This window comes from Scyliorhinus canicula, chromosome 20 (genome assembly GCF_902713615.1).
Source record: "Scyliorhinus canicula chromosome 20, sScyCan1.1, whole genome shotgun sequence".
NCBI lineage: Eukaryota > Metazoa > Chordata > Chondrichthyes > Carcharhiniformes > Scyliorhinidae > Scyliorhinus > Scyliorhinus canicula.
Genome location: NC_052165.1, coordinates 66,321,322 through 67,474,754, shown reverse-complemented (window position 1 = coordinate 67,474,754; position 1,153,433 = coordinate 66,321,322). Strand labels below are relative to the sequence as shown.

Here is a 1,153,433-nt window from a genome sequence, read left to right as displayed (position 1 = left end):
AGGTTAAAGTCCAACAGTTTCAAATCACTAGTTTTCAGAGCGCAGCTCCTTCAGTGATGAAGACTTCTTACTGTGCCCGCCCCAGTCCAACGCCGGCATCTCCACGTCATAATATGGAAGGTACGGAAGGCGAGGAGAATGATACTGATCAATAAATAGACGTTGTATTGATCACCAGAAGCTCCAGTCCAGTAATGAGTAGCCGAGACGCAGATTTATTCAATTGCGTAGTTTTAGATAGTGGGTGTATGACCCTACGGTAAATGGAGTGGACTGGCTAAAACGTTACATGGATTCTTTAAGTAAGGAAGACTGAAGTAAAGTCAGAATATGATGGTTCTTGTTTCAGGTTCGGTGATGGGAACATAGAACAGTACTAAAAATAATAGTAATTCCTTGTAAAATAGCAGGGGTAAATCATTTTATCAGAACTGATGTGAAGTATCTTTACTATTAAATAAGACTGCAATGAAAAAGGTCCAAATGAAGTGGGACATGGAGTATGATAAAGTGATTGTTAGTGGAGTTCAGTAGATTTGCAATTTACACAGCTGGGACATTATTGTATTCCTTTCAGTGCTGGCCCACCTGTCGACGGAGAAATTGATGGAGTTTATCTCCGCGGAGCTCCGGAATCACAGAGATAATAAAATAGGACCTCATGTTGGCTATGAAGTCAGCAATATAGGCCACGCTGACCCCCACCCCCCCTCAATAAAAGAAGCAGTGAACACAGCGTAGACTGCGCGGGACCCGGAGAAATCGGCCAGCGACCAGCACAAGCAGATTGCTCGAAGCTGAGGTAGCAAGGTTCATGACGATCCAGAAGGCACTAAAGGAGAAGGTGGACGACCAGGAAAACTATGTCCCATTGACAGAACCTGCGAATCGTCAGGCTGTCGGAGGGCGCAGAGGGCATGAACCCGATGGAATATGTTTCGAGGTGCTCGGAAAGCCTCTTGGGGAGGAGGGCTTCGCCAAGCCCCCAAAGGTGGACCGAGCCCACAGGTCGCTTCGACAGAAACCCAAGGTGGGGGAACCACCAGGGCCCTTAACGGACTAGTGAAAGCATTCAAAGACTTTGCCCATCTCAAAAGCTTGAGGGTCGATGTAGTCTTCCTTCAGGAGCCATATTTAAGAGAGAAGGACCGACTGAGGGTAAGGAAAGGTGGTACTCGTAAATATATACGCTCCAAACTGGGATGACGCCGAGTTCATTAAAAAGACCATGATGGAGATCCCCGACTTTGACTCCCATCAACTAATCTTTGGGTAGACTTCAACTGTGTGCAGGACCCAAATACAGACAAGACCGACCCCAGGTTGGAGACAAAATCGGGAATGGCAATAAAAGTAAACACCTTCATGGAGCAGATGGCGGGGCTGGACCCATGGAGGTTGAACCATCTGAGGGAGAAGAAGTTCTCCTTCCCACCTATCCACAAAGCCTACTCCCACATAGACTTCTTTAATAAGTAAGTCGGTGCTTCGAGGGGTGGTTGGGACGGAATATTCCGCAATAGTAATCTCGGACCATGCGCCACACTACAAGGACATGAGGTTGTAGACAGGCCGGCCCCACGGGACAAGGCCAGCTGCCTACTGGCAAACGAGCTGAGGAAGCAATCGGCCACGAGCCAGAAAGCATAGGTAAGGGACGGGAATGATAGGCTGGTCACAGCGCCAGATGAGATCAACGGTGCCTTCGCAACTTTCTATCGGGGACTGTACACCTCAGAGCCCCCGGAAGGGGTCTCAAAGAAAGAAAATAATTGGGTACTCTAAATTTATTTTTAAAAAGGGAATCAGGATAGATTGAAAATTGAAGTAAGCAAGGGCAAAAGAGCTGGAACCAGCTCGGACAACATTTTAAACTTGGTTACATGTCTGCTGCGGCCCCCATCTGCAGCAACCATAGATTCGTCCCGGCGAAAATAGACACCACCTACAAAATGTGGAGAAAGGACGTCCGATGCTGATAGTAAGGGATCTGTACATCGATGGTAGAATAGAGACCCTGGGGGAACTAACAGAGAAGTTCCAGCTCCTGAAAGGGAACAAGCTCCACTGCTTACAACTTCAGGACTTCTTCTGCAAGGAGACTGGAACATTCCCCCAGTTAGCCAGCCACACACTCATGGACAAACTGTTAGTGGCGGACAAGTTAGGTGATGGTAAATTCACTGGCATGTACGAACGGATGATAAGAGGTTAGGGCCCTGTTGAATGAGACTCGAGAAGGAAGGGAGGGGGAACTGGGCATGGAGATAGGGGGAGGACTCTGGATCGAGGCACAACATAGGGTGAACTCCACCCCCTCATGTGCAGGGCTGAGCAGAACGCCGCTAAAGGTGCACAGAGCACACCTGACCAGGACACGCATGAGCGGGTTCTTCCCAGAGGTGGAGGATAAATGCAAATAGTGCCAGGGAGGTCTGGCCAATCACACCTACATGTTCTGGTCCTGCCCCACGCTTGTTGGGTTCTGAACCACCTTTTCCGAGGTCGTGCCCAGGATTGTGGGTATGAGGGTGGAGCCATGACCTTTAGTGGCGGTGTCAGAGCAGATTCATGGGGAGAGGGGCCAATGCCCTGGCCTTTGTCTCTCTGCCAGGGAGGTCTGGCCAATCACACCTACATGTTCTGGTCCTGCCCCACGACAGAGACTCCTGCTCAGATGGAGATCGGCAGCACGACCCAAGGCTGCAGACTGGCCGTCCGACCTAGTGGAATTGCTGAAACTGGAAAAAATATAATACGCCATCAGGGGGTCAGAAAACAAGGTGGAGGGGGGAGGCAGCATCCAAAACACAAGAGAAACATACTGTAACGGGGGTGCAGAGGCCCATAAGCAGCGCGAAAGAAACAGGCTGCCAAAATAAGGGCAAGTTCTCCTGATGAGTGCACTACCTTTGGTGGGCCTTGCCCCAGTGTACAGTGTGCTGGGCCTACACCCTCCCCGGTGCCACTTGCCTGTGTTTGTGTGTGTGTGTGTGTGTGTGTGTGTGTGTGTTGCGGTTGGAGGGGGGGAGGTTTCACTACCTTAAACCATGCCAGGCATGATCCGGCAAAATGTCTAGCACAAGTTTATAGTTTAACCATAGTGTTACCGTGGCTATTTCCATGTTATATTTTTGCTATTATCATTACTCCTGTGTTTTTTTTTTCTTTTTGTTCTCTCTGGGCAGATACAATCGTATAGTCGGACGTATGTGATAAAATGAAAATCTTTCAATAAAAATATAAATTGCATTCCTTTAAGGCCGATCATCTTGGGACAGAATGTTAAAGAGGTATTAATGACAGCTGGGTTAAAGATTTAAAAGAGAAGAAACAAATAATTGCTAAATTGTGGTTTACACAATTTACCCATCCCTCTGGCCATAGGCTGAAGCATTTGTTAAAAGGGTGAGGAATACACTAAACGTGTCAATGATATTAGTAACATTTGTAGCACATACAGGAGAACGCAATCGCGTCCAGTAGTAAGTTTTCCATTGATGAGCGATCTTGATGAAACCGTAGCAATGGACCACAAAGTAAGCAAAACGACTAGATTCAGCCTGCCAATGGTTACTTTTTTCTTTACTAAAAATTATAATCGATAAAATACTAGAAAGATGGATATGAACGGGGCTGGTAGCATCTACTAAATTCTTAATGGACAGTGGAAGAGAATTTGTCAATGATGAATTCAGGAAAATGTGTGAAAATTTTAATATTGTAGCAATGCGCACAGCAGCTGAAAGTCCTTTTAGCAATGGGATATTTTAGAAAAATCATGCCGTGGTTGATGAAATGCTATGAAAAAAACTTAACTGACCAATGGATTGTAAGTAGACAACTCTAGTGTAGGCTGTAATACATATGGCTGGGGGCTACAGCTCCTATTGATTAGTTTAGGGCAGGAGTTCAAAGATACCTTCAATAATGTGGGAACAGCCCCCGGCTTTGGAGGGGACTACGATTAGTTTAATTTTTGCACAACATTTGAATGCCATGCTTTCAGGGAGAGAGAATTTATTAAGGCGAGGTTTCAGAAAAAAAATCAGGAGAGCTTTGAATTAGGTCGTCGGAAATGAATTTTAAGCATTTGGATGTGGCATATTATAAAAGAGAAGGGCAGAAAGGATGGAGAGGCCCAGGAAATGTTATAGGCACTGATGACAAAATGATAATTTGACAAGGTGGTGATATGGTTCAGATATTTACTGTGGCTTACTGGCACTGATTACACATTGATGGAACCTGAACACAAGATGGAAACTGAAGATGCCCCTTCCTCTTTGCACAATTATACGTCGGGCATGTACGCACAACAGATTGTGGCAGTGAACAGGCTAATTAAGAGTAGTAACTAAATGATAGTGAAAATCAGGATTGGGCCATTTATCAGAAGGATCAACCATCATAATAGGATGGGTAGGAAACATGTGGAGGTCTGCAGAAAAAAATTGAAGCTTTTGCTGCAGGAGGAGACTCTGTCACTCTTTTAGAATTTGGACCAACTGATGGCATCAATATGGGTAGGTCCGGTAACACAAGCACTTCTAGGTATGGACATCTTATCACAACTAAATTCTTCACTCAATTTCAATGGAAAAATCACCTGGTTTGAACTTCTCTCCAAATTTCATCATCATACGGTTGAATACCTGATTCTAACCATGTCCATTTTTCTTCCTTTGTACAATCATTCTGCATTTCACGTAAATCATGTAATAAGGTAGTTACTCCCAATTTGTAAATGTGACTGGATTCCTGATGCCACTGAGAGGCACAAAAGGAGTCAGCTTCCCTTGCTGTTTGGTCCGCAAGAGCATTTCCTCTTGCTTCCATAGTGTCCTCATGAGTGTCAAATAAGAAATCGATATGAATACCTCCCACTCTTAGTGAAATATACAATCCATCATTTTTCTGTTCCAAAAGTGCATGTAGAGAAAAATGGAGAGAATCATTAAGAGTGGGGTCTAGTCGTTTTTTGAATTGTCATACAGAGAACGTCTTTGAGCTGGAGGACATCTCTCCTCTCCCTTTTGCTCCTCGGGAAGCGGGAGCAAAGATGATGGGTTTACAGGACTGGCTTTGTGAAAATATATAGGTTGGGAGCTTCCAAAACTGCTGTCCATCTAGTCCATCTAGCTGATGTAACTTGTGACACTGTTCATGGATAGTAGAAAATGGACTGAGTGTGGACATTTAATGGTTAACTTTTGGTGTTCTAGACAATCTCTAGGGAAAGCTGTTGTCATTACAGCTCGACATGTGGCTTCCATGGCTCGTAAACAACTGCCAAATGCTAGTGATACATTGTCAAGTTTAAGGGAATAGTACCCAATCGGTCTTAACTGATCACCGTGTTCTTGGGCTAGTACTGCAGTCATGTAACCACCTCTTTCATGAACAAACATGGTAAAAGGTTTTCCGTTGTTTGGAATACCTGAGGCTGGTGCTGAACACAACACCTTTTTCAAATTCAGAAATGATTGTTTTTGTTCAGAATTGAGTTTAACTTGATCTCTTGATTTTCTGTTTCCTTTTAAAAGATAATTTAATGGCGGGCATAACTGAGTGTAAGAATCAATCCAATTTCTGTTAAAATTACAGAGTCCCAAGAAAGATCTGACTTCCTGCACAGTTGAGGGTTCTTTAGCTGCTTTGATTGCAGCTGTTCTGTTCTCATTAAGTTCCCTTTTGCCTTTGGAAATTTTCTGACCCTAGTAAACAACTTCTTCCTGGGCAATTTGTGCTTTGGCAAAGCTAGCTTTGTGACCATTAGTACTGAGGTGGTTCAAGACCACCCGTGAGTCCTTTTCATGATCATCTTTATTGATGGAGGCTATCAGAACATCATCTACATACTGGATAATGGTGGAAGGCAGATCAGGCAGTTTCCTGAGATGGTTCTGCAGAGCCATGTGGTAAACAGTTGGGCTATTGTGAAAACCGTGCGGTAGTCTAGTCCATGTGTGCTGTTGCTGACTGACTGTAAAAGCAAACCATGGTTGTGCTTGTTTAGCTAGTGGTACTGACCAGAAGCCATTTGCCATATAAATGACTGAAAACCATTGAAGGTCAGGAGTTAAAGAGTTAAAGATTGTAGATGGATCTGCCATGGAAGCCACATGTCGAGCTGTAATGATGACATCAGGCCTTGTTCTAGACCAAAAGTTAACCATTAAATGTCCACACTCTGAAATGCAGAATGATTGTACAAAGGAAGAAAAATGGACATGGTTAGAATCAGGTATTCAGCCTGATTATGATGAAATTTGGAGAGAAGTTCAAACTTATAAACCAGTCACATCACAATCGCAAATGACTTTTTTAGTTCAACAAATTCATTCATGGGGACGCAAATCACCTCAACAAATGATGGATCGATTCCATAGAAGTTGGTGTGGTAAAGGATTCAAAAAACATGATGGTTAAATCTTATCAAAACGTCATAGTGAAACACAAAACCTACATGAATGTACAAGGTGAGGGGTGGAATATCGGATCGATAGATTGGTAGAAGGAAGTTAAAATGTGTAAAGCAAGGAAAAGTAGTACAAGTTCAGACAGTGGGTCTAATGGTGGTTACAGCCTCAGGGAAAGAGATCAGAAAAACTCATGAAAGGAAGTCTGGTCACAGGGCAGACAGGTCTACTAGTAGTAGTTTAGATAAAGGGACAGATGATCCAGTAGAAATCGTATTTTAACAAGAGCATGGACCACGGTAGCATTGTGGATAGCACAATCGCTTCACAGCTTCAGGGTCCCAGGTTCGATTCCGGCTTGGGTCACTGTCTGTGTGGAGTCTGCACATCCTCCCCGTGTGTGCGTGGGTTTCCTCCGGGTGCTCCGGTTTCCTCCCACAGTCCAAAGATGTGCAGGTTAGGTGGATTGGCCATGATAAATTGCCCTTAGTGTCCAAAATTGCCCTTAGTGTTGGGTGGGGTTACTGGGTTATGGGGATAGGGTGGAAGTGTTAACCTTGGGTAGGGTGCTCTTTCCAGGAGCTGGTGCAGACTCGATGGGCTGAATGGCCTCCTTCTGGACTGTAAATTCTATGAAATAGGTGAAGAATGGCATAAGGAGTAAGAGCCCCGACGAAAGAGGAGTTCTGGTGGCTACTAAAGTTCAATAATAGATTGGTAAAGAGGCAAAACAAAAAAAAACTTGACAGTCGGAGAGAGTTTGACGTTTGATGGCAGAGCCAGACAAAGGACAGCCAGCATTGGATGTGTTGCGACAAAGTACTCTCAGGTGGCAGGTAGAAAGCGAAGGGGATTTAAGGAACAACTGGGTGACCACGAAGAGTAGACTCTCCAACAATGGAAAAATAAGTTTGAAGATTTTCCTAAGCGCTTTTAGCAACATATTCATGGGAATGCAAGTCCATAGACGTCAAAGCTGCATTTTTGCAAGGGGAACAATTTAAAAAGGAAATATTCTTAAAGCCTCCAAAATAAGCAAAGTTATAGACGGGAAATTATTAGGTTAAACAAGTGTATTTACATGCCTTACAATGCATGCTGGAGTGCAGATCCAACAATGTTTATTTTGGTATTATGAAGGAAAAGTAGCAGGCATTTTTGTATTGGACTTGGATGATTTCCTGTTTGGGGGTTGGGTGGCAATCTGCTGCAGAAGTGACAGATCTATACAAAGTTGGAAGTTGGGCTTCTGGAGCTTTTAAGTAATAGAGTTGGGCATTAGGCAGACTAAGTTAGGACTGACTCTGGCTCAACAGTCATACCTCAAGAATGTTAATAGGATCCCGATCATATCAAGCCAAATCCTCACAAAAGGAAGACTCTACAACCAAGCAAGGAGCAGATCAATTAAGAAGCTTAGTTGGGCAATTAAACTGGCTATGCACAACTACTAGACAGGATGCGTGTTAAGATGTATTAGATTTGAACACCATGTTGAAATATGCTACAGTTGCAGAAGTGCTAAAAGCAAATACCACATTCAAGAAATTAAGTTTAAAAGAATGTATGCTCAGATTTCCAGACCTGGGCTATCCATTTTTAGTGATATCTCACATACCAATCTTCTCGATGGTCATTCCAATACAGCAGGATTCATTATATTTTTAGTGGGAAGGGTGAAGGATGGTGGGATTAGAAAGGGCACCTTAGTGCCCTCGGGCAAAGTCAAGATGGGCTGAATGGCCTCCTTCTGCGCTGTATCTTTTCTATGATTCTATGATAAATGTTGTCCATTAGTCTGGGTGTTGAAAAAAAAGATTAGTTAAAAGAATCGTAATTGCGGAGACACTTGTGCTGGTAGAAGGGACAGATATGGCTATGTATTTGTTGAGTAGTTCTTTTTAATTTAAAGTGTCCAATTTTTTTTTTCCAATTAAGGGATAATTTAGTGTGGCCAATCTACCTAACCTGCACATCTTTGGGTTGTGGGCGTGAAACCCACGCAGACACGGGGAGAATGCGCAAACTCCACACAGACAGCGACCCAGAGCCGGGATCGAACCCGGATCCTCGGTGCTGTGAGGCAGCGGTGCTAACCACTGCACCATCGTGCTGCCCCTGTCGAGGAACTCCTGTACAAGGGAAACTGGGGGAAATGTGCCTCTAGAACACTACCTAGATAACCGTTCGCAATGTTCATGCGACACGGAGTGTCATGGAAAAGAGCTTGATTTGATTTTTTTTGAGGATTATCTCACGAGTCTCAAAGAGATGTTGGAAAGGGAGGAGATTTCTGAAATAAAACGGGTTAACCAGTTGCTAGATTGTTTCATCAAAAGAACTGTTTGTCCAAATATATTGATGGATATCCTCGAAGAGGGACACCTTGTCTTATAATGGATTATGAGAGCACAGAAATTTTCCCTGTCGTAACCTGATTAATGTTTATCGTTTTCAAGACCGGGGTGGAAATACAGAGCATGCTAAAGGTTGATTGTATAATGAGACAACATGTATTATCATTTTGTACATTTAGAAATAGATTTTGTTTGCATATCAATTTTAATTGAAAGACAAGCAGGAAATCAGTTAGTATCTAACAGGATGTTAAACACCTAATAGTTTAAGCTAATAAGGTTGACAGATGTTGACTATTGATTAGCTAATTATAATGAAATGTGCATATAAACGAAGAATCATTCAGCACTGGGTGTGAGGGTGTTCGAGTCGACAAGTAATCTTTGCAGTAAACAACCACGGCAAAAGGCATCCACTGTCAGTGTCTTCTTCACAACCAGGCGAGGGAATTTCTCTGAATAAAGCTGATTCGATAAATAAATTTAAAAGTGAGTTGGACAAGCACGTGAGGATGAGGAGCATGCAGAATTATGGATAGAAAGCGGGATTGTGCATCAAAATATGACTGTTCTTTCAAAGGGCCAACACACGGATGATGGGAGATTTTATGATTCTCAGAATGTTCAAAGTGCTAAGTGAGCATGACATATTTGACTCTTTCATGTTATGAATTTTTAAAACTTCTGTTGAAATTGCTGGACAGCGTTTATGTTGTTCACCTCCTGTATAGCCGCCTACGGACTTTACATGGATTTATTGGTGGATTTCCACTGATGCGGCACTTGGGTCAATGTGACATGCTCCACACGGGATTTGTGGTGTCTCTGAATAGTTTAAGCAACAGCCAGGCTCTTCAACCTGATGGAAGCATTGTCACTGTGACACAGAGGGCGAGATTCGCCTCCCCTGGGACCGGATATTCCTGTCTGAAGTCAACAGACCTTTCGCTGGGCTGTCAAAGTTTCCATCCCGCCTGTGATGATTGGCTCAGTGGGCAGGACTGGAAAATCCTAGACACCGAGTCCAAACCAGGAAATATAAATTAGAGCTACATAAGGTGTAGAAAACAAAATAAAAGTTACAAATATAGATGAAATTAAGGAAAAGGAAAGAAAAGTCAGAAAAAATAAAATCAAGAAGATTTAAAAAATACTACCCCATTAATTTTCTTGAGGGACAGAGACTGCACACTTGTCAAATTATTTCTTCAGTGCCAGAGAGGTTATTCAGTAATGATCATTATTACGCTGATAAAGCACACTTCTTCCTCAGTCTATCAAAGTTGCATTTTCCAGCCACCAGCATGGAATGGGTGGCTAAGAATCCCAAATTCACATCCTAACAGTGGGCTGGATTCTCCATTGCCCGACACCGATACCGATCGGGCAGGGGATGGAGCGACGGCGGAAAAACGGATCGGTACCAGACCCCAAACCCATTGCGATATTCCAATTCGTCACCAGCAGCGGCGGCAGCAAGCTACACGCCTGTGCTGGCAGTACCATACAATTTTTATGCATTGAATCTGATTAACAGGCTGGAAGACTGATTCTCCACACCCCTGTGATGCCCCTGTGAATCACGCAGGTGTGATTTGGTGTGAGTATTTACAAGCGGGGCCCATGCGCCATGGCTGTTGAGGGGGGAGCGAGGAGGAAAGCTAACCTTTGAAATTTTTCGGGCTTGCTGGGGAGTGTAAACTTGGACCTCAGAGAGTAGCAGGCAATGACTTGCTGACAGATGTGTGGACTCGGGGTGTCCCCCTCGGGATCGAGGTGCACTGACCCATTGCTGCCATCGCACAACACCCAGCTCATTCTTCACACCCGTCAGACAGAGGTTAGAGACAGATTGGACTGGTGGTACAAAATGTTTAATTGTGACTATTTACAATAGATGTGCCTTTCCCCTTACTATCTACTCTCTCCTACACCTAGGGCTCATGCTGTTGTTTCCCCTGCAACACTTCAGCCCTTCCGAATCCCCCCCAACTGACACTAGCACATCTTCTGGTCTCTCCTATACCTAGGCCAACTTACGTGTCATCTGTCTTTCTTGTCTTTCGTGGCCTACTGCTTCTGCTAAATGTTTCCCCGGACAGCACATCAGGTGTGTAGATGGCCTGCAGCTCATCTCATCCTCTGCCCTGTGATGTCCTTGGTGTTTGGCCCATCCAGACCTGAGCCTTGATAGGCCCGGTCAAATTTCAGTTGTCTCAGGTGATGATATGTCAATCTGTCCTACTTGTTACCCAGAAGATGTGCTAGTGTCAGGTGGAGGGATTCGGAAGGACTGGGGTGTTGCAGGGGAAACAACAGCATGAGCCCTATCATTTCCTTCTCCCTCAGGGTGCTTGTTGACTCCCGGGCTACTCCGTAAGACGAGGCTGTGAGGGACATGACTCATTCGCTGAGGGACATGGTTCAGACGTGGGCATACCCCTGGAGCTCCATGAGACAAAGGGGAGGTTGGAGTGAGTTCCAGGGGTATGCCCTCATCTGAACCATGTCCCTCAGCGAATGAGCCATGTCCCTTACAGCCTTGGTAATGTTCTGCTGTGACTGTGACATGTCCTTCTATGACTGGCTAAGGTAAGTCAGCACCTGGTCAATGCTCTCTATGCCCTCAGCCATGATGCTGGAGAAAATGCATCCATCTTTACCTGTCACCTGTGATTGGGCTCTCCTTTCCTGCGCCTCAGCCATGGACAGCACACTGTACCCGAAGCCTTGGACATCCTCACACATGGCCCGAACATCTTGTCCCGGGCCTTCTACCATGGCTGTCACCCTTTCAGTTTTGGCCTGGGTGCCACGCATTATTGGCACCATCTCCTGCGCCTGAAGGCGAGTGGACTCCTCCAGCTGTCCTTGAAGGCACTACATTCATGCTGACACACACCCTCCTGTAAATTCTGGCTGTGCTTCTGCATCTGTACAAGGGATCAGCTATTCCAGAAGTGCAACATCTGTCTGGACAACAGCAGTTCCCTGGGATCGGGCAGCCCTCCGACCGTCCGCTCTTTCGGGAGTTTCTGGCTCCACCCGATGTGCTGCAGCATATGTATGCTGCTCACTAGAGGGTGACACAAGAGCCTGATCACTAACATTACCCAATCTGCGATGGTAGATGGTGCAGGTAAAGCAGTGACGAGACATGGGTGTCTTCCCTGGAGTCGTGCTCCGGGTTTTTCTGAGGCCCTGGATGAGGGTGTCCCTCCTCTCCTCAATGGCATCCAGCACGAGTTCAATTTCAGAGTCCAGGAACCTTGGTGCTGGTCTTTTTACTGCCACCTACGTAGCTGTCATGACAGTCTGTGCTGAGTGGAACGCTTAAAAGCTGCTCCAGCTTGTCGGGCTCTGAACGTAAATCCTGACTCCAGTGAATCAGCCGGGAACATGGGCTGTGTGCTGGATAGTTTGAATGATATGAATCGCTCCTGGCCGGTACCCCAAGCGGCAGTGCGCAGTTCCTGCGATTCTCCACCGGAGGCTGCACTTAGTCTCCAGAACGGAAAATCCAGCCCAGTGGTTTCAGTGCCAAATCTTATCAATGAGGGATACAACCCTGTGAAGGAGAGGGGGACCTCCAGCAACAAATTCTGTATTTCTTGTTTTTAACTGTGCATGTGCGGCACTAATGGTTGCTGTTATATTTAACCTGTAATAGCGGTGAGCACTGATCGCCTCACTGCCAATAACATAGCAAAATCTGTGCCGTAGACTTTTACCAACAGCATACCTGCAATGTGACAGAAATATTATTTTGTATATTCCATTCTCTTGTTTTCGCGAGGTTTGGAGAAGAGCCCTTCATGTCTTTGAAGTACAAAACTCATCAATGTCTAGTGCACAATTAATGTCAGAGTGAGCACAATTGATCTCCATCACATCTTTCTCTATCGCACAAGTTCCCAGTGCTCCCCTCTATGTTTCTCATTTATGTCAGTGCCATTCCACCACTTTAGTAAAGGATTGTGATTTGCTCTCAATTTGACAGCGACACTGTTTTTTGGGTACCCTCCATTAACTAAGAAATTACATTAGGCAGTCTCATGAGATGGCTGAATTGTCTAGAGTAACAGGAACGGCAATGAAAAAAAAGATTTTGAATTTGCTCAACACCTTTTAAGATATCACGACAACCCCGCACACACACAAAGTGCTTTGCAGCTGACGAAGTACTTCCGTGGTGACATTGTGGTAATGACATTTTTAGCTGAACTCCGCCCCTCCCTCCATCAAAATAATCAGTGTGTGCTATTTGTCAAAAGAAACAAGCTTGAAGGAATAGGATGCAGGGATTGAACTGCTGGGGAAACCCAATCAAAAACATCAAAGGGAGGTTGATACAAAAACAGAAAATGCTCCAAACACTTAGCAGTCATCAGCGGAGAAACAGAGATAACATTGCAGGTTGGTGACCTTACATCAGCACAGATGATGATTGGTGTAATTTTCCACGGAGATATGAATTGGACATGGCAGATTGTTAGCATCAGTGCTGGGTATACTGCTAACCCTGTGTGGAATAAGTATCAAATGATTCCCCAGCACTTTTCTCAGAATTCTGCAATATGAGCATCCAGCCCAATACACTCAAATTAATCATATATTAAGCTGTTAAAAATAATGTGCAACTGAGGTTTTTTTTGTGGAAGTATACCTATTCATAAAATATCAAAAAAACATTTTAAAATGGCTAACACAAGTGCAATGATATTCGGATTTTCCACACAGACCCATGTTACGCTCTGAGGTGCTTCAATGCAATAAAAAGAACATCCCAAACATTTTAAATTGGACTAAACCAGAACTGAGCAGTAAGTACAACAGATTAGCTCCTGTGCTTCATCTGCACAGCGTGTATGGACTCCACATAGTGAAAGTCAGACTTCAGAGACTCCATCAGAATGGAAATTGCTGCAACGGAGAGGTTACATTTTGTCTAACATTTAATTTATTTAGTTTAGCTTTTATCTTACATCTTTACGAAAAAAAAAATTAAAACATGAATATCACCTCGAGGGACGAGTCATCTTAGCACAGTTAGCTATCACTGTTGTAATGTATTTGAATAGCTGGGAAAATGAGATGCAAATCTAGTTCTATGATTATTGTTATAGTTAATGTCATTGAGTTGATTCCATTGAACTTCTGTTTTGCGAGATAATGACCATATCTAACATACCTGAACCACATTAAGGTTTAATTTTAGTATTTAATGTTAGTATCTTAGAATAATAGAAGGAGGCTTATTGAGTATCCTTCCAGTATTCTGCTTTGCATTATTTAGGAATCTATAATGTGATACAGTCTGGTCCTACAGTGGGTTCCAGGCCTTGCCAATTCACCGAGTGCCTGCAGCTCTGCCCCTCTGCTTTGCACCTCTGTCCCTTTGCTCTTTTAAGCTTCCCCTCAATCTGATGAGATTGCTGACCTTCTCTCCCCTTCCGGTAAAAGTTTCCACTCCATTGGAAAGCAGCTCCACGATGACTGACCTTCCCTGCAGAGTCTGAGCTCCTCCCCTGGAGACCGACACAGTTGTATGATCCGGGGTCTGAGTGTCTTGTGTGGTAAGACATAGGAGCAGAATTAGGCCCTCGGCCCATCGAGTCTGCTCCGCCATTCAATCATGGCTTTTATTTTTTTCTCATCCCCATTCTCCTGCCTTCTCCCCATAAACCCTAATCCCCTTATTGATCAAAAACCTATCTATCTCTGTCTTAAAGACACAGTGATTTGACCACAGCCTTCTGCGGCAAAGAGTTCCCCAGATTCACCACTGTGAATCACAGTGTCTGTTTCACATGTCTATCTTTGCCTCTCTCTCACCTTTTATACGTTGGAAAAAAAGCACTTCCTATCTTCCTTTATATTACTAGCGAGCTTGTACCCATACTTAATCTTCTCCCCGCCCTTATTGCTTTTTTAGTTGTCCTCTGCTTGCTTTTAAAGGCTTCACAATCCTCTGGCTTCCCACTAATCCTCACCACTTTGTATGCTTTTTCTTTAGCTTTTATGCTGTCCTTGACTTCCCTCATCAGCCATGGATGCCTTGTCCTCCCCTTAGCACGTTTCCTCCTCCTTTGGATGAATTTATGTTGTGTCCCCAAATAACCCCCCAAAATACCTTCCATTGCTGTTCCACTGTCTTCCCTGCTAGGCTCCTTCTCTAATCCTCCTTCTCTGGCCAGGTTCTCCCTTATATCTTTGTAGTTACTCTTAGTTAATTGTAATACCGTTACATCTGATTGCATCTTCTCCCTCAAACTGCAGGATAAATTCTATCATATTGTGGTCACTGCTCCCTAAGGCTTCCTTCACCTTCAGTTACCTAATCAAGTCTGCCTCATTTCACATTACCAAATCCAGAATTGCCTGTTCCCTCGGAGGCTCTGTCACAAGCTGCTTCAAAAAAACCATCTTAGACATTCCACAAATTCCTTTTCTTGGGATCCACTACCAACCTGATTTTCCCAGTCCACCTGCATATTGAAGTCCCCCATGATTATTGTAATGTTGTCTTTTTTACATGCCTTTTCCATCTCCAGATTTATTTTCTGCCCCACATCCTGACTACTGCTAGGGGGCCTGTACATAACTCCCATCAGGCTCTTTGTGATTCCTCAACTCTACCCTCAGAGATTCTATCCCTTCTGATCCTATATCGCTCCTTGCTGTCGATTTAACGTCATTCCTTACAAACAGTGCAACCCCACCTCCTTTGCCCATCTGCCTGTCCTTTCGATAGGACACATATCCTTGGATATTTAGATCCCAGCCCTGATCCCCTTGCAGCCACGTCCCTGTGATGCCTACAACATCGTACTGACCAATTTCAATATGCGCAACAAGCTCATTTACCTTGTTCTGCATACTGCGCACATTTAGGTACAACACCCTCAATCCTGCTTTGACCATCTCCCTTTTCGCACTTGTCACCTGTTTTGCTCTGCCTGAGGATGATGATGTTCTTTTATTTTGGTTCTCTATTTCCCTTTCAGTTATTACACCTTCTAAGCTCTCATTCTGGTTGCCACCCCCCTGCCATACTAGTTTAATTCCTCCCGAATGAGTCTAGCAAACGTCCCTGCCAGGATATCAGTGCCCCTCCAGTTCAGATGCAACCCGTCCTTGTACAGGTCGCACCTGCCCCGAAAGAGATCCCAATGTGGGAAAAAAGCAGGTGGGACTGATGGGATAGCTTTTTCAAAGCTCTGGCATGGACACTATGGACTGAAGGTCCCCTGTTCTATAACTACAATTCTATGAATGGAATGCAGTTAGTTGGCTGGTTATGAGAGGGTAAATAGACTGAACAATATTGAATTACTGAAACTTGTGGAAAAACTGTCAATACAGTTTTCAGAAGTCCTTATGGAGCTGTGATTTACCTTTATCTGAACTGGAGGGGCACTGATATCCTAGTTTTACCAAGTTGCCAACTGATTTGCTTATAGAGCAACTTAAGCTCACTTAAGCAATTTATAGAACATATTGATCAGAAAAACTGAAAACAAATTTAAAGGTAGAGTAATGACAGAAACATATTGTAAAACTCAAAAGCTAACACAGTGACAACAGTGAACTTGAAAGTTTGTATTTATCGAGAGTGTTTAAACAACACAAACATTTACTAACTTAATATAACTAAAATACATCTTTCAATTCTTTATTAATTTATCGTAAATTGTCCTGTGTGCTACTCCGCTTTCTTTAAAAAATTGCCTAAAGTGCATATTGCTGTGGATATTGAAAATCATTGGCAGGAAGCTCAGGGATGATGTAACAAAGCTTTACTGAACTGCTTAATATGCAAAACAAGAATTTAACTGGTAAAAAGATGAGCAAGGTCCAAAATCGTGGTAATACCAGACAGCAAAACACTAGAAACCCTCAAATTCATAGGCAACTTCATCAGGTTTATCAAAATGCTTGCAAGTTGAGCATTCAAACTCCGAGGCAATGTCTGTCCACATTGCAATTTTGCGATCAACCATGCCAAGGAATTTCTCCTTCTCATCGGATGTCTATGGTGAGGACTAGCTCAAGGCACCTATGAATTCTTTGTTTTTGCAGGAGTCTCTCTAACCTGGCGTCCCTAACAAGGAGTCCCTTGGTCCAGAACTGGACATGATTAACTCCAAATTCCCCTCTGTCAGCACCAGCTTCATTGGCACCCACATAACCTTTCCTACATTGTAATTGGATCAATATTCTATAATTCCCTATTCAGCATCCCTGTGGATGCTGTGTGACCACTACAAAGACTGTAGTGATTTAAGGAAAAATGAATTGAACAGACGATCATGGATCTTGGTGACGTAAGAACTATCACTTGGCTGTTGTCCAAACATTTGCACTAATGAAATCTGACTGAAAACTAAAGTGGTTTCCCTGATGAGATAACTCCTGGTGTAAGTGCCTTTTGTTCATTTTCAAAGGGGTTTATTATAGAGATCACCAAAGTAAACCGAGTACTGACGACCACAGAACAGCACAAATTATAACCGCCACAGTACAAGTTTACTTTGTGTGAACCATACAGAAACCCAGTTCAAATCGAACGTTGGGAGCCCAATTTAATTGCGTCAATGCAGAAGCAAAATAGTGTCGATGATGAAAGTCTGAAATAAAAACAGAAACTGCTGGAAATATTCTGCATGTCTTCCAGCGTCTGTGGAGAGATAAACAGAGTTTATTTTTCAGGTCAGTGACCTGAAGTGTTAACTCTGTTTCTATCTCCAAAGATGATGCCAGACCTGTATTTCCAGCTTGATCTGTTTTCATTTTGAATCTGCTAATGATTGTCCCATTTCTCCATGGGGCAATATTTGCATACCAAGAAACATGATGTTCTAATCCAGCAATGAGAGGTTACGTGATGGCTTGGGAACGAGTTATGTCATCAGAGAAAAATGTTAATTTCCAGTCAGACTTCATTAGTTCAAACTTCTGGGTAACAGCCAAGTGACAGATCTTATATTACCAAGATCCACGATCTTCATTTGATTGTAATCTTTCTGATCTATAGAGGTTTATAAGGTATTTAATAGAGTAGAACATACTAATCCTGACCATGATTTTAAGACTAGCAGTGAATGCAAGCTGAGGCCGCACAGGTGCAGTCGACTAAAAGGCAAGCTGAGGTTTTGAGTTGGGGAAACACTTTTTCCTGCAAAGTGATTTAAAAAGTCACTGACCTGAAGCGTAAACTCTGTTCATTACTCCTCAGATGAATATTTCTGGCATTTTCTGTTTTTTTTAAATTGAGAAGCGAGTAATACTTGGAATAATCTTCTCAGTAGAGCAGTAAAGTATTGAAAATGTTGTGACTCATTAAAGAGGCAGTAACTGGGGGGTTGGGAGAGCAGGGTTTAGTTGGAGAGTGTGTGAGGCAGGTTAACTGGCCTATAATCCGTACTTGCCTTCCGTTATTCATCTCTTTTTGAATTTCAAAAGGAATCAAGAAATAAGTTACCTCAAATACTAAATATCGAAACTCTGTAAAGAAACGAGTCTCTATATCCGTAAGGAGAGAGCTTTGCTATTGACTCGAGATGGCCCTTCATTGATATGCAAAGCTAGATTTTCTTTTTTGCTGACTGATCTACTATGTATTTCCAAACCGGGGGCCGGCCAGTTTAGCTCACTTGGTTAAACAGCTGGTTCATGCTGCAGAGTGAGGCCAGCAACGGGGGTTCATTTCCCGTACCGTACTCATCTAGGCTCTCCCTTCTCAACCTTGCCCATTGCCTGAGATGTGGGATCCTATCCTCCTGTCACACTGGTAAATACTTCCCAATAGAACTAGTGAAAGCCCCCGCAAGGACATTGTTCCCAGCTCTGCCTGGGTGCAACCCATCCAGTTTGTACAGGTTCCACCTTTCCCAGAACCGGTTCCAGTGCCTCAAGAATCTGAATTCCTCCCATTGCACCATCTCTCCAGCTACACATTCATCTATCCTCTTATTCCTGCTCTCTCTGGTGAGTGGAACTAGGAGTGATCCTGAGATTACATTTGAGGTCCTGCCTTTTAGTTTATCTCCTAACTTCCTGCACTCTGCTTGCAGGTCCTCATCCCTAAGTTTACCTATGTTGTTGGTATCAATATGTACCACAACCAATAGCTGTTCACCTACCCTCGCCTGAATTCCCTGCAGCCGCTCCGAGACAACCCCGACCCTGGGACCAGAGAGGCAACATACCATCCTTGATTCAGGTTTGCAGCCACAGGGGTGATTGTCTGTGCCTCTAACTATTGAATCCCCTATCCTTATAGCCCTGCCACTCGTTTTTCTCCCACCCGTCTGAGCAGCAGAGCCACCCATGGTGCAGTGAACTTGGCTGCTGCTGCTGCTTTCCTCTAAGAGGCTACCCCCCCCCCCCCCAACAATATCCAACACTGTTTGAAAGGAGAATGACCACAAGGGACTCCTGCACTAGCCTGTTGAGTCTTTGCTGTTCCTGATGGTCACCCATTCTCTTTCTACCTGCGCAATCCTCACCGTTGTGTGACCACCTCACTAAACGTGCTATCCACGACTTCCTCAGTGAACTGGACGGGTTGCTCCACAGTTAGTCCACCCAGAGCTCCAGCTCCAAATTCCGGTTAGCTAGAAGCTGCATTTGGATACACCTTCTGCATACATGATTGCCAGGGATGCCAGAAGCATCCCTCATTTCACACATTGTGCAGGAGGAGCATATCACGGTCTGAGGTCTGCCATGATGTCCCTCTCGATTAAGCTAGCTACCCTCTGAAAACAAATTATGTTAGCTAGGGGCTATATTTACTTTAAAAACTTTCTTCTTTCTTACCAAACATTTCTATTATAATTTTCTTTTCTTTTAAGTCCCTCCCTTAGTATTAAGCAATAAGTTAGTTTAAAAGATTGAAAAGACTCACCAGGACTTACACCCCAATCAGCTGCTTCGGTTGGTCCTACGTCACTTTCTGACGTTTGTATTTATCCTCGTGTCCTTTAAAACTCCCGGCTCCTCTCGCACAAATCACCATTTCTTTGTTTGTGAATCCTATGGCATTTTTTAAACAAAGTTGTTGCAGATCTGTATGTGTTTATTTGCACAGAATGTCTTACCAATTATGAATTATTTAAACACCAAGAAGGAAAAGTTACTTTCACATTTCATAGTAATTGGGGGAAAAAAGGATAAAAGCTTCATTATTGAACCAAAAAGGTTAGGAGGGGTTATTGGGTTATGGGGATAGGGTGGAAGTGAGGGCTTAAATGGGCCGGTACAGACCCGATGGGCCGAATGGCCTCCTTCTGCCCTGATTGTTCTAAGTTCTAAGTATTGTCTGATACAGACTTTCTGTGCCTTAGGCATAGGATAAATGTCACAGTGTTTGTTCTATGTTCAATGAACTCTCTCTTGGCTGAATATTGTCTTGTGCATTAAGAATGCATTTGGTACCACAAATTGCCACAGTTGTCCAAATATCCTTATATCTGTCCAAATTATCTAGCAGAGCGGTAAAGAGCCGTTTTAATTCCATGTTTTTACTGAATTCAAACTTCAACGTTTGCCATGATGTGAACCCAGGCTTCCAGAGCATTACTCTTGTTCTCTGGATTGGCAATCCAGTGACAATGCCACTGTGCCACCGCCTCCCCTCATTGGCATTATACAAGTTCAAGATTTTCATTGAAGTATGCCACTCAAACTTAATGTGAAATTCAGTCATATTATTCATCACTCTGTCCTGTAGGATCCTTTACTATGAAATTATGAATGAACCCTGTCACAATGCAAGATCTATGGAGGCGCAAGTAATCAAGATGCATAAATGGAATTCTTTGTTACTGGGGTAACATGATAAGAATGTGCACCATTATTTTTTAGGCCGTTGGTGGTTGCAAGGATAAATGATTTAAACCAAGTACAGGAAATTTAACAATTGCATCCAGGTTACAAATTGTTGGGAATGCGAAAGTAGATTGTATTATGGGGATAGGGTGGAGGTGTTGACCTTGGGTAGGGTGCTCTTTCCAAGAGCCGGTGCAGGCTTGATGGGCCGAATGGCCTCCTTCTGCACTGTAAATTCCATGTCTATGTCTATGTATTGGCTGCCGGTGCTCTAGAATCCATTCCATTTACACTGTGGCACAGAATTCAGAGCAGCAGTGTGGACAAGAAACAAATATATGAGCTCTCTATAAATGAATATGGTATGAATAAAATGTTGTGGTCTCTTGTCTTCAGAGGACCATTACCAAACCAATTGACTTGATTTTTTTTCTTCCTCTTCGGTGACAATGGCATCAACTCATTTATCGATATAAATGCAATAGACAGTCAGTGTGCTGTTCGGAATCTACATATAATTGTTGACTCTGTTAAATAATACATATGTATGGACCATTAGTGTGTGGGCACAAAAGGGTCATCCTGTTTTATATTTCCCTCTGTCAAGAGAACAAGAAAAGGTAAAGAACAGCTTCTGTTTGTTCCTTATTTGTCCATGAATAATACAAAAAAGCTTGGGATTGGTATCTTTCATTTAATTCAGTGCCTTCTGTTTGCATTTGAAAACAAATATTCCATTGCCATTAAAAGGGGAAAATGCCCAAGACATATTGATTGGAGTCAGGCAGACGTAACTGTTGCATGAACTACTTTTGTATTCACTTCGTCTACATTGGCAAGGTGTTCACGTCTGTCAATAAACCTCAGAATGCACAACAAACTGGTTTCATCGAATGCCTTGAATTTTGATTTTTCCACAAATGTGTGACTTTGCTTTTGTCAAAGTCAGTGAAGTGAGGAAAAACAAATTTTTTTCTGTATTTGGAAGTTGAATTAAATGAATGGATAAATTGACAGGGATGTTGTCTCAAGTATTTACCAAGGCAAGCAAGGAGAGCAAGCTTTGTTATTGGTAAGAGTCCCACATTACCTGGGCCTGGAGTAGGTTTTTGAAGATGGAGTGAGAGTTGACCGTACCCCTCTATCTTTGTCATAACCTTCTGCACGCTGTCCCTCTGACTTCGACTCTCGTGTATTAAACCCCACATTGTGGGATTCCCTCGTCGAAAACAAATTTACCTCATCAACCCCATCTCTTCTGTTAAGACCTTCCTTTACAGTTACCTCTCTTAAGTTGTTGTCCACCTTCTCTACTCTCTCTCGCTCTCTTTTGCTTGCCATCCATTTTCATAATTTTGCCTTCTGTGAAACATTTTTTCTAAAATGAAAGGTCCTATATAAATGCAAGCTGTTGTTGAATATGCTCAGTGAAGGTGTTCCAAGCAATGATGCAGCTGAACAGCCTGCCATCATTGGTGGGACAAAGGGAGGGAGAGGAGTGCACAGAAGGTAAAGGAAAAGAGTGTTTGCTGGTGGATTTAGGGCAGAAGAGATTGTATAGTCAGGGTGGGTTACATGATGGAGGAATTAGCAATGAGGACAAGAGCTTTAAAATTAATGCTTGGATGATAGTGAACCTATGTGATGATTAGTGTGGGACAGGATGGTATAGTGATATTTGGGACAGTTGGAGTTAATGGTGGGTGAGTTATAGGAAGTCAGTATGGCGAGTGTTAGAGTAGTTAATTTTAGAGATGACAGAAGTGTGTATGAAGGTTGCAGTGTAGTGGCCGAGGTGGGGACGGAAATGGGTACTGTTCAGAGCTACAGAAAGCATTCAAAGTGATGACAGAAGTGGGGTTTAAAACTAAGCTCAAGTTGAACTTGGGTTTCATGTAGAATACAGTTTCTTTCAATCTGACCCAAAGTTGTGCTGAACTGTATTTCTTACCTAAAGCAGAAGGCATGTTCACAACTTTAGAGGGAAATAGGCTCAACATTTGGATAATTTTACCTAGTTATAGGTAGTTTGTGCTTTGGCCAGCATCCAAGACTAGTTTAGACTGCTCAAAATAATTTCATTTAAGCCATCAAAGAAAATTGTCTTTCATCAGTCATGTCCTCGGGTTGAGAGAGGTTACCTTTAGTGTGGAGGACAGTGATCAGAGGCCTCGGAGTGGAGCAAGATAGACAGACTGTCAGGCTTTGGGGTGGAGGTCCTGGGGGAGATAGGGAGAGGCGTCACTGGAGGCTTCAGTAGGATGCTGAAGTCTCGGCTTTTTTGTGGGGGATGCAGGGGGGTGCAGTTCGGAGGACTTGGTCCTCCAATGTGGGATGGTCAGTCGGATAATTGAGGCTTCCACGGCAAACTGAAAGATATGGGGAGGTTAGGAGAGCGATTGGAGACCTCGGTGGCAGGAGATCAGTCGGTGGGTCAGGGGCATGTTTGGGAGCCTTGGTGGAAGGATATATAGATAGATCAGGCTGTGGGGTGAGGTGGATAACAGGCCTGGGCAGCAGGGATCAGTTTCAGAAGGGGAGTCCTGGTCAAAAGATGTGATGGAGATCTGTGTTCTAGGTGGGAATGTTGGAGGCCTCGTTGATAGGGGTAGGAACACAAGCCTGGGGAAGGGTGATTGAATATCTCAAGATGCTGATGATAGGAGAAAATTCAACGGGTTAGAGGGTCCAATCGGGAGGTGGGGGAGGAGGGGGATCCTTTGGTTAGGCAGTCAATAGGCCCAGTAAATTTGAAATGGGAAAAAAAATACAAGCTTAAAATACAAGCCCGCCTTCTTGGAGCGCCTTTGGTGTCTGCACCCTATTCACCGCCATTACTAGGGTCCCAGGTTCGATTCCCGGCTTGCGTCACTGTCTGTGCGGAGTCTGCACGTTCTCCTTGTGTCTGTGTGAGTTTCCTCCGGGTGCTCCGGTTCCTCCCAGACGTCCTGAAAGACGTACTTATTGGGCATTCTGGATTCTCCCTCAGTTTACTTGAACAGGCGCCGGAGTGTGGCGACTAGGGGATTTTCACAGTAACTTAATTACAGTGTTAATGTAAGCCTACTTGTCACACTAATAAAGATTATTATTATTAATACTGAGATGCAGGCTTTTAACTCTTTATATAGGCTTCAAACCCCAACCCAAGCCAAAGATTTTTGGGGTTAGAAGACTCTCCTATTATTGCAGTAGTGTCAATGAAGATATAATTGGCAGCAGTGATAGAAAGTAAAAATTCCTAATGGGAAGATTGACCACCACGGTAAGAACCTTAAGACTTTATAAAATACAAGAACCTCAAGGATGGTGTACTGTGGGGTCAACACACCATTAAATATTTTTACCACCTATATACGCAGCTCTGTTTCACCGTTGGCCACTGTAAATTCATCATTGATTGGTCCCTTGCGCTCCCCTCCCCAATGACCACACTGCACTACCTGCTATTCTCTGTCAAAATGGTTTGACTATAACTATTATTACTGATGTACCTATTAAAACACCAAGAGTCTGCAAAACACTTTGGATCCGAAGTCCATTTTATTGTGTCTTCCACTGTGCATGCTCAGTAATATTGGAATGTACAACTCTGCAGCACAATGACACAAATTCTTTCTGTTACAGATATGCACTTGTTTGGCCACTGTCCAGCCCATGATGAATTTTACCTAGTTGTATGCAGTCACTGCAACCAGGTAGTCAAGCCACAAGCTTTCAATGGGCATTGCGGTAAGCTACAGAATAGTTCTATGCAAATGACCTTTGCAGAGGTACATCTTGTTGGTTGTTGACAAACATATACAAGACCCCCTATTTATGATGAGCTGAGTTGAGATTTGGGTCTGCTTGATCTTCTAAAGAACCTTTCTTGCTCCTACTGCATCTGTGAAGAGGGGGCGGTTAATGACAAGTTCTGATCTTTGATTCTAGTCAGCCCAGATAATAAAGAAACAAAGGAGATTGAATGCATAAGTTTTTGAAAAATAATTGATAGTTATTTAGGGTTACGAGGAGGTGTGAGCGCACATTTTGTTGATAGGTGTAGTATGCATCATATATTTTTAATAATGCTGAATATTTATGTGACTAAACTTCTGCAGCACATTTAAATAAGAATACTTATCAATTGTTACCTGGGACTTGATCTAAAAGAAGTGTCTACAAGTATAGGCAGTGCTATTGAATAATTTAATACATAGAGTCTAACATTTTTATAATTTAATAGAGTTGAATAAATGGTCATCATGAAAATTTTACTCTGAATTTTGTACAGCTGACTTGTTACCTTTGATGAAATTAATGCTGCATTTTGTTCTCATGGATTTCCTTTTTGGTGCATTTCATTATTGAACAATTGATCCAATCCAGTTTTGGGGTTTGGCAATATTATCAACTGTTTCCTTCCCAGAAATCTTATGGAACTTCCATTATTGTTGGGTTAATTAACTCAATCATTCATGGAGCTGCTTCCCAGCCAGTCAATTATGGGTTCCAGCCCCATTCAGGAGAACTGAGGTTGCTTGATAACAATGCTCAGTACAATGTGAATGTGAGATAAACAGTCTTTGGAATCGTATAGTAAAACCAGAACCTCTTTTTGTGTACTGGTTGATGATTAAAAAGACTAATCTTAAAAGAGTCAAGTTGTCCACTGCTCCAAGTCAGGACCACATTTCCTTTACTTCCCTCTTCTGTGGGTACCCCAAAGAAAATATATTAGAGTTCAATATCAAGAGATCTTTATTTTCTATTCGAAATTTGTAGCCGATTGTTTGGACCCTTTGAATGTGAAAAGCGTTGATGTGTGGTGATAAAAATGTAGCCGTGTGCTGCTCAAGTATGTATTGACCGCTTTTGCACATTCTGTGCAATTAATAAATTCAAATTTGATTTTCATCCAATAAATGTCAGTTGACTAACTATTAAACTGAAAAACAAAATGTTGAAACAATGTTGATGGCCTTGTAAGGAACATGGTATGAACAGTCATCATCTGTGTACTGTTCTATATTTGGCTATACCAGCTAGTTTGGTAAGCTGATGACTTGCTTTAATATTTAATTTGATGTCCATTCCAAGAATTGACATTTGAAACTGATCAAATGACACAGCCCTACGTATATAATTAATAAATGCACTTTTGATGTTTCATAAATCATAAAACATTTCACACAAATTATTCCATCTTTGTTGTAGTGAAATTTTGCACCTATTCTTTATAATAATCATGTTTATTTAATGACTTAGCAATGTCTTTTTTGGGTATTTCTATTGTGCAATAGCACAAAGTTTTATTTTCTTGGCTGGAATTAATCAAAGTGAACATTCTATGGGAAAAGATAGACTTTCTTGAATTGCTGTGGTGGAGAATGCCTATTTTGCTTGTGCGGTGCTCCTTTGTCCATTAATTTAACAGGTGCATTTTGAGTCAGTTACTGCCTTGGCTAAAATACTGGGTACAAAAACGTCACATAACATTTTATCTGTTAATGTCAACAACAAGAATTCCTGGGGCCTTAAGCAACAGATTGCACACTGATAGTTGCATCCGAATAGATACAGTAAGAAGTCTTACAACACCAGGTTAAAGTCCAACAGGTTTGTTTCAAACACGAGCTTTCGGAGCACGGCTCCTTCTTCAGGTGAAGAATAGATAGTTACTGGATTTTGAAGAAGCATTCTTAATGCTGACAAAAGTAATTGCAGAGATGACAGTAAAGCTGAGGTTGCACAAGCTATTTTATGATTCGTTTGTTAAGTTTCAATCTGTGTTTTCTTGTGCTTCACTGAGAGGAAAATAGAAGTTAGCTTCTCAAGACTGGAAGACAGGGGAAGGGATCTTTGCTTCCAAAGGGAAGGGATCTTGCTTCCAAGTGCCAGAGCCAAAGAATTGACAATCATTGACTGTCGTTTCAGACTTTCAGCATCAGAAAAAATACTTGAATGTAAAAGTCCCTTGAATCTATAATTTAACCATTTTTTGAAAGAAAACTGAAAACATATCACAAAACATTTTTAAACCTGTCATTATATGTGGAGTTGTGCATTGATTGCATGCATGGAGTTTTGAAAAGCCAAAGCTCCACAAGTTAGTGAAAAATTGTTAGCTATGGAGTGAATATGTTAAAATACTAATAATATTATATACTGATATTACTGTATGGATTTTAGGAAAGCATTTCACAAGATGCCGCATAAAACAGCTGGTTAACAAAATTGAAGTTCTTGGTCAGTGTCCAATTGGACAAAGAATTGGTTTAAGGACAGAGAGTAGTGAGTGATGGCAGATGTTTGTTTCGAGGACTTTGGGGGGGGGGGGTTGGTAGGAACTGTTGTTCCTTAAGAATCAGCACTGGGACCACTGCTTTATTTGTTTTACACAAATTACTTGCGTCTTGCAGTGTAAAGTAAAATATCAAAATTTGCCTATGATAGTGAACTAGGAGGAGTGACAAACAGCGAGGATTGTACAAATTCCTGCAATGGAACATAGATGGCAGATAAAAATTAATACAGAGGAGAGTGAGGTAATGCCTTTTGGCATAAAGGATAGAGAGATATTATTGACTTCATGGCACAATTCTAAAGAGTGCGGGCACAGGGGGACCTGGGACTGCATTGCATCGATCTTTGAAGGTGGCAGGACATGTTAAGCGAGTGGTTAGTAGCAAGGATCTTGGGCTTCAAAACTCGAGGTATTGAGTACAAGAGCAGGGAACATAGAACATAAAACAGTACAGCACAGAACAGGCCCAAGTTATGCTGAACTTTTATAAATCTCTGGTTAGGCGCTAGCTAGAGTATTAAGCCCAGTTATGATCACCACACTTCAGGAAAGATGAGACGATCTTTGAAAGGGCGCAGAGGAGATTTACTATAATCCAGGGATGAGGATTTTAGTTACAAGGTTAACTGGGAAAGGCTGAGGTTGTTTTCCTGGAGCAAAGGAGGCTGAGGGGAAATCTGAGGTATACAAGATTATGACAGGCTTAGATGAGGTAGACAAGAAATAACTTCCCGTCAGCTGACCATACAAGGCACAGTGGATACAGATTTAAGATTTTGGGCAGGAGATGCAATGGAAATGTGAGAAGCATATTTTTTTACACAGCGAGTGGTAATGACCTGGAACCTACTGCCCACTAAGGTGCTGGAAGCAGAAACGATCAATGATTTCAAAAGGCTATTGAATGGGGACTTGAAGGAAATAAACTTGCAGGGCTCCAGGGATTGAGCGGGAGTGTGACTGACTGGATTGCTGTGCATGCAGAGCCAGCATAGACTTGATGGGCTGAATGGGCTCATAATTCACTATGACTCTAAAAGTTTAATGGAAGAATAAGAAGCTGAAATAAGGAAATTGAGAAACACAAACTCAGTTGAAAGTTCATGCTGTTTGCAACAGACCTAAATGAAAGTTTGCATTAGTAAACTTGCACTGTTTGTTAAAGTAATTTCAGTTTATATAATTCAGATAGATTATACACAATTTAAACATTTATTTTTAAAGTTATAAATACTGTATTTTTGGCGGTGCCAGTACCATTGCAGTAATATTTTAATCTCCATGATATGATGTAAGGTAATACCAGATTCAGTCCTTGAGCGTGAAGACTTTATGGTATGAATTGAGTTCGTTTTTTCTGCTTGGTTTTATGGAAGAACGAGGCTCAGGGGTTTAATTGCACTTCACTCAGCTTGCACCTATTTGGTTGAAGTTTAAGCTGCACTCTTTTATTTTTAATATCTCAATCTATTCGTGTCAGAACTTCATCTGTGAAAATGAAATGAAATGAAAATCGTTTATTGTCACGAGTAGGCTTCAAATGAAATTACTGTGAAAAGCCCCTAGTCGCCACATTCCGGCACCTGTTCGGGGAGACTGGCACGATGATCACTTATTTAAATTCCTAAGGAAGCTGTTGCGCACATGAGCGTTTACCTGGTCTTTTGGGGTGTTTGAAAAGGAAAAAGGTGAGTCTTTATTAAGTCTGCACAAATTGATGATGGATGTTCCACGTGAGTCTGGAGAAGTCAGTGTCTTGATCTCTTACAGTAAAAATAAAAGTTGATCATCTAAATTTATGGCAGCTGCTATTAATTCCTATATGATCCACTACCTTGAAAGGCCAACTATAAACTTAATTGTCCCACAATCTTGGTTATACTACGGATCTTTCCGACCCTGTGCAAAACACGTGTGCAGAGACAGGGTTGATGAAAATGAAAATCGCTTATTGTCACAAGTAGGCTTCAAATGAAGTTACTGTGAAAAGCCCCTAGTCGCCACATTCGGGCGCCTGTTCGGGGAGGCTGGTACGGTTGATGTGCTAACCACTGTCTGTAGCCGGAAGTGCCAAGTAGCTGATCTATCTCAGCCTTCTCTGGAGATGCCCAACATCACAGATGCAAGGGGTACTGCAACAGCTATGGCACTTGACATTCTGGCTGTAGTCATGAAGGTGTATACTCCAGGTTGAGTCATGCCTCTAGTTGAACTGTTCCAGTACGGGTACCACACTGGAATGTACCTTACAATTTTGAAAATTGCCCAAGTATGTCCTGTCCACCGCAAACAGGACAAATCAATTCTGGCTAATTGCTCACTTATCAGTCTGCTCTCATTATCGTCATTGTAATGGAGGTATCTTTTGTACTATCAAACACTGCTAACCCATCAATGACCAGCTCACTGATATCCAGTTCACTTCCAGACATCATTATCTCTCCAAATTTGCTCCAAACCTAGTTGAAAGAACTGAATTCAACAGGTGAGGATGAGTGACTACTCTTGGCAATAAGGCAGCATTTGACCCAGTACAGAATCAGGAGCTCTGGCAAAATTTAAGTCACAGGAATTCGGGGCTAAACCTTCCATTGGTTGAAGTCACACCTTGCACAAAGGAAGGTGTTTGTAATTATTTGAGATCAATATCTCAGCCCAAGGACATTGCTGCAGGAGTTCATCAGGGCAGCGTCCTTGGACCAACCATTTTCAGCCGCTTCATCAATGATCTTCCCTCTATCATAAGGTGGAGATGTTCAGCCCTATTTGCAGCTCCCCAGATACTGAACAGTCCTTGCCTACATGCAGCAAGACTTGGACAATGAGACAATCGCAACAGCTTTGGACTGAGAATTAACATTCATGCCACACAAGTACCACGCAGTGACAATCTCTGATAAAAGAGAGTCAAACCATCTTCGTTTGCCATACCATCGCTGAATTCGTCACCATCAAGAACTTCCTCGGGCGGAATCGGTAATGGGGGCAAGTGGAAGTTGATTGTTGACCAGAAACTTAATTAGACCAATCACTGGCGACAAGAGCAGTTCACAGGCTGGAATTCTGCAGTGAGTATCTTAATTCCTGATTACCAAGGCCTGGCCATCATCTACAAGCCATAGGCCAGCAGTGTGATGCCTGGATGAGTGCAGCTGCAACAACACTAATGAGGTTTGACACCATCCAGAACAAAGCAGCCTGCTCCATTTGTACCCCATCCATCACCGGCGCATTTTATGTGCCATCTACAAGGTGCACTGCAGTAACACACCAAGGCCCCTTCGACAGAATCTTCCAAACCCACAACCTCTCCTACTCACAAGTACAAAGGCAGCAGGTGTAAGGAAATGCCATCTCCTTCAAGGCACACAGCATCCTGACCACTCCGGTATGCTTCATCCGATGTTGGTGTCTATGTATTTACATTGTGTACCTTGTGTTGCTCTATTATGTATTTTCTTTTCTTTTCATGTACTAAATGATCTGTTTGAGCTGCTCGCGGAAATATACTTTTCACTGACCTCTGTATATTTGACAATAAACAAGTCCAATCCAACTGTTCCTTCATAATCGCGGAGTCAGAATCCTGGAACTCCCTACTTAACAGCACTGTGGATGTACTTAGACGACACGTAGTGGAACGGTTCAGAGAGGTAGCTCACCGCCACCTTCGTCAAGTGGAATTAGGATTGGAAATAAATGTTGACCGTGTCAATGATACCCTTATCCCATGAACTAATTAAAATTAAACTTTGGTGATTCACTTTTTGTTAGGTATGTCCAGACGGGGCAGCACGGTGGCCTAGTGGTTAGCACAACCGCCTCACGGCGCTGAGGTCCCAGGTTCGATCCCGGCTCTGGGTCACTGTCCGTGTGGAGTTTGCACATTCTCCCCGTGTCTGCGTGGGTTTCACCCCCACAACCCAAAAATGTGCAGAGTAGGTGGATTGGCCATGCTAAATTGCCCCTTAATTGGAAAAAATAATTGGGTAATCTAAATTTATAAAAAAAAAAAAAAAAAAAGGTATGTCCAGACCATACATGGTGAAAGAAGTTATGGTTCTACACCAATACTGTCTGCATGGGTTTCCAGTTTTCTAGCAAATCCTGTGCTTATGGTTACAGATAATCTTTGATTTTTTTAACAGTAGCCCATTGATTTGAACACGCAACCTTCTGATTTGGTCAGGCACGCTACCGTTGCGCCACTAGCTCAACTACAGTAGTCCATTGATGACCTCAAATTCAGTTTCTTTCCATGTCAATTTCTCCTCCACTGCAGTGATCCCTCCACTCGTTATTCAACCCTGTGAACTCTTGCGAATGCGTCTGTTCCATAATAATAATAGCTTATTGTCACAAGTAGGCTTCAATGAAGTTACTGTGAAAAGCCCCTAATCGCCACATTCCGGCACCTGTTCGGGGAGGCTGGTACGGGAATTGAACCCGCGCTGCTGGCCTTGTTCTGCATTAGAACAAAGAACAAAGAAAAGTACAGCACAGGAATTGGCCCTTCGGCCCTCCAAGCCTGCGCAGACCATGCTGCCCATCTAAACTAAAATCTTCTACACTTCCGGGGTCCGTATCCCTCTACTCTCATCCTATTCATGTATTTGTCAAGATGCCCCTTAAACGTCACTATTATCCCTGCTTCCACCACCTCCTCCGGCAGCGGGTTCCAGACACCCACTACCCTCTGTGAAAAAAACTTGCCTTGTACATCTCCTCTAAACCTTGCCCCTCGCACCTTAAACCTATTCCCCCTAGTAATTGACCCGTCTACCCCGGGATAAAGTCTCTAACTAGCCACTCTGTCTATGCCTCTCATAATCTTGTAGACTTCTATCAGGTCGCCCCTCAACCTTCTTCGTTCCAGTGAGAACAAACCGAGTTTATTCAACCTCTCTTCGTAGTTAATGCCCTCGATACCAGGCAACATCCTGGTAAATCTCTTCTGCACCCTCTCTAAAGCCTCCACATCCTTCTGGTAGTGTGGCGACCAGAATTGAACACGATACTCCAAGTGTGGTCTAACTAAGGTTCTATACAGCTGCAACATACATGACTTACCAAGTTTTATACTCAATGCCCCGGCGTCTCCACCTGTGTTGCCCCTTTCAGTGACCTGTGGACCTGTGCACCAAGATCTCTCTGACTGTCAATACACTTGAGGGTTCTACCATTCACTGTATATTCCCTACTTGTATTAGACCTTCCAAGCCATCTGCCCCAGTCCCATGTCACCTGTATCCCCAAGTATCTAAAGCTTTCTCCTACCAGCCTGAACGGCAACCCCCTCAGCCTACTCTTCTGCCCTCTCGCCTGAATTACGAACAACTCGCTCTTAGCCATGTTCAATTTAGAACATAGAACACTACAGCGCAGTACGGGCCCTTCGGCCCTCGATGTTGCGCCGACCTGTGAAACCATCTGAAGCCTATCTGACCTACACTATTCCATTTTCATCCATATGTCTATCCAGTGACCACTTAAATGCCCTTAAAGTTGGCGAGTCTACTACTGTTGCAGGCAGAGCGTTCCACACCCCTACTACTCTCTGAGTAAAGAAACTGCCTCTGACATCTGTCCTATATCTACTACCCCTCAATTTAAAGCTATGTCCCCTCGTGTTGGTCATCACCATCCGAGGAAAGAGACTCTCACTGTCCACCCTATCTAACCCTCTGACTATCTTATATGTCTCTATTAAGTCACCTCTCAGCCTTCTCCTCTCTAACGAAAACAACCTCAAGTCCCTGAGCCTTTCCTCGTAAGACCTTCCCTCCATACCAGGCAACATCCTAGTAAATCTCCTCTGACCCCTTTCCAAAGCTTCCACATCCTTCCTATAATGTGGTGACCAGAACTGCACGCAGTACTCCAGGAGCAGCCGCACTGATAAAGGCTAGCACACCATATGCCGCCTTAACAGCCCTATTAACCTGGGTGGCAACTATCATCCTGAAAACCGGCCAAATTCCCTCAGGATTTCCATGATGCCGTCCATCCCTGCCATTGGATCCGCTACATATAACAGCAGGTCATTCGCGTATAACGACTTTATGTTCCACCACCCCCCCCCCCCCCACACCGGACCAGCCCTTTCTAGTCCTTTGAAGCTCTCAGAGCAATTGCCAGCGGCTCTATGGCCAGCGCAAACAGCAGTGGGGAGAGAGGGCAGCCCTGTCTTGTCCCGCAGTGTAGTCTTAAGTAAACTGATGTCGTTCTGTTCGTCCTTACACTAGCGTCTGGGGCCTGGTATAACAGCCTAACCCAGTCAATGAACCCCTCCCCGAACCCAAACCTTCCCAGCGCCTCCCACAGATGGTCCCGCTCGATCCGGTCGAAAGACTTTTCCGCATCCATGGCTACCTCTCTGCTCTCCCGGGGCATCATGATCACATTAACCAGCCATCTTAGATTGACCTACCTTGCCTACCCTTTACAAACCCGGTTTTGTCCTCTGCAATTATGTCTGGTACACAGTCCTCAATTCTAGTCACCAAGATCTTGGCCAGTAACTTAGCGTCTGCGTTGATCAAAGAGATCGGCTTATAAGACCCACAGGCCTCCGGGTCTTTATCCCGTTTCTGAATAAGCGAAATAGTGGCCTGCGACATTGTCGGGGGTAGGACCCCTCTGTCTCTTGCCTCATTAAAAACCCTGACCAGCACCGGCCCCACTATCTCGGCAAACTTTTTGTAAAACCCCACCGGTACCCAGCGGACATGGGGCTTTACCCGACTGCATGACCTTCAGGCCCCTCAGTACCTTTTCGATCCCAAACAGGGCCCCCAGTCCGTCTATCTACCCCCTACCCACTCTTGGGAAGGTCAGTCCGGTCCAGGAATCGCCTCATCCCCTCCGGTCCCCTGGGGGGTTCCGAAGTGTACAGCTCACTATAAAAGTCCCTAAACACCTTGTTCAGTCCTGCCGGGTCCCCCACCAGATTTCCCTCCCCATCCCCTATCCTTCCTATCTCCCTAGCCGTTTCTCTCTTCCTTAGTTGTTGCGCGAGCATTCTGCTGGCCTTCTCCCCATGCTCATATATCCCGCCTTTCGCCTTTCTAAGCTGCTCGACAGCCTTGCCTGTCGTCAGCACTCCGAACTCGGCCTGCAGCCTCTGTCGTTTCCTGAGTAACTCTGGACTCGGGGACTCCGCGTAGCTCCTGTCCGTCCGTAAAATTTCCTGAACCAGTCGGTCTGTTTCTGCCCTGTCTGTCCTGCGCCTATGGGCCCGGATTGAGATCAGCTCCCCTCTCACCACTGCCTTCAGTGCCTCCGAGAGCACCGCTGCTGAGACTTCTCCGGTATCATTTACCTACAGCTAATTCTGCATGCATTTCCTGAGTCTCTCACACACCGCCTTGTCCGCAAGCAATCCAACTTCCAATCTCCATTGTGGGCGCTGGAAGCTATCCTTACAAATCCGTAGGTCTACCCAGTGCGGCACATGGTCCGGTATGGTAATTGCCGAATATTCTGCCGCCACCATCCCGGCCAGCAAGTCCTTGCTCATGACAAAGAAATCAATTTGGGAATATACGTTATGGACGTGGGAGTAGTACGAAAACTCCCTCGCCGACGGCCTGCTAAATCTCCACAGATCAGCTCCCCCCACTCCCCCCAATTTGCTCCATGAACCCTCTCGGTTCCTTTGCCATCGCTGGCAACCTGCCTGTTTTTGAAGACGACCGATCCAGGCTTGGGTCCAGGACTGTGTTAAGGTCCCACCAATGATCAGTTTGCGTGAGTGCAAGTCGGGGATCTTCCCTAGCAACCTCCTGATAAAATCCACATCGTCCCAATTAGAGGCATACACACTGACCAAGACTACTCTCACCCCTTCGACCTTACCCCTAACCATAACAAATCTGCTGCCCCCCGTCCGCAACTGTACCCTCCGCCTCAAATTGAACCCTTTTATTAATCAGGATCACAACCCCCCCCTAGTCTTAGTGTTGAGCAACGAACGAAAGACCTGACTAACCCAGCCCCCCCTCAATGTAACCTGGTCTGCCACTTTCAGGTGCGTCTCCTGCAGCATGACTACGTCCGCCTTCAGAACCCGCAAATGCGCGAACACACGCGCCCTCTTCACTGGCCCATTTAGCCCTCTAACATTCTAGGTGATCAGCCTGGTTGGGGGGCACTTTGCCCCCGCCCCCCCCTCCCCATGCCGATCAGCCACCCCCTCTCCTTGGCCAGCCCCCCAGCCGTGTGTCGCGCTTCCTCTGGCCAGCCTCCTGGCTGGCTCCACCCATGACCTGCCATGTCCAGTTTTCATCCTCGCCAGCAGATCAACTTCCCATCCCTCCCCCCTCCCCCCCACCCCCCCCCCCTCCGCCACCCCCTAGTAACACCATTCTACTACCTAACCGCTGCTCTAGTCTAACTGTATGAATCCCCCCCCACCTGGCTTCCGTTGACTAGCCCATCCAGCTAGCCTGCTGGCTCCCCGCTTCGGCGCCAGCGCATCTCTCTAAAATAGACTTAAAAGTTCTACCATGAGTCCAAGCGTCCTCAGCTCAGAGCCAGCCCTTGCTTCTTAACAAAGTCCATTGCCTCCTCGGGCTCTCATATGTAGCCCACAGTCGCCCCGGAAAAAGTAGCCTGAATTTCACCTTGTTCTTGTACAAAATCTCCTTCATCTGCCTGTAGCCTTCCCTCCTTCTGGTCACCTCAGTGCTCAGGATTTGGTAAACACGCAGGGTGCTATTGTCCCAGGTACCTGTGAAACCGGACCACCATCACTTGTGCGGGACCCCCTTGACGAGGCTGCCTCACCTGCACTCTGTATGCCCTGTCCACCACCGTCGTGCGAGGGAACACCTCGTTCCCCAGCAGCTTCTGAAACATGCCCTCCACATACGCGGAGGCATCAAGCCCCTCAGCCCCCTCCAGGAGGCCAACAATTCTTACATTCTGCCGGCGAGATCTGTTGTCCAGCTCCTCCAGCCTTTCCAGGAGCATTTTTTGCTGATCCCTCAGCCTCCGAATCTCCAAGAATAGGCATTAATAGACCAGGGCATGCAAAATTAATTCACTCTATTTTAATGCCATTCATTTTGCTCGTGTTTTTATATTGGCATTATAAATTAAGCCCAAATATTACATAGTTTTTGTTACAAAAGGTAATTCCAACAAGTGCTTTTCTGGTTGATATTCTTTAATCACTTGAATTTTTCTTTTCTGTTTATCTTTTTTCCCCCACTCGGCCTTTCCTCCCCGATTCTGTTTTTATTATTTTTTGCTTTGTATTTTTCTCTCAACAGCCTACCTTATTGTGGGGACTAATGCACCTGTTGAGTTTTCTTTGGCTTCACTGCTGTGTTAATTTAAAAAACTATTACTGCTCAAGTGAATACCAAGAACGCAATGTCTCCCTGACACTTTTTGTTTCTCTTGCACTCCAACCAGAGAAAGCAGAATAATAGTCTTTAGAGCTACAGTGTAGGCATGAGATCCTGGTCCCTCCATACAGGTAGGTTGCCTCATGCTTAGAGCGAGTAAGAGGCCAGAGGCAATTCCATGAATACCTTGGATGACATAGTTAAGTTTTTTTTGTCACTTTTTCGTAAAGTGACCTTGTTTTTTGCAGTCAATTTTCATTTCATTCATAGATTGAGGCCTCATCAGATTACTTTGTCACTTTCCCGTGTATAGCTGTTAAAATGTTTGCAATTTTCTGTTCTGCATTATGTTCTTTTACTTTTTGGTTCACAGTGTCATTGAGTGGTTAAGTCGAATCAACATTCTGAATAAACGTTGTGACTTCCGTAACGTTATTATACCGCGCGGGTACTAATATTTATAAATTGTATTGCCAATAGAATCATTAGTGAACTGCATCCCATTATTTGCATTGCTTTCTGATGTGTTGTAATTACTAACCGGATTTAAACACTTGCTTTATTTTAGACCTTATCATAATTTGAAAACCCGTAACAACAATTTGCATTTGCTCAGCCCTTTTAACAGAGCAAAATAATGCAGTGTTTTGTTTAGTCATTGAAGTAAATTAACTTTAACCAGCTGGTAGTCATGAAACCTGGTTGAATTGTAGTCTTTAGATCTGGCGACTTATGATGTTTAAAATACTGGATCTGACTGCTGACTGTGACTCATGCAATTTCCCCAATATAATTTAACTCAATTTTAATATTATTTCACATGTCATAATCATGTGATACTGTTGATCTTATTTCTGAATGTACACAATAATGGTAACGCTGCTAAACATCGGTTCACTGTCTAGGATATGATCTTAAAAGGAAGATTGCCTTTTACATTTCCTCACTGGAGTCCTTCATGTCACATGATGTCATTAAAAGACCCCTCCATGGCCCCGTATATCTCTCGCTTTGATGTAAGAGTTAATTCTTACTTGTCATCAGCGCAGTTGACTTCTGATGATGGCTTCGCCCTGGACTAGCCCTGAATGAGACTTGATTCTGTTTCTGAAAATATCATTGTACACATCTAAGCTGTATGTACGCAATGGACTGTTAGGTGGGTGTCAGAGCTGCCGCCTGGACCATACTTCTCATTTGGACAAATTAACTATGCAGACTTATCCAGGTTTCCTCTCAATAGAAAGGCCGAGACCTTAATTGATGCTACCCCAGGAGGGGTTGAGCAGCTTCACCTTGGGATAAGAGGAAATTCTTTGTTACCTCTAATACTGCAGTCTTTCAATGGCAACAGTGGCAAACTACCATTGTATCATTCCAGAGATTCCCTTTCAAGAATTGTGCCATCTGTGTATCTAGCACTACAGGATATCACAGCTCTTGGAGTTTAGCAGTGATAGCAGCATATCTGCATGTGGAAGGACCACGCATTTATCCATACCTGTAACAGCTTTGTATCAAGATGGAATTCGGAGCGTTTGCTGCTGACAGTCTTTGCTTTCAAACAGTTGGTACAAGTTCCAGATGGAAACTTCCTTCCCTTTGCATAACAATTAAATTCTAGACTGTGTGGGATTGTTCTTTGTTTTAAAAAGAAGCAGGTGATCTCCCTTTGACAAGCTTTTAGATGCAGAAATTGAGCAGAATATCCTATCAAAGTAACATACGAGTAACAGGGGCCTCAAGATGTTGTATCACAGGTTAGTGCTTCATCTACAACAGCTGATAATGAATGGAGTGGTAGGACCAATGTTTGAACACGTATGGAGTCGCTCACTACCACATAATAATTATAACGATAACTATAATTGTCATGTTCTGAAATGAGTGGTGCTATAATTCAGAATACTTCAAAAATGTAACTACTTTTGAAATACATTGAATCTTGTTATGTAGGCAAATATGGCAGCCATTCCCACATTAGCAATATTCCATAAAATTTACAGTGCAGAAGGAGGCCATTCAACCCATCGAGTCTGCACCGATCCTTGGAAAGAGCCCCTGACTTAAGCCCACACCTCCACCCTATCCCTGTAACCCCACCTAACCTTTTTGGACACGAAGGGCAATTTAGCATGGCCAATTCACCTAACCCGCACATCTTTGGACTGTTGAGAGGAAACCGGAGCACCCGGAGAAAACCCACGCAGACATGGGGAGGATGTGCACACTTCGCACAGACAGTAACCCATGCCAGGAATCGAACCTGGGACCCTGGAGCTGTGAGTCAACTGTGCTAATTACTGTGCTACCTTGCCGCCCATAATGTGGTAAACTGGGTAAAGTATGATGATCCTCTTACACAGGAGCATACTAGTGTCTCATAGAAACATAGCAAGTAGGTGCAGGAGTAGGCCATTTGGCCCATTGAGCCTGCACCACCATACAATGTGATCATGTCTGATCATCCAAATTCAGTATCTCACTCCCGCTTTCTCTGACCAGATGCTCATCAGGAAAAAGAGAAGCCGCTACTGCACAGCAGAGACTACAGAACTTACTTACTTCATGACCCATTTCTATTTAACTATAGGAATATCAGCATTGGAATGAAACCTATTTTACTTGAATAATGTTACACGATTAGAGTTCATAGTCGGATAGTTAGCGAGATGCTCTTTCGTAAATCCATGCTTATTTTCTGTGGAGGGTTTATTTTAAGAATTTTCACAGAAAATGTTAGCAAACAAGTACAGCAAACAATTGGGAATGCAAATGGCATGTTGGCCGTTAAAGAATTGCGACAATTGTACGGAGCTTTGGTGAGACTACATTTGGTGTACTCTGCACTGTTTTGACCTCCATGTTTAAGAAAAGATTTACTGCATGGGAGGCATTACAGTGAAGATTCACTAGGTCCCTCGTACAAAAGGGTTGATCTGTGATGATAGGCTGAATAAATTGGGTCTATATTCTCTGGAATTCAGAAGAATGAGAGGTAATCTCATTGAAATATTCAGGGTAGACGTTGCTTTCCCTGGTTGGGGTATTAAGAACACAGGGCCAAAGTCTCGGGATAAAAGGTCAGCACGGTGGCGCAGTGGTTAGTGCTGCTGTCTCACGGAGCTGAGGTCTCAGGTTTGATCCCGGCTCTGGGTCACTGTCTGTGTGGAGTTTGCACATTCTCCCCGTGTTTGCGTTAGTTACACCTACACAACCCAAAAGATGTGCAGGGTAGATGAAATTGCCCGCTAAATTGCCGCTTAATTGGAAAAATGAATTGGGTACTCTAAATTTTTAAAAAGTCTCGGGATAAGGGGCTGATCATTTAGCACTTGAGGTGAGGAGAAATTTTGTTACTCAAAGGGTTGTAAATCTTTGGAATTCTCTACCCCAGAACCCCAGAGGGTTGTGGACGTGACATTATTGAATATATTTAAGTGTGAGATAGACCGATGTTTGGATTCTCAGGGAATCAAGGGATATGGGGCGTCAGGCGGGGAAGTGGAATTGAAGCTCAAGATCAACCATGATCGTACAGAAAGGTTGATCAGGCTGTATGGTCTGCACTTGCTACTATTATCTTCTTACAAAATAAGGCAACAATGGTACAATAATGGCGATATAAACCATGTATTATGGGTAGCTGAAATTGATGGGTGTTAAAAAAAAAACATGGTTGAAGGAATTGGTCATTAAATATAAGTAAAACATGCAGGTAAGCAGAACCAGCACAAGGACGATTCGCACCTGGGTTTAGACCATATGACCATAAGACATAGGAGCAGAATTAGGCCATTCGGCCCATTGGGTCAGCTCCACCAATTAAATCATGGTTGATATGTTCCTGCCTTCTCTCCATAACCTCTGTTCCCCTTATTAATCAAGAACCTATCTATCTCTGTCTTAAAGATACTCAGTGACTTGGCCTCTACAGCCTTCTGCGGCAAAGAGTTCCACAGATTCACCACCCTCAGGCTGAAGAAATTGCTCATCATCTCAATTTTAAAGGATCATCCCTTCAGTCTGAGGCTGTGCGCTCTGGTTTTAGTTTCTCTTACTAGTGGGAACATCCTCTCCACATTCCCTCTATCTAGGCATTTATTGGATGGCACGGTAGCACAGTGTTTAGCACTGTTGCTTCACAGCTCCAGGGTCCCAGGTTCGAATCCCGGCATGTCCAAAATGGTCAGGTGGGGTTACTGGGTTAAGGGGATAGGATGGAGCTGTGGGCTTAGATGGGGTGTTCTTTCCAAGGGCCGGTGCAGACTCGATGGGCCAAACGGCCTCCTTCTATGATCCTATGATTCTAGCCCTCTCAGTATTTTGTAAGTTTCAATTAGATCACCCCCCTCGTCCTTCTAAACTAAATCGAGTACAGACCCAGAGTCCTCAACCTGTCCTTATATAACAAACTCTTCATTCCAGGGATCATTTTTGTGAACCTCCTCTGGACCCTCCCCAAGGTCAGCACACCCTTTCTTAGATATGGGGCCCAAAATCATCCATAATGTTCCAAATGGGGTCTGACCAGAGCCTTATGCAGCCTCAGAAGTATATCCCTCTTAACATGAATGCTAACATTGTATTTGTCTTCCTAACTGCCGAATGAACCTGCACGTTAACCGTAGGAGAATCCTGATTAATATATATACTGTCAGCACTTTATGAATGCAGGATGTAAATTATTTGTCAGCAGAAAACCTGTTTCTTCCTGGCCAGTGGGGCTCAATGGTCAGAATTTTGGCGCCTTAACATTATTTCTACACTTAATCGGGAAAAATTAATAAAAAGACAAATCAGTGACTGTTCAGGGAGCTGTTGGGATCCCACAGTGAGGGAGGTTACAGCTACAATGAGAGGAAGAGCTGTTAAAACCAATGGAATTGTTTAGGAGATGTCTTTGGAGGGTTCAGAGGATGCAGTAAACCTATTTGGTTTTGATCAGCTGGAAGAAAGGAATGTATACTAACGCTCATTGATTAAAAAGGGAAAAGAAACTTCACGCAGTGAAAGAAAAAGCATTCAATGAGCAAGAAACTTGGTCAGTACTGGATTAATGGTACCGTGACAAGAGAAACTGAAAAATTGGAGGAATATAGTTAACTACCACACTTTGCAAAATCCTAAATGCTCGAATTTTATCATCTTCTCATCAAAAGTTTAAGAAATATTTAAGTAAATGTTTTTTTTCCTGACTAAGAGAAGCCTTACTCCTTATTGATGGTGTTAATAGTATTTTGCTGTTTGTTGTATGTGTCTGAACACATGATTCTTCCTTTTTATTTTAAGGAGGCTCCTTACTTTTGTCATGAAGAAAAGGTCTGCTAGAAACAATGGGTGCTAAAAAATGGTTATGGCCCATTTTCAGATGCTTTGATTTCCTACCTGTCTGCCCCATGTTATTGAGGCAGGCAACATGCAAACTTGGTATTGCCTCCTCATGTGCCTGACTCGGTTCAAATGTGGCCTGCTCTGTTGGCTGCCTGAGTATTCAGTAGGAGATTGAGCAGCTTCTGCTGATAGCGTGATAGTATACTGGCAGTTTTCTGTTCCTAAAGGTAGTCTGTCCCTCCTAAAGGGAAGCTGCACTGAACGACGGAAGGTTGTTTTCTAAACAAAAAGAGGAACCTCAGGTCAGAAAGAGAACTACTGGGTTCACGACTACGGTGTTGGAGACCTCAGTGATTAAAGTGGAGAGAAGGAGGGTGGCCATGTTTTCGTGGAGTGGGGCCGCTCTCCAACCAGAATGGTAGTTAGCTAGCGAGGTTAGTGCAAGAGGTCTGGCTCCAAAGACCTAATAGCAATACAGTGTAATGACCTCACAGGGGTTGTAAAGGTCTGTGAAGGCATCTTCACATGGCATCTCATATCCACTGCACCACTGTTTCATGCTGCTAAATGCACCACTCCCCATCATTCACCCGGCAGCACTTCTAGCACTCAGGATAAGTCTGACATCTAGATAATCCACCTCCCCTTCACCGACATTCCAGTGGTGCCAACCTCACATCCACCTCTCGCCGCCTCCACATTGATCCAGCTGTTCAGCTGTGGCAAGCACATCACCAAAACACAGTGCCCACAATCACTCACCCTCTGCTTTCTCTCTCTTTCTTTCAGGACAAGGTGGTATACAATAGAAGGGTGCAGAACAGAACCAGCGGGGAACAAGGATGCCTGCAGCCCCTGAGCCCTATGGAAGAGATGGTTCTCTGTACCATGGGGCCGACTGCAACAAAGCCTATGGCATCTGACATCATTGAGAACATTGAGGATGATGGTATGTTCCTGCCTGCTGGGCCTGTCAACTCCCAGCACATCCTCATCCTGCTATCTGGCATGATGCGCAAACTGCTGATGGTGTGATCATGGACCTCTTGCTTTTCAGCTCACAACCCACTCTCCTCATCTCAACCTTCTGCTTTCTGATTTTCTGCTTTCTGACACCCGAGAGCTGCTGCATGGCCAGCCACAGCACACCCAGAAGTGAGAGAGAGCAGGAGAGAGAGAGAGAAAACAGCATCGCTGTATTAATGAGGAGGCCCTGCCCTGTTGCTTTATCTGACACTCGCAGCCACTAGTTCCGATACTGACACTGCACATATCTTAGAAGTTTTGAGTGGGTTCTATACATGGTGCACTGCAGCCAGATTAGGAGAAAGGCTGGTTTGTTGTGTGCCAGCTCCCTGAGGGCTGAGGTCGTAGATGAGTTCTGCTGCAGGGATCTGAGGTGGTGTGGACTTTGGGGTAGCATACAGGAGAAAGCTGATGAGGATTTATTTTGAGAGGCCTTCTGCATTGCCTGTCCTGCCAAGTATTTCATTATCTCTTGCCAAGGGGCATGCTGGAGTCCAGCCTCTACTTGGCAGATGGCACCTTACAGAGCTTTTCCCTCTCCTCTTCCCTCTACTCCATCTCCCTGTCATGTTGCATACCCAGAAAGACTGCAAATGCAGCCCCCATTACAGTTGCAGCCTTTATGCAAACAGATCACCCAATCCTCTATGAACCCGGTGAGGCTGCAGCAATGCTGTGTCAAATCCAGCAAGTCATCAAAATATTCTACAGCATCTTTAGAGTCTTTCCAATTTCAGTTATTTAAAACTGGGTACTCACAAAAAATTATCCTGATTAAAAATGTTAATTTTATGATAAACATAGTTGCAGATTTCAGCAGTTTGCCACTCTTAAATTTGTCAAAGAATAACATTTTGTGTAATTAAAAAAAAAAAAATTGTATTCTATAACGCTGTCTGATTGTGTTTTTTTGTCCAAGATTTCACACATGAACCTGATTTTGAGCAGAAACTTGAGAAAACAAACCACTTTTGAAATGTAGCAGCATGTGCACTCGGGTCACCGATTGCACACAAAGGAAAATCTCTTCTTTCAATTTCTGCTCTTTTTCTGGATAAAAGAAATGGTTTTATTTCCATTTTTGGGCACTCGATCAATGCACTGATCAGCTGACCATGCTGGTGGTGAACAGTTCCTGCCTCATTTACATCTGACAGGGAACCTGCCAAATCAAGCGCAGGCTCATCCTGGCCTTGCCTAATATCCATAAGCATGGTAATCCAGCTAGGGGTTACTGCTAACGATTAGGAGTGGGGAACTCTGAACAATTTTCGCCAAGCCTTGTTCAAACGGAAATCCTAGCATCCCAATTCTTGCCCTGGCTGAGTTTAGCTAACTCCGTGTAGAACCAGAGACTTTTCCACCTGGCCATACCGGAGGCGATTTATCCACTGAGTTGCTGAGAGATCGTCCCGGCATTTACGTGTGGTTTTTACCCACTTCTATGAAAAACATTGATGCAGTGACTTCTTTATTTTTACGTAGTTTAACATTTGGGTGATGTGGTTATTCTCTTAAAGTAATCATCTCAAACAGGCATCCTCCTGCGCTCTGCCTTATCGGCTTTTAAGGCAGCCGCTATGTTAAAAGCAGGCTGGCAGCGAATTTCTGTTATCTTCCAGCAAGGGAGCTCCACTTGTTAAAAAACATCTCACCAAATCTACTCACTAATTGAAGGAAGGGGAATTTCCAGTCATTACTTTGCAGTCGAGAGACTTTCGAATTTATTCACCATAAGAGTGAATTTAATCATCGATGTTGAGCAGTTATCTAATTTTGCTAGAAACCTGTGTTATCCTGTTAACAAAAGCAAATTGAAATTATCAGTGTAGTGAATAGTTATTTGGTTGATGATGTGTTTGGTTGATTGTCTATTAATTGTGTTTTAATTGTATACAGGTAGGGACATTAGCATTACCGTGCAACCCGAGAAATAGAAACTGAAACTGTTGAGTTAGGATGAATATGCACGTAATGCTTGGAAAAGTGTGTAATGATTTGCTCCAGGAGTTCTATCCTTCACCAGCTGACTTTCTGGAAAATAACACGTTTGACCTCACAAATAGAGTACTTCTGCATAGGTCATCATTAGCTCCATAAGGGTGCATGGTGGTGCAGTGGTTAGCACTGCTGCTGCACAGCGCCAAGGACCCGGGTTTGATCCCGGCCCTGGGCCACTGTCCGTGTGGAGTTTGCACATTCTCCCCGTGTCTGCATGGGTCTCAACTCCACACCCAAAGATGTGCAGGGTAGGTGGATTGGCCACGCTAAATTGCTCCGTAATTGAAAAAATAAATACATTGGGTACTTTAAATTTATTTTAAAAAATGATTTGCTCAGTTAATGAAATTAGTACCCAAACAATGTGAATACTGTTTTCTCATTCTTGACTATAGCATCCAAAAATCTCCCACTTCAAATGCTGACCACCCATCCTGAAACAAGCATATGTAACTTTAACAGCCAATATTCATTGTACATTGTATTTATTTCACACATACTTTCAATATAAACAGGATTGCCGGATGTGCACTTAGTGACAGATTTGGCCTCTCTGCCCACAATCAAATGTCTAACACCAACCACAAAATGGATGTGGCGTGTCCCCTTGTCATTGCCAGCTATGAAAGTGAAGAGTTTATAACTTTGCAGGAATCAATAAATTCTACAGGAATTTTACTTATTAAATCTAAATCACAATAGTGGCCGATCTTGCCAAACTAGAATGTACAGCTTTGACAAATGGTTGTCAGATTTTGGGTGTTTATAAAGCCTATCTGAAGTCAAGAAGTTGAAGTATGGAGTCTCAATTTGCAAGGAAGTATCAGGATCTAATTTCTTAACACACTGGTTGAATTTCCAGCGCGTTGCGATTCATGTCCAAACTGGATACTGGCAAGGCATTTTTTTTCAGACAGTTGTTGAAAAGTCAACAATCTTGTGCATCACGGATACTAATTCCTCCCTCTGAACAGAATTTCATGACTTTATTACTGCGATGTTGGTAAATGTTCGATACTGTGTGTACTCATTTCTTCATAACAAAGTGATGACATGTGCTGCAGGAGGTTGTGGATATTTGCCATTGATATAGGTTGGTTTCTTTGCCAACAATATTACATTGTGCGCTTGAATTTGGACAACCCTCAGAGTTTGGATATTGCATTCATGGAATAGGAATATCAGATTAACTAGCAATTTTGTGATAAAAAAACTAACAGTGGGAAAGAGTTTTGAAACCAGTTTAGACAAAGTTTGTTGACAACTGTTGAGAGTCCATTCGCTGAGTGGGGTGGGGGGGGGGGGGGGGGGTGGGGGGGGGGGGGGGGGTTGAATCTATCTTGGTGGGCTTGAGTTCCTGTGTAATATTTCTAATACTAGACTGTTACTTGAAAAGGAGCAATGTGCTGGTTTATGGGGAGAAGGAAAGAAAATAGAACTAGACGCCATACGGACAGCTGGTGCAGGCATGATGGAACAAATGGCCACCTCTGCACTGAAATAATTCTGTGATTTTGAATACAGATGAATAGAGTAGAGGAAATACCAGATGCATGGGAACACCACCACCTGCAAGTTCCCCTCCAAGCCCCACACCATCCAACCTGCAGCAATGTTGTTGCTCCTTTAGTGTTGCTGGGTCAGAATCCTCAAAATCCCTTTGACTGTGAATATTCTTACACCACATGGACTCCAGTGGTTTAAGAAGACGGCTCAACATCACCTTCTCGAGGGCAATTGGGAATGGGCAATTAAATGCCGGCCTAGCCAAATTCTTCAGCTGAGGAAGGAGCAGTGCTCCGAAAGCTAGTGTTTGAAATAAACCTGTTAGACTTTAATGTGGTGTTGTAAGACTTCTTACTGTGCTCACCCCAGTCCAACGCCGGCATCTCCACGTCATGGCTTTTATAGTGAGCGATTGAATAAAATAAATCCACCCAAACAACAGTACATTATACAGCCACTTGAGTCTCAAAACACTGTTAACTCCTTTCTGGGAAGGACAGTGACTATTGAAATTTGGAATGCCCATTGGATTCAAGTAACTGCTCCTTCTAATCTATTCACTTTATGCTGATACTGATAAGCAAGCAGACACATAATTTCATTCCAAGTGATGAGTTATCAGTGATCAGCATTCCACATCTTGAAAATAATCTCTTTTAGGATTCTGGCAAATCAACATTTATTGTCCAACCATACTTGCACTTAGAAAATTATGGTGTTGGGCTGCCTTGAGCAGTTACTGTTTTTACATCTTTTGCCTGATTTGCTAGGGATGACAGATTTCCTTCACTGGAGGGCTTAAACTTGTGGTAATTTTTCATAGAATTTGTATAATCCTTACAAGCAGAAGGAGGCTATTTGGCCCATCGAGTCAGCACCTATCCTCTCTACCTAAGCCCACTCCCCCACCCTGTCCTTGTAACCACATGCATTGTTCATGGCCAATCCACCTAACCTGCACATCTTTGGACTGTGGGAGGAAACTGGAGCATCCGAGGAAACCCACACACACATGGGGAGAATCTGCAAATTACACAGTCACCCAAGGCCGGAATCGAACCCTGATCCCTGGCGCTGTGAGGCGGCAGTGTGAATCCGCAAGTAACAATATTTACCAAATTCAGTCCCACAACTTGATTGGATTTGAACTTGTGATCTCTGTGTTGCCTGTGCAATACTTTAACCACAAGATTGCTGTACCCACCATTGATAAGTAAAGACCCTTGATTAGTCAGCTTGTTATTTATTTGACCAGTTCAGATAGATTTTCCTATTTAGATGACTTGCCAGAAAATAATTTTAAGAACAAAGAGGACCGAGGATGAGTTAATAATGAGACTACACCCAGGAATGGTATAAAAATACACATTCTCCTCCCAGCAATGCTGAAATATGATCCAGTTCCTCCTGGGAATCCAGTACCCGTATCTTCAAATATTAGCTACAGCCTGTTGCATTTAACATCTTCCGAATGTTCTAATCCCTTTGGGTTAGCTTCAGTGAGATAATCTCATGTCGGAAAACCTGGATCTTACTCTTGGCTTAAACCCAATGTACCTCGGCCCAACAAACTCTTCAGCTCAGGTACTGGGAATTATTCTGAAATCATTCTACATGTTCTCTGTGTGGAAAGTCAGTTATCCAACCAGCTGAGTGTGAGGAACAACATATGAGAATTATAGGGTACAGAAGGAATGCACATTGAGCTCTCGACCAAATGCACTGGCTGGAGTTTGTTCATCTCACTGCTGCTTGGTTGCAGTTAGTGGTGAGGTTTAACCACAGTCTTTTCAAGGGAACTTTTCCCTTTTTGATAACGAGCTGCAGTCGAGAGTTCTACAATAAAACACTTTACTTAGCAACTTACTTCTTTGACATAACTTTCTACACTACCTTAGCAATTGATTTGATTTGCTTCGATTTGATAGAAATATTTTTGATAGTGAAATGGAAAAATTGCTGCAAGTTGCTCAAATTTAAAGCTGATCTTTGCAAGGTGAGGGATGTGATAGGTATGGTGTAAGAGAGCTATACTACATTGAAGAAGGCTTTGAGGTCAGTTGTTTGGCTCTGGTTCACACACACATGTTCACTACCAAGGAGCACAGTGGCCAGATTTTGCTTTGACAACTGAAATTATTTTGACTGTTGCTATGGCTATTGGAAAGTGGCAGTTTTAAAATTAAGATCTTCCCTTACTGACTGAGATCCTATTCAGTTTGAGCAGATCTTTATGTAGGTTTTATATGTCAAGTAGAGGGAATTTGCTGAATAGTCTGTGATAAAATGTACTTACTTGCTCACAAAGTTCTTTAATGCCGGAATAACTTCCATAATTGGGCTAGTTCTAAAACCCAATTCTATTCTGTTGTATTTGACCCTGATCATAGTCCTACATGAACCATTAGCACCAAATCCAATAGGTTTTCATCCCTTTGTGACTCACTTAATGCAGGTTGTATGGTAGATGTAACCAAATAGATGTCCCTCAATTCCAAATGGGATTTCAATGTAGCCCTTAATGAGTGTCGGCCTATTGTTTGAAATGCTTTGAACATGTGATTTGAAATGTATTATCTTAAGTATATTTAAGTAGTGTTAGTTTCTGACTGTGAAATTAGTTGTAGATCAGCTTTGTTGTGAGGGTTGTATTGTTTTTCAATTCATCCAACGTTTTTGCCAGATAGTCTTAAATTTCAATTAAACTAGAGCTTGTTGTATCCTGTTTTTATCATTTGGATTAGGATTTAATTGTGTTGATACACACACACAAGATTTTGTACTTTGTGTTCTCTACTTAAGACCTTTATTGAACCTTGTTAATTATTTGTTAAATATACCAGACTTCCAAAGCAATGGCACTATTCGAAACTTGTCCATGGCAGAAAGCTCCCAGGACAATGCTTTAGGAAGGAGAGTGAAACATACCAGGTGACTCAGGGAAAATTCTGGCTTGTCGCCGATCAAGATGAAGAATGCTCATTGAAGAAGATACCAAATACGTGGAGAAGTGAAGTCAAGATGTTGGAGGGAGCATGAAATCTTATAAACAACCCATCTATCCAACCCTTCAAGCACTACCTGCGTCACATGACATTGGCTGGAATTTTCCACAACCCTGTGTGGTGTGTTTTGCAGCGGCAGTCCGCTATTGGCTGGCGACAGGATCTTCCAGTCTTGTCTGCTGCCAGGGAAACCCACAGGGGGGTGGGGGGGGGTTGCCATTGATGGCAGCCAAAGATCCCACCGGAGGGAATGGCCGGAAAATCCAACCGAGAGTGCAGAACGCACATTGGACTTGACAGCCATCGACAAGCATATTGAACTGGAGTGAAAGCAAGTCATCCCTGAACCCAAGGGATTGCATAAGGAGATGAAGATTTTCCGAAGAACTTGGGCAGTGTTCACAAAGAATATTATAATGGCATGGCAAAAATATATTTTCTCACTATTTAATTGATAAATATCCCAAAGACGGTTGAGGGTTCTTGATTTGTTCCATGGCTACCATGTGGACTTCCTTCAACAGGTTTCCATTGATGATATTCATAGGCCAGCCTAGTGGATTACCGTCATGCGTTTCCGAAGCCCTACTATTTAATTTGGCAAAATTGGTTTATTCGACGTAGGATTGCCTTCTCTGAAAATGGGACCACTTTAATATGGCTCCTAAATTTTTTAAAGATGCCTGAATGATGATGAAACACAGATGAGTAATTGTGTAGGATTTATGGGAAACCTAAAGCTTAAGGTCATGGGAATCATATCATAGAATTTACAGTACGGAAGGAGGCCAGTTGGCCTATCGTCTGCACCATCCCTTGGAATCCCTTAAGCCCACGCCTCTACCCTATCCCAGTAACTCACCTAACCTTTTGGACACTAAGGGGCAATTTAGCATGGCCAATCTACCTAACCTGCACATCTTTGGACGGTGGAAGGGAACTGGAGCACCCGGTGGAAACCCACGCAGACAGGGGGAGAAAGTGCAAACTCCACACAGTCGCCTGAGGCTGGAATTTAACCCGGATCCTGGAGCTGTAAGGCCTCCTTCTGCACTGTAAATTCAATGATTCTATGATACAAGGTTTCTGTTAAATCCCGGGATATGGCAGAAGTCTTAAATAATTGCTTTGCATTAGACTTTACTCGTCTGGGTGATGTTTCAGTTGACAGCAATGAATTTTGCACTGTCCATAACCAAAAAAAGAATCAAACCAGAAAGATAAATTCAGTGGTGTCAATTTCTCATGACCTTTTACGGTCTGCCGCCCAGCTTCTCACTGTGCAGTGCCTTGCATGGAAATGTATCCCTAATGTGTTAACGAGAACTTTTGGACAAATTGTTGTCTATTATTTTGTGAGCAATAGCAGTACCTCATAGGTTTCATTGAATACACAGTTGAGAACTGCGAACAAGGCAGTACCAGTTGAGATGTGAACTAGACAAGAAAGTCAGTGCAACCTTGAACTGTATGGTAACAATGTACCTTCATAAAGAACCAGAAGGCTGTTGAACACAATGTTCAGGCACTCGTATGTCTCAACTTGAAAAGTGGCCTGAAAAATACGACTGGTATGGAAATCAAGCTGTTGTGAATTGAACCAGTTTTTGTAAAACGGAAGGTTTCAATGCAACAGGTTTCTGGCTCTTTGCCCGTACTCGTGACTGAGCGACATTGCCCCTTTAAAAAACGTTGAAGTGGGAGTTGAAATATTTGATGTTTCTTTCTGCTTTCTTGCTTTACTCCTGTAGATGGTGCTGTCCTTTCAGAGCGTCACACGACAAGATAGTACAGTGTGTGCAAAAAAAACACAACCTACTGTACAGCACCATCTGCAGGCTTGGCAGTCATAAATTGTTTTTCTGTTCAACTCGGCCCACGCAGTGTTGCCTATAATCTGCGTTTCCATTTGATTGCCGTCATCAAAGGTTGGAAGCGTTCATCAGGTATGACTTTCACTTAGGTTGCTATTTTTCCTGCAGCTGCTTGTTAATGCTATTTTTGTTACTATAAAAGCTTGTCTCGGATGCATTTCTGGGGAATGTTGGGCAACATTGTTAGGAGCCCTCCCTCAATTTGTTTTGGTTTGTGTTTTTTTCGGTTAGGGGGTGGTGCTGAAAGGTATGAATTAATCAGTTACTTGCATCAGTTGCGAGAGGTTTGCCAGTGTGAAACAAATGGCTATTTTCATGTTAGCTTGCTTCAAATTGTCCAGCAGTTGTCCGTAAGGCCCATTTGGAACAAATCAATTCGATAAGAGGCTTTTAGTTACATAAAATGAACAACTTAATAAAGTGTAATAATTGGATTTGTTGAAATAGAAGCCTAGTGCACTTTTAACAGGAGCTATTTTGTTATTGGAGTTTCCATACCTCAGGAATTCCAGGCTCCCCTTAGCATCAGTCATTCTCATGAGAAAAGTGCCGTTGCTCTCTATCTTTCAGCAAATTGAGAATCTCATTATTACCCTAAGGAAAACTTTGTTAGATCTTCTGTGTAAAGGGACTAGCTCCGAGCCACAACTTCTAAATAACACTGATTTTTAATTCCATCTCAGATCGCCACCTTTAAGTTTTCAACCAACAAAAATGAACAAGACTTGCGGCAGTGGCCATGTTTCCTTGAAGAATCCTTTTTGGATTTATTTAATATTTTTTTAAGGTGATTGACAAATGAAGCGTGGGTGACACAATGGAAACTATTTTTATGAAGTATAGATCTGAATTGCACTGCCCGAGTGTGCAGTGGAGGCAGATTTAATTGTTGGTTTTTAAAACCATTGGATCATTCTCTGAAGAGGAAAGATTTTCAAGGTTATGGGGAAAAAGCGGGAGAATGGTGCAATGCTGTGGCAGTAGGCTGGCACAGACACTATGAGTAGAATAGCCTTGCTCTGTGCTGTAACCAGTCTTCTGGGCTGCACATGTTCAGGTTCCTTCTCCCCCAAGTAGCAACCTTAATTTTGAGGGTGGTCGAACTATAGCTTATGCTTTGATTTTATTATAGGACAGGTTGTGGAGGCAGGCCATAAATCAGCATCATCTGGAACGGGGATTGAACCATGCGTGTTGGTGCTATTCTGAACTACACAGAAGTCTAACTAACTGCCCCCCATTCCCCCCCCAACCCGTCCAATTCAGGTTTAATAATGTAAGATAATTCTTGCTTCAGTGCACAGCTCCTTGTTTAGCTTTTAATTTTTTTTTCTCCCCCCAGCACCGACGCAGAAATCTGTAACTCCCCCCAATTGCTGTGGATGGTGGGACAATTGGCACTTTCAAGATTGAGATCAGTAGGTTTTGTTAGACAAGGGTATCAAAGAATAAGGAACCAGGGCGGATAAAGGGAGTTGAGGTAGAGATCTGTCAGTATCTATTTGAATGGCAGAGCAGACTCGAGTGGCTGAATGGCATGCCAGTGTTCTAATATTCCTATGGGATTTTCATTTTGATACTTGGTAATCTTTCTCGTGAGGACGTTCTTCACGGTTATTTTCTAATTTTAGATGTCAATTTCTGAATGACTGAATTGGAGAATACTCTATCCCATTAGTCTGCTCCATCCTGAAATGATTCTAAGATTGTCATGTTATCTCTCTGTGACATGCTGTCTCAGAAATGCAGGTCATCCCATGTTGGAGCTGGAGTAGGCAGGCAGAATTTCCTTGAGCACAGTCCCTTAGAGTCTGAATGGGACCAGACATTTAAAAATAAAAAGTTAAACGCTTTCCTTTGCAAAAATCATTGGTAAAATTAACAGTTTTGTGATAATAATGCACTTGTTCTCACATTTACTTGATCTGGATTGAGACAGAAAAATAACAATATCTTTGTACCATTATTTTAAACAGGGATTGATGGTATGATTGCAGACCAGTAGAGGTGGGAAGATAATTTTTTTTAAATTCAATGGGACAGTATAAATCATCATTTAGAAAGGCACAAATTAATCAAGGACAGCCGGCCTGGATTTGTTAAGAGGTCATGCCTTGCTGATTATTTTGAGGAGCTATGAATCTAATGCACTTGATTAGTCTGCATGCACTTGATTAGTCTGCATGGATTTTAGCAAGGCTTTTGACAAAGTTCCACATAGCAAAACTGCTCAAAAGAGTAGGATCTCATGGAATCCTTGGGCAAGTTGGATCCAAAATGGCTTCCGTGGCAGGAAGCAAAGGTGAATGGTTGACAAGTGTTTGTGTGACTGGAAGGTTATTTCCTGTAGAGTTTCACTGGGTTCATAATTTGGTCCCTTGCTATTCGTGGAATGTATATCAATGACTTATTCTTAAATGTAGGGGGCATGATTAAGAAGTTTGAGGATGATATGAAAATAGGCCTTGTGGTTGATATTAAGGAAGAAAGCTGTGGAGTGCAGGATGATTGATATTAAAGAACTGGACAGTTGTACAGGAAAGAGGAAAATGGAATTGAGTTCAAAGGTCATGCATATGGGCATGGATGGGGGGGCAAACAAGATGAGGAAATACTCAATGATAGGTTTCTGCGATGTGCAGAGGAACGGAGTACAGTACAATGTGTATTGATTCCTACGACGTGCAGTGGAACAGAAGAACTTTGGAGTACAATGTGTATTGATTCCTGAAGGTAGCAGAACAGGTAGATAAGGTGGCGAAAAAGACACATGGAATACATTCCTTTATTAGCTGAGGAATAGATTATAAAAGTGAGGTTATATTTCAACTGTATAAAGCACTAGTTAAACCACTGCTAGAGACTATGCACAATTTTGGTTATCACATTGCAGGAGAGACGTAAAATATCAGGTTGGAGGAGATTTACAGAATGTTTCCAGCACAAAATTTCAATTTTAAGGAAAGGCTGCAAAGGGTGGGACTGTTTGCTTAAGAACAGAAGAGGTTGAACGGAGGTTTTGAGATGTACAAAATTGAGGTATCTAAATAGAGGGAGGGAGGTTAATACTAGGAGATATAGATCTAAAGGATTTGGTGGAAGGATTAGAGGGATGCTGAAAATTATTTTTTTCACCCAGAGGGTGATTGGGGTCTGGAGCTCAATGTCTGAAAGTATTCTAGAGGTCGAAACGCTCATTGCATTTATAAACTAGTTGAATATGCACTCAGAATACTGTAACCTACAGCTCTATGGACCAAGAGCTGGAAATTGGAATGAGGGCGGATAACTCTTTCTCCATTGGCAGAGACACGATGGACCAAAAGGCCTTCTCCTGTACTGTCAAAGTTGCTATGCTTTGATGGAAATAGTTTTTCTCAAAATACATTGTGCGCGTTCATTTGATCACGGCACTATAACCTGCCGACCACAACTGTACTTGTTTCTCTCTTGGGCACAGTTATACATTTACATTTTGCATTGACAGCATAAATTTTTTATATGCATCACCACAATAGAGGCAGTGTAACTAAAGTCATGAGTTGTGGGGCCTCCTCGAGAAGGCTATCTCATACCATTTTGAATTGTCATCAAATGCAGTATAACTGAGTGAGAATGGCAGAAGCTCCAGTTACATGAGTATGTAATCCAGTGCTGCGCAGTCAGAGGTGCCAATTTTAGAAGGGTTGTTAACTGATAGCATTTGGCGAGTGCATTTTCCCCATTACAACAATGACTACATCTCAAAAGTACTCATTGCCTGTGAAGAGCCCTGAGCTGTCTTGAGGTTATGGGGAGGTGTTATATAATTGCGATTTTTTTTTTATTTTCCTATTTTTTCTCATGTCTATCTGATTTGTGGCTGCAATTTAAATACTGTTTTTTTAAATGGGTAAGTGAAAGTCAGACATGCTGCTGTGTCTGGAATCTTAGGCTGTGCAAAATTCTATGGCAGTGGCCCCCAGACAAATTATACATTTGTGCCTTTTTTTTGGGTGCTGTGAGTACCCTTGGAGCTCCAAAATGGCGTCCGTGGTGCAGGTATCTTTAGATGAATCGCATCCGATACCATTTTGGTGAAGGTGTTAGCCCGCGCTTGCACTTACAGGAAGGTTTTTCTGGCTGTTTCTTCAGTTTTATCAGTGTTAGGTGCTTTGTTGTTTAAAGTTGCTTTGGTGAGTGAAAAAGAAAGGGCCAAGTGTGAGAATGTTGATGGCTGGGCAATTAGAATCTACAGAGTCTTGTGGTAGATGCAGATGGACCTTTTTGCTGACTTCATGCTTTTGCACAAGCCACTTGCTCTCAGATGTTTTCACTAGTAGCCATTTCTCTTCGAAGACAGAACGCTGTGACAAATTAACCGAGGGCTTCCCGAGCAGGATAAGCTGCTGGAAGAGCAAGAAGGGTTCTAAGCAGGAGGCCATGTGTGCCTGAAGCTCAGCAAAGAACAATGTATCAAATGCCTGCACTTCACTAAGTATGTTCTCACTGAAATCTGTCACTTGCAGCTACAACTGCTACCTAAGAACAGGGCCAAGCCTCCATTATCAGCAGATGAGCTGAGATAGGGACGGAAGTGGGAATAGAGGTGGCTTGCGTATCTTCTCACACACACACACTTTATTCTCTTTGGGGAATGACAGGAAAGTAGTGGAAGGATTATCAAGCTGTTCATCAGCCGTTGAACCGTGTTACAAACGCTTTTCCCATGGTGAACAAGTCCTGGCATTGGACCTGAACCTAGAGCTTCTAATCTAGAGGTAGGGACCACCTGGAGCTCAGTTTGTGCCATCTTAACCGTGCACTGCTAAACACATACTCAGCAACAGGAAGGCTGCCTTCCCCCTCCCCCAACCTCTATCTTTCGAGAGCTTGGTAGTTTTAATGATGGTGTGCATATGTGGTTGGAAGTTCATCTTGGTAAAGTATGACAGTAAATTTGGTTCAGCCTTAGAACATTTGCCAGGAAATTGGATGGAGTCATTGATTAGGGAAGAATTTCTGGGACTGAAGAGGATGATTTTGATCTTGCCAAAGTTGGACAAGCTGTCCAGCAATTTAAAGACAATGATAGAGGTGCCATTAAAGTACAATCAAAAAATGGTGTTGCATTTTTGCATGATGTCTCTGAAGGTCAGAAGTGAGAGAGGGTCAGGATAGGTCTGTAAGGACATCCGAAGTATTGGTGCAGCAGGAGATGACGTTGATTCTCTGGTTATGACTGGAACAATAAGTGCAGACCCACTCAGCCAGGTGACAGTGGGAAGGCATTAGGTAGGGAGGATAATGTGGTCAATACAAGGACGATGAGGGATGGTTTACTTTTGTCACTGTCATATAGGATTTCCTTTATGCCTTTGATGAAGGCCGTTTCGGTAAATCCAGAAAATTGATTGGAGGGATTCAAACACTGAGTTCGATAAACAATGTGCATAAATTTGAGAGGTAACAGTTTGAACAAGGACTTTGGAGAAAGAAGCAAGGGATATTGAAGATGGAGTAATAGTTTGCAATGACAGAAGTGTCCAGAGGTTGGTTTCCTGGGGAGAGGTATGATGACGTCAGATTGGAAGGAGGGAGACAATACCTAATGAGAGAGATCCATTAACAATAGCTAACATGGGAGTGAGGAAGAGAAGTTGGGTGGTCAGCAGTTTAGTGGAAGTAAGGTCAAGGTTGCAGGAGGCGGGAATCTGACTTATTTTGTGAACTTGGAGATGGCAGTTCAGGACTAGGACAACAGGCTGAACTTAGAGAGAAAATTGGATTGGTTGGGTTGTCCTTTTTTTGTGGACAGGACATAACTAGGCATTTTCTACATTGCCGATAGATGCCAGTGTTATAACCATACTGGAACAGCTTGGCTAGGGATGTGGCTTGTTCTGATTGATAGAGATTGTTGGCAGGCGAGTGATGCAGGATGTGGTGAATTGAGCAGTGCTTGGTAGTATATGAAAGCAGTTGAAGATGCATTCACTGACTTGATCACTTGTCTGAGGTCTCTGAACATCTCAGGCACTTCATCCAAATCCTCGGGCTTGACTCCTGGAATTAATGATAATTTAAATGGTTATCTGCTCCTACTGCCTTTTGAACATGTGTGAGGGGAGCCTCCTGGTCCTCTGCAGATACAGGCCATCTGTCTTCTTTCCACTTGCTCCATGCTGGCCTCCAGTACAGTGTCTGAAAAAGTTGGAGCTCACACTCTCTCAAGTTGTGCCATTCTTAACATTCTCTTAGTCGTTCAGGAAGTGACTTTTACTATTATCATCTGCTCCAGCCACATTACGCATCCCAGTTAAGAGATGCACGCTAGCTTTAGATGGTGGTAGATCTCCAAATTTTCCTTCCTCCCCATGTTCCCACTGATAGACCCAGCCAATCCACAGTGATGAAATTGTTTAAATGAGCAGAGAGCACATATTTGGCTTGCTGCTTACATCTGAATCATCTGTAAGCTAGTCATGCATTGCAAACCTAATATGCATTTTCAGGGGCTATTGTATACTGAAATTCATCATCTTTATTTTACACATGGCAGAATGAGCTCAAATAAATGGAAACTGGTATGCTCTTGAATGACAGGAATGAGATTTGCTAGAGTATTTATGGCTTTCCTAACCGCAACCAATAGTTTTATTCAAATCACCTTGAAAGTGTTAAATCATGAGGTGTTAAAAGTGTTGTTATTTTTGCGATTTTAGCAGCCAGGGAACATTGCACTGACGACCAGTGACTCAACCAGTAAAACTCCCAAGACCTCTTTCCTGCCTCAATCAGTTAAATATATCCCCATTTGGTACATAATCTTCATCAACCGTTGCTCTGTGAAATCTCATACTCTTATATTCTCTGTATTAAACAGCATCTATAATTATTCTGCTCACGGATCAAGATGCTTTTGAATATGTATGCATTGACAAATTATCATTTTCCATTATTCTCAATTTGGTATTGTCTGAAAAGCGAACACATTGGGCACAATTCCACTGAAATCAGCTGTACAAGTTGGAAACAACAGAAGACCCAATACCAACCAGGTAGCTGTCCATGTACAACCGCTAATTCTCCACCAGTCAACCATTTTGAAATCTAGAATCATGAGCTAGAATACAGAAAGAGGCCATTTGGCCAAAGTCTGTGCTGGCACTCTCCCCTGTGGCTCTACATATTCTTCTTATTGAGATTATCCAATTTCCGATTGAACCTGCCTTCGCTACACTCTCAGGCAGTACATTCTAGATTCCAACCATGTGCTGTGAGAGTAGTTTTTCTTCAACTCACCAATGCTTCCTTTGCCAATTATCTGAAATCTGTGCCTTGTTTCTCAATCCTTCCACCAATGGAAACAGTTTCTCCCTACCTACACTGTCTAGACCCTCGTGATTTTGAACACCTCTATCAAATCTTCTCTCAATCGTCTCTTCTCCATTCTATGTAACCTAAATTCCTCATTCCTGGAACTCATTTTGTGAATCTTTACTGCACCGTCTCAAAAGTCTTCACATTCTTTCGGGAAAAGATCAGCCATGATCTGATTAAATGGTGGAGCAGGCTTGAAGAGCTGAATTGCCTACTTTTGCTACTAATTCCAATGTTACAATCCTTCCTAAAGTGGGCTGCCCAGATCGGCACACAATACTCCAATATAGGCAGAACTAGTGTTTTATTATATAATTTTTTTAATGTAACTTTCCTGCTCTTGCACTCTCTGCCCTATTGATAAAGCCTTCTAGGGCTGTATGCTTTATTAACCGCACCTTTATTTTATATTGTCTCTCTTGCTACTAAAATGAATCACTTCATAAGTCTCTGCACTAAATTTCAACCGCGACTAATATACCCATTCCACCAACTCTGGAGTATTCTCTTTACTGTTCCCAATACTTCCAAGTTTTGTATCCTGCTGTGTCCTATACACTAAGGCCTAGGTAATTAATGTCGTTAATATATATCGGGAAGAGAAGGGGTTCAAGTACCGGCTTCTGGGAAGCTCCACGATAAATGTTCCTCAAATCCCTAAATTTCCATGAACCAGTTTCCTATCCAAGTTGCTACTGTCCCTTTTATTCCAAGAGCTCTAATGTTGCTGCAAGTCTGTTTTGCAGCACTTTATCAAATATATTTTAGAAGTTCATGTGCACGACTTCAGCTGCATTACCGCTTCCAACCCTCTCTGTTATTTATTTAAAAAAAACTCAAGTAACTTAGTTAAACACGATTTGCCGTTAGCAAACTGTCCAAAAAACTTCCCCAACACTGTGCTTAAACTAACTAGCCTGTAGTTGCTGGTCTTGTTTTTAAACCCTGTTTTGAACAAGGGTGTAAAATTTGCTTTTCTCTAGTCCTCTCACACTGTCCCCATCTAAGGAAGATCATGAAATTATGGCCAATGCTCCGCAATTTCCACTCTCACTTCCTTCAGTATCCTTTGTTCTCATCCGGTCCCAGTGCTTTATCAACTTTTAAGTACAGAGAGTCTATCTAATACCACCACCGTATCAATTTCAACCCTTCAAATGTCTGAATTGCCACCTCATCCACCTAGACCGTGGCAGCATCATCTTTGGCAAAGACAGAACTATTCATTCTGCCATGGCCCTGCCATGTGCAAGTGTTCTTTTTGCTCCTTAATGGGAACACCATCTTTTTCAACCGTTCACTATTTCTGTGCCTATAAAAAGGATTTGGGGTTCTATTTTTCTTTAGGTGCCAGTCTCTTCTCATACTTTCTCTTTGATTATCTTATTTGCTTTTTCAGTTCTGTGTCTGGGTGGGTTTTGTGCTCTGGTTTCTTCCCACAGTCCAAAAATGTGCAGGTTAGGTGGTTGGCCATGCTAAATTGCGCCTTAAGTGTTCAAAAAGGGTAGGTATGAGGATAGGGTGGTGACGTGGGACTTTTAGAGTATTGGTGCAGGCTCGATGGGCCGAATGACCTCCTCCTGCACTATCGTGATTCTAGTGATCCTTCTACATTCAGCGTTCTTGGTTATATAATCCATCTGACATAAGCAAGCTTTTTCCTTCTTCATCTTAATCTCTATCTCTTTTGTCACCCAGGGAGCTCTGGATTTGTTTGTCTTGCCGTTCCTTTTTGTGGGAATATATCTTGACTGGGCCGGAACTATCTTTTCTTTGAAGGCAGCCCATTATTAAGTTTCAGCCTTTTCTGCCAGCCTTTAATTCCACTCTCTGGGTCAGATCTGTTCTTACCTCCATTGAAGTTGACTTTCTACCAGTTAATTATTCTTACGGTGGATTATTCCTTGTTCTTTCCATAGTCATCCTAAACAGTATGATACAATGATCACTGTCCCTAAATGTTCCCCCACTGACATTTGATGCATTTGGCCCACCTCATTTCCAAGTTTTAGGTAAAGCAATTCCTCCCATCTTGTTGGACTGGAAACATATTGTTGGAGAAAATTCTCCTGAACACACTCTAGGAACTCTTGCTGCTCTGTTCTCTTTCCAGTATTATCCCAGTCCATATTCAGATAAGTAAAGTCCCTCATTATAACTATAGTTCTTGCGCCCATGTAAATTCCTTGCTAATTTGGTCCTCTACATCTTTCCTACTAAAGGTACAATGAGATTGCACCTTTTTTTGTTCCTTAACTTCAGCGAAATACATGATGTCTTTGACCGCTCTGAAACAGACTGTACTCTCTCTCCAGCACTACAATGTGCTCCTTAATGAATACTGCCACCTTCCTCCTTTCCTATCCTTGGTGAACACCTTGTATCCAGAAATACTTAATACACAATCCTGCCCTTTGAACCAGGTCGCCATTATCGCCACATAAATTTCCATGGGTACACCACAACCTGAAGGTTCTCTTCCACATCACACACAATTCTGACTTGGAAATATATCGGTATTCCTTCACTGTTGCTGGATCAAAATCCTGGAATTCTCTTCCCAACAGCACCACATGGACTGCAGCGGTTCAAGAAGAGCACCATCACCTTGTCGAGCAAATTAGGGTCGGTCAATAAATGTTTGCCTAGCCAGCAACTCCAACCCCCCCCACCCCCCCAACTTCCCATGAACAAATAAAGAAAAAGATTGGTGCTAACAGAACACTAGCACAGTGGTTGGGCAGCACGAAAACACAGTGGTTAGCACAGTTGCTTCACAGCTCCAGGGTTCCAGGTTCGATTCCCGGCTTGGGTCACTGTCTGTGTGGAGTCTGCACGTTCTTCCCGTGTCTGCGTGGGTTTCCTCCGGGGCTCCGGTTTCCTCCCACAGTCCAAAGATGTGCAGGTTAGGTGGACTGGCCATACTAAATTACCCTTCGAGTCCAAAAAGGTTGGGTGGGGTTGCTGGGTTACGGGGATAGTGGGGGAGGTGTGGGCTTGGGAAGGGTGCTCTTTCCAAGAGCCGGTACAGACTCGATGGGCCGAATGGCCTCCTTCTGCACTGTAAATTCTATGATCTATGATTGGAAACAGTCCTTCAGTATTCTGTGCACCTTTGTATTCCTTTCTTGTATTGCCTTCTGGTTCCCACATCATGGTATCATATCAGGTTAGCTGAACCTTCAGTAGCACAAACAAATTGCCCTGCAAGAAAATTGGGCCTGACTCTGTTTATGATTTAGGTTCAACATGTTTGGCTTGTGGAGGTCCATCTCCCCCAGAACTGATCCTAATGTGGCAAGAATCTTTGGTCTTTGGCGGCCTATAAACAACTCCCACCAATGCTTTCTGCCCCTTGTCATTTCTTAATTCGACCCAAACTGATTCTACACCTTGACATTTAGAACCAAGTTCATCTCCCACCACAGTACTAATGCCCTCTTTAATTAACGGAGTTACCCCACCATGTTTTCCCAGCTTCCTGTCCTTCTGAATGTCACATACCCTTGATTATTCAGGTGCCAGCTTTGGTTTCCTTGTAACCACGTTTTGGCAATGGCTGTCATTTGAATTTCTAGTTTAGCTGAAAATGTATCTGTTTTATTGCCAATGCTGCGGACATTCCGATACGGAACCCTTAATTCAGTTTTTCTTTACTGTTTTTGTAAACTCTTGCCCTGTCCGCTATGTGTCACTCTCCCTTCCCGCAATACTCTGATTTTCATTACCTCCTTGACCTATTGCACTATCATTTCCATTTAATTTACTCAATCTTCCACTACGTGATTCCAGACCCACAATATTTAGTTTGAAGTCCTCTGTGCTTTCCTGGTATATAACTCATTAGAACCCTGGTCCCAGCATGGTTCAAGTGAAATCCATCCCACTTTGCCCAGTCATGTGCCAGTGCTCCACTGGAAAACCCCTTTCTCTCACACTGGTCTTTGAGCCATACATTTATCTCTCTAATCTTATTTACTCTATTTCAATGCATGGCTCAGATAATAATCCAAAGATTACTACCTTTTAGGGTTCTGCCTTTTAATTTAGTGCCTAACTTCACCTCCTTGAAGCTCTTTCCTAGTCTTACCTTTGTTATCGATACCCAAATGGACCACGACAACTGTATCCCCCTCCCAAATCCCACTGCAAGTTCCTCTTCAGCCTTGATGAGCTATCCCAAACCTGGCACTGCGCAGGCAACAAAGCCCCTTCTGGATTCTAACTCTTTAGATACCGAGAACGGTGTCAATTCTCCTGTCTATAATGTTGTCTCCTATTACTGTATTTATTTTAACTACCCCCCACTTGAATGACTTCCTATAACATTGGCCATGGTCATTCTGCTCATCCACAGTACAGCCCTCACTCTTATCCATACAAGCTGCAAGAATCCCAAGCTTGTTGCCCAATTGAAGGGACTCAAGCTCGTCGACTCCCGCTTTCTCGATTTCCTTACTTGCCTGACTTGCAGGCACAACCTTCTGTCCCTGATTACTGACCAAATCAGATGCCACTAACCTCAGGAATGTGACAGTCATCTGGAATGAAGTGTCCAGGTACGTTTCCCCCAACCTAACATGTCCTAGTGTCTGAAGCTCGGCCTCCAGCTCATTAACTCTTAAGCTGAAGCTCCTCAAGCCAGCCACTTAAGATGTGGTTGTCATGTGTTGCAGTCCTGTCATCGTTATTATATTAATTAAATTTATTTTTCTTATAGTTCCCCTCTTCACCAAACTTCCGGTATTGTGCACCACAAAGTGCAGACAGGCAGCACTTAAGATACTCCTGAATTTGAGACACTGATAAACAATAATGAGTCAGCTCTGCTAATGCTCAGAAGCCATGATGTGGAGATGTCGGTGTAGGACTGGGGTGAGCACAGTAAGAAGTCTTACAACACCAGGTTAAAGTCCAACAGGTTTTTTTTGAATCACTAGCTTATTCACCTGAGGAAGGAGCTGCGCTCCAAAAGCTAGTGATTCAAAACAAACCTGTTGGACTTTAACCTGTTGTTGTGAGACTTCTTACTGTGCTCAAAAGCCAGTTTAAATTAGCTACCAAATTAACTCATCAAAGCTGCTTTCCAGGAGCTTGTATATCCCTGTTTCAGACTGCAAGAAACTTAACTTACCTCTGAACTAAACATTAACTTTTAGTTAATCGCTAAAAGTAAACAAAACTAGACTTGAGAAAGAAATTAACCCTTAAGATCCCCTCACCAAGCTCCTAGCTTCATACTCTGTGCCCTCAGGCAGCATTCAGTGCAAACCACTTTGCTCCTGTGGAGACCCAGCACAGATACAACCTGCTGAATGGCCTCCTTCTGTGCTATAAACATTCTGTGAGTCTGGGAAATTTGCTGGACCAAAAAGGCTATTTCCCTTTTAGTGGAAAATTCTCACTGGGAACTTCCAGTAGACCTTACTCCAGAATTCCAAGCAGATTCCTGGCCCTCCAAGCTTTCAGCAGAATCTCAGAATCTTCTCATAAACCAGAAGCCTAAAGTTTCTCTCAAACCACCAACAAAACCCTTCTCTGTTTCAGAGGTGCTAAATTTTCAGGAACAGGGAAAAATAACTACCGGTAACTGCAGATGGAAGGGCAGGTTGCTGGATTGTACTGAAGTGGACCGAGAGCTGGAAAATGGTAATTTCCAGCAGGTAGCTCCTCTCTCTGCTTGGTACTGCTGAAACAAATAAAGAAGTTCAATTGGCTGATATGGAGATATTGGTATACAGAGGGCTATTAAGAGCTCTGGGTTCGTTGTGGTTCCCAGAGTGCAGCTGGTAAAGAGATCCAGAAAGCCAATATAAGTAGCAGTTAGGAGAGAAAGGACGACCGGTGAAAAGCTTTTGAAGTCATGGGGCAATATTGTGGATTATTTGAGGTTTCAGTGAGCAAAGCGGGTATGGTAGATAAATCATAAGCAAATGTTACTGGTGTTTGATTGTAAAACTTCAGACATTTTGACCAGTTTACTACTCAAACGTTTTACCCAGGTGCCCTTATTTGCGAGATGAACAAAGGTCAAATACAAGTTTATGATTCAACCAAATTTATTATTAAACACAGTAAAACTGTTACCCCCTCCTCAAATTATCCCAACTAATAAGAATCCCAAGATTCTTAATACTACCTGGGCCGATGAACTAAGTTGAGCTGCGGGGCCAATTCTCTGATTTTCAGTTGTCTCAGGGCCTTTGTCTACGAAGGTGGGTTTCGCACACTGCTTCTTTCTGTTCTCTGTTTTCAAATTTTCTCTGTTACTTATGCGGCAAGTCTTCGCTGGGGAGAGCCCTCATAATTGATCTTTATACCCCATTTGAATGGGACAGATTATCTCCTGATGCCTTGTTGACAGGGCAGGCCCAGACTTGTCTCGACTTTTAGTAGACTCGGTTTAGTAGATTCAAGCTTGGCTGTTCGAATTCCTATCAGGGTAGCCTGGAGCTGATTCTGGTTTAAATTAAAATGTCCAATTCAAAAAAATGTAAAGTATTCAATTTTATATTGGTCCTAAAATTCAGACTCCTGTCCATTTTACCGTACTCATTCCAAAATCGTTAATCTTCCGTTTGAAAGTAAGAGTGCGGCCCTGGGTCACTGTCCATGTGGAGTTTGCACATTCTCGCTGTGTCTGCGTGGGTTTCACCCCCACAACACAAAGATGTGCAGGTTAGGTGGATTGGCCACGCTAAATTGTCCCTTAATTGGAAGAAAAAAAAATTGGGTATTCTAAATTTATATTTTAAAAATGTCATTAGAAAGTGAGAGGGACTAGGGAAAAAAGTATCTAAGATTAGGGAGAAAAGCTGCAACCTAGGCAATACAAAATAGAGGGTGCAGTGGGGGATCTAATTAGGTACTGTGTAAATTTAATTAGGTACTGTGCGCTACCTGATAAAGGTAACTGAAGTAGGGATGATGAATGTCTGCCATCCGAGGTCCCCAGGTTCGATCCCGGCTCTAGGTCACTGTCCGTGTGGAGTTTGCACGTTCTCTGTGTTTGTGTGGATTTTGCCCCCACAACACAAAGATGTACAGGGTAGGTGATTGAACACTCTAAATTGCCCCTTAATTGGAAAAAATTAATTGGGTATTATAAATTTATTTTTAAAAATGAATGTTTGCCATAGCTCAACGGGTTCAAATCCCAGTGATGACAATGGGTTTAAAATCATCAGTCTCTGAAAAGTGTCAAAGAAACACTTCAGCATGTGTATGCAAATTTAATTAAGCAGAACTTACCAGCAACATTTTTTTCGAATTTGTCTCTGCTTCCTATCCTGAAAACGATGAATCATAGAACATTCCAGAACAAAAATAGGTCATCAATGTGCAATGTTTTTCTCCACACGAGCCACATAGTCCAATCCCACTTTCCTGTTTGCTCTTCATTTCCTGTAATAAATCCTCTTAAATTAATTAATCAACTTTATTTCAATTATGGTTTGCAGCACTAAATTTCACGTTTAATCTTACATAGATATAGAACATACAGTGCAGAAGGAGGCCATTCTGCCCATTGGGTCTGCTCCAACCCACTTAACCCCTCACTTCCACCTTATCCCCATAACCCAATAACCCGTCCAAACCTTCTTGGTCACTAAGGGAAATTTATCATGGCCAATCCACCTAACCTGCACGTCTTTGGACTGTGGGAGGAAACCGGAGCACCCGGAGGAAACCAGAGCATCCAGAGGAAACCCACGCAGACACGGGGAGAACGTGCAGACTCCGCACAGACAGTGACCCAGCCGGAATCGAACCTGGGATCCTGGCGCTGTGAAGCCACAGTGCTATCCACTTGTGCTACCATGCTGCACTGAATCTATTTACTGTACCATCTTGATATCTCTATCTGGCTACCTTCACAACCTTATTCTTTAAAAAAGTTACTCCCAACTGAAATCCGTGGGGCAGCACGGTGGTTAGCACTGTGGCTACACAGCGCCAGGGCCCCAGGTTCGATTCCCCGCGGGTCATTGTCTGTGCAGAGTCTGCACATTCTCCACGTTTCTGCGTGGGTTTCCTCCTGGTGCTCCGGTTTCCACCCACAGTCTAAAGATGTGCAGGTTAGGTGGATTGGACATGCTAAATTACCCTTAGTATCCAAAAAGGTTAGGAGGGGTTATTGGGTTACGGGGAAGTGAGGGCTTAAGTGGGTCGGTGCAGACTCGATGGGTCGAATGGTCTCCTTCTGCAGTGTAAGTTCTATGTTCTATCTAATTTTGCATGTCTCTTGTAACACTAACCGTTAACAGTCGGACCTGATTTTTGTTAGGCCAAAGAAGGATACGGGGGTGATTTAATAGAGGTAAAAATTATAAGGCAACTGAAAACGTAGGAACAGACTATTTCTAGTGTTTGAGGGGTGAGGAGATATAAATATAAGGTAATACTTAGGACAAATTGCAGCAGAAACCTCTACACAGAATGCTACGATACTGTGAAATGCTCCACCAGTGTGGCTGTACTGTAGCACAGTGGTTAGCACTGTTGCTTCACAGCAGCAGGGTCCCAGATTCAATTCCCAGCTTGGGTACTGTCTGTGCTAGTCTGCACGTTCTCCCCGTGTCTGCGAGGATTTCCTCCCATAAGTCCCTAATGACGTGCTTGTTAGGTGAATTGGAGATTCTGAATTCTCCCTCAGTGTACCCGAACAGGTGCCGGAATGTGACGACTAGGGGATTTTCACAGTAACTTCATTGCAGTGTTAATGTAAGCCTACTTATGACAATAATAAAGATTATTATTATTATAAAGAAGAACATTAAATAATAGGTTAGGATGATGTTTGAAAGAATGGGAAATATGGGAACTGGGTGGGTACATGATATTTGACGACAGCTCATGTGGAGGATAAACATAGACTAATTTGGCCAAGCTGCATACTTCTGTGTTGTAACATTGATGTAAACTATGAATCGATGCCAAACCTGTCCTATTGCTTTTATATCAGACCTTGAATGGGATTTCAGAAAATGAACACAATACCCCAACTGTAGCCTAAGATCCTGTGCAACTTTATTGAGCTTGTATTTATATAGCCCATTTAACGTAATAAAAAGTCCAAAGGGACTTTACAGGAGCATTACAAAAGCAAATTTGACACCAAACCACATAAGGCGATATTTCAGCAGATGCTCAAAAACTTGGCCAAAGTGGTAGCTTTTGAGGACTGTCTTAAAGGAAAGAAAAATAGATGGAAAGGTTTAGGGATCGAATTCCAAAACCTAGTACCTGGGCAGCTGAAGGCCCAACCGCCAATAGTGGAGCAGTTAAAAACATGGATGCTCAAGAATTAGATGAGTACAGCTATCTTCGAGGTCTGTGAAGCTGGAGGTGATTGGAAAGATAGGGAGGGGCAAGGCCAAGGAGGGATTAGAAAACCAGGATGAGAATCACCCCTGGAAGAGAAGTGGCAGTGTTAAACACTTGATTAAAGCAAATTACTGCGTATGCTGGAATCTGAAACCAAACGAGAAAATGCTGGAAAATCTCAGGTCTGGCAGCATCTCTAAGGAGAGAAAAGAGCTAACGTTTTGAGTCCAGATGACACTTTGTCAAAGTTATCCTTACTTTTGTGTTCTGCTACAGTTTAGTTTTTCAAGTGTCCTAAGTCTCCAGTATTTTGCTCAAGTGGTTGTGCTTATGAGCAGTGTCTGCAGACTACTTAAAAGCTTTGACCTCGCCTGACATTTATAGCCAAGTACACATCGATCTGTAGGAGTTTCCGAAATTGCTATCAGCAGCAAGAACTCTGACTGAACTATCCCAGCTTCCCCACCCCATCCGCCATTACAATTAAAACATAGTTTTTTATCATCCCCTTTCAGGCATCAGAATGTTCCCAAGTGCTTTATGATGTGACCATCAATTCACTCGAGACACGATAGGAAGTAAACTGTGGCTTTAATAGACTTACAACTGAGCCTGCCTGCGACCAGAAGAACTGAGGGCAGGCTCACAAGGCTGCTGCACGTTATACTTCCGGTAGTGGGAGGGGCTATGGGCGGAGCCGAGGGTGGAGCCCTGTACAAGCTCCTCATCTCCCCCTGTGGGCAGAGCCGCGCAACGCTCACAGACAGAGCCCACAAGGACACAATGCTATACAGTGCGAACGCAATACTATACAGTGTGAATTAAATGATGTACATTCACTACATTCACCCCCTGTAAAAAAATCAAGTCCGGCGGGTGTGACGGGTCTACAGGTTGCGCCGGTCCAGTGGCCGAGTCGTCCTTTGGGATCGGCGGAGCACTGGGGTTGCAGCCTCTTCGGGTAGCTGAGTGGTGATGGGCGGTGTGGATCTGAGGGTGGACTCCGGGGGTGGTTCGGTCCGAGCTGCATTCCTGACCGGTGCGACGGGCGAAGGGGGGCGCAGGAAACCTGTAGGCGTGGGTGCGCAGGGCGTGGGGGGTTGGGTGGGGTGTAGTGTGAGGGGTACCTCGGCGGTGGTGGTAGTGGTGGATCCTGCAGGCGCCAGGTCCCGGAGGGAAACGGTGTCCTGACGGCCGTCGGGGTGTTCTTTAAAGGTCTAGTGTGGGTTTGAGTGTAGCAGTAGTACCCTTTCTACTAGTGGGTCCGTTTTATGTATCCGGACGTGCTTCCGGAGAAGAACCGGGCCCGGTGTCCTCAACCAAGATGGGAGCAAAGCCCTCGTGGTAGTACCCCTAGGGAACACAAATAATCGCTCGTGAGAGGTCTGATTAGTCGCAGTGCACAGGAGGGACCTAATTGCATGGAGCGCATCGGGGAGGACCTCCTGCCAGTGGGAGGTCGGGAGATTCCTGGACCGTAGGGTCAGCAGGACGGTCTTCCAGACGGTCGCGTTCTCCCTCTCCACCTGCCCGTTCCCCCGGGGTTATAGTTGGTAGTCCTGCTCGAGGCGATGCCCTTGTCGAGCAGGTACTGATGCAGCTCGTCGCTGATGAAGGACGAACACCTATCACTGTGTACGTAGCTGGGGAAGCCGAACAGGGCAGACACTGTGCAGGTCTCTGATGACTGTGTGGGAGGTCATATCGGGGCACGGGATAGCAAAGGGGAAGCGGGAGAATTCGTCTATGATGTTGAGGAAGTACACATTTCGATTGGTCGAGGGGAGTGGCTCTTTGAAATCTATGCTCAGACGTTCAAATGGCCGGGAAGCTTTTACCAGGTGGGCCTTGTCTGGTCTATAGAAGTGCGGTTTGCACTCCGTGCAGATCGGGCAATCCCTAGTGATGGCTATCCTCCTCGGTTTGAGAAAGGCAGATTTCGGGCTTTGACGTAGTGGGCGAGCCGGGTGATCCCTGGGTGGCAGAGGTCGTTGTGGATACCCTTTAATCGGTCGTCTTGCATGTTGGCACATGGCCGCTGGACATCTGGGGGCTCGTTGAGCTTCCCCGGCCGATATATGATGTCATAATTATAGATGGAGAGTTCAATCCTCCACCTCAAGATTGCATCGTTTTTATTTTGCCCCTTTGCGAGTTGTCGAACATGAAGGCAACCGATCTCTGGTCGGTGATGAGGGTGAATCTCCTACCTGCGAGGTAGTGCCTCCAGTGCCGTACGGCTTCCACAATGGCTTGAGCCTCTTTTTCGACTGAGGAGTGTCGAAGTTCCGAAGCGGAGAGGGTCCGGGAGAAGAAAGCTACTGGTCTCCCTGCCTGATTCAGAGTGGCAGCGAGAGAAACCTCTGAGGCGTCGCTCTCCACCTGAAAGGGGACGGATTCATCCACCGCCCGCATGGCGGCTTTGGCGATGTTCTCCTTGTTGCAGTTGAACGCCTGGCGGGCCTCTGCTGACAGTGGGAAGAGTGTGGTCTTAAATAGTGGGCAGGCTTTGTCCGCATACTGGGGGACCCACTGGGCGTAATAGGAGAAGAATCCCAGGCACCTCTTTGAGGGCCCTGGGGCAATGAGGGAGAGGGAGTTGTACCGGTTAATGGTTTGGCTGTAAGTCCGGGTCGGGGCCCAGGACTCCGTTTTCCACGACATAGCCGAGGATGGCTAGTCTGGTAGTGCAGAAAACGCATTTCTCCTTATTGTAGGTGAGATTGAGTTTCTGGGTGGTTTGGAGAAATCGGTGGAGGTTGGCATCGTGGTCCTGCTGGTCATGGCTGCAGATGTACGGGAACGTGGCCTGCAGCCCTTACTAGTCCACCATTCGGTCCATTGCTCGTTGGAACACCGACGAGACCCCATTCGTGACTCTAAAGGGAACCCGGAGGAAATGGAAGAGGCGGCCATCTGCCTCGAACGCCGTGTATTGGCGGTCCTCCGGGCGGATTGGGAGCTGGTGGTATGCAGACTTCAGATCCACCGTGGAGAATATGCGGTACTGGCCGATCAGGTTGACCATGTCTGCAATTCTGGGGAGGGGGTACGCATCGAGGTGCGTGAACCGGTTAATGGTTTGGCTGTAATCAACCACCATCCGGAACTTTTCCCCGGTCTTGACGACCACCATCTGAGCTCTCCAGGGTCTGTTACTGGCCTCTATGACTCCCTCACGTAGGAGCCGCTGGACTTCGGCTCTGATGAATACTCTGTCCTGCAGGCTGTACCGCCTGCTGCGGGTGGCTACTGGTTTACAGTTAGCCATTAAGTTAGCGAAGAGTGGAGGGGGGTCGATTTTTAGAGTCGCTAAGTCGCATATAGTGAGAGGAGGTAGGGGTCCGCCGAAGTTGAGTGTGAGGCTCTTGAGGTTGCATTGAAAGTCGAGCCTGAGTAAGAGTGTGGCGGAGGTCGGGGAGTACGTACAGCTGGAAATTAGAGTAGCTGGCGCCCTGAATTGTTAGGGTCGCAACGGTGCGCCCTTGTATTTGGACCGAGTGCGAGCCCGAGGCGAAGGAGATAGTTTGCCGTGCAGGGAAGATAGGGAGTGAACAGCGTCTTACCAGGTCAGGATGTACGAAGCTCTCGGTGCTCCCGGAGTCAAAGAGGCACGGTGTCTTGTATCTGTTGACTTGAACGGACGTCATTGAGCTCCTGAGGTGCTTCGGACGTGACTGGTCAAACGTGACAGCGTTGAGTTGAGGGTAGTCGGTGGCGCGATCAGCAGTGCTGGAGTGGCCCCGTGATGACTGTCCGCGGAGGTCGTAGTCGCCGAGGTGAACTTCGGGTGATGGGCAAGATGGTTGATCGCACGTGGCGGGTGATGAAGAAGATGACATCCAAGATGGCAGCCCCGTGGATTGCACGTGGCGGGCGGCGAGGATGATTGCGCCCAAGATGGCAGCCCCCATGACTCACACATGGCCGGCCGCGTGGGGGAGGATTGCCAAGATGGCGGCCGCCATGAGTCGCACATGTCAGGTGGAGGCGGAGTCGGCAGACACTCTGCAACATTGCGGGGTCTGTGGGCCTGCGAGTTGGGGGAGCGATTGCTCTAGACTTTGGCATAATGTCCTTTTCGACCGCAGCTGCTGCAGGTCGCGTTGCGGGATGGGCAGTGCTGCCGTGGGTGTTGACCACAAAAATGGCACGCTGGCGCTCCATAGTGGGTGGGTGGCCACGCAGCGCAGGCCTGGGGCAGTCGCTGGTCGGGGGTCCACGATGGGGTCGCGTGGTCTGCGGGGAACGAGTTGAGACTTTGAAACGCGACCTCCATTGAGGTTACTAGCGTTACTGCGTCCTCCAAGTTCTGAGCCCCTTTTTCGAGGAGTCGCTGGCACACATAATTAGACCGGACCCCCGCAACGTACACATCACGGACAGCGAGTTCTATATGCTGGGAGGCAGTTACAGCCTGAAAGTTACATTCCCGTGCAAGGGCTTTTAAATCGCGCAGGTAGTCCTCCACCGACTCTGCGGGGCGCTGGCGGCGGGTAGCGAAAATATGCTGCGCGTAGACCTCGTTTACAGGCCGCACGTAGACCTCGTTTACAGGCCGCACGTATAATCGGTCGTGCATAGCGAGGGCCTCGGTGTACGAGTCAGTACTGTTGAGTTGTGTAGAGATGCGATGGCTCACCCGTGCGTGCAGTAGGCTGAGCTTCTGCTCATCTGTAGTAGCGGAGGTAGTCGACGCAGCCAGGTAAGCCTTGAAACACCGAAGCCAGTGTAGAAAGATTTCTTCGCCTCTGCAGCCTGTGGGTCGAGGTCTAGTTGATCAGGTTTGAGGGCTGATTCCATAGTAGTTTTCTTAAGTCTATTAAATTGATGTGACCATCAATTCACTCGAGACACGATAGGAAGTAAACTGTGGCTTTAATAGACTTACAACTGAGCCTGCCTGCGACCAGAAGAACTGAGGGAAGGCTCACAAGGCTGCTGCACTTTATACTTCCGGTAGTGGGAGGGGCCATGGGCGGAGCCATGCGCAGAGCCGAGGGTGGAGCCCTATACAAGCTCCTCATCTCCCCCTGTGGGCAGAGCTGCGCAATGGCTCACAGACAGAGCCCACAAGGACACAATGCTATACAGTGCGAACGCAATACTATACAGTGTGAATTAAATGATGTACATTCACCACACTTTACATAAATTAAGTCTTTTTATTAAGTAGCCAGTGTTGCAGTTTAGGGAACAAAGCAGCCAGTGTGTGCACAGCAAGTTACCACAATCAGCAATGAGATAATCAGATAATGTTGGTCAAGGGCTAAGTATTGGCCAGGGCATTAGGAATAACTCCCCTGCTGCTCTTTGAAATGTGTCACAGGATCTCAATGCAAAAGGGCAAAACAGGCCTTAATATCTTTTCCGAAGGACAGCACCTCTGACAGTCCAGCTCTCATGCAGTAGTGCCTAGTTTAGCATCAAGTCCTGGGTAGGACTTGACAACGTTCTGAATCAGAAGCGTGGGTGCTCCCACTGAGCCACAGCTGACTGGTCAATTGTCGCACTTCTTCAGCTACTCCATAAGGGAAGCATTCGCAAGATGCTGGCACATAACTCAAAGGCTATTTTGAGTGAGCCAAATGTAATAGTTCTTCCCACTGTGCATGTGATCTGCACACTACACTTTGCCAAGCATTTTGCTAGAAGCTAAGAGAAAAACTAAACACATGGAGGGGGAGGGGAGAACCCTGGTAAATGTTTAGTTTATTTTGAGCAAGAATCCTGGAGTTTCTTTGTAGAAGCTTGCAGGAAATGAGTTTGAGTAGGCCCGTGTGAAGGAGTTAATAACTTTCGTGGAGCAGTTTTTAATTGTTGACCGTTTTCACCTGCAGCATTGAGCATGTAACAGGCAGGAATGTTGTACGACAGGAAGTGTAGTGTGCCACAAGCTAGAGTATTCTGAAACTGATATGCAAATAAGTAAAACAAATAGGTTCAGTGCAGGATTGAGGAGAGCACGGCTCTCGCGAGCAGGTGAACAAGGAATGTTACATCACAGCTTTATTTAACTTTATAATGTCATTTTAAAAAACATGAAAGATAGAATTGCATATTTTTAATGTCAACTTTTCTCTGATAGTTTCAGTGAGAGTTTTTGAAAAAAAAAAATGTCACTTGGCTATGAACATATGAATTAGGAGCAGGAATAGGCCATTCGGCCCCTTGAGCCTGCTCCCCCATTCAGTAAGATCATGGCTGATCCAACCGTAACACCAACCTCACATTCCTGCCTGCCCCCCCCTCCCCCCATAACCCTTCACCCCTTGTTAGTGAAGAATTTATTTGGCTCCGCCGTAAAAATATTTACATAGATTTACATATTTACATAGAATTTACAGTGCAGAAGGAGGCCATTCGGCCCATCGAGTCTGCACCAGCTCCTGGAAAGAGCACCCTACCCGCTAAAATGAACCATGTGTACAGTGTTGATCTCCTTAATTAAAGGAAAGATGTAAATTCATTCGAAGCAGTTCAGAGGTTTACTGGACTAATACCAGGAACGAGAGGGGGGGGAAAATCTCCTAATCTCTGTCTTAAATGAGCGACCCCTTATTTTTAAACAATGGCCCCCAGTTCTCGATTGCCTGACAAGAGGAAATGTCCTCACTTGTTGCCACCCTGTCAATACCCCTCAGACTCTTATACATTTCAATCAAATTGTTTTATTACTCTTCTAAACTCTAGTGGATACAAACCTTTTCTCATCAGGCAACTCTCTCATTCCTGGTGTTAGTCCAGGGAACCTTCTCTGAACTGCTTCGAATGAATTTACATCTTTCCTTTAATTAAGGAGACCAGCACTGTACACATGGTTCATTCATATTGTATTTTTATCAAACATCTACAATTCAAGTGATGAAAAAGCCTCTATTTAATATTGAGCCAAAATTATAAATAAAGTTAATATTTGACATCTAGGCCATGGCGTTATTGAAGCAGGCTAATTCATGTTGATTATTTATATTGAGTGTTCTTAAATTGAAAGGATCAGGGCTTAATTTGTCCCATCTTCCAGTGACAAAGCGTTTAACTCTTGTTGGCAGAGCGAAAGCGAGCTTCAAGCGGCACGACCGGACGGTGGCTTTATTTATATTTGGATTTGTTTATTGTCACGTGTACTGAGGTACAGTGAAAAGCATTTTTTCTGCAGCAGCTCGATTTAGTGCATGAAAATTAAATAAAAAGAAAATACTGCTTCTGGTCAGCGCTTGCTGGAAGCTGCCGATGGGTTATGGTTAGCTTCTGATTTAAAAATAAACCAAAGCCACCATTTGGGGGCGGGGGGGGAAGACTTCATCTAGTGTCGTGTGTTGTGTACAAAAAAAAACATTTCTCTTGCCACCCAGTGGTTGGCTAAATGGCCGGTAAACATTGGGAGGGGAGGGGACGGGGGAAGGCCGCCGCCGCCGCCGCCTGGGATTCTTGCGCTTCGCAGATATTTTTGGCAGAGGTTCAAGTTTTTTTTTTTCGCTTCTGAACTCACGGTGTCCGATTGGCAGGAGGACCTAAACTTTTTTTTTGGCTCTCTTTCGCTGGAGTTTTTTTTTAACACCAGCGCCTGTCAAACCGACCATTTTGCACAGGCTCAGTTCTGACATTTCCTGTCTTGGATTAATCATCACTCCGAGTTAAAGACGACGTGATTCTCTCTCTCCCCCCCCCCCCCGTTCCTGGGGCAAATCCCTCACCACCGCCCCCGCCGCACCGACCAGCTTCGCCGCCGGATTTTTATTTTTTTTAACTCGCTGTCTCCATGGCGATGTGAAGTGCTGGCCAAGTTCAGAGAAGTCCAGCATGTTGACAAAGATTGTGTCATCAGATTAGGCTGACCCCCCCCAATCATCCCCATTCCTCCTCCACCACCACCGCCTCTCAGTAAGTGGGATTTCTGCTCTCTGTAACATTAGATCCTCTGGCGGCTGCCTCTCTGCCGTTATGCCGCGCGTGTCGGTTTGTGCAAGGGAGGGGGGGTGGGGGGGGAGAGATTAACGTCGGCCGAGTCCTCGAGGGATGTGGTGGGTCTTGGCGCGCGCGCAGTAATCCCCAATCTCCCCCCCCCCCCAAATTTGTGTACTTGGTTCCTGTTTCATCCTCCCCCTCCCCCCCCCCTCCCAATCCTCCCCACCCCCACCTCCCAATCCTCCCCCCCACCTCCCAATCCTCCCCCCCCCCACCTCCCAATCCCTCCCCCCACCTCCCAATCCCTCCCCCCCCCCCCACCTCCCAATCCTCCCCCCCACCTCCCAATCCCTCCCCCCACCTCCCAATCCTCCCCCCCACCACCTCCCAATCCTCTCCCCCCCCCCCCCCCCCAATATTTCTCTGCCCCAGTCCTTTGAGGTGATAGAGGCCTTGGTTTTGGAAGGTTTGATCACGGATTCTTGGCCAGTGGCTGTAGTGTAAATTGATGAAATGAAAAAAAATGAAATGAAAACCGCTTATTGTCACGAGTAGGCTTCAAATGAAGTTACTGTGAAACGACACTAGTCGCCACATTCCGGCGCCTGCCCGGGGAGGCTGGTACGGGAATTGAACCGTGCTGCTGGCTTGCCTTGGTCTGCTTTCAAAGCCAGCGATTTAGCCCTGTGCTAAACCAGCCCCTGATACGGTGCATAGTGTTGCCGTTGTCCATTGGTGAGGGAGGGAATGATCCTGTAAGGTGGTGGGTAGGGTGTTTATCAAGCTGCTTTGTCCTGGATGGTGTTGAGTTTGTTGTTGTAGCTGGTCTTGTAGTCACGGTATTTATATGGCTGTTCCAGTTCATATTCTGGTCAATGGTAATCCCCCCAGGATGGTGGTGGGGGATTCAGCGATGGTAATGCTGATGAATGGTGGAGGTATTTAACCTTTCTCGTTGGGAACCTGGGCATTGCCTGGCACTTGTGTGACATGAATGTCACTTGCCATTTATCAGTTCATGCCAGAATGTTGTTCAGACTTTCTGCGTATGGGCATAGTCTGCTTCAGCATCAGAGGAGTCGTGAATAGTACTGAATTCAACAGTCATCACCTAATATTCCCATTTCTGACCTTATGATAGAGGGAAGGCCACTGATCAAGCAGCTGAAGATTGTCGGGCTGAGGGCACTACCTTGAGGAGCTCCTACAGCGATGATGATTGGTTTCCAACAGCCACAAACATTTTCCTCTGTACTAGGTATGACTTTTAACCAATGGAGAGTCAACTCCTGATTTACATTGATTTCAGTTATCCACATTCAGCTGAAAGAACAAAACAAGATAGAAACAGGAAACAGCCCATCGAGCCTGCTCGGATGTTCAATATGATTGTGGCTGATCTTGAGCTTCAACCCCACTTTCCTGCCTGCTCCCCATATCTATTGATTCTCCTGAGAGCCAAAAAAAGCTGTTAATACCAGTCTTAAAAAAATAGTCAAACATGGAGCATCCAGAACCCTCTGGATGAAGAATTCCAAAGATTCGCAGCCCTTGGAGTGAGTATATTTTTCAAATATTGTCTTGATGGTAAAGGTAGTTGCTCTCACCACATCTTTAGAGTTCAGCTTTTTTGTCCATGTTTGGGCCAACTCAGGAGCCTTGTAACCCAAATTGAGCGTCAGTGAGCTGGTTGATGTTGAGTATTGCCACTTGATAACACTGTCAATGACACCTTCCATCACTTTGCTGATGATTGAGAGTAGACTGATGGGGTGGTATTTAGCTGTGTTGGATTTCTCCTGTTTATTGGATTTCTCCTGTTTGTAGACTGACCATAGCTGGGCAATTTTCCATATTGTTGAGATGATGCAAGCTGTCTTGCAATAGCTTAGATAGTGGTGCAGTTGGTTCCTGAGAACCAGTCTTCAATATGACAGCCGGGTTGTTGTCAGGGCCTTTAGCCATTACTATATTTAGTGTGTTTAGCTGTTTCTTGATATTATACAGAGGAAATTGAATTAGCTAAAGCCTGGCATCTGTGATGCTGAGGACCTAAGGAGAATGCTGAAATAGATCATACACACATGCACTTCTGGCTGAAGATGGTTGCAAATACTTCAGTCTTGTCATTTGCACTGATGTGCTGCCCTCACCACTCCCCCCCCCCCCCCCCCCCCCCCCCAAGAGAATTAAGGATGTTGTAGTTATAGATCCACATTTTTGAACACAACACAAAATAGAAAGATTAGGACAGAGAGGTAAGGAACACAAAGAGAAGTTTTTAAAAGTTCAAATTATTTTTTTAATAAAATCTCCAATGATAATTAAAATCTGAAGGACTGGGACTCCATGCTTGTAAAAGTAAATTTTTCAGTATCAGGGCTTGTTGGATAATCAGATTTAATCAAGTCATTAAAAAGGCACTCGTGCTCGGTTGGCTGAACCCAAACATTTTCTATCTTGTGTAGTGTGTGAGTAACCTCACGTCATGTATTTAAAGAAAAACTTGTGAAAATGCAGAGCAAATCAGATAGAAACTTTCTGATATCCCTGTTTACCTGCAGACATTGGAAGTTGTTGTTCAATTTACTCCTTATTCACACACAGCGATGATAGCTTCATCATTATTCTTAACGTAAAACTGGGCCATCATCATCAGTTATAATTCATTTTTTCATTTGTATTTCAATTCTAACCTATTCTTAGCATAGACCCCAGAACTGTGACGGAAATGTCTTACTCCCTTTACCTTCTCTTCCATATAAACGCTTCAGACTTTGGCCAGCAGCACGGTTCGATTCTCGTACCAGTCTCCCCGGACAGGCGCCAGAATGTGGCGACTAGGGGCTTTTCACAGTAACTTCATTGAAGCCTACTCGTGACAAGCAATTTTCATTTAATTTAATTTCATTTAAAAATTCATGTTTGACATCATCTAATGGGGCGGCACAATGGTTAGCACTTCTGTCTCACATTGCCAGGTCGATTCCAGCCTTGGTGACTGTTTGTGTGGACTTTGCACATTCTCCCCGTGTCTGCGTGGGTTTCTTCTGGATGCTGTTGTTTCCTCCCACAGTCCAAAGATGTGCAGGTTAGGCGTATTGACCATGCTAAATTGCCCCTTAGTCTCCAATGGTGTGATCAAAGAACATAGAACAGTACACCACAAAACAGGCCCTTCGGCTCTCGATGTTGTGCCGAGCATTGTCCGAAACCAAGATCAAGCTACCCCACTCCCATGTGCTCCATGTGCCTATCCAATAACCGCTTGAAAGTTCCTAAACTGTCCAACTCCACTATCATAGCAGGCAGTCCATTCCACATCCTAACCACTCTCTGAGTAAAGAACCTACCTCGGACATCCCTCCTATATCTTCCACCCGAACCTTATAGTTATGCCCCCTTGTAACAGCTACATCCACCCGAGGAAATAGTCTATGAACGTCCACTCTATCTATCCCCCTCATCAGGTGGAGTTACGGGAATGGGGCAGCGGAGTAGGCCTTGAATGGGTGCTCTTTCAGATGGTCGGCGCAAACTCGATGGAACAAATGGCTTCCTCCTGTACTATAGGGGTTCTATGGATAATTACTGTGATTTGACTTGTCTCATGATCTTTTCTATTGTTTACATTAACATTAACACAGTAATGAAGTTACTGTGAAAAGCCCCGAGTCACCACATTCCAGCGCCTTTTCGGGAACACTGAGGGATAATTCAGAATGTCCAAATTACCTAACAGCACGTCTTTCGGGACTTGTAGGAGAAAACAGGAGCACCCGGAGGAAACACACGCAGACACTCAATGTACAGAATCTGCACAGACAGTAACCCAAGCAGGGAGTCGAACCTGGGACCCTGGCGCTGTGAAGCAACTGTGCTAACCACTGTGTTAGCGTGCCACCCATCACATTACTCTTCATTTCACATTCGATTGGTGCTCTGTGGCAGAAGTAGATTGGCAAAATCTTCATTTTTAAGAACAAGCCACTTCATCGGCAGTTCACAGCAATGCACATTTCACAGTCGGTCGCTAAAGCAATTATATCAGTTACTAGTTTTGCCACAAGACTATGGGATCTCTCTTCAAATTTCCTTTCCCCAATCCATCTAATAAGAAACCTCCTTATATTTTTGAACCTTAGGCAGAGTACACCACTCAGCATTGTATACAAGCCATCTGTTGTTAAAACTGTCTGAACTTAATTCGATTCTTTGCTCCTATTAATCTGACAATCAACTAAATTTTACTAACATAGAGAAACGATTTTGTTCCCATTATTCTGGAATTATTAAAACATGGATTTAAAAGGAAAATTAAATCTGAATAATTCATTGACAGGCAACAGGTAAGAAGTTATTTTGACAGAACTATTTGCAAAGTTAATCATTTGCCCTCTCATGGTTTAAACGGTCTCCAAATGTTATCTTATATCAGAGATGTTGCATCACAATTGCCAGTTGTTACAAGAATAAAGCCAATCTGTTAAAGGATATGTCACAGACAGTTGTAAATTATCCTTTATATTTTGCAAGAAAGGTTGTCTAGCAAATCCACAAACTGCAAAGATGGAAATTATGTTCAGTTTTCCTCGTGAAGTCTTGAAATTCAAATTCACTTCTGCACTGACTAGAAAATTAACTGCACCACTTGTACTATACTGTGGCTACAAAAGCAGGTCAGGGGCTAAAACCAGAGAAAATACTGGAAAATCTCAGATCAGGTAGCATCTGTAGGGAGAGAAAAGAGCTAACGTTTTGAGTCCAGGTGACCCTTTGTCAAAGCTAAGAGACCGAGAAAGTGGGAGATATTTATACTGTGGAGTGAAAATGAAAGATGAGTCATAGCCACAGAAACCCAGGGAAACAAGGTGCTAATAGCCACAGAAACCAAGGCGAAAGAGTGCTAATGGCAGTCATAACAACATAAGAACTAGGAGCAGGGGTAGGCCATATGGCCCCTCGAGCCTGCTCCGCCATTCAATGAGATCATGGCTGATCTTTTGTGGACTCAGCTCCGGCTTGAACACCATAACCCTTAATCCCTTTATTCTTCAAAAAACTATCTATCTTTATTTTAAAAATATTTAATGAAGGTTCACTGCTTCACTGGGCAAGGAATTCCATAGATTCACAACCCTTTGGGTGAAGAAGTTCCTCCTAAACTCAGTCCTAAATCTACTTTCCCTTATTTTGAGACTATGCCCCCTAGTTCTGCTTTCACCTGCCAGTGGAAACAACCTGCCCGCATCTATCCTATCTATTCCCTTCATAATTTTATATGTTTCTATAAGATCCCCCCATATCCTTCTAAATTCCAACGAGTACAGTCCCAGTCTACTCAACCTCTCCTCGTAATCCAACCCCTTCAACTCTGGGATTAACCTAGTGAATCTCCTCTGCACACCCTCCAGCGCCAGTACGTCCTTTCTCAGGTAAGTAGACCAAAACTGAACACAATACTCCAGGTGTGGCCTTACTAACACCTTATACAATTGCAACATAACCTCCCTAGTCTTAAACTCCATCGCTCTAGCAATGAAGGACAAAATTCCATTTGCTTTCTTAATCACCTGTTGCACCTGTTAACCAACTTTTTGCGACTCATGCACGGACACACCCAGGTCTCTCTGCAGCATGTTTTAATATTTTATCATTTAAATAATAATCCCTTTTGCTGTCATTCCTACCAAAATGGATAACCTCACATTTGTCAACATTGTATTCCATCTGCCAGATCCTAGCCCATTCACTTAACCTATCCAAATCCCTCTGCAGACTTCCGGTATCCTCTGCACTTTTTGCTTTACCACTCATCTTAGTGTCGTCTGCAAACTTGGACACATTGCCCTTAGTCCCCAACTCCAAATCATCTATGTAAATTGTGAATAATTGTGGGCCCAACACTGATTCCTGAGGGACACCACTAGCTACTGATTGCCAACCAGAGAAACACCCATTAATCCCCACTCTTTGCTTTCTATTAATTAACCAATCCTCTATCCATGCTACTACTTTACCCTTAATGCCATGCATCTTTATCTTATGCAGCAACCTTTTGTGTGGCACCTTGTCAAAGGCTTTCTGGAAATCCAGATATACCACATCCATTGGCTGCCCGTTATGTACCGCACTGGTAATGTCCTCGAAAAATTCCACTAAATTAGTTAGGCATGACCTGCCCTTTATGACCCCATGCTGTATCTGCCCAATTGGACAATTTCCATCCAGATGCCTTGCTATTTCATCTTTGATGATAGATTCCAGCATCTTCCCTACTACCGAAGTTAAGCTCACTGGCCTATAATTACCGGCTTTCTGCCTGCCTCCTTTTTTAAACAGTGGTGCCATGTTTGCTCATTTCCAATCCGACGGGACCACCCCAGAGTCTAGTGAATTTTGGTAAATTATCACTAGTGCATTTGCAATTTCCCTAGCCATCTCTTTCAGCACTCTGGGATGCATTCCATCAGGGCCAGGAGACTTGTCTACCTTTAGCCCCATTAGCTTGCTCGTCACTACCTCCTTAGTGATAACAATCATTTCAAGGTCCTCACCTGTCATAGCCTCATTTCTATCAGTCAGGCCCCAGAGAGAACAAAAGGTGTGAAAGGCCAAACAGCAGAGACATTAACATCAGAGGGTAAACTGTGCCAGATGTAGATGTGGGGGAAGGGGGAAGAAGATGAGATGTTGTTCCTCCAGTTTGCGTTGAGCTTCACTGGAAGGGGCTGGCTGTGTAACACCTCCTGACTTCTCAATGTCTTTCCACCTACAACTACAAGGCAGAAGCCAACAGTGTGATAGAATGCTGTCCACTTGCCTGGATGAGTGCCGCAACAACACTTGACCTCAATATCAACCGTGACAAAGCAGCCCACTTGATTGGTTTCCCATCCACTTGTGTTAAAAGAATTACACCATGGTGGCAGTGTGTACGATCTGCAAGGTGTACTGCTGCAGCTTGCCAAAGCATTTTTGAGAGTACCTTCCAAACCTGTGATCACTACCACTTAGAAGCACAAGGGCAGTAGGCATATGAGAACACATGAAAGTTCCCCTCAAAATCACACACTATCCTGACTTGGAAATTATTGACGTTCCTTCACTGTTGTGGGGTCATGAATCTGGACCTCCCTATCTAACAGTATTGTGGTCATGGTGTGTGGCAGTGCAGAAAGCAGCTCAACAGCACATTCTTGAGGGCAATTAAGGATAAGCACTACTGACCTTGCCAATGATGCCTGCATCTCATGGAAGAATACAATTGCATAGACTAGGTTTGTAGTCCTTTGGATGTAGAAGATTAAGAGGTAAACTAAATGAGGTGCTTAAGAGGATAGAGAGCCTCTGATGGGAGAGTTTCGAACAAGGGGGCATAACCTTAACATTAGAGCTAGGCCCTTTAGAGGTGATGTCCGGAAGCAGTTCTTCTCGCAAAAAGAAAGACCAGGGACTGTAAATTAACTTGAAGTTCAGATTAGCCATATATGGCACACAGGCTTAAGGGACTGAATGACCCATTGCTGTTTCTATGTTCCTGTTCTAACCTTATTTCCTTCGGTGGGTTTCCTTGGATAAAATTCCCCCCCCCCCCCCAAGGAAATATAAACTGCCCTTTAAAAATTTCCTACCGCCTAGCCTTCATTCACCATGATAATTCTATTTCTATTTACTGAGGCCCTATGGTGCAGACTTGAATGTATCTTGCACTCAATTGTTCTAACAACTATGATTAGATTTGGCTGATCACAGAAAGTGCCTTTGGACCTCTGTTTCCTCTACCACGACTGCAATGTCAGTCTGGAGAGCAAACATAACCTTGAGCTTCTTTTCTTCACATCCAATCATCTCCTTAAAACAGTCACCCTGACCTCTGATGGTTCTCTGTGACTCACCACTTTTAATTTTCTACTTCCACTCTGCTCTACTGTTCCAAATAAACTTCAGAAATAGTGGGCGCGATTCAATGACCATGTTATGTCGGGCGCAACGGGTGAATCGCGTGAGAGCCCTTTATTGGGCTCTGTGGCAGGCAGATCGCGAGTCAGCTCTGTTGCTGCAATCTGAATCCTGCCCTCACTGGATGAGAACCAGATCTGCTCATTTAAATACCAGATGCTAGATTCACCCGGCGCCGGGGACTCAAACAGCTGCTCCCGGGAGACCTCGCCAGAGCACCATTTAGTACAGGTCCACACAAACTTGAACCAGCATCTGGGAGGGGGGTGGTCTCGCAGGCTATTGGAGACCCCTGGGTGGTCAGGGACATGCAAGGGTGGTACCCGGACACTCCCCTTGGCACCCTGGCAGTGCCCTGCCATGGTGATAGGAGCCCTGCCAGTGTACCAGGCAGTAACAGGGTGCACAGGTTGGCACTGCCATGGGTCAGACTCTGGGAGGGGGCCTTGCCAGTTTGACATAGGGTGAGGGGAGGTTCCCACTGGCCTTACCAAGGTTATGGGGGGAGGGGAGGAGAGCGGTGGGGGGGTCAGTAAAGCGGGGATGCCTGAAAAGGAGGGGGAGAGAGAGTGACACACAGATCGGGGCTGATGATCAAATTGGGAAATTCAGCTCCCCACACAGGAAATCACAGTGCGGCTTCGGCGGAGAGAAACTCTCCGAGGCCAAAACACCAAAGTGCCATTGAATAACGAGTTGTTTGAGGGCAGCCGCAGCGCGAAGAGCTCCCGCCGGTGGGCGCGAGTAGCGGAGATTTTGGGGAAATCCCCGAGTTTGGACGCACCCCCCCCCCCCGACTACCGTCAGCCTTTGGGGCCGTCGCGAGCCGCCAGCTGGGCCGGTTTAAAAACCGGTGAAGAACCCCGCGCGGGTGTTAGGGCGGCGGGGGCAGAGGTCCTGGGCCCAGCGCGGCATCGGGGCCAGAGCAGAGGGAGCTGAGCTACGAGGAGGCCGAGGAGGCAGGCCCGAGTCCAGGACACCATGTAAGAGCGGTGTCCCACAATGGATGGCTCCCACCTAGGAGGAAGAAAGAAGGCTGGAACCTGGTTCCAGGGGAGTTCTGGATGAGTACAGAGTGGAAAGGAAGAGAGCTGGAAGATTTAAAGAAGTTTGGTGAAGTTTTTCTTTGCTCCCCTTTGTCTTTAAAAAAAAAAGAAGAATTCAGATTGATGCAAGGACAGAAGGGTGGAGGGAGAGAGAAGAGAAAGAAAGTGAAAAACAATAAGCTGCTAAAGGATGCGAAAAGCAGCATCGAAGAAAGGAGGAAACGCGGGGTCGCCGCTGAAGGAGAAGACGAATAAAAGTGGTGAAAGGATGGCGGAAGCCGAACTGCAAAGCGGGGCCGCACTATTTACAGTGGAGAAGATGACCAAGGTGATGGAGGGGGAGCTGGAAAAACAGTTTGCGAGGCACATGGAGGCCTGGAAAAAGGAGACAGCGGCCGCATTGAAGTTGCTGGTGGAGGAGGCAATCGCCCCGATAATTACCCCATTGAAGGTGGTGGTGGCAAAGGCATTGGCCGAGGTGAGAGAGCAGGGGGAGAAGATGAAAGAAGTGGAGGAAGCCATGTCACGACATAGCGACCAGGTCACCTCGATGGGAGATGAGTTGCAGAGGGCTGTGGAGATTAATAGAGGTCTCCGAGCAAAGCTGGAAGACTTGGAAAACCGCTCAAGGCGGCATAATTTGAGAATTGTGGGCTTGCCCGAAGGGACAGAGGGCCCAAGGCCAACACAATACTTCGCTAAGAAGTTGGCGGAGCTGATGGGGGAGGGTGAGAGCCCCTCCCAATATGAGCTAGACAAAGCCCATTGGTCATTAAGGCCGAAGCCCAAAGTGAACGAGCCGCCAAGGACAGTAATTATCTGCTTCCATAAGTTTTGCATGAAGGAGAAGATGTTAAACTGGGCGAAGCAGAAGCGGGAGATACTATGTGATGGTACTACGGTCCGGATCTACCGTACTTGACGGTGAAGTTGGCAAAAAGACGAGCGGCGTTTGGGCGAGTGAAGGCGACGTCGTACAAGAAGAGGGTACGGTTTGGTATGGTGTACCCAGCGAGGTTGAGGGTAACGTATAACGGCAAAGGCTTTTATTTTGAGACAGCGGATGCGGCTGAGGTGTTCGTGAAGGCAGAAGGCTTGGGACAGACATGAAGAGCGGAGCTGGAAGAGAGACTGTGGACTGTGTTTGAACAGCCGGAAAATGTATAAATGTTATAACTTTCTTTTTACGGAACTTGTATTGTAAACTACTTCTCTTTATATTGTTATCGAGTATAAGTTAATGGTGGGTTGATGGGTGCTCTGTGTTGTGACGGTTAAATGTTATGTTAGTGAATTGTATGGGTTGGATTGTTGGGTTTGGTTTTTTTTCTCTGGGACTGGGTGGAAGGGGATGATGTGTCTTGCGGGGGGGGGGGGGGGGGGGGGGGGGGAGAGCCACCAGCACTAGCTAGCTAAAGTCAGTCAGCTAGTGAACGGAGGTGAGAGGAGAGGAGGGCTGCGGACATTGGAGTCTGGATAGCAGGCGTCAATGGGCCTACGAGGCGAGCGAGAGGGGGGAGGAAATGTTGGATGCTGGGGATGTTGTTTCTGGGGGAAAGGTAGGGGGGGGGGAAGGGGTTCGATGTTAACAATGGACAGGGGCAGGTCAGGCTTATGGGGCAGGGCCCGACGGTATGTTGATGATGGATAAGAAAGGTTGGGGGGGAGGGGGGGGGGGGGTGTGAGGGAACCCCAGTAAAGGTAATTACGTGGAACGTGAGAGGGCTAGGAGGTCCGGTCAAGGGTGCTTGCGTATCTTAAAAGTCTGAAAACCGATGTGGCAATGCTGCAGGAGACTCACTTGAGGGTGAAGGATCAGGTGAGACTTAAAAAGGGTTGGGTTAGCCAAGTGTTTCACTGAATTTGATGGAAGGGCTCGAGGGGTCGCAGTGTTGGTCAGCAAAAGGGTACACTTCCAGATGGAGAAGGAAGTGGCAGATCAGGGGGGTAGATATGTGATTGTGGCCGGGGAGCTGGACGGGAGGTTAGTGGCGCTGGTAAGTGTAGACGGTCCCAATTAGGACGATGCAGGATTTGCGAGGAAGGTGTTTGGAGCCATTCCTGACTTGGATACACACGAGCTGATTGTGGGGGGGGGAGAACTGGAACTTGGTGCAGGAGCCAAGGTTGGACAGATCACGGCCGTGCTCGCTGGTCCCATCAGGGGGGGGGGGGGGGGGGGTGGCAAAGGCACTAGCTGGGCTAATGGTGGAAATGGGAGGGGTGGACCCTTGGAGGTTCCTGCACCCAGGGGAACGGGAGTACTCGTTTTTCTCAGCAGTCCATAGGGTATACTCACGGATTGACTTTTTTGTGGTGGGAAAGGCTTTGCTGGCTGGAGTCAAAGAACAAAGAAAATTACAGCATAGGAACAGGCCCTTTGGCCCTCCCAGCCTGTGCCGATCCAGATCCTTTATCTAAACCTGTCTCCTATTTTCCAAGGTCTACTTCCCTCTGTTCACGCCCGTTCATATACCTGTCCAGATGCATCTTAAATGATGCTATCGTGCCCGCCTCTACCACCTCCGCTGGTAAAGCGTTCCAGGCACCCACCACCCTCTGCATAAAAAAGTTTCCACGCACATCTCCCTTAAACTTTCCCCCTCTCACCTTGAAATCGTGACCGCTTGTAACTGACACCCCCACTCTTGGGAAAAGCTTGTTGCTATCCACCCTGTCCATACCTCTCATAATTTTGTAGACCTCAATCAGATCCCCCCTTAACCTCCGTCTTTCCAACGAAAACAATCCTAATCTACTCAACCTTTCTTCATAGCTAGCACCCTCCATACCAGGCAACATCCTGGTGAACCTCCTCTGCACCCTCTCCAAAGCATCCACAACTTTCTGGTAATGTGGCGACCAGAACTGCACGCAGTATTCCAAATGTGGCCGAACCAAAGTCCTATACAACTGTAACATGACCTGCCAACTCTTGTACTCAATACCCCTTCCGATGAAGGCAAGCATGCTGTATGCCTTCTTGACAAGGGGTCGGAATACTCTGCAATTGCTGTGTCAGATCACGCGCCACATTGGGTGGATATGGTGCTGGAGAAGGGGGTAGTGCAGAGGCCGGTGCGGAAACTGGATGTGGGGCTTTTGGGGAACCAAATATTCTGTTTAAAAATTTGAAAAGGTAATTAAGGAATATGTAAGATTCAACTGTACGGGTGAGGTGTCAATGGCAGTCGTCTGGGAGGCTCTAAAGGTGGTAGTGAGGGGTGAGGTAATTTCGTTTAAGGCCAGGGTGGACAAAGAGGAGAGGTTGGAGCGGCAGAGGCTAATAGATGAGATTTTGGAGGCAGATAGGAGTTATGCAGAGGATGGGGACCCAGCGATGCTGGGAAAGAGGAAGGAACTACAGGCGAGCTTCGACCGACTATCCGCCAGGAAGGCGGTGCGCCAACTGAGGCGAGCGAGGGGTGCAGTTTATGAGCATGGAGACAAGGCGTATGTTAGCAGGTCAGCTCCGGAGGGAGGCAGAAGCAAGGGAAATTCTTCAGGTAAGGGATAGGGCTGGGAAGTTGGTGGTGGGCCCGGAGCTGATTAACAAGGTTTTTGAAGAATTCTACGAGCGGTTGTACAGGTCAGAGCCACCCGAGGGAAACCGTCAGATGCGGGAATTTCTGGATGGGTTAGAGTACCCGAGGCTAGGGGAGGGAGACACGGCTACATTAGAAGGAGCAATACTGGAGCAGGAGATAAAAGACGCGATTGGGAGGATGCAGTCGGGGAAGGTGGCAGGGCCGGATGGGTTTCCGGTGGAATATTATAAAAAATATAAGGATAAGTTGGCACCCCTGATGGTAGGGATGTTTGAAGAGGCGATAGGGAAGGGAGTGCTGCTGCAAACCTTGGGGCAGGCATCGATTTCACTGTTGCTTAAAAAGGATAAGGATCCGACGGTGTTTGGGTTGTATAGGCCCATTTCACCTCTTAATGTGGACGCAAAGGTACTGGCGTTTAGGCTGGAGGGGTGCCTCCCAAAGATGATAGGTGAGGATCAGACAGGGTTCGTGAAAGGGAGGCAGCTGTTTTTGAATATTGGGAGGGTCTTGAACGTCGTTATGGCACCGGTGGAAGGGAAGGAAACAGAGGTGGTGGTGGCACTGGACGCCGAGAAGGCGTTTGATCGGGTGGAATGGGGGTACCTGATGGCAGTGCTGGAACGGTTTGGGATTGGACCAAGATTTGTGAACTGGGTAAAATTATTATATAAGGAGCCAAAGGCGAGTGTCCGCACGAACAATGTCAGTTCGAGATACTTCTCTCTCCACCGTGGGACGAGACAGGGATGTCCTATGTCCCCCGCTGCTGTTTGCGCTTGCGATTGAGCCGTTGGCCATCGAATTAAGAAGTTCGGGAGCATGGAAAGGAATAGTGAGTGGGTGGGGGGGGGGGGGGGGGAAGAGGGGGGGTGGGTAGAGCATAGGGTGTCCTTATATGCCGACGACTTGCTGCTGTATGTTTCGGAGCCGAGTGCGTCGATAGGAGGAATATTGGACTTGCTGCAAGTATTTGGGTCTTTCTCTGGGTACAAGCTGAATTTGGACAAGAGTGAGTATTTTGTGGTGTCTCAACCGGGGGTGGGGGCAGGGGTAGTGGGGCTGCCATTCCGTAGGCAGGGACTCACTTTAGGTATTTGGGGGTGCGGATTGCCCGGGAGTGGGGAAGGCTTCGCAGATACAACATCACTAGTTTGGTGGGGAGAGTGAAAGCCGACCTGGCGAGGTGGGATGGTCTCCCTCTGTCACTGGCGGGTCGGGTGCAGGCGGTTAAAATGAATGTGTTGCTGCGATTTCTGTTTATTTTTCAATGCCTACCGATTTTCCTGCCAAAGTCTTTTTTCAGGGAGATTGAGGGGAGGATTAACTCGTTTATGTGGGGAGGGAAGGTGGCCAGAGTGAGGAAGGTGCTGCTACAGAGGGGAAGACAGGCAGGGGGTTTGGGCGAATGTGGAGAAGGTGCGGAGCTGGGTCAGAGGGGTTGATTCCCAGTGGGTCAGAATGGAGGAGAGTTCGTGCAGGGGGTCGGGGCTGAAGGCACTAGCAACTCCCGATAGCTCCGAGGAAATACGCAGGGAGTCCGGTAGGAATAGCTTCATTGGAGGCAGTTTCGCCAACACTTCAAGTTGGGAGCAGGGTCGAGGGAAATGCCGATCCGGGAGAACCACAGATTTGAGCCAGGGAGGTGGGACGGAAGTTTTGGGAAATGGGAAGAGAAGGGGATTAAGACTCTGAAAGATTTGTTTCCTCGGGGTCGATTTGCAGGATTGAGGGAGCTGGAAGCGAAGTATGGGCTGGAGCAGGGAGACGTGTTTAGGCATATGCAGGTTCGGGACTTTGCCAGGAAGGAGATACAGAGCTTCCTGGAGGAACCGGCCTCCACGTTGTTGGAGGAGGTGCTGGCGGCAAGTGGACTGGAGAAGGGGACAGTGTCAGCAGTAGGCGGAGCTATGTTGGAAAAGGATAAGGCACCACTGGAGGGGATCAAAGCAAAGTGGGAGGAAGAATTGGGAGAGGTTATAGAGGAGGCGGTCTGGTGTGAGGTGCTCCGGAGAGTGAATGCCTCCACCACGTGTGTGAGGTTGGGGCTGATACAGCTGAAGGTGGTGTACAGGGCACACCTCATGAGGGCAAGGATGAGCCGATTCTTTGAAGGGGTAGAAGATGTGTGAGAACGTTGCGGGGGAGGCCCCGCTAATCACATTCTTATGTTTTGGTCCTGTCCAAAGCTTGGGGAGTACTGGAAGGAGGTGTTTAGGGTAATTTCCAAGGTGGTGCATGTGAAGCTGGACCCGGGTCCCCGGGAGGCCATATTCGGGGTGTCGGATCAGCCAGGGTTGGAAACGGGTGCGGAGGCAGATATCGTAGCCTTTGCCTCGTTGATCGCCCGAAGGCGGATCCTGCTGGGATGGAGAGCGGCCTCGCCACCCTGTGCCCTGGCGTGGCAGGGGGACCTGTTGGAATACTTGACCCTTGAGAAGGTTAAGTTCGAACTGAGGGGAAGCTCGGAGGGGTTCTACAAGTCATGGGCACTATTTATTATGCACTTTCAAGAACTGTATAACATCAAACATTAGTTGGGGGGTTGCAGGGGGAGGAGGGCTGGGTATGTTGAAGATGGCTATGGGTAATCCCTGATTCCTTTTTTTGTTCTTTGTCATTTGTTTATGTTAACGTGCGGGCTGATGTCTGGGCATGGTGGGAGGATGGGATTGTTGTTACTGTTATGGGGTTTGAGATATTTGTTGTTGGTTATTGATTGTTGGGTGTAAATTTGGGAGAAAAATTGTGAAAAAGGAGGAGAATAAAAATATTTATTTAAAAAAAAAGAATAATGAGTTGTTTCCTGGTGCTGCAGCAGCGAGAAACATCCTGCTAAACACGTTCGACAGTGGACTTAGTTTTAAGACCGCTGATTTTCGCTCCGTATCCCATTTCATTCCCATGATTAAACATTTAACTTTCGTGTCTTTGGACCTTAATAAGCATTATCTCAGAATCAGGATGGCTGTTTGGAATGCACAATAGGCCCATTGGTCCATGGAATAGGAGAGTCAGAATCATATTTTGGATGTAGACTGTTCTGACAGGGAACCTGTAATTGGACTGTTGGTACATCTTGGGGTACTGAAGGAACCGGTATGTATTTTTAGAAGTTTTGTTTTTATTTCCTACATTTTCATGACTGCTCTATTGACTTCCATTTTGAAAGTTTTCTTTTAAATTTAGAGCACCCAATTATTTTTTTGCAATTGAGGGACAATTTAGTGTGGCCAGTCCACCTAACCTGCACATCTTTGAGTTGTGGGGGTGAAACCATTGAAAGTTTGTTTGTATGTATCCTGTACTACCATTTCATTCATCCACTTTTCTATTTTGCTCTTGTTCTTTTGATGCCTTTTCATTGCCCCAGTGAGACAATCTTTGTACATCATCCATCAGCTTGCACATCTTTCCAGCTTTTATAATACTGGCCATTACACATTGATTGTCTCCATGTAACAGGAGTCAGCAGTCATTATAGATGACTAGTGGGAGATGATGGTGTGGTTGTAAAAGCCCATCTAGTTCACTGATGTACTTCAGGGAAGGAAATCTGCTGCCCTTACCTGGTCTACCATCCATACAAATGCCCTGTGAAATGGCCCAGCAAGATACTTTATTCAAAGGCAATTAGGGGTGAATGACAAATACTTGCCTGGCCAGTGACACCCATGAAAGAATACAAATAAACTACTCCCTTGACCCTCCTCTTTGTTTAGCTCAGACCTGCTAACGGATTCTCTGTCCTCCAGTTTCCAGTTCTCATTAAAGGTGGTAATCTTTTTTCCCCTCATTTTCAGAGGTTGACAGAGCTACTGCATACCAAGTTTACTGATTAGTCCTGCAACATTTCTTTTATTTTCAATTGCATTCACTCACACACACACTTTCACAAAAAACTTTAGCAATTACCTTAAAGCTACTTTTTTGCAAAATTGTTTGCCAGTTGTTTACAAACACATCGAAATGCATCCTGACCTGACTTTCACATGATAGCATTGTAACAGAATGACACATGACCCTGCTCGCTCGTCTCTTGAGCCCTTGAACAAACGCCCCTTCAGTGCTGCTGAACCCAGTGCCAGTTAACCCCCCCCCCATTTTCATGTCTGTATCATTGGGTTTAACTCTCAACCTTTTAAGCATCCAAGACTCAGATAGGGAGATTGAGGTTTTCCTAGGTATCTGCCTGTGATTATTTTGACATACAATTGAGCACCACAGGGCTGAGTCTACCTAAGGCTCACACTGTTGCTGCTGCCTGAGGCCGCTGTGCTGTATTTTCTCTGCTCCTTTACACCTTTAACAAATGACTATTGCATGCATGATCAAGAATGGGGAAATGCACTGACACGTGTATGAGGGTGATTTGTTGGGCTTTCTCGTGTTACTGCCGCGTGAGGGCATGCCCAATGGGGCCTAACTGTCTTCTGTAGAGTGAAAGCACCTTAAGCAGCCAGTCAGATTATTGAATTTTGGAATACAGCGACTGATAAAATAGTTTTGTTTCAATATATTTCTTGAATTTTCAGACTGCAGCAACTCCAAAAATAATCAACTCTCTGGATGTGTAGTTAATTAAAAAAAAGATTTTACTGCATGCAAGCCTAAACCCCCCCAAATGATTCAGTACCGATATAACTGAGCAATTAGAAGTTACTTTAAAGAAGGAAAATGAATTTTGGGCATTTATATAGCATCCTTTACGGCCTTAATGTCTTGAAATGTTTTATAACTAATTCAGTACTTGTGAAGTCTGCTAACAAGGGAGATGTGTTGCCAAAGGTTTTCGTCTTGCGCTCAGCAAAGCAAATGCACAAATGCTATCAAACTATCAACTTCTACTACCGGAGAAAAGGGTGTGACAAATGGGCTCTGGCCAATGAATTGCCATGGAGAAAGCTAAGGAGAATTATGTGCTATCCAAGTTCCATAGCAATTCAAAAAAGACTTGAACATATTTCTTATGTTTTAAGAGAAGTTCTACGTATTCCTATGTATGACCCAAAATAAAACCACTACTTCTACATGTGATTCAGCAATTGGGCAGCACTTGCTGACCAATCCTGAGTACCCAAGTAGCTATACTAACAATTAATTTTCAAAAATCAGTCAAGTTCATAATGTGGCTTGCTGGAAGCGACATATATTCAGACGCAAAGAACCATGTTTTAAAAGCTCAACTGGAAGTACTTAGCAATGTAATTGAAGAACTGGAATTTGCTTTGTCTGTCTCTCTGCCTCGCTGCTTCCCATTACCTTTCCCGTAAGTATTGTCTTCTGTCTTAATAATAATCATTCATCTGCTGTGGCATTGTTTGGGGACAGCATTTTAAAAAAAAAGTCTCTCTTTTTATAACCATTTTGCTTTCTGATACTTGGGGATCAATTTTATGGGGAGGGGGTGGAAATTGCTCAGGCAAGAAGATTCATGGATACCAAAATTTTGGTTGAGTCCAGGGTTCTTGGTTAGCAATGAATCATGGACCCTGGGGTGGGGTGTTCTGGAGGCCAGGATGGAAAGCACATAAGGGGGTGTACCGTACCGTCTTGGGGATATGGTGACCCCAATGAACATGGGACACCCATAAAGGCTATACTGCCCCTCCTTCCCACCTTTTAGCCTGAGGTGATGAAAGAGCAGATTGGCCTGCTTCATTCCGCTTTTCTCAGCCACAAGTATAATAGTCTCAGAGATGGAACTGGCCCTTAACCATCCAAGAAACTTAATAGGCTTGAGAGCTGGTGGGCTAGCTGACGTTACCCACTCACCATATAAGGGAGGACATCTCAGAGATGGATGGGAAGGCAGTGGGCTAGTCACACATTCTATTCCATTTTACGTGAGCCTCCAACCTGCAGATACCCAGAGAGTCTCCCCCCCCCCCATCCTAAGTAAATTTTGACTTGCTGCGTGTGGTTTTAAAAGCTAATTTTTTACTCTGCAGTAGACTGAACATGTCACGGTATTTGTCTATTTAGTATAAGAGTGCAGACAACCAGACATGTCCAGGATTCCCTCAGTTGCTTGCAGTTCATAGTTTAAATGACCAGACGATTGAGAAAAATCATGACATTTTTCACTTACACATAGACTGTTCAGCTAAGTTTTACCGTTTACCTTCTGTTAAAACAATTGGGTCTCTGCCCAGTGTAACGAGCATCAGATTAAAAAGTAAAATGAAAGAGTGCGTGTAAGTTGTTCTCTTTAGACCAGAATATTGGGAAATAGGCGGTAAAACATGGCTTATAAAAAAGAAAAAAAACCTTAATTTCTGCAAGATATCCCAAAGTTACTCATAGCCCAGGAATACTGCAGCTTTGTCACTATTGTAATCTAGGCAAAAGTGGCAGCTAATTTGGGCATAGCAGTTTGAAAGGTTTGATAAATCACCATATTTTTAGAATGTTTAATGTGATATAAATGTGGTCCCTAACTCTACTGCTCATTTTTGAATGTTGCCTTGATAAGACCTGTGCGAAGCCGGTGTAATATGGTACCTAATGTTGAACTGTTGGTCCAGATTATATGCTCAAATCTATTAACTTGTCTGTGAACCCTTTGACCTTCTTGCTTGGTCGGCGTGCAACCCCGTAGACAAGGTTGATATGGGTTGGTTTTCCGTGTGTTTAGGGATCCGAACATGTCGGATACTGTGTGTGGCAGGAGCTGACCAGATGCATAAAATTAATTATTTTGTTGGCAAAGCTTTTTTTAAAGAGACAACGGATGCCTCCTTGTTACCAATCTTCTCCCATCAATTTCTGAAGATTTGACTTAAGTATGTTCTAAAGGTTCCAGCAGTTTCCTGGTGCCTTGGCCAAGTGGACATATTTCAATACAGATATCAAGGGACAGATTTTCTGCTGGAGTTCTATTAGAGAACAGGTAGTCAATTGAGCCAGTTAAGGGCCACTACCTGCCTTCACAGCCGATATGCATACAGCAGGAGGGCTAACAGACGTGACGGGCGACCACCTGTTGAAACACGGCACACTCCCAGTGGACCTCCGGGAACAGGTTCCTTTTGGAACACCATGGCCACCAAAAGTCCCCTACCATCGCCCACATAAGTGACACATGTCACTTAATTACTAAGCTGCAGCCTTGCGTCCCGCTGTCACCTCCCACTTTCAGCTCCAGAAATGGGATTCTGCTGCATCAGCAAAATTCCCACAACTGTTGCAGAAGTTGTCAAGAAATTGCTTCAGAGGTGTTACCTTGGGAAGTTGTATGCACATTTCTGCCACTATGTGTGGCTGAGTGTAATGGAATAATATTCCGAAATTAGAAATGTTTATCATCTGTTCTGATGCAGCATTGTGCATTGGCCAGAAAAGTGAAATTCCATGGATACAGGGGAAGGTAGCGAGTTGGATCCAAAATTGGCCCAGTGACAGGATGAGCATTTGCAAATGGAAAGTGGTTTCCAGTAGCGTTCAACAGGACTCCGTTTTGGGACCCTTGCTGTTTGTTAATGATTTGGACTTTTGAATATGGGAGGCATGATTGGGAAATTTACAGATAACAAAAATTGACCTTGTAGTTGAGAGTGAAGAGGGTTGTCTCCCAATTGATATCAATGGTTGAGTGGGCAGAAAAGTGGCAAATGGAATTCAATGTGGAAAAGTGTGAGGAAATGCATTTGAGGAGGGTAAACAAAGCAAGGAATACTCAAGAAAGGGACGGATATTGAGAGGGGTAGAAGAGCTGAGGAACCTTGGAGAGCATGTCCACAGGTCACTGAAGATGGCAGGACAGATGGAAAGCATATGGAATGGTTTTCTTTAATAGATGAAGTATTGAATGCAAAACCAGAACTGTATAAACTCCTTGGCTGGAGCTTTTGGTATAGCTCTGTTCACCACATTACAGGAAGGATACAATTGTTCTGGGAAGAGTACAGAGGAGATTTACAAGAATTTTACCTGAGCAGGAAAATTGCAACTGTTAGGAAAGATTGAATAGGCTAAGGTTGTTTTCCGTAGGACAGAGGAGGCTAAGAGATTACCTAATTGAAATGTATAAAATGATGAGGGATCTGGATGGGGTAGACAGGAAATTCCTATGTTCTCCTATATGAGGCCAATTGCCAAGGGGCATAGATTCAAGCTGATTGGTAGGAGAATTAGAGGGGACATGAGGAAAAAGCTTTTCACCCAGAGGTTCTATTGTTTTTTTCCTGGTGACCTATTTTTCTCGAGTTTACGTGGGCCATTTAAATTACAGAAGAACCGATTGCATGGGATCAGGTATCACATCTTACAGTCTGGAGGCCAGGGAGACCCATTCCAAGTGGACTTGTTGGCAGAGGCCAGGTAGTCTGTCAAAATATATTTAAATTACTCAATCTAGGAAATGATTCTAGGGTCCATTTTTATGGCAGACTGAAGTGTGTGTGTTTGGTGTCACTTCATAGAACTAAGACCAGGTAAGAAAGAAAGACATGGGTTCGTATAGCGCTTTTCGCAACCACTGGATGTTCCTGAGCCAGTGGAATACTTTTACTATTTTTCTGACAATAATGTTGTAAATTAGGAAATGCAGCAGTCAGTTTACACCCAGCAAACCATCATCGGGATAATGACTGGACAATCTGTTTTAGTGATGTTGAATGAAGAGTTTTTCATTCTTTCTTGGACATTGATGGCTAGGCCAGCATTTGTTGCCATCCCTAATTGCCCTTGAGAAGGTGGTGGTGAGCTGTCCATTTGAACTGCTACAGTCCACCGTGCTGTTAGGAAGGGAGTTCCAGCGTTTTTAGCCCATGACATTGAAGGAATGGCGAAACAGCTCCAAGTCAGTATGGTGTGTGGCTTAGAGGGGAACATCCAGGTGGTGGCGTTCCCATGCATCGCATGACGATGTCTTTTTAGGTGGTGGAGGTTGCTGGTTTGGAAGGTGCTGTCGAAGGAGGCTTGGCGAATTGCTGCAGTGAATCTTGTACATAATGCACACTGCTGCCACTGTGCAACAGTGTTGGGGGAAGTTAATATTTGGGAAGGTGAATGGGGTGTAAATCAAGTGGGTTGATTTGTCCTAGATGCTGTTGAGCTTCTTGAGTATTGTTGGAGCTGCACTGTTACAAGTAAGTGGACAGTATTTCAGTTGATTACATTCCTGATTTGTCCTTGATGTTGGACAAGTTTTGGGGAATCAGGAAAGTAGTTACTCATTGCAGAATTCCCAGCCTCTGACCTGCTCTTGTAGTCACATCTATATGGCTGTTGCAGTTCAGTTTCTGGTCAATAACGGAAATCAGACATCAAGGGGAGATGGTCAAATTTTCTCCTGTTTTAGATGACCGTTGATGGGCACCTGTGCAAATATCACTTGCCATTAAGAACCTAAACCTGAATGTTGTCCAGGTTTTTCTGCACTTGGCTATAGTCTGCTTCAGTATTTGTGGAGTTACAAACGGTACTTCATACTGTACAATCATCAACAAAGACCCTCACTTCTGACCTTATGATGGAGGGATGGTCATTGATGGAGCAGTTGAATATGGTTGGGCCTAATGCACTACCCTGAGGAACCCCTGCAGTGATGTCCCAGGTTGAAATGGTTAGCCATGGTTGGTCTCCAACAACCATAACCATTTCCCTTGTACTAGGTATAACTCTAACCAGTGGAGAGGCTTCAGTCCTGCCACACACAGTCAAATGCTGACTTCATGTCAAGGGCAATCACACTCACTTTATCTGTAGAATTCCGCTCTTCTGTTCATTTAGTTCAGTCAGGACACTAAGTGGCACTGGCAGAACTCAAACTAAGCAACAGTGAGCAGGTTATTGCTGTGGAAAGGCCACTTGGTCAACAGGAGGTTGATGGCAAAGTAACTAGCCAGATTGGCTCTTTTTAAAATAAATTTAGAGTACCCAATTCTTTTTTTCCAATTAAGGGGCAATTTAGCATGGCTAATTACATTGAATATAGAACATTCAGTACAGAAGGAGGCTATTCGGCCCATCGAGTCTGCACCAACCCACTTAAGCCCCCACTTCCACCCTATCCCCCAAACCCAATAACCCCATCTAACCTTTTGTGGACACTACGGGCAATTTAGCATGCCCAGTCCTTCTCGGGGCAATTAGGGCAGCATGGTGGCACAGTGATTAGCTCTGCTGCCGCACGGCGCCGAGGTCCCAGGTACGATCCCGGCTCTGGGTCACTGTCCGTGTGAAGTTTGCACATTCTCCCGTGTTTGCGTGAGTTTCGCCCCTACAATCCAAAGATGTGCAAGCTAGGTGGATTGGCCACGCTAAATTTCCCCTTAAATGGGAAAAATAAATTGGGTACTCTCAATTCTTTAAAAACAAAAAAATCTTTTACCTGTGTTACGCTCCTCATGCTCAATGTGGGAGTTCAGGGATGCGGCCGATGCCCCTGACTCCTTCATGTGCGGGAAGTGTGTCCAGCTGCAGCTCCTGTTAGACCGCATGCCGGCTCTGGAGCTGCGGATGGACTCACTTTGGAGCATCCGCGATGCTGAGGAGGTCGTGGATAGCACGTTCAGTGAGTTGGTCACACCGCAGATAAGGATTGGTGAAGGAGACAGGGAATGGGTGTGATGCACGATCAATTGCACGAAAGACTCAGATTGGTACAACTGTGGCTTTATTACAGCCAGATGCGTGGCCTACTGCAGCTGGCGAAATGGCTGATCAGGAGGAGGTCACGCATATTTATACGGCTCCTTGTGGGCAGAGCTAGACAGCAGGGGCTACCGGCGAACCTGCAGTGCAGGTCCTACCATACATCCCCTAATACAGGTGCACAGTGGTTCACCACATTCACCCCCTGTTAAAAATGAGTCTGTCGGGGGTGGTGTGGAACTTTATACAGATTTACAAATAATTTACAGTGGGGAGGTGAAAGAAAAATGTCCATTTTGGTTATCCGGTGCCCGTCAGAGGTTAAGTTGGTCCGGCGGTTTGACGGTTTGCTGGGAACGACGTAACGGTGGCGGCGATGTCGGTTCGCTGGGAGCGACGTAACGGTGGCGGCGATGTCGGTGCTGGCCAGTAGTCGGATAACTCCGGGAGCGTGCCAAAATCTTCCTCGTCCTCTAGCGTGGGCAGGGGAAGGAGGGATGGACCTGGTGGGGCTAATGTTGGGAGCGTCGGGGGAGGGGAGGGTGGCACGTGGGTGGGGAAGTGAATGGGAGTGGAACCTGAGGGAGCCAGGTCCCTGAGTGAGACCGTATTCTGGCGGCCGTCGGGGAACTCCACATAGGCATACTGGGGGTTGGCGTGGAGCAAGTGTACCCTGTCCACCAAGGTATCCACCTTGTGGAGTCGGACATGCCTACAGAGAAGGACCGGTCCTGGAGCTGCGAGCCAAGTAGGGAGCGACACCCCGGATGTGGACTTCCTGGGGAAGGTAAAACCACGTTCATGGGGTGTGTTATTTGTGGCGGTGCACAGTAGAGACCGTATGGAGTGTAGTGCATCAGGGAGGACCTGCTGCCAGCGAGAGGCTGGGAGGTTTCTGGACTGTAGGGCCAGCTGGACGGCCTTCCAAACCGTCCCGTTCTCCCCCTGTACCTGCCCGTTTCCCCGGGAGTTGTAGCTGGTCGTCCTGCTGGAGGCGATTCCCCTGCTGAGCAGGAACTGACGCAGCTCATCGCTCATCAATGAGGATCCCCTGTCACTGTGGATGTAGTCGTGGAAACCGAACAGAGCGAAGATGATGTTGAGGGCCTTGATGACTGTGGCAGACGTCATATCGGGGCATGGGATGGCGAAGGGATACCTGGAGAATTCATCGACCACACTGAGCATATATGAGTTGCGGTCGGTGGAGGGGCGGGGCCCTTTGAAATCCATGCTGAGGCGTTCAAAGGGGTAGGATGCTTTCACCAGGCGTGCGCGGTCCGGCTGGTAGAAGTGCGGCTTGCACTCCGCACAGACCTGGCAGTCTCTGGTGACTGTCCGTACGTCCTCGACGTAGGGCAGATTGCGGGCTTTGGCGAGGTGGTACAATCGAGTGACCCCCGGGTGACAAAGGCTGTCGTGCAGGGTCCGGAGTTGGTCTACTTGTGCGCTGGCACATGTACCTCGGGAGAGGGCGTCTGGGGGCTCGTTGAGCTTGCTGGGGCGATACAAAATCTCGTAATTATAGGTGGAGAGCTCGATTCTCCACTGCAAGATTTAATCATTTTTGATCTTGCCCCGCTGCGTGTTATTGAACATGAAAGCTACCAACCGTTGGTCAGTGAGGATAGTGAATCTCCTGCCGGCCAGGTAATGCCTCCAATGCCGCACAGCTTTAACGATAGCCTGGGCCTCTTTTTCAACGGATGAGTGCCGAATTTCAGAGGACCGTTCTGTGTTTCTCCCCAGTTGTAACCACTACCACTACCAGGGGCTATTGCTGGCCTCGATAATACCCTGAAGCAGTCGCTGGACCTCGGGCCTAATGAAGGCCTTGTCCTGGGCGCTGTACCCTCTGCTCCTGGTGGCGACGGGCTTGCAATCCGAGTTAGATTGGCAAAGAGGGAGGGGGGTCAACCTTGAGAGTCGTGAGGCCGCAAATGGTGAGTGGAGGTAGGGGCCCGCCGAATTTGAGGGTGAGGCTTTGGAGATTACACTGAAAACCCAGCAATAGTGCAGCGCAGAGGTTGGGGAGGACGTAGAGATGGAAACCGCTGAATTCTACACCCTGGACAGTGAGGTTGACTACACAGAACCCTCGGATCGAGGCAGAGTGGGGTCCGGAGGCCAGGGAGATCCGTTGGTTGGCAGGGTGGACCACGAGGGAGCAGCGCCTTACTGTGTCTGGGGGAATGAAGCTTTCGGTGCTCCCGGAGTCCAGCAGGCAAGAGGTCGCGTGGCCGTTGATTTTCACTGTCGCCGAAGCGATGGCCAGGTTGTGAGGATGGGACTGGTCCAGTGTCATCGAGGCGAGCTGCGGGTGGTCGTCCGAGGATTCAGATGGGGAGCGTCGGCGACCCGGACCCAGCGTTGCTGTCCCGTGGGTGAGACAAAATGGCGGCGTCCGGAAGACCTGTTGGGAACAAGATGGCGGTGCCCACGTGCCGCACGTGGACCTGGGGGGAGAAGGTGGCGGCGCCCATTGTGCGTTCAGCTGGGGGGAGGGGGCGATTGCGGGCGCGATAGCAGCGGCTGCGCGGGCCTGGCACACAGATGCGAAGTCGCCCTTTTTACCGCAGGATTTGAAAGTGGCGGTGCGGGCTGGGCAGCGTTGGCGGGGGTGCTTCTGCTGGACGCAGAAGTAGCAGCGGGGACCCCCAGGGAGCGTGGCGGGCGGCGCAGGCGTATTGATTAGGAGGGGCCCCAGCCGGTGGGGTCGGTTGCGGGGTCCAGGAGGGGTGGGCCGTGTGGCGAGTGTGGTAGGCTTGGACGTTTCGAGATGCAACCGCCATGGAGAGCGCTAAAGTTTTTGCCTCCGTTAGGTCGAGTGTGGCCCCTTCCAGCAGTCGTTGTCGAATGGGGTTTGACGCAATCCCCGTTACGAATGCATCACGCATGAGGAGATTGGAATGTTCAGTGGCCGTGACGGCCTGACGGTCACAGTCCCGCACGAGTGGGATAAGAGCCCGCCAGAAGTCTTCGATCGACTCACCAGTAGTTGTACGCGAGTGGCGAGTACATGCCTTGCGAATATTGTCTTTGTCTTCTGAGCGTAGTAGTGTTGGAGGCGTAGTTGGAGCAGAATTTGTAAAGAGCATCCAGGAGAGTTTTTTTTAGAGCAGTATGTAAATAGTCCAACTCGGGAAAGGGCCATACTGGACCTGGTATTGGGGAATGATCCCGGCCAGGTGGTTGAAGTTTCAGTTGGTGATTACTTTGGGAATAGCGATCACAATTCCGTAAGTGTTAGAATACTCATGGACAAAGACGAGAGTGGTCCTAAAGGAAGAGTGCTAAATTGGGGAAAGGCCAAGTATAACAAAATTCGGCAGGAGCTAGAGAATGTGGATTGGGAGCTGCTGTTTAAGGGTAAATCCAAATTTGAAATGTGGGAGTCTTTTAAGGAAAGGTTGATTAGAATGCAGGACAGATATGTCCCTGTGAAAATGAGGGATAGAAATGGCAAGATTAGGGAACCATGGATGACGGCTGGAATTGTGAGACGAGCTAAGATGCAAAAGGAAGCATACGTCAGATCTAGGCGACTTAAAACTGATGAAGCTTTGGAGGAATATCGGGAAAGTAGGACAAATCTCAAACATGCAATAAAGAGGACTAAAAAAGGGTCATGAAATATCTTTGGCTAACAGGATTAAGGAAAATCCCGAAGTCTTTTATTCGTATATAAGGAGCAAGAGGGTAACTAGAGAAAGGATTGGTCCACTCAAAGAAAAAAGAGGGAATTAATGCGTGGAGTCGAGGAAATTGGTGAGATTCTTAATGAGTACTTTGCATCAGTATTCACCAAGGAGAGGGACATGACGGATATTGAGGTTAGAGATGGATGTTTAAATACTTAGGTCAAGTCAGCATAAAGAAGGGGAAAGGTTTGGGTATTCTAAAAGGCATTAAGGTGGACAGTACCCAGGTCCGGATGGGATCTATCCCAGGTTACTGAGGGAAGCGAGGGACGAAATAGCTGGGGCCTTAGCAGATATCTTTGCAGCATCCTTGAGCACGGGTGAGATCCCGTGAGCTTGATGTCAGTGGTAGGCAAACTGTTGGAGATGTTGCTAATTGTGTTCTCTCTTTAATTGGCTCTGTTTATGGCGGTTAATATGATCTCCTTCCTTAATTCTAATTATGTTTGTTCAAGAGTCGCCAGGTATCTTTCAATTCCATCACAAGGTTCAAGACCGAATACTGATCAAAGACTCGATACACCAGTTAGTAAGTTCGATATCAATGCTCATTTATTTACACACACAGTCAAATATACTCATGCACAAAACTCTACCAACTAAACTATCACTACTACTAAAGCCAATACTTAGCTCCGTGTGCCCACTCAGTCAGAGGAACAAGGGCCGTTGTCCGGTTCTGAGGCTGCTGGGGTTGAGCTGGTACGGAATAGAAGCTAGGAGCGTCTGTCTTGTAGCGTGTGTTGCCTTTGAACTTATTTGTTCTGGTGCAGCTGCTAGGTAGGTTTCTCCTCGCTGAGAGCCAAGGCTAAGAGAGCGATTCTCTCCTGGGGGCTTCTTCTTATACCCAAAAGGGGCTTCGCACGCTTTTGGGTGGGCCTTGAATTTGGCCCCAATTAATTGGATTGCATCTTGATCATTCCTATCGATTTCCTCCAATAAAGGGGTGGGTGCCCTGATTGCTGGGCGTGTCCTAGGTGGCCATTGGCCTGCTTTATTCTAGTCTCCTCTGGCGTCGGGGAGTCTGCCTTACTATCGTTTACTTAAATGTTACTCTTTTGTCCCCGGAAATGGCTCATTAGTATGGTAATGGTCTTGTCTGGGAGCTAAAGCTCCGATCAACATACAAACCTTGCACCTGCTTGCTTTCTCAGTATTGTCCATTTTGTAATCTGGACGTGGCCATCCCAGATGGCTACAGAGAAGACACTGAGGGATAGGATCTATTCACATTTGGAAGAAAATAGACTTATCAGTGATAGGCAGCATGGTTTTGTGCAGGGAAGGTCATGTCTTACAAACCTAATATAATTCTTTGAGGAAGTGACAAAGTTAATTGATGAAGGAAGGGGTGTAGATAAAGTTTGATAAAGTTTCCCATGGCAGGTTGATGGAAAAAGTGAAGTAGCATGGGGTTCAGGGTGTACTAGCTAGATGGATAAAGAACTGGCTGGGCAACAGGGGACAGAGAGAAGTGGTGGAAGGAAGTGCCTCAAAATGGAGAAAGGTGATCAGCGGTGTTCCATAGGGATCCGTGCTCGGACCACTGTTGTTTGTGATGTACATAAATGTTCTGGACAAAGGTATAGGTGGTCTGATTAGCAAGTTTGCAGATGATACTAAGATTGGTGGAGTTGCAGATAAGATAGCGAGGGGGACTGTCAGAGAATACAGCAAAATATAGATAGATTGGAGAGTTGGGCAGAGAAATGGCAGTTGGAGTTCAATCCAAGGAAATGCGAGGTGATGCATTTTGGAAGATCCAATTCAAGAGTGGACTATACGGTCAATGGAAGAGTCCTGGGGAAAATTGATGGACAGAGATCTGGGAGTTCAGGTCCATTGTACCCTGAAGGTGGCAAAGCAGGTCGATAGAGTGGTCAAGAAGGCATACAGGATACTTGCCTTCATCGGACGGGGTATTGAGTACAAGTGTTGGCAGGTCATGTTACAGTTGTATAGGACTTTGGTTCGGCCACATTTGGAATACAGCGTGCAGTTCTGGTCGCCACATTACCAGAAGGATGTGGATGCTTTAGAGAGGGTGCAGAGGAGGTTCACCAGGATGTTGCCTGGTATGGAGGGTGCTAGCTATGAAGAAAGGTTGAGTAGATTAGGATTGTTTTCATTGGAAAGACGGAGGTTGAGGGGGGACCTGATTGAGGTCTACAAAATTATGAGAGGTATGGACAGGGTGGATAGTAACAAGCTTTTTTCTAAGAGTGGGGGTGTCAATTATAAGAGGTCACGATTTCAAGGTGAGAGGGGGAAAGTTTAAGGGAGATGTGCGTGGAATGTTTTTTATGCAGAGGGTGGGTGCCTGGAACACTTTGCCAGTGGAGGTGGTAGAGGAAGGCACAATAGCATCATTTAAGATGCCTATATGAACAGGCGGGAACAGAGGGAAGTAGATCCTTGGAAAATAGGCGACAGGTTTAGATAAAGGATCTGGATCGGCGCAGGCTGGGAGGGTCGAAGGGCCTGTTCCTGTGCTGTAATTTTCTTTGTTCTTTCTTTGTTCAATCTACCTAACCTGCACATCTTTGGACTGTGGGAGGAAACCGGAGCACCCGGAGGAAACCCACACAGACACGGGGAGAACATACAGACTCCGCTCAGTGACCCAGCAGGGAATCGAACCTGGGGCGTTGTGAAGCCACAGTGCTAACAACTATGCTACCCTGCTGCCCAATTCACCTACCCCGCACATCTTTTTTGGGTTGTGGGGGTGAGATCCATGCAGACACGGGGCGAATGTGCAAACTCCAAACAGACAGTGACCCAGGGCCAGGATCGAACCTGGGACCTCTGCGCCGTAATGCAGCAGTGAGCTTTGACAAAGGGTCACCTAGACTCGAAACGTTAGCTCTTTTCTCTCCCTACAGATGCTGCCAGACCTGCTGAGATTTTCCAGCATTTTCTTTTTGGTTTCAGATTCCAGCATCCGCAGTAATTTGCTTTTATCTCATGCTAACCACTGCGCCACTGTGCTGCCCCAGATGTATTCTGCTTTTTGTGGCTGGACAAATCTGGGTAGTTTTCCAAGTTGCTGGGTAGATGCCAGTATTGTTGCTGTGCTGAACCAGCTTGGCTAGGTCGCAGCTAATTCTGGAGCACAAGGCCGTGATGTTGTCAGGGCTCACAGCGTTGCAATATTCAGTGTCTTTAGCAGTTTCTTGATATCATGTACAGCAAATCAAATTGACTGAAAACTGGTAACTATTACTCTAGGGATATCAGGAGGAGACTGAGATTTAACAAGCACTTGGACTTCTTGCTGAAGATTGCTGCAAATGCTTCAACCTAGTTTTTTGCACTGATGTGCTGGGTTCTCCCATGATTGAGGATATTGGTGGATCTTCCTCCCCTTGTTAGTTGTTTAATTGTCCACCACTGGATGTTGGTTGTAACATTTCTTAGCTCTGCTGTAGCTGTGTTGTAGCTTCACAAGGTTGACACCTTATTTTTAGATATGCTCGGTGCTGCTCCTGGCAAGCCCTCCTGTACTTTTCATTGAGCCAGGGTTGATCCTCTGGATTGATGGTAATGGTGAGGGCTGTGCTGTACCATGAGAAAACTGATTGTGATTGAATACAATTCTGCTGCTGCTGATGACCCACAGCACCTTATGGGTGCCTGGTTTTGAGCTGCTCGTATCTATCCAATTTGCATCTTGTTCGTGCCACACAGCATGATAGAGGGTATTGTAGATGTAAGATGGATATCTTCATCAGGACTGTGTGGTGGTCACTCCTACCTATACTGTCATGGACAGATATACCTGTAAAAGGTGACTACCAGGCTTAGTAGGTTTTTCACCATTGTTGCACCACCTGCCGTAGGCCTAATCTAGAAGACTTATCCTTCAGGACTTGGCCAACTCAAGTCATTGGTGGTGCTGCTGAGACACTCGTGGTGATGGATATTGAAACTCCCAACCTAGAGTACATTCTGTGCCCTTGTAACCCTCAAAGCTTCTTCCTAAAGGAGTTCAACATGGAGGAGTACCGATTCATCAGCTGATGTGGGATAGTCAGCAGTAATCAGCAGAAGGTTTCTTTGACCATGTTGCCATGAAACTTCGTGGGGGTCCAGAGTCAAAGCCTCCCAGGAAATCTCCCTCTTGTGTGCTTGCCACAGTGCATTGCTCCTACTGGGTCTGTCCTGCCGATGGGGCAGAACATACCCAGGGATGGTGATGTTGGTACCTGGGGCATGAACTGTTAGGATAAATACTGGTCAGGATACTGGGGGTAACTTTTCAGCTCTCCTTTGGAATAGTGTCATGGAATCTTTTGCAGCCAACTGAACAGGTATCTCAAGCCTCTTTAACTTCTCATCCAAAAGACATCACCTCCATGTTGACATGTCTCACTGGATTGTTAACCTTGATTTTGTGGTCATTCTCTGGAATGGGACTTGAACTTGAAACCTTGCGACTCAGAGGAGAGTGCTACCAACTGATTGACACTGAACCCCAGCTTAATGGGTTTTCCCTACCAAGGTAAGTGTGGCACTTAACTGGTGCTCCAGCTGAGATCAGCTCTCTGAGCACAGGCTGGGAATTGAAATTTAACTCTCTAGTGGATACAGCTTCCTACCATGCCAGGCAACGCTTTAACCAGCAGGTCATCAACAGAGTCATTGCATTCATTTTAGAGAAGGAGAACAACTAAACTGACTGAGTCATAATTTCCCGAAGGTAATGCTAGACAAATGATTTTAATATGAACTGTCTCAACCAGTACCATTATTTACCAAATGCAGCAAAGCAGATTGGCACAAGGTTCCTGTTGCAGAAAGTTCACCAAAAATTGTTGGAGTCATTCTAACGAAGTTGCTTGATGGACTAACTGGAGAATGTTTTCAAAGAGCTAGCACAGGCATGATGGGCCAAATGGCCACCTCCTATTCTGTATGATCCCTTAAGTAGGTATGTATTTGAAGAGCTAATGTTATTCATTACTTGGAGGATTTGGCACCAATTTCTTCACAAGTTACCATTTACTCTTTAGCTTGAAGTATTAATCACCTTTTCACCCATACTTGCTGCTTTCTGCCAAGGAATTGTACATTAACTAAGAATCTCAAAGTGGAACAATCTATTGGCATATGACACAATTGGCATTTCTCTTGGTCCTTGTTCTGATTGCTTCTTTCTGTTGATATATGGGACCATGAGCATCTCTTATCTCTCAGTTAGAGACAAGTAGTTACATAGCTTCCCGTACCAGCCTCCCCGAACAGGCGCCAGAATGTGGTGACTAGGGGCTTTTCGCAGTAACTTCATTTGAAGCCTACTCATGACAATAAGCAATTTTCATTTCATTTCATTTCATTGAAGAGCACATATCACATCAAGCATGCACAAAAAGGCAGCTTTTCACAAACTACCACCAATGTAGTGATTGAATTTGGGCATTCTGTACCGTAATCTAGCCATCACACCAACTGAGCTAACTAAGACCCCATGCCACTTGTATAAAGGAACAGCATACTGTTTTGTCTTTTTGGTTTACAATTAACTATTATTCCTGCACAGCCATTAGCCATTAGCTTTGCTGGAAAGGAGGTTTGTGCTGCCATCTTCCTTCTGCTCCTGACATATAATAAGAAATCTAATTAATTTTGAGGATCTGGGGCATGAAGAATGTGCTTTAGGTTATATCCCCGTCATCGTTTCGGCCGTTTGATAGATAGTACGTTTATTGTAATTTCGTATTAGAAACGGGGAGTTGTATGTATCTTACTAGCTTTGTTTTTATCAGACTACGAGTTTGATAAATTATACTGGAGGAGTAGCTGGTGCACATGATAAACTCCTCTTGATTTTCTGGGAAGTTTTTGTGGTGGTCAATTTATTTTCAAACAAGACCGGCACTCAATTGAGAGATCGGTGGGTGGAAGGTGAAGGCAGTCAAGAATCACAAAATAGTTACAACAAGGAAATGGGATGCTTGGCCCAGCCAACCTGTCGATATTGGTGTTTATTGTTTACATGAGTAGTGGTTCCAATACGTGCTGACCCAGTTTCCATTTCCCTTTATTTCCTTTATCTTCAATCAATTCTGTCATGTATTCTTAAATTTTTCTTGATAATTGTAGCTTGGCCAATCCACCTAATCTGCACATCTTTGGACTGTGGGAGGAAACCAGAGCACCCAGATGCTGGGAGAACGTGCAAACTCCACACAGTCACCCAAGGTTGGCTAACCACTGCCACCGTGCCATTACTGACCAGCACAAGTTGCCCTGGTCCCTCCTACAAATACTCTGCAAGCTCACAGCCCTCTTTGCCTTACAAAGTTTCCCGGTTTTCTGTCCGAAATCTCACAGAGCAAGGTCTATCAGCATAGAGTTAGTAATCAGTTGATGGTCGGTCATGTCTGACTAATTTTCAGGCAGCACGGTGGCCCAGTGGTTAGCACTACTCCGTCATGGCGCCGCGGTCCCAGGCCTCTGGGTCACTGTCCGTGTGGAGTTTGCACATTCTCCCTGTGTTTGCGTGGGCTTCGTCCCACAACCCAAATGATGTGCAGGGTAGGTGGATTGGCCACGCTAAATTGCCCCTTAATTAGAAAAAATGAATTGGGCACTCTAAATTTTAAAGAAAAAAATGTCTGACTAATCGAGTAGAATATTTTTGAGGAAGTTACTAACATGGTGGATATGGGAATAATAATCTTAATTAGCGTCAGAAGTAGGCTGAGTGTGAAAATCCCTAGTTGCCACATTCCGGTTCCTGTTTGGGTACACGGAGGGGGAGTTCAGAAAGTCCAATTCACCTAACAAGCTGCCTACGGTTGTTATATAATCGGCTTTTGGAAGGCTTCAATAGGTTTTCCCATGAGATTATTAGGAAACTAAGAGCAAATTAAATTTGGGGCAAAATTGTGACGTGGATTGGTTATTGGTTCGGAGAAACGAGACAAAGAAGGAAATTAGTGGGATATGATCAGTGGTTTTCCCCAGGGATTTCTACTGAAATGACGGTCACGTTAGCTCCCTGGAAAAGCTGTGCATGCTGGGTCAATTGTAATATTCAAGATATAAGATCAGTTGATTTTTATTAAGTAAAGAGTTTTAAGGATAGGGAAAAAAATGGGGGTAAATGGAGTTGAGTTCTAGATTAGCCGTGAAGTAATTGAGTGGTGGAACAGGCTTGGGGGGCTGTTCTTGTATCGACTCTTAAATCAATGGATACTGCTTTTAAAAAAAATCTACTGTGACCCATCCCTTTTCTAATTGCAAACGCCCTGTTAAAATCATTCCATCATTTCTCTCTTCTAATGAAAACAGTTCTGGTGGCACAGTGGTTAGCAGAGTCAGGGACACGAGTTCGATTCCAGTCTTGGGGACTGACTATGTGGCGTTTGCACATTCTCCCCGTGTCTGCGAGGGTTTCCTCCAGGTGCGCCGGTTTCTCCCCCCAGTCTAAAGACGTGCAGGCTAGGTGGATTGGCCATGCTAAATTTCCCCTTGCTGTCGTAAGGTTTGGTGGGGTTATGGGGATAGGGTGGGGCGGCCTAGGTAGGATGCTCTGTCGGAGAGTCGTTGCAGACAATGCACTCAATGCAGACTCAATCCTGCACGATAGGGATTCTATGATCTATTTCTATATCCTCGTACAGTCAGCATCCTACTGAATCTGACTTATGCCCTCTGTGTTGCTTCAACAGTACTCCCAACTTTTATTAAAGTTTTACAAAGGGCCATAACCATCTACTAGCAGTGTAAAGTGATGACCTGCTGGAATTACAAGAGTTTAATGTGCACTTACCCACTCTGAAAATGTTTGTTTGTACCTCTGGTGGCTGGAGCTACTTGAGACCTGCAGTGAAAGTGTCCCTGCAGACCCCACTGAAGCTGCAACACCAGCAAACGCGGGAGGCCAGCGGGCAGCTCGGACGGCGAGGCGAGGGGTGGGGGCGGTGTCAGACATTGGGTGGGAGTTTGAAGTCGGGGGGGGGGGGGTTAGGGTCAAGGGGGAACTCCGATTTGGGCTTGCAGTTGGGAGGAGAAGTTAGGATACCTGACCAGACCTCAGTCCCATGAGGGATTCCCCAGCGCATCTTTGGTGTATCTCTTCCCACCCCCTCCCCAGTACAACACTGGGGAACCAGGAAGTTATGGGCCATAGATTTATTGCAATGCATATAGTCTATACCTTTTTCCATGAAACAATATTTTAGAAAAACTGAGAAGAAACCCCAGACAATTTGCAATTTATACAACTGTGAGGAAAGGATACTTCACCCCAGGAGTGATGAATCTGATCAGTAGCTATTTTATGTCAAAACCAACTTGAATTTAAACACAATTAATCACATTAACATCTGAGAAATAGCTATATAATTAATAGTAAAACAGTTCTTAAATAAACGGAAAAAACTTTTAACCCACTATCTGCACTTGCCACTATCTATATTCAACTGACAACCCAATACATTCAAAATCCACTCACAAATAAAGTTAGCAACCAGAGTTACTTGGTGTTCTCTGTGCAGACCTTTGGAAAGAGACTCCTTTCAGGAACACCCTGAAAATTCTTCTGTCTTGTCAGATTTCAATCCTATGAAAGACTGCTGTTCAACTTTGAATCTTCTGGTAGACTGCAAACAATACTGCTTCTTCCCATTATTTATATCACCTGCATCCCACTAAAATGTTTCATGACCTGCTTCTCTAGGCTAAACACCACCCCCTCCTAAGTTATCTACACCCCAAGGAACCTCCTTTCTATAAACAATGTTCCATTAGCCACCTATATGTAAGCACGGTATATGCAGCACGGTAGCATAGTAGTTAGCACAATTGCATCACAGCTCCAGGGTCCCAGGTTCGATTCCCGGCTTGGGTCACTGTCTGTGCAGAGTCTGCATGTTCTCCCCGTGTGTGCGTAGGTTTCCTCCGAGTGTTCCGGTTTCCTCCCACAGTCCAAAGATGTGCAGGTTAGGTGGACTGGCCATTCTAAATTGCCCTGAGTGTCAAAAATTGCCCTTAGTGTTGGGTGAGGTTACTGGGTTCTGGGGATAGGGTGGAGGTGTAGGCTTGGGTAGGGTGCTCTTTCCAAGAGCCGGTGCAGACTCAATGGGCGAAATGGCCTCCTTCTGCACTGTAAATTCTATGATTCTAAACAAGTAAATGGTTAAAAGCTTTGATTACCTCACTTTCACAACTCTTTAATCACAGTTTTAGTAGACACTGCCTGTATGTATTTTACAGCAGCTTTTTTAAAATAATGTTACTGTCACAAATATAATATAGAACAATTTCTTACATTCATCGCGGGATGGGGGCCTGGGAGTTCAGGGTGTTTAAAATAGATTGCTGAAGTTAGAAGTGCTTTTATTTCTTCTGACTCTTTCAGAGGAATATCCGAAGTTGGTGATTTAAATAACTTTGTTGGATGATTCCCAGCCAAATTGTCCAGGGGGAGTTGGGACTTTCTGGATAATTGCCGCATAAATGCTTACCTGAGAAATTCCCAAGCAGGATTCCCCAGCGAATCTTTGGTGTACCCCGCAAATATAACACTGGGGAGCCAGGAAGTTATGGGCCATAGATTTATTGCAATGCATATAGTCTGTACCTTTTTCCATAAAACAATATGTACAGTAACATATGCATCTACATACCACCTTCTAATGCAGTAAAATGCCCTAATTGGTTCATAAAGGCATAAACAACGAAGCTGAACAATTAGTCAAAGAGGATGACAGTAGGAGGGATAACCAGAAGTTTGCTTGGGTGGATTTTATGGAGTGTCTCAAGAGAGTAGTGATAAATTATTTTAAAATGCTTAAGCTTTGAAATACTTAACGCTGATTTTATCTTGAGGTGCGTTTGTGGCGTAAGAAAGCTGGGGCAAGCTGCAAGCTGGCATCCTGAAGTCTTGTTTTGTCCGAGTGATTTTAATTCATGAGAACGCATAAATATCGGAGCTGCGGTTTGTAGCTAAATTGGCTGGGGTGAAATTTAAGGCAGAAGGAGCCACCACTGCGGGCCTGTGTTAATCTTCCTGACACTTGGTGCTGGCAGTGGAGTCAGGAGGTCATCTTTGTTGGAGGGAAAGGAAGGCCTGGGGCAGGATAAGTGTATGGTTTTGTTGTGAGATCCAGAGGTACACTGCTGGATGAACAGGAAACCAGAAGAAAAATGTAATTTCTCTGGACGCTTCTGGTCCTGGGTCCTATTAATCAGCAGGATCCTCTGATAGTGGTTGAGACTTGTGTGACCACCAGTTAAAATCACATTGGTGTCTTATTTGACTCGTAGAACGCTTGAATTTTTCATTTTTAAGAGGCCCTTGCTGGCCATAGTGAGCATCACCACAGTCTCCTGAAATTCAGGAGTTTTATTGAGACAGAAGTCCTACCATTCTAATTCCTCACTCCCATCAGGTACATTGGTGGGGGTGGTTAATTCTGTAGCTATCAATTTGAGATCAAACATGACATTTTTTTCCTCTTTTCTCTCTCTGCTTGTTTTTTTTCATCTCCCCTGCTGAAATGTTGACAGCATGCAGGGGTGCGTTGCCACAAATCCGCAGATTAATTTTTGATTCTTGCACAGTTTCTGTCTCTGCCAGTTATAGGGACAATTTTTGTATTGAAAATTTACAGGGAAGAAAATGTTGACAATCTGAAAGAAAAGTGGAAAATGTTGGACATTTAGCAGACCGCTAAACTGCCTAAAGACAAGACGGGTTAAATATTTAAAATGTAAACCTTCAACAGAAGACATCATTCAGTGTTCACTTCTGAAGCAGAGTTGCACCCGAAACATTAACAGTATGTTTCCCTGCTGGAGATGCTGTCTGCCCTTTAGTCTACTGTATTTCCAGCATTTTGATCCCTCTGGGTCTATTTTCCTCCGGTGGTGGTACAGGTGTGAGGGTAAAGCAGAAGGGGAAGGGAGTGGCAGCAGTGACCTCTGGGACGGGGGCAGTATTCCAGGCTTTCACAGATTGCTTCATAATAATAATCTTTATTAGTGTTACAGGTTTGCTTACATTTACACTGCAATTAAGTTACTGTGAAAATTCCCTAGTCGCCACATCCCTGCGCTTGTTCGGGTATACTGCGGGAGAATTCCGAATTCACCTAATTCATTGTAACCTGCATAGCAATTTCTAGCGGTGGAGGGAGAGTGGCTTCCTCCTTCGTGATGTGTTTGAACCTCCTCTATTGAGGGAGGAATTGGAGCTGAAGCTTGGTCTGGTCAAGTAACCCATCAACATAAATATAGCATGCGTTGGTGTGGGGTGATGGTGGGAGTGTGTAGGGGTGGTGGAAGCAAATATATTCTGCTGTTTCTCGTTGAAAGAAGAGTTCCACACCAAAGACAAGATATGAATGTTCTCTTCACAAAAGTCAGATATTTCATGAGATACGGCATAGTTTAAGAGCAACTGTGCTTGTTTGGTTTCAGTGCAGATTTTACAAAGTAGATCAATTTCCACTCTGGCCCCTAGCAACTGCTAGTGTCAATACATTTGGATATTTGTAGTTATTGCAGTTGCTTGGCTACCTTTTCTGTTATGCTACTTGATATATCAAAACAGAAGTGTGCATATTGGCATTGTAAAACCAATTTGTTTGAGGATTGAGATCTAGTTATTTGCTTGGATACCTTCAGCACATAACATGAGTTGTCACGACAGTGCAGCGTTGAGGGAGTGCTGCATTGTCTGAGGTGTTTCCCTTCAGCTGAAATGTTCCACTCATCTCAGCATGCCTATTCCAGTAGTTCATGGGGAGTTAAACATCCCGTGTCACCATTCAAAGAGGAGCATGGCAGTATCCCAGTGCCCTGGCTAACATTCCTCTTGCAACCAAAAACACACTAAACTCCACTGGTCATTTGTCACAAAGCTATTTGCAGATGTTTCTGCGTGCAAAATATTTGTTGTTTTTGTCTACAGTTGCTGCACTTGTACTTCACATATAATAAATAAATTTGAGATGTTGCTGAAACATGCAAATATATCAATTCCCAACCTTTTATACAAGTACCCTTTTGCTAATGTCCTTGCTTCTCATGAATGTATGCACACCTCCTGAGAGGTGCATAGTTGTCTCATCTAAATGACCATTCTTTATGTGTGAAGGTAAGAACCTGTATGTTGGCAGGCTGTTGTACTTAGGGCTACCCTCTTGACCCTATCCAGAAATTTGTCCGATATATTATGCCTCAGAAGGTATTAAAGCTCTTATTTTTTTTTATAATGACAAAAATGGGGTTAAACTGCCCTTTTGCTGACCGTTCCTCTCTAATTTCAATAGGCTATCAGCAGATTAATACTTTACTGGGAGAGTTTAGCCAAAAACACAGTGACTAATGAGTGAAAAATTCAATGATGCATCCACAGATAGTGTGCCTGCACTTTTGGTTTCAAATTGACTATTGAAACATGAACATGCGATGTCAGATGCTTTTTCCTGAAGACACTGATAATTGAATTCAGTGGCGGCATGCTATTTGACTGTCACATAGTCCAGTTCTGTCCTCGCCCATTCTCTGGCCACCATGCTTCCCAGACAGGGTCATTGGCGAGCAGGTAAAATGCGAGATCAGTGGGAGATGTTCAAAATATAATTTAATTTGTTACTCAACTAGCTTATATCCTCTGCGGTATGACCTATAGTTGCCAAAAAGGACTGGTATGGACCACTAAAGAGTTAAGAGACAGCAACTGGAAAATGAAAAGAAACAGCATTGATCTTGGCGAATGACAAAAGTACAAAGAATAGGAAAGGGCAACAAGGGAATATGAAAAGAAAGTTGCATGGGCAATCAAAATCCATACATTTTGTTCCACAATTATATTTGGATATTGCTGAAAAGAGACAAGCTGTCAAAGCTTTCCATCTTGCACTCGTCAGGTCAAATGCCAAATTTCAAACTTATCACAGCCTGGAGAAAAGGGTGCTGATTGATTGGCAAGTTGACTGATAGGCTGAAGTGTTGAAAGTAACAGGCTCCCAGATAATTCAAAAAATGTGCAGGGCTTGAGCATGTTCCTTTTGTTTACAGAGAACAGGTCCTTGTGTATGAATGCATATTACTTCTAGCAAGCATAAATGAGCCAAATTATGAGCTTGATTGATTAACTTGAATTGTTTTTATAGGATAGCTATTGGCACACATCGGTTTGTTCAGCAAGTGTTGCCCAATCATGGAATCACATCTTACAGTAGACATTTTCATAGAATTTTTCATAAAATTTACAGTGCAGAAGGAGGCCATTCGGCCTATTGGGCTCTTCCCGGCCCTTGGAAAGAGCACCCTACTGAAGCCCACACCTCCACCTTATCCCAGTAACCCCACCTAATCGTTTTGGGCACTAAGGGCAATTTAGCATGGCCACCTAACCTGCACATATTTGGACTGTGGAAGAAAGCCAGAGCACCCAGAGGAAATCCACGCAGACACTGGGCGAACTTGCAGACTCCACACAGACAGTGGCCCAAGCCGGGAATATAAACTTGAACCTTGGATCCTGGAGCTGTGAAGCAGCAGTGCTAACCACTGCTACTGTGCCTCCCCTGTTTTGTTTTGGGTTTTGCAAATGTGGGCTTGTTGAGTACGGTTCATACTCTGCCTGTTATGAACAATGAAAGGAACGTGCTGGGCCATAACTTCCAACCCGTGGCATAAAATCAAGGCCTGCAGGAATTATAGCAGTGTAAAGCGCACATAGCTGCTCTGGAAAACTTCATTTAAACCTCTGCTGACTGGAGTTGATTGGAGCCTGCAAGGAAAGAATCTCCAACGGTCATAGTGCGATGCAACTCCAGTGAACTTGGGCAGTCCATGTTCCCCTTTTCAGGAGATGTTTCCTGGATGGGGGTGTTCCAATTGGAGGGGGGGGGGGGGGGGGGGGCGGGCGGGCGGGCGGAGAAAGAGTCTTCCAGTCGGGCCCATAGGTTGTGGTGTCTCATCTGGCTGGGTTTGGGGGGGAAGGGAGAGGGGATGGTGGGAGTCCCATGGTGTGGTGGGGCAGGGTAATGTTGTGAATATCCTGCAGGATGATTAGCCGGGGTGGGGGGGGGGGGGGGGGTTCCCAAGCAGGGCTCAGTCTGGTTGTTTAAGATAGTTATGCTGAAGTTAGAAGTGGATTTATTCCTTCTAACTCTTTCAGAGTACCTATTGGTGAAAACTGGCAGAAACATTCGATGTTATCGATTTAAGCCGCTTTATCAGATGGTTTCCAACACAACACAATTGCCCATGGGATGTTAGCACTTCTGAACAATTAACATGTTTACCTGGGAACGTCCAAGAGGGATTCCCCATCGCATCTTTGGGGTACTCCCTAAATCTGATGCTGAGGGTGTTATGTGCCGTTGTTTGACTGGAGTGGTCAATCGTTGGAACATGTGGCCTCCATGCCTGAAATTCACACCTGGCGTTGCTCAAATGTGTCGTGGGCAGAATGTCTTAATGGACTGGTGGCAGCATCCAGCTAATGGTTACTGCATAGTAACAGCATGAAATGCTTGCTTAACTTATTGTTCAATTATTTTTGGAAAAAGAGGGTGGCTAAGAGTAATTTTGGCTGCTTGAATGTTGATAACTATGATATTGTTAATTTAAAAAAGGGAAAATAGCTGAATAGCTATTTGGGGCAGTATTTACAGCAGAGGAAGTGGTCTGAATGCTAAACGTGCTAAGAAAACAAATATTAGATCAGGGACATAGAATCTTAGAATTTACAGTGCAGAAGGAGGCCATTTGGCCCATTGAGTCTGCACCAGCCCTTAGGAAAGAGCACCTCACTAAGCCCATGCCTCCACCCTGTCCCCATAACCCAGCAACCCAACTTAACCTTTTTTGGACACTAAGGGTATTTTATCATCTCCAATCCACCTAACTTGCATATCTTTGGACTGTGGGAGGAAACCGGTGCACCTGGAGGAATTCCATGCACACACGGGGAGAATGTGCAGACTCTGCACAGGCAGTGACCCAGCCAGGAATCAAACCTGGGACCCTGGAGCTGTGAAGCAATTGTGCTAACCACTGTGCTACCGTGCTACCCTTTATAACTCGTTAAAATTAGCACAAGCAAATTAACAATAGCAATAGAAGGAAACAATGGCACTGAAGAGTATCAAAACCCCAGGACCAGATGATTTTAAACTGGATGAGAACATTACAGATGCCCTAACTAGAATCTTCCAAATTGGTGAACTGCCCTTTAGACTAGAAAATTGCGTATGTCACTTTGTTATTTGGAAAACATAATGGACAGCAACCAGGGAATTATTGACCAGTTAACTTAATATCTGATGTCGGGAAATTGAGTCTCAAATCTATAATTAAGGAAAGATGGATGTAGCATGAAACCCTGACGATTTTCAGCTGATCGGAGAGAGCCAGCATGGATTTGCAACGGTCTTTTTTCCAATTAAGAGGCAATTTAGCATGGCCATTTCACCTACCCTGCACATCTTTGGGTTGTGGGGGTGAGACCCACGCAGACACGGGAGAATATGCAAACTTCACACACAGAGTGACCCGAGGCTGGGATTTAACCTACGTCCTCAGTGCCATGAGGCAGCAGTGCTAACCAACGTGCCACCATGCTGCCCCAACAAAGGTTAAGGATGAATCTGATTGACCTTTTGAAGGATTAATAAAGTAATCAACAGGTAAATGTCTACGGATGTTATTTGTATGGACTTGCAGAATGCATTTGATAAAATTTCTTGTGTAAGACTTAGATAAAAAATTTAAGTTCATGGAATTGAAGGCAAAATTGTTAATCTGGTTAGAAAATTGGCTGAGTGGCAGACAACAGAATAACAATAATGGGCATATACTCTGGTTGACAGGATTTGACTTGTGTCCAAAGAGGAGCTGTATTAGGGCCTCAACTATTTGCTGTATTTATGACTGACTTAGATGATGGACTAGAAAGCCAAATATCTAAGTTTGCTGATGACCCCACAATAGCCAGCATTGCAGGCAGTGTAGATGGAAGCATAATATTACAATGAAACATTGATAGTTAAAGTGGGTGGCCAAAACTGTGATAAATGGATATCAATGTAGGCGCATGTAAGGACATTCATTTCCGAATAAATAGTAAAAAATGAATTGGGTACTCAAAATTTAAAAAAAAAAGGATAATAGTGCAAAACTAGACAAAGTGGAGGTCCAAGGAATCTAGGGGGTCCAGGAGCATGAATGATTAAAATTACGTGAACAGGTACAGAAAATAATCAAGAAGGCTGGTGAAATGCTGGGCTTTATACTTGGAGGAAGTAGAATACAAGGGGGTAGAAGTTGCGCTTTAGCAATACAAAGCCCTAGTTAGACCACATCTAGAACACCGTAAACAGTTCTGAGCATCATACCTTAGAAAGAGTATATTGCACAGTGCGCATTTATCATGGGTTTATCAGGATGATAGCTAAACTCCAAGGGTTAAATGCAATTGATAAATTACACAAACTAGAGTTATGTTCCCTGACTGCCTAACTAAGGTTGGTAGCACTCTCCACACCGAGTCAGAGATTACTGGGTTCAAGTCCTAATCCAGGAGATGAGCACAAGACTGAAAATCTGATGCAGTACTGAGGGAGTGCTGTGTTGTTGGGAATGCATCCTTCTGATGGGGGCATTAAACTAGGGACATGCTGACTTTCTCGGGTGAACAACGGATCCAGTGACACAATTTCAAAGACCAGTACATGTGTTTTCCCTGGCCTCCTGACCAATATTTATCCCTCAATCAACTGATTGCCTGTTCTCACTTTGCTGGTTACGGGAGTTTACTGTGAGCTATTTGGTTACTGCATTTCCTACATTTCAAAAGTGACCACACTTCAAAAGTACTTCTTAAAAGTGCTTTACAGTCAGTGATGTCCAGTGGTTATGTAAGGTGCTATATAAATGAATATCTTTTTTCATTTTGAAATTTAGACAGCTTATTGTTCTTATTGCAAGATATGAACAGGAGTAGATAAGGTGGATAGAGGGAAATTCTTTCTGCTGGTTGGGGATTCCTAGAGCTAGACGTTTCATAAAATATAGGTTCAGACTTAGGTTATAAATGATGCTTGAAGTTGGGAACTCTTCAGCAAATAACAATTGATGCTCTGTCATTGGCCATTTTTTTCAATTGTCTGTGAGATATGTGTCCCTGGCAAGGCCAGCATTAGCTGCCCGTCCCTAATTGCTCTTGAGATAATTTTATGTCTGAGATTGATTGATATTTGTTAACCAAAGACATTCGGAAATATGGGGCAAAGGTGGTGGGTCTGTGAAGTTAAGTCACATAATTATCCATAATCTCATTAAATGGTAGAACAAGCTTGAGGGGCTAAATGGCTGCCTTCGGTTCCTATGTTTCCATGGCACTGTTCCACAGTCACTCTGAATGAGTTACAATCTGTTCTTATTTTGGATTGCAGTCTTTTTCTCAGTGTTTCAACAGATTTGTGTTGTTCAATTTGGCCCATTTTATATTTAGGGTCGGTAGTTTGTGTTAATTGCTGTATGTAAGTTTTTGAATAAATAAATTCCATTATTATTATGTAGGTTTTTCACTGATATTTTGGGGATTGCATTCCATAATTCTACCCACCTTCCCGTAAAGTGCACAAATTTGTGACATTTTCAGATTAGCAGTATGAATATTCATTGTTGTTTATTTACTATTTCTAGCCAAGAGAGATGAAGGCCAATTGCACCTCCTCAACTTGACTGATGTTAACTCAAATTGACCAGTTGGATCTGGTATTTCTGATCTCTAAGTTGCAGTCCAACATAAACATTGGATTTGATAATTGAGACTCTGGGGGAATGGGGCAAATGGAAAACTGTTGGTTTTATAATGGAGCCATAAAGTAAAATGCTTTCTGGGTTAAATTGTTCCTCATTGTGATGACTATCAGTTCCAAATTTAAGGCAAGTGAACAGGCATTTTGATTTTGTTTTAAACATCAACTTCATAAAAACAGGGTTGCTTTAAAAAAAAAACAGGTCTGTAAATAAAAAGTGAAGAATCTTGGCATGCAATGATGACTGAATATCTCTTATGTCACACAAAGTACTAAGGTCAATTGTATTGTCTCTCCTGCTTTGGGAAAAATCAACCAACTAAACTCAGACCTGTATTGAGCAGAGCGGCTTCCTGGTCTGTATGACTCAGTTACTCAGTGTTCTAATCAATCAAAAGCATAATAGAAAAACACAGAGAAACAAATGAAGGCCATGCTCGGCCAGCCTTATTGAGTTCCTTTTTTTAAATTTATAGTACCCAATTGATTTTTTTCCAATTAAGGGGCAATTTAGCCTGGTCAAGCCACCAACCCTGCACATCTTTGGGTTGTGGGGGCAAACCCCACGCAGACACGGGGAGAATGTGCAAACTCCACACGGACAGTGACCCAGAGCCGGGATCGAACCTGGGACATCGGTGCCGTGAGGCAGCAGTGCTAACCACTGCACCATCGTGCTGCCCCTTTATTGAGTTCTTTGAAGAAATATTAGGATTGGTAAACACGGGTAATGTAGTAGACAAATATATTTGGATTTTCGTAAGGTCTTTGATAAAAGTCCCACCTGGTAGATTCATAACTAAGGGCAAAACATGTGGAGTCAAGGGATAAGTGACAGAATGCATAGCAAAGGGCAAAATGCTGCAATTGCTGACAATCTATAATACAGCATAAACAGAAAATAGTCAGCAGCTCAGGTTGCATGTGTGGAGAGAGAATGGAAAGCAAGCTGAGTAATAAAGAGGTTGACGATAGTTAGGTGAATTGGACATTCTGAAATATCCCTCCGTGTACACGAACAGGCACTGAAGTGTAGCGACGAGGGGATTTTCACAGTAATTTCATTGCAGTGTTAATGTAAGCCTACTTGTGACAATAATAAAGATCATTATTTATTTAGTCACTCAGACTGACAAAAGTTAGGAAATGATATGCCACAATGATTCATTAACGTTCCATCATTTAAATTACCAATTTTGTATCTGGGAATCAGAAGCATAATTTCAATATTTGTCGACAACACCTAATTAAGGCATGTAGTAAATTGTAGACAGCAATAAAATACATGAAAACATTAATAATTGTGCAGGATGGGCATGTTATTGGTAAATGTGCTTCGGTGTGAGGTGGAACATTTGGTATGAAGAATAAGGAGGCCCATATACTTGGGGAAAAAAGTGTCTAAATGGAGTAGAGGAAACATAGAATCATTACGGCACAGAAGCAGGCCATTCAGCACATCGTTATGTTGCCTCTTTGTCTGATAATTCAGTTAGTCTCAGTTCCTCACTCTAACCTTTTTCCCCAATAGGATGCCTCTTACTACCTACTTACTACCCACTTCCTATTCACAAGCTGGTAAAAGATTTGGGGGTTCTCTTTTATGTTGCTATTCTATTCTCATACTCTCTCAGCCAAACTTCTCTTCACTCTCCTTTTCAAATGATTTGTGTTTGACGTGGTTCTCACTTGAAGAATTACCTGGCATGCATCATACACTTTGGCTCATGGTTTTTTTTCTTATTCTCTCTTCATCCAAGGAGTCCTGGCTTTTGTTCTCCTGCCTTTTGGTTCTTGTTGGAAGGTATCTAACCTGCACCTGAAGCATCTCTTCCTTTCAATCACACATTGTTATGTTATTCCTTCGTATTTGGTACAGTTTTACCCTGGTTAGATCTCTTCTCACCTCGCCTTCTTCTATCTTAGTTTGTTCCTTTCTCTTCTCCATTACTAGTATACATCTTCTTGTACAAAGATAAGTCTTACCCAAGTGTTCCCCCACATACAATTAGTTTGCTTGACCCACAAAAACACCAGATCCAACAATGCTTCCTTCCTGGTTGGACCAAGAACATACTGGCCAAGAAAGTTCTTCTGAACACTTTTCACAAATTCCTCTCCATCCATGCCCTTAATTCAAACTTTATCTCAATCAATATTTGGGTAATTGAATTCCCCCACTGTATGCTTCTTCCACATCTCTGATTTCCCTGCAGATTTGTACTCACTCACTCAGGCAAACTCACACTCACTGACTCACTCTCTGTCTCCCTCTCTTTCTCCCTCTGTGTCTCTCTCTCTCACTAAATAAATAAATATTGTGAGGCCTATAGAATACTCTGAGAAGTATGATCAAACTGACTATAATCTTTTGCTTCTCCATTCTAACCAAATGGATACAGACCGTAACTCCTCAAAGACATCTTTTTCTACACTAAAAAATAAAATTCTATAAATAATACCTCTTTTTTTCCCCCTGAGTTTTCTGAACATTTTATATCCTTAAATATTAATCGTCCAGTTCTCACCATTTTTAAGCCATATTTCCATTTTGCACTGCTAGGCAGTCCTCAGACTTACAATTGGCCCCTGAAAACCACATTGTAAGTTGAACTGTTGTAAGTCAGAACTTATTTTCCCATCTGGACACTGGTATAAATGGGGGGGAGGGGGTTGGTTCCTGAATCAAGGCAGGAAATCGCTCCTGGACTGCCTGGCAGTGTAAAATGCTCTCAACTGTTGTCCTGTCAAATGCTGAGGCAACTATTATTGTCTGCACGATTTAACACAAGTTTCTTGGTTAGTATGGGAGATATGAGGCCGTTTGATTACTGTCAGTTGTTTAACCTTGAACATCTGCGAGTCTAAGTGCATATTACAGCATAAGCGTATAAATGTGTTAAAATTCGGATGGTTGCGCCAAAAAAGATAACAAGAAAATACTTGTTTCTAACCTAATAAGACGGTTCGACCTGTCCAGCTATATAGATTGGCGGCACACGTCAAAGTGCATGTATGAACTTGCTGGCACAGCATTATAAAGTTGAACCTGACATTGTAAAATTGAAATGGGGTGTCAATTTGTAAACATTGTAAGTCGTAACTCGAACATCGCAAAGTTGAGGGCTGCCTGTATTACCACATTCTTTTCCTACATGGCTCTTTGTGCATGTAGCTCGCCAGCCATATTCACCACACTTTATGTATATGCATACATGCATTCTTGACCTGTCTTTGTATTCCTCATAGTGCTTCTTTGTCAGCTCCTATCTAATAAGGTGTTCTTCAATACAGTAGTTTTATCCATGTGGCACTGGGCCTAATCAAGACCGTTTGAGGTTCTGCTTTTTAACTCCCTCCCCAACTCCTGTGAATCTGACCAGAGGACCTCAATATGTGCTCTCACTCTGTCATTGTTAATGTCATATTGTCATGGTTCACTCTCTTCCCCCAGCAGAAATTACAGCACCCTTTCCATGATGTCCTACTTTTTGAAACATTTTAGATCCTTGAATATTAAGTTCCCAACCTCTCCATCTGTAATACATATTTCCATTATTTCCTGGATATCACATTCCCACACACCCGATTTCTGCTTGTATCTCACTGATCACCTTCACACTTTAAGGAGCAAAGGAATCTGGGGATACAGATACACCAATCACAAAGAATATTGACAAAGGTTAATAAGTCTATTGAAAAAAAACGAAGCACTCGGAATCCTTGCTGGAGGGAGAGAATTGAAAAGCTGGCATGTTTTGTTAAACTAGTAGAGAATCTTGTCTAGACTTTGCTCCGAGTTATCTTGAATAGTTGTGGTCTCCATATTACAAAATGGATATTGAGGTGCTTGAGAAGATGCAAAAAAACGATTGACTAGAATAATGCCAGAATGGAGAGGTTATATCCATCAGTTAAAATTGAATACATTGTGGCCCATCTACCCTCCCATCTTTCCCTCCCTCTTTCTCGGTGAAGAGCTGAGCTGGTCAGTTCAAAATTCAAGCAGGCTCTCTATTTCTGTCAGTGATTGCTTATTACTTTTTTTATTCTTTCACAGGATTAAGGTATCGCTAGCTAAGCCAGCTTTATTGTCTGTCCCTAATTGCCCTTGAGAAAGGTATTTATAAATGAGAATAAATGGGGTGGTGGAGCAAAGGGATCTGAGAGTACAAGTATACACCTCACTACAAATGGTGACACAGTTAACAAGGCCATAAGAAATCAAGCAAGCATTAAGGTTTATTTTTAGAGCGATAAAATTGAGAAGTTTTGTTAGACTTATTCCAAATGTTGGTCAGACTAAATTTGGAGTGCATACACTTCTGTCTACTATATTACCAAAGAAAGAAGATATAGAGACACTGAAGAAGTTGAAAAAGATTTACAAAGATCATTGCAGAAATGGTTGCACAATAACTATCAAGAGGTCATGAATATGTTGGGTCTCTTTTCTTTTGGAAAGAGAGAAGGCTTGAAGGGATGAGACCTAATGGGTTTTAAAAATTCTGTGAATTTATGCTCGAGTTTCCACAATTTTTCCAATTGGAATAGCAAAACCATTAAGGTATCACCAAAAAATAAAACTGACTGAAAAGTTTCTTCTCTATCCCCTAAGCGTAGAGCAGTGAGAATGTGGAACTGGCTGTAGTAAGTGCTTGAAGTGTATCGTATAATGGGAATAATGCATTTAATGGGAAGCTAGATAAGCAAATGAGAAGGGACTAAATCAGTGTTAGGCAACCTGTGGCCCAGAAGCTACCTGCGGCCTATCTGGGTTCTGTGTGTGACCCAAGAGACATTTTGTAGTCCATTGTCCAAGCACAGGGTTGCTGCATTCCACTGATGTCCATTTGTCTAGTTTTTGTCCAAATGGTATAACCAAACTGAAATGCACATAAAAGCAAGGGCAGGAATGTTGATTGTACACAACATTGACTGTGAGCCGTGCACTCCCTCTGTGTCCAAGGTGTAAATATTTATTTTGTTTTTAAAATTTGAATGATGACAATTCTATTAATATAAATAATTAACCATTTACTTTACATCATTATGAAAAAGTCTGCTTGTATTAAATTTATTTAATCTTATTTATGGGGGTCATGGTTAGTAATCAAGCCCAATTTCAATCTTGTGGCCCACTGAGGTAAAGGAGGGTCACTCATGCAGCCCACTCAACAGCCTAGGTTGCCCATCACTGAAAGGTTGTAATGATGATCGAGTTAGATGGGAAAAGATGAGAGAAGGCTCGAATGGATGATGGCCACTGGCATTGACAGTGGGCAACTGACTGCGTTATGGGCAATGAAGGCTACTTATTTATCTGAACTTTATCATCAAGGTCTCTTTCAAAGTCTGTGTGTATTCTGGAACAGCAGTGTAAGCTTCCAAACAATGTGGTGTCAACATTTAAGCGTTCCTTGTTGTCTGGAGACAGGTGAGGCAGGCCAGAATAAGAACTGGAATATTACCCTCTTCAGTTGGGCAGTTATGTTCCAGGTTTGGCAATCTCAAGAAAGTTCCACCATTCCTGTCTCTCTCTGAAGACATTCATTGTTTGTTTCTTGTTTCCTTCTGCTTTACACTTGCTCAACAAATGTGGGTGTTACTGATGAGGCTACATCTATTACCCGTCTCTGGTTGCTCTGAGAAGATGCTGGCAAACCCTTTTTGAAAGAACTGTAGTGTTTATGTTTAGTGATGGCACTCCCATATTGTTTTAAATGGAAACTCCAGTATTTTGATTCCCGGAGTATGAAGGGCCACAAGATTGTATGTAACGTATGGGTGACAGGGGATCAGGAGTTATGGGGATGAGAAACCTATCTGCTCCTATGTCTTATGACCATGTTGGTTCTTCTCAGTTGAGGTATTGGGGCTGAGAAGCGATACCAAAGCAAATTGAATAGATCTGTTGCAGCTCTTTCATTTTCTGCTGGTGAGCTCATTGTCTGCAGCAAAATCTACTGTACCTTTTTACAATGGTAACTTTACAGTTAAAATATTCTTGCACAGGATAAATTGTGAAAACGTATACTAAGCAATTGGGGACTAACTTAAAATAAAATCCGTTCCAATCCTGCCATTCAGATAGTCACGAGCGCTGATAGTGCCACAACTCACAAGATCAAGCCCATGATAGACAGAATGAAGTTTAATAACTGCTATGTTTGATCATTTGATTAGCAGTGCAGATTTCATACTTGAATGGAATTGTTGTGCTTCAGAATTGAACGTTGTAATTTAAATATAGTTTATATTCAATGCACTGTCTATTTGCACCGTTAGACTGGAGCTTTCTAGCCGTTTACGCTGGCGGATCCTCCGGGCCTGCCGACAGCACACCCCCCCCAACCCGGCAGCAACGGGTGCATTCAACAGGAAACCCCGTTCTCAACAGTGGACTCGGAGATCCGACCAATGGCAGGCTTCCTCTGCCACCACGGAACATACCACGGAAAATCCCGCCCTACTATATTTAGAAAATATTCCACATCTTGTGTAGCTCTTTCAACAATGTGAATTTTCACATCTAACCTCCACATAATAATACCTCACCCACAGTAGCAAGTCTCCAATTGGCAGCCTAATGATCAGATACAGGCCCCCCTACCTCAGCATATTGTTGTTCCAGTTTGCTGCACCATTGCCGAATCAATATATATATATATATATATATATATATAAAAGTTCCTATGTTTCACATCCAGTGTATTCAACATTGGGTAGAGTTTAGGTTGGATTCTTCAGTCTACCTCAACCACAGGTTACACATTCCTTCCTGTATTTGCAGATTGAAATCTCATGCTGTTATTTTGCTGTGGCGACACATTCTTAAGCTAGCACTTCAGTGAGGTATTGATTGGGTGCTGCACTATACAAGGTGCCGTCCTTGGATGAGAGGTTAAACCTAGGCCCCGTTTGCTCCCCCATGTGGAAGCTAAAGATCCCGTGGCAATAGTTGTAGAAAAACAGTACAGTAGTAGCCAACATTTATCCCTCAACCAACATCACAAAAATAGATAATCTCGTCATGTATTTCATTGCTGTTTGCGGGAGCTCCTTGCTTCCAAATTGGCTTACATTTCTTAAACTATAATAGTGACTTGGCTTCAAGTACACTGGCTGTAAAGTGCTTTGGAACATCTTGAGATAAAAAGATGCACTCTAAAATTGCAAGTACATAAAAAAAATAACCTGTTTGTCCACCCTGTTGTAATCAACCAGACTCGCGTCTTCCTGTGAAAGGGTAGACTCATGGGTCTGGTGAGTTCCTGCCCGATGTCTGTGGGTTTAAAAAAAAATAGGCCGGACGTCAGATGACAGGGATGTGCTGAGTAGTCGCACAACAGGTGGCTCTCCTCTGTAAGACAGAAAAATAGGTACTTTTGACCGAATTTAGCCTGCAAAATCGGACTAAAACATCTCCTCGCCCTCAATGATGATATAACAAAAATGGCAGGAAGCAGAAGTTCAAGTGGCCGCAGGAACACCCAAAAATGGAAGCAAGGCACAAGAGTAACGATCAAGCGGGTCAGCAGACCAATGAGGTGAGGGGTCCCCAGCTGCGCCCAAGAGAGGGAGACTGGTGACCCCAAAATCGAGAGGGGGGGTCCCCAGCTAAGTGATGGATGGAAGATGGGCCTCCGCTCTGGAGGCCATTGCCAAGCTGCATGGATACCAGGACTGGGAAAGGATCCTTCAATGGCTAAAAGATGAAGGCTTGTAACTGGTGGGACACAAGATCAGAGTCTATAAGACATTGGGACAGGCCTGGCAAAGCATAGGGCAGAATTTAATCAGGCAAAATCGGCCCTATACAAAAACAAAATTAAGTTCAGGTTCTGGGTAACATATCAGGGAAAGGAACACTAATTCACTGAACTTGCAGAAGCGGACGAGTTCATCCAAAAGAATGGTCTAGACAGACAACAAGGGAGACAGTGATAACGAAGGCACAGAAGAGGACGAGAAAACCTATGGACAATTTTGCACAGGACTGCATCGTCTTGTTATGAGCAGGGGAACCAGTTCGTAACAAGGAGGGGTCGAGTGCAGCAGAGCTCAGGCGAATGTAAGGAAGAGTGGGTGTAGGAGGGGAGTCAGTCTGACCACACTAGTGCAAAATTCCATGAGTGAGAGGGGGGGGGGGAGAGTCACGGAATATCTAACACCCGGGCGAAAGTGCTGGGATGGGGGGGGGGGGGAAAGCAGAGAGGTAAACATAAGGTGGGGGGCATGTGTGTGCGCGCGTGGGGGGGGAGACAAAACCACAAGGGGAAGCAGAATGGCCGGGGGGGTGGGGGGGGGGGGGGAGAGGAGCTCTAGACTGGCCTCAACAGGTTACTCTCAGAACCGTGGAACAAGATGGCACCGCAAGTAGCCACTTTGGAGAGTCCCTGGACAAAAGGAAACACTGAGTGCAGGGGCTCATGCACAAGGTAAGTATAGTTGATCCCATGGAGAGGGTGGGGGGGGGGAGGAGGAGGAGAGTCAAACCTCTTCCCCAATTAGGATAGTCACCTCGAACGGCCCAGTGAAAAGATCCAGGGGGGGGGGGGGGGGGGTGTGGTAACCATACTGATAAGCAAGAGGACGATGTTCACTGCGACAAAGACGGTTACAGACCAAGGGGGAACGGTACGTCATGGTCAGCGGTATCCAAGATGGGGCACTGTCCTTGTCGACGTGTACGCTCCCAACTGGGATGATACAGAATTTGTAAAGAAGACCAGGGCGGAAATCCCCGACATAGATGCACACCGACTCATCATGGGAGGTGGGAGACACTTCAACTGTGCACAGGACCCACTTATGGACAGATTGATCCCGAGAACGGGGAAAACAACAGCCTAGAGAACTGGGAATATTTATGGAACAGATGCAGCAGTGGACCCATAGCGATTCATGTACCTAGGTTAGAAGGAATTTTTTTTTCTCGCCAGTACACAAGGTCTATACCCGTGTCAACCTCTTTGTAGTGGGGAAAACAATGCTTCAGGAGATAGTGAGGGCGGAATACTCTGCAATTGTAATCTTCTACCACGCTCCACATTGATGTGAGGTTGGAGACGGATCGTGCCCAACGCCCCACATGGAGATTTGGGCACGACCCTCCTGGCCAACAATGTCTTCTGCCAGAAAACATCACAGGCGATAGGCAAGTATGGGTTAAGGGTAGACAGCTAACAGCGAACAGGCAACTGCTGAACGTGATAATGATCCCATCCAGGGAGGGAACAGCAGAGGTGATCGTCTCCCTGGAAGCAGTGAAGGCCTTCGACAGAGTCGAGTGGAAGTAGAGGTACTAGATCGGTTTGGGCATGAGGTTCACCTCATGGGTGAAACTCATGCACAAGCCCCCAAGACGAGATACGGACCAACACCACCAACTCTGAATACTTCCAGTTGCACAGAAACACAAGGCAGGACTGCCCACGGTCCCCACTCTTATTTGCCCTGGCACGTGAGTTGTTGGCGATCGCCCTCAAGAGTGGCGAGAAGCTGGAAGGGAATTCGAAGAAGAGACCGAGAGTGCAAGAGGCTCGGTCTATGCGGATGACTTGCTCCTCTACATCTTGGACCCGCAAAGCAACATTGAAGTGATCATGAAGCTCCTGAGAGTTTGGAGCCTTCTCGGGCTACAAACTCAACCTGAGCAAGAGTGAAGTATTCCCTGTGAACCCGAGAGGGGGAGGGAGAGCAGAAGGGACTACCATTCAAACTAGCCCAAAACAAATTGCTCTACCTAAGGACACTGATTATTAGGGACTTTACACAGAAGACAGTCTAGCAACATTAGAAGGACTGTCAGAGAGACTGCAGCTACCTAATAGAAGTGAACTTCAACACCTACGGTTCAAGAATTTTCTCCTCAAGGAGACAACAGCATAACTACAGACCCCGAGACACACAATGCTACAGGGGCTATTGGATGCGGTAATCTGGGTGGTGGGTGGGTTGAACTGTGGGGACTTGTACGGAGTATAATCAGAAAGGGCATGCTCCCTACTGGACGAAACACTGGAAGAATGGGAGGAAGAACTAGGGACGGAAATAGGGTGGGGATTCTGCAGCGAAGCACTGAACTCCACCTCATGCGCAAGGCTAAACTCATGTATCTGAAAGTGGTGCACAGCACACACCTGACGAAAACTCGAATGAGTAGGTTATTCCCGGTGGTGGAGGATAAATGTGAATGGTGCCAGGGAGGCCTGGACAACCACACCCACATTTTCTGGGCCTGCCCCAGACTTGTCAGGTTTTGGACAACCTTCTTTGAAGCAGATTAAGGTTGTGGGGGGTGAGGTTGGAAGTGTGACCAAGAGTGGCAGTCTTCGGGGTATTGGACTAGCCAGAAGTATTCATGAGGAAGAGGGCCGAAGCCCTTGCCTTTGCTTCCCTAATCGCCCTCTGGAGAATCCTGCTCGGCTGGCGATCAGCAGCACCGCACACAGCTGCAGACCTGTCGGAATTTCCCCACCTAGAGAAGTTCAAGGGAATAGACAGTAAATGGGAGGGAGACATGGGAACCTATGAGATTGCAGAGAATAGACAGGAAAAGGAAGGGGGTTGTGGAGGCTAGAGAGAGAGAGGAGAGGGAGATTGGAAAACAGACAAAACCAATATCGGGGGCCTAGAGCAAGGCCACAAGAAACGGAACTCCCAAAGAAACACTGAAAGTGAGATGGGTGGGGTGGGGCCAAATGACAAAGCGGGGGAATGGGGTGGGTGGGGCCAAACCACAAAGGGGGGAGACCAGGTGATAGAACATTACAGCGCAGTACAGGCCCTTCGGCCCTCGATGTTGCGCCGAGCTGTGAAACCACTCTAAAGCCCATCTGCACTATTCCCTTATCGTCCATATGTCTATCCAATGACCATTTGAATGCGTTTAGTGTTGGCGAGTCCACTACTGTTGCAGGCAGGGCATTTCACGCCCTTACTACTCTCTGAGTAAAGAACCTACCTCTGACATCTGTCCTATATCCATCTCCCCTCAATTTAAAGCTATGTCCCCTCGTGCTAGACATCACCATCTGAGGAAAAAGGCTCTCACTGTCCACCCTATCTAATCCTCTGATCATGATGGGGTCAAATGACAAAGGGGGAGGGGGGAAGGGAATCGCATGTAAGTAGATACCTCCCCACTGTATAATAAGCGACCTAAGAACAGATCCTAAAACAACAAAAGGAGGTTTGCAGGGGGGTATTGGTGTGAAGGTGGATGAATACCAAGGGTATCCTGTGTATTGTGTGTCGTCTTGTGTATTGTACCCTTGTTGAATGTACAGTTTATAAAATGTAAAACTTCAATAAAAACATTTTTTGAAAAATAGGCAGCAGCAGGATTTTGATGACGGGCTGATATTTCAATGCATGCAGCAGAGTAAAAGTCTTGTTTGTTCCACATCAATAACGAAGACTGCTCAAGATTAAAATTTTATCTTCTCACTCTGCCTGAATGTAACTGCTCTCAGCCATGCTCCAATGGTAACACTCTGAAATGAGAGTCAGAAGATCGTGTATTCAAGGCCCAATGTAGATTCTTGAGCACCCAGTCCAGGATATTACTGCAGTACTACTACTAATAATCACAATCTTTATTGTCACACACAAGTAGGCGTACATTAACACTGCAATGAAGTTACTGTGAAAAGCCCCTAGTCACCACGTTTGGGCGCCTGTTTGGGTACACAGGGAGAATTCAGAATGTCCAATTCACCTAACAAGCATGTCTTTCGGGACTTGTGGGAGGAAACCGAAGCACCCGGAGGAACGTGCAGACTCAGCAGACAAGTGACCCAAGCCGGGATTCGAACCTGGGACCCTGGAGCTGTGAAGCTACAGTGCTAACTGCTATGCTACCATGCTGCCCGATATTCACCTGCCCTCAGAACTACTGAGGGAGCTCTGCGCTTTGTCTTACAGATAAAATGTGAAATTTAGTCCCCATCCGCCTCTGAAGTCGTAAAAAATCCTGCAGTGCTGTTTGAAGAAGAGCTCTAATATTCTCCCCACTGTCCTGACTAACATTTATCCCTCAACTAACACCGAAAACAAATGGCCTATAACATAATTGCTGTTTGTCGGAACTTGGTACAATCTGGCTTGCATTACCTCCATTACAACAGTGGCTACACCTCAAAAGGTATTTCATTAGTTGTAAAACATTATCTGAATGCCTGAGATTATGAAAATTTATAATTATAAATCATAGAATGATACAGTACAGAAGAAGCCCTTCAGCCCATCAAATCTATACTAATCCCACTTCCCAGCACTTGGCCCAAAGCCTTGAATGTTATGACATTTCAAGTGCTCATTCAAGTTTATTTTAAAGATTGAGAGGTTTCCTGCCTCTACTACTCTCCCAGACTACATTCTGGATTCCCACCCCCCTCTGGGTGAAAAAAAAACCTTTCCTCAGATCCCATTTAAATTAATCCTTCTGCCTTTCACCTTAAAATTATGCCCTCTTGTTATTGACCCTTCAACTAAGGGGAACAGCTACTATCTATCTATCCATCCTGTCCGTGCCCCTCATAATCCTATACACCTCAAATCATGTCCCCTCTCGGCCTTCTCCGAAAAAGAAAACAATCTGAGTTTATCATAGCTAAAATGCTCCGTCCCAGGCAACATCCTGGCGAAAATCCTCTGCACACCCTCTATTGCTCAGTGGGCTAGACAGCTGGTTTGTGATGCAGAACAAGGCCAGCAGCGGGGGTTCAATTTCCGTACCTGCTTACCCGAACAGGTGCCGGAATGTGGTGACTAGGGGCTTTTCACAGTATCCTCATACTTAAGGTCATTATTAATATTATTACTGCGATCACATCTTTCTTATAGTGCAGTGACCAGAACTGCATATAGTAATCCAGCTGTGGCCTAACCAGAGGCCTGTACAACTCCAAAATAACCTCCCTGCTCTTATAATCAATGCCACGACTGATGAAGGCAAGTGTCCCATGTGCCTTCATAACTACCTTATCAACCTGTCCTGCCGCCTTCAGGGATCTGTGTATCCCTCTGTTCCCCTTTCTTTTGAATTTGGGCCAGCTCTCACAAGTAGGAGGCAGAATGTTAATTTTGTGGACCTCCCAATGGATAAGTTATTGAATACATAGATAAAACTAGATTAATTTAGTAACTTTTTAATGATAGGTTCTAAATTAATTTTAGTAAATTATTAGCTTTTTTTAATAAAAGTGTTTTTCTATCTTCGTCCGTTATCCTTAAATTCACCTGGAATGTCATCTGGCTAAATTGTAAATCAGTTTTCTGCTCTGCCCTGTAACTGTTATCAAAGTCAGACTGGAGTTACAACTGTTGTTTAGGTATTCTAACTTCAATTGATGAGACCTAATAATGCGCTCTTCCTGCCTGCCTGGAGTCAGCTCTGATTGACAGGCCTGTAGAGCAACAGGACAAAGGGATTTGTGTTGCTTTACATCGGAGATTACCTGTGACGTGTAAATGGAATTTGTTTGTCATTTTTTGTAATTTATTTTTACTGTTATGATAAAACTCCAGTAATTTACCGTGTCATTCTTTGATTTTTTTTTTGTCACTTTTTCGGTCTACATAAATATGTGGATCAAAAAAGTATGTTTTAACCTTTGGTTTCTCTCACCCTCACATTTTTAATGATTTTTTTTTCTTCTCGCCCTCTTTTTAGGTCTCCCCATGCCACACACCATTCCCCGGCCAAAAGGGCAAGGTAGGTGATGTGCTCCCAGGCCTTTGCCACTGCTGCTCTTAAATCAGCTACTGGGTGGTGTGTGAGAGCAGCCATGGGCTGACTCATTCAGTGACTTTCAATCTCTCTCACTCCCTCCGTCCGGGCAATTCACCTGATTCCTGGCTGCCTAGTAGCGGGAGGGGAGATGTGCACGGTTGCTTGTGGTCTAGTAGGGGCTGAGGAGATATGCATACTAATCCACTACTGCTACCAATATCACTAAGCTGCTAATCTAACGCAACTCACTTGGGAGTGGGTGAATGAGCTGCACCAGTTATTTCCAGAGCCTTTCATCCTCTGCCCTTCTGATAAGCACCTCATCTGAATTGAAATCCCATTTTCCTCAAAATGTTTGACGTGAGAGCTTCACGAAGGAATTGGAAAGCTCTTTCAAAGAGCCAGCCCAGATAGGCTTGGTTGAATGCCACCCCTCTCCTCCCCCTCCTGTATCATTCGGTGATTCTATAAATGATGAAGTTGCTCGTCGAATCTCCACTCCAATATTCTCACCTTCCCCTGCACTTCTTTGGAAGCCTTGAGTCATGGTTGGAGCTGCTATTCCATCAGCTTTAACAAACGTCTGGTGCCCATTCTGTTAGGTTAGAATCTGAAAACGAAGTGTTGCCGTGTTTTTGGGGGTGATCCCGCAGCCAAGCCCACTTTATGTCCACACAGGACCATTGGATCCAAATCAGAAATGAAATTCCTGATGGATTCTTTCTAATTTTTCCCTTCTGACTCCCTCTCCCCCTCCACCTTAAGGGATATATAGTCCAATTGGGGGAAAAAAAAGACTTTAATCATTTGTGATATCTTTCACAACCTCAGGATGACCCGTGTGCCTTCTATCCAAATAAGTGTCTTTGGAGTGTAGACACTGTTGTAATGTAGGAAGAGCAGCAATTATTTGTTAATGGCAATTTCCCGCAAACCGTAATGGCCAGAAATCTGTTTTAGATGCTGGCTGAGGAATAAATATAAACCAGGGCACCGAAGAGTAAAACTCCCTTTTTAATGAACAGTACCATAGGATCTTTTACATCCATCTGAGAGGGGTAGACAAGGTCTTGGTTGAACATCTCTTAGGAAAGATGGCACCAATGAACCTACACCCCTTTGATTTGGGTGAGAATGACATTCTCGTTCACTCAAGAATGCCCCTACTGGAGTTAGCAAGCCAAACACTTTTTGTTGGGATTGAACATGACATCTCTTGGACTGCGTTGCGAAGTACATTTACCTGGGAAGCCTCTAGAGACCTCCTCGTGGTCAGATTTTGTTTAGAAACAAACTCTGTGCTGCTCTGGGCGTCACGGTAGCACAGTGGTTAGCACTGTTGCTTCACAGTGCAAGGGTCCCAGGTTCGATTCCCGCTTGGGTCACTGTCTGCACGTTCTCCCTGCGTCTGCGTAGGTTTCCTTCGGGTGCTCCGGTTTCCTCCGGGTGCTCTGGTTTCCTCCGGGTGCTCTGGTTTCCCCCCACAAGCCCCAAAAGACGTGATGTTAAGTGAATTAGACATTCTCAATTTTCCCTCTGTGTACCTGAACAGACGCCGGAGTGTGGCGACTAGAGGATTTTCACAGTAACTTCATTGCGGTGTTAATGTAAGCCTACTTGTGATAATAATAAAGATTATTATTATTGTATCACGAGGCAGCTGAGCTGCAGAGGGCTTCATGTAGTTCTAACACTTTTCACAGTGAAAATGCTTAATCTGTACATTTGATTCAAAATAGAAATTCTAAGAACTTCCTTTCCACATTATGTAAATACTCTAAAGGCATTTTGTCACAAATAGTAATAGAAAATCAAAATACCCTGAAATTACGAGTTTCCTGGAAATGAGAAACTGATTGAAATCTGTTTCAGAAGTGTAAAATAACTGGAGAAATATGTGTCCTAGCATTGTAATTTCAATGAAATTGACGTAACCACATGTGATGAACAGCCATAACAACTTGAGCCAACGGAAAATAGGCTCTGTATTACAATTATTAGAGAATGAACTTGCATTTAAGCACCACCTCCGTCAACCCAGGATGTCCCAAAGTGCTTTACAACTAATTAAGTAGTTCTGAAGTGTAGTCCCAGTTTTAATGTAGAAATAAAACTTTTCACTGGTTGGAATTCCCTGAACCCCCCCCCCCCCCCCCCCCCCCCCCCCCACCACCCCTCCTCCCTCCTCCCCAAGACAACCTGTGTTGATTTTTGTAATATTTATTGTTTAGTGGAAGACAGGATGTTTAAGTTATTGGCTACAGTTAATGATTATCCTATGCGGTTTACATACGGCAGATTACATTTTCCAGAGGTTGATTTGGAACAGGTAGCCATACAGACTTGAATTTGATGGCAGTGGGAGTATTTATTAGTGCATGTTATATTGACGACACCTTGTGATTGCAGAGAAGACAAAGCATACTGTAACAATATTATGGTTTGTGAATGAATTGTAATGAAGTACATAAGAACCCAGGCCAGATGGTCCTGTCAGCTGCTTATATTTCTCGTTCCGGTATCCTTCATATTTGCGTAGTGCCTGACTTGATAACCTAGCTCCTTAGCTCGATTCTCACTTCCCATTTATTAGATCACTGGTATGGGTTTCTATATTATACATGGACAAAGCAGTAGATGTGAGGAGAGCTTCAATCTTTGGCTGTTGTTGCCGTGCAAGTTTTGGTTTGAGAGAAACAGAAATTCACTCCTACGGATCCAAGAGAATGCCCCATAGATTCTCCGACAGTATTTAAAATGAAGTGCAAAATACGTTATCAAGACTTTTTAAAAATTTGCAACCGACTGTTGGGATCCCAGATGAGAACCAAACTATTTTCAATTTGTAAAAGTGTGAGGAAATGTTACATCACAGGATTGATAACACTGATCCATAGGTATCTTTTATGTTACAACAAACTTGAATTTAAACACAGAATTAAGCACATTAGCAACAAGGAAATCGCTGTACAGTTAACGGTTACAACAGTTGTTAACTAAGAGAGAAAAAAAGTAACTTACTAAACCTGCCACTCTATTCCAATTAAGCAAACCATATATTTCAAATACCATTCATGAAAAAGTTAACAACATGGTTTCTACTTGCTTTCCTTTGTACAGCATCTTTGGAGAGAGAATCTTTCAGGACTGAACTGAAACACCTCTGTTCAGATGAGTGTTCTTGGACCAACTACCTTTTTAAACAAAGCTGGCTCCTCCCATTAACTACATCATCTGTACCCAAAGCTGTCCCACAAGATGTAGATGTCCCTTGACTTGTTTAGCCAGGACCAGACACAATACCCCTCATGAATTATCTACACTCTAGGGGTCCTTCAAAAATGTTCCAAACTCCATTAGCTAGCTATCTGTAACAAGTAAATGGTTCTCAAGATCTATTAACAGAACACTTCACCTGTAAATGAATGACCACCAAACCTATATGACCCCTTAATCACAGCTCTTAACAGTCATGCTATCTGTATGCATCTCAACCCAGGTTTTAGTAACATTACTGCATAAAATATGACAATTTCTTACATTCATCGCAAGATAAATAGCAAAAAAAGTGACAGGTATCCCACTTGGCAAACAAATTACATTAAACTGCTTTGCGTCCCCGGGGAAACATTTCTCCTGTGTGCCAACAGCAAAGTAATCAATGCATGGGGGTTTGTCCGATCACTGTGTTATTCATAGTCTTCAAAGCATGAGGGTCATGTAAGGACCCATCCTGTTGATTCCCTTAGTTCCTATTTCTTTAATTTTGTGTGTATCGTATTTGGTCCATGGATCATTAATGGAGACATACCTTTAGGTCGAACAGAGGAAATGAGGAACACAAAAGTGTTAAAGTAGCACACTGTGTTATAAAGTTTTGTATTTTGGGCAGAAGAACCCAGACTTTATGGCGCCCAAGTGATTGGAGGAGTCTGTTTTGATTGGTTGGCTGGTTCTGCCCGCCAACCGCCAGTGAATGGACCCTGGCAAGTGTTTTTCTCCTCTGAGAGAAGCCACTGGATGCAGCTTTCTCTCCCTCTCTCTCTTTGCTCCCTCCAATCTGCATGCAGAAGCTTTCACTTGCTGTGAGTCTACAGTGAAAACCATTACAAGTTAAAAGAAAAGATAACGTCCATCTGAAGCCTAGATTGAAGAAGAAACTAACTGGACGTCCATCTGAAATGACAACTCTTATCCTTTTACTGTCATCATTATTTTACACCCCTCTTTCCCCTTGGGTTGTGTGTTGTATTTGTTCCCTATTTAATTATAGCTACTGTTAATAATAAATTAATGGTATTTTAATTTACAAACCCAGTGACTGTAGTTATTGGGCTGTAGAAGACCTTGGGTATTTTAAAGTACAAGTTAATTTCAACTGCATTGAGACACCCGGGCGAAGCGGGGCTGGAATTGACCACGTACTGACCCAGGGGTAGTAACAGTTGGCTCTGACCGTTATGTGTTTGTATTGCAATCAGAATAGGAGAGGGCTCCAGTCACTACATGCAAAAATATTGCAATTGTAGTGGGATGTTTTCCAGTGATGTTTTGGGTTAGTGACATTATAATCACAACACACTGTGGGAAACTATCCCAGTGTGTTAGTAATTTTGTAATATCTGGAAATTTTCCTCGGATCCTCTTTCCAGCTGGATTGTAAATAACATTTGATTAGCCCACTTAATCCACTAGAAATAATAAGCATGGGGAATCTCGTCATGTTTCAGGACTATATATTTTGATGATGTTTCCTTCCGAACAACCAGCTATTAGAACATAGAACATAGAAAAATACAGCACAGAACAGGCCCTTCGGCCCACGATGTTATGCCGAACTTTTGTCCTTGATTAAGAATAAATTAATCTACATCCCGTCATTCTACTATAATCCATGTACCTATCCAATAGCCGCTTGAAGGTCCCTACTGTTTCCGACTCAACTACTTCCACAGGCAGTGCATTCCATGCCCCCACTACTCTCTGGGTAAAGAACCTCTGACATCCCTCCTATATCTTCCACCATTCACCTTAAATTAATGTAATGGTTTGTTCCACACGAGGAAAAAGTCTCTGATTGTCTACTCTATCTATTCCCCTGATCATCCCCTGATCATCTTATAAACCTCTATCAAGTCGCCCCTCATCCTTGTGCGTTCTAATGAGAAAAGGCCGAGCACCCTCAACCTTTCCTCGTAAGACCTACTCTCCATTCCAGGCAACATCCTGGTAAATCTCCTTTGCACCTTTTCCAAAGCTACCACATCCTTTCTAAAATGAGGCGACCAGAACTGCACACACTACCCCAAATGTGGCCTTACCAAGGTTTTGTACAACTGCATCATCACCTCATGGCTCCTAAATTCAATCCCTCTGCTAATGAACCCTAGCACACCATAGACGTTCTTCACAGCTTTATCCACTTGAGTGGCAACTTTCAAAGCTCTATGAACATAGACCCCAAGATCTCTCTGTCTTCCACATTGCCAAGAACCCTACCGTCAACCCTGTATTCCGCATTCATATTTGTCCTTCCAAAATGGACAACCTCACACTTTTCAGGGTTAAACTCCATCTGCCACTTCTCCGCCAGCTCTGCATCCTATCTATGTCTCTATGCAGCCGACAACAGCCTTCCTCACTATCCACAACTCCACCAATCTTCGTATCGTCTGCAAATTTACTGACCAACCCTTCAACTCCCTCATCCAAGTCATGAATTGCTGAACTACTTAATTATATGTAGTTCTTAGTGTGCAGGCCTCTACGAGTGTAGAGGTTGCAGGAGATCCCCAACACTACGCACAGCTTAGCTCAGTGATAGAACTCTTTCCTCAGTCAAAGGTTTGTTGCCTCAACTTCCAACCCGGATGCAAAATCAAGGCTGACTTATTTTTCTTTTCATTGCTCCATGCTTTTTATATTCTGCTTTATGGTGTTCATTTCTCTACCATGTTCACCCACGGAATTCTAACTTGGAGCCCCCTCCCCCCAAAACTGTGCCAGTGTCTACCTGAACTGTCTCTTTTGAAGGCCTCCAATTGCTCATTTACTGTTTTACCCTCTAATCTTTGTTGCCAATTCAACTATGGTTTAGCACACTGGGCTAAATTGCTGGCTTTTAAAGCAGACCAAGGCAGGCCAGCAGCACGGTTCAATTCCCGTACCAGCCTCCCCGAACAGGCGCCGGAATGTGGCGACTAAGGTCTTTTCACAGTAACTTCATTGAAGCCTACTCGTGACAATAAGCGATTTTCATTTCATTCCAAATCTCTTTTCAATTCACTGATATTGCCTCTCACCCAGTTACTTGTGCTTTTCCATAACTACCCTAAACCTAATGTTATGGTGACAAGTTTTCAAATTACTCTTCCATTGTACCTCAGCAGTCCCTGGTTGTCTTGCTTATACTTTTGTACATATTATATAATTAAGTAGTTCATTCCCCATATGTCCAATCTTAAGAAAGTGGTGAGTGAGGCACCTTCACTCCCTCAGAAATCAAAAGCCATAAAATAATTTCATCTGAGCATATGTCATGAATTTACAGGCACCCTGCAGGTCATATCCACAAAGCCTCACAGACCAGCAGTTAGCCTCTAATTGGTTCATTATGTTCCATTTACAGCAATTGGGCTTTGTGTGTGAAAAGGACTGTCCAGTTCAAGCATGTGCTTCAGCTTGACAGCCGAATAGTAGGTTCCAATTGGATGGTATAAAGTTTCTGTTGTCATAAAACATTATTGGTTCAATTTGCTGTGAGCAGTGCTCCTGAGACCAGCTAAAACAGCTTCAAACTCGGTAACTTGAGTCTATGGTGGGCTTATTCTGAATTTTTAAAACATCTCAAGTTGGAGTGCCCAGTGACTTCCATGGAGCAGGAACAGGTGCTATGAGGGTGTGCTCTGAAATATTTTGATGGTTTTATGGCGTTGTACAGTGATTTAGGAAATTCCATTTCTGGGTCTGTTACTAACAGCAGCAACAACTTGTACATTGAAGTAATAAAGCATTCCAAAGAATTTTCATCGAAATGAAATCAGATAAAACTGATCAGCTGATTTGAGTAATATATTAAAGTTTGAGATAGTTGGAAAGGTTGGGGAGGGAATTTTCAGAGGTTAGGACCTTGCAGGGCTGGTGGGGGGGGGGGGGGGGGGGGGGGGGGGGATAGATTCACAGCTGCCAGTGCTATGTTTCGGAGTGAATGAAGCAGAGACCAGAATTGGAGGAGCACAGGGGTCTGTCTCGATGTATTGTAGAGCTGAAAGATGTTGGAGACTGGGATGGGCAATTTAAATACAAGGATGAATATTTTGAGATTAATCTTTGGTCGACTGGGAGCCAACACAGACCAGTACAGGGGTGATAGATGCATAGGCAGGATAAATAACTCGAGTATTAATTTGCTCATGATGTTTCCTCTGCAGCAAGCTATATTTCTGCAGCAGTCATTTTCTACAAAAACATATCTCAGGGCAGCGGCAGATGAGGGAGTTTAAAAAGACAGAAGTGCCATACTACATAATGCATAATATAATGTTCTGCTGATGAGATGAAGTTGAGTCCCTTTAAAGCCAGAAGACTATTAGTTACTTTAACAGAACATCACATAATTTCGGATTTATTGTTTCTGAGGAATTGTCCAGATTTGAAATGCTATTAAATTATAGTCTGCAATTCAGAAGCATCCAGTATTAAATGACGTTTCTTTCTTTTTTATAAGTTTAGAATACCCAATTCTTTTTTTCCAATTAAGGAGCAATTTAATGTGACCAATTAACCTACCCTGCATATCTTTGGGTTGTGGGGGTGAAACCCACACAAACACGGGGAGAATGTGCAAACTCCACATGGACCCACACAAACACAGGGAGCAAACTCCACATGGACAGTGAGCCAGAGCCGGGATCAAACCTGGGACCTCGGCGCTGTGAGGCAGCAATGCTAACCACTGTGCCACCGTGTTGCCTAAATGACTTTTCTTTAAGATTGCAGTAAGGGGTAATATCGGGAATGTGACTCGTATGAAGTGACAGACAAAGCAGTAAATAACATTGCTGTCGGTGAGTTGGAGGAAATGCTGCTTTCTGCTACATAACGATGTTATGGGCTCGATTTTTTTGCCAAAATAATGGTGAGGCTTATGGCAGAACAGCAACTTCAGGTGAGGAACAGCTACATGGTTAAATGCCAATCTCCAAAAATGATTGCTCGAGTTATACTGCTCCACCATAAACTTTGAAAAAACAGCTTCTCACTACCTGGCTCCAATTGACATAATGTGAAATACAGTAGATGTGAAGAAAGTCTAGTCTTAGAATTGCAGATGTTAGTGCTCTTTTAATTGTGATGCCTATTAATTACCAAGCCACGTGCAAATTGTCATAGGGATGGGAAAATTAGGGAAGTAAACACGTGGCTAAAGGAGTGGTGCAGGAAAGAGGGGTTACATTTCATGGGGCACTGGCATCAGTATTGGGTCAGGAGGGATCTGTACCATTGGGACAGTCTCCACCTGAACCGATCTGAGATCAGTGTTCTCACGGAAAGGATAAATAGGGTGGTCACAGGGTCTTTAAACTAGCAAATGGGGAGGGGAGGGGAAAAGGGAAGGTCTCGTGATAACTCAATACAGTTCCAAACAAGTAACAGGGCAGAGTAAACGAATAGTCAGGAACCTAACAATAGGAACTGCAGCTAATGGTAAAACTACAAGAAGTATAATGGTTAATGGGAACCAATTGAGCAGCTCAGCTTGTGAGGAAAAGGTAGAGTTTAATAGGATGAACAGGCAGGACCAGTCTAACGACTACGGAGGGGAAAGGAGACGTAAAACAAAATCAAAATGCAAGGTGACTGTGGGAGTGAAAGTTGGGGATGAGTCCGAGTGTTAGCAGAGGTTAACAAAGGAGGCCAGATTGTATGAAAAGCATAGTGCACAAGAAAGTCCTGCAAGGGAAAGACAAATCTGTAGGACCTATTTAAAAGCCTTGTACCTAAATACACGCCGTATTCGAAATAAGGTCAATGAGCTGACGGCACAAATAGAGACTATTGGGTATGATTTGATGGGGATTACTGAAACATGGTACAGGAGGACCTGGGATGGGAGTTGAATGTCCAAGGGTACTCCGTATTCCGAAAGGATAGTCAGGATGAAAGAGGAGGTGGAGTTGCTTTATTGGTTGAAGATGACATCAAGGCTGCATTAAGAAATTACATTGGAAGTAAGGGCAAAATGTAGAATCGATCTGGTGGAAATAAAAAAAATAAGGGAAAAAACTCCATAGTAGAACTAATTTACAGGCCCCCCCGAGCAATACTACCAAAGTAGGGCTGTTGCCTTTTCTTTCTACTTGGTCTTTTCTGTGGCTCTTTTCCAATTATGGCAATCAGTGAATTTGCCCTTCTTTCTATGTTATCTATGTCCGAATGCTTAGAGTCGCCAGGTATCGAATGATACCACCACAAGTTTCAACCGGCTATCGATCAAAGAGCCAAACACTAGTTAGTTAGTTCAAGGTCAAGGGTACTTTATTTACACACAATTAGTCATGCAACATAAACACTACTAGTTAACTACACCTATCAACTAAGACAACCTGTACTTAACTTCGGGCACCCGGCTTAGGTCAGAAAACAGTGGCCGCTGTTCAATTCTGGATCTTTCGGGTTCGAAGGAGTAACTGCTGCTCAGCTGGGCTCATCCGTCTGGTAGCGGGCGTGGAAATTGGACTCGCTTCTGGTATTGCTACGCTTCACAATGGCCGGGGTACCAGGGTCAAGAGAGAGCGAAGATATGGTGAACTCTTCTTATACTCGGGGAGGTTTTCGCGTTCTTTTGGGCGGTCCTTCAATTTGGGCCTTACTAATTGGGTGATCCCTGATCACTCCGTTCGATTCCTTAACCAATAAATGGGCGGGAATCTGGATGACTGGGCATGTCCCAAGTGGTCACTGACCCCATTGTTTACATTTCCCTTGAACAGGGAGTGGCGCCGAAATGTCTGGGACTGTCCCGGTTGCTTGAGTACCAGTCCTTTGTTTTGGTGATGATGGGCCATCAAATGCTAATCGGCCCCATTACAATGCTAATTGGATACCGTCTGGACTTCTTGCCTAGGAATATGCATTTCAGGCTCTGAGCCTGCCTGAGTCTTGGCTTATCCATTTTACCCGCCAGGCTATGCGAGTTTTTCTGTACCTAGTTGGAAGTGGCCATCCCAGATGGCTACACTCCTTCCTCTTGATCCTCAACGCGAAGCGTGAAGGATCACAATACTGGGTCGTCTTTGTTCTCTGAAATGCTGGGTGCCTTAACCAAGGACAGGTTCTACTCTACTCTGTCCTGTGGGTCCAATAACATTTACCTAATTTTTCCTAAACAACACATGTCTACGGGGGCCATTTAACATTCAGTAAAAAGGGGAACCTCGCACTGTCTCTAACTAGATTACCGTCATGCTGCTATTTAACAATCAAAGAACTTATCTTACAATACAAAAAAAATCCGATAGCAGCATCACATTTCTTCCTATCACTAATATTCACATACATACAAAAACAACAACCGCGGAATTTATTAAAGAGAGGTTCAGAAAGAGTGTGGGGTTTGCTGGAGTCCGAGGAAAGGGGCTCTAAATGTGTATACTGGAGGTTGGAGACGCTCCTTCTCAATTTTTGCAATTTAATTGTCTGAATGACACTGTACAATATGACTGTCACCACTTGATGAGGTTCTCACACCACGTGGGGGTATCGTCGGCTGGGTCTATGTGTGGTGTAGTGTCCGGGGAGAGGGGACCAATATAATCCAATTGAAGGTTTGTCCACGGGCCACTTACAGGGCGGGTGTATCGTAGCTGGGCTTTTTTCGTGTACCTATCGGGATTGTTTTGAGCACAAATTAAAGAGTTTTTGACGTAATGGGACACGTCGGTTTTCAAATCAGGCCACCAGCAGAGGGGTCTGAGGTGCGCAAGGGTGGATTCAATCCCTTGGTGTCCATGTCTGTCATGGAACTTACAAATTATATCATTCCTGTCCTGGGTGGGGACTACATGAATTCCATATTTTAAAACGATTCCCTCATGGACCGTCAAAGAATTCCTAAAGAGGGCAGCATGGTGACCTAGTGGTTAGCACAGCTGCATCACGGCGCTGTGGTCACTGTCCATGTGGAGTTTGCACATTCTCCCTGTGTCTGCGTGGGTTTCGCCCCCACAACCCAAAAATATGCAGAGTAGGTGGATTGGCCATGCTAAATTGCCCCTTAATTGGAAAAAATTATTGGGTAATCTAAATTTATAGAAAGAAAAAAATTCCTAAAGTGGCCATGTCGTGAGCCTGCCTTCGCTAGGACGTCAGCTTTCACATTACCGGGTGGGGAGGATCGATGGTGACTTCTCACCTTGACGATGCCATATTTCCTGCCTTTAGCTGTCTGAAGGATATGCTTGAGTAGTGTGGTTGAGGATAAGAGGTTTTCCGTCAGCAGAAATGAATCCTCTCGATTCCCACCGAGGTAGGAATTCCGTGAGGCTATTGCAGACGTACAAACTGTCCGAATATATGTCTGCAGGGATCGGGAACGAATCGGGGTGCTGGACAATGTAAGCAATGGCTGCTAACTTGGCTGCCTGCGAACCTAAGTGTCCAGGCAACTTTAAAGCTATCTCTTCTAAAACGCGTCCCTGTGCGTCCTCTCCATAAATGCCACAGCCTGTATCCTTCTTCCCTCAAGGACTGTGGAGGAGCCATATACATAAATTCTCAGTGCTTTGTCTGTGGGCTGGGGTCTGATACCTGACTTTCTTGATACTGACTTGGGAACAAAGGGGCCTGTGCTGTGCTTGGGGGCTATGATCTCGCACTTGTGGGGTTCCTGCATAATGCAAGTGATCGGCCAGAAACATGTGGGTTTTTGTCTGTTTTGCAGTGATGTCGCGTCCCTGTAGGAGTAGGGTCCACAGCGCTGCTCAAATTTGGCTTACTGTGCTGTCTTTTAGTCTGCCGTCCAATAAAAGCTGTGTCGGGGTGTGCTCAGTCAAAATGGTTACTGGGTTGAGTCCGGTTATGCACGAGAAGTACTGTACTGCCCAGTAAACTGCGAACAGGTGCCTTTGGCAGGCTGAAAATCCTTGTTCCACCGGATCAAAGACTTGTGAGGCATAGACTATGGGTCCTAGACAATCGTGCTTTTCCTGCAGGAGTACGGCCGAAAGGGTCGGTCTGTGGTCGCTACCTCTATCATGTATGGGGAATGTGGATCTGGGGTTTGCAAAACGGGGGCTGTGCTCAGGGCATGTTTCAATTCATCCACGGCATCCGTGTGCTGTGGAAGCCATTTCCATGGGGCCTGTTTCTTTAGTAGCTCGGAAAGTAGGGCTGCTTTTGTGGCGAATCCGTCTATATGGTTCCGACAATATCCAACCAGTCCTAAAAATGACTGGAGTGCTGTAACGTTTTGGGGCAAGGGAAAATTTACAATGGAATCTATGCGTTTTGAGTTCTATTTCACGCTTCCCATGCGTGATGACCGTACCTAAATATGTGACTTTTTCCTGAAGGATTTGGGCTTTCTTGGGGTTAATTTTACATCCATTCCTTGTAAGGAGTTGTAATAATTCAGAAGGAAGCGAGATGTACTCTTCCTTGGTGTCCGTCTGTAGGAGCAAGTCGTCCACATATTGAACAAGGCATTCAGGGCGGGAAAATTTAGATAATCCGTTTTCCAATGGTCTGTGAAAAATGGAGGGGGAGCTGTGGAAGCCCTGTGGAAGGCACGTCCACGTGTACTGCTGTCCCTGGAAGGTAAACGCAAATTTATACTGACTTGCTTTGTCTAGTGGTATGGACCAAAAGCCATTACTGATATCTAATACCGAATTTTTTTTGACTGGAGTGCCTGTATCAACATGATCTCAGGACTCGTGGCAATGTGGGGGCTGCTAGGGGAGTCACTTTGTTCAATTCTCTGTAGTCGATGGTCAGTCGCCATGATCCATCAGGTTTTCTTACTGGCCAAATCGAGGCATTATTTGTCGATGCAATGGTTCGAATCACACCTTGATTTAATAAACTTTGAATTACCTTGGCAATCTCTCCCTTGGCTTGCTGGGGGAAGCCGTATTGTTCCTGGGGCTTAGGATTGGGACCTGTAATGTTAACCACTCCTGGGATTTTACCGCAGTCGTGCTTGTGCTGGGCAAATGCTGCTTTATGTCTTTTGAAGACCCCTCTAACCGCTTTGTCTGTGGTAATGGTTTGTGGATCAAGCCAGTACTGTCCTACTGAGCTGATTCTACGGGCATAATCTTCTACTGTGAGCGTGGCGGGGGCTCGTGCTGCTCTAGCCATTTTCCATATGCATCGGTTGACTGGGTCGAATGAAAGGTTGTGTGTACTGATGAGATCGTTGCCTAGGATGTGTTGTGCCGCCTAAAACAACCGAGTGTTTTGTCCAAATATTACCGAGTTGGACGTCCACAAGGGCTGTGATGTGTCCCTGCTGGAGGTGACCTGTAAAGCCACTAAGGGTAATGATATACGTGGTGGGCCATATCTCTTTCTGTTAACATGGTTCGGGACCCTCCTGTGTCCCAAAGGAACTCTACGGATTGTCCCCGGACTGTGCCTGCAACTACCGGTCTTCCGGACTTATCCCAAAGGGTATCGCGGACTCAAGTTGGGGAGCCTGAACACCGTCAATCGGTGCCAGTCATGGCCGAATTATCTGGTCGGGCTAACGCTGTGAATGGGTCGGGTATTGTTTCTGGGGGGGGCGGTTGGGTGCTGATTCCTTTGCTGCTTCGGGGGCGCATTGCATTCTCGGGCATAATGTCCTTCGTGTCCGCAATTGTAACATTCTTGTGTCTTGGGGTGCTGCGCTGTACCTCTGCCTTCATTTACCCATGCGGGTCTTGATGTGCGTCTACTCTCTCATGCTCTGTCTTTTTCTGCACAGATTGTTCCCAAGCTCTGGACAATCGTTTCAGAACCCACACTTCATTGTGTGCTGGGTCTGAGGGGTTGTAACTGGCACATGCCTTCTATCATGCCTCTGTGGCATGGGATACTAAGGTATGGGTCCATTTGGCCGTATTGTCTGCTGATAAATGGGCGCGGGCTAACTCACCAAATACAACAGTAAAATGGATCCAAAGGCGTCCAGCAAACGCTGTTGAATGCTCTCCCTTTTTCTGCCTGCAGCGGTTGAGTCCGTCTACCGGATCTCCTCTGTTATATCCTATGGCATCTAAAATGGCCGTTTTCATTTCTTGGAGGCTATCTCCTCCTACATTTTGTGGGTCAGGAAGGGCTGAACTAACTGAGGGGTCTAAGCACATGACTATGGAGCTTAACCTGTTCCGGCTCGTCTAAACCATACATGCGGGTTTGTTGTCTTACTAACTCGGAAAAGTGATGTGGGTCCGATGTGGGGTGGAAAGTATCTATCTTCTCGCTGGCATCTCGTAACTGGGTGATAGATAATGGGGTGGTGGACACAAAATCGGGTTGGCCTTCCGTGGTAAACCTGCACTGAGTGAAAATGAGGTTCATTAGGTTAAGTGCTGCCTGTACAGTCGGTGGTGCGGATGCTTTTCTTTTCGGGACCTGGGGGGCTCTATTTTGATTCTCCGTCTCGCTTACGTACCGTTGGGCCGTTTCACTGAGTTCCTGCCAATCGGTGCCGTCTTCCTGGTCTAGCTGTGGGCCAAACGTGTCTCTAAACCCATTTTGAACTGATAGCAGGGATTGCAACCTTGCAATTTGCTGCCTGCATTTGGCATGATCCACCGAACTTTGCCTCCGTTCCGTGGTGGAACTATGGAGTGCTCGGAGGGCTGCCTTTAGATCATCGCACTGTTTCTTTAACTGCTGTACCTGATTCTCTGTCTCTTCTCGTACCATTACAGCATGTTGTGTGTCCTGATAGGCCTTATCGTATTGTATTTGGAAGCTGCTAAGGTGGGGAGACAGAATTGATGTGCCCTCTTGACATCATCCATCTCCTTGTCCTTCGCCGCTAACTGCTCCCGGAGCTGTACATTTAATCTCCCGCTTTCACTTAAATCTCCCTCTCTACTTTTCTCCTTCTGCTCAAGCTGCTTGCGGAGCGTCCTCACGACCTCCTCTGTGCCTCGCAATTGTGCCAGGCAGGACACAATTGTCATCGGCTTATGAACCTTAGTCAAACACTTTTTAGTGATCTCGGTCAGGCTGTCCCACCAAGTCTGTCCTATGCTGCCAGGACCTGTCTCTTCATTCGAGCAAAACTCAGACCGTAGGGGCCATCCTTTCCCCTTTAGGTATCTCCTAATCTCTCCTTCCCATACGGGACACTGTTCTGATCTATTGGTCGCTGCGACCTCGGGCTCTTGTGGATGCATAAGGCGTTCCATTGCCTTCATGGCCGCCCCTACAAATACTTCTCACTCCCGGGAATTTGGAACAAGGAATAAAGCGGTGGTGCAAACACGGGTACGACTTATGCTATTTTCCAGTTTACGCAACTCCCAAAAATTTCACGCAACAAAATCTATCGAGTTTACCTTATATCCCTTTGTTAGTACGCATGCAAATTACACACTTCCGAATTCTGGAGGTTTGCTCGATACTGGTTTCGCTTGTGGTTTATTTTACTTTGCTAATTTGGATTCTAATTCAAATGCTTTTGTGGGTTATCTCGGAGTAACACGGTCACTTCTGGGTCCAGTCCCGTCAGATGTCGCCAATATCTGTTGTCTTTTCTTTCTAATCGGTCTCTTCTGTGGCTCTGTTCCAATTATGGCAATCAGTGAATTTGCCCTTCTTTCTATGTTATCTATGTCTGAATGCTTAGAGTCAGCAGGTATCGAATGATACCACCACAAGTTTCAACCGGCTATCGATCAAAGAGCCAAACACCAGTTAGTTAGTTCAAGGTCGAGGATACTTTATTTACACACAATTAGTCATTCAACATAAACACTACTAGTTAACTACACCTATCAACTAAGACAACCTGTACTTAACTTCGGGCACCCAGCTTAGGTCAGAAAACAGTGGCCGCTGTTCGCTTCTGGATCGCTCGGGTTCGAAGGAGTAACTGCGGCTCAGCTGGCCTCATCCGTCTGGCAGTGGGCGTTGAACTTGGACTCGCTTCTGGTGTTGCTGCACTTGGCGATGGCCATGACCGGGTACCAAGGCCAAGTGAGAGCGAAGATATTGGGGGGGGGGGGCGGGGGGGCTTTCACGCTCTTTTGGGCGGTCCTTCGATTTGGGCCTTACTAATTGGGTGATCCCTGATCACTCCGTTCGATTCCTTAACCAATAAGTGGGCGGGAATCTGGATGGCTGGGAGTGTCCCAAGTGGTCACTGACCCCGTTGTTTGCGTTTCCCTTGAAGAGCGAGTGGCGCCAAAATGTCTGGGACTGTCCCAGTTGCTCAAGTGCCAGTCCTTTATTTTGGTGAAGATGGGCCATCAAATGCTAATCGGCCCCATTAAAATGCAAATTGGACGGAGTTTCAATACCGTCTGGACTTTTTGCTTAGGAATATGCATTTCAGGCTCTGAGCCTGCCTGAGTCTTGGCTTATCCATTTTACCCGCTAGGCTGTGCACGTTTCTCTGTACCTAGTTGGAAGTGGCCATCCCAGATGGCTACAGAGCATAGTATAAACCAAGAAATAATGGGGGCTTGTGAGAAGGGTACAACAGTAATCTTGGGTGATTTTAACATGCATATTGACTGGATTAATCAAATTAGCAAGGGTAGTCTCGAGGAAGATTTCATAGAGTGTATGAGAGATTGTTTCTTAGAGTAATATGTTATGGAGCCAACCAGGGAGCAACCTATTTTAGATTTAGTACTATGTATTGAATAAGGGTTCATAAATAGTCTTGTCGTTAAGGATCCTCTCGGAAGGAGTGATCACAGCATACTAGAATTTCAAAATCTGATTGAATGAGAGAAGACAGTATGCTATATTAGAGTTTTCGCATTGGGAAGAGGTAATTACACAGGCCTGAGGAAAGAGTTGGCCCAAGTAGACTCTAACAATTATTGAGGGTAGAGCAGTTGATGACCAATGGCGGATGTTCAGGGAGACATTAAATATCTCTCAAAGTATATTTCTGAGAGGAAGAGGAATTTTAAAAGGGAGAAAAATGTTCCATGGCTAAACAAGGAAAACATAAAGGCAAAACCTAGGGCATACCATACTGCAAATGCTGGAGGATTGGGAGTACTTTAAAGTTCAGCAAAAGGCTACTAAAAATAAAATCAAAAGAGCTAAGGTGAACTACAAATGGAAATTAGCAGAAATAATAAACACTGATGCTAAAAGCTTCTATAAGTATATAAAGAGAATAGCTAAAGTAAATGTTGTTCCTTTAGAGCAGTGCTTCTCCAAGTGTGGTACGTGTACCGGTGCCGGTACGCGAGCCATCGTCTGCCGGTACTTGGAGTGTTTCCAGAAAAGAAAGAGACAGTAATCCTGGATTGGCTTGTTTCGCTCACCGGTCCCTGGCACATTGAAAAGAAAAACTGCCGGTACGCCACATCAGATAGTTTGAGATGCACTGCTTTAGAGGATGATTCTGGTGAGGTAATAATGGGGAACACTGATATGGTGGAGGCACTAAACCAATATTTTGTCTCTGTCTTCACAGTAGAGGATAATCATTTTCCAAAAACTGGTTAGTGCAGAGGAACGTGGTGCAATAACCATCACTAGAGAGAAGGTATTGAATAAACTAATGGGATTAAAGGCAGATAAGTGGCCTGTACCCTAGGGTATTAAAGGAGGTGGCAGCAGAGATAGTGAATGCATTGGTCATGATATTTCAAAATTCCCCGGATTCTGGAAAGATCCTGGTGGATTGGAAACACAAATGTGACGACCCTATTCCAAAATTGACAGAAACAAAAAGTAGCAAACTATAGATCAGTTAGTTTGACCTGTGTGGTGGGGAAGTTGTTTGATGATTGAATCAATCATCACGGAGAAGATGACTGCACATTTGGAAAGACAAAGCTCAATCTACAATTGTCAGCTTATTTTATGAAGGGTATATCATACTTGACAAACTTGCTCAAGTTCTTTGAGGACTTGGCCAGCAAGGTGGATAATGAAAACCTGAGGATGTGGTATATCCAAACTTCCAGAAGGCAAAGTGCTGCATAAAAGACTGATCCAGAAGGTGAGATCTCAGGAGTTTCAGGGTAGAGTATTAGATTGGATTGAGAATTGGCTGACTGACACAGCTGGCTGGCGAACTGTAACTAGCGGGGTACCACAGTGGTCAGTCCTCGGATCTCAACTATTTACAATCTTTATAAATGATCTGTAAGCAGCGACAGAGTGTAACATAGCAAAATTTGCGGATGATACTAAAATAAGTGGGAAAGCAGGCAGTGAAGAGAAGATTTTAAAGACGGCTGTAGATGGGCTTAGGAGAATGGGCCAAAATTTGGCAGATGGAGTTGTGGAGTTTAATATGGATGTGTGAGGTTATCCATTTTGGCCCAAAAAAAATATGAAGGCAAATTATTATCCAAATGGAAAGCAGATTCAAACTGGACCTGTTCATCCTTGTTCATGAATCTCAGAAAGTCGCTATGTATGCACAACAAGTAATAAAAAACGCAAATTAAATTTTAGTGTTTATCACAAACAGACTGGAATATAAAAGTAGAGAAGTATTGTTGCAATTGTATAGGGTGTTGGTGAGACCACATCTGGAGTATTGTGTCCAGTATTGGTCTCCTTTTCTGAGGAAAAATATGGTGACATTGGAGGCAGTTCAGAGGAGGTTCACCAGATTGATTCTGGGGATGAAAGGGCTAACGTATGAGGAGAAATTAAACAGTTTGGGCTATACTCCCTGGAATTTAGATGAATGAGAGGGGATCAGATCGAGGTATATAAAATACTAAAAGGGATTGATGAAGTAAATGTAGGCCAAATGTTCCACCTTGTGGGCCAATCTAGAACGAGAGGTCACAGATACAGGTTGAGAGGCGATAGATTTAAAACTGAGATGAGGAGGAACTACATCTCACAGAGGGTGTTGAATTTGTGGAACTCGTTGCCCCATAGTGCGGTGGAGTCAGAGTCATTAAATGGTTTCAAGAAGAAGATAGATTTATTTCTGAGTTATAGGGTTGTAAAATTTTGGGAAGGTGGTTGGAAGTTACAGGAGGAAGGAACTTGTGTGTGAGAGTGGGAGTTTGCTAACAGTGGCAGGAAGGTTACAGGATTTAAAAACAGCAGGAGGAAGTGTGTTCATAGAATCTCTACAGTGCAGAAGGAGGCCATTCGGCCCATCAAGTCTAAATCAACCCTCTGAAAGAGAACCCTACCTAGACTGTATCTCTGTAACCCCATAACCCCACCCAACCTTTGGATTCTAAGCGACAATTTAGAATGGTCAATCGACCAAACCTGCACATCTTTGAACTGTGGGAAACCCATGCAGACACGGGGAGAAAGTGCAAACTCGACATAGTCACCCAGCATTTGAATTGAACCCTGGCGCTGCGAGGTAGCAGTGCTAACCACTGTATCACCGTGCCATGCTATTAGGTTCAAGAACACGGGAAGGAGGTTAAGTGGTTTGAGAATTTAGGATTGGCGGGAGTAAGGTTACGGAGTTTGCGAATAGTGTTTTTTTTTGGGGGGTGTGAGCATCGCCGGCAAGGCCAGAATTTGTTACCCACCTCTAATTTCTCTTGTGAAGCTGGTGGTGAGCAGTGCTGCAGTTTGTGTGGTATAGATACACCCACAGAGCTGTAAGGGAGTGAGTTCCAGAATTTTGCCAGAGAGCCTACAAGCCCCGTAGTGACGGATAACTTTTCAAAAGATATCAGAATTTCCAGTGATTGACTGGAAGGATCATATAACATGTTTAAGACTTTAGTCCATCACATTCTTGAATTGTACTTTGTAGATGGTGGAGCTGTTTGGCTGCTGTTTAGACAATGTTGCTTTCAGCTCGTTTGTTACAGTTAGTCTCCACTTGGCTGGATGAGTGCATGTCCAATAACACTCAGAAACTCAGCACCATGCAGGGTAAAGCAGTCTGCTTGCCTGGCATCCCATCCACGAACATAAATGTTCACTCGCTCTTCCAGTGATGCATAGTGGCAGCTGTGTGTACTATATTAAAGATGCAGCGCAACACTTGCCGAGGCTTCTTCGACAACACCTTCCAAAAGCAGATGTATGGGAACGTTCCATGTTACACACCATCTTGACATGGAACTGTATCACCTTTCCTTCACTGACAATCGATAAAAATCTTGTAACTCCCTTCCTAACAGCTGTGGAAGTACTTATACCGCAGGGACTGCAGTGGTTCCAGAATGCAGCTCGCAATCACCTTCTCAAGCATAATTAGGGATGGCCTAGCCAGCGATGCTCACATCCCATGAAAGAGTAAGAGAAAAATCTGCTTCCTCATTTAAAAAATATTAATACCTAGTTCTTTGGCCATCAACAGCTCTTTCCACAACACCACCTGCATTACCGTCACCTTATGTGTCTCAGTGTCAAATTCTGCTTTGTGATGCCCCTATGAAATGCTTTGGGACATTTTATGATGTTAAAGGTGCTGTGCAGAAGCATGTTTCTGGTGAAATCTCAGTTGGTGATTCCAATCAATTTGATCCTGGACCTATTGTGTTTTGCAATATTGTCGATGCTCAGTGTGCCTCTAGATTTGACTATTGCAAGGCATTTCAACTGACCTTTCATCCTGCGTAAACGTCCATCCAAAACTCACAGAAATTCCTGTCACCCGTCTGCTTGCTGATCTACAGTGTCTCCCATTCTAGCAATGCCTCAGGTTTAAAATCCCAATAACTTGTTTTAGAAACCTTCCCATCTCCGTAACCTCCCCACGCATTCTCCTAATTCCAGCATATTGCACATCCCTAATTTCAATTGCTCCACCATTGGTGGCTGCCTTGGCTCTTAAGCTCAGGAATTCTTTCTCTAAACCTGTCCACATTTTAGATGCTCCTGGATAACTACCTTTTTTGTCAACCTTTTGGTCATCTGGCCTGATATAGTCTTATGTGGCTATATTTCAAAATTTGTATTGACATTGCTCTTGCAGAGCACGTTGGGATGATTGTGATGTTACATAAATGCAATGTTGGTGAGGTATATATGTTTCATCTACTAATTTGCTAGTAGGTGTTGCCGTATGAATGGTGACCAATGAATGTCACCATATAATCTATTCTACTATAATGTTCAGTATGGTCTATTTTCCACTGTGTGTTGCAGAAAGAAATATCTCCTGGTATTATCCATATCTTAAAAAATGTATATGGTGAAATTGTGCCTGCAGTGCTTGCGTCTTAATAGATCCGTTTTTGATTTGTTATTTATAGCAACCTTTTACAAAAAAAATGAACATCTCTGCAGTTGTGTCATCTTGTTTATCAACTAATTGCTGCTCTCTCCTTTGTTTTCAGAAAGGAGACATGGTTCGTCATGTAAGGCAACCCCCTCACCAGCTTTGTCAACCTCCAATTCCACAACATCACCAGTTTCGATGAAATCCAAAGCCTGCAGTAGCCATACCCCAGTTGGTAGCAACTCCAAGCCATTCAAGTCACCAAAAGACAATCTACATACCTCCAATAATAAGCAGCACCAGGCAGTCTTTCCTTCCAAAGTAACGAGAGATAAATCATGGTGGGTATCTTTAGTCAGTTTGATAACATTTAACAGGATTCTTTTTTTTTTGGTCATTATTCTCGGAAAGAAAACCATTTAAATAGTATGTCTCAATTTTATTCACTAAGGTATTTGATTATGTATTTTTTGGGGGAAACTGACAGAGATTTTGGTATGTATTGGATTGTCAGAATCAGCATCGGTAATTAGAATTTATTGTATGAACAGTTGAATCATCAGCTGTGAGTCACAAATGTGGCCTGGTGTTTGTTTAAAAACTGTTTTGTAAATAGCTGTTCTTAAACTGAACAAGCAGTGCTTGAAGTTACTACGTTTATGGGTGACCTCAGAGATGCTTTCTAATGCATGAAGAAAATTTGTTTAATTCTCCATAAGTGCTTTTCTGCCTGATATTACTACTGCAGTGTGATCTTCCTTGTCCATTCTGTTTTTCATTGTTTATTTGGAAGGAAGTAAATGCATAGGACCGAACATCTGTCGAGGATGTCTTCACTTGAGAGAACCCTGGGCGCGATTCTCCGCACCCCACGCCGGGTGGGAGAATCGCGGGAGGGCCAGGCGAATCACGCCACACCGCCCTGGCACCCCCCGCGATTCTCCCACCCTCCCAAAAATGGCGTGCCGTGTTTTTCGACAGGCCGCTCGGAGAATCGCTGCTCGCCATTTCTCACGGCGACCGGCGATTCTCCGGCCGATCGGCCTGCCGAACCCGACCGGTTCACGCCGGCACCAACCACACCTGGTCGCTGCCGGCGTGAACAGCGCGCGACAGGTGAGTGTGGGGTCTGTGGGGGGCGGAGGGAAGATCGAGCACCACGGGCGTGCTCAGCAGATATCTGGCCCGCGATCGGTGCCCACCGATTGTCGGGCCAGCGTCTGTAAACGACGCACTCTTTTCCCTCCGCCGCCCCGCAAGATCAAGCCGGCATGTCTTGCGGGGCAGCGGAGGGGAAGACGGCAACCGCGCATGCGCGGGTTGGAGCCGGCCAACCTGCCCATGCGCGGCTGACGTCACTTCAGCGCCGCCGGCCGCGTCAAGGCCGGGCGCTCCTAGCCCCCCAGGGGGGAGAATAGGGGGCGAGGAGCGGCCTCCGATGCCGGAGTTAAACACTCCGGGTTTCACTCCGGCGTCGGCACCCAGTCTCCCGTTGGGAGAATCGCACCCCATGTTTTCAGTTTTGATCGGTTTGTCTTTTTTTTTAAAAGAATGTGAAATGTGCCTGTGTCTGGAATATTCATTGAGGTCACGAAACCAGTTTGCTGGTGTACTCGGCACAGGATTCCTCTTTTTATTTTTTTGTTTCACTCTCCTCCTCCTCTTCACTTTTCTGCTCTGACTTAGGAGCTCGCTCATCATGGTTCCATAGCACCCGGTGCCCACCACTTTCCCCACCTAGGCAAACATGTTTCATATCTGATGCTAGGTAGTGGGTATCGGCAGACTGTTTAGGATGAAAATGACCTAACCACCACACAAAATGCACTTTTCAACAGGAGTCCCTGTATTGAGATCAGAAGTGGGAGTCATTTTCTTTTACATTTCTTGTCTCTGCGGCAAAGTTTGGTCTCTCCACCACCAGCCCATGTTATATTAATAAACTCAGCTCGGACTAAGTCTTCCTGGATGTAAGGTGTCATTGTAACTCTCCTGGTTTCCACTTCCCCTAAATCAAATATGCCACCTGCAAATGAAAGATTGTGGGCGAGATTCTCCGCACTCCCGACGGTGCGGAGAATAGCGTGGCTCGTAAAATTTTACGGCCACGCTGTTCCGACGCCCTCACGCTATTCTCCCCCCCCGCCCAACTCCCGACACGAATCGCTGCCGCCGTTTTTTTACGGCCGGCAGCGATTCACAGCTGATAGATGGGCCGAGTTCCCAGCCCTTTACGGCTATTTTTACGAATGGCAAACACACCTGGTCTGGCCGTTCGTAAAAACGGCCGTAAACACTCGCATTTTATAACCATGGCACCGATTGGCACGGCAGTACCACGGCCGTGCCAAGGGTGCCATGGGCCCGCGATCGGTGGGCACCGAACGCGGGCAGCGGGCCCGATGCCCGCGCACTATTTGTCCTTCTGCCGCCCCGCAGTATCCATTCGCGGGGCGGCTGAGGGGCATCCCGGCCCGCGCATGCGCGGGTTTCGCGCAAATACGCGGGTTGGAGTCTTCCGATCCGCACATGCGCGGCTGACATCGGGCAAGCGGGCTTAACGAAATTCGTTAAGCCCGTGATGCCGGAGCTTACGGCGTCGGGCTGCTAGCCCCGACCGGGGACCAGAATCGGTTCCCGGTCGGGAAGGGGGGGGGCTGGCGTCAAACCCGCCCGGATTTGACGCCAGCCTTACGATTTCTCCCCATATGGGAGAATCTCGCCCTGTATATTTTAGAAAGGCAAAAAAAAAGTATATTCTTTTCTTCTCTGTATCGCCGCACTACTCTTGTTGTGAGCTCCTCATTAACGCCAATGCAGCAACTTCTAAGATGGTGCAGGACAAAACTGGAGTCTACCTGTAATTGTCTGTAGGCAACAGCGGATACAGTGGAATGCACAACTAGAAATCTGAGCAAATTATCCAGTCTTGTTATTTGTTTGAAAGTGTTGTGTTTACAGACCTTGCTGTTGAGATCTATTTGCAAGTAATGTGGCACCAAATGTAGCTGTGGGGGTGAGCTGTCTGCCCCACATTTGCTCTGCAATTATGTGTTGCAATGTTTTACAAATTGTCATGGTTTGGAAATACTGAGAGAGCATTGTTGTGTACGAAGATTATTCTACCATTTTTCCATTTAAGATAATGTTAACATTTATATAGGAGTGAATGTGCATTGGCACCACAGAGGTTAATAAATAAGGAACATTGGAATGGAAGTAGGCCATTCAGTTCACCGGCAACCTGTTCTGCTATTCATTTAGATCATGGGTGATCTTACTTTACCAGCCATTGAGCCAATTTGATTCTTTAGTCCCTTGGTATCCTTGCCTATGAACTTCAGTTTGGAAATGTTAAATAAATGTGTCTCAACAGTTTTTTGGGCGCAAAGAGTTCCATATTTCTGCTACCCCTTAAGTGCTTCCTCACAACTTCTTTAACTTTGAAGATTATATCCATGTCCCCCCCCCCCCCCTTTTTATTTTGGGCTCCTCCATCATATCTACCTTAACAAATCCTTTAATCATCATAGATACCTAAATTGTACCATTCTTCCATCATCAGTATTTAAGGGAATGCATTGATAATCAGAATCATTAGCTATTGAAACATGATTGTAGCATTTGGTATCAGATGAGGGTGAGCTGGGCTGTTACAAGGTTAGCAAAAGAGGATATTTCTCCTGTTATATTTCTGGTTCAGAAAAGTTTGATTAGTTGTAAAAAAAAAATTCAGTAAAATTAATTTTCAGCCATTTATTGGATTTTTGAGGGTCATATTTTATGAAAGTGAAATGGATATCCAAGGGTTCATCATTTATTAAATATTGTTTAATTTAATGGATTTAGGAGCATATTGTAGTTTGCAAACTCACGGAAAAAGAAACATGCTGTTTTTTTGAGTGGGCAGCACGGTAGCATTGTGGATAGCACAATTGCTTCACAGCTCCAGGGTCCCAGGTTCGATTCCTACTTGGGTCACTGTCTATGCGGAGTCTGCACATCCTCCCCGTGTGTGCGTGGGTTTCCTCCGGGTGCTCTGGTTTCCTCTCACAGTCCAAAGATGTGCAGGTTAGGTGGATTGGCCATGATAAATTGCCCTTAGTGTACAAAATTGCCCTTAGTGTTGGGTCGGGTTACTGGGATATGGGATAGGGTGGAGGTGTTGACCTTGGGTAGGGTGCTCTTTCCAAGAGCCGGTGCAGACTCGATGGGCCGAATGGCCTCCTTCTGCACTGTAAATTCTATGAGAAAATCAAGATTCTCCTCAAATAAGTGAGATTGCATGATTACATAAAGGAACTGGAGTAGGCAATAAGGCCCCTGAAGATTGTTTGCCACTTGGCAAGATCATGGCTAAACATCGACATCCATTCCACTTTCCTGTCTTATCCCCATATCCCTTAATGCATGTAATGTCCAAAAATCTTATCAAATTAACTTAGTCTTGTATATACTCACCCACAGCTCTCTGGAGTAGAGAATTCCAATGATTCACAATCCTATAAGTGAAGAAATTATACTTCATTCCTGTTCAAAATGTGGGCCACTTAACCCAAGACTATAAGCCTTAGTTCTAGATTCTTCTGACAGGGGGAGCAGCCTCTCAGCATCTAATCTGTCGAGTCCTCTTCAGAAAATTTTTCACATTGCCATGAGACCCCCTCTCATTATTCTAAACTCTAGGGAATATAGGCCCAGGTTTCTTAACCTTTCCTTGTAGGATAACCTTCTCATCCCATGAATCAACCTCGTGACCTTTATTGCCACCCCTCTAAATCAAGTATAACCTTACTCATCCAATAGCCTTCCTTTTCCACAAAGTGCTGTACCTTCCGGTGAAGTGATGCGAGGTGATGCATTTTGGAAGATCAAATTCAAGAGCGGACTATATGGTCAATGGTCAATGGAAGGGTCTTGGGGAAAATTAATGTGCAGAGAGATCTGGGAGTTCAGGTCCATTGTACCCTGAAGGTGGCAACGCAGGTCGATAGAGTGGTCAAGAAGGCATACAGCATGCTTGCCTTCATCGGACGGGGTATTGAGTACAAGAGTTGGCAGGTCATGTTACAGTTGTATAGGACTTTGGTTCGGCCACATTTGGAATACTGCGTGCAGTTCTGGTCGCCACATTACCAGAAGGATGTGGATGCCTTGGAGAGGGTGCAGAGGAGGTTCACCAGGATGTTGCCTGGTATGGAGGGTGCTAGGTATGAAGAAAGGTTGAGTAGATTAGGATTGTTTTCGTTGGAAAGACGGAGGTTGAGGGGGGACCTGATTGAGGTCTTCAAAATTATGAGAGGTATGGACAGGGTGGATAGCAACAAGCTTTTCCCAAGAGTGGGGGGTGTCAGTTACAAGGGGTCACGATTTCAAAGTGAGAGGGGGAAAGTTTAAGGGAGATGTGCGTGGAAACTTTTTTACGCAGAGGGTGGTGGGTGCCTGGAACGCTTTACCAGCGGAGGTGGTAGAGGCGGGCACGATAGCATCATTTAAGAAGCATCTGGACAGGTATATGAATGGGCGGGAACAGAGGGAAGTAGACCTTGGAAAATAGGAGACCGGTTTAGATAAAGGATCTGGATCGGCGCACGCTGGGAGGGCCGAAGGGCCTGTTCCTGTGCTGTAATTTTCTTTGTTCTTCCTAGGCTCCCAATATTTATCAATATTCACCTGAAAAGTTGCTCTGGCCTCTTTCTCAGCCAGTCCTTGTGGAAAAGCATTCTATGCTTTACCAATCCTTGTATGTCATGAAAATTCTCCTAATCTCTTTTCTATTTTAGCGACAATTTTAAATTGATGACCCTTGCGGTGACTTGACTGATTGAGGGGCTGCCTTATGACAAAGTATTTATTCCAACGGTCAGAAGGGAAGTGAAAAAGCAAATAACAGAAGCAAAGAGAAAACATGCAAAGAGAATGGCAAGCTGACATAAAAGGGAATCTGAAAGTTGTGTCTAGGTATATTTTTAAAATGGCAAAACGAGGAGTAGGGCCAGTGAGGGAGCAAAATGGAATTTACACATGGAGGCAGAGGGACTTTCCCAGGTTTTAAGTGAATACTTTGCATCTGTCTTTACCAAGAAAGAAGATGCTACCCAGGCCATGGTGAAAGAGAAGGTCCTTAATACAGTAGAATGATTTAAAATTGAAGAGGGTATTAAATAGGCTGTCTATAGGGCAGCATGGTGGCCTAGTGGTTAGCACAGCCGCCTCACGGCGCTGAGGCCCCAGGTTCGATCCCGGCTCTGGGTCACTGTCCATGTGGAGTTTGCACATTCTCCCCGTGTCTGCGTGAGTTTCCCCCCCCCCACAACCCAAAAATGTGCAGGCTAGGTGGATTAGCCACACTAAATTGCCCCCTTAATTGGAAAAAATAATTGGGTGATCTAAATTTAAAAAAAATAGGCTGTCTATACTTTTTTTTTAAATGTTTTTATTCAAAGTTTTCAATAAGTTTACAAAACCCTCCAAAGAGGAAACTAGTACAAAGAAAGAAGGGCAACATGCCAACAGAACAGAACAACTTAACCCTCTAAACGATAAACAGTTTAGCAAGTTAACACCCAATTCAAAACAGGATAGAGCATGCGCCCCTTACAAAAAGGAAAAGAAATCGACCCCCCCCCAGGTCGCTGCTGCTGTTTTTTAAAATTAAGGTTTTGCAAAATTTTCCATATTAAATAGTAATAATCTTAACACAGCAAATTAGTGAACATTAACATAGTGCATAAAGAGAATACATCAGCAATCCACTAGACATTACCCCACGCACCTCAGTCCCCCCACCCCCTCCCATCGGGGTACTCCTTCCCCCCCCCCCGCCATGGGTCGCTGCTGCTGCTGCTGCTGAAGTGCTAATTTTCCCCGCGAAGTCAGCGGACGGTATTGTGCCCCCGCTCAACAGCGCCAGCTCTGTACCCTTGGCAAAGTTATTTACACATATGTAGGCATCCGTTCATGGTGTTGTCCCTTGCTTCTCCGGACGGAGTTCGCTGACCTTGTCGTCTCGTGCGCACCTACGCTTCTGCGGCCCTCCCGTCTTCCCCATTTTCTCTGTTCCTGTGGATGCCAAGTTTGTTAACATTTCCCTGCCTCCCCCCTCCCCTTCCCTGGCTCTCCTCTATTGTTCCCTGTCTCTCCCCTCTGCCTCCCCCCATCCCTGCTTCTTCCCCCCCCCTCCCCAGCCCTGTGGTTCGCCTTTCCTTCCTCTTAGATTTAGCTGTCCATCCCCCCCTCTCCCGGTCTATCTCTCCCTCTCATGCTTTGGCTACTTTCCTGTTTCTTGGCTACCTGGCTGCTCTTCTGCTTGTTTGTTGGCCGCGAACAGGTCCCGGAACAATTGGATGAACGGCTCCCACGTTCTGTGGAAGCGGTCGTCTGACCCTCGGCTGGCGAATTTGATTTTCTCCATTTGGAGAGATTCCGAGATGTCGGACAGCCAGTCTGCAGCTTTGGGTGGTGCTGCTGACCGCCAGCCGAACAGGATTCTACGGCCGGCAATCAGGGAGGCAAAGGCAAGGGCGTCCGCTCTCCTCCCCAGGAATAGATCTGGCTGGTCTGAAACCCCGAAGACCGCCATTTACGGGCATGGCTCCACCCTCACCCCCACCACTTTGGACATGGCCTCGAAGAAGGCTGTCCAATACTCCACAAGTCTGGGGCAAGACCAGAACATGTGGGAGTGGTTGGTCGGGCCTCTTTGGCACAGTTCACATCTGTCCTCCGCCTCTGGGAAGAACCTACTCATACGGGTTCTTGTTAAGTGGGCTCGATGTACCACTTTTAGTTGCGTCAGCCTGAGCCTTGCGCACGTGGAGGTGGAGTTGACCCTATGCAGTGCTTCGCTCCAGAGTCCCCACCCTATTTTGATCCCCAGGTCCTCCTCCCACTTCCTTCTTGTTGCGTCCAGTGCGGTGTCGGCCCCTTCTACCAGTCGGTCGTTAGGCTGTCTATACTTAAACGTTGATAAAGCACCAGAAACAGATGAAATGCAAGCAAGGATACTGAGGGAAGTGAGAATTGAAATTTCAGGGGCACTGGCATTAATTTTCCAACCTTCCTTAGACTCAACTAGGGGTCATTCCGTAAGACTGGAGAATTGCAAATGTTAGACCCTTCTTCCTAAATGGGTGTAAAGATAAACTCGACAGTCAAGCCAGTTAGTTTAAATTTGGGCAAAATAGCCACATTGACAAATCCAAGTTAATTAGAGAAACTGAGGCTTGACAGGAGCAATGCTTTTGATGTGTTGTACATGTATTCCGAAAGTCATCATTTGATAGCGTGTTGCACAGCAGACCTTTGAACAAATTTATACCTCATACAATAGAAGGAAAATTGCAACATTGATGCAAAATTGGTTGTCATATTTGTTTATGGCACATTAGGAGCTCATTTAGCCCATCAGGTCCCATTGAGACGTCCCATCAGTCACAATTTCCACTCGATCCCTGTAGTCCTGCAACTTTATTTCCTTCAAATGCCCATCTGATATCATTTTGAAATTATTGATCGATTCTGCTTCCATCAGCCTCGTGGGCAGCAGGATCCAGGTCATTACCACTCGCTGTGTAAAATAAAAATGCTTCTCGCATTCTCCCTGCATTTCCTGTGAAGAATCTTAAATCCGTGTCCCCTGATCCTGTGCAGTCAGCTGATGGGAAGAGTTATTTCTCCTCTACCTTATATAACCCTGTCATAATCCTGTGCACCTCAGATTTCCCCCCAGCCTCCTTTGCCCCAAGAGAACAACCCCAGCATTTCCCAGTTAATTTTGTAACTAAAATCCCCATCCCTGCATTACAGTAAATCCCCTCTACGTCATCTCAAAGATCATCACTTCTTTCTTGAAGTGTGCCGATCATAACTGGGCTTGATCCTCTAGCTGGGGTCTAACCAGAGCTTTATAAAAGTTTAGCATAACTTCCCTGCTCTTGTAGTCAATACCTCGATTTATGAAGCCCAAGATCATTTATGTCCTGCTAACCATTCGCTTAATATGCCTTGCCACGTTCAAAGATGGATGCACATGCAGTCTCAGGTCTTCCTGTGCTTGCACTCTTTAGAATTGTGCCATGCAGGGTCTTCCAATGGCGACCGTGGTGTGGATGTTCTGCGGAACTCTCTCCCTAACAGCACAGTGGGTATACCTACATCTCAAAATCTCAGCTGATCAAGAAGGCACCTCACCACCACTTTCTGAAGGGCAACTAGGAATGGGCAATAAATGTTGGCCAAACCAGCGAAGCACACATCCCGTAAATGAATTTTTGAAAAGATGGTTGCTTACTTGGTGGCTCCCACACAAGGAACGTTATTTAGTCTTGAAGACTCGTAAATTCCGGTGACAAAAGAGAAGCAACGGATCAGTGAAGGTTGCGAGATCCTCTCCATCGGGGTTGGTCGTCTTCTTACCTGACTAGAAGAACTTTGGGGGGAAAAAGCGGCAACAAACGGACTGGGAGATTTTTTTCGAGCATGGTTAGAGACACGATGGTGGTGTGCTCCAGCGCAGTGGTCGATCGATCAGCTGGTCGACTTTCTAACACTAAAATTCTCGCAACAGAGGCTTGAAACCCCTGAATACTTTGCCAAGGTAATTGACCCAATTCAGATTGCTGTTGAGAGGGTGGAACACAGGCTAGAATCCCAGGGTGCGTCGCTTCAAAAGTTGGAGGAGTCGTTGGACGACCACGTGGACTGGCTGGCCTCATTGAAGGCGGAGATCACTGATAGCGGAGAGCTAGAAGAAGCTGCGGGAGAAGTTGGATGAGCTTGAAAATGGTGAGAGAAGTCAAAATCTCCATAAAGTAGGTCTGCCGGAAGAGATCGAGGATTCGCAGGCCACAGATTACGTAGTGCAAAGTTGGAAAAGCTGATGGGAGAGCGGGCGTTTGATCAACCCAACCCCTCGAGGTGGACCGAGTGCACAGAGCGCTGAGAAGGAAGCCAAAGGCGGGTGAGCAGCCAAGAGCGATGATGGTGCGTCTACACAAGTTTCTGGAGAAAGAGAAAATACTGCAATGGGCGAAGCAAACAAAGGAATGCACATGGGAAGGGAACATGGTCCAAGTTTACACGGATTTGGGTATGGAGCTGGCTAAGCAACGGGCCGGATTAAACAGGGTTCAGGCGATACTACACAAGGAAAGTTTGAAATTTAGAGTATTGTACCCGGCTTGGCTGTGGATCACATACCAGAACCAGGAGTTCTATATGGACACTCGGGAGGAAGCAAGCAACGTTTTGCATGTTCATGGGGTTGGGAACTTGTAAATACTTTGAACTGTGTTGTTGCCAGTATAGTTGATGCTTTTCTTTTTTTTCCTCTTCCTTTTATTATTCTCTTCCCAATTGTTCTAACGTTGGGGACTGTTTGTCCTGTGTTCATGTTCATTCGGGGGGAGGCTTAGGTTATGGCACCTTGGGTGTGAGGGTTTTGGGGTACGACCGGGTAGTGAGGGCTCACCATACTAGCAGAGAAGCTAATAAACAGAAATGATGTGGGGAACAAAATGGCAATGAAAAGTGGGGGGGATAGTGTTATAGTTTTTTTGGCTTAAATTAGGGGAGAGGTTAGAGGGAGCAGGGAGGGCTAGCATGGACGGTGTTGTTGTGGTGCAGATGCGCGAGAATCAAGGAGAGTGGATACCTTGTGGGGGATCCGGAACGCGAAACGATGACCTGGGGAAGTTGGCTAAGACAGTAGTAGAGCAGCACGGTAGCATATTGGTTAGCACTATGACAGCACCAGGGTCACGGGTTCAATTCCCAGCTTGGGTCACTGTCTGTGCGGAGTTTGCATGTTCTCCCCTTGTCTGCATGGGTTTCTCCGGGTGCTCCGGTTTCCTTCCACAAGTCCCAAAAGATGTGCTATTAGGTAATTTCGACATTCTGAATTCTCCCTCTGTGTACACAAACAGAATGTGGTCACTTGTGTCTTCACAGTCATTTTATTGCAGTGTTAATGTAAGCCTACTTGTGACAATAAAGATTATTACTGTAGTATGGCTGATTTGAAGGGAGGGGTGGGGACTGTGGATGGCCTGGTGGTAGATTTGTGATTGAGTGGCAGGTTGGAAGGTATGCCGGTGGTGTTGGGCAACATGTATGCCCCAAACTGGGGCGATGTGGAGTTCATGAGGTAGGTTCTAGCGAAGATCCCGGAATTGTACACGCACAGGCTGATCTTTGGGGAGGCGGTGGGATTTCAGTATGGTGCTGGACTGTAAACTAGATTGGTCGTGCCCCAGCCCAAGGAAGCTATCGGGGATGGCTAAGGAGCTGTCAACGTTTATGGTGCGAATGCTGGGGTAGACCCATGGCGGTTCAAAACGCCAACGGCGAAGAAATTCTCTTTCTTCTCGCTTGTACATAATGGGTATTCCTGGATCGATTATTTTGTCATGGTCAAGGTGTTGTTGACGAGAGCGGTTGGGCGGGAATACACGCCGCACTGGGTAGATCTGCATGTGGAGAGGGCATCTCCCTAGAGGCCCCAGTGGAGGATGGACATGGAGCTGCTGGCTGATAAATGGGTTTGCGAGAGGTTAGTGGGAGCTATTTGAAATTATATGCACCAGAATAACAAGTCGCTGGCTGTTCCAGAAAATATACCGGTTGGAACTCCCACCACGGGGTGAGGAAAGAAGGCATTTTTTGGACAGGTTGGAGTTTCCCAAGGAGGACCAGATGAGAGTGCAAGGGCTGGGGGTCCCAGTGGGGCTGAGAGGTATTAGAGTGTGTGGGGTCGATGCAGTCCGGGAAGGTCCCAGGCCCGGACTGATTCCTCAGCTGGTGCGCAAGCATCATACTGTCCCAATTGTGAAAGGATAGAGAAGGAGAGGGCACAGATTTGAAATAATTGACAAAAGAAGCAATAGCGACATTAGGGAAAACTTTGTCAGTCAGCAAATAGTTGTCATTTGGAATGCATTGCCTGAGAGTGTAGTGGAGGTAGGTTAATTTGAAGCATTCAAACGGGAATTGGACTGTTAGCTGGAAATCAAGAATGTTCAAGGTTACAAGGAGAAGACAGGAATGGAACTAGCTCATTTGGAGAGCGTGTGCATATGTGGCAGGTCGAATGTCCTCCTGCGTTGCAACAATTCTTGTAGAATCTGTTCTGTAATGTAAGCGCAGTGATAATTAACACACCAAGAGAACTGTGCTGACTGTAAACAAGTTAGTATCATAATGAATTGCTACATATTATCTTCCAGCAGAAGGATGACATATCGAGTTTGTCCACAGCTCTACCATTTGTCTGGTTTCTTGTTTCTCCTGTAGTGTCTTTTCTGTCTTTATACAGTAGACCTATTTTTGCCAAACTTTCTCGCCCTCTTTTCTCGAGCTTGGAGTTGGCAGAACTCACAGTTTACAAGTACAATTAAATTTAAAATCAAATTCAGGTCCTACCAAGGGAGGGCCCAGTCAAAGATGAAGAAAACACTCGAGTGAATGGCTTGTCCGCCACACGTATCGTTAATTATGATTGTTCAACTGCTTTTTGCCATTGTGGGATAATCATTGGTTACAGGGCCTGTGTAAACCTTAGTGGGCCTCAGAGAGAACATTAACCCATCATCACTGATATTGTTAACATTAGTAAATGCAAAGTCTCTTTCAATGCAGCTGTTGCTGGACATTACAATTTTTGCAGTGGCTGCTACAAATTCAGCAGAGACTGCATTGTATGGAGGCAACAGTCTCTTTTCAGCCGGGACAGGCTGTCCTCTTCAGTGGAGCTATTTTTGTGTTTTTGGGTAATGGTGGGTAACGGATTCCAAGTCTGGTTGTCGCCTTTTGTTCAACTTGTATAAAACGTGAACTTTCTGGGTTGATGGAGCCTTTCAGTTCATGATTATTCCATGAGGACAGGAGGCAGTTTTAAGAAAAATGATATAGGGAAACTGAAAAATAATTTCTTTCTCTATCTTTCACTTTGCATGAAAAAAAAATCTTAATTTCTCTTTATTTTTTAAAGGTATATCATCCTCTTTGTTCCCTTGTGGTCTCACTAGAACATGCTCCTCCTGCGGTCTAAAGGAAGGATAGGTGAGCTGGTCCAACATCCCCAACCATACCATTCTTCAACTGACTGTTCACAAGTATTAACAGCGGCCTGTTAGCGACTCTCTCCATCACTTCTTCCTTTCTTTACACAACCCCCACCCCTACACACTACCAGCACCCAAACCCTCTGCCCTTCCACCTCCTTTGCCCCAACAACGTAACTGAGAAGTGAAAAACGTTCCTACCCTGCATCCTCACCATATAGATTTAGCTAGAAATTACAACACGTTCATCCCGAATAGTCGGTGTTTATGTTTATCCTCCGTGTTTCCTGCCAATGCAAAGTTACGGTGCAGGATAGCCGTCAGTGCCCATCTGTACATATGCACTGGTCTGCACATTCGCAGAAATCCGATAACGTCACAGCTGGAGCCTGCAGCCGGGAACTCCTGAGTGGCAAAAGTGGGGGGAAAGATTTGCAGAGGCAAAACTTTTGGTCAGAGTTTTTAAAACTCGGTCTCCCTATCCCAGTAATGCAAGTGGATTGCAGGTTGCCTTGACTATATTGCCATGTCTAACACTCACAGCAACCTACAATCCACTTGCATTACTGGGATAGCGAGACTGAGTTTAAAAACACTGACCAACGTGACTGCAGTAAAATATCACAAAAGTCAAAAATTTTAGTTTCCCGTCTGCAAATCCTTTCCCCTGTAAAAAGTGTTTCCAGATTATCACGGTCAGTAGAGGATACCAATTCACAACAATTCTCTCCTCCTACTGCCAGTGATTACCACGCATGTGCCCTGCTGCACATTACCCCAAATAAATATGGCGGCCATTAACCTGGACCTGTCATACAAATGCGCATGCAATGCGTTGGCAGCAAGTGCAGTCGTTAATCCTCCAGGTGATCAGTATTTCTAAATCAATTTGGTTGTCCTGTTCCTAGGATTCTTGTTTTCTAATTTCCTTCAATTTTCTATACGACTTATTCTTAAATGTTGAAATGACCTCTACCTGAAGCACTAAGTGCATTCCATTGCCTCACAACCCTCTATGTATAAGAAAATGTTTCTTCTGCTCTCAACTAAAATAACGTACAATCTTATGTCTATGCTCCTTTGCTTTATACCACATATTCATGGGAAATAGTTTCGACTTTCTGAACCTTCTGATTGATCTTTTCTCATTTTAAACACCTTTATAATAATCTCTGTTCTAATGAGAACAGCCCCACTTTTTCCCAGTGTTCTTTGTATTTTCTTGTACTAGGCAGCATCCTTGTGAATCAGCATCGTACCATCTATTGTCCCAACCTCATTGCTAACACCTGAGACCCAAAGATGCATACACTACTTCCTTCAGGGTTTTCCAAAGATTTGATGTAGATTGACCATTACTTCTTGACTTTTATGTTCTGTACCTCTTGCCATAAAAACCAGTTTTCCAGTGATCCTTTTGTGCCCATATCCACATGAGGTTCTGCTTTTGATTTGTCTTGTGAAATTGAGCCCCCAAACCCCTCCTCTTCCACGTGACCCAGTTTTTCATCACAAAGAGCATCAAAATATACCAACTGACAATTAAATTCCAGGAGAAGGTTAGTCCTTCCTTGCAGCTTCTCTTGGTCTTCAGAATTACTAACAGCACCTCCTATTTAGTAATGTCTGCACATTTGGATTTGGTTTCTCACTTTACAACCAAAATCAGTTAATGTACGCGGTGAACAAAACGGGACTAAACCCTGAGAGATTGACCCATTTCCAACCAGTGACAATCTGTTTGTGACTCCAACCCTCTGCATTGTTTCTTCTTACCCAATTTTTAATTCAATTTGTTATTGTTCTTCTAATTTATTATCCATGGGTGTTCATTTGGGGTTATTTTAATGTGGCAGTTCACAAAGGCTTTCCAAAGGTCTATTTACACCAAATCCATTACATTCCTCCTACCTTGACTGCCTCAAATAACTCCCATCAGGTTCATCAAACCTAATCTTCCTTTCTGAAATCTAGCAGCAGCTTCAAATTAGTTTCTGTTCAGGTCATATTTAATAATTACATCTTCAAATCATGATTGCAGAATATTTCCTGACACACAAAAAATAAAGATTACGTTGATTGCTGCCTAACCCTCCAGTTTACGGAATAGAATGATACGATCAGGAAATCTAATTCTTAGGATTTCTGTATTCCTTTCCCTATTTCTTTCAGGATCTTTGGAAGTTTTCAGTCAGTGCCCCACATTTTGCCCACCTTTATTGTAACTAACTTTTCTAATTAATTCAGTATCCCATCTGAAGGTCCTTAATCACGTGTAACAATTTTATTTTTACTGATATAATTGCACAATATGTTAACTTTTTAAGAATCTCAGGAGGTGAGTTAAGCTCCGCAGAATTCCCTACCTCTGACCTGTTCTTGTAGCCACGCTATCCATATGGCTAATCCAGTTCAGTTTCTGATCAATGATGACCCACAAGATGTTGATGAAGGGCGATGAAGCAATGGTAGTGCCATTGAATATCACAGAGAGATGGCTAGAGTTTCTCCTATTGTAAATAGTAATTGTCTGGCACTTTGTCTCACTTATCGGCCCAAGCCTGAGTTCTGCCTCTGTCTCAGTCCGTTTGGACACGGACTGCACCAGTACCTGAGGAGTCACTAATGGTGCTAAACATTGTGCAATTATCAGTGAACCTCCCTACTTCTAACCTTGTAATGATTCGAACCACTGGAGAGTTTTTTCTCCCTTATTCCCATTGCCTCAGTTTTACTAGGGCTCAGTGAGTAGGTTATTATTGAGTAAGCGACACTTGATAGTACTGTCGACATCACCTTTCATCACTTTGCTGATGATTGAGAGTAGACTGATAATGGACTTTCCCATTGCTGAGGATGGGGCTATTTGTGGACCCTCCTCCTCCTCTTAGTACAGTAAGAAGTCTTACAACTCAGGGTAAAGTCCAACAGGTTCGTTTTGAATCACTAGCTTTCAGAGCACTGCTCCTTCCTCAGATTAAGGAATTCACCTGTCCAACAAGCTGTTGGACTTTAGGATTGGATTGGATTGGATTTGTTTATTGTCACGTGTACCAAGGTACAGTGAAAAGTATTTTTCTGCAAGCAGCTCAACTGATCATTCAGTACCTGGTATTGTAAGACTTCTTACTGTGCTCACCCCAGTCCAACGCCGGCATCTCCACATCATGGCTCCTCTTAGTAGTTTAATTGTCTGTCGCCATTCACCGCTGAATGTTGCAGGACAATAGCTCTGTCTATTGCATGCTGCTTATGTTGTTTGGCATGCAGGTAGTCCTGTGTTGTAGCTTCACCGGGTTGACACCCTAATTTTGGGGGTGCCTGATGCTGCTCCTGACATGCCCTCCTGCACTCTTCATCGAACTGGGGTTGATCCCCCAATTTGATGGTAATAGTAGTACGGGGGATATGCTGAGGCATGAGGTTACAGATTGTGGTTGAGCATAGTTCTCCTACAGTTGACTGACCTACTGCACCTCACGGATGTCCAGTTTTCATCATTGAATCTGTTTGAAATCTATCCCATTTAGCGTGGCAATAGTGGACTTTGTCTCCAGAAGGACTATGTGGTGGCCACTTCTCCCAATACTGTCATGGACAGGTGCATCTTCAACTGGTAGATTGGTGAGGACGGGTCAAGTAGGCTTCTCCCTCTTGTTGGCTCCCTCGCCATCTGTCACAGACTCAGTCTAGTAGCTATGTCCTTTAGGACTTGGCCGGCATGGTCAGTCTTGGTGCTCCGAGCCAGTCTTGGTGATGGACATTGAAGTCTCCCCACCAAGAGTACATTCTGTGCTCTTTCCACCCTCAGTGCGTCTTCCAATTGGTGTTCATGGAGGTGTACTATCAACTAAGGGGAGGTGGCGTTTGGTAATCAGCAGGAGGTTTCCTTACCCATGTTTGACTTGGAGCCATGAGACTTCATGAGGTCCAGAGTCAGTGCTCAAACCTTCCAGTGCAACTTGTGGTACCATCTTTGCTGTGTCTGTCTTGCCAGTTGGAGAAGTAATACCCAAGGGATGGTGGTGCCTGTGCCAGTATCTGTAAGATGTGATTCTGTGAGTATTATTATGTCAGGTTGTTGCATGACTAGCCTGTGGGTCAGCACTTCCAATTATGGCTCAAGGTCCCAGATGCCATTGAGGAGAACGTTGCAGGGTCAACGGGGCTGAATGTACTGTTGTGATTTTATGCTAGTTTCGATGCCCATTGATCCATCAGTTTCATTCTTTAATCTTTTGTGTTGTGGTTTGATCCAGGCATTTCAGGTGGCAGTTAAGAATCAGCCACATTGATGTGATTCTGGCCAGACAAGACCAGGTGGATTTCCTTCCCTAAAGGATGTTAGTGAACCGGATGGGTTTTTACAACAATGAACAATAGTTTCATGGTTACCATTACGGAGACTAGCTTTTCAAATTCCAGATTTACTAATTGTATTTAAATTCTATCAGTCGCCTTAATAGGATGAGTTCATTTCCTTTACTCATCCAGTGATGTTGCCACTGCGCCACTGCCTCCCTGTTGCATTTATTCGGAGGAAGAAAGAGGCAGGAAAAAAGAAAAAGACAAAACTGATGAAAATAATCTTTATTAATGTCACAAGTAGGCTTACATTAACACTGCAATGAGATTACTGTGAAAATCCCCAAGCCACACTCCGGCGCTTGTTCGGGTACATTGAGGGAGAATTCAGAATGTCCAATTCGCCTAACAAGCATGTATTTTGGGATTTGTGGGAGGAAATGGGAATACCCGAAGGAAACCCACACAGATACGGGGAGAAGGTTCAGATTCCGCACAGACAGTTTGAACCCAGATCCCTGGTGCTGTGAAGCAACAGTGCTAACCACCGTGCTGCTCTGCCGCTCAACTGCCTCCCCATAGCTGATGAACCAGTACTGCCCATGTTGAGCACCAGTTAGACAAAGCACCCAGTGGAAAGAGCACAGAATGTACTCTGGGTGGGGCACTTTAGTGTTGCAACATTGCAGTTGTTTTTTTTTCAAACACATTTCCCATTGTTGATTTCAAGTCCAGTGTAACAATTTCTCCTTCCAGTTCTAGCTTACTCTTTCTAATATCTACCCTATTCCATTCCAGTGACCTTGTGTTCGTGCTCACTTTCTCCTTTTCTTGATTCAACTCATCTCTTTGGTTACTTGTAACAAGGTCTAGTGATACTTTTCTCCATAAGTGCCAGTGAACATACTCCTTGAAGAAAATTACACGCATTTTAAGAATTCTTTTGCATTTACTCCCTGACTGTCCCAATCAATGAATCGATAATTGTAATCTTCCAGATTACAATTGTTAATCCCATGCACTTTATTAACTATCAAAAATGGCTGAATAGATTGGGACATTTTTCTCTTGTAAACCAAAGGCTGAGGGGGTGACGCATTCAAGGTCTTGAAAATTGAAGGGGGCTGATGGGGTGGACGTGGTGAAGATAATTCCACTTATGGAGAATGGTTACTTTGTTAGAATGTGGAGCTCACTGACACACTGCATAGTTGAGGCGAATAACAGATCATTTACAAGGAAACTAAGTAACTACTTGAAGGAGAAAGGTGTAGAAGGGTATCGATAGAGTTGGCTTAAGTGGAGCAAATATACCAGAATGGAGTATTTGGGCTGAATGAACTGCTCCCGTGCTGTATCGTTGTCATGTAATCTCCCAGATTTCCTTGCCTGTTTCCCTCCCATAATTAGGGACTCTATAGTACGATCTCATCAACGAAGCAATCCTTTTTGTACTTCTGACCGATCTTGGCTGTTTTCCCGTCCTTTACACAACAGTATTTTTTCATCAGTTTTACCATTTTCTTATCTTCCTCCCTCTTCACTCCTAAAAATATTTTTATTTTCCACTGCTGCTCAGTTTACAGCGAGACATCTGTTGCTGCTATTGTATCTCTATTTCCCTGTTATAACATTGCTTCTAATTCCCCAGTTTATTTCCTACACCTTAAAGCAATACAATACCTCGGAGAATCGCGCGCCGGCGTCGTGGCGCAGTTGCGATGATTCTCCGGCCCAGCGCGGGGCTCGGAGAATCGCCCCCATCGTTTCCAATCCATGACAATTGCTACTGTAATTCTAAGTTTATTGTTAACTCCCCTCTCCTCTACCTCCACCCCGCTGTGTGGAGTGTGAACGCTGGTACAGATCATTTGACCCGGATTACCTGTTTCTGTGCAGTAATTCCTATGTATGATTTCCAGAAGCTACCATTTTGAGTTCTCAAACAAACAAACAAATAAATAAAAATCTTATGGAAATATTTTGAGGAATATATTTTTTTACAATTCTGAAGTTCAAAGTTTTATTTATCCAATATGTGTCATGACAAATTAACTAATTGAAAGAGGGCTTGAATTTAGTAACTTGTATTAAATCCCCATGAAAGTTTATCTTAGAAAAGCATTCAAAGTCTGCGTGTCAATTATTTGAAACAAAATAATGTAAATTCACTTTGAATTAGTAACTTTTAACAATGGTAGACTGATTTTCACATCTGTCATCCTTTGGTGGCAGCTGTTGCTGCCTGGTTATTTTGGATTAATACATTTTTGAACTGAAACAATTAATAGGTTCGCAGTTGACATACTAGCTCCGATTGCACTATAAACACGAAATTTGAGTTCATCAGCTTCATTGAGACATCATAACATATTTCCTATGTATGACTGATGAAATTATGGTGGATGTATGGTAAAAGAATATGTTGTTTTATAAGTACGGAACATTGCATCAGATGAAATACAATGATTTATTCTGCTGTCCGATTGTAAGTGTTAAGCAAACACTGGGTTGAATTAATTCCAAGTTTAATCACTATTCAGAAGAGATTCAGAAGTCTGAATTTTAATATTAATTAAGAACCTGCTGGCCTGTGGCTCCAGTCTTGCGTATTCTAGGAAAGTTTATTCATAAACTGTAAATTATTGTCTTTCTTTATGGTGTTCTTCTTTAAATTAAATATGACACTGAATTTTGCACTAGTCACTGTGTGTATGTGACGAACACAAAGTGCACAATAGATGTATTTTTTTAAATTATAGGGAGTGCATTTTCCATGGCGCATTTCATAGTAAATCTGATGATACAATGGTTTGGTCAATATAAAATGAGAGTATCATGTAGTACACAAATATAACTCTGCTGTTAGGGCAGAGGCGTCTTTAAAGCTAGAGAACCAATGGCGGATCATAGTAAACTCCACCCTATCACAAAATGTATTTGCTTGTTTGCTCATGAATCTATGGAAGTTGAGATGTACTTGTCATTTTTAGACATTAGCTAGAAAGAGCCGGTGTTATGCCTCTATAACAAGATTTGACTTCTGAAAAGTGTTCTCTGCAAGAAAAAATGTAGTATTTTAATCTGTTAACTCATCAATCACTGTGGTGTTGAACGAAGGACAGATTTTGATTTTCATCATCTAGGCAGCAATCTTGCAGGGTGAATATCCTGATAAAAGCAGTGAAATGAGTCGAGCGGGTTCAATAAAGGATGGGTAATCTGCTGTGCTAGTTCACCATCCAGGTGATAAAGATCAAATGATTGTCTGAAGTGTTTGTGTTTTGATTTTCTTTGTTTCTCCTCTCCTGCTCCAACGTCTCCCTTTTTCTCTCTGCTGCTTCTCTTTCCTAAGTGTGTCCTTTTGATAATCTTTCTGTCTTGTCTTTTCTTTCAGGTGTTAGATGGTGGGTGGTGTAGCAAGGAAAGAAACCATGAATGGCATTTGGGGTGAGGATGGTGGGGTTGGGGGGAGGGGGGACTATCTTTCCCCATCCACAACTCCAGTCATCTGTTTTACTCCATTCTCCTTCTCCATCCCTCTCCTTGCTCCTCTCCTAATGTCCGGCACTTTCCCTGATAGCTTCCATCTTCAGTTACTGGAAAAAAAAGCAGCAAATTACAAAATAGCAACTTTTGTCTGTCACACATTGCGCCATATTTAACGTTGAAAATTCCTATCCGAGCATCAACTACAGGAATAACAGGCGCTGCAGGTACTTAATTTGAGTTTTGTGAAGCATGTCCTACATGTAAAATTTAATATCTAATAGATAAATAGGTGCAGAGCTAGTGACCTGTTTATGTTCAAGTTGTCATTTTCCTGCCTTGTTTGCATTTGTTTTATTCTCCAGAGGCTGTGACCAAGTTTTGGTGTTTCCTGTTTCTAATCCTAACCCCATTCTGTAAAAGGATATGGGCAAAGAGCAGGGATATAGCTCTGGTTGAAGAGCTAGCATCAGCACAGGTATGACGGGGCCAATGGCCCTCCTTGTGCTGTAATTTGTATCATTTTATAAACTTCAGTGTGCCATATTTCCTTGCCTGTACCATCTAAACTAGAACATCAAACTAGATGAAAAACATTTCAACTGATACTTTTGTCAGCAAATGTGCTACGGTTTTGAAGTAAAGCATAATCTTACAGTATGAATAAAGTAATGGTCGTGATTTGTTACTCATTCGGGATGAAAGTCTGCATCTAATATTATTACTTTTTATATACAGCTAGTAAAAATAGTTAAATACCTAAAACAACATCAAAGAGGGCAGCACGGTGGCGCAGTGGTTAGCATTGCTGCCTACGGCGCTGAGGACCCGGGTTTGAATCCCGGCCCTGGGGCACTGTCCGTGTGGAATTTGCACATTCTCCCCGTGTCTGCGTGGGTTTCACCCCCACAACCCAAAAGATGTGCAGGATAGGTAGATTGGCCACTCTAAATTGCCCCTTAATTGGAAAAAATAATTGGGTACTCTAAATTTATTTTTAAAAAACATCAAAGGGATGAATAATATTTGCCTGAAAACGTTTATTCCTATACAACCTTTACCTTCCTTAATCGCCTGAGGGAAACATCTACATAATTTGTATCGTGACTCCAGAAAATCAATCTGTTGATTCCCACATCTTCACTCTTCAACACCTGACCAATTACATGTCTGTTTTCTAGCAGCACAAGAGCTGTTGTGTTTCATGGTGTATTTGGTTATCCCTCTCAATCTCTTTTTACTCCGATACTTTATTCATTTTCAAGCGGTTATTGGATAAGCAGATGGAGCACACCAGAATGACAGGGAGTGGGATTGCTTGATCTTGGTTTCGGACAATGCTCAGCACAACATCGGGGGCCAAGAGCCTGTTCTGTGCTGTACTGTTCTATGTTCTATCTCTTTTTGAAGGAGTTCATTAAGACAGCATTCATAATTTTTTGATGAAAATCTTATATGCATATTATTATTAGTGGAGGTTTATCCAGATCTTTAGTCCCATTTGATATTTGTTAATTTTCTTCTTAGTTGTATATCACTGGCAACTATTTACTAAGATTTACTGTAGCAAAGAAGACAAACAATAAGCATACCAATGTAAATGGCTTGGTTTCCCTGAACCCATTGTGGAAAGAATATACTGGTGTAATCAATCAATACCTTCAGACTGTTTCGACAGAACTGAGACACCTTAGTCTGACATTTATTGGATAAATATTAAACTGAAAGAAGGCATAGGACTTGAACAACTGCAACCACTTTGTGCGCTCCTTTAAGTTTTGGGGCAGGCAGAGGCTTTCAAAAAAACAAATTTTAATCCAGAGAATGAAAGGTAGTTGAATTCATCAATCTAATTTGTGTTATTTTGTGAACTATATAATTTCTTCAATTCTGTTTCATTTTGTTCACATCCATATTTTGGATGATAAAAGTGTGAGTTATGGAAGTAGAAATTGTGAAGTAAAAGATTTGGGGAATTTTAGTGAAAATGATGATGCAACACTAACTAATGTCAAAAGATTACAATTAATTAGTGATGAGGGCTAGTTGACATATGATTTTTCATTTTAAAGGCCATTCAGGAAAAGCCCGATTGAACCAAGGGGGGAAAGAGAGGGATGAAGAGCAGAAGGGAGGGTCAGAAAAAGCAGGAGGAATGAAATGGAGGGAGGAGGAGAATGATGGAACAGGAACAATAAGAGGATCAGCTACACAGTATAAGAATGTATTAACAGCACATAAACAGGCCATTTGACCCTCACAGGTCCATGCTGTTATGATTCACCTTTTTTTAAATTTAGAGTACCCAATTCTTTTTTTTTCCCAATTAAGTGGCAATTTAGCATGGCCAATCCACCTACCGTGCACATCTTTGGGCTTTGGGGGTGAGACCAACGCAGACACGGGGAGAATGTGCAAACTACACACAGTGACCTGGGGCCAGGATCGAATCCGGGTCCTCAGTGTCATGAGGCATCAGTGCTAACCACTGTGCACAGTGCTGCCTGTTGTTATGATTCACACAAGCCTACTCCAATCCTTCTACATCTAGCCTCGTCAACCTATCCCTCAATTCTTTTTCTTCCTCATCCATTTATCAAGCCCCTTAAACGCATTTCTGCTTGTCACCTCAGTTGCTCCTTCTAACATTCTCTGCATTCTAACCACTCTCTAGATAAAGAGGTATCACCTGAATTCTCTACTGGATTTGTTAGTGACTATATTTATGATTCCTCCTCCAAAAATGGAAATGGATCTATCCACCCTATCAAATCATTTCATTATTTAAAAAACTTTTATCAGGACATCCCTCTGTTTTCTCTTTCCTCGTGAAAAGGAATTGATTCAATGTTTCCTGATCTTCAGTTCTCGTATCATTTGAGTAAATCTATTTTTCACTCTGTATCCTCTATAATCTCTTTTTATGATATGTAAACCAGAACTGTTCACCGCACTCCCAAATATGGCCTAATCAAGGTTCTGCACAAGTACGATATATTCTCTCTCTGCTCTTCAATTATCTCACTCGAGAATTGAGGCCCAGTATATTTTTTTTTATGCCTTACTATTACTGATGGTCACAGAGGGGAGTAGTGCAGAAGAGAAACTACCATGGTGATGGTTTCAGGGGCTCAGCCAGGGTGGTTAGGAAATCTAGTCAGAGTGGGGCGAGAGCAAAAGCATCAAATGGTCGTAGTGAAGTTGAAGATAAGGAACCGGTGAGTTTGACTAGGGGAAAAAATCAAAGGAAGCCACACCAATATAGATGAGTGCATTGAACATCCAGTGGTTACCAAGTGTTTTTTTTAATTAATTCTGGGAATATGGACATCACTGGCAAGGCTGGCATTTATTGCCTATCTCTTGAGAAGGTGGTGATGATCCTTCTTGACTGGAACATTTATGGTGAAGGTCTCGCTATGTTCATAGAGAGTTCTTCAGTGCATTTTAACTTGGTAGAGTTACAGGTCGCCATGGCTCGGTTTGTCACACTCTTGCCTCTTGAATCACATGGATCTGCGTTTGCCACAGGGTTTCTTCTGGGTTCAAGTAAAGGGCCTGAGCATAAATGCCAAGGCTAGGGGCAGCATTGCTGCATCACAACGCCGAGGTCCAAGTTCGATCCGATCTCTGGGTCATTGCACATTCTCACTGTGTTTGCGTGAGTTTCGCCCCCACAACCCAAAGATATGCAGGGTAGGTGGATTGGCCAGACTAAATTGTCCACTAATTGGAAAAAATGAATTGAGTACTCTAAATTAAAAATAAATAAATAAATGTCAAGGCTGAAACTTCTCTTTGGCTGGGACTTTAAACCAAGGTGCCATCTGCCCGTTCAGGTGGACGTAAAAGATCCCATGGCACTATTTGTAAGAAAAACAGGGGAGTTATCCCCAGTGTCCCGGCCAATATTTATCCCTCAATCAACATCACAAAAAACAGATTACTTTATTAGTAACACATTGCTTCTTGTAGAAGTTTGCTGTGCACAGTTTGGCTGCCATATTTCTACATTATAACAGTGACTACACCTCAAAAGTACTTCATTGATTAAACACTTGAGACATGCAGTGGTTGAGAAATGTGCTATATAAATGCAAGTCTTTCTTTCGTATTCCAATCTACAAAATGATAGATAGTTGAGCGTTTCGTCAATTGTTTTTTTCTTTTTAAGTTTTCTTTTCTTTTATTTGTCTGTTTATTTTGATCTAACAATTTTTCTTGAATCCTTGACTATGCCTGGTTTTGATGGAATGTAGATATAATGTAGCTGCACCTAGGGACATATTTCAATCTGGTCATCTCCTATAAGTGCCACCATCATAACCATTATTCCCTAGTTTAGTGATGAGCTGCTTTTTTCCCCAGAGCCCTGCTAGTCTAAAACTTGCTGTTTTGTAACAACTGAATGATAGCACTGCCTCTTGCCGAAGCTTTGCCAATAATAACATAAGTTAATTGATGAGCTGAGGTGAAGGTAAATAATGCTGGTTGCCACTGGGGCACCCTTTTCTCAGGCAGCAGGGAACAGGTCCGTTACCCTGCTTTTATGTTGCTGGTCTCAATGGACTTTTTCTAATGCCGGAGAACGTCTGTATCCAGGAAAGTAACGGCAATGGGGTTTTCTATATCTGTGCACAAATATTTGTTTCAATGTAAGCTGGAGTCGAGGGCAGACTTTTGTAAGCCGACATCAGTAAATTCAGTTACACCAGTCTCATCATTATGTAGGATAAAGTCAGTTTAACTTGCAGTCAGATTTTATTCTGGGTCCCTCTCCACCTCTGTACAGAATGAATGTTTGACTTTAGCTGCAGATACCAATGTTTTCCACAAAAACATTCAGGCAAGTTTTTTCAGTTCTCTGACTACCAGATAATGTAATATCTCTACTGTATGTTTATGTTTGCTTTACTTCAATTTGAGAGAAAGTGTCTGCTTCTTTACTGCAATTGTTAAGGAGTTCAGTGGTGTCTGCCATCCTTTAGTATGCTGCATTTTCAGTGACCAGTGGTAGGAGTTTAATGTCATTAATTCAGTTTGCAACACCATCTTGACTCCAATTCTGTGTCAACTCATTTTACTGCCTTGTGAAGATGCGGATTAGTAATCCTGAACTTTGAAGGACATAATTTTTTTTTTTAGAAAACTGACGCTTGCCACAAGATCTACTTTTTTCATGTCCATATCTTTGCTCTGTATTGATGGTGGAGACAATACTGTTCTAACTCACTACATCGATCATTCCTCAGGAATAAGATTGGACAGTGAGTGTCGAGAGGAGGTTGAGCCATGGAAACCAATCCAGCTGAGCTGGATTCAGTAATGTATAGCTGTAACAGGAATGACTGACATCAGCAATGGAAACCCTGACCAGTAATTTCTCCCCCACTTCTTCCATCTCCTTAAACCAGTCCAGGGAATGTTGAGGGCGCTGATAATACCACCATTACACTCTGAATTTGCTGTTTCAACAAAGATTGCCTCATCAGTACTGTTCAGCTCCTTGGCTGGACAGCAGGTTGTGATGCAGAGCGAGGCTAACAGCGCTGGTTCAATTTCCGTACTGGCTGAGGTTATTTATGAAGGCCCGCCTTCTCAACCTTGACGCTTGCCTGAGGTGTTGTGATCCTCAGGTTAAATAACCACCAGTCAGCTCTCCCTAGCAAAGGGGAAAGCAGCCTATGGTCATCTGGGACTAGGTAATTTACCTACTGTTCAGTATCACAATACACAATTTATTTGTAACAGTGCAATTTCAATATTCTATCAATCCTGATCACTTTTATATGCAGCTATTTTAAAAATGTCTTGAAATATTTAAGCCAATTGTATATGCATAAAGATAATTAAGAGTAAGGTGGTTAGCACTGCTGCCTCACGGCACTGAGGACCCGGGTTCGATCCTGGCCCTGCGATGTGCAGGGTAGGTGGATTGCCATGCTAAATTGCCCCTTAATTGTGAAAAAAATAATTGGGGTACTCTAAATTTATAAAAATAATCTAACAAAAAGATAAGTATGTTAATTGTTGTTCCAGTCAATTTTTTGAGATCACGCTCAACAGCACCAGAAAGCATGTACTGTCCTTTTAGCCCTTTCACTTGCTATTTCAGCCTTGTCTGGGAGGACTCCGAACTACAAACTTTCAAGTGCTTCTGAGATTCTGTCTCAATTATTTTGTTGATTATTATTAAATTGAAGATGTTATTCCCTGCCCTTCGTTTTGCTTAAACTCTTGATGCATCCATTTCATCCACAAAATATGAAGATGTAAAATATGAAGATGTAAAATTGTATCATTCAGTTAAAAATTGAATGCAGCCATTGTATTAGAAATATTGGACAAATAGAGTCTGGAGCAAATTGTTCACCTATAATTGTAATTTTCTGTTTGTGCTGCTGAAAGGGTTGACACAAGGCTGTAGCATGTTAACTCGTGGGACTTTTTCTTGCAGTGTTCCTGTCCCAGTAGTCAGCCTTGAGAAGATCCCTAACCTGGTGAAAGCAGATGGTGCCAATGTTAAAATGAGTTCCAACACCACTACCACCTCCACCGCCTCCTCTGCCTCTTCATCCTCCACATCGTCTGCAGCGTTGGTTAAATCTGCTTTGGCATCAACAACATCAAAGCCTGTGCCACCTTCACCTGAGAAAATTCTGAATGGGAAAGCAATAGTGTCTCCTGCGGTAGACAAGAAACACCAAAATGGCACTAAAAGCAGTAATAAGTCACACAAAAGACTTTCTGGTGAGCGTTTCCACCTACTTTCTCCTATAACCCAGTTAACCATTTGTCATTGATGAAATTAGCAATGAGAAGGAAATCTACAGAAACTCAGCAGAATAATACCTGTGAGGTGTTAGATGGCTGGTTTGTTATTCACTGATGTATTCATATTGAAGTTGAGATTTAAAGCAAATGATCACTTGAGTGCTTGAAAGACGTTCTATATTACACCTGTCTTCATTGAGCTTAACCTAAATTTACATATTCAATCATCTGGCCTTCCTTGAGAGGGGAAGGGTTAGAACTTTGAAAAATATGTTTATATTTTGGAAGTTAGAAATCAAAATTGGTGTACAGCGTGTGCATGTGCTGGGATGAAATACTTTGGGTTTCTCAGGATATAAGATTTGCACAATTCACCTTGCTGCCACAGGCTACGGAGGGAATAAAATTATCCAAAAATCCTGCTATGATCTGTATCCAGGATACTCTGTTGGAAAGTGCCTTTGTCTGGATGTTCAGTGAGGGCATGATTGGTTCAGCTGCATTGTTCTCCATAGTCAAACGACATGGACCATCCATGATCCTCATATGACAACTAGCTGCCTGGGTAAGGTATTGGCATGTTCCTGTTACCCATGAATCTATATGTCAGCAAGAATCAATATTCTCTAGAAAATAAATGCCAGCGATTAGCAGTAACCACATGGATACAAAATTGATCCAGAGAATGACGGTAGAGAGTAAAGATGAACAGTTGTTTTTCCGACTGGAGGGAAGTAGAGAGTGGTTCTTACTCTAGAGGAAGTGCAGCGAAGGTTTACCAGACTGATTCCTGGGATTGGACTGACATGTGAGGAGAGATTGAATCGGTTAGGATTGTATTCACTGGAGTTCAGAAGAATCAAGAGGGATATCATAGAAACCTATTAAATCCTAACAGGACTAGACAGGATAGATCCAGAAAGGATGTTCCGATGGTGGGTGTGTCCAGAACCAGGGGTCACTGCCTGAAGATACAGGGTGAAGCATTTAGAACAGAGATATTTCTTCATCCAGAGAGTGGTGAGCCTGTGGAATTCGTTACTATAGAAAGTAATTGAGGCCAAAACATTGTAAGTTTTCAAGGGGCAGTTAGATATAGCACTTGGTGGCACAGTCAGTTAGCCCTGCTGCCTCACGGCGCCGAGGTCCCAGGTTCAATCCCGGCTCTGGGTCACTGTCCGTGTGGAGTTTGCGCTTCTCCCTGTGTTTACGTGGGTTTCGCCTCCACAACCCAAAGATGTGTAGGCTATTGGATTGGCCACGCTAAATTGCCTTTTAATTGAAAAAAAATAATTGGGTACTCTAAATTCAAAAAAAGATATAGCACTTGGGGTGAAGGGGATCAAAGGATATGGGGGGGAAGTGGGACTAGACTATTGAGTTGGATGATCAGCCATGATATAATGAATGGTGGAGCAGGCTTGAAGAGCCAACTGGCCTCCTCCTACTCCTGTTTCCTATGCTTCTATGGTATTTCTCAATGGTCAGTATTAAGGACACATTTGTTTTTGATGCACATAATAACCTGGACCTATAACGTTGAAATGTAATAAACAGGAGGACAATGGCTGTCTTCAGGATGACATGGGTAGATCACATGGTAAGATGAAATTTAATGCTTAATAATATGAAGCGATACATTTTGGAAGAAAGAGTGAGGAAAGGCAATGTAAATTAATTGGTACAATTTTATAAATGGTGTAAGAACAGAGGCGTGGGGGATTTGCATACACAAACATTTGAAGTCGGCAGAAGACGTTCATCGGGCTGCTTTGGAAACAAAAAGCATGGGAGGACCCTTGGCTTCATAAGTAGAGGCATAGAATACAAAAGCAAAGAAGTTGAGATAAAACTCAACAATCACTGTTTGAGCCATCTTAGTTCCAGGACACAATTGCAGGAATTCGACAGTGTCCTCAGCCATACCAGCTTCAGGAGTTTCATCGATGACCTTCCTTCCATCAGGATTTAGAAGTGGGGATGCTTGCTGATGATTATATGATGGTCTGTACCGCTCGTGACTTCACAGATCCTGAAGCAGTCCATGTCCAAATGCAGCAAGACCCTAGTCAATATCCTGGCTTGGGTTTACAAGTTGCATCACACAAGTGCCAGGCAATGAACATCTCCCTTGATATTCAACGGCATTGTATAGCTGAATTCCCCCACTATCATCCGAGGGCTTCCCATTAACCAGGAAGTGAACTGGACTAACCATATAAATACCATGGCTACAAGAGGAGGTTGAGACTATGAATCCTGTGGCGAATAACATACCTGATTCCCCAAAGCCTTTCCACTATCTACAAGGCACAAGTCAGGATTGCAAGTCTCACTTGCCTGGATGAGTGCAGTTCCAACAACACTCAAGAAGCTTAACACCATCCAGGACCAAGCAGCCCAATTGATTGGCACCTCATCTACAAACATTCACTCCCTCTGCCACCAATGCACAGTGGCAGTAATGTATACCGTCCACAAGATGCACTGCAAGAATCCAGCAAAGCTCCTTTGGGCAACATCTTCAACACCCACTACCATCTAGAAAGACGAGGACAGGAAATACATGGGAACACCACAACCTGCAAGTCCCATCTAAGCCATTCACCATCCTAACTTTGAAATGTAATCTGTTCCTTCACTGTTACTGGGTCAAAGTCCTGCAACTCCGTCCTTAACGGCACTGTGGGTGTACCTATGCCACATGGTCTCCAGCGGTTCAAGAAGGCAGCTCAGGACAACCTTCTCAAGGGCAATTAGCTTCGCAAGGGCAATTAGAGATGGGCAATGATTGCTGGCCTAAACAACAATGCCCCCATGCCGACATCCCATGTATGAATTAATAAAAGAAGTCTCAAATGTATAGTACATCAATTCTGGGCACCAGATTGTAGGAAGGCTGTCAAAGCTTTTTTTATAGGGTGAGGAGGAGATTTAACAGAAAGGTATCAGCAATGAGGAGCTACAGTTTGGCAAGGAGACGAGAGAAGCTGGAATTGTTCGCTTGACAGCACATAATCCCCAAGAGGGAATTTAATGGAAACATTCAAAATTGTGAGGGTAGCTGATCAGCGGGGTCAGGAGCCAGAGGACCAAGATTTCAGATAACTGGTAAAAGAACCAGGGGCAGGAATAAGAAATATAAAATACACAAGTTGCTGTAATCTCGAATGCACGACCTGAAAGGGTGGTAGATTCACCAATGACTTGAAAGTGGAATTAAGTGTATGATGAGATCTGTACAAATGGGCATTAAAAAAGACACCTGTAAAAACAGGCAATTACTGATCACCTCAAACTTTCCCTCGAAATCGCAGGCACTTGCAGCTTATGAATTACGAATAGCCGTCGGCTATGCATTTATAAAATGAAACACCGGACACAAACAGGTTAGTGGAGGGCTGTAGTGAGGTCTTTTGTGTAATGGAGATCTATTTACCCAGTATACAATGGCAGAGAAAACTTGCCATCTCGTTCTGCATTGAACACGTGCAAAGAATTAGGGGTCCTGAAACTATGGGATGTAGGGAATGTTGCAATTGCAAAGGTCTCATGTTTGGGGGGAGGGGTGCCAAGATAGAAATATGAAGTCTTGGGAGGAAAGATGGAGAAAATTGTTCCCCTTATTCCTGAATTCTTAGTTTACCCTCCTTACCTGCTGCCAGGTGTTTTCTTGGCTCTTGGAACATCTCATAACAGCTGCTGGCATTAAAACCACAAATAAAAAAATCCTTAACTACAGAAAACTATCTTTATCAGGTGTGTAGTTACATTTATAGAGGTCATGGGAGTCGGTGTCATGTGATCTGATGTCACCTGATCAATTGTCACGTGGTCAACATATCAGAAAATTAAACTTCAGGAAACGTCTTCAACCAAAGTTGAATACCATACTCCACAGATATAGAACATAGAAAAATACAGCACAGAACAGGCCCTTCGGCCCACATGTTGTGCCGAACTTTTGTCCTAGATTAAGAACAAATTAATCTACACCCCATCATTCTACCGTAATCCATGCACCTATCGAATAGCCGTTTGAAGGTCCCTAATGTTTCTGACTCAACTACTTCCACAGGCAGGGCATTCCATGCCCCCACTACTCTCTGGGTAAAGAAACTACCTCTGACATCCCCCTATATCTTCCACCATTCACAAAGAACAAAGAAAAGTACAGCACAGGAACAGGCCCTTCGACCCTCCAAGCCCGTGCTGACCGTGCTGCCCGACTAAACTACAATCTTCTACACTTCCTGGGTCCGTATCCCTCTATTCCCATCCTATTCATGTATTTGTCAAAATGCCCCTTTAAATGTTACTATCGTCCCTGCTTCCACCACCTCCGGCAGCGACTTCCAGGCACCCACTACCCTCTGTGTAGAAAAACTTGCCTCGTACATCTACTCTAAACCTTGCCCCTCGCACCTTAAACCTATGCCCCCTAGTAATTAACTCCTCTACCCTGGGGAAAAGCCTCTGACTATCCACTCTGTCTATGCCCCTCATAATTTTGTAGACCTCTATCAGGTCGCCCCTCAACCTCCGTCGTTCCAGTGAGAACAAACCGAGTTTATTCAACCGCTCCTCATAGCTAATGCCCTCCATACCAGGCAACATCCTGGTAAATCTCTTCTGCACCCTCTCTAAAGTCTCCATATCCTTCTGGTAGTGTGGCGACCGGAATTGAACACTATACTCCAAGTGTGCCCTAACTAGGTTTTATGCAGCTGAAACATGACTTGCCAGTTCTTATACCCAATGCCCCGGCCATTGAAGGCAAGCATGCAGTATGCCTTCTTGACTACCTTCTCCACCTGTGTTGCCCCTTTCAGTGACCTGTGGACTTGTACACCTAGATCTCTCTGACTTTCGATACTCTTGAGGGTTCCACCATTCACTGTATATTTCATACCTGCATTAGACCTTCCAAAATGCATTACCTCATATTGGTCTGGATTAAACTCCATCTGCCATCTCTCCACCCAAGTCTCCAAACGATCTAAATCCTGCTGTATCCTCTGACAGTCCTCATCGCTATCCGCAATTCCACCAACCTTTGTGTCGTCTGCAAACTTACTAATCAGACCAGTTACATTTTCCTCCAAATCATTTATATACTACAAACAGCAAAGGTCCCAGCACTGATCCCTGCGGAACACCACTAGTCACAGCCCTCCAATTAGAAAAGCACCCTTCCATTGCTACTCTCTGCCTTCTATGACCTAGCCAGTTCTGTATCCACCTTGTCAGCTCACCCCTGATCCCGTGTGACTTCACCTTTTGTACCAGTCTGCCATGAGGGACCTTGTCAAAGGCCTTACTGGTCTATATAGACAACATCCACTGCCCTACCTGAATTAATCAACTTTCTGACCTCTTCGAAAAACTCTATCAAGTTAGTGGGACATGACCTCCCCTTCACAAAACCATGCTGCCTCTCAATAATACGTCCATTTGCTTCCAAATGGGAGTAGATCCTGCCTCGAAGAATTCTCTCCAGTAATTTCCCTACCACTGACTTTTGGCTCACCGGCCTGTAGTTCCCTGGATTATCCTTGCTACCCTTCTTAAACAAAGGAACAACATTGGCTATTCTCCAGTCCTCCGAGACATCACCTGATGACAGTGAGGATCTAAAGATTTCTGTCAAGGCCTCAGCAATTTCCTCTCTAGCCTCCTTCAGTATTCTGAGGTAGATCCCATCAGGCCCTGGGGACTTATCTACCTTAATATTTTTCAAGACGCCCAACACCTCGTCTTTTTGGATCTCAATGTGACCCAGGCTATCTACACATCCTTCTCCAGACTCAACATCCACCAATTTCTTCTCTTTGGTGAATACTGATGCAAAGTATTCATTTAGTATCTCGCCCATTTCCTCTGGCTCCACACACAGATTCCCTTGCCTATCCTTCAGTGGGCCAACCCTTTCCCTGGCTACCCTCTTGCTTTTTATGTACGTGTAAAAAGCCTTGGGATTTTCCTTAACCCTATTTGCCAATGACTTTTTGTGACCCCTTCTAGCCCTCCTGACTCCTTGCTTAAGTTCCTTCCTACTTTCCTTGTATTCCACACAGGCTTTGTCTGTTCCCAGCCTTCTAGCCCTGACAAATGCCTCCTTTTTCTTTTTGACGAGGCCTACACTATCTCTCGTTATCCAAGGTTCCTGAAATTTGCTGTATTTATCCTTCTTCCTCACAGGAACATGCCGGTCCTGAATTCCTTTCAACTGACACTTGAAAGCCTCCCACATGTCAGATGTTGATTTACCCTCAAACATCCGTCCCCCAATATAGGTTCTTCAGTTCCCGCCTAATATTGTTATAATTAGCCTTCCCCCAATTTAGCACATTCACCCGAGGACCACTCTTATCCTTGTCCACCAGCACTTTAAAACTTTGAATTGTGGTCACTGTTCCTGAAATGCTCCCCTACTGAAACTTTTACCACCTGGCCGGCTCATTCCCCAATACCAGGCCCAGTACAGCCCCTTCCCTAGTTGGACTATCTACATATTGTTTTAAGAAGCCCTCCTGGATGCTACTTACAAACTCTGCCCCGTCCAAGCCCCTAGCACTAAGTGAGTCCCAGTCAATATTGGGGAAGTTGAAGTCTCCCATCACAACAACCCTGTTGTTTTTACTCTTTTCCTAAATCTGTCCACCTATCTGCTCCTCTGTCTCCCTCTGGCTGTTGGGAGGCCTGTAGTAAACCCCCAACATTGTGACTGCACCCTTATTCCTGATCTCTGTCCATATAGCCTCACTGCCCTCTGTGGTGTCCTCCCGTAGTACAGCTGTGATATTCTCCCTCAACAGTAGCGCAACTCCGCCACCCCTTTTATATCCCCCTCTATCCCGCCTGAAACATCTAAACCCTGGAACGTTTAGCTGCCAATCCTGTCCTTCCCTCAACCTGATCTCTGCCATTGCAACAACATCATAGTTCCAAGTACTAATCCAAGCTCTTAAGTTCATCTGCATTACCCATAATACTTCTTGCATTAAAACATATGCACTTCAGGCCACCAGACCCGCTGTGTTCAGCAACATCTCCTTGTCTGCTCTGCCTCGGAGCCATACTGACCCGATTCCCTAGTTCTCCCTCAATGTCCCTCACAGTCCAAAGATGTGCGGGTTAGGTGGATTGGCCATGCTAAATTGCCCGTAGTGTCCTAATAAAAGTAAGGTTAAGGGGGGTTTGTTGGGTTACGGGTATAGGGTGGATACGTGGTTTGAGTGGGGTGATCATGGCTCGGCACAACATTGAGGGCCGGAGGGCCTGTTCTGTGCTGTACTGTTCTATGTTCTATGTTTTCACCTTCTGACCTATTGCCCCGGTGCCCACCTCCCCCGCCATTTTAGTTTAAACCCTCCCGTGTGACACAAGCAAACCTCGCGGCCAGGCTATTTATGCCTCTCCAGTTTAGATGCAACCCGTCCTTCTTACACAGGTCACACCTGCCCCGGAAGAGCTCTCAGTGGTCCAGATAACGGAAACCCTCCCTCCTACACCAGCTGTTTAGCCACGTGTTTAGCTGCCCTATCTTCCTATTTCTAGCCTCACTGGCACGTGGCACAGGGAGTAATCCCAAGATTACAACCCTGTTTTTTAACTTTCTGCCTAGCTCCCTGAACCCCTGCTGCAGGACCTCGTGCCCCTTCCTGCCTATGTCGTTATTACCAATATGTACAACAACCTCTGCCTGTTTGCCCTCCCCCTTCAGGATGCCCGCTACCTGTTTGGAGACATCCTGGACCCTGGCACCAGGGAGGCAACATACCATCCTGGAGTCTCTTTCACGTCCACAGAAGCACCTATCTGTGCCCCTGACTAGAGTCCCCTATGACTATTGCTCTTCTGCGCTTTGACCCTCCCTTCTGAACATCAGAGCCAGCCGTGGTGCCACTGCTCTGGCTGCTGCTGTTTTCCCCTCATAGGCTATCCCCCCCCCCCGACAGTATCCAAAGGGGTATACCTGTTCGAGAGGGGGACAACCACAGGGGATTCCTGCACTGACTGCCTGCCCTTTCTGGTGGTGCCTGCACTGGGTGTGACCCCATTTATATAACTGCTATCTATGATGTTTTCTGCCACCTGCATGCTCCTAAGTTCATCCAACTGCTGCTCCAACCGAACCATGCGGTCTGTGAGGAGCTCCAGTTGGGTGCACTTTCTGCAGATGAAGCCATCCGGGAAGCTGGAAGCCTCCCGGACCTGCCACATCTCACAGTCAGAGCACTGCACCCCTCTAATTGACATTGCGTCAATTAATTAGTAAATTAAATTTAAAAGTTTTTTAAAAAAGTTATTGTTAACTATATGTTTCCTAGCACTAGATTTCTACTATAAATGTGAAAGCTAAATACAGTACTCTCCGATTTCTGGCTTGGATACCCCTCTAAATTATAATTAAGTAATAAGTAATTATGTTTAATTAGTTTAACAATGCTTAATTTTTCAAATTTAGTGTAGCTTCCCAACCAGCCTTAAATTTATATCCCCTTGTAATGGTTTGTTCCATCCGGAGAAAAAAGTCTCTGACTGTCTACTCTATCTATTCCCCTGATCATCTTATAAACCTCTATCAAGTCGCCCCTCATCCTTGTGCGTTCTAATGAGAAAAGGCTGAGCACCCACAACCTTTCCTCGTAAGACCTACTCTCCATTCCAGGCAACATCCTAGTAAATCTCCTTTGCACCTTTTCGAAAGCTACCACATCCTTTCTAAAATGAGGCGACCAGAACTGCACACAGTACTCCAAATGTGGCCTTACCAAGGTTTTGTACAACTGCATCATCACCTCACAGCTCCTAAATTCAATCCCTCTGCTAATGAACGCTCGCACACCATAGACGTTCTTCACAGCTCTATCCACTTGAATGGCAACTTTCAAAGATCTATGAACATAGACCCCAAGATCTCTCTGCTCCTCCACATTGACAAGAACCCTACCGTTAACCCCGTATTCCGCATTCATATTTGTCCTTCCACAATGGACACCCTCTCACTTTTCAGGGTTAACCTCCATCTGCCACTTCTCAGCCCAGCTCTGCATCCTATCTATGTTTCTTTGCAGCCGACAACAGCCCTCCTCGTTATCCACAACTCCACCAATCTTCGTATCGTCGGCAAATTTACTGACCCACCCTTCAACTCCCCCATCCAAGTCATTAACGAAAATCACAAACAGCAGATGACCCAGAACTGATCCCTGCGGTACGCCACTGGTAACTGGGTTCCAGGCTGAATATTTGCCATCCACCACCACTCTCAGACTTCTATCGGTTAGCCAGTTCATTATCCAACTGGCCAAATTTTCCACTATCCCATGCCACCTTAGCTGGGATATGCCAGCCACTTTGCCCTGTGAAGGCTACCAACAAAAGCAGAATGTAGGATTGGGGCATCCCTCAGCCCTCAATCGAAATGGACAATTAGACTGCAATGTAGTAGGTGCCCAACAAACAGAAAACAAACTAAAATTATAACCTACTGGAAGGCCACCAGAATTATGTATGATCTCACGCGAGGATGAATAAAATAAAGGAATATTGAATCAGACGCAGTAAATCCTGGAATATTTGGCTTTCGGAATGTACATACAATGACCATTTTGAAAACAAAGACACTTGATGCAAGTCATTTGTCATAGTCATAGAATTGTAGAAATGCTACAATGCAGAGGAAGGCCATTCAGCCCATCAAGTCTTCACTGACCCTAAAAAAGAGTGCTCTACCTAGGCCCACTCTCCTGCCCTATCCCTGTAACATAACCTGCACGTCTTTGGACACTAAGGGGCAATTTAGCATGGGCATTCCACCTAACCTATACATCTTTGGGCTTGTGTATTCCTAATTTACAGTATTTGGTGTAACTTTAAAATGAAAAATTGCAGGGCTACAGAGGAAGATTAGGGGAGTGGGACTAATTTGATAACTCAAAAGAACTGGTACTAACATAAAAGGCTGACTGGCCTCTTGTACCATGATGAGGCAAATAATTAACAGCAATTTTCACATCAATCCAGTAGATCAGAATTTTTAAGAATAATTTTCAAACCATGTCTTTAGGTCAGCATCTTGACTTTTTAAGAGGGTGCTGCAAAGTTTTATTTTATGGATGGCTATATGTAAGAGGAACCATTGCCCTTTCAACATTTTTTTTAGCTTTGAAGAATAACATTTGTAGAATCAAATGAGCAGGTCGGGATATAATGGGGCTTGTTACAACCTGAATCTTAGAATCTCAGATTTTATTAACTGTTGTATTCAGTTTCATTCAGAATGCCATTGGTGGCAGACTGAGGAAATTAATACTTGTGAAGATTAATGACCAGAGAAGTTTTTCAGATATATTGAGTTCATCTTCCTAATGCTACAAGACGCATTTATTTGACTACCTCTTGTATTTTGTTCTTGTTTGCTTGTTCCATCACGTGTTGAATAATTGAGATTAGTGGGTAGTATTTTTAATTAGCTGGGGAATGTGAGAAGTATGATATAGTTTCTGTTCAGCTATCAAGTCCAGAATTTATATCACATCATTAGTTCCAATTACCTTACAGCTCATTCATGTTCATACCTTGTCTTTTAAACTGCAATCAGATTAGATAATTGCAATATAAAGCTTGAACTGCTTCATGAATCTCGTACTGATTGCAGGATTAATTTGTAGTAAATCTTAAAGGCTGTATATTTTGAAGAAATTTTCAGCAACTGAATATATTCAAAGAGGAGTCATGGAGCACAGTGAGTGCACAGGCTCATAAAGCAATATGATCGGTGTTTGATCCTCCACTTCAGTCATTTCCTGATGTCTGCGATTGTACTTTGGGGAAAATGCCTTCTCAGGGCAGGTGCATCCTGGCTCCTTAATATTCTTAGAATTCCTCCAGTGGAGGAGGAGGCCATTTAATAATGTCACAAGTAGGCTTGCATTAACACTGCAATGAAATTACTGTGAAAAGCCCGTAGTTGCCACATTCCGGCGCCTGTTCGGGTACACGGAGGGCGAATTCAGAATGTCCAAATTTCCCAACAGCATATCTTTCGGGACTTGTTTGAAGAAACCGGAGCACCGGGAGGAAACTCAAGCAGACATGGGGAGAATGAGCAGACTCCGCCGGGAATCGAACCTGGGACCCTGGCGCTGTGAAGTAACCGTGCTAATCACTGTGCTACTGTGCTGCCCATCGAGTCTGCACCCACCCTTCGAATGAGCACTGGGCCCATTTGAGTGTCGCCCCACATTGAGCATTGCCAGTGCAAGCCTGGAAATAGTTTAAATACTGACACAGGTGTTAGGAAAACCAGATAGAAGGAAATAAGAATTATGGGACAGATGTGCCTAGAAATTCACTTCAGGTACTCTTGAGGCTTAATATTAATGCAAGCATGTATGAATTTTCCAAAGAATTGAGTACAGTGGACTTTTTTTTTAAAGTGACTGAGTCTTCATTCGCTGACCTAGTGAAAGGCCTTCCATTAAATTCATCAGTAATATATTTTTTTATTCATTTACGGGATGTGAGTATTGCTGGTTAGGCCAGCATTTATTGCCCATCCCTTGTTGCCCTTCAGAAGGTGGTGGTGAGTTGCCTTCTTGAACCACTGCTGTTGGGAAGCTCCTATGCATTCAGTCCATTTGACAAATCCACAAATAGCCAAAATCGCACTTGCCTTCTTCACCCCTTCAAATGCTGCAGCTGACACTGAATCCAAAATGCTATCAACATCTCTGTGACATGCAGCCACATCAGAGGAGTCCCAACATAACACAAAGCTGATTTCATTGCCTGCTTTTTTTTTGAGTATCAGAGTTCCAGAGAGTAGCTGTTACAGACTACGTAACAGGCGGGGGTGCCTTTTCTCTTGGCCATCAGTAGTGTTCACTCCTTTTCAGCCTTGCATCCTTTGCAGAACGACCTGAAAACAACCAACTTATGCAAAATGTTTGAGGTCAATATTTTAACCATTTCAATTTCTTCTTAAAATGTTTGCACAAACTGCTTACTTTGACATTGTCCTGCAGATTCAAGGTAGGCTGGTTGTTCTATAGAACAATAATTAATATGAATAATATGTGTGCTTTAATGTTCATTCATTAGATTAATAGAGAGCTGTATTAACAGGTTCTTCTGTTGCCCTAACCATTAACTTCCCTAATCCCTTTGAGTTCAAAGAAATATTCTTTCTCTCTGCTGACTGTTATCTGCCTTTATTGTCACTCCAAATAAATCGGAAGGCTGGGGTTACTTTGGCATTAAGCTGCAATTCAGTTATCAATCCAGAATCAACCTCTAAAGCATATCTGACTTTTGTAATTGTGAAAGATCGTATATTTGAGAAAATACAGATTTCAAGTATTTCCAAAGGTGACGGCAAAAGTGACTATTCTGAGAATGTGTCAGAATGATTTTGGAAAGTCCCAAAATTACAGTTGATTAATTTATGACAAATTTCACATTGGTGTGACAAGAAGCATTCTTCTAGAGTATTGGTTTGATGTGCCTCCCTTTAAATCTATTCACAATGCGCAATGGAGTTTAAAATTCAGCTGCAGTTGAGCTCCATGTCCTAGATAAGTGTTACATGAACAATTCCAACAGGTTTTCCAACTTCAGGAAAAGAACCATACAACAGTCTAACAACACACACTATGATATTTTTGAATCCAGCCAATTATTCAGACTCTCAACAATATATAAATGCCAACATTAATATTGATGTGATATAAATACACACTGAGAAAGAACTCAGTTAATACATTTGCAGGGCGAATAACTAAATTTCTCCAATGCAAAGACTGAAAGTTATTCTCCAAAGAATACATTATTTTTGTTTTCCTACCTTTATTTCCCTTTATGTGAAAACTTCAGTAATCTAGAATGCAGATTGCTCAGAATTAAACTGTGGACAGCATACAGTAAATATCAAGGTGAACATAATGGTTTTTCTACCTTCTCTTTGCAAAATTGATAAAAAAATTAAAGCTTGCTGGACAGTAAATTCTTCTTCCAAGTGCTAAATGTAAGGAGAAGGAGTAGACCCAGGCCTCATAACCTTAATAATTTTTTCAAATTACATTCAAAAGCTAATCAGTTTTTTAAAAAAAATGTCTTGTCAACCTTAGTAGTATTACAAGTATGGCGTCCAAAATCTGGCACCATTGGAATTTAGATTGTGCTGCATTTTGGATTTTCCAGGATTTTGGTTACCAACCAACTCCTCTTAGCACAGGCTTTATAGCTGCAGAGAGAAATGATTGATTTCTCTCCTCTGAAAGCAGACAGAAATGTTACAATCAGAAGTGCAAAGAAAATCTCTGACCCTATCCCACTGGTGGAACAGACAGCTTTGTGCTGAAAGAACAGGGAGGGCCTAGGGTACAGATCTTAAAGCACTGCAATGGACTCGGGTCCTGTGTGTGTACAACTGTTGTTGAATCCATCTTGGATCAAGCCAACAATTACCTCTTCATTCCCTGGTTTACTCTGTTCCGGGAGAGGCTGCCAGATCCCCATCAGGAAAGCAAGCAACACCGACGGCAGTGTGTCTCACTGATACTCTTGTGGATGCCGCAAGCTTTTGCTTCCTGTAATAAACTAGCATTTTTTGTAGTTAAATAGCCTTAAAAAAAAGACCACCGTTGGTTCCTTTATTGATGTATACATCCACATCTGTGGGCGGTTTGCATGATTAGCAAGCGTACATACGCCATTATCGCGATGGTGCGTGGCAACATTTTGCTTGACAAAACCATTCAACTGTAACTTGTTATGACTTTGGAAAAAATGTCATATTTTTATGATTAAATATTGCCCGAGTTCTGGCTGCTATCTGTTAAAATATCCATTGCCAAGGCAAAATTTTAGATATTTGATATTCTTTTTAAATTAGAAACATATTTAACTAACTGTTTTCTAAAAGCTGATGATGAATCAAATGGGTTTGATTGATCAAGGGCAGGCGTCTCACACAAGTCTAATGAGCTACAAGTTGCCAACCCTGGACTAGCCTTTTGGGTACATGTGATCCTGTAATTTACTTACACCAGAGTAAGAATTAGGTCCACCTGAAGCATCATAATAATATGTGTATCAGTGCACAATAATACATTTCTGATGCTGGGGTGGAATTAAAGAGCTATCAAAGTTAGGCAATTTTTTGAGAGAGACAAATTAAGGTTGGAAGTAAACTCAAAAGATTAATTTGGCTAAATATTTTGGTAGCAGGTGGTTTGGTGTGCCCCATGTGATGTCATACTGGACTACATAGACCAGGGTGCTCTTATTAATTACTACGGATTAACATAAATTCCAGCTCCTGAAGTAACTGTGAGAAATTTCATTTTTGGTTCTACTTGTTGCTTATTTTGAAAAGAATGGATTCTCTAGCATCTTAAATTTCTGGAGTTTGAGGTGGATACACTTCTTCCTTATTGCCAATCTATCTGATTCAACATCTTTATCTAGCCTCACCTTTTCCCAATAGCCTTTGCAATGGTCCAGTGGGCTGGTGCGCAGTCAATTCCAGCCCCACTTGACCCGGAGTTGCAACACAATTGAAGTTAACAAATAATTCTTCATAATATCCAACATCTTTGGTTATGGCTGCCCAATAACTAGAGTCATCAGCTTTCTAAATTATTTTTAAAAATTTAAGTGCCCAATTTTCTTTTCCAATTAAGGGACAATTTAGCATGGCCAATCCACCTACTCTGCACATCTTTGGATTGTGGGGATGAGACCCATGCAGACACGGGGAGAATGTGCAAATTCCACATGAACTGTCCCAGGGCTGGAATCGAACCTGGATCCTTAGTACCATGGGGCAGCAGTGCTAACCGCTGTGCCACCGTGCTGCCCCGATGTTTGTAAATTTAAACACAATAAATTTTTATTAATATCAATTACTGTAATTAAAAATGCAGCAAATACAACTGGTTAACTATTATCTAATTCCTAAACCCACCCTGCCTGTTTAACTTGCCCTACTCTCCACGTGCACACAAGACAAACAAACAGAGGTGAACGAGGGGTGTAAATAACGATAGTAAAAGAATCAAAATTTTTGCCGGGATTTACCGGCGGAGGCCTGCAGAAATGGGGATGGGAGTCTGCCGGTAGATTGCGCGAGAGGCCTTCCCAGGATTCCCAATGGTCGTTATGCCTCGTGAGAACTCGTTAGACGTTGTGATCTGGATCCCGCCCACAACAGAGTTTTAATACTCACTTAACTCTGCCTTCACCAGATTGAACCGAGGAGACCCCAGCCGAGTGCTGATTAGTGCTGGTCTCCATTAACGGGGACCAGGCGTACCAGCACTTTTGGGGTAGGGTCTCCCAGGTGTCTGGGTGGCACTGAGGGTGCCAGGCTGGAGGTGCCCGAGTGGCATTTTGCCTGTGCTGGGGATCGGGCCTGGAGGTGCCCCGCCTGTGTGAGGTAGGGTGCGGGGTGGGGGGTCTCATGAACCCCCAGCAGGTGAGTTGAGGAGTCCGGGGGGGGGTGTCAAGAAATCAGGCACCATTATGGCGGGAAGTGCCGGGAACAACCCCTCTAATTCCACCGCAAATTGATTTTTTTAAATTTTGGTTAGATCACTCTCTTTCTTTCAGATGGACATCTTCAGTACACCTTGCTTCAATCTCAGCCTTCAGTTGGAGGATTTTTTTTTCAGTCTGTAATGCTTTCACTATACATTCATCCAAGTCTTAAGATTTCTCTGCAAGTTCAGAAAAACACCAGATACGCAGTATTGCTAGAGAGAGACAGATAGACAGACAAACATTCACAGCTGCTCCTCCAGACATCCAGGATCCAACTGTCACTTCCTGCATCCTCTGAAAACCATCCGTCTCGGGTAGGACCCAATCATTGCCTGTTGCCAGGCAGAATACAGCCTTTCGTCAATTCATTGGCTATCAGCCAGCCAATCGAACTGAATACCTCCAATCTTTTGGGTGCCAATAAGTCTAATTTTTTCTGTTCAGAAGCTAAACCTCCATAGCACAGTTTATCATTTGAAAAATGAAATGAAAATCGCTTATTGTCACGCGTAGACTTCAATGAAGTTACTGTGAAAAGCCCCTAGTCGCCACATTCCGGCGCCTGTTCGGGGAGGCTGTTACGGGAATCGAACCGAGCTGCTGGCCTGCTTGGTGTGCTTTCAAAGCCAGCGATTTAGCCCAGTGCTAAACAGCCCCTCATTTTGCAATTGTTGAGTTCCTTACTTCCTCTGCTCGACTTAAGGTATACGTCTATTTAATATCCATGGATGAAAATGATAACCACAAAATAAAATGGGAAATAAAAGATTCAACAGGAATGACCCTTACACCTTGCAATTAATGATCCCTATTTTATTTTGAAAACCTTATATTGAACTTGCAATACAATCTCAAACAGTGCATTCAAGATCCTAACCATTTGCAGTATAAAACATTCTTCTTATGTCACTGCTTCTTCTTTTGCCAATCACCTTAAATCAACATTTTCTAGTTCACAACCCATCCGCCAAGGGAAAGCTTTTTCTTATCTCGTGTGTCCAGACCCCTCATGATTTTGAACAGCTGTGTCAGATCTTAATCTGTTCTTGAAGGAAAAATGCCCCAGCTTCTCTAATCTATCCAGCAACTGAAGTCTTTCAACTTTGGGGCCATTCTTGTTAATTGGCCATTCTGCACCCTCTCTAATGCCTTCACATCATTCGTAAATGTGTTGCCCAGAACTGGAAATGATGATACTGCAGTTGATGCCAAACCATTATTTTATAAAGGATCATCATGACCTCCTTGCTTTTCTACTCTCTATGCACCTGTTTATAAACCCAGGATCCCATATGCCCGAATAACTACCCTACAAACCTGTGCACTCATACCTCTGGATACTCTGCCCCTGTACCCTGTTTAGAACAGTATCTTTTATTTTATATTGCCTCCTTGTTCTTCCTGCCAAGTTGGATCACTTTACACTTCTGTGTATTAAATTTCACCTTTCATGCGTCTGCCTATTTCAACACCCTTGTGTACTGTTCACTATCCTCCTCAAAACTAACAATACTTGTAAGTTTAAGAAAATCAGTGATCCCAGCACCAACCCCTGTGGAAACCCACGAGACACCTTATATACCACTCTGAAAAACAACCATTTATCACTATTCTCTCTTTCCTGTCATTTAGCCAACTTGGTATCCATGCTGCTACTATCCCCTTGATTCCATTGGCTTTAACTTTACTTTTAAGCTTGTTATGTGGCATTTTATTAAATGTCTTTTTAAAGTCCATATCAACCACATTATCCTACCTTCATCAACCCTCTGTTACCTCCTCAAATAACTCACTCAAGCTAGTTAAACATGATTTGCCCTTAACAAATCCATGCTGTCTTTCCTTAATTAATCTACATTTGTGCAAGTGACTGTTAACTGTCCCAGATGATCATTCCGAAAAGCTTACAAACACCAACGTTCCACGGTTAAATTGACATGCCTGCAGTTGCTAGACTTATCCTTGCACCCTTTTTTTGAGTAAGATAATCTTTGAATATTTTAAAGGCAGAGATAGATTCTTGATTGAGAGAGGGTGAAAGGTTATTGGGGACAGGCAGGAATGTGGAGTTCAGGTTACAATCAGAGCAACCATGATCTTTTTGAAAGACAGAAGGCTCGAGGGGTCGCGTGACCTACTTGTTACGGATGGGCAATAAATACTGGCCTAACCCGCAACGCCCACATCCCGTGAATGAATAAAAAATTTAAATTAAAAATGTATTTAAAATTCGTATGTTCATATAAGCAGAATTGGAAGATTATGGCCTCATTTCATCTGGTCCAAGTGACTTGTCAACATTATTTTAGCCAACCTATCCAATAAATCCTCCTGATCAATTTTTAACCCACACATGTCTCAACTACCTTTTTTACTATGACTTTGGTAGCACCTTACTTGTAAAGACAGATGCAAAGTACTAACTTAATACCTTGCCCATGCCCTATGCTCTGCCTCCATGTGTAAATCCCCTTTTTATCACTTATTGTCACAAGTAGGCTTCAAATTAAGTTACTGTGAAAAGCCCCTAGTAGCTAGATTCCGGCGCCTGTTCGGGGAGGCTGATACTGGAATTGAACCATGCTGCTGGCCTGCCTTGGTCTGCTTTCAAAGCCAGCGATATAGCCCTGTGCTAAACAGCCCCAGTGTATTCCTCCTCTACCCACCCTTTCACTATTTATACACCTATAGAAGACTCTATGATTCCCTTTAATGTTGACTGCTAGTCTTTTCCCATACTCTCTCTTTGTTTCTCTTATTTTCTTTTCACTTCCCTCTGAGCTTCCACATTCAACCTGGTTCTCAATTTTATTATCCACCTAACATCTGTCATATACATGATTTTTTTTTTTTGCCTTCATCCTACTCTCTATCTCTGTTGTCATCCAGAGAGCTCTGGCTTTGGTTGTTCCTATCTTTCCCCTCATGTGGATGTACCGCGACTATACCTGTCTCCTCTTCGAAGGCAGATGTTTGTTACATTGCAGTTTTGCCTGCCAGTCTGAGATACCAATTTACTTGAGCCAGATCTGTTCTGACCCTATTGGAGCCGGCCCTTCCCCGGTTAATTATTTTTAGTCTGATTGCTCCTTGTCCTTTCCCATAACCAGCCTAAATGTTTATGGTACTATGATCACTGTTCCCTTAATGACACTTAATCCACTTGACCTCATTCCCCAGACCAGATTCAGGAATGCTTTCTTGTTAGCCGAGAATCATAACGATGAAGAAAGGTTTTCTGAATGCATTCGAGAAACTGTTCCCCTTCTCTGCTCTTTACACCACTACAATCCCAGTCTATATTAGGATAATCAAAGTTGTCCATTATAATTCTTGCCTCTCTGCCATTTTCTTGAAAATTTGTTCCTCTGTACCTTTCTCACTGGTTGGTGGCCTATTGAATACACACGTAGTGTGATGGTATTGTTTCTTAGGTTTAACCAAATAGATTCTAATCTTGACTGCTCCAGGGCACTGCATTATGCAGTAATGTAACTTGCTGATTTCAGAAGGTGAACAGTGAGCAGATAAATGTAAATCACTCAAGCAGCATCAGTGATTTGATATGTTTACGTTTTGTTTCACAAAGTGTCGGCAGTTTTTTCATTCTAGAAAGTTGCACTGATTTGAAAAGAGTGGTCCTTTGTTTCACAATGAAACAAGTTAGTTGGACTAGTATTTGAATTGATTTAACAAAATGATTTCATTTAGTGCAGCTGCACATACCACATTTTAATTTTTAGCCTCCATTTTCTTATTTGCTGGCCATGTATTTCCTTTTGACTGTCTGCAAACTTGTGTTGCTGGCCCAATGGTTGCTTGTTTAAGCTTATCCCAAGTCCACAATTGACAGAAAGGCACTTACTGCCACTGCAGCTCTGTACCTGTTCGCTCTTTCTGAACCTCTCTCCGCCTCCAAATCTCTGAGCACAAATGGACCCTCTTTCCTTTTCTTTGGATGCTCAAAAGGCACAGCTCCATGCTGAGGTCAGTTCCATGGGTGCTTGATGTCCTTTTCTCATCCTCGGATATGGATTGGAAGGGTAGAAGATTGGCTGGTACATAAGTTTTTTTTTAAAATAATTTTTATTGAAAAATTTTGTATTTATATAACAACAATGAACCGCAATAAAATACCAACAATAACAATAGCAATCATAAACATTCGCCCAACCTCAATGAACAACAAAACACATTAACAACAACTTAAATTAACACAATATTAAGTTAAATAATCATAGAAAAAAAAAGAAAAAATATAAACAGTAGAAACAATAAAGAACATCCTCCTCTCCCCCCCCCCCCCCCCCCCCCCCCCACCTGCTGCTATTGACCAAGATACCTATCTTTGAGCCAGAAAGTCCAGAAAAGGCTGCCACCGTTTATAGAACCCTTGTATTGATCCTGTCAGGGCAAATTTGACCCTCTCCAATTTCATAAATCCCGCCATGTCACTGATCCAGGTCTCCACACTTGGGGGCCTCGCATCTTTCCACTGCAACAAGATCCTCCGCCGGGCTACTAGGGATGCAAAGGCCAGAACACCGGCCTCTTTCGCCTCCTGCACACCCGCCGCAACTCTAAAAATCGCGAGTCCCCCAACCTGGTTTCACCCTGGATCCAACCACCCTCGACACCGTCCCCGCCACCCCCTTCCAGAATTCTTCCAGTGCCGAGAATGCCCAGAACACATGGGCATGATTCGCTGGACTCCCCGAGCACCTGGTGCACCTGTCCTCACCCCCAAAGAACCTACTCATCCGAGTCACCGACATATGGGCCCGGTGCAGCACCTTAAATTGGATGAGACTAAGCCTCGCACAGGAAGAGGAAGAGTTGACTCTCTCCAAGGCATCCGCCCAAGTCCCATCCTCTATCTGCTCCCCTAGTTCCCCCTCTCATTTAGCCTTCAGCTCCTCCACTGATGACTCCTCCACCTCCTGCATTACCTTATAAATGTCAGACACCTTCCCTTCTCTGACCCACACCCCCGAAAGCACTCTGTCCATCGCCCCCCGTGAGGGCAGCAAAGGAAATCCCTCCACCTGTCGCCTAGCAAACGCCTTTACCTGCAAGTATCTGAACATGTTCCCTTGGGGGAGTCCAAATTTATCTTCCAGTTCCCCCAGGCCCTCAAATCTCCCACCAATAAACAGGTCCCTCAATTTACTGATGCCCACCCCCTAAATCCCCCCTCGGCGTTCCCTGGGATGAACCGATGGTTTCCACCTAATGGAGCCTCCATCGAGCCCCCTGTTTCCCCCCTGTGCCGTCTCCACTGTCCCAAGATTCTTAGGGTCGCCGCCACCACCGGGCTCGTGGTATACCTCTTAGGAGAGAGCGGCAGCGGCGCCGTTACCAAGGCACCCAGGCTCGTACCTCTACAAGACGCCATCTCCATTCTTTTCCACGCCCCCCCCCCCAGTCACCCATTTACGCACCATTGACACATTGGCCGCCCAGTAGTACCCCAAAAGGTTGGGCAGGGCCAGCCTGCCTCTATCCCTCCCTCGCTCCGGGAAAACCCTCTTCACTCTCGGAGTCCCATGTGTCCACACACAGCTCAAAATACTGCTAGTCACTCTCCTAAAGAAGGCCATGGGGATGAAGATGGGCAGACACTGAAAGAGGAACAAGAACCTCGGAAGCACCGTCATTTTGACGGACTGCACCCTCCCCGCCAACGACAATGGCAGCATGTCCCACCTCTTGAACTCCTCCTCCATCTGATCCACAAGCCTGGTGAAATTATGCTTGTGAAGAGTCCCCCAGTCCCTGGCCACCTGCTCCCCCAGGTACCTAAAACTCTCCCCTGCCCTCCTAAGTGGGAGCCTACCAATTCCCTCCTCCTGGTCCCCAGGGTGCACCACAAACACCTCACTCTTGCCTAGATTTAGTTTATAGCCTGAAAAGGTCCCAAACAGCTAGCAGCTCCATCACCCCCGGCATCCCTCCCACCGGGTCCGCCACATACACCAGCAGGTCATCGGCATACAACGACACCCTATGTTCCTCCCCACCCCGCACCAAACCCCTCCACCTTCCCGAATCCCTCAACACCATCGCCAACGGTTCGATTGCCAATGCAAATAACAAGGAGGACAAGGGAAAACCCTGCCTGGTACCTCGGTAAAGCCGGAAGTACTCCGACTTCCTCCCATTTGTGGCCACACACGCCATCGGGGCCTCATATAGCAGCCTCACCCATCTAATAAACCCTTCACCAAATCCAAACCTCCCCAACACCTCCCATAAGTACCCCCACTCCACTCTATCGAAGGCCTTCTCTGCATCCAGCGCCACCACTATCTCAGCCTCCACCTCAATCGCCACTCCCCGGTTCTTCACATCCAACCTGGAGTGGAAAACCTGCCCCACCCACCCCTTCCTCAGATGGACCTGGTCCGCCACCTTCAGGTGGGTCTCCTGAAGCATTGCCACATCTGCCTTTAGCCCCCTCAGATGAGCAAGTACCCTAGACCGCTGCACCGGCCCATTCAGTCCTCTCGCATTCCAGGTGACCACCCGGATCAGAGGGCGTGCCTCCCCTCCTTCCCCGTCGACTAGCCAAAGGCCGTCGACTGCCCGCCCCAGGCCAGCACCCACCGCCCGACCCAGTCCCCATGGTGACAACACCTCACCTCTGTCCCCCCGGCCCATACCAGCTCCTTCCTGACCCTGCCAGCAGCAAACAGGTATTCCCCTTCCCCCCCCCCCCCCCCTCCCTCCCCCCCCCAAGCTAGGAACCCTCCCAGCCGCGAAACGTCCGCCATTGTACTTCCGTGGGTCAGCTAACTTCTGCTGACCCAGGAAACCCCCGCCAAAAACCCGACCCCTGCCAATGTGGGACCATCCCCCATCCTGTCACTCCTCAAGGCACCACTCCAGCGTGGGGCGGAACCAGCTACGGCCCTGCCCCCCCCCCCCACCCCCCACCCCCGTCATCATCTCCACCCCCCAGCCCCGCAACGTGGGAAACCAGAGGAAAGCCCGCGCTTTCGCACTGCCCCACCACACCCTTCTGACGCAGCTCCCAAATACCAGCACCACTCCATACCCCCAACCCTATACAGAATACAACAAACCCCCCCCCCCGCGCAAAATACAAAACTCAAACTATGCCCCCCAACAAAAAAGACAGAACAACACCCCAATAAATAACCATATCAAAATTACAAATGTACAGAAAAAACACAGCAACAGCAGAAACCAGCAATAAAGCATTAGAACCGACCCTGTAACACCCAGCCCTTAGTTCGAGTCCAGCTTCTCCGTCCGCACAAAGGCCTACGCCTCCTCCGGGGAATCAAAATAATAATGCCGCTCCATATATGTTACCCACAGGCGAGCAGGCTGCAACATTCCAAACTTTATTTTCTTCTTATAGAGCACCTTCTTCGTCCGATTGAATCCGGACCGCCGCTTAGCCACCTCCGCACTCCAATCCTGGTAGATCCGTACTACCCCATTCTCCCAATTGCTGCTTTTCATCTTCTTGGCCCAGCGCAGCACACACTCCCGGTCACTGAACCGGTGGAACCTCACCAGCACCGCACGCGGGGGTTCATCTTCCTTGGGCCTCCTGGCCAGTACTCTGTGGGCTCCCTCCAGCTCCAGGGGCAGATGGAAAGATCCTGCCCCCACTAGCGAGTTCAGCATCGTCGCCACTTAGGTTGTCAGATCCGACCCCTCCAGCCTCTCCGCAAGGCCCAAGATCCTCAGATTCTTCCGCCTCATGCGGAGATCAAGCTCCTCGAAGCGGTCTTGCCACTTCTTATGGAGTGCCTCATGCCCCTCCACCTTGCTCACGAGGACCACGGCCTCCTCCTCTCGTTCAGCGGCCTGCGCCTGCAACGCCTGGATGGCAGCACCCTGGGTCGTCTGAATCTCCGAAAGCTTTTTATTCGTTTCCTGCAGAGAGCTCAGCACCTCAGCCTTAAAATCTGTAAAACAGCGCAGGAGAGCAGCTTGCTGCTCCTGGGCCCACAGCCTCCACTCCTCTGGTGCTCCGCCGGCCGCCATTTTGGAATCCTTCCCCCGTTTTTTCTGGGGAGCTGCTGCCGTTTTTTCCCCCTTTCCACTCCGAGTTCGAGGCATGAAATGTGGAGAAAGTTGATCACCACACCTTCTCCCACCGTCGAAAACTGGATGCCGATCACTAGATCTCCCTAACCTATCTGGCTTAGGTCCAGAGTATGCAGTATGTGTATTAAGGTAAACTGAGGGGCTTTTATAAATTCCCCTCCTCAATCTGTCCAGTGTAATTCTACCAGACGTCCTTCACGGTGGCACAGTGCTGCCTCACGCCGCCAGGACAAGGGTTTGATCCTGTCCCCAGGTCACTGTCCGTGTGGAATTTGTACATTCTCCCTATTTCGGCATGGGTCTTACACATAAGAACTAGGAGCAGGAGTAGGCCATCTGGCCCCTCGAGCCTGCTCCGCCATTCAATGAGATCATGGCTGATCTTTTGTGGACTCAGCTCCGCTTTCTGGCCAAAACAGCATGGGCGCGATTCTGCGCTCCCCACGCCGGGTGGGAGAATCGCGGGAGGGCTGGGCGACTAACGACACCCTCCCCCCCCCGCGATTCTCCCACCCCCCGCTCAGAAGAATTGGCGCTCGCCGTTTTTCACGGCGACCGGCGATTCTCTGGCCCGGATGGGGCGAGCGGCCTGCCGTTCCCGACCGGTTCACGATGGCGGCAACCACACCTGGTCGCTGCCGTCGTGAACATGGGCGCCAAAGTGCCGTTTGAAGCTTGTGGGGGGCAGAGAGGGGAGTGAGCACCACGGCCGTGCTCGGGAGGGGACTGGCCCGCGATCGGTGCCCACCGATCATCGGGCCGGCGTCTCAATGCGACGAACTCTTTCCCCTCCGCCACCCCGCAAGATCAAGCCGCCACGTCTTGCGGGGCAACGGAGGGGAAGACGGCAACCCCGCATGCGCGGGTTTGAGCCGTCAGCTATCGTGACGTCAGCCGCGCAAGCGTGGGCTGGAGCCGGCCAACCGGCGCATGCGCGGCTGACGTCACGTGGGCGCCGCCATCGAGTCATTCTCAGCACGCCTGCGTCAAGGCCCGACGGCTGAGAGTTACGGAGCGCTGCTCCTAGCCCCCCGGGTGGGGGTGAATAAGGTGAGAGGAGCGGCCTCCGATTTATCGCGGGAGCGGAGAATTCCGCCCCATAACCCTTAATACCTTTACTCTTCAAAAAAACTATCTAACTTTATCTTAAAAACATTTAATAAAGGAGCCTCAACTGCTTCACTGGGCAGGGAATTCCATAGATTCACAACCCCTTGGGTGAAGAAGATCCTCCTAAGCTTAGTCTTAAATCTACTTCCCCTTATTTTGAGACTATGCCCCCTAGTTCTGCTTTCACCCGCCAGTGGAAACAACCTGCCCGCATCTATCCTATCTATTCCCTTCATAATTTTATATGTTTCTATAAGATCCCCCCCTCATCCTTCTGAACTCCAACGAGTATACTCCCAGTCTGCTCAACCTCTCCTCGTAATCCAACCCCTTGAGCTCTGGGTGTAACCTAGTGAATCTCCTCTGCACACCCTCCAGCGCCAGTACGTCCTTTCTCAGGTAAGTAGACCAAAACTGAACACAATACTCCAGGTGTGGCCTCACTAACACCTTATACAATTGCAACATAACCTCCCTAGTCTTAAACTCCATCGCTCTAGCAATGAAGGACAAAATTCCATTTGCCTTCTTAATCACCTGTTGCGCCTGTAAACCAACTTTTTGCGACTCATGCACGAGCACACCCAGGTCTCTCTGCACAGCAGCATGTTTTAATATTTTATCATTTAAATAATAATCCATTTTGCTATTATTCCTACCAAAATGGATAACCTCACATTTGTCAACATTGTATTCCATCTGCCAGATCCTAGCCCATTCACTTAACCTATCCAAATCCCTCTGCACTTTTTGCTTTACCACTCATCTTAGTATCGTCTGCAAACTTGGGCACATTGCCCTTGGTCCTCAACTCCAGATCATCTATGTAAATTGTGAACAATTGTGGGCCCAACACTGATCCCTGAGGTACACCACTAGCTACTGATTGCCAACCAGAGAAACACCCATTAATCCCCACTCTTTACTTTCTATTAATTAACCAATCCTCTATCCATGCCATGCATCTTTATCTTAAGCAGCAACCTTTTGTGTGGCACCTTGTCAAAGGCTTTCTGGAAATCCAGATGTACCACATCCATTGGCTCCCCGTTATCTACCGCACTGGTAATGTCCTCAAAAAATTCCACTTAAAGGGGCTGCACGGTGGTGCAGTGGTTAGTGCTGCTACCTCACGGCGCCGAGGTCCCAGGTTCGATCCCAGCTCTGGATCACTGTCCATGTAGAGTTTGCACATTCTGCCCGTGTTTGCGTGGGTTTCGACCCCACAACCCAAAGACGTGCAGGATAGGTGGATTGGCCACGCTAAATTGCCCTTGATTGTTAAAAATGAATTGGGTACTCAATCAAGGTCCAATTGGGCACTCAATCATCTCAAGGTCCTTACCTGTCCACCCAAAAAACCTGTTCAGTTCCTCAGTCATTTCCTCATCTCCCATTATTCAATCTCTCTTCTCATCCTCTAAAGGACCGATATTTACTTTAGCCACTCTTTTTTGGTTTATATATTTGTAGAAACTTTTACTATCTGTTTTTATATTCTGAGCAAGTTTACTCTCATAATCTATCTTTCTCTTCTTTATAGTTTTTTTAGTAGCTTTCTGTTCCCCCCTAAAGATTTCCCAGTCCTCTCGTCGCCTACTAATCTTTGCCACTTTGTATGTCTTTTCCTTCAATTTGATACTCTCCCTTATTTCCTTAGATATCCACGGTCGATTTTCCCTCTTTCTACCGTCCTTCCTTTTTGTTGGTATAAACCTTTGTTGAGCACTGTGAAAAATTGCTTGGAAGGTTCTCCAATGTTCCTCAACTGTTGTACCATAAAGTCTTTACTCCCAGTCTACTTTAGCTAGCTCTTCTCTCATCCCATTGTAATCCCCTTTGTTTAAGCACAAAACACTAGTGTTTGATTTTACCTTCTCACCCTCCATCTGTATTTTAAATTCCACCATATTGTGATCGCTCCTTTTGAGATCCCTAATGATGAGATCATTAATCAATCCTGTCTCATTACACAGGACCAGATCTAGGACCGCTTGTTCCCTTGTAGGTTCCATTACATACTGTTATAGGAAACTATCGGGGTTTCTATAAACTCCTCCTCAAGGCTGCCTTGACCGACCTGATTAAACTAATCGACATGTAGATTAAAATCCCCCATGATAACTGCTGTACCATTTCTACATGCATCAGTTAATTCTTTGTTTATTGCCTGCCCCACCATAATGTTACTATTTGGTGGCCTATAGACTTCTCCTATCAGTGACTTTTTCGCCTTACTATTCCTGATTTCCACCCAAATGGATTCAACCTGATCCTCCATAGCACCAATGTCATCCCTTACTATTGCCAGGATGTCATCCTTAAAAAATAGAGCTACACCTCTACGCGACTGGGAGTTAAATATCCACGGGTATCAAACTATTCTGAAGGTCTCATTTGTTTCCTGCATTTCAATATAACATATAATATTGGACTCCAATCATGTTCCACTATAGTTCTGGTAAATTAGGAGTAAAGATTTTGTGTTAGAACCATTTAGGCTTAATGGAAGTCGGTTAATATGCTATCATGTGTTGTTCTTGGTATAATTATCCATGGAAATTAGCTTGGTAGCTTTCATACTATCTGATCTTTGAGAGAAATTGCTAGCAGCCTGTCGGATATCCTGAATAATATTAATCGCTTATTGTTGCAAGGAGGCTTCAATGAAGTTACTGTGAAAAGTCCCTCTTCGCCACATTCCGGTGCTCGTTCGGGGAGGCTAGAACAGGAATTTAACCCGCGCTACTGGTCTTGTTGTGCATTACAAGCCAGCTGCCTTAGGCCACTGTGCTAAACCAGCCCCTGATATGCAGAACTGCTGAAAATCACGCTTGTTGGGCGAAAGAAATTGCACTCTGAACCTACTTGGAAAGCAACAATACTGGATGTTTAAAACCCTGTTAAGATTCCGGACCAGACCTCAACATTTGTTCGGATACCGGGTGAGAACCCCAAACACTATTTCTTTATAAAATTGTGAGGAAAGGAGTGACTCCACTGACCAATAATTATCTTTTATATTCAAACAAATTTTATTCTTTACACAGGATTAAAAACATTAACATCACATAAAATATCTTACATTTAACAGTTAAACAATTCTTAACAATAAAACAAAACAATTTAACTTCTAATTGATACCTTCTTTATCTCCAATTAAGAAAAGTTCATCACAGTTCAAAAGCTACTTATAAATAAAGTTAGCAAACACAGGGATACTTGCCATCCTCTGGATCAAGATTTCTAGGAAAGGCTGCTTGGGGGGAGAGAGGGGAAAAACTTTCAGACACCAGCTCAAAATCTTGCTGTCTTTTGGACACCGAAACTAAATACCTGCTATGAACCTCCCTCCACTCATTAATTACATCATCTTTATCCCACTCTGATCCCCTGATCTACCTAAGTCTAAACACAATGTCTCAAATTATCTACTCTCCAGGGACCCTCCAGAAATCATAACAAAATTCCATTAGGCCTTATATAGGTAAATAAATACAACTTTTACAATAGCTTGATTGCACCTTTTGCAGACAGCGAGTCTGCCTGTATGTTGAACCAGGATTTTTTTTTAAAATTACTGCAATAGATATAGATACCTTAACCCAGGCCTTTAATAACATTACGGCAACAGATATAGGTTGGTACAATCTATATAAAAATTCCTACATTGATCTCACTGTGCAGGAACCTTACAGCAAGACAATTGGGAAAATTATAGGATGAGCCAATCCATTACAATGAATAAAGCTCCAAAATATTCTACTTATGGACAAGGCCAATGTTCTGTGATGTTTAATCTCTTCTTCATGATGTGTAAGCATAATGCAAGGCTTTGGAACATTCTGCATAAAGTATGCCCTGCTGTTTCACGAATACTGATTCAGATCTCAAATACAAACCGTATTTAGCATGAGGCAGTTGTAAAATGGCAGTTGACAGCACTTGTGTGATCAGGCCACAAGGGAATAAACTGCTTTATTTTGTGGTAGCAAATGTTGATTTCATTGCCCAGTGAAGTGATAATTAATGTACCAAGAGTCAGAAGCAATAATGGAGATGTGCATATTGTCACTTGATAACTCAAATTCGCTTTGTTTCATTGGTTGTTCCAAGAAAAGTTCTCACCTAGAAGCAGACTATCCCAATTTTTATTTGTTTTGCTCTGAAAGATTGGCTTCTGTGTCATGACACGAGACAGGAGGGTCACAATTACCTCTGAAAAATACAGGGCAGAATTTGCCCGAGCAGTTAGAGGAGGGTTCAAGAGTAAGATGGGTGGGAAAGTTCCAGATTCAGGATTCCAATGTGATCTCACCCTCTTCCAACTTTCCACAGGGCAGTGTGCTGGTAATTGGTTTTCCCTTCGCAAAGAACAACTGACAGATATGCATCATGTGGGGTGTTTTGTGCCAAATCCGAATATGGCTCCACTGTTCTGGAAGGATTAAAGCAGTGAAACTTTGCCCCCAGTATTTAACTATCCTTTCCAGCTTTCAAAATATACTCTTATATAGTTACAAAAATAGTTATAAACATTTTCAGTATATATGTAATATTCGGTTTAATAGTACAGAATTGAAAAAAAATGCCATGAACAGTGACAGTAGCTTTCTCAGCATTTCATCAATAAACAAGGTCTGAATATTTAGTGAGGCGGGGGGGGGGGGGGGGGGGGGGGCGGCAACTAATGATGTTTAAATACATTAAAATTTATTCACATTCTTGCGAAGGGCAGGGAAAATCGGGAAAAGCAATCACTCCGGAGAGAGTCGGGTTTCCAGATTCTCTCCGGATTTTTGGTCCATGTCGCCAATCCCGAGCCCGGCTAATGTAGGTTCTAGATCGCCCCAAAGTGTGCAATTCTGATTAATAATTGACTAAATTATAGGCAGTGAAGGATAGTTCTCGACGACAGTAATAGATTGCACCTAAAGCAGCTTTACCAAGTGTATTGGGAAATTCTTGCACTTCCAGAACTGTCTGATGTTTTTTCAGGTAGATGGTTGCAATTTCAAAATTGACAAAACATTTCCTGGAAGCAGATATTTATGGCACTCCAGGTTAAAAAATATTTGTTACTGAGAAATGTGATGTAATTCATATTTGAGGGCTAAAATGGCAAAGTCCTTTTTTAATTGACATACCATCCTGATTTGGAAATGTATTGCCATTCCTTCATCGCTAGGTCAGAGTCCTGGCACTGCCTTCCTCACAGCACCTTGGGTGCATCTGCTTTACGCAGACAGTAGCGATTCAAAGCAGCAGCTTATTGTCAGCTTCTGAAGAGCAGTTAGGAATAGGCAATAAATGCTGGCCTTGCCAGGAACTCCGACATCCCAGGAAGTTTTTTAAACCACTAGTTACAAAACAAAGGTCAAATAATTCGGGTGAATTTGCGTATGATGAAATTATATTGAGTCTCGTCCAAACTTTAAAAATGTTATCACAATTAAACTAACTCCATGTACTTTTCCACAATATCGGATTTTGCATGTATACCTCCATACCCTGTGAACTGAACATAATACGTGCAAGAAAATGTGGCAAGGAAGTCAGTAATCAATGAACCCATTTGCCAATGAGATACACACTCGAATTAATATTGATTGCCTCTTTAAACTTGTTTTCTCTGAGCCATTATCAAATGACATTGACGGACAATATATCACAGGTCATATGCTCTAAATCAGGTTTATTCAGAAGTAAGTTTAAACAATGACCATAGCAGATTTTAAGTTTAAAAAGTTGAACTTTCAATTCCTGTTTCAAGATAATGAAATGTCTTAATATTTTGATCAGTCACATAACATGTTGATCCATATTAGTGGATTAAAAGTTTTAAGAGAGACTGAACTCCTAAGAAGTCTTTGATAGCCTCTGGTCATATATATACCAGGACACCATGAATGGGATTGCAAAACTTGGAAGAGGCATTATTTTTTTCTGTCTGACAGATTCAGAACATGAAGTCAGTCAGCTGCAGTAACAGACACCCTGATTCACATTTCTGATACAACAGGCTCAGTTTCTGCACTAAATATAGAGGGGTTCATTTACATTGCTTAACAAGCTGTTCGTGCCGATTCCAGTCACTAGGGAGAGTAAGAAGAAGCATCACCTCCAACATAATGTAACTGGGCATCCAAAGGTATATTGTGCTGATCACAACAAGGCTCATTTGCTGAATTTAACAAGTTGTCACCAGCCAAATTTTCAGACCTGGTCAGTGTGAAGAGTAATCTGGCATGGTGTGGCAGGTGCAGAACCTTGCCATCTGCCCTATAGACACTACTAACATTCAACACAGGGCTGGTACCGCCAGTGATTGAACCCATCAACTGTGTTTTGCACCTACCCAGGAGCTTCCTTTCTGTCACATCTCAATCCCTTTCACCCTTGACTGTGCTGCTAATGAATTGAAATGCCATTTTGTGCCTTTCACGATAGTTGTCCCTTTAAGTTTTGTCATGTGTAATTTTCTGCTTCCACCCTGTATGTCCCTTAGACTTGACCTGGCCTGCATAAGTATCTGTGGATAATAATAGAGGTGAACTGAAGGAAGAATAGTTTAGTGCAGTTGACACATAGTTGTGAAGTAGAATCCATACCACTTCTCGAAGTTTAGGTCTGACTTGCACCAGTAGAGCAAAATGAGTCCCATAAATTTATAATTCAAAACACTAAGTCTGATTGGTCATTGTACCATTGTCTTAAATGGCAAACAATGTTATATGATGTGATATTTAAAATTGAAGTCCGAAGAGATAATACAGTATACGATATTGGTCACACAATACAACAAGGCCCCAAAACAGGAGTGGAGATAGCCATGCACGATTAACCCATAAACCATGCCCATTACAGGTAGCAAGCAGACTTTGTACTGCCTGCTCATTGATATGACTGCAGTCTGTACCCACTGCTAAGTGTGCTGTTGAGTGGCTGCATGCCAGAGTAGGACTGCAGAATTGTGAGGCTAGCATGAATCCAAGCTAGGCTGTGCTGCCAAAAGCCAGCCTGCACCCCTCCAGGTGACTGGAGCAAGGTGCTGGAAGTGGCTGGGGAAAAGGTTCTAACCTGGAAGAAGAATGCTGAACCTGGAAGAAGAACCTGATGGCATAACAGGGGAGAGAGCAGGCTTCAAGGTTTTCTGTTATAGGGTTGGAAAACCCATTAACTTAATTATCTTATTTAATGTGTAGATGGATTGAGCTGCAGAGTGCAATTGCCAAACCGTGATTGAACGTTACAGAATAAATGGAACATAGAACATTACAGCGCAGTACGGGCCCTTCGGCCCTCGATGTTGCGCCGACCTGTGAAACTATCTGAAGCCTATCTGACCTACACTATTCCATTTTCATCCATATGTCTATCCAGTGACCACTTAAATGCCCTTAAAGTTGGCGAGTCTACTACTGTTGCAGGCAGGGCGTTCCACACCCCTACTACTCTCTGAGTAAAGAAACTGCCTCTGACATCTGTCCTATATCTATCACCCCTCAATTTAAAGCTATGTCCCCTCGTGTTGGTCATCACCATCCGAGGAAAAAGACTCTCACTGTCCACCCTATCTAACCCTCTGACTATCTTATATGTCTCTATTAAGTCACCTCTCAGCCTTCTCTCTAACGAAAACAACCTCAATTCCCTGAGCCTTTCCTCGTAAGACCTTCCCTCCATACCAGGCAACATCCTAGTAAATCTCCTCTGAACCCTTTCCAAAGCTTCCACATCCTTCCTATAATGTGGTGACCAGAACTGCACGCAGTACTCCAGGTGCGGCCGCACCAGAGTTATGTACAGCTGCAGCATGACCTTGTGGTTCCGAAACTCAATCCCCCTGCTTATAAAGGCTAGCACACCATATGCCTTCTTAACAACCCTATTAACCTGGGTGGCAACTTTCAGGGATTTATGTACCTGGATGCCAAGATCTCGCTGTTCATCTACACTGCCAAGAATCTTGCCATTAGCCCAGTACTCTGCATTCCTGTTACTCCTTCCAAAGTGAACCACCTCACACTTTTCCGCATTAAACTCCATCTGCCACCTCTCAGCCCAGCTCTGCAGCTTATCTATGTCCCTCTGTATCCTATAACATCCTTCAGCACTATCCACAACTCCACCGACCTTCGTGTCATCTGCAAATTTACTAACCCATCCTTCTACACCCTCTTCCAGATCATTTATAAAAATGACAAACAGCAGTGGCCCCAAAACAGATCCTTGCGGTACACCACTAGTAACTGAACTCCAGGATGAACATTTGCCATCAACCACCACCCTCTGTCTTCTTTCAGCTAGCCAATTACTGATCCAAACCGCTAAATCACCTTCAATTCCATACTTCCTTATTTTCTGCAATAGCCTACCGTGGGGAACCTTATCAAACGCCTTACTGAAATCCATATACACCACATCAACAGCTTTACCCTCATCCACCTGTTTGGTCACCTTCTCAAAAAACTCAATAAGGTTTGTGAGGCATGACCTACCCTTCACAAAACCGTGTTGAGTATCGCTAATCAACTTGTTCTTTTCAAGATGATTATAAACCCTATTTCTTATAACCTTTTCCAACATTTTACCCACAACCGAAGTAAGGCTCACAGGTCTATAATTACCAGGTTTGTCTCTAATCCCCTTCTTGAACAAGGGGACAACATTTGCTATCCTCCAGTCTTCCGGCACTATTCCTGTCGACAAAGACGACATAAAGATCAAGGACAAAGGCTCTGCAATCTCCTCCCTGGCTTCCCAGAGAATCCTAGGATCAATCCCATCTGGCCCAGGGGACTTATCTATTTTGACATTTTCTAAAATTGCTAACACCTCCTCCTTTTGAACCTCAATTCCATCTAGCCTGGTCGACTGAACCTGAGTGTTCTCCTCGACAACATTGTCTTTCTCCAGTGTAAACACTGATGAAAAATATCCATTTAATGCTTCCCCTATCTCCTCTGATTCCACACACAACTTTCCACTACTATCCTTGATTGGCCCTAATCTTACTCTAGTCATTCTTTTGTTCCTGATATACCTATAGAAAGCCTTAGGGAAGGAGATTATAATATCTCTGATTATTGGTACAGATAATGCATTTACTTTAAAAATACTGTAATTTGCATCTCTTTCTGGCTAGTTATTTTAATAGGTAAAAAAATGGTACATGCCAACATGCAAATATCACACAAAGGCAAAATATTATGGTTACTAGAAAATTGAAATCAAAACAGAAAATTCTGGAAATACCCAGGTCAGGTGACATTTATGGAAAGAGATACGGAATGAATTTTTTGGGTTGATTATGTATAATTGTATATTAATATGTCAGGTTAATATATGTTCTGACAATATTCCGACAGGACACTTAACTGGCTTAATAACCCTGTAACTAGGGGCATTGCTGGAGAGCTTGTTAATGTTGCAATATGTTCCATGGGATAACTGTAGTGATGAGAATCTGTCTTGAATAATGATAATTTTGTGGCTAATGGCCTCCACCTTTGTCCTCCTTTTAAACTTGTATCTTAATGTCAAAAATCATGGGCTCATCAGCTCAGAAAAGATACAAGCTGGGCCCACTGATCTGTTGGTTCTAAAATGTCAGGTTTTGCTCAATGGTCCTTGAAACCAAAGTTGAAGTCCCGCTGCAGAGACTCTTTCAGGTAATTGAAGACAATTTAGTGCAGTACTGAGGGAGTATTACACTTTTGGGGTCGCTGTCTTTCCATTGAGATGTTTAGTGAAGGCTCTTCCGCTCTCTCTGATCCCAAGCCACTATTTGAAGAAGAACTTTGGGCTTTCCCCCAAATATTCTGGTCAATATTTATTTTGAACTTGCACCACTGAAATAAATATCTGATCATTTATCTCCTTGCTGGTTGTGGGAGTATGCGGATTGGTTGCCTTCTATCTCTGAATCATAACAGTAAACTTCAAATGTACTTAATTGGTTGTAATATTTTGAGGACATGAACAATGTTATATACATGGATGATCTTTGCTTTGCCATTGCCACCTTTAGCTCCTCATGATAATGATTCATCTAGTGTACCTTAGACTCACTGTCTGAACCCCTTAGGATGGATATATCTCTAGGGCTGATGCTTGTATCGGAAGGAGTGACGGTTACAGAGTGCTTCCATTCTTAGAAGTAACAGAGGGAGGGATAATGTAGGAAATTACAGACCAGTTAGTTTAACAGCTGTTGAGAAATTATTAGAATCAATTATAAAGGAAGTAATATCAAGACATTTGGAAAGTCAAAACGCTATCCATCAGGTTTTATGATGGACAAATTATGTTTGACTAATTTGCTAGAGTTCTTCAAAATTGTAATAAGCAAATTAGATAATGGGGATCCTGTAGATGTAGCATATCTGGACTTCTGGAAGCCGTTTGATAAAGTGCCACACAGAAGGTTAATTCACAAGGTTAGATCACATGGGATATGGGGTAATTAATTAGTTTAGATAGAAAACTGGCTGACAGACAGAAGCAGAGAGTCAGAATAAATGGGTCTTTTTCAAGATGGCAAGATGTAATTAGTGAAGTGCCACAGGGTTCAGTCCTTGGGCCCCAGCTATTTACAATCTATATAAATGACTTAGATACAGGGATAGAAGGTTTTGCAGCCAAAATATGTGGGACAGTAAGTTACAATGAAGAAATATGAGCCTTACAAATTGAAGCATACAAGATTATAAACGGTATGGATAATGTAGATGTGGAGCGGATGCTTCCTCCTGGGGCAATCTACAATTAAAAATCATAGCCTCAGGATATAGCAAATTTAAAACAAAGATGAGGAGAAACTACTTCTCCCAGAGGGTTGTGAATCTGTGGAATTTGCTCCCCCAGAGTGTAGTGGATGATGGGACAGTGAGTAAATTTAGGAGAAATTAGACAGATTTTTAATTGGTAATGGGTTGAAAGGTTATGGAGAACAGGCAGGACGATGGAGTTAAGGCCAGGTCGAATGGCGGAGCAGACTCGATGGGCTAAATGGCCTAATTCTGCTCCTATATATCTTATTAATTGGACCTGTCACTTTTACCTGTGAAACATCTATGCATGTAAAGGACAACATAACTTACTGACTGCATAACGCCTCTTAAAATATTCATTACTTGAGACTACACTTTCAACCTGACCTTGGGTATATGCCCATGGAGTGTTTGAGTAGACTGAGATGGAAGAACACAAGAAAGATAGTGATCATCCAGAGTTCAGGGGAGCCGTTCAACTTTCTGTATTTGCTCCATGCATTCTGGCCTAATGATCTTCAAGATGGCATCTTCAAATGTAAGTCAGTAGGTTATGAACTTTTAATTGGCCTCATCCAGTTTAAGCTTGACCTCTTCTATTATATGATATCATGGTGCACAAGCAAAAAGGCAAACTTGAGTTAGAAGTGTGAGGCAAATGGCCATTCTGCAGCCCATTGTGAGTATAATTTCATGTGTAAGCATCATAGTGTGAAACTCCTTCAAGAAGTGAATGTGGGAATAGTTATAGCTGAGAATTGCTGCTGCAGAATCAATGTGCACTGCAAGCAGTAAATATGGATTCAAAGGTGGTCTGAAGGGGAAGAAATACTTTGTGACATATGGACTGCTGAACTAATTAGGATAAGATAATAGCATTTTAATATATCTCAAAACTTGAGGCTTTTGGTTTAAAATAATTAGGAAGTACATTAACTTTTGTGAATTATATATTTTTTATTTTCTTTTGAAATTTTATTTGTGCTACATGTGAGTGAAAATGTACACAGACCTGTGAAGGTGGAAGGACAATTTGTAAGGTAATTGAAAAAGCATTCGGGGTTCTGGGATTTCTAAATTAAGGCATATAGCACAAAATCAAGGTAATTGTGCTAAACCATTATAAATCACTGGTTAGGCCTCAGTTGGAGTGCTATGTCCAATTCTGGGCACCACATTTTAGGAAAGATGTCAAGACTCTGGAGAGGGTCCAGAATAGGTTCACTTGAATAGTAGCAGGATGAGAGCCTTCAGTTATATGGAGACTCTGGAGTTGTTAGAATCATAGAAACATTACAGTGAAGAAGGAGGCCAATTTGGCCGATTTTGAGTCTGCACCGACCCACCTACCAGTGAAAACAGTTCATCCCTATTTACCCCACTCATGTCCACTCACCCATCCACCCTGCCGTAAGCCCATAACATAACTCGCACATCCCTGGACATTAAGGGGCAATTTAGTATGGCCAATCCACAACACCTGTACATCTTTGGACTGAGGAAGGAAACCAGAGCATCCGGAGGAAACCCATGCAGACACGTGAAGAATGAACAAACTCTACACAGACAGTGACTCAAGGATGGAATTGAACCCGGGTCCCTGCTGCAGTGAGGCAGTAGTGCTGCTCACTGTGCCATCAGGCAAAGAAACTTAAGGGGATAATTAATTGAAGGTGTTTGTAACTATGAAATGTTTTGATTGAGTAAATAAGGATGAATTGTTTCCACTGGTAGATATTTTAAGATAGCCAGAGGCTTGATGAGAATTTTCTTTACATGGAGTTGTGGGGCACAAACTAATGGCCAAGTTGTGCTGGGTGAAAATCCGAGCAAGCCATTTAGATCACAGCAGAGTCCGAAATCGGGAATTGTGCTTCAATCGGCCAATCAGCTTCTGACCTAACTGGCCTGCTCCAGATGGCAAATCCGGATCCCGCCGCAATGTGGCAAGAAATCAATAATCAACAATTAAGGCCGATATCCATCCCAGTAACAGGAAGGACCCCTCCATCGAATGGCCTCCCATGATCTCTGGCTCCCCAGAGAGCGATCACATGGCTGCCTTTAGCACAACATCAAGCTAGCGTACTGGCTGCTGTGGAGATCGGAAGCAGGTGAGTAGCCATCTTGGAAACCGGGGCATCGGGGCTACTGCCTCAGTGCTGGGGGAGGGCGGGGGGGGGGGGGGGGGGGGGGGGTAGCTCCTGGACGGGGGCGAGGGGGGGGGCTTAGTATCCGAAATGCCACCCCCTGGATTCAGGATGTCCATACCTGAGCCAGTTTCCAGTACTGTTCCCGGCTGGGGTGTGGTGCCCAGGGTCCCCTGATGTGGCTGGGGATGTGTACTGATGGGGTCCCCAAGCACAACTGGCTCATTGGATGGCACCCTGAGAGATGGCAGGGACTGTAATGATGGGGGAGGCACGGGGGATTTGAGGGTACCGGGGTGGAAGCCATAACGAGTTGTTGCTCTCCCACCCTCACCAATTCCTTACAGATATTGCAGCACATTGGTTAGCACTGCTGCATCACAGTGGTTAGCACTGCTGCCTCACAGTGGTTAACACTGCTGTCTCACAGTGGCAGTACCCAGGTCCAACTCTGGCCTCTGGTGACTGTCTGTGGAGTTTGCATGTTCTCCCCGTGTCTGTGTGGGTTTCCTCCGAGTACTCTGGTTTCCTCACACAGTCCAAAGATGTGCAGGTTAGGTGAATTGGCCTTGCTAAATTGGCCCGAGTTGGGGTTTTGAGTTTAGGGTGGGGAATTAGGCCTAGTTGGGTGCTCAGTGAGTCGGTGCAGACCCGATGGGCCAAATAGCCTCCTTCTGCACTGTAGGCATTCTATGGATGATATTGTGGACCCTGCAGCAGCTGCTCTCGCAGTGGAGAATGGCAGTCCAGCTGGCCAGACACCGGAAAAGGTGGCGGCAAGCACTCCAGGCGCCCATCTGGCCAAGGAAGGACCCAAAGGGGGAGGCCGGCGAAGGTGGGAGGCCGGTGGACAGGCCATGCTGTTCGTTCGAAGAGATGTCAGACCGCATGTGCTGCAGGAGACTCTGCATCAACAAAGGGACAGAGGAAGAGGAGAAGGATACCTTAGCACCACGTTGTGTGTGGGGGGATGAAACTATGGGGCTTGTAGTGCCACACTGATGTGCCGTTGTCAGGGGTGGGGGGAGAGCTAGTGACTGCCGTTTCTCCCTGTAAGCTTCGGGCTGGCCTCAATGCTCCCTCTTTCTAGTCAGTACCCAGAGGGCCGTGGGGGCCACCTTGGGTCAGACGGCCAGCCGGATTGAGCTCCGGAGGCCCCTGCGTCATCTGGCTCTGGTGGCTCCCTATTTTCTGCACCGATACCCTCAGCGATGCCCCTCTGAACGGGCCGTGTTCTGCAGTGCATCGTCGATGTGCACCTGAATCTGGGATACGTTCCTCAGCGACTGGGACATGCTCTAGAGTGTCTTGGCATATCCAACTGAGACTGGGACCCTATCTTCAGCACGGTACATGAGTGCCTCAGCAATGCCCACCTGAGACTGGGACATGTTCCAAAGTGCCTCAACAAGATTCACCTGCGTGAGGGACATGTCCCCCAGCGACTGGGATATGCTGTCGAGTCCCTCACCCATGGCCATCACTGACTCAGAAAGAGGCCATTCGGCCCATCGAGGCTGCACCAGCCCTTGGAAAGAGCACCCCACTTAAGCCCACTTCCAAACTATCCCAGTCACCTAATATTTTTGCACACTTAAGGGCAATTTAACATTGCCAATCCAGCTGACCTGCATGTCTTTTAGACTGTGGGAGGAAATCGGAGCACCCGGAGGAAACCCACGCAGACGCGGGGAGAGCGTGCAGACTCCGCACAGACAGTGACCCAAGCCGGGAATCGAACCTGGGACCCTGGAGCTGTCAAGCAACTGTGCTAACCACTGCTACCGTGCTGCCTCATGCTGCTGATGTTATGCGCCAAGCTCCCCACTACATTTGCCACCCCAGCAGTGTTGGCCTCGGTGCCATCCATTGCTGGCACCTCCTGTAGCCGTTGGCACTCCTCCGGCTATGGCTATGGACCTGCTGGAGTGTCGCTGACATTCCCATCTGAATCTCATGGCCGCACCCTAGCGTTTGCATCAGTTCTGGGATAACCTGGTCCAGAGACTCAGCATCCGACTGGGACCCAACTGGGTCCTCGGATCGAGAAGACTGCTGTCTACCCTGGTGTAGCTGCCTCCACCTGATGTGCATTAGCAACTGTGTGGAGCTCACCAGACCAGATTGTGCCCCAGAAGCCTGTGCACTACTTTCGCCCAACAAGGTTTGTGTCTCTGCACTGGTGGAGGCATTACAGGTGGGGGGATGGGGTGGAGTGCTGTGGCGGGAGCTAGGCATGAACACTGCTGCTGGGCATGGGTGGGGTGCAGAGTGGATACCAGGAACTGTGCTGGGGGCGATGGTGCAGTGCCAACCACAGGGTCGCCCGGGGGCTACATGGCAGGTTGGACTGGTGCCAGGGGGCTGATGCCAACTCTCCTGTGCGGCCCGGCGAAGGTCGTTGAGCTTCTTGGGCACAGAGTCATGTTCCACCTGTTGACACTCACCATGCTGACTGCCTCTGCCTCCCAGATGGCACTGACGGCCCTCGGCTAACCTCTGACCTCATCGGGGAAACTTGGTATCTGGTCTGGACTCCACCATGTCCAAGAGACACGGGCCAGGTCGACATACACCGAAACACGGGGCTGGTCTTTGCGATGGCATGGCTGCGTGCTGTCTGCGGGTTGCTCTGTGGGATCGGATTAAGTGCTCCCACTCGTTAGCGGGAAGCTGCCGAGCACAGTGCAGGTGAATTAGCTGGTGGGATAGCAAGTTCCGGAGTGAAGCCTGTGGGACATTATTAAGTGTCTTAATTAATGTTAGATACCGGTGACAGCCTCACTGGATCAGCCATCGGGAAAAACCCAGCAATTCCTGCTCGCTGCCACACTAGGAAAAATTTCCATTAGATCATGCCCATGATTTGGAATAGAACATTTACAGTGAAGAAGGAGGCCATTCGGTCCACCGGCCCTTTGAAACAGCGCCCCACACCTCCACCCTATCCCAGTAACCCCACCTAACCTTTTTGGCACTAAGGACAATTGATCATGGCCATTCCACCTAACCTGCACATCTTTGGACTGTGGGAGGAAACCCACACAGACACAGGGAGAATGTGCAGACAGTCACCCAAGCCAGGAATCGAACCTGGGTCCCTGGTGCTGTGAAGCAACCGTACTAACCACTGTGCTACTGCGCTACCTAGTTGGGCGGTGGAAGTAACATTCAAAATAAAATTGTATACTAACTTGAAAAGGAAAAATTTGCATTGGCGTGGGTCTGTTGGACTGCTCTTTCAAAGAACAAGCACAGGTTGTATGGCCTCGTTCTGTACTGTATAATTCTATGATATTGTAAGCTTTAAATGCATAATATTATTCTAACAAATGCAGGTGTTAGGAGATCATCTTGTATCTCGAGCCTGTTTTCCGTTCTGCATGCTCTGGTGTGCCTGCTTCATGCGTGATGGATTTGATTGTTGCTTTTCAACTGAGCTGTGTCTGGAGATCTACTCCCCTGGGCATCGATGTGATCCTGCCAACGCAGCATGTAGCTATCTGATATGTCCACGTTAACATGGTGTTGCTGGAAAGTGAAGGAGCTATGATTTACTGAACCAGTTCTCCCAGCTACATGAATATAGAAAAAACAAACCTTTTTAAAAAGTAATATAAGCTGCTTGCAAGTTTAAAGTAAAATGCTTGACAATTGCTTAACTTGCCAAATGTATCTCAATTCAGATTTGCAGGCTCAATAAAACTTTATATTGAGCAGAATATTAATAAACTTGAACACTGAGCGTTTTGCTGGAGTATTATAGATTTTGGTTTATAATCCGTTTGGGCAGAAGTATTATGGGGCAACCCTAATTTGTCTGGCCATGATCAGTAATCACTGTAACAGAATTTGATTTATTTTCATTTCAACAGAGAGGGAATTTGACCCCAACAGACATTGCGGTGTCATTGATCCTGAGACAAAGAAACCATGTACAAGGTCACTCACATGCAAGGTATTCCTTATGTTCAGAATGATTGGCTGACTTATTCTTTGATATTTACATTGGAATTTTCAAAAGGAAATATATTTTACAGTTATTGAACGTGCATCTAAAAATGTGTGTGTACATCAATGTTATCTCATATACTTCGCATTTGAGTTTAAAACCATTATTTTTTTTTTTCAATTAAGAGACAATTTAGCATGGCCAATACTCCTTCCCTGCACATCTTTGGGTTGTGCGGGGTGAGGCCCACGCAGACACAGGGAGAATGTGCAAACTCCACACACAATGACCCCGGGGCCTAGATCGAACCCGGATCCTTGGTGTCATGAGGCAACAGAGCTAACCACTGCGCCACCATGCCGCCCTTAAAACCAGTATTTTGTTTAAAATGTTTTTACTGTCATTTTTAATTCTATATACAGTTACTTTTCATGTCCATCATTGTGCAGTACATGTAATATTTTCCTGTCTATTTTCATTTTGTCACCATCTGTCTGTGCTCTGTCTTCAACTCCGTCCCTTCCCGATTGCCCCCCCCCCCTCCCCCCCCCCCCCACTGTTCGCGTAGTGGGTTGCCCCCCCTGCATTCCACTCTTTCCTCCCCTTCTTTCCTTTGTGTTTTCCGCTGTGTCTGCCTATCAGGTGTGGGAGGGGTCTTCCTGCCCCCTTCCCTCCCTTTGCGGTGTCCCCTTCATTCCCTTAGGTTCCCCCTTCTCGTCCTCCCTCCCCCTCCCCCCTTGGTTATGCGATCCTGTTAGTTTCTTTCTAGTTTCTAGTTTTCTTTCTTTCTAATCATTGTTGGCTTCAAACAGGTCTTGGAACAGGCCGACAAATTGCCCCCATTCTTTAAGGAAACCTTCCTCCGAGTCTCGGTTGGTGTATTTGTTCATCTCCAAGTGGAGAAATTCCAATAGATCTACCAGCCTGTCTGCAGCTGTGGATGGTGCTGCTGATCGTCAGCCGAGCAGGATTCTCCGGCATACGATTTGGGAAGCGGAAGCTAGTGCGTTGGCCCCTCTTCCCCATGTGTAGCTCTGGCTGCTCTGATATCCCGAAGATTGCCACTGTCGGGCACGGCTCCACCCTCACCCCCAACCTTGGACTTTGCCTCTGAGAAGGCTGTCCAGAACCCAACAAGCTTGGTGCAAGCCCAAAACATGTGGGTGTTGTTGGCAAGGCCTCTCTGAGACCGTTCACATATATCCTCCACCTCCAGGAAGAACCTGTTCATTCGGGTTCTGGTCAGGTGCACTCTGTGGACCACTTTGAACTGCATGAGACTGAGCCTTGCGCAGGAGGATGTGGAGTTGGCCCTGCTCAGTGCTTCGCTTCAGAGTCCCCAACACACCTCTGTCCATAATTCGTCCCCCCATTTCCATCTGTTCTTGTGTAGCGGCGTTCGAGCTCTGTCCTGTAATTGTCCATACATTTTCCCACAGTTCTCTCCCCCTCCCCCCCCCCTTGTTATCTGTATTCATCAGGTCCTCTAATAGTGTGGTCTCCGGGGCCCTGGGGTATCGTACTGTCTCTTTGTGGAGAAAGTGTTTTATTTGCAGGTGTCTAATTTCTTGTCCTGTCGATAGCTCCAACTCCTCTTGTCAGTTTGTTCAGCGTCCCTAGTCTGTTTCCTATGTAGAAGTGCCTGACTGTCAGCTTTCCCCTGTCCTGTCTCCATCTCTTAAAAGTGGTGTCTAGCATGGCTGGTGGGAACCTGTGGTTTCCGCAGATGGGGGACATCTCGATCAGACAGAAATGTGGCCTCATTTGGTTCCACGTTTTCAGTGTGGCAACTACCACTGGGCTGGATGTGTATTTTGTTAGGCGAGATGGGAGTGCTGCCATGGCAAGGACCTGGAGGGTCGTCGCCCTGCAGGAGGCCTCCTCCATCCGCACCCAGTCCAAGTTGGGCTGGTGTACCCATCCCCTCACTCTCTCCGCTGTGGCTGCCCAGTGGTAGTATTGCAGGTTTGGTGATGTCAGGCCACCTCAATTTTTCTCCTTTGCAGTATTGGTTTGGGAACTCTCGGATTCTTACCTCGCCACACAAACGCCATGATTAAGCTGTCCATATTTTGGAAGAAGGCTTTGAGAATGAAGATCAGGATGGATCTAAACAGGAAGAGGATCTCAGTAGCACATTCATTTTGATAGTCTGCACTCTCCCTGCCAGGGAGAGTGGGAGTGCTTACCACCTCTGCAGGTTCTTTTTTGACTTCCTCCACCGGGCTTGTCAGATTCCACTTGTGGATCTGTGTCCAGTCTCTGTCTATTTGGATCCCCAGGGGACAAAACCATTATTTACAAAGCAACAGCCATTTCACATTAAAAATGTTTGACGCGCTTTGAAACATTTCAACTATATAGTACGGCACAATATTTACAACTGAGCAATACCTGTTAAACTACTTCCATGATTGTAAGCATTATTTCATCCAAGACTTAGTATCTGGCATGCCTTTTAATATTTTTTATTCTGGCTCCTGCACAGACTCATTCACTTAATCATCGGAGAGCAGTGCCAGGACGAAGGAAACAATTTGACATTCTTCTTGCTGAACACAAAGCTCGCTCAAGGGAAAAGGACTCTGTAAAAGACAAGGAACACCTACAAGTGTCAAAGGAAACACATCAAAGCCAGTCTATGCCTACACAAGAGCAGGTCACAGGGTCCCTAACTAACCCTGGTTTGGAGCCTAAAGTTACGTCGCCAGCAAAATCTAGACTGCTGAATACTGCCATTTCTAGGTGAGGTGCAATATGATTTAGCTGTATACAATTGTCAACGCTGTTCTGAGAGTTAACTGAACCTCTCAACAAGTCCATCCCATTATTGCAATTGCTGTCTGTATCATTTCTTTGTGCTTCTGCTTACAATGGCAAATCAAAGGAAACTGGAGTGCACATTCGCCCTACGACATGAGACTCTCCTGGAATGTGTGCACTGAACCTGTTACATATTCAGTGTCCCAGTAAGAATCCCAGTAAAACGAGCATGATTATACATGTTAGTCTAATCCGGGAAGGGGATGGGAAATGTGTGATTTTATTGCCAGCCGGACAGAGAAAAGAATAAGTGGTAATTCATTATCTTGTGCTGTATCCACCACATCAATAGAAATACTTTTTTTTGTTGAAAATTAGCAAAGGATACAGATAACTCAGCTGAAACTCTGTCCTGTATAAAAAGAGTGATATGAGACATTTGCAGAAGAAAATATAATTTACAGATGTATGGCTGGACAGTGAAATTGCCAGCATTGTACTGACTCCAGCTAAACAATCGTGGTCAGTTTGCCATTTAAACTATTGAAATAATTCACAAAATGAATATCTTAATTGAAAGCCATTTTCGACAGATTATTACTATATATCAATCTTTTACAGCAGTAGTTTCAAAGAATCCCAGAGAGATCTGTAATGGTTTGGTGCAGTGTATTGTTTGCACCTGAATAAAAAATATATAAATTAATTGATCCAGCACATCATAGGAAATAATGCTTACATTTTTTTAAAAGTTTAGAACACCAATGTGGATTCCTGTCCAGCTAAGTGAGCAACACATCATTCACATGATTTTCTTGTCATTGTGAGCTGTATATCGCCTTCATGTCTCTTCCTTCAGTTCATTACTCCTGCTCATGGGGAGAGAAATGATACACAGTATTCTGTCTGTTTTAAGCGTGTCTGCTGGAGATTCTAAAGTACATGCTGAGTGTTACTTTCTTTTTACTGGCTTTAGATTTTATGTAAATTGCAGGAAGACCCTACCTGTTGTTTCCTTTCATGTAAATTATATTATGGAACTGTTATCCCATCCATCTGCATGTAAAATGCATACCAGTATTCTCTTAAGTGTTTTATATTAAGGGCTTTCAATTAACTCAGGGTAGGTGAGTTATTCTCTGGGCACAGTTTGGATAAAGATGTATTCTATGGAAAGAATAGTATTCTACTATTGTGGAGATAGTGGGGCTGCTGCCACTGCTATTTTAGAAAAATAGTTAGTTTGAGGCCTATTATGACCTCCTGACCGAGAGCTATGAGACTTGTCCTAATGCTGTGGATTGTGAAAACTATTCTGTTTCTTGTGGAAGAGGGAAAAATCTGTAACAGGAGTAGAGCTGTCTTTGGGTTGCAATAGTTAATAATAAAAAAAGTACCTGTTCCACTTCTGATGCATTTTTGCTCATATTGGGGTCACATCTTTTGTTGCATTCTGTTGAGAAATTATCCATAATATACAAGGGAACAAAGCAGTTATATTGATTCATGGAATGTGTAATAATTCTCCTTCAAATAGAGTTTCCCAGCTTTATTTTCAACAATGATCTGAATTGAAGAATCATTCCTGGTGTGTAAGCTTTACTGCATATTGCAGTTCATAAAACTAAAACAGTGCAACCTCTTGTTTTAATTAGTTACTTGGAAAAGGCCAAATCATGCCAAGACAATTCTACCCTCATGAAACTAGTTGATAATTGAGAATTTTCATCTAATCAGAGTAATCTAAAATAGATTTTATTAACAAATATTCTTATTTGAGGGTTTAGCGAGTTGGTGCAGGTGAGGGGAGAAATTAATGTGAGACAACAGAGCACAAGGTGGTGATGCTGTTCTAAATGGACAGGTATCTAGAAAAATTCTCTAAATGTATTAATGGGATGAGGACGAGAGCTTAATTTGAGAAATGATAACTCCTCGGAAAGCAATCTGTCCATCATTTAATTTTAACTATGAAGTTTTAACAAAGATGTGACTTGTGAATCATTTTGTTCACCTCCATTCCATTTCTGCTTTTTAATGTGTCTTGTTTCAAAATCTTGCAGCAATGTTAATAAAAATTGCAAATAAAGTAAGGTGACTTTTGCCAAAGATCCGAAATAAGTGTTTGGGACATGTTTGTTTCTACTGGAGCTTATGTTGAAAGGAGCTATTTATAAAAATGGCATACTTGGGCTTCACCCACCTCCATTGCTTTGCTGGTTAAAGGATGGGGTACTGAAACCACAGCAATAAGTCAGTTCTCTGCTTCAATACCCAACTTATACCGAGTTGTCTGATTGTTGTTGCGATGGTGGTAGATGCTAAATAAATGTAAATTGTTTGAAGATCACTTAATAATGTCAGATGTGCATGTCATTTTATAGCAGAATATATAGAACATAAAAGTAGAGATTAAACTTTCAACTTTAGCAACATAAATTGGAGTACTATGTGCATTCTTAGGCTGCAGACTATAGAAAGAAAGTTGAAGCAATGGTGCGGCTACTGCACAGATTCACTAGGATACTGGTTGGTATGAGGAGGTACAAATACAAAGGGCACCTTAAAAGCTTGGGGCTACTCTTGTTAGAATAAAGGAAATTCTAACATGGTTTGATAGAAATGTTGAAAATTATGATGGGATGGGGCAGGATAATTAGAAATTGATGGGAAATCTAGAATGAGGGGACTTGCGAACTTCTGGTCACGAGTTAGTGACCATGTGAACATTCAAGAATAGCCTGGAGAGGTTGATAGGAAAAGTGGGAAAAAAAGGGATGTGGATATAAAGTCGGCATGTAGAATTAAGATTACTGTCCATGTGGAGAATAAATATCACTGACTGGGCCAAATAATCTGTTTCTGTGTAATTCTGTGTTCCTTTTATTTTCTGGTGTCTGACCCTACATCAAAAAATCAGTACTTAAGATCTGAAATACAGTCTCAAATTCATTGAATACTTGTCCTTTTGCTTTCAGCAGGGTTTCATCTACCAGCAGCATAAATAATATGGGTACTGCATCTAACAGTTCAACAGTATTGGAACTACCATTGCCCATAATTGGAGATTTAACAAGCCGAATATCCAGTGACGAAGGAGAAATGGATTGTGCAGAGGAATCTGAAAAACTGGACTGTCATTATTCTGGGCACCACCCGAGGCCACTAGGCGTATGTTGTGCATTTTACCTCAGCAGCTCATTATTTATTTTCAACACTTGAGATTCATGTTTTTTTCATCTCAAAATATGTGGTTTAAAATAATTGCTTTGCATTGTTTTGTAGTATTGCACTTTTGGGAGTCGCTTGATGGGCAGAGGTTTCTATGTCTTTGACAGACGATGGGACCGTTTTCGACTGGCACTTAATTCAATGGTAGAAAAGCACCTAAATTCACAGATGTGGAAGTGAGTTTGATATTCACCCTAGTGTTCATGAGGTTAACGTGAGAACAGTTTTGAAAATGAAGGCTATATTTCAGCCCCTGATAAGCACCTAATGAGCTTTGTTGACAAATACTGTACTAGAACCTGATCTTTATGTTGCAAACATGAATGCTGGAGGTATCGGGTGTTCCTTCACCTCAACCTGGTTGAAAGTGTTCATTTTATCTAATGTTCTAAATGGATGGCTGAATAACCTAGTGGTGACAAAGCTGGTTCCTGTTCTCAAGGAAATTTGGATTATCTGTGGAACTGAAATGGGTCTTATTAATTCTCAGTCAAACCATTGGTTGGGGAACTTCAGTCTCAGTGAAAGCAGAATATCCTTTTGTCCTTTATGCGCTGTGTATTGTTTCCTGCTACTGGATTGTGGCATTGCAGCCAGACAGTTTCATATACTGGACCACAACATGCATCTGGTTGATGGCAATTCAAAGCGGCTGAGAAAAGAGCCACATGGCTAATCCTAATGCTGTAGGACTGTTATAAGGATAAATTGCAGAAGCTAGCATTATTCTATTTTGAAAGGGAGTGACTGAGGTAACCTAGGATAAAAAGACATTGGTTCAAACTAGACTTAAAAAACTAATGTCAGGAAATTCTTCACACAGCAATGACTAATATGTGAAATGGAAATCTTGGAAGGTTAGTGGAGGAAAAAGCCTTGAAATCAATTAAGAAATTGGATGCTGTGGTGGGGAGGCCATAGGGTATTGGCATGATTCCGAGTGAATGAACTAAGTTGGTCCAAAGACTTCTCACATCCGTATCTTTGTGAGATAAAGAGGTGAGATGCTTTTTATGGGAGGAAGAAGGGGGGAATAGATTAGAAGGAGGAGTGAGATGAAGGAATAGTAACTACATAAGAAGGGGAGTGAGATGAAGGAATAGTAACTACATGAGAATTCAGAGTTAAGGTATATCTTGACTGAATATATATAATACTCTTACTGATCCTTACACACAATTACATTAATGTCTGCTGTTTTCAGTAGTGACTAGAACTGTACAAATTATTCCAGTTCAAATGTTTACTTTTCTCTCTGATCTTTAATTCCTTTGCTCTCAACGCTACACCTGCACTACTTCCATCAGAAGAGCAGCCAAAGTGGATCTGTGGATTCATCTTCAACTCCGTTAGCAAACACATTTCCATTGAGCTCCTGGTAGAATGTGACTATCAGGGCTGGGTTCATAAGTTCTGACATGAGACTTTCAGTTTTTCCCTGGTTCTTTTAATCCAACAGAGAAAAGGAAAAGTAATAGGGTGCTGACAGGCAAATAGGGTTGTCAACCTTAATCGGATGTAAATCTGTCCCTTTTAGTACAGGACACGCACTTAAAGACCAATTGAGCAGTCTGTAGCAAGTAATCTGGGTGTTGATCCTCAACTCCTTGTATCTTGCACAGTGTTTGATTGACCCATCTTTGAGGAGTGCTCTTCCACTGAGGCGCATCAAGGTGTCTTCAATTGGGCTCAGACAGGTAGCCCCCGAAAAATTGTATCGACCAGAAGATTTTGTTGCCCTGTGGGGGAATGGTGGGGGACGGGGGTGGTGGAGAGATATCCTAGGTTTGTTATTTATTGCAGAATTATGAACATGACTTTGATTTTTAAAACACATTCCTGATTTTGCAATATATTACAAACCCAGAAAATCTTCTCTTCCCCATAAGTGCTTAAATAAATGACCATAGAAACAACTTAAATTAAAATTTGATTTCTCTGCTTTCGATGTCAGAATTGTTGGTTTATGGTTAGAAATGCAGATATCACAAGCGGAATATTAAAAGTAAAACTTCTGTTTTCTCTTCTTTACAAACAATTTTAGGAAAATTCCTCCTGCTGCGGACAGCCCTATGCCATCTCCTGCAGCACCTATCACCACAGCTACAGCTTTCTCACCATCAATGATACAGCCTTTGAGCAGCCCTTCTGCAGTGTATCTTCCTTCAAGCTCACCAATCACTCCGTCTTGCGTAATGACAGCCCCGGTGTTGTCGTCGGCAGGATTTGTGACCACAGTGGACAGCAATTCCATCATGTCATACACTGCTGCCTTTCCTCAGGCAGCAACTGCGTTTAATTTAATGGACTCTGGGTTCAAAGCCCCGTCGTTAATATCACCGGTACCTATTGTCGTACCTTCCCCATCACTCAGTAAACCACCGAAAACGAAAACCAGATCCTCCAAAGTTAAGGACTTATCTACCCGCAGCGACAAGGGCTCGTGTAATAAGAGGAAGAAACCAGCGGCACCACCTCCTGCCTCCTCTCCATTTTCACCATCGTTACAGACCTCATCTTCGATTTCATCATTTTCAGGGTTGCACAAAAGGAACTGTGTGCTGAACCCCGCCACCACATTGAACTCATTTCCTGCAGCATCTTCCTTCAGCGCAATGTCTGTGCACAATACGAACAATGGAACCAATGCACTCAGTGCCAAAATAGATCCCTCAGGACGGACTCCTTTGCCTGGCAGCTCGGCAGACTCAATTAAACACATGAGCATGGTGGTGAGCAGTATTGACCCCACTCTCTCTGTTTCTTCCCTGGTGCACCACCCAGGGGACCATGCACTAGCAGCACACAATGCTATGTCTTCGCTGCCCCTTCCTTTTGACAAGTCAGAAGGGAAAAAGCGTAAAAACGCTAGTTCCAGCAGTAAATCCAGTAAAATAACCAAAATGCCTGGTATGAACAGTGTTCACAAACGAAGTGCTGCCAACGTTATGTCTTCAGTCTCAGAATCTTCTAACAATTCTGTCTCTCGCCAGGTAAGGATTCTGATTTCAGTATCGTTCTTTCAGAAACTTGCTCTAATCTGGAACTTTTAAAGATTTTGCCTTTTTGCACTACTTTGCTTCAATAAAAACTACATTTGATCTCAATGCTCTTTGTGCAAATTGTGTGGAAATTGACTGCCATGTTTCTTGTATTGCAACAGTGTTGGTGCTACAAAAGTACATAATTAGTTGAAGAACAGCTATGGCTATCCTGAGGCCATGAAAGGCACTTTTATCAATGCAAATATATTTATACAATGGGGATTAAAATGTGAATTTTAAATCAGAATTGCTGCTAAATTTCATTCATTGGGTGTGGGCGTCACTGACAAGACCAGCATTTATTGTCAATCCCTAATTGCCCTGAAGAAGGCCATGATATGCTGCCACCTGAGAGCAACCAAGTGGCTTGCTGGGCCATTTCAAAGAGTGGTTGAGAGAAAATCCGCATCGCTGTGAGTTTGGTGTCAGATGTAAGCCAGACTGAGTCTGGTAAGGGCAGTAGATTTCCTTCACGAATGAAAGTTAGTGAACTAAAATTGGCTTTTTATGATAATTTGTTAGTTTCCTGATCACCATGACTGAGACTGTCTGCCTTTTTATTCTAGATTTATGTAATTAACTTAATTTAAATCCCAAATTGCCATAGTGGGATTTAAGCACACACACATAACAACACGCACCCCCCCCGATCCCAGGTGTTTTGAATTACTAGTTCAGTAATATTGCCACTAAGCTAATGCACCAATAATTTGCATATCTGTCAAGCTATAAATGCTGACAAATGTTTGTATTCTGATTTAGTATTTGGTCATCAAAGAGACAGTGTAGCAAGGGAAAAGAAAGTCCAAACCTTCAAGTTTATAAAATTCAAATTTCCTGGTGTGCAAGTGAGAAATGTACCTGCAAACTTAGCTAAGTTGGCTGGGCTTTGTGGTCCAGATTGAGAGCCAGAGTTTGGACACCCTTGATATAATGCAGCCCACTGTCTTCATTTTCACAGTTGTTACTGTTGAGATGGTTTGGTCATCTTCGTAAAAATAGAGAAGGAAATTGTGGCCCTTTTGAATTTCTCGTGGCGTTTTAGTTTAAAATCGATCCTGTCTTTGACAGTAGCTTCTTTTCGGGAACTTTTAAGACACTTCCAATTATGTAATTGACAGTGAGCCCTGTAAAATAGATTAACCTCAAAAAAGAAAACTTTAAAAACGACTTGGGATAGTGCCTTGCATGACGTTTCGAAGCGCTCTACAGCCGATGAAGTGACTGTCACTGTTGTAATGTCGGAAAAATGTTGTAATGTGGGGCAGCACGGTAGCATGGTGGTTAGCATAAATGCTTCACAGCTCCAGGGTCCCAGGTTCGATTCCCAGCTGGGTAACTGTCTGTGCGGAGTCTGCACGTCCTCCCCGTGTGTGCGTGGGTTTCCTCCGGGTGCTCCGGTTTCCTCCCACAGTCCAAAGATGTGCGGGTTAGGTGGATTGGCCATGATAAATTGCCCGTAGTGTCCTAAAAAGTAAGGTTAAGGGGTGGGGGGGGGGGTTATTGGGTTACGGGTATAGGGTGGATATGTGGGTTTGAGTAGGGTGATCATGGCTCGGCACAACATCGAGGGCCGAAGGGCCTGTTCTGTGCTGTACTGTTCTATGTTCTATGTTCTAAATGTGACAGCCAATTTGCACACTTTAAAATCCCACAACAGCAATGCGATAGTGACCAGATAATCTGTTATTTATTGTTAATTGAAGGATATATATCGACCATGTCATCAGAGAGAACCTATCTTCCTTCCAAATAGCCCCTACAGACCCTTCCTTCAATCCTTCCCTTCCACAAACTCCTGTTTCTCACATAATAAAATTTAGGCGGTCAGTGTGTTTATGGAATGGCAGACTTTGAACCTGATTTGCATCCTTTGGTTGGCGCACTTTTACAGCAGTTACTGTATACTAGAAGAGTTATGATGTGTTCACTGCAAAATGTGGCACAGGCAGTTGTAAAAATATAAAGTTCAACGTGTAATCAAACTAATTGGTGAAACTGCATGACTAACAGACTAGCTCTCTACCCTTGCTCTATGGTGTCAGTGGAGTGTTACCACTGGCAACAGAAAATAGTTATCCCGGTTCTATACAGGAGTCGAGTAGAACAAGTGTTTGGATTATGATTGTGGAAATATAAGTGATTTTTGAAATATAAATTATTACATTTATCACCTTTTTTAAAAAAATGTATTTTACTTGTGATTTAATTTAATGATATGAATATTTTAAAATATCTTATTTCGATTGTATTCATTTCTGTAATACTATGAACTGTTTCTCTCTTTTCACCGAATTTCAGTAAAGCTACTGGGTTCATACTCCCATTTCGTAGGGTTCTCGTGTTGCAATTAGCTTTTGTTTATGATAAAACACTAATTGCTGATACAGCAATTTTATATGCGGAGAGAATGTCTAGTCCTGGTTTGTATGATTAGCACTCGTATGAATGTTTGCTGCCTGTCAGTACTGTTTCTGAATCTAGTAGAATAATAGAGTAGAGAGAAGTCCAGTATTAACCGAGTACTCTGCACCTGCCTTTGCCAAAGGAAAATATGCTGCCAAGTCAGGAGGATGGATGGGCTGAAAACGGATAAAGAGGAATATTGGATAAGCTGGCTGTGCTTACAGTTGATGAGTCATCAGGACCAGATGGGCGGCATCAAAGAACCTGAGGGCAGTAAGGGAGGAAATTGCAGGGGCACTGGCCATAAACTTCCAGTCCTCCTTCGATACAGCGATGGTACTGGAGAATTACAAAAATATTCCAAAAGGGATAAGTGCTGAGCTTACAGGCCAATTTAACCTTGGTGATGGGGAAGCTTTTGGAAATAACACTCACTTGGGCAAATGTGGATTAAGAAAGCAACGCAGAAATTGGTAGGCAAATGGGACTGGATTCTCCGTTCGGCGACCGGCCGGAGAATCCAAGTTTGTGACTATATAGGAAGCGGCACCACTTTACGATGCTTTGCCCTCTCCAACACCTCGCCACGTATCGTAGGCCTCAGGACATTGCCTGAGGCCCACCCCCAACCGGCGAAGTTCCCGACAGCGTTGGACACATGTGGTCTCACCCGTCGGGAACTTGGCATGCGGCTGCAGACTCAGTCCAGCACTGCCACAGTCTGGGGAAGGCCGATCCGCGGGGAGGGAGAGACATTATTCAGGACTGGGGGCACTGGGAGGGGAGTGGGGGAGGGAGTGCGAGCCGGCCGAAGCAGGGGACTATATCGCGGGTCGGGTCCCATGGGCGGCCCATGCTGCAGGCTGCCGGAATGCACATGCACGGTCACGAACCCGGCAATTCTCCAGGCCGTATCGGCTGCTAGAGCCAGGTACTCCACGCTGCTAGTCCCCAGCAAAATGCGGAATCGGTGGCCGTTTTGTGCCAATTTTCCTGGCGCAAAAAGCCGGCGTGGGGACATAGCCCCATAATCAGAGAATCTAGCCCATGGTGTTTCATTCGTTTCCAGTTTTTGATGAAGAACAAAGGGGGTTAATGACGGTAATGCGATTGATGTGGTCTATGTGAACATCCAAAAGACATTTGAGGAAAAGTCTTTTCACCCAAAGGATGGTTGGAGTCTGGAATGAGCTTCCTGAGAGAGTGCTGAAGGCAGGTTCGATGGAGCTATTTGAAGCGAATTGGAATTGCTAACTAAAAAAAGAGAATGTCCAAGATTACGGGAATAAGACAGGGGAGTGGGTCTAATGGGATTCTCTTTCAGAGAGCCAGCGCAGACTCAACAGGTTGAATGGCCAGCAGCACTTTAAAGACCCGTGATGAAATGTCTCATAACAGGCTTGTCAGCAAAATTAGAGCCCATGGAATAAAAGGGACAGTATCAGCAGAGATACAAAATTGGTTAAGTAACAGCCAGCAGTCGTACTGAATGATTGTTTTAAGATTGTTTTATGATTGGTGGAAGGTTTGGATTGGAGTTTTCCAGGGGTCAGTGTTAGGATATATATCACTGACCAAACTTAGAAGTACAGGGCACAATGTCAAAAATGGCAAAATATACAAAATTCAAAGTATTTGGAACTGAGGGGACGATAGTGATAGACTTCAAGAAGACATAGGTTGGTGCAATGGGCAGCCATGTGGAGATGAAGTTTAATGCAAGGAAGTATGAAGTCATTAAATTTGGTAGCAAGATGGAAGAGAGGCAATATAAAATAAAAGATACAATCCCAAAACGGGTGCAGGAGCAGAGGGACCCAGGGTTATATGTGTCTAAATCATTGAAGGTAGCAGGGCAGGTTGACAGAGTGGTATAAAACAGCAATCACCATCAGATTGTCACTCTGCTCCATAATTATCCCAACTCCACACTGCTCCATATTTCTTCCAGGACCTTCCAAGCCTTGCTTTTCCCAAAATGTGGAGCACAATGTACCTCAATGGGCTATCGAAGCAGAATGAAGTCGGGGCAAGACAGGAGACAGCCTATTTTTGTAGCGCCAGCTGCTGTATGGGAGTTTGAATATTGGTGAATGGATAAGCGGATGAATGATGAAATGATTGGATGGGTGAGGTAGTAGGTAACAGTGCAGAGGGGCTGCCAGATGGGGGGTCGGGAGGTGGTCAGGTCTGTTCGGGGTTAGTGCTAGTCGGGCAGTTTGTTGGGTCGGGTTGGGGGTTCTGGTTGGGGATAGGATAGTCTGGTTGCAGGGCAGCACGGTGGCACAATCACAGATCACAGAATTTACAGTGCAGAAGGAGGCCATTCGGCCCATCGAGTCTGCACCGGCTCTTGGAAAGAGCACCCTACCCAAGGTCAACACCTCCACCCTATCCCCATAACCCAACAACCCCACCCAACACTAAGGGCAATTTTGGACACTAAGGGCAATTTATAATGGCGAATCCACCTAACCTGCACATCTTTGGACTGTGGGAGGAAACCGGAGCACCCGGAGGAAACCCACGCACACACGGGGAGGATGTGCAGACTCCGCACAGACAGTGACCCAAGCCGGCATCGAACCTGGGACCCTGGAGCTGTGAAGCCATTGTGCTATCCACAATGGGTAGCATTGTGCCGAGGTCCCAGGTTTGAACCAGGCCCTGGGTCACTGTCCGTGTGGAGTTTGCACATTTTCCCCGTGTTTGCATGGGTTTCGCCCCCATAACCCAAAAGAGGTGGAGTGGCCATTCTAAATGGCCCCATAATTGGAAATAAATAAATAAATAATTGGGCACTCTAAATTTATTTTATAAAAATCTAATCTGGTTGGGTCAGGAGGAGGTGATGGCTGGGCCGGGGGGTAGTCGGATGATTGGGTCTCTATGGTAGTGAGTGGTTGGGTTGGGATAGGGGTTGTTGACAGGATGGAGGGTGTAGTCATGGTGGCAGTGCACTCTAGGATGGGGTTGTACAGTAGACCCCCTTTATAACGCGGGTGTTGGGGTCCAAGACAGCCACCCGCATTGCATCCGAGCCGTGGATATCCACGATGGGGGTTTTAAATTTATTTAAAAATCTATGCATGCGCTTCCCATTGTGGAGAAAGGCCTGAACTGCAGGGGTTTGGGACCGAGGAGAGATGCGACACCCCCCTGCCACTTGTTCCCAAACCACCAAGTTGACAGCCCTGACACCTAAAATGAATCCCAGCCTTGCCTTTGAAACTGACATGCAGCGCAGGGTGCAAGCGCGTGTGGCAGATGGGGTGCAGACAGCAAGACCTTGTAAGTTCCTGGTAAGTTTCTGTGGGTTGTTTTAATTAGATCCACGATGGGGGTTTTAAATTTAATAAAAGATCTATGCATGCGCTTCCCATTGTGAGTCTACGGGGGGTGGGGGGAGAGGTCAGACCCCCGTAGACTCACAATACTGCGGGGGTATAACGGGGTTATACCGCAGTATAACGGGGGACTACTGTAGTCGGGTGGGTGGGACAGTGGCCGAGAACCTGCGGAGGCGGTCAGAATTCCGGGGTAGCAGTAGTCGGATGGGTGGGGCAGTTATCGGGGATGGGGGGGAGGGGGGTGCAGTGGTGGGGTAGTAGTGGGGTAGTAGTTGTGAGGGTGGGGGGGGGGCAGGTGTTAGGGTGGTGGGGCAGTTATCGGGGATTGGGGGGGTAGTAGTTGTGGAGGGAGGGTGGATGGAGCAGTAGTCCGGGGTGGATGGAGCAGTAGTCGGGTGGGTGGGGCAGCAGTCAGGAACGGTGCAGCGGTCAGGCGGATGGTCTGGTCTGGTTGTGGACGGAAAAGTAGTCAGGTGCGTGGGAGGGTCTGATCGAAAGGGATGGTCTGTTCAGGAGGCCTGGTGGTATGGAAGGTGTGGTCGGGTTGGATTCGGGAGTGGGGTAGCTTGTCGGTAGTCAGGTGATCAGCTCCAGCCGGGGCTGCTGGTCAGGGGAGGGAGGGGTCTGTTTGGGAAGGGCTTGTCAGGTCTGTTCGGGGTCACGATGGTAGTTGGATGGTCAGGCCTCCCTAGTTGGGAGGGTGGAGGGGTAATTGGGTATTTGGATGCTTGGTATGAGTGAGGTGAGCCAGTTGTGTACTTACCCAGATATTCAACCATGTTTTAATCTGCTTGACGTTTTCTGGGTAATTATCCAGGTAAGTTAAAATGTCCAAAGTTTCAGAAATACATCTTTTCTAGAGAGAGAGATAGCAGTTTCTGTTTTTTGTTTGCTGGCTGTAGTGGTTTTCCCTGTAGACTCCTTCATTCAGGTTGTCTGTATCTTCAAAAATACAACAGTCACAGCCTTTTGGAGAGCGAAAACAGGTCCTGGTCTTGGCTTGCAGCTGGTAATTATTTTTAACGACCCCAACTCAAAGAACTGACAGTTATGAAGTTTAGTTAATAAATTGATACTGACTGCAATGTGTCACTGGAAGGGTAGCAGTTTCACCTGCCAGATTATTTGGCATTTATCGATATTTTGGTGCTGGCCAGAATTCTCTGGCCATTTGCTGGCGGCGGGATTCTCTGGCCCTACCACCGGCAGTGCACCCCTGTTGACTGGTTTCCCAGCGGCGTGGAGTGGCTTCAAATGGAATTCCTCTTCACAGCGGCTGTTAATGACAGGTCCAACCTAATAAGGGTATTAAAGTATGTCATGAAGCATACGAGTAAAATTTGAATGGATGATAATTGTCTAAACTTTAGGATTAGATTACAATCTTAAACTGTTCTTCGGTATCTAGTTTTAAGATGCCTGGTGGAAATTTTTGGAGTCCTTTAACCACTTTTGTTGTTCTGGCTCTTGTCATTGGGGCACCGACAGTATTTTCACATCGGTGTGATTCACGCTGAAGGATCGACAGTAGTGACTGTGAATCACACCGATGTGGAAATACCGATGCTATTCCTTCACTGTTGTAATGTAGGAACAGCAGCAGCCAATTTGCACATAGCAAATTCTCACAAACAGCATTACAATAATGACCAGGTCATCTGTTTTTAGTTCGAGTGAGAGATAAATATTGGCTAGCACACGGGGGATAACCTTGTAGCTCATCTTCAAAATAGTCCCCCTGAGGAAATAGGTGGGACCTAGGTTTAACATCTCATCTGAAAGACGGTGCTTCCCATCTGAGGGTCTGTCTCGATTTTTGCAATCAAGCTCTGAATTGCGACTTGAACCCAAAACCTTGTAATTCACAGGTAATTGTGTTAGCAACTGAGCCACGGCTGACACTGACATGATGTTGTATGGCACATTGCTCAATTTTTTATATAAATATAGAGTACCCAATTCATTTGTCCAATTAAGTGCTAATTTAGCGTGCCCAATCCACCTACCCTGCACATCTTAAATTGTGGGGTTGAAACCCACGCAAACACGGGGAGAATGTGCAAACTCCACACGGGACAGTGACCCAGAGCCGGGATCGAACCTGGGACCTCGGCGCCGTGAGGCAGCAATGCTAACCACTGCACCACCGTGCTGCCCCACATTGCTCAATTACTTAGCCATAAGTGGGACGTTTTGGAGAGAAGGCACCTTTGACAACATTAAGACAACTTCTAAAACTTGTGTGCTGAATACTTTAATAAATAGAGTACATTGCTATCCTTCAAGAACAGAGATAGAATAGAATCCTTGCAGTGCAGAAGGAGCCCATTTGGCCCATTGAGACTGCACAGACCCTCTGAAAAAGTATCCTACCTAGGCCCACTCCCCCACCCTATCCCTGTAACTACACCTAACTTGCACATATTTGGACACTTAAGGGGCAATTTTAGCATGGCCAAGGGCATCACGGTAGCATTGTGGATAGCACAATGGCTTCACAGCTCCAGGGTCCCAGGTTCGATTCCGGCTTGGGTCACTGTCTGTGCGGAGTCTGCACATCCTCCCCGTGTGTGCGTGGGTTTCCTCCGGGTGCTCCGGTTTCCTCCCACAGTCCAAAGATGTGCAGGTTAGATGGATTGGCCATGATAAATTGCCCTTAGTGTTGGGTCGGGTTACTGGGTTATTGTGATAGGGTGGAGGTGTTGAACTTGGGTAGTGTGCTCTTTCCAAGAGCCGGTGCAGACTCGATGGGCCGAATGGCCTCCTTCTGCACTGTAAAAAAAAAATCTATGATAAGATAGTGATTTGGCCTCCACAGCCTTCTGTGGCAATGTCTGCTAATCCAGCATTGGCAGTCTGGAAATTTTGAGACAATGGCAAGGGTGTTACAGGTATTGGTGAAATAGATCTGGAAATTGACACTACTTTCGGATGATGCATTGCGGAGCAGCAGAGCCTAATTTATTGCACTATTTATTATTTTCTTAATTGATGCATGTAAGTTTTTCAGTATCGCACATTTCTCTCTGTCCTTTTTCCTATGTCTAAGAATTTTAAAGAGCGTAATAGAATGTGAATACTCGGAAAAGATCATTCAGCTCAGAAGCTTGTTTCTTCCACCAATCATGTAGAATTTCCCCTTTCATGAGTGTAACACAGTTTATTTACTCTCCCGCGGAAGTGCGAAATGTAGATTAAAATCTCCAAGAAGATAAGGCTCAATGCAATATTTTTCTGGCCCCTGAAGCTAATCTGACAAACTGTCAGGATGTATATCTAATATTGTAGCCTATATTACTCAATCCTGACCAGAGACGGGACATAAATATTTTAAAGGCATTATAAAAATAATGACACAAGGATCCATTGTGTTCCATAGAACATGAGACTGCCTATTTACATTCAATCTTAAATTCTGCAATTCTGTTTTTTGCTATATATTTATGGAGCTCTATTTCTAAAATGAATAAACCTACATGGTTTCTTTATTTGGAATGTTACTCCATTTGTCCACTATTCTACTAGCCTTCTTCCTTGGATGTTGTTAATACTATTCTTATGGCCTTCCACCTTATTCGAGGTCGCACTCTGCTCGAGTCCGCTCAGAAATCAATTTACTGCTATCAAGATTACTGTAGTAAAAGTGCTCTGAGAAAAGAACCAAGTTTGAAGGATTTGTAATGCAGTTTTACTCTATGCAGTCCCCATTTATTTTGAGACATTGAAAAGATGTTGTTGCAATATTTTTCTCCCCCACCCTCAGCCCTCCACTTCCAATTAAAAGGGGTTCAGTTTTGTGAGTGTCTGTTTCATATCTTAAGCCCAGAGTTGTTGCTTCTCTTTGAACTCTGAATACATTACAGTCATTGCGTTTGACAGCACAGAAAGAGACCCTGTGTCTGTGCCGGCCATCAAACACATCTATTCTAATCCCATTTTCCAGCCCTTGGTCCTTAGCCTTGTGTGCAATGACCTGTAACGTCCGAGCTCACCAACATCAGATTTGAAGGGCACCCCACAGATGCACTGCTCTTGGAGGTTCCCAGGTAAACACTTGCACAACAATTGCCCAGAAATGCTAACTTTACCTGGACAGTTGACCTGCGCTGGGAACCATCTGCAAATGCAATTTAGATCAGAAACGTTGGATGGTCCGACCAGGGTTACAGCAATAGTTACTCTGGGTAACTATTGAAAGATCCAGACCAACACATACAGTACTTCCCCCACCACCCACTCTGACCCCCTCCCTCTGAATTCCTGACCTCCCACACCAACCTCTACCCTCTCAACCCTGACCTCTGACTTCCACATAACCTCTAACCCACACACTGCCCAACCTTAAATCCCCAAAGCCCACGATGTTGCTATACCCCCCCTCCCTCCCAACCTTTGACTCTTTCCGACCCACCGCTAATCTTAGGACCACCCAAATCCTATCCACATACTTTGGACACAACTTCATCCTGGCCTGTCACTTTCACCAGAAGCTTTTAATCTTAGCTGCCTTACAGCAGCTAGTTCAGTAAAAAAAAAAGGGGCTGTGGCCTCCTTGAGCCCAGCAGAGCTGGACTGTGCTTGGACCTGTGAGGAAGCTTTGCTGCAGGCCCCATGCAGCTCCAGTGATTGGGAGTGTCAGTGCAATTGTTGCAGACAGTTAAGGATGTATTTATTTCTTGCAATTGCTGCAGGTCATCTCTTTTCGACACTAGCCAAAGTTATGGGCCAAGGATTGCTACAAAGTTGTAATTTTTGAAAAGAAAGAATGACGGGTTTATATAGCACCTTCCACCACCTTTGGCTTTCCCAGTGCAGTTAGTGTAATGTGGGAAATATATTTGTGCGTTGCAAGGTCCCACAAACAACAACAAAATAAAGTGTGATCGGGAAAAAAACTAGACAACATTGACCTCAACATTGGATTCTGACACTGCAAAGTCTTCCTCGTTAACAACTGGAAACATGTGCCAAAATTGCAAAGCTGCCCCACCGATTAGTCTTTGCCATGCTGCCATATCCCATTGCAGATGGTGGCAGACAATTAAACAACTAACGAGAGATGGCGACCACATTGGAGTCCTACATGGGCTGCAAGTGTTCAAAAAAGAAGCTCACAATCTCGTTGCAATGATAGTTCATATTGGGCAATAAATGCTGGTTTTGCCAGCAAGCTTGCATCCCATGAATGGGACAAGGAGCTCAATTCACCGCTGCCCGACGCTGACAGAGATCAGCGATCGGGCGGAGAATCCAGCGTCAAACAAATGGCATTCCGATGCTACCGGCATCGAGATTTGTGCCCTGCGCCAGCAGGGGGGTGCATATAGGTCAAATTTCTTAAAATAAATTTAGAGTACCATGTTTTCTTTTCCAATTACGGGGCAATTTAGTGTGGCCAATCAACCTAGCTTGCACATATTGTTGGGTTGTGGGGGTGCGACCCATGCAAATACTTTGCGAATGTCACATGTGGGTCAAATTGACGCATTTGCATTCTATTAACTGGCTGGAAACTGGATTCTCCACACTTCCTGTCCTCTGGGTGGGATTCATGTTGGCGTGGATTGGTGAAGGTATTTGTCAACTTGGCCGCGGTGTAGTGGACCTCGTGTTGGCCAAGGGGGGGTAAGTCTTTAAGATAGGCTCCCCCAAAGTCTATTGGAGCCCCCCCCCCCCATCAGAGATTGCTAACCAAGATCTCTCCTCTCCATAACAGAGCCACAATACAGAGACCCCTGCCTGGAAGCTAAAGAGCAGTCTAGACATAACAGTGAAAAATATGTGCTTTAATACTCACTTGTCCCTCACAGCTGCTTTCTGCTGAGAGAAAGAGGAAGTGAAAGCACTTAACTGCTTTTGGTGTGATCAAGAGCTGTCAATCATAGCTATATGTTTATTAAAAAGCTCCATTCAAGCGTGAAGGGAAATTAAATTAAACATTCCAGACATCTGGCTGCCTGGAAGCTGTCAATTACAGCCTAGTAAATGCTATTTCTCATTGATGTGAATAAAAGCCTTGCAGATCAAAGGATCTGAAGGGCGCATTAAACCCTGGTGATGTGGTTTTCACTATCTAGGAATTTCCAGCTGCTGCTTTCTCTGCCTGAAGCAACGGCTGTAAGGGTCAAATGAGTTTTAAAGCAGTGATATTTTCACTGTTTCTGTCTGGACTTCTCTTTAGCTTTCAGACAGGGGTCTCTGTTATGGGGTGCCTTGTGGGGGTCTCTGATGCAAGGTGGTGCATGCTGTTAGTGGGGATGGGGTGACCCAGCAAATCCTGTGGTTGGAGGCGGTGGAGGCAGGATTTGTGTGGTGTGGGGGGGGGAACAAGGCGGGGAGGCCAGCCGCCAGACCTTTGTATTGGGCAGCCCACTCAAATGGCGGCTTGATAGCGGGATTCGCGAAGGAATCCCTTGCAATCTCCACCATGCATAAATTTGCATGGCATGGGCTACTGAAGCACTTCTAGGCATCGCTCCCAGCATGAACGCAAATCAGAGGCAATTCATCTCTGGTGGGAGAACAATGTCTCCCAAAACAGAGAATCTTGCCCCAAATAATCTCTGTATTAGTAATATTGGTTACGGGATAAATACTAATGAGAACACGACGGAAATTTCCCTGCTCTGCTCTGAATAGTGCCGTTTATGTTAGCCTGAAAGGGAAGACAGGGCCTCAGTTTAGCATCTGATCTGAAATGGCACTTATTACGATGCAATTCCCTCAATATTGTACTGAATTGACAGCCTGAATTACTTGCTCACATTTCTAAAGGACTTAAATCCACAATTTTGTGATTCAGTAATACCAACTGAACCATGGCTAAAATAGGAAATTTTAGTAAAGGATTAAAATACTATTTACCAAATTATAACTAAGTATCTGTAATACATCTTAGTACTTGATACTGGGGGCCTCAAAAGGTTAAATTGTGCGTGGAGGTTGTCCAGACTAGGTTCGTCATTCCCTTTGGGGGAATTCACCTATGAAATCTCACCTTGTATCAAACATTTGAACAGGTGAGGCTAGTTGTTTCATGGTGCTATTATGCAATAGCCGTGAGGCTGGTCCACTCCACGAACTGGAAACCACAATCAAGCCTAATAGATGCTCTGTCCACACAAATATGGTAGATGAATTTTAGTGCCGTTGTAATGCCAGGTAGATAGGCTGTACATCCCTTTGGCTGGCGGATCATAACAAACAGCACATCCCTTCAACTGTCTGCGACAGGCAAAGTACTGACTTACCCAACAAATCAAATTTCATACCGTCACCTAAGTGGTAAGTTTTCTTTGACTTGATTTTTTAAAAATTTTCTCCTTTCTTTTCATGCAGATTGGGAAAAGTAGCAACGTCTCTTTATTACAGTCCAGTCCTTCAACGACAAACCCTGTACATGGCAACAGACAAGTAAGTATCACAGTATTTACACCAGTACTAAGGGCTCACTGAACGTACAATATCATTTTGTGACCTTAAGATGGCAGGATTATTTATTCTCATTGGCTTCTGAATGTAGCTCTTTAATAAAACTCGGGTGGCTCGTAGATTTAGGTTCACTCAAATTCCTATCCAATAATGAATCAACAGTGCATATTTTAAATGGTATCAAGTTGCTCGTACATCTTTGTGGTAAGCAGCATTGGTGCATCGAGTATGTCGATATTCTAACAAATTGACAGAGGACATATGGATAATTTTCTGCTCACTTCAAACCTCACTGGGAGCGAAAGATACCCAGGACGTAAAACTGAAAGCAAATGCTTCAAATTCCAATGTGAAAGAACCTCTTTCCTCAAAGGCTAAGAAGCTGGTAGACGGTAGAGATTTCCTTAAGGGAACCTTAATCCCTTTAATCCCATTAAAACTTTCTTTGGCTCCCAGGAAGGGAGTCGGATTAGAACACACTGCAATAGATCTATTCAGTCCAGTCCAATCCGTCCTGTTAAGTGTATAACTGATTTTCCACGTTTTCATACACACTGCATGTCAGGAATTGACAGTTCCTGTGAAGAGTTCTGTCGTACTTTTGAAACCCATTTATCTGAAAAAATGCTGTTTTATGCTAAAATAATAAAACAATATACGAGCGCTTAAGGAGTGCAGCATTATCCCTGGCTGGTCTATAGTCGACAGATGAACAATTAACAGATTAGCATTTGTAATGATGAGAATATTTGTATTGACTGCAAGACTATACAATTAGGGAAACCTCTCTGCTAGAATACATTTCCAGAAAAAATATTTGCATTGACAGCTTTTAAGTATGTACTTTTAAAAGGGACAACTCCATAATTCTGAATATGTTAGTGGATTAAATTCTAAATGAAGCTTGCAGCTATTGCTCATCTGGATCAACAGTTGGGGGAAAGCCCAAGTTGTGAGTAAGAGTATCTTTAATTAATTGGATTCTTAGTATTGTGCTTGATATTGTGAGATTATTGAATAAACAATGGCTGCAGACATTGGACATGCTGGGCTGGATTTTCATTTGGTTGAGGAAGTGGGACTGGAGGTGAGCAGGCCGACAATTCCCCACTACTGGTTTGCTGGCCTGTTCTCGATTCCAGGCCATTTTGGAACAGCCTGGATTGGGGGAGGTTGGTGGTGACAGCCACCTGCCTGCAAGCAGTGGTTAACCAATTAAGGCCGCCTGCTGACTCAGACTGGAATTTTACACCCACCACTCCCAGCCCTAAGGCACAGAATCAATCAATGGATGACGGTGGCCTGCTGACATGAGAGTGGGAGATAGTGCCCCATCATCCAAAGAAATCCCCACCCTATACCACATTTGCAATAACCGTAGGGCCACATCTGGTGTCCAGTGGAGGTTGCCCCTCCACAATGACAGCCTGGCAATTATAGCCTCTTTGTATCTATAAGTCTTAAAAAGGACTTCAGTGGAACTTCCATGTTGAATTGCCCTCTCTTTCTTCAATCTACATCGACCGCTCCCACCTCTGACAGTGTGGCTGGCAATTGGTACTGGTGGCCCTCTACCAAAAGAATTTCCAGGGTCCCACTGCTGGGTTCCTGCCCCGGAATTCGTCCTGCCATTAGGATTGGAACTCTGGAATAAATTTCCAGCCAACTATCTCTGGTTTGAATTTGAGAACAGTGAACAGGGAACTTTTCTATTCTAGAGCAATTAATGTGCCTTATTTTAGATACTTGAATTTCAGTCTTGACTTATTGGTACTCCATCTTGCCCCAGAACATAGGGTTTCTATAGTTTCAGGGAAGGGTGGGATTGAGATTATCATGTAGGTGCCCACTCCTTTTTCTCTCTACATGGCGGGGGGGCAGGAGAAAATTATGTATTAAAGGTGAAAAATCTACATCTGCAATTATAGTTGATGTCGGTCAAGCTTCCTGACAGGTCATTGAAGCACTGGCAATAATGAGCAACATAGGCACATTCACAGGCTGAGAAATCTTAGGAGAGGTAGCATCATTAGAGCAGTAACTGAAATGTGGGAGGAAGAGGGAGAGACCAGGAAGATATCTATGACACGAATAAATTAAAAGTTATAACTTACATAATAAGCACATGAGTTGGTGCTAGTTTGAAAAATCCCGAATGCTTCTTGTCTCAACAAAAATGCTTCTGTAGTCTTATGATTTGACTTGCAAAATCATATGTGTATTACTGAATGTAGTTTTCTGTATGGCTACTGTGGTTAGTGGTTTGCTGTCATGGATTGGGTGTACGAATACTCAGATAGTTGTGTATCCATTATTAGTGCTGCTCATTGTTATGAGACCAAATTAATTCTCTGCCTAATCAATTGTCATTTAATCTTAATCTTGGTTCCTTCTCTTCTCAGACCAAATATTCCAGTTTATAAGGGATGCGCAAGAGAAAAAATGATTGTGTATTGATTGAACTTGTTTCTTTTCTTATTTAAGATGCTGTTGTGTGATGAAGTGGACCAAATTCTCATTTTTAATATAAGCTTCTGAATTTCTGAAGAAAACATCCCTAAATTCCACCTTACAACCCGAGCTACCATCTCCAGAATATACTGTTAAATAGTCATCATAAAATGAAATTATGACTAGATTACTTTTTTTGGCACTATCTCCATTTAAACCGACTATTATTGTGTTTAACAAACTGGCTATTCTTTAGTGTTTGTGCGGCAGGTTAATTCTATTTCTCTCTTTGCAGCCAAAAGTTCATCAGTGAAAACTGATTTTATGGGGTATTAGTCCAAGACAGTGGTTACAAGTGGCACTGGTACTCACCTTTAATGGCACAATGGACTGCAACGATAAGACGAAAAACTCTGCTCTGAAGACGTGAAGAACCCTCCCTCTCAGCCAATACCTCCTAGCGGCCTTTTTCCCCCATTCCTTTAGCGATGATGAATGAATGTGTGGTGACTTACCAATCATTCCTTTGTTGTATGAAAGAAAGCCCCATTTCACTTTTTCCCTTTGGTGGTGGTTTACATATGCCCAGTGACACAATATAACAAATTCCAGAGAAGCCGGGATAATCATGATTTTCTTCCCCACCGCCCCACCACCTGTGGAGATAATTATAATCGGAAAGGTTAATCATGATCTAAAGCAACTTGACAAAATGCGCAAAGATAAAAGTTAGCAAAATCTATTTTTTACTTGGACATTTTTTTTAAAATTCTTGACAATTGGCAGAATTTATGGAATCCAACCTGATTACAATTTGTATCCCTTTAGATTTTATATAAATGATATATCCTATCATAAAATGTGTTGTGACATGGCAGGTCTTGCACAGTGTGAGGCATTGAAGGAAAATGTCTAACCTTTTGTTGTACCAGCACTCACACTTTAGTGTTGCATTTGTAATTCCATCCCTGAAGAGACCCAGCTACCAGAAAACAAACCATACACGTTTTTTGAAGTACAATCCTTCTTTGCTGATGGCAAAATGCGTTCCGTTTGTTGACAACAGGCGGAATCTTGAGAAAATACCCTTTAAATTAAGCGGAGGGTAATGGACACTTGATTGTCACCAGCTTTGTATCAGAGGATGTTACAAAAGGTGCAGCTTTCTAGCTCGATAATGTCATGAGTGTAGTTGCAGAGGGACTGACGAGAGATAGGTAGAGAGCAAAGGTAAAGGACGTGTTAATGATGTCTTATTATTCAGTGTTAAAAGTGCACTTATTTGTGATGGATTCTTCCCAATGAGAAAAGAACAGGCAGTGATTAAAGAAAGGTGAGGATGTTCCTGAAATAGGGATGGATTTTTATGGTTTTAATAATGGATATTAGTTAAAAGAGAAGGACATTCTGTGAAATAAACTAAAGCTGGTGTGAGGAGACTGTTGGAATGAAGTTGCAGCACAGATAAATATTTTCTTAAGCTAATCACCATCCACCCAGTTGAGAGATTATTCCTTTGTTAGTGTTAATTTTCATTAATTTATGACTTGTCATTTTATTAATGCTCTAACTGACCAGGATAGGTTCAGAAATAGAATTTAGGAAAGTCAGAAATTGTGTGTTTATATATTTTTTAAATAAATTTGGATTGAACTTTTGCTATGTACATTTTGTTAGACTGAAGATTGTGTACATATCTGTTGTTATTTTTGCACAAATGTTTGTCATGGTTAGCTTAGAAGCTTATAAGTATTTTAATTTTTCTAATTTATTGTGGGTTGTTATAAAACTACAGGGGGTGGGAAATAAATTCCCAATAATTAGAATAATTTTTTATATATATATTAAAACAAAAGCTGAAGTCTGTCATGAATACAAGCTTTCCTTTTAAAACTGGCTGTGCTCGTCAGAAACTGTGACTGGGCAGTGAGATGCAAAAGAAGTCCGTGACTGAAGGGGACAGCTTGGTAACTATAAAAATTGTCAGTGGTTGCCCACATTGTGGGTATTGTATGTTGTACCAGTACAAATCATGGACGCAATGCATAAGCCTGTCAGCCATAAAAAGACAGCAGATTACTGTATGCCTTCTTTTGTATTGATGTAACAATTGTATATAAAGCTGATCAAAAACTTTGTAGAAAATAGTTTATACAGCATTATTATATTATTGCTGAATCTCAGTGAATTCTTGGGAAAAGAAAGTTTTTCTATTTACACCTTATTTTTTTGTTACACTGTTGACCCATGGCATTTTGACAAAACTCTGTGGGTTTTGCATTGCTGGTCAGTCATGGGTGTGTTAATACTGCTGTTGCACAGACAAGAATTTGCACCTGCCTCATTGTGCTTTCCTACTGCAGATTTCAATTTAGTCTCATCCAATGATAATAAAAGCATGTACAAATCGTCCTGCGTGCCATACTGTAACTTTTCTCTTTCTGTAAATGGATTTAATAACATTTGATAACACTATGAATTTTCACTTTGCTTTGTACACTTTTTTCTTTTCCACCTCTTCCTCTCCCTCCCCACCCCTTTCAGCAGTGTCATTGCATTCATTCCATGCCTCCATGCCTAACTTCATCTTTGTGATATTGTTAACAGAATGGTATCTAGATTAGCTGTAAATAGTTAATTTGATGGCATACAGAGAAAATAAATTGAACAAACCTTGTTTCTGATTGATACTGCCATGGTTCAACACCCAGCTTGGAGATATTCTCTAATGAGGGATGTATTTTTTTTTGTTTTGTTTTGTAACAGGCTTTGTAAATAAAAAATAATTTATATGTTTGTAAGAAGTACACTTTCCTGTTGTGTCTTTTCTTCAATTTGTGGACTTCATTTGTTCTGGAGTATGAGACAAAATATTTGTCAGCAAGTATATGATAATTAAGTCACAGTTTGAGTTATGAAAAGTGGTTTCTCTTTTCAATCTGTACAAATGGTGTCATGGAATTTAGGTGTAACAATCCGATTTAGTCAGTTATTTTGATACCATTTCCAGGAACTGGTCTCGTACAGCTTCAGCCTCATACCATCTCCAAGACCGCGCCAAACTTGTGTTCCCGGGTATGTCCAATAATAATTTAAAACATAGTTTTAGATCTTTTTACATGTTAATAAAGACAGCTGTGCTCAATGTTTATTAAAAAAGCATAAACTTGGGTCATTGGCATCGGTATTCCCATTAAGATTTAACATTAAAACTTTAACTACAGTCGTGCTTATTAATGTTAAATCTTTTAATGTTACATCTTAATTGGAGGACCGATGCCAAGGAGCCAAGTTTAATGCATATAAACACATGTGAGCCTCGCTACTTTTGACCTGGTCAAAGATTGAAATAGTGTTGGCAGTATAACCTGGGCCTGTCAGCTCCACATCACTATAAGCAGGTGCTAAACTAAAACCCACTGTACAGTGATACCTGGGACATACTTCAGTCTTACTTTAGCAAGAAAAAGCTCCATTACTACAACAAGTCTTTGGTCGCCTTTTTTCTGATAATTCCATCAGTTACATCTATGGTCGGCACGGTAGCACAGTGGTTAACGCTGTTGCTTCACAGCACCAGGGACCCAGGTTTGAATCCCGGCTTGGGTCACTGTCTGTGCGGAGTCTGCACGTTCTCCCCTGTCTGCGTTGGTTCCTCCGGGTGCTCCAGTTTCCTCCCATAAATCCCGAAAGACTTGCTTGTTAGGTGAATTAGGCATTCTGAATTCTCCCTCTGTGTACCCGAACAGGTGCTGTAGTGTGGCGACTGGGGGATTTTCAAAGTAACTTCATTGCAGTGTTAATGTAACCCTATTTGTGACACTAAAAAAGATCATTATTATTATATCCTGCTTCAGCTGAACCTGGTAGTTGGTTTTCTGATATTGTCTGTGTCACATTTCTGCTTCCAGTCTTTTGGCAACAGAGACAAATTGAAAACATGATCAGAATGTAACTGTGTTACAATCTGCTAACTTAGATGACTGAATTTGTATGGTCAGGGTGGAGAGACAAATCCAACTAAGATCCTGGGAATTACATAGTACTGTGACATTCATTAGATATCAAAGTACAAAGTTAAATTATTTCTACTTAGAAAACTTTGGAGGGAAAGGCCACCCTTATTTCAGTTGGTGAACTAATTGGCAAATAAATCGTCCCCAAGTGCCTTGAATTACATTCCGCTGTGATTAAGTAGTCCACTTTACAATATTATACCAGCAGGAAATTATTTCCTCTGTCCCATGCTACGTGTTCTGGCAAATGGTTCTACAGCATGACTGTTTCTAGTTAGTAGATATTCTTAATGACATTCTGCAAAAAGTGTACAAATGATAAAGCTAATTCTGTAACCATAATGGGTTTATATTTTATAATGGATTTATATTTTATCAATTACATTCTGCAATGCGTTCATACTGATTTATTATCTTCTGTATGGTTTACTTTGATATACTATATTGTGGTCAGAGGAATCCTTTAATCATAATCGACCCAATGAGCGACAAAAGATTACATGTAAAATACAGGTAGATCAGCTTCATTAAACAAGTCCTGACAGTTTGCACCATCGCGTATGTAGGTGAGGGCTTGGTACAAGTGTATCACGATCTGGGTAGCATCTTTCTCGATGAGATCTACATTTTATCTAACTTATGTGCTTTTCTTTGAAATGTGCAAATTTTAAGTGCTTATTAATAGCCAAAACAGAAAAGATCTCTTCATTCATGGATTGTGTTAACTTCGTATTATATTTGGATAAGGCAGTGCCTGGACCAATTCCTAATATCACTGCTAAAGGTTGTATCTTTATTTCTCTTTGCATGAAAAATTACATCATTTTTGAGCAACATCTTATGCTACAGTGTGCTCTGTTCTGAATGAGCTGGAACTTGTATAAAGAAATCTGTGGGAACGAGGTACTAGCTAAACTAGAAGTTGAAAACACAGCTAGCTGAGTACTGTCTTGTTTCCAGTGGTATTTCTACTGAGCAGACATATCTGGCAAATTTATAAACAGTGTGATTTTAGAACTGAGTATTCATACATCTGGCAGCTTGTGTGATCAAATGTCAAGAGATATCTAATTAATTTAGCAGATTGAAACCATTACACTCCTTGTAGCTTAATTAGCTACTTTGAATTGTTAAACTCACCTATGAGTCTGTAAATTGAACAAGTTCAATCGAATCCTGAATACTTTCTCCAGAAGAATGAAGTTTATAAACTAATTTTATTTCTGGATACTTTTTCATAACCATACGACGAAATTTCATACACAAAGTTGTTAACAGTTCAGGCTTTCCAAAAATGCTTATAACTTGAGTTCACAGCAAAAAGGCTACTTTCATTCATGGACTAAATCTCCTCTGCATTCTGAAGAATGCCTGAATGATTTGGGAATAATTACCCTCGAGCTTTGATGGATGAATTGGAGAGCATATAGGATACCTGCCACATTCTATCATGTGCTCCATGAAGTGCTTATTAATCATTCTGTCCAACAAATCATTCTGTCCAACAAATGCATTCAAGCTGCAACATGTAAATTTATTGACATGTTTAATATTGCATTAAAGCAGCAAGCTATATTTGTATAATTTATAGTGGGGGGGACCTACCATGGGAAGGTCCTAACCTGGCACTGAGTCTGGTTCTGTGGCTCAGAAGGGAAGGGGGGAGAATAGCAAAGCGATAGTGATAAGAGATTCAATGGTTAGGGGAACAGATAAGAGATTCTGTGGTCGCGAACGAGACTCCCGGAAAGTATGTTGCCTCCCGGGTGCCAGGGTCAGGGAAGTCCCGGATCGAGTTTACAGGATTCTTAAGGGGGAGGGGGAGCAAGCAGAAGTCGTGGTGCACAAAGGCACCAACGACCTAGTTAAGAAAAGGGATGAGGATCGAAAAAGTGATTTTAGGGAGTTAGGTTGGAAAAGAGAGAGATATTGACAGACAGTCAGGGATGATAGATAGATTGATAGACAGAAGATGAATTGATGGATTGATAAATTATTAGAGAGATAGATAGGTAGTTAGATAGAGCAGGACGAGCAGAGTAGTAGAGTGTGATATTTCGCATCAGCGCGCCACATTTCTCCCCCGACCAGCCAGCCGGATTCTCCATTACGCCAGCCGGTCAATGGGGTTTCCCATTGTGGGGCAGCCCCACGCCATCGAGAAACCGGGATCCGGCAAAACGGATAATCACGCCGGCGGAGAATCCTTCCCGTAATCTCAAGATTGTTACCGGTGTCACATTCAAGTGAGGCAAGGAACAGAGAGCGAGTGAAGCTGAACACATGGCTACAGGGCTGGTGCAGGAGGGAAGGCTTCAGATATGTGGATCATTGGGATATCTTCTGGGGAAGGTGGGACCTGTACATGAAGGATGGATTGCACCTAAACTGGAGGGGCACCAATATCCTGGGCGGGAGGTTTGCTAGAGCTCTTCGGGAGGGCTTAAACTATTTTGGCAGGGGGGTGGGAACCAGAGCTATGGATCAGAGGATAGAGTAGCTGTTGAACAGGCAGAAATAGTATGCAGCGAGTCTGTGTGGAAGGATAGACAGTTGATAGGACAAGGTTGCACTCAGTGGAATGGGTCAAAGTTTGTCTGTTTCAATGCAAGGAGTGTCAGAAATAAGGGAGATGAACTTAGAGCATGTATCAGTACTTGGAACTACGATGTTGTGGCCATTACGGAGACATGGATTTCACAGGGGCAGGAATGGATTGGATTGGATTGTTGGATGTTTTAAGAAGAATAGGGAGGGAGGTAAAAGAGGAGGGGGAGTGGCATTGTTAATTAGGGAGTGCATCACAGCTACAGAAAAGGAGACAGTCGAGGAGGGTTTGTCTACTGAGTCAGAAGTAAGAAAGAAGCAGTCACTTTATTGGGAGTTTTCTATCGACCCGCCAATAACAGCAGAAAGATGGAAGAACAGATTGGGAGGCAGACCTTGGAAAGGGGCAGAGGTTAACAGAATTGTTGTCATGGGTGACTTCAACTTCCCTTATATTGACTGGAACTTCCTCAGTGCAAATGGTTTGGATTGAGCAGATTTTGTCAGGTGTGTCCAGGAAGGATTCCTGACTCAATATGTAGATAGGCCGACTAGGGGGAAGACCACATTGGATTTGGTGCTTGGCAATGAACCAGGCCAGGTGTAAGATGTCTCGGTGGGAGAGCATTTTGGTGACAGTGACCACAACTCCTTGACCTTTAGCATAGCATGGAGAGGGATAGGGACAGTATGAGAAGGTATTTAAGGTATTGGGGGAAGGGAAATTATACTGCTATTAGACTGGAGCTGAGGAGCATAAATTAGGAACAGTTGTTCTCAGGAAAATGCACAACAGTAATGTGGGGGTTGTTTAAGGAGCACTTGCTGCGAGTGCTGGATATTTTTGACCCACTGAGACAAGGAAGGAATGCTATGGTGAAGGAGCCTTGGATGACAAGAGAAGTGGAGCTTCTAGTCAAGAGGAAGAAGGAAGCTTACTCAAGGTTGTGGAAGCAAGGATCTGGCACAGCTCTGGAGGGTTACAAGGTAGCCAGGAAGGAACTCAAAAATGGACTTAGGAGAGCTAGAAGGGGGCATGAAAAAGCCCTGGCGGAAGGATTAGGGAAAACCTCAAGGCACTATGTGAGAAATAAGAGGATGGTCAGAGTGAGAGTAGGGCCGATCAGGGGTAGTGGAGGGAATTTGTGTCTAGAGTCTGAGGAGGTTGGGGAGGCCCTAAATGAATATTTTGCTTCAGTATTCACTCGAGAGAGGGACCTTGTTGCTCATGAGAACAGCGTGAAGCAGGTTAATAGACTCAAACAGGTTGATATTAAGAAGGAGGATGTGCTAGGAATTTTGAAAAGCATCAGGATAGATAAGTCCTCCAGACGGGATATACCTAAGGTTACTACGGGAAATGAGGGAGGAGATTGCTGCGCCGTTGGCAATGATCTTTGCATCCTCACTCTCCACTAGAGTAATATTGGATGGTTGGAGGGAGGCAAATGTTGTTCCCCTGTTCAAGAAATGGAATAGGGAAATCCCTGGGATTACAGACCAGTCAGTCTTGCGTCTGTGGTGAGCAAAATACTGGAAAGGATTCTGAGAGATGGGATTTATGATTATTTAGAAAAACATGGTTTGATTAAAGATAGCATGGCTTTGTGAGGGGCAAATCATGCCTCACAAGCCTCATTGAATGAGGATGTGACGAGACATATATTGATGAAGATCAGGTAGTGGATGTGGTATATATGGATTTCAGTAAAGCATTTGATAAGGTTCCCCCATCGTAGGCTCATTCAGAAAGTCAGGGGCCATGGAATACAGGGATATCTGGCTGTCTGGATACAGAATTGGCTGGCTAAAAGAAGACAGCGAGTGGTTGTGCATGGAAAATATTCCGCCCGGATGATGGTGACTAGTAGTGTCCCGCAGAGATCTGTTCTGGGACCTTTGCTTTATGTGGTTTTTATAAATGACTTGGATGAGGAAGTAACAGGGTGGGTTAGTAAGTTTGCTGATGACACGAACATAGAACGATACAGCGCAGTACAGGCCCTTCGGCCCACGATGTTGCACCGACATGGGAAGTCAAAAACCAAAGGCCATCTAACCTACACTATGCCATTATCATCCATATGCTTATCCAATAAACTTTTAAATGCCCTCAATGTTGGCGAGTTCACTACTGTTGCAGGTAGGGCATTCCACGGCCTCACCACTCTTTGCGTAAAAAAACCTACCTCTGACGTCTGTCCTATATCTATTACCGTTCAATTTAAGGCTATGTCCCCTCGTGCTAGCCACCTCCATCCACGGGAGAAGGCTCTCACTGTCCACCCTATCTAACCCGCTGATCATTTTGTATGCCTCTATTAAGTCACCTCTTAACCTTCTTCTCTCTAACGAAAACAACCTCAAGTCCATCAGCCTTTCCTCATAAGATTTTCCCTCCATACCAGGTAACATCCTGGTAAATCTCCTCTGCACCCGTTCCAAAGCTTCCACGTCCTTCCTATAATGAGGCGACCAGAACTGTACGCAATACTCCAAATGCGGCCGTACCAGAGTTTTGTACAGCTGCAACATGACCTCTTGGCTCCGGAACTCAATCCCTCTACCAATAAAGGCCAACACACCATAGGCCTTCTTCACAACCCTATCAACCTGGGTGGCAACTTTCAGGGATCTATGTACATGGACACCGAGATCCCTCTGCTCATCCACACTGCTAAGAATTTTACCATTAGCCAAATATTCCGCATTCCTGTTATTCTTTCCAAAGTGAATCACCTCACACTTCTTCACATTAAACTCCATTTGCCACCTCTCAGCCCAGCTCTGCAGCTTATCTATGTCCCTCTGTAACCTGCAACATCCTTCCGCACTGTCTACAACTCCACCGACTTTAGTGTCGTCTGCAAATTTACTCACCCAACCTTCTGCGCCTTCCTCTAGGTCATTTATAAAAATGACAAACAGCAACGGCCCCAGAACAGATCCTTGTGGTACGCCACTCGTAACTGAACTCCATTCTGAACATTTGCCATCAACCACCACCCTCTGTCTTCTTTCAACTAGCCAATTTCTGATCCACAGCTCTAAATCACCCACAATCCCCACCCTCCGTATTTTCTGCAATAGCCAACCGTGGGGAACCTTATCAAATGCTTTACTGAAATCCATATACACCACATCAACTGCTCTACCCTCGTCTACCTGTTCAGTCACCTTCTCAAAGAACTCGATAAGGTTTGTGAGGCATGACCTACACTTCACAAAACCATGCTGACTATCCCTAATCATATTATTCCTATCTAGATGATTATAAATCGTATCTCTTATAATCCTCTCCAAGACTTTACCCACAACAGACGTGAGGCTCACCGGCCTATAGTTACCGGGGTTATCTCTACTCCCCTTCTTGAACAAAGGGACCACATTTGCTATCTTCCAGTCCTCTGGCACTATTCCTGTAGCCAATGATAACATAAAAATCAAAGCCAAAGGCTCAGCAATCTCTTCCCTGGCTTCCCAGAGAATCCTAGGATAAATCCCATCAGGCCCCGGGGACTTATCTATTTTCACCTTGTCCAGAATTGCCAACACTTCTTCCCTACGCACCTCAATGCCATCTATTCTAATAGCCTGGGTCTCAGCATTCTCCTCCACAACATTATCTTTTTCCTGAGTGAATACTGACGAAAAGTATTCATTTAGTATCTCGCTTATCTCCTCAGCCTCCACACACAACTTCCCACAACTGTCCTTGACTGGCCCTACTCTTACCCTAGTCATTCTTTTATTCCTGACATACCTATAGAAAGCTTTTGGGTTTTCCTTGATCCTACCTGCCAAAGACTTCTCATGTCCCCTCCTTGCTCGTCTTAGCTCTCTCTTTAGATCCTTCCTCGCTTCCTTGTAACTATCAAGCGCCCCAACTGAAACTTCATGCCTCATCCTCACATAGGCCTCCTTCTTCCTCTTAACAAGAGATGCCACTTCTTTGGTAAACCACGGTTCCCTCACTCGACCCCTTCCTCCCTGCCTGACTGGTACGTACTTATCAAGAACACGCAATATCTGTTCCTTGAACAAGCTCCACATATCCAGTGTGCCCAACCCTTCTCCAACCTACACATCCTAAGTCATGTCTAATGGCATCATAATTGCCCTTCCCCCAGCTATAACTCTTGCCCTGCGGGGTATACTTATCCCTTTCCATCACTAACGTAAAGGTCACTGAATTGTGGTCACTGTCTCCAAAGTGCTCACCTACCTCCAGATCTAACACCTGGCCTGGTTCATTACCCAAAACCAAATCCAATGTGGCCTCACCTCTTGTTGGCCTGTCAACATATTGTGTCAGGAAACCCTCCTGCACACATTGTACAAAGAACGACCCATCTAATGTACTCGAACTATATCTTTTCCAGTCAATATTTGGAAAGTTAAAGTCTCCCATAACAACTACCCTGTTACTTTCGCTCTTTTCCAGAATCATCTTCGCCATCCTTTCCTCTACTAGAACTATTAGGTGGCCTATAGAAAACTCCCAACAGGGTGACCTCTCCTTTCCTGTTTCTAACCTCAGCCCATACTACCTCGGAAGAAGAGTCCCCATCTAGCATCCTTTCCGCCACCGTAATACTGTCCTTGACTCGCAGCGCCACACCTCCCCCTCTTTTGCCCCCTTCTCTGAGCTTACTAAAACACCTAAACCCCGGAACCTGCAACAACCATTCCTGTCCCTGCTCTATCCATGTCTCTGAAATGGCCACAACATCGAAGTCCCAGGTACCAACCCATGCTGCCAGTTCCCCTACCTTATTTCATATACACCTGGCATTGAAGTAGACACACTTCAAACCACCTACCTGAACACTGGCACCCTCCTGCGAAGTCAAATCTGTGCTCCTGACCTCTATACTCTCAATCAAAAGGTTGGTGAAGTTGTAGATAGTGTTGAGGGCTGTTGTAGGTTACAACAGGACATTGACAGGATGCAGAGCTGGGCTGAGAAGTGGCAGATGGAGTTCAACCTAGACAAATGTGAAGTGATTCATTTTGGAAGGTAGAATTTGAGTGCTGAATACAGATTTAATGGCAAGATTCTTGGAAGTGTGGAGGAACAGAGGGATCTTGGGGTCCACGTACATAGATCCCTCAAAGTTGCCACCCAGGTTGATAGAGTTGTTAAGAAAGAGTATGGTGTATAGGCTTTCATGAACGAGGATTGAGTTTGAGAGCCACGAGGTTTGCTGCAGCTTTATAAACCCCTAGGTAGACCACACATGGAATATTGTGTCCCGTTCTGGTCGCCTGACTATAGGAAGGATGTGGATGCTTTGGAGAGGGTGCAGAGGAGATTTACCAGGATGCTGCCTGGACTGGAGGGCACGTCTTATGAAGAAAGGTTGAGGGAGCTAGGGTTTTTCTCACTGGAGCGAAGAAGGAAGTGAGGTGACTTGATAAAGGTGTACAAGGTAATGAGAGGCATGGATAGAGTAGATAGCCAGAGACTTTTCCCTAGGGCGGAAATGTCTGTCACAAGGGGGCATAATTTTAAGGTGACTGGAGGAAGGTATAGGGGAGATGGCAACGGTCGGTTCTTTACACAGAGTGTGGTGGGTGCATGGAATGCACTGCCAGCGGAGGTGATGGAGTCAGAGTCATTAGGGACATTTAAGTGACTCTTGGCCAGGTACATGGACAGCAGTAAATTGAAGGGGTGTAGGTTAGGTTGATTTTAGATTAGGATAAATATCGTGGGCCGAAGGGCCTGTGCTGTGCTGTACAGTTCTATGTTCTAATAGCACAGTATTTAAAAATGACAAAGATTGATACAATCAACAAGTTCAAATGTATTTCTGGAATCTGCTCCCTACATGTTATGCAATAAAACAACTCAAAGCGAAACTCTGTAGTTGGCATGATTTCTGTGTTGGCCCACGGAGGCCAAGTGTCAATTGCACAAAATGAACTGAAAGAAAGATTAAAGAATAAAAGCACATGTTTTAGATAATCCCTGTGTTTCCAATGAAGTGTTCCATCATTGAAGATCAAAAACATTATTGAAGAGTTATTGTTTGCCATACCAACACCTAATTTGACCCATACCATTTCCTCACAATTGCAGAAACATAAACAAAAGACATGGAGTTGTTGAACAATAAATTATACTTACTAGTATATTAAAGTGATAAAATGTCACAAAGTGTTGAGCAAAAGTTAAAAGAAGAGCAAGAAATGCAGGGAGGCTAGATTGGGGTGGTGAACGAAAACAAGACAGAAGAGGTAGGCTTTGAGGAAAGGCTAACAAGGTGATGGTTCGATAAAATGTCCGAGTGATTTCATTTGAGTTCAAAATTGTAAGGATTAGAACTAGGAAGGGCACTGGAGTAATCCGAATTTGGAGGTGAATAAAATATAGATAAGCATCTCGGAAGGAGTGAATCTGGAGGCAGACGTGAGCTAAGCGTGGGCTAAGTAGTCTCTGCTGTGACTGGAATATGGGGCTGGATTCTCCTGTTGCCAGTGGAGCATGTATGGTCTTTTACGCGCAAACAATCTGCTTGAAACCCTCACCGATTCCAGGACCGGTGAGGGGCTAGCAGCGCCGCTGGGTGAAGCTCCCGCACCGAGCATGCACACGGCTGACAACCTGCAGCGGTCGCACCATACAACATGGCGCCGGCCATGAGTGGACAGGACCCGCTATCCGCGACCCAGCAGGCCACCCCCACCAGTCACCCCATCCCTCATGGAAGCCTCCCCCGGACAGCGACACGGATCCCGGCTGAGTGTGGCGGAGCTGGACACAGTGCGCAGCCACCACGCTGGGTTCCCACACGGCTGAGACCACACGTGTTCTGCGCCGTCAGAAATTCGGCCCATCGGGGGCAGAGCATTGCAGGAGGGCTGGCCGATAACGCGCCAATGCCGTAGCAATTTCCCAGGGGGCAGAGCATGGCTGACCGGCATCAAACTGGCACCAGCCCCGATTTAGGTATCGGGAGTCAATTCTCTGCCCAATAACTGATTACGATATCGGCATTGAGCAATGGACAATCCCGCCCATGGAGTTTAAAACTCAGCGTAACAGGAGACATGGTTGTGGATCGTTGGATATGACCAAATTAAGGAATAAAAAGGTAAAAAAGGGATCCTTTTAGATGGAAATCGAATATAAATATACAAAATAGAGGAGCAGCAGGCTTTTCGGCCTCTCTGATCTGCTCCTCCATTTAATAAGATCATGGCTGATCAGTTTGTGTTCCAAATTTCACATTCTCAACTACCCCTGATATTGTTTAATTCCCATTCCCTAACGTGAATCGATCTGCTTCCACCTAAGAAATACTCAATGACCCCCACGTCCGCAACTTTCTGAGGCAGAGTATTCCAAAATAGCACAGCCTCTGAGAGAAAAAAATTCTCCTTCTCTTTGTCCTAAAAGGGCGACCCCTAATTTTAAAACCCTTCCCCCTAGTTCTACACTCACCCACAAGAGAAAACACCCTTTCCATGTCCACCTTGTCAGGACTATTCAAGGTCTTGCATACTTCAATCAATTATTCCCTTACTCTTCTAAACTCCACTGGAAACAAACCCAGTAGGGCTAATTTTTCCAGATAAGACAACTCGCTCATTCCAGTTATCAATTTAGTAAACCTCTTAATGGCCTCCAACGCATTTACACCCTTCCTTAAATGAGACCAAAACTGCACACAGTATTCAAGATAGGGTCTCACCAATGCCTTGCATAATATCCTTACTTTTATACTTATCCCTCGTCATAAAATATAGTTTTATATAAAACAAAGGATAACATACCATATTCACAGTTACAAAGGATGCAGTTGATTATAAGGGCAGGTTGGATTAAAGGACTCTATCGTCCTCTTTTGGGCAAGTCAAGTGTCAGTGGTATGTTAAGGTGCGAGGAAAATTGACAACTTGTGCTGGAAAGGGAGCAAATTCATTTCCTCCAGGAGTGGAGGGTGATTACAAAAGAATTTGAAGCTGACAAGGAAATGCGGATAAGTATTCATTAATAGCTTCACCAAAGATGACGTTTGCAAAGGTAGCAAATCTATTCAAGGTTACAAAATCAACGGATTGGCTGAGAGTTAGGATAGAGTTACGTATATGGGTCAGGATTTACCGCTGTTCCCGCCGGACGGAAATTCCAGACACTCGCTGGTGCACAGGTTTCCCAGAGATGAGGGGTGCAATCAATGGGAAATCCCTTCGACAACAGTGGGATCAGTAGATCCCGCTGTTGGACCACCTCCGCTACCGAAAAACACGGCAGCGTGGTTGGTAAATCCTGCCCATGGAATGTGAAATTGAATTTCAAGGAAAAATAGAAATTGAGGATAGTATGCAGAGAAGATTTAGAAGAAGATTGAAATCACTGGAGATAAGTGCAGCACAGAGCTAAAGTTGTCTTCGAGTATGTTGAAGATGTCTTTGCTAGTTCTAGTCCCTTTAGGATGTTCCAATGGTGTAATCAGGTAAAGAAGGGCGAAAGTGCTCGCAATTTAAATTTGGATGAGGAGAAAATTGAGGAAGAGGATTATGGAGAATGGGACAGACATCATAGAATTGCACAGAATATCTAGCACAGAAACAGGTGAGTGTCCCTTTAAGAAAGGTTTTTGTCTTACCACATGGCTTCAGTGATGTCATTGTGTGTGGAGTTGGGCTGTGGTTCTGTGGGCTGTTTTTGGTTTTGCTTTCACATTTGGTTGCTGTGGACTCAAGATAGAGAAGTGTTTTGGCCTGTCTCTATTTTCATTTCAAAGAGAAGAAAGAAAATCACTTATTGTCACAAGTAGGCTTCAAATTAAGTTACTGTAAAAAGCCCCTAGTTGCCACAATCCGGCGCCTGTTTGGGGAGGCTGGTACGGGAATTGAACCCATGCTGCTGGCCTTGGTCTGCTTTACAAGCCACTTATTTAGCCCACTGTGCTAAACCAGCCCCAGAGTTGTTCCAAGAAAGAAAAAAAATTGATTATAGCTACCTGATGTTTAAATCTGCTGGTGAGACGGGGGTCAGAATCTCAGGAAAAGCCAGTCTTCTTCAAGTGAGAATGCAGAGTGTAGGATCACGCCATTAAAAAGGGGTTTTGGTTTATGGGATTTTGTTTTGAATTGGAACAGTTAAGGGGGAATTGATTAAGGGTTATATATATATTACTATGGCTGTGTGGGGTCTTTATGTTTGTAATTGATTAAAAAAAATTCTTGCTGCATTTGGTTACATATAAATGTTAACTCAGTTAAAAATAAATAAAACTTATTTTGATTAAAGTATCTAGGAAGACTGTTGAGCAACATCTGAAGGGTAAGTTCTTGTGCTCATCCTAGCCAAATTCAACAAAACATTATGGGTCAGGTCAACTCCATAAAACATTTTGGCGCTTTTAAACCCTGGCCCAAAACACAAGTCATTCAACCCGTGACAGCATTTATGCTTCACTTGAGCCTTGTCCCAACCTTCCTCGTCATCCCGTATAATCCTCAATTCCCTTCTCCTTCATATACTCCATTATAATACATCTATATTATTCACTACTTCTTGTAGTAATGTGTTTCATATTCACACCAATCTTTAGATAAAGAAGCTTCTCCTGGATTCTCTCTTGGGTTTCTTGGTCACTATTTTATATTGATGGCCACTAGTTTTGTTCTTCCTCAACAGTGAAAACACTGCCTACCCAATCAAAACATTACATAATTTAAGGTCATCCCTCAGCCTTCTCTTTCCAGGAGAAATGTGTCTAATGGGTATAACCTCTCATTTCTGCTGCCATTCTTGTGATTTTATTTTACACCCTCTCCAATGCTTCAGTATTCATTTTATTCAATGGAGACCAGAACTGTGGTCTAACCTTTCTTACGAAAGGTCATGGACCTAAAACATTAACTGCTCCTCTCTCCACCGATGCTGCCGGACCTGAGTATTACCCATATTTTGTTTTTATTTTGGATTTCCAGCATTGGCGGTATTTTGCTTTTGGGATAATGGTCGAATCAAAGTTTTATACAAGTTCATCACAACTTCTCTACTTCTCAATTCTATCCTGCTGGAAATACTCTTTGCACAAAGGGAAGCCTGGAAATTATAAGGCAAATTAATTTCAGTAATTGCTGGGATATGCATTCACCATCACAATACTTACTTTCCATGCATGTGTTGTCCAATGCAGCATCAACTTCAGCTAACACCAAGCAAGAGGCAGGTCAGTAGCAGAAACAAACCTATATTAGAATATTTTAAATGTAGTACTTTCTAGCTTCTTTGGTTTAAAAAAAAATCATTTTTCCTTGTAGCATTAGAAATTCGCAAAGTGATTTGAGAGTTTTGTTCTGGGAATGGAATGCGAAATTGTGATGACCTGTTTCTAAACTGACTTCAGGATGGAATGATGAGAGTACAGTGGTTCGAACTTCATTACAAATGGCCCTCCTTTTCATGAGAATAATAAAGGAGAAAGTGTGTAAACAACACTTATGTCAGAAAGCAATCTCCTCTTTAAGCACTTTTTTTTATTATGTAGCTGGTTTGTTAATATTTTCTACAGCAAACCGAAGGCAGCATCAAGTTTGACAACCACCGAAGCAAAGTGTTTGGGTATAGAGTCGCGAACAGAAAAATTGAACATTGCACGGTTGTATATATTTTTGCATATGAACAACGAACTTTGGTAATGAGGCAGCAAGCCCTCTGTTCTTTTCATTTTTATTTTGCAAATACAAATGCAGTGGCTTTGTTGCAATTTTTTTGCCATGTCTCATTTGGCAGCAAACATTTAAATCGAAATGTACATTCAGATTTTACACTTAAGCTGTGTACATATAGTTCAATACATCCTGTTCACCTGGAAAGATGTGAGTGAGTTTAAGGTGGCTTTCACTGTGCCAATGTGATGATAATTGATCAGGGATCTAATTGTAATATTGAGGGTGATCTGCCAGCATGATTCATGCTCCCTATGATTAACTTTTCATTGGTAGGCCAGGAAATCTAGCTGAACTGCTGTTACCTAAAAGCAGCTTACACCTGGTAAAAGGGATGGCACCGGTTTATATGATGGACACTGGAGTTGGCAGTTCTACTTATGGAAAAAGAAACGACTGCAGCCAAGACTACCAGATTTTGGATGGTGTCTTGGAACACGATAACAACAAGAATATCCTCTTCCAAATGGTGGGTGCTGGGTGCCCAGGCAAGTCATGCAGCGGCAGTGGAGAGTGATGACAAACCATGTTAATGCCAAAAGTATTGTTCTTCAGACCTGGCATCTGCTGCGCTTATCCTTGCTACTGTGCTGCTAATCATTCTCATCCTCCCCTCTTGCCAAGTACATCAGATACCACGCCAAATTTCAGAAGATACTGAGGAAAAGAACCCTTCTAAAAATCAGTTTCAGGTGCAGTCAAGGTAAGCTTTTTTAAAAACATCTTCTCAATTTACACCAAATTACACTGCTTTCTCTACACCACCCCCACGGCCTCCCTTTCACCTTCCGATTCATCACTATCACTTACTGGGAGGGGGTGGTTAATGTTACGTTATAGTAATATCTCATTATTCTTTTGCTTACTTCCAGAATGGTCAGATGGTTGATGTTCAGTAAAACTCAGTCTTCAAATTAATCAAATATTGTTTATTGAATAACGATTATAAATATCTATGAGCTTGTTCACTCTTCTACAACTATAACTGAAAATTACATAAATAAGAATATTTATGTATTGTTTTACTACACTTGCCAACTAAGCTAGATCTCTAACACTCTGCTCACTAGTCGTTCCTGATACGAAGAGGCGGGCATCTCCTCTGCTTATATATATATAGATCTGGTGCTGCCATCTAGTGGTTGTCTAGCACTATAATACAGATGTTAACCCCTTACATACCAGCAGATATATAGATCACTACGAGGGGGTACTTGAAACATTCTGTGTATCTCCATAAATACTGCCAAACCTGCTGAATATTTCCAGTACTATTACTTGTTATTTCAGACTTCAACACCTGCTGTATTATGCTTTTGTTGAATTTTTGTTTCTTTACTCTTTCATGGGATGTGGGCATCTCTGGCAAGGCCAGCATTTGTTGCCCATTCTTAATTGCCCTTCTTCCGAGTGGCTTGCTATGCCCATTTCAGAGTCAACCACATTACTGTTGGGCCGGGGACACATGTATATACGAACATAAGAATTAGGAGTAGGCCACTTGGCCCCTTGAGCCTGCTCTGCCATTCAATAAGATCACAGCTGGTCTGATAACCTCAAACTCCATGTTCCTGCCTACCCCTGATAACCTTTCACCTCTTTGCTTATCAAGAATCTCTCTACCTCTGTCTGAAAAGTATTCAAGTACTCTGCTTCAACCACCTTTTGAGGAAGAGATATTGAAAGACATTCAATGCTCTGAGAGAAAAAAAAATTCTCACCACTGTCTTAAATGGGCAAACCCTTATTTTGAAACAGTGACCCCTAGTTCCCACAAGAGAAAACATCCTTTCCACATCCAATCTGTCAAGACCTCTCAGGACCTTGTATGTTTCAATTAAGTCGTTTCTTACACTTCTAAACTCCAGTGGATGCAAGCCTAGCCTGTCTAAACGTTTCTCATAGAACAACCCACCCATTCCAGGCATTACTCTAGTCAACCTTCTCTGAACTGTTTCCAACACATTTACATTCTACCTTAAATGAGGAGACCAACACTGTCCACAGTACTCCATATGTGCTCTCACCAATGCCCCTGAATCATAACGACCCTACTTTTGCATTCAATTCCCTTCTCGAGAAACAGTAACATCCTATTAGCATTCCTAATTATTTGCTGTACCTGCATACTCGCATTTTGCAATTCATGCACGTGGACACCCAGATGCCTCTGCATTTCAGAGCTCTGGAATCTCACTATTTAGATAATATGCTTTTTTATTCTTCCTGCCAAAATGGACAATTTCACATTTTTCTGCATTAGCTAGAGATGTAGAGTTGAAAAACAAGCAACTATGTTAATGGGCAGCACGGTAGCATAATGGTTTTCACAATTGCTTCACAGCTCCAGGGTCCCAGGTTCGATTCCCGGCTTGGGTCACTGTCTGTGTGGAATCTACGCGTTCTCCCCGTGTGTACGTGGGTTTCCTCCGGGTGCTCCGGTTTCCTCCGACAGTCCAAAGACGTGCAGGTTAGGTGGATTGGCCATGATAAATTGCCCTTGGTAACCAAAAGGTTAGGAAGGGTGGAAGTGGGGGCTTAAGTAGGCCGGTGCAGACTCGATGGGCCAAATGGCCTCCTTCTGCACTGTATGTTCTATGTTCTAATCAGTGTAAGCCTGACCAGGTAAGGGCAGCAGATTTCCTTCCCTAAAGGACATCAGTGAACCAAATGGGTCTTTACAACAATCAATTTGGTTTCACCATTATTGAGAGGAGCTTTATATTCCAGATTTATCTATTAAATTTAAATTTCACCAGCTGCAGCGGTGGGATTTGAACCATTGTCTCCAGGACGTTAGCCTGGATCTCCTGATTACTAGTCCAGCGACTACACCACCAACTCCCCCCTGAAGATGTTCTGCTCTTCTTTCTAATGAGACTTCAGATTGTCCCTTTTACCTTCATTGCTTGCTATTTCTTTTGATCAGTATTTACCGGCACTCGCTTTTACAGTCACATCTCCTTCCCAGTAACTGGCTCCAGCTCTGAATTATTTCACATGGGTTCCACTGAAATTCTACCCTTCGATCTCGAAAAGTCTGACTGAGGTAGTAACTTTTGGCAGGAAGAATGAAGAGACCACCTCCACCTGAGAAATTAAGCACCTAAATGGGAAAAAGGAACAGAAAGATTGTAGATTTTGTAGGTCCAGATACTCAAATTACAAAAAGAGGAGCAGTTTTCAAAAAAAAAGCAAACACACACACACAGACCTCTGGGGTTCTTGTCTAGAGATATAGAGTTGAACAGCAAGCAGCTTAAACTTATTTAGAACCTTGGTTCCATCACGCTAGGAGTGCTCGGGTCCAAATTACAAAATGAATATAGAGGCACGGGAGAAGGTGCAGAAAAGATTTATTAGAATTGAGAACATAACCATCAGGCAAGATTGAACCGGATGGAGCAATTTTCTCTTTTAAAAAAAAAGACTGAGCCACGACCAGTACAGGCTTTTAATGTGAAACGATTTGACAGGGTAGATGTGGAGAAGATATTACCACTTGCAGGCTAGACCAGTTCTTGGTGCCACAGATATGCGACGGTCATTGGTAAGTCCAACGTAGAATTCAGGAGAAATCTTTACCTTGGCTAGAATGTAGAACTCTCCACCTCAGGGAGTAGTTGAGATGATCAATGTACAAAGGAGAAAGGAATAGAAGGATATGTTGATAAGGTTAGATGAAGAGGAGTGGGAGGAAGTTCAAAAGGAGCGAACATCGACATGGTCCTGTTGGGCCAAGTCGCTGACCTTGTGCTACAAATACTTTGTAAAATTATTGAGCTAAACTGCAAATGGATACTAGACCAAATTGTTTAAAATTACAAATAAACTTGGTAATTATCACTTGTTGGGTGGGGGGGGGGGGGGGAGAGACAGTGGTGTAGTGGTAAGGTCACTGGATTAATAAACTAGTAGGCCCAGGCTGTTGCCCTGGGGAGGTTACTGGTTCAAATCCCACCATGGAATTAATATACCTGGAACTCGTCTTCGTAATGGTGACCATGATCAATTAATCCATTTAAGGGGCTGCCCCTTTAATTTGTCCCTCAGCTTATTTGATGTAGTTCAATTGGTGGTTTGTCTTATCAAAAATAGGAATGACAAAAAGCCATGCCAATGCAGCCACTGACTTTTCTCCATCTTGGAGGATTCAAAAAGAATGATAATTTCCCTGGATCATTTCCACATGTGTAACCAATACTATCCATTGAGCACTTCCAAGTCATCTGGACTGTGGAATTCCTGAGAACTGGTGTTTATTGGAAAATAAGCAATCTACATTGTAGAGTCTCCAAAAAGGCGCCTGTTTAAAGCAGCACAGATATTAGCCCGCTAATTGACTTCATCAACTCACTTGAGAGCCTAGCTTGAAGGGTCCATGAAGGTGGCCACTCTCTCCATGGCAGGCATTCTGTTTTATGAGCCTCGGGAAGACATAATCAAAGAATACAATTTAGTCATGGCAAAGTTATGATCTTGACAATCGCCATAGTCAGCCTTCTCATAGTTCAGTCATTGATGAAGTAAGTCAGAATATGTGTACCAGAGATAATTCTAATTCAGTCACCAGCTCTCTGTGATTTCCCTTTACTCCATTTCTGATCGAGAGTGATTTGGATGTGCCACTTGTCCCCAGGGTATCCTTGTCTGCATCTGTGCACTGGACAATTTGTGATGGTCCTTCTCCAGTCAGTTCACTCTCCCTTGCATTTTATACTCTCTTCTAGAAGTGAAAAAGCTGACTGGGAGTGATGGCCACATAATTCACTCAACGGATACAGTGCATTAAGTGAAGGTGATTATTGAATTGGAGCATCACACTGCATAAGCATTGGGTTGAGTGACAATAGTGGACTGATAAATGGAAAAGTGACAAAGGGCATAAGTGTGAAGCTGGTTACTGCTGGAAGTAGATTAGTTGTGAACAGTGATGTAATTGGTGATGCTCAGCAGGCCAAAATGAGAGGGAATCAATAAATGTGCTCACTTTTCCTGACCTAGTTAGTTAAATTGCATCCAAGACCATGGTACTTTCTGCTCACCATCTCAGTTACCTCTAACCACACCGTGGTGAGAGCAGCAAGTTTCTTGCTTCCAGTGCTGGGAAAAGTAATGTGCATGGGCCAATGTGAAAAGATTACATGGGTTAGTAACCCAAATTTAAGGTTTAAGGTGATTTAAGGTGATTAGAAAAAGGTACGAGAGGCAAAATGAGGGGGAAAGTTATTAATTGAGCTGTTGTGAACTGGAACATGTTGCCTGGAACCGTACTGAAAGCAGATTCAATAGTAACTTTCAAAAAGGAAGTGTACAATTCCTTAAAATGAAAGAAATAGGGCAGCACGGTGGCCTAGTGGTTAGCACAACCGCCTCACGGCGCTGAGGTCCCTGGTTCGATCCCGGCTCTGGGTCACTGTCCGTGTGGAGTTTGCACATTCTCCCCGTGTCTGCGTGGGTTTCGCCCCCACAACCCAAAAATGTGCAGAGTAGGTGGATTGGCCACGCTAAATTGCCCCTTAATTGGAAAAAATAATTGGGTAATCTAAATTTTTTTTTAAAATGAAATAAATTACAGAGCTATGGGGAGGGAAGGGGGGGGGGATATTGTGGAGCTAATTGTATAGCTCACAGGCATGATGGGCTGAATGATTTCCTCCTTTGCTGCGTTGTTCTATGACCCTGTCAAAACATTATCCTCCTATGCTGTGTAAACTACACATAGCTAAGAAGGCAGAATAATTTCCTCTTGTCTATTCATGCTGCCCTGAGACAGCCACTGGGAAATGTGCAGCCAGGGCAGGAGCTGAAAACTCAGCCCACCACTCCAGCCACTTCTAGGGAGGTCTTCCACCAGTGGAGCTGACATCCCATTATCCCCCTCACCCCTACCGTCTCCCATCAGAAACATGGCATTCAAACCTCTGTCACCTTGGTTATGGCAATGCTGTGGTAGATTTACTCCATGCTCCAACACGAAGTTACTTTACATCCTTCACAACCTTGCAATTGTTCTTTACCAGCTTTCCAGAGGATTAACCTGCTGCTAAACTCTCTCTGCATCAGGAGCTGACAAGAGGGAAAACCCTAATTGACCTTTCCCTCTGCAACCTACCTGTCATGGATGCATCTATCCATGCCAGTATTATAGGAGTGAACACCACATTGTCCTTGTGGAGACAAAGTCCCGTCTTCACATTGAGGATACTGTCCATTGTATTGTGTGGCACAACCACCGTGCTAAATGGAATAGATTTCAAATTGATGCAGAAACTCAAGGCTGGGCAATATCAGTCTACTCTTGGCACAATGGGTAGTACTGCTGCCTCATGGTGCCAAATACCCAGGTTCAATTCCGGCGATGGGTGACTGTCTGTAGAGTTTGCACAATTCTCCTCGTGTCTGAGTGGGTTTCCTCTGGGTGCTCTGCTTTCCTCACAAAGTCCAGAGATACGCAGATTAGTTGGATTGGCCACGATAAAATTGCCCCTTAGTGTCCAAAAAGGTTTGGTGTTGTTGCTAGGCTACGGGATTGGGGGGGGGGGGGGGGGGGGGGGGGGGGGGAGAGCCTAGGTGGGGGGGGGGTCTTTTGGAAAATCGGTGCAGACTCGATGGGCGAAATGGCGACATCCTGCACTGTAGGATTCTATGATACAAATGATGGAAGGGGACAAGATCAGTGCAATCAAGTGGCACTTATTCAGCAGTAACCTGTTCACGGGCGAACAGTTTGGATTCTGCCTAGGCAACGCAGCTCCTGACCCCACTACAGCCTTGGTCTGAACATGGCCAAAATAACTGAACGCCAAAGATGAGGTAAGAACGGCTGCCCTTGATATCAAGGCAGCATTTGCCCACGTGTGCTTTCAAAGAGCCCTAACAAAACTGGAATCAATGGGGATTGGTTGGGTGGGGGTCTTCAACACTGGTTGAAGTCATACCTACCACAAAGGAAGATGGTTATTGGAGATCGTCATCAGTTCTGGGATGTCGCTGCAGCAGTTCCTCAGGCTCAACCATGAGTTCCTCAGGCTGATTCATCAATAACCTTCCTTCCATCACAAGGTCAGAAGTATTCGCTGATAATTGCATGATGTTCAGCACCATTCACGATTCCTCAGCTACCGAAGCAGTCTGCAGGAAGATCCAGACAATATTCGGGTTTGTACAAAGTTGCAAGTAACATGTGTCCCGCACAAGTGCCAGGCAATAGCCGTTCCCAACAAGAGAGAATTTAACCAGCTTGCTTTGACATTCAATGGCATTACCATTGCTGAACCGCCCACTATCAATATTCTGGGGGGTTACCACTCGCCAGAAATTGAACTGGAAGACCAATATAAATACTGTGGTTGAAAGAGCAGGTCAGAGGTTGGGATTTCTGTGTTGAGTAACTCGCCTTCTGACTCCCCAAAGCCTGTCCTCTATTTACAAGGCACATGTTAGCATTCTAATGGAATACTGTCCACTTGCCTGGGTGAGTGCAGCTCCAACAAAACTTGCGAAGCTTGACACCAGCCTGGACAAAGTAGCCTACTTGATTGGCACCCTATCCGCATCTTACCAAGGACAGCAGATGCATGGGGACACCGCCACCTGCACATTCCCCTCAAAACCAGACACCATTCTGATTTGGAGCTATATCACCGTTCCTTCGCTGTTGCTGTGTTAAAATCCTGAAACTCCCTTCCCAACAGCACTGTGAGTGTACCTACGCCACCAGTATCGACTGCAGTGGTTCAAGCAGGTGGCTCACCACCACATGAAGAGCAATTAGGGACGGACAAGAAAATGATGGCCTAGCCAGTGGTGCCCACATCCAATGAATTTTTTTCTAAATCTCACCAATGCAGTATCAACATTGATTCATTCTGCCAACCTTTTTAAGGTAGTTTTTATTGTGTTACAAAATGAAGTTGTAGGGCCTGACTTACAGATATGCTGGAGTCCTCCCTTTATCTCTAGACTGTTTAGGTTTATCTCTTGTTCAATTGTCTTAACTCTACCTATTTTGTCTTTTTTTCCTTGCAATCATATCTACTTTGGCATTTTCCAGCATTCATGTTCCTCCTTGATAAGTTGTGGATAGGGTGCCAATCAACCCCTTTGATTATAACTGTCATAATATCCACTCATGTATATACAGTAGTCCCCCTTTATAACGCGGTTGTTGGGGTCCAAGACAGCCACCTTGTATCCGAGCCGCGGATATCCATGATGGGGGTTTTAAATTTATTTTAAAATCTATGCATGCGCTTCCCATTGTGAGTCTACTGGGGGGGGGGGGGGGGGGGGGGGGGGGGGGGGAGAGGTCAGACCCCCCGTAGACTCACAATGGGAAGCGCTAGCATAGATTTTTAAATAAATTTAAAACCCCCATCGTGGATCCAATTAAAATTTCAGCGGCCGGCTCACTTTGATCCGGAGAGGGAAGCTGCTCTCACTGAAACAATCAGCCGGCCGCTGAAATTGACACTGCCGGCTGCTCGCCCTCCAATCCAACTTTTAAGTTTTAATGTTTCTGATTGGAGGGAGAGAGCAGCCGGCAGTGTCAATTTCTTTTTTTTTCCTCCGGCTTGCCCCCTCTCCCCCCACATCCTCCAACTAGACCCCTCTCCCCCCACACCCTCCGGCTCGCCCCCTCTCCCCCCACATCCTCCAACTAGACCCCTCTCCCCCCACACCCTCCGACTCGCCCCCTCTCCCCCCCCCACACCCTCCGGCTCGCCCCCTCTCCCCCCACACCCTCCGGCTTGCCCCCTCTCCCCCCACACCCTCCGGCTCGCCCCCTCTCCCCCCACACCCTCCGGCTCGCCCCCTCTCCCCCCCCACACCCTCCGGTTCGCCCCCTCTCCCCCCACACCCTCCGGCTCGCTCCCTCTCCCCCCTCTCCCCCACACCCTCCTGCTCTCCCCCACAGCGTCCAGCTCACCCCCTGTCCCCCCCACACCCTCCGGCTCGCCCCCTCCCCCCCCCTCTCCTCCCCTGTCTCCCAACACCCGCAGGGCCCCCCTCTCTCCCCCAACACCCGCAGGGCCCCCCTCTCTCCCCCAACACCCGCAGGGCCCCCCTCTCTCCCCCAACACCCGCAGGGCCCCCCTCTCTCCCCCAACACCCGCAGGGCCCTCCTCTCTCCCCCAACACCCGCAGGTCCACCCTCTCTCCCCCACACCCCCAGGGGGGTCTCCCCCACACCCACAGGGGGGTCCCCCACACCCGCTCCCCCCCAACACCCGCCCCCCCACCTCTCCCCCCAACACCCGCCCCCCCACCTCTTCCCCCCCCCAACACCCACAGGGCCCCCCTCTCTCCCGCAACACCCGCAGGGCCCCCCTCTCTCCCGCAACACCCCCAGGGGGGTCTCCCACACACCCGCCCCCCTCCTCTCCCCCCCCCCAACACCCGCAGGGCCCCCCTCTCTCCCCCAACACCCGCAGGGCCCTCCTCTCTCCCCCAACACCCGCAGGTCCACCCTCTCTCTCCCCCACACCCCCGGGGGGTCTCCCCCACACCCCCAGGGGGTCTCCCCCACACCCACAGGGGGTCTCCCCCACACCCGCTCCCCTCCTCTCCCCCCCCAACACCCCGCCCCCCTCCTCTCCCCCCCAACACCCGCCCCCCCTCTTCTCCCCCCCCAACACCCGCCCCCCCCCTCTATCTCCCCCCCAACACCCGCCCCCCCTCTTCTTCCCCCCCAACCACCCGCCCCCCCTCTTCTCCCCCCCCCCAACACTCGCCCCCCCCTCTTCTCCCCCCAACACCCGCCCCCCCCCCCTCGGCAGTGTCAATTTCAGCGGCCGGCTGATTATTTCAGTGAGAGCAGCTTCCCTCTCCGGATCAAAGTGAGCCGGCCGCTGAAATTGACACTGCCGGCTGCTCTCTCCCTCCAATCCAACTTTAAGTTTTAATGTTTCTGATTGGAGGGAGAGAGCAGCTGGCAGTGTCAATTTCAGCGGCCGGCTCACTTTGATCCAGAGAGGGAAGCTGCTCTCACTGAAATAATCAGCCAGCCGCTGAAATTGACACAACTGACAGTTGGGGTCCATAAGCCCCCCCGCGGTATATCGCGAACCGCGGTATTGCGGAGCGCGGTATAATGGGGGACTACTGTAATGAGATGCAGACAGGCAGTGATTGACACAGAGGATGACCAATGAACACAGAACAACCAATCACCAGGCAGGACACCACCACTATAAAGCCTACAGGGCATTAAGACTCTCAGGACCCAGCTACTGAGACAGTCAGAGTGCACAAGCTAGTGAGCACTATCACCATGCGGTAGCTAGTAAGTCTGGTCAAGCCAGTAAGAGGTCATCAGTTAGATTTGTAGAGTGTCAACCCACAGCTGAACGTGTACAGCAGTCCACTAGTTAAATAGAAGTGTTGGATCATCTGTGTCAGACGTCTGTTCTAGTTGCACTGCATTCAGTTGCAGTCAACATCGAACCAACCTGCCTAACACATCAATAACCTCAGGCGGTTCACGTGGCATGAGCTCTCGATGTTGGACTGGAAACTCTAACCCTTTCTTAGATCTATTTCATGACCAGGCCTACCTCTTCATTTGTTTCTATCTCTTCCCTCACTGCTGTGAAAATCTAGTTCATGCCTTCACCACCTCATGGCTTGTCTTCTCTAATGGTCTTCTAAACAGTATCCTTGCCTTAGCAGTTCACACATTACAATTCATTCTAATGCAACTCCTAGCGTTCCCATGTGTATGAATGCTGGACTCTCATAGCCACCATCCTTTATGAGTTCCATAGGCACTTGGGCGTTAACTTGGCATTTCTCATCCACATTTTCTAATTTTTCTACAGCCTTATTTAGATGACCCATGTATGCACACTCCACTCCGTTGACATTGAACTATCCCTTGTCTCCTCCTCCACCTTTAGCTCATTAATCCGCCACACTTTGTCCTCTGGAACTCCTGCCCTGGTTTCTTCCACTTTGATGTTTCTCCACTTTCAAAAATCTCCTCAAAACCCTTTGTTCACGTGTTCCACTCCTCTCTCACACACACACACAACCTCTCCTTTTCCCTCCCAGTACCTATGTAAAAGGCTTTCAGACATTCTTCTGTAAGTGGATAGCAATGTAATTTCTTGTCTACTTTTCAGATTTCCTACCTTGTTGATTTTTATTCGATCGACTAACTCCCTCCCTCACTGTTGTTCTTTTACCTCATGGTTAGGCCATTCAAATACTCATCAGTGTCTTTTAGTTGTAAAAAAAATTATTTATTAACAAGGATGGGAACCAGGTGTTAATGGTGCAATCTAAATTCTGGTAAACCCACTAAATACACATTGAGCAGGTGATGAAAAGCGTTTGTGTGAAATTGAGAATAAAATCCAGAAGAAATTCAACTTCCAGCTACTCATTTTGCATCCATGGAAAAGATATTGGGCCTCTGAGTTTTGTATTGTGACTGGTCTGGGCCAGAAATGTGCCAGACACCATATCAGCTCAGCTGACTTTTAACCATCTGGAATGCCTAACGAAACACTTGTGAGGCTCAGAAGTAGTCAAATGGGGGGAGCGGCGGGGGTTGGGGTGGGGGGGGGGGGGGGGGGGGGAGTTCTCACCCAGTGTAGGATGCCAAATATGAGGTTTATGTGCAAATGGTGCCTGCACCTTGCAAGCTTTACATTTTTGTACCAGCTATTAAGTGGCTTCATCAGTAGTACATGTACAAACTGCTGGAGGCTGTTTAACACAAGACCCAAGAAATGGTCAGCTTTTTTACTTTTCTCGGGCCAAGGCTGGAGCTTTCTTCCTGGCCCACAATAAAACTCCGCCCTGCTGCCAGAGTGTTTGAGGCACGCTCTATCCTCCACCTGATCCGGCCTGTTGATCTATTTCCCACCCTTCCCAAATGGACAGCTGTAGCAGGGCACGTTTCTGGTGCCCTCCACCTGGTGTTCTCTCTTTTACATGGGACTAGGTGAAACTTTGTAAGACGTAAAGTGACTCAAAAACTGAGCACAAAATAATGAGTATTCTAAATGATTACCTCCTCCAAGTATTCGCAAGGGAAGCCCTGAGCAACAGGGCTAATCTCAAAAGGGATAATTTAAGTAAAATCAATGACTTCTATATAAATTAAGTAGAATTTTTAGGCAGGCCAAAGGAACCCCAAGCAAATAAATCACCAGGGATACATAAATTATCCAGAGTGCTCAAAGAGATTAAGGTACAAGTGATTTGTGAGAAACTGTAACCATTATGAGGGAGTTAATGTACACTGGAGAGGTCCCAGTAGCTCGGGTGCCCTTATTCAACAAGGTGACGAATCTGACAACGGCAACGCCAAGCTAATTAGCCTTAATTCGCTCTGTGGATTGCCACCATGACGGGGTAGAAAGGCTTGGATACTCTAATGATCCCTTGAGCAATGCCATTGGGAGCTCTGGCTCCTGGTAGGATTATCATGGAGGCATGGTCAGACGGACTTACCAGACAGTGCAATCTAAAAAGTCCTCAACAGCAGAATAGGTGAAGAAAAACTGTCTCCGCAATTGCAAAGGCCGAAGATGGATACAATTGTGCTGTGGCAAACTATCAAGGTATTTCCATCTTGTCCAGAGCAGGGAAAATCCTGATGCACTGTGCCCGAATCGCCTACTCCATGTGGCTAATTCCTCCCAGAGATAGCATGTGTCTAGACCTTCCAGACGAACCTCTAATGTCGTCTTCACTGCCAGACAAATCGAACAAAAATGTCGAGAACAACACCAGGAACCCCTCATTGAATTCATTGACCTGATTAAAGCATGTTAGTAAGGAGGGTTTTGTAGGGTCAACAGGGCTAAGTGTGCCTTTGTCATTTACGATGCCTAGGCCAATGCCAGTAGTATGTCTGTTTTCAGTCCTTTTTATCGGCTATGTAGCTGTTTTGATACAACTGAGTGTCTTACTGAAGAGGGTATTTAAGAATCAATCACACTGCTGTGTGCCTGGAGTCACATATAGGCCAGACTGGGTAAAGACAGACATTTAGTCTTTATGTCAATAGTTTTTTGGTCATTATTAGACTAATTTTTAATTCCAGATTTACAAATTGAATTTCTGTTCCACCAGCTGCCATGGTGGGATTTGAACCTTTGTCCCCAGAGCAACCACTTTAGCCTCTGAATTACTCACCCAATGATATTACCACTACACCACGGCCTCTTCACATGCATACAGACTGAAGAGAGGTACTCCACAAAGAAGTCGCCAAGTCCGTATTTAGTCTCTCCAGTGTACAGGAGGCCATATTGTGGAAACTACATTGAAATAAATGCAAGTAACCCTGTTGTTTCACCTGGAAGGAATGCTCGGGGCTGCTGCTGGTGGTAAGTAGGCAGGGTGTAAAAGGGCGGGTGTTGCATATCCTCGATTATAAATTCAAATACAAATTCCTTACTCTTCACCTTATTGAAGAATACCCGATATCTGTTTTCTCAAATGGTGTCAAAAGAGAAAAAATGCTTCCTGTTTAGACCTGAATGAAGAAATCTTTGTTGTGTGGATATTGTTAACATGTCCCTGTTTTTTAATTTTGGTTGAAATTGGATTAAAACTCTCAGTATAATGATAGGGTTGCTTGGAATGGTATTGGCAGAATGGTGTTGGGGAGTAAGATGACCTCGGCCACAACTCACTCATTCAGCCATTATTCAGGTGTGAATGTTTACATTGTCATGGGTCTGTTTGAGCTGGGGAGCCAGGCATCACAGTTGAGACCAATTCTTTTTTTTAAATTTAGAGTGCCCAATTAATTTTTTCCAGTTAAGGGGCAATTTAGTGTGGCCAATCCACCTACCCTGCACATCTTTGGGTTGTGGGGGCGAAACCCACGCAGACACGGGGAGAATGTGCAAACTCCACACGGACAGTGACCCAGAGTCGGGATCGAACCTGGGACTTCAGCGCCGTGAGGCAACAGGGCTAACCCACTGCACCACCGTGCTGCCCAGTTGAGACCAATTCTTGCCCAGTGCACACCTTCAGCAAGAACAATGAACGGGAATGGCACCATGACTTTCCCCACTCTAATCAGTGTCCTAGTAATGCTTAGACCATTTAAAGTCACGCTTCTCAATGCCCCCAGCCCCTGATCCCCCCCCCACCCCCCACCACTGCCCAGCCTTTCATTGTTCCTGTCTGCTGTTGTAGTGTGTTTCGTTGCAGTAGCAATGCAAATCAGACTCGCTTAGCTTCTAGTTTCAAATTATGTCAATGCACCTTGTATAATAATTTTATATATTGACACTGCCACTCAAAGTAACATTGCTTGTGAGAATTCCATTTCTTGCATTGCTGACCAGCATAGGCCTTTTCAATCCTTTATTTGTTCATCCTAAAATCCACCTATCCTGAAAGTAAAGTATCTATTCCACCTAAAGCAAGTGTGGCTTGTTGCAGACCACTCCAGGCAGAAGCCGCTCAGCAATAAAGCGAGGGCACTAAATCAATTTCCCTAATGCCAGCCAGAACCACCTTGTAAATTGTGATGGCCTTGTCAGCACTTTTCATATCCTCTCCACGTTTCCACAGAATGAGGGCATTCAGTGGCAAGAACAACATATTCATGAAATGTTTAATGACAGAGATATTAAAACAAAAAAAAAATCTGATTATAAAGATTTTTCACGCAATTGGAAAATGCTGTACAGACTCAAAAGGGTTATGGCCACAGCAGAATAGCTGCCAACAGGTGGTCTGAAGACAAAATGTGGGCAGGAGTGAAGGTTGCTTTCTGTCACTAAAATGGGAAGGAAATTATAAAGAACGCTCTGATTTAACGATAGTTATAAATTAGCAGGACGCCCTTTAAAATTTTACCAAATGTTCTCACCACCGAGTACGGGGTTGCGAATGTCTGGGTATGAGCTCGGATTTCCAGTACAGTTTTTAATTAGAAACACCTTTCAGCCTATGGCATGTTTAATGAATATTAATGAAAGCCTCAGAAAGGACTATACAATTTTTTAACAAAAGCCAGAGATTGAAGAGAGTGCAGGCAGTAAAATTGTCATGGAACTCGAGATTGAGAAACCGCTGGAGATATTTCCTGAGACAATGGTAGGGTCTTAAAGGGACTCCACTTGGCAACCATTTGCTCCTGTGGAGAGGATTGTTTAAACAAGGCAGTTTTACCAATGAAATTATTGCCACAAAATATGCCACAGTGCTGGTCAGGGAAATCATTCTCAGTCTGCACACGTTACTTGTTACCTCTGAGTGCCCAAGTGTTAAACAGCACACTTATTGCTCTTCACCAACTGGTTGCTGCACAGAGGTTGACTTTATTCACCGTAAATAACATTAAAATATGCTGAAAATGTACAGCAAGTTCTTTGGAAAGGTAAGACGGGTTATGATGTGACTATTGACCATCAGAAAAAGATAAGGGAGGCCTTTTATTGGTTTCAACAAAATAGAGATGGTTGAATATCTAATTGCATGGGTTTTTAAAAATCTATTTTTTTCTTTTCACTTGCCCTTTTACCTTGTTGAATTCTACTGAAGGGTGTACTTGTTTTCAAGTTTCAGTTCTTATGAAGGCCCCACCCCAACAAGTTAACACATTTTTTTTGCTTCACAGATACGGGCAGAGATCCTGTGCATTTCCAACACTTGAATCTTAATTTCAGATTTCCAACATTTACAGGTCTTTTTTTCTATTTGTTCATTTTCATTAACATGCTGCTGCTTGAGAATTAATAAACAGCCTGAAAGGGAGGCAAAATTTAGCAAGTTGCACTAATACAGTGAAGCTCTACAGATTTATAATATACCAAAGATCTCTTTTAGATTATTAGCCAAATCAGGTTGGCATAGCTTCTGATGTACTTCAGTGCAGAAGTCATACTCTTTGCCAGAGCTTCCTGCGCTGCACCATTTCATTTTCCAAATAAGAACTTTTAAACTTGTAATTTAGTTCAAGTTTAAAAACACATCATCAAATTGTTCTGTAAGTACTTCCCAAGATGCAACTGTTTATCCCTAAAAAACATGAAGCGGCAATAACTTGACAGTAACTTAATTGCAGTATAGAACATAGAACAGTACAGCACAGAACAGGCCCTTCGGCCCTCAATGTTGTGCCGAGCCATGATCAACCTACTCAAACCCACGTATCCACCCTATACCCATAACCCAACAACCCCCCCCCCCCCCCTTAACTTTACTTTTATTAGGACACTACGGGCAATTTAGCATGGCCAATCCACCTAACCCGCACATCTTTGGACAGTATTAATGTAAGCCTCCTTGTGATACTAATAATGAATATTACAATATCTATCAATTGATAATATTACACAGCAAAGAAAGAGCTCTGATGAAATGTCATCAAGCTGACACACCAACACGATTTCTTTCTCCACAAATGCTGCTAGTTCTGCTGAGCATTCCCAGCATTTTCCAGTTCTGGTTATTAAAGAGCTTTTGGATTTGGATTGGTTTATTGTCACGTGTACCGAGGTACAGTGAAAAGTATTTTTCTACAAGCAGCTCAACAGATCATTAAGTACATGAAAAGAAAAGGAAATAAAAGAAAATACATCATAGGGCAACATAAGGTACACAACGTAACTACATAACACCGGCATCAGGTGAAGCATACAGGGGTGTAGTGTTAATGAGGGCAGTCCATAAGAAGGTTGTTTAAAGAGTCTGGTAACAGGGGGGAAGAAGCTGTTTTTGAGCCTGTTTGTGCATGTTCTCAGACTTTTGTGTCTCCTGCCTGATGGAAGAAGTTGGAAGAGTGAGTAAGCCGGGTGGGAGGGGTGTTTAATTATGCTGCAAGACAGCGGGAGGTGTAGATGGAGTTAATGGATGGGAGGCAGGTTTGTGTGATGAACTGGGCTGTGTTCACGACTCTCTGAAGTTTCTTGCAGTCTTGGGCCGAGCCATACCAGGCTGTGATGCAGCCAGAAAGGATGCTTTCTATGGTGCATCTGTAACAGTTGGTTAGAGTCAGTGTGGACATACTGAATTTCCTTAGGTTCCTGAAGATGTATAGGCGCTGTTGTGCTTTCTTGGTGGTAGCGTCGACGTGGGTGTCCTGAGGGGTTAATTACATTTCAATTGTTGTTTTCATAGAATCACTACAGTTCAGAACGAGGCCATTCGGCCCATCGAGTCTTGTACCGACTGTCTGAAAGAGTACACCAAGGAGACCCAATCCTCCACCCTATCCCCGTAACCCCACCTAGTCCATTAAATTGCTCCATTAAGGAGCAATTTAACATGGCCAATCCACCTAACCTGCACATTTTTGGACTGTGGGATGGAACTGGAGCACCCGGAGGAAACCCACTCAAACACTGGGCGAATGTGCAAACGCGCACACAGAGTCACCCGAGGTCAGAATCGAACCCGGTTCCACCGCGCTGAGGCAACAGTGCTAACCATTGTGTCACTGTGTCGTGACTGGTGCACCATGTTGCTCGTTTCTGCTGAAGACTTGCTGTTTCTTCACATTCTCTTCCATTTTAGTTAAATCAAGTGCCAAAGTCCTTCCCTATTACTGTTTATGCTAGTCAGCCACCGATGGACTATTCAAATGTCTCCACTTCTGAGTTCGACCACTGGATGGAGCACTTTACTCACTGGCTCACAAAAGAGACTAATAAGTAATTACTTCCTCTGAAACTAGATAATCAATGCTCTACTCAAATGAAGGGAGTTTTTTTAGAAAAGAGAACCATTTATTTCCACTAATTCAGAAAAGCGATGCTTAAGACTGCACTTTTATTGCAAATACTGCTCGCAAATTATTGCATTATGTGTTCACAGTTGGCTGTATCTTGTTTATACTGTCTGTTTGTAATTTCCACTTTCAAATCCAGGCGTGTTCTCTATGCAAAGATACCCATTCCCAGCCTTTAAAATGTAACAATCACAGACAGAAAGGTCATAGTCACTATGCACTTATATCAGCCATGGCCTGTAAAAGGCATGTCATTTGTATAATTTTAATGATGGACTGTGCTTGTATGGAAGCTTCTGGAACTGCCGTTATTTATTTAAAAATGGACACTGATAAACTGCTAAGATGGCTTCCACGGCGAGACAGGTGACCTTTGCAGATTCTACACCGACCATCAGGCTTCTGGAAAATTCCAAATTGAATCCTAATTGGTAGGACTCTCTTCTTTTTAGTGCCTAGATAGCATTGTTTTTGTGGGATTCGTGTCTTCCATTGTTTGAAGTCTATTTCAAAACATAGTCAATGGATTCCTGGTCTCTATATCTATGTTTGCAATGTAACAACAGAAAGCTGACAAGTCCAATTGAGCATGAAAGATCACCATCTACCTTCTATTGCATATCAATGAGGTTGTTGACTGTGTGACTAAAACTGGTCCTTAACACTGAAATCCTTTCACCCAAAACACAGAAGAGGACTGCAGAATATTACAGACAAGAAGAATGTGTCTGTGCCACCTTTTCCTTTCAGCCTGTTTCCGGAGCTTTGAGTTCACTTGCAGTGAAACAGGTTTTGCAACTGTAACGTGCTCAGTTGGCTAGACTGCTGATTCGTGATGCTGACGGACACCAACAGCGTGGGTTCAATTCCCATACCGACAGGTTATTCATTAAGGCTCTGACTTCTTAAATTTTCCCCTCGCCTGAGGTATGGTGACCCTCAGGTTAAATCACCACCTGCCACATCTCCCCCTCAAAGGGGAAAGCAGCCTGGGACTATGGCGACTTTACTCTCCTCCTCTGTTGATAACATAAGGAATTCCTGTGCACTTTATAAACAAAGTGTAATCCTGTCTGGAGTTTGTACTCGTGGAGTTAAGAAGGATGAGGGGGTATTGTGGTGAATCACTGTGCACCTGTATTGGGGGATGTAAGGTAGGACCTGTACTACAGGTTCGCCGGTAGCCCCTGCCGGCTGGCTCCGCCCACTAGGAGCTGTATAAATATGCGTGTCCTCCATTGAGCTGCCATTTCGCCAGCTGCAGTAGGAGGCCTCACATCTGACTGCAATAAAGCCACAGTTGTACCCAATCTGAGTCTTTGTGCAATTGATCGTGCATCAATTTATTGCAGTCAGATTTTCAATAACATGGATATCAGAATCAAACCAGATCGCCTGCAGCTGAATCTGCACTCGCCCGACGCCAGAAAGGACTTGAATCACTGGCTAGCTTGTTTTGAAGCTTACATCAATGCTGCGCTCCCCACGCCGACGGAGGCTTAGAACATACAGGTTTTGTATTCCAGGTTGAGCTCCAGCATGTTCCTGTTGATCCAGGATGCCCCGAAGCGATGGCACTCGTAAAAGAAAACTACACTCCGAAAGCGAACATTATCTTGGCCAGTCACATACTCGCCACTCGCTCTCAACTCCCTGGTGAGTCCATCGAAGACTTCTAGCGGGCCCTAATCCCACTCGTCCGGGACTGTGACTGTCAGGCCGTTACGGCCACCGAACATTCTAATCTCCTCATGTGCGATGCGTTCCTAACGGCGATTACGTCGGACCCCATCCGACGACGACTGCTGGAAGGGGCCGCGCTCAACCTAGCGGAGACAAAAGCTTTAGCGCTCTCCATTACGGTCGCATCCCGTAATGTTCGGGCCTAACCCCCACGCCGCGCGGCCCACCCGTCCTACCCCTCCTGGAGCCCGCAAATGACCCCCCCAGCTGGGGCCCTGCCTTGTCAATACGCCTGTGCCGCACGCCAATTAGGTCCGAGGTCCACCCTGGGGGTCCCCGCTGCTACTTCTGCGGTCAAAAGCACCCCTGCCAATGCTGCCCGGCCCGCGCCACCACTTGCAAGTCCTGCAACAAAAAGGGCCACTTCGCAGCAGTGTGCCAGGCCCGCGCAGTCGCCGCTATCACCCCCTCCCCCTGCCAAACGCACAATAGGCGCCGCCATCCTCTCCTCCCGGGGCCACGTGCGGCCAGTGGGTCCTGCCATCTCCTCCCCCTCAGTCCACCTGCGGCCCGCCATCTTGCCCAGTGTCACCAACGTGTGTCTCATGGGCGCCGCCATCTTGTCCTGCCCCTGCCATTTTGTTCCCCACAGGATCCCCGGAAGCCGCCATCTTGTCTTCCCCACGGGGCTGGAACGCCAACTACATCCCACGATCTGGGTCGCCGACGCTCTCCATCCGAAACCTCTGGCGACCAGTGCAGCTCGCCTCGATGACGTTGGATCAGTCTCGTCCACACAGTCTCGTCCACACAACCTGGCCACCGCATCGACAACGGTGAAAATCAACGGCCACATGACCTCGTGCCTGCTGGACTCCGGGAGCACCGAAGGCTTCATACACCCGGATACGGTAAGGCTCGCGGTTCACCCCGCCAATCAAGGGATCTCCCTGGCCTCCGGATCCCACTCTGTCCCGATCCGAGGATTCTGTACAGTCACTCTCACTGTCCAGGGCGTAGAATTCAGCGGTTTCCATCTCTACGTCCTCCCCAACCTCTGCACTGCACTATTGCTGGGCCTGGATTTCCAGTGCAATCTCCAGAGCCTCACCCTCAAATTCGGCGGGCCCCTACCTCCACTCACCGTTTGCGGCCTCGCGACCATCAAGGTTGACCCCCCCTCCCTCTTTGCCAACAAACTGCGGATTGCAAATCCATTGCCACCAGGAGCAGACGGTACAGAGCCCAGGACAAGGCCTTCATCAGGTCCGAGGTCCAGCGGCTGCTTCGGGAGGGTATCATTAAGACCAGCAATAGCCTCTGGAGAGCCCAAGTGGTAGTAGTAAAAACGGGGGAGAAACGCAGAATGGTTTTGGACTACAGCCAGACCATCAATCGGTACACACAGCGCGACGCATATCCCCTCCCACGCATATCTGATAAGGTCAATTAGATTGCACAGTACCGGGTCTTCTCAACAATTGACCTGAAATCCGCCTACCACCAGCTCCCCATCCGCAAATCGGACCGTCCATACACTGCCTTCGAGGCGGACGGTCGGCTCTACCAATTTCTTAGGGTTCCCTTCGGCGTCACTAACGGGGTCTCGGTCTTCCAAAGGGAGATGGACCGAATGGGCGACCGGTACAGTTTGTGGGCCACGTTTCCGTACTTAGACAATGTCACCATCTGTGGCCATAATCAGCAGGACCACAATGCCAACCTCGCTAAATTCCTCCACACCGCCACTCTTCTCAACCTTACACATAATAAAGAGACGTGTGTGTTGAGCACGACCCGCGTAGCCATCCTCGGCTATGTAGTCCAAAACGGACTTCTGGGGCCCGATCCCGACCGCATGTGCCCCCTCATTGAGCTCCCCCTCCCCCACAGCCCCAAGGCCCTCAAATGCTGCCTGGGGTTCTTCTCGTACTGCGCCCAGTGGGTCCCAAACTATGCGGACAAGGCCTGCCCACTCATAGTCCACTCAATTTCCCCTCACGGCCGAGGCACAACGTGCCTTCGCCCATATCAGAGCAGACATAGCCAAAGCTGGGATGCACGCAGTAGATGAGACACTGCACTTCAGATGTCGCCCGTGCCGCCACTCTAAACAGGCAGGCAGACCCATGGCATTCTTTTCCCGCACCCTTCATGCCTCTGAAATTCGACACTCATCCGTCGAAAAAGAGGCCCAAGCCATCATTGAAGCTGTGCGGCATTGGAGGCATTACCTGGCCAGCTGGAGATTCACTCTCCTCACTGACCAACAGTCGGTAGCCTTCATGTTTAACAACACACAGCGGGACAAGATCAAAAATGATAAAATCTTGCGGTGGAGAATCGAGCTCTTCACCTATAATTATGAGATTCTGTATCGCCCCGGCAAACTCAACAAGCCCCCAGATACCCTCTCCCGAGGTACATGTGCCAGCGCACGAGTAGACCGACTCCAGGCCCTACACGACAGCTTTTGTCACCTGCGGGTCACACGACTGTACCACCTTGTCAAGGCTCGCAACCTGCCCTACTCCATCGAGGAAGTAAGGGCAGTCAACAGAGACTACCAGGTCGGTGCGGAGTGCAAGCCGCACTTCTACCAGCCGGACCTGGTGAAGGCTTCCCGCCCCTTTGAACGCCTCAGCGTGGATTTCAAAGGGCCCCTCCCCTCCACCGATCGCAACACGTATATTCTCAGTGTGGTCAATGAGTACTCCAGATTCCCCTTCACCATCCCATGTCCTGATATGACATCTGCCACCGTCAACAAGGCCTTCAACACAATCTTCGCTCTGTTCGGTTTCCCCGCCTACATCCAAAGTGACAGGGGATCCTCGTTCATGAGCGATGAGCTGCATCAGTTCCTGCTCAGCAGGGGTATCGCCTCCAGCAGGACGACCAGATACAGTCCCGGGGAAACGGGCAGGTACAGAGGGAGAACGGGGCGGTTTGGAGGGCCGTCCAGCTGGCCCTACGGTCCAGGAACCTCCTAGCCTCTCGCTGGCAGGAGGTTCTCCCTGATGCACTACATTCCATCCGGTCACTACTGTGCACCGTCACAAATAACACACCCCATGAACATGTTTTTACCTTCCCCAGGAAGTCCACATCCGGGGTGTCGCTCCTGACTTGGCTCGCAGCTCCAGGACCGGTCCTGCTCCATAGGCACGTCCGACTCCACAAGGCGGACCCCTTGGTGGACAGGGTACACTTACTCCATGCCAGCCCCCAGTATGCCAACGTGGAGTTCCCCGACGGCCGCCAAGATACTGTCTCCCTCAGGGACCTGGCACCGTCAGGTTCCAGCCAAACACACTTCCCCACCCACGTGCCACCCTCCCCTCCAGCGGCGCTACCAACATTAACCCCACCAGATCCATCCCTCCTTCTCCTGCCCACGCAAGAGGACGGAGAAGATTTTGGCACGCTCACGGGGTCATCTGACTACAGGCCAGCACCAGCACAGCCAGCACCAATGTCGGTGACACCAGCACTGACATCGCCGCCGCCGTTATGTTGCTCCCACCGAATCATCAAAGCACCGGATCGACTGAACCTCTGACGGGCACCGGACCGTCAAAATGGACATTTTTTTTCCTTCCCCACTCATTTTATAAGACACTGTACATAATTCGCAACATTGTATATAGTTCCACACCACCCCCGCAGGACTCATTTTTAACAAGGGTGAATGTGGTGAACCACTGTGTACACCTGTATTGGGGGATGTAAGGTAGGACCTGAACTACAGGTTTGCCGGTAGCCCCTGCTGGCTGGCTCCGCCCACTAGGAGCTGTATAAATATGCGTGTCCTCCATTGATCAGCCATTTCGCCAGCTGCAGTAGGAGGCCACACATCTGACTGCAATAAAGCCACAGTTATACCCAATCTGAGTCGTTGTGCAATTGATCGTGGATCAGGGATCTTACTGAAACTTACAAGATACCGAGAAGCCGAGATAGTGTGGATGTGGAGAGGATGTTTCCACTTGTAGGAAAAACTGGAACCCAAGGCCACAGCCTCAGACTGAAGGGACAATCTTTTGAGGTGGACAATCCTTTCAGCCAGAGGGTGGTGAATCTGCGGAACTCTTTGCCGCAGAAGGCTGAAGAGGCCAAATCACAGAGTGTCTTGAAGACCGAGATAGATAGGTTCTTGGGGGAATCAGAGGTTATGGGGAGGAGGCAGCAGCATGGAGATGAGAAACATATCAGCCATGATTGAATGGTGGAGCAGACTTGATGGGTCGAATGGCCCAATTCTGCTCCTATGTCTTAAATGCAGTGTCACACTCTTGCATTAAATCTGTCACATAAATGAATGCACGTTGACGGGCGGGTTTTTAGGTAATAGTACAATCGCGCTATCTCCTGGCTGAATTAGCAGTCAAATTAGCAGAGCAGGCTGCAACTCAAAGCACCAGTGAAAGATAAGCAAAGGCGATTGATCCACAAAGCAGTTGAATTAGGAAAAGGCAGGAGAGAGAACTCTCTTTTTTTTAATGTAGCTTTGGGTCGTTCTATACGTTTGTTCATTGGCTTCTCGATTTTTAAAAATAAGTATTCCTAAATGATACTTGCTTTTAAACAAACAGAAGAAATTCCGTGAATGTGTTTAATGGTTTAAAGTGCTTGACCTCTACATGAACAGAATGGTAGGTGAAGGGTTACCTCTGAGGCCACTGTGTAATATCGACTCTGAGCAGCTGAAAGGGCAAGATGCAGAATCTTTACAGGAAAGAGAGAGAAAGGCTCCTCAGGAACCAAATCATTGAGGGCGGAGCTTGCTGCGGCACATCTTTGGAGTGCAACACGGAGAGCCGGGAAACAGGAGATGTGGAGGGCAGAAATATGAGAAAGAGATTTTTTAAAAATATGAGGGCCCAGAAACGGGAAAAAGCATGGAAAAAGTCAACGTGAGTAAAGATGCCAAGGAGGAGAGATTGTACCGTGACTCAGATAGGGGGAATCTGCTTTCAGAAGTATTTAACCGAAAGAGAGAGCCCCACGCAGTGGGCAGGGCTACAAGGCAGTGGGAGACACTGCAGAGCTAAGCATCAAGGCACGATGGGGAAGAGGGCGAATTGGAGTGCTGTACAACAGCTCCAGGAGGGAGGGGAAACCTCGCAGCAGTCTGGAGGAGGGGGGTGGGAGGTGACAGCAGGCTGGAGGAGGGGGGTGGGAGGTGAAAGCAGTCAGGAGGAGGAGGAGGAGAGGAGGGGGGGGGGGGGGGGGGGGTGGGAGGTGAGAGCAGTCTGGAGGAGGGGGATGGGAGCTGAGCAGTCTGGAAGGTGCCGGGTGCTCCTGCAGTCTGGAAGGTGGGTACAGAGCCGGGAGCAGTCTGGAAGGTGGGGACAGAGCTGAGGGCAGTCTGGAAGGTGGGGACAGAGCCGGGAGCAGTCTGGAAGGTGGGGACAGAGCCGGGAGCAGTCTGGAAGGTGGGGACAGAGCCGGGAGCAGTCTGGAAGGTGGGGACAGAGCCGGGAGCAGTCTGGAAGGTGGGGACAGAGCTTAGGGCAGTCTGGAAGGTGGGGAGAGAGCTGAGAGCAGTCTGGAAGGTGGGGAGAGAGCCGGGAGCAGTCTGAAAGGTGGGGAGAGAGCTGAGAGCAGTCTGGAAGGTGGGGACAGAGCCGGGAGCAGTCTGAAAGGTGGGGAGAGAGCTGAGAGCAGTCTGGAAGGTGGGGACAGAGCCGGGAGCAGTCTGGAAGGTGGGGAGAGAGCTGAGAGCAGTCTGGAAGGTGGGGACAGAGCCGGGAGCAGTCTGGAAGGTGGGGAGAGAGCTGAGGGCAGTCTGGAAGGTGGGGAGAGAGCCGAGGGCAGTATGCAAGGTGGGGACAGAGCCGGGAGCAGTCTGGAAGGTGGGTACAGAGCCGGGAGCAGTCTGGAAGGTGGGGAGAGAGCCGAGAGCAGTCTGGAAGGTGGGGAGAGAGCCGAGAGCAGTCTGGAAGGTGGGGAGAGAGCCGAGAGCAGTCTGGAAGGTGGGGAGAGAGCCGAGAGCAGTCTGGAAGGTGGGGAGCAGTCTGGAAGGTGGGGAGCAGTCTGGAAGGTGGGGAGAGAGCCGAGGGCAGTCTGGAAGGTGGGGAGCAGTCTGGAAGGTGGGGAGAGAGCCGGGAGCAGTCTGGAAGGTGGGGAGAGAACTGAGGGCAGTCTGGAAGGTGGGGACAGAGCCGGGAGCAGTCTGGAAGGTGGGGACAGAGCTGAGGGCAGTCTGGAAGGTGGGGAGAGAGCCGAGTGCAATCTGGAAGGTGGGGAGCAATCTGGAAGGTGGGGAGAGCTGAGAGCAGTCTGGAAGGTGGGGGGAGAGCCGGGAACAGTCTGGAAGGTGGGGAGAAATCTGAGGGCAGTCTGGAAGGTGGGGAGAGAGCTGAGGGCAGTCTGGAAGGTGGGGAGAGAGCTGAGGGGAGTCTGGAAGGTGGGGAGAGAGCTGACGGCAGTCTGGAAGGTGGGGAGAGAGCTGAGGGCAGTCTGGAAGGTGGGGAGAGAGCTGAGGGCATTCTGGAAGGTGGGGAGAGAGCTGAGGGCATTCTGGAAGGTGGGGAGAGAGCTGAGGGCAGTCTGGGAGGTGGGGAGCAATCTGGAAGGTAGGGAGAGAGCTGAGGGCAGTCTGGAAGGTGGGGAGAGAGCTGAGAGTAGTCTGGAAGGTGGGGAGAGAGCTGAGGGCAGTCTGGAAAGGGTGAGTGCAGCGGAGTTTGCTGGCAGCAGAGTGAATGATGTCCTGAACAACGGTGAGAGTTGCCAGCGGTCAAGGAAGTAGCTTCTAACCAAACTGGGTCTGCACGTCAGTTCTGAAGGCAGGGCTCTGGGACGAAAGGACTAAAGGATAACTGAACCATCTGTACATCCATCAAGTGGAAGGATGGATATGGCAATGGTTTGGCATGTCCAGGGCTGGCTGGAGTGTTGTCCAGAGTCCAAACACCCTGTTTGGATTTGCCATGTCACTGCCTGTGGACAGCTTTACAAACCTGCAACTTGGCCAACCCCTCGGATTGGCAGATTTAACATCAACTTCTTTACACCTGGGTATCATCGGGACGCAGTGCATCCACATCTGGAAACACCATTCAATTAAATGCAAGGGACGGTCAGAGGCAACCCTTCAGATCATTCGTCTCGAAAGTGACTGACGGACAGACCGAAGGAAGATCTCACCTTGAACGGCTGTTGGCGAGCTGCTGCCGGCAGGAGATGAGTGAGTGCCCTGTCAGGGTAGTGAATTCCCCTGTCCTGGGGTTTAGTTCAGAGTCAGCTGCAGAGGGCTGAATGCAGCCACTGGCGACATTACGGAGTCAATGCCTGAGACTAACCAGCAAGGGTTAAACTATCCCGGTAAGAACTCAGGCCTAACCCTCCCCATGCAGCTCCACCCCCGGATCACTGACCAGCAGCAATCAGAAAGGAAGGACATGGCAACATTGGATAAAGTAGTCTCTGTCACACCCACACAGATGTTGTGTGGGAATAGGTTTAGCCGCCCGTTCAACACCCTTGAGGGAATTGGGGAATGAAAAGACATTCTGTTTTGGATTTACATCAATCTCAAAACCAAATCATTGCCATCATATTTTAGAATGATTAAAGTAAGTGTGATCACTGTAAAGTCATTACTGTTTGTGATTCATTTGAAACAGATTCCTGCAGCATGATTGTATTTGGTTCCTCGTCCTATTGGTAAACTTCTAGGTTTCCCAGCATTGGATTTGGGGCCACCCCATAGCTGCGCTGGGGAATCCCCCTGGGAATTTCACAGGTCAGGATCTGCAATTGGCCACAAGAGGCGACTTGCCATGGGCTGTGAACTGGCAGGAAGTGTGATATGAACGACAACCTTCCTCCTGATGCTCCCGCCAGTGTTACAGCGTTACTCAGACAAAGTTAGAATCTTCTAACTTCTGGGTTAACTATTGTAAAGACACAGACTTGACCCCCAGTGGGACTTCCCCAAGATATTCCCTCAAACCTATCCACACGAGACTCCTCAAACCCATCCCAACCTTATCTTAATTTTATTTTTAATGGCACATTAGTCCTCATAAGCCAGTGTGGCTCTGGTAGTCTTCATACATTATGGGTTAAAATGTGGTTTGGACCTATTTTCTGGGGTGATGTTGACCCTCCCCTACCCCCCCCCCCCCCCTCCATCTCTACTACTCTGGTGTCAGTGTCCTTGCTGTTGCCTTTCAGCCAGCCAAACCAAGCCAGACTGCTGCCGCCCTTTCCAAGGTGAATCCAAAGCCAGGCCAGCCACACTACAGCCATTGGGACAGCGTTACATTGGGGCAGAAGGACACCAGGACAGGCACAAAGGACATACACAGTTTATTTGTGTGTGTATAATTGGATGTGCTGTTGGATAAAGATGTTATGGCAAGTTTTTTTGGTGATTTTTTATTCCAGGATTTTGGTGATTTTGGTGAAGCCAAAGTTTAAGATGGGACTTGCAGGTGAATGAGAAGGTAGGGTACGGTGAAGCAATGCTGCTGAAGGGATGTCACCGTAGGGGAACCAGAGTCTGATCAGGCACTCACAATAGTATGTCTTGAGGGAAGGCATACCTGTGCGGAAATTCCCCTCTCTGCACTCTCTCTTCCATCTCCACATCTATAGGTGCTACCACTGTGGCCTCTGTACTTGTTGCAGCCTATGTGTGGTTAGGTGACAACTCACCACAACATGTACACTCCACAGTACTTCCAGAGACTTTGCAATAGCGGAGGCTAATCTAACATACCTTAGCTGCAATTTGAATGAAGGATCCTTTTTGAAGCTGAATATGTACTTTTGTGAGTGGATAGTGAATGTGTTCAGTGAATTAGTTGGTGGGCTGGGATTTTTCTGGTTCATGCACAACACATCTGTTCAAATGTCTTTGTATTGTCGGGTGCAGCAGATCTCTCTGCAATTACTGCCCTTGCCGTTCTAAGGGCCGCCAACCTCGTTGGTGCCACTTAGCCCAGTGTTTTTCAAACTTTTTTTCCAGGGACTCATTTTTACCAAACCGGCTGACCTTTGCGACCCACGCCACCCGCGCTTCGCGACCCAACATTTTCACTTCCCTTTAATGTGACAGAGAAACCTGCTTGCTCCTTCCAATCTCACTTGCTTTGTCATTCAATGTTACATTTCAGTATGGGTTGTTCATCAGAGGTCAAGGAGCTCACACCAGCACTGTTTAGTCCTGCCGTGGACCCTCGTGAGAAGCTCTCTCCAGCAGATTGAGTTGTGAGATCTTGGCCTTTTTGTGTCTCTGATCCTCGCTTCCCTCTCCAAAAAGATCCATCATCAGTTCTTCACACAGTCTTGTGTGAAGGTGAGATCCCAAAGGACTCAAGACTAGCTAATGGGGTACCACTGTTTAAGAAAGGTAGCAGGGATAATCCTGGAAACTATAGGCCGGTTAGCCTCATATCGGTAGTAGGTAAATTATTGGAGAGAATTCTCAGGGACAGGATTTATACCCATTTGGAAACAAGTGGACTCATTAGCATTAGGCAGCATGGTTTTGTGAAGGGGAGGAAGGGCCTCACTAACTTGATGGAGTTTTTTAAGGAGGTGACAAAGGTGATTGATGAGGGGAGGGCAGTGGATGTTGTTACATGGATTTCAGTAAAGCCTTTGACAAGGTGCCTCTTGACAGACGTACAAAAGGTGAAGTCACAGGATCAGAGGTGAGGTGGTAAGATGGATGCAGAACTGGCTCGGTCACAGAAGGCAGAGGGTAGCAGTAGAAGGGTATTTTTCTGAATAGGTTGTGACTAGTGGTGTTCCACAGAGATCTGTGCTGGGGTCTCTGTTATTTATAGCGTACATAAACAATTTGAAATTAAATGAAAATTGCTTATTGTCACAAGTAGGCTTCAATGAAGTTACTGTGAAAATCCCCTAGTCGCCACATTCCGGCACCTGTTCGGGGAGGCTGGTATGGGAATTGAACCTACGCTGCTGGTCTTGTTCTGCATTACAAGCCAGCTGTCTGATTAGTAAGTTCACGGATGACACCAAGGTTAGTGGAGTGGCAAATAGTGTTGAGGATTGTCAGAGGATACAGCAGGACATAGATAGGTTGGAGACTTGGGCAGAGAAATGGCAAATGCAGTTTAATCCAGATAAATATGAGGTAATACATTTTGGTAGGTCTAACATAGAGGGGAAATATACTGTAAATGGCAAAACTCTTAGGAATATAGAAAGTGAGAGAGACTTGGGCGTGCTAGTCCACAGATCTTTGAAGGTGGCAACACGAGTGGTCAAGAAAGCATATGGAATGCTTCCATTCATTGGATGGGGCATCGAGTATAAAAACTGGCAAGTCATGCTACAGTTGTGTAGAACCTTGGTTAGGGCCCACTTGGAGTATTGCACACAATTCTGGTCGCCACACTAATAGAAGGATGTGGATGCTTGGAGAGGATGCAGAATAGGTTTACCAGGATGTTGCCTGGTCTGGAGGGTGCTAGCTATGAGTAGACTCAAACTGTTTTGATTAGAAATACGGAGGTTAAGGTGTGACCTGATAGAGGTCTTCAAGATTATGAGGGGCATGGATAGAGTGGATGAGCAGTCACTCTTTCCCAGGTGGAGGGGTCAGTTAACAGGGAGCATATAGTCCGGGGAACAGAGTTTAGAGGAGATGTGTAAGGCATGTGTTTTACACAGAGGATGGTGAGTGCCTGGAACGCGTTGCCAGGGGAGGTTGTGGAAGCAGATACAAACATGGATATGATAGAGGGATACAGCACAAGGAAGTGCTGAGGGTTTTGGCAAAGGTTGGTATCATGACTGGTACAGGCTTGGAGGGCCGAAGGGTCTATTCCTGTGCTGTATTGTTCTTTGTCCTTTGCTTGCTTGCTGGCAGCTACAAAACGGGGGAAGCTCTCCTCAGTAATTTCGCACCCAGAGTATGTGACGCCACTGTAGCCGGTGCATGCCCAGCTTTTTAAAAAATCAACTCCTGGAACAGCCATTGTTGCCCGCTGGGCTCCGGACTTGTGTACTGCTTCATCCAGCTGAGCGGGCACATATGACCGGATGGCCGACATCCGAAAAGCACTTCTTCCCGTGAACCAGAACACAGCAACCAATTGCTCTGTGACACTCCCGACTCCCGCCCACGGGCCACAACCCTGTGTTTGAAAATAGCTGACTTAGCCCAATGAGCTGAACATAGGGCCGAGTGTAACTATTGTAAGGATAATGACAGAACCCCCATGGGACTTCACATGTGTCCCCCCACCCCACCCACCTCCAAGACTGCCCCACCACCCCAGGCATCCCTATACACCCCACCCCGGGACTTACCCCATCCCCCACAACCTCCCCACTGGACTCCCCCTCCCCACATCCTCCCCCCTGAGATGTCCCCTCCCTACATCCTCTCCCTGAAACTACCCCCCACCCTCAGAAAACTCCCCACATCCTCCCTGAGACTCCCCTATACCCTCCCCGAAACTTCCCCCACATCCTCCCCCTGAGACACCCACCACCACCCACCAAGCTTCCCACCCACACCCCCGAGACTCCTTCCCTACACCCTCCCTGAGAATCTGCCCCCACACCCCCCGAGATTCTCACCCACATCTTGCACCCCCCCCCCCCCGCCCCCAACATTCTCCTCTACCCCTTGACTCAAACGATAGAGAGCCGTGAACACAGCCCAATCCATCACATGAACCCACCTCCCATCCATTGACCCTGTCTCTACCTCCCGCTGCCTTGGGAAAGCAGGCAGCATACCCAAAGACTGCTCCCACCCGGGTTATTCTCTCTTCCAACTTCTTCCATTGGGCAGGTGATGTAAAAGTCTGAGAACATGCACTAACCCATTCAAAAGCAACTTCTTCCCTGCTGTTACAATGACTCCTGGGGCTGCACGGTAGCTCAATGGTTAGCATTGTTGCTTCACAGCTTCAGAGTCCCAGGCTCGATTCCCGCTTGGGTTTTCCCGGAGTCTGCATGTTCTCCCTGTGTCTGCATGGGTTTCCTCCGGGGGCTCCGGTTTCCTCCCACAAGTCCTGAAAGACATGTTATTTTGTAATTTGGGCATTCTGAATTCTCCCTCAATGTATCCGATCAGGCACCGGGATGTGGCGTCTAGGGCCTTTTAGCGTAACTAGAACATAGAACAGTACAGGCCCTTCGGCCCTCGATGTTGTGCCGAGCAATGATCACCCTACTCAAACCCACGTATCCACCCTATACCCGTAACCCAACAACCCCCCCTTAACCTTACTTTTTAGGACACTACGGGCAATTTAGCATGGCCAATCCACCTAACCCGCACATCTTTGGACTGTGGGAGGAAACCGGAGCACCCGGAGGAAACCCACGCACACACGGGGAGGACGTGCAGACTCCGCACAGACGGTGACCCAGCCGGGAATCGAACCTGGGACCCTGGAGCTGTGAAGCATTTATGCTAACCACCATGCAACCGTGCTGCCCACTGCGTTGCAGTGTCAATATAAGCCTATTTGTGACAATAAAGATTATTATTTACTTTCTTATGGACTGAACAGATCACTACACACCGAGCAGTACTACACTCCTTATGCTCACCTGTTGCTTGCACCTATGTATTTACATTGTGTATTTATGTGTGTCCTATGCTTTTTTCATGTATTGAACGATCTGACTGGATACTATAGAACATAGAACAGAACAGCACAGAACAGGCCCTTCGGCCCTCGATGTTGTGCCGAACAATGATCACCCCACTTAAACCCACGTAACCCGTATCCCAACAATCCCCCCATTAACCTTACACTACGGGCAATTTAGCATGGCCAATCCACCTAACCCGCACATCTTTGGACTGTGGGAGGAAACCGGAGCACCCGGAGGAAACCCACGCACACACGGGGAGGACGTGCAGACTCCACACAGACTGTGACCCAGCCGGGAATCGAACCTGGGACCCTGGAGCTGTGAAGCATTGATGCTAACCACCATGCTACCGTGAGGCCCCCATGCAGAGCAAAACTTTTCACTGTAACTCAATGCACATGACAATAAGACAAATCCAGTCGAACCCAAACGTACTACTCCCCACCTGAGATCTCCAACCCCACCACAATACATCCTCCCAACCCCACATACTCTACCCTCCCACCCTCACATACTCCCCCCCGCCCCTCCCAACCCCACATCACCCACCAACCCTACCACCCTCACATACTCCCCCACCCGACCCTCCCACCCTCTCATACTCCACCCCCCAAACCTCCCACCCTCACATAACCCCCCCTGACCCACCCATCCCCACATACTCCCCCGACCCTCCTATTCCCCCCAATCCCCCTCCCTGACCCACCCAACCCCATTTACTCCCCCGCCCCCCCCCCCCCCGCTGACCCTCCCAGCCACACAAACTCCCCCCCCCCGATGCTCCCATCCCCACATACTCCCTCCCCCCCCCCCCCCGACCCTCCTATCCCACTCCCCCGCCGACCCTGCCACCCCAGGTACTCCCCCACCCGACCCTCCAACCCACATATACTCCCTCCTCCCCAATGATCCTCCCACCCACACATACCCCCCTGACCCTCCCACCCACACATACTTCCCCCCCCGCTGTCCCTCCCACCCACACATACTCCCCCCATCCCTACCACCCACACATACTCCCCCCGACCCTCCCACCTACACATACTCCCCCCCAACCCTCCCATCCCCATTCTCCCACCCAGACCCATCCCCATACTCCCACCCAGACCCTCCCATGCCACACGTACTCAACCCCGAACCTCCCACCCCCACATACTCCCTCCCATCCCCACATACTCTCTCCCATCCCCACATACTCACCCCCGACCCGCCCACCCACACATACCCCACCCTGACCCTCCCACCCCCATATATTCCACCCGACCCTCCCACCCACACATACCACCTCCACCCTCCCATCCCTATACTCCCCCCCCCCATACTGCCCCTGACTTTCCCCCCTCACTGCCCCTGACCCCCCCCTCCCCCCCGACTCTCCCCACCCCCAAACTCTCCTCCCCCCCCATATTCCCACATACTACCCACTTGACCTTCCCACCTCCACATACTTCCCCACCCGATCCACCTACCCACCCCCTCATATTATCCGGCGATCCTCCCCCCACCTTACATACTGGAGGGAGGAACCCTCCAGTAGTCCCCAAAACCCGCCCTCAATTGGGAACCCCCGGTTCTGCGCTTCCCCCCGGATTAAAGTTGAGCATCCAATGTTAGGGTTCCGTGGTGTTTGGGTGTGGTTGGGGGGGGGGGGGGGGGGGTTTGGGTGAGTTGGGGGGTGTTTGGGTGAGTTGCAGTGAGGGTGTGTTGGGGGGTGTCTGGGTGAGTTGCAGTGAGGGTGTTTTGGGGGGAAGGTGTTGGTGTTTGGGTGTGGTTGGCGGTGTCTGGGGAGGGGGTGTTTGCGGGGGAGGGGTTTGGGGTGGAGGGGGTGTGTGGGGGGGGCTGTTTGGGGACGGGTGTGTTTGGGGTTGTGTTGTGGGAGTGTTCGGGTGTGTTGGGGAGAGGGGTGTGGTTGGGGGTGTTTGGGGGTGTCTGGGGGTGGGGGTATATTTGGGAGGGCTGTTTGGTGGGTGTTGGGCTGAGGGTTGGGGATGTGTGGGGTGGCGGCTGTTTGGGGGGGGTTGGGGTGGGGGGTGTTGGGGGGAGGGCTGAGGTTGGGATGTCTGGGGTGGGGGGTGTTTGGGGGGGAGGGGGTTGTTTGGGGGAGGGGGTGTTTGGTGGGTTTTGGGGGGTGTTGGGGAGAGGGGTGTGAGGGGTGTCTGGGGTGGGGGGGGGTTTGGTGGAGGGGATATGGGGGTGTTTGGCGGGGAGGTGGGTGTGGGAGTGTTTGGAGGGGGGTTTGGGGGGGAGGCGGTGTGGAGGAGGGGGTGTGGGGATGTTTGGGGGAGAGGGGTTGGGGGGGGGGGTCGCTATTGGTCAATGGGGAGATGAGGAGTGGCCCCGCCCGCGCGGACAGTTTCCGCCGGCTCTGTTGCCATGGGAACGGCGTCCTTCAGTCGCCATGCAGTCGCCCCTGGAGCGAGAGGCGTCCGAGTACCTGACCCAGCACCAGATCCTGGAGCTGATCGACAACCTGACCAGCATGTTGCTGTACCAGCGGCCGGGTGAGAACCGAGAATCCCGGACAGCAGGCCCCGGCGGCGGAGCATCGGCCCGGGCTCGGGGCCTCGACTAGACCCTGACACCTCACTCCCAATCCTCACCCCCAAAACCCACCCTGACCCCCAATCCTCACCCCCAAAACCCATCCTCACCCCCCAAAGCCCACCATCATCCCCCAAAACCCACCGTGACTCCTCACCCCCAACCCCACCCTGATCCCTCACCCCCAAAACCCACCCTGACCCCCAATCCTCACCCCCAAAATCCACCCTCACCCCCCAAAACCCACCGTGACTCCTCACCCCCAACCCCACCCTGATACCTCTCCCTCACCCCCAAAGCCCACCGACCCCTCACCCCCAAAATCCACACTGACCCCTCACCCCCCAAAACCCACACTGACCCTTCACCCCCAAAACCCACACTGACCTCACCCACACTGACCCCTCACCCCCAAAACCCACACTGACCTCTCACCCCCCCAAAACCCACACTGACCTCTCACCCACAAACCCACACTGACCCCACACCCCCAAAACCCACACTGACCACTCACCCCCAAAACCCACACTAACCCCTCACCCCCAAAACCCACACTGACCTCTCACCCCCAAACCGCCACCCTGACACTTCACCCACAAACCCCAAATTGACACCTCACCCCCACTCTGACACCCCACCCCCACAACTAATAAAGGATTAAAACAGGGAAGCTTATAAATTTAATTAATAATGTTACTAGTTAATAATGTCATTAGTTAGTACTGCATATGCTGTGGTGCCCACCGATTAATGCCAGACAGCATGGACACTTTCTCCATCGCAGGCTCAGCACAAACAAGAGAGTGAAAGAATGGCGGGGAGCTAGACTTATCAGCTCCCCACACCCCTTTTCCAGTAGGTGATCCCCTTTGCCAGGCCCAGGTGTACACCCACCAGGGCCCTCTTGCTCCCCCACCCCACTCCACACTGGGTGACTAAAGATCAGGAATGTGGGACTAAAGTGAGGACTGAGGTTGAGACAGAATCCACAAGCCCTCCCATTGAACAAAATTGGCAAATAACGGTCTTGAAAGATTAGTGTGTCAGGTGATGTGGAGACCTGCTTGTTTTCCAAGTATGTGAACAAAAAATAGAAAACAGTGATCTGCTGAACGGAAAATCGGGGATGACTGTTTTGCCACTTGTAACCATGCTGCTCTTTCGTTGGATTTCAATTTAAAGTCTAGGAAGCTACCTCTGGTTAGTTTGAAGAAAATGACTGAATTACAGCAACGACTACTAAATTAAACTTCTTTTCACATTTGCAGCCAGGCCAGTGCAATTTTTAATAGATCAACTGGAACTACTGAAGGTTGCCAGACAGACTCAAAAGAACTACCCTTGCTTGTTCGATGATTCAAATTTAGATACTGTGTTTGGGATTTTGGACACTACAAAACAAGGACACATAACTTTAAGGCAGTACAGAGAAGGTAGGATTCTCATGCCCAGTTGTACAAGACCTTTGTCTGTTGCGCATGAATTACTGTGACTTTGAAGCTCAGTGTTGATTGCTTGCCTTGGAATCATTTCAGCATTGAAAACCTTGGGAGTAAAAGATTTTGTTATGGCCCCATTGGGTTCCCTTGACGATAAAATCACTCAAGCAACATTCAAACAAGAGGCGTAAGTACCGATTCTTGATCTTAAAATGACACAGGTGACTTACAAACTGCCCAACAGAGGTTAAAGTTTCTGCCAGCATCTGTGAGACCCAAGAATGAAATTGTGACCTTTATATTTTGCTGTGTGGCCTTTGAGTAAAACTCCTGGAACTCCCTACCTAATAATATTGTGGGAAGGACCTTCACCACACTGACAGCAGCAGTTAAAGAGGAAGGCTCGCCACCATCTTCTTGAGAGCAACTCAGCAAATAATTAAAATAATTATTTTTTAAAATTTTATCTTCAATCTTAATCCTGTGTATGTCCCAATACTTGCTCACTGTAAAATAATTAAAAAGTGAATAATACTTTCTAGTGCTAATAATCTTTCTAATAAGTGCTTTGTTTGTGAGAATTCATCAATCTGATTGATTGCTCAAACCTTTTTTTTTCACTTCTGGTATGTGGGCATCGCAGGCTCGGCCAGCAGTTGTTGCCCACCCCTACTTTCCCTTGAGAAGGTGGTGGTGATTTGCCTTCTTGAGCCGCTGCAGTCCCCGAGGTACCCCTGTTAGGGAAGGTGCTTTGACCCAGCAACAGTGAAAGAATGACAATATATTTCCAAGTCACAATAGTGATTGATTGGAGAAAAATCTCCAGGTTGTGGTGGTTCCCTACTTGATTACTTCACTGTTCCCAGATCCCCAGAAAATTATTTGAATTTTAAATTTACATCATAATAGAGGAAATGGCACAGAGCCCTATTTATCTTTGTGGTGCTTTCTTTGACCTCAGCGTCAAGCCCCATTCCTTCACCACTAGCCACAAAATCTGGCCATTAGTTTAAGGAATCAATATTCGTCACATTAATGTATGAGCAATGTTCCTCTGGAATGACTGGAAATTCATGATGGACCCAGTACCGCAAAAGTTCTCACAATCAGTGAGCTAGAACTAGACACTTCTAGTTAATAGTCAGTTCTGTAATTTGCATTGTCATACTAAAAGTCTGGGCGGTGACATTCAAGGCATCAAACTGCATTACTTTTCTTCTGAGATTAGTGGTGACACTGTACACATACTAAGGAAAAGGTTATGGTGTTTTCATACACGTATTTTTTTTAAATGGCCACTGAAAGAGATTACATGACTATATTTGAATTCAGTAAGAAGTCTTACAACACCAGGTTAAAGTCCAACAGGTTTGTTTCAAACACGAGCTTTCGGAGCACTGCTCCTTCCTCGGGTGAATGAGCAGTGCTCCGAAAGCTCGTGTTTGAAAGAAACCTGTTGGACTTTAACCTGGTGTTGTAAGACTTCTCACTGTGCTCACCCCAGTCCAACGCCAGCATCTCCACATTATATTTAAATTGTTATTTTTGGCCCGTAAGTATGTCAGTGCACGTAAAGGTGTATTGAGGTGATTTCTTCCAGCTCCACATTGACTTAATTTAGAAATGAGAATGGCTGACATTAACTATCTGACATTTAGTCAGGGACATCAGTCCATTAGCAGCAAAGAGGAAAAAAACTTGCTAATCAGATTAAATCCACTAAAGATATTGCAGTGCCTTTAAGAAACTCTTAAACTCTTATAATTGGCATCAGCTAATCACTATTTCCTATTCTTAACCATTCGATTAGGTTCCTTAAAATGATGATTGAAACAATTTGCCTGTAGGCAAAAGAGATATGTCCAGACATTTTATCTTTTTAAAATAATTTTAAAAATATATAAATCTAGAGTACCCAATTATTTTTTTCCCAATTAATGGGCAATTCAGCGTGGCCAATCCACCTACTCTGCACGTCTTTAGGTTGCGGGGGTGAGACCCACGCAGACACAGGGAGAATGTGCAAACTCCACACGGTCAGTGGCCCAGGGCCCGGATCGAACCAGGGACCTCAGCACCATGAGGCAGCAGTGCTAACCACTGTGTCACTGTGCTGCCCTACCTTTTTGAATAATCAAGACAATTACTACATTTCGAACTCAAAGCCCTTAAAATATAAATTATAATATTTTGATAAATTGTTTTTCCAATAGATCTTGGGATCCACAAGGCTTTGGAAAGGGATGCAGTGATAAAATATTTGTTCAGTTACGTTCTATTTTTGACCAATATATATAATATATATATATATATATATAAATGAGATACTGTTTCAAATATAATTCACTTTTTTAATGTTTTTGTTCACATTCTCAGGAAAGCTGGATTGGCGAATGCTTGTGCCACATTCAGAACTTGATTAAGTTACGCAGCTTCTTTCTCTGCTTTAACTTCTTGTGGACATACCAGTAACTATTTGGAGAATAGCAGCAGACATTCATCTCAAAATATTTAGTGTACAATTAATGTAGGCAGATACATTTTGCTACATGTGTATACTTGAATAAATGATAGTCACCTTGACTTTAATATTTATTTCTAATTGAGTGTAATTTCCCTGTGACCATCTAAAATAAAAGTGGTATTAATCTTGTATTGTTTAACTCTGTAAGATTTCAGAGAGGGGCTTTGGTTAGTCCAGTGCAGTTAGTCCATATTTATGGGGCTGGATTTTACACTGTGGTGGGGAGGGTGTCCCTCTGCTTGCTTGCCTTGCCGTTTAAGGGCTGTTAATCAGTTAATTGGCTGGACATGAGCCTTCCACCACCACCGTTCCCATTCAAATGGCTGGCAGCCAGACGCAGTGACCAATGCTGGGACTGCAGGCCATCCCAGAAGCGTACATGCAGCTGGACGTCATCAGTCTACTCCTCATCATCAGCAGTGGTGGAAAGAGTTGTCGATGGTGCTCAGCAATAACCTGCTCAGTTTGGGCTCTGCTGGGGACACAGCTCGTGACTTCATTACAGCTTTAGTCCAAACATGGACAAAATAACTGAATTCCAGAGATGAGATGAAAGTGACTGCCCTTGCCATCAAGGGAGCATTTGATTGAGTGTGGTATCAACGAGCTCTAGCAAAACTGAAGTCATGGAAATCAGGGAAAACTCTCCACTGGTTGGACTCAAACCTAGCACAAATGATGATGGTTGTGGGTTTTGGAGGTGAATGATCTCAATCCCAAGGATATCAGTGCAGAGTTCCACAGGGTTGTGTCCTCGGCCCAACCAGCTTCGGCTGCTTCATCAATGACCTTTCTTCCATCATAAGATTAGAAGTGAGGTTGTTCACTGATGATTGCACACCATTCCTAGCTCCTCAGATACTGAAGCAGTCTATGTCTATCTGCAGCAAGACCTGGACAACATTCGGGCTTTGGCTGATAAGTGGCAAGAAATATTCACGCCTCACAAGAGAATTCCGCTATCTCCCTTTGACATTCATTATCATCGCTGAAAACCACCACTATCAACTTCCTGGGGTGACCATTGACCAAAAACTGAAGTGCACCAGCCAAATGCAGTGGCTACACGAGTCGATCAGATATGAATTCTTTGGAGTAGTCTTTCTCAAACTTTTTTTCCGGGGATCCGTTTTTACCAACCAGCCAACATTCGGGACGCACACCGGCAGATCTTCGTGACCCACGCCGGACGTCCTTCGCGCCCCATGCCGGCCGACCATTTTCTCTTACCTTGTTTGCTGCTGACAAAATGGAGGAATCGCGATCGCGCCCAAAGCACGTGACATCGACTTTCAGAGGTCATGACCTGCTCTCTGCCTCCATTCAGGCAGGAAGATTACATTACATTTAAAAAAAACCTTCACCTGCGTCTCGATTGCGCAAATTTGTGCTGGCTGTGAGCGGCGTTCAAAATGACGACCACGACCATATTAAAAAAATGTGGGGGCACTGCATATGCGTGCCCCTCATCGGTGCGCATGTGAAGAACTGCATATCTGCTATGGAGAATAACCCGCCTTCTTACTCCCCAGAGCTGCCCACAATCTACAAGGCGCACGTCAGAAGTGAAAAATGAAAAAAAATGAAAGTGTGATGGAATACTTTCCATTTGCCTATATGAGTGCTGTTCCAACAACTCAAAAACTTGACACCATCAGGACAAAGCAGCCTGCTTGATTGGCACCCTATCTGCAGTGGATACCTTTGGCATCCACTCCCTCCATCACTGACACACAGTGCCAGCAGTGTGTGTATCATTTACAAGGTGCACTGCACCAACTCACAAAGGCCCCTTTGATAGCACCTTCCAAACCCTTGACCTCTACCACCTAGAAATACAAAGACAACAGATGCATGGGGACACCAGCAGCTGCAAATACCCCTCCAAGCCACGCACCATCCTGACCTGGAACTGTATCAGTGTTGCTTCAGTATTGCTGGATCAAAGTCCTGGAACTCCTTTCCTAACAACACTGGATGTACTACACCATTTGGACTGCAGCTGTTCAAGAAGGAAGCTCATTACCCCCTTCTCAGGGGCAATTGGGGATGGGCAATAAGTGCTGGCCTAGTCAGTGACGCATGCGGCCTGTTAAAGAATTAAAAGAAAATGTATATCTGAAAGCTGCAACTGTGAGTTTTGGTAAACACTTGTGTAAATTTGAGTGCTTTCAATCCTGGTTCTCATTTGACATTGCAAAACATGAACACACAAAAGTCAGGGCAGGAAAAACCATCGGGACTCTTCTGCATAAATGACAGCTTCATAGCTAGACACGTCCTCCCCCGTATGTAATCTCAGAGGAACACAAAATAACCTATGCCCAATAAGGGACAGAAAACATCTGGAAATGTTCTCTTTGACTCCCTCAGGTAATCTAAATTAGTCCAGGTGTTCACATTGACCATGCATATGTTAACTGTTAATCCACTTACTTTCTATATATGATGCAAAGACCAGGAAAATGGAGAAAATGTGACATAGAGCTAAAAGATGCTCTTCTGAATTTGAGTTCATGGACAGATAGCCTAAGACATGCTCTTCTGAATTTGAGTTCATGGACAGATAGCCTTATTTTAATATTGAGGAACTTAACTGAAGTTCGAAGGGAGAGGAGAGAAGACAACATAAGGCAGAAGTAACTGACGTTGGAATCGCCTTTTAACACGCACTTTTATCACGTGCAGCATAGGTGGCCACTTGGTGCATCGTGTCAGTGACAGTTCTCTAAAAGATGTAATCCATTCCTCCATCTCCTACCCGTACCCTGATTTTAAAAAAAAAATCTGCTTTACATGTGATTCTGTCCCACAACTTGGGTATTCCAAGTCTTAACTCGCTCTGCATAAAAATGTTTTTGTTTACCTGATCCTCATTCTTTTTTCAATTTCAAAGTGCCCGATTCTTTTTTTTTTCCAATTAAGGGGCCAATTCACCTACTCTGCACATCCTTGGGTTGTGGGGGTGAGACTCACACAAACACGGGGAGAATGTGCAAACTCCAAACGCTGGGATCGAACTTGGGTCCTTGGTGCTGTGAGGCAGCAGTGCTAACCACTGCTCCACCATGCCGCCCGACCAGACCCTCATACGTTAGGTGATCTAACTTTTTGTCCTCTAGTTACAGATGCAATATTGAGTATAAATTGTTATCGCTTGCTTTATCAAACTCTCAATCAGATCTCCTCTTAACCGGGGTGGCACAGTGGTGCAGTGGTTAGCATTTCTGCCTCATGGCATCAGGGACCAGGGTTCAATTCTGGCCTTGGGTGAGACTGATTTTGGAGTTTGCACTTTCTCCCTGTGTTAGAGTGGGTTTCCTCCCACAGTCCAAAGATGTGCAGATTAGGTGGATTGGCCACGCTAAATTTTCCCTTAATGCCCAAAAAGATTAGGTGGGATTACTGGGTTAGGAGATAGCGTGGGGGAGTGGGTCTGGGAAGAGTGCTTTTTCAGAGTGTAGATACAGACCTAATGGGCTGAATGGCCTCCTTCTGCACTAAGACTTCTATGATTAACCTCCTCTTCTATAGCTTCCTCACAACTAAAGTCACCCATACCTTGTGTCCTATAAGCATTTGTGCCGTCTCCATGGTGATCCCATTGTTTCTGCGTAAAATGGAGAACTGTTTAATTTTTCCTCCACTTTCTTCCCTTCCCTTGAGTGTATGTGCATTAAAACCTAAGCTAAATGGAATAATATTACAAAATGGACTGGTGAAAATTACATTAATTAAATACTAATGGTTAAAGAGAGAAACCTGAAGATATGTGCTGATTCGAGAGAAATAAAAAATATTACTGCACTGACAGAGATTAATCTTATTAACAGAAACAATTACGAATTAGAATGAATGTATTTCCTGATCTATCTCAATTGCTTAATCGATTAAAAAATAGCATTTCCTTGACTGTGTTTGATGTTAGCATATAAAGAATTGTTTTTATACATTTGCTTGCCCAATTACATCTGGAAATACATTTTAGAAATAGAGCACCTGTTTAACTGAAAATTGGACTGCAGTTAATTACTTTTTCCAACAAGGAGGTATTTATTGAGATTTACATACTGGATTTTATTTTTAAATTGTAATAACACTGTTGATGTTTAACTATTGTCATTAAATGTTATACGCCCTGCGAAAGACTTTTTAACATGTGTATGTAAAAAGTGATAGGACGTGGTATTTTTACAAATTGCCTTGAGATAACCTTGTTTTATAATATGTATTTCATTACCTGTGAGCTCTTTCACACATCTGGAGGTCTCCAACGGCACTAAATATAGCGTAAAAGGGAAAAGGATTCATTGAAAAATTTACATATGTTCTGAAAAATGTTCTGAACTTGATGAGCTTGAGTTCTATATATTGGCTTTGGGTAGATTACTGTTCCTGATGCCATGCTGTTTAGACATGACTTTGTTATATCAAAGCTGCTGGTAAACTTATACAACCATCTCAGTCAGGTTCGAAGTGTAATTTTATGTGTAGCCAAATACTCAACTGTTTGCCAAGAACACAATTGTAAACAAGCACCCTTCGTGGATGTGGCAAATTATCTTGTATATGTATTATATACTTGGAAAGAAAAACATGCAGGGCTATTGGGAAAGAACAGTGAACTAAATGGATAGCTCTTTCTAAGACCTGGCACAGGCATAGTTGGTTGAATAACCTACTGTGCTATTTGATTCTGTAATTCCATGTTTGAAAACAAATCTTTTTACTGGTTTTCCAAAAGAGATAAGTAGACAAAGTGCAATACAATATACAATGATGCAACTTCCGCCCCAGTAAACAAATAAACAAACAAAAACTATGCAAAAAAACAATTAAATTAACAATCAACAGTAATTAACTCAGTAAAGAAAGAGGCACAAGTCATCTACAAAAGCACTTAAGTGGATTGTCTGATAGCATACTTAATCTCCAAATATAGAAAAGACATTTAAGTCTTCCAACCAGGATGAAGTGGTGGGTAACCTGGTGGATCTCCAGTTTAATAGAATCTGCCTGCAGGCCATTTAAGATGTGAATACAGTGACCTCTGCTTCAATCTTAGTGAAAGTAGCCAGTTCAGATGGACTCCAAATGTGACTATCATTGGACAAAGTTGCAATTCAATGTCTAGAGCTTTGGAGAGAGCGTCAAAGAAGGATGACTTGAAACCGGCCAGGTCCAGGTACAACCAGAACATATGGGTCTGGTCTGCAGGGGTATGTGACCACCTGACGAATTTGTTGCTTGTGTTGGAAAGAAGTGTACTAATTCTGGCCTTGGTGAAGTGAATTGTGCAAAACTTTGAATTGAATTACGCTCACGCAAGCACAGGAGGATGAGGAGTTAACCCTAAGAAAAGCCTCCTCCACCAGTCATCTGCGAAGTCTAGCCCAATTTTTGCACCCCAATAATTTCTTATCTTATGGAAAGGGGAGGATCCAGAGGATATCATACAATCTTGAAATAAAACCAGCCCTGGTTTGAGGCAATGACAAAATCCCTTCCAATAATGTGCTTGGAGGAAGCTGAGGAAAGGCTGAAGAGTGCGAGTGAACAAAACTACGGGCTTGAAAATAGCAGTAAAGACTAGATTGAGGCAAATTAAATTTGGCTGCTTGCTCGCTGAAGCTGGCAAAGTTTCCACCTACAAACAAGCCAGTAGAGTATTCAAGTCCCCTGTCCCCCCACAAGGCAAACACCCAGTCAGGTTTGGAGGGCAAGAATAAGAGGTTATTACAAATAGGGCCTAATAGTGAAGGAGGGAAAGTTTAAAATGTTGACATGATTGTTTCCATATTTCTGAAGTAGAAATCACAATGGGGTTTGACATGTATTTACAAGGAAAAAGGGTAGTGGGGCACAAACTAAGGTAGGAAGAGACAATGAGCAGCAGGAAAGGGCTTCCATAAGACACTAGTTTATTCTTAGATTGTGTCACAGTATTAAAATCTTTTGAATATTGGCTGCCTGTTATTAATACAGTGGGTTAGATGGCACTAGCCCACCAACCCATCTCCCTCTTTGAAGTATCGCTCTACAAGATCTAGGAGTCTTGCCTGTCCAGTCAAAAATGATGATTTTGGCAAAAAGATAGGGAGACATTGAAAACGAAACAAGAACCTGGACACAATGTTCAAATTTACATATTGAATTCTGCCAGCTAAGGAGAGAGGCAAACTATCCCCGCGCTGTAAATTCTGGTGGCCAGGCTTGTAAAGTTTGTTTTATGAAGAGTCGCAAGCGAGTGTGTTATGTTCATACCCAAGTAGCGAAAGCCAATGCCAGATATGCAAAACGGCACAGCTCCTGATTTGGCACTGGGGTTTGTTGGGAAACACTCGCTTTTGTTAATATTCAGTTTCTCGGCAGAGAATGAGCCAAAGGTGCTGAGAATATTCATTATGCCATCAGCACAGGTAGCAGGGTTATTGATGTGTTATAGGAGGTCATCAGCATATAAGGACTCACGGTGCTTCACACCAGCTCAGTGGATACCGTTTAATAGTATAGACAACTTTAAGGCAGGGGTTATATCAGCAGGGAAAAGGGCAGTGGAGACAAAGGGCACTCTGAAAGATTCCTCTCGATAAAGGGAAGTACTTGGAGAGGAGAGTAATAGTGTGCACACTTGTGGTAGGGGAGATATAGAGAAGGCAGGTCCTTGAAATAAATTTTGGACCAAATCAAAATTTTAATTTTTAAAAATAAATTTAGACTACCCGATTATTTTTTTTCCAATTAAGGGGCATGACCAATCCACCTACCCTGCACATATTTGGGTTTGTGGGGATGAGACCCATGCAGACACGGGGAGAATGTGCAAACTCCACACGGACAATGACTCGGGGCCGGGATCGAACTTGGGTCCTTGGCGCCATGAGGCAGGAGTGCTAACCACTGCTCCACCGTGCCACCCGTAGCAACAGTATTTACATGGCTAGTCCAGTTCAAAAGTTGCCCCCAGGATATTGTTAGTGGGAATTCAGTGATGGTAATACCATTGAATGTCGAAGGACAGGGTTAGAGTCTCTTTTGCTGAAGAGAATCATTGCCTGTGACCTCAAAAAGGTTGTGGAACGTGTTGTCAAAGATTAATCTTTATTGATAAAGATATTGAAATAACTGTATCCAAAATTGTAAACAATCCAGAGAGACAACTTCAGTGTCAATCAAGGCAGTTGGGGGAAGTATAGTGTCGTAGACAGCGTACATTTGGGATAATTGATGTCCCCTCACAAAGCCAGCTTAATCATCAGATGTTATATCAGGAAGACAAGATTCCAAACAGTGCACCAATCAATACCTTAGCTAACAGCTTTGCCTCTGTGCGTAAAAGAGACACATTCCTCACAGTCCCTCAGCAAAAGCAAAATGGAAGCGAGTCAGTGTTGGGGCACAGAACCATGAGGCAATGAGTCATTAAACATGTCTCGTAATAAGGATACAAGTTGAGTGAAGGGCTTATTATAAAAGTTTACTTCTGACCTCAGAAGTGTCCTGATGCCTGTCTGTAGATGGTACGTCTTGAGTAGTTACTTCAGTATCTGTCATTATAGGCATTGAAATGTCGTCACTGTCTCTGCTGTCTGGTCCATGTGTAGCTCTAGAACTTCCAATGATAGAACCTCTTTCTGTGTGGAGTTTGCACATTCTCCCTGTGTTTGCGTGGGTTTTGCCCCCACAACCCAAAGATGTGCAGGTTAGGTGGATTGGCCACACTAAATTGCCCCTTAATTGGAAAAAAATGAATTGGGAACTCTAAATTTATAACAAAAAAACAAAAGAAAATGGTAGAACCTCTTCAGAAGTTTCTGTAAACTCACTTTGTGCAGCAAGTACTGATCAACATGAAGGGACACCAGTGGTCCTTGTAAACGTGTACGCTCCCAGCTGGGATCGAAGCAGAATTCATGAAGAAAACCATGGCAGAAATCACTGACATTGACACATACCGACTCATCGGGGGGGGGGGGGGGGGGGGGGGGGGGGGGCACTTCAACTGCATACAGGACCCATGGACGGACGGATCAAACCCCAATTCGGGTAAAGATCAAACACGGCAAATGAATTGAATGCCTTCATGGAACAGATGTGGGCAGTGGACCCATAGAGGTTCACACACCCAGGGGAGAAGGAGTTCTTCTCCCAGGTACAAAGGACATATACCAGGATCAACTTCTTCATGGTTGGGAAAACGGTGCGTCCAGGAATAGTGGGAGCAGAGTACTCCACTATCGTAATCTCTGACCATGCTCTACACTACATGGATGTGAAGTTGGCCGGTGATACACATAGCAATGTATATAGTTGGATGTACAACCTCTGACCAGCAGGTGGGGACGGTGATCCACTATATGACTCTAGAGATCTGGCAGTTAGTAGTAATCGTACTAGAGGACAGTCGCATTAGAAGTAGCTCCAGGAGAATTTACTTATTCGTTGCTATTTGTATCATAGTTTGTTAATTATCTTTCCACGTGTTCATTTTGTTAATAAGCTATATTATGCGTCAAATAATTAGATGTTCTATGTGCATCTTTGCCATAGCCACAACACAGAACTTATCAAATGCACCCCCCGCATGTTAGACATAGCCCTCCTGGCCGATAAGGCATTCTGCCAACGATTATCACAGGCCATTGATGGGTACGCTACCCACAACCAGAATGGGGAGGTCTCACCCTCCACGTTGTGGGAGGCACTGAAGGATGTGATAAGGGGAGAAATCATTGCGTATAAGGTGCGCAAAGATAGAGAGGAGAAGGTGGCGAGGCAACAGCTGGCCGACTCCATACTGGAGGTGGATCGGCGGTACTCTTCCAACCCGACCGTGGAAGTGCTGGTGGAGAGGAAAAAGCTACAGATGGACTTTGACCTGCTCTCTATTGGGAAAGCAATACACCAACTCCACCAGACACAGGGGACCTTTTATGACATGGAGACAAAGCTGACTCACCAGCTGAGAAAGTAGGCAGCCAGAGGAAAATGGCTCAGGTTAAAGACAGAAGCAGTATGCTAGTCACTGTGCCAGAAAAGATCAACAAAGCCTTCGCAACTTTTTACCGAGGGCTGTACACCTCCAAATGGTTTTGGTTTGGGCAAGGGTTCACCTTCTGGGTGAAAGTACTGTAGAGTGTCCCAAGGTGAGAGTACGGACAAACACCACCAGCTCTAGATACTTGCAGCTGCACAGAGGCAGGAGGCATGGATGCTCACTAGCCCTGCTGCAGTTCGCCCTGACAATTGGTCTACTGGCGATCGCCCTCAGAGCAGTGAAGGGGGGCAGCATGATGGCCTAGTGGTTAGCACAACCGCCTCACGGCGCTGAGGTCCCAGGTTCAATCCCGGCTCTGGGTCACTGTCTGTGTGGAGTTTGCACATTCTCCCCGTGTCTGCGTGGGTTTCGCCCCCACAACCCAAAAATGTGCAGAGTAGGTGGATTGGCCATGCTAAATTGCCCCTTAATTGGAAAAAATTATTGGGTAATCTAAATTTAAAAAAAAAAAGAGCAGTGAAGGCGTGGAGAGATATCCAAAGGGGGAACAGAGAGCATAGAACTTCATTCTACGTGGATGACCTACGTCTTGGACACCCACATCAGCATGGAAGGGATAATGAAATTCCTAAAGGAGTTCAGAGTCTTCCCGGGTTACAAACTTAACCTGGGCAAGAGTGAGATGTTCCCTGTGAACCTGTGGGGGGAAGCGGGGTGGGAACAGAGTTGGGGGGACTACTGTTTAAGCAAGCCCAGCCAAAATTCCGTTACCTGGGGATCCAAAAGCCCCACGACTGGTCATCGACCCACAATGGAATCTGACGAGTCTGGCGGGGGGGGGAGGTGGGCCCTCTCCCGTTCTCCCTGGCAGGGAGCACAGATGATCAAAATAAACGTGTTGCCCAGGTTCCTCTTCCTGTTGATATTTCCCGATCTACATCCCCAAAGCCTTTTTCAACACAGTCGATAAACTAATCATGGTGCTTGTATGGGGGGTGGGGGTGGAGAAGAGCCTGTGGATCCAAAAGAAGGTCCTACAAACGAGAAGAAACGTGGGAGGCCTGGCCCTCCTGAAACTACAGTCCTACCACTGGGCAGCCACTGCAGAAAGAGTATGGGTTAAGGAACCGGAGCAGAGTGGATGAAGATAAAAGAGAGTTGCTATATAGGGCCAACCCTCCAAACCGTAGCCACATCCTCTCCTCCCCCCCCCCCCCCCCCCTCACCGGCCAAATAGTAGCAACGCTCCAGACATGGTGCAAAATGAGGCAGCATTTCTACCTACCCGAAATGCACATCATGGCCACCCCCATCTGCAACAACCACAGGTTTACTCCCGTAAAAAAATGGACGCCAACTTCAAAAGGTGGAGACAGGTCAAGGGGTCTCTGATGGTTAGAGACATGTACAAGGACAATAGAGTAGTGACCCTGGGGGAATTCACGGAGAGGTTCCAGTTACCAAGAGGAATTCAGGTCAAAAACCTGCTCCGAAAGGAAACAACAACATACCCCCAGATACCAGGACACTAGTTAGTGGAAGATCTGCTAGCATAGATGATCTAGGGAAGGGAAACTGTGCGGACATGTACAATCGACTGTTGGAGGAGGTACACTTCCCCTGGACGAGACAAGGGAAAAGTGGGAGGAGGAACTAGGTATTGAGATAGCGGAAGGACTCTGGATCAAAGCACTGCTCAGGGCTGAGCCTAACGCAGCTAAAGGTGCACAGGGCACACCTAACCCGAATGAATGGGTTCTTCCCGGAGGTGGAGGACAAATGTGAACAGTGCCAGGGAGGCCCGGCCAATCACACCCACATGTTCTAGGCTTGCCCCAGAATTGTCGGGTCCTGGACGACCTCCTTTGAGGCCATGTCTAGGGTTGTAGGAGTGAGGGTAGAGCCATGCCCAAAAATGGCAGTCTTCAGGGTTTCAGTAAGAAGTCTTACAACACCAGGTTAAAGTCCAACAGGTTTGTTTCAAACACGAGCTTTCGGAGCACGGCTCCTTCTTCAGGTGAATGGAGAGGTATGTTCCAGAAACATTTATATAGACAAAGTCAGAGATATTTGCAAAGGAGAGGGGAGTTAAGAAGAGGCAAGGGGAGGGAGGGGAGGTGGAAGGGAGGGGAGGGGAGGGGAGGAGAGGGAGGTTTCTGACGTATTAATTAATTTTACAAGCTCAATGTCCGAAAGCAGCCCCTGGAAGACGATCTCGAATGGCCTTTGCTTCACCTGGGCTTGCACACCTAGGAGGTGTGCCACAGGAGGTATGCCTGCATCAGGCTATAGATTACCTTACTCCAGCTCGTCCTTTTCTGGTGGCAAGACACCTTCTGGGTGAATGCTCAGTCCATGCTGGATGGCAAAGTTGTGCAATGCACAACACATTATAACACTCTTTGTGACTATCTCTGGTGCATGCTGTAATATGCCCCCTGACCTGTCCAGACATCGAAAACGTGATTTCAAAACACTAATTGTCCTCTCCACTACCTGATGTGTTGCTGCATGTATCGTTCCTGTGCTTCATTGTTGGGCCTCCAGAATGATGTCATAAACCATGTCCTCAATCGGTCTCCCTGATCGGCCAGCAACCAGCCTTTAATTTCTGGTGGTGTTGTCATGGACCGGTATAACAGTGAGCTTTCGAGGACAAATGAGTCATGGGCACTTTCCTGTTTGTTTGCATTGACAGCGAGGATGCTCATTTGAGCATCACACACTATGTCACACACTTTAAACATGCACATTGGCCCACCACCAATCTTCCCGGCATTGTAAATATTTATTTTCCGTTTCATACCATCCATAATTTTCCTAGATAATTACAGATGGTACATCCTTCTCCGAGAGCCTTTCTTTCTCAATGGAATATGGCTTTGTTAGTTATGAAATACCTCCTGAAATATCTGCCACTGCTTCTCTACCGTCTTGCCATTCAACCTATTTTCTCAGCCTACCTCAGCCAGCTGTAGGTGTGATTTAGTTGTCTTGGCAGGGGATTTGCTCAGCTGTCGGTTTTGAGGGGGAGCTCCTGTCAGTTCTATTAACGGGAGGGGTGTGCATGATAGTATTAAATGCTCGTCAGCACTTAAGTAGCTTATGTTGGGCCTTCCCTGCGATTTCAGACCCTGATGGCATAGGGTCAATAAGATTAAGGAGGTAAATGCGTGGCTCAAAGATTGGTGTGGGAGGAATGGGTTTGAATTCATGGGAGATTGACACCAGTACTGGGGAAGAGGGGACCTGTTCCGATGGGATCTGAATCATGCTGGGACCAGAGTCGCATAACTTGGGCTGTAGATGGGGCTTTAGACTAGATAGTGGGTGGAAGGTTCAGTTGTATGAAAAATTTGAAAATCAAAGTTAAAGGAGAGGGTAGAAGTGCAGGTTAATGATGAGGACTTTCAACTGGTTAAAGAAGCCGAGGGCTCAGGAGAGATTAATAAAGTTTCCAGAACAAGTAATAGAACAGAGAGTATAGAAGGTGGCAAGGAATCTAAGTTCAGGCAGAGCAGAAAAAGGGACAAATATGAGAAGGGAGGTGGTCGATTCAGCACTGAAGGTGTTGTGCCTCAATGCACGCAGTATACGGAACAACGTAAATGAGCTCGTTGCGCACATTGAAATTAGCCGGTACAATGTGGGCACCGCAGAGATGTGACTGCAAGTTGATCAAAACTGGGATCTAAATATCCAAGGATATGTGTCCTATTGAAAGTGTGCCATTTTGTGAAATGTTCAGAATACAAAGGGTTAATGTCAATCATAATCAACCAATCATGGAGCTAGATGCAGAACTATATAAAGCCCTGACTCATGGGCTTCTGGGAGAAGGCTGGAGAGGAGCAGTGAGAGTGTAGAGTACAGTCATAGAAAGAGTCTAGAGGCTAGTGTTAGTAGAGTATAGATTGCAGATTACAAGATTATTGTTTACTATAGGAGTAAGTGGTTGAGCTTTAATAAGTAGTATAAATTAAAGTTAGCTTTGTTAATGAACTTAGCTTCTGTGGTCTTTGTGAACACTACAATATCCAAACTGATAACAGAATCACAAAGAACACCACAGAAAGGAGAGGCAGTTGGGCAGAGGGGGCGGGATTGCATTGTTAGTAAGGATTGGAATTAAATCGATAGCAAGAAATGATGTGGGAACTGAAGGCATAGAATCTGTGTGGGTAGAGTCAAGGAATCGCAAAGGACAAAAGATCTTTTTTTAAATTTAAATTTCGAGTATCCAATTATTTTTTTTCCAATTAAGGAGCAATTTAGTATGGCCAATACACCTACCCTGCACATCTTTGTGTTGTGGGGGTGAGACCCACGCAAACACGGGGAGAATGTGCAAACGCCAGACGGACAGTGACTTGAGGCCAGAATCAAACCCGGGTCCTCAGCGTAGGAGGCAGCAGTTCTAACCACTGCGCCACCGTGCTGCCTCTGGAAAAAAAGACCTTGATGGGAGTTATGTCCCGTAACAGCCGGAATGTGGTGACTAGGGGCTTTTCACAGTAACTTCATTTGAAGCCTACTCGTGACAATAAGCAATTTTCATTTTCATGTACAGGCCACCTGGCAGTAGTCAGGATGCGGTGCAGAAAATAAATCAGGAGTTAGAAAAGGCAGAAGACGGGAAATTGTAGGCCGGTTAGCTTGACTTCGGCCATTGGTAAGATTTTAGAGTCCATTCTTAAAGATGAGATTGTGGAGTACTTGGAAGTGCATGATAAAATAGGACTGAGTCATCACAGCTTCATCAAGAGGAGGTCATGTCTGACAAACCTGTTAGAGTTCTGTGAGGAGGTAACAAGGAAGTTAGATAAAGGAGAGCCAGTTGACGTGATCTATTTAGATTTCCAGAAGGCCATTGACAAGGTACAAGGAGGCTATTAAATAAATTAAGAGCCCATGGCGTTAATGGTAAGATACTGGCATGGATATAGGATTGGCTGACTGGCAGAAGGCAGAGAGTGAGGATAAAGGGGCCTTTTTCAGAATGGCAGCCGGTGACTAGGGGTGTGCCACAGGGGTCGGTGTTGGGACCACAACTTTTCACAATATACATTAATGATCTGGAAGAAGGAACTGAGGATATTTTTGCTAAGTTTGCAGATGATATGAAGATGTGCAGTGGGACAGGTAGTATTGAGGAAGCCGGGGAGGGAGCTGCAGAAGGACTTGGACAAGCTGGGAGAGTGGGCAAAGAAGTGGCAGGTGGAATACAATGTGGAAAAATGTGAGGTTATGCACTTTGGTAGGACGAATGGAGGCATAGACTATTTTCTAAATGGGCAAATGTTTAGGAAATCAGAAGCACAAAGGGACTTAGGAGTCCTTGTTCAAGATTCTCTTAAGGTTAACGTGCAGGTTCAGTCGGCAGTTAGAAATGCAAATACGGACTTCCGGTGGCGCACTCGAGGAGGCAGGTCGCAGGTCGGATCGCTCCCGCCCGAGATGGGCAAACGGACCTTTGTCAACGGACTTTTTAGGGACCTGGCAGCCTGAATTGGTGGAGGAGACGACAGGGAAGAGGCTTTCTTCCCGGGGTATGGGCAGCTGGACCAGAAGCGGTCGAGTGGAGCGGCAAGGATCGAAGCGGGAGCAGCGGGGAACCCAGGCCGGGCGGCCAAGCATGGCGGACGGCGGGGACCGGGGAGCGGAGGCTCACTGGCCAAGGGAGGAGCAGATGGAGTTTTTCAAGAACTGCTTCGCCGAGCTGAGGAGGGACACGCTGGACCCGATGAGAGCGGTGATGGACCGAATGGTCGAGACACAGGCGGCCCAAGGGAAGGCGCTCAGGGAGGTCGAGGCGAAGCTCTCCAGTCAGGAGGGCACGGTAACGGAGCTGGAGCACGAGGTGGAGGAGCTGAACGCCCGTCAGAGGAGGATGCAGGAGCAGCTTGAAGAGCTGGGGAACAGAGCCAGGAGGCAGGATTTACGAATCGTTGGCCTCCCCGAGGGCTGCGAGGGGTCGGATGCGGGCGCATACGTGACGGGTATGCTTGAGGCGCTGATGGGACCGGAGGCCTTCCCTCAACCCCTGGAGTTGGATGGGACACATAGAGCCCCCGCAAGGAAGCCCAGGACGGGCGACCGACCGAGGGCCTTGGTGGTCCGCTTTCACCGGCTTGCTGACAGGGAACGTGTGCTGCGATGGGCCAAGGCGGAGAGGAGCAGCAGATGGGAGAACTGCGAGGTGTGCATTTACCAGGACTTGGGAACGGAGCTGGCCAAGAGGCGTGCAGGATTCATCAAGGTAAAGGCAGCCCTCTACAAAAAGGAGGTGAGGTTTGGAATGCTATATCCTGCAAAGCTTTGGGTTACGTTTGAGGAACTCCACTACTACTTTGAGACACCAGAACAGGTTTGGACCTTTATTAAAGACAAGAAGCTGGACTTGAACTAATGGGCACTTAGTTCTTTCAGTGCTGTACAGTGGCGGCGGCCTGTTAACTTAAAATTGCTCTGATTAGGACTTTTACTAAAAAAAGAAGCTGGACTGGAACTAAAGGACTCGGGGCTTTCAGACATTTTGTGTGGCGGCGGTTTGTTAAACTATCCTATACTGTAATGTTTTATCCAAGATTGTTTTCAGCCTGGACAGAGAGCGGGGGCTGGAGGGCGCACTGTTTAGGGTCCTTTGGGGGGATTGCAATGGGGGGGGGGGGGGGATTGCAATGGGGGGGGGGGGGGGGCCTGTGCTTGGTACCTTTTGGTGCGAGATCGGGGCCTCTGATAGGGGGATGGGCTAGGGGCTAGTCACAGGACTTGAAAGGGCTCGGTGGGATACAATTAGGTTAATGGGTCCCTGGCGTGTGGGGGGAGGGCCTGAGCGCTGGGACGGGAGACAGGTAGGCGCCAAGGGCAGGGGTCAGTGTGACTAGCGTAGGTCAGGGGGCACCAGGGAGATCGGAGGGGGGGCGGGGCGGGCTAGGGCCAAGCGCAGGGCGGACCTGGCAGGTCAGGCCTGGGGGAGTAGGGGAGACCGGGCGGAGGGGGGCGGGGAGGGGGAAGAGGGTTAGGGCCACGTTAGTTTAGTTGAACACGTGTGGCATGGGCAAACAGAGCTGGCAGGGAAAGTGCCTTATGGAAGGATCTTTGGCTTCAACACTTATTAACATGTTTATTCTTTCCCACTGTTCGTTTTCACTATGTTAAGGCTCTTTGCACAGGGCCATTTTTCGCTCTGTAACTGTTACAAATTTGTGTTAAATAAAAAACTTTAAAAAAAAAAAGAAATGCAAATGCAATGTTAGCATTCATGTTGAGAGAGCTAGAATACAAGAGCAGGGATGTACATCTGAGGCTGTATAACGCTCTAGTTAAACCCCATTTGGAGAATTGTGAGCAGTTTTGGGCTCCGTATCTGAGGAAGGATGTGCTGGCCTTGGAAAGGATCCAGAGGAGGTTCACAAGTATGATCCCTGGAATGAAGAGCTTGTCAAATGAGATGCGGTTGAGGACTCTGGTTCTGTACTCGTTGGAGTTTAGAAGGATGAGGGGGGATCTTATTGAAACTTACAGGATACATAGAGACCTGGATAGAGTGAACATGGAGAGGATGTTTTCATGAGTAGGAAGAACTAGAACCAGAGGACACAGCTTCAGACTGAATTTCTTCAACCAGAGGGTGGTGAATTTGTAGAACTCTTTGCCACAGAAGGTTGTGGAGGCCAAATCACTGAGTGTCCTTAAGACAGAGAAAGATTGATTAATAAGGGGATCAGGGGCTAAGGGGAGAAAGCAGGAGAATGGGGATGTCAAACATAGTTGAATGGCGGAGAAGACTCAATGAGCCGAGTGGCCTATTTCTGCTTCAAGTTCTCATGGTCTTATGGTAGAAGTCCTGAGTGCTGGGGGGAGGTGTGGCGCTGCTAGTCAAGGACAGTATTACGGTGGCGGAAAGGATGCTAGATGGGGACTCTTCTTCTGAGGTAGTATGGGCTGAGGTTAGAAACAGGAATGGAGAGGTCACCCTGTTGGGAGTTTTCTATAGGCCACCTAATAGTTCTAGGGATGTAGAGGAAAGGATGGCGAAGATGATTCTGGAAAAGAGCGAAAGTAACAGGGTAGTTGTTATGGGAGACTTTAACTTTCCAAATATTGACTGGAAAAGATATAGTTCGAGTACATTAGATGGGTCATTCTTTGTACAATGTGTGCAGGAGGGTTTCCTGACACAATATGTTGACAGGCCAACAAGAGGCGAGGCCACATTGGATTTGGTTTTGGGTAATGAACCAGGCCAGGTGTTAGATCTGGAGGTAGGTGAGCACTTTGGAAACAGTGACCACAATTCGGTGACCTTTACGTTAGTGATGGAACGGGATAAGTATACCCCGCAGGGCAAGAGTTATAGCTGGGGGAAGGGCAATTATGATGCCATTAGACATGACTTAGGATGTGTTGGTTGGAGAAGTAGGCTGCAAGGGTTGGGCACACTGGATATGTGGAGCTTGTTCAAGGAACAGCTATTGCATGTTCTTGATAAGTATGTACCAGTCAGGCAGGGAGGAAGGGGTCGAGCGAGGGAACCGTGGTTTACCAAAGAAGTGGAATCTCTTGTTAAGAGGAAGAAGGAGGCCTATGTGAAGATGAGGCGTGAAGTTTCAGTTGGGGCGCTTGATAGTTACAAGGAAGCGAGGAAGGATCTAAAGAGAGAGCTGAGACGAGCAAGGAGGGGACATGAGAAGTCTTTGGCAGGTAGGATCAAGGAAAACCCAAAAGCTTTCTATAGGTATGTCAGGAATAAAAGAATGACTAGGGTAAGAGTAGGGCCAGTCAAGGACAGTGGTGGAAAGTTGTGTGTGGAGGCTGAGGAGATAAGCGAGATACTAAATGAATACTTTTCGTCAGTATTCACTCAAGAAAAAGATAATATTGTGGAGGAGACTGTTGAGACCCAGGTTATTAGAATAGATGGCATTGAGGTGCGTAGGGAAGAAGTGTTGGCAATTCTGGACAAGGTGAAAATAGATAAGTCCCCGGGGCCGGATGGGATTTATCCTAGGATTCTCTGGGAAGCCAGGGAAGAGATTGCTGAGCCTTTGGCTTTGATTTTTAGGTCATCATTGGCTACAGGAATAGTGCCAGAGGACTGGAGGATAGCAAATGTGGTCCCTTTGTTCAAGAAGGGGAGTAGAGATAACCCCGGTAACTATAGGCCGGTGAGCCTAACGTCTGTGGTATGTAAAGTCTTGGAGAGGATTATAAAAGATATGATTTATAATCATCTAGATAGGAATAATATGATTAGGGACAGTCAGCATGGTTTTGTGAAGGGTAGGTCATGCCTCACAAACCTTATCGAATTCTTTGAGAAGGTGACTGAACAGGTAGACGAGGGTAGAGCAGTTGATGTGGTGTATATGGATTTCAGTAAAGCGTTTGATAAGGTTCCCCACGGTCGGCTATTGCAGAAAATACGGAGGCTGGGGATTGAGGGTGATTTAGAGATGTGGATCAGAAATTGGCTAGTTGAAAGAAGACAGAGAGTGGTAGTTGATGGGAAATGTTCAGAATGGAGTTCAGTTACGAGTGGCGTACCACAAGGATCTGTTCTGGGGCCGTTGCTGTTTGTCATTTTTATAAATGACCTAGAGGAGGGCGCAGAAGGATGGGTGAGTAAATTTGCAGACGACACTAAAGTCGGTGGAGTTGTAGACAGTGCGGAAGGATGTTGCAGGTTACAGAGGGACATAGATAAGCTGCAGAGCTGGGCTGAGAGGTGGCAAATGGAGTTTAATGTGGAGAAGTGTGAGGTGATTCACTTTGGAAAGAATAACAGAAATGCGGAATATTTGGCTAATGGTAAAATTTTTGGTAGTGTGGATGAGCAGAGGGATCTCGGTGTCCATGTACATAGATCCCTGAAAGTTGCCACCCAGGTTGATAGGGTTGTGAAGAAGGCCTATGGTGTGTTGGCCTTTATTGGTAGAGGGATTGAGTTCCGGAGCCATGAGGTCATGTTGCAGTTGTACAAAACTCTAGTACGACTGCATTTGGAGTATTGCGTACAGTTCTGGTCGCCTCATTATAGGAAGGACGTGGAAGCTTTGGAACGGGTGCAGAGGAGATTTACCAGGATGTTGCCTGGTATGGAGGGAAAATCTTATGAGGAAAGGCTGATGGATTTGAGGTTGTTTTCGTTAGAGAGAAGAAGGTTAAGAGGTGACTTAATAGAGGCATACAAAATGATCAGAGGGTTAGATAGGGTGGACAGTGAGAGCCTTCTCCCGTGGATGGAGGTGGCTAGCACGAGGGGACATAGCCTTAAATTGAGGGGTAATAGATATAGGACAGAGGTCAGAGGTGGGTCTTTTACGCAAAGAGTGGTGAGGCCGTGGAATGCCCTACCTGCAACAGTAGTGAACACGCCAACATTGAGGGCATTTAAAAATTTATTGGATAAGCATATGGATGATAAGGGCATAGTGTAGGTTAGATGGCCTTTAGATTTTTTCCATGTCGGTGCAACATCGAGGGCCGAAGGGCCTGTACTGCGCTGTATCGTTCTATGTTCTATGTTCATAGAGTGCACTCATCGGGAGCCAATGATCACTGAGATACCCAATGCCAAAGGTGAGTGAGGGCGGGAATGGGATCACAGGGTGGGGGCTGTGGAAGGGGGTAGATGGGTGAAAGCCAAGGCCAGAGGTTGGATTTCACAGGCACCCCCATTCCCAATGCTGGACCCCTTTGATCAGGCACAGAATACCTGATAATGAGGACTCTTCTGGGAGGCCACAGGCTAACCCGACAGGCTGTGTGGCCATCACAAGGTGTGGGAAAGTTGTATCACTCACACCTAATGCCTCAGCCTTAAATTAATTGTGGTGAGCTCAGGAATAATGGGTGTCAATTGACTCATAAATGAGCTTACTTGACATTCTGCCGCTGGTGGCTGGTTTTCCCACGTAAGCCACTTCTACCTTCTGACTTCATCGTGGTAGCTTTGCTGTGCTAGTTGCCTCTCTATTGATTAAATGGGCCCGGTTGCCATCTCTCCTGCCACAGTGGACTGCAGTAAATCTGACCCTCTGTCTTCATACTCTTTTAATTGCCTTTATTTAATTTAAATACACTAGTTTCAGGACCAGATTTCTCATCCTCAATGTGAAGGTGAAATTCTGTCATGTCATAATAACTTTTGTCCAGTTAATCAGTTACTACGAGACAATGAATGACTCCTGTCTCAATAACTCTACACCTCCACCAAGCCAATCTTACAATGCTTTACTTTAGACCACACTGTGTACTGAGTGCTGTGAGTTCTAAAGATCTTATTTGCATGCAATATTACACTATCAGTAGATAACTTGGGTGTCCAGGACCAGAAGGTTTCCAAGCTGGCAAAGTACTACAGAACCATAGAAAGGTTCTGGTTGCCAGAAGAGATGTTGAGCCGATCATCTCCGTGTTGGACAAAGATATAGAAAAAAGAACATGGCTTCGCAGCCCCATTTTCCAGTGCCTGGGTCCTTGGCCTTGTAGGTTACAACACTTCAGATCTGCCAAGAGGAGCTCATGGCATTGAGGATCTCTGCGTTTTCCACGGTTGCGAGATGAATTCATAGAATTATAGAATTTACAGTGCAGAAGGAGGCCAGTCAGCCCATCGAGTCTGCACCAGCCCTCAAAAAGAGCAGCCTACTTAAGCCCATGCCTCTTCCTTATCCCCATAACCCAGTGACCCCACCTAACCTTTGGACACTATGGGGCAATTTAGCATGGCCAATCCACCTAACCTGCACATCTTTGGCCTGTGGGAGGAAACCGGAGCACCCGGAGGAAACCCACGCACACACGGGGAGGACGTGCAGACTCCACACAGACACCCAAGGCTGGAATTGAACCCGGGTCCCTGGAGCTGTGAGGCAGCAATGCTAAGCACTATGCCACCGTATTGTAGTAACATTGCTCACTTCAAAGTTCCCTTTTCCCTCCTTCTGAACTTTATATTCAATTATCACTCAGCTGAAAAGCCCATTGTAAAATGGAGTATTTATGTGATCAGAAGGAACACAGAGCCGTCACTTCAATCTGTCGTTCAGGAAGAAATTGTTCCATTTTTTAAATATCAGGTACAGAACCTATTGGAGCTGGAATGAGAGGATTTCTTCTGCATTACTATTTAAAATGTTCTGGCTCATGTATGTTTTCTTTTATCTTGGGTCCTGCAGTTAGAACAATCAATGACTCACAGAAGACATGTCTCTTATTTGCAAAGTAATAAACTTTACTGATCATGACCAGTGCGTCTTTAGGAAATCTTGCCATGCTAACGGCTTGATTTTATTTTTGGAAGAAGCGACACAATGGGTAGAAAAAACAATCAGGGTAGCAAATGGATGCTTAACCATAGGATTGAAACGATACAGTTCACTTCAGCAGATGTCAAGTTGACATGTAGGGTCAGAGGTCAGACTGTGCTATGGCTAGCTGTGGCCACTGAGGCACGAATAGGGCACTGACACTCTAATGGTGGTGCAGGGAAAGCCTCAGAGCAGAAGAAAAAGTAAATTATAAGGAAAGATTTTTAACAACTTGGACTGCTCAGCCTTGAACATTGGGTAACCTTACTGGCATACATAGTAGAGGAGGTCATGTGGAAAAGCAGAATTCAGATCACCGTTGGAAGCTAAATCACAAGTGTGGAACTAAGGAGCATAACTTTAACAAGCGAAACAAAACTTTGAGACTGACGACAATTTCTTTTCAGAGGGTGGATTGGAATAACATGGAATAAACAGCTGGATCCTCCTGATCCTCTGATGTGACGTGTCTGGACCAATCAGGTGGACCATAAGCCCTGATCTCTACCAGTCTGATGGTCTTGTTTGCATGAGCTCCATCTGGTGGTGGCATCAGGTATTCTCCCAATCACTGGGATCTGAGGGAAATATTCAACATTTTTTTACTCATACTGCCCCAAATAATAGATGATTCAAAACTGTATTACAGATCATATCATGGGAGCCGCCCACATTACAGCATTTATGGGGTTAACTGGTAAGCCCTTTATTATTATTAATGCTATCTTTTGGAAAATAAGGAACGCCCTCGAAAGATTTTGACTTCTGAGTAAATGGGTCACTTATGTCCACCGCATTTTATATTTTTCATCCTCACTTATTTAACTGTTTACAGAACTGTCTCCTGTAAACTGACAGATAATTGATAGGCGAATGTGACTTGCTGTGCATTGGGACACAGGCAGCAAGAGTTTTTTAAAAATAAATTTAGAGTACCCAATTCATTTTTTCCAATTAATGGGCAATTTAGCGTGGCCAATCCACCTAACCCGCACATCTTTGGGTTGTGGGGCAAAACCCACCCAAACACGGGGAAAATGTGTAAACTCCACACGGACAGTGACCCAGAGCTAGGATTGAACCTGGGACCTCGGCGCCGTGAGGCTGCAGTGCTAACCCACTGCGCCACCACGCTGACAGCAGGAGTTTTGATGACCTCGATTTTATGGAGGGCAGGATGTGGGACACTGACCAAGGAAAAAACAGTAACATTTGAGAAATAAATGGCACTGGTCCGAACTGGTCTAGTATGCCTTAAAATAGAATTCCAGTTCAGACCAGTTACCAGTCATTTTCAAGTTTTATTTTTTAATCCATTCACATGAGTTGGAGCAGTCAAGCCAAGAGGTAACAAGTGCATGGATAAGGACAACAGCTGCAGATGACCTGAGGAAGGTGTAGAATCGGACAGTGCTACGGAAGTGGAAATTGTTTGTGTTCGTGGCGACGTGGATATGTGTTTGGAAGCCCTCTCTAAGGGACAGAGTTTATAACAAGGAACAAAGACAATGAGCCGGATTCCCCGGAGCTGGATGCCAAAATCGTGTTCAGCGATTGGCTTTGACGTTGAAATCAGGGCCGACGCCGTTCTGCCATGCTCCACCCCCTCCGAAATGACATCACTGTGATGTACACCGTGCGCAGTGGCAATGCCGTTGTCGCCTGATCGGCCGACCCACCCGTAATGCTCCGCCCCTAATGGGCCGAGTTCCCGATGGCGTAGGACACGCGCGGTCCCAGTGTTGGTGGACCCGGCGTGCTGGCTGTGGACTTTGTCCAGCGCCGCCACATTTGGCTGGCATCCATGCTGTTGGCCGGTGGGGGGGGGGGGCTTCTGCGAGAGCTGGGGGGATTGGTGCAGGGGGTGTCCAGCGGGTGGGCTGCGAGGTCGCTGATGGCGGGTTGGCTCCACGCACAACTGGCGCCGTGTTGTACGGTGCGAGAACTGCAGGCCGTCAGTCAAGAGCATGCGTAGCCAGGGTCCTGGCCATTCTCCAGCATTTTTCAGGCATGGGAGGCGGGTGTTTCAGCCGGTGCAACCCCCTCACCAGTGCTGGAATCAGTGACGGTTGGACTCCGATTTTTCAGTTGTAAAAGACCACAGACGCTCCGTTGGTGTCCGCACTTAGCCGCTGAAACGGAGAATCCAGCCCAATGGCTTTGGTCTCCCCGATATTTAATTGGAGGAGTTTTCTGCTCGATCAGTAATGGCTGTCGCACAAGCAGAGTGAAAATGTCAAGATAGTGGAGGAGTTGAGAATGGTCCTGGTGAGGTCGGGCTGGGTGTCCCCAGTCCACATGTGGTTCCGGTGACAGGGATAGGCTGAGCGAACACGTGAAAGCTGGCTCGCCTCCTGGAAACTTGAAATTAGGCACTTTTAACCCATTCGCCCAAAAATAGGCCACTAAACCCGAAACCACCTCCTCGCCCCATCCTCCTCCAACATCACCATCCTCCTCCAACACCACCATCCTCCTCCAACACCACCATCCTCCTCCAACATCACCATCCTCCTCCAACACCACCATCCTCCTCCAACATCACCATCCTCCTCCAACACCACCATCCTCCTCCAACACCACCATCCTCCTCCAACACCACCATCCTCCTCCAACACCACCATCCTCCTCCAACATCACCATCCTCCTCCAACGCCACCATCCTCCTCCAACACCACCATCCTCCTCCAACATCACCATCCTCCTCCAACACCACCATCCTCCTCCAACATCACCATCCTCCTCCAACACCACCATCCTCCTCCGACACCACCATCCTCCTCCAACACCACCATCCTCCTCCAACACCACCATCCTCCTCCAACACCACCATCCTCCTCCAACACCACCATCCTCCTCCAACATCACCATCCCCCTCCAACATCACCATCCTCCTCCAACACCACCATCCTCCTCCAACGCCACCATCCTCCTCCAACACCACCATCCTCCTCCGACACCACCATCCTCCTCCAACGACACCATCTTCCTCCAACATCACCATCCTCCTCCAACATCACCATCCTCCTCCATCACCACCATCCCCCTCCAACACCACCATCCTCCTCCAACACCACCATCCTCCTCCAACACCACCATCCTCCTCCAACATCACCATCCTCCTCCAACGCCACCATCCTCCTCCAACGCCACCATCCTCCTCCAACGCCACCATCCTCCTCCAACACCACCATCCTCCTCCAACGCCAGCATCCTCCTCCAACACCACCATCCTCCTCCAACATCACCATCCTCCTCCAACGCCACCATCCCCCTCCAACGCCACCATCCTCCTCCAACACCACCATCCTCCTCCAACACCACCATCCCCCTCCAACACCACCATCCTCCTCCAACATCACCATCCCCCTCCAACGCCACCATCCTCCTCCAACGCCACCATCCTCCTCCAACACCACCATCCTCCTCCAACACCACCATCCCCCTCCAACACCACCATCCTCCTCCATCACCACCATCCACCTCCAACACCACCATCCTCCTCCGACACCACCATCCACCTCCAACACCACCATCCACCTCCAACACCACCATCCTCCTCCAACACCACCATCCTCCTCCGACACCACCATCCTCCTCCAACATCACCATCCTCCTCCAACACCACCATCCTCCTCCGACACCACCATCCTCCTCCAACGCCACCATCCTCCTCCAACACCACCATCCTCCTCCTACACCACCATCCTCCTCCAACACCACCATCCTCCTCCAACACCACCATCCTCCTCCAACACCACCATCCTCCTCCATCACCACCATCCCCCTCCAACACCACCATCCTCCTCCAACATCGCCATCCTCCTCCAACACCACCATCCCCCTCCAACACCATCATCTCCAACACCACCATCCCCCTCCAACACCACCATCCCCCTCCAACACCACCATCCTCCTCCAACATCACCATCCTTCTCCAACACCACCATCCTCCTCCAATGCCACCATCCTCCTCCAACACCACCATCCTCCTCCAACACCACCATCCTCCTCCAACATCACCATCCTCCTCCAACACCACCATCCTCCTCCAACACCATCCTCCTCCAACACCACCATCCTCCTCCAACACCACCATCCCCCTCCAACACCACCATCCTCCTCGAACACCACCATCCTCCTCCAACACCACCATCCTCCTCCAACATCACCATCCTCCTCCAACATCACCATTCTCCTCCAACACCACCATCCTCCTCCAACACCACCATCCTCCTCCAACATCACCATTCTCCTCCAACACCACCATCCTCCTCCAACACCACCATCCCCCTCCAACGCCACCATCCTCCTCCATCACCACCATCCTCCTCCAACACCACCATCCCCCTCCAACGCCACCATCCTCCTCCAACACCACCATCTCCTCCAACACCACCATCCTCCTCCAACACCACCATCCTCCTCCAAAATCACCATCCTCCTCCAACACCACCATCCTCCTCCAACACCACCATCCTCCTCCAACATCACCATCCTCCTCCAACATCACCATCCTCCTCCAACACCACCATCCTCCTCCAACACCACCATCCTCCTGCAACATCACCATCCTCCTCCAACATCACCATCCTCCTCCAACACCACCATCCTCCTCCAACATCACCATCCTCCTCCAACACCACCATCCTCCTCCAACGCCACCATCCTCCTCCAACACCACCATCCTCCTCCAACACCACCATCCTCCTCCAACATCACCATCCTCCTCCAACACCACCATCCTCCTCCAACATCACCATCCTCCTCCAACACCACCATCCTCCTCCAACACCACCATCCTCCTCCAACACCACCATCCTCCTCCAACACCAACATCCTCCTCCAACACCACCTTCCTCCTCCAATACCACCATCCTCCTCCAACGCCACCATCCTCCTCCAACATCACCATCCTCCTCCAACATCACCATCCTCCTCCAACATCACCATCCTCCAACACCACCATCCTCCTCCATCATCACCATCCTCCTCCAACATCACCATCCTCCATCACCACCATCCTCCTCCAACATCACCATCCTCCTCCAACACCACCATCCTCCTCCAACACCACCATCCTCCTCCAACACCACCTTCCTCCTCCAATACCACCATCCTCCTCCAACGCCACCATCCTCCTCCAACATCACCATCCTCCTCCAACATCACCATCCTCCTCCAACACCACCATCCTCCTCCAACACCACCTTCCTCCTCCAACATCACCATCCTCCTCCAACGCCACCATCCTCCTCCAACATCACCATCCTCCTCCAACATCACCATCCTCCTCCAACAGCACCATCCTCCTCCAACATCACCATCCTCCTCCAACAGCACTATCCTCCTCCAACATCACCATCCTCCTCCAACACCACCATCCTCCTCCAACACCACCATCCCCCTCCAACACCACCATCATCCTCCAACACCACCATCCTCCTCCAACATCACCATCCTCCTCCAACACCACCATCCTCCAACACCACCATCCTCCTCCAACACCACCATCCCCCTCCAACACCACCATCCTCCTCCAACACCACCATCCTCCTCCAACACCACCATCCTCCTCCAACACTATCATAGTGAACAGGACATGCAAGGCAACAATTTGATGAACCAAAAGGACGGCAGAATCAGCAAAATCCTGGAGAGGAAGCTCGAGGCGACGACAAACACGCTGGGCAACGAAGAATCGGCTGCACCTGACTGGATGGCTACCCACAAAGCCAACCATGCCCACAAAGTTAAGGCAAAAACCAAACTGTAAATAGACACTTGTAAATACGTGCTCTGGCCAGATTGGGGACTATAAAATATGTCTGCCAACTAAAGGCGGGTCACGCCCACAGCTACAGGAAAGACACTTGCTTATAAATAGACGTGTTGGGTTTTTTCACTTCTTTGTTTGGCGTGGTTTTGTAATTTGTAATTTATGAATTGCTGAATATAAAATAGGAAAATCCAATGAAATATTTTCCAAAAAAAACCCAGTGTACATGTGGAAACGGACACTTTTGTCTTTGGATCATCCTGCTGCAGTGAATGGTTCTGGCCATCTGTGGTCCAGGCAAACCTGACGGGGAATGGCTCAACCAATTGGCTTGCCAAATTAATTCTATTCTGCATCCTTGAACTTAAAGGGGAAAGACCAGGGTGAGAGACAGAGTCATGGTTTTAATGGGGACTAGGGTGCCAGAGGTGAGGTGTTTTTCAGCAGATAGGAAAGGTAGCTGCAGAAATGTCATAGTCAATGGAGGAATTAAGACAGGAAGTGGAATTTTGGAAATGGAATTAGAAGTGAACTGGGAAACTATTTGTTTCAGGGCAGACTCGGAAGAAAGTTGGATTGGGAGGGAGAAAGCAGATGTGGATGGTACAAGGAGTGATCAGAGATGGCCTTGTCTGTAATTGATGTGATGGAAGTAGCTAGGCCATGTGAGATGGTATGGTTGGGAGTTTGAGAAGCTTATCTGGTGGGCGAGATTATGGGAGGACTAGGGAGTAGTGAGCACAGAGGAGGGAGAATATAATGAAATGAGATGGCGGTTCACATCATTGAGGGTAAAAAGCCATTCGATGCGGAGAAGGAAGGAGGAAATCAGAGTTGAAAACTCAATGAGAAACTTTCTGTGAATGGTGGGGAGAAAAAATGTTGAATGAGAGGTAAGATGTTCACAGGAAGACAGACCAAGATGTTATTTGGTGATTACAGCCACACCGGCACTGAGGTGGCCTGGGTAAGATAAGAGATGATGAGTCCAACCAGACATAGAGGCTTCATTTAGGGGGAAGGTGCTCAGCCAGATCTGCCTTAAGGCCGTCATGTTGATGCAATTATTAACAACTGGGTCATATATGCAAGATCCTTGCTCACAAGGAAAGAGGCATTTAGGAGGGACATCCAGAGAGTTTTGATGACAGCTGATCTACTGGCATGGTCCACAGGGTCAGCACTGGGAAGTGTGAGTTGGATGGGCAAGAGACTGGCAAGACTAATCCTCAACAGACATGCTAGGCAGGAAGTTTAGTGAGAGAATAGGATGAAGCAGGTAGTGTTGTCCCAAGGAGCTGAATATCTTGATGCACTCTTTGGTGGATGCTAAGAGAGGCGGTATGGGAAATTGTAGTCTTACCTAAGAGAGAATCTAGCATCGGACGGCAGGTGAATAGGAAGGTCAAGGAGTGCTAAAGAATAGGAGTAGGGATTTGGGGGAGTAGGGATTTGGGAGAGTAGAATATTTGAAAGGAGGCATAATGAGTCAATAGTCACTTGGGAAAGAAGGAAAATGGGGTAAAAAATATGGAAATAAGAATTTAAGAAATAACAGCAGAATACCTCCTTACAATCCCTTGAGCCTGGCCTACCTTTCAATAAGATTATGGATTATCTAAACTCTGGCCTTAATTCCACTTTCCTGACTATTCTCCACAACATTTGACTCACCTATAGTTCAAGAGTCTGTCTATCTTAGCCTTGAATATATTCAATAAACTTGCCTCTACAGCTCCTTTGGGTAAAGAATTCCAAAGATCCACTAACATCTGAGAGAAGAAATTCCTCCTCACTTTTGAGGCATGGTGGCACAGTGGTTAGCACTGCGGCCTCACAAGGCCAGGGACTTGGGTTCATTTCCAGCCTTGGGTGACTGTGTGGAGTTTGTACATACTCCCCATGTCTGCTTGAGCCCCCTCTGGGTGCTCCAGTTTCCTCCCACAGTCCAAAGATGTGGAGGTTAGGTGGATTGGCCATACTGCAATTGCCCCTTAATGTTCCAAGGTGTTCAAGTTAGGTTACGGGGATAGGGCGGGAGAGTGGGCCTAGGTAGGGTGCTCGTTCAGAGGGTTGGTATCGACTTGTTAGGCCGAATAGCCTTCTTCTGCACTGTAATGATTCTAATTACTTTGCCATTCATGGATAATCGCCTATGCTGAAACAAGCTGCCAGTTCTGGATTCTCCCTCAAGGCAAAACATCCTCTCAATATCTACCCTGTCAGACACCCTCACGATTTTCTATGTTTCAAAAAATGTACCGCTCATTCTCTAAACTCCAATGAGCTAGACCCAACCTGCTTCATCTTTTCTCATAAGAGAACTCCTTTATCCCATGATCAAAAGTATTTTTTTAAGTGCATGTAACTGCTCTATTCAAGGAAGGTGGGAGACAGAAAGCAGGAAACTACAAGCCTAACATCTATTGTAGAGAAAATGCCAGCATCTGTTATTAAGGAAGTTATAGCAGGATAGTTAAAAAAATCTTCATGCATTCAGAGTCAACATGGTCTTTTTTGAAAGGGTAATCATGTTTCACTAATTTATTGTATTTCTTTGAGGCAGTAATATAGATTTATTTACATGGATTTACACAGAATTTACAGTGCGGAAGGGAGCCATTGGGTCCATCACGTCTGCACCGGCCCTTGAAAAGAGCATCCCACTTAAGCCCACACTTCCACACTACCCCTGTAACTCCACCTAACCATTTTGGACATTAAGGGCAATTTAGCACGGCCAATCCACCTAACCTGCACATCTTTGGACTGTGGGAGGAAACCAGAGCACCCGGAGGAAACCCACGCAGACACAGGGAGAATGTGCAGACTCCGCACAGACAGTGGCCCAAGCCGGGAATCGAACCTTGGACCCTGGCGCTGTGAAGCAACAGTGCTAACCACTGTGCCACCCCTCCATCATTGCAATAAAGGTTAACATTCCATTTTCCTTTCTAATTACCTTACGTATTTGCAAGCTAAGTTTTTATGTTCCATGTATGAGGGCACCCAGATCCCTCTGCATTGCAGCTTTCTGCAATCTCTCTCCATTTAAATAATATTTTGCTTTTTATTTTTCCGACCAAAGTGATTAACCTCCCATTTCCTACCTTATACAGCTTCTGCCAATTTTTTGTCCACTCACTTAATCTACTTGTATCCCTTTGCCACCTCTTTGGGCAGGACTTTCTCTCTCCAAGGTCATTCTGTTCTTGCAGGAGAAAGGGATGCTCAATGCCCGGGCAAGGGCTCTGATTGGAGGAGGATTGCCGCAACTCACCATGGTCACTACCGTGGAGGAGAGAACCATGAAAATTACCCTGAAAAGTGGCCATGCATTAACCAATTCTGGGAAGGGACATTCCTAGTGGAGAGGGTGAAAATATATTGCAATCTGTAAATGAAGGGGCTGGAGTGCACTCCCCCTTTTCTGACAACATGCCAAAAACTCAGCTGCATTAGGAAGACTTGGCTCTCAAAGGAAAGTTTTCATCATCTTTTCTTGTTTCTCCCATAAGTTTCAATGTGAAGGGGCAATGCCCGAGTCCTCTCAGGGCACCGGGGACCATCACAAAAAACTGAGGCAGCCAGTACCATTGCACCTTTCAAGTGCACCTTCCACCAGATCAGACCTTGGAGGGAACCGAACATGCTTATCTCAGGTGGCATTAGATGATGAACAGGCCATCAGTGAGCAGGAAGAGGTGAGAGAGGCTGAGGCAATGTGAGTAGTTCCCCTCGGAGGATGGAGGAAAGACATGGTCATGCTCAGCTTGGTACATGTCTGAGTTCCCTGAGGCGGTACGTGGTCATGGGCTGAGAATGGAGGAGTCCATCCAACTCATGTGTACCTCCCAGGTCTAGGGCTTTGAATGCATGAGCTCCTCCACTAAGGGCATGGCCAACCTCATGGAAAGCCATATACAGCAACTATAAGGTTCACGGTGGAAGATATAGGAGTGATGTCAGAGGTAGGTTCTTTACTCAGAGAGTGGTTGGGGTGTGGAACGCACCCCCAGCTATGGCAGTGGAGTCAGACACTTTAGGAACTTTCAAGCGGTTATTGGATAGGCATATAGAGTGCACTAGAATGATTGGGAGTAGGTTGATTTGATCTTAGTTTCAGAGTAGTTTGGCACAACATTGTGGGCCGAAGGGCCTGTACAGTTCTATGTAACAGTGTACTAACAAGCATAGAATACGTGTTATGGTCTGTCTCATGAACCGGTCAGTGGCATTGTGGACAAAGAGATATTTTGAGTGAGCACCAGTTATGTCCCAGTTGGTAATCCCCTCCAGCCTTACAGAGCACTGTCCAAAGATACCGAGGAGGATGAGGGTGCCACCCGTTGTGAAGGAGCATCAATACCGTTAGTGTCCTTGGCCACTCTGATGGAGGGATCACCTGTCCAATGAGGATGACTCATTAAAAATCTGCAGGTTAGGTGGATTAGCCATGTTAAATTGCCCCTTAGTGTCCGAATATGTGGAGGTTAGGTTACGGGGTTGAGCGGATGATGCAGGGGAGTGAGTCCAGGTAGAATGTTCTTTCAGAGTGTAGGTGCATTGTCAATGGGCTAAATGGCTGCAGGGAATCTATGATTCTAAGACTGACTTGTGCATCTCAGCTGCAAGCAGTCACAAGTGAGCAGGTTGCCTCCACTTCCTCCGAGGCCGGAAGGGGAACGCTGCATAGAAATGGCCAAGAGCAGAGACTGCCAGCTTGGGAAGAGCACTGGTGGGGGCACTGGGGTCTGTTACTTTCCTAACACATTGTAAATATTGACTAATGATGCCAAGTGCGTGAGCTCCCATTATTTCTTGGAAAGACTGGGAAAGAGGGAAGAGGTCATGAATGGAAGCAATGATCTTTGAAGGGGAATAATGAGACAAATGTGCATCAGTCACTGCTGGTAAGAGTGAATCTATTCCAAATCGCATCTTCAATGCAGTAGTTCTCCTAGGGAGCTCAGTGAGTTCCAGAGCATCCAATCCTCTTGGTTAGAAGTTGACACATGGCCAAATCAGATGATCTCTGATGCTGACGGTATCCTGACAAAAAACACATGAGTCCTACCTGGGGCCCAGCCACCTCCCTTGTGCAGTTTGGACCCCTCTCTGTTCTGCTCCTTCTCCTCCTGTTTTACCCCTCCTCTTCCTCTGATATGCAGTCAAAATAGCACTTCATCCTCTTCAATTTCTCCAGCTACCAACTCCACCCCTCACTCTGACACCTGTCTGTTCAAAACATTGGTGTCACATTTGACCCCATTACTAACACTACCTACTTGTGTGGTGTAATGTGTGGAATCAGATATTGGCTCATGGATGGATTAATTCTAGTTGCTTAATATGCTAATGATATACTGTGTACATCACCGCAGGTATGATGCAGCATCACATGATTTGATCTCTTGTACAGTCATGTGGAAGATGTAAGTCAGATCAGGAAGTCGCTACTATTACCTGAAAGGTTTGAGAAGGTTGAAGGTCTCAGCCAAGCAGACACTGACTGAAATGGTGTTTCAGATTTCTCAGGTATCGCACCACACCAGGCCTCTCTGTGAAAGCGAGCATTAAGCAGTTCAGTACGCTTTTATATGTGATGGCTGACTGCAAGGATGATACCCTCATCATACAGGGTATCGTTGGGAAAAAAGCTACGTATGATAAAATAATCAAAGCACTTCATACATACTCCAAACTGTGAAAGAATGCCATTGTTGAACAGGCTAAATTTGGCAAACATACCCCATTATTTCATAGAATTTACAGTACAGAAGGAGGCCATTCGGCCCATCAAGTCTGTACCGGCTCCTGGAAAGAGCACCCTATCCAAGGTTAACACCTCCACCCTATCCCCATAACCCAGTAACCCCACTCAATACTAAGGGCAATTTTGGACACTAAGGGCAATTTATCATCGCCAATCCACCTAACCCGCACATCTTTGGACTGTGGGAGGAAACCGGAGCACCCGGAGGAAACCCAGGCACACACGGGGAGGATGTGCAGACTCCACACAGACAGTGACCCAAGCCGGAATCGAACCTGGGACCCTGGAGCTGTGAAGCGATTGTGCTATCCACAATGCTACCGTGCTGCCCACATTATGTCAAAGGGAAAGTATTGATAGATCCATAACTTACTTGTGTAGACTTGCAGAGGATTGTGAGTGCGGCAGCATGAAAGATGAACTGATCAGTGGTAGGTTCATTGTGGAGTGCTGGATGATGCTTTGTCTGACGCCTTCCAGTCAAGAGATGATGTAACTTCAGCAAAGGCACCCCAACTGTGCAGACAAGCTGAGGTCAGGAAACAGAAGCCATGTGTGGTTCGCTGTGTCGGGGGGTTGGGAGGGGGAGCCTTATCCCATAAGTAGCTGATTCAGTAAGAGTATGTCAAAAATTGAAAAAATGAAGGAGGTTGTAAAAAAGGAGAGGCAGGCAGGAAGAGCGTCCAGCCAACTGCCAACTATAGCAGGCGTGATTGGGAAAAACACAGGCTAAATGCTGTTAAAGCAGAAAGGTGGGTAATTTCCAGACTCTGTGCTGTAGCAAGAAGCCTGGAGAGAATATACATAGATACATAGAAGTTAGCACCAGGAGGAGGCCTTTTGGCCCTTCGAGCATGCTCCACCATTCATCACGATCATGGCTGATCATCCAACTCAATAGTCTAATCCTGCTTTCTCCACATAACCTTTGATCCCATTCTACCACAAGTGGGCGAGAAGACAAGACCAGGGATGTACTTCTGAGGCTGTATAAGGCTCTGGTCAAACCCCATTTGGAGTATTGTGAGCAGATTTGGGCCCCATATCTAAGGAAGGATGTATTGGCCTTGGAAAGGTTCCAGAAGAGATTCACAGGAATGATCACTGGAATAAAGAACTTGTCGTATGAGGGGCGTTTGAGGACTCTGGGTCTGTACTCATTGGAGTTTAGAAGGATTAGAGGGGATCTTATTGAAACTTACAAGATACTGCGAGGCCTGGATAGAGAGGATGTGGCGAGGATGTTTCCACTTGGAGGAAAAACTAGAACCAGAGTACACCATCCTTTAAAACGGAGAGGAGGAGGAATTTCTTCAGCCAGAGGGTAGTGAATCTGTGGAACTCTTTGCCACAGAAGGCTGTGGACGCCAATTCACTGAGTGTCTTTAAGACAAAGATAGATAGGTTCTTGATTAATAAGGGGATCAGGGGTTCTGGGGAGAAGGCAGGAGAATGGGGATGAGAAAATATCAGCCATGATTGAATGGCGGGCTAGACTCAATGGGCCAAGTGGCCTAATTCTGCTCCTATGTCTTATGGTCCCCAAGTGCTATATCCAGCCACCTCTTGAATATATTCAAAGTTTTAGCATCAACTACATCCTGTGGTAATGAATTCCACAGGCTCACCACTCTTTGTGTGAAGAAATTTGTCCCTATCTCTGTCCAAAATGCTTTACCCTGAATCCTCAGGCTGTGACCCCTGGTTCTGGACACACGTATCATTGGTAACATCTTCCCTGCATCTACCCTGTCTAGTCCTGTTAGAATTTTATAAGTCTCTATGAGACCCCCTCTCATTCTTCTGAACTCCAGCGAGAACAATCCCAACCTAGTCAATCTCTCCTCATATGACAGTCCCGCCATCCCTGGAATCAATCTGGTAAACCTTTGCTGCACTCCCTCGAGAGCAAGAACATCCTTCCTCAGAGAAGGAGAACAAAACTGCACACAATACTCCAAGTGTGGCCTCACCAAGGCCCTGTACAATTGCAGCAACACATCCCTGCTTCTATATTCAAAACCTCTTGCAATGAAGGTCAACATACCATTAGCCTTCTTTACCGCCTGCTGCACCTGCATCCTTACCTTCAGCGAATAGTGCACAAGGACATCCAGGTCCCGCTGCACACTCCCCTCTCCCAATTTACAACCATTCAGGTAGTAATTTGCTTTCCTGTTTTTGCTTCCAAAATGAATAACCTCACTTATATCCAAATTATACTGGATCTGCCATTGGTTTGCCCATTCGCCCAACCTGTCCAGATATTGCTGTAGGATCCCTGCATCCTCGTCACAATTCACCCTCCCACCTAATTTGGTATCATCGGCAAACTTTGCGATGTTACATTTTGTTCCCTCATCCAAATCATTAACATGTATTGTAATAGCTGGGGTTCCAGCACCGATCCCTGTGGTACCCAACTAGTCACTGTCTGCCAATCTGAAAAGGACCCATGAATTCCTACTCTTTGTCTCCTCTCTGCCAACCACTTTTCTATCTACCTCAGTACATTCCCCCCCATTCCATATGCTTTAATTTTGCACAATAATCTCTTATGCGGGACTTTGTCAAACGCCTTCTGAAAGTCCAAATATACCACATCGACTGGCTCCCCCTTGTCGACAGTACTGGTTACCTCTTCAAAGGTAAATCCATGCTGACTCTGACTGATCCTGCCACTGCTTTCTAGATGTTTGGCTCTAAAGTCCTAGTTAATGGATTCTAGCATTTTCCCCATGACCAATGTTAGGCTTACTGATCTATAATTCCCTGCTTTCTACCTCCCTTTTTGAATATCTGAGTGACGTGAGCTAACCTCCAATCTGCAGGGACATTTCCAAAGTCAATAGAATCCCGGAAGATGACCACCAATGCATCCACTATTTCCACAGCCACCTCATTAAGCACTCTGGGATGCAGATTCTCAGGCCCTGGGAACATATCCGCCTTCAATCCCATCAGTTTTCCCAGCACCATTTCTCTACTAATGTTGATCGCCCTCAGTTCTTCCCTCTTACTAAACCTTTCATTCTCTAACATTTCTGGGATCCGATTTGTGTCCCATTTGTGAAGACAGCATCAAAGTATTTATTCAATTGCTCAGCCATTTCCTTGTCCCTTATTATGCATTCCCCTGTTTCTGTCTGTAGAGGGCCTACATTTCTCTTTACCAATCTCTTTCTCTTCACATACCTATATAAACTCATTTCTGTAGAAACTCTTAGTGTCAGTCTTTATGTTCCCTGCAAGCTTCCTTTCGTACTGTACTTTCCCCTTCTTAATCAATCCCTTCGTCCTTTTTTGCTGAATTCTAAACTGCTCCCAATCCTCAGACCTATTATTTTTCTTGGCCAATCTGTATGCTTCTTCCTTGTATCGGATACTATTTCTAATTTTCTTTGTAAGCCATGAATTGGCCCTCTTACCCCCTTTACTTTTGTGCCAGACAGGAATTAACAGTTGCTGTAGTTCCTCCATGCATTCCTTGAATGTTTGCCATTGTCTATGCACTGTCATCCCTTTAAGTAACTCTCCCCAATCTATCAAGGCCAACTCACAACTCATATCCTCATAGTTCGCTTTATTAAGATTCAGCACCCTAGTCTCCGAATCAACTACTTCACTCTCCATCTTGATAAAACAATTCTATCATGTTATGGCCACTCATCCCCAAGGAATCTCGTACAGCCAGATCGGCAATGATTCCCTTCTCATTACACAGTACCCAGTCTAAGATGGCCTGCTCTCTAGTTAGTTCCTCCGCATTTTGGTCAAGAAAACCATCCCGTATACACTCCAGGAATTCCTCCTCTACGGCATTGTGGCTAATTTTTTTTGCCCAAACTATGTGAAGATTAAAATCCCCCATGATCACCGATATTCCCTTATTACATGCATCTCTAATTTCTTGTTGAATGCCATTCCAAACCTCACCAGTGCAGAGTGGGGGTCTATATGTAACACCAACTAATGTTTTTTGTCCCTTGGTATTTAACTCTACCCATATAGATTCCACATTGTCAGAGCTAATATCCTTTCTCACTATTGTGTTAATTTCCTCTTTGACCAACAGTGCCACCCCATCACCTTTTCTTTTATGCCTGTCCTTCCTAAATACTGAGAACCCTGGGACATTCAGTTCCCATCCCTGTTCACCCTGCAGTCATGTCTCCGTAATCCCAATTATATCATACCCATTTATAGCTATCTGTGCGATTAGTGCATCCTCTTTATTGCAAATGCCCCGTGCATCATATACACAAAGGAAAGCCTTTGAATGGTGCAATATTCATGAAATGGGTGATATCCATGATAGTGAGGTGCCTTTTATTGGAGTGATCCACATACCAAGTGTAAACTACAGGAGTGCTGACATCCTAGTTGAAGGAAGCAAGATGCACTATATGTTGGTTGACAGAGGTACAGCAGTGTCAGTTGGAGAAAAGCTACTTTCAGCGACCACGCAAAAATCCATATGGGCCAGGAGGGATGGACGCATGTTTTTTAAAATCCTGGTTTCCAAAACAACTAGGCTTTTTGGAGCCAAAGGTGCAATTAAGGCATCATAGAAGTTTGGGGGAAATGGACTTTTATTTATATTAAGAGGGTTTCTTGCACAGTAATTAATTATAGATGTCGTGTTCAGCTTAGTAAGTTAATGGGAGGAGCCAGGGGCTGAAGCAGTCAGCTGTTGAGGTTTCAGTTTAGTCTTAGATTGGTATGTGAACAAAAGACAAGCAGTTTATTTCCAAACTGTTCAATGTTTCTGGCAGGAAGTTGAGCTGTGAAGGTTTTAGAAGAGATACAACCAGAAATTCTGCATTGTTCTGACAGGGTGTCAGTTCTTTTTATTTCAAGCAGTCTCAAAAGATCTCTCTTTCTCAAAATTCAGTATGCAAGACAGATCTTTACAGCGAGTATTCCTGAGTGCCAACTGTATTTAAAAGTGGATTGAAATCTGAGATGGTTTTGTTGTTTGCGTGGAAGTAAAGATAGCAGTTAAGGGTTATTGTGTCACTGTATTGATTAGCATTGTTTAAGGGGTAATTGTAAGCTATTTTCTTGAGTGATATTGAAGATATTTTAAAACTGTTCTAGGGATAATGTTTGTTTTCATATGCCGGATCCTTATTTTGCTCGGAATCACTCCTGGAGCAAGGTATCCTTTCCTGCAGCACAGCTACAGGTCTGAAATTGTACTTGTAAGCTAGTGTTGCATCACTCGGGAATCCAGGGTGGAGGTTTGGAAGGCAAGATCGAAACCCTGCGAAATTGGCCATTGTTAAAGCCATCCGGAGGAGTACGTCTTTTGGAGAAAATTTTAAAACAGGACCTTCAAAGGAAACAGCCAGAAATCCATAAAAAGGGCGACAGAGTTTGAAAGAGACTGTATATAGAACATAGAACATAGAACAGTACAGCACAGAACAGGCCCTTCGGCCCTCGATGTTGTGCCGAGCAATGATCACCCTACTCAAACCCACGTATCCACCCTATACCCGTAACCCAACAACCCCCCCCTTAACCTTACTTTTTAGGACACTACGGGCAATTTAGCATGGCCAATCCACCTAACCCGCACATCTTTGGACTGTGGGAGGAAACCGGAGCACCCGGAGGAAACCCACGCACACACGGGGAGGATGTGCAGACTCCACACAGACAGTGACCCAGCCGGGAACTGAACCTGGGACCCTGGAGCTGTGAAGCATTGATGCTAACCACCATGCTACCGTGTTGCCCCTGTATCTCACAGTGAATACAAAAATCTGGGTGGGTTCTTGAGAAATCCATGGACTCTGTCTTGGTTGCATCTGTCATTTACTCTGCAGTGTGGTGTGTTTGACCACAATTCATCTGTTAATTCGCATGCACCTCATACATACCCTGAATGTTAAAGTATAAGATATATATTGTAAATTGTTTTATCTTTCTGAACTTGTCGAGTAAAGTTTGCTTTTATTTGTTCAAAACCTATGAAAACTTGTGGCGTTATTTCAAAAGCAAATATCTTCCACCTCAACCTTTTTTTTTAGAACAGTACAGCACAGAACAGGCCCTTCGGCCCTCAATGTTGTGCCGAGCAATGATCACCCTACTCAAGCCCACGTATCCACCCAATACCAGTGACCCAACAACCCCCATTAACATTATTTTTTAGGACACTAAGGGCAATTTAGCCTGGCCAATCCACCTAACCCGCACATCTTTGGACTGTGGGAGGAAACCGGAGCACCCGGAGGAAACCCACGCACACACGGGGAGGACGTGCAGACTCCGCACAGACAGTGCCCCAGCCGGGAATCGAACCTGGGACCCTGGAGCTGTGAAGCATTGATGCTAACCACCATGCTACCGTGCTGCCCTAAATCTACTTTAAACAAAACGTTATTGGTCCATGACTGGACCTCTCCCAATGTCCTGGTGTTTGGCAAGACAGATTGGAAAAATATTCAAAAACATGAGGGTCCTAGATAAGGTACGTAGGGAGAAACCCTTCTGAAGAAACAACTGGTAAATGAAGCAAAAGCGGTATGAGAAAAAACCTTTTCACTGGTGCAGGTCTGGAATGCACTGCCAAGATTGTGTTGGAGGCGGTTTGCAGCATTGAAGATGGAATCAGATAATTATGGACAGGTTTATGGGGACAAGGAAGGAGGATGACACTAGGTGAAATGCTGAGTCAGTGGGCTAGTACAGACATGATGGGCTGAATGGCCTCCTCCTGCACCAGAACAATTCTGTGATTCTGTTTACACCCAGAAAACTCTCCCCAAAAGTCAAGAAAGAAATTGACACTATGTTGTAGTAAGGGATTATTTCACCTGTGACAGGATCAACAAGCTGGTGCTCCAGCTGCCAAAACCCTGCAGATCTGCCAGATTTCACATAGATTTTGCACAGCTGAACAATGAAGTTGAACATGAAGTCCCTTCTATGTTACCTGTGGACGAGAGCTGTGCTAACTGGGAAAGACTTTAATCTTCATGAAGCGGGATACAAATAGGGATCGTTGGTAACTGGCCCTCGATGAGCAGTCTGAGTTGCTCACAGCCTTCGTTACGGCATTTGGGAGGTTTTTCTTCAACAGACTATTCTTTGGCATCACATCGGCATCAGAAATCGTCCAGAGGAAAATGTCAGGCATTGAGAAATGACTGGATAGAGTCGTTCGTCACATGGATGATATCCTGATCCATGGATCCACTCAGACAGTATTTGACAGTAGAGTGTGACCTGCAACCCCAAAACAGGGCTTAGTCTCAACAAGTACTTGCAGCCAACTGTCAATTTTGTTCATCATATTGTGGATGTATCTGGTGTCAGAGTTAATCCACAGGAGACAAAAGTAATCAAGAAGTTTACAGCTCCTCAGAACATGACTAAGCTCCAGTTGGGAAAATTCCTGCCAAACCTGCTTGCCATCAATGAATCACTACATCAGCTGTTATTAAGGAGTTAAATTCACTCCATCAGTACAATAATTCAGAGCCAAACGCAGCAGCTTCTTTGACCTACATCCCTTTGGCAAGGCCCAAACAAGTTGATGAAGCTATTTGCATCAAAAACAACCACAGCTCCACCAGCAACTGAATAAAATAAGATATGCATAGAAATCTGATGAAAAATGTGCTCAGGTCAGAGCACATGAAGCACATGGAACACATGGAACATGGGCCGCTCAATCCCAGGGATCCTTAGCAGGATATGCTCACTTGTTGAGGCGGGGTGGGGGGGGGGGGGGGGGGGATGCTTCCATTGTCCTCCTCTTGTTCTGGAGCGTTCCTTGAGCTGGGCGAAGAAAATATGCTTTGGCAGTCTAACACCCTAAGCATGTGGCCGGCTCAGTAGAGTTGGTTTTGGATGCTCCTGCCTCCTTCAAAGATGCCGTTCTCCCAACTGATACAGAGCTAAAGTACATTTGGATTCTGCAATGTATTTTAAACTTTGTTGTTTAAGAGTCTCCCTGATGTAACGTTCATCCTTACAGGTCTCAGTGATTACTAAAGTGCCTTAGTTGAATTATGCAAGCCTCCTGTAAGGTAATGTTTACTATCTCTCTGACAGTTATTGCAGAATTGAGTGCAGATTCAAAATCTGGGGTCAGGCTACATGCCCGCCTGGTGAGGAAGCAAATCAATTACCCATCCCCTAAGACTGTACAGACAAAGGATACCATATGAAATGTTGTCAGAGGAAATGTGTGCGAGGAGACTGCGCTTCAGCAAGGAAGCAATGGGACACCTTTGTGAAATGTTGAAGGAAAACCTGAAGCCGAACTCTAACTGCCGCACTGCCTTAACAGTGGAAATGGAACTCACAGCAATTGTAGTGTGTTGTGCATTTCACAAATTTTCTCTTCAGCGTGGACTGGCCATTCACCCAGAAGATGACTTGCCATCAGAAATAGGGGAGCCTAAGGAGCCTAATGCAGACATACCTCCAGATGCAGGTGAAGATGCCCAAGCTGTGGGAGATCACCTGGCAGCTACTGCTTTTGGACATTGGACCCACCCTCCATCCCTCCATCTCTCCATTCCCTGCTACCCACCCCTTCCCTTCCTCTCTCTTCTCTCCCTTCCCCCTCCCCCCTTCCTTTCCTCCTCTCCCCTCCCTGCCCTCCCCCCTTCCTCTCCTCCTCTCCCCTCCCTCTCCTCCTCTCCCCTCCCTCTCCTCCCTGCCCTATTTACAAAAAGCCAACAGACCATTGTGTTAAAGTGAATAAGTATATTTTACTTCAAGAAATTTGGAAAAGTTGAGATAGTTATTCAACAAAATGTCACACTGCAGCTGAAATGTTAACATGGCATCAAAGTTTTGTATTTATAACATTATATTTATCAATAAATGTTGCCATTGAACTTTACAAACTTCTGCAAATAGCTTATTCAAACGCCAATTTAAATACTATTGTCATTTCCTCCTTTGTAAAATCGCTTGACTCCAATCTTGTCTCAACTAATCTGCTGTTGAAAGCTTCCGTCAAGCCTTGGTTACCTCGAGACTCAATTATTCCAACACACTCTGACTGTCCTCCTGCATTCTACCCTCCATAAACCTGAGATCAGCCAAAACTCTGCAGTCGCTGTTTTAACTCACACCAAGTCCCATTCCGCTATCAGCCCTGTGCTTGCTGACCAACATTGGCTCCCACTCAGAAAATGTCTTGATTGTAAAAATTCTCATCCCTGTTTTCAAATCCCTCCAGGGTCTTACCCCTCCCTAACTCTGTGATCTCCTCAAGCTCCGTAACCCTCCAATCTGTGCTCCTCCAATCCTGGCCTCTTATGCAATCCCAATTTTAATTTCTACACCATTTATGGCCATAGCTTTAGTTGCCTGGGCCCCAAGCTGTGGAATACTCTCTGCTATGATGCCCACAAAGACCGATCTCCCTGTGGGATTCGTGGTGTACACGTTCCCATACTGAGCGGGCGGACGATCGCCCACCAACGGCTCTACTTTCTCAGAAGACTACCAAAATTTGGCATGTCAGCTACGGCGTTCACCAACTTTTACAGATGCACCATTGAAAGCATTCTTTCTGGTTGTATCTCAGCTTGGTATGGTTCCTGCTCTGCCCAAGAACGCAGAAAACTACAAAAGGTCATGAATCGCAAACCAGCCTCCCATCCATTGACTCTGTCTATAATTTCCGCTGCCTCAGAAAGGCAGCCAACAGAATTAAGGACCCCACGCATCCCGGACATATTCTCCTCCACCTTGAGGTCACGTACCAACCGACTCAAGAACAGCTTCTTCCTTGCTGCCATCAGACTTTTAAATGAACCTACCTTGTATTAAGTCGATCTTTTATCTACACCCGAGCTATGACTGCAACATTACATTCTGTTGTCTTTCCTTCCTTCCGTATGTACGGTATGCGTTGTCTGCAGGTATGCAGTGTCTGTATAGCATGCAAGAAACAATACTTTTCATTGCATGTGACAATAATAAATCAAATCAAATAATTGGGACTCACTGGTGGGACTTTAAAATGTGTAACCAGGATCCAGACAGGGATTCCCGAAAGGTCCCGGCCTGGAACGCTCGCATTGTACATCACGGCTGCGGCCTCTTTTCCTGCTCAAGGAATAAACCTGAGCTTTGGGTTGGCCTGGCATTGGCTGGAGTTATAATACTGGTGGCGAGGAGTAAAACGGGATTCCGGGCAGCCTTCAAAGTAAAGCAAACAGCTCTCTGGTAAATCATGAAATAAATGGAAATGCATTTTTTGGTACACTCGAGCCATATGATGTTAACCAAGAAGTCTGGGCCCCCTTCGCAGAGCGCCTGCGTTATTTCTTTTGGACACACAACATTGAAGGAGACGAAAAGCAAAAAATCATCCTCCTGACAGCGTGAGGGGCCTCTTCGTTTAGCATCAAAAAAGCCTAATGTACCCATCAGCCCCCGACTCCAAAACCTTTGACAAGCTCGTAGACCTAGTGCTATGTCCCGAAGCCATCACTATGCCCCAAAACCATCAATCATCCTTTTAGTATGGCAGGGCGGGCCCCGGGGAAACCCATCACTGAATTCCTCATTAGGTTATGGAAATTGGAAAAATACTATGAATTCAGACCATCCCTGACCGAGATGCTACACGATTGATTTCACGATTGGTTGGTGTGTGGAATTAATAATGTCATGACTCTGAAGAAACCACTGGCAGAGCCCAATCTGGACCTGTAAATGATAGCCCTGACCCTGGAGAATGCTGGGAAAGGGGCTCAGGATCTATAAGTCACACCGGACATTAGCATCCTCAGTTTGGGGGGAGGTTACTCACATTGGGAAGCCCACACTTCAGATGAAAGCACCGCCCATTACCGACCCAAAACGGTAATGTAGGGGCTCTCTGGCAGTGAAGGAAACCACATGACAACCCTAGGTATACTAGAGAGACCACTCCAGAGGAATGCAAGAGCCAGCTAATGGTAAGTGCTGGAGAAGGGTGCAATCTAAGTAAGGCTGTCAGAAATAGCAATAGGCATACTACCCATGGCAAGAAGGCAGTGCCAGCACAGGCTCATGCCGCGCAGGTAGACCAGCCCCTAGGTGAAGAGATGATGCAGTTGAATTACATCATCACGACCAAGATCGCCTCAATAGTGGTCGTTAGAAATGGAGGTGGGCTGTTGTCTCTGTCATTGGAGAACAGGAATTTAATCACTTCTGGACTGACATTCTATCTTTAAGCCTAAAGGATACCAGAACTAGTTTTATTTTTGATACTTCACCCAGTCCGACACCAGACTGTAACTGATGCGGATAAAACAGTCGAACCATTAGGTCAGTCATTGACTCAGTGGATTGGGCAGCAGCAGCAGTGTTAGGGCAGGGCCTCGAAGTTGATCAAAGTTTAAAATTTAAGCAGAGCAGAAGATCAGAGACACAACTACTCAGAGAGACCTGATGCCCAGATCAGGGCTGATTAAGATCGGGGGTGGGAGGGGGGGGGGGGGGGGGGGGGTGTAATTTAAGCATCTGTTGTGGTGGGAGCGGGACTGGAAAATGCGGCAATCCATTCAAAAGACTTGGGTGGGACCAGAAAATCCCAGCAGCGGGTGGGGGGGGGGGGGGGGGGGGGGGGGGGGGTAAAAGTATACCCTGGGAATAGGCATGGAGAATGGGCAATGGTACTTTATCAGTTAACGGGTATTTAAGAGTAAAGTTCACACACTGTAGCAGGGGAAGGTAAAAGAAGAGAAGAGATGAGGGAGAAAAGGCAAAGAGCCACTGTGAATGCCCCAGGAGGGAGTTGCACCTTCAGGAGCTCCCTAGGGAGTTGAATGCCCTTGGGCCATCTTGAATCGAAGGATTCCAAAGCCCAACTAAAATTCTGTTGCAGTAATGTTCTTAAAAGAACTGAAATTAAGGTATCCAGATTATATAGAACATAGAACAGTACAGCACAGAACAGGCCCTTTGGCCCTCGATGTTGTGCCGAGCAATGATCACCCCACTCAAACCCATGTATCCACCCTATACCCGCAACCCAACCTTACTTTTTAGGACACCACGGGCAATTTAGCATGGCCAATCCACCTAACCCGCACATCTTTGGACTGTGGGAGGAAACCGGAGCACCGGGAGGAAACCAACGCACACACGGGGAGGACGTGCAGACTCCGCACAGACAGTGACCCAGCCGGGAATCAAACCTGGGACCCTGGAGCTGTGAAGCATTTATGCTAACCACCATGCTACCGTACCGTGTCTGCTTACGCTGTGATTAAGGGGTTAACAGTAGGTTGTGATGTTGCTCATGGGAGGGGCTGGGTCAGTTTTTCGTTTTATTTTCAGTCCTGCCGTGTGTCTGTAGTTTTTAGTTTCATTTTTAGAGTCGTGCTCTGGGATCTGAGGTAAGGAGGTGCATTTCTCAGACTGACTTCTGAAAGCTTCTCTCCCAAGGAAGTTTGTACATACCTCTGTAAGCCACTGAGTGTTAGTTGTTAAGAAGTGGCATTTGAACTGTGTGTGTGGATTTTGCCAAAATGAAAGTTTAGAAGTAAATGGAAAAGTAAGCTCAAAGACCTTGGACGAGCTCTATCGGCTGTGTTGCACCCAAAAGGTAATGTGGCTTGTCCGGTAGATGCTGGAAGTCCCCACTTCTGGGATCTACCCGACTCACCATGTCTTGTGAGATCTAATGCAATCTCGTGAGGCGTCGCGATGTCAATCACATCTATCATTTTTTAGCAAATCTGCATATTAGAGTGAGGCGCTAGTCTCATTATAATATGCACTCCCACATTTATATCCAAACGATGGGCTCTATCCCCTCACCTTGGTGTTTCGGCGGTCCGAGCGCTGGCAATCACGCAGATAATCACTCGCTCTACAGGACTCTGTTCCCATTTGGGTAGATCGCACCCACTTATTTCTTTTTAGAATGGGATGTTAATGGGGTAAATTCTGTGTTAATAATAAAGTTTGATTTAATATAAAAGATTCCTAGGTGTCAGGAATCACTCCGGGAGCAAAGTATCCTTTCCTCAGTTTACAAAATGAAAAATTGTTCGGGTCTCACCTGGTTTCCCAAATATAAATTGTGGGTACTGTAACATCACATCTAACCACCCTTGTTCTACCACATCCCCTTTCCTTCATGCACCTAACCAATCTGATGATGAATGTTGACACTGTTTCTACCTCAATCACTAACCATGGAATAAGCCTCTGGGATAAGAATTTATCTAAGTCCTTAGATTAAACCTTCTCATTTGAAAATCGTCAACCATTGGAATCAATCTGATGTTGTCTACTTTTTCCCATCTTAACAAACTTGAAACCCTTCTATCGTATTAATTGTAATCTTGTTCGAACCACAGAAGATCCAACAAGTATTTGTCTCTCCAATTCTTCTCAGTGTTCCACAGCTGTGGACAGGTTAATCTATTGTCAGGACTCTGATAGCATTCAGAGAGAAAGGTGGGCTTGATTCCATAGTGATATAGGGCGAGATTCTCCAGTCCCCCAGCCACGTGTTTCTTGGCAGCGTAATTCTCTAGCTTGAGGGACACCACTCTATCTGAAGCAAGGCAAGGAGACAGCTCTCCATGAGTTACAACAGCTGGTACTGGAACTGAAACCATGACACGGTCATTATTCTACACCGCGGTCTAGACAACTAGTCACCTGAGCTAACCCACCCCTATCCAGGATAGCAGAGTCAAGGGCTGGGATTCTCTGACCTGCCTGCCCTGTTTTCTGGCGCGGCATCCCCCCCCCCCCCCCCCCCCCCCCCCCCCGCCGGCAGCCAGATTCTCTGTTCCCACAGCCGGCCAATGGCATTTCCCATTGATGGCCACCCCACACCGTCAGGAAGAACACAGGCATGGGTGCCGGCGGGGCAGTGGATTCCCGTTGACGGAGATTCCTGCAGAAGGGCCAGGATTCTCTTTTGCGAGCTAGCGCTGCTAGCGAAGATGGAGAATTTGGCCCCATTCTCTGCCACTGGGATTTTCTATCCCTGTGGCTTGTCAGTGGGATTTCCCATTGAAACCACCCCACACCACTGGGAAACCCACAGGTGGGAGTGCACTGCCAGTGGGAACAGAGAACGGCTGGAAAATCCCGCTCAAGATACGGAAGATTTGTGACCAGATCACAGACACAAATCCATTCCTTGGTCCCCACAGGGTGCAGTGCTTTATTTACACTGCAAGAGATTAATTCCTTCACTGACTTCATAACCTAAATATTTAAAAACTCATGCAGTTAGGAAGAAATGGCCTGAACTAAACTGTTGTAAAAGACAGTACTAACGTGAAGTATCTTCCCATCGGAGTCCTGGAAAGTTGTTAAACATACAGGGTGGAATTTTCCACTTGTGAGACTAAGCGGGGTGGCAGGCGAGTTTTCCACTGGGCAGTGTGGCAGGAATTCACGTCCGATTACACGCTCAGAAGCTCATTAATTGGGCATTGGTGTCGAGTAGCTCTCCGAATCACATGGTGAGTTGGGATCTGATTTATTTGCCATTACAAATGGGGTCGAAGCACCACCCGCCTGAGAATTACAATCCAGTGAGGAAGATGATGAATGATTTCATCCACTCTGCCATGGTAAGTCAACTTCAACTCACTCCAATTTCACCCTCTCATCATGCATTTAAAAGGTTACATTGCTGAGGGATCGCACACAATATTAATTGGGGGTACATCAGCACTGATTATCTTGTGGACATTTCTGCATCACCACAGCATCTCTTATCTAATATCCTACACAAACAGCATCTTACTGGGGAGGGCGCAGCACACACAGCAGGCATGCATGCTTCCCTACCTCGCCTACATTTCTTCTCATCACATCCCATCTCCTTTCTTTCATGGAGGCCAAGCTTATTCGCAACAAGAGGGAGAGACCCCCGACTTCGAGGAGGGATGGCGGACATTCTGGTTCTGTCCAAGTTTGGGGACAATGCCGGCGAGTTTGAGCACGATGCTGCTGAGCTATCGGGCAAAGGCAAGATCGGCCTCTCCCAGCAGGCCTGTGCTACTAGCTTTTCACTGATACCATCCTGTAGCTGAGGCGCAAACTCACACGTCTAGGTGACCAAGGTACCATCCCTCCATGAGTTGATCACATCCTGACATTCTCAGTTATGGACATGCAATGTTGCATTTAGCATGTCTATTAATTAAATCGATCTGCTCTCTATGACAGTCACCAGCAGGTCCAGACAGACCACCAAAACCAACATAAGCCCCAGCCCAGAGGAGGATGCTGAGGAGCCATCTAAAGAAGACCCGTCACCTGCATCCTCCATCAGCGAAGAGACACATAGATTAGGCTTGGGGTCACATTCTGAGGATCACCTCACTGGCTTGTCTCTATAGCAGTCTGATGATGAGCCAAAATGAAATGGCCAAGTCACACATGCTGGAGATGCATCGGAAGGTGGCGGAACATCAGGCAGAGTTGTGAGAGGCAGTCAACAGGCTAGAGCAAAAGATGGAAGAGTCCATTCATGTTCTCTCTGTTGTGGCTCTAACTTGCAAGCAACTTGAGGTTTCCAAGGGAAGGTTGACAACCATCTCATCCTCTGGGTGTTGCTGTGGCTCCCCTAGAGCATGAACCTCAGGCCGAGCCTCCTCTCAAACCTGCGCTAGGCGGCTCCTCCCCCTCAATTGGATCAATGCTATCAAGAAGGCAGCATTGAGCAAAGGTTCTATTATTCAATCCTTCTTCTCTCTGGGACCTGATAGATTGAAGAGAAACATGAACACTGGGAAAATATAGTAGACCTCCCACTTTCAAACAGAAAGCTAAAGTCACATCCTAAAGCTACATCTGTGCTACGAGCTTTTCACTGATACCATCCTGTAGCTGAGGCGCAAACTCACACGTCTAGGTAACCAAGGTACCACCCTGGTACTTGACGTCTCAATCCTACAGAAGCTGGAAGAGGTTTGGACACATTCATGGAGTGTGCCACCTTACCAAAAGTAGTCCTGTAATCTATGATCTGGCGTGCGGATTAAACTTGCATTTCAGTAACGTCCTTCGGCCCATTATCCACGCAATGGGAGAAAGCACATTAGAGGCATTCATTCAGAATCTGGCAGATATTCAGGAACCGTGCTTCCTTCATGGTTGACTGAATTTTCCATTCTCACTTACCTCTCTGTTAAAGCTCAAATGGAGCAATTGTATTGTGAAGCCACTGACTCTTGCAGTCTCTCATTGAAGTGTAACAAAAGGCAATGTCTCCAATTTGACCTTCTCAAGGAAGTCTCTCTTTTCTCTCAGCTCCGACTATTTCAATCGTGAGACTCCAAGGAGTCTCCAAGGAGTAGCCATGGTCTCCTCCCACACTGCCTCAGACCCCTCCCATGCAGATACTTTTCCAGTTTCAATTTCAAATTGCGCCACCACTTCAGGCTATCAAGGTGTTGGCGATGCAGTTTTATTTTCAGACCAGCTTCGACCCTCCCCCCTGTCAATGCTCGGTTCCTCCCATCTCCTGGAATCTTGTGATGTGCAGTCAGTGATCCGTCCGGTTATTCTCCTGCCTCCTCCAGTAATCCTGGATTCCATTATCATTGTAGCTGAAATTCTAACCCTCCCACCTGAATGCACCATGATTGGTGGCCCCCTGCCCAATGTGGACCTCACCCCTTCCCGTCTTGAGGTTGTGTGGACGCCCTGTATAGAGGAGACCCTTCCCCTACCCCACGCCACCTCACCCTGGAGAGTTTCAAATATCCCCTCTGTATTACCTTTTCCCCATTTACAACTGCAGATGCTTCCCCTAACCATGTCCAGCACATCTGCAGCCCAGTACGAAGTCAGACAACCCCATGACCACTGAACGTGCCCTGTGTACCAAGCTGTGCCTTGTCCCAGTTGAGCACACAGACCTGCTGCTCCCTGGAGTAGGAATACAAAGTGCGTGCCATTGATAGTCCTGTAGCATGGCCCGCAAAGTCTCAGGACTATCTTTAATCTCTCACCCGGTTTATGTGGCCTGCAGAGTTCCAGACTGTCTTTAATTTCTCACTCTTGGCCCCAGACCAGGGACTGCGACTTCCTTCAATGAGCTCTCCCATCCCTTCTTTATCGATGGCAACCCAGCCTGCCTTCTCCCCCCCACCCCTCCACCCCATGAGTCTCTGTGCAATCCACCCCTCTGGTGCCACACTAACACAGCCCCACCCCTGTTCTCCAGAGTCTGTGTGCATCCCCTGCCATACAGTTCGATTCCCATCCAGCCCCTTCTATACCTGTGTCCTAGTTTTCCATGTCGGACTCCAGCTTCTCACCCTTGGTCTCCCCTCTGCCTTCCATCATCACACTTCGCAACCCCCCCCCCCACCCACCCCCGCTCCCCACCGCCTCCAACCTCAACCACACCAAAGCCCATTGTCCCACATGATCATTGTGGTGGTATGATTAGCATAGCTGCCTGCCATTGGTGCAGAACACCGGCTTACCATTGGCCCTGGTCGGTCATGTGCCTCTCGACCGGTTGGTTGAGACCAGTCATGTGACGGCTCCCCGATTGATCGAGAGGCTGAGTTAGCCCCGCCCATACCCAGTACGCCCGGCGGTGGTCCTTCTACTGTAATCGACCGCAGGGCTAACATCTAGTAGATTAAAGCCATACTTTTGTCCAGCAACTCGTCTCCCGTTCAATTGATGGTACATCAATCATGAAATCACACAGTACAGAAGAGGCCCTTTGGCCCACCGTGTCTGCACCAACAAAGAAAAAAACCTATTCTAATCTATACTAATCCCACTTCCCAGCACTTGGCCCATAGCCTTGACTGTTATAACATTTCCTGCCTGAGCTACCCTCCCAGGCAATGCATTTCAGACTCCCCCGCCCCCCCCCCCCCCCAACTGGATGAAAAAACATTTCCCCAAATCCCCTGTAAATCTTCTGCCTTTCACCTTAAAATTAAGCCCCCTTGCCCTTTTTTCAAATACATTTAGAGTACCCAATTATTTTTTTCCAATTAAGGGGCAATTTCGGGGCAGCAGGGTAGCATGGTGGTTAGCATAAATGCTTCACAGCTCCAGGGTCCCAGGTTCGATTCCTGGCTGGGTCACTGTCTGTGTGGAGTCTGCACGTCCTCCCCCTGTGTGCGTGGGTTTCCTCCGGGTGCTCCGGTTTCCTCCCACAGTCCAAAGATGTGCGGGTTAGGTGGATTGGCTGTGATAAATTGCCCGTAGTGTCCTAATAAAAGTAAGGTTAAGGGGGGGGTTGTTGGGTTACGGGTATAGGGTGGATACGTGGGTTTGAGTAGGGTGATCATGGCTCGGCACAACATTGAGGGCCGAAGGGCCTGTTCTGTGCTGTACTGTTCTATGATTCTATGACTCTTAGTGTGGCCAATCCACCTAACCTGCACATCTTTGGGTTGTGGGGCGAAACCCACGCAAACACGGGGAGAATGTACAAATTCCACACGGACAGTGACTTCAACTAAGGGCACAGTAAGAAGTCTTACAACACCAGGTTAAAGTCCAACAGGTTTGTTTCAAACACGAGCTTTCGGAGCACGGCTCCTTCTTCAGGTGAATGAAGAAGGAGCCGTGCTCCGAAGCTCGTGTTTGAAACAAACCTGTTGGACTTTAACCTGGTGTTGTAAGACTTCTTACTGTGCTCACCCCAGTCCAACGCCGGCATCTCCACATTTCAACTAAGGGAACAGCCCTGTCCAAACCCCTCAGAATCCTGGACACCTCAATTGGGTCGGTTATGAGGGACACAAGTTCAAGGTGAGGGGTGAGAGGGTCAGGGGGATTTGAGGAAAAACCTCTTTACCCAGCGGGTGGTGACGGTCTGGGAAGCGCTGCTTGGGAGGGTGGTAGAGGCGGGTTGCCTCACATCCTTTAAAAAGCACCTGGATGAGCACTTGGCACGTTTTAACATCCAAGGCTATGGGCCAAGTGCTGGCAAATGGGATTAGGGTTGGCAGATCAGGTGCCTTTCATGCGGCGGTGCAGATTCGATGGGCTGAAGGGCCTTTTCGGCACTGTATTTTTCTGTGATTCTGTGCTTCAAGCTGAATGAGACAAAGTCCAGCACACAATGAGGATGCATTTATCCTATGCCGTGCTTCTTCCCAATTCTAACCTCGCACTGTGCCTCCCAATTCCTCCTCCCATTTTTGCTGCATTTCCACCATCGAAACATCCTCCCTCCTGGCCAACTCAAATTGGAGATCTTCCCCTCTCCTATATCGTCATCCGAGAGGAGCCTGTTCTGTAGACCCGAGGGCGACAACATTGGGAACTGACCCATCCTTTACTCAGAAAGGCCCTTATTTGGAGGATCTGAACTCATTACCACTGGACAATTGGTAAGCATCTGTCAGCTCAGTTGGGTCTGCGAACGTACCATCAGAAATAGGTCCTCGAAGCGTTTGTTCCCCAAATGCCCAAACCTGGCATCCAATCTCGCTGGGAAAAATCTATGGATACCGCAGATCGAGATCTTTCTGTACATGACCTCTGGCCAAAAGTTAGCCGGCACTGATTCCACACCCTCAAAGTGGAAACTACCACTGGATTTGATGAGTGCAGACTCCATGAGACTGGTCAAGGAGTCGAAGCTAATGCACTTAAGGAGGTCTCTCCTCCACCCGACACCACACCAACCCTGAATCTAACACCCATTTCCAGACCATGACAATATTGGCAGCCCAGTAGTAACTCAGAAAATTAGGGAGAGCCAGGCCAACACCCCGTCTACTCCTCTCCAGATAAACTCTTTTAATTATGGGGATTCCACCCCGCCCGCACAAAGCACAGAATAAGCCTATTGACATTTTTGAAAAGATTGGGAGATTCTGGAATTCAAAAAGGAACCTCGGCAGGATCACCATCTTTATTGTCTGGGCTCTCCTGGACAGAGATAGCAACAATCTGCCCCACCTTTTAAACTCCTCTTTCATTCCCACCACTAAACTTGCCAGATTTAGCTTGTGAAGCTGAGCCCAGTCCCGTGCCATCTGAATCCGCAGATAACAAAAGCGGAATGGGAGTCCACTCAAACGCCTCTCCTGCCCTCCAGAGCCAATCAGAAACATTTTGCTCTTTGCCGTATTGAGTTTGTGTCTCGAGAAAGAGCCAAACTCACTCAGAATCCCCAGAATCGTCAAATGGCTCCAGGGGATTAGAAATGTACAAAAGGTCATCCGCCTACAAAGAGAGCCGGTGCTCCACTCACCTTTGCTCAATACCACTCCACTCTCCAGATGCCTGAAGAACCATTGCCAATGGCTCAACTGCAAGGGCGAAGAGCAGAGAGTGGACACCGCTGCCTCGTCCCACGTTGCAAAGTTAACTCCGCTAGTGGAGATGCTTGCTTTCGGGGCTTTGTACAACAGCCTAATCCATGCCACAGGTCCATGTCCGAACCCAAACTGCTCCAAAATGTCAAATGTGTACACCCATTCCACTTGGTCAAATGCCTCCTCGGCATCCATTGACACCACACAACCTCCATCTCCTTTCCTCTTGTGGGCATCAAGATTACGTCTAATAGCCTCCATATATTGGTCGCTAACAATCTCCCTTTTACTAACCTGGTTTGGTCTTCTCTAACCACATCCACCACACACCCCCCAATATGGTTGACCAAGGTCTTAGCCAGAAGTTTCCCATCTACATTTGGGACTGAAATGGGACAATAAGATCCACATTTTTCAGGATCTTTGACCTTTTCTTGGATGAGGGAAATGGAGGTCTGCGACAGTGTGTGTGTGTGTGTTTGGGGAGGGGGGGGGGCACCCTTCTCCAGCACTGCATTGTACATCCTCATCACTAATGGACCCAGCAACCCACCAAAGCATTTGTAAAACTTGGTTGGGAATCCATCCGGACCCGGGGCCTTCCCTGACTGCATCAAACTCACACACCCCAACACCTCCCACAGATCCACTGCGCCCTTGCTTAATCCACCCTCGGAAACTCTAGTCCATCCAAAAATCTTCGTCTCAGTTCATCCCTTTGGCGGCGGTTCCGATTGGTATCGTCCCCGATAGAAGGACTCAAAGATTTTATTAATCCTAGCCAGGTCCGTTGCCTTCTCCCCCCCCCCCCCCCCCCCCCCCCCCTCCTCCCTCATCCCTGAGTTTACCCATTTCCCTAGCAGCCGTCTGTTTCCTCAGTTGGTGGGCGAGCATCCTGCCAACTTTCTCTCCGTATTCATACACAAACTCTGTGAGTTCTACGCGGTTGTCTCACCGCCTTATCTGAAGTGTCCAGATTAAACTCCATCTGGAGCCTCTGGCGCTCCTTCAACAGCGCCTCATCATGTGATCCCAGGTATCTGTGATTTATTGCCAACATCACCTCCAACAATCTCGATTACTCCTCTCGCTCCACCCTTAGCCCATGCGCCCGGATCAAAATGGGTTCGCCCCTAACTACAGCCTTCAGTGCCTTCCCCAGCACCCCGGCAGAGACCGTCCCCTTCCAACCTCTCACATATTCCCTTCCCCACTAGCAGACCAACGTCCAGTCTCCACTGGGGTCTGCAAGGGGATGGCTTTTCCACCCACAGGTCCACCCTGTGCGGAGCGTGGTCAGACACCATGATCGGTTGTTAAGTAATGGGTGATGAAGAAACATTCCAATTAGTTGTCTCATTTATGATAAGTATCCAATAGAGAGATAGAGATAGAGAAATACAGCACAGAACAGGCCCTTCGGCCCACGATGTTGCGCCGAACTTTTGTCCTAGGTTAATCATACAATTTTGGACAATTTGTCATGGCCAATCCACCCAACCTGCACATCTTTGGACTGTGGGAGGAAACCGGAGTACCCGGAGGAAACCCACGCAGTCACGGGGAGGATGTGCAGACTCCACACAGACAGTGACCCAAGTCGAAATCGAACTTGGGACCCTGGAGCTGTGAAGCAATTGTGCTATCCACAATGCTACCGTGCTGCCCTTAAGAAGTTAACCTACACTCCCTTATTCTACCCTAATCCAAGTACCTATCCAATAGCCGCTTGAAGGTCCATAAATTTTCCGACTCAACTACTACCACAGGCAGTGCATTCCATGCCCCCACTACTCTCTGGGTAAAGAACCTACCTCTGACATCCCCTCTATATCTTCCACCATTTATCTTAAATTTATGTCCCCTTGTAATGGTGTGTTCCACCCGGGGAAAAAGTCTCTGACTGTCTACTCTATCTATTCCCCTGATCATCTTATAAACCTCTATCAAGTCGCCCCTCATCCTTCTCCGTTCTAATGAGAAAAGGCCTAGCACCCTCAATCTTTCCTCGTATGACCTACTCTCCATTCCAGGCAACATCCTGGTAAATCTCCTTTGCACCTTTTCCAAAGCTTCCACATCCTTCCTAAAATGAGGTGACCAGAACTGCACACAGTACTCCAAATGTGGCCTGACCAAGGTTTTGTACAGCTGCATCATCACCTCACGGCTCTTAAATTCAATCCCTCTGCTAATGAACGCTAGCACACCATAGGCCTTCTTCACAGCTCTATCCACTTGAGTGGCAACTTTCAAAGAACAATGAACATAGACCCCAAGATCTCTCTGCTCCTCCACATTGCCAAGAACCCTACCATTAACCCTGTATTCCGCATTCAGATTTGTCCTTCCAAAATGGACAACCTCACACTTGTCAGGGTTAAACTCCATCTGCCACTTCTCAGCCCAGCTCTGCATTCTATCTATGTCTCTTTGAAGCCGACAACAGCCCTCCTCACTATCCACAACTCCACCAATCTTCGTATCATCTGCAAATTTACTGACCCACCCTTCAACTCCCTCATCCAAGTCGTTAATGAAAATCACAAACAGCAGAGGACCCAGAACTGATCCCTGCGGTACGCCACTGATAACTGGGCTCCAGGCTGAATATTTGCCATCCACCACAACTCTCTGTCTTCTATCGGTTAGCCAGTTTGTTATCCAACTGGCCAAATTTCCCACTATCCCATGCCTCCTTACTTTCTGCATAAGCCTACCATGGGGAACCTTATCAAATGCCTTACTAAAATCCATGTACACTACATCCACTGCTTTACCTTCATCCACATGCTTGGTCACCTCCTCAAAGAATTCAATAAGACTTGTAAGGCAAGACCTACCCCTCACAAATCCGTGCTGACTATCCCTAATCAAGCAATGCCTTCCAGATGCTCAGAAATCCTATCCCTCAGTACCCTTTCCATTACTTTGCCTACCACCGAAGTAAGACTAACTGGCCTGTAATTCCCAGGGTTATCCCTATTCCCTTTTTTGAACAGGGGCACGACATTCGCCACTCTCCAATCCTCTGGTACCACCCCTGTTGACAGCGAGGACGAAAAGATCATTGCCAACGGCTCTGCAATTTCATTTCTTGCTTCCCATAGAATCCTTGGATATATCCCGTCAGGCCCGGGGGACTTGTCTATCCTCAAGTTTTTCAAAACGCGCAACACATCTTCCTTCCTGACAAGTATCTCCTCAAGCTTATCAGACTGCTTCACGCTGTCCTCTCCAACAATATGGCCCCTCTCATTTGTAAATACTGAAGAAAAATACTTGTTCAAGACCTCTCCTATCTCTTCAGACTCAATACACAATCTCCCGCTACTGTCCTTAATCGGACCTACTCTCACTCTAGTCATTCTCATATTTCTCACGTATGTGTAAAAGGCCTTGGGGTTTTCCTTGATCCTACCCGCCAAAGATTTTTCATGCCCTCTCTTAGCTCTCCTAATCCCTTTCTTCAGTTCCCTCCTGGCTATCTTGTATCCCTCCAGCGCACTGTCTGAACCTTGTTTCTTCAGCCTTACATAAGTCTCCTTCTTCCTCTTAACAAGACATTCAACCTCTCTTGTCAACCATGGTTCCCTCACTCGACCATCTCTTCCCTGCCTGACAGGGACATACATATCAAAGACACGCAGTACCTGATCCTTGAACAAGTTCCACATTTCACTTGTGTCCTTCCCTGACAGCCTATGTTCCCAACTTCTGCACTTCAATTCTTGTCTGACAGCATTGTATTTACCCTTCTCCCAGTTATAAACCTTGCCCTGTTGCTCGCACCTATCCCTCTCCATTACTAAAGTGAAAGTCACAGAATTGTGGTCACTACCTCCAAAATGCTCCCCCACTAACAAATCTATCACCTGCCCTGGTTCATTACCAAGTACTAAATCCAATATGGCCTCCCCTCTGGTCGGACAATCTACATACTGTGTTAGAAAAGCTTCCTGGACACACTGCACAAACACTACCCCATCCAAACTATTTGATCTAAAGAGTTTCCACTCAATGTTTGGGAAGTTGAAGTCGCCCATGACTACTACCCTGTGACTTCTGCACCTTTCCAGAATCTGTTTCCCAATCTGTTCCTCCACATCTCTGCTGCTATTGGGGGGCCTATAGAACACTCCCAACAAGGTGACTGCTCCTTTCCTATTTCTAACTTCAACCCATATTACCTCAGTAGGCAGATCCCCCTCGAACTGCCTTTCTGCAGCTGTTATACTATCTCTAATTAACAATGCCACCCCCCCACCTCTTTTACCACCCTCCCTAATCTTGTTGACACATCTATAACCAGGGACCTCCAACAACCATTTCTGGCCCTCTTCTATCCAAGTTTCCGTGATGGCCACCACATCGTAGTCCCAAGTACCGATCCATGCCTTAAGTTCACCCACCTTATTCCTGATGCTTCTTGCATTAAAGTATACACACTTCAACCCATCTCCTTGCCTGCAAGTACTCTCCTTTGTCATTGTTACCTTCCCCACTGCATCACTACGTGCTTTGGCGTCCTGACTATCGTCTACCTTAGTTGCTGGACTACAGATCCGGTTCCCATTCCCCTGCCAAATTAGTTTAAACCCTCCCGAAGAGTACTAGAAAACCTCCCCCCCAGGATATTGGTGCCCCTCTGGTTCAGATGCAACCCGTCCTGCTTGTACAGGTCCCACCTTCCCCAGAATGCGCTCCAATTATCCAAATACCTGAAGCCCTCCCTCCTACACCATTCCTGCAGCCACGTGTTCAACTGCACTCTCTCCCTATTCCTAGCCTCGCTATCACGTGGCACCGGCAACAAACCAGAGATGACAACTCTGTCTGTCCTGGCCCTTAACTTCCAGCCTAACTCCCTAAACTTGTTTATTACCTCCACACCCTTTTTCCTACCTACATCGTTGGTACCAATGTGCACCACGACTTCTGGCTGCTCACCCTCCCCCTTCAGGATCCTGAAGACACGATCTAATTGACACTGATTCTGTAAAGGGGCTTCAGGTGGCCTTTGTGTCAGGTGATGGGAAGATAGAGTTTTGTGCAGAGTCTGTCAAAGTGAATTAAAGGTGTTTGTAAAAAGGAGCAGCACCTTTCACTCTTCATACAACTGCAGCTAAACATCTAACATCGGTGCAATACTCTGTCCCCACCACTCTTGAAATCAATGTCTTATCTAAAGCAAAAAGTCTATCCAAGAATAACACTTGGGATCGTGTGAAAGGAAAGAAAGCTCTCTCATCCTCGGCCTCCCAAAATGCCATGGATCCATGCTACCCATATGCTGCATTAATCTCAACAGCTCCCAAGCCATCGCCGATATCCTCCCGGGTCTAGGGTTTGAGCAATCCAGTTAGATCTTGGTATGCAGGGGACAATTTCAAAGTTTGCATTTGATTCAAATCTTGGAAGTATTGTAAATTTTGAAGAGGAAAGTGGAGAACTTCAAAAGGACATGTAAGGTTGGTGGAGTGGGCCGATTAATGGCAGATGAAGTTCAATGCAGAGAAGTGTGAGTTGATGCAGGACCTGGGTATATATGTGCACAGATCATTGAAGGTAGAAGGCCAGGTGGAGAAGGCAGATAATAGAGCTTATAGTATTGGGCTTAATTAATAGGGGCATAGAAGAGTAAGGAGGTTATGCTGAAATTATACAAGACATTAATACAACCTTGGTTGGAATATTGTGTACAGTCCTGGGCACCACACTATAGGAAGGACCTGAAGATATTAGAGAGAGTGCAGAAGAGGTTTACAGGAACGGTTCCAGGAATGAGCAACTTCAGTTATGAGGATAGATTGGAGAGGTTGAGACTATTCTCGCTGGAGAGAAGAAGGCTCAGAAGAGATTTGATAGAGATGTTCAAAATCATGAGGGGGCTGGGCAGAGTAGATGGAGAGAAGCTGCTGCTGCTCGCGAAAGGACCAAGAACCAGAGGTCACAAATCTAAAGTGATTTGCAGAAGAAGCAAATGTGATGTGAGAAAAAAACCTTTTCACCCAACAAGTGTTTCCGGTCTGGAATGCACTGCCTGGAAGTATGGTGGAGGTAGGTTCAATCATGGCATTGAAGAGATCATCAGATCATAACTTGAATAAAGGCGATGTGGGAGTACAAAGAAAAGGCAGGAGAACAAAACTAAGTCATGATGTTCGTGTGGAGAGCTAGTGCAGACACGATGGACCAAAGGGCCTCCTTCTGTGCAGGAACAATTTTCTGATTTAGTGGTGAAACCACGCCTGGAGTACTGTGCGTACTGTTAGCCTCATTACCTAAGGAAGGATATATTTCCCATAAAGGGACCAATGCTCCACAGGCTAATTCCAGGCTTGGTGCGATTGTCCTACGAGGAGAGACAGAAGAGACTAGACCGTTATTTATCTGGAGTTTAGAATGTTGAAAACAACTTCGATGAAGCATACAGAATTCATACAAGTCCCTGCAGGGTAGATGTAGGAATGACGGTTCCCTGGCTAGGCGTTCTAGAGCCACTGGACACAGTGCCCAAATAAGAGGTACGACATTTAGGACTAAGATGAGGAGGAATTTCCGAACACAGAGGATGGTAAATCTTTTGAAGTCCCTACCCCAGAGGGCAGTGGAGGCAAAGCCATCGAGTATATCCCACACAGACATAGATTGGTTTCTACTTACTGAAGATAAAGGGACATGCAGATGGTGAGGAGAAATGTCATTGAGGTCAAACATCATCCATGATCTAGGTGAATGATGGAGCAGACTCGAAGGGTCGAATGGTCACCTCATCCTCCTGTTTTTTTATGTTCCGATGTTGCTATGTGCACCTGTGCAAGTCGTTGACCCCATCTGCAGAATGAATTATGGACCTTTTTTGTATTTTTAAAATTTTTTATTTTTTTAAATCTAAATTTAGCATACCCAATTAATTGTTTCCAATTAAGGGGTAATTTAGCGTGGCCAATCCACCTCGCGTGCACATCTTTGGGTTGTGGGAGCGTAACCCAAGTTAACACGGGGAGAATGTGCAAACTCCACACGGACCGTGACCCAGAGCCGGAATAGAACCTGGGACCTCGGCGCCGTGAGTGAATTATGGACCTTTGAGTGTATCTCTGTTGAATTAGGAGAGGACATGGCTTCCAGTGTAGCATGTTAACGGACTGACGAGGGCCAAAGGCCTGCATCTTTCTTCTTTCCCAATGTCAGAGGTCGCAGGTAGGTATATGCAGCGTTTTGCAGGTCTTGTGCGCATTTGAAGCAAGTCGGGTGTGTTTCATCTCAGATTGGCACATGCAAAGGATCACAATACCAGCAGAGTTAACTTGAAATATTACTATTCAACCACCAGAAAACAAGGTCAATAAAAGTAAACGCTAACATCATCCAAATAGGGAACCCCAATATCCTAACCATAAGAGAATTGAAAACAATGGTGTAAAAAAAACTTCTTGGTGACTCACTTGACCTGGAGTCTGACCGGCGCTAAGATTGGCATGGGCCTATCTGATGCGTTGCATCATGGCCATGCTTTCTACCTGTGCATCCGTAAAATCCTGGGCTTCATCATCACTGTCTCCTTCCCTCTCCTCATTAGGGGAGTCACCTTGCTCCTCCGTCTCTCCCTTTGTGAAGGAAACCTCCATTTGTTGAGCAAGCTCATGTAGAGTGTAGCATATCGCAGTGATCCGGGAAACACTCTGTGGGGAATACTAAAGTTTTGTGCCTGGGCGATCCACATATTGGAACCTCATTTTTAGAAGTCCCATTCTCTGCTCAATGGTGGTGCTTGTTGAGGCTCAGACGGAACTGTACCTCTCCTCAGCGGTACTTTGTAGATTCTGAACTGATGTCATCAGCCAGGTCTTCTGACAGGGGTAACCCTTGTCCCCATCGAGCCAGCCCCATTATTGACAAGGTGGACCAAAGATTTATAATGAGGTTGTGAGTGGTTGAGAATGTGGGCACCATAAGAACTAGGTAGCACATACAAACATGGTGGGTTTGGTGGAGTGATCACACACTATCTGAATATTTAACGAGTGAAAATGTTTTCTTTGGATGAAGCAGCTAGCTAAAGGAACTCTCAGCACCACATTTGTTTAGTCAATCGCCCGTTACACTTGCAGGGATCCTGAAATTTCTGCAAAACCCAATCCTCTGACTGCCTAGCCCTCGGGATCTAAGCAGAGTTTGACAAACGGAAGGGGCCACTGGTAAAGAAGCTTTGAGCTGTGATCATTGTTAATGCCACCGGCGTGGGATTTCCGCCCAGTGTTTGCGCTGGATGTCATGGAGCAGGGTAATCACATCCCAGGACATCCTTAGGCACTTTTGGCATTGGCTCTCACTTATCGGCAGCTATCTGCATTGCTCTGTGATGTGTCCGATTTTGGGCCATGCTCACCATTGCACTGGCCTCTTGTTGCCAGCATCCCGGTCTTTTGAGACCCTGCATCACTACCTCTAGCTGCTCTAGCCTTTGTTGCTCCTGGTCCTGGGCCAACATGTACCTGCTCTTCCTCAGCTGGAACTTGGCCAGTAGAAGTTAGGATTGTTTTGTGATTTTTGGCCTTCCGCTCAATTAAATTCCCCATGACCGCCTTACTACCCTCTCGCGGGAGCAGCACAAGATTCCATCCAACGATCCAATTCTCTTTGAAAGGGGCAATGAAGAGTCCACGGTGAGTTGTAGAGAAAAATAAAACTTACTTTATTCAACACGTGAAGTATTATGTACAGCAGCAGTAGATCTGGGTCTTTTCTACTCAGCGCCTGACTGGCCGACTCTATTTAGACAAAGACGCATGAAGTTCGTTCAGGATACCCCGCCCCCTTATCGGGGGAGCTCGTATTCTGCAAGCTCTACTACCTCGTAAGACCCATGCAGGTTACAGCAAAAACCAAGATTGAATCTCCCCACACTGCACTCCCAGACCCTAGCCATCTGCTGTGTGAAATAATATTTCCTCGTGTCATTATTGATTCTTTTCCCCAATCAGCTTAAATCAGTGACTCCCAAAGAACAAAGAAAAGTACAGCACAGGAACAGGCCCTTCGGCCCTCCAAGCCTGCGCCGACCATGCTGCCTGCCTAAACTAAAATCTTCTACAGTTCCGGGGTCCGTATCCCTCTATTCCCATCCTATTCATGTATTGTCAAGATGCCCCTCAGACGTCACTATCGTCTCTGCTTCCACCACCTCCTCCGGCAGCGAGTTCCAGGCACCCACTACCCTCCGTGTAAAAAACGTGCCTCGTACATCTCCTCTAAACCTTGCCCCTCGCACCTTAAACCTATGCCCCTATGTCCCGTTAATATTTTATGTCATTCATAAATATCTAAGTAATTCGCAAACACAAAAATTATTTTGAATTGCAAAGACTGTTAATAGTAACTCTTAACTGTAAGTGCAGAAGCCATCCAATTGCAGCACCGTCCCATGAACGGCAGTGAGCCATTTTGGACTCCTTGCGATAAGAAGGAAATTGAAGCAATAGAGACCATACAGTGAAGATTCACACAATAGAAATCCTTCTTTCTAGCTTTGAAAGGGTTTCAATTGAAATTACTCTTTTTTCATTAACTTTTTTTCACAGAATATTTCTTTTGGTCTGAATCACACCTCTTGAAACTTCCAAACTAATCCTCAGGGCTAGATTTTTCATCTTCGAGCAGTGTTGGTATGGAAAATGGAAGGGAGTTGGCTAATTTTCCCCAACTTTCCACCAGCCTGACTTCTAGGCCAGAATTTTATGCTCCACTGGCAGCATATTCGCAGGCACTGGGGGCCATAATAAAATTGGGCCGCCATGCCACTGGCCATCATCTCCCTGCCCCAGCCTTCTCCCACTTTAGGACCTCCTCCTGTAGCCATCTCAGATGGTCACCTGCAAAGGACCATGGGAATTATGGCCAACCCAGGACTCAGACAGACTCAGAGCTTGTGTGTGTATTTGCGACCCAGATAGCTAAACGCGATCGAAATCCCTGCACGTTTGCATTCTAATGGCCCATTTCCCCAGAACAAAAGAACTGTACTCAGGTAACCGTTACAGATACAGACTAATCGGCGCCACTCCCTTTACTCAGGGAGCCCAAACAGCCAAGGTCAATGACCGCTAAGGCACCCGCATCTTTATTGGCCAAAATCGAAGGCAGTGATCGAAGCCTGTCGAATTATTGGGTCCAAGTTAAGGATCGACCCAAAAGGTATGAAATAGAAGAGACACAGCCATGTGCTCGATCTCTCTTGGATCCGGCCTATGCCAACCCAAGTTCAGCATAACGACCAGACAGACAAGTTCAAGACCAACGATCGCTACCAGACAGATGAGCTCAGCAGAAACAGAGCCACTTCTTCCAGCCAGCCACGCAAGATCCGGACAAAGGCCTTGTCCATCTGCATGGAGCTGGTTGCCCTGAAATCAAGTATAGGTTACTGTAGTTGTTAGGTGTAGTTTAATTTGCAATGTTTTGTGTTGCATGTCGTAGTAATCCTTGTGTGTAAATAAACCATCTTTGAACTTGAACTAACTAACTGGTTGTGTGGTCCTTTGATCAATATCCGGTAAAGCCTTGTGATAGTATCATTTGATACCTGGCGACTCTAAAGAGCACCATTATTAATTGGCAACATTGCTCCGGTGCCGATAGGCAACACTCCCACTCTACAGGTGAGATTTCCTCCAATGTGAGAGTGGCCAGTTCCAGGTCATATGTCTTTTGGAAATCCAAATGCACTACATCTACTGGTTCCCCTTTATTCACCGTGCCTGTAACATTTTAAAAAATTATTTTTCAGGATATGGGCATCGCTGACTACAGGCCAGAGATTCGTATGCCATCCCTGAGATCCTCAAAGAACTCAAATAAATTTGTCAAACACAAAGGGCGCGATTCTCCGCCCCCCACGACGGGTCAGAGAATAGCGGGAGGGCCTTCCCAACATTTTTCCCGCCCTCCCGCTATTCTCCCCCCCCCCCCCCTGCCCAACTCCCGACACAAATCGCTGCCGCCGTATTTTTACGGCCGGCAGCGATTCTCAGCTGATAGATGGGCCGAAGTCCCAGCCCTTTACGCTGTTTTTACGAACGGCAAACACACCTGGTCTGGCCGTTTGTAAAAACGGCCGTAAAAACTCGCATTTTATAACCATGGCACCCTTGGCACGGCCGTGGTACACGGTGGGCACAGATCGCGGGCAGCGGGCCCGATGCCCGCGCACTATTTTGCCTTCCGCCGCCCCGGAGTATCCATTCGCGGGGCGGCTGAGGGGCATCCCGGCCCGCGCATGCGCGGGTTTCGCGCAAATACGCGATGACGTCATCTGCGCATGCGCGGGTTGGAGTCTTCCAATCCGTGCATGCGCGGCTGACGTCATATGACGCGTCAGCCGGCGCTAACTCCGGCAAGCCCGTGATGCCGGAGCTTACGGCGTCGGGCTGCTAGCCCCGACCGGGGACCAGAATCGGTTCCCGGTCGGGAAGGGGGGCGCTGGCGTCAAACCCGCCCGGGTTTGACGCCAGCCTTACGATTTCTCCCGTTTTGGGAGAATCGCGCCCAAAGTCCTTTTCACAAAGCCTTGTTGACTCTGCGTGCTTATACTGTCTGCAAAATGGGGCTGCAGAATTAGAGAAGTGCAGTTCGGAGGGTTGTAGGATTGGAGTGATATACAGAAATAGCAAGGTGCGTGGCCACTGTGATAACCTTCACAAGGACCACACGGGGGACTGCTGATTAATCTCCCCCTGGGCTTGGTGGAATATGAGTTCCCATGGTGAGCGGGTGGAAATGCACCCAACTGTGGCTTGTTAGCGAGGCCTTGAATATAGCTCCCCACCCCCGGACCTACAGTGTCCGATAGTCCTGGGCTGGGGCGTTTGTTTTGTGTCCCGGGGTAGCGGCTTTAGTTTCGGTTTAAAATAAACAACTTTGACCTTTCACTCTGTACTCCAGGAATTATTACAGCCATGTAGTAATTTTTAAAGAAGGATGAGGATATTAAACTAAAGGCAGTATCAAACCAGAACCAATGTAGGCCATGACCACAGAGAGGATGTGTGAAGGTGAATTGTTCTGAGTGAGGGCGTGAGTTGCAGAGGATAATGTGTTGCCACTAAACATTAAAATAAAATGAATAGATCAGCCAAGACGTGAGGATTGGGGTGGTGTTGGTGGGACCAGAGCGAAAGTCCCATCAAAGTGGAGTACTATAGGGGGTGAGATCCAATGGCCATGCTGCATCGGAAAAGCAGCTTGCCGCGGATCAACATTGCCCATAAAAGCCGGGAGACCATGCTCTCGGGATCTACCCGGATCACAACACGGGATCACTTTTTGGCAAATCTGCATACTGGAGTGAGACAGCTAGCCTCACTCTAATGTGCAGATTCCTGAGGTACCTGAGGCTTTGGGATTCATCCCCTTTGCCTCAGAGATTTTGGGTGAGTGCCATTCAGCACTGGTCCCAGAAATGGGGACCAGACAAAATGGCACTCGTGGGAGTGTCCCAGGGGATTGCTGGCCCCACAGCTGGGTGGTGCCACCTGGGAACCCTAGCAGTGCCAGTCTGGCACATGGGCAATGCCACCTGGATGGCAGCCTGTCTCTGACAAGATGCCCAGGTGGCACTGCCAGATGGCATGGCACTGCCAAGGTAACAAGCTGGTATTTTATGCAAGTGTGCAATTGGGCTGGGGGTGCTCTGTGTGGGTGTTGAGAGCTGGACCCTCCCGTGGTGGTTTGGGCTGGGGGGGGGAAGTTGGGGATCAGTTTGGGGGGGTCCTGGAGATCGGGACACCATTTTTAAATGACGCCCGATCTCTCGCTACACTGGAGAGTTCCAGCGGGCAGAGCTCTCCACTGTACAAAATGGAGCTAGGTGTGCCCTCGGCCACGTGATCCCCATTCAGGCCCCAGGTGCAACGCTGCTTGAATAGCCATGTGTTCCTCGGCACTGCGAGCGCTGGGAAACGTGTGGCTAAATGCGCTCCCATTTAGGAGAATCGTGCCCTATGACTACAAACATGTGTCCTAATGTTCTAGATACAACCATCTTTAGCTGCTTCATCAGTGACCTTCCTTCTCTCATAAGCTCAGGCGTCAGAATGTTCGCTGAGGCACGTCAGGAGTACGGTGGAATACTCTCTCCTTGCCCAGATGAGTGCAGCTCCAACAACACTCAAGAAGCTTGACACCATCAAGGACAAAGCAGCCTACTTAATTGGCACCCCATCCACAAACATTCACTCCCTCCACCAATTGCACCTTCACCTGAGGAAGGAGCAGTGCTCCGAAAGCTTCGAAACAAACCTGTTGGACTTTAACCTGGTGTTGTAAGACTTCTTACGATGCAGAGTGGCAGCAGTATGTACCATCTACAAGGTGTACTACAGGACTCACCAAGTCTTGTTAGACAGCCTCTTCCAAACCCACCTACTATCTACAAGGGCAGCAGACACATGGGAACACCACCACTTGGACGTTCCCCTCCGTGCCACTCACCATCCTGACTTGGAACGTTATCATCGTTCCTTCACTCTTCATAGAATCCATAGAATCTCTACAGTGCAGAATGATTCCATACAGCCCATCGGGTCTGCACCAATCCTTTGAAAGAGCACCCTACTTAGACCCATTCCCCCGCCCTATCCCCATAACCCAGCTAACCTGCACATCTTTCGACACGAAAGGAGCAATTTTGGCATGGCCAATTCACTAACCTGCACATTGCTGGGTCAAAACCCTGGAACTCCCTCCCTAATAGAACTGTGGGCGTACCGACATCACATGGACTATGCAGCAGTTCTAGAAGGCAGCTCACCACCACCTCCACAAAGGCAATTAGGGATGGGCAAGGAATGCTGGTCTAGCCAGCGATGCCCACATCCCATTAATTAATTTTTTTTTAAATGTTAGCGGCCATATCAGTTCTCTTGTGCAAAAGGGCAAATGGACACATTTTTTCCAAGATCAAAGACTGAAATAGATTACATCTGTTGAAGAGGAAGAGCTGCAAAAGAGGGGGCAGGAAATATAAATTTTCACAGAAGCTCACTGAGTGACAGAACATCTAAGGCACAGAGCTTGAAAGACAGGCAATGTAAAATTAATTGTTCAAGATGGTTTGAAAGTATCTCACTGTTTTGTGGTTAAACTGCTACAAGATGAAGGAAGGCACCTGATCTGAAGTGCCAACATCAAACGCTGCCACCAAACTAGTGTTGCCAACTGTGATTAAATGTGTTCCTGGAGGGGGTTTTATCACATGACTTGCCCCACCACCCAGCCCATCATGAACAGACACATCCATGCTCCTGACCCATTGCCTTCCTACTCCAATGGGAAATCAAAAAGACTCATTATGCATGAATGATGCTCAACTATCAGCCAAACAGCCTTTTCTTCCCCCCCCCCCCATTTTCAATATTTTTATATTTGATAAAGAGAAATGTTCAAATCTAACTTTAAAAGAAACTGGGCAGGATTCTCCCTTGGCCGACGCTGAAATCGGCAAAGGCGATTGGGCGGAGAATAGGTTCCAATGCCAAAATCACGGCAGGCACCAATTTGACGCCACATCGCAATTCTCCGTCAACTTGCGTCAATGTGTTCAGGAACACACGTACAGTAGACACCATTTGCATATCATTAGCGAGCCTGACCCGGTATTCTCCGGGGCCTCCGCGATTCTCCGCTTCTGATGAGCCGAGTTCCCAACGCCGCGGTTCGCTTTTAAAATTCGTGACACCAGCGTTGTGGCTGCTGAGAGAGAGAGAGAGAGGGGGTACGGAAAGTGTCCAACATCACCATAGTTTGCAGACAGTTGTGCTACTGGCTAGGGGGCTTCTGCCAGGGCCAGGGGGAGCAGTGGGTGGTGGCCAGGGTGTGGGCTGTGGGGTCGGTGTGTGTTGTGTTTGGTCTTCTATACCGTGCAAAGGAATCCACCAAACACCAGACGTATCCAAACCAGAATCTTTATTGAGTCTCATGTGTTAAGATATCAATCTGTTCCAGAGCACGTTATTCTGGAGTCTGCTAATTACTCCTCTTGAACTGCACCTAGCACTGACCATTCACTTGTACGTCTTATGACTCTCTGCAATCTTCCAATGATCGCCGGCTGTGTCTCCCCTTATATGGGAGTCATTGGTCACATGATCTTGATCTTGAGACCGCAAGGTGTGTCTGCATCGCCACCTGGTTGTTGGAGGTCACATACCATCAATCTATGATATAGCCCATGGACATATTACCACAGTGGTGGACAGGCCAGGAACACCATTGCCACAGCCGGCAAGGCAGCCTTACAGATGCACACACTGCTAGCAGCCCACAGTGAACTTAGTGCCAGGGTCATATACGTGTTCCCCAGGCCACCCCCCTGCATGCTCTCTGGCCCTAGCCGACCCATCAGCTGTATGGGCACGCCCCAGCACAGTCAGTGCCATCTTGCTGGCTGGGATGAGTGTGTGTGGGGAGTGTAATGTGTATATGCGGCTGCAGTTTGTCAGCCTCCCGAGTGTGAATCACGGACCCGGCGAATCCCGCACCATTTTTCATGTAATTGATTTTATTCCACGCGGCACTGGTGCTAGTGCCTTAACGGTCGCTGAATCGGTCCAGGTGTGGCGGTAGTTTTGCTGTTGTTAAAGTCCATAAATTCTGCGTTGGCGTCAACACTTAGTCTCAGAAGCGGAGAATCCTGCCCATTATCTTTTTTTTTCTTATTAATTTAGAGTACCCAATTATCTTTTTCCAATTAAGGAGCAATTTAACATGGCCAATCCACCTGCACATCTTTGTGTTGTGGGGGTGACACCCATACAGACTTGGGGAGAATGTGCAAACACCACAGGGACAGTGACCCAGTGTCTTGGGTCCTTGGCGCCGTGAGGCAGCAGTGCTAACCACTGCGCCACTGTGCAGCCCTGAAACTCTCTTTTGAAATGAAAATCGCTTATTGTCACAAGTAGGCTTCAAATGAAGTTACTGTGAAAAGCCCCTAGTTGCCACATTCATGCGCCTGTTCGGGGAGGCTGGTACGGAATTGAACTGTGCTGCTGGCCTTGGTCTGCTTTAAAAGCCGGGGGGGGGGGAGGGGGGGGGGGGGAGGGGTGGGGGGGGGGGGGGTGGTTGGCACCCCTAACCCAAACAGATCTAAAGGCATTGGTATTCTCGCCCATAGTCACCCCTCGCTCCCTCAAAGTGAATGTAAAATTCAATCATATTATGATCACTGAAACCTAGAAGTGCTTTCACTATGCGATCATTAATTACTCCCATCTCATTGCACAATACCAGGTCTAGTATAGCCTGCTCTCTGGTTGGCTCCAGAACATGCTGCCCTGAGGAACCATCCTGAAAACATTCAATGATCTCCTCATCTAGGCTACCTTTGTCATCTGACTTTTCCAGTCTTTATGTAAATTAAAATCTCTCATGATTATTGCCGTGCCTTTCTGACAAACTCCAATTATTTCTTCCTTTATGCTCCACCCTGCCATGTGGTTACTATTCCACAAGTGACTTCTTGACTTTACCATTTCCATTGACTTTACCCAAACCATTTCCATATTCTGGCTTCCTGAACTTCGGTCCTCCCTCTCTATTGTGCGAATAACTTCATTAATTAACAGAGCCACTCTTCCACCTTTTCGCGTCTCCTGTCTTTCCTAAATATCCTGTACTCTTCAATATTCATGTCCCAATCCATGTCCATCTGCAGCCATGTCTCCGTAATGACTATCAAATTGTCATTATTTATTTTTATGTACGTTCTCAGTTCATCTGTTTTGTTTTGAATGCTACGTACATTCAGCTACAGAGTTTTTACTTTTAACCTTTTATTCTTTTTATAACCTCTAGTCTCATCTGTTGATTTACTGTTAGATTTCCACTCTCTATTCATAGAACCATCGAGCCATAGAATCCCTCCAGTGCAGAAGGAGGCCATTTAGCCCATTGAGTCTGCATCGATTCTCCCAAAGAGCACCCTACCTAGGCCCACTAACCCGCTCCATCCCCGTAACTCTGAGCATTGATCATGGCCAATCCACCGAAGATGCACATCTTTGGACTCCCTCCCTGTCATAGTCTGTTTTTCATGACCCGCAATAATACCTTTTTTGCCTCGTCTCTGCTCTTTGATTTACCACAGCATCTCAAAATTGATCCCTCGTTCCTACTGTTTAGTTTAAAACCCTCTCTACTTCCCTAATTATGCAACTCGCAAAAACACCAGCCCCAGCACATTTCAGGTAGACTGTCCCAACAATACAGATTCCACTTTCCCCGGTACTGGTACCAGCGCCTCATAAACTGGAACCTACTTCTTCCAGACCAGTCTTTGAGCCACATTCTGAAGCTGGAAGATGGACTCACGTCAGGACACCATTAGTCCGGCACAGTGGCACAGTGATTAGCACTGCTGTCTCACACCTCCAGGGTCCCAAGTTAAATTCCAGCCTCAGGTGACTATCTGTGTGGAGTTTGCCCTTCCTCCCTGTGTTTGCGTGGGTTTCCTCTGGGTGCTCTGGTTTCCTCCCACAGTCCAAAGATGTGCAGGTTAGGTGGATTGGACATTATAAATTGCCGCTTAGTGTCCAAAACATTAGGTGGGGTTATGGGAATAAGCTTAAGTAGGGTGCTCTTTCCAAGGGCCATTGCAGACTCGATGAGCTGAATGTCATAGAACCATCAAGCCATAGAATCCCTCCAGTGCAGAAGGAGGCCATTTAGCCCATTGAGTCTGCACCGATTAAATTCTATGATTCTCTAATCTCTGGAAGGTCCACCAGCAGGTGCACCCCCAACCCAATGCAATGGTATTCCAGGTTGGGAGACCTCTTTCCTGATCTCCGGAGTTTGACATCTGCATGCCATGTTGTTTTGAATGTGTTTCACGCCGCCGTGTTTTCCCGTCAGCACCTTGGAAAATCTGGAGTGCGAGGACGGACCTTCACCAACATCCCATCAAAGGGATGCCAATGAGGTTCATGCCGGCCTCTGGGGTTTTCCAAACCATCATGGCGGGCACCAGCGGATGATCCCAGTGTAAATTCACACCAGTGTGAAACATATTTCTGGGCCTTCCGTCATATTCTTCCCCCTCTCTGCCATTAAACCTGTCGGCTGGGGGAAATGGAAGAATTCCAGACTTAGTTATTACAACTAAAACAGAATTAATATTTTACTATAATTTACTTATTAATTAGTTATGATTATTGATATAGTGCAATTTAAAATCTCAAAATATAATACAGTGATAAAAATGCAGGCAAGTAAAACGTTTTATGAATCAAACGGCGCCAAAGGTGAACTCGTGGTCTGGAGCCAAATTCAACTGAAATCTGATGGCTAGCGTAACCTTTAAGCCATTCTGTTTCAACAATATTTATTCAGCAAAATAGTAGCCAAATAAAATCAGACCATGCGAACGTTTGGGTAAGTAGAGGTGATAAACATCACAGGCACTATTCTCACAAACAGGTTTCAGTTTTGTAATGGAATTTAATTTGGTGCATTCGATGCAATCATTCAGGTTTGTGGTTTTGCAAAACTTTCAATTCGGTCGGCCCTCCACTGGTTGTGGAAGAATTGACCTCGGAGTGCGGGGGTGCGGGGTGCCATTCTTTGTTAGCAACAGATAATTTTGTTAAAATTGTGATGTCTGTGCTGTTTTCAAACAAAGAAAAAATACTGCCTTAATTTGATTCATTGTTTTTAAAAAGTCAGACAGACCCGTTTCATTTGAACATACATCCTGCCACTGGGTATATGAAATGCACACACACATGCACACACACACTTTCCAGGCCTCTGAGCCTGTCACCACTGCAAGCAAGAAATGGAAGGACATATTTGTACGCTGAGGGGCAGAATTATTCACTTAGAGAGCCATTTCTTGACCCTTAAAAGACACAAGTCTTGTATCATTATTAACTTAATAAACGGACAGTAGTCAATTTGTACAAGCTGTTTGGGGTGAAAAGAGGATGGGAACGGTTAAACGTGAATAGAAAACACAGTGATGATCCATTCTCTGCCAATAATAATTGAGGCTTTGGCAGGTTTTCAGACACTGGCCAACTTCTTCGATAAAAGTTGAGTTGCTTCGGTGAATTCACTGATCGATTTTTCTCCAAGAATAAATGGAACCATTGCATATGGTCTCCAAGGCACCAGCAAAATTCACACAGTTTGACTGACTTGGTCTGCCATATTATAGGAAGTACATCCATAGATATTGTGATGTGGAGATGCAGGCGTTAGACTGGAGTGAGCACAGTAAGAAGTCTTACAACACCAGGTTAAAGCCCAAAAGGTTTGTTTCAAACACTAGCTTCCGGAGCACTGCTCCTTCTCCTTGCTCCTTGATTGCGGCCTCAACCGGGACCTGGGATTCATGTCGCATTACATTCACACCCCCACCAAAAAGAAAAAAAAAGCAGTACTCCGAAAGCTAGTGTTTGAAACAAACCTATTGGACTTTAATCTGGTGTTGTAAGACGTCTTACCATAGATATTGTATCACAATTCCTCTGAGATTGGTTTTAACTTTGAATTTTCAGCTGCCCTAATGTATAGTCAAACATTTTGTGCAATGTGAAATGTTGAATGTGCAAGTAGCAAGCAGAGAACAGTTGCCACACTGAGCCACTCATATCATATTGCTCTTTCACAATGTTTAGTTCATAAGATTGGCCTCCTTCTGCACTGTATGTTCTATGTTCTATGTACCAAGATAAATTTGGATGATGCTGATCTTCACCTAGTTTATCCACAAAAAAGAAAAAAATTATCTCATTCTACTGAATCTTCAAGAGGTTTAAGGTTTCTTCCTTTATTATCCTGTCTTGAATATTTCTTATTCGTTCATGGGACAAAAGCCTCGCAGGCTGGACCAGCATTCATTGCCCATCCCTAATTGCCCTTGCGGGAACAGTTAACAGTCAGCCATGTTGCTGTGGATGTAGAGTCACATGTAGGCCAGACCGGGTAATAATGGCATATTTCCTTCCCTAAAGGGCACTAGTGAACCAGGTCGGTTTTTTTTTTCAATGACAATGGTTTCATGGTCATCATTAGACTTTAAATTCCAGATTTTTATTTAATTCAAATTTCACCATCTGCAGTGGCAGGATTTGATCCTGGGTCCCCACAGTATTACTGTGGGTCCCTGGTTTGCTAGTCCAGTGACAATACCACTACGCCACTGCCTCCCCGTTATGAGTCTTTGTACGAAATGAAATGAAAATGAAATGAAAATCGCTTATTGTTACAAATAGGTTTCAAATGAAGTTACTGTGAAAAGCCCCTAGTCACCACATTCCGGCGCCTGTTCTGGGAGGCGGGTATGGAAATTGAACCGTGTTGCTGGCCTGCCTTGGTCTGCTTTAAAAGCCAGTTCTTTAGCCCTGTGCTAAACCACCCCAGTACTTCCTGATATTGGTTGTAAATTGAATTTTTTACCATTTTTTAGGATTTCATATTGTTCCCGACTGATGTGGTTTAGTTGAAAACCTAGGACTCGTAATTTAAACAAAGCCAAATATTGAGGTGTGAGGGGACAGTTTGACTGAGGTAGATTAGAAGATCAGATTGAAAGAGGTGACTGAGGGAAAGCAATGGCAAACATTTAAAGAAATGATTCATAAATTTCAATGAATGTACTTTCCTTAAGGAATAAAAACTCCACAGGAGACATGCTACAAACATAGCTAGCTAGAGGTGTGAAGGATAGTGTTGGGAGTAAAATAGAGGCATACAACATTAACAACACAGTAGTAAGACTGATTGGAGGGTCTTAAAATCAGAAAGGATGGCTTTTAAATTGATAAAGGGGTAAAAAATAGAACGAGAGTAGATATGAAAAAATATAAATAAATAGTCGACAGATCAGGAGAGAAAGAAACATGAGGCTGGTTTTATTGCCTCCAGATGTGGGTTGACAGATGGGAAGTGACTGTGAGTTTGGGTGCCATACCATTCCAGCAGTTGCCCGTGTACCCCTGTAATAACCTCCACAAGACCCACAGAGGTGACCCGTTTGATTTCCCAATGGGGCTTGTGGAATGCAAGCTCTTTCCGCTGATGGGGGGAGTAGCATCAGCTGGGGCTCATAGAATCAACCCTTAAAAGCCGGCCTGGATTGGGACGAGCATGATCGGTCGTCCCGGTTGGGACCTAGGTTCTGTATGCCGTATTGCGGCCTTTTCTTTTGGTTGGAAATAAACCTCCGTTTTGAATCACCTTCTTAGGTCTCCAAAGAATTGTATAACCCCCTTCCCGCATCTCAATTTTACCAGTTGGTAGGATGGGGAGGGAGGGCGGGGAGATGCGGGGCAGGATTGGAGGCCTGTCTGCTTGACCATGGGCCAATCAAAGCCCTTAAAAAAGCCAATTAAAGAACCTCCTCCTGTTGCAAGTGGGATTTATCCCATGGTGCGAATGGTAAATTCCAGCCCAGCAACTTTCAGTACGAGCTGGTGGCGGGAGAGGGAGTGGATTTATGGCCTTTGAGGGCTGATGGTGCACTTCGGACAGCTCCCCCCCTCCTTGCACTTTCCCTTTCCCTCCATGCCCTGTCCACTCTGGTCTCCCACAGCCCTTACATCCAATGCCGGGACTTTTCTTTATTCTCTCATGGGATGTGACGGACATTGGCATTTGTTGCCTATCCCTAATTGCCCTTGTGAGGGTTGTGGTCAGCTGCCTTCTTTAACCATTGCAGTCCATGTGTAGTTACACCTACAGTGTTGTTTGGGAGGAAGTTCCAGGATCTGGAACCTGTCCAAGTGACAAGATCTGTGATATGGTGGCAGGTCAGGATGGTGTGTGGCTCGGAGGCGAGGTTTCAGGTGGTGGTGTTCCCATCCATCTGTACACTTGTCCTTTTAGGGGGCAAAGGTCGTGGGCTTGAAAGGTTCTGTCAAAGGAGCCTTGATGAGTTAATGCAGAACATTTTGTAGATGATACACACTGCTACCACTGAGCATCAATGGTAGAAGGAGTGGATGTCGAAGGTAGTGGATTGAATGGCAAGAAAACAGGATGCTTTGTCCTGGATCATGTCGAGCTTTTTCAGTGTTTTTGGAGCTTCACTCAAGTGCCGGGGCGCCACGGTGATGCAGTGGTTAGCACTGCTGCCTAAGGCACTGAAGACCCGGATTTGAATCCGGCCCCAGGGCCGGTGCAGACTTTGTGTACTCCAGCACCAAGCCTGCAGCCAGAAGAAATTGGAAAATGATGATCAGAGCCTCCACTATTTCATCATTTGCTTCTGTTTGTATTCCGCGATGAATTTCACCTTAACATTTCTTTCCTCACGTTATTTATCCCATTCAATATTTCACACCCCTCCTTCATTAACTACAGTATCTACTTCATCCCTCCCTTATATCAAACACGTGGAAAGTACTCATTGTGAGCCATGCCCACATCTTCAACGCTACACACACACGTTACCTCTTTTGCTCTCATTGGCCATGCTCTTTGTTTCGTTATCTTCTTGCCCTTGACTTCCTTGCCAAGATTTTTCATGCCCTCTCTTTTCATTCCTAATTACCCTTTTCATTCCCCCCCCCCCCCCCCCCCCCCCCCCACCCCCTGCGGTTTCTATTCTCTCTGTGGCTTTCTACTGTATTGAACTTTCGCCATGTAGCATAAGTTTTATTTTCCTTGCCTTAACCTACTCTGTACGCTCTTAAATGCAGCAGGGTCTCGCGTTGTGAGTCCCACTCTCTTATCTTTGTCGGAACATAATTACTCTGAACCCACTTTTGATCCTCCTTGAGTGGCTTCCCAGTGCCCTGACACAGATTTATGTTCAAGTAGTTGTTTCCTGTGCACATTTTGCCAAACCGCATCTCAGCTGAGTGAAACAGGCCTTTGCCCAATGCAAATATTTTACTCCTGGTCTATCTTTGTCCTTTTCCATAACTACTCTAAATCTAAATTAAATATGATCACTACCGTGAAAATGTTCTAAACCGCTTCCACCTACTTAGAATCTTTTCCTAGAACCAAGTGCGGAACAGCCCCTTCTTTTGTCGCATTTGTTACATACTGGCTGCAAAGAAAAAAGGTTTCTCTAAATGCATTTTAAGAATTCTGCTCCTGCTGTACCCTTTGAACTGAATTTCTCACCGTTAAAATTGGGTTGGTAGTGGGCTTGAAGAGGTCATATTTCCGGTTTTGCCTTTAAAAAGGGAAATATTCAAAGCAGGCACATTACCTGGAATTTTCACCTGTAATTAGAATTGTTATACTGTGAAATTAACCAATATGTTGTCATTAGTATATCACCTGAAAATGAAAATAACTCTGACCATGAAACGCACGTGTAAAATGAACAACTTTTTTTAATGAAATGCCAATTTAGGGGCAATTTAGTGTGGCAAATCTACCCACCCTGCATATCTTTGGGTTGTGGGGGTGAGACCCACGCAGACATGCAGAGAATGTACAAGCTTGACACAGACAGTGACCCGGGGCTAGGATCGAACCCGGGTCTTTGGTGCTGTGAGGCAGCAGTGCTAACCACTGCGCCGCTGTGCCGCCCATAATGAACAGCAGTAACTTATTCGTAGATAAATGGGCCGGAGTTCTCCGGATGTTGGAATTCTCTTTTCCTGCTGGAAGGGCGCCCCCGCCAGTTGGCTTCCCAGCGACGTGAGGTGGCTTCAATGGGACATCCCATTGACAAGCGGGAGTATAGAATCCCCCTGCCAGCGAATGGCACACCGCCAAGAAACACACGGTTGGGTCTGGAGAATCCAGACCATGATCATTGGCATGTCAATATCAATGAGGATCCATTGCTGGGATTTCAGATTTCAGACATCAATGCCAACCCAACTTTATATAGGTTTGAATTCAAATTCCCTTATCTCCCTAGTTCTTGGGTAAGTAGTAAGGATTTAAATTGTTTGCGCAGGCCCATAACAGCTGATTGCTGTTCTCGTGTGGGGCGCAGTGGTTGCTGGTTAAGTGTTTTATTTTTTACCTGTATTTAAGTTGGGCAGTTCCTAAACCCTAGGCATTAGTGTCCCCCACCCTTCCACCTCCTTTAACCTAGAGTGAAGGGGTAGAGTGAATAACAGGTAAGCTCTTTCTCTCTTTTTCTTTTTTATCTAGAGGGGATGGCAGGGAAGGCAGTGCAATGCTCCTCCTGCAGAATGTTTGAGGTGAGGGATGCCGTCAGTGTCCAAGCTGATTTCACCTGTGGGAAGTGCACCCATCTCCAGCTCCTCAGAATCCGCGTTAGGGAACTTGAGCTTGAGCTGGATGAACTTCGGATCATTCGGGAGGCAGAGGTGGTCATAGATAGCAGCTTCAGGGATGTAGTTACTCAGAAGATTCAAGATAGATGGGTGACAGTGAGAGGGGCTGGGAGTAAGCAGTCAGTGCAGGGATCCTACGTGGTCATTCCCCTCAGTAACAAGTAAACCGTTTTGGATAGTGTTGAGGGGGACGACCTACCAGGGTTAAGTCACGGTGAACGGTTCTCCAGCACTGAGTCCATCCCTGTGGCTCAGAAGGGAAGGAGGGAGAGCAGGAGAACAATAGTTATTGGGGACTCGATAGTTAGAGGGACAGATAGACGGTTCTGTGGCAGCAAAAGAGACTCACGGATGGTATGTTGCCTCCCAGGTGCCAGGGTCCGTGACATCTCGGATCGTGTTTTCAGAATCTTTAAGGGGGAGGGGGAACAGTCACAAGTCGTGATACACATCGGTACCAACGACATAGGTAAGAGAAGGGACGGGGATTTAAAACAGAAATTTAGGGAACTAGGGTGGAAGCTGAGAGCCAGGACAAACCATGTTGTCATCTCTTGTTTGTTGCCGGTGTGACGTGCGAGTGAGGTGAGGAACAGGGAGAGTGCAGATAAACACATAGCTGCAGGGATTGTGTAGGAGGGAGGGTTTCAGGTATGTGCATAATTGGAGCACATTCTGGGAAAGGTGGGACCTGTAAGGACAGGACGGTTTGCACCTGAACCAGAGAATTGGCTACGGCTCTTTGGGGCGGGGGGTTTAAACTAATTTGTCAGGGGGCTGGGAAAACGAGCTGTAGTCCAGAAGCCATTGTTGAGAGTAATGAGGTACTGAGGAGGGTATCAAGGTCGCAGGAGTGTACCGGCAGACAGGAAGTGTGTCTACTTCAATGCAAGGAGCATCTGGAATAAGATAGGTGAACTTGGAGCGTGAATTGTTACCTGGGACTACGATGTTGTGGCCATTACGGAGACATGGTTAGAACAGGGACAGGAAGGGCAGCATGGTGGCACAGTGGTTAGCATTGCTGCCTACGGCGCTGAGGACCCGGGTTCGAATCCCGGCCCTGGGTCACTGTCCGTGAGGAGTTTGCACATTCTCCCTGTGCCTGCGTGGGTTTCACCCCCACAACCCAAAAGATGTGTCCGGTAGGTGGATTGGCCACACTAAATTGCCTCTTAATTGGAAAAAATAATTGGGTACTCTAAAAATTTTTAAAAAAAGAACAGGGACAGGAATGGTTGTTGGAAGTGTCGGCGTATAGATGTTTCAGTAAGAATAGGGAAGGTAGTAAAAGAGGTGGAGGAGTAGCATTTTTAATCAAGGATAGTTTAACGCCTGCAGAAAGGCAGTTCGAAGGGGATCTGCCTACTGAGGTAATATGGGCCGAAGTTAGAAATAGGAAAGGAGCGGTCACATTGTTAGGAGTTTTCTATAGGACCCCAAATAGTAATAGAGATGTTAGGAAGAAATTGCAAAACAGATTATGGATAGTTGTGGAGGTCTCAGGGTAGCTGTCATGGGTAACTTTAACTTTCCAAACATTGATTGGAACCTCTATAGGTCGAACAGTTCGGATGGGGCAGTTTTTGTACAGTGTGTGCAGGAGGGTTCCTGACACAATATGTGGATAGGCCAACAAGAGGAGAGAGGAGGGGGGGAGGGGGGGGGGGGGGGGGGGGGGGGCACATTGGAGTTGGTACTGTGTAATGAACCGGGCCAAGTGTTAGATTTGGTTCTGGGAGAACACTTTGGAGATAGTGACCACAATTCAGTGTCTTTCACTATTGCAACGGAGAGGGATAGGACCATATGGCAGGGCAAGGTTTATAATTGGGGGAGGGGTAATTCTGATGCGATTAGGCAAGAATTAGGGAGCATAAGATGGGAACAGAAACTGTCGGGGAAAGGCATAAATGAAAAGTTGAGCTTGTTCAAGGAACAAATACTGCGTGTCCTTGATAGGTGTGTCCCTGTCAGGCAGGGAGGAAATGGCCATGTGGGGGAACCATGGTTCACAAAAGAGGTTGAATGTCTTGTCAAGAGGAAAAAGGAAGCGTATGTAAGGATGAGAAACAAGGTTCAGTTGGGTCGCTTGAGGGTTACAAGGTAGCAAGGAATGAGCTAAAAAAAAGGGTTCAGGAGAGCTAGGAGGGGGCATGAGACGTCCTTGGCGGGTCGGATCAAGGAAAACCCCAAGGCTTTTTACTCTTATGTGACAAATAAAAGAATGACCAGGATGAGGGAAGGGCCAGTCAAGGAGAGCAGTGGGTACTTGTGCATGGAGTCAGAAGAAATAGGAGAGACGTTGAATGAATACTTTTCTTCAGTGTTCACCAAGGAGAGGGGCCATGTTTTTGAGGATGAGAGTGTGATACGGGAGGGTAGGCTGGAGGAGGTAGATGTTCGGAGGAAGGATGTATTAGCAATTTTGAAAAACCTGAGGGTCGACAAATCCCCTGGGCCAGATGGGATATATCCAAGGATTCTTTGGGAGGCAAGGGATGAGATTGCAGAGCCTTTGGCTTTGATCTTTGGGTCCACACTGTCCACAGGGATAGTGCCAGAGGACTGGAGAGCGGCAAATGTTGTTCCTCTGTTCAAGAAAGGGAATAGGAATGACCCTGGTAATTATAGGCCAGTTAGTCTTACTTCGGTGGTCGGTAAGTTAATTGAAAAGGTACTGAAGGATAGGATTTATGACCATTTGAAAAGATGCAGCTTAATCCAGGATAGTCAACACGGAATCATGAAGGGTAAGTCACAAATTTGATTGAATTCTTTGAGGAGGTAACTAAGTGTGCAAATGAAGGTAGAGCAGTTGATGGCGTATACAAGGATTTTAGTAAGGCTCATGAAGAAAGTAAGGAGGTGTGGGATAGAGGGAAATTTGGCCAATTAGATAAGTAACTGGCTATCACATAGAAGACAGAGGGTGGGGGTGGATGGAAAATGTTCAGACTGGAGACCAGTTACCAGCGGTGTACCACAGGGATCAGTACTGGTTCCTCTGCTATTTGTGACTTTTATCAATGACTTGGAGGAAGGGGTTGAAGGGTAAGTCAGTAAATTTACTGATGACACCAAGATTGGTGGAGTAGTGGATGAGGTGGAGGGCTGTTGTAGGCTGCAAAGAGACATTGATCGGATGCAGAGCTGGGCCGAAAAATGGCAGATGGAGTTTAACCCTGATAAGTGCGAGGTGATTCATTTTGGTAGAAATAATTTGAATGCGGATTACAGGGTCAAAGGCAGGGTTCTGAGGAATGTGGAGGAACAGAGAGATCTTGGGGTTCATGTCCACAGAACTCTGAAGGTTGCCACTCAAGTGAATAGAGCCGTGAAGAAGGCTTATAGTGTGTTAGCGTTTATTAACAGGGGGCTTGAGTTTAAGAGCCGCGGGTTATGCTGCAACTGTACATGACCCTGGTGAGACCACATTTGGAGTATTGTGTGCAGTTCTGGTCACCTCATTATAGAAAAGATGTGGAAGCATTGGAAAGGGTGCAAAGGAGATTTACCAGGATGCTGCCTGGTTTGCAGGATAGGTCTTATGAGGAAAGGTTGAGGGAGCTTGGGCTTTCTCTTTGGAGCGTAGGAGGGTGAGAGGCGACTTAATAGAGGTTTATAAGATGATGAGGGGGATAGATAGAGTGAACGTTCAGACACTATTTCCTTGTGTGGATGTAGTTGTTCCAAGGGGGCATCACTATAAGATTCAGGGTAGGAAATATAGGAGGGATGTCCGAGGTAGGTTCTTTACTCAGAAAGTGGTTAGGGTGTGGAATGGACTGCCTGCTGTGATAATGGAGTCGGACACTTTTGGAACTTTCAAGCGGTTATTGGATAGGCACATAGAGCACACCAGAATTACAGGGAGTGGGATAGCTTGATCTTGGTTTCGGACAATGCTCGGCACAACATCGAGGGCCGAAGGGCTTGTTCTGTGCTGTACTGTTCTATGTTCTATGTGTGTGATTGAAGAATCGGCAAGCGACTGCAAGTCTTGTAACCAAACATATTTTGTTGGTAACATCCTGGCCTTTGGCTTGTGACCTTGTCACTTTGTTACTCAAGGCCAATTTAAACCGTTCAGATGTATCTCATCAGTCAGGGCTTAACTTGCCTGTTGGATACGTAGGCCCAAATTCACAAGAGACCTGGTTTCAAGCAATGCAAAAGCCTTCTAGTTAGCAACCATGCATTCTTTTGCTTAGCAACGCTAAGAAATATCGTCAAGCCTGAAATAGCAACATTTCTAAGAGAAAGCATCAGGATGACTAAATTGGCATCTACGTTGAGAGCAAGTACTTTGAGTGTTATGCCCCCCTGCCTTTTTTTGAAGAGCAGCAACATCTCAAACCCTTTTTATGTAATGGCCAAATCTGTATGCCGTTCGCAATTATATTGTGTCTGGGAAGTTGTGCAAATGTTTGACCTTTCTGATTTTAAAAGTATTTTTCTTCCACACATTTTCGACATTTTTTCAATTTACAACAATCCCACAAAACCCCCCAACCCATCCAGACCCGCCCCCCACCTCCCCTCCCACAACAGTCAACGGTAACCAACTCCCCAAAATGTATGATGAACCGAGCCCAACAATTGTAGAACCCATCGCTCGGCCCCCTTAGAGCAAATTTTTCTTTTTCCAAAAACATCCCCCATACTGAGGCACAGGGTGGAGAAGCTGTCCTCCACACCTACATGACCCGCCTGCGAGCAATCAGCGCGGCGAAGGCTAAAACATCTGCCTTGCGCATGAAGTCGAGGCATTTACCCTCTGCAGCTCCTCATGCCACAATCCCTCCTCCAGTACCGTCCCAACCCTTCCTCCCACTTCGCCTTAACCCCCTCCATGGACGCTGCATCCTCCTCCAAAATCCTCCTGTAATTCCCCGAGACGACCCCCCTCCCTCTCCAACCCTCCTGCTGACAGCATCGCCTCCAGCAACGAGGAGCCAGGTACTATCGGGAAGGTCGGGAATACCTTCCTCCCAAAGTTCCGCACCTGCATATATCTGATGCCATCGCCCGGCGCCAGCCCAAACAACTCACCCAGCTCCTCCAAACTCGCCAAATTGCCCTCCCAGAAACCGATCCATTGCCTTAATCCCCCTCTCTTCCTGTCCCCAGAGTGCAAATGTTTAACAGTGGAGGGAGTTTCTCTAAATGATATCCACTGACAAATACAACTGATCTCTCCCATGTGATATTGGTATATGGGGATTCACGTCTACTCTCTGAACATGTCATACAAATGCAGATTATATTATTGATAATGTCAGCAGATTAACAATTTGGCAGTTTAGCAAAGATATTAAACCATTAATAATAATGGTTAGCACCTAAGTTTGCTTCAAGGTGTGAGGGTGTAAGTTTCTGCATGCTGATTTAGTCAGTAATTTACAGAATCATAGAGTCCCTACAGTGTGGCAGGAGGCCATTTGGCCCATTGAATCTGCACCGAACGCTGAACGAGCACCCTACCTATGCCCAATCCCCCACCCTATCCCCGTAACTTCACCTCACCTTCTTCACAGTTTGGATTGTGGGAGGAAACCGGAGCACCCGGAGGAAACCCACACAGACATGAGGAGACTGTCCAAACTCCACATAGTCAGCCAAGGTCAGAATTGAACTTGGGTCCCTGGCGCTGTGAGGCAGCAGTGCTAACCACTGTGTCACCCATTGTCATTTCTGGTGAATTATAGCCCTGTATATTTCAACTGACAAGCAAATATAAAATAATTCAATACTGTTTTACTGTGATTTTATTTAATCATATCATAGGTAGAATAAACATGTTAGCTACATTTCTTCAATAGCATTAGGGTGGAAAGAGAAACTTTTAGACAGTTAGGATGCTCTCGGCTCCTGTCACAATCACAACATTTTCTTGTATCCTGCTGCCTTGAACAGCAGCAAAGCAGTGTCTGCACTATTCTTTTATTCTGCTGCTGAAGAAAGCATGAATTGAGCTTAAATTCATTAAAGACGTTTTGGTGTGAAACACAGGCAAGAGCAGTATTATGTTGCTTGCAAAATTAATAGAACCTAAAAATGCAAAAGTGCAAGGCTATCCTCGCAAAATGGCATCTTTTTGGGTATGTGCTGTGCCAGCTTACAGGAGTGGCCTTCGGGTGTCAGAACCAGGGGAATGTACAATGTGGTACGTCAAGCAGTTCGGCAGGCATGAACAGCACGATTGAAAGTAAAAGTTGTGTGGTCCCTGATTTATGCATTGTATTTATTCTGACAGACTCCTGAGTTTGAAATATGGTGAGAACCTGGTTGAACCCATTTTTATTGTAACATGATAAAGTGTGATTCAATGTGGTCTGAGGTGTTACCAGTCTTGGCATTGTATTAGGTCAATATGAGGAGAGATGCAAGCACAATTTTCCATCTACAATGTTGGCAATATAATGTTTCTGCCACAATGTTGTGCCGAACTTTTGTCCTAGGTTAATCATAGAATTTTGGACACTAAGGGCAATTTATCATGACCAATCCACCCAACCTGCACATCTTTGGACTGTGGGAGGAAACCGGAGTACCTGGAGGAAACCCACGCACACACGGGGAGGATGTGCAGACTCCACACAGATGTAGGGAAAGCAGAGCAGGCCTGGAAGATTGTGAAAGTGGGCGATCAGGATCTCGAGGGATGAGGGGAGTGGTGCGGAGAGAAGGTCCGGAAGTCATCAGTCAAGAAGGGGAGAGTGGCCCCAGTCAGAAGGGGGATTCTGATGGAGGCACCCCCTCCCCCCACCCCACAACACCCCTTCCCATCCAGGTCGAATTTTGTTCTAGTTCGTGTTTCACCCCCGATCTATCATCCGCCCGCCAGCCTAAAATTTGAGGCTGGCTGGGAAAAGGCCCTGAAGTAGCCACCTAAGGGCTTTAATTTTGGAGATAACGGGATTCACGTCTGAGGCCCTCCTGCCGAAGCATAAAATTTCACCTGGGGGGGTGTGCGGAAGCCCAAAGGAATTCCTGTCCATGCAATGTTGCGTCCCCTGCCTCAGAATCCCCTCCCAAAAGGGGGAGTGTAAAATTCTGGCCTATGTTTTACTTTATTTAAAGAAGGACATTGCAAATTTATAAGTGTGCTAGAATTTAAGGCGCTGGATCATTACTGTGGAAGCAAAACTGGAAACCCGCTGAAAACAGCCACAGGGATCATGATGGGGGAATTAGCCTGATGCAGATGGCATTGGAAACAGGCTTTGTGCTGCCTGTTAGTTCAAATGATTGTAGCACGTAACCCAACAGCAAATGAGCTGCTTTGTAGTTGGATACAGCATATGCCAAAATGCAGCAAGATCTGGACATTTTCCAGGCTTGGGCTGACATGTGGCAAGTAACATTCACACCACACAAGTGTCAGAGTGTTATTGAGTGTTTTAGCAAGTCTCTTCCTATTTGATTATATTTTGGATGTCTTTAGCAAGTCTGGGCTTGCATAAGTGACATCATCGGTAACGCGGGCTTGCACAAATTTTCAGCGGTCTCCACGAGGAGCTTGTGTATCATTGTGTATGACTGCTGCTAGTTCCTGAGTCCATGCTGTACTGTTATTTTGAAATTTTTGTAAGTAAAGAAGATCGACCTTTGGCAACCCATTCGACTACCTTTTTGTGGTCAAGTTACCACATCTTTTCTGGCGATGAGGATTAAACAGGACAAGAAAGGTTTGAGGTGCAGCATGACGACACAAAGTCTTGTGCAGTGAGTAGTTAGCTTGCAATGTGAACGGCAGTTGGAAGCTCTAACCAGCTAGTAAGTTTACTGACGAAAAATGAGTCCGTGGCTCCGAATTATCAGTGAGTTTGTGGAGCGGCACAAGGATTAGACTGAGTATGTGGAAAGGTTAGGACACATTTTCCTGGCAAATGGAATTGCAGATGAGGCTAACGGTGCTCAATTCTGTTGCGTGTGCGCATGTGTCAAAAAACTTTTAAGCTAATGAGGAATTCAGAAACACCACAGAAACCAGGGTGGGCGGGGGGGCGGGGGGGGGGGGGGGGGGGGGGGTTACATTTCATTTTCAGATTTAGTTCCACTCGTTCAGAAGCACCACCATCCTAAGCCTTCAGTGATTGTCCAACTTTGTAAGTTCCGCGGTAATTTTCACAAAGCAGAAGTCAGTAGCTACCTTTGTGGCTTAATTGCGTCAACTCTTTGAGCATTGTAAGCTTGGTGCAGTATTAGAGGGCATGCTCCAGGACAGATTAGTCTGTGGCATTAATGAAGACAGCATGCAGCTTGTTGGGAGAAGACACAATAACCTTCAAGATGGCTCGAGAGGTTTCCTATGGCATGAAAATATCTTCCAACAATGCAAAAGATATTGAAAAGGCAAATTGTGGGGCACAGCCAGGTGGAGTGCATCAAGCAACAAAAGAGCCAACACATAAAAGCAGAGGAATGCTTCAGGTGTAGACACACACACTATGGGGAAGCCAGTTGAATAGTGGTATTGTCGCTGGATGAGTAATCCAGAAATCCAAGGTAATGCTCTGGGGAGCCGGGTTCGAATCCCACCATGGCAAATGTTCAAATTTGAATTCAATAAAAATTTGGAATTAAAAGTCTGATGATAACCATAAAACCATTGTCAATTGTTGTTAAAACCCATCTTGTTCGCTAATGTCCTTTAGAGAAGGAAATCCGTCATCTTTACATGGTCTGGCCTATATGTGACTCTAGAGTCACACAACATGGTTGACTCTTAACTAGCCTTGGGGATGGGCAATAAATGTTGGCTCAGCCAGCAATGCCCACATCCCATGAAAAAAAAATTGTTACAAATTCATAGACGCTGTCTGTCACGGTTGCATTAAAAATGGATATTTTACTAAAATGTGCAGGAGTGCAAAGACCAAATCAAAGGCTGGGCAGGGAAATTCAAATAAGCCTGCTACCTATCATCTGGAAAGTACAACATGTTTAATGCGAGTAAGGTGTGCGCGACGCCTAATAATCCTACAGTGGAGGCAAATGGAAAGAAAATTAAGGTGGACACAGGGGCCTCTGCATCAGTGAGGAGACCACAGGAAGATTTTGGGCTTAAAACAGGTGCCAGAGAGGGATCAACCTTCGACCGTACACTGGTGAGACTACACCATTATTTGGAATATATGAAGAGGATATTGTGCAAAAGTACGGCTTCTGGTAGTAAAGGATTATGTGCCTAGTCTACTCGGGCGTGACTGATTCAGGAAAATTCAGCTGAATTGGGGTGAGATAAAGCACGTCATGTATCAGAGGATGTCATTCAGAAATATCCTAAGATTTTAAGAGGTGAACTGGGTACTTTTAAAAAATAAATATTTTTATTGAATTTTACATTCGGACGCTACACAGGAGATGATTGAAGCGATTATTATTTACAATTTACATGTTTTTCCTTTTTTTGACACACCCTCGCCCCCTTGACTCTCCCCCTCCCATTCCCCATCCCCTTTTCTGCTTTTCGGGCTCCGTTTTAGGTCATTTCTTCCGCCATAGATGTTCTTACCTATTGTTCATCTTGTTTTTGTTCTTATTGCTTTGTGGAGGAGGGGGGGCGGGAGGGGGGGGGGGGGGGGGGGTACCTGCCCCCCCCTTCACTCTCTCCCTGAATATCCTACTGGTGTTTCCTTGGGTTCCTCCCTTGCTGCCTTCCCACACCATTCCTGGCTGCTTTGTGTGGCCCTCGTGGTTCCTAGTGGGCCCCTGCCCCCCTCCCTTCCTATCCATTATTGGCTTCAAACTGATATTGGAACAGGCTGATGATGAATTGCCCCACACTTTGTGGAAGCCATCATCCAACCCTCAGATGGTGTCTTTGATCTTCTCCAAGTGAAGAAATTCTGACAGGTCTGCCAGCCAGTCTGCAACTGTGGGTGGCTGCTAATCGACAGCCCAGCAGGATTCTCCGGCGAGCGATTAAGGAAGCAAAAGCAAGGGAGTCGGCCCTCTTATTCTAATGTCGATTTGGCTGGTCTGATGCCCCGAAGCCTGCCACTTTCAGGCATGGCTCCACCCTCACCCCAACAACTTTGGACGTTGCCTCGAAGAAGGCTATCCAGAACCCTACAAGTCTGAGGCAAGCCCAGAGCATGTGGGTGTGGCCGGGCCACCCTGGCACCGTTCACACTTGTCCTTCACATCCACGAAGAACCTGCTCATTCGGGTTCTGGTTAGGTGCCCTCTGTGCACCACTTTAAAATGCACCAGGCTTCCCTTTCACAAGGGGATGTGGAGTTGGTCCTATTTAGTGCTTGGCTCCAGAGTTCCCACCCTACTTCTGTCCCTAGTTCTTCCTCCCATTTCTGTCTTGCTCAATCCAGTGGTGCTGTCACCCTTTCTAAATGTCGAACCATATATGTCCCCACAGTTCCCTTTCTTCATACTGTCCACGTCCAATAGCTTCCCCAACATTGTGTCTCTCGGGGCCCGAGAGGCCCTTGTCGTCTCCTTGCGGAGAAAGTTTTTGACTTGTAAATGTCGGTGCTCCAGGTAGTTCCAGGCTCTCCGTCAGCTCTTCTAATGTCGCAAGTAGTCCCCCATGTAGACGTTCCTAATCGCTAGCGTCCCCTCCCGTCCCACCTCCACCTCTTAAAGGTGGCATCTAGCATGGCTGGTGGAAACCTGTGGTTACTGCAGATGGGAGCATCGGTTAAGCCAAAGTGTTGTCTCATCTGGTTTCACGGTTTTAACGTTGATACCAACACTGTGCTGGATATTTGTTTTTCCGGCAGGAATGGGAGTGCCGTCTTGGCAAGGGCTTGGAGCGTCGTTCCCATGCAGGAGGACTCCTCCAACCTCACCCATGCCAATCTCGGTTCCTTCAACCATACCCTCACCCTCTCGGCTGTGCCTGCCCAGTGGTTGTATTGCAAGTTCGGAAGGGCCAGGCCGCCCATGATTCTTCTCCTCTGCAATGTTGTCTTAGGGATTCTTCTTTTTCTTCGCCCCCCACCCCCCTCCCCCCCACCCCCCTCCCATGCAAATGCCATAATTATTTTATCTATTCTTTGGAAAAAGTCCTTGGGGATGAAGATCGGTATGGATCTAAACAGGAAGAGGAACCAGGAGTGCATCCCATCTGTGTAGGTCCTTTTTAACTTCCTCTGCCAAACTGGTCAGATTCCACTTGTGGATCCATGTCCAGCCATAAGCTATCACGTTGGGCTATTTTGAATGGGAGACCTTCCAGCTCTGTCCCTCCACCGTTCGGGTTCACTGGGAATGCCTCACTTTTGCCCAGGTTGAGTTCGTACCTGGGAGGCCCCAACCTCTTCCGGGAGCTTCATGATTTCCTTCAAGCTGTTCTGCAGGCCCGAGATGTAGAGGAGCAGATCGTCCGCACAGAGTGAGACTCTGTACTCTCTGCCTCCTCTTTGGATACCTTTCCAGCCTCTCACAGGGTGGGGACAGCGGGCGTTCCTGTCTTTGTGCAACTAGAAGTACTCAGGGCTGGTGGTGTTGGTCTGAACGCTCACCTTGGGGGCATTGTGCAGTAGTTTCACCCATGGTCAACCCCGTCCCTGGCCCAAACCGCTCCAGCAGCTCTATGAGGTACTTTGAAGGCCTTTTCTGTATCCAGGGAGACGATCACCTCTGGTGTTCTCTCCCCAGATTGGTCAGTATCGCATTCAGCAGCCGTCTGATGGTCGCAGTTAGCTGTTTACACTTGACAAAGCCCGACTGGTCCTGTGCGACCACTTCTGTTACACTGTCTTCCAGACTCTTGGCCAGGCCTTTCGCGTCTACGTTAAGCTGCAAAATGGGTCTATATGATCTGCATTCTGTCGGGCCTTTGTCTTTTTTGGGTATCAGCGATATGGTGGTCTGTGTTAGGGTAGCAGGCAGGATGCCCCTTGCTAGCGAGTCTGCGAACATCTCCCGTACGTGAGCTGGTGCCCATTTAGCTTTCACGTTGGTCAGCTCCAATTGTATTGGTTCTTAAAAGTGATGGTACTGTGTGCGCATGTGGGGATTAAAAACTTACCATCAATCAGGTTTCCAAGCAGGATGCTTACCTGTTGCCGAGGGCAGAAGATCTGTTTTGAACCTTCGCAGGAGCCAAGACATTATCAAAACTTGGCAGGTGTCAAGCTTATCAGCAGTTCTTGTTATTGGAGGATTCAAAACAATCTGTCACAATCAACACCCACAAGATTTGTTCAAATACATCTATCTGGATTTTGGGGTGTCTTCCAGACGAGCGAGTTTCTAAAGGAAAATGGCCAATCTGTTCCCCGTGTGGCAGTTCACTTCGACAATATCCTGATCACAGGGAAAACCGAAGAGGAGCTCATCGACAACCTGGATCAAGTGTTGAAGAGATTTTCAGAGGCAGGTCTGTGTCTGAAGCTTAGTAAATGCATTTTCCAGGCACAGTGCGGAATATTTGGTTCATAGGGCAGAGTTTGTCCCGTGTGGAGGGAAAAGTTTGAACTATTAAGAAAGCTCCAAATCCTAAGAATATGGCCAAACTCAGATCATTTCTTGCCCTAGTGAACTACGAAGGGAAGTTTCTGCCAGACCTCAACAGTGTTGGCGTCACTCTAGCCGCTGCTCCACAAAGAAATCAAATGGAAGTCATACCAAAAACACAAGAGGAAGATTTCAAAGGGCGGCACGTGGCACAATGGTTAGCATTGCTGCCTACGGCGCTGAGGACCCGGGATGTGAAAGCTCTGCTACAATCAGCTAATCTGCTGGTTCACATTGATCAGGACAGAGAGCTCATTCTGTCATGTGATACCTCACCCATGGAGTCAGGCAGCACTCTCTCGTTTGATGTGGAATGGGTCAGGAAAGCCATTGGGATTGCATCACGCACATTGCCCTCAGCAGAGAAGCAATATTAGCAACCAGACAAGGAAGGTCTAGCTATTGTTTTCACAGTGAAACGGCTTCATCAGTACCTCTATGGCCGCTCATTCACCATATGTGTAGACCATAAGCCATTCATGAGTCTTTTTTGCCAGTCTCGATGTATTCCTCCTATGTCCCCAGTGAAAATACAGCGTTAGGCTAGCGCATTGTCTGCCATCCAGAACAACATTGTGTGCAGGACAGGGAAGGATAATGCAAATGTAGATGTGTTGAGTCATCTTCCTTCACTGGACATGCCAACTAAGTCAGTGGATGGGATTCTCCGGCCTCACAGCCACGCGTTTCTCAGCAGTGGGAGGTGGCGCGCTGTTCTCTGGCGGCAGGTTTCTCTGCTTCCCCGCTGTCAATAGGAATTCCCGTTGAAGCTACCCCACTCTTATGGGAAACCTGCCAGAAGGGGTGCACTGCCAGCGGGACCAGGGATTCCCGCCGCCAGCAAATGGCCGGAAACTTCCAGACAGTATCTCCTCCGGAGACAATTTTCTTGCTCGATGGACTTTCAAATTCTCTGGTGAGTGCCAAACAGATTAAACAATCGATAAACAGGGATCCTGTCTTGTTCCGGGTGAGACGGACCCTTATGCCAGGATGGCCTCCTGTTATATAAGACCCAACCTGCACATCTTTGGACTGTGGGAGGAAACCGGAGTACCCGGAGGAAACCCACGCAGTCACGGGGAGGATGTGCAGACTCCACACAGACAGTGACCCAAGTCGAAATCGAACTTGGGACCCTGGAGCTGTGAAGCAATTGTGCTATCCACAATGCTACCGTGCTGCCCTTAAGAAGTTAACCTACACTCCCTTATTCTACCCTAATCCAAGTACCTATCCAATAGCCGCTTGAAGGTCCATAAATTTTCCGACTCAACTACTACCACAGGCAGTGCATTCCATGCCCCCACTACTCTCGGGTAAAGAACCTACCTCTGACATCCCCTCTATATCTTCCACCATTTATCTTAAATTTATGTCCCCTTGTAATGGTGTGTTCCACCCGGGGAAAAAAGTCTCTGACTGTCTACTCTATCTATTCCCCTGATCATCTTATAAACCTCTATCAAGTCGCCCCTCATCCTTCTCCGTTCTAATGAGAAAAGGCCTAACACCCTCAATCTTTCCTCGTATGACCTACTCTCCATTCCAGGCAACATCCTGGTAAATCTCCTTTGCACCTTTTCCAAAGCTTCCACATCCTTCCTAAATGAGGTGACCAGAACTGCACACAGTACTCAAATGTGGCCTGACCAAGGTTTTGTACAGCTGCATCATCACCTCACGGCTCTTAAATCAATCCCTCTGCTAATGAACGCTAGCACACCATAGGCCTTCTTCACAGCTCTATCCACTTGAGTGGCAACTTTCAAAGAACAATGAACATAGACCCCAAGATCTCTCTGCTCCTCCACATTGCCAAGAACCCTACCATTAACCCTGTATTCCGCATTCAGATTTGTCCTTCCAAAATGGACAACCTCACACTTGTCAGGGTTAAACTCCATCTGCCACTTCTCAGGCCCAGCTCTGCATTCTATCTATGTCCTCTTTGAAGCCGACAACAGCCCTCCTCACTATCCACAACTCCACCAATCTTCGTATCATCTGCAAATTTACTGACCCACCCTTCAACTCCCTCATCCAAGTCGTTAATGAAAATCACAAACAGCAGAGGACCCAGAACTGATCCTGCGGTACGCCACTGATAACTGGGCTCCAGGCTGAATATTTGCCACCACCACAACTCTCTGTCTTCTATCGGTTAGCCAGTTTGTTATCCAACTGGCCAAATTTCCCACTATCCCATGCCTCCTTACTTTCTGCATAAGCCTACCATGGGGAACCTTATCAAATGCCTTACTAAAATCCATGTACACTACATCCACTGCTTTACCTTCATCCACATGCTTGGTCACCCTTCAAAGAATTCAATAAGACTTGTAAGGCAAGACCTACCCCTCACAAATCCGTGCTGACTATCCCTAATCAAGCAATGCCTTTCCAGATGCTCAGAAATCCTATCCCTCAGTACCCTTTCCATTACTTTGCCTACCACCGAAGTAAGACTAACTGGCCTGTAATTCCCAGGTTTCCCTATTCCCTTTTTGAACAGGGGCACGACATTCGCCACCTCTCCAATCCTCTGGTACCACCCTGTTGACAGCGAGGACGAAAAGATCATTGCCAACGGCTCTGCAATTTCATTTCTTGCTTCCCAGAGAATCCTTGGATATATCCCGTCAGGCCCGGGGGACTTGTCTATCCTCAAGTTTTTCAAAACGCGCAACACATCTTCCTTCCTGACAAGTATCTCCTCAAGCTTATCAGTCTGCTTCACGCTGTCCTCTTCCACAATATGGCCCCTCTCATTTGTAAATACTGAAGAAAATACTTGTTCAAGACCTCTCCTATCTCTTCAGACTCAATACACAATCTCCCGCTACTGTCCTTAATCGACCTACTCTCACTCTAGTCATTCTCATATTTCTCACGTATGTGTAAAAGGCCTTGGGGTTTTCCTTGATCCTACCCGCCAAAGATTTTTCATGCCCTCTCTTAGCTCTCCTAATCCCTTTCTTCAGTTCCCTCCTGGCTATCTTGTATCCCTCCAGCGCACTGTCTGAACCTTGTTTCTTCAGCCTTACATAAGTCTCCTTCTTCCTCTTAACAAGACATTCAACCTCTCTTGTCAACCATGGTTCCCTCACTCGACCATCTCTTCCCTGCCTGACTAGGGACATACATATCAAAGACACGCAGTACCTGATCCTTGAACAAGTTCCACATTTCACTTGTGTCCTTCCCTGACAGCCTATGTTCCCAACTTCTGCACTTCAATTCTTGTCTGACAGCATTGTATTTACCCTTCCCCAATTATAAACCTTGCCCTGTTGCTCGCACCTATCCCTCTCCATTACTAAAGTGAAAGTCAGAGAATTGTGGTCACTACCTCCAAAATGCTCCCCCACTAACAAATCTATCACCTGCCCTAGTTCATTACCAAGTACTAAATCCAATATGGCCTCCCCTCTGGTCGGACAATTCTACATACTGTGTTAGAAAAGCTTCTGGACACACTGCACAAACACTACCCCATCCAAACTATTTGATCTAAAGAGTTCCACTCAATGTTTGGGAAGTTGAAGTCGCCCATGACTACTACCCTGTGACTTCTGCACCTTTCCAGAATCTGTTTCCCAATCTGTTCCTCCACATCTCTGCTGCTATTGGGGGGCCTATAGAAACACTCCCAACAACGGTGACTGCTCCTTTCCTATTCTAACTTCAACCCATATTACCTCAGTAGGCAGATCCCCCTCGAACTGCCTTTCTGCAGCTGTTATACTATCTCTAATTAACAATGCCACCCCCCCACCTCTTTTACCATCCTCCCTAATCTTGTTGAAACATCTATAACCAGGGACCTCCAACAACCATTTCTGCCCCTCTTCTATCCAAGTTTCCGTGATGGCCACCACATCGTAGTCCCAAGTGCCGATCCATGCATTAAGTTCACCCACCTTATTCCTGATGCTTCTTGCATTAAAGTATACACACTTCAACCCATCTCCTTGCCTGCAAGTACTCTCCTTTGTCATTGTTACCTTCCCCACTGCATCACTACGTGCTTTGGCGTCCTGACTATCGTCTACCTTAGTTGCTGGACTACAGATCCGGTTCCCATCCCCCTGCCAAATTAGTTTAAACCCTCCCGAAGAGTACTAGAAAACCTCCCCCCCAGGATATTGGTGCCCCTCTGGTTCAGATGCAACCCGTCCTGCTTGTACAGGTCCCACCTTCCCCAGAATGCGCTCCAATTATCCAAATACCTGAAGCCCTCCCTCCTACACCATTCCTGCAGCCACGTGTTCAACTGCACTCTCTCCCTATTCCTAGCCTCGCTATCACGTGGCACCGGCAACAAACCAGAGATGACAACTCTCTGTCCTGGCCCTTAACTTCCAGCCTAACTCCCTAAACTTGTTTATTACCTCCACACCCTTTTTCCTACCTACATCGTTGGTACCAATGTGCACCACGACTTCTGGCTGCTCACCCTCCCCCTTCAGGATCCTGAAGACACGATCAGAGACATCCCTGGCCCTGGCACCCGGGAGGCAACATACCTTTCGGGAGTCTCGCTCGCGACCACAGAATCTCCTATCTATTCTCCTAACCATTGAATCTCCTATTACTATTGCTTTTCTATGCTCCCCCCTTCCCTTCTGAGCCCCAGAGCCAGACTCAGTGCCAGAGACCTGGCCGCTGGGGCCTTCCCCCGGTAGGTCATCCCCCCCAACAGCATCCAAAACGGTATACTTGTTTTGAAGGGGAATGGCCACGAGGGATCCCTGCACTGTCTGCCTGTTAGTTTTCTTTCCCCTGACTGTAACCCAGCTACTCTTGTCCAGTACCTTTGGTGTGGCTACCTCCCTGTAACTCTTCTCTATGACCCCCCTCTGCCTCCCGGATGATCCGAAGTTCATCCAGCTCCAGCTCCAGTACCTTAACACGGTCTCTGAGGAGCTGGAGTTGGGTGCACTTCCCGCAGGTATAGTCAGCGGGGACACCAGTGGTATCCCTCACCACCCACATCCTACAGGAGGAGCATGCAACTGCCCTAGCCTCCATCCCCTCTTACTTTACAGAATTAGCTGCCCTGTGGACCAACTGGACCTCCGCCCTCCGACTCTGCTCCCAGTCAGCTGTACTCTAAACTCCTGGTTCCCTTCACGCTCTTTGATAAATATAGGAAATTAAATGTAAGGAGCACCTTACTCCCTCCTCACCTAACTCCCTCAGTCACCAAACTCTCACTGTAGCACTCAAATGCCACAAGCTCAGCACTCAGTGCAAACAAAATCTGCACTGTATCTAGCCCCTATTTATACTGTGACTCTAGCTTCTAAAAACTGGCCTAATGCAATTAACTAATTAACAAGCTCCAGCTGCAAGTAAGTCCAAGTAGAACCTTGTTTAAAACTGATTCAAAATTCACCTTCTTATAGACCAAACAGCAACTTTTAAGTTAATTAACTAAATAAAAGAAATACTAGACTTTAAATACCCTTATACTCCCTCAGTCACCAAACTCTCACTGTAGCACTCACTGAGACCATTTGCAAAATGCAAAGATGAGCTGAATGTGCAGGATGGTTGCATCCTTTGGGGGTCTAGAGTGTTCGTCCCACCTCATGGTTATTCACAAGTCACGGATGTAGTTCATGAGGTCCCCCCCAGGTCCACCTGAATGGAAAGTTTAGCAAGGTTGCAGCTTTGGTGGTTTAATATGGATTAGGACCGGGAGAGCAAGTTAAAATCAGATATACCAAAAGATGTTGCCACCAGCACCAGTCCATCCTTGGGAGTACCCTGATCATCCCTGGTCTAGACGTCATGTGCACTTTCCAGGGCCTTTTATGGGTCATATGTTTTAGTCATCATGGGCGTTCATTCTAAGTGGTTAGAAGTACACACTATGGGCAACATTACAGCTCCCATTACGATGCATGGTAGCAGAGTGGGTAGCACTGTTGCTTCACAGCGCCAGGGTCCCGGGTTCAATTCCCACTTGGGTCACTGTCTGTGCGGAGTCTACACATTCTCCCCGTGTCTGCGTGGGTTTCCCCCGGGTGCTCTGGTTTCCTCCCACAAAGTTCCGAAAGACGTGCTTGTTAGGTTAATTGGACATTCTGAATTCTCTCTGTGTACCCAAACAGGTGCCGGAATGTGGCGACTAGGGGATTTTCACGGTAACTTCATTGCAGTGTTAATGTAAGCCTACTTGTGACAATAAAGATTATTATAGAGAGAAGCTACGCCAAGTTTTGCAACTCATGGTTTACTGGATTCTCTTGTTTCTGATAATGAGACATTCATGAATGATTTGTTCCAAAAGTTTATGCAAAGAAATGGAATATACCATGTACGTACTGCTCCATTCCATCCAGCGGAGAATGGATTAGCAGAGCGAGCTGTACAAACACAAGAGAGATGGGTTGAAGAGAATGACTCGAGGTATTTTAGGAACTAGACTCTCAGTTCTTGTTCCAGTATCATATCACCACAAATGACAAGATGCTCACCGGTTGAAATGCTGATAGAAGCCAAAGTCTAACCAGGATCACATCTGGATATCAAAGGGAGAGTGGGAAGGAGAGAGGGAAAGCAAAAGGAGAGGCATGACCACCATGCTAAAAGAGAAACATTTCAATCCAGATGACTGTGTCTATGTCAGGAATTTCAGCAGTACTCAATGATGGCTGCCTGATCTATTCTGAACCAAAGTGGTCCAGTATCTTTAATCTTGAAACCAAATAATATCAGAGTCATTCACAGACACAAATATCACATTCATCTACACCACAACTCTGAGACATCTAAGTTTCTGAGTCACACGACAGAAGGAGATGCTGCTGTGGAAATTGAACAGGTAGTTGTTCCTGTTTTTCAGGGATATCCAGTGGTCTCAACTCCGGGAGAGGATAAGAGACATTCATTCACAAACACTCAATCTACTCCTGCGTCCACAAGTCCAGTTCAACTGAGTCAAACTTCACCAGAGTCTACTGAGTGACCAGTACTGAGTGACCAGATCAATGAGGAGTTGCAAAGTTCCTGATAGACTGTCGTGCAGTTGAGACATAAGTGTCATTATGTTTCTTTTCTGAAGGGGGATTGAAATTTAAGGGGGAAAAGTATTATAGAATGCTATGCTGAGGACTCCCTATTTGCTTATGTGTATCGATAGTGGGTTTTCAGTACTTGCCACAACAAATTTGTGTATAGTTGTGTAAAAGTGCTGCTAGTATCTGAATCATGCTGCACTGTTACTTTAATATCTTTATCAGTAAGGAAGATTAAACTTTGACAACACATTAAACAACCTTTTTGAGTTCAAGTTACCACACATGCAATGACTCTCTTCAGCAAGAGAGAATCTAACCCTGCTCTTCAAAAATCAATGGCATTACCATCATTGAACTCCCATTAACAACATCCGAGCCATGTAAATACTGTGGCTGTGTAAATACTGGGGCGGCAGTGGTGCAGTGGTTCGCACTACTGCCTCACAGCGCCGAGGACCTGGGTTCGATCCCGGCCCCGGGTCACTGTCCATGTAGAGTTTGCACATTCTCCTCGTGTCTGCGTGAGTCTCACCCCAACAACCCAAAGATTTGCAGGGTAGGTGGATTGGCTACACTAAAATTGCCCCTATATTGGGAATTTTAAAAAAATACAGTGATTATAAGAGCAGGTCAAAAGCTAGGAATCCAGCGGTGAGTAACTCACCTCCTGATTCCCCAAAGTCTGTTCACCATCTACAAGGCACTAATCAGGAGTGTTAGGAACACTTGCCTGGATGAGTGCAGCTCTCAACAGCTCTCAAGAAGCTCAACACCATCCAGGACAAAACAGCCCACTTGATTGGCATAAACGAGCGCGAGAGGGAGAGCCAGCGGGGACTTTCAAACGAGCGCGAGAGGGAGAGCCAGCCGGGACTTTCAAATGAGCGCGAGAGGGAGAGCCAGCCGAGACTTTCAAAAGAGCGCGAGAGGGAGAGCCAGCCGGGACTTTCAAAAGAGCGGGAGAGGTGAGCCAGCGGGGACTTTAAAAAGGGCGCAGGAGGTGAGCCAGCCGGGACTTTAAAAAGGGAGGGAGAGCCAGCCGGAACTTTCAAACGAGCGCGAGAGGGAGAGCCAGCGGGGACTTTCAAACGAGCGCGAGAGGGAGAGCCAGCCGGGACTTTCAAATGAGCGCGAGAGGGAGAGCCAGCCGGGACTTTCAAACGAGCGCGAGAGGGAGAGCCAGCCGGGACTTTAAAAAGGGAGGGAGAGCCAGCCGGGACTTTAAAAAGGGAGGGAGAGCCAGCCGGGACTTTCAAACGAGCGCGAGAGGGAGAGCCAGCCGGGACTTTAAAAAGGGCGCGAGAGGGAGAGCCAGCCGGGACTTTCAAACGAGCGTGAGAGGGAGAGCCAGCCGGGACTTTAAAAAGGGAGGGAGAGGGAGAGCCAGCCGGGACTTTCAAAAGAGTGCAGGAGGTGAGCCAGCGGGGACTTTAAAAAGGGAGGGAGAGCCAGCCGGGACTTTAAAACGAGCGCGAGAGGGAGAGCCAGCCGGGACTTTCAAAAGGGAGGGAGAGCCAGCCGGGACTTTCAAACAAGCGCGAGAGGGAGAGCCAGCCGGGACTTTCAAACGAGCGCGAGAGGGAGAGCCAGCCGGGACTTTCAAATGAGCGCGAGAGGGAGAGCCAGCCGGGACTTTCAAAAGAGCGCGAGAGGTGAGCCAGCCGGGACTTTCAAAAGGGAGGGAGAGCCAGCCGGGACTTTCAAACAAGCGCGAGAGGGAGAGCCAGCCGGGACTTTCAAATTAGCGCGAGAGGGAGAGCCAGCCGAGACTTTCAAAAGGGAGGGAGAGCCAGCCGGGACTTTCAAACAAGCGCGAGAGGGAGAGCCAGCCGGGACTTTCAAATGAGCGCGAGAGGGAGAGCCAGCCGAGACTTTCAAAAGAGCGCGAGAGGTGAGCCAGCCGGGACTTTCAAATGAGCGCGAGAGGGAGAGCCAGCCGAGACTTTCAAAAGGGAGGGAGAGCCAGCCGGGACTTTCAAACGAGCGCGAGAGGGAGAGCCAGCCGGGACTTCCAAACGAGCGCGACAGGGAGAGCCAGCTGGTACCGATCCTGTTTTGCTTTTAATATAATGCGGGAACCGGAAGTACGACCCGCTCTGAGTTGTTATCTCTGGGTTGTTGCCCGTGCCATGTGATAATGAGATGAGGAATAGGGAGAGAGAGCAATTAAACACGTGGCAACGGGATGGTGCAGGCGGGAGGGATTCAGATTTCTGGATAACTGGGGCTCTTTCTGGGGAAGGTGGGACCTCTATAGACTGGATGGTCTACATCTGAACCTGAGGGGCACCAATATCCTGGGGGGGAGATTTGTTAGTGCTCTTTGGGGGGGGGTTTAAACTAATTCAGCAGGGGCATGGGAACCTGGATTGTAGTTTTGGGGTATGGGAGATTGAGAGTATAGAGGTCAGGAGCACAGATTTTACTTCGCAGGAGGGTGCCAGTGTTCAGGTAGGTGGTTTGAAGTGTGTCTACTTCAATGCCAGAAGTATACGAAATAAGGTAGGGGAACTGGCAGCATGGGTTGGTACCTGGGACTTCGATGTTGTGGCCATTTCAGAGACATGGATAGAGCAGGGACAGGAATGGTTGTTGCAGGTTCCGGGGTTTAGGTGTTTTAGTAAGCTCAGAGAAGGGGGCAAAAGAGGGGGAGGTGTGGCGCTGCGAGTCAAGGACAGTATTATGGTGGCGGAAAGGATGCTAGATGGGGACTCTTCTTCCGAGGTAGTATGGGCTGAGGTTAGAAACAGGAAAGGAGAGGTCACCCTGTTGGGATTTTTCTATAGGCCACCTAATAGTTCTAGGGATGTAGAGAAAAGGATGGCGAAGATGATTCCGGAAAAGAGCGAAAGTAACAGGGTAGTTGTTATGGGAAACTTTAACTTTCCAAATATTGACTGGAAAAGATATAGTTCGAGCATATTAGATGGGTCGTTCTTTGTACAATGTGTGCAGGAGGGTTTCCTGACACAATATATTGACAGGCCAACAAGAGGTGAGGCCACATTGGATTTGGTTTTGGGTAATGAACCAGGCCAGGTGTTAGATCTGGAGGTAGGTGAGCACTTTGGAGACAGTGACCACAATTCGGTGACCTTTACGTTAGTGATGGAAAGGGATAAGTATACCCCGCAGGGCAAGAGTTATAGCTGGGGGAAGGGCAATTATGATGCCATTAGACATGACTTAGGATGTGTAGGTTGGAGAAGTAGGCTGCAAGGGTTGGGCACACTGGATATGTGGAGCTTGTTCAAGGAACAGCTATTGCGTGTTCTTGATAAGTACGTACCAGTCAGGCAGGGAGGAAGGGGTCGAGCGAGGGAACCGTGGTTTACCAAATAAGTGGAATCTCTTGTTAAGAGGAAGAAGGAGGCCTATGTGAAGATGAGGCGTGAAGTTTCAGTTGGGGCGCTTGATAGTTACAAGGAAGTGAGGAAGGATCTAAAGAGAGAGAGCTAAGACGAGCAAGGAGGGGACATGAGAAGTCTTTGGCAGGTAGGATCAAGGAAAACCCAAAAGCTTTCTATAGGTATGTCAGAAATAAAAGAATGACTAGGGTAAGAGTAGGGCCAGTCAAGGACAGTGGTGGGAAGTTGTGTGTGGAGGCTGAGGAGATAAGCGAGATACTAAATGAATACTTTTCGTCAGTATTCACTCAGGAAAAAGATAATGTTGTGGAGGAGAATGCTGAGACCCAGGCTATTAGAATAGATGGCATTGAGGTGCGTAGGGAAGAAGTGTTGGCAATTCTGGACAAGGTGAAAATAGATTAGTCCCCGGGGCCTGATGGGATTTATCCTAGGATTCTCTGGGAAGCCAGGGAAGAGATTGCTGAGCCTTTGGCTTTGATTTTTATGTCATCATTAGCTACAGGAATAGTGCCAGAGGACTGGAAGATAGCAAATGTGGTCCCTTTGTTCAAGAAGGGGAGTAGAGATAACCCCGGTAACTAGGCCGGTGAGCCTCACGTCTGTTGTGGGTAAAGTTTTGGAGAGGATTATAAGAGATACGATTTATAATCATCTAGATAGGAATAATATGATTAGGGATAGTCAGCATGGTTTTGTGAAGTGTAGGTCATGCCTCACAAACCTTATCGAGTTCTTTGAGAAGGTGACTGAACAGGTAGACGAGGGTAGAGCAGTTGGTTTGGTGTATATGGATTTCAGTAAAGCGTTTGATAAGGTTCCCCATGGTTGGCTATTGCAGAAAATACGGAGGCTGGGGATTGAGGGTGATTTAGAGATGTGGATCAGAAATTGGCTAGTTGAAAGAAGACAGAGGGTGGTGGTTGATGGGAAATGTTCAGAATGGAGTTCAGTTACGAGTGGCATACCACAAGGATCTGTTCTGGGGCCGTTGCTGTTTGTCATTTTTATAAATGACCTAGAGGAAGGCGCAGAAGGTTGGGTGAGTAAATTTGCAGACGACACTAAAGCCGGTGGAGTTGTAGACAGTGCGGAAGGATGTTGCAGGTTACAGAGGGACATAGATAAGCTGCAGAGCTGGGCTGAGAGGTGGCAAATGGAGTTTAATGTGGAGAAGTGTGAGGTGATTCACTTTGGAAAGAATAACAGGAATGCGGAATATTTGGCTAATGGTAAAATTCTTAGTAGTGTGGATGAGCAGAGGGATCTCGGTGTCCATGTACATAGATCCCTGAAAGTTGCCACCCAGGTTGATAGGGTTGTGAAGAAGGCCTATGGTGTGTTGGCCTTTATTGGTAGAGGGATTGAGTTCCGGAGCCATGAGGTCATGTTGCAGTTGTACAAAACTCTAGTACGGCCGCATTTGGAGTATTGCGTACAGTTCTGGTCGCCTCATTATAGGAAGGACGTGGAAGCTTTGGAACGGGTGCAGAGGAGATTTACCAGGATGTTGCCTGGTATGGAGGGAAAATCTTATGAGGAAAGGCTGATGGACTTGAGGTTGTTTTCGTTAGAGAGAAGGTTAAGAGGTGACTTAATAGAGGCATACAAAATGATCAGAGGGTTAGATAGGGTGGACAGTGAGAGCCTTCTCCCGCGGATGGAGGTGGCTAGCACGAGGGGACATAGCCTTAAATTGAGGGGTAATCGATATAGACAGAGGTCAGAGGTAGGTTTTTTACGCAAAGAGTGGTGAGGCCGTGGAATGCCCTACCTGCAACAGTAGTGAACTCGCCAACATTGAGGGCATTTAAAAGTTTATTGGATAAGCATATGGATGATAATGGCATAGTGTAGGTTAGATGGCCTTTAGTTTTTGACTTCCCATGTCGGTGCAACATCGTGGGCCGAAGGGCCTGTACTGCGCTGTATCGTTCTATGTTCTATGTTCTAAACATCCATAAACATTCACTCCCTCCACCACCAACGCACAGTAGCAGCCGTGTGTACCATCTACAAGATGCACTGCAGGAACTCACCAAGATTCATTCAACACTGCCTTCCAAACTTGCAACCTTTATAATCTAGAAGGACAAGGGCAGCAGATACATGAAAACATCACCTACTGCAAATTCCCTCCAAATCACTCAACATCTTGACTCAGAACTATTTTGCTGTTCCTTCATTGTTGCTGGGTCAAATTCCTGGAACTCCCTCCCTAATAGCACTGTGGGTGTACCCACACCAGATGGACTACAGCAGTTTGAGAATGCAGTTCACCGTCAACTTATCAAGGGAAGGACAATAATGCTGGCCTAGACAGCGATGCACACATCCCCTAAGTAAATTACAAAAGAATACTGTTAAGATCCTAGACCAAATCCCAATGTTTGTTAGTGTTATGGGCCAGGGTTTAGAGAACACCAAAGTGTATCATGGAGTTCACCTGACCCACAACTTTTAATAGATTGTGGTTATGGGGAGCACGAGGGCCCATTCTACAGATGTGATGCAACAGAGATCTAAAGTACTTTTAAAACAAAACAATGTTAATTCTATGAATCCAGTTAACATTTTATAAACACAAAGTAAACATCTTAGCAACTATCAACTCAAATACTCCCCCCAAAGAATACAGTACTTTATAAGTAACCCTTAATCTTTCCTAGCAACATCCATAAGACAAATACCCTCTTTAACAAAGACAGCAGGTTTTAAATTAGCAAGTGATCTGAAGACGTTCTTTACACGCAGAGAGAGATCAAAATTACACCTTGTTTGGCTGGTTGCAGCTCCAACTCTGAAAATGAAACAAAAACACAGACACACCAGCTTTTTGCTCAAAGTGAAAGTAAAAAGCCACAGACCAAAACTCAGCTCCACTGCACTCTGACATCACTGCAGCTATTTGATAAACACCCATTTCTTAAAGGTGTACCCACTACAGATATTTGATAAACACCCATTTCTTAAAGGTTCTCTCCCATGACATTAGGATACCGGATTCGAACCCCAAACTCTTTTTTTTAATTTGTAAAACTGCGAGGAAAGGATACTTTGCCCCAGGAGTGATTTCACTGACCAATCGGTATCCTTTATTTTAAAACAAACTTTATTATTAACACAGGATTAAACACATCAACCTCGCAGAAGATAACTTTTCAATTAACAGTTAAACAATTTGTCAAATAAAAGGAAACCCTTTTTACTACTTACTACCTTCTGTCTCCAATTAAATAAAGCCCATCACAGGTCAAAAGGCACTTATAAATACAGTTAGCAAACATAGGGTTACTTGGAAATACTGCTTAAAGAAAGAGAGAGAGAGAGAGAGAGAGATCCTTTTAAGAAACAGCCTGCAGATCACTTTGTCAGTGTCAGAATACTGCTCAACCCTACAGCCTTTGGCAAAAGCTGATGTTCAGCTTAAAGCTCCCAGCAAAATTAAAAGCTAAACTGCTTGCTACAGACCTGGCTCCTCCCATTAATTACACCCCCTTTATCCCACTCTGATTCCCTGGCCTGCTTACCTAAGTCTGAACACAGTCTCTCAAATTATCTACTCTTCAGGGGATCTCCAGCAATCGTAACAAAATTCCATTAAGCCTGATATCAATAAGGGGCTGTTTAGCTCACAGGGCTAATCGCTGGCTTTGAAAGCAGACCAAGGCAGGCCAGCAGCACGGTTCGATTCCCATAACAGCCTCCCCGAACAGGCGCCGGAATGTGGCGACTAGGGGCTTTTCACAGTAACTTCATTGAAGCCTACTCGTGACAATAAGCGATTTTCATTTCATTTCATTTCATTTCAATAAACAATTACATGGTTGAAACGAATGATTATCTCACTTATACAACATCATAATTGCATCTTTGGCAGACAAAGAGTCTGCCTGTAGGTTAAACCGGGATTTTTACTGCAAAAGAAAATTATACACCTTAACCCAGGCTTTTAATAACATTACAGCAACAGATATATATGTAATACAATCTACATTAAAATTTCCTGCATTAATCACAATAACTTAACAAAGGACCCAATTTCATGCGACAATAGCACCACTTAAAGATAGCCTACATTACTAAAAGCCAGGCTATACCTCTTGAAGGGGAGCTGCTTCTTGGCTGGAGCAGGTACTGGAAGTGACTGGGTTCAAAGCCTGAGCTGCGAGACGGAATATGGTGCAGCAGGAGAGAGCATGCTCCAAGATTTTCAGACCCTTCACTGGTTGTTTTGATGCTGCTGGTGGAGAGAAATAGAGATGTCCTCTATAGAGAGGGGTGCCAGGAAGACTTCGAGACAGACATTGAGAAGCTGTCAATGTTAATGTCAGCAGTGTAAACTGATGCAGTATCACAAGAAGTTCAATCAAAGTCAATGAATGCATCTTCAAAGGTTATATACCACCAACTGAACCATGACTCTCACAAACTGGTTAATGTACCACAATCTCGATTAATCACATCTCAGAACAAGTATTCATAGATTCACTGCACCTTCACACATTTAGCATAGCAGCAAGCCTCATAATCACATCACATAGAACATAGAACACACAGTGCAGAAGGAGGCCATTCGGCCCATCGAGTCTGCACCAACCCACTTAGGCCCTCACTTCCACCCTATCCCTGTAACCCAACAACCCCTCCTAACTTTTTGGGCACAAAGGGAAATTTAGCGTGGCCAATCCACCTAACCTGCACGTCTTTGGACTGTGGGAGGAAACCGGAGCACCCGGACGAAACCCATGCAGACACGGGGAGAACGTGCAGACTCTGCACAGATAGTGATCCAGCTGGGATCGAACCTGGGATCCTGGCGCTGTGAAGCCACAGTGCTATCCCCCCACTTGTGCTACCGTGCTGCCCTGAAACTTATAAATGCTGCCAGCTATTCGATACTAACTGGCACATCATCTAAGCGCACTGCACAGTATTCACTGCACTTACTCCTCAATCCAGAATTGCTTTACAAGCTTCAGATTGTGGAAGCATGCATTTCTCATACTCCATCCCTCCCCTCTCCACAACCCTACCCTTGTCTTTCCCCCAAGAACTGCAACCTGGTCAGTGGTGGAAGAACAGGACATGAAAGCACTGTAAGACAATGATGAAGAAGTAATGCTGTCTCTCAATCTCACACTCTCAGTCACCAGCTCAGGTGCTGATAGTGCACGCACATTAGAGGAGTTTCGAGGCAGGACCTGCACGTGAGGCACGAGCAGCCTGCAGCCAAGAAATAGGCTAAAGATTGCATGAGTGCCAGCTCACTGGAGTCTGAGATCGCAGCAGAGGACTCAGATGAGGACCAGCCCTACAGAAGAAAGCTGAGAGATATGCGCACTGAAATGCATGGTGCATGGACAGGCCAGCCAGAAAGTATGCAGTCAATGCCAAGGAGCATGGAGGATATTCAGCAGCAATTTGGCATAGGGATTTGAGAGAGTTTGGGGTCTGTGCGGTTCAATGTGGAAGTGGTGGCCAGCTTCATGAGAACAAATGTGGACCCTTCCTTGAAGCATTATCCAATAGCTGCTGTTTCAGCTTCCATTGCAGTACTGTAAAAACTACCCAAAGTCTGGGTGCTGAAGTGGCTCAGACTGAAATCATGAAAAATCTGCTTGCTGCCGTGCAGGCTCAGACTGCCAGCATCATAGCAGAGCATACTCATGTTCAAAGGGACTGGCAACGTGTCAGAGCAGTCCAGCAATCTGTCCTCCAAGAGACTGCCAGGGTGCCATGTGCTGGGGTGGCAGTGGAACTGTGGAGGATGAATCTGCTGTCCCTTCTCGGGCTGGCAGGATTCATGTCCTCAACACTGTGTCAGTGTCCTGACCGGTGCATGTCAGCCAATCCAGACTGTCGCCACACATGCAAAGGGTTTGCAGTTTTGAAACCAGGATTTCTAGAGTTAGAATTGGCCAAGGTTACCTTACAAACACATCGGCAGTCTCCAGTACAAATCATCAGCCTTTCTCTAGCCATCCTGGAGTTACTGGGATTACACTGTGTAGGAGCACTAGAACAGGCGGGCATGAAGAGAATGCACAAGGATGAATAGTTGACTTTTGTACGAAATATTTGATAGTTTGATTTATAAATTTGATTTGAGATGTTAGCTTTATGGTAGCCTTTATTTTAACAGTGTGATCACGAGGACAGTATGTGGTAGTCACCACGAGTAGTATTACATGTATTACGGTAAGGCCCGTATAGTAGAGGTACATGGGTAAATCCATGCCTGCTGGCTCCGCCCAGTAGGTGGCGTATAAATGTGTGTGCTCGCCGGTGCTGCAGCCATTCTGGTTCCAGCTGCAGTAGGCAATAAAGCCTCGATTACTCCACTACTCTCGCCTTTGTGGTAATTCATAGTGCATCAATTTATTAAGCAAAGATTTTTAACACGATGAATCCCCACATCAAGCCTGATCGCCTGCAGATGAGCCTTCAAGTAGCCAACGCTACGCCCGCCTTTGGCCACTGGCTAGTCTGCTTCAAAAGCTACCTCCGAACATCCGCTGAGGAACCCTCGGACTCACAGAAGCTCCAAGTCCTTTATTCACAGGTGAGCCCTGACATTTTTCCTCTCATCCGGGATGTGACCACTTACTCTGAAGCGATGAGCTCCTGAAGGGACATTACGTTCGACCAGTCAATCAAGTATACGCCAGCTACCTCCTGGCCACGAGACAGCGACTCCCCAAGGAGTCTCTGGACGATTTCTGGCGTGCCCTGCACATTCTAGGTAGGAACTGTGACTGCCAGGCAGATTAGGCTGTCCAGCACATATAACTTTTAATTCAAGACGCTTACATTACGGGCATGAAGTCTGCGTATGCCCGCCAGCAGCTACTGGAAGGGAGTACGCTTGATCTTGCAGGAACTAGGCAGCTCGCTAACTCATTAGAAATGGCCTCACGTAACGTCCAGTCATATGCCCCTGACTGCGTGGCACCCTCGTGGGCATTGTGGGCCCCACCAGCTGCCGACTCCAGCTCCCCGCAAGCCTGCGCCGCGCGGCAGCCAGCCAACCCTGGGGGGCCCAAGTGCTATTTTTGCGGGCAGAACAAACACCCCAGGCAGTGCTGCCCGGCGCGGAGCATGACCTGCAATGGATGTGGGAAAACGGACACTTTGTTTCTGTTTGCCAAGCACGGTCAGTTGCCGCTGTTTCCAGGCCCGGCGTTCCTACACCCCATACGTGTGATCCAGGGGCACCACCAGCTTCCTCTCCGCAAGCCATGTACGGCCCGTGGGCGCCGGCATCTCCTTCACCGACCACTTGCGGCCCATGGGCGTCGCCATCTTCTTCGCCGCAAGCCACGTGCGGCCCATGGGCGCCGCAATCTTTAATGCTGCCCGCCATGTGCGCCCCATGGGCGCCGCCGTTTTCGGCACCATTTTGGACGGTGCCTCAGGACCCCTGCTCATCTGGCCGTTCATCGCCGGCCGCCACCTCCACCACCGCTGACCAGCCCGGAACCTCGCAGCATCTGCTGCAGCTCGCCTCGAGCAACCTCACGACCGCGACGACGACGGTGAAGATCGATGGGCACGAGACGACATGCCTTTTTGACTCCGGGAGCACAGAGAGTTTCATCCACCCCACTATGGGAAGGCGCTGCTCCCTCCCGGTACACCCCGTCACCCAGAAAATCCCCTGGCCTCCGGATCCCATTCCGTGGAAATCCGGGGGTACAGCATCGCGACCCTCACCGTCCAAGGCGTAGAGTTTAGCAACTTCCGGCTCGACGTCCTCCGCCCTATCCCATGGTACATGTGCCAACGAACAAGTGGACCGACTCCGGGATCTCCACTAAGACCTCTGGCACCCGGGGGTCACCCGGTTCTTCAATTTCATCAAGGCCCGCAACCTGCCCTACTCCATTGAGGAGGTCAGGACCGTCACAAGAGATTCCCAGGTTTGCGCAGAGTGCAAGCCGCACTGCTACCGGCCAGATCGAGCGCACCTGGTGAAGGCCTCCCGTCCCTTTGTGTGCCTCAGCATGGATTTCAAAGGGCCCTTCCCTCCACCAACTTTCTGAACGTGATTGATGAGCACTCCCGGTTCCCTTTTGCCATTCCATGCCTGGGAACAAAGGAAAGACGCTCAAGCAACCGATCTAGCTCCAGACACCCCGGCGCCAGTTCGCCAAACCAAAAGCATAAACAAAGCAAGCCCAATGGCCACCTAGGACACACCCAGCCATCAGGGCACCCACCCCTTTATTGGTCAAGATCAATACCAGTGATCAAGGTGCGGCCCAATTAAGCGGGGCCAAGCTCAAGGCCCGCCCAAAAGCGATCGAAGCCCCTTCGGGTAAAAGAAGAAACCCCCGAGAGAGAATCGCTCTCTTGGACTCGGCTCTCAAAGCGGAGAGACCCGTCCACCAGCTGCACCAGAAGCAAGTAAGTCTAAGGTCAACGCTCGCTATCAGACGGACGACCTTAGCTGTTCTCCTGTCACCTGTTCAAATCCAACAGCTTCAGATCCGAACAACGGCCATTGTTCCTCTAACTGAGTGGGCACCCGAAGTTAAGTATAGGCGTTAGCGTTAGAGATAGTTTAGTTTGTGTTATTTTGTGCATGAGTAGACATTACTGCGTGTGTAAATAAATAGTATTGACTTTGAACTAACTAACTGGTGCATTGGTTCTTTGATCAATATTCGGGTTTGAACCTTGTGGCGGTATCGAAAGATACCTGGCGACGCTGGAGCCAACATAATTAGGATCAAGGAAGGTGACCATATTGACTGCTATATTTAGAACCAAATAAATATAGCAACATTTACTGGCGACTCCACCGGGACCCGACTTAGAATTGGCTTAGTCACTCCGAGAGAACCCAAATTTGAATTAGAATCCAATTGGAAAAGAAAAACCACAAGTGTAAGACCAATACTGATCAAACCATCAAAATTCGGAAGTGTTATTTGCATGCGTACTAACAGGGATATAAAGTAAACCTGAGAGATTTTGTTGCGTAAAACTGTCGGTAGTTTTGTAGGCCAGAAAATAGCGTAAGCCATACCTGTGTCTACATCACCACTTTATCATCCCCTGTTCCAAATTCAGTAGAGACCCCAGAGATAGTGAGAAAAATGGCAATGAAGGCAATGCAACGCCTTATGAATCCCCAGGAATTCGAGGTTGTAGCGACCAGTAGAGTAGGACAGTGTGCCGTATGGGAAGAGGAAATCAGAAAGTACCTCAAAGGGAAAGGATTGGAGCGAATTCTGGGCGAATGATGAAACAGATCCCTGAAGTATAGGGCATACTTGGTGGGAGAACCTGACAGAGATTCATAAGAAGAGCTTAGGGAAAGCTCGCAAGCTGATGACAATCGTGTCCTGTGAGGCACAGAGGAGGTCGTTAGGACGCTCCGTAGAGAGATTGAGGAGAGAGACAGGAATAGTGAAGGAGAGATGAGCAAATATGAGAGAGAGAACAGGGAACTGAGAGAGCAGTTAGCGGCGAGGGACAAAGAGGTGGCTGATGCCAAGCGGGCACACCAATCTTGTCTCGCCCATTTGAGCAGCTTTCAATATGATAAAGCCTACCACGACACGCAACGCGCGGTCTTGGTAAGACAGGAAACAGAACAACAAGTTGAGCAGTTACAAAAACAGTGTAACGATTTAAAAGCAGATCACGCAAAGTGCCGGAAGCAAATTGCAGAACTGCAATCTCTGCTTTCTGTTCAGAATGGGTTCCAGAGCATGTTTGGACCCCAATTAGACCAAGAAAATGGCCCCGTTTGGCAGGAGTTAAGTGAGACTGCCACCAGATATGTATATGGCACATGTACACAGACACAGGAAAAACCTCAAAAACGAAAAGCAGCCCAACTCGCGACTGCACAGGCAGAACACACCCCTATGAACCCTGTAACCACACAGCGCAGGGCCACAACAGTCGGAGACCCAGATTTCCTATACACCACCCCATTAACCGTCACTCAATTAAGGGGCGCGTGTGAGACCATTACACCGTTCCTACCCACATCGGACCCATACCAGTTCTTTGCAAGAGTAAAGCAGCAAGCGACCAATTACGGCCCGGATGAAAAGGAGGTGAAGCTCACAGTTTTGAGCCTCGACCCATGGCAGCCCTTCCCGACCCAAAAAATGAAGGAGGAGGCACACTCCAAGAAATGCACAGAGCGATCCTGGACACAATCGGCTATAACAAAGGAGACCCCGTAGAAGTCCTAAACGTGTAGGCAAAAGAAGACAGAGCACCCCACAGCGTTTGCTGGACGCTTGTGGATACATTTTAATGCAGTGTTTGGAGAGTTAGCCCACGCCCACTTGTCCCCAGATAATATGGCCAAATGGACCCTCATCCTGGTCTCTCATGCGACAGAGGCAGGACAGAGAGCTTGCGCAAATTATGGCCCCTCAGACGAGACCCACAATGAGAAATAGGTACTAAAGAGACTGTCCCGCGCTTGAGAACAGTCCATGCAGGGAAAATCAGCTTCTGGTAGAGCAGAGGAAGAGCAGGCAGATGCGAACATGCATCCAGTTAGGACACATCAGAACCCCGCATGGGTAAATGAGGGACGAAATGGCCCACAGCAGCCTTAATCCCAAGAATGTTACAATTGCGGACAATTAGGACACTACGTACGAGAATGTCAAGCCCCCCAGAAACAGCAACAGAATCAGCCCACCAATGCCCCCCGAACCAGCAACGACACCAACAGCCCCGACCCCCCACCCAGGGAACCATGCCCAAGGAAGCAATGCACCAGAGACCCTGCTCCACCTTATGTGCCCCAGGGGTCATGTTACAATTGTGGGCAGCCAGGACACTTCGCCCGAGATTGCAGGAGACCCCCACCACCAGCTAGACTCACCCCCAGATATGAAAGAGAACATCACCCACAGCAGCTGCAAGGTCCCAGCTGCCCCATGCAAACCGTGAGCGCTTACCCACCACTTTTCATGGCAGGGACACCTTGGCAATGCCACTTCATTTTTGTTTCTCTCCTCCTTCCTCTCTTCTTCGGCCACACTACACTGACTCCATATGCTGGCTACACCCCAAGCCAAATGTGATTTACGGTGTCCTTTCTGATGGAACCGGCACGATTTGGTTATGTTAGTTGGTTGTTTTAAATGTTTGTTACTGTCAATGTTGAATGTTGTTAGTTCAGTTAATGTTTTCATGGCCCCACGCCACCACTCCTTTAATGCCCACTGGCAGTTAAAGGATCAATTTTGTCCGTCGACAACCATTCATAACTGCTCGTCTGCTTTGAAGGTAGAAGTTAGCAACCAATGCAACCAACACGACGACCACAAATTCTTGTCCGGTCACTCAGGCAGTGGAGTAACGGCACTGGTCCTCGCCCTGCCTGAGGACCCCCTGGTCAGCTACGCACATATTGCACTGGTCACTGTCTTACCCGGGGATTCCACCCATTCTTACCCGCCGCGGCCCATACGCACCCCATTTTGGCATTTTTAGTTCAAAACTCTTACGTTTGTTTATGGTGACTATAAGACCATAAGACCATAAGACATAGGAGTGGAAGTAAGGCCATTCGGCCCATCGAGTCCACTCCGCCATTCAATCATGGCTGATGGGCATTTCAACTCCACCTACCAGCATTCTCCCCGTAGCCCTTAATTCCTCGCGACATCAAGAATTTATCTATCTCTGCCTTGAAGCCATTTAGCGTCCCGGCCTCCACTGCACTCCGCGGCAATGAATTCCACAGGCCCACCACTCTCTGGCTGAAGAAATGTCTCCGCATTTCTGTTCTGAATTTACCCCCTCTAATTCTAAGGCTGTGCCCACGGGTCCTCGTCTCCTCGCCTAACGGAAACAGTTTCTTTGCGTCCACCCTTTCTAAGCCATGTATTATCTTGTAAGTTTCTATGAGATCTCCCCTTAACCTTCTAAACTCCAATGAATACAATCCCAGGATCCTCAGCCGTTCATCGTATGTTAGACCCGCCATTCCAGGGATCATCCGTGTGAATCTCCGCTGGACACGCTCCAGTGCCAGTGTGTCCTTCCTGAGATGTGGGGCCCAAAACTGGACACAGTACTCCAAATGGGGCCTAACCAGAGCCTTATAAAGGCTCAGTAGCACATCGCTGCTTTTATATTCCAACCCTCTTGAGATAAATGACAACATTGCATTCGCTTTCTTAATCACAGATTCAACCTGCATGTTTACCTTTAGGGAATCCTCGACTAGCACTCCCAGATCCCTTTGTACTTTGGCATTATGAATTTTCTCACCGTTTAGAAAGTAGTCTATGCTTGGATTCTTTTTTCCAAAGTGAAAGACCTCACATTTTCTCACGTTGAATTGCATCAGCCATTTCCTGCACCACTCTCCCAAACTGTCTAGATCCTTCTGCAGCCTCCCCACTTCCTCAGCACTACCTGCCTGACCACCTAACTTCGTATCATCGGCAAACTTTGCTAGAATGCCCCCAGTCCCTTCATCCAGATCATTAATATATATGGTGAACAGCTGCGGCCCCAACACTGAACCCTGTGGGACACCGCTGGTCACCGGCTGCCATTCCAAAAAAGAACCTTTTATCCCAACTCTCTGCCTTCTGTCAGACAGCCAATCCTCAACCCATGCCAGTAGCTCACCTCGAACACCATGGGCCCTCACCTTACTCAGCAGCCTCCTGTGTGGCACCTTATCAAAGGCCTTTTGGAAATCCAGATAGACCACATCCACTGGGTTTCCCTGGTCTAACCTACTTGTCACCTCCTCAAAGAATTCTAACAGGTTCGTCAGGCACGACCTCCCCTTACTAAATCCATGTTGACTTGTTCTAATCCGACCCTGCTCTTCCAAGAATTTAGAAATCTCATCCTTAACGATCGATTCTAGAATTTTACCAACAACCGAGGTTAGGCTAATTGGCCTATAATTTTCCATCTTTTGTCTTGATCCTTTCTTGAACAAGGGGGTTACAACAGCGATCTTCCAATCGTCCGGGACTTTCCCTGACTCCAGTGATTTTTGAAAGATCTCAACCAACGCTTCCGCTATTTCTTCAGCCACCTCCCTCAGAACTCTAGGGTGTAGCCCATCGGGGCCAGGAGATTTGTCAATTTTAAGACCTTTTAGCTTTTTTAGCACCATCTCTTTTGTAATGGCAACCATACTCAACTCAGCCCCCTGACCCTCTATAATTTTTGGGATATTACTCATAAGAACATAAGAACATAAGAACTAGGAGCAGGAGTAGGCCATCTGGCCCCTCGAGCCTGCTCCGCCATTCAATGAGATCATGGCTGATCTTTTGTGGACTCAGCTCCACTTTCCGGCCCGAACACCATAACCCTTAATCCCTTTATTCTTCAAAAAACTATCTATCTTTACCTTAAAAACATGTAATGAAGGAGCCTCAACTGCTTCACTGGGCAAGGAATTCCATAGATTCACAACCCTTTGGGTGAAGAAGTTCCTCCTAAACTCAGTTCTAAATCTACTTCCCCTTATTTTGAGGCTATGCCCCCTAGTTCTGCTGTCACCCGCCAGTGGAAACAACCTGCCCGCATCTATCCTATCTATTCCCTTCATAATTTTAAATGTTTCTATAAGATCCCCCCTCATCCTTCTAAATTCCAACGAGTACAGTCCCAGTCTACTCAACCTCTCCTCATAATCCAACCCCTTCAGCTCTGGGATTAACCTAGTGAATCTCCTCTGCACACCCTCCAGCGCCAGTACGTCCTTTCTCAAGTAAGGAGACCAAAACTGAACACAATACTCCAGGTGTGGCCGCACTAACACCTTATACAATTGCAACATAACCTCCCTAGTCTTAAACTCCATCCCTCTAGCAATGAAGGACAAAATTCCATTTGCCTTCTTAATCACCTGTTGCACTTGTAAACCAACCTTCTGTGACTCATGCACTAGCACACCCAAGTCTCTCTGAACAGCGGCATGCTTTAATATTTTATCGTTTAAATAATAATCCCGTTTGCTGTTATTCCTACCAAAATGGATAACCTCACATTTGTCAACATTGTATTCCATCTGCCAGACCTGAGCCCATTCACTTAACCTATCCAAATCCCTCTGCAGACTTCCAGTATCCTCTGCACTTTTCGCTTTACCACTCATCTTAGTGTCATCTGCAAACTTGGACACATTGCCCTTGGTCCCCAACTCCAAATCATCAATGTAAATTGTGAACAATTGTGGGCCCAACACGGATCCCTGAGGGACACCACTAGCTACTGATTGCCAACCAGAGAAACACCCATTTATCCCAACTCTTTGCTTTCTATTAATTAACCAATCCTCTATCCATGCTACTACTTTACCCTTAATGCCATGCATCTTTATCTTATGCAGCAAACTTTTGTGTGGCACCTTGTCAAAGGCTTTCTGGAAATCCAGATATACCACATCCATCGGCTCCCCGTTATCCACTGCACTGGTAATGTCCTCAAAAAATTCCACTAAATTAGTTAGGCACGACCTGCCTTTTACGAACCCATGCTGCGTCTGCCCAATGGGACAATTTCTATCCAGATGCCTCGCAATTTCTTCCTTGATGATAGATTCCAGCATCTTCCCTATTACCGAAGTTAAACTCACTGGCCTATAATTTCCTGCTTTCTGCCTACCTCCTTTTTTAAACAGTGGCGTCATGTCTTCCACTGTGAAGACAGACGCAAAGTACCCATTAAGTTCTCCAGCCATTTCCTCGTCTCCCATCACTAGCCTTCCGGAATCAGTTTGAATTGGCCCAATGTCTACTTTGGCCTGTCGTTTGTTTCTTATGTATTGAAAGAAACTTTTACTATCATTTCTTATATTACTGGCTAGCCTGCCTTCATATTTGATCCTCTCCTTCCTTATTTGTCTCTTTGTTAACCTCTGTTTGTTTTTGTAGCCTTCCCAATCTTCTGATTTCCCAGTGCTTTTGGCCACTTTATAGGATCTCTCTTTTTCTTTGATACATTTCCTGACCGCCTTTGTCAGCCATGGCTGTCTAATCCCTCCCCGGATAATCTTTCTTTTCTTGGGGATGAACCTCTGTACAGTGTCCTCAATTATGCATACAAACTCCTGCCATTTTTGCTCTGCTGTCTTCCCCACTAGGGTCTGCTTCCAGTCGATTTTCGCCAGTTCCTCTCTCATGCCCTCGTAATTACCTTTATTTAACTGTAACACCATTACATCCGATTTTGCCTTCTCTCTTTCAAACTGCAGACTGAACTCAACCATATTATGATCGCTGCTTCCTAAGTGTTCCCTTACTTTAAGATCTTTTATAAAGTCTGGTTCATTACATAGCACTAGGTCCAGAATAGCCTGCTCCCTTGTGGGCTCCATGACAAGCTGTTCCAAAAAGCCATCTTGTAAGCATTCCATGAATTCCTTTTCTTTGGATCCACTGGCTACGTTATTTACCCAATCCACCTGCATATTGAAGTCCCCCATGATCACCGTGACCTTGCCTTTCTGACATGCCTTTTCTATTTCCCGGTACATGTTGCGCCCCTGGTCCTGACCACTGTTAGGAGGTCTGTACATAACTCCCATTATGGTTTTTTTTGCCTTTGTGGTTCCTCAATTCTACCCACACAGACTCCACATCATCCGACCCTATGTCGTTTAATGCCATAGATTTAATTTTGTTCTTAACTAACAAGGCAACCCCACCCCCTCGGCCCACCTCCCTGTCTTTTCGATAGGTTGTACATCCTTGGATGTTTAACTGCCAGTCCTGAACCCCCTGCAGCCATGTCTCTGTGATGCCTACCACATCATAATCATTCACGATGATCTGTGCCATTAGTTCGTCTACTTTGTTACAAATGCTACGAGCATTCAGGTAAAGTGCCTTAATGCTAACTTTCTTATCATTACAGATATTGGAAGTCCTAAGATGTCCAAAGTTATCCTTCCTTTTTGTTGCATTCCTAGTCTGCCTCAAGCTTAAATCCACCTGCCTACATGTTATCCTCCTGCGTATCTTGCCATTTAACTCCATGCTCCCTGTCGCTTTCACTTTCCCTTCCCCCCAACTCAGAAGTTTAAAGTCCTACTGACCACCCTATTTATCCTCTTCGCTAGAACACTGGTTCCAGATCGGTTCAGGTGGAGACCGTCCCAACGGAAATGTAAGGGGTCTAGTTTGAGGCCTATGGTGATGGCAGCATTGCCAATGGCTCCGAGTAGGTATTCAGGAAGCCCAGTGGTGCAGTCCATGGTGAAGATATGGAATCAGTTGAGGAGATATTTTAGGGTGGAAGGGATGTCGGTGCTAACGCCACTGTGCGAGAATCATGTGTTTGGCTAGTGTATACAGGAGGTGGAGGGAAGTGCGGCTAGTCAAGGTGAGGGATCTGTATTTGGACGAAGGGTTCACCAGTCTGGAGGAGCAAAGGGAGAGGGTAGAGCTGCCGAGGGGGAGTGAGTTCAGATATCTGCAGGTTAGGGACTTTGAGCGAAAGGTCTGGAGGGGATACCCCATGTTGCTGGGATACACCCTGCTGGAGCGACTGCTGCTTCCAGATGTGGAAGGGGAGGGAAGAATTGGGGATATACACAAGTGGCTGGGGGGCAGGGAGGTGAGGGGATGGTGAAGATCAAGGGGAAATGGAGTTGGAAGGTGTGATCAATTGGGGAGTAATTAGTGAGGCACTGCGTTGGGTAAATGGGACCTCCTCTTGTGCAAGGATGAGCCTGATACAGTTTAAGGTGGTGCACAGGGTGCATTTGACTCGGGCGAGAAGAAGTGGGTTCTTTCAGGGGTAGCAGATGAGTGAGAGAGTTGTGAGCGGGGACCATCAAATCACACGTACATATTTTGGGTTTGTGAAAAATTGGGAAGATTCTGGGCTGGAGTGTTCGCAGTCTTAATAATAATAATAATAATCACTTATCGTCACAAGTAGGCTTCAATGAAGTTACCATGAAAAGCCCCTAGTCTTAGCCAGGACAGTGGAGGAAGAGGTGGACCCGGACCCTTTGGTGGTGATATTTGGGGTTTCAGAGAAGCCGGAGCTCATGGAGAGGAGGAAGGCCGAGTGGTGGTCAGCATCGCTATCGGGAGTAGTGGCTTGCTTGGGTGACCTGTACGACATCCTGTGGTTGGAGAAGATTAAATATGAGTTAAGGGGCTCTGCAGACGGGAGCACCTTTGTCTCGTGGTTGTTGGAGCCGGAAATGGAAGAGAAACTAGAGATCTAGGGCAGGGGTGGGAAAACTACGGCCCGCGGGCCGCATGCGGCCTGCCAAAGGTCTTTATGCGGCCCACCAAGATCAAGTCATTTATTTAAAAAAAATTTTTTTTTTAAATAAATTTTTTTTTTATAAGGTTAATGGGGGGGGGGGGGCTGTTGGGTTACTGGTATAGGGTGGATCCGTTGACTTGAGTAGGGTGATCATTGCTCGGCACAACATGTGTTTAATGTGAAGTTTCTACTTTAAAATATTAATTAATAAAAGTTAATTGTTTTTTTTTCTTTAAACTGAGTTACTTTGTTTTTCAAATAAATGTGTTTCATGTAAAGTTTCTACTTTAAAATATTAATTAATAAAAATTAATTGCTTTTATTTTCTTTAAAAACCTTTTATTTTGGCTATTTTAAATATTAATTATTTTACTTAATATACTATGCGGCCCTTTAAAATTGTGAATTTCTGAATGTGGCCCTTGCACGGAAAAGTTTGCCCACCCCTGATCTACGGTGTATGGGACCTGGGGTCAGTTTGGCCTCATGGCCAAGGAAAGGATGGAAAGGAGCAAATACACCTGAACAGACAGTCTTTTCTTCAGGTCAAATAAATCAATGGGGTCCACTAGTATTTTCGCTGACGGTAAAAGATGTTGGGAAGACAGGTTGAAGGAGGCAATCATTAGCATTGAAAAAGATCCTGAGATTGTAATTGCCCATCAGACTCAATGTTTTGGCAGTCGGCAACAGGGCCCATGACAGCCAGATTTGGCAAAAATGGCAATTAGGGTCATTTTAATATAATTTCCGTACTAAAGGTGGCCTATTGCCTACACTAGGCAGGCACTTTTGACACCCAGTGGTCAGCCCCTTCCAAAATGGAGTCAGTTACATGACAGCGTGAACCCATTTTGAGGTAATTCGCTGCTAAAGCCAGGCAAGGCAATCAAAAATCAACCCATTATGTCTAACCATTGCCCTGTATACGTATCATTTGTAACCGTTGATGTGTTATCTGTGTTGATCTAACATCGACTGGATGCAGTAAAATGAGAAACAGGCTTCCGACACAGGAGATTGTGCAACACTGTTTTATTGAACCTGTTGATTGCTGTACATAATCTGCTGTGGGTTGACACTCTAACTGATAACCTACTGGCTTGACCAGACTAGCTCTCTACCACATTGTGATGATGTTGGCCTGTGCACTGCGACTATTCCCTGGCCGTGTCCTGTGAGAGAGGGAGAGCCTTAATGCCCTGTGGGCTTTATAGTAGTGGTGTCCTGCCTGGTGATTGGTTGTTCAGTTTCGTGTGTGTTCATTGGTTATCCTGTGTGTCAATCACTGCCTGTCTGCATTTCATGATATACATGAGTGGACAACCGTAATCACAATTCTTTCTGTAATGTCTGTTTGAAAGACAAAATAAATGACAGGGATATAATTTAAAGTTAAAGGACCAACTGACTCTGATTCAGATAACCTTGATTCAAAAGTTCACCCCCACTTCAATGTAAGTACATGGCAATGCAAGATTGAGTAAAGTAATAATATAACAAATTTCAAAGTTTGAGGCAGAATATATTATTAAGAGAGATTATCTAGCTTGTCTTTGTTAATGCAGAATTCTAACGCTAAATTTTCAATGTAACCATTTCCCCGACAATGTTGTGGTACCATTTCAATGCTGGACTCAATTGGAAGTACTAGCTGCAAATTCTAATTGCGTTGTGTCTGTATTTTCAGCAATGTCAATACCATTTTTGTTCCAAAATAGTTTCATGACAGAAAACTCTGGTGTGTGCGATACTGGTCACCATATTAAGAAAGACATTAGTGAAGGATCTTGGAGAATTATGGTCCCGTACCAGACCCCAACAGTGGCTAGGATACCGGACTCAATATTTTATTTTAATTTCGTAAGACCGTGAGTTTCAGTCTTGTCTGGGAGTTGCCTTCTCAATACGAATACCGGCTCTGTGCCTGCTTGCTTTCTTAACATTGTCCATATTTCCCTACAGTCAGTGATTTCACTGAAAGAAAATAGGGATATGGTATATTAACACAAACTTTATTACTGACACAGTATTAAAATATCTTTAACACCACACCAGAAATTGCTTACGATTACCCCATAAACAATGGTAATCAATGCAGAAAATACAGTAACCCTTAACTGCTATCATTATCCCCACTCAAACAACAAAACAAAGCTCAGCTCTCAATCCACTGTTAGGGCAGCATGGTAGCACAGTGGTTAGCACCATGCCTCACAGCACCATTGTCCCATGGTCTATCCCCGCTTGGGTCACTGTCTGTGCGGAGCCTGCACGTTCTCCCTGTCTCTATGTGGGTTTCCTCTGGGTGCTCTGGTTTCCTCCCACAAGTCCCGTTCTGTTCGGTAATTTGGACATTCGGAATTCTCCCTCTGTGTACCTGAACAGGTGCCGGAATGTGGCTACTAGGGACTTTCACTTCATTGCAGTGTTAATGTAAGCCTACTTGTGGCAATAAAGATTATTATAGATCATTATTATTATAAATACAGTTAGCATTCAGGAATATCTACTTTACAGAGATGTTCTTTGTGAAAGAGTGATCTTTTGACACTGCTTTAAAGAAAAGAGCTGAATCCTGTCAGAACCGTGCAGAAACTCTGGCTGTATTTCTTCAGAACCTCTCCAGTTGGTTCAGCTCACCTTCTGATCAGACAAGTCTGAACTGCTTGGAAAGACTGATCATCTGCCGACAGACATATCTTTAACTGAACTGCAGTGAGAAAAAAATGCTTGACTTCTGTTCACAACGTCATCCAGAACACAGCTGACCTACGTTTCTGCAAAATACTTGATACCTTAGCTCCACCAGTAACTACATCACCTTACCAAGCTGAAACCTAACTAACTCCACAGGGAACCCCTTCACATTCGCCCAAACATTTTACGATGCCTTAATTCCACCACTGGCTCCCAAAATCTTTTAAGCCAGGATTCTTTTTAAATATGACTGCAGCAGTTACATACTAACTCAGGCTTTCCGTACTTTCTACAATACAATATATCTGAAATTCCTATATTTATTACAGGAGCATGCACCAGAAGTAGGCAGTATGTGACATCTATCAGTGTGCAATGTTGACTTGGTGCTAGTGTTGCCATTTTGGAGCCCAAAGATCCAGCTAGCATGCTCTTCAAACCTTGCACAGCTGAACATTCATTTAGCAGGAGGAAGGACTCTCACTCCCACCAGCACAATTGAAAAGGATCATCAATTACTTTCAGGCTTTTTATTGATTAATTTCTTCTGGCTGCGACTGAGTTTGCAAAAGTATTCAGTAGTTTGTAATGTTATTTAAAGTGGCTGAGGTCTACAGGGAATCACAGAGACATAGTTTTATAGCACGGAAAGAGGGCATTCAGCCCATTGTGTCTGCGCCTGCCATCAAGCACCTATCTATTCTAATCCCATTTTCCAGCACTTGGTCCGTAGCCGTGTGCTATGGCGTTTCAAGTGCTAATCTAAATGTTTCTTAAATGGTGTGAGTGTTCCCGCCTCTACCATGCCTTCAGGCAGTGAGTCCCAGATTCCCACTACTTTCTGGGTGAAAAAGGTGTTCCTCAAATCCTCTCAAAATCTCCTACCTTAACTCTGTGCCTGTCATGTGAGAGTACCTTTAAGAAATGGGTGTTTATAAGTGGGTGTGTATAGAAATATCTGTAGTGAGAGTACCTTCAAGAAATGGGTGTTTATCACTGCAGTGATGTGAGAGAGTGGGTGGAGCTGGACCGTCTGTCAGCTTTTTACTTTCGTTTTAGGCTGTTTGCGGCAGGGTGTGTTTTAGTTTCGTTTTCAGAGCTGGATAGCTGCAGTCACAACCAGAGGGTGTATGAATCTCTCTCTGTAATCTAAAGACTGTAAATCGATCCCGGTGATTTAAAACTAATAACAGTAATGACTTTAACCTGATGTGCTTCTGGTAAAAGGTGTTTTAAGTCTTATGGTTGTTAAAAGGAAAGCTTAAAGGATTACTTAGTGTTGCATTCTTTGGGGGTTGTATTTGAATTAATGGTTGCTAAGATGTTCACTGTATGTTTTAAAAAGGTTAACTTGAATTCATAGAATAAACATTGCTTTGCTTTAAAAAATACTTTTCCATTTCTGCTCAACCACACCTGTAGAGTGGGCCGTGTGCACCCCATACCACAATCTAGTAAAAGTTGTACAGGTGAACCTGTGTCAGGTGAACTCCATGATACACTTTGGGGTTCTCTAAACCCGGGCCCATAACAGTGCCCCCTAGTTATTGTCCACTCTACTGAGGGGAAAATTTTCTTCTGCCTATCCTATGTCCTTCTATATTTTATACACTTCAATCAGGTCCCCCCTCAGCCTTCTCTGCTCTAAGAAAAACAACCCCAGCCTAACCAGTCTCTTCAGAGCTGAAAAGCTCCAGCCCAGGAAACTTTCCAGTGCAATCACATCCTTCATATAGTACAGCGACCAGAACTGCACACAGTAGTCTAGCTGTGGCCTAATGATCACCATCATAATCTCCTTGCTCTTATATTCTATGCATTGGCTAATAATGGCAAGTATCCCATATGCCTTTTTAATCACCTCATCTACCTGTTCTGCTGTCTTCAGGGAGTGGTGAGGCTCTTGCAGAAGAACTTTGTCCTGACTTCAAGGGTTCAGAACAAACCACCTGCTCCAGATATCAGTTCAGCAGTTTATAAAACCCTTGGTCTTTGGCATGACAGAGAAAAACAGTAAAGGCTACACCGAAGGAGGACAAACTGCTCAAAGATGGAAGGGGGCGAGGGAGTAGGTTTCTCTGCTGGAGCTTGTATCCGCCCAAGATCTTCAGGGAGCAACTCTCCTCAACCTCAATGAGGAAGAGTATGTGCAACATCTCTGCTTCACTGGAGGTATTCACTGAAATCTGCCACTTGTTGCAGCCAGAACTGCAGTTTGAGGGCGGGGCGAGTTAATCATTACAAGTGACTGTGAAGGTGACTATGTCCATTATACCTATTTGCATCGGGTTCCTTCCGGGCTGCAGTAGCCAATATTGCAATATCTCCCAGTTTGTCATCCGCTGTTGTATGAGGGGGCGTGGGTGGAATGGCTGGTACTGAGGCTCAGAATTCCAACCGAGCCAAATGTCTTTCATTTTAACTTACCGGAGAGAAGCAGGAAAAAGGATTGCGTGTGTTTGCTCAAATTGCAGGCTTACCCTTGGTGCAGGGTGCTAACAGTTGCACAAGCTTTGAATTTGCATGCAGTAGATGCACAAACGGAGATGTACCACAGCAAGAAGAGATTTCATTCCTTTAGCTGATGTGTGACCATATTCAGAAGATCATGCAGGTCAGAGCCAGGTATCCTGGCAGCAGTCGTGATGCTTTCATTCTGCGGCAGTACACTGTGCCATCTGCATTGAACCACTGTGACAAAACAGAAGGTGGCTGCAGGGCAACAAGGACTATCCACTGACCACCTGGGTTATGAGTCCTTCAGCCACTAATAAACATGTGGGCAGCATGCACATAATAAAAACTGTGCTGAAACAAAAACTGTAATATCGCAGACTATGAGAGTGCTTAAACAAAGTTCCCACTGCCTGGACCGCTCTGTAGGAGCCACTCTGTACTGAGTAAAATACACACCAATAATCATTGTGGTCTGCTGTATGCCGCACAATCTCGGGCACAGCCTTTGCCACCAGCATTGCAGAGGAAGGCAAGAGGGGACTCAACTTTCTGGTGGGGCTGACAGTGGTCAACTTATCTAACTGGCGACAAAACCCCAATTCCCCATTGGAAAACACTCTCACATCTGTTGCTATATTTATTTGGTTCTAAATATAGCGGTCAATATGGTCGCCTTCCTTAATCCTAATTATGTTTGCTCTAGAGTCGCCAGGTATCTTTCGATACTGCCACAAGGTTCAAACCCGAATACTGATCAAAGAACCAATGCACCAGTTAGTTAGTTCAAAGTCAATACTATTTATTTACACACACAGTAAGATCTACTCATGCACAAAATACAACAAACTAAACTATCTCTAACGCTAACGCCTATACTTAACTTTGGGTGCCCACTCAGTCAGAGGAACAATGGCCGTTGTTCGGATCTGATGCTGTTGGGTTCGAAGAGGTAACAGGAGAACAGCTAAGGTCGTCCGTCTGATAGTGAGCGTTGACGTTAGACTTACTTGCTTCTGGTGCAGCTGGTGGACGGGTCTTTCTTTAAGATCTTGTATGTCTGTCTGTCTGTCCTTTGATTGCCAATTACCCATTATAATTGGTCACAATCTGTGACCCCCTCATTTAAAAAAAAACAAATCTTTGGGACAAGACATCCGAGAAAAAACTGACACAGTGCGAGCCGTCTCTCAGCCTGTGCGATATACCATCCCAGTGTTCGAGGATGTAAATAGCTTTTGGAAGCAACCTAAGAGCAGGGGGCAGCAGAGCAGAGCTTCTGATTGGCTGTTCCGGGGAGATTTGCATACGTGCAGTGCGGTCAGCGTAAGTTGAAGGTGCACCTGCATCAGTGACCCAAGGAGTTCGACGGAAGTCAAGCACCCGAGACACTACACGTGTAGTGTCTCCCACCCGCCCTCCTCCTCTAACCTAATAATAAGATCCATTGGGGTGAGCAGGTGAGTGCCTTATTACATTATTATTTTTCTTTTTCTTATTTGTTAACCAGAACTAGGTTGAAAAAGACTATAGCAGAGGTATCCAAGTTTGTTTTTTTTAAACTGAAATTTATACAAAGTAATAAATTAATTAACTAATCAGAGATGGCTGGGCAGGTGATGTGCTGTAGCTGTATGATGTGGGAGCTGGCTGTTCCCCTTGTGAATGGCAATGACCACATCTGCAGCAAGTGTTGGTTGCTGGAAGAACTCCGGCTCAGAGTTGATGATCTGGAATCTGAGCTTCAAACACTGCGGCACATCCGGGAGGGGGAGAGTTACCTGGACACTTTGTTTCAGGAGGCAGTCACACCTGGGAGATTAAGTAATTCACATTCAGTAAGTGATCAGGGACTTCAGAGTGTGACTGTTAGTGAGGCAGGCAGGGGGAACCTGAGTTCAGGAGTGCAGGAGCCTCAGCCCTTGACCTTGTCCAACAGGTATGAGACTCTTGCTCCCTGTATGGATGAGGAAGAGGGCTCTGGACAGGATGAGCCAGCTGACCACGGTACCATGGTGCAGAAGGCCATTCAAGAGGGGGGAGTAAAAAGACAAGTAGTTGTTATAGGGGATTCTATAATTAGGGGGACAGATAGTATCCTATGCAAGCTGGATCGGGAGTCTCGCATGGTGTGTTGCCTGCCCGGTGCCAGGGTGCAGGACATTTCTGACCGGCTTGAAAGGATATTGGAGCGGGAGGGGGAGGATCCAGTTGTTGTGGTCCACGTTGGGACTAACAACATAGGTAAAGCTAGGGTGGAGGACCTGTTCGGGGACTATCAAGCACTAGGAAGAAAATTGAAATACAGGTCCTCAAGGGTCATAATCTCCGGATTACTGCCCGAGCCACGTGCCAATTGGCATAGGGACAAGAAAATTAGGGAAGTAAACACGTGGCTAAGGGATTGGTGTGGGAAAGAGGGATTCCACTTCAAGGGACATTGGCATCAGTTTTGGAACCGGGGGGGGATCTGTACCGTTGGGACGGTCTCCACCTGAACCGATCTGGAACCAGTGTTCTAGCGAAGAGGATAAATAGGGTGGTCAGTAGGACTTTAAACTTCTGAGTTGGGGGGAAGGGAAAGTGAAAGCGACAGGGAGCATGGAGTTAAATGGCAAGATACGCAGGAGGATAACATGTAGGCAGGTGGATTTAAGCTTGAGGCAGACTAGGAATGCAACAAAAAGGAAGGATAACTTTGGACATCTTAGGACTTCCAATATCTGTAATGATAAGAAAGTTAGCATTAAGGCACTTTACCTGAATGCTCGTAGCATTTGTAACAAAGTAGACGAACTAATGGCACAGATCATCATGAATGATTATGATGTGGTAGGCATCACAGAGACATGGCTGCAGGGGGTTCAGGACTGGCAGTTAAACATCCAAGGATATACAACCTATCGAAAAGACAGGGAGGTGGGCCGAGGGGGTGGGGTTGCCTTGTTAGTTAAGAACAAAATTAAATCTATGGCACTAAACGACATAGGGTCGGATGATGTGGAGTCTGTGTGGGTAGAATTGAGGAACCACAAAGGCAAAAAACCATAATGGGAGTTATGTACAGACCTCCTAACAGTGGTCAGGACCAGGGGCGCAACATGTACCGGGAAATAGAAAAGGCATGTCAGAAAGGCAAGGTCACGGTGATCATGGGGGACTTCAATATGCAGGTGGATTGGGTAAATAACGTAGCCAGTGGATCCAAAGAAAAGGAATTCATGGAATGCTTACAAGATGGCTTTTTGGAACAGCTTGTCATGGAGCCCACAAGGGAGCAGGCTATTCTGGACCTAGTGCTATGTAATGAACCAGACTTTATAAAAGATCTTAAAGTAAGGGAACACTTAGGAAGCAGCGATCATAATATGGTTGAGTTCAGTCTGCAGTTTGAAAGAGAGAAGGCAAAATCGGATGTAATGGTGTTACAGTTAAATAAAGGTAATTACGAGGGCATGAGAGAGGAACTGGCGAAAATCGACTGGAAGCAGACCCTAGTAGGGAAGACAGCAGAGCAAAAATAGCAGGAGTTTGTATGCATAATTGAGGACACTGTACAGAGGTTCATCCCCAAGAAAAGAAAGATTATCCGGGGAGGGATTAGACAGCCATGGCTGACAAAGGCGGTCAGGAAATGTATCAAAGAAAAAGAGAGATCCTATAAAGTGGCCAAAAGCACTGGGAAATCAGAAGATTGGGAAGGCTACAAAAACAAACAGGTTAACAAAGAGACAAATAAGGAAGGAGAGGATCAAATATGAAGGCAGGTTAGCCAGTAATATAAGAAATGATAGTAAAAGTTTCTTTCAATACATAAGAAACAAACGACAGGCCAAAGTAGACATTGGGCCAATTCAAACTGATTCCGGAAGGCTAGTGATGGGAGACGAGGAAATGGCTGGAGAACTTAATGGGTACTTTGCGTCTGTCTTCACAGTGGAAGACATGAGTAATATCCCAAAAATTATAGAGGGTCAGGGGGCTGAGTTGAGTATGGTTGCCATTACAAAAGAGATGGTGCTAAAAAAGCTAAAAGGTCTTAAAATTGACAAATCTCCTGGCCCCGATGGGCTACACCCTAGAGTTCTGAGGGAGGTGGCTGAAGAAATAGCGGAAGCGTTGGTTGAGATCTTTCAAAAATCACTGGAGTCAGGGAAAGTCCCGGATGATTGGAAGATCGCTGTTGTAACCCCCTTGTTCAAGAAAGGATCAAGACAAAAGATGGAAAATTATAGGCCAATTAGCCTAACCTCGGTTGTTGGTAAAATTCTAGAATCGATCGTTAAGGATGAGATTTCTAAATTCTTGGAAGAGCAGGGTCGGATTAGAACAAGTCAACATGGATTTAGTAAGGGGAGGTCGTGCCTGACGAACCTGTTAGAATTCTTTGAGGAGGTGACAAGTAGGTTAGACCAGGGAAACCCAGTGGATGTGGTCTATCTGGATTTCCAAAAGGCCTTTGATAAGGTGCCACACAGGAGGCTGCTGAGTAAGGTGAGGGCCCATGGTGTTCGAGGTGAGCTACTGGCATGGGTTGAGGATTGGCTGTCTGACAGAAGGCAGAGAGTTGGGATAAAAGGTTCTTTTTCGGAATGGCAGCCGGTGACCAGCGGTGTCCCACAGGGTTCAGTGTTGGGGCCGCAGCTGTTCACCATATATATTAATGATCTGGATGAAGGGACTGGGGGCATTCTAGCGAAGTTTGCCGATGATACGAAGTTAGGTGGTCAGGCAGGTAGTGCTGAGGAAGTGGGGAGGCTGCAGAAGGATCTAGACAGTTTGGGAGAGTGGTGCAGGAAATGGCTGATGCAATTCAACGTGAGAAAATGTGAGGTCTTGCACTTTGGAAAAAAGAATCCAAGCATAGACTACTTTCTAAACGGTGAGAAAATTCATAATGCCAAAGTACAAAGGGATCTGGGAGTGCTAGTCGAGGATTCCCTAAAGGTAAACATGCAGGTTGAATCTGTGATTAAGAAAGCAAATGCAATGTTGTCATTTATCTCAAGAGGGTTGGAATATAAAAGCAGCGATGTGCTACTGAGCTTTTATAAGGCTCTGGTTAGGCCCCATTTGGAGTACTGTGTCCAGTTTTGGGCCCCACATCTCAGGAAGGACATACTGGCACTAGAGGGTGTCCAGCGGAGATTCACACGGATGATCCCTGGAATGGCGGGTCTAACATATGATGAACGGCTGAGGATCCTGGGATTGTATTCATTGGAGTTTAGAAGGTTAAGGGGAGATCTAATAGAAACTTACAAGATAATACATGGCTTAGAAAGGGTGGACGCAAATAAACTGTTTCCGTTAGGCGAGGAGACGAGGACCTGTGGGCACAGCCTTAGAATTAGAGGGGGTAAATTCAGAACAGAAATGCGGAGACATTTCTTCAGCCAGAGAGTGGTGGGCCTGTGGAATTCATTGCCGCGGAGTGCAGTGGAGGCCGGGACGCTAAATGGCTTCAAGGCAGAGATAGATAAATTCTTGATGTCGCGAGGAATTAAGGGCTACGGGGAGAATGCTGGTAGGTGGAGTTGAAATGCCCATCAGCCATGATTGAATGGCGGAGTGGACTTGATGGGCCGAATGGCCTTACTTCCACTCCTATGTCTTATGGTCTTATGGTCTTAAGATTCCTCCTCCATCCTAACCCACTCTACCCCTTCTCCTTCCCACCATCGCTGCACCTTATCCACATTCGCCGCCCAATAATAATGAAGCAGGTTCGGCAAAGCCAACCTCCCTCCCCGCTGCCTCTGTTGCAGGGTCCTCCCCACCCTCGGCACCTACCCCGTCCATACAAAGTCCGTAATGATCGTGTCCAATTTCCAAAATAAAGAACTTTGGTATAAAGATCGGGAGAGCCTGAAAAAATAAAAAGAACCTCGGCAGAATATTAATTTCCACCACTTGCACCCTCCCCGTCAATGTCAACTGCAGCATATCTTACCAATTAGGTTCCTCCTTGGCCTCCTCTACCATCTTTGTTCCACTTATGGAGCCTCATCCATTCCCTCGCTACTTGAATCCCCAAATACTCAAAGCTATCCCTTGCTACTGTAAATAGCATCCCCCTAAATTTGCACACAGTCCAAGCTCATTCACTGGGAAAACCTTGCTTTTCGTTATATTCAGTGTAAACCTCAAGAACCTCCAAACCTCCCCAGCAGGCCCATAATCCTTCACATACTCTCCAGCGGATCCGAAACATAAAGCAATAGGTCATTAGCATAAAGCGACACCCAATGCTCCCTTTATATCCTCATAATCCCCTGCCACTCTGCCGACCCCCTGAGAGCCATCGCCAATGGCTCTGTGGCCAGCACAAACAATAACAGCGACAGCGGGCACCCCTGCCTCGTACCCCTGTGTAAGTCAAAGCTCCGCGAACTCAAATTATTAATCCTCACTCTCGCCTTTGGTGCCACTTACAGCAACCGCACCCATGCCACAAATCTCGGCCCAAACCCTCCCAAACCCTTGAACAAGTACCGCCACTCCACCCGATCAAATGCCTTCTCCGCATCCATGGGCACCACCACCTCTGGTATGCTCCCTTGGCCTTGACCCCATACACATTAAACTGACGGCCACTCCATTTCTCTTCCTATTCTCCGTGCAGAATTATGTTTGTAAATGGTTCCCTCGTCATAGATATTGTCCAATCCAAATAAAATTTTTCAACCTCACGAACGAATAGATTCTTTTGAATCTTTGATTGCCAAGATTTCTGAATACATGGTAATGAGTATGAAAAAGGCTGTGTCCAGATGAGGTGTGAATGGCTGTCTAAATGCAGCTATCTGGAAGGCAGCCATCTGAATGCAACATAAAGGAATAAAGAAAGAAGCCAGATGAAACAACACACAGAATAACATAGAGGCAGAGATTATGATCTGCTGTTGTTGAACTTCATATTGAATCCAGAAGGCTGTAGCATTCCGAGCATGCATTGAGCTTGCATTGCATCATAATCTCTGGCTTCATCTTGTTCTTTGTTCTTTTTTTTTTGCTGGCTTCTTCCTATCTTTAGCCCTTCCAACTGGGAGACGCTGGCGTAATGGTATTGCCACTGTGAACCAGAGACTTCCGAGTAATTTTCTGGAGACCTGGGTTCAAATCCTGCCATGGTAGAGGGTAAAATTTAAATGCAATAATAATCTGGAATTAAAAGTCCAATGATGACCATGAAACCGTTGTCGATTGTCATAGAAACTCATCTGGTTCACTAATGTCCTTTAGGGAAGGAAATCTGCCACCCTTGCCTGATCTGGCCTATGTGTGACTCCGGATCCACAGCAATGTTGTTCACTATTAACTGCCCCCTCAAGGGCAATTAGGGATGGGCAATAAATGCCACCCAGCCAGCAATGCCCACATCCCATGAACGAATAATTTTTTTTAAATTTGCATTTAGATAGAAAATAGAGCAGGATGCAGCTTTTTGGTCTCTCAAGCCTGCTCCGCCATTCATTTTGCTTTTTCAAGTGCCAATTCAATACCCTTATCCCCCCCCCCCCCCCCCCACCACCACACCCCAATATCCTTTTATCCCCTTCACCCCAAATGCTGTACCTAACTCTTCTTGAAAAGTGCTTTCTGTGCTGGCAAATTCCACAGGCCTACCACTCTCTGGGCGAAGAGGTTTCTCCTCAATTCTGTCCTAAATGGTCTAACCCGAATCCTCAGACAGTGACTCCTGGTTCTGGAGTCCCCCGTCACCTGGAATATCCTTCCTGCATCTAGCCTGTTTAGTCCTGTCAGAATGTTATAGGTTTCTCTGATATCCCGCCTCATTCTTCTGAACCTCAGTGAATACAATCCTAACCGACTCAATCTCTCCTTATACTTCTGTCCTGCCATCCCAGGAATCAGTCTGGTAAACTCTCTCTGCAATCCCCCTATAGCAAGAATATCCTTTCTCAGATAAGGAGACCAGAGTTGCACACACTATTCCAGGTGTGGCCTCATCAATGCCCTGTGTAATTGCAGCAAGACATCCCCGCTCCTGGACTCGAATGGTTGCTATTATAGCCATTCATGCCTTTGGACACAATCTTTATTTCTTTACTATGCCCATTAGCACTCTCTTTGGCTTTTGCATCATGAAATCCATTGCGCCAGCAGCCCGGGGATTTCCCGACGGCATGGGGCTGCCCACAATGGGAAACCCCATTTTCCGGCTGGCAAAACGGAGAATCCCGGTGGGGGGCACCGCAGCAGAAATCTGGTGCGTGGAACGGATAATCCCGCCCATGATATTTTAGAGTCATAGAAGAATCATGGAATCCCTACCAGAAGGAAGCCATTCGACTCATCAGGTCTGCATCGATCCTAGGAAAGAGCACTCCAGCAATCCCATCACTGTGGAGATCTACTCAGTAGCCTGCATGATGACAATTAAACTCCAAGGTAAGCAGAACCCTGTAACTTACCTACACATATTTAGACTATGGGAGGAAACCGGAGCACCCGGAGGAAACCCACACAGACATGGGGAGAATGTGGAAACTCTGCACAGTCATCGAAGGTCTGAATCGAACCCGGGTCCCTGGTGCTGTGAGGCCACAGTGCTAACCACTGTGCATCCATTATGAATTTTGTACACTCGCCACCCGTTAATTGGATATCAGTTGGCAGTCTAATTACATTCCAGTGGTGTACATTAACTGAGAGTCTGCCTCTTCCCTCATGTGTATTGTATAGGAGCTGGCTGAAACTGATTGTTGGAGGTACACAAAATGTAATGTGTTTCTTTAAATAAAAGCTTTGAAGTATGTAAAGACTGGGCCCCAGTTCTATTCTTCACTGTCTGGTTATCTGAGTATAACACCACCCAGTCCCCACCCACTATCTTCGATTAAACCACAATATATGCATCCTCAGCATCTAATTTGGCCCTGAACTGAATTTCTGACCTCCTATCTGGCTCATCACAAAGGCACTGGTTCTCCACGTCCAGCCCCATATTGGGCCATTTGGACTCTGAAATCCTTGTTCATTCCTTTTGTAAGCTCCAAACTCGATTGGCCGAATGGCCTCCTTCTGCATTCTAAGATTCTATTATAAAAATTTCTTGGCCAGCTTCCCATTCTCCATCTTCTGCAGAATTCAGCTAATCCAAAAATTGGGTGTAAACATTTTATCCGACACGGTTGACTAATGTTCACCTCCAATGCACTAGCACCTCAAATTTAAAATGTTTAACCTTTGCTTATGCATTTTTGTATCCTCATCGCTCCCATCTTTGTAAACTCGTGGAGCACTGCACCATTGAATCATCCTTTCGTCTGATTCCGATCATCATGATATGCACTCAGGCACATAATGAGATACAGACAGGCAGTGACAGACACCCAGTACAGCCAATCAACACACAGGAAAGAACACAACCAATCACCAGACAGAATACTAGAGTGAGGTCTCCCACTATAAAACACACGAGGCATCAGCACTCTGCCTCTTTCCACTGGTGACAACTGTAGTGACAGTCAGGGTGTATATATCAGTTAGCATCTTCTACACGTGGCTCAGAGCTAGTCTGGTCTAGTTAGTTATAGTTAGCATGCTTAGATTAGTAGAGTGTCAATCCACAGCGAACTGTGTGCACTGCTCAATAAGTTCAACAAACTAACATCAACGTTTGGTGTCTACTTTCAAGTACAACTGCATCCAGTTGCAGTCCGTGTTACCCCAGGGTGAAAAACACGACACGGACCACTTGTATTTTCCTCATTCCTTGAATCTCCATGCTTTCAGCAGCATTAGCTCCACGCTCCGGAATTCCCTTTTGAATCAGCCCTGCTTTTCGATTTACTCCTCCTTTAAGACCTCCGTATAATCCATCTCTGAATAACCATTTTGCCACCTCCAATTTTCCTTCTTTACCTCAATGTCCATTTTGAGATACCTCAAGATATTTTATGAAAAGTCACCAAAGTCCCTGAGGACCATAGGCTGGTCACCCCTTTTGAGAGAGAGCTGACTGGTGGTAATATAAGCTGAGGATCGGGCGAGGTGTGAGGTTGAGAAGGCAGAGCTTCATGGATAACCTCAGCCGCAGTACAGAAATCGAATCTGTGCTGTTGGCGTTGCTCCGCATCACGAACCAGCCCACCAGCCAACTGAGCTAACCAACCCCTATAATGTTACATGTACACCATGTTATGGGCCAGGGTTTAGAAAACTCCAAAGTATATCATGGAGTTCACCTGACCTACAACTGTTTATTGATTTTGGTTATGATGAGCACAAGGGCCTGCCTTTCAGGTGTTACTCAACAGAGGCCTGAAGCACTTTTAATCAAGAACAAAGTTTATTCTACGTATTTAGTTAACATTTTATAAACACATACAGTAAGCATTTTTATCAAATACCAACATAAATACCCCACCCAGCTACAGTACTCCAAGTAAAACCCTTAATAAATTCCCCCTTTAGCTGTTCCAATTTAATAACAAGATCCCATAAACCCAAAAACCCTTTTCAAAGGGGTGGCCCAGCACATAGCCCTCAAGACCTGTTATGGATGCTCCTGTTTCCTTTCCAAAACAGCAGGTTTGAATTTCTTCCAGAAACCAGTTGTTTCTTTTCAAGTTATCAAGCAGTGTGGAAACAGCTTTTAAAATGCAGTTAGAGAAAAAAACTTCTTTCAAAGTTTTTGAAACTTCTGTGCAGAACAAAACCAGTTCAAACTCAAAGCGAAAGTAAAACAAACTCCCAGGTCCACAGTCCAGCTGCACCCACACAATGATATCACTGAAGCCATGTGATACGACAAAAACATTTCTTAAAGGTACACTCCCATGCCAACCGACTAGTTTATCGGTGCTATATTAAATAAAGGGTGTTATTTTGACAACATTTTAATACCTTTGAAATGAAGGAACTAAGGAAACAGATGAAGTCAGTTAGTTTGATGATTCAGGAACGTTCTGAAGTGGGTGCAGGTTATTGAAGCAAATCTTGACTCCCCCATGTGGTCAGTAATCTGATGGAATGCAATGATCGCCTATTACAGAACTCGCCTGATTTTCATCCTCCTGATGTAAAGCCTTTATGAAATTCCAAAGGCTTTGAATTCATGGGCTGCATTCTCCACACCCCAATGCCAAAGTCGCGGCAGGCGCAGGGACGGAATGTCTATTTTCCCGCGCAGAATCGGGACCGGTGCCGGTTCCCCAATTCTGGGGGCCCCGCAAATCGCCGTACTCTCTGCCAACTATGATCTACCTGGGGCTATTGCCAGAGGTCTGCTGTGCCAATCTCCGCCCGTGACCGGGCAAAGTCCTGACGGCGTGGATCTAACGTGGTCCAGCCAGTCGGGATACTCGCGTGGCGACTGTGGACTCAGTCCGCGGCCGCCCTGGTCGTGGGTGGACCGATTGGAGGATGGGGGGGGGGGGGGCCTTGTAAGCGGTCGGGAAATGTTTGTGCAGGTGAACAGGGTGAGGCGCGCAAGTTTATTTTTAGAGTCCAGCTCCACGGTCTGAGTCCGCCATGGAACATGGCATGCACGCTGGAGGCCGCCGTCGTGCGCATGCGCGGCCTCCGACTCGGCATTGCAGGGGCCCGTATCTGCAGAAAAAGCTGCTAGATCTACGCTGGGTCCCTGCTAGCCCCCGGCAGGTCGGAATTTGTGGCCCTTTCACACCAGTTTTTCTGTTTTGGTGCCGGATTGGGGACATAATCCTAATCACGGAGAATCCAGCCCCCATGTGTTTACCCATTGTAGACTCTACAAAAAAGGGAACGGGATTCTCCAATAATGGGGCTATGTCCCCACTCCAGCGTGAAAATGTGGGTGAATTACTCTGGACTTTCCTGAAGAAACTCCAGCGTGATTATCCGAAATAGAAGTGGCTAGCAGGGCCCCAGAGTAGTCCTCGCAGCTCTGGCTGCCGACTCGGGGTCCTGCACTTCCAGTCGGTGGTCCACGCATGACCATGGCGGCGGCCTGCATCGGTCACCTCACGTGACATGGCGGACCCCCACCAAAAACATAGGCCCCCTCGAGATCGCGCACGCTCACGGATCGGTGGCCCCGATTGTTAGCCTGCCTCCTGTGAGAACTCTCCCCCTCCCCGGTGAAGGATCCCCCCGGCCCCCCCATCAGGGCTGCCGCGGACTGAGTCCACAGCCGCCACGCCGAGTTCCTGATGGGTGGGACCATGAGAGAACCACGCCGTCGGGACGTCGGCCAGTTACATTTGGTGAATCGCCGAGGGGGCCTCTTTCAATGGCCCCCTACACGTGCACGCGCTTCATGGCGATTCTCTGGGGGCCAGAGCATCGTGGGAGCAGCATCGTGCTGAATTTCAGCGTCGACACCCATTCTCCACCCCCGCGCCGATCGCGATTTTGCACGGAGGCTCGGACAATCCTGGCCAGGGTGTCCGAATGCCTATATAGTGCTGGTGTAACATCTCTGAGCATGACTGCTTTGTGCTAGAAAGAATTGGTGCTTCTGGCAAACACATGGAAACCTCTTTCCAATCACCTCTGATTTCTCAACTACGCTAGATGCAAAGTGAAAGCATGCAAGTTAATAAAATGTGAAACATTTGATAGCAAAAGCTTCCCCTTCACTGTCGAGATGTTCTTTGTTGTTGGCTAACAGAAGCAGAAAAACAATATAACCTTTCAAACATTTTTCCCGCTTCCTGCATTGTTTATAATAGAAATGTCTTGAAATAGTTCAGACATTGATCATCCTGAGGTTTTGAAGTATCTCAAAGATCTAATGCCAATAATATTTTTAGAAGCCTCTCAAGGGCACCAGTAAAATTCTGCTAATATTAATGACTCCAAAATGAAATGCCAAAGACTGAACATTTCCAAATCAGTCAACCCTGAAGCAAAATACTGCAAATGCTGGCAATCTTAAATAAAACAGAAATGCTGCAATTGCTCAGAAGGTCAGACAGCATCTGCGGAGCCCTTTCTTTTAGACTCAGGTAATCTCATACCTCAACACTGGCCTATGGTATTGCAGGCACTGTTGATGATTGACCAATCAGTCTGGCTTATTAATGGGAGCAGGGACAGTAGACCTGTCCCTAAGGGCTGGGGGTGAGGGGGTTGGGGGTTGGGGGTGCGAAGGATTCTTCCCACTTATTTCCTTACAACCACAAAAACCAATGTGGGAGAGTTGGTTGGAGAAGCAGTAAGTAGCTTAGTGGTCACGATGCTGATAGGCTGCTTCATTTTAGGTGGTAAAACTTCAGCCACATCCCCACATTTAGAATCCCTAAACCTTGGCTCTTGTCAATCTGCACCTAAACAGTCTGGAATTAGAGAAGTGCAGTGTAGTGTGTCTTCTCTCCTGTGTCAACGGAGACTCTACCTCTGCACATTTCTCAGTAGCTCTTGTTGGAGACTTTTACAGTGGTATTGGATAAAAAGAAACTGATCTTATTCTGTGGTAACTCTTCCTTGAAAGACCTTGTTGAGAAATCATGCAGCTGCTACCTTTTCCCCAGTTAGACACATGCAATTTTGATAAATAGATTGTCCCATGGACAAACGAGAGCGTTCGAGGTTGTGATAAATTGTCTAACCAGCCGAGGCTGTGAAAAAATGTTTTTGCTGCGAATTGCTGGTCTTGACCTATCCTAAGCTTTCTTTCACCTCTTTTTCTTAAAATGAAAGATTCCTGGTATTGGCAAAGAGCAATAATTTAGCACCGATTAATAATTAATACACGCTCTAAATATTAATCACTTATCTAAAGAATATGACTTTTGACTAAATATAATGTTTAATTAATGATCTTAATTTGTGGCAACCGGTGCTTAATTTTAGGATGAGTTGTTAAAATGATGAATATACAACTGTTGCATGAAGGAAAACGCAGAACATGAAGAGACAAGTATGAGCTCATATTAGCAATAACACGACAAACAACAAATGCTGGCAATCTATTGTGAAAATCGAAAATCATAAAATGCTGTAAATTGGATTGGATTGGAAGGGATTTGTTTATTGTCACGTGTAACGAGGTACAGTGAAAAGTATTTTTCTGCAAGCAGCTCAACAGATCATTCAGTACATGGAAGAAAAGGGTATTAAACAAAATTCAAGAAAACACAAGAAAATACATGAGAATACATAATAGAGCAACACAAGATATACAATGTAACTACATAAGCATTGGCATCGGTTGAAGCATACAGGGTGTAGTGTTAATGAGGTCAGTCAATAAGAGGGTCATTTAGGAGTCTGGTGACAGTGGGGAAGAAGCTGTTTTTGAGTCTGTTCGTGCGTGTTCTCAGACTTCTGAATCTCCTGTCCGATGAAAGAAGATGGAAAAGTGAGTAAGCCGGGTGGGAGGGATCCTTGATTATGCTGCCTGCTTTCCCCAGGCAGCGGGAGGTGTAGATGGAGTCCATGGATGGGAGGCAGGTTTGTGTGATGGACTGGGCGGTATTCACAACTCTCTGAAGTTCCTTGCGGTCATGGGCCGAGCAGTTGCCATACCAGGCTGTGATGCAGCCTGATAGGATGCTTTCTATAGTGCATCTGTAAAAGTTGGTAAGGGTTAATGTGGACATGCCGAATCTCCTTAGTTGCCTGAGGAAGTATAGGCGCTGTTGTGCTTTCTTGGTGATAGCGTCGACGTGAGTGGACCAGGACAGATTTTGGTGATGTGCACCCCTAGGAATTTGAAACTGCTAACCATCTCCACCTCGGCCCCGTTGATGCTGACAGGGGTGTGTACAGTACTTTGCTTCCGGAAGTCGATGACCAGCTCTTTAGTTTTGCTGGCATTGAGGGAGAGATTGTTGTCGTTGCACCACTCCACTAGGTTCTCTATCTCCCTCCTGTATTCGGACTCGTCGTTATTCAAGATCCGGCCCACTATGGTTGTATCTGTCCATACTTGGATGAGAAAGACATTTAGACTCTGGTGAAGCATCGCATCTAGGTCCTTCGCTTTTCAGCATTCCCATCAAATGTGTGGGTTATTGGCATATTTCAAGTTTTTTGTTGGAGGGATAGTTTTTTAAATAAATTTAGAGTACCCAATTATTTCCTTTTTCAAATTAATGGGCAATTTAGTGTGGCTAATCCACCTACCCTGTACATCTTTGGGTTGTGGGGGCGAAACCCACGCAGACACGGGGAGAATGTGCAAACTCCACACGGACAGTGACCAGTGCCGGGATCAAACCCGGGTCCTCAGCGCTGTGAGGCAGCAGTGCTAGCCACTGTGCTGCTGTGTCGCTGGCAGTTTGCCCATTGATAATGATGCTGTTAACCGTCGCTAATATAAAATTCTTTGGAGAACAGTAGCTGCCCAGCAACTACATTGGAGGTGGAACAGAATTTATTAGCTCAGAATATATCATCTAGCTCTGTTAGTTTAGTCTCAGCAGAGCATTGAAACCAATTTATAGGAGCAAAAGAAAGCGTGACTGAGAAATCAGGTAAGCAACTTAGCTACTTCACTGATAATACCTTGGGATAAAATATATCTATCAAATATCTATAGAACGCTTTGCAACATTGGGTGGAATCTACCATCCTGGGACTGTGTCCCATGTGGGGGCGGAAACGGAGACTATTTTCCACTGCAGAGGCAGATGGGACCTACGCCATATCTTCCATTCCCCGCGTAATTAATTATGCATCGGGGGTGTTGCACCATCTTCCGTCGCAGGATGGGCATGATGGTGCATGTCCCAGTGTCATATCTGGGTGCCATATTGAAAAACGCTGGACATCATTGACCCACCATTGAAGAGAGGACATGGACCTCCCCAAGGACACCGAAGTTGGAAGATCCAGCAGCTAAATGCTCCCCCCCCCCCCCCCCCCGCCATCCCCCCCCACCACTTACTGTTGTGGTGTCCCAGGATTCAGAGATGCTGGCGGTCTCTATGCTGATCCCCAAAGTTAGCCCTAGGCCTTTTCAGGTAAGTTTCGACTTTTGTATCCACGTTGGTCCAGACAGGTTCTGGACAGGTATGATTTCCCGCTTGGGTGACGTAGAATCGAGAGTGGTGGTGGTTGGGGGGGGGGGGGGGGGGGGGGGGGGGTGGAGGTTAATACCAATCGGGCATTTTGTTTCATGCCAGCCTCCAGTGGGACTCCCGATCTGCCATGATGGAGACCATGTGAAGATCGTGCTGTAAATCCTGGCAGGCTTGAAACTGATTTTTGGGCCTCCTACCGGCCATTGATTCCGCCGGTGGGAGCTTGAGAGAATTCCGCCTATTGTCTTTTAACACAAAGTCACAGAATATCTGTCAGATATTACGATCCCAGACCAGACCCCAACAGAGGCTAGGCTACTCGACACAAACCCAATATTTCATTTCAATTTTGTTAAGACTGTGAAGAAATTACACTTCGCTCCAGGAGTGATTACACGAAGAAATAGGGATATGGTATATTAGAACAATTTTATTACCATCACAGTATTAAAATCTTTAATATCACACCAGAAAATAACTTACAATTACCCCTTAACCAATACTACTCAATAACCTTAATTACTATCTTTCTTCCCACTTAAGCAACAAGGAGAAAAACCATCTCAGCTCTCAATCCACTATTAAACACACTGGCACTCAGGAAAACTTGCTTTACAGAGATGTTCTTTGAGATAGAGAGGTATCTTGACACTGCTTTAAAGAAAAAATCTGACTCCTGTCAGACCCATGCAGAAACTGGCTGTATTTCTTCAGAAGCTGTTTCAGTTGGTTTGTTCACTTTTCCAACTAAACTGAACTTCTGTCTGCATACATATCTTTTAACTGAGCTGCAGAGGGGAAACTGCTTGACTTGTGGTAACAGTGTCAGCTAGAACTCAACTGACCTGCTTTCCCTGCAAAATGCCTGGTAACTTAGCTCCCCTGGGTAATTACGGCATCTTACCAAGCTGAAATCTAATTAACTCCACAGGGAATCCCCACAATCAAAATAACTTTCCATTAGCCCAAACTTTTTATGATGCTTTAATTGCACGCCTAGCTCTGCTGTCTTTCAAACTAGGATTTATTTTAAAACATGACTGCAGCAGTCTCACACACACGCACTAAATAGGCATTTAACCCTTACTGCACCAGATATCTATAATACAACACAGTCAGATCAGCCACAATCTTATTGCATAGCGGAGCACGCTTGAAGGGCTGAATGGCCTACACCTGCACCTATGCCCTACGTGATTGATAAGGCAACCAGGGATTATGGTGAGAAGGCAGGAGAATGGGGGTGAGAAACGCATCAGCCATGATCGAATGGCGGAGCAGACTCGAAAGGCCGAATGGCCTAACTGTGCACCTAAAACTTATGATCTCATGAATCCATCAGAAATTCCTACCTTCCCACAGAGAAGGGGCTGCACATCCTAACCATGGAGACTAATTTTCTATAGTAGAACATAACATATAAAAAAGGAACAGGAGTAAGCCATTTGGCCCCTTGAGCCTACTCCACCATTCAATAAGGTCATGGGGCAGAACACTGGTGCAGTAGTTAGCACTGCTGCCTTACTACAGTGAGGACCCGGATTCGATCCTGGCCCTGGGTCACTGTCTGTGTGGAATTTGCACATTCTCCCCGTGTCTGCGTGGATTTCACCTCCAAAACCCAAAGTTGTGCAGGGTAGGTGGATTGGCCAAGCTAAATTGCCCCTTAATTGGAAAAAAATAACTGGCACTCTAAATTAAATCTTTTTAAAAACCAATAAGATCATGGCTGATCTTATTGCAGCCTTAACTCCACTTTCCTCACTGCCTCCCACAAACTACCTCCCTGTGGATAAACAATCTGTACATCTGTAGCCTGATAATGGTCAGCATGGGCGTTTTGGACCCAGGCCACATAGGGACAGGATAATTCATACATATTGATACCAATATAAAGAAAGCAGTCAGATACTTCTACTGTGTAAATAGCCCAAAACCCTCCTTCTCTTCCTTTAAACCATTTCTGAAAACATACCTGTGTGAATATTCCTTCATGTGGTTCAGCATTACATTTTGTCCAATAACATTCCTTTGAAGTGCCTTGCATTGCTTTACTATGTTAAAGGCAGCATTATAAATGCAGGTTACTGTTATTCTTATTCAAGAACTAGGATGAGAAATACAATAATGGTGAAGGAAGTAGGAACAATAATGAAAGTACCAATGTAACCCAAATAATAAATTTTTCTCATAATTGCATGACTTCTGATCACCTGAAACCAAACGCTAATATTACGATGTGTTAATTTATATCTTACTGAATGAAATTAGTGTCGTATCTATGGTGTGAAAATTCATATATTTTCCCTTTGTAGGTCAAACGATTTGTGTCTTTTGTTCTTGATTGGTTCAGTGGTTCAGACCTTGATGTGGTGACACAGGGGTGAAAAGAATCAGTACCAGAATTTACTGTTGGTATAAAAACAAAATGCTGGATAAAACCAGTGGACTGGCAGCATCTGTCGGGAGAGAAACTGAGTTAACAGCCACCATCTAGCTGCCTTGTTTGTCTTGGGCGCAAATCCTGTAGTGGCCGCTAAATCTTGGAGGCGTCCAGAAAGGGGATTTGCACCAGTGAGATCTCAGTTTGAGATCACCACCCCTCCCCTCCCCTTCCCCCAGGTGATGTAGTTAGATAGACGCCCATGAAGGACATGAACCTGATTTCCATAAATGTAAATATGTTATAATCTGACGAATGGGCTTGACGCCACAACGTCCGACCACGACGCATCCTCCCCCTGGTGCCGTGATGTCATTCCAGTGCAAATCACTACTGGTTTTCAGAAACAAAAAACAGTTGTGATGATCAGGGCAGGCAGCCGAGCTGCCCGCAGGTCCCGGGGATTGCCTGGGCATTGTGCAGGCATTACCAGGTGTACTGCCAAGGGGGCATATCCAAGGGGGCACATTCAGCGTGCCCTGGTAGGGGGTTCATGCAGGGTGGGGGGGGGTTTACCCACCTGTATTGGGATGTTCCCCTTCTTCTCGGGTGTTCTCCTTCTTCTCGGGTGTTCCCCTCTGCTTGTGTGCTTTGAGGGGTGTCCCCTATGTTCATCAGGGAGGGTCCAAAGGTCCGTGGTACGGTTTTGCGGTCCATGGGGGGTGGGGATTTAAACTTAACTTTGTGATTAGGGCGCCCTTTAGAAATGGCGCCCAATCTCAGATTTCTGGCGTTGCCAACGTGTTTAGGCCCCACTCCTCCAGCTGACTGTGTGATCCTCGTCAGAATTCTGACATTGCACAGAGTGCTGTTTAACCAGGTAGAAAAGATGTCTGAGAAGCCTGCGAGTTTCACACAGAGTTTCTCAGCTGATATGACACTTTTGCAATTTTGGGAAGATTGCACTCAACATTTCGAGTCCTTGGCCGGGATTCTCCCCTACCCGGCGGGGCGGGGGGTCCCGGCGTATTGGAGTGGCAAGAAGCACTCCGGCATCGGGCCGCCCCAAAGGTGCGGAAGTCACATTGAGGGGCTAGGCCCGCGCCGGAGTAGTTGGCGCTCCACCGGCTGGCGTGAATGGCCTTTGTTTCCATGCCAGCCGGGGCCGAAAGGACTTCGCCGGCCAGCGTAAGTCCGTGCATGCACCAGAGCGTCGGCGGCTGCTGATGTCATCCCGGCGCATGTGCAGGGGAGGGGGTCTCTTCCGCCTCTGCCATGGTGAAGATCATGGGAAAGGCGGAAGAAAAAGAGTGCCCCCATGGCACAGGCCCCCCCGCCGATCGGTGGGTCCCGATCGCGGGCCAGGCCACTGTGGGGGCACCACCCGAGGTCAGATCGCCCCGCACCCCCCAGGACCCCGGCGCCCGCCCTTGCCGCTAATCCCGTCGGTCAGGTAGATGTTTTGATTCCCGCCGGCGGGAGAGGCTTGACAGCGGCGGGACTTCGGCCCATTGCGGGCCAGAGAATCGCCGCGGGGGGATTGGCGCGGCGTGATTCCTGCCGAATCTCTGGTGGCGGAGAATTCGGGACACGGCGAGGGCGGGATTGACGCTGGCCCCGGGCGATTCTCCAACCCGGCGGGGGGGGAGGGTCGGAGAATCCCGCCCCTTATGTCTCTTCTGCCAAAGTGTTTGTAGAAGAGTCATATCGTCTTGAGGCGTTAACTCTGTTTCTTGCGGGCTTCTGGTGACAATGTGCTGAGCAGTCGCAGGTTAGGTGACTGTCCTCCCGTTGACCCGAAAAACAGCCACTTTTCAACATAATTCACCAAAATGACGCAGCAATCCATTCCCCAACTTTTATAGGACAGAGGAATGAAGAAAGTGAGGGATTAGAAGCGAAAATGCCCGAAGGAAACCAAGCTAGATACAACAGGCACCAGGAGTAGAAGGGGCCAGGGGCGACCACTCTCAGATGAGCCAACCGGTGCACGAGGCAGTGGAGCGCAAGTTTCGGTGAAACAAAAAGAGCAGGACGGACAGGAACAAATCTCTCCTGCATCAGGGGGGAACTGGAAGGCATCCTTCAGGGAGCACCAGCGAGAGATAAAAGCGGAGGTAAAAGTGGACATTGAGGCTGTGGTGAAGGCAGTGATGGCCGAGACCCTAGCTCAGACACAGCTCACCCTCAGCAGAACAGAGAAGAGACGGGAAGCCCAAGAGGTGACCATCAAACATTTGGAAAAAGTCGCAACCGACCAGAGTGATCGGATCACGGCACTGGAGGAGGGGGCGAGGTGGGTCACGATGCAGGACAGTCTGAAGGCAAAGTAGATCAAGTGAACTGCTTGAGAAAGCAAAACTTGCGGATTGTGGGCCTACCAGAGGGGATCGAAGGCAGGGACCTCATGGTATACGTGGCTGAGATGCTGGGCGTTAGTGGGGAGGAAAACTTTCCCCAACCCACCAGAAATGGACAGGGCACAATGGTCGCTGCGCCTGAAACCCAAGGCAGGGGAGCAATCGAGGGCAGTAATAGCCAAACTGCATAGGCACCGAGAAAGAATCCTGTGCTGGGCCAAACAGGCCAAGAACTGCCGCTGGGAAGGACACAATATTAGGATATATCAGGACATTGGGGCAGATCTGTCAACGGGCTGAATTCAATAGGGAAAAGTACAATAAGAAGTCTTACAACACCAGGTTAAAGTCCAACAGGTTTGTTTCAAACTCTAGCTTTCGGAGCCCTGCTCCTTCCTCAGGTGAATGAAGAGGTATGTTCCACATTAATAGGGGAAAAGCAGCCTTGTACAAGAACGGCGTAGGCTTTGGTATGCTGTACTCTGCGAAGCTGTGGGTCACACACCAAGGCAAAGAGCATTTCTTCACAGCCCCCACTGAGGCAAACAAGTTTGTTGAGGAATGCGGGCTGGAGCAGTGACAGCAGGGGAAGCAATAAGGGGCCCCTGGCAAGGCGCAACAGCGAGCTAACGAGGTGAGGCCCCCCCCCCCCCCCCCCCACGAAACTCACCCTGAACGACCAAAGGCAAACCACTACCCGAGGGACCGCTTCACATGGGAAATCGTGATCCTGTACAAAAGAACGAACGCAGCGGAGAAGTGACAGTGAAGTGGCAAGCGAGAGGAGTGCAGGCTAAGACGGGGAAAGAACGGGCAGTAACTACAGAGAGTGGGCGAGGGAGAAACGAGACAGTAACTCCCGGGAGGGGGGAGGGGGGTTCACCACACTAGCAGGGGAGCCAGCGCCGGGGTAATGCAGCAGAGCAGGGCCGCGGCGCACCCCCAACAGGGGGGGGCTGCGCCATGCGGTGGGGGGAACACACAAGAAAGGGAGCAAACAGGTTTAGGAGTGGGGGGAAAGGGGGACAAAAAAGGGAATGTGGGAGGAGGGAGATTGCGGGGGGAATCAGGGGGTTGGGGGGCATAGGGAGGGGGCGAAAATAGGTCCAGAGTGAGAGCAGCAATAAGGCTACAAAGAACATGATGCACTATCAATTACGATGAGACGAGAGTAGAGAGTAATATAGGCTTTATTAAGCAGAGCTGTGGAGCCTCCTGCAGCTGCTGCCGAAATGGCTGCAGCTCGGAGGGCCCACACATTTATACTCTGCCTACTGGGCGGAGCCAGCAGGCAGGGATCTATCCCCGTACCTGTAGTACAGGGGCCTTACCGTAATACCTTGTATGTAGTATACACAATACAACAGTGGTGACTACCACATTCACCCCCTGTTAAAAAATTGTCCAACGGGGGTGGTGGAAACTATTTAGATACAGGTTGGTAAGAAAATTTACGAGTTGTTTAAAAATTACAAAAGAGTATTCAGATTTAGACAGTCGGGCGCCTTGATCCGTCGTGTTGATTCAGGCGTCGGTTCGGTCGTCGGTGACTCCGGGAGCGTGTCGGCCTCATCTTCATCCACGGGTGGGACCAAGGGGAGGGCGAATCGTCCTGGAGCTGGGGCTGTGGTGGGGTGCACTGGAGGGAGGGAGGGTGGTGCCGGGGCAGGGGGGAGACTGTGCCTTGGTGGCCGTCGGGATACGCTACGTAGGCGTACTGTGGGTTCGCGTGGAGTAGCTGTACCCTCTCAACCAATGGGTCCGCCTTAAGTAGCCGCATGTGCTTACGGAGGAGAATGGGTCCTGGAGCTGCCAGCCATGTTGGGAGCGAAACCCCAGAGGTGGACTTTCGAGGGAAGGCAAAGAGATGTTCATGGTGAGTTTCGTTAGTCGCAGTACACAGGAGCGACCGAATAGAGTGACCTCTGCCAACGGGAGGCCGGGAGATTTCTGGACCGTAGGGCCAGCTGGACTGCCTTCCAGACTGTCCCATTCTCCAGCTCCATCTGCCCGTTTCCCAGGGGCTTGTAGCTGGTCGTCCTGCTTGAGGCAATGCCCCTGCTGAGCAGGTACTGGCGCAGCTCATCGTTCATAAATGAGGATCCCCGGTCGCTGTGGACGTAGGCGGGGAAACCGAACAAAGCGAAAATGGTGTTGAGGGCTTTGATGACGGTGGCAGACATCATGTTGGGGCATGGGATGGTGAAGGAGAATCTCGCGTACTCGTCGACCACATTGAGAAAGTATGTGTTGCGGTCGGTGGAGGGGAGGGGCCCTTTGAAGTCCACGCTGAGGCGTTCAAAGGGGCGGGAGGCCTTCAGGCACGCACGGTCTGGCCGGTAGAAGTGCGGTTTACACTCCGCGCAGACCTGGCAGTCTCTGGTGATATCCCTGACCTCGATGGAGTAGGGCAGATTGCGGGCCTTTATGAAGTGATAAAAGCGGGTGACCCCGGGTGACAGAGATCGTCGTGAAGGGTGCGGAGTTGGTCCACTTGTACGCTGGCACATAAACCTCGGGATAGGGCATCAGGGGGCTCGTTGAGCTTACCGGGGCAATACAAAATTTCGTAATTGTAGGTGGAGAGCTCAATCCTCCACCTCAAGATTTTATCATTTTTGATCTTGCCCCGCTGTGTGTTGTTACAAATGAAGGCAACTGACCGTTGGTCAGTCAGGAGAGTGAATCTCCTGCCGGCCATGTAAAGCCTCCAATGCCGCACAGCTTCTACGATGGCTTGGGCCTTCTTTTCGACAGAGGAGTGCCCAATTTTGGAGGGTGTGGGAAGAGAATGCCACGGGCCTGCCTGCCTGGTTGAGGGTGGCGGCCAGAGCGACGTCTGATGCATCGTTCTTGACTTGGAAGGGTAGCGTCTCGTCGACCACGTGCATCGCGGCCTTGGCGCTGTCGGCCTTATACGGTTGAAGGCCTGGTGAGCCTCGGCCATTAGTAGGGAAAATGATGGAGTGAATGAGTGGGCGGGCCTTGTCCGCATAGTTAGGGACCCACTGAGCGTAGTACGAGAAGAACCCCAGGCATCGTTTGAGGCCTTGGGGCAGTGGGGTAGGAGGAGTTCCATGAGGAGGTATATGCGATCAGGGTCGGGTCCTCGAACTCCGTTCTGGACCACATAGCCGAGGATGGCTAATCAGTCCATGCTGAACACACACTTCTCCCTGTTGTAGGTTAGGTTAAGGAGTTTGGCGGTGTGGAGGAATTGGAAAGGTTGGTGCTGTGATCCTGCTGGCCGCTGTTGTCCAGGTACGGGAAAGTGGCCCGCAGTCCGTACCGGTCAACCATTCGGTCCATCTCCCATTGGAAGACCAAGACCCCGTTAGTGACGCCGAAGGGAACCCAAAGGAAATGGTAAAGGCGGCCGTGCCGCTTCAAATGCGGTGTACTGGCGTCCACCTTGCGAATGGGGAGCTGATGGTAGGCAGATTTCAGGTCCACTATCGAGAAGATCCGGTCCTGTGCAATCTGATTGACCATATCAGATATGCGAGGGAGGGGGTACGCGTCGAGCTGCGTTGATGGTCTGACTGTAGTCAACGACCATCCTGTTTTTCTTCCCCAGTTTTCACCACTACCACTTGGGCTCTCCAGGGGCTGTTGCTGGCCTCGATAATACTTCCCGCAGCAGCCGCTGGACCTCAGACATGATGAAGGTCCTGTCCTGGGCACTGTACCGTCTGCTCCTGGTGGCCACGGGTTTGCAATCTGGGGTGAGGTTCACAAACAGGGAAGGTGGGTCGACCTTAAGGGTCGCAAGGCCGCGGGAGGCTCCACATCTCTGTGTAATAAATTGATGCACTATCAATTATGACGAGACGGGAGTAGAGTGTAATCGAGGCTTTATTATGCAGAGATGTGGAGCCTCCCGCAGCTGCTGCCGAAATGGCTGCAGCTCGGAGAGCACACCCATTTATACTCCGCCTACTGGGCGGAGCCAGCGGACAGGGATCTACCCCCGTACCTGTAGTACAGGGGCCTTACCGTAATAACCTGGTATGCAGTATACACAATACAACAGTGGTGACTACCACAGGGCCACAACTAGGGGCCCGGAGCAAAGAAGCACGGCAAGCAACCGCCCAGTACAGTCTCTGTGTGAAGGGAGACCCCGGAGTGCAGGGGCTTACCCAAGAGGCAGACGCACAGTGGGCAGCAATGTTAGATGCCGCCTGGACAAAGGGAGACCCCAGAGTGCAGGGGCAGATCCACATTGCGGACGCACCGTTGGCAGCCATGTTGCGTGCTCCATGGACAAAGGGAAACGCCGGAGTGCAGGGACACGACCGCGTGGGGAGAGCAGTGACAGCGGGTTTCTTGGATGGCCCCTAACAAAGGGAAACCCCGGAGTTCAGGGGCGCGTCCACCAGTTAAGTATGGCTAATCCCGCAGGAATGGGATTAAGCCCCCCACCAGGATAGTCACCTGGAACGTAAGAGGACTCAAACGGCCCAGTGAAAAGATCCAGAGTCTTCACCACCTAAGAAAAATGAAAGCCAAGATAGCTTCCCTCCAAGAGACACACCTGAGAGAGCAGGACTGACTGTGGGTAAGAAAGGGCTGGGTGGGACAGACCTACCATTCATGTTACGGAACGAGGGCCAGGGGGGTGGCAATATTGATCAACAAGAGGACAATGTTTAAGGCGACGAAGACGGTTATGGACCCAGGGGGACGATACGTCATGGTCAGCGGGGCCCTGGACGGGGCACCGGTAGTACTCATTAACGTGTACGCTCCAAAATGGGAGACACAAAATTTGTTTAAAAGACCATGGCGGAAATCCCCGACATAGTGACGCACCAACTGATCATAAGGGGGGAACTTTAGTTGTGTGCAGGACGTAAGGACAGACAGGTCGAACCCCAAAACAGGGAAGACTTGAAACATGGCCAAAGAACTCGGTCGTTTTATGGAGCAGATGTGGGCGGTGGACTCTTGGAGGTTTACCCACCCAGGGGAGAGGAAGGACCCTCCTCCCCAGTACACAACGTACCAAAATTGACTTATTTGTGGTGGGGAAAGTGGTGTTCCCAGAGTCGGTCAAAACGGAATACTTCGCAATTGTAATCTCCGACCACGCTCCACATTATATGGATGTGAGGTTGGAGATCGGTAGGGTCCAACGCCCCACATGGAGGTTGTACTGCCCTACTCGCCGACAAGGCTTTCAGCGAAAAGTATCACAGGCCATAACGGAGTATACAGAGAACAACCAAAACAGGGAGGTCTCACCCTCCACGTTCTGGGAGGCGCTAAAGGCCGTGGTTGGAGGGGAAATTATCACTTCAAAGCGGGAAGAGACAGGGAGGAAAGGACGGTTAGGCAGCAGCTGGTCGACTTCATACTGGAGGTAGAGCATAAATACTCCGAGGCCCCGACCGTAGCTACTGGCGGAGAGGAAAAGGCTACAAATATAATAATAATAATAATAATAATGGACTTTGACTAGCTCTCCACGTGGAAGGCAGTGCACCAACTCCACCAGGCACGGGGACCCTATATGAACACGGAGACAAAGCCAGGTGCCTGCTGGCACACCAGCTGAGAAAGCAGGCAGCCACTAGAAGTGATCCGCACAAATCAGAGACAACATAAGCACATTAGAAACAGACCCAGAAAAGGTCAACAAAACCTTTGAGGCTTTTACCGAGGGCTGTACTCCTCGGAACCCCAGCACGGGAATCGGGATGAAACGGTTCCTTGATGGACTGGACATGCCAGTTGTGGGGAGGACAGAAAGTGGGGCTTAGAAGAACCACTAGAACTGGGAGAGATCATGGAGAGTATTACGGGTTCCCAGCGGACTTCTACAAAACATTTGTGAGAGCACTGACCCGCACCTGCGGGAGATGTTCACAGACTCGCTAGCTAGGGGCACACTGCCACCCACGCTAGCTCAGGCCTCAATCTCGTTGATACCTAAGACAGACAAAGACCCAACAGAATGTGGGTCATACAGACCCATCTCACTGCAGAATGCAGGTGCCAAAATATTGTCCAAAATCCTAGCCAAGAGACTGGAGGACTGTATTCCAGAGGTGATCGCAGAGGACCAGACAGGCTTTGTCAAAGGTAGACAACTAACATCGAACATCAGGTGACTGCTGAACGTGATAATGACCCCACCCGGGGAGATAACACCAGAGGTGATCGTCTCCCTAGATGCAGAAAAGGCCTTTGACAGTCGAGTGGCAGTACCTTATAGAGGTACTGGAGCGGTTCGGGCTCGGATCAGGGTTCACCTCCTGGGTGAAACTCCTCTACAATGCTCCCATGGCGAGCATGCGGACCAACAACACCAACGCCCGATACTTCCAGCTGCACAGGGGCACCAGGCAAGGATGACCACTGTCCTCATTGCTGTTCGCCCTAGCGATCAAGCCGCTAGTGATCACTCTCAGAACAGCAAAAAACTGGAGGGGGATTCAAAGGGGCAGCAGAGAGCACAAAGTCTTGCTCTATGCAGATGGCCTGCTCCTCTACATTTTGGACCCACAAAGCAGCATGGAAGGAATCATCACGCTCCTGAAAGAGTTTGGCACCTTCTTGGGCTACAACTCTACATGAGCAAAAGTGAGATCTCCCAATTAGCCGACAAGAGGGGAGGGGCCAGCACGAGTGGGACTGCCGTTTAAACAAGCCCGACAGAAATTCCGCTACCTGTGGATCCAAATCGCCATGACTGGATGGTGATCCACAAATGGAACCCAACCAGTCTGACAGAGGAAGTCAAAAAAGACCTGCAAAGATGGAACACACTCCCACTCTCCGCCGCGGGGAGAGTCCAGACGATCAAAATGAACGTACGCCCATAAACCCTCTTCCTACTTAGATCTATCCCGATCTACATCCCTGAGGCCTTTTCAACTCACTTAACAAACTAATCATGGCATTCATATATGGGGAGGGGGGGGGGAAGAATGCTAGGATCCCAAAGAAGGTCCTGCAGAAAACGAAGTCCAGAGGAGGGCTAGCCCTCTCAAACCTACAATACTACCACTGGGCGGCGACAGCCGAACGGGTAAGGGGAAACAGTGAAGAGGGAGTAGCCAAACACAATGAAAAGAAGGTAAACTGCAAGGAGGGAGGGGGGGGGGGGGGGAGAGGGACAGGGAAGGGCGAAGAAGGAAAGACAGGGGGCAAAGAACAATGGAAGGGAACTAGATGGGGGGAAAGATGAGGGAACACAAACTGGGAGAGCACAGGAAATGACAACGACAATGACGAACAGAGCGACAGTGAGCAAGAAAGTACAGGAGAAGAAATGACGAGCAGCCGGAGCGGAGGCAAAACGCACAATAACGAGAAACCGACAGGGAGACGTAAGCAACATCGGGGGCGCCACCCAGGTACCCCTCCCCCCTCCCCCTAGATCTATTTTGTTTTACTGTGTTGTATGTACTCTCCCTGTTTAAAACAGAAGTAGAAAGAAGGGGGGGCTTTCCCCCCAAGATATATATACATGTATAATATAATTGTTTCTCCAGTACCTCGATGTATATAACCTCCCCAGTTTTTACCCCTCCCCACACCCTGGTTTTGTACTGTTTATTGTTTTACTGTTTTTTCTGGCCAAGTATATAGCATTGTTGTTTTTACCGTGTTTGACCGTCTCTTTTTTTCCCCTCCCTCGTCTTTGTGTGCACCTGTAAATATACTACTTTTGAAAATCCGAATAAAAAACATTTATAAAAAAAACTCTGTTTCTTGCTCCACAGATGCTGTTTTTATTTCAGATTTCCAGAATCTGCAGTATTTTTCTTTTATTTTACTGTTGTATGTTGGGTAACAGCATTATTTTTGGAAAATATTTTGATTAATCTTTTGTCATTTTATAAAAAGTACAACCAACAGTACCGTAAACTAACAAGAGCAATGAACTAATCTACGCAACTTCTCCTCTCAAAGAGAACACCCCCCCCCTCATGTACTTCCTGCTCTTGTCCTTCTAGATGGTAGTGGTCATGGATTTGGAAGGTGTTGTCTAGGAATCTTGGTGAGTTACTGCAGTGCATCTTATAGATAGTTTAATATGACTGCCACTATTCCGTCGGTGGTGGATGGTTTGAATGTTTGTGGAATGGGGAGCAATCAAGCGGGCTGCTTTTGTCCTGGATGTTGTCGAGCGTCTTGAGTGTTGTTGGGGCTGCACTCATCAAGACAAGTGGAGATATTCCATTAAACTCCTGACTTGTGCCTTGTAGATGGACAGGCTTTGGGAGGGTCAGGAGATGAGTCACTCACCGTAGGATTCCTAGTATTTGAGCTGCCCTGGTAGCCACAGTATTAATGTGGCTCGTCCAGTTCAATTTCTGATCAATGGTAACCACCCCAGGATGTTGAATGTGGGGGATTCAATGATGGTAATGCATTGAATGTCAAGGGGCGGTGGTTAAATCCTCTCTTGCAGGAGATGGTCATTGCCTGGCACTTCTGTGGCGCGAATGTAACATCTTCCACATCTGACTGTATCCAAGCAACCAGCTGACCTAAATCAGTTGCAATCTTTAAAATCTGCACCTCCAGAACAACCGAAGAACTAGCAGGTTAAATGACTATATTCTTTTCCCTTTTTTTTATTGGACTCTAACTCCTTTTATTTTTGATAACCATGTGAATGTGTATGTGTATGGGTCTGAATGACTGCATAAGGGCCGAATGTTTAAAACTGCAATAGTTATTATTTTTCTCAGGTTTAGTGGTGATAAAGTTGGTCCTTTTTTGACTGCAAGAAAAACTTGTTTGATTGGCTCCTTATTGCTCACGTCTTCAATAGTTAAATACATTCTGATTTGGAAAGAAAAACTTAACCCTTTGTTGTGACCAACTGAGGAGATTGAATAAGGTGAGCCAGTTTCATCCCTTCTCACTTGATCATAACAGGCCAAATACAGTGTCAGTAAGGAGGCTCACAGTGGTTTTGCCACTTGTTGATCTGTTCTATGTCCATTTGCAAAATGATGTGTGCAATTTTCTGATTGCTGTCCATACGGATTAATCCAAATCAGATAGCATTCCAAATTTTGGCCACGCCAGAATATCGTGGCATCTTCTTGACTGTCAGATAGATCATCCAATTCCCGATTACTGGTTTGCTACTTTTTTCATATCTTGTCAGTCCCTCAAAATCGAGGATGAACTTGCTTCCCATTCCTGTTTGAATGGGCTCTGAGATGACTGACAAGTCTTGTGCGCAATCTGCTGACTTGGCCATACTTGGAACAGCTGGTGCTTGGAAATGATGGATAAATTTCATGCAGGGATTCTATGGATTGGTTGGGAGGTTTGTGCGCTCTTTCCCAGAATTTTGATTTCTCCTGATAAAGTCTTTGATGGAGTTTGGTGCCTTTCAAATTAACCTTCCCCATCTTGTTGGTCACCAGCCAGGGACTCCCATGAGTTGGTGGTTGATATGATTTTGACCTCTTCAGTGGTGCTTTGATGACATCCCTAAAGCAGTTCCCATTGTCCTTCTGGGAGTCTCCTGCAATGAACCATGACCAAATATTATACTGAGCTGATCTCTAGATTGTTTTGCATATTTCTGTATGGCGGTCTTCATGGTGTCTTGCTATGACAGCCGTAAAACTTGTCTTTTTCAGTTTGCCCAACTTGAATGCCAATGAGTGAACTACTTTGCAGATTGCGTGTGACTGTGACATTACGGGGCTGGTTTAGCACACTGGGCTAAATCGCTGGCTTTTAAAGCAGACCAAGGCAGGCCAACAGCACGGTTCAATTCCCGTACCAGCCTCCTCGAACAGGCGCCGGAATGTGGTGACTAGGGGCTTTTCACAGTAACTTCATTGAAGCCTACTCGTGACAATAAGTGATTTTCATTTCATGTGTGGACCAAAAGCACCTGCAATTATTTATCTCCTGCAGCCTCTAAATTTATTCTGGAAATGCCAAATCTAATACTGGCTGTGATAAATGGGATTGTTTTCTTCTTCAAGGTAGTCCAAGGGTTGATTTCTTCAATGCTGTGTGAGTAAAACTACCCACTGCAGTTGTGAAAGCTCTCTATTTAGGAACTGAATTTAGATCTGGAAATAAAACTGCACCATTAGTGGTAGTGTGAAAAAAATGGCTTTACTACTTACATGTAATGGCCATGGGAGTCAATCTCCATGCTGCCAAACTGTAAAAATGTTAGCAATGTGAGTTATGACCAAAAGGAACGAGATAGATGGAGACCCATTTAAAAATAATGAGAAGTATTTATTGATTATTCTATCTGAAATAGGCAACATTTTAAAATAGATGTGAATTGCATTCTAGGTAAAGGAGAATAATTGTTCTAGCAACTTATGATGGACTGGAAGCTTCTATATCTACTGAGATAATGAACTTTGATCAGACCAGTAAAGGACCACAGTTTCCCATTAAATATTTGAGAGTATGTGTAGTAATAGCAAATGAGCTGAATTTATACTTTTCCTGTACCACTAAACATATATGACATGCCATATGTTTTATCCATATCAAGCACACAATCCGTATTTGTACAGACAAGGTAATAACTTACATGGAAGAAATATAGTGATTGTATTGGCAAATTAGGTACATAGGCCATTCAGTACTTAATATTATATGTAGACGAATAACAAACTGTTGATGCAGAAATACAGTCTCAATTTAAAAAGTGAGGTGCTTTATCAAGACCATTCAGTAGGTATAAAACATTCTATTGTTTTTATAAAGTTTTCAGTAAGGCTCTTAAATGTTGAAATCAGGAGGAGTGTGTTTATTAACCACAGATGAGAGTCATAGGTACAACTGCGCCTGAGATGTTTGGCTGGGAATTCAGACATGTTAAGGCTCTGGTGGGCTCAACATCTTGGGTTGTTATGAATCCAAATCCTAAATACAGACTGCCAGTTTTTGTAAATTTCTTTCAGAGCCCCCACATGACAATCCACCAAATTCTGCATGACACAATTAATATAAAAAAGGTAAAACTCTTTTTAAGGAGAACTGACTTATTCCATACCAGTAGCTAGTTTTCCTTATTTAACAAGCTCTTTTTCCCCCCATTAGGCTAACTAATATGGTTTTCCTACTCCATTATCTTATCAACAGTTTCACTCTTCTTCCACAAAATTGCTTTACTACCAAGTGAAACATGTAGTTATAAGCTTGGCTTTGTTTCTGTATAATTTGTACCAACTAAAAAGAATGATGTGCATCCAATTATTTTCATTTGCGGAACTAATTATTTTGCCGTACTTTTAATAAATGATTAAATGCTTCATAGATACACTGAAGCTCTCCTTAAAGCATATTGGCATTGACCTGAATGACTGCCCCGAGCTTGCTGTCTATTGCTCAGAATGGCGACAACGTATCCAGCAAGCTGCATCACACTTTGTGTCCCAACGTCTTAATGGTGAGGCAGAGCAGTGGCAGAGAAGGAACGAAAAGGAAGCAAGCCTGCGCGTTGGATCACTGTATTCATGGGATATCCTGCCCCATGTGCCCAAAAGATGTGCGGGTCGAGAATTGGCCTGCTTAGTCACATGAAGACCCAATACAGAAACTCATGAATCTGAGTCTACATCATTCTTGAAATCGAGGGACAACTGACAATGTTAATTTAATGGTTGAAATTCTGAAACTTCTGAAACAGTAGCACTGGTACATCTTTCTGAAGTTGGGCATTGATGCAGGATCATCCCAGGCCCAACAAGCACTAGCAGGACTTTAAATTGACGTCAACTTAATTTCTTTACAGGGCTAAGGGTAAATAGCTGTGTCATATGCAGTAAAATCCCTTTTTTTCTGTATCATTTTCATGTAATGGTGATTTAGGGCATTGGTGAGGCCACACCTGGAGTATTGTGTGCAGTTTTGGTGTCCTTATCTGAGGAAGGATGTTCTTGCTATGGAGGATGTGCTGTGAAGGTTTACCAGGCTGATTCCTGGGATGGCGGGACTATCATATGAGGAGAGACTAATTCGGTTTAGGATTATATTCATTGGAGTTTAGAAGACTGGGAGGGGATCTCATAGAAAATTACAAAATTCTAACGGGATTAGACAGGGTAGATTCAGAAAGAATGTTCCCCGATGGTGAGGGAGTCCAGAACGAGGGGGTCATAGTTTGAGGTAATGGTAAACCTTTTAGGACTGAGGTCAGGAGAAATTTCTTCACTTAGAGAGTGGTGAATCTGTGGAATTCGCTACCACAGCAAGTAGTTGAGGCCAAAATGTTATGTAATTTCAAAAAGGAATTGGATATAGCTCTTGGGGGCTAAAGGGATCAAGGGGTATGGGTAGGAAGGCAGGATCAGGGTATTGAACCTGATGATCAGCCCTAATGATAATGAATGGCGGAGCAGGCTCAAAGGGCCAAATGGTCTCCCTATGCTTCTATTTTCTATGTTTCTATATTTCTTTGCCCTGAATTTTGTCAGGTTCTGCTAAACCAAGCTATCAGCTTTCGCCCTGTTGGGAGAAGTGAGGTGGCCAAAAAAATTAGAATCCACATAAGAACATAAGAACTAGGAGCAGGAGTAGGCCATCTGGCCCCTCGAGCCTGCTCCGCCATTCAATGAGATCATGGCTGATCTTTTGTGGACTCAGCTCCACTTTCCGGCCCGAACACCATAACCCTTAATCCCTTTATTCTTCAAAAAAACTATCTATCTTTACCTTAAAAACATGTAATGAAGGAGCCTCAACTGCTTCACTGGGCAAGGAATTCCATAGATTCACAACCCTTTGGGTGAAGAAGTTCCTCCTAAACTCAGTCCTAAATCTACTTCCCCTTATTTTGAGGCTATGTCCCCTAGTTCTGCTTTCACCCGCCAGTGGAAACAACCTGCCCGCATCTATCCTATCTATTCCCTTCATAATTTAAATGTTTTCTATAAGATCCCCCCCTCATCCTTCTAAATTCCAACGAGTACAGTCCCAGTCTACTCAACCTCTCCTCATAATCCAACCCCTTCAACTCTGGGATTAACCTAGTGAATCTCCTCTGCACACCCTCCAGTGCCAGTACGTCCTTTCTCAAGTAAGGAGACCAAAACTGAACACAATACTCCAGGTGTGGCCTCACTAACACCTTATACAATTGCAACATAACCTCCCTAGTCTTAAACTCCATCCCTCTAGCAATGAAGGACAAAATTCCATTTGCCTGCTTAATCACCATGAAGGATATTTAATTTATAAAGAACATTCCTGCTGCTACTGCTGGTTCACTGTGCAACTTTACATAATCAATTAAAACTTCTGATCATACATCCATAATGCCACACAGCGCATCATTATTCAAAGAAACACAAAGATGGCACAATATACTGACAGTTAATTTGAAAAGTTAGAGTGTCAAATGGGAGAACTGGAGTGGCTTTTGAAAAAAAATAGTATTGAGGAGGTGGTTTTTAAAATCTCGAAGATTTTTCAACTCTGTACGTTGTCAATATGAAGTGCATGTATCTCTAAATATACCGACTCCTAAGGCGTATTTGTTTGAATAACCGCCCAGTGTTCAGGCAGGTGCCTAGTTGTTAAATCCAACTGTTTAAAAAAATATCTAACTTAATAGCAATGATTTCCCCCAGTAAAATCTCAAAACAGGTAACTCCGACGTTTCATAGTAAATTAGTTTTTTGGCCGAAAGCTGTAGTTTCGACGGAATTCCACTTTTGAAGTAACCCATTGGACTGAAAATGTATGTGTACAGCTCGTATTGGTCTAGATGGTTGTTTTGGCAGATCCTCCAAAGTTCAAATTGCAGTTAAATCAGAACAAAACGAACTAAATTAATAACATTGGGAAATATTTCTAAAAGTGCTTTATTAAAAAAAAACATTCAATTTGTTTAAAAAGAATTAAACTTGCACTGCTGATATCTGATGGGACGCCTAAAAATGAAACTAGTTTTCACCGAAAAGGGATCAAGAGATTGTTTCAAAGGGGAGGTGAGAATGAAATTGACCCTCTCACCCTGAAGATGTAAAGAGGCAAAGAAGTGTTTAAACCCCCCCCCCCCCCCCCATCAACCTTCCCATGCATCATAATCCTGTGTGTTGGGTTGCACTAATGCTAGCTGATGTCTGAACCCATGTACCTTTTTTGCGCAAGGCAAGGTTAGAGTGGTGTGTGTGTGTGTGACAAAAGGTTGGAGGCAGCCCCAGCAGCAGTCACTCAATCTCTATCCAGTTGCCTCGTCCCTGACAGACGGGACTCCAGCAGCTCTCCTAGACACACACACACAAGTGTGTGCTGCCCTCATCTCTCCAGTCCAGCTCGGTGGACCCTGGAGTCAGGCGTGCAAAAAAAAAAGTGTGCGCGCGTTCTCTCCGTCTCTCTCTCTCTCTCTCCAGTCGGCGCTGGCTCATTCGCCCCGGACATCGCATTGAGTGAGGGACGAGAGGAGTGGAGAAGAAGAGGGAAGGGGAGGGGGCTCCATCGCAACTGGAACACCCTCAGCAACCTCTCCACACGGCAAAGGAAAGCTTTTCTCCCCCCCTTCCCCCGAACATACTTAGATCAAGAGAAGCAGCTGCAATCGAGCGGGACAGTAGCAGCGAGAGAGTGTGAGAGAAGGGGCCGTCATTTCCTTCCTCCTCCTCCCAGGTGAGACCTAAGCGAAGCCGGGGTTTGAGGGGTGGATGGGGGGGGCCTACCGCCGGCGCGCTGCGGTCGCAAACTTGGGAGTTGTGGAGCGGTGGATTTCCGTCTCGGCTGGCTTGACAGAAAATGGCGCCCCTGGCTCCTGTGCCTCTGCCCTGACAGGGCTAGCAGGAGAGAGAGAGAGGAACAAGACAGCCAGGGATGGGGATCTATGTGTGTGCGCTGGGGGATTTCTGCAAATTAACACAAACGCCAGCCTGTGTGGATTAATATTTACGCGCTGGAGAAAGTTGATTTTACAAAAAAGACTTGGAGAGGCGTGCGTGCGTGCGGGGAAAGGCCCGTATTTGCTCTTCCAAAACAAACATTATTTTTCTGAACCTATTGCAATTTTGCAAAAAATAATACATTATAATAAAAGCCGGGCATGGATTTCCTCCCTCCACCTCCCGCCCTCGCCCCACCATCGGCGTTTTTCTTTATAAACACAAAGGATCGACCGGACTGGAGAATTGCTCTCTGCGTCTGCTTGGCCCCGGCCCCGGGGCTTTGACAGGCGCGTAAAGGCGGAAGGGTGACCCCCGGTGCCGTGCGCCAAGCTGCTGCTGTGCTGCGGGGCCACCGGGTAAGAGCCGCCAAAGGCGCACGGACAGCGGGCACCGCTTGGCACAGGTACCCATCCACCCCGCTCTCCCCTCTCTAATCATCGGCAAGAAATTAAATACAAACAAATAGCCCCTCCCCCCCCCCCAAACAAAAAAGGAAAGCTGGATGTCTGGTCTCTTCAGAAAGAAAAAAGAATTGCTGGCTGATTTTTTTTTTCTGCGCCAGCTTTTTTTTCCCCCCGCTGCTTTCTTTCTTTGATTTCTCTCCTCCCTGTCTTCTGTTTCCCCCCTTTCTGTCTGCCCGTCTCTCTCTGCGCCGCAGTCTCGGTTCTGGTGAGCGTGGGGCACCATTCCGTGCAGGCTGAAAACGTTTACGTGCCTTGATCAAGTTAATCTGCCCTTTTAATGGTTCAAATTATTAAAAAAAAAAAGAAAGGTTGGCAAAGTAGCTGATAAAGAAGATTTTCAACCCTCTCTCTCTCCCCCCCCTTTTCCCCTCTGTCCTTTTGGATAATAGGGGCGATGCAAATCGTGCCACAGTGAGCGAGGGAAAAAGAGAGAGAGACACACACACACAGAGCTGTGTGCGCGCGCCCGGGCGGTGGCAAGAAGACTGGGATGGGAAGGGGGGGAAATTAAGCCAAGGTTACTTCAAGTTTTGTCTTGCCAGGTAAAGAGAGGGTCCCCCACTCGCACTCGAGCCCTGAGCCTGGAACTGCGCAACCGGAATGTAGCCTTGCGCACACTCGGAGCTGACATCTTGTAGCCGCTGGCAGGGCTCCGGAGTGCGGGTGTTGGCTGAAGCCAGCCCCATGTCAGCGCTCCGAGCCAGTGGCGGCCCATCTCTGTCTCTCTCTGCCGCTCGTTACAGTGTAGCCCGCTGCTGGCAACTTTCTTTCAATCTCTTCCTCCCCCCCCCCCCCCCCTGCTCCCTCTCGCCCTGGCCTCGGCTCGCCCGCAAACAGCTCCTCCTCTCCCCGCTTGTACAAGCGGTGCCGGCGCGGCAGAGCAGAGGCTTGAGACACGGCAAGCCGAGCCCACCGTCTCACTCCCGACGCGCGTCGGAGGGAGTCGCCAAAAGAGCCGGCCACTGACACAGAGCGAGACAGACAGGGGGCTGGCGACCGGGGGGCAGTGCAAAACGGCCAGACTGAACTTCCAAGCGGCCAAACATTGCAGATAACAGGGGCAGCGGCCAGCTTTCGGCTCCCCGCCTGCCCTCCAGAAGCGCACCGAGAGCCGGGGCTGCGGATGTCTGTAAAACTGGCCAGAAATGCAACTCCATTTCTGCTTTTCTTTTTGTTTAGTTACAAATGCAGTTGGTGCGGGGAGGGTGGAGCTGGGCGGTGCCCCAGCGGGGGTGGGGGGTGCCCAGCGAGGGTGGGGGGGGGTGCTCAGCGAGGGTGGGGGGGTGCCCCGCGCCCCGCGCCCCGCGCCCCGCACTTTGCTCAGAACTGAAGGAAGGTCCAGCTCACGCCGGATGCAGATTGCGCCCCGCAGCAGCCCCACTGCCCGCAAGTCAGCGGCCGCCCAACACTCAGCCCAGGAGGCAGCAAACTCCCCTCACTTCTCTCCCCACCCCCTCTTCTCTCGATACCCCCTCTTCTCTCCATACCCCCTCTTCTCTCCCCACCCCCTCTTCTCACCCACCCCCTCTCTCCCCACCCCACCCCCTCTCTCCCCACCCCACCCCCTCTCTCCCCACCCCACCCCCTCTCTCCCCACCCCACCCCCCCTCTCTCCCCTCCCCACCCCCCCTCTCTCCCCTCCCCACTCCCTCTCTCCCCTCCCCACTCCCTCTCTCCCCTCCCCACCCCCTCTCTCCCCTCCCCACCCCCTCTCTCCCCTCCCCACCCCCCCTCTCTCCCTCCCCACCCCCCCTCTCTCCCCTCCCCACCCCCCCTCTCTCCCCTCCCCACCCCCCTCTCTCCCCTCCCCACCCCCCCTCTCTCCCTCCCCCACCCCCCCTCTCTCCCCTCCCCACCCCCTCTCTCTCCCCTCCCACCCCCTCTCTCTCCCCTCCCCACCCCCTCTCTCCTCCTCCCCACCCCCCTCTCTCCTCCCCTCCCCACCCCCTCTCTCTCCCCTCCCCACCCCCTCTCTCTCCCCTCCCCACCCCCTCTCTCTCCCCTCCCCACCCCCTCTCTCTCCCCTCCCCACCCCCTCTCCTCTCTCCCCTCCCCACCCCCTCTCTCTCCCCTCCCCACCCCCTCTCTCTCCCCTCCCCACCCCCTCTCTCTCCCCTCCCCACCCCTCTCTCTCCCCTCCCCACCCCCTCTCTCTCCCCTCCCCACCCCCTCTCTCTCCCCTCCCCACCCCCTCTCTCTCCCTCCCCCTCCCACCCCCTCTCTCTCCCCTCCCCACCCCCTCTCTCTCCCCTCCCCACCCCCTCTCTCTCCCCTCCCCACCCCCTCTCTCTCCCCTCCCCACCCCCTCTCTCCCCTACCCACTCCCTCTCTCCCCTCCCCACCCCCTCCCTCTCCCCCACCCCCTCTCTCTCCCCACCCCCCTTCGGTCTCGCCCACCCCCCTCTCTCCCCACCCCCCTCTCTCCCCACGTCACCCCCCACCCCTCCTCACACCCCACCCACACCCCTCCTCACCCCTCTTCTCATCCCCACCCCCTCTCTCCCCACCCCCACCCCCCCTCTCCCACCCCCCCCTCTCTCCCCACCCCACCCCCTCTCTCCACCCCACCCCCTCTCTCCCCACCCCCTCTCTCTCCCCACCTCACCCCCCACCCACCACCCCTCCTCACCCCCCCACCCACCACCCCTCCTCACCCCCCACCCACCACCCCTCCTCACCACATACCCCTCCTCACCCACCACCCCTCCTACCCACCCCATCCGACACTCCCTCCCCTCCGACACTCCCTCCCCTCCGACACTCCCCCCCCTCCGCCACTCCCCCCCCTCCCCCACTCCCCCCCCCCCCGCCACTCCCCCCCCTCCGCCACTCCCCCCCCCCCCGCCACCCCCCCCCCCCTCCGCCACTCCCCCCCCTCCGCCACTCCCTCCACTCCGCCACTCCCCCCCCTCCGCCACTCCCCCCCCTCCGCCACTCCCCCCCCTCCGCCACTCCCCCCCCTCCGCCACTCCCCCCCCTCCGCCACTCCCCCCCCCTCCGCCACTCCCCCCCCTCCGCCACTCCCCCCTCCGCCACTCCCCCCCCCTCCGCCACTCCCCCCCCTCCGCCACTCCCCCCCCCCGCCACTCCCCCCCCTCCGCCACTCCCCCCCCCGCCATCTCCCCCCCCTCCGCCACTCCCCCCCCTCTCCACCTCCGCCACTCCCCCCTCCGCCACTTCCCCCCCCCTCCGCCACTCCCCCCCTCCAGCCACTTCCCCCCTCCGCCACGCCTCCACACTCTCCCCCCTCCTCCGCCACTGCCCCTCCCTTCCGCCACTCCCCCCCCGTCCGCCACTCCCCCCCCCCGCCGCCACGCCCCCCCCTCCGCCACTCTCCCCCCCCTCCGTCCACTTCCCCCCCCTCCGCCACGCCCCCCCCTCCGCCACTACCCCCCCTTGCCGCCACTCCCCCGCTCCGCCACTCCCCCTCCGCCACTGCCCCCCACCGTCCACTCCCCCCCTCCGCCAGCTTACCCCCTCCGCCACTCCCCCCCATCCGACACGCCCCCCCCCCTTCCGCCACTTACCCCCCCACTCACGCCACTCCCCCCCTCCCGCCACTGATCCCCCCCCTCCAGCCACTCCCCCCCTCTGCCACTCCCCCCCCTTCCGCACCTCCCCCCCCTCCGCCACGTGCCCTCCCCTCCGCCACTCCCTCCCCTCCGCCACTCCCTCCCCTCCGACACTCCCCCCCCTCCGCCACTCCCTCCCCTCCGCCACTCCCCCCCCTCCGCCACTCCCCCCCCCCTCCGCCACTCCCCCCCTCCGCCACTCCCCCCCCCTCCGCCACTCCCCCCCCCCCCCTCCGCCACTCCCCCCTCCGCCACTCCCCCCTCCCCTCTCTCCATCACCCCAAAGGAGTGAAAGGGTGTTGGCGTGGGAATGTGGGAGGATTCCTCTCCACATTTTCAAGTCATTTGGCCGTGGACTGCTAGAGCTAGCTTTCCTCTGCATGGGGACACTATCCCTGGTCTTCACTTGCTCTCCCCCATTACCAATGGGGGAATTTCTCTATTTTGCCCGTTTGTAATGGAAGGAAAATCCATTTAAAATTGCTATTGGACATTTCAGACCGAAGAAGGAAATTTGACGCTTCTGGGCTCGTTGAATGTTGTGCTTGGCCCCCAACCCAAAGTGCTGGCGAAATTGGCTCCAAATTCTCAACAAAGCTATTACTACCGGACTCCCTGAGTATTTCCCCGGGGCCGTCGGGAGCGGCGCTGTTGCTAACGCCTTCAATCCCAACCCCCTACACAAACTCTCCTCCATTCTAACCCACTGGGAATCAACCCCGCCTCCACATTCGCCGTCCAGGTTCGGAAGACCCAAACCCCCTGCCTGCCTTCCCCTCTGTAGTAGCACATGTCTAATTCTGACCACCTTCCTTACGAGTTAATCATTCCTTCAATCTATCTAAAAAATGCCTTTGCCAGGAAAATCGGCAGGCATGGGAAAATAAACATAAATTGCGGCAACACGTTCATTTTAACTGCCTGTGCCCAACCCGCCAGTGACCGAGGGAGGCCATCCCACCTTGCCAGATCAGCTTTCGCCCTCCCCACCAAACTAGAAATGTTGTCCCTTCGGAGCCCCCCCCCCCCCCCCAAAGTGATTCCCTGCCCTGCAGAATGGTAACCCCCCACCCCCACCCCTGCCCCCACCACTGGCTGAGACACCACAAAATATTTACTGTTGTCTAGATTTAATTTCTACCTCGAGAAAGACCCAAACACCGAAAGCAGCTCCAGTCGCCCGATTGACACACTCGGTTCCGACACATATAACAAGTCATCGGCATACAAGGACACGCTATGCTCTTATCCCCCTCCGCTCTATCCCTTTCCATACCCCCGAACTTCTTAACGCAATGGCAAACGGCTTAATCGCGAGTGAAAACAGCAGGGGGGGACATATGACATCCCTGCTTTGTCCCATGGTGGAGCGAAAAGTATCTCGAGCTGATGTTATTTGTGCAGACACTTGCCCTCGGCTCCTTATACAGTAGCTTTCCCAGTCCACAAATCTTGGTCCAATTCCAAACCGCTCCAGAACTACCATCAAGTACCCCCATTCTACCCGGCCAAACGCTTTCTCGGCATCCAATGCCACAACCACCTCTGTTTCCTGCCCCTCCGCCGGTGGCCATAACCATGTTCAATACCCTCCTAGTGTTCAAAAGAGCTGCCTCCCTATCACAAACCCTGTCTGATCTTCACCTATCACCTTCGGGAGGCACTCCTCCAGCCTACCCGCCAGTACCTTTGCGTCCACGTTGAAAGGTGATATGGGCCTATACGACCCACACTTCGTTGGATCCTTATCTTAAGTGAAAGGAAAATCGATGCCTGCCCCAAGGTTTGTGGTAACAACCCCTTCCCGATCGCCCCCTCAAACATCCCCACCTTCAGCGGTACCAGTTTATCCTTGAATTCTGATAATATTCCCCTGGAAACTGCCATCTTCCCCGACTGCATCCTCCCAATCGCAACTTTTATCTCCTGCTCCACTGTCGCCCCTTCTAATGTAGCCCTGTCCCCCTCCCCTAACCTCGGGTACTCCAGCCCATCTAGAAATTCCTGCATCTCCCGGCCTCCCCCAGGTGGCTCTGACCTGTACAACCTCTCGTAGAAGTCGTTAAAGACCTTTTTAATCTGATCTGGAGCTACCACCAACTTCCCTGCCCTGTCCCGTACCTGGACAATTTCCCTTGCTGCCACCTTCATACCCGTCTTCTCTCCATGCTCATAAACTGCACCCCTTGTTCGCCTCAATTGGCGTACCGCTTTCCTGGTAGATAGTTGATCAAAGTTCGCCTGTAGTTCCTTTCTCTTTTCCAATTTCGCTGGGTCCCCATCTTCTGCATAACTCCTATCTACCACCAGCATCTCACCTATTACCCTCTGACGCTCCAACCTCTCCTCTTTACCCACCCCAGCCTTAAACGAGATCACCTCACCCCTCACCACCGCCTTTGGAGCCTCCCAGACAACCGCCTTTGACACCTCACCCGTGCAGTTGAAACCTACATATCCGTCGATTACTTTTTCAATTTTGTCACAGAACCCTTGGTCCACCAACAGTCCCACATCTAATTTCCGCCCCAATTTCTGTACCACTCCCTTCTCCGGTACCATATCCACCCAATGCGGAGCATGATCTGATATTGCAATTGCCGAGTACTCCGACCCCTTAACCCCAGCCAGCAGCACCTTCCCCAACACGAAAAAGACGCTCCGCGAGTACTCCCGCTCCCTCGGGTTCAGAAACCTCCAAGGGTCTGCTCTTCCCATTTCCCCCCATTAGCCCAGCCAACGCCTTCGCCCCCCCCCCCCCCCCCCCCCCCTCCCTGACGGGACCAGCGAGCGCGGCCGTGACCTGTCCAACCTTGGCTCCTGCACCAAGTTCCAGTCCCCCCCACACTATCAGTTCATTTGTGTCCAAGTCGGGGATGGCCCCACACATCTTTGCAAATCCCAATTCGTCCTAGTTGGGACCGTATACACTTCCCAGCGCCACTAGCCTTCCCTCCAGCGCCCCTGTTGCAATCACATAGTTACCCTCCTGATCTGCAACCACATTCTCCATCTGGAACCGTACCCTTTTGCTGATCATTACCGCTACCCCTCGAGTTCTTCCGTCAAATCCATGTTAGCTTCTGGCTGCTGTTGAGTAAAGAGTCAAGAGGTCTGCTCCTTTTCCCAAACACCTTTATTTTTCCTTTGAACACAGCATAAAAACTCTATCATCACATCATATGCTCCCAAGGCCAGCTTAGCGTCTTTACATACTTGTGCTAATTATTGGATCAACGAGACATCTAATTGGAATGTGGTGAGTCTCCAGCAGTATTGCAACTTTGGCCTTCAAACTTTTAAGATGCGCAAGCATCCTTCACCTCGTGACTGGACGTCCCAACCCCCTCGCGTTCCATGTGACTATCCTAACTGGGGGTCTCTCACACCCCCCTCCCCTCCCCCTTATCCACCATCATCATCATACCACCAGGCCCTGCCCCATGAGCCTGACCAGGCTGAAAACACATTCACTCCCCAGGGAATTTCTCCGGTCAAGCCACAATGCATTAGCCCAGACTGGAAAACGCATTCCTTTGGTCAATTTCACCTTCTGACTCCTGTAAGCTCCCAGGCCCTGCAAAACAAAATCCTATTTAAGAACATGGCCACTGCAGTCAAACACACTGTAACCCCAGTCTTTTATCCCTTAAGTTGCCCCAATATTTAGCCCCCAATATTCCTAATATCCACCATTCATTGCAACCTTCATCAACTCGACTAGTTACACCCTCAAAGAATTCTAGTAGATTTGTCCACCATGATTTCCCTTTCATTTGCCTCTGTCTAAACCTGCCACTGTTTTCCAAGTGCTCTGCTATTAAATATTTTATAATAGACTCTAGCATTTTTCCCACTACTGATATCAGGCTTACAGGTCTATAATTCCCTGTTTTCTCTCTACCTTTTTTAAATAGTGGGGTTAAATTCGCTACCCTCCAATCTGTAGGAACTGTTTCCAAGTCTATAGAATCTTGGAAGATGACCACCAATGCATTGACTATTTCTAAGGCCACTTCCTTAAATGCTCTGGAATCTAGATTATCTGGCTCTAGTGATTTATCGGCCCTCAATCCCATCAGTTTCCCCAATACCATATTCTCTACTCATACTAATCAACTTCAGTTCCTCCCTCTCACTAAACCCTATGTTCCCAACATTTCTGGTATGTTACTTGTGTCGTCCTCTGTGAAGAGAGAAACAAAGTATGTAATTAGTTGGTCAACCACTTCTTTGTACCCGTGATAAAATCCCCTCTTTTAGACTGTCAGGGCCCTACATTTGTCTTCAACAATCTTATTCTCTTTACATACGTATAGAAACTTTTACTGTGAGTTTTTATGTTCTCCACAAGCTTACTCTCGTACTCTATTTTCCCCTATTAATCAATCAATTCCTTGTTCCTCCTTTGCTGAATTCTAAACTGCTCCGAATCCTCTGGTCAGTTGTTTTTTTCTGGCCAATTTGTGTGCTTCTTCTTTGGCTCTAATATTATCTCTAATTTCCCTTGTAAGCCATGGTTTGAGCACTTTTCTCATTTTATTTTTGTGTCAGACAGGAATAAACAATTGTTGCAGTTCACCCATGCGCTCCTTGAATGTTTGCCATTGCCTATCCACCGCCATCCCTTTAAGTAACATTCCCTAATCCTTCATAGCCAACTCGTGCCTCATACCATTGTAGTTTTTAAATTTAGATTCAGGACCCTAGTCTGGGAATAAACTACGTCACTGCATCTTGATGCATCTTGATGAAAACATCTGTCATAGAAGGAGGGAAGCAATATACAAATTTCCAATGCAGTGTGGCTTCTGGTGGAGAGGTTCCTTCAGATTTCAATTGTTCCTTGAAAAGGCAAGTATCTTTTTAAATGTTACATGCACTTTAGGGAGCTCCCCTGATGTCTCTAGGGTAAATGCTCTGATTCCGTATTGTACCAGATCCCAGGTGTAATCCCATCTACCTGTTGAGTTAGACGACCCCAGTTCATGGCACCAAGGGAGTTACTGAAAATGAATAAAGTGCCTCCCACTAGCCAAGGGAAATCATTTAATTCAGAAATTGCACCCTTAATTTTATTGAGTGACTCCCAGTGGAAAGTGGCTTTGTTTGGGCAGTGAGTAAGAAAAGATCAAACTTCGCTAAAGTGGAAGAAACCTTCTCTTCACCATGACAGAATAGTTGATTTATTCTCTGGGGAGTTGAAATTAGAAAATGGCCTCCAAGGCTCTGTAGACCAGCTTGAGTCACCATTTCCAGGCGAGTAAAGCGAAAATTGTGTTTTATTAAAAAATAGTTTCAGCTGCTGACACCACACAAACAGGACTCCGCTTTTTAAGTTACTACGGTTGTGGTAGAATTTTCAAAATTGACCCATGTGAGCCTTTAAAAGGCTATTTTGTGAAAACTTTAAAAAAATGATGCCTGTTGGAAAGTTAAAAATTAGTTCTTTTTCTTAAGATTTCTGGGAGTAATTTTTGTTTGAATTCTGCATGTGCAATAATTTACCATATTGTGTATGCGCAGTACATTTTAGATATAATTAAGAAACACTAATCTCAGGTGAAAGTGTCAAAGCTTGTGAGGCATTTTAAACAATTGTCCAATAACATAAACCATTTTGTTACTTTGGTACTTTTTCTCAGTGTCTTTTTTCTTAAGTTATTTCTGGAATTACTTGTCTTGCTGTCAATCACAGAGGATGCCCTGAACCTTGGCTCAGGGGTCCCTTGCCTCTGGACCAGAAGGTTATGGGTCAAGTCTCACTCTGAAGTCTTCTTTCTTTTTTAAAATAAATTTTAGAGAACCCAATTCATTTTTTTCCCGATTAAGGGGCAATTTAGTGTGGCCAATCTGCCGAGCCTGCACATCTTTGGGTTGTGGGGGTGAAACCCACGCAAACACGGGGATAATGTGCAAACTCCACATGGACAGTGACCCAGAGCCGGGATCGAACCTGGGACCTCAGCGCCGTGAGGCAACAAGGCTAACCCACTGCGCCACCGTGCTGCCCCACTCTGGAGTCTTGAGCATATAATACAGACTTAAGGTTGAAGTGCAGTCCTGAAGGAGTGCTGCACTGTTGGAGTTGCCGCCATTCAGATGAGACATGAAACTGAGGCCCCACTTTCCCCGTTTGGTGGACATTAAAAGATCCTGACACACTCTATATAATATACATAATAGACTTGCCAGCAAAGTTGAAGCCCATGGAATAAAAGGGACAGTGGCAGCAGGGATACCAAGCTGGCTGATAGACAGGAAATAGTAGCGGTAAATCATTGTTTTTTTGGACTGGAGGAGGGTAAGTTAATGGGTTTTCCACGGGCTGGTAGCAGGACTGCTACTCTTTATGGCCTATACCAATAACCTAGACTTGGGTTCCTAAGGCAGAACTTCAAAATTTGCAGCTAACCCAAAGCTATGAAGTTTTTGTGTACTGTGAGGAAGTTTGTGATAGACTTCAAGAGGCCCCTGACAGGCTGGTGGAATGGGAGGACAAATGGCAGATGTAAGTTAATGCAGTGAAGTGATTCATTTTTGTAGAAAGAATGAAGAAAATACAAAATGAAGGATACAATTCTAAAGGGTGTGCAGGAGCTGCGGGACCTGGGGTCATCTGTGGGAAGGTGGCAGGGCCTGTGGCGTAAGTGCTAATAAAGGCACCAGGGAGGCTGAGCTTTACAAATAGAGACGTGGAATACAAAGACAAGGAAGTTACCATGACCTTTTATAAAACACTGGTTTGATGGAGCAATGTGTCCAATTGTGGGCAGCACACTTCAGGAAGATTGTGAAAGCTTCAGAAAAGGTGCAAAAATGATACGTGCAAATAGTTTCATGGCTGAGGTTTTGGTTAAGGATCGATTGACGAAGCTGGGGTTGTCGTTGGAGAAGAGAAGGTTGGTAGAGGTGTTCAGAATTCTGAAGGGTCTCGACGGTGTAGTTGAGGAGAAACTGCTATCGATGCCAGACGGATCGAGAACGTCGACACAAGATGAATTGAAAAATGTTTCACTAGCTCCCTCCCGCCAACAGGAAATGCAGTTGGAGCAGATTTGTGAGCACACTCGAGCCACACTGTGTCTGCCAGCACACTGTGTAACTGTCACCGCGGCCAGCTGAGGGACGGAATTTTCGGCATCAGAATTATTGCATGAAGGTTTTGGGAGCCAGTTTATTTGCATCGCCATCCAGTGAGTGAGGGCGGGTGTGATCGGCAGTTGATTTATTATTAAACCCCTGCAGCGATATCAGGATAGAGAAATGGGTGAATCTGCAGAAGAACCGAACACCCCACACAGAACACCAATTAACTTGCCACAATCCCACAGAATTCAGACCATGAAAATAAACAAAGTCAGTTTATTTAAATGCTGTTTTATTTCCCCCCCCCCAGCCTATGAAGGTTTTGTGCAGGGAATCCCTCGCAGTCAAGGTAGCACTGTTGGATGACAGTTGGACAATCCCAGGGGCGTTGTTTTGAATCCTACATGAGATTATTCAGTGTTTTATTCAAAAAATGTTTTTTTTTAATGGATTTGTACTAAACGAAAAGGCAGAGTACATCTTGACTTGATGAAGTAACTGACCAGGTATCATTCTACCCTTGGGACAATGGCGACCAAACAAGGACCAAGTTGAACTTATGCTGGGGTTCAGACATATCAAAAACCAGGAGTTTTCAAGTGCTGTCTTCAAAGAGAAAGAAGTGAAAGAATAGTTTCAGCAAATTGATTTCGGGCGAGAAGGTGGGGCATGGGCGCAGCCATTCACCAAGACTTCAGTATCCGACAAGTGAACATTAAAAAGCATTCAGGATAAATACTTGTCGAGGATTTGGAAGCATCTTCATTTTTCCTTAAATGGTGCAGGGAGCAAATTGAGGAAGTTCGCTGTCCAGGAATGCAGCAGCTGAACAAAGTGTCAACAGGTATCTGCACGCACACACACACATACACACACACACACACACACACCCACCCTATCACAGCAAGTTATTCTTTCAGTTGTTCAATAGAAAGACAGCAGTAGCCTTATGTCAGTGGTAGGGAAATTACTGGAGAGAATTCTTCGAGACAGGATCTACTCCCATTTGGAAGCAAATGGACGTATTAACGAGAGGCAGCATGGTTTTGTGAAGGAGAGGTCGTGTCTCACTAACTTGATAGTGTTTTTCGAAGAGGTCACAAAGATGATTGATGCAGGTAGGGCAGTGGATGTTGTCTATATGGACTTCAGTAAGGCCTTTGACAAGGTCCCTCATGGTAGACTGGTACAAAAGGTGAACTCACACGGGATCAGGGGTGAGCTGGCAAGGTGGATAGAGAGGTGGCTAGGTCAGAGAAGGCAGAGAGTAGCAATGGAAGGATGCTTTTCTAATTGGAGGGCTGTGACTAGTGGTGTTCCGCAGGGTTCAGTGCTGGGACCTTTGCTGTTCGTAGTATATATAAATGATTTGGAGGAAAATGTAACTGGTCTAATTAGTAAGTTTGCAGACGACACAAAGGTTGGTGGAATTGCGGATAGTGATGAGGACTGTCAGAGGATGCAGCAGGATTTAGATTGTTTGGAGACTTGGGCGGAGAGATGCCAGATGGAGTTTAATCCGGACAAATGTGAGGTTAATGCATTTTGGAAGGTCTAATGCAGGTAGGGAATATACAATGAATGGTAGAACCCTCAAGAGTATTGAAAGTCAGAGAGATCTAGGTGTACAGGTCCACAGGTCACTGAAAGGGGAAACACAGGTGGGGAAGGTAGTCAAGAAGGCATACGGGACTTCCGGTAGCGGCCATGTCCGAATAGGTCGCGCACATGGCAGCTCCCGCCGGGATTGGAGTTTCGGGCCTTTAAACTGGGTGGCAACGGCACTTGGACAGTGATTACCGGCATGGGAAAGGATGCTGGAGAGGTTCCCCCCCACTGCTGTATGGAGGGAACAAGGAGTGGGGCTGTTAAAAAAGCGATTGCGGGGAAGCAAGCGGAGCGGGTCCGGGAGGACAAGATGGCGGCCGGCACGGACCAAGCAGCGTGGGCCCAGTGGTCGAGAGAGCAGCAAGACTTTCTGAGGAGCTGCTTCACAGAGCTGAAGACGGAGATGCTGGGCATCTATGAAGGCCTCCATGGAAAACATGATGGAGACTCCGAAGGTGGAGGAGAAGGCGATAAAAGAGGTGGAGAGGAAGGTATCTGAGAATGAGGATGAGATCCTGGGCCTGGCGGTCAGGGTGGAGGCGCACGAGGCCCTACACAAGAGATGGCAGGAGAGGCTGGATAACCTCAAATATATGAGACAAAACCTGTGGATTCTGGGCCTCCCTGAATGTGCGGAGGGTGCGGACGCGAGCATGTATTTGACTACAATGCTGTGATGCTGATGGGCGCGGGGGCTTGCCCGCGACCCTTGGAACTAGACGGGGCACATAGAGTCCTCGCGAGGAAGCCTAGGGCGAATGAACCACCAAGGGCGATGGTGATAAGGTTCCACCGCTTTGCAGACAGGGAGCGCGTCTTGTGTTGGGCAAAGAAGGAGCGGAGCAAAGGCAAGATTCACATATACCAGGACTTGAGAGCTGAACTGGCGAGGAGGCGTGCGCAATTCAACCAGGCTAAAGCGACCCTCCACAGCAAAGGGGTGAAGTTTGGGCTCCTGCATCCGGCGAGACTTTGGGTAACGTACCAGGACAGGCACCATTATTTTGATACGCCGGACGAGACGTGGACATTCATTAAACACGAAAAGCTGGACTTGAACTAAGGGGCAGCTGCACGTGGGTGAAACGCGCTGGCGGAGATGTGTAACCGGGTGCGGGTGTTGGCTTGGTGTAAGTTTGTTAGTAGAATTTAAGTTGTTTACTTTTTCTGTTTCGGGGGTGGGGTAACGCCCGTTTTGTGTGGTCCGTTGCACGGGAAGAATCTGGATGGCACTTGCCCTCTTACCCTGTGGGGGAGGGGGAAGGGGGTTGGGGGCCCGAAGGATGAGAATAGTAAGTTTGGAGATAGTGGCGGGAGCGGCCGGGGTCAGCATGGGTCAGCTGACGTACGGAAGCGTAATGGGGGGAAAATCAATCATGCGGGATTGGGGTTGGGGGGCCTGGGGGGGGGGGGGGGGGGGAGATTGGGTGCTGATTTGCTGACTGAAGGGGAGCCAACTGTGGGGACGGATGGAGAGTCGGGTTGGGGGACCCTCCGGCAGGAGGGCTGGTACGGGGGGGCGCGGGCACGTGGCTGGCCCAAAAAGGGAGATGGCTAGTTGGCAGGAGGGGGGTGGGGGTTAAGGTCAACCCCCCCCCGTTCAGGCTGATCACATGGAATGTGAGGGGCCTGAACGGGCCGGTCACGAGGGCCCGCGTGTTCGCGCATTTAAAGGGGTTGAAGGCGGACGTGGCCATGCTGCAGGAGACGCACTTAAAATTCGCTGACCAAACGAGGTTAATGAGGGGATGGGCGGGCCAGGTGTTCCACTTGGGGCTAGAATCAAAGACCAGAGGGGTGGCAATTCTGGTGAGTAAACGGGTGGCATTTGAGGCAGGGAGTATTGTGGCGGACAAGGGGGGCAGGTACATAATGGTGAGTGGCAAGCTGCAGTGGGCCCGGGTGGTGTTGGTGAACGTGTATGCCGCGAACTGGGATGATGCGGAATTCATGAGGCACATGTTGGGTAAAATCCCGGACTTGGAGTCAAGTACCTTGATCATGGGGGGCACTTTAATACTGTCTTGGATCGGGCGCTGGACCGGTCTAAGTCCAGGTCGGGAAAGAGACCAGCGGCGGACAGGGCCCTGTGGGAGTTCATGGATCAGATGGGGGGGCATGGTCCCGTGGAGATTTGCGCGGCCAAGGGCGAAGGAGTTCTCCTTTTTCTCCCACGCCCATAAAGTGTACTCGCGGATTGACTTGACTTTTTTGTGTTGAGCAGGGCGTTAATCCCGACGGTGGGGGGGGGAGTCGAGTATTCGCCCATTGAGGTCTCAGACCATGCCCCGCACTGGGTGGACTTGTGACTGGGGGCAGAGCGGAAGCAGCGCTCTCTCTGGAGACTGGATGTGGGGCTGCTGGCGGATGAAGAAGTGTGTGGGCGGATAAGGGAGAGGCTGGTGGGAGAGATGCTTAGGGTGGGCAGGAAGGTTGTGGAGGCCCCCGAGGGGGGGCTGGTAAAGGAGCGCCGGAGATTACAGGCGGAGTTCGAGCTGCTGACCACGGGGAAGGCTGAGGCACAGTTCGGGAAAGTGAAAGGGGCAGTCTACGAGTATGGGGAGAAAGCAAGTAGGATGCTGGCGCACTAACTTCGCAGGAGAGAGGAGGCCAGGGAGATTGGGGGAGTGAGGGATAAGGAGGGTAATACAGTGTTGAGCCCAGAGAGGATCAATGAAGTCTTCAAGGAGTTTTATGGGAAGCTGTATGAGTCAGACCCCTCGAGGGGAAGGGATGAAGCAATTTATGGATTGATTGAGGTTCCCAAGGATGGACGAGGATCGGGTGGAGGGACTCGGGGTCCCGATTGAGTTGGAGGAGATAGTTAAGGGCCTGGATAGTATGCAGTTGGGCAAGGCCCCAGGACCGAACAGCTTCCCTGTAGAACTTTATAAGATGTTCTCGGAGTTGCTGAGCCCACTCCTGCTAAGAACCTTTAACGAGGCAAAGGAGAGAGGAACCCTCCCCCCGACGATGTCGCGGGCATTGATCTTGCTCATTTTGAAGAGGGAGAAGGATCCGCTTCAATGTAGGTCCTACAGGCCGATATCGCTCCTGAATGTGGATGCCAAACTGCTGGCAAAAATTCTGGCTACCAGAATAGAGGACTGCGTCCCGGGAGTGATCGAGGAGGACCAGACGGGTTTCGTCAAGGGAAGGCAATTGAACACGAATGTGAGGAGGCTCCTGAATATTATTATGATAGCCTCGGAGGGAGGGGACGCAGAAGTAGTGGCTGCAATGGATGCAGAGAAGGCCTTTGACAGGGTGGAGTGGGAGTACCTGTGGGAAGTGTCAGGTAGGTTTGGATTCGGTGAGGGATTCATAGGGTGGGTCAAGCTACTGTATCAGGCCCCCGTAGCAAGTGTGTCCATGAACCGGCTGAGGTCGAAGTATTTCAGGCTGCAACGAGGGACGAGGTAAGGGTGCCCCCTATCCCCGCTACTATTTGCCCTGGCAATTGAGCCGCTGGCCATAGTCCTCACCGCTATGGGCAAGATAGACGGGGGGTTCCAAGGCTGGTATAGGGCAGGCATTAGAAGGATGGGAGACCTGTTTATAGATGGGACTTTCCCTAGCTTGAAGGCGCTGGAGTAGTTCGGCCTGCCCCCGGGAAATGCTTTCAGATACCTCCAGGTCTGGTACTTTCTCAAAAAGCAGGTGGGGACGTTTCCGCTGCGATCCCCTCGAAGGATACAGGACAGGGTAGTGTCTGGCATCTGGGTAGGAGAGGGGAAGATGTCGGATATGTACCAGGAGCTGCAGGAGGTGGAGGAAGCCTCAGTGGAGGAGTTGAAGGGCAAGTGGGAGGAGGAGCTAGGCGAGGTGCTAGAGGAGGGCCTGTGGGCTGATGCACTGGACAGGGTGAATTCGTCCGCATCATGTGCCAGGCTCAATTTAATTCAGTTTAAGGTGGTACATCGGGCTCACATGCGGACCATGAGAATAAGCAAGTTCTTTGAGGGGGGAGGACAGGTGCGCGAGATGTGCAGGGAGTCCGACGAACCATGTCCATATGTTTTGGGCATGCCCGGCGCTTAAAGAATTCTGGCAGGGCTTTGCGATGGCTATGTCAAGGATTTTGGACACGAGGGTGAAGCCGAGTCTAACAATAGCGATCTTTGGGGTGTCGGAGGATCCGGGAGTGCAGGAAGCGAAAGAGTCCGAGGTGTTGGCCTTTGCCTCCCTGGTAGCCTGGAGACGGATCTTGTTAATGTGGAGGGAGGGACTCGAAACCCCCGAGCCTGGAGACCTGGGTTAGTGATATGGCTGGGTTCCTCAGCCTGGAGCGAATAATGTTCTCCTTTAGAGGGTCCTTGCTGGGGTTTTCCAGGCGATGGCAACCTTTCCTTTAATTTCTAGGGGAGCAGTAAAGTGTCAGCAGCAGCAGCAACTGGGGAGGGGGGGCACTCAGGTGGGGGGAATTGGCTATTTAATGTATATTTTCTTTTTGTACAATGTTAACAGCCATCTAGTTTTGTTAAATATTTTTCATTTATTTTTCTGTTATGTAAAAATTCTGGATGAAAAAAGCTTTAACAAAACCAATTTAAAAAAAAAGAAGGCATACGGCTTGCTTGCCTTCATTGGCCGGGGCATTGAGTATAAGAATTGGCAAGATATGTTGCAGCTGTATGGAACCTTAGTTAGGTCACACTTGGGAGTATAATGTTCAATTCTGGTCGCCACGCTACCAGAAGGATGTGGAGGCTTTAGAGAGGGTGCAGAAGAGATTTACCAGGATGCTGCCTGGTATGGAGGGCATTAGCTATGAGGAGAGGTTGAATAAACTCGGTTTGTTCTCACTGGAACGACGGACGTTGAGGGGCGACCTGATAGAGGTCTACAAAATTATGAGGGGCATAGACAGAGTGGATAGTCAGAGACTTTTTCCCAGGGTAGAGGGGTGAATTACTAGGGGGCATAGGTTTAAGGTGCGAGGGGCAAGGTTTAGAGGAGATGTACAAGGCAAGTTTTTTTACACAGAGGGTAGTGGGTGCCTGGAACTCGCTGCCGGAGGAGGTGGTGGAAGCAGGGACGATAGTGACATTTAAGGGGCATCTTGACAAATGCATGAGTAGGATGGGAATAGAGGGATACGGACCCAGGAAGCGTAGAGGATTTTAGTTTAGACAGGCAGCATGGTCGGCACAGGTTTGGAGGGCCGACCATGCTGCCTGTCTAAACTGTTCCTGTGCTGTACATTTCTTTTGTTTTTTGTTCTAAAAGCTATGAGAATTACATGAAGGTGCACACTGAGCTGATAAAGTATAAATATGCAAAAGTTTATGTTCTGAATGATTACCGCCTTCAGTCTTTCTGACCATAAAATACACCGTGTGCTCCCTAAGTAACAGTAATCGTTAAGTAAAATAAATGTTTTGATATAAAGAACTAAAAAAACTGAAAGGACTCCAAACCAATAAATCCCAAGGGAAAATTGTATTTATCCCAGAGTGCGAAGAGAGAGCAAAGATTTATGAGGCATTAACTCCCATTATAATGGATTCACTGAACGTTGGGGGAGGCATTATTAAATTGGAGGCAGGCTAACGTCCACATTTTTAAGTGGGCTAACAAAGCAGGTGAGACAATGATATTTATATCAATTTCATTTCAATGCTCTGCAATAACTAAATGTATGCAGCTCTCAGATGAAGATATTGGGCAGCACTGACGTCCATGAATTCTATTTCAATAAGTAAGGATAAAATTGGGACAGGTTAATGGGTCTTCATCGACTTCTTGGGCGGTCAACATATCTAAGCACTTGAGAGCCACAATCTTTAGAGAAAATACAATGCTGAAGCACATAGTTGTAGCAGTAGAGTGCAAGTCCGAGAAAGTCCAGCCTTGGGTGACTGTGTGGAGTTTGCACGTTCTCCCCTTGTCTGCGTCGGTTTCCCTGGGTGCTCAGGTTTCGCCCACAGTCTAAAGGTGTGCAGGTTAGGTATATTGGCCATGCCAATTTCCCCTTTATGTCCAAGGTTGTGCAGGTTAGGTAGGGTTAGGGGGATAGGGGGTGGGGTGGGCCTAGGTAGAGTACTCTTTCAGAGGGTCAGTGCAGACTCGATGGGCCGTACGGTCTCCATCTGTAGTGTAGGGATTTTATGGGGAAAGTGATGCTGAAATTGTGCTATTGCCTGAATCAGATCAAACCGCACCATATGAGCATCCTATCTGGCTGCATCACAGCCTGGTATGGCAACTGCTTTGCCAAAGACCGCAAGAAACTTCAGAAAGTCGTGAACACAGCCCAGTCTATCACACAAACCTGCCTCCCATCCACTGACTCAATCTACAACACCCGCTGCCTGGGTAAAGCAGGCAGCATAATCAAAGACCCCTCCCACCCGGCTTACTCACTCTTGCAACTTCTTCCATCGGGCACGAGATACAAAAGTCCGAGAACACGGACAACAGATTCAAAAACAGCTTCTTCCCTGCTGTTACCAGACTCCTAAACGACCCTCTTATGTACTGACCTGATTAATACTACACCCCTGTATGCTTCACCCGATGCCGGTGTCTATGTATTTACATTGTGTACCTTGTGTTGTCCTATTATGTATTTTCTTTTTATTTTATTTTATTTTCTTGGATTTTGTTTATTGCCACATGTACCAAGGTACAGTGAAAAGTATTTTTCTACGAGCAGATCATTAAGTGCATGAAAAGAAAAGGAAATAAAAGAAAATACATAATAGGGCAACACAAGGTGCACAATTTCTTAGAATTAAATTTTAAAAGATTTGAATGATTGTAAGGTCAGTAAAAAGTGGATCTGTTAGGGAGAGCTTGTCACACTTTGGCACCATCTTGTGTGAGGTTTTCATGTACCAAATATTTGAGTTGCGCGCAGAAAAATACTTTTCACTGTACCTCGGTACATGTGACAATAAACAAATCCAATCCACTCCAACCAAGTGCACGCATCGGAACCAGCTGAGAGAGGAGACATGAGGGTCGAGATCTGAGTTATGAAGAAAAATGGGAACAATCTGGGCCTTTCCGAGGCAGGCGATCAAAAGTTTGTTTTTTGGAAGCACATAATGTTGCAAACTGTGAGAAGGGAAATTCACATAAATTTGGGGATTGTACTTTAACATAGAATGGTGCAAGAGTGTCCCGATACCTCTCCTGGGTTGCTCTGAAATATAAAGAGTTGAACCTAAGACTGGTTAAATATATTCCTGGAGGGTTCATCACATAACTTGCCCCCATCCTCTTTCCATTAGTCAGCCAACACATCCATCCTTATGCTGCACATGCCAATTGGAAGGCAAGAAGCATTGTTACCCAATTAGATGACGCTTGATTCTTGCCAAATCACCTTTCTCCATCCCCACACCACCACACTACCACCACTTTCAATATTTTTGTATCCGGTAAAGAGAAATGTTCAAATGAATTTTCTCCAGGGTTGCACAGATCTCCTGGGGACTCCCAAGCCAATTGTGGAAGGTTAGCAACTTGTACTAATCGTTCGAAGAATATTTTTTTGAAATGTATAGTCCGGCATCTCGCTTCGAGTTGGTGTTCTGATTATTCACTGAGTGGAAAGTTCTTGACTGCAACAGTATTCTCATTGGAACGGCACCAACTCAGTTTCCCTGCATAAAGGAACGTTTGAGGGCTGTTCACATACTATCTGATAACTGACTTGTAGACTGGAATTGCTTTCGGCCTGCAGAGATATTGTTTGCCACATGCCACTGACATGCTTATGGAACGCGTAGGAAGAATTCTATTTTAAGATTTAATATTTTGTAATAGAAAAGTAAAATACCCAAATCCACAATATTATTTATGCAAGTATATTACATATTAAATTCGATAGGTAGCAGATATATTTCGCTAAAGTACTTGTTACTTATGTAGATGATGCTACGATGCTCTCTCCAACATTTAAGGGCGTCATACTGTGATTCGTAATAGCTGCTATTTTATGAGATTATGGGTGGTATTTTCTGCGCACCCCACTGGAGAGGCCGGATCTTCAGGTCCTGCTGTTGTCAACGGGATTTCCCATTGAATGCACCCCTCGTTGCTGGAAAACCCGAGGCATGGGTGCGCCGTCGATGGGGCAGGAAGATCCCGACGACGTGAACAGCCATTAAATTCCAGCCAATGCTTAGTCCATGCTTTTATTTAGTCACTGAATACCCAAAATTACTCTGTGTTTTCTGGGAAATTATTTCATTCAACTGAAATTTTCAAATTTGTACCAAATCAAAATCAAATTATTTATTTCACATTAAGTGATCAAAATTGTATTTGATTTGCTTTTTATGTGTTTTAATGTCTTCATTATAATTTTTACTTGGAAGGTCTCAGCCTTTCCAAAATATACCAGGTTTGAATTTGTTCATTTTTTTTCCCCATGACGTAGGTCTGTGCAACTTGCATACAGGTACTGTACCTGGCTTCCTAAGATTCAGCAGTGCGCACATAACATATGCATTGGGAGCAAGAGTAGGTCATTCAGCCCTTCCAACCAACTCCACCTTTCCATAAGAACGTGGCTGATCTGATTGTGGCCTTGACTCCACATTCCGTCCACCCCCGATAATCTCTGACTCCCTTGTTAGTCAAAAATCTATCTACCTCAGCCTTAAAAATATTCATTGACCCTGCCTCCACCACGCTCTGGGGAAGAGAGTTCCAAAGAATCGCGACCCCTGTGAGACAAAATAATTCTTTGCGTCTTAATGGGAGAGCCCTTGGTTTTAAAGAATAGTTCTAGTCATAGAATCATAGAGTCATAAAATTTACAGTGCAGAAGAAGGCCATTCGGCCCACTGAACCTGCACCGGCCCTTGGAAAGAGCACTCTACCCAAGCCCACACCTCCACCCTGTAACCCAGTAACCCCACCCCACCTTCTATTTTTTTGGACACTAAGGGAAATTTAGTGTGGCCAATCCACCTAACCTGCGCATCTTTGGACGGTGGGAGGAAACCGGAGCACCTGGAGGAAACCCACGCAGACACGGGGAGTACGTGCATAGACTTCGCATGGACAGTGACCCAAGCCGGGAATCGAACCTGGGACCCTGGAGCTGTGAAGCAACTGTGCTAACCACTGTGCTACCATGCTGCCCGTTAGTCCCGATAGTCTTTCCCACAAAGGGAATCATCTTCTCAGCATCCATCCTGTCCAGTCCCCTCAGGATCCCTTACATTTCAGGATTCCTTCTCAATATTCTAAACTCCAGTGGATATAGGCCAGCCTTTCCAACCTTTCCTTGTAAGATAATGCTCTCTATCCCAGGTATTAGTCAAGTGAACCTTCTCATCAATTACTACAAGTGCCATTCAATCAGTTGTGCTAATGGAATATTTGTCCAATATCTCAAGAGTGTTTACTCAGAAAGTTTTCTTCAAATAAAATTCTTAGGTGATTAAAAATAGTTGTAGTATTTCTGTATGTGGTTTTATTTATGTGACTGAGGAAGGAAAAATACGGTGCTCTGATTAGAAACTTGCACCTTTGAGCCAGTTCTGCAATTCAATCAGATCATGGCAGACAGAAGTTTGAAAACACAGGAAGGGTGGCAGCAGAGGGGAAATGAAGGAACCTCTACTCTCTTGTCACTCACCTTTGGGTTGAGAAGGGGAGTTGGTCAAGGAGGGAAGAGGTTAGTGATTGAGGGAGGGGATAGGATAAAAAAAAACACACTTCCTTCATAATCCCGACTCAAAATGCAGCCATCAGCCGTGGTTCTTTTCTCCATTTGCCCAATGAGAAAGGAAAGACAAACATAAAACCTAAGATAGACTAAGAAATAGAAGGTTAAAGGCAGGGAAGTAACCGAGAAGGCAAAAGCTGAGAGTAGAGAATATAGTAATAGAACGATAAAGGAGGTGGTTAAAAGCATGATCATATTCTCCGATCGTGTGTACCTACTGTGGGAGATTGACTAACATGCTCACAAAGCTGTACTGTTTTAAAAATTAATTTTTGGTGGTAAGTTGTTTGTCAACAATTAGCTCTTACCACAGGATCTAAAGGGTCTTTGGAATGGATAAGCTTTAACTTTTTTGGTAAGTATAGTCTGTATCCTGAGATAAGTCCGCCAACCAATATTTTTAAATGATGAGTCACGTGGTGAGATATCAATTTTCAGGAAGCTTCAGGATGAGCAGTTAATTGGAATCAGCAACTTTGGAATTTCCGCATTTAACTACATACTGTTTTTTAAATTTTCCAATTAAGGGCTAATTTAGCGTGGCCAATCTACCTACCCTGTACAACCTTTTGGGTTGTGGGGAAGAATGTGCTAACTCCACATGGACAGTGACCCGAATCCGGGATCGAACCCGGGTCCTCGGTGCCATGAGGCAGCAGTGCTAACCACTGTGCCACTGTGCCGCCCCTTTAAACTACATATTTGCAGTCATTAGAGACTGCTCAGAGACAGTAGACTGGTCCATATTTAAGAGCTCAGCGACCAACTTAAATGAGTATGCCACCACCATCACAGACTTCATCAGCAAATGTGTGGACCACTGTGTGCCAAAGAAAGCAGTACGTACGTTCCCCAACCGGAAACCATGGCTCAATCGCGAGATTGACTCCCTACTGAAGGACAGGTCTGGGCGTTCAAGTCAGACGACCGTGACCTATACAAGAAATCCAGGTTCGGCCTCCACAAAGCCATCCGAGATGCCAAGAGAGAATATCAGACCAAGCTGGAGTCACAGACTAATGTTACAGACTCTCGGCGGTTATGGCAAGGCCTAAACAACATAACGGGCTACAAAGCAAAGTTGAGCAGTATCTCCGGCAGCAGCGCACCCCTCCCTGATGAACTCAATGCATTGAATGCTCGGTCCGAGCAGGAAACCAACAAACTGCTGTTGACTGCCGCAGCAGCTCATAACACACCCATACCCACCATCACAGCTTCCAAAGTCAAATCGGCCTACCTGAAAGTGAACCCTCGGAAGGCGACGGGTCCGGACAGAATCCCTGGTCGTGCACTCAGAGCCTGCGCGGACCAGCTGGCAGAGGTGTTCGCGGACATCTTTAATCTGTCCCTACTCTGCTCCGAGGTCCCCACCTGCTTCAAGACCTCCAACATACCGGTGCCAAAGAAGAACCAGGCAATATGCCTCAATGACTACCGTCCAGTGGCCCTGACTTCAGTGCTTCGAGAGGTTAGTCATGAAGCTCATCACCTCCATACTCCCAGAACGCCTTGATCCACTGCAATTCGCGTACTGCCGCAACCGGTCCACAGCAGACGCCATCTCCCTGGCCCTACACTCGTCCCGAGAGCATCTCGAAAACAAGGACCCCTATATCAGACACCTATTTATTGACTACAACTCCACCTTCAACACCATAATCCCAGCCAAGCTCGTATCAAAGCTCCAAAACCTAAGACTCGGCTCCTCACTCTGCAATAGGCTCCTCAACTTTCTGACCCACAGACCACGATCAGTAAGAATAAACAACAACACCTCCTCCTCCACAATAGTCCTCAATACCGGGGCCCCCCCAAGGCTGCGTATTTAGCCCCATACTCTACTCCCTGTACACACACGACTGCGTGGCAAAATTTGGTTCTAACTCCATCTACAAGTTTACTGACGGTACGCCCATAGTGGGCCGGATCTCGAATAACAACGTGTCAGAATACAGGAGGGAGATAGAGAACCTAATGGAGTGGTGCAGCGACAACAATCTCTCCCTCAATGCCAGCAAAACTAAAGAGTTGGTCATTGACTTCAGGAAGTACTGTACATACCCCTATCAGCATCAATGGGGCCGAGGTGGAGATGGTTAGCAGTTTCAAATTCCTAGGGGTGCACAGCTCCAAAAATCTGACTTGGTCCACCCACGTCAGTGTTACCACCAAGAAAGCAGAACAACGCCTTTTCTTCCTCAGGAAACTAAGGAAATTCGGCATGTCCACACTAACTCATACCAACCGTAGAAAGCATTCTATCTGGGTGCGTGACAGCCTGATATGGCAACTGCTCGGCCCAAGACCGCAAGAAACTTCAGAGTCGTAAATACAGCCCAGTCCATCACAATAACCTGCCTCCCATTCATTGACTCCATCTACACCTCCCGCTGCCTGGGGAAAGCAGGCAGCATAATCAAAGACCCCTCCCAAAGGGCTTACTCACTCTTCCAACTTCTTCCATCAGGCAGGAGACACAAAAGTCTGAGAACATACACAAACAGACTCAAAAACAGCTTCTTCCCCGCTGTTACCAGATGCCTAAACGACCCTCTTATGGACTGACCTCATTCACACTACACCCCTGTATGCTTCACCTGATGCCTGTGTTATGCAGTTACATTGTGTACCTTGTGTTGCCCTATTATGTATCTTCCTTTCTTTTCATGCAAAATCCAATCCAATCATTACAGGTTGCTATTCAGTTTCCACATAAAGTGGAATTGTTAGCTTCACCATTATTTTCTACAGCACAATCCAGACAGCTGCCTTTACTCCATGCAAAGTGCTGTGGTGATGATTATTATTCAGGTAAATGTTTTAGCCAAGCATGACCTTTGAGTCCCTAAGTAATGAGAAAAATGATTACGGTGAGACAACACTTTCAAATAACAACACGAGATTTAGGGACTCAGTTTAACTTATCACCCAAAACGTTCTGGCCCAATACTGTGCTGGAATGTAAGCAGATGTTATGAGCTCAAGTCTCGGAGCAGGACTTCAACCCACAGCTGTTAACTTATGCAGCGCAGGCTTTACCCAACTGAGCTAATTTGAATCGATTGAATTCTATTTTTGCACAAAGTAATTTTGTACTCTCGACTAAATAGAGCACAGAAACGTTGTGAAGAGAATACCAAATATTAAATGAAGAAAACAAGTTTGATATAAACTGGACAAATAACAGGTTTGCTTTAAAAATGACTGCTCTTAAAAAGTGATGCTGGTTGTACAGTTAGCCGCTGCATTAGAGTGGGTTCCAGTTACTGACTTCATCCGCACAAGGGAGAAGAAGTTTATACCAGTGAGTGTGTCACCACTCCCAACACATGTCTATCACATGAGATAGAAGTATTCTTGGGACCAGGGTGAGCAGTTCTTCATTTTTGTCGAGAAAATATAGTAAAAGGTGAAGCTTGAGGGGGGTGAGGGGGAAGAGAAATAGAACCATGTTTGCTTCTAAATGCTGCAAAGTTTTATTGGTAATACACCTTTTTCAAAATTTAAAGCCACGCTAGGATTCACATCGTTACTACAAAGATGTCGATGACAACCTTTTGTGTTATTTTGGAGTTGTGGAAATTGTACTGCGCTGAAAATATCAACAGCATATCAGGGTGAAGTGACTCAGAGATGCACTTTTTTTGCATAATATTTAGGGACCTGAAACCGTAAAGAGATTAATTGTTTACAATTGTGTAATTACATGATATAATATCCTCATTCGTGGCTACAAATATGCAATTAGTGTTACATTCATAGTCATCTGATATCATGCCATGGGGGAGGGTAGGAAGGAGGCAATAGAATGATACATTGTGCAGTATGTCTCTTTTGCATCCTTAATACTTTAGATTCAGAAAATTAAATGCAAATTTATTTGTTCTTACGATGATGCTATAAATTTGAGGCAATGACCTTGGCCTGAATTTTACGGCGGGGGGGGGTGCTTGCCTCCCACCTTCCGAAGAGTTGGCGAGGAACACCTCCCTTCCGCCTTCCCGGCATCCGATTAATGCTCCAATGAACATTTATTGGTTGCTGGCGCAACTTTTCCCTTACTCGGAATCGTCCCACCTTAGAAAGCTGTCAGCCGGTATTGAAGTTCGATTCTTTCCGGCCTTTACCCGCTGTGGTTCAACATTCCCAGAAGCCTAAAAATTGAGGCTTGGTTGGAAAATGGTCCTTAATTGGCCACTCCGGTCTCCAGTGGAGCAAGGGTGGCCTTCCAATCTGAGGCCTTGCCCATTCCAGTGTAAAGTAGCTGTATAGTCCAGGACAGACAGGAACTGGGAGGGAATCTCAACCTGCAATTCCACCCCAAGGAAAGTCTAAAATTTAGGCCATTTGTATTCACATTGATTGACAACTGAGAAAATTTCATCGCAGCAAACTGAAGTGATGAGTTATATTATTAATCCAACATAACTGCACATACATATCACTTTTTAAATTATTTTGCAGGTGAATTTAAGTTGCATTTGGTGCATTATATCTATATTTTAACATGCCCTTCAAGCCTGCTGGTCCTAAAATTTCTTAGTTACAATAATTAGGAGAAGAAAGCAAACTTTTCAGTTGTAGGGATGAATATAATTTTATGTTTTGACAATACAGAGTTTAAGGTTTAAACCATTTCCCATCAAGGTACAACATAGTATTAATTCATCTGAAAAGAATGCTTAGGTGGGGGATAAAGAACAAACTAAATGCACACTGATCAAAATTCTCTTATCGATTTTTGAATTTTGGAAACCATTACTTGTGAAACTATTAAACTCATTAGAAACAAATAATAGCAAGAAACAAGCTCCTTGGGCTATTTGCATTATAATGGCTCTATGCATAAAGTGCTCTGATTCTTGACGCTAGTGTTCCTTGAAGATAGGATTCTTACAGTGCAGAAGGAGTCCATTTGGCCCATTGAGTCGACACCAACCCTCTGAAAGAGCACCCTACCTAGGCCCACTCCCCAGCCTTATCCACGTAACCCCGTAACCCACCTAACCTGTACGCCTTGGACACTAACGGGGCGACACTAGGAGGAAGTGAAAAAAATCCACACACTCACCCAAGGCCGGAATAGAACCCGGGTGCCTGATTATGAAATGTGCGGGCTGGAGGTACGGACCTCACTCGGTATCAATTATCATGTGCTTCTTGAATAAATATTCTTCCTGTAATATGCTCTGGAGTTCAACTTTTGAGCTTGATTACTGTATTTTGACGTAATGCTTTATTTTTGCCCCTATCTCTCCTCATGATTGCGCTGACTGTTACATAGAAACTTAACAGTCATACAGTAAACTTACTTAGGTGACAATTCTTCTTGCACAAGCTTGAGGAGGAAGTGTTGTTTGATTTTGGTTCAATCATGTCATTTCATAGCAGTAGTCATTGGTTAGCTGATTTTTGTTTGTTTATCTTGCCTCCCTAATATTCATAGAATCATAGAATTTACAGTGCGGAAGGACGCCATTCGGGCCATCGAGTCTGCACCGGCCCTCGGAAAGACCTACTTATGCCCACGCCTCCACCCAAAACCCGTAACCCAGTAACCCCACGTAACCTTTTCTTGGACATTAAGGGCAATTTAGCACGGTCAATCCACCTAACCCGCACATCTTTGGACTGTGGGAGGAAACCGGAGCACCCGGAGGGAACCCACGCACACACGGGTAGAATGTGCAAACAGTGACCCAAGCTGGAATTCGAACCTGGGACCCTGGAGCTGTGAAGCAACAGTGCTAACCACCGTGCTACAGTTCTGCCTATATTGATAAACTGCCAATTGTAGTACCTGCACTATAGCTAAGGGTGGCATCACTCAGCTAAGTCTGGATTAGGAATCAAATCTGGAATTTGTTTCAAAATGGTGCATGCAACATTAAAAATAGCAAGGGAAGAGGTGAATGTAACTGAAATCTTGTTGGCTTGAAGTAAAATGTAATTCATTTTAGCAGAAGGATTTTCCATTTACGTATGAAAGCTTTTAGTGCTTTTATTTAATGCAGGATTATCTCACTGAGGATTAGCATCAGGCTGGCATGGTGTTATTTGATGTGGACAACAATCCATCTATTGTCAATTAGGGGTGGGTGCTGTATAAATGGGATCAGCCGGGGTACATGATTATTTTCTCATGTCCATGGTCCATGTACCATTGAGCACAAGATATTAGTTAACCGTGCCCACTTGTCTTGGACATTTAAAACAAATGTCTCAGTTGGTGAATTAAATTCTACCCTCCTGGCTTGCCCCAGTCAGAACGTAAAAAGTGTCGAAACATGTTATAATCGGAGTAGTGTCCTGCCCTCCAACATTGTGGAGAAAAGAGCTTGCATAAACATACCCATATGAACTGAAATGTGCCCATATAATTATAGTTAATCGTATGCTTCATTTTCATTTTACTGCTGGATTATATCAGAGGTGGCATGGATAGCCCATCGTACATTCCTGATCTCATGAATTGTTGGAAAACAACATGCTAGCAGACTAGATAGCTCAGGTTAAAACTACTAATACCAAATTGATGACATTGTGCAAGAAAGGGTAGAAGAAAAATGCCGGCTGTGATTTTTCGCTCCTTGAGCCTGGAGTGTCTCTTGCAGGAGCAGGCATTGGCCAATTGGGCCAATAATTCTCCTCAGCCACTTAGTTATGGCAATTCTATTCAGATTCACAGTTTTCTACACTTGGTGTCGCAGTGATGGTTCCAAACACGTTGGTTCTTCGTTGCTTTGGCTTGGCCTAGATGATAACATTCTTGGTTTTGATTTGAGTCAGCCATTTTGTTAAGATTAACAGCTGTTTCTCAAATGTGATTCCACAGTAGCCTTTATCCACATTACTTGACCAAATAAATATCCATAATTTCACCAATCACTTTTGTGTCTGTAGTCTTCTGGAGAAATTGGTTTAGCTGTCGCACTCTTTTCTATGACGATTTGTCCCTTTATTTTCCCGGTGGAAATGTAACTTTCTTTTCCAAGATCAGACTATGCCTTCTCAGGGGCAGCATCCAAATCTGAACATAGCTTTTCAAATATGGTCTGATTATACAGTTGCCCCTTTGCTTTGATATTCTATACATCTCTTGTGATAAAGTCAAACATGCTATCAGCCTTTTTAATCATTGCACCTGTGAACTAGAGTTTAATGACATAATTCCCTCAGTTCATCTATCTCCCCAGTGCTTTGCCATTTCGATTTGCTCTCTCTCACCTGCCCTGTTTTTTGCACCTGAAATATCCCACCCTGCGTTTAGTTACAGGTACATTTCGAAAAGGGAAGGAAAGCAGGGCTGTTGGTTCACAAAACATTGATATGCAACTGATACGTTTGGGAGGGATAGTCTGGATGGGCCAATGATTGCATTTTGATCAAAGTGTGTTAAACTGGAGCCAGATGAGAGTGTAATTTGGGAAGCACTGGGTTAGAGAAAATCTCTACTGACAAGTCTGTGGACAGTCTGGACAATGGTCAATGAGGTGAATGCCAAAAGCTGTTCCTTTGCGTTCAGAGAAAATTAGGGCCATATTGTGTGATTTGTTTTGTTTAGTGTATGTCTGGCATTTATTTCTGACTTTACCCGGTAGTCACTTAAGTTTCTAACTGCAGAGTATTTTGGATATTGACAGTTTAAATTGTTGAGGGATTTGGAATGTTCAAAGACGTATGTCATGTCTGTTAGTGTCCAGAGGAAAATTGATAAGAAAGGAATAATGCATAGAGGTTAAATAGAAGTTGCTTAATAAAGCAGCCGTGCACTTTTCTTTTTGCAAGATGGCATATGTAATATTTGACACTCTGCTACTTTTGAAGCTGTGTGCAAGGTCCTGTGGAGGCAGGGGATTGACCCAGTAACCAAGGTAAATGGTTTTCTATTTGTTATTCTGGCACATTCCCCAAATATGAAATGAAAAATGAAAATTGCTTATTGTCACGAGTAGGCTTCAATGAAGTTACTGTGAAAAGCCCCTAGTCGCCACATTCCGGCGCCTGTCCGGGGAGGCTGGTACGGGAATCGAAACGTGCTGCTGGCCTGCTTGGTCTGCTTTAAAAGCCAGCGATTTAGCTGAGTGAGCTAAACCAGCCCCTTCTAACTGCAGTTAGAACCAGAGCTAAATAGCCCTGGATATCAGGGGCTATGATTGTATATAGGACCTCTCACCTAGTTTATCATCTTCCCCATCTACTTTCACAGGCAATGATCACATCACCCCATGAGTACCTCTTTTGCCTATTAGTCCTCTCAAGTTTCACTGATAGTCCATGGGCTTGCTAGATAAGAATTTATTCCACTCTATTCTAGAACAGTGTCTTCCTCATCCCTTTGAACTTAGCTCTAGTTAATAATCTGATCTTCCTCCTCCTTCCAGTCTAATGCAAATTCACATTAGGGTGGGGAAGTGGGACTGTGCAGGGTGCACCTTCAGAGGGTTGGTGCAGACTTGATGACGAATAGCCTCCTTCTGCAATGTAGGGATTCTAGGATTCCAATAACTATCCACTATTCCCAACATGCACCTTTGCCACCACCTCGGTTTCTGGTATGCTACTCATGATTAAATGGAGCATTACCTGCTCCTTTTATTCAAAGCTCCCTAATTTCCATATGTGCACATTCCTTGGCAAAGTCATCATGTGAGGTCAATAAAATGCTCACAAGCGGGTTTTGCATCTTTTTCGTTACTTTAGCTTTACCCAGTGTGCTGACTTATTTCATTGCAGCTTTCTGCTGCATTGATGCTTTGTTTTGTTAACACTGCCACCATACTAACCATTTCCATTTTCTTGTAGTTTCGAAAATCCAATGCCATGTTATATTTAGCTCCCTCACTTAGCTAGACTGCAGTTAGGTCTTTGAAATTGATACCCTATTATATTTCTCTAGCTGGATTGTACTTCCAGTTTCATTTGTAATACTGCTAGCATTTGGTGTAGAGATGACATTTTTGTTTTCTTTCCTTCTTTTGTCTTGCCCACTAATTGAGTTTTGTGCCTCTCATCTGTTTAACGTCTGTAAAACTTATCACTCAAACTTTTAAATTTTTTCCACCTTCACGTCATCAATTCTAAACACTTTACTAGATCCTTCCCTTTGTTTCCATCGTAACCTTTCTGTTTTATGCATATGCCAGATGCCCACTCATCTGTTTTCTTTATAGACGAGTCAATCTTCCACGGTGTTGTATTTGGGAAATCAAGAGCAGGTGGTCTTATGGTGCAGCGAGTTTAGAGAGTGGGGATAATTGGATCAATGCACAAAGGCATACCATTTTGAAATCATCTTTAGTATACTTGTAAATCCTAATGTCTACATTTACACTGCAAATTGCGTATGTAAACATGTCGTACAATGATTATACCTTCCTGTCAGCGGTAGGTCAGGAGTGCCTCCAGTGATGGGAAGGTGTAATTACAGTGTGATGAGTTGCCAGACAAATGTGGAATTAGGAATTATAATGAACGAAGTTGACAGAAAATGCACTCCTGATATAAATTATTATATCTAGATTGATACGTGATGTATGCTATTCATCTATTTGCTTTATGTAAATGCTATATCAGCCAGCCATTGTACATTTCCTTTATTTCGCAAAGCTGCAAATATATTTTGCTACAGACTGTTCCTCCTCCCTGCAAACTTTATGTTGAAATCAAAGTTAATTATAGTAAAAGTAAATTGGGTTTGTTAAAAACATAAATAATGCTAAATTCTTGAGGAAACAAAATTTGAACAACCATCAATGGCAAATGTCTCCTTATTAATCCTGCAGACTGACAACTTTGAAGCCTTCTCGTTGTGCAATGAACACTTGTTGAAAATAGATGCTTCTGATATCCCTGTCCAAAAGGGTTTAGTTATCTCAATGAGTTGAAACCTTTTACTAGGTCGAACTGGAACTTCAGAAATTGTCCTCCTTTTCTTTTACTTTAGAGACCCAATTATTTTTTTCCAATTAAGGGGCAATTTAGCGTGTCCAATCAACCGACTCTGCACATCTTTGGGTTGTAGGGGCAAAACAGGAATTGCCCTCCTTGATGAGTGTGGTCGGTGACAAAATTCTACTGTTTTACTTTAAGGATGTAGAACATAGAAATAGGAACTGGGGTAGGCCATTTGACTGCTTAAGCTGGCGCCACCATTCAATAAGATCATGACTGATCTGATTGTGATCTGAATTCCACCTCCCTGCCTGCCGTCACAAATCTGTCTAACCAAGCCTTGAATATGTTCAATGACCCAACTTTCACTGCTTTCTGGAGATGAGAATTCCTAACACGAATGTCCCTCTTGAAAACAGAAATTCCCCCTCATCTCCATTAAATGGAAGAATCTGTGCATGGAAGTTATGCCCCCCCCCTCCAGTTCTTGATTCCTCCAGAGGGGGAACATTCCCTCAGCATCTACCCTGTTAAGCTCCCTTTGAATCTTCTATGTTTCCATAAGCTCACCTCTCATTCTTCTAAAGTCCAATGAATATCTTTTCTTCAGATGTATTGCAAAAATAGTGGTCTTCTTGAATATTTAACCCTTGATTAATCCTCCTGATGGAATCGCCTTCATTTGGATTTTAAGTCATTTTCAGCCTCACCTGTTTGTTTTATACATTAGTCAATCTTCAATGCTTTTGGGGCATCAAGGCCACGTGGTCTTGAGATAAGGCAAACATAGAATGTGGTTGTCCATATGTGGTGGTGGGGTGGGGGAGGCTGCATGTGCGGTGCAAGACAAATTGCTGTGGTTAGCATCTAATCCATCTTGTAAATGCAGCCAAATGTGTTTACAATTTTATTGTGTATGTTGCCCAGGGCAATTATCCTCCCCGCCACCCGACCCAGCCTCCCTCCACCCCAACATTCTATTGTCAACATGAGACTGTTGCATTGTAAACATTTATTTTTACAAGTATCAGTTTGAAGAGAATGTGAACGTTCCATTTTTAAATGTATTTGTGCTGTTTAAAGATACAGGTGAATTTGTGCGGTTACTGATAATGGGAGCTTAACTTTCTCTGATGAGACAGACCTTTTTTTATAGAAAAAAAACCCATGATCATTCTGCAGTATTATTCGTGTGTGAATGAAGACAAGTGATGTTTCAGGCATCAATAATCACAGTTAAATCAAAAGGTGCAAATCTACTTTATGTTACACTTTTTTTCAAATGCAAGCCCTTTTAATAATAATCTTTATTAGTGCCGCAAGTAGGCTTACATTAACACTGCAATGAAGTTACTGTTGTTTAGGATGTTGCACACTTGTACTTTCTTATCCTATTTTCGACATGGTTTCTTGGATGACACACGCAGCATTCTTCAGTATTGTAGCTGATACTAACTGAATTGTCTCAGTAAATAGCAGTTGTTTTCACCCTCATCCAAGCCCCTGCCTCTGGCTGGGACAGGCAAAAATGTTGGATGCCGGTAATAAGTATTTAGTGTTGCATCTCCTTGATCTTCAGTGAGTTGAGAAGTCAAGGTGACATAAACTAATTCTATAATTCCATTGCAGTTAACAGAGCCTGTGGTGAAGGCTGGGATAGCTTTACCTTCTTGTGTGTTCTGTTGCTTTCTGTCTCTTGCGGAGATCAGGAAAGGGGACGTATTGGACCTTTTCACTTACCACTGACAATGTCTGTGAGGCAGTCTCAGGTACAGACAAGGAGAAGAGTAAAGGTGAATGATTGGGAGGCAAATTTAAATTTTAACTGCTTCAGTTAAAATGCAACCCATTAAATTATTTTTCTGAGTGTTGGCCAGATTTCCAGTGTTGAGGAAATGTGTTACACTGTAAGTATTCCATTTTTGGATTATTATCAGGTATGAACAGGCAGAACTTTCAATTGATGCAGTGTAAATTAAGCCCATTGAGTTGATTGATTAATGTGGAAAAACACAAAAGATCAAGATTTAAAGTTTTGAAAATTTGCTGCCCAGGTTATATGGTACCAGAGTAGTCGGCTGGCATGCCACATGATAGAGAGTTCTAAAAATGTCATCTGAATCGGATCTAACTACACTTGCTGGGTGTCCAGAAGTGATTGAAAGTACAAAGTACATTTAAAGAAGTCAAATTTTAAGTGTGAATGAAAAGCCAAGCCTTGTTGCTACATCTTGTGAGCGGGGTATCATTGATTTCACTTGCTGCAAAGATCAAAATTAGGTGAATGTAAAGCAGCCACATTTAACATTGTCACATCTATAAAGTGGGCAAAGCTACTTTGCAGCACCGTGTCACATTTTGGGATTTCATACTGTGCTTTCATGTGGGGACCTTGATGTTATTGATGTTAGACATGCTACTGTGGCTTAAATATAACTCTGAGTTAGATTAGCAGGGCAAGCAGGTGTAGAATGAGTTTCAGATGGGGCTTCCGTGCTACTGTACTGCATGCAGCCTGTGGGAGTTGACCATCCACATTAAATGCAGCTGCATCAAATCTTATTTACTTGAATTCAGCAGGGGTCATTGCTAAGTTAGGCTAGCAGATTCTGCCCAGGGGTGAGTGGGTGGGGGTGGTGAGTTGTGTGTGGGTACTCGGTTTGACTAAAAGCCAACAGTGGAAGTCAGACTATTGAGCAACAACTTGCAAAAAGCTAGAGACAATGAGAGACTGCAAGAACGGTGGAGTACAGGCGAAAGAAAAGTAGAAAAATAGGTCAAGCACAATAAAATGGGACAGCAGAGCATATTTATTACTTTGATATTATTATACAAAGGCACACACGGTGTATTGATGGAAATAAATTAATCTGTTTCACTTTGTTCTCTATGTTCCCCTAATCGAGATAAAAGCAGCTTTAAAAAATCGTGTCTCCTGACTGATCACCTGCATTGCCTTTGGATAGATTGAAGAGATACATGTACAAAAGGCACAAGTATCCAGCCCAGATCACTAGGGGATGCTGTTGCTGCATCCCTGGGTTTTGCTTTTGTATGTCAGTTCATTATAAAGGTATAATACTCAGCTTAAGGGAGCTATTGAGACCATTGACCCTGAGAAGGTATCTATATGTTGGGCTTAAATTTGTAACTGCTTGCTTTGCCTGACTTCTGTCCCATTAGTTTGTATCAAATTGGGTGGACAGCACCAATGCAGTTGATTATACAAACAAAGAGGGATGTTTGATTACCCCTGACCCCATGCCTTAATGACACAATAAAATTTGACACTTGCTGTTCAGTTATCCAAGAACACGGAATATCATCATGCAATGTTTGCGGAGCGGATAAGGTTACCTCAAGATGTACCTTGATGGGATTGCTAGTGGGTCACTGTAAAGATCAAGATGATAACCCTTCATTGACCAGTTGCAGTGGAAGGCCAAATTTAACACCATGGTCTTCAAATACTGTATTGAATCAAATGATACCAAACAAGGGTTTCTTGCATTCTATTAATTGGTTCTACACTTATTCTGTGGGAATAGTTGCAAATACTTTAGTTGAGATAGTGGCCCAGAATTTAGTGCACTTTTGAATCCAGATGCACATGAGGTTGGGTGCAAAGCAGATACAAGATCGATAAGATTTTGGGACCTGATTTTTTTCCATGGGCAATAATGGTGAGGCCCTACCCTACTCACTGTTGATAAGAGCAACTTCTGGCATCCTTGCATGCGCAGTTAAATGTGGAAATCTGGAAGCAGAGATTCCCTCCTTCTCCATAGATTGCACAAAACAAGAGCTCGCTGATAAACCTGACATTGAAATAAATTCAGTGGCATAAAGTTGGGTTACTTGCACACCATGTTCTTATGAAAGACACCAAGAAAATGTTAGACCCGTACACTCAGGAGTATGTGAATTTTTCATGGCACGAGATTTGCTGGCAAACAACCGATCTGACCCCGCAAAATTATAAGTGTGGAGTTTTATTTCTTAAGACGTTGATTAGTGTTGGAGATTATAAAAAGCATATTTTTTAACTTTTTAAATGTATCTTTTTAATCTCTGTTTCTTAATCTTATCTGTTTTTCCTAGTTTTTATTTCATTATCTCCAGATGATTGAAATCTACTTAATATTTTGTCATTTATATTTCCTGGTTTAGACTGTGTGTGTGTGTGTGTGTGTGTGTGTGTATATCTCTCTCTGTGTGAAGATTCCTCAGTTTCTGTTCTGAAGCCCTGGCTGCCAGTAGGGGTGAATGGTGAGTCCCATTCTTCGATGCTGACTGCAAGTTTCGAGTCCACTAGTTTGTAAAACTTAGCTACTCATTGAATAAGCTTATTGAGCGACTGAGGAAACCTACAAATGAAACAATTAAAATCAAGTGCAGTATTCTGATAAGCTATTTATTATTTATTTTCCCAATTAAGGGGCAATTTAGCGTGGCCAATCCACCTAACCTGCACATCTTTGGGTTGTGGGGGGAGACCCATGCAGACATGGGAAGAATGTGCAAACTCCGCATGGACAATGACCCAGGGCTGGGATCAAACCCGGATCATCAGTGCCCTGAGGCAGTAGTGCTAACCACTGCGCAGCGTTGCTCTGCTGATAAGTTATTCTTTTATCCTTGTTGGGTAACAATTATTTGGAAACATGGATAATAGGAGCAGGAGTAGGCTATTTGGCACTTCGAACCTACTCCACCATTTATTATGTTCATGGGTGATCATCAAACTCAGTAACCTGTTCCCGCTTTCCCCCCATATCCTTTCATCCCTTTAGCCCTAAGACTACGAGCGTGATTCTCCGAGCCCCGTGCTGGTCCGGAGAAGTGGCGCAATCGCTCCCCGATGCCGGCGCGCGATTCTCCGAGGTGCGGAGAATCTGCGCCATTTGCGCCGGCGCGCTTGACACGGCGCTGGCCGCGGGCCGCTGGAATCTGCGGGGCTGCCGATATCCAGAGTCCCGTCGGCGTCGTTCAACCCTGGTCGCTGCCGGCGGGAACTCTGCGGGAAGGGATGGGGGGTGAGGGGGGGGGGCCTGTGGGGGGAGGTGGGCTCCGTACCCAGGGGGGAGCGTCCGTTGGGGTCTGGCCCGCAATCGAGGCCCACCGATAGGCGGGCCGGCCTCTTCCCCCCCCCCCCACCCTCTCTCCCCGGGCCTACTTTGTTGTGTGGCCGGCCCCTGAACCCCGACACCATGTTGAGTTGGGGCTGGCGCGCTGAAGAAGTCCCCCGTGCATGCACAGGTTGGCACAGCCCAACTGCGCATACACGGGTTGGCACGGCGGGAAGGGAGGCTGGAGCGGCATGAACTGCTCCAGGTCCATGCTGGCCCCCTGTTGGGGCCAGAATCGGTCACCCTGTGCCCATTTCGCGCCTTCGTGAAACGTGACGGCGTCCACGACGACGCGAATACTTGGTCTCCATTTTGCAGAATCCCCCCCAATATCTAACTCCTTCTTAAAAACATACACTGTTTTTCCCTCAACTGCTTTCTGTGGTAGAGAACTCCACAGGCTCACCACTCTCTGGATGAAGCAGTTTCTCCCCATCTCAGTCCTACATAGTTTACTCCATCCTTAGACTGTGACCCCTTAGTTCTGGACTCCCCTGTAACATTCTTTTCTGAATCTACCCTGACTAGTCCTGTTAGAATTTTATAGATTTCTATGAGGTTCCCCCTCTTGTTCTTCTAAACCCCAACAAATATAATCCTTATCGACTCAATCTCTCCTCGTCAATCCCACCATCCCAGGGTTCATTCTAGTAAACCTCTGCTGCACTCCCACTATAGCAAGAACATCCTTACTCAGATAAGGAGACCACTCGCGTGCATCCTCCTCACAGCTCATCCTCCTACACGGCTCTATGTCACCTGCAAATTCTGAGACATTGCTTTTGTTCCCTCATCTAAATCATTAATATATATTGTAAATAGCTGGGTACCTAGCACTGATCTCTGCGGTACCCCTCTAATCACTGCCTGCCATTTGGAAAAAGACCGGTTTATTCCTATTTGGTTCCTCTCTGACAACCAGTTTTCTATCCATCTCAATATAGTACGCCCAACCCTGTGTGCTTTAATTTTACTGGTTAATCTCTTATGTGGGACTTTGTCGAAAGTTCAAATAAACAGCATCCACTGGCTTCCCCTCGTAAACTTTACTAGTTACATCCTTGAAATAGAACAACATCCTTCCAGTAGATTTGTCAAGCATGATTTCTCTTCCGTAAAGCCATGCCGTCTCTGCCCGATCCTGCCACTGTTTTCTCAGTGTACTGCTATTAAATCTTTTATAATGGACTCAAGAATTTTCCCAACTACTGATATCAGGCTGACTGGTCTATAATCCCATGATTTCTCTCTACCTCCCTTTTTAAATAGTGGGGTTACAGAAGGTAACCCCCTTATCTTTAGGAACTGTTCCAGAATCTCCAGAACCTTAGAAGTTGGCCACCACAATTTCTAGGGCTATTTCCTTAAGTAAATAAGTCAGATGGAGTTGAAAATTTTTCCTTAAGTACTCTGGGTTGTAGATGAATGGGCCCTGGGGATTTATCAACTTTCAATCCCATCAATTTCACAATACCATTTCTCTGCCAATATGATTTCCTTTAGTTCCTCCCTCTCACTAAACCCTGTGTTCCCCAACATGTCTGCACATTATTTGTGTCTTCCTTTGTGAAGGGAGAACGAAAGTATGTATTTAGTTGGTCAGCCATTTCTTTGTTGTTCCCCATTAGAACTTCCCCTGTTTCTGACTGTAAGGGACAGACATTTGTCTACAACCTTTGTCTCTTCACATCTCTTCACGTCACTATCATATCTGCTTCCGCCACATCCACCGGCAGCGAGTTCCAGGCACCCACTACCCTCTTGTACAAGACCGGCCCTCGCATATCTCCTCTAAACTTTGCCTTCACACCTTACCTTAAACCCGGGTGGCATAGTAACATAGTGGTTAGCACTGTTGCTTCACAGCGCCAAGGTCCCAGTTCGATTCCCGCTTGGATGACTGTCTGTGTGGAGTTTGTTCGTTCTCTCTGTGTCTGCGTGGGTTTCCTCCGGATGCTCCGGTTCCCTCCCACAAGTCCCGATGACTTAGGTAATTTGGACATTCTGAATTCTCCCTCCATGTACCCGAACAGGCGCAGGAATGTGGCGACTAGTAACTTCATTGCAGTGTTAATGTAAGCCTATTTGTGACAATAAAAATTATGTCCCCAGTAATTAACTCTTCCACCTGGGAAAAAGTTTCAACTCCATCTATTATTTTACATGTGACTTTAATTTTAATGTTTTTCTACTCAACATACCTTAGCGTTTGCTTCATTTGTCCTACGGCTAAATAATGTACCTTAATTCAAAACTAAAATTCATATTAGAGTGTGTGGGGTAGATGTGGAGGGAGCATGAAGTTAATACTTCATTTGGAGAATGAAGAATACATTATTGATGTAAGTAATCCATTGCCTACCTCCAAGAGGTAAACCACAATAGTCAAGCTCCCAGAAGATTATGCTGCAAGGGGAATTTAAAAAAAATACGTATTAATTTGTGGGATGTGGGTATCACTGGCAATTCCAGCATTCGTTGCGCATTTCTCTTTGCCCTTGAAGTGAGTGGCTTGCTGGGCCATTTCAGAGTGGTTAAGGGTCAACCACATTGCTGTGTGTTTGGAGTCACATGTAGGCCAGACCAGGTACGGTTTCCTTCCCAAAAAAAGATATTAGTGAACTGTGCGTTTTTTTTACGATTGACAACGGTTGTTTCATGTCACTGTTACTGACACAAGCCTTTCAATTCCAGATTATTAACAATGTGAATTCCACCAGCTGCCGCCACGGGATTTGAACCCTTGTCCGCAGAACATTAGCCTGGGTCTCTGGATTACTGGTCCAGTGACATTACCACTATGCTCCCCCCCCCGCACTTCCCCCTGAATACTCATGCTACCCCAGAGGATAGACCCACTAATGGAGTGATCTAAAGAACAATGTTTGGAAAATAGAATTGATGTAACAGCTTTACACATAAAGTTATTCTTGTTTTGAAAGAGGCAGAAATATATTGTCACAATCCAGGGTACAGTGGAAGATCTTTGCTTTTGCGTTCAGTTTGTCGCAAGTCTTGTGAGTGAGCAGCTGACTTAGCTTTACAAGCAGCACACAGTTGAGGTAGTCTCAGAACTCTGTACGGGTACTTTAATTCGAATTCATACAGCGCCCAGCTTTGTTTACAGGCACCCAGCTTTAGTTTCACTTGAGCCTGAATCAGGGTTGTTATCAGGCCACTTTCTAATCTGTGAAGCAGGTGATGCGTCTGGGCTTTGGCTGAAAGATTGGTTTTAAAAAAAAACACGAAGCAGCCTTGACCTCGTACTCGACAACTTGACATGAACGGGTCCTCGAAACATTAACGAGCCTGTCAACTTAACAGCACAAGCGGCTGATCGAAATTCAGGTGGGCCAGGACTGCCGTGTTCAGCAGCACCGCTTTCAACTTTTTTCAACTACAGATTGGCATTCATGGTCCAGTCTTCTGCAGCCAGAGTTTCTGAACACGGTTAACTCCCCTCTTCAAGTACCTTTCTTTTTGAATCCTGAGTATAATACGTTTAGTGGTTGAGCTAAAAAGGAAAATCCATGAATGAAATAGCAATTAAAAAGCCCTAATGCAGAGCTGATTCAGCTGAGTTTTGCCACCACGCCAGTTTCAGGCAATGGGTTTTATTGGGGTCAGTTGCTTTTCTTCCTTCAGTTATGTAACGCAGAACCTATCATTGTTTTTTTTATGAGTACGCACTCTTGTCTGCAGCTTCGATATTATTCCAATTGCAATTAAGCTGTTTCTTCATTGGTTGCAAACCAAGAGACCTCTCCAGCTAGTAGAAAGGCTGATTTAATTCTCATCTTTATCAGAATCGTGTCCTCTGTTAAAGAGTTAGCAAATAATGGTGACTTGGATAATTAGTTTTGTCCAAACAAGATCGTGGAATAGTAGCTATAATTGTCATGGTTTTCTCATGTGGCGGAATGCTATAATTTATTCTTTCATGGGATATGGGTGCCAATGCCAAAACAAGCATCCCTAATTGCCCTCGAGTGTTGTGAGTTTTGAACTGCTGCAAAGGTTGGGAAGCTACGATGGGGGGGGGGGGGGGGGGGGTGTCTACTTCAAGAAGACGACCATCATCTCTACCAAAGAAAAGCCAAGCAGCGTGCCTTAATGACTACCGTCCAGTGGCTCTGACATCCATCATTATGAAGGGCTTCGAAAGGCAGCCTCCCGGATTGTGGTGATCCACTACAGTTTGCCTACCACTGCGACAGGTTCACAGCAGACGCCATCTCCCTGGCCCTGCACGCAACACTGGAACACCTAGATTACAAAGACACCGATGTCGGGCTCCTATTTATTGACTGCAGCTCAGCCTTCAACACTATTATGCCTATGAAACTCAACTCCAAACTCCCTGGCCTGAGCCTCGGCTCCTCCCTCCGCGACTGGATTTTGAACTTCCTAACCCACAGACCATAATCAGTAACGATAGGCAACAACACCTCCTCCACAATCATTCTCAACACTGGTTCCCCACAAGGCTGTGTCCTCAGCCCCCTACTGTACTCCTTATACACTTATGACTGCGTAGCTAAATTCCCCTCCAACTTGATTTTCAAATTTGCTGATGACACCACCGTAGTGAGTCTGATTTCAAACAATGACGAGGCAGAGTACAGGAGTGAGATAGAGAATCTGGTTAACTGGTGCGACGACGATAATCTCTCCCTCAATGTCAACAAAACAAAGGAGATTGTCATCGACTTCAGGAAGTGGAGAGGAGAACATGCCCCTATCTATATCAATGGGAACTAAGTAGAAAGGATCGAGAGCGTATAGTTTTTAGGTGTCCAGGTTACCAAAAACCTGTCCTGGTCCCCCCATGCCCACCAATGACTACTTTCTCAGAAGACTAAGGAAATTTGGCACGTCAGCTCTGACGCTCACCAACTTTTACAGATGCACCATTGAAAGCATTCGTTCTGGTTTTACCACAGCTTGGTAAGGTTCCTGCTCTGCCCAAGACTGCAGGAAACTACAAAGGTCGTGAATGTAGCCCAGTCCATCACAGGAACCAGCCTCCCATCCATTGACTATCGATAATTCCCGCTGCCTCGGAAAGGCAACCAGCATAATTAAGGACTCCACGCACCCCGGACATACTCTCTTCCACCTTCTTCCGTTAGAAAAAAGATACAATAATTTGAGGTCACTTACCAACCGACTCTAGAAAAGCTTCTTCCCTACTACCATCAGACTTGAATGGACCTACTTCATATTAAATTGATCTTTTCACTACAACCTAGTCATGACTATAACATTACATTCTGTAGTCTCTCCTTCCTTCCCTATGTACGGTATGCATTGTCTGTATAGGTTGCAAGAAACAATGGGCGGAATTCGCCGCCGGCTCCAAAAATCGCAGAGGTCGTCGTGAACTCAGCCAAGGTTCACGACGGCCTCGGGGCCCGCTCTCCGCACCTAATTCACCCCCACCCGGGGGGCTAGGAGCGGGCCCGCGTCGTTCCCGGCCGCGACCTTGGCCGCCGGAAATGACGCATGCGCGGATGACATCAACGCACAGACGACGCGAATCCGCGCATGCGCGGTGCCGTCTTTCTCCCCCGCCGCCCGGCAAGACGTGGCGGCTTGATCTTGCCGGGCGGCGGAGGGGAAAGAGTGCGTCCGTTTTGGACGCAGACCCGACGATCGGTGGGCACCGATCGCGGGCCTGTCCCCTCCAGAGCACAGTCGCGGTGCTCCCGTCCCAATCGGGCCCCTGGATGCCCCAAACGGGCATACGGCGCCCGTTTCACGAATGCAGCGACCAGGTGTGGTTGCTGCCGTGGTGAAACAGCGAGCGGCGATTTTTCTTAGGGGGGGGAGAATCTCAGTGGCGCCAGGGGGGGCGTAAAAAATGTCGGGAGGCCCTCCCACGATTCTCCCATGCCACGTGGGGAGCGGAGAATTCCGCCCAATACGTTTCACTGTGTACTAATACATGTGACAATAATAAATCAAAATCAAATTACAAGATGTGTGTCTCTGCGCTGGCGGAGGGTGGGGGCCACAGCTGTGTCGCAAATACGGTGGTCTCCGCAGAGCTTCTCTCTGAGGTGTTCTCGTGGGAAGCGGGGGGTGGGGGGGATCCACCCCGGATGGGCTGGTGCCGTCGGATGGAGATCCTGCGGAAGAATGGACATGTGGTCAGTGGGAGGGATGGGTCAGTCTCTCTGGTATTAATGACTCACGTGACAGGTCACATGGGTGGGGGCCATTAATTCCTCATCTCTGCGTCGTATGCCAAATTCTGTTCCCTGCCGCCCCACGACCTCCAAGGCCCACTCCTCATAGAGGGTGATGACTCTGATGTCCCGCATCTCACTGCCCATTCTGGGTCCCTTCCCGTCTGTCGTGGGCCAACTTCTCCTGAGGTGGCATCGTGAGCCACACGCTAGGTTCATCATTAGGGGGAGAATGGGGCCTGTGGGGGAATGGGGAATATGGGAAGGGGGGGTGGTGGGGGTGTGTGTGCCAGTGTGGGCGGCAGCAGCGCAGGACATGGGTGGGCTGGGGCACAATTTGGTACTGGTGGCGGCGGTGCTAGGTGCATGCATTTAGGCGGGGTGCCAGTGGGCCACCCATGCTGTCCGTTGGAGGTCATTGACCTTCTTATCACACTGAGTGCCGGTCCTCCCGGTAACGCTCCCCGAGCTGATGGTTGCTGTCACTTCCTCCCAGGTGGCACTGCCTGCCCTGTGGCTGATCCTCGGGGCGACAGGGCATCCCGTCTGGTCTTGACCATGTCCAATAATCTGGCCAGGTCGGCATCCCTGAATTGTGGGGCCGGTCTTCTCGGTGGCAGGGCTGCAAGCTGTATGGGGTTTGCTTTGCAGTCAGTTCATCACCCTGTATAAATCTTGGAGCTCTCTGCGGAATGACAATTTGGAGTTCAGATAAGCAATTACAATAATACCAATAAAATGGTCAACAATTGAATGTGCGCTCATTTGTTTCCTGTTGTTGGCGCTTGAAATAGTCGAGGTTTGAGTTGTGGAGTGGATTCGGCATGACCAGTGGATTGTAAAAGTGGCGTGGGAGCTCCCTTGATTATGGCATTACTCATTCTCCAGTTCTTTCTTCCATGTGGAATGTAACAAGCTTTTGGCATTTTGACGGCCAGATCCCAGCTAGGGTTATGAATTCTTGTTTGGGGAATTGTCCGTACAAACTTGCATTTACTATCATATAACATAAGCTTTGCACAGTGTGTTGTCATTATTGGAATTTCTGGACAAATGTGTAATTTCAGCCACAGCACGATTTTTTAGAATAGTTCTTTTGTGGGGGAGGGGGGCGGGGGGAGGCGAGAGGGAGGTGCGCAGGACTTTAGTTGCATTTGGGAAGGAGGTGATTGATTGTTGTGAGCAGTGCAGTTCCCTTGCGAAGTTGCTCCTTCACTGTATAAGGCAGGGTTCCAGCATTTTGACCCTGCAACCATGAAGGGAATGGTGTTATATTTCCCAGACTTGGAGGAAGGTTTGGAGTCCAAAGTGTTCTTATGCACCTCCTGCCCTTGTCCTTGAAGGCAGTGGAGGCCGCAGGTTGGGAGGTGCTGCCCACGTTTAGTTTGCCAAACCCTCACAGTTTTTGAGAAGGATTTTCAGATTGGTTTCCTCAAGTTTAAAAAAAAAAATCTTCTTAACCATACTTCAAAAAAAATTGTTCAAATAAGAAATATTAGCAGCTTTTTTTAGGCAACGGTCTTCGAGAAGTTGGACAGCTAGAGCAAGCAAACAGGGAACAGTGGGTAACGGTTAATGGATGTTTTTCAAGCTGGAAGAGGGTTTGTAGTGGAGTCCCCCAGGGGCCAGTGTTGGGACCCTTGACCTTCCTGATAAGAATGACGTGAACTTTGGCATATGAGGCACAATTTGAAAATTTACAGATAATGCAGAAGTGGAGGCATTGTAAAGCTTAAGGTGTATAGTGTAGAACTGCAAAGAGACATGGGCAAGTTGGTGGAATGGGCGGACAGATGGCAAATGACGTTCAGTGCAGAGCAATGTGAGTTGATTCATTTTGGTAGGAAGGACATGGAGGGACAAAATAAGGGAGGGGGGGGGACAGGGGTACAGGACATGGGTGTATATGGGCATAGGGCATTGAAGGTGGCAGGGCAGAATGAGAGTGGTGTGAATAAAGCACACAGTATCCTAGGCTTTAGTAATAAGGACACAGATTATAAGACAAGGTTATATTGAACTTGTATAAGACACTAGTTCAGTTCAACTGGAGTACTAGGTCCAGTTCTGGTCACCACACTTTGGGAAGCAGGTGAAGCTATTGAAGAGTGCAGAAAATATTCACAAAAATGCACTACCTGAGCGTGTGGTGAGGCAAATTCAATCTTGCATTTAAAAGACTTATTTGAAAAGAAAAGTGTGCAGGTTTATGGGTTGAAGGCAAGAGAAAGGCACTAGATGTCTCCTGGCTGCCTCCTGCGCTGAATCCCTACTGCACGACATGCTCAATGTTACTGAAATCATTCGGAGAACTAAAATATACAGCGGCGGGCGTAACTTTTGTTTTCTTTGACTGTCAAATTTCTGCCCATCTTTCCTAAAGGTGTTGGTACTCAAAGGGGTACAGTTCCATGAATGCTGATTGCCGTTTGGTACCTCACCCAGTGGTTATCCTTTGATTGTGAGTGTAATCAGTGTGTGTCAGGGGCTTGTTTTTAGGGTTCTCACAGACCTGATTCATTGGAAATCCACCTGTGCTTTGCTGGCCTGGGTTACCACCTAGTGATTGGAGGAATCGATCAATGCTTCCCCTGTCGCAAAATGATCTGCATGTTGTTTATGCATCTGATTCTGATTGTGCTACCAGCAGCGGATAGGCAAAAGCTTCCTGCAAGAATTATAACCCGAACTTTCAATCCTTAACCCCATGATTATTCAGATTATTGCTCTGCCTGAAATTGGATAAAGCAAGTCAGACTGGGGGATTTATGTAAGATACTGCAGTAACTTTATTGGCCAGTTGTTTTCAATACTACTGATGACGCTACGCTCAGTTGAATTTTGGATTGTTTTTCTACCTGTACCCCCGGGCAGGGAGACTTCTCTTTGTTTCAAATTGTTAGCCGACCAGTTTGGAGGAAAATGAGGCGATCTCAAATATGGTGGTTTGAAAATATGTACAAGTTTGAAGTTTTGAGATCATAATTGAAGCATCAGAATTAAACTTGAGCTTAAAATATTAGATAATGGGATGAGACACTTAGTATTTGAAATAAGTGAATGCATCTAGTCAAGATTCTTTAACGTGTTCCAGCCAGTAACAACCTGAGAGAATTCTACAATCATGAAATATGTCTTTAACATACAAAACTTTTTAGTGATGCTTGCGTTTTGATCCACAATCTAGCCAAAAGTTTGTTTAAAACTCTCACAGTTAAAATAATGCAGATATAACAACTTGTATACAACTACTCGCAGAGGGTGGTGAAGTTGTGGAACTTGCTGCCCCATCGTGTGGTGGAGTCTGAGTTTCAAGAAGGAGATCAATGTATTTCTGATTTTTAAAAATGGGTTAAAGGGATCTGGTGGGGAGGTGGATTTGACACCAGGAAGAGATCAGCTATGATCTGATTGAATGGTGGAGCAAGCTCAAAGGGCTGAATTACCTATAATTGCTCCTAATTCCTATGTCCCTATGCATTTATATAGTATATTTAATCCTAGCAACATGTCCAAAGGTGCTACACAGGAGCATCATCAAAGAAAATTCCAAACTGATTGCATAAATTGTTATTAGGATAGTTGACCAAAAGCTTGGCCAAAGCAGGAGGTGTTAAGGAGCATCTTTAAAGGTGAGGGAGAGATTAAAGAGGAGAGAGAGAGAGACGTGGGTAAAGTTGGGGAGGGTATTCTGGAGCATAGTGGAGCATATTGGCTCGACTGCCAATCACAGAGCAATGAAAATTGGAGAATCGAAACAGGTTTGAGATGGAGGAGAGAAGAAGGCTGGGTTAGGTTGCAGATCTGGAGGAGATTATAAAGAAAGGCGAGACACAAAACTATGGAGGCATTTGGAAACGAGGATGAGAGGCTTTACCGTAACAGGATCCATGTGCGTCAACTCGCATACGACTGGGACCTGATGCAATTAAGGATATGGGCGGCATAATTTTGGATGCACTCCAGCTCACAAGAGGTTGCTGTATTCCATATTATTGAAATTGCATGTTTATCATCTGTTATTTAAAGTATGAGTTTCAGTGAGGTTGCCATTCATATTGTACAAAGCAGCTTGGATTATGTTGCATGTTATCCTGTCCTGTTATTTAGATTTTGTTAATGTTAAATTTTGAATGGAGGTTTGACACCTACCAGCATAGAGGTGTAGATGAAAATGCATTGTTCTGCATTTTTAAACTGTAGAACTAGAGGTAGTTTTCTATTTAAGAAGAAGACAGTTTGTCCTTTTTTTAAATAATTGGACGCACCAAAGTTACAGGAACTGACCAATTGATTCAGGTGCATTCATCCTATGAACTTACACCATGGAAATCAGCCAATTGGCCACGTTGTCACCTCTGGCGATTTAAGTCTCATAGTGTCTGTGTTTTGTAATACAAAATGAGTGATTACTGCTGTTCTACGATTTGTAACTTCATTTAACAAAAAAGCATCATCACCTCAGACAATTTAAGTAAATCTCATGGTAGCTGGTAATCGGGAGAATAGCAGTGCAACAGCTTTGCCAAAGTGGTTTCCATTTAAAAGAGATGTAGGAATTTATAATGGTAAATATAAGTTTAAGGACATAATGTATGATTTTAAAAATGGGGACTGAATTAGGCTTGTATTCTTCAATTATTCTCCCATTTTCTAATGCTGCTTCATGAGAAGCCTACAATTGGTATAGACTCCCTTTATTCAGTACTGTGAAATAACTAGTACTCTTCAACATCTTCTTTTCTGATAAACTATCTTCCTTGTTAATTCCTCAAAAAAGTCAATAAAGTTCATGAGACATGATTTTTCCTTAACAAATTCATGCTGATTATCATTGATTAATCCTTGCCATTTGTATTAAGAAATGCAGCTATCGTGAGACTTACTTAAATGTAATTATTTCTGACCTTGCACATTCAAATTTGTGCAAATATAAATCCACCGCTGCCGTAGATTTGCACTGTTTATACCTTTACTCAAGTTAGGTTTGCCAAGAATTTTGATTAAATCTCCTGAAGTGCTGGCTTGCGTGTGTCGGACACTGCTGGCTGAACACACAATCTTTTATATTTCTCATTATCAGTTGCCACAAAAGTTAGAGTTAGCGCTGCACTCCCCACCACTTGCATGTCCATGCATGATTTCCTATCAACTTGGGGTCAAATAGCAAACTTACTGGTTGGAACGTTTTGAACACTTCGATTATCTTGGGCAGTTCAGTAAGTTTTTACCACTTTGCCACGTATGAAGCTTTGCTGAATCTGAAAGTTGGGTCTTCAGAAAGTTTCAATCAACCAGCTGTTCCAAACCTCATTGAAATGCAGTGGGGTGGGGGGACAGGGGGTTCCTGTGAGTACGGGAGAGGCTGTTTACACAAGCCTTGGCTCTACTTGTCTTTTAATCCTTTATTTTATCCTAATGCACATCCCATAATTACTTATTTTTGTGATATACCCGTACCAGCCTCCCCGGACAGGTGCCGGAATGTGGCGACTAGGGGCTTTTCACAGTAACTTCATTGAAGCCTACTCGTGACAATAAGCGATTTTCATTTCATTTTCATATACATCGGATACTATGTCACTAGAAGATCCAGGCTAGACTTTAGCAATGAGGAGCCGAGTTAAATCAAAACATTCCTGGTTTGATTGAGGCAGTGGGAGGTGGCTGGGGTGGGTCCCAGCTTGCAGTGTTGGGTTTGCTGGTGAGGGGGCCTAAGTCTCGGCGGTGCTGTCGGCATCAAGATGATGGCTGCCATTGTGAATGATCTTCTGGATGATGACCTCAGTTCCGTGGCAAAGGTTTCTGGTGCTCACTTCGATGAACTGCGAAATATCCTTGAGAACGCTGGAAGGGGAGAATAGAATCCTGTGAATGGACAGAGAAATTTCCCAGGTGAGGGTTCGTCTTCAGTCCCTGGAAATCCTGCTGCATGGTATGTCATCTATCTCGACCAACTCGGGGAGAAGGGGCCGGACAGGGAGTGTTGTGCGCCTGGTCTCTTTGTGAGGAATGGGGTACGAGTCCCTGACCGATTTTGAGAGTTGGCTGCCATGCTTTCACAATCTCGATCTGAAGGCTGCGCATTTCAGGTTTGCAGGAGCACATTGAATCTGGTCTTTGGGGGCCTGGGGTCGTTTGGTCAGAGACCCCGACATCTGGTCTTGCGTTGTCTTGTCCTTGATGCTTGTTGCGAGAGGTTGGATGCAGCTGGACGCTGCAAGTGCTCCCCTCCTGCCGGGGCCTGGCCTCCTTGCTGCCTGGGTGTTTGGGCGACCGTGTGGCGGTGGTGAAGGCACTTCGTTCAATGGAACGTCATAGGGTTCTTGAGGGTTGTTTGACGATCCTGTCATGGTTTTAACCTTTCCAAGCATTGTAGATGGCATTATTATCCTGTTGTTCATCAATAATCCTGGACTGTACTCACTTGTGATTATGCTGTTACTTTCATGTTATTGTCTTTTCTTTTGACAAAGTGTGCAATATATGAATACAAAGGAGAGGGTCACCTGTTATCCCGTTTTGGCAAAAACCATACTGAGTCGATAATATGACATGGCGCTGGATTCTCCGGTCACTGACGCCAAAATTGAGTGAGGCGATCAGCCGGAGAATATCCGTTTCCAATTAAATTAGGGGTGGAGCCGCTTTTGGGATGCTACGCCCCTACCAAAACCGCGTACTCACAGAGTACACTGCATGCCATATAGGCCTTGTGACGTTGCCTGAGGCCCACCGCCCGATGCTCCGCCCCGACCGGCAGAGTTCCCGACAGCATGGGTCTCTCATAAATAATAATTCTTTGAGTCTTGAGAATCTGTGCTTATCTTCTGGGAAAGCCCTGATAGAACATGTATCCCAGAGAGAACTGGGTTCCTTTTGAATCTTCTTTGTGGTTGGCGTCTCTGGAGTTGTTGGAGCAGAGGGAAATATGTGGTGGCCCATGCCTGAGCGTGGTCGGTTAATCCTTGCTCGGTTTGTTGGGAGTGAGATTCTGTGTGGTATAGATCTCTATTGTTGGAGCCCTTCTTGGGTTTGATGGTAAGCCCTCCTGAGACTGCTCTGTAGTTTTTCTTTTTTATCCTGTCTCAGTTAGTTCATTGGGAGGCGCTGGCCGCACTGACTATAATCCAAACCTATTGCGTGAATATTTGGTGGTCCTCTCTGTAGAAATATGTGGAATGATGATCGTTCTGTACTGTGCCTGAGTGGGGTTTTGTTGCGTGTAATGGTATATGTAAATTATCCTTTTTGAACTGGTGTCCTCGCAAATCTTTTACTGTAATTTTTAATTTCTGTTATGGTGGGGTTGAAGAATCCATGGTTGACTCCTGTAAGGGTACAGAAGGTCTGCTATCCGAGAGGACGTTACAGCGTGTTATTGTGCCTCTGTGTGGCTGGAATTGAGGGAGATATGTTCCGGTCTGCTCCCGAACATGGCACGAAGATGTTATCCTGAATTCTTGTGGTCGTTGCGAGCAATCACCACGCGGGGAAGGTGTGCACCATTTTACCGTGTTTTCATGGCCCTATCCTCTCTCTCTCCCTTGTTCTCTGGTAATGCATAGGGAGGCGCCAAGTTGAGTTTAGTGATTGTACTGGGCCAATTATATTGCTGCTCTTCTGTCCTCCTCTGTATCTACGTATGTTGAGGCATTTCTGCTATGCTGTACCATTCCTGCGTTAGTTGTTAAAATGGAGAAACTTCAATAAAAATATTCTTTTTTTAAAAGAATGCTTAGTGATAATATTCAGGATATAATTGTGAACAAATAAAGAGGAACAATCGTAGTGCGATTTCCTGTTTTAAAAAAATGTATTGGTCACTTTTCTTTTTGGTTTTAATCTCTACCGAGTATGATGGGTTAAATCACATTGAAACTAATGTGTGCCTTCTAACAACCGAGGACTGTTTTGGATAATATTTCAAGACATTCAATAAAATGTTACCCTAGTTGGTCAGTTTTGTTTTAGTTAGCTAAGTTGCCCCTGTAAGGGTAGTTTTGCAACCAGAATACCATTCAGAACCTCACTGCTTGACGACATGCAAAGAACAGCCTCCTACTTCTTCACTACTGGACAAAAGTGCGTATGGGCAGAGATAAATGTTAATTGCTTTTCATTAGATAATGAGTATTTGGCAGAATTCAGATGGTGGGGATTGTGGATCAGCAGGAGACTTGGCAACATCGTTCTCTGTGAAAATTTCAGAGGCTTGGAATTTCTGAAAATGCATGTAACTATTCATTTGTGGCAGAGCATATTGTCCAAAGCCCCCCAGTAGCCTACGTAGGGCTTGTGATTTGAAACTAGTAAAATGCCATCTTGTATTCTGACATTTCTATAGGTTTTTTATTTGTTTTTGTTTTGTTAATTTTGAATATAAAGTTTTTAATGATTTAACATTATTTACAGCCCTTTCTACATGCCAGATATTTGTTCTATAATGTAACTAATCTAGTGAGTTGTATTAAGAAAAATAGCTGTCAAACCAGCCACCGCACGCACTGATTGATACGTCTCAAAAGGTTTGTTGCGCAGCTATTTGATGATTCATTAGATATAGCAAATTGTTTCACGTACACATCGTTTAACAGAAAACACCAATTTGGATCGTTATATGCATGAAGTGCACGATGGACGGTGCAATTAAAAAAAATAAGTAAAGGTGGTCATACTGAACAAGAAGGAGTGGAGTAAGAAGGAGTGGGACATTTGTTTTGTTTTTTTCCCCTCTTGTTCTGTTACTGAGTGTACCGCCTCCTTTGTGCCCGCTTCCCCATCCCCATTTTAGGAGTACTTGCCCCCCCTATCCATCTGTTGCTGTTTTCTTTTATCTTGTGTCAAACTGTTGGATGTAATCGTGGGATTCTCGAGCTTGTCAGTTAGGCTGGTTTCTTGGATTATTACCAGTCTTACGGGCACTCTAGTAGTTCCTTGGAGGTGACTGTAAGCTGCGGTCTCTATTGACTCCGGAGCAGAACAAAAAGGTAGCAACAGTACTGGTAGCCAGACCCAAAACAAAAGGTGCTGCACATTCCCAATTGGATGCTGCCGCCGAGTGAACATTTTGCACTCCCTGTCAGTTTTAAAGAACTTGAGCTTGGCAAAGTGAACTGACCCGACTAGTTTTGAAATTTGTGATTTGTTCTTTTATCTATTTATCTCTGAGATGGCAAAAGATTGTGGCAGGCCAGAATTTAGAGTGGGCTGAGAATGACGGGGAAGCCTGAAAAACACTAAATACCATTTTAAAGGAGAAGGTAATGCATCCTGCTTCATTGTGTACATGTAGATGGGTTTTTTTTCTTTTGCTTGTTGGTTTCTTTCAGAAAGGAACACCTAAATCTTAAAGTTTGAAGTCCTCAGCGTGACGACTTTAGCGAACAGCTGAATTAATAGATTTCTTGCAATCCAATTTAGTAGCTTTTCATTGTGTTGCCCACTGATTCAGGGACATTTGAAAGCATGTACAAAAGGACCTAATTATGTGAGTATTATTTAACAGTATTTACACCTGCAGTGGTCCCATATGGCATGCACTACAGCCATGGCTGCCATTGTGCAGGGTTTGGTTTTGGCACAGGAAAGGAACGCTTTCAAAAGAGCATCTGTATCCTGTTTAGTGAAGATTGTAAATGAGGTAGCAAAACTTTGACTGTGTGAGCATCATGTTTTCTCTTCAGATGCTGACCATCAGTATTAGCTGACATCTCAGTGGGAAAGGAATCATTTGCTATTGCACAAAGATTTCAGGGTTTTTCTCTCATTGCACTCTGGTTTAATGCTATTGAAAAGGTGTGGTGTGTATGAACTATTAAGATTCTATTCTTGGAATACCAAAGTTTAATGCATTATTTTTTGAAAAAAAAGCAAAAGGCCAGTGATTTCTGTATGGCGGTTGAAAGTAGAAATTCCCCATTGTGGCAGCACCAGGTTTATTTTGTATTATTTATTCATACGTAAATCAAAGACAACTAAGGTCCTTGTCTTTCCTCTCACATTGGTTACAAGTAATTGCAGTTACAGACAGCCCCGTGTAAATCCACGTTTGAGGGCCAAGTCTGCGAGATTAATGTGAAACTAAAAGGATTTTCTTGTAATGTGTTTGTGATAATGCAATGTACGTGTTTTGTTTAGCACATAAAAGAGTAAGTAACTCTTTAAAAGTCTTCCCTGAACATTCCCAGCTCATAAAAGTGACATTCTGTTGAGGGCGCTCACCAAGCTATAGTCTGCAAAGCTTGCCACGCTCTCACTTCAGCAGACGTGACACACAAAATCATTGTAACCCAGTGTACGGTGCATGGCAGGGGTTAATGAGCAGGATGGTCAAATTGCTGCCATCAGTGACCCACTTAGGGAGGATGGTCAAGAAGTGCAGTTGAATTTGTGTGACCATGCTGTGCTGCTGTTGTCCTTCAATGAGAGAGGAGAGGATAGTAACAGCCACCAGCCATGTGCTTACTGAAGGCGTGGGTAGCACATTGGCTGAAGCAGCTTGTGGATCACTCTGCTTGTCTGGAAGGTGATGACTCAAAAAAGAACGTGGCTAGATAAAAGTGACCCTGGATTACAAACTGCAGTGCCACTTTTTAAGTTGGCAGACGGTAGTGCAGGATGCATCTGACCTGGAGACAAAAGAGTTTGTTCCTCTTGGTCATTATGAGGTTGATGTGTCAGGACATTTGGGTATGATTGATGGTGAAGCCGGTGGATGTCTCCTGTCTGGCTCTGATGCTTATTCAACTCTGAAGACGCTGTCTTTCGCTTTTTACCATTTGAACATGAAGTGCTGGGGTGATGTTGCTTCAAAACCAATCCTGATGATTAGTTTTAACTTGGCTTGCTGCCCAATATGAGATTCTTAATTTACTGGCCGCCTTCTCTGAGCTGTTTTGGAAGCTCCTATTTCAGTCCCCCCCCCAACTTTCAACTCCCCCTCTGCTGAGATACCGGAAACGTTTCAATTACAGATGGGTTTCTGGCGAGTTACCAGACATCAGACTGTGGTCTGCAATTGAGAAAAAGGAAGAAGCTCCACAAATAATTTCAAAACTGAAAAGTGTTGTCATGGCAATGACAGTAAATATTAATGGGAGAAACCTTTTTTTTCAAAAAAAAATGAAAAGTACCCAATAATTTTTTTTTCCCAATTAAGGGGGCAATTAGCGTGGCCAATCCACCTACCCTGCACATCTTTGGGCTGTAGGGTGAGACCCACGCAGACGCGGGGAGAATGTGCAAACTCCACACGGACAGTGACCCGGGGCCGAGATCGAACCAGGTCCTCGGTGCTGTGAGGTAGCAGTGCCAAATGTTGCCCTGGTCAAAACTTTTTCAGTCAGAGTACATTGATCTTGAGAGCACGACTGACCTGTTCGTCTCCTGACTGGCCCAAAAGTCTGAGCAACAGTAAAATATTCTCTTATATGCTCCTGTAGGTTTCTGAGCCTTCTTATCAGTACAGAATAACCAGGGAATCATTTTCTGCTCCGAGAGGAAGCAACCTGAAAGGAAACGGACCTTCTACCAAACTGCATTGGACAATGAAGAGAACTTTGGTTTCTTATGTACTGCAATTTTTATATCATAAAATCCCTGCAGTGCAGAAGGAGACCATTCGGGCCATTGAGTCTGCACCGGCCCTTGCTCCGATAAGAGCCCCCTACCTAGGCCCAAACCCCTGCTCCTATCCCCGTAACCCCACCTAACCTTTGGGAAATATTAGCGTGGCCAATTCACCCAACCTGCACATCTTTGGACTGTGGGAGGAAATCGAAGCACGGGGAGAAAGTACAAACTCCACACAGTCACCTGAGGTTGGAATCAAATCTGGATCCCTGGCGCTGTAAGGCAGCAGTGCTAACCACTGTGCCACCATGCCTCCCCAAACAACTTCAAAGAGCACATGCATGATTTGAAGCTGGGACCTCTTGTAACCTTCTTGACTGAAATGCCCAAAGCGAGAATCATACCCCTAGACCAACGAGCCGGCACCTGAAGGTAAATGAGGGGATAGCACCTGTCGAGAGACACCTTCTCTACCCATGAAGAATATTCAGCACAGTTTTGCAGAATTCCTCCTGAGCATAAGCAGGAGTATTCATAAATTTGCACGAGTTGAATTAATGGCTATGATTCTTTTAAAGAAGGAACAGAGAGTAGCGAGGCATTCTACTCTTGCCAATCTGAGTGACACAGTGGGTGAATGCACAGTGGAAGTAAGGTTGGCAAAGATCTTTTTTAAGTTGCGACGTGCTACTTATCCTGCGACGTGCTACTCATCCTGCCTACCGCAACAATCAAGCTGTCAGGTTATTTTTGCCCATTGCGTGTGATAAAAGGGCAAATACCACGGTCATGACATCCATCATTTGCTATCCCTGTCTTTTGAAGTGGGTGAGCTACTTTTCTGACATTCCACAGAAAAGGTTGAGCCAAATCAAAGTGGGAATTCTTTTCAAGTTTTAAATACAGCATAGGTAGTTTGAGTCATTTTGTGGACCAAGGGCAGTTAGTGCATAGATATGTTACTGTTGGTGATATAAAGGTGCACTCAGTACCCCTCTGTGAAGATAATTGCCCAAAGCAATGATCTTGTAGATTAGCATCCAGAAATTATGATAAATTATGTTTTTTTAAAAACCCATTCTGACATTGTATTATACATTGAAAAAAAGAATGTATTATCAGTTGGGTGGTGATTTGGGAGGCCTGCTGTGGATGCCACTTGTTTTATACTCTTTGGTATCTGGACAGTAGCAAAACCTGTATGTTGTAGTATCTGTACAGGTTAAGGAAAATGGTAGAAACACCAAATGAGGGCAGCGTGGGTGGCACAGTAGTTTACACTGCTGCCTACGGCGTTGAGGATTTGGGTTTGATCCCGGCCCCGGGCCACTGTCTGTGTGGAGTTTGCACATTCTCCCCGTGTCTGCGTTGGTTCCCCCCCCCCCCCCAACCCAAATATGCGCAGGATAGGTGGATTGGCCGTGCTAAACTTCCCCTTAATTGGGAAAAAAAAAATCTAAATTTTAAAAAAAGAAACACCAAATGGACGAAAAATCAATGCAGTGATGTGCACCAGCTGATAATGCTGACTCCGATCGCGAATTGGATTGGTTTTTCGTCCATTTGGTGTTTCTTTTTTTAAAATTTGCTATATGTTCATAACAAATATTTTCACGGCCTAGTTCTGTGTCTAACCATAGGAAGTTAATGAAGAATTCATGCTGGTGGCATGCTGTTCTGAGAGTGATGTGGTTTGCTGCTTTGCCCACATAACTTGTAGTTGCAATGATGTGCACCTGCTGATAATGCTGACTCCAATAGCAAACAACTGCTTTTATGTTTCCCCCCTTCAGAACTTCAAAACGAGTGACAAATAGTACAAAAGCACATTTCCCACAGTTGACCTTTGACACGCGCTGCCAGATAATGGCAGTTAATTAGAAAGCTCTGTTTTCTTTTTCAGTACGAAAGTATCTTTTTTTTGTCCTGAGTCATTACTGGGCGCAGGGTTGCTGTTTATTAGTGTAAAGGCAAAGAATTTCTATTACAAAAGCCAGATATGTTTTTACGCTAAGCTTCAAAGTCTAAAGCCTCAGGCGTGCAATGGTGGTACACTTTTGCCACCCAGACAACTGATGGGTTTTGTTTGCAGAGCTTTGGTTTGCTAATTGATTAAAGCTTTGTCAGTGAAAACAAAACGCCAAATTGAATTGACCTTTTTTGCGGCACTAGTGCTAAAAAGTAATTATTAATCTGCAGCCTTTTTTGCGTTCCAACAAATTTCCTCCGCTGGTTCTTTACAATTTAACCCTAAGGGTATGGCAGGAGTTGGCGAAATGTAATGAAGAATGTAGGTAGCTGCCAAACTTTAAAAGTAAATAGTGGTGCTTTGTAGTGGAGTAGGAAATTTTAAATAATGAAAAAAGGCTTTCAGACTTATTTATAGATATATATATCTATATATATGTATTCCGCTGAAGATACCTCCTCCAAAAATGGATTAATAGCTTTTGGCAGAAAACATAGAACAGCACAGAACAGGCTCTTCGGCCCACAATGTTGTGCCGAACTTTTGTCCTGGATTAAGAACAAATCAATCGACACCCCAGCGTTCTACCGTAATCCATGTACCTATCCAATAGCCGCTTGAAGGTCCCTAATGTTTCCAACTCAACTACTTCCACAGGCAGTGCATTCCATGCCCCCACTACTCTCTGGGTAAAGAATCTACCTCTGACATCCCCCCTATATCTTCCACCATTGACCGTAAATTTATGTCCTCTTGTAATGGTTTGTTCCACCCGAGGAAAATGTCTCTGACTGTATCTATTCCTTTGATTATCTTGTAAACCTCTACCAAGTCCCCCTCATCCTACTCCGTTCTAATGAGAAGAGGCCTAGCACCCTCAACCTTTCCTCGTAAGACCTACTCTCCATTTCAGGCAACATCCTGGTAAATCTCCTTTGAACCTTTCCAAAGCTTCCACATCCTTCCTAAAATGAAGCGACCAAAACTGCACACAGTACTCCAAATGTGGCCTTACTAAGGTTTTGTACAGCTGCATCATCACCTCACGGCTCTTAAATTCAATCCCTCTGCTCATGAATGCTAGCACACCATAAAGTTGGGAAAATAAAGTTATCTTGTGCTTGTTGATACATACTTAAAAGACCAGTCACGTGAAACTCTTTTACAAATGAGAACTTCCTAAGTTAAATCTTCAGAAGGGTGAGGACTTAGCTCCTGGTCAGGTCAGGAGTTTGTCCACCAAATGAACAAGAAGAAATGCTTTAGCCTTAATAAAATGGCAGCCATTGAGAGACATGCAGAAAGAAAATCAGAGGAAGGTAAGGGGAGAGTGAATGACAGAGTGATAACAATTTTTTTTTTACATTGCAACATTTCATCAATAGGTGCAGGTTGGCAAAGATGTCTTAACATTTTTGCAAAATAGGGCTATCTGTGCTGTAAAAAAACTCTCAAATGAATTAGTCAGTGGCTTCTATTTGGGAACCAATTACCTGACACTGGCTCTGCACGTAAGGAGGGGGAATTTTTGTTTTATACTGGCCTGTCTGGCTGAGTCACCATCCGACTCGCTTGGAATTTGAACAAGTAATATCAACCCAGATCAACGAAAGAAGAACTTTGATTCATATAGTGCACTTTCAGGGCATCACATAGTTCCACAGCCACTATAGTACTTTAGTGACGTAGTCACTGCTGTAACGCAGGAAGCAGGGTGCACATTTTGCACAGAGCAAAGCCCCACAAACAGTAGTGAGTTAAATGACCAGTTGTTTCATTTCGGTGACGTTGGTTGAGGAATAAATATTGGCCAAGACACCATGAGAGTAGCTTCAAAAGTGCTTTCGGATTGACAACTTGAGTGCATAAATGGGGTCTTAGTTTAACTTCTTGAGGGAAAGAGGCTGCCTGTGATAAGGCAGCTTTCCCGTGGTGCCGCACTCTACTGCCAGCCAAAGTTACAGGCTCAACTACTGAAGAGGAGCTTAAGTCTAATTATGATCTTCTTACTCAGAGGTGAGAGGCTTGGCATTGTGCTGGCAAAATTATACGTTGCCAGATCTGACTCTTACTTTAATTTTGTGAGGGAGCTCCGTGATTACAGATCTTCCATTTTACCAAGGTGCCTGGACATGTCAGACTCACAGCGCTAAGTTTATATGTCAATCAGAAGGCTTTTGAAATTTGTGCAGTGCTGTGGCTTGTGTGGCTGTAAATAAGGCAAGGTAAAGTTGCCACAGTCCCTGCTGACCAGAGGCTGCTTTCCCCTATTGAGGGGGAGAGCTGACTGGTGGTGGTTTTAAACTGAGGATCACCACACCTCAGGCAAGGGGAAAGGTTGGGAAGGTGGGTATTGCTTTGACCGTGGCAGAATGTTTGTTTAGAAGAGCTGATGGGTTTTGGTAGCAGATGCACTCACCTGATTTCACACAAAGATCTGACAGTCATGTACCTGATTACAAATTCTTATCACATCTGCTTTCAGAACTTAATTACTTGCCCTCTGTTTGACCAGCTCCCATAGGTCATAGGTTTACATCTTTCAGATTTTTCATTTTGCAAATACCAAACTTCTATAACTTGCTATCCTGTGGAGGTTTGCACTTTTACCCTGTCTGAACAGCAGTCGATATATGGGTAGCCATCTTGTATTCTTATTGTGTGGTATGAAGCTTTAGTATTTTATTGGGGCATATGGGTTAGAATCATAGAATCACAGAATTTCTACAGTGCAGAAGGAGGCCATTCGGCCCATCGTGTCTGCAATGACCCTCTGAACAAGTAACCTACCTACGCTCACTCCCCCGCCCTTTCCCCACAACCCTACCTAACCTACAGATCTTTGGACACTAAGGGGCAATTTAGCATGGCCACACTTGCAGGTACATTCACTAAAATTATAAGCTGTGTGATATATACTCCATTATTACATTTTATAATTTAATAAATTAAATGAATTTTAAATCAGCAGCATTTTTTAAAGCTTTGTCTTCATGCAGGCCTGTTTGATTCATTTTTAAATTGCTATATTTTAATAATTGGCATTAGCAATTGTTCTGGTTTGGCATGGATCCATGTTTATAGAAATTGAGACCTGTTCTGCATATGAATACTTACATGAACCCACACTGAAGAAGTGCTGCTTGGAGTGATTTGCTAATACTGATTTTAAAAATGAAATGAAAATCGCTTATTGTCACAAGTAGGCTTCAAATGAAGTTACTGTGAAAAGCCCCTAGTCGCCACATTCCGGCGGCCTGTTCGGGGAGACTGGTACGAGGCTGGTAAGGGTGGGCGATGCAGTAAAGTAGTGATGTTTTTCAGAATTTGCTGCAGTAGCAAAGTGTTCTGTCTTGTTGAAGTGCGTAGTAAAAGTTGGGTTTTCGATTGGGGGAAAAAGACTTTGTGCAGCCCAACCGTATATACTGGGCCACAATTTTCTAGAATGGGGTATCGCCTGGAATTCGCCATGTCAGATACTTTCCCTCACCCCTCATCTCGATTGAGTGCAACAGGTATCTGGGACCTCATTGAATGATGAGACCAAGTCATCGAGGTTTACAGCATGAAAACAGGCCCTTCGACCCAACTTGTCCATGCCGCCCAGTTTTTACCACTAACCTCGTGCCAATTACCCGCATTTGGCCCATATCCCTCTATACCCATCTTTCCCATATAGCTGTCCAAATACTTTTCAAAAGACAAAATTGTACCTGCCTCTTATTTAACAATTGACAAAGAAGCAAGACAATGGAGATTCAAATCGGGCACAGACGTAAAGAAAGGGAAACGGAGGTTGGGTTAAAAGTTAAAGGAAGAAACAAACCGACAAAGAAAAGATAAATTCAAGAATCTTGAACAACAATTTACTATCTGTAAGGACGATACTCTGCTTCCAGCATCCATTAAAAGTATAGGCTCGGGTAATAAATGCAAATTTATTAAATTGTTCCCTTTCTGGGCCTGGGTGGTTGATTGACATTGCAGAAATATAAAAATTAAAAGGTAAAAAAGAAAGACTAGCATTTAATGATCATTTAATGCCTGATTGACTTACAGCCATTGAAGCACTTTTAAGTGCAGCCATTGTTTGTAGTAAAGAGCAGGATTTGATGCGCAAAAACAGTTCAATTTTGGCCGCGTATAGTGCCGGGGACGACCCCACTATGTTATTTTTGCCTCGGACAGGAATGCCCCATACAGGCCTCACTTACCTCATTTCAGCCCGCTCTTTCAACCTCTGCCCATTGGATTCTCCACTGCGGCCTCCAGACCCCTCACTGCCCCAACTTACCTGTTGCGGGGTCCTCGAGCCCCCCCATTTCTTAAGGGCAGGGTACCCTCGGGCCTGATCCCTGGCATAAACAACCTGACAGGTGCCAGGCTGGCATTGCCATAGTGCCCAGTGGAGTGCCAGGGTACCACACCGCCCCGAGCCTTACCATCCGGGCATCTCCGATGGCCTAGATGACCCACCCCAGGTGCTGTTACGCCTGATCCACGTTTGTGTGCACCAGTGCTAACCTGCCCCCTGGTGAAGTCTCTCACACGCGGCAGTTAGTTCCTGGAGACATATTTAAATGAGCCTGTGTAGATCTGGATCTCGCCCAGCGACGTCTCGTGCGATCTCGTTAGATTTTACGAGGCGATCCGAGCATCGCAAATCTTATGAGAGACTACTTGCGCGATATAAACGGCCTCATTGCATGACCAAGTTGGGCGTAACGAGACCGTGCTCGTGGTATAATCAGCAGTCAATTTATGCACAGAAAGCTCCCACAAACAGCAATGCAATAATTACTTGATAATCTGTTTTTCGTTACGTTGGTTGAGGCAACATAATGGCCAGGACCCAGGACCTTGCTCACTTTTGAAATAATGCCATGGGATCACACGTAAGAGGACAGAGTTCTGATCTGTAAAATGGCACCTCTGACAATCTCAGATAGTTGAACCCTATAACTTTGTGACTCAAGAGGCGAGAGCATTCCGAACTAAACCGTGGCTGCTGAATCTCATTAAAAAGGTACTCGTGCAAGTGTGTACCAGCCATAATAAGCATTTAATGTGAAAATACCACAGTTTCTTTGAACTTCTAGGGAGGGTGAAGGCAAGCACCCTTTTCATGAGATTAATGGAGAATTGCCGCACAAATTGTGATAACTAACCAATCTTGGGCTATTTACCTCGCTGCAAGTTGCTGGATGATTTGTACATTTATAATGGCGAGTGCATTGTAGTGGTTAGCATTGCTACCTCACGCCGCTAAAGATCCGGATTCGATCTTGGCCCTGGTTCACTGTCCGTGTGGAGTTTGCACATTCTCCCCGTGTTTGCGTGGGTCTCACCCCACAACCTAAAAATGTGCAGGGTGGGTGGATTGGCCACACTAAATTTCCCCTTAATTGGGAAAAAAAAATTGGGTACTCTAAATTTATTTAAAAAATAATGGCGAGTGCCATTAAACCCGCCATTACTTTGGCAACACAGCCACAGAGTCCTTAAACTTCCCATTGTGCATTATTCTGAGTTTCACTGACCAAAATAAATGCCGTGCTCGGACAGTTTGCTGTAGGCTGGACATTTCTGGCGATATAATTATTTTTCGGAGTGCATTGAAATGTGCCTCATTTTTTTGCCGAAGCTTTGCCAGTGAATTTTGTGCACCCCACCTACCTATTGACAGTGATCATTTTTAAAATTAGAATTTCCCAAGTTGGCACGTTTATGGAGGATGGTGGTTAGATTGGCGCTTCGGAGACCAATCATCACAGCTTTTGGTCCAACGGAATTTAAAAATGGAATTTTTCCCCTTTCCTGGCATTGTGATCCTGGCACCAAAAGAAGACATGGTTGTTTCTGATGCCATTTACTTAAGCACGCTTGGGAATTATGGTGCAACAGTGCAGGCGGTGGGAACTGTCATCTGCAGACATCTAGTTTTTCGGCAAATGCCACTTTTCGGAAGTTAGTGCTTTGAGCTAAGTTTTTTCATCTTCTTGGTAGCATAACGGCAAAGACATTCTCAGAAATACAGATTAAATGGCCAAATTGATTAACTTTCATGTTTCATGCCATATTTTTTAACTGTGGTGAGAAGTCTTTTATATTTCTGGTACTTAAACGATCACCTTCTAGTTCACGTCCTGCAACTGGAGCGTTTTGAGCTACTATGTTGCAGTATTGAGTCGAGTTTTTAATTTTAAAAAAACACCACAATTTGCAACCATGTGTTGATAAATCCTGGGAGTCTGCGGAAAGATTGTGAAGAAAATGAAGTTGTTTTCATGTCTGAGGCATAGGCCTCCTGGATCAGAGTTGGTGTCAATAATGATCAGCTGATTGTTTAACCGTGGAAAAAATAAATCTGAACAGTCCAATCATGAGGTGAATAAAATTAAATGCCGGGTATTCTTTTCTTTCCCCTCTTAAATTGGCCTGCTTTGCCTCCCTCTCTTTGTTTGCAGTTTTATGAATAAGGTAACCAGGTTTTGTACCCCCCCCCCCCCCCCCCCCCCCCCCCCCAGTAAAATGCAACCAGAGCTTACTTTTTTTTCTTGGGTGCGGCACTTCACAAAAGCCAGTGTCACCAGTGTTCTCTGCCGTCTTTATTTGCATCTCTTGTGTTCTTGTCAATATTAATGGGCAACTGGAACATGATTGAATAATACTGAAACATTTGGCGGGCAGTTTGCATTGTCGTCGCAGTTCAAGTAACAAACGCGGACAATAAATTATAATAGTGGAGAAAAGCGCAAAAACTCCATCAGCATTCCACCTGTTTTCCTGCTGCAGATACAGAGAATAAGTTTGCTTATTCAGTGGAATCCCGATCTTAAGGACTGAATTAAGCTCTGTTTATTCTGCAGCTGTATATGTGACTTTGTTGAGTCTCTACAGCTGCGTCACGCTACAGCTAAAGGTAGAGATGTACTTCAGTGTTAAGTGATTACCCTCCCGTCTAGCCTTTTAACGTCATTATTTCACTCCCTGAGCTTTATGCTGGTCCAGTGGTCTGATTTGCCGAACCTGGATGACCGTCATTTTCTTAGTGCAGAGGCTTGGGGTCCCTTGTGTTCCTGCAAGAGGAATCTTCAGGGGATATCCTGCCACGTCCACGGAGGACAGTACAGCCCCCATTGGACTGACCCATTTGGCAGCTGGCCAAATTATCGTTCGAATTAAGAGTCCCCCCAACATTCAACTGGAGCCTTCCTCATGACTGACTTGCATTTTATACAGCTGAACAATGACTGCCACTTCTGGGCTGAAAATAATGGGAGAAAATTGAAGCCAAGTACTTTAATTTTAAAAAATTGCCTTGAGACATTTCTTTATATATATTTAAAATAAATTTGGAGTACCCAATTCATTTTTTCCAATTAAGGGGCAATTTAGCATGGCCAATCCACCTAGCCTGCACATCTTTTGGGTTGTGGGGGCAAAACCCACGCAGACACGGGGAGAATGTGCAAACTCCATACGAACAGTGACCCAGAGCCAGGATCGAACCTGGGACCTCGGCGCTGTGAGGGAGCAGGGCTAACCCACTGCGCCACCGCGCTGCGACATTTCTTTATATTAATGGCACAAGGCATTATATGAAAACAAGATATTGTTGTTATGGAGTTGCCACTCAGCAATGAAGGTTGTGCACTGGGCTCCTTTGTCACTGGTCTTACTTTGACTACAGGTTCAGCTGACAGTATAACTTGAGTCTGTGGGCTATATGTTAAATTGTCAGGATATTAATCTGAAATATACATTCTAAAGTAATTTTCAGCGTGCAGTTAAGCTGCAAATGTAGCATTACAATGACTACACTTCACACGTACATCATTAAGATATCCAGTGACCGTGAAAATCGCTAAGCAAATGCCAGCCCTTTTCTCTTTGAAATTGCAGGAGCATAAATAAATCAACCATTCCGACACAGAAAGGGAGTAATTTAATAAATTAGTGCATTTTACCCGGCTTATTTGAGGGATGCTGGATTTACAGATAGTAAATCATTGTTGGAGATTCTTAAAACTTAACATTCTGAAAATGTCTTTCTTGATTTTTCACTTTCTGCCTCTTCACGCCTTTGCACAGGCACCGCGATTGCAGCGTGAAATCAGCTTGGGCAAAACTCTACTGGAGAGGAGCTACGAGATAACAATGATAAAGTTGATTTATTGCGAAGCTCAGTGTGGCAGATAATCTGGTACAATTAGAAGTAATTATGTCACAGGAAGCTTTAAAAGGTTCAATATCGCTAAACGAAACCTGACTCCAAGTTGGGCATGAGTGGAAAATAAACACTGCATTATAATTTTAGGAAGGACAGAATAGGTAAGGTAAGATGAAGAATGACAGTAGAGGACTAATGTAGAGAGGATTGGATAGTGTGAGATTTAAGTGGTTGCTACATTAGTGGGATTGTACTGCAGTTCCCCTGATGGTGACCGGAAAGAAATGGATGAGGGTGTCTTTATCACATCATAGATTATCACTAGCTTTCAAAGCACTACTCCTGCCTCAGGTGAATGAAGAGGTATGTTCCAGAAACATATATCATAGAATTTACAGTGCAGAAGGAGGCCACTCGGCCCATCGAGTCTGCATCGGCTCTTGGAAAGAGCGCCCTACCCGAGGTCAACACCTCCACCCTATCCCCATAACCCAGAAACTCCACCCAACACTAAGGGCAATTTTGGACACTAAGGGCAAGTTATCATGGCCAATCCACCTAACCTGCACATCTTTGGACTGTGGGAGGAAACCGGAGCACCCGGAGGAAACCCGCTCACACACGGGGAGGATATGCAGACTCCGCACAGACAGTGACCCAAGCCGGAATCGAACCTGGGATCCTGGAGCTGTGAAGCAATTTAGGGGGATGAGTAGGAATAACAATTACTGTTCCAGGTGATTTTAATTATCTGTCTGTTGACTAGGACCGGGAGGGGTTAAAGTGGGATGGAATTCTTAAATTGTGCCAAGCAGTAGGTTCACATGCCATATGAAGAGGGTATTGCTAGATTTAGTTATAAATAACCAAGTATATCGAGTAGATGCAGTAAATGTGGGTGAGCACCTTGGGCGCGGTGACCAGAATGAGTTTGGAATAGGGGAAAGGTTGTTACAAAAGCAAGTAGATTGGAATGGAGCAAATTGCCAAAAGAAGTGAGATGGTTAGGGTAAGGCGGACTGAGAAATTGGCTCACAAGATTGTAGATCAATAAAGGGATATTTTAAAAACGTTTTTAATGGGGATTATTTATTCTGCATTCTCACAAGAGAAGGCAGTTTCTGGAAAGTGGCGGCTAAAGAAAAGAGGGAACATGTTAAAATAAGGAAAGTGGTTAAGAGAGTGAAAAGGAGCACTGTGCAGAGAGAATCTCAGACAAAATGTTCAGAAGATCCCATATGACATTTTACAAATATGGAGCACCGAAGAGAAAAGGTAGTGAGATGATAGAAAATATGTGGAAATAAGCAGAGGTGTGGAGTATTTTGAATCCGTGTTTATAGGACTAAAGTTTTCTGGGAGGAGTAATTTCTGAATTAGTTCCATGTGAGATGAGATGTAATAATAAAAGTACCTTATTATAGAAATTTACAGTGTAATTGCAAAGAGTCAAATCCTGATGACACAAAATTCTGCTTATGTTGAAATCAGCAACTATTCCCGCCGGTAGAATGGCAAATCCATGGGAATGATGCCAGTGATAAATTGAAATTCCGCACTGGTAACTCTGGATTAGCTGGAGCATGAGGTGTTCCTGTATGCTGATGGCCTGTTGTATATTTCGGACCCGAGCTCTTCTGTGGGGGATATAATGGGATAATTTCAGAGATTTGGAGCATTTTCAGGTTACAAGCTCACCTTGGGTAAAAGTGAGTGGTTTTTGGTGTCTTCTCCAGGGCCGGGAGTCGGAGTATGGGGATTGCCATTTCGGGCGGGAGTCGGAGTATGGGGTTGCCATCTCGGGCGGGAGTCGGAGTATGGGGGTTGCCATCTCAGGCGGGAGTCGGAGTATGGGGGTTGCCATTTCGGGCAGGAGTTGGGAGTATGGGGGTTGCCATTTCGGGTGGCAATAACCCACTTCAGGTATTTGGGAGTGCAGGTGGCCCGGGATTGGGCCCGGCTTCGTAAGTTGAACTTTGCGAGTCTGGCAGGTTGAACAAAGAAAATTACAGCACAGTAACAGGCCCTTCGGCCCTCCAAGCCTGCGCCGACCATGCTGCCCGTCTAAACTAAAATCTTTTACACTTCCGGGGTCCGTATCCCTCTATTCCCATTCTATTCATGTATTTGTCAAGATGCCCCTTAAACGTCACTATCATCCCTGTTTCCACCTCTGGCAGCGAATTCCAGGCACCCACTACCCTCTGTGTAAAAAAGCTTACCTTGTACATCTCCTCTAAACCTTGCCCCTCGCACCTTAAACCTATGCCCCCTAGTAATTGACCCCTCTAACCTGGGAAAAAGCCTCTGACTATCCACTCTGTCTATACCCCTCATAGTTTTGTAGACCTCTATCAGGTCGCCTCTCAACCTCCTTCGTTCCAGTGAGAAGAAACCAAGTTTATTCAACCTCTCCTCATAGCTAATGCTCTCCATACCAGGCAACATCCTGATAAATCTCTTCTGCACCCTCTCTAAAGCCTCCATATCCTTCTGGTAGCGTGGCAACCAGAATTGAACACTGTACTCCAAGTGTGGCCGAACTAAGGTTCTATACAGCTGCAACATGACTTGCCAATTTTTATACTCGATGCCCCGGCCAATGAAGGCAAGCATGCCGTATGCCTTCTTGACTACCTTCTCCACATTTGTTGCCCCTTTCAGTGACCTGTGGACTTGTACACCTGGATCTCTCTGACTGTCAATACTCTTGAGGGTTCTACCATTCACTGTATATTCCCTACCTGCATTAGACCTTCCAAAATACATTACCTCACATTTGTCCGGATTAAACTCCATCTGCCATCTCTCGGCCCAAGTCTCCAAATGATCTAAATCCTCTGACAGTCCTCATCGCTATTTGCAATTCCACCAACCTTTGTGTCGTCCGCAAACTTACTAATCAGACCAGTTACATTTTCCTCCAAATCATTTATATATACTACGATCAGCAATGGTCCAAGCACTGATCCCTGCGGAACACCGCTAGTCACAGCCCTCCAATCAGAAAAGCATCCTTCCATTGCTACTCTCTGCCTTCTGTGACCTAGCGAGTTCTGTATCCATCTTGCCAGCTCACCTCTAATCCCGTGTGACTTCACCTTTTGTACCAGTCTGCCATGAGGGTCAAAAGCCTTACTGAAGTCCATACAGACAACATCCACTGCCCTACCTGCATCAATCATCTTTGTGACCTCTTCGAAAAACTCTATCAAGTTAGTGAGACACGACCTCCCCTTCACAAAACCGTGCTGGTTCTTGCTTGCTTCCAAATGGGAGTCGATCCTGTCTCGAAGAGTTCTCCCAGTAATTTCCCTACCACTGACGTAAAGCTCACTGGCCTGTAGTTCCCTGGATTATCTTTGCTACCCTTCTTCAACAAAGGAACAACATTGGCTATTCTCCGTCCTCCGGGACTAGGATTAAGGTGGATCTACTGAGGTGGGATAGTATTCCCTGTCATTGACTGGTAGGGTGCAGGCGGTAAAGATGAATATTTTGCTGCGGTTTTAATTTTTATTTCAGTGTCTTGTCGGTCTTTTTGCCGAAGCTGTTCTTTATAGCTTGGTTTCACCATTTTTCTGAGTGGGTACGGTGGCTAGGATTAGGAAGATAGTACCTCAGAGAGGGCAGCAGTCATGCCTTCCAAACCTCTTGTCCTATTCCTGTGCAGCAAATGCAGCGAAGGTGCGGGGTTGGAGTAGGGAAATGGAGGCTTTATGGGTGAGGATGGAGGCAGGTTCTTGTAGGGGGTCGGGGTTGCGGACGGTTACCCCAGGGAGTGTTCAGGGAGTACTGTGGTGGTTGCCACGCTGAAAATATGGAGACAATTTCAGCAACATTTTAGGTGAGGGGCGGGATCGAGGTTGACGCTGATCCGAGTGAACCATGGGTTTGAGCTGATGAGATGGATGCAAAATTTCGGGAATGGGAGGAAATAGGGGTGATGGAGATGAAGGACTTGTTTCTGGAAAGATGGTTCGCAGGTTTGGAGGAGTTGGACGCAACGTTTGGGTTTTCGGCTTTTCCGGCAACACCTTCCTCCTCGTTGCTGGATGAGGTGTTGTCATTGACAGGATTGGAGGGTGGAGTCGTCTCGCCGATTTATAAGAGGGTTTTGAAAGAAGAAACGGTGTCCCTAGAGGGGGTCAAGGCCAAATAGGAGGGGTTGAGGATGGTGCTCGAGCTGGGATTGTGGTGTGAGATGCTGCAGAGGGTGAATGCCTCAATCTAGTGCGAGGCTGGGTTGATACAGCTAAAGGTGGTACACAGGGAACACTTGACAAAGTCGAGGATGACCCCGTTGTTTAAGGGGGTTGGAAGGTATTTGTGAACGGTGTGGGAGGGGCCCAGCTAAACATGTATATATATTTTTAAAAAGTGGACAGCATGGTTGCACAGTGGTTAGCACTTTTGCCTCACAGCTCCAGGGTTCCAGGTTCGATTCCCAGCTTGGGTCACTGTCTGTGCGGAGTCTGCACGATCTCCCTGTGTCCGTCTGGGTTTCCTCCGGGTGCTCCGTTTTCCTCCCACAAGTCCCAAAATACGTGCTGTTAGGTCATTTGGATATTCTGAATTTTCCCCCTGTGTACCGGAACAGGGACCGGAGTGTGGCGACTGGGGGATTTCCACAGTAACTTATTTGCCCTGTTAATGCAAGCCTACTTGTGACAATAAAAGAATATTATTATTCTGATGCTGCCTGAAGTTGGGGAAATTTTGGAGGTCGCTCTTCAGCACTATGTCAGCGATCTTGCATGTGGACGGAGCCATATTCGGGGTGTCAGACCTGCCGGGTTGCAGGTGGGAGCGGGGGCAGATGTTTCAGCCTTTGCCTCGCTTATTACTCGTAGGCAGGTCCTGTTGGGGTGGCGGTCAGCACCATGTGCCTCGACGTGGCTGGGAGATCTAATGGAGTTCCTGCATTTAGAGAAGGTGAAGTTTGCCCGAAGAGGGGCGAATGAAGGGTTCCACAAGAGATAGGTTTGTTTATTCTTCATTTCAGGGAGCTAGTTACCGTATATATAGGAGCCAGTCAATTGGCTGGACAGCTGGTTTGTGATATAGAGCGAGGCCAACAGCGCGGGTTCAATTCCCGTACCAGCTGAGGTTATTCATAAAGGCTTCGCCTTCTCACTCTTGCCCCTCGCCTGAGGTGTGGTGACCCTCTGGTTAATCACCACCAGTCAGCCCCTCCCCCTCAAAGGGGAATGCAGCCAATGGTCATCTGGGACTATGGTGACTTTATTTTACTTTTACTATGTAGTAAAGAGGTAAAGTGTTCTTACATATAGCTTTTCACATTTTTATTTATTAAATTCTTAACTCATTATACTCTTTTTAAAATTGGAATTAACTTGCTAATTAATTTTGTGTCAATGACCAGACCTTCCTTTATTATGCAATATAAAGGACATTGCTAGTTAACTCTATGCCATTGGGTATCAGTCTCAGTTCACCGGTAATATTCTCCGCTCTCTGTTAGAAGATCTTGGGTCCAATTTCAGATCGGATATAAGCTGATAATCCAGGTTGCCGCTTCAGTATCGTCTGAGGGAATGCTGTACAGTCGAAGGTTGCGGAAGCACTTCTGGATGAGGCATTGTATCAGAGGCTTCAATCCACCCTCGTGGTGAGCACAAAACTTCCCAAGACAGTAGTCAGTGAAGTTATCGGGAGTTCTTCCCATCTCCTGAGCAGCTTTCATCGTGCAATTAGTATGACTTTGAAACACAGGTTGTCTGGTCATTATTAAATCGCTGTCTGCGGGTGCTTGTAGCTACATAACCCTGTCATCATCATGTAGAATATTGAGCTGCGGTTGCAATCAGATTGACCATGATCTTATTGAATGGTCGAGCAGGCTTGAGGGGCCGAATGGCCCTCTCCTAATTCGTATGTTCATATAATTTTGAAGTGTACTCACTGTTATAATTTGAAGTCGGTCGTCCTGAAGCTGTGAAAGATGGGATTATAAATACCTATTCTTTCTTGCTTAACATCAGTTGCTTTAATATTTAATTGCCTGAGTAGAATCCTCAGGGTAAATTTCTTTAAAGTACTTTCTTCTCATAGCGTTGGTGACAACCTGGTCTCTGACTTTTATCCTGCAATGTTTGCGGACTGATCAGTAAGTGGTATGCAAGAGCAACCCTGGTGTTTTCTGTTCCGCTTCTTCCTTCCAGCAAAGGATCCCCTGATGTTTTCCTGGGGGCGGAAGAGAGGTTGTGGGTGTGGGGGGAGGGGGGGGGGGGGGGGGGGGGGAGGAGGTGGTGGAAGAAGGTGGTAGAGTAGGTTGTGGGGGTGGGTGGCGTTTCGGATGGGAGCCTGGCAGATCACGAATAAACAGCTGTTTTGTAGCTAATGGACTGAAACTCTGTTCCATAAGATGTATTTCTGCATGTTCCCCACCTCAAGATTTTGTCACTTGGGATTTTTAATCTTACTACACTTGATCTTAGCCAAAAGGCCGAGAAGCGACAGTGGGGGGGGGGGGGGGGGGGGGGGGGGGATTTTTACTCTTAACTTCGCTTCCAGAAAGGAAATTACGTGATCAAAGTCTTAATTTCTAAGAATTCTCGTATTCTCGAGAGGGCAACCTTTCCAATTTTAATTTGGGATATGCTAAGGAGAGAGAAAATTACTAGACATCCACATAAAATAAAAATTTCACTTGTTTGATAGCGGGAGGAGGGCATCTTCTAGTGTGTGAGTCATCATGTGTCTGCGTCCACTGCACTGGGGAGTGCTCGTACCTCTCCTGGGCCAGTTCTATTCTGCTGTCTCTCCTGAACTCTACCACTGCTGCTCTCCTCCAGCTCAGAGTATTCTCACTTCTATCCTGCTGGTCTGCCGCCCCCAGCCTGCACACAGTGGCGGAAGCATCTAAAATAATTTTCTTCACTGTCTTTATTGTCCTTTCTTTGTGGCTGTTCTGGGAACATTGAGTCAATCACAGAGTGTGGGACTGAAGTTGTATATAGTCCGGAGCAGGTAAAGCCATCAGGCTCCCTGCTGTGAACTTACTTCAGCAAATCTGTTCCATTTTTTACAACAGTTCAACAACTTTCATGGCCCTTCTGACGCCTGACCACAAATTACTTGTTTGTGGTAGGTTCTGAACTTGTGTCCTCTGGATTGAGTCCAATACTAGAACCTCTTAAGTGACTGCATCCGTGAGAGTTTATAAGCCTTAGAACTTCTGACATGAGCCTTTCTATCATGTTACAGGACATCACTGCACATTTTAAATTGTCTTTTATTTTGCCCAGTTGCAATTTCTAATATTCTAATTTTTAGAAACATTCATCGTGCAAGACATGTTCAGCCTGGTTTTTAAACCACGAAGTTTGGACAAATAGGTAAACTGCAATTGAGCGAATTCTGATACAAATTCTAAATTAGGAGTTTGTAAGCCAGTGAGAGCAGAGAACGTTGAGCCTGTTGATTCCTGTGTGTTGTTAAATGCTGGTGACCCATCCTCTGCTGCCATTCTTTTACTGGTGAATAGGGATTTCTGGTGAGTTTTATTAAATTGTGCATTTTTCTCTTCACCTTCAGGGGCTGGTTTAGCTCACTCGGCTAAATCGCTGGCTTTTAAAGCAGACCAAGCAGGCCAGCAGCACGGTTCGATTCCCGTACTAGCCTCCCCGGACAGGCGCCGGAATGTGGCGACTAGGGCCTTTTCACAGTAACTTCATTGAAGCCTACTCGTGACAATAAGCGATTTTCATTTCATTTCATTTCATGCATCTTATACATCATATGCACATTTTATTTTAGGCAGTGTCTCACAGCTGGCAGCCGCAAGATTCAAGGCTTGCTAGTGATCCTTTCACCAGCTGATTTCTGAAGGTACAAAACAGGAATTTTTGCCATGAGAGCTTATGTTGACATTTATTTGGATTTGGGTTTATTGTCACGTGTATCGAGGTACAGTGAAAAATATTGTTCTGCGTACAGTCCAGACAGATTGTTCCGCACATGAAAAAACATAGGATATACGATAAATACACAATGCAAATACAAAGACACAGACATCGGGTGAAGCATACAAAGTGTAGTAAAGGTTAGAGATAGTGTTAGTGTTAGAATTAAGTTTTAAAAGCTTAGTACTGTTATGAGAGACATAGGAAGAGGATCTGTGGGAGAGAGTCACTGTGTTCGAGAGCTCAGTCCAGTATGTTGAGCATGGGAAAATTGCAAATTTTTCATTTCTGCAGGATCTACTTCAACATTTGGATTGTCCTAAAGTTGCCAGTGAAGTAGGAGCATAGTTTAATAATAATAACCGTTTATTATCACAGGTATGAAGTTAATGCGACAAGCCCCTCGTCGCCACATTCCAGCGCCTGTTCGGGTAAGCTGGTACGGGAATTGAACCCGCGCTGCTGGCCTTGTTCTGCATCACAAACCAGCTGTCTAGCCCACTGAGCTAAACCAGCCCTACAGGTAGTTTGAATCAGAATGTATAGTTGTGCAGGGTGACAGTTCATGGGCCTCTGGAGAAATATATTAGAGTTTACGTTCCAGCTGTGGGCGTGCAATTATTGTCCACCCTACTCTCATTTCTGGTGTCTCTTTTTGTATTCCAGCTGGTGAGGCCAATGAAAATCTCCCAGATGTTAGTACAAGCTTTAATTGTTTTAACGCTTTGCTCTCACTTGGTTTTTATTTCTGTAGTTTGCCCTGGCTAGGTTCCGAGCTGTTGACAGAAAGCTATTCATTGAAAAGGGAGGAAGTCCATAGTGCGAAGGGCTGGTCGATAATGTTCAGTCGTTTTAAAAGTAAACCTTTGCGGTGAATGGCTCCCTCAAGTGGATATTTTCAATCTTGCAGTCAGTTCTCAACCCTTGGAGTTGCTTTCCTCTGGAGCTCAGGGGAGGGGGGGGGCGGGGGGGGGGGGGGTTTCCTAATTATTTTCTACCTCGCAGCCAGTCTTCCGGAGGGCCAGTCACTTTGATTTGGAAAGTTGTGAAGCATTCCCATTGACAGACCTGAGGGTCAGCGTTTCAGGTTCTTGAACCATGTTGTCTTTTTTTGTTTCCCTAAAATGTTTACAATTCTGCTATTATACTGAAAATATTTGAGGCTGTTTATCACCTGTCCCGACCTACCAAAGGTTAACTTCGGTGCTCAGAGCTGTGTGCAGAATGACCTTTCAGTTTGGGTCGCCCGATTATTCCAAACTTATTTTATTGTTTTTTTTTTTTGCTTGTCTTGTAATTATATCTGAAAAATAAATTCACTTGCCCTCTGGCTCGTCAGATGTAAAATTTAAAATCTCCAAGCATTGTTGTCACAAGAACTCTGAATCGGAGCTTACTTCCCTCGAGTAATGTGCATTAATGTACCTGAAATGCGATTGAATCCTTTTTCAAAATCCTTCCTCTCACTCCTCCACCAGAATATCATCCAAGAAGTAGGGTTTATGCTCAAATGAGACACACCACATAGAAGGCTATCCTTAAAAATTCCACCAAAGTTCTCTCAGAAGTATATGACCCACATAAGAGGGGGATTAGCATTTGCGTTCTTATCAAATAGGCTTCTCACCTTCGTGTTGGCTGGTGCATGCACATCAGGTTCTTCAATTCTACTCATTTCAGCCTTAAAGTTGTTAAATTCCACTCTCCTACAATATCTGTGTACTACCGTTGAAGATATTTCTCTGCTCGAAAGAAGCCTGGTCAAGGGAGAAGCAAACGTAGAATATAATTCTGCCACTTTTCTCCCCATATAAGCAGTGTATGGAAATGTACGCCATATAAGCCATATCGAGCCCTGTATGGAAGTGTAGGCAGTGAAACGTTACAGCTGAAAGTGTCAATAGTTCAATAAGGTTTAATTCACAACAGTTTTTCCTTCCCCTTAGGTCCGCAGGTGCACAAGAAATACTGTTGGATTCGCAGTGAAGAGTAAATTCTCAACGGCAACTAATCCACCTGCTTTGGTAAACTATTAGAATAATTCATTTTGTTATTATAGTCTCAATGGTTTGATTGATCTGTGTTTGATCATTTTAGTCGATCCTCTAAAAATTTATGAAACTGTACTTGATTGTTTAAGCTAGTGGGCAAAGCGACGAAGCAGAGAAGCTTCTGGAGAAAAGACCTGAGTTCTGGCTGACGCCATGCAGGTATAAATTTTAAAAAACTCCTGAGAGCTCTCACATATTTTAAAGTAATATAAATAAACCCGCTGTTGATCTGGAACTGGGGTCATCTCTACATTGGGCTCTGAGATAAATCAGACATGTGTATTTGCCAGGTTGCTGTATATCCTAACACTTAATACATTTATTTCATTAGCGAATTGTGCTTTCATGTGAAGAATATGGTAGATCTCTAGATTATGGGCCAAACTCTATATTATGAGCCACACACCCCTCACCAATTTCCCTGATTTGATGTAGTTTTTCACAAGTTATTGAGCTGAAATATAGGCCAGGATGTTCAAGTGGCAGGCGGCGTTGGGGCCAGAACAGGAAGAGTGCGTGCCAACACTGCTGTCTGGCTTATTGGTGTTCCAGTGCCTCTGGGATGTGCTGAAATTTTCAAAGCGAGGGTTTTGGGGTTACGGGGAGTCGGGAACCCACTTGCTTCCGATTAACTGCCTATTAAACTCCTCGATGGGTTTGTTGACCAGGAGGGAAAGGCCAGAAGGCGAATTTCAAACCACTGATCAGCAAACCTCAACGTGTTAGTGCGCAACTGTCGTGTTCAATGAGGGCAGCAATTAAGTAATTTTTTTCGCCGAGAAAAGGTTTTGCCGCAACAGGTTTTTATCTGAGATGGGGCAGTGTACCTTTTAGTTGGACATTTGACCACTTCTTTGCACTGTGAGGCTGTTGAGGGGTTCTGCCTCCTCTACTCAGTAAAGCAGTGGTAGATCCTGTCAAGGGTGCTGTCCGCCTGCGGCGATCATGCTCCGAAGGCAGTTCGCACCAAAATGCGTACAATCTGTTTCTTCAAGCAACACATCCGGTAAAGTATAGTTACTGCAGAAATAGGAATATCCTCACCTATTTTTATTGTTTAGAGAAAGATTCCGATTATGTATACCCCAATTTCCTTGATGGTTTCACTGATCAGCCCTTGTAATATTGGCATTAGATCAGTGGAAGCCCCTTTCACATGGTGTATTCAGCTATTTTGTACAAGTTCCAGTAATTAATTGGGAGAGCCATGAAGAAATCCCTGGATATGGGGCTTTGTTCTGATTTTGAAGCATCTAAAAGTGCTTTAATTGGCGATATTCCTTTCGTGCCCAGTGTCTGCCAGCAGTGTTCCCTTTAAGCTGCATGCCTGAATACTTGCAGAGCACTGTGGAAGGTACTGCCCCTTTAAGATACTCAGTGTCGCTGTGTAAAAATGTTTCAAGGTGCCGCATATTAAAATGAACGGGCCACACACAACAATAATTGTTCAGAGTGCACATGGACTGTCATTTTTTGGGGAACTGCAGCATCCACACAATGCCACAATATCGGAACAGCAGTTGGAAAAATTGACTTTTTTTTTAAACTGGGGGAAGAATTTCAGGAAAGACTCCAGATTCTGTGGTGATAGTGCTGTCGTGGTGACAGTGCTGTCTCTGAGAGACAACACTTTCTGGAATGAAAGATGGCAAAATGTCTGTTTTGTTTGCAGTCAGTGACGAGCTGCCTAAATCTCATTCCAAAACCATGCTCTCCGGATTCTGTTATTGGATCACTAATTCAAACCACAGTCTTCATTGCCCTTCTTAAAACCTTTCAACCTGCAGTTGTTATGACCGGGATGGGAGGAATGCACCGTCTATCTCTAGTTCCACTATTCCCGAGTCACAACAAATATTTAAATGATTTCTCCAGCTAACTATATGACCAAACAAGTACATCACTTATGAATCATAGAATGACCACTCCATAAACAACAAAATTATTATTTTATTATGAAACTAGACATGCGTACAATCTATTTCTTCAAGCAACATCTCCGGTAAAGTATAGTTTCTGCAGAAATAGGAATATTCTCTCCTATTTTTATTGTTTGGAGAAAGATTCAGATTATGTATCAATCCCTAACCCTAAACTTTATGAACATACAGTATGAAAGATGAAAGTATAATAATTACTCTTTCTAAATACCCTAACACTTGGACATACACACACGCCACAATAATGAGAGGAATTCTGCTAAAAGTTAATGGAGCAGGGAAAAGGATAGATGATGGAGTTCTCGGAATGGTGTCCAAGTTATAGAATTAGCCTGTCAGCACCAGCCTGCAAAACAATCGATGACGCTTGTACTACTTTTCAGGTGGACTTTGCAGAACGTTTGCAGTCAGTCAATTTCAGAACATGGAGCAACTCCCATTCACTATTTTCCATTCGACTGAGTCTGGAGCCTCGGGAGCCTTCTTTCTCTAAGGAACTAATCCTTCTTGTTCCCCCAAAGCAAAACCGGCCTTACTAGCTTTTAAACATGGTTTTCCAGCCATGTTTTTTTTTCAGAGCTGTAAACCCCCATGTGACCCTTTTGTAAACAGTCCACCGGGATCAGGTGGTTCTCAGCTTATTTAAAACTGCTTAATTACCTTTTCTTTCAAACTGCTATCTTTACCTGGAAAAGCAGCAACCAGAGTCCTTGCATTAACCCTTTAAGGGACAGTGTCTTTTGGGGAGGTGAAGAAATTCTTGGTCCTTGAAGATGAAACATTTTCCATGATTGAAGCATTTATGACAATTCCCAAAATGTAATTTGTCTTTTGTAGAATCATAGAGTCACTGTAGGGCAAAAGTAGGCCATTTGGCCCATCGAGTCTGCACCAACCCTTTGAAAGCATACCCTATCTATGGTCAAGCCCCCATCCTATCCCCTTAACCCAGTAACCACACCTAACCTAACCTCTTGGACGCTAAGGGGCAATTTAGCATGGCCAATCCACCTAACCTGCACATCTTTGACTGTGTATGGAAATCGGAGCACCTGGAAACCCATGCAGCCACGGGGAGAAAGTGCAAACTCCACACATGACAGTCACCCGAGTTGGGAATTGAACCCAGGTCCCTGAGCTGTGAGACAGCAGTGCTAACCACTGTGCCTCCCGTAGAGTGAGAATGTATGTATTTTTGAATTTTGAGCAAAATGACGAATCTTTAAAAAAAAAGTTAAACGGTTAATTAAATTTTAGTATATGGCAAAACACTCCTGGGCTTTTTATTTTACAGGTCACGTGTGGGACTTTAAAATAAATTCATTGTGCGGCAATGGATAGAACAAACGCTGCATTGCGCAAGCGAAATCTGGTAAATCAAATCTTTTCCCATTGAAATTTATTGTATTTGGGATTGTTGACTGATCTGGTAAACCTCGAATGTCAGTATCTGAGACAGGTATCAGGAAAAGGGAATGAACTTTTTAGGAATGGCTTGCATGAAGCATGAACACTGGCAGGCGCGTAGTTGAATGGCATTTTTTCCTATGCTGTAAATGATATGTAATCCAAATGATCTTTTCACAACTGTTCTGCATTACAGTAAATTCATTCTTGAAGAGTTAAAAAGAAGACCACGATCTGTGAGGCATAGATTATGATGGTTTGTGCTTTTGACTCTCTGGGCAGCAAGTTCACCATCCGGGTTGTTTTGCCCCTTGGGTGACACTTAGTGTGATTGTGGTTCTTTCTGACGAAACAAAGAAAATAACGGTAATATAAAAGCAAAATACTGCAGATGTGGGGGATCTGAAATAAAAACAAAGATCAGGAATATCTCTGGTCTGGCAGCATTCTGTAGAGAGAGAAAAGCCATTGATGTTTCGAGTCCAGCGTGATTACTCTTAAGAATTAAAGAGTTTGGAATGTGATCGGTTTTGTGCTGTTGATGCAAGGCGGGAGAGTCAGGTGTAGTAAAAGGTCACCACCCCATTCTCATGCTCACATTTCTGTCGTCGGTCTGCTACACTGTTCCAGTGAAACCCAACACAAACTGGAGGATCAGCACCTCATCTTCCGACTCGACACTTTTCAGCCTTTTGGACTTCACAACTTCAGACCCCGACTCTACTCCCATTTTGTTTTTCTTTTGTCAAGTGCCAGTCTGTATCTTATTTTTGCTTTCAGATTGAGTTGCTATTAATTCTGCTATTAACAACCACACTGGACCTGTGCTATGTTCTTGACTACAGCCATTGCCTCTCCCTTTGTCTTTTGTTCCACGACATCTTTGGTATTTAATCCCTCTCGCCCATCTAACCCATCACATTCCTTACTTCTCTTCATTTCTGAATATAGGGTCAGGTTGGACTTAGAATCCCTACAGTGCAGAAGGAGGCCACTCGGCCCATCGAGTCTGCACCGGCCCTTGGTCCAATAGAGCACCCTTCCCAGGCCCAGTCCCCTGCTCCTATTCCCATAACCTCGCCCACCCTTTGGGCAGTAACAGCATGGCCAATTCACCGAACCTGCACATTTTTTGGACTGTGAGAGGAAATCAGAGCACCCGGAGGAAACACACTCGGACACGGGGAGAACGTGCAAACTCTCCACAGACAGTCACCCAAGGCCAGAATTGAACCCTGGCGCCTGGTGCTGTGAGGCAGCAGCGCTGACCACTGAAACATTAAATCTGTTTCTCGCTCCACAGATGCTGCCAGACCTGCTGAGTTTTTCCTTTATTCCAGAAAATTACAGGGTGAACCAGTCAGTGCCAAGTAGCATTAGCAATAGCTGGGACACAAGTTGCACACAATTCTGTCAAAGAATAATGTATGACAAAGAAAGACAGGAACATATGGGAGGAGAATAAGGCAGAAGACTGAAGGAAAGGTCATGGAAACAACAAAACCTTTATCTGGGTATGGGTTCTGATTTTAGAAGTCCAATGCTATGAGGCAGTTCAGTCTTCACTATTGAAGTTATGGGCTCCCAGTTGCAAACATTTATGTAAACTCTCTTTGTTTGCTAATTGGGGTTGATTAGCTCCGTGGGCTGGACAGGCTGGTTTGTGATGTGGAACGATGCCAACAGCACGAGTTCAATCCCCGTACCGGCTGAGGTTATTCATGAAGGTCCCGCCTTCTCAACCATGCCGCTCGCCTGAGGTGTGGTGACCCTCAGGTTAAACCATCACCAGCCAGCTCTCTCTCTCTCAAAAGGGGTCAGCAGCTTATGGTCCTTTGGGACTGTGAAAACTTTGTTCTTTCTACATTAAAAGCATATTTATAATGCAGGATCCAAAGGAATTCTTCCCCTTATGAATTTGCATGTCACTTGTAGTTGCGATTCTATCTGGCTTTTGTTGCATAGATTTTAACAGCAGCAGCTACAGTGGATTCCATAAAGGGGAAAGGATTAATTCAAATGTAATGTTGTTCCTCTAAAGGCGTTCTTATTAATTGTGATGGAATTTTTCTTTGGAATAACTTTTCAGATTTTCAGAAGTGTGAAATGTAATTTACTATTTGCTGCCAGTGTAATTGCAGTAATATTTATCAAACTTAATGACGCTTAATCATTCTGCGAAACAGGTTCCAGGCTGACCCGGGACTGAATTTGATAAATTGCGTGTCAGTTTGAAAAGAGAGTGACCTGAGAGCTTGTTTGTCCCCAAGCTACTTTGGCAAAGGAACATTTCACACCTCCAGATAAACGTGCGTTACCCAATGTTAAAAATATTTCTCTTGATCACTGCGCAGTGAGATATCTTATGGATATTGTGTGACACTGGGGACGTGGTAAAATAGCCGAGATTGCTCTCTGTAATAAACCTTTCCTGAAGTCCTTTTCCCCAATCCAAAGTAAGATATTCTGTTAGGATAAAAGCACGAGTCATTGATGTTCTTGGCATGTTTAAACTAGTTATCAGAACCTACTCTGAATCCTGAGATTTCAAAATAGCTGATTATCTTCTGATTCCAAGGTGCAGTACTTGAGATGATGTCCTCCCATTCCAGCCTTTCGCACTTGGCATTGCCTGCCAGCTACAACGAAGCTTAATCTGAGATTGTGGATTTGTATCATCAATTAGAATTGCCACTGAGTGGGGGAGGGAGTTAGCTGACTTATTATCCGGACGCTAGAGTGGGAACTTGCACAAAACAGCTTAAATGATTTAACAGTCATGAGAATCCCAACTTGAAGTTACCTGATCAGGAGCCAAGTGCTTATCTGTTGAAATCACAAGATGTTATGTTTCACTTTGGAAAATCTGGTTGGGTAGACATGTGGTGTGCCGACAATCCCTGATGACCATACCTCCAAAAGGTGCTTGCAGTTTAGGCAAATTTGGCTCAGCGTTGCTGAGCTGGAGCCTGAGATCCGGGCATTGCATGGCATCAGGGAAGCGGAAAGTTACCTGGACCCTTCCTGTTTCAGGAGGCAGTCACATCCCTGAGGTTGAGCAGAACCTTGGAGTTAGCCATTGGTCAGGGACAGGAGGGTGTGACTGAGTCAGGCAGGTATGGGGAAATCAGCATGTGGTGATGGAGGAGCTTCCGCCCCTGACTTTGTCCAACAGGTACAAGATGCTTGCTACCTGTGGGAATGAGAAAGAATGTGAGGTGGATGAGCTGACTAGCCATGGCACTATGGTGAAGATTGCTATTCAAAGTGTGGGGAGTGAAGAAGAATCTGGTTGTGATAAGAGACCGTAGGAGTCAGGGGGATAGCCACGGCCAGCAGTTCCAAATGTTGTGTTGCTTGCCCAGTGCTCAGGTAAAGGACTTTTATTTCCCTGTGAGTGGAGAGGAACTTGAAATGAGCGCGGGAGAATCCATTTGTCGTGATCCATATGGGATCCATCGACTTGCCAGAACATCATTCCTGGTTATACCTAAGGGAATTTGGGCTCAAACTAAAATGCAGAATATCAGGTATTCGTCTCAGGGTTCCTACCAGAGTCACGTGCCAATTGACACAGATTGTAGATTTAAAAAAGAAATGTGTGGCTTTAAAAAATGATACGGGAAGGAGGGGCACAGGCATCAGTACTCTGGGACGAATGAGCTATTGCATTGGGAGGTGCTCCACTTCAACCTGGCTGTGACCTGACCAGTCATACAACTGGGGTGTGGACAGGGCTTGAAACTCTTGTGGGGGAGGGGTGATGGTGGTGGGTATGTTTGGGTTGTGTGAAGGGGCATGTGGGAATGAGAAAAGCCAAGGCAAGGCATCAGAAGAACATAGCAATGTGCCTACTTTCCTCACACACAACACATGCGTGCACTTCCCATGCAGGTGCGCACTTTCCACTGCAAGCGCATGTACTTTCTACGCATGTGTACTTTCCACATGCGTGAACTTTCCACACACGCAAACGTGCTCTTTCCGACACCTGCACACGACCCATTTCCACATGCGGATGCGACCCATTTCCAACACGTGCAATTTCCCCGTGGGTATGGATGGCTCACTTGCTGCTGATGTAATGTAATTCTCCAACTGTTGTCCCAGATTAAATTCAAAGCTGGGACCTCTGGTGTGTGACTTATTGCAACTCTGAGGTTGTTTTTATATACTTGGTAATCTGACCCTTTGTTCCACCTAAACTTTATTTTCTTGAAGTAAGAAATTTTATATGTCAAATCAAATCTGTGCAGTAAATTTGTAGTTTGTGATATTTATTCATTTTTTGTGTCTAGAATAATAGTCGTAGCGAAACTGATATGGAAGAAAATAGGTCAAGAATTCAGAAAACTCTACTGAGGGACAAGTATTGCCAGACAGAGCACCACCATCATGGCTGCTGTGAACCAGGTATTTGCAAGTCAGCTTCATCAATTTATTAAATAACCAGTAGAAATCATCAGGTTCCCCTTCATGTTTAGTGTCATCCGATTTTGCCTTCCTCTCCCCTCTCCTGTAACATGCTGCTGAACTGGCAACAGGTCTGCCAGCAAGCCCTCACTTATTAAAGTTGAGATTTTGTCTCTGAAAATCACAACTTTTAAGTGAAACACAATTTTCCATTAAAACCAACATAAAAGATTCTGTAGGATCCTCCTCTTCAGAAAACATGGCATTACAGCATTATACCTTGTCAGTTGAATTATTTTACATTGCTAAATACTTACATTGGTAAATTAAATAACTTTGAAAATAAAATAACTTTCAAAAAGTAAAAGTAATATGGTAACTTTCTGCTTGTGGTTTCATCCGCTGACTGCTGATCCCGCTTCCCGCACCTTAGGCTCGCACCACATTCAGCTCCCTCACCCTCCTGGCTGCTGCAGACCCTTCCTCCCCTGAACCTCTGACTTGAAGCCTGTCACACTCCCTGACCTACCCTCTTGCCAATCCTTGCTCTTGCCGAACCTCCCTCTCCAACTCTCCCACTTGCCGCTCTCTTCCCCTGAACCTGGGTTCCTGTTCAAGAATTAAATCTGCTCTGAAGCTGAGCTGGGGGTGTTACAATGCATGTTTTTAAAAATTGGGTTCTGAAGATGAATGGTGAGAAACAGGAGGAGCAGCTTTGACAGTAATTATAAAAAAAAACCCCTGGATTATAAAAACTCCAGCTCGATACTTCTGCATCATCGGGATTGCACTTTTACAGTCCTAGAGCAGGAACACTGGTTCAGGAGAGGGAAATGGTGAAAAGGAGAACTGGGGAGCAAGAGATTTTGCATGAGCAGGGATTGATGAGAGGGGAGCGGTAGAGGCCGCAATTGGGAAGATGAAGGAGGAGGGGAGGCCGCAAGTCAGAGAATTGTAAAATCGCTAGAATGCAGAAGGAGGCCATTCAGTTCATCGAGTCTGCACCGGCCCTTGGAAATAGCACCCTACTTAAGCCACGCCTCCAACCTATCTCTGTAACCCAATAAACCCACCTAACCTTTAGGACAGTATGAGGAATTTAACATGGCTAATCCACCTAACCTGCACATTTTTGGACTGTGGGAGGAAACCAGAGCACCTACTTAGACACGGGGAGAATGTGAAACTCCACAGAGACAATCAGCTGATGCCGGAATTGAACCCAGGTCCCTGGATTGTGAGGCAGCAGTGCTAACCGCTGTGTCACCGTGCCGCCCAGAGGGTGAGGGAGGAGGAGAGGCTGAGTTGGTGACACTGGTTGTATCACGCAGCCCTGTCGGACCGGTGTGAAATTACTTTAAAACAAATCTCTCAACACTAAATGAGGATATATGCCCCATTAACTGACTGTTAAAGTGAAAGGGTATTGTTAGATACTGTACCATGGAATTCATGGTGTACTTGTGCCTTGGGACCTACTGAGGAGGTAGTTCTGAGGCAAGTAGTGTGCTCCTGTCTTTATCATTGATAAATAGAAGTGCTACTGTTGTGGAAGATGCCAACCCACAAATGTTCATTTTATGTGATTTCCATTAAGAAATCAAGTCGTAGTTTAATCACTTAATCCACTGCAGTGCCTAAATATTACAATGGTGGTTCTTCACCTTTATTGTTTTCTCTTTCCCGTCTCTAGCCAACATATTTTAAATAAAAAATTTTTTATAGAGTACCCAATTATTTTTTTCCAATTAAGGGGCAATTTAGCGCGGCCAATCCACCTAACCGGCACATTTTTGGGTTGTGGGGGTGAGACCCACGCAGACATGGGGAGAATGTGCAAACTCCATACAGATATTTTTTAAAAATTAAAATGGCTTGCTGTGTTATTGTTGATCTGATGCAGATTATTTTCCTTCCTTTTGACATTAGGCACGAAGCAATACCATCAAAGGAACACATCTGAAGCAAGCAAAAATAAATTTTCCAACATAAATATTTTAAGTGTTATAATGAGTGCTAAAATAATTCAAAATGCAATCCTTTCACTCTGTTCTTCTATCCTGACATGGGGACAGAAATTTACAAGTACTTTCCAATCTGAACTTCCTTTAGCAAATAGCAATTATACTCTGGTTGACCTCCAGCTGTGTTTACTTACAGTATTTAGATTTTATGGCCTTAAAGAAATAGTCCAGCTCAAACAGTTTCACTCTAGCAGCAACACAATACATTATGTGTTGCACAGTATTACACTCTTGTTATTATGAAGCAGCATGGCATCTAACTTGCTGTGGGAGGCACTGTGGGATATCTATTAGCATTGTACCATTTTTGTTATCTTTGCGACTAGCGCATTTTAATGTTGAACAGTTATTGGGGTCAAATTGTGCTATGCGACAAACAAGCATGGCATTGTTTTTTTTAAAGCAAATTCTTCTAACTGGTCGATGAAAGGAAGAAATTAGGTGCAAACTTTATTTTGAAATCATGGACAAAGGAATTTTGTAGAAGCGGATTCATAAGTTTGTTGCTTATATCACACAGTGTAGTTTTACCCTGTAGATTTGATCCAGTATTGTGTGTTCAAGAAGTGAGAACAATTTTCAATGGCCCAGCCTCACATTCCTCTGCTTTTTATGCATCAACTTTACAGCATACACACAGGAGCCAGGAGATCCTCCTTTGTTACAACAGCAACTCTCGACTTCAAAATCAGGAATTCAGCAAATCATTGAGTGTTTTCGGACAGGTACAGAGCAATGGTTCACTGACCGTTTTCTTGTGCAATATTATACCATAGAGTAAGAGAAATCTGTACTTTAATAATTAACCGCTGTGATGGGCTGCTATAGATTTAATTGAAAATTAATCTTGGCCTGTTTTCTTTGATGCTTTAAAACAAAGATAAATGGAGTCAGGCAGATAAGAGTTTATCACATTCCAGTGATGACTTTGCAACTGAAATGGCTATTCCCTTTCTGACTGCTACCTTAAACTCATGTTATTCAGATAATTTACAGTTTCTTTTACAGTCTGTGTGTTATTGAGATGCATGGTAGCACAGTGGTTAGCACTGTTGCTTCATAGCACCAATGTCCCAGGTTCCTCATTGGAATGTAGAGGCAGATTTTCAGGAAGCAAGTAAAGATGTTGTACCTGTTAACTGTAAAGCTATTTTATTGTTAAGATCTGTAATTCTGTGTTTAAATTAAAGTTTGTTTCAATATAAAAGTTGTCTGTTGGTCAGTATTATCACTCCTGTGGTGCAGTAACATTTGCTCATGGTTTTACCAAATGCTTCTAAGCCAGATCTTAACCAATGTTGCGATTCTGACCTGGTCCCATGACAGAATACATAATGAAACTATGGTCAACAAGAAAATGGATACTGTGACGTTTTGCCAAAAGAAGTAATTTTTAGAAAAGTGATAGTAAATTTTGAAATCATTGTGCCACACAATTCCATTTTTAATAATTGCATAGAGCTGATCAGTTCAGCACACTAAGCTGCTGATGAATACCACCAAAATCTCCAATCTAGTTTTTAATTATAAGGGGCACTTCTGCAGCACCAAGCTTCCAACAGGCTGCGCTGACCAGAAAATCTGAGCCACGGTATTTTGAGTCCAATCTTCCATCTGTATCCTGAAAAGCAAGATCAGAAACATCGATCGTAGGGGCTTGTGCAATCCAAACCTCGGTGTCAAGGCCCCATCATTACCTGCAACATAGATGGAAATTAAATTGAACACCTCATGGTGTCACTCAGTGGAATGCTTAGTTTCACTTCCATCAACACATTTTAAACACTAATGGCTATTTTAAGGACTTATTATTTTGTTGCAAGCTGACACCATGCAGGTCGAGGCATTGAAGGCCAGTATAGTTTCACAATTTCACTATATTAACAGTTTTGCACATATGCTGTGTTCAATTTTGTAGTTTTTAAGAAAATTCTCGCAGCTTTTTGACAAAGGCGTAGAAAAAATATGTATAGATATAACCATGGGCATATCTAATTATGAGAATCTTCACTTGAAGGATTTTTATTTGGCACATTCCTGTTGAATATGTGAGACACTTTTTCCACACAGGAACCACACAACTGAAACACATTCTACTGAAAGAGGTAGACACCATCTTTGAATGCAAACTGTGTCGAAGTCTATTCAGAGGATTGCCCAATCTTATTACACACAAGGAGTTTTACTGCTTCCCAAGCCTAAAGATGGATGAACGTAAGTTTTTTTTAAAAATAGTTATTCTTCTGTACAATGGTCTACTCCAGATTTGCTCATTATCCAGAACGGTTTGGACTGGCCGTGTAGGCTTGAAATAAGAAAACTTATTCCTTTAGTCTCTGGCTGTGCTTTAAAAGCCAGCGTTGATCTCCACCTGTAGAGTAGGTATCCCACGTGTAGTTTCAAATTTAATTAAGTTGTCGTACCTGGTGTCCTATTGATGGTGACAGAACAGATAATACGCACTGCAGTAAAGGGTGGTATCAGGTAGCCAAATTGACTTTTCGTGTTTGAGATTTGGTGAACTGATGTTCCAAATCAACATCAAATATCCAACCAACTAACTGAGGGGAAAAAAAATTCCTTTCCTGTCGAAGTGCTACACCATTGATACACCCTCTCTCCTATCTCAGTGCTGTGACCCCATCCATCCTCTCTTGTGCCTGTGCTGTACCGTGATCCTCCCTCTCTTTTGCCTCACCCTCTCTGTCGAAGTGTCATATCTCTGATACCGCCTCTCTCCTGTCTCAGTTGTGGGGGGGGGGGGGGGGGGGGGGGGGGGGGGGGGGGGGGGGAGGAGGAGGAGGAGGAGAGAAAGAACTTCAATTGGTAGCACACTTGCCTCTGAATCATAACTTGAAGACCCACTTGTCATGAACAGGAGGGGAGATTAATGTGAACACCCCTGATTGATCCCCTTGCCACCCGTCTGTAAACAGAAAGGTTTTTTTGATTTCCCCATTTATCAGTGGTGAGGTATTTTCCCTAACCCTTCAGTTTTGGAGTGATCCAATCCTCTATTAATAGCCCCACAGTGAATGGTAGAACCCTCATGAGTATTGACAGTCAGAGAGATTCAGGTGTACATGTCCACAGGTCACTGAAAAGGGCAACACAGGTGGAGAAGGTAGTCAAGAAGGCATACGGCATGCTTGCCTTCATTTGCCGGGGCATTGAGTATAAAAATTGGCAAGTCATGTTGCAGCTGTATAGAACCTTAGTTAGGCCACACGGAGTTCAGTGTTCAATTCTGGTCGCCACAGTACCAGAAGGATGTGGAGGCTTTAGAAAGGGTGCAGAGATTTACTAGGGTGTTGCGTGGTATGGAGAGCATTAGCTATGAGGAGAGGCTGAATAAACTTGGTTTGTTCTCACTGGAACGAAGGAGGTTGAGGGGCGACCTGATAGAGGTCTACAAAATTATGAGGGGCATAGACAGAGTGGATTCCCGGGGTGGTGGGGGGGGGGCTAGGAGCGGCGTTGCGGGAATCTCGGGCACCGGGCCTTGACGCTTGCGTCAAAGCGGCGCGCCGGGAATGACGCGGCTGGTGGCGCCTAAGTGACGACAGCCGCGCATGCGCAGGTTAGCCGGCTCCAACCCGCGCATGTGCGGTTGCCGTCTTCCCCTCCGCTGCCCTGCAAGACATGTCCGTTTGATCTTACAGTGCGGCGGATAGGAAAGAGTGCGTCGCTTAGAGACTCTGGCCCGACGATCGGTGGGCACCGATCGCGGGCCAGTCACCTCACGATCACGCCCATGGTGCTCGATCCTCTCTCCACCCCCCACAGGCCCCACACTTACCTGTCGCGCGATGTTCACGCCGGCAACGACCTGGTGTGGTTGCCTCTGGCGTGAACTGGTCGACTGGTCGGGGTCGTCAGGCCGCTCGGCCCATACGAGCCGGAGAATTGCCCCCCCCCCCCCCCCCCCCCCCCCCCGGTGAAGGATTCCCCCCGCCCCACCACTGACAGGCTAAACGTGGTTCGAACAACGCCGTTGGAAACTCGGCCAGTTGTTGGCGGCGAATCGCTGCGGCTGCCTCTGTCAATGGCCCCCTACCCACACGCAATTCGCAGGGGACCAGAGAATCGCAGGAGCGGTGTCGTGCCGGTTTTCCGGCGTCAACGCCCATTCTCCGCCCCTGCACCAATCGCGATTTTGGCCTGGAGGCTTGGACAATTCCGCCCAGGATTCTTTCTGGAGATCCGACTCTGAGATTGAAGTCAGAGGCAGGCTGCTAGCCTGGAGTCCGCCTTCCTCTTGAGGTTAAACTGCAATTGCAGACAGAACCCAAAAGCTGTATGATTAAAGCAATTTAAACAGCTCAAGCCTCGGCCATGTGACAGGGTGGTTTTGGGTCAAGCCATTCAACTAATGAGACCCCTTGTCCAGACCAATTGTGCTTTGAGCAGTGTAACTCTGTAACCATTAGCACAACATTGGAGACTGGAGATGAGCAGTGCCAATAGCTCTACCTTTGCCCAGAGATGGCTGGTGGAGATATCTCATCTACTAATCTGCTATGCTGCCTTGACTGGCAAGTTTATACAGTGCTAGGAGTGTCACATTCCAGGAGTTTGATGAGTTCGCCTTTGATCATTCTTAAATTGCTCAGAGACTTCTAGAACCACCATAATGTGGTCAGCTGCAGCCATTTTATCTATTTGTCCTTTTAAAAAAAAAATGTTACAAGTGACCAGGATGATGTAGACATATATATTTTCCTTCATGTCCTCCGGGCATGACACATTCTAGAGCTTGAGCTGAAGATTAAGGTTGACAATTCAGCAGTACTGGGAGCCCTGCGCTGCCAGGGGCATTGCCTTTAATTAAACCAAGGCTCCAAAGGTGAACCCCTGATCCACCATGACCTGAACGTCACGCTTCATGTGACATTTTCCATGTTTCCCACTTGCTATTCTTTAGCTTCTCTGAGTGACGTTGCAGATTTGACACCAACATGCTTTGTGCCTCTGCCAACAGGACACTGAATTGAGATTACACAGCCATCTGATATTGGATTGTGACAGCAAGTGGAAAGAGAGATATTCCATTACTTTAGTTTGGCTTTATTCAAAGAACAGTGTGGTATTCCACTTTGCCATCTTAGTGGAAGCATGTTTAAAGTTTTAACTATGTCCAATGACAACACGATTAAATACGGGTCCTCAACTCCCCCCCCCCCCCCCCCCCCCCCCCCACCCCACACAAAAGATGGTTCCCCACTGGTTCTGCAATTGGTGGATTGAACCCACATCAATTAATATTAAATTCCACCACTTGTTTCAGTACAGAATTTGACTGCGAAGACTGAATTGGGAGAAAGATGATCAAATGGGAACCATCTCAATAGAACAGATATGTTAATCTAAATATTAAATAGGGTTCAAAAGCAAAAGTTAACCTGACAAAAATTCATGGAATAATGTTTATATCTGTGCAGAGAAACGTTACAGTTCTTGATTTACCGCTGTCAATCCGAAACAATTATCTATCTACCCCTCAAAGCTGGGTTATTAATGTATCTCTGTCGTCTATGCCAGTTTCCCAGTTAGAATTAATTTTCAGGCTCATTTCGACATTGAACATTTTCAACTCCTCCCCGACACCACCTTAAGTGACATTAATTTGTGTCACACACTAAGTATGTTTCAGGACCATAGTCAGTTCAATGAATGGGAACCGCAAACATGGTGACTACTAGCTGGCCAAGTATCAAAATTCAATGAAGGAGAAATAAAAATATACAGTTCATATTAAAAACGAGACTGAGCTCTAATTCATCACTTTGTATTAAAGCCTACAAATTCACTTGCAGTGACAGGCCTGTGGCGATCTCTGCATTTTGCTAGTGTAATCTAATTTGAAACATAAGCCACTATTGAGAGACAAAGAGTGCAATTTTCATAGTGCAACAATCTCCATCAATTTGTTTCTCTCTCCCTCTCTTCTCCCCTTTTGGGCAAATGTCTTTCGCGAGTAACAATAGCAAAACATTTTTTTTGTTTTTTAAAAATATTTTTATTCTCCTTTTTCACATTTTCAAATTTACACCCACCAACAATAAACAATAATCAGCAACAAATATGTCAATCCCCATATCAATAGCAACGATCCCATCCTCCCACCAAACATTAGTCTGCATGTTTACATAAACAAATGACAAAAAGGAATCAGGAATCACCCATAGTCACCCTTAATACATACAGCCCCCCTCCCCCCAACCCTCCCACCCATCACACCCAACTAATGTTCGATGTTATCCAGTTCTTGAAAGTGCATAATGAATAATGCCCATGATTTGTAGAACCCCTCCGTCCTTCCCATCAGTTCAAACTTAACCTTCTCAAGAGTCAAGAATTACAACAGGTCCCCCCTCCTCGCCAGGGCACAGGGTGGAGAGGCTGCTCTTCATCCCAACAGGATCCGCCTTCGGGCGATCAACGAGGTGAAGGCTACGATATCTGCCTCCGCACCCATTTCCAACCCTGGCTGGTCTGACACCCCGATTATGGCCTCCCGGGGATCCGGGTCCAGTTTCACGTGCACCACCTTGGAAATTACCCTAAAAACCTCCTTCCAGTAATCCTCTAGCTTTGGACAGGACCAAAACATACAAACATGATTAGCAGCCCCCCACCCGCAACGCTCACACACATCTTCTATTCCTTCAAAGAATCGGCTCATCCTCGCCCTTATGGTGTGCTCTGTATACCACCTTCAGCTGTATCAGCCCCAACCTCGCGCACGAAGTGGAGGCATTTACTCTCCGGAGCACCTCACACCAGAACCCCTCCTCCATAACCTCCCCCAACTCTTCCACTTTGCTTTGATCCCTTCCAGTGGTGCTTTCTCCTCTTCCGAAATAGCTCCGTAAACCGCTGATACTATCCCCTTCTCCAGCCCTCTTGTCGTCAGCACCTCCTACAGCAATGTGGAGGCCGGTTCCTCCGGGAAGCTCTGTATCTCCTTTCTGGCAAAATCTCTAACCTGCATATATCTAAACATTTCCCCCTACTCCAGTCTATACTTCGCTTCCAGCTCCTTCAGTCCTGCAAACCGACCCCTAAGAAACAAAGCGTTTTGCGTCTTAATCCCCTTCTCCTCCCATTTCCAAAAATTTTCATCCCACCTCCCTGGCTCAAATCTGTGGTTCCCCCGAATCGGCATTTAATAGCAAAACATTTTAACCGGAGAAGAAATCTAGTCATTTTTTAAAATAAAATATATATTTTTTTTACATTGTTTCATTTTAACAAATAACCCAACAAATCCACAGGAATGGTACAGAACAACACAAAGAAAATGCTTAACATATATGGACACAGAGGGGAACAGGAGAACAGCAATATAACTGGTTCAGTACAATCATCAGCTTCAACTTGGTGTCTCTATATCCACCACCAGAGTCAAGGGAGAGAAAAATTGGCCATGGATACATGGTAAAATGGTGCACACCTTCTGCACAGCGATTGCTCGCAACAACCATGAGAGTTCAGGATGGCCAAGTCGGCTCTTCACCACCAAATTTGGACCAGGATCATCCAGGGACATAGTGAAAGTCACATATTCAAAAAAAAAGATAATTATTGAATGTGCATTAGGATAAAATAAAGGATTAAAAGGTGAGTGGAGCCAGAGCTCATGAAAACACAGCTGCTTCCTTGCTCACATCACGTGATACCTGAGCCACTCATTTTATGCCCAGCTCCTTTCGACTTGACAATGAGAGAGGGATTTACAACAGACTACTAATCTGAAGGAAAGCCAATGCTCTCCAATTAATCTGAAGATCGATTTGCAGACTTAATGGTGTTTGGCGGACATTAAGCTCAGTAACAGTTCAAAAATTGCAGATTTATCAGAACGTCTGGTGGGTCAAAGGCCTAAATTATGAGGATACATTGCTTAAACTGGGCCTGTATTCCCTGGAGTATAGACAGTTGAGAAAGCTGTACAATGTTTAAGAACAAAGAATTTGATGAGGTTGTGATTGATTTATTTTTGTTAGCTAAGGGTATTAAGGAATACGGAACAAAGACTGGAAAATGAAGATGAGATACAGATCAGCTCTGATCTCATTGAAACTTGGAGCAAGTTTCTGGCATAATCCTGATATCATAATATGATTGAATTTTACATTCAGTTTGAGGGAGAGAAGAATACATCCAAGACTAGTATTCTAAACCTGGGCAATTATGAGGGCAAGAAAGCAGAGATCGCGAGAGTGAACTTGCAAATGTACTAAAGGGATAAATCAGTAGAGGTTCAGTGGCAGACGTTTATCAATATATTTCAGAATACACACACTAGACACATTCCAATGAGAGAGAAAAGTTCCATGGGGGTGGGTGGGGGGGATCGTCATCAGTGGTTAACTAAAAAAAATTAACTATTAAACTTAAAGAAAAAGCACAAATGTGTGCAAAAACAGGTGGCAGATCAGAAGATTGGATAGAATATAAAGGACGGCACGGTAGCACGGTGGTTAGCACTGTTGCTTCACAGCTCCAGGGTCCCAGGTTCAATTCCCAGCATGGTGTCACTGTCTGTGCGGAGTCTGCACGTTCTCCCCGTGTCTGGGTGGGATCCCTCCAGGTGCTCCGATTTCCTCCCACAGTCCAAAGATGTGTCGGTTAGGTGGATTAGCCAGGCTAAATTGCCTTTAGAGTCCAAAAAGGTTAGATGTAGCTACTGGGTTATGGGAATAGGGTGGAGGTATGGGCTTAAGTGGGGTGCTCTTTCCAAGGGCTAGTACAGACCTGGGGCGGGATTCTCCCCTACCCGGCGTGACGGGGGGTCCCGGCGTAGGGGAGTGGCGCCAACCACTCCGGGGTCGGGCCTCCCCAAAGGTGGGGAATTCTCCCCACCTTTGGGGGCTAGCCCCACGCCGGAGCGGTAGGCACCAGACGACTAGCGCAAAACACCGGCGCCAGCGGCCTTTCAGGCCCGCCGCCCGGCAGCGGGGCTGGCCGAAAGGCTTTCGCCGGTCGGCGCATGCGCGATGTGGGTTTCTCTTCCGCTTCCCCCATGGCGGAGGACATGGCGGCGGCGGAGGAGAAAGAGTGCACCCAGGCCACTGGCCCGGAGTCTGAGCGGGGGGCCCCGATCGCGGGCCTGGCCACCGTGGGGGCACCCCCCGGGGCCCGATCGCCCCGCGCCCCCCCCCAGGACCCCGGTGGCCCGGTCACGGCGCCGATCCCACCGCCACCAGAGGTGGTTCAAACCTCGGCGGGGGGAGAGGCCTCCCAGCGGCGGGACTTCGGCCCATCCGGGCCGGAGAATCGCCACAGGGGCCTCGCTGATCGGAGTGCCGTGATTCCCGCCCCCGCCAATTCCCGGGTGGCGGAGAATCTTTGCCACGGCGGGGCGGGATTTTCGGCGGCCCCAGGCGATTCTCCGACCCTGTTGGGGGTCGGAGAATTTCGCCTTTGATGTGCGAAATGGCCTCCTTCTGCACTGTAAATTCTATGATTCTATGACTCAAAGAGTGACAAAAAGATTGATGAGGGAAAAAGTAGAGTACCAGAGAAAGCTAGCTCGTAATATCAAGCCGGATATTAAGAGTTTCTATAGATATTTAAACAAGAGAACAGTTAACAAAGTGAGTGTTGGTCCTATAAAATGTGCATCTGGGGAATTGATAATGGAAAGCAGGACAATGACAGATGAATGAAACAGATATTTTGCATCAGTCTACACTTTAGAGGATGCAAGTAAAATTTCATTAAGTAGCAGTAAATGGAAGGGATGGAGGAACTTGGGGACAATTTCAATCACCAGAAAAGTGGTATTGAGCAAGTTTCTGGGCCTGTGGGCTGACAAATCCTGGAGTCCTGATGGACTTCATCCTAAGATCTTGAAATCATAGCATTTACAGTGCAGAAGGAGGCCATGCAGCCCATTGAGTCTGCACTGGCCCTTACAAAGATCACCCTACTCAAGCCCACTTACCTACCCTATCCACGTAATTCAGCAACCCTCACTTAACCTTTTTGGACTCTCAGGGCAATTTAGCATGCCAAATCACCTAGCCCGCACATCTTTGAACTGTGGGAGGAAACCGGAGCACCCGGAGGAAACCCATGCAGATACTGGGAGAACGTGCAGACTCCGCACAGACAGTGACCCAGCCAGAAATCGAACCTGGGACCCTGGAGCTCTGAAGCAATTGTGTTAACCACTATGCTATTGTGCTGCCCTGAAGTGGCTAATGAGACAGTTGATGCATTGGTTGTAATTTTCCCAAATTCTTAGATTCAGGGAAGGTTGTATTAGGTCGGAAGATAGAAAATGTAACACATTTATTCAAAAAAGATGGGAAACAGAAAGCAAGACATTACAGGCCAGTTAGCCTAACATCTGTCATGGGGAAAATATTTGAAGCCATTATTAAAGATGATATAGCAGGGAACTTGGAAAAAGTCAAGCCAATCAGGCAGAGTCAACATGGTTTTGTGAAAGGGAAATCAAGTTTAACCAATTTATTGGAGTTCTTTGAAGGAGTGTCATGTGAGTGTCCCTTTAAGAAATGTTTTTATCTTATCACATGGCTTCAGTGATGTCATTGTGTGGGTGGAGCTGGGATGTGGCTGTGTGAGGTATTTTGGTTTCAGTTTCAGTTTGACTGCTGTGGACCCGAGGGGAAAGAAGTGTTTCCCGTTTTTCTATATTTTCATTGTAAAAATGTTCCAGAAGTAAACAGGTTGTGGATACCTGCTTTGGTAACTTAAAATATATATAGTTTGCTTTCTGTAAGGAGTTTGAATCTGCTGGTTGAGACTGGTTCAGAATTTCAGGAAAAAGACCAGTCCCATTCAAGTGAGAATGCAGTGTGCTGGACCATGGCCTTGAATAGGGGTGTTTGGTTTATTAGATTTTGCTATTGAATTGGAACAGTTAAAGGGGAATTCATTAAGTGTTATTACATAGATTACTGTAACTGTGTGGTGTCTTTATGTTTGTAATTGATACAAATTCTTGTTTTGTGGTTTATATATATTCTTAGAATAAACCTTGGGCGCAATTTCCGTTCCCGCGCGGCATCGGGAAGGCCGTCGTGAACTCGGCCGAGTTTCACGACGGCGTCGGAGGCCGCTCCTCGCACCCTATTCACCCCCCCAGGGGGCTAGGAGCGGCGTTGTGAGAAACTCGGCCGCGGGGCCTTGACGCTTGCGTCAAAGTGGCGCTCCAAGAATGATGCGGCGGCGGCGCCTAAGTGACGTCAGCCGCGTATGCGCAGGTTGGCCGGCTCCAACCCGCGCATGCGCGGTTGCCGTCTTCCCCTCCGCTGCCCCGCAAGACGTGGCGGCTTGATCTTGCGGGGCGGCGGAGGGGAAAGAGTGCGTCCCTTGGAGACGCCGGCCCGACGATCGTTGGGCACCGATCGCGGGCCAGTCCCCTCCCGAGCACGGCTGGGGATCATGGTGCTCACTACCCTCTCCGACCCCCACAAGCCACAATCGAACCTTTGGCGCCATGTTCACGATGGCAGCGACAGGTTTGGTTGCCGCCGGCGTGAACAGGTCGGGAACGTCAGGCCGCTCGGCCCATCTGGGCCGGAGAATCGCCGGTCGGCGTGAAAAACGGCGAGCGCCGATTCTCCGAGCCAGGTGGGGGGGGGGGGGGGGGGGGGAGAATCGCGGGGGTGCCAGGGCGGTGTGTCGTGATTCGCCCGGCCCTCCCGCGATTCTCCCACCCGGCGTGGGGAGTGGAGAATCGCTCCCCTTGTTTTGATTAAAGTGTCTAGGGCAGGGGTGGGCAAACTACGGCCCGCGGGCCGAAAGGTCTTTATGCGGCCCACTAAGATCAAGTCATAAAAAAAAAATGTTTTTAAAGAAATTTTTTTTTTTAATTTTAAGGTTAATGGGGGGGGGGGGGGCTGTTGGGTTACTGGTATAGGGTGGATACGTTGACTTGAGTAGGTGATCATTGCTCGGCACAACATGTGTTTCATGTGAAGTTTCTACTTTAAAATATTAATTAATAAAAATTAATTGCTTTTTTTCTTTAAAAACCTTTTATTTTGGCTATTTTAATTATTAATTATTTTACTTAATATACTATGCGGCCCTTTAAAATTGTGAATTTCTGAATGTGGCCCTTGCACGGAAAAGTTTGCCCACCCCTGGTCTAGAGAGTCTGCTGAATCACACCTGAGATGTGCGCTTTGTGCTCATCCTCGCCAAATTTAACATAAAAGTTATAGGTCAGGTGAACTCCATAATACACTTTGAAGTTTCTAAGCCCTGGCCCATAACAGGAATCACATGTGCTGTGGCTAAAGGCAAACTAGTGGGTGGACTGTACTTAGATTACCAGAAGTCATTTGATCACGTGCCACATAAAAGATTATTGCAGAAAATAAAAGCTAGTGGTGTAATGGGTAACATTTTCGCATGAATTGAAGATTGGCTAGCTAACAGGAAATAGTTGGCATAATTGGTCTTTTTCTGATTGGTGGGATGTGGCAAGTGATGGGCCACAGGAATCGGGGCGGGGGACACAACATTTACAATTTATTTAAATGACTTGGATGAAGGGACTGACGGTATGGTTGCTAAATTTGCTTATGACACAAAGATAGGTAGGAAAGTAAATTGTGAAGATGACATAAGGAGGCTAAAAAGCGACACAGAGTAAGTGAGTGAGCAAACATCTGGCAAATGGAGTATAATGTGGGCAAATGTGCAATTGTCCATTTTGGCAGGAAGAATAAAAAAGAACAGTGTGCTGGAAAAAACTCAGCATGTCTGGCAGCATCTGTAGGAAGAGGGGCAGCAGGGTAGCATGGTGGTTAGCATAAATGCTTCACAGCTCCAGGGTCCCAGGTTCGATTCCCGGCTGGGTCACTGTCTGTGTGGAGTCTGCACGTCCTCCCCCTGTGTGCGTGGGTTTCCTCCGGGTGCTCCGGTTTCCTCCCACAATCCAAAGATGTGCGGGTTAGGTGGATTGGACATGCTAAATTGCCCGTAGTGTCCTAATAAAAGTAAGGTTAGGGGGGGTTGTTGGGTTACGGGTATAGGGTGGATACGTGGGTTTGAGTAGGGTGATCATGGCTCGGCACAACATTGAGGGCCGAAGGGCCTGTTCTGTGCTGTACTGTTCTAAGAGAAAACAGTGTATACATTTTGTGTCCATTCGACTCTTCATCAGAACTAAAGAGGGAGAAACGTGTTAGATATTAAACTGTAGCTGGGAGAGATTGCAACAAGATGTAGCAGCCTGAAGAAGAGGAGACCAATGTCTTCGGGGGTGGGGGTGTTTGCAAGTGATACAAATGTATGGGATATTTTAAAAGGGGGTCAAGATGGAAGAGAAAACAGAGTTGACATTTTGGATCCATATGACTCTTCACCAGAACTAAAGAGAGAGAGAAACATGTTAGATATAAAACTGCAGCTGGGAGAGATTGTGTAGCAGCCTTAAGAACATTAAAATCTGACCCAATGTCAAATCCATCGTTATACTTTACTGGTGTCTAATTTATGCAAGTTCATTTCATAGGGATTGGTTCTATACATATGAATTTTTTCAGGATTGGTTGCCCCCCACCCCCCAAAAGTAAGCAGCATTGATACATTACCCGATTTCTGCATGAACTACTCAAAATCTGTGACGTTAAATTACTCTGGAAAGCCACTTGTGATTTCTCTGATGCAGCATGGTAATTACGAGCACAATATTAACTTTTTAATCTGGTATACTTTGTGGTTTATTGTAAGTTGTCACATGCACTGTAAACTTTAACACATCTGGAACTTTTGCAGAGAAGCTGATCAGGAACTGAAATTTGTGTTAACATACACGCAGTTGGAGTTGAATTATATTTCTGTTGTTTTGTGGGGTTTTGTTATAGTTGTTACTGTAGTATCTATATCCCATGCCTGCCAAATTCTGTGATTCCAGCAGTGACAGGACTCAGTTGGAAGTCTTTCTTGTGCCCCGCAGTACCTGAGTCAAATGCTGCTAATGTATTGTCTGTCGCCGCCTTAACACGGCTTAGTGTCACCCACATTATATTCTTGAAACAAAAATTCTATCAACCTGCTGTAAGATTTATTCTTTTACCCCTGACAGATTTATATTGTCGTAAGCAGGTCGCTTCCTGTGAGTCTTACTGAAAAGCTTTATTTTTTTCACAGCTTGCGAAAATCTAATTTTAAAAACTTAGCGTTTGGCCTTCTTTGTTGGCAATCATGAAAACGTAAAGTTTATTTCATTCAGATCCAATTCCGAACAAGGAATCGATTAAAACTCTCTTCCCTGGCGACCCCTTTACTTGTCGAGAGGATTGTTAATGATATCTATTTCAAACTCAAATCTCAGAGAATTGGTGTTTGGTCTGCTGACCATATGCTGGTCAGACTTGTAGGCCAAGCACGTTTATTAAGCGATGGAGACTAATGGTTTAGTTGAGTGCAGGTAAAACATTCAAACTGGTTAGGACACCGGATTCCCAATTCTAGGTTCGGGTGCCTGTGCCCTGAACCACCTGCCATTTTGATTTTTCTTTCTAGTTTAAATTTAGCTTTGTATCTATGATCAGGAAGTTGCAGGTACAGTCCCACCTAAATTGTAGGTTTTGTTGGCAGATCGCAACCTAGTGTTAAGGCTATTTTGTGCTTTCGATTAAATCTTCTGAATGAACTATGAAAGAGTACAGAAGAGGAAGAATGATGGGGAATTTATAATTTAACAAAAGTGTATAATTGGGGAGCTCCAATTGAACTTTTCAGGGCTGTTTTGCAGGTGGGATTAGCATTTTGTATGTAACTGGTTAACTTCAGGTTTTTAATGTCTGGATGAGACGTTGTTCCATCTTCGCAATCTTCAGTGTGCAATTTCTAAATCTACTCTCCGGGAGAGATCATGTATTGTTCTAATGTAATCCATCCTTGCTTCCTTTCATTCAATTGCCCTGAAAAAGGACAATTTTCCAATTGTGTTCTGTGCCCACCTTCCAGTACCCCCACAGCCAGCTTCGCGGACAGAGTTGAACGTGACTCACTTTGGCAGTTAGTTAATGCAGGTCAGCCTCTCCTTCTCAGGGGAAGCCAGACAACAGATCCAGTAATGCGACTAAAATGTATGATGTCTGACTAATAATCAATATAGGCTAGTACCTCATGCGCAACCTAATCAACCAAAGACGCCATTGGACTTGCCAGTGTGATCAGTAACAAATGTATCCTGATTGACCAGGTTGCCGTAGGGTTTGGATTAGGGCTGGCTCATCCAATGAGACTGACGGCCAGCTCAGACCTGAAACATAATCCTGCTCCATAATCGTGCTTCCTGAAGGCATTTGGCAGATTAGATCTATGGAAATAATGTGACAGAGTGGCACAAAGGATCACAGCGCTCTCAGCCAATTCATGCAGTGCCACTCGACTTAAAACAGTGAATGTTTAAAAAAATGCTCAAGTGTACCAATCTGTACTGACAGTTTCTTTACAATATTCTAATCCATCAGAGTTTGGTGCCCTTAATATAGAGTGACATTTTACATTGACATTGCCTCTGGATTACTGGGTCTCTACAGTGTACTATGCAATAAACAAACAGCTGCAATAAAGTTTTCAGCAGTGTGTAAATATTAAAAGTGTCATTTATGGTCCTCTGGATTGGCATCAAAACAAATGAGATATAAAAAAGTAACAAAACATGTCACTTTCACTCTTAATGAGTGACAGTTAACAGGTTAGTGACATTTTTAATTTACAAAACCGACTGTAAGTACATAGACCCACAGGCAGATGGAGGAATTATGCATGTTGTGAGAAGAACTGAATTGCATCAGGCATCATAGAATCCCTACAGTGCTGATATAAATGCAGCAGAACACAGGTATTAGGAGCAGATGTAGGCAATTCAGCCGCTCGAGCCTGCTCCGCCATTCAATCAGATCATGGCTGATCTCTTCCTGGTCTCAAATCCACCTCCCCAACTGTTGCCCATATCACATTAACCCATTTTTAAATCAAAAATATATCTTATCTCTTTCTTGAAATAATTTAATGACTCCGATTCCACTGCACTATGTGGCAGCGAGTTCCACAAATTCACCACCCTCTGCGTGAAGTAGTTCCTCCTCATCTCAGTTCTAAATCTACCACCTCTCAACATATATCTGTGACCTCTCGTTCCAGATTTCCCCACAAGGGGGAACATTTGGTCTACGTTTACTTTATCAATCCCATTTAGATCCCCTCTCATCCTTATAAACTCCAGCGAGTATACGACCAAACAGTTTAATCTCTCCTCGTACATCAACCCTTTCATCCCCGGAATCAATCTGGACAATCAATCTGGACACTAAGGGACAATTTGGCATGGCCAATCCACCAAACCTGCACATCTTTGGACTTTGGGATGAAACCGGAGCACCTGAAGGAAACCCATGCAGACACGGGGAGAATGTGCGAACTCCACACAGTCACCCAAGGCTGGAATTGAACCCGGGTCCCTGGCGCTGTGAGGCAGCAGTGCCAATGTGCTGGGTTGCAAAGAGGGGTCGAAAAATATATTATCAACAGAATAAAGTAAGGTTTTTCTGGTAATACAATGAAATCACGACGAGTCAAACACGGATGACACAAAATTCCGGTAATGTTGACATCGTTAGCCTGAAGAGCACAAAACTGTTGCTCTTGCCACCCAACACCATGACCAAGCACCAGCCAATGGATCATGGTCTGATGAGGAACCTGAAAACCCACTATCAACAACAGCTGATCTCTCAGGTTATCGAGGCCCTCAATAAGAAGCAAGGGTACAGTTTAACTGTACTAGTGACTATGTTTGTAATAAACAAGGCATGGAAGATGGTGATGGAAGCCACAATTGCCAGCTGCTTCCACCACACTGGGCTGAAACAGGTTACGACTGCGCAAGATATCAAGAATTAGGAGGAGCAGGGTGAGGCCAACCAGTCTTGATGATGAGGCACATTTTGCTCGCATGCAGGAGAAAATGCAGCAGAGACAACCAAGGAGATTTCTGCAAAGGTTGGATGACATACCACGCATGGCGGCACCATTGATTAAAAAATGTTTCTCCGATTAAGGAGTCCAAGCAAGCTGATGACCCTGAAGAATTTGCTGCATGCATGCCGCTCGCCTGTCTGTTTCCCTAGCTGATACTACAAAGGCCATAGAGATACCCTGGCACGAAAACACCAAAAATATGCGTGACAGCTATCGCACATGTTCAGAAATAGCACGCTAAACAAAAAAGAATAATGGAGTTTTGCCAGAAGTAACTGCCACCCATTTGCAAAGTCAGGTCGTGGTACAGATGTGATCACATTGAACAAAGACTTTTTCACACGTTTACTCTGTTTTAATTTGGCATTTGAAATCTGTTGGCTGGGATTCTCCAGTCCGCCTGCCGCATTTTCCTGTGCAGCGTGACTTTGCCGGCAGCGCGATTCTCCGGTCCCGCGAGCTGCCAATGTGGCCACACCACGCCGCCGGGAAACCAGCAGGCATGGGCGTGCTGCCTTCTCAATGGAGAATCCTGCTGGCGGAGAATCCAGCCCGTTGTTTTTGACATGGACCACATTTGTAACGATTCATTGGGGTTTTACTGTGTCGTCTCATCTGTTTTGCGGAACATAGCTGGAAGCTGCACCAGAAAACAAATGTTTTGTTAAAATCCATTGCAAGGTGCAAAATTGCAACATTGCAAAATGACGAAAGTGATAAATGTTTGTGTAGGACGAGCGAGTGTCTTTCAGACAGCACAGCCTCCAATTGGAACAGTTGCAAAATTCTTGAATTTCTCCACAAGTGTCGCAAGGGTTTTCTGGAGAATGGGTATTAATTTACATAATTGTGGCTGCTGGTCATGTACCACCTGAGGGTAAGAGTAACCGTTTTTGGATGCTCTATACATGAATGGGGACATGGTGTAATCAATAGTGTCTTGCACTTCGAAACTGCCACCTGACTGGTAACATTCAGTCTGTTTATGCTGCAGTAACCTGGGAGCTTTGTGCCACAGTACATGGGCTTTGGTTTCTGTCATCCATGTGGCACAAGAACATTACAGTCAGCTAAGTACTTTTTGAGTCACCATTGAAATACAGCCAGTTTGGACACTGCAAAATCTCATTAACAATGTGAAAATCAGATAAATTTGAGGAATTTTCATTCAGGATCTTGTTGGACAAATACACCACATTACCCTTCTTCGAAATGGTGCCATGGGATCTTTTACTTGAAGCTGAGACAGCAGCCGAGACATCTCGGTCGGGTATCTCATTGAAAGGCAGCAGCCTGAAGAGTGCAGCACCTCCTCAGTACTGTACAGGGGTGTCGGCTTAGATCATGTGCTCAATTCTCTGGAGCTTAAAGCCACAACCTTCTGACTTGAGATGAGCATGTTACCAAGTGAGCCATGGCTCGCACTTAATTCAGTGAAAATCTCCAAGTGATGCCTCCTGCAGATGCCTGAAAACACCCAGTGACGTGGAATTACAGAGTGGTGGGGACTTTCATTCATTATTTTAGCTAGTAGGCCTGATTCCAGGTACTGCATCCTTGGTCAAGGTAGTTTCCTCACAAACTGTTGCTTGCGGAGGTGCAGGTAAGTGTCAAATTGGCAGTTCTGGTGTGACCCACGCTACAGTAATTTAGTCCATTTCTATAGCCTCACGTTTCCTAGGCTATTGTCCTGGGGATTTACAATACCTCTTCCAAAGTGTCTAACATTAATGCACTTCATGACACCACTGCTATTCACAATACCGATTTGAACTTTCAAATCAAAAATGTAATTTCTAATTTTGCGGATGACACCACATTGGGTGGCCAGCATTGCAAAAAATTTAATAAACTCTCAGAATGGCAAATAATTGGGATGTCAAGTTCAGATAAATATGAGGTAATAATTTTATAGGAAGAATATTAAGGTCACTTACCCGGAACGTGCAAATCTAGGTGGGGTAGCGGACAAAAGGGATGCAAATAAAAGAAAAGAATTTAATGACTGGCCCACCTCTTAAGAGCAAATTAATTGTCTGCTTCTGTCCCGCCTCATTTAAGATTGTAAGTAGGTGATTGGGGGTCCTTGAGCGTTAAATCGCTCCCCTACTGCCCCATGGTTTCATCTACCCGATTTGATTGTCTGAGGGTAGCGGGGGAAAAATTGAGAATATTCCCTTATTGGTCATGGGCTTTTTCTCTTATTTAAAAACCTCTCTGATGATTACATGACTGTGGCGAGCAGAGGAAATGTTTAATCAGGATGTCCCAGCTATCGTCAGTATGAGGCAGACTGATGGACCAATTATTCTCTTCCTCCCAATCAATTTTATGCGTAAAGCTGGAGGTCTTGTGGTGCACTGGATAGCGACCCTGCCTCAGCCAGAATCACCGGGTTCAAGTCCCAGTGCAGGACTTGATGGCCACGGAAGGCGCTTTACTAACGCTGTCAAACAGGTTGGGCATTCACTTGTAAATCCTTCCAACATATGACAGTGATAGGTGGTAAGAGAGGGAGAGATTCCTGGTCAGCCATGTGATTCAAAGAAATTAGAACCTCTGCCATCGCTATTCATAGCTCCAGATGACCACATACTGGTGAAAGTTGCGTGTTACCACAGCAACTTTGACTTCTTGGAGGAGCCAGTTGGCCGAATGGCTAGTGTGGATCAGATTGGTGCCAGCAGCATGGGATTTGATCCCCATTCTAGCTACAGTGGATGTGGAACCTGCCCCCTTGCTCTACCGTGGTGGAGTTTGTGATGCTGTGGGTCGATATTGCATTTGAGCTGAGAACTCAGGAAAATGGTGTTGAGCAAAGTTACACATTCCAGATTTTGTTGCAACTTAATAAACTTATCAGCAAAAGGAAACTGCTCTTGACCAGGTCGGATAACGTGAGAAATATTTACTCCTTGGTGTACCTCGAGGACCATTGTCCAAAGTTGCACCTGCTTTCTTATCGGCCAATCACATAATTACTTGCCAATGATACACGTTATTATCTTAAATTAGTTTAAAACCCACAGGAGAATATTTAAATTGTAGAGCTGTTCCCCAAAGGGAATCTTTCCCCCTTATTTTGAATGCGAGTGCAAACTTCCATTAGGCTCTGATGTTCACAATTTGTCTTTTACAGCTCCAGACTATTTTTGTGTAATGAGATGCATTGTTTTGCTCAGGTAGTGGCACCTCACCCTGAGTCAGAACACATGGACTTGAGTAGAAAATCTAGCAGGATCAAGGGACAAGAACTGAAGTAGGAGTAAGCCATTCGGCCCCACGAGCATGCTCTGCCATTCGATAAGATCGTGACTGATCTGATTGTGGCCTCAACACTTTTCCTGTGAGTCCCTCATTACCCTTGGCAGCCGTCAATAAAAAATATCGAACCCATCTCTCTAACTAGCTAACTGATTATATTTAGTGACCTAGCCTCCATTGCTCTCTGCAGAAGATAATTCCATGGACTTAACGCCCTTTGAAAGAGTAGAATTTCTCCTCATGTCAATCTTAAATGGGAGACCCCTAATTTTTCAACTATGTCCCTTGGTTCTAGTCGCCCCCACAAGGGCAAATACCCTCTCGGCAACCACTGACAGGTCCCCTCAGGATCTGTTTCAAAAAGATCACCTCTCATTCTTCTGATGTTCAATGGATAGAGGCCCAACTTCTCAATCTTCCTCATAAAACAATCCCCTCATCCCAGGAATTAGCCTGAACAGCAATTATATCCTTTCTTAAGGAGGCCAAAACTGTCTCCAGTGCTCTATATGTGATCTCACCAAGGCCCTGTACATGTGTAGAAATAACACTTGCCTACTTTTATACTTAATTCTCCTTGCAGTAAATGTCAACATTCCATTTGCCTACATACATGCCAACTTTTTGTTACTGATGTAGCAGGAATCAGATGCACCGGTATTACAGTTGAATAAAGGTAACTACAAAGACCTGAGGGAGGAGCTGGCCAGAGTTTATTGGAAGGGAAGCCCAGCAGGGAAGACAGTGGAACAGCAATTGCAGGCGATTATTCGGGATGCACAACAGAAATTCATCCCAAGGAAACATGCTAAGGGGGGACGAGGCATCCATGGCTGACCAGAGATGTCAAGGGCAGCATAAAAGCAAAAGAAAATGCATACACGGTGGTGAGGATTAATAGAAAGCCTTTGAAACAAAACAGAGGGCAACTAAAAAAGCAATGAGGGGGGAGAAAATAAAATATGAGTGTAAGCTAGCGAGTAATATAAAAGAAGATTGCAAGAGTTTTTTTGAAGAGAGAGGCAAGAATGGACACCAGACCACTGGAAAGTGAGGCTGGAGAAGTAGTAATGGGGTGAGGGAGTGGGCCTAGGTAGAGTGCGGTCTGGAGGGTCAGTACCGACTCAATGGGCTGAGTGGTCTCCTGCACTGTCGGGATTCTACGGACTGTGATTTTCTGATCCACTGGCACCTTTCCAGAATCTAGGAAATTTTGGAAGATTACAACGTCTACTATCTCTGTAGCCACTTGTTTTAAAATCCCAGATGCAGGTATTGCGGTCCAGGGGATTTGTCAGCCTTGTTCCAATAGTTTACCCAGAATTTTTACATTTAATATATGATTGTTTGCAGTTCCTCCCTCCTTTTACCTGTTGATTTTCAGATATTCTGGAAATTTCTTTTGTCTTCTGCAGTGAAGACAGACACAAAGTACCTGATTAACACTTGTTCATTTCCCTGCTTTCCATTATTAGTTCTCCAACCTCACCCTCTGAAGAGCCAATGCTCATTTTTGTTGCTCTTTGCCTTGTAAGATACTTGTAGAAACTCTTGTGATCTGTTTTTATATTTCTAGCTAGTACTCTAATTTCTTCCTTTTTTTAGTTATTCATTGCCGATTTCTAAAATCTGGCCAAACCTACCACTATTCCTAACAGTATTGTATCTTTCTTTCAATTTGATATCCTTAACTTAGCTATGGCTGGTTTATTCTTCACAATCCAAAGATGTGCAAGTTAGGTGGATTGGCCATGATAAATTGCCCTTAGTGTCCAAAATTGCCCCTAGTGTTGGGTGGGGTTACTGGGTTATGGGGATAGGGTGGAGGTGTTAATCTTGGGCAGGATGCTCTTTCCAGGAGCCGGTGCAGACTCGATGGGCCGAATGGCCTCCTTCTGCACTGTAAATTCTATGATCTATGATCAATTCTTCTCATGGAGACTTTCTTTCTCAATGGAACAAATTGCTGAAAGTTATGAAATATCTCTTAAATGTCTGCCACTACTCCTCGACTATCCTACCTTTTAACATATTTCCCAGTTCACTTTATCCAACTCTGTCTTCATACCCTTGGAATTGACTTTATTTAGGTTCTAGGCGCACACTTCTCGTCTTCAAACCAAAATTCCATCATGTTATGATCACTGTTACCTGGAGGCTCCTTTACTATGAAGTCATTAATTAATCCTATTTACTTACATATTACCTGCTCTAAAATAACCTGCTCCCTGGGTGGCAATAGAATGTACTGCTAAAAGAAATTGTCTCAAATATACTCCTATGAACTCATTTTCCAGGTTACCTTTGCCAATCTGATTTGTCTGATCCGCATAAAGATTAAAATCACGCATGATTTTTGCTGTACCTTTCTTGCAAGCCTTCCCATTATTTCTTTCTGTGTACTCCATCCTACAGTCTAGCTACTGTTAGGGGATCTGTAAACTACTCCTACTGGTGATTTCTTATTTTGCTATTTCCTATCTCAACCAGAACCGATTCTACACCTTGATCTTCTGAGCTAAGGTCATGTCTCACCTCTGTACTAATTTCATCCTGCAATGAATGACTGCTGCATTACTGGCGGGTATTCTCTTTTAGATGACACATTACATGAGGTCTTGATCTGTGTTAATGACTTGAATGACTGTGTTTGAAATCAAATTTGCTGATGACACAAAAATAGTAATAAAGCAAGTTGTGATGAGGATACAAACATTCTGCAGATGGATATGGATAGGTGAAGACAGTGGGCAAAACGTGAGATTGTTCACTTTGGAAAGAAGAATAGAAAAGCAATGCATTATTTAATTAGGAGAGTGACTGTTGAATGCTGCAACAGGGGAATATGTATATAAATCATAAAATGTTACAGTAAGAAGTCTTACAACGACTTTAACCTGGTGTTGTAAGACTTCTTACTGCACTCACCCCAGTCCAACGCCGGCATCTCCTCATAAAATGTTAGTGTGCAGGTACAGCAAATAATTAGTAAGGTAGATGGAATGTTGACTTTTATTGCAAGAAAGATGGAGTATAAAAATAGGAAAGTCTTGCTACAAGTGTACAGGGCATTGGTCATACTACAGTACAAACTTTTTATAGGTTTGGTGTTTTACTTAAGGGACAATATACTTGTATTGGAAGCAGTCTCGAGAAGGTTTGTTAGGCTGATTCCTGAGATGAAGAAGTTGTTGTATAAGGAAAGGTTGAGCAGGTTGGTCCAATGGAGGGGATTTTTAAAAAAAATAATTCTTGGGATGAGGGCATTGCTGCTGAGCCAACATTTATTGCCCATCCCTAATTGCCCTTGAGAAGCTGGTGAGCAGCCTACTTGAACCGCTGCACTCCATATGATGTAGGTACACTCAGTGTACCTACATTGGAGGGAAGGGTTTCCATGATTTTGACATAGTGACAGTTCAATATAATGGCTTGGAGGGGAACTTCCAGGTGGTGGTGATCCCGTGGGTCTGCTGCCCTTATCCTTGTAAGTGGTAGTGGTAATGGGTTTGGAAGGTGCTGTCTAAGTAGCCTTGGCGAGTTTGTGCAGTGTATCTTGTTGATGGTACACATGGCTACCACTGTGTTGGTGGAGAGAGTGAATGTTTATGGATGGGGTGCCAAACAAGCGGATTTGTCCTGGCTGGTATCGCCCTCTCTTGAATGATGTTTGATCTGCACTCATCTAGGCAAGTGGTGAATATTCCTTCATACTCTTGACTCGTGCCTTGTAAATGGTGGACAGGCTTTAGGGAGTCAGTAGGCGAGTTACTCACCGCAGGATTCCTGCTCTTGTAGCCACAGTATTTATATGGCGAGTCCAGTTCAGTTTCTGGTCAATGGTAATCCCAGGATGTTACTCTTATTGAAATCTGCAAAGTTCTGAGGCAACCTGATAGGATGGGTGCTGGCAGGATATTTTCCCTTGTGGGGAAATCTACACTTGGGGCAATTTCAAAATAAGGGGCCTCCTATTTAAAACTAAAATAAGGAGGAATATTTTCTCTTGAAGGGTATATTAGTCCTTGGAATTGTCTCCCCCAGAGAGCATTTGAGGCTGAATCATTGAATATATTCAGGGTTGAATTAGGCAGATTTTTGATGCACACAGGAGCTGATGGCTGTAAGAAGGTGAGAAAGTGGAGTTAAGGCCACAATCAAAATAGCCATGATCTTATTGAATGGAGGAGCAGGCTCAAGGGGCTGAATGGCCTACTCCTGCTCCTATTTCTTATTCCCTTTTGCTCTTCTCCCTTCATTGCTTTCTTACAATATTTGTAGCTTACTGTTTAGATGACTTATTGAATACGATATTAGAAATCTAAAGTTGCAGTGTCGGAATGTTATTAGTGGACTCTTGCCAATGAGTTGCGGATCTGAACATGCGTAACTTTTGGATATTGTACAAACAGACTCAGAATACTTTGTTTCCAAGTTAGCTTTAGATTGTCATCATAAAGATAAGTGAATGAATACCCTTTAACTTCAGTTAACTCATCATTTGTCGAAATGTGCAGTTTTCACCACTTCATTACAACATAGCCCTTTAGTGCCCCATCAAGGAGACCACAGCGGGTAATTATCACTTTGTGCGAAAAGTGTTTCTTGGCCATCAGTTCTGAAGCTGCCCCTTGCAGTTTGTACACTTTGCATTTATTAGCCCTCGTCCTGCAATTGCAAATGTAATTTTAATTAATACTCATTTGCTTTTCCTATTAAATTAAATATGTTAAATATCTCTCGAGTTGTCTCTCCAAGGGATTATTTTCTTGACTGCCATCATTCAGAGTTTAATAGTTCCTCATAGTAGTCCTCTGACTGTGGAGAATGTTGTCCCTTTTCTACACAATTTCTGGGATTTGGAGGTTTTCCTGTGCCTCACTGGTTATTAAATGAAATGTTAGAGATGTGCTGACCAGAACACTATACAGCTTCAATATGACTATCGCATACTTAATATAGCTCAATGTTTTCTTTGCTTTGCTGATTGTTGCTGTGTGTGACTGGACAAGGTCAATATAGAGCTTACTGTCATTTCCAATCTGCTTCACTCTCTTCCATTCATTAAGTTCTTCTTTCACTTACTTGCATTAACCCTCATCTCCCTTAGTTCTCTCATTTGCCAAATTGCCTTCCATTCTCTGTAACTCCTTGGCTATGCGTTCAAACTACCAGTTCAATACCATTAATCGGAGAGAGGGGGGACTGAGGGAGGTGAGGATTCTCATGACCATAATTCTGGGGCATAATCGGTTTTGATTCAGACACCTAAATTGTGTCTTGTTCTTGTCCCTATTGACTCTTTGTTGACACAATTTTCCATGAACGTGAAGCAACGTTCATCCAAGGATTCATTAATGCAGCTCTGTCAAAAGTATAGTTCTGATTGAAAATGAAAGCCACCATAGTCCCCGAGGACCATAGGCTGCTTTCCCCTTTTGAGAGAGAGCTGACTGGTCGTGCTCTAACCTGAGGGTCACTACACCTCTGGTGAGGGGCAAGCTTGTGCAGGTGGGGCCTTCATGGATAACCTCAGCTGGTAAGGGAATTGAACCCACGCTGTTGGCATTGTTCTGCATCACGAACCAGCTAACTGAGCTAATCAACCTGATTACAGAAAGGATGAGAGGTTGCAGAGAAAATGTATGATGATGTTGGCAGGAATAGGGTAGCACAGTGGTTAGCACGGTTGTCTGACGGTGCCAAGGACCCGGGTTCGATCCCGGCCCCTGGTCACTGTCCGTGTGGAGTTTGCACATTCTCCCCATTTTTGTGTGGCTCTCAGCCCCACAACCCAAAAGATGTGCAGGGAAGTTGGATTGGCCATGATAAATTGCCCCTTAATTGGAAATTTAAAAAAAAAATGTTTGCAGGAATAGAGTTCTTTGAGACAGAGGAAGTTGAGGGGAGATTTAACTGAAGTGTATAAATTTATGAAGGACTTGGATAGATTGAAGGACTCATTTTTCTTCGCAGAGGTCAATAACCAGGAGCATAGGTTCAAAATAATTCACAAGAATTCTAGGACAGTTGAGGAGAAATGTTTTCACGCAGAGGATAGTGAAGGTCTGGAACTCACCTCCTGCAAGGGCGGTCGAGGTTAGAAGTCCTTTTTTTTTGTTATAGATTTGTTTTCTCTCTTGAACTTGGTTTCTATCTTTGGAGAGCACTTTGAGTTTATAAGTCTTGTGATTTACAGGCCTGTTCCTGGTAATGATTGGAGTGAGAGGAGATATTTGAATGCATGTATTTAAAAGCATCATGAAATAAGCAGACTGGCCAAAGTGAGACATTTAATATAGAACACAGGTAGCAAAATGCTAAGTATACCCAGTACCTGCACCGGCTAATGTCAAGTCAGATTTATTCCTGCTGCCCACTAGGGTCGCCATGAAAAGAATGCCCACCCCCCCCCCCCCCCCCCCCCACAGACACACCAGGTGGGCCAAGTGGATAGAAAAGATCCCATGGTACAAATAGCAGGGATTTCTCCGAAGTCTTGGCTATTTAAAAAAAAATAAATAAACAATTTTATTGAAGTAATTTTTGGCTTTGTAAACAGTTACAGACATCAACAGAAAGAAAGCAAAAAAGGCAAAAATGTGCAAACATCCCATACATTCAATACTTCAATCGTAATATACTGCACAATCCCACTCCTCTCCCACCGGTACTACCCGCCATATTTTCCCTCCTACTCTACTCGACTCTACTCTATTCCCCCCCCCCCCCCCCCCCCCCCCCCCCCCCCCCCCGCTGACGCTCACTCTCCCGCAAAGAAGTCAATGATTGGTTGCCACCTCCGGGCGAACCCCTGTACAGATCCCCTCAAGGCAAACTTAATTTTTTCCATATCCAGGAAACTCGACATGTCCGCAAGCCACAACTCGGTCTTCGGGGGCTTTGAGTCCCTCCACGCCAATAGTATTCGTCGCCGGGCTATTAGGGAAGCAAAGACCAAAACATTGGCCTCTTTCTCCCCCTGGACTCCCGGGTCTTCCGAAACCCCAAAAATTGCCACCCCTGGGCTCATCACCACCCTTGTTTTTAGCACCCGGGACATGATCTCCGCAAATCCCTCCCAGTACCCCCTCAGCTTAGGGTATGCCCAAAACATGTGAACGTGGTTCGCTGGTCCTCCCGCGCACCTAGCGCATTTGTCCTCTATCCCAAAGAATTTGCTCATCCGAGCCACCGTCATATGGGCCCGGTGAACGACCATAAATTGAATCAGCCCGAGCCTAGCACATGTCGCGGTCGAATTTCCCTACTCAGGGCCTCTGCCCACAGCCCGTCCTCCATTTCCCTGCCTAGCTCCTCCTCCCATTTAAGTTTCAGTTCCTCTGTCTGGGACCCTTCCTCCCTCATGAGACTCTACCCTCCCCTTCTTCCCCCCTAGAGACTATTCTGTCTAGGATCCCCATTGGCGGGAGGCGTGGGAAAGATGGGACGTCTACGAACAAAGTCCCGCAACTGTAGGTACCTAAAACCATTTCCCCTTACCAACCCAAATTTCTCCTCCAAGCTCCTCAAACTCGCAAAGCTCCCTTCCAGGAACATATCACCCACCCTTCCCACCCCTACCCGCCGCCATACTCGGAACCCCCCATCCATACTCCCGGGGGCAAACCGATGGTTGTCTCAGATTGGCGCCCAGACAGACGCCCCCATCTCCCCTACATGCCTCCTCCACTGGCCCCATATCTGCAGGGTCGCCACCACTACCGGGCTGGTGGAGTACTTGGCCGGCAGCAGCGGTAGAGGAGCCGTGACCAGGGCTGCCAAGCTGGAGCCCCTGCAAGAAGCCGCCTCCACCCGCTCCCAAATAGACCCCGTACCCACAATCCACTTCCTTATCATAGTGATGTTGGCCGCCCAGTAATAGTTAATCAGACTCGGCAATGCCAGCCCTCCCTCGCTGCGGTTCCTCTCCAACATCGCCTTCTTCACCCGCGGGGATTTTCCTGCCCAGACAAAGCTCATGATCATCCTGTTAACTCTTTTGAAGAAGGCCTGTGGGACAAAGATCGGGAGGCACTGAAAAATAAACAGAAATCTAGGGAGGATTGTCATCTTTACAGTCTGCACCCTCCCTGCCAGCGACAGCGGGAGTGCATCCCATCTCCGAAACTCTCCCTTCATTTGCTCCACCACCCTGGCCAAATTTAACTTGTGCAGCCTGCCCCAGTCTCGTGCCACCTGGATTCCCAAATATCGGAAATTTTCCTCAACCAGCCTAAACAGTAGCCCTCTCAATCTGTTCTCCTGGCCCCTTGCCTGTACCACAAACATTTCACTCTTGGCCGTATTTAATTTGTATCCTGAGAACTGGCCGAAGTTCCTCAGCATTCCCAGTATACTTCCCATCCCGGCCACTGGGTCCGACACGTACAGGAGCAGGTCGTCTGCGTAAAGAGAGACCCTATGTTCTACACCGCCCCTCACCATCCCCTTCCATCCCCCTGCGGCTCTTAGCGCAATCGCCAGCGGCTCTATGGCCAGCGCAAACAGCAGCGGGGAGAGCGGGCAGCCCTGTCTGGTCCCTCGGTACAACCTAAAGTACTCCGACACCTCTCTGTTAGTCCTGACGCTGGCCCTCGGGGCCTGATATAATAATTTGATCCAATCCACCAATCCATCCACAAACCCAAACCATCCGAGCACCTCCCATAGATAGTCCCACTCCACCCGGTCAAAGGCCTTCTCGGCGTCCATTGCCACCACTACCTCCACCTCACTGCCCGCCGGGGGCACCATTATCACATTAAGTAATCTTCTCAGGTTGGCCGCCAGCTGCCTACCTTTCACGAACCCAGTTTGGTCCTCCCCAATCACCTCCGGTACGCAGTCCTCCATTCTAACCGCCAGTACCTTTGCCAGAAGCTTGGCGTCAACATTAATCAGGGAGATTGGCCTGTAGGATCCGCAAGCCTCCGGGTCTTTACCCCGCTTCAATATCAGTGATATAGTGGCTTGCGACATTGTCGGCGGCAGGGTCCCTCTGTCCCTCGCCTCATTGAAAACCCTCACCAAGACCGGGTCCACCAGCTCAGAAAATTTCCTATAGAACTCTACTGGGTATCCATCCGGCCCCGGGGCTTTCCCCGACTGCATGGCCTTTAGGCGCCCCAATACCTCCTCCACTCTAATCGGGGCCCCCAGCTCATTCACTCGCCCCCCCACCTACTGTTGGGAAGGTTAACCCGTCCAGAAACCTTTTCATCTCCGGTTCTTCCGGCGGCTCCGAAGTATACAGCTTACGATAGAAGTCCCGGAATACCCTATTCAATCCTGCCGGGTCCTCCACTTTGCGCCCCTCCCCATCCCTCACTCTACCTATTTCCCTGGCCGCCTCCCTCCTCCTGAGTTGCTGCGTTAACAGTCTGCTAGCCTTTTCCCCATGCTCGTACACCACTCCCCTCGCCTTCCTAAGCTGTTCCACGGCCCTACTCGTGGATAGTGCCCCTAGTTCCGCCTGTAGTCTCTGTCTCTCCCTGAGTAAAACCTCCCCCGGGGACTCCGCGTGCTCTTCATCTATCCGACCCATTTCGCTGACCAATCTATCCATCTCTGCCCTGTCTGCCGTGGCTCTGTGGGCCCCAATTGAAATCAGCTCCCCCCCCGCACTACTGCCTTTAGCGCCTCCCACAGGGACCTCTCCTGTGTCATTCACCTGCAAGTAATTTTGCATACACCTCCGAAGCCTCTCGCAGATCCCCTCCTCCGACAGCAGTCCCACGTCTAGCCTCCATTGCGGGCGTTGGTAGCTCGCTCCACCGATCTACAGGTCTACCCAATGCGGGGCATGGTCTGAGATAGTAATTGCCGAGTATTCCGTGTTCTTTACCTCCCCTATACAATCCCTGCTTAGTACGAAGAAATCTATCCTAGAATATACTTTATGGACGTGCGAGTAAAACGAGTAGCCCCTTCCTGTCGGCTGTCTATCTCTCCAGGGGTCCACTGCCCCCATTTGCTCCATAAACCCTTTCAGCTCCCTTGCCATTTCTGGGAGTCTACCCGTTCTGGGACACGACCGATCCAAAGCCGGGTCAAGGACCATGTTAAAGTCCCCTCCCATTATTAGCCTGCGAGAGTCCAGGTCCGGGATCTTCCCCAGCACTCTTTTAATGAAGTCCACGTCATCCCAGTTCGGGGCATATATATTCACCAGCACCACTCTTCTCCCCTCCAGTCTGCCCCGTACCATCAGGTATCTGCCCCCCCCTGTCTGCTGTCTTGGCTATTATTTACCGTTCCACCGGCATCACATAAAACAGATTGTTTGGCCATTATTTCATTATTTTCTGCAGAACGTCACTGTATGCATGGCTGGCATGGTTCCTAAATTAGACGTAACTACAAACGTATTTCCTAGGCTTTGAAAGTGCTTTCTGAGGTCAGGAAAGGGGCTATACAAATGGAGATTTTGTTTTAAATGTCATGTGGGAAAGTACTGTTAGTCAGAACCTTATAAATACAATCCTTTGATTTTGATTTAATTAGTGCCTTTTGTCCAGTAAATGAAAATTCACTGGCTGCAAATGTATTGAGTTTAAATGGAGACAGCATGGCTAGTATGTGTGCAAATGTTCATTAGTCTATAGAAACACAACTCGGTGACCTTTGTCAATTATATATTTATAATATATGTTAAAGCTGTAACTCAATTCCTTAAACGATCCACACTCTTCCACTAACAAAGAAAACTTTTTTTTTAACCACTTAGATTTTCCAGATGCCAGTGATAAACAGAGTCGCACCATACGGGAACTTCTGGAAGCAATTTATCCTAGGGTTGATAAGCAAGACTACGTCATCAGACTTGAACCCATAGAAACAAATCAGAATGCAGTGTACCAGCACGTAAGTAGACTCGATGATGCAGTCGTCAACATAGAAACGTACAGTCCACAAACCTCCAGCCAATTACCAGTACAAGAGTCAGTCGTTGAAAAGATGCCAGAGATTGCACCAGCAGAAGAGTTGGAACATGTTGGTCCAGTCCCCACAGAGTTTATAAAGAAAGAAGTAGAAGGGCAAAAAATAGAACAAAGCAAGGAACCTCCCCTTCCAGAGATGAAGATCTCCAATGGTTCCACTCTTGCTCCGCACTTGATCTGCTGCCTTTGTGCAAAAACATTCAATTCCCGGCGCAGCGTGCGCCGGCACGTTAGGAAAGTTCACAAGAAGAGGATGGAAGAGCTGAAGAAGTACATTGAAACTAAGAACCGTGCGGGGCACGAGTCCACCCTCTGTAACACCAGAAGGCAGTCCAAGGGCATTGGCGTCGTCACAGTGGGCAGGAACTGCCCGGTCTGCCACAAGTTCTTTGCCACAAAAGCAAACGTGCGACGGCATTTTGATGAGGTGCACCGCGGCCTGAGGAGGGACTGCATTACCCCTGACATCGCCACCAAACCCGGACAGCCACTCAGCTTGGAAGAATCATCCTCCAAGCATGTGGCAGCTTCTCCACCCCGCAGGCGCAAGTCTTCCTCAAAGGCGGAGTACAACCTGACGGCGTGCAAGTGCCTTTTGTGCAAGAGAAAGTACAGCTCGCAAGTTATGTTGAAGCGCCACATGCTGATTGTCCACAAAATGAATCTGGGAGAGAGTCTGTCCAAGCCCCCGGAGCAGAGCACAGCTGTGGCACGCTGTTTGGAGGTGACGGAAACTAATGCCTGCTGCACAGGCAATACAGAGGTCACACTGCCTGCCAACAGGACCTCTCCTCAGGGTGAGCCCAAAAGCTCAAGTCAAGTGGGCGAGACCAAAATCACTCCAATGCTGAAAAACAAAGTGAAGCAAGAGAATGACAGCCCCAAGAGTTCAAGCCTATCTGCGGCAGCTGGCCACCCCAACCCCAGAAAGCCCAAGCTCTCGATGGGCTTCGACTTCAAGCAGCTTTACTGTAAGCTGTGCAAGCGACAGTTCACCTCCAAGCAGAACCTGACAAAGCACATCGAACTGCACACAGATGGTAACAATATCTATGTCAAGTTCTACAAGTGCCCCCTTTGCACCTATGAGACGCGTCGCAAGAGGGACGTGGTCAGACATATAACAGTGGTGCACAAGAAGTCAACCCGCTACCTGGGCAAAATCACTGCCAATCTAGAGAGCCGGGCAGTGAAAAAACCGATTGAATTTGTCCTGAACAGAGTGCCGAGACGAGGTGCCCAGAGGGATGAAACAAAGCACACCAGGAAACATGATGGCACTTCTGCCTCCCCTGTCCCATACGCTGCCGTCGTTGGCAGGAAACCCGATGGAGCAGAGCCTAGCACTGAAGTAAAATTCACCAAACACTTCTCGCTGCACAAGTGCACTAAGTGCGGAAAGGCATTTGCCAAAAAGACATACCTGGAGCATCACAAGAAGACGCATAAAAACTCAGTTGTGACACTGGAAGGAAATAAAAATGTCGGCCGCAGCACCCGATCCAAAGCCCTTCTCTCTGGTAAGAGTGCAGTGATGTCATTCATTTTGTGGTTAAAAAACAAACCTTTTGCAGTTTGAAGTTTTTGCCCTGATATTTAACCCTAATGGGGCACTACTAACTTTACTCACCTGAGACGGAACCCAAACAATAGGGTGGAGCGCTCTCGCTCAGCATTTGATATGATTTTACTCTCCATTATATATTGGATGGGCTGTGCATCTTTGAGCTAATGTCATTAGTTTCCAGCCCCGTAATCTTGGTTAAATTTAGCCCCTTAGTTTTGTTTGGTATTGTAGATTTAATAGAAAATTTTCCTCCTTGAATGCATCCCACTGTTCTGTCACAGATTTAACTAAAATTATCTGCTCGTTGTCCACTCTGGTCAAATTTGAATTTAAAAAAAAAATCCTTATTGTCACAAGGAGGCTTACATTAACACTGCAATGAAGTTACTGTGAAAAAAGCCCCTAGTCGCCACATTCCGGCGCTTGTTCGGGTACACAGAGGGAGAATTCAGAATGTGCAAATGACCTAACAGCATGTCTTTGGGGACTTGTGGGGGGAAACCGGAGCACCCGGAGGAAACCCACCCAGACACGGAGAATGTGCAGACTCCACACAGACAGTGACGCAACCCGGGAATCGAGCCTGGGACCCTGGTGCTGTGAAGCAACTGTGCTACCCACTGTGCTACCGTGCTGCCCTATTTATATCTGATCTTATTAAAATTGGCCTTCCCCCAGTTTCGAACTTTGATTTTAGACCTATACTTGTCCTTCGCCATAACAATCTTGAATCTAACGGAGTTATGATCACTGTCTGCAAAATGCTCCCCCAGTGATACTTCAACCACTTGCCCGGCTTTGTGACCGAAAATTAAAACTAGGACCCACCCCTCTCTTGTACAACCTTCTAGGTCTTGGTGTAAAAATTTCTCCTGGATCTATTTTAAGAATTCCGCTCTCTTTAAACCTTTTACACTGTGACTACCCGAGCGGGAGGAGGTGGCATAGTGGTATTGTCACTGGGCTAGTAATCCAGAGACCTAGCGCAATGCTACTGGGTTCGAATCCCATCACGGCAGATGATGAAATTTGAATTTATTAAAAACCTGGAATTAAAAGCCTAATGATGACAATGAAACCATTGCCCATTGTCAAAAACCCATCTGGGAAGGGAATCTGCTGTACTTGTCTGACCTGCGTGTGACTCCAGATCCACATGGTGATGCGGTTGACTTTTAACTGCCCCCACTGAAATGGCAAGGGCAATTAGGGATGGGCAACAAATGCTGGCCCAGCCAGCGACGCCCACATCCCAAGAACGAATACATTTTTAAAAATGTTGGGGAAGTTGAAATCCCCACGATCACGACCCTATTACTTTCACATTTCTCTTAAATTTGCCTATATCTGTTCTTCTGTTTCTCGTAGACTGTCAGTCTCACCTGAAGATCCTATATCCTGGAATATTGAGCTGCCAATCCTGCCCGTCTCTCAGCAATGTCTCAGTGACAGAAATGTCATCATACCCCTATGTATTAATTTGTGCCCTCAACTAGTCAGACTCCTTCCATTAAATGCCATCCAATCTTGCCAAACTCCCCTGTGACTTAACTGGTCTAGGAATTCTATGCCTTTTGACTCACTTGATGTCTCTTCTAATTTTGGCTATGCCTCTATCCCCGCTGAACCTTCTCTCAGAAGCCCAACCCCTTGCCAAGTTAGTTTGTGCCCTCCCCAACAGCACTAGCAAACCTCCCTGCAAGGACACCGGTCCTATTTTGGTTCAGGTGCAATTCATCCGCCTGGTACAGGTCTCACCACCCCCAAATACGGTCCCAATGTCACAGAAATCTAAAGCCCTCCCTCCTGCACCATCTCTCCAGCCCACACATTCACCTAGACTAACATACTATTTCTATACTCACTAGCACGTGGCACTGAACATAATCCAGAGATTACAACCTGCAGGGTCCTGTTTTTTGATCTACTTCCTAGCTAAATTCTGCCTGCAGAACTTCAGCCCTTTTTCTGCCTATACCATTGGTACCAATGTGTTCAACAATATATGTTTGCCCTCACCCTTCAGACTGCCCAGCATCCATTCAGTGACATCCCTGATCCTGGCACCAGGAAGGCACCATACCATCCTGGAGTCTCTTTTGTGGCCAAAGAAATCCTTGCTTGAACCCCTTACAATTGAATCCCCGAATACTTCCTCCTCCCTTCTTGTGCAGCAGACCCACCCATGGTTCCTTGAAATTGGCTGCCACTACTTTCACCTGCCGGTCACCTCCCCCAATAGTATCCAAAGCGGTACATCTGTTATAAGGGGGATGGCCACAGAGAACTCCAGCACTATCTGCCTTCTTCTACTCTGCCTAGTGGTCACCCATGCCCTTTCTGCCTGTTCAGTCTTCACCTGCGGTGTGCTATCCGTGACTTGGTAAGCATCACGGATGTTCCACAGCGAATCCACCCTCAGCTCCAGCTAAAATGCAGTTAGACAGTAGCTGCAGTTGGACATACTTCCTGCACACGTGGTCACCGCGGAGAACTGAAGCTTCCATGATTTGTCACAGAGCAAAAGAGGAGCATATCATGGGTGTGAACTCTTCTGCAATGACCACCCTTAAATCCCTCATTTACTCCCTTTTCTTAACAAATGAATGTGCTTTTATAAGTGTACTATTTACTTACTTCCCTTATGCTAACTTTACTTCCCTTTCCCTACTTTGTTTACTTATATTACAGTGACGTTATTATTTGTGTTGTTTCTCAGTTAAGGTCTTTATTTAAGAAAAGCACTTTTTAAAACTCATGACTGCTTCACTGTAACGCTGATTGCGGGGCCAATGAGAACTGAAATCCGACCTTGGTGTTTTATGAAACTCAGATGTGCTCACCTCCTGCCCGGACTGAGACTGAGCTCTGCACTCGATCTTTTTAGCTTCACCGTCTCCCGGTTTCCCCCAACTCCCTGTTTTCACCCAACTCCAAAAGCACTTTTGTTTAGCCAAGTAGCACTCGCAGTGCAGCAAGAGCAGCTCTTGTGTTCTTTTGATTTGTCTTTAACAACAAGGCGATGATCCTTTCTAGATCATTAAATTAGAACAATAAACACAGTAATTTAACCTATATTTAGACACGAATAATAAACACAGGAGAGAGGAATTTAATGAGATGTGTAGGGTTCAGGAAAGGTTCAATAGTGCGTGAAATCAGCAGCAAATATTCTTAGGTTTTTGCCTAAGTTGGTTGGCTCTGAAGGTTATTTGCACACTCCATGCATGGAGAGGCTTTAATGCTTGTGACAACTGTAACAACAAATAGGCCAAGTTATCCAATCTAAACTCCTGAAGCCATTCTTCACAGGAGAACATTTATTGGATACCGATTAAGATTGTACTGTTGTAAGCTACACCGATCAAGCTAGGATTGCTGACTTTTTCCCAGTTCGAAATCCTCCTGGACAAGTAGACCAAACAGAGGAAAAGTAGTTCTATTGAAGGAGATTCGGTATGAAAGTGGAGGTCATATAATCATTACTGTGGTGACTTAATAATAATAATCTTCATTGTCACAAGTAGGCTTATATTAACACTGCAATGAAGTTACTGTGTAAAGCCCCTAGTCGCCGCATTCTGGCGCCTGTTCGGGTACACAGAGGGAGAATTCAGAATGTCCAAATTACCTAACAGCACGTCTTTCAGGACTTGTGGGAGGAAACTGGAGCACCCGGAGGAAGCACACACAGACACGGGGAGAGCTTGCAGACTCCACACAGACAGTGACCCAAGCTGGTATTCGAACCTGGGACACTGGAGCTGTGAAGCAACAGTACTAGCCACTGTGCTACCATGCCGCCCGACTTAAAATGAATGCTGCACTTGTCCACTCAGTGGCAAGTGCGATAGCAAGGAAATAAATATGTACGCTGGAGATGTCGAATTTGAAGAAAACATATGACTGCCTCTTTCTTATTTAGCCATAATTGCTGACAGTGTAAAGGCTGATGGGATTAAACAATCTGACATTGTTATTTTCACCTCTTAACCAACATTGTAACAAAACATTGGTGCATTAAACATGTCTGTTTTTAAATCCCCTTCCTTCCCAGATACTTCCAGATAACATGTCAACAATCGGACATTTGAGATTCTTGTCGTGTGAAGATTAAATTTGGTAGCCAAGACACAGTCACTCTGAGTAAATACCAGCTGTGAAGAAATAAAACCAGGAAACCAAAGCAACGTGGACATGAAATTAGGAACGATTCTATGAAGTGACATTTAAAAAGAGAGGTTAAAATTGCATTCAAATCATCAAGGCCCTTTTAACGTACCAAATGTAAAATGGTAAAAAACTGATTGCAGCCACTGGTAGCGATGTACTATGCTGTACAGTCATTGAACGACAATGTTTCTTTCCGACACCTTGGTGGAAATGTGCTTGGCCCTCACGAGAGTGGACAAAACTTGCAACTGATCTACAAATCTTGTATGGGAACAAGGTTATCAAAAATTATGACCCAGTTAAAAGTCTGCTACTGGTGTGTTTTGTATTTGTTATGAACGGCTGGCAAATCTCCTGTGCTTAGTGTAAGCCAGGGGTACGTTGTTTGGAAGAAGAAGGAGCACTACAACATGCAATGTGCATTTTATTGTTCTGCTCCAAAGACTCCTGTTTTGCGTAACCTGTCCCGTCCCTTTTAAGATCACACATTGAACTGGACCAGCCATATAATAATAATAATCATTGTTGTCACAAGTAGACTTACATTAACATTGCAATGACGTTACTGTGACAAGCTCCTAGTTGCCACATTCCGGCCCTGTTCGGGTACACAGAGGGAGAATTTAGAATGTCCAAATTACCTAACAGCACGTCTTTCGGGATTTGTGGGAGGAAAACGGAGCACCCGCAGGAAACTCATGCAGATATGGGGAGAACTTCCAGACTCCGCACAGACAGTGACCCAAGTTGGGAATCGAACCTGGGACCCTGGCGCTGTGAAGCAACAGTGCTAATCACTGTGCTATCATGGCGACAATGACAGGCCAGAGGCTGGGAACTCTGTGTAGAGCAATTCACCACCTGACATTCAAAGTCTGCCCACCATCAACAAGGCACAGTCAGCAATGTAATGGGAATACTCTGTTTGCCAGGATGAGTGCAGTTCCAACAACGCTCAAGAAACTCAACACCGTCCATGACAAAGCAGCCCACGTGATTAATGCCCCACTTGTTTAGCACCTCATCCACCACCTTCAAAACACATTACCTCCACCACCTATGCGCAGTGACAGCAGTATGTACCATCTACAAGATGCGCCGCAGCAACTCAACCAAGGTCCCATGACAGCACCTTCCAAACCCATGACCTCAATCACCCAGATGGATAAGGACAGCAGATTCATGGGAACACTGCCAGCTGCAAGTTACCCTCCATGCCACACGCCATCCTGATTTGGAAATATATTGCCGTTCCATCACTATCGCTGGGTCAAAATCTTGGAATTTCCTTCCTAACAGAACAGCGAGTGTACCTACAGCACATGGACTGCAGCTGTTTAAGAAGTCAACTCACCAACACCTTCTCAAGGGCAATTAGGGATGGGCAATAAGTGCTGGGCTAGCCACTGACGCCTACATCCCATGAAACAGTTTTTCAAAAAGTTCTAATTGCTGTGCATTCCTGAGGTCAATTTGAGGCCAGAAATAACAGCAGGAAATAACTTTTCTTCTCCTTTTTATATATTTTTAAGATGTGATGCGGACCTTTGCATGCGTGACTGTCACTTCCAAAACTTTTACATAGCTATAAAAAGGTTGTGAGAAAATATGATTAATTGCATCACGCTCACTGTGGATGTTAGAAACAATAACCATTATATTCTGATAGCAAGAGAAGTTTGTAATTTATGTCTAATTCTTACATAGTATACTGATTTTTCTTTAACATGTTCACTAAAAGTATGGATGTTATGATAGTCATGCACAGGAGAAGAAAGCAATAGATTTAAGATAATGAAAAGATTTTTTTTAACCACGACTGTTTGTTTATGTGTTTTAAATTGTGGAGGCAGTTTAAGGAACGGTGCGTGTGGGTACAGCTTAAAAGTCCAATATAGTCAGCTAAAGTGTAAGTTTATTTTGGGACGCCCTCGGAATCAAAACGTTTCTGTGGCAAAAGTGAGCAATAGCAAAAATATGAAAACACTGTAACACCATATACTGCCCTCAACTGCATAACCCTGGAGTTTTTCTTGCTGCAAATTGTAGTTTAATGAGCTACAGTGGTCAATTAATTGTTTTCCTTGCAGACTTCCTCCTTTTATGAGTCTCGGAATACATGTGGTTATTAATGTTTGGCAAGACGACCAATTGTTTTCTTCTGCATTCAGCCCATTTGCTGGTGGGCAACCCTGCGTTGTTGGGTTGGAGCAGTTTTTAATTGCCAGCGTTCAATTCGATGTGACAGGACAAGTGTCAAGTATGGGAATCAAACGACACACCTGCAGCAATCTCTCACTGTGAATACCTGAAGAGCTTCTCTATTTTTAATTGTCAAGTTCTGAAAAAGTATAGTATTGGATATTGATTGTAAAGTAACTTATTTTTGCATTACCAATTTTCAGTAAATTGAGGCACAGCAAACTCTTGAATTCAGCCAGATCATTGAAATAAATGGGAGAAATTGGACTGTGGGAGCCTGCTCGAAAGTCGACTGCACACGTTCTGCATTGTGAAGCAGCTTTGCATTCTCACTGATACAGCTGTGGAATGTGTCTTGGGTGTGAAGTCATTCAGATTTATTTCTTGTTGAGTTGTGCGAGACCTTGTCTAGCGTGAAGTAATTTTTAATATTAACAAAGACCCAACTACTCCACTGCACCTGTGTTCCAAGTGCAGAGGGTGACCCGGGCTAACAATCTAAATTTGATCATCCTGTTAACTTACCGATTGATAACCTTGCCTTTGCTGGGAATATAGCCCACCAATGAAGGGGTGGAAAAGTTTGCTTCAGTCTGCAGCAGAATATTTCAGTATTCATAGTAAATGTCTGACATCTTTGTCGGTTATCATCATTGGCAGTCCCCCAAAACAAGAATGACATCTGTCGGGCTTCATGATTCGTGTGTTCTCGGGTAATTCAGCAGACCAATCCTGAAGCCACTGGTCTTTGGGCAGAGAAGACAAGAGTTACCGTGAGGAAGCCGAGTTCTTGCCGTGGTACTGTGCACTCGCTCTCTTTCTCTCTCTCTCACTCATTCCACTTATGTCACTTCTCCACAGCAGAGTTTATGCAGTCAGTTTCAGACTGTGTTGTGGCTTGGTGGATGACATGCCGCCACATGCAAGGTTTTACGGCAGGTCCCTCCCATGCACAGGTATCAATTTGCCTACTTTTGAATGAGGCCTTCAAAGTGTTAAAAACATTTATCTGCCCTCGCTGAGATTGATTCCACTCTTCGGCTGTGAAAGGGGGATCTTCTTCAGAACCCAATTATTTGTCATGCTGACGTAGTGCCCAGGCCAGTGGGGCTGATTCTACATAATCATGGTTACCGTACTGGAGGAATTTGGCTTTTATGAGGATGCCGGATTTGATTGCCTGTCTTTCCCTTTGATCAAGTATCCTGTGGAGACTGTGCTGATGTAATATTTCCAGTGCCTTTAGTAGGTAACCTTAAGTCTCAATACTATACTGAAGAGTGGTATCAACAACAGCGTTGTGGACTAACACGTTCATCCTCATAAAGAGATCTCTGTTGTTGAAGACTTGAATATTTGGAAGGCTGCTCTGGCACAGCTCATTCTGTGCTGGATCTCCTTTGGTGACCTTTTGAGGAACGTCGGTTCTGACATATAAGAAGTGTTCAAGGACGTCTAAAGTCTCCCCAACCAACAACAGCAGCAGGAATCGATGGTGCTTATACTGGGGAGGACTGGCATCTTGCTGATGTTGAGTGAAATACCAATCCTTTTGGGTGCAGAGTTGGAAGAAGCTGAGGGTACTTGGAATGTTGTTTGGAGTGTGCGTCACAACTGCACAGTTCAGTTGTCAATGTATTGTAAGTTGTGAATATGCTGGAGGGTCACTATAGTCTTGGCTCTCAACCTGTTGATGTTGAAAAGCTCCCTATTGAGTCTAACGCGATCATGACCGCTTGTGGAGTTGGTCATGAATAGGTTCTGTGACCAGGTGGAGGTAGATAGTGAAGAGAACTGATGCAATCACACAGCCTTGTTTGCCGCTCATCCAGATATGAAAAATCTCGTTCTCGAATCCATCCAAAGGATGGCTGCTGTCATACTAGCACATAGGAGTTTCAAGATAGTAATCCATCCAAGTCCCTGGAGGACTTTCCAAAGGGAGTCGCAGTTGATGGAGTCAAGGTCCTTTGTCAGATCAAGAAAGATCATGTAGAGCTCTTTGTGTAGTTCCAGATACTTTGTTGAGCAACAAAGATCACGTCTTCAGTTTTCCAGTATGTCTAAGCTGACAGATAAATGGTGGTTCAGGAGAATTTGGGTGCGAATCTTCTCCCACCGATGAACAGATTCCAGAAATTAATTTATCACCTTCCTGAAACTGGTGTAACTTGGTGTAGGATCTTTCAAATTGATTTTCTTTTTGTCAAGTTGTGCGAAATCATGTCTACTGTGAAGTTCCCAGGTGTTTTGTTTCATAAAACACTCCCAGGTGTTTTGTTTTATAAAGCACAATGTTTAATGTTAATAAAGACCCAGCTGCTACAATACACGAGTGTCCCAAGGACAGAGAGTGACATGGGACCAACTATCTAAATTGGATCCATCTGCCAACTTACCGATCTTGAAGGGGTGGGAAATTCTTGTTTTAACTGAGCAACTTCAGTACTCATTCTGTTATGGGTATTTTAGGTATACGAATATCGATCGAAGTGTGACCATTCCCACTCCCCATCCACCCTTTTCAAAAGTTACAGTAAGATCCTCTGACTAAACATGCACAACTCTCTAGCTATTGTATCAATGTTTACTGGCACTCGGAGTATATTTTCTTTTGATTGGCTATATGTGAATAAGGATAGGGTTATTGAAGTACTTCTGAATTCCAGAGGCAATGCAATGAGCAGTTGTCGGGCAACATAACACTGCAAATGCCCCGTTGTGTGCGCACGTGAATATTTATTGTATTAAGAGTTTGCAACTTTTAAAAATAAGTTTAGCAAACTTTTAAAAAGCATATGATTATAATATTCTGCAGTAACAACAAAATGGGTATTTTCCAAAATGAGGCACAAAATTAGTCTTGCGCAAGCTTTGCACTAAGTAAATGCAGTGACTTATTAAACTTCAATGATCTAAAAGCAAAATTCTACATTTCAACTGTTCTACTATTCTAGAGAGAATACATTGCAGTGCAGCTAATCAACAGTTTAAATGATGTGCTCCAGTTGAGGTATCAGCAAAATTTTTGAGGAAACAGTTGCAATTTGTTGAACATTGCATACTACCACAAAGAAAACATTAAATTCATGTGTTAAAGGAAATTCGCAATAGGTGAAGGGATGGATTTAACAAATTTGTTTCTCAGTTATAGATGAGGCAGATGAATAACAGCAATAATTTCATTCTATTACTAATCACTGTTTTGCAATGCACAAAATGATTGGTAACTCATTTTTCATTTGATATTTTATCTAACATCCAAACTAACATTATAGCTGATATTATCAACATGCATGTGTTAAAATAAGGCTTGTTATTCCATGGAAATAACCATTATTTAATAGTTAACAGTAGTCGATTACTTTCACAGCCAATAATTTTTTTTTCATTGTGAAGCGCCTTGCTTCCTCAGCAACATCTCTTTTTTGTGTCTAGTGTTGGAGAGTCACAAAGTTACCTTGGTTACTTGGCAGCATGAGCTGAAGTTTAGTCAGTGATGTTCTATTATCAATTAGAAGATGGCCTCCTTGTGCCAGGGTAAGATGGAAAATAGTTTGCTCCTGAGGATTGTCATAGGAATGCTGCAGCTGGCTTCAGCACTCAGTGGAGTCCCTCAGTGCAGTGGAAAGGTCAGACACTGTTCCTTACAGTTGATCATTATGCAGGATTATGTAGACGGTGGGTGAGGATAAGATCAGGCCTGGACGTGACGTCCACGACAGCCTGGTAGCTTGATGGTAATTTGTGTTAAGACTGTTGTGAATAATAGCATCTAGAGAGAAGCACTAGAAACTGCTTTCACCCAAGGTAGTTGACACCTTGTGGAGATGAGGATAGAAAACTAAAACAAAAAAGTTGAATTGGAAAGAAAAAATGTCCATTCTCCTCCTTTGAATCCCTAAAAGAAATTAGTTTATACACACTGTCTTCTATTACAACTAAGAATTGATTTTTGACTGTCAAATAGCCCTTAAACTTTAAAGTACTGTTGGAACAATAAGTCGGCTGCAAGATCACTTTTTAAGTAATCTGGTCACACAATTTTGTGTAAGCTAGAATCTCGAGTGCTGCTGAACACAGGATACCATTAACTGCAGTACCCGATTTTAGGATTGCACAATCAGTGTCACCTACGCTTCTAAATGTGATTGATGCCTCTTCAGAGGCAGCTTTAATTTTGCACTTCAATTTCTGAAGTGAGGTATCAACTAACTGAAGGAAGGATATATCAAGTCGCTTTGACCTTTGGTTCCGATTACAAGAAGTCCTCGGTTCCGGTTACAAAAAGTCCTCAGTTCTCAACCTCGTTTGAAATCTATCCTTAGAAAGTTTCAGAAAATGGTCCAGGGACCAGCACAGTTTGTTACCTGGATAGGAACAGGAAATATGGCAGAAACAAATCAGTTGGTCTGAACGCGAGGGACCCAGCGTAACTGTCGGTACATTGGAGGGGAGAAAGCTGTTTTACAAAAATTGAAAGCAGTTATGAGCTGCTCATTTAGAAGACATTCAACCTTGGTGTGCAATTTTCTCTGGATGTTGTTTCTTTAGAACTTTCTGTTGTGTATGTGTGTACATATGAAGGAATGTACATTTAATTATACTGAATATTACTTGCTGCTATAGGTAAATTGAATGTAGATGAATTTAGTTCTGGAGCAACATATAGGAACAAAGATATACGAAGCAAACCGGAATGAAGAAGCTGCTGGCGCAGCAACAAGAGTAGTTGTCATTGCAGAGCAAGCAAATACCATCCCTGACTTATTCCTTCCACCACCATTTTACTCTGTGATTATATTTTGTGACCATTTGTCCTGAAGATGATTCAAGAAGTAAAACAAAAAATGGTCTAAAGATTCCTCTGGGTGGCAGTGACTAGCCATAGAGGATTGTACTGACAGCCACATTACGTGCAACAGTCAATAAAGCCATCCAAATTTGAAGCTTTGTGCATGGTGTCTCTGTTATAGATTGTAGAATTAATTTTTGTTTAGTAAATTTTCACCGTAGTCCTTTAGAAAGTTTTAGACTTCAAACTGAAGAATGGATTGTATCAGATGGCATTTGCTACACCCACCTTCCAAACTCCCATTATATTGATTCTTCATATTTCCACGAAGGGGACAGTACTGTCCATATTACTGGAAAGTAGTCCTCAAAGATTACAATTTAGTATTACTCTATTTCTTTCACCGTTTCTATTTCTTTGACCTTTACATATTCAAGCATCATATTGTTCAGTTTTGAACACCAATCCCCCTATCCCTATATTCAAATTGTTGCTGTATAACAATGAAAGAAGTGGTCGAAGAAGCACTCAGAAGCTGCCCCTGGCTTTTATTCTTCCCTCCCAATCTAAAATTTGTTATGGTTCTTTTGCTGGCCAAATAATCCAAAGATCACACGTTTAAAATAGCAGCTTGAGAATTTGCATTCCATTTTTAAGAATCTCTTTACCCAGTCTGACCTTTGGATTACTTCAGTGCCATACTAAGATGCTCAAGTGCTCCGCTTCAAAGAATCTGGTTGTATCAAAGAGCTACGCAGCACTTCAAGATGAAGGCCTAGTAGAATCGTCGTAAGGTAAAGACAGCTGGGCAATTAACAGCCTTGCCATATCGCAAAAACGATTTTCAAAAACCTGATTTAATCCAATTTGCAACTTTTCTAATTCCATAACTGTTAAATTCCTCACCTTGTGCTGTTATTGTCAAAGGCTTTTGAAATGCCCCCACTTCCATTCACCAGCTTTTAGGTTTGTCAAGCAAAATCTTCCTTTTTGAATCCCATCTTAGTGTTTTGCAGTCTTTTTTCTTTTCCTAGATATGTAGTAATATACCTAATTAAAGAATCCCTATCACCAGTGTTAATCTAAACTAATTGACCTGTAATTTATTGGATTATATTGGCGCAAAGCAATGGACTCAAAGTCCACTGAATGGCACATTTAGCAAAGTCTTTTGGCACTATGCTGTATTTTTTGGCCTCTAGGAGATTTTCATTGCTGAGACCACACTTAGAGGAATTTGCTGCTGGGGAGCTGAAAGGCTCCTCCTAGTGGGCAGCATTTTGTCTGGCAGCCCCAATCTCTCGCCCCCCCCCCCCCCCCCTTCCCTTGCCCCACCTGTTTTTGACTACCCCCAGCTCCCCCTCATCCCCTATCTTTGGGGAGGCCCCGGGAACCCCCCATTACCTGGTAAGGCCCCCCTCCCCGGGTCTGATCCCTGGCAGTGCTAACATGGGTATGCTGGGACTGCCAGGATGACTGTGCCAAGTTGCCCAGGTGCAAGTGGGGAAAGTCAGACTGCCCCCTGCCTCATCCCCAACTACGTGGGCTCTCCAATGGCCTGGGTGATCCTTCCTCCACCCTTCCAGGTGCCATTATGACTGGTCCGCGTTTGTGTGGACCAGTCCTAAACGTCAACCTGGCGAAGTCTCCCAGGCACGACCTTTGAGTATTGGGTGCCAGGTGAATCTGGTGAACGTATATATTTAAATATGCTCACCTGGATCATACCCAGTGAGGGACTGGTAAACATATATATTTAAATATGCTGACCTGGATCACACCCAGTGAGGGAGAGATCCAGATTGCGACGCTATATGAGATTCCGTTGAATCAGACCAGTAGTTTCGCACATCACTAATCTCGTGAGAGGCCTTTTGCGAGATTCTATAACCTCATGGTGACACCAAGCTGGGCGCGATGAAGTTGCTGAATCATGCTGTTTCTTTCCCACTATTCAGCGCTGTAACACCCAATTAGTCTCAATCAGACTCAAATATTGGGGGAGATTTTCATCTGGCAGAATATAGTGTTTTAGCTGCCCTTGATCTAAAATTGGATGTCAGATCTAAACCGTTAGACTCAACAGAGGCTGTAATTAACCAAGAGAAAGGGTGGAGAGGTCAACTAAGATGTCTGAATAAATTTGGAAGCTGACCCCCATTTCTGAAGATGACGTAGTGCAAGGACACCTCCAGGCCTGAAGGTAATGATGTTTGGGGAGCAAAGCTGTTGCTAGTCATTTTCTGGCTACAATGTGATGGATAATAATAATACTTCCTCTAATGCCACTTCCATTGTCCCCACCTGGAAAGTGGAAGCACTGGAACAGGACAATATGGTGTCACAACCAGGTGAGGAGGGGGTGAAATGATCCCAATCCTCGTTTGGTTGTAACAGGATTTGCTTTCAGAAGTGAGAGAGGATATGCTTCTGAAAGTGCCCCACTGTTTGTGTTGACGTCGTGGAGAATAACTCGAGCAGGTTTTCTTGGGTTAAACAAAGGACAATTATTGGAACTGTTCCTAAGCTAATTAAAAACGTAACAGCATTCATATGCACACATGCATCTGGGCCCATGCGCACTCGTATAGGTGGTAAACGGATAGGCTTAAGGATCTTGCAGTTCATGAAAGAAATTAATGAGGTTAGCTGTTTCTTGCTGGGTCTTTTAAGTGGTGATTTGACATTGAAGCCATTCAGCGTAGCTGTTCCCCTGGGTACAGTTAATCGGAGCAAAATTCCACTTTCAAAAGATCTTGGTTAGCAGTCAGGTTTTTTTCACATTGCTTTACAAACCGGATGCAGTACTTCCAGAGAAAGAAGGCACCTGGCTTCTTCAGCCGAAAAACGACGTAATGCTACCCAGGCACATACAAATGCCGTTTTACTGCAGTATTGCCCATTTCACTATTTCCTCTGTTGGGCATGAGTCTACATGAAATACCTTATACTGCTACTGTATTCCAGAGAGGGTTCATCAGGTCATGTCTGTTGCAGTTGTTGTATCCGAACGGGATAATTATATTTTGATTGGATTGGATTGGAAGTATCCTCGTGGAAACATTTGCAAAATATCTGCTGTGAAGAGTCAGGAGGATCTGTCTGGCTTTGAACAATGTGAAATCCAATTTTGTACAGTGTGAAACTGTGTTTCGTAGCAGCTCAGCCTGCCTGGGCTGTTCTTTTAAAACAAGAAAGCATTGTCTGTATGGGGTTCCAGTTTAAAATCCGGCCAGTGAAAATAAATCATATCTTCGAAAAGCACATCCTCGTGACAATGGTAAGATTAATACGATGGTACATTGAGGATTAAAGCTACATTTGAATACACTGATGCACAACAGATAGGTAATTGCCAATTTAAGTAAGCTTGTTTGATAATGCTGACAGAAATTCTATCTAAATTGTACTCTGAATGCACCTCTGTACCAGAAGCATCGCCACAGCCTCAGAGCAACTTACACGTTCCGCACAGCAATTGGCTTCCCGGGCTGGCCCTTCTCGGGTAAACTCCCTGGAGGACGTGCAACAGAATCGAACTGTCAAAATCTTGCAGACCTGTTAAGTTTTAAAGAGCTTTAACATCCGAGAGGAGAAAATGGATTTCTGGATCTCATCAATTTAGACTTGTGCATGTGTGTGCTCATAACACCAGAGCCGCGAGCAGCTTTCTGCATCCTTAGCAAAAGTCAATGTGACTAGTGTTCTGCTGGGACGAATGCTGTTTGACGGACGAAAATGAAGGCTGTGAATTTGATGTATTAGGGATGTCGATGGAAAGATATCTTACCCAATCAGAAAAAGTAATGGGATTTTAATCCTGGTAAAGCCCAGACCAATATGACTATCCCTCAGAAGGACTATCGCTCCTGCTACCCCCACCCCACCCCCTAACTCAATTGAAGCCGAAAAAGTGAGGCGAAATTTCCTGGACATCCTCAATACAGATTATTATTATTAAACCCTCTTTGCTCACAGGAGTGTTGGAACATCCCTAGCAGTACCTGGTGATGAATACAGTGCCGAGTTATATGTGAACCTTTGAAAAGAGTGACACGAGAATGGAAATCCAAAGTACCGCAACAAATAAAGTACTCACTCGTAGCATAGTGGCCAGTGATAGGATCAACAAGGTCTCAGCCCATTTTACCAAAGGGAGAAAAGTGGGTAGGGCAGCACGGTAGCATAGTGGTTAGCACTGTTGCTTCATAGCACCAAGGTCCCAGGTTCGATTCCTGGCTTGGGTCATTGCGCGGAGTCTGCAGGTTCTCCCCGTGTCTGCGTGGGTTTCCTCCGGGTCTCCGGTTTCCTCCCACAAGCCCCGAAAGACATGCTTCTTAGGTGAATTGGACATTCTCAATTCTCTCTCTGTGTATCTGAACAGGTACCAGAATGTAGCGACTAGGGTTTTTTTCACAGTAACTTCATTGCAGTGTTAATGTAGGCCTACTTGTGACAATAATGATTATTTGAAAAAAAAATGATTAAAATACATAAGGATCGGATTTTTAAAAATGCTCACAAGTTATGGTCGGCACTGCTCCCCACCATCTCATGAATCAGGAGATAAAACGTTACAAAAACCCAAGAGATTTGGAATAGCAACCGTGCCTTCGTCAACATAGTTTTAGTCTGATTACAATGTCCACTAATGAGTTTTATAAACTAAAATGTCAGACAGAGCTCTATATAAAGCTATATTACTGTATCTGAAAATGCTTTGCAAGCAACACTTTGTTATGCCTGTACATGTTAAAGAAGCATCCACACTCCCACCACAAATGATATGACGCAAAAGGAGACCATTTGGCCCATCATTCTCTGTTGGTCCCTTTCTAGAACTTTGCTATTGACTTGCCCACCCCTGCTCTTTCTCCAAACCTCTTTACCCCTCCCAAGTGTTCACCCAATTCCCTTTCACAAATTCTGCTTCCACCACCCTTTCAGACAAAATATTCAAGATTTATAATCAGAATTCACGATGAAGAAATGATTGGAAGGATAGGCTTTTACCAATAGAGTAAATCAGACGCGAGGTGGCGCATGTGGTTATAAGGAGAAATACAATTCAGAGCTGTGGAACCTTAGTTATGCTTTCCAATTATAATTTAAAATCATTTGGATTATTTTCCATTCGATACACCTTCCAAATTTAACTCATCTTTTGAGCAGTGTACAGGAGGGCCAACTTGTAGAAAAAAGTAAAACCATAGGACAGCCCAAATTACACATTGCAGTAGATTCTACAAATAAAGGTGCCTGACAGTTCCAAACCCTTATTGTTCACAATTACTACCTGCAGTTCACAAACAAATAACACCATTTCCAACATCTTAAACTTGTACACGGGTAGAGGAAGGAGAAAAAACTTGCACGCAAAACTGGAACCAGCCAGATGGTCCAAAGTCATCCCGATGTTTCCATGGAGTCCTCTGTGGTCCAAAGTCATGTGTATACTTTCATGGAACCTTCTGTGGTCCTGCATCGTAGAACATTTCTAAACAATTTCAAATACAGACCTTCAGAAAACAATAGGGCAATGAAGGTGACCAAACCTTAGGTGCCAGAGGTAGAAAATGAATTCCTCTCTTTGCTCTACTCACGTATAGCTCGATAACGAGAAAGCAGGTGCTCACGTCCTTTTTTCCAGCTGGACATGGCAATGAGGTGACATTTTCGGTTTTGGTTGGATCTATGATCCTGTGACCACTGAGACATTATTCACACAAGGTGTGGAAAAGTCTGGCTGCATTTATTTTTCCCATGTTGTCCTTCTGTGGAAAAGGGTGGATCAGAGTACAACTCCACACCCACACCAATGCAAGCAGCCCCATTTCATCCTTTCCACTAGCCCAGTCCCCACTGATAGAGATTTCAAGCCCCTTTTCCTCGAACTGGCATTTGTGGAATCTTGACAAATGTTTTCCACTATCCCATTCCAACCTAACCCTGTGTTAATGAGTTAGCAGCTCCAGCAAGTTCCCTGGACACATAATGCACTTCCTGAGAGGGAGGATCAGTGCTTGGGGCCGACTGCTGTCACTCAAATAACACCAAAATAACTGTGGATGCTGGAAATCAGGAATTTAAAGATTAACAAAGTGTTGGAAAAACTGGGAACTCTGAAGAAGAGTCACTACGGATTCGAAACAGGGCAGCACAGTAGTTAGCACTGCTGCCTCACAGCGCCAGAGACCTGTGTTTGATTCCGACCTCGGGTGACTGTCTGTGGGGGTTTGTACATTCCCGGTTTCCTCCCGCAGTTCAAAGATGTGCAGGTTAGGTGGTTTTGCCATGCTAAATTGGCCCTAGGTGAGATTGCCCATGCTAAATTGGCCCTAGGTGAGATTGGCCATGCTAAATTGCCCTTAGGTGAGAATATGGGGATATAGCAAGGGATTTTCAGAGGGTCGATGCAGACTTGATGGGCTGAATGGCCTCCTTCTGCCCTGTAGGGATTCTATGAAACGTTGATTGTGTTTCTCGCTCCACAGATACTGACAGACCGATCTGCTGTGCCTCTCCAACCTTTCCTGTTTCCATTGCTGTCACTCTCATCCTACTGGTGACGTTACATTTTGGCAGTGGTTAGCAACTCAATACTGAGGGTAGTTTATGAAAATATTGAGCTACACAAGTAAATTCTGCAAGCCACTGCTTCATGTTAAAATAAACTGTCATTCCCCCATCATTCACAAAGGCATCTTTGAGTATAGGATTGGTGGATGACTCAACTTCAATGTACCAGAACACAAAACCGAGCAGCCCCCAATTACATGACCCACTCCGGCCAGTGAGCAGACACAACAAAGATGGTGTTTGAAACCTCTACTGGAAACCCAGATAGTTGTACATCCTTTCATGAATTTTAATTTGACCTTGAAATCACACTTCTCATATTTGCATGCCTGGTACAGATTGAATACAACATGTAATTCATTTATATCATAATAGATAAAGAATTCAAATGTTAACTTTGATATAAATATGAAGTTCAAATGGGAACTATGTTATTGTACAGATAGTAATGATTCTGGTAATGCCAGTGTGGCATTTCTATTTTGTTACACGTTATTGAGTTAAGTTAATATGAGAGTGTAAACTGATGCTTCAAAGTATAATTGAGTCAACAGGGCCAGGCAGCAGGTGATGGAAGGGACTGTCTGCCCCTTTTTCACGACTATGTTTATGACCGTGTACCCCTGGAGAAGGAATATGCAGTGTCCACGAACACCATTGAGGCCTTCGATGCCCGGTGGGAACCGCAGGGACTGGATTACTTTATAGACTCTTTTCATCACATTTTGATTTGATGTTTGTCAAGTTTCTGTTGCTCTTTGTTTTGTTTGACAAGTGCCCCTATCAGGAGCGGTCCCTTTTAATTTGTCCCTGTTTCTGTTAGTATATTAAGTTGATTGGACCCTATAAAAGTTCATTCGCGGCCGTGTGTCCCTGGAGAAGTAACATGCAGTGTCCACGGGCACATCCAGGCCTTTCGTGCCCGGTGGGCACCACAGAGTCTGGGGTGATTTACCAACCCCATTAATCACCTTTTAATTTGATGTTTTTTAAGTTTCAGTTGTTCTTAGTTTTTGGAGAGAACATTGAAGGGAAAGAATTGAACATTGTTAACAGTTTACCTATTTTGGATATCAAATGATTCCAAGAGATTTAAGATCTGTATATAGAAAGATTCTATTTTATTAATGTTTATCCATATTGAGATAATGTAATTTACAGTATTCAATTATCAAATTAACAACTTCTTTATATCCGGTATCTGCCTGGAAACGTGGAAAATTGCCCGTTTATGTCCTTCACACTAAAAGCAGGACAAATCCAACCTGGCCATTTACCACCCTATCAGTCTATTCTTAATTATCAATCATGGGATAGTAGCTTATTATCTAAATAGAGAGAAACTTCAGAGTGCTTTGGTGCCCAGGAATCTGGGTGTCCTCGTGCATGAATCGCAGAAAACTAGCATCCAGGTACAGCAAGTAGTAAGGAAGGCAAATGGAATTTTGGCCTTTATAGCTAAAGGAATGGGTATAAAAGTAGGGAAGTGTAGCTGTAACTGTACAGGGCATTGATGAGGCTGCACCGAGGGTATTGTGTACAGTTTTGGTCCTCTTATTTCATCACTAGATTGATTCAAGAGTTGAGGAGTTTTTCTTATGACGAGAGATTGAGCAGTTTAGGCCGATACTCTCTTGAATTCAGAAAAATGAGAGGAGATCTAATTGAGGTATATAAGGTGATAAAAGGTATTGACAAAACAGGCGCAGAGCAGATTCTTCCTCTTGTGGGGCAATCTAGAAAGAGAGGTCATAGTGTTAGGATAAGGGGTAGCACATTTAAACCAGAGCTTAGGAGAAATCATTTCTCTCAAAGGGTTGTGAATGTGTGGAATTCACTACCTTAGAATGTGGTGGATGCTGGGACATTGAGTAAATTTAAGGAGGAGATTGATTTTTAATTGATAATGGGTTGAAGGGTAATGGTGAAAGGGCAGGAAAATGGAGTTGAGGCTGTGAGGAGATCAGCCATGATCGTATTGAATGAGGAGTGAGCTCGAGGGGCTGAACTGCCTACTCCTGCCCCCAGTTCTTACATTCTTATGGAAGGGGGTCATCAACAGTGCTATCAAGTGGCACTTACTTAGCAATAACTTACTCACTGATGCTCAATTTGGATTCCACCAGGGTCACTCAGCTCCTGACCTCATTACAGCCTTGGCTCAAACATGGACAAAAGAGCTGAACTCCAGATGTGAGGTAAGAGTGACTGCCCTTGACATCAAGGCAACTTTTGATCAAGTGTGATATCAAGGAGACCGAGCAAAACTGGAGTCAATGGGAATCAGGGCGGAAACTCTCCACTGGTTAGAGTCACACCTAGCACAAAGGAAGATAGTTGTGGTTGTTGGTCAGTCATCTCAATCCTGGGACATCACTGCAGGAGTGTCCTAGGCCGAACCATTTTCAGCTGCTTCATCAATGAACACCCTTCCATCATAAGGTAAATTATGGGGATGTTCGTTCAGCATCATTCGCGATTCCTCAGACACTGAAGCCATCAACATGCAAATGCAGCAAGACTGGACAATATCCAGGCTTGGGCTGACATGTGGTAATTAACATTCGTGCCACAGAAGTGCCAGGCAATGACCATCTCCAGTAAGAGCGAATCAAACCATCGCCCCATGAATTTCAATGGCATTACCATCACTGAATCCCCTACAATCAACATCCTGGGGTTTACCATTAACCAGAAACTGAACTGGGCAAGCTATATGAATACTGTGGCTACAAGAGGTCATAGGCTAGGATTCCTGCAGCGAGTAACTCACCTACTGACTCCCAAAGCCTGTCCACCACCTCCAAGGCACTAGTCAGGGGTGTGATGGAATACTCTCCACTTACCTGGATGAGTGCAGCTCCAGGAACACTCAAGAAGCTCAATACCATCCAGGACAAATCACTCCACTTGATTTTGCATCCCATCCACAAGCATTCACTCTCTCCACTAGCATTGCACAGCAGAAATATATCACCGCTCCTTCACTGTCGCTGGGTCAAAATCTTGTAACACTGGCTCTAACAGCACTGTGGGTGTACCTACACCATGGAGTGCAGCAGATCAAGAAGGCAGCTCACCACCACGCCCTCAAGGGCAATTACGGATGGGCAACAAATTCTGGCCTAGCCAGTGAAGCCTACATCCCATAATCCTGGGAAACATTACTGAAAGGAAGGACAGCGGGGTAGTTAATCATCCCATATGACCCGTGAGGGATATAACATGTAAATAAGACAAATAACCCAGGAACATTCACAATTTATTCAGTGCTCCTGATATGACAATAGCACTGGTTTGAAAGCTTCCTCCATGATTACAGGGGTTGTTTTATATTCGATAGGCCGGGTGAATCTTGACCTTAAGAGCGACCAGGAATCTGACTGGGTCAGTCAGGCAATCAAACTGAACAGGTGACAAGGTTTACTGACCAAGTTTTGAGCTTTTAGTTCAAATTTTCCTGGTGATTGGCTCACGTCTGGAGAATACTTTGTCTTATTACAGGAATGTATTTACAAACGAACCTTAAAATATGCACTTTGTTTTTTGAGGATGTACATTCCCACTTCTCAGAGCAACCATTTTGTGACCTGTTAGCGTGAGATCACCACCACGGTCTATCCATATGTTGCTTTTGGCTGATCTCTGCTGGGCATAGGAAATAATGTTATTGACACAATGTCAGCAACTGGGCGACAAGGTGACGGAGCAGTTACCACTGATGCCTCATGGCACCGAGGACCAGGTTCGATCCCGGCCCCGGGTTATTGCCTGTGTGGAGTTTGCACATTCTCCCCATATCTGTGTGGGTCTCACCCCCACAACACAAATAGATGGTGGATTGACCACGCTAAATTGCCCCTTAATTAGAAAAAAATAATTGCATACTCTAAATTTTTAAAACATATCGCCAACTGGGGAGGTGAGCAGCTATGGCTCTTAAATTAAACAGATCTCTCTGTCAACAGCTTTCAGCAAAAAAGTTAAAATTGTTAATTGCGGATTTATATGCTTGGTATATTTTTATTGACTAAAACCTGAAAACCATAAGCAGCAATCTTACAATATGTACACACCCTTAACTATTTAGCCAAATTATGCAATAAAAATGTCCTTGCCATGATGTTTTTAAGATGGTTACAGATAATATCCTTTCATGCAATGCAGGTATTAAAAAGAAGCTTACAACCTAACTTATCAACTGGAAAAAACATTGTTAAATAGTGAATGTTTTAATTAAAATCCAACTAAAATTAAAACCCTGGAAATACATGAATTATGACAGCAGATTTGTTCTCTTTATAGAAAGCAAGTGTATTGTTCTCCTTGTTTCTATTGAACTCTCCCACAGCTGTTATCAGGGGCTAAAATCCAGGTAACTCTCTTCATATTATTTGTGCAACTCATCACTTCCTTTTGTGGAATAATTTGCTCCCAAAAGAGGGGGATATATTACAGATTCAAGATTTTGAAGATCTTGAGGTGGAGTTATCTCAGACTTACTTCAAGTACCAGTGGCATCAAACTGCAAGTTGATGGTTTAGGATGCGAGTAAGCTGTCATCAATCTCAGAGGAAGGTGTGTAAGAGTGAGGCAAACCAAGTGAGGCCCAAGTTATACTGCCAGCTGTAAGTCACCCTGAGACAAAGGCAGTATGCACACTGGCACTCGGGCACATCTGCAGAGTCCCTCCATTTTGAGGGCAAATGTTAATCTTGGATTAAAAGGAAGACATTGATTGAGGGAGGAGCTAATGGACCAGTATTCACAGGGAGTATTAGCCACCTCGAAAGGTAAACTGAGCATATTTGGTGATTTGGGAGGGGGAGGGAGGTGGGGGGGGGGGGGGGGGGGGGGGGGGAGAGCAGCGGTAGGGACAATAATGGTGACTGGCATGCCGAGAATACTGCAACCTCCACAATCAGATGAGGAGATTTTCTGGTATTGAAAGGTAAATTTAACTGATTGAGATGTTCAGGGGCCATTATTTGCCTGGAATTTAAATAAGTAAACACTAGTGAGTAGCAGTGTGATTATATTGGAAGGTTGTGCATTGACTAATGAACCTGGCTTATGGAAGGGAAACAGAGCCTGAATATTTTTTGATTGTGGTCTTGTGATATTTTTACATCTTAGAAGTTCATTAGGTATTTTTATCTTGCATTTTATGGATACACTGCTGAAGTTGCACTCTGATTTATCTAACTTGTAGTTGAATTATTGCAAGGTCAATTGCCAAACTGGGCCCTTAGCCAGAGATGGCTTTGAAGATTCTCTCTGTTCAATGGTTTCAGAAGAACCTCATTCAACAAAAGGTGTTTTTTTTATTGGACTTCTGTATTTTGGCAAGCTCAGTTACTGAGGTTGAATCAAACTTGCTGGAACACATTACACAAGTAAATACGTATCATTAGAATTGCCAGTAGCTATTCTGACTGAATTTCTTGTACTTCCTTTGATCCCCAAGAGATTTGTAGCCCAGTCCAATAAGGTGACAGACATTCTTCTGTATGTTAGTGGCAGGGGTCTGAATTGGGCAGTCACCTTTGTGACAATTGGAGCATTTTAGGGAAACTGGATTATAATGTATTGTGTGGCATGATGGCACAGTGGTTATCACTGCTGCTTCATAGTGCCAGGGACCCACAATTCTGACCTTGGGTGACTGTCTGTGTGGAGTTTGCACTTTCTCCCCACGTCTGCGCGGGTTTCCTCTGGGTGCTCCGGATTCCTCTCATAGACCAAAGATGTGCAGGTTAGGTAGATTGGCTATGCTAAATTTCCCCTTAGAGTCCAGGGATGTGAAGGTTAGGTTATGGGCTTACGGGATGGGGGCTAGGGGGGTGGATGGGTGAGTAGACATAGATAGGGTGCTCATTCGGAGGATCGGTGCCGACTCAATGGGGCAAAAAGCCTCCTTTTGCACTGTAGTGATTCTATGATTCTAGTTTAACGGTTAAAAGCCTGGAGTTGGAGTGTGATTGACTGCAATGATCGTTTTTTTTTAAATGTTTCTGTTTTGCAGGTCCTGCGAGTTTTTAGCAGCCAGAAGGTGACATTGACTGAGCAATGTGTTTCTCAGTCTGAGCTAATGTGCTGTGGTTTGATTGGGGACAGTCCCTGGGGAGTTTATGTGATTTCAGTCCCTGAAAAGTTAATTTGATTTTGAGCTTGGGGAGATAATGTCAGTGCTGAGTGGAGCAAAGGAAGAGGGAGAATTTTGGAAAGCTTTCGGAGAGGAGTTGAGGTCTGATCTGGCTACCACAGAGCCTACAAGTAAAGGCAGTTTTCTTTCCAAGTAGGATAGTTTAAAAAAGAGTAATACTATTTTAAAAGTAGAAAAAGAGTAGTTTTGTTTGAAGACAAGGAAGAGGCTGAAACAACCCAGTTGAAGCAGCTATTTGAAGATATTTAGCCAGAGTCTGAAAGGAGTTCTAAACGGGGCCCAATCTGTTCTGCAAAGCAAGTATTACTCTATGCCTGCTGATTTCAAGATGGATTGAGAGCTGTATGTTTCTTTTCTTGTTGTTTAATGGAGAATTGAGTAGCAGTGTTTACAGGGTAATTGTAAGCTGTTCTTTTTTGGTGTGAAGTTAAAGAGTTTAATAAGAGTTTGGAGCAGCACGGTAGCACAAGTGGCTAGCACTGTGGCTTCACAGCACCAGGGTCCCAGGTTCGATTCCCCGCTGGGTCACTGTCTGTGAGGAGTCTGTATGTTCTCCCCGTGTCTATGTGGGTTTCCTCCGGGTGCTCTGGTTTCCTCCCATATCCAAAGACGAGTAGGTTAGGTGGATTGGCCATGCTAAATTGCCCTTAGTGTCCAAAAAGGTTAGGTGAGGTTATTGGGTTACGGGGATAGGGAGGAAGTGAGGGTTTAAGTGGTTTAAGTGGTGCAGACTCGATGGGACGAATGGCCTCCTTTTGCACTGTATGTTCTATGTCTATGTCTAATATTATATTCATAATAAAGTTTTGTTTTAAAATACCAAAGCCTTATTTTTTCATGCAATCACTCCTGGGGCAAATCATTCTTTCTGCACAGTCTTACAAAATAAACTAAAATATTGGGGTTTTGGTCCAGTATCCTAGCTACAGTTGGAGTTTGGTCTGGGGGCAGAATATCTTTCACAAGTTTGGAATTCTATGATGCGTTAAATAATGACTTATTAGCTGGCACTGTTGAAAATCTGCTTTTAAATTAGACTAAACGGCATCCCACTGACTTGCCAATGACTTAGACGCCTGAGTTTGTGTTGATGCAGTGAGATCAGTGTAGGCGAACTGCCAAGGGGGACATTCATGGAACTAGATTCACAGTTAACACAAGCTTCAAGCAACCAGTTGTACTAGAGCATTGTAGAATGACAGTCACCAGATGGCGCATTTTACTGCTCTAATTTTTCAAGTTGCTGGTCCAACTTCTTTAAAACTCTTAAATGGTCACCGCGGCCAAATAGCTCCCAGTAATTTATCATCAGTCGTGTGACTTGATTAAAAGCGGTGTATTCGAATTTCTTTGGACAGTGTCAGCTACTGAAAGCTACGTTTTCTAAACGTAGCTGATGCTCATTTTAACATATCAACTTAATGTCCAACGATTTTTTTCGCATCCAGGGAACATTTTGTGGATTAGATCCTAATTTTTGTGGATTAGATCCTAATCTTTATGATTGCTTCCAATTTTTACTCACCTGTGATACCTAGCCACATCGGGAGATATGAGGCAAGACAATCAAAAGCTTGGTCAGAAAGTTTTTAAAGAGTGGCTCTGAAGGAAGAAAGCAATGATTTGGGAATGGAATTCCAGTGGTTAAGGGCCACACAGATGAAAGAGATTAGAATTACAGACCTCTTGGAGAGTTGGGGGGTTGGAACTGATTAGAGATCGAGAGTGGAAGGCCACGGAGGAATTGGAAAACAAGGATGCAAATTTTCAAACGGAGGTGCTACATAACCGTGAGCCATTGTATCAGAGAGCACTGGTGTCATGAGTGAATAAGACTTGGACTGAATGAGGACATTGGCAGCAAAGTTTTGGATGAAATTAGGTTTACATAGGGCAGGATACGGGAGAGATTACAAATGGTCAAACCACAGGTGACAAAGGCATGGAAAAGGGTTCAGTAGTTGATGAACTGAAATACGAAAATGTCGCTCTGTTGGAAATAGATGATTTTCATAGTTAGATGGTCTTCTGGGTTGTGAAAAGTTTTTTATCCAGCCTCAGACAGCCCACAGGGCGAGGGATGGAATCAGTGGCTAGAGTGGACAGCACAGTGGTTAGCACTGCTGTCTCACAGTGCCAAGGACTCAGGTTCAATTCCGGCCTTGGGTGACTGTCTGTGTAGAGTTTGCAGGTTCTCCCTGTGTCTCCATGTGTTTCCTTCAGATGCTTCGGTTTTCTCCCATAGTCCGAACATGTGCAGGCCAGGTGGATTGGCCATGCACAAAATTGACCCTCGGTGTCCAATGATGTGTGAATTAGGTGGGGTTACAGGAGTAGGGCGAGGGAGTGGGCCTGTGTAGGGTGCTCGTTCAGAGAGTGGGTGCAGACTCAATGGGCCGAATGGCCTCCTTCTGCACTATAGGGATTCTGTGAAAAGGAGAGTTTGTACTGCTGACCAAAGATAATGTCTTTATTGTCTACTCAATATTGAATTGGAAGAGATTTCTGTTCACCCAGCACTGGATGTTAGCCAGGTGGTCCCCAGGTTAACTAATTTAGACTTTGCTGCAGAAATTATTACCAAGAACTGTCCTGCACCTTTCTTCTTTTGTGCTGTGTATTGTCTCAGATTCTCTGTCATTTTGCTGCTTAAGATTGATTATATAATGTTTGTCATTATAAAGTGAGGCAGTTGTCTTTTACCTTGATATGAAAATAAGGAATTGCTGATATCCCTCCTCAAAACCTAAATGCCTGAAATAACGTTTCTGTGTGAGCTGAAGTCCGAGCATGGAAGTTTAGTCATTTTAATTAGTTTTTCCAAAAAGTGATGATGATAACTTTCAGATTGTTCTAAAAACCCAACAATTTCACAAATGACCTTTAGGGAATGAGAACTGCTGCACAGCCAAGGTGTGCATATGTGACTCCAGTCCCACACAATATGGTTACATGGCTAGCCCTGAATTGCCCTCTGACGTGGCCTAAAAAGTGATTCCGCTTTATCAAACTGCTACATACACAAATTCAAGAAACTCAGATTAGTGGGGCAACTAGGAATGGACAATAAATAGTAGCATTGCCAGCTACATCCACACCCTGAGAATTAATTCCAAATACTTTTTCCAAGGTTTTTAAAAGATTAGCAGCATAATAAGTAGAACACTAATTATTAGAATGTAACTTCACTGGAGTTTGTCTTGGTAGCATATTAAAATGGTAAAATGTAGAAATAGGGCAGAGTATGGAGAAGATGTCAAGTAGTGGCACTGTGGGAGAATTATATAATTTCTTATGATAAAAAATCATCCAGAAAAAAGCCGAGACCTTGAGGCTCTCTTTGGGAAATACTTGTACAAGTAAGCATACAGAATGGGAACATTTAAGGCCCTCTATGAGATAAGAAACAGTTGAGCAAAAATGTATTTAGGTGTCAAATATACCTAGTTGCTTGAGGAATATCTGCTTAACGTTGGGGCTGAAGATGATTGCGGATGATGGTGGCATGAGGTGGATAAGAGGCAGCATAAGAGAGACCCTGACTTTGGCTCTGCAGTCAGAAATTGTGGACAAAAAAATAAGGAGACAAGGGAGAGGGACAAGGAGAGCGAGAAACTGAAGAGAATGCAAAGATCAAGAGCTGAAAGGAAGCCATTGTGCTCTTCCCCCATTTAATTGTATTACAGGAAGTATATTGCTTGCATTAGGCTGCACATCACTGCCTGAATTTATTGTTAAATGTTTTTTCTGTTTTTTGCGTTGTCTCATTAAAGTGGTCTCGCGGCTCAACTTCTATGCAACCCGTCCCCATAAACCATTGGGGGCTCAAAGAACCATCAAAACCCTACAAACGTAACGTGTTACTGGGTGTCACTGGTCCATAGGAGAATAGGGAAAGTAGTGCATGCAATTAAAGATGACAAAAACTCTCAGGATTATTTATTCAGAATCCGAATACAATTTAAGGGCCAGGTAGGGCAACTAAACGATAGTCACTAAAATTCAAACTGAGTCACTAAATGAACATTTTGCATCAATATAAGCCTCTAGTAATGTTTATGTTTCAGATTAGGGGGATGCGCGGTATTGAATTGCATAATTACTATTAAAATAGATTGTAATGCCTACATGGCTGGATCAGAAACGCTCAAAATGGATAGGGCTCCAGGTCCAGATAATATTTGGCTTAGTGTGATTAAAAATCACAGGAGTTCAGTAGAGTCCAAGTGAGACTTGGTGCCAACACATATCGTTTCATTTTCAAAATCAAAGGGCCAAATCAGAACCAGAGAACTACAGATTTGCCAGCCTGACATCTATTGTATAAAAAAACTGCTGGAAGGGCCCATATGAGATGTTATTTACGATTGTTTGGAAAGAGAAAGAGCCATTAGAAACTCAGAATATGACTTCCTAAAAAATGTTATACCTCACAAATATTTTAGCCCTGGATAGCCCGCCCAGCTCATCTTTCTCTGCCCGATAGTTTTGTATGTTCTAGTGATTAGATTCAATAACAGGACTCACGGGTGCAAACTGTAGCTTTTGGTGCCGATCTGAATGAAGTCCTTTTCTGGAAATATATCTGGTGCTTTTGTTGTTAGTTGTTTGTCCACAAGAGGGAGCTTGGAGAAACGATCTGTATCTATATCGAGGAGCCTTAAATTGAACTAGCTTTAGCAATTGTTCATTCTGACTGTGTTATATAATTGGGAAGAAGAATTTACATTTATCAAGCGTTTTTCACATCCTCAATGTTCCAAAGAGTTTACAGCCAGTGAAGAGCTTCTGACAGAAGATTTCACAGTAACTTTATTGCAGTGTTAATGTAAGCCTACTTGTGACAATAATAAAGATTATACTTGAGGTGGAGCCACTATTGTGATGACAGAATAGAGTAGCCAATGTTTGCACAGTTAGGGTCCCACAAACAGTAATGAGATAATGACCAGATAATCTGTTTTAGTGGTATTGGTTGAAGGATAAACATTTGCTTGTCCTGTTCTTGTTCCAATAGTAGTAATAGAATCGTTTGCTTCCACCTGAGAGGACAGACAGGGCCTCTGGTTTCCGTTTAACAGCTATCTGAAAGAAATGCCTCCACTGGGCTTTCAGCCTGGATGTTGTACTCAGATGTCTGGAGTGGGATTTGAATTTACAATCTGCCAACTCCAAGGCGAGAATGTCACCATTCAGCCAGAACTGATCGGTATTTTATCAAATTGCATGAAACACAGACTTTCCTACCTTTGATCTCGAGATTTTGGTCCCATTACAAATAATTTGAATGATAGTTGCAGAGTTACCTGTTAGCGCAAATTCCATTTCAATTTATAAAAATATGTTCATGGGAAGTCAACATTTGTTGCCCACAGCCCTGGGGACATTTAAGAGTCAACCACATTGCTGTGGATCTGGATTCATATGCAGGCCAGACCAGGTAAAGATGGCAGATTTCCAGAAAGGGCATTAAGTGAACCACATGTTTTTTTTATGACAATGGTTACCTTTAGATTTTTAATTCCAGATCTTTATTGAATTCAAATTTCACCATCTGCCATGTTGGGATTTGAACCCAGGTCTCCAGAGCATGTCTGGGTCTCTGGATTACTAGTCCAGTGACAATACCACTATGCCATTGCCTTCCCTATATTAACCCAGTTTATAGGCAAATCAATGCATAGCCTGTTGCGTTCGGTAATGTTCTGAAAAAATAACCTGTTTTCATTTATACTGAAAACTTGAGCGATAAAAAGAAAATAAACATAATTTGATGTCAAGTTCCTAGAAAAACTACTCTGAATGTCTGCAGAAAGGTGATATCTTATCAACCAGAACTAATGCTGTCAAAATAAAGTTCTGGTAATGTTCATAATTGCCATCTTAGCATCGATGCATATGGCAATATATTATCAAAATCTCAATTTCACACCATGCATTTATAAGGCTAACATGCTTTTAATGATTCTTGATGGCGATGCAGTCTTCTACTAATTATAAAGCTCTTTAAGATAATTTGAAGCGATGATTTTCCTTTCATCTTTTATCATGGTACTCCTGTAATCGGTCATTGCGCTCAGCACTGGCACCATGGTCCTTCCTGTTTATACAGTCAGATGTTTTGTCACATCTGGTGTATGGACCACCCCTGACAGAATCACTTCACTCTTGGATTCCACTTCACCAACTGTAAATAATAATAATAATCTTCATTACTGTCATTACCACTAGTTACTGTGAAAATCCCCAAGTCACCACATTCCGGTGCCTGTTCGGGTACACAGGGAGAATTAATTTTGAATGTCTAAGGCTCCTGAAGATAACATTTTATCCTACCCGACAGCCACTCCCCCCCCCCCCCCCCCCCCCACACACACACACAGACATAGACCACTGGCATCTCGACCTGACCCTCACACACACACACACACACAGTAAAACCACCGTGTTCACCAGGAGGAGTCTCTGTGTAAGCTCCTGCCTGTGGCAGACTGTTTTCTCTAGCTCGTTCCCCCTCCACCTCTATCTCTGCACTGTTGGTTAAGTGTTAATGGTTCTCTCTCTCTGCCCCCCCCCCCCCCCCACACGACACCCCTGCCTGAGTGTGTTCTGGCTTTGAGCAGCGGTGTGAGCGCTGTTTATTGGCGAGGTGCTGTCCCCGGCGAGTGAGAGCGGAAAGCCGTGTGGACTGGAAGCGGCGATTTCAGCACCGCGGCCAGCTCCCGGTCCAGGCGATGGCGTAGCTGCAGCGAGCTCCCCCCCCCACCCCCCTTCCAGAACAGGTAAACGCCGGTGACTAAAACTGACACTTTTTGAGTCTTTTCGACAGCTAACGGGGAATAAACACGTGAGAGCGGCAGATTGCAACCCCCCCCCCCCGGCTCCGTGTGTTGTTATCTGCAGCTGATGTATTTTTGCTTCTTAGATGCAGCGGGAATAAAGCTGTTCTTGGAAAAAGTGCCCGAAGTCTGACCACTCAAGTGTCTTATTTGCTCAGCCGGGGGTTTCACCTCCCTTCCCTCTGTCTCTGCAAAATGCAGACCCGTGTCAGTGCAATTGTCCTAATCTCTCTATATATAAATCTATATTGACCAGGCAACAATATCTAACCCCACTGGCACCACTTTCTGTTGTCAATGTTACTGTCCCATCCCAGCTGGAAAAAACATTGTGCCAAATGCCGTTTTCCCCTCTGATAAAGGTATTTGCTTTCAATGAGGAGGGTTAAATGTGTCACACGATCGATTCACAACAATTTTCAGTGATGTCTCCTTGTGATGGAGTGAAATTTCCAATCGCTGGGGATAACTGGGATGAGCTCTGGTTTTGCGAGTGTTTCTTACTCTTTAACGTAAAAATCTCCAGTTTGAAGATTTCATGGTACATGCAAAGTTGGCCCATTACCATCCAATGGTATTTATCTATTTATTTATTTAAACTTGCATCACAGACTTGGCGCCGCTGATTTCTGACCCTGCTGCTCCCAGAATCTGCTGCAGACCATTATCTTTTGATAGGGCAGCTATGTTGATGTGGGCGCTAATGTTTAACATCCTCCGCCCCTGGCAGTGCGGGTACCATCCCCACCCTGGCCCCCTGTGCCCCAGCCCGCTGCCTCTTGCACACAATGTCCACCCACAGAGACAGAGAGAGACGAGTGTCAGCTTTGCTGAGTTCAGCCAGCACTTTCCTTTCATTTTAAAAATCCAAATTCCGAGAAAAATGCTAGTGTGAAAATGCCGCACGGTTCAGCTGGCCCCTGGAACAGAGTCACCTTCTGGGAAGGGGGGGGGGGGGGTGCGGTAGCACAAGGGGCGCTGCTGTACTCTCAAACCCTAGTCTCCAGGAGGCGGTGGGTTTGTGACCAAGTCGGGAGTTGCTCATAGATTCTCGTCAAGACATAGGATTGACCTTTACCTGTTGTGTGGTGTGGCACCTTCTCTCCAGGTTGGCGGCGGCTAGATAAAAGCGTGTAGTTTGACGATTAAGGGGTCAGCCTAAGCCTGCCACGTGTCACCTATTCCGTCACATTGGGTCAGCCAGTTCGTTTTGTTTCCTTCTCCCCCTCTCACGCTGGACCCAAGGTTTTGAGCCGTTAGCTTTGCTAACTCACTCTGCTGAACTCAATTTATATGTGCAACTTCTAAAGGGCAATGGAGGTAAAGAAAGGTCTGCATTTACATAACGCCAGTGAAGTGTAGGTATAGTTCCGCAACAAGGCCCCGTAAACAACCATAAGATAAAGGACCAGTTAGCCTGGTTCAGGGATACACATTGATCAGGGCACATGGACAGAATTCCCTGCTCTCTGCCCAATACTGTCAGGGTTTAGTTTTTAAATATCGGTCAATAGGTCAGTTTGGGTCTTGATTTAAACCCTCATGCAATCAGTACCTCTGACACTGTTCCCACAGTGTGCAGGCACAGCCTTGTATGGTGTGTTCAACTGTTCTACTGTGGGAACTTAAACCTAGAACCTCTGTATTCGGAGGGAAGAATCCAACCAGTGAGCTACATCCATCTCATCGAAATGTTCACTTCAGTGCTTCCTCCAAGTGGTGTTCCACATGGAGTTGGAATTATTAGCTAAGGGAGGGTGTAGGAATCGGAGGCTTTCTTGCCCTTATTTGATGCAATACCATGAATCGTTATGGGTTCAAAGACATTGTTGAGGGCTCCCAGGGTTACATTCTCAGTATACCATTGCCTTGCAACCTCTGATGGATCTGCTCTACTGGTGGCACAGGACATACCCACGGATGTTGATGGTGATATCTGGGATATTGGCTGTAAGGCATGAACCTGTGAGTGTAGCTATGCCAGGCTATTGATTGTCTAGTCAATGAGACAGCTCTCCCAATTTTAGATCAAGCCCCCAGATTTTAGTAAGGAGGCCTTTGCAGGGTTGGGTTTGCTGTCGTTGTTTCTGGTGCCTAGGTTGATGACATGTGGTCAGTCCAGCTTCATTTCTTTTCTGTCGTGGTTTGCTACAATGGAGAGGCTTGCTTGATAATTTCAGAGGGCAGAAGAGTTAATAGGCACTTAACATTGCTGTTGGTCTCAGTGCGACCAGGTGAGGAAGACAAAAGAACATTAGTGAACACAAAGTTTTTTTTAAATGACAATCTATTATATCTTCATGGTACCATTATTGAGATTGTCTTTCAATTCTCAATTTATTAATCAGTTTTATTATATGCCCTAGTTTTAAAGTTCCAGGTTTAGATTTTGTGTATCTCAGTGAAAGTTCTTAAATCTGATAAGTTGAGGAGCCTGGCTGTTTCCTGCCTTGTACACAGATTTGTGGTAGAGAGTATTCTGCTGGGGACCAGAAATCCCCTTTGACAGGCCCACACAAAGTCGCTGGGGAATAGTCAAGTGAATGGCAAAAAAACCCTGCCTTCTCTACTGAGAATAAAATCCAGGTCAATAATTCCCACTTTTCCAACAACTCAAAAATTAAGTCCTTCCATATCTCGGTAATCTTCTTCTCCTTGAGCAGTCCCTCAGGGTCGAGGATGACTTGCTTCCACTCTGGGGAGGTGGGTATGCAGGCAATGTGGCCCATCCATCACAGCTGGTCGAGCATGACCAGTGCCTCAATACGAGGGGTATTGGCCTGAGAGAGAGGACGCTCTCATTAGTATGCCTATGATGTCAGTGAATATGAAGGATTTTGCAGAGGCAATGTTGGTGATATCTCTCCAGGGATTTGAGGTGTCTGCTGCACATTGCCCATTTTTGTGGTGCATTCAGGAGGGCCGGGACCACGGTTGCTCCATAGACCATGAGCTTGGTGCTTGGCTTGAGGTCTTGGTCTTTGAACACTCCATTCCTTAGGCATCCAAAGACTGCACTGTTGCATTGAAGTCGATGCTGGATTTCATCGTCTATGTCTGCTCCCACTGACAGTAAGCTGCTGAGGTGTGGGAAATGATCCACATTGTCCAGGAGCTCATTGAGGATCTTGATGGTTAGGGGGGCAGTTTTGCGTGGCACAAGTGGGTTGGTAGAGAACCTTTGTTTTCCAAATGCTTGGTCTGATGCCCATTCCCTCATATGCCTCAGCGAATGCGTCAATGCTGGTTTGTGGCTCGGCCTCTGAGTGTGCGCACACACGGGCATCGTCAGCGTACTGCAGCTCGATGACGGAGGTTGGAATGGTCTTGGTTCTGGCCTGGGGCTGTCGGAGATTAAACAGATTCCTGCTTGTCCAGTAGGTTAGGTTAATGGGGTGGAGTGTTGCTGCAAGAAAGATGGAGAAGAGCGTTGGTGTGATGAAGCAGACCTGTTTGACCCAGTTTGCACAAGTATTGGGTCTGTGGTGGTTCTGTTGGTGAGGGTCACGACTTGCATGTCATCGTGGATCAGGTGGAGGATGGTGACATATTTCTGTGGGCTGCTGAATTTGAGGAGGATGTTCCACAATCCCTCATGTTTGACAGAGTTGAAGGCCTTTGCCAGATCGAAGGCCATGTACAGAGGTTGATGCTGCACCCTGCACTTTTCCTGGATTTGTCACGTGCTGAAGACCATGTCTATTGTGTCTCTTGATGGACGGGAGCCACAGTGAGACTCATAGAGGAGCTCTTCAGCCACTGGGAAGAGGTGGTTAAGGAGGATTCTTGTGATGACCTTTCCTGTGGTGGAGAGTAGGGAAATCTCTCTGCAATTTCTGCAGTTGGACCTGACTCCTTTCTTGAAGTTGGTCACAATTAAGGCATTTCTGAGATCACCCAGCATGCTCCATTCCATCCAGACAAAGGTGATGAGGTTGTGGATTCTTGTTAAGAATGCCTCTCCACCACATTTTAATATTTCTGCAGGGATTCCATCTGTACCAGAGGCCTTGATATTTTTTTGCTGTCAGATGCCTTTTTCGACCTCTTGGCAAGCTGGAGTTGTGCTGAGATGGTGGCAGGTAGTGTGTTGCAGGATGGTGTTGAGGGCACTTCCATTTAAGGCTGTGTCTTGGTTTAGGAGCTCCTCGAAGTGCTCTCTCCAGCAGGCGTTGACTGCCTCTCTGTCTTTGATGAGTGTCTCTCTGTTTTCGGCTCTGTGGAGTGGGTTCCTGTGTGGTCAGACCGTAGATGGTTTTGATTGCACTCAAGAAGCCATTGTGGTTGTTGGAGCGTTGTTGAGTCTCCTGCGCTCTTTCCACCCACCTCGACCGTCAGCTGCCTGAGGCTAGTTTCCTCTCACTGGGTTTTGGTGGAGCTGCCAGTGAAGGAGCACCTTGCGTTTGTGGTCAAAGAGATCCTGGATCTCCTGATTGTTCTCGTCAACCCAGTTTTGGTGTTTCCTGGTTGAGAGCCCGAGCGTCTTCTCGCAGATGCTGACTATGGTGGCTTTTAAGGCAGACCAGGAGTTGTGGACATTCTGCAGCTCTGGTTCGTTGGTTGTTGCCAGGTTAGCTGTGAGGCACTGACTGAGTAGTTCTTTCTTCTTAGGGTCAGTCCAACAACATCTCCTATGCCTTTTTTCTGCCTGTGCCAGTTTGGGGCCAGGGTGATGGAGATGGTAGGACAGATTAATCTGTGGTCAGTCTGGCAGTGGTGCGGGTGATGTGGATATCTTTGCAGTCCCTTGTTCGGACGATGATATAGTCTATTAGGTGACAGTAGGCGTGTTGCCATGAGGTCTTCTGCTTGTCTCTCTGGTAGAACAGGGTGTTTGTGATGACCAGGTCACGTTCTAAACATTTTGTCAGGAGGAGGATAATATTCCTACTTGTTTTCTCCATGCCTTCTCTGCCTAACATGCCTTTCCAAAGGTTTGCATCCTTCCTGACTCTAGCATTGAGTCACTGAGGAGAATCAGCTTGTCTCCTTTGATATGCGGGACAGCGATTGGTTGAGGCTGGAGTAGAAAGCCTCTTTTTTTCTCATCCGTTGCATCTAGGGTTGAGGCATAGGTACCGACAAAGTTTGTTGAGACGTCCGACCAATTTCTATTTTACAGCCAAGCCGACCTTGTAGAGATGATGTTCTTCTTCTCGTTTGCCTTTCTAGAAGGAGGTAGATCAGCCACCTTTTTATTTAAGTTGGCCTTCTCCTGCCAGTTGTTTCTCACTCAGGGCGGCATTGTCAATGTTGTGATGTCGGAGCTCTTGGGCTATGATGGCAGTGCGACGTTCAGGTCTGTTGTTATTGGGGTTGTGCATAAGGGTCCTGATCTTCCAGGTCCTGAAATTCATTTGGGTGGGTGGAGTGGAAGTTGCCTATGTGTGGATTCCTTTAACATGGGATGGCCATTGCACACCGACCACCACACGGTCCCAGCGAAGCAAGGTCTTTGTCCAGTGGCAGAGAAATCGAGACAACTGGAGACCAGGGTCTGCTGCAGGATGGGGACTAACACACACATCGTCCTCCGATCATCTGCCTGCCTGTCAGTGATGTCACATTTAACCGCCCTGTAACCCTGAAACAAAACACTTTTCTTCTGATGGGAGCTTCTTTTGCACCCTCCCCTCCCATTTCTTCCACTTCCTGGCCACGTTTTTCACTGCTGAGATTCTAAACTCTGGAATTCCATCTATAAACCCGTCAACGCCTATCTCATCCTTTTTTATGGCCCTCCCAGTGACTCGCCCCTCTTAAAGTCACCTTTGCTTCAGTTACTATTTTCTTTACGCCTCTCTAAAATGTCATGAGTTTTTAAAAAATAATTAAAGATGCTGTTTAAATTCAATTTTTTGTTACGGAATCGTACATTCTTTACTTGATTTTTTGCGCACAGGTTCTTGGGACAGGCTCAAATAGATAACCTGACCTATACAACAGAATTGACATCGAGAACTTCAATCATTTAAAAAAAAACAGCTGAACTCTTCCTTTTCTCAACAGGATGATAATCATCATCTGAAACCCAAAACCATTTGGCACAAGGCAAACTTATTTTGGCATATTGTGTCGAGCATTCATCAACCTGTATGGACCCTATGTATAAAACTGTATGAAATTGTATGATTTGTATCTGATAGATCTAATAAAATAGTCTAAGATGATATGTGGCCAGACAATAGTGTTTTGGAGGTAAGTCATATAGTTTGATGAATCACTCATTATTCTCATCACTGGAGAAGTCTGCAAGACTGTCTTGTTTGTCATTCTTCGGGAACAACAAAACTTGTACTTTTATACCGGTTTAATGTAGTCAAATGTTCCACCATTCTTCACAGGAACATTATCAACTTAAGATGAAGCCACATAACAATAATATTGAGGAGATACTAAGCAAGCAATGAAAAGTTTAGACAGAGACAGCCTTTATGGAACATCTTAATGGAGGGCAGAGAACGGAAAGGTTTAACAAGCAAACCAAGAGTAGGCCACTCGGCCCCTCAAGCCCGCTCCACCATTCCATAGTAATCATGGCTGATCTGATTGTAACCTCAACTCCATATTCCTGCCTGTCCCTGATAACCTTACACCACTCCCTTGCTTGTCAAGAATTTATCTGCCTCTGCCTTTCAAAACATTCAAAGATTCTGCTTCCACCGCCACTTGACCAAGAGAGTTCTCAAGGCACCCAAACCTCTGAAATAATGTTTTATTTGCTCATCTTAAGGAAGGGAATTGCAGAGCTTCGGGCTGAGGCAGCTGAAGGCACAGTTGTCATTGGTCGGGAATGTGGAAGTGGCCACAATTGGAGGAGCGCAGAGATCTCAAGAGGGTTGTAGGGCTGGAAGGGACGGAGGGAGGGGGGGGGGGGGGGGTTGCATTAATAATTGTTAATGGTGATGATCTTTGGAAATTTGTTGTGACCAGAGAACAGACTTTGGCAACCCTGAAGGTATTTGATTTTTAAAAAAGTTTATTCGTTCATGGAATGCGAGAACCGCTGGCAAGGCCAGCGCTAGCTGTCCATCCCTAATTGCCCCTGAGAAAGTGGGGGAAAGGGGGGATAACCACCGTTGTGAATCCCTGTGGTCATGTGACATTGGTACACACACAGTGCATTAGAGAAGGAGTTCCAGTACTTTGAAAGTAAATGAATTAAGAGAGGCCGCTGGAGACTAGAGCAAGTAGAAATGTTTACTATCAGCATTTCAGATGACTGACACTAATATGGTACACTGCGGCCGATTATTGATTTGCATTGTTTCCTATTCATACGTTTGAATACACATTACTATTTCACAGTTTAACACGAGTAAAAATGAAAGTAACAACCGCACACCCTGGATAACAGGAGCTGTCTGATTGTCCTCCTATTCGATTAGTAGGAGGTAATCCTGGTGTGTTCTGAAGTGACCACACTGGATTTTACTCTCTGCTCCCCCCCCCCACCCCCATGCAGGTGATGTTGATGCCCACGCGGTAAAAGGTGGGAATCTTCTCTCAAGGTGCGTAAAGTTTTGTAAAGCAGCTCTTACTGTCTGACAGTAATGCGGCACAAAGAAATGAGATGTCATTTAAACTTGTGGCTTTAAGAATCATAAACTGTAACAGGACAGAAGGTGGCCATTCAGCCTACCCTAACCCTGCCTGCTTTGGGCTGGAGTTATCTCGTAGTGCCACACCCCTGCCTTACCCCATAGCCCTTTGAAATGCTCTGCTTTTAACATTTTTATCCAATTCTCTTTCAAAAGGTTACAAGCACAACTTGCTATGTAAAAAAAATGGTTCCTCGTGTCACCTCTGGCGCTTTTGCCAAATACCTTAAATCTGTATTCTCCGGTTACGTACCTACTCACCTGTCCCTGGTAGCTGCTTCTCCTCATTTAATCCATGCAAAACCATTCATAATTTTGAAAATACTTTTTTTAATATATAAATTTAGAGTACCCAATTAATTTTTTCCAATTAAGGGGAAATTTTTAGTGTGACCAATCCACCTAGTCTGCACATCTTTGGGTTGTGCAGGCGAAATCCACACAAACACGGGGAGAACATGCAAACTCCACGTGGACAGTGACCCAGAGCCGGGATCAAACCTGGGACCTCGGCGCCGTAAGGCAGCAGGGCTAACCCACTGCGCCACCGTGCTGCCTATTTTCAACAGTTCTATCAAAGTTCCCCTTAGTCTCCTCTGCTCACCACATTTCCATTTGTGCTGAGCAAGACTCCCAAGATGATTGCTACCTTTAGCAATAAACAAAAACATCATGAGAGAGAATTGCTTCTATTAGAGATTAACTTTATTTTGGGTAAGTAAGGCAGCACAGTGGTTAGCAATGTTGCTTCACAGCGCCAGGCACCCGGGTTCAATTCTTGGGTCACTGTCTCTGCGGAGTCTGCACGTTCTCCCCATGGGTTTCCTCCGGGTGCTCCGGTTTCCTCCCACATGTCCCGAGAAGACATGCTTGTTAGGTGAATTGGACATTCTGAATTCTCCCTCAGTGTACCCGAACAGGCGACAAGGGATTTTCACAGTAACTTCATTGCAGTGTTAATGGAAGCTTACTTGTAACACTAATAAAGATTACATGAATGTGAGAAAATGTAATCTTTCAAGTTGCCTGCTTTGCTTTAAATTGCGGCTTTAGGTGGCAGTGTAACATTAAATACTTTTAAAAACCGCAAAATGGTTAACGAGAAAGATGTGCATTTCTTTTTTATGTTCCCAGCTACTGAAATTGGTCTTTGCCATGAAGACTCAAGTGCAGTATCATAGGTCACTCGGACCTTGAGTAAGTCCCGGTTCATTTCAAAGCTTTTGTTCGTCGGATTTAAGCAGTCAGCTCCAGAATGATGATATTTGCGAGCTTTTAGTGCAAGGGTTGCAGATGAACTGTGGGTTTGTTAACTCATCTTTCAGCTAAATTACAGGTCATTTTTTTGTAACATGACAAAAGCGAGGCACAGTTTTGAAAGAATGGACAAGGAACCTAGGTTAATGGTGTTGCATGTCCCCAACGGACATGTCAATCAGGAGCAATCTGCAATGATTGCATATTTGTTAAATTTATGCATAACATTCAGGTTCAAACTCTGAAGGTGATGATCTGCAACACAGCAAAAAAACACTCATTTAACAAAAGGACACAATTATATAATGCTGCTACTCAGGATGTGTAGTCCATTAGTGGACAAGTGTGTTTCTAATTACATATTTCATATTTCCATCTTAAAAGGTCATGGCTATTATTCATTTATATGTTTTGAAATTAACCTGGTCACTTAATTTTGCCCCAAGTCCAATGTTATGATTCTAATATTTAATATCATATATCTCCTGTTAATTCTTCTATTAAAAATGGATTCAGTGAATCTTCACTCTAGCAGGAGTCAGCTTTGATAATTGTGCATGGCTGGAATGATTTTGAAATGTGACAGATGTAATAAATAGGGAGACAGTGGCATTAGCGAACCCAGGTATCTTTGAGGTGGTTTAACTACAATAATCTATAACAGATGCAGCGCTACAAACAGGTTTAAAATGTGTGATTTTTAACTTGATCTATGCAACCTAAAGAACCTGTAACTGTCGACAAATGTATGGAGCTGTGTGAAACATTTATACATAACTTAGCAGACATCCTTCAAAGGATCAGTGCGTGCCCCAGACTGTCAGCCCCGGGGCCTGTATGCCAAATTAGAATAAAGCAATGTTGTCATTGGATCAAATACACTGACAGATAGTGACACTTGGGTTGTGGCCTTCTTGACGTAGTCTACAAACTATTGACCTTGCACATTTGAAATGTATTAATTTTGAAAATATCACATTTTATGAAGGTTAATAACAATTGTTGTAATATATAGAATTCTTTTTTGAAAAGTCAGTCAGGTTGCGTTGCAGTTTTAGCAACAATGGAACAAATCTTCCCCATGAGGCAGCAAGTAGAGATTCTGGTCAGTCCAGTAGAACAAATGGGTTTCACTGAGGCGTGCTCATCTTTTACAAATTGGTAGCTGATCAACTGTACCTAGAGGCCACTGTGAAGAAAATTATTTTTATTATTAGTGTAAACTCAAGTCATGCTGCAAAAGCTTAGCTTAATTCTAAATTATGGCAAACCTATAATGTAGTTCTTGAAGAACTGATTGGAGGCAATTTTGGGCTTTAGCTGGAGGTTTGAACATATGATTCCTGAACCTCAATAAAGAAACATTGAGGTCATGTCGTTCCCATGAAGGGAAAGTAAGTGGTAGGTTCTGGAGGTTTATGTTAGACACTGCTCCTGTGGATGATTCATAATTTCACCATCATGCACAGAGGCGTTAACATCTCGAATGTATGAATGGTGGAAGCAAGTTCAATTGAAGCATTCAAGAGAGAATTAGATTATTATCTGAAAAGCAAGAACGTGCAGAGGTATAGGGAGAAAGCAGGGAGTGGTATTAGGTGACTCGCTCTTTCAGAGAGCTGGTGCAGCCTCGATGGGTCAAATGGCCTCCTTCTGCACTGTAAATTCTATGATATGCCCTCACCTTCTTTGCTATTGTCCTGGATTTTGCAAAAGATTTGCAGCATTTCACAATGCGTTACATAAATAACAAAAGCTATTTTGGCCAGGGTAGGAAATGGTGTGCGCTTTGTCACCATGATGGAGTCAGAGTGAGCAGATTGGCAGGTTTGTGACTCAAGTTGATTTCCAACGATTGTACGCTGTCATTGATTGCAGGCATTTGACAAGCCTTGTCCAGGAGCGTTCATAAACTATATTCAACTCCATCAATGTAAAGCTGGTCAACACTAAATGACTGTTGTGCTGGTGCGTGTAATATTCCCAAGGAACTTCACCCACCCTGCATGAGTACTTCACACCTCAGAACAGACTTACTGTTGGCTCCTGCGAGATGAGGGCCATCCAGTTAAAATGTGGCTGGTGACACCCATGAGGAGTCCACGCAATGAGGCCCAAGACCCCTCCGATCAAACCAAGAGAATCAGTATTGAGCAAAGAATCAGGATGTTAAATTTGTGCACGAGGCCCACGGCAGAGGGGTCCTTCTTAATGTACTTGTCAGAATGACCATGGAGGCTGTGCCCATTACCCAGCAGTGTTGATTGGAGCTGCAGGAGGAATAATTGTCCCTTTGGAGAATGAAGAGGACAACACAATGTGGCCTCTCAATGGCATGATTTAGTTAGGTTGCAGCAGTGAAACCCATCTGGCAGCCACATACTGAATGTATCTGGCTCCCACCTCCTCTAACACAAAGCAACCCTGCAATCAAAGCATCCATATCACAGCTCCCCATTGCTCAGTTTCCAGTCTTTTCTGCCCGCTCCTCACAAGTGAAAGGTGACTTGCCAGGGAGCAGGCAAAAATGAGGAGGAGGTGCAATCAAATGAGCTTAATGTGACTCATAAATCTTCTCTCTTTCCTCAACTACTCCTTGAGCTTTAGCAGACGCTGATGAGAGCCCTGCTCTTGGCTACCTTCCCTCCAGGGTTTGGAGCTTGTGAGTGTCCTACTAAAGAATACTGTACCTGTGCTGAAGCAGACTTGGCCATAGAGACAGGAAGGTACAATTGGAGCACTGACTGACAGGCTGGCAGTCGGAGAGAAGTGGGCACAGTCTCAACTTCCATATGTCTTTCTCCATCGCCCCTGTCATGGACCACCTGGGCTGGAGCGGAGCTGGAGAGCACTTTACTGGAGTTCTGTGGGATGATGAACAGCCAGGGAAAGTGTTTCAGAAATCTTATTGAAGGTGGCATTCAAGCCATTGTTGAGGACCAGCATGACTGCTCTGTTTGATGCACTCTTTCCACAGATGTACATGTGGTATTTGGTAAGCAAGGGAGTGATAGGTTATTGAGGGGTGGGCGGAATACAGATTTGAGGTTACTACCAGGTCAGCCATTGTCATTATATGCAGACATGCACATAATGAGATACAGACAGGCAGCTAATGAGCACAGAGAACAGGACATAACCAATCAGCAGGCAGAACACATGGGTGTGGTTTCCCACTATAAAAGGCACGAGGTACTCTTTCCACTGGGGACATCCACAGAGTGAGTCAGGTGTATATATCACATAACACCTACAGCGCGTGGCTAACAGCTAGTCTGGTTCAGTCAGACAGAGTAATCACACTTAGGTTAGCAGAGAGTCGAACACACAGGGAACTGTGCTAACTGTGTGATAGGTTCAATAAACCAAATTGAACTAACTTGAAGGTCTGGAGTCTATTTCAGTTATAGCTGCATCCAGTTGCAGCCCTTGCTATCTCAGTGTGCTTAACACGACATGGTACCAGAAGACTGCTATCCCTAGGTGGTTTACCTCAATCTGTTCCTTGACGACCAGCAAATGTATCCCGGCACCATGGAGAAGATCCAGGCTCCTCAACAGCTGCGGACCTCCGGCAATCTCAGTGCCAACTGGAGGACTTTCAACCAACGTTTCCTGCTGTACATCGAAGCCTCAGATCTCGAGGGTGTGTCTGATACAAGAAAGATCGTACTTTTCCTCTCAACTGCGGGGGATCAAGCCATCCAACTCTTCAGCTCGTTTAACTTCACTGAAGGCCAAGACAAGACAAAGTTTCAGACCATCCTGGACAAGTTTGATAGTCAGTGTGAAGTGGACACCAATGAAAACAACGCCTACAAGGTAAAGATGAATCATTCAACTCCTTCTTAACTAACCTCCGCCTGCTAACGCTGTCCTGCAACTGTGGTGATTTTGCTGACACCATGTTCAGAGACCAAATCGTTTTTGGAGTTCACTCTGATCCTCTGAGAGAGCAGCTTTTAAAAATCAAGCATATGACCCTGTCAGTCGTGGTTGAAACATGTACAGTGCATGAGCACGCCGAAAATCGGTATTCCCAATACAAATCGGCTGAAAATGAAAAACTAGCCTCCCAGGAGGCAGAGAGTGTGTAGGCCATCGCCCGGATGCAGCGCCTCAGCATTGATGAAAGCAGCCATTTTGCGCGCTCTTCCCGGACCCCACGCATGCGCGATGCGAATGGGATAACGAAGCGGCCGATCATCACACTGCGCAGGTGCAAACATCTGCTGACTGCACTGCGAATGTGCGACGATGCACTGAGCGTAACGATGTCATGACGTGTCCGAACTGCGGCACCGCCCACTTAAAGAAACACTGCCCTGCAAGAGGCAGGCGATGTTTGAATTGCGGAAAGCCTGGACACTGTGCAGCCTTGTGCAGGTCCCCACCACCACCTCTCCGGCGGTCACCCAGGATCAGACGCAAGCCCCAGAGACTGGACATATGAACATTTGTTTTGTTTGCTATGTTTTGTTTTTGCACATTAAACACCTGTTTTCACATGTACATATATTCCCATCTGCCATTGTATTTGAATAAGTCAGTTTTTCGGCCGACACATGTGAATACTTTCACATATCCTGCAGAAAAACATTTCAAAAGGGGAGCTGCCATGATATGCAGGCATGTACATAATGAGATACAGACAGTCAGCTAATGAACACAGAGAACAGGACATAATCAATCAGCAGGCAGAACACTTGGGGATGATTTCCCACTATAAAAGACACAAGGCACTCACACTCCGCCTCTTCCCACTGGGGACATCTAAAGAGTGAGTCAGGGTGTATATATCACATAACACCTCCAGCACGTGGCTAAGAGCTAGTCTGGTTCAGTCAGACAGAGTAATCATACTTAGGTTAGCAGAGAGTTGAACTCACAGGGAACTGAGCTAGCCGTGTGACAGGTTCAATAAATCAAATTGAACTAACTTCAAGGTCTGGAGTATATTTCAGTTATAGCTGCATCCAGTCGCAGCCCGTGTTATCTCTGTATTTAACACGAAAGCCATGAGCTGAGTAAATGGAAAAGCAGGCTGGAGGGGCTGAATGGCCCACTCCTGCTCCTTGTTCGTATCATATTTGTGGTGGACCTCTGCAATGTTTCTCCGAACATGAGGAGTGCTGCTGCGATGTCTCCAAGTACATTCCACATTTGCTGCTGCTCCAGCAGTATCCTATTCATTGACAGCTCCCTGAGGCTCAGCATCTGCATCCAGTTGAGCAAAGTTTGGGTTATCCTGTGCACTCTGACACCGACTCTCCACTGCTGTCTTGGTCCCCATCATTTGTGATTGCTCCCTTGTGCTTCGCGAGACACCAGGTAAAAACCCAGCTACCTGTCTTGTTACTTAACCTTTCTTTAGCCAAGCGAGTCAATTGAAACCCAATTCTCAAATATCGGTGTCATGGAATTGTATCTGAGTTGGTGCATGAAAGATGGGTAAGGACAGCAGCTTCACACCCCTCGCATCTATCGGTGCTGGGACTCTCTCCGAGGCTTTGTTATAGTGACGTTTCCTGAGCAACGTGGCCAACAATAGAATCTCAGTCAAGGTCGCGCCTAACAGCCCAAGCTGTTATCATACTTTTCCCCTTTTGCCTTTAGGGGAGTCGTTTGTCTTCTGTTTCATGCTTTTCAACAGCAGTGCTACTGATTCTTGGACGCAAACCAAAGCTTCCGGAGGAAACCCACGCAGACATGGGGAGAATGTGCAGATTCCGCACTGACAGTGTCCCAAGCGGGGACCGAACATGGGACCTGGTGCTGTGAAGCTATAGTGCTAACCACTTTGCAACCGTACTGCCCAGAACTGGAGGGAGAATTATTTCCTCAGCTTCCGAGGGTGTTGGGAACATGTCAACCACCTGGTTGTCGCTCTTGAGAGAGAATGTCCCCCACCCCATGTCCACAATTATTCTTTTTAACCATCCATATTAAAACAATTGTTTTATCTTTTCATTATTCGATTACCCCTCTGTAACCATCCATATTAAAACAATTATTTCATCTTTTCACTATTCGATTACCCCTCTGTAAACTCAGAGTAATCTTACTGTGAGTTCCTTTCAATACTTTTTTGTGAACTTACACCATGCTATGAATTTACATTTTGCTGCGTGTGCTGATGGTTTTACCTCCCAAAAAAATCCGCAAGTGACTAAAATCCACCTGCTAGAAATGCGCAGCATTTAAAAAGAGTGACACCAGTTTCTGTCATCATGTTCCTCCCGTCACTTCCATTGAGAGATTACTTATTTTTAAAGTGACAAACATGTGGACTGCAATGTGCTAAAATCAAAGGAAAGGTTACAAAACAAAACTGACAATGTTCACGTGAGACTTGTCACTGCTTCGGAAAACCAAGGCTGAAAAATAAGGCCAACACTCTCTTAAACAAGCAAATAAAATATAAGCAATTATAAATAATCACAGAATTGTTACAGTGCAGGACACCATTCAGCCCATCATGTCTGATAGGTAGAACTGACGTTAGATTCTTATGTGACACATGTTTGAAACATCATAAAGTTTAAGGATTCTACTTTCTAATATGGAGTGTACACAATCACCTGAGAAGGGTCAAAATTTACTTATTGAAGTTTGGAGTGAGGCATTGACTGATGGAAGGTTTGATGAGCCTAGCATTTTTCAAGTAATGCCACGCCGTGAACCGGTATAGAGCAAGTTTCCTAACTAGTACTGCTTTATCCATGAGGACTTTAGTCTTCAAGGCCATCCTAGGTGTGAAGAATTGCAGTCGTCAGCTACAGGACTTCACTTCCACATTCTGTTAATAAATCAGATTTGCTGGTAACCCTTGGAGTACTGTGGACCTTCCTGTCTACAGCGGTAGAATACTGAGTTTACAACACATTCAAAGGCACTGACTTGAGCATATCTGTTGCACAATGGTTTAGCCATCCATCCGCCTATCTCCAGCCATCCCCAGCATTATCCGGTTGCTGTCCTCTGCCAAACCTACTTGCTATCATCCTTCATGTGCTCTCTGAGCTCATGTGATCCACACGATTCAACTGCTGCTACCCTAACTCGTATTTCCTACAAAACTGCTGACCACCTAACTACCCATCTTGGATCGCATGTTTTTGACTTGGTAAATGTCACCCTCATGGTAAAAGCCACATCAAACTTTCCTCAAAACTTCACCCTTAACTTTCCATCCTTGCAAACACTCAATTCAATTTCCCTTTCTTTGAAGTCTTTGAATGTGTTGACCCTGCATAAATTTGTTCCTATTGTTTCTGCAACTCCATATTTGAATCACCAATCAGGAGTAGGCCCCCAGTAAAGCACTAACGTTCCCTCGCAAAGTTAGAAATGCCACTCTCTGGGTTTGTGCTCCACCCTCACCCAGTCACCCTCCTCTGCAGCCTTCAACAGGCTGAGTACATCATTCCCCTCCAACATTTTTCTTCTATTATCTAACTCAGTGGCTGAGCCCTTGTCTGGTTCCACACTTTGTAACCTGAGCATCTCTAGCAATAACTCCTCTTCCCACTCCGCTGGAATTCCTGAAGATTCTATCTTTCCCGCAATATAAATCTCCTTGGAATGGATGGAAATTCCTGGCACTTGGAAAACCGATCGCATGTCTTATATGTTCCAAATTGATATCTTAAAGAAAGACCAAATGCTGTTCATCCTTTTACTAAGAGTCTTGCAGTACTATGTCCTGGCTAAATTATATATTTACTGGGATTTCCAGATACTGACATTAATCAACAATTGTGCAAGACATTCTGTGGCTATTCCAATCATTGCTTTAAGTGTCTTGACCCACAAAAGGTAATAAGTAGTTTCACATTTCAAAGTACTATCACATTTCAGAGTACCATATCCCCTGAATAACACATCATTTGAGCAGAGTGAGTGGAGTGCACTATGTTCCTCAGTAACCTGGATTTATTGTAGGAATAGCAGCAATTCTAACAGTCCTCGCTCTTATAAAATAATAAATTGAACAGCAACATCTGGCAAGCTAACATCCTCAGTTAAAGGTGGATATCAGGAAGTTGCTGTCAAATAATTGTCCTGATTCTTCGGAATCCTTACCATAACAATGATTCAGGATCTTCAGATGGCAACAATGGTGAATATCGGGATATTTGCTGTTGTTCCATGTCAGGACCCAGGGAAGAAGTGACCTGTGCATATATGCAGCAATTACCCTGGAAAGTTAAACTTCAAGTGGGTAGATTGAAATTGCCAGGGCCCCTCAAGGATTATCTCCAACATTGATGATGTTATTGGAGACTTGGGCAAGGGGCCAGACAGTGAGCAAACATTTACCCCAATCTCTTTGTGCCGCTAATCTCAGGTGTTGGGCAAAGATATCAGTTGGAGCTGGAGAGGAAAAGTCCTGAAAAATAAACTTTGCCTTGCACCCCCAACAATACTCCCCTCCCCCACCACACCTCGTGACAGTGTTCCCTCGTGACAATGTTCCCCCGTGACAATGCTCTCCCAGTGACAATGCTCCCCTGTGACAATGCTCCCCCGTGTCAATGCTCCCCCCGTGTCAATGCACCCTGTGACAATGCTCCCCCAGCGACAATGCTCTCCCTATGTCAATGCTCCTCGCACCCGTGACAATGCTCCCTACCCCCCTGACAATGCTCCCCCATGACAATGCTCCCCCCATGACAATGCTCCCCCCATGACAATACTCCCCCACGACAATGGTCCCCCCATGACAATACTCCCCCCCATGACAATGCTCCCCCCATGACAATACTCCCCCACGACAATGGTCCCCCCCATGACAATACTCCCCCCATGACAATGCTCCCCCATGACAATGCTCCACCCACATGACGATCCTCCCCCCCATGACAATGCTCCCTACCCCACTGACAATGCTCCTCCCATGACAATGCTCCCCCCATGACAATGCTCCCCCCCATAACAATGCTCCCCCCATGACGATCCTACCCCCCATGACAATGCTCCCCCCATGACAATATTCCCTACCCCACTGACAATGCTCCCCCTTGACGATGCTCCCCATATCCGGTGACAGTGCACCCCGCCCTGTGACAATGCTTCCTGTACCCCATAACACTGTTCCCCATACCCCGTGACAATGCTACCCTACCCCGTGACAATGCTACCCATACCCTGTGACAATGCTTCCTGTACCCCATAACACTGTTCCCCATACCCCGTGACAATGCTCCCCTATCCCGTGACAATGCTACCCATACCCTGTGACAATGCTTCCCTACCCCATAACACTGCTCCCCATACCCCGTGACAATGCTCCCCTACCCCGTGACAATGCTACCCATACCCCGTGACAATGCTACCCGTACCCCGTGACAATGCTCCCCGTACCCCGTGATAATGCTCGCCATTCCCCGTGACAATGCTCCCCATACCCCGTGACAATGCTACCCATACCCCGTGACAATGATCCCCATATCCCGTGACAATGTACCCCATACCCCAAGACAATGCTACCCATACCCCGTGACAATGCTCCCCGTACCGTGACAATGCTCCCCGTACCGTGACAATGCTCCCCGTACCGTGACAATGCTACCCATACCCCGTGACAATGATCCCCATATCCCGTGACAATGTACCCCATACCCCAAGACAATGCTACCCATACCCCGTGACAATGCTGTCCAAACCCCGTGACAATGCTCCCCGTACCGTAACAATGCTCCCCTACCCCATGACAATGATCCCCATACCCCATGACAATGCTCCCCGTATCCCGTGACAATGCTCCCCTACCTCATGACAATGCTCCCCGTATCCTGTGACAATGCTCCCCGTACCCCGTGACAATGCTCCCCGTACCCTGTGACAATGCTCCCCATACCCCGTGACAATGCTCCCCGTACCCTGTGACAATGCTCCCCGTATCCCGTGACAATGCTCCCCATAACCCGTGACAATGCTCCCCATACCCCGTGACAATGCTCCCCATACCCCGTGACAATGCTACCCATACCCCGTGATAATGCTACCCGTACCCCGTGACAATGCTACCCATACCCCGTGACAATGCTCCCCGTACCCCGTGACAATGCTCCCCTACCCCGTGACAATGCTCCCCATACCCCGTGACAATGCTCCCCTACCCCGTGACAATGCTCCCCATACCCCGTGACAATGCTACCCGTACCCCGTGACAATGCTCCCCATATCCCGTGTCAATGCTACCCATACCCCGTGACAATGCTCCCCATATCCCGTGTCAATGCTCACCGTACCCCATGACAATGCTCCCCGTACCCTGTGACAATGCTCCTCGTACCCTGTGACAATGCTCCCCGTACCCTGTGACAATGCTCCCCATACCCCGTGACAATGCTCCCCATACCCCGTGACAATGCTACCCGTACCCCGTAACAATGCTCCCCTACCCCATGACAATGCTCCCAGTACCCCGTGACAATGCTCCCCGTACCCCGTGACAATGCTCCCCATAACCCGTGACAATGCTCCCCGTACCCTGTGACAATGCTCCCCATACCCCGTGACAATGCTCCCCATACCCCGTGACAATGCTACCCATACCCCGTGACAATGCTCCCCGTACCCCATGACAATGCTCCCCATATCCCGTAACAATGCTCCCCTACCCCGTGACAATGCTCCCCATGCCCCGTGACAATGCTCCCCTACCCCGTGACAATGCTACCCGTACCCCATGACAATGCTCCCCGTACCCCGTGACTATGCTCCCCGTACCCCATGACAATGCTCCCCATATCCCGTAACAATGCTCCCCTACCCCGTGACAATGCTCCCCATGCCCCGTGACAATGCTCCCCATACCCCATTACAATGCTCCCTGTACCCCGTGACAATGCTCCCCGTACCCCGTGACAATGCTCCCCATACCCTGTGACAATGCTCCCCATATCCCGTAACAATGCTCCCCATACACTGTGACAATGCTCCCCATAACCCGTGACAATGCTCCCCGTACCCTGTGACAATGCTCCCCGTATCCCGTGACAATGCTCCCCATACCCCGTGACAATGCTCCCCGTACCCTGTGACAATGCTCCCCGCCCCGTGATAATTTCTCACTGCCTCAATCAACTTGGAAAGATGCTGACCAGCTCTCCGCTCTTCGCAGCAATCATAATGCTGCCCTGATACCCCTGTGCCCCCACCCCATCAATGCCCTTGCCCCTGACCAAACCCTGTCCTAACAATGCTTTCCCTCCTGCACCACCAGCAATACATCTCACCTGCCCCCTGCTGACAATGCTCACTCCCCTCCACACAAACTCATAACAGTTAAGTGTCTTAATCAGACTTTGTTAACCGTAACAACTTTGAAAAAACTTACCATAACAGTGCAGGCATGCTGACAATAAGGGACTTAGCTGAGCTGGTGACATCCGAAGGGGGACAAAGGGTCATCCCTCCCTCTCCTTGCCTGGATCCCGTTGACAATGGCTCCCTCCTCATTCTGGGACAGGACAGCCTGGCTGTGTGTCTGCTAATTATTGCAAAGTGTGTATTTCTGTCTTTCTGTCTTTCTACTTTCTTTATTTATCCTGCAAATTCGCCTTGGTATAGCTCACAATCAGTCAGAAGTGTCATGCTAGTGTATTTTGTTTTTAAATTTAGAGTACTCAATTAAGGAGCAATTTAGCATGGCCAATCCACCTACCCTGCACATCTTTGGGGTTTTGGTTAAGTTAATTAGAAAATGTTTAATTCTTACAGGTGCAGATGATATGAAATGGCTAAGATATATTAATTGTTTGGTTGGGGAACTTTGACAATTTGGAATGTTTGTCATGTTTAATTTACAGCGAAGGCGTCTGTATCATTTTGCTGCATGGAATTACAATGCATCTGGATATCTTGAGTCAGGGAGCATGGTGGCACAGTGGTTAGCTCTGCTGCTTCACAGCTCCAGGGTCCCAGGTTCAATACCGGCCTCAGGTGACTGTGCGGAGTCTGCACGTTCTCCCCGTCTCTGCGTGGGTTTCCTCCGGATGCTCCAGTTTCCTCCCACAGTCCAAAGATGTGCAGGTTAGGTGGATTGGCCACGTTAAATTGCCCCTTAGTGTCCGAAAGGTTAGGTTGGGTTACTGGATCATGGTGATAGGGTGGAAGCCTGAACTTCAGGAGGGCTCTCTTTCCAAGGGCCGGTGCAGAGTCTGTGGGCCAAATGGCCTCCTTCTGCACTGCAAATTCTATGATTCTATGAGTCCAATATCTCCAGTTTGAGTTCCACCAAATAAATTTGTGCTGTTTGGCTCTTCCCTGATTGAAATTTTATTGTTCTGTTTGGAAGAGAGGGTTCTGTGTATGCCTGGATACCGAATGGTCTCCCAAACATAAATGTGAATTGTTGGAGAGCGGAGAGGGAAGATTCTCTGCTAGTTGAACATTTAAATGAAGGTGGGAGGGTTTATAAATTGTCCTATTTATCACCTGAGCATTTTGCAAGCCGAGATTCACACGTCAGTGGATTTGCACTCCTTGCAGTGTGAAACCAGAAGACTCTTGAAGTGTTGCTCTCTCTCTATCTCTCTCTCTCTCTCTGTCGCTGATTTGCTCAAGAAATAGATTTGGCCCTGACTCCAGATTTGTACTGCTGGTTTCCAAGTGTGGCATCTGCAGTGTAATAACGCCATGCACTAGACATGTTTTATTTCACATCGATATGCACACATTTTAATGATTGCATTTGCTTCACATGTCTGAGAGACAATCGTTTACCTCTGCGCACAAAATAAATTCTAAAAGACCTGTTAGACATCAATATTTTTAGATGCCAGTGTAAGCAACATGGCTAAAGATTGGCAGAATTATAAGCGATAATGTTCCAAATTTTACCTGTTCTTGCGGGTATGGGGAATGCTGGCAAGGCAGTGCTTTGCCCATCCTAATTTGTCCTGAGGCTGCTGATGCAACCGCATATTGCTGGGCGAGAGTCTTAAGTAGATCACACCAAGTAGGGTGGCAGTTTCCCCCTATCCCTGAAGGTTATTCGTGAATAGGTGTGCAGTAATCCAGATATTTTAGCACTCTCATTTTCTGTGTCCAACCACAAGTGGTTTCTCAGCTGCAATAAATGATTATCATCATTTTAATATCAGAGTTGCTTTTCTCCAGACTGATAAACGCACATAATTAGTTTATGTATAAGTCGAAAAATTAGATCTAGTTTGAGAAGTATATAGATATTTGAATTTTCTAATTCCAGTTCCTATTTGCCTCCATTAGCAAATTAGTTCTACAAAGTGGAATAGACCATTGTGACTGGGCTATTGCTCAATACGTGCACATGTGCACACAGGCACATGTGAAATGCCTGACTTTATACACAGCTAGATTTAAATGTTTCAAATACAATATCAATATTCAAATACAATATCTTGCTCTGGGGTTAAGTCAGCATAAAATACAATTTCTGGTCTGTGGAAAGGTGATTGCTCCTTGTCAGAATGGCAAGATGGGCACTTTGGTTAGCCTCAGTGCCAGTCATTGGTGACGGCATGTCAGATATCATCCAGGGTTCCCTCTCCTTTTCCAGTGACCCCCTGGCAGAAAGTTTAGGCATCAGATGAAGACAGGATCGGTCTTGGCTGTGGCACACTGTCCCTTGGCAGACAGTTAGGTCTGATTCAACTTCAGGTTAGCATGAGTTAACACTCTCAGCAATGCATCCAAAGAGCAGAATTCCCCACAACTCAATGTGCTCTCAGTGCTGCTCTGAAGTGCCCGTCTAGTTTAGGTGCTGGTAGCCTGGATTGTGGTTTGAATTCATAATGTCCTTCTGGAAGCTCTTTCATATTGGCGTTAGTGGGTTCTGGGGCTGTTTGCGACAGTTCTCGAGAATTGCAAATGGACCTTTGATGAAAAAAGGATGCACGGATAAACACAATAACTACAAGTTAGCCGGTTTAACCTCGTTAGTGAGAAAATGTTAGAAATGATCATTCAGGACAAAATTAACAGTCACTTGGGCAATTTTAGATTAATTAAGAAAAGCCAGCGCACATCTGTTAAGGGAAAATTGTATTTAACCATCTAGTTTATTTGAGATTTTGATGAAGTAACAGGGTTTTGATGAGGGTTATGCAGTTGATGTAGTGTATGTGGACTTCCAAAAGGCATTTATTAAGTACTACATAAGAGACTTCCAAAGCCATGTTACACCCCATAGAATATAATAATAAATACGATAAAGTTGCCAAAGCCCCAGATGACCATAGGCTGCTTTCCCCTTTGAAGGGGCAGCTGACTGGTGGTGATTTAACCTGAGGATCACCTCAGGTGAGGGGGAAGGTTGAGAGGATGGGGTCTTCATGGAATAACAGGGACAGTAGCAGCATGGATATCAAATTGGTTGAGTGGCAGGAAACAGAGTTGTGGTGAAAAGGTTGTTTATTGGACTGGAGGAATTGTTCCCCAGGGGTCAGTGCTGGGAACACTGATTTTCTTGATATGTATTAGTGACCTAGACTTGAGTGTGCAGGAAACAATTTCAAAATTTGCGGATGACACAAAACTTGAAAATATGGTGAATATGAGGAGGATAGTGATGGAATCAGGAGGTCATAGTCAGTCTCATGGAAAAGGTGGACAAGTGGCACATGAAATTTAATGCAGGGATGTGTGAAATGCCTAATTTTGGATGGAAGTTCAGGAGCAGTAGGGCCTGGATTTATAAGCAGACAAATTATTGAAGGTGACAGCACAGTTTGAGAAAAGGGTCAATAAAGCATATGGGAACCTGGGCATTAGAAATAAAGAGGCATTATTGACAAATGTGTATAAAACACTGTTTTAGCCTCAACTAGAATATTGCGGGCTGCTCAGGGAAGCAATGTTTAGGAAGGATGTGTAGGCATTAAGGAGGGTGCAGAAAAGATTCACAAGATTGGCTCCAGAGATGAGGAACTTTCATGAATAAATTGAAGATGTGCGGACTGTTCTCTTTGGAGAGAGAGCAATAACTGGTTCCACTGGCAGAAGATTCCAGAACCAGATGACAGAGATTTAAGGTGATCGACCCAAGTAGCAATGGCGTCATGAAGAAAAGCAACTTTAGGAAGCGAAAGTCATTAGGGTCTGGAATGTGGTGCCTGAGAGTGAAGGAAGGCAGATTCAATGAAAGCATTCAGAAGAGAATTGGGTAATGATCTGGAGAGAGATGGGAAAAGACAGGGGAGTGGGTCTAGGTGAGTTGCTCTTGCAGTGAACTGGCATGGACACAATGGGCTGAATGGCCTCCTGTTCTGCAACCATTCTACAATTCTATAACTAACGGCAACCCAAGCTTAACCCGAAAGTAAACTTAAACCCATTTTAAGGCCCATGGGAGGAAAAAGACTCTTTCCATCTAGTTTGTCTGTTCAATTTCCTTAGTGAACGGAATCATAGAATCCCAGCAATGCACAAGGAGAATATTTGGCCCATTGAGTCTGCACTGACCCTCCGAAAGAGTACCCTATCTAGGTCCACCCCTCAGCCACCCTGCCCTATCCCCATAGCCCCACTTCCATGTCCCTGTAGACTAAAGGGCAATTTAGCACGGACAATCCACCTAATCTGCACATCTTTGGAGTGTGGGAGGAAACCCACACAGACACAGGGATAACACGCAAACTCCACAAGACAGTCACCCAATTGGAATCGAACCCGGCTCCCTGGCGGTGTGAGGCAACAGTGGTAACCACTGTGCCACCGTGCTGCCCAAGGTTTGAAAGCTTTGCTACAGTTATAGAAAGTTGTGGTTAGACCCGATCTGCAGTGTTGTGTTCAGCTCTGGGCACTGAATTATAGTCCACAAAGCTTATACAGCAAGGAGCAATCAGAACGATTCACGGGCAATTATGAGGACAAGTTGCATAGACCAAAGCTCTAATCACACAAATAAGGGATTAGCCTGTTGAGTGTTCAAGAATTTGATAATGTACCCACAGAAACTGTTTCCTCTGATGGGGGAGTCCAGAACAAGGGTGGGCCATCATTTTAAAATCAGAGTTGGTCTATTGTCAGAAAACACTTCTTTGCAAAATGGGTAGTGAAAATTTGGAAGTGGTTCTGTCCAAAAGATGTCAGTACTTTGTTAATTGGAAGGTTCAAGACAGAGATTGATAGATTTTTTGTCAGTTAAGAGTGTTAGGAAATATGGAAACAAGATGGGAAATTCAAGCTAACATACAGATCAACCATTCTTAAATAGTTTTATATTTAGAATGGGAGACAGCGGAAATCCAGGGAGTTATAGACCAGTTGGCTTAACGTTGGCATTCAGAAAGATAATGGGATCTGTGCTCAAGCCATTTAGGCTGTACAGTAGCACAGTGATTAGCACTGTTGCTTCACAGTGGCAGGGACCTGGGTTCGATTCCCGGCTTGGTTCACTATCTGCACGTTCTCCCCATGTCTACGTGGGTTTCCTCCGGGTGCTCCGATTTCCTCCCACAAGTCCCAAGAAGGCGAGCTTGTTAGGTGAATTGAACATTCAGAATTCTCCTTAGTGTACCCGAACAGGCGCCGGAGTGTGGCGACGAGGTGGTTTTCACAGTAACTTCATTGCAGTGTTAATGTAAGACTACTTGTGACACTAATAAAGATTACTATTAATGGATGAACAGCTAAAACCTAAAAATATAATAAAGAATAGTTAGCACCAGATTCCAAAATGGAAGCTCATGCTCCAACCTCACTGAATTCTTTTAATAAGGAACTGAGATAATGGACAAGGTTAATGTGGTAAATGTTATGTATTTGGATTTTCAAACACCTTTCAATAAGATACCATAGAGTGGGCTCCTGTTGAAGACTCAAGAGCTTGTGCAATTGAAGGGTAGGTGGCAGACTGCACAGTAAGCTGACTAACAAAGTAAATACAGAGTATAGGTGTCAAAGGGATCTAGTCAGACTGGTGAAAAGTATGAAATGGTGTTTCACAGGGATCGGTGCTATTGTTCGCCATTTACATAAGTAATTGGACTCTGCAAACCAAGATATGATGATCTCAAAATGTACAGTTGATAGAATATTGAGGCGTATTATTAACAGAAGAAAACTTGTAGAATAGGCGTGCAAATGACAACTAAATTCCAATACTGGTAAGTGTGAAATGTTGCAGTTTGGTGGGAGAGATAAGGAGGCAACATATTCCTTCGAAAATGAGAGTCTTCAAAGTGATAAAGCAGGAAAAAGGAATGGAGAGGGACATAGTTATAGATTGTTAAATATAGCAATGCAACTTAAGAAGTCCATAATATACAAAACACTGGACTTAACATTGAAATAAATAGATTTGAAAAGCAGCACCTGTACTGTACAGTATGTTGGTTCGTCATAATTATAATCTTTACTGTCACAAGTAGGCTTACGTTAATACTGCAATGAAGTTACTGTGAAAAGCCCCTAGTCGCCACATTCCATCACCTGTTCGGGTATACTGAGGGAGAATTCAGAATGTGCAAATTACCTAACAGCGTCTTTTGAGACTTGTGGGAGGAAGCCGGACCACCCGGAGGAAACCCATGCAGACACGGGGAGAACGTGCAGACTCCGCACAGACAGTGACCCAAGCCGGGAATCGAACCTGGAACCCTGGTGCTGTGAAGTAACTGTGCTCACCACTGTGCTACCATGCTGCCCTCTCGCTGGGTAAATGGCCTACTCCTGTTCCCATATTCCTAGACCACACTGAGAATAACCTCCATTTTACAAAAACGAATAAAGAAGCACAGGGGAAGATGCAAAATAAAAAGAAGTTAGAAGTATGATACCAGAACTGAGAGGTGATAAGAATGAGGAAAAACTGAAGTGGGTTGGAATTAGTTTCTGTGGAATAAAGCAGCTGAGAGGTGAGCTGATCAGGGTTCAAAGATTATGAAGGGGGGAGGTTGGCAGGGTGGAGACAGGTAGAGATATTTCCACTTGCAGGAGAAGCTAAAATGTAAGATAGTTATCAATAAATCTGGTAACATTCAGGAGAAACTCCGAGCATGTCCAGAATGTGGATCCGGATGAGGTGGTTGAGGCCAATAGTAGCGATGCATTTAAAAGGGAGTTAGACAAATTTGAGGGAGAAAGGACGCGATAATCTCCGGATAGGTTCCGGTGCTTTATGGAGGAGGAGGGTGGACACCAGCATGGAGCCGTGGGGCCGAACGGTCTTGTTTCTGTGCTCTCAATGCTGTGACGAATGGTAGGGCAGGTTTCAGGTACTGAGTACCTCCCCCCAGTCCCTGTGTTGCTCGGGTCACTGGGTGGGTTGTGGAGAGCGGGCAGGGCCAAGGTGTTGAGGAAGTTAGAGCGGGAGAGAGTGTGGAGGAGGCAGCCAGGAGGGAGCTGCAGACCCGGGAGGGTCTAATTCAGAGCCGTGTCTGGCTGTGGGAGCGCTGCAAACGCTGATGTCGGATGGAGGAAGTTGCAGCCTCCACATCTCAGAGACTGTCCTGACGTGTGGGGGACGCACAGAAGCAGCTAAAGTGCTCTCTCTCTCTCTCTGTCTCTGTCTGTCCCTCTCAATCTCTCTGTCTGTCCCTCTCTCTGTCTGTCCCTCTCTCTGTCTCTCTCTCTCTGTCTCTCTCTCTCTCTGTCTCTGTCTCTCTCTGTCTCTGTCTGCCCCTCTCAGTCTCTCTCTCTCTCTGTCTCTGTCTGTCCCTCTCAGTCTCTCTGTCCCTCTCTCTCTATCTCTGTCTGTCCCTCAATCTCTCTCTCTCTGCCTGTCCCTCTCTCTCTCTGTCTCTCTCTCTCTGTTTCTGTCTGTCCCTCTCAGTCTCTCTCTCTCTGTCTCTCTCTCTCTGTCCCTCAGTCTTCCTCTCTCTGTCCTTCTCTCTCTGTCTCTCTCTCTCTCTCTGTCTGTCTGTCTCTCTCTCGGTCCCTCGGTCTCTCTCTCTGTCTCTCTCTCTGTCCCTCTGAGTCTCTCTCTCTCTCTGTCTGTCTCTCCGTCTCTCTCTGTCTCTCCCAGTCTCTCTCTGTCTGTCTCTCTCCCTCTCTGTCCCTCTCTCTGTGTCTCGCTCTGTCTCTCTCTCTCTCGCTCTCTCTGTCTCTCTCTCTGTCTCTCCCTGTCTCCCTCTGTCTCTCCCTGTCTCTCTCTCTGTCGCTCCCTGTCTCTGTCTCTCTCTCGTTGTCTCTCTCTGTCTCTCTCTGTCCCTCTGACTGTCTCTCTCTCTCTGTCCCTCTCTGTCTCCCTCTCTCTGTGTCTCTGTCTGTCTCCCTGTCTGTCTGCTCTCTCTCTCTCTGTCACTTTCAGTCTCCCCCTCTCTCTCTCTCACGCATTCTGTCTCTGTCTGTCTCTCTGTCTATCTGTCTATCTCTCGCTGTCTCTCTCTCTGTCTCTCTCTCAGTCTCTCTCCCTCTGTGTCTCTCTGTCTCTGTCTGGCTCTGTCTCTGCCTGTCTGTCTCTCTCTCTGTCCCTCTCAGTCTCTCTCTCTGTCTATCTCTCTGTCTCTCGCTCTCTGTCCCTCTCAGTCTTTCTCTCTGTCTATCTCTCTGTCTATCTCTCTGTCTCTCTCTCTGTCTCTCTCTCGCTGTCTCTCTCTCTCAGTCTCTCTCCCTCTGTGTCTCTCTGTCTCTGTCTGGCTCTGTCTCTGCCTGTCTGTCTCTCTCTCTCTGTCCCTCTCAGTCTCTCTCTCTGTCTATCTCTCTGTCTCTCGCTCTGTCTCTCTCTCTCTGTCTCTCTCTCTGTTTCTCTCTTTCAGTCTCTCTCCCTCTGTGTCTCTCTTTCTCTGTCTGGCTCTGTCTCTGTCTGTCTGTCTCTCTGTCCCTCTCAGTCTCTCTCTCTGTCTCTCCCTGTCTATCTCTCTGTTTCTCGCTCTGTCTTTCTCTCTGTCTCTCTCTCTCTCCCTCTGTCTCTCTCCCTCTGTCTATCTCTGTCTCTGTCTGTCTGCCTCTCTGTCTGTCCCTCTCAGTCTCTCTCTCTGTCTCTCTCTCTCTCTGTCCCTCTCAGTCTCTCTCTCTGTCTCTCTCTCTGTCTATCTCTCTGTTTCTCGCTCTGTCTCTCTCTCTGTCTCTCTTTCTCTGTCTCTCTCTCTCAGTCTCTCTCCCTCTGTGTCTCTCTGTCTCTGTCTGTCTGTCCCTCTCAGTCTCTCTCTCTGTCTCTCTCTCTCTGTCTATCTCTGTCTATCTCTCTGTCTGTCTCTCGCTCTGTCTCTCGCTCTGTCTCTCTCTCTCTGTCTCTCTCCCTCTGTCTCTCTCTGTCTCTGTCTGTCTGTCTCTCTGTCTGTCCCTCTCAGTCTCTCTCTCTGTCTCTCTCTCTCTGTCCCTCTCAGTCTCTCTCTCTGTCTCTCTCTCTCTGTCTCTCTTTCTCTGTCTCTCTCTCTCAGTCTCTCTCCCTCTGTGTCTCTCTGTCTCTGTCTCTGTCTGTCTGTCCCTCTCAGTCTCTCTCTCTGTCTCTCTCTATGTCTGTCTCTCTCTGTCTATCTCTCTGTCTGTCTCTCTGTCTCTCGCTCTGTCTCTCTCTCTGTCTGTCTGTCTCTCCCTCTGTCTCTCTCTGTCTCAGTCTCTGTCCCTCTCTGTGTCTGTCTGTCTGTGTCAGTCTCTCTTTGTCTCTTTGTCTCTCTCTCTGTCTCTCTCGCTCTGTCTTTCTCTCTCTGTCTCTCTCTCTCTCTGTCTGTCTCTCCCTGTCTCTCTCTCTGTCTGTCTCTACCTCTCTCTCTCTCTCTGCGTGTCTCTCTCTCACTATCTGTCTCTCCCTGTCTCACTCTCTCTCTCTTTTTGAATGTGGCAGCAGTACTGAGGTGTCAGTGCTGGAGCGGAAAGTTGGAAAGTGTGGATGGGCGTGAAAAGTGGACAAAGAGACCGTGAGCTCCGTGCAAATATCCCCATGGGTATCTGAGCTGGGAGTGATCTGGGGGGATGCTCTGCTTTGTTGCTGAGGGTCAGGGCAGTGCAAGACACCCCACCTGAGGGTCAGGGCTGTGCAAGGCTACCCTACCGGGTAACAGAGTGTCAGGGCTGAGCAAGGCTCCCCTCCTGGGTAACAGAGGGTCAGGCTGTGCAAGGCCCCCCTCCTGGGTAACAGAGAGTCAGGGCTGTGCAAAGCGCCCCCCCCCCCCCCCCCCCCCACCGGGTAACAGAGGGTCAGGGCTGATCAAAGCTCCCCCCAGCCCCACCCGGCCTGGGTAACAGAGGGTCAGAGCTGTGCAAGGCCCCCCTCCTGGGTAACAGAGGGTCAGGGCTGTGCAAGACCCCCCTCCCGGGTCACAGAGGGTCAGGGCTGTGCAAGGCTCCACTCCTGGGTAATAGCGGGTCAGGGCTGTGCAAGGCCCCCCTCCTGGGTAACAGTCAGGGCTGAGCAAGGCCCCCCTCCTGGGTAACAGTCAGGGCTGTGCAAAGCGCCCCCCCCCCCCCCACCGGGTAACAGAGGGTCAGGGCTGATCAAAGCTCCCCCCCCCCCCCCCCCCGGCCTGGGTAACAGAGGGTCAGGGCTGAGAAAAGCTCCCCCCCCCCCCCGCCCGGGTAACAGCGGGTCAGGGCTGTGCAAAGCTCCCCCCCCCCCCCGGGTAACAGGGTCAGGGCTGTGCAAAGCTCCCCCCCCCCCCCGGGTAACAGGGTCAGGGCTGAGCAAAGCTCCCCCCCCCCCCGGTAACAGAGGGTCAGGGCTGTGCAAGACTCCCCTCCTGGGTAACAGAGAGTCAGGGCTGAGCAAAGCTCCCCCCCCCCCCCCACCCCGGGTAACAGAGGGTCAGGGCTGTGCAAAGCTCCTCCCCCCCCCCCCCCCCGCCCCGGGTAACAGAGGGTATGGGTTGGGCAAAGCTCCCCACCCTCCCTGGATAACAGGGTCAGGGCTGTGCAAGGCTCCCCCCCCCGGGTAACAGAGGGCTAGGGCTGTGCAAGGCTCCCCTCCCGGGTAACAGAGGGTCAGGGCTGAGCAAGGCTCCCCCCCCCCCCCCCCCCCCCCCCCGGGTAACAGAGGGCTAGGGCTGTGCAAGGCTCCCCTCCTGGGTAACAGAGGGTCAGCGCTGTGCAAGGTTCCCCTCCTGGGTAACAGAGGGTCAGCGCTTTGCAAGGCTCCCCTCCCGGCTAACAGAGGGTCAGGGCTGTGCAAGGCTCCCCTCCTGGGTAATAGCGGGTCAGGGCTGTGCAAGGCTCCCCTCCTGGGTAACAGAGGGTCAGGGCTGTGCAAGGCTCCCCTCCTGGGTAACAGAGGGTCAGGGCTGTGCAAGGCTCCCCTGGGTAACAGAGGGTGAGGGCTGTGCAAAGCTCCCCCCCCCCCCCCAAACCCCCTCCCCCGGTAACAGAGGGTCAGGGCTGTGCAAGGCTCCCCTCCTGGGTAACAGAGGGTCAGGGCTGAGCAAGGCTCCCCCCCCCCCCCGGTAACAGAGGGTCAGGGCTGTGCAAGGCTCTCCTCCTGGATAAGGGCTGGGCAAGACACCCCTCCCCCCCCCCCCCGGTAACAGAGAACCAGGGCAGTGCACAGCTCCCCCCCCCCCCCCCCCCCCCCTGGGAAACAGTTAGGACTGAGCAAGACACCCCTCCTGGGTAACAGAGGGTTAGGGCTGTGCAAAGCTCTCCCCCCCCCCCCCCTCCACCCCCTGGGTAACAGAGGGTCAGGACTGTGCAACACACCCCTCCTGGGTAACAGAGGGTCAGGACTGTGCAACACACCCCTCCTGGGTAACAAGCTGCTGAGGTGGAGAGATACCAAATGTGACCAGACAGTGGGCAGCAACACAAACATTTAACTGCGTGACAGTTGGACTTGGGGTGTTTTTTCTCCTCTCTCTATCTCTGTTTTTTCTCTCTCTCTCGCTCTCTGTTTCTCTCTCTCTCTTTCTTTCCTCCCTCCCTCATTCATTTATTTATTTATTTGTATCTCCTCGTTGCACCTCAACAGGGCGCCGTCAGGGAGAGAGGTGGCGAGTGTGGAGCGAGTACTTCATCTTGGCAAAGGGAGCTGCCGCCGAGGACCGGAGAGAATCGCTCAGAGAGCCCAGGCAGAGAGGGGGGAGAGGGGGGGTGAAGGCTTTGCCCCCCACCCGGGCTCTGGATCGCTGTGGACCCCCGCATGGAGCAGGCTGTACCCGGCATGGAGAGGGAGCTGTGAGCAGTGAGGCTCCAGGAGCTGCCAGCCAATGTTTCAGCCCCCGTGCCATCCACCTGGGCAGGATGTGCCCCCGCTGCCGCCGCTAGCCCGCTAGCCCGTGCCCGCTGCACCGAGCCAGCCGAGCCCAGGGGCCCGGGAAGATGAGGATCGCCTCCCTCCGCCGCTGCCTGCTGCTCCTGGTCGCCGCCCAGTGCTACTGGCTGCTCGCCGTCCCGCACAGCAGCGCAGCCCAGGAACATGCCCACTCCATCCGGCTGGAGGGCGACATCATCCTCGGGGGACTCTTCCCGGTGCACTCCCGGGGCCAGTCCGGGGCCCCCTGCGGCGAGATCAAGAAGGAGAAGGGCATCCACCGGATGGAGGCGATGCTGCACGCCGTGGACCAACTCAACCGCGACCCCGAGCTCCTGGCCAACATCACCCTGGGCGTCCGCATCCTCGACACCTGCTCCAGGGACACTTTCGCCCTGGAGCAGTCGCTCACTTTCGTGCAAGCTCTGATCGAGAAAGATACCACGGACGTGAGGTGTGCGAGTGGAGAGCCACCCATCATCAGTAAGCCCGACAAAATCGTGGGAGTTATAGGAGCCTCGGCCAGTTCTGTCTCCATCATGGTGGCCAATATACTGAGACTTTTTAAGGTAAGATCATTGTGTGTGTTTGTGTGTGTGAGAGGGTGTGTGTGTGTGAGAGAGAGAGTGTCTTAGAGTGTGAGAGAGTGTGTGAGAGTGTCAGAGAGTGTGAGAGAGAGTGTGAGAGTGTGAGACAGAGTGTGAGTGTGAGAGAGTGTGAGAGAGAGTGTGAGAGTGTGAGAGAGAGTGTGTGAGAGTATGAGAGAGAGTGTGAGAGAGAGTGTGAGAGAGAGTGTGAGAGAGACTGTGAGAGAGTGTGAGAGTGTGTGAGAGAGTGTGAGAGTGTGAAAGTGTGAGAGAGTGTATGTGTGAGAGAGTGAGTGTGGATGTGAGAGAGTGAGTGTGAGAGAAAGTCTGAGAGTGTGAGAGAAAGTGAGAAAGTATGAGAGTGTGAGAGAGTGTGTGAGAGAGAGTATGAGAAAAAGTGTGTGTGAGAGTGGGAGGAAGAGAGAGAAAGTGTGAGAGAGTATGAAAGTGTGAGTGTGAGAGAGTGAGAGAGAGGGTGATAGAAAGTGTGGAGTGTGAGAGTGTGATAGAAAGTGCGAGTGTGTGAGAGTGAGTGTGAGGGAGAATGTGATAGAAAGTGTGAGAGAGAAAGTGTGAGAGAAAGTGAGAGTGTGAGAGAGTGAGTGTGTGTGAGAGTGAGAGTGTGTGAGTGAGTGGTTGAAAGTGTAAAAGTGTGTGAGTGTGAGAGTGTGAGTGAGAGTGAGAGTGTGAGAGTGAGTGTGAGTGTGAGTGTGAGAGTGTGTGAGTGTGAGAGTGTGTGAGTGTGAGAGTTTGAGAGTGTGTGTGAGTGTGAGAGTGTGAGAGTGGGTGAGTGTGAGAGAATATGTTTGAGAGAATGAGTGAGAGAATGAGTGTGTGTGAGGGTGTGTGTGAGCGAGGGTGTGTGTGCGTGACTGTAAGTGTGTGACTGAGTGTGTGAATATGTGACTGAGAGTGTGTTTGAGAAGTGAGACAGTGAATGTGTGTGAGAAAGTGTGTGTGAGACAGAGAATGTCTGTGAGACACATCGAGAGCAAATGTGTGTCAGAGTGAATATCAAAGTGGCACTCAATGTTTAAAGGACTTTTGTCGACTGAAACACTAATATTTATCAATAGCACACAATGCTACCGTGATTAATGTTAACTGGAAGCGTAAATTCATCAATAATAGTGGGACTACTGGCTTTGGTCAGTGAGGGGTTTGTAGGTGAGTGGAATTTCTGGCACTCTAACCGTCAATAATGACTTTAGCTGCGGCCGGTATTTAACATTGCAATCTGCCAATCTCCATCGAACAGCCCCGGGTCCAGGATTAATGGAGTATAGATTTGCAAGAGGTTGCTGGGTCTGTGAAGGAGGCCAGTTTCAGTGGTTTGAGGGTTGAGGGAGGCAAATCAATTCCAAGACTTTCTCCAGGCGGTTTGCTTTGGTTTGGTTGTTGATGACGGTTTGTGTGCGTTTCCCTCCAAAAAACATCTCATTGAGACTGTCAGTTCCAGGAGAGTTGTTGCAGGAGAGTCAGAGGCACCATGCATTGAATGTTTTCGGGAGGTAGAGGCGAACTGTGGAAAGTTCCAACAATTCATTTCTTAGTGCCACAGTTTTCACAGAGGGATGATCAAACATTGTGATTGCAAATAAACTTACACACTGCAGTGCTCATCCACACCGGGTCGCGTGTGCACCCTGGGGCGGGGGGAGCTATTTAGCCCATGCCATTGCTGTAGCGAAGTGCAGGTTTAACTCTTCCTGGTCTTATTGGAGAGAAAGAATGATTATTTATATCGACTTTGGACTCCTGAAGTTGTTACTGTGTGTGTGTGGGAGGGGGGGGGGGGGGGGGTAAAATATCGTGTCCACCTTCTTCCAATGCTGAACACATGTCCAAAGTCCTGTTCTCTCTGCGGGGTTCCCAGTGATTTCTGAACGAGTGTGGGCAGAGACTCGCCTGGTACCAGGTCAGTGTCAGCCCAGAGCCAGTGTAACTGCAGCCGCCTCTCTGCATCAGCACTTCATTCAATGCCAGTTGGCCAACCGTATCCCAAACTCCCCTCTTTTCGCTGCCTGCATTGCAAACGATTTGAACATTTCTGCGGGGCTCTGTTTGGAGGGCGGTAGGAGGGGGAGGATGAAGTTTTTTTTGCCAGAAAATGCTGCGAAATGGGACAGTTGGCGCTGCTTTGGGGATCTCGGACTGTGTTAGTGTCGGTGTAAACATACAGCATGTGTGCCATAGCGCCGGACACATTGGACCTCATTCTGCCCTGGCATTGTGGTCTCAAACAGACTTCGGTGACAATGTGAGGATGTGAATGTAAAGCACGCGACTGGAAGGGGTGGCTGAATGGGTTAAGAGGAGTTTATTGTCAGTATGTGCCTGTGATTGGCAGTGAATATTGCATTAGTGTCATGAAGCCGGAACTTTGAGGAATTCATTTGTATGCGGGAGCTAACAGCAGACGGGCATGTCTGACAACATTTTTGCCATTAACACTGACAAAAAGCAATCTGTTCGTCAATCTGATTCGACGACCCGAGGTCTGTGTTACCAGCGCCGAGATAAGAATTCAGGGTGAGCTTGGAGAACCCTTGCCAGGGTGTGATGGGGCACACAATCTTGGGGCACATTATGACAATCGAGGCAGTATAGAATCTCAATAAACGGAATTTAATAGAGCCCTGCGAAGCAATTCGGTCCGATTATAGCAATCGGACAACGAAATCAGCACATACCTATGTCGGTTACACAGCCAATAATAATACACTGGCCTTTCTAAGCGATCATTAATTAGGTAGCAACAGCAAAAGGGGAAGATATGACCATCGATCTGTTGTCTAAGATAGTGTTGTTTATATTGATTGAAATTCTACACGTTTAACAATAAACGCCCTTAAGAAATATTCCCTGTTTTACATGGATCAGAATGAGCTGCTCTTGATGGGGAACGGGTACGCGTTTGTGCTTTAAAGGGGCTGTTAAGAGGTTTTTTTAAGAGTAGGTTTTACAATAATGATTACTTCAATATTGATATGCCACAATATCTCACCTACACAGGTTAGAGTCACAGCAATTATACTGGGGCTTTCACACTAACACAGTGTGCAGGAACGGAAACGCTGCAATGTTATATGAGCATCCTATTCCTGAATGTATTAATGTTTCTAAGACACACCAGAGCACCTCCAGGAGGCACTCTTTCATCATTTGGGCGCCAACCTGAGCATGTTTCTGATCTTGCTCCGGGAAGGTAGTGAATCGAGATTGGCGACTCACTCACAGGGAGAAGGGAGGGAGGCTCAGCAAGGGAATACCATCCCTATCTACTTCCACAGACCTCAGAAACATGCCGTCAGAGAATGCTGCGTGCTCATTTTCTTGTGGGGAAAATAAACCTTGATGTGGGTGTTGCAGGTAAGGAAGTGGTCATGGAGTCATAGAGTCACACAGCACAGAAAAGACCCTTCGTCCCAGTTACAAATAACCACCTAACTATCCTAATCCCATTTTCCATCACTTGGCCCATAGCCTTGTAAGCCTTGTTTAAGTGCACATCTAAATACTTATTATGAGAGTCTCTGTCTCCACCGCCCTTTCAGGTAGCAAGTTCCAAACTCCCACCACCTTCTGGCTAAAAAGGTTCCCCTTCATTCTTCTAAACCTCCTGCCCCTTATCTTAAATCTATGCCCCTGGTTATTGATCCTCCAACAAGGGGGAAAGTTTCTTCCTGTCTGCTCTATCTATGCCCCTTGTAATTTTGTACATCTCAATCATGTCCCCCCTCAGTGTCCTCTGCTCCAAGGAAAGTAATCCCAGTCTATCCAATCTCTCTTCATAACTAAAACTCTCCAGCCCAGAGAGCATTCTGGTAAATCTCCTCTGCACCCTTTCCACTGCTAAATATCCCTCTTATAATGTGGATTCCAGAACTGCACACAATACTCTAGTTGTGGCCTAACCAACGTTTTATCCAGTTCAAGCATAACCTTCCTTCTCTTAAACTCAATGCCTCGGCTAATAAAGGCAAGTACACTATAGGCCTTCTTAACTACTGTATCCACCTGCTCTGTTACCTTAAGGGCTCAGTGCACATGCACACCAAGGTCCCTCTGATCCTCGCTGCTTCCCAGATCCTGCTCTTTATCATGTATTTCCTTGCCTTGTTTGTCCTGCCCAAGTGTATCACCTCACACTTATCCCAATTGAATTCCATTTTCCACTCATCAGCCCATCCAACCAGCCCGTCTATATCGTCCTGTAATCGATGCTATCCTCCTCACTATTTACCACCCCAACAATTTTCGAACCATCTGCAAACTTACTGATCAACCCTCCTATATTCTATCTAAATCATTTATATAAACCACAAACAGCAATATAACAGTATAGTGGTATTGTCATATTGTTGTTGGATTAGTAATCCAGAGACCCAGGATAATGCTCCGGCGACCCGGGTTCGAATCCCACCACGGCAGATGGCAAAATTTGAATTCAATATTAACCTGGAATTTCAAGTCTAATGATAACCATGAAACCATTGTCGATCATTGTAAAAACCCATTTGGTTCACTAATATCCTTTAGGGAATAAAGTCTGCCACCCTTAACTGGTCTGGCCTACAAGATCCACAGCAATGTGGTTGACTCTATACTACCACTCCATTCAAGGGCAATTAGGGATGGGCAACAAATGCCAGCCTTGCCAGCGATGCCCACATGCCATGAAATAATGAGTTGCCATGAGAAGGTTATGACACAATTGAATGGCTCGGACATTTCAGAGGACAGCCAAGAGTCAAACATAATCTAGACTGGGTAGATATACCAAATCTCCTTCCCCCAAACCACAGCGTTCATGGTAATTTTTTCCAAAGCTAAATTCACATTTTCAAATGGCATGTGGGATTGGAATTTACACTCTCTGGAGTATTAATCCAGTAACTAAACCACGGCACTGCAAAGCCATTGCTGACACAATGGAGCAAATAATGTGGGAATAGCCATGTACAGTTTTAGCCAGTTCTCAAAATGCCATAATTCTGCCCATGAGCTTTTTTTTAAAAGAAAGATGTATGTTTAACTTTCATAGATTTCCTTACTGTTAGACGTTTAAATCTTGCTTGTTGAAAGCAACATTTGTTCCTCAAGGCAGTCCTTTCCTTGTTTTCCACAAATACCTCCACTCTGCACCCCCTCCCCACCCTAATATTCCCCACCCTAATATTCCCCAGTTGCTTAAAGGTGTTGACTCATATGTTGACATTTCTCCAGTGCCTCATCACATTTAAAGCATGAATTCAGTACCCGATGCTGACGTGGCATTCAGTCGAGGGATCACCTGAACTAGTCGAAGCCAAACTCCGTTCGAGTGAATTTTTGTAAAAATACATCAGTAGACAGTGGTTGTAAGTGAGATTTCAACCCACTTCAAACATGTTGCACATGGGGCAGCATGGTGGCACAGTGGTTAGCATTGCTGCCTACGGCGCTGAGGATCCGGGTTCGAATCCCAGCTCTAGGTCACTGTCCGTGAGGTGTTTGCACATTCTCCCCGTGTCTGCGTGGGTTTCACCCCCACAACCCAAAAGATGTGCAGGATAGGTGGATTGGCCACGCTAAATTGCCCCTTAATTGGAAAAAAATAATTGGGTACTCTAAATTTATAAAAAAAAGAAAGAAAAAAAAACATGTTGCACATACCATTTTCAAAATCAGCAGCATCTCAATGATATAAAAAAAATTAAAATTAAACATGATAACTGTGCTTTATTCACATATCCATCGCAGTTCAATCTGAAGGTGAACTAACCCCTTCAGCACAACCTTGCAGTAACTGCACCACTTCTTTTGTCGATTTTTGAGTAAGTTGAGACTTGACACAGGAACATTTTCTCTTACTTGTGGCTGCAGCCTTCAGCACATTGGAAAGATTGTACCCAGAGCCAGGAAATGTAATTAGTTTTTAAGACAATTAATTGTTGGACTCGCCTCATGACGCACAGAGAAGAGATCTTTCAGTGTACACAAAGGAATAAACAAGTTCATACACTTGAAGCCTGCAGACTACAGCTTGTTGGCAATTGTGAAGTGGAATAACTTACAGGCAAACACTTGTTGGGAACAACCCTTGATGTGATCCTACATATTTAGCTTCACTTTTCCACACCCAAAAAGTGGCTTTCTTTCTTGATCCAAGCCAAAATAAGGGACATGTTTTGTAGGGCAGTGTAGGAGTAAGTGGAGATCAGTGGGGCTGGAAAAGTGCACAGCTCAGTGGGGGCGATACATTCCCAGCGCAACTCTGACCCGCTGTAATTTTGAAAGCGGACATGGGAAGTGGCAAGTTGTGCAAAAAATGTTGGGTTTGTTCTTTGGCACACAAGCAGGAGTAGGCTATTCGGTCCACCGAGCCGTCTCCACCATTCAATATGATCATGGCTAATCTTGGCCCTCAACTCCCCATATCCCTTAATTCCTTGAAAGACCAAAAATCTGCCTCTCCCAGGCTTAAATCTAATCAACAATGGCGTCTTCACAACTGTCTGGTGTAGAGCAGTCCAAAGGTTCACAACCCCTTGAGTGAACTAATTTCTCTTCATCTCAGTCCTAAATGATTGGTACTTTATTCTGAGAATTTGCCTCCTTCCTTGCTTCCATCTGCACTAATATCTGATGTTACCACCTGCAGTGTTGCCACCTGCATGCTTGTTGGTGATGGGGGTTTCCTCCATAGCTCTGTAATGCCCCTAACCCTAACTCTAATGCCCCTGCACCCACGTGTTTTCATTGTTAAGGAGGACTACATGATCTCAGGCTCTTTCTCTTGTTGATATGCTTGAGACTGCAGGCCTGGAGGGCTGTCAGCTGAGTGTAGTGCTGCACCCACACTGCTGTCTGCAGAAGGTTATTGAAGTGGCAGTGTATGCAGGCCCTCCCCGTCACTCTGCATCCACTCACTTCACTTTCCTCCAGCCAGGTCTCCTCGCTCTGCTTGACTGGCCTTCTCCTGTCACATTCCAGAATAAAAGGGCACGTCCGTGATGACATGACCTCAAAAAGGATCTCAAAGGCGGCATGGCTAAATCTAGGGGTCCACGCCTATAGGGGCACCAAGCAGCCTGCTCTGTCGCTGGTCTCCCAATTCTTCGATTTCCCTCCAAACCAGCTACAACAGTAGCAGCTGGTTTTGCCTTTCCATCTCCGCTGCCTCACTGCTCTCCTGTGTACTCCCTTGTCTTGCCACTGCTAAAATTGGACGCACATCCTGGTCTCTGATTAGGATTCTCATTAAAAGTGGCATTGGGACAGGAAAAGTCCCCAACCTGGAATAAAAACACAGCCGAACCTCTGTCCTTGTTTCACATCAGGAAAATCAAAAGCTTTCTTCCTCTCCCAGAATTGCGTCTGAGTTAATTACCTTGCTCCCTTCAGGAATCTGTCTGCAAGAAATCCTGTTGCCTCCCCGTATCTATCTCAGTACCTATCTCTCACTCTCCTTCCTTTCTGAAGCATGTGTCTTGCACTATCATTCGTTGATTCATGATTTAGCCTTTTACTTATGCATCAAACTTGGGAACATCATCTAGTGTTTGTTATCCTTCCCCTGCTCATCATGATCCCATTCTCTGTTACTTTATTCATAGATATTCCTTGGCGTCAGTTGTAACTTTGGCTTTTCTTTGCTGTCTGTCTTCTACTTGCTCCCTTGGAACATATTGTCATGTCTAGCATCTTCTTTTTCTCTGCCTTTGACAAGCTCTGAATTTCTCAACTAGTGACCAGATGACATTCACTATTTCATAATATCGCATTACAGAACATTGAATCCCTGCTTTCATCTTCAGTATGCCAACTAATGTACTTCAATTGTTCAAAGTATGAATCATTATTATAGCAATTTGTGTATAAATATCACTTTTAATAGAAAAGTATTCCATGGGGAGACAAAGAAAGCGTGGAGGCTAAGCCGAAGGAACTGTTTGGTATGGCTACTATCGGCTTGATTAAAACGGTCTGATTTAAAGAGGCTCTTCAAAAGGTTGCAGGTGAAAGATGAGGGGAGGGATTCTCTGTTTAGTGAGGGCAGAGAATCGCATGTGAGCCGAAAATTGTGGCCAGCGACGGGCGCCCGGTGGAATGCCATGTCTTGCCCTGATGTCTCGGCAGCGACGTCAATGTGGATGCACTGGGGCTGTACGAGAAGGAACTGCTCGGGGAGGATCCTGCAACAGCCGAGCCTATCTCAGAGGAACTGGAGCCAGCCAATGAGGATGCACAGCCAGCCGCCCAACCGGCCAAAGAGGAGGTGGGAAGTAGGCGCGGCATGAGGCCTCTTGTGTACTGGCAGTGCCTGTCATTCAGGGACCTGCTGGACCAGGCGTGTTGTCAAAGGTTCCGGCTGAGCAGGGGGATCATATGGCTTATCTTCTGGTTCATGGCGCACCTAGAATCGCCGGGGTATAGTGGAGGACACGTTCTCCCAGTGGCCGTCAAGGTGACGGTCTTTCTTAAGATTTACGCCACGGGCTCCTTCCAGATGCTGAGTGGAGACCTGCCTGGAATCTCACAGACCTTCTCTTCTGCTCCTGTCTCTCTATCTCTTGCTTCCTCTCTCTCTCTCCTCTCTCTGTCTCCTCCTCTCTGTAGAACCCGACGGGAGGGACAATGGGAATGCACGGCAGGGTAGAAATGAACAACAAGTTTATTATGGTATATACAAATAACAAAAGCTGTAACCTCTCTCTGAAGGACCACCTTCCCTGACTTGCATCCAGCTCAGGGTTTTTATACTGAGTACTTCCCCTTGTTAAGGGGAAGCCCTCCCCCAATGAAAAGGGTAGTTCATACTCAGCTGTGTAAGGGGGAAGGGGGGGGGAAATCATATAGAGCACAGTCCTTGACCCCCAAAGGGGTGGTAACATTACCGATCCCTCCTCTTCTCTTCCTTTTTCCTCCTCTCTCACTCTCTTCTGTTCCCTCCTCCTCTCTCTCGATCAGTGGTGGGCCCAAAATTGTTCACAATTCACATAGATGATCTGGAGTTGGGGACCAAGGGCAATGTGTCCAAGTTTGCAGTCGACACTAAGATGAGTGGTAAAGCAAAATGTGCAGAGGATACTGGATAGTTTGAGTGAATGGGCTAGGGTCTGGCAGATGGAATACAATGGGCGGAATTTTCCGCTCCCGGGAAAAATCGGGAGGGCCGTCGTGAACTCGGCCGAGTTTCATGACGGCCTTGGAGGCTGCTCCTCGCCCCCTATTCTCCCCTCCTGGCGGAGCTAGGAGCGGCGCTCGTAAATCTCAGCAGCGGGGCGTCGCGCCGAGAATGACGCGGCCGGCGCGCCTAATGACGTCAGCCACGCATGGGCACATTGGCCGGCTCCAACCCGCGCATGTGCGGCTGAAGTCATGACGCTGACGGCACAAACCCGTGCATGCGCGGTGGCCGTCTTTCCCCTCAGCCACCCCGCAAGATGTGGCAGCTTGATCTTGCGGGGCGGCGGAGGGGAAATAGTGCGTCCGATTTGGACGCCGGCCCGGCGATCGGTGGGCACCGATCGCGGGCCTGTCCCCTCCCGAGCACAGTTGTGGTACTCTTTCCTTTCTAGGCCACCTACAAGCCCCAAACGGGCTTCTCACTCCCGTTTCACGACGGCAGCAACCAGGTGTGGTTGGGAAGCAGAGAATCGCGTCCAATGTTGACAAATGTGAGGTTATCCATTTTGGTAGGAATAACAGCAAAAAGGTTTATTATTTAAATGATATAATATTAAAACATGCTGCTATGCAGAGGGACCTGGGTGTCCTAGTGCATGAGTTGCAAAAAGTTGGTTAACAGGTGATTAAGAAGGCAAATGGAATTTTGTCCTTCATTGCTAGAGGGATGGAGTTTAAGACTAGGGAGGTTATGCTGCAACTGTATAAGGTGTTAGTGAGGCCACACCTGGACTATTGTGTCAGTTTTGGTCTCCCTACCTGAGAAAGGACATACTGGCACTGGAGCGTGTGCAGAGGAGATTCACTAGGTTAATGCAAGATCTGAAGGAGTTGGATTACGAGGAGAGGTTGAATAGACTGGGACTGTACTACAGTAGTTGGAATTTAGAAGGATGAGGGGGGATCTTATAGAAACATATAAAATAATGAAGGGAATAGATAGGATAGATGCGGGCAGGTTGTTTCCACTGGCGGGTGAAAGCAGAACTAGGGGACATAGCCTCAAAATAAGGGGAAGTAGATTTAGGACTGAGCTTAGGAGGAACTTCTTCACCCAAAGGGTTGTGAATCTATGGAATTCTCTGCCCAGGAAAGCAGTTGAGGCTCCTTCATTAAATGTTTTCAAGATAAAGATAGGTAGTTTTTTGAAGAATAAAGGGATTAAGGGTTATGGTGTTCGGGCCGGAAAGTGGAGCTGAGTCCACAAAAGATCAGCCATGATCTCGTTGAATGGCGGAGCAGGCTCGAGTGGCCAAATGGCCTACTCCTGCTCCTAGTCCTTATTTTCTTATGTCCTCGCTTCTCTTCTCTCCCATTTTCCTCCTCCCCTCTTCCTCTTTCTTCCTCCTCCCTCTCTCCTCTCTTTCTCTCTTCTTCCTCTCACTCTCTCCTCCTCTCTCCCCCTCTCCTCTTCTCCTCTCTCTTCCTCTCTGCTCGTTCCTCTCTCCTCTCCTCTCTCTCTCTCTGCTTCTCCTCTCTCTTCCTCTCTGCTCCTCCTGTTTCTCTCTCTCCTCTCTACCCTACTCTCTCTCTCTCGCCCCTCCTCCCTCTCTCTCTCCTCCTCTCTCCTCTCTCCTCTCTCCTTTTCCTCTCTTTTCCTCTCTCTCTATCCTCTCTCTCTTTTCCTCTCTCTCCCCCGCTGTCCTCATCTCCTTCCCCTCTCTGTTCCTCTCTCGTTTTCCTCCTCTCTCTCTTTTCCTCTCTCCCCTCCTCCTCTCTCTCCTTCTCTCCTTCTCCTCTCTCTTCCTCTTTCTCTATCCTCCTCTCTCTCCTTCTCCTCTCTCTCTCTCACTCCCCCCTCCTATTTCTTACTTCTCCCCTCCTCTAATCAGCCAATCAGTTCGAAGCCATAATCTGAATGGGTGGCCGGTATGATTTATTTTCTGTTCACATTCATGTTAATGCACCGTGGAGACATGACATGTAATTTTGACTTGGTGTGAGAGTGTGAGATAAGTGATAGTGAATTGGCAGCCTGTGCGACATCTTTCCCAGTTTTATTTCCATTGACTTCAACGAGGAGAGCTGTAAAATGGGCTCATTATCACTCATTTTACATTATCACAAAGTCGTGATTGAGGCCAGTCTCTCCCTCAGTATAGAGGTTACACTAGAAGTTCAGCTAAAGAATAATTTTTATAAAGAGCCATTAGTATTTGGCAAAATGCCTCAGTGAACAATATATGTAATAATGTTAGAAGTAGAGTGTTGTCACTGTTATGTCACTCATTGCAAACCTATAAATTTAGACATTATTTAAGAGGTAACTACAGAACAATCATAGAGTCATAGAATCCGTACCATGCAAAAGGAGCCCATTCGGCCCATCAATTCTGCACCGACCCTCTGAAAGAGCATTCTACCCATGTCCCCTGCCCCCTATCTGTAACCCCGTAACCTAACCTCCACATCCCTGGACACTAAAGGGCAATTTAGCATGTCCAATCCACCTAACCTGCACATCTTTGGACAGTGGGAGGAAACTGGAGCACCCGGAGGAAACCCACGCAGACACGGGGAGAAAGTTCAAACTCCACACGGGCCATCACCCGAGGCCAGGATAGAACCCGATACTCTGGCACTGTGAGGCAGCAGTGCTAACCACTGTCCCACCATGTCACCCCTATGATGGAATGATGCAAAATGTTTGCTTGAGCAAGTTTCAGCGGATAAGGTGCTATTATGTTCGGTTTAGCTCAGTTGGTTGGACAGCTGGTTTGTGATGTGGAGCGAGGTCAATAGCATGGGTTCAATTCCCGTACCAGTTGAGGTTAGTAATGAATGCCCCGCCTTCTCAACCCTGTCCCTCGTCTGATGTGTGGTGATTTTTTCTGACGTTCCACAACAGAGGCACAAACTGGATTTACCCGCCACCACCTACATTCATTTGTTTCACAGGGCACAAAGTAATTAAATCCTCCAAGGGTGAGCAGACAGCAGCAAGCGAACGTACAGCCTCTGCTGTGGAACGTTAGAAAAAATCACCACCAGTCAGCTCTCCCCCCTCAAAGGAAAAAGCAGCCGAGGGTCATCTGGGACTATGGCAGCTTTATCTTTACTATTCTCGTCAGATTGTGGAAGGGCCTGTTCTGTGCTGTAATGTTCTATGTTCTGTATGAAGGTTTTAAAGCAGATTGCTCCCATTCCAAGCTAAGTGGGACTCGGTGTAGATTGACACAGGTTGGACTGTAAAGCTGTGCATTAAAAAAAAAATCAAAGGGGAAAGATGAAGCAGGGTGGACATTTGGGTCAGAGGAGGCACAGATAGGGTAGAGTTGGAGGAGAGGAAGAGCACAAAGGTAGAACAGATTAAGGCGGAGGAGAGGGAAAAGGCATAGTTGACAGAGGAACATGCCTACAAACATTTTAAATTGACAGACAGGAAAAGACCTGGGATGTGGAGGCTAGGTTACGGGGTTACGGTTAGTGGGGGAGGGGACACGGGAAGGGTGCACTTTCAGGGGCCGGGTGGAGACCTGATGGGCCGAAGGGCCTCTTCTCCACTGTATTTTTCTGTGAATCTGTAACAGCCAAATGGATGGTTTGACGTTTTGGATTTTGGGCTGAATCGAATTCCCAGTTGCCAATGAAGAGACCCTGAGTTCATTTCCTCAGTGAGCTGGGATCCTTGGCTGCACGTTCGCTTGCTGCTGTCTGCTCACCCATGGAGGATTGAATTACTTTGAACCCTGTGAAACAAATGAATGCAGGTTGTGGCGAGCAAATCCAGTTTGTACCTCTGCTGTGGAACGTCAGAAAAAATAACACTGAACCGAGCTCTCAATTCAAAATTAACAAAGTGGTTATTCCCTGTGCTCCTTCTGTTCAGAACAATCTATGGCCTATTCTTTACATACCTGGAGATTTAAAGAAAGATTTTACATTTATGTGAGATTTGACAGAAGGAGTTCCAATCTCTGAGGATTGTTGTTAGCATGGTCAGGGGAAAAACTGGAAGGTGGGTGACCAGATGTCACAAATTTAGGTATGTGGCAAAAGAGTTATTATGGTTTAGAATGCATTGACTATATGGATGGTGGAAGCAGATTTAAGAGTAACTTTCCAAAGGAAGTTCGATCGATGTTTACTTGAAAAGGAAATTATTTTCATGGCTATGGATGCAAAGTTGGAAGTAATTGGATAATTCTTCCAATGGCCCATTTCCATGCTATAGGAACATACAAACGTATGAATTACAAGTAGGAGTGGGCCATTCGGTCCCTCGAGCCTATTCCACCATTCAATAAGATCATGGTGGATCTGGGTGGCATGGTGGCACAGTGGTTAGCACTTCTACCTCACAGAGCCAGGGACCCGGTTTCAATTCTGACCTCGGGTAACTGTCTGTGTGGAGTTTGCAGTTTTGCCCTGTGCCTGCATGGATTTCATCTGGGTGCCCCGGTTTCCTCCCACAGTCCAAAGATGTGCAGGTTAGGTGGATTGGCTATGCAAATATTGCCAAAAAGGTTAGGTGGAGTTACGGGGATAGGGACGGGGATTGGAGCCAGGTAGGGAGCAAGGGCTGTTGTAGACTCGATGGGCCGAAAAGCCTCCTTCTGATTCTATGAACATAGAACAGCCCCACATTCCTGCCTACTCCCCAATAACCTTTCACCCCCCTTGCTCATCAAGGACCAATTACTTTACCTTGAAAATACCCATTGACGCTGCCTGCTACACTCTCTGGGGAAGATTTCCAAAGATTCACGACACTCTGAGAGAACAATATTCTTCTCATCTCTGATGTAAATGGGAGATTCCTTATTTTTAAACTGTGCCCTAATTCTTGTCTCTTCAACAGGGGAAAATATCCTTTCAGCATCGACCCTGTCAAATCCCCGCAGAATCTCCTTTCAATCAGATCACCTTTCATTCTTCTAAACTCCATGGATACAGCCCAGCCTGTCCAACCTTCCCTTATAAGATAGTACCCCATTATCACCTCCTTAATGATAGATTTCAGCATTTCCCTCTGACAGATATTAAGATAACTGACATGTAGTTTCCTGCTTCTGTCTCCTTCCTTTCTTGAACAGAGGAGGCACATTCACTATTTTCCAATCTGATGGGACTTTTCCAGAATCTGGGAAATTTGGAAAATGACAACAAATACATCTACTGTATCTTTTTTTAAATAAATTTCGACTACACAATTCTTTTTTTCCAATTAAGGGGAAATTTAGTGGGGCCAATCCACCTAACGTGCACATCTTTGGGTTCTGGGAGTGAGACCCACACAAACATGGAGAGAATGTGCAAACTCCACATGGACAGTGACCGGGATCAGACCCAGGTCCTCGACGCCGTGAGTTGTAGGGAACCACTGCCCACCGTGCTGCGCATGTATTTACTATCTCAGCATCAACTTCTTTTAAGACCCAAGGATGAACTCCATCTAGATTTGGGAACTGTCAGATTTTAAAATACAATGGGCGGAATTCTCCGCAAGGGGCTGAGTTCGTGAAGGCCGTCGTGAACTCGGTCGAGGTTCACGACGGCCTCGGAGCCCGCTCCCTTCACCTAATTCACCCCCACCCGGGGGGCTAGGAGTGGGCCTCCGTCTTTCTTGGCAGCGACCTCGTCATGCCGAGAATGTGAAGTCATCTGCGCATGTGCGGGTTGCCGGGTCCAATCCGCGCATGCGCGGATGACTTCATCGCGCGACAGCATGAACCCGCGCATGCGCAGTGCCGTCTTTCTCCACCGCCGCCCGGCAAGACATGGCGGCTTGATCTTGCCAGGCGGCGGAGGGGAAAGAGTGCGTCCGTTTTGGACGCAGGCCCGACGATCGGTGGGCACCGATCGCGGGCCTGTCCCCTCCCGAGCACAGTCGTGGTGCTCCTGTCGAAATCGGGGCCCTAGATGCCCCAAACGGGCATCTGGCGCCCGTTTCACGAATGCAGCGACCAGGTGTGGTTGCTGCCGTGGTGAAACGGGCGTGAAGGGCCGGCCGCTCGGCCCATCGGGCTCGGAGAATCACCGTTTGCTGGGGGCGCCAGGGGGGCATAGAAAATGTCGGGAGGCCCTCCCACGATTCTCCCACGCCATGTGGGGAGCAGAGAATTCCGGCCAATATTTGTATTCTCCTTTTTCACAGATAATCAACAATAACAAGAAATGCAATGGCAATCCTCCTGCCAACAATCTCCTTATCCCACCCACTCTCAAACAGCTCCCAACATTTTGAATACAAAACACCAATGAAAAAGAATCATCATAACTTATACATTCCAAACCCCCCTCCCAACCCCACCCCCCCCAATGTTCGATGTCATCCAATTCATGAAAATGCATGATGAACAAGGCCCATGAGTTGTAAAATGCTTCCTTCCTCCTCCTCAACTCATACTTTACCTTCTCTATTAAAAAAAAAATTTAGAGTACCCAATTATTTTTTCCAATTAAGGGGCAATTTAGAATGGCCAGTCTACCTATCTTGCACATCTTTGGGTTGTGGGGGTGAAACCCACGCAGACATGGATACTTTACCTTCTCAAGCGTTAAGAACTCCAACAGGTCCCCTCGCCACACCGAGGCACAGGGTGGAGAAGCTGACCTCCACTCCAACAAAATCCGGCTTCGGGCGATTAGCGAGATGAAGGCCAACCATCTGCCTCTGCACCCGCTTCTAACCCCGACCGATCCAGCACTCGAATATGGCTTCTAGAGAAACTGATTCGTTTCACGTGCACCACTTTTGAGATTACCCTAAAGACCTCCCTTCAATACCACAGTTTTGGACAGGACCAAATATATGAACGTGATTAGTGGCCCCCCACCGTTCACAAACATCCTCACCCCCTCAAAAAATCGGCTCAATCTAATGAGGTGCGCCCGAGACACCACCTTCAACTATATCAGCCTCGCGCACGAAATTGACGCAGTCACCCTCTGGAGCACCTCATACCATGACCCCTCATCAACCTCCACCCCCAACTCTTCCTCCCACTTTGCCTTAATCCTCTCTAGTGATATCTTATCTTACCCCAGAATCACCCCATAAATTGGCAAACCCCCCCCTTCTCCATTACCCCTGTCGTCAATATCCCTTCCAACAGTGTGGGAGCCAGCACCATCGGAAAGCTCTGTACCTCCTTCCTGGCACAATTTCTGACCTGTATATACCTAAACATCTCCCCCTGCCCCAACCCATCTTTCTCCCCCCAGCTCCTCCAACTTCACAAACCGGCCTCCCAGAAACATATCCTTTAATACCCTAACTCCCCTCTTCCTCCATATCCGGAAATTCACATCCCACCTTCCTGGCTCGAATCAAGATTTCCTTGAACCGGCATTTGGAACTGTCAGATTTTAGTTCCTATAATTTTGTCAGCAGCCTTACGCTGGTGGTTGTAATTATTTTAAATTTCTCCCTCCCCATCAGCTCCTGATTCACATTTATTTTTGGGATCTTGTTTGTATCCTCTACAGTGAAGACAGACATAAAGGCGGGATCTATTGGTTGTGGTGCACCGGAAAAGCAGCGCGACGCGACGTGATGGGTAGATGCCGGGAGATCCCACTTTCACGCCCCGCGAGATTTAACGCAATCTCTCAAGATGTCGCGATGTGAATCCCACCCATTGTGGACGGGATCACTTTCTGGCAAACCTGCATATTAGTGTGAGACAGCTAGTCTCACTCTAACATGCATTCACATGATCTAACCAAGGCGTGGGATCTAACTCCTTTGCCTTGGAGACCTCGGATGAGCGGCGTTCAGTGCTGGCTTTCACAAACGGTAATGTGAGAGAATGGCACTCACGGTGGTCTCCCAGGGCAGGGTGGTACAATTGCATTGCTGGTGCCCAGGTGGCACAGTCAGTTGGCAGGGGCACTGTCAAGGTGCCAAGCTGGCATTTTTTGCACAGCAGTGATTGGATCAGGGGGTGCCCTGCCCGGGTGGTGGTGGGGACTCTCTTATAGTGAGTTGGGGGTCGCGTCGGGGGCTTGAGAGATTGGGTTGCCATTTTAAAAAGGAGCCCTGACCACTCGCTGCACTGAGGAGGTTGGGTGAGTGGCTGGCTAGCTGCCCACAATTGGTCCAGAACCAGACTGGCGATGGAGGAAATATTGCAGAAAGTGAATTTAACGTGTACGTGTCCACAGCTCTGTGATGTAGTCCTGATGCAGAACATGTTGCTGCAGCATTGTTTGTCCAGTCCAATATTTATCCCTCAACCAAATTCACCAAAACATATTATCTGTTCATTATCTCATTGTTGTTTGTGGTGCTCAGGTTGGCTGTCCTGTTTCCGACATTATAACAGAAACTATACTCAAAGTAGTTAATTGTCAGTAAAGTACTTCAGCTTGTGAAAGGCACTGAATAAATGGAAGGGTTTTTATTTTGGACCACATAAAGGCTTGACAGTTAAATAGAAATGATTAGCTTTTGAATTTAGAAATTTAATTGAAAGCTCCAACAGTCCTCAATATCTATTGGTGGCTTTTCCAATAATGAGTGATCAGGGCCGGGATTCTCCAATCCCGTGGCCAAGTTCTGACGCCGGCGTGGGAAGCGGTGTGAACCACTCCGGCGTCAACGGCCCTCAATTGTCTGGTATGCTTCCATTCCTCGGGGGCTAGGTCGGCGCCGGAGTGGTCCGCGCAGCTCCAGCCGGTGCGAGTTTGCACATGCACGCTACGGCTGGTGCGAGTTTGCGCATGCGCGCCACGGCCAGCGTGATTCCGCGCATGCGCATGGGTTCCTGTCTTCATACCGGCCCCCGGGCACTATGGCGGAGCCCTACAGGGGCCCGGCACGGAGGAATATAGGCTCCCACGGAACGAGCCTGCCCACCGATTGGTAGGCCCCGATCGCGGGCCAGGCCACCGTGGAGGCCCCCCCAGGGTCGGATCCCCCCCTCCGCCTCCCCACCAGGACGGCTCATGTACACAGAACTTCCGCGTCCCGCTGTGTGGGACCATACGTGACCCACGACGGCAGGACTTGGCTGAACGCGGCGCACACTCGGCTCATCGGGGCCTGGAGAGTCACCGGGGGGCTGCCGATCGGCGCGTGGCGATCCCGTGGGCACCTGAGAATCGGCCAGCCGGCGTCGGGTCGGCGTAGCACGATTTCTGCGCCTCCCCCCATAGTTTCCTCATTTCGCTCAACATTCTCTGTTTTTATAGTTACCTGTCGCTCTGTACTATTAAAGAATCTGCATTTTAATGATGTGTAATAATCAACCATTTTGACAGGATTCCACATATCAAAGTGTAATTCAATTTTTAAAAATCAAATATGTGTTGTAAGAGTATTAATTCACTTGTGATTATTTTGGTGCTCACGGTGCTAGTGCATCATCCATACATTTTTCACAAAAGCATGCAACAGGAATGTTTGTATAAAGGCTCCTGTATGCAATTTTGTTATCGAGCTCTTCACACTTCTTAAAGGTCCCCATTGTAGCTACGTAAATATACACAGGCTCAAATTCAAAGTGTATTCAAGCTTTTAAATCGCACCATTGAATGAACACTTAATGGAGAAAATAATTTCCCAAAAATTCATTTTCTCATTGGGTGCCATGGTGGCGCAGTGGTTAGCACCGCTGCCTATGGCGCTGAGCGCCCGGGTTCGATCCCGGCCCGGGTCACTGTCCATGTGGAGTTTGCACATTCTCCCCGTGCCTGCGTGAGTTTCATCCCCACATCCCAAAGCTGTGCAGGTTAGGTTGATTGGCCATGCTAGATTGCCCCTTAATTGGGAAAAAGAAATAATTGGGTACTATATATTTAAAAATTGCATTCTCTCAGTGGGACTGGAAGTATAGTGGAATTCTATTGAAACAATAGATGGATAATTTTGCACAGTACAAAATCCAGGCTGTATTATTCTAATTGTACAAATAGAATAATAAATGGTGAGGTGCATTCATTTGCAAGGAATGTTCATTCAGGATTCACAGTCACAGTTGATTATTAGTTATCATGTAGAGGACGTTATTATAAGGAGCTTAAAATCCTTCAAGTTGGAATCCATACAGATGATGCAAGGATGTTGCAAGGAGAACGTGACTTACAGTTAAGACACTGGTAGTAGAGTTTTGGTTGACCTCGAGTTTAGATAGCCAGGAGTGCATTGGAATAGTTAAGATCAGAGGTAATGAATGCGGATTTCAGCATCAGATGAACTAAGATAGGACAAAGCCGAGAGATGTTGCGCGGGTGGAAATAGGCGGTCTTTGCGTTATCGTCAAATTCCGGAATGATCCGGACCTAGAAATGGATAGCTAAACCAATTGAGCAATATTCTTTCAAGGCTGTGTTCCCTGCACCTAAGACAATGGAGATGAAGGTCATATACAAAGGGAATGGCCAGGATGAGGGAGAGTAATGGCTTTATTCAGGATTTGGACAAAGGTGGAAGTGAGGGTGCAGTTAAGTAAATCAGTAGCTGCAGAAACGTGGCGAGTGGGAGTGTTTGGTGTGGAGGCTGAATAAGGAAAGTGGTGAGGATAACTTGATGATGAAATTCTTCTCAAACTTGTCATCACCCCTCAGCCAGGTTTCAGATAAAGCCATGATGTTGATGTGCTCATCCACAATAAGTTCATGGATGGCAATGGCCTTGTTCACAAGTGAACGGATAATTAGGAGGGAGATGTGGGGTCGGGTGGTGAGAGCTGATCTGCTTCCAGAGTCCACAGGATAAGCAGTGGGAGGAGTGAGGTGGAAGATTGGCAAAGTCAGTCCATTGTGGACGCACTGGATGGGGAGGTTGCTGAGAGAGGGGAATGGGGCAAGTGGGATTGCTGCACATAATGAGCCAGTGCTGAGTGCCTCAGTGAGCCTGTCAGAGGTATGCCATGTAAGCCACAGAGAGAAGCTGTGGGCTTATCCAATAGAGAGTCAAACCAGGGACAATGGCAAGAGAGCGGGAAGGTAGAGATGTTCTGAAGGGTGAGGGTAGGGGATTGTGAGGGCAGATATCTGAGAGAGGAGAGGTAAAAAGAGACATGATGGCAAAAGAGAATCACGAGAGGTCAAGAACTTAAAAGCAAAGAACCAAAGGTAAAATAGCTTGAGTCTGGAGTGACAGCCAAAATGCAAACGTGAATATATACAGGGAGAGCTCAAGTCACATAGATCTAACTGCAAAAACATTAGTGTGCATAAAAACATAACAGGAAATGAAGAATGGAAGGTGATCCACAGGAAGGAGTCTGGAGTTAAAGTCAGAGGTCCAGTGATGGAATCATGATTTGGGTAAGGGGTAAATTGGCATGAAGCATGAACAAGCATCAAATCCACAACATTGTTGAACTATTAAATTAAATTGCGTTAAATTAAACGGAAGTTGGGTTTGTGCTTTGAAGGGTTAAGTCAAACTCCGTCATCCTTTATAGTAGTGTGAAATATCAGAAGAAAGATGCATTTTGCAGATAAAACCTGAAGTGGAAAGAATAGGAGCATTAGGAACAGGAGTAGGCCATTCAACTCAAGTCTGCTCCATCATTCAATTAAATTATGACTGATTTCTATCTCCCCTCTATTTACTGCTCTTTGCTCCATATCCCTTGATACCACTACTGCACCGCCTATATCAGTCTTGACAGTTCCAATTGACCCAGCACCCACGGCCTTTTGGAGGAGAGAATGTCAGAGTTCTATTACCCTTTGTGTGAAAACAATTATTTGGTATAGGGATTCTGACCCTTTCTTTGAGGAACGAGGTAGTATAACCTTGACAGTAAACATATGTCTGTTGTTTTGGTGTTAGTTCACTATGTACAATAAATGTGATACTTAGACTTTAAACAGGGTTTAATTGTGTGATACATTGTTGCTAATAATCACCAGTGATGTTTTCAGTGTCAGTATATCCCCCTTTAAGTAGAGGCAAAAACTAAACAGTACTTCAGATGTGGTCCCACCAATGCCTTGTACAGTCGTAGCAAGACTTCCTTCCTTTTATGCTCCATCCCCCTTGCAATAAAGGCCAACACTCCGTCTGCCTTCCTAATTACTTGCTACTCTTTTGTGATTCATGTGCAAGGCGGCACGGTAGCACAGTGGCTATCACTGTTGCTCCACAGCGCCAGGGTCCCAGGTTTGATCCCCAGCTTGGGTCACCGTCTGTGCGTAGTCCACACGATCTCACCGTGTCTGCGTGGGTTTCCTCTGGGTGCTCCGACGTCCTCCCACAAGTCCCGAAAGAAGTGCTTGTTAGGTAATTTGGGCATTCTGAATTCTCCCTTAGTGTACCCGAACAGGCGCCGGAATGTGGCGACTAGGGGATTTTCACAGTAACTTCATTGTAGTGTTAATGTAAGCCTACTTATGACACCAATAAAGATTATTATTATTAAAATGACACCCAGATCCCTCTGTACTGCCACATTCCGATGTCTGTCTCTATTTAAATAATCTGTTTTTCTAATATTCCTCCCAAGGTGGAAAATGTCACATTTTCCCATGCTCCATCTGCTAAACTTCTGCTCACTTGTTTGACCCTTCTTTGTATCCTACTCACAACTTACTTTCCTAAGTATCTTCGTACCATCAGCAGATTTAGCTACAACAGAGCCTGCCCCTTCATCAGTCATTAATACAGATCGCAAATAGTTAAAGCCCCAGAAATGATGCCTGCACCACTCCATTAGTTAGAGTTTGGCAATTTGAAAATGACCCAATTATCCTGAGTGTTTTCTGTTAGTTATAAATCCTCTATCCATACTAAAATCATCTTTAACACCCATGAGATCTTATTCTGTGTTGTAATCTTTTGTGAGGCATCTTTTTGAATATTCTTTGGAAATCCAAATACACTTCAATGACTAGTTCTCTTTCATCCACCATGCTTGTTACATCCTGAAAAAACTTGAATAAGCAAGCATGAAGATAGGAGCTCTTTAGTAAGTACTACTTGAGACAGAGTGTAACCTTGGGAATTTGGTAAGTGTGGGATTTTAGGAGCTAATCTCTTTCTAAAATCAAGTAATTTGACATTTAACTACAATTTCATTATAGTCAGGGACAAACAAGCTCCTCGCTGGAGAGGCAGTTCCAGTTAATTAGGTCGCTAGTTAGTCATAGTCACAGTGCTTTGCAGCACAGAAAGAGGCCCTTCAGCCCATCATGTTTGTGCTGGTCATCATGCTCCTATCTATTCGAATCCTATTTTCCAGCACTTGGTCCATAGCCTTGTATGCTCATCTAAATCCTTCTTAAATGCTGTGATGGTTCCCGCCTATGCCACCCTTTCAGGCAGTGAGTTCCAGATTCCCACCATCCTCTGAGTGAAAACGGTTTCCCTCAAACCCCTTCTAAAATTCCTATTACGTTAAATGTCTTCCCCCTGGTTATTGACCCCCTCCACTAAGGAGAAGAATTTCATCCAATCTACCCAACTATGTCCTTCGTAATTTGATACACCTCAAGCAAGTTCCCTCCTCAGACTTCTTTTCTTTAAGGAGAATAAACTCAGCCTATCCAGTCTCTCTTCATAGCTGAAACCAGCCCAGGCAACATCCTGCTGAATCACCACTGCACCTTTTCAAGTGCAATCACATCCTTCCTATAGTGTGGCGACCAGAACTGCGCACAGAACACTAACTATGGCTAACGAGCATTTTATACAGCTCCATCATAACCTCCCTGTTCTTATATTCTATTCCTCAGATAATAAAGGCAAGTATCTCATATGCCTTTTTCACCATTTTATCTACCAGTCCTGCTTCAGGGATCTTTTGGACATGCAACCCATGTCCCTCTGATTCCTCTGTACTTCCTCGCATTCTACCTACTATTCATTGTGTGTTCCCTTGCCCTGTTAGTGCTCCCAAAATGTATCACCTCACACTTTTCATGGCCAAATTCCAATTGCCACAGTTCTGCCCATCTGACAAGCCCATCTGTATCACCGTGAAATCTAATGCTTTCCTCCTCGCTATTTACCACACCGCCAATTTTTGTTTCATCTGCGAACTTCCTGATCATACCACCCACATTCCTGTCTCGGTTATTAATGTACACTACAAGCAGCAAGGGACCCAGCACTGATCCCTGCCAAACATCACTGGACGCAGGCTTCCAGTCACATAAACAACATTCAATCATCACTGTCTGAATCCTGCCACTAAGCCTATTTTGAATCTAATTTGCCAAATTGCCCTGGATCCCATGGGATCTTACCTTCTTGATCTATCTCCCGGGTGGGAACATGTCAAAAGCCTTAATGAAGTCCATGTAAACTACATCAACTGCACTGCCCTCATCTACACACCTAGTCTTCTCCTCAAAAATTTCAATCAAATTCATTGACAAACCATGCTGACTATTCGTGATTAATCCTTGCCTCTCCAAATAGAGATTAATTCGGTCCCTCAGAATCTTTTCCAACAATTTCTCTATCACTGATGTTAGACTCACTGGCCTTAATTACGTGTTGTTTTCCCCTACTTCCCTTAATGAATAATAGTACCACATTAGCTGCCCTATATCCCCTGGCACCTATCCTGTCGCCAGAGCCCTTGAAATCTCATCTCTTGCCTCACACAGCAGCCTAGGATACATCGAGGATACATGGGATGGTACAGTGGTTAGCACAGCTGCTTCACAGCATCAGGGACCGAGGTTCAATCCCACCTTGGGTGACTATCTGTGTGGATTTTGCACTTTCTCCCGTGTCTGCATGGATTTCCTACGGGTGCTCAGATATCCTCCCAAAGACCAAAGGTGTGCAAGTTAGGTAGACATAAATTGCTCCTTAGTGTCCAAAGATGTGCAGGCTCGATGGGGTTGCTGGGATAGAGCGGGAGAGTGGGCCTAGATAGGGTCCTGTTTTGAGGGTCAGCGCTGATGCAGAGAACATGTAAACTCCACCTGGACAGTTACCCAAGGCCAGAATTGAACCCAGATCTCTGGCGCTGTGAGGCAGTAGTGCTAACCAATGTGCTGCCCTGTCCTTAATTTGTCAAAAATGAATTTCCTTTCAAAAAACTATGTTGACTCTGTCTGATTGCACTTTGATTTTCTAAATGCCCTGCTACTCCCTCTTTAATGGTTAATTCTAGCATTTCCCCAATGACAGATGTCAAACTAGCTGGCCTATCATTTTCCTCTTTTCATGAATAGGGGTGTTGTATTTGTGATATTCCTACCAGTGAGACACATCCAGAATCTCGGGAATTTTGGAAGATTCCAACCAATACATCCACTACCTTTTCAGCCACTTCTTTTCAGAGCCCAGAATGCAGCTGGTTCAGGGGGCTTGTCAGCCTTTAGTCTCATTAGTTTTCCGAGCTCTTTTCCGCTCATGATCATGATTGTTTTAAGTTGCTCCCTCCATTTGTCCACTTGACGTTCTACAATTCATGGGTCACATTGACCGGAATTCCCCGTCAGTTCACATCGGCGGGATTCTCCGGTCCCCATGCAGCGAATGGAGTTTTGACTGAGCGCCAAATTCTCCGTTGTCGCTGACAGCAGTGGTGGGGTGAACTTGGAATGGAGAATCCCGGCCATCCTCTCAAAGCAACAAAAATAATCTTTAAAATACAATGCAGAATGAAAATAGTTAATGATGTGTGGATAGTCTGTAGGTAATGGATATTAAATTCCTTTTAAAGTTTAACCAGAGGTAGAAATAAATATTGAATAAATGAAAATTTTCTTTTGTATCTATTGTGGCACCTATTCTTGACTGGAGCTGCACTGCATACAGATTGAACTGTTAGATAGAATCATATTCAGTTTCTCAACTAAGATGCAAGCTATCTGTTTGGAATTTAAATCTACTCTTCAACATTTGGCCAAATTTTCTGTCATAACTTGCAAACTCAGCAGGTTTCTGTGACATTTGTTTCTCCGTCCCTCCCTGTGTTGTAAACTCGATCAACCTTTGATCCACAGCCAGCTTCCCCCGACAGCAGAGAAATGGATGTTTGGATATCTTGTCAGCACTGCAGCTCACCTGCCCATACCATGCTTAGAAGTAAAAGAAAAACTCATCACTAGCAAATAACACACAGCATAATTGTCCACACTGAGGAAAATAAAATCTACCTGCTTAACTCACAACAAAGGGTCTTTAGCTTTAAAGCCCTGAAGAGTCATGGCACATGAATTCCATTCTGTGACAAAGCTTTCGTTTGCAAGGCCCAGTCAATGCCAGAAAGCTAAACAGACAGGAGACATTTAAGAATTGCTCCCAGAGGAGTGAAGCAACATCACTTGCCACTTCATCCTGTTAACAAATGCTTGACAGACATAAGGCTGTGACTGCTGCCAATGGAGAGCAAAATGTAATGATAGGTGATGAGTGTCTAAAAGCCTATTTGCATCTTATGTGACACATAATTAATTCAGTGGAAACCTTGCCTAAAAATCTGTCTTTTTGCTTTTTGTGTTTATGTACATGACAGTCAATGAAATTTTTAAATGATGCCCTCAAGGGCAAATATACTTTAACAAAATGGTAGTTATTCTTGGGGAGGGGCAAGATGAATCACATCTTTTTAAAAAGACTTTCACATTGCAATTATTTATATTTTCTTGTACTTGCTCTCTGATGCAAAAATGTGTGTCGGAGTGTTGAGGAGAATGTTCAGATATACATCCCGTTAGGCGTGTGTTCTCTCATATATTCAGTGGCCAAGTCTAACATGAAACGTCAAACCTTTTTTCAAAACCTTAAAGTGAAACTGGAGTAAATCAAACAATGCCTTAGCTAAATTCAGATTAATTCCAATGAAGTAATTTATCCTGTAAAAGAAAGCACTTGAGTTTTTTTCTAGCATCTTATCATGTCATTTAAGAAAACCATTTTTAAAAACTTTCAACTTCCCCCTGCCATACCCCATATCTGAGTTTGAAAATTGTCAGAAGCTCTGTTGCCCCATGTCCCAGCTAATGCACATTATCGGTGTACATTTGTGGATGCAACTGTCTTGATCTCCGTTTCTACCCAGTTCTTTCACTAGCGCCTCCTTGTGTCCTCAAGTTCTGCTGCTCCTCCTCTATTATCTTATGGTGAAAGTGGCTAAGCTGCACTTCTTGTGAAGAGATGAGCAAGACTGAAATTATAATTGTCTGTTCTCTGGGAAATGTGTTCCGCATGCTGTTGTTATCCCATGTTTAAATTTACTGCAGCAGTGGTTAACATTGCTGCGTCACAGTGTCAGGGAAACTGGTTCGATTCCGGCCTTGGATGACTTGTGGAGTTTGCATTTTCTCCCCGTGTCTGTGTGGGTTTCCTCCAGGTGCTCCGGATGCCTCCCACAGTCCACAGATGTACAAGTTAGGTGGATTGGCCATGACCACTGTGCATGGTTACGGTGATGGGGTCGGGGAGTGTGCCTTGATAGTGTGCTCCTATAGAGGGTCGGTGCAGACTTGATGGGCCAAATGGCATCCTTTGCACTGTAGGGATTCTATAGGATATTTCAGGGTGTGACACATGATTCATATTAAATAATCCACCAGTTTTGTCATTGAACTGATACTAAAAAAATTCTCAGCTTTATCACTAAACTGATAAGAGAGCATCGCCACTTTTATTCGTGAATAATAATAGTAAATTCATGGGGCGCGATTCTCCGCTCCCCACGCCGGGTGGCAGAATTGCAGGAGGACCGGGCAACTAATTTCATGCCCCCCTGGTGCCCCCCGCGATTCTCCCACCCCCCCGCACAGAAGAATCGCCGCTCGCCGTCTTTCACGGATGGGCCGAGCGGCCTGCCGTTTGCGACCATTTCACGACGGCGGCAACCACACCTGGTCGCTGCCGTCGTGAACATGGGCGCCAAAGGGCCGTTTGAAGCTTGTGGGGGTCAGAGAGGGGAGTGAGCACCACGGCCATGCTCGGGAGGGGACTGGCCCGCGATCGGTGCCCACCGATCGTCGGGCCGGCGTCTCAAAGCGAGGCACTCTTTCCCCTCCGCCGGCCCGCAAGATCAAGCCGCCACGTCTTGCGGGGCAGCGGAGGGGAAGACAGCCACCGCGCATGTGCGGGTTTGAGCTGTCAGCCGTCGTGACGTCAGCCGCGAATGCGTGGGTTGGAGCCGGCCAACCTGCGCATGCGCGGCTGACGTCACTTAGGCGCCGCCGTTGTGTCATTCTCGGCGCGCCGCCTTGACGCAAACGTCAAGGCCCGGCAGCCGAGATTGACGGAGTGCCGCTCCTAGCCCCCTGGGGGGGGGGGGTGAATAGGATCCGAGGAGCGGCCTCCGAGGCCGTCGTGAAACTTGGCCGAGTTCACGACGGCCTTCACGATTTTTCCCGGGAGCGGAGAATTCCGCCCATGGTCTTCAATTGACTTGCCAACTTCAGTATCCTTCATCATTGCTGTAGCTATTGTTTGAACCTAGATTGCAGATAGCTCAGAGGTGTCCCACCCGAATCGACGATACCCCGGTGGTCAGTGTGCTGAGCTTCCTAAGAACCAACATTTCCCTGGTCCAGCTTCTCAACAAGAACCCTGTTAGAGTTCAGCTTCTCAGGCACTTTACAGAAAGTGGGCAATGCTCATAGAGAAGGTAGAAATAGAAGCAAGTCAGGGAGTGTGGATGAAAACAGGGCATTGAGAAGGTTGAAGGAAAGTGTCAAGATAGAGTTGTCCAGCGGACAGGGGAAAAATGACTGAGATAGCTGCTATCAGAGAGAACGGGGAATGAGAAATGGCCCAGTGTAGGAGCAGGACACCTACACAGGTGTGTGATCAGTTCAGCCCCACAGACCCAAAGTCCCAGCATAAGTGAATTAACCAATAATGTGTATGTTTTCTGAGATCTTTGACCATTGACTACTCCAATGACTTACAGGCTCCAGATGTGTAAGTAAAACAGTAAAAAAGCTGTTTATTTATAATAATAAACATATAATGGAAACAATAGAACAATGGTTTACTAATTTAACTATTCCCAAATCCTGTCCCACCCTCTACCCAGACAGACACAAGACAGAAATTTGGCAGAGGGGGTCAGAAAAGTTTAAAAAATAACATGGATTAAATGAACTGAGATGAATCTTTGCTGCTCAGGTAGACTTTGTAGTCAGTGATCTTGAAACCATTAGTTGGTTTGGATCTTTTAGAATCTGCCTTCAATTAGACCTTGTGGGCTGCAGGAAGTCCTCTGAGAGTTCCCTTTCTCTTGCACAGGCCTCCACAGATTGACTCTCAGTCTTACTGCGATAGTACTAGAATTCTCTTCCTCAGAGTTTAAAGGAGGGGTTTTCCATCCACTGCCTCTGGAACACTTGTCTGTTCTTTGTGCAAGGTTCCCGGCTGCGCTATAGAGAGAGTTAAGGGTCTGGACTTCAGGACCCTTTTTGGATTCTCAGAGATATCAGCCTGGGCTTTTACCACCTTTCTCACAGAGGTTTACCTTGGATGGGCCTTGCTAGATGGAGAAGGTTTGCAGCGTTTAAATCAGGAGTTAAACCTTCACCGGACTCATAATGTCCAGACCTCCTCACTCTAGCAGGGATATCAGCGAGAGAAGTTCCAGCCTTTCTGGAAGAGATATTAAACAGGCTTCAACCCAGCTCCTTCTCAGAATAAAACTGAAAGCAAAAAATGGAATCTGCCCTCTGCTCCAGAATCTTCTGAAAGGCTGTACCAATCCCAATTGAAATCAGAAAATGTCCCGGAGTTTGAAAAGAGGAGATTGGCTGCTCACCAGGTCCATCAAACTGACATCATGAGCTATGCCTCAGAGCACTCTGGATCAATGGGTGCACCTGGGGCATTTTAAATAGCAGCTTACAGCACGGGGTGGGGTGGGGGGGGGGGGGGGGGGGGGGGAGGGGGGGCAGTCGTTGTGGGGGTTCAGTTCAATATCAAAAGTCTGTAGTTTTAAAACCAGCCAGCAGGACAAGCATTAAAGGAAAGTAGAATCGGGCAAGGTTTTAAAAGAGGTTCTTTAGAAGAGATAAACATGATGATGGAAAGCTTATTGGTCATTTGGCATGTGGGAAGCCAGGGAAACCTATTGAGAAAAAAGGTGTAGAAGATATGAACGTATGAATGGGGAGCCGGAATAGGCCACTCAGCCCCTCGAGCCTGATCTGCCATTCAATAAGATCATGTCTGCACTGATTGTAGGACGGTGTCGAAGGTGGTGGGAGGACGGTGTCGAAGGTGGTGGGAGGACGGTGTCGAAGGTGGTGGGAGGACGGTGTCGAAGGTGGTGGGGTCCAGGGTCAAACCAGGATGGGGGCTTGCGATCTTTGGGGTCGGGGTAGAACCGGGGGTACAGGAGGCTAGGGAGGCCGGAATACTGGCCTTTGCGTCCCTAGTGGCTCGACGAAGGATATTAATTCAATGGAAGGACGCGAGGCCTCCAAGCGTTGAAACTTGGATTAACGATATGGCTAGCTATATTCAGCTAGAAAGGATCAAATTTGCCCTGAGAGTGTCGGTACAGGGATTCTCCAGGCGGTGGCAACCTTTCCTTGACTTTTTAGATCAGAGATAGACGTTCGGGGTCGTGGCAGAAGCAACCCGGGGGGGGGGGGGGAGGGGGGGGAGGGAGGGGGGGAGGGGGGGGGAGGGGGGGAGGGGAGGGGGGGCAGCAAGGGTCGGGGGGGGACATGCACGACTGTAACGCGGGCAAGTCTGCTCGCTGCTCATGTCTGAAACTGTAGGCTGCCTTGTTTGTTAAGGTTGCCTGGGGGGGGGGGGGGGGGGGGGGGGGGGGGAGGACTGGTGCGCGCGAGAGGGCGGGCGAGGGAGGGATATTTGCCTAGAGGGATTGTGTTGTAAATAATTTAAAAATTAGTAGGGGTAAATGTTTGTATGGAAAAACTCTTTCAATAAAAATTATTTAAAAAAAAAAATGTCTGCACTGATTGTAACCTTAACCTCATGCCTACCTTTGATATTCTTACACTCCTTGCTAATTCAGAATCTTTCTCGATCTACCTTAAAATATTCAAAGACTCTGCTTCCACTGCCTTTTGAGAAAGAATGTTCGAGAGACTTATAACCCGCTGAGAGGAAACAATTTCACATCCTTGCCATCTTAAATGAGTCACTATTTTTAAACAGTGACCCCCTAGTTCTAGATTCTCTCACAAGAGATCAAATCACCACTTACTCTTCTTAACTTTAGTTGATAAAAGCTTGTAACTTGCCCAACATTTCCTTACAAAGCAACCTGACCATTCCTGGAACTAGCCGAGTAAACCTTTTCTGAACTGCCTAATGTATTTACATTTTTCCTCAAATAAGGAGGAAATACTTTACACATTGCTACAGACGTAGTCTCACCAATGCCCTGTAAAACTGAAGCATAACTTCCCTACTTTAGCAATCAATTCCCCTCAAAACAAACAATAACATTCTATTAACTTTCCGAATTACTTGCTCTGCCTGTATATTGGCTTTTTTCTGAATCATGCACTCGGACACCCAGATCCCTCTGCACTTCAGGGGCGGAATTCTCCGACCCCCCGCAGGGTCGGGGAATCGCCTGGGGCCGGCGTAAATCCCACCCCGCCGTGGCCGGAATTCTCCGGCACCCGGGAATCAGCAGGAGCGGGAATCACGCCCTGCCGATCGGCGTGCCCCCCGCGGTGATTCTCCGGCCCGCGATGGGCTAAAGTCCCGCCGCTGACAGGCCTCTCCTGCCGGCGGGAATTGGAGCACCTCTGCTGTCGGCGGGATTGGTGGCGCGAGCGGGCCCCCGGGGTCCTGGGGAGGGTGCGGGGTGATCGGACCCCGGGGGGTGCCCCCACGGTGGCCTGGCCCGCGATTGTGGCCCACCGGTCGGCGGGTGGCCCAGTGCCATGGGGGCACTCTTTTTCTTCCGCCGCCGCCACGGCCTCCACCATGGCGGAGGCGGAAGAGACCCCTGTACCGCGCATGCGCCGGTGGTGACGTCAGCGGCCGCTGACGCACCGGCGCATGCGCGGACCGGCGAAGGCCTTTTGGCCAGCCCTGATGCCAGGCGGCGGGTGCCAAAGGCCGTTGGTGCCAGTTTTGGCGCCGGCCGGCGGAGCGGAAACCACTCCGGCGCGGGCCGAGCCCCTAAACGTGCGGAGAATTCTGAACCTTTGGGGAGGCCCGACGCCGGAGTGGTTGGCGCCACTCCGCTACGCCAGGACACCCCGCCCCGCCGGGTAGGGGAGAATCCCGGCCCAGAGCTCTGAAATCTCTCACCATCTATACAATAGGCTTATTTTTTATTCTTCTTGTCAAAATGGAGATTTTCACTTTTCCACATCATACTGCATTTGCCAGATCTTTGCCCACTCACTTAACCTAACTCTCTAGCTTTGTAGCCTCCTTATGTTCTCGTCACAGTTTGCTTTCCTACCTATCTTTGTATCGTCAGCAAATTTAGCAACAATGCCTTCAGTCCTTTCATCCAAGTAATTTATATTAATTGTAAGAAGTTGCGATGCCAGCACTGATCACTGCGGTGCATTCTTGTCAATCCTGTCAACTAGAAAAAGATCCATTTATCCCAACTCTGTTTCATGTTAGCTAGCCAAGCTTCTATCCATGCCAGTATGTCACTGCCTATACTATAAACTTTCATGTTTTGCAATAACGTTTGATGTGGTACCTACCAAATGCCTGCTGGAAATCTAAATGCAGTATATCTACTGGTTCCCCTTTATCCATAGCACATGTGGCTCCTGGAAAGAACGTCAAGTTCCCCTTTATCCATAGCACATGTGGCTCCTTTAAAGAACTCCAATAAATTGGTTAAACGTGATTTCCCTTTCACAGAGCCATATAAGCTGCATGATTATGTTAAACTTTTCAAAATGCCCTACTATAAAATATTTAAGAATGGATTCTAACATTTTCCCTATGAGGGATGTTAGGCTACCTGGTCTATTAGTTAACTGGTCTGCTTTCTGTCTCCCTCCCTTTTGAATAAAGGATTTACATTTGCTATTTTCCAATCTTATAGAATCTTCCCCAAATCTAGGGAATTTTGGAAAATAAAAACCACAGCATCAACTATCTCACTAACCACTTCCTTTAAGACCTGAGGATGAAGCCCATCCGGACCCAAGGATTTGTCAGTTTACCAATCCAACAATTTGCTCAATACCACTTCCCAGGTAATTGTAATTTTCCTGAGTTCGTCCCTCCCTTCCATTTCCCGATTTACATCTATTCCTGCGTAACCTATGGCTTGGGAAAGATGGAGGCAGGGAGAATAGTGGAGAACACGAGTCGAAGTGTGATGTAGACATATTCTAGGAATTCAATGGTGGTGCGAAAGATGTTGAGGCAGAAACGTATAATGCTTTGGAAGTGGAGGAAGGCTCGGATTTGAGTCAAATGAAATGTCAAAGTTTAATTCCTTAGGGCTAAGATTGAGATAGGTGACAGGAGGATTGACGGAGTCCAGGGCAGAGCCACAGGAGTTAAAAGGTGGCTTTGATTTTCCCAACATTAGTTTGGAGGAATTCATATCTCATGCAGATCTTATTTTAGGCAGGCATGGGAAACGATACCACCAACAACAGCAATCAAATCAATAGTGGAGCTCATGCTTAAAGCCGGGTGACACTGTCATACGTTGTGGAGTTATGGCAGGAAAGAGTCCGGGGAGCCAGTGAAGTGGCTTCAAGGATGTGATCCGGTTGATAGGTGGAAAGAGATTGCAGGATGTGGGCTTATGAGGAGGAGTGGCAAATGGGAGCTTCAAGGAACAGATTGGGTAGGGGTCAGAAGATACAGAATCAGCGGTACTGATGACCTAGATTTTGTACATGTTTCAAGATAAAGAAGATAGTTTTTTTGGAGAACAAAGGAATAAAGGGTTATGGTGTTCGGGCTGGAAAGTGGCGCTGAGTCCTCAAAAGATCAGCCATGATCTCGTTGAATGGCGGAGCGGGCTCGAAGGGCCAGATGGCCTACTCCTACTCCTAGTTCTTGTGTTCCTGCGTTAATTTCCCACATATAATTCCTAAAGTGAGAATGAAAGGTGAGATGCAAGAAATCAGAGGTCTGTGAAGAGGATTATTCTTGTTTGCAAAGACTCTGTGGGTTTGACCATACATACACAGAGAAAGAGAAAGAGATCCCAGTTTATGAAAGGCCAGGCTGATTCCTTCAAATGTGAGTCTTTCATTGAAACTACCTGGCTGAGTTCCACTTTTTGGTTAGCGTAAAACCTTCATTGATTTATATCTTACAAAATAACTTGCCTCCTGAAAATACTTGTGGTTTCCTCCAGGCCTCGTTGCAGTCATCCTTTCGTCTGATCTAAGCCTTTAAAAGCAAGCCATTAAAAAAAAACATGCAACCAGAAAAGCAAAAATAATAAACTGAATGTCACAACCAATAATTTTCAAGCATATTTTAAAATTTATTTTCAGTAACGAAACTCCGGTTTTAATTTCTTGCCTTGTTTCGCTCAAGGCTAAAGCATTTCGTTGGTTGAGGGTTCTTTCTATTATGCAGTGATGCTGTCTGATTTATTCTACCCCTGCTTGTACCTCGGATAACAGATCAATGCATCAGTGCACTGCTGCTGAACCTGATCGCTGTCTTGTGTGCTCAGAGTTCAACATCATCTACAATAGGGATCGTGTTATATTTGTTGCAAGCTGCATTTTCTCATCGTTCTCCTGTGAAAATCATGGTTGGAGGTGTTAACCTGAACCTGGAATTCTAAACTCCCCTTCGTCCTCTCCAACACACTCATCACCGCCCTCCCCTCCCCCGCCGACTCCTCAATTAAAATCAGGAAGGCAAAAGGCAATAACCATGAAACAGATTACTTGCTGCAGGACTTCATTCTTTTCCAGGGGTTGCTTATTAATGTTTTCTCAGTTCCATTTATATTCGACCATTCCAGATGTACACTGTAAAATACTAGTCCTGGGGTTGTTGGTGATAGTTATTTTTTTGCAAAGATAACCTCAAATGTTCATAAATGCATTTGGGGTATTTTTTCATTGGGGGAATTGGGACAAGCCCTCTACATTTACTGTTGAATGAAGATATAAATATAACATAAATCATAGTCAATGTGGTCTAGCTGTGACTAATTGAGGGTGTTAAGAGAGGAATTTTCCCAATTTTCCTCTCCCTTCAATTGGCCTAGGTCGCTCTAAATCTGGTTTTTAACTTCTTCCGGAGATTCCATTGCTTTTTTTCAAAATTTAGAGTACCCCATTATTTTTTTTTCCGATCAAGGGGCAATTTTGCGTGGCACATCTTTGGGTTGTGGGGGTGAGACCCACGCAGACACGGGGAGAATGCGCAAGCTCCCCATGGATAGTGACCCCGAGCTGGGATCGAACCTGGAGATTCCGTTGCTACTGGTAGATGGGCAAATATTGTAAATTATGAGATTGACAGCATTTTATCAATGCTCTTTGGACTGGCTGGACATTTAGAATGTTTGTCAGCTGACATGAACACTGACATAGGCAGTACTTTGATGACTGAAGAAAGGTTTTGAGGATTTATCTGTGAAACAAAAACAGTACGAAAAGGTGAGCTGATGCATCCCAGGGAACTACCAGCATTGGTTTTCAATCCTCTCTTTTAAGGTTGAGCACTTTTCAACACAAGAGCCTCACATGCGTCCAGTATTTATTAGGTACGCTTTCATCTTGTGTCTAATAAAGATCATTGTAGTTGCTGTACAATCTGCTGCCTGGTGCTTGCATTCGTTACTGCAAAAAAAAAAATTGCTATCCAAGCACCTGCTAAACAGTAGGTCATGAAGGGGAAAGCGATGTCAATGAAATAGCTTAATGATTAATGTGACAAATTAGTCAGTACAACAGTGGCTACATCATTTGGTTTGCAGACAGGTAGTGCGTGACTCATAATTTATGCATTTACTAAAAACCTAAGTGACCTCAAGCCTATGCTGTCCCAGGAGGCTGAAATGCTACATCCTAGAATTTTACAGCACAGAAGCAGGCTATTCAGGGCATGTTGACTGTGCTAGCCCTTAAGAAAAACAATCCAGTTTCTCCCACTTCCTGCCCTTTTCCAATCTTTGAAAATGTTTCCCATTTTAACTATTTATCCAACTTCCTTGTGAGGAGTTAGCATTTTACCTGTTTTCACCAGTCTTTTACACAGTGTCGTCCAGATCACAACTCCCGTGTTTCGATTTATTTTCCTCTTCCTCCATGAGTTTGGATGCAGATCTGTAATCTTGGGAGCTGCTTTTTCCCAACAATGAATGGAACAATCCTTGGAAGTGCATTCGTGTTTGTGATATTCGCTCTCGCAGGGCTAGGCTTCAAGCCAGAAGCTTCCACGAAGTGTTGGTCAGGATTTACATTGGCTTCTGATGGATAGTGCTAATAGGAATATTAAACTGAAGCAGAGTTCAATTATCCCACAAGTGGGAAAATGTCACAGCAGCAATGCAGGTCAGGGCCATACAAGAAGACAGTGTTCAATTTGGCTAAGAATTTGTTTTATTATGACAGTCTCATGAGCAACGATGAACACAGACTCTTAAATCTCCCTCCCTTATTCCATCCATTATGTTGCTCATAATTAGCCAGAAGAAACATGAGCACTGCTGTTTGTATGGCATCTCTGACTCCAGAGAGGTCTTTTCCTAGAAGGATCCAGTCCCTGATCCGTAGACAGGATCCAATCTCAGTCAGGGTCCAATCCATGACACTAGTGAGATGAGTATGGGTGGGGGAGATAGCGATCCAATCCTGAGATGGGAGGGGTTTTATGGGTTTCTGATGTTAGGTGTACTTGGGGACTGGGAGGAAACATTTCTGCTCATCCTGGCTCACAAGGAGGGCTATGAATGGAGAGAAGTGCATAGAAGGTTGGGAGCACTTCACGGCTGCCCTAGGATACCACCCAGCCCAATAAGAGAGTATTTTCTGCTGAGAAAAAGAGGAAGTGAAAGCACTTAGCTCCTTTTGATGGGGTGAGGAGATGTCAATCATAGCAAGAGTGTTTATAAACATTGTGCTTCACATCAATGGAGGGTACTTGAGATACATTCAAGCACGGAAGAAAAGATATATAAACAAACCCCCCTAAGCATCTGTGCCTGGATCAATAAAATATCAATCACTGGCTAGTGAAATATATTGCTGTGTGAAATTGAATTGAAGATATGCAATTCAAAGGCAGTCAAATGGTTTGAAGTCCTTTGAAATGTACTTGGCTTTGGAGGAAACCGTTGACACTTGTAACAGCTGCTGCTTTAAACATTTTTGTCTGAGGCAGCAGATGTTCGGGAAGGATGAGTGAAAATGCAATGATTTTTCAACCTACTGCCTAGACTACTCTTCAGCTTTCAGGCAGGATGATTGATTGAGGTCCCTATTGGGGAGGGATTTCTGGGCGGTCGATGGGGCCTGGGGGGAGGGGTTGGGTCACCCTCATGCATGCGTGCTGTGGAGGGTGACCTATTATTTCTGTGGTGGAGGGAGAGGATGACCCTACTTGTCAGCGGTGATGGGAGTGAGGGGGAGGAGACCATCCAGCAGACCTAGGTATAGGGCCACATAATGAACATTTTGATACTGGGATTATGATAGAATCTGGCGAGCTTTCCACCGTGCACAAATGAACATGGTTAAGGAGGGATACTCACATACTGGGCCCCGCTCCAAGTGCCAGCAAAGACCAGTAGCAATTCTCTGCTGGCGAAAGCACATAGATCAAGGTCGCAGAATCCTGGACCAAGTCTCCTCTCCATCTTCTCTAAGGAAAATAGCCCCTTGCTCCTCCAATTTGTCTTCATTGCTGAAGTTCCTCATTCAAGGAACCAATCTTGTGAATCTTTTCTGCATCCTTTCCAGTGCCTTCACGTCCCTATTAATGTGCAGCGCTCTGAGCTGGACCCAATACTCCAGTTTAGGCCGAATTGGTGACTTATACAAGTTCAAATAACCTTCCTACTCTTGTACTCTATGCTCCTATTAATAAAACACAGGGTACTGTATGCTCTTTTTTCATCACCCTTAATCTCCCAATGTTCCTTCTACCAAAATGAATCATTTCACATTTCTCTGCTTTGAACTCCATCTGCCACCCATCAGACCAATGCACAAACATGTCCATGTTCCTTTGAAGTTGTACACTATTCTCCCTCGCAGTTTTGTATCTTCCACAACCTTTGAAATATGCCCTGAACACCGTCGATTCATTGATATATATCAGGAAAAGCAGGGTCCCAGCACTAAACCCTGGGGAACTCCACGAGAATCCTTTATCCAGTCTGAAAAACATCCATTAACCGATACTCTCTTTCCTGCCATTCAGCCAATTCCGTAACCATACTGCGACAGATCCTTTTATTCCATGAACTATAACTTTGCCCATCGACCTGTTGTGTGGAACTGCATCAAATACCTTTTGGAAGTCCATATACGTCAACAGCATTGCCCTCATTAACCCTCTCGGTTTCAAAAAACTCCAGCTAGTTAGTTGAGCATGATTTTTCCTCAAGAATGCCATGTTGCGGGCAGCATGGTAGCACAGTGGTTAGCACTGCTGCCTCATGACGCCGCGGTCCCAGGTTCGATCCCGTCTCTGGGTCACTGTCCGTGGGGAGTTTGCAGATTCTCCCCGTGTTTGCGTGGGTTTCGCCCCCAGAACCCAAAGATATGCAGGGTAGGTGGATTGGCAATGCTAAATTACCTTTATTGGAAAAAATGCATTGGGTACTCTAAATGTATTTTAAAAAAGAATGCCATATTGGTTTTCCTTAATTAACCTGCATTTGTCTACTAATAATTCTGTCCTAAATTATTGCTTCTCTAAGTTTCCCCAGGGCCGAAGTTGAACTGATCGACTGTAGTTGCTTGGCTTAATCTTGCACCCTTTTTTTGAACAAGGTGCAATAATTGCAATCCTCCAGTCCTCTGGCCCCACCCTGAGTCTAAGGAATGCTGGAATATTATAGCCAGTGCCCCTGCAATTTCAACTCTCATTTCTTGAAGTATCCTTGTATACATCTCATCTGGTCTGGGGCTTTATCAACGTTAAGTACAGATAACCTATTCCACCTTATCTTCAATAAAGATAGATGCAAGGTATTCATTTAATACCTCAGCTGTGACCACTGCCTCCAAGTATAAATTCCCTCTTGATCCCTCATCATCCCCACCCCTCCTTTTACCATTTATGTGCAGAGAGAAGACTTTGGGATTCTATTTAATGTCAGCTGGAAGGCCCCCCCCCCCCCCTCCCAACTCCCCCCCAGTCCCCCTTCCCTGCCCCCGCCTTTCTGAACATTCTATCCTTCTATATTCACCCTGGTTCTCAATTGTATTTTCTACCTGCCATCTGTCATAAGCACACTTTTTCTTTCTTTCATCTTAATTTCTATCTTCTTTGTCATCTAATGAGCTTAAGATTTGTTACCCCACCTTTTCCTTTTGAGGGAATATACCTAGACTGTACCCGAATCAGCTCTTCTTTGACTCCAATTTATTCGGCCCCGATCTGTTCTCATCCCATTACCCCCAGTTGAATTTCTTCACTCTGGACTGCCCTTCGTCCTTTTCCATAGCCAGTCTGAACTCTACAACAGAATATCTCCATCCCTTAAATGTTGTCCATACTTGATCCCATCTCATTCCCAAGAACCATGGGGGCGGAATTCTCTGCTCCCCACGCCGGGTGGGAGAATCGCGGGAGGGCAGGCAGAATTACGACACGCCACCCTGGCACCCACAGTGATTCTCCCAACCCCCGCTCGAAGAATCGGCGCTCGCCGTTTTTCCCGGTGATCGGCGATTCTCCGGCCCGGATGGGCCGAGCGGCCTGATGTTCCTGACCTGTTCACGCCGGCGGCAACCACACCTGGTCGCTGCCATCGTGAACATGGCGTGGGTTTCCTCTGGGTGCTCCGGTTTCCTCCCACAGTCCAAAGATGTGCAGGTTAGGTGGATTGGCCATGATAAATTGCCCTTAGTGTCCAAAATTGCCCTTAGTGTTGGGTGGGGTTACTGGGTTATGGGGATAGGGTGGAGGTATTAACCTTGGGTAGGGTGCTCTTTCCAAGAGCCGGTGCAGACTCGATGGTCCGAATGGCCTCCTTCTGCACTGTAAATTGTATGAAATCTTCGTTTGTGGCTTGTGGGGGGCGGAGAGGGGTGTGAGCACCCCGGCCATGCTCAGGAGGGGACTGGCCTGCGATTGGTGCCCACCGATCGTCGGGCCGGCGTCTCCAAGTGACGCAATCTTTCCCCTCCGCCGCCCCGCAAGATCAAGCCGCCACATCTTGTGGGGCAGCGGAGGGGAAGACGGCAACCGTGCATGCGCGGGTTGGAGCCAGCAGCCGTCGTGACGTCAGCCGCGCATGCGCGGGTTGGAGCCGGCCAACCTGCGCATGCGTGGCTGACGTCACTTAGGCGCCGCTGTCGTGTCATTCTCGGCGCTGCATCAAGGCCCGGTGGCCGAGATTTACGGAGCGCCGCTCCTAGCCCCCGGGAGGGGTGACTAGGGTGCGAGGAACAGCCTCCGAGGCCGTCGTGAAACTCGGCTGAGTTCACGACGGAACTTCCCGATGCCGTGCGGGAGTGGAGAATTCCGCCCTTCTAGCAAGTATATTCTTTCTTGTTGGACTGGAAACATATCGCTGGAAAGAATTTCCTGAACACTTTAAGAACTCTTGACCCTTTCTGCTCTTTACACTAATATCATTCCACTCTATGTTTTGGATAATTAAAGTCCCTTTTTGTAATATCCTGCAGAATTGTTCCTTTTCATCATTCCCACTAGTTGGTGGTCAATAGACTGTATCGAGCAATGTAATTGCAGCTTTCTTGTTCCTTAGCTCGAGCCAAATAGATTCTGTGCTTGACCCCTGTGGGCCGTCTTCCTTCTCCAGCACTGCAACTCCATAATCAATACCACCCACACCTTTCCCTTTCTTTCCTTCCTATCTTTCCTGAACACCTCACATGCATGAATATTTAACACTCAGTCCTGTCCTTCTTTGAGCCAGGTCTCTGTTATTGCCACAACATCATATTTCCACGTGGCAAATCGCGCCTGTAATTCACCAATCTTATTCACACACATGTACAGTAAGGACAATAATAAATGTGCCCATGCATGGCAAATTAATTCAATATGGTAAGAGCAGGGTAGTGCATTTTGGCAGGAGGCATAAGGAAGCCTCATACTCCTTGGAAAATATGGGTCCCAGTGGGATTTAGGAGCAAAGAGGTATAGATTCACAAATCTATTAGCACCACATGATAATATGACCATAAAAATGCCAAAGGTTCATTTTGAGAGGGACAGTGTTGAATGTGCGTGCATATAGAACCTTGGTTAGAAAGTACTTTGAATTCTGAGCACAGTGTTAATTGTATAAATTGTGTTTAATTAGGTGCAGATAAAGGGCGTTAATTGGGGTTTTACTTGAGCACATGCTGAGACTATATGCGGTTGAGTTAGGAAGTATATGCTTGAAATGCCTCATGCTGTAAATAAATATAAGAGTGAATAAAGATTGATTCCAGTGTCATCCTTCCCTTCCTGGAAGATTCTCCCAGCCCGGTACCGGGCCGGAGAATCCCCGTTACCGGGCTATGCCGCCCTGACGCGGCACGTGATTCTCCACAGAGCGGAGAATCGGCGCCAGTGCGTTAGGCGTGGCACCGGTCGCGGGCCGCTATACGCGGCCGCCCCGCTGATTCTCCATCCGCCGAGCGGCAGCTCCAAAAAGGCAGAGTCCTGCTGGCGCATGCCACACCTGGTCGCAGCCAGCGGGAACTCTGCGCGGAGGGTCGGGGGCGGCCTGCACAAGGGGGGCTCCATCCCCGGGGGGGCCTCCAATGGGGTCTGTCCCGCAATCGGGGCCCAACGATCAGCGGGCCTGCCTCTCGCTCCCCTGGCCTATTTTCCTGAGTGCCGGCCACTGAAGCCCCGTGCCATGTTACGTCGGGGCCAGTGCATTGAGGGAGGCCACTATGCATGCGCGGGTTGGCTCCGGCGCCATGACGCATGCGTGGGTTCTGGGGCACCCAATAGCACCGGGATGGGAGGCTGGAGCGGCGTGAACTGCTCCAGCGCAGTGCTGGCCCCCTGTAGGGGCCAAAATCGGTACTGGTGAAACGCGATGGCGTGAACACTCTGCCGCCGATTGAGAGAATCCCGCTCCTGGTCTATCACCAAAAGGATACAAAAGGCACTGGAAAAGGTGCAGGGATGATAGTAGAATTAAGAGACTAAACTATCTGGAAAGAGTGATCAAGCCAAGGCTCTTTACCTCAAGTTATCTTTTAGCCATTTATTTTCGAGGAGGGGTCTTTAGGATTACAGTATGAACAGATTTTTAAAAAAAATAATCTTTGTCACAAGTAGGTTTACATTAACACTGAAATGAAGATACTGTGAAAATCCCCGAGTCGCCACATTACAGCACTTCTTCGGGTACACAGAGGGAGAATTCAGAATTCAGAAATTGTGGGAGGAAACCGTAGCATCCGGAGGAAACCCACACAGCCACGGGGAGAATGTGCAGACTCCGTACAGACAGTGACCCAAGATCGGAATCGAACCTGAGACCCTGGCGTTGTGAAGCCATAGTGCTAACCACTATGCTACCGTGCTGCCACACAGTGATGGGGTAGACATAAAGCTGGGGAGTCTAAAACAGGGATCGTAAGTATAGGATAGCCACTCATTAATCTGATAAAGGGTGGCACGGTGGCACAGTGGGTACCACTGCTGCCTGACAGCATCAGGGACTTGTGTTCAATTCCGACCTTGGGTCACTGTCTGGGTGGAGTGTGTGGAGTTTTCAGGTTCTCCCCGTGTCTGTGTGAGTTTTATCCGGGTGCTCCGGTTTCCTCCCACAGTCCAAGTGCAGGTTAGGTGGATTGGCCATGATAAATTTCCCCTTAGTGCTAAAAGGAAAGTTAGATGGGGTTACAGGGATAGGGAGGAAGCATGCTCTTCTGGAGGTTCGGTGCAGGCCTGATGGGCCGAAAGGCCTCCTTCTGCACTGTAGGAATTCTGTGGGATGCCAGGAGAATTTGGGACCTCGGGGAATATAGGCCTAATTTATTCAGGCTCTCATCATAGGCCAACGCTCTCATCCCGGGTAACAATCTAATGAACCTTCACTGTACCACCTCCAATGCAAATATTTCCTTCCTTGGATATGGAGACCAAAACTACACATAGTATTCTAGATGTAGACTCATCAAAGATCTATACAAGCCTTCTTTATTCTTGTATTCTTGTACCTCTACCACCTTTAAGGAGCAAGATGGCAGATTCATGAGAACACCAACACTTGGCAATTCTCCCTTAAGACACACACCATTCTGACTTGGAAATATATTGTCATTCCTTCACTGCCATTCGGTGAAAATCCTGGAACGCCCTCCCTAACAGCACTGTGCGTGTACATGGACTACAGCAGTTCGAGAAGGCAACACACCACCACCTTCTCAAGAGCAATTAGAGATGGATAATAAAAACTGACCTCGTCAGCAATGCCCACAAACCCTGTGAAAGAATACATTTTTAAAAACCCCAATCCTCTTGCAATAACGATCAGCATGCCATTTACCTTCCTAATTGCTTCCTGTACCTGTATGTTAACTTTCTGCATTCCTTGTAAATGCAAGTCTCTCTATATCAATGTTTGGAGGTTTCAGATCTGATTCCTGCAGCATGCCATTTGTTGAAACCTATCAACTTGAAAATGCCGTTTATCCTCATTCTTTGCTTCCTGTAAATTAACCAAACCGTTTTCCGTGCTATTTTATTATTCCAAACACCATTCATCCTTATCCTATTGTGTGGCACTTTATTCAACACTTTTTGCAAATCCAAGTATACTACATCTATGGCTTGCCTTTCTGTATCCTACACGTTACATCCTCAAAAAGCTCTAATATATTGTCAAACATTATTTCCCTTCTGTAAAATCATTTTGATTCTTGATTCTATCTGAACGTACTATAATTTTCAAATGCATTGTTAAGACTTTCTTAACAATTCCACTGACTGTTGTCAGGCTGTTGGTGTATGTTTTCTCACCCTCCTTTCTTTAATAGGAATATTATATTTGCGAACTCCCAATCTGCTGGGACCATTCCACAATGTAGGGAATTCTGGAAAATCACAGCCATCGCATCCACTACCTCTGCAGCTTTTTTGAACCTTCAGATTTAGGCCATCAAATCCTGCAGATATCTTGTTTCAAGTCTCTTGCGTTTCTCTAATATTTCTTCTCTGCTGACGTTAATCACCTTAAATTCCTCACTCTTATTACCGTTGCTTACACTCTATTTCTAATATGCAATTTGTGTCTTCTACTGTGATGACAGAGTCAAAATATATGATCAATATCACAGCTATTTCCTCATTTTCCATGATAACTCCTCCTGTCTCTGCCTCTAAGGGACCAACATTTACTTTAGATGCACTCCTTTCTATATACTGTTGCATTAACAAATACCCCGGGCGACCATCTGTGGATGAAAGCAACAACTATTTATTTCCAGGCAGAAAACTATTTATATGTTACCCAACGTAAAACAATAACTTCGACCAACTCTTGTGTCCAGACCTTGATTGTTGGTATTAAAGGCCAACGCTCAGCTTTGATCCACTCTGGCTCCCATTCCATTGGACAGGGAGTCAGTGGCCTCTGGGGTTTGCCAAAACCTTGGACAAGGATGTCACGTGGTCTTTGAAGTTCGCCGTGACATCCTTCCCCCTTCAGCTTCCCCAGTACCTGAAAATCACATTATCCCAGTCTACCGGGGGACTTCCATTTACGATGACAGCGATGAGGTATCACTAGTTTGGGTTTTCCCCCGGAGAGTTGTCTCGCTCGGGCTAGCCTCTCCATTTACTTCTCCTGGTACCAGTAGGTCCTCGGCCGCTGCTTCTTTGACCCCAGCAGCAACAAGCTCCAGGTTACGTCGCCGTCGGCCTATTCGGTCCCCTCAGTACTTTGATCAATACTGATGGCGGGCATGTCTGGGGTTGGTAATGCTACCGGCTCTTGTGAAGGCTCTTTTTTCCTCAAATAGTCCAAATGTTTTCTCAGGATCTTACCCTGGGTTCTTATCTCGTATGATACTGGCCCCGCCTTAGCCACGACGATCCCCGAGACCCAGCTAGGATAACGTCCAAAGTTTCTCACAAGAACTGGGTCGTTCACTTCAAATGTTTTCTCTGCCTTTGATGAGTCATCATTTCCTTTTTGAATATCCTGCCTAGACTCGACCCTTCCTGTTAAATTTGAGAATATGAGGCTCAGTCTGGTGCATAACTGACACCCCATTAGCAGTCCTGCCGGGACTGTGTCTGTTGTTGAGTGTGAGATGCTTCTATGTGCGAGTAAAGATCATGCAATCTTGGCTTCTATGGAGGCTGGTGACTGTTTCTTCACCCTGGATTTGGAAGTTTGTACAGTCAATTCCGCCAAACTGTTGGATGACAGGTGATATGGTGCTGTTTTGCTGTGCTTGATACATTGAAAATCACAAATCGTTGAAGCTCCATGCTGGTAAAAGTGGCACCATGACCTGAAATCAGGATTTTGGATACTCCATGAATGCAAAAACTCTGACATCATTTTCTGTCTGTTGTGTAAGAGGCAATGGACTTCATCTGGTACGCGTCCGTCCATTTTGAGTGTGCATTTACTAATAAAAAGAACAATGAGCTCATGAAAGGGCGTACAAAGTCAATGGGTGGGTTCTCTGCTCCTGAAACTAAGTGTTGACACTGGGGCCGGATTTGTGGACTTCTGTGCCAGCAAACCTGGTGCTGCCCCTGGACCAATTCAGCGACCGTTAAGGGGCTAGCACTGAAGCCATGTGGTATACAATCGGTTTCAATGTGAAATGGATGCCATATTTGCCAATGACACTCTGGAGGCTGACAAGCTGCAGCTGCATATATATACCACTCCCACCACACACCATCCCAACCAACAAGATGGCACTGGTTACGCTGGAGTGTGCCTATGCTGATGGGTTGGCTGGGGTCAGAGGGCCAAGGGAAACACCCATACCACCCATGGCCCGAAGTTCACAGTGGGCAGTCAGTGGCATGTGCAGCTGCATGGCTGCCTTGCAGGCTGCGGCAATGCTCTTCCATGCCCATCCACCCAGCCCCCACAGCCCACCTCCTGGCCACACCCCGATGTTCGCCCTGGCAGAAGCTCCCCCGACCAGCGCACAACTGTCAGCACACTGGCATTTTATCTGGGCAGAGGCAATGGGAGGCATTGCCTTGTCTTCTTTGAATAACCTTAATGGGTTATAACACTTTCTGTACCCCCTCTCTCTCCCTTAGTAGCCATGACGCCTGTTTCACCATTTTTAAAAGCACAAGTGAACTCCGCCGTCAGGAATTCTCCCCGGTGGCGGCGGAGAATCGCGGAGGCCCTTTGGCATACCGGGTCAGACCCGCTAATGATGTACCAACAGCATTTACTGTACGTGTGGAGTGGAACGCATTGACGCCGCTGTCAGGGCAATGGAGAATTGCGATTTGGCGTGAAACCGGCACCAGCCACAATTTCGGTGTCAAAGCTGATTCTCCGCCCAATCACGTTTCTTGATTCTGGCGTCAGCCGATGGAAAATCTGTGTACTTTCATCCAAGGCCTACTAACCAATTCCCATGGGTACTTTGACCCTGACATTGGTCACATCGTTCGACTACGCTCGTGATATCAGCATTGATGCTGGGCCACCATACGTAGCTTTTTTTGCCAACATTGTCATTTTAGATATGCCCAAGTGGGCTCTATGCAATTCCTCCAATAATAAACATCTTCTGGGATTGGGAACAACCACTCGTGGCCCGCAAAGGAGGACATTGTCTTCATGGCTTAGTTCATCTTTAAGGGTCACATAAGGCCTCATTACCTCTGAGACTTGACCACGCTTAATACCATCTTCTTGATTTTAAGCAGAACAATGTTTCTTTGCGTCCAAGTTCTGATTTGTTTTGCGGTTACAGGCAGTGTGTCTGAGAAGTTTTGAAGTCATTATTTCTGGTCCAGTGGTGATGTTCAACTTAGGGGTAATGGAAGGTGGCTCGAAGCATCGACTTTAGCTATCTGGGTCCCCGGTCAATGCACCAAAGTGTACATGTATGGCGAGAGCATTAATGCCCAGCATTTTATCCGGGCAGAGGCAATGGGAGGCATTACCTTATCATCTTTGAATAACCTTAATGGGTTATGGTCTGTCGCTATCGTGAAATGCCTTCCATATATGCATTGAACATAGAACATAGAACATTACAGCGCAGTACAGGCCCTTTGGCCCTCGATGTTGCGCCGACCTGTGAAACCACTCTAAAGCCCATCTACACTATTCCCTTATCATCCATATGTTTATCCAATGACCATTTAAATGCCCTTAATGTTGGCGAGTCCACTACTGTTGCAGGCAGGGCATTCCATGCCCTTACTACTCTCTGAGTAAAGAACCTACCTCTGCCATCTGTCCTATATCTATCTCCCCTCAATTTAAAGCTATGTCCCCTCGTGCTAGCCATCACCATCCACGGAAAAAGGCTCTCACTGTCCACCCTATCTAATTCTCTGATCATTTTGCATGCCTCAAGTAAGTCACCTCTTAACCTTCTTCTCTCTAACGAAAACAGCATTAAGTCCTTCAGCCTTTCCTCATAAGATCTTCCCTCCATACCAGGCAACATCCTGGTAAATCTCCTCTGCACCCTTTCCAATGCTTCCACATCCTTCCTATAATGCGGCGACCAGAACTGCACGCAATACTCCAAATGCGGCCGCACTAGAGTTTTGTACACCTGGTACAAACTCTCATGGCTCCAAAACTTAATCCCTCTACCAATAAAAGCTAACACACCGTACGCCTTCTTAACAACCCTATCAACCTGGGTGGAAACTTTCAGGGATCTATGTACATGGACACCGAGATCTCTCTGCTCATCCACACTACCAAGAATCTTACCATTAGCCCAGTACTCTGTATTCCTGTTACTCCTTCCAAAATGAATCACCTCACACTTTTCTGCATGAAACTCCATTTGCCACCTGTCAGCCCAGCTCTGCAGCTTATTATGTCCCTCTGTAACCTGCAACATCCTTCCGCACTGTCCACAACTCCACCGACTTTAGTGTCATCTGCAAATTTACTCACCCATCCTTTTACGCCCTCCTCCAGGTCATTTATAAAAATGACAAACAGCAGTGGCCCCAAAACAGATCCTTGTGGTACACCACTAGTAACTGAACTCCAGGCTGAACATTTCCCATCAACCACCATCCTCTGTCTTCTTACAGATAGCTAATTTCTGATCCAAACTGCTAAATCACCCTGAATCCCATGCCTCCGTACTTTCTGCATTGGTGGAACTTTTAATGCTGAACACGATTGCCAACCCAACCCTTCTTTTTCGATGGGAGTATCCCTTCTCTGCTTCAGAGATGGGGCTGTATATGTAAGCAATCTGCCTCTCTGTTCCATCATTCATTCGTCGAGAAAGTATGGCTCCAATTCCATATACTGACGTGTCACAGGTAAGTACAAGCTCTATTTTTGGATCATAATGGACCAGTAGACTAGTGGACAGAAGCCACTGATTTACTTGATTGAAAGTCTCATCTTGAAGTGCCTCCAAAACCGCTTTTGGTGTTGCTTCAGTAAGGAATGCAAAGGTGCTAAGAAGGTGGCCAAATTTAGGATGGCTCATTGTAATACTTAATGATCCCAAGAAGGACTTCAACTCAGTGGTATTTTGTGAGGCATGGCTCTTTGAGGTGAGGTGAGGCAGTCCTTTAGTCTCTACTTTATAACACAAATAGGTCACTTCACTGGCCTGAAACATACATTTCTCTCTCTTGAGGTGCTGGTAAACGGGTTTGTTCATACAAGCCCTTGTGTGTGTTGGTGTTCACATACTCTCGGGATGTCAAGCTGCCAGCGAGTTTTGTGTAAAGATCCTCGATCTTTGGTATGAGATAGTAATCTAATTTGGCCGCTCGATTGACAGTGTTGTGGTTTTTCTCTTTTCCATGAAATAACCAGAGGAATCGCAGGTACAGAACGATCGTTTATTGACCACTGCATTGGAAGAGTCCAGCTTTGAGGCTGACTCTGCCAGAGTATAGAATCAGGTGACATTTATACAGAATATGGTTATGTTGGTTACGTATGTAAGGATATTTTCTACATTAGATCATGCCTGTTTTAAATTTCAAATTAAACAAGTTATTCGTACCCAGATAGAGTGAGTGCTATCTCCCCTTAAGTTGTCTATGGACCCCTTCCTAACCTCCCAATTTGGTGCCAGAGCCAATAGATGTGTCTGGTCCATAGGTTGAGTTAGAAAAACATGTTTTTTTAGCTTTTTATGCTGACTGCTGCAGATTGTGTCTCAGAATAAGCTGTTAAGGTCACTGGAACAGGAATATGTTTGACCCTTATATCGACTGCTATAGATGGTGTCATGTCAGTTTTTAGCTGACACCTTTCGGAAAATTGCTTTAGTATATTGTACTACACTTAATAGATTCAAAACCCTTTAGAACAAGTACTAACTGTGCAAATAGATTATTATTAATAAATCCTAATCACTCATCTTGTCAGTTTGTAATCCCCAAATGAGCACTGTTTTGCCCAGTTTGACAACAGGAACAATAAGTGTATCCCATTCTGTGCACCACTGGTTTTATGATGCCTAGATCTTCGAGGCATTTAAGTTCTGCTTCCACCTTTTCCAGCAAGAAATAAGGGACTGACCTTTCCCTTTAAAATCTTGGTCTGGCTTCAGGTTCCACGGAGCTTGGAATCTTAGCTTGGAATCCTTTTATCTTTCCTAATTCTTCTTGGAAGACCTTGGGAGTTGGGACTTGCAAGCATGATTCCTGGGGCTGTCTCAGGGGTTCAGGCTGGAGGTCGCCAGTAACCCTGGACCCTGGAACACCACTGTGGAGAGCGTTGGGAGCATCTATAAGGTAGTTCTCCAGCCACGTGTTCCTGGAGATCCTTCTTTCTCAGATGGTCCATCTTCTCTTTCAGGAGGTCCATCCTCTTTCTTCAATGTGGGGCAGTGTTGTTAGGCACCTTTTCAATATGGCACTCAGATTTGATGGTTGGACATGCACCATCATGCTGCCCCATCACGGAATACAGAGTTAAACTCTGGGTGCATAATTAATGAGGTTGGGGTCAGAAGATATGGTGTGGTTTCCCACCAGTGTCATGTGGCAGTAAATATGACACGCTCCTGCTCCCACCACGCAACTTAGTCGCAGAGGAGAGACTTTGGCTTTACATTTCTGAGGGAGTGTGGCACATATAAAGGTGCCATGGGGTTTTTGGTTATATTGAGAAGTTAACAGCTTTTCTGCAATGTGGTGCATTTGTTGCTTACAAATTAATGTTTAGTCAAAGTTGGTTTTAGTTTGTGACAGCAAAAGTCTTAAAATGTGCTCATGTGATTCTTTGTGTGGCCACTGGGAAATTCATATCTCTTTTTAAAAGTTATTGACCTGCTCAGGGATCGTAACAATATTTGTAAAAGTTCCGACAATCTATTTTTATATTCATTTATTTTTATGTAAAATAGCCTGACTATTGTAGGTTTCCTGTAGCTGGAAAACTTCTTCCTCCTCAATGTTAGGCACATTATCAGGCCCTTCTGTTACCTTCTCCTGTACTGGATGGATGGTTGACCTGCTTGAAAATATTCTTATGTGCGAAAAGGATGTGCCATCCTTGTGTGTTTCTAATTATGGAAGATCAGCTGCACAAATGTATGGGATTGCTCTATTAGAGATGCTGCAGCACCATACAGGATGCATTATTAAACCAAATTGTTTGTAATCAGTATCCGACAATTTTCACCAATGTTTAGGTATACTAAAGCAACATTACTCAATTTTCAACAGTTCTAACCACTGTGTATCTCATTGGTTTCTTGTCAAGTATTAAGGGGTCATTATTACAGGTTATGATTGGTGTTTTTTTGCACAGTAACAAACAAAATTCCATTCCAGAAAATTGCCCTGTTCCTGTGATTTTTCACGAGTAGTTCATTAATCAGGGAGAAAAGCGGGCCCTTATCACTTTATTTGTTTAAAGCAGAGGGCTGCACTCTTTGTGTTTTACACAAGTACAGGATGGAAATTGCCATTAAGCTGGTAAGCTGCAGATATATTTAAAACATCGCCATGTTTCATGTCAATATCTTTGAACCTGCAGTTTTGTATTAATGCTGTGAATACAATGGCTGACAATGTATAAGCTGTTGCACATTGTTAAATCACCAATGACTAATTACTCAACAATATATTAGATTCTGCTTTGACAGCCTCTGCCGATTTTACAGTAGTTATATGACTTAATCATTTAAGTGCCAACAATTATTCAGTTGGTGGCACATTTGCTCCTGAATCAGAACTTGTGTGTTTAAACTCCACTCCAGAGGCAGATCTAGGATAACGGTACTAAGGGAGTGCTGCAATGTCAGAGGCACTCTCTAGCAGAAGTCATGTGAAACCAAGGCGCAGAAAGTGGCTCACTCCTCTGCTTCAGATAATGTCACTGCTCTTCTTGCTATGATAACCACTACAGTATGAAATAACTCCACTATCTAGAGGTAGACATTTTGAGATGTGCGACCTGAATCCAGAATATCCTTTCATCTGCCAATATTGTGCCTTCAGGCCAGCAAGATTTTATAGAGTAGTACCCAATCACAAAGAAAATGGATTGACTGACATTTTTGTTCTGCATTATCCGGTCAATGAGTGAATAATGCTCATAAAAAATTATTTTGAAATCTTCTTTCAGTCAGCCTGACAATAGAGTTTTCAGCCAGGTTCCAGACTTGATTTGACACACAAAAACACTGACAAGAAATGATCAGTTGGTTTATTTAGCTTGCCCCATACAGTTGCGCATCGGAAGGCTCCTTACTACCGAAGTGCCGTGTAGTCTCTTGGAAAGTGGAAAAAACAATGGCAATTAGGGAAAAGTTATCTGGAAACGTACTCTCTCAAGGTGATCAAAACTACTCCAGAAGACCATGTTGAGCATGACTTATCTGATTTGCTACCTAATCAATTGATGCAAGCTCCATCCCTGCCAGGAACTGAACCAGCTCTAATTTGAAGATATACAATGAGTGGACACTCACTGTACAATTAGGCAACTTGGTCCATAGGTCTACCAGCCTCTGGGAAAAGAAGAACGCCCTATCAATTAAGCTACCCTTTCGTTTGTAGAATTTAATTATATGACCGCCTCAATTTATATCCTCCCCAACCAATTCTTTTTTTATAATAAATTTAGAGTACCCAATTCATTTTTTCCAATTAAGGGACAATTTAGCATGGCCAATCCACCTAGCCTGCACATCTTTGGGTTGTGGGGGCGAAACCCACGCAAACACGAGGAGAATGTGTAAACTCCACACGGACAGTGACCCAGAGCCGGGATCGAACCTGGGCCTCAGCGTCGTGAGGCTGCAGGGCTAACCCACTGCGCCACCGTGCTGCCCTTTCCCCAACCAATTCTGTGAACAAGACCTTATCCCTTCATTATTTTACACACACCACTCGAAACAGCCCTGTATCCACACTTCCCTAAAGTATATGTCTTTTAAATCTAACTGGATATCTAAGATGTTCTGATTTGGCAATAATTCTGATACCCTCTCCTCTGAAACTTTTCCAAAGCCGTCACTCAACAAGTGAGCAGACCAAACAGCAGACACTCCAATGCTAAAGTGGTATGTTTTATTTAGTAGTGGATTGTCCTAAGAATGCAATCCTGCACTCTATTTGTTTTAGTTATAGCTTCACTGAACCTTTAGAGAGTTGTGAACTATCAGACCAAGATCTCATTCTTTCATCCTATTACCATTGGTCGTGCCACCTGCATATCACTGCATTTATTATCATATAAATTTATATAAATTTACTATCCTTGACCGAAGATTGATATATTGTGATATGTTTCTAGTTGTTTCATCTCTCCTATGGACCCAACAAATCTCAATATCATCCACACAACATACGAATCAGTTACCCAGAACCTCTATCTCAGTCTCATCTTCTGAAAAAACTCTTTAAAAAATTCTTAAATTCTGAATGTTTTTTTGAAAAGAATTTTTAAATGAATTGCGACAAGCAAAAGAAAGCGCACATTATGATTTTGGCTGAACCTCATTATCCAAGATCTCTGAGTAATTGAATCTTTGAATTAATAGTGAATTAATGGAAAATTTATCGAAAACCAGTGGGTAACAAGGGATTAATAGGAGCACTGAATATTCTCTGGTGATGGTGTTTGTTGATCATTTGTGCTGCCTGGGTGCTTGCTGTTCTTTATGGATATTAAATTGAATCCTAATCTTGCACTAGTTTATCTTAAGCTGTAGAAAGGTCCCTATTATGTGTAGCTCATCATTAATGTTGCAGTTGATGAACTGCCAACCAAGGTTCACCATTCTTTGGTATTTTACAGCAAAATCTGAACAATTCCAGTCACTGGGGATACTAGCATGCGCTGGCTCTTCGAATACTGTCTGTCAGTTATAGCATACTTTACATTAGCTGTGTATATTACTGAAGATTTAACTCAAGGGTTTTTGTTCTAAACTTTAGCCAGTATATACAGTACTCGGGGAACAGAATAGTGGATGCACTGTCTGGGAGTATTGTGGAAACAGATGGAAAACCATGCCTCAAAGTGGAATTGGATGCATACTTAAAATGGAAAAGAAAATTCAGGGCACAGGGGAAAGAATGGGGATGGGAAGGTGGATGGAGGAGGGACTAATTGGATAGCTCTTTTGAAGACTCGTTACATACATGATGGGCTGACTCGTCTCCTGTTGCTGTTAGGTTCTATGCACAGGTAGGCGCGGCAAGTCATATCAATCTCCAATGAGTTCGGCGGAGCCACAATATCCCACCGGCCGTGAGGGGCCATAGAATCCTGGCCTGTGGTTCTATGGGTGGGATTTTCCAGCACTGTCTGCCAATGGGATCCCCGGTGTTTTACGGGGGTGGAGGGGGTGTGGGAAAGCTGCCCCTGCCGCTGAAAAACTTAGCGGGGACGGGGGGGGGGGGGCAATGTGATTCCACATGAAAGGTAGCAGTTTGTATAAGCGCAGTTGAATTTGGGGGAAAGAAGCTGTAGTGTTACAGCAACCATTTAATTATTTTCACTTTGAGTTACGTGCTGTTTCAGGTGTGAAAAATGAAGCCAAAGTCAGTTTTGTAATATGGTGACTGCAATATGGCAATAAGATTAACATAAAAAATTGTGCAGGATGTATGAGCACATTTAGAGTTGGCAGTGTATGTGTGTGCTACACAGGAGGAGGAATTGTAGTGGGGATTGTGACAGTGGAGACTGAGATCCAAGTGTCAGGTGCAGACAGATTATGAAGACTCGGAGCAGAATGCAAATTCATACTGGCAGAGATAATATGGCAGAGCAGTGACAAACAGGCTCCACCTATAGGGGGGAAAGTACTGAAAGTAGTTGAGGCTGAAGCAGGCAACTAGTGAGGAATGGAATCAATGGTAATTCTGAGCCAGATGTTGAGAGTAGAGTGGAGAACTGTAGGGCCGCGGGGTGGGCAGGGGTGGAGGCTATATTGTCCTGGTTTGTGTGGGATTAAGGAACGAGGCAAGAGTAAATATTGGGTGGGGAGTGGGAAGTAACAGATGCTGAGCTGGGTTGATGTGAGCCTGAATTGGAGGACAGTGTGGAGAATGGGTAGCTGGAGTTGAGGTCAGGCTACATATACGTAGGCCAAAATTCTCCAGCCCATTGACAAGTGGCGGGAAGAGCGAAACACGCGGCTGGGATGCTGGAGGATCCCACCCATAGTTTAGGCTGTGACGTTGCTGGTGGAGTTGGACCATGTGGTTATAGTTTAAAGATGGTGGTGGAATTAAAATTACAATTTGAAACAATAAAAATATGTAAAGATTAATTATGCTTTCTACAGCTGAGTTATTTGCCAATCAGTTGGAAAGAATTTGCATAAATTTGATTAATGTGATTGACAAGTCTGAAGAAGTGACTATAATGTACCAGACAGGAATTTTGAGCAACATGTACTCCAGGCAATGTTCTATAGTGTTGATCAGAGCGAACTGGATAATTTACTTTTGTATATAATCGGCATCACTGTCGCTCACTTAATCTCGGTAACATGAGCTAACCAATCAGGACTTTAACAAGATCTGTCGAGCTCAATGACTTTATTGATTCATTCATCAAAAACAGGCAAGAAAGGCACCGTTTTGAATTGAAAGTCTTAAAATAAATGAAATGGAAACCTGTTTTTCTTTTGTTTTCCTTATTGCATGGTTTATTGTCACTGTTCAGTTTCGTTCATAAACCCTTCCTCCTCCCAACAATCTGCTCCATCCTATAGCTGAGTGCCCCGGCTCCACTGTCCCTCAACTCATTAACCTTGACCATGAGTAGCTGGTCTGTTTATTTCCACTGATTTCAGTGCCACTTCACTGCTTTTCCATGTTTACAACAGGCCAGGCGTAAAGCTGGACCTCGTAGGCCATTTATGTTTGACTTCCCCAAACATCTTCCACTCTGTCCAATCTATTTGGGCATCCAATACAACTTGTTGATTCTGAACAATGCAATAATTAGAAGAGGCATCTAAAGAGATTGTTCATCTTGCATTCTGAGTAATTCAGGCTGATTCCTCATCATGGGTGGTTTAAACAAGTACTGCTGTAGATCAGAGCCCAGCATCTCCTGAGTCCCAGCCAAAGTTTGTGCGGTAAAGAACCTATTAGCACAGCTAAAAGGACCGCTATATTGTGGCTATATTGTCCCCAGTAATTGACAGCTCAATTAGATGCAGTATTGCATGGATATGGGGTTTGAACATACCATAGATATTCAAAACTACGCAGGTTGCTTAGCATGTTGTTAAAGGCTGCTTTAACCTCCGAGGCTAAACTACCCAACTGTGCTTTGTGAGGTTAAAGGTTTGGACTCAACAGCTGAACTGGCATTGGAAATAACTTTCTGGCCTCAGTCCAGCACAAATTTCTGCCTCAGAGATGGAATGCTACTAACTGACGCACAGCTGACACATGTTAGGGTAAAGATATTTGTCTTTTATGCCTCAATATCGCTGTCCAAACTGTGTGATAGAGTAACTCAGCAAGGGGAGAGGGAGTAAAAACTGAAATAAAATACTAGCCATGCTATTGACGGGGGTGGGTTCTGACCTTGTCCTTCCCCCACCTGCTGTTATCCACCTGCCCAACATCTGTAAGACATCCACTTTGTAGTGACTTAGGATTTGTAATGTGATAACACCACAAATATTCAAAATGGCAACTGTTATGTGTGATGTTCTCCAGCAAGCAGATAGTTGGGCGGCCATGGTCGCACAGTGGGTAGCACTGTTGCCTCACAACTCCAGTGTCTCAGGTTCGATTCCCGCTTGGCTCACTGTCTGTGTGGAATCTGCACATTCTCCCCGTATCTGCATAGGTTTCCTCCGGGTTCTCCGGTTCCCTCCCACAAGTCCTGAAAGTTGGCTGTTAGGTGAATTGGATATTCTGAATTCTCCCTCAGTTGTACCCGAACAAGTGCTGGAATGTGGCGAACGGGGGTTTTTCACAATAACTTCATTGCAGTATTAATGTAAGCCTACTTTTGACAGTAAAGATCCTAATATAGAAAGGGGGATGTTGTTGGAGTAAGGAACAAAACAGAAGATGTGTGTCACCAAACCAGCGGCTATTTCCTGCGAATTTGTACGTTGTCAATAAGCCTGGGACTTGTTGTCATTCTTAATAAACAATGGAGCAAAAACCAATGACATGGCAGCCATTCAGAGTGTCCTCGTGACAGTCAGATCTGTACATTTGTTCCTAGTTTCCAGAACGACATGTATCTTCATTCTGAGAAGCTGCACAATCTCATTAAATGTTAACAAGTGTATTTGTAAGGCAAAATATGGCTAGTACTTAGTCCAGCAATCTGCCAGGGAGCAACTGGTTCCTTCTTCGCTTCTTTCTCCCAGTTTCGAGGTAAAGGTGAGATGGATGTCTTTCAGCCGTTCATTCAGACTGCCTGGGCACTGGCCTAAGGTTATGGAGAGGAATGTCCTCCCACTGCAGTATCACACAATCTGATTGATTGGACAGAATAGTTTCAACATGGATCCTGGCTACTGCCATTTCTTGGAAACATAGCAACATAGAAAGAGGAGTATATCATTCAGCCCCTCGATCCATTCAATGAGATCATGGCTGGTCTGTGACCTAACTCCTTATACCTGCTTTTTGTCCATATCCCTTAATATCTTTGCTTAACAAAATATATCTACCTCAGATTTAATATTAACAACTGATCTAGTTTCAATTACTGTTTGTGGGCGATAGTTCCAAACCTCTACCACCCTTTGAGTGAAGATGTTCTTCCTAACATCTCTCCTGAATGGTCTAGCCCTAATTTTTAGACTAGAATCATAGACTCCCTATAGCAGAAGGAGAGCATTCAGCCCATTGAGTCCTCAGAGAGCCTACCTAGGCCCAATCTCCAGCACTATTCCTGCAACCCCACCCTAAGGGACAATTTAACATGGACAATCCATCTAACCTGTGCATATTTGGACTGTGGGAGGAAACCGGAGCGCCTGGAGGAAACTGATGCAGACCCGGGGAGAATGTGCAAACTCCACACAGACAGTCACCCAAGGTCGGAATCAAATTTGGGTGCCTAGTGCTGAGAGGCAGCAGTGCTAACCACCATGCCACCCTATGCTCCCGAGTTTTAGAATCTTCAACCAGTCTTCTTCTCTTCAGCAGCAGGATAACTAGAAGGGAACACTATCTCTTTCAGGGTTATAGTCATTGACCCGTGCACAGGGAGTGCCATGATGACATGCTAATGAGCTGACATTGCATTAGCAATGTACCATCTGTTCAGTGTTTTATGGGCGAGGAAAGCACTGCTCCGGGATGGCATAATTGGCCCCTAGATGTTAGACATCAAAGTGAGTGCTACTCTTCCCACTCAGAAAACAAGAATCATTTCAAGGATCTCTATAATTGTTCTTCCCAACCAGCACTTACTTCACATCCACCAGCGTTTTGCTGCCAGCTGCAAACAGCAACTTTGAAAGAAGGCAGATTGCACTTACACCCTCAGCATTAAACATGGAAAGTAAAATCCTTCATTTTTGTATTAACGTACTTGACTTTGAATTCAATGCATAAATTAAATGACAAAAAATCTGGGTAACAAGGGGCGAAATTCTTCCCTATCCGGCGGGGCGGGGGGTCCCAGCATAGCGGAGTGGCGCCCACCACTCTGACGTTGGGCCTCCCCAAAGCTCCGCCGACGCTCCAAAACTGGCGCCAACGGCCTTTGGCGCCACGCCGCCCGGCGTCGGGGCTGGCCGAAAGGCCTTCGCCGGTCGGCGTGAGTCCGCGCATGCGCCGGAGCGTCAGTGGCGGGGGTCTCTTCCGCCTCCGCCATGGTGGAGGCCGTGGCGGCGGTGGAAGAAAAAGAATGCCCCCACAGCACACAGGCCCGCCCGCCGATCGGTGGGCCCCGACCGCGGGCCAGGCTGCCGTGGCGGCACCCCGGGGCCAGATCGCCTCGCGCCCCCCCCCAGGAACCCGGGGCCCGTTTGTGCCGCCTGCTCCCACCGGCACCAGAGGTGGTTTAAACCACGTCGGCAGGAGAGGCCTGATAACTCCAGCTACCCATCGGGGGCCGGAGAATCGCCACAGGGGGCTTGCCGACCAGTGGGGCGCGATTCCCGCCCCTGCTGATTCCCGGGTAGTGGAGAATTCCGGCCACGGCGGGGGCGGGATTTATGCCGGCCCGGGCAATTCCCCGACCCTGCGGGGTGTCAGAGAATTCTGTCCAAGATACCTGACAATATTTTAAGGCCAAGATTTGAATTGGAAATTTCAATAATTGAATATTTCTTTCATATTCAATATGAGTATTAATTAAAACAAATTGTTCGTAGATCTATAATCATTTTTACTATTATCACTATTTAAGCTATATTGTGTTGAGGGATGGTGGTGTCCTGAATAGCCGGTGTAGTCACACAGTTTGAAGTGTTGGAAGATGAAGAGCTAGTGTAGTGATTTGAGGAAATGAATGATGAGTGAATGGGGATTAGTGCAGCAATGGATATGAGCAGTTGCATTTCAGCCATGTTGAGAGTGTGTGCACTGTGAATGAAGAAAGGCCAAGAAAGGATAATCCAACCTGGCAACGAGAGCATGGATAAAGGTTTCAGCAGCTGAGCAACTACGTTCGGGTCAAGAATTGGCAACGTGGAGAAGATGGAAAGAGTTTGTGATAAAGACAATGTGGGTTTTGAATCTCAGCTTGGGATCAAGCAAGATGCTAGGTTATCGCACTGCCTGACTCTCCCAATGGATCACGCTTGTGAGCGACACAAAAGCAATTGGGCCATCCAGAAGTTATGGTTTGCCCCAAATTTGAGGTTGGAATGGCTGAAAGTTAGGCCTGGAAGAAGTGATGGATAGGCACAGATGAGTGCCATTAGCATTTGGTCAGAAGTTAACCATGTAACTATTATCGATATTACTGTGGGGCAGAATATCAATAATGAAGGAAAAGAAACAGAAGGGCCTATTTCCTGGCGACTGCAGAGGTGACAGTGTGGGGAAGGGAATCAAAGCTATCATTTAGGGATGCACTGCTTGCCTTTGCAGATTTAAGAACAACTGTATTAAAACATGCCTGTTAAATAATAAGTTCACTGATACCAAGCCGTTTTCTTTAAGTTTGGGGGGGGGGGGCTTTGTTGGTGATACTAATGTTGTGAAGGCTTGGTAAGTTTATCCAATAAATAGCTGAACCTTTCCAATCTGGAAGGTGCCATTTTGGATCTGCACTGCGTTAACTATGGACAAATTGGGCCTGTGCCAGGGGAGCCTACGAATGACCACATTAATGCTGGGACAGGGAGACGAAACCAACAAGATTCTCACTTCTGATCGCTGTCCAATGACCTCTTCTGTGGCCACCTATTTAGGATTCAATCCAGTTGTGATGATCCCCAGGTTGAAAACTGCTATCGTTGAGATAAGATCATAAGATATAGGAGCAGAATTAGGCCACTCAGTCCATCGAGTGTGCTCTGCCATTCAATCACGGCAAATAATATTTTCATCCCCAGTCTTCTGCCTTCTCCCCATAACCCCTGGTCCCCTTATTAATAAAAATCTATCTATCTATGTCTGAAAGACTCTCAGTAATTTGGCCTCCACAGCCTTCTGGGGCAGAGTTCCACAGATTCACCACCCTCTGGCTGAAGAAATTCATCCTCATCTCTTTTTAAAGGATTGCTCTTTAGTCTGAGATTGTTCGCACCCTCTACCGCCAGAGAATGGTTCTAGTTTTTCTTGAAAATGGAAACATCCTTTCCACTTAACCATTTGAGTGAGGAACAATTGCTAACTTTTAATTAAAAAATATATTTGCGTGTTAAGAAAAATAAAATGCTTTCAGTTAAATGTTTGGTTGTTTATTAGCCTTGATGCCTAGAAGTTTGGGCAGACCTATTGCTGAAAGGTCTTTTGGGTTTGTTTATATATACATATATTTATATACCGTACATATATATTTATAAAAATATATGTAGTTTAAACCTTTAATGAGGTTTTACAATCCCTGAAATATTCCCAATATTCCCAATACTTGAAATATTGGGCACAATTCTGGTTGCAACACTCCCAGAAGGATGTGGAGGCTTTGGAGAGGGTGCAGAGGAGGTTTACCAGGATGTTGCCTGGTCTGGAGGGTGTTAGCTATGTGGAGAGGCTGAATAGACTCGGACTGTTTTCATTAGAAAGACGAAGGTTGAGGGGTGACATGATAGGAGGTCTACAGGATTATGAGGGGCATGGATAGAGTGGATGGGCAGGCACTCTTTCCAACAGTGGAGGGGTAACTCACCAAGGGCATAGGTCTGTGGAGCAAAGTTTAGAGGAGATTTGTGGAGGAGGTTTTTTACGCAGAGGATAGTGAGTGCCTGGAATGCTTTGCCAGGGGAGGTTGTGGAAGCAGATACATTAATGGTGTTCAAAAGATATCTTGACAAACACATAGATAGTATGGGTATAGAGGGATAGAGCACAAGGAAGTGCTGAGGGTTTTGGCAAAGGTTGTTATCATGACCGGTACAGGCTTGAAGGGCCGATGGGCCTGTTCCTGCGCTGTATTGTTCTTTGTTCTTTTGAAGTTGAAGAGATGTGTTAAAAAGGGGTTAGATCTTCATTGATTGTGGGAAATGAGAAGACAAAGTTGTGAAAACTGGGCTGATGCTGATAGCAACAATAGTCAAGTGGCACAGAGACAGAGATCCAGAGAAAGAAAATAAAGAGTTCAGTGTGTGTTTGCCAGTGAGTGAAAGCAGGGACTTTACAGCTCACTGAGAAGGGAACAGTACAAGGCTAGAGGGACAGTAGTTAATTGAATAGTTACCATATGACTTGGTATCGTGGTTAGTTTAGCAGCATTACTACTCAATCAGTGAGTTTAAAGTCGTTATTTATTGGTGTTTCGGGCAGAGATAGGACTTGGGTGAGAAGTATCATATGAATGCTCAAGAATCCATTAGAACAAAACCGCTTGCCCATGTGCCAATCCCCAAGCAAGGAGCCTTTGTGTCAAGCTAGTGATAAATCTTCACTGGTTTACATGTCTGTAAAGATATTGCCTGGTGAAGGAATAGTGGGAAATTTTATAGTCGTACAGTATTGAGATTTTGCCAACCTTTTTGTCTGGTGAAATATAGTTAAATTTTCTTGTTTTGATAAATATTTTATTCATTGGGCGTGAATGTCCTGTCCCGCTGATGGGTGAGCCTCTGCTGCACATTCTCTGGCGGCAGAGGGTGCGAACAGCTGGAAATCCTGTTGACAGCGCGCAGACCAGGGGCGGGATTCTCCGACCCCCCCCCGGCCAGGGGGAGGTGTGAATCCCGCCTCGCCGCTCTGACGGCGGCTGCTGAATTCTCCGGCGTGGGATTTTTGGCGGGGGCAGGATCACGTTGTGCCGGTCGGAAGCCTTGGCAGTGGCCCCCCCCCCAGCGATTCTCCGGGCCCCGATGGGCTGAGCGGGCCGCCCGTTTTCGGCCGTCCCGCTGGCGTGGATTAGACCAGGTCCGTACTGGCGGGACCTGGCTCTGAGGGCAGCCTGGGGAGGAATCGGCCCTGAGCGGGCGGGCTTGTGCTGTGGGGGCACTCTTTCCCTCCGCGCCGGCCTCTGTAAACTCCGCCATGGCCGGCACGGAGAAGAAACTGCGCAGGGATCACGCCAGCGCTTCTGCGCATGCGCCAGAACATGCTGGCACTCCCGCGCATGCGCCAACTCGCGCTGGCCGGCGGAGGCCCTTCGGCGCCGGTTGGCACAGAGGCCAACCACTCCAGCGCAGGCCTAGCCCCCGGAAGTGCGGAGGATTCCGCAACTTCCGGACGGCCTGACGCCGGAGTGCTTCACGCCACTCTTTGATCATAGAATTTACAGTGCAGAAGGAGGCCATTTGGCCCATCGAGTCTGCACCGGCTCTTGGAAAGAGCACACCACCCAAGGTCAACACCTTCCCCCATCCCAATAACCCAGTAACCCCACCCAACACTAAGGGCAATTTTGGACACTAAGGGCAATTTATCATGGCCAATCCACCTAACCTGCACATCTTTGGACTGTGGGAGGAAACCGGAGCACCCGGAGGAAACCCACGCACACACGGGGAGGATGTGCAGACTCCGCACAGACAGTGACCCAAGCCGGAATCGAACCTGGGACCCTGGAGCTGTGAAGCCATTGTGCTATCCACAATGCTTCCGTGCTGCCCACTTTGGCGCCGGTACGGCCCGAACGCCGGATGGGGGAGAATCCAGACCCAGAGGTTTCCTCCGGTGGCCAACATTAGGCCGTCTCTGCCGCTGCAATACACACCATGGTGTCAAGAATTTATCAGCAGAATCCTATGAACTTGTTCTGTAACTTATTTTAACAATTAGGGTCTATTAAACCAGGTTTCACTCTGGGATCTGATGTGACCATTATTAACATCAGCTGGGATTGTAACAAGTACTGAAGAACACCCAGTGCCTGTGGATCTATACTGCAGCAAAGCTTTTAGCAGGAGAGTAAAATACAATTAAAGTGCATATATGTGCATTTGCAATATTCATCATTTTATTCCCCCCTGCTTTTGCTAATTTGCAAAGATTTTTAATTTTGAGTTTCAACAGCGTCAGTGGCTACCTGAACTATTGTTAGTGCATTTAAGTAATCTTCCTGGTAAAATCAGCGGCTACTTTGCCAATCAGGAGTTTTCTGGCATCGGTCAACTTGGACCTTTGGTCTAGGAATTGAATAATAACACAGGGTTGTGGGAAGATGCTGTGGGTAACTCTGCGAAGCTTGCACGTATCCTGTGTCAAGCGCACACATGCTAGAAACTGCGTGCACAAATAACATGCCTTGTGTTTGTAAAGGATAATTATGGCATATGAGTCATTGTCGAAAAGAAACCAGAAGTCCTCTATAGACTTGATCGCAGCATCATTAGATGCTTCTGTTTGTTCATTTTCTGATGTTTAGGTTTTGCTCAGCAGAAGGTCAGTTTCACAGTGGCAGATTGTAAAATGAGCAAACAGAAGTAAAAGTACACTAGTGTGTGTGTGTGTAGGTTAATGATTCATTAAGATTACATTATTGAATTTCACACTGTAGTGCATTGAAAATACTCAAAAGGTTATCTGTTTGTTTTGGTATTTGGCATCATCTTCAAGGTATTAAAGGGAATCTCTTATGTCCACCTACTCCTCAGTTTCATTAATCTCACTGCACTACTAATATTAACTACTGCTTGAAGTCAACATTTGTTCCATTGCAGGAAGTGTCATTTGCTTCATCATGGTAAATAGTTTTACATTTCTTGATGATTGAATGCCTTTATTTGAAATGTTGCAATCTGATGCTTTGGTGTAAGAGCAACAATTTGTTTTGAAGTAAATACATTTCTGTAACCACGATCATTTGATACTGTATAGTTGGATAAAGATGGGCGTTGCTGTGGTAATTCTTCTGCCATTATTTCCTTGAAATCTCTTTTTCCAGCAATGTAAGTTCCATTAAGGTTTGATTAACAGGCATGAAAGAGCGTGTATCCACACATATAATTAAATAGCTTGTTCACACATGTATAACTAAAGAGCATGTATGTACACATATAACTAAAGAACATGTACACATGAATAACTAAAGAGCATGCGCACATATAACTCAAGAGTGTGTACACACATGTATAACGAAAGAGTGTGCACACACGTATAACTAAAAGGCATGTACATGTGTACAACTGGTGTTTGCACGCAGTATAACTAAAGAGCCTGAATACACATATAACTAAGAGCATGTACACACACATATAACTAAATAGTGCTTACACATGTATAACTAAAGAGCATGTCCATAAGTGTATAACTAAAGAGCATGCATACACATGTCGACATAAAGAAAACAAAAAGAGTTCCAGATGAATGTTGGCGTTTCGGGCAGCAATAATCACTTACCGCTATCATGTTACACAACCTAGAGGGCAGCCAACCTTTTTTTGGCTCTCAAGAAAGAAAATGAAGACATCCAGTAATGACTCCCACAGGGTACTTTGGGGTGTGCCTAAAACTATGCGATACTTCACCAAACTGAGCCTTGTGTGAGGTTTTCAAAAATTAATTTACGGGAAGTGGGCATCGCTGGCTATGCCAGCATTTATTGCCCATTCCTAGTTTCAGAAGGTGGTAATGAGTTGCGTTCTTGAACCGCTGCAGTCCTTGCCCACTGTTAGGGGGCAGTTCCAGGATATTTTTTAATATAAATTTAGAGTACCCAATTATTTTTTTCCAATTAAGGGCCAATTTAATGTGACCAATCCACCTACCCTGCACATCTTTGGTTTGTGGTGGCAAATCCCACGCAAACACATACAGAATGTGCAAATTCCACACGGACAGTGGCTCAGAGCCGGGATTGAACCTGGAACCTTGGCGCCGTGAAATTTCCAGGATTTTGACCCAGCGACAGTGAAGGAACAGTGACATATTTCCACGTCAGGGTGGTGAGTGACTTGGAGAAGAACCTCCAGGTGGTGGGCTTCCCAGGTATCTGCTGCTCTTGTCCTTCTAGATGGTAGTGGTCGTGGGTTTGGAAGATGCTGTCTAAGGAACCTTGGTGAATTACTGCAGTGTATCTTGTAGATGGTACACACGGCTGCCACTGTCCGTCGGTGGTGGAGGGTTTGAATGTTTGTGGAATGGGGAGCAATCAAGCTTTGTCCCGGATGGTGTTGAGCTTCTTGAGTGTTATTGAAGCAGCATTCATCCAGGCAAGTGGGAAGTATTCTATTACACTCCTAACTTGTGCCTTGTAAATGGCAGCCAGACTTTGGGAGGTCAGGTGAGTTATTCGCCATAGGATTCCTAGCCTTTGACCTGCACTGGTAGCCACAGTATTAATATGGATAGTCCTCTTCAATTTCTGATCAATGGTAACCCGCAGGATGTTGATTGTGCAGGTTTCAGCGATGATAATGCCATTGAGTGTCAAGGGGCGATGGTTAGATCCTCTCTTGTAGGAGATGGTCATTGCCTGGCACTTCTGTGGCATGAATGTAACTTGCCACTTTTCAGCCAAGCCTGGATATTGTCCAGGCCTTGCTGCAATTAGACATGGACTGCTTCATTATCTGAGGAGTAACAAATGGTGCTGAATATTGTGTAGTCATTCGCAAACATCCCCACTTCTGACCTTCTGATGGAAGGGAGGCCATTGACGAAGCAGCTGAAGATGGTTGGGCCTCGGACCCTACCCTGAGGAAATCATGCAGCGATGTCCTGGAGCTGATGATTGACCCCCAACCACCACAAATATCTTTCACTGGGTGATGCAGTCTGTTTGCATCATCTCTGAATCAGAATTTATTTTGAAAAGCAAAAGCAGAAATGTACCAGATGTAGCCCTCAGTCGCCAGGATCTGACGCATGCTGCCTGATGTGCTGATAGTTTGCAGCAATTTTTTTTTTCCAGCTCCGCTGATCTTGGCGTGGATCTGTTTAGCATTGAAAGACCCTCATGCCCTACTTTCACCGAAAAGGAAGCACGATAAAGAATTATAAGGAATTGAACCTTTCTTATTAACTGCCTTGAAGTGTCTCCTTTAAAGTAGTGGCTCAGGTGAATTCAGTAATATCAAGGAGGTGAATGAACCAACAGAGGGAAACAGCTCATGGACCTGTGGTGCATCTGTGTTCTTTCATTCTATTTGTGCTTCTCTATTCACCAATTCTCTTCCTATGATGATGTCATCAACTTAAGTAGGAACACTTCAAAAATAAATATAGGGAGAGGCTAAAACATTAATCGCTTGTTACAATGACATCTAAAAGGACTTACCGATCGTGGGATATTTCCGCAACAGACAGTACCAGTTCAATTAGTTAGCCTCTCACGCATGAGGACATGATAGCAGGCGGGGAAAGTGCCGGGACTAGATGGGTTCCCTGTGGAATTTTATAATACATTTGCTGATCGATTGGCTCCACTGCTGGTGGAGATATTTGAAGATTTGATTATGCGGGGGTGTCTTCCAGGGACAATGATGCAAGCATCCATCTCGCTCTTGCTAAAGAAGGAAAAAGATAGACTGGTCATACCACCCAATATTATTATTGAGTGTAGATGCCAAGATCTTGGCAAAGGTGTAATAATATCCACTCATGTATATAATGAGATGCAGACAGGCAGTGATTGACACATAGGATGACCAGTGAACACACAACACAGAACAACCAATCACCAGACAGGACACCACCACTATAAAGCCCACAGGGCATTAAGACTCCCGCTTTTTTCGGGACCCAGACATTGAGACAGTCAGAGTGCACAAGTCAGTGGACATTATTGCCATGTTGTAGCTAGTAGGTCTGGTCGAGCCAGCAACAGGTCGTCAGTAGGATTAGTAGAGTGTCAACCCACAGCTGAACATGTACAGCAGTTCATAGTTAAATAAAACTGTGTTGGATCATCTCCGGTGTTAGACGTTTGTTTCTAGCTTCCCTGCATCCAGTTGCAGTCAACATCGAACCAACCTGCCTAACACATCAAAAGGTGCTTGCGCTTAGGTTCGGGGTGTGTCTCTCACAAGTCATTGGAGAAGACCAGACGGGTTTTGTGATGGGTAGGTGCTTGTCATCTAATGTGAGACGGTTATTAAATGATGTTGTCCCCAGCAGAGGAAAGAGAATATGAGGTTATTGTGGCATTAGCTAAGATAAAAGCCTTTCATGGGATAGTGTGGGGATATTTGTTTGCAGTATTGGAGTGGTTAGGGATAGGACCTAAGTTTGTGGAATGGGTTCAGTTACTATATGAGGAACCTATTGTTCGCATAAACAATACAAGCTCAAACTATTTTCAGTTACAAACGGGAACGAGGCAGGGATGCCCTATGTTCCCCCCCCCCCCCCCCCCACTCTTATTTGCATTGGCAATTGAGCCGTTGGCCATTGCTCTGAGATCATTGGATAGATGGAGGGGAATAATAAGGAGGAGGGCGGAACATAGATGGCAGGATTCTCCGTCCCGCCGCACCAGTTTTCTGGTGTGGCTTGCCCACGCCGGTGACAGGATTCTGTCTTGCCAGCTGGCCACTGAGATTTCCCATTGTGGACAGCCCCATGCCGTTGGAAAATTCCCAGACGTGGGTGACCTGCCGGCGCAACGGAGAATCCCGATAGCGGAGAATCCAGCCCACAGTACCTCAGTGCGCTGATGATCTTCTTTTGTATGTAACAGCCCCGATCCCCGCAATGGATGACATCATGGCGCTGCTGAAATGATTTGGGGCTTTCTCGGGGCATAAATTAAATTGGGAGAAAAGCAAATGTTTTCCGGTTACCAAACCGGGGATAGGGATCAACTATAGGAGTGTTGCCATTTCAGCTGACGGGTCCCAATTTTCAATACTCAGGGGTTCAGGTAAGCTGGGGTTGGGGTCAGCTTCGAAAACTGAATTTCGTAAGTCTGGTTAACAGGGTTAAAGCGGATTTGCTGAGATGGAACAGCCTCCCTCAGTCCTTGGCTGGCAGAATCCAGTCGGTTTTCTATTTCTATTTGAGTGCTCGCCCGTGTTCTTACCTAAATCCATGTTTCTGGGAGTAGAGAGACTGATTTTGATGTTCATTTGGGTGGAACAGTAGTCAGGATCTGGAAGGCGGTTCTCCAGAAGGATTGACAGTCAGTGGGCCTGGCTCTGTCAAATCTTTTGTACCATTATTGGGCAGCAAATGCTAAGTAGGTGCTGGGGATTCGGACAAGCTATGGGTGCGGCTGGAGCCGGGCTCATGTAGGGGATCAGGGATACGGACCTTGGTGACGGCTGCCTTATCCTTTTCTCGGAGGAAATATTCGAGAAACCTGGTGCCAATTTGTGTGAAGTGTTTAAATCGATGAACCTTGACAGTAGATTCCGGGGATGGGAGGAGAAAGGGGTGGTTGTAATGAAGGGTTTGTTCGTGGAGGGCCAATTTCTGAGCTTTGAAGAGTTGGTCGCGAAATTTGGACTTTCGGGGACGGACAAATTTGGATATTCGCAGGTGTGCGACTTGGCGAAAAAGAGTTTTCCATCTTTTCTGGTGATACCGCCTTCCTTGTTATTGGAGATGGTCTTGTCGTTAGCGGGGGAAAAGGAAGGGAAAACGGCGAGAGTTTATGGGAGGTTTATGTCAGAGGAGACTACTCTTGGTTGAAGTCAAAACCAAGTGGGAAATGGAACAAGGGTGTGGTGTGACATTCTGCAAAGGATAAAGGCGATGTCATCATGTGCTAGGTTAGGGCTGATTTAGCACAGGGCTAAATCGCTGGCTTTGAAAGCAGACCAGGCAGGCCAGCAGCACGGTTCAATTCCCGTACCAACCTCCCCAAACAGGGGCCGGAATGTGGCGACTAGGGGCTTTTCACAGTAACTTCATTTGAAGCCTACTCGTGAGAATAGGCGATTTTCATTTCATGCAATTGAAGCTGGTGCATACAGCCGATTTGACTAAATCCACGATGAGTAAGTTGTTTGTTTAAGAAGAAGAGTGCGAGCGGTGTGGAAGGGGCCCGACCAATCATGTACATATGTTCTGGGCATGTCCTAAACTCGTGGGATTTTGGGTCTTCTTCTTTAGCACCATGCAGGCCATTCTACAAATTAAGCTGAATCCCTCTCGTGGCCATATTTGGGGTGTCGGACCTGCCAGACTCTCAGACAGGGAGGGGGCGATGTTCTGGCCTTCACCTCACTGACTGCTCATTAGGTTAATACTAATGAAGTGACGGTCATCTTCTCCACCCAGTGACTCAGTCTGGCTTGGAGATTTATGGAATTTTTACATCTTGAAAAAGTTAAGTACACTGTGAGGGGCTCAATTGACGAGTTAAACCAGAGATGGGGGCCCGTTCATTTTGTACATTAAAGAGTTAGTCACGTTACCTGTTAAGGGATGCAGGGTTGTTATTGTTGTTATTAAATTGATTGTTGTTACTGTTATTTTTTGTATTATGTACAATATTTAAAAATTGAATAAAAATATATTTTTTTACATGTCTGAGAACATGGAGGCAAAGGCAAAGATATTTGCCGTTTATGTCCCTTCCTGCCAATAATGACATTACGGGTGGCAAACATTTCCAGAGCATCCTGACCAGAAAATATAAACAACTTACATAAGGCAGCAGATTCTCCTTTTGTATGAGTAACAATAAGTGCACACGTCAATGCATAATTTTTGCAGTTTCAATACGCTATGTAAAACATCACGGAAATAGCTGTGGATACATTCATCAGCTCTTCATGTTTTCTCATCTCTGAAGAAGTTTAAAATCCTGTCTAAATAGCTTGCTAAACGAAGGAACGGACTTATATTGGTGCTGCAGTTTTCATGTTCTCAGACCATCCCTCAGTGCTTTCCAGCCAATGAAGTACTTCCTGATGTGTGGGCACTGTTGTATTATGGAAACCCGATAGCCAATTTGCACACAGCAAGAACCCATATGAATAACATTGCGATAATGAGCAGATAATCTGATTTTGTGATGCTGGTTGAAGGATAACAATTGAAGAACTCCTCGACATTCCTTCAAAATAATAATAATAATTGCTTTTTGTGACAAGGAGGCTTCAATAAAGTTACTGTGAAAAGCCCCTAGTCGCCACATTCCGGCGCCTGTTTGGAGAGGCCGGTACGGGAATTGAACCCGCGCTGCTGGCCTTGTTCTGCATTACATGCCAGCTATTTAGCCCACAATGCTAAACCAGCCCCTCATGCTAGGGGAGCTTTCACATCCAGCTGTGAGGTCAGACGGGGCCTCGTTTCAGCATCTCATCCAAAAGACGGAAGATCCAACGGTACAGGTCTCGATTGGCACTGGATTTCTAGACTAACTGGCAGCATTTCACTTCATTAAAAGGGTTTGATTGAAGCAGCTCTTCCCATTGCACTATTAAAATCTGCTTTTAATTCCGGTGATGGATGACAGCACATTTAAAAGCAGCAGTTTTGGAAATGCACCTTATTTTGCCGTGTTTGATCAGTTGATACCTCCAAAAAGGTGTGCTATTGATCCAGAATATAGAATGATGAGAACATTTGAAATAAGGCCAGGGTCATTTGGCCCTTTGCGTCTACTCCTCTGTTCAGTAAAATCGTGGCTGATTTTTACTTTGTCGGAATGTTCCCCTTTCTCTTAATTTCTTTAGTATCCAAAACCCTATCGATCTTGGGCATGAATATCTTCTTCTTCTTAGCCAGTTCCTCAAAGGCGAGGATGACTTACTTCCACGCTAACAATGGGTGACTGAGGAGTCCAATGCCCAGGAGACCTACAGTCTCTGTCGCAGGTGGGGCAGACGGTGGTTGGAGGAGCGGGAGGGTGGGCTGCCCGGGTTACTAACTGCTCTTTTTGCTGTCGACATTTGGTTTCAGCTTGCTCTCGGTGATGAAACCCAAGGTGTTCAGCTCCTTCCCCGGATTCTTTTCCTCCACTTCGGCTGTCTTGGGCCTGGGATTCCCAGGTGTCAGTGGAGGTGTCACTTTTTCAAGGAAGCTTTGAGAGTGTGCTTGAAACATTTCCTCTCCTCTCTGGGGCTTGCTTGCCGTGTCAAAGCTCCGTACAGAGAGTTTGTTTTTGGGAGTCTCGGGTCAGGCGCGGAAAGGATGTGGCCCACCCAATGGAGCTGAGCAAGCATGATCAAGACATGAGCGAGAACACTGACGTTGTCAGAGGATACGACAACCTTAGATCTGGCCTGCAGTCAGTGGATGTGGAACAGATTCCCGCTTCTTCTGTAGTTTAACTCCACACAAGTGATGGGTAGCGGGGGGGGGCTTGCTGAGTGTGAGATGGAGCATTACAGCAAGGAAGGTCGAGAAGAGCTATGGTGCGATGACCCAGCCTTGCTTGACCCGCCAGTCCAAATGTGAATTGGATCTGTGGTGAATCTGTTGTTCAGGATCACGGCTTGCATGTCATAGTGGAACCGGCGAGGGAGGAGGATGGTGACAAACCTCTGGGGGCAGCCAAGACACAGGAGGGCTCTCCATAATCCCTCACGGTTGACAAAAATCCGCAATCTCTGGCTGGAATATACTCAACAACTGAGCATATACAGCTTTCTAAATTCACAGCTCCTAAAGTCAAGAAACTCTTACTCGTCTTAGATCTAAATAGCTTTATTCCAAAACTGTGACTCTTGCTTCCAGACCCCATCTACCCGGTCAAACTCCATAAAGTGTATGTTTCAATTAGATCATCTTTCATTCCTCTAAATCAATAGATAAAGTATAGGTTTAGGGTATTGCTTTTTGTAAAAAGCGCATTAGAATTATTTCTGGTGAATGGTAGTGTAGGATTATAAAACAGAGCTTTCCAGACACAGAGTTAAGTAATGGGGTCACATTAAAATACAGGGTCTTCTCCCTCCATTGTGGTCGACAGTTTTTGAATTGAGATACCCAACTACCATTTTATCTAACTTTGCGTATCATAGTGGTTTTGGCCCAGGGATTTTACTGCTACTGCCCTAGAGGGAGAGAGAGAGAGCAATTAATCTCCTACGCCAAACCACTTTAGGGGGAATGATGGCAAGGTCACAAGTGATTTTTTGCACCAGATACTATCAGAATGTTTTGCTCATTTGTTCTAATTTGGGATGATTTAGCTTCTGGAATGCGGGCAGTAATTCTTTGAAGGGATGGATGATAGATGCTGGCCTAACCAGCGATGGCCCCATCCCATGAATCGAACTAGTGGGGCTGAAGAATTATGTAACAAGCCAATGACTCACTAGTTTCACTTTCCTCTAACGTATTATATTTGTCCAGTAACCTTCAGTCCCTGCAATAATCACGCACCACGGCATCATCAGCAAATTTGATGCTGCTGCTCTCTAATGCCAAGTGGAATATAAAAATCACACATGGAACCCAATTTCAGTTTAAACCATGACTGGAAGGCCTTGGGGTAATTTGGTGAAAGGAAATCTTCGGACTGATGCCAGAAAAGCATTAATTTGCACAAGGAATAGCTTTTCAGGCAGCTTGGTTGAGGGGACAAGACTGGGATCATTCAAACGCAATTAGAAATGTAGTTCAACAGAAGCATGAGATATATGGACTAACTGGCCTCGCTCCCTCATGTAACTATGCATTGCAGGAGTTATGAATGACTTAATATTTGTCATTTTTATCCGGCCTTTCCCAGTCTGTTAAATTACTCAGAGCTTGCTGTTGCAGCTGAAAAACATCGCCCCAACAATTAAGTGATTTATTTTTCCACAATTAGTTTTTGTGATATTTTGTTGATTGCATGTTGACCGGTGATGCTCTGTTATATCTCAAGGTGGCATTGGTACATCCTCCGCAATGCGAGAGGAATGTTCCACAGCCCTGCACCAAGTGTGGTTGACGGTCACCACCAGATCTGTCAAAGTGTTCCCACGCCTTCCTCTTGACGTCTTTTCTCAAGGCACATTCCCATTTCTTTAAATCCCTGTAACTGTTGTTGCGGAATCAGATTTTTTTTTCACAGTTAACTTAGTCTGGGGGAAAAAAACGCAGCTTACAGTAAGTGGGACTGTTTGCGTTCAGCTATTGCCAACCAAAAAGATCATTCAAAACTAAGATTGACAGCCTGGCTGTATTTGCTATTTTTTCTGTTTTGTGCACCGACCATCTGTTTGGCAAACTTTGTTCATTTTTAGATTTAAGTGCTTAACTGTTAACATGTTTACTATTGACTTTTGTCATTTTCCAACCTTGTCCTTAGAGTTCCTTTTCCATCACCTGTTTTTAGCTTATTATCACTATATGTTTCATTGAGTAACAGCACTGAATGTCCCCTCCACCATATGTCTTCTTTAAGTGCATCTCGCCCTTGCGATCTCTGTCCTGCTCCCTTGACCCTGTGCCTGCTAGACGCCGATCTTTATGCAACCCACCTGCTGTACCCTACTCTACCTCGATAAAGGGAACACATTACTTAAAACTCCCACCAGGTACCACATCCGAAACCAATCCTCAACTCATATGACATTGTCACATTGCATCTCTTTTCAAATTCCCCATCATCGCAAGTCTTTGTACATTTGTGCTCATCTGCCTTGTATTATCCTATTTGAATTCCTCCATTTTGGTTTCCAGCCTGACTTCGAACTAGAAGTGCTTGAACTAAACAGGTGAAGGATATTCTCTGTGATAGTGATGCCACAGCTTTACCCTTCTTGATCTTTTCAGTCTCTCCACATTCAGTCAAAAGACTGACCGCATCATCCTTCGCCGATAGCTTTCCTTCCCCACACAGCTCATTGGGGCTGCCTGTGCTTAGTTCGACACACAGTTGTCCGATCAGACTCAGAGCATCTTTAGCAATGGTTTCTCCTTCCATATGTGAAATGTAGCTGTTCTCATTTATGTGCTACCCATCGGTAAGATCACCCACCAACAAGGGAATCTTATTCACCTATGTGTGGCTGACATGAAGCTTTAATGCTCCACTGCCTCTCTGGACTCCTCCACTGCTTCTCCATTGCGAGGTTAGATAGTGGGTAAATAGACGTCTCTTCCAACTCACAGCTCACAATTGATGACCTTATCACTGCTCCCCAGCCATTGTCCCAGCCTGAATTACACTTCTTAAGGATTTTTTTGACCTCTGTGCTGCACTGCTTACCCTTTCTCTTCTCCACCACAAAGACTGCCTACTCTTATCTTGACTGACCTCTGCTCTTATCTTGACCCGTTGCCACTGAAATCCTCCTCAAAGCTTTTGTCACCTCCAGAAATTTCTCCAATGTGGCTGTTTAGCACAGGGCTAAATCGCTGGCTTTGAAGGCAGACCAAGCAGGCCAGCAGCACGGTTCAATTCCCGTAACAGCCTCCCCGAACAGGCGCCGGAATGTGGCGACTAGGGGCTTTTCACAGTAACTTCATTTGAAGCCTACTCGTGACAATAAGCGATTTTCATTTCATTTCATTTCAATATGTCAAAAGTTCTGCTGCATGCATGGAATGCAACACGAAGGCCCTTCACCATATACACCTATTTTTCACCTGTCCACTACCCCACCCCACCAGCTCGTCAAAATTAAAATTCTCATTCTTACATCCCTTGAAGGGTCTGCACTTCTGTGTCTCTATTGCATCCTCCAGCACTGAAACCATTGACTTGCACCCCTGAGCTCTTCGACTTTTTTTTAACAGTACAGAAAGAGGCCCTTCATCCCATTGCGTTTGCACAAGCCATCAAACACCCATCAATTCTAATCCCATTTTCCAGCACTTGGTCCATAGCTATGGCATTTCAAGTATTCATCTAAGTGCTTCTTAAATGTTGTGAGGGTTCCCGCCTCAACTGTCCTTTCAGGCAGTGAGTTCCAGATTCCCGCTACCCTCTGGGTGAAAAAGGTTTTCCTCACATCTCCTTTAAATCTCCTGCCCTTACCTTAAATCTAAGCCCCCTGGTTATTGACCTCTCCACCAAAGGAAAAGATTTCTTCCTATCTACCCTATCTGTGTCTCTCATAATTTTGTACACCTTGATGAGGTCCCGCTTCAGCCTTCTCTGCTCCAAGGAAAACAATGCCATCCTATCCGGTCTCTTTTGACAGCTGAAGCACTCCAGCACAGGCAACATCCTGGTGAATCTCCTCTGCATCCTCTCTAGTGCAATCATATTCTTCCTGTAGTGTTGCACACAGTAATCTAACTGTGTCTTTTTTTTTAAATTTAGATTACCCAATTATTTTTTCCAATTAAGGGGCAATTTAGTGTGGCCAATCCACCTACCCTGCACATTTTTTTTTTTTGGGTTGTGGGGGCTAAACCCACGCAGACACGGGGAGAATGTGCAAACTCCACACGGACAGTGACCCAGAGCTGGGATCGAACCTGGGACCTCAGCGCCGTGAGGCGGTTGTGCTAACCACTAGGCCACCGTGCTGCCCATCTAACTGTGTCTTAACGAGTGTTTTATACAGCTCCACCAGAACCTCCCTGCTTTTATATGTTGTGCCTTGACCAATAAAGGCAAGCATCTCATTTGCCTCCTTTTACAAAAAAAAATTCCAATGAAGGGGCAATTTAGCATGGCCAATCCACCTACCCTGGAGATCTTTGGGTTGTGGGGGTGAGACCCACGCAGACACGAGGAGAACATATAAACTCCAAACGGACAGTGGCCCAGGGCCAAGATTGAACCGGGTCCTTGGCACCTTAAGGCAGCAGGGCTAACCACTGCACCACCGTGCCACCCCTCATTTGCCTTCTTAACTACCTTATCTACCTGTCCTGCTGCCTTCAGGGATTTTTGGACATGCACCCCAAGGTCCCTCTGGTTCTCTGTATTTCCGAGCGTCCTTTTGTTCATTGTGTATCCCTTGCCTTGTTAGTCGTCCCAAAATTCACCACCTCACATTTTGGCTCTAGACTTTTGTGCATCTTCCCCTAACTTTGGTCACCAAAATTAGCCATGCCTTCCGCACCTAGTAACTGTATTCTGGAAGTCTTTTCCTAAACCTCATTCCATGCCTCTCCTCCTTGACGATCTCCCTTTAAATCCATCTCTTTGACCAGCCTTTTGGCCACTTATACAACTATCTTTCGTCTCCCAAGCCTTTCTTCCCTTTCACGTTGAAGAAATACCTTCCTTCTGATTTTTATTTTGGTAAGAGAGCCATGAAAATGTAATCCGTTGTTATAGAACATAGAACATAGAACGATACAGCGCAGTACAGGCCCTTCTGTTGGACATCTGCTGGTGTTCTTTTTATAGGTGAGTTGCACAGTAATTGTTTATCTCCTTCATAAGCTTGACTTGCAAGCAACCCCATTTTCCTCTGACAGTGGCCAAATACCGATGAAATCCTTCACAAAACCGGACAACTACTCAACAGACCAGGAAAAGAAATGTGTAACCTCAAGGTTTTGATTTTAGCACGACTGTACCTCATGATTCTGTATTTTGAGGTGGCCATGGGAATCCATCCAGGAACAATTTGCCCATGCGCACTTGATTCCACCTGAACTGAACAATTGGTGAGCTGCATGGTAGCACAGTGGTTAGCACTGTTTCTTCACAGGGTCAGGGACCTTGGTTCGATTCCCGGTCGGGTCACTGGCTGTGTGGAGTATACACCTTCTTCCCGTGCCTATGTGGGTTTCTTCCGGGCGCTCCGGTTTCCTCCCACAAGTCCTGAATGACGTGCTTGTTAGATGACTGGACATTCTGAGTTCTCCCTCTGTGAACCCGAACAGGCGCCGGAGGCCGGAGTGTGGCGACTAGGGGCTTTCACAGAAACTTCATTGCAGTGTTAATGTAAGCCTACTTGTGAGACTAATAAAGATTATTGTAACTCAATTATTGGCTTTTTCTATGCACCAATATAATCAGAAAATATGTTTAATATATCAAGAGGTTGAATTAACCTGGGATAGATTTGAATGCTCTCACTCGTGGTGGGTTTGATGGCAGGGGGGGCATTTAATCAGGTGGGAGTGTTGGGAGTGGGGATGCTGCCACCTTCCTGCTGTTGCTCTGATTATGTCTGGGGTGGGAAGGCTCAAGAATGGCCTTTTTGCCTCTTTGCAAATTGAAGCTCTTAAGTTGGCACTTAATGTTCACAAGGACCTCATCTCACTGCCACTGGTCTTCACCCACCGGCAGGTAGTATACTTGCCATATGGGAAGTCCAAAAAGCAAACCCTTGTGGGCTTCTGGGAGAGTTGGAGAGTGGTGATTGTGGGATCCCTCGCACTAAAACACTCCACATCTGATCCAGGAACCTGGCATTGGGATATGGGAGAAATGGGGAGGGCAAAGGGGATGCCACTGCCCATTTGCTGACCCCCCCCCCCCTCCCCCATCCATCTTTAACAACTTCCCTGCAATCCCTCCAGCCATCACTCATCTATAGCCTGGGTCGATTGGAGATCCTGTGCCTTGGGTGGGTAAATTACTGGCAGCAGCCACCATTTCACTGGCTTCTCTCTGCCCCTCTGTGCCTTCATGTCGGGGAAGGCCTACCGCTGTCCAGTTGCGTGTCTGATTGGCACTTGGTGCAGTGAACCTTCCCGAAAAAGTGTCTTTGTGGGCCTCTCACCAGATTTTCAGCTAATTGGCGAGAATGTCATCACTTCCATTGAATTCCACCATAAGTGTGCACACCTTTCCAATTATCATGGAACTTAATGCAGGAGAAGGTAGAGAACCTGAATAGAATATTACTTTCCCTCACTCACTTGTCCTGCCTTTTCCCAACAACCAGGCTTCCTCTTATTTCCTCTGTGCCATCACAAGACTGCCATTGGAGGAAATATCAGTTCATAACAGTTCTGAATAGTCAATGGTCAACACTGCTTACTGGTACTAGTACTACTGGAGTTCTATTTTCAGGCATGCCAAATCCGTTCAGATATATTTAACTTGTGCCACCTTATGTTAGCATGGTCCCTTTAAGGGTGATCCTTCGCGGGCCACGTGACTGGCCCAGAACCTTTGGGGATGAAGCGCGCGAATGGTAACCTATTAGGTTGTTAGGCATGAACCTGGCTGTTGGGGTTTGGTCAGAGTATGCTTGGAAGTCGAGGGGACAGACCTGTAGTGATAGAAGGTACTATAGCCAAATTTACATATTACACTAAAATAGGTGGGACAGTAAGTTGCAATGAGAAATTAAGAAATTTACAAGTGGATATGATAGCTCAGGTGAGTGGGCCAAAATTTGGCAGATGGAATTTAACGTGGATAAATGTGAGGCTATCCATTTTGGTGGGAAAAATGGAAAGGCAATTTATTATCGAAATGGAAAGAAACTTCAGAGTGATTTGGTGCAGAGGGATCTGGGTGTTCTCATACATGAATCGCAGAAACCTAGCATGCAGTTACAGCAGCTAATAAGGAAGGCAAATTGAATTTTGGCCTTTATAGCTAAAGGAACGGAGTATAAAAATAGGAAGTGTTACTGCAACTGTACAAGGCATTGGTGAGACCGCACCTGGAGTGCTGTGCACAGTATTGGTCCCCTTATTTGAGGTGGGATATCGTGGCATTGGAGGCAGTTCAGAGGAGGTTCACTAGATTGATGCCAGAGCTGAGGGGTTTATCTTATGAAGAGAGATTGAGTAGTTTAGGCTGATACTCTCGAGTTTAGAAAAATGAGAGGAGATATAATTGAGGTATATGAAGTGATAAAAGGTATTAACAAAGTAGACATAGAGCATAGAATGGGTACCCAGATATCAAATGCTTATGCTTTGAATAGGCTCCTATTTCCACAAACAATATAATCATAGGGTTGGGATTCTCCCATCAGGCGGCTAAGTGCCGACGCCAGCGTAAAAATTAGAGTGTTTTATTCCGGCGTCGGCACCCGTTCCGAGACCCGATTCTCCGACCACAGTGGGGTAGCACGGCGCTGGAGCGGCCCAAGCTGCTCCAGCTGCCCATCCCTACATGAACCCGGCACTGCGGGGTCTGCGCATGCGCAGTTGACCCGGCGCTAACTAGTGCATGCGCAGTGGTCTTCTTCCCCGGGCCGGCCCTGACACTAAATGGCGCAGAGCTACAGACGCCGGCGCAGAGGAAAGGTGGACCCCGATCGCGGGCCTGGCCACTACGGAGGCCCCCCCCCCCCTCCCCCCTCCGAGGGGTCAGACCCCCCCCTCCCCCACAACAGGCTGTCCCCAGACCCTTCAACGCTGAGGTCCCGCCGGCTCAGAGGATGTTAGAATGGTGCCGGCGGGACTTGGCTTTTGTTGACGCCTGCTCGGCCCAGAGAGTCGGCGCATACCCCGACCGGCGCTGCGCCGACTATGCCAGTCCCAATGGCGGCGATTCTCCGCTCTGCGGAGAATCACGTTCCAGCATCGGGGCGGTGTGGCGTGATTCGCGCGGCCCGTCAGCGATTCTCAGACCCGGCGGGGGGTCGGAGAATTCTACCCATAATCTTTATTAGCGTCACAAGTTGGCTTACATTAACACCGTAATAAATTTACTGTGAAAAGCCCCCAGTCGCCACATTCTGGCGTCACAAGTTGGCTTACATTAACACTGTAATAAATTTACTGTGAAAAGCCCCCAGTCGCCACTTTCCGGCGCCTGTTCGAGTACACAGAGGGAGAATTCAGAATGTCCAATTCACCAGCAAGCAAGTCTTTCGGGACTTGTGGGAGGAAACCGGAGCACCCGGAGGAAACCCAGTCAGACACATGGGAGAACGCACAGACAGTGACCCAAGATCGGGAATCTATCCTGGGACCCTGGCGCTGTGAAACAACAGTGCTAACCATCTGAGCCTCCCACTTCACAGGAGATCATCCTGGTTCTAAAGTTGCTCGACACTCTACCTATTTCATCCATCCACATTTAAGACAGGGACCAATAGAGACCCTGTGTTGTCAAGAGTTAAAAGGATGATTCTCACGGGCTGGCATTTTGAGAAGTCAGAACAGATTAGGCTCTATATGCAATGTAGGGATGAAATCACTTGTGAGGGCGTGTTTCTCCTGTGAGGATGCAGAGTGACAGTACCACCCCCGGGGCGGCAAGCTTCTTCTCCAAAATTGCATAGCGGTCATCCTGGTTGGGTTGAGATGAAGATGCTGACCAGAAGTCACGTTTGGTGACCAGTGATTGACACAGAGATCAAACATATGGTAAACCATTGCGAACAGTGTCAGACTCAACATAACCTTCCGCTTGCAACAGGTCTGCACCCTTGGGAGTGGCGGGGGGTATCTCTGGACAACGCTCCACATCGACCCTGCGGGTCCCTTTTTGGTTATGATGTTTTTGATTATGGTAGATGCCCACTTAAAGTGGCTGGATGTTTAACTTATGTGCTTGACATAGGCAGCGGCCACTGTGGATAAGCTGCGGCAAATCTTTGCCATTCACGGCACTAAGTTCAATGGGATCCATGGCATATAACGACAACTCCCGACCACTCCGCATCACACGGCCTGGCTGAAAGAGCAGTCCAAACTTTCAAAGCTTCAATGCAAAAACAAGCTATTCAGCTACTACTGCTTCGTTTGGCAGACTTGTTGCTCTCGTAAAATACAACCCTGTATCCCACCACTCGGGTCACCCTGGGCTGTGATTAATGGGCAGGTGCCTCAGGACCTGGTTTGACCTAATTTTTCCCAATTGTTGGGGATGGTGGAAGCTCAACAAACCTGACAGAAAGGTCACCATGATATTGCCAAAAACAGAAGACTTAGTGTACAAGCAGAACTTTGGAGGAGGACCAGAGTGGATACCTGGGAGAGTTGTTGTCAGGACTGGGCTAGTGTCTTATGTCATGGACCTAAAAGGCTGCGAAGCGAGAAAATATGTCGATCATTTGATAAGGAGAGAAACTGTTATCCCCTGCAAACGGACAATTGGACCCAATCCCAGCTGTCAGTATACCATTTGCTGAGTCAGTGGTGTTGGAACAGAGATCTTCTCAGGGGGATTATCAGGGAGTTGACGAGTTTGTCAGTACTGCCCATACTTCGGACTCTACCAATTTGCCTGCCTTTACTGTAGACTCCGATACCCGCAGTTTAGAAAAGCCAGTTGCCAAGGTGGACACACTCCTACACAGCCCGATCACTGAAAACCAGCCAGCATCAACATGGCCAGAATTAAACTTCAGCTCCAAGTAGACTCAGCCTCCAAGGCACTCCAGAAGGGAAAAAGAAGGAAGAGCAAGAACCATCAGAGCTAACCACTCGGATAACAGGGAAACAGCATCCAACCCAAACCCCACACCTCTCAGGCAACTGCCTGGCACATATAATGAGGAAGAGAGCCGACCAGCCAGTCGATAAGAGGGCATTTTACCTTTCACAAGGCAAAAACAGGATGACTATTCAGTACTGCGTTCAACTCATCCAAGGCCCAGCACACAGAGGGGTCAAACTCAGCCCCACCAAAATCCTCCTGAATGTGCCCCTAACGGAGGGCACCCCCCAATCTCCGGGGACAACAGGATACTGACAATGGTGCTGGACCTGGCCCAACCCAGCACTATCCTAAAAAAACACAGTAAATGATGTCCCCTGGAGCTCTGAAGGAACCCCAAACCTATATTATGCCAAGCCTATACCTATCCAACCTGATCTATGGCAAGACACCTCCCTCACTCAATAAGAAGAAGGATAACACCTCATCCTGAACCAGGTAGGCGGTACTGGTCCAGAGAAAGAAGAACCGTTGGGTGTCCTGGGAGGGAAGGCTGGTCCTCCTTCCCCAACCTCCATGAACCCCCAACCACACCTCACACTCCACGCTCTGGCTCCACTTATATTCCCCGGGGTGGGGAGGGGGGAATGGGGTGGTGACAAAGAACACCCCCCTCCCTCACCCACAAGGATAATAAGACACTATAATTCATGATTACGTTCAGGATTAAAATCCAGGACCAGCACCACGCTCACCTAGATTAGAGAGGAAATAAGAGACCCCTAGGGAGGGGACACGCAAATCAATTCGGGAAAATCACCGCCAGACAAAGGATACCCAGGGTCATGCTCAATCCCCATCCTCAATCGCGGATACCGACTTCAAGTCTGCTCAATAACAGACAAAACTCTCCCTCAGCTTCAATGGCACTAAAAACAGCTAAAGAGAGAGATCCATCGAAGGAGAAAAGACAAACTCAACCTAGAAGAAGAGTTAAACAGAACCCAGTCTTCCCTAGGATAACAGAAAATCAGGGGGTGGGAGGGGGGAGGGATGGGGAGTGGGGGGGACACAACTATCCTCAATCACAACGAGAACAAACTAACCCTACCAACCCTAACATCTACCTCTCTCCCAGCTCTGGCTCCATTTATATTCCCTGGGGTGGGGAGGGGGGAATGGGGTGGTGACAAAGAACGCCCCCCTCCCTCACACACAAGGATAATAAGACACTATAATTCATGATTATATTCAGGATTAAAACTTTGCACAAATCCCATTTCCTGATTCGACTAAACACGAGCTTGCTAAATCAGGATAACCAATGGTACAGGTCAGCACGCAGATAATGTCCACTCCCCTGTAGGACAAAAAGGCAGAATCAAGCAATGACAACATGATCAGCAGGGAGCAATATCCAGGTTATCAACTGAATTGCAGGGCAGTCCTCAGGATGAAGATAAAGATGCACAAAGAAAGTAAAAGCCAAGGATAAAACAGAATCAACAAGTACTTCTCTGGATCTTTCAAGGATTCCAATGATCAAAGTACGAGACACCATTACCTCCACCATGCCGTCTCACCAACATGCAGGTGGTTCACAGCCGGGGAGGATGACTCGACCGGTTTGGCCACCTCCAATCCCTCATGACGAGCATCAGGAGTAGAACAACAAAGGGTCAGTGATTGGTAGGCCAAACTGACACCCCGGCTTCGAAGGCAGGATGCTCCATCGAATTTGAAACGCCCAGCCTCCAAAGAAAGATTACCAAAAAAGGGCAGCCAATTTTCAAACTCACTCAGGAACTATTCCGCCACCTCTCCCCAGGGACCCTCTCAGCCTCCCTCTCCGAACACGACAAGCCATATAACAGGTTCTTGACAGTACGGAGGCAGGCCCTCACCAGCGAAAATGCTCTCTCAAGTACAAGAACCTCCATGTGCGCTTCCGACACCTCCATAAAAGTACCTGGCAACTCTTTGAAGTGAGCCCTGACGACCTGCACCACGGAGCCAAGACTTTCAGCCAGGATGATATCTCCATTGGCAGCCATCACCTGATGCGCACCCCATCGTCAAGGCAGGGGCCTACCCAATAGCGACTGCGCTACTGAAAGCAGGGTCCCACCCCAGCACACTCCAGTCACTATGGACAAATGAGGATTTTAGCATTTTAGCTCAGCTCTTCCTTGCAAGGACACAAACCGAACATTTCTCGGGACACAGCACAGTCGATGCATCCCAGAAAAGACAAATACAAAATGTGCAACAGGATGAAAAGACGGATTAAAACATGACAAGAGCCGGAGCTCGTAAAAATGCAGCCAGTCCTGTGCTCACATCATGAGACCTCCCCTCTACCCCCCCCCCCCCCCTCCCCCCGTCTACCAGAATCCCTCCACAGCCTCACCTTTCCCAATCTCTGTAACATCCTTTAGCCACATAATCTTCCGTAATACCTGGGCTTCTTTACATAGACATTTCTGGATAGAAATTGTCCCATTGGACAGACGCAGTATGGGTTCATGAAAGGCAGGTCATGTTTAACTAATTTATTGGATTCTTTGAGGACATTACGAGTCCGGTGGACAAAGGGGAATCGGTGGATGTCGTGCATCTGGTTTTCCAGAAGGCATTTGACAAGGTGCCACACAAAAGGCTGTTGCATACGATACGGGTGCATGGCGTTTGTCAGGTAATGTATTAGCATGGATAGAGGTTTGATTAACTAACAGAAAGCAAAGAGTGGGGATAAATGGGTGTTTTTCTAGTTTTTTTTAAATAAATTTAGATTACCCAATTATTTTTTCCAATTAAGGGGCAATTTAACGTGGCCAATCCACCTACTCTGCACATTTTTGGGTTGTGGGGGCGAAACCCACGCAGACACGGGGAGAATGTGCAAACTCCACACGGACAGTGACCCAGAGCCGGGATCGAACCTTGGACCTCAGCGCCGTAAGGCGGTTGTGCTAACCACTAGGCCGTGCTGCCCCGTGTTTTTCTAGTTGGCGATCAGTGGCCAGTGGTGTGCCTCAGGGATCAGTTCTTGGACAATTGTTTACAATTTACACAGATGATTTGGACTTGGGGACCAATGTTTGCAGATGACACGAAGATGACCCATCTTTTTGACTATGTTTTTAGTCATCTGCCCTGCTATCTCCTTTATTCTCTCAGAGGGTCATGAGTCTTTGAGAACTCTCTTCCTCAAAAGATTTGAATATTTTAAGGCAGAACTAGGTAGATTCTAGGATAGAAATGGAATAAACGTTTATCGGGGCTAGACAGGAATGTCAGGTTGAAGTCACAATCAGATCAGCCATGAAATTATTGAATGGTGTAGCAGTTTTGAGGGACCGAGTGGCCTACTCCTGCTCCTAGTTCATATCTTTGTGTGTCCTTTTGTTACTTACTGTCAAACTTTGCCTTAAAATGCTCCTGTGAAATGCCTTGGAGCTTTTTAATTACTTTAAAGGTGCTGGCAGCGCCAGGGTCCCAGGTTCGATTCCCCGCTAGGTCACTGTCTGTGCGGTGTCTGCACGTTCTCCCCGTGTCTGCGTGGGCTTCCTCCGGGTGCTCCGGTTTCCCCCCACAATCCAAAGACGTGCAGGTTAGGTAGATTGGCCATGATAAATTTCCCTTAGTGACCAAAAAGGTTAGGAGGGGTTGTTGGGTTACGGGGATAGGGTGGGTGAGGGCTTAAGTGGGTCGGTGTAGACTCGATGGCCGAATGGCCTCCTTCTGCACTGTATGTTCAATGTTTTTTTTGATGTATTTAAGAATAAAATTAACTAAACATGTGTGTACCTGGATGCACAATACATCTGGGATATATAGCGAAGAAGTTGATAACAAGGATTCAGGTCGCAAATCTCATTGTCAGCTTCTAATGGCATCTGTTGAAAACTGAACTCGGTGGTTTGAGTCATTTAGAAGTGGCAGAGATTTGGCTTGCTTATCCCCTTTTTGCTGCAAGCTGGGTCTCACTGTGCACTAATTTTGCAATCACCCAGGGTTAAATAGAAATGAAAGAAGTTTGACATTTTTGATTTGAAACCCTTTTTTCCCCTTATAACTTGTTTGGAACTCGGTTTAAAAATCTGCAGAGTATTCTGCATCTGCCCTTAAAAAGAGCCAAGCTCCAGGGAATTCAACATTTTTCGTTTAACAAAATTTTGTTATGAGTTGAACACGAAATGTTCATTGGATGAGAAGATCCAGAAGCTCCATTAATCTTTGTTAGTGTAATCATTGTTAGCAGCGAAGGATGCAAACTATCCGTTCAATCGTTTAGCCGCTATTGTACTTTTCCAACGATTTTGATAGGTCACGATTTCTCCTGTGCGCCAGTTAAAGTGAAATCCTAAAAATTATTCTGCTCCCTCTTGCAGCACTCACATTCTTTGCCCCCAACATTAGCTTCTGTGCATTTTGCCATCTAGTCCCGAAGCTCTGAATTTGTCTCTCCAAAGTCCTGCATTGCTCAACCTCTGTCTTCACTGTTACATAAAATCTACCTCTTTGACTAAACATTTGGCCATCTGCCCTAATATTCCTTTTGACTGTGTATAAATCTTTGGGCCATCTGGTGTTCTTTGTGTTTCTTATTTCAGGATGGTTGGTGTAGTGTTGACAAAGACCACAAAATAGCTTTAACTTAAGCAAAGCTATGATTTTATCTGCACTTCTAAACTGGGATTTAACACTTAGTCCTTAAGAAAGCAGAATTGAACAATAACATCTAACTACACTCATCTACTGCTAATTTCGCTACTGATATACACTATAATCTAACTTTACTCACACAATCTGCTCTTATAAGCTTCACGAGTTATACTCTGCATACATTCCTCCCCTAAGGTCTAGCAACGCTGCCTTATATAGTTGTATCTGTAGCTCCCTCTAGTGACTATTCTTGACACTACATTAACCCTTGCAATGCTGATAGTTATGATAGTGCCACGCTTGGGGACATTTTACTCCATTAAATGTGCGACATCAATATGAGGAAATTATAAAATGCTGGGAGGACTCTGCTGGTTTGGCAGCATCTCTGGAGAGAGGAACGGAGTTAACGTTTCCTCTCCGTCTGACTCTCCTTCAGAGTGGACTGGAAACATTAACTCTGTTTCTCTCTCCACAGGTGCTGCCAGAACTGCTGAATCTTTCCAGCATTTCCTGCTTTCCTTTCAGATTTCCCGCATCCACAGTATTTTGCTTCTGTTTTATATATATGTAGAGAATGAGCTGATAATGGAATTTTGGTGTCCTCAATATTGTTGCAGTCAGGTTTTGGCTCCCTGTTTATATGGGTCACTGAGGTCGGAAGGAACCATACATCCGATACTTAATTCTCATTAACTCAATCCAGGGGTGGGTCTTCGCTCATTAATTAGGTCCAATGGTAGTTTTTTTGCGATTGTTTGCAACTCGCTGTTTCTCTGCTTTCTTGTTAGATAATGGCAGTAACAAAGATTTTTTAAAGCCTTACTGATGCCTTGTTCAGACTGTAGCTGTTCCCCCAATCATAATTATTTCTGGGTTGCTTTGGGAGAATATATAGTTCTTGACCAGTTTCTTGAGGAGTAGGTGAAGTTTTACAAGCGGCATGGTAACACAGTTGTTAGCACTGTTGCTTCACAGCGCCAGGGGCCTGGCTTCGATTCCTGGCTTGGGTCACTGTCTGTGTGGAGTCTGTGTTTACATGGGTTTCCTCCGGGTGCTCCGGTTTCCCCCCTACAAGTCCCGAAAGACATGCTTGTTAGGTGAATTGGACATTTTGAATTCTCCCTCATTGTACCCGAACAGGTGCCGGAGAGTGATGACTAGGGGGTTTTCACAGTAATGTCATTGCAGTGTTAATGTAAGCCTACATGTGACAATAATAAAGATTATTATTATTATATCAGAGAGGTACACCTGCTCCTTCAATGGTTAATGAAGTCATGACATAAAATTGTTACTTATATGGCTGGGACCAGCCCATTGAACCTGGACACATCCAAGAAAAACCTGTGCTGCATCCTGAAATGAAGCAGCTGGAAATCTTCCAGTGTCGGATGTTGCAACTTTTTCAGTAGGTGACGTGGGCGTACTCAGTGTATCTTGCCCCAGTCTTTCCCCTTATTTAAATTGTGCATTGTTGTGTCTTGTTCTTCTGAACAGTTTCTAATCATTTCCTCAACTGATAAAGGAAGTAAGGCTGAAGGAATGTCCTTGTGCTGGATCACTGTGTGACTCATTAACTAGAGGAGTCATTAGTATTGTTGTAATAGCTAACTCGACCTGCATGCCATGCGGCACATTGGTAATCATTCAATTGGAGCAGCTGGCAGTTATGGGATATGACATTGATCTGTGAGACATCTCCATAATTTGGGACAGTTCCAAGTATTCCCCTTCTTCAACGTCAACACGGCACCTTGATCCAAAGTACGTTTGTAAGTCAGCAGTATGAGGGTCATTCCCTTAGAGCCTGAATCTTGACCCTCTAACTAATAGTTTGCAGCCCCAGAGATGGTGCCAGAATTTGCTCTTCACTCATGCCCTGTGCTTCATAGTCTCTGTAAACTAACTGGAAGAGTGGACATGCTGTTCTAATAGTGATTTATGCAGTATGCTTGTAACTGCTTGGACCGTAACTCATCAGAGGGCATTGAAAGCACCTCCTCTTGAGAAAAAGTGTGAGTAATAAGTAATTCCTTGAAACGTAACTTCACATGATGAACCTAAACGTTAGGCTGCAATATATCCCTGTGTGTGAGGGGGTGAATAATGAATTAAGGATTTTTAAAAAAGTGATGGATGCCAGCGACAAGTTCCCACTGCTGCCTCCAAAATCAGAATTTCTTTGGTTCTGTTGTAACTGCGATTCCATTACTTACAAATGCCCTCTGATCATACGCAAATAATGATCTTTATTATTGTCACCGGTATACTTACATTAACATTGCAATGAAGTTACTGTGAAAATCCCCTAGTTTCCACACTCTGCTGCCTGTTTGGGTACACTGAGGGAGAATTTAGAATGTTCTATTCACCTAACAGCACGTCTTTTGGGACTTGTGGGAGGAAACCGGAGCACCCGGAGGAAACCCACGCAGATGCGGGGAGAACGTGCAGACTCCGCACAGTGACCTAAGTCGGGAATCGAACCTGGGACCATGGCGCTGTCAAGTAATGGTGCTAGCCACTGTGCTAAACTGTCTCTTTGCGAGAAGATATAATGGTAAATATAGAACATAGAACAGTACAGCACAGAACAGGCCCTTCGGCCCTCGATGTTGTGCCGAGCAATGATCACCCTACTCAAACCCACGTATCCACCCTATACCCGTAACCCAACAACCCCCCCCCAACCTTACTTTTTTTTTAGGACACTACGGGCAATTTGTCATGGCCAATCCACCTAACCCGCACATCTTTGGACTGTGGGAGGAAACCGGAGCACCCGGAGGAAACCCACGCACACACGGGGAGGACGTGCAGACTCCGCACAGACAGTGACCCAGCCGGGAATCGAACCTGGGACCCTGGAGTGTGAAGCATTTATGCTAATCACTATGCTGCCGTGCTGCCCACAAATATATGTTGGAATGTAGGATATCAGAGAAGATAACCAAATGCTCAGACCACCAAACAGCTTTATTGACCCTGTTAACAGGCCACATTCAGGTATCCGGGCTGACATCCTGTCATCTCCAACACTCTGGGTTTGCCTATAGTCCAAGGTGAGCGCCATATCCAAACAGAGCCATCGTACTTCAGATTGCCTTCTGAAACAGGAATGCCAAAGAAGGTTCAGTTCTCCAATTGTCCTCCATCAGTTAATTCTTTCTCGCCTTGCTTGCAGGACAGTCCTTTAAGAGTGGCCATACATTGAGAGGATATCATGAGCATTGACATGTTTGATGCAGCTAGCCAAGAGAGAGATTATTCACCTGTTTGTCTCAGCTTAATTTGATTTTTCTACCCTTTTAAGCCACCCTGGGGGACAGTTCCAGAGTTGTTTGGTACCTCCTCGAATCATTACTCTATGGACTTAGAAAATATCAAGAGGACACATACCATAAAGCGTATCAAAGTTGAGTCATATTACTGTCTTTAGCCAATATCTAAAACAGATGCTTTCCACTAGTAGTCACTATATAGCAATCAGGAGTGAAAGCCCTGGCAGATAGTTTCCTCTTTCGCCCAGGGCATGTGTAGTCAAATAAAACTCGCTGTGTTCTTGGCCAACAGTATAATAATGGAATAGTGAAAATGATTAGCAGGCTGATTAGCGACCTGTTTGGATCAAGTTATGAATGCTCCTTCCTTGGCCAGAGTAGGACTTGACCCCAGAGCTCCATGCCCAGGGGCATGGATGTCACCTTCTGAGCTACAAGACCCTAGAACTACATCAATGTGATTTTTACATTTCCCTATAGAAGTTATTCTGTAAGTGAAAACATGTGCTAATTGCGGAACTAGGTTTAGTTTTGTGTGATATGTCCATGCCCTTAACATTGAGACTATTGTTCCGATCTCAGTTGACGTAATAAATGGATGGGATGATCTTGAATGGACCTGGCTCAAAAGTCCGTAACTTTGACTTTTTCTTTATCAAACATGGAAAACAGAATCACAGAGCCGCTTCTTAATTTTAGCAACATTGTTTTTTAAATAAACATGGGAAGATTGGATTCCCATACTCCCTTTACTCCCCCATCCCCTTAGCTTAACAATTACATACAGCTTTTATGATTAGTATGGATGACACAGTACATTTGAAACTACAATGGTCTCCTTAGCACACAAAGGCCTTTTTTAAAACACATAAATTGGCTGTGGTCACACAGACACTCCACTCTGAACCCAAGTTAGTGTTTGGGCATTTCGCCTCAAAATTCCTCCTCAGATGATTGTTACCTAAGACGTTCCAAACTCTGCTTCCAAAAACAGCCTTTAAAATCTTCTCTCATAATCATGCATTCAATTAGCAGTTTGCCTTCCTAACTCCAGCCCACCTTTTCCAAAAGACTCTGTTGAACAGAGCTTCTGCTCCATCTTTATCAGTGAATCCACTCCAGGATTTTACGCAACCCCTTCAGGATTTCTTTGGCCTGACTGACTTCCACTGTTAACGGAAACTCTGATATCCAGTCAATATGGTCTACCCAATTACTTAATTTGTTTTGCAGACTGTAGCAGGATATTCCAAACTTTAGGATTGCTTTGGAAACCTTTAGGATTACTTGAGAACCCTTTAGGGTTACTTTAGAAACTTAGCTTCTTATCAGCCGATTCCTTCTCAGCTGTTTCTGTGCTGTCCATGAACATTATTCTGTTCTATTTCCAGGTTTCTAGAACCAACCGTCCTTTAGGTCTTGCATTTTACTGCTTTGAGCAGAGTTTTGAGTGCTGTCTTTTCACTCTCTCCCTGTTTCCAACAGCTGTTGACACAGCTGTGGGGGTTATTCCCTTTTTTAGTGGTCTATCTGTATTCACTGCCCTGACTTTCAATTGAAGCTAAAGAACAAAGGAAAGTTTTCTCCCTTACAAGGGCCTCTAGTTGCCAAGCAACTCAATTTACTCTTCATGCCGTGGCTCCCTCAATCACAGTTGGAACTTAATTAACCCCCAGATTTTCTACTCAGTGGTCTGGTTTGGGGCTGAACACAAATTCCGGAGGAAAAGGTTAACACTTAGAATACTGCCTTCTTAATTTTTTTTGAGGTTTGCTGCGCTTAATTTTCAACATATTTAAACTTATTCCTTCTGGCTGGAGATAATTTGGGCTCACATACTATGTGGGAAGTTCTTATGAAGCTGGGTCAGTGTCTTAACTTTAAGTTAAAACCATTGTGAGATCTATGCACCAAGCTGTTGTAAATTCACAGCGCCAGAGTCCCAGGTTCGATTCCCGGCTTGGGTCACTGTCTGTGCGGAGTCTGCACGTTTTCCCTGTGTCTGAGTGGGTTTCCTCCGGGTGCTCCAGTTTCCTCCCACAAGCTCCTAAATACATGGGGCGCGATTCTCCGACCACCCGCCGGGCCGGAGAATCAGCGGAGGGGGCCGCGCGAAGTGCGCCACGCCGCCCCAACGCTGGAACGCCAGTCTCCCGCCCGTGAAAAAACGTTCCAACATGCTCTGTGCCGGCGGGACCTCGGGGTTGAAGGGTCCGTGGGCGGCCTATGGTGGGGGTGGAGGGGGTTCTTACCCCAGGGAGGGCTTCTGTAGTGGCCTGGGCCATGATCGGGGCCCACCGTCGGCCTCTCTGTCGGGGGGGGGCCTCCTTTCCTCCGTGCCAGCTCCTGGATCCCTGCGCCATTTAGAGTCGGGGCCGGCGCGGGGAAGAAGGCCACTGCGCATGTGCTAGTTGCCGCCGGCCCAACTGTGCATGTGCAGACCCTGCGGCACCGGGTCGGCGCTGGGACCAGCAGCTGGAGTGGCGTGGGCCACACCTGCGCCATGCTGGCCCCCCCAGGACCTGAGAATCGGGTCTCGGAATCGACGTCGGAGTAACGTACTCCCGTTTTGGCACCGTGCCAGCACTCCGGAGCTGGACCAGAGAATCGTGGCCATGCTGTGAGATGAATTGGATATTCTGAATTCTCCCACCGTGTACCCGAACAGACACTAGAATGTGACGTCTTGGGGCTTTTCACAGTAACTTCATTGCAGTGTTAATGTAAGCCAACTTGTAACAATAAAGATTATTATAAAAATGCAAGGAAGGAATGGCAAAGAGAATTTAATAAAATATAATCATTCAATTTGTGGCATTCAAAATAAGCATTATGCAACCTCAGATTAATACTTGTGATGAAGTGTGTAGATAATCGTAAATACATGTGCTATCCATTAAATGATCTATAATTTATTGCATGTGATCTGGTAAGTAATAAAGGTGATCACATAAATTATACTGATAGTATAGCCAGAACAGGTTATTGTTGTGACAAACTCTGAGTCATAGAACCAAGAACTGGCACTATGGGAATAATCACCGTGATTCTTTTAAAGTTTAATGATAAATGTTTCATATATCATTATAAAAATGGACCTGACTTTTCCTAATAGTCATCATTATACAATAATGAGCAAGACATGATTTTTTCCCCAAAATCATTATTTATTTATGATGCAAAATTTAATAACGATATCAAAAGAACTTTATTCATCATTATTACAGGGACTGCTCTGAATGTAGGGACATATTTTGAAATTCTTAATTTGCTCAAAATGAGGTTTTAGGAGCTCATCAATTTGAGGTAGCTCAGTAAGGGTCTTTCTGCCAATAAAAATTTATTTCAATAAAAGTCTGGAATTAAAACCCTAACGGCGACCATGTAACCATTGGCGTGTGTCATAAAAACCCATCTGGTTCACTAATTCGTTCAGGGAAGGAAATCTGCAATCCTTACCAGTACTGGCCGATATGCGAGTCCTTGCACACAGCACTGTTGTTGATTCTTAAATGCCCTCTGAAAAGGCCTAACAAGTCACTTAGTTGTATCAAATCGCTACAGAGCCTATAAGAAGCGAAACTGGATGGACTATGTGGCATCGACCGAGGCACCAGAAACAACACCGAGAAACCCAGTCCCGCCGATCCTGCCATGTCCTCCTTTCTCACATCTGAGGGCTAGTGCCAAAATTGTGAGAACTGTCCCACAGACAGGGCAAGCAACTGCCTGACAGAGTCATTCTCACAGAATCATACCTTACAGATAAGGTCCCAGACACGACCGTCACTATTCATGGGCATGTCCTGGTACACCGGCAGGACAGACCCAGCAGAGGTGGCAGCACAGTGGTATACAGTCTGGAGGGGGTTTGCTAGGAGCCCTCAACCTCAACTCCAGACGCCACAAAGTCTCATGGCATCAGGTCAAACATGTTGAATACCACATTCCGTCCCACCCCTCGGTTGATGTATCAGTATTTCTCAATGTTGAACACTAATTCGAAGAAACACTTGAGGGTGGAAAGGGTACAAAATGTACTCTGGTTGGCAGCATTCAATATCCATGCACCAAAGGTGGCTCAGTCGCATCACTACTGACCGAGTCCGAAAGGACATAGTTGCTAGATTAGGTCTGCGGCAGGTGGTGAGGGAAGTAACAAGAGGGAAAACATACTTGACCTCACCCTCACCAATCTACCTGTCACAGATGTATCTATCCATGACAATATCGGTAGAAGTGACCACCATACAGTTCTTGTGGAGACAAAGTCCATTCTTCACATTGAGGATACTCTCCATTGTGTTGTGTGGCACTACCACCATGCTAAATAGAATGGATTTCAAACAGATCTAGGCAATTCAAGACTAGGCATCCATGAGGTCCTGTGGGCTAACAACGGCAGCAGAATTGTATTCAACCATAATTTGTAACCTCATGGCCCGGCATCTCTCCATCCCTACTGTTACCAGCAAACCAGGGGATCAACCCTGGTTCAATGAAGAGTGCAGAGTGAGCATGCCAGGAGCAACACCAGGCATACCTAAAAATGCAGTGTCAACCTGGTGAAGCTATAATACAAGTGCCGAGTGGATGATCCATCTCGGTCTCCTCCGGAGGTCCACAGCATCACACATGGCAGTCTTCTGCCAATGTGATTCACTTCATGTGATATCAAGAAACTGCTGAAGGAACTGGATACTGTAAAGTCTATGGGCCCTGAAAATATTCCGCCATTAGTACTGAAGACCTGCGCTCCAGGACTAGCCGCACCTCTAGCCAGACTTTCCCAGTACAGCTACAGTACTGACATCCACCTGGCAATGTGGAAAATTGCCCAGATATGTCCTGTACATGTGAAACAGAACCAATCCAACACATACAATTACCGCACCTTCAGTCTGTTCTCGATCATCACTAAAGCGATGCAAGAGATCATCAAGAATGCTATAAAGTTGCACTCCTTTAGTAATAACCTACTCACTGAAACTCAGTTCGGGTTCCACCAGGGCCACTCAGCTCCTGACCTCATCACAGCCAGGGTTCAAACATGGCCAAAAGAGCTGAACTCCAGAGATGAGGTGAGAGTGATTGGCCTTGACATCAAAGCAGCATTTGACCAAGTATGACATCAAGGTGCACCAGCAAAACTGGAGTTAATGGGAATCAGGGGAAGAATCAGGGACTGAATCTCCCACAATCAACATCCTGGGGGTTACCATTGATCAGCTGGTTGGAGTCATAAAGGAAGATTGTTGTAGTTGTTGGAGGTCAGTTTTCACAGCTCCAGGACATCACCAGGAGTTCCTCAAGCTACTGTCCAGGGCTCAACCATCTTTAGCTGCTTAATCAATGACCTCCCCATATAAGGTCAGAAGTGGAGATGTTTGCAGATGACTTCTCAATGTTCAGCGCCATTCTCAGATAATGAAGCAGTCCATGTGAAAACGCAGCAAGGCCTGGACAGTATTCAGGCTTGGGCTGACAAGTGCAAGTTACATTCACACCACACAGTGACATGCAGTGGCCATCTCCTTCAAGAGAGGATCTAACCATCACCCCTTGACATTCAATGGTATTACCATCACTGAATCTCCCACAATCAACATCCTGGGGGTTACCATTGATCAGAAACTGAACTAGCCATATTAATAATTTGGTTGCCAGGGCAGGTCAAAAGCTAGAAACCTATGGTGAGTAACTCACCTCCAGATTCCCCAAAGCCTTCCACCATCTACAAGGTACAAGTCAGGAGTGTAAAGGAATACTCACGACTTGCCAGGATGAGTGCAGCTCCAATAACACTCAAGGAGTTCGATACCATCCAGGACAAAGCAGCCCCCTTTATTGCTCCACCTTCCACAAACATCCAATCCCTCCATCACTGATGAACAGTTGCAGCCATGTATACCATCTACAAGATGCATTGCAGAAACTCGCCAAAGTTCTTTAGATAGTACCTTCCAAACCCATGACCACTACCATCTAGAAGGACAGGAGCGGAAGATACCTGGGAACACCACCATTTGGAGGTTCCCCTCCAAGTCACTCCACTCCGACTTGCAAACATATTGCCGCTCCTTCACTGTTGCTGGGTCAAAATCCTGGAACTCCCTCCCAATAGCACTGTGGGTGTACCTACACCTCAGGTACTGCAGTGGTAAAGAAGGCAAATCACCACCATCTTCTGAGGGCAACTAGGAATGGGCAATAGATGCTGGCCTAACCAGTGACGCTTACATCCCGTAAATTAATGTTAAAAAATTTAAATACATTGGCTACAAGAGCAGATCAGAGACTAGGAATCCTGTGGTGAATTACTCACCTCCTGACTCCACAAAACCTGTCCACCATCTACGAGGCACAAGTTAAGAGTGTGGTGGAATATTCTCCACTCGTCTGGGTGAGTGCAGCTCCAACAGCATCCAGGACAAGGCAGCCCGATTGATTTGCATCCCTTTCCACAAACATTCACTCCCTCCATCACCGATGCACAGTAGCAGCAGTGTGTACCATCTACAAAATGCACTGCAAGAGCTCACCAAGGCTCCTTGAACTGCAACCTTTAAGCCCATGGCTGCTACCATACAGAATGACAAAGTCAGCAAGTAGATGAGAACAACAGCACCAATAAGTTCCTCACCAAGCCATTCACTGTCCTCACTTGGAAACATATCACCGTTCCTTCATTGTCACTGTGTCAAACCCTTGAAACTCCTTCCCAAGCAGCACTGTGCATAAAACTACACCACATGGACTGCAACAATTCAAGACGGCAGCTCACCACCAACTCCTCAAGGGCAATTAGGAATGTGCAACAAATGCTGGCCTAGCCAGTGAAGCCCACATTCCAGGAATGAATAAAGAATAATAACTTACGTTAAGGGGAAATTATTAAATGTTCAGCATTATTCTTTTGTATTATATAATGATTGTTGTAGTGGATGAATAACCCACAGATTATGGGCCGGAGTTTAACAGAGGAGGTGAGAAGGTCAAGGTGGAATCTTCCCAACCTGAAGAAATCCAAAGATATGCAGTGTAGGTGAATTGGCCTTCGTAAATTGCCCATCAAAGTCCAGAAATGTGCAGATTATGTGGATTGCCATGATCAATGTGTAGGATTATGGGGATCGGGCAGAAGAGTGGGACTAGCTAGCGGGCTTTCAGAGGGCTGGTATAGACTCAATGGACCAAATGGTCTCCTTCTGCACTGGAGGATTGTATGGATTCTGGTAAACCCTGTCACCTCTGAAATGACCCTGCCCACCTTATTTCTATGTCAGGGTGGCGGAGGACGGATGAAGTCGGGCTCGCTGCTTCCAGTTGCAGATGACGGCAGCAGACCAGAACACATGCCTCTGTTCAGCTGTTTTAATGATGGTGCCGAGTTTCTTGAGTGTTGTTGGAGATGCATTCATCCAGGCAAGTGGGGAATATTCCACCACACTCCCGTTGTGCCTTGTAGATGGTGAGCAGTCTTTGGGAAGTAGGGAAGTGAGTTATTCTCTGCAGAAATCACAGCCTCTCACCTGCTCTTGTAGCCACAGTATTTTCTCCTGATTCCCATTGACTCCAGTTTTACTAGGAATTCTTGTGCTGCACTTGGTCAAATGCTGCTTTGATGTTTAGTCACCCTTGCTTCATCCCTAGAATTAAGCTCTTTTGCCCATGTTTGGGCCAAGGCTGTAATGAGGTTAAGACCTGAATGACCCAGGCTGAACCCAAACTTATCATTCGTGAACAAGTTATTACTGACAAAGTGACGCTTGATAGTACTGTTGATGAAACTTTCCATCACTTTGTTGAGGATTACGAGTGGACTGATGGGGCAGTAATTGGCCAGGTTGGATTTGTCCTAATTATTGTGAAAAGCATATAGCTAGGCGGTTTTCCACATTCCAGTGTTATGGCCAACCAATAGGTTGGCTAGTTCTTGAGAAAAGTCTTCAGTACTATTTCTGGAAGGTTGTCAGGGCCCCTAGCCTTTGCAGTTTCTCGTGGTGCCTTCAGCCGTTTCTTGATATCATGTGAAGTGAAACAAATTGGTTGACAATTGCCAGCTGTGATGCTGGGGGCCTCTGGACGAGGTGAACTGGATCATCCACTTGATCATTTTAGCTGAAGATTATTGCAAGTGCTTCAGCCTTGTTTTTTGCTTTGGTCTCCCCATCATTGAGGATGAGGATATTTTCCTCCTGCTGTTGGTTGTTTAATTGTCCACCATCATTGGCAACTGGTCTCAATGTGGTAGGACTTCATATCTGACCCGTTGCTAGTGGGCTCTTTAAGCTGCGTATTGCATGCTACTTTCACTGTTTATTATGCAAGTAACCCTGTGTTGTAGCTTCACCAATTTGATGCCTTATTTTTAGGTATGTCTGGTGTTGCTCCTGGCATATCCTCCTGCATTCTTCATTAGACCATAAGACATAGGAGTAGAATTAGGCCACTCGGCCCATTGAGTCTGCTCCGCCATTCAATCATGGCATTTATTTTCTCATCCCCATTCTCCTGCCTTCTCCCCATTAACCCCTGATCCCCTTATTAATCAACAACCTATCTATTTCTGTCTTAAAGACACCCAGTGATTTGGCCTCCACAGCCTTCTGCAGGAAAGAGTTCCACAGATTCACCACCCTCTGGCTGAAGAAATTCCTCCTCATCTCTGTTTTAAAGGATCGTCCCTTTAGTCTGAGATGGTGTCCTCTGGTTCCAGTTTTTCCAACAAGTGGAAATATCCTCTCCACGTCCACTCTATCCGGGCCTCGCAGTATCCTGTAAGTTTCAATAAGATCCCCCCTCATCCTTCTAAACTCCAACGTGTACAGATCCAGAGTCCTCAACCGTTCCTCAAATGACAAGTTCTTCATTCCAGGGATCATTCTTGTGAACCTCCTCTGGACCCTTTCCAAGGCCAGCACATCCTTCCTTAGATACCGAGCCCAAAACTGCTCACAATACTCCAAATGGGGTCTGAACAGAGCCTCATACAGCCTCAGAAGTACCTCTCTGGTCTTGTATTCTCACCCTCTTGACATAAATGCTAACATATCATTTGCCTTCTTAGCTGCCAACTGAACCTGCACATTAGCCTTAAGAGAATCGTGAACAAGGACTTCCAAGTCCCTTTGTGCTTCTGATTTCCCGAGCTTTTCCCCATTTAGAAAATAGTCTATGCCTAAATTCCTCTTCCCAAAGTGCATAACCTCACACTTTTCCACATTGTATTTAATTTGCCACTTCATTGCCCACTCTCCTAGCTTGTCCAAATCCTTCTGAATCCATTGAACCAGGCTTGACAGTAATCGTAGAGTCGGGGTGTGGGGAGGGGGGAAGAATGAGATATGTTTATAAGATATAGGAGCATAATTTGATCATTTGGCCCATCGAGTCTGCTCCTTCATTTGATCATGTCCTTAACACCACTGTCCTGCCCGTTCTCCATAACCAACCCATTACCAATTTAAAATCGGTCTAACTCCTCCTTAAATTTACTCACTCTCCCTGCATCCACCGCACTCTGGGGTAGCGAATTCCACAGATTCACAACCCTTTGGGAGAAATCGTTTCTCCTCAACTCTGTCTTAAATTTGCTACCTCTTATCCTATGTCGGGCATGAGGCTACAGATTATGGTTGAGTAGAATTCTGCTGCTGATGGCCCACACCGCCTCATGGGTGTCCAGATTTGTGTTTCGAGATCTGGTCGAAAACTATCCCATTGAGTGTGGTAGTCGTGCCACACAACACAATGGAGGCCGCAGTGGTCACTTTTTGGCAATGCTGGCATGGGCAGATGTGTCTGGAACAGACAAATTGGTGGGGATGAGATCAAATTGTTTTTTCCGTCTTGTTGATTCTCTCCCCACCTGTCGCAGACCAAATCTATCAGTTAGGACTTAAGCCAGCTCGGTCAGTCCTGATGATGCTACTGAGCCACTCTTGGTGATGGACATTGAACTCCCCCACCCTTAGTATATTCTGTGCCCTTGCCACCTCAGTGCTTCTTTCAATTAGTGTTCAACGTGGAAGAGTACTGATTCATCAGCTGAGGTTATTGGAAATGTTCACGGGATAGAAAACTAGGGCTACTTTCTCGTGGAAAATGCAAAATCGTTAGCAAGCACTGGCCCTAGACAGAATCCCATGGCTACAGAATCTATTTGGCACCATGGGCCTCTTTTCAGCAATATTCTAGCTATATTTAAAAAAAACGTTCATTTATAAGCTTTTTTGTCACAAGTATGCTTACATTAACGCTGCAATGAAGTTACTGTGAAAAGCCCCTAGTCATCACATTCTGGCACTTGTTCGGGTCGACGCAGGGAGAATTCAGAATATCCAATTCACCTAACAACACGTCTTTCAGGACCAGCGGGAGGAAACCGGAGCACTCGGAAGAAACCCATGCAGACACGGGGAGAACGTGCAGACTCTGCACAGACAGTGACCCAGCTACGATTCGAACCTGGAACCCTGGCGCTGTGAAGCCATTGTGCTAATCATTGTGGTACCCAACTGCCCACATTTACGGGATGTGGGCATTGTTGGTTAGGCCAGCACTTATTGCCCATCCCTAGTGGCCCTTCAGAAGGTGGTGGTGAGTTGCCTTCTTGAATCGCTGCAGTCCTTTGGGTGTAGACACACCCACTGTTCTGCTGGGAAGGGAGTTCCAGGATTTTGTCCCAGCGACAGTGAAGGAACGGCGATATATTTCCAAGTGAGGGTGGTGAGTGACTTGGAGGGGAACCTCCAGGTGTATCTGCTGCTCGTCCTTCTAGATGATTTTAGTCGTGAGTTTGGAAGATGCTGTCTAAGGAACCTTGGTGAGTTACTACAGTGCATCTTGTAGATGGTACACACGGCTGCCACTGTTCATCAGTGGTGGAAGGTTTGAATCTTTGTGAAAGGAGGAGCAATCAAGCGGTCTGCTTTGTTCTGGTTGGTGTCGAGCTTTTTGAGTGTTGTTGGAGCTGCACTCAACCAGGCAAGTGGAGAGTATTCCATTAGCTCCTGACTTGTGCCTTGTAGATGTTGAATAGACTTTGGAGGGTCAGGAGGTGAGTTACTCACCATAGGATTCTTCGTATTTGACCTGCCCTGGTAGCCACAGTATTAATGTGATTAGTCCTGTTCAGTTTCTGATCAATGGTAACCCCCAGGAGATTGATATATGGGGGATTCTGTGATGGTAATGCTATTGAATGTCAAGGGGCGATGGTTAGATCCTCTCTTGTAGTATATGGTCATTGCCTGCCACTTGTGTGGCACTCAGGTAACTTGCTATTTGTCAGCCCAAGCCTGGATATCGTCCATGTCTTGCTGCATTTGGACATGGACTGCTTCATTATCTGAGGAGTCGCAAATGGTGCTGAACATTGTACAGTCATCCGCAAACATCCCCACTCAACACTGAGGAAACCGTGTTCAAATCAAGATAATTGTGTGAAATTTTTATCAAAATTGGTGTTTGAATTATTCAGTAACTGTTCAGTCTCTCTGGATTATTATAATTGAGTGAATTTTGCCCCTGCCTCAGTTAAACATCTCATCAGAAATACCTCATTTTGCCACGTCTAACTGGATTATGCCCTAGCTGCCTGCTTGCCTCCCCAGCATCCCCCATTCCCTCTTTACTGATCCCAAGCTTGAACTGACTGCATCTCATTACTGTGAATGATGGTCACCAATACTTGACCAACTGACTCCAACTATACCCCATAATACATTGCAACATTGCTATAGGCTGCAGGGCCGGCTCAAGGCACCGGCAACTCGGGCAGTCGCCCGGGGCGCCATGTGCTAGGGGGCGCCAGAGACTCGGGTCCCGCGCATGCGTAGTTGGGCAGGTGCCAACCAGCGCATGCGCGGTGGCCGCCCTCCCCCAGGGCGGCCCCCCCGCTCGGTCCGCTCCCCCCCTCGGTCCGCCCCCCCCCTCGGTCCCCCCCCCCCCCCCCCCCCCCCCCCCTCGGCCCCCCTTCAGTATCCAAAATGTTCAGATGGGCCTCCTTCTAGTTATGAGGTAATCTGTGTGGCAAATGAGCTGTTCTTTGTTACTTATCCATCTTTCTTTTAGTAATTTAATGCTGTGTTTTCACAAGATATCAATTCCCGATCACCTCACAGGACAAGGTAAGGATGCGGTGGCAAAACCATCACCTGCAAATTCTCCTCCAAGTCACACACTATCCTGATTTTGAAATATGTCTCTGTTTCTTCATTGTCATTGGGCGTTAATACTGAATACCTTTACCTAATCGTGTGAGATTTCACACCAAATGCAGTGATTCAAGAAGACAGTTCACCATGATCTACTGAAGGGAAACCAGCAATGTGCAATAAGTTCTGGTCTTGTCAGCAATACCCACATCCCGTGAATGATTTAAAACTGTAGTTGAAAAGTCAGAAACACCTCTTAGCTGTTGTTTATGGACAATGTCCATTAATGGGCGGCACGGTGACACAATGGTTAACTCTGCTGCCTCACAGTGCCAGGAACCTGTGTTCAATTCCGGCCTGGGTGACTGTGTAGAGTTTGCACATTCTCACTGTGTCTGCGTAGATTTGCTCCGGGTGCTCCAGTTTCCTCACGCAATCCGACAATGTGCATGTTTGTTGGGATTACGGGATAGGGCGGGGTGCTCTTTTGGAAGGTCGGTGTAGGCTCGATGGGACGAATCGCTTCCTTCTGAACTGCAGTAATTCTATGGATTTCTATGGATTTATAACATTTGGTGTTCAAGAAATTATTGATCAGTATTGTATAGAAATGACTTACATGCTTTTTAAGATGGCATAATTGATGACCCCCCGTATTAGTACAATATTCCTAGTTTGAGATGTAACATGTGTCAGAATAGTTTAATTAATAATCTTTATTGTCACAAGTAGGCTTTCATTAACACTGCAATGAAGTTACTGTGAAAAGCCCCGAGTCGCCACACTCCGGCTCCTGTTTGGGTACACAGAGGGAGAATTCAGAATGTATAAATTACCTAACAAGCACATCTTTTGGGACTTGTTGGAGGAAGCCAGAGCCCCTGGAGGAAACCCACGCAGACACTGGGAGAATATACATACTCCACACAGACAGTGACCCAAACCGAGAATCAAACCTGGGACTCTGGAACTGTGAAGCAACAGTGCTACCGTGCCTGCCCGAATATTGAGTGAAGTATCCGGACAGATGAGCGAAGGTATTAAATATCACTTGCGGCCGCTGGGATGATATCTTCTGTTCTTCATTAAAAGTTGGTGTAGTAATCCTGCCAATTAAAATAGCTCTTTGCTGGCCTCAGAGAGAGCACTTAATAAGGGGCAGACATCCGGAATATGCACCATGAATCAGTTCACAGAAAATTGAACTCCCCCTTGAGTGCTTCGACGTAGGAACTGTGAATATTCATTCGTCACTTGTTCATTCTGAACATAGTTACCCCTGTAATGCGAACCTGTCAAAAAGCAAAGCAAAACTTTGGAGACAGGCAGAGGAATGGCAGATGGTACAGCCAGACTAAAATGATGCTTAATTTCTCAGGAACATTACAAACAAAAAATAGCTGCAGGCAATTTTCCAAGGAAGAATAGTACATACTCATCGTAACTGATCCTGCTGATCATTCTGCTGCTCTTTGATAGAACTGTCTCCTTAGAATTGTGAGCTGGTGGGCGTCAATGGCCTTTTTACACCTTAAATTGCAGCAACAATGAAGTGTGACATCCTAACCCACAAGATTTAAATTACATTCCTTAGCTCGACATCAACTTGATGGTTACCATATTTTCTTGTAGCTCTTAAAGATAGTTGACCTCACCAGAATATGTGGAACTGTTTCTAACTGCTAAAACAATTCTAAGGAGACAGTTAGATGTAAATTCTACAGTTGTGTTTGGCTGTAGAAATTGCCATCTTTTTCTCTGCCAGTGTAGAACTTCGTCTTAAATTCGATGAGACCTTAATCCCACCCTAGAGAGGGGGCTCACACTTGTCAGCCAGGAACTTCCAAAAACTTGATTGAGTTTTTTGAGGAGGTGTTAAAAATAATTAATGAGGGAAGGGTGGTTAATGTTGTTTACATGCACTTCAGTGAAGCCTTTGAAAAGATGCCTCATGGCAGACTGGCACAAAAGGTGAAGTCACATGGGATCACAGATGAGGTGACAAGATGGATACAGAACTGGCTTGGTCACAGAGGCAGAGGGTAGCAGTAGAAGGGTGTTATTCTGAATGGAAGTTTATAATCATACTATTAATAATCAATAATCTTTATTGTCACAAGTAGGCTTACATTAACACTGCAATGAAGTTACTGTGGAAATCCACTAGTCGCCACATTCCGGCGCCTGTTCGGGGAAACTGAGGGAGAATTCAGATGTCAAAATCACCTAACACACATCTTTCGGGATTTGTGGTAGGAAACCGGAGCACCCGGAGGAAACCCACGCAGACACGGGGAGAACGTGCAGACTCCGCACAGACAGTGACCCAAGCTGGGAATCGAACCTGCAGCCCTGGTGCTATGAAGTAACAGTGCTAACCACTGTGCTACCATGCCACCGTTGTGACTACTGGAGTTCCACAGGGATCAGTGCTGTTGCCTTTGTTGTTTATGGTATACATAAATGATTTGGAGGAAAATGTAGCTGGTCTGATTAGTTAGTTTGTGGATGGCACCAAGGTTGGTGGAGTGGCAGATAGTGTTGAAGATTGTTAGAGGATACAGCAGAACATAGATACGTTGGAGACTTGGGCAGAGAAATAGCAAACAGAGTTTAATCCGGAAAACTGTGAGGTCAGGCATTTTGGTAGGTCTCACAGAGAGGGGAAATATACAGTAAATGGCAAAACTCTTAAGAATGTAGAAAGTCAGCGAGATCTCGACATAAAGGGTGGAATTCTCCAACCCCCGCAGGGTCAGAGAATCGTCCGGGGCCTTCGTAAATCCTGCCCCCGCCATGGCCGGAATTCTCCGCCACCCGAGAATCGGCGGGGGCAGGAATCACGCCGCGCCGGTCGGCAGGCCCCCCGCCGCGATTCTCCGGCCCGCGATGGGCTGAACTCACGCCGCTGGCAGGCCTCTCCCGCCGACTTGGTTGAAACCACCTCTGATGCCGGAGGGAACAGGCAGCGCGAGCGGGTCCCGGGGTCCTGAGGGGGGGGGGGGGGGGGGGGGGGCACGTGTCGATCTGACCCCGGGGGGTGCCCCCACGGTGGCCTGGCCCGCGATCGGGGCCCACCGATCGGCTGGCGGGCCTGTGCCGTGGGGGCACTCTTTTTCTTCCGCCACCGCCTCCACCATGACAGAGGTGGAAGAGACCCCCTCCACCGCGCATGCGCCGGGGTAATGGCAGCGTGGTATCATGACCGGTACAGGCTTGGAGGGCTGAAGGGCCTGTTCCTGTGCTGTATTGTTCTTTGTTCTGTCTTGTTTTTGCTTACCATGTTAGGCTCACCACTTAAATATTAAATTCGCTGGGGCGTGGATCTGGCAGGTACCAGAATCAGGCTAAGGCTTGCCGTTCAGGTGTCAGCCCCAATCTGCCACCTCCAAAACATGGCATGATTGTTCCCCCATAAAAGGGGGTAGAAAGAGGGCGGCACAGTGGCACAGTGGTTAGCACTGCTGTCTCACGGTGGCGAGGACCCGGGTGCGATCCCAGTTCTGGGTCACTGTCCGTGTGGAGTTTGCACATTCTCCCTGTGTTTGCGTGGGTCTCGCCACCACAACTCAAAGATGTGCAGGGTAGGTGGTTTGGCCACACTAAATTGCCCCTTAATTGGAAAAAAAATGAATTAGGAACTCTAAATTAAGAAAAATAAAAGGGGCCGAAAAGGATAAACTTAAAATAAAATCTTTGGTGTACAGGGTGCATAACCCAGCCGGACGCCACCTTTCCCCATTCATCCCCAATCCATTGGGACACACGCACCCCCTGTCAGTATACTTCCTTTTACCGGGCATACCAATCTGCCATTGCACTGGATGGGAAAATCCTGGGCTGACAAATCCCCTTCTATGAGCCAAGCCCCCTCTAATGGGGATGGACAGAAGCTGTTTCCCTGCACAAAGCCCTTAGAAGCTGGTGGAGAAGGTTTGGATCCAGCATAATCTGGGTCCCAGTGTACTTTCCCTTCCCTTTGCAGAGGTGCATTCAAAGGTTGCAGATTCGTGACCGCATTATAATTCATCCTAATTAAATTGCTGGCATTAAATTCTCTTCTCTGTGCTGCATTTGAGACCGCATATTGACACCAAAGGAAACAACAGGTTCAATTCGTCACCACCTAACTACAAACCTAAAAAGTAAGCATGACGACCTTGTTCAGTTGCAAGTCAGATTCTGATAACTGCTAGTATTATCATGAATGACAGGCCTCGATCACAAAACTCGATGTGTTGCGTTTGTTTGCTTGGCATGCTGTGTCTCCGAAATGGTGCTTGTGGCACATGGGCACACACACTTCTGAAGCTGACCGTGCTGGATGCCACTCCGGCGGGTGTGTTACCATGTATACAGGAAGCAAGGGCGGGGTTCTCCGATCCCGCAGCAGGTTGGAGAATCACCTGGGGGGGGTGGGGGGGGTGGGTGGGGGGAATCCGACTCTGCGAGAGGGCCTCCATGGTGGGCATGCCCGTGATCGGGGGCTACCGATCGGTGGGCAGGCTAATTCCGTGCCGGGCCTATGTTCCTCTGCACTGGGTCCCTGTAGGGCTCTGCCATGTAGTGCGGGGGCCGGCACAGAGACGACAACCCACGCGCATGCGTGGACCTGCGCCGGCCGTGCTGGGGCCCTTATCGGCAGCTGGAGCTGTGTGAAGTGTTCCAGTGCCATGCTGGCCCCCTGTAGGTTGGGGGATCGCTGTTCCTAGTGGCCAGGTGACGCCATCGTAAAACGCTCCGGCGTTTACGACGGCGTCAACACTTAGCCCGATTATCGAAGTATCCCATCCCATATGTCCAAAGTATTAGAGTGGGCAGATTGTGGTGTCAATGAACGCATGAAACATATTTGGAAGTTGCACTGCCATTTTGGAACTCAATGCTCTAACTCATGCCCCCTCTTAACCTCAGACAATTGAACAAATGTTGAACAGCAGGCAGAAACCCCCACTGTCTATTTGAAAGGATCAGCAACGACTTTCAGATTAGTTGCTGATTGATTTTTCTGGCTCTCGCTACGATTTTGCAGAAATGTTTGGCGATTTCCAGACTTGTGCAAATTCAGTGATATCTACAGGGGATCATGTGGCTGTGTGACTTTTTCCTGACTTCAAGGTTTGTCTCTCTCGACCCCACTCTTATGTAAGATATGTGTGGTCAGCAATCTGACCTCATCCTGTCAGTCTCCAAGAATGTGGAAGGCTTGCAGGTTCCAGCATTGGAAGCCCCATCTGTCTGAAAGAAACAATTAATGTTACTTCTTAAAAAGCCGAGAGGTGTGCAGTTTCTTTGCCCACTCTGTTTTTTTTTAACCAGTCACACAGGAAGTGATTCATGCCAGGTATGAGGAAGCAGCACAAGGGTGGATGAAAAGACGGGTAAACAGCATCATGGCTGTATTTTGCAAGTGTCTGCTGCTGAAGGTGGCGGTGTTTGACATGAGTGGACTTTTAATTGTTCAGTTTTCATCGGCATACCTAACAATTAAGGAGAGAATGAAATGAAAGGGGGGTATTTAAATTGGTGGACGGAACTGACTATCAGTTCAAGGCCTAACCCTTTCTTGATTGGTTGCTTCGTTATGCTATTTGGCTGCATTTCCGCTGGCCGATACTTGATTCGATGTACTGAAATGGCAGGAGTGGCAGTAAGGGGACCGCACACTTCCCTTGTATAATAATAATCTTTATTATTGTCATAAGTAGGCTAACTTCATTTTACAGTAACTGCAATGAAGTACTGTAAAAATCCCCTAGTTGCCACATTCAGGCACCTGTTCGGGCACACGGAGGGACAATTCACCTCACAAGCACATCTTTTGAGATTTGTGAAGGAAGGAAACCAGAGCACCCGGAGGAAACCCACACAGACTGGAGAGAATGTGTAGACTCCGCACAGCCAGTGACCCAAGCAAGAATCGAACCTGGGACCCTGGTGATGTGAAGCAACAGTGCTAACCACTATGCTACCGTGCCGCCCATACTCTGCTGGAGACCGTATGATCCAGCTCCGAGAATCCTGCATAACCCACTTGCTCCCAGACATGGCTGGTCGGCATCTGCCTTGTACTGCAGAATGAGCATGTGGGGAATGAGCATGTGGAGAATGATCATGTGGGGAATGGTGGGCACCAGTGTGTGACTCATGGCAACCACATCTGCAGCTCGAGGAACCTCAGCCCGAGTTAATGAGTTGGACCCTAAGCTTCAGACAACGTGATGCATCAGACTTTTGTTTCAGGAGGCAGTCACATTCCTCAGACGAGATACATCTGATCTGGTCTGTGGTCATCATGTGCCTGCAAGTGAAGCAGTTGGCAATGCAGAATGGACCAGCTTCAGCTCTTGCAATTGCCCGACAGGTTTGAGGTTCTTGTTGCTTGTGTAAACAAGAGTAGGGACTGCAGGGTGACTGAGCGAACTGACAACGGCACCATCGCGCAAGGAGCCATTCAAGTTGGAGGAGTAAAAAGGATTTTGTTTGTAGCAGAGGACAGGATAGTCAGGGGGATAGATACTGTAACATGGAGCTGACAGCAATCGCCCTGTAGGCTGCGCTGACTATCCGGTGCCAGGGTTAAGGATGTCTCTTCCAGACTGGAGAGGAGCTTGAAGTGGTAGGGGAAGGATCCAGTTGACGTGTTGCGCAAGGGCATGGGTAGGATGAAGAAAGACTAATCCCATTGAAATGTACAAGATTCTTAAGGAATAGACAGGATGGATGCTGAAAGGATTATTTCCCTGGTGGGGGCGGGGAAGAGAGTGGCGGGGAGGAGTGCGGGCCGGGGGGGGGGGGGGGGGGGGGGGGGTGGGGGCTGGTGGGGAGACGACGGTCTCAGATTAAGAGGAATGCCATTTAGGCCCGTTATGAGTGCCTCTCTCAGGGCACAGCTCAGCTTCCTCGAATCCAGAGAAAACAACTCCTGCCTGTTCTAACCTCTCAGGTGTCTTTCTTGTGAAGTTTTTGTACACTAATAGATATAAAGCCCCTAAATCCTTTTAGTGATATGGAGGTGAGAACTGTGCACAGTAATTATTTCTGTGTGTTCGTTGATGGTGAGCAAGTGGTGCATGTAGAGATTCTAGCACCATCACGAAACATTATGGTATTGTCCATACTTCCATACTGGTCCAGTACCTTTTGGATTGCTGTTTAAATGCAGGTACTTGGTCAATAAGCAGGTACATAAATGGGAGACCAATGTCAAAAATGCCTCAGTTTGTGAATGGTATATGGGGTCACTTGGGGGCAGGCAGTAAAAAGTAAATTGTGCATCCTCCTTGGAATTATTTCTCAGACTCCTAAACTTTCCAGCGTTTTGTTGCTCCCACCACTTATTTGTAAAACGTTGTCAGACTTTTTTGGTCAGGGTAAGATGTTAATGGAGTTCTAATTCTGAATATTTATAATTCCCCTCAAAAACGTCTTCAGAGCTGATCACATAATTCATAGAATCATAGAATTTACAGTGCAGAAGGAGGCTATTTGGCCCATCGAGTCTGCACTGACCCTTGGAAAGAGCACTCCACCCAAGCCCACACCTCCACCCTCCCCGTAACCCAGTAACCATACCCAACCTTTTTTGAACACTAAGAGCAATTTAGCATGGCCAATACACCTAACCTGCACATCTTTGGACTGTGGGAGGAAACCGGAGCACCCGGAGGAAACCCACGCAGACACAGGGAGAACGTGCAGACTCCGCACAGACAATGACCCAAGCCGGGAATCGAACCCGGAGCTGTGAAGCAACTGTGCTAACGACTATGCTCCCCATGAACATCATTGCAGTGTTAATGTAAGTCTATGTGTGACAATAATAAAGAGTATTGAACAATTAGCATCGATATCAGTGGCAACCTTCCTTCATTCTTCTCCCTCCTCCACTGACCGGTGAAGGGAGCACTATGCACATTCCCAATATTGTGTGGCAGCAAAGAATGGCGAGCTCAGCTTTAAGCGATCGTGCATAGATAAACTGGTGGTCCTTAAAATGTTCATCTTAAATGGGCCAACTTTTCTGTTCGATATGCAGAACTATATTTATCCAATATCCAAAGCACATTGTGAGTAAAGCTATTACTGTTGGGTCCATCAGAATGTGTCCGGATGCGAGAAATTCACAAGCTCCTCCACCAACAAATATTTTGCTTTGGATTTGAATGTACGATGAAGCTCTTGTACATTCTGTCTCAGTGACAGATAATCAAGTCAGAAATGTAACAGGAAGTGGTGGGTGGAAAGGGAGTGAAATGACAAACTTGTGATTTTCTACCTCTGCTTGCACACTTCCTGCTGAATTAAACACTTTCAGAATTTTCATGGTGCGGTGGCAGAAATAAGCACTTCCCTTTATATCATCTATTTATTCCATGCCAATTCTTTGCTAATTTTCTATGCTGCATTTATAACTGATAAGTTTCAGTTAAGATTACGCGCGAGAGTCTCCTTCCAGTAACGTTGGAATCACGAGGCACGATTGGGCGGAGAATCACACATCAGCCGAAAATCGAGTTCGGCGCTGGGCGCCCGACGGAAAGCCATGCTCCGGTGCCTCAACAGCGGTGTGAATGTGTTCTACGCCACACGTACAGTAAACACTGCTGGTATATGATTAATGGGCCAGTCCCGGAATACTCCAGGGCTTCCACGATGTTCAGCCTCCGCCAGGAGGAATTACCGAAGGCAAATTTCACTTGTGGTTCTAAATATCAGGAAACGGGTGCAGTGGCTGCTAAAGGAGAGGGGGCAGGTAGGATATGTTCCCAGCCCACAGCCCTGGGGGATGGGCTGAGGCTATCCGAGAAAGGTGCTGCAGCAGCGGAGCTTGCCCCAGAGGAGCAGGAGCAAGCCGGTGGAGATGGAGAGTCGGCCGCACAATAAGCAGAGGAGGAGGTGCCCCGTGTGTACCGGCAGAGCCTGTCATTCGAGGACCTGCTGGAGCAGGAGTGTCGTTGAAGACACTGGTTGAGCAGGCAGACCGCACCTGGAGGGTTATGGGAGAGGTTACCCAGTCCCGGTGGCCGTAAAAGTGACAGTCGCCACAAACCTTTTCATCATTGGGTCCTTCCAGGATCCAACTGGGGCCCTGTCTGGGATCCCGCAGACCTTGGTGCACAGGTGCATCTGTGCCATCGCGGATGCCCTGTATGTCCGGTAGGCACAATATATCGACTTAAATGTGGACCGAGCCCATCAAGGTGCCAGGAAGTGGGGTTCGCTGCAGGGATGCCTCAGGTCCGGGGGTGATCGATGGGACGCATATCCCCCTACAAGCACCCGCGCATGAGGGGCTGCCCTTCACAAACTGAAAGGAGTATCACTCGATGAATGTGCAGCTGGTATGTGACCACAAGATGCACATCATGCATGTCTGACCCGATACCCAGGCAGTGCGCACAGCAACATCAACCAGCCACACTGACGGTTCCCGACACCTTCGAGGGGCACCCCTGGGTGAGTGATGTTTTTGGTGACAGGGGCCATCCATTGCGGCCATGGCTGATGACGCCTATCCGGAGGGCACAGACCAATGCGGAGACCCACAACACCCGTGCCCATGACGCGACCAGAGTCATGATCGAGTGGTGCATCGGCTTCCTGAAGATGTGATTCAGGTGTCTAGAGCCTTCTGGAGGGTTATTAGTATAGTGCTAGGAGAGTATCCCACATCCTGGTGTCCTGCCGCATCCTTCACCATACTGCCAGCAGAGGGGCAACGTGCTGGAGGAGGAGGATGAACGCCAGTCCTCATCGGACGAGGAGAATGCAGAGGAGGGCCAGGATGGGCAGGACATCGAGCCGCACATCATGTGCACCAGGGCCGCCATTCATGGGTAGCTCTAATCACCTCCAGGTTCACCGACTAGGAGGGCCTTGATCACAGCGGCACAGTCACAGACAACCTCTCCCCCCAACCTGCCACCCCCTCACCTCCCTACCCCCCTCCACCCCCCCCCTCCCCCCCACCCCCCACCCCAGCCGATCACTCCCCCGTGACTCCTACCTGCCTCACTATGGGGTGTGGGCTCTGGGTTGGCAGTAACACGGGTATGGTCCATGGAATGGAGGATGATGCCAACCCGCTCTGCGATGAGCTCTGGTGCTCTGCATTGTTCGACAACATGGAAAGTGCTACCTGCCCATGGTGGCACTTTCCACCGTCCGCCTGGGCGATCCCTGCATGAAAGTTGGTCATTCCACCACATGGTCCCATCGGACCCTTGGGGTGGCAGAGGTGGGGAAGAGTCCGTAGTCCGGGGTCCGGTGTGGAGTGGGGCTGGAGAGGGAGTGGGTGGGCCCAGGGTACCGGGGCGATGAGCGATGGCTGACGTGGGGGCCCTGGCCTGTGGCCACCTCCAATAGACGCCCATCCCCCCCATTGCAGTTAGCCCAGCCCAAACCTCACCTCTTCTGACACAGCACTGAGGCAGGTTGGAATGTTTGTGAACAGGTGTTTCTTGTAAACAGTGAACATGTTTGTGCCCTAGCCCATGACTCTAAAAGAATATACAGGCTGAGATCTTAGCCGACTCACATCACTCCCTCAAACCTGCCCAAGCCAACTGTTTTTTGGTGTATGCAATATAATATCCAGGTCAATTAGTTTGGAAACAAGCTCAATTGCCCATTAATTATTCAATTAAAAATGGTGAGCGGGCTGCTGGTTCTGGTGTTTGCCCACCTATGATGGGGACCTGGGTGGGTGGAAAGGAGTGGTGGTATTGAGAAGGCGTTGGGCGAGCCACATGTAATATTTTATATCCCCTCATCTCCTGTCATAAATGCTCCTGTGAGAAGGGGCTGTAAAATCCAGCCCACTGTGGCTTTGTATCTGAAACACTGCTTCACAGTCCACCATTAACAGATGTATGGGATCCTCCCATCGGAGTCAGTCCAAATAATGCTATCCCACATGTGCTATTTTTCATTTCCCTGGAGCATCCATATGATCCCAGGAGTTTCTTATTTGTGAGACATATTCCACCAGTGATCCAATCACCCAAATGCTGCTTCATTTTAGCCCCCTCGTACCTAATTGTCACCGTAACCATGACTGACTGGCATAAGCACAATGCAAAATGATTTTTGATTCTCCGAAGCCATAAATGTACACAAAGCAGGTTCTACTTGGCTTCTCCCATTGTATAGTGTTTCTTTTTCACAACAATCCCTCTCGATCCTTTTGGGGCAACGAAAAAAACTCTGGATAGTGTTGAACACTGAGGGGCTGTTTTTCGTGCTAGTTTTATGAAGGGATAAATACTGTGCTGGTGGCATTGTATCAGTGAAAGGGTGCCTGTGTCCAAGTGGCCATTCATTATCTTTGCATTTGGGGCTAATTTGGGTTATTGCAGGCAGTCTCAATCCAGACTTGCCACACATGGACCCTCCAAGCAGGGCTCAGTGTTTGGAAGCAGGACTATTGATCAATCCTGTTGCCACCCTTGCTGCACAGAACAACAATTAAGCCTGGTACCCCTCTGATCTGGATTCAGATGCTCATAGAGTTACCACCTTCAGCTAAGGCCTTGGGAAAGGCAAAAACATGATTATTTGATACAGATTACTCAATGTGTTGCAGATCAGTTAATGTGATTTTACGCACTGCATACTGAAGTCAGATAGTTCAATAAAGAGGTATATTTCTAGAGAAAGAAGTCCAAAGCACCTTGTCGTCACCACAGGGCATTCCAAAGTGCGAAAGAAGTTCTTTTTGAAGTGTTGCAACTGGTGTAATGTGGGAAGTGTGGCAACCAATTTGTACAGTAAGTTCCCATCAACAGAAATGTGATAATGACCAGATAATCTGTTTTGTGATGTTTATTGAAGAATTCATACTGGCCAGGAGAGTACGCCTCTGCTCTTCTTTCAATATTTCGGAAATTGTCTTTTATTGTGCGCTTCTACAACCTGGATTTTTGTATCCATTGCACCCATGAAGTGATGCAGGTATGACTGAAGAAATTAAGTGGTATCTAATCCACTGCTTAAAACCTACCTCTTTGACTAGATGTTTGTCTAACTGCCTGAATAGAAACCGAGAGAAGCAGGAGGAGGCCATTTGGCCCTTCGAGCCTGCTCCATAATTCATTATGAACATGGCTGATCATCCCATTAGCCCCAAGAGCTCTATCTAATTCCTTCTTGAAATTACACAATGTTTTAGCCTCAACTACTTTCTGTGGTAGTGAATTCCACAGATTCACCGCTCTCTGGGTGAAGAAATTTCTCCTCACCTCAGTCCTAAAAGGTTTACCCCCCTTATCCTCAAACTATTAACACTAGTTCTGGACTCCCCCACCATTGGGGACATTCTTTCTGAATCTACCCTGTCTAATCCTGTTAGAATTTTATAAGTTTCTATGAGATCCCCTCTCACTCTTCTAAAATCCAATGAATATAATCCTAACTGACTTAGTCTCTCCTCATATGACAGTCCCACCATCCCAGGAATCAGCCTGGTAAACCTTTGCTACATTTCTTTCCTCAGGTAAGGACACCAGAACTGCACACAATAGTCCAAGTGTAGCCTTACCAATGCCCTATACAATTGCAGTAAAACGTCTCTATTCCCATCCTCTCACTATGAAAGCCAACATACCATTTGCCTTCTTTACTGCCTGCTGTACCTGCACGTTTACTTTCAGGATCTAATATTGCCTTCAGTGGCTTGGTGTCAAATATCTTGCTTTATAATGCTGCTGTGCCTCAGGGCTTCAAAGATACTGGCCAGAATTCTCCGATCGTTACTGGCGGTGTGACTCTCTGGTCTGACCATCAGCGCACCCCTACTCTGGGTTTCCCGGTGGTGTGGGGTGGCTTCAATGAGAATTCCCATTCACAGCGGCAGGAGCAGGGTATCCCTCCGCCAGAGAGTGGCACGCTGCCTCCCTCCACTGGGTAACGCGCACTTGAGAGGCGGGAGAATCCAGCCCAGGGGGTTGGATCTCCGTCCCGCTGCACTGGATAGATTGGTGAATCTGTGATGAGGGAGCGGAGTTAATGGAGGGTCCGAAGACAATGCCTTCAACCTTTCCAGTACTTAATTGAAGGGAATTTCTGCTAATTTAGTACTCGTTATTGAATAAATAGTCTACTAATTTAGAGACTGTGGAGAGGTCAAGGGCGGTGATGGTGAAGTAGAGTTGTGTGTCATCAGCATGCATATAGGAACTGACGTGTTTTTGGATGATGTCACCGAGGTAAGTGAGAAATAAAGGGAGGGTCCAAGGATCCATCCTTGGGTGACAACAGAGATAACTGTGGGCATGGGAAAAGAAGCCATTGATGGTGATTCTCTGGCTATGGTTAACTAGACAAGAATGGAACCAGGCATGTGCATCCTTACGAAAGGGAAAATGCTGGAAAATCTCAGCAAGTCTGGCAGCATCTGTAGGGAGAGAAAAGAGCTAACGTTTCGAGTCCGATGACTCTTTGTCAAAGCTAGCAGACAGAGAGAGTGGGAAATATTTATACTGTGGAGTGAGAATGTAAGATGAGTCATAGCCACAGAAACCCAGGGAAACTGGCCCAGATACCAAGGGGAAGGAGTGCTAATGGCAGTCCCCAGAGAGGACAAAAGATGTGAAAGGTCAAACAGCAGGGGAACTAACATCAGAGGATGAACTGTAGGTGTGGGGGGAGGGGAAGGGGGAAGCAAAGAGGAGAAAGGTGCAGGAAAGAAAGAAATGGTAAAAGACAGTTAAAATGAAATGAAAACAAATGGGTCGAGGTGCAGCCTTCAATTAATTCCCTTCAATTAAGTACTGGAAAGGTTGAAGGCATTGTCTTCGGACCCCTCCATTAACTCCGCTCCCTCATCACAGATTCACCAATCTATCCAGTGCAGCGGGATGGAGATCCCACCCCCTGGGCTGCATTCTCCCGCCTCTCAAGTGCGTGTTACCCGGTGCCGGGAGGCAGGGCGCCACTCTCTGGCGGAGGGATACCCTGCTCCTGCCGCTGTCAATGTGCAGGCCTACCATGCTGGCCAATGGTGGAGAGAGGTTGGAGAGAAAGGAGTGTCAACTCAAAAAGGCTGTGCAGGCAGGTCAAAAAATATGAGGCTGGACAGTTTCCCTTTCTTACAGTCACTTAGAGTGATACTTTGATAAGAACCATTTCAGTACTGTGGCGAGGATTAGAGGAGTCAAACTTTGACTTCCGGGAAATATGGAGGGAAGCTGGAGTGATGTTTGTGGGGTGACAACAAGTTCAGGAACTATGGCAATATGGAGAGGAATGGGAGGTTGGGAATGGAACGGTAGTTTACAAGGATGGAAGGATCAAGGGTTTATTTTGGGAGGAGAGTTGATGACAGCAGATTTTAAGGTGCGAGGGACCGAGCCTGAGCAGGGTACCCCCCCTCCCCCAAGTCACGCCCTCACTCACCATCCCGACTTGGAACTACATCGCTGTTCCTTCACTGTCGTTTCCCAAATCTTGGAAATCCCTTCCTAACAGCGCAGTGGGTGTACCTATACCCCAGGGATGGCACGGTTCAAGAAGGCAGCTCACCATCACCTTCTGAAGGGCAACTAGGGATGGGCAATAAATGCTGGCCCAGCCAGCGACGCCCTCATCCCGTATTTTAATTTTAAAAAGTAAAATTAACGATGTTGACTAACTTTGGAGCCAGGAGGGAAGTTGGGTGGTCTGTAGTTTAGCAGGAACAAGTTCGTGGAGATAGGAAGTGTGTATCCTATTCAGAGAGGGTATGAGAGGGGGTAAAAGATAAGAGAAAGATTTAAGATTACGGCGATGGCAGGGAGAACCTCAGGGGAAGTTTGGCTTGGTGGGCGACAGGAAGGGAAGGAAGTGAAGGAGGTAGCTGATCAAATGGCCTGAATATTGGTGACAAAGAAATCCATTACCTCATCGCACTTGTTGTTTGAGGTGAGGGCAGATGAGACAGGCGGGTGATGTTTAAGAAAATGCTTTCTGTACAGAGAACAAGCCAGGTGTTACCTCTGCATTGCAGGATGATCCTGGATCAATAAGCAGTTTCCAAAGATGAGAGCAGGACCTGATAATGCCTTATGTAGTCTAGAGAGGTCTGGGTGAGTGACAGAACAAAGGGAGATGCTCAAAGGAGGAGAAAGTGCCGGAGGAATAGGAAGATTGAACAAGATGGGATTGCTAAAAAGCACCTTAAAGGAGACAATTTTGCTGCACCCATAAATGTTCAATTCTTCTTTAAAGGATATTTTATTCGAAACACATTCAACAAAATAACACAAGCTTAACATCCAAACAACGTATACAGTTTGTACATTATTCCCTCTTTAATTCGCCCCCCGCGATAAACAGCTCCTCAAACAGAGCCATGAACGAGCTCCATCGTATCTCAAAGCCCTCCTCTGACCCCTTTCAGGCAAATGTGATTTTCCCCAACCTGAGAAATCCGTACAGCTCCCCCAGCCATGCCGCCACTCCACAATGACATAGCTGACTTCCAATTCAAAAGTCAATCCGGGATGAAGGCCCTAACACCTCCGCCACCCCACAGATCACAACCATTGGGTCCGGCTTCACATCAACTCCTGCAATCCTTGACAGAGTCCCGTAAAATACATATATGTGAGAGTAAAATGGAATCATAATTTAAGCATAGCTTCAGGTGTACCTTTTATTTTAGCACAATTGTATTATGTTAAAGACACAAGGATGTTGGTTACTGGAGACTGCACTGTGCTTTCTTGCAGTACCCCTGAGAATGAAATCTAGTCCCAATTGAACTCAGTCATAATTATAATGGTAGCATTGTATTCAATCCATATTGACCTTTCTCTGGCATGAGATTCAGTTTTAAAATGGGAATACATCCAACATAATGGAGTATCATTTCTCCCTCCATATCAGAACTATAGTTAAGCATGAAAGATTCAGTTTCATGCATTGTGAGAGACAGTTTGAAGCCTACAATAGGTTAGACTGCCATTGTTTGTAAACTTGGGATTCATAGATATAAAATATTATTGACTATTTAGTTCATACGTTTTTTGATGCTATATAATTGCACGCTACAGAACAGAACATTACTTTTTTTCTTGTCAGCAATAACTTCTATATCTGAACACTTTAACTTGTGTTTTAGATTGCTACTCTTAAATCAAATGCTGGAGCTATCCATCTGTTAAATGCTCAGTCTTCTTTGCTTCAAGTATCTGTTCAAAATGGGAAAGGGCTTTGATAAAGTAAGTAGTGAGAAACTGTTTCCACTGCTTGGATAGCCAGAGGACACCGATTTAAGATAATTGGAATAAGGGCCAGAGGGAAGATCAGAATTTATTTTGTGCAGAAAGTTGTTTTGATCAAGAATGCATCGCTTGGAAGGTGGTAAAAAGAGACACACTGACAGCTTTCAAAAGGGAACCGGACATCTCCTTGAAAATGGAAAAAAAAATGTTGAGCTTTGAGGTGAGTGTGAGGGAATTGGACTAATTAAAGCTCTTTAATGAACTGGCCCAAGCAAAATGGGCTAAATCCCTACTTTCCAGCTGTTAGATTCTAAGTTACATCTTGAAACTTCATTACAATTAATAGCTGCTGTGTGTTACCATTATAGCTAAATATGGATCAGATATAACTCCAGTTAAATAAGCAGATTTTAGATATTAAAATGTTCAATTGAGCATTGACATGGGGGCTGCATTTTACATGCCCCCACTGACCATGGCCGGGATTCTCCAATCCCGCGGCCGAGTTCTGACGCCAGCATGAAAAGTGGCGCAAACCACTCCGGCGTCAACGGGCCTCAAGTGGCAGATATTCACCCCTTCCTAGGGGGCTAGTACGGTGCCAGAGTGGTGTCCGAAGCTCCGGTGCCCAAAAGCCAGCGCACCACGGCCGGCACGAGTCCGCGTGTGCACGCCATGGCCGGCGTGAGACTGTGTGTTTGTGCCACGGCCAGTGTGTGTCCGTGCAAGCGCACCATGGCCGGCGTGAGTCTGCGCATTGTTGCACGTTTTACTTGAGTGTATTACGTGTTTTATTGGAGTGTATTAACACGCCTCCGTTTAAAGGCCGTGTGCTTAACATGACTACAGCTCTGTGTATGTAATTCAGCTCAGGAGTCGCCAGGTGCCGTATTTAGACACCTCACAAGTATATCAAGGTCAGGTTCAAAGTAATAAATCTGTACACTGATTAGTAAGTTCAAACGATTGATATTTATTATAACAAATATAATAAATACACATGCATACGCTAAAGAGACTAAGTTACTTCTAAACTAAACGACTAAAATACTTATCTAAACAGGAACAGGCAAGGTCAGGGAGCGAGGCCGTCCCGTTCTTGGTCTGCAACTCTCAGAGTGTTAAAGGTCGTCAGGGTCTAGCAAGTCTGGCTCACGTAGCGATCGTTGTGGTGACACTTACAGTTCGATGGCTGGTGGCTCAACGGCTGGTGATGGAAATGGAGTCAGGATGCGATGTATCAGCAAAGCGATGAAGACAGCAGAGAGCCGGAGCCAAAACAACAGCAAGCCGGAGCAACAACAGACCGGACCATGTGCGGGGTCTACTTTTATAGGTCCCCCCAAAGTCCGTGCCTCTTCGGGGCGGTCTCTACCTGCTATATATCGATTGGGCCTTCTCCCAATCGATATTTTCCAAACCCCCCAATCTGAGGGTCGCTTCTCGATGGGTGGGTCGGTCTCTATGGTGCTTTATGATGGATACTTATGGTGCTGTTTCGTCTGGGCGTCTACTCAAAGTATCCATTCATACCTAAATGTTTCTATTGTGTGGGCCTGGATCTGGATCACCTCATTACTATGTAAATCGTTGTTGCCATTTACACCTTTAGCTGAGATTCTGCACCTGGCCACAAACTGGTTTCTGTACGTGCAGAATGCTAATTATCCTTCTGCAAACTGCTTGTCCTTGCTAAGACTGTTTTCTCCCTACAGCCTTAGCAGTTCTCCATTTTGTAGCCCAGTGTCCATCTTAGGTGGCTACAGCATGCGCGTGGGTTCCCATCTCCGCGCCGGCCCGGCAATATGGCGGAGCCCTATAGGGGCCTGGCGCGGAGGAACATAGGCCCCCCCACGGAACTAGCCCTCCTGCCAATCGGTAGGCCGCGATCAGGGGCCAGGCCAGCATGAAGGCACTCCCCCCTCCCCGAGGTCGAATTCCCCCGCCCCTCCACCAGAACAGCCCCCGCAGTCAGAACTCCGAGGTCCTGCCGGGTGGGTCCATATGTAATCCACGCTGGCGGGGTTCGGCCGAACTCGGCGGGCACTCGGCCTGTCGAGGCCCGGAGAATCGCCAGGCCGGAGGGGCCGCTTTCAATGGCCCCCAACCAGCGTGGCGGCGATCCCGCGGCAGTCCGAGAATCGGCGCCGGAGAATTGATGGGCCAGAGTCAGGGTGGCGTGACGCGATTCTCACAACCCCTCCCCCCCGGCGATTCTCTGACCCAGCGCAGGGTTGGGGCATCCCTGCCCATATTTTTAACGGGGGGGTGGGCATGTAAACTAAGATGGGTGCCCTGAGCTCACCCTCATAATATGGGGGAGTGCAGGGTGAGGCAGGTACAGAAATCGGCAGCTTGCCTATCAGACGTAATTAAGGAATCAATAGTCAATGAGGCTTGTTATCAAGCCATATGACACTAATAATAGGTTTCCCACACCATAAAACAGTTGACGTGGGCAGTCAGATGGAAAAGGGCAGGCCGATTTTTAAAAAAATCTTCAAAGGTGGAAAGGAAGAGGGGTTCTGCATGCAGGGGCTGTCTTTTGCTGTTCGGGAGCGATCCACCTAAGACAGAGCCACCCTCAGTTTCTTCATACCTACCTGCTGCCTTAAACCCACCACCCCAGCCCCACTTCATCTCTGCACCCTCAACCCCCACCATAATCTGCCCAAACCCTCTCTGCCCAAGACCCCGGATCTATCTGTTTCTGGGATTCATCGGGCCTTTTCCTGGTTGCAATTCCAGCAGCACCCACGAATATGCTCTTTGCATTACAGGGACTGATGGAGCTGCCAGCCAATCCAACTGTCGAACAGTTCCCAAGGGCAGGGCTTCCTCCCGAGTGACAGGTGCAGGTTCCACACTTCACCTGTTTAACAGGCCCACAGGACATTTATGGCTGGGGCGAGCCAGCGTGGAGCGGGTCGGCTCCATCCTATTTTTGTTTCTGGGGGGCTGAGCCACGGCTCCACTCCCCCCCTCCTCAGCCTATTATATTCAGCCCATGGTTATAAACATCCATTTTGTTTTACATGCAGGGGAGAAATCCTTTAATTTATATTTGTTAATTAGATAAATATGTTTACACAATTATTTTTATGCTGTGTTTTATTTTAGTATTCAAATGCTATTGCATAAAATAAGAGCTTGTGGTGTAGGGGCTAGCATGTTGGCATGGATAGAAGTTTAGCGAGCTAACCAGAAACAGAGTTGGCGTAAATGAGTCATTTTCTAGTGGTGGGCCTCAGGGATCAGAGCTGGGGCGTCAACTTTTTACAATCTATGTGAATGACTTGGATGAAAGGACTGAAGGTATAGTTGCTAAATTTGTTGACGAAACAAAGATAGATAGGAAAATGAATGTTGAGGAGGATGCGAAGAGGCTACAAAGGCTACATAGATTGAGTGTGCAAAACTCTGGAAAATGGAATACATTGTGAGAAAATGTGAAATTGTCCATTTTGGCAGGAAGTATAAAAAATAATCTTATTATCTAAACGGTGATAGATTGCAGAGCTTTGAGGTACAGAAGGATCTGGGTGTTCGAGTGCATGAATCACAAAAGACTAGTATGCAGGTACAGCAAGTAATTAGGAAAGCTAATAGAATATTATTGTTTATTGTGATGGGAATTGAATACAAAGGTAGGGGGATTATGCTTCAATTTTACAGGGCACTGGTGAGACTGATGTGTTGGGTGCTCTGGATCTGTGAAACACATACAGGCCACCAACACTTAAAATAGTACAACACTATTTTACTAAACTATAAACTGCTGAACATACTATTACTGTGGGTTACACAATGTTAGATTAACTAAAGACCTGTGCCTGTCCTAACCAGTCGAATCACTCCGCACGTGGTGAGAATCTGTGCTGTAAACTATAAGCTCTTGTGCTTCTGAAAGGCTGCATCCCAAATGAGCGGGAAACCTGATGCCCTCTGTCTTCATAGTGAGTGTGCTCTAACTGGTGATTGGCTGGGTGTTTGTGCATGTTGATTGGTCCTAGTGTATGACCATCAGTGTGTGTGTCTGCACCATGATATACTGGTGTATATTGTGACAGAGACTACATCTGCAATATTGTGTACCGCATTGGTCTCCTTATTTCAGGAATTTTGCAAATGCATTTAAAACGCAGCTCAGAGACGTTTTACTAGACTAATACCAGGAATTGATGGGTTGTCATATGAAGAAAGGTGGGGAGAGGTTCGGTTTGTATTCACTAGTCTGAACTTGATATAAAGGTTGAAAATCCTGAGGGGCATTGACAGCGTAGATCTGGAAAGGATGCTTCCTCTTGTCAGAGAACCTAGTACTAAGGGGCCACTCATTTAATTCGGAGATGAGGAGAAAATCTTTCTCCTCAGAAGGTTGTGAGTCTGTGGAACTCTCTTCCTCAAAAGGCAGTGGAAGCAGAACCTTTGAATATTTTTAAGGCAGACCGAGATAGATTCCTCATTAACAAGGGGGTGAAAGGTTATCAGGGGTAGGCAGGAGTGTGGAGTTAAGTTTATACTAAGATCAGCCATGATCTTATTGAATGACGGAGCAGGTTACAGAAGCCGAATGACCTACTTCAGCTCCTAATTTGTATGTTTGTCGTGGTTCTTCTTACCTTTTGTAAAATGAATCTTCACTCAGTTTGTCTTCTCTCTGAACATTACTTATTCAATCGGGTAGATATATGAAGTATTTCCTCAGGTGAGGGAAGCCAGGACTAGAGGATATAATCTTAAAATGAGAGCCAAACCAATTAGTAGTTAAATCGGAAGGCAATTTATTGCACAAATGGCAGTGGAAATCTGAAACGTGCTCCACCAAATGGCTGCTGCTCCTACTCGAGTTTTCGAGACTGAGATGGTCCGATTTTTTAATAGGTAAGAGTGTCCAGGAATATAAAGCAAATTAATAGAGAATACTGAGAGGCCTGGATAGAATGAATGTGGAGAGGATGTTTCCACTAGTTGGGGAAACTAGAACCAGTGGTCAGAGCCAGACTGAAGGTCTGGTTTAGCACAGTGGGCTAATCAGCTGGCTTGTAAAGCAGAACAAGGCCAGCAGCGTGGCTTCAATTCCCGTGCCAGCCTCCCCAAACAGGTGCCGGAATGTGGCAACTAGGGGCTTTTCACAGTAACTTCATTTGAAGCCTACTTATGACAATAAGAGATTTTCATTCAAGGGATGACCCTTTAAAACTGAGATGAGGAGCAATTTCTTCTGCCTGAGGGTGGTGAATCTGTGGGACTCTTTGCTGCAGAAGGCTGTGGAGGCCAAGTCACTGAGTATCTTTAAGACGGAGATAGATAGGTTCTTGATTAATAAGGGGATCAAGGATCATGGGGAGAAGGCAGGGGAATGGGGCTGAGAAACATATTAGCCATGATTGAATGGCGGAGCAGACTCGTAAGGCCAAATGGCCTAATTCTGCTCCTATGTCTTATAGTCCCATGGTCTAAATGGAAATGGTACATCAGACACAATTAATTGAATGGCGGAACAGACCTGAGCAGCTGTATGGTTGTGGCGTGTGTGGGGTAAGGGAGTCTGCGGTGTGAGGGCTGGAGGAGGGCCTTTGTGTTTTTATTTTAACTGGGACAAAGTCCCACTGCACTGAGGTGGGCCTTTTACACAGCCTTTCCCTGTGCCTGGTTGCCCCTGTGGCTGCCTCCAAATGCTTGAGTCCAGCCTACACACGCTGCCCACAATGAAGCTCCCTCCTTTGTGGGAACTTTCTCCCGAGGCAGACAGGCTGAGCTGAGCCTGTGATTTTCCCGACATCTGCTCCCCGCCTCAGTGATGAGAATTCAGGTTGGATTTTGGGATGTGGCTTGAACCCACAACTTCCAACTCAGAATGAGTTCTACACTGAGCCAAGGCTGATACTGAAGGCTGACAGAAACCTTCAGGTAATCATCAGTATTATTAATTTACCAGTATTATAATATTTGAAGTGGGGGCCGTTTCGCTCAGTTGGCTGGACAGCTGGTTTGTGAAGCAGCACGAGGCCAACAACGTGGGTTCAATTCCCGAACCGGCTGAGGTAATCTTTATTATTGTCGCAAGTAGACTTACAATACCACTGCAATGAAGTTACTGTGTAAAGCACCTAGTCGCCACACTCTCGCACCTGTTCGGGTTCACTAAGGGAGTATTTAGAATGTTGAATTTACCAAACATCACGTCTTCCGGGACTTGTGGGAGGAATCCGGAGCACCCGAAGGAAACCCACACAGATACGGTGAGAACATGCAGACTCCGCACAGACAGTGAACCAAGTCGGGAATTGAACCTGAGGTTCTGGCACTGTGAAGCAACAGTGCTAACCACTGTGCTTCCGGCCGTCCCTTGCCTGAGGAGTGGCGATCCTCCTGTTAAAAGGGGAAAGCAGCCTATGGCCATCTGGGACTGTGTCTAGTTTACTAACACTGAAGTGTAATCTGAGCAATGTCTACAGGGGAATTTAATTGCGCCGAATAGAGAGTGTAAAGCAAAGATAATTCAGGGTCCATTCTGTTAATATTTCTGAAGCATATTTATTGCAGAAACCATTTGCTTGCTGTGCTGGTATCTGTAAAAAACTTGATAAAGCTGAAAACCTCTTTTTCCTTATCTTCAACATGAGCATGTTTTTATTGCCTTGCCTTGAACGAGTAAGTCTGTTGTCAGGGTATACATGTAATGGTGTCAGAATATTGGATGGATTTACTTGTGTTTAGAACCCAAAACATCCTAAAAAAACAGGTGGAATGGACTGAAAATTGGCCATTCGTCCTCCGTCTCCACCAGCAGCCAGAATTCTGTGCCCAGTTAGCATTGCTCCAGAATTTCCTGACTCTGTGCTGGGCGGGGTGGGGGAGGGGGATCAGTTCTTTCTGAATAACATGGTGTTGTTGCTTCACCCAGTGTTAAGTCTAAAGGTCGAGACGGAGCAACTGAAGAGAGGGATGTTTTAACCTGTCATTATCCCTCTCTCCAGTTGCTCCGCCTGGACCTGTAGACTTAATTACCTGCAAAGAATTGCATTCAAAGTATCATATTGCATCTTTGACTTTGTCGATATATATGTTTCTGGAACCCACCTCTTCATTCACCTGAGGAAGGAGCAGTGCTCCGAAAGCTAGTGATTCGAAACAAACATGTTGGACTTTAACCTGGTGTTATAAGACTTCCTACTGTGCTCACCCCAGTCCAACACCAGCATCTCCACATCATTATGCTTCATATCCACAACTGCTCTCTTTTTCCGCCAATCATTACTTGCTGCCGATTACCAGCTCCCTCAAGGCAGAATACAGGAATGTCCAGACTTATTCATACATTCTGACAATGAAGCAAACACAATAAGAAAGGGTGATGCCTCTATAAAACTCTGAACAAACAAAATTGAGCTTCCAGGTCGATCAGAATTGGTCAATGTGAAAACCCTACTCCCATAATCTGTGTCATTCAAAACTCTTTTTGTTTCAAAGGGTTTCTATTCTACTTGCTCTTTCAAGGTTGCTTCTAACTTTAAGCCTCAAGCAGTGACCAGGCTGCTTGCTCCTTGCTCTACATGAACGAGGTTGCATGGCTGTGTGTATAAATTAGGCCCGAAAGGGGAATTGGGCATGGAGGTAGAGCACACATCTGCTGCATTCTGCACAAATTGACCCAGAGAGCAACTGCCGTGCAAAATCCACCCCATTTTTGCAAAGAATAACGATATCTTTAAACCATCTGGGAGTCAAAATACTCATCTATTTGCAGTGTAGGAAATTGTTTCTTGTATCCACAGTTATATTTCTATTTGGGCCAAAAATAATGTGATTTGCTTTTCCTCTGTGTTATTTAAATCACCATGGAAACAAAGAATCCCAATGTTAAATTTCCCCAGCACTGTGTGAAGGTGCACTTTCACAGACTTCATTAGTGCACACAAAAGTATTTAATAATAAGAATTGTACAGCAGCCTCATGGCTGTAGCTTCCTCCCAAAATGTCTCTGCCCAGGAGCCTTTCTCACCATGGGGTGATTCCACACTCTGAGTCCTGATTGGTCACCCAGGCCAGGTGACTCTTACTCTGCTGTGTTGCCCTTAAAGGACAATCACCACATCTCCCCCCCCCCCCCACCTTAACTCCTTTATTGAATCTTCAATAACTAATTCATTCCAGTCTAAATATTAACTAAACATATGAGTTGAACAAGTCGAGTCTTTGAGAGGGCTTTCTGTTTCTTGTAAAGCGGTGTAAGTCTGTTGTCTGAGATGCTTCCACAGGATTGAACTTAACAGAAACTTCAATAATGGGTACCTGTTCTGGCACAGTCAGTTCATCACTATTTGCTTCCACGGAGACATCAGTTATGTTGATCCCAGGTCGAGCAAGTACTTTGGTGCTTACGGCTTCAAAAATATTTCTTGAAGGCAACACTTACTGCTGGAGCATCTCTCTACTGAAGTGGGCAACGTGTTTACAAATTTTCCATCCTCCCAAGTCCACCTGGTGTGAAAGGGACAATAATCCAGAGGATCCAACTTGATCTACTTCTGAGGTTTCTCACATGTATGACCTCATTTACCATAAATGAGCGAGCTGTACTTTGTGAATCATGGCTTGCTTTCCGATTACCTGGGGGGAGGGGGGGCTTCTAACCTCCCTGGCAAACTTTAAACACCAAGCTCAGTCTCGTTCTGAGACAAAGTTTCGTTAGCAGTTGGTGGAACTTCTATTGTTGAATGTGGAGTGGTGCAATAGCTTTTCAAAAAATGTATATTTTTATTCACATTTTTCAAATTTTATACATGAACAATAAATATAACAATAAGCAAACCCTCCCATGCGCAAACCCCCAACAGAAAGATCCCCTCGCCTAACAACTTATGGTGACCAGCTCTTTAAAATACAGACTGAATGGCTGCCATTTCCAGTAGTACCCATTAAGGATGGCATGCTGGCTCAGTGGTTAGCACTGCTGACTCACAGCACCAGGGACCCAGGTTCAATTCCAGTCTTGGGTTACTGTCTGTGCGCGAATTTCCCAAAAGTGACCAATATTCCCAAGTGAGAGCATGTAGCTAGGTGTTTCCCAGCACTCGCAGTGCTGAGAAACACATGGCGATTCAACGCGACTCACTTTGAGTCAGGGCCTGAACTGAGAACATGCGGCTGAGGCTGCACGTCAATGAGGAGCTCTGCTCCCAAGTACTCCCCATTGTAGCGAGAGATCAGGATGCCATTTTAAAATGCCAACCTGATCGCTGAGGCCCCAAAATTAATCCCTGTCCTCTACCCAGCCCGCACACAACTTGGGAGGGTCCCCCAGCTTCCCCCCCACCCCCCCCCGCACCACTCAACACCTACACCAGGCAAGACCAGCACGATTGCACACACGCAAAAAATGACAGTTTTGCACCCTGCCAGCTGGCAGTATCACCTGGCCACCTTGGTGGCCACACCAGCAGTTCCAAGGCACCACCCTACCCAAAGGGCATGCAGCTGGGGACCCCCATGAATGCCGTTCCATCTGGTCTCCGTTTGTGGGAACCAGTACCAAACGGTGCTTGCCCGAGATCTCCGAGGTACCTCAGGATCTGCTCATTAGCGTAAGGCTTACTGCCTAGCTCTAATATGCAGATATGCTAAAAAGTGATCCCGTCCATTGTGGGCGTTGAATCTTGCGAGGCATTGCGAGACGGATAGATCCCGGGAATGGGTTCTCCCGGCTTTCACCAGCCACACTGCGCGTCAATTTGCTGCGAGTTGTTTTTCTGGCGCAGCATGGCCGGAGGATCGTGTCCAGTGCGGAGTCTGCACGTTCTCCCCGTGTCTGGATGGGTTTCCTCCAGGTGCTCCAGTTTCCTCCCACAGTCCAAAGATATGCAGGTTAGGTGGATTGGCCATGCTAAATTGCCCTTAGTGTCCAAAATTGCCCAGTGTTGGGTGGGGTTCCTAGGTTATGGGGATAGGGTGGCGGTATGGGCTTGGACAGGATGCTCTTTCCAAGAGCCGGTGCAGATTTGATGGGCCAAATGGCCTCCTTCTGTACTGTGGGATTCTATGATACATGAGCCACACAAACACTTCTGGGGCCCTGTTGATCATGCAGCCAATGAACAGCATATTTTGGTGCTGGGTTGAAATCTCAGTAAAGCCTTATCACAAAGTGTCTATGCTGACTGCCTGGGTAGGGCTGAATTGTAAACTACCTCCCCTGTGCCTGAAAACAGGAGCAATCTAATTTGTGTCACACAGAGGAGCAATATAGAAGGAGACATTCTCACTTTAGAGGAAGATTCACTTGCAAGATCACTGTCTGAGTTAACTGGGGCGTGATTCTCCGCACCCGCGAAAAATCGTGAGGCTGGCGTCAAAAATGGGCGGGTTTGACGCCAGCCTCCGCCCCCCCGACCGGGAACCGATTCTGCTCCCCGGTCGGGGCTAGCATCGCGCGGCCGTGAACTCCGGCATAGCGGGCTTAACGAATTTCGTTAAGCCCGCTAGCCAGAGTTAGCGACGGCTGACGGGTCAGATGACGTCAGCCGCGCATGCGCGGATTGGACGACTCCAACCCGCGTATGCGCGGATGACGTCATCACGCATATGCGTGAAACCCGCGCATGCGCCGGCCGGTATGCCCCTCAGCCGCCCCGTGAATGGATACAGCGGGGCGGCGGAAGGAGAAAGAGTGCGCGGGGTAAGTACCCGCTGCCCGCGATCGGTGGGCACCGATCGCGGGCCCATGGCACCCTTGGCACGGCCGTGGTACTGCCGTGCCAATCGGTGCCATGGTTCCCCAGATCGGGACTTTACGGACGTTTTTACGAACGGTCAGACCAGGTGTGATTTACGTTCATAAAAACGGTCGTAAAGGCCTTGGAAATCGGCCCATTGACCAGGGGAGAATCGCTGCTCGCCGTAAAAAAACGGCGGGCAGCGATTCGTGTCAGGAGGCGGGTGTGGGGGGGGAGAATAGCGGGAGGGCGTCGGACCAGCGTGGCCGTTAAAATTTACGACGCCCGCTATTCTCCGCCCCGTCGTGAGTGCGGAGAATTCCGCCCCTGGTATTTGACTGCACATCTTTTATACCTGGATCTGCAATCTTTCCGTGACGAACTAGTGAGAATCCTCTGTGTCTCCCACTGCCTCAAAACGCTACTGCAGAGATGGAGAAAGCTGTGACTCACCCCTCACCTTTGGGTGCAAGGTGTCATGACCACATAAAAAGCATTTCCTCAAAGTGATCTCCAAGCTACGAATGTGTGAGCGATTCAGCAGCAAAGCTTTATTCTTCAAAAAGATCAAGGTTTGCTTATTACAAAACCACTGTAGTAAGTTACTTTAATGAGAGTAATAAAGTTACTAACTGAATCTATACAAAGATATTTAAAAAATTATTTTGTGGGTCCTGGCCATTGCTGTCAGGACCAGTATTTGCTGCCCCTCATTAATTCCCTGAACTGAGTAACAATTGGAGAGAGAATTTAAGAGTCAACCACATAGTTGTGGGTCTGGAGTCGCATGTAGTCCAGACCAGGTAAGGATGGCAGATTTCCTTCCCTAAAGGGCATTCATGACCAGATAGATTTTAACATCAATCAACAATAGTTCCACAGTCATTATTCGACTTTTAATTCCAGATTTTTAATTGAATTCAAATTCCAACATCTGCCAATGTGGGAATCGAATCCAGGTCCTCCTAACATTATTCTGGCTGTCTGGATTACTAGCCCAGTGGCAATACCACTATGCCACTAACTACCCTAAATGTAGATCAGGATAAAAAATACTGATTTATATTAACTTCATTGCAGGCTCGTAAGTGGCAGTTGAAGAGATGTGTCCAGCAGCTGTGCTGCCTTCTGTAGTCGATTAGTTGGTATTTTCCTTTTCAGGTCAACTCAATCAGTCAAGCAGGTTTTGGGAGTGAGAGAAGATTTCTTGTCCCTCACCTGTTCTGCGATTATGACACTTGAAGATTGCCTAGATTCAGGGGCTGGTTTAGCTCACTCGGCTAAATCGCTGGCTTTTAAAGCAGACCAAGCAGGCCAGCAGCACGGTTTGATTCCCGTAACAGCCTCCCCGGACAGGCGCCGGAATGTGGTGACTAGGGGCTTTTCACAGTAACTTCATTGAAGCCTACTCGTGACAATAAGCGATTTTCATTTCATTTTCCTTTTCATTCTCTTCAGCAGAACAGCGGGTGATTTCTCGATGCCTTCCTAGTTTTTTTCTCCCTTGGTCAAGAACCCTCTCTGATGATGTCCATCAGAATTCTTCCTGCTTTTGCAGCCTGTCTTTCTCACAACCAAAGTAAAATGGCTGCTATGTTATTCTATAATTTAAAACAAAATCTCTTCCAGAATCTCTTATTGAAAGTTCCAAAACGTTACAAAAGGCATTACACCGGAAAACTGCAACTATGGCTCTCCAAAGAATAGGAGGTGGATGGGATCCAGGAGCCAGAAAGAAATTGAACCTCAGCAGGAACAAGCAGATCCTAACAGCTATTTGTCATACCCTCATTTAGTATACTGTAGCTTGAAACCTCGAGGAACCATAAACCATTCTCATCCTCTCAATAGTAGGAGGTCTAAACTGTGAGCTTGCCACAATCTGTTGAAGTAGATATTTGAAGTAGAAGTGTTAAGTTTTATAAGTCAATGGCATTTTTTTTTTTGCACAGTGTTTGCTGGTTGCTTTCTGTATCGTAGTCATAGTGTTTAAGTGAAAGGACCTATCAAATCAACTGTGAAAAACAATATAATTCCGTGTTTGCTAAGCTTATGTTCTCTGTAATTACCACTTCAAATTGTATTTTGAAATGCTTTTAAAAAATTATTTTCACTAAGGAATTGTTCCGTAGACATTCAACAGTGCTTAGGAATCCAGGGTAATTTGCAATGAAGATTTATTAGAATTAGAATTAGAATTAGAACAGTACAGCATAGAACAGGCCCTTCGGCCCTCAATGTTGTGCCGAGCAATGATCACCCTACTCAAGCCCACGTATCCACCCTATACCAGTAACCCAACAACCCCCATTAAGATTATTTTTTTAGGACACTAAGGGCAATTTAGCCTGGCCAATCCACCTAACCCGCACATCTTTGGACTGTGGGAGGAAACCGGAGCACCCGGAGGAAACCCACGCACACACGGGGAGGACGTGCTGACTCCGCACAGACAGTGACCCAGCCGGGAATCGAACCTGGGACCCTGGAGCTGTGAAGCATTGATGCTAACCACCATGCTACCGTGCTGCCCTTTATTTTGAAACATTTTCTTCAACTAAAGATTTGAATAAAGTTGGAACCTTGAGTTACTGTAGGAGATCAGCCTGATGATCCTGAAGGTTTGAAATGTATAACCAAGTGGAAAGGAGGAATTTCCACAATACAAAGTGGACTCTTTAAGAACTATGAACTACATATATATTCAGCCAGTGGTACTGCTTACTGTATGTCAGTATTTTATAAAGATGGACCATTATTCTGTGCAAAACCAAAGGTCTAATTCTTCTTTTCAGTTGAGACTGGTGTTGTTGAAAGCTACGTGAGCTAATAAACAGATGCATTCTGATAGCAGCGCGGGTTTAATTCCCGTACCAGAGGTTATTCAGAAAGGCTTTCTCAACCTTGCCCCTCTTCTGAGGTGTGGTGATCCTCACGTTAAATCACCACCAGTCAGCTCTCCCCCTCAAGGGGAAAGCAGCCTGTGGTCAGCTGGGACTATGGCGACTTTACCATTACTATTCTGATATCATTTAGAAGTAAATTGCTTCTTTGCAGGTTCTGAGGTGAATTAAGACTGCCACAAAGCTTCCCAAGTATAGTTAGAGAGGGGCAATAAATTAACTCTGGTGTAGTAGTGAGGGAGTGCAGTACTGTAAGCTAAGGTGTTAAACCTAGGCCCATCTGCCTACTCCTGTGGATGTGAAAGATGTGATGATAGGCTAATGGATTAAACTAGTTTGGGGTTCTGTATACCCCGAACTATAGAAAATCCTAATCAGGAAGGCCAAGCTCATAATATTGCAGGCTGTGCCACAGCACCTAAAGCCATGAGCAGATAGACAAAGACACTGACTGCCCAATCGGCGAGCATTCAGTTAAGCCAAGGGAATGGTTGATACAGTGCAGTAGCAAACAGAAGACTGCACACCAAAAAGAGAGGTGGGCATGCAGGAGCGATGGACAGCCCCCGGAACTCACAGACAGAAGGAAATATCCCATAGAGCTTGTGGCAAAACCAATCGTTGGGCAAAGATGTGCAAAAGAAAGAGATAAGGAGGTAGACGAAGCACCAGAGCCAGACAGCTGGGCGAAAGAAACCAAAACATTCAAACCCTGGAAGGTGACGGCAAATTTGAGAGCGCAATTGACAATAGGAACCATTCTCTTGCATGAAATGACTGGACGTGACAGTTCCCAGAGAAAAGAAATTCACACACAATTCAGATCAGGATGTGGGTGAGTGAAAAGCCAACAATGATAAATCTAAAGCTGAAGATTGATACCAGAGTGCAGAGTAACACCATTCTACAGGATGAATGTCTCCGGAAGATGCATGAATGTTGGCTGGGAATGGAGAACATCTCCGGAAGATGCATGAATGTTGGCTGGGAATGGAGAAGTGTAAGCTTAGGGTCAGATCAGCTGTGTAACATCTACAAAGACATTGAAAATATTATGGTGTCTACGTGCAATGTATGGCAGAAGTAGCAAAACATACACCCGGAAGATGACATGATATCTACCGAAGTACCATCAAAACCATGGCATACTGTGCGAGGCGACTTATTCACACACAAGCATGAATGGGATTTCACAGAGTACGCGACAAAGTGTTTTTTCATCCAGAAGATGAATGACTTGAGAGTCACAGCTATCCTCTCAGTAGTACGTGCTCTGTTTGCTGAGCAAGAGACTCGTGAAAGAATAATATATGAGAAAAGCAGCCAGTTCACATCCAGGGAAGTTAAGGAATTTGCTGAACGGTTTGGGTAAAACATCATCACGTCATTACACACTATCCTTAAGGACAGGGGTTTATCAGAAGACCCATCCAGATGGTCTAAAGAACCCTTGTGAAATGTCGACAAACAAAGGAAACACAAACCTTGCTTTATTTTCATTTGGGCCCACACCTCTCAAGGCTAACATGAAATCACCTGCAAAGTTGAATGGAAGAAAATATAAGATTACTCCGCCAGGGAAAATACACCCTCAAACTGACGTTGCGGCAACAACTCACTGAAGCACAGGAAAGAGGAGGTCAGCACTTCAACAAACATGCTAAATCCCAACTGAATGGTTGAAAAGGAAAAAAGTCTGCACGTACATGATCCAATCATGAAAACCTAGGGAGCCCAGTAACAATTGTGGCTGAAGCCGAGACACCAAGTCTTAGTCATTGAGACCCAAACCAGTCAGCAAATAAGAAGAAACAGAGTCCATACTCGACCTAAGTAGAGCTGGAAAAAACAAAAGAGTATCAACAATATCCGAGAAGACTACATTAACATGACCAATAAATGAGACGACATTAGCAATAGCGAGCAATGTTCTATGTGTTGTGTGCCAACTCCCCACTGAGAGCAACAAAAGCCAAATCTACAAAATGGAGGTACAACATCTTACCACCTAAGTGATACCATGAAAGGGGCGTGATTCTCTGCTCCGATGGCAGAGTGTAGGCGTCGGCGCCAAAACAGGAGTGTTTCACTCCACGGTCGACGCCCGTTCCGGGACCTCATTCTGCACTGTACAAGGGGGCAAGGGGACGCGGCGGGAAGCAAGGGGGCTTGGCCTTGGAGCAGCGTCAGATGACACACGTGATGACACACAATCGACGCGGTGCCATGTCGCATATAAGGCGACACGAGCGCACAGGCTGCCGATGGAGCAACATGGCGACACGCCGAGCAGTGCCCCGGTTCACCGACCACGACCTGGAGACGCTCCTGGATGCCCTCGAGGAGAGGAAAGGGAATCTGTACCCTGGACCCGGCCAGAGGGTCCCACCCAACATGGCCCGGTGTTTGTGGAGGGAGGTGGGCACAACCGTCATTGCCATCGGGTTGGCACCTAGGACTGGCGAGCAGTGCCACAAAAAGCTCAACGACCTACTGAGGGCAACCAGGGTGAGTACCCAGCAATGTGCCCATGGCACCAACCCCCCTAACCCCCACATGTGTAACAGCCACCCCCTCCTCAGGGGGATGGTACAACCACAGCCGTGACCCGCATGGCTGCAGCCACCCATGCAAGCCGCATTGGCCTTGTGCCCTGTGCACCCAAAGAACATAGAACATTACAGCGCAGTATGGGCCCTTCGGCCCTCGATGTTGCGCCGACCTGTGAAACCATCTGAAGCCTATCTGACCTACACTATTCCATTTTCATCCATATGTCTATCCAGTGACCACTTAAATGCCCTTAAAGTTGGCGAGTCTACTACTGTTGCAGGCAGGGCATTCCACACCCCTACTACTCTGAGTAAAGAAACTGCCTCTGACATCTGTCCTATATCTACTGCCCCTCAATTTAAAGCTATGTCCCCTCGTGTTGGTCATCACCATCCGGGGAAAGAGACTCTCACTGTCCACCCTATCTAACCCTCTGACTATCTTATATGTCTCTATTAAGTCTCCTCTCAGCCTTCTCCTCTCTAACGAAAACAACCTCAAGTCCCTGAGCCTTTCCTCATAAGACCTTCCCTCCATACCAGGCAACATCCTAGTAAATCTCCTCTGAACCCTTTCCAAAGCTTCCACATCCTTCCTATAATGTGGTGACCAGAACTGCACGCATTACTCCAGGAGCGGCCGCACCAGAGTTATGTACAGCTGCAGCATGACCTTATGGCTCGGAAATCCAATCCCCCTACTGATAAAGGCTAGCACACCATATGCCTTCTTAACAGCCCTATTAACCTGGGTGGCAACTTTCAGGGATTTATGTACCTGGATGCCGGGATCTCTCTGTTCATCTACACTACCAAGAATCTTGCCATTAGCCCAGTACTCTGCATTCCTGTTACTCCTTCCAAAGTGAACCACCTCACACTTTTCCGCATTAAACTCCATCTGCCACCTCTCAGCCCAGCTCTGCAGCTTATCTATATCCCTCTGTATCCTATAACATCCTTCAGCACTATCCACAACTCCACCGACCTTCGTGTCATCTGCAAATTTACTAACCCATCCTTCTACACCCTCTTCCAGGTCATTTATAAAAATGACAAACAGCAGTGGCCCCAAAACAGATCCTTGCGGTACACCACTAGTAACTGAACTCCAGGATGAACATTTTCCATCAACCACCACCCTCTGTCTTCTTTCAGCTAGCCAGTTACTGATCCAAACCGCTAAATCACCTTCAATCCCATACTTCCGTATTTTCTGCAATAGCCTACCGTGGGGAACCTTATCAAACGCCTTACTGAAATCCATATACACCACATCAACCGCTTTACCCTCATCCACCTGTTTGGTCACCTTCTCAAAAAACTCAATAAGGTTTGTGAGGCATGACCTACCCTTCACAAAACCGTGTTGAGTATCGCTAATCAACTTGTTTTTTTCAAGATGATTATAAACCCTATCTCTCCTAACCAGCCTCCCCGGACAGGCGCCGGAATGTGGCGACTAGGGACTTTTCACAGTAACTTCATTGAAGCCTACTCGTGACAATAAGCGATTTTCATTTCATTTTCATTATAACCTCTTCCAACATTTTACCCACAACCGAAGTAAGGCTCACAGGTCTATAATTACCAGGGTTGTCTCTACTCCCCTTCTTGAACAAGGGGACAACATTTGCTATCCTCCAGTCTTCCGGCACTATTCCTATCGACAAAGACGACATAAAGATCAAGGACAAAGGCTCTGCAATCTCCTCCCTAGCTTCCCAGAGAATCCTAGGATAAATCCCATCTGGCCCAGGGGACTTATCTATTTTTACACTTTCCAAAATTGCTAACACCTCCTCCTTGTGAACCTCAATTCCATCTAGCCTGGTCGACTGAACCTGAGTATTCTCCTCGACAACATTGTCTTTCTCCAGTGTAAACACTGACGAAAAATATCCATTTAATGCTTCCCCTATCTCCTCTGATTCCACACACAACTTTCCACTACTATCCTTGATTGGCCCTAATCTTACTCTAGTCATTCTTTTGTTCCTGATATACCTATAGAAAGCCTTAGGTTTTCCTTGATCGTATCCACCAATGACTTTTCGTGTCCTCTCCTCGTTCTTCTTAACTCTCCCTTTAGGTCCTTCCTGGCTAACTTGTAACTCTCAAGTGCCCTAACTGAGCCTTCATGTCTCATCCTAACATAAGCCGCCTTCTTCCTCTTGACAAGTGCTTCAACTTCCTTAGTAAACCACGGTTCCCTTGCTCGACAACTTCCTCCCTGCCTGACAGGTACATACTTATCAAAGACACGCAGTAGCTGTTCCTTGAAAAAGCTCCACATTTCGATTGTACCCATCCCCTGCAGTTTCCTTCCCCATCCTATACATCCTAAATCTTGCCGAATAGCATCATAATTGCATTTCCCCCAGCTATAATTCTTGCCTTGCGATATATACCTATCCCTGCCCATTGCTAAAGTAAACATAACCGAATTGTGATCACTATCACCAAAGTGCTCACCTACATCTAAATCTAACACCTGGCCGGGTTCATTACCCAGTACCAAATCCAATGTGGCCTCGCCCCTTGTTGGCCTGTCTACATACTGTGTCAGAAAACCCTCCTGCACACACTGCACAAAAACTGACCCATCTATAGTACTCGAACTATAGTATTTCCAGTCAATATTTGGAAAGTTAAAGTCCCCCATAACAACTACCCTATTACTCTCGCTCCTGTCGAGAATCATCTTTGCAATCCTTTCCTCTACATCTCTGGAACTATTCGGAGGTCTATAGACAACTCTCAACAGGGTGACCTCTCCTCTCCTGTTCCTAACCTTGGCCCATACTACCTCAGTAGACGAGTCCTCAAACGTCCTTTCTACCACCGTAATACTTTCCTTAATTAACAATGCCACACCCCCCCTCCTTTACCATCTTCTCTGTTCTTACAGAAACATCTAAATCCTGGAACCTGCAACAACCATTCCTGTCCCTTCTCTACCCATGTCTCCGAAATCGCCACAACATCGAGATCCCAGGTACCAACCCATGCTGCAAGCTCACCCACCTTATTCCGGATGCTCCTGGCGTTGAGGTAGACACACTTCAAACCAGAGTCTTGCTTGCGTGCCCTCTTTCGAACTTTTAACCCTATCCCTGACCTCACTACTCTCAACATCCTGTACACTGAGACTACAATTTAGGTTCCTATCCCCCTGCTGAATTTGTTTAAACCCCCCCCCCCCCGAAGAGCACTAGCAAATCTCCCCCCCAGGATATTGGTACCCCTCTGGTTCAGGTGAAGACCATCCTGTTTGTAGAGGTCCCACCTACCCCAGGATGAGCCCCAATTATCCAGGAAACCAAAACACTCCCTCCTGCACCATCCCTGTAGCCACGTGTTCAACTCTCTCTCCTCATTTCTCACTTCGCTAGCACGTGGCACGGGTAACAACTCAGAGATAACAACTCTGTTTGTTCTAGCTCACAGCTTCCACCCTAGCTCCCTGAATTTCTGTCTCAAATCCCCATCTCTCTTCCTACCTATGTCGTTGGTACCTATGTGGACCACGACTTTGGGCTGCTCCCCCTCCCCCTTAAGGATCCCAAAAACTCGATCAGAGGCATCACGAACCCTGGCACCTGGGAGGCAACACACCAACCGTGAGTCTCTTTCGTTCCCACAGAACCTCCTGTCTGTTCCTCTAACTATGGAGTCCCCAATGACAAGTGCTCTGTTCCTCTTCTCCCTTCCCTTCTGAGCAACAGGGACAGACTCTGTGCCAGAGACCTGTGCCCCATTGCTTACCCCTGGTAAGTCGTCCCCCGCAACAGTATCCAAAACGGTATACTTGTTATAGAGGGGAACGACCACAGGGGATCCCTGTACTGCCTGCCGGTTCCCTCTCCCTCCCCTGATGGTAACCCATCTACCTTCTTCTTTTACCTGAGGTGTGACTACCTCCCTATAACTCCTCTCAATAACCCCCTCCGCCTCCCGAATGATCCGAAGTTCATCCAGCACCAGCTCCAGGTCCCTAACGTGGTTCTCGAGGAGCTGAAGTTGGGTGCACTTCCCGCAGATATAGTCAGCAGGGACACGCGAGGTGACCCTTTCCTCCCACATTCTGCAGGAGGAACATTCAACTGCCCTAGCCTCCATTCCCACTGAACTAACTTCCCAACTACTGAAAACTAAAAACTAAAAAAAAAACTTGTAGTTTAGCAATCCGACGGACAGAACTTTTTTTTTTGGTTAGAGGAGGAGGATGGGTGGGAGACACTATGTAAGTAGTGTTTCAGGTAAAGCTGTCACTCGACAACAGCCCCTTCACAAACCACCTTCAACTTACGCTGACCGTACTGCACGTATGCAAATCTCCCCGGAACAGCCAATCAGAAGCTCTGCTCTGCTGCCCTCTGCTGGATGCTTGCCATTGCTTAAACTCCTCGGGTCACTTGCGCAGGTACACCTTCAACTTACGCTGACCGCACTGCACGTATGCAAATCTCCCCAGAACAGCCAATCAGAAGCTCTGCTCTGCTGCCCTCTGCCAACATAGACCCAACTGCATACATCAGACCGCCTAACAATGCTGTCATTCCCCCCACCCCAGGAGAAGAGGGCCCATAACCAGCGAGAGCGTGCCTGAACCGGAGGGGGTGAACCTGACTTGCGGTCCCTCACTATGCACAAGCAGAGGGCAGTGGACATAGCCGGTGCAACTGAGGACCCGGGAGATTGCCCATGCCGAGATCGGGATGAACGATTGGGACAGTATAAAGGAGTCATGAACACTGCCAGGGTACTTGGCGCAGACGTGCGGGATCGCCATTCTGTGGTCACAGACCACCTGCATGTTCATGAAATATGTATCCTTCCTGTTCAGGCACATGACCCTTTCCTCCGACGTGGACCGCATAGCGATGTGTATTCCATCAATCGCCCCCTGCACCATGGGTACAGTGGCATAACCCGCTGCTCGGGCATCTTGGTGGGCGCGGTCCACAGGGAACTGTATGTACCGGTCCGCGGTGTCGTACAGGGCGTCGGTGACAGCCCGGATGCACCTGTGCACCGATGACTGGGAGATGCTGGACAGGTACCCACTTGGTGACTGGAACGACCCCGTCGCAAAGAAGTTGAGGGCCACCGTCACCTTGACGGCCACCGGGAGGGCATGTCCACCCCCAGTCCCACGTGGTGCCAGGTGTGCCATCAGGTGGCAGATGTGGGCGACGGTCTCCCGGCTCAGCCGGAGTCTCCTCCTGCACGCCCTTTCCGGGAGGTCCTCGAAGGACATGCGGGGCTGGTACAAACGGCGATACACCCTCCTCCTCCTCGTTATCATCGTGCTGTGGCTCCCGCATGGAGTGGGGCTCCTCCTGCGCCTCTCGTGCGTGTGGCCCTGCGGCCTGGGCGGCTTGCACGTGCCCCACTGCAGCCCCCTGCTTTACAACAGGCACCCCAACCTCCCTGTCACGTCCGTGCTCCAGCTCCCACTGAGCCTCATGCAGGTCAGTAGCCCCCACCATGGTGGCCAACAACGCTGATGGCTAATCATTGTACGATCTGTAGGGGGTGGGAGTAGACAGGGTTTCAGCATTGGCCGACACCCCTCCACAACCAGGTGCCATGGGCTACATTGATAGGAGTATTGTGCGGGATTCTCCCGTACCCGGCGGTACGGAGTGGCGTGAACCACTCTGGCGTCGGGCCGCGCCTAAGCTGTGGAATCGTCTGCACCTTCAAGGGCTAGGCCGGCGCCGGAGTGGTTGGTGCCCCGCCGGCCAGCGTGGAAGGCCTTTGGCGCCGCGCCAGCCGGGGTCGAAGGGACTCCGCCGGCCGGCGGTTGTCCACGCATGCACGGGAGAGTCAGCGGCTGCTGACGTCATCCCCGTGCATGTGCAGGGGGGGTTTCACCTTCGCGCTGGCCATCGCGGAGGCTTACACGGTCGGCACGGAGGAATAGAGTGCCCTCACAGCACAGGCACACCCGCGGATCGGTGGGCACCGATCGTGGGCCAGGCCACCGTGGGGTCACCCCCCGGGGCCAGATCGCCCGTGCCCCACCGAGGACTCCAGAGCCCGCCCGCGCCGGTAAGTGACCTACTCCAATTTACGCCGGCGGGACCTGCATAGAACGGGCGGGACTTCAGCCCATCGCGGGCCGGAGAATCGCCGGGGTGGGGGTGAGGTCGCTGCGAGCGGATGTCGACTGGCACAGAAGAATCCCGCCCATTATGTGTGAAAGGAAGAGGGATGTCATTTATTTGGGTATCATCTGTCAAGAACTAGGAAGTAAGTAGCTTGGAATGAATAGTTATGTGTAAGTGTTCCAGGGGGCCACATTTCACACTGCACCAGAGAATTTCATGAGGTTTAACGGAGCCATGACCAACCCATTGGACAAGATAACATGGCAAATATTAAACATAAAGATCTCTCATCTTTCCAAGCATAAATTATGATCATTACCAACAGATCCAAAAGGCAACATATTGCCTCAGCTGTTAGTCGAGGGTCAGGCCTGAGTGGACAATAGCATTTGTGGTTCTCATAACAGTGTGTCAAAGCCCCTGCAGGGGATCCTGTGTACTTGTGGACACACATTGTATTCTTGATATCATGGAGTGCCAGCTTTAAATTTATTTAAGCATAATTTTGGCTCGTCAATAGAGGGTTTGGATTCAAGCTCCTTTGAGCTCATAATTTAAATGATCTCTGTGCTGAGAGAGTTCTGTACTGATGAAGGCACCATTATTGTTCCAAATCAATATCAGGTTTACATAAGACAGCCCCCCCCCCCAAAAAAATTCGAACAATTGTGCAATGCTGCTGGAATCCTGGTCAACACTTATCCCTCAGCGAGCACCACTGGGGATAGTTTAATTGGCCATTTTGGGATTTGGTAGTGTGAAAAGTGGCTTCTGTATTTGCCTACATTACAGTGGCTCCACTTCAAAACCAATTGAGTGGCTGTGAAACAATTTGAACAACCCGAGCTTGTGAAAATTGCTATTCAAATGCAAGCTTCATCTTGTTTTTCCAGCATCTGTCTGTCCCTCTCAATAATGCATATATCTTTTTCTCCCTGCCTTTAAAATTCTGAAAGGATAGTATGATCAAAATGGGCAACGTGGGATTTTAAGGATGCATGGTTTCCAAATAATTTGGGAGGAATTGTGTGGAATAAAATTCGATATTCCCTTCAGATATGAAATGCAGGAGCTCACTTGAAGGAATGACCAATTGAATGAATGAACGGTAAACATTTATTTCCAAGTAGGTTGAAGATATGGATTTAACTCTGAAGCAGTAATCTAAAATAATATTAGCTGTTCCTTTTTTTTTAAAAGAAAAGAAGAGCAAATGCTGGAAATTTGTAGTGCGTCAATAAACACTGACAGGAGAAGAATTGAATGCCTATGGTGTGAAGCTTCACCATTGCCTCCCTTTTTGAGAAGCTGCATATTTTCATTTTGGATTTTCAGCCTCTGTGATTTTCTTTGTGTATCTGTGATCAAGTAGCTGCAGAGTGGGATGATGAGCAATATTCAGTTCAAATTGGAAGGTGGGTGTGGGACCTGAAGTGTAATTCCTACTGGGAACGTGGAACACTGCACAAAATGTGAGGCCCCATTGAAAAATTGCAACCAATTGCAAAACACAGATAAAGCCCTGTTTTCTCCCCAATCCTGCTGGGAATTAATTTGTTGCTGGAAGAAGAGAAGGAAAGGAGTAGATATCTTCAAAGGCAGCTTTCTTTGAGAGAGAGAGGACAAAGTCGGCGAAAGAGAGCATTACCAACCCCAGAAGGAGTGACCCTGAATTCCCACGTCCCTTCTGATGAGACAGTGTGTTTAAACAATTGTCTGGCTGTGCTAAATTCAATAAGATTGGTTGATTAAAAACATTTGTGAGCCAAGTAAGACTGTATTTGATTTGAGCGGTTTGGCTCCTCCCCCCTGGCACATGCCCAAAAGCAAATATTCATTCTGGAATATCTGCATCAAAATCAGATGAACCATTAGTTTCTGAGTGAGACAGGATAGGGAATTGGTTAACAGGGGTTGGTGAACATAGACCAGGGGATAATGGGTCAGAGTTAATTAGTGGTTTCCCCTCGAGGTCGCTATTGCGGCTGTAACATTTCATATTATTTATCAGTGATTGGGTGAAAGAATGGAGCGCCTTATTTGCCAGTGGCACTAAGTTAGGTGTCACAGCGAATAACTTGGCGACAGCATTAAATTGCAGAGGGGCATTGATAGATTACACAAGTGGCCAAAACTGTGATGGATGGTGTAGTAATCCACGGGAGGCAGGAGTTCTGTCACCACACCAATATTTATTTACAATAACGATATTACAGGAGCAGCTACAAACAGTGCTGCTAGCAGTCCAGTCAACTTAAGACTGGCTCACAAAGCCTACACAGGTGATTATATGGGCCCCCTCAATGAGCTATCATTGAGGGAGCTCATACTCCAATTGGCCAACCAATAAAGCCAATTGGAGTTCATTACACCTCTCTTCCCCCCCCCCCCCCCCCAAGGTCCGAGGAATTCCTGCCAGCTGGCATTCCTCTGAGCTTCTTCCTGCTCCTCATGTCTGGGTCTGTAACCTCTGTGTCGTCCGCCAGGTCGTTCTCCGAAGTGGGCGGGGTGTACCTTATAGGTGCCCGTCTTTTCCTTGACGACCGCCTTGGAAGTTGTTCTTCCTCCTCCTCGGGGAGAGGTGTCGTGGTGGCCTCGTCGAGTGTGTCCATCCCCGACTCTGATGACTGGATGACGGGGTCTGGAGAAATTGCTCGGGGCTGGGGTGTGGGTATCCTTTCCGTCTGGGCTATTCCAGCTTGAGGCGGTCCTGCTTCGCCTACCTCCAGGTGTGGTTCCGCTGCCCTTATTTGGTCTAGGTGTTTCTTCAGCACCTTACCTCCTATTGAAACCTCATAGGATATGGGCCCTGTTTGGGACTCTACCGTGCCTTTGACCCACGTTGGTCCTTTTGTCCTTTTGCCATAATTCTTGACCCAAACCGGTGCCCCCACCTGGAAATGTCTCTGCTGCCGACTATTATCATGCCCCCTGCGTTGGGCCTCCTGTTTCTCCACTTTCCCCGTTAAATTTGGGAAAAGGGGACTCAGCCTCGTTCGCAGCTGCCTTCCCATTAAGAGTTCAGCTGGTGGTATGCCCATTGTGGAATGCGGTGTGGTCCTGTAATCAAACAGCCAGCGGGAGAGCTTTGTGTCTATTGACGCTGCCGGCTGCTTCTTGAGTCCCGCTTTAAGTGTCTAGACCCCTCTCTCTGCCAGGCTGTTGGTCGCTGGATGGTAAGGGGCATTTTTGATGTGACGGACTCCTTTTTCCTTCAGGAATTTTCCAAATTCCCCACTTGTGAATGCCGTTCCGTTGTCCGACACCAATACCTCCGGAAGTCCATGTGTTGCAAACGAGGCCCTGAGCTTTTCAATTGTCGATGCTGTGCTTGCCGTGTTTACCTGGTGGACGTCCAACCATTTGGAGTGGGCGTCCACTATTACCAAAAACATTGAGCCCATGAAAGGGGCGGCGTGGTCAATATGCAGGCAGGTCCACGGTCTGCCTGGCCATTCCCACGGGTGCAATGGCGCCGCTGGTGGCACTCTTTGCCCCTGTTGGCACTCCTGGCACCGACGTACCAAGGCTGCTATGTCTGTGTCCAAACCTGGCCACCAAACGTAGCTTCGAGCTAGCATCTTCATTTTAGACACCCCTGGGTGTCCGTGATGTAACTCAGTTAAGATTGCCTGATGGCCCTGAGCTGGGACGATTACCCGGGCTCCCCATAATAGGATACCGTCTTCTACGGTTATTTGGTCCCTTCTGCTCCAGTATGGGTGCATCTGGGGCTCCACTGGTCTTTCCAGTTCCCCTGTTAGCAGTAAATGCTTCATCTTGGCTAAAACTGGGTCTTTTTGCGTCCACAACCGAATATGTTGTGCGTCTACTGGTAGGGTGTCCAAAAAATTTAGAGTCACTACTGTCTCCTCTACTTTTGGTATTTGCGGCGGAGTGTCCGGGAGTGGAAGTCTGCTCAAAGCATCTGCATGTGCTACTTGCGTTCCCGGTCTGTGCTCCAGAACGTATCTATATGTCGCCAGTAGCAACGCCCAGCGTTGGATTCTAGCTGATGCAATCGGGGGTATTGACTTGTCTTCTTTTAATAACCCTAATAACGGCTTATGGTCCGTCACTATGGTGAATTTACACCCGTACAGATACTGGTGAAATGTTTTTACTGCGAATATCACCGCCAGTCCTTCCTTCTCAATTTGGGCGTACTTCCTCTCAGCCATTGCCAAGGTCCTCGAAGCATAGGCTATTGGCCGTTCTTCCCCATTCCTTCCTCTATGGGCTAAGACGGCTCCTACCCTGTAGGGGGATGCATCACAAGTGACCACCAACTCCTTCCTTGGGTCATAATGCTCTAGGACATTTTCGGATGACAGCTGTTCCTTAATGTCCCTAAATGCTCGGTTTTGGCGGGTGGAGCATTTCCATTCTTGCCCCTTTTTTAGTAGCTGGTGGAGGGGTTCTAGGATGGACGCCCTATTTTCAATAATTTTCCATAATAGGTTACCAACCCTAGAAATGATCGTAACTCCTGGACCGTGGTGGGAACTGGGGATTCTTTTATTGCCCTTACTCTGTCTTCTAATGGGTGTAAACCTGACTCATCTACTTTATATCCCAGGTACGTCACTAGTGGGGCCAGAAAAACACATTTTTCCCTTTTTAGCCGTACGCCTGCCTTTGCGAAACGCCTGAGCACTTCCTCCAGGTTCCTTAAGTGTTCCCTGTTTGTCCTACCCGTGATTAAGACATCGTCCAAATAAATCGCCACCTGCGGTAGTCCCTGCAGAATATTTTCCATCGTACGCTGGAATATAGCGCAGGCTGATGACACTCCAAAAGGTAGCCTAGTATAACGAAAAAGGCCCTTCAGGGTGTTGATCGTAGCGAACTTCTGGGAGCCCTTGTCCAGTTTTAACCTCAGGTAGGCGTGGCTCATGTCTAGTTTCGTGAACAAAAGCCCACTTGCCAATTTGGCATATAGGTCGTCTATTTTCGGGATTGGGTATTTGTCCAGCAGTGCGTATTTGTTTACTGTCTGTTTGAAATCTCCACAGAGATATATCGAGCCATCTGGCTTCAAAATTGGTACCACCGGCGCTGCCCATTGCGAGAACTGTACTGGTCTGATAATGCCGTCGCGCCGTAACCTTTCTATTTCATCATCTACTTTCTTCCTTAATGCAAAAGGTACCGGCCTGGCCTTACAAAATTTCGGAAGGGCTTCTGTGTCCACGTGCAAAGTTGCTTTGGCGCCTATGATTTCCCCCAAACCTTCCTGGAAGACCTCCGGGTATTTTTGGAGTACTCCACTCAACTGCCCGCTTCCACTCTGGAAAATTTTCATCCAATCTAATTTTAGGTCTTTCAGCCAGTTCCGTCCAATTAAGCTCGGTCCGGAGCCCTCTACTATCGTCAACGGTAATCTGAGCAATTGTTTCTCATATTCCACAGGTACACGAGTCATGCATAGAACTTCCAGGGGTTCCCCCATGTAGGTTTTAAGTTTCGTCGATGTTTTTGTTAGGGTTAGTGGCTGTAGTCCATCTTTGATTTTTCTAAATGCCGCTACTCCCATTACTGATACGGCTGCACCCGTGTCTATTTCCATTATTGTCGGCCGCCCGTTCAACTGTGGGGTAATCCTAATGGGTTCTGCTTTCTTCGTTGTAATATTATATAATTGTTCCCCTTCGGAGGAGGATGGGGCGTCTAGGTTGTGTACTTCCCTACGTCCCCACCCGCTATTCCTCTTTTGCCACCTCCTTCTAGGGTTTCTGTCGTTGTTACCCCACTCGGTCTGGTGCCAGAAACGGTCCTTCTCTGTTGGGGGAGCCTCAGCCGGTACTTCCCTCTGTCTCCAGTTAGTCCTGGCAGACTTGGGGGCAGTTCTGGGATTTTCCTTTTTCCCTCTATTCCTCAGGTTTTTCCTGAGAGCGGCTATCTGGTAGCAGGACCCGTTGTGGTAGTCCCTCTCACAGGTATCTACCTCCATTGGCGTGCCCTGTAGTTCCTGCGCCCCACTTGCTACCTTTTCTAGGGACAGTGCGAGCTGTAACGCCTGCCTGCAGTCTAGCTCCGTTTCCGCCAACAGGCGTTTCTGTATTGGGAGGTCGTTTATACCTCACACTAACCGGTCCCGAAGCATTTCATTTAGCGTCGGGCCGAACTCACATTTTCCCGCCAGCCTTCTCAGGCGGGTCAAGAAATTTGTGACTGACTCCCTGTCTTCCCTGTGTAGAATCTGTACCTACACAAAATGAGGGGTGGTTTTGGGTCGTAGTGCTCTTTCACCAATCCGTTACTTCTTGGAAAGTTTTCGTGTCCGGCGCATCTGGATAAGTCAGACTACGTATAATGGCGAAAGCGGAGGGTCCGCATGCCGACAGCAGGATAAGCCGTCTCCTTTCGTCCGTCAGTATATCATTTGCCCGGAAGAAGTAACACATTCTCTCCACATACTGGGACCAGTCCTCAATAGCCGGGTCAAATGTCTCTAACCTCCCAAAAAACGGCATTTTTAAAATGGCAAGGCTTACCCTCCGAGTGCGGCAGCTGGTCTCCGCAAAATTCGTAGTTTACCTCGTCGCCACTGTAGTAATCCATGGGAGGCAGGAGTTCTGTCACCACACCAATATTTATTGACAATAACGATATTACAGAAGCAGCTACAGACAGTGCTGCTAGCAGTCCAGTCAACTTAAGACTGGCTCACAAAGCCTACACAGGTGATTATATGGGCCCCCTCAATGAGCTATCATTGAGGGAGCCCATACTCCAATTGGCCAACCAATAAAGCCAATTGGAGTTCATTACAGATGGAGTTCAACGAGGAAAGGTGTGAGGTCAACCATTTTCGAGCTCAACAGACTAGTTTGGAATGTTTACTGAATGATGACAAACTAGGAACTGTGGGTGAATAGATAAATTCAGTTCCAAGTTGTTAAGACCATGGCTGATGGTAAATCCTGAATTATTCCAAAATCCCAGAAGGGAAATTTGAAACAACTGCCCTCAGTTGTATTTTGCAATTTGATTTAATGTGTGAAATCCATTGAACGATGTCCCAGATATTATGTGATGATTTTAAATGAAATAAATGTTTATTAAGCAATAAATGAATCAGCAATACAATAAACTAGAAGTACACTTAACTATGACAATGGCTGTGCACAGTATCACTCATGCTACTCAGTTCAAACAGCTTTATTTTTTTGCCTTGAAGCTAATTCTTCCCAAACACCTACAACATGGGCAGCACGGTGGCACAGCGGTCAGCACTGCTACCTCACAGCTCCAGGGTCCCCAGGTTCAATTCCAATGTTGACTATCAGAGTTTGCACTATCTCCCTGTGTCTGCGTGGGTTTCCTCCAGGTGCTCCGGTTGCCTCCCACTGTCCGAAGAAGTGCAGGGTAGGTGGATTGGCCATGCTAATTGCCCCTTTGTGTTGAAAAGAGCAGCTTCTTCCCTACTGCCATCAGACATTTGAATGGACCGACCTCGTATTAAGTTAATCTTTTCTCTACACCTTGCAGAACATTATATTCTGCAGTCTCTCCTTCCTTTCCCATGCATGGTATGCATTGTTTGTATAGCATGCAAGAAACAATACTTTTCACTGCATACTAATATATGTGACAATAATAAATCAAATCAAATCAAATCGAAAAAAGGTTAGGTAGGGTTACAGGGATAAGGTGGAGGTGTGGGCTTAAATGGGGAGCTCTTTCCAAAGGACTGGTGCAAACCTGATGGGCCAAATGGCCTCCTTCTGCACTGTAAATTCTATGATTCTATGAACATCTTATAGATTTTTAAAAAACTATATAAGAATCCAGTAACAGTTACCTTAGCAGGCAGTTATATCTCTTTGGGGCTGCTTCTGAGATAGAACCAAACAACTAGCTTCTCAAGGCAGGCTTCCTTAACAGACACAGCTTGCTGGGTGTTAAAACAGCTATTCTTGTTGTTGGCTGAAGTCTCCAAAAATCTACGTTTGCATAGGTTGAAACCCATTCTGATATGCAGTTTTTCTCTTTTGATCTTCCCTTATTTGAACTAAATTCTTCAAAAAACAAACTGAATTACTTTAACTTCATGAGTCCGCCTTTTAGAATGTAAATGTAAAGTTCACACCTGGGGCGGGATTCTCCGTAGCCCTTCGTAACGCGGGTTGCCTGCGAAAAAAATCGGTGTTAATCACTCCGGCGTCGGGGCCTTCTTTAAGGCCGCTATTCTCCGTTCCCGGAGGGGCTAGCAGCTGACTGACGCGATACACGTCAGTTTCTCCAGCTGCGGAAGTGGTGAGACCCGGCGTATTTTGGAGGAGGAGGAGGAGAGAGACAGACCCGGCAGTTGGGGGGGGGGGGGGGCTGGTGTGTTCCGGCATTTTGGGGGGGTTGGTGGTGTGTTCCGGCATTTTGGGGGGGGGGTGTTCCGGCATTTTGGGGGGGGGGGGGTGTTCCGGCATTTTGGGGGGGGGGGGTGTTCCGGCATTTTGGGGGGGGGGGTGTTCCGGCATTTTGGGGGGGGGGGTGTTCCGGCATTTTGGGGGGGGGGGTGTTCCGGCATTTTGGGGGGGGGGGGGTAGGGGCGTTGGAGGGAGGTAGGGGTGGTGAGGGGGGGGGGTGGTTAGGGTAGGGGGCAGCGGCGTACAGAGGGGGGGGCGACGGTGCGTTGGCCCCGGGCATCCGTCGCCCCCCCCCTCTCTGCCCGCCGCTGCCCCCAAACCCCCCCGATGCCGCAACCCACCCCACCGATGGCCGCAACCCCCCGATGGCCGCAACCCACCCCCCCGATGGCCGCAACCCACCCCCCCGATGGCCGCAACCCCCCGATGGCCGCAACCCACCCCCCCGATGGCCGCAACCCCCCGATGGCCGCAACCCACCCCCCCGATGGCCGCAACCCCCCCCCATGCCGCAACCCACCCCCACCCCCCCCCCCATGCCGCAACCCACCCCCACCCCCCCATGCCGCAACCCACCCCCCCCCATGCCGCAACCCCCCCCCCCATGCCGCAACCCACCCCCGACACTGAACGGCGTCAACCATCATCAATGGTTGACGCCGTTTTAAATCAACTGTGATTTTCGCCGACGTGACCCGTGGCCACGTCGGCGGGACTTCGGCCCATCCGGGCCGGAGATTTAAGGTCAGTGCAAATAAAATGAAATCTCGCCGGCGCCAGCTGTTTTCACAGGCTGCCGGCGGGATTTGCACAACGCCGGTTTTTTACCGGCGGGAGAATTCGAAAACCTGCGGGAGCGGAAATAACGCCGCTTCCCGCCAATTCTCCGACCCTGCGTGGGGTCGGAGAATCCCGCCCCTGGTCTCCACTTTTGAACCTCAAACACCTTATTCAAACCCTTCATGTTCCCCATTGTTGCCAGCTTGCCCGAGGTAATCATTTGTTTGCAGGCTCATCAGCACATCAAAAGTATTAGTTCCTTTAACGTGACCAAACTGTCCCTGCCTTTAAGCAGCCTATCTTTTCCAATTTTTAAAAAGTATATAACCAGCAGCAAACATTCAAATTCATTGGATTTCCCTGACATTATCATGTCATCACTATTTTTCCTGACATACTACAGAAATCCTTGGACAGGTACAAAAAAAAGTTATGAAGCCTGATAGAATGTTTGTTTTATCTCAAGATAATGGGATACGAAGAGGTGGAAGTTCATAGAATCATAGTATTTACAGTGCAGAAAAATGCCATTTGGCCCATCGAGTCTGCACTGGCCCTTGGAAAGAACACCCTACTTGAGCCCACACATCCACCCTATCCCCGCAACCCAGTAACCCCACCTAATCTTTTTTGGACACTAAGGGCAATTTATCATGGCCAATCCACACTGCACGGGCGTGATTCTCCGCTCCCCACGCCGGGTGGGAGAATCGCGGGAGGGCTGGGTGACTCACGACACGCCGCCTTGGCCCCCCCCCCCCCCCCCGCTCGGAGAATCGGCGTTCGCCGTGAAAAACGGCGAGCGACGATTCTCCGGCCCGGATAGGCCAAGCGGCGTGACGTTCCCGACCTGTTCACGCCGGCGGCAATCACACCTGGTCGCTGCCGTCGTGAACATGGTGCCAAAACTTCCTTTGTGGTTTGTAGAGGGCGGAGAGGGGAGTGAGCACCACGGCTGTTCTTGGGAGGGGACTGGCCCGCGATCGGTGCCCACCAATCATTGGGCCGCGTCTCCAAGGGACGCACTCTTTCCCCTCCGCCGCCCAGCGCATGCGCGGCTGACGTCACTTAGGCGCCGCCATTGCGTCATTCTTGGCGCGCCGCCTTGACGCAAGCGTCAAGACCTGGCGGCTAAGATTTACGGAATGCCGCTCCGAGCCCCCTGGGCGGTGGGGGGGGGGGGGGGAGGTGTGAATAGAGTGCAAGGAGCGGCCTCCGAGGCCGTCGTGAAACTCAGCTGAGTTCACAACGGCCTTCCCGATGCCGCGCGGGAGCGTTGAATTCCGCCCTACATCTTTGGACTGTGGGGGGAAACAGGAGCACCAGGAGAAAATCCATGCAGACCCAGGGAGAACATGCAGACTCCGCAAAGACAGTGACCCAAGCCGGGAATCAAACCTGGGACCCTGGAGCTGTGAAGGAACTGTGCTAATCACTGTGCTACAGTGCTGCCCTTATATCATAATTGTGCAGAATTTTGGTTAGATCCCATCTGGAGCACTGCATTCAATTTTGGCAACTTGCAGCACAGCTTAATCAGAAAAATGCATAGTTTATGTATGTTAGATAATGACAGGTTGTATAGAAGTGCTGGGTTCCAATGGCTGGCAATCAAGGACTTAGAACAATAACAGCTTATTATATACATTGAGCAGCACTTGCATGCTGTGTGTCTGCCCATGCTCTAGGGAGAACTCCTGACCGTGTCCCCTTATATATCTGTGACATTCCAGTGTCCAGGTGTCCACCCTGTCAACACCATCTCCATTTAATTTGGGATAGCAGTACTGAGGTGTAGCAGTGTGCAAGAACTGTCACCGGATACAAACTATTTACAACATAAAAATTGGGCAGGCTAATAACATGTGACTATTTGTTTGTGCGAAACACTGATTGAGCTGCTACAGCTGATGCATAGTCCATTGTGTCTCCTTCCCTTCCCCCACTTAAAACAAAATGGTGGCCAGATGGAGAGGACTTGATGCCTTGTATCTGGTTTACTCATATGCCCTGGGCACGTTGTCTGTGCTGACGATGGCAGACTCTAGCTTGGCACATTGGCAGCACGGTAGCACAGTGGTTAGCATTGTTGCTTCACTGCACCAGGATCCCAGGTTCGATTCCCAGTTTGGGTCACTGTCTGTGCGGAGTCTGCACGTTCTCCCCGTGTCTGCGTGGGTTTCCTCCGGACGCTCCGGTTTCATCCCACAAGTCCCGAAAGACGTGCTTGTTAGGTGAATTGGACATTCTGAATTCTCCTTCAGTGTACCCGAACAGGTGCCGGAATGTGGCGACTAGGGTTTTTTCACAGTAACCTCATAGTAAGCCTACCTGTGACACTAATAAAGATTATTATTTAGCAGGCTGAGGAGTGCAACACAACAATGAGGTCTCGGGCACATTTCCCAAGGAGGTGCTTGGCTGAGCATACTTCCCATTCTGCCAGGCCATTGGACTGTTGGGTACTACTCATATGTGTTCAAATTCCCTTGTGTGTGGAATAATCCTAAAATCACTGGAGATGAACTGGCGAGTGATGTCTGTCATAATCCTCTGAGGAACGCCACGTGTGACAAAGACTTTTGTGGGACCATTTAAAAATGGCGCCCTGATCTCTCGCTAAAAAACGGGAGTTCCGGCGAGCGGAGCTCCCCATTGTAAAAAACGGGGCTATGTGCTGCCTCGGCCGTGCGTTCCCCGTTCAGGCCCCTTATTCAAAGCAAGTCGAGTTGAATAGCCATGTGTTTCTTGGCACTGCGAGAGCCGGGAAACGTGTTGCTAAACATGCTTGCTCCCGTTTGGGAAGATCATGCCCTTAAATTTCTCGACGATCTCAGGGACCATTTAATAAAGTGCACGCCTTTAACATTTTGGATTTGTCTTATAGACCAGCACTGCCGCAGTTGTGCCGCTCTTTATCAAATTTTGCCCAGCTGTGCACAAAGTTTTTGTCGGACATGGGAGGATCGATGCGGCGAAGTCCCTGTGCCATTCTGCCAACTCCTGACACCATGTAGAAGTGCTGGGTTCCAATGACTGGCAACCAAGGACTTAGAACAATATTGTTTGTCATATACTGAGCAGCTTTTACATGCTGTGTATCTGCCCATGTTTTTGTGAGAACGCCCATGCTTCCGATACAGGATCCCTGATGTAACCACATCATCCCAGTGTCCACGTGACCACCTGGTTCACAGGTTGTACAGTGTGGGCTTTTGCTATCTTGAATATCTGATTGAAAATGATTGAAGTTCCTCGGGCTGGGCAACCCATAGCTTTCTGGCATGACTGTTGAACAAATGGGCACTTATTGGCATAAATGGGTATCGAGAAGCTGGAACTCATCCTTCAAAAAGCCATTGAAGTTAAGTCAACTGAACATGTCAAAACTGAGGTTTGCTAGGTTTGTTTGTTAAGTAAGGATATTAGGGGTTACAGAGATCAACCATCATCTAATTGAATGGTGGAATAGGCATGAGGCGCTAAATAGGTCTACTCCTGTACACACTATGTTTCTCTGATGTAACTTGGGAGGATTACAAAAGCACATGCTGATCTTAAATCACTGAAGTTGCCTTGGTGAAGGGTGGCAGAGGTTCGGCTCAGAATATTTCAACATTTGCTACAACCTAATTCAGGTTTGGCTGAGTAAATTTACCAGGGAGATACCAGAGCTGAGAGCTCTTCAGCCTGGGAAGGCTGAGGCTCAATTGTTTCAGAATGAGGGAGGTTGAGGGGGGAACGAAGAGAAAGATTTAAAATGACAAAGGGGTTTGAAAGGATAAATGTGGAGAAGTTGTTTCCATATGTGGGGAAGTCAAAAACTAAGGGGCATCAATCTAAAATAGTCACTCATGATTCCAATAAGGAATTGCAATTATATTAAGTAGTTGAGGCAAAGAAACGTGGACGAATTTAAGAGGGAGCTATGTAAATACGTGAGAGAAAAGATTTGAAGGTTATTCTGAGGGGGTGAGATAAAGAGTGGGAGGGGGTTTGTGTGCAAACTGTATGGACCAGTTGGACTGAATGAACATGCTTCTGTGCTGTAAATTGCAGTTCTCTTTTAAAAACAGGACATTTTTAAAAGTAAGCTGTTTCTAATTCTATATAGTACCATCTGGTAATAGTCTGTTCTATTTTTTGTTTTCACTGCTCACAGAAGGCCTGCTGACATTAATTAGCAAGAAACAGTAACATTTGTCCTCCCCAACATGACTATTCTTCAGGCAATTTCACTAAGTGTTTCGGTCCAAAAGCTGGTGATTGAAGGATCAGGCATGTTGTTTCAACTCTTCAAAGATTCCGTTATTGGAAACTTTCTTGTAAACTGCAATGTTCCATTATTGCTTTTGGTGCTGGCAGTTTGTAGCTTCTAAGTCATGTTTCTTCGCACTGGTGAATAGCTGAAACCCTTTCTCTGCAGTAATTTATTAATATATACTGGCCGCTGAGAATGACCCTGCTATCAAACGGGACTCTGTTTCTTTACGGTCTTGGCGAGGAATGTCCCTCCGTGGTCGCACTTACTTCGCACCCTGCACTAACGAGAAGAGATTGGTCACCATTTCTAAATGCCGCCCTGATCTCTCGAACCCCCCTCGGAGTCCTCACCTGGGCCTCTGGACCACCCCCATGCCTCAGCATACCCCTTAGAGCAGGGGTGGGCAAACTTTTCCGAGCAAGGGCCACATTCAGAAATTCACAATTTTAAAGGGCCGCATAGTATATTAAGCAAAATAATTAATATTTAAAATAGCCAAAATAAAAGGTTTTTAAAGAAAAAAAAGCAATTAATTTTTATTAAATAATATTTTAAAGTAGAAACTTTACATGAAACACATTTATTTGAAAAACAAAGTAACTCAGTTTAAAGAAAAAAAAGCAATTAATTTTTATTAAATTTATTTTTTAATGACTTGATCTTGGTGGGCCGCATAAAGACCTTTGGCGGGCCGCATGCGGCCCGCGGGCCGTAGATTGCCCACCCCTGCCTTAGAGGGTCCTTGGGCGGCCCATCAGCCTGCCTCATAAGGGCAGAGCACCCCAGGCCCGAACCCTGGCACAGACAACCTGACAACCAGGAACCTTGGCTCTGCCAGCCTGACACAGTGCCCCTTCCAGCCTGACACTGCCTCATGGGCACTCTGGCAGTGCCAGTGTGGCACTGCCAGGGGCCCAGATGACAATGACAAGGTGCCAGGTCAGCAGTGCCAAGGTGCCCGGGTGGCAGCAGGTGTGTCAGAGAACCACCCTGCCCATAGCCCGATCAACCTGGGGTCTCTGTTGGCCTTGGAGATCCCCCTGCAGGTGCCATTACACCTTTTCTATGTTTGTGTGGACCAGTGTTAAATGACGCCATGATGAGGTCTTCCATGATGAAATGAAATGAAAATTGCTTATTGTCACGAGTAGGCTTCAAATGAAGTTACTGTGAAAAGCCCCTAGTCGCCACATTCCGGCGCCTGTTCGGGAAGGCTGTTACGGGAATTGAACCATGCTGCTGGCCTGCTTGGTCTGCTTTCAAAGCCAGCGATTTAGCCCTGTGCTAAACAGCCCCAGTATAGCCCCAGCGAGGAATCGCAGGCATTCATTCCCAGGCCTCGGCAGCATCCGGTGCCCGCATATTTAAGTTAGCCTAACTGCTCACTTTTAAATATATAAATCTGGATCTCGCCCAGCGAGGACGAGATCCAGATTGTGACATCTCGTGCGATCGCGTGAGGTGCCCCGAGCATCGCAAATCCCGTGAGAAGAACGGCCTTGTCACATCAACGTGTCGGGCGTGATGAGGCCATTTGATCTCGCCCAATGACTCTGAAAGTTTGCAATTGTACGTTCAATGTAATAGAAAGCATAAGCAAGATTCAAACAAGCAAAATCTAAAATGAAGCTGACTTTATGAGTTTGAATCAAAACACGGTTGTCACTTGCTCTAGCAATCAAATATACAGCTTCTGATATAACATTCATTTTTATTGCTTGTCTTAGGAATGGATAAATCATTAAAAAAATACATGTTAATGTCCCCTTCCAGTGCAATAACTCATCTCTTGCATGCTCCCAAAAGATAACAGTATACAAAGGATCATCCAGGCTTATAGAATGAAATGAGCAAGGAAGAAATACTAGACTCCAAGATCTAGGCTACCGTAAACAAACACAACCTTTCCAATCCATAGCTGCTATGCTTTGGTCTCTGTGTGTTTCTGTTACATTCTGCACTGAAACATTGATCAAGAACTATGCCGATGGCATAGTTGGTGGGATCAAACACGGCTTAATTTGCATCCTTCTCTCTTGTCTGTGCAATTCCTAATTATGCGCTTTATTCCTTATATTATGAATAAAAGAAGGCATAATGAACTCAATTTTATTGGCATCCCTGGTCAGATGCACCTTTGAAGCTGCATCCAAGAACATAAAAATGGTCTCAGTAGCGGCCCTTTAAACTCGTATTGTGGTATCAAGGGGCTGTGGGGTGGTGTGGTCAGTCCTTTGAAATATCATCCCAGTTACCTGACCTGTTTTTAATCTACATGGCTAGGCCACTTTCACAACTGTAACAAAACCACAGGGGAAATCATCCTGGATATTGAGGGTTTAGTGGGAGAAATCTGAAAGATGTCAGCGTACTGAATATAACTGAATCTTGCAGATTTAGCAGCAAAACAATCAAGAATGATTATTTCATTTTTGAGCTGTGCTTATCTGGAATGTAAAATCTTTGAGATGTTACAAACTTTCAAAGTGACTTACCAGCCCTGCTTCTAGATTATAAGAACAACAGGGGCCCTGGGTTCCTTGCCCTGTATTCTGCCACTGGAAAGGCAGTGGGTTGACAGTTGCAGCCACCAAGGTAGTGTGGCCATGGCGCCCAAATCTTGTGGGTCTTTTATGTAAGTGAGTGAGAGACAGCATGATTTCTGGCATAACTGGTTGACTGGTGTAGTGGCATAAAGTTGATACTGGGTCCTTGCCATTATGTCCAGGGTCTGTCAATTTTGGACAAAGATGCTTTGAAACAAAGGAAGAGCTTCTGTTTTCCCACTAGCAATTGGACCATTTTCCAAGGGGAAACCGGCATTTCAAGCTGCAACGGCAGACGTGAGTGTGGCAGTGTAAATATACCTGTATTATGAAGGTGATACCATTGAGTCCACTTCTCTCTATGACCCCTGCATGCAGAAGGGTGCGACAAGAAATGTCTTTGCCCGACATATATGAAGCCACTAATGTGGAAATAAACTGGCCTAATGAGCCATTCAGTTGTATGATGTGACGACCCACATTCCGAAAACGAATTTAAACAGAATATAGTGCTGAGAAAAGTATTGAATGTCTTGAAAGGGGTGGCTAAGGTAAAGATTATTCACAAAATAGTCTCACAACCAAGAAAAATAAGAAAAGCTGAAAGGACAGTTTCTCTGACTTTTAATAAAGGAGAATGAGTTCATTCAGCGAGAATTTACATTTTGGTATCAATTTAAAAGCTCCCTTTAGTGCCATCCATTTATTTGTTGACAACCATCATACAGCACTGAAGGAGGCCATTCAGCCCATTGTACTTTCACTAGATCGTTGGAGGAGTTATTTAATTAGTCCCACTCCTCCGCGCTTCCCTCAAAGCCCTGAAAAAATTCAGATTTGAGCATATATGCAATTCTCTTTCAAAAGTTATGATTGAATCTTCTCACCATGTTGGGAGGTTCAATGGCGGGCGACTGTGGGGGGTGGGGGGTAGAATTTGGCTGGTGTGAATTTCCCATGGGGTCTTGCACTGGAAACCAGCTGGAGGCCGGTGTGGAACTGATTTGCATCCCGCTAATGGGATGCAGTTAAAGGCTCGACCGGAATCCTCTACCCATGTCCGATTCTCCACAATGTCAGCAGGAAAACACGGTGGTCCAGAACGCGTCAGGAATAACATGGCAGATAGAAGTCGTGACTCACCTGAACATTGCCTGGGGGTGCTCTGGGGTTCGGATTGGAGATCACCAGCTGGGTGCCAAGCTGCCGGCAAATTGTCCCTGGTAGATAACTTTGTAGCAGCGTTTTCCAGTGAACGCTGCTTTAAAGTTCTGTGTCAATATGAACTTACAGTGAGGATTGCTACAACATTTCTTTCACATTATGTACAATATACCACCCTTTAAGTAAAGACTTGTAAATAAAGTTAATTTATTTCACTCCCACATCCAGCGGTGCCTGTTCCAGAATTGGGCGCGATTTAACTGAATGGGAACAAAGTCCCATAGTGAGCATGTTTAGCCACGTGTTTCCCCGGGGCTCGCAGCACCAAGCTCCAATTCACTAGGAGGAGGTCCGCATGCATCTCCCCCACACCCCCAACACCTGCACAGGGCACTCCCAGTCCGATTGCCACCGGACAGAAAATGCCAGCTGCCATTGCCACCTGGACATCTGGCAGTGCCAGGCTGGCACCCAGGTGACACTTCTAGGATGCCAGCCTGGCAGTGTCAAGGTGTCAATCTGGAACTGTGAGGTTGCCTGGGTGGCACCAGCAGTGCTAGGGTGCCACCCTGGCAAGAGGGCAAGCACCTGGAGGCCTCCAATCCCTTGGGAGACCCACAAGAGTGTGAAAAATGAAAATCGCTTCTTGTCACGAGTAGGCTTCAATGAAGTTACTGTGAATAGCCCCTAGTCGCCACAGTCCGGCGCCTGTCCGGGGAGGCTGGTACGGGAATCGAACCGTGCTGCTGGCAAGCTTGGTCTGCTTTAAAAGCCAGCGATTTAGCCCAGTGAGCTAAACCAGCCCAACCTGTTCCGCTTGTGGAGACCAGTCCTAAACGGCGCTTGCCCCAGACTTCCGAGGTAAAGGGGATAGATCACACGCCTTGTGTGCCTCGGGAAACTGCATATTAAAGTGAGACTAGCTGTCTCACTCAAATATGCAGATTTTCCAAAATGTGACCCTGCCCACAGAGGTGAGAGACACAACGCTATCAAAAATCACTCGAGTTAGATGCTAGGCCTCAGCAGGGAACACGTGGCCAATGCCGCAAACAGCCCTGTTTTCTGCACTGAGAAGCTCCACTTGCCAGAATTAAGCGATTTTTATTTCATGCATTTCATGAGGTAGCACTGTGGATAGCACAATTGCTTCACAGCTCCAGGGTCCCAGGTTCGATTCCGGCTTGGGTCACTGTCTGTACGGAGTCTGCACATCCTCCCCGTGTGTGCGTGAGTTTCCTCCGGGTGCTCCGGTTTCCTCCCACAGTCTAAAGATGTGCAGGTTAGGTGGATTGGCCATGCTAAATTGCCCTTAGTGTCCAAAATTGCCCTTAGTGTTGGGTGGGGTTACTGGGTTATGGGGATAGGGTGGAGGTGTTAACCTTGGGTAGGGTGCTCTTTCCAAGAGCCGGTGCAGACTCGATGGGCCGAATGGCCTCCTTCTGCACTGTACATTCTATGATAATCTATAATTTCTTCAGCATAGCGAGAAATTGGGACATCATTTTTAAATGGCGTCCCGATCTCTGGAGCCCCCCTAACACCCATGCAGAGCACCCTGGTCGATCGCCACCGCATGGAAAATGCGAGCATGGCACCTTGGTAGTGTGATCCTGCCACCCTGGCAGTGCCACCTGAGCACCTTGGCAGTGCCAGTCTGGCACCCAGGTGACACTGCCAGGTGCCCAGCTGGCACATTCAGAGTGCACAGGTAGCGCCAGCTGTGCCAGGATACGACCCTGACCAATGGGCAGGTGCCTGGTGGCCTCCAATATCCTGGGAGACCCCCATGAGTGCCGTTCCATTCTACTCCCTTTTGTGGAGACCAATACTGAACAGCGCTTGCACGAGGTCTACCAGGTGAAGGGGATAGACCCTAATGCCTCGGGAAACTGAATATTAGACTGAGACTAGCTGTCTCGTTCTAATATGCAGCTTTGCCAAAAAATGACCCCGTCCACAATGGGTGGGATTCACATCACAATGTCCCATGAGATCATGTTATATCTTGCGAGGCATTGCGAGCCGGATAGATTGCGGGAGTAATCTCCCGACTTCTATCGGCCATGTTGCGCCGTGGTGCCTTGCTTTTAAGTTGCAGCATGGCTGATCGATCGCGCCCTTGGTTTTCTCTCCATAGATGCTGGCAGAACTACTGAATTTATCTAGAATTTTCTGTTTTTAGGTCAGATTTGCAGCATCTGCAGAATTTTGCTTTTATAACCAGTTTGTATATGACCTGTGTGGCCAGGCTAGAATTAATGTACATGCTATGCATTTATAGCTAGGCAGGTATTGGATGTAACAGGTGGCTGTTTCATTGCAATATGAAAATAAGTTGCACTGATGCAATTAGGACAATTCCCCTTAGCTACATTGAAAGTGCACATTTTCTAAATTTAACTTGCAAAACAGCCATCTGGATCTCCAGGTGATGTGGTTCATACAAATCTTATCACAAGGTCCAGCACATAAATACAATTAGGCTGCTTCTGAAGTGTTTTCTTTTCAACGTTTTCCTCAAACAACCTTCTGAGCATTATTTGGTGGACAGGTTTTGCTCTCACCATATTTAAATTTGGTTCCCACTGTGTCTATCTTGTCGGGGGGAGGAAGAGGGGGGAACAGTGCGGAACTCCAGACACGTGGGATTGAGAAGGAATGAGCCCAGCTGCTGTTACCCTTCAAAACACACTTTCTGACAGAGGCTTGCCTAGATTCACCTGACAAAAACTGAACGAATGTCGGCTAAGATTACCAGGAGTATTACAGCACAGTTCCGCCACATACATTTAATGGACCTTTCACCACCACAAGACACCCCAGACCACTTTACAGCCACTGGAATTCTTGAAAGCATGGATATATGATGATAGCATGGAAGCATATATGGTGCAGTGGATAGCACTGCATCCCTGCCTCTGGGCCAGAAGCTCTGGCTTTGATTTCCACCCGAGGACTTGATGGGCAAGTAAGGTGCATTCATAATGGCGTCCAAATGGTTGAGTGTGTTAACCTGTAAATCCTTCCAAACATGCCAATGGCTGGCGGTAAGAGTAGGAGAAATGTCTGGTCATCCATGCTTGATGTGGAGTGGCGCTTCTCAAGCTATAAACCCCTAGTGACAGGCTAAGTGACCTGTTCTGGGAGTTACTAGCTATGGTAGCAGACAACAGTCTACCTTTTTGCACCACTAGACATGGGAAGAAATTTGGAATATAACAAAGGAAACATTGCAACTAACTTGCAAACGTCAAGGTCCCATAAACAATAATAATACAATGACAACATGATGTTTTATTGACTGAGCATACAAATTAAGAGCAGCAGTAGGCCATTCTGCCCCTCAAGCCTGTTCAACCACCCAATTAGTTATTGGCTGATCTGATTGTGGCCTCAATGCACAATCCTAACCCCCACCCTTTCCCTTTGATTCCCTTGTTAGTTAAGGATCTAAACCTCTGACTTAAAAATGTTCAATGACCACTCTCTGGAGAAGAGAGCTCCACAGACTCCCGACCTTCTGAGAGAAAACAAATTCTCCTCACCTCTGACTTAAATTCCTTAATTTTAAACTGTGTCCTCCAGTTCTGGTCTCTCCCATAAGGGGAAACATCCTTTCAGCGTCCACTCTGTCAAGCCGCTTCAGTTTCGGTAAGATCGCCTCTCATTCTTCTAAACTCCAACGGATACAGGCCCAAACTGTCCAAACTTTCCACATAAGATAACCCCCCCCTCCCCCATATTCCAGTTATCAGTCGTGAGCCTCCTCTGAACTTCAATTAGGGATCAATTTTGGCCAGGACACGGGCAATGTCCCCCTCGTCCTTGATATAGTGTCATATGGAATCAGTTGGGTTCTCCTGCGAGGACAGATTGGATTTTGGTTTAACATCCTGTGTGGTAGACAAATGAGAGAAATGCTACAAGCATGTATTCATAATTGCATCATAGTATTAATATGTTGGTGAAAGACTAAGATTTGTAACACAATCAACTTCTTTCATTCACATGGCTCCAATTGGTTTATGTGACATCAAGATAGCCCTTCTTCTGAGGTTTCTTGTGCACACTGGGGACTAGCATGGGCCATTCTGAAAGAATGCCTCAGCCTAGGCTACTGGGCACCATGGAGAGGAAATTTGAGCCCAGATTGTCTTTAATATGTGTGCTCCTTTTGGATTCAATTTTCCATTAATGTTTCGTTGGCAGCTGTCCAGTTAGGTGAAATTACAGTCCTATTCTAGAGAAGTAATTTGTCAAACTTGCCATCAGGTAATCGCTGCATTGAAATCTTTCACAAGGTGAGGGCCAGGCAGTTAGTGTTCAATTTGAGATCAGAAGAAAAGGGATTTTTGAAATTGTAAATTTCTCCATTTTAACTCCTCACCCACCCTCTACTGAGGCTAGTGATTTTCTCACTCAAGTGATAATGGTTTGATTCATTCATTCTTGAGTTGTGGGCGTTATTTGCAAAGCTGACATATTTTTGCCCCATACGTAATTGCCTTCACTGAATAACTCGCCAGGTTATATTGGGGGCGCTGTTAATGGTCAATCACATTGGGTAAGACGAGTCATATGAAGCTGTCAGCTTTCCTTACCTAAAGGACATTAATGAACTGTAATGAACTCCAATTGGCTTTATTGGTTGGCCAATTGGAGTATGAGCTCCCTCAATGATAGCTCATTGAGGGGGCCCATATAAGCACCTGTGTAGGCTTTGTGAGCCAGTCTTAAGTTGACTGGACTGCTAGCAGCACTGTTTGTAGCTGCTCCTGTAATATCGTTATTGTAAATAAATATTGGTGTGGTGACGGAACTCCTGCCTCCCGTGGATTACTACATGAACCAATTGTCGTTTTACAACTTCCTGACAGAAACATGATCACTTCCACTTTCTGGGCTGAATTCAAAGTTTCAAACAGCTATTGTGGGATTTCAGCTCGTGTTCTCTGAATTACTCGGGTTATAATAACCAAAGCACTATTATACATTTGACCAGATGTTGAGCATCTGTAGATTCTTGAGGCTAATGGATTGGACCATTAGCCTGATTTTCACCCTGCCCCTCATCTGTTAACAGCTTCAAGCAGGATTGCTGAATTATAACTTCAAATACGAACCTCTGGAATCTCACTGGAATAGAAAAGGTAGCAGATAGTTAACTTTAGATTCTCAAGCCCAGTGATACTGAAGCCAACTGTATCCATTGGCTGCAGGATGGTCAGGATTAAGAACTAAATATATCTGGTTATACAGTTTACAGGAGGGACAGAAAAGATGTCAGAGGTGGTGGAGTAGCCTGACTGATTAGAAATACCATCACTTCAATGCTTAGGGGGAATATAATGAGGGGAAGCATCTAGTGGAGACCATATGGATGCAACTGAGGAGCAAAAAAGGATCTAAAACTGTGATGGGTGATGTGTATCGACCCCCTGGTAGCAGTTCTGGGATGCTATATTGTATAAAGGCAGAAATTAGGCAAATGTGTTAATGGGGAATTTTAACCAATTTGCACATAGGTTGGGAGAGTCAGACAAGCACCTGTCAGAAAGGTAGTGAATTTCTGGAATGTGTCTGGGATAGTTTCCTGCAGCATGTTCTCGATGTCACAAGGGGACAGGCAATATTAGATTTAGTTATGAGTAATGAGCCCAATATATTTATTTATTTATCTATTTTATTAATTTAGAGTACCCAATTCGTTTTTTCCAATTAAAGGGGCAATTTAGCATGGCCAATCCACCCAGCCTGCACATCTTTGGGTTGTGGGGGTGAAACCCACGCAGACACGGGGAGAATATGCAAACTCCACACGGACAGTGACCCAGAGCTGGGATCGAACCTGGGACCTCAGCGCCGTGAGGCAGCAATGCTAACCACTGTGCCACTGTGCTGCCCTCATGAGCCCAATTTAATTAGTAGCGTAACTGTGCGCGATCGTATATCAAATAGTGATCACAACATGATTGAATTCAATGTGGCATTTGAAAGTGAAAAGCACAAGTCAGATAACAGAATTTTAGACTTGGGTAAGGCTGACTTTAACGGGATGAGGCGGAGACTGTTCACGGTAAACTGGGAAGATTATTTAATGACCTGGGGGGGGGGGGGGTGCGCGGGGCGATCTGACTCCGGGGGATGCCCCCACGGTGACCTGGCCCGCGATCGAGGCCCATCGATCAGCGGGCGGGCCTGTGCCGTGGGGGCACACAAGAGACCCCCTCCCCTGCGCATGCGCTGGTATGACGTCAGCAGCCACTGACGCTCCGGCGCATGTGCGGATTTATGCGGGCCAGCGAGGTCCTTTTGGCCCCGGCTGGCGTGGCTCCTAAGGCCGTTCACGCCAGCCGGCGGAGTGGGAACCACCCCGGCACGGGCCTAGCCCCTCAATGTGAGGGCTTGGGAGCCACTTCGACACGCCGGGACCTCCAGCCGGGTCGGGGAGAATCTCGGGCCCGGACAAATGAGATAGGTACAAGGACCAGCAAATGCTCACAATGCAGCTCATAAGAGCTACTAGAAGGGATTATGAAAGGAAACCTGCAAGGGACATCAAAATCAATAAGAAGACATTTTATAGTTATATAAAGAGAAAGCGGGTTGCAGGCCCACTGAAAGCTGGAAATTGAGATATTATCAGTGATAAAGCGGAAATGGCAGATATTTTAAACAATTACTTTGCCTCAGTATTTACAGTAGCAAATGAGGATAACTTGCTGGAAGTCCTAAAAAAAATTAAGTTAACAGAGGACAGGAACTTTATACAATTAACGTAAGTACACATGACTAGCTAGGAAATGAACAGAACTAAAGAGTGACAAATCTCCAGGACCCGATGGTTGCCGATTATGGTGTTAAAGGAAGTAGGGGAGCACATTGTAGATGCCCTAACTATAATCTTTCAGAGTTCCCTAGATTCAGCAGCAGTCCCTCTGGATGGGAAAATAGCACACGTCACTCCACTTTTTAAGACGGGTGAAAGGGGAAAACCAAGGTTTTACAGACCAGTTCGCCTAACATTAGTGGGGGGGGAAATTGGTGGTCTATAATCAGGACTGGGATAACTGAGTACCTTGAAATATAATGGTCGATCAGGGAAAGACAGCATGGATTCGTGAAGGGGAGGTCATGCCTGACGATTCTTATTGAATTTTTTGAAGAGGTGACTAAGGTAGTGGACAGGGGAATGTCTATGGATGACATTTACATGGACTTCCAGAAGGCATTTGATAAGGTACCACATAAGAGACTGTTAACTAAGGTGAAAGCCAATGGAGTTGAGGGCAAATTATTGCCATGGTTAGGAAATTAGTTGAGTGGCAGGCGACAGAGAGTGGGGATAATGGACAGGAGGTGATTAGTGGTGTACACAGGGATCTGTGTTTGTGCCTCAATTGTTCACATTATTCATTAATGACTTGGATGATGGCATAGAAAATCATATATCCAAATTTGCTGATCATACAAAGTTAGGTGGCATTATAGACAGTCTAGATGACAGCATAAAATTGCAAGGAGATATTGACAGACTAGGTGAATAGACTTAATTGTGGCAGGTGGAATTTAATGTAGGCAAGTGTGAGATTATCCATTTTGGACCCAAAAAAAGGATCGTGCAAAGAGAGATGTCCAAAGAGACTTGGGGTTCAGGTGCACAGGTCCTTAAAATGCCAGGAACAAGTGCAGAAAATAATCAAAAAGGCTAATGGAATGCTACCCTTTGTAGCTAGAGGACTGGAATATAAAGACACAGAGGTTATGCTGCAGCTATACAAAACCCTGGTTAGACACCGCTTGGCGTATCCAGAGCAATTCTGGGCACCACACAAAATAAAGGATATTATGGCCTTGGAGGGAGTACAATGCAGATTAACAAAAATGATACCTGATTACAGGAGGAGAGTTACGAGGGGAGATTACTCGTTAGACCTTTTTTATCTAGAATTTAGAAGGTTAAGGAGTGATGTGATTGAAGTATTCAATATATTAACAGGGAAAGACAGGATAAATAAAGATAAACTATTTCCACTGGTTGGAGATTCTAAAACCAGGGGGCATGGTCTACAAATTTGGACTGGACCGTTCAGGAGAGATGTTGGGAAGAATCTCCTCACTAAAAGAGTGGCAGAGCTTTGGTACACTCTCAAACAAGCAGCAGTTGAAGCTAGATCAGTTGTTAATTTAACATCTGAGATAGATTTTGTAAAACATAAATATTAAGGGATCTGGGCCAAAAGCAGGTAGGAGTTAGGTCACAGATCAGCATGATCTCATTGAATTGTGGAACAGGCTCGAGGGACTGAATGGCCTACTCCTGTTCCTATGTTCCTCTGTCGCCCTCCATGCTGCTCAGCTGAGATTAGTTAGTTCAACACAAAGCAGAAACTAAACGTAGTATCCTGTCGATCTGTATGAACACAGCCAGGAGGATACTTGCCTGTTGACGCCTGTACTCCTTGAAAAGAATGAATTTGTACATTTTGGGATGAAGTTATCCTAAACTGTGAGGTCGTGCAATACTGCAGTCAATTTTAGTCTTGATACATTTATATGCCAATGTATGATTATTGTTTTTGATGAAATGGCAATAGTCACAAGAAGACACGGTAAATAGTGCTTATTAGTGTATCCTTCAATACAATTTGCAATGCAGACATTACTCCATCACAACCAAGCTTCTGGCTGAAGCTTAGCTCCAAAGAGGGAGGCAACAATTAAGTTTTAGCAGCTGTCTAATTACAGTCGATGGTGAATACCAAAATATTTGATTTGAGCAACAAAGAGTTATCATTGTGTGTTGAATAACCATGTTGAGAGATGGTGAGACTGTTGGGTCACTGAGTGAAATTGCCTCTGCTCAGTTGCTTCAAATGGCACACCGAGATTTCTTACACGATTATAATCATTAAGGATTTAAAAAAAATAATTTTTACACTTTGAAGGTTAATTGCCTTGATGAATGGTACACAGGGAGTGCCTCATTGAAACTGATGCAGTTAATTTGGTTTCCTCACATCACATGGTGGAGAATTGTTATGTGCATGAATTTATTTGGGCTCAATTGATCAAGACCAACGTCAAAGGAAGACAGCACTTGAATTTAAATAGTGCCTTTCACAATCCCACGTTACCCCAAAGTCATTCTTATAGTGTGGACACAGCAAGGTCCCACACCACCCGTGTGATGGATGACCCGATAATCTGTCTTTGACTCTTGGTTGAAAGATTAATTTTAACCAGGTTAACGGCTCTCTTCAGATAATGCAACGGGATTTTTTTTGCAAAAAAAACCTATTCATAAAATACCCAAAAAGAACATTACAAGCATTCAAAATGGCCAATACACAAAGTTCAATAATATTCCAGTTCTCTACATACGTCGTGTTGCACTCTTGAGATGCGGTAAAGCAATGGGATCATTTATGTGCAGTTAAACAGGCAGACAGGCTTCTTTTTAATGGCACGGCCAGTGATGCTGCACACCTTCAATTATGCACAGTTCTGTCAACCTGGTTACTTGTTCAAATCTCTGGAGTGCGACATGAACCTATGACCTTCAGACTTCGAGACCAGTGTGCTACCACTGAGCCAAGACTGACTTTATCGACTGACTTTATCAAAACTGGCTTTCATACTCATTCCCACATACTCTGAAACAGCCACCCCACCACGTCCACGAGCCAAATTACTTGCAACAATAACTGACAAGCCCAAAAGGTAACAAGATAAGAACACCAGCATTTTCTTGTTGACGGCCTCTTGCAAGAGAGAGAGAGGGGAAAAGCAAAGATTAGGTAAGTTATTAAAGAGCAGCCAATACATCAACGCTATAATAGTAAGTGATGCACTGGATTACAAGTTCACAAAGGCCCTGTGCCATTGCCTGCATAATTCCAATTAAGGGAACTTGGCTACTATTAATGCTAAGCCTGAATTTAGATTTACTAGCTAGATTGCCTTGAGACTAAATTGAAACAGCTTCTCACTGTCTTAGGTACAACAGGGGTAAGATAAAGCTTTGGTGAAAGTGTGTTGTTCAGCCGTCCATTTTACCACACCGTTGATTCTCTTTTCCACTAATTCTGATGCAACTTTGATGTCACATAAAATTGGCCCATAGGATGTCTTGGTAAGAAGTACATCCACCTGTGTCATAACAATTGTGCTGTTCATTTGATTGCTCAGTGTCTGTATCGACATGTTTCTGTATGAAGCTTCATCAACACCATTACAATTTAAATTGCCAGCCTCCATAAATTCTGTAGCCTACCTTTTCTCCCGAAACAATCTATGCTGGTTCATTAGCTTTGTGAGAGATTATGATGGAAGGATTAATTTATTAGTGGGTGGGAAAATTTTTATGACCTTTGCCTATGAAAGAAAGCTTAAACTAATTACTAATATGCTGCAAATGCTAATTGTGGATAAATATAGACATGGGCATTGGATGCTTTTGTATCCAGCTGCTAAACAGGATTAATATAGGGAATGTGGTTTATGATTTATATTCTGTCACTGCTAAAGGCACTTGAAATATTATCTGGAATGGGAAGATGGAGATTCTAATGCGAGACATTCAAGTCTAACAATTGACAAATAGAGGTGATAGCAGCGAAGAAATGTGCTAAGGTTTTAGCAGCAGGTTGCCTTGGCCCCATTACTCATCTTCTCTTGCCGGCACAGTGTTTTAAAACTTAAGTGAACATGCCAGTCGTAATCAAGGGAACAGTTAAATTGTCACTATTAGATTGTTGCCAAACAGCTTCTATTTTGATATGACCTTATAACTCTGGATCCCAGTTCAGTCTGAGCCTAGAGTGGAGTGGCCTGAGACGGTCACTCAGAGAGGCCATTTTGAGGTGCGTGTGGCTTGACGCTGCATGCAGCATAACTCTGGTCTGAAGTGATGAGGGAGTTTGTGTGCACTTTCAGAAGCATTCACAGAAATGCTTTAAACATTGCCGAAATGCTGTCGCTCTGCCCGCAGTTTCACATTGTTTGCACATTGCTGAATGGATTTGGCTCACAATATTTGCCTCATTTTCATAATGCAAAAATATTTGCCAATCTGAATCCTGAACCACTGTGCATGCTTGCTGTCAGTGAATTATTAAGGAATACTTACTCGCAAGGGATACTATAAAGTACAGATGGAGATCATGTGGAAGGACCACCAACCAGCTTTGTCTCCTTTCTTTGAGAAGAAGGCAGGACATGCCCATGTTTTCAGACCTGAGGAAGGGGGGTGGGGGGGGGGGGGGGGGGGGGGGGGGGGGGGGGGGGGGGTGGATTCTCTGATCCCCAGCCATTTGTTTCTCGGCAGCGTGCCGTTTGCGGAATTCTCTCTTCCCGCCACTTGTCAATGGGATTTCCCATTAAAGCCACCCCATGCCATCGGGAAATATGTGGGCATGCGTGTGCTGCCAGCGGGAAAAGAGACTCCCAGCGACTGAAGAATTCCGGCCAGGTTAAAACCTATAGATTATGTTACATGCGCAGAAGCAGTATAACACAGCAAGATGCTGAGAGTACAATACTTAAGCGAGTCCTCATTTCAACAAATTAGAATCTGCTCTTGAGAGGTTGTCTTTCCTTTTCAAAATATAATGGCCCAGATCTTCTGAGGTGCGGCAATCATCATGGGGTTTCTACTCCACTCCACTCCAGTCGCGGATGGGACAGAGAATTCGGAGGGTCAGCCAAACCTTTAAAGACTTTGGGCGGGCTGGAACGTTGCAGCCAAGATGTTTGGTGGATCAGTCTTCCGCAGACTTCATGATGCCACCTTGTACGTGGCTGGTGTGAAGTTCTAGTGCAAACTAAGTGAGGAGGAAATAATGGGATTCACGGCAGGGTGGGAAGAAATTATTTGAGTAGGAGCAGTTCACGTGGAGTATTTCCATTAACCAATTAGGCTTAATGGCTGATTTCTGCACTGCAACTTCTATGCAATTTCTATCTTTCAAAGGAGATAGCAGAAATTAGTGGTCATCATAACTGACCCATGCCCACTATAATACTATAATTAGGGGCAATTGTTAATCCTCTATGGAGGATAATAGATAGAAAGCAACAAGTCCTGTGATTTGTGGTTTGAACTCACCTTTTCAAATCAGCTCTCAAACCTTGTGAGATAGCATGTCGATGTTCAGGTCTTACGGCTCTGTAGCAAATATTTCCTTTGGATAGTTCAGCAGTCAGAGAAATCAGACTCTCTTCGGTCTGAGAATGTGTTCTTTTTGCTGTCCTTGGTTCTGTAGCTGCTGCACAGCACCTGTTCCATAAGATTTTCCAAACATTATTACCATGTAATAGTCTTTATATGTAGCAGTGGGTGGTGATGGTGTACAGTGCGTGGACATAATGGTGGAATTTACTTTCTGAAAATTGCCACCCCACTAAAGTTGCATGTCCCCAATGAAAGGCAAGGCCTGAAAGCCACCTTCAATGCCACAGAACGCCCCCCCCCCCCCCACTTAAGTTGTTATTTCATACATTTAACAAATGTTCCCAACGAGAGGCGATCTTTTCAGCATGCCAAAAATACATTTGGGGGTTGGACGTTGATCATGAACTCCTTTAGCACAGTGCCCACTTGATTCTTGATGTTTCCAGTTGGAGCTATGGGCTGTGTCCAAGTGTTTGGCATGAAATGAGGAAGAACCAAATTTAAAACAGAAATTATGTAAATATGTGAAAATACCCAACAAAATGATTTCCATTGTTCTCACCTGTGGTGCACAGTGCAGTCAATGGCTGCGTTGGTACTGAATGATAGTGGGATGGCGTATTCTAACCTTTCAGAGATGAAGTTCAAAAAGCTGTGTTGCCGCTATTCTTGCCTTCTTTTCGCTTGCTGAAATTTAGTGTGCTGAATGTTCAACTTGCACTGCTTTTATCTTTCTGCCGTTTGCATTTCTGATTTTTTGAGAACTCCAAATTCTGTTGCTTCAGTCAGGATTCAGAATATGTCTCTGTTTGGAGAAGAATGACAGGGACCTGACAATGGCTATGACGTGAGTGTGTTTGTTTTGTAATGCGCACTTGCCCAAGAACTTCAAGCTGAGGAGTGGCCACCGAGCAATGTCTTTGCCTGCTTCAGAGAACTCCCATCAACATCAAACGCTCTGAATATTGAGCCAGTGACCATGATGTGAGTACAGTGTTGACATTTTATTGCTGTAACTCTTTCCAAGTCACCACGCAGTCAATCAGCAGTGCACTAATATGAAACGTAGAGGACAGAATTACTAACTCTAACAGTTACAAGCCTAAGCCTTTCATAGGGCAGCACGGTAGCATGGTGGTTAGCATAAATGCTTCACAGCTCCAGGGTCCCAGGTTCGATTCCCAGCTGGGTCACTGTCTGTACGGAGTCTGCACGTCCTCCCCGTGTGTGCGTGGGTTTCCTCCGGGTGCTCCGGTTTCCTCCCACAGTCCAAAGATGTGCGGGTTAGGTGGATTGGCCATGCTAAATTGCCCGTAGTGTCCTAAAAAGTAAGGTTGGGGGGGGGGGGGTTGTTGGGTTACGGGTATAGGGTGGATACGTGGGTTTGAGTTGGGTGATCATTGCTCGGCACAACATCAAGGGCCGAAGGGCCTGTTCTGTGCTGTACTGTTCTAATAGGCTTCCCTATAATCGCTGGTAGCACTTTTTCTTGTTTGTGCAAGTAGAGAAATGCTCCCATGGCCAGCACATAAGCACTCTGACCAAGTCATGCGCAATGCTGAACATGTCGAAGGGCATGTTTCATAGAACATAGAACAGTACAGCACAGAACAGGCCCTTCGGAGCCTCGATGTTGTGCCGAGCAATGATCACCCTACTCAAACCCACATATCCACCCTATACCCGTAACCCAACAAACCCCCCCCCCCCCCCCTTTAACCTTACATTTTAGGACACCACGGGCAATTTAGCATGGCCAATCCACCTAACCCGCACATCTTTGAACTGTGGGAGGAAACTGGAGCACCCGGAGGAAACCCACGCACACACGGGGAGGACGTTCAGACTCCACACAGATAGCGATCCAGCCGGGAATCGAACCTGGGACCCTGGAGCTGTGAAGCATTTATGCTAACCACCATGCTACCGTGCTTCCCCAATGCCCCATGCTGTAATCCTCTATGACTCTATGCCATCAACGTTACCTCCACATCACTTCAACAACCGTCGCTGTCACTCCTTCAATCTGTCAGTGTCCTATACTGCTTTTTGAAAAGTTAATTTTCTGCATAACGAACAATGTAACGTATTTCTCCTCAAGTAATACCTGCCACAAGGTCATTTGAACTATATTGTTTCAAGAAGATATGTCATCATAAATAATTGTTTTCACTGCAGGAGACCTGGAGCGGGAGGAGAAGGCATTAGAAGTTTTTTTGTTTACATCATATCTTTTCTCAAATCTCGGCTACAATCAACTGCACCCCTGCAAAAACATAGGTCTAACTAAATTCCAAACTAAATCGACTCAACCCCTCCACTACCCCAGGCACCCAACTAACCACCGACCTAACCAAACTGTCCCCAAACTGACTGACGAATCCCCCGATTACTTCCCCGACCACCTGACTACTCTCAACACCTGACTATGCCGTGACCTGACCGAGCTACTCCCTGCACTCGACCACCACCACCAGCTAACTATGCCACAACCACCCGAATACTGGCACGCTGGCATAGTGGTTAGCACTGCTGCTTCACAGCGTCAGGGACCCGGATTTAAATCCGGCATTTTCTATGTGAAGTTTGCACTTTCTCCCTGTGTCTGCGTGGGTTTCCTTCTGGTACTCTGGTTTAATCCCACAGTCCAAAGATGTGCAGGTTAGGTGGATTGGCCGTGATAAATTGCCCTCAGTATCCAGGGATGTGCGAGTTCGGTAGGGTGATGGGAGTAGGGTACAGGAGTGAGGCCTGGGTGGAGCGCTCTTTCAGAGGATCGGTGCAGATTCGATGGGCCGAATGGCCTCCTTCTGCACTGTAGGGATTCTAGTCCACCGGGCTCCTGACTGTCTTCCAATCTAACTGCCCACTCACTCACATACCTACCTCACCAATTTACCCAGCTCACCCGCTCAACCATTCAGCGACTCACCCACTTACTGAGAGACTTGTCCTTTAAAAGCCTGCCTGAACATGGCAGCTACTGTCGTCAAAAGGGGATGTGTCCTCTCTTTCCTTGAATTGACGATTTTCTCTGGAGATTGGTGTGCTGAGTGTTCGATGTTTCAGCTGGGCTCAGAAGATACGGTTGTGACTCGTAAAAGGGTCGGTTCTCAGAAAACCTGCGTGGGCAGCAACAGTTCAATCGCTATTGACCAGAAGATCTAGCCCATTATTGTCTTCCTGAGCAAAGGTTTCCATCCCCAATATATACAGCTGGACAATGATCCACGAAATAGAAGGTCACAAATTAGAAAATGAGATTTCACACATTACCATTGCACTTCCAAAGTATTCCACTCTGTTGAAGAGCTTTGGGACATCCTGATTTTTTTCAATGGTGCCATGTATATGCATTTTTTTAAAAGCAGTGTTCCTTGCTTCCCTCCAGTTGCAAAGATTATTTGGATATAGCACTTCAAGGTTAACGCAATTTGGCCAATCTGTCAAAAAATGTAAATGAAGCAAAGACGCCGAATAACAATATGAATGCCCGAATATAAGGCAAATGAGGTGTCACTGACAAGGTCAACCTTGACTACCTGCTCAGCAGTTATATAAAATGTCAGAGTCCTGCATCCCAGAGGCAATATCTGGACTTTGAGGATAATTATCATTTTATAATTGAGATCTAAGTTGACCTAAATGCTCATGTTTCAAACTGTTTCCCAAAAGGCGTCCTCATTAAGGACAGGTGGAATGTGAATCACGTATGTGGAATTGATTGGCCCCCGAGCGGTTAAAAAGCTTGCAATTTGGTAGAACTTATGTTTGCCCTGCTGTTGTTGCTGTCCTCAGTGTGGGGAGAAGGTGTAATGACCTTCCCTGCTGTTAAGAATAGAAGGAACAGAGCAGATGAGCCACATGACCTGGACATCTGGCTGAAGCAAGCCGTGTCCTGTGGACTCATCTGAAGTGTATCAGAGGCAGACAGATGCTTTCTTTATTCTGTATCCTCCCCGAATATGCTCTGGCATATGTGAGCCCTAACGATCCCCCTGGAACTCATCTTTGAGGTCCACCATTCCTGATTTATTGAGCCAAAGCTATCCACCTGGTTCAGGAAATATATTTTCGGCACATTTAACCTTTTACTTTGTTGGGCCTGCCTATCTTGCCCCATTACGTAGCACTTTTCTTGCTGTTTTCCGAAAACAAAACTATGTTCTACACTTTTTATCGGTGCTATTTAGTAATCTGCAGGTCTGGGAGGTTTCAACATAGCCACATACCGATCCGAATGGCTGAAAATTGACCTTATATTGAACAATATTTTATCCAACTTCTGAGACTGGAGATTGGAGCAATGGAAGGATGGCATTCATGCATCAGAACTCTGCAAGCTGCTACTTTTAGAAACATCAAAGGAAAGCATCTATTTGACTATTAGATCTGGTCAAACAAATTCTTCAGATGACAGATATTCTTTCACAAAAGGTTGGGAAAGGTGCTGCCCCAGAACGCAAAAAGGCAAATTGATGAGTTTACAGGAACATCTTCTGAAGATATAACATTGATTTGTTGATTTGTTCAAAGTTGATTTGAAAATAGTACGAATGAAGGAAACCTCATTAAAAAACTTTGATAAATTAAAAAATATATCTTCTGTTTTTTTGCAAATGAAGACGTGTTTCCCTCCCAATTTCGGGACTTGTGGCGTTCCTTCTTTCAGAGGTGCACACAACAGGAGGATTATTTGCCCCTCGCCTGAGGTGTGGTGACCTTCAGGTTAAATCACCACCAGCCAGCTCTCCCCCTCAAAGGGGAAAGTAGCCTTTGGCCATCTGGGACTGTGGCGACTTTACCTTACCTTATTCAATGTGGACATTCCAAGTTTATAAGGAAACACCAGTTAAAAAAAGGACAGTGCATCCATTTGCCATCACAAAAAACTGAATTCATTTTTGTATATTTTGTTCTCTCTGCTGATTTCATTGAGCAGAAAGGAAATTGGTAGTTGATCAAGAATAAACTTAATCGACCCAACGTATACTTTGCTGCAAAAGCTAAATGATTGAAACAAATAAGAGTTAATATACATCTGTCCAACTGGCGATCATCAGGCCATTGTCCAATAAAATATGGGCAGTTTGCAACAATGCTATTACCTTGTCTGAACAGATTGATCAGCTACTGTTGACTATTGTGGCACCATTGCCCTCTTAGATTTTTATGATTTCCAATTGCTTCTCAGCCAAGTCTATGATGAGATTCTTGTCCCTGACAATATTATACAATATCCAGCAAATACTTATCATTTTTCGAACATCTATTGTGCATATTGTTAATCTCCTCCCTAACAACAGTTCAAACGTCGGAATGATTGATTTAGTGCCCGGTATGTTGCTTCAGTGAACATCCTGGTTTCCCTATGTGTCCCCTGTGAGCTGGAGCCATCAGTGGTCTACAGGGATGTCACCAGCCAGAGTTATGTCTGTTACAACCCCCTCAGAGGTCATGGGTCATGCACCATCCGGTTACCCGTGACCACCACAAAGAACAGACTCCCAGGTAAAACGGGGCGGGGTTTCCCCTTACCAAGGGGGAGCCTCATTGTAGTTAAACCCCGATCTGGTTGCAAGTCGGGGAGGCTGACCTTTAGGGGTGAGGAGAGTTAGCTGTGTATATTGAATGAAGCTGAGTTCATTTTACATCCTACCGTGCATTCCTGTGCAACTCTGCGTTGGATTCTACAGTGGTGACGAGGCTGGAGTGGAGCTGCCGCCGGCACCGCGTACTGCACCACCGGACCACTTTGTCTGGGCCCCATGAGGCCTTTACTCCAGCAGACGGATTGCCTCACATAGGAAAGATTGAACCGTTCGATGGGAATAGCGATGACTGGGCTCAATATATTGAGCGGATGCAATATTTATTTCGATCAAATGCGATAACTGGGGATGAAAGAGAAACTGTAGCATTGCTGACTGCAGTCCGTGGGCCGACCTATCCGCTCATAAAGAGCCTAACCCACCCAAGCACGCCGGATTCCCGGTCGTTTTCCGCGTTGGTAGCCTTGGTCGGGGAGCATTTGAATCCGAAGCCCCCAATTATAGTCCACAGATTTCACTTCCATACGGCCTCCCAGGCCCAAGGAGAGCTCAACGACGACTTTTTGCCGCGCTTAAGGAAGCTCACTGAAACTTGCAAATTTGGGCCCATATTCAGTGTCCCTGTGTGATGGATTGATTTGTGACATTCGCAATGCCGCCACACAGCGGAACTACCAACAGAAACCCACTTAACCCTCCAGTGAGCAATCAAAATTGCTGTCTCCCGCAAGAGCGCGGAACATGGGCCCGAGAGCTCCAGGAAATGGCGGTCCCAAATTTCGGTCAGCTGGGCAACTGTTGGCCGACTGAAACCAGACCCGAGCAGTGGGGGGCCCACCGCAGGGACAGAGGCTGTCTCTGCAGAGTGCCTGAGGCCCACCAGGACAGCTCTCCTGAACCAGGGTATCAAGGTGGCGGCCGGGAGCCGGGATCAAGACACCGGACGAATCCGTGATGATCCCGTCTCCCACCATTACCCATCCTGCACATGGAGGATCTTTACACCAGGCCCTGTGGGAGAAAGACAATTACTGAACTAGATATGAACCTCATGTACCTACAGTTGGGTCTGGACCTTGGCTCCAGGTGATTTTTCACCATTAATACCCTCAAGGGGCTACAGGAATACACGGTTGCCGTTTGGGGATTCATTGGAGTGCGCAATATTTCACTGAGTGATAGAAAATATCCTACGCGGTCTATCCAGAGTAGCCATGTATATGGACGACATCCTCATCACTGGACAAAAACACTTGGAAAACCTGACTGACATCCTCTGGCGGTTTGAGTGCGCCGGTGTCCGACTCCGAAGGGATTAGGCCGGTTTCTTTTCTTTTTCAAATTTTTTCCAATTACAATTTAATGTTTCCAATCCGCTATTTCCAATAATGTTTCCAATCCACCTACCCTGTACATCTTTGGGTTTTGGGGTGAGACCCACGCAGGCACGGGAAAATGTGTAAACTCCACACAGACAGTGACCCGGGGCCCGGATTGAATCTGGGTCCTCAGTGCCATGAGGCAGCAGCGCGGGAAAAGTGCATTTTCAATGCCCCCGGTACTTGAGGCATCGGACAGACAAACACAGCTTACACTCAGTGGAGGGCAAGGTGCGGGCAATCAAGCAGGCACCCGCCCGGGAGGACAAATGAGTTATGCTCCCTCAACTGTTATGGGAATCTTATCCCAAACTTGGCAACGCTGCTCAGCCCGTTCCACCAATCACTGGGAAAGGGGCACCCTCTGGAAGTGGATTGCTCCACAACAGAAAGCAGCCACAGAGGTGGAGTGGAAATTGTCTTCTGACAAACCTCTCACCCAATTCCACCTCAGCAAGTCAGCTCTGTTAACGTGCGATGCTTCCCCTTACCGGGTGGGGGCCAACCTCATACATCCTGGCTGTCGTTTTTGGGGTTTGCAAGTTCCACCAGTATGCCGACGGCCAAGCATTTATGGTCTAAACTGATCACAAGCCACTGCTAAATGTTAAAGAGGATAGTGATTCTCCCAGATGGCGTTGGCCAGGGTCCTAAGGTGGGGTTTGCTATTAGCTGCATAGGAATACACCTTTGAACACCGCCCTGGCACACTGGTCCCCATGCCGACGCATTGATCCACCACCCCCTCGCCACGGGGCCATCGGCACCCACATCGACTGAAGAAGTCATCGCCGCCCTCCATTTTATGGCTTCTCTGACAGTTATGGCGACTTGCATCAAGGAATGGGCCTAAATGGATCCACAGTTATCCAGGGTCCACCATGTACGTCCACCACATACGCCCAACACTGGGCTTTGCCCGACGACCTGAGGGCCTATACAACAAAACTGGAGCTTAGTGTAGAGGACGGCGTCTTACTGTGGTTGGTCCAAACGTTCCAGCGAGGGATGCAGAAGCTAACCACTGGATCCTGGTACACCCGGCTGACCACACCACACTCCAACATGGGAGTGGCACTAGTGGAAGTCGTGTGCGGACAATTCGCCGAAAGACAATTAGCCGACGGACAGCTGGCCGACGGACAATTGACAGACAGGACAATTCGCCGACAGGACAATTGGCCGACAGACAATTAGCCGACAGACAATTGACAGACAGACAATTGACAGACAGGACAATTGGCCAACACTTATTAAAAATAAAAGAATAAAAAGGATAGGCGAAATAGAAATACAAATACAACAAATTATTTATTAAATATAATTTATTAACGATTATTTAAAAAATTACTCATTTATATAAAAAGACAGGAACAGCCTGTTAAAAACTCTTACATACAATTATGTGCACATGCACGTAAAAATTGCAACCCATCTTCAGCATTGTAGTTGAGTACAAGTTTTTGGAGTCTTTTCTTGAGGCGAATGTATTTTTTGTTTTCCCTTGCCACATCAGCCCCTGATAATGCCTGTTCAATTATAATTTCAGTGCTTGACTGTTCAATCCTAAGCTTCTGAATTAATTTGGATAAATTAGGGTGATGGACATTGACTCTTCTACTGAAGGCGTGGTGCCACCCTTCTAGCGAGTTGTTAGTTTTTGGGAGATCACTGAGAACTCTGGAGTGACAGGACCATAAATAAATGTCAAATATTGGGCGTCGGCGTCTACCGCGTTGCATGATTCCTACCCATGTACACTCGAAATAAGACAGCAACTGCTCCAAAATTTCATCTGTTTGTGCATTTAAAGAATGAAGAAATTGTTCAAACAAAACAGCAACATCATCAGGTGGTACGAAAGCTATCGCTTGCAGCTGTTTTATAATGAAAGCATTTTCTCGGTCGCTGTACCACGTTTGTAAACCTGTAGTCTGTATCTTGCGCCATAAACACTGGCCAAAGTGAAAAAAACAACCATACACAGAAACGTGAGGTAAATGTTTTTTGATGCTGTTTATAGCTGCTTTCTCAAAGTCCACTGTAATAGACGTCACATTTAAGTTCCTTCTTGAAGTCTTGAAATTCATTTACAATTGTTGAAGTACGTAATTTAGTATAACTATTTTCAGTGGGTTCCCTGTCGACTAATTGTCTTGAAGTCTTGAAATTCATTTACAATTGTTGAAGTACGTAATTTAGTATAACTATTTTAAGTGCAACTATTCCCTGTCGACTAATTGTCCTATCGGCCAATTGTCCTGTCTGTGAATTGTCCCGTCTGTCAATTGTCTGTCGGCCAACTGTCCGTCGGCTAATTGTCTTTCGGCGAATTGTCCTACTACCAGTGGAAGTAGTGGGGACATGCCTCAGGATACACAAGCCTGGTTATCCCAGACATTGGGGACTTGGTCTACCGCGGGCAGGACAGATCAGAGGCGGATACCGGCCGGCACATGCTACTGTGCTGTTTCGGACTGGAGACGCCATCTATGTATGGAATTTCGATGACTGCACCGCGTGGATCACAGGCATGGTACTTTACCCAATGCGACCATCTCGTATTCAGTCCTCACACTGAGAAAGTAGGAAAGCTGTTATGTGGACCACATCCACCGCAGCACCCATGAGCCTTTGGAACCTGCTCATTACGCTCCAATCCCGGTCCTTCCGCGGCCTCCGTTACCGACTCCATTACCGGCCTTCCCCAACCGTTGATTCCCAGAGCCTGAAATGCCAGACGTCGACCCTATAGTCTCGGAACCTGATTCTGTCATGGTCATTTACCCACCAGGGAACGTCGTGACACTTCCAACCGCACCAGCACCCACGCTGACAAACCTCAACAATCCACATGCAAATGCTGGTCGCCGGTGCAATACACGACCCTCCCGGCCCAGCTTCGTCGATGCCAGAATGCCGACCCTCTGCAAACAGACCAGGGCATCCTCCTCCACAACGGATGGACTTGGACATCTCTCCGGGCTTTGGGGTGGAGGGAGGGGTGGGGGGGGGTAGGGGGGGGGGGGGGTGGGAATGTTACAACCCCCTTGGAAGACGTACCCTACGCCCGCCACAAAATGGGCGAGAATCACTTCGGACTTTTTCCTCGAAGGTCGGGGCTGATTCTCTGTTTTCCAGGGGGTTAGCAGAGCCCCGGCGTGCGCCCCGCATCTCTGGCTGCTGGCGGGGCCCTGCTGTCCAGACCGCGCGGCCGCGCATGCGCACGGCGGCCGCAAGCGGGTCCGCGTGGAGGAAGTTGTCCCTCCCAGATCGCGATGGCCCGCCGATCGGTGGCCCCCGATTGCGGGCCTGGCCACTCCGGAGTCAGACACCCCCCGCTTCCACCGGGACTGCCACCGCGGCCGCAGGTCCCAGCTCCCGCCGGGTACCACGTGTAAACCACGCCGGCGGGAGTTCGGCCGGTCGACCGCGGAGAATTGCCACGGGGGCCTGTTCCCCACGGCACGGGCGACTGGCGGGTTCGCAGAGAATCGCGGAAGCGCCGGATTTCCAGCATGAGCGGCTATTCTCCGCCTCTGCGCCGGGCATGATTCAGGCGCAGAGAGTCGGAGAATCCCGGCCAATGTCTTCCCAGGATGAGGCTCGCCCATTGCATCTCCGAAAATAAAGTCCATCCTTCTTTTTAAAAGAACTGCAATGTTCCATTGACATGCAAGGTGCTCTGACAGGATCAGGTGTCACTTATACAGTGATGCAGCCCCTCTGTCATGTGCAGCAATGGCTTTGCTGCCAGGTGCTGAGATGGTTTGCTGGCTCCACGCTGTCACAAAGCAAGGTTGAAAGGTGAGCCTCACTGATGGGTTCCTGTTTTTCAAAAAAAGTACACTAAATTCTTCAAAAGCTACCTATTAGGATCTTAAAGTCTACGTGAATCCAGACAGACAGCAATGTTAAAAATTTAGGCTGCGGATTAGGAATACAGCAACTGTGTCTGGGAACAAATGGTGTGAACAGAACTTTTGACTTGAGAATCAAAGCCTTCACCATTTGTCAAGCCATAGCCAGTAGAGGCACCAGAAACCTCCAACACAGCAGCAGCCTGTATAAGAATCATTCAGCAACTTCCCTTGGGCTGATTGATGAGCCCTTTAAACAGGTTGTGGCTGGGGTCCACCCTTGCTAGTGAATGTTACATCAGTGTTATTGCTGCTAAAGTGCCTTTTCACATATAAAATGGTGTTTGCACTGCTGTGGGCCACGCCAGATGCCGTTTTGGATACGTCAGTAGCAACCATGCCTGGAAATATGAAGAACAGGCAGATTCTGACGTCAGACAGTGTCTAATGCTGATTTGATTCTTGTGATGTTGGACCTCAATGCCCCAGTGAATATCCTCTCTCAACATTGCGCTGCTGAACATACGTTCAAGAGCAGGAAGGTGCCCCTTCACAGAAAACAATGCTATTTAGCAATATTCAATCCAGTTAATCACCTTGGTGCATTCGCTTAGTGCCTGTCTTCCATGTGCCTGTCCTAGTGCTCCTATACAGTGGTGCCCTGTTAGTATGCCTGGTGCAAGGTGACTAAAGGAGGAGACTGCAGATGGGATTGCAGACCATCCTCACACAGCTGTGGCCTGGAAGGCCCAGCTTCAGAGTGTACCACCTCAGAATGGGCAGCAGCAGTGTGGGCTGTCTAGCTGACTGGAAACAGCAAGGGCAATGACAGTGTGATGTCGGTAGGGGGACGAATGCTAGAAGGCAGCATATTTAAGGTCCGTGGAACTGCTGCTGTTCCCACAGAGCGGTGTCACAGCAATCTGAGTAACCTGCTGGAGCGCAGATTGGTGGGCTCAGGGAGAGCCTCCAGCCCCTTTGAGCACTATGATCTGCAGCCATGATGGCAGCAGTGCAAGCCTGCCTGGAAACAAGCTGAGCCTGCATGACCAGCCTGATGTTTCCGTGGCAACACCCTGAGGGTCAAAGATGGCTTCTTCTTGCGCTGCATGGAAGCTGAGACATCAGCCATCAGACGCTGCACCAGCAATGGGTCCAGAAGTGTTCCCGCGGAGTTGGCTACCACACTCACACCAGAAAGGATGGGTTCTAAGCTCAGCACAAAGTGTTGTACTAAGTTGGAGTACTCTCAGCAGTACACTGTGCATACCCATCAATCTGTTCCTATAGGCTCCCCCATTCAATCCTTATTCCAATCTTTGCAACAGGACTTGTCTGAAGGCAAGTGAGCATCTGCATTGCCCTTTGTGCCTGTAATCTCACCTATGAGATATGTGAAGTGAGCTGATATCTGTGAATGCAAGTGATGTGGCTGGATTCTCTGATCTGCGGCTAAATGCCGACGCTGCCATGGGAACTGTGGAGTTTTATGACTCCAAAATCGGCGCCGAGCCCTCGTCGATTCTGAGACTGGTGAGGGGCTAGCAGCAGCGTTGGGTATAAGTCCCGGCTCCTGTGCAAAAAATGGCTGAAGAATGGCCGGGTCCGTGGCCGGGCATGGCAAAGACCTGCCGCAGTCGCGCCGTACAACATGGTGCCGGCCATGCGCAGACCCGAACTGTCAAATACTGCCCCACAGGACAACCACTGGCCACCCCTCACCAGTCCCCTCAGCCCTCGCGGAAACTCCCCTGGCCAACAGCGTCACTCAGGTGATGCGTCAATGCCGTTCCAACGGCGTGCGGTGCGCGGCACGATGATACCATTTCGGAGAGGGCGGAGACTAGAAAACCAGCGTCAAAATGGCACTGCCCCTGATTTGGGCGTCAGAAGGGATTCTCCGCCCGATCGCCGATTATGATATCGGCGTCGGACAATGGAGAACCTCACCCATAGTCTTTTCTCATTGTCATCCTTTCTTCATCTACCACGTTTTGCTTCCGAACTACTGCCTGGTCAGGCTATGTATCTGGGTAGGTGTCTTGGGATAACATCACAGGGAGTAGGGTTGTGGTGAGGGGAGTGGGACATGGCATTCTTACACCAGTTGCAGAATCCAAATCAGAGGAGATTGTACAATGAGAGGGGAGTGGAAAGGGAGAAGGAGGTCTGAGTACGATTTCAGCTAGACAGCCTGCCATGGCAAATGGTGAGCATATCTTGTCGTGCTCTAAGACATACGTCCGTGCTTTTCCTCGCCAGTTCAGGGCTGCTGCCAGAGGCTATGCACCACCCCGGCCTGCAAGAGCGAGCATGTCAGTGAGTGTAGTGCAATTGGTTTGGCTGACGGCGGTTGAATAAGCTGTCAGTGGGGGGAAGCTGAGCTGTAGCTGTGAATTGTGCAGCAGTGTGTGTGAGAGAGAGAGTGTGGGAAGTTATGAATGCTGGTTATAGGTCCTGATGGATCGACATTGTTGGTAGGTGAGACATGGAGGTGTGGCTCGAGTCTGCAAGGAGGCAGTTGTATAAAGATTCCTGGCAGTATCCTTCCTGCTCTGCTCGGACGCTGCAGCAGGTGGCAAGGTTCAGTGACGGCCTCCTTGGTGAAGTTGGCACGGCTCCCGTACTGTTCCTCACTAACATCCACGTGAGGGAATTTCTCCCTCAGCCCCCTGAGTGGCATTGGCATCCTGCCTAGAGATGTGTGGATGAACCGCAAATGGCATTTTGGGGGTAAAATGCTTGCTGTGGCACTGATTAACCCAGACGGTACAGAACCGAATTTCACGACTCTAGACCCATGTACAGGAACATATTTTATGTCGTGTTTTGTTCAATATTGTTCTTTTCGTCCCTACCTGCTGAAGTCACTGTTCCGTGTCTTCACAACCACTGCAATCAGATGGCAGGAGGTATAGCAGCAGGTTAAGCTGTTTTATATCATTCCTTCACTCTCATTCCTGTGTCCCCAGTGTGATGGGCCGTCCCACCATAGCATGGGCTCCATCTGGCAGCTTGGCAGAGAAATGATCAGACACAGTTTGAGCAGTGACAGATACACTCGAGTGGGGAAAGGTTTTGTGACCTCATCTCGCTGACAGATAGGCACTTTGCCACACATTCTGAAACACAGTGGAAGGTGGGGGGGGAGCACAGAGACAGGAAGATTATATACATTAAAAAAGACGGATGCTTTCTCAGAAAGTTTGTAAAGGTAATAAAGCCCGGGCAGAAGGAGTAAATGATACTGTATAAGATTACAATACGGCATGGGTTGCTTTTTGGACATGGGGCTCCCATTTGGCCATCTGCCCAGATCCAAGTTTGGTGCTGCCACCTCGCGTACAGGATTGTCGTATCGGATGGAATGTCTGCTGTTGCTGCACACAAACCTAACAGGAGTGGGATCCACAGTAGTTTAGGCGTTATTGGATTGAGATTTGTGAAGTAACAGGGCAGGATTCTCTGACCCCCCCCCCCCCCCGCTGGTTCGGAGAATAGTCAGGAGGTGGCGTGACCCCCCCCCCCCCCCGCTGGTTCGGAGAATAGTCAGGAGGCGGCGTGATCCCGCCCCGCCACTCCGACTCCGGCTGCCGAATTCTCCGCCGCCGGATGTTCGGCGGGGCGAGGATCGTGGCGCGCCGATCGGGGACCGTTGGCAGTGGCCCCCTCGGTGATTCTCCGGTCCCCGATGGGCCGAGCGGCCGCCCGTTTTCGGCCAGTCCCGCCGGCGTGAATTACACAAGGTTTGTACTGGCGGGACCTGGCTCTGAGGGCGGCTTGCGGCGTCCTCGGAAGGGGGGGGTGTACGTGAGGGGGATCCGGCCCCGGGGGGGGGCCCCCACGGTGGCCTGGCCTGCGATCGGGGCCCACCGATCTGCGGGTGGGCTTGTGCCCTGGCGGCACTCTTTCCCTCCGAGCCGGCCTGTGTAAAGCTCCAGCATGGCCGGCGCGGAGAAGAAACCCCTTGCGCATGCGCAGGAATCACGCCAGTGGTTCTGTGAACACGCTGGTGGCCCTGCGCATGAGCCAACTCGTGCTGGCCAGCGGAGGCCCTTTGGCGCCGGTTGGCATGGCGCCAATCACTCCAGCGCCGGCCTAACCCCCGGAAGTGCGGAGGATTCTGCACCTTCCAGGTGGCCCAATGCAACTCTTTGGCGCTGGTACGGCCTGCCGGCCGGATATCAGAGAATCCCACCCACAGACTTTGGTTAAATTGGCGTGGAATGCAAAATGGCCCTGTCACTTGATGTGACCCTCACAGCTGCCAGCACAGATATTGGCTCTCTGCATACCTTAGACGGTGGTACAGAATTGAAATCCACAAGTGTTGAATAACTGTGCTTGAATGCGCGGCAGCCACACCAGGGGAAAAGATAGTTTGTGTATCAGCTTCCCAGACTATGAGGTCGCAGATGAGCTCTGGTTCACTGGTCTCAAATGAGGATCTCACTGGGGTGGCATGGAGCAGACTGCTGATTGGTGCATCCAGAGTATGGCAGGCCTATCCTACAGCATGGACAAGTCTGGATCCAGCTTGGCAGAGGGAGCTTGCCCTCTCTGCAGCCTCTGCATCTTCTCTCTGTCATGCTGCAGATCCAGACATGCTGCAACTTCAACCTTTGTGTAGACAGGTCAACTCATCCCCAAATAATAAAATCAGAAAATACTGGATAAACTCAGCAGGTCTGGCACATCTGTGGAGAGAGAAACAGAGTTAATATTTAGAGTCCATGTGGCTCTTCTTCAGAGTTAAAGAGAGGAAGAAATGTGATGGATTTTATACTGTATCAGAAGGGGTGGAGCAGCTGGGGCAGAATAGAAGGTCAGCGGTTGCTGGGAGTGAGGAGAGATGCAACAAAGATGTGATGTGGAGATGCCGGCGTTGGACTGGGGTAAGCACAGTAAGAAGTCTTACAATACCAGGTTAAAGTCCAACAGGTTTGTTTTGTTGCTCGTTCTGGGTGAGTGTGCTTAACACTCAATTTGGCTCTGTTTCGTTACTTAGCTTTGGAGTCGCCAGGTATCGTTAAGATACCGCCACAAGTTTCAAGGTCAAGTTCAAAGCAATAAAACCATACACCAATTAGTAAGTTCAAACAAGACACGTTTATTATATTACAATAATCTACTAATCATGCATATAAAACTATAAGACTAGGCTAATCTTACTGCTAATAGGTCAAATACTTATCTGGATAAGGGGACTGCCGGATCAGGGAACAACGGCTTCTAGCTTTGTCAATGCTTGGAATGTGAGCATTTGTGGGTTTGCATGTTCTGGCATCTCTGACTTTGTCTATATAAATGTTTCTGGAACATACCTCTCCATTCACCTGAGGAAGGAGCAACGCTCCGAAAGCTTGTGTTTGAAACAACAAAGATGTGTTCTTCCTTCAATTTGGTCTGCTGCATTGGGGAGACTAGATGCAGACAGGGTAGCTGCTTTGCGGGACACCTTCGCTCAGTCTGCAAGCATAACCCCAACCTTCCTGTCCCCTGCCATTTTACCTCATCATCTTGCTCTCGTGCCCACATGTCTGCTCTCGGCCTGCTGCAGTGCTCCAACACCTTTAGACTGTGACCTTCCTCTTCCGTCGTGACCCTTTCTTTAATATCCAAAACATTTTTCGCACCAGTGTAAAACCCTCCTTCCTCACCGGGCCTTCTCTCACTGGTTCTGATGTATGGCTTTCACCGAGCGCTGATCTTGGTATCTTCCATTAACACATTCTGATATCTTGGGCTGGATTCTCCGTTCCTGAGACTAAGTGCTGATGCAAGCGGAGCATGTGTGGTCTTTCACAACCAAATAATCGGTGTGAAACCTTCACTGATTCCAGTCTACCATTGCAGACTGAAACTCTTGCAGCCCGTGCCAAAAACGCCCAGAGAATGGCCAGGTCCCAGGCCCCGCATGCGCACGGCTGATGACCTGCAGCGGTTGCAACGTACAACATGGCGCTGACCGTGCACGAACTCGCTGTCCGCGACCCCACAGTTCACCCCCTGGCTACCCCTGGCCACCCCCCACCAGTCTCCCCAGCCCGAGCAGAAGCCCCCCCGGCCAGCGGCACTGTTCCCGGCCGAGTATGGCTGCGCTGGACACAGTCCGCAGCCAGCACGCCAGGTTCCCGACCGTTTGGACCACACGTAGCCCGCGCCGCTGGGAACTCAGCCCATCGGGGGTGAAGCATTGTGGGTAGACCAGCCGGCAACGCGCCAACGGCACTGAAACGGCACACATCAGGATGACACCAGTTTGGAGGGGGCAGAGAATGGTGGACCAGCGTCAAACCGGCACCGGCCCAATTTTGGTGTGGAAATCCATTCTCCGCCTGATCGCCAATCACGATTTTGGTGTCAGGCTATGGAGAACCCCACCCCTTATCTTTATGCCACCATAAGCACCTTCTATAGCCCTTCACCCTGCCATTAATGCTTTCTCTGTCTCATGTCGGACACATGTTTGTTGCAAACTGTCCTAACTCTCACCAATTACTGACCTTCTAGGTGTTCAAAGGGGCGGGAGGCCTTCACCAGGCGCGCACAGTCCGGCCAGTAGAAGTGCGGCTTGCACTCCGCACAGACCTGGCAGTCCCTGGTGACTGTCCGTACTTCCTCAACGGAGTAGGGCAGATTGCGAGCCTTGACAAGATGGTAAAACCGTGTGACCCGCGGGTGACAAAGGCTGTCGCGTAGGGCCGGGAGTCGGTCTACTCGTGCGCTGGCACACGTACCTCAGGATAGGGCGTCAGGGGGCTCGTTGAGTTTGCCGGGGCGACACAGAATCTCGTAATTATAGGTGGAGAGCTCGATTCTCCACCGCAAGATTTTATCATTTTTGATCTTGCCCCGCTGCGTGTTGTTGAACATGAAGGCTACCGACCGCTGGTCAGTGAGGAGAGTGAATCTTCTGCCAGCCAGGTAATGCCTCCAATGCTGCACAGCTTCAACGATAGCTTGGGCATCCTTTTCGACGGACGAGTGCCGATTTCCTGAGGCATGAAGGGTGCGGGAAAAGAATGCCATGGGTCTGCCTGCCTGATTGAGGCTGGCGGCAAGTGCGACATCTGATGAGTCGCTTTCTACTTGAAAGGGGAGTGTCTTGTCTACTGCGTGCATCCCGGCCTTGGCTATGTCTGCTCTGATACGGGCAAAGGCCTGTTGTGCCTCAGCCGTAAGGGGAAAATGGGTGGACTGAATGAGTGGGCGGGCCTTGTCCACATAGTTTGGGACCCACTGAGCGTAGTAGGAGAAGAACCCCAGGCAGCGTTTGGGCAGTGGGGAAGGGGGAGCTCCATGAGGGGGCGCATGCGGTCGGGATCGGGTCCCAGAACTCCGTTCTGGACCACATAGCCAAGGATGGCTAAGCGGGTCGTGCTGAACACACACTTCTCCTTATTGTAGGTGAGGTTGAGGTGAGTGGCGGTGCGGAGGAATTTAGCAAGGTTGGCATCGTGGTCCTGCTGATTATGACCGCAGATGGTGACATTGTCTAGGTACGGAAAAATGGCGCGCAAACTGTACTGGTCGACTATTCGGTCCATCTCCCTTTGGAAGATCGAGACCCCGTTAGTGACGCCGAAGGGAACCCGGAGGAAGTGATAGCGACGACAGTCCGCCTCGAAGGCAGTGTATGGATGGCCCGATTTACGAATGGGGAGCTGGTGGTAGGCAGATTTTAGGTCGATTGTCGAGAAGACCCGGTACTGTGCAATCTGATTGACCATATCAGATATGCGTGGGGGGGTACGCATCGAGCTGCATGTACCGATTGATGGTCTGGCTGTAGCCCACGACCATTCTATACTTCTCCCCAGTTTTAACAACTACCACTTGAGCTCTCCAGGGGCTGTTTCTGGCCTCGATAATACCCTACTGAAGCAGCCGCTGGACCTCGGACCTGATGAAGGTCTTGTCCTGGGTGCTGTACCGTCTGCTCCTGGTGGCAATGGGTTTGCAATCCAAAGTTAGATTGGCAAAGAGGGAGGGGGGTCGACCTTTAGGGTCACGAGGCCGCACACAGTGAGGGGTGGAAGGGGCCCGCCGAATTTGAGGGTGAGGCTCTGGAGGTTGCACTGGAAATCCAGACCTAGTAATAGTGCAGCGCAGAGATTGGGAAGGACCTAGAGGCGGAAGCCACTGAATTCTACACCCTGGACCATTAGAGTGACCGTGCAGAACCCCCGGATCAGGACGGAATGGGATCCGGAGGCCAGGGAGATTCTTTGGTTGGCGGGGTGGAGCGCGAGGGAACAGCGCCTTACCGTATCCGGGTGGAAGAAGCTTTCGGTGCTCCCGGCGTCCAGCAGGCAAGAGGTCACGTGGCCGTTGATTTTCACCGTAGTCGAAGCGGTGGCCAGGTTGTGAGGCCAGGACTGGGTGAGCGTCATTGAGGCGAGCTGCGGCTGATCATCACTGGTGTCAGAAGACAGAGAGCATGGGGGGCACCGGTCATGGAATGTCGTCGGCGCCAATGCCCCTTGGGGAAGACAAGATGGCCGCAACTGACGATCCTGCGGGTGACAAAATGACGGCACCCATGGGCCACACATTGTTGGAGCTGAACAAGATGGTGGTGCCCCTGGGCCGCACGTGGACTGAGAGGGGGAAGATGGCGGCGCCCACTGGCCGCGCATGGCCTTGGGGGTGAAGATGGCGGCACCCACTGGCCGCGCGTGTCCCCGGGGCGGGGGGGGGGGGGTGAAGATGGCGACACCCACTGGCTGAGCGTGGTCCAGGGTGGTGAAGATGGCGCGCCCACTGGCCGCACGTGGTCCCAGACAAAGATGGCGGCGCCCATTATGCGTGTGTCAGGGGTGAGGGGCGATTGCGGCGACTGCGTGGGCCTGGTACACTGCGGCGAAGTGACCCATTTTGCTGCAAGCCTTGCAAATGGCGATGCAAGCCAGGCAGCGTTGGTGAGGGTGCTTCTGCTGGCCGCAGAAGTAACATCGGGAACCCCCAGGATGCGCGGATTGGCGTGTGGCGCAGGCGTATTGGCTGGATAAGGCCTCGGCTGGGGCGGCCGTTTGCGGGGTCCATGAGGGATAGGGGGGGTGGGCCGCGCAGCTGGAGGGGTAGGCCTGAGCGTTACATGAGGCAACCATCATGGAGAGCGCAAGCTTTTTAGTCTCCGCTAGGTCGAGCGTGGCCCCTTCGAGCAGTCTTTGGCGGATGAGGTCTGACCCAATCCCCGTGCCTGGCGAAGAGTGAGTTTGCTTTCTGTGCGTAGTGCTCTTTGAGGAGCGCCATGGCGTCCGCGTAAGTCGGGGTGTCCTGGATCAGAGGAAACATGCTGGAGCTCAATGTTGAGTGTAGGATCTGTATTTTCTGAGCCTCCGTCGGTGTGTTGGTTGCTGAGTTTATGTAAGCCTCGAAGCAAGCTAGCCAGTGATTAAAGTTTCTTCTGGCGTCGGCCGATTGCGGATCCAGCTGCAGGCGATCTGGTTTGATTCGGAGATCCATCTTGTAGATAATCTTACTACAATAAATTGATGCACGGTCAATTGCACAAAGACTCAGATTGGGTACAACTGTGGCTTTATTGCAGTAGGATGCGTGGCGTCCTTCAGCAGCTGGCGAAATGGCTGCTGAATAGAGGACACGCATATTTACACTCCTCTTCCTGCGCGGAGCCAGCAGGCAGGGGCTACCGGCGAACCTGTAATACAGGTCCTACCACACGTCACCTCATACAGGTGTAACAGTGGTTTACCACACACCAGCTGATTGGGCTGTCTGGCATCATGACACCCCCACTTCAGCGCGTACAGGAGCCACCCTCGCCAGGGGTATTCTCGAGATGGTATTTGGTGTCGGCCATGGCCCATGTGAACATGGAGCAATCTGGGCTCCCAAGGAAGTGCCCGGCTTCAGCAGTGGAGCTGCTCATCTGAATTATGCACCCAAAATCTTACTTGAGTTACCAGAGGAAAAAAAAGCATTAAAATGAAGCCAAGCTGAACCAGTCAGCGGCATTCAAATGATGCTTCAGTAAAGTCTGAAAACAAATTTACTTGTTTGTATTGATTTGTATTGTTTGGCATGAACAGATAAGATATTTGCAGACAGTTCAGCTTTAAATTTTTATTACTCAAATCAAGATTGGGAAAAACATTTAGGGACTAATAAATAAAGATTCCTACATTCTTTGGCAATTATACAAATGTATTGTGTATATGTGCGTCTGTATGTATATGTACAATTGTAGTCCTTATGTGTTGTGTGTGTGTGTGTTCATGTATCTGTGAGTTTGTGAGTCTGTGTGTATGTGTCTGTGTATTTATGTACATATGCAGTTATGTTTGTACGTACGTGCATGATGCATGTTCCTGCCTCTGTGTGTGTGTGTGTGTGCATACGCTCCATTTGTGTACTTGTGCATGTACGCATCCATACATCAGTTTGCCTTTCTGCACGCAATGTGTGTGCATGTGGCATTGTGTTTGTGCGCATGCATGTCCCTGTGTGTGTGTGTACGTGTGCCTGTGTGTATCTGTGTCTGTGTGTATGTATGTCCCTGTATGTGTATGGGTATGTCCATCTCATTTGAATAGGATATTGTCAAATTAGGTCCAGATCAGTGTTGAATTAACTGATCACACCTGAAGCTGGAAAAGGGAAAATCAGCCAGAGTTAGTTTCTGGTTGTTTCCCATTGATCTGTGCTGGAAAGTATGGGCACGATTCTCTCCAAAGGGAACAAAGTCCCATGGCATTTAGTCCCATGAGCACGTTTAACCGCGTGTTTCCCGGCGCTCGCAATGCTGAGAAACACATGGCTACTCAACGTGACTCGCATTGTATAAGGGGCCTAAACGGGGAACACACAGCCGAGGCCGCACACAGCCCCAATTTGTACAGTGGGGAGCTTCGCTCGCTGGATCTCCACAGTATAGCGACAGATAGGGATGTCCCCGAGGCCCTCGAAGTGGACCCACTTTTTGTGCTCCCCATAGCTGAATAACCGACCAACGTTTCCTGCCCGCATGCCATTTTGGCGAGGGATGGGAGGTCTGCCAGAGGAATGCGCTAATGATTAACTATTTCAGGAGCAAATGGATTGGGTCGTGAGTTGAAGAAAATGAAACGTATTTGCAATGAGTATACTGGCCTTCGTTAAATAGAAATAGAAAGCACTGATAAACTCAACAGGCTTGGCAGCATCCTAGGAGAGAGGCAGAGTGAACGTTTTGAGTCTAAATGACACTTCTACAGAACCATTAGTCTCAAAACGTTAACTCGGATTCTCACTCCACGGATGCTGCCAGACCTGCTGAGTTTATCCAGCGTTTTCTGTTTTTATTTCCGATTTTCAACATCTGCAGTATTTTGCCTTTACTTTATTAATTGCTGTGAGATCTAATGCGAATGGAGTTCACGGTTGCATTCTGTGTAGTTTTGAGTGCTCACAGTAGCAATGGAAAATTGCATTTTTACAGGGGCGGATCTATTTATACCTCAGCTCAGTTATTAATTATGAATCTGAATGCAGTAATATTTGACTACCTTTTTCATTCTGAATGGCATATTTGTTTTTTTCGCCGCAGATCCCTCAGATCAGCTATGCATCAACTGCCCCGGAGCTGAGTGACAACAGCAGATATGACTTCTTTTCCCGGGTCGTCCCACCTGATTCGTACCAAGTTCAAGCCATGGTGGATATTGTTACAGCACTTGGGTGGAATTACGTCTCAACTTTAGCCTCCGAGGGCAACTACGGAGAAAGTGGTGTGGAAGCGTTTGTACAGATCTCAAGGGAGACTGGTAAGTGGCAATTTCCAAAAATGTTGGTTATGGTATGCAGGCACCTGGAACCTCGCAGACTCTTTCTGACGCTAATCTGATTCAGTGGAGTAACTAAAAGAGGATGACCAGCCATCCGTTGAATGTCAGATTTGGGGCGATGGGACTAGATTTATGTAGGCCCGTCTTTTCAACTACATAGGTTAAGGAGGACCAGGAGACCCAAGCTATTGTGTAAATAACAGAAGTTGCTTGGATGTTTTCCAGTTCTTCCCTTTCTGGAGAATAGCAGACCTGTGCAACAACATGTGGTGTGGTGAATGACAATTCACCACATATATTACCTCAAGCGAGAGCTGGGCGATTTGTGACGGGGGTGCAGATCACTTTATTCATGAGGTAGACACAGCAGCAATCAGGGCCAATAAGATCTGCTGGAGTAACTGGAGAGAAATTTTCCAATTTCTTTTCCCCCATTTGGCCTGTGTTTGTATCTGAAATTTCCACCTCGCCCAGAAGATCACATGGCTTTCGATCTGGTGGGTGATGGGCGTTGTGAAAAGTGTGAAACAGGCTGATGGGCAAGTAGGTTTTTCCCCTTTCTGTCATTTTATATGATGACAACAGGCACAATTCTTACAAAATAAATGTCTAAGTGTGGTCTCCGGCGGGAAACTAGGTGCGATTCCAGGCGGGAGGCGCAGTGACACCCAGGCCGCAATCCACCCACACTTAGAAATATCTTTAGAAGGCGGGTTGATTTGCAGGATGGGACCGTAAGAAGCCGGAAAGATCAGATTCTCAAAGATAGGGGCACCCTTTTAAAAGGGTACCCCGATCTCAGAATAATAATGCAGTTCCCCCTTCCCCACCCAAATCTGGCAAGGCCCCTCTAATCATTGGCAAGGCACCCCCCAAATTCTGGAAATGCTTGCCCCCCCCCCCCAAATCCCTGACAAGGACCCCCAACTCACTGGTATCCCCCTCCCCTCAATCACTGGCATCGCTCCCCACCCCCGACCCCCCAAATCACTGGCAATGCTCCTCTGCAATTGCTGGAAAGGTCCCTCCCCCCAATCGCTGGCAAGACCCTGTCCCCAAGTGAGCGACAGCCCGCTATGGGTTCACCAAAGGCCTCCCCTTTCAGTTGCCCCACCTCGTTGCTCCTCTTCTGGCACCCTGGCAGTGCAAGGTTGCTACTGCTAGTTTGCTGGTGCCAGGGTGCCAGAGGGCAGCACCCAGAGTACCTGGTCCTTCGAAGAAACACTTCAGAATAAAGAAAAAAACCAGCTTGAAAAAAACTGCAGTTAGAATCAGCACCTGCTCAAAAGAAGAAGCACTTTAGAGTTTATGGACCATGGAGCTGTAAAAACAAACAAATAGCCCGACCTAGACATTTGTAAAAGATAATGCACTGTGAAATTAATGTAAACAATGCAGTTCAAAGCTTTTAGACTTCTCAGAAAGCCCAGAGGTTTGAAAAAGCGAAAGGGGAATGAAATTGACTATGATAAAAGAACTTCAATGGTTTCTAACACATTAAAAGGAAGCCTTTTACCTTCATCTAAAATACTGGGAGAGACAGGAAAGACTGGGAGACTACAGAGGGAAGACTTTTACTTTCATCTGATAGATCATTGATATTGACATGCTGAGATTTTCAATGCTAGAAAGGAAAGATGACTTGCATCTCGGCAATGACCCTCAACCACCCTGAAGGACCCTCCTCCCTGGGGGTAGGTGTGGAGAGAGTACTCACTCTCTTGCTCCTCCTCAGTGTCTCTGGCACCTGACCCCACTTTTAGGGGCTAGTAGTGATTCACGCCCATAGAATTTGAACCAGGGGAGGGCAGAAGCATCCTGGGAAGCCTCAGCATTCCATTTCAGCTTCAATAATTTTTTTTTTTTTTTTTTTTATAAATTTAGATTACCCAATTATTTTTTCTATTAAGGGGCAATTTAGCATGGCCAATCCACCTACTCTGCACATTTTTGGGTTGTGGGGGCGAAACCCACGCAGACACGGGGAGAATGTGCAAACTCCACACGGACAGTGACCCAGAGCCGGGATCGAACCTGGGACCTCAGCGCCGTGAGGCAGTTGTGCTAACCACTAGGCCACCATGCTGCCCTATTCAGCTTCAATAATGAGATTTAAATGGACATTAATGAGCTCTGATTAGTCGCTCATTATTTCTGGGCAAGATCTTGACCACGCAAGATTGTTGAACGGTGGTAGCCCTTTCTCGATTTCCTGGCGAAGGGGTAGAGAGTGGTCGGTTTCGGCAGCAACCTGGGAAGGGGGGGGAGGGGGGGGCGGGGGGGGGGGGGGAGGGGTTTGGATGGTTGGGGGGTTTATTTTTGCGGAGGTAGGTTTGTTTTGTCATTTTCTTCTTTCTTGTATTGCTATTTGTTATTTGTTATTTGTTATTATTTATTTTGGGGAGAGAGTTCTTTTCTTGTTTTGGTGTGGAAACACGCCTTGTTTGTTTTAAATTGCGGGGAGAAAATTTGTTATTGTTATTAAAAAACTTGAATAAAAATTATTTATAAAAAAAGATTGTTGAACGGGCCGAAAGACTTGCAGCAGGTTTGACGCCAGGCGAGAATCCCATTTTGGGCCTCCCACCAGATCCAACAGGCCAGCGGGAAACCTGGCTGGGGTTAATGGCTCTGGAGAATCGCCCGTAACATTTGTAAGCAGTTTATGCCATTTTACTTCACATTATCCAAACAGTAACTTAAAAATTGAAAAGGAGCCGAGGTATTGCCTTTGTAAACATTAATGAAATATAATTGTCTGAATGATACATATGTAATATACCTCAACAAATATTATGGCCAAGATAATGATTGAAGTTCCTCTCTGCTCACACAGTACAATGTACCATTGCAATGCATAGCCTTACAATTCAGTTCTCCACAACAAGGCTGGGTTTTAACTATTAGTAAATTTCAGAGGTTGGAGAGGTACTCCAGATGCAACAGAATTTCATGTGAGAGTATGAAGGAGAAAATGCAAGAACATTTTGTGCAGAGCTGATACAGGAGCAGTAGCAACAGACCTCTTGACGGGGAGGAGAGTTGGTGATGTGGCGTTTTGTGCAGGGCGAAGGCAGGAAGGCTGAGGAACCTATGCTGCTTTAATCTTGGTTAGCTCCCCAAATCATTTGTTCTGAGCTTGTAACTTATGGCTATTGTTCTGTTCCTGTGGCAAAACCAAATGGAGCAGAACATTCCATAAAGGAACATTCCATAAAGGAATGAAATAGGCTTGAAATGAAATGAAAATGAAAATGAAAATCGCTTATTATCACGAGTAGGCTTCAATGAAGTTACTGTGAAAAGCCCCTAGTCGCCACATTCCGGCGCCTGTCCAGGGAGGCTGGTACGGGAATTGAACCGTGCTGCTGGCCTGCTTAGTCTGCTTTAAAAGCCAGCAATTTAGCCGAGTGAGCTAAACCAGCCCCTGGGGACTGCTCATTCCATTCCCTTTTAATTGCTGCAGTGTAAGGTTAAAACCTAATAGACATTGTACATTTCTCTGTTCAAATTGACAGTGCCTCAGTTTCGTCCATCAACACATTAACAAAACACCAAATACTAGTACATTTTAAAGACAATCTTAATTATTTGGCAACTCAGATGTACATCTACGTAGAATAATCTCTGGGCGTCATGGTAGTACAGTGGTTAGCACTGCTGCCTCACAGCACCATTGACCTGGGTTCAATTCTGGCCTTTGGTCACTAACTGTGTCTCCCCATGTCTACGTGGGCTTCCTTCAGGGGCTCCGGTTTCCTTCCACAGTCCAAAAATGTGCAGGTTAGGTGGATTGGCCATGCTAAATTGCTCCTTAGTTTCCAAAGATGTTCAAGTTAGGGGGATTGGCCGTGTTAAATTGTCCCTTAATGTCCAGGAATGTGTAGGTTATGATAAAGGGTTGTAGGAATAGGGCGGGGAAGTTGGCTTAGGTGGAGTGCTCTTTCAGAGGGTCGGTGCAGTCTTGATGGGCTGAATGGTCTCCTTCTGCACTGTAGGGATTCTATGAGAATACCAAATGGTGGAAGGATTGTGTCACCTTAATGGATGCTTGAGTTAGAATTGAATGAATCATTGCAGGCATGCCAAAATTGAACATGACCATGAAGACATGTGACACAGCTAAATATATTTCATTGTATTGCTTACAATATTGTCGACATTCTGATACCAGAAACACCACAATAAAGGTATGTGAAATACTACACGTGTCAAATCTATGTTTTCGGGCACAACAGGGACAAGAGGGTCCAATTGCAGGGTTTGGAAGGGGACGTTTGGAACTGATTCATGCAAGCTGATCAACAAAATAGGAACATTGGAGAATTGTTTGTTGAAAAAACAAGATCAAAGTCAATCTAGGTCGCCATCTACAATCCAGATTATCATTACGCCAATGATAATCAGGGCGTTGAATAATCTTAGCAACCATACTTGATCAACTAATCTACAACAGACCAGGCTTGATATCAGCAAAACCGCAGAGTCGTGCAGAGCTTTACGAACCATAGGTCCAAAGTCATCATTTTCCTCCAAATCTGCTGGACCTCCGTCAATTACTCATATATAGTATCCCAGAGTGTTAAGTTTTGAAAAAGAATGACTATCTAATTTGCATTTGGCTGCATCAGTAACTGTTTCCCTTGTCCCCAGAAGGAGCTCATTCCATAGATTGACCGCACGTTCAATAACATTTTCAAACAAATTGTAATAGTTTACCAGGCAACACGCTGGAGGCTAAGGCATCAGAGTGATTTAAAAACATCTAGATTCAGTATTTGGAAGGCACCAGTAGTTTATCCTGTAAGAGGCAGAAAGGCTTTGTGATCTATTTTTACTGAGCAAGGTTCTGACAAGCACACAGGTTAAACTGTAAATAGTTGGTTGAAGCCTGTCAAAAATCAATTATTTCTTTAAAAAAATGAGATGTAAATTTTTGTCCATTGATCTTGCCTAAGCCTGTTTATATCAAGTGCTGTTAAGAGTCACTATTTGAAGGCAAAATTCAATTAATTGCTGCCACATGCTCGGATATTGCTAGATGATCTTGGTCCACACTTGCTTGCAGTTTTCTGAGTGCTCCCATGTAAATGGCCTTAAAAGGACATAAATAAATTCTAGCTTCATCATTTTTTTTTGTTTGTACATGATTCCTCCACATTGCAGATCAATCATCTAAAGAAAGGATAAGCATTTCTATGTAGTTTTGTTGTATTAATTCAGTCCTTAATCTAATGTAATACATTTATTCTGATCTAGACTCCGTGAAGGGTGCAATATCCAATTCTATATGTGGAGCAGAGCATCACCTATAATTCAGTGTGCCGTTATCTCCTCGTCAACAGTTTTGCTTGTATATGCTAAACATCAGCATAACATTTGAAGGGGAAGCATATTCATGAGCGTTTTTTTCATATTTATGGAAAGTTTTTGATTCTTTTACAAATCCCGGACGTCCCAAAGGACCCCAAAGCCCACTTATTTATATTTGAGTTGTAGCCAGTGTTGCAAAACGTGGACCGCGCCTGTCATTTTGAGAATAGCAACTTTGTACAAACAGCAAATGACACGATCATCTATTTTAGTGAGGTTGGTTGGGGAATGAACACTGTCCAGGACACAGGGAGAACTCCCCTGCTCTTTACGCCCAAGGCTGAACATTTCATTTCATAGATGGCACCTCTGACAGTCTAGCCCTGGGCTAAAACTTAAAAATATGAGTGTGCAATGGCATGCATTCATCTGAAGTGTATTCAGTGAAGGTGGGGGTTAAGGAGAGGTATAAAATAGTATGGCATGTTTGATAGATAGATAGGATTTTCAGAAATTGCTGAGAAAGTTGGGTGCATCTGCAAGATAAATGGGTGTGAGGAGTGATGTGAAGGAGTAGGAGTGAGGCAATGTGGTTAGATGCACAGCAGATGTGAATATTCAGCTGTGCTCCTTGTTCCTGACCTGGTTAGGTCATTAAAGAGTTTTCTGCCCAGCATCTAGAGCTGCTTAATGCTCCTTCTACTCATCTCTAGGCACGCCTTTGTCATTACCAGCAGAGGATTTCTTCTGTTGCGATGGAATTGTGGCTCCCTCTGGCTCCTCATAGGTCCAGCACCAAACTCTCTGTTAAATTATCTCCTCTCTTCCCAGCCCCAAACTCTCCTGAATTATATCTTCAGGTTGGCCCTTTAGAAGGTGGAGTTGAGATGATGTCACACAATTCTTATTACCCCCGCTGAGGTGGATTGGATGTCATATGAGATAGCTGTGTAAGGCATGTTGAACATATTTATCGGTTTCACATTTGTTATTGGACCCACCCACGACTCACAGTGCGCGTCCCAATTAATATTGCAGTTCCCGAGGGCAATTGGGGCTGGGCAATAAATGCTGGGCTAGGCAACTATGCCCACATCCCACCCAAGAATATATTTGTGAAAGTAGGGCTCAATAAGTCCTTAATATGCTAATTTCATGCTATATTCTTATTTACCTGCTTGCTTTATGCTGGATTTAATCAGTCAATGTGAAATAACTAAATGGATAACTCTTTCAGAGAGTTGGCACAGACATGATAAGCTCAACGACCTTCCTTTGTGTGGTTGTAACTCGGAACCAAGCTTCAGGTGCTATTTTACCTTGTATGAATTGTGTATTTGGTGACATGCTGGCATTGTGAAACAATGGCAGAAAGAAACTGCCCTGTTTCAAATCCTGCAGATGACTGACAGCTTTATTTGAATTGTAAACAATACTTCTTGGATGATCTCCGTCTCCTGGGAAAGTGCCCTGATTGGCAGCATTCCTCTTGTTTAAAGAGAGGAATATATTTAATTGCTTCCTTCCAAACCTTCTGATTTTCCCCTTTGCCTGTCATAAGATTGGCTTAATGTTTCCGCACATGTAGGGAGTATATTGGAATGTGCATTTCTGGCGTGAAGCTTCCCCCACCAAGAGCCCACATTGGGAATTAACACCAACCATGGGTATCCAATAATGAGTGAAAAAACATCGAGACCGCACCTGAACAATTCCAGCTTATGATGTAATGGACTCTTGAGTACTCTGTAAGGTCGAACCTTGGTTTGGTATTATTTGAACAATAAGTGAAGTGGCACGTTTATTATTCACACTCAAGGAGGAGCAAGTTAACAGTCAAGTGAAGTCTGCAAAGCTAATTTTCTGCTATTGCTAAGATTTATTTGGAAGAAAACTGGTTTGTATATTACAGTTGATGTTAATCGCAGGCATGGTAGCACAGTGGTTAGCACTATTGCTTCACAGCGGCAGGGACCCGGGTTCGATTCCAGGCATGGGTCGCTGTCTGTGTGGAGTCTGCACATTCTCCCTGTGTCTGCGTGGGTTTCCTCCGGGTGCTCCAGTTTCCTCCCACAAGTCCTGAAAGACGTGCTGTTAGTTAAATTGGACATTCTGAATTCTCCCTCTGTGTACCTGAACAGGTGCCACAGTATGGCAACTGGGGGATCTTCACGGTAATATAATTTCAGTGATAATGTAAGCCGACTTGTGACACTAATAAAGATTATTAATAAAGATTATTATTTCAAGCTTTGCGAGGTTTCTCTTCATTGTGCATTCACCACCGTTGAAATCGCAGACATATAAAAACTTGGCTTTATCACAAAATGCAAATGGATGGTTTCAAGCAACTGAAGGATCCTTGCATCATTACATTTGAAATAAGAATATAAGAACTAGCAGCAGGAGGTGGTAATTCAGCCCCTCGAAAGCCTGCAAATCCTCACTTTACTGTGGTGTTAACTTTATATTTTGTCACAGATTTGATTTTGTTGATTGTGCACACTTTCTCTTACTCTACGGTTTGTCAGTTTAATCCTTGATCTCCTACGCATTCTACAAAGAGATGTAAAAATCAAGAATGGCAATCAAAGAAAAATCTTACCACTCATACTGCAGCCCTTTAAGTGCCGAATGTTTCAGATTTCCTTCTCTATGGATGTAGAGTCGCACACAAAAACTTGCTATAGACATGGCACATTTCCATTAATGTGCGATGAGTAAAAAACGTGGAGGTTGATGCGGGACCACGCCTGCAAGTGATGTTATGTTATACAAGGTTCTCACTCGAGAGTACTCAATTGCAAATTTCATGTTTGTGCGTTCGGTTGACAGTGTGAAAATGACAATAAACAGTGTTAGCAACAACTTAGTCTGTCGTGAAATTGCTTCATTGTTGACTAAGATTATTTCACACCTACACCATGTAAAATTGACTTTGTAAAAGAGCAGTTATTGCGCGAGCAGAAATTGGCAGGCCTTGAGCAGCTTCCTCAGTCCGTCATCCGGAGGAGTGACTGGAATCGGTGAACGAGGTGACGATAAATATGGTGAAGGACAGGAATGTGGGTGGGATATTAATACTGGTTGGCTCGGTTATTGTGTTCACAATGGGTTGGTCTATGTTAACATTCATCCAGCTGATTGGTCGATGTGTGGAGCTGATGGGGTTTGTGATGAATGGTATCGGTAACTGCTGTAACTGTACCTTGCCTTTAATACATTGGCCCTTTAAGACCGGGCTTGGAACCCTGGGGGACTCCGCCTCTGGCTCCGCCCCCAAGAAACGGTATATAAGGTGATGCTCACTGGGCAGCAGGCTGTGAGCATACTTCTCGGCAGCTGTCCAATTCTCTGATATTAAAGCCTTTGAATTACCAATCTTCTCTCCCGTGTCGTAATTGAGGGTATCTCAGTGTTTCCTGAGTAAGGGGAGCCAGATGTCACTGATGAGAAGGGATGGTGTTGTGTTGGTTGTTCTCCATGGCTTCTCTGACAGGTTTTTAAAGAAAATTCATTTTTACGGGATGTGAGCTTTGCTGGCAAGGCCAGCATTTGTTGCCCACCCCTAATGACCCTTGAGAAGGTGGTGGAGAGCTGCCTTCTCGAATCACTGCGGTCCTTGTGGTGTAGGTACACCCACAGTGCTGTTTGGGCGGGAGTTCCAGGATTTTGACCCAGCGACAGTGCAGGAACACCGATATATTTCCAAGTCAGGAAATCCAAGTGGTGGTGTTCCCAGGTATCTGCTGCCCTTGTCCTTCTGGATGGTAGTGGTCGTGGGCTTGGAAGGTGCTGCCTAAGGAGCCTTTGTGAGCTCTTGTAGATGGTACATGTGGCTGCTACTGTGCATCAGTGGTGGAGGGTTTGAATGTTTGTGAATGGGGTGCCAATCAAGTGGGGTGCTTTGACCTGATTGAAGTTGAATCTCTTGAGTTTTGTTGGAGCTATACTCATTCAGGTAAGTGGAGAGTATGCCATCACAAACCTGACTTGTGCCTTGTAGGTGGTGGACAGGCTTTGGGGAGCTAAGAGGTGAGTTATGCACTACAGGATTTCCAAACTCTGATCTGCTCTTGTAGCCGTTGTATTTATATGGCTAGTCCAGTTCAGTTTCTGGTCAGTGGTAACTTGTTGATCACTAGGATGTTGATAGTGGGGGATTCAGTGATGATAATGCTTTGAATGTCAAGGGGCGATGGTTTGATTCTATCTTATTGGAGATGGTCATTGCCTGTCACTGCTGTGGCATGAATATTACTTGCCACTTGTCAGCCCAAGCCTGGATATTGTCCAGGTCTTGCTGCATTTGCACAAGAACTGCTTCAGTTTCTGAGGAGTCGTGAATGTTGCTGAACATTATGCAGTCATCCACAAACATTCCCACTTCTGACCTTATGTTGGACGGAAGGTCATTGACGAAGCAGCTCAAGATTGTTGAGCCTAGGACATGACCCTGAGGAACTTCTGTAGTGATTTCCTGGTACTGAGATGACTGACTTCCAACTACCACAACCATCTTCCTTTGTGCCAGGTATGACTCCAACCAATTCAGAGTTTCCCCCCTGATTCCCATTGACTCAGTTTAGCTAGGGCTCATTGATGTCATATTTGGTCAAATACTGCCTTGATGTCAAGAGCAGTAACAGTCACAGGAGAGTTCAGCTCTTCTGTCCATGTTTGAACCAAGGCTGTAATGTGATCAGGAGCTGAGTGACCCTGGTGGAACCCAAACTGAGCATCAGTGAGCAGGTTATTGCGAAGTAAGTGCCGCTTGATAGCACTGTTGATCGTTTGAGTAGACTGATAGGGTGGTAATTGGCCGAGTTGGATTTGTCCTGCTTTTTGTGTACAGGACAATTTTGCACATTGCCGGGTAGATGCCAGTGTGGTAGCTGTACTGGAATAGTTCGGCTATGGACACAACAAGTTCTGGGTCGCAAGTCTTCAGTACCATTGCTGGGATGTTGTCAGGGCCCATAGTCTTTACTGTATCCAGTACCATCAGACATTTTTTGGTATCATATGGGGTGAATCGAATTGGCTGAAGCCTGACATTTATGATGCTTGGGATCTCTGTCGGAGACCGAGATGTATCATCCACTCAGCACTTATGGCTGATGATTACTGAGAATGCTTCAGCCTTTTTTCATTGCACAGAATGGGCAATGGGCTCCTCCATCATTGAGGATGGGGATATTTGTAAAGCCTCCTCCTCCGGTGAGTTGTTCAATTGTTCATCACAATTCACAACTGGATATGGCAGGACTACAGAGCTTAGATCTGATTTGTTAGTTGTGTGATCACTTAGCCCTATTACTTGCTGCTTATGTTGTTTTGGCAGACAAGTAATCATGTTTTGTAGCTTCACCAGGTTGACACCTCATTTGTCGGTATGCTTAGTGTTGCTCCTAGCATGCGCTCCTGCACTCTTCATTGAACCAGGCTTGATCCCCTCCCATGGTGGTAATAGTAGAGTGGGAGCTGGGCCATGAGGTTGCAGATTGTGGTTGAATACAATTCTTTTATACTGATGGTCCAAAGCGCCTCTTGGATGCCCAGTCTTGAATTGCTAGATCCATCCTGAATCTATCCCATTTAGCAGATGGTAGTGCCACACAATACAATGGAGAGTATCCTCAATGTGAAGGCAGGACTTTGTCTTTACAAGAACTGTGCGGTGGTCACTCCTACCAATACTGTCATGGATGGATGCATCTGCGGCAGGCACGTTAGTGAGTTTTATGATGAGATGGAGTGTCCACATTAGGTTGTATCAAGGAAACGTGTGTTTATTTACAAGGCTATAACACACAGCAAGTAGTTCCCAACCCAATTTTTACAGGTTCGTGCCAAACTGGCTGACCTTATATAGAACATAGATTGGGTTTCCCCGTCCCCTTAACGAGGGAGCTCATACTCCACAAAGGACATAGGGAAGATGATCATTCCCACCCCGTGGGTCCCGTGTGGGTTATGACAGTGAGGATGATGTCAAGTATGTTTTTCCCTCTCGTTGGTTCCCTCACCACTTGCCGCAGAGCAATGTCTAGCAGTTATGTCCTTTAGGACTTGGTCATTTGTATCCCGGTGTGTGATGGATGCCAGAAGACCAGAGTTGGACCTTTGAATGTGGTGGCTCTTACATTGAGCATGCTTAATGATAGCTGACGTGTCTCAGTCACTGAGTCTGAAGCAAGTGTGATGTTCCTTGTTTAGGCCGCAGCCTGTTTCTGAATTGGCAGGCCCAGCGAGACCCTGGACATCTGTGCTCCTCGACATCGTGGGAATTCTTTTACCCTCAGTGGCCACCAGTACCGGTTGAGCTGCTGAGGTGGTAGAGCGACTGGCCATCCGATTGGCTGGCAGCTCTCTAAGGCAGGATTTCCTCCTGAGAGAAGGACAGAGGTCTCACCTCCAAAAAGACTGGAGAGTTGCCCTCAGGATCATGGGCGGGCTTTGTCTTGACATTTAATTTGGAGGTTGGGGACACAGCACCCTGTTAAACGCAGTGAATGAGGATAGCGCCTGAACAATTCGAGTCCGCATTCATATTGGACATGATTGTGTACCAGAAAATCTTATTTTGCCTTCTCACACAATTATATTTATGGTAAAGACAACTCATTGCTTATTTTAATAGGGATAATTCCTTTTCCAACTCATTTACATCCTTGGGCTTCTCAGTTTATTGAGGGCCTTTGAAAGAGAAACATAAACATAATTATCATATCCCATATTCTGCAAGAATCCACATATAACGTAAATTGTTGTTTAAACAAGTGTGCTCGACTTTTTAGAAGTAACAATGAAATCAGCAACTGTTGGCAAGGTTAGTTGAGGGAGTTATGTTAGCCAAGACAGTGGAAGAGCTCTTTGTGCCCCTTAAATAGTTCCACGGGACCATTCAGCAGCAGAACACGCAGCTGACAATGGGGCATTCTCTCACTGCTACATTGAATAGCACTCCAGATTATGCAGTAATTCCTTCATTAAAATTCTTTTTGTATTCCTGAACAGTGCAACTTTAATTCAAACAACTTTTAGTGAATCAGATTTTACCATTCTAACCAATGTAGGTTCTGTAGGTCCTTACCCGTCTGGACAAAAATGCACCCTGTAAGATGTAATGCTTTGCATTTCTCAATTCCTACATTGTAAAGGAAAGAATTCAAAAAATAATATTTAGTTAAAACTCTAAAAGAAATCTGCTAACTTATCTCCTGCCTCTCCACTGCTGGATCTCGCTTACCCACTCTCCAACTTCCTGATGGATCCGAGGGTTTGAGAAGGAAGCGGGTCGTGGGAGGGAGGAGGCGAGCTGGAGCGTCGAGAGGGAGGAGGTGAGTGGAGGGGAGAGCTGGAGGGAGGAGGCGAGTGGGAGGGAGGAAGTGGGCAAGAGAGTCAGGTAGGGAGCAAGGAAGAGGGAGGAGGCAAGTGGGAGGGAGGAGGCAAGTGGGAGGGGAGGGGAGGGGAGAAAGGAGGTGAGTGAGAGAGTCAGGGAGGGAGAAAGCAAATTGACAAATACATGAATAGGATGGGAATAGAGGGATACGGATCCCAGAAGTGTCGAAGATTTTAGTTTAGACGGGCAGCATGGTCGGCGCAAGCTTGGAGAGTCGAAGGGCCTGTTCCTGTGCTGTACATTTCTTTGTTCTTTGTCCTTTGGGAGGCAGGAGGCGAGCCAGAGGGCCTCGGAGGGAGTTGAGCAGGAAGGCCGGGGTAGCGAGGGGGCAAGTGGGAGGGTAGGGGAGGGACGAGGCGAGTGGGAGAGTCGGGGGAGGAGGGCAGCAGGACGGAGGAGGCGAGCTAGAGGGTTTGGGATGGAGGAGTCCAGTAGGAAAGCTGGAGTAAAAAGGCGACAAGTGGCAGACATTCAGGTCATGGCAGGGGAGAGAGTCGGAGGCTGGGTGAGAATGAGAGACAGGGAGAGATAAACTTGGGTCGAGATGGGGAGAGAGATAGGGTTGCGGAATGAGATTAGGAGAGAGTCAGGAGAATAGGGAGAAATTGAGAGAGGGGATTCACAGATAGCAGCATGGAGTCAGAGATGGAGAGAGAGAGAAGGAGACAGTCAGGGAAGAGAGAGAGGTAGTGAGTAGTGATAGGAAGGGTTGGATGAGAGAGTGTGTTTGGACAAGGAGAGTGTCAGGGTGAGGGATTGAGTCTGGTTGATGGAGTGAGTTGAGTGACGGAGGGTGTTGGGGTGAGGGAGTGAGTTGGGATGAGGGTAAGGGTCAGGGAGAGAGGGGAGAAAGAGAGAAGAAAGAGTTGGATAGTGAGATGGGGAGAGGGAGAGTGATGGGACGAGGGAGTGGGTCAGGGAGAGGGAGTGAATCAGGGTGAGGGGAGTGTCGGGTGAGGGGAGTGTCGGGGGAGCGTCGGGGAAAGGGGAGTGCCAGGGTGAGGGGAGTGTCGGGTGAGGAGGGTGTCGGGGTGAAGGGAGTGTCGGGGTGAGCGGCGTGTCGGGGGAGCGTCGGGGTGAGGGGAGTGCCAGGGTGAGGGGTGTCGTGGTGAGGGGAGTGTAGGGTGAGGAGGGTGTCGGGGTGATGGGAGTGTCGGGGTGAGGAGAGTGTCAGGGTGAGGGGAGTGCCGGGGTGAGGGGAGTGCCGGGGTGAGGGGAGTGTCAGGTGAGGGGAGTGTCGGGGTGAGGGGAGTGCCAGGGTGAGGGGAGTGCCGGGGTGAGGGGAGTGTCGGGGTGAGGGGAGTGTCGGGGTGAGGGGAGTGCTGGGGTGAGGGGAGTGCCGGGGTGAGGGGAGTGTTGGGGTGAGGGGAGTGTCGGGGTTAGGGGAGTGCCGGGGTGACGGGAGTGTCGGGTGAGGGGAGTGTCGGGGTGAGGGGAGTGTCAGGTGAGGGGAGCGTCGGGGTGAGGGGAGTGCTGGGGTGAGGGGAGTGCCGGGGTGAGGGGTGTCGGGTGAAGGGAGTGTCGCGGGAGCGTTGGAGTGAGGGGAGTGTTGGGTGAGGAGGGTGTCGGGGTGAGGGGGGTGTCGGGGTGAGTGGAGTGTCGGGGGGAGCGTCGGGGTGAGGGGAGTGCCGGGTGAGGTGGGTGTCAGGGTGAGGGGAGTGTCGGGGTGAGCGAAGAGTCGGGGGAGCGTCGGGGTGAGGGGAGTGCCAGGGTGAGGGGAGTGTCAGGGCGAGGGGAGTGTCGGGGAGAGGGGAGTGCCAGGGTGAGGGGAGTGTCAGGGCGAGGGGAGTGTCGGGGAGAGGGGAGTGCCAGGGTGAGGGGAGTGTCGGGTGAGGAGGGTGTCGGGGTGAAGGGAGTGTCGGGATGAGCGGAGTGTCGGGGGAGCGTCGGGGTGACGGGAGTGCAAGGGTGAGGGGAGTGTCGGGGTGAGGGGAGTGTCGGGTGAGGAGGGTGTCGGGGTGATGGGAGTGTCGGGGTGAGGGGGGGTCGGGTGAGGGGAGTGTCGGGTGAGGGGAGTGTCGAGGTGAGGAGAGTCCCGGGGTGAGGGGAGTGCCGGGGTGAGTGGAGTGCTGGGGTGAGGGGAGTGCCGGCGTGAGGGGAGTGTCAGGTGAGGGGAGTGTTGGGATGAGGGGAGTGTCAGGTGAGGGGAGTGTCAGGTGAGGGGAGTGTCGGGGTGAGGGGAGTGTCGGGGTGAGGGAGTGTCGGGGTGAGGGGAGTGTCAGGTGAGGGGAGTGTCGGGGTGAGGGGAGTGTCGGGGTGAGGGGAGTGTCGGGGTGAGGGGAGTGTCGGGGTGAGGGGAGTGTCGGGATGAGGGGAGTGTCGGGGTGAGGGGAGTGTCGGGGTGAGGGGAGTGTCGGGGTGAGGGGAGTGTCGGGGTGAGGGGAGTGTCAGGGTGAGGGGAGTGTCGGGGTGAGGGGAGTGTCGGGGTGAGGGGAGCGTCGGGGTGAGGGGAGCGTCGGGGTGAGGGGAGTGTCGGGGTGAGGGGAGTGTCGGGGTGAGGGGAGTGTCGGGTGAGGGGAGTGTCAGGGTGAGGGGAGTGTTGGGGTGAGGGGAGTGTCGGGGTGAGGGGAGTGTCAGGTGAGGGGAATGTCGGGGTGAGGGGAGTGTCGGGGTGAGGGGAGTGTCGGGGTGAGGGGAGTGTCGGGGTGAGGGGAGTGTCAGGTGAGGGGAGTGTCGGGGTGAGGGGAGTGTCGGGGTGAGGGGAGTGTCGGGGTGAGGGGAGTGTCAGGTGAGGGGAATGTCGGGGTGAGGGGAGTGTCGGGGTGAGGGGAGTGCCGGGGTGAGGGGAGTGTCGGGGTGAGGGGAGTGTCAGGGTGCGGGAAATAGGCGGGCAGTGAGGAGAGAATCGGGGAAAGTGATGGCGAGAGGGGAGAGTCAGAGAGTGGGAGAGAATTGGGGAAAAGGAGAGAAGGCGAGAGCGCCGGGGAGAGAGTCGGGGGAGTCAGAGAGTCGGGGAGAGGGAAGAGGTAAAGAGTTGGAGAGTGGGAAAGAGTTGGATAGAGAGATGGGGAGAGGGTGAGTGTTGGGACGAGGGAGAGGATCTGGGAGAGGGAGGGATTCGAGGTTAGGGAGAGAAGTGGGGTGAGGGAGAGAGGTGGGGTGAGGGAGAGAGGTGGGGTGAGGGAGAGAGGTGGGGTGAGCGAGAGAGGTGGGGTGAGGGAGAGAGGTGGGGTGATGGAGAGAGTAGGGGTGAGGGAGAGAGGTGGGGTGAGGGAGAAAGTTGGGGTGATGGAGAGAGGTGGGGTGAGGAGCGAGGTGGGGTGAGGGAGAGGTGGGGTGGGGGAGAGAGGTGGGGTGAGGGAGAGAGGTGGGGTGAGGGAGAGAGGTGGGGTGAGGGAGGTGGGGTGAGGGAGAGAGGTGGGGTGAGGGAGAGGTGGGGTGAGGGAGAGAGGTGGGGTGAGGAGAGAGGAGGGGTGAGGGAGAGAGGTGGGGTGAGGGAGAGGTGCGGTGAGGGAGGTGGGTTTAGGGAGAGAGGTGGGGTGAGGAGAGGTGGGGTGAGGGAGAGAGGTGGGGTGAGGGAGAGAGGTGGGGTGAGGGAGAGAGCTGGGGTGAGGGAGAGAGGTGGGGTGAGGAGAGGTGGGGTGAGGGAGAGAGGTGGGGTGAGGAAGAGAGGTGGGGTGAGGGAGAGAGGTGGGGTGAGGGAGAGAGGTGGGGTGAGGGAGAGAGGTGGGGTGGGGGAGAGAGGTGGGGTGAGGGAGAGGTGGGGTGAGGGAGAGAGGTGGGGTGAGGGAGAGGTGGGGTGAGGGAGGTGGGGTGAGGGAGAAAGGTGGGGTGAGGGAGAGGTAGGGTGAGGGAGAGAGGTGGGGTGAGGGAGAGAGTTGGGGTGAGGGAGAGAGTTGGGGTGAGGGAGAGAGGTGGGGTGAGGGAGAGAGGTGGGGTGAGGGAGAGAGGTGGGGTGTGGGAGAGGTGGGGTGAGGGAGAGAGGTGGGGTGAGGGAGAGGTGGGGTGAGGGAGAGAGGTGGGGTGAGGAGAGAGGAGGGGTGAGAGTGTAATTCAGAGAGAGACACAGAGAGGGAAAGAGTTGGAGATAGTTGGAGTGAGAGAGATGGGTAGAGGGATTGCGATGGGGAGAGGAAGTGTGTCAGGGAGAGATACAGAGAGGCAAAAGGTGGAGAGAGAAAGATATCAAGAGAGAGAGAAAGAGAGGGGGAGAGTTGGGGAGTGGGAGAGAGCCGGGAGGGAGAAAATGAGAGGCGATAAGGAAGAGAGAGAGAGAGAGAGAGACAGGGAGAGGAATAGTGTTGGGTGTTGTGTTATGTAATTTGGAATAACACAAGATGCCACTTGATGCAGTTTTGAGTAAAAGATACTCCAGAAGTGAGTTCAATATGTTTTATTGAACTATTAACGCAGTTCTCAATGAGTTTGACTCTCTGATAATTTACATGTTGTAACTCAGACTAACTGAACCAGCTTTGCTCTAAGCCACGTGCTGGGGTGTGATGCTGAGGATACACCCTGTCTCACTCTGTAGATGTTGGTCTGTGAAGAGAGGTGGGGTGTGAGTGCCTCATCCCTTTTATAATGAGATACCACCCCTGAGTGTCCTGACTGCTCATTGGTCGTGTCCTATTCTATGTGTTCATTAGCTGCATGTTTGCATATCATGACATCGGGAACAGTGCAACAATCGGGGAGACCGCGAGGCTCAGGGAGAGGGTTGAAGAGAGGGAGAGACTGGGAGAGAGAGAGAGAGGGTCTGGAGAAGGTTGGGGAGATGGTCAGGGAGAGGGAGAGAGACAGGAGATGGAGAGAGGGAGAGAGGAGGGGTGAGGGAGAGGTGGGGTGAGGGAGAGAGGTGGGGTGAGGGAGAGAGGTGGGGTGAGGGAGAGAGGTGGGGTGAAGGAGAAAGGTGGGGTGAGGGAGAGAGGAGGGGTAAGGGAGAGAGGTGGGGTGAGGGAGAGAGGTGGGGTGTGGGAGAGAGGTGGGGTGAGGGAGAGAGGTGGGGTGAGGGAGAGAGGTGGGGTGAGGGAGAGAGGTGGGGTGTGGGAGAGGTGGGGTGAGGGAGAGAGGTGGGGTGAGGGAGAGAGGTGGGGCGAGGGAGAGAGAGATAGGGAGGGAGAGAGAGAGATGGGGAGAGGGAGAGAGAGAGAGATGTGGAGAGGGAGAGAGAGAGATGGGGAGAGGGAGAGATGGGGAGAGGGAGAGAGATGGGGAGAGGGAGAGAGATGGGGAGAGTGAGATGGGGACAGGGAGAGAGAGATGGTGAGGGGGAGAGTGTCGATGAGGGGGAGGGGGCCGAGGAAGGGGAGAAATTCGGGGGAGAGGAGACGTGGGAGGAGTCAGCGAAGCAGGGATAGGCTGCTCAAAAATTGTGCCTAACTGAATTGGTCACATGATGCTATGTTTACCCCAGTGTGAGTGAAACTAAAGTGGACTTTCCAACGCTAAGTGCCCATAGCAGCCGCATTGCGTCCGTGATGATAAAGTGGAGTGATCCTGAACACGGCAACTTAAAACAGGGATTAACAATATGTCCAAGTCCAGCGGCAAGGCTTAAAGCCACAACATAATAGAAAGGCAAAGTACTTTGGATCCTGTAAATAGAAAGAGAAAACTCCTTACTCAGCAGGTCAGGTTGCATTCTGCAGAGAGAGAAACTGAGTTAACATTTCAGCTAACAATAGCGTTTCATCAGAATGCACAGTATTTGGAAAGAGGGGCCAATGTTAACTGCTGAGCCAATCTGACTCTTTGTGTAGATATGTGCAATTAAAAGCCTGACATCTTTTGCTTGAGTACATTACCTTGTCATAGTGCTATTGTGCCATTCAACACGGAAAACAAACACTGGGTAACATTCGATCTTATTTCATATTTTTTGCAACATCGAATTGCATGTTTCCCCTCATTGTTTGGACTTCCAGCAACGACAAGATTTGACAACGTTAATTCGATTCATTAACTTATTACTAATTAGCTCTCCAATTTTCATTGCACCTTGAGGGCATCAAGGACTCTGTTACAGCCAGGCATTATACCCCAGGACAGTCTTCAGCTGAACTGTTATATATTCCGGTTGCTCCTGATGTAATGATTCATGCTGTGTAATTCCTAACCATTAATCAAGCTAGTCATATCGTTAATCATGTTGGAAGGATGTCTTAACGGCAAAGATAAACGCAGAGTGGAGCGACTGAATAAAATGGAATGGTGTGTTATTTCAGTCAAACTGTGCAAATGTGCATGGATAGGCATGAGACAGCTGACCAACTGATGACTAAAGCTGCGCTGAACAGCATTTGATTACAAGCAGAATAGTTACATTAGATTAGAACTCCTAGGCCAGGAATCAGGTAATACTTCAAAGGCGACAGTTCCTATGGTTTGCCACCTTAATGTTTGATTTCATGCTATTTTTGTTATTTAAATTTTCAGGTCATCTCCCTCATGGGCTCTATATCCTGAGAGCCTTCATAATGCATTATTACTGCACCATTTTGATAAATATTTACAAGCTGTATCTTTTCCCCCAATCTGTTGATGAAATCTTAATTTGAAATTGCATGGCCATTTATTAAGTTGTACCTAAATACGAAAAGAGGTGCGATTCAGATTTTTAGACTTGACTGTTCGGTGGGGTGTGCTGCCACTGTCACACATGAGATGTATATTTATGATGCACCTTTAGTAGTTAATGTGCCTGCCATAGACATGGAGATAAACTCATCCCTATATTTGGGGACGTGTTCAAACTGTCATAATATACACACAAGTATATAATGGTGCACAGACAGGCAGTGATTGACACACAGGATGACCAATGAACACACAGAACACAGCAGCCAATCACCAGATCGGACACAACCACTATAAAGCCAGAGGGCACTAGTTTTCCCGCTCTCTTGGGATCCAGCCTCTGAGACAGTCAGAGCCCGTGAGCAACAACTAGAACATCCACCATGTGGTAGTAAGATAGTCTGGTCAGGTTAACCTCAGGCCTCCAGTCAACTCAGCATAGTGTCAACCCACAGTTAAAGTATGTATGTATGCTAAGAGTTCAACAAAATAGAGTTGCATTTCTTCAAGTGTTGGAAGCCTGTCTCTCTCACTGCTACAGTAAACGCAGTCCCCGCAGACCCAGCTTACCCAACACATCACAAACTCGTCCCTATATTTGGAGACATCTGAGACCAGCTTTGACACATCCTTGCTGATAGAGCTGGCCAAGAATCATTTCACCATAGTTCCAGCTTTGAAATCCCTCACCCGTTACTGAAAATATGTAGCAAATATCTGCCCAAGTGACATTAGCTGGATAACTGTTTCATAACGTTAAGAAGCATGAGTGTGCAGTGTGAGATAAGGGGATTCAAACCAGCTCTCACCTTGGACCAGGCATAGTTTACCTTACCAGTTAATTTTAACCCACAAGAAAGGCAACTGACTTCAAGCAATCAACAGCAGGGACCAATTGGTGCATGAACCTGATTTGTAAACAGCTTGATGCCGTATCTTCGGGCAATGTCAAACGTATGCCCCCTGCCCAGCCGCCAAGAAACCAGCTGCGATTATCATGCCCAAGGCACGGAGTTGAGTATAGCACCTGGGTGGTGAAGGACATGGCTGGGCAATACTCTGGCACTGCCGCAATGGACCGGGGCGGGGCCTCAAGGGAACTCCTTTGGGTGGGTTCCCATTATGTGGGCAGCAGAGGTTCAACGGTAGATGGAGGAAGGTTGTGCCCACATGGTGGTGGGGTGGGCAGGAAGGGCACTTAGAATAGAGTGGGTGCTCCAATGCTGGCAAGGAGTGGGGGAGGGGGGAAGGCCACTCCAATGCCTATGTTGTGTGTTGGCCCATTGAGTGTTGTAGGGTTGGAGATTGTCCCTTTGTGTTGGGGGGTTGGCGGTGTCCACTTGTCTGCCGGGGGCCATGGTGTCGGGTTGAGGAGAGGGGTGGTGGTAGGGGGGCCTTTAAACCTATTAGAAAAATGATGATTTCTGAATCTCAGATTTGCTGCCAATTTTGAATATGCAGATCAGGTTGCGAGGTTCGACTGAAGCTCACGAGACTTCTCGAGGGCCTTGAATCTCACTAGAGGCCTATTGCGATATTCAATAGCCCCATCGCAACTCCAAATTAGGAGCGACAAGGCAGGTAAATCACGCTCATGGTCTCACCAATGCCCTGCATCACTGAAGAATAACCTTTCTACTTTTGTATTCAATTCCCCTCGTAATAAACAATAACATTCTGTCAGCTTTCCTAATTACTTGACATCTTGCCTTTTGCGATTCATGCATGAGCTTACCCAGATCCCACTGCATCTCAGAGCTCTGCAATCTGTCATCACAGAAATAATAAGTTTATTTCAATGTTTCCTGCTGAAATGGACAATTTCCCACTTTCCCATGTTACACTCCATTTGGCAGATTTTTGCCCACACACATAGTGTATCCGTATCCCTTTTTGCCCCCTTGTGTCCTCTTTACATCTTACTGTCCTACCTATCTTTATGTTATCATCAAATTTATCAATTATACCTTTGTTCCCTTCGTCCGGGTCAGTAGTTGAGGCACCAGCACTGATTCCCTATGGCACACCACTTGTTATCTCTTGCCAACCAGAAAAAGACCCATTCACACCTACCCTCTGTTTCTTGTTAGTCTTCTACCCAAGCCTAAATGCTAATCCTTGTGCCACGAGCATTTATTTTGCACAATAATCTTTGAGTTGGCTCCTTATCAAATGCTTTTTGAAAATCTAAATACAGTAGATCTACTGGTTCCCCTCTATTCACAGCGCTTGTTGCATCTTCAAAGATCTCCAATAAATTGGTTAAATGTGGTTTCCCTTTCCCAAAACCATGTTGACTTTGCCTGATTAACCTCAATTATTCCATGTGCCCTGCTATAATGTCTTTAATAATAGCTTCTAACATTTTCCTTATGACTGATGTGACATGAATCAGCCTGTAGCCTGCCTCCCTTTTTGAATAATGGAGTTCAATCCCCTAATTTCCAAGCTAATTGAACTTTCCCTGAAATAGGAGAATTTTGAAAAATTAAAGCCAACTCATCAACTATCTCACTAGCGATTTATTTAATGAGCCAAGGTCGAAATCCTTCAGGACCTGGGAACTTGTCCGCCTGCATCCCCAACAAGTTTATCAGTACCACTTTCCTGGTGATTGTAATTTTTCCTTCCCTGATTTTTGCATCAGAATATGTCTATTTCATGCATTCTGAAATATCCCTTTAAATTTCTGGCACTGCATCTCTCTTCACCTACCCCTTAACCTATTTAGGCAGTTCACCTCAGCTAGCTGTGCTTTCATGCCCTCATGATTGCCCCTATTTAAGTTTAAAATACTAGTCTTGGCTACACCATCACGTGAAAATACTTCGGACAGATGGCAAAATACTTGGTCAAAGAAGTAGGCTTTACAAAGCAAGAGAGAAGGAGAGAGGTAGCTCTCCTCCTTATTGGGGAGAAGGCAGGAGAATGGGGATGAGAAAATATCAGCCATGTTTGAATGGCGGAGCAGACTCGATAGGCCGAGTGGCCTAATTCTGCTCCTATGTCATATGGTCTTATGGTAGCGAGGCGAAGAGATTCAAGGAGGGAAATCCAAAGCTTAGACAGTAAAGGCACGGCCGCCAATTTTTGAGTGATGAAAACATTGTTTTTTTTTAAACTGGGAGAAATTTCAATCAAATAAATCTCCAGTCTTTTAACCCACGTCACCAACTCTGACCCGTTGCATTTCACAGCTGACTCATTCAGAATCTCAACAGCCAATGATTCATTGCTTTCTGTGAAGAATGTTTGGCTGTCCTTAAAGCTGGCAATTCTGTTCTGATCAAAATATTGAACGTGCAATGTATCAGCCAGTTCTATTTGCTGTTTCCTTGTCAATAGGATTTAAATATTTTCATTTAACAGTATTGAAATATTTACATTCAAATTGTGTCAAAAGATACACTTATTGCACCGACTGAAAATTCGAGGGGTGCTGTCGCCGGGAAATCACCGGGAAATCCCGTTGACAGCGGCGGGGTCGGTTGATCCCGCTGGCGGGCTGCCTCCGATAACGAAAATCACACAGCGGGGTGGTCGGTAAATGTGCCCATTATATTGGATACTAAAAAGAAACAAACTGAAATGCTAAACTGACATGCTAAAGTACAAAACCTGACAACTTCCATTACACAATTTGATCAAAAAACAAAACAATGTCTTTAAACTCCATCCAACTCTAAAATAATCTCTGGGACTAATCTCTTCATATATCAATAGTGGATGGAATAATGCAGCCTAGTCTGAACAGAATTAGAAACGCGAGCTTTGTATGTGTTTAGCCTGTATTGAGGTCCCTTTGCAAACTCGCTCAGCTGCTGCTTCATAGAACTCCTGGTAGATCACTTCTGGTAAATCTGCACTATACCCGATCTAAGGCTTGGACATCCTTCTTAGTGTGGTGTCTAAAGCTGGGCACTCCTCCAAATGGGACCTAACCAGTGAGTTTGAAATAAAGAAATCAGCAAGTGAAAATTTAGTTTCAGTAGAAGTGCTTGCAGAAAAATACTTTTCACTGTACCTCGGTACACGTGACAATAAACAAATCCAATCCAAGTGACGAAGAAGCTGTCAGATTGTTGTTAAAAACCCAACTGCGCACCACGGTCTTATTCTGGGAAGGAAAACGCCTGTCCTTACCTAGCCTAGGCCTGTGCGTGACTCCAGACCCACACCAATGTGGTGCAAATACCACTGAGGTGACCCTAACAAGCTGCTGTGTTCTGACAAACTGCAGAAGTTCAAAAGGAATACCCACCACCATGCCTTTTCGAAGGCAAGACTGTCTATATGGAGTCTGCATGTTTTCCCTGTGTCTGTGTGGGTTTCCTCCGGGTGCTCCGGTTTCCTCCCACAAGTCCCGAAAGACGTGCTGTTGGGTAATTTGGACATTGTGACTTCTCCCTCTGTTTACCCGAACGGGTGCCGGATTGTAGCGACTAGGGGTTTTTCACAGTAACTTCATTGCAGTGTTAATGTAAGCCTACTAGTGACAATAAAGATTATTATTATTATTATTAAACACAGAAATCAATCTCTAAACTGAACACTGTAAGGTTTCCCCTCCAATCCAGGGCGCCATGAATTCATCAGGCAGAGAAATTGATAGTTAGGCCTGTTCCTGTGCTGTACTTTTCTTTGTTCTTTGTTCTTTGTAAAGCAAATTGTGGTGGGGAAGAGGATACATCACGAGTTCTGGTTCTCCACAAATTTCTGCATGCTTTTCACTGCACCACTAAAACTGTGAAATTTGCAACCATGCACAAGGCTCGCTATTAAAATTATGACATGAAGCTGCTATATTTGCACCGGAAACACAAAGCAATCTCACGGTTACCTTTTCGGACCCGTAATTTATGTCACAAGCACCTTGTTAGTGACATAATTTACCATCGTGACATGAAGCTCATCCTTGGAGGCCTCCGCTGGGTAGTGAACTGCTCACCGAGATATTTTAAACATTGATTTAAAATCTGTCTTGGTTGTATTTTCCTGCCAGTCTTGTCATCAATACAACTATTAGTGTCAGATGACAACAATTTTCATCTTAAAGTTCTGTTTGGGCACTTAGAAATGCAAATTTGACAGGCTTCTTTCAGGAAAGAATTTTGGATGCAGTATAGAGGAAGATTATTATGACTTCACACACTACTCTGCCATTAATACATAAAAAATTCTCGTAGACCAATGCAACAATGATCAAGAAGGACAAGAGCAGCAGATACATGGGAACCCCATCACCTGGAGGTTCCCCTCCAAGTCGCTCACCACCCCGACTTGGAAATAGATCGCCGTTCCTTCACTGTCACTGGTTCAAAATCCTGGAACTCCCACCCTAACAGCACAGTGGGTATACCTACACCACATGTACTACAGTGGCTCAAGAAGGCAGCGCCCCACTGTTTTGTTATGCTCTTGACGTAGCATAAGCTGCTTCCTTGATGTGCACTCTGACAAAGGAAGGTTCAGACTTGGAGATAGCTTTAACATATTTATTAAACTGTTAACAATTCGCCTACTTGGATTCGACTCTCCTGTTAATCCTGCTATAGCTACTCAGACTGACAAACCAGTCTGCTACAATCCAACTGGTGGGTGTGATGTGTTTCAAATCAACCCTGTTTATTCACTGAGAGTCTCCACTGGAAAGAGGAAGATCATGTGTGCTGTGTCCTTATATATGGGTTGGTGTAATGCCCTCCTGTGGTAGTATCACCTCTGTGTGTATCGTGAATGCCCCTTGGTCGTGTCCCATCTTACCGGCCTATTGGTTGAATGTCTGTGTGTCATGTCTCTGGTGCTCCCTCTAGTGTCTAGCTAGTTTACATGTATTTACATTAACCCCTTGTGTATTTACAGTGATGCATATCACCACACCCACCACCTTCTCAAGGGCAAGTCGGGATTGGCAACAAATACTGCCCTAGCCTACAAAGTCCACATCCCGTAAAAATGAATTTTAAAATATCATTCTGAGCCACTCAATCACAAAGTACAGACCAAGGCCATTTGGCCCATCATGCCAGTGCTGGATCTTTGAAAGAGCGAGCCAGCTAGTTCCACTCCCCTGCTCTTTTCCTGTAGCTTTGCAAATTTTTCTTTTCAAACATTTATCAACTTCCTTTTTGTTACTGAATTTGCTCCTAACACCCTTCCACCAGGAATAGTGTCCTTACTTTAGCTTGTAAAGAGATTTTTGCAACGTTTTTGAACAAAATGCCCCATGGAAAACTGGGTCAATGCTTTTGCCTAGCTAAGAATAAATGCTCCTTCAGAGCACCCAAGGCAAATCACGCAGACGTAAAGCACTTGTAAGCAAACACCAGCTTCTCAATCTGTGCTGCAAAAGGGGAAGTATCCAGGGAACACTTTGTACTTGACACTCCAGTTTTGGCAGGTGTACTTGTTTGATGCAGCACTTTCGTACTGAATAATTGTGCTGTGGGATACTGTAACTTTAATGAGGAAAAAAATGTTTCTGGTTAATTAACTAAACATGGCGGCTGGGGATTACACACCAAGATTCTGCAAGTTTAAATAAAAGCTGTTGTTAAGTAAATCGTGCGATGCTAGAAGTGTCATGAGGCATCTTAAATCGAAACTCAGCTCCATTGCAGTTTTGCTTCTGCACATTTATTGAGTGCCTTTAAAATAGGGAAATATCCCAGGACACTTCCCAGGACGTTAATAAGAGAAACATTGACACCAAGCCAAAGAAGGAAATATGAAGACAGAAACCAAAAAGCTTTTACCCCGGAAATACCTTTATTTCAGCAACACAGATTGAGACGCTGTTGTTTGTTTATAAATCCTGTTAACCTGCATGATTTTCCTGGGTGCTCTGAAGGATGGTACAGCAACAGTGAAGGAACGGTGAAATATTTCTGTCAGAATGATGAGTGACTTTGAGGGGAACTTCCAGGTGTTGGTCTTCCCAGGTATCTGCTCTCATTGTCCATCTAGATGGTAGCGGTTGTGGGTTTGGAAGGTGCTGCCAAAGGAGCCTTGGTGAGTTCCTGCAGTGCATCTTGTAGATGGTACACCCTGCTGCTACTCTGCATCGATGGGAGAGGGAATGAATATTTGGGGAAATGGTACCAATCAAGTGGGCTGATTTGTCCTGGATGGGGCTGAGCTTCTTGAGTGTTATTGGAGCGAGTGGAATGTTTTCTACCACACTCCTGACTTGTGTCTTGTACATGGTGAATAGGCTTTGGGGAGTCAGGTGGTGAATTACTTACTTGCAGCCACAGTATTTACATGGTCAGCTCAGTCGCAAGTTGATGGAGGTGGAAGAGTAGGATTGCGAGACCATAAGACATAGGAGCAGAATTAGGCCATTCGGCCCATCAATTCTGCTCCGCCATTCAATCATGGCATTTAGTTTCTCATCCCCATTCTTCTGCCTTCTCCCCATAACTCCTGATCCCCTTATTAATCAAGAACCTATCTATGTCTGTCTTAAAGACACTCAGTGATTTGGCCTCCACAGCCTTCTGCGGCAAAGAGTTCCACAGATTCACCACCCTTTGGCTGAAGAAATTCCTCCTAATTTATGTTTTAAAGGATCGTCCCTTTAGTCTGAGATGGTGTCCTCTGGTTCTAGTTTTTCCCACAAGTGGAAACGTCCTCTCCACTTCCACTCTATCCAGGCCTCACGGTATCCTGTAAGTTTCTATAAGATCCTCCTCATCCTTCTAAACTCCAACGAGTGCTGACGCAGAGTCTTAAACCGTTCCTCATATGACAAGTTCTTCATTCCAGGGATCATTCTTGTGAACCTCCTCTGGACACTTTTCAAGGCTAGAACATCCTTCCTTAGATATGGGGCCCAAAACTGCTGACTAGAGCCTTATGCAGCCTCAGAAGTACATCCCTGGTCTTGTATTCCAGCCCTCTTGATAGGAATGCTAACATTGCATTTGCCTTCTTAACTGCCGACACGTTAACCTTAAGAAAATTGTGAGCAAGGACTCCCAAGTCCCTTTGTGCTTCTGATTTCTTCAGCATTTCCCCATTTAGAAAATTGTATATATCGAAATTCCTCCTTCCAAAGTGCATAACCTCACACTTTTCCACATTGCATTTCATTTGCCACTTCATTGCCCACTCACCTAGCTTGCCCAAATCCTTCTGCAGCCCCTTTACTTCCTCAATGCTACCTGTCCCTCTACAGTGCTTTGTGAATCTACAAACTTAGCAACAGTACCTTCAGTTCTTTCTTCCAGATCATTAATGTATATTGTAAAAGGTTCTGGTCCTAGCACAGACCCCTGAAGCACACCACTAGTCACCGGCTGCCATCCTGAAAAAGACCCCTTCATTCCCACTCTCTGCCTTCTGCCAGTCAGCCAATCCTGTATCCATGCCAGGATCTTACCCTTAACACCATGGGCTCTTAACTTATTTAACAGTCTCCTATTTGTCACCTTGTCAAAGGCCTCTGCAAATCTAAATAAATCACGTCCACTGGTTCTCCTTTGTCTAACTTCCTTGTTACCTCCTCAGAGAACTCTAACAGATTTGTTTGACATGACCTCCCTTTGACAAAACCATGCTGACTCAGTCCTATTTTACCATGCACTTTCAGATACTTTGCAATCTCATCTTTAATAACTGACTCTAAAATCTTACCAATGATCGGTCAGGCTAACCGGCCTATAATTTCCCGTCTTCTGCCTCCCTCCCTTCTTAAACAGCATGTTACATTAGCCACTTTCCAGTCTTCTCGGACCCTTCCTGCCTCCAGTGATTCCTGAAAGATCATCTCTAATGCCTCCACAATCTCCTCAGCTATCTCTTTTAGAACCCTGGGGTTAGTCCATCCGGTCCAGGTGACTTATCCACCTTCAGACCTTCAGTTTCTCCAGAACCTTCTTCTTAGTGATGGCCACAGCACTCACCTCTGCCCCCTGATTCTCCTGGAGCTCTGGCATCCCACTGGTATCTTCCACTATGAAGACTAATGCGAAGTAACTATTCAGTTCATCTGCTACTTCTTTGTTTCCTGTTATTACTTCTCCAGCCACATTTTACAGTAGTCCAATGCCTATTTCTGCCTCTCTTAGCTTTTATATATTGAAAGAAACTCTTCCTATCTTCTTTTACATTACTCGCTAACTTGCACTCATATTTCATCTTCTCTCCCCTTATTGTTTTTTTAGTTGTCCTTTACTCACTTTTAAATGATTCCTAATTCTCTGACGTCCCACGAATCCTTGCCACTTTTTCTGCTTTTTCTTTTGCTTTTATGCTGTCCTTGACTTCCCCCTTCAACCATCAATGCCGTCCTCCCCTTAGCATGTTTCCTCCTCCTTGGGATGAATTTCTGCTCTGCCTCCCGAATAACCCCCAAAAACTCCTGCCATTGCTGTTCCCTGTTAGTCTCCTTCTCCAATCAACTCTGGCCAGCTTCTCCCTCAGGTCTTTGTAGTTACCTTTATTTAATTGTAATACCGTTACATCTGATTCCAGCTTCTCCCTCTCAAACTGCAGGGTAAATTCTATCATATTGTGGTCACTGCTCCCTCAGGGTTCCTTCACCTTAAGTTTCCTAATTAAGTCTGCCTCATGACACATCACCAAATCCAGAATTGCCTGTTCCCTAATGGGTTCTACCACAAGCTGCTGCAAAAAAACACCTCTTAAACATTCCACAAATTCCTTTTCTTGGGATCCAATACCAACCTGATTTTCCCAGTCCACGTGCATATTGAAGTCGCCCATGATTATTGTGATATTGCTTTTTTTGCATGCCTTTTCTATCTCCTGATTTATTTCCTGCCCTCCATCCTGAGAGAATTGGAATAATTCTGGATGAGGTTTTCAGATGGGGTAAGGGCGGAAAGGGAAATTTTAGGTCGTGATAGGGAGGATTCATTTTTGATGCAGATTGCTTTACAAAATCTTCCAAAATATTCTATTACAATGAATGGAGATCATGCTCAGCATAATGTCAGTCCCATCCCAAATTAAAAATAAAACAATTCTGGCATAGATTGGGAAAAGAAACCACGAGAGAATTATTAGATTATGTTTATAAATAAAAGAAATAATCTTTATTGGCACAAGTAGACTTACATTAACACTGCAATGGAGTTACTGTGAAAATCCCCTAGTCACCACATTCTGGCGCCTGTTCGGGTACACAGATGGAGAATTCAGAATTCTCAGCTGGTACAGGAATTGAACCTGCGCTGCTGGCCTTGTTCTGCATGAAAATCCAGCTGCCTATCCCACTGAGCTAAACCAGCCCCTGCTGCAACACTGAATATTTTATTGTGACGACTTGAAATCTCCTCATTCTCTTATCAAGGTTAAAATGAAATAGTGTTGATATAGACACATGGGGTGGAATTTTCCTAAAAAATTGGCAAAGTGTCATTTTTGGCAAGAAAATGAGTGCGATTTCCGCCACCCTCAGCGGCAAAAGCCGTACCACATTCAAATGTTTTTTCTCCGCACCTGAAGTGCAAAGCATCTGATTTGCCTGCCCCATGTGTCACCTGAGCAAGGGCACACTGCTTTTTGCTCCACAGCACTTGCTCTCATTCAAGTTACCCATTTACTGGATGCCGTGGAGGAGAGGAGGGCTACAAGGTACCCTCGAGCTGGCATGAGGCCCTCCAGCAAGGTGACGGTGGCAGCGCTGGTCAGTGTCATCAGACTGACCCAGAGGGCAGGTGTGCAATGCAGAAAAAAGATGAAGGACCTACTCTGATCAGCCAGGGTAAGTGCTCCCTGTCTTCTCTCTGCACTCCATCATTCAATCACACAATCACACCTCAATCCCACGTGCTGCCACCTCGCATTGTCAACTTTCCACAAGCATCCTCAAACTACCTGATAACCACCCCCCCCCCCCCCACCCCGACACTCGTCATCAGATCTCCTCCCTACGTAGGCACAGTGCCCACACATGCTAGGTGTCACTGACCTCTGACCCACCAGGCGTCCAACCTACATCATCCCCATTTGCGTTCCTGTGAGAGAAGCTTGCCCACAACTGCCCTGAGTGAGAGAAAATGGGCATTGGGCTGCCCGAACTGAACATCCTAACTCCGTACGAGGGGGGAGCCATGGAGCTCACAGGGGAGGAACAGGAGCGGGCCTGCACCGAGAGTGAGGTGGGCATGCGAGAGAAATGTGAGGAGCCACTGCACCTTCATCCAGATGAACAGTCTCAAGTGAGTTCTGTGTGGTCCAAACCCTTGGCTAGGGCATGTACTAAGAATATGTCCCTTGCCTTGCAGGTACATCAATCGAAGAGCTTGGCCCATCTAGTGTCTCCCTGTCCATCATTGAAACCATCTGAGAGGAGACCTCGGAGGAGGACATGGAGGAAGCGGCATCGCAGAGACACACACTTCAGTGGGCAACTTCAGGCTTCTGAGTCTCTCGCTGTTGAGCCCCAAACAGCTACTGATTCACATCGGGTGGCAGCAGGAGGATCCCAGTGGTTGGACAGTGATTGGACAGTTGGAGGTCCGCAGGATCCCAGAACACAGATGTGCCCCAGGCAGGTGCCATGCCTCTGGAGGCATTCGTCTCTCAGCTTCTGTAGCTGAAAAGGTAGAGTTATCAGGAAGGGTTATCAGTGACACTCCTGCAGCGAGAAGGTTGAGGTGGAGGAGTCCTGAAGCCTTCTGTCACAGGAGACGTTGGCGGCAATACTTGGTACCCAGGCCAACACTGCAAAGGTGGCGTCCACAGTAGAAAGCCTGGGCAAGAGGTCATATCCTTGACGGGAGAACTCCGAAGCATGGCTCAGTCCCTGAGGATCACGATGGAGGGTTTCAAATGCATGGTGGAGACAATGGCAGGCCTCCAAGGTTGGCAGCTCCAGATGGTGTTGAAGCATCTGGAGCTCAGTACAGCTGCCCCACTGTCCCAAGGAATAACACAGGGGTTCACAAGCACCCAGAGGGAGGAGGATCCATTGGAGCACATTCTAGGGGACCCTGGGAGTGACCAGCCAATCTGAATCACCCCCCATCCTGAGGCCGGCACAACTCAGGTGCAGAAGGCAGAACAGGGTGATGTGGCAACACCACTACTACCGAAAAGAAGGCCAGGGCCCTCCAGAGTACACCCACCAAGGGCATTTCAGGCAACTGGGTATGCAAGGCCGCAGGCCACTTCCACTTCTGATGCACATCCTGGGAACACACCCAGACCAAATGGGGGGGTTTGCAAGTGTGAGGAATTGTAGGGGTAGAGTGTGGGCACAGGTGAAGTTAGAGACAGGTAGTTCGGGGTCATTATCACTTGTAACATCTGCACATTCTACTGAATTAAACATTATTGTTCTTAACGCCTCATTGCTCTTCTTAACCCTCCTCCCAGTGGCATAGCACTTCTCCCCTTCTGGACACAGTTCTCACTGGCCCTCAATGTCAGGCAGATGGTCTGGCCCACCCATTGTGGGCATGGGGTATAGTTGGTGAAGTTGTTGTGCTGTCGGACAACATGCTTGTCCTTCTCCGTGAAGTGGGAGGCGATGAGGGTGTCCTTAGCCCTCCTGCCCATGCACACCCTTACCTCCGCCTGCCCTCCATCCTCTGGATCAGCGGACTCTTCCCAAACTCTCTCCTGAACATCCCCCTTATCTGAGGCCATCTGCTACTCCTCCAAGTCTTTCTGATGAAGGTTGTTGCCCCACAGCAAACTATAATGATGCGGGAGACCCTCTGGGGCTGTACTGGAGGACCCCACCAGACCTGTTGAGGCAGTGGAAGCGCATCTTCCGGCGGCCAATGCACTGCTCTATGCCAGACTGGGTGGCACTGTGAGCCTTGTTGTGCCAGGCCTCTGCTGTGACTTTGGCCTCCTCATTGGAGTCATCAGCCAAGACCTCAGCGGATAGCCCAAGCTCCCTAAAAGCCATCCCTGAAGCCTGGGGCGACCCTTGAAAATGCCAAGTATCTGCAACTTCCCAAGGTTGTAACTATTATGCAACCATGAAAATGTGCGCACGTGTGCATGATCATATATGGTGGTTACACACCAGCTGCACGTTGAGGAACTGGAACTCTTTCCTGTTTGTGACGGGGACTCCCTAATGCCAAGGGGTACATAGAGTGACGTGGGTACAGTTGATCTCCTGCTACAGCTGTGGTACAGAATCCCATAGCCCTCTCATTTTGCTGGGCCTTGTCCAGGCCGAAATGATGCACTTATGGGTGGATGCATGTGAAATGCCACACAGGTCACCCATGGAGCCCTGGAATGGCCCGTTATGTAACAACTGACGACTGCTGTGACCTTCACGACCACAGGGAGTGGGTGTCTGCTGCCATGTGGTACGAAGTCAGCAGAACTGTGGCACAGGGAATGCACAGTCTCCTCCGTGAGGTGGAGTCTCCTGCAGCACATGTTGTCTGACAGCTCCATGAAGGGCACTCGGGTCCTGTCTACTGTGGTCATTGACTTCAGGAAGCAAAGTACCGTTCACACCCCTGTCTGCCGAGGTGGAGATGGTTAGCAGTTTCAAATTCCGAGGAGTACACATCACCAAAAATCTGTCCTGGTCCACGTACGTCGACGCTACCACCAAGAAAGCACAAGAGGGCCTATACTTCCTCAGGAAACTAAGGAAATTCGGCATGTCCACATTAACTCTTACCAACTTTTACAGAAGTACAATAGAAAGCATCCTATCTGGCTGCATCACAGCCTGATGTGGCAACTGCTCGGCCCAGGACCGCAAGAAAGTTCAGAGAGTCGGGAACACAGTCCAGTCCATCACACGAACCTGCCTCCCACCCATAGACTTTATCTACACCTCCCGCTGCCTGGGGAAAGCAGGCAGCATAATCAAAGATCCCTCCCACCTGGCTTACTCACTCTTCCAACTTCTTCCATCGGGCACGAGATACAAAGGTCTGAGAACACGCACAAACAGATTTGAAAACAGCTTCTTCCCCGCTGTTATCAGACTCCTAAACGACCCTCTTATGATCTGACCTCATTAACACTACACCCGATGCTAGTGTTTATGTAGTTACATTGTGTACCTTGTGTTGCCCTATTATGTATTTTCTTTTTCTTTTCATGTACTTAATGATCTTGAGCTGCTCGCAGAAAAATACCTTTCACTGTACCCCGATACAAGTGACAATAAACCGATCCAATCCAATATCCCTCAGTCCCCTCGTGCCCCTTCATGCCCCCTAAACGACTGGTGCGGCCTCAGGTCCCGGAGCCTGCCCTGTGGCCCCCTGGTCTCCTAGCGCCGGGCCTTCCCTGGGTGCTGCTGCACTTTGCTACTGGAGTCTGTGCTCCATCAGAACAGCCAACTCCTCTGGCTTCATACTGACATCGCTCGGTTACCTATGTGGGATAAGAGAAAGAGAGAGACAGTCAGGTTGGTGTCACAATTGAATAACATCTGTAACCTGCCTGACCCATTGGCCTCCTGGACCTGGGGAGCAGCCGGTCCTACACCTTACCTGGCAGCTACCATTCAGTCATGACTCAGGTGCCCTCCCATCTGCATTGCAATACTGGCCCCGGTCTGTGTTCTTGCCCAGTTAGCGTTGCCTTGGCCTCCCATCTGGTTCTCCCCTCCCTTATTCTCTATATCACTGGGGGTTCTGACAGGAGAATTACATGCTCGCACACCCTTAATAGGCAGGGTCAACTGGACGGTGATGTCCATCTTGGGGGCTAATGGATCCTCACTGGCAGGTGTTGGGGTCCGGAGCATAATCAAGCCCAGTGCCTCTCTTGAGATTTAGCGGCCATTAAGAAATTTGCACCCGCGCTTAACGTGGCCGGTGGCAATTACATTCCGCCCATGGGCAAAGGAGGGTGAAATTGGAGAGTAAATTCACTGAGACTGATTTTGGCAGCAGAATAGATTTTGTGTTATCTGACCTTTCAAAAAGTATTTCTGTGAAATCTACCGCATGATGCATTTCCTGATAATTTACAACTGATAAAAGAACAGTTGTCTTGATAGTCCTCACAAATATCTTATAGTCCAAATTTAATACCAGCCTCCATTTATAATTATTATTTATTATTAGTTTACACATTGATCCTATAGTGCTGAGTCTTCTCATTGAATTGCAGTTCGATTTGAAGCATTATCCTTTGCTTTGTTGCAGCCAAATGAGTACAGTTTTGCTTCAAGTCATTTGACAATGCTATTCTGAAACAGTCAATAAGCACCGTGCCACTGTTTAGGTTTTCCTCCTTTTTCATAAAGAGACGGGCTATAGCTTAAGGCATTCATTATTTAAACAGTGTCAGAGGTTGGATACTCTCTCCTGCTACAGCTTCGCTGAGCAGCATCACTCACTGGTTCTGTTACTCTTTGCACCACTAAGTAAAAGCAAAGTCGCCAGATGACCATAGGCTACTTTTCCCTTTGAAGGGGGAGAGCTGACTGCTGGTGATTTAACTTGAGGATCACCACACCTCAGACGAGGAGAAAGATTGAGAAGGCAGGGCCTTCATGAATAACTTCAGCCAGTACGGGAATTGAACCTGCTCTGCTGGCCTCGCTCTGAATCACAAACCAGCTGTCCAGCCAACTATACAGGTACTGGACCCTCTTATCCAGCGTCCCAAAATCGAGAAGGACCTGAAAGCTGGGTCAGGCATTGCTGTCTGTCGTATCTTTCCTTATCAAAGGGCTCGCTGATGGCCCTAGTTGTGATTATTCTTCCCCATTAGCTAGTTCTTCTACTGTTGCTCGTTAGTTTCATGTTAGTCATGGAGGGGTACTTCTGGCACGTTGCGTATCCGGACTGCGGCACGCTGATCCCCTGTTCTTTGGGTGACCTTTTCCTGCCACATCCCCCAAAATCCTGTATCGTGCACACTTCTGGTACCTGTTGTGCTGTATTTTCAATAATCTGCACATTATCTAAGTAAGAACAAGGGGAAGCCTTGAGGTCTTCAAGCCTACGGCACAAACAAGCCGGTATTTCCACATCAGTCATCAAAGGAGAGTAGAGAAGGACTCGGTATCAGCTTCATTACATTTTACTCGGTGCTGTCTGTGCAGTGGTTCCCATGGCTCATTGAAAAGTAAAAAACATCAGACATTCAGTTGAAGATTGTAATTCAATTTGACGCTGGCTTCGTTAGGACCGGCATAGTGACACTTTTACAAGAGTTCCAAGATAATATTTTAGCTTTCTTAGATGATTTATGGGATGCCTGTTTTTTTACTTCTTTCTCCTGTAAAAACTAGCTTTGATGTTCGGCACAGACTTTACAGACTATTAAATTTCAATTACCAGATTGAGAAAATCTTGGTCTCCGCCATGAATTTGTACAAAGCCTGGATATTTCCTGGAAGTTGCACATCTTTTATTTCAATCAAGGCAGGGGTGACAAAGAATACATTTGCACCAACCTATTGTTGTTCTCCGTGCCTCATAAATGAAGTGCATTGCTCACAACTCACAAATAAATTAGCACATGAGCGCACTGATGCATTGTTTTACTGTGTCTTTCCGAGACAGTATTGACATTATTGTAGACACCTGTCATTAAACACCACACCAGACTGTGTCTTGATGAGAAAATTATACTGTGCAGGGACATAAATTACAAGCCTAATTGCAATAACAATTGTCACGTGTAGCACAATTAAATTGACTCGCTTCACTTAATGTGACTGTGGCTTCGTCTGAGAGGTAACTTGAGAAAGACAGCAGTGATCTGAGTTATAGGTTAATCTGACTTTTTGTTTTAAAAAAACCACTCAGATGCCAGATTTATCTTTGGCAGTTATTAATCATTTACACTTGATTTGCTGAAAATTAGGATATTTTCAACGCTTTATTTGATTTTTCTTTCCTGCTTGCCAAAGGTTTTGGCTCTTGGAATGTTGAGCGTCTTATCGGCACCCATCCTCCAAGTCTAATCCTTAACCTCACGGCCAAAGCCGATCTCATGGAAGATCAATATATTTGGGGTGGAATTTTACGGCTCTTCCCACCGGCGGGGTCTTCCGTTCCCGTTGGGGATAAATGTAGTTTGGAGCGACTTGTCGCAAAGTACTGACCCATCTCCCTCCAACAATGGGGTCATAAAATTCATGAAGACCCGGCCTTCTAATCCTCGCCCCTCGCCTGAGGTGTGGTGACCCTCAGGTCAAATCACCACTAGTCAGCTATACCCCACAAAGAGGAAAGCAGCCTCTGGCCATGTGGAAATATGGCGACTTTTCATAGAACATATAACATAGAACAGTACAGCACAGAACAGGCCCTTCGGCCCTCGATGTTGTGCCGAGCAATGATCACCCTACTCAAACCCACGTATCCACCCTATACCCGTAATCCAACAACCCCCCCTTAACCTTACTTTTTAGGACACTATGGGCAATTTAGCACGGCCAATCCACCTAACCCGCACATCTTTGGACTGTGGGAGGAAACCGGAGCACCCGGAGGAAACCCACGCACACACGGGGAGGACGTGCAGACTCCACACAGACAGTGACCCAGCCGGGAATCGAACCTGGGACCCTGGAGCTGTGAAGCATTTATGCTAACCACCATGCTACCATGCTGCCCCCTAAGATCTCCCCTTTTCCTCCCCTTTAAGATCTCACCAGTGCCTCTGCCAGCAATGCACGTAGTCCAAGAACAGATAAATATAAAAATCCTGCACTTTGCTGACTTCCACTTGGGCAGCACGGTAACACAAGTGGATAGCACTGTGGCTTCACAGCACCAGGGTCCCAGGTTTGATTCCCTGCTGGGTAACTGTCTGTGCGGAGTCTGCATGTTCTCCCCGTGTGTGCGTGGGTTTCCTCCGGGTGCTCCGGTTTCCTCCCACAGTCCAAAGACGTGTAGGTTAGGTGGATTGGCCATGATAAAAGTGATCAAAAAGGTTAGGAGTTACGGGGAACGGATGGAAGTGAGGGCTTAGATGGGTCGGTATGGACTCGATGGACCGAATAGCCTCCTTCTGCACTGTATGTTCTATGTTCTATAATTTTCTCTGCAGCATCGATTGCCAGATAGCGATGAGAATTTTCTGTTTTTCTCCGAGCCCAGTTCATGGTCCAGCCACTAACTTTAACAACTGTGCTGTTGCTCCAGGAATAAGCTTTTCTTTAAAGGGTAGTATCAGTACCTCGATACCAAAATGACAATTAAAACAGAGGAAATTATAGGCCTCTACAGTTCAAATGGATAACATTTCAGTTGATATTTATCTTGAAAGTATTTTCATCATCAGTTTATATGGGCAATTCCGAAAGTTTCTGCCAATCTTTGTATTCATTTTTTCTTGAGTTGGATGCAGACGGAAACCCATCAGCCTGTGCCTTTGCGATGTATTTAATAATAATCTTTATTGTCACAAGTAGGCTTACAGTAATACTGCAATGAAATTACTGTGAAAATCACCTAGTCGCCACATTCCGGCACCTGTTTGGGTACAGAGAGGGAGAGTTCAAAATGTCTAAATTACCTAACAGCGCATCTTTCGGTGAAGAAACCGGAGTACCCGGAGATAACCCACACAGACATAGGGAAAACAAGAATAGAGAGTAGAGAGAATAGAGAAATACAGCACAGAACAGGCCCTTCGGCTCACGATGTTGCGCCAAACTTTTGTCCTAGGTTAATCATAGAATTTTGGACAATTTTTCATGGCCAATCCACCCAACCTGCACATCTTTGGACTGTGGGAGGAAACCGGAGTACCCGGAGGAAACCCACGCAGTCACGGGGAGGATGTGCAGACTCCACACAGACAGTGACCCAAGTCGAAATCGAACTTGGAACCCTGGAGCTGTGAAGCAATTGTGCTATCCACAATGCTACCGTGCTGCCCTTAAGAAGTTAACCTACACTCCATTTTTCTACCCTAATCCATGTACCTATCCAATAGCCGCTTGAAGGTCCCTAAAGTTTCCGACTCAACTACTTCCACAGGCAGTGCATTCCATGCCCCCACTACTCTCTGGGTAAAGAACCTACCTCTGACATCCCCTCTATATCTTCCACCATTTATCTTAAATTAATGTCCCCTTGCAATGGCGTGTTCCACCCGGGGAAAAAGTCTCTGACTGTCTACTCTATCTATTCCCCTAATCATCTTATAAACCTCTATCAAGTCGCCCCTCATCCTTCTCCGTTCTAATGAGAAAAGGCCTAGCACCCTCAACCTTTCCTCGTATGACCTACTCTCCATTCCACGCAACATCCTGGTAAATCTCCTTTGCACCTTTTCCAAAGCTTCCACATTCTTCCTAAAATGAGGCGACCAGAACTGCACACAGTACTCCAAATGTGGCCTGACCAAGGTTTTGTACAGCTGCATCATCACCTCACGGCTCTTAAATTCAATCCCTCTGCTAATGAACGCTAGCACACCATAGGCCTTCTTCACAGCTCTATCCACTTGAGTGGCAACTTTCAAAGATCTATGAACATAGACCCCAAGATCTCTCTGCTCCTCCACATTGCCAAGAACCCTACCGTTAACCCTGTATTCCGCATTCATATTTGTCCTTCCAAAATGGGCAACCTCACACTTGTCAGGGTTAAACTCCATCTGCCACTTCTTAGCCCAGCTCTGCATTCTATCTATGTCTCTTTGAAGCCAACAACAGCCCTCCTCACTATCCACAACTCCACCAATCTTCGTATCATCTGCAAATTTACTGACCCACCCTTCAACTCCCTCATCCAAGTCGTTAATGAAAATCACAAACAGCAGAGGACCCAGAACTGATCCCTGCGGTACGACACTGATAACTGGTCTCCAGGCTGAATATTTGCCATCCACCACCACTCTCTGTCCTCTATCGGTTAGCCAGTTTGTTATCCAACTGGCCAAATTTCCCACTATCCCATGCCTCCTTACTTTCTGCATAAGCCTACCATGGGGAACCTTATCAAATGCCTTACTAAAATCCATGTACACTACATCCACTGCTTTACCTTCATCCACATGCTTGGTCACCTCCTCAAATAAGTCAATAAGACTTGTATGGCAAGACCTACCCCTCACAAATCCGTGCTGACTATCCCTTTTCAAGCAGTGCCTTTCCAGATGCTCAGAAATCCTATCCCTCAGTACCCTTTCCATTACTTTGCCTACCACTGAAGTAAGGCTAACTGGCCTGTAATTCCCAGGGTTATCCCTATTCCCTTTTTTGAACAGGGGCACGACATTCGCCACTCTCCAATCCTCTGGTACCACCCTTGTTGACAGCGAGGACGAAAAGATCATTGCCAACGGCTCTGCAATTCCATTTCTTGCTTCCCATAGAATCCTTGGATATATCCCGTCAGGACCGGGGGACTTGTCTATCCTCAAGTTTTTCAAAACGCGCAACACATCTTCCTTCCTGACAAGTATCTCCTCGAGCTTATCAGTCTGTTTCACACTGTCCTCTCCAACAATAAGGCCTCCCTCGTTTGTAAATACTGAAGAGAAATACTTGTTCAAGACCTCTCCTATCTCTTCAGACTCAATACACAATCTACCGCTACTGTCCTTGATCGGACCTACCCTCGCTCTAGTCATTCTCATATTTCTCATATATGTGTAAAAGGCCTTGGGGTTTTCCTTGATCCTACCTGCCAAAGATTTTTCATGCCCTCTCTTAGCTCTCCTAATCCCTTTCTTCAGTTCCCTCCTGGCTATCTTGTATCCCTCCAGCGCCCTTTCTGAACCTTGTTTCTTCAGCACATAAGTCTCCTTCTTCCTCTTAACAAGACATTCAACCTCTCTTGTCAACCATGGTTCCCTCACTCGACCATCTCTTCCCTGCCTGACAGGGACATACATATCAAAGACACGCAGTACCTGTTCCTTGAACAAGTTCCACATTTCACTTGTGTCCTTCCCTGACAGCCTATGTTCCCAACTTCTACACTTCAATTCTTGTCTGACAGCATTGTATTTACCCTTCCCCCAATTATAAACCTTGCCCTGTTGCACGCACCTATCCTTCTCCATAACTAAAGTGAAAGTCACAGAATTGTGGTCACTACCTCCAAAATGCTCCCCCACTAACAAATCTATCACCTGCCCTGGTTCATTACCAAGTACTAAATCCAATATGGCCTCCCCTCTGGTCGGACAATCTACATACTGTGTTAGAAAAGCTTCCTGGACACACTGCACAAACACTACCCCATCCAAACTATTTGATCTAAAGAGTTTCCACTCAATGTTTGGGAAGTTGAAGTCACCCATGACTACTACCCTGTGACTTCCGCACCTTTCCAAAATCTGTTTCCCAATCTGTTCCTCCACATCTCTGCTGCTATTGGGGGGCCTATAGAAAACTCCCAACAAGGTGACTGCTCCTTTCCTATTTCTGACTTCAACCCATATTACCTCAGTAGGCAGATCCCCCTCGAACTGCCTTTCTGCAGCTGTTATACTATCTCTGATTAACAATGCCACCCCCCCCCCCCCCCCCCCCCCCCCACCTCTTTTACCATCCTCCCTAATCTTGTTGAAACATCTATAACCAGGGACCTCCAACAACCATTTCTGCCCCTCTTCTATCCAAGTTTCCGTTATGGCCACCACATCGTAGTCCCAAGTACCGATCCATGCCTTAAGTTCACCCACCTTATTCCTGACGCTTCTTGCATTAAAGTATACACACTTCAACACATCTCCTTGCCTGCAAGTACTCTCCTTTGTCAGTGTTACCTTCCCCACTGCATCACTACGTGCTTTGGCGTCCTGAATATCGGCTTCCTTAGTTGCTGGACTACAGATCCGGTTCCCATTCCCCAGCCAAATTAGTTTAAACCCTCCCGAAGAGTACTAGAAAACCTCCCCCCCAGGATATTGGTTCCCCTCTGGTTCAGATGCAACCCGTCCTGCTTGTACAGGTCCCACCTTCCCCAGAATGCACTCCAATTATCCAAATACCTGAAGCCATCCCTCCTACACCATTCCTGCAGCCACGTGTTCAACTGCACTCTCTCCCTATTCCTAGCCTCGCTATCACGTGGCACCGGCAACAAACCAGAGATGACAACTCTGTCTGTCCTGGCCTTTAACTTCCAGCCTAACTCCCTAAACTTGTTTATTATCTCCACACCCTTTTTCCTACCTACGTCGTTGGTACCAATGTGCACCACGACTTCTGGTTGCTCACCCTCCCCCTTCAGGATCCTGAAGACACGATCCGAGACATCCCTGGCCCTGGCACCCGGGAGGCAACATACCTTTCGGGAGTCTCGCTCGCGTCCACAGAATCTCCTATCTATTCCCCTAACCATTGAATCTCCTATTATTATTGCTTTTCTATGCTCCCCCCTTCCCTTCTGAGCCCCAGAGTCAGACTCAGTGCCAGAGACCTGGCCGCTGGGGCCTTCCCCCGGTAGGTCATCCCCCCCAACAGCATCCAAAACGGTATACTTGTTTTGAAGGGCAACGGCCACGAGGGATCCCTGCACTGTCTGCCTGTTAGTTTTCTTTCCCCTGACTGTAACCCAGCTACTCTTGTCCAGTACCTTTGGTGTGGCTACCTCCCTGTAACTCTTCTCGATAACCCCCTCTGCCTCCCGGATGATCCGAAGTTCATCCAGCTCCAGATCCAGTACCTTAACACGGTCTCTGAGGAGCTAGAGTTGGGTGCACTTCCCGCAGGTATAGTCAGCGGGGACACCAGTGGTTTCCCTCACCACCCACATCCTACAGGAGGAGCATGCAACTGCCCTAGCCTCCATCCCCTCTTACTTTACAGAATTAGCTGCCCCGTGGACCAACTGGACCTCCGCCCTCCGACTCTGCTTCCAGTCAGCTGTACTCTAAACTCCTGCTCCCTTCACGCTCTTTGATAAATATAGGAAATGAAATGTAAGGAGAACCTTACTCCCTCCTCACCTAACTCCCTCAGTCGACCAAACTCACTGTAGCACTCAAATGCCACAAGCTCAGCACTCCAGTACGTGCAGACTCTACACAGACAGTGACCCAAGCTGGGAATCGAACCTGGGTACCTGGAGCTGTGAAGCAACAGTGCTAACCACTGTGCTACCGTGCCGCCCATTTCCTGGAAAACTGAATTTCCCTTGGCCTAGTTGCACTAAATAAGGACCTTGTATTTCTACACTGAGAATTCCGTCTTGGCAAATAAGTTAAATAAATGTGTGTTAATTTAGATGATTGTCGACAGAGCAATTCCACTTGATTCACGAACAAACCCTAGTGTGGACACACTGTTCATTCCCAGTCTGCTATCAGTTACGCAATGTTCTTTTTCTTCAATACTACTTTGGATTAGCAGGTGAGCTACCAGCAATTTGAAAAAGAATCACTTCTGCAGAGACTTAACAATATGTGAGTACAGGTTATGAATGCTAAAATGTCATCTGAGTGTTTGCAGGGCTAAATATAAAATGTTCATTGAGGCCCGCGCTGAAGAATTGATGCAACGCTGTCAGTTAGCTCTTCAGATCTTAAATCCCAGTGAGAATGTTGTGGTTGCAGGGAACAAAACCTGATGTGCATTTTTAGACCACGAATAAATGACAAGCTAAACCAAAATAAATGCACTCGCAACAAGCTGGGGTTCCTTTGACAAGACACATTGCTTTGGGAAAAAAACCAAATTCTTCTCATTGAACCAAGAACCACTTTTGTATTGACGAAAGGCATTCAAATATTAGTTGAACTGCATTAATAAATCAGTCGAGCATTCAATTACCAAATAATTGAGTTCTGTTTAACCTTCTTGATCCAAGTAATACTATTGCAGTACAGGGACATAAAACTGTATCAGCTGATCTCTGGAGAATAAACAGAATCTGGGAAAGGTATTACGACTCAAGCACACTCCAGCATATTGTTTACATGATAATTTGTATGTAATTTTCTCCTTTAAACTTCCCTGAAGGAGTTTAACTATTCAAATCTGTTGACATTACAAGCAGCTTTCCTGTGGAGACTGTTCGATAAGGACAGGGGTATGATTTCAAACACTGTACAATATAGGATTCCACTGCAAGAGCTACATCTCAGGTGGCCTCTGCTTCAAAGGCCACAGAGTGTGATTGTGTTATACAGGCACATTTTGAGTAATTGCATCCTTGCTTCTAAGGTCAGGAAAGTCAGTAGGAAATGACAGGCTTCCTCTTAAATAATTTGGCATTTTGAATTGTTATGTTTGAAGTGTGACAGGTGTATACTAGATGCAAAACCTTTGTCTGCTTGTTTATTTATATGTTTGCGCATTTATTTAGTATTTGTTTGCCATATATATGTTTGCCAATCTGTATGTAGGTCAGGCTGCCTGTCTATTTATCCACCTGGATTGTACTGACACTGATTCCCCATGCCAGGCTGCCATTTTGAATGTTGATGTGCTATTCAGAGTGGAACACGCTTCCGATTCCACTGTCAGCCGGAATCTCTTCAAGCAGTAGCTTGTTGAATAGGTACCAAACATCAATTGGCTCTCAGTGAACAACCCCAGCAGCAGCTAGATTGGCCCCCTAACAGTAGAAAGGTGAAGAACTATGTTTTACGTCAACTTCTTTCAGTGGGAGGGGGGGGGGGGCTGTTGCAACAGGAGGCTTGGAAGGGACCATATAGCCAATCGTAAACACTGCGATATCTAGAAATATTGGGCTGGATTCTCCATTTTGGATCTATGTCCCCACGCCGTCGTAAAAACTGTCGCCTTTCACACCAGAAAAACTGGCGTGAAAAGGCCCCATATTCATAGCCCTGCAGGGGGTTAGCCGGGACTCGGCGTGAATCTAGCAGCTTCAGCCGAAGATACGGGCCCCTGCACTTCCGGGTCAGAGGCCGCGCATGCACACAGTGGCGGCCTCCAGTGGCCACACCGTGCTGCATGGCGGACTCAGACCGCGGAGCTGGACCTCCCAAATAGTGCTCTAGATTGGCCGCGCGCCCGACCCGGACAGTCCGCCCAAAAATTTCCAGGTCCCCGATGAGGCACCCCTGCTCTCTGATCGGCCCGCCCCGACCTTGACCGCTGTGGACCGAGTCCGCAGCTGCCACGCGAGTATCTCAAACGGCAGGACCATGAGTGGTCCACACCTTTGGGAATTCGGCGGTACGGGGCGATAGGGGATACGCTTTTTGGGGCCCGGAGAATCGGGTAACCGGCGCCGGTCCCCATTCCGTGTGCATAAATGGATTCTCCGCCCAGGCGCCGGACACGCTTTCAGGGTCGGGGTGCAAAGAATCCAGCCCATTGTGTCTTAACTGGGACAGTGGTGGCATGCAGTAATTGTGTTCAGCACCTCTGAGCCAAGAACAGGAAGATGTGGCCAGCATTCCCACTTCAAATTGCCAGAAAGTGGTCTCTCTTGTGAAAGGCTAGTGAGTGGGTATTAGGTAAGGACACAATCTGTTTGGCTGTGATAACCTCTTTCTCCTAATCCAGCCTTCACTTTTTCCTAATTGATAATACCTGTTGGAGCTCACCATCGGCCTCACGACAGTAGCTTGTCTACTCCAGTCAACTGCTCCGTTTGTTGCTGACACCTGTGGAAGCAAATGGCAGAAATGGTGCCGAAATGGAGGCAGTTTTAGCGAATTTAAAAGCCTGGTCAGGAGATCTGAAGGGATCAGTTATTCCAGAATTAAGGAGTGCAGCTGAGACACCCTATTAGACTTTATTTTAAAATATTTGTACATCATTATGGGCGAAAAAAGATTGGAGCCGTAAAAGTAATTATGTGTAATCACCTTAGGTGCTACAAGATTTCCGCTGCACTTTAATCACAATTAAGTGTCCCATTTGAAGGAGCGTTCGTAACATAGAAACTTAGAACGGTTTTAAGGCTTCCTCAATCAGCATTCCATCTGCTACCTTAAACAGGTACTCCCTCCGTGGCCACAGCTACAAGATGCACCACAGCAACTCACCAAAGCCTCTTCGACAGAACTGTCCAAACATGCAGCCTACAACACCAGGAAGGACAAGGGCAGGGTATACAAAATATTGCTATAAATCCCGTTAAGAAAGCACTATGCTTTCATAAAACTGACAGGCACATTTTGCGTTAAGTCAGTCTGCCAAGTCTTCTTGACGTCTACAGAAAGTGGCATTTTAATTTATATTTTGTTTCCATTTTGACCCTATCCACCAGGAGTTTTAGCTGTCACTTTTTCATATGCTGCCATTCTAATGAAGAAAGTGGGCACTGCAGTGGAGATTCCTCTTTGTTTTGGTCTACTACTTGGAGGAGGATGAAAGGCTTGAACAACCCTAATCCACGTGGCTTTATTCGCAGGCAGAGACATTCTTGTCATGGAGGAAAAGCTCCCTCCACAGGCTCTGTTTCACCAGGAAGACAGTGATGGGCCTGTACTGTCTCCAGGAATGTAACCTCCAGACAACCTCCAGCACACGACTGCACCATCAATGACTGTCAAGTTCACAGTGGTCCAAAGCTGGCTGGTTCCAGGCTACTGCACGGAACCTCAGCTAATCTGAAGTTGGGAGTCAGGCAGGTGACAGAAGTATTATACTCCAGGATAAACAACATCATCACCTGCCACAAAGGCAGCCAGCAGCAGAATGAGAGGGCTGTGCGTCAGTTCATTGCAAAGACACGCAGCGGGATTCTCCTTCGGCGGGATCCTCAGCCCCACCGGCAGCGCACCCACGTCCGCGCATTTCCTGATGGGAAACCGTCAATGGGAAACCCCATTGGCCGGCTGCAGGAGCGGAGAATCTGCCGGGGCGGGGGTGCGCCACGCCATGCCAGAAAACAGGGCTGACGGGACGGAGAATCCCGCACACATTTCTGCCTATAGAACGCAGTGAGGTCACCGCACAACCTCTATACACGATCCGAGGACCTCGTGGGAGTCAAGAGTATGCAGATAGCTCCTGGGTTTCATGGAACCTGCTCCTCATGGACTCATACAGAACAAACAACAACTCAATCCAATGTACTGTACCATCTCTTTGAATTGCTCTCCATCAATCTCAGTATCTCGCTCTGTCCCCGTAGCTATGCAAATTCTTCTGAAAGTCATAAAGAAGCGTAACTACCCTTTCAGCAACTCCCTGCCGAAAAGAAATCCCTTCAATTGCCCTCTGCAATTTCTTCGATCATCTTCAATCTATTTCCTCTGCTTACTAAGACTTTTGCCGCTGGAAACAGTTTCCTCACGTCTATCCTGCACTTCATCCTTCATCTCAATGACACATTACAGTATTCCTGGACCAATTTGTCAGATACCTGATCAAGTTGCATATTACAGCCTTGCTGAGAGTCCCAAGAACTTTGAAGTCAGCTGCATGCTCAACATTTTTTGCCATCCAAAGATGCAGAAGCTGGACACCCACCCACAGCAGAAACAGGCAAATACCTATCAAATGATTGTGCAGTGATCCAGTGTTTGATGCCCTTGTTTGTTTTCTGTTCTAAAACCATTCCTTCTAGCTGCTCCCACAATGGCAGGTTGCAGGGTGTCAGCGGAAGCCTTCCTGGGACATGAGTTGATTGGGCAACTGACTCCACCCTTTCAGATGGTGACTTCCTCTCTTACTCATAGAACATAGAACATAGAACGATACAGCGCAGTACAGGCCCTTCGGCCCTCGATGTTGCACCGACATGGAAAAAAAAACTAAAGGCCATCTAACCTACACTATGCCCTTATCATCCATATGCTTATCCAATAAATTTTTAAATGCCCTCAATGTTGGCGAGTTCACTACTGTTGCAGGTAGGGCATTCCACGGCCTCACCACTCTTTGCGTAAAAAACCCACCTCTGACCTCTGTCCTATATCTATTACCCCTCAATTTAAGGCTATGTCCCCTCGTGCTAGCCACCTCCATCCGCGGGAGAAGGCTCTCGCTGTCTACCCTATCTAACCCTCTGATCATTTTGTATGCCTCTATTAAGTCACCTCTTAACCTTCTTCTCTCTAACGAAAACAACCTCAAGTCCATCAGCCTTTCCTCATAAGATTTTCCCTCCATACCAGGCAACATCCTGGTAAATCTCCTCTGCACCCGTTCCAAAGCTTCAACGTCCTTCCTATAATGAGGCGACCAGAACTGTACGCAATACTCCAAATGCGGCCGTACCAGAGTTTGGTACAGCTGCATCATGACCTCATGGCTCCGGAACTCAATCCCTCTACCAATAAAGGCCAACACACCATAGGCCTTCTTCACAACCCTATCAACCTGGGTGGCAACTTTCAGGGATCTATGTACATGGACACCGAGATCCCTCTGCTCATCCACACTACCAAGAATTTTACCATTAGCCAAATATTCCGCATTCCTGTTATTCTTTCCAAAGTGAATCACCTCACACTTCTCCACATTAAACTCCATTTGCCACCTCTCAGCCCAGCTCTGCAGCTTATCTATGTCCCTCTGTAAACTGCAACATCCTTCCGCACTGTCTACAACTCCACCGACTTTAGTGTCGTCTGCAAATTTACTCACCCATCCTTCTGCGCCCTCCTCTAGGTCATTTATAAAAATGACAAACAGCAACGGCCCCAGAACAGATCCTTGTGGTACGCCACTCGTAACTGAACTCCATTCTGAACATTTCCCATCAACTACCACTCTCTGTCTTCTTTCAACTAGCCAATTTCTGATCCACATCTCTAAATCACCCTCAATCCCCAGCCTCCGTATTTTCTGCAATAGCCGACCGTGGGGAACCTTATCAAACGCTTTACTGAAATCCATATACACCACATCAACTGCTCATCAGTTCCTGTTAACTCTGCTGCCTTTGATTGGCTTGAAATGGAATCACCCTGAGACTCAGTATGTTCCTTCATGCCTCCTCCAACTATATCCCTGTTGCTGGGCTGTCCCACAGAATGTCCAGCCACCGACATGGGAGAAAACATCCAGGCAGCAAAGTGGGTGGTAAAGGCCTGTGCAATAAGTTAAAGCCAGATGAAGCAATCTCCTGGAGACTGGAACAGAAGAACTCTATTCTAAAACTAACAGGCTTAGTACCTCCGTACGATGCAGGTAGGGCTGGACTTGACCTATGTTCAAGGTCAAGGTTCAAGGGCAGCACGGTAGCGTACTGGTTAGCACTGTGACTTCACAGCACCAGGGCCCCATCTTCGATTCCCTGCAGGGTCACTGTCTGTACGGAGTCTGCACGTTCTCCCCTATGTCTGCGTGGGTTTCCTCCGGGTGCTCCCGTTTCCTCCCGCAGTCCAAAGACGTGCAGGTTAGGTGGACTGAATATGCTTAATTGCCCTTAGTGTCCAAAAAGGTTAGGAGGGGTTATTGGGTCAGGGGGCTAGGGTGGATGTGAGGGCTTAAAGTGGGTCGGTGCATACACGATGGGCCGAATGGCCTCCTTCTGCATTGTATGTTCTATGTTCCCTACTGGTCTGCAATTCTGTTAACTTGTTATGTATGGTTGTATCCACTCAGTGTATTTCTTCACAGTCACTACCAAATCATGACTAACATGGCCTTGGATGAGGGTGAAAAAATTCATTCGAATCCTGTTTTTAAATGAAGACCGCGTGAAATCCAGACCCCAACAGAAAGGGAGTGAGCCAGAATCTTGGCCTATGTGGCACAGTGAACAGAAGTGTCACAAAACAGTCATGCTAGACTGCATACATTGGCTAGTTAACTCCTTCCACAGAGATGCTCTGGTCCCCAATGACCACATTAATGCTTGAAGTTGAGAAAACTTCCTTGTTTTGCATGTACATCCTGGCTCATTAGCCAAAGCAGAATGTAAATAAATCCTTCCTTCTCTTTCCTGCCACCACCAGCTGCTGCTGCTCAAATTGTTTATCCTTTGGCTACAGACATATGGCTCTCACCTGCAACCACCATTTCTTCCATTTTGGAGATATTCAGCAACTCGCGATCCTAAGAATTCCCCACCTTAGCCTCAAAACAGGCCTGCATATAATCTCAGTGCTGACAATGTTTTCATAAATCTGTGCCTTCCCCATGTTTTTTTTGCCATGATGCTTCCCATTCCTATCCATTATTAATGGTTTGGACAAAGGGACCAAATGTATAGTTGCTAAATTTTCTAATGACACAAATACAGGTAGGACAGTAAGTTGCGAAGAGGACATAGTGGGTCTTCAAAGGGACAAAGATAGGTTATGTGATGGTGGGAATAATGATCAGATGGAGTACAGTGTGGGACTGTGAACTTTTCCACTTTGGCTAGAAGAATAGAAAATAAACATTATTTAGACGGAAAGAGATTGCAGATCTCTGTGATACAATAGGCGAGGGTGATACGGTAGCACAGGGGTTAGCACCGTTGCTTCATACACAAGGGACCTGGGATCGATTCCTGGCTTGGGCCACTGTCTGTGTGGAGTCTGCACATTTACTCAGTGTCTGCGTGGGTTTCCTCTGGGTGCTCCGGTTTCCTCCCACAAGTCCTGAAAGACATGCTTGTTGGGTGAATTGGACATTCTGAATTCTCCCTCAGTGTTCCCAAACAGGCTCCAGAATGTGGCGACTGGGGGCTTTTGACAGTAACTTCATTGCAGTGTTAATGTAATCCTACTTGTGACACTAATAAAGATTGCTATTATCTGTGTGTCCTCATACATCAATCACAACAGGTTAGTATGCAGGTAATGATTGAGAAGGCAAATGGAGTGTTGTCACTTATTGCAGAGGAATGGAATATCATAGAATTTACAGTGCAGAAGGAGGCCATTTGGCCCATCGAGTCTACACCGGCTCTTGGAAAGAGCACCCTACCGAAGGTCAACACCTCAACCCTATCCCCATAACCCAGAATCCCCACCCAAAACTAAGGGCAATTTTGGACACTAAGGGCAATTTATCATGGCCAATCCACCTAACCTGCACATCTTTGGACTGTGGGAGGAAACCGGAACACCCGGAGGAAACTCACGCACACACAGGGAGGATGTGCAGACTCCGCACAGATAGCGATCCAGCCGTGAACCGAACCTGGGACCCTGGAGCTGTGAAGCATTTATGCTAACCACAATGCTACCGTGCTGCCCATCTAAAATATATAATATAATAAAAGAAAGAATGATTTGCTGCAGTTGTGCAGGGTATTGGTGGAACCACATAGAATCATAGAATCCCTATTGTGCAGAAGCAGACCATTCGACCCATCGAGTTTGCACCGACCCTCCGAAAGAGTACCCTGCCTAGGCCCATTCTCCCGCCCTATCCCTGCAATTCCTGCACATTTTTGGACTGTGTGAGGAAACTGGAGCACCCGGGGGAAACCCACAAAGACTCTGGAAGAATGTATAAACCCCTTGAGGGAGAGACCAGCACAGGGGAGCTATTAAAAATAACGAGGTGCCATTTAAGCAGGAGGTGAGGAGAAATGCTTTTCTCCCAGTGGGTTACGAGGCTGTTCAATTTTCTCCCCCAGAGAGCAGTTCAGACAGTGGGTTGTTAGATATTTTTAAGGCTGAGATTGATAGATTCTTCATTAACAAGGGAATCAAAGGATATTGTGGGAAGGCAGGAGAATGATGTTGAGGCCACAATCAGTTCAGCCATAATCTTATTGAATGGCAGAGCAGGGTCGAGAGGCTGAATGGCCTCCTGCTCCTAATTTGTAGGATCACTTAGTGCCTGTCACTGTGGGTTGGACTTTAATGTTTCCAATGCAAGTGCCATTGGAGAGCTGTCGGCAAACTTGCATTGCCTTCATTGGGGCGGCCCGGCTCAATTTATTCAATTGAGAAACTGTCCCCACTGACATGCCGGCAGCATCACCAGAAGCAGTGGCTGTTGCTGGCAGTGCTCAAGGGACTTCACCAGTCAGATCACTGGATTCAACTGACTGAAGGCGACATGAGGTTTGCGGAGAGGCGATGGTGTGAGCGGTGCAGAGGGGTCAGTGGCAAGGGCTGGGATGGGTGAGGAGGGTCAGCAGCCCCCCCCCCCCCCCCAGCCCCCCTCCCCTACTCCCCCCCCCTCCCCCCCCGCACCCCTTTCCGAATACCAGATCTGTTGTGTTATGCTGCTTCGGATAACACAGGCTGCTACTTGATGCAGTCTCAACTAAAGGATTCTCCAGACTCTGAAGTGAGTTCAACGTGTTCATTGAACTATTAACACAGTTCTCAAATGAGTTTGACTCTCTGCTAATCTAACTGTAGTAACTCAGTCTAACTGTACCAGCTTGCTCTAAGCCACGTGCTGGGGTGTGATGCTGCTGATCAACCCTGTCTAACTCTCTAGTTGTCTGTCTGTGGAAAGAGGCAGGCCGTGAGTGCCTCATCACTTTTACGGTGTTTATGTCATGCCCCCTTGTGGTGATGCCACCTCTGAGTGTCCTGACTGCCCATTGGTTGTGGCCTATTCTGAGTGTTCATTGTTTGCATATCATGACATCTCTCCCCTTTTTTTTAGATGTATACACATGTGAATGTGTCTGTCTAATGTGACTGACTGAGGAATACAGAACAGAACAAACAAAACAAATGCTCATAAGTCCAGTCTCTGAGGCTTGCGTCTGATCCTCGCCGACCGCCGGAGAGGTGGTGGAGGGGTGACGGTGTCTTGACAGGCGCGTGGGAGGCACGACTGGTGGCCTCGTGGTTCAAGGTGTCTGGAGGTGGCAATTCAACATGTGAAAATGGAGGGGAAAGTGGTTGTGGGCAGGCAACTTTTCGCAGTGCCCTTCGATTCTTTCGCACAATGGAGCCATCAGCCATTCGTATGACATAGGATCTGGGCGCGGCCTGTCGAACAACGACAGCCGGAGCAGACCACCCACCATCCGGTATCTTGATCCTGACCATGTCTGCCGGGGATAGCACGTCCAGATCGGTGGCATGTGCGTCATAGCCCTGCTTCTGGCTGTCGCGAAGCTGCTGCATCTTCTGCAGCACCGGGAGGTGATCAAGGTTGGGCAGGTGTATGGCTGGAAGCGACGTCCGCAAGTCCCTGTTCATCAGCAGTTGAGCTGGTGACATGCCAGTGGACAAGGGAGTCGCCCGGTACGCAGGTAGTGCAAGGTGTATGTCGGAAGCGGAGTCCGAGGCCTTGCGGATGAGCTGCTTAACGATATGCACCCCTTTTTCGACTTTGCCATTGGATTGTGGATAGTGCGGACAGGAGGTGACATGCCGGAAATTGTAGCTCTTGGCAAACGTGGACCATTCTCGCTCATGATGGTGTTCGGAATGCCATGCCGTGAGAATGTCTCTTTACACGCTTTGATGACGGTCTGTGAGGTGAGGTATGGCAGATTCAGCACCTCAGGGTAGTTCGAAAAGTAATCGATGATTAAGATATAGTCGCGACCATTTGTGTGGAATAAGTCAATGCCAACCTTGGACCACAGAGAGGTCTCTAGGTCATGTGGTTGGATTGTCTCCTTGTTCTGCGCTGGTTGGATCCTCTGACAGGTTTTGTAGTTCAGGACCATGTCCTTGATGTCCTGGTTGATGCCGGGCCAGTAGACAGCTTGCACTTTTCTACATCCAGGTGTCCCTCATGAATCTGCCGCAGCACCATGCCCTGGAGACGTAGCGGGATGACTATCCTGTCCAGCTTGAGCAGGATGCTGGCGATCAGCGTCAGGTCGTAATTGACGTTGTAGAATTGAGGGCATTGCCCTTTCTGCCAGCCATTGCTGAGGTTGTGGAAGACTCGCTGCATCAGGGGGTCTTTGGCCATCTCATCTCGGATGAGAAATATCTTCTGATCTGTTGCCGGGAGAGTGCTTGCACACAGTTGTACCTGCAATTCAATGTGTTGGATGATCTCCAGTGGTTCACTGGGTGAGTTGGCGGAGCGGGACAATGCATCGGCAATGATGAGCTCCTTGCCAGGTGTGTACACCAATTGAATTCATACCTCCGGAGTTTGAGCAGAATTCTCTGCAAACGAAGTGTCATGTCGTTCAGGTCCTTTTGGATGATGTGTACCAGAGGCCTATGATCCGTCTCAACAGTAAATGTCGGCAAGCCGTAGACATAATCATGACATTTGAGGATGCCGGTAAGAAGACCTAAACACTCCTTCTCAATCTGCACATATCTGGTCTCAGTGGGTGTCATTGCCCGTGACGCGTATGTTACTGGTACCCAGGATGACGTGTCGTCTCTTCGAAGCAACACCGCCCCACTGCCATCCTGACTCGCATCTGTGGATATCTTGGTCTCTCGGTCTGGGTCAATGAATGCAAGGACCGATGCAGTGGTGAGCTTGGCTTTCAGCTCCAGCCATTCCGTTCGGTGCTCTGCCTTCCACTCAAAGGTGGTTGATTTTTTTCACCAGGTTGGGTAGGGCCGTGGTGTGTGTGGCCAAATTCAGGATGAACTTGCCAAGGAAATTGGCCATTACCAGGAATTGCAGTATTGCCTTCTTGTCCTCGGGGACTTTCATTGCCTCGATGGCTTTAATTTTGTCTGTGTCCGGGCGCACACTGTGTTGCGAAATTTGATCGCCCAGGAACTTCAGCGTGGATGTCCCAAAACAGCACTTGGACCTGTTTAGCTTGAGGCCATGTTCATGTATGCGTCGGAATACTTTCTTGAGTCGAGACACATGTTCCTTTGGGGTTGTGGACCAGATTATGATATTGTCAACGTAGGCACGAACCCCTCTCTTCCCTCCATTAACTGTTCCATGATGCAATGGAAAATCTCTGATGCCGAGATGATGCCAAATGGCATTCGGTTGTAGCAGGATCTGCCAAAAGGCGTGTTGAAGGTGCAGAGCCTTCTGCTGGATTCTTCAAGTTAGATTTGCCAAAATCTTTGGGATGCATCCAATTTTGTGAAGAGGCGCGTTTGTGCCATGTCACTCGTGATTTCTTCCCTTTTCGGGATGGGGTAATGTTCCCGCATAATGTTTTTGTTTTGATCCTTGGGGTCATGCAGATGTGTAGGTCCCCCGAAGGCTTCTTTATGCACACCATCAAGCTGACCCAGTCGGTTGGTTCAGTGACCTTGGAGACGATGCCTTTTTTTGTGGACTCCTGAGCTCTGCCTTCAGGCGCTCTCTCAGTGGAGCAGGGACACGTGGTGGTGCGTGGACCGCAGTAGAATCTTGTACTCGTACTGCAACATGCCCATCCCGCTAAATACACCTGGGTACTGGGTTAGGATGTCATTGATGCTGGCGTGAAGATCCGAATGGCATGGCGTCGTGGTGTAGACCCTTTGAATGAGATTCAGTTGCTGGCAGGCGTGCACACCTAGCAGGGACGCCTTGTCTGGTTTAACAATCTTGAAGCATAAGCTTGCTTGTGTGTCGGCTGGACACCTGCAGATGGCAGGATCCCAGTGCCTTGATTGCGTTTTCACTGTAGTCCAGGAGTTTGCAGGCAGCTGGAAGGATTGTGGGGGGCTTCCTGATTCGCTTGAAGTCCACCCGCGAAATTAGGTTGGCGAAGTCACCTATGTCCAGTTTGAACTGGATGGGGCAATGGTTGACCTTCATCACTGCAAGCCATTCGTCCTCGGAATCCACGTCCAGGATTGACTGGACTCGCGATGCATTCGGTGTGGCGTATTCGCACTTCGTAATAATGCCCACTCGGTAAGTGTTGTCCAGGTTACATCATCTGGATCCGTCGCACAGCCTGGATCAGAGTCATGCATTCGGTGTTGCACACTTATGATGTGCCGCTGTCGGAATTGGGAGCGCTGGCTCCTGACTGGTGGTGCAGATCTGCACAGGGCTGCATAGTGGTTTGGTTTCCCACAGTTTAAACAGCGTTTGCATGTTGTAGGGCAGTTTGTTCTAAAATGGGCGGTGCCGCAGTTCGCACACGTCAGTGTCATGATGATCAGTGCGTCGTTGTCATGCGCAGTGCTGATCTCGGAAGTCTGCATCTGCGCAGTGCAGTTTTCGGCCGCTTCGTGTTCCCTATCGCATTGCGCATGCTTCGGGCCCTGGGAAGAGCGCGCGAAATGGCTGCTTTCGTCAATGTGGAGGCGCTGCATCCGGGAGATAGCCTGAACACTCTCCAACTTGTGGGAGGCTTGCTTTTCACTTTCTGCCATTTTGCACTGTGAATAGTGATTTTTAGAGTGCTCATGCACTGTACATGTTTCAATCGCGACTGGCAGGGTCAAGTGCTTGATTTTCAACAATTGCTCTCGCAGAGGATCAGAGTGGACTCCAAAAACGATTTGGTCTCTGATCATGGAGTCAGTGATATCACCGAAGTTGCAGGATTGCGCTAGCTGTCTTAGGTTAGTTAGATAGGAGGTGAAGGATTCGTTTTTACCTTGCATCCTCTGCTTGAAGATGTAGCGCTCGAAGATTTTGTTGGTGTCCACCTTGCAGTGGCTGTCGAATTTGTCTAGGATGGTTTGGTACTTCGTTTTGTCCTGCCCTTCGGAACAGTAAAAGGAGTTGAAGATCTCTATCGCATGGTCACCAGCAGTGGTGAGTAGAAGAGCTATCTTCCGAGCATCGGTCGCGCAAGATTACCGGTGGTCCTGAGCTGATGAGGAGCCTGAATCTTGTCCATTGTGCCTGTATTCAGTAGCTTGTTGTCACGGATCTTGCTGAGTTGAACTAAATAGATTTAACAGTCACTCCTGGTATCATGTTGTACTATGCTGCTTCGGATAACACAGGCTGCTACTTCATGCAGACTTAACTAAAGGAATGCTCCAGCTCTGAAATGAGTTCAACGTGTTTATTGAACTGTTAACACAGTTCTCAAATGAGTTCAACTCTCTGCTAATCTAACTGTAGTAACTCAGTCTAACTGTACCAGCTTGCTCTAAGCCACGTGCTGGGTTGTGATGCTGCTGATCAACCCTGCCTAACTCTCTAGATGTCTGTCTGTGGAAAGAGGCAGGGTGTGAGTGCCTCATCCTTTTATGGTGTTTATGTCATGCCCCCTTGTGGTGATGCCGCCTGACTGCCCATTGGTTGTGTCCTATTCTGTGTTCATTGGTTGCATGTTTGCATATCATGACAAGATGGACTGAGTGCCTGACAGGGATCACCTTGGAGGCTGCTGGGAAACCTGTTGGGATTTGCTGGGCATCCTTCAGGAGGCATGGGAAAGACATATGACTCCAATTTATTCGTGGGCCGCTACTGAATTCAAGTAAACCTCTGGTACCACAAAGCGTCTGAAATACATCTCCCGTGAACCTTTTTAGAGACCTGATGATGTATCCCTTGGTTTAGTTCACGTGGAACCCCATGGGGACCTTCTGAGGCTGCATCAGTCGCACTAACACCACTGCTCAAAGGAGTTCTTTCCTACTCGTGACACAATTTTAGGGTTGATCAATTTCACAATTTACATAAAACACTGTGGAAAGCAGATTATCGCCCTTTGAGATGGAGAACAGGCTCATTTGAATAGTCACCAGATGTTTCCTAAGCAGACTGGTAACCACAATGTTCATTGTTTCTGTCAACAACATAAACCTGGGCCGGGATTCTCCCCTACCTGGCGGGGCGGGGGGTCCCGGCGGAACGGAGTGGCGTGAACCACTCCGGCGTCGGGCCTCCCCAAAGGTGTGGAATTCTCCGCACGTTTAGGGGCTAGGCCCGCGGCGGAGTGGCTCCTGCTCTGCCGGCCGCGCGAACGGCCTTTGGCGCCCCGCCAGCCAGGGTCGAAAGGCCTTCACCGGCCGGCGAAAGTCCGCACATGCGCCCATGCGCCAGTGGCTGCTGACGTCATACCGGCGCATACGCAGGGGAGGGGGTCTCTTCCACCCCCACCATGGTTAAGGGCAATGGCGGGGTGGAAGAAAAAGAGTGCCCCCACGGCACAGGCCCGCCCGCCGATCGGTGGGCCCCGATCGCGGGCCAGGCCACCGTGGGGGCACCCCCCGGGGTCAGATCGCCCCGAGCCCCTCCCCAGGACCCCGGAGCCCGCCTACTGCCAATCCCACCGGTACCAGAGGTGGTTTAAACCACGCCGGCGGGAAAGGCCTGTCAGAGGCGGGACTTCGGCCCATTGCGGACCGGAGAATCGCCGCGGGGGTGCGCCGCAATTCCCGCCCCCGCCAAATCTGGGGGGGGCGGCGATTTCGGGACATGGCGGGGGCGGGATTGAAGCTGGCCCCGGGCGATTCTCTGACCTCCGGGGGGTCGGAGAATTCCGCCCCTGATTAACCAGCCAAATCACCTCAAACATTAGTTTCTGAACGATCAGTTCAAACAAATAACGTAGATCATTTCCATTGAAACATATAACTCGGTGTGGAATATCTTTCTTCCCTCTCTTGTGTAAAGGAAGCCTTTCAGAGTGCAGATAACAAAAGATCATCTTGAACTCAGAATACACTAATTGCCGATTCTGTATATGAGAAAGATGTGATCCAGAAATTGAATGCTTGAAACAAGATGGACCTTAGCCCTGCCACAGATGCGGTAATATATTAAACATGTTTCTCTATTTTGGTAGTCACCACTAGCTGTATTACGGTAAGACATGTATACTAGAGGTACATGGGTAAATCCCTGCCTGCTGGCTCCGCCCAGTAGGTAGCGTATAAATGTGTGTGTTCGCCGGTGCTGCAGCCATTCTGGTTCCAGCTACAGGAGGCACAACATCTTTGCTCAATAAAGCCTCGATTACTCCACTACTCTTGTCCTTGTAGTAATTGATAGTGCATCATCTATTTCACTGTTTCATTATATACCCAGAACATTAAGAAGATGTAAAATGACCTGACTGTGGAATAACATCCGAGTGTATGCCAAGAATGTAGTCGCACTGAGACAGTATATTATTTATTATTATTACTCTATTGGGATCACTTGTAAGATGCCTACAGTATATCACTGTTTTATGCTTTCAGATTTAGATTTTTACCTGTTAAATTAACATTGTAGGATTCATGAAGTAAGGTTCTATTATTTCCTACAGCAGCAATATTTTGCAAAATGTTAAACAGCTGCTGCACAGCTACAGAAGCCCGCGTGAGCCATCGTCCTAGAATGTTTCCTTACATTGTTCAGTTAATCAGCATTATACCCACAGGACAGGCTATTATTATTAGCTATCCCTCGCTACCAAGGATGATTGTCTTCCTTGACTCCTGAGATGCCCTGTGAGACCGATCCAGGATGACATGTAGGACAGCGTTGTCATGTGAGATGTCTAGCCGTGTACTATCAGTTCAAGTCGTGCCGCGTTCTTTTCGCCCATCTCGCCTTTTCCTCTTCATTTTGTCTTCGTTGGGTCTCGGAATGCTGGGACCCTTCCCACAGACCATCTGGGTTACTTCAGGGAAATAGCCTCTTGGGAGTTGATGTCAATGTGCATTTTTTCGTGTTGGCTTTTGGCACACACTCGAAGTGCTTCTGCTGTCCTCCTCTGGTGCATCTGCCCTGACTGACCTGGGAGAAATGGACATGCTTTGGAATCATGCTAGCTGAAATGTGAACTGTTTGATGAACCCAAGCAGCAGATGATGGATGATCATAGCCTTGAAGCTTGTGGTCCTGCCTGTGAGAGGGCACTGATGTTGGTGCATCTGTCTCCTTTCTTAAAATGGAAGATCTTCCACAGGCTCCTTTAATGGTTTGCCTCCATTGCTTTGAGGTGCCTTTTTATACGTTATCCGTACTTCAGCCCCATACTGTAATGAAGGGATCACAATCCTATGCATATCCACTGAAGATCAGTTAAAGAAATCTGTGGTTGTTAACCGATATGGAACTGTGCATAATAAGTTTGAATTTAGACATTGTGATTGCTTTGGAATTAAGTATTCACATTGCAATCTATCTGGAGAGAACTTCTTACTTCTATCGGCTTAAGATTCCTCAGGGCATTGATTCATTAATGAAAAGCCACTAATACTTATTGGTGTGGATCAGATGTTTTCACAAAGCTATGGCATATCGAGCAGCGGATCAGGGGCATGATTAATTAGCAGTGTCATGGGGAGATGAATTTTGCAGCCAGCATATTCGGTCAATCAACTAACCTTTGAGCAGTACTTCTTGATCTCCATTTATAACACACCCTGAATTTTTCTATCAAAGCACTTGGTGAAACCCTGTAAGGAATACCATATGAAAATCCATATATACTGGATGTACTGCAGATCATTTTAGAATTCGATCCGTCAATTCTTCAAAATATGTTTATTTTTCCTGTAACAGATTAATCCACATATTGCTAAACTTTCACTCATTTCATTTGAAATTAGGAATTTTCGGAGTTTGTGCTGCAATTGTGTTTGATTGTAGAGGCGAGAGGGTATTGGAATTAACAGACCTCACTCCAGAATTAAATCCGTTGGTTAGCTGACATTTTATTTTACTTTATGGGCCTCCAGGCTGGCAGTATTTCTTCGAATGTTTGAAATGTTATTCTTCTGAGGACTTGGAACCAATCAGATTCTTCCTGCTCACGAAAATGGCAATGCATACTCGGAGGATTCCTGTCTACATATGATATCTGGAAAGTTAATCAATTCTACTCCTTCCAAATAATCTGCAAACAGGGTTACGTCTGAATAATACTGTGTTCAATAATAAATGGGAACTGTAGCAACACACCAACACATTTTCTTTCTTTCTCTCCATCTCTCCCTCTTGCTATGATCCCTGTAGACACTGATAACTTTAAAAATAAATTGAACTTCCAGTTGATAGCTGAAAGGATGGCATGGTAAGATTTCACATTTTGAGACTTTATCCTGTAACTGAAGTCTAAACGCACTATTGACTTAGCACCACCTTTGAAGGCAACGTATGTTTAAAGTGCAGAGCAAAGTGTTCCGCTTTTTATTTGTAGCACAACCAAAAACACACTTCACAGATATTCTTTACATTTTCCTATCAGTAGATATTGAATGTCCTGTAAACAGTCCAGAATAATTCTTTGCTCCCGAGAGTTTACTTCTGTCCCCCGTCTGTTAATCTCAGAACTGTCTTTCACAGTGCGGTACCCCGCCACTGTTACCACGCCCCCTCATAGAGATTTGGAGATCAACTGTATCTGTGAGTTGTCAGGAATTTCTTAGAAACCCTCCCCACCCTCAAAGTCCACTTCCATGGTGGAAATACTGATTGACTATTCTTGAGACCACAACACTTTGTTATCTTGGACATAAATGGATAATTCAAACCATGACAGATTACAACCTAACTTTCTCGAGGCCTTCCTGAGACTTTGAAGCCTAGGGGCGGGATATAGCAGGCCCGTTAGACGGTGGGCACAAATCCCATAATTACCGCCAAATCTCACAACAGACAGAATTTGAACGAGTGAGATTTTGGAACGCGATCTTCACGGGCCCTCCCGATGTGAGATCAAGGTTCACGCCCTTCTGAGCGTCTGGCTGTCTTCCTTCTTCCGCAGCTTCATTCGCGAGTGGGTGTCCCTGGAGAGCGAGCATGCAGTGTCCACAGGTACCATTGAGGCCTTCTGTGCCCGGTGGGCCACAGAGGGTCTGGGGTACTTTATCAACCCTTTTAATCACCTTTTTGTTCAGGTTTCCTTTGCTCCTTGTTTTTGTTTAGGACAGTGACCTTTTAAGGACCGCCCCTTTTAATATGTTCCTCAATTTGTTCACTTTAGTTTAATTAGTTGGAACTTTAAAACAGTTCAAAGTCAACGAACAGGATGAATACTCAGGGTTCGACGCCAGACACTTGGGTGCACGATATCAAGAGGCACTAGGCAAGGTTATGTGCCAGACATCAATGTCTGCCAGTGAAGATCCTGCTCTTTCTTTCTCTCTCTCTCTCTCTCTCCAATGTCTTTCAAAGGAATCCACCTAAAACCTTGAGTTGTCCATCTGCCTCATCAGGGAGACAGTGTGGTGCCTGTGCCACAACGTTGTGGACTTGGCGCCATGTGGCAGTGCAGGACACCCACTCCCTGTGGCCGTGAGGGTCACGGCAGCCCTCAGTTCTATGTAAGGGGGTCATTGGAGAACTAGGAGCAGGAGTAGGCCAGCTGGCCCTTCGAGCCAGCTCCGCCATTCAATGAGATCATGGCTGATCTTTTGTGGAATCAGCTCCACTTTCCTGCCCAAACCCCATAACCTTTTATTCCTTTATTCTTCAAAAAAACTATCTATCTTTATCTTGAAAACATTTAATGAAGGAGCCTCAACTGCTTCACTGGACAGGGAATTCCATAGATTCACAACCCTTTTGGTGAAGAAGTTCCTCCTCAGCTCAGTCCTAAATCTACTTCGCCTTATTTTGAGGCTATGCCCCCTAGTTCTACTTTCACCCCCCAGTGGAAACAACCTGCCCGCATCTATCCTAGTTATTCCCTTCAGAATTTTATATGTTTCTATAAGATCCCCCCGGCATCCTTCGAAATTCCAATGAGTACAGTCCCAGTCTACTCAATCTCTCGTCGTGATCCAGCCCCCTCAACTCTGGGATTAACCTAGTGAATCTCCTCTGCACACCCGCCAGCGCCAGTACGTCCTTTCTCAGGTAAGGAGACCAAAACTGAAGACATACTCCAGGTGTGGCCTCACTGACATCTTATAACCTCCCTAGTCTTAAACTCCATCCCTGTAGCAATGAAGGACAAAACTCAATTCGCCTTCTTAATCACCTGTTGCACCTGTAAACCAACTTTTTGCGACTCATGCACTAGGACACCCAGATCCCTCTGCAAAGCGGCATGTTTTAATATTTTCTCATTTAAATAATAATCCCTTTTGTTGTTATTCCTACCAAAATGGATAACCTCACATTTGTCAACATTGTATTCCAGACCCTAGCCCATTCACTTAAACTATCCAAATCCCTCTGCAGACTTCAGGTATCCTCTGCACTTTTTGTTTTACCACTCATCTTAGTGTCGTCCGCAAACTTGGACACATTGCCCTTGGTCCCCAACTCCAAATCATCTATGTAAATTGTGAACAATTGTGGGCCCAACACTGATCCCTGAGGGACACCACTAGATACTGATTGCCAACCAGAGAAACACCCATTAATCCCCATTCTTTGCTTTCTATTAATTAACCAATGCTCTATCCATGGTACTACTTTACCCTTAACGCCATGCATCTTTATCTTATGCAACAACCTTTTGTGTCGCACCTTGTTGAAAGCTTTCTGGAAATCCAGATATACCACATTCATTGGCTCCCTGTTGTCTACAGCACTGGTAATGTCCTCAAAAATTTTCACTAAATTAGTTAAGCCTGACCTGCTCTTTATGAACCCATGTTACATCTGTCCAATGGGACAATTTCCATCGAGATGCCTCGCTATTTCTTCCTTGATGATAGTTTCCAGCATCTTCCCCACTACCAAAGTTAAGCTAACTGGCCTATAATTACCCACTTTCTGCCTACCTCCTTTTTTAAACAGTGGTGTCCTGTTTGCTAATTTCCAATCCATCAGGACCACCCGAGTCTACTGAATTTTGGTAAATTATCATGAGTGCATTTGCAATTTCCCGAGCCATCTCTTTTAGTACCCTGGGATGCATTCCATCAGGGCCAGGAGACTTGTCTACCTTTAGTGCCATAAACTTGCCCATCACTACCTGCTTAGTGATAACAATCATCTCAAGGTCCTCACCTATCATTGCCTCATTTCCATTAGTCACTGGCATGTTATTTGTGTCTACCACTGTGAAGGCCGACCCAAAAAACCTGTTCGGATCCTCAGCCATTTCCTCATCTCCCATTATTAAAACTCTCTTCTCATCCTCTAAAGGACCAATATTTACCTTAGCCACTCTTTTTTGTTTTATATATTTTTGGAAACTTTTACTATCTGCTTTTATATTCTGAGCAAGTTTACTCTCATAATCTTTCTTACTCTTCTGTCTAGCTTTTTTAGTAGCTTTCTGTTGCCCCCTAAAGATTTCCCAGTCCTCTAGTCTCCCACCAAGCTTTGCCACTTTGTATGCTTTTTCCTTCAATTTGATACTCTCCCTTATTTCAAGGGCCGCTTGTTCCCTCGTCGGTTCCATTACATACTGTTCTAGGAAACTATCGCGGATACATTCTATAAACTCCTCCTCAAGGGTGCCTTGACTGACCTGGTTAAACCAATCGACATGTAGATTAAAATCCTTCATGATAACTGCTGTACCATTTCTACATGCATCCGTTATTTCTTTGTTTATTGCCTGCCCCACCATAATGTTACTATTTGGTGGCCTATAGACTAATCCCATCAGTGACCTTTTCGCCTTACTATTCCTGTTTTCCACCCAAATGGATTCAACCTTATCCTCCATAGCACCGATGTCATCCCTTACTATTGCCCGGATGTCATTCTTAAATAACAGAGCTACACCACCTCCCTTACCATCCACTCTGTCCTTCCGAATAGTTTGATACCCTCGGATATTTAACTCCCAGTCGTGACCATCCTTTAACCATGTTTCAGTAATGGCCACTAAATCATAGTCATTCACGATGATTTGCACCATCAACTCATTTACTTTATTCTGAATATTACGAGCATTCAGGTAAAGTACACTTATGTTGGCTTTTTTACCTCTGTTTTGAAATCTTAATACCTCAATCAGTAACCTCTCCTAAGTTATATTTCCTCTTAACTTTACTCCTAATTTTCCTTGTCGTTGAACCCATATCTTCATGTAACAACCTGCCGCGTCGCTTACCATTATTGTTTTTACTTCCCGTTTTATTCCTTTTAGTATTACTGGGCCTATTCACTGAGCTCCCCTTAGTCACTGTATCTTGTACTGTCGCCCTTTTTGATTTTTGACTATGGCTTCTCTGCCTTACACTTTCCCCCTTCCTTTTGCTTCTGTCCCTGTTTTACTACCTTCAACTTCCTGCATCGGTTCCCAGCCCCCTGCCACATTAGCTTAAACCCTCACCAACAGCTCTAGCAAACACCACCCCCCCCACCCCCAGACGTGGGTTCCAGTCCTGCCCAGGTGCAGACCGTACAGTTTGTACTGGTCCCACCTCCCCCAGAACCGGTTCCAAAGCCCCAGGAATTTGAATCCCTCCCTCTTGCACCATCTCTCGAGCCACACATTCATCCTATCTATCCTGACATTTCTACTCTGACTACCTCGTGGCACTGGTAGCAATCCTGAGATTACTACCTTTGAGGTCCTACTTTTTAGTTTAACTCCTAACTCCCTGAATTCAGCTTGTAGGACCTCGTCCCGTTTTTTTTACCTACATCATTGATGCCTATGTGCACCACGACAGCTGGCTGTTCACCCTCCCCCCCCCAGAAAGTCCTGCAGCCGCTCCGAGACATCCTTGACACTTGCACCAGGGAGGCAACATACCATCCTGGAGTCTCGATTTCGTCCGCATAACCGCCTGTCTATTCACCTTAAGATTGAGTCCCCTATCACTATAGCCCTGCCATTCTTCTTCCTGCCCTGCTGCGAAGCAGGGCCAGCCACGGTGCCATGAACCTGGCTGCTGCTGCCTTCCCCTGGTGAGCCATCTCCCTCAACAGTATCCAAAGCGGTCTATCTGTTTTGCAGGGAGATGACCGCAGGAGACACCTGCACTGCCTTCCCACTCTTGCTCTATCATTTGGTCACCCATTTTCTATCTCCCTCAATAACTTTCACCTGCGGTGTGACCAACTCGCTAAATGTGCTATCCATGACGTCCTCAGCATCGCGGATGCTCCAAAGTGAGTCCACCCGCAGCTCCAGGCCGTCAAGCGGTCTAACAGGAGCTGCAACTGAACACGTGCACTTGCATGTGAAGGAGCCAGGGACAGTGGACGTGTCCCTGAGCTCTCACATCGCACACGAGGAGCATGACATGGGTCTGGGATCTCCTGCCATGTCTTAAACCTTTGGTAAACTTATACAACTACAATTTCAAAAAAACGAAAGAAAAAATAAGTAAATTAGACAATGAAAATAAAAACTACTTACCAGTCACTTACCAGGGTTAAAAAGCATCTCCTCCCCACCCAGCTTCGAATTCCCACCTAGCTTCAAATTCCCAAACTCACTCTTGGTTGTTCCTCACTCTGGCTGTGTCTTCTCTGGCTCACTGGGAGAACTTACCCAGGGTCTCAGATGCTCTATGGTTCCCTCCCTTTCCTGATTACCTCACTGCACCAAATTACCAAGTTCCAACTTCCCACTCTGGATGTGCCTCACTCCGGCTGTGTCTCCTTGACTTGCGCAAAGCAAATTCAGTGACATGTGCAGATGTTACAAGTGATAATGACCCTAAGGAGTTTGAACTACATTGTATTTAGACTCCACTCCTTCACCTTGGAATACAAACTCCCTAGATGATTAGACGTGGAGTTCCTCCTAATTGGAGGAACACCCCCACAGGATATAAACCCCGACCTTGGAGCAGGTGGAGGAGAGAGGACCCTGCTGGGAGTGGAGTGGAGAGTTATTCTGTTGTGCAGTAGTGGAATAAACCTTGTTGCACCCTGTCTATCTGCCAAGTGTCAAGTCCTTGCCTTCGGTCATAACAACCGGCAACTACCTGTACTTCACCCTTGCCCATGGTGTACCCCTACAATTCCTTAGCCTTGCAAACCCTCCCATGATGTCTGGCTGTATTCCCAGGATGCACATCAGAGGGGCGGGGGCAGCCTGTTGCCTCCTACACTCTGTTGCCTGAGATACCTATGACGGACATCCTCTGGAGGGTCAGGATCTGGAAGGCTTTGGCATACTTTTAGGTGGCAGTGGTGTTGCTGCGTTACCCTGTTCTGTTTGTTGTGTCTGAGTTATGCCAGTCTTAGGAAGGGGCATTCAGATTGACTGTCACTCCCAGGGTCTCCTGGGTAGAAGACCACTGGATATCCTTCTCCCTCCAGGTGGTCATGGGCTTGTGGGTTACTTCATGGGATGGAGGGGCAGCTGGAGTGAGCTCCAGAAGCCTCAATGTCACCTGGCGTTGCCAGTCCTGGAGGCTCACCATTGTCTGCACCATATATTTGAAGCAGGGACCATATATTTGAATCATTGTCCTCAGGGACTGAGCCATGCTTTGGAGTTCTCCTGTCATTAATCTGACCTCATGCCCCAGACTTTCCACTGTCGATGCCACACTTGCAGTGTCTGCCTGGGTGCCACACATTGCGGGCAACATTTCCTACGACAGAAGGCTTTGGGACTCTTCTATACAGCCCTGCAGTTGCAGGAGTGTCGCTGACAAACCCTCCTGGTGGTCCCGTCTCTGCTTTTGCATCTCCAGAAGCTGAGGGATCCCCATCTATTCTTTTAGACACTAAGGGGTAATTGAGCATGGCCAATCCACCTAACCTGAACATATTTGGACTGTGGGAGGAAACCCACACAAGACACCGAGAGAAAGTGCAAACTCCACACAGGCAGGAAAGAAAGTTGGAACCTCTACCGTCACGCCAGAACACAACATGCATGTAAAAGAGCACGTTGCCACAGTAACTCAGACATCTTGAGTGATCTTATTTCTCTATTCCTTTAAATTGCTCAATCTATGCAGGACTGCCACTTACCCCTCCCCTTCTAGTGGTAGGCTCAAATTGTGCATGTAAACCTCTTCCCAGAGCTTAGCACTGGCGCTTATCTAATTTGAGCAGGTGCAGATCGCACACCCTGTTGTTTCTGTCACATATCGGTGGTCTTTGCTGAAATTACACACTTTGTTGCAAGAAAAAGCTATGTGTTGGATTTATTTTGGATCACAGCTTTGAATTGTGCAGAGGTTACTGACTATAACCTCCCGCTGTCTAATTACCATTTGCCATCCTCAGTACCTTCTCTGAGTTACTGAAGCAACATGTAACCTGGTTACACTTGGAGCTTTTATCTGAACCTTTAAAAGGCAGGTAATTTCTTCATGCATTTTCCCCAGTTGGAATTTAATCACTAAAGCTGGCTTTTTGTCTCTGCTCATCATTGTGTCAACTTGAATTCCTTTTCTCTATTTGATTCTTCCTCTCATTCTGTTTCTGTGTCAATTCATTTTTATTATCCGACAAATAGGGCGGCACGGCGGCACAGTGGTTAGCACTGCTGCATCATAGCTCAAGGGACCAGGGTTCAATTCGATTTCGATCTCTGGTGACTGTCTGTGCGGAGTCTGCACGTTCTCCCCGTGTCTGCGTGGGTTTCCTCCGGGTGCTCCGGTTTCCTCCCACAGTCCAAAGACGCGCAGGTTAGGTGCATTGGCCATGATCAATTGCCTCTTGGTGTTGGGTGGGGTTACGGGGATGGGGCGGGGGGCATTGGGCCTAGGTAGGCTGCTCTTTCGGAGGATTGGTGCAGACCTGATGGGCCAAATGGCCTCCTTCTGCACTGTAGAGATTCTATGAACTGTGGCCGAAGAGTTGCCTCAGTGCGGAGACTCCCATCTAATCTTTGCTTCTTATTCCTGAGGAGAGAAAGCCTAGCCGCATCCTTTTGCTGCTTGCTAGACATTCTTCAACCGACAGGTGATGGATTTTAACTGATACTTGTGTAGGTAGCTTGTTTAAAGAGGACAAGATGACTTTTCAATGCACAAAATAGAGTGCTCCCTTGTTCATTGAAGTGTCTGGAAGCTATATATATACAGTACTTCTGTCTTTTGACTGGAACCTTCATTGAGAAAGCACTTGGATGTTCACTGAGGCTTTGCAAGACTATAAATTAGCTGCAAGAGGTGGTGGTGTGTTGATTGGTTCTTTCTGACAAGAATTAGAAGAGCTTCTGATTTTCTCCATAGGGCTCAGCCTTGGCTCCATGGGTAGCACTCTGATCTCTGAGTCAGAACGTTGTGATGTTCGGTCCTGCTCCAAAGCCTTGAGCAAAACGTCCAGGCCGACACCCAGTGCTCTGCTGGAACTGAGGGCGGTGCCAACATTCAGATGCAAATATACAACATAGACCATACAGTGCAGAAGGAGGCCATTTGGCCCATCGAGTCTGCACTGACCCACTTAAGCCCTCACTTCCACCCTATCCACGTAACCCAATAACCCCTCCTAACCTTTTTTTGGTCACTAAGGGCAATTCATCATGGCCAATCCACCTAACCTGCACGTCTTTGGACTGTGAAGAAACCGGAGCACCCGGAGGAAACCCAAGCAGGCATGCAGAGAACATGCAGACTGCGCACAGACAGTGACCCAGCAGGGAATCGAACCTGGGACCCTGGCGCTGTGAAGTCGCAGTGCTAATCACTTGTGCTACCGTGCTGCCCTGAAACTGAGGCCCTGTTTGTCCTGTCAGATGAATAGAAGAGATGCCACTTTTCAAACAAGTGGAGGGGAGTTTTCCCATTGTTCGATCACTCGACCAACACGACTAAAACAGATAGCGTAATTACTATCATTTTACTATTTGTAGGGCCTTGCTGTGCACAGTAATGGCTGCCACATCTCCTGAATTACAAAAGTACCTCATTGGCTGTAAGACTCTTTGGGATTTCCTGAGGTTGTGAAAGGTGCTATATAAATGCAATTCATTCTTTCTTTAATAATTTAATGTATTTTGTAAAACGTCTCTTAGACCAATACTAAATCATAGGAATGAACAGACCAATAAACTTCAGTGTAAAATTTCACAGAAATTAGAATGGTTACAGCACAGATGAGGCTGTTTGGCTCATCATGTCCATGCTGGCTCTCTGCAAGAGGAACCCACCTAGTACCACTCCCTGCCTTTTCCCTGCAGCCTTGCATTTTCTTTCCTTTTCAGGTAATGATCCAATTCCCTTTTTGATGCCAAGATTCGATCTGCCTCCATCACATTCTTGGGTGGCAAGGTGGCACTTCTGCCTCACAGCGCCAGGGACCCAGGTTCAATCCCGGTCTTGGTTCACTCTGCGTGGAGTTTCCACTTTCACCCCCTGTCTGCATGAGTTTCCTCCGGGTGCTCTGGCTACTTTGCTGCACTCTCCCTAATGTCTTCACTTATTTCCTAAATTGTCGTGCCCAGAACTGGATACCATACTCCATATCAGGCTGAACCAGTGTATTGTATCGGTTTTTGAAGAAGGTTCTCCTGCGTTTCCTGTTGGATTTATTAAGTAATTATCTTATCATTCTGGCCTCAGTTTTTGTCTCCCTTAAATTGTGATAAGAATTTCAGACTGTTCCTGATATTAGATAGGCCTGAGCATCCAGGCATGTAAACCTACTTGCCAAATTAGGTCGAAATACAGCAGCCATTCTCTTGTTATTATCTTGACAGCCGAAGGGGGTGAAGTCACTGATTATAAAACCACCGTGATCCTTGGGGTGGAAGTAATTAATACATAGTTGAAAGTAAACTCAATATATCAGGAACATTGTCATCATTCAATACAACAATGTTTAATGTAATCCGACATTGCGTCTTCAATGCATGCATGGATTTGGTTTGATTGAAATCTACCTCAGGACAGACATGTTGATATAATTGGGCATTTATGTGAGAGAGTTGCAAAACTGAACTTCCAGGCTGGGATTTTCCACTCCAATTCTTCTTGGGCGGGAATGGTGATGGGAGCGGAAAATCCCACGAAAGGTCCACATAGCGTTTCTTGCTGACTTTCAATGTCAGGAACTCTATTATAATAAATTTATATCAAATGATTAGGACTTTATGCCTGGCACAGTGGTTAGCGCTGTTGCTTCACAGCGCCAGGGACCCAGGTTCGATTCCCGGCTTGGGTCACTGACTGTGCGGAGTCTGCACGTTCTCCCCGTGTCTGCGGAGGTTTCCTCCGGGTGCCCCGGTTTCCTCCCACAAGTCCCGACAGACTTGCTTGTTAGGTGAATTGGATATTCTGAATTATTCCTCAGTGTCTCCGAACAGGCGTCAGAATGTGACGACTTGGAACTTTTCACAGTAACTTCATTGCAGTGCTAATGTCAGCCTACTTGTGACATCAATAAAGATTATTATTATAATCCCCCCCGCTACATTATCCATTCATGTCACGTCAACGTGAATCACAACTTGTCTACTACCGTGTGCACCTTGAGGGAAGACCCGCCAAAAACGCTCAGGTGAGTGCATCACTTGGGGGAGACACACCCTGCCAGCATGACATCTACATCCCATTAACGGGATGCAAATGAATTTCACGCCAGCCTCTAGTGGGTTTCCCAATCCGCCATGGCGACCAGCGGAAGGTCCCACTGTAAATTCATGCCGGCGTTAAACTGATTTTTGGGCCTCCTGTCATTATCTGGCTCTGAAGAAGAAACATGGGAATGGAAACGTTCACTTTATTTTCTCTCCCCACAGATAGTGGCAGACCTACTGAGATTTTCCAGCAGTTTCTATTTTTGATTCAGATTCCAGCATTCGCGGTATTTTGCTTCTAATTTAACTACCTTTTGTACATTGTGCAGCATGGTAGCACAGTGGTTAGCACGGTTGTTTCACCGTTCCAGGGTCCCAGGTTCGATTCCTGGCTTGGGTCACTCACTGTGCGGAGTCTGCACGTTCTCCCCATGTCTGCGTGGGTTCCTCCGGGTACTCCGGTTTCCTCCCACAGTCCAAAGATATGCAGGTTAGGTGGAACAAAAAAAAAACGGTGAGGTGGGGATAGGGTGGAGTTGTGGGGATAGGGTGGAGGCATGGACTTAGGTAGGGTGCTCTTTCCAAGGTCTGGTGCAGACTCGATGGGCCGAATGGCCTCCTTGTGCACTGGAAATTCTATGATTTCAATTGTGTTGAGTGGATCTGTCGTTGGACGAAGTGATCACCTATTGTCAGCCACAAAGTGGATGTTCTGTTTTCTCCTTCTCTTCCTCTTGCTCCTAACCTGCCCCTGAGCTGTTTTCTGTACCCCTCATGCTGTGGGCTATGCCATCACCACAACAAGCGAACAGACAATACAGCGGATCACTCTCATTGTAAGCACATTGGCCATGTGCGGTTGAGTTGCAGAATGGGGTCATGAGTCAGGCGGATCGTCCTTGTTGCCCAGTGCCCACCCTCTGGTTTGACACCATGACTCAAATACTGATGGGACAATAGGCTGGTGCCGAATAAATGCATCACGATTCCCAGCAGGATAGTGGGAATTCACCATATGATCTGCTGTGTACAGCAAATAGTAAACTTTGTGGTTTCAGTACATCTCGGCATTGAGATATGGCATTTAACTTGCAAAGTCCTTTGTGTGCAGTCGATGGCACCCTGTATCAAAGGAGATGGCTATCCTGGTAAGGCCACATGCACCCTCTGCCTGCCTCTCTCTGATTAGAGAGAACATCATGAACTCTCTTCTCCTGGCGTAAGGAGATTCTGTCACCTCCCTTATGCAGCAATGGATGACGAGCTGTGAGATTTCACAGCTATCACCTGCTCCACTGTGGGAGGATCCCGATGTGAAGAAATTCAGGCTCACAATCTTCTTTGTAATTACTGACAGGACGATCCTTACCTTGTTCAATGGTTCAGGTCTGCTTGCGGGAGCTGGAAAGTTCTGTGAGCACCTTTTTTTTCATAAAGCACAGATGATGCAAATACTGCTCCAGGCGATAAGGATGTAAAAGGAGTGTTCCTGGTCGACCCACTACCCAATACCGTGAGCTCTTCCCTGCCTCCTCCTCATACCTCTGTGAACAGCTTGTCCTCTGCTGTGCTGCCTCTGATCCACCTCCATCTTATGCTGCAGGCCACAGGCCATGTCAGCTACAAACCAAGGCCTTCACCACATGCAGCTGTTAACCAGCTACTTTAACCAACTCTGCAAACCACCAAACGTTTATACACACTCAAAGTCAGGCAGTCGGAATGGATCAGCAACTAACCAGACAGTGGTGGATGACAATGTTGGCGAGGGCGTCCTTCCTGCTGCTGAATCCATTGTCCAATTGTGTGTCTCTCAGAGAAGGTGTCAGTTGGAGTGGCGATGTAGAAAATGGCATCAACTCAGCATCACACTGATGCAAGTTCTCCTTTGAATTCTTTTGGTACATGCTTCAGATACTTTGTTGATGCCTTCACCGAGATGGTGTCTGGAATGAGCAGCACCCGTCGCCTACACATGGGCTATGACCACTATCTTGGCACCAAAACCTGCAGTGGCAAAACTACCGCTGCCATGGAGCCAGTTTTGAGGCCAAAGTGATGCTATGTAAATACTGTGACAGTTTCCCCATGACGACCTGGACATCATCGCATTGAGGTATCCAACCTGAAAGGAAAATAATTATTTAGAGTCCAGTAATGTGTGAAGTTGAGGACCACATTAAGCTGTTGATGTATTAATGGCTGGAATACTGTAGTGTGAAAATCTTTTTTTTGGAAAATCATCATCGTGTTCTTGAGACATACAGAAATGCATGTTCCCCATTGGACCGGAGCTTGACATTGTAAGTAAATAAAAAATGGACAAACTGTGGAAGCAACATTGAAACGCCAGATCAGATTTACTTCCAAAATGTATCACATTTGTCAATACATCTTCGTAATTACCTAAAAAATAACAATACAAATAAATAATCCGATCCAAAACAGTAAGATACTGTTAGATGTTAAGTTTATCTGAGGTATTGAGCCTTTGAGTGACATTTCAATTGCGATTTATCCCCCCAAGATGTCTTCTGCTATAGTGTTGGCAGACAGGTGGGCTATATTCCATCTGCCTTGCAGCAGACATAAGAAGGTTAAATCACGCAAAATGAGCAGATGCATTGTTTAAAAGGAGGAGCTGAAAATGTTGGACGAAATGTTCCGATATTTTTTTAGCGTTGGTTCTGGCAAGAAAACCTCTGATTTGCTCAGCCCGGTAGAACTCTGCAATCAGTGGGGCTCACTATTTAAACGCATTCACAGCACTTCCTAACACTTGTTTCAAGGCCAGTCGGAGGGGGATTGGGGTTGGGGAATGGGGTTAGGGGAGGGAGGGGGGCTGCCAAGAAAACATTTCACTTTTCACAGAGAGAGCCCTCAGCAAACCTCTGGATGGCGTCGAGCAGAGGCGGGACATTCTTGACCCACAATCAGCCAGACATCCGGGAAGCAAGGTCATCAACCCTGCCTGGGGGGGCTGTGATAGTGAGTGTCAGCTCACTCTATAAGAGGACGGGGATACAGTACTGAAAGAAAATGAATGACCTTCTTCGTGCATCCAGGGTAGGCCTCATATCTCCCGTGGCGACCTTGAACACACCCGTCACGCCCCCACAGTGATCTCTCCCCCAGCCACCTCGCACTTCTCATGGCACGCTCCCCCTCCCCTCCAACCCCCCACCCGTGGTCAACTCAGTAGCTATTCTGCTCCTCATAACCCTGCTCCCATTCACCTTTCAACTATAGCAGATTTCATCGCATCTGACCCAGCAAGACTCACGCCCACACCCACCCTATCTGCCTTATCGCAGGACAAACCCGAGCCAAAACTGGCGAGAGTCTTGCCCCAACTGAAATCTCTAATGCCCTTTGAGGAAAGAGTCCTTGAGCTGGCTGGCAAGGAACAGGACTGCACCTCTGCAGAGGGCAAGGTGGAGTCAAGAGACAAAAATGAGAACCCTCAACACATGCAACCATGGTGCAAGCCTCACACGAGTAAACCTTCTCCCATCAGTCTGTCACGTGATGCACTAATGCCATCCCACTTCCTTTGCAAGTCAATCAGTCTATCCTGCCCGGACCATCCTCTTACTCTCTGGAGACCATAAACTTGAGCAGCTCCGAGGGAGACATCTCATTGAAGAGGCATCACAGCTGTCACCCACACCTTCCACCAGCTCAGGTGCTCAACCCTTGGTGGGAATAAGTAATAGGCAGGCTCACTGGTGAGCACCTCAAAGCTGAAGATCCACAGCAGGTGGAGGCAGGGATGTCCCGGTCAATTAGAGAGATGCTGGAGCCCAGGGTTCTGCAGGGCCCCAGCCTGATGATGTTCCCTTGGGTACAGTCATCCTGGAGCTACAAAGGCTGTAGCACACGTTAAGCTTAAAGACTGTGTCCCTGCATGCAGATATTGGAAGGTCTGTTCATCTACTACTGTCACCAAAGCCTCGGGGTTGACTTCCCTTTTAAGGGGTCTACAATTCACTCTTAAGATGATCTCAATCTGAGCTGTTTCACTCAATTGGACAGCACTTAACTGATGCATCAAATTCTCTTCTCCACTCTGTTCAGTGGCACTATAGGCTGCTGCTGCTGTTTTGTTTTACAATGGTGTGTTTAGACTCCTGCAGCAGAGTGCTTGAATGTGCTCCCTTCAGTTACAATGGAAGCACACAAACTCCGGGACATCCCCATGACGATAGCAGTCCACCTCAGATTCAGTTTGACGCCCTGATTCCTTCCCACTCCTTGGGTTCCAGCCCTGTCCCGAGGACCATATTTGACTCTGAACTGTACCTGTTTGTTACGCCACAGACCTCACAGCCGTACCGGTTCATATTTGATTAACCTACCCTTCAGACAGGCTTTGAAGCTCAGTGACACCTTTTTCACTGCATTCTGTCGTTTGAGCTATCTCGATCACTTTTACCAATGTACTTGTGGTCTCCGCCTGAGGCTTCTTCTGGATAATGAGGTTATGGATCCCGCAAACCAGCCGGTCGCGCAAAATGTCACTGAGCACAGTCCCAAATGCACAATGCTCAACAAGCAGGTGAAGCCTGGCTATGAAGGCTGAGACAGCCTCTTCAAGGCCCCTCACTGTAGAGTTGAACTTATAATGTTGGAAGATAATCCAGGGCCTTGGGTTGTAATATTCTTTAACTGATTTCACAATCTGGTCAGAGGTCTTCGAGTTGGATACCTCCCCAGACGTGCGGTTCCTCATCAAATTGAAGGTTTGGGGCCTACAATCTGTCAGACGTGTTACCTTCTGCTTCTCCTTGCCTGTGATCCCATTTGCAGTACTGTACTGACTCCCCATGACGTAACCATTGGTTTTGTTTCCCAATGATAGGCATTTCTGCTCATGGTTTAAATGTCTCAAACTCTTACTGGAGCTTCTTTCTTTTCTCAACTGTTCCTTCCTTCCTTCCCCAATTCCCGGTGACTGTTGGCTGTGATCGAAAAAAGATTTCCTCGTCGCTAATGTGGTGGATTGAGATGGTGGATCGAGCATACACTGGAGGCTTCCAGTAAAGAACAAAAGGGGTTCATTGATGAAAGGAAAAGGCAGGTGGATAACAGGCACAAAACACTGTACAATAGTCTTTACCCATCTCAATGCCTGATGTTCTGCTCCCAGGGCCCCATGCAAACTTCCCATTGTGCAGAGTTTGCATACTCCTGGGCTCTTGGCCCCAAGCTGGTCACATGGTCAGTGGAGCTCGCCCCCTTAAAAGGGCTACACTACCACATAATCAACATTGTGACACTGGCTCTATGATCCTCTTGAATCAAAAACTGTAAGGAAGAGAACATCAAAGTGAGCAATGAGGAGTCCTGGCAGTGCCCTGACCCAGCCCTCTCAGGATCTGGGATATCCGTCCTTGCTCATCCCCCAATGTGAGCACCTTTCCAAAGAGCCTCACTCTCCCCTGTCAAACCATAGCCAATTCCCTACAGTTACCACTCTCAACTTCACCTGAATGAAGCACTTTGACCCTTGAGAGCCTCAGTGGGCCGCGTGACTCCCTCAAAGGGTGAAGAGTGAGGGCCATTGAGTATATTCAATGGATCTGCATTTTAACCTCATGGGGGAATGAGATGCTGCCACCTGTAGCACGGGCAGCAGGGTAGCACAAGTGGACAGCACTGTGGCTTCACAGTGCCAGGGTGCCAGGTTCAATTCCCCGCTGGGTCACTGTCTGTGCGGAGTCTGCAGGTTCTCCCCATGTCTGCGTGGCTTTCCTCCGGGTTCTCCGGTTTCTCCAGTTTCCTCCCACAGTCCAAAGACGTGCAAATTAGGTTGATTGGCCATGATAAATTGCTCTGAGTACTAAAAAGGTTAGGAGGGGTTATTGGGTTACGCGGATAGGGTGGAAGTGAGGGCTTAAGTGGGTCGGTGCAGACTCGATGGGCCGAATGGCCGCCTTCTGCACTGTATGTTCGTCATGTCCTGAATGGGGTGATTATGAGCGCATTCACCATAAGGATATCTGTCACCTCTTTGTTATGGAGGCATGAATTTGATATTGCGCCCGCATCGCTGTTCCCTCTAAGAGAGTTACATAAACACAGTACAAAAGTTGCCAAGGTAGAAAAAGGAGAAAGTTATTCATATGATAAAGTGTTGATATTAATTGTAAAGAATTTCACTTCAGTAGTTTGATTTGTACATTAAACCGAGAGAAAGTGTGAAATCTTTTCACACTTCAAGGGCTGCTATAATGAATAAAAACTGGCTACAGAAAAGAGTAAGAAATTGGTTTTCCAGCTCCAATTTATAGAATAATATAATCAATTTAATGGTAATAAAATTTAGTTACAGTTTGATTTGCGAATCTTTATCTATTTGATTCATCAAACCCATCAAAAGGAATAATTGGTCGAAGTTTTATTTTGTCTCGCTGGGCTGAAATCTAGTGCTGAACCCAGCTGCACTCTCTGTGCAATTGGCCCTTTTCACCCAGTCCTTTCAGTGGCAGAGCATGAGCAGTGAATGATAAATTACCACGAGAAGCTGCAAAGTAGATGTTGAAGAGTATGTGGGCCCAGAATTGGTGGTCAGCAGTGAAGGAGCTGAGCTCGCCATTCATTATGCTTGCAGCCACCCACACACATTTTCTTTTGTGGACTTTTGAACAGGGCAACAAGTTGGAGATTATTTTCGATGTGGTGCCCTCTACGGGGAGATCTCTGTATTTTTTGCACAGGGTGTTTCCTTAACCAGTTAGATGGAAGAAACCTCACTGAGTCACACAGCTGAGTTTAACACCCCAAAATGTATTTAGCAAGTAACCAACAACTTCACACCCTCACAGGTTGCAGTGATGCACTTTCAGAGACTTCATTATTGAACAACAAAAGATTTATTTACAAGGATCTCCAAGAGCATCAGTCAGCATGATTGCTGCTAATTCTGGAATGCCTCTTGCCTAAGACAACTCTCCCCCCCGGGGTGATTCCCCACTCTGAGTCCCGATTGGTCACCCAGACCAGGTGACCCTTACTCTGCTGTGCTGCCCTTAAAGGGGCAAATCATACAAGCTTTACTGTCATGTCTGTCAGCGGGATACCGATTCAGTAAAACTCATGGAGGAGGAGGGCAGCTAAGGCTGCCAAACTTCCTAATTTCCATTTTGAGGTGCTGCAGACCTGGATGTTGTTGTCCGATTTACTTCTTAATGTTGATGGGAGCTGATAGCCTCAGTGTCTTTATTATGCAAAGACTGTGCTATGTTTTGTTGGCATGGAACTAATGATTATAACTTTCTGCTTGTAAAGGGGCCCCGATGTTTTAAGTGTTAAAAAGATTTGATTGGGTAAATGCAGAGAAATTCTTCTCTCTAATGGCGTGCTATCGAGTGCAGGGCATAAACTTCAAAATAGAGCCGGTCCATTTAGCAAAGATATCAGGAGTTACTTCTTCACACAGTGAAACTTGGAGTTCTCTCCCCAAAAAGATTAAAGTGCGGATGGATAATTTGTAATTAATATATGCCTCTTGGATAAGAAGCCAATCAAGGGGTATAAACTTCATTACAACTTCATTAAAATATGAAATAAAGAGCTGAATTCCAGAAGGAGGTGAAACTGTCTGACCTTGATGTCAAGGAAGAGTTTGACTGAATATTGCATCAGGGAGCCCAAGCAAATCTGGAGTCACTGAGAATAACCTTCAATATCCATCTAGAATGACAAGAGCAGCAGACACCTGGGAACCCCACCACCTGGAGGTTCCCCTCCAAGTCACTCATCATCCTGCAAATATATCATCGTTCCTTCACTGTCGCTGGGGCAACACCCTGGAACTCCCTCCCTAACAGCACAGTGGGTGTACCTACACCTCAAGGATGGTAGCGGTTCAAGAGGGCAACTCACCACCATCTTCTGAAGGGCAACCAGGGATGGGCAGTAAATGCTGGCCAAACCAGCGATGCCCACATCCTGTAAATGAGAGAAAAACAGAAAGAAAACTCTCTAATGGTTAAGTCATACCTGGTGTAAAGGAAGATAGTTGTGGTTATTAGAGTTCAATCATCTCAGTTCCAGGACATCACTGCAGGAGATCCTTGGGATAATATACCAGTTTCATCTTCGGCTGCTTAATAAATGACCTTCCTTCCACCATAGAGTCAGTAGTTGGGATGTTCGCTTGTTCAACACCATTCTCGACTCCTCAGATACTGAGGCAGTCATGTTAAAATGCAGCAAGGCCTGTACAATATACAGGCTTTGGGCTGACAAGTGGCAAGTCACATTCATGCCACACAAGTTCGGGACAACCGCAATCTCCTTGACATTCAATTGCATTGCCATTACTGAATCCCCCACTATCAAGATCCTGGAGTAACTATTGACCAGAAACGGAGCTGGACTAGCCATAGAAATATTGTGGCTACAAGAGCAGGTCAGAGGCTATCAGTCCTGCGGCTTGTAACTTACCTCCTGACTCCCCAATGCCTGTCTACCATCCAAGAGGCACAAGTCAGAAGTTTGATGGAATACCTCCTGCTTGCCTGGATCAGTGCAGCTCAAGAAGCTCCTATCCAGGACAAAGCAGCCCATCTGATTGGCACCCCGTCCACAAACATTCAATCCCTCCACCACCAACACACAGTGGCAGACGTGTGTACCATCTACAAGTTGCACTGTGGGAACTCATCAAGTCTCCTTAGACAGCAAACCCATGACTGCTACCATCTCGAAGAATAAGGGCATGGGAACACCAGCACCTGGAAGTTCTCCTTCAAATCACTCACCATCTTGACTTGGTAATATATTGCTGTTCCTTCACTGCCGCTGGGCCCAAATCATGGAACTCCCTCCCTAACACTGTAGGTGCACCTACATCACATGGTCTGAGGCAGTTCAAGAAGGCAGTTCACCACCACCTTCTCCTGTCTGAATTTTCTTCTCTTTTTGTTTAACCTAATCTAACTAGTTCTGTTAAAGCCAACACCATTGGTACCATGTTTTGTGACCTGTGTGGTAGGTAACGTGCTACTCAAACCTTGGTTAATGATGAGGTCTTCTGAATCTCGATGAAGAAGACTCAAACTCGTCCAGTAGTAACAAAAGGTTTATTGAGTAACTATAACAATAATTGCATGAGTTCTTTACTTTAACTTTGATACTAGTGATAAGGTTAACAAGATCTAACTACGGTAATTATACGGAACTTCACTAGCCATCTGAACTAGTGTGGTATTGCCCTGGTCACAGTGCACCCAAGAGAGGGCGAGAGAACCATTTTATACCCCTGTTGGTCCGGCCCTCTAGTGATCATGTTCACATTAACCCCTTGTGTACATGCACAAATAGAGATCACTACAAGGGGCACTCAGAGATGGGCAATAAATGCTTGTCTAGCCAGTGAAGTTCACCTCCCACGAATGAGTAAAAAAGATATGTAAATGGAGTTGAGGTCCAGAGCAGGCCCAGTCCTTTTCCTATGTCACAGGAGGCATCAATCATATCGAGACTCCTGACCCCCTGCGCTAAAGCCCTCTCCCTGCCTGCAACAGTGACACTGCTCCTAAGCCAACAGCAAGGCAATTTAGCCCTGCATCATTAATTTGAAATGGAGAGCCAAGAGCAATTAAATATAGGTCTCCACCTTCATGGGAATGATAAAGGATACGTGGTTTACCTTTCTAAGTGGCGTTAAAGTTGAAAGCTTGATGGGCAGCACGGTGGCACAGTGGTTGGCACTGGTGCCTCATGGTGCCGAGGAACCATTCGATCCCAGCCTGGTGTCACTGTCCATGTGGAGTTTGCGAATTCTCCCCGTGTCTGAGTGAATGGGTATCAACCCCACACCCCAAAAAGATGTGCAGGGTAGGTAGATTGGCCATGCAAAATTGCCCCTTAGTGGGGAAAAAAATAATTGGGTACACTAAATTTTTTCTTTGAAGTTGAAAGCTTGACGTAAACTGCATTGTTTCTAGTGCAAAGGTACCGATGGTTAGAATAGATTTACAGGCCTCCCCGCCCCGCCGTCACACGGCAGGAGGAAACGTGGGGACCGAGCGAGGACCGAGCCAGCGACGGGGGTCGAGCCAGCGGCAGGAATTGACCCCCCTGCTGCACAGCAGGAGAGGCAGGGGAACACGAGGACCGAGCCAATGGCAGGGATCAAACCCGCCCCCCCCCCCCCCGCCCCCCCCCCCCCCCCCCCCCCCCTGCACAGCAGGAGAGGTAGGGAAATGCGGAGACCGAGGACTGAGCAGCAGCGGGGACCGACCCCCCACCCCCCCGGTGGCGACCACGAGGCAGGCGGTGGAACAAAGGAGGAGCCCCGTCCCAACCAGAAGCCTCTCTCTCTGACCCAGCGAGTAGGTGAGTGTGAGGAAAAAAAAACAACTTCCCCAAAATCTTTTTGAAGAGGAAACTTGTAAAGCAAAAGATAAATTTATTCTTTCCCTTTTTTTTAAAGCAGGAAAAACAGAATCTGCAAATGGGAAGGACACATCATTAGGGTCTACGAGGACATTGGGGCAGACCTAGCCAGGGCAAACTCAATAGAGCGAAAGCAGCTCTTCACAAGAGCGAAGTGCGTTTTGGTATGCTGTACCCAGCAAAACTCTGGGTCACATACCAAGAAAGAGAATACTTCTTCACAGTCCCCGCCAAAGCAAACAGGTTTGCTGAGGAACACCAGTTGGAAAACCAACAGCAAGGGTAGAAATAATGGGCCCCTGGCAAGGGGCAACAGCACGCCAATGGATGGGGGGTAGGGTGAGGCAAGGCCAGACCCCCCCCTCCGTACTCCCCCCCACCACGGCAAGCACACCCTTGAACAAAAATCAAACCACTACCTGAGGGACCGCTTCAGGTGGGAGACCAGGCCCTAGCGCGAGGGAACAAGAGTAGCGGAGAAGGGAGAACAAACGAGAGGAGTGCAGGGTAGGATGGGGGAAGAGCGGGCAGAAAACCATTGAGGTCGGGCGAAGGAGAAGCGAGATAGTAACCCCGAGAGGGGGGGGGGGGGGCCAGCGCCCTTGCAGGAAAACTAGCGCCGGAGTCATGCAACAAAGAACGGCCGCAGCACCCCCCCAACAGGGGGGGATGGCACCAGGCAGGTAGGGGGGGGAACACTCAACAGAGGCGGGAGTGCAAACGGGGATAGGATCAGGGGAAAGAGGGACAAAAGAGAGGTATACGGGAGGGGAGGAAAAGGAGGGGAACGGGAGGGACCGGGGGAGAGGGGGAGACACAGGGAAGGAGAGACCGGGGGGGAGGTATTAGGGACAAACAAGGCTACAAACGGAATAACAATAGGGCTACAAAGTGCCACAACCAAAGGCTCGGAACAAGGAATCGCTGCAAGCAACCACCCAGCACGGTCTCTGGGTGAAGGGACTCCAGAATGCAAGGGACTACCCATGTGGCGGACGAACAGTGGGCGGCCATGTCAGTTGTCCCCTAGACAAAGGGAAACCCCGGAGCGCAGGGACCCGACCGCATGGAGAGAGCAGTGACAGTGGCCATCCTGGACGGCACCCTAAAAAAGGGAAACCCCAGAGGGCAGAGGGCAGGGGTGCATCCACCAGATAAGTATGGACCTAGGAAGGTCAGAGAGGTCCGTGCGAAGGTGCACTTGGCCTGCTTGAGCTTCAGCCCAAAGTGGTGGATTCTTTGGAAGACTTGTTTTAACCTCGCAATGTGGTCTTCCTCTGTCGTTGACCATATTATGATGTCATCAACATAGACACGGACGCCTTCAATGCCTTCTATCATTTGCTCCATTGTTCTGTGAAATATTTCGGATGCAGATATAATGCCAAAGGGCATCCGATTATAACAGTACCTTCCAAACGGCGTGTTGAAGGTGCACAGCAGGTGGCTGGAATCATCGAGCTGCATTTGCCAGAAGCCCCTTGAGGCATCAAGTTTGGTAAATATGCGAGCTTGTGTCATTTCGCTCGTTATCTCCTCTCGCTTGGGGATAGGGTAGTGTTCCCTGCGAATGTTCTTGTTCAAATCCTTGGGATCTAAGCAGATTCTAAGTCCACCAGACGGCTTTTTGACACACACCAACGAGCTGACCCAGTCAGTCGGCTGTGTGACTTGTGATATAATGCCTTGAGATTGGAGGCGTTGGAGTTCAGCTTTTAGCTTGTCCCGCAACGGAGCTGGTACCCTCCTTGGCGCATGAATGACCGGGATGGCATCCTCTTTGAGCAGGATTTTGTATTTGTAGGGTAACGTACTCATGCCAGAGAAGACGTCGGGATACTCACTGAGAAGCAACTGTATGTCATCGGCCAGTCGTGGAGTCAGCCGCGTGCATGAAGATCCTTTGAATTAGCTGCAAATCCTTGCAGGCTTGAGCACTTAGCAGTGAAGTTATTTTGTTGTCCACAATCTCAAATCGTAGTCCTGTTGTAACTGTCTTGTTGACTACTTGTAGGTGGCAGGATCCCCTCGAGGTGACCTGGTTCCCATTGTAATCTGTTAACTTGCGTGCAGCAGGTAGCATCTCGTGTGTCCCTGGGATGGATGCAAGATCTTTGCTTGTCATCAAGTTTGTGGATGCTCCCGTGTCCAGCTTGAACGTGATGGGGGAGTTGTTGACTTGCACCGTGGCACTCCATTCGCTTGTGGATTCGATGGCATGCACGTATCGAGGCTGTGTGGTCAGCTCATGTGGTTCCGCTGTGGCGTTTATGATTCCAACGCCATACATGTTCTCCCGGGAGTGGAACTCTTCGTGGTCGGAGAAATTTTCTTCGGGTGTCGGAGTGTCCATGCCTTTGCATTGTAGAGTAGTATTTGGCTGTGGACTGACACTGGGAGGCAAAATGGTTCAGTTTGGAGCATTTTAGACACCTTTTCCCTTGTGCAGGACATTGCCCTTTTAAATGGACGGTGCCACAGCGGTGACACATCATGACGTCCGTGACGTCACACGTTTGTAGCGTTCGCGCATGCGCAGCGCGATTTTCATACTAGGGCCGGTATTGTCGGTAATGCGCATGCGCGTACCGGGTCCTTCCGGGGTCGCGTCTGTCCGGATTGCGCACATGCGCAGACGTGCCGTTATGGGCACCAGCCACCGGAAGAGAAGGCCTGTGAGGAGAGGCCACCATTCTTACGTCTGCCTCGTGGTGGCTTTTCTCCATGTTTTGCTTTTCAAGAAGCTCCAGGTACTGCTGATTTTTCTGCTCCTGTTGTAAGCATTTTGCTATCGTTGTTTTTAGTGTTAAGTCATTTTGCAGCATTAATGATTCCCTTAGTTTTTCGTCGGAAGGACCATAGATTAATTGATCCCTGATGATTGAGTCTGTTACATCAGCATAGTTGCAGCCTTGTGCTAGCAAGCGGAGATCTGTGACAAAATTGGAGATATTCTCCCTGTTTTTTTGGAATCAGTTATGCAGGTTGAATCGTTCCATGATTTCATTTGATTGAGATTTACAGTGGTCATCAAATGTTGCCACTATCACTTGATATTTAGTATTATCTTCAGTATCACCATCCGTAAAAGAGTTATAAATGTCTATTGCCTGCTGGCCTGCTGATGAGAGTAATAGTCCAATATTTCTATCATTGGTGGCTGCATTTAAGTCCATAGCTGCCATGTATATCTGAAGCTGCTGTTTAAACATTTTCCAGTTACTAGTAAATTACCGGTAGTTTTTAGCATCCCTGGAAGTAGCGTGCGATCCATCACTTCAGTAGGTTGTCTGGAATCAAAATGCTGCGAAGTCCTCCACAGTCGGGCGGCCGGCCTGTTGCTTTTGCTGGTTGCGTTGGTTCTTTCTGGTCTCTAACCTGATATATCTAGTGCTGTGCAAATAAGCCACTTCTGTACCATGTTATGTTACTGGAAAGAATGCTAGAAGTCATCCAGTAGTTGAAGGAAGGTTTATTGTGCTACACAACTTAAATGATTGCATGAGCTCTTACTTACAGAACTGCACTTGTAAAGGTTACACTTCTCTATGCTCTGCAACTAGGCCTGACCACACTAGCAGCCCTGAGCTCACTTCCGTCCCTGTTCTCCTCACCGTCTCTTCAGCCAAAGTGAGGGGGAGGGCCTTCAGCGTCACTCTTATACGTCCCCGTGCTGCCCCCTGGTGGTATTTCCATTTCCCATCAGCCCCTTCTGTACACACTCAAGTGAGGATCACTACAGGGGATAGCAGCTAAACCGAAGAGAAAAGAAAGGCGAACAACAGGAGAAGGGGAGGGGGTGGAAGGGGGCAGAAAGGGGAGGGAGGGGGGAAGAGGGAGGAGACAGGGAACAATAGAGTGGAACCAGTGAGGTGGGGGCGAGGGAAGGGAATGAGAGCCGGAAGGCGGGCACGGGAAACAATATCAACTTAGCATCTACAGGAGCAGAGAACAAGGAAAATCCGGGTGATAGATGGGACGAAAGGCTGAAGCGGAGGTGATCACGAGACGACTACGGCAGCGAAAACCGCCCGGGTGAAGCAAGCGACAACACAAACACCAGATCCATTCGTGTATTTCCCTCTGTAATTGTTCTGTAATTGTTTCCCCGGCGCCCAAATGTATATGTACCCCCCCCTCCCCCAGTTCCCTCCCCCACAAACAGATGCCTACTTATGTGCTAAAAACAATATTGCCAATTATATAGAGCTGCTGTTGTTGAGCTAGCAGATAATACCCTACCAGTTATTTTATTCTAACTTTTTGTTGTTGTTGTTGTTTGTTTTGTTTTTTGTGCAAGTTCCCTTCTCTTCTATATATATATATATGTACATATATATATACGTATTCTATTTTGTGTACATAATGGTAAATATACTTTGTTCAAAAACCCAATAAAAAACATTTATAAAACAAAAGAATAGATTTCCAAAATCATGGCAATGTCATCGTTTTTGCTGATCAGCCGTTTGCTTTTCTCGAAAGCACAGTGCTGAATACAGGGCAAGAATGCAATCTCGCTCTTTCTTTCTGGACCTCATTAAAGCTTTACTTGTACAACACCAGATGTGACCCACAAAGAAGGTTAAACCAACGGTGATATGGATAAATCAGCAAGAAAATTATCCGTAAGCAAATAATGAAGTACAATGGTATTGATCTCATTTGCTACAACTTCCTTTGAAGACTGATCTTAAAAAATAATAACCTGGGGCGGAATGTTTCCATTTTTTTTGCAGAGTGTCACAGTTAGCGGGAAAAGTGCCGTTGAAGGCATCGTATTGGTTGCCTGATAGAAACAAAAACACCAACGGGAGTCTCCCACAATGTCATGCCAGCAACTTTTTTGAAGATCAGCCACTCACTTTTTATTCAGGCAAAAGTTTCATTGTAACGAATAAACCCACCAACAATACAACCCCAAGCCCATTTATCCCTAAACTACACCCAGCCCAATCCCCTATTCCCCTTCCCCTCATTAAGAAATCAGATCCCTTAACCCAACTATGAAGATGAACCCCTTCCCCTCCCCTTAACCGCTGACGGTAACCAACTCCCTAAAGGATGCCACCTTGAGTAGATCCCTTCCACCGACCCCCTCAAGGTATACTTAATCTTTTCCAGGCGTAGAAATTGCATTAAATCCCCCCAAACAAGCTGAGGACTTAGGCACCATCGGGCACCTCCACCCAAACAGAACGCGCCTGCGGACTATTAGCGAGGTGAAGGCTAAGACATCCGCCTTCTTCCCTGTCTGCAGCCACGGTGAGTCAGACACTCCAACGTTGGCCATCAGCTGGCACATTTCCAACTGGACCCCCTAAATCCCTAAAACCATATCAATAAAGGAGACCCAGAAGCTGACAAGCAGTGCAAGACCAGGACATGTGTATGTGATTCACCAGTCCCCTGAACACCGCTCGCACCTATCCTCCACCCCTGGGAATAACCCACCCTCAAACTAGACCCATAGCACAAAATCTCTTCCATCTGCCCCCAAACGGATCTCGGCTCCTTGAACCACCCCATCTTATCAATGTTCGCCGCCCAGAAATAACACAACAGATTGGGTAAAACTAACCCCCTTCACATCAACTGCCTGTCCCTCTGCAAAAACGACCTATGCACCCGAGGAGTCTTACCAGCCCAAACAAAAGTAGAAATCAATTTGTTAACCCTGCAAAAAAAAAGTATTGGAGGAAAGACTTGAGAAACACTGGAACCTTTGGAGAATATTCATCTTCACTGCCTGCACCCTTCCCGCTAGGGTCAGGCGGAAGGTATCCCAACTTTCCAAGTCGGCCTTCACCCTCGTCCACGAGACACGAGAAATTGAGTCTACAAAGTGTGGCCAATCACCACAAATCCAAATACTGAAAACTAGTCTTGGCCGGACAAACAGCAGCCTTCCCAGATCAGCTCCCCTCCCCAAGGGGTTCACTGGAAAAATGTCGCTCTTATTCAGACTTAGCTTGTACCCCGAAAAGAAGCCAAACTTTCTGAGCAGCTCCATTAGCTTCCCAACATTGGAAAGAGGGTCCGTAATATATAGTAACAGATTGTCTGCAAATAAGGACAGCCTGTGCTCCCTCCCCCCACGCTCTATTCTCCTCTACCTGGTAGACAACCTCAAAGCAATGGCCAGCGGCATGATTGCTAATGCGAACAGTAGCGGAAACATTAGGCCAACCTGTCTTGTATCCCTGCCCAGTTGGAAATAATTTAAACTCAGGGCATTAGTACATACACTTATGGAGGAGGCCCTGTATAAAAGCTTAATCCATGACACAAATTTATGTCCAAAGTCAAACCGCCCCAAGATTTCAAGGTGATATCCTCCTCTGGTTTGATCTCCGAGGAGGGTGACAACACAACATTTAACATCCTCCTGATATTGGCTGCCAGCTGACGGCCCTTCACAAATCCAGTCTTCTCCTTCAAAGTCACCTCCGGTAGACAGGGTGCCGGCTCATTGCCAACACCTTCACCAACACAAAGTCAGCGTTGAACAATGAGACAGGACGATATGACCCACACTCCATGGGATTCTTGTCCTTCTTCAGGATCAAGGAAATCGACGCCTGTGTCAGCGTGGGCGTAAACCCCCCCACCCCCCACCCCCCACTGCCTCCGAGATATGGAATCATTGAATGTATCTAGAAAATGTCGGACCAGCAAACTGTTCATAAAACTCAATGGGGAACCCATCCGGTCCCGGCACCTTACCCATCTGCATTAACCTAATGCAACTCATGATCTCTTCCAGCCCAACGGAGCCTCTAACTTCTGCCTTTTCTCCTTCTCGACCTCTGGGAAGGTCAACGGTCAACTGTACAAAAATTGTCTCATTGATGAGTCCCCAACTTGAGGCTCGGATTCATACAACCCATGATATAAATCCTCAAACACCTCATTCACCTTCTCTTGTGCAGAAACAACCCCGCCAACAGAGTCCCTGACCTGTACCATCCCCCAGGAAGCTCTGTGTCGTCTCAGCTGGTGAGCCAACCGGCGGCTGGTTATCTCCCCCTATTCATAGAATGTCCCCCCTGAGCGACGCAACTGGGCCACTGCCTTCCCAGTGGTCAACAACTCAAACTCCATTTGCAACTTCTTTCTGTTCACCAGTAATTCCGACATCAGGGCAATCGGGTACTGGAGGTCCACTGTGAGAATGGAGTCCTCCAGCCTCTGTCTCTCCACCTTCTCTGATTTATCCCTATGCGCCTCAAACAAAATTATCTCCCCTTAACCAGCACCTTCAGGGCCTCCCAGACCATGGATGGCAAGACCGCCTCATTCTTCTTAAACTTAACATACTCCCCAATAGCAGAGCATACTAGCTCATAAAAACTCATATCCGCAAGCAGGGTCATGTCCAGTCTTCACAGGGGTCTCTGAGAGCGGCCCGGCTCCAACACAGATCTATAAAATACGGAGTATGATCCGATATAATGCTCACCATGAAACCCGTCCTTTCACCCTGGGAGAAGGATCCTAACCACCACAAAGAATTAGCAATTTAAAAAAGCAATTAAAGACTCCCCCCCCGCCATAATTAGCTAATGAGAATCTCGGTATGGGATAGATACCTGCACTTTGTTAAATAAAGACGTGTCATCCCAATTCGGTTCATATACCTTGACCAGCACCATCGGCGTGCCCGCCAATAACCCACTGACCTCACTCGTGGGTTAGCTCATATGTTGCCCATTGAAAAAAAAAATCCTCTTATTAATTAACACCGCGACCCCCATGCCATACCGTCCAAACCTGAGTGCTATACCTGCCCCACCCATCCCTTCCGCAACCTCGTTTGATCCTTAATTGTTAAATGGGCCTCCTTTAAAATAACCATATCTGCCTTCAAACTTTACAAGTGCCTAAACACCCGGGGCATTCTTATTGGCCCATCTAACCCCCTCACTTATATTAGCGAGAGGCAGCATGGTTTTGTGAAGGGGAGGTTTTGTCTTGATAGAGTTTTTCCAGGAGGTCCCAAAGATGATTGATGCAGATAGGTCAGTGGATGGATTTCAGTAAGGCCTTTGACAAGGCCCCTGATGGCAGACTGGTACAAAAGGTGAAGTCACACGGGATCGGGGTGAGCTGGCAAGATGGATACAAAACTGGCTAGATCACAGAAGGCAGAGAGTAGCAATGGAAGGGTGCGTTTCTAATTAGAGGGCTGTGACTAGTGGTGTTCCACAGGGATCAGTGCTGGGACCTTTGCTGTTCGTAGTATATATAAATGATTTGGAGGAAAATGCAACTGGTCTGATTAGTAAGTTTGCAGACGACACAAAGATTGGTGGATGTGCGGATAGCGATGAAGACTGTCAGAGGATACAGCAGGATTTAGATTGTTTGGCTATTTAGGCAGAGAGATGGCAGATGGAGTTTAATCTGGACAAATGTGAGGTAATGCATTTTGGAAGGTCTAATGCAGGTAGGTAATATACAGTGAATGGTAGAACCCTCAAGAGTATTGACAGTTCGAGAGATCTAGGTGTACAGGTCCACAGGTCAGTGAAAGAGGCCAGACAGGTGGATAAGGTAGTCAAGAAGGCATATGGCATAGAACATAGAACAGAGAAAAATACAGCACAGAACAAGCCCTTTGGCCCACGATGTTGTGCCGAACCTTTGTCCGAGATTAATCATAGATTATCATAGAACTTACAGTGCAGAAGGAGGCCATTCGGCCCATCAAGTCTGCACCGGCTCTTGGAAAGAGCACCCTACCCAAGGTCAACACCTCCACCCTATCCCCATAACCCAGTAACCCCACCCAACACTAAGGGCAATTTTGGACACTAAGGGAAATTTATCATGGCCAATCCACCTAACCTGCAAAACTTTGGACTGTGGGAGGAAACCGGAGCACCCAGAGGAAACCCACGCACACACGGGGAGGATGTGCAGACCTGAAGGCATGCTTGCCTTCATTTGCCGGGGCATTGAGTATAAGAATTGGCAAGTCATGTTGCAGCTGTATAAAATCTTAGTTAGGCCACACTTGGAGTATCGTGTTCAATTCTGGTCGCCACACAACCAGAAGGATGTGGAGGCTTTAGAGAGGGTGCAGAAGAGATTTACCAGGATGTTGCCTTGTATGGAGGGCATTAGCTATGAGGAGAGGTTGAATAAATTTGGTTTCTTCTCACAGGAATGATGGAGGTTGAGGGGCGACCTGATAGAGGTGTACAAAATTATGAGGGGCATAGACAGAATGGATAGTCAGAGGCTTTTTCCCAGGGTAGAGGGGTCAATTACTAGGGGGCATAGGTTTAAGGTGCGAGGGGCAAGGTTTAGAGGTCATGTACGAGGCAAGTTTTTTAGCACAGAGGGTAGTGGGTGCCTGGAACTCAATGCCGGAGGAGGTGGTGGAAGCAGGGACGATAGTGATGTTTAAGGGGCATCTTGACAAATATATGAATAGGATGGGAATAGAAGGATACGGACCTCAGAAGTGCAGAAGATTTTAGTTTAGACGAGCAACATGGTCGGCACAGGCATGGAGGGCCAAAGAGCCTGTTCCTGTTCTGTACTTTTCTTTGTTCTTTGTTCTCACATTCCAGGTTATCAACCGAATTGGGGTCTCTGGCCTCTCCCAATGCAGGATCAGCCATATCCACCATGTGAGTCATTCCCGCAGTACCTCAATCTGCGCCAGCTCCGAGCCCACTCAAGATGGTTGCCACACTCCCATAAAATCAGCCCAAAAATTAAGAAATCATCACCATCAGCAGTCTCCTCACTCTCCCCCCTCAACTCTCATCCTATCCCGCCACCTTTACCCCATCACAGAAACCAACTAAATAACCAGTCCAAAAACAAAACAAAACCCTCTCCCCCACTTTAACCCCCAACCCAAAGGAAACAAAATCTAAGGCTAAGCTCATTGGGCGAGATTCTCCCAAAACGGGAGAAATCGTAAAGCTGGCGTAAAACCCGGGCGGGTTTTACGGCAGCGCGCCCCTTCCCGACCGGGGACCGATTCTGGTCCCTGGTCGGGGCTAGCAGCCCGACGCCGTAGGCTCCGGCAAGACGGGCTTAACGAAAATCGTTAAGCCCGCTTGCCGGAGTTAGCGCCGGCTGACGCGTCATATGACGTCAGCCGCGCATGCGCAGTTTGGAAGACTCCAACCCGCGCATGCGCGGGTGACGTCATCGCGTTTTTGCGCGAAACCCGCGCATGCGCGGACCGGGTTGCCCCTCAGCCGCCCCGCGAATGGATACTGCGGGGCGGCGGAAGGACAAGTAGTGCGCGGGCATCGGGCCCGCTGCCCGCGATCGGTGCCCACTGATCGCGGGCCCATGGCACCCTTGGCACGGCTGTGGTACGGCCGTGCCAATCGGTGCCATGGTTATTAATTGCGAGTTTGTGACGCCGTTTTTACGAACGGCAAGACCAGGTGTGTTTGCCGTTTGTAAAAACGGCGGAAAGGGCTGGGACTTCGGCCCATCTAACAGCTGAGAATCGCTGCCGGCCGTAAAAAAACGGCGGCAGCGATTCGGGTCGGGACTTCGGCGGTGGGGGGGAGAATAGCGGGAGGGCGGCAAAAATGTCGGGAAGGCCCTCCCGCTATTCTCCCACCCGTCGTGGGGGGCGGAGTATTTCGCCCATTGTCTTAGAAACCAACAGCAAAAAAAATCCCACATGGTAACAAGCTACAGGCATCCCCCATTCTCTGCTCTCATTAACTAGCTATACTACAGCAGGGTGACCCCACACAGGGGAAAGATCAAAGTCAACACAATATATCAACGATCAACCACCCCAGCCAAAGCAAACTTCAAGGCAGAACACTGGAGAAAAAAGAAATAATACTGAGTCACCCTCCCCTAAAATACGGGGCCGACTCAGTGGCACAATGGTTCGTACTGCTGCCTCATAGCGCCAGTGACCCGGGTTCGATTGCAACCTCGGGCGACTTTCTGTGTGGAGTTTGCACATACTTCCTACGTCTGCGTGGATTTTCTCCGGGTGCTCCGGTTTCCTCCCACAGTCCAATGTGTGCAAGTTAGATTGATTGGATGTACTAAATTGTCACTCGATGGGGTTACAGGAATAGGAAGGGGGAAGGGGGAAGGGGGATTTCAGAGGGTCAGTGCAGACTCGATGGTCTAAATGGCCTCCTTCTCCACTGTCAGGATTCTATGATCGTATTCTATGATTCTGAAACAATGCTCAACAGCACAATACATAATCTCCAACTTCACCCCTTACAAACACCCACTGACAAGCGTAATCCTAAATCCTTCCCCACATTGCAAAAATCCTCCACCAGGGCCCTGTGCTAAACCAGCCCCTTGAAAGTTGTTCTGGAACATTGTTCTAGCACAGTGCAGCCTTAGCCTTATTAAACCCTACACATCTTCTGGTCAGCTCTGTCCCAAGATCTTGGTGTACCCTGATGACCATTCCATCTAGAGACCCGATGGTCCTTCGCTCACCTTCATTCCTTATCCAGGTATGGATGGAACCTGACTATGATCGCCCGAGGTGCTTCCCCGATCTAGGCTTCTGCCTCAGTAATCTGTTCAACACAAGAGGGGTCAAATAAATCCCCTTCCCCACCAACTTTCTGAACATCTTAGACATATAGTCCATGGAGCTGGAGCCCTCCAGGCCCTCTGGCAGCCCAACAATCCTTACGTTTTGCAGTCTGGAGCAGTTCTCCGCATCATCTCCATTGACCTTTATTGACCTCCGCTCCTTCGGCAGCAACAAAATCTCTGCCTCCAATGAGGGAATCCGATCACTGTGATCAGAGATTGCTGCCTCCACCGTTTAAATGGTCTCCTCATGTCCCTCCACCCACTGGTCCAACCTTTCCATGGTCGTCCGAATTGGGGCTAAAGCCTTCTTTAGATCTTCGGTCCTCGTCTGTCGCTGCTTCCTAAATTCATCAGCCATGCTGCTAACCAACCTCCTGGTCATCCATTGAGGGGCCCCAGCCTCAGCAGAAGCTGCCACCGCCATGTTTTGCCCTGCTGGGGCTCGAAGAGCTCCAGACTTTGTCGACGCACCTTTGCCTGACCTCTGCTTGGAACTGCTTCTGCTGGACTTTACATGGACGAGGGATCTTATTCAACTGAACTATTCCCGTTTCCTCCAAAAGAATCGGCCGTACATCAGGCAGAAAGTGCTGAAAACTGAGTGCCACCGCGTGTGCAACAGCTGAGCACATCGTCGCCACCGGCGACCGGAATTCAGGATGCCCTTGTTCATGGCCGCCCGGATACTAAAAAGTAAAACCAGAACACCCTTCTTTCCACGCACCCCCCTGCACCCCCCCCCCCCCCCCCCCCCCCCCCCCCCCCGCCATGTGCACTCTACAATGCACCCCACACACCCTGGTACTTCCCGTGCACTGCAGTGCCAGGGGACAGTGTCTGGGCAGTTCCATCATGCCAACGTGAATGGATAGTATAATGCGCGCTCCCATTGCCGCTCACGCCCGATGCGAATGGGAGCGCAAAATCCCGACCCTTGACTTCTCTACCGTTGGAATCTGAGGTTGAGAATCTCCCTGATCCTGGCTGCCATTCTGGTCCCAGAGACTGGCTCGCAGCAGATGGCACCTTCTAGAAACTTCTGGCTTCTCTGACAATTTGCTGCCATTGTTGAAAATCAGCTCCCTGTTGCACATACTGTTCTCTTTCAAAAATGTTCTAATTTTATTATCGGGGCACGTAAATGGCAGCCCGCTGAAAATTAGACACTGGTTCCTGTCTGCTTTATAATTATGGAGTATATGATCTGATTCAAGGAGTTTGACCTTCACTGCTGGCAAAAGAGTGTTTTTCATTTCGGCTCTGCATGTGATACTCCTACAGTGTTATTGTATCAGCACACAGGAAGTCAAAGGCATTGATCAAAAGCATCTGAAATGTCTTTTCCATGTATTGGAGGTCAGACAATCCAAAACCTACATTTACTGCCTGAGATGGTTGTCTCCTGCGACAGTCAAGGGAGTTCAAGTATCTTTTCAGCCTGTGGTCTGTGCCCAGACTCGTCCTGCAATTGTTGCTGAGGCTGGCAATCGCATGCTTATCTGTTCAGCTTTTGTACTTGAATGGATTGAAGGCATTATTTGCAGAGGGACTGTTGTGTCAGCCTTGTCTGGCCAGGGGTTAACTGGGAGAACATTGGAGGAGGGTTTTGTCACAGGATTGGCACCATGTGCTTCTTGCTGCCCAGCGTCGGGTGGTATGGGTAGAGCTCTGGGAGTAGGTTTGGCAGTTCATCCTCTCTGCTGCCGTCTGTGGATAGTAAACAGACCCAGAAGCTGAGTAAGATGATGAGGGTAACAGCAACCGGCATTTTTTGCAGTGTTAATGTCAGCCTACTTGTGACAATAATAAAGATTATTAATATTGTGATGTGACCATCAATTCACGTGAAACAGAGTGTAGATGTAAACTGTGGCTTTAATCAACTAGAACAGTGCCTGCCTGTGAATGCTGTGCTAATGAGAGCCGCCTATAGGGCAGCTGCTCTTTATACCTCCCCTCAAGGGGGCAAAGCCAGGGGAGGAGCCCACAAGGGCACCAACATGATACATTCTGTGTAATATCGTACAATGGTCTATAGGTGGAGCCCACATGGGCAACAGCGTGATAAAGCGTGATACAGTGTAATACAGTGGTGAATGGTTAGGACAATACGTTCATAACATTGACCCCCTGTTAATAAATGAAATCCGGCGGGGCTGAAGGGTTCACAGGTTCAGTGTGTCTGGCGCCCTGATCATGCACTGCGATCATTGGAGCTCTGGTATCGCAGCTGGCCCGGGTGTCAAAGTCATCGGTGCAGGCACAGATATGGACTCCGGGTGCGTGTCTTCTGGAGCTTCGCTCCTGTGGGTCGGTGAAGGGGGAAGGGGGGCAGGAGGGGGTGCGGGTGCCATGTAGGGGCGGGGTGCTGTTCAGTGTAGGTTATGGGGGGTAGGTTGGGGTGGTGGTAGGGAACCTGCAGGTACCAGGTCCCAGAGGGAAACCGTATCCTGACTGCCATCGGGCTGTTCTATGTATGCGTACTGGGGGTTGATGTGAAGGAGCTGGAACCCCTCGACCAGGGAGTCGGACCTATGGCTACTTACATGTTTGCGGAGTAGTCTGGGCCCTGGTGTCTTCAGCCAGGATGGAAGCGAGACCCGGACTTGGATTTCCTGGGGAAAACAAACAGGCGTTCATGAGGGGTCTCGTTTGTGGCCATGCAAAGGAGGGACCTAATGGAGTGGAGCGTGTCGGGGAGGACCTCCTGCCAGTGGGAGACTGGGAGATTCCTAGAGCGTAGGGCCAGGAGGTCGGCCTTCCAGACTGTCGCGTTCTCCCTCTCCACCTGTCCGTTTCCCCGGGGGTTATAACTGGTAGTCCTATTCGAGGCAATGCCCTTACTGAGCAGGTACTGACGCAGTTTGTCGCTCATGAACGACGAGCTCCGGTCGCTGTGGACATACGTGGGGAAGCCGATCAGGGTGAAGACACTATGAAGGGCTTTCATGACCGTGGCCGCGGTCATGTCGGGGCAGGGGATTGCAAAGGGGAAGCGAGAACTCGTCAATGACATCGAGGAAATACGTGTTGCAGTTGGTAGAGAGGAGGGTCCTTTTGAAGACAATACTGAGGCGCTCAAAGACGGGATGCCTTTACCAGGTGGGTCTTATCCAGTCGATAGAAGTGCGGCTTACACTCCACGCAGATTTGGCAGTCCCTGGTCATGGCTCTGACCTCCTCAGTTGAGTAGGGCAGGTTGCGGGCCTTGATGTAGTGGAGGAGCCGGGTGACCCCCGGGTGGTAGAGGTCATCGTGGATAGCCTGGAGTGGGTCATATTGCGCGCTGGTACACGTCCCACGGGACAGGGCATCTGGGGGCTCGTTGACCTTCCCAGGACGATATACTATATCGTAATTATAGGTGGAGAGTTCGATCCTCCACCGCATCATTCTTGATCTTGCCCCGCTGCGCATTATCAAACATGAAGGCTACCGATCGTTGGTCGGTGATGTGGGTAAACCTCCTACCAGCGAGGTAGTGCCTCCAGTGCCGCACTGCTTTCACGATGGCTTGGGCTTCTTTTTCAACGGAGGAGTGTTATATTTTGGAAGCGTTGAGGGTACGTGAAAAAAATGCTACTGGCCTGCTCGGCTGGTTAAGGGGGGAGGTGAGGGCGACCTCTGACACGTCGCCATCCACCAGGAAGGGGACGGACTCGTCCACCGCACGCATCGCGGCTTTGGCAATATCTACCTTGATGCGGCTGAAGGCCTGGTAGGCCTCAGCCGCCAGTGGGAAGATGGTGGCCTTGATTAGTGGGCGGGCTTTGTCGCAATAGGAAAAGAACCCGAGGCACCTTTTCAGGGTCTTGGGGCAATGGGGAAGGGGGATTTGCAGGATACAGTCAGGGTCGGGTCCTAGAACCCCGTTTTCCACAACTTAGCCGAGGATGGCTAGTCTGGTTGTGCGGAAAGTGCATTTCTCCTTGTTATAAGTAAGGGTTTAGGCGGTTTGGAGAAATCTGTGGAGGTTGGCACCGTGGTCCTGGTGGTCATGGCTGCAGATGGTGACATTGTCCAAGTACGGAAATGTGGCCCGCAGCCCGTACTGGTCCACCATTCGGTCCATTGTTCTTTGGAAGGCCGAGACCCCGTTTGTATCGCCAAAGGGGACCCGGAGGAAGTGGATGAGGCAGCCTCTACCTCGAATGTTGTGTAGTGGCCGTCCTCCAGACGGATTGGGAGCTGGTGGTACGCAGACTTCAGATCCACCGTGGAGAACACCCGGTAGTGCGCAAGTTAACCATGTCTGCAATCCGGGGAAGCGGGTACGTATCGAGGTGCGTGTACCAGTTTATAGTTTGGCTGTAGTCTATAACCATCCGGGTCCTTTCCCCAGTCCTGACGACCACCACCTGAGCTCTCCAGGGGCTATTGCTGGCCTCGATGATCCCCTCCCGCAAGAATCGCTGGACCTCGGACTAGGTGAAAGTCCTGTCCTGTATACTGTACCGCCTGCTTCTGGTGGCAACTGGCATGCAGTTGGCGATGAGATTTGCGAAGAGCGGGGGTGGGGTGTCCACCTTCAGGGTCGCGAGGCTACATACGGTGAATGGGGGTAGGGGCCTGCCGAACTTCAGAGTTAAGCTCCTGAGGCTGCACTGGAAGTCAAGTCCCAACAGGAGAGTAGCGCAGAGTTTGGGGAGTACATATAACTTAAAATTGGCATACTCGGCACCCTGTATTGCAAGGGTTGCAGTAGTGCACCCCTGGATCTGCACTGAGTGCAACCTGGAAGCGAGGGAGATGGTTTGATGTGCAGGGACGATTGGGAGCGAGAAGTGCCTTACCATGTCTGGATGAATGAAGCTCTCCGTGCTCCCGGAGTCAAACAGGCAAGACGTTTCGTGTCCATTGACCCGGATGGTCATCATGGAGCTCCGGAGGTGTTTGGGTCGCATCATGGAGCTCTGGAGGTGTTTGGGTCGCATCATGGAGCTCCGGAGGTGTTTGGGTCGCATCATGGAGCTCCGGAGGTGTTTGGGTCGCATCATGGAGCTCCGGAGGTGTTTGGGTCGCATCATGGAGCTCCGGAGGTGTTTGGGTCGCATCATGGAGCTCCGGAGGTGTTTGGGTCGCATCATGGAGCTCCGGAGGTGTTTGGGTCGCATCATGGAGCTCCGGAGGTGTTTGGGTCGCATCATGGAGCTCCGGAGGTGTTTGGGTCGTGACTGGTCAAGGGTGACCGCGCTGAGTTGCGGGTAGCCGGCTTGGTCGGAGGTGCTGGGGTGGTCCCAAGATGGCTGCCCTTGTCGGTCTCACGTGTCGGGCGGCGAGGAAGATGGCGTCCAAGGTTGCGGCCCTGCATGAGTCGCACGTGGCGGGCCGCGTGGTTGATAATGGCAAAGATGGCGGCCCCCGTCGATCACACATGTCGGGTGGCAAGGAAGATGGCATCCAAGGTGGCAGCCCTGCATGAGTCGCACGTGGCGGGCCGCATGGGTGATAATGGCCAATATGGCGGCCCCCGTCGGTCGTACGTGTCGGGTGGCGAGGAAGATGGCGTCCAAGGTGACGGCCCTGCATGAGTCGCACGTGGCGGGCTGCATGGGTGATAATGGCCAATATGGCGGCCCCCGTGAGTCGCACATGTTGTGTGGGCTTGAAGATGGCTGCTCCCACGGACAACACGAGGCCGATGACGCTTTCGGCGGAGTGGGGGGGGGGGGGGGGGGGGGGCGGGCGGAGCCGGAATTCACGCAGTTACATTGGGGGGTCTGCGGGCCTGTGAGTCTGAGAGTCGGGCCTGTGATTTTGAGGATTTGGACCTGGCCATTTTGCGAAATGTCCCTTTTTACCGCAGTCGCTGCAATTCGCGTTCCGAGCCGGGCATGGCTGCCTGGGGTGCTGATGCTGGCCGCAGAAATAGCAGGGTAGCCCCCCCCCCCCCCCCCATGTTGGGCGGGCAGCCGTGCGGCACAGGCCTGGGGTACTCTCTGGTCGGGGGTCCACGAAGGGGACCCATGATCAGACGGGAACGCGTTGAGGCTTTGGAATGCTACTTCTGGGGATGAGGCTAGCTTTACCGTCCCTTCCAGGTCGAGGGCACATTTCTCTAGGCGCTGTCTCACGTAGTTGGACCTGACTCCAGCCACGTAGGCATCACGGACGGCGAGATCCATATATTGAGTGCCCGTAACGTACTGGTAGTTGCAACTTTGCGCGAGGACTTTGAGGTCACGTAGGTTCTCCTCCAGCGATTCCCTGGGGTGCTGGCGGCGAGTATTGAGGAGGTGCCGCGCGTACACCTCGTTCACGGGCCGTACGTATAGCCGCTTCATGAGGGCGTCTGCGTTAGTGGAGGCTCCCTCGAGTTGTACAGAGATTCGATGGCTCACCTGGGCGTGGAGGAGGCTCACCTTCTGAACGTAGGAGACGGAAGGCGAGGAACAGGCGGCGAGGTAGAGCCAGTGTGAAAAAAAATCCCTCGACCCACGGCTTGTGGGTCGAGTTCCAGTCGGTCAGGTTTGAGGGCCGATTCCATTGTGGTGTTGTAGTCGATTAAATTGATGCGACCATTAATTCACATGAGACAGAGAGTAAATGTAAACTGTGGCTTTAATCGACTAGAACAGTGCCTGCTCTGCTAGTGAGAGCCGCCTACAGGGCAGCTGCTCTTTATACCTCCCGTCAAGGGGGCGGAGCCCACAAAGGCACCAACTTGATACATTCTGTGTAATATTGTACAATGGTCCATAGGTGGAACCCACATGGGCAACAGCGTGATACAGTGTAATACAGTGGTGAATGGTTAGTACAATATGTTAACCACATATTGAAATGAAATGAAAATGAATGAAATGAAAATCGCTTATTGTCACGAATAGGCTTCAAATAAGTTACTGTGAAAAGCCCCTAGTCGCGAAACCTGAGAGTCAGTATAGGGCTCATGAGCAAACGGGTCTGCAGGATACAGGCGGTAGAGTTTTCGATAAGTTGTAAGTTGCAGAGGGTGTTGTGAGGGTGGGGGATGCAGCAGTCAGGTGCGCACTGGCTTGATCAAATCTAGAGGTGACGGAAGCGTGGATAGGGATTTCAACAATGGATGGGGTGAAGCTGGGGCAGAGACAGATGATGTGGTGGAAGTAGGCGGTCTTTATGACTAAAATGATATAAGGCTGAAAGCTTAACTCAGGGTCAGTTGGGATGCCTGGTTGTGAAGAATCTGCTTTGATATAAGCCAAAGCTGAGAGGCGGGGGAGGGGGGGTTGCGGAATTGGTAGAGAAGGTGCAAATATTGAGGCTTTGGAATTTCCAGTAGAACACTTTGCTGATTCAGCTCAGTTGGCTGGACTGCTGGTTTATGATGCAGAGCGAGGTCAACAGCATATGGTTCAATTCCCGTACCAGAGGTTATCCATGAGGTATTCATCTTGTTCTTGGAAATACCGGAAGTTATTCATGAAGGCTGTGCCTTCTCAATCTGCCCCTCGCCTGAAATGTGGTGGCTCTTAGGTTAATTCATCATCAGTCAGCTCTCGCTGTCAAAAGGGGAAAGCAGCCTATGGTCATCTGGGACTATGGCAACTTTACATGTTGCATGTTGCTACTCAGTATCTTCAGAGATCTTTCAATTTTCAGCAATAACAGCTGTTTAATTTGTGTCTCTGGGGCTTCCACTGGTCTTCCAAGGAAGTTATGCTGGGAGATTCGGAGAACCTTCAAGAAAATTCTACCTTAGTCTCTTCGATTGGAGCTGCTTAATTGATTAAAGAAAGTAAACATGTTGCGAACTGATAATTTGGAGAAGCAGAAAAGATTAGAGGCCACAACGCAAAAGCAAAATGCTGCAGATACCATGAAAATCGGAAATTAAAACAGATAATGCCATAATTCCTCGCAGCGTCTGTGGAGAGAAACGGTTAATGTTTCCGATCTAAGACATTTCATCAGCTCAGCAGCCAGATTATTGCAGGAAAAGTATTCGGTGTGAGTAAGATGAACACAACGACAGTATATCCTCCCACTCCAACAAACTGTAAAAGCTCACTCGTCAGTCTGGCTGAGATAAGATCTCCATAACCAATTCATTATTGAGGCCAAAATCCACAACAGTGGTGCTGACATCTTACAGCCATTGCAATGCCAATGTAATCTTGTTCTTGTAAACACCCATATCTTATAATCAATGTTTAATTAATTGAATCTGCAATCTGTCAATGAAAGGATTGAAGAACTGGTTTTATTAGAACACTGGCCTTTCATCTCCGAAACATGGTTCAGATTGAGCCGAGGAAAATGTAATTAATGAGAGTCGTCAAATGATTGCAAATTGAGTTTTGAATCAGTTTATAAATTTATTACATAAAAACGTACTTTCATATTTGACCCTCACTGGCCAATCGTCCCGAAAAAAAGTGGAATGAAATAAGCAGACGAAGCTTGGAAAAGGTACAGTGATACATTGGAGATTGTTTTTCTTCACAGTTCCCAGTGATGCAAATCCACATCACAACAGTACTCTAAATTTATTGTTAATTGTAAGGAAGCAGAGTTGCCATGGTTCAGCTGTTCGCACTCTCGCCTCGCTATCAGAAAGGTTGTGAATTCTCCAGAGATTTGAACAGAAAATCCATTCAGATTCGCAGAGGTGCTGTCTTTCATACCAGATGTTAAATAGAATAGAATAGAAAATATGCCATTGCACGACGAAGAAGATCAGAGGAATTCTTTCCGATGTCTGGGCCAATATATGTCCCTCTCCCTCAACCAATACCTCAAAGCTGGCCAGGCAGCCAGTGGCAGGTTGCTGCAGAAGGGATGTGACTACGTGAAAACTGGCTGCGTCCTTTTACATTATAAATAGGTGGGCCGGGGACAGGAACAAAGGGTAGAAAGGATATAGCCTCCACGTAGGATCTACTGAGGAAGACCAAGTGTTACAATCCCCCTGGAAATCAATCATTTGGAAAAAAAATCTACATTTCTCAGTGACCATGCAGGGAGGCACATCTTCTGAACATAATTGAATGGACTTCTGGTAGCAAGGCACCCTGGGTCACTTGCAATCTCTCGCATGTGGCAGGACAGCTTTGTCCTGAATAACCCATTGTGTATTTCCGAGTAGTTTTGTGTGTCTGTCTGTTGCAGTGATCGTTTTAGTGAGTAAATTTAAGGAGTTAGACAGATTTTTAATTGGTAATGGGCTGAAGGTTTAAGGAGAACGGGCAGAAAAGTGGAGTTAAGGCCAGGATGAGGTCAGCCATGATCAAATGGTGGAGCAGTAGGGCCAACTGGCCTAATTCTGCTCCTATATCTTATGACCTTATAGCAGTGATCACACTTCATAATATTGCATTGGCTGCAAACTTGCCATAGGATGGCCTGAGGTGAAAGGAGCTATAATAAATGCGACTTCTTAATATTTCACTGAGTTCCCAATCTTTGCCAAGTCAACACAGACAAAACTGGATATGAGGGAAGGTGAATTGATCCAGAGTTTCTGTCCTGTATCTGTGTTTGCATGGACTTAAGAACCACGTCAACAGAGCTCTGACTGCAGACTGGGTGTCGTTTGGGCAATAGTGTGAAGTGAGCAGTCAAAGTGAGCTGGGCAGTCGAAATGTCACACTGATGCAATGAGTGCAATTAATTGAAGCTGAAATGCACATTGGATGCTGCATTCTGAGCCTGTGATACTGCTTCAAAAGATGTGTTCCTGGCCCCATCTCTCCCTTCAGTAGAGTAAGAAGTCTGACAACACCAGGTTAAAGTCCAACAGGTTTGTTTCAAACACTAGCTTTCGGAGCACTGCTCCTTCCTCAGGTGAATGCTCCCTTCAGTAGATGTAGAGCAATTACACTACTTGAAGAACATTGTTGATTTTGAGTTATTTCAGAAAATTTCCAAGGGGAGGACCCACCCCTTGGTATGAAGTATGAAGATACTATCAGACTAAAATAAAAAGCATGTAATTATGTAAAGGTGCATGGTGGGTCAGGAGATTGGACACCATATAAAAAACAGTACATAATGACCAACAGATTGATCAGGAAAGATAAATTAGAGTACAAGTGAAAGCTAGCTAAAAAATATAAAGGCATAGAGCACAATCGAAGGACACTCTGTGCCTGAAAAGCCGCTTGCCGCACGGGGCTTGATCTGGCCAATAGAACCTGGGAGACACCGCTACACGGCTAGCAAAGCCTTGCATGATCTAATGCGATCTTGTGAGACGCTGCAATGTGAATCCTGCCCATTGTGGGCGGGGTCACCTATTTGTAAATCTGCATATTAGAGTGAGACGGCTAGTGTCACTTTAATATGCAGTTTCCCAAGGCACCCGAGGTGTGGGATCTATCTCCTTTGCCTGGGAGACCTTGGGTGAGTGCTGTTCAGTGCTAGTCTCCATAAATGGGGACCAGATGGAATGGCACTTGTTGGGGTCTCCTCGGGGATTGGAGGCCCCCAGAAGCTTACCCCCTGGGCAGGGTGGTACCCTGACACTGCTGGTGCTGCCTGGCACTGGCAGCCTGGCACTAACAAGGTGCCCAGGTGGCACTGCCAGTTGGCTCCGTCAAGGTGTGGTGGTGATTGGGTGGAAGGTGCCCTGTGTGAGTCTGGGGGGGCCTGGGGATGCCCTCATAGTGAGTTGCGGGGGAGGTTGGGGGTTGCGTTTGGGGCTCCAGTGGGGTTTAGAGATCGGGCTGCCATTTTAAATTGCGAGCAGAGCTCCCCAGTGCAGAAAACGGGGCAATGTGAGGGTCCCGGCTGCGAGTTCCCTGCTGAGGCTCCCCATATAACTGGGAGTGTGTTAAATAGTGAGGTGTTTCTCGATCCTGCGAGCTCCGGGAAATACCCGACTAAACCGCACTTGTTATTGGATTTTGTTTCCATTTAGTTAAATTGCGCTCCAGTATGAATTACATTAAAAAAAATTATATTTGAGGCATTTTCATTCATTAACAGAAAAATCGCAGCACCAATAACCATCAGTCACAAACCACACTCTGAATACAAAGCCCGATATCCTAACCCCGCCCCGTTTTCTAAACATAATAACCGAAAAAAAAACATAGCTCCCGTGACAATCCCCTCCGTTGATGTTTCACCACTCCTGATAGAAGTCGATGAATCACCCCCACATCGAGAAGAACCACTCCTCTGATCCCCAATAACAAACTTTATCTTTTCCAGGTGCAGAAATCCCGCTAGATCGCTCACCATCCTGCCGCTTTGGATGGTTCTGTTTCCCACCGCCCTGATAATATCCGCCTCTGGGCTATCAGGGAGGCAAAAGCCAACACGTCAGCCTTTCTCCCACCTGCAGTTCTGGATCCACCGACACCCAAATATTGCCACTCATGGGCTCGGAGTCACCTTTACTCCCAGAATCTTCAACATAATCCTCGCAAAGGCCTCCCCGAGCTCCTCCAACTTTGGGCATGCCCCTTCATGGACCCCGTTTGCTCCTTGTCCATCACTCCTGGCACGCAGTCCTCTATGCGTGCTGCCAGTACCTTAGCCAACAAAGTTGTGTTCACATTCAACAATGATATTGGGTGGTACGATCAACCCTCCTCTGGTTCTTGTCCTTCTTTAAAATAAATGAAATAGATGCCAAAGATATTGTGGGTGGAAGCTCACCCTTCCCACTGAATCATTATACATCTCCACTAGTAGTGGACCCAATTCCATGCCAAACTTTTTCTAAAACACCACGGGGAACCCATCCGGACCTGGGGTCTTCCCAGAATACATCAAACCCAAGCACCCAATCCCTTCCGCCAGCCCGATCATTACACCTAACCCCTTCACCTTCCTCTCCTTGACAACCGGGAAGTCCAGGCCTTCCAAAACCGCTAGCAGGGTGACCTCCATCCATGCCATGCCATAACGCTCTTCCCCCCCCACCCCCGCCATCCTGAGCTCTCCGCCATCCCCACTCTCCTCTCTTCCACCCGCCCCCATGCAGCCCACCAAGGACCCCACCCTTTAATGTATATCCAACACTGCTCCCAAACGCTGGGAGGGCAAAAGGATACAAACAACTCCACTTTAACACAGATAACTAAACAAAATGAGTAACTAAACAACGCCAAACATTATATTTTAACGTGAAAACATACAGTTCCCCATCCACACTCAGTCCAGAGCTTCCAGTCTGTTTCGTAGTAAATTTCCCCAAAAAGCCAATGTTCCCACAAGTTACCCAATCCATGGTCTCTGAAGAACTTACTCGCCTCCTCTGGGGTATCAAGTAGTACTCCTGCATCCGTGACCCACAAACAAGCAGGATAACACCCCAAACTGCATCCTGGGCTGCCTTGACCCTATTGAACCCGGCCCGCCACTTGGCCAGCTCTGCTCCCAAGTCCTGGTAGAAGCGAACTGCATACCCGTCCCAAGTACACTCTTATGTCTCCTTCGGCCACCGTATGATCTTCTTATCCAGTTAGCGATGCAGGCGTACAATGATTACCCTTGGCAGCTCCCCTGCTTTCGGCCTCGTCCTCAGAGACCTGTGCGCCCGATCCACTTCAGGAGGTTGGTCAAAGATCCATCCCCCATCAACTTCTCGAACATCCAAGCCATATTTCATGGCCAGCCCTTCAGGCAGCCCCGTGATCTTTAGACTCTGCCTCCTCGAGTGATTCTCCAGGTCACCCACCTTCTCTCTTCTGACCCTCCGCCGTCATCAGCATTTCTGCATCCAACAAGGCTAGCCGATCCTCATGGTCGGCCACCAACTCCTCCACCTTCTGGATTGTTGCATTCTGCACCCCCAGCCTCTGCTCCACTCTCTCCAGGGCAGCCCAAAATGGCTCTGCCCCCCCCCCCCCCTCCTCCAAGACCACCTTTCTCTACTGCTGAAACTGAGCCATCAGAAACTCCACCAGTTGCTCCGTTGACCATTGTGTGGGCAATGACCCCGCAGATCTCACCGCCATCTTTCACTATACTGCGCCACATGAGTCCTCTTGGCCTAGCTATAGTCCTTTGTTCATTGCACTCCTCATTTGATCAGGTTGAGACATTCCCTGTCGAAGGGGAAATCGCTAGTTCTTTCTTATTCTTGCTTTTTTTTTTACCAGCAAACACCCCAAAAATCTGACAGAGAGGGCCAAAGAATTCAACCTCAGGTGGCAGTCCCCTTGTGTGTGACCACTTGTATGAGAGAGTTGTGAGCCTTTGGAACTCTTCTTCATAAGGCAGTTGAAGCAGAATCATTGAATATTTTTAAGGGAGAGCTCGATACATTTTTGACTAACAATCGGGTTAAAGATTATCGGGCGTAGGTGGGAATGTGAAATTGAGGCTCCATTCAGGTCTGCCATGATCTCATTGAATGGAGGAGTAGGTTTGAAGGGCTCAGCGGCCTACTCCCATTCCTAATTTTTAATGTCCTTGTGTATGCAACTCTTACTCTGAGATCATAGATTGCCAAGCTTCATGTCCCAACTGTGGCTTGGAAAAATCCCTTTTCGTATGTTGAGGTATGTAGAGTATGAGAAGTTTGTTGCTCCTGTTCAGTTATTTGAAATATCTACTCCTCAAGCCTTTGATATCACTTCTGATCTTTGACCACTTGTTGCAGAAGGAATCATAGATTTTACAGTGCAGAACGGATGGAGTTGGAATTAGCATTTATACAGATGGACCTCAGTTTGACATCATAGTCAAAAGACAGCAGCTCCTATCTCTCAGTAATGCACTGAAGTGGCAGCCTTGATAATTGTGTTAAAATTCTGAAGTGGCATTTGAACCCACAATCCTCTGACTCGGAGACAAGAGTTCTACCATCTGAGCAGTAGCTGAGACAAGTTAACATCGTTGGTTTCTCAGGTGGGCAAGTTGACCTCCTCATGGGCCTCCTCCTGGCTTTTGACAATGAGGCAATATACAGGCCCCAGGATGGGCAGAGCCCACGGGTGGAGAATGGTGAACTCAGGCTCATGTCTGCCTCTCCTCTTGTGGAATTTTCCATCCCTGAGAGAGATCCATACCATGTTCCAGTGAGCCAATCAGGTTATAGACTATTTCCTTGACACTATAATCATATTGTTAAATATACCACAGCTACGTTTGGCTTTGTTGCTTAACTAATTGGATTCTGCTTGGTTTATTATATTCGAGGTGTCCTTATGGGGACTGTGGTGGTATGGATATGAGCACTGCCATTGGTGCAGAGCACTGGCTTCCCATTGGCTCTGGCTGGTCATGTGCCTCTCATCCGATTGGTTTGGACTATTCATGTGACTGCTCTCCAATTGGTCGAGAGGCAAGTAGGCCCCGCCTCCAAGGCAGGGTATAAGTACCCAGAGTTCCCGGCGGTCGGCCATTCTCTGTAGTCAACCACTGGGCTAACAACTAGCTGATTAAAGCCACAGTTCGGATCCTAAATGTGTCTTGAGTCGAATTGATGGTACATCAATTTAATCAGCTAGAATTTTGGAATGGAGTTTCGCATCAAGCCTGACTGCCTCCGCACCAGCCCGCATGCTGCAAATGCGTCTGCAATTTTTAAACACTGGCAGGCGTGTTTTAATAGCTACCTGATGACTGCAGCCGGCAAGCCCACCAAGGAGCAGAAACTCCACATCCTCCACTCATGTGTGGGCACATCGGTCTACGCAATGATCGAGGACGAAGGCGATTTTGATGTGGCCATGGAGATTCTCAAAGGACACTTTCTCCGGCCGGTCAATGAAGTATACGCACGGCATCTCCTGACGGCCAGACAACAGTTCCCTGGTGAGTCCCTCGACGTGTTTTACCAGGCCCTCACAGCTCTAGGGAGAACGTGCGCATGTCTCCAAGTTTCAGCGACGGAGCACATGGAACTTCTAATCAGAGACGCTTACGTTGCTGGCATGCAGTCTCCTTCTATCCGCCAACGATTGCTAGAGAAGAACACCCTCAGCCTAGCTGAGGCACGGACTCTTGCAACCTCCCTGGAGGTTGCTGACCTGAACGCCCGCACATACGCCCCCGGCCGCCACGAGACCCCCTGGACTTCATGGCACGCACCAACCCCATCCTCCGTGGACCCCGACACCCCCCCCCCCCCCAAGCCTGCACCGCGGGTCACTCCGATAAACTAGCGGGGCCCCGTTGCTATTTCTGTGGCCTCTCAAAGCACCCCCGCCCGTGCTGCCCAGCCCGCTCCGCTCTGTGTAAGAGCTGCGGGAAGAAGGGCCACTACGCGGTGGTCTGCCAGACCAAGTTGGTCGCTGCTGTCCAACGCAGCGACCGCGGATCGCCCCCCCCCCCCCCGGGCCCCCTCAGGGCCCCACACCACACACCAACCTCTCTGGCCCGCATCCCGGCTCCCGCAACGGTCCCATGGTCGCGCCCCCAGCTGCCCCGACCGGCCCGCGGACACCGCTGACACTGCCCCCAGCCGCCACGAGGCTCCCACGGGCGCCGCCATCTTGGGCCAACACGGAAGGCCCTGCAAGCGATTACTCTGACACTGAGGAGGATCTGGAACTCTCACCACAACTGGCTTCCATCAAACTTGACCAGTCGCAACCATGCTCGCTCACCAAGACTACAACGATGGTTCAGCTCAACGGACACAAAACAAGGTGCCTGCTGGACTCCGGGAGCACGGAAAGTTTCGTCCACCCTGACACGGTAAGACGCTGCGCGCTCCCCATCCACCCAGTTAAACATAAAATTGAATTGGCCTCAGGCTCGCATTCCGTCCAAATCACCGGGTGCTGCATAGCGGACCTCACAGTCCAGGGGAGGGTATTCAAAAATTTCAAACTCCTCATTCTCCCCAGTCTATGCGCTCCGGCACTCTTTGGCCTGGACTTCCAGTGCAACCTGCAGAGCGTGACGTTTCAATTCATCGGCCCTATTCCTCCTCTTACTGTTTGCAGACTCGCGTCCCTCAAAGTGGACCCCCGTTCCTTGTTTGCTAATCTCACCCCAGATTGTAAACCTGTCGCCACTCGGAGCAGACGCTACAGTGCCCAGGACCGGACCTTCATCGGGACCGAGGTCCAGAGGCTCCTTAAGGAAGTAGTTATCGAGGCCAGCAACAGTCCCTGGCGAGCCCAACTGCTGGTAGTTCGGACTGGGGAGAAAAACCGGATGGTCATCGATTACAGTCAGACCATCAACAGGTTTACGCAGCTGGACACGTATCCTCTCCCCCGTATTTCCGACCTGGTTAACAGGATTGCGAAGTACAAAGTCTTCTCCATGGTGGACCTTAAGTCCGCCTACCACCAGCTCCCCATTCGCGCGAGTGACCGATAGTACACCGCGTTTGAGGCAGATGGGCGCCTCTACCACTTCCTCAGGGTTCCATTCGGTGTCACAAATGGAGTCTCAGTCTTCCAACGGGAGATGGACCGAATGGTCGACAAGCACGGTTTACGGGCCACCTTCCCGTATCTCGATAACGTCACCATCTGCGGCCACGACCAGCAGGACCACGACATCAACCTCCAAAAATTCCTCCGAACCGCAAAACTCCTTAATTTAACTTACAATAAGGATAAGTGCGTGTTTAGCACCGACCGTCTAGCCATCCTTGGCTACGTAGTGCGTAACGGAGTGATAGGTCCCGATCCCGAACGCATTCGCCCCCTGATGGAACTCCCTCTCCCCAACTCCCTCAAATCCCTCAAACGCTGCCTGGGCTTCTTCTCATACTATGCCCAGTGGGTCCCCAACTACGCCGTCAAAGCCCGCCCCATCATCCAGTCCACCTCCTTTCCCCAGTTGATGGAGGCCCACCAGGCCTTTAGCCGCATCAAAGCAGATATCGCAAAGGCCACGATGCATGCTATCGACGAGTCTCTCCCATTCCAGGTCGAGAGCGACGCGTCTGACGTAGCTCTGGTGGCCACCCTGAACCAAGCGGGCAGACCCGTGGCCTTCTTTTCACGAACCCTCCACGCTTCCAAAATCCGCCATTCCTCGGTGGAAAAGGAGGCACAGGCCATAGTCAAAGCTGTGCGATATTGGAGGCACTATCTGGCCAGCAGGAGGTTTACCCTCCTCACAGACGAACGGTCAGTAGCTTTCATGTTCGATAATGCACAGAGGGGCAAGATCAAGAACGACAAGATCTTGCAGTGGCGGATCGAGTTGTCCACGCACAACTACGATATCTTGTATCGTCCTTGGAAGCTCAACGAGCCTTCCGATGCCCTATCCCGCGGTACCTGCGCCAGCACGCAGATTGACCGCCTCCGCTCCCTCCACACGGACCTTTGCCATCCAGGGGTAACCCGTTTCTACCATTTTATTAAGATCCGCAACCTGCCCTACTCCGTCGAGGAAGTCAGGACCGTCACTAGGGACTGCCACGTCTGCGCCGAGTGCAAACCGCACTTCTACCGCCCCGAACGAGCGCATCTGATCAAGGCATCCCGCCCCTTTGAACGTCTCAGTATAGACTTCAAGGGTCCGCTCCCCTCCAAAAACCGTAACACTTATTTCTTGAGTGTTATCGATGAATACTCTCGATTCCCTTTCGCCATTCCCTGTCCCGACATGACCACAACAACCGTCATAAAGGCCCTCCTATCCATCTTCTCCCTGTTCGGTTACCCGGCATACATCCACAGCGACCGGGGGTCCTCTTTTATGAATGACGAACTGCGTCAATTCCTGCTCAGCAGGGGCATAGCCTCTAGCAGGACGACCAGTTATAACCACCGGGGTAACGGTCAGGTTGAGCGGGAGAATGGCACCATTTGGAAGACCATCCTACGGTCCAGAAATGTCCCTATTTCCCGTTGGCAAGAAGTCATTCCCGACGCCCTGCATTCAATCCGGTCTCTCCTCTGTACTACCACTAATCAAACACCTCATGAACGTCTTCTTGTTTTCCCCAGGAAGTCGTCCTCAGGATCCCCTCTCCCGACCTGGCTGGCCACCCCCGGGCCCATCTTGCTCCGGAAGCATGTGCGGGTGCACAAGGCCGACCCGTTGGTTGAGCGAGTCCAGTTACTCCACGCCAACCCGCAATATGCGTACGTGGAGTATCCTGACGGTCGGCAGGATAACGGTCTTGCTCCGGGACCTGGCACCCGCTGGCATGTGGCCTTCTCCCCCTACACCAACACCTCTCCCCCAACCCCAATTCCCCCCAGCGCCGCCCGCACCCCCACGACCCAGCGCACATGCCCCCTCTTCCCCGATTACAGCGTCTCCACCACCGGCCCGGGGTACGGAGACACATCTACGACCAACGCTCCCGGAGGTAAGGACGACCATCGGCCAGACATCACCGGCTCCACTGCGATGGTCCTCCAGAACACCACGGGCACCCAACAGGCTGATCGTCTCCATCTGATGCGGCCATGGGACGTTTTTTGGACATTTTTGTGTTATTCTGTTATTAGTAGTAGTAGTAGTATTGTTTTGCCACGAACCAGTGGGCAGCTCACCCCTATCAATTTTCACTGCTCATACCACCAGTCCTTGGACTCCCCCTCTCTCTCTCCCACTTACAACCCCCCCTTCTTTCTCCACAAGGGGTGAATGTGGTGGTATGGATATGAGCACTGCCATTGGTGCAGAGCACTGGCTTCCCATTGGCTCTGGCTGGTCATGTGCCTCTCGTCCGATTGGTTGGGACTAGTCATGTGACTGCTCTCCAATTGATCGAGAGGCAAGTAGGCCCCGCCTCCGAGGCGGGGTATAAGTACCCAGACTTCCCGGCGGTCGGCCATTCTCTGTAGTCGACCACCGGGCTAACAACTAGCTGATTAAAGCCACAGTTCGGATCCTAAATGTGTCTTGAGTCGAATTGATGGTACATCGGGGACCACTAATTTTTATTGGTGATACTGGGGCAGCTCAGTGTCACCCATCGATAGTCCAAATCAAAACAGGTTAAAGTAGATTAGAGACCACATATTCCAACATGTCAATACTTACGATTGCCCACTGCAGTTGCTTTTGATTGTTTGGTGAGTAATGTGTCGATGTTTTTTCCCTTAGGTAGGGTTTGCATTGCGCAGTCCCTGAAAATCCCTCGCGAGCCAAAACCAGGTGAATTTGACAAGATCATCAAACGCTTGCTGGAAACCCCCAATGCTCGTGGAATAATCATATTTGCAAGCGAAGATGACATCAGGTGCGTGTTACATTTTTTTGTAAGTTGACTGTGTTTCATTCGGGCTTCTGGGAAACCTAAGTGCTCGTCAAATTGACGAGAGTTTCTATTCTGATAAAGGCACGGCTAAGGATTTCAGCCAGAGTTTAGATCACAGAAATATTGCATATGAATAAAGCTGTTCGAAACAATGATTTGTAATGGCTGCGATTCCCTCTGAGGTGCGCAGGGAGTTCTAATGCAATTACACTTCAGGCTGCAGCCTTGATCCTTTGGGAAATAGAACTGGTTTTCTGAAGCCTGCAAATGAAATAGATCAGAAACTAACCAGCGAGGTGGGAGAAAGTGACAAAGTGAACACGACAGTTGGAATGATTTAGATCAGATTAGATGACCATTTCCTGTGGCACAAACTCAAGCTTCAAACAGGTGTCTCTGCTGTTTTCTTTTTAAGTATTGGGCTGTCAAAATGATTGGTTAAATGGGTTGCACTGTTGCCCTTTTAATGTCTGGGGGATGGTTGGGGGGGGGTGTGTTGGGGTGAAAGAGCCACAATGGTTGCTCTTAATTCCAAGCAAAAGCTGAAGTATCACGGTTTAACCCCCCCCTCCCTTCCCCCACTTTTATCCCCCACTTTTATCCACAGCCGTTTACTGGAGGCCGCCAAGCGATCCAATCAGACGAAGCATTTCCTCTGGGTGGGCTCTGACAGCTGGGGTTCAAAGGTCGCGCCAGTACACCAGCAAGAAAAGGTCGCTGAAGGGGCCGTCACCATCCTCCCCAAGAGAGCCTCAATTGAAGGTAGGATCACCCGAAGGAGAGCCATCCTCAGTGCTTATTTTTCTGTGTTCTGATTGAAATGCATAATAATAAAAATCTTTCTTAATGTCACAAGTAGGCTTATATTAACACTGCAACGAAGTTAATGTGAAAATCCCCTAATCGCCACACTCCGGCGTCTGTTCGGGTACTTGGAGGGAGAATTCAGAATGTCCAATTCATCTAACAGCAATTCTTTCGAGACTTGTGGGAGGAAACCGGAGCACCCGGAGTTAACCCACGCACACACGGGGAGAACGTGCAGTCTCCGCACAGACAGTGACCCAAACCAGGAATCGAACCCAGGTCCCTGGCCCTGTGAAGCAATTGTGCCGACCACTGTGCCACCGTGACTTGAGACCAAGCCGAGTGGAAAGTGCCAAACTCGGTAATATTCCCCCTCCAGAGGTGAAAAGATCGCAGTTGAGGGAAATTGGTTCCAGACCACGTTCATCTATTTACACTGCAGACTGTCACAAGTTCGCTACACTGCCAGTGGTGTAAATTTTTAGGACTTCAAAAAATTCTAACATGTTTAAAGCGCCGGGAGGAAAAGAATGTGCAGTGCTGCGTACACCGTCATTTTAATGACTTACAGCACTTGTTGCAGATGGTTTGAAAAGTTTCAGGCGCTGCCCACTGTTTGACAGAGCTGACCATTTTGGTTCTTCCTCAGGCTTTGATCGGTACTTCAGAAGCCGTACACTGGAGAACAACAGGAGGAATGTCTGGTTTGCAGAGTTTTGGGAGGAGAACTTCAACTGTAAATTAAGCTGGCACGGGAAGAGAAATAGCAAGATCAAGAAATGCACAGGTAATGAAGTTTATTTATTGAGAGCAAAATCTGTTTGGCACAGCAGACTGTTTCTACTGATTTAGGTCACGCTGCTGGTGTGAAGCATTATTTACTGACACCAATATTGACCAGTATAGGGCAGCACGGTGGCGCAGTGGGTTAGCCCTGCTGCCTCACGGCGCCGAGGTCCCAGGTTCGATCCCAGCTCTGGGTCACTGTCCGTGTGGAGTTTGCACATTCTCCCCGTGTCTGCATGGGTTTCGCCCCCACAACCTAAAAGATGTGCAGGATAGGTGGATTGGCCACGCTAAATTGCCTCTTAATTGTAAAAAATTAATTGGGTACTCTAAATTTATAAATAAAAAAGAAAATATTGACCAGTACGTTCAAAGTTCCTGGGAGGGATTCTCTGGTCGCCGACACCGAAATTGCGTTCGGCCATCGGCTGGAGAATGACCGTTCCTGACCAAATCAGGGGCTGCTCTGCTTTGGCAGTGCTCCGCCCCCTCCAAAGCGGCACACTCTCCGAGTATGCCACGCCACGTATCGATGGCCTCAGGACATTGCCTGAGGTCCACCCCCCAATGCTCCGCACCCGACTGGCTGAGTTCCCGACAGCTTTGGTCGCGTGTTGTCTCATCCGTCGGGAACTCGGCTTGGCGATTGCGGACTCAGTTCAGCGCCGCCACAGTCGGGGGAGGGTCGGCAGGGGGGGTTTTATTAGGGGCTGAGGGCATTGTGAGAGGTGATCCGGGGCGCGCGAGCCGGCAAACGGAGGCGGCACTATTTCGCGGGCTGGGTCCGCAGGGCGGCGTCCGCCATGTAGCACGGCATGGCCGCTGCAGGCCTCCGCTGTGCGCATGCATGGCCAGGGACCCGGCAATTCTCCGGGCCGTATCGGCAGCTAGAGCTGGGTGCATTGCCCTAGAATCGGAAAATCCAGCCCCTTGTGTTTGCATTTTCCTCAGCTGTTGCATATCTGCTACACATTGACTTGGATTTTTCCAGCCCTCTCTGCGGCATGTTTTCCTGTGGGGGAGGCGACTGGCCAACGGCTGCGGGCGGGGTCCTGTGGTCCCGTCGAAATATATGCCATTTTTGTATGGCCTGCCACTCTGGAACCCGCTGCAGAGGATGGAGGGTTGGGGGGGGGGGGGGGGGGGGGGGGATAGACAATCTCTGAGGTGAGGAGTGAACCACTCTCTGTACATTACCCTGTTTTGAACCCTGTTGCTGTAGCCGCCATGTTCATATTGCTGGACCAGTTAAGTCCACACATTAGATCAGTGCACATTGGTTAAGCTAATTGACTCCTGCTTTGAGTTTGATATAATTCGTAAATTGACAATATTCTGCTCTCTAAGCAATTTATAAAAAAATATAAGCAATGGAAGTTTCAACACATGCCTCTGAGGCTTCAGTGAAAACAGAAGGAGTGGCCATTAGCTGAAGCAAAAACAAATGTAGTTATGAAAATGGACGTTTGCTGTAATCGGTATCAAGCTGTTTTCTAACACGGGTTCACATGCAAAGAAACGAGCTACTGTTGTGGCTGCTTTATTATCTCAATTGTTTCGTTTGCTGGCCTTAACAGCTTTCATGCTTTAAGCCTTTCAGACTTTAGATTGGAGCGAATGTCATAATGTATCGAAACTCGAAATATGGGTCTTTGTGCTGCTCAGTGAAAGGAGAGGTAATGGCCAAGAGTTTTTCTTGATGGTGATCTGCAGAGGTTCGCAGCTCTTATTAAAAATATTGCACTTTTTTTTACCTTGGAGGGAGCAACCTGTGATGTTTTCAGAAAAAAGAAACATGTGCCGATTGAAAGGATGTCGCGAATGGAACTGGGTGGTTAAAGTGGGGAAGATCGATTCATTGAATCGAGAGGCGGAACTTTACGGCTCCCTCACGATGGGGGGTCGGTCTGTAAAATGCTGTTCAAAGGTCCATTGACTTTGGCGGAACTGAAAAATCCCACCATCATGAGGAGCTGTAAAATTCAGGCCATAGGCTAATGTAGCGCGGGTGAGGAGGGCATTCGGCCCATTGTGTCTATGTTGGTTCTTTGGTTCAACTGTACAATTAGTTGTACTTCCCTGTCCTTGCCCTGTATACCTGGAAATGTTTCCCTTCAGATGTTCGTCCAATTCCATTTTGAAAGCAAATATTTATTCCGCTTCTAACAACTTTTCAACAACTGATGCAATTTGCTGCATCAGTTTTTTCCCCCTATAATGTCTCTGATTCTTTTGCCAGTCTGTGTTCTCTGGTTACCCACCTTACTGACACTGGAAATAGCTTCTCCTTATTTCTCCTTATTTATTTTCTCAAAACCCTTCAAAATGTTGAGCATGCTCTCTGTTCTCAGGACAAAAACTCATATTCACCAGTCTGTCCACGTGAGCGAAGCCCCTTAACCATGGTAGCATTCTAGAAAATCTCTTCTGCACACTCTCAAGGTCTTGGCATTTTTCCCAAAGCCTGGCGCCCAGAGTTCAATACAATAGACCAGTGACAGGCCTAACAAATCGTATAGCTTAACGTCTTGCTTTTGTAATCTGTGCCTCTGTTAATAAAGCCTAGGATCCCATCTGCATTTCTTTTAAACGGCTTTCTCAATTCGAGCTTTAAAGAGATACAGCCCACATCTCTGTTCCTGCACGCCTTTTAAAATTGTAACTTATGTTTATATTGCACAAGTTGCTCATCAGACCCACTGACTTAGGCCTGGATGTTAGATATTGGCCGGGATTCTCCGACCCGGCGGCAGGTCGGAGAATTCCGGGGACGAGAGAATCGTGCCCCGAGGCCGGCTTCCCCATTCTCGCTGATTCTCGGGCGCCCGTGGGATTCCCGCCGCACTGTCGGGGGCCGTTGACAGCGGCCCCCCTGGCAATTCTCCGGGCCCCGATGGGCCGAGTGGTTGACAGGTTTGGCCGAGTCCCGCCGGCGTGGGTTACTCGAGTCCCTCATGGAGGGACCTGTATGGTGAGTCTGCAGGGGCCCTCTTAGAGGGCGGGGGGGGGAGGGGGGGATCCGACCCTGGGGGGAGGGCCCCCACGGTGGCCTGGTCCGCGATAGGGGCCTACCGATCGGTGGGCGGGCTGGTTCCGTGGGGGCCTATTTTACTCTGCGCCGGGCCTCTGTAGGGCTCCGCCATATTGCCCGCGAGCCGGCGTCCTGAAGGGAACCCCCGCGCATGCGCGGAATCACGCCGGCCATTCCGCGCATGAGCGAAGCTGCGCGGCCCGTTCCACGCCGGCTGGAGCTGCGCGGACCACTCTGGCGCCAACCTAGCCCCCTAGGAAGCAGACCGTTCCGACCATTGATGCCGGATTGGTTGGCGCCACTTTTCACGCCGGCATGGGGACATAGCACCATTATTGGAGAATCCCACCCATAAACCATGACTTCCAAGCCCCTCCTTGCTAATTCACGCTCCCCGCAAATGGCCCCTCATATACTCCATACCAACGCATGGCCTATCCATGACCATTCAGCGGGCTGACGCCACATAGAGTCAATGAATATCGATGGCATGTGTGGAACTGTTGCAGGAAGGGCGCAATTGTGGTGATCACCTTAGGTTTATCTCCACCACAGCACTATTTCTGCCAGCTGGCAAGAGTTACAATCCACCCTAAATCTTTGAAATATACTGCTTCTTGCTCAAAGCGTAAAGTACCAAAAAACAATTGGAAATACCTTTGCTGCCACTGATAAGCTATATTTCACACCAAACTTAAAACAGCATCTGAACCAATTTGTTTAAACATCCGGCTGTCTCACCCCACAAAAAGGGATTTATGGCAAAATGCCAGACACAATCACCCTGTACATGATGCAGCATTGAGAGAGAGTAGGCTCCAACCGCACCATTCTGCCAATTTTGCCGGTTTAACACGATGGCTATTTCATGATGCTCAGATTTAAAATTTAGCATTGTTTTAACATGTAGTTAGGCTCACTTCAGGAAAGAGGTGAAGAATACCGACGGTGGGAGCATACCCTTTCCTCCGTTGCTTCTCACAGAATTTCAATGAGTTTTAGTCTAGCAAACACCTTAGAATGATTAATGTTCATTCCAGGAAACTTGTTTGATGCTTGGCTAAGATTACACGAAGAACAGAACAGAAGAGATGCTGTGAACTGTTGAGTTATGAAGACATGTTGGTCTGAGTGAAAAGGAGTGGCTGGATAGGCTGGGACTTTTTTTCCATGGAGCGTAGGAGGCTTAGGGGTGATCTTATAGAGGTCTATAAAATAATGAGGAGCATAGACAAGGTGGATAGTCGACATCTTTTCTCAAAAGTAGAGGAGTCTAGAACTAGAACTTAAGGTGAGAGGGGAGAGATACAAAAGGGACCAGAGGGGAAGTTTTTTCACACAGAGGGTGGTGAGCATCTGGAACGGGCTGCCAGAGGCAGTGGTAGAGGCAGGTATGGTTGCCTTTTGGACAGTTACATGGGCAGGGTGGGTATGGAGGGATATGAGCCAAATGCGGGCAAGTGGGACCAGCTTGGTGGTAGAAACTGGGCGGCATGAACAAGCTGGGCCGAAGGGCCTGTTTCCATGCTGTAAACATCTATGACTCTATGACTAGATCAGAGAGACATGCAATTGTTGCTTGGCAATAGCAATAGCCATGGTAGCTGGGATGACAGGATACTGCTACTTAGACATTCTGGCTTCTAGGGGAAGAATGAACTGCCTACTCCAGTAACGAGAACACGTGGTCAAAAAAGTACGGAACGCCGACATGTTGGGAGGCTAGCAGCAACCTACTGACTTTGGCCTTTTAACTCAACTGTGATTTGAAATGTGCGGGGGACTCCTGTGGGGCAGGCGGGTGGACCATTATAATAGGGAAAGTGCTCATTAAGAGCAGCTTTAAATCAGGGGCTGAGCTTAACTGTGTCATCAGTTTCCCAAGCTTCCCGAAACCCAGCCACACTCGAGGCCTCCCGTGCTCAATGGGCGCTGCAGGGGTTGGATTGCTTCATCGACCCCAGTTTTCACATTTTGATTTACTGTTTTTAAGTTTCCGTTCCTCTTTGTTCTTTTTGGGCTGTGCTCTGTTTGTTTTTAGGAGCGGCCTCTTTTCATTTATTCTTCAGTTAATTTCTCTTCTAATTAGTTGATGGCCTCAAAATACATTCTGAAAGTCGGCAGGGAAATCGAGGTGAGGGGGCAGTGGGTTTTGACAGGGCTAAACAGGCAACATGTGCTTTAAATGCTTTTGTGATTTGGTGAAAGGCTTTTCTTGACCAGAGAATGGACATTCACTACTTTTGGGAGTGATTTCCAATACTGTGGAGTCCTTTACTACTTTGGAGTTTATTCCCTTTGTCCCAGCACTTTCCAGTTGCAAACTTTAAGAGCAGTATGGAAGCCACTTACGAAGCTGAACCTTGGACCTCAGATGAAGAACAAGATGAGCAGCAGCACTGGGAACAGCGGCAGTCTCCTTAACAGCCTGGCACACCACAGGAGAGCAGGGAGGAGGCCGCATGACCAAATATCCCCCAAATGAGATTTTCAGGCGGAGGGCAAGCTTCCTGGACATGACTCAGCAGCAGTACCTCAGGAGACTCCGAAGACAGAATGAGGATTTAGTAAAACAAAAAGACCAATAAATTAAAAATAAAGAGGGGAATAACAGCCCCTGGTGGGGCAATGTAACTAAAATAAAATGTCAAAGGAAACGTAACTAACTAAACCAAAATGTCATTTTTGGGGGTGATTCGGTCATTATTAGAACATAGAACATAGAACAGTACAGCACAGAACAGGCCCTTCAGCCCTCGATGTTGTGCCGAGCAATGATCACCCTACTCAAACCCACGTATCCACCCTATACCCGTAACCCAACAACTCATGATTCTAGTTCACTGGCTGTGAGATTGCGTCAGGGTGAGTGAGTGTTGTCTGCCATGTGGCCGTGTGACATTTAATTCTGCTATCAGATAGCTGTGTTACTGTTGAGCTCGTGTTGGAGTGAAATGCATGCTCTAAATTCGGTAATGAAGTGCAGCTCTCCCCGATGTAAGGATTAGAGAATCAGTGTAAGAGAGTTCACGTGGGCGTCTGGGAGGAACTGCCATCTTGCAATAAACCTGGTTCCAGGCACTGGCCGGCTTCAGAATCATTCTTCCTCAACATACAATTATTGGAACGACCAAGCTGGGAGGCCCTCATCTTTCCATCTCCAATCTTCCCGTAACAAGGAACTTCGGTGACCGGGATAGATGGGACTTTTCCTCTTTCAAAAGAGAATCTTAAGAGTAAGTTTGACAGAGGTGTTGAAAATCATGATGTTTATGCACAGAATAGATAGGGAGAGACTCTTTCCATTGGCGGAAGGATCCAGAAACAGAGGACACCGATTTAAGGTGATTGGCAAAAATAAAAGTGAAGGTGGTATGAGGACAGTCATTTTTTACACAGTGGTTTAAGATCTGGAATCCACTGTCTGAAAGTGTGGTGGAGCCAGGTCCAACTGAGGCCTTCAAAAGAGCATTGGATGATTATCTGAAGAGAAACTATTTGGAGGGCTATGGGGAAAATGCAGGTGAGTGGGTTTTAGGTGAGTTGCTCTTGCAGAGAGCCAGCACAGAGAGGACTGGCTGAATGGCCTCCTTCTGTGCAGTAGCCTTTCTATGATTCCATGAAAAGGCACTGCCATACGAACTGCTGAAACTTCTGGGTTCCCCACTTGCGGTGCCCCCCCACCCCCCTCCCCCTTCCCCCCACTCTGAGCGGGACAGAAAGTTAAAACCCAATCACTATTTTGAGGTTATACTGAAGTATATGGGGCAGGGAGCGGGTGGAGGGGGAGGAAGGTCTTTTACCAACCAAATAATTTACACTCTCTTCTTCCACTAGCCATCTCACAAGATAAATACATGTGATGAAAGCTGTCCCATCTTTGTTCAAAATTGCCCTGCAGTTTCCTTGCCATTTTATCCAATGATTTCTTAAATTGGTTTGGGTCGAATCAGGGAAAGTTGGAGATACTCGACAGGTCTTGTCATATCTGTGGAGGGAGATGCAGGTTAATGTTTCGAGTCAATGAGTCATCAGAAGCAAATAAGACTATAAGACACAGGAATAGAAGTAGACCATTTGGTCCATCGTGTCTGCTCCGCTATTCAATGAGATTGTGGCTGATCTGATATGATGATCCTGAACTCCATATTCCCACCTTATCCCCATAACCCTTGATTCCCTCACTGATGAAAAATTTGCTTATCTCAGCCTTGAACCTACTTAATGACCCAAGCTCTACAGCTGTCTGCAGTAAAGAATTCCAATGATTCACTGCCCTCTGGGTGAAGAAATTCCTCCTCATGTCAGTCTGAAATGGGCGACCCCTTACTCTTGGATGATGCCCTTTGGTCCTAGATGCTCCCTCAAGTGGAAACCCGGCTCCTGAAAATCCTTTACGTCTCAAAAAAGTTGCCTCTCATTCTACTCAACATCTCATAAGAAAATCCCTCCATACCCAAGATCAACCCAGTGAACCTTCTTTGGACTGCTTCCAATGAAGTATATATTTCCTCAGATAGGGGGACCAAAACTGTTCACAGTATTACAGGTGTGGTCAAAGTAATGCCTCGTATAGTTTTAGCAAAACCCCTCTTTTTATACTCCATCCCCTTTTGAAATAAAGGTCAACATTCCACTTGCCTTCCCCGTTACCTGCTCAACTAGCTTTTTGTGATTTATGCACAAGTTCATCAAATCACTCTGTGATGATGCATTAGATGATTTGGCTTTGACTAACCTATTTGGCAATTGGAGCGGCACGGTGGCACAGTGGTTAGCACTGCTGCCTCACAGCTCCAGGGTCCCGGGTTCAATTCCAGCCTCGGGTGACTGTCTGTGTGGAGTTTGCACTTTCTCCCCTTATCTGCGTGGGTTTCCTCCGGGTGCTCCAGTTTCCTCCCACAGTCCAAAGATGTGCAGGTTCAGTGGATTGGCCATGATAAATTGCCCCTAATTGTCCAAAAGGTTAGTGGGGGTTACTGGGTTACGGAGATAGGGTGGAGGCATGGGCTTAATTAGGGTGCTCTTTCCAAGGGCCAGTGCTGACTTGGTGGGCTGAATGGCCTCCTCCTGCTCTGTAAATTCTATGACTCTATGATAATTTATTCCATTTTCCATGTGGATCTCGACTGGTGCAAAGAAGTTGCAGATCGCAATCTGAAATTTCCCTTTCACCAGTTTTAAACTCAGTGCCTTGGTCCGAGAGTTGCAGTTTAATTAGTTTAATTAGACTCCGTTCTTTCGGCACCACAGGATGTTTCATTAGATGCCTCTTTTCATGAATGAAAACCTCAATGTTCTTGGTCTCCCCTTGTAAGCCACCTCACGGCTCTCTTCTAACTTGTTTCCAACTGATCATACTTCAAGTAAAACAGTTCTAATTTTCTTGACTGAACCAAGTTCGCTGATGGCTGACAAGACAGATAAGTAACTTGAGATAACTATGCTGCACCCTTGAGCACTTTTAAATGGGCCCTGCAACTTAATGAATCTAATTGGCATGATTATGTCTAGGAGACTGGATAGCCAACCGCACAATTTTATCCCCCCTGGTGAAATTCATTAAGACTGTAGAGTCACAGAATTGAAGATATTTATGACACAGAAGGCAGCCGTTCAGTCTATCATGTCTGTGCTGGCTAATAAGATTTATCCATCCTAATTCTACTTGGTCCATAGTCTTGGAATTAGGTATCACAATCCATATATTTAGCATTGGATTAAATGCAGTGAGGGTTTTCATCTCTACTACCCTCTCAGGCGCTGGGTTTCAGATCCTCACCATCCTCTGGGTAAAATTATTTCTCCTCTAATCTTTCTGTCAATAGACTTCAAGACTGTGACCCTTGATTATTGACCTCTGTTAAAGGGAATAAGTCCTTCCTGTCTTCTCTCTGTGGGTCCTCCATATTTTATACATCTCAATTAACTCTCCCCTCAGCCTTCTCTGTTCCAAATAAAGCAATTCCAGCCCACTCAGTCTTTCCTCATAGCTAAAATTCTACATTCGTGACAACATTAACATAAATGGCCTCTCCACACTTTAAAAAAAAAATTCCAATTAAGGGGCAATTTAGCGTGGGCAATCCATCTGCCCTACAGATCTTTGGGTTGTGGGAGTGAGACCAATGCAGACACGGGGAGAATGTGCAAATTCCACACGGACAGTGACCTCTGTACGCTCTCTAACATGATCACATCCTTCCTGTAAAGTGGTGATTGGAAATGCACATAGTACTGCAGCTGTGGTCGAACTGGTATTTTATCCAAGTTCTTGCATAACCTCCCTGGTTTTATTGTCTAATAAGGGAAAGTATCCCCGAGGCCTTCTGAACTTATTTAGTTACTCTGGTACCTTGAGGAATCAATGAACATGCACTTGAAGGTCCGTCCCTCTGTTCCTCTACATAATAATAATAATAATGGGCGGGATTCTCCGGTATCCGGCGGACGGGTCGAACCGGCGGCAAAGAGTAGCGTGAACCACTCCGGCATCAGGCCGCCCGGAAGGTGCGTAATCCTCGGCATCTTCGGGGGCTAGGCCGGCGCTGGAGTGATTGGCGCCGCGCCAACCGGCGCCGAAGGGCCTCCGCCGGCGGGTGTGAGTTGGCGCATGTGCAGGAGCGCCAGCATGTTCCCAGAACTGCTGGGGTGATTCCTGCGCATGCGCAGTGGGTTTCTTCTCCGCGCAGGCCATGGCGGAGATTTACAGCGGCCCGCGCGGAGGGAAAGAGTACCCTCACGGCACAGGTCCGTCCGCAGATCAGTGGGCCCCGATCGCGGGCCAGGCCACCGTGGGGACCTCCCTGGGGCCAGACCCCCCCCTCGCCCCCCGTCCCCGAGGACTCTGCAGGCCGCCCGCAGAGCCAGGTCCCGCCGGTATAAACCTTGTGTAATTTACGCCGGCGGGACTGGCTGAAAATGGGCGGCCGCACGGCCCATCGCGGAGCGGAGAATAGCCCGGGGGGGGGGGGGGGGGGCGCTGCCAACGGCCCCCGACCGGCACAGTGCAAATCTCGCCCCGCCAAAAAACCGGCGCCGGAGAATTCGGCAGCTGCCGTCGGGGCAGCGGAGCGGGATTCACGCCACCCCCGGCGATTCTCCGGCACGGCAGCAGGGGGTTGGCAAATCCCACCCATTATGTTTCAGTATCTTACCATTTATTGTCGATTCCCCTGCCTTCTGTGCCCTCCACAAATGCGTTCCTTTATTCCACTCTCCGGATGGAATTACATTTGTCACTTTTCTTCCCACCCGTCCAGTCCATTGATAAATTGCTGCTTTTCAACTTTCTTCCCCACTATCATTGCCTCATCTGCAAACTTCTTAATCACGCCATCTACTTTCAATTTTACATCATTGACATGTACCGATAGATAGCAATGCCCTGTGTGACCCCAGTGGAAACAGCCTATCAGTCACAACAATACCCAATGACACTTTGCTTCCTGCCATTGTCGATTTTGGACGGAATTCGGCTCTTACTTTTCTAACCAGTCTCCCATGTGGGGACACCATCAAAAACTATGTTAAAATTCTCCAATGTGTGTCCTCTATATCAGAGAGACTAAACATAGACTGGGGTGATCACTTTGGGAGCACCTTCGGTCTGTGCACAATCAGGACCCTGACTTTACCCGTTGCTTGCTCTTTTAACACAAGACCCTGCTCACATGTCCACATGTCTGCACTTGTCCTGCTACAATGTTCCAGTGAAGCTCAACGTCAATTGGAAGAACAGTATCTCATCTTCGGGTTAGGCACGCTACAGCCTTCCGGTCTCAACATCGAATTCAACAACTTTAGATGGTTAAATTTCATTTTCACTGTCTTTACCTTTTATTTCTTTCTTATCTTTCTTTATATATATTACCCCCACTCTTTCCCGCTTTCCTTCCCTTTTCTCCCCTTTGTTTCTCCCTTCCCCCCCTTTTTTCTAATTTTACCTCTCTCCCACCCATGTCCCCCTCCCCCCACATCTACACCTGTTACAGCTTACAGATTTTAGTTTCTCTGACGTTTGGCCTTTCACACCTTTTATTCCCTCTGGGTTCTGACATTAATGCTCTTTTCCCTTGTTTTTTGTGGCTATGACTCATCTTTCATTCCCTCACCCTACAGTGTAAATATCTCCCACTTTCTATGCATTTTAGCTTTGACAAAGGGTCATCTGGACTCAAAATGTTCGCTCTTTTCTCTCCTTACAGCTGCTGCCAGACCTGCTGATATTTTCCAGCATATTCTCATTTGGTTTCAGATTCCAGCATCCACAGTAATTTGCTCTTCTCCTTTGGGTTTAAAATTCAATCAAATGTCCTACCCTCAAAGATCCGCCTTGTTAATTCCTCAAAAAAACTCTAATCAAGTTGGTCAGGCATAACTTTCCATTAACAAACCTATGCTGACTGTTCTTGAATAATCCATGTTCCTCTGAATGAAAATACTTCCCTCATTATTTTTTAATATTTAATTTGCCCACCACCAAAGTTAGGGGCTGCCTGGTCTATAATCTCTCTGCCTATCCCTTTCTACCCATTAAATAACGGCTCAATATTGCCAATAGTCTGGACACCTGTAGCCAGAGAAGATTATAAAATAATGGTCAGCTCTCACTTATTTCCTACCTTGTTTCTCCTAAATGACTGGGCTACATTTCATCCATGTCTGGTGATTCATCTACTTTCAAAGATACTAAATTCCCTAATGTTTCCTCTCTCACTAATACTTCACACACCCGCTCCTTAAATCAAATGTTTGGATTTCCTCCATCTTTTGTAAAGACTGGTGCAGAGTATTCATTCAGAATTATGCCCACATAGAATTTGGAGTGCAGAAGGAGGCCATTCGGCCCATTGAGTCTGCACCGACCCTAAGAAAGGGCACATCTTCTGGCTCCACGCACAAGTAACCTTTATTTGTCTCTCACTGGCTCTATCCTTTCCACAGTTATGCTCTTTCTCTTTATGTATTCACAAAACATCTTGGGGCTATCCTTTACTTGCCAAAATGTTTTCGTGCCCTCTCTAATCACCTTTTTCATTTTACTCCTGCATTTTCTATACTTCTCTCGATTTAACTGCAGTATTGAGCTCTTGGTATCTAACACAAGCTTCCCTTTTTTTGCCTCTGCCTATCATGTATGCTGCTATACAGCTAGAAGGCTTCAGATGTGAGAGTTCCGGTTTCTCTAGAAATATATTGCCACATGATACAAAGTTGGGTGAGGAGGATACAGAGATGCTTCAGTGGGATGTGGATAGGCTGAGAGTGTGGGCATATGCATGACAGAGGCAGTAAAATGTGGATTAATGTGAGGTTATCTGCTTCGGTCGCAAAAATTGGAAGGCAGATTATTATTTGAATGAGTGTAAATTGAGAGAGGTGGAAACTGAGTGAGACTTTGTTGACTCGTGCATCCGTCGCTGAAAGTAAGCTCGCAGGTACAATATGCAGTAAAGAAGGCATATGGTATGTCGGCCTTCATAGCGAGAGGATTTGAGTACAGAAATAGAGATGTTTTACCGCAATTGTGTAGGGCATTGGTGAGGCCACACCTGGAGTATTGTCTGCAGTTTCAGTTACCTGAGGAAAGATGGCTTTGCTATGGAGGGAGTGTAGCAAAGGTTTACCAGGCTGATTCCTGGGATGGCGGGACTGTCATATGAGGAGAGACTGTCGGTTAGGATTATATTCATTGGAGTTTAGAAGAGTGAGAGGGGATCTCATAGAAACTTATACAATTCTAACAGGATTAGACAGAGTAGATTCAGAAAGAATGTTCCCGATAGGATGGTGGGGGAGTCGAGATCTAGGGGCCATAATTTTCAGGATAAGGGTAAACCCTTTAGAACTGAGGTGAGGAGAAATTTCTTCACCCAGTGAGTGGTGAATCTGTGGAATTCACTATCACAGAGAATAGTTGAGCCAAAACATTGGGCGCGATTCTCTGCTGCCCACGACGGGTCGGAGAATAGCGGGAGGGCCTTCCCGACATTTTTCCCGGCCTCCCGCTATTCTCCCCCCCCCCCCCCCCCCCCCCCCCCCCCCACGGCCGCCCCACGACACAAATCGCTGCTCGCCGGTCTTTACGGCGAACAGCGATTCTCCCCTGGCCGATGGGCCGAGTTCCCAGGCCTTTACGGCCGTTTTCACGAACGCAAACACACCTGCTCTCACCGTTCGTGAAAACGGCCGCAAAGTGCCGTCCCGGACAACCATGGCACCGATTGGCACGGCAGCACCACGGCCGTGCCAAGGGTGGCATGGGCCCGCGATCGGTGGGCAGCGGGTCCGATACCCGCGCACTCTTTGTTCCTCCGCCGCCCCGCAGGATCAGTCCGCAGGGCAGCTGAGGGGCATGACGGCCCGCGCATGCACGGGTTTGACGCATATGCGTGATGACGTCATCTGCGCATGCGTGGGTTGGAGCCATCCAACCCACGCATGCGCGGCTGACGTCATCGTGCGCGTCAGCCGCCGTGACGCTTGGCGCGCGGGCTTAGCGACGGTCGCTAAGCCCGCGATGCCGTTCTTCACGGGGCTGCGCTGCTAGCCCCGACCGGGCGGGAGAATCGGGTCCCGGGAGGGGGTACGGAGGCTGCCGTGAAACACGGCCAGTTTCACGGCAGCCTTTACGACTCTCCGCATTTGCGGAGAATCGCGCCCATTGTGTAATTTCAAGAAGGAATTAGATAGAGCTCTTTGGGCGAAAGGATTTCAAATGGTATGCAGGGAAGGCAGGATCAGGCTATTGAACTTGATGATCAACCATGATCATAATGAAGAGCGGAGCAGGCTTGAAGGGCCGAATGCCCTCCTCTTGTTTCTATTCTCTATGTATGTTCTGAAAGCTTATCTCTCTTCATTGAATAGCTGTCTCTGCTCTGACATTGATTTGTCTTCAAATGTGGATAGCACAATCGCTTCACAGCTCCAGGGTCCCAGGTTCGATTCCGGCTTGGGTCACTGTCTGTGCGGAGTCTGCACATTCTCCCCGTGTGTGCGTGGGTTTCCTCCGGGTGCTCCGGTTTCCTCCCACAGTCCAAAGATGTGCAAGTTAGGTGGATTGGACATGATAAATTGCCCTTAGTGTCCAAAATTGTCCTTAGTGTCCAAGATTGCCCTTAGTGTTGGGTGGGGTTACTGGGTTATGGGGATAGGGTGGAGGTGTTAACCTTGGGTAGGGTGCTCTTTCCAGGAGCCGGTGCAGACTCGATTGGCTGTATGGCCTCCTTCTGCACTGTAAATTCTATGATCTATGAAATGGCTGTTTTCAGTTTGCTTTTGCTAAATCACATACCGACTTTCTGCAAGGAAGAACATTTACTCTGTGTCTACCTTTGTCCCTTTCCATGCTCATCTAACCAAATTATAATCACCAACACTAAAATACTCACCTACTGATACATCCTCAACCTGCCCAGCTTCACTCCCTAAAACAAGTTCAGAACTTCCCATCCTCTTGTTGGGATTGCTACATACTAAATTATTTCTCCTGAATGCATTTTAAAAACTCTGTTTCCTGTGTACTTTTCACACACATTACTATCCCACATTAAAATTCTCTACTATTACAACTTGCAAATCCCAGAAATTTGCCTCCATATCTGCTGTTCTATCTCCCATTTTGAAGATTTGGAGGTCTATTCTATGCTCCCAGAAGTGTGATTAGCCTTCTTTATTCTTCAGTTCAACCCACTTAGCCTCATTTGATGATAGCTTCCATCATATTATTGCTGCTTACAGCTGTAATTGTTTCATTCAACCCCTTAGTTTTATCTTCCTATCTACCAGGAATGTTGAGTTGCCATTGCTGTCCTTAAAGCCACCTTTCAGTGATGCTATCATACTTCCAGGTGTTTGTGTGTGATCACATCTCATCTGCCTTATTTAATCGCATTGAAATATAGTAAGTAAGTCACCCTTGTCCCAGATGACTGTGGGCTGATTTCCCTTTCGGGGAGAGAGCTGACTGGTGGTGGTTTAACCTGAGGGGCAAGGGGCAAGGTTGCAAGGTTGAGAAGGCAGGGCCTTCATGAATAACCTCCGGCCCGGTATGGGACTTGAACCCCCGCTGTTGGCCTCGTTCTGCATCACAAACCAGCTGTCTAGCCAACTGAGCTATACCGGCCTGCCATTAAGCCCTGCCAACTCCTTTATTATCTACTTTTGTTTCACCTGCTTTCCACACTGGCTTACTAATTTTCTGATTTCCATTTTCATCGCTGCTTCTTTCCCTTGGCAATCTGTGCTCAGGTTCCCATCCTCTTGTTAAGCCAGCATAAATCATCCACAACTACAGGAGGAAACCATCCTGCCAAGGTATTGGTTCTATCCTGTTTAATACTAGGTATTTTGCAAAGTTAATTCTATTTTTATTATGGATATAAATTCTGGTAAGAGGATATCACATGTTTACCTGTAAGTGGAAGTGAGGGAAATATTTCATGGGCTGGACTTTGTGATTTCTGCTGGGGTAAGGGAGACAGAATAGGAAATGCATGGTCTGCTCGCTCTCACGCCCATTCTTACTGTTTCAGCAGGTCAAATCAAATGTCAACCAGTCAACAAGCCAGCAAGAATGCAGCTAATTAACATTGTGAAAGGGGTTCTGTGCCCAACCGGGCATCCAGGGTGGGGTGTCCAGCAGGAGAGAAGATAGGCTGTGAACTGATGGTCGGTGCTGTCCTCCAATTTTAAAGACTCCCTTCCACCTCACTCTCTCCATAATTGCTAGGTCAGTCCATACAAACAAACAACTAAGCACTGCCACCTACAGCAGCAGACTCTGCTGATACATGCACCCATGATATTGTTTACAAGGCATTTTTTCCCCCACACTTGTGCCACCTCCACATACCTGGCATTACTCACTCCCACTGATTTTTCCCATGTGACTGAAACCTGGATTGGGGCAACAAAAAATGATGGTCGATTGGCTTTATGAGAAGCTCAAAAGTGTCTTTTTGCTTCAACAGAGCGGGCGTGGGTTCTGATTTCGACTTCCGCTTGCCTTCCATATTATTGGAGACTAGCGGGATGACGTTGGATTGCCGACTCAATGTCATCATATAAAATCCAGTCCACAATTACTGATTGGAGGCATGGATCGTTTGTAAATCTGCTGTTGCGTGACATAAATCAAATGCACCCTGAGTGAAAATATTCCTTCACAATTGTATGTTTTGCATCTGGGTTTTTTGTTTGCATTTTGTAACATTTGTATTCATAAGAGAGATTTGTGCTGCTGGCTATTTTAGAAATAGACTGATTTTTTTTATGGATGAAGAATCATTGCCAGAGATAGTCCTGGCTCTTAACTGTATACATGCAAGTCATGTAACAGGATTATTGATGAAGCAGAAGCCTCATCTGTATTCCGGGTCATGGTCTGAGGTCCATTTTGCAAATTCTTTACAGCTTTGTGAGGGATACATTATGTGGTAGATCCCCAAAGAGTCATTCTGAGGATAACAAATGTTTAAGGAGGAATCTGACGTATGTTATGGTCTTTGCTCTTTTTATAAACAGTGATGTCCGTGGATGTTATCTCACCGGTGGTGTTCAATTCTGCAATAGAGTTGAGACGTACCATAAAAAAAGCATATTCCCACACTGAGCAAAATGCTAATTCCACCATTTTGATAAATATTGACTGTTACATATGATGATCTTGACAAATGCAAGCATGGAGTTTGAGCATTATTAATAATAATAACCTTTTATTGTCACAAGTACGAAGTTACTGTGAAAAGCCCCCAGTCGCCACATTCCGGCGCCTGTTCGGGTAAGCTGGTACGGGAATAGAACCCGCGCTGCTGGCCTTGTTCTGCATCGCAAGCCAGCTGTCTAGCCCACTGTACTAAACTAGCCCTTATTGTCTCAGAGCTGAAATATCACTCCTCTTGCCATTGCCTCAGCACAATTAGCCATTTGCCATCGTGAAGACAGAACATGAAACAATCCAGACCTCAGACTCTCCCTTCATTGATATTTCCACCTTTATGCCTAATCGATGGCTCTGGTCCGTGGAGGTTGCCCGTGCCTGTTGTGGGTAGGGAGAGTGGTTCTGTGTTTTAGTTTTTAGTGCCGTTTAAAAATGGCGCCCCGGATCTCTGGAAAGCAGTGTTGAGATCCCCCCCACCAGCATGACGGTGTGGGGCGTGCCTCCAGCATTTTCTTTTCTACGTGTAGGAGAACATGGTGAGAAAACCCATCTGTGCAGCTGGCGGGCCGCGAACTGCTTTTCTCGCTCCCGGAGCCAGCACTTAGAAAAGAAACCAGAAAATTCCGTCCTGTATGTCGTACTGTTTTAAGCTAATAAATGTTTTATAAAGACAGGACTGCTGTGTCATTATTAAACCGTACTAATCATTAAAGGGACACATATTTAACTCTTTCCATCAGGATGCTTTTAAGCGGACGATATCTGATTGCTTTTAATTAAGCAATAAATTAATTTGCGTTGAATGTTTTTGAATTTGGTTGCCTTTTTTAAGTGTGATTGTTGGCACCAATTAGGAGCCTCCTTCTGTCATTACTGGTGTGCCATCGAGAATTTTCCTCTACGTTTCAAATAATTGCTTCAGACTTTTTTTTAATAACTGCAACACAGAAACCGTCGTGTAACCGCTAAAGTGTGACAGAACAAGGAATGGAGCAAGTGTGATCACCAGGAAATGCACAGCAGATATATGTTTCACATTATCAGCAAATCTGCTTCAGTGCAGCTGACATTAAGTCAGTGGACTGTTTTTAAGGAGGAACACTATTATCATGTACAATTAAACAGGTTAGAACTTCAACCCTCGTGAAGTACACCCTCAAACATTTTACGAAACGTCAGGTCAAAAAAGATACTTGCGGGTCATTTAACACACCACACTCTCACCCAAGATTGCCAATCAGGATTGTTCTGCAGATCTACCCTCACGTAGTACTCTTCTGATCAATGGTTATTGCTGTTAAATAATACTGCTCCAATTTATAGAGATCAGTTAAGAGAATGGAGACATTCTGGGCTGAATGGTATCTCACAAAACTGGTGGGTTGGGGTCGGGTCAGAGGCTGAAATGTAAAGAATTGGAAGCAGAAACTCAACCTCCTGAACTTCTGGTTCTAACAGATGCAGAATGTGAGTTGGGCGAAGAACAAACTCGTGGGAGGCATTTTGTCCATTTACACATAATAATAAAACAGCTTGCCTTCATTTTAAAGGTCATTCTATTTTCAACTCATGTCAGGCAGATTTACCACAGCTTGAGAAACCCAACTGCGAAAAGGAGGTGCAAAGGACCGAATCCTTATGATTAGTGCTTGTGGGTTCAGGGGGAGCAGGAGTGCATCCTCCAAGACCAGCAAACTATGCAGTAAATCCCCTGACCCAGTAATCTGTCTGCTCCACATCCACCATCAGATCCTCAACAACCAGCATAATGTCCCATTTAGTGTGAGGTCAACGATCAGGGCTAACAATCCTGCACCTCCCAGTTACTCCTACCTGACCTCCTCAGCTAATCAGGCTGCCAATTGATGGGAAACAATCAGAAAAATAACATTAAAGAAGCCTTGCAGCTAAAACCTGGAGGATATTCAAGAAACCTGGGGCAGGATTCTCTGTTCCTGAGACTGAATGTTGACGCCGGTGCAGGATTCATAGACTTCCACGACAGCAAAACTGGCGCTGCACCTGGACCAATTCAGAGACCATTGAGGGGCTAGCACCGGTGGCACGTGGAATACAATCGATTCCAATGGAAAATAGTGCCGGATTCACCAGGTCCGTGATCGACACTCGGGAGGCTGACGTGATGCAGCTCCCCACACATACTCATCCCAGTCAACAAGATGGTACTGGTTGTGCTGGAGTGTGTCCGTCCCACTGATGGGTTGCTGGGGCAAGAGGGCACCCGGGGGGTGGCCTGGGGAGACATCCAAATGACCCGTGGCCTTAAGTGAGTTCACAGTGGGCAGTCAATGGTGTGCGCAGCTGCATGGATGCCTTGCAGTCAATGGTGCTCCGTGCCCTTCCACCCCGACCCCACATCCCACCTCCGGGCCACCCCCGCTACTCCCCCTGGCCCTGGCAGAAACCCCCAGGCCAGTGGCATGACTGTCAGCAAACTATGGCGATGTTGGACACTTTCCGTATCGCCTCTCCCTCAGCAGCCACGGTGCCCGTTTCACAATTTTTAAAAGCACGTGAACCTCGGGAATTTGCCCCAGTGGTGGCGGAGAATCGCAGAGGCCCCAAGGAATACAGGGTAGGCCGGCTATTAATACGCTAACGGCATTTACTGTATGTGCATTCTGGAACGCATTGACACTGTTGTCGAGGCAACGGAGAATTGCGGCTTGGCGTGAAACCGGCATCCGCCACGGTTTGGGTGTCAAAACCGATTCTCTGCCCAATCGCATTTCCCGATTCTGCCATCAGCCGACGGAGAATCCTGCCCCTGTTCTTTCAGGTTTTGCGACCTCAAACCACCTCATCCTATACAGAACTCACCTCTGGGCTTGAACGCATTCCTTTGGATTCGGTATTTATCTGAAGCGTGTAAAGGATGCCTTGTGGTGCAGTGGGTCACGTGAGGAGAGTGGGGGGTTGGATGAGTGATCTGAAACACACGTGTATGCATGAGAGAGAGAGAGAGAGAAAGACAAAGGAAACTGACAACATGCAACAGATTCAAATATACAATAAAGACTATTTCAACAACCATGACAATAACAATGTAATAGTAAGTAGCTCAGTGGGTGGAGTGCTCTCGTCTCTGTATCAAAAGATTGTAGGTTCAATTTAAACTCAAATTTCACAAAATTTCGGCTCTCGTACTGAGGAGGTGCTGCACTGTTGGTGGTGCTGTTTTTTGGATGAGATGTGAATCCAAGGCCCTGTCTGCCCCCTTGTGGAAGTAATGGATCCTGTGCGTTATTTTAAAGAGGATGTTGGGATTTGGACAAGATACTAAACCCGAGAATAATAAAATCCTTGCTGTGGAATAACCTTATTGGGAAAAAAGGACAAACACTGCTTTTGAATGTGAACTAACAAGGTTTATTGGACAACAAGGATTAATACTTCACATTCCATAATCGTGGTATGGAATGATGCACTGTCTTTTCCATGGAACCCAGGACTTCTGGGACTTTTCTTCCTCTTGGTTCTGGTGTCTTGACCCATGACATTCTTCGAGGTTATAACTTAATCAACTTAACCCTAACACACATGCAAAACTCCTTTTTCAGCTTTAGGACTTCAACTTTAATTTCCCAGTCTACCTGCAACTTCATGTTTCACAACTAGTTGCTGAGTGCTTCTTTTCTCTCGTTCTTTCTTTCTCTCTGGAGCTGAGAGCCTCTTGCTGACAAAGATTTTTCTTACGGCAATTACTTTAGCTCTAATACTGGATTTGAATACTATTTTCCTATCAACCCCAAACCGGGTGACTATGTTGGTCACTCCTCGATTCTTACGGTAGTCCTCAAACAATTACAATTTAGTTACTTCAGGATAATTATCCTCAACTATGACACTCACCCATCAACTGGCAATGCCTTACGCAGATACTGACTTCCTAGCAAGTGGCCCACTACTTACTATGCAGGTAAGAGTCCCCCTTTAGCAAGTGTCCTCTAATAAGTGCTATCCCACGGCAAATACAAAAGCCTTAGTGATGCTCCCCTAACTTTATACCTTTTGTGCAGGCAGCTTTAGCAACATTCAGTCCCAGTTGTGCTAATAACATCTAACCCAATAACTGCAATTCGTGACTATTAGAAAGAGTGCTTCTGGTTTCCCGACAACAAACTCATCTTAACTTCTACTCGTTGCTTATAATTCCAGCCCGCAGGCTCGCATCATCCTTCTAGCCAATCAACATCCCAGTTTTTGACTTCTGTTTACAGCTGATTGTCCACCCACTGGAGCCCACAAATTTCCCCTTGAAGCCACATTATCAGCATTTTGGCACTTAAAAGGATGCCGAATTAAAGACTCCTCAGCAACATTCCAAAATGGGTAGGATGGTAGCACAGTGTCTAGCACAGTTGCTCCACGGCTCCAGGGTCCCAGGTTTGACTTCCGGCTTGGGTCACTGTCTGTGTGGTGTCTGCACTTTCTCCCCGTGTCTGCGTGGGTTTCCTCCAGGTGCTCCGGTTTCCTCCCACAGTCCAAAGACGTGCAGGTTAGGTGGATTGGCCATGATAAATTGCCCTTAGTATCCAATAAAGGTTAGGTGGGGTTACTGGGTTAGGGCAATAGGTTGGAAATGTTGGCTTAAATGGGGTGTTCTTTCCAAGGGCCGATGCAGACTCAATGGGCTGAATGGCCTCCTTCTGCACTGTAAATGGTAATACTTGTAAATTAAGTGTTCTATGTTCACTAATAGGATGTGCGGCATTGTTGGCTGGGCTATTATTTATTGCCCATCTCTACTTGCCCTTGAGAAGTTGGTGGGGAGCTGTCTTCTTGAACCGCTGTAGTCCACATCGTGTAGATACACCCACAGTGCTTTTAGGGAGGGAGTTGCAGGATTTCGACCCAGCGACAATGAAGGAATAGTGATATATTTTCAAGCTGGTGCGTGACATGGAGGGGAACTTTCACGGAGTGGTTTTCCCATGTGTTTCCTGTTCTTGTCCTTAGAGACAGTAGCAGTCATAGGTTTGGAAGGTGCTGTCTCAGGAGCCTTGGCAGGTTCCTGCAGTGCATCTTGTAGATGGTAGACGCTGCTGCCACTCTGCGTCAGTGGTGGAGGGAGTCAATGTTTGTGGAAGGGGTGACAATCAAACGAGCCACTTTGCCTTGGATGGTATCAAGTTTCTTGAATGTTGTTGGAGCTGTGCTCATCCAGTCAAGTGGAAAGTATGCCGCCAAACTCCTGATTTGTGCCTTGTAGATGGTGGACAGGCTTTGGGGAGCCAGGAGGTGAGTTATTCACCACAGGTTTCTAAGCCTCTGACCTGCTTTCATGGTCAAAGTATTTATATGGCTAGTCCAGTTCAGTTTCTGGTTAATGGTGACATCCAGGATGTTGATAGTGCAGGGAGTTCAGCGATGGTAATGCCATTAAATATCTAGGGATGATGGTTAGATTCTCTCTTGTTGGAGAAGGTCATTGCCTGGCACTTGTGTGGTGTAAATATTACTTGCCACTTGTCAGCCCAAGTCTGGATATTGTCCATGTCTTGCTGCATCTGGACATGGATTGCTTCGGTATCTAAGAAGTCACGAATGGTATTGAACAGTGTGCAGTCATCAGCGAGCATCCCAGCTTCTGACCTTATGATGGAAGTAAGATCATTGATGAAGAAGCTGAAGATGCTTGGACCTAGAACAGTAAACTCCTGCAGTGATGGCCTGGGACTGAGATATTTGACTTCCAACCATCTTCCTTTGTTCCAGATATGACCAACCAATGGAAGGTTCCCCCCTCCCCCCCTCCCATTGACTCCAGATTTGCTATGGCTCCTTAATGCCACTCTCGGTCAAATACTGCCTTGATGTGCAGAGCAGTTACTCTCAACTCATCTCCGGAATTCAGCTCTTTTGTCTTTGTTTGAACTAAGTCTTTAATGAAGTCAAGAATTGAGTGACCTTGGAGGAACCCAAACTGAGCATCCGTGAGCAGGTTATTGTTACCAGTAAGTGTTGCTTGATAGCAGTGTTGACTCTTTCCATCCCTTTACTGATGATCAACAGTAGACTAATAGGACGGTAATTGGTCGGGTGTCATTGGTCCTGCTGTTTGTGTACAGGACATACTTGGGCAATTTACCACATTGCTGGGTAGATGCCAATGTTGTGGTTGTATTGGGGCAGCTGGTTAGGGGTGTGACAAGTTCTTGATCACAAGTTTTCAGTACCATTGCTGGAATATTGTCAGGGTCCACAGCCTTTGCAATGTCCAGTGCCTTTAGCCATTTCTTAATATCACGTGGAGTGAACCAAATTGGCTGAAGATTGGCATCTGTGATGCTGGGGACTTCTGGAGGAGGCCAAGGTGGATCATCCACTTAGCACTTCTAGCTGAAGATTGTTACAAATATTTCGACTTTATCTTTTGCACTGATGTTCTGGGCCCTTCCATCATTGGGGATGGGGATATTTGTGGGCACTCCTCCTCCAGTGAGTTGTTTAATTGTCCATTCACAACTGGAGGTAGCAAGACTATAGAGCTTAGATCTGATGCATTGATTGTGGAATTGCTTAGCTCTGTCCATGACTTGCTGCTTATGTTGTTTGGCACACAAGTAGTCCTTTGCTGTAGCTTCACCAGGTTAACACCTCATTTTGAGGTATTTCTGGTGTTGTTCCTGGCATGCCCTCCTGCACTCTTCATTGAACCAGGGTTAGGACTTGGTAATAATGTTAAAGTGATGGATATGCCTGACCATGAGCTTACAGATTGTGGCTGAACACATTCTGCTGCTGCTGATGGCCCAAAGCGCATCATGGATGCCCAGCCATGAGTTGCGAGATCTGTTCCAAGTCTATCCCATTTAGCACAGTGGTAGTGCCACACAACACAATAGAGGGTATCCTCAATGTGAAAATGGGACTTGACTCCACAAGGACTGTGTGATGGTCACCTCTACCGATACTGTCATGGACAGATGCATCTGCAGCAGTCAGGTTGGTGAAGATGAGGTCAAGTGTGTTTTTCTCTCTTGTTGGTTCCCTCACCACCTGCTGCAGTTCCAGTCTCGCAGCTATGTACTTTAGGAATTGACCAGCTGAATCTGTATTATGGTGCCATCGATCCACCCTTGGTTTTGAACATTGAAATCCGCCATCCAAAGGACATTCTGCACACTTGTCATCCTCAGTGCTTCTCCGAGTGGTGTTCAGCATGGAGGAGTACTGATTGATCAGCTGAGGGGAGAGGGTCATTACATGGTAATTGTGGTGAATGTAATTCACACTGTAATATATATGATACCATATTATTGTAAGCGCAGTGTGTTGCCCGACCACTTGGGGGAGTAGCACTGGGACTGCATAGGAGTTTGTAACCGGACTCCACCCTTGGCTCCTCCCCCTGGACTGCTGTATAAAGATCGATGCCCCGAGCCAGCCGACCAGTTCATCCAGGGTTCATCGTGTTACAGGCTGGCTCTGTTGTAAGTAGATTAAAACCACTGTTCATATCTTAAAGCACGTGTCTCGTGAATTGATGGTCTCATCAGTAATCAGCATGTATGACTTGATGCCATAGGACTCCATGATGTCCAGAGTTGATGTTGAGGATTCCCAGGGCAACGCCCTCCCGACTGTACACCACTGTGTTCCTCTCTCCGCTGGTGAGTGGTAGTGGTGTCTGGGAAATTACCTGGAAGGTATGATTCCTTGTATGTGATTTTGTCAGGCTGTTGCTTGACTTACCTGTAGCACAGCTCTCCCAATTTTGCCACAAGCCCCCAGATGTTAGTAAGGAGGGCATTGTAAGGTTGACAGGGCTGGGTTTGCCGTTATCGTTTCCAGTGCTTAGGTCAATGCCGGGTGGTCCATCCACATTCATTCCTTTTAGACTTTGCTGCGGTTTTTAATACAACTGACTGGCTTGCTATTAAGTCACTTTGCTGAGAGTCTTGAGTCACATGTAGGTCAGACCAGATAAGGGCGGCAGATTTCCTTCCCTAAAGGACATTAGTGAACCAGATGGGTTTTTATAACTATCGACAATGGTCATCATTAGATTTTAGTTCCAAATTTTTATTGAATTCAAATTCCACCATCTGCTGTTCCCAGAACATTTTGCTGTCTTTGGATTACTAGCCCAGTGATGATACCACAACACCACCACCTCCCCCTAACCTCACGTACAGTACGATTTGACAACTTAAACCTTACTCATTACAGAAATGTGTCAATGAGATGAAGTGTAACAAAGGGCAGGAGGGATTGTACTATTGTACTGGCCAATATCCATCCTTCAGCACGGTAGCGCAAGAGGATAGCACTGTGGCTTCACAGCGTCAGGGTCCCAGGTTCAATTCCCCACTGGATCACTGCCTCTGCGGAGTCTGCACGTTCTCCCCATGTCTGCGTGGGTTTCCTCAGGGTGCTCCGGTTTCCTCCCACAGTCCAAAAACGTGCAGGTTAGGTGGATTGGCCATGATAAATTGCCCTTAGTGACCAAAAAGGTTAGGAGGGGTTATTGGGTTACGGGGATAATGTGGAAGTGAGGGCTTAAGTGGGTCGGTGCAGACTTGATGGGCTGAATGGCCTCCTTCTGCACTGTATGTTCAATCACTGCAGCAAACACAGATTATTTAGCTGTTATTACATTCCTCTTTGTGGGAGATTGAAGTGTACATAAAGATAAAAACACTTCAAAAAGTATAATAATAATAATCTTTATTGTCACAAGAAGGCTTACATTAACACTGCGATGAAGTTACTGTGAAAAGCCCCTAGTCGCCACACTCCAGTGCCTGTTCGGGTACATGGAGGGAGAATTCAGAATGTCCAATTCACCTAACGAGTTTGGGATTTGTGGGAGGAAACCGGAGCACCCGGAGGAAACCCACATAGGCACAGGTAGAACGTGCAGACTCCGCACAGAGAGTGACCCAAGCCAGGAATCGAACCCGGGTCCCTGGCGCTGTGAAGCAACAGTGCTAATCAATGTGTTACCGTGCCGCCAATTTATTTAAATGGCTGTAAAAGTTGTGGGGCTTCCAGTTCTCATTAAAGGTGCTATATAAATCCACGCCTTTCTTTTTGTCTTGATTTCTTGCCGCTTTAATAATATGGGTTTGAATATGAAGCTCGCCTTATTTAGGATGTTTTTATGAGTGAATAGAATCAATTGGAGTGCATTCAAAAATGGACAGAATGGCAATGAAACTGATTGAGAAGAGGTATGGCTTTTGCTACACTTTACTTGATTTTGTTTTGATCTTATTTCCTGGACCTTTTTAAGAGGAAGATTAACAGCTGGGATGTAATAGATGGGAGTTGGCATTCAGTTACAATGCGGTAGTTTTCTTGGAGTGAATGGATGGAATTCAATTATAATTTACAATTGATGAACTCTGCAAGGACCAGAAACATGGTGGGAAACAAAGACGATAGATTAAACGTCCGGCAATATTTATAGCATGCCTTCGAAGAATTGATTTGGGTGGACTTGCACAATACTCGTGCACTGGAACTTATTTGTTATTAATTCCTTCAGTTTAGTACTAATCTACATGAATGCAAGCAAATAGATATTAGAATATCGATAAAACATATTCAACTGGTGTTGCAGTGTATAGCTGTATGACAGAGGCACAATATATCTCATTCCTTTTGGATTGCTAAGGATCCTATTACCTCATTGGTTATAACTCCCAAAGGCAGTATCACCAGAATATTGGAGCCATGCTTGGGACAGGAATCTTGGCCAAAGTCGCATTGATTCTGTTTCTGTGAACTCCTTACAGATAATGTGCTGGCCCTGGTTTTAAAGTGCTCCAATGATTTAGACTGTAATGGAGCACCAGAGGCAAGGTGATGGATGTTGTACTGTGACCTATTTGCCCATAACATCACGGTAAAGAAATTCAAGAGCGTACATATCAGAAATGGAATAGAAATCTAAATATTAAGCCATTTTATTGTGTTCAACGCTGGTACAATGCTTGAAGTTAAGCTTTTGTGTTTTCACAAAATTACATTTACTTCACTGACTTGGAATCTTTTGAGGTGGAAATCATTTACTATACACCATTTTCTGCAGCTTTTAGCATGTGGAGATTTATAAATATACTTCATTTATCCATCCACCTCAGGCACCTGCCAATCTCTATTATTTCATTTGACTAAATCATTAATGAACATGCTTCAGAGCGTGATGCATTTATTCTGCCACTATTGCAGAACAAGACCCTGCCTTCACTCCACGAACCTCTCCACCTTATTTCCAACCACACAGCCACAGACATCTCAGATTCTCTCCGGACACACAGCAATTGTTATGCGCAAACAAATCAATAATATTGAGCTAATGACTTTCTGTATTGAATGTGAGGCTCAATTCCAGGTGCAGGCTTTATTTAGCACACTATTCTTCATTCTTGCTGTTTGCCGATGACTGTGCCCACGTGCCACACCCGGCAGGCCCTTCGAAGGATCAGGGACTTTTCTTCAAAAGTAGCTGATGACTATGGGCTTACCATCAGCTCAAGGTAGACAAAGATACTCCACCACCACCACCAGATTCAGACCAAATCCCACCTACCATAACTATCAATGACACAGGCCTGAAGGCTGGTAACTTCATTTACTCCTGAAGCACAGTCCCCAGAAATGTCTGCATTGACAGCGAGGTGGCAAATGACAGCTCAGCATTTCTCATTTTCACTAGAGTCTGTGGAAGAAACAAGGTGCTAAACTGACGTCAATTCTTGCTGTGCACAAAGTTGTGGCAATACCTACCCTTCTATATGTGTGTGAGAAACATGGGGCTGGATTCTCTGATTTTGAGATGGTGCCCCCATGCCTGCGTGGGAACGGTTGTGTTTTACGACTGAAATAAAGGGCGTAATACGACCACCGTTTGGCTGGGGTCTAGCAGCAAGGCAGCATAGAGCACCCGGCTCTAGCTGCTGATATGGCCCAGAGAATTGCTGGGTCCATGGCCGCGCATGCTCACGGCGGCGGCCTGCAGCATCCGTGCCGTGCAACATGGCGCCGGCGGTCACGGGCCCGGCTGCGATATAATGCCCCCCCCTTGGCCTGCTTGTGAGCCCTGGACCCCCCCCCCCCCCAACGGTGTCCCCAGCCCCTTCCAAAGTCCCCCTGCCTGTGGATCGGCTCTTCCCTGACTGTGGCGATGCTGGACTGAGTCCGCAGCCACCACGCCGAGTTCCCGATGGACGAGACCACACACGACCAACGCCGTCGGGAACTCGGCCAGTTGGATGCGGAGCATCGGGGGGTAGGCCCCAGGCAACGTCCTGAGGCCGTCGATACATGGCGCAGTGTTCTCTGTGAGTACGCCGCTTTTGAGGGGGTGGAACATTACAAAAGCGGGGATTCTCCGGCTTATGGCCGAATGTGATTTTGGCGTCGGCGACCGGAGAATTCCGCCCATGGACTACCTATTCCAGACATACTGAGCAGATTCCACATAAGATGCATTTAGAACATCAAATGGGAGGACTAAGTTCCCAACACTCAGGTATTCCAGAGGAGAAATCTCTGCAATTGAACACTCCTCATCGGAGTGCACTCGGATGGAGTGGACATGTCCTTATGACTGCGATAAAATGCCTAAGGCAATCATGTAATCACTGCTTAAACTTGGATGCCACCTGTGAGCTAGGCCAAGAACAAGGTTAGACTCCCTAAGGTGAACCGCAGCACATGTGACATGTCCACCACAGACTGGGAGAAACATACCTGGGGAGAAATCCCAAGTAGTGGTGTTGTTTCCTTTGAACAGCACGGGCAACAAAAGGACAAAAGACAAGCTACAGCGGCTGGGCAGTCCCAACAAAACCAGGCAATTCCCCTTTTCCTGCAGTGATAGAAAGCCGCCCGGGCCTGCAGTTGGGCTGCACAGCCATGTTGGACTGCACTACAAAGGCACCACGCACACAAGAAACAGCCCCATTCAATAATGAAGGGAAGCGACAACAACAGTACTTCATGCTTTTAAGCGTTAAGGTGTTACTTGACACCTCTGCAATTCAAACGACTGGTCTAAATATGAAAGATCAAAACCAATCGGTCAAAGGTTCAGGTGTGGTTTTAATTCATGCCGAAGATCAAGATCAAGCGCGCTCTTGCCCTTCAGTCCACCCTGAGCTCACCTTAGAACACCTAAGGAAGTCTGAAAACTGGAAAAATAGTTTCAGCGCTGGGTGAATAAACTTTATAGAGGGTAGAAAGAAAATTGAGCACTAAGGAGTTCATTTTCTTCACACAAAACATAAATCGAGGCGAAATTCACCAGATGACATGGTGCTGATTGCTTCTAGCTGTGTGTATTTTTACACAAAGTAAAACAAGAAGGAAACATAACAGATCGCTCTTCATGGATCACCATCTGTAACTCTGTCTAACTGAACTCCAATCTAGATCAGTAAACATTGACATTAATCCCTAGAAGCCCGATCACGTCAATCTCAATGATGCAAATCTATTGGAAGGTTTACTGATCTATCTTGATTGTTGCCTCGAGGTCTGTAACGTTGCTGTTCTGTTTCACAATACACACCATGACTAATCTTTATATTGTAAATAACATGCAATCAATAACTCAAAATAATCCTAGCTTTCCTCTACACCTCTACATTTGCAACTACCCTACACAACAAACCACAACAACCTAAGGGTTGTTAAGGGCAGCACGGTAGCATGGTGGTTAGCGTCAATGCTTCACAGCTCCAGGGTCCCAGGTTCGGTTCCCGGCTGGGTCATTGTCTGTGCGGAGTCTGCACGTCCTCCCCGTGTGTGCGTGGGTTTCCTCCGGGTGCTCCGGTTTCCTCCCATAGTCCAAAGATGTGCGGGTTAGGTGGATTGGCCATGCTAAATTGCCCATAGTGCCCTAAAAAGTAAGGTTAAGGGGGGGGGGTGGTTGTTGGGTTACGGGTATAGGGTGGATACGTGGGTTTGAGTAGGGTGATCATTGCTCGGCGCAACATAGAAGGCCGAAGGGCCTGTTCTGTGCTGTACTGTTCTATGTTCTATGTTCTAAACCAGTAAGATTCTAAAAACAAATAGTAACTTTTCTGTGCGAAGTTTTCATTTGCCCACGAGAGCTTTTTTGCTGCATAGGTAAAGAAAATGGCCCATAACGGAAGGTACATTTTTTCTTCCAAGGAGGTTTCCAGCTCTGACCCTAAATGAGAGTCCTGCAGCTGGAAGGAAGCTTTTAAAATATAATCACCAAGGAAATGTGGGGCTTAGCCAGGCCGTGCCATTTGGCTGCATAATTCTTGTTTTCTTCGGAACCATGGTGCCATATATGGCATGAGGCATGTATGTGGCACTAACCACATGGCCGCCATTCTGGCAAGGGTTTTAACATGCACCCAGAGAGAGTGAGATCTTCCGGCTGATCACGGTGGTGGGATCTTCCAGCCCCGCCAATGGCCGCGGTTTCCTGGCAAGGTGGGGTGGATTCAATAGGAATTCCCATTCACATTGGCGGGACCAGCAGATCATGCCGCTGGCCAATGATGGGGCACCTCCCACAGCCAAGAAACAAGTCACGGAAAGTCCAGAGAATCTTGCCCAGGGTATCTGCCTGAAGCATGCAGAGCAAACTCCAGCTAAGGCCTCCCTGAAACACACATACTGAGCATGCATTAAGCAACAGGCAGCTCTTTAACAGGACCGTCAATTACTTTTGGGTTAGTTTCTGCTGATTTCGACTGGCTGTTGCTGTGATGTGCAGAAGTGTCTTGTGGTTTATAGAGTTATTTAAAATTGCTAAAGTTTCCAAGAAGCAGTGAGACAGGTGAAACTTTATACTTTCTTCTAGGATTCTGCAGAAAACAATTGCTACAAGATATGGTGCAACAATATGCATTGGACAACACAGCACAGTGACAGGAAATATGAGCAAAGGTAACACAGACCAGGACAAGCTGCTGGAAGAGTGAGGAGAGGGAAAAGGGCTCTCGGGAGGACATATCGAACGAGTGTGTTCAGGGAGACATTATCCTCCCTGAACCACAGTGAGGAGCAGTATCAGGCACCTGTATTTTACAAAGGTGACCATCACTGATATCTGCCACTTACTGAAATCACAACAATAGCTTTAGAGTAGGGAAAGACTAGCATTTTGGTGGCTATGGAGCTGCCAGCCACCATGAAATTTTAAGCTTCAGATTCTACGGGCTGGTGCAAATGATAATGGCAATATCACCTGATTCACATCCAGTGTTGCATATGGGAGGTCATTGAGGCTTTCTGTTTCAAGAGAGCTAACACATTTAATTCTCTTGCCGGAGAGAAGCAGGCTGGATGAGCACATGGCTTTGTGAGGATTGTAGGCTTAGGATATTAATGACAGAAGGCACGTTGCTTTGTCAGGCTTTGTTAGGCGCTGCATGTAAGCTCTGAGATGTATCACAAAAGAAAGAGATTCCCTATCCTCAATGTCCAGCTAGTGTACAACCATCTGTCATGCAGGTCAATGCCGGGTATCCTATAGTGTTATCATGTTTCAGTAATGCTATCTGCACTTTAACCTTCATAAGAAGCAGAAGCTGGGTGACTCGGGTTATCCATTCTCAAAAGGGCTCATGACTCTGGTGCACATGTGCGCAGCATACTTATAATTAAAGTCAACTGCGATAGAGCTGACCCATGGGCTGTTTAAGCAATGTTTTCCCTGCCTGAACCAAGCTTGACGGGGCCTCCAAATTTTGGTAAACATGCGTCAAAACTTGTCGTCGTCTACTGCATGCTGCACAAGCACGTCATTGAGTGCACCTAGACGGCAGCTATACGCAAGGAGGAGAAGGAGCAGAAGGAAGAAGGAGTGAGGTGGCAACCAACACAGCCTCTTCCTGGTCAGGCTCTCTTGCAATCATCTGATCTGACTGCAGTACCAATGAGCACATCGGCATCACCAACAATTCCACATTTTATCCTCCCTTTGCCAGTGTCCTCTTGATTACAATATGCAAGTAAAATGCACCACGAAATAGACATTCCAAACCAAATTTATCATTCAAACCAGGCGATATTGCATACAAAGGTAATCGCCCTGAGTGGCTGTGTACCATGTGCCTTTTCCTGGCCTGTTCCCCCACCTTGCTACCTCAGTTGCTGCAGCATGCCCGGCGGATAGCCGCTAACTTTCTGTGGGGGACACTGCAGATGGCCTTGCAGGATGACCTGATGCAGCTCTGTCTGTGGAAGGTCTGGTTTTGCACTGCACCATCTTGGCATGAGCAGCAACAGTCTGGGCCGGCTGGCTGGCTGACAGGCAACAGCAAACACAGTGAGAGGAGAAATGCTGCAACCCGGAGAACAGATAGAAGGTTAGTGTAGCCACCGCTTTGGGACCAGGCCTCAGCGATCTTAGTAATCTGGAGTACAGATTGCAGGCCCTCCGTGACACCTTGCCAGCGCCTCTGAACACTGGAATCCACGATTATACGGCAGCAGTCTGAGCTTGCATGACCATGAGCTGACATTGAATTGATGAGATGTGGAAGATTGTTATGTTTTGGGAGTGGGCGTCATTGAAGTAAAATGAAGGGGGATCATGTGACCTATTCTAAAATGTGTTTGACAGTAAGCCTAGATGGCTAATTTGTTATATATCAAAGGAAGGCATGGATTGTTTGACCGGGAAGAAGGTGCAAAGCATTTTTGCTTGGAGACGAGGGGCTGGATTCTCCGCTCGGGAGACGATGGGCTGGCTTGAATGGAGAATCGCGGGAAGTTCACATGAAATAAAGCAGCGCCGACCCCTCGCCGATTCCGGTACCAGTGAGGGGTTAACACCGGCGCCAACCGAAACACCCACCTCCCGCGCCGAAAATGGCCGGGCCCCGGGCCATGCATGCGCATGGCTGATGACCTGCAGCGGTCGTGCCGTACAACATGGCGCCAGCAGTGTGCAGACCCAACCCACCATCAATGACGCCACAGCCCCCCCCCCCCCCCCCCAGAGTCCTCGCAGAAGCCCCCCCCCCAGCCAGCGGCATGGATTCCGGCCGAGTTTGGCGGTGCTGAAAACAGTCCTCAGCCGCCATGCCGGGTTCACTAATTGTGGGACCACACGTGATCCGTGCCGTCGGGAACTCGGCCCATCGAGGGCGGAGCATTATGGGTAGGCTGGCCAATGACGCGCCAACGGCATGGTGACTGTGTGAGGAGCGCATCATAATGATGCTATTTTGGAGGGGTTGGAGCATGGCTGACCGGCGTCAAACCAGCGCCGGCTGCGATTTTGGCATCTGAGCCCATTCTCCGCCCAATCGCCGAACACGGTTTTGCGTCGGGCAACGGAGAATCTTGCCCTCTGATCTCACACAGGGACTGAGTCACTTGTGGTTTGCGCTGGAGCTAGGAGCCGCGTGTGCATTTTGTCAATCTTTCCCAAGGTAGGGCGACACGGTGGTGTAGTGGTTAGCACTGCTGCATCACGGCGCGAGGACCCAGGTACTTTCCCAGCTCCGGGTCACTGTCCGCAACCCAAAGATGTGCAGGGTTGGTGGATTGGCCACACTAAATAGCCCCTTAATTAGAAAAAAAAAATGAATTGGGTACTTTAAAAAAATCTTTCCAAAAGGTAAACCATGCCAGCAGGAGATGGCACGAGGCTTGGTTTGAATTATTAAGCTGATTTATTCCATGGTGAGCTGCAGAACAATAGTTAAAATGAGGATTTCTTTGCTCAATAAATGTGTGATCATAGGAAAGCTATGAGTGCATTATGCCAGCAGCACAGTGCCCTGGCCATTCTGCAACTCTCAACACAGAGCAGCTTTTTCTGTTTTTCAGGCTGCCTGAGCTGGGACTTCTTTTTGACCTCGATTGAGCCTTTAGTCCCCGATGTCTTCTTTTTGGTCCCTGATATTCTGCTTTTGGTTTGTGATTTTTCAGTCAGAAAAATATTTTTAAAACAGACTGCCCATTGCAAATTGCATGCATTGTTTATCAATTAAGGGAAAGAAAGCACCAATTTAATGAACATTTACATTTTATAAGGAAACAATATCAAGCTCAGTAACATTTTCCCCACCACCTCACACCTCCTTTTGTAACTTTGAATTATATGTTAAACTTTAAAGACATAGGAACAGAGGAATAGGCGAAGGCCATTCAGCCCCTCAAGCCTGCTCCGCCATTCAATTAGGTCGAGACTGACCTGAATTTAAAATCCATCTATCCATCTTCCCTAACTCTTAATACTCTTTCTTGTTGTCATAACCCTCACGAGAGCCATGGGGAAAACCGCTGATTGATGTCCTCGTGGACTTGGTATAATATGAGTTCCTGTGATAAGCAGGTGGAGGCTCGCCTAGATGGGTCTCCTTAGTGGGACCTTTAAATATAGCTCCCAGGCCCGGACCTGCAGTTGCTGATAGTCCTTAGTGTGTCGCGGTAGCCACTGTAGTTTCACTTTAAAATCAAACAGTTTGGCCTTTTACTCCGTGCCTCTTCGAATGATTACACTTGCCGAAAATCTATCAATCTCCGTTTTTGAGTTTTCAGTCTCAACTTATTTTTGGGGCAGATAGTTCCAGATTGGAGCAGAGGAAATGCTTCCCAACATCACCCCTGAATGGCCGAACTCTACTTTCATGGTTACATTTCCTTGTTCTGCTCTCCCCCACTGTTAGAAATAGTGGGCAGGATTCTCTGTTGGCTGACGCCAAAATCGAGAAACACGATTGGGCAGAGAATAGATTGTGATGCCAAAATTGAGGTGGGTGCCGATTTGAGAACAAATCGCAATTCTCCGTCACCTCGTCATTGGAGTCAATACGGTCTGGGTTGCACATAAAGTAAACACCATTTTCATATCATTAGCAAGCCTGACCCAGTAGTCCCCGAGGCCTCCGTGATTCTCCACCTCCGATGGACCGAGTTCCCGACGGCGCGGTTCACTTGTGCTCTTAAAAATCGTGAAACTGGCGTCCGAGCTGCTGAGGGAGAGAGAGAGAGAGAGGGGGGGTATGAAAAGTGTCCAACATCGCCATAGTTTTCTCACCTTTGTGCCACTGGTCGGAAGGCTTCTGCCAGGGCTGGGGGCAGTAGCGGGGCGTGGTCAGAAAGTGAGCTGTGGGGTCGAGGTGGACAGGCAGAGAACACCATTGCTGCAGCCGGAACGGCAGCCATGCAGCTGCACATGCCGCTAACAGCCCACTATGAACTTAGGGCCATGGGTCGTATAGGTGCCCTCCCCAGGCCACACCCCCCCCCCCCCTCCTCCCCAGGTGCCTTCTGGCCCCAGCTGACCAATCAGCTGTATGGGTGCACTCCAACTCAACCAGTGTCATCCTGTTGGCTGGGATGAGTGTGTGGGGGGGATTGTAAAGTGGATATGTGGCTGCAGCTTGTCAGCCTCCCAAGTGTCAACATTGGACCTGGTGAATCCAGCACCGTTTTCATTGGAATCGATTGTGTTTCACGTGGTGCCGGTGCTAGCCCCTCCACAGTCGCTAAATCGGTCCAGGTTCGACGCCAGTTTTGCTGCCGTGAAAGTCCACAAATTTTGCTCCAACACCAACCTTAAGCAACGGAGAATCCAGCCCAGTATTTTTATCAATTCTATTAACTCTATTATCCATCTCAAACATCTCAATTAAATCATTAATTTATCTTCTAGCTCAAGGGAATACAAATCTAGTTTATGCAACCTGTCCTAATAAATTAACTCGCTTTGCTCCAGTACTTTAGCGACAGTCGTGTTGTTTCATTGTTAATTTAGTTTATCATCATGCTTTTTCCTTTCAAAATCCAAGTTTAGTATTCGCTAAAGATGATCTTATTGCCCCTTTTGCCAGTTTTAACTTTTGCTGAAAAGCAATGTGCCCTTGAATTGTTTTGCGTTGGTTTCATTCAATTCTCATTTACTTGTAGATTTCCATTCCGTGTACTTTTTTTTAAACAGTGAATTTTAATGTAATTGTTCACCTTTTTTTTTTATAGCTATGAATTTTTGAATACTTCTCCAAGGAAGTTTGATCTTTATTACAGTTGTTGCATTGTTTTATTTGGAAACAACTATTGACAACCGCAGGGAAGTTGGCACCACAGAACAGAATCTGATTTTCCAATTTTTGATGCCCATTGCTAACAGCAAGTGCTCTGAATGAGAATAGTCACAGCAGAGCCAAGACACTGAACAGAACCTAATATTCTTCCATGTCTTTTAAGGTTAGGAAAGTGTGCCTTTCCTGCACCAATGTACATTTCTCATACCTTTCACCATTGTGGCTACTGATAAAAAGATTAATGGGCCAATGCCAATCTGTCCCAAATTACAAGTAACTTTGCACGAAGGGAATTGGATGGAGACCACCCAAACATATTTTAAGAAGGGTGGTTAGAGTTGGTGGAAGGAAGCCTTTATCTCATTAATCTGAGCTGGTTTCAAACTTATGCTTCAGGTCACAGCGATGTAAGAGAAACTATGATAACCATTGTTGCCATGCTTTCAAATTGTTAACCCGAGTGAGCCAAAACCTGTTTCAGTTAAACACTGGAAATCTGAAGCCTTTATTTTGTCAGAATCTAAATGCCATTGGTCTTGAACGAGTACCCAGCTGCTATTTCCAATTGAGACAAGAAGTGTGGGATTCCTGTTGGACACATACCTGAGCCTCCTCCCCTACATCCAATCGATTACTAGATTCATTTTCTGCCACTTCTGTACTTTCTCTTGCCTCAACCCTGTTTACTTACCGCTGTTTGTGAAACCCTAGTCCATGTATTTGTTACTATTCCTTCAGTCCTAGCTGACTTATTCCTTCTAGTTGATCCTGAACAACTTTCAGTCCATCCAAAATGCCTTTGCCCTTCCTTGCACGAGAATCCGCATCTCATTCGTGCCCTCCTCAAGCTTAATTGACTATCTGTACTCCGAATGTGTCAACTTCAGATTCTTGATCCTGTTTCCAGGTTTTGTCATGGCCTTGCCCCACTCTTATGGCATAATTTTCCATTGCTGCCTGTTGTCGGAATCCTGGAATCCTGCCGAAGGTCGGTGGACCATCAGTAGAGTGGCAGGTTCCACCATGGCGGAAATCCCAGTCTTAGTATTTTGCTCCTGATATACGACGCTTCACATATTTTCGTTAATAACTCTGGACACTCACATCTTTTCCCTCTGAGCCACCAGAATGGGCACACCCCAGAAAGACAGAAAGAAAAATCTGACATTGTACGAAGCTTGGACATCAGCCAGTCACTATGGGCAGGATTCACCATTGGCCGACGCTGAAACCGCAAAACGTGATTGGGCGAAGAATAGCCTCCGATGCCAAAATCGTTTGACGCCAAATCATGCTCCTCCGGCACCCCAAAAATGGCATAAATGCATTGCTCGCCTCACGCCATTTAAGAACCGTTGGCAAATCATTTGTGGGCATGACCCTCTATTGTCTGGGGCCTCCGCGATTCAATGTCGCCGATGGCCCAAGTTCTTCACAACGCGGTTCACTCATGGTCTCAGCGGTCAGGAACACGGTGTGGCAGCTACAGACTGTGGCCGAGTGCCGTGCTGTGGCCAGGGGCGGGGGGGGGGAGGGGGGCAGTATTTGGCAGGTGTGGTCCGTGCACGGCTGGCGCCATGTTTTACGGTGCGACCACTGAAGGCCATCGCCGTGCGCTGTGCGGCACGGACCTCCAGCTGATTTTGTCGTGGGATCCGGGAGTTTCACTCGGCGCGGCTGCTAGCCCGCTCCGTCGCAGGATCAGTGAGGGTTCGGCTCTGAATTTTCCGTCATAAAATGCCACAGTACCTCCACTGGTGTCAACAATTAAACTCAGCAACCAGCCCTATGATTTTGCATCTGGAATAAGCTACAGAATTCTCTCTGCCTTGCCATTTGCGAAACTCTCCACTTCTGACCTTTCATGTTTTCCCTTTTGATTGTTATGCTATTTGCATCAATGTGTGTAGGAGCACCTTCCTGCATGTGAGGAGCACACTGTTGATGCAACTCATTGAGGATGACTCTCTCCCTGCTTCAATCTTTAGAAAGTTGCCACCACATTCCAATGAGCTATTGTTTGGAATAATAAGGACTTATTTTCAAAGCGGTGACCCAACTGGTCAATAGCAGCATAGTGCTTTGAACTTTAAAACGTGAGCGGATGGGTTCTCTTGACTGGCTGGAGATATGGGCTGTGATCATTTCATTCTGTGCAGTCCAAAATTATTTTGAAATATGCACCAACACTAAAGTTCGAGAGACTCGAATCCTACACCAACATTGCCTCCCCTCACACCGCTGTCTCCTTTTCAAACACAATTCCTTCTGGTCACCCATACAGTGGATTAACTAAAATAATTCCATCACTTCCTCATACTGTAAGAAGTCTTACAACACCACGTTAAAGTCCAACAGGTTTGTTTCAAACACTAGCTTTCGGAGCACTGCTGCATTCACCTGAGGAAGGAGCAGTGCTCCGAAAGCTAGTGTTTGAAACAAACATGTTGGACTTTAACCTAGTGTTCTAAGACTTCTTACTGTGCTCACCCCAGTCCAACGCCGGCATCTCCACATCATGTTTCTCATACTGGATCAGGAAACTGTCCATCATAAACCATTCTCAGAATCAGAGATAGAGGCATCTTCTTATAGACCAGTATAGCTGCCACCACTTCCGTCATTGTCATAAATGATGCCTGTTGTTGCTATGATGTTTGAAACAATCACTTTACTTTTTTTGGAGAATCTAATGCTAGGCCTCAAGACTAGAAAAACATTATCCATTTGGTGAATTTCGTTCATCACATATAAAAGTGAATTCAAGGTGATAAGTAAGTAAACTCGTATGCAGATAAAGACATTGTGTTAACTTTGGAACATGTTTAGTTGGTATTGTAAATTGAAGTTGACAAAAGGAAGTTGAATTGTGACAGTAACGGTAGTGCTCGTATCAATCATTTGAATAGTTAGGTACTGGAGGTGGCAGTTTTGACAGTGATGGAGGAAGAAGTACACATGGAACTTAGTTATTCAATTTACACATCTTTTATTGCACTTCTCCTGTTAGAGACAATTTGCCACCAATTGTAAGACACAGATATTGTAATAATAATAATCTTTATTGTCACAAGTAGGCTTACATTAACACTGCAATGAAGTTACTGTGAAAATCCCCTAGTCGCCACACTCCAGCCCCTGTTCGGGTACACAGAGGGAGAATTCAGAATATCCAATTTACCTGACAGCACGTCTTTCGGGATTTACAGGAAGAAACTGGAGCACCAGGAGGAAACCCAAGCAGACACAGGGCGAACATGCAGACTCCACACAGACAGTGGCCCAAGTCGGGAATCGAATCTGGGACCCTGGCACTGTGAAACAACGGTGCTAACCATTGTGATGTTAGACGTTTAGCTGCTGTTGTATAAAGAGTCAAAGGTTCTGCTCCTTTTCACAAACACCTTTATTTTACTTTAACAGACTGCTCAAAACTCTATCAGCACATCACCTGACACAAAGGCCCCCTGAAGCCTCTTTATATATCAGTGTCAATTATTGGATAATGAACATAAATTAGACAACTAATTGGAATGTCTCTTGACCCATTACTTAACAGTCTCCCCTTCCTTGGAGAAAAAATAATAATTAGGTGAAAACAAAATTACAAGAAACTCAAAAACACACACACAATTTCCCCCTTCTTTTTTTTCATTTTTGGAAGAAAAAAAAGTCACAGAAACAGGCGCCCTTCATTAACAATATCCCGAAAGGAAAATTATAAAACCTCCTGCGCTTGAAACCCCATCATTAAATTTCCGTACGACGCATCACTATAAACTTGAGTTTCAAGTGCCTACGGTCACCTAAAACCGGGAACCTCAAAACACACTCCTGCATTTTTATTTTATGCTTTATTTGCTCTTATTACGTCTTCCACTTCGGGATCATTCATTTTTGTACTCAATTCTAAGACATCAAAACTAATGTCCGGTCTAGTCTGTCTACCTAACCAATTCAGTTGCCCAATTAAACTTCGCAGTTGCCCTTTTTCCAGCTTTGAAACCACTGCATCTTTTTGTGAAACCCGGCCATGACTAATTGCTATTGGGCTGATGCTTTCCAAATAAGATTATTGACGTAAAGTTGCCCCTAACTTAGTCTGTCCGATTTCAGTCCAATATATTTAAATGCACCGGAAGCCTGACTTCCAAACCTGAATTATTTCCTCAAACCAGAGATTACAATAGCTTCAAAATCACTAGTCCCACCCCACAAAAAAACATCGACATGCATCATGAAGGTGCCAGCAAGATTTCCTTTATAGTGCCAGTAAAACATTACCGGATCTGCTTTCAACTGGCAGCAGCCTAACTTTAACAAAACTGACCTTACTGAAAAATACCAGACTTTAGACGCATCATTTAATCCATATACACATTTGTTCAACTTCCAGAGTACCCCATCTGTGTTAGTTGCTTCTTTAGGAGGACGGAGAAAAATGTCTATGTGGAGCTGATGCCCCTGCAGAAAGGCAGTTTTTTTCCCCAATATATTTGCATTCCCATGCCTTTGTGGCTAATAGAGCCAAGAAGATTTTTAAAATAACCTTTCCTGCCGTAGGTGAATCTACCCTTAAATCCTGATCTTGTAAGCTTTTTTCAAATCCCCTTGCCACAAGCCTGGTCTTTGCCTTATAAGTTCCATCCGGAAGAACCTTTTCTGTGCAAATCCATCTGTGGGATAGAGCTCTTTGTCCCCAATCCGGTACTTCCATATGTACCCCAAATTCACTCCAACTATGCAGTTCTTGCTGTTTGGCATCTTTGATAACCTTTTTCATCTAATTTCTTGGAAGCTACCAAAATCTCTCATGCATGTGGGCTTCTACTCCTATTAGTATTCGTAGTCTTACTCCTGTTCCGAGACCTTGACAAACTACATCCCCTCTCCCGCCTGGTATCTCGTTCTGTACTGCTACTGCTTGATCTTTCCCTTCTGCTGTGGGATGTCCTTTCAATAGTTCTCGACCTTTTCCTGTGAACCTGTTCACTATCCAATGAACTATCTGAACTGGCACTGCGTTTCTGTGCCCTCCATTTTTGAAGTCCGTGTTCCCAATCCATTGTCGTGACTCCCTCCCCTGACTGCTGTACATTCAACCAATGTTTATACTTTCCAGTGGCTTTCCCTGCTCTACTAATAACAGTTGCATCCTTCCATTGACTAGACCCTTCAGGCAAGTATGTTACTTTTATATCAACTTTTGGCAGTTGTCCTTTTGGAAAAATGGCCTGTTCTAATTCATCAGAAGTGTTGTGTTCCTCTACAGAAACCCTTACATATCAGTTGACTGGTCCTCATAGTTCTATAACACATGCATACCAGATAACCTTGCTTCCTCGTCATGTCTGTCTGCTCTGTCTAAATTTGAAAATTTGTAATCTGTACCCATTATCCTTGATGAATGTACCTTAACAGTTTGATTGCAATGTTGCAAAATAATTGTTTTGCCATCTAAGCCTATGATCTTCCCTGGGCTTTTCCATTCATTAAAATTATCTCTCTTATAGTACACTATGTCTCCTTGCTGAAAAACGGCATCTGATGGCCATACATTATGACTTAAAGCTCTGCAAATTCTTTCAGAGACTTCTGCTTTCAAAAAAGCTTTTCTACTGCTATGTAATGCATTTAAATGCTCAGCAAAAGCAGAGCTAATTGTAGTCCCTTCCCAAACTAGAGGCTGGTTATCTAAGATGGACGGAATTTTAGGGTTTCCATCCTAATTGATAGGGACCCCTAACCATCTGCAATGAATTATTTGCATGTACTGCCCATGCTAAAGCTGAATTTAGCTTGCAGTTTGGTCTATCTGCCAACATTTTCTGGAGCATGTCATCTATTACCGCATGGTTTCTTTCACACACACCATTACTAAATGGGCTTTCCACAGCTGTATTCATAATGGTGATTTTCACATTTTCACACATATCCCTAAACTCATCATTAGCAAATCCCCCCATTGTCCGTAAGGAATTTTGCCGGTGTGCCCATTCCTGCCCCGATCCATTTTTCCACGATTTAATCCAGAATTATTCTCTTTTCTTTACTTTGTACAATCGTTCATTGACTAAATCTGGTTGCTAAATCTACAAAATGCAAAATAAATATATTATTGGCATTATCCCAGATCTTAAGGTGCATGGTCACAATATCGTTAAAATCCTTGGCCAAAGGTAGGGTTACTATTGGTCATGCTGGTGTACTTCTGTACTTCCTACAAACTTCACAGCGATCACTAACCTGTTTTATCAGCTTAGTATAGTCTTCATCCCTTACCCCTGCATCCTTTAATACATTTTCAGCCTCCGAGGAGACAGATGTACAAATTGCCTGTGCAGTTTTAATAGAACAAGCTTTTATCAGCTAAAGTCCCATTTTCACCTGCCATCAATACATCCTTAACAACTGTACTTGAAATATTATTTGTCAGTAATGGAATACAATAGTGTCCTGACTGTGTAAATTGTAAGTCCACCGTCTTTCCAAAAACTGTTGCCTTATCCTGTCCCATATCCAGTTTCATGTGTGCTTTCTTCATCGACGGTCTGCTCAGAAGCAAAGGTACAACATCTTGATACAACATCAGTGCTAATGAAATGATTCACTCCAGCAATATTGTAAGGGATCACCACTCTTTTCAGCGACTTCAGAGTATTATCATCCCCAAACCTGAAACTTGGGGAACTTTCAAATTCCTTAACCTTGTTACGATTTTCAGCATTCAAAGAGTCCTGGTAACATTTTAACCAGTCAATTCCACCCACAGTAGATGTGTAGCCACTGTCTAATACAGCACAATTGAAGGATTCTGCAACCAACACCCTCATTACTGGCATAAAACTGCTTGTTAATAGGACAATGCCTTCTTTCTGGTCACTATCTTTTTCCTCTTCTGACTCTTCCATGTCATGTGTCGCTTCAAACACTCTATTATAATGTGTTGGACAGTTGAATGCATAATGGTATTTAGAGTCACATCGAAAACATCGAAATGCCCCGTGCATTTCTGGGGTTCATCTTCATATCGTAGGTTCTAACTGGGTTTCTGTCTTCATAATTTCTGGGTCCCAATCTCCTTCTATAGTCTTGGAACCTGGTCGTAGCCGTAAGATTTCGCCATCCTGTTAATAGTGTATCCTCCATATTCTGCTTTATTGCAGGCTGAGCTATTTGGGTCATAAGAGCCATCGGAATCGAATGTTTCCCCAGAAACTTTTTTAAAGCTTCTGTCATCTGATCGATAAGGTATCCTTATCCGTAAACTGAACTCCTGTCAAAACTAGGAGCCTATCCATGTTGCTCACTCTAGCACAGACAAGTAATTTAAAGGCCAACACAGACTGTGGAAATTCCGGGTTGTGTTTCTGCAGCCTTTTATATCGTCTGCCAAATTCCATTATATAGTCTTCCATGGAGAAATCCTGGGCGGGGTTCTCTGATCCTGAGGCTAAATGCTGACGCTGTTGAGAAACGCAACAGCGTTTACGACGACCCGCGCTGCTCCAGCTGCCGATACTGGCATCAGATGGGTGCCAGTACACATGTCTACACATGTGCGGTGGGACCAGCGTGATTTCCGCACATGCAACATGGCGTAGGGCTACAGGGGCCGATGAGGAACATAGCAGGCCCCCAGCCCGAGAAGCCGGCCCGCCCATCGGTGGGCCCGGATCGCGGGCCAGGCCACACCGGATGCCCCCTGCGGGATCGGCCACCCCCCCAACCCCTCCACAGGCTGGTCCCGGACCATTTCACGCTGAGGTCCTGCTGGGTAAGACCAGGTTAGGCAGCGTCAGTGGGACTCGGGTTTTTTGCTACAGCCACTCGGCCTATCCCGGGCGGAGAATCGGTTGGGGGGGGGGCCCATAGAGCAGCCCCCTGCCGGCACCGCGCCGGCACCAATGGCGCCGATTCTCCATTCTGCTGAGAATCGCATGCCAGCGTCAGGGCGGCATGGCGCGATTAGCGCCGGTCATGGCGATTCTCCGACCCGTCCCTTGGTCAGAGAATCCCGCCCCCTCTATTTTCCGGAACCTATCAAAATCTGACCATGCTTCATACGCACTTAAAAAGATATATCTTATCCATATAACGTAATAGTTTCTCCAGACCTTCTTCTGAGTCTAACTCTTCCAATTCCAGCTCAGAAACACTTTGCTTCGGATTTTACTGTCATCAGGTAGAGAACGAGCAAATGTTTTCTCTTTCCCAAGGCAGTTACCTGAGTCCACATAACTACTGTACTTCTCCATTGGTCGTACAATCCCTTTTCAGAAAATAAGGAGGGGGATAGTCACCTTTATCCTAGGTTCAGCCATATATCTTTTTTTTTCTTCTCACTCACTCCTTGGTTTGGTCTGGAAAAGTTGTATCTTTCAACCCTTCACATTTGCACAGCAATCATTCTCTGCTACCATTTGTTAGATGTTTAGCTGCTGTTGTATAAAGAGTCAAAGGTTCTGCTCCTTTTCCCAAAATCCTTTATTTTACTTTAACAGACTCTGCACAAAACTCTATCATCACATCACCTAACACAAAGGCCACCTGAAGCCTCTTTAAATATCAGTGTCAATTATCAGATACTTAACATAAATGAGACACGTAATTGGAATGTCTCTTAACCCATTGCTTAACATGAGATACCGTGCTGCCCATTAGTGTGTCTATCCAACACGTCTTGAGGAACAAGGCTAAATTTCCCGCAACCACCTTGTAACTTTGGTGGGCAAGATTACATCACTTGTCATTTATTGCCAGTCCCTCATTGCCCTCGATTTCAGAGTCAACCACATTGCTGTGCACCTGGAGTCACATGTAAGGCCAGGTAAGGATGGCAGATTTCGACAATCGAAAATGGTTTCACGGTTGCTATTATAACGTCCGGAGAGGAGTCCACAATCAGCCAAACAGGTTGAGTCAAAGGAAAAAGATTTAATGCAACAGAACAAGAGTATAAAGCAGTTACTCTACTACAGGAGCCAGCTCACAGTTCGTGGCCCTCCAGTTTTATACAGGATGTAGAAGGGGGCGCCCTGTCCCTCTGTGGGGGAAGTGTGTATTCCCCATAGTCCTTTGCGGATATCAATCCCCCAGTCTCATAAGTGTCCCATGACCTGTTTAAGGTTTTGTTAGTGTCCCAGGACCCCCTTAACCCCAGGTTATAAAGTCGCCATTAGACTTTTAATTCCGAATTCAAATTTCACCATCTGCCCTGGTGTGATTTGAACCCAGATCTTGCTCCGGGTCTCTGGATTGCTAGTCCAGTAAGAATACCACTGCCTCCCCTTAAACATTATCTAACCGGCTGTGTCATGTGGGACTTATTAGGCGTTAACAGTGGTTCAGTAAGTCTCGCCTCTGAGTCACAAATGCTGTGGGCTCAAGTTCCACTCCAGAGACTTGGACATCTAGGCTAACTCTCCAGCACAGCAAGTGTATGTGCAAATCAAATCTGAGATCATTTTCAACTTCACACACGCTCTGGTGTAGGGGATTCTCAATCTGCTGAGTCTCATTAAACAAGCCATTCCAGAGCTGAGTGCCAGCAAAGCTTTCCGAGTCCAAGTTTTCCCCTGTTTGGCTGACACCAGATAGTGTCCAGGAGCCCCTTCACTCGTGCCCAACCGAGGTGAGTATCTCTGGAATGTTGGAGGGGGCTGGAGACAACTGTGATGGAAAGTCACTGTCATCCCCGGATTGGTGCTCCAGGATGTCTCAGGCTGCAGTTTGGAGGCTCTCATCGCTCTCCATTGCCACATCGTCGCTGGTATCCACTTGGGGTTGGGTCCGAGGATGGAGGACAACACCAGGGGTTGCCTCTTCACCAAGTGATCCCGCAACAAACAAAACATGATGCATGATTGGACCGCATGTTGGGATGATGGTGAGGGGGTGTTGAGGGTGGCGTGCCATACTTGGATTGGATTTGTTTATTCACGTGTACCGAGGTACATTGAAACGGATTGTTCTGAATACAGTTCAGACAGACTATTCCGTACATGCAAAGAAAATTACATCAGCTGAAGCATAAAGGAGTGCAGTACAACTCCGTAGAGATGTGTGAAGAGATCAGATCAGTCCATAAGAGGGTCGAATAGGAGTCTGGTAACGGCGGGGAAGAAGCTGTTTTTGAATCTGTTGGTGAGTGTTCTCAGACTTTTGTATCTATTGCCCGATGGAAAAAGTTGGAAGAGTGAGTAAGCTGGGTGGGAGAGGTCTTTGATTATGCTGCCCGCTTTCCCCACTGCGGGAGTTGTAGATCGAGTCAATCAATGGGAGGCAGGTTTGTGTGGTGGACTGGGCAGTGTTCGCGACTCTCTGAAGTTTCTTGCGGTCTTGGGCCAAGCAGTTGCCATACCAGGCTGTAATGGGGCTGTTTAGCACAGGGCTAAATCACTGGCTTTTAAAGCAGACCATCAGCACGGTTCGATTCCCGTACCAGCCTCCCCGAACAGGCGCCGGAATGTGGCGACTAGGAGCTTTTCACAGTAACTTTATTTGAAGCCTACTTGTGACAATAAGCGATTTTCATTTCATTTTCATTAATGCAGCCAGATAGGATGCTTTCTATGGTACATCTGCAAAAGTTGGTGAGAGTCAATGTGGACGTGCCGAATTTCCTTAGTTTCCTGAGAAAGTATCGCAGCTGTTGTGCTTTCATGGTCGTAGCATTGACGTGGGTGGACCAGGACGGATTGTTGGTGATGTGCACTCCAAGGAATTTGAAGCTGTCAACCAACTCCGCTCGGCCCTGTTGATGCAGACAGGGCTGTGTATGGTCTTTGCTTCTTGAAGTCAATGAGCAGCTCTTTAGTTTTGCTGGCATTACGGAATAGAATCATAGAATGTACAGTGCAGAAGGAGGCCATTCGGCCCAGCAAGTCGGCATCGGCTTTTGGAAAGAGCAGTTCAATAAAGCCAACCCCCACCTAACCTTTTTGGACACTAAGGGCAATTTATCATGGCCAATCCACCTAACCTGCACATCTTTGGACTTTGGGAGGAATACGGAGCACCCGGAGGAAACCTACGTAGACACAGGGAGAACGTGCAGGTTCCGTACAGACAGTGACACCTGGGAATCAAACCTGGGTCCCTGGAGCTGTGAAGCAACTGTGCTAATCTCTGTGCTACCGTGCTGCCACGATAGATTGTTGTCATTGCACCACTCCACTAGGTTCTCTATTTCCCTCCGGTACTCTGACTCACCGTTGTTCAAGATCCGACCCACTATGGTCATGTCGTCAGCAAACTTGTAGATGGTGTTGGAGCCAGTCGTGTGTGTACAGCAAGTATAGTAAGGGGTTACGTAGGGACGGTACATGCCATGGGAAGCACAATTCAGCGCGGGCTCACTTGCTCGCCTGATGCCAACCTCTACCTCGCCAACTGCCCTCTTTCCGGGCCCACAACTAGGTCCAGTGCCCACCACTCCACTGCAGTGAGGTGCCACAGATCCGGCTGTCCCCCTCCGGTCTTCTCTCTGTCCTGCCGGGTGAGCGGCTCCTTCTTCTAGGGGTGGGAAGGCAGAAAGTGTTGAGCTTGCAGAAAAGGGGGGGACAGATGGTGGCCTCCATGGCCAGGGCACACGGACATGGCAGCCGGTATATGTGCTGGCATGTGTTGCAGGGTGGGGAGCGCGCACACTGCTGGTGGGTGAGACCCCTCCTGGTGAGGGGGTGTTACAGGTGTATCAGACAGGGGTTAGTGCCAGGGGCACAACGCTGCCTCCTCATCCTGGCCACCTGAGGATGCCATCCAGCTTTTTATGGCACTGCTGGCTGGTCCTGGCGGTGGGGCCCATGGTGCTCATGGCCTCTGCCACCTTGTGCCCAGGCTCCGGTGTACAGCGGCGGTTAGCAGCCTCCTCGGGGAATAATATGCCTGCCTGTCCTCCATGGCGTGCAACAGCGTCTTCAGCTCGGTGTCTGCAAACTGGGGTGCTGCTCTCTGTGCTGCCATCGAGTTGGCTGGGATGAGTGTGTGTGCTAATAATGCGGCTGCAGCTCATCAGCCTCTTGAGTGTCAATCCCGACCCCGGCGAATCAGACAGCGTTTTTCATTGGAATCGCTCTAGTTCCACGTGGCGCCCATGCTAGCCCACTCACGGTTCATGAATTGATGCGGGACCGGTGCCAATTTTGTTGTCATAGAAGTCCACCAATTCAGTCCTGGCATCAACTCTTTGGCCGGGATTCTCCGGCCCTGTGCTGGATCGGAGAATCCCGGGGGAAGGGGCGAAGCCCGCCCTGCCGCCCCGACACCAGCTGCCCTATTTTCTGGCACCATTTTTCGGGGGCCGGTGGGATTCCCGCCACACTGGTCGGGGTCCGTTCACAGCGGCCCCCCAGCGATTCTCCAGGCCCCGATGGGCCGAGCGGCCGTCAAGTTTTGCCCAGTCCCGCCGGCATTAATTACTCACCTCACACATGGCAGGACCTGGCAGGTAAGTGTGCAGGGGCTGTCCTGCACACTTAAGTGTACAGGGGGATCGGACCCCGGGGTGAGGGGGGGGGGGGGGCACAATGGCCTGGCCGCGATCAGGCCTACCGATCCTACGGGCGGGCTGGTTCCGTGGGGGCCTTCTTTCCTCTGCGCCGGGCCCCTGTAGGGCTCCTCCATATTGCCCAGGGGCCGGTGTGGAGAAGTGAACCCCTGCGCTTGCGCGGAAATACGGCGGCTGTTCTGCGCATGCGTGGAAATATGCGGCCGTTCCGCGCATGTGCGAACTTGCGCCAGCCCTTCGGCACCAGCTGGAGCTGGGGGAACCACTCCAGCATCATCCTAGCCCCCGAGAAAGGTGAGAATTCCTCACTTTCGGGGGCTTTTGACGCCGGAGTTATTGCCGTCAGTTTTCCCGCCAGCGCGGGGACATGGCCCCATTATCCCACCCTCAGTCTCTGAAAGGAAAAATTCCGGCCCACGGTTTTTCTCAATCCTTCAGTGGAGAGGAAGGAAACAGGTTACATAATGAATGGTAAATGGGACCCATCATCTAAAGTTTAAATTATCCACAATGTCTCGAGGCATTTCCTTCTTGTTGAATAATGAGCTGCTTATCTGCGATTTGATTTTGAACATCGTTCAAACAATGAGGAAGACAATACTTGTTTATTGGTATGGATCAAACAACCTTTGTCAAAAACAAGCTGTCCAAGATTGCCATGTACAGAATATCAAGTTTGAGGCCTGTAAAAATAATAACTTTATTTATTGATATCAAACATAATTAGGAATATGAAATGATCAATAACTGGTTTGAATGAACTGCATTGCCATGTGCAAATGAGATAAAACACCCATAATAAATGCTGAGAAAAGAAATCAACTAAAATGACAGGACTAATATCAGGGCCAAATCCAGAATGAAGAGGGAGCCAAATTGAGGCACTTCATGTCAATTATATATTCCACAAAAGTTGCTAAAATAGGATTTCAGCTTTTGATTTTCTCTCCCTTTTTAAAAATGGCTTTTCCTCTCTGGGGGTGGCATGCTGGCACAGTGGTTAGCTCTGCTGCTTCACAGCACCAGGGACCAAAGTTCACTTACGAACTTGGTTGACTCTGTGGAGTTTGCACTTTCTCCCTGTGTTTCCTTCGGGTGCTCCAGTTTCCTCCCACAGTCCAAAGTTGTGCAGGCTAGGTGGATTGGCCATGCTGAATCGCCCCTTCGTGTCCAGTGAGGTTACTTGATTATGGGGCTAGGATGAGAGAATGTGCCTAGGTTAGGGTGCTCTTTCAGAGGGTCGGTGCAGATTCGATAGGCCAAATGGTCTCCTTCTGCCCTGTAGGGAATCTTTGATATACTGTTAAAGCATCACATACACAGTTGATAGTTTACCACCGATACAGGGAGGGCAATCTGAGACTGGTTGGAGCCGCACTGATTCTCTTTGGATTTTGTTTCTTACTGGGTAATTGATCAGGGAAGTGTCTGCTTTGTGCTGAAGCACTACACAAGATTGTTGCTGGCTTAATTGTGCACTACACAAGATTGTTGCTGGCTTAATTGGTCATACTGGGGACAGAGGGAAGAGAAGAGGGAGGAATGCATCTCATCCTTGAGGAGTTGATTTGAAGATCTTTCTTGCTTTAAAGAGAACATTTCATCCATATATTAAACAGAGAATGTGCAATATTGAATGGATTTGCATCTTGTGCCATTTTAACATCATTGATAGATATTTTCTAAATCGTAATCTGTGCAGTTTACAAAAAAATGCATAGAAATGTGAATAACGCGATAATATCATGGGTAATTTTTACTTACAAAGTCTATCAATTGAAGTAGGAAAAAAGACTTAAGTTTATAATGAGACTTTCACAGCCTAAGTATGTACTTTACAGTCAACAAAGCACTCTGATGTATAATCATTGTTGTAATGTCAGAAATGTTCCAGCCAATTTGCAGAGAGCAAGATCCCAAAACCAACAATGTGATAATGACTAGATACGGTGTTTTTTGTTCCTAATGAGGGATGAATATTGACCGGCACACTGGAGAGAGAGAAAACTCCTCAGTTCTTCTTCGAAACTGCACAACAGGATCCTTTACTTTGAACTGAGAAGGCAGACAGGCTTTAAAGCCTCACCTGAACAATGCAGAGCTCCCTCAGTACTGCATTGGAGTGGACAATGTGCGCAGGTTTCTTGCGTGAGTCTGAAGACTGTAACCTCGCGACTCAGAGGCGAGGATGCTACCTGTGAGCCATGGCTGACAGTGCATTATGGACCATTCCATGTGGACATCCTTGGCACATTATGCCCCATGATTATCTGGAGGCATTCAAGACAGCAGTGAACTGGCATATGCAAATATAACAGCTGGCTGACCTATTTGTCTTTACAAATCAACCAGTTTAGTCACAGTGCTTTCACATCATTTATGTTCTTTGTAATATGGATTTGGTTCACGACATAGCTTCTTTTTTGTTTAGAAAATATAATGTACAATAGTTGGGCTACCTTTAATCTTGTGCTGGGAATTGTGATGTAGAAAGGGTTTGAATAGTACTACTGCTGATATTATATCTAAAACATATCCAGCATCCCTATGACCCAGCTTAATGAGCTATCCTGGTATTGAATAAATATTGAAGTGCTCTGTTAATATCTATTATTAATTGATCCCATGCTGTGCTCACTGAAGTGATGGAAAAGGAAGGCCAGATGGTCACTGGTGTGCTTTTAATCTGACCCAGTAAGATGAGCTATTCAACACAGCCGTACATGATGTACAGAAGTGAATCTGCCTGATTGTGATTTTGACATCTTTTGTCACAACACTGTCTGATACATTAATTGATCCACTTCTCCTCGAGGCATCTCTGTTCAAGTCGCAAAAAAAACAAAAATCCTTCATTTCAATAGGTCTGGAACTTGCAATTCACCTGTGTCTTGTCGAAAACAGAATTTATAGATTAACTCCCGATGGCATTTGATAAACAGTGGTACCTACACTGTGAAAACATATACTAATTGAGTTGGAAACGTTGGGGGAACCCAGATTAAGATTTATATTTTAAATTCAAAAATAACAAGTGCTAAAATTCTAAATTCACATCATACTGAAATTAACCAACTGAAGCCAAAATCAAATCAAGTAGATTTAGCATTTTGTGAGTGGAAGTGAACCATGTCTGAGAATAGATAAAGCTTATGATCAAGCAAAATGATGAATCACCATGAAACACATGAAGATTATTACCGTATCCTTCTTAACTGTGAAGATATCCTGCAAATAAATAATTTGCTGCAGGTGGACAGCTGAGCGAAAAACAGAGATGGGGAGATTTGGAGGATTTTTTCAAGTACCAGGGATTTATCTAATTTGTTTAAAAGAGGCATTTTTATTTACATGAAAACGATGCAAAAGCATGATACACAGGTGTGATAGCAATTGACGGTCCATGAACTGTAAAGAGCCTCCTCAAAAGAGCAGGTGCACTGTCAGGTAGGTTTTTCTAGACTAGGTGGAATTCTACCCAAAAATGACTAAGGGGCAACTCTCTGGAGCGTTGCATCTGCTGCCAATCTCGCTACATTAGGAGAATAGCGGGTGAGCCCCAAAATGGGATTCGCACCAGCGCCAATCAGTTTGCCATTCTCCCAGAAAGGACCTGATCACACATCATTTGCATTCATTTTAGTCTCATTAGCGAGATTAAAGTCAAATGCAGCAACAGCCCAGGAGTCACACCCTCCACCCCGCCCAGCAAGATGTCACGCAGACTTCATTCAGTCCCTACAAAAGCAGGGACCAGGTGCCATTGACACCGAGGGAGACCAAGGCAGTGAGTAGTCTCTCCACCTACCTCTGGGCAGCATAAAGGCACAGTCACTGCTGGTCAGATGCTGTGAGGGGCCCTTCAAAGGGACTGAGGGGTTGGAGAGGGCCAGTTCGGGTGTCACACCTCGGCTGAGGGGTGAGTGCTTTGGGTATGTGAAGCGTTGAAGCCAGAATTATTTCTTGTGAACACTCATTTTTTTTTTTTTAATAAATTTAGCGTATCCAATTATTTTTTTCCAATTAAGGGGCAATATAGCGTGGCCAATCCACCTAACCTGCACATCTTTTGGGTTGTGGGGGTGAAACCCACGCAGGCACGGGGAGAATGTGCAAACTCCACACGGACAGTGACCCAGGGCCGGGATTCGAACCCGGGTCCTCAGCGCCGTAGGCAGCAATGCTAACCACTGTGCCACCGTGCTGCCCCTCTTGTGAACACTCATAACAGGGCAAACCACACCTGCAGCCTGTCTGTCCTACAAAACTCTGATAGGACAGAGCCGTGCTGCAGGTTGCCTCTCGAAAGTCCATCTTACCCCCCCCGTGAGCATTCCCCTTTTTACTCGCCATTTCAGTCCCCATTGACTGTGACAAGTCTCTAGCCCGACCACTGGAGGCTAGATATGGGTAGGAGTGAGTGCGCAGAGCTAAGTCTCGCGGCGCTGAGGCCCCAGGTTCGATCCTGGCTCTGCGTCACTGTCCCTGTGGAGTTTGCACATTCTCCCCGTGTTTGCGTGGGTTTCACCCCCACAACCCAAAGATGTGCAGGGCAGGTGGATTGGCTACGCTAAATTGCCCCTTAATTGGAAAAAAATAAATTGGGTACTTTAAATTAATTTTAAAAAGGAAAAGAAAATGTTAAGGTCAGGGGAGGGTTGCAACACGGACTCCCCGTCGGGCTTAAAGACACAGGGCAAGATCTGGCTGCCCACGTGCATTGAGTTTGATGGCATGACAGCAATAAGATCTCAGATTGTCCAAGGCAGGGTATTGACCGTGGATAGTTGAATCTCCTTTCATTGACTCTGTTAAATCTGGTGTCTTCTCACAGTCCAGCGAGTCACGCTGCTCCAGACACTTGACTTCCTCCCAGCTCCTGCGAGCCTATCTTCTTTCCACGCCTACTATCAGACCCCACTTACCACACTGGAGTCAACGATCACCCTCCCAACCAGGACAACGGTTCAGTCATCATCACCTGGAATCAAAAATAACCCCTCTGCACTCAGTGATCAGACCACAACTGTACCCCCTCCATTACCCCAACCCCATGCTTCTGGCAAGAAATCTGCTTGAAAACAAAACTGCTTGTGAGTGGAAACCCAGACTTCTGTGCTTCCCAGCCAAAACGTTACCACCTCCTCTTGGCCTCTTCACCCCCCTTCCTCCCCATACCCAGTAAATCTCAGTGAAAGTGGATGGAAACAACAGATGGTGAATTCCCAGATGTAATGAGGATCACCTGTTCAATGCAGCGGTCATGCGGATTCAGAACTGAAGATCCTGGGCACGATTTAACAGAAACACTTCTGAGTGTCATTTCAGGTGGGTTTAATTGGAAGTTTATGCCCGGCACTGTTGGCGTGTTTCCCACCATCATCTAACCACATTTAGTCAATATTGTGGGCCTTGGGGAGTTTCTCTCTGGGCTGACCCACACTTAAAATTATTTTCATCACTGGGGAACTGAATTCACAAGCCAGACAGCCTCCTGAGAGATCAGGCCATCATTTTGAAAGGGTGCCCCAATCTCTAATTGAGCTTGAGGGTCCCCCACACCCCCATCCAGAAGCAATCTCACTCCCCACAAACATGTGCAGCAGCACAGTGGCCCAGTGGTTAGCACTGCTGCCTCACAGCACCAGGGACCCTGTCCCTGACCACCCAGAGGTCTCCAACAGCCTGGGAGACCCCCAGGTGCCATGATGTCTGATCCATGTTTGTGTGGACAAGTACTAATCGGTGCCCACATGTCCACTCACTGGTGAGCCAGTTAGATCACAGGAGGCTTGATAATGAGATGGAGGGCGCAATCTACCTGAATGGGGACAGAGTCCCATAGCAGGTGATTAGCCAGTTGTTTCCCAGCGCTGAGCGCCGTCAAACATCCTGCTATCTCATGCCCATCCAGGTAGATTGGGGGCTTCAGCGGGGAATGCACTGCTGAGGCCGCATTTAGCCCCACTGAGGAGCTCGTAAATGGAATCCTAATCTCTCGAGTCCCCGACGCGACCCCTGAATCCCCACAATCCCAATTCACGTATAGGGGTCCTTGGCACCCCATAGTCCCCCACACTCATGCATGGCACCCCTTCTGACCCGGTCTCCGCCATGCATAAAATGCCAGCTTGGCAACCTGGCAGTGCCACTCTGGCAATGCCCCTAACAGCTGGCAGTGTCACCTGGGCACCTTAGCAGTGTCGGGGTGCAACCCTGCTCAGTGGGCAAGCACCTGGGGCCTCCGATCCCCTGGGAGACCCCCATGAGTGCCATTCCATCTGGCGCATATTTGTGGAGACAACAGCTGAGGTCTACAAGGCAAGGGAGTTAGATCCCATGCCTTGGTTAGATTTCTGTCTGACTCGAATATCAGAAAGTGATCACGGGCACAACGGGTGGGATTCACATTGCGACGTCTCGCGATATCACGAAGCGCTGCTTTTTGGGTGCAACATGACCGGTGAATCCTGCCCCAAGATTACTCATAATTGGCCTCAATTAGCTTTGCGCTGCATTTAGGCGAGATCCGGATCCTGCCAATGGGAGTGAGCCAGTTAGATTGCAACTGCTCGATACCCGGCACGGTCCCGATTTGGGCCTCTCCCGCGATCTAACCGGCAGGTATGGATCCTCACCGGGCACAACACAGCATTTAAATTGCACCCCCTGTCTAACCAACCTCTTTGAGGAAGTGACGATCCAGGTGCACCAGGGAGCAGCCGTACTACTTGGTGATTCTGGATCCCCTAAAAGTAACTTCAAAGCTGTGTGGATTCAGGGCCAAAAGCTGGAGAAGGGGGAACAAGGATTTACAGTCAGGGAGCAATGTCCATTTGAGCAAGTATGTCAGTTGAAAGTGAGGGACTCACTGAGTTGGTTGTCTTAGTGCTGGGAGTACCACCTTTTCTAATTCCTGTAAATGGTCTTGCAGGGGTGGCCGTACTTGTGACTTCAGTCGCCTGGAAGGAAATTGGCGCAATCAGATCAGAAGTCAGTGGAAAGTAAAATTGAGCAGTGTATACATTGGACAGGCAATTTGATCACGTGAGTTCCCCACGGGGTAATGCAATTGGAAGAGGCAGCTTCGAAATGACCGAATGAGCTGAACAAGATATGCAAATGGAAGAATAATGATAAATAGATGCCATTTGCAAAGTTCCTTTGATGTAGTGAAGCATCGCACGGTGAACAGGAAATTGTACAGGTTAGGCACAGAACCAAAGGCAAGATCAAAGAGAAGGTTTTTGAAGGGAAGAACTGTGAATGGGATAAGAATAAATTGGGAACATTTCAGAATTGACAGAAGGCTGTCAGCTGTGGGGTGGTAAGGAGCAGTGGTGGGTGCAGGGATGCCTGTACGTCCCCAATAATCACTCTATAACCCTACAGGAGGCCCAGGGATCTGCAACATCACAGTCCCTGTGACCTCACCTGAATACAAGATAACCCCCCTTTTCCCATAACTACTGGGATATAAATACTGCAGCCCAGGTGTGGCCGACTCTTTGGGGAGTAGGAGGAGTTTAAATGTAACCTGAATAAAACCAAACTTTGCTACAGACATTGCTTCCGAGTGGTTGCTTGCCTGATACTTTATACAAACTCAAAAGAATGGACAGAATGAAGTGAGGCAGATATAAATGTTAGTTAAATCTTTGTTTACATTGGCCCAGAGCAGGGCACAGAATCTGGATGGAGGAAAGGCTTTGGAGAGATTTGCAAAAAAGGGCAATAGCTCTTGAGAATGGGAAGCCAATGTCAGACAGCATAAAAAGAAATGGCTGGACTTAGTTTGGGATTGGATTAAAGCACTGTAGTTGACAAGGACAGCATTTTAAAACATATGCATATCCTTGGGATATGAGTGACTTTGGCAATCCCACATTTATTAGCCATCCTTAGTTGTCATGAGTAGGTGGTTGCACAATTCTTGTACTTTTGGAAATCTAGGGTTGAATCTTAGCTCCCTGGTGTAAGAGTCAGGGGTGGGGGAGCACACCCGCACTTGACCGACTCATCGTGCGACCATTGAATGGCCGCCGGGCCTTTTTATGGCTTGGGGCGGCACGTCTACCATCATCCAAGAGGAAGGACCACCTTTGAGAGCTATTCGCCAAAAGCCTGGCTCCACCATGGTACCAGGATTGGTGGTCACTGCTGGGATTGCAGAAAGCCCCCTGAAAAAGAGGCGCCGAGCCCAAATCAAGGTAATTCCAGGAATCTGCAAGGGCCAGACTGGCAGACGCCAGTGGGGTGTTAGGGCAGGGGGAGGTTGGGCTTGAGTGGTAGGGTGGCAGACAAGGTTTGTGAAACATTGTGTGCATGAGAGTTTCAGCACTGATGGGGTTGAAGAAGTGGAGGCTGTCAGGGAGATTCTGACTGGAATTAGGTGGCCTGGTGAGGGACTGAGTCAGAGTTAAGTTCAGAATCAACAAGGATGCAATGTTTGTTTTACCATGAATAAGAAACTCGGGAGTGGGATGGAATCTGGAACTGGGGAAATTTAAATTTAAGGGTTGGGATTCTCCGCCAGCAGGATTCTCCGTTTTGCCGGCATCTCGGGGTTTCTCGGCGGCGTGGGGCTGCCCCACGATGGGAAACCCATTGACCGGCTGGCGTAATGGAGAATCCCGCAGGCGGGTCGAGGATGAAAAGTGGCAGTGCGGGGCGGACAATCCAGCCCAAGATCCCAACAGGATCCAAACATAAACCTCAATGGTTGAAGGGGATACTTAAAAATAGCCTAAAAATGCAAGTGCTTCAAAAGATGTAAGGAAATAGGAATGGAATGAAATGACACCACAAACACGATTGAAATAAATTGTACAGAAAAGATCATCTAGCATGAAAGACAAAAATAGGATAAACAGAATTGCAAAGAGGCTTTTAAAGGATTTGCTCATAAAACAGATGAGGCCTGTTGAAAGTAACAGGTGCTAGATCTTGGATGAAAATAAAGTGTTGCTGGAGAGCAATGTCTAAATTCATGGAGCAGTATAGATCAGGAAATAAGTGTGTGAAAATACTGGAACAGTATTCTCACAGGGTAATGGAACCAATAATAAGTAGTCTTGTTGCACTAATGAGACAGGGGCAGAATTAGAGAGAAACACGGCTGAATATTTTCATTGTGTAGAACTTTAATGAAACTTAGGAGCTCAAATATGGAATATGTGGGTGGAGCCAGAATATTCTGAATTTTTGCATAGACGGAATGAAAGTGGCTGTGAAGTCGTGCATCCAGAAGTCTCATTCATGGCACTATTTGGAGCAGAGCGTTCCGGGTGCAGATCTGCCTGGAATCTTCCGGAATTCTACCAAACATCTCAGATGGTAGAAAATTGTCATCATTGCCTCAGAGGCTGAACAAGAAGATGACCCTAATAGTGACAGACAACTTAAAAAATAAAATGATCCAATTAAAAAAAAACAAGCTCATGTGCACAATTTAGTCAATTATGGGTTTCTGTCAGCTCGACATCTACAGGCTGTAAAACATTATAATCTGATGTAAAAGAAGCCATTCAAGCACATTCAAGAAGAGTGACAACAAAAATTCTACTACATTGAGTTTCCTTTGTAACATACTGAAATTATTTCAGATGGAAGAGTATTTCATTGTGTAGAACTTTAATGAAACATAGGAGCTCAAATATGGAATATGTGGGTGCAGCCAAACAGAATATTCTGAATTTTTGCATAGACGGAATGAAAGTGGCTGTGAAGTCGCGCATCCAGAAGTCTCATTCATGGCACTATTTGGAGCAGAGCGTTCCGGGTGCAGATCTGCCTGGAATCAACTGCATTAAGGGGGATATTTGATTAATTTACCTTTAGGGTGTATGTGATCAAGGCCACATTGAAAGATTTGTCGTGAAATGAAAGTTCTTGAGATAAACCAACTGACTGACTAAGGTGAGCAAAGATTAGAGATTAGTTCCCTGTTCTTATCAGCAGCAATGACCAGTGGCTTAAACCAAGAGCAACAACTCAGAGCACTGCCATTCACAATCTCTGCTGACAGTTTGGCAGCATATTTATCTCTGAGGAAGAAGGTTGTGGGTACGGGCCCCACGCCTGAATCAAGGCTGACACTCGAGTGCAGTACTGAGAGAGTGCTGCATCGATGCAAGTTGCAGTCTTTTGGCTGGCGTGCTAAAACTGAGGTCTCCTTAATCCTCTCCCTCATTTTGTTTATGTGGCATGTTCCGAACACCAGTAGGAATTGTCATCTCACCCCCTTGGAATATGTGGCATCCATGCCAGAATAGAACACATGCCGGAAGAGCCAATGGCAAACGCACCCCCGCTGACTACAGCAGACCCAGTACCATTGTGGCATTATGATAAATATACAGAACTGTAAGGGTTAATGTTATGTCCTAATCAACCACTTGAGGGATCTAGATGCAGAACTATATAAGGCATCGATGCTAAGCTTTCTGGGCGAGAGGTTGAGGAGAAGGCTAGAAGACAGACTGTAGGAAAGATAGTGTGAGTAAGAGCAGATCATAGCTATTGTTTTAGTGTAGAGATTAGTAGTAGATGAGTGTAGATTCTATATTTATTGTCAACTGTTTATTCTATAGGAGTAAGTGTCAAATCCAATTAAATGATAATGAACGGGCTAATCAGTTTTATTGATGATGGTTAAGCGATAAATAGCTAGGTCACCAGGTCAAAAGCATATATGCAGAGGTATTATGAGGAAAGCTAGGCTAACAGATCTGAGACACACAATGATTAGCAAAAAGCACAGCTAAGTCTTAAGTAACAACCCCCTTGTTTATGTCCTTGGACGAGCTAACCTTAACCTATGAGCACAAGAAATAGTAATTCAGTTGAAGTATTTTGTGGAGAATTGGATCAATACCAGATATATGCAATGAACAGAAAGGAAGATAAAACAAGACATGTAAACTGATTCCTAATCCAAGAACTACTTAATGAACGCGACTGAATGGACTGAGGACCTCTTACTTGCCTAGTTGGAAATTTGAAGACCTGCTACTTTCAAACTGAGTGCATCATGATTATCGAATTCCTGAAAGTCCTCCTTGGCACAATTCTTCATGCGGTCTGTTTGGCTCATTTAGAGCGGTCTTGCTGTTTGAAAAAAACACAATTCTCAATGTCATGAATATGGTGGTAAATTGAAGGATTGCTTCCAGCATCTATAACAGCTCAAGCTGAGGAGGCCAGACTGGACAAGGTTAAAAAAAACAAAAACTACTGGATAAACTCAGCAGGTCTGGCAGCATCTGTGGAGAGAAACAGAGCTAACGTTTTAAGGATCTAAATGACCCTTCTACAGGTTAAGTATGTGCTTGAGGGTACAGCAGCTGGCCTTACATACACTATGCTTTGGATCTGTTGTAAGGGTCCTTCCTGCTTATTCCCTTATTTCCCCTTTGTTTTATTTTGCCGTTATCATTTTTGATCCATGGGTGATTAATGGACATGTATTTTTCAGTCAAGCAGCAGAGAGGAGTGAGGCATTCAGAAGCTACAGGAGAGAACACTCTGCTAGTTTTGAACAGGAGACCTCGGACATTTTGGCACCAGAGAGAGATGGGGTGGGACTTGGTTTGATTGATTGGTGGGTGGCAAATGAATTGGCCAAAAGGCCAGTCCCTGTCTGGTTACAGGTGCTGATTGGATCCTACCTTACTGGGATGATTCACTGAGACCTCGGGGAGCAGTTGAGCCCAAGATACAGAGACAAAGACCTGCTCATTCTGTCTCCTCTGCAGAGAACCTGAATGAATGAATGAATCTACAGGGAAGACCATTACAGGCTGCAAAAAGAGACTTTGACCTGCAAGTTTACTGTGAAGGAAGGTGTACTAGAAACCACCATCTGAAACAAAGGCTCTTATTCCTTTAACTTATTATTTTTACCCCTTTCTATGCCCTCTATGTTTGTTTGTCTTGTGGAGTGCATGCGTAGAGGGTGGGGGAAAGCTAAAGTGGGGGGGAATTGGAAATTGGATGATAGTTAACCAGTTGTATTTGCTGCATATTTCATAATAGCTTTTATAATAAATAAACAGTAATTTTGTTGAAATTTACAAACCTGGTGACTGTAATTATTGGGCAGCCAAGGGCCAAAGACTTTGAGTATTTTTCTCATAGGTACTGGTTAATTCACTTGTATTGCGACTCTGGGTCAAGTGGAGCTGGAATTGATTGCCTCTAGCCCAGGATGTCATAACACTCCTATAAATTCTGAACACGTCTGTACACAAGTGAACTACGCCCACACCTTAAATTTATAACTTTCTCCTTTGACCCTGCATATCAAAATTATTGAGTAAATTATCGGGAGGTGTCGGAGCACCCAATTTCTGTAACTGCTCCCTATTTGCTTGAGGAGCCCAAGGGGGAAGTAGGTACGCTGCCAATTTGTATCATAGTTTGACCTCGGAGAGAGATCCACCATGCCTTTAACGGAATACTTGAGCAAACAAATTAGTGGATGCTTCTGATATCTTTGATGTGGAAAGGAGACACACAGGTTTTCTAAAGTGCAACTGCTGAAATGAGATAAGAAATTACATACTGAAATTCTGACAACACGGAATCTTTTGAAACAAATTACTGCACGGTCAGATTTATGAGGAGGCCAACAATGGAATTCCGAGGCATTAGTCAAAAAGAAGATTAGTGGGGCAGCACGGTAGCATTGTGGATAGCACAGTTGCTTCACAGCTCCAGGGTCCCAGGTTCGATTCCAGCTTGGGTCACTGTCTGGGCGGGGTCTGCACATCCTCCTCGTGTGTGCATGGGTTTCCTCCGGGTGCTCCGGTTTCCTCCCACAGTCCAAAGATGTGCAGGTTAGGTGGATTGGCCATGCTAAATTGCCCTTTGTGTCCAAAAAAGGTTAGGTGAGGGCAGCACGGTAGCATTGTGGATAGCACAATTGCTTCACAGCTCCAGGGTCCCAGGTTCGATTCCGGCTTGGGTCACTGTCTGGGCGGGGTCTGCACATCCTCCCCGTGTGTGCGTGGGTTTCCTCCGGGTGCTCCGGTTTCCTCCCACAGTCCAAAAATGTGCTGGGTAGGTGGATTGGCCATGATAAATTGCCCTTAGTGTCCAAAATTGCCCTTAGTATTGGGTGGGGTTACTGGGTTATGGGGGTAGGATGGAGGTGTTGCCCTTGGGTAGGATGCTCTTTCCAAGAGCCGGTGCAGACTCGATGGGCCGAATGGCCTCCTTCTGCACTGTAAATGCTATGATCTATAAATCAATCAAATGACTTTAGGATCATCATATCAGCCTGAACTACTAGAATAACTTTTCAGTAAGCAGCCCTGTCGTTACATCAGAAATCTAGGGCTAGATTCTGTAGTCCCCCAGGAACATATTTCTCAACGGCGTGTCGTTTGCTGGAGATAGGATTCTCTCTCCCACCTCCCGCTTGTCGATGGGATTCCCCATTCAGACCACCCCACGCCGCTAGAAACCCAAGGGTAGGCATGCACTGCCAGCAGGAACAGAGTGGCCCATCCCATAATGGTTAAGCAAAGCAAAAAAGAACAAACTTTGTGGGGAAATATTGTCAATTCCGTACAGAGTTGGTGTCACTAGAAGTATGTGTAGCTCAGACTATGTGGAGCTGAGATTTGGTTGTACTGCTGTTATGATGCTGTTGTTTTACTGCAAAGGTGAAAGGAGAAAATGAGCATATAAGAACATAAGAACTAGGAGCAGGAGTAGGCCATCTGGCCCTTCGAGCCTGCTCCGCCATTCAATGAGATCCTGGCTGATCTTTTGTGGACTCAGTTCCACTTTCCCACCCGAACACCATAACCCTTTACCTTTATTCAAAAAACTATCTATCTTTATCTTGGAAACATTCAATGAAGGAACCTCACCTGCTTCACTGGGCAGGGAATTCATAGATTCACAACCCTTTGGGTGAAAAAGTTCCTCCTAAGATCTTCCCCTTATTTTGAGGCTATGCCCCCTAGTTTTGCTTTCACTCGCCAATGGAAACAACCTACCCGCATCTATCCTATCTATTTCCTTCATAATTTTATATATTTCTAGAAGATCGCTCCGCATCTTTCTAAATTCCAATGAGTATGTCCCAGTCTACTCAACCTCTCCTCATAATCCAACCCCCTTAACTCTGGGATTAACCTAGTGAATCTCCTCTGCACACCCTCCAGCGCCAGTACATCCTTTCTCAGGTAAGGAGACCAAAACTGAACATAATACTCCAGGTGTGGCCTCACTGACACATTATACAGTTGCAGCACAACCTCCCTAGTCTTATGTCCATCCCTTTAGCAATGAAGGACAAAACTCCATTTGCCTTCTTAATCACCTGTTGCAACTGTCAACCAACTTTTTGTGACTCATGCACTAGCACACCCGGGTCTCTCTGCACAGCAGCATGTTTTAATATTTTATCATTTAGCTAATAATCCCTTTCGTTATTATTCCTACCAAAATTGATAACCTCACATTTGGCAACATTGTACTCCATCTGCCAGTCCCTAGCCCATTCACTTAAACTAGCCAAATCCCTCTGCAGACTTCCAATATCCTCTGCACTTTTCGCTTTACCACTCATCGTCTGCAAACTTGGACACATTGTACTTGGTCTCCAACTCCAAATGATCTGTATAAATTGTGGACAATTGTGGGCCCAACACTGATCCCTGAGGGACACCACTAGCTACTGATTCCAAACCAGAGAAACACTCTTTGCTTTCTATTAATTAACCAATCCTCTATCCATGCTGCTACTTTACCCTTAATGCCATGCATCATTATCTTACGTAGCAACCTTTTGTGTGGCACCTTGTCAAAAGCTTTCTGGTAATCCAGATATACCACATCCATTGGCTCCCTGTTATCTACCGCACTGGTAATGTCCTCAAAAAATTCCACTAAATTTGTTAGGCTCGACCTGCCCTTAATGAACCCATGCTGCGTATGTCCAATGGGACAATATCAATCCAGATGCCTCGTTATTTCTTCCTTGATGATAGATTCCAGCATCTTCCCTACTACCATCACAGCATCATTGTGTTAGCGGTACCATTGTTTAAGGGAGACTGAAAGGCTGTTGCCATGTTGTTATGCTTACATGTGCTACTAACTGATATGCCATGAAATTTTGTCCATGGTTTAAAAACCATTAGTTTAAATCCCATGGTCCAGATTTGCTGATTGGAATGTTATAAAAGTGAAGGAGTACAACCAAATCCTCATATGTGTGGTATACGAAGATGCATTTATGTTACAGCAGCACACAGAAAATTGGAATGACGTTTCTGCTTCTTTTGGTGGACAAAGTGCATTTGACACATTATGATGCAATGACGGTTCTTTTGTTTGTTTTGGATTAAGGAGTATTTTCTTGTCACATTCAAAAGGCAGCAGTCTATGTCAAAGAGAGCAATGGGGCTGGATCTTCCACTCTGCATTGGGAAACGCGAGTCAGGCCATTTCCTGACTTTCCAATCCTCCGCCTATTCCCAGTGTTTTCATCTCTGTGAGATGTGGGTAGCCAGGGGTTTGGGTCTGCCACCTCCCTAAGCAGGCCCGAGACAGCGACAGATAGTGCCAAGATGGCTGGTTAGATGTCCATCTCAAAGTCTCATGGACATAAGACCTGCCCTCTCCGTGGCTGTTCGGCTCCCAGCCCTCACCACCTCAGCCCCTTCATTCCCCCTCATACATCCATGTCCCTTCCATGCCCCATTGAACGCCCATCCCCATCTCAAATCCCCCATGTCCATTGCACACTCCTTCCATATTTCCTCTTTGCCCCTATTCACTGTCTCACCCCCCACTCTCCCATGCATCCTCCACACCCACGCATCCATTATCCGCTGTAGAGAAGACTAATGAGCCATTGCAAGTCTTGTAGGTTTTTGAAATACTTCTGAAACTGGCAAAGTAAGCAAACATGCTTTGAAACTCCCCTTTGAAAAGAAAATTGTTGCTACAATCTCATAAAAGTGTTATTGAAACATACACAGTCATGGTAGCAATGACAAAACTTTTAATTTTCTTACCATCTATTAATCCTGTACAAATGGGAACACAAGTATTGAAAAACACGTCAAAGCAAGAAAAAATAATACAACCTCATAAAACTGTCAATAAAACAAGGCTAGCACTCCCCTTTAAGTTGTGTTAACATTGCCTAATAAGCTACCATTAGCTATTCTTCGAGTTCAGCCAAGCATTCTTACGAAGGCAATCTGGAAACTGTATCAACAGAAGTTTGAACAGTTGGACAGGCATCTGTTTTTCAGGTTTAATTTCAGGTTTTTATCAGTTCTTTATTTTTCAATAAAGCTGACTGATACTGACGTAGACATGGAAATAAGGCGCAAGTTACATGCGCGATCAAATTGTACGATCAAAATTCACCTCAGAATTTTAACCATGAGCAAAAGTACCTTGTCAAAGTCTAACCCTTGGAAGAAGTGGAAGTCTTCCAGAACTTTAATGAAGATGTGAAAAGACACTGATGTATTTCTGGTTCCTTTTCACACAAGACTAGTAAACTATAAGTAGGCTTATTATGACACCCTGGATCAGTGCACAGTCAATTCCAGCCCCACTTGACTGGGAATTGCAATACGGTTGATGTTAGCTTTTATTTAAAAAGTTCCAAGTCCTTCAGCTGCCCAATATTTGCAGTCACCAGGTTTGTAAATTTAAACACAATTGATTTTATATTATTAACAGTAACTCAAATTCAATAGGCAACAATTACAATGGTTAACTACTATCTAATCTCTAACCCTTCACCTTTTAACTCGCCCCTCCACACACAGACAAACAAACACAGAGGGGAAAGAGGGGTGTAAAATAATGATGAAAGTAAAAAGATAAGACTCTGTTTCAGATGGACATTAGTTTCTTCTTCAGTCCAGGCTTTCATAGAATTTACAAAGAATTTACAGTGCACAAGGAGGCCATTTGGCCCATCGAGTCTGCACCAGTCCCTGGAAAGAGCACCCTACCCAAGCCCATACTTCCACACTATCCCCGTAACCCAGTAACCCCACCCAACCTTTTTTGGACACTCAGGGCAATTTATCATAGCCAATCCACCTAATCTGCACATCTTTGGACTGTGGGAGGAAACCAAAGCACCCGGAGGAAACCCACGCAGAGACGGGAAGAACGTGCAGACTCCACACAGACAGTGACCCAAGCCGGGAATCGAACCTGAAACCCTGGAGCTGTGAAGCAACTATGCTAACCACTGTGCTACTGTGCTGCCCTTTTGGATGGATGTTTCAGCTTGTAATGGTTTTCACAGTAGTCTCGTGGAAATAGCAGGCAGCTAATCATCGGGAGAGAGAGAGAGACAGCTTATTTTTGCAGGGTCTAGAAGCTTCTGCATTCAGAGAGTAAAAGTAGAGCATAGAATGAGCTGCATCCACCTGAGGGTCCAGTGGCTTGCCCTGGGGTCTCTCCAAAAAAACCCCATCTGATAGCAACCAATTGCTGTAATTTTCTGGGCAGAATAATGTCCCTGGCATATCCATTGGTTACCAAGCAACCAATCAAAACAAATCCCTCCAATCTCTTGGGTACCATAAAGGTTTTCTGCCCAAAATACAAAACTTTACAACACAGTGTACTATTTTAACACTTTGAGTTACTTACTTCCTCTGCGTGACTTGTCTCCGTTAACAATCCATGGACCAAATACGATGGAGACAAAATTATAGGAACTAAGGGCCCTTACAGGTTCAATTCATTTGAAGGCACCAATTGATATGGATACATATATTATAGGATGGCTCAGCAGACATATCTACTCCCGGATTTCAACAACCATTAATCACAGCTGCATCAACAGCTGTAACTCCTGCACTACTATCTGTCAGCTGACCACATGCTGCTTCACATGCTGGTTCCTTGATCACTTGCCTATTCTCTCAAAGCGGCAGTCACAAGACAATTCAATGGAAAATATTTGATAATGTTAATATAAATGATGCATTTTTTGAGGTTTTTTGTTTTGGCCCTATTTTGTACATTAGAAATTTCAGTTACTGACAAACAATGCAGAATGAATGGACAAATCATAAAGCATTTCAACTGGCTTCTTTGTACCCAGGGACTATATTGTTTGATATAATTTAATTATAAGATGGAAACTGTTGCATTGCTCATGGAGTGGCAGCTTTAACATTGATAAAGATGACCATAACACCCCTATCAAGAGTAACAGGTACTACATGCATTTATGACAACCCATATAACAAATTTAATATACACATTTTATTCACTTGAAGATAAACGGTACATTTAATGTCTTGGCTTGAAAACACAGCAGAATTCGAAAGACAAATTCTGGCTGTCAAAAAGATTTCTTTGTTTAGGGGAAGATGCCACCCAGGGCATATTAATGTCAGCTACAAAACTGAATGAACGTCTAGGGTTGTTTTAGAATTGAAGTAACAGGGGTTTGCAATGAATTCAACATTTTTGTCCTTTGGAATGTCACTCAACATAAATCAAAACTAGTAATGGAGTGTTGATGGAATGTAAAATGGTGTATCTCAGTGAAGTGCTGATGGTTTTTAACATCGCTTGCAGTTCTGTCTCCATTTTCTCCCATATAGCAAATATTCAAGGTTTGAATTAGATGTAGGCGCCTACCTTTAGTTTACAACAAGCGGTGTTATATTTTATGGGTACTTTGTGCTGTTATGAGTAAAGAAAGTAAGTCATGGTCTGTATTTATTTGTTCATTTAGCTTTATTGCCAAACACCGTGAAGCACGTGGGCACAATATTAAAAACAAGAACATCAGCAACAACATAAGACAATACATATAAAGAAATCACACTAGTGGGTGGGATTCTCCGTCTGTTCATGGCAGCGGGATTCTCCTGTCTCGCCACAGTGAATGGAGCTTTGGCCGAGAGTCACATTTTCCGTTCCCGCTAGCAGCGGTTGAGGGTTGAACTCGGAACAGAGAATCCCGGCCTATGTTTCGAACAAGCCTGCTAAAAGTCACTACATTTCCAGCATTCACAACAAGATCAGGCAAAGCATTCCAAGTATCAACACTGCCAAGGGAATTTTTTTTTAACAAATATCAAGGCATGAACCAACTTTCTGTAGTTTATACTGATTATCAAGCAGAATACAACAATTGAGAGTAAAGAGCTTTTCAGGCTAAGAGGTAGTAAGGCCGTGTTTCAATTTATAAACTTCAACTAAATCAAAAAATAGGCTTCCCTTCTCTAAAGATTGTAATCCAGGAATTCTTAGATGCTCCTCATAAGGTATTCCCTCGTGCCTTTCATTTTCCTGGTAACATGTCTTTGCGCTCTCTCTATAATCTGTATGTCCCTCTGAAAGTGTGGATTCCAAACTGTCTTCTAAGCAATAAGTCATAACTGATAAGGTAAAAGTGTCGGTGGATAAGCAGTTAGCACATCTGCAATCAGCACACCTGGCAACATCATCAAAAGATGTATTAGCTCCAGTTATGGAGCTAGAATAGGCACAGACATGATGAGCTGAACATCCTTTTTATGGAAGAATATTTTTACGATTTCTAGCAGAAGCACATGGTGGCTTTCCGAGAATTTGAGAAGGATATATCATGGAATGTGCACTATAATTAATTATTTTGGCCAGGTTACAATGCTGCCATATACATACATAGATACATAGAAAATAGAAGCAGGAGGAGGCCATTCAGCCCTTCGAGCCTGCACCGCCACTCATTATGACCATGACTGATCATCAAGGACAATACCCTGATCCCGCCTTCCCCCCATATCCCTTGATCCCGTTAGCCCCAAGAGCTATATGTAATATACACACATAGAAAATAGACAAGTTGGAACTTTAATGTCACTTTAAAAAAGTCTAATTTATTATGAATGCACCAAATAGTTCCTGTTAACTTGTTTGGCCTGTAAGAGAATATGTGTTGACATCGATATAGAAATACAATTATCTCCATTGGTTAATTCATTTCTGGTATAGATACCGACTAATTGATCCAAAATACATGCGCCTCCAAAGTCTTGACCTCAACCTTCTCGACAATGTATTTGGCAAAATGACTCTTGTTTGGAATCTAAAAAATTGTTTTCCTTCGTCTCTTGTCCCAAATTTTGACTGTCACCATAGTATAAAGAGAAACAAAACCTGCTTATTTTCCCTTCCCTGATTTCATTGGTGTTGCACCAGAGAGGGAAACAGTTTTTAGAACCAATTGATTCCTAATTTTGCAACATATTGGCTTTGCGTTGTGCTTGCAACTTCTGAATGAACCACATAAAGCGACATTTTGCTTCCACTCTTTGGACCTGAGCATCACTCGCAAGGCCAGTATTTATTGCTCATCGTGAGTTGCCCTTGAAAAGCTAGTGCTGAGCGGCACTTCTTGATCCACTTGATGTATTAGGTATGGCATTCCAGGGTATTAACTTTGAGGTGATGAATGAAAGGTGAAATACAGCTCAGTATGGTGTGTGATTTGGAGAGGAACTGGAGGTTCTCTTCCTGTGGATATTGAAACAATCCTCAGAAACTAAAAGCACAACAATATTTAATATTTGAAAAACCCTGGTGGCATAACTTTCAAGCGGTTATTGGATAGGCACATGGAGCACACCAGAATGACAGGGAGTGGGATAGCTTGATCTTGGTTTCGGACGATACTCGGCACAACATCGAGGGTCAAAGGGCCTGTTCTGTGCTGTATTGTTCTATGTTCTATGTTCTTTGTTCTATTTCAACTTGTTTCTCCTGATCTCTTCACAGGAAATACAGGTCTGTGGTTTTATGTTTCCATGCAGAAATGGACCAAAAGTGATCCCCCACAATAGTAAAGCTCACAGGTTTCTAAGCAATGGAAATGGAACTTGGTTCAAGCCAATGTCAAAAAAATCAGTGGTCTCAATAATTGGAAACTCTGTAATGTGAATCGTAGTCCGGTGCTTTACCACGTCTGCTGATTATTGGCAAGGACTTCAGCAGCTATTAAACTCTTCAAAAATGCAGAACCACCATTTTCAGCCTCCAAATCTTTACATACCATTTATTAGTTGTGAATGGAGGCTGAACTTACATCACTGATCCTGGCATTTTACAAAAGTATTTGGGGGAACAGCATTGAACAGAAATTCTGAAACTGTTTTACAGCATTTGTTGTCATTTTCAGAGTGCCTCGCATTAAGTACTGATGATGCGTGCAGACGTTTTGCCCTGCTTATCTTTGCGCCTCAGTCCCAAGCTGATGTGAAGTCTCAGCAGTATATTATGCCTACCTTTTGAGATAAGTTAAGATGTCTGATGGAGAGCGTGTAAGATTTCTTGTCGGTGATGGTGAATGTGTGGGCGCACTCTCTTCATTTTCATTAGATAACCCGCATCACAGTGGAATTAGTAACATTTGACAAACCAGCTAATGTCACGTGTTGCCGTTCCTTATTCGCAGTTTCATTAAGGCACATCTGAAAACTGTTTAACGTGACAAAACTGACCCGTGAACATTTTTGACATGCGACATCAAAACTGGTGTGTTTATGCAGTGATATATTGCCACATTTCAATTCTATTGCACCAGTCGTTAAAAGTAATAATTTCTCATTATTGCACGTGGAAGCATAGTGCAGCTACAGCTGAACTCTATCCCATTTAAGCAGCAACTTGAGATACCAGTGCCTGAGGCATTGAGGATCTTGCTGCTCTTTGGATTAGATATGATAAAAGACACAAATAGAGAGTGAGTAGCATCTGTTCTGGGGTAAGGTGAAGGAAAATGATCAGTGATGTGTTGAGACTAGGCAGCAATGGAGAGAAGGTGTTTAAAGAGAAACACCAGACACTGAAGTTGAATTATTGAACACCATAAGCATTCTTACACAATTTGGGCTCTGAGGAAGCATATTAAAAAAAACCTCATGAATGTTGAACTTCATCTTTTTTAGGGTTGGAAAGAATTGGAAGGGATTCATCATATGAGCAGGAAGGAAAAGTGCAGTTTGTCATCGACGCTGTGTACTCAATGGCACATGCATTGCACAATATGCACAAGGAACTGTGCCCTGGTTATGTTGGTCTGTGCCCCACAATGAGCTCTGTGGATGGCAAGGAACTTCTGCGGTTTGTTCGAGCTGTAAACTTCAGTGGTAAGTAGTTTTATTTTTTGCTCTATCCAGGCATAGTTTTTTCCCGCCTCTGCTCTCTTTTAAAAACATATTTTTATTGGTGTTAGCCAGTCGGTGAAGGGAGAAATAGAGCCAATCTTTATTTGGAATAGCTTTATTCACAGAGTGCAAAATTACAGCTATACATCTCCAGACCAGACTCAATTCCTGTGTCAGTAAGTGTCTCTTTATATGTGCTCGAGTAACCATCCAATTAATGCCCTCCACCTGTATGTATTCAAAGCTTACTACTCTAAAGGTCATGGTTTCCCCAGAGCAACAGGTGAGTTTAGATCTACATTCTACCGGAGGTAATTATGAGCTTTCAATCTTTATTTGAAATTGAGATATAAAGTTTCTTCATGCTTACCATGCTGCCAAACTTACGGGTTTTCCTCAGGTCACTAAAGGTCACTTAATGGTTCTGCACTGCTAATGATATCGGTAATATTCTAATATGACTCTCTCATTGAATATACATACAGAGCTTTCCCTAATTTGATTCAACCTTTTGTTTTCTCTTGAGAGTTAACATTGTTGAAAATCATCTTGTTGAAGCAAACTATGGAAAAGGTCCTTAATTTAGGGACCACTGTTAACTTGTTTCTGTTGTCAACAATTTAACTCCTGTGATGAATAACTCTCATATGTTGTTCAGCGGTTATGAAATAGCATTAAGACTGAAACAGCTTTCAGCCCTCCCTAAAGCTTTTGACTGTTGTACAGTATACCTTCCAACTAAGAACTGGGAGCAGGACTAGAACATGTGGCCCATTAAGCCTGCTTTGGAATTCACACTATCATGGCTGATCTTCAGCATCAACTCCTGCTCTGAAATATCTCTTGACATTACAGAATCACATGTTACGGTGCAGAAAGAGGCCACTAGACCGATTGTGTCTGCACCGGCTCTTCACGCGAGCATCATGATTTAGTGCCATTCCCCTGCCTTTACCCTGAACCACTGCAACATTGTTTTTATTCAAGTAATCATCTCATGCCCGCCTTCAGCTTTTTATATGTTCAAAAATGGAACGTCGACAACCCTTGGGAAAGAGAATTCCGAAGATTCATAACTTTCAGTGAAAAACCGTCTCCTCTTTTCAACCCTAAATAATCGGCCCCACATCCTGAGACCGCGCTCCTGTGATTCAGATTTCCCAGCCAAAAAAAAAGCAATCTCTCAGAGTCTACCCTGTCAAGGTGCTTCAGAATCTTCTACTTTTCAATGAGATAACCTCTCATGCTTCTAAACTCTTGGGAATATAGATGCAGTTTTCTCAGCTTCTCATTTTGGGCCGAATCGAGTGAAACCTCAATGTGCCATCTCCAATGGAAGTATATCCTTCCTCCAGTATGGATATCAAATCTGTGAACAGGATTTCATGTGTTCTCTCACCAAAACAGTGTACAATTGCAATAAGATTATTATTATACTCCATTAGACTCCTGTATTATACTCCATCTGCCACCTTCTTGCCTACTCATTTAACCTATCATGTAAAGTCATGTTAACTATGATCATTCCATGATTTTTTAAAAAGTGTTTTGTTCAAACATCCTTAATAATAGATTCCAGCACTTTCCTAATGACTGGCCTGAAGTCATTTAATCACAGACTCCTGAAGTACAGAAGGAGTCCATTCGGTCCATTGAGTCTGCACTGACCCACCCCCACTCCATCCCCACAGCCTCACATACGCATCCTTGAACACTAAGGGCAATTGATCATTGCCAATCCACGTAACCTGCACATCTTTGGACTGTGGGAGGAAACCGGAGCACCCGGAGGAAATCCACGCAGACACAGGGAGAACGTGCAGACTCTGCACAGACAGTCACCTAAGGTCGGAACTGAACCTGGGTACTTAGTGATGTGAGGCAGCAGTGCTAACCACTGGACCAAATTCCTTGTTTTCTTTCTCCCTCCTGTCTTGACAGTGGGAATTGAATTTCACACTAATCCATACTGCTGTGATATCATTTTGTCCCCATTTTCATCTCCTATATTCTGCCCTGACTGAAACACATTTATCCATGAAACCTTAAAACACAGATATTGGGCGGGATTCTCCGACCCCCCGCCTGGTCGGGGGCCGGCGTGAATCCCGCCCCCGCCGTCTCCCGAAGTCTCCGGCACCAAAGATTCGGCGGGGAGGGAATCGCGCCACGCCTGTCGCCCCCCCCCCCCCCCCCCCCCGGCGATTCTCCGGCCTGCGATGGGCCGAAGTCCCGCCGCTGTCATGCCGGTCCCGCCGGAGTGAATTAAACCATCTACCTTACCGGCGGGACCAGGCGGCGTGGGCGGTCTCCGGAGCCCTGGGGGAGGGGGGGGGGCGATCTGGCCCCGGGGGGTGCCCCCACGGTGGCCTGGCCCGCGATCGGGGCCCACTGATTGGCGGGTGGGCCTGTGCCATGGGGGGCCTGTGCCATAGTCTTCACGATGGCGGACGCAGAATAGACCCCCTCCCCTGCGCCTGCGCGGGGATGACGTCAGCAGCCACTGACGCTCCGGCGCATGTACGGACTTCCGCCAGCCGGCGAAGAACCTTCGGCCCCGGCTGGCGTGGCGCCAAAGGCCATTCCCGCTGGCCGGCGGGGCGCCAACCACTCCGGCACGGGCCTAGCCCCTCAAGGTTAGGGCTTGGCCCCTAAAGGTATGGAGACTTCCGCACCTTTGGGGCGGCCCAACGCCGGAGTGGTTCACGCCACTCCATTACGCCGGGACCACCCACCCCACCGGGTAGGGGAGAATCTCACCCGTGATCTTTAATCACTGATAGCAGCTGAACGAGTCATCCATTTTCAATCATTAAAATGTGATCGATCGTTCAGCAGAATCTCTTTAAATTTATAAAGGGTGATTTTATGACTCAGCACCTGTTTGGAGTTCACTTCGGATGTGCAGTCCATGATTACCCGATGTGAACTCGCCCTGAGTGCTGCTTGCTGATGGGAATGCTGGATTACAGAATTACACATTCAAAGCGTACCCTGGCCATTTTTACACCACCGCCGATAGCCATTGTGAAACCGCTTTTCCGAGAAGATGCCTTTCCTGAAAGGAAGCGCATCGTCCCATGTGACATGGAGCAGCAAAATCTGGTAAAACGGGGACGTTATACCCTGAAACTCACATGGCACACACGGGTGTCCTTATACTTTTTTGGTGAAAGTGGATCCTTTTGGCATGATACGGACTGGCGACTGAAAAACTTACACCCGGGGTTGTCCATGTCCACATGCAAGTGGTACATGATATTTTTGCAATGCCGGTATTTGGAATGAGCATAACATAACCGTATTGAAAATTAATAAGTATATTTCTATTGGGTTTACTGAAACCTTGATGCCTCAAACATTCCTGATAACATTAGAGCAGGTTGAAACAACGGTCTTTTCTCTTGAAAGCATGTCAGATTTGGATGCTAGTTTGTTAAGAGGCCAGAATAAATAGCCCTGTTCAATATTTTCTCTTGGTTTGAAATGGAAACGATTACAGAAATCTGGGTTTGTGTAATGCTTATAACAGCAAAAACAAATGAACTGCTTCTGGGCATTTATCCTTTAGCACGCCATTCTTTATCTACAGCAAAGCTTGGCTGATCTTATGCCTCAAATCCCGCCATTGCTCCCTGGAGTTTTCTGATAGACGCATGGCAACAGGAGAAGACCATTCAATAGCTTGGGCTGGTTCTGCTATTCAGGGATGATGGCTGAACTGTGTCTTAATCCTATTTGCCAGCCTTGGTTCCGTAGCCCTTAATAAACTTGCCTCATGATAACCCGTCGATCTCTGTGTAATCATTCCCAGTCAAGCTGTGCTGACTTTGAAGTTGTGAGAGGATGTTTCAATCAAGCCGCAAGTCATTCCTGGCCAGTGCTGTTTTGTCTTTGGCTCTGCGATTTGCATTTGCTGGTGCAGAAGGGTGGCTTTAACAAGATTCAGGGACTACGGGCTCCAAGGTTCACTATGTTGGTACTGGCAGCGGGAATGACCACTGCCTCTGACCAGTGGATCCCGTCAGCTTTGGGGGTCAGAACCACAGCCAGGAATAGTTAAGAGGCTGAGTGCAGGGGACAGCCCCTGGGGAATGTGGGAGTTGTTTTAGGAACTTAGCTGGGATGAGAGAAGTCTAATGAAACTATAAGAGCAGGTGGAGGGAACAGAGATGTGGAAGGAGGAAAAATGTGGAACGGGGGAATGAATAAGTATTTTCAAACATATACATAACTTTAAAAAGACCTCATAATGTTTACAAAACAGACAGTTTATGGGGTATTCATCTCACACGCTTGCATTCTGACATAGAATCACAGAAAGGCTACGTCACAGAGGGAGGCCACTCGACCCATCATTTCTGTACTGGCTCTCCGAATGAGTAATTCACCGAGTCCCACTCCCTGCCTTCTCCCCATCACCTCGCACATTCTTCCTTATGTATATAATAATCCAATTGCCTCTTAATGACAGGATTGAATCTGCCTCCACTCTACTCTCAGGCAACGTGTTCCAGATCTTCACCACTCACTACATGCAAAAGTTTATTTTCTTGTCTCCATTGCTGCTTTGGCCAATTATCTGAAATCTGCAACATGGCAGAGGGTCAAGGTGATGGTGGCGAAACTAATCCACAGCACCACTCAGTGGTCAGAACTTAAAACTGCAACTATACTCAAAACAGCCCTTCCAAATTATTCCCGTGTCCCAGACTTGCATCTTAATGAGATAATCTATCAAAGCGCGCTGTGTGTCACCAGAGAAGTGTAACGTTTAAAATGCAAATTCACATAGACATCTGGCCGTAGATTACAATGGGCGGCTCAACCGACCTACCCATTGGGTCTGAGAAGTCCAGGGAGAGTGTAGTACCTAGGTCAAGCAGAGTTAGAGTTTAATTAAATTGGTGAGGGACGAGGAGGCAGGCTGAGCAGCATAGGAGAGGGCAGGGGAGGGGTGAGGATCTGGGGAGGTAGATAGAGGGAGGGGAAGGAACATAGAACATAGAACAGTACAGCACAGAACAGGCCCTTCGGCCCTCGATGTTGTGCCGAGCAATGATCACCCTACTTAACCCCACGTAACCCGTATACCCGTAACCCAACAATCCCCCCATTAACCTTACACTACGGGCAATTTAGCATGGCCAATCCATCTAACCCGCACATCTTTGGACTGTGGGAGGAAACCGGAGCACCCGGAAGAAACCCACGCACACACGGGGAGGACGTGCAGACTCCACACAGACAGTGACCCAGCCGGGAATTGAACCTGGGACCCTGGAGCTGTGAAGCATTGATGCTAACCACCATGCTACCGTGAGGCCCATCACGGTAGTGAAGGAAGTAGTGAGAAATTAGGGAACTGAGGAAAGATGGAGGGGTAGGAAAAAGTCATATGATGTGTAGTGGCTGGTGGTTAGGGGAATGCACTTGGATTAGGTCAGGGTTTGGCCATGGACACAGTGCTCTGTGAAAGGGCCCAATGGCAGGGGGTCCATTGTGGTCTCTGATCAGCTTAGTGATTGCTGAAGTTATGAGATGTGCTCAGGTGAGATATGGGGCTATGAACCACCCAAACAACTGCAGGAGAGGCAGTTCAAATCACCCAAAATAATGTATGGGTTAAACTGTCTATCACACACAGGATAAGTATTCCCTCTATTTGATTACTAACTCTTATTGACACACCATGAATGTTGGGAGTTATAGGGGTGGATGATCAACATGAAAATGCTATTCATTGTATTTCGATACATGTGATAATAAATCAATCAATCAATCAATAGGCATATGCTGACCATATTTCGACCATCTTCAAACATAACCCATTCACATCCAATTTTGTTCCCAACAGTAACACAGTAAACTTCAGTTATCAATAATTGGTGAAAAGAAATTCGAGAGATCCCAGTGTAAATGTGAATCCTTCTTTCTTCCAAGATGTTATGGCAATACAATAGTACTACTGCCGACTACACTTGGAAAAAGGAATGCATTTATTGGATATGTTGTGCTTTGAGCTGTCCCAAAGGAATAGCAAGGTGAGTTGCTTTCATTTTCTTCCTGAAATAGAACTCCAATATGCCAATTCACAGGCCTGTTTCTTGAGGCTCCCTAATTGGGACAGTGGGCTGGACGCTCTGCCTTGTGCTGCAGGTAGTGGAGTTCCTGATGCAGTGGAGACTCCAGCGTTAGGGAGAAAATGGGATTGGTGACTGGCACCGACCCGTTTCCGATGCTCTGGCCCCCTGCCGGTGTCTGGACTGAGGTTCGTGCCCTGGGCCAGGCACAATATTCTCCGGGCCCTTGTTATTCTTCGGTCCTCCGGACCAGGAATCACGTGGGCGAGAATTAGTGCTGGTCCCGACAAGTGTGTGTTTGAAGCTGAGGACCTTGTGATCGGCCAAGGGGGTAACTCTTCAATGGAGTTGTCGTTATAGTCCATGGGAGGTCCACCCTCCCCCCACAATGCAAAACTTGCCACCCCCACCTAAGTAAAGAAACCCCCCAATAAATCCCCTAAATAAACAAGCCCCCCCACAGATCCCCAAGTAAAGAGACCCTCAACAAACCCCTTAAATAAAGAGACCCCCACAGACTCCCTAAATAAAGAGAGCCCCACAGAGACCTCCTGAATTAAGAGAGCTCAAGAGCGATTCCCTAAATAGAGATCCACAGATAAGAGACCCCTGTCACAAAACCCGGTGGAAGAGAGACGACTATCAGGAAGTCCCCCAGAAGAGAAATCCCTATCAGGAAGCTGCAGAGTAGTCCAGACAGAGGCAGTGAAAAAAGTCATTGCTTTAACACTCACCTGTGCAATACATCTGCTGGCTCATTTACAGGAAGCAGCATCTATCAATTCTTGAAAAGAGAAAACTAGTCAGCTGGGTTTAAACCCCCCCAGGTCTTTGATCTGCAAGTCATTCATTCATTTCTCTTTGATATCAATTTTACTAGGCTGTGATTGACAGCTTCCACACAACTCTAGCTGTCAGCATTGTTCCACATGAAAACTGCATTGTTTATAAACATCAAGCTTTCATTGACAGCTTCTTGACCACTTCAAACAGAGTTAAATGCTGTTAGTTTCTAGCTGACCATTTCAAAGTCATTCAACCAGGAAGGGAGATTAATGGAAAGGACTTAACTCTGTTTGAAGTGGTCCATTGACGTTGACACGCTGAAAACCAGATGTGTGCTGCCTGGGCTCCTCTCAAGGAACCCTGCAAGTCATCAGCTAAGTGGCACTCTGGATTATTGGTGGTTGTAGCATGCTACACAATGTCGCCAGCATGAGGGAGAGTCCTTCTCACCAGCGAAAGCATGAGCAGCTGTCGGAGATGAGGAGAAAGTTAACGTAAAAATGAAAGAAACAGAAGAGGGAGGGAGGTTGCAACCTGGATCATCACTTCTAATTAAGCTGTGTCTGAAGAATTATTCCAACAAATAAACTCAACCTAAATTATCAACAGTTCCTCACCTTTCACTGATTGTACTGGAGGGGGAGGAGATTCACCAGGATATTGCTTGGGGTGGAGCATCTGATCTATAACGAGAGACTGAATAGGCTTAGATTGTTTTCTTTAGAGCAGAGAGGCTGAGGGGGTTATGGTTGAAGCGTGTAAGATTATGAGGTGTTTGGACGGGGTAAATAGGAAGCAGCTATTCCACCAAGGCTTCTGGTTCAGTGTCTCAAAAGCTTGGTGTCCTCTCATTTCTACATTGAACTCTTCTCTCTTTTCAATGTCAGATTCAGCTTGCAGCAGAGTCCCAGGACCTGCTCAAGCCTCAGCACATATCCCTTTTCAAAGGAGCAAGTCAGCTTTAAGTTGCGCCAGCAAATTACGATTTTCAGTTCCCCGCCGAAGTATACAGCCAATCAACAGCACTTTTAGTGCTGACTGAATGGAGAAATTCTAATAATGAGCAGATGGCACACATATTCTGTTGCCTGCAATATGTAGAACGGGCGTGGGTTAGTCACCTATCTTTGCTCCAGCACTTGTTTTCGGGGGCTATCCAATTTAGGCACCATTGTCGTCAATAATGTAACACTCCAGCATTACCACACTGAAGTGCCATATGAGATTGTATCTGCCGTCCCTGGAGTAAAGCTTGAACTCACAACCTTCAAATTCCGAGGTGAGAATGGACTGGCTGATTAAACTGACCATCGCTTCACAGGCTGTGAATTGGATTTTTGTTTCCATCAGAACAGAGGTCAAGAGAATTTCAAATGATGATTCAGATTCTAAAACTAAAACTCGTACAGCAATATTTGAAAGTCTTGCTGTCGAGCATAGCTTTTAGGACACATTTATAATTTCCAGAGATTTGCCTGATGATGCGAGACTTTATGCTTAAATGCAACCCTTGAGAACGATACAACACCAATCACAACCCCGTGTGCAACCTGTTGGAGCTTGTATTAAACCAGGAATTTGGAGAAGAAAGTAATTTGCACCACTTGTGTCAAAATTGTGGTTAAAAACAGCTGCATGCAGCCCCAGAGGAGTTGATGATGATTTCTGACACCTTACCAATAGCAAGCCCCACATTTCTGCTGCTTTTTATTTTTAAGTTTTCAAACCTCATTTTGTCACAGAATATGAACAGGCACTCTAAATCTGTCACATCTCTGCATCACTATATTGAGGTGTACAGTGGAAAATAACAAGCCCACGTTGTTCTACAGAGCGAATGTTCTCTCTTTATCTTCCGCAACACTCTGCTTTTGGCAATCTGACTTTCGAACACATTTGGACCATGCAATGAATGGTGTACTTAGAACTGCATCACCTTGCCTGCAGGAATGGTCCTTTTGTACATAGTTATGAGTTGCTACAGTGAGTGAGTGATTGCTTCTGTTAATGCACACCATCAATACTGCAGTGCCTCCAATTTTTCTAGCCCATTCTATCTTTTATTTCTTTCAGTCTGTTCCTTGAATTGGTGCTACATAGATAACATAGAACATACAGTGCAAAAGGAGGCCATTCGGCCCATTGAGTCTGCACCGACTCACTTAAGCCCTCACTTCCACCCTATTCCCATAACCCAATAACCCCTCCTAACCGTCACTGAGGGCAATTTATCATGGTCAATTGTTACTGCTAATAATAATTACTGGATATACTTTCTATGATTAGGTTCGATCCTCAATAAACTAGCTTATATAGAGTTACTCTTGTGTTATCCTAGCTATCCGGTTTTAAGAGGTCTCATCTCAGAACCTTGCCCCCTGCCCCTTCACGGGTCTTTTCCAAATGGCAGGCAGAAACTAGTGGGGTACCATAGGGATCGGTGTTGGGACCCCAGCTATTCACAATATATATCAGTGATTTAGATGAGGGAACGTAATGTGATATCTTCAAATTTGCAGATGACACAAAGTTGGGTGGGAGGGTGAGATGTGAGGAGGATACATATATCCTTCAGTGTGATTTGGACAAGTTGAGTCAATGGGCAAATGAATGGAAGATGCAGTATAATTTGGGTAAATGCGAGGTTATCCACTTTGGTAGCAAAAAAGCCATAAATTAAGACACAGGAATGTGCAACGAGACCTGGGTGTCCTCGTACACCATTTGCTGAAGGTAAGCATGCAGGTTCAGCAGGCGGGCTAAAGAAGGCAAATGCTATGTTGACCTTCATAGAATCATCGAATGTACAGTGCAGAAGGAGGCCATTCGACTCATCAAGTCTGCACTGGCCCTTGGAAAGAGTACCCTACCTAAGCCCACACCTCCATCCTATCCCTGTAATCCTGTAACCCCACTCAACCCAACCTTTTTTGGACACTAAGGACAATTTAGTGTCTGAAAGCGACCTAACCTGCACATCTTTGGACTGTGGGAGAAAACCGGAGCACCCAGAGGAAAATTACCTAACCTGCACACCTTTGTACTTTGGGAGGAAACCGGACCACCCGCATAAAACCCACGCAGACGCGGGGGAGAAAATGCAAACTCCGCCACAGACAGTAAACCAAGCCGGGAATTGAACCTGGGACCCTGGAGCTGTGAAGCAGCTGTGCTAACCACTGTGCTACTGTGACCCCTATAGCGAGAGGATTTGAGTACAGGAGCAGGGATGTCTTACTGTAATTATTATTTTTTTAAAAATAATTTTAATTCAAATTTTCACAAAATATCAACAACAAAAAGAGAAAAATTACAAAGAACAGAAAGAACAACCCCCCCCTCCCCCCGCCCCGTGCATATACAAAGGGAGAGATAAATGAACACCCGTCATTCCCACAAAACAACTGCCCGTCCCTTCAGCAGAAAGGATAGAACCCCCCCCCCCCCCGTGTATACACAAAAGAAACAAATAGCGCCGTCATTAGCACAGAACATCTATGCACGTCCCTTCAGTCCAAAACAAAGAAACACCCCCCACCCCCACCCCCCTACCCCTCCGGGTTGCTGCTGATACTGGCCTTCTCCTATCGTTCTGAAATCCAGAAATGGTTGCCACCTCCTGAAAAACCCCTGCACCGACCCCCTTAGGGCAAATTTCACCTTCTCTAATTTAATAAACCCCGCCATATCATTGACCCAGGCCTCCACGCTTGGGGGCCTCGCATCCTTCCACTGAAGAAGAATCCTCCGCCGGGTTACTAGGGACGCAAAGGCCAGAATGCCGGCCTCTTTCGCCTCCTGCACTCCCGGCTCCACTGCCACCCCAAATATTGTGAGCTCCCAGCCCGGATCGACCCTGGATCCTACCACCCTCGACAGTGTCCTTGCTACGCCCTTCCAAAATTCCCCCAGCGCTGGGCATGCCCAGAACATATGGGCATGGTTTGCTGGGCTCCCTGAGCACCTAATACACCTGCCCTCGCTCCCAAAAACCGGCTCATCCTTGTCCTGGTCATGTGAGCCCTATGCCTTCTCCATCCTCTTCCATGCTGCCCCCTCCATCAACCACACGCACCATTGCTGCATTGGCAGCCCAATAGTACCCACAGAGGCTGGGCAGCGCCAGCCCCCCCCCCCCCCCCATCCCTGCCCTGCTCCAAGAACACCCTTTTCACCCTCGGGGTCCCGTGTGCCCACACAAACCCCGTAATGCTCCTGTTAACCCGTCTGAAAAAGGCCTTCGGGATAAGGATGGGGAGGCACTGGAACAGGAACAGAAATCTCGGGAGCACCGTCATCCTGACTAACTGCACCCTACCCGCCAGAGACAGCGGCAGCATGTCCCACCTCTTAAACTCCTTCATTTGCTCCACCAGCCTTGTGAGGTTAAGCTTATGCAAGGCCCCCCAGCTCCTGGCCACCTGAACCCCCAAGTACCTAAAGCTCCTCTCCGCCCTTTCCGTAGGAGCCTACCAATCCCCCCTCCTGGTCCCCCGGGTGTACCACAAACAGCTCACTCTTCCCAAAGTTGAGCTTATACCCTGAAAAATCCCCAAATTCCTGGAGAATCCCCATCACCTCCAGCATTCCCCCCACCGGGTCCGCCACATACAACAATAGATCATCCGCATAGAGCGACACTCGATGCTCCTCCCCACCCTGGACCAGCCCCCTCCAATTCCCCGACTCCCTCAGCGCCATAGCCAGGGGTTCAATTGCCAGCGCAAAAAGCAGGAGGGACAAGGGACACCCCTGCCTCGTCCCTCGGTATAGCCCAAAATACTCCGACCTCCTCCTATTCGTGGCCACGCTCGCCATCGGGGCCTCATATAACAGCCTCGCCCAACTGACAAACCCCTCCCCAAACCCGAACCTTTCTAGCACCTCCCACAAGTACCCCCACTCAACCCTATCAAAGGCCTTCTCCGCGTCCAGCGCCACTACTATCTCTGCCTCCCCTTCTACCGCCGGCATCATTATAACGTTCAAGAGCCTCCGTATATTAGTGTTCAGCTGCCTCCCCTTCACAAATCCCGTTTGATCCTCGTGGATAACCTGTGGCACACAATCTTCTATCCTCGTGGCTAAGATCTTTGCCAACAACTTGGCGTCCACATTCAAGAGTGAGATCGGCCTACATGACCCACACTGTAGGGAATCCTTGTCCCGCTTAAGAATCAAGGAGATCAGCGCCCGAGACATCAGCGGGGCAAAGCCCCCCCTTCCCTTGCCTCGTTAAAGGTCCTAACCAACAGGGGGCCCAACAGGTCTGCATACATCTTGTAAAATTCAACCGGGAACCCATCCGGCCCCAGCGCCTTCCTCGACTGCATGTTCCCTATCCCTTTGACCAGCTCCTCCAGCTCAACTGGCGCCCCCAGCCCCTCCACCACCTTCGGGAATCTCAGCCGGTCCAAAAAGCGCCCCATCCCCCCCCTCCTCCATCGGAGGTTCGGATTGATACAGTTTCTCATAAAAGTCCCTGAAGACCCCATTAGTGTCTACCCCCCTTCGCACCACATTTCTTCCCCGATCCTTAACTCCACCAATCTCCCTAGCCGCATCCCGCTTACAGAGCTGGTGTGCCAGCATCCTGCTCGCCTTCTCCCCATATTCATACACCGCACCCTGTACCTTCCGCCACTGAGCTTCCGCCTTTCTGGTGGTCAGCAAGTCGAACTCAGCCTGGAGACTGCGCCGCTCCCTCAGCAATCCCTCCTCCGCGGCCTCCACGTATCTCCTGTCCACCCTCACCATCTCCCCCACCAATCTCTCCCTCTCGCTCCGCTCCCTTCTCTCCCTGTGGGCTCGGATGGAGATCAACTCCCCCCAAACCACTGCCTTCAGCGCCTCCCAGACCGTCCCAACTCAGACCTCCCCATTGTCGTTGGCTTCCAGATACCTCTCGATACATCCTCGGACCCGCCCCCCCCCCACCTCCTCGTCCGCCAGCAACCCCACCTCCAAGCGCCAAAGCGGGCGTTGGTCTCTCTCCTCTTCCAACTCAAGGTCCACCCAATGCGGGGCATGATCTGAAATGGCTATCGCCGAATACTCAGCATCTTCCACCCTCAAAATCAGCGCCCTACTCATAACGAAAAAATCAATCCGAGAATAGGCCTTATGCACATGGGAGAAGTATGAAAATTCCCTGGCCCTCGGCCTCGCAAACCTCCATGGATACACCCCTCCCATCTGGTCCATAAACCCTCTGAACACCTTAGCCGCCGCTGGCCTCCTACCCGTCCTGGATCTGGATCGATCCAGTGGCAGATCCAGTACCGTGTTGAAATCCCCCCCCCCATTATCAGACCCCCCGCCTCTGGAATCCGGCCCAACATGCGCCGCATGAAATCCGCATCGTCCCAATTTGGGGCGTATACATTGACCAGCACCACCCACTCCCCTTGCAGCTTGCTGCTCACCATCACATACCTCCCGCCGCTGTCTGCCACCACATTCGACACCTCAAACGACACCCTCTTCCCCACCAGGATCGCCACCCACCCGATTTTTTGCATCCAGCCCCAAATGAAACACTTGGCCCACCCATCCCTTCCTCAACCTAACTTGATCCGCCACCTTCAGGTGCGTCTCCTGAAGCATGGCCACATCCGCCTTCAGCCTCTTCAGGTGCACAAACACATGGGCCAGTTTGACCGGCCCATTCAGTCCCCTCACATTCCAGGTGATTAGCCGGATCAAGGGGCCACCTACCCCCCTCCCCCGTCAACTAGCCATCACCCCTTCCGTAATCCGCCACGTGCCCGCGCCCCCCCCCGCTCAGCCCGTTCCCCACAGCGACACCCCCATCCCGACCCCCTCTACATGCTCCAGCTCCTTCTCGGCCATTCCAGCAGCAACTCGGTACCCCCCTCTTCCCCCCCCCCCCAAACCTCCCCCCCCCCCCCCACCCCACCATGCTAGGGCCCTCCTAGCTGCGTAACCCCTTCCATTGTACATCTGTAAGTCAGCCGACTCCTGCTGACCCCGGCTGCTCCCGTCACCCCAATGACCTTCCTCAGTGCCACACCACCATCTCCCCAGTGCCGGCCCCGCCCCCTGCTCCTCCAGCACGAGAGAAAACCCCGTGCTTCCATCCCAAGCCCCGCCCCCTGACCCAAAACATGACAGAGACGGCCACATGACCCAACAGGACCGCGAACCCCACCCAAACTCTCAACCAGTGAAAAAAAATAAAAATACAAACAAGACAAAACGCCCAAGTAAACAGATAACAGTCCCAAAAAGATAAAAGCAGAACAGCAAAAAACATCATCCAATAGAACCAATAAAGCGAAAGGATACCAAGGAGGACAAAGCCTCCGGGCTGTGTACAACGTTCCCCAGCCCCCAGTCCTCAGTTCAAGTCCAGCTTCTCTGCCTGGACGAAAGTCCAGGCCTCCTCCGGGGAGTCAAAATAGAGCTGGCGGTCTTTATAAGTGACCCACAGGCGTGCCGGCTGTAACAGGCCAAACTTGACCCCCTTCTTGTGGAGCACTGCCTTCGCCCGGTTAAACCCAGCCCTTCTCTTCGCCACCTCCGCACTCCAATCCTGGTAAATCCTGATCTCCGTATTCTCCCACTTACGACTCCTCTCCTTCTTTGCCCATCTCAGCACACACTCAGGGTCAACATAGCGGTGAAAACGGACCAGCACCGCCCGAGGCGGCTCACTTGGCCTGGGCTTCCGCAGCAGCACCCGATGGGCACCCTCCAACTCCAAGGGTCCCTGGAACGACCGCGCACCCATTAGCGTGTTCAGCATCATAGCCACATAGGCCCCCAAATCCAAATCTTCCAGCCCCTCTGGGAAGTCCAGAATCCGCAGGTTCTTCCGACGGGCCCGGTTCTCCATCTCCTCCATCCTCGCTGACCACTTCTTATGGAGCGCCTCGTGCGACTCCACCTTCACCGCCAGGCCCAGGAGTTCGTCCTCACTCTCCGAGGCCTTTTGTCGAAGCTCTCGGATCTCCGCACCCTGAGGCGTCTGGGTCGCCATGAGCTTGTCCAGGGAGGCCTTAAACGGTTCCAGAATCTCTGCCTTCAGCCCCTTGAAGGAGCGCTGAAGCAGCTCCTGCTGCTCTCGCGCCCACTGCTGCCACACTGCTGCTTCCCCGCCCCCCGCCATCTTGCTTTTCCTGCCTCGCGCCTTTCTCTGCTCCAAAGCCGATTTTTTGACCGCTCCACTCCTAGTCCAGGCCATCCACACGGGGCAAAGTCCAAACAGCACCGCTGCGGGCCCTTAAAAGAGCCCAAAAGACCAAAAATAGCGGGAGCCACCGAACGTGCGGCTTAGCTCTGCATCACCGCAACCGGACGTCGTCTTACTGTAATTATAAAGGACTTTGGTGAGGCCACACCTGGAATATTGGGTGCAGTTTTGATCTCCTTATCTGAGGAAGGATGTTCTTGCCCTGGAGGGAGTGCAGCGAAGGTTACCAGACTGATTCCTGGGATGGCAAGACAAACGCATGAGGAGAGATTGAGTCGGTCAGGATTTTACTCGCTGGAGTTCAGAACAACGAGTGCGGAGCTCCTCCCCTCCCAGGGACCCCTGTAAATGGGGGAACCACTTGGGGCTCTTGTGATAGGAAGACCCCCACAGAGATCTGTGTAATAGGGGGACCTACCCAGGGGCTCCTGTAATAGGGAGACCCTCCACAGGAGCCTCTGTAATAGGGCAACACCCCCCTTCCCCCAAGGACCACTGTAATAGGGGGACCCTGAGAGACCCCTGTAATAGGGGGGCCCTCCACAGGGACCCCCTGCCTAAAGGGACCCTCCCTCCATATAGACACCTCCCCCACAAAAAGAGATTCCTGTCTAGAAGCTGGAAGAATTGCAGCTTACCTTGAAGCTCCACGTGTACATTCCTGGATGGAGAACAGCCCTGACAGCTTTCTAGTAGTGGTCTGTGATTGACAGCTTCTACACGCCATCAGCAGCACAAAGAGAGGTAAGTGCAGTGAAATCAATCTTGAGTGCTCGTAATGCACTTGCCTCTCTTTGATGTGGTCAATGTTTGTAAAGACTGGGGTTTCACCATTGACCCCACTGAACTGTGAAGGGAGGTGAATGAATCAAAGCCGCAGATGGTGCAGAAGCTGTCAATCACAGACCAGTACTAAAAGGATGAATTGCTTGCAGCTAATGGATCTGTGGGAACCAGATGCTGGTCATAGCTGCTCTCCATCAAGAATTGGAGACTGGAGCTTCAAGATAAGTGTTATAGCTGTAATTCTCCCCACTGCCCTGTCTGGGCTGCTCTCTAGCTTTCAGGCAGAGATCTGTTTTCTGGGTGGGAAGGTCTGTGGGGGGTCCCCTTTGACAGGGGGTCCCTGTGGGGGATCCCTATTACAGGGGCGGGGGCTCCACGTTGCAGAGGGTCCCTTCACGTGGGTCTCCCTATTACAGGGGCCCATGTGGAGGGTCCTGGGGCTGGGGAAGATTAGGTCACCCTCATACGTGAGGGTAAAGGAAGCATCCAGGCAATCCAGGGGACGGAGGCTGCTGTGCAGTGCAGGAGGGGAGCTTCGGGGCTGAGTTGAGCGGTGCGGGGGTGGGGTTGGTCGGCTGCTGGACCTCGTTATTAGGCTGCCAGCTCAAGGTGGCGTGCCGATAGCGGGATTCCCTGGGAACCAGTCGTTATGCTTGGTGTGGAATACTGAATTGTTTACCGGTTTGCGCTCCAGGGGATCAGAAATGATCATCATGAAGCAGGCTCGAAAATCTGAATGGCCTCTTCTTGCTCCTATTTTTAGTGGTTCTGTTTTTTAGGGGAATGGGAAGTCTTTGTCCCCTTTCCTAAGGAAAGGTTTTTTGGTATTGGAGGCAGTCCACAGAAGGTTCACTAGGTTGATCCCGGGTATGGAGGGATTTTCTCATGAGGGGAGGTTAAGTAGGTTGGGCCTGTACTCATTAGAATTCAGAAGAATGAGAGGTGACCTTATTGAGACAGAGAAGACTCTCAGGGGATTTGGCAGGGTAGATGCTGAAAGGATGTTTCCTCTTGTGGGAGATTCTAGGACCAGAGGGCATCATCTCAGAGTAAGTGGTCTCCCATTTAAGACAGAGATGAGGTGGAATTTCTTCAAAGGGTAGTGAATCAGTGAAATTATTTACCATGGAGGGCTGTACAGGCTGGGTCATCAAACAAGTTCAAAACTGAGATTGACAGATTTTTAATTAGCAAGGGAATCAACTGTTATGGGGATAAACTTTAGGATTATATCCGATCAGCCACAATCTCATTGAATGGAGGAGCAGACTCGATGGGCTGAATGGTCCATGGCCGCTTCCATGTCTTATGGTCTTATGGAATTTTGATCTGTCAGGGTGGGTTGGTTTCTGAGCAAAGTGCAGGAAATCAGCTGAAACAGAATCAGTGTATCAGAAACTGCCAACCTCTGCCTTTGACTTGAGAGCAATCGGCAGCATGTGGGAGATTGCCATGGGCAGTGCAGTGCTGGGGGGGGGAGGGTTGTTCTATCTAAATTAGCTGCTTTTTTAACCCAGGGTCCTGACTTTTAACATCATGTGAATGGATTTTCCAGACTTCCTGGAACCTGAGAGGAAAGCTAATCAAGGGAACGGTGGGGTTTGACGGGGCTAAGCAATTGACAGGCAAGAGGTGCTTTCGATATGAGTGTGACATTATCATAAATGCAAAGAACTGGAAGGGTTAACGTAATGTCTAAATCAACCATCAGAGGGAGCTAGATGTACAACTACATAAGGCATTGATGCTAAGCCTTGTGGGTGAGAGGTTGAAGAGATGGCTAGAGGACAGACTGAAGGAAACATAGTGTGAGTGATCATAGTTAATGTAATAGTGTAGAGATTAGTTGTAGATGGGTGTAGATATGTTTATTATCAACAGTATTATATAGGAGTAAGTATTGAATCCAATTAAGCAGTGTTAATGAATTTACAGCTTTGTTCAAGTTAAAAGCTATTTGTGGTCTTTGTGAACACTACGCCAACCATCCTTAAATTTAGCAACACAAAAAACACCACAATGAACATATGGCAGTTTTGCTGTGCCTCAGTGAAATGCTTTAGCTGGCAGGAATTGCCCCGATACTGTGCTTTCACTGCTTTGAAGACAATTCCCAATACTTTCGAGGCCATTCCTGCCACCTTTAACCTGTACTTCCCAGCTGTCGACCTCCAGATCAACATGGCAGCCGCTTCCATTCTACCCTGGGCCTCAGAGGAGGGACAGCAACAGCTGGAGCAGCCTCAGCCTCTCCTCAATCGCCTGTCACTCCACAGACGAGGGATGAGCATACAGCGCCAGAGGTGGTGACACCACCCCCAGCATAGGAGAAACACGCAGAGGGAAAGTGTTCAGGATGTGATTGTTCCCCACTGCCTCAGGGGGCCAAGAGTTTCCCATCAGGTGGTTGCTGATATTTCCAGTCTCCCGGAAGCAAGACCTCCTGCCAAGTGGACCAGGTGAGCATTGCCAGTGGTGCTCAAGGTCACCACAACCGTCACCCTGAATTTCTTCACGCCTTGCTCCTTCCCTGAATCTGTTGGTGATATTTGTCGAATCTAGCAATCCTTTGACCAAGTTGCGCCTCCCACTGGGGACCACGCTCTCCAAGGCCAGCACTTTGCAACCAATGAGGCCAGTCAGACTGATCGGGCTATTGAATTAGCCACTCTGATTGGCTTCTCACAGGTCTAGGGGGGGTCAGAGATTCCACACATGTGGAAATTACCAAATCACCCAGGAGTCTTCATGAACCGAAAGGGGTCCCACTCAATCAATGTCTACAACCCCATCCTGCGCAAGGTTCCCAGGGAACTGTGGCGACGCCTTCACCTTGCGCCAATCAAACCTCCCTGAGATCTTCAAACCTTGAAGCAGAGTTAGTGGATGGTTCCTCAGAGACGAGAGCCGTCCTACCAGAGAAAAGTGCTCTGCATTTTCAAAGGAGGAGGAGAAAGAACAAGAGGAGGAAGAGGAGGAGCCTGATGCAGTAAAGGCAGTGATAGCTGCATAACTAATTCAAGGCAGCACAAACAATTGACAAACCAATTCTAAACCCACTGTGCCCTCAGCCGATAGCACTAAACAGTTTCACAATCAACAATTCATCGCTCCCCAGACACCCATTGCTGATCTTCAACTCTTATTTTCACAAGGCCAAATGCCTCTCAGTACGTGGCAGATGATAATAGGGACTATGGGCCAATCCAGTGGCGAGGTACGTTTTATGATCCACAAAAGAAAACCAGAAATGTGACACTGCAGCACTTTGACAAATACCAAACTGAATACCTTTTTGTGAAACAAGTAATTTCTCATAGAATTTACAGTGCAGAAGGAGGCCATTCGGCCCATCGAGTCTGCACCAACTCTTGGAAAGAGCACCCTACCCAGGTCCACACCTCCACCCTATCCCCATAACTCAGTAACCCCACCCTGCACGATGGGCAAATTTGGACACTAAGGGCAATTTATCATGGCCAATCCACCTAACCTGCACATCTTTGGACTGTGGGAGGAAACCGGAGCACCCGGAGGAAACCCACGCAGACACGGGGAGAACGTGCAGACTCCACACAGACAATGACCCAAGCCGGGAATCGAACCTGCAACCCTGGAGCTGTGAAGCAATTGTGCTAACCACAATGCTACCGTGCTGCCCACTCCTTTATCATCCTTTTCTTACCACTGCTATGTGACCTAACCCCACCATGGTTTCACCATAGTTAGACAGCCTGCTCGTATCTCTGACTACTCAGATGCTCTTGCCCAATGCCCTCTGAGGTACGGAGACTCTGAGGGTCCTGCCAATGTCTGACTTACCTGCACCTGCGTTGATGCAGACAGTCTTAGGAAGTAGCATGTGGGACTATGATGAGGTGGGAAAGGTGTCACAATTGCCCCCATGGGATGATTCTGAAAAATTGAACTCTGTACTTGACCCGGGTTTAACCTCACATCCAAAAGGTGGCACTTTTGGCAGTGCAGCACTCCATTTTGTACTGGCCTGAAAAACGGCTAATGAAAATATTCCTTGCTGCACTGCCCAATCAAATATTTCAACATCAGCCAATCCCTTTGCTCTCTGGACACCAATCAGTGTAAAGCGATTAAAGGTTTGCTGCTGAAAACACACACAACTCCATTCGCACACACGCACACCGTAACGTTCTATCAAATCGGGGGCATCAAATCTCACTCTGAGAACCTGTTTAGACACATTTGTACCTTTACCAAGAATGTCAGTGTCAAAAAATAAGATTCTGTGGGATAAATGTCTCCATGCCCCTCTTTATCCCTCCAGCTACTTCTTTACTTCCTTTTGGTAACACTGATTGACAGGGCAATGATGAAATGATATTCCGACTTTGGATTGCTCAGAACACCATGTAATCAATATGACAGTTCATTTTTACTGAGATCCATTTTTGTATGTAACAAATAAAAATAATTGAGTGGTAACTTCCACTTGTCAAGAATATACAAGATGATAAATGATTTCAACCTTGATTTAAATGTGGTTGTCGGTAATGATGTTTAATCAGAAGACAAATATGTCTTATATGTAACTCCTCGGACAAATTATGTTAACAGTATTATTCGAAATGAGAATGATGTACTTGCAGTGCATGAAAGATTATCAGGAAGCTCCCAGATGATGCTTATATCTTGTGTTTCATGTATTTCACACCAGTGAGAAGACCCCACGAAGATTGTAAATGTTCTCATGACCTCGCTCCAATATGTAATATAACTTGCATGATTCCACCAAACTTGACCTCTCTTTCCAGTAGTAGTCCCTTTGTTTCCTTTCCTCCTTCCTTCTCTAGATGTGGGAGAAATTGGGGCTCATTATGCCCATTTTCCCAAATAATGTGATTGAGGCCTGAGGCCCAATTTTAGGTTGGCTTTGAGTGTTCCGGTTTGGGCTCTCTGACCCCATCTGCCTTGATATCCATTGACCTTCTTGCTTTCCGGCACCGATTTCATTTAATTTCTGCTTCACTTCATTCTAACTCCTTACCCAAGCCAAAATGAAAAGCAGGGTGCTCTTGTGTCTTGAATTGCCGCTGAACAGTTATGGGAGAGCAGACAGAGGAAATTATTAACTTGCAGTCAAATAGGTGCATGCCCTCTCAGCCATGCACACTATTTGGTGTTTTCTTCAACACTTCTGCATCGCTACAGTTTTTTCCTCCAAGAAACATGGACATTTCTAAGAGTCAGAACTGTTTTACTCACATTTTCAGCACCCACCCATAAAGCCGCAAGGAATTTGTAATAATATAACGATAGATGGGGCTCGCTGTGGAATTGATGTTTGCTGCGCACAATGACCGAATTGTTAAAGAAAAAGAGGATCTAACTTCCTGAGAATATGGGATTGCTGTCGAGTTGACCAATTTTGAAGCCTGTTGCTGGTGATGGATGTTTTACTCCAGTGAATTGGTGGTATTTCTTAAATTCAAATCAATAGCTATGAGTCATAATCGAGGGAGTTTATAAGACACAATTGATGTTCTGTGAAATAACCACTGTATATTACCTAGGATAACCATTGCCTCGGTGAGATACATTAGCTGTAAAGATTAGGCTATGGTTACATCAAATGCTGTATTGCAGCTTTGACATGTTAGTGTTGTTTCAATCAAAATGGTCGATGTGTTCACTCTCCACAACTATTATGACTGCATATTTTGAGAAAGACATTCTCAGCAGCTACAATGAGTAATTATATTTTATTTCCTTGAGTTCTTTTCTAATCTTTTCTTCCTTATCTTCCTTTCTTTCTTATTTTCCTTTCTTATCTTTTCCTTTCTAATTGACCCCACTAGATAGGAGGTGGTGGTGTAGTGACATTGTCACTGGATTAGTAATCCAGAGACCCTGGGTAATACTCTGGGGGCCTGATCTCACCATGGCAGATGATGACATTTTGATCAATAAAAAATAAATCTGGAATGAAGAAAGCATTGGCCTTTAGGCAAGGGAAATCTGCCATCCTTGCCTGGTCTGGCCTACATGAGACCCAAGGTTGATTCTTAAATACTGGCAAGCCACTGAGTTAATAAGGGATGGGCAATAAATGTTGACCATGAATGAAGATAACTTGTGCTAACCTTTCCACAAAATTAAAGCTGCCTCGTGTGAGGAACATAGTTAGTACAAAGTTTACTTCGACTGATGAAGGATAATCTGAGAGTGGAATTAGACTTTGCTCCAGGCAACTCTTCTCTCACTGCCATCTGCCTGAACCCTATCTCTCTCCCGTTGTGTAATGTTGCCGATCTGTCTATGGAATCCTGAGCTACTCACATCACCAATTGGAGCACCGGCTTTCCTGGGGAGTTTGACCTTTTAAACCCCGAGCTCTTCCCAGCTGCCACAACAGCAATGTGATTGAATATTGATTCCCCCTCACAAACAGGTTGGCAAGATTTATATTTAGTCCTTGTACCTCATAACAGCTTCACTGACCAACCTTTTACCGACTACATACAAGCTTCTGATCAGATTGTTTTAGTGCTTCTTGAGCAGAACAGTTGGTTCGCTGAATTTTATAATTCAAGCTGATTTTTATGAAGCCACATAAGCTTCCATCCTGTTTCTTTATTGAATATTAAATTCAGATAATACACAAGATAATTTTGCTGTAGATCTTGGATGATTTTGAAGTTAGGAAAAAACGTATTTCTAAATCCAGAGCAATTATTTAAATATCCACACCCAGCCTTGCATGGGACATCCCCGTACTCATGAGCCCCCATGGGACCCACCATACTTCGTGGAGTTGTGGATAGTGCTGAAGGATGTTATAGGATACAGAGGGACATAGATAAGCTGCAGAGCTGGGCTGAGAGGTGGCAGATGGAGTTTAATGTGGAAAAGTGTGAGGTGGTTCACTTTGGAAGGAGTAACAGAAATGCAGAGTACTGGGCTAATGGCAAGATTCTTGGTAGTGTAGATGAACAGAGAGATCTCGGCATCCAGGTACATAAATCCCTGAAAGTTGCCACCCAGGTTAATAGGGTTGTTAAGAAGGCATATGGTGTGCTAGCCTTTATCAGCAGGGGGATTGAGTTTCGGAGCCACAAGGTCATGCTGCAGCTGTATATAATTCTGGTGCGGCCGCACCTGGAGTACTGCGTGCAGTTCTGGTCACCACATTATAGGAAGGATGTGGAAGCTTTGGAAAAGGTTCAGAGGAGATTTACTAGGATGTTGCCTGGTATGGAGGGAAGGTCTTACGAGGAAAGGCTCAGGGACTTGAAGTTGTTTTCGTTAGAGGAGAAGGCTGAGAGGTGACTTAATAGAGACATATAAGATAGTCAGAGGGTTAGATAGGGTGGACAGTGAGAGTCTTTTTCCTCGGTTGGTGATGACCAACACGAGGGGACATAACTTTAAATTGAGGGGTGGTAGATATAGGACAGATGTCAGAGGCAGTTTCTTTACTAGGGGTAGTAGGGGTGTGGAACGCCCTGCCTGCAACAGTAGTAGACTCGCCAACTTTAAGGGCATTTAAGTGGTCACTGGATAGACATATGGATGAAAATGGAATAGTGTAGGTCAGATAGGCTTCAGATGGTTTCACAGGTCGGCGCAACATCGAGGGCCGAAGGGCCCGTACTGCGCTGTAATGTTCTATGTTCTATACCATGCCCAATCTTACCCTTCTCTCCGACTACCCTTCATCCCCCTCCCTACCACTCTCCCCGTACCCTCAGGTCAGATCACCCCCCCCCCCCACCTCCTGGACTGACCCCCATCTGGTCCGACCTCCTGACCACCAGCCCGAACTGCCCTCCTCCCCAATCACCCCACCCTCTGATCGAGCCCCGACCCTTTGTTCCGAAGCCACTCCTCCCTCCTAGACTGACCACCCCTGTCCACTCCCCCCTCCCCCGTCCACGCTGCCATCTCCAGACAGATCCCCCCCCCCCGATTCCATCCCTGCACTGACTCCCCGACTACTAGAAGGGAACTGTGTCATATGATCCAGTCTTGGTTTCACTTTGAACCTTTGGGCACACCACATGCACACGGCTCTGCTGCTGATGTCTTCAACTTTCTACAACAGCTATGTGTAGCTGTCCTCAGTGCATAGTTTAAATAAATGAATTGGCAAAATGTTAATTCAATCTCTTATGAGAGATTGATGCCTTTATATCGTTATAACAATACGTGGTGCTCAGCAGTGGTCAAACAGCCCGGCAGCAAGATTAAGTACAGGTGTAACATGGTGAACACCCTTAGATTGTGCTACAGGGCACGTGACAACTTTCAACATTCTGGTCAGATAGCAATGGAATCACATGCGTCAGATAGTGTTGAAATCACAACGTGGTGACTACAGAAATAATTTGAAGACACAGTGCTGGGATATCCTCAAGCGAGATAAGGACCCGTTGCAATGTGGCTCCTTTAGGCCAATTTCGCTCCTTAATGTGGATGCCAAGCTGTTGGCGAAGATTTTGGCCACTAGGATTGAGGACTGTGTCCTGGGAGTGATCAATGAGGATCAGACGGGGTTTGTGAAGGACAGGCAGTTGAATACAAATGTGTGGAGGCTCCTGAATGTGATCATGATACCCTCGGAAGGGGAGGATGCAGAAGTGATAGTGGCAATGGACGCGGAGAAAGCCTTCGATCGGGTGGAGTGGGAGTACCTGTGGGAGGTGTTTGGCAGATTTGGGTTTGGGGAGGAATTTATAGGGTGGGTCAAATTGTTGTATCAGGCCCCCATAGCGAGTGTGTTGATGAATCGGCTACGGTCTGGGTACGTTAGATTACATCGAGGGACGAGGCAGGGATGCCCCCTGTCCCCCCTGCTGTTTGCCATGGCATTTGAGCCACTGGCCATGGCATTGAGGGAGTCCAGAAACTGGAGGGGGCTGGTTCGGGGGGGGGGAGGAGCATCGTGTTTCACTATATGCGGGTGACCTGCTCCTGTACATTGCGGATCCGGTGGAGGGGTTGGGGGAGGTCATGCAGATTCTTAGGGATTTTGGAGACGTCTCGGGTTTTAAGCTGAATGTTGGAAAGAGCGAGCTTTTTGTGATACATGCGTGGGGCCAGTAAAAGAGATTGGGAGAGCTACCGCTTAAGACGGTGGAGAGGAGCTTTCGCTACTTGGGCATCTAGGTGGCTAAGAGCTGGAGTGTCCTGCACAAGCTCAATTTAGCGTGGCTGGTGGATCAGATCGAGGAAGACTTCAAGAGGTGGGACATGCCGTCGCTTTCCCTGGCGGGCAGGGTGCAGCCCGTAAAGATGACGGTCCTCCCCAGGTTCTTGTTCATCTTCCAGTGCCTTCCCCAAGTCTCATCCCCAAGTCTTTTTCAAGCGGGTAAATAGGATTATTGCAAGATTTGTGTGGGCAAACAAGACCCCGCATGTTAAGAGACTGTTCTTGGAGTGCAGTCGCGGCGGGTGGCGTTGGCACTGCCGAACGTTTGCAGCTATTACTGGGCAGCGAATATATCTATGATTCGGAAATGGGTAGTGGAGGGAAAGGAGGCGGCGTGGAAACGGTTGGAAGGGGCATCTTGTAAAGATACTAGCTTGGGGGCACTGATAACGGCACCGTTGCCACTTCCGCCGATGCGGGTGGTGGCGGCAACATTGAGGATCTGGGGGCAGTGGAGACGGCACGGGGGGAGGCAGGGGCTTCAGTCTGGGCCCCAATACGGGATAATCACAGGTTTGTTCCGGGTAGAATAAAATTCCTCCCCAAACCCAAATCTCCCCAAACCCAAACCCACCTCTTGAAGTTCCTAAGTTGGCACAGGGCAGATATCAAAAGGATGGGGGACTTGTTCATTAATGGGACTTTTGCTAGACTGAGGGTACTGGAGCCCGGGGAATACCTTTAGGTACATGCAGGTTCAGGCATTCGTGAAAAAGCAGGTGGGGGAATTCCCACTGCTGCCTACCCGGAGGGTACAGGACAGGGTGGTCTCGGGCGTGTGGGTTGGGGATGGCAAGATATCGGAAATATACCAGGAGCTGCAGGTGGCGGAGGAGATCCCGGTGGAAGAGCTGAAGGGCAAGAGGGAGGAGGGGCTGGGTGAGGAGCTGGATGAGGGCCTGTGGGCTGACGCCCTGGGCAGGGTCAATTCCTCCTCATCTTGCGCCAGGCTTGGCCTGATTCAGTTTAAAGTGGTGCATCGTGTGCATATGACAGGGGTGAGAATGAGTAAGTTCTTTGGGGTGGAGGACAGATGTGTGAGGTGCTCAGGGAGCCCGGCAAATCATGTCCATATGTTCTGGCCATGCCCGGCACTTACAGGATTTTGGAAAGGCTTCGCAAAGGCTATGTCCAAGGTGTTGGACACTCGGGTAAAACCGAGCTGGGGGATAGCGATATTTGGGCTATCGGACGATCTGGGAGTGCAGGAGTCGAAAGAGGCCGGAGTTCTAGCCTTTGCCTCCTTGGTAGCCCGGAGAAGGCTCTTGTTAATGTGGAGGGACGTGAAACCCCCAAGCGTAGAGGCCTGGGTCAGTGACATGGCGGGATTTCTCAGGTTAGAGAGGATAAAGTTTGCCTTGCGAGGGTCTCTGCAGGGGTTCTCCAGGCGGTGGCAACCGTTCCTTGATTTCTCCCGGAACGTTCGGTGGATGCCAGCAGCAGCAGCAAACCAGAGGGAGGGGGTATGGGGAGGGGGGAGGGGGGAGGGGGAGGTGGAGGGTGGCTTGGGCAGTGGATGTATTTCATTTGTAAAGGGCAGATACCCCACCTTATTTTGTTAAATTGTTGAAGCGTTAAGTTGTTTTCTGTTTTATTGCTATGTTTTCTTTTCGTTCTCCTTTTTGTAGTGGTTTGTAAAAATTATTGAAAATTTTTGAATAAAAACAAATTAAAAAGAAAAGAAACATGCAGATGAGGTGATTAACAAACTGGAAGAAGAAGATGATGCGCATGAAAAGATTAAGAGCAGTGAACACATCGTCCACACTGGACGGGATTTACCGACTACCTCGTCACGTGTTTTTAAGCGGTGGAGGCAGCCCACCAGCGGAATCTACTAACCCCGCCATTGACAACAGGATTTCCCAGTGACAGCACCCCTTGTTGCTGGGAAACCCATGCGCCGGTGTGGGACCGGAATTTCATGCCGGTAAATCCTGCCCAAAGTCAATCCCATGGAAAAGCTGGATGCCATTACTGTCTTTGCTGTTTGACAATATCAAACTATCTGTCCCAAGAAAGCTGGTAACTATTCACTATTGACTAAGATTGACACAGGGCAAGTGCCAACATACTACATGTGTGAATTCTGAAAGACATGTACCCACACATGGAAGACCATGATGAAAACTACTGCAGTTACGCATTTGGTGTACAAAGGCTCATTCATTCCATGTGCAGGATCCATCATCCCAGAGTGCAAGTACAATTAATCTTTTTGGGTGCCAGAGACACTAAAGGCCCAGTGATTGTATGTCTACTGGCATGCCGTGACCTCGCACCAATGACAATCCATGGAATCAGTCAGACCTCACACGGCAGATCAAGCTCCTATCATCTCCGTTCGCGACTTTACCTCGAAATATTCAGGATGTGCAACAAAATTTGAAATTTGAAAGGAGCTGCAACTTATGCACCTGCAGGAAATTACATCAATTGATTTGGTACATTTTTTGCAATGCAAATACCAACAGCTACAATGGATGGCGAAAAATTCCACTCTACAGATATCATCAAAGGATAGCCTGATTCAATTTACCATTTTGACTTATCTCCCAGGGAGGTATCTCCCAGGGAGTCATTTTTAAAGGCAGGCAGGTCATCATACTAGAATCTTTGCAACCTGATATTCTTCAATAACTTTGTCATTCACACATAGGCATAGACTGCATGAGAAGACCCGGAAGAGAGACCACCTATTGGCTGGGTATGAACAATGACACTGAAGTCAGCAAGTGCAAAACGTGTCATGCAGATATGCCAAGCCAACGCAAAGCAGCACAGATTCCACATGAGGCTTTTCCCCATCCTTCATCCAAAATTGCATCCAATCTCTTTTATCGTCAATGACTTTACCAAGTATCCCATTATTTGACAATTGCACAACATGTCAAGCACAATTGCCCACCAACCCTAAGTGCTATTTTGTTTTATTTTGTTTGCCTAGACTGACTATTACAGTTAACAGCCCACATTTACTGGTAAGCCACTTTCATATACACGTGAGAAATGGAATATTGATCACACTATTTATTTTCCTCATTACCCTAGATCAAAGGCCCAGATGAACAGATGATTAGCATGGTGAAACTACTACTCCTCAAATGCAGACAGTCCAAGCAAGACTTATATATTGCAATGTCATATCAGAGTGCAAGATATTTTATGTACAACTGTTCTATCACAGGCAGAGCTCCATTCAGCAGACAAGTGTGTATCACTCTGACTACTCTTACCCATTCTACTCTTTCGGAAACTAGAGAGCACCTTTACATTTGGGCCAACAAGTTTGTATAAAGGATCCCGCAGAAGGTACATGGAAACCAGATAATCTGACAAGGAGTTGTTCGGAACCAATGTCCTATCATTACACACAAAGGTGCAATGGTGAGGCATAACTGTGGACAAATCAGGTCAATTGCAGCTCCTCAACCACTATACAATCCTATTGCATGTAGAACAAGATCCCAAATGCAACTAGGAACAATATCTAAGAATGATAGCCTCAAAGATCACTGTGAACAATTGAAGAAACCTCCAGACAAGGTTACCATCACAAGATCTGCTCATCACAGAAGATTACCTTTCACATCAAACACTCATAGACTCGTCAGTTCTATACACTAATGTGATGGTAACCAAACATGAATGTGTATAGTTATAGCGCTGGATTCTCCGCCCTGCCGCACCACATTTCAGTTTCACATTTCAGCCGTTACGCCGGCTGGGGTTTCCCAGTGTGGGGCAGCCCCATGCTGTCGGGAAAACCCCGGGCTGCCGGAAAAATGGAGCATCCTGCCGGCCGAGAATGCAACACAGAATTCTTTGGAAAGAGAAAAAAAGAAAGGAGGATGTTGTAAAATGCCTTTAAGGGATGGCAGCATGATATCACTGGAAGGGAAGTGTGCCGTGTGATCCAGCTTCAGTTTCAATTTTGTCTTTGAGCAGAACACAGACACATAGCTCTACTGCTGATTTTTTTTCAAGCTTTCTACCTATGTGTACCGTTCTCCTGTGCATAGTCTAAGTAAATGAACCCCTCAACATGTTTTGTCAATCCCTTCTGAGTGATAGGTACGTTTATTTCAGTGTAACAATACATCAGGCTGTACCTGTGATGGAGCTTGCAATCAATAGAATGAATGATACAAAGGCTGTAAAGTGCAGACTTGTTCTGTATTCCCCAGAAAGATGCCATGGAATTACCTGAGAGAAATGACAAGGAGAGCACTACGATGGTGAAATCAAAGATGTTCTTCAGACTGAGGACTAGTGCAAACATAGAATCCATTCATAGAAGCCCTACAGTACAGAAGAAGGCTATTCGGCCCATCAAGTCTGCACCAGCCCTCTGAAGGAGTACCCTACCTATGCTCAATCCCCCACCCTATCCCAGTAACCCCAGCTAGGGGAAATTTAGCATGGTCAATCCACCTAACCAGGCACCTTTGGACTGTGGGAGGAAACCAGACCACCTGGAGGAAAACCACGCAGACATGGGGAGAACGTGCAGACTCCACGTAGACAGTTACCCGAGGTCAGAATTTAACCCGAATCCCTAGTCACTCATCCCTTGCCTGTTCCCAGTATCACTCATTTCCTGAAGTAGGGTCACCATTGTGGCACAGTGGCGCCATTGTGGCCAGAGACCCTGGTTTGATTCAGACCTCCGGTGACTGTGTGGAGTCTGCACATTCTCCCCATGTCTGCGTGGGTTTCCTCCGGGTGCTGCGGTTTCCTTCCACAGTCCAAAGATGTTCAGGTTAGGTGGATTGGTCATGCTAAATTGTCCCTTAGGGTGGGTTGCAGGGGTAGCGCAGGGGATTGGTCCTAGGTAGGGTGGTCTTTCGAAGGGTCGGTGCAGACTCTGTGGGCCGAATGGCCTCTTTCTGCACTGTAGGCATTCTATGATCTATGAAGGTAAGGTGCCAGGGCCATTTGCAGTGTCACGTAAGCATATAAAGATGCCTGAGGTTGAGGGACAGGCCGTGAAGTTGCTTTGTCCCATTGTAGCTTGTCCAACTGTGTTGGATGAAGGGTCAGTTTTGCCTAATTCACTGTGATCAATTGTTGGAGGATTGCAAACCATTTACATAATCTATGACCCAGAATTACAACAGACATGCGGAACATACAGGCATCTCTTGCACCTAACCTTGACTTGGAACAATGATGGGAAATTATCATTGCCACTGTCTCCCATTACAATAAATCCGCACCAACCATATTTAGAAGCGATGGGTTGTGAGAGGACCATTGGTGAGGAGCATCTTTTGCCCACCCATTGTTCCATCCAATTCCACAGAAGTGGAACTCAGACCGTACCACGTTAGCGTCCACTGATTGGTAACTTTTGTTTCACTGTGCCACCTTTGAGATATCTGTGACAAGTTCCTGACTCAAGCAATGGAGATTGATAATTCCTCCAAAATCTCTGGGCGATATATTCCACAAGGCCGAATCAGTATAAAATTCCCAATCCTATGTCCCAATGCTGTGCCTTGACTCCAATCTCACAAATAAATCTTTGACGTCAGCATCGCAATGTCTCCGGAACAATTATCCTTGTCTCCTCTCGCTGTGAGATGATCTATGCTTGAGGGCTTGATGCCACATGGACCTATATGTGTTCAGGATTGAGATTCCACTGCCTGAACTCAGTCACAGCTTACAGCTGACAAATAGGGGAATCAAATTTCCTGAGTTAAGGCTGAATTTGAACCCAAGGGATAAAAGAAAACTCCACTTCTGCCACTTAGCTCTGTGCAATAACATTTTTGTGCTGATTTTGCCATTGAAGTTATTTTGGATCATTGACAAAAATGCTTCCTTTACATCAGAGATTCCCCTGGTTTCACTATATTTCTGACATAAAGCAATTCAAAGTGAAGCCAATCTAGGTTTTAACACAGCTGTCACAACCTTCCTTCACCAGTACCTGCGTGCTGCATTAATGCTGTTTTATTTTGACATATTCTCCCTGAAATACAAAATAAAAATCAGTCATAGACTGAATAAGTTGCACATTCATCGTATATCACTTTGTACTTCAAGCAGTATGTGTGACGTTGTAAGTATATGAAACTTATTCCCTATTGTATGACTTTTTCCCTTGCAGCTAACCGAAAATGAGTTGAAAAATTATGTTTTTCCAGATAAGTTTTAATTGTGAGGTCCAGGCTCCTACCCAGAAGCTCCTGCCATTCATTCTCAAATTAAATAATGCATTTCTTGTTGTTCATAGTAGTTCAAGTTTAGTTCGATTCACTTATGGTCTTCACATGCATTTTGTAATGTTCTTATAGGAAGTGCTGGAACCCCCGTGACATATAATGAAAATGGAGATGCTCCTGGACGGTACGATATCTACCAATATCAGGTTTCCAACCTGACCTCTCATGAGTACAAGGTTATCGGACAGTGGACTGATTACCTTCACTTGAATGTAAGCAACGTAATTTTTCCCCCTTGCTACCAATAAAAGTAACAGTGCGGATTTGAATTTGTATTGGGAAAAGTTTTCAGTTTGTGTGAAGATAAACTTTCCTTTGTGAGGCGTGGGTGTCTTATGCATCATATTCAATAGATACTATTAGAGAGTCTAGCCAGATAGGAAATATCTGTAATTTTTTTTATCCATTCCTTGATGTCTTCAAATTGTGTTTTAATGCTCGCTGTGATATAACAAGTTTGCTTTTTGGAACAGTGGATAATGTGCATTATCGTTTCGTAAAGAATTCATATTACAGCAATAACTTAATTTGTTGAAAAGGGGATATTACTGTCATTATCAGCCTCTGCGCTGTTCAGCATCACTTGGAGGAATGGATGGCTTCGTAATGAGACCCATTGAGACAGTAATGGTGTCTATGCACAAAGAAAATTCTGTTATTACCATTACCACCAATTTGTGTACTTTAACTTTCTGTCCCCTGTCACTTCTGTAAGCCAGTCAGAACGTTTCATTGAAATTCATTTAAAGCAGCTCGTTTTGAGGTTTCAAACGTCTCAACTGAGTCATGTCTCAATTTTTCAAATTGATTCTTGGGATGTGGGCATTGCTCAAAAAGCTGGCATTTATCCCGAGCCGCTGTAAAAAAGCAATGGTGGTGACTGAGCGGCTTTTCAGGGGGCAGTTAAGATTCAATGACTTTGGTACAAGACTGGTGGCAGATTAGGAGATGGCAGGTCCCTTCCATAAAGTGAACTAGTGGTTCATGTCGATCCATTTATATCACGTTTACTGATACTCGCCACATTTGCTGGCAGCAGAACATTGGCAGTTTAACAAAGGTGACCTTCTAATCGGCCATCCGTGTACCCACCATGCAATGAAGGATGGTGGGCAGGCTCTCCATCCTGCCGGCCCCATCAGCCACTGAAGCCTCAGATGCACCGCCGGGAGAGGTGGTACACTGCTGAGGAATACAGGAGACCAGGGCAGTGAGAGAGGTAAGTAAGAACTAGTGAGATGATTTTCAGCATTAGGGGTCTCCTATTTAAGATGGAGAGGTAATAGAAAGGGTGGAACTTGGAACAATCAGCATCAATAGGGAAACAGTAGTCAACAAACTCTTGGGATTGAGGACAGAAAAGTCCCCAGGGCTTGATGGCCTACATCCTAGCGTGTTAAAGGAAGTGGCAGCAGAGATAGTGGATCCATTGCTTATATTATTCCAAAATTCCATGGACACGGGAAAGTTTCCAGTGGATTGCAAAAATGGTAAGGTAACACCCTTATTCCAAAAGGGAGGGAGGCAGGATGTGGGAAATTCGAAACCAGTTAGTTTAACATCTCTTGTTGGAAGATTGTTAGAATCAATTATCAAGGACAAAATATCAGGACATTTGGAAAGCCAAAGTGCTATCCAGCAGAGTCAGCATGGTTTTACGTAGGGCAAATCAAGTTTGACTAAATTGCTTGAGTCCTTAGAAGATATAACAAGCAAAGGGGATTAAGGGGATCCTGTAGATGTAGTATATCTGGACTTCAGGAAAGCATTTGATAAGGTGCCACACAGAAGGTTAATTCACAAGCTGGGATCACATGGGGTTAGGGGCAACTTATTAGCTTGGGTAGAAAATTGGCTGACGGATAGGAGACAAAAGAGTTGGGATAAATGGGTCTTTTTCTGGATGGCAAGATGTAACTAGTGGGGTGCCACATGGTTCGGTCCTTGGGCCCTAGCTATTTACAATCTATATTAACGATATGGATTCAGGGATAGCAGGTTCTATCACCAAGTTCGCAAATGACACAAAAATAGGTGAGACAGTAAGTTACAATGAGGAAATAAAAACCTTACAAATGGATACAGATAGGTTAGGAGAGTGGGCCAAAATGTGGCAGATGGAGTTTAACGTGGATAAGTATGCAGTCATGCATTTTGATCGAAAAAATGGAAAGGCAACGTATTCTCCAAATGGGGAGAAAAAAGGGGTGCTGCGATGCAGAGGGATTTGGGTGTCCTCATGTACGAGTCACAGAAAAAGAGCATGCCGGTGCAGCAGATAATAAGGAAAGCAAATGTAATGTTGGCATTTATAGCAAATGGAATTGAACATAAAGATAAGTGTTGTTGCAAAGGCATTTGTAAGACCGCACCTGGAGTATTGTGCACAGTTTTGGTCCCCTTATCACTCGATTGATTCCAGAGTTGGGGGTTTGTCGTACGAGGAGAGATTGAACAGTTTCGGCCTGTACTCTAGAGTTTAGAAGAATGAGAGATGATCCAAATGCGGTATAGAAGATGCTAAAAGGTATGGATAAAGCAAACGCGGAGCAGATGCTTCCTCGAGGGGCATTCTAAAACAAGAGGTCATAGACTTAGAATGAGAGGTAGCAAATTTAAAACAGATTTGAGGGGAAACTACTTCTGCCAAAGAATTGTGAATCTGTGGAGTTCGCTACCCCAGAGTGCGGCGGACGCAGGGACAGTGAGTAAATTTAAGGAGGAGTTAGATAGATTTGTAATTGGTAATGGGTTGAAGGGTTATGGAGAACGGACAGGACGGCGGAGTCGAGGCCAGGATAGGATCAGCCATGATCACATTGATGGTGTTTGGGCTGCAGAGGGTATATTGCCTCCTCCTGCTCCTAGTTATGTGTTGCAGGGAGGAGATGCTGTGGCTGATTTTGCAATCCAACTCTTGGTCAGTAGCATTGGAGGTTACAGGTGAAGACATATCAGCCATGATAGAATGGCGGAGCAGACTCGGGAGGAATTTCTTCTCCAAGGGTTGTCAATCATTAGATTTCATGACTTCAGGGAGCAGTGGAGTCTGGGCCATTGAATATATCCCATGTTGAGTTTGGTAGATTTTTGATCAACAAGTGTTAGGGTTAGGCTTACATCGAGGGTTATGTGGAGTAGGCAGAAAGCCACAATCAGATCGGCCATATGCTTATTGAGTGGCAGAGCAGCACAAGGGGCTGAATAGCTGTTATAAACCACACGAGATGTACGGGGTTGGAGCAATTAGTCTCCCATGAGCCTTGTTTAATGGGAGCTCCCCTGCTGAGGGGTAAGTCTATGGGCAGGGTAATAGACTTTGATGATATAAGTCAGCCAGACTTGGAACTGATGCCACAGACCCAGCTACGACCTGAAGAGTATAGTACACATTATTACTTTGTAATCAAACTAGTTTATCCACTCACCTAGGACTCATCTGTGGTCACTAAAATTGCCAATCCTGCACCTTTTTTTAATAGTCTTATGTTTCTTTCCTGTTATTTCCAGTCGTTTTCATACACATGCAAAAAATGCCGGCTTGGCACTGCCAATCTGGCACTCTGGCAGTTCCCCTGAGCTGGCAGTGCCACTTGAGCAGTGCCAGGTTGGCACCCAGATGGCACTGCCAGGGTACCCAGGTGGCACCAGCAGTGCCAGGGCAACACTATGCCCAAAGGGCATTCAGCTGGGAGCCTTGGCTCCCCTTGGAGACCCCCACAAGTGCCGTTCCGTCTGGCCCCTATTTGTGGGAAACAATACTAAACGGCGCTCACTCGAGGTCTGCGAGGCAAAGAGATTGAATCCCAAAGCCTCAGGTACCTCGGGAATCTGCACATTAGCGTAAGGCTTACTGCCTCGCTCTAATATGCAGATATGCCAAAAAGTGATCCCGCCCATGGTGGGCAGGATTCACCTTGCAACATCTCACGAGGTTGTGTTGATTCTCGCTGGGTGGATCCCCGGTGAAGTGTTTCCCGGCTTTCACCGACCACGCTGAGCCATGGCGAAATGCTTTTCCGACGTAGCGTGGCTGTGTGGGTTAAACCAGAGAGGAATGCCCCAGGTTCCAAAAATATGACTTAAGTGTCATTTGATAACGATGGGTAACATGCGGCAGAGCCAGTGGGAAACTCCCTGCAAAGGCCTTCACAATTGAACTTAGAAATCTTTCTGTTAAGTTCCACCCATCACCTCAGTCAAGTGAGAGAGAGATTTAAAGAATCAAGATATTGAAGAAACAGTGTGTGCCTAAATAGCTGATGGTGGAAGACCTGAGGAGAATTGGGAAAATGTTGGGGTCAGGTTTGAAATTTAAATAAAATATGCGAAGTACAATGGGTCCACCTGGTTCACAAACAGAAGAAACAACTCAGTGAGAACAGGAAGTAGGTCTCACCCCATCAGCTCAGCCACTAAATTCGCTTAAGGTACAGATTGATAGATTTCTGATTAACAATAACCTAAAGGTGATGGCGGAGCAGGCTGATGGGCCGAATGGCTTACTCCTGTTCCTATGTTCCTATTCCATCGCATTCCTGCCCTGCTACCCCCCCCCCCCCCCCCCCAGAATTGTGTAGAAGGATCTCCCCTTTAGTAACCTGGCAAAGGGTCTTACCATGAATCTTAGGTTCTTGGGTCTCACTCGTCCTTTACACATGCACTTAATCATAGAATATCTGAAATTGTAATTTCATGCTCACTATTTTCTATTTTCCAACCTTCAATGCATCGTTTGCTGCCACAACTTAATGGGAGGCAGTGCCTTAGCGGTATCGTCACCGGGCTAGTAATCCAGAGACCCGGGGGATTGCTCTGGGGACCCGGGTTCCAATCCCATCACAGCAGATGGTGAAATTAAAATAAAGATCTGAAATTAAAAAGTCTCATTGTGTTTGGTTCACTATCGTCCTTTCGGGAAGGAAATCTGCCTTCCTTGGGTCTGGTCTACATGTGAATCCCAACCCACAGCAATGTGGTTGACCCTTAAATGCCCTCTGAAATCACCTACCAAACCACTGAGTTCAAGGGCAGTTCGGGATGGGCAATAAATGCTGGCCCAGCCCAGTGACACCCACATCCCCTGAATAAGGACATTTTTACACTCAGGCATTTCTTTGCATTATGGACCTGTAACCAATTGTGCAAGAAGCTTATTTTCAAGAGTTCACTGTTTATTTAAATTCTGACATGGCTGGTCAGGTCCACCTCACTCTTTTACGTCTCCTCAGGTGAAGAACATGCAGTGGGACAGAGAAGAAGCCGCCATCCCGCAGTCAGTCTGCAGCCTGCCATGTAAGTCCGGCGAGAGAAAGAAAACCGTCAAGGGCGTGCCCTGCTGTTGGCATTGTGAACGGTGCGAAGGCTACCAGTACCAAATCGATGAGACAACGTGTCAAATGTGTCCGTTTAACCGGAAGCCAAATGCGAATGGCACAGACTGCCAGCTGATCCCCATCATCAAACTAGAATGGCATTCTCCTTGGGCTATAGTACCTGTCTTCATAGCTATGCTTGGAATTATAGCCACCACATTTGTTATTACAACCTTCATTCGTCACAATGAAACACCGATAGTGAGGGCGTCTGGCCGAGAGTTAAGCTATGTTTTGCTGACTGGAATATTCTTGTGCTATGCCGTAACCTTCTTAATGATTGCAACTCCCGACACCGTTCTTTGCTCTTTCCGACGTATATTCCTAGGACTGGGCATGTGCATTAGCTACGCAGCTCTGCTCACAAAGACTAACAGAATTCACAGAATATTTGAACAAGGTAAGACGTCTGTCTCTGCTCCGAGATTTATCAGCCCAGCTTCTCAGCTGGCAATCACTTTTAGCCTAATCTCTCTGCAGCTTCTGGGAGTCTTTATCTGGTTTGCTGTCGATCCTCCACACACCATTGTAGACTATGGGGAGCAGCGAACTATTGATCCAGAAAATGCCAGGGGCATTTTGAAATGTGACATTTCTGACCTTTCTCTCATCTGTTCCCTGGGATACAGCATTCTGCTGATGGTCACATGCACTGTGTATGCAATTAAAACAAGAGGGGTTCCAGAGACCTTCAACGAAGCCAAACCTATTGGATTTACCATGTACACCACCTGCATAATTTGGTTAGCTTTTATTCCAATATTTTTTGGCACAGCCCAGTCTGCAGAAAGGGTAAGTGTATTAACATTTTGATAGTCTTCCACTATGCCATAATGTGTCTCATTTAGTGTTTGTGCAAACCCACCTTCATCAATCTATCTTAGTCTCTCATCAAACCATCTTAGTCTCTCATCATCTAATAAACCATGATGATCACAGTTCAGCCATTTGTTTTTTTTATTCTCAATTAAATGTTTAATCGTTGTTCTGGTTGTTTGAACTGTGCATTTTTATTATTCCGCAAGACATCCCAATTAAGGTGGAAAGGTTGTGTGCAATAGGTCCCTGGCTTAAGATGGCTGTCTGGTTACAAAACTGTCCAAGAAACCAAACCAATCAACAAAAAAAAAAAGAGGACTTGGTATATGTATATATATATATATATATGGCCCTTAACCTATTTCCAGGATCTCCCAAAGTAACAACCTGAGGAAGAGCTTACTTTTTGTGGTGCAATCTTTTTTTAAAATCACTTAGGTAAACACAGCAGTTGGTACAAGCAACAACAACCTGCATTTATGTGGCACCTTTAACAAAAATGTCCCAAGGTGATTCGCTTAAGGATTATCAGAAAAAAATTGGCACTGAGTCATATGAAGACATCTTTGGGAAGGTGACTCAGAGCCGGGTCAAGGAAACTGGTGAACACCCAAATGGTCAGCTTTTAATGAGATGGATGAATGTTATCCAGGATGGCGAACTTCACTCGTCTTTGCATAATGCCGTCAATCTTTTACCTATCAGCTGTTCAGGACTTCTGTTTATTGTCTTTTCTCAGATATAACATCTCTAACAATGCAGCATTCTCTCAGTACCACAATCAAACAGCAGATCAGATAGTTTGTTCGCCTGCATAGTGGGGCCTGACCTTCCAGTCTATTGAATAAGAACACCAAGAATTACCAACACAACTAAGCTGGCACTGACCATCCTCAACCAATTAACATGCTGCAGCCTTTGGCATTTTGACTAATTTCAATGCAGTTGGCATTTTGAATGAAGTCTTGCGGTTTGTTTAAGTGAAGCACAGCTCCAGTAAAACTCCCCATTGAGCAAATTGACAACCATTACAATTTGCTTGGGATATCCCCAGTTTCTTTGGTCTTGCTATCAATGTCCTTGGATCCACAAGATATTTTCCCTAACTCAATGAGCCTCAAACATCTGACTGTTGAATCGATGGTTTAATTCTCCCCAAGCTCCGTCAGAAGCTGACTTGGTTTTGACCGGCCCATCCCTCTTCTGATCACGCTACCTCCCACTAACAGGAACCTATCGACCCTGCCCCACTTGTCATCAGTTCAGGTTTTGAGTTGGCATCTATTGAAGGTGCAATATTGAGTTCTTACACAACAGGAAACCTTGCTTGGTTCCCCCTTACAAAATACAAGTGACTTCTATTGTTGTCAATTATATGACATACAAGAAACAAATCTGAGTGACAGATCTTCCAATTAGGTAAATGTATGGAACTTATGGCGAGCATTTTGACTATTGGGCACCTATACATGGGGAGTCAGTGAAGTTGGAAAAAGGATATTTCTTTCAAAGTTCCAGGGCAATAACCTAACTCTGCTCATCATCTGCTTGCTAATATTGATATATACAGTATACTGTAAATATAGGTATGGTTGAATATAGGCATTGTTTAATATCTCAGTGTTGGGAAAGCTGTGAATTAACAGAGAGATTGCTAAAGTTACTGAAAAGTAGTTAGCAGTAAAAAATTATTATTTGAAAGACTAATTTCCGCACCTCCCCCCCCCCCCACCCAAGTGAAAAGGGTGAAATTATTATTGCAGCTGGACAAGCTCTGGTTAGTAGTTTTTCCCTGATGTAGAGCACTGTGCTCAGTTTGTACGGATGTATTGAACTCTATAGCACATGTAGTTTTTGTACTCTGGATGATGTTTTGCCACTAAAATGGCATGCCCTTCCTGTGCACTATACATCAAGCATCATCTTGGTGGACACCAGTGAGGATGTTTGAAGTGTCTGCCAGGTATGTAAAGTAGGCATGTAATGCTGATTTGACGCCAGACCTACCATTTTGGACCTGCCATTCAACCCATCCTGTTAGCACCAACTCTCGGAATGAGCCATTAATTTAGTGCCGTTCCCCTGCCCTCCTTGTGACCCTGCACATTCTTCCTTTTCAGATAACAGTCAAATTACCTGTCTCCACTACACTCTCAGGCAGTGCATTCCAGACCTTAACCAATCATTATGTAAAAAAGGGTTTCCTCAAGTCACTGCTGCTTTTTTTTAACCAATCACTTGAAACCTGTGGCCTCTCATTCTCAATCCATTTAAGAGTGGAAACAGTTTCTCTCTATCTCCCCTGTAGATCCCTCATGATTTTTAACACTTCTATCAAATTTCCTTTCAACATTCTCTTCAAGAAAAACAGTCCTGTCTCCAATCTATCTTCATAACTGAGATTCCTCATTCCTGGAACCATTCTCATGGATCTTTTCTTCACTGTCTTCAATGCCTTTACATTTTTTCTAAAGTGTGGCACCCAGAACTGGATGTATTACTCCAGCTAAGGCCAAAATAATATCTTACATATAAACACCTTGCTCTTGCATTCAATGTCCCTATTTATAAAGCTTAGGATACTGTATTCTTTATTAACCACTACTTTGTTGTTGTTGGAGGCAAATCAGCTCAGATTCAGAACATTGCTGAAGAAGTTCCCCAGGATATTATCCGAAGCCCAACTATCTTCAGCTGCTTCATCAATGACCTTCTGTCCAACATAGGATCAGAAATAGGGATGTTCACTGATGATTCCACAATGTTCAGTACCATTCACAACTCCTCAGATATTGAAACAGTCCATGTTCACATGCAGAAAGACTTGAAGAACATTCACACTTGGGTTGATAAATTGCAAGTAACATTTACGCTATTCAAGTGCCAGGCAATGACCATATCCACGAGGAGAAAATTAACAATGTCTTCTTGACATTCAATAGCATTACCATCACTGAATCCTCAACCATCAACATCCTGTGGGTCACCATTGATCATAAACTGAACTGGACCAAACATATAAATATTGTGGCTACAAATACAGGTCACAGGCTGGGAATTCTGCAGTGAGTAACTCACCTCCTAACTTCCAAAGCCTGTTCACCACCTACAAGGCACAAGTCAGGAGTGTGGTGGAATACTCTCAACTTGCCTGGATGAGTGCAGCTCCAACAACACTCAAAAAGCTCAACAAAACAACCCCACTTGATTGGCACCCCATCCACCATCTTCAACATTCACTCCTTCCACACCGACGCACAGTGGCAGCAATGTGTACCATTTATAAGATGCACTACAGCAACTTACCAAGGCTCTTCCAACAGCACCTTCCAAACTTGCAACTTCTACCATTTATCCTTGTCTGAGCTTCAACATAGCAACAGACTTTGAGTGGCTTCTGCTAGTGCTGCAATAGAAGCTGAGATATTGGCTATCAGACACTATATCGTGGTATCTGGAAAGAATGGGTGGTATCTCTATGCAAAGCCCTATGTCCAGTTGGATCCATACACCTTGGGAGCAATATTAGGTTTTCTGGCAGATCTGCCAATGCACCAAACCATTCTGTGCATATACTCGTCTGCTTTTTTCTACCCCATCCAAGTTCTCATCTGAACCACATGCAGCAGAACTTGTGTACGGTCTCATCTTCCTGGAGTCTGGCACCTGCACTTTCCTTTTCCCCTTTCCCTAATGACCAATGGCTCACAGCAGGCAGATCCCACCATGGCCTTACCCTGTAAAAGTTGATACAATATCAGTATCTGAGTTGCTGGCAGCGGTCGTGGGATTGAATGATATTGTTTCTTCATAATCAGTGTTTCACTCCTCTTGGCCTTCCCATTTTTGCAACACTACCTGAAAAAGCCCCAGTTCTTGGGTTGCTGTGACAAGAAAGGCACAAGGGTAGGGTTGTAGTGGAGTTAAGGGTTGGGGGGAATAACTGGTCCATTCTTACACCATCTGCAACTTGTAAATAAGGAGGGATTGGAGGATGAGAGCCAAGGACATGTGAGTAAGTGGATTGAGCAGGAATATAATCTCACCTTCCAAGGTCTCAGCCTGTTGTAGAATAGACTCAGCAATTGCCGATCCGACAATGCCAGAACACAGGGCAAGATTCTCAGCCCCGCCGTGCCACATTTCTGCCCTGACCCGCCAGCGGGATTCTCTGTTATGCCTGCCGGTCAATGGGGTTTCCCATTGTGGGGCAGCCCCACGCTGTTGGGGAACCCCCCCCCCGGGGCGCTGGCAAAAGGGAGAATCCCACCGGCGGAGAATTCCGGCCACTATCTCCTTCATGGATGTGAGGGCATCAGATCGAGCAAAGGCCAGAAAAATGTGTGTGAGAGAGAGTGTGGTGCGATCTGTTTGGATGATCAGCCTGTCAATGTTACAACAGCTGCTAGATGTGAGATGGGTGTGTAGTGGTGCCAAGTGTGTGAGGGGGGAAGTGGAGCTGTGCCTTTGAGAAAGATAAGCCTGCATTAATATAGCACCTTTCAGAATTCCAGAACATCCCAAAGCACTTCATAGCCAATGAAATACTTTGAAGTATAGTCACTGTCTGTAATGTAGGAACTGCGGCAGCCAATTTGCACACATCAAGCTCCCAGAATGCACAATGTGATATTGACCAAATAATCTGTTTGCCATGAAAGTCACATGATCAAACGTACATCCTTGTCAGATATGTCAAGATAGTGAAATTTTACACTCAGTTAATCGCTGGGACCATGTTGGAAATTTCAAGTCACACAGACAAAATGTACCAATGGTTAAAAGCATGTGATCAAGGATTGGAATGCACAGGGAATGTCGTGGAGAGATATTACACTCGGTCAAATGCATGTGATCATCACCAGGCCAGTAAACAAATTTTGAGTGTTACCATCATAAAAACAAAATATTGCAGATGCTGGAGATCTGAAATAAAAACAGAAAGTGTGGATAAAAACTCAGCAGGTCTGGCAGCATCTGTGGGGAGTAAAACAGAGTTAGGGGGAATAAATATTGGCCAGGGCAGCAGAGATAACTGTCCTGCTCTTCAGCGAGAAGTGTCATGGGATCTTTCAGCTTGGGGACCATGAGCTAGGCCTTGGTTTAACAACTTATCCAAAAGGCGGCACCTCTGACAATGCAGCTCACCCTCTGTTCTTTACTGCACGTCAACCGTCATAATTGTGCTTAAGTCTCTGGAATGATATTTAAACCTGCTGACTTGGAGGTGAGAGTCTGTCATGAACCACGTCTGATGCAAAAGTGATTTGTGTTTGATTATGTTGGTTGGTGTGTCGAGGTCAAGACAGGAAGTGAACTGGACGATGTGTATTAGCCCTGCTGCCTCACGATGCCGAGGTCTTGGGCTCAATCCTGGCCACAGGTCACTGTCCGTGTGGAGTTTGCACATTCTCCCTATGTTTGTGTGGATTTTGGCCCCACAACCTAAAGATGTGCCGGGTAGGTGGATTGGCCACACTAAATTGCCCCTTAATTGGAAAAAATGAATTGGATGATGTGTAAGGCTAGTGTTTCGGTTGAGACAGCATTTGAATTTAATTCACCTGAACTCGAAAGCTCATTTCTGCTCATTATAACTCTGGTGGCACTGCATTCCGATCCTTGTGGCAACAGCCTTTCCCATTGACCTCTGCGAACATTTGCTCGCATTCCCAACTAATTCACCATCCGGGGCCTCTCCTGGGCCGCTGTGGAAAAATGGTCTCTCTGCTCCTGCCCACCTCCTGCAGCAGGGCCTCGAGTACTGTGTCCGAATATCTGGGAGCCCCCTTTCTGCCATGTTGATCCTAACAGGATGGTAACAATATGTCTTCTTGCAATTGGACTGTTAGCTTAGGATCATCTCTACAGGGTCTTTACTTGGCCTAGGTGCGATTTATGGACTTTGGTTAAATTATTTGCCCCTTGCTCAGCCAAGGTGACCAGGCTTTTCTCAAAATCTCATCAGTTAACACTTGAGATGAGGGGTTAAATAATTAATAGTTATAGTTCTCATTTGTAACTTTAATTAATTTCTCACCTTCACCTTTCGCCAATGACCCAGCTAAGTTGAGGGTAGTTTCTGAGAGAAAATGATGGCGATATTACCAGCACCTTTGGTCTTCTGGATTTGCAGTTTAAGTGTGTTGCACATTGCCAATGTGAGACAGTTACATTAGTGTAACAGTTGTGGCATCACACAGCCAAATTTAGTCTTTGATACTCGTTGCTTTCGGCAGCTTTCCGCCTCATGAGATGTGGTTTGCCCCTTGATGGCCCTTGGTATTAAATAGCTTGTTACTCTCTCATGGCAATGGTGGTAAAGTTAAATTTGTTAAGCAAGCATCCTGGCAGGGCTTTACCTGTCCTGTATTTATTTTGATGCCAATCTGAATGGCTCATGTTCATTCACTAACACAGGAATTAGAAGTATGCCAGCCCATTCAGTGAGTCACAACCAACACTATGTCTGAATGGACTCAATCATTGCAGCACAGCATTAATTCACAATGAACGTTAAAATAGCCAAAATATAAGCTAAATTCAATATAAACCTCCGTTACTTATGACAACTATAATGGTGTAAAGGATGTAGGGTGACCTACATTATGAAGAGGTTTCGTAAGGTAGACGGAGACAAAATGATTCTGCTGCGGAGTCCAAGAATAAAGTAGTGATAAATCTAATAAGGGTTCTGGAGAAATCTCTTCAACCAGACAGAGGTTGAGATTCTCCAGTTGTTCGCTGGTGGCGGGTCACTCTGGTCCCGCCGGAAGCGCACCCCTGCCTGCGGGTTTCCTGGCGGCGTGGGATGGTTTCAATGTGAAATCCCATTGACAAGCGGCGGGAATCTCACCGCCAGCGAACCCCGCAGCAAAATTCTCCGTCCTCGCTAGCAGTGGTAGCGGGATGGACTCACAACGGAGAATCCCGGCCAGCGGTTAGAAGGCGTAACTTGCATTCATATGAAGTAGCTGAGGCAATTGTCATGGATGCATTTAAGGGGAATCTAAATTAAGTAGGTGAGGAAAAGAGGAATGGAGATGTATTCTAATAGGGTTAGATAAATAAAGTGGGAGAAGGTTCATATGAACCGTAAATACCAACGTAAATCAGTTGTGCCTGTTTTGTTTCTGCAGTTTTAATGTAATCTCTATGTAATGGGTCAAAAAGAACGTAGCACATTAAATTATCTGATGAAATTTTTATCCCACTTATGAATTATTGTGAAAAACCACACTCACGGAATAAAAAAGACTCTCCGAGATTGCAGCTCTCCATATTTGCTGGTTAGGTGAGTGGGACCAGCATTTCTTTAAATTTTCAACACATTTATTGACAGAGTGAGAGCCAGTGATATCAACCATGTATTATCGAGCAACCACAGCCCAAAAATACAATGTCAATATTAGTGAATCCTAAAGCTTCAAACTTGACTTTTGATTACTGCTATTTGATTGTGTTTTGCGACCAGAGTTTTATGTTGGAGTGAATAATGAGGCAATAGAAATAATTCAGAATTAACAGTGGTGGTGGGAAAGGAGGGATCATCAGTAAAGAGTAAGACCGGCATTTATAAAGACATTTTGGAACATAGGAATTAGGAGCAGAAGCAGGCAATTCAGCCATTCAAGCCTGCTCTGCCATTCAATCAGATTATGGCTGATCTCTTCCTGGTCTCCCCTTTTTTAAAATCAGAAATATATCTATCTCCCTCTTGAAACCATTTAATGACTCAGACTCCACTGCACAATGGGGCAGTAGTTCCACAAATTCACCACCCTCTGCGAGAAGTAGTGCCTCCTCATCTCAGTTTTAAATCGTTCACAAATGCAGAAGAGCTTTAAAGCCAATAGGTACACTGAAGTGCAGTCACTGTTGTAATGCAGGAAAGATGGCAGCACAATCCCATAAAAACAATAATGTGACAATGACCAGATAATCTATTTTGTTGTGTTGGTTTTTGGGATAAATAATGGCCAAGAGAACTCCTCTTATTTTTGGTGTTGTCCTATGGAATCTTTTATGCCCATCTGGGAGGCCAGGCAGGGCATTAACAGGGCAAAGATGACACCTCCTTCAGTGCAGTATTCCTTGAGCAATGCATGGATGGTTGGTCTGGGTTATATGCACAGGTATCTGGAGTTGGATTTGAACCCACAACTTTCAGCAGTGAGGGTGCTAGCAACTGAGCCATTGTTAACATTGAACAGAAACGTAGAGCGTGAATCTCTGGCCGTGTTGGGCTCTCACTTGAGCGCAATGCAGCCGGTGAACTCTGGGAGAAGCCTCAGCAAGCCTTCTGACATGCTCTGTGCCTCCCCAAATGGGCGGGACTGAATGATGTTCACAGAAGTAGGTTGTAAACCTACTTATGACCTACCTGCGCTGGATCCAGCAGCCTCCCGCAATTTCTTGGCCTCGCTGGTGAGGTTGCAACCAAGTGCCGAATCAGTGCTGGTCCACACAAACGTGGACAGGTGAAACAGCACCCGGAGGGTTCTCCCGGGCCATCGGAGACCCTAGGGTGGTCAGGGTAAGTGCAGGGTGACTCCCTGGACCTACTCCTGGAATGCAGGCACCTTGGTACTGCCCAGCTGGCACCTTGGAACTGCCATCCTAGCACTGCCAAGGTGCCCGGATGGAACTGCCAAGCCAGAAGAAGCACTGCCTGGGTGCTAGGGTGGCAGTGCAAGGGTGCCTGAGTGCCAGGGTGGCACTGCCAAGTGTCAGGGGGCAAGGGGGTCCATGCGCATGAAATGAGGGTGGAGGGGGGCTTGAAGGGTGAGGGAGTGCAGGGAAGGTAAGTAGAGGCCTCTGCGAGGTTGGATAGGTGATGGGTGGGGATCCTACAAGGAAGGGGGTGCTGCAAGGGGGGCTCCGGGGGCCTGAAGAAGGGGACCCCGAGGAACCCCATAGCGGGGTGTCCTGACTTGGGGGTGTGTGGGTTAGTGTCCATGTGTGTGGGGGAGACATTGCCATTGGGTAGGGGGAGAACCCACAAGCTCTTTTAGAGATTGGGGCACCCTTTCAAAATGATGGCCCGATCTCTGAGTTCAGCTCTCCAGTGCTAAAAGTGACTAGTGGTGGGGAACTCACCAGCAAGAAACACCCAGAAAAACCCGCCACAAATTAACTTTGAAATTATTTGGGAGAATCGGGCCCTTAACCTTTTTTTAATGTTGATGACTGATATTATTATGAGGCTATTTTATGTAATATTGTAGAACAAGCCAGTAGTAGCAAAAAGGTACAGCTGAATGTGCCTGTGAGCAGAATTGTCGGTTAATGGTTTGCTGTCAGATCTGAAATCTAAGAATGCTGATTGAAATTGTGTGGGAGAATGTCCGTGTGTCAGAGAGAAATGCAGCTAATAACTGCTGGTAGATTTTGTCACCAAAGTACTCGATAACATGGAATAATTTAAACATTATTTTCTTCACTTGTAATTATGAAGCAATAGCCTAGATATCCCTGCCTTGAGGGAGATGGAAAATCTAGCTCAGGGAGGTCAGAATTTTATTTGGAAACATGGATCCAGTTTGAAATTCCAATTGGGGTAGGATGCCGTCATCTCTTTGCCTGCCCGACAATGTCCTCTTTGTATTCGGAGGTGGTAGGAGGAGATTTTGGTGTTTATTGCTAAGTTTACACAACTTTACTTTATTTTTCAGTGATTTCTTATTTTATTTCTTGTTTTAACTTCAATCAGGCACATTGAATGCAAAAACTGAACTACAAAGCAGTTTCAAGGCACAGATATCAGACGTTCATCAGATATAGGAGCAGAATTAGGCCATTCGGCACATCGAGTCTGCTCCGCCATTCTTTCATGGCTGATATGTTCCTCACCCTGCTACCCACAATGTTACAGACCAAGAGCTGGATTGCAAAATCAACCAGAGCATCGCCTCCCTAGAACACATGACCTAGGAGCGGGAGTAGGCGGCAATTTAACTTCCCAAGCCTAACACCATCAATGTGATCATGGCTGGTCCCATCTAGGCCTTAACTCCACCATCTTGGCTGATCTCCATAACCCTTCAACCCATTACCAATTAAAAATTTGTCTAACTCCTCCTTAAATTTACTCACTGTCTCTGCATCCACCGCACTCTGGGCTAGCGAATTCCACAGATTCACAACCCTTTTGGGAGAAAGTTTTTCCTCAAATCTGTTTTAAATTTGCCAACTCTTATTTTAAGAGTATGACCTCTCGTTCTGCAATGTCCCACAAGAGGAAGCATCTGCTCCAGGTCTACTTCATCCATACCTTTTCGCGCCTTGTATACCTCAATGAGATCTCCCCTCATTCGTCTAAACTCTAGAGAGTATAGGCCTAAACTGTTCAGCCTCTCCTCATACCAGTCTACATGATGCTTTGATTTGTTTGAATTACTCTTTCTGTAACCATGGGGTATGAATGACAATGACAGAGGAAGTTCAGATTAAAATTTAATGTGGCCTGGTCTGTGTGCCTTTGTTCCAATTTATTTAAATATTTGGCCTAGGAGAAATTTTTGCATAACTTGTATCAAGGTCTTGTGAACAAGTTTGGTCCATTCCATCAATGGAAACACGTTAAAAGCTGATGGGAAGGCAGCGTAAATCCAGGTGAAACATAGTAGGCCATTCTGCCTGATGCGTGATCAATGAACACAGAAACGAAGGAGTAGTCCGAATCGAAGGCTTTAATCTACAAGAAGTGTGCCCAGCAGCTTGAGTACAGAAAGAACGATGGCTGCTGGGAAACACGGGTTCTTATACTCCACCTCGTGGACGGAGCTACCTTCATCTCGACCAATGGGAAGACAACACTTGGGCCAATGGGCAGCGAGCCTTCTCTACCAATAGCAGCTCACACTCCCAGGTACCGTAGTACCTCTAGTGATACTACCACACTGCTCCTTGAGCCTACTGTTCATTCAGTAAGATATTGGCTGATCTGATTGTGGTCTCAATTTGACATCCAATTGATCCCACTCCCCGCTCTTTCTTTTTCAAATATATATACTCGTACCAGACACAACAATAATAGCTTACATTTACATTAAAAATGCACATCTTTCCATACGAGGCTCATCATCAAAACTCGATGGCGGAGATTAACCTCCCCCGTTTGTGAAATTTAGTTACGTTGAGTTTAGATGTGTGCTTACAGCTGTCCAACTGGTGCATAATGAGGAATGGGAGAAATGCGTTCACTGATTGTCAGAGAGACATTTATCTTTCGAACACGGCACTCGAGTGGCTTTAGCATTTTTATTTTCTGCTAGTTTGTCAGTGGCAAGTTAAGATAAAAGTTTGATATAATGACACATCCATCAGCAGTGGATGACTAATCTGCCTACTCTCTGCCTATAACATTTGTTCCAAACTGACAAAAAAGGATGAAGAATTTTGCTATAATCAGGCACTCATTAAATTTATCATTGCTGAAAGCTGTGGCAAGGAAGATGGAGAAATCACTTGCCTGAATAATTAAAACAGCTGCTTTATGAGCAGTTTAAACAGCAGATTGAATTGATTAAGGTTTGATGGCTGTCCAGATTAGCATTTGTGCTCAGTGATGAGTGATTATTTAGATGCTTCAGATTATTACACTTGTAATTGGGACAGGAAAAGTTTCAGCTTCAGTCTTATTTAAAGTCTTATTTGACCTGTAATATCATTCCAACTAAGCACCACTTTCACTGGATGAGGGCCATGTTACAAAAAACCTAATTGCGTTGTTAGAAAGAAGAGGATGCCCAAAACATAAGAAGAATGGTTAGAGCGTGCATGTGGCAAACATGCTTTCAGGGATTAATTGAGAATTAAACTGACACCGTCTGACCTCTGGTGACGATAATGAAGGTAAAAGTGATCGTTCAAACGGTTGAATTTTGGTGTCAGGGTGAAAACAGGAACAAAGTGGCTAATAAGAAACATCTGTTTAAAAGCCTGAATTTAACATACAATTTGAGGGATGTGCTGATTATCATGACTTAAATGTGCCCGGAGACACACAAATGGACACCTGCACAACTGCTGATTAATAGCTGTTTATGCAGCATTGTGTAAACACACCCACTTCCACGAAATGTGTGGAGTGTGAGCATGTTTCAGGATGGCTTAGTGACTAAGTGAGAGGATGTGGTTCTCTGATATTAATGTCCGAGGGTGGGGGATGTCCAGAGCAGAGATGTCTTGTGCCCATGGGGAAAAGGAGGGCTTGGAGGCAGCTATTGCAGAGGGTGGAATAAGAGACCCCCACGAGGTGATGGCCCTATGATCTAGCTCCAATGCTGCAAGAAATTTAACAGTGTAAGCTTCAATTTCACAAACATCAGTAACTCTGCCACCAGTATTGCAACCTCAGTACACTGCATTTCCTCATCATCTAATGTACACTGGCATTCATCACATCCCCCCCGACCACATTACTGCTCCCTCACAGGTACTATTTTCGTGGGTCTTCAACCATAGGAGGCACCACACATGAGGAGGAGAGTCAGGAAGATTGCACTGTATCAATTGTTACTTCTGTTGCAGGTGCCAGTCTAGACCACTGGCACCATGTGTAACTTATAGGCTAGGGTCGAATATGGATCCCCATGGTGCGATGTACTGGACACTACAGGTCAGCAGCCAAGAAGTTTGAAAGACACCAAGGCCACATTTGTACTGCTGTGAAGGATCCTGCAGGACCAAGCTTCAGAAGAAGGCTGTGTCTTTGACACAAAGTATTTGTTGCAAAGCACAGCCTGCCATAAGGGGGTGGAGGAATACACCTCAAGCTTTATCTGTGGCTTTATGCAACCTAGAACCCATCCTCACCACCATGGAGCGGCCGGTCAATTCCAGCCAGAACTTGTGTCGCTCAACATTGTTGACTGAGTCGTGGCTCCACTGCAATCATTGCAACTTCCATTATACATTAATCAGTTTCTGTGGAATGACAAAATGGTGCAAACCCAAACAGCTTCCTTAATTGCACCGTTCGTGGTGGCCTCGTTCCAGCTGCTCCCAGCACTCCATTTCAGCACTTAACCCAGCCCACTGAGATGGTGCCATCTGAAGGCACCACCATCATGGCCCACAGAGTGTTACTTACAGGAGGAAAATAATTGAACTTCAGAATCTCAGCAATTATCTACCTTGTCTGCTGCTGCCACTCAGGTTCTAGTTTGTAAAATCAGCAGGGTAGAAAATAACTCTCCTAGGATAGACATTCCAGGTAAGCCGCAGGACGAATAGTTCAACGTGTGTTACCTGCGCCATGTTTCCATTGAGTAACTGCAGATAAAGGATACTTATGCTAATTTGGTAGTGGAGGAATTGGTGTTTTTTTTTGTTGTGTTCTCCATGGAGAAAGGATTGAAAGGATTGAGTGCAGTTGCTGGACTTCCTGATAGGTCTTCCTGATGGGTCCTCAGCCCAGGAAGCTAAAGCGTGTGCCCCAGTGTTCCAGAGTCCAATGGTGGAGGATGCTGCTCAGCAATGGTTAACAGTTAGATGCCAGTGAGCCTCCATCCTAAATGTGGGCCTGCAGCCATCTAGTGCTCTCCCTGGATCCTCTCCACTTAATCCTCCTCTTTTCCCCACTCTCCTCATGTAGAGCTTGAGCATATCCCTCTGCCACAATTACAGGTTATAATGGCTGGTCCTCTCAAAATCCCCAAGTTGTGGACCATGAAGCAAGTCACCAGGAAACTGGAGACATTCTTGGCCAGGTACTGCAGGGCACCTCCTGACCTGTCAAAGCAGCTAAACCTTTGCTTGAGGAGATTAATGATATTCCTGGTGACTGAGAGCTTCTCGTTGCATGAATATCTTAGCTAATCCCGGGAAATTCATGAGCCATGGCAACAGACGTTATTTGTTGGCATGTCGCCTTGGGGTACAAAGATCTACGGGATGATGACTGCCTCATTATAAATGTACCATGGCTCCCTGGATACTTTGGATTCACTTGCTTTATTGATGGCTTCTAGGTCATGGAAAATCCTGCTGATTCCTGGCATCCTCTGTCTCTGGTCTTCCCTGGCAAAGGAACTATTATATAATCATTCCTCAAAACATATAGACCCATAGCTCCCTTGTACAAAAGTGCATAAAAGTTGTCATATGTGACTGAAAAAACCCATGGTAACCTGGAAGGTTCTTGTAGCATATAGTGCTCCTGTAAGCTTGATAGGACAAGCATTGCAGTGCTGGCTCTACAGTGACATCTGAGTCTTTGTTCCATGATACCACAAACCTCTGTGACCATTTCTTTGGAAAAGTGCAATCCTCCTCATTAACTGGTCTTGAGTGACAAGAGCGCTGGAGTAGTGCTTTCTGAAGACTCAAGGTGAATAGGGACTCCTGCTGAGAGTCATCCTCACTCTTCTTGGAGTATGTGTGTGTGTCTCTCTCTCTCTTTGCTGCAGCATTTGATGCTTCTGTCTGTCCTCTGGAGAATTTTCAACCCTATATCGGGGTGGGATCAGAAGTGGGCAGTTTCATAATTTAATACCACTGGCCCAAATGCCAGTTTGCTGGCACCATACTACACTGGACCATTTTCCCACTGGTGCTCGGGTAGCCAATTAATACAAGTAAAAGGCCAATTATGGGCTATAATGTTATGAGCCCCGAAGTGACCAATAATCCTTACAAAAATATTTGAATTCCCACTGACCGACTCAACAAGAGTTCAAGTGTTAAGACTTTCACTGCAACAAATGAACACAAAACAACATTTATTAAACATTACCTTGTGGGCAACTAATACACTGAATTTGAGAAAAAAGTTACGCCCCTACCCCCCTTCAACAAACAAAAAACTCACACCACAGATGTCGCAGCATTGTGTGCAGTCATATATCACAAGACTTTGTGAATTTGCATAGTGCTGCAAACCCAAGAAAAGGGAATACTTGCCTTTTAATATGAAGATCAGGGCCCTTGGAGCGCGGGAATTATTGCTGCTAGTGAACCTCAGTAGTCTTTGCTCTTATGCCGACTCTGGAATAGCTATGCATGGGTATTTCTTTCTGTTTACATTTTTCTGTTTCTGTGCATGTGCCAGCTAAATTCATACGTGAGCAATTCATTTAAAAAAACCCAAAATGTTTCAGGTCAGGAAGCCAGCCCTCTGCCTGTGCAGGAGGGAAAACAAAAACAAAAGTGAAACTGATCTCAAAGAAGATGAAATGACTAAGAATAAAAGCGCAATTCTGCAGAAAGTACCAGAAGAAGCAGGATGAGAGTGGGAGAGAGCAGGTCCCAAAACAAAGAAGAAACTCCACAGCTAGGGAGCGGGACAGAAAGAAATCCCAGGAAGACGGTCAAGCTAAGGGATGAGAATGGGAATATGAAACAAGTCCTATTCAGTAAAGAGACGGAGCTGTGGGGAGAAGACTTGAAGCAAAAAGGACTTGAGCAAGGCCAGAAGATCCAAGGACACAGCTGAAGGTTGGTGACTCCTTACTCCGGGCTCTTGGAGAAGTAGTTTTCTGCTTGGCACAGCTGAATATCTGGGAGCGTGAGTGGAAAGTTAAGGTTTGAGTTCACGTGGAGATCCAGGAAGAAAGAGCATTGGAAGGAGAGATTGAAACCCTGGAGGTGGATCCTTGGGGAAGACATCCAAGAGTAAGCTTTGTTTGGGATAGAATTCCAAAGCAAGTTATTTGAGCATGGCGATGGAAACACTTATGAGAAAGACTGAGTTCAGTGAGACTGGTCAGCTCATGGTGTGACTGGGGAGTTGATGATCCATTGAATCCATTTAGTGGCATCTATCCCTTGGTTTTGGCATGTGGTGTGTCCAGCCCCTGTTTGCCTATTAGTTTACGTTTACTGCACACCTGTAAATATTAGAATATAAAATGTAGATTGTAAATTATACTATCTTTATGAATATCTATGTATCTGTTGGGGTGAAAGGGTAGTGTTGTATAGTTTTTCTGTTTAATAAATGTTTTATTCTTTAGTTAAAGTACACTAGCAGACTCCTGTGACTCTGCTCAGTAACCACCCTCCACGCTTCTAAAAGTTAGGATTAATTAAGCAAGTTTCTCCTCTGGGATCTGACTTGTCAGGAGTAACATCAGATGAGATCATAACAATAAACACCCAATTCCTTTACCAATATGGTGTCTGATGCTGATTGCTGGCTAAACTGTAATTGTAGCCCAGACCTCCATCTTGGCCACTTCGGAAGCTCCTTAACAGCGAAAAGCCTCGGGTGAAATCACCCCTCCCTGTGGAGATGTTAATTTGCAGTGCTTAGATTGAAATGCAACATCAGATTTTCACTATTGATTTTGTTTTCCCTTCTACAGGCTGGCTTCTCCACCTGAAGAAAGGTCATACGGACTCGAAACGTTAACTTAGTTTCTCTCTCCACATAGGCTGCCAGACCTGCTGTGTTTTCCAGCATTTTCTGATTTTATTTCAGTTTTCCAGCATCTACATTATTTTGCTTCTAACCAAATCTTTTCTTTAAGCTAACAGATCTTGTAGACATCAATTACAGTAAATTGGATGTTATTGCATAATGACTGGAAGGTTATCAATTAGAATGCACCATGTATTTACTGTAGATATGGAGATCGTTAGGTCAGTTAGAAGTTAGCTGCTGTTTGGGAGGACAATTAATCAATTGGTGGGTGCTTGTACACTTCCAACTCTTGCTTACCTTGAAATGGGTGCTGTTTTTTTAAATAGTTGATACCTCGAAGTGTGTCATCTGAAGTTTACCAAGCACAAAATCCAATGCCTTGAATGTCCCAAGCCATTTGACAATGTACTGAGCTGTAGAAATGTAAGGGGGCAACCGACCAAAACTATGACGAAAAGGATAAGTATCTGGAAGTTTTCTAAGGACAGGAGGAGAGGTCATAAGTTACAGATGTTTAGTGAGGTGGAAGTTCCAAAAACAAAAACTAAGACCTGAGACAGCTGAAGCCAAAGGACTAATAAACGGTGGGACTTTGAGGTGCATGAGCTTCATAGATTAGGCAGAACAAGGCCAAGGGAGAACTTGTAAATGAGAGAGAGCATTTTGATTTTGACAGTGAGAAGTACTTATGATCACTCTTTGTGCTACTTGGAATTGGTGGATGTTGAGTCTGGAGAAGGGTGTGTAGATAGCCTGGGTCACATTGAGATCCAAAAAGACGAGGTGTTGGATGTCTTGAAAAATATTAAGGTAGATAAGTCCCCAGAGCCTGATGAGATCTACCCCAGAATACTGAAGGAGGCTGGAGAGGAAATTGCTGTCTTCAGATGATGTCCCGGAGGACTGGAGAATAGCCAATGTTGTTCCTTTGTTTAAGAAGGGTAGCAAGGATAATCCAGGGAACTACAGGCCGGTGAGCTTTACGTCAGTGGTAGGGAAATTACTGGAGAGAATTCTTCGAGACAGGATCTACTCCCATTTTGAAGCAGATGGACGTATTAGCGAGAGGCAGCACGGTTTTGTGAAGGGGAGGTAGTGTCTCACTAACATGATAAGAGTTTTTCGAAGAGGTCACAAAGATGATTGATGCAGGTAGGGCAGTGGATGTTGTCTATATGGACTTCATTAAGGCCTTTGACAAGGTCCCTCATGGCAGACTGGTACAAAAGGTGAAGTCACACAGGATCAGGGGTGAGCTGGCAAGATGGATACAGAACTGGCTAGGTAATAGAAAACAGAGAGTAGCAATGGAAGGGTGCTTTTCTAATTGGAGGGCTGTGACGAGTGGTGTTCCGCAAGGATCAGTGCTGGGACCTTTGCTGGTCGTAGTATATATAAATGATCTAAAGGAAAATATAACTGGTCTGATTAGTAAGTTCGCAGATGACACAAGGTTGGTGGAATTACGGATAGTGATGAGGACAGTCAGAGGATACAGCAGGATTTAGGTCGTTTGGAGACTTGGGCAGAGAGATGGCAAATGGAGTTTAATCCGGACAAATGTGAGGTAATGCATTTTGGAAGGTCTAATGCAGGTAGGGAATATACAGTGAATGGTAGAACCCTCAAGTATTGAAAGTCAGAGAGATCTAGGTGTACAGGTCCACAGGTCACTGAAAGGGGCAACACAGGTGGAGAAGGTAGTCAAGAAGGCATACGGCATGCTTGCCTACATTGGCCGTGGCATTGAGTATAAGAATTGGTAAGTCATGTTGCAGCTGTATAGAACCTTAGTTAGGTCACACTTGGAGTATAGTGTTCAATTCTGGTCGCCACACTATCAGAAGGATGTGAGGCTTTAGAGAGGGTGCAGAAGAGATTTACCAGGATGTTGCCTGGTATGGAGGGCATTAGCTATGAGGAGCAGTTGAATAAACTCGGTTTGTTCTCACTGGAACGATGGAGGTTGAGGGGCGAACTGATAGAGGTCTACAAAATTATGAGGGGCATAGACAGAGTGGATAGTCAGAGGCTCTTTCCCAAGGTCGAGGGGTCAGTTACTAGGGGGCATAGTTTTAAGGTGTGAGGAGCACGGTTTAGAGGAGATGTATGAGGCAACTCTTTTTACACAGAGGGTAGTGGGTGCCTGGAACTCGCTGCCGGAGGAGGTGGTGGAAGCAGGGACGATAGTGACATTTAAGATGCAGCTTGACAAATACATGAATAGGATGGGAATAGAGGGATACGGATCCAGGAAGTGTAGAAGATTTTAATTTAGATGGGCAGCATGGTCGGCACAGGCTTGGAGGGCCGAAGGGCCTGTTCCTGTGCCGTACTTTTCTTTGTTCTTCATTGTTCTTTGCTAGTATGACTCAAAACTTCAATGGTGATGACATTTCTTTCATTTCCTCTTCGTGATTTTGTTGGTAGAGCTCCTTTGTTTCCAACCCCTCGTCAGAAGAGTAGGTATTGGCTTATTCAGCCATTCGTAAGAGAAAAAATTACTTTCATTTGTATAGCACCTTTCTCAACTCAGGACTTCATTAAATGCTTCACAGTTAGTGAACTATGTTTGAAGCGTTGTCACTGTTGGAAATGCAGCAGCCATTTGACGCATTGTAAGACCCCACACACAGCAATAAGATAATGTGTGCGACCCAACGGCCATGCTGGAAAGCAGCTCGCCTCAGTGCAGCGTGGCCAATAGAAACAGTGAGCCCCACTCCCGGGATCCACTCGGCTAGCAATGCCTCACAAGATCGTTGCGGGCCGGACATTGTGGGCGGGATCGTTTTTTAGTAAATCTGCATTTTAGAGCCAGACAGCTAGTCACAATTTAATATGAAGTTTCCTGAAGCACCCAAGCCGTAGCATCTATCCCCTTTGCCTTGGAGACCTACAGCGAGTGCCATTCAGTGCTGGTCTCCTGTAACGAGGACCAGGTGGTACACAGTCGAGGGGGGTCTCCTCGGGGATTGGAGTCTCCCAGGTGCATGACCAATAAGATAATGGGTGCGACCCAACGGCCATGAGTACCCTGGGCACTCTGGCAATGCCAGTTGGGTGCCAGCCTGATACTGCCAAGGTGCCCAGGTGGCACTGCCAGCTGGCAAGGGCCTGGCCAGGGTGCCAGGTTGGCACTTCCAAGTTGGCATTTTTTGTGTGCTGGCAAACGGGCCCGGTGTGGGGAGACTGGGGTCCCTCCCATAGTATGTTAGGGCCTGGGGGAGGGAGGGGGAGGGCGTGGCGGGGAGTGGGGGTGTCGGGGGCTCTTGCTACATTGAAGAGTTCTGGTGAGCAGAGCTCCTCGGTGTAGGAAACGAGGCTGTAAGGGGTCTTGGCCACGCGTTCCCCGCTGAGGCCCCGTATTTAACACGAGTGGCATTTTCTTGCCATGTCCGTTCACTCTGGGACTTTGTTCCCATTTAGTTGAATCGCGTCCTTTCACTATATCATATATTTTAGTAATGTTGGTTGAGGGGATAAATAATAACCACTTGGGTAAGTTTGTCACTTTTCTTTGAAATAGTGTCATATGGCCTATTGAGTCCACCATGGACAACAGCTACAGTCAAGGTTTCAGACCTCATTGACAGCCCCTCTGACAGTGCAACAACACAGTACAGCACTGGAGTTCAGGTCCCTGGAGTAGGATTTGAACCCACCACCCTTTGACTCAGAAGCGAGGATGTTCTACCTGCACCACAGCTGACACAAAAGAAAATGGCACATTTTGGGGAAATTTAGCAAATACAAACAAATTTTGATGTGATTTTATGTAACTGATAAATTTAATATTGAGCTATTCGCTTGAGCTGTATCCACTTCGGTACAGCTGTGGTACAATATATGAAAAAAAATTAATTAATGCTGTAACCGGGGGTGGGGTGTGGGGGGTTGTAGTTAGCTTAGTTGGCACGATGTCATGTGTGTGGATCAAATTCATGCCAACAGGGCTGTCATGGTGGTGCAGTGGTGAGCATTGCTGCCTCAGCGCCCAGGACCCGGGTTCGATCCTGGCCTCAGACCACTGTCCATGTGGAGTTTGCACATTCTCCCCGTGTCAGCGTGGGTCTCGACCCCACAACCAAGAGATGTGCAGGGTAGGAGGATTGGCCACGCTAAATTGCCCCTTAACCGGAATTTTGCTTTTAAAATTCACACCGAGAGTGTGGGGTTTGATTCCTGTTCCAACGGAGGTAGTCTTAGGGCCTGCCTCCCCACCCTATACACAGTGAATAGCCATGACATTTTGCCACGATTTGTTAAATAATTGTCAACATTGGATAGAAAGAAGTAGATGTTTCAATCATTTATTACAGAAGAAGTCAATGTTTTAATCATTTATGTGCGCTCACTGAGGCATGCGTGAGCATATATGTATGGACGGAATTCCCCAGCGCCCTTTTTTCCCGCAATGGAAGCGTCTCGTCATCGGCTGTCAGGGGGGAATCTTCCAGTCCCACCAAAGTTGGTGGAGATTTACATTCCTCGCGTGTGCCTGGAGGAAACCACCAACGGGACGGGCTGGAGAATTCTGCCCTCTGTGTTTGCCCGATGGTAATGCAGAGTCTGGAATAAAAGTCAGGGGGGCGATTCTCCGAGCCCCGTGCCAGGTGGAGAATCGGCGTAACCATGCCATGACGCCGGCTCGTGATTCTCCGAGGTGCGGAGAATCGGCGCCATTTGCGGCAACGCGTTTGGTGCAGCCCCGGCCGCAGGCCGCTGGAATCGGCGGGGCCACCGATTCTCCGGCCCGGATGGGCCGAGCAGCTGCGCCGATACGACAGAGTCCCATCGGCGCCGTTCACCCCTGGTCGCTGCCGGCAGGAACTCTGCGTGAACGGTTGGGGGGCGGCCTGTGGGGGGGAAGTAGGGCTCCTTCACTGGGGGGGGGACACACTCCGATGGGGTCTCGCTCGCGATCGGGGGCAAACCGATTGGCGGTCTGGCCTCTCCCCCCCCCCCCGAGGCTACTTTCTGGCCCCTGAACACCGAGGCCATGTTGAGTTAGGGGCGGCGCGCTAAAGGAATACCCTGCTCATGCGCAGTTTGGCGCAGCCCATTTGGTGCCGTGAAAGGAGGCTGGAGCGGCGTGAACCGCTCCAGCGCCGTGCTGGCCCCAATTGGTCGTACCCGGGCCCGGTTCACGCCGTCATGAAACGCGACAGCGTTCACAACGGCGGGAACACTTGGGCCCAATATTGGAGAATTCCACCCTGGGGTTTTTATGGGCCTTGTTAATTCTTCAAGGTTTAGCTTAACCGCCTTCACAAGCTGCTGTCGATGACCACCTGTAGCCTGGAAGCTGTTTTGTGTAGCATAAATCATTGTGGACATTGAAGAGGGGCCAACGGTTTACAAAAACAAGGGCAGAAGTATCAATTCTTATAAAAGGCCGTAACGTTATCTAATTATCATCTCATGAGGTACTATTTAGAGCAATATGTGAAGTGGCAGGAAGCAGATGTGATTCATTTACACAACAAATGGATGTTTCATCTTGCCGCATGAGAAGTTCAGACATGCGAGCTGTGGTGCGAACATTTTGCATTGAAGTTAATAATATGTGCGTATGTTCTTCCTCGTAATCGTTCTCAGTGAAGGGGGGAATGAGGGGGGGGGATGCTTGCTGTGGGCCTCTGATCATAGAGTACCTTGGCAGAAAAGCTACATGGATCCTGCTGGAAGCATTTGACTGTGGCTGTGCCATCTTGGAACTCGCTGTGGGGAATCCTGACATCTTGGCCCATCTGTAAAGGCTAATTAAGTACTTTTACTGTTCCCCAGTCAGTGAAAGGCTTTCCCAATCAGCTGCGGCTGACCCAGCCAGAACATCTTCTCACACAAGCAAGATTTGTCCTTGTGCAATTGCTTCAAAGCTATCATGCAGCCTGCGGTTCTGCATAAACAATCGTGACGCATAGCATCTCTGTGCTGTCAGTGCTGTGTTCAACCTGCCTTATCAATGAGGTACATTGCCAGGGTCAATGTCAAGAACAGAAGTAATTTTGTTTTAAAATAAGCAATCATCTCCATGTGACAAACAGGGACTGGATTCTCTGGCCTTCCAGCCGCGTGTTTCGCGGCGGCGCACCCCTCACTGGCGGCGGGATTCTAAACTCCCGCCGCTTGTCAATGGGATTTCCCATTGGAACAACCCTAAGCTGCCGGGAAAACCCATGGGCAGGGGTGCGCCGCCGGCAGGAAAAGTGAATCGCGACCCAGATGTGAGCTTAAATGTTCATTTAAAGGACAGGATTGAATTGTGATATCAGACCACGCCCCACACTACATGGACGTGCGGCTGGAGACGGGAAGGGCCCAGCGTCCCACATGGAGGCTGGACGGTGCCTTACTAGCTGACAAGGCCTTCAGCGAAAGGATAGCGCGGGCCATAGCGGAATACACGGAGAACAACCAAAACGGGGAGGTCTCATCCTCCACGTTCTGGGAAGCGCTTAAGGCCGTACTAAGAGGGGAAATCATTGCCTACAAAGCGCAAAGAGATAGGGAGGAAAGGGTGGCTAGGCAGAAGCTGGTCGACTCCATACTGGAGGTAGACCGTAAATACTCCGAGGCCCCGACCGTAGAGCTCCTGGCGGAGAGAAAAGAATTACAAAGGAACTTTGACCTGCTCTCCACCAGGAAAGCAGTACACCAACTCCGCCAGGCACGCGGGGCCCTGTACGAACACGGAGACAAAGCCAGCCGCCTGTTGGCCCACCAGCTGAGAAAGCATGCAGCCAGCAGGGAAATTGCGCAAATCAGAGGTACCAGAGGCACGTGGGAAACAGAACCAGAGAGGATTAACGGAACCTTCAAGGCCTTCTACCAAGAGCTATACACCTCGGAGCCCCCAACGGGGAAGGCTGGGATGAACCGGTTTCTTGATGGACTGGACATACCAGTCGTGGGAGAGGGCAGAAAACGGGATCTGGAAGCACCACTAGCACTGGGAGAGATCATGGACAGCATTAGCTCCATGCAGACGGGGAAGGCGCCGGGACCGGACGGATTCCCGGCGGACTTCTACAAAAAATTCGCGACAGCGCTGGCCCCGCACCTGCGGGAGATGTTCACAGACTCGCTAGCTAGGGGCACACTGCCACCCACGTTAGCACAGGCCTCAATCTCGCTGATACCTAAGAAAGACAAAGACCCAACGGAATGTGGGTCATACAGACCCATATCTCTGCTGAATGCAGACGCCAAAATACTGGCCAAAATCCTAGCCAAAAGGCTAGAAGACTGTGTACCTGAGGTGGTCACAGAGGACCAGACGGGCTTCGTCAAAGGTAGACAGCTTACCGCGAACATCAGGCGCCTGCTGAACGTGATAATGACCCCCTCCGGGGAGAGAACACAAGAGGTGATCGTCTCCCTGGACGCAGAAAAGGCCTTCGACAGAGTCGAATGGAAATACCTCATAGAGGTACTGGAGCGGTTCGGGCTTGGAACAGGGTTCACCGCTTGGGTAAAGCTCCTATACAACGCTCCCATGGCGAGTGTACGGACCAACAATACCAACTCCCAATACTTCCAGCTGCACAGGGGCACCAGACAAGGATGCCCACTGTCCCCGCTGCTGTTCGCACTAGCAATCGAACCGCTAGCAATCGCGCTCAGGGCAGCAAAAAATTGGAGGGGGATCCGAAGGGGAGGTAGAGAGCACAGGGTCTCACTCTATGCGGATGATCTGCTCCTCTATATCTCAGACCCACAAAGCAGCATGGACGGAATCATAGCGCTCCTGAAAGAGTTTGGAGCCTTCTCGGGCTACAAACTCAACATGAGCAAAAGTGAGATCTTCCCAGTACACCCGCAAGGGAGGGGGGGGGGGGGGGGGGGGGGCAGCGCTAAAGGGCCTGCCGTTCAAACAAGCCCGAAATAAATTCCGCTACCTGGGGATCCAAATAGCCCATGACTGGAAAGGGGTCCACAAATGGAACCTCACCAGCCTGACGGAGGAAGTTAAAAAGGACCTGCAAAGATGGAACACACTCCCGCTCTCCCTCGCGGGGAGAGTCCAGACGATCAAAATGAACGTACTGCCCAGGTTCCTCTTCCTGTTTAGATCCATTCCGATCTACATCCCCAAGGCCTTTTTCAAAGCGCTGGACAAACATATCATGGCGTTCGTATGGGGGGGTAAAAATGCTAGGATCCCAAAGAAGGTCATACAAAAAACAAAATCCAGGGGGGGGCTAGCCCTCCCGAATCTACAATTCTACCACTGGGCGGCAACAGCCGAGCGAGTAAGGGGATGGATCCAGGAGCCAGAAGCCGAGTGGGTGCGTGCGGAGGAGGCCTCCTGCATGGGAACCTCCCTCCGGGCCCTCGCCACGGCAGCACTCCCATCCCCACCCAAAAAACACTCCACCAGCCCAGTGGTGACAGCCACCCTCCAATCCTGGAACCAACTGCGGCAGCAATTTGGCCTGTACAAAATGTCGGACAAGGCTCCCATCTGCAACAACCATAGGTTCAAACCAGCACTGACCGACGCCACCTTCAAAAGGTGGAGGCAGGACGGGGGGACACTGACAGTCAGGGACCTATACATGGACGACAGGATCGCAACACTGGACGAACTGACAGAGAAATTTCAGCTAGCTGGGGGGAACGAGCTACGGTACCTGCAGCTCAAAATTTCCTACGAAAGGAGACAAGGACGTACCCACAACCGCCACGACAGACACTATTGGAAGACCTACTGGACACAAGTATCCTAGAGAAAGGGAACTGTAGTGACATGTATGACCGACTGGTAGACAGGGACGACACCGTACTGGACGCAACAAGAAGGAAATGGGAGGACGACCTGGGGATGGAGATAGGGTGGGGACTCTGGAGCGAAGCACTGCATAGGGTCAACTCCACCTCCACGTGCGCAAGGCTCAGCCTGACGCAACTAAAAGTGGTACATAGAGCCCACTTAACGAGAAACCGTATGAGTAGGTTCTTCCCGGAGGTGGAGGACAAATGTGAGCGGTGCCAGAGAGGCCCGGCCAACCACGCCCACATGTTCTGGTCTTGCCCCAGACTTGTGGAGTACTGGACAGCCTTCTTCGAGGCTATGTCCAAAGTGGTGGGGGTGAGGGTGGAGCCATGCCCGATAGTGGCGGTTTTCGGGGTTTCAGACCAGCCAGATCTATTCCTGGGGAGGAGGGCGGACGCCCTTGCCTTTGCCTCCCTGATTGCCTGCCGTAGAATCCTGTTTGGCTGGCGGTCAGCAGCACCACCCAGAGCTGCAGACTGGCTGTCCGACCTCTCGGAATCTCTCCAAATGGAGAAAATCAAATTCGCCATCCGAGGGTCGGACGACGGCTTCCACAGAACGTGGGAGCCATTCATGCAACTGTTCCGGGACCTGTTTGTGGCCAACGTACATGAGGAAGAATAGTCGGGTGGCCAAGAACCAGGGGAAAATGGGCAGGAATCGGGGGAAGGTAGCCGGGGGGAGGGGGGAGGGGGGGGGGGGGGGGGCTACGGGCTCGGTATGGGGGTTTGATGGCAAGCCAAGGCCCAAAACCAAACTATAAATAAATGCCTATAAACATGTGCCTCGGCCATATTGGGGAATGTAAAATATGTATGCTGGCTAAAGGGGGCGGCCACAATTATTGTTATGAAGATGCTTACCTGTAAATATTCATGTAAAAAAATTTTGTGTTTTCCTTTTTTTTTCTTTTTTCTCTCTCGCTAATAACTTGTAATTTGTCATATATAAAATATGAAAACTCAATAAAAAAACATTTATAAAAAAAAAGGACAGGATTGAAAAATATCCTATACAATCACATGGGGTATTTTGTGTGGAGAATGTGTGATGGATTTGAAGTCGTCGAGCATTTGACTTGAGGCAAAAGTCACCCTCCTTGTAGGCTATAGTTTTTTAATGCATTACTGAACAGTACCGACATAGGCAATCCGGTGAACCACCATTGCCACTTTTGATGCACAGAGTTGCCTGGGGGGGCGGGGGGAGGAAGGCGGGGTACAATGAATCGAGAATGAATCTGGGGGCTTAAAGGACACAATTAAGAGGACAATGTTGCACAAAATTGGTTGGTATTCTCTTGAGTTTGAAAGGTCAGTGGGTGATCTAATCAAGATATTTAAATGTTCAAAAGATTTGAATCAGAAGCGTTTCCTTCGGGCGGAGGAATCAAACTGCTGAGGGCACATTTTAAGATTAGGGCGAGGTTGTGAGGAGTGAAATCTGGGAGAGTTTTTGAACAAAAATTGGGATGGAACTCTCTTCCTCAAAAGGAATGTAAATCCAGAGTCCATTGAAACTTTCAAGATTTGGGATTAATTAATAGACTTTGTCAGGCAAAAGATATAGAACTTAGACAGATCAATTACTTGATGTATAGATTTATCACAATCTTGCAGAATGACAGAACAGGCTGGAGGGGCTGAATGGCCTACACCTTTGTCTTTATGTTCCTATAAACCAGTTTATAATTTGGAGCATAATAATACTTCCGTGGTAATGATTTTGTTTTATCATCCTACCATAACATTGCGTGGTGAATGGATATTTGGGAAGATTTCGCATTGTGATTTAAATGTAACCAATCTCATGGCTTCCTAACCCTTCGGATTGATAGGAGTAACATGGCACTTCTATAAATGATCTCCTTGTTCATAAATCTGCTTATATAAATAACAAAACAATGAAGAGTAGCTGTCATTTCTAAAAATATTAAGCAGTTAGTTTATGTGCATTAAATGTAAGTGTTTCATTATTAATAGTTTCAGTTAAGCATTCTGCAATTCATTAAATATCTATTTTCAACCTTGTGCAGCTGGAATGTGGATTGTTACTCGTCAGGATCGATAAGGGCATCTAATGCCAATAATTTACATTTTGACCTTTGTGTAGGGAATGTAATAACTAGCTGCTCATGACCATGTATTCCTGAGAATTAAAGTAGTGTGATCTCTTAAAGGAAAGCGCTATAAACCAAAGGAAAAAATTCTTAGACCCTTCATCAATGTCTTATAAGAGAGGCCACATCTTCAGCTTTTGCACCATGGAGGCATAAAAATGAAGGCGAGAGATAAAAGGTACAGTGACATTCTTGATAGGTGACATAGACGATTGTCTAACGAAGGTACTGCACTACAATGTTACAACAACATAAACATCTCACTACAACATTACAAACATCTCACTGCAACATCAAAACACAAACATCTCACAATAACTTCACAACACAAACATCTCACTACATTACAAACATCTCACTATAACATCACACCAACATAAACATTTCATTACAAAGTTACAAACGTCTTACTACAACATCACAACACAAACATCTCACTACATCACAACACAAATATCTCACAACACAAACATCTTACTACAATGTCACAACACAAACATCTCACTACAATATCACAAGAACGCAAACATCTCACTACAACATCACAACACAAATTTCTCACTCTAACGCAAACATCTCACTACAACGTGAAAACACAAACATCTCACTACAATGTTACAACACAAACATCTCACTACAATATCACAACGCAAACATCTCACTACTTCACAATACAAACATCTCACTACAACATCAAAACACAAACATCTCACTACAATATCACAGTACAAACATCTCACTACAACATTACAAACATCTCACTACAACATTACAACAACACAGACATCTCACTACAACATTACAAACATCTCACGACAACAACACAACCACACAAGCATCTCACTACAACGTTACAACATCACAAACATTTCACTACAACATTACAAACATCTCACTACAACGTCACAACACAAACTTCTCCGTACAACATTACAACATCACAAACATCTCACTACAACATTATAAATTTCTCACATCGTCACAATACAAACATCTCACTACAACAACAGAAACATCTCACTACAATGTCACGACACAAACACCTCACGACAACATAGAGGGAGAAAGGGGACAAGCTAAATTGTTGCAAAATGTTCCAAGGATGTGTTCTGAAGTGACTATAAGTACGCCTCAATGACTGAAGGGAAAATTGAAATAACATTAGCTTATTCCATGTGTCAGTACAAATATCAATTGAGTGTTGTATGGTACAACAGTAATAAGTTTTTCAGACGTAATCAATATTTAAGGTTGTAACTTGGATCCATTGTTTCATAATTTTGGTTAAAATTGCACATCAAAATTACAGTCAGTACTTGCGTGAAGTGCAATCTTTAAACAATCATTGTTTGGGGCATACAAAACACAGATCCCGAAATCGACCTCTGCAGCACCCACGACAAGTATATACTCTGAAATTAATGTAAAAATGCCATTTTCTGCAACTTCCCCAACTCGCGCGTCAGACATCATTAACGCTGTTCTGATCGGCAGCAGGCGGGCTTCATTTTGGGTGACTGGCTCTGTATCCACGTTTGCTCCCATACAGGCAGAATATTTCACCTCTGCGTGACCGATTATTCAGCAGCTGAGATGGGTATTGATTTGAATCTGCCCAACTAAGTAAGAAAATTGGAGTGACAGGCAACCCTGGGGCTTCAAGTCTTTTACAATGACGGAAAGCTGAGTGAAGTTTCACATGACATGGCTGAATGAGGCTGGAGCACTCACTGAACTAAGCTCTTGCATTAAGGTTATGTGTGTCACCATTGAAAAACAGCCAATTGCATTTGTAGGACACAGCAATTGAAGTTGGCCATTCAGCCCCTCCCTCATTCAATCAGATCTTGGCTAATCTGTATCAAATCTGTGTCCTTACCTTAATATCCTTGCCGAACAAAAATCCAACCTCACATTTGAAATTTCCAATTACATTTTGGGTTAGGGATGCGTTAGGGAGGAGATTCCAGATTTACACAATGCTGGCTCGAGAACATTCGGTTGGGTAACAGAATGACTTCCAGTTGGTCTCACAAGGTGGGTGAACAGACATTGCAAAGTAGTGAGAGGAATTAGAGTTGGATTTTTATAGTTTGGGAGATGAAACAAGCTGTCAAGTTTATGAAGAGAATGAGGGGTATGAAGGCCAAAGGTCTTTTCAGCATTGGGAAGCAGGGAATGTAGAAAAGGCCATACCAAAGTACCTGAAGTTTAAACCTAGGACTGAAGAAGGGTGCAGCAATAGGTTGGGTGAGATTATGCAAGGATTTATAAGTGGGGATAACAATTTGAAACTCATTGCTTTTGAGGTAATGAGGAGCCAATGGTTTTAATTCAAAGGAAATACATGAATAAATAGGTAGAATTCATATGTATTTAGGATATTTATTTATTTTATTCACTTCCAGGATGTGGGCATCATTGGCTAGGCCAGCATTTAATGCCCCTCCCTAGTTGCTCCTGAAGGTGGTGGTGAGCAGCTGTCTTGAACCGCGTCCCATAGTGCTGGTAGGGAGGGAGTTCCAGGATTTTGACCCATCAACAGTGTAGGAACTGCAATATATTTCCAAGTCAGGATGGTCAGTGACTTGGAGGGGAATCTCCATGTGCTGGTATTCCCATTATCTGCTGCTCTTGTCCTTCCAGATGGTAATGGTCGTAGGTTTGGAAGGTGCTGCCTGAGGAACCTTGGTGAGTTCTTGCAATGCATCTTATAGATGGTATACACGGCTGCCACTATTCGTCGGTGGTGGAGGAATTAAATATTTGTGGAAGGGGGAGCAATCAAGTGGCCTGCCTAGTCCTTCTTGAATGTTGTTAGGGCTGCACTCATCCAGCCAAGTGGAGAGTATTCCATTACACTCCTTACTTGTGCCCAGGATTTGGGTGGTCAAGAGGTGAATTACTTGCCACAGGATTCCTAGCCTTTGACCTGCTCTGCTAGCCACAGTATTTATATGCCTAGTCCAGCTCAGTTTCTGGTCAATGGTAACCCCCAGGATGTGGAGAGTGCACAATTAAGATGGTAATGCCATTAATGTCAAGGAGCGATGGTTAGATCCTCTCTTGTTGGAGATGGTTGTTGCCTGGCACTTGTGTGTGACACAAATGTTACTTGCCACTTTTCCTGATCTATTCTGAAAGCATTCTAAGAACTTGGCTGGGATTTCGGGTCCCATGCCGGGTCAGAGAATCCCCGGTGGGCGCGAGAATCGCGCCACGCCTCCCCAACGCCGGCTCGCCGATACTCCGACGTCAATTTTCGGGCACCCACGGGATCGTTGCCGCGCCGGTCGGGGGCCGTTGAAAGCTGACCCCCGGAAATTCTCTGGGCCTGGGTTACGTATGGTCCCACACGGCAGGACCTCGGAGCTCTATCTGCGGGGGCTGTCCTGGTGGAGGGGGAACACGTGGGGATCTGACCCTGGGGAAGGCCTCCACAGTGGCCTGGCCTGTGATCGGGGCCTACCGATTGGCGGGCGGGCTATTTCCTTGGGAGCCTATGTTCCTCCGCGCCGGGCCCCTGTAAGGCTCTGCCATATTGCCCGGGGGTGCTGCCGCGGAGACGAGAACCCACGCGCATGCGCAAACACACGCTGTGCTGTGGCGCGCCGGCTTTCGGGCGCCGGAGATGTGGAGACCACTCTGGCACCGTACTAGCCCCCTAGGAAGGGGTGGATAGCTGCCAGGTGAGGCCATTTGACGCCGGAGTGGCTTGCGCCACTTTTCAAGCCGGCGTCAGAACTTGGCCGCAGTATTGGAGAATCTTGGCCTTTATCTCAGCAAATTAGTAAAACAGACTTTAAAAAATCTACTCCATTATTAAAAGTTTAAAATCATTTTTATAATAATAGAAACAATTGGAGGTAACCAGGAAAGATATTATGGGCATATTTAAGAACATGACGACCATATATCAGGCTCACAGCTTGGATAATAAAACCATTTGAGCAATTAAATAATAGTGAATAATAAGGGCGCATCTAAAAGGAGGAGTTAATCAAAGAGATAACACTCATTACGGCTAAAGAATGATGCAATTGGTTTGGAAGGGTATAACTGTTCCAGTTTCCTTTTAGAAAATCAGGAATATTGTAGACGGGTGCTGAGAGCACCCCGTCAATGTTTCTCCAGTTGTCAAGGAGTTGGATAATGTAAAGCTGACAGCTTTTGTATCTAACTATCTCAACCACTGATTCACTTGGGCATTCAGGTAAATGTGCGAAATGGAAAAATTATGTTTTGCATCCAGCGCTGGTTCTGTCGCCATGCTCTGGCCTCCCCGCTGCTGGTATTAGCAAAGTTTGGTCCATGCAAAACCATAATTTGGATGGATTTAAATTTCATTAGCGGCTTGGACACATCCTGCTCTGCCCCTCTGCAATGCTCCGTCCCTCTGCAATGCTCCGTCCCTTTGCAATGCTCCGCCCCTCTTAGGCGGACGATTCGCAGGCGTGAATTGGTACTGGGACTGGGCTGCTGAGTGGGAGAGGAGGCAAAAAAAATTTGAAAAGCCTCAAACGTTGTCGGGCTTGTTGGGGGAAGTACCAGGGAACAACTTGGTACCAAGTCCATTGACCGGAGTGTCTACAAGCAGTGGGTCAACCTCAGACTTCCAAACTCAGGGCACAGGTCTTCTCTGAACTTCTCTGGCTTCAGTGAGTGTGTGGTAAGTGGAGCGTTTAAAAACAACTCCAGCTGTCAGGCTCTTTAGCGCTAATTCCGGCCCCAGCATTTACATCACCAGCTGGGCCGGGAATTGCTTTCAATTTGGGCCAGCAGAGTGCTGGCCTATTTGCATGTCCTGAATCGCAGAATGAATAGCGTCTCCAATGGAAGCGCGAATTGCATGCTATTCAGTCCCAGCGAGAAAACTTAGGGCGCGATTTTCCACCCTCAACCAGAAATTCCCGCCCTATGCCAATCGACCTTTACATGGTCTGCGTCCCACCCTTGGCGATCCTGTGGCAGGCGGGGCGGACGAATCCAGTCATTAGTCTCCCAAATGGAGAATTCAATCCAATATCCCTTAATAGCCACTTTCCTTAGGGGAGAGGTGGTTTGCTTTCTCAGGCACAAAATAAGTGTCTGTGCCTTGAACTAAAGTGAGGCTGATTGTTGAGAGAGCGGGCCCGATTTAGTTCATTTTATGTTGGACTAACGTTACAGTCCACTTCAGTCAGCATGAAGATGTATGGGAAGGTGAGAGGACCTTTGTGCTGGATCAGATCCACACTCTGCGTTGTGGACTAATTATGGTTCATTTAGGATGGGGCCTCAGGATTTGAGTGTTGACGAATTCAAGGCAGGATCTAGTGAGGATGGATAAAGCTCTGAATGGCACAGTGAGTAAGGACAGAAGTAGGCTGAAGTAACATGTAGGATGTAGGGTAGGATTCTCTGACCCCGAGCCGGGTCGGAGAATCGCTGGGGGGGGGGGGGGCGTGATTCACGCGACGCCAGTCTGTCGATTCTCCGGTGACCGGAGAATCTGCGCCATTGGCGCCGGCGTGGTCGGCGCGGTGCCGGTCGGGGGCCACTCCATGCGGCCCCCCCCGGCAATTCTCCCCGCTTAATGGTCCGAGTGCCCGACGAGTTAGCCGTTCTCATATGGTCCTATCCGGCAGGACCTCAGCGTTCATGTTGCGGGGGGCAGCCTGGTGGGGGTAAGGGGAGGACCCGATCCCGGGGGCAGCCTCCACGGTGGCCTGGCCCGCGATCGGGGTCTACATCGTCAGGCGGGCTTATCCTGCTGGGGCCTATGTTCATCCGCGCTGGGCCCCTGTAGATCTCCACCATGTTGCATTGGGACCGGCACGGCGAAGGCAAACCACGTACATGCGCAGATCTGCGCCGCCCGTTCTGACCCCTATATCGGCAGCTGGAACAGCGTGAGGCTCTCCAGTGCCATGCTGGCCCCCTGTGCGGCGCAGTATCGCTGATCCCCGGAGCCAGATGGCGCCATCGTAAAACGCTCCGCCGTTTACGACGGCGTCAACACTTAGCCCCAGGATCAGAGAATCCCGCCCGTAGTGTTTGAAACACAGCTCAAGGTAAACTGGTCATATATCGGTGCACAATTGAACGCACACAGTGAATAAACGTGCTTGAGATGAGTTTCCTTCTTTATCCCCAGTAGATACAAAGTGCAGTAGCGTCTGTAAAGGAAGAATTTAGCTGCTACTAATTTCATTTTGAAGTTGCCAATTTGATGTTGAATGAGGTTGAATGCTCCACCTGGCACTGGTGCCCTTGAGGGAAGGTTCCGTCTGTTACTCTTCCAGTTAGGAAATGAGATTTGCATAAAAGTTGAGTTTAGCAATTTAAGCTCTTTTAGGCTGTATTGTTTCGGAAGCTCTTTTTCATTAACTTCAATCCTTCCTGGACCTCAGATGATTCTAAGAGAAGCAATGAAATTACACCATCTACTTGTATCCGGAGCTCTGTTTGGCATTCCATCCACATTGACATTATGATTGCCTGCATGCATGGCTTAAAACTCTTGTTCTACCCGTTATGATGGCTTTTCCTAGACGGAAGTTTGCTTTAAATTGCTTTCTCTGCCATTGACAAGTTCCATCAACCCTGTCACAGCACACTGTCCAATTTAGTCGCTCAAGATTCTCCTTCTCCATTTATTTTAGCATCTTTTGTACTTCCCCCAGATGTTTTCCTGGGCTTTTCCAAATTCTGTAGCTCATGGAAGAAAACCCATTACAGTGTTGTTGAACATTCTGATCTATACGTATGTCTTTATTTATTCCGTAATCTCTTTTTTTTAACTGAGCTATGTGAAGATGCTGCCTTGCCAAGGCAGGTTCTTGGCTCACCATGCATGTCTCTGTTTAATGCATTTCAGTGTGTCCGTCTTATCAGCAACGTGTATCCTCCTAACATCGGCCTTTCTGCCACGGATGGTTAATTTAATCCTGCTTACAGTTTTATTTTTCTTAAGGTGTTCAAACTTATCAAGAGACAGAAATGGTCTTTGTAAACTTAGTTTGTGGAATCTTTATAACTATTCATCAATTGGTCGAGCACCCCTGCATTTACATTGACGCATTTACATAACCTACTCAGTTTGAATGTCAATGGGATGCGATAAATTATGCCTAATTGGGAAGAGTTCTTAAAGGGCCATGCACATCACAGCTCTTTCTGCTATCTTTCAGAACGTTCACAACATCAATAGTATTTATAAGTATCCATAACATAAATTAGGGTTGGCATTTTAGCAACAACTTGAACTTAACACAGGTCCTATGAACATATGTTCATATGCATTAAGAGCAGGAGCAGGCCACTTGGCCCATCGTGGCTGCTCCACCATTCAATAAGATCGTGGCTGATCTGCTTTTAATGTTAACCGCACATTCCTGCCTACCCCTGATAATCTTTCACCCCCTTGTTAATCAAGAGTCTTAACGACAGAAAATGTTCCAAAATGCTTTCGAAATAACACAGAAAAGTCCAGCTACCTATTAGCTATATATAAAATATCTGAGAACATACAAGTGTGGCAAAAATATTTGAAAAGGAATGATAGGCTATCATTTAATATTGTGTATTTCTGCCTGGAGCTCGGGCACCTTCTAATCTACGTGCATCCTTCACCAACTGGCCCTCAACTCAGATTTACCCCGGATTGAGTTTGCTTGATTAATTAGTTATGTATGGCCTTAAAGGGACAGCCCAATTTAATTCCAACTCCAGCTTACTAGTCTAATAATGTGCTGTGCGTTATATGATTCAGTGTTTCATTATTATAAAAGAGTGCGCCCTCCAACTTACTGTGAGTAATGACTGTTAGCTTTGCACTAAGATTTCTGCTGTTGGGAAGCCAATCCAGAATGAAGACTGATCCAATTAAAACATTTATCCTAATTGTGTTCTTTGTAATCAACAGCAAGAGCTAATTTACTCAGCTGTGAAGAGGGTTTATATGTTCGAATGATCCAGACTTGAGGACAGGCTGTTAGACTGAGCACTCTAAACTGATCTTGGTGAATGTCACATTCCATATTTTGGCCAGATTTTCTGGCCCTTCTGGTCGGCGGGATTTCCTGGTCTCGCTGAAGACGCCCCTCCCAAGGCAGGTTCCCCGGCGGCGGGACGGGTGAGCCATGCAAAATGCCGTGGACAATGGCGAGGCCAGGAGATCTCACCGGCGACCGATCGTGAACTGCCTCCAGTGGTGGTAAATTCTGCCTTTTGTTTCCAAATAAGAACACAAAGGGCTGGATTCTTCCGCCTCGCCGGCCGCAAGATCGCCACAGGCAGGACGTGGACCATGTAAAGGTCGGGCGGTAATTTCCAGTTACCTGGTAGGCACGGCTGGATAATCACGCCCAAGTCTGGTTTAGCAGAGTGGGCTCAATAGCTGGCTTGCAATGCAGAACAATTCCAGCAGCACGTTTCAATTCCTGTACCAGCCTCCCCGAACAGGCGCCGGAATGTGGCGACAAGGGGCTTTTCACAGTAACTTCTTTGAAGCCTACTTGTGACAGTAAGCTATTATTATTAGCTCATTGTCACAAGTGGCTGACTCTCTAGTACAGTGCTCTACAAGTGCAGCGCAATTGGGAGTACCACCCTCTATGTGAGATGGTAAATCAAGGTCCAATTTGCCCTCTCGTTTGAACCATAAAGATGCCAAGCACTATTCTGAGGAAAAGCAGGGAAATTCTCACCGGTGTCCTGACCAATATTTATCGCTCAATCACCATTACCCTGAGTCAATAAACCCAGACTGTCTGGTCATTATTACACTGCCTGTTTCTGGAACCTGGGTGTGCCTGAACTGCCACATAACCTGAGCTTTAGCAGTAATCACACTTCCAACAAGTGTTTATTGTCTGTGAAGCGCTTTGGGGCATGCTGAGGTTGTAATATAAATAAGGATCTTTCGATTGAAATCATACTTTCAACCCTCTTTTTCATTTTTGTTTTCTTTTTACGACCTTCTCTTATTTTGAACAATGTGTCAGCATAACCGAGCATGTCAGCTGTCCATTTGAATAGCACCCATCTCAGTAATCCATGTCTTACACATCTACCTAGGTCCATGACGTGTCTATTTAAATAGTACAATATTTGTAGTTTGGTTGTGCCTTGTTATCCATCCACTCTAATACCATTAACCACTGCTACCTCGCCCCTTCCTTTCCTTTTAAGCATCAATGTTGTCAGAGCCTTTCAAGGAACTTTTTTTGGTCGGGGCGGAGGTTGAAAAACTAGAACCAGACTGAAGGATTTGTATGGGATCACATTCCATTACCTTAACTTGAATTCATATCTTCAACCCTCACTGGAAAATGACAATGTGTAGAGAAGATTCAGCATTCAAAATGACAAGATGCCAGTATTTATAAGGAACATACATTCTTGGTGAAATGCCTTCATTTGGGTAGACATAGTAGAATGGATATTTATTTATCACAAAATTGAATCAGTCGACTATAATAGGTCCTTTCATGGAATTTAATTGACTGATGGCTTGAGACCTTGCCCCTCAGTCTTTGAGACTGATCTGATTTTGTTTCTGATTTAAATAACCTTTCATCATTTTTGTTCAATATTTTGTAACGTCCTTGGGTATTTATGTTCTCCTTTTAAAAAAATGTTTCAGTCATGTACAATCCACGAATCTTGTGTCAAGTTGAATAGGACCCATCAGCCGCACTTAACCAGTTTATTCATGACTGCTATTGGTTGCAGTATGAGATATTATGCTAGAAATTAGAGCTAAACCACATCAACCAGCTGTAGACCTTTCATAGAATCCCTACCGTGCAGAAGGAGGCCATTTGGCCCATCGAGTCTGCACCCACCCTCTGAAAGAGTACTCTATCTAGGCACACCCCCCCCCCCTCCCCCCATCCTATTCCTATTCCCGTAACTCCACCTAACCTTTTGGACACTAAGGGACAATTTAGCATGGCTAATCCACCTCACCTGCACATCTTTGGACTGTGGGAAGAAACCGGAGCACCCGAAGGAAACCCACACAAAGAGGTGCAGAATGTGCAAACTCCGCACAGTCACTGAAATTGATCCCAGGTTCTTGGCGGTGTGAAGTTAATCACTCTGCCACCGTGCCACCCATGAAGCTCAATCTGATCTCCTATGAGACAATGTGTGTTAACTTCCTCATGCTCCTATCAATTTCTTTCACATTTTCTTGAAGTAAACTGGTTTTAACTGGGTTTGTGTTTCCTCCTAATTGTGTTTATAATATAACAATGAAGCTTGGGAATGAGTACCAAATGAAATGACACAAAACTGTGTATTGCACAGTTGCAAGTGCGACTTACCGCACTATCAGGAAATGTAATTCACGTAACTGAGCCTAAAAGACAGCTTAATGCTTCGTCACTTTGTATATAGGCTGCACAAACATCGTTAGGGTTATCACCTCCATGTCTTCATTCAGCAAGTATTGGCCTCATTCAGGTAGATTTCTATGTACAAGCTTTTTTACATGACTCTTTGGCCTTTAATCCCACTAAAAATGAAAATTATTCTGCTCTTATGAATACAATATGAAAGCGCCCAGCCGCTGCCGTTGTTGAATTTGAAGTGGGTCTGGTGTTAGTCCAGCTTGTCCTATTTTACCCAGTTTATCAACTGAGATTTAAATTGCTTTTCGTATGGTAAATTGGCCCCGATTTTCCTGAATCATTGGGACTGTTTTCTTCCATTGAAATGTCAGTAAATTAGGCAGCATAATTACAAACCTTATTTCCCAATTCTTCCAGTAACCTTAGCAAATAAAGGCATGAGCGAGTGTGTAAATCGTAGAGTAGATAGTGACCAATTCAGAGAAGCCAATCCATTAGCACATCACCAATTGAATCCCCGTCCATGAGGGTATCTGTAACATAGAACAAAATCAAAAGATGATGCTTGGTTGTTGAATAAAGTTGACTTTAAAGAAAATAGGGTTTAAAAGAACTTTATCGCTCAACTAACATCACTATGGCACACCATGTGGTCATTATCACATTGTTTCGTATGGGAGCTTGCTGTGCACAATGGGGCAGAATCTAATGGCCCTTCTTGTCGGCAGGATTCTCCAGTCCCACCAAAGTCAATGGACGTTTGAACAGCTCACTGCATTTTCCCAGCTGCCGTCTGGGCAGTAGAATTCCACTATGCTTCAAAAATAGTTGACAGGCTGCAAAGTACTTTGAGATGCTTTAAGACTGTGAAAAGCTACATAAATGCAAGCCTTCCCTCTTTCTAAGGGACCAATGAATTTGCCTTTGCTTTAGAATCGAAGTTAGAAAACTTTAGGTACCGAAATTCTGAATGTAAAATGTTAAGGTGGTGAATGGGTCATTGCACATTGCATTCACTGTGCACACCATCACGACTTTATATTCATCGTCCTAAAGCATGATAGCGAGTCAGAATATTGTGGGTGCAAATCCCCCTCCAGAGATTTGAGCACAAAATCTAAAGGTGACACCACAGTGCACTTTGGAGGGAATGCTGCATGGCAAAAGATGCCACCCTTAAACTGAACCCCCCACAGCCCTCTCAGGTGAATGTGAAAGACCCAGAGACACTAACTGAGGAAGAGCAGGCAAGTTCTATCCCAATATTTATCCTATTCTATACTCTATTCCAATATTTATCCCACAACCAACAACACTAAAAACTCCCACATAATCTGGCCATTAGCGAATTGCTGGTTGTGCACAAATTGGGTGTTGAGTTAGTTGCATTGTAAAAGTAATTATACATCAAAAATACTTCAACTATAAAGTGATTTGGAATGCCCTGATGTTGTGAAATGCGGTGTATTCAAAAATATCATGGAATTACAGAAATATTACAGCGTAGAAGGAGGCCATTTGACACATCATGATGGCACCGGCCCTTTGAATGAGCAACTCACCTCGTGCCATTCCCTCTTTTTCCCGTAAACTTGCACATTCTTACTTTTCAGATTAAGGTCTAATTCCCTTTGAGTGCTTTCAAGTGAGCCTGCCTTCACCACACACAGGCAGTGCATTACGGATCACAACCATTCGCTGCTTGAACAGGTTTCTCCCCCATACCACTTTTGCTTCTTTTACTAATTATTTCAAATCTGAAACCCTCTCGTTCTCGATCCTTTCATAATAATAATAATTGTTATTGTCACAAGTAGGCTTACATTAACACTGCAATGAAGTTACTGTGAAAATCCCCTCGTCGCCACATTTCGGCGCCTGTTTGGGTACACTGAGAGAGAATGCAGAATGTCCAAATTACCTAACAGCACGTCTTTTGGGACTTGTGGGAGGAAACCGGAGCACCCCGGAGGAAATCCGCGCAGACACTGGGAGAACGTGCAGGCTCCACACAGACAGTGACCCAAGCCGGGAATCGAACCTAGGACCCTGGAGCTGTGAGGTAACAGTGCTAACAACTGTGCTACCGTGCCGCCCGTGTGTGAATAGTTTTTCCCTATCTACTCTGTCCAGCCCCCTCATGATTTTGAACACGTCTCTCAAATCTCTTCTCAGCGTTCTTTTCCCAATGAGAAACAATCCTAATTTCTCCAATCCATCATCATAACTATTCTCATGAATCCTTTCTGCACTCTCTCCATTGCACTCACATCTTTATTGAGGTGTTTAATGCCCAGAACTAGACACAATACTTCAGCTGAGGCCAAACGAGCGATCTACTCAAATTTAATATAACCTCCTTGCCCTTAACTTTATGCCCCAGTTAATGATGCCCAGAATAGTGTGAAGGGAAAACAATTTCATTCTTTCTTTCTGCTGTTAGCTCCGGAACTAAAAATAATGCGTTAATATTATTTACAGAATCCTGAAAAAAGAAATTTAAAATGTAAAACTTTATTGCTTGCATGCAAAGCTCCAGATTTCTCATGAACTATTCATGGCATCATCTGGGGAGAACATCTGTGCCTCACACTCAATAACGATATTACCATTTAAATTGACCTAACAGTGTTCCAATTTAAGGATTAACTCTCAGCTAGGGAAGCATACAAGCTATTGTGTAATAAAAAATATAGGCTGCATTAATATTGCAAAACCGTTTCCTGTTGTGGTTCAGTCCCAATATTGCCGTGGGAACTTTAAACCGAGTAGTTTGAAGCCTCTAATCATGGCCATTGAGCAGGTAGCAACACATCCCTCACTAGCGGACAACGCTTGCTCAAGGCTTTAAAGCTTCATACATTAATCCTAAAAACACTGCTCGATTCCCCATTTATTTTGTTTAATTTTTACTCGCCATATAGGTCTTCATATCCATAATTAACTGAATTCAGTGAAGCAGGTCACCAGGTCGGAGATGCGCGTGAATGTTTTATTTTTTTCTTTATATTCTTGCACTGAGCTACAAGCTTAACATTTGATTTTTAAGACTGAGATCAGTGAAAAGTGCTTTTTGGGTAATGATGTGAGGGGATGCTTGTCTGGGTGAGTGCAGCTCCAACACCATGGAAGGAGCTCAACTCCATCCAAGACAAAGCAGGCAGCTTGATTGACACTCCACCCACCATCTCACTCCCTCCAACACAGTGGCAGTAGTAGCACCACTGCAGTGACATTGGTGTGCACATTGCGGCAAGTTGGCAAACCTCCTTCGTCCGCAGAGGGAAATATGCCCCATGGTTTGTTTCCTTGCACCAACCGCTCACCATCACCCATTCCCTGTGCTATTGCAGCACTCTCAAGTCTCTAATCCTGGCAACACACATTTATCTGGTTTCTCGGTACTGCTCTCACTGATTTAGGGCAAGGAGAGGGAGGTGACAGTCACTGAGGGAAAAGAGAAACAATATGAACTGAGGGTGGATGTCAGTGGGAATGGGACAGGTGGGCCATGGTGCGGTGGGCGGAGAAAGAGAGCGGTCAAGGGGAGAAAATGGATGCATGGAGTGAATGAAATAATTTAAATGAAGTGTTTTTTTTCTCAGCTTCTGCAGTAATCCCCAAGCCAGGCATTAGCTTCCACAATGGCTAAATGGAGCTCTGAGTCCTCCACTGAAATTTAAATGGAGGTGAATTCCTCTATAAGGAATAATGGACTGGTCGCTTCTGAGGAAGCGATGGTGGTTGGATTGGCCAATTAAGTATGGATAAATGTAAATGCAGTTTATTTTTCCAATTTAACTGAGACTCTTTTAGATTTAACAATCTATCAAATGTTAAAAATGTGTCAGAAATGAACCAAAAGGTGTGGGGCGGGATTCTCCGTCCTCCCAGCCCCGTTTAGAAACTTGTCCTCTCGTGTCTACGACCTGAGCTATAATCCAGCCAGACTGAAGGATTGTGTTGATACTCTCCTTGTCGATGACCCTAAAAGTGCTAAGCCACTGGGCTTTCAATTCACGCCGGCAGAGTGCTGGCCCATTTGCATGTCTTGAATTGTGGAACGCTTAGCGCCACCAAGAGCAATGCAAAACGCATGCTATTCAGTCCCAGTGGGAATATAGGGTCGGATTCACCATTTTTGAGACCAAGTGTTGATGCCAGTGGAGAAACTGCGGTGTTCTAAGACAAAACAATTGCCTCCGGGCAGCACAGTGGCACAGTGCTTAGCATTGCTGCCTCGTGGCTTCGGGGTCCCAGGTTCGATCCCGGCCCTGGGTCACTGTCCGTGTGGAGTTTGCACATTCTCCACATGTTTGCGTGGGTTTCGCCCCCACAACCCAAAGATGTGCAGGGTAGGTGGATTGGCCATGCTAAATTGCCCCTTAATTGGAAATAATTAATTGGGTACTCTAAATGTTTTTTAAAAATTGCCTCCGAACCCTCACCGATCCTGCGACAGGCGAGGGGCTAGCCACTGTGCCGAGGAAAAACTCCCAGCTCCCACGATATGAACGGCTGGAGAATGGCCGGATCCGTGGCCGTGCACGCACACGGCGACGACCTGCAGCAGTTGCACCGTAAAACATGGTATCGGCTGTGAAAGGACCCAACCTGCCAGATGGTGCCCCCCTGGCCACCCCCGCTAGTCCCGCCAGCCCTTGCGGAAGCCCCCCCCCCCCCCCCCCCCCCCACAACCCCGACCAGCAGCATGGCTCCCGCCTGACTTTGGTGGCACTGGACACATTCTGCAGGAATTACACCGGGTTCCTGACCACTGAGACCACACGTGGGTGGCTGAACTCAGCCCATCGTGAGTGGAGCATCGGGGGATGGCCTTCAGGTGACGTGCCAACACCGTTCCAACGGCGGCGGCGTGCGACGCGATGACACCATTTCGGAGAGAGCGGAGGATACAAAACCGGCCTCAAACTGCCGCCGCCCCCGATTTGGCAGTCAAAAGGGATACTCCGCCGGATCGCCGATTATGAAATCAGCGTCAGGAATGGTGAATCCTGCCCATCCTGGCCATAGTCTCCCAAACGAAGAATTTAGCTCCTATGTCTATTCTAGGCCATTGCCTGTGCAAATTTAATGTCTGTTTAGGGCCCTTTGGGGAATTTTGTTTTTGTCTATATGTGGCCATCAGTTTTTATCAGGTGCACAGCAGCTGCCCAAAATTGTAAGCTCACAGTTTTTATTTGATAAATCTGATGCCAGCAGAAATAGGACAGCAGCGACCAAATGTACAGGCCAGACTGTACTTGCCTTCTTAATTCTGTGCTGCAGGGTGTCAAGAGAGGAAACAGGGCCCGAGAGGAGCAGGGACCTGAGAGGAGCCAAGGCCACATGGGCCCGAGTGTGGGTGAGAGTCTGAGTGGGTGGGTCTGATTGGGTGAGGGATTGTGTGTGAGTGGCTGCTCCCATTAAAAGTGACAGAAAAAAGGTTAAGACTTTGAAGTATTTGTTGAATAACAGAATAGTCTAATTAGAATATATCAATTTCCATGTTTGATTTAATAATAATAACTTTTATTGTCACAATTAGGCTTACATTAACAGTGCAATGAAGTTACTGTGAAAATCTCATAGTCGCCACGTTCCGGCACCTGTTCGGGTACACAGAGGTAGAATTCAGAATGTCCAAATTACCGAACAGCATGTCTCTCGGGACTTGTGGGAGGAAACCGGAGCACCCGGAGGAAACGCACGCAGACATGGGGAGAACGTGCTGACTCCGCACAAACAGTGACCCAAGCCAGGAATCGAACCTGGGACCCTGGCACCGTGAAGCTGCAGTGCTAACCACTGTGCCACCATGATTTTTTAATGTTTGTACCTATTGCGCAACAATCATCATTTATTGGGGGGTTTAATTCTTCAATAAAATAAGAATGTTTCTCAGAGATTCCTTCAGTACTCTTGTGAGATCAAAAGGTTTATGTGGCTGGAAAGGTTTGGGAAAACACTGCTGTACTGCAATCATGTCCGGAGGGGCTTCATTCATTATCTACTGTGACCATTTAGGGAGAGGCACTGTTACAGGCTTAAGTCTCTGGACTGGGACTTGAGCCCAGGACCTTCTGACCTAGAGATGAAAGTGCTATCAAATGAGTTAGAACTGACAGGTCCATGGTGTAACATCCTTGTCCTCGTGTTGCAGCATTTTTTTTTGATAAATTTAGTGTACCCAATTCATTTTTTTCCAAAGGGGCAATTTAGCGTGTTTAATCCACCCACCTTGCACATCTTTGGGTTGTGAGGGCAAAACCCACGCAAACACAAGGGAGAATGTGCAAACTCCAATCAGACAGTGACCCAGAGCCGGGATCGAACCTAGGACCTCGGCACCATGAGGCAGGCCTAACCCACTGTGCCACCATGCTGCCCATGTTGCAGCATCTTAACCAACTGACATAAAAAATCCACTTGTGAGGTAAAGTTGAATTGGGACTTCACCAATGCCCTAGATCACAATAGCTGCTGAATGACTGTGTGACTTTAGCTGCTCTTTAGGAGGGGAACGTGTGGATGGCCATCACTGTGGCAACACCCACAACTTACAAGATGAAAAGCTGCAACTAGTTTGAACTAGTATGGCAGGGGGGTGGGCACCGGAGCAATAGGTCAGAAGATGAAGAAAATTGAGGGAGAACTAGGGAATAGGGCCAGTATGGCTCTGAGGAAGAGCAGATGGGGAGATATTGCTGAAAACAGCAGACTCGTGGCCAGAAGTGCATGTGTTTTAATGCAAGAAGTATAACAGGTAAGGCAAATGAACTTAGAGCTTGCATTAGTACTTGAAACTATCATGTTGTTGCCTTATAGAGACCTGGTTGAGGGAAGGACAGGATTGGCAGCTAAACGTCCCAGGATTCAGATGTTTCAGGCGGGATAGAGGGGGAGGTAAAAAGGGTGGAGGAGTTTCACTACTGGTTAGGGAGAGCATCACAGCTGTACTGCGGAGGACACCTCAGAGGGCAGCGATGCTACATGGGTAGAGATCAGGAATAAGAAGGGTGCAGTCACAATGTTGGTGGTTTACTACAGGCCTCCCAACAGCCAGTGGGAAATAAAGGAGCAGATAGGTCGACAGATTTTGGAAAGGAGTAAAACCAACTGTGTTGTTGTGATGGGAGACTTTAACTTCCCCAATATTGACTGGGACTCACTTAGTGCTAGAGGCTTAGACGGGCAGAGTTTGTAAGGAGCATTCAGGAGTGCTTCGTAAAACAAAACGTAGATAGCCCAACTAGGGAAGGGGCTGTACTGGACCTGATATTGGGGAATGAGCCTGGCCAAGTGGTAGAAGTTTCAGTAGGGGAGCATTTCGGGAACAGTGACCACAATTCAGTAAGTTTTAAAGTGCTGGTGGACAGGATAAAAGTGGTCCTAAGGTGAATGTGCTAAATTAGGGGCAAGCTAATTACAGTAGTCCCCCTTTATAACGCGGGTGTTGGGGTCCAAGACAGCCACCCGCGTTGTATCCGAGCCGCGGATATCCACGATGGGGGTTTTAAATTTATTTAAAAATCTATGCTAGCGCTTCCCATTGTGAGTCTACAGGGGGGGCGGGGGGAAAGGTCAGACCCCCGTAGACTCACAATGGGAAGCGCTAGCATAGATTTTTAAATAAATTTAAAACACCCATCGTGGATCCAATTAAAATTTCAGCGGCCGGCTCACTTTGATCCGGAGAAGGAAGCTGCTCTCACTGAAATCAGCCGGCCGCTGAAATTGACACTGCCCGCTGCTCTCTCCCTCCAATCCAACTTTTAAGTTTTAATGTTTCTGATTGGAGGGAGAGAGCAGCCGGCAGTGTCAATTTCTTTTTTTTTCCTCCGGCTTGCGCCCTCTCCCCCCACATCCTCCAACTAGACCCCTCTCCCCCCACACCCTCCGGCTCGCCCCCTCTCCCCCCCACATCCTCCAACTAGACCCCTCTCCCCCCACACCCTCCGGTTCGCCCCCTGTCCCCCCACATCCTCCAACTAGACCCCTCTCCCCCCCCACACCCTCCGGCTCACTCCCTCTCCTCCTCTCCCCCACACCCTCCTGCTCTCCCCCACAGCGTCCAGCTTGCCCCCTGTCCCCCCACACCCTCCGGCTTGCCCCCTCCCCACACCCTCCGGCTCGCCCCCTCCCCCCCTCTCCTCCCCCGTCCCCCAACACCCGCAGGGCCCTCCTCTCTCCCCCAACACCCGCAGGTCCACCCTCTCTCCCCCACACCCCCAGGGGGGTCTCCCCCACACCCACAGGGGGGTCTCCCCCACACCCACAGGGGGGTCTCCCCCACACCCGCTCCCCCCCAACACCCGCCCCCCCACCTCTCCCCCCCCAACACCCGCAGGGCCCCCCTCTCTCCTGCAACACCCGCAGGGCCCCCCTCTCTCCCCCACACCCCATGGGGGGTCCCCCACACCCACAGGGGGGTCTCCCCCACACCCGCCCCCCTCCTCTCCCCCCCCAACACCCGCCCCCTCCTCTCCCCCCCAACACCCGCAGGGCCCCCCTCTCTCCCCCAACACCCGCAGGGCCCTCCTCTCTCCCCCAACACCCGCAGGGCCCTCCTCTCTCCCCCAACACCCGCAGGTCCACCCACTCTCCCCCATACCCCCAGGGGGGTCTCCCCCACATCCGCCCCCCTCCTCTCCCCCCCAACACCCGCCCCCCTCCTCTCCCCCCCACCACCCCGCCCCCCTCTTCTCCCCCCCCAACACCCACCCCCCCTCTTCTCCCCCCCCCAACACCCACCCCCCCTCTTCTCCCCCCCCAACACCCGCCCCCCCTCTTCTCCCCCCCCAACACCCGCCCCCCCCTCTTCTCCCCCCCCCAAAACCCGCCCCCCCTCTTCTCCCCCCCAACACCCGCCCCCCCCCCTCGGCAGTGTCAATTTCAGCGGCCGGCTGATTGTTTCAGTGAGAGAGCAGCTTCCCTCTCCGGATCAAAGTGAGCCGGCCGCTGAAATTGACACTGCCCGCTGCTCTCTCCCTCCAATCCAACTTTTAAGTTTTAATGTTTCTGATTGGAGGGAGAGAGCAGCCGGCAGTGTCAATTTCAGCGGCCGGCTCACTTTGATCCAGAGAGGGAAGCTGCTCTCACTGAAATAATCAGCCGGCCGCTGAAATTGACACAACTGACAGTTGGGGTCCATAAGCCCCCCCGCGGTATATCGCGAACCGCGGTATTGCGGAGCGCGGTATAACGGGGGACTACTGTATAACAATATTAGGCGGGAACTGAATAACCTAGATTGGGGGTGGATGTTTGAGGGTAAATCACCATCTGACATGTGGGAGTCTTTCAAATGTCAGTTGAAAGGAATTCAAGACCAGCATATTCCTGTTCAGAAGAAGGATAAATATGGCAAATTTTGGGATCCTTGTATAACGAAAGATATTGCAGGTCTCGCCAAAAAGAAAAAAGGCGTTTGTCAGAGCTATAAGGCTGGGAACAGACGAAGCCTGTGTGGAATATAAGGAAAGTAGGAAGGAACTTAAGCAAGGAGTCAGGATGGATAAAAGTGTCACAAAAAGTCATTAGCAAATAGGGTTAAGGAAAATCCCAAGGATTTTTACACATACATAAAAAGCAAGAGGGTAGCCAGGGAAAGGGTTGGCCCACGGAAAGACAGGGGAGGGAATCTATGTGTGGAGCCAGAGGAAATGGGCGAGGTACTAAATGAATACTTTGCATCAGTATTCACCAAAGAGATGGAATTAGTCGATGTTGAGTCTGGAGAAGGGTGTGTAGATAGCCTGGGTCACATTGAGATCCAAAAAGATGAGGTGTTGGGCGTCTTGAAAAATATGAAGGTGGATAAGTCCCCAGGACCTGATGGGATCTATCCCAGAATACTGAAGGAGGCAAGAGAGGAAATTGCTGAGGCCTTGACAGAAATCTTTGGATCCTCATTGTCTTCAGGTGATGTCCCAGAGGACTGGAGAATAGCAAATGTTCCTTTGTGTAAGAAGGGTAGCAAGGATAATCCAGGGAACTACAGGCCGGTGAGCCTTACGTCAGTGGTCGGGAAATTACTGGAGAGAATTATTCGAGACAGGATCTACTCCTGTTTGGAAGCAAGTGGACATATTAGCGAGAGGCAGCATGGTTTTGTGAAAGGGGGGGGTCATAGAGTTTTTCGAGGAGGCAACAAAGATGGTTGATGCAGGTAGGTTGTCTATATGGATTTCAGTAAGGCCTTTGGCAAGGTTCCCTCATGGCAGACTGGTACAAAAGATGAAGTCACACAGGATCCGAGGTGAGCTGGCAAGATGGATACAGAACTGGCTAGGTCAAAGAAGGCAGAGAGTAGCAATGAAAGGATGCTTTTCTGATTGGAGGGCTGTGACTAGTGGTGTTCAGCAGGGATCAGTGCTGGGACCTTTGCTGTTCCTAGCATATATAAATGATTTGGAAGAAAATGTAACTGGTCTGATTAGTAAGTTTGCGGACAACACAAAGGTTGGTGGAATTGTGGATAGCGATGAAGACTGTCAGAGGATACAGCAGTATTTAGATCATTTGGAGACTTGGGCAGAGAGATGGCAAATGGAGTTTAATCCAGACAAATGTGAGGTAATGCATTTTGGAAGGTCTAATACAGGTAGCAAATATACAGTGAATGGTAGAACCCTCAACAGTCAGAGAGATGTAGTTTTACAGGTCCACAGGTCATTGAAAGGGGCAACACAGGTGGAGAAGGTAGTCAAGAAGGCATATGGCATGCTTGCCTTCAATGACCGGGGCATTGAGTATAAAAATTGGCAAGTCATGTTGCAGCTGTATAGAACCTTAGTTAGGCCACACTTGGAGTATATTCAACACTACCAGAAGGATGTGGTCGCTTTAGAGAGGGTGCAGAAGAGATTTACCAGGATGTTGCCTGGTATGGAGGGCATAAGCTGTGAGGAGAGGTTGAATAAACTAGGTTTGTTCTCACTGGAACAACGGCGGTTGAGGGGGCGACCTGATAGAGATCTACCAAATTATGAGGGCCATAGACAGAGTGGATAGTCAGAGACTTTTTCCCAGGGTGGAGGGGTCAATTACTAGGGGGCATAGGTTTAAGATGCGAGGGGCAAGGTTTAGAGGAGATGTACGAGGCAAGTATTTTACACAGAGGGTAGTGGGTGCCTGGAACTCGCTGCCGGAGGAGGTGGTGGAAGCAGGGACAATTGTGACGTTGAAGGGGCATCTTGACAAATACATGAATAGGATGGGAATAGAGGGATATGGACCCCGGAAGTGGAGAAGATTTTAGTTTAGACGGGCAGCATGGTTGGCGCATGCTTGGAGGGCCGAAGGGCCTGTTCCTGTGTTGTACTTTTCTTTGTTCTTTTGTTCTTTGTCAACAAGCATTGTCAGTTTTTTTCTGAAAGAAGTACAAACAAATTCATTGAAGGACAAGAAAGCACGCGGAATTTACCACATCCCTGGAGGAGCGTTTGGAAGCAGGGGAGGAATGCTTGGGTGATCAGATGGGAGATTGCAGAGTGCTGTTCCATTTGGAGGTGAAAAGGCTCCTTGCCATCATCCTGCTTTGAGGCCCTTCAGTGGCCACTCAAGGACCTTATCCCACTCCCGGTGATATTTTAACCAGGGTCAAGGTGGGTGGTAACTCGTCATGCAAAGAGCCGTATAAAAGCAAATTACTGTGGATGCTGGAATCTGAAACGAAAGGGAAAATGCTGGAAAATCTCAGCAAGTTTGGCAGCATCTGTAGGGAGAGAAAAGAGTTAACGTTCCGAGTCCGATGACTCTTTGTCAAAGCTCTGACAACTTTGACAAAGAGTCATCGGACTCGAAACGTTAGCTCTTTTCTCTCCCTACAGATGCTGCCAGACTTGCTGAGATTTTCCAGCATTTTTCCTTTCGATGCAGAGAGCCTTTTCGTTTAGGCACCCTATGTCCAACCGAGGGACATGGCATCGGGAAGAGCGTAGTCCACAGGACCACTCCCCCAATTGGAAGCCCTCCCCCCCCTGTACTCCTTCGTACCCCATTTACCTGAGTACAGAGGATCTATCGCCCACCTCTGCACAGGCTTCTATGCAATACCGGCAGTGGCCACTGCTTCTAGTGACACTACCAATCCTGGAGCCGGCATTGGCCAGCAACCCTCGAGGACAGGATTGCCATCCTACAGTTGGAAATGCAACAGTTTAATGACCTTCGGGACAGGGCTCCCACTGCCAATTCGGAACTTTATTTATTTGGGGTTCCCAGAGATCAGGGGCGGGATTCTCTGAGCCTCCACACCGAAACCGTGATTGGCATGGGGCCGGAGAATGGGTGTTAATGCCGATATTCGGTGTGATGCTGCTCCCGTAATTCATGCGCGTGGTCTAAACGGCACGGTAGGGGCCATTGACAGAGACCCCCGCGGAGATTCTCCGGGGACAACTGGCCGAGTTCCCGACGGCGTGGTTTCTAACCATGTTTTGCCTGTCGGGAAAGGTCGATGGTGGCTGCGGGCTCAGTCCGCGGCCGTTCTGGCCGGGGGCGGTGGGATTCTTCACTGGTAGGTGCCTCACAGACAGCTAGGGGAGGCAATCGGGTGGTACTGATCCGCGGGCGCATGCGATCTGGGGGTGGGGGGGGGGGCGCTGCAGGCCGCCGCCATGCACATGCACGGACTCTCGACCGGAAGTGCAGGCCCCGTATCGGCAGCCAGAGCTGCGAGATGCACTCTGGGGTTCTGCCAGCCCCCTGCAGGCTGTAGAATCACTTTGAACTTTCTTAAGGACAGTCCAAAGTGAAATGCCCGCGTTCTGGGGCTGGCGTGGGGAGAAAGTCCCATTATTGGAGAATCCCACCCAGGTTGGCACGGGAACCACAATTTTCACAGTAACTTCTTTAGTGTTGATGTAAGCCTACTTGAGGCACGGCATGGTAGCACAGTGGTTAGCACTGTTTCTTCACAGCGCAAGGTTTCCCAGGGTCGAATCCCGTCTTGGATCACTGTCTGTGCGGAATCGGCACATTCTCCCTGTGTCTGCGTGGGTTTCGTCCGGGTGCTCCGGTTTCCTCCCACAAGTCCTGAAAGACATGCTGTTAGGTAATTTGCACATTCTGAATTCTCCCTCTGTGTACCCGAACAAGTGCCGGAATATGGCGGCCAGGGGACTTTCACAGAGACTTCATTGCAGTGTTAATGTAAGCCTATTTGAGACAATAATAAAGATTGTTTTTGTAATATATAATTATACAATAAAATTGTTCTGCAAATGACTGCCCCCTCTACTACCCACATTAAATGCCACCCAATACGTGAACAAAATGAAAGTGTGAATAGGATTATGTGTTAAAATAGAATAGAACAGGACAGAGAGAAGCTTGACCCCTCGAGTCTCCACTGGCTCTTTTAAAGTGCCATCGTTAGCCCCCAATCCCCCACAGTGTCGCCGCATCCTTGCAATTTCTCTCTTTGAAAGATTTATCCTTTTGAGGGGAACTGCTAATTTGCACCCTATCAGAGAGTACATTGCAAACCCAACATCGAGGGCTGAAGGGCCTGTTCTGTGCTGTACTGTTCTATGTTCTATGTTCTAACTACCCACGGACAATAGTTTTTCCCTTTGATCACCTCTGCTTCTCTTGCTAGTCAGCCGCCCCATTACGGGTGTGATTACTGAGCCAAGTTTCTTAATTCCTCGGAGCACATTGCGGTCTGAGCTATTGAAGAAGCCTTTCTCTGCTGTGCTTTTCTCTTCCTCCATCTTAGGCACCTGAGCCCCATGTAAAAAGTATGTTGAGAGGCAAAACGCAAAAACTACACAGTGCAGTACATTTGTCTTGTTAATTTTGAATTCACTAGCTACTTTAGCAAACGGTTAACCTTTATTTTAAAGATAATCAAGTCTGCATTAAATGGGAAAAGTCCCTGGTATAAATGTCCAAAAGCATTAATATGCTGTAAGATTCATGTGACGACATAATTTCCAAACTCTTTATGTGATTTCAAAATCACTGTTCTCAACACTGAATGAACCCACGTGCATCGTACTTTTCACAAAATAATAATTGTGTGCGGTGTTTTAAAATGAATGCCACTTTACAATTTAACATTGAGGAGATTCAAAAATCTGTGTTTACTTTGCGTTTAGCTCCCTCTGCTAATCTTTATTGCGCTGAACCAATTAATGGTGTTCCTTGGCTAGAGGTGGAGATTCCCATGCCAGCAGTAGCCCTTTTTGTGCTCGAACATAGGGCCAGCCAGCTGTTACACATTCATTCCCACAACACTTAGTTTGCCCATTTGGCCTAATCATTGCCTGTTTTGAATTGAATTCATAAAATTATAATTTCAACCATGAATTTTATCTCGTTAACACTTTTTGGCAATCCACATCTGAGGATTGTTATGTTTACAGCATAATCTGAAAGCATTCACACTATTATAGTGGATGCAGAATGGGTTTAGGATTTATTGTAATTCGAAATCTCAACCTTGGCTCAGTTGGTCAAACACTTATAGAGTCATAGAATTTACAGTGCAGAAGGAGGCCATTCAGCCCATCGAGTCTGCACCAGCCCTTTCAAAGAGCATCCAACTCAAGCCCACGTATCTACCCTATCCCCGTAACCCCCACTTAACCTTTTTGGACACTAAGGGCAATTTAGCATGGTCAATCCACCTAACCCGCACATCTTTGGACTGTGGGAGCAAACTGGAGAACCCGGAGGAAGCCCACGCACACACGTGCAGACTCCGCACAGACAGTGACCCAGCTGGGAATCGAACCTGGGACCCTGGCGCTGTGAAGCAATTGTGCTAATTACTATGCTATCGTGCTGCCCTTTCTGAGTAAGATGGCTGTGTGCTCAGATTCCAATGAACCGAGTTCATAATCCATCCTGCCACTCCGGTGCTCGGGGGAGTGGTGAACTGTTGGAATAACCATCTTTTGGATGAGAACTTATACCAAGACCCCCCCTCCACCCCAGGGGCCTTGACAGGATATGGGGATAGTGCAAGGGGTTGGATGATCAGCCATAACAAACAGTAGATGCTGGAAAAAACTCAGCAGGTCTGGCAGCATCTGTAGGGAGAGAAAACAAGGTTAATATTTCGAGTCCTTTTGGCTCTACATCTGAACTGAGACAGGGAAGATCTGTTGGATATTATACTGTAGATGGAAGAGATTGCAACTAAAGTGCAGCAATCATAAGAACAAGAGCTAGATGATCAAGTGCGGGGGAGGGGGAAGGAGTGTTTTTGCATTGAGTCAAAAAAGTATGGGATATTAGAAAAAATGGTCAAGATGGAGGAGAAAGGTCACGGTTTAAAGTTGTTAAACCCAGTGTTGCGTCACGAGGGCTGTAACGTGCCGAATTGGATAATGAGGTGCTGCACCTGCAGCTTGTGTTGAGTATCCAAGGAAGGACGTGTGGGCCCAAGAGCAAGAACAGGGGCTGGTTTTGCACAGTTGGCTAAACAGCTGGCTTGTAATGCAGAACAAGGCCAGCAGCGCAAGTTCAATTCCCGTACCAGCCTCCCCGAACAGATGCTGGAATATGGCGACTTGGGACATTTCACAGTAACTTCATTGAAGCCTACTTGTGACAATAAGCGATTATTATTATTATTATTATTAAGATACTGAGTTAAGATGGCAAGCAACAAGAAGGTTGGGGTCATACTTGCAGACTGATCAGAGGTGTTCCGCAAAGTGATCACCCTGTCTGCATTCAGTCTCCCCAATGTCGAGGAGACCACATTGGGAGTAGTGAATACAGCAGACAAAATTGATCTAAAACTCTCCTTAACATGAAAGGATTGTTTGGAGTCTTGGGCAGTGAAGAGGTAAAAGGGCAGGTGCTGCACTTTCTGCAACCTTCTTCTTAATGATAGCTGCACTTTTGTTGAAATTTCTACAGCCCGGTATCCAACAGATTGTCCCTCTCAGTTCAGAAGAGCCAAGTAGACTCGAAACATTAACTCTGTTTCTCTCTCCCTACAGATGCTGCCAGACCTGCTGAGGTTTTTCAGCTTTCTGTGTTTGCACAGTGGTTAGCACTGCTGCTTCACAGAGCCAGCTTCCCAGGTTCAGTTCCAGCCTTGGGTCACTGTATGTGTGGAGTTTGCCTGTTCTCCCCATGTCTGCGTGGGTTTCCTCCGGCTGCTCCGGTTTCATCCCACAGTCCAAAGATGTGCAGGTTACATGGATTGGCCATGCTAAATTGCCCCTGAGTGACCAAAGATGTGCAGCTTAGATGGAGTTACGGGGATAGGACAGAGGGGTGGGCTGAGGTAGGATGCATTTTCAGAGGGTGGGTACAGACTCAATGAGCTGAATGGCTTCCTTCTGCACTTTAGGAATGATATGGTTCTATGGCTCTATGGTTTCAAATTCCCAGCATCCGCAGTATGTTGCTGATTTTAGATGATCAGGTTTGTTCTGTTTGCAAGGCACGATGGGCTGAGTGGCCGACAGCTACTCTTATTTCCTCTGTTCCTCAGCTCCAATCTGCCTTCTCAGGTTGGGGGGCAGGGGAGGGGAAGGGGATGGCGCCAAGGATCCCGTGGTCTTATTTGAAGATGAGCAGGCCAATTCTCCTGGTGTCTTGGCAAACATTGATCTCTCAACCAACATCACCTGATTGCTGTTTGGTGGGTTTTACTGATGCACAGATTGGGTGTTGCGTTTGCCTGCAAAACGATAGTCAAAGCAGTTAAGCACTTTAGGATGTTCTGAGGCCATTCAACTTACTTTGAAACTATAGGAACACAATTCATTTCTTTCTCTCAATTTCTCACTGACTAATTACCCATCACCCCTCTGTGGTTTTCCTTTCTTTTAAAAGCTGAATGAAGGTAGTAATTCCCCTTTTTGTGAGAAGTGAGGCAGAACGGAGGGCTGAGAAATGGGTGGGGAAAGGAGAAATAATCAGCATTAATCTCTGCATTAATGCAATATCAATGATCTGCTCTCACTCACACTAGCTTTCCTACAGTCTTTCTCCTAGCCATCTCCTCAACCCTCTCCCAGAAGGCTTAGCATTGATGCTTTATATCTGCTTTCTATCTAGGTCTGCATCTAGCTCCCTCTAGTGGTTGATTCAGACATAACATTAACCCTTACAGTTCTGGACATTTCTTATAATGTTACAAGCTCCACCAACTTGAGGTAAAGTCGGTTCTTCATGCAGATTCAGACAACCGTTGACATTCTCAACAATGATCACACATCAGTTATTTCTCTGCTACAACCTATTTCAGCTTTTGTGTGAGCTGCTTAGACGGCGTAAGTCAGACCCCGCAAACACGCTTGCTATATTTGGTGGGGATTGCACCTTTTTGAAAGATATTTCTGTCTTCAGGTAAACAAAATCTCTCCACGAAGATAGAGAACAGGGCTATTTGATGTTCTTGTGTGCAATTGAGGAATAACCACGGGGGAGAATGATGTGTTTAGGTCAGACTGTGTTCAGGCAAGCTCTGATGGGTGATCACAAAGTAGAACCATGGCATCTTTTGCAAATTGCACTTAGTGCGCGCACAGTGGGTGAAGCTATGAGTGGTACCTGACACAGCCATGGTCATTATCACCTCTAGCTTCTGTTTCACACTGCCCTCCGCTCATGCTGTTTCTTCCAATCTTCAAACTTATGGCTCTGCTCAAATCGTATTCCAGAAAGTCAAAACTATTAATCAAGTGACACTGAAATGAATCTTGTGCTATCATTTTGTAAGCTTATTGGACAATGGAAGTCATTTTTAACTTTACTGTGGGAACTAGCTGAGTGGGTAGCCTGTCTGTTATAAGATGTGCCTCGTATCCATTTCAATGAATATCCGGGGATTCTGGAGTGGTTGTACAATCTGCTCCGCCAGATTAGCGGCCAGGCAGAGACGGTTAAAATTACTCTGTCTTTTTAACTTGACAACTTGTTTCCGATAAAACCTCAGCTTGCTAAAAATATAGGCAAGGAGCAACAATTGTTTCCTTCAAATTGTAAATGTAACTTTGCTCAGAATTGTTCCTGTTTGGTTGCAATCAAACTATTCTAAATCCAATGTACCCAGCAAGAGAAGCAGGCTTTCAGGAAGACTGTTGTTGATAGACACGTTTATTGCTGATCATCTCTCCAAACATGGATACAAGCGAGAATTCAGCAGTGAACCTGTAACGCAGGAGGAATGTAGATGAAAACGTTATGTTCCCTTCCTGCTTTTAAACTCTCTTAAAGTGCGAGGGTGCCTGGAGGCGGTCTAAAATAATTGGGTTGATAATTAATTGGGCTTAATACAACACACAGAGGGACAGAGGGACAAGTCCTTCATTAATTCCCCTCCACTTGCTTCACGGAGCTGAGGACCCGGATTTGATCCCGGCCCCCAGCCACTGTCCGTGTGGAGTTTGCACATTCTACCCTTGTCTGCATGGGTCACACTCCCACAACCCAAAGCTGTGCAGGGTCGATCGATTGGCCACGCTAAATTGCCCCTTAATTGGAAACAAATTGAATTGGGTACTCTAAATTAAAAAATAATTAATTCCCCTCCACTTCATACCGCTTCTCACCCATTTACTATGATCATCTAGTATTGGTTCAGGGCACATCATCCCCCATCTGCTAGTATCTAATACTCTGCTCTATAACTCTGATCTAACTCCCAGCTGCAGACACTCTGGACTGTAACTTTGGAAGCTACATTTCTGTATAGTCCACTCACGATTGTTTTATGTTATCACATTCCTGACTAGGAGTTTTGATTGCTGTAAAATGATGAGTTCGTAGAACCATACAATACAGAAGAAGACCATTCAGTCCATTATGTCTGTGCTGGAACGCAAAAGAACTATTTGTCCCTACTCATTCATCATTGACCTTCAAATGTTTGTTCTCAAGTTATTTGTAATTCATTTCTGAAACTTTTCACTGAATCTGCTTTCAGCATCCTTTTAGACAGTGTTCATAATAATAAAAATCCCGCCCCCCCCCCATCTTTCCTCTGCTTCCTTTGCTAGTTATCTTGCTTCTGTGTCCTTTGGTTACTGACCCTTCTTTCAGTAGAAACAGTTTACCCTTATGGGGTCTATCAAAATCCAATTTTTAATCAGTAAAGGAATCACGGGAAAGAGGAGTTGAGGATTATCTCATCAGATCAGTCATGATCTCATTGCATGGCAGAGCAGACTCGATGGGCTGAATGGCCTACATCTGCTCCCATGTCTTCTGGTCATGTAGTCTTAAAACCCCCACAAGTGTTTTTCTTTTTGTTAATCTAGCAAACAAAGGAAAGGTGTGAATAGACAAGGTTGCAAATTATTAAGACAAGAAGATTGTAAAGGAAACAAAAAAGTAAAACATTGGCAAAGTTTCTTGTTTGGACGTTTGGAAGTTGAATCAATTCATAAAAACCACTCGCTCCTTGCTTTTACATTGTGGCATGTGGGTCTTGCTGCCTCTGCAAAGTCTTATCTCTACAGCTGAAAGTTAGGTTGTGCCAATATTTTCTCATAAAGAATTATAGAGTATTCACTGATCTGTGTTTATGTTCTACATTTCTTTGCAGAAAATGTGTTTTTTTGAAATCCACAGACTGAATGCATGATTAATGTGGGGATTCACTTAAATGACTAGGACTGAGTTTATCTATAAAAGGTGAAGGAGCCACTCCATAGGAATAGTCTTTGAGAATTCTTTGTTTCTGCATTCTTATTCTCCAGTAAGTGAAAATCAAAAATCTAAAAGGGAAGGACAATGGGATTCATTGATACTGATTCCATTGGAGTTCTGATTCTCACCTATCCTTGGATCAACAACACTTAAAAAAAACGCAAATCATATGTTTTTCTATTGGTGTTTCACTTAAAAATAACAAAGAGAAGGAACGTGAGGTGAAGAATAATTCCACCATTAAGGCTCTTCAGAAAACTATAATAAATATATTGGAAAGTGTTATAATCCACGTGGAGGTCACAGTATAAGGACTATCAGATTCTCCATGACCTCCAGAGAATATGAACTTCCCCGGTTACGGGGCGGGGGGGGGGGGGGGGGGGGGGGGGTGGTTTCCCCCTTAACAAGGTGAAACCTCACCAGTATATAAACTCTGACCTGGAATGAGACCCTTCGGGGAGTGGAGGTTATTGCACAGTGAAATAAACCGAGTCTTTGTTTTCTACCTGCTTGTCTATGTGCGCTGCTTTGGCGGATTCTACACTGGCGACGAGGATGGGATTGGCCGGGCTGTCCTTGGTCCCACCTTCATGTAGATTTTGCAGGACCATTCCAGGGAGGGATGTTTCTCATCGTCATGGACACCTATTCAAAGTGGATGGAGGTCTTTAAGATACAGGGGATGACAGCTTGGGCCACCATTGAAAGACTGCGACAATCTTCATGGAATAGCAGAGGTGCTAGTTTTGGCCAATGGAATGGCTTTCGCGAGTGTGGAGTTTGATGTGTTCATGGCCACGAATGGCATTTGACATGTGCGTACGGCCCCATACTACCCAGCGTCGTCAAATGGATTAGCGGAGTGGGGTGTCCAGACTTTTAAACTTGGAATGAAGAAATAGACCTCAGGTTCCTGGGAGACATGGCTGGTATGGATCCTCTTCTGCTGCTGGATGACGCCACATGGCATAACGGGGGTTGCTCCGGCCGCATTTCTGATGGGTCACTACCTCCGCATCCGGTTCAGTTTAGTTATTCCGGACATTGGTGGGAAGGTCCGCCAGAGCCAGGACAATGTCGAGGCTGACACAGGATGATGTATATCTTTTCACACATTCGCCCTTGAGGATCAAGTGTATGTACGGGACTTTTGCGAAGGGGCCCCGTGGATCCCTGGTGGCGTGTTGGCCCAGACTGGACCCGTCTCGTTTCGGGTGCAGGCCCAAGGATGTGAGTTAAATCGACATATGGACCATCTTTACAGCTGCATTCCTCATACCCCGGACCCAGTCTCGGAGGCCCATGCCCGGGTCGGTCCACTGCTCGTATTACCGCCTCCGCCACAGTTGCCACCATTGACCCCGGTTATGCCTGTCATGGAGAGACCTATTCAGATGTTGAGGACACCGAGATGCCAGAAGAGGGCCAGTCCAGATCCGATTCCAATTCAGATATGGGCATGTTGCCACCACTGGAGCCTGGCATGCCGGACCATGGCCGCCTTGTGTTCATCGGCCGGCCCAGGCGCTCCGCGCAAAAACGCCACTCCCTGGTTCGGTACACCCCTCTGAATGTCATGCGGTTGACTCACAGTCACTGTCCCTGGCGAAGAAAACAAGGATTACTTCGGACCCGGTCTTGGGGTGGGGGAGAGGGGAAGAAAGGAGTTTTATAACCCCCGTGGAGATCATAGTATAAGGATTATGAGATTGTCTGCAAACTTCCCGGTAATGGGGGTGGGCGGCAGGTGGGAGGGGTGGTTTTCCTCCTCAACAAGGTGAAAAACCACACCTGTAGATAAATCCAAACCTGGGTGCAGGTCGGGGAGGGAGACTTTTTGGGGAATGGAGGTTATTGTGCATTGAAATAAATCCAGGGTTGGATTCTCCGGTCGCCAACGCCGAAATTGCTTTCGCAATGTTCTGCCCCTCCAAAGCCCACGCGCGATGTATCGACGGCCTCGGGACATTGCTTGAGGCCCTCTCCAATCCAGCGTTGGTGGCGTGTCATCTCATCTGTTGGGAACTCGGCTTGGCGGCTGCGGACTCAGTCCAGCGCCGCCACAGTTGGGGGAGGACCAAGGGAGGGACTTTATCAGGGGCTGGGGGGCACTGTGAGGGTAGTGGTCTGGGGTGTGCCAACCAGCCAAAGGGGGCACTATTTCGCAGGCCGGGTCCGTGAGCAGCCTCCGCCATGTACAGCATGGCCCAGGACCCGGCAAATCTCTGGGCCGTATCGCCAGCTATAGCCGGGTGCTCTACGCTGCTGGCATGCTAGCCCCCAGCAAATTGGGGAATCGGTGGCCGTTTTCCGCCATTTTCTGTTCCCACGCCGGCGTGGGGGACGTAGCCTCTGAATTGGAGAATCCAGCTCCCAGTCTGGATTCTATCAGCTTGTCTATGTGCGCTATTTTGGCGGATTCTACAGAAAGAGAAAAGGGCTTTCAGATAAGACAATCAATTAGATTCCCTGACAAGATCATTTCTCCAATCTCTATCCTCGATCAGTAATTGAGCTAGTTCCTTGTTTAGTGCAGAATTCAGCATTGATCTGATTTTTACTGACAGTTAAAGAAGAAACCTTGCCCTGTAGAACATTTCTTGACTACAGGAAACCCCAGAGTGATTTATACCCAATTGTGGATGTTTTTAAGTGATGCTGTTGTCATGTGAGAAACACGGGCAGGCAAGCCGCACATGAGCAATGATCAGGCATTCTGAGCGGGACTCTGTCGGCCAACGCCATCATCCAATCCGCCGCAGCCCTGGGGCTGCGTACACTGAGGCTGTACGAGCAGGTGCTGCTCATGGAGGGCCCTGCAGCAGCGGAGCTTGTCCCAGAGGATCAGGAGCCAGCCAGTTCAGGTGGAGAGCCACTGGCCAACAGGCCGAGGAGGTGGTGGGCAGGAGGCGCCGCATTAGGCCTTGTGTGTATCGGCAGCGCCTGTCATTTGAGAATTTGCCATGCCGTCGAAGACCCCTGCTGAGCAGGGAGACCATACGGCATAGCTACTGGATCGTGGCTTACCTGGACCCACCAGGGAAGTCATGGAACATTCCATCAAACCCCAATGGGGCTGGTCCGGCCTTTGGAAAACCTTCCCAGGGCCAGCCTGTCACTGGTATTCACAACCTTGCTCCATGAAAGGTTGCAGGCAACAAACAGAATTAAGGCCTCAACCAAGGGCCATTTAAAAAAATATTACTGGCTATTTTCCAGCATCAAACAGGCCTGTCACGGTGACAGGAGCCCAACAATGCTTCGGGGATGGCCTCTCAGTAGAAGGTAAGGAGGAAATCGGATGCTGATTGAGATGGCACGATCAGAGCTCTGCAAGGCTCAAAGATCATGGCTTCAGACATTTGAGTGGAGGGCCTGCCCCTCCACTTTGAGGCCCCACACATTTCTGACCCTTAGTTTTGGTGTCTTTCACGAAGACCTTTATTATTCTGGCTCTCCTAAGGTCTCAGACTCCTTCAGTAGTGCTCACCCAAGAAATGGGCGGCCAGTCGGACATTCCTGCGAACTGTCCCATTATCCCTCCTTCCTCCCTGTTTCTTCCGCCATCCTTAACTGGATGGTGAATATGGAGGCAGTCCCCACACGTGCCCCTGTCCCAAGTGAGATGGGACACAGAAATGGTGCCAATGCCCTTAGCCTTTACAATCACTGAAGATTCTGTGCTGAATCTCCAAAAGGAGTACATACCTGTGGGAAAGAAGAAATGAAAATGTGAAGGAAAAATCGTAGGAAGTTTTAACTTAGGGTAGCGGAACAGGGTTTGCGTTTCCAAGATCTTTTACAGTTTAAATTTATAGCTATCAACAGATCATTAAGAAAATGTATTACCAATCAAGTGATTTTGGGTATACTCTGCAAGCCTGTGCTTAGCTGAGTCTTTATGCATTGAACAGTAAAGGACTGCTTCATTAGAGTCTGCTCCTAGGCAGATACATTTGCTGTGTCCACATGACTGGATACTGCAGACAATGACAAATCACCAAATAACTTTTATAGATAATGTATATTTATTTTTCGCCAAAAGGCATGCTTTTCACTTCAGTTAGAATCAGGGAAAGCTATTTAAATGTGGAGCAGTGTAATCCTTGAAGTAAAACTTCAGTGTCTAAACAACTTAAAGTCAACTTGCCAGATGACCGTGTCATCAGGGCCTATTGGTTTTTTTTTTTTACATAGAATTTACAGTGCAGAATTCTGAACTTCGTCAACACAACCAGGATATTTCCAACTACCTGATTGCAGCCATTAAGCTCTTTCGAAAGGTGATTAAGATGCCTTTGTCCCCAGTTGGTAACACTGGGAAACATTGGCTGAATTGAATTGGAAGATTTAAGATTTGAAAACAATGCTTGTTGTGGGTTAAGGATAACTGTGTTTGAAGCTGCGAGAATTATACACCTTTTCAAAGGTGCCATATCCCCATGCCAATCATGGCCGCCTACTTCCACCATCATAATATTGCCAACTCTGCACCTACTTCAGCTCATTTGCTACTGAAACCCTCACCCATGCCTGTGGTTGCTTCAGAATCAGCTAAGCCAATACTCTCCTGATGCTCTCCCATTCTCAACTTGTTCAATTTCAGCTCACTCAGAACTCTGTTGCCCACATTCGAACTCACCCTGTGCTTGCTGACCCACATTGGCTTGAATCCAGCAACAACACAGATTTAAATCTCCCATGATCATTTTCAAACTCCTCCTTGGCCTTGCCTTGTAACCAGCCTCAGCCCTGAATTCTGTGTTCTTTCAATTTGGGCCTCTTTTGCATCCCCGATTTCCTTCACGCCACCGTTAGCAGCTGTGCCTACATCCGAAGATCTGGAATTTCACCCCACCACTTCCTTTCCAACTCTACCTCTATTTCCTGACAGTAAGTGGTGGTGATCTGCCAAGGGCAGATCTTATTTCTCCACACCTGCAAGCTCCCTTTCAGCCCTCATATGACCGCCCTATTGACAATGTATTTGATGCATTGAGGAACATGACTGGGGAAAAGAATGCATGAGGTGGTTTCCTGTTGTCTTCATCGTGCATTCTTCAAGGAAACACAAGTCCTCTTCTCCGAGGATCATTCACCTGTAAGCAGTCACGGTCCCTGGAGGTTCCTAGCTTTTCTGCCATCACTACCAAATATTTTCTGGCTCTGCCATTGGTAGTGGCTCATTATCCTGAGCGTGGATCCTTAACTGGGCCTGGGGTGAATTACAAAAGATCAGAGATAATCATTCCCAAGGCCCAAAACCTACCTCTTTGACCAAGCTGCTGATCATCTCTCCTAATACATTTTTATGTGACTTGGTGTCAAATTTTGCCTGTTAATGTTCCAACAGAAGTCCTCAAAATGATTTGCCACATTGAAGGTGCTATATCAATGCAAGATGTTGGCATTGAATGGCATAGTATCCTTGTTTTCTTGAATTTCAACAACGGTAGGCAGCCTTCCGAAATTGTTTGATGACAAAGTGTTGTCAATTATAAGTCTTCTCAAGGCACTGAATTGATCCTCACAAGCAATTGGGGAATATTCGCAATGAAATGTTGTCCTACTGAGCTGCCAAGGTACTTAGAAGCGGAGAATACTGGAAAAAGGCAACAGGCCAGAGCATCTGAAAAAAAGACCAGGAAGGCGAATGTGTTCAGTCACATACTGGATTTTAATTCTGTAAAACCGATGTACAAAGATATTGATCAAATAATCATTGTGTTGCTGCAGGTTGCAGGAGTTGGATTACACTTGTACATTAAATCTAAGATGTCCACGCTTGCCACCAATTTCAAGAATGCAGCTAATTTGAGAAATTGTAGCTTTTCCAAACATTGTTTACAATCATAAAGTGGGAGCATTGTGTGTGTTTGCATGACATCACTTTGATTTTAACAGACATTAAACGCGGTTAACATGCTAAACTAAAGGAGTTGAGAAAATTATCCTTTAAACATTTATGTGCGAATATTGCATGCTGATTTCTTAGTTATATAACATTTCAATAGCACATAATTAGCTTCTAAAATGCTGAAAAAAACGCATTTCTTCCTTCTTGTATGAATAAATCAATTCCTTCATGCACCAAATCCTTCCACAGTTCTATCAGTGTACAGTCTGTTTGATAGGAGTAATGAATTTGCTTTGTATACATCAGTGCTTCCCAATCTTCAATTAAAATATTTTTGTTTATTTTGCAGATGTACATTCAGACAACAACCCTTACTATTTCCATGAGTTTAAGTGCTTCTGTATCGCTAGGCATGCTGTACATGCCTAAGGTTTATATTATCATCTTTCACCCCGAGCAGAATGTGCAAAAACGCAAGCGTAGCTTCAAGGCGGTGGTGACGGCAGCCACAATGTCAAGCAAGCTGTCACAAAAAACAAGTGACAGGCCAAATGGAGAGGTCAAAACTGAACTCTGTGAAAGCCTTGAAACCAATAGTAAGTACAATTTTAATCATGTCCTGTTCTTGTACACAATGAAACACAAATAGAGAGCTCTTAAAAATCTCTATCATCTGATCTCTATACAGCCGGTTTATAGGTTGTGAGGCATATTGATTTTAGAATCATAACAAAGCATGAATGTTAGCATTTTGTCATCTGCACGTTGCCAGGTTGTCAGAATGGACAAAATGGACAGACAGAGTCAGAGATAGAGGGCGCAAATTAACATGCAAAAAACAGAGTCCCGTTTTCGGTGTGCATAGTTTCTCAGTGCTTTCAGCACCGACAGTGACCCAGCTATCAAATGGGTCTCTCGGCTTTTTCTGCCCTTGGCGAAGAATGCTCCACCAAGGCCGCACTTACCACATTTCCTGCAGCAGGAAGAGAGATCGGGTGCCATTTTTAAATGCCACCCCCATCTCCTGACCCCTCGGACACCCCACCGCAGCCTCTGGACCCCCCCCCCTCCCCCACTGCCCATTAGCTTACCTCTTAGAGTTGGGGTCATCCAGTCCAGTGCCCCCCCTCCCCTTCACCACCTCAGGGTACCCTTGGACCTGATCCCTGGCATGGGCAACCTGGCACCTTGGCACTGCCATCATGGCTCACTAGCAGTGCACCTGCTAGCCTGGCAGTGCCAATTGGACACTGGTAGTGCCAAGGTGATGCTGCCAGGATGCCCGGGTTGCAGTGCCAAGGTGTCTGAGTGCCAGGATAACACCCTATCCAGAGCCTGGTGGACCGCCAGGGGCGTTATGTCTGGTCCACTGTGTGGTCCAGTACTCAGTGGCGCCATAGCGAGGTCTCCCAGGCGCGGCCGCTAGTTCCCGAGCCTCGGGAGAATTGGGGGCAGACATGTTTTAATGAGCCTACTGGCTCTCACCCAGCGAGACCGACATCCAGATCACAACCTCGAGGTGTTCCGAGAGGCCTCTCGCGAGATTTAACGGCCTTGTTCCATCAGGCGCAATGAGGATATTCAATCATGCCCAGCATCTGTGAGCTTTACTAACGTCAGGGTCCTGAAATTGGCCTTGTAAATATTAATGTGTGGAAATATTAAGAGAAAGAAATGCTGGATCTATGCACTTGTTGGACAATGCCACGATTTGCAGGTTTACAAGTTACTTAGCTATTCCTGTCTCAAATCTTCTGATTGACAATGGAACAGTTGCAATTGACGCTGATTACAGGAGAAAATACACTAACCCACAAGCAATTCTTATGGTCAGACTGCCGATGCTTTTTACTTTCTGAAGCCTCCATCATAGAAAACCAGGCAGGCCTCAGTGCAGCACAGGGATGGCCAAGAAACAGTTCCTTTTTACGGCACTAGCTCTATTCTGGGAAGGTTAGATCTCCCAAAAAATTGGGTTAATTGTGATATTTCTAGATCTGTTTCACTGTGGAAAATGTGATTTTTCAGCATCCACATTTATTAAATGTCCCGTGGCCAGCATTTCTGAATCGAATTACTTGTAATTCTTTGAATGAACAGGCCGCGATTAAGGTTTAAGATTGCCTGGAGAGGTCAGCTTCCACAACTGCATAGTGACAGTGTTCGCCTCCTCACTCCTGGCAGTGTTCACCCCACAGCAATGTTCAGCCCCTCCCCCACCCTCGCTCTCACTCCATAGAGCTCCTGACAGTGTTACCCCCCCCCCCCCCCCCCCCCCCCGGTCCTTATCCCACAACAATGTTCCCCTCCCTCACACAGCTCCTGGCAGTGTTCATTCCCACCTGCCCTCATCTCACAGCAGTGTTCTCCTCCCTCACCTGTGTCAGAGTTCACCTCTCCCTCATCCCCGAGTGCTCACCCCCTCAGACACCTCTTCGCAGTATTCACCCACTTTCCCTCATCCCCGACAATGTTCACCCCTCCTCCCCGCTCAGCCAACATTGTTCACCCCTTCCTTCACTCCCGACAGTGTTCATCCCTCTCACCCCAACAGTGTTTACCCCCTCCTTCACTCTAAGCGTTCACCCCCCCTCTCTCACCCCAAAAGTGTTTATTCCCTCACCCCCAACAGTGTCTACCCCCTCCCTCACCCCAACAGGGTTCACCCCTTCTCTCATTCCCGCTAGTGTTCACTTCCTCCCTCATCCGTAAAATTGTTCACCCCCCCTCCTTACTCCAACAGTGTTTATCCCACTCCTTTGACCCATTGTTCACCTCCCACCCTCACCCCAAGTGTTCTCCCCCTCCCTCACCCCACCAGTGTTCATACTCTACCTCATCCCGATAGTGTTCAGCATCCTCCCACACTCCCAAGTGTTTATCCCTTCCCTCACTCCCTGACAGTGTTAACCTCTCCTCACACATCTCCTGATAGCGTTCACCCACTCAACCTCACTCCAGTCAGTGTTCACCCCCTCCCTCACTCCCTGACAGTATTAACCTCCCCTCACACTCACGTCCTAACAGTCTGACAGTTTTAACGCCCCCCCCCCACCCACCACCCACCTCAACACCCGAGAATGTTCAGACACTCCCCCTCGCAAAAATGCTCAACCGTTTCCCAGTCCTCAGCAAGGCTGTCTCTTCTGATATTGGATGGACAGGAGCCATGGATTCCAGAAGGTAAGTTGGGATAGGTCATGCGGGAGTTATGGGCACTGTCTGCGTGGAGGGAGGTTGTGCTAGAGCATTGTGGGAGTAGGTATGAACTGTCCAAGGTGCGGGAGTGGTGAGCTTGTTGAGGGGAGGGGGTTCCGTGATGAGCACTGTTCCAGGGATTGGGGTGGTTAAACATTGCTGTGGATTCTGGAGTGCTTTGACACTCCATCTGATTCACTGGTTTTATACATGCTATAAAAAGGGCAGCACGGTGGCCTAGTGGTTAGCACAACTTCCTCACGGCGCTGAGGTCCCAGGTTCGATCCCGGCTCTGGGTCACTGTCTGTGTGGAGTTTGCACATTCTCCCCGTGTCTGCGTGGGTTTCGCCCCCACAACCCAAAAATGTGCAGAGTAGGTGGATTGGCCACACTAAATTGCCTCTTAATTGGAAAAAATAATTGGGTAATCTAAATAAAAAAAATAAAAAATACATGCTATAAAAAAATCTAAACAAATCCTCGTAAACACCAGTATAGGACAAACAGCCCAAGTCATATAAGCGAACAGCACAGAAAAGGCCCTTCAGCCCATCGCGTCTGCGCCGGTCAAAAACAACCTAACTATTCTAATCTCATTTTCCAGCACTTGCCCCATACTCTTGGCATCGCCAAGTGCACATCTAAATACTTCTTAAATGTTGTGAGGGTCTGTGCCTCCACCACTCAGGCAGTGAATTCCAAACTCCCACCACCCTCTGGGTGGAAATGCTTTTCCTCACATCCCCTCCAAACCCTTTGCCCCTTACCTTAAATCTATGCCCCCTGGCCATTAGTTCCTCCAATAAGGGGAAAGGTTCTTCCTGTCTATCTCTGCCTCTCATAAATTTACAATAATATGCATGGTTCTGTCCAATCAAAGAGCAGTCCGAGCAGAGTAAAATCGGCAATCAAAAATATAAACTTCCTGCATAAGTAGCGGCGATATGCTTATGTTGGGACTTCAGAGAGTCCCCACATATCTTTTAAGGTACTGAGACCAGAGGATCTTGGCTGTTAACTCCTGCTTCCAGCATTTTCTGCTTTTATTTCAGATTTCCAACATCCGCAATATTTTATTTTTGCAGCTGTTTGCGTGCCTGTGCTAGGCGATGCCATAGTGTTGAAAATGGCCGAGGCAGCCCAGACAAATCTCGGACACAGCTATCTGTTCATCTGCAATACAACTAATTCTTCCACAATGTCCCCAGAGAGTGTCTTTCTGGATGAGTGAATTAATTTACCCCTTATCCTCAAACTATGACCACTAGTTCTGGACTCCCCCCCCCCCCCCCCCCCCCGCGCCCCACCATCGGGACCAATCTTTCTGAATCTATGATGTGGAGATGCCGGCGTTGGACTGGGGTGAGCACAGTAAGAAGTCTTACAACACCAGGTTAAAGTCCAACAGGTTTGTTTCAAACACGAGCTTTCGGAGCACGGCTCCTTCTTCAGGTGAATGGAAAGGCTTGTTCCAGAAATGTTTATATAGACACAGTCAGAGATGCCCCGGAATGCGAGCACCTGCAGGCAATCAAATCATCAAAGATGCAGAGAGAGAGGTAACTCCAGGTTAAAGAGGTGTGAATTGTCCCAAGCCAGTTCAGTCGGTAGGCCTCTGCAAGTCCAGGCTTGTTGGTGGGGGCCGAATGTAATGCGACATGAATCCCAGATCCCGGTTGAGTCCACATTCATGCGTGCGGAACTTAGCTATAAGTTTTTGCTCAGCAATTTTGCGTTGTCGCGTCTCCTGAAGGCCTCCTTGTAGAATGCTGACCCGGAGATCAGAGGCTGAATGTCCTTGACTGCTGAAGTGTTCCCCAACTGGAAGGGAACAGTCCTGCCTGTTGATAGTCGCACGATGCCCGTTTATTCATTGTCGCAGTGTCTGCATGGTCTCGCCAATGTACCACGCTTCGGGACATCCTTTCCTGCAGCGTATGAGGTAGACTACATTGGTCGAGTCGCACGAGTATGCGCCGCGTACCTGGTGGGTGGTGTTTCCACGTGTAATGGTGGTGTCCATGTCGATGATCTGGCATGTCTTGCAGAGATTACCCTGGCAGGGTTTTGTGGTGTTGTGGTTGCTGTTCTGAAGGCTGGGTAATTTGCTGCAAACAATGGTTTGTTTGAGGTTGCGCGGTTGTTTGAAGGCCAGTAGTGGGGGTGTGGGGATGACCTTGGCAAGATGTCCATCCTCGCTGATGATGTGTTGGAGGCTGCGAAGAAGATGTCGTAGTTTCTCCGCCCCAGGAAAGTACTGGACGACGAAGGGTACTCTGTCAGTGGTGTCCCGTGTTTGTCTTCTGAGGAGGTCGGTGCGGTTTTTTGCTGTGGCGCGGTGGAACTGTCGATCAATGAGTCGAGCGCCATATCCCGTTCGTACGAGGGCATCTTTCAGCATCTGTAGGTGTCTGTTGCGCTCCTCCTTGTCTGAGCAGATCCTGTGTATACGGAGGGCTTGTCCATAGGGGATGGCTTCTTTAATGTGTCACACATTAAAGAAGCCATCCCCTATGGACAAGCCCTCCGTATACACAGGATCTGCTCAGACAAGGAGGAGCGCAACAGACACCTACAGATGCTGAAAGATGCCCTCGTACGAACGGGATATGGCGCTCGACTCATTGATCGACAGTTCCACCGCGCCACAGCAAAAAACCGCACCGACCTCCTCAGAAGACAAACACGGGACACCACTGACAGAGTACCCTTCGTTGTCCAGTACTTTCCTGGGGCGGAGAAACTACGACATCTTCTTCGCAGCCTCCAACACATCATCAGCGAGGATGGACATCTTGCCAAGGTCATCCCCACACCCCCACTACTGGCCTTCAAACAACCGCGCAACCTCAAACAAACCATTGTTTGCAGCAAATTACCCAGCCTTCAGAACAGCAACCACAACACCACAAAACCCTGCCAGGGTAATCTCTGCAAGACATGCCAGATCATCGACATGGACACCACCATTACACGTGGAAACACCACCCACCAGGTACGCGGCGCATACTCGTGCGACTCGACCAATGTAGTCTACCTCATACGCTGCAGGAAAGGATGTCCCGAAGCGTGGTACATTGGCGAGACCATGCAGACACTGCGACAACGAATAAACGGGCATCGTGCGACTATCAACAGGCAGGACTGTTCCCTTCCAGTTGGGGAACACTTCAGCAGTCAAGGGCATACAGCCTCTGATCTCCGGGTCAGCATTCTACAAGGAGGCCTTCAGGAGACGCGACAACGCAAAATTGCTGAGCAAAAACTTATAGCTAAGTTCCGCACGCATGAATGCGGACTCAACCGGGATCTGGGATTCATGTCGCATTACATTCGGCCCCCACCAACAAGCCTGGACTTGCAGAGGCCTACCGACTGAACTGGCTTGGGACAATTCACACCTCTTTAAACTGGAGTTACCTCTCTCTCTGCATCTTTGATGATTTGATTGCCTGCAGGTGCTCGCATTCCGGGGCATCTCTGACTGTGTCTATATAAACATTTCTGGAACAAGCCTTTCCATTCACCTGAAGAAGGAGCCGTGCTCCGAAAGCTCGTGTTTGAAACAAACCTGTTGGACTTTAACCTGGTGTTGTAAGACTTCTTACTTTCTGAATCTAGGCATCGATCTTTAGTGAGCAGATTCTCCTCATGATTAACATTTTGACAAATAACTAACCAGTAAATCAAACTTGCTGCACCACTAACGCCCCTTTAACGTGGCCCATGAAAGCAACAATTGCTACCTAATCTAAGAGAACAAACTGCCAAACGAAACAAAAGGGTAGGTTTTGAATTTGTGCAAGGATGTAAAGCAGTGATAAGGAGTGGATGGCTGGTTTTACATCTTCCCTGTTGACTTTAATAAGTTGCCACCTCGCCATTACCCATTTCACCCATTGTTGAGAGAAGCCAGGAGGCTGGATTCTCCAGTCCTGAGACTCAGGGCTGGCTTCTCCCGCCCCACCAGCCGCAAGATTGTCACGGGCGAGACGCAGACAATGGAGAAGTCCATTCACCTCGGGCAGGATTCTCCCAGAGCAGACAGGCGAGCCGGAGAATGTTGATGCCAGGGCAGGATTTGTGGATTTCCACAACAGCAAAACTAGCGCCGCACCTGGACTGATTCAGCAACTGTTAAGGGGCTAGCACCGGTGCCCCATGTGGAACACAATCGATTCCAATGGGAAACGGTGCCGGATTCACAGAATTTGAGGTTGACACTCAGGAGGCTAACAAGTTGTAGCCACATAGGGCTGGTTTAGCTCAGTGGGCTATACAGCTGGTTTATCGCAGGACAAGGCCAGCAGCCAGAGGCGTGGGTTCAATTCCCATACCGGCTGAGAATTCTGAATTCTCTCTCTGTGTACCCGAACAGGTGCCGGAATGCGGCGACTAGGGGATTTTCACAGTAACTTTAATCTAAGCCTACTTGTGACAATATAAAGATTATTATCATGCACACTTTACTCCCCACACACACTCATCCCAGCCAACAAGATGGCACTGGTTGCGCTGGAGCGTGCCCATCCCACTTATGGGTCGGCTGGGACCAGAGGGCACCTCGGGAGTGCCCTGGGGAGACACCCATATAATCTGTAGCCCTAGATTCACAGTGGTCGGTCAGCACCGTGCGCAACTGCATGGCTGTTTGCAGGCCACGGCAATGATGTTCCGTGCCCGTCCACCCTGACCCCACAGCCCACCTCCTGGCCACACCCGCAATTCCTCCCGGCCCTGGCAGAAGCTCCCCAGCCAGCGACACAACTGTCAGCAAACTCTGGCAACGTTGGACACTTTCTGTGCCCCCTCTTTCTCCCTCAGCAGCCACGGCGTCGGTCTGACAATGTGTAAAAGCAGGAGTGAACCTCACTATAGGGAATGCGGCCCAGTTGAGGTGGAACATTGTAGAGGCCGTGGAGCATAATGGATCAGGCCTGCTATTGATATGCCAATGGCGTTTACTGTATGTGAGTTCGGAAATGCATTGATGCCGTTGTCGAGGCATCGGAGAATTGACATTTGGCGTGAAATCGGCGCAAGCCATGACTTTGGCGTCAAAATCGATTCTCCGCTCAATCCCGTTTCCCGATTCTGGTGTCAGCAGATGGAGAATCCCGCCCCTGTTCTATTCGTTTTAAGGTAGGCAGATGGGTCCTAGATAGAGCTTTGAAGAGTATAGTCCAATTGGCAGCTTCTGATGATATTATAACTAAGAGTTAAGCTTCACTTCCATTGTTGGACATATTAGATTATTGACTTATAATTATTCTTAGGTCTCTATTCTGATCCTTTGAGTAGATATGTAAGCATTTTGGAATATCTGGAATGTGTTTGCTGTAATTGGGTCTTAAAAGAGCATAATATTTTAAAAGCTATAAGGGTTCAGTTCTTTATATATTTGTAAACTGCTCATCCATTGTTCTTGGTAGTGATAATTTCCACGTACCATCCTCTTCCTCAGTGAGTCATAGTGCCCATTATATGAGCTATCTGAAATTTTTTTATTATTTATTTATTTATTTAAAAAAAAAAATTTAGAGTGCCCAATTATTTTTTTCAATTAAGGGGCAATTTAGCGTAGCCAATCCACCTATCCTGCACATCTTTGGGTTGTGGGGGTGAAACCCACGCAGACACGGGGAGAATGTGCAAACTCCACACGGACAGTGACCCAGGGCCGGGATTCGAACCCGGGTCCTCAGCGCCATAGGCAGCAATGCTAACCACTGTGCCACCGTGCCGCCCTCTATCTGAAATTTTTAATTGAATTTTTCATATAATCCAAATTCATTTTGAATCTAACTTCTTCAAACAAACAACTAATTTGCAAGACATGGGCATTACAGCAAGGCTGCCATTTATTGCCCATTTCTAGTTTTTCTGAGAAGGTAATGATGAGCCGCCGACTTGAACTGGCGTATCAATGGGCTGAATTCTCTGCCTCGCGACGCCACAAACGCAAATTGCCATCGTGCTGAGAATCGGGCGTCCAACAAAAATCTAGGTTCACATCCTCCGCCGATTTGGGCTCTGGTCCTTCCCTGGCAGCGGTAACGATGTTTGCGTACCGTGCTGGTTTCAGAAGGCAAAGCCGGTATTTACTTTCATTTATATGTACTTACCGGGTTGGAGGCATAAGGTTCGCGCTTCCGCATACTCCGCCCCTCAGGCGGAAGTCAAGCGGACGCGAACGACTGCAAGTATTTACAAATGGGGACTGGGAGCCCTGGCTATGGAGGGGAAGCGGGTGGCTGAAAAACACTGAAGACGGTTGAAAACTGTCGGGCTTGCTTGTGGGGGGGTGGGGGGGGGGTTGCAGTAGTGGGAAATGACTTGGTGCTGAGTCCGTGAACCCGGGGTGTCCCCCTCGGGATTGGGGTGGCCTGGCTCAGACTACCATTGCTGCAGTTTGTCTTTCGTACGACTGACAGGCTTGTGGCTGCTCACTCTGCTGAGTGCGGCCTGTGTCCTTTAAGTGCTCAGAAGGTCCCCAGTTATTTGGGAGCCCGTCCCTCTGGACAACCTCACACCCCAGCTGTATCATCAAGGGCAAAGGTCAATCAGGAACCCACCAGAAGTTAGCATTCCTCAGAAGCATTGCCCCATTGCAGAGGAAGGTGATCAGCAGAGCTCACCGCAACAAGAGGACACCTTGTGGTCTTTGGAGCCTTCCCTGGTTATCTGCTCCTCTCAGGGCAGAGGCTTCACAAGTGATCGCCACCCCTCCAGATCACCAGCTGTCTCCTCCTGGTGAGGCTGGCAGGACGGACTGCCTCTGCCACCAACTCCTAGCCGGTATTCAGGAGGGCATGCTGGAGCCTGCGACCTACCTTGAGGAAGAGGGTGACCCCCGCTCCTCATTGGCATTAGGTTGTGGGTAAACCTCTGACTCGATGGGGCAGGTCTTCTGTGAGCCACCTTGGTGGCTGCCGGAGTGTGTGACAAGTGAAGTGTTTAAAAAAAGGTCCAGCTGCCAGGCCCTATAGTGCTAACTCCAGCCCCAGCTTGGACTGCACACTGGGCTGGGAATTGCTTTCAATTCATGTTGGCAGAGCGCTGTCCCAGTTGCACGTCCTGATCTCTTACAAATAGTGTGCCCAATGGAAATGCAAATCGCACGCTATTCAGTCCCAGCATCAACACTTTGGGTGGGATTCTCCAGTTCCCCAGCGGGTGTTTCTCAGCCACGTGCTGTTCCCTGGCGGTGGGCTTCTATCCTTCTACCTTCCCGCTGCTTGTCAATGGGATTTCCCAATAAAACCACCCCAGACCACCGCGAAACCCACTGGCGGGGTGTGCCCCCAGCAGGACAAGTGAATCGCAACAACCAGAGTATTCCCGCCTTTGTCTCCCAAATGGTGAATCCTGCCCAAGGCGTTTGAATTTCCCCCCAGTGCCGAAATTTCAGGATGTTGACCCAACGACGATAAGGAAACAATAATACATGGAACTTGGAGGTGATGTTCTCATATACCTACTGCCCTCATCTGAGTAACAGAGGTTCCAGGTCTAAGAACACAAGATGAAAAGTAATAGGAGCATGAGTAGGCCATTCAGCCCCTCTAGCCTGTTCCGTCATTCAATAAGGTCATGGGTGATCTGACTGTGGCCTCAACTCCACTTTCTTGCCTGCCCTTGTATTCTCCACTCCCATAACTCAGAAATGTAACTCAGTCTTGAATATGTTCAATGATCCAGCCTCCACTGAGTAGAGAATGACAAAGGTGAATGAACTTCTGGGAGCAGAACTTCTTCCTCATTTCCATCTTAAATAGGAAACCCCTTATTGTATAACTGTGTCCCTCGTTCTGGATTCCCACAAGAGAAAACATCCTTTTGTGAGGGCCACGAATAATCCAGCATGAGTTTGTAGTTAAACAGGAAGTAGCTTTATTTACCACAATATATACACGGTATCAGCAGTTCACTAACTGGTTCCCTCTCTAGCTGGTACCACACTGGCCAGCTCTATACAGCCGCACTGCTAATGATTCCCCCCCACCTCTCCTTGGGGAAGCTCATATTCCTCAAGGAACACGGGGTAACCAATTGTCCCCAGCCTATAGGATCTGGGCAGGTTATAACACATCCTCTCCATATCTGCTTTGCCAAGACCCCTTAGAATTGTCTGTGTTCCAATAGATTTGGCTCTCATTCTTCTAAACGACAATACGTATAGACCCAGCCTGTTCAACCTTTCCTCATAAGACAATCAGTTCATCCCAGGAATCAAACTTGTGATCCTTTGAACGGCTTCCAATAGGAATATATCCCTCACAGAAGGAGACCAAAGCTGCAGGCAGTACTCTAAATGTAGTTCCACCAATGCTCTCTATAGTTGTCGTAAGACGTCCTTACTTTTATACTTCCTTGCAATAGGGACCCAGCAGTCTATTTGCCTTGCTAATTACTTGTTGTAACTGCATGCTAGCTTCTTGTGATTAATGTGCAAGGAAACCCAGATCCTTCTGTGTTGCAGAATTCTGTAGTCTCGCTTCATTTACCTAATATTTTACTTATCTATTCCCCCTCGGAAAATGGAGAAGCTTGCATTTTCACACATAGTTCTCTGCTTCCCCCACTGGTGGGGTGGGGAGGGGGGAGGGAGGTTGGGGGTGGGGGGGACTCGCACAATGCAGTGAATTGTCTGTCTGCTGCATATTCCCTCGCCCAACTCATTTTGCGGGCAGCCATGGAGGAATCTGGTGCCCCTCTCCCTGCCCCTGCCCTGGAAACATGGGCTTATTGAGGCCCTTGTGGTCAATTAATGGCTACTTAAATGTCTCATCCCTCCCTAACCACCATTTTATCCAGTGGTAGGGGAAGACCCAAGCCAGGTGGTAGCCCGACAGCTTTGTTGGGCCAGCTGGTATTGTGAACGAGGTAAGGGGAACCTCCTTTGTGATCCCCTGTGCCCATTGGAGCCACCTCCTGGCCTCACAAACTTAGTCCCCCACATCCACATTTTCCTGCAGAATGTTTGAGGTGAGGGAAGCCGTCAGTGTCCCTGCTGATTTCATCTGTGGGAAGTGCACCCAACTCCAGCTCCTCAAAAACCGTGTTAGGGACCTGGAGCTTGAGCTGGATGAACTTCGGATCATTCGGGAGGCAGAGGGGGTCATAGATAGGAGCTTCAGGGAAGTAGTTACACCAAAGACTGGAGATAGATGGGTAACTGTAAGAGGGACTGGGAAGAAGCAGTCAGTGCAGGGACCCCCTGCGGTCGTTCCCCTGAGTAACAAGTATACCGTTTTGGATACTTGTGGGGGGGACGATTTACCAGGGGTAAGCCATGGGGTACGGGCCTCTGGCACGGAGTCTGTCCCTGTTGCTCAGAAGGGAAGGGGGGAAAGGAGTAGAACATTAGTAATTGGGGACTCAATAGTCAGGGGCACAGATAGGAGATTTTGTGGGAGCGAGAGAGACTCACGTTTGGTATGTTGCCTCCCAGGTGCAAGGGTACGTGATGTCTCGGATCGTGTTTTCCGGGTCCTTAAGGGGGAGGGGGAGCAGCCCCAAGTCGTAGTCCACATTGGCACTAACGACATAGGTAGGAAAGGGGACAAGGATGTCAGGCAGGCCTTTAGGGAGCTAGGATGGAAGCTCAGAGCGAGAACAAACAGAGTTGTTATCTCTGGGTTGTTGCCCGTGCCACGTGATAGTGAGATGAGGAATAGGGAGAGAGAGCAATTAAACACGTGGCTACAGGGATGGTGCAGGCGGGAGGGATTCAGATTCCTGGATAACTGGGGCTCTTTCTGGGGAAGGTGGGACCTCTATAGACAGGATGGTCTACATCTGAACCTGAGGGGCACCAATATCCTGGGGGGGAGATTTGTTAGTACTCTTTGGGGGGGTTTAAACTAATTCAGCAGGGGCATGGGAACCTGGATTGTAGTTTTGGGGTGCGAGAGATTGAGAGTAGAGAGGTCAGGAGCACAGTTTTGACTTCGCAGGAGGGCGGCAGTGTTCAGGTCTGTGGTTTGAAGTGTGTCTATTTCAATGCCAGGAGTATACGAAATAAGGTAGGGGAACTGGCAGCATGGGTTGGTACCTGGGACTTCGATGTTGTGGCCATTTCAGAGACATGGATAGAGCAGGGACAGGAATGGTTGTTGCAGGTTCCGGGGTTTAGGTGCTTTAGTAAGGTCAGAGAAGGGGGCAAAAGAGGGGGAGGTGTGGCGCTGCTAGTCAAGGACAGTATTACGGTGGTAGAAAGGATGCAAGATGGGGACTCTTCTTCCGAGGTAATATGGGCTGAGGTTAGAAACAGGAAAGGAGAGGTCACCCTGTTGGGAGTTTTCTATAGGCCACCTAATAGTTCTAGAGATGTAGAGGAAAGGATGGCGAAGATGATTCTGGAAAAGAGCGAAAGTAACAGGGTAGTTGTTATGGGAGACTTTAACTTTCCTAATATTGACTGGAAAAGATATAGTTCGAGTACATTGGATGGGTCGTTCTTTGTACAATGTGTGCAGGAGGGTTTTCTGACACAATATGTTGACAGGCCAACAAGAGGTGAGGCCACTTTGGATTTGGTTTTGGGTAATGAACCAGGCCAGGTGTTAGATCTGGAGGTAGGTGAACACTTTGGAGACAGTGACCACAATTCGGTGACCTTTACGTTAGTGATGGAAAGGGATAAGTATACCCCGCAGAGCAAGAGTTATAGCTGGGGGAAGGGCAATTATGATGCCATTAGACATGACTTAGGATGTGTTGGTTGGAGAAGTAGGCTGCAAGGGTTGGGCACACTGGATATGTGGAGCTTGTTCAAGGAACAGCTATTGCATGTTCTTGATAAGTACGTACCAGTCAGGCAGGGAGGAAGGGGTCGAGCGAGGGAACCGTGGTTTACCAAAGAAGTGGAATCTCTTGTTAAGAGGAAGAAGGAGGCCTATGTGAAGATGAGGCGTGAAGTTTCAGTTGGGGCGCTTGATAGTTACAAGGAAGCGAGGAAGGATCTAAAGAGAGAGCTGAGACGAGCAAGGAGGGGACATGAGAAGTCTTTGGCAGGTAGGATCAAGGAAAACCCAAAAGCTTTCTATAGGTATGTCAGGAATAAAAGAATGACTAGGGTAAGAGTAGGGCCAGTCAAGGACAGTGGTGGGAAGTTGTGTGTGGAGGCTGAGGAGATAAGCGAGATACTAAATGAATACTTTTCGTCAGTATTCACTCAAGAAAAAGATAATATTGTGGAGGAGAATGCTGAGACCCAGGCTATTAGAATAGATGGCATTGAGGTGCGTAGGGAAGAAGTGTTGGCAATTCTGGACAAGGTGAAAATAGATAAGTCCCCGGGGCCGGATGGGATTTATCCTAGGATTCTCTGGGAAGCCAGGGAAGAGATTGCTGAGCCTTTGGCTTTGATTTTTAGGTCATCATTGGCTACAGGAATAGTGCCAGAGGACTGGAGGATAGCAAATGTGGTCCCTTTGTTCAAGAAGGGGAGTAGAGATAACCCCAGTAACTATAGGCCGGTGAGCCTAACGTCTGTGGTGGGTAAAGTCTTGGAGAGGATTATAAAAGATACGATTTATAATCATCTAGATAGGAATAATATGATTAGGGATAGTCAGCATGGTTTTGTGAAGGGTAGGTCATGCCTCACGAACCTTATCGAGTTCTTTGAGAAGGTGACTGAACAGGTAGACGAGGGTAGAGCAGTTGATGTGGTGTATATGGATTTCAGTAAAGCGTTTGATAAGGTTCCCCACGGTCGGCTATTGCAGAAAATACGGAGGCTGGGGATTGAGGGTGATTTAGAGATGTGGATCAGAAATTGGCTAGTTGAAAGAAGACAGAGAGTGGTAGTTGATGGGAAATGTTCAGAATGGAGTTCAGTTACGAGTGGCGTACCACAAGGATCTGTTCTGGGGCCGTTGCTGTTTGTCATTTTTATAAATGACCTAGAGGAGGGCGCAGAAGGATGGGTGAGTAAATTTGCAGACGACACTAAAGTCGGTGGAGTTGTAGACAGTGCGGAAGGATGTTGCAGGTTACAGAGGGACATAGATAAGCTGCAGAGCTGGGCTGAGAGGTGGCAAATGGAGTTTAATGTGGAGAAGTGTGAGGTGATTCACTTTGGGAAGAATAACAGGAATGCGGAATATTTGGCTAATGGTAAAATTCTTGGTAGTGTGGATGAGCAGAGGGATCTCGGTGTCCATGTACATAGATCCCTGAAAGTTGCCACCCAGGTTGATAGGGTTGTGAAGAAGGCCTATGGTGTGTTGGCCTTTATTGGTAGAGGGATTGAGTTCCGGAGCCATGAGGTCATGATGCAGCTGTACCAAACTCTGGTACGGCCGCATTTGGAGTATTGCGTACAGTTCTGGTCGCCTCATTATAGGAAGGACGTGGAAGCTTTGGAACGGGTGCAGAGGAGATTTACCAGGATGTTGCCTGGTATGGAGGGAAAATCTTATGAGGAAAGGCTGATGGACTTGAGGTTGTTTTCGTTAGAGAGAAGAAGGTTAAGAGGTGACTTAATAGAGGCATACAAAATGATCAGAGGGTTAGATAGGGTGGACAGCGAGAGCCTTCTCCCGCGGATGGAGGTGGCTAGCACGAGGGGACATAGCCTTAAATTGAGGGGTAATAGATATAGGACAGAGGTCAGAGGTGGGTTTTTTACGCAAAGAGTGGTGAGGCCGTGGAATGCCCTACCTGCAACAGTAGTGAACTCGCCAACATTGAGGGCATTTAAAAATTTATTGGATAAGCATATGGATGATAAGGGCATAGTGTAGTTAGATGGCCTTTCGTTTTTTTTTTCCATGTCGGTGCAACATCGAGGGCCGAAGGGCCTGTACTGCGCTGTATCGTTCTATGTTCTATGTTCTATCCCTTAGCCTCCTTGCTGTGACCTACCAGCCAGTCCCTGTTGATATGGTCTTACCTAGAAGTCTGGCTTCTCTAACCTCCTTTTCTCCAGGGACTGCCTGCCGTTATAAAAGTGGCAATTGCTTGCAATTGGCATGCGGGAGCAAATGAGCCACCGGCAAATCTAACTGGCGATGAACCAATTAACACAACAAAAATAAACCACACCACCTTTATATGTTACTTGACACTCAGCAGATATGTAGCCTTGTAGATAAAGTTCTAAGTTCTCCCTTTCTCCCTCAACACCATGGTGAGTATTCCAGTTTCCACTTAAAAGTCTCTTCACTCGATCTCCTGAGTACCGTCGAACAGAAGTCCAGTGGCAAGGAACCTTCTGGTGACTCCTTGATCGTTAAATCTCACCTCTTCCAACAGGAAATCCATTTTCCTCAGCATTCTGCTTGATGGACAACACAAAACACAGTCTTTCCCTCTGCTCGGCAAAGCAGCAGCTGTTTTTGGTCTTCCACGCAAGGTCTCTGTATCTTTCTGGGTTTGAGAGGTCATGTCCAGCAAGGCCATCGGTACTTCTTTTGTGTCAAGATCTGAAAACTGGCACTTGAGTTTCTGTGAGTTTCGACCTGGACCTGATCTGTCCCCATGACAACCAAATCACTTGGGCCTGTCCCCAGGCAGACTACAGTATGATTTCCATCCCCTATTTCAGAAACTGTTTCTTTGAATCTACGGTCTCATTCATCACACATAGATTGGAAATAATTGAAGCCCCAATCCTAATCGCTGTGTTACTCCGCTGGATACAGTTTGCCAATTTGAAGATGACCCATTTACCCTGACTGTTTCTTGTGAGTAATCTAATCCGCTGCCCATGCTAAGATATTACCCCTGACATCATGAGCTTTTATCCTGTGTAATCTTCTATGTGGCGCCTTATTGAATGCCTTTTGGACATTCAAATATACTACAGCGATTGGTTCTCCTTCATTCAATCTGCTGGTCACATCCTTAAAATAACTCATAAGTTGCCCAAACACTATTTCCTTTTCATAAAACCATGTTGACTCTGCTTGATTGTATCATGATTTTCTAAATGCCCTGCTACTACTTCCTTGATAATGGATTCCAGCAATTTCCCGATGATAGATGTTGGGCTATCTGACCCCTAATCTCCTGCTTTTTGTCTCTCTCCTTTCTTGAATAGAAATATTATATTTGTGGTTTTCCACTGGGACCTTTCCAGAATCTGGGGAATTTTGGAAGACTGTAACAAATGCAGTCACTATACTGCCGTCACTCCCTTTAAGACCCAATGATACAGGGGCTTGTTAGCCTTTAGTTCCATTAGGTACTTTCTTCCTCTAGTAACAGTGATTGTTTTAAAATTTCCCTCTCCATTTTGTCCCTTGATTTTTTTCAGTTTCTTCTATTATGAAAACATACAAAATACTGGATCACAGTCTCTGTGACTTCCTTATTTCCCATTATTAATCCTCTACTTCCTTTCTTAATATTAACATTAAATCCCATCCTCTAAGGCATTCACTTTTTTGTGCTCTCTTCTTTTGTCAACTTGCTAAAACTGTCTGATTTTATATTTCTTGCTAGTTTACTTTCATGTTCTAATTTCTCCCCTTTCTTTGGTCACCTAAAATGATCTGGTTTCTAAAATGATATCAATATTCTGGCCTCTAATCTTTGCGGTATTGTACACCCTTTCTTTCAATTTAGACCATCCTTAATTAGTTAGTTGGCCACATGTGGTTCATCCTTCTCGTAGAGTCTTTCTCAATAATATATCTTTGTTGAGTTTGTTGAGAAATATTTCCTTAAATTCTGCCACTGCTTAGCTACTATCTTTTTCGCAGAAGACTCCCGCCAACTGTGTCTTGATGCCTTTCTTTTTGACTTTATTTAAGTTTAAGACACTAGTTTCAGACCTAAGTTTCTCATTCAAACTAAACTAAAATTCTTTGATTTTATGATCACTCTTTCCACAGGACCCTTTAAATGAGATCATTATTTGATAATATCTCACTACCCATTACTATGTCTAAAATAGCCTATTCCCCAGCTGATTCCACAATGGATTCTTCTAAACAATTGTCTGAAATACTCTATGGGAACTTATCCACAAGGATATCTTTGCCAATTTATTTGTCTAACCTATATAAAGCTTAAAATCACACATAATTATGGCAGTACCCTTCTTACAAGCCCCATTTTTTCCTGATTTATACTCTGTCTAACAGTGCAGTGACTATGAGGTGGCCTGTAAACTGTTTCCCTTGCTATTTCTTATCTCCAGCGAAACTGATGCTATATCTTCATCTTCTAAACCAAGATCCTTTCTCACTATCATGTGGGTCTCATTCTTTATCAGCCATTATTTATCCCATCCATTTTTCCTCCTCATCTCTTCAAAATGTCAAAAATCCTTGAATATTCTGTTTCCAGCATGGTCAGTTTTAAACTAGGGGCTGGATTCTCCGATTCTGGGGCTATGTCCCCATGCCGTCATGGGAAATGTGACGTTTAATGCCAGAAAAACGGGCATAAAACTGCCAACGATTCCCCATTTTGCTGTGGGCTAGCAGTCAGACAGCGTAGAGCAACCTACTCTAGCTGCCGATATGCCCCGGAGAATTGCTGGATCCATGGCGGTGCATGCGCAAGGCGGCAGCCGCTCGCAGTCACGGCCGGCAAAATAGTCCCCCCCTTCGGCCAGCTCACGTACCCCGGACAACCCCCCCCCCCCCCCCCCACAGTGAGACCAGCCCCTGATGAAGTCCTCCCCTGACTTTAAGACTCCCTGATTGATTAACATGAGCAGATATGTTGATTCCTCAGTGGAGGTCCGGACCATCACTGGACTAATGCAGACCATGCTCCAGCTCTGATACACACACTTCAGTGAGACCAGTAAGTCAAGCAGTTGGATATTCACCTGGTGTCTAATATATCGTAAGGCGGTAAGAGCAGTCAGTAGAGACGACAGTGGAGGGTCTCTGCATGCTCACCTGACCATAGATGCTGAACCTTGGAGGATGCCGACAAAGAGGACAATTCTGGATCCTCAGCAACAAATGTGAGAGGTATTGGCAGGATTTCTAGGGACACGGTGCATGTTTGGAGAGAGATTGCAGGAGTTCATATCAAGCATAAGTGCCATGGTGTCATGGGAGTTTGTGATGATATCTTTGTCCATGGAAAGAGTGGCCACCTGCACGGAATATCAAGTGCAGCCATCATGCGAGTGCATACTTGCCCACACTTAGAATGACACCTTCAATAGGACTGATCAAAATATTATCTTGGGCCTTCAGTATCACACTGAACTGAATATTGAAGAGGACCTTCCGATTTGACGTGGAAACTGAACTGTATCTTCAGCATTCCCATTGCCTTCTCAATTATACATTTTGTTGTTATATTGCTTGTGCTTCTGGACCCCTTTGCTTGACTTCCTCATCTTGTTTGGATGCCATTAACCATATTTTAAGTCTTGGCGGCAAGGTGGAGCAGTGGTTAGCACCGCTGCCTACGGCGCTGAGGACCCGGGTTCGATCCCGGCCTCGGATCACTATGCGGAGTTTGCACATTCTCCCCGTGTCTGCTTCGTCTCACCCCGACAACAGCAAGATGTGCAGCTAAGATGGATTGGCCTGGCTAAATTTCCCCTCAATAAACAAATAACATATTTTAAGTATGATGTGGAGATGCCGGCGTTGGACTGGGGTGAGCACAGTAAGAAGTCTTACAACACCAGGTTAAAGTCCAACAGGTTTGTTTCAAACACGAGCTTTCGGAGCACGGCTCCTTCTTCAGGTGACCTGAAGAAGGAGCCGTGCTCCGAAAGCTCGTGTTTGAAACAAACCTGTTGGACTTTAACCTGGTGTTGTAAGACTTCATATTTTAAGTAGATAGCCCTTGTCCCCCAACAGCCAAGTGGCGAATCTTCATTGAAGTCTGTTAAGCTCAGGCAGGGTGGACTGGAGCAGGACAAGAGCATGATGGCAGTCCCGTGGCAATTTTGCACAGATCTATATGATGATCTTTCTGCGGTTCCACCGAACTGCACAGTTGATGGAGTTGAACCCCTTCCAGTTCATCAGTACTCTTGGTGATCGCGGCCTGACTGCATTGCCACATGTGTGCAAGTCAACGATGCTTCGTACCTGTGGGATGACTGGGAGAGCCACAAACCTGAACACCAGCACATTCTAACTGGCATTGTGGGTGGCAAAGTGCACATAATTGGCCGAACTGGTAAACATAGCATTGGTCAGCTGTGTACTGCATTTGGCTGTGATATTCTCTAAATCTCTCCTGCAGTTGAGGGAAGTAATCACGTTGACATTCACTAGTAAAGTGTGGGCACCAGATTGACTTGGTAGCAGATCTTGCTTCAGCAAAATGCAAAAGTCTGTCATCACCTTATGGGATACTAAATGACAAGGGAGTCATGGGTACAGGGGTAGACAGGAAAGTAGAGGCCACGCTGAGGTCAGCCATAATGGTATCAAACGGAGGAGCAGGCTCGAGGCGCCGAATGGGAAAAGGGTCCCAAGGCACTATTTTGCAAGAGAGTAGGGGAGCTCATCCACTCTCATGGCCATTTAATATTTATCCTTCACTTAACATCACTGTGATAACTAAAAGCAGATTAACAGGTCCTTTTTGCTTTGCTGTTTACGAGACCACGGTGTGCGCACATATGCTGCCACCCTTTCAGCACTTCAAAAGAAGTATTTTTTATGAGTATTAAAGTGCTTTGAGAAATCCTGAGGTTATGATCGCCTTAAAATGCTAAAAACCTATTATGAACTTTTAGTTTGAGAAATCCTCCCCATAATAGTTGCTACTTCTATTTACGGCCTGGTTAGCTTTCAGAATAACGTATCTAGGAAGCTGCAATTAAAAGATCCCTGAAATTTCACTCTGATACTTTGCCCCAGCAAAGAATATCTATTCTATAAGGCCTGCTTTTAGATTTCACATTTGTATTCATTTACACAAATAAAAATGAATGCTTGTAACACAAGGGTGTGATAAAGCAATTGTAAATGACATTTTGCAGAAATGAATGGTGGGCCGCTGGTAAAAATGTGACCTCTGTGTTCAGGCAGAAGTGTAATCCATTCCATTATATTCGGAGCTATGTTTTAAGCAGTGACTGTGCATTGTACAAAGCAGATAGGACGACAAACAATAGACTCCTTGATGAGCAATTAAATCCATTTATGTGCTTTATTGTCCCGAACAATAATCCATTAAACAGCAGAGCCAGGAACTTCAAACTGCTTTATTTGTGTCTAATATTTGGGTCACGACTACATCTTTTTTGGATTTTCACTGTTGTGATAATGTAATACCTTAAAGAGACATTGTCCTCAGGCAAGCGCTTGGTGAACCAGAGTGGGAAGAGCTGCACACGATTTAGTTCCAGTTGCCCTATTTTAGGTCGTGATTTACATCACTGTGTATGTCAATAAATTAGAAAACCAAGCTTCTTTCTGCTTGTGACGATATTGATTTGTCAAGTCAAGAAGGCAATGGTTCCTTCAGTGAAATGAAGCCCATCTCTCGGACACAGAGGAACATGCAGAAATTGAAGCCCCACCTAATGTCCCTCAATTATTTTTTCTGGGCACTATCTTTCTTAGCTCACTTGGCTAAATCGCTGGCTTTTAAAGCAGACCAAGCAGGCCAGCGGTACGGTTCAATTCCCGTACCAGCCTCCCTGGACAGGCGCCGGAATGTGGCGACTAGGGGCTTTTCACAGTAACTTCATTGAAGCCTCCTCGTGACAATAAAGCGATTTTCATTTTCATCATGCCTTCGCTGGCTTTAAGAAAGAGCTATTCAATTACATAGAACATAGAACATAGAACAGTACAGCACAGAACAGGCCCTTCGGCCCTCAATGTTGTGCCGAGCCATGATCACCCTACTCAAACCCACATATCCACCCTATACCCGTAACCCAACAACCCCCCCCTTAACCTTACTTTTATTAGGACACTACGGGCAATTTAGCATGGCCAATCCACCTAACCCGCACATCTTTGGACTGTGGGAGGAAACCGGAGCACCTGGAGGAAACCCACGCACACAGGGGGAGGACGTGCAGACTCCACACAGACAGTGACCCAGCCGGGAATTGAACCTGGGACCCTGGAGCTGTGAAGCATTTATGCTAACCACCATGCTACCCTGCTGCCCCGAAATTAGTTCCACTCTCCTGCCCTTACCCTATAAACTTACAATTTTGTCCCCTTCAAAGTGTATATCCAGTTTCTTTTTGAAATTCACAGTAGAATCTACTTGCGCCGCCATTTCAGGCAGTGCATTAGAAACCCTAACAACTTGCTGTGTGTAAAAAAAAAATCTCCTCATCCTGGTTCTTTTGTCGACTCTAAATATTTGTAACTGCTAGTTACTGATGTTGGATAATGGGCTATAAACATTGATTTCCGGTCAGTGGACACAATTAGTTTACTCTATCAAAGCCCTTCATAATTTTGAGACCTCTATGAAATCTATATAATAATAATAATCTTTATTGTCACAAGTAGGCTTACATTAACACTGCAATGAAGTTACTGTGTGTGGTGATATGATTTTCATTGCTGTCTGCCATTGGGGCAGAACACCGGCTTACCATTGGCCCTGGTCGGTCATGTGCCTCTCGACCGATTGGTTAAGACCAGTCATGTGACGGCTCTCCGATTGGTCGAGAGGCTGAATTAACCACGCCTCCTTGCCGAAGTATAAATAGTCGAAACGCCCGGCGGTCGTCCATTTTATTGTAGACAACCGCAGGGCTAAGTTCTAGCTTATTAAAGCCTAACTTTTGTACAGCAACTCGTCTCTCATGCAATTGATGGCTCATCACTGTGAAAAGCCCCTAGTCGCCACATTCCGGCGCCTGTTCGGGTCACAGAGGGAGAATTCAGAATGTCCAATTCACCTAACAGCACGTCTTTCGGCACTTGTGGGAGGAAACCGGAGCACCCGGAGGAAACCCACACAGACACAGTGAGCCCCTGCAGACTCTGCACAGGCAATGACCCAAGCCAGGCATTGAACCTGGTACCCTGGAGCTGTGAAGCAACAGTGTTCCCCACTGTGCTACTGTGCCACCCCCCCTCCCCCCCCCCCGCCCCGCGACCATAATCTTTGCTGCTGCAAGAAAAACAATCCCAGCTTCTCCAGTCTCACTGCATAGTCTTTCTTCACTAATGGTTGTTCAAATCGTTATTGTCAATCTGTCCTCACAGCTTCTTCTACCAAGACCACGTACATCAGCTACAGCAACCATGCAAACTGACTTGACTTTGCAAAACCCGAAGTAGTCTGAAGAGACTGCATGTATGAAAACCACCCTCGCGTCTCATCATTTGGAAAGCGCTCAGAGTGTATTACCTGCTGTGAGGCCGAAGGAAGAGCGGCCCTCAGCCCAGTCGGATTGAGGCCGACCCCATGTGTATTCCAAGACAGGCCTGGTGACAAGGAAAACCCAAACAGAGCATCATGCAATCGGCAGTTTTTGTTTTTTGGCGAGGAATGCCGGCCAGAGTGAACCCATGCCTGTTGTTCTACTTGTAAGTCTTGTGATTGTGCAATTCTTCATTCTTGTTCATGTTAGATTTGAAAGGCTTTCTTCTGCCCTGCGTAACGCAAAAAAAAGGGCTTGTGTGTACCAACTAGCAGGATTGCAACTGTGTGGCACTTAAAATAAATGCAAAGGTTGAAGCATGTCTAATTTTTTATACAACGGATGTATTTGTAATAAAGGAATGTTTTACAAAATTCAGAGTTTCTTTGGGTTGCAGGTTCACGTGTAATCTAGTGTGAATTATCCATGCCTGCCGAAAAAGATGGAAATAATTCACTTTATGTTTTGTTTTATGACCTGATCAGCCAGAGCGAATGGACATTAGCAACAAGTACACTAGGCTTGATTAAAGTCTATTATAAATGAGGTTAGGAACTTAGGGATCTGGAGTAGCTTATTCAGCTCCTCAGGCCTGTTCACCATTCAATAAGATCATAGCTGATTTATGGTTTGGAAGATTTTGGACAGCACCAATGACTACAATATACATTTTCATGCTTATTTTCTGGATATTTACAAAAATCTGGTATATCCACAAAGGGTTCTGTTTTCGTTGAAAGGTATTGAAAATGACCAGTGGGAGTTGATCAGTTCCCCCGAACCCCACCTTGCTTGATAATACGGTGCTACTTTGCCATTAAACGTTTAGTCTGGGCAATACATACAATATGGGGCAGCTAAGTAACACAAGGAATTACAACATCTGACATTCACATAGCACCTGCAACACGGTAAAACATCCCAAGGTGCATTTAGAGACAACACAGCACAATCCAGATTTCAGACAGCTAGTCAGAGCAGAAATGGAACCATAGAATCCATGGTCACCTCAATATGAATGTAGTGAGCTTTCACGAGCAGCCCAGTTAAAACACCTGCCTATCATGAGTGGAAACAGCGCAGAGCAAGCTATAGTAACCAGGGTGAACGATAAAAATGGCCAACAAGTAGTTTTGCATTCAAATCGTTCTTCTTCTCCAAGAACTAACAACCAAACTTGTGATAAATCCACACTGAAAGCTCTGCTGCTACACTACTAGTTGTGCATTTAAATCGTATGTTGAGCATAAGCAAACCACATGTGGACTATAACCACTGGGAGTGCTACTGCCTTTGACCTGCAGAAATTGAATTAAGCTAAGGCATCTTGAATTATTTACTTCAGGTTGTCTGGGCTAATTAACGCCCCCCCCCCCCCCCCCCCCCGCCCCACCCAAAATTGTTCCGATTCCAATTCCATTTCAGTCAAACATGCTGGTTTCAGGGCATTTTGCTGTTGTCATTTTAAGCGTGTTAAATCCAGAAAAGATGCAGGAAAGCATTAGAGTGTCAGAAGAGACATCAGCAGACACAATAAAACAAAAGGATTTTCTTCTCACCCCACCACCAGCTGTAGTTACCCAAGACAAAGCACACAGTCGATCTTAAGCCGTGTTATGTTTTGCTTACTGAACTAGGGACCAAATGGGCATCTAACTTTTTCAAGAAAAAGACACGGGAGGAAGGAGCAAATTATATTTCTGGATTAATATAATATTACATTAAGCACTTGGCAAGAAAGGAACGTGTAGTATTTCCAGATGGAATTTATTAAGTTTACAAGCTCAAAGCTTTTCATCCATGTAATGAATGCTTCACAGTTTTATTGTGGCACAAGACAGAATGATGAGCAACATCACAGTGAGATCCACTTTATGTTTCTTCCCTCATTTCTCCAGTCAGTGCTCCCATCTGACAAGAGCTGACTAGTTTCACTTGGCTACGTATACACATTTTCGCACTTCTTAAGAGAATATTGCATTAGTCATAAACACCCCTCGCATGACACTGACAGTATAAGTTCTGCATGAATTTTGGTGAAGCGCTAACAAATAATTCTATATGGTACATGATTTACACTGAGCAACGTTGTGAAACCGGTGAATATAAGCAGTGGTGGAGTGATCCTATGTTAACAAGGTGTGTACTGGAATGTAAATCGCTTCCAGCTTTAATTTCTCTATTACAGTGGATCCCTAATAAAATTAACTCCAGGTTACCAAAGAAAGTTAACTCTTAAAAAGGTACTTGATCTTAGTCCTGCGGATATGGCATCCAGGTCACTGCACTTAAGATGATTTTCTTGCAGCCCATTTGGCTCTAACGCATTGATTTGAGACCCGCTGAGTCTGGGTGAGAACAAATGCTCGACCAACATTCCAAATCAGGCACCTGCTATGGGCGTCGACCTCGGCTGGGAGGTTAGACTAAAGCACCTTGCGGTGGCCGTGTAGACTTCTCTTTTACCATTAAATGGTAAATGAAAAAAAATCTAATTTTAGCGAGGGGCGGGTGGGATCGTAGAGGGTTGTTAAGGAGACATTCTTCCTCAAGCATTGACAAAGAGCAGCATTGAACACTGCCATAGTGAGGCCCAGTGCCCAGCTTCACCTGCTCTGCTAATTGGGAGGCTAGCAAAAATGAATTGAAAAAAATCAAAATGAGTTGATAGTACGTAGGCTCCACTGTAATCAATATTGTTGATATCATTTGTTAAAGAAAGATTGAGTAAATACCATGAAATGTTTCTCCTGTACTTATCTGGTATTTTTTATTGAAACGAATTGACTAAAAATTATTGAATTTTTATTGTCGTCTTTCCTTGATCTACTTTCTTCCACATAAAGAGAAAGGTAATGGATGTTGCCAGAGTGTAACTGTGTAAAATGTTATATACGTGACTTGGGATTGCACACTGAACATGGCGCGTGTTCTCAAAATGGCAACCCACTACTGGGTATCGTGGCATAGTATTAACAAATTAGAATAACATGACATACTTTTTATGACCAAAACATACACATTCAAAGTTATGGGAAGCCAATTTTGAGAAGAAATCAGGAAAACTCTATTGACTTGACCAAAATACAACGAGATGTCTTGAAGGATAAGCTTTGAGGGGTCAGTCGGTAAGTTGAATTTTCTGCTGCTCTGGAAGTACAAACCATATAAGTTAGTACATTACTTTCTACCAGTGACTGCAATAGGGAAATATACAGGATAGTTATTAGGCTTCAAATGAGTGATATGCATTTCAGACAGGCCTTGGGTTTTGTTTAACTTAGTTCATGCCTGATGAGGGAGAAAACTGGATTTGATTACTTTCTCGGACTTTACTTGTTGTATTCCCTCTTAGTTAGGGCACAGTAAATGTGCAGTAAAGATTGTTGGTGTTGAGGCCCTGGCAGCTTGCGTCCACTTTCAAGAATTTACCTTTTCTGTCTGCTCCTGATTGTTAATTGGAGCTCGTGTGATAGAATGGTATTACCCCTGCATATGGGCTAGAAAGAAGATCCTGGTTCAAGTCCTTACCAGGCCGTGTTGGCCATGGAAGAAGCATCCAATACATGGTTCAATGGTGTTATGCTGATGATCAACCCAGGTATCCTTCCATCATCTCTCCACTATGCTTTTGAAAAATAATATTTTATTGAAGGTTTCATATTTAACAAACGCAAACTGAACTACAACACAACTGTGAAAATTAGTCAAACATGGTAGATTGTCGCATCAACAACACAAGAAATTAGAGATATAGAAACATTTCCAACAAGAGCTAAATCCCCCCTGAATCCTCCTTAACCCCACCCATAAACTCTACATCCCCCCTAACAGCTGATGGGAAGTAACTCTTTGAAGAGAGAGATAAATGGCTGCCACCTCAGATAGAATCCTTCCACTGACCCCCTGACGGTGTACTTGACCTTTTCCAGGTATTAAAAGCCCATAAGGTCACCCAACCAGGCAGAGGCACAAGGCGGAGCGGACGCTCCCCATCCCAGCAGAACCTGCCTTCGGGCTATTAGTGAGGCAAAGGCAAGCATATCCGCCCTCACCCCGGTCCACAAACCCGGCGAGTCTGACACCCTGAAAATAGCCACAAACGGACAAGGCTCCAGATCAATGTTAACAACCTCTGACATGGTGTTAAAGAAGGTGACCCAAAAGCTCACCATCTTTGGATAAAACCAGAACGTGTGGGTATGGTTGGCGGGCCCAAGAGAACACTGCTCGCACCTGTCCTCTTCTCGATCAAAGAATCTGCTCATCCTACTTTTGGTGAGATGAGCTCTGTGAACCATCTTGAGTTGGATGAGGCTGAGTTGTGTGCCAGATGAGGTGTCATTTATCCGACAGAGGGCCTGATTCCACACATCCTAACATGAAACGCAGGGCAAGTCCCGTGGACTAAGTCTTGCAATTAAAAATATCAAAACAGTGTGACCCTGATAGTTGGAATTTTGGCGAGAATTCCTCCCAACTGGTGAACCGTCCATCTAATAACAGGTCTCTGAAGCACGCTCGCTCATTCCCTCCCAAAGCCTGAACAGGTGAATCCAAACACGATGGTGGAAACAAATGATTACCATTTATTGGAGCCAGTAATGACATGGCACTCAACTTGTAATGTCTGTGCTGCCTCCATATCTTCAAGGTGGAGATCACCACTGAGGGATATCTCGTTGGAGAGAGTGGTTACTAGGGCCCAAAGGCTCAATCATTTACATGTACTTGCCTCCGTCCTCCCCACACGGTGTCCAATTTTCTGTTCCACCCCAACACCTTCTCTGCATTGGCCGCCCAGTAAAACATGAAGAAATTGGGTCGTGCGGGACCACCCAACTGTCAGCCTCTCTGGAGGTGCACCCTCTGAATTCTCAGCACCCTAGCCACCCATAGAAAGGAATTTGCTAACTTGTTCACTCAACAAAAAACAGTTTAGCGAGAAAAATAGGAAGGCATTGGAACAAAAATAGAAGCCGCGGCAGAATGTCAATTTTGACGCTTTGAACTCTGCCCTCCAGGGACGAAGGCAGACTACTCTATTTCTGTAAATTGAATCTCAACTCAATCTCTCTGCTATGTTAACTCCAAAAACAGTTTATGGTGAAGGAATAAGTCTGCCGGTCTTTTACCTTTAGAATATTTATTCTCAGAGCAGCTCAACAGAGCCTCCATCTGCTTCACCACACCCAACTATTCCATTTATGTCCATTTATAGATAAGCCGATGCTTATCACTTGCCTTTAACAATACAATTGGCCAAAGGATGCAATTGTTGATACATTGGTACACTATCCCCCAAAATGGCGTTAAAAAAAAGTGTGAATAGACACCAGAAAAAAATTGCTGCTCTAGCAAATATAACAGCTTTTACTATGTTGGGTGCAGCATCATCTCCTTTGCCACATTTAATGTACTGAAGTGCAATGAAAAAAATGTTGACTGAACTAGGTATCATGCTTGTAGGCTAATTTCTATTCTTGAAGTCACCTCAATTCTTGGTCTCACATTTGTACCAATTCAGTAAGGGAAAAACTGCTCACACCCCAAACTTGAACCCAGGATGCCTAAATGTAGTACCTGCAACAAGTATCCATGGTTTAAGGAGAATGGGGGGATCCCAGTCACATTATTTATCCTTTCTGAAAATACATATTGATGAACAATCTGCTTCAATTTGCTGCCCTCGATTGACAACTACCCTGGTAAAGCTCATTGATGCCACTTGCATTTGAAGAATCACCATTGGATGGAATATTAGATGGCATCAGGCACCATGCAGCTGTTATTTAGCAAGGAAACAATATTTTCAGGAAAGGAGGGAGAAAATAGAATCATAGACTCATAGAATCCCTACAGTGCAGAAGGAAGCCATTCGGCCCATCGAGTCTGCACCAGCCCTCTGAATGAGCACCCTACCTAGGCCTAATTCCCCCACCTTATCCCGTACCCCGACCCTACTGGCAATTTAGTCCACCTAACCTGCACAGCTTTGGACTGTGGGAGGAAACCGGAGCACCTGGAGGAAACCCACGCAGACATGGGGAGAACGTGCAAACTCCACACAGACAGTGACCCGAGGTGAGAATCGAACCTGGGTCCCTGGTGCTACAAGGCAGCAGTGCTAAACAGTGTGCCACCATGAGAAATAGGGGAGAAAACATATTTAAGGAACATTTAATAATAATAATAATAATTACAAGTAGGCTTCAATGAAGTTACTGTGAAAAGCCCCTAGTCGCCACATGTTCAGGGAGGCTGGTTCGGGAACTGAACCCGCGCTGCTGGCCTTGTTCTGCATTACAAGCCAGCTATTTAGTCCACTGTGCTAATATGGAAATTATTCTTTTTTTCCAGACTTTCTCCAGCCAGTACTCAAACAATGAAGATATAGTTGCAGTTGGGAAGTGGGGGGTCAGTTCATTTCTTAATTACCCAACTTGTGAAATGTGGTGGTTCCATGATCCAACAACAGTGAGGATATTGGCTCCACAGTGAATCCCACTGTCTTGATCACATTGCACAAAGAATGATGATGCATTTGGCAGCCACTTGCAGCTCATTTTTATGGAACCCCTACAGCTCACAATGATAAGAGACTTCTTTTGCAGTGAACCTGGGAAAATTCCTCGTCATGTCCCAGCCCTTGTCCAAACACCTATTAATATTGCTGTCAACCCAGCCTAGAAAGATGAAGCCAAACTGACTCAGCTGATTATTTTTCCCCTTGTTGTGCCTGCATGTGGTGTCAGGCTTAATCTCTATTCCGCGCTGTGCTAAATGCTCACAGCCAGGGTGGTGATGAATTGGCACAGTGCTAATTGTCAAAGGGGAATGTTTGAACAGGAAAATCATCCAAGGTTTCTGCTCCTTATTGCTGTCCTAGTGCATCTGCTGGGCACATGGCTAAGGAAGTTACAGTTGAGTGCAATCCCTTCCTTATCTAATGTGTCATAGAAGTTGAACTTCCATCACGCATTAGGGTCGTAATTTCTGGTAGCGTCCCTCTGGAATTGGGACGGGACATGGTTGGTAGATCCCGGGAGAGGCCTCTTCCATGATTTGTACAATAGAACCTCTCCAGTGCGGAAGGAGGCCATTTGGCTATCGAGTCTGCACTGACCCTCTGAAAGAGCACTATACCTAGGCACATTTCCCCGCCCTATCCCCGTAACCCCACCTAACCTGCACATCTTTGGACTGTGGGAGGAAACTACAGCACCTGGAGGAAACTCATGCAGACACGGGGAGAACATGCAAACTCCACCCAGACGAATTCCCGGCGGTCATTATGCCTCGTGCGATCCAATGAGACTCTAACCCAGACTCACATAACTGAAAGAACTTAAAAGCTCACTTAGCTATGCTGCAACCTCATCAAAGGGCCACCCGACATCCATTGGCCTCGCTGAGGACACCCCAGCCAGGCGCTGTTTAGCTCTGGTTCCCACAAACTGGGAGCAGATGGACGATATTTGGGGGATCTCCCAGGCAATGGGTGGCCCCCAGGTGGTCGGCTTCGGGTACCAGGCTGGTACCCTGACGCTGCCAGTGCCATCTGTGTACTGTGGCACCAGCAACACCAACTAATTTTCACTTAAGAGCCCCACAACAAACTTGAGATAGGATGAAGTCAAAAAGTTGGTTTACTAGCACACTCAAAACATGGGAGGAGGGTAGCAATATTGCATTCTTCACATTCATACTGTAGACGAGGAATAGATGAAAGAAAGATTTATAAGCAGGGACCACAGAGAAAATAAATATTGTTTAATGCAGGTTCCAAAATTCAGAATCGAAGTCCACTGAGGTTTTCCTTCATGGAGGCCGGCAGACTGAAAAACCAAACCTGTATAATTCACTTTTCCGGTGGTGTTGACCTTACACAATGAAGTAGGCATGCAGAGATGAATCAGTCTTGTAGGCAATGGTACAGAATCTCCAATAGAATCAGTATAGATGGGACTAGGTCAGCACGGTAGCATGGTGGTTAGCATAAATGCTTCACAGCTCCAGGGTCCCAGGTTCGATTCCCAGCTGGGTCACTGTCTGTGTGGAGTCTGCACGTCCTCCCCGTGTGTGCGTGGGTTTCCTCCGGGTGCTCCGATTTCCTCCCACAATCCAAAGATGTGCGGGTTAGGTGGATTGGCCATGCTAAATTGCCCGTAGTGTCGTAAAAAAAGAGTAAGGTTGGGGGGGGTTGGGTTACGGATACGTGGGTTTGAGTAGGGTGATCATTGCTCGGCACAACATCGAGGGCCGAAGGGCCTGTTCTGTGCTGTACTGTTCTATGTTCTAGGTGACCACCCTGGGCCAGACCTCCTTTTCTGTGACTCTGCTAGTTAGATGGCAAAACAGAACACTGAGACTTTGCAGTTCCACCAGCCAGAGATCCATGCCACATGGCTCCCACCTCAATACTAAATTTGACAGGGGTATGTATTCCTTTCTTGGGTCGTCAAGATTGTTATATATATAACCCATTAGAAATTGAAAGGAAAGTGTGAGGCCCTTTGACATAGCAGAAGAGCAGACTCCTGTTCTCCAGCCTGGGTTACGAACTGTAGATGGCCTTTGTATAACTCTTTGAATTTGGTCTGCGCTGCTCACAATGTGTCATTAGTGGATCTTCAGGGATAACGAGGTCCAATACTGCCAGGCAGCAGGTTGATATCAATTCAGCCATTTTAGATCTTTGTCCCATTTGAACATTTTTGAGATAGCAATTAACATATCTCTCTAAATATATTATTTTTAAAAATATACAGGGTGAGTCATAAATAATCCCTCAGAAAGAACAGCATAAATTTGAAACACTGATTCGCTGTAAAATTTAAAATCGGATCCAATTTTTGTACAAAGAAAGAAATATGTTGTATTTGCATAGCACCTTTCACAATGTTCCAAAGTGTTTTACAGAGAGTGACGCACTTTTTTAGACAGAAGGCGGAATTTTCCAGCACTTTGAATTTTTAAACAAATATATATCTCTTTAGTTTTTTTTCCCATTTTAAAACAATAAACGGAACAAATAACAGAAAAATTGATGCAAAACCGGTGCAGACAGAACAAGACTTAATACCAGCATAAATACAAGCAAAACATTACAGAATAGATTCAGAACAGGTCAGTTGAGGAACCAGAGCCTCTCGCTTAATTTCCAGATTAATCCAACAATGAGATGCCACTGAGAGTGGGGAAAAGAGGGTAAGATCCTATTAATACAGAGCATAACAACACACCCTTAGAGTAACAACTTGAGATGAACTGAATGAAGTTGAATTAAGATGAATGGACTCATGGAAAGCCTAGCAAAAGCAAGTCAGCCAAAGTGGAGCCTATATTGGGATCCCATACTGCACAGTTTACGGAACGCATTGGATTTAGTGCCGAACAGGATGTCGGATATCCCATGGGGATGCATTCCATAATCAGCCTATGCCTGTTTTGGTTAGACGGATATTTGTCACTAATGCAGGAACATAGAATATTCTTACAAGCAGCAAAGGTCAGAATATTACATAGCCCTTTTAAAATTAGAATTTGTGATTCGAAAAAGAACATAAAACAACAAGACATGTAGATGGAAAATTGACTGCTCTGCTTCAATGTCGAGCCAGAGGACGTCGGATCCATCGTAACCCAGTCTCTAATATATCTTAGAGGAGAGGCCGGCTGATAAAGCCTAATATTCAAGTGACCTAAACCTCCCTCCTTCCCCCCGTCTCTGGTAAACTGGAGCTTAGCCAACTTAAGGCAAGGATACTTTTTGTTCCAAATAAATGTTCGACTCATTGCATTAATTTTTTTGACGATTCCAGCTGAGAGCAGAATAGGCAGCATTTGCAAAGGGTTCTACAATCTTGGCTATATGTACATTTTAATTAGGCTGATCTTCCCAAACCATAAAATCGGGAGCGCTGACCACCAAGTGAGATCCCATCTAATAGCTGCGATTTCATAGAATTTACAGTGCAGAAAGAGGCCATTCGGCCCATCGAGTCTGCACCAGCTCTTGGAATGAGCACCCTACCCAAGCCCATACCTCCGCCCTATACCCATAACCCAGTAACCCCACCTAACACTAAGGGCAATTTGGACCCTGAGGGCAATTTAGCCTGGCCAATTCACCTAACCTGCACATCTTTGGACTGTGGGAGGAAACCGGAGCACCCGGAGGAAACCCACGCACACACGGGGAGAACGTGCAGACTCCACACAGACAGTGACCCAAGCCGGGATTCGAACCTGGGACGCTGGAGCTGTGAAGCATTTGTGCTAACCACTATGCTACCGTGCTGCCCTAAAGATCACTTGAGGGAGGTTGGGCTCATATAGCTGTCTAAGGGAGGAGACCCAAGATATGAAAATCCGATGGTGGGCCATCTAAAGGGGAAATTAACGAGTGGTGGTTTACCGTCAGGCCCCCACCAACGTGACCTTGGACTTATCAAAGTTAATCTTGTAACCAGAAAAGGCATTAAAACTATCCACCACTCTAATAATGACAGGGACTGAAACGCCAGGATTCAACACAAAAAACAGCACATTATCCGCATAAAAAATCATCTTGTGTGGCTTCATCCCACATTCCAACCCCAATATCAACGGACCTGACCTAATGGCTCCACCAAAGCAAACAACAAGGGTGGGTGGGGGGGGGGGGGGGGGGGGGGGGCGCGGCAGAGGGCAACCTTACCTAGTCTCTCTCTGAAGCCCAAGGTTCAACGACCTCAATCTGTTTGTGATCGCTGCTGCCTTGGGTCTTTAATACAATAATTGAATCCACTTAATACAATTCCCTCCAATTCTCAGCCTCGCAACGTATAAACCAGATAATTTGACTCAATTTGGTCAAACACTTTTCCTGCATCTAAGGAAATCACCATTCCATCCAGTTCATGTT

General features: G+C 46.2%; 4 protein-coding genes across 19 annotated transcripts in view; all 4 read left to right on the top strand.

Annotated features, from left to right (window-relative positions):
• The window catches only part of LOC119955200 (ataxin-7-like protein 1), a 280,989-nt gene extending 28,907 nt beyond the window's left edge, over positions 1-252,082 (top strand). For 2 of the 13 annotated variants that reach the window (XM_038781194.1, XM_038781201.1), the window contains exons 3-13: positions 24,242-24,346; positions 133,932-133,973; positions 155,465-155,687; positions 182,659-182,951; positions 224,523-224,605; positions 227,088-227,344; positions 230,341-230,533; positions 230,648-230,769; positions 232,638-233,586; positions 246,732-246,806; positions 249,571-252,082. In XM_038781194.1, coding sequence (XP_038637122.1) covers positions 24,242-24,346; positions 133,932-133,973; positions 155,465-155,687; positions 182,659-182,951; positions 224,523-224,605; positions 227,088-227,344; positions 230,341-230,533; positions 230,648-230,769; positions 232,638-233,586; positions 246,732-246,806; positions 249,571-249,588 — 2,360 coding nt within the window. In that variant the 3' untranslated portion in view covers positions 249,589-252,082. Of the gene's footprint in view, positions 1-24,241; positions 24,347-50,967; positions 51,075-76,740; positions 77,156-133,931; positions 133,974-155,464; positions 155,688-182,658; positions 182,952-224,522; positions 224,606-227,087; positions 227,345-230,340; positions 230,534-230,647; positions 230,770-232,637; positions 233,587-246,731; positions 246,807-249,570 lie in introns of those variants that run through there. The other 11 variants (XM_038781202.1, XM_038781195.1, XM_038781204.1 and 8 more) reach the window with 11 other exon arrangements.
• Positions 252,083-300,872: 48,790 nt separating this feature from the next.
• On the top strand, positions 300,873-305,107 carry si:dkey-42p14.3 (EF-hand calcium-binding domain-containing protein 10). The gene is made up of 4 exons (XM_038781226.1): positions 300,873-301,033; positions 302,342-302,506; positions 302,609-302,699; positions 304,889-305,107. The coding sequence occupies exons 1-4, from the start codon at positions 300,931-300,933 to the stop codon at positions 304,929-304,931; spliced, it is 402 nt and encodes a 133-aa protein (XP_038637154.1). The 5' UTR covers positions 300,873-300,930; the 3' UTR covers positions 304,932-305,107.
• A 157,563-nt stretch (positions 305,108-462,670) lies between these two features.
• On the top strand, positions 462,671-585,988 carry LOC119955146 (zinc finger protein 800-like). Of its 3 annotated transcripts, none has more exons than XM_038781068.1 (8): positions 462,671-463,055; positions 538,553-538,630; positions 541,892-541,969; positions 546,303-546,417; positions 549,071-549,166; positions 550,512-550,655; positions 579,421-581,154; positions 585,259-585,988. In XM_038781068.1, exons 3-8 carry the CDS (start codon positions 541,931-541,933, stop codon positions 585,270-585,272), a joined length of 2,142 nt encoding a protein of 713 aa, XP_038636996.1. In that variant the 5' UTR covers positions 462,671-463,055; positions 538,553-538,630; positions 541,892-541,930; the 3' UTR covers positions 585,273-585,988. The 3 variants fall into 3 exon arrangements, with proteins under 3 accessions (XP_038636996.1, XP_038636998.1, XP_038636997.1); XM_038781069.1 differs by lacking the exon at positions 462,671-463,055 and adding an exon at positions 499,892-499,911; XM_038781070.1 differs by lacking the exons at positions 538,553-538,630; positions 541,892-541,969.
• A 25,759-nt stretch (positions 585,989-611,747) lies between these two features.
• Positions 611,748-1,145,332, top strand: LOC119954973 (metabotropic glutamate receptor 8). Of its 2 annotated transcripts, none has more exons than XM_038780737.1 (11): positions 611,748-611,898; positions 643,645-644,495; positions 835,142-835,358; positions 946,317-946,452; positions 947,078-947,232; positions 947,927-948,064; positions 1,018,235-1,018,435; positions 1,049,816-1,049,955; positions 1,054,975-1,055,910; positions 1,119,386-1,119,632; positions 1,142,367-1,145,332. In XM_038780737.1, the coding sequence occupies exons 2-11, from the start codon at positions 643,995-643,997 to the stop codon at positions 1,142,414-1,142,416; spliced, it is 2,721 nt and encodes a 906-aa protein (XP_038636665.1). In that variant the 5' UTR covers positions 611,748-611,898; positions 643,645-643,994; the 3' UTR covers positions 1,142,417-1,145,332. The 2 variants fall into 2 exon arrangements, with proteins under 2 accessions (XP_038636665.1, XP_038636666.1); XM_038780738.1 differs by lacking the exon at positions 611,748-611,898 and adding an exon at positions 620,736-620,753.
• The last annotated feature ends 8,101 nt before the right edge of the window (positions 1,145,333-1,153,433 follow it).

Coding starts and splice junctions, on each gene's coding strand:
- si:dkey-42p14.3 (XM_038781226.1), top strand. CDS start 300,931: ATGCAGTCGCCCCTGGAGCGAGAGGCGTCCGAGTACCTGACCCAGCAC. Junction 302,507..302,608: donor TTTAAGGCAGTACAGAGAAG/GTAGGATTCTCA, acceptor GAATCATTTCAG/CATTGAAAACCTTGGGAGTA. Junction 302,700..304,888: donor GCAACATTCAAACAAGAGGC/GTAAGTACCGAT, acceptor TCACATTCTCAG/GAAAGCTGGATTGGCGAATG.
- LOC119955146 (XM_038781068.1), top strand. CDS start 541,931: ATGGATAGAACAAACGCTGCATTGCGCAAGCGAAATCTG. Junction 546,418..549,070: donor TCATGGCTGCTGTGAACCAG/GTATTTGCAAGT, acceptor TCAACTTTACAG/CATACACACAGGAGCCAGGA. Junction 550,656..579,420: donor AAGCCTAAAGATGGATGAAC/GTAAGTTTTTTT, acceptor TTAACCACTTAG/ATTTTCCAGATGCCAGTGAT.
- LOC119954973 (XM_038780737.1), top strand. CDS start 643,995: ATGAGGATCGCCTCCCTCCGCCGCTGCCTGCTGCTCCTGGTCGCCGCC. Junction 644,496..835,141: donor ATATACTGAGACTTTTTAAG/GTAAGATCATTG, acceptor TTTTCGCCGCAG/ATCCCTCAGATCAGCTATGC. Junction 947,233..947,926: donor CAAGAGAGCCTCAATTGAAG/GTAGGATCACCC, acceptor GTTCTTCCTCAG/GCTTTGATCGGTACTTCAGA.